The 988,127-nt window shown below is 42.2% G+C and overlaps 1 protein-coding gene, 4 long non-coding RNA genes and 1 other non-coding gene across 23 annotated transcripts; 5 read left to right on the top strand and 1 right to left on the bottom strand.

Moving 5' to 3' along the window:
- Window positions 1–157,160: 157,160 nt before the first annotated feature.
- MAGI1 (membrane associated guanylate kinase, WW and PDZ domain containing 1) lies at window positions 157,161–789,274 on the top strand. Of its 16 annotated transcripts, none has more exons than XM_060633717.3 (25): window positions 157,161–158,102; window positions 534,822–534,938; window positions 660,246–660,365; window positions 675,096–675,302; window positions 683,982–684,183; window positions 692,494–692,576; window positions 696,902–696,937; window positions 702,370–702,427; window positions 704,545–704,651; window positions 707,423–707,515; window positions 712,743–712,925; window positions 713,720–714,340; window positions 745,168–745,199; window positions 755,315–755,531; window positions 759,202–759,285; window positions 762,121–762,212; window positions 763,674–763,866; window positions 766,255–766,548; window positions 769,561–769,761; window positions 777,666–777,759; window positions 777,905–777,965; window positions 778,879–779,022; window positions 781,488–781,626; window positions 783,700–783,788; window positions 785,684–785,857. In XM_060633717.3, the coding sequence occupies exons 1-25, from the start codon at window positions 157,790–157,792 to the stop codon at window positions 785,741–785,743; spliced, it is 3,840 nt and encodes a 1,279-aa protein (XP_060489700.2). In that variant the 5' UTR covers window positions 157,161–157,789; the 3' UTR covers window positions 785,744–785,857. The 16 variants fall into 16 exon arrangements, with proteins under 16 accessions (XP_060489700.2, XP_060489697.2, XP_060489698.2 ...); XM_060633714.3 differs by having other exon boundaries at window positions 769,558–769,761; XM_060633715.3 differs by having other exon boundaries at window positions 696,899–696,937.
- LOC132679824 (uncharacterized) lies at window positions 283,202–296,051 on the top strand. The gene is made up of 2 exons (XR_009610336.3): window positions 283,202–283,775; window positions 295,904–296,051. It is a non-coding gene; the product is annotated as an uncharacterized LOC132679824 (long non-coding RNA).
- On the top strand, window positions 770,170–770,242 carry TRNAK-CUU (transfer RNA lysine (anticodon CUU)). The gene has a single exon. It is a non-coding gene; the product is annotated as a tRNA-Lys (tRNA).
- Window positions 789,275–877,018: 87,744 nt separating the features above from the next.
- LOC132674073 (uncharacterized) lies at window positions 877,019–885,962 on the top strand. Of its 2 annotated transcripts, none has more exons than XR_009608394.2 (4): window positions 877,019–877,234; window positions 878,857–879,020; window positions 881,425–881,815; window positions 885,846–885,962. It is a non-coding gene; the product is annotated as an uncharacterized LOC132674073 (long non-coding RNA). The 2 variants fall into 2 exon arrangements; XR_009608388.2 differs by having other exon boundaries at window positions 877,019–877,238.
- A 74,758-nt stretch (window positions 885,963–960,720) lies between these two features.
- On the bottom strand, window positions 960,721–963,970 carry LOC132678733 (uncharacterized). Of its 2 annotated transcripts, XR_013554154.2 has the most exons (3): window positions 963,473–963,704; window positions 961,396–961,538; window positions 960,721–961,179 (listed from the first exon to the last, which is right to left on the bottom strand). It is a non-coding gene; the product is annotated as an uncharacterized LOC132678733 (long non-coding RNA). The 2 variants fall into 2 exon arrangements; XR_009609790.3 differs by lacking the exon at window positions 961,396–961,538 and having other exon boundaries at window positions 963,473–963,970.
- A 23-nt stretch (window positions 963,971–963,993) lies between these two features.
- Window positions 963,994–967,559, top strand: LOC132678732 (uncharacterized). The gene is made up of 3 exons (XR_009609789.3): window positions 963,994–965,520; window positions 966,634–966,663; window positions 966,911–967,559. It is a non-coding gene; the product is annotated as an uncharacterized LOC132678732 (long non-coding RNA).
- Window positions 967,560–988,127: the final 20,568 nt, after the last annotated feature.

Genomic DNA, 988,127 nt, shown 5'->3' with positions numbered 1-988,127 from the left:
TCAACATCAGACGATTAGTAAACATATAGAAAAAGGCTTTAAAAGGTTCCTTACTCCAGGTAAAAAGTAGCATCCTCCACCTCTTACAGTTACTGCATCTAATAGTATTTACTTTTTAAATTGTCTATTTGCAGAATTGCTCATCCTGTTCGCTGCGGTACGAGTGCGCACATCCAGAAGTCCCAACCAAAAGCTACAGGGAACATAGCAGAGCCAGGCTTGAATTTTTTCTTAGTGCCCATCTTCCCTCAAAACCTTTTCAGTAGCCTTACCAGGCTCCTTGTCTGCCTTTCTTTAATCGACGTTCATACCATTCTTTATTCTCATCTAGATGTGTGATCTAGAAATAATTAGCCAGCATACCTTTAAGGTTTCAAATTCCAAGCTTTGCCTGCTAGGTTTGCGCATAACTTCTCCAAGACGGAGTTTCCTCCCTTGTGAACTTGGGATACTGAGAGTAACTTCTTTTGGCACTATTACAGATTCAGTGAGGTAATGCATGCACGTTTTCAACTTAGTTCTTGGTGCACGGGAAGTATTCTCTAAAGATGATGGTTACATCACTTTCCTGATTCAAATTACTCTCTTTTGCTGCGCATGTGAAATAGTCCAGCTCCTTATCATGGTACTCACCTCCCAGATGGTGTCTTCTGTCACTCTTCCCACTGGCTAGACTACTCACAGACTATACGCTTTCAAGCTCTCCCATCTTACCCGTGTTGTTCCCTCTACCAATACCTTTCCCTATGCTGCCTGCAGAACATTGGTCCTCTCCTGATTGCCACATGTCACAATCCATAGGCCATCTCAAAATATGCTGGTTCACTACCCCCCGCCCCCCCGCCCCGTCCCCACCCCGGGGCCAGCAGGAGGACCTCTTATGCTGTTGTTTGTCTCTTTTAAGGGCTTATACGATGAGGTCAGCCCTACCCACCCCTGCCCTCCATAATCTCTCTTTTGATTAATTCAAATGATTAGGGACCTTAATTACATATGCAAAATCATTTTTTGCAACATAATCATGGAAGTTATATTTCATCATGCTAGCAGGTTCTAATCACACTCAAGGGATGTGATTGTACAAACCGTATGAATTAACAGGGGAGGAATGTTTAGAACCATCTTAGAATTATGCCAATCACATTTACCCATAAGCCCTTGCTGGCAGACTCCTCCAAGGCCATCAAGGTTTGATCAGTAGGTTTCCACTAATGCTTTCCTCAAAGTCCTTCCATTTTTTAATCTACTGCCTGGTGACAAAGCCACTCCTAGAGTTTGAATGTTTGTTACAGCAGCAACCCATTTTTAAGTACCAAAACCTCATTAAAAAAAAAAATTGGGGGGGCGCCTGGGTGGCTCAGTCGGTTAAATGTCCGACTTCAGCTCAGGCCAAGATCTCGCGGTCCGTGAGTTCGAGCCCCGCGTCGGGCTCTGGGCTGATGGCTCAGAGCCTGGAGCCTGCTTCCGATTCTGTGTCTCCCTCTCTCTCTGCCCCTCCCCTGTTCATGCTCTGTCTCTCTCTGTCTCAAAAATAAATAAAATGTTAAAAAAAAATTTAAAAAAAAAATTTTTTTAAAGGGGCGCCTGGGTGGCTCAGTCGGTTAAGTTTCTGACTTCGGCTCAGGTCATGATCTGGAGGTTCACGAGTGCGATTCCCGTGTCAGGCTCTGTGCTGGCAGCTCAGAGCCTGGAGCCTGCTTTGGATTCTGTGTCTCCTCCTCTCTCTGCCCCTCCCATGCTCATGTTCTGTCTCTCTCTGTGTCTTAATAATAAATAAACGTTTAAAAAAATTTTTTTTAGGTACCAAAATCTGTACTGGTTGTCTGTTGGTGAGTAACAAACTATCCCAAAACTTAGAACAGTAAACCTTTATTACCTCACACTGAAACACCCAGAGTCTAAGAGACCCCCAAAAACGAACCACCAGAGTCCAGAGTCAAAGCTAAGCAGCAAGGGTCATTTATTACAGGTTCGAACCTGGACCTCTGCACCCTCGTTGCGGTGACGCCGAGAGGTCCTGAGAGAGGTTTTTACACCCCTTTTATAGACAGGTACAAACAAGTCATGGGGAAATCAGGAATACACGGATGTGCCAAGCAATAATGATTGATCAGAAATACACGGATATGCCAAGTAACAATGGTTGATCAAGAATATACGGTTGTGCCAGGCAACTATGATTGATCAGGAATACGTGGGCGCGCCAAGCAATTGTACAGAAGCGGAACAAGCTGGTTAAGCTTGGTTAGGTTTCAGTTTCCCGTAACTTAAGCTTTTAAGTTTTAATTTTCTTAGGCCTCTCAACACAATTTCTGTAGGACAGGTATCCAAGAATGCCTCAGCTGAGGGGTTTGGTCTCAGGGTGTCCCTCATAGGTCTGCAGTCAAGTCATCAGCTAGGGATATAGCTGAAGCTTTGACTGGAACTGGAGGATCCACTTACAAAATGGCTCACTCCCATGACTGGCAAATTAGTGCCAGCTCTTGGCAAGTGGCCCAGTTCCTTGTGACAGAAACTTCTCCATAGGGTTGCTTGAGTGTCGTGAGAATATGGCAGCTGGTTTTCCCCAGAGTGAGTGATCTAAGGGAGAACAACAAAGAAACTAAAATGTTTTCCATGATCAGAGAAGTCACTCAGTGGTCATACCTGCAATAGCCTATTTGTGTGTGTGTGTGTTTTTTAATGTTTATTTATTTTTGAGAGAGAGAGAGGCAGAGAGTGGGAGACACAGAAACCAAAGCAGGCTCCAGGCTCAAGCTGTCAGCACAGAGAACAAAGCAGGGCTCGAACTCACAAACTGCAAGATCACGACCTGAGCTGAAGTCAGACACTTAACCGACTGAGCCACCCAGGCGCCCCTGCAATAGCTATTTGTTACCACAGGCCATCCCTACTTTTTATGGGATTGTACTAAACAGAGACATGAATGAATACCAGCAGGTGAGAATCATGGAGTGTCACGATGGAAACTGAATACCGCATCAGAGATATGCAAGTGAAGATTCTACTGAGATCCAGGGACCTACTCACTACAGTGACAACAATCAGAAAGCCCCCAAAGGCCAAGTATTGTGGCAAGAATGAAGAGCACCTCATACATGCTAGGAATGTAATATGGTACGACCACTACAGAAACCAATGCCCCTCTTATTGTTTTGTATATGTTTTTGTTGCATTTTTTTCCCCCACAAGCTCTAATTCACTTCATTTTTCTTGTATAAAACTAGGTGGTGGCCGTACCCCTGCCTGGAGACCGTGGTGTGGATCTTTACAAGACGGTCGGTGGATTCCTGATAGAGAGACTTGGTGAACTCAGTCTCTTTCCAGAGGTGGGAGGGAGATAGATGTAGGTCTTGGGAATGGCACCAAAAGTGACCGTGGTGAAGTTGCCCAGCGTGGCAATGCAGCTCCTGGCTGAGGTGTAGCAGTCTTCAATGCCAGCCATCAGCATCAGCTTCTTGGGCATAGGGGCTGAGATAATGCCAGGGCCTCTGGGGATGAGGATGAGGGGAACTAGCACAGAGCCACAGCGGCCGGTCACCTTGCATGGGACAGTGTGGGGCTTGCCAGTCTTGTTCCCCCAGGAGCCTCGCCACACGGGGACAACAGAAAACATGGCCAGGATGATGGCCCCATGGATGGCAGTGGCTACCTCCTTAGAACAGTTAACATCCAGACTGATGTGTTCATTGTAATCTCCGATGGCAGCAGATGCCTGCGAACAGCCCGAGAAGGTTGATGGTCCCTGACCTACACGGCAGCAGTAGCCCACCCAGGACCTGTTGCATGACTCCAGGAAAGGGTGGCTTCTGTGAGGCCAGTCTGAGGTCCTGAGGAGATCCTTTCTCTCTATTCCCATTTTTTTTTTTTAATTTCCACCTATAATTTTCTACCTCCCCAAATGCTTTTTGTCCCCCACCCCCTAGCTTTCCAATGTGCCTCTTAGGTATTTACACAAGAGAAATGAAAACATGTGTCCATCACACTTATATGAAATTCCAGAAGAGATAAAATTATAGCAACAAAACAGACTAGAGGTTTCAAGGCCCTGGAGTGGAGGCAAGGAACGGGTTCCAAAGGAGACACCAAAGAGTACTTTTTGGTGATAGAGATATTCTGTATCATTATTGTGGTGGCCACTGCTTGGGTATATGTTCTATATATGCAATACATTTACAAAAATGCATTGAATTGCACAATTTATTGTTTTTAATTACATGAGTTAAATGGATGTGTTTTACTGTATGTAGGTTATACCTCAATAACATTGACTAAAATAACATATTTGTCTACCTGGATGGAGATTTTTTAATAATATATTCATGGAAAGGACTGAGTCCACTGCCTGACTTGTAGAAGATATGAAATTTATTCCGTATTTTCCCATTAATGTTATAGAGTCTGAATGTTATGAATGAGAGATTGATAAATTATTGAGGTGCACATGTACTTTGTGATACACACTATCATACCTCCCTAAGAGAAAACAGATGTTCTTTCCAGTTACTAATGATTTTGGAAGTCTTAGATGCAACTCTTCCCCTAAGAAAGAATTTAACCCAGACTGTTGATTTTAATTTTGAGACAGTACTTCTTTGGTTCTAAAATTAAGGAGAAACTCTTTTCCTCTTCACTGTGATGACTGTCTTCAACTATGTAGGAAGAAATTATGTTGATGCCATTTTCCGGTAACTTGGAAGGTAATACAATTCATTGGATGCCTTCTAGAATCAAGAAGAAATGTGACATTCTCTCCTTTTGTACAAAGGTGAAAGCTTCGCCAAGTATTTCATGATGCCACTAGAAGCCCTCTTGGAGACATGGATCTTACAACATGACCCGGGACCTCCTTTTCATAAAATGCTAGCAGAAAAATATGTCACCAGAGTGCCCAGGTAGCTCAGTTGATAGAACATCTGACCCTTGATTTTATCTTAGGTCATGATCCCAGGGTCATGGGCCCTGCACTGGGCATGGAGCCTGCTTGAAATTATTCTCCCTCTCCTTCTGCCCCTACCTGCTCACATGCAAGTACATGGGTGCTCTCTCTCTAAAAATAAAATTAAAAAAAAAAAAAAAGAAAGAAATATCTGTCACCCCTTGAACATACCTTTTAAATGGAGTATTTCAATGCATCATCATTGTCACCACACTGCAGGTATGATATGTCCTCGAATCTTCAATGTGAAGAGACACCGGAAATTAGGTAAGCGCTGATTTGCATTAAACATGAGAAATTACATGGTAACACTGTCTTCTTTAATTAAATCTACCACCATAAGCCAAGTTTACTTTTAAACAAGTTCTCAAATCTCAATAGCGTTTATAAGAATTTACAGTAAGTCAAAAAACATACCTCAAAAAACACATTAGGCCTAACTTGGGAGACGAAGGACATAATGTTCAGGCAGCACTAGGCCCAATCTCCAGGCCACTGTTGCAGATTTTTATTAAAAAATGAGGTCAGGGGCGCCTGGGTGGCTCAGTCGGTTAAGCGGCCGACTTCGGCGCAGGTCATGATCTCGCGGTCCGTGAGTTCGAGCCCCACGTCGGGCTCTGTGCTCACAGCTCAGAGCCTGGAGCCTGTTTCAGATTCTGTGTCTCCCTCTCTCTGACCCTCCCCCGTTCATGCTCTGTCTCTCTGTCTCAAAAATAAATAAACGTTAAAAAAAAAATTTAAAAAAAAATGAGGTCATAGAATCACGTTCAGTAAAAGTATCCATGGAGGTATTTTAACCCATCTGTAAAGGATAGCAAATACATGTAATGGAAAGGAAGTCCAATGAAAAATGCAAAAAGGCTCATTTTAAAAGCCTGTTTTCCTTTAAGTAGTAGAATCAAGAGTATACTACTGGGTGTTGTATGGAAACCGATTTGACAATAAATTTCATATATTGAAAAAAAAAAGTATACTTGCCATGTGGCTTTGTCTTTCCATTTCAAATCAGTGAGAAAAAAAAAAAAAAGATGGTCCTCTCAATAAACGGTGTGGGGACAGTCAAGCACACATTTATAAGAAAATAATTTTTCATCCTTGTTTCATGCTTTACCTCCAAATACTGTTCCAAATGGCTTAAAACTTTTACTTGACATAATTAAACTATTGAAATAGGTTTTAAAAGGTAAACATTTTAATACTATTAAATTAAATATTTAATATTTAATATTATTTAGGTAAAGAAACAGGTTCTATGCGTGACTTTTTTTTATACTAAGGAAAATATTTACAGTATATATGACAACAATGAATCCTTAACATTAAATACCTCCTATAAATCAATAAGAGAAAGACTAATACAAATGGAAAAAATGGGCAAAGTTCATAAAGGAAGAAATACAAGTAGCTAATGAACATGAGGAGAGTATTTTAAATTTACTAGTAGTACCAAAATGAAAATTAAAAAACAATAAAGCATTTTTCAGGTAAAGATTTATTTTATTCTTTTAATGTTTATTTATTTATTTTGAGAGAGAGAGAGCACAAGCAGGGGAGGAGGAGAGAGAGAGAGGGAGAGAGAGACTCCCAAGCAGGCTCCATGCCATCAGCGCAGAGCCTGACTCAGAGCTCGATCCCATGAACCATGAGATCATAACCTGAGCCAAAATCAAGAATTCGAAGTTTAGTCGACTGAGCCACCCAGGTGCCCCAAGATTTTTTTTTTAAGTAATCTTTACACCCAACGTGGGGCTTGAACTTAAAACCCTGAGATCAAGAGTCACATGTTCTACCTACTAAAACAACCAGACTGCCCCGTAAAGCCTATTTTTAAAATCTTATCAAATAGGCAAAGATTTTTTCCCAGAGGGAGAGTATAGTAGATTTTCTGGTGAGTAATATGGCAAAATGTATCAAAATCCTTTTAAAAATGTTCTTTGTCCTTAATTATTTCTACTTCTTGCATTGTGCTCGAAGGAACTTTTTTTTTAATCCATAGAAATAGAACTATAAGGATATTCACTTCGCTGCTTACCATAGCAAAAGGAGAATTTTTTTATACATCTAAAAATGTTCATCCGTATGTGGCTGAGATAATTTGTAATAGGTCTCATGTGTAGCTATTTAAAAGCACGACGTAGGGGCTCCAGGGTGGCTCAGTGGGTTGGGCGTCTGACTTCAGCTCGGGTCATGATCTCATAGTTTGTGAGTTCACGCCCCATATCAGGCTCTGTGCTGACAGCTCAGAGCCTGGAGCCTGCTTCGGATTCTGTGTCTCCCTCTCTCTGTGCTCCTCCCCTGCTTGTGCTCTGTCTCTCTCTCTCAAAAATAAATAAACATTAAAAAGAAAAAAAATTTAAATAAATAAAACCATAATGGAGACGAATCGTTAATGATACAGAAAGATGATAAACATAAAAATAATTGCACAAGAGCATGGGCATATGCTAGTTTTTCTCTTTATGCCTCAGCAAATCTATTCTCTGCCTTCTCTGCCTTGTTTTCTGTCCTAGGGTGCTGACCCCTAGGGACTGCCCTCTGGTTTCCAGCTGGGTTTGGCCAGTAACAGTCATGGGCAATCTGAGGATGGCAGAAGAACGATGCCAGGGTATTTCTTCTCTGCTTGCTCCCTGCCTTGACCCAACTCTGACAGGTGGTGTGTCCCTGGACAAATCTCCTGTAAGACAACTTTCCCTCTGTGGCTCCCCTTTTTTTGGCCTCTTCTAACACAGTTTCCTTCCCTTCCTTCTTCAGGTCTATGGATGATAATGGATTTTTCATAATGTTATAAGCCCTGGCTGCTTCTTTCATACCTAACTGATATTCTTAACATGGTGCACAGTTCTGCTCAAAAATCCCAATTGGGTGCCCTCTTTTTGCTGATAAAACTCTGGCTGATGAAAGACAATGTGATCCAATTTTTTTCCTGCTTATTTTTGAGAGAGAGACAAGGAGAGAGAGAGAGAACATGTGTGCACACTCGCACACACATATGTGGGAGAGGAGCAGAGGGAGGGGGTGGCAGAGGATCCAAAGCAGACTCTGTGTTGGCAGCAGAGAGCCTAATGTGGGGCTCAAACTCTCAAACCATGAGATCATGACCTGAGCCAAAAGCAAGAATCAGATGTTTAATCAACTGAGCCACCTAGGTGCCCCAATCCAATTTTTGTAAACTTACATGTATTAATTATCTGTTGCTACATAACAAACTACCCCAACCCTTGGCAGCTTAAAACAACAAACATTTACGGTCTCAGAATTTCTTTGGGTCCAATATCTGAATATTACCCAGCTACACATAGGCTGGCTCAAAGTCTCTCATGAGACTGCTGTCATTCTGCCACCAGGGCTGCAATTCCATCCGATGGCTCAAGTGGGGGAGGATCCACTTCCAAGCTCACTCACGTGGGTGTTGGCAGGAGCCAGTTCCCTGCAGGATATGGGATTGAAGGGCTCAAGTCTTCACTGTCTACCGGCTGGATGCCTTCCTCAGTTCCTTGCCACATTTGTGTTTCCATACAGGAGCTTGCAACATGGCCCCTGGCTCTCATCAGAGGGAGCAAGCAAGCAAGACTGAAAGAGAACACCCAGGCTAGAAGCTGCAAACTTGGTCATCTGACCTCTGAGTTGACATCCCGTAAACTTTACCAGCCCACACTCAGGGGGAGGGGATTCCACAAGGAAATGAACAGAGGCAGGAGGAATCATCGGCGGCAATCTTAGAGGCAAAATATAATTTGCAAATGCACATGAAAAAATCTGCATGATCGTTGATTATCTTTGGGTACATTAAAAATGATCTTTCTGTTTTCTCTTTGCATTACTGTTCATGTCTAATGAATAATTACTACTGCTGTGACTACTATCATCATTTGAATCTCTTGTTGCTAACCTATCTCTAACTGTGACAGCCCCTCACTTGACATTGCTTAATTTCTTTACCTTTTTCCATGAGCAAGTTGATATAAACCTGTCTAGACTTTAGAAAGAGTGAATAAATTATCTGCCATAATTGGATTTTGTTCCATATTTGACCCAACGGGAAGCTATAGCTAGGTTTCCAAGATATGTACAAAAATAATCAGGATGAAATTTGTTCAGCTAATTTTTGCATTCTCTGACAAAGAGCTCCACCCTATCAGACGTGGAAATTATCTTCAAACCTTATGCCTTGTGCATTTACTGCCCATCAGTTTGGCAAGCCTGTCACACTGAAATATAATACAGAAGTGCCCTTGGTGTAATCACTCCCCTCTGTTGAAGTGGCAACAAATAGTTACAGGTCACCCTTGTGACACAGATGGGGACAGCAAATGATTTTTCTCAGTCACTCACTATTGTTATATTCAAGGGCAAATTGAGCTGTTTTTTCTTTACAGTAGAGGATAATGGGAAAACATAAATGGGGTTCATGATCTTCCCATTATAGGAAACTTAAAGAGAAATGTCACCATTAAACCACATAATAAGCACAACTTTATTATTCCTCAAATCAATTCAATCAGCAAGTGCTAAATAAACACCTACTGGGTGTCCATAATCCCCTTTTTCTCATATAAATATCTTACCCTACTAGTTTCATTTTTTTTATCAAGGTTCCATGATTCTTTTTTTTTTTTTTAATTTTTTTTTAACGTTTATTTATTTTTGAGACAGAAAGAGACAGAGCATGAACAGGGGAGGGTCAGGGAGACGGAGACACAGAATCCGAAACAGGCTCCAGGCTCTGAGCTGTCAGCACAGAGCCCAATGCAGGGCTCGAACTCACAGACCGTGAGATCATGACCTGAGCCGAAGTCGGCCTCCCAACCAACTGAGCCACCCAGGCGCCCCTCCATGATTCTAACAATATGCTAGTTTAAGAAGCCTGCCTCTTAATTTCTCATTTATCTTTGAAGCAAACCATTACCTTCAAAAACACCCCTCCTCTCCCTTCCTCTCCTTTATCTCTGCAAAACATCTTCAAAATTATATCTTGGCTAATGAATGGCTGAACCAGTCATATAAACCTCCTGCTGACTCCATAGCCCCCTGTCCAGTTCACCTGGACAGCTCTGCATGAGTAAAAGAAATTGCAATCACTTTATATCAGGCCCTATGAGATGACTGGCCGTTTCCCCACTTACTTTCCCACTTAATCCAAGCTGTCACCTGTGATGTAGGTATTATAATTGAGCCTGGACTCCTGGTTTCTTAAAGAAAAACAACAAAACCCAAAAGGAATTCATGGCCACCTCAGAAAACAGTTTGGCCGTCTCTTACAAAGCTAAACATAGTCTTAACATTTGATCTGGTAATTGCACTGCTTCGTATTTACTGAAATTAGTTGAAAACTTGTGTTCACACAAAAACCTGCACATGAATGTTTACATCAGCTTTGTTCACAAGTGCCAAAACTTGGAAAAACCAAGATGTCCTTTAGTAGGTGAACGGATAAATAACCTGTGGTCTATCCGGACAATGGAATGCTATTCAGCAGTAAAAATAAATGAGTTAAGCCATGAAAAGACATGCAGCAACCTTAAATGACTATTAAGTGAGTGAAGTCAATCCAAGAAGGCTACATACTATATGATTCCAATTACTATATGACATTCTGCAAAAGGCAAAACTATGGAGCAGTAAAAGATCGGTGGTTACCAGAGGTTAGGAAGAGGGAGGAATGAATGGACTGAGTGCAGAGGATTTTTAGGGCCGTGAAATAAATTAGTATGATAATGTAATGATGGATGCAAATCATAATACATTTTTTCAAACCCAGAGAATATACAATGACAAGAGGAATTGACCCTATATAGACCATGGATTTGGGATGATCATAATGTTTCAGTGAAGGTTCATCAATTTTAACAATTTTACCACTCCAGTGGGGATGTGGATGGGCTGGGGAGAGGTATGGGGAATATATGGGAACTCTGTACTTTTTGCTCAATTTTCCTATGAACCTAAACTCGTCTAAAAAAAAGTCTACTATAATAATAATTTTTTTAAAAAAGGTGACTCAGTCAGTTAAGCATCTGTCTCTTGATTTCAGCTGAGGTCATGGTCTCATGGTTCATGAGATTGAGCCCCACATTGGGCTCTGGGCTGACAGCATGGAGCCTGCTTGGAATTCTCTCTCTCTCCCTTTCTCTGCCCCTCCCCTGCTCTCTGTTTCTCAAAATAAATAAATAAGCTTAAAAAATAAAATAAAAAAGGAAGTCATTGTACTAGTCCTTGAGATTCCCGATGATAATAACCTTTAGTCACATTCTCTCTTGCTTCTAGCCAAGGAGAGAGACAGGGAGGAAAGGAAAGGAAAAAGGAAGGGAAGGGAAGGCAAGAGAAGGCAAGGGAAAGGTCAGAGAAAGGAAAAGAAGAAAAGTGAGATAATGTAAGAAAAAAAATCATGTTGATATTAAGACACTTTTTCTCCAACCCAAATGTCGACAATTGTGGATAAACAATATGTGGTGTAAACATACAATGATATTTTATTTAGCCTTAAAAAGTAAGGAAATTCTGGGGCATCTGGGTGGCTCAGTCGGTTAGGCGGCCGACTTCGGCTCGGGTCATGATCTCGCGGTCCGTGAGTTCAAGCCCCGCGTCGGGCTCTGTGCTGACAGCTCAGAGCCTGGAGCCTGTTTCGGATTCTGTGTCTCCCTCTCTCTGACCCTCCCCCGTTCATGCTCTGTGTCTCTCTGTCTCAAAAATAAATAAACGTTAAAAAAAATTAAAAAAAAAAAAAGGAAGGAAATTCTGACACATGGCACAGCATGGATGGCCTTGAAGATGTTATGTTAAATGAAATAAGCCAGTTACAAAAGGACAAATACTATATTCTTCTGCTTACAGGAGGTGCCTAGAATAGTCAAATTGATAGACAGAAAGTAGAATGTTGGTTGCCAAGAGCCAGGAGGGGGCAGAGGGAGATGGTTAGTTAGTGTTTAATGAGTACATAATTTCAGTTGGGGAAGATGAAAAAGTTCTAGAGATGGATGGCAGTGATGGTTGCACAACTGTGTGGATGTACTTACTGCCAGTGAAGTATTCACTTAAAATGGTTAAAAGGGTCATTTTTATGTTATGTATATATAACCACCATAAGCAAGACACCTTTTCTTCATAGGAGAGAGAATGTCTTTAATATATTCCATTTCAAAGGTGAAATGCATCTCAGTCTCACAAAAAAAAACCTGAGGCGCCACATTTTTTAATCAACCAATCACCAAAGTTCCCCCTATCCCTTCAATGCCATTTTGCCTCATAGGTCAGAGTTGCTAGAAAGAAGGAGACAGGGAGACAGCCATGAGGGGATCACTCCATTACACAACACAGAGCCCCTGAGCATTCACTGGGAAATTTTTAAAGAATACTATTGGGGCACCTGGGTGGGTCAGTAGGTTAAGTGTCCGACTTCCACTCAGGTCATGAAATCACAATTTGTGAGTTTGAGCCCCCTGTCGGGGCTCTGTGTTGACAGCTCAGAGCCTGGAGCCTGCTTTGAATTCTGTGGCTCCCTCTCTCTCTGCCCCTCCCCCACTCGCTCTCTCTCTCTCTCTCTCTCTCTCTCAAGAACAAATAAACATTAAAAAAGTTTTAAAGAATATTTATGGTTCCAAATTTCCATTCACCAACTCTCTCCTCACATACCTATCTCGACTCAGTTTACCATTTTATACCTTCCTCATTGCAAGCTTTCCAAACAGCTCTGTGGCACCATGGTCTTTTTCTTTGTTACCTTCTGCCAAACAGACAACAGTCCTGTGTTCAAAAGGGCACAACCTTTTATTCTTTGGAGCTAGCAGCATGTGTCCTAAAGGAACATTCTAGGCTTAATGCTACAGGCCAAACAGCAATCTTTTTGATCTTTCTCAGGTGAACCTGCTTAGAGTTCAAAGGATCTTGAAAAAAGGGAGCTTATACCTTTGTCATTCATTTCTCAAGTTCAATGCTGCTAACATTGCAAAACAGCCACAGTTCCCCTAAATAATTACAAAAGAACACAGTACTACCTGCAGAGTAATGTGTCGCTCAAATGCAGTCCCACATCCTTTGTTAATGTTTACTTTTTTCCTCTTCCAAGTTGTATTTCTCAGCAGGCATTTTCTATTTTTCCCTTTAGCCTATATGATCTGGCCTCTAGCTAGTGCTTCAACTTCATGGCCTGCCAGTCCATTTTCTTTGCTAATGAAGCTTTAGCAACACTGAGGGCTTTGGGCGCCTCAGATGAGTTGATCCTGTTCGTATCTTCAGTCTCAGGGCCTTCGCACATGCCTAACCCCCATGCCTACATTTCTCCTTCTTACGTGACCTTCCATGAGGGCTCAGTTAATGAGGTTTCCTTAGAGGCTGTCTTCTCTTCACGTCACCCAGCTCCCACCAGTTTTCTCCCAGAGTGTCATACATTTTCCCCAGCACTTGTCATAACTTGTAATCCTATATTTGTGTGCTCCCTTAACACCTTTCTCCCACACGAGATTATAAAATCCATTAACATGAGGACAATGTTTATCAAGTTCACAACTGTGTACTCAGTGCCAGATACAAAGTTGAGCTCAAACGTTGGAGTGAAGGGAAGAAAGGAGAGAGAAATGAGGGAAGGGAATTAAGGAAATGTCTGACCCAAGTGCATCTTCAGTACTGTAACAAGGCTAATGTGCATTAAGAAGGGGCAGTGGGCACCAAACGGTCCTGGAGACCAATATTAGAGGATTAGTAACGCTATTGAAATCTTCAGGATCCCCTTCTCCTCTTACCCTGCCCCCGAGAACTATTCTTCATGGAAGATAGTAGGAAAATGAAGGATGTCAATTTGGAGTATGTGTTCCTGGCAAGAAGAGAACATGTAGAACCCATGGAGCAATCTTTATCCTGATTTCCCTGATCCCTGATTCTCCCAGAGTTCACTACCAATGGCCTGCCATGATTTCCTTTCAAGAAATGAGTTCACTCAAAAACACAGGTGAATCCAATCAGGGGGATGAGACACTAGTTCTGTAGTGTCATTGTGGACAATAGATTGGCCATTTCACAACAGCAGACGAGCATCTCTCTTTTAAAAGCCGTGACGGTCAGGATGCCTCAGTGGCTTAGTTGGTTAAGTGCCCGACTCTTGATTTTTGCTCAGGTCATGATCTCCATTTGTTGAGTTCAAGCTCCCTCTTTCTGCCCCTCCTCTACTCATTTCCCACCCCCCTCAAAATAAATAAAATAAACATTAAAAAAAAAACTTTAAAAGACATGATGGTCATCCATGACATCATATGTTGCCTGCAGAAATGAGAAGATCAAAGAAAAACCTAGGTTTTTGTCATAGTAAGTCTGGGGAAAGAGTGATTTAAAACAATTTTTTTAATGTTTATTTATTCTGAGAGAGAGGCAGACAGAGCATGAGTGGGGGTGGGGCAGAGAGAGAGGGAGACACAGAATCTGAAGCAGGTTCTAGGCTCTGAGATGTCAGCACAGAGCCCGACTCGGGGCATGAATGCACGAACCACGAAATCATGACCTGAGCTGAAGTTGGATGCTCAACCAGCTGAGCCACCCAGGCGCCCCTGGGGAAAGAATGATTTAAAATAACTCTCAAAAATGTAAGAATGCCATTAACTAATCCCTTAGAAGTAATGTTTCCATAGTGTTTCAATTATAGTCTTTTCCCATGCGATATGTAAGTTATCCTCAGTAAGTGCTCAGAGAATCCTGTGCTTAACCAAACACCCATAGTACGCCTACTTCACGCCTACAAAGAATGAATTTTTAGTTCATGAAAACCAGGTAGAACTACTTCTGTCGTGGAACAACTGATCAATGGCAGTAGTAGGTGACCTATTGTGCCCTTCTTTTCTGCCTCTGTTCCTCCTCAACTTCTAAAATAGTCCTCTAGGGGCGCCTGGGTGGCTCAGTAGGTTAAGCATCTGACTCTTGGTTTCGGCTCAGGTCATGACCTCATGTTTCGGGGGTGTAGGGCTCTGCACTGGCATCCCAGAGCCTGCTTGGGATTCTCTCTCTCTCTGTCTTCTGCCTCTCACCCACTCATGCTGTCTCTGTCTCTCTCAAAATAAATAAATACACCTTTTTAAAATTAAAAAAAAAAACAGCCCAAAAGACAGCTTAGGTGGACAAGAAAATTGGGACAGGATTTGTGATCAAGATTTAAGATTAAGTTGAGAAATATATTTCTAAAATCCATATTGTGTGTTTATCTTCTTTTCGAATACTCTATAATTAACAATGAGACTTGTTTGTAATTTTTTTTACAACTTGGTCTTAACTATGGATTTATTTACATGGAAATTCACAACATATGCCACTTGCTTTGGGCAAGAATTTAGAGATGAGAGGAATTGTTGTGTATGCACTGTGTTCTCATTCATCAAAGAATCATGGAGAGTATATTGAGTGAAATGTCAACATCAGGCCCTGGGCTGAACCCAGATGTGCCTTTAAAACAAATTCAGAGACTATTTTCCGATAGAACTGTCTCATTACAAACGACAAATTAAGAGACAATAGGGAAGGTTATATCTGCCTCGTTTACAGTAAAACCTCTAACTGTGGGGACCACACTGCGAATGGAAGAGCCTTGAACTAGACTAGCGTGGTCTCAGGGAGTGGTGGGAAACTGAGAGAGGCTGCAGCCCCTCTGTGCTAAGGGGACACACTCATATCTTGTACGTGTGGCAGCTGTACATGTCCTGTGTAGGTGAGGAAGGTCACAGAGCTGGGAATCTGAGTAGCAGTTGGCCTTCCCAATGAGGCACAGCTGCTCTGCATGTGGTCCTATATCCGTCCACCTAAACAACTAGGTAAACGGTGTTAATTTAAAGCCTACCGGGGGCACCTGGGTGGCGCAGTCGGTTAAGCGTCCGACTTCAGCCAGGTCACGATCTCGCGGTCCGTGAGTTCGAGCCCCGCGTCAGGCTCTGGGCTGATGGCTCGGAGCCTGGAGCCTGTTTCCGATTCTGTGTCTCCCTCTCTCTCTGCCCCTCCCCCGTTCATGCTCTGTCTCTCTCTGTCCCAAAAATAAATAAAAACGTTGAAAAAAAAAAAAATTTAAAGCCTACGGGGTCTCTGGAGCCTAAATGCCATTTAGAACCTGTAACTACTGCTGGGCTGCTGCAAATATGTTAACTGAAGTCTATTTTATTCAGAAATGCTTAAAACAAAAAAACAAATAAAAAACAGAAATGCTTTATACTAATTATTTTTATTTTTTTTTAACATTTATTTATTTTTGAGACAGAGAGAGACAGAGCATGAACGGGGGAGGGGCAGAGAGAGAGGGAGACACAGAATTGGAAGCAGGCTCCAGGCTCTGAGCCATCAGCCCAGGGCCCGACGCAGGGCTCGAACTCACGGACGCGAGATCATGACCTGAGCTGAAGTCGGACGCTCAACCGACTGAGCCACCCAGGCGCCCCTATACTAATTTTTTCGATCTCAAAAATAATATCTACCCTTCACAGGAAGATGTTCTTATAAGAGAAACCGTGTGCACGGCTTTCCAGATTGTGCACTACAGGTTCCAAGGGATACCAATTACACTGTAATACATGTGAATGTCTTACAGAGTTTTTTCATTGCCCAGCTCTGGGGGACAAAAGTTACGCTGCATTCTATATGAATGACAACCCCTGGAGTTGTACAGTGCACATCCTACACAACCACATATGGTGGCACTGACCTATACCGCAGTCTTAAGTTTGTTAGTTCCAAAATGAACCTAGTAGAGAAGGCAAGGATTCGGTAGTCAGTGCTACTGATGCACTGCCCCATATGTCCTTGGCTCCTCTAAGTTCGGCAGTCCCTGACAATACACCAACTCGGGAATCACAGTCTCTTATCCTCTCCCTGAGTCTTCTCTTTGGCACCACAGGAGATTTGCAGGCACGATCAAGATAAATGGATAAAGAAATGCCCCAGCCTTTGCTCTGATGTTTCCCGGAGGTTCCCCAGGAGAATTCGGCCCCACTGCTTACAGCTATTTTATGTCAACCTTGTAACTTTTTGTCCTTTCCTGTCTCACTTTTTCCTCTTCTTTGTGTTTCCAGGAAGTGTCTCTCCCAAAAAACTACCTGAACCCAAGTCTCTGGGTCAGGGTCTATTTTACAAGAAACCCAGACTGAGACAGATGCTTTTAGAAACAAATGCCATTAGCTGATTTTGTAACTTGAGTGCTGACCCAAGGCTAAATATTTGTTGAGTGAATGAACGAATGATTCTTGCATGAGGCCGTGGGCTGCCTCCATTGATCAGGAAGGTGGGAAGGAAGAACAAGTGAAGCACTGAGTTCTCATACCTCAGACGGCACGTGTGGCAATGTGACAAGAAACTGCCCTTCACAAATGCAACAAAGCATACCCCATTCCAGATGCAAATTCGTGGGGTTTTAGACAGCAGTGATAACATTCGTATTGTAACTTTGAGTGAGGAGAAGTATAAGAACCTTTGTGTTTATGCCATACAAGATCTCCTCTACCCCTCAAATTCTCTTCAAGCTCTTAATTAAAAAAAAAAAAAAAAAAAAAACCCTGCAAATATCCCCATTCTGATTTTGGACACAAAGCGTTGAGATAATCTGGCTTTAGAAAAATTATGACAGCACCTGCTTCCTAACCAGAGAAAGATATGAGGCTCTTAGGACAGGGAATTATAAATCCGTTTCTTTGTTCTTTAACATCACTCCTTTATCTCTGAGCCTCAACAAGTCATTTTCTGTCTCTCTCTAATGCAAGGAGGAATATATTTGCAAAAAGTGTGAAATTAACACAGGGCATGCACAATCTCAGTAAATAAATGTGAAGACCTTGTGGTTGTGCATCACTGCCTTTATTCAATTACTAAAATATTAAAACACTATTTGCATTGTACAACCTACCCTTCTAATTTGTGGGAGAACTAAAACAAACAAACAAAAAACTGGCAAATAAGAAAAGCTTGAAATTCTCCCTTTCCACCAAGGTAGTCAGCCAATATAGAAGCTGCAGAATCTGTTCTCCAGGATTCTCGTTTCCATCTCAGAGCCCTTTTAGTCCTGCTAGTCAATACACATTCCCACCTTCTAGTACCATAGTCTTCCTCTTTGCTGCCAACTGTCTAAAGTGTTAGCTGACAGCTAAGGTAGGAAGAAAATGTTACAAAAGCCCTGACTTTGCCTGACTGTGCAGGCAGACACTGCTAATCTAGTGCTGAAACACCATCAGGCCCTTTAAAGCAACAGCCAGCAGAGACCAGAGCTGGTACCAGAAAGTCATTTCTTCAACGCAACTATCCTGAACTCCTACTGCATTCTAAGCACTGGTCTGACCAGGAATATAAAATGAAAAGCAATGTCTTTGATGACATGGTACGATGGTGAACACAACAGACAATATCCTAGCTCGTCCTGGGCTATCGGCATTTTAGTAAGTTCTCGTAAAAACAGAAAACTCTGGAAATCCAAAAAGATGAACCTTCAGGAATAAGCAGTATGGGTATTTTTGGCCGCAAGCTCCATCAAATAACTCTTCTTGATATTTTCATGTAAGCTTCCAGCTGTAAGGCCAGGAATTCTAGCATTGCATCATTAGGTCAACTTTTTTTTTTTTTTTTTTTTTCAGAGAGAGAGTGAGAATTGGGGAGAGGTAGAGACATGTGGCTCTGTGTTGACAGTGGTGAGCCTGATACAGGGCTCAAACTCATGAACCCATGAGCTCATGACCTGAGCCAAAGTCGGACGTTCAATGAACTGAGCCACCCAGGTGCCCCAAATTATCTCATTTTTGATAAAAATTTGGAGAGAGGGGAACAAGGGAAATAAACTAGGTAGAGTGTTCCTTTCTCCTCTTCTTTCCAACGTGCTGCATGATTATTTTGTGCTAGGTTCTAAATTACATATGGGGATACACGTATGATTGGGTTTCATTCTCTGCCATTGTAATGCTCCTGGTACAACGAGGGGTACGGAAACATATACAGATGAACTCAGAGTAGTGCTGTGAACCACCAGGGCCCGAGCTCACTCTATTAGCAAACCAAGCCCACCCTTGAGTGTAATTGATCCACTGTGGAACTGTTGCACCAAATGCTCTCAAAGTAGTAAACTACTTGTATCAACACCACCACACACAAAACAATGCCATCTTTAAAGTAACTGACATTTTCTTTTCTCTAGATCTAAGAAACACCCAGAAGACAGAAAGTTAAAACCTGTCCTGGTCCCTGATTTCAAACTAAATTACAAAGCTATAGTAACGAAAACAATGTGAGATTGGCATCAAAACATGTAGATCAATGGAACAGAATAGAGGGCCCAGAAATAAATCCATGCTTACATGGGTCAGTTAATTTACAACAAGGGAATCAAGAATATACAATGAGGAAAGAAGGACAGCCTCTGCAACAAATAGTGTTGGGAAAACTGGACAGCCACATGCAAAAAAAAAAAAAAAGAAAGAAAGAAACTGGACCCCTACTTTACACCATACCCCAAAATTAACTCAAAATGGATTAAAGACTTAAATGGAAGTCCTGAAACCATGAAACTCCTAGAAGAAAACACAGGTGGTAAGCTCCTTGACATAGGTCTTGGCAATGATTTTTAAAAATCTGATACCAAAAGCAAAAATAAGTAAGTAGAACTACCTCAAATTAAAAGGCTTCTTCATAACAAAGAAAACCATCAACAAAATGGAAAAACAATCTACTGAATCAAAATATGTGATAAGGGACTGGTATCCAAAATATATAAAGACCTCATATAACTCAATAGAAAAAAAAAACCTGGTTAAACAATGGGCAGAAGATCTGAACAAACTTTTTTTTAAAGGGACTACCCATGGGGCGCCTGGGTGGCTCAGTTGGGTGAACATCCAACATTGGCTCAGGTCATGATCTTACAGTTCATGAGTTTGAGCCCCCCCATCAGGATCTCTGCTCTCAGCTCAGAGCCCACTTCAGATCCTCTGTCTCCCTCGCTCTGCCCCTCCTCTACTTGCGCTCTCTCTAAAATAAATAAAACATTAAAAAAGAAGAATACTACAGATATACAACAGGTATGTGAAAAGATGCTCTACATCATTAATCATCAGCAAAAATGGATTTCAAAACCAAATGAGGTATCACCTCACACCTATCAGAATGGCTAGTATCAAAAAGACTAAAGCTGTGGGGCGCCTGGGTGGCTCAGTTGGTTGAACGTCCGACTTTGGCTCTGGTCATGATCTCACGGTTTGTGAGTTCGAGTCCCGCATCAAGCTCTGTGCTGACAGCTCAGAGCCTGGAGCCTGCTTCGGATTCTGTGTCTCCCTCTCTCTGCTCTTCCCCCAATCACTCTCTGCCTCTCTCTCCTTAAAAAATAAATAAACATTTAAAACATGTTAAAAATAAAAAGGACTAAAAATAAGTGTTGGTGAGGATATGGAGAAAAGGGTACCCTCATACATTGTTGGTGGGAATATAAATTGGTGCACCCACTATGGAAAACAGTATGGAGTTTCCTCAAAAAAATTCAAAATAGAACCACCCTATGATCAAGGAATTCTGCTTCTGGGTACTTATCTGAAGAAAATAAAACACTAATATGAAAAGATATATGCACCCACAGGAGGAGGGAGGAAGAAAAAGATATATGCACTCCCATATTCATGGCAGCATTATTTATAATAGCCAAGATATCTGAGCAACATAAATGTCCACTGATGGATGAATGGATAAAGAATTTATAGTATATATATATATATATATATATATACACACACACACACACACACACATATACACATAATGGAATATTATTTAGCCATAAAAAATGAAATCTTGCCATTTGTGACAATAACGATGGACCTTGAGGGCATTATGCTAAGTGAAATAAGTCAAACAAAGAAAGACAAATACAGTATGACCTTTCTTATATATGGAATATTAATATATATAAAAATAGAAATAAATACATAATCTCATGGATATAGAGAACAAGTCAGTTGTTGTCAGAGGTGGGGGATTGGGGTGATGGAAGAAATAGATGGATTGTTTTTGTTTTCTTTCTTTTTTTTTAATGTTTATTTTATTTTTGAGAGAGAGAGAGAGATTGGGGGGTGGGTGGAAGGGAAGGGGCAGAGAGAGGGAGATAGAGAATCCAAGGCAGGCTCCAGGCTCCAAGCTGTCAGCACAGAGCCTGACATGGGACTCAAACCCACAAACCATGAGATCATGACCTGAGCCAAAGTCAGAGACTTAACCAACTAAGCCACCTAGGCACCCATTGTTTTCTTTAGTTTAAATACACTGAATTTTAAAAATCCTGGTAACTTTGTATGAGCACTTATCTCCTACTATTTAAAAATTTTAAAAAGGCAAAACCAATTATATGTATTATCATCTAAAAGCATTTTCATATTTTATTAATCTAGTGACATTTTAAGAAATAAAGGGAAATTAAAATTCCATCTAGTTAGCAGCTTTTGCACTTCTCCTTTAGAAATTACATGCATTTAAAAATTAATTAAATCTTAAATATTATCAAATTACTTCTTTATTAATTAAGCTTTTAAAGTTAGTTAAGAATCAGAAATCACAGTTGAGTTGACATATTGTATCTTTATGAGTTGCACTATAAAAATTTTATAAAACTAAACCATTTAAGGAAACATCCACTGTTACGTTAGCTAAATACAATTTAATATAGATATTACTTTTTTAATTTTTTAAAACTTTATTTATTTATTTTGTGACAGAGAGACTGTATGCACGAGTTGGATAGGGGCAGAAGGAGAGGGAGAGAGAATTCCAAGAAGGCTCTGTGCTGCCAGCGCGGGGCTAGAACTCGCACACCGTGAGGTCATGACCTGAGCCAAGATCATGAGTTGGTTGTTGAGCCGATTGAACCACCCAAGTGCCCCAATATATATATATTTTTTAATTGTCAATTTAACCTTGGTCTTGAACAAAGCAAAATATCACACTAACGTCTTGTGTTTTTTTATGGGCAACAAACTGTTAGAAACTGAACGATGTAGAAGTTTCAGGACTGCCACTCAAATACTCACCAATAAAATTATTTAAATAGGAAAGCCAGCTAATTTAGCAGAATTCTGTCTTTTGTTTGTGCCTTTTCTCTTCTCAAGATAATGGTTTTTCTGAAGCCCGGTGATATGTACAATCCCATGGGCTGAAATTAGAACTTTAGGAGGAAGGAGCGTAGGAGTCCTAACTGCTGAAGATGGTTCTGGGGTCATTCTCAGGGCGCCACAGGTTTGGGACACTCCAGTACCTTTACTGAAGTAAACTTGGCCAATAATTTTTTTTCTTCCTTAAATCAGCTTTTATAGGAAGCTAATAGCTTTAGAGCAGTTACTTTTACTCTCCTGCAGTGTAAAATGTGGGCTGTGTTTCTTAAGTTTTGATTGTTTAATAGTATAGCCATCTGCCTTGTCCATTCAGGGATATGGTGTCTGTGGTTATCTAAGAAATATTCATCATGAGGTTGATGATGCGGCTTACAAACCAAGTTAGAAGTGACATGACAAGATCAGTTCTTCATCTGCGACATGGAGGTACTGGGTTTATAGTGAAGGATTAAAAACAATGAACTGCTTGGCAAGTTGAAAAAAGATTCTGTTTGATCAAGAAAATGCTCTATTTTTTAAAGTAAGCCGTGGCCATTTTTCCCTTTTCTCCCTAATATCTGGACTTTTGCTTTACTTCTCTAATTTTCTTCTGGTAAGAAAGAGGAGTGTAGTCAGAAAAATATTCAGTTGTCATTCTTCTGCCTGGACCATTGGCTGCTCCAGTGAACTGCCAGGTTATTGGCTACAAAGTAGTAATATCAGAGTCTTTTTAAATTAATGATTATACTAGACTAACCCCTTTGTGGTCATAGCACCCTGGGCTATGTCCGGCACATAGGAAGTATTCTGTAATGTTTTTTTTATATAAAATTTTTTAATGTTTATTTTTGAGAGAGAGGGAGAGAGAGAGAGAGAGAAGGGGAGGGGCAGAGAGAGAGAGAGGAAGACAGAGGATCCAAAGTGAGCTCTGTCCTGACAGCAGAAAGCCCGATGCAGGACTTGAACCCATGAACCATGAGATCATGACTTGAGCCCAGAAGGCTGATGCTTAACCAGCTGAGCCACCCAGACATCCCAGAAGTATTCTGTAGTCTTAAGATATTTTCTCCCACACTATGTTCACTGACATTTTCTTACTGGAAAGTTCTCAATGGAAACTTTATCCAATAGGAACTCTCAAAGGTTTGTGCCACCTCTAAAAGTAATCTCTGGCTGTATTTTATAAGATACATAGTTCTGTAACCTATAAAGCCAATTAACTTTGATAAAAATAGCTCCTAAAAACATAAGCATAGGTTGATTTGTTTTTTCCCTTGGAAAAGGTTATGAAAGTACACTGATCATTGATCTCCTTGGTCTTGTTAGGCATGACTGACGTGTGTATTATCATTCTCTATGGAAGTGTGTTTGCAGAGTGTAATAAATAGAATCCTAAAAGATCCATTGCAATGGTCATAGCATTTAGGTTCATAGCTGCAAACTGTGACCCAGAAACTAAGTTCTTTTTTTTTTAAGTTTATTTATTTATTTTGACAGAGAGAGCAAGAGAGGGGCAGAGATAGAGGGAGGAGAGAGAGAATCCAAAGCAGGCTCCATGCTGACAGCTCAGAGCCTGGAGCCTGCTTCATATTCGGTGTCTCCCTTTCTCTCTGCCCCTCCCCCATTCACACTCTGTCTCTCTCAAAAATAAATAAACATTTAAAAAAATTTTTTTAAAGGATACAGGTAAGGGTTGGAATCAGTACCCAGATGAACATCAGGGGGAGAGTCATTCTCACATGAGAATGAAATTCAGATAATGGTGAACGTCAGAGTTGAGTACAGGGTGAAGGCAATGGTCTGGGTGAAGGATGAGAGCCATGGGGAGAGTGAGGGTCAATATCAGGTTCCTGGTGACAGATAAGGTGAGTATGAGGTTGAAGTTCAGGGTTAAGTGTCCAATGAATAGTCATTTTGAGATGGGGGCCAGTTCTGGGTCAGTGTAGATGTGTGGGTAAAGATCAAGTTTGTAAAAAAAAAAAAAAAAAAGATAAAGGTTGTAAACATGGTGAGAGTAGAGGGTAAGGATGGGGATGAAGTTCAGAAGGTCAAGGTCAAATTCAGCTTGAGTGTCACGGTAAGTGTGATGGACAGAGTCAGAATCCGAGAGAAATGATGGTCAGTATCAGAGTAAGTGTGGGTGTACATTTCAAGGAAAGGGTTAGGTTGGTGGTCAGGCTGATGGTCAGGTTGCAAGGTAAGAGTCAGGGTCATGCTGAAGGTGAGGGGGAAGGTTCGATTTGGGTAAGTTTCAGTGTCAAGTTCAGGATCAGGATCAATGTAAGGGTAGTCTACAGTGTAAATCACAATCAGAGCAGGGTGGCTGCTGGGTACAGGCCAGGTTTAGGGTGAGGATAAGAATCAGGGTTAGGGTAAAGGTCTGGTTCAGGGTGAAAGTCAAGGAGATTCAGCCTGAGGTGAAGATCAGGGTTACATTCAGATGAGGGTCAGGGTGAATTTCAGAATCAGATTCAGGGTAAGGTTTATGGTGAGAGATCAGATTAAGGGAAAGGATGAGGATCCTGGTGCGGGTCAGCACTGTTTGAGGGTAAAGACTAGGTGAAGATTAGGATGAAGCTCTGTGCAGGGTAAGTTTCAGGACAGGGTCAAAGACAAAGAAGTATAAAGGTTAAGAACACTTCAAAGCCAAGTTTAGGATGTCAACCAGGGATTAAATCAGGGCCATTACTGGGATTAGGTTAAAGGTCAATTTCAGGGTAACTTCTCATGGGTGGGGAGATCAGAGAGTGTCAGGATGACAGAGGCATTTTGAAGGGTGGGGTCTTTTAAAGGGTGAATAAGAGGGTCACAGATAAGGTAAGGTCAGTTTCAGAACCTGATTCAGGCCAGGATCAGAATGATAGTGAGGGTCAGAGTCAGTTTGAGAGTAGGGGCAGGGTCAAGTTAGGCATCAGGTTCAAAGCCAGAGTCTGCACAAAGGTCCGCACGAATGCCAGGGTAAGTATAAAGATCATAGGCAGGACAATTGTGAGGAAAGAAGTGAGGATTAGGACCTAGTGAGATTCAGGGTCAATGTCATAGCTAAGGTGAAGATCGGAGTGAGGACATGTTCAGGGTAAGGACCATGATAAGGATAAAGTTGAGTGTCAAGGTCAGTATCAGGGTGAAAGTAAGGTCAGGTGAAGTTCTAGACCTATTTCATGAAACAGGTCAGTGTGAGAGGAAGAATCAGAGTCAAGATAAATGTGAGCATTAGGGACAGCCAGAGTGTCAGGATCAGAGTCAGGGTCAAGGTAGGGGAAGAATAACATTCAGGCTCTGTATTGTGTGAACGTGAGGATGAAGGTCTAACGCGCACTTAGTGTCGTGGTCAGTTGAATGTTGGAGTCAGGTTTACAGTCAGTGTGAATGTATCCGTTAGCTGGGGATCAGGATAAGGGTCAGGGTCATGGTGAGAGTCAGCATGATGATCATCATGGAGTGAAGGTAAGGGTTAGAGAGAGGGTGAGGTGTAGAGTAACAAGTCAGAGAAAGTGTGAGAGTGAGAGTCAGATTCAAGGTCGGGTCAGGATAAGTGTCAGAGTGTAGGTGAGGGTGATAGTGTCTGGTGAAGGTCAAAGTCAGGTTAAGGGTCAGGTTGAAGTTAAACTTCAGATGTGGGGTCAGGATGAGGGTTAAGGCAAGGTCAGGGTAAAAGTCACGTCAGGATTAGTTTCAGGATGAGGGTCATATCAGGGTGAGAGTGAGATTAAAGGGGAGTCTAAAAGTTCATGGTCAAGGTAAGAGTAAATGTGAATTTGAGAGTCGGTGTGAATTTGCAGTGCCTTGATAAGGATGAGAGTCACAATCAGGTGAGAATCATATTCATAGACATGGTAAAGGTCAGACTGAGTGTTGGGTTCAGTGTGAAGATTAGCCTGACCCTGACCATGCCCTAACTTTGATTATCACCCTATGCTGAAAACACCCTGATGTTGACCCTGATCCTAAACTTGACTCTAAACCTTACTTGACCCTAACTCTCACTCTGACTTTCACTGTAACATTAGCTCTGACCTTGACCCTCAACCACATACTGACCATGACTCTCAAGCTCTTTTCCTGAAATATATACTCACCCTTATTCTGACACTGACGATCACCCTCTATCTGAATGTAACCCTATCCATGTCCATCACCTGACCTTGACCTTTATTCTGACCCTCATGCTTAGACCTGACCTTCATCATGAATCTGACTCTGATCTCCCTGAATTTCAGTCTCAAACTCACCATTTCTATAACCTTAACCCTTACCCTCACAGAAACACTAATGCAGAATCCTCCCCTTATCTCACAATAACCCCATCCTGTACTTGAAACTGACCCTGATCTTCAACCTCACACTGACCTTATCTCTGAATAATGAAATGACATTGGCACTCACCCTGACTCTGGCCTTCCTTTCCCTAACTCAGACACTTACCTTCACCCTACATTTGACTTTGGCCCTCGTCCAAGTCTGAAACCTACCCTCACGTTGACCTTGATTATATTGCTCATTCTGACAATGATTTCAGCTATTCTCCTTAACCTGAAACTAACCCTAACCCTGATCCTCCCTGATACTGCACCTGGTATTGATCTGACCCTGAAGCTAACCCTGAGACTTATCCTAATCCTGACCCCTTTATACTGCCCCTTACAATGACTCACAATGACCCTGACTGTTACAATAACTCAACTTGATGGTGACCATTATACTAAACCTGACCCTGAAATTCCCCAAGGCCTAACAATAACATCCTCACCTTTATCCTGACCTTATTCCTCACTGTGTCCCTGATGCCTACCCTCACACTAACCTTTACTCTGAATCTGAATCTGATACGCTCTGTGTACCAGACCTTCCCAGTGCTCCTCACAATTACCTCAATTACCTCACATGATCTTGATCCTAACCTAGAACTTTACTATCGCGTTCATTCTGGCCTGACACTTGGCCTTAAAACTCACTTGACCCTCACTCTCACGTTGATTCTATTCCTTTCCATTTTCCTGACACTGACCACCGCATACACCCTCAACTTCATTCTTACCCTTATTAGTCCCTGACTCTGCATTTGACCCTGAACCTCAAACTCAACTTGATCCTTTACTTATTCTAGTCCTTTTCCTTGAACTTCATCTTAATCATGACCCTCACTTTTGCCCAATTGCTAATCCTGAAGCTGAAACTGACCCTCACCCTTACCCTGATGCTAACACTCTTGTTTTTACAACGGCACATTTTGACACTGACCCTTACCTTCATTCTCCCTTCACTCTGACCCTCATTGAACCTCTTCCTGATTGTGATTCTTACTTTGACTGTCATCTGAACCCGATCGTCACCCTAACCTTGACACTCATCCTGAACTAACTTGACACTGACTCTCAACATAACCCTTCCCCTTTTCATGATCTGACCTTCACCGTGACCATGACCCTGCATCAGACCCTCACCCTGACCCTCACCTTTACCCTCTCCAATACCTCAGGCTCAATCTGACTCTGATCCTGACACTGCCCTGACACTGTCTCTGGCCTCTTCATCCCTTGGACTTTACTTGACTGATATTCAACCTGACCCTGACCCTAACCAACACCAGATCTTGGCCCTGATTTTGATGCTCACTCTGCATCTGACCCTCACCTTACCTTGACTCTGACCCTGACTCTGATTATACCTTGACCCTTATCTCACATTGATACTGAAAAGGACTGTAACTCTCACCTTGATTCTCTCCTAAACATTGACTCTACATTTTCACCTTGATCTTAATACTCACCTTGACACTGAAAATGACTGGGACTCTCACCTTGACTCTCCTAACCATTGACTCCATCTTTTCACCTTGATCTTAATACTCCCCTTGTTTCTGAAACCGAAGTCATCTTTACCCATAATTTGGCCCTCACTTGGCCCTCACTCTGACCCCAACTCTTACAATGACACTAAGAATAACCTTGATTCTTAATGTGACTCTATCACTTGGACACCTGCCATAATAGTATACACACCCTTACCCTGCCTCTGACATTACCTTCACTCTAATACTAACTCTGACATTGTACCTGACTATCCCTTGACCCTCACTCTGACAATATACCCTTCACTGACTGTGACCCTTATTTTGATCCTGACACACACTTTTACCCTGATTCTGACCCTTACTGTGACCATGAAGCTCATGTTCAACATGACACCGACCCTTGATGATCATCCTCCACCTATCCATTACTTTCTCCCTGACACAAAGCTTGGCTCTTACCTTCACCAATATCCTCACCCTGACTTGAACCCTACCCTATCCAGTTTGACACTCCCTATCGTCATGGAATACTGGATCAATATCCTGACCCTGACCACAGCCTAACACTGACCCTGATACTGACCCTGACCTCTGGCTCTGACATGAGCCTCGCCATCACGAAGATGAGTCTGAATATGAAATCTCATATCCTTATACTCTAGTTCCATCTAGATTCTTTAGTAACTCATGATAGGAAAGTACTGTTGAGAACTGTGAATACTTCTGAACTTACACTTGTACTGTATGTTTTTAAATATGCTGCACTGATTTGTGTTCATGCGGTCCACCTCAAAGTAAGAAAGTACAGTTGAGACAAACATGTGGTTCTCATTGATTTACCTCAGGTAAAGCATAGGTTCAACACTAACAGTTAATTTTAACTACCTGGGTGGCTTAGTCAGTTAAGCATCCAACTTTGGCTCAGGTCATGATCTCACAGTTCATGGGTTTGGTCCCCATTTCAGGCTCTGTGTTGACAGCTCAGAGCCTGGAGCCGGCTTTGGATTCTGTCTCTCCCTTTCTCTCTTTCCCTTTCCCACTCGTGTTCTTTCTCTCTCTTTCTCTCAAAAATAAACATTAAGAAAAAAAGAATTCTCCTTAGGAGTGACTGGCTGGCTCAGTCAGTAGAGCATGCAACTCTTGATTTTGAGGTTCGAATGTTCAGTTCTGAGCTTGGCTTCTTCTTTACTGCTTGTCTGTAACACATACATACAATTTTTCAACTGTTTTGGCTTTAATTGGCAATGAGTAAGAAAAACGTGTAACTATGAGCTCGTTTTCATATATACAGAGTAGCTTACCCTCACCTTGTTGAAACTCCTAGGAAGACAGAGAACTTGAGAGGAAGTGTGTTTGTGAGTTTGGGGGTTTTTTCTCCTCACAGAAATCATGCGTATGTCTCAGTTTACACAAACAAGAAGTAGCCTTGCAAACAATTCACATTCGTCCAAACTGGCTCAGCCTCTGACATCCCTTTCGTAAGAAAGTCTTTATTGCTCCTTAAACTGAAATAAGCCTAAAGACAGCAAAACACGTTCATTTCAAAGGCACATTCTTGCTTGCAGAAAAAAAGAGGACATAAAACTCTGTTTACCAACTGTAATTTTAATTGACCCCCTTCTTTCTTAAAATATCAGTGAATTAAAATCTGCAAATGTCTCTGGATGACACTACATATATGTTTGTACTTACCTCCTCAAAACGTTTAATTAATACGAGATAGTGCTCATAAAAAAATTACCTGGATGGTTTTTAGCTTTCTGTCCTCTAGGTGTCACTTATGTCTACAGAAAAAGAAAGAATGATTTCTTCAATTAAAGATAATTAACACAGACAGTTGATTATAGTGGGTACAAAAATTAGGGAGAGCTTCTCCTTGATTTTCTGCTTCTTTATTTTAGAAAGTTGCTGGAGTGTGTTCACGTTGTAAATTTAAAATGATATATATTGTTTTATTTAATATACTCACAAACTATACTTTAAAGCTTTATACTTAAAAACTATTTATTTTATTAATTTTAGAGAAAGAGAGGGAGAGTGTGTGAGCAGGGGAGAGGGACAGAGGGAAAGAGAATCTTAAGCAGGCTCCACGCTGAGCGTGGGGCCCAACACAGGGTTCGATCCCAAGATCCTGAGATCATGACCCGAGTCAAAAGGAAGAGTCGGATGCTCAACTGAGTCACCCAGATGCCCCCAAAACTTTAAATTATTAGGTATGTGTTGGTGTATACACAAAGTACTCCATCACAGAATTGGCCTCACTTTCTAACAACACTCAGTCTAGAGCAAACACTCATTTCCTTAGGCCTTCTTAAAATTACCCAGTTAAAGACCAAATTTTATAATAAGTACTTTCTAACACCCTCTTGATGTGACACCCTTTGGTTCCCCGTGGGTGCATTCTCCCCCAATGCAACCAGTCACAAGCCCAATGTATTCAATCACAGGTATGTTCCCAGAGTCTGGCTCAAAGGCACTGACAAGTCAAACGCACACATGGGCACAGAACCTGTGGAGTCAGCTTGGCCAGGCTTAGAATACCTTGTTTTTACCTTTTCAAAATTTTAAAGTAATAAAACATTGGATGGTTTTAAAATTTCTCTTCTCTGGGTGGCTTTTATGTCTATAGGGGGAACAAAAGGAGGGTTGATTAATTAAAGGTCCTAATTAATATAAATGTTATTCATAGTAGCTATAAGGATTGCAAAGATACACAGGCCTATGTATAGGATTATTGTATTTTAATTTTTTTAATGTTTATTTATTATTGAGAGAGAGAGAGAGAGCCTGAGCGGGGAAGGGGCAGAGAGAGGAGACACAAAATTTGAAGCTGGCTCCAGGCTCCCAGCACAGAGCCTGATGCGGGGCTAAAACTCACCAACTGTGAGATCATGACCTGAGCCGAAGTCAGAAGCCCAACTGAGTGAGCCACCCAGGCACCTGAGGATAATTGTATTTTTTTAATTAATAAATCAATTTATTTTTTAATTTACATCCAAGTTAGTTAGCATATAGTGCAATAATGATTTCAGGAGTAGCTTCCTTAATGCTCCTTACCCATTTAGCCCATCCCCCACTCCCACAACCCCTCCAGCAACCCTATGTTTGTTCTCTGCATTTAAGAGTCTTTTATATTTTGTCCTCCTTCCTGTTTTTACATTATTTTCGCTTCCCTTATGTTCATCTGTTTTGTATCTTAAATTCCTCATATGAGTGAAGTCATGTGATATTTGTCTTTCTCTGACTAATTTCACTTAGCATAATACCCTCTAGTTCCATCCATGAAGTTGCACATGGCAAGATTTCATTCTTTTTGATTGCCAAGTAATACTCCATTGTGTGTGTGTGTGTGTGTGTGTGTGTGTGTGTGTATACACACCACATCTTCTTCTTTATCCATTCATCCATCGATAGACATTTGGGCTTTTTCCATACTTTGGCTATTGTAGATAGCACTGCTATGAACATGGGGGTGCATGTGCCCCTCCGAAACAGCACACCTGTATCCCTTGGATAAATACCTAGTAGAGCAATTGCTGGGTCGTTGGGTAGTTCTATCTTTAATTTGTTGAGGAACCTCCATACTGTTCTCCAGAGTGGCTGCACCACTTTGCATTCCCACCAGCAATGCAAAAGAGGGCCGTCCTCTTTCTCCACATCCTCACCATCTGTTGTTGCCTGAGTTGTTCATGTTAGCCATTCTGACAGGTGTGAGGTGGTATCCCATTGTGGTTTTGATTTGTATTTCCCTGATGATGAGTGATGTTGAGCATCTTTTCATGTGTCAGTTGGCCCTCTGGATGTCTTCTTTGGAGAAGTGTCTATTCCTGTCTTTTGCCCATTTCTTCACTGGATTATTTGTTTCTGGGTGCTGAATTTGATAAGTTCTTCACAGATTTTGGATACTAACCCATTATCTGATATGTCTTTTGCAAATATCTTGTCCCATTCTGTCGGTTGCCTTTTAGTTTTGCTGATTGTTTCCTTCACTGTGCAGAAGCTTTTTCTTTTGATGAGGTCCCAATAGTTCATTTTTGCTTTTGTTTCCCTTGCCTCTGGAGACACGTTGAATAAGAAGTTGCTGCAATTGAGGTCAAAGAGGTTTTTTGCCTGCTTTCTCCTCTAGGATTTTGATGGCTTCCTGTCTTACGTGCAGGTCTTTCATCCATTTTGAATTTTTTTTTTAATTTTTTTTTAACATTTATTTATTTTTGAGACAGAGAGAGACAGAGCATGAACGGGGGAGGGGCAGAGAGAGAGGGAGACACAGAATCCGAAGCAGTCTCCAGGCTCTGAGCTGTCAGCCCAGAGCCCGACGCGGGGCTCGAACTCACAGACCGTGAGATCGTGACCTGAGCTGAAGTCGGACGCTCAACCGACTGAGCCACCCAGGTGCCCCTTTTTTGAGTTTATTTTTGTGTATGGTATAGGAAAGTGGTCCAGGTTCATTTTTCTGCATGTCACTGTCCAATTTTCCCAGCACCATTTGCTGAAGAGACTGTCTTTAGTCCATTGAATATTCTTTCCTACTTTGTCAAAGATTAGTTGGCCATATGTTTGTGGGTCCACTTCTGGGTTTTCTATTCTGTTCCATTGATCTGAGTGTCTGTTTTTGTGCCAGTACCATTCTGTCTTGATGATTACAGCTTTGTAATACATCTTGAAGTCCGGGATTGTGATGTCCCCAGCTTTGGTTTTCTTTTTCAAGATTGCTTTGGCTATTCAGGGTCTTTTCTGGTTCCATAGAAATTTTAGGATTGTCTGTTCCAGCTCCGTGAAGAATGTTGGTGTTATTTTGATAGAGATTTCAGGATAAATGTATTTTAAAGTCAAAATCAGAAACTACATTATCACCTATTTATGTTTGTATATGAATGAATTCCTAAATTCATACAAACAAATGCATATCAATAGATCATCTCCTAAAATTTGTTACATAAATAATGTGTCAAAAGAATAAAATAGGATTTAGGTTTTTCATGTAAAAATTACTGAGTTATTTTATGCCCAGATCAATAGAAGTTCCTTTTGTCACCGAATTATCATGCTTTTTACATACCTTTTAACTATTCTTTTACGACTCCCTGGGATAGCCCTGACTTAGTCTTATTTGTTCCTATTGTAAAATGCCATCAGAGACACCAGTTCACCCTGAAATACGGACCACGTCACCAGCAGGTGGAGACTCCGAGCCGGCGCTCCGGGCCCCGCCGCCCTTGGTTTCAGCGCGTGCCTAGGGGCCTGCCCAGCGCAAGCGCACCTTCTTGAAGGAGCAAGTGGAATCCGATGTTTATCTGAGTCCCGCCACTGCCTCCTGTGTCGTTCTTACTTTTGAGGAAAGAGGGGTATGCAACAGACCTCCCCACTAACCCCTGTGCTCCCCCCCCCCGCCCCCCCCCCCCCAGGCCGCCGCAGCAGGCGTTCCTGGCGGGTGCTGACGGCTCTCCCTAGCTCTCCCTCTTCTAGAACAGCAATCTGGCAGCCAAAGCACCCGGTGTAGTCGGAGCATGCTTGATAGTCAGCCAGGCGGCTTTTCCCCAAAGGTCAGTAATTGGCAGGGTCAAGGGGATTGCCGCGCGCGTTCCCTAGCAACAGTGAGTGCTGACCGCCCGGGGTTCTGAGGAGCGTGCAGGGGCTGCGGCTCCTGTCTGCAAATTTTGCCAACAGTGGTACTTCCTGCCAGGGAGCATGCGTGGAGGCCCACAAAAATTAAACTGCAAAAGGACGTTGGATGGTGTAAAACTTGCAATCTGTCACTGGGCCACAGGTACAGGAAGTGGGAAAGAAGCAAGCAGAGATCTGTTGCTGCTTGCTCCCTTCCACCCAAGAGAGGAATGGGCCCAACCACTTGACCCTTTGAGGAAGTTTCGCCCCTGCAGAATAAGGAGAAAATGTGTGGGCCCCGGAAGGGGTTGATCTCACAGATTGGAAAGCTCATGGGAGTTGGGGTGGTGGGATTTTGAGGATTTCTGAGAGCTTTGTTGATTTTACTTTAAAATTCTGTTCTCTCTATAATTCTTGAGACCTTGGAGATACCAGGGACAGTGAAGTTTCTACGTAAAAAGTACTTAATCGGGGCACCTGGGTGGCTCAGTCGGTTAAGCGTCAGACTTCGGCTTAGGTCATGATCTCACGGTTTGTGAGTTTGAGCCCGGCGTCAGGCTTTGTGCTGACCACTCAGAGCCTGGAGCCTGCTTCGGAATCTGTGTCTCCCTCTCTCTCTGCCCCTCCCCTGTGAGTGAGAATTTGCCAGGTGAGAAAGCAAAACCAAGCCATCCCCTACACCCTTCTAATACACTGCAAAAAGTAATTGTATGAAGTCCATGTGGAGGTGTTCATAAGACCATAGGGCCCTTGGTTCCTGTCCATGACCCACCTTGACTGTTTTATCAGGACTGTGCAGTTGCCAGGTAAGACTTGCTTTGGAAACATCTTTGGCATCTACCCCTAAAACGAGGCCACCAGTGTTAGTTGAATTTTGTTGCTGATTTACCTTTGTTTTAGGAGTAACATCATGAAGAATTTTTGTTAAACTCCATTTTCAAGTGTCTTGGTATAATCAGCCACCCTGAGATGCAATGAGTACCTGAAACTGAGTTGGAGACTTCTTTCTGACGGTTAGTAACAGCCTCTTTGAATTTCTCCAAGACTTGTCTTGTCCATTTGTTTATAAGGTATCTATCTGGGTTAACGCTATTTAATGTAGTGGTCAGACAAAGAATTACTGTGAGAATATTGGTCTTTAGCTTTGACCTTTTATTTTTATTATAGCTATTTTCTTAGGTCATAGCAAATTTTCTAAAAGTTCTTTAATGCCCAATTTATATCGGATTTCTGAATTTGTGGACTACCTCAAAAGCACATTTTCAATCAGTATAAATATTTGCACTTTTATTTTTTGTAACCTGGCAACCCCCGGTAAGGGGATTTATGCTAGTCACCTGAAGTGACTTAATTTCTGGAATTTGTCTATGTCCAAAGGGTGAACTTAACTATGTGATAACATTTTCAACTTTAAAAACATAAAATTAGGGATGCCTGGGTCGCTCAATCAGTTAAGTGTCAGACGTCAGCTCAGGTCATGATCTCATGGTTTGTGGGTTTGAGCCCTGCCCTGGGCTCTGTGTTGACAGCTCAGGAGCCTGGAGCCTGCTTCAGATTTTGTGTCTCCCTCTCTCTCTCTGCCCCTCCGCCCCTCGTGCTCTGTCTCTGTCTCTCAGAAATAATAAATATTAAAAAAAATTCTTTTTAATAAATAAAATTTGATTAAGAGTATCTGAATCACTAAGAAAATGATTAAAGAGTATGCAAAAAGCATGAGCATTAATATTAACCAATAATTAATAGCTGGTGACAAAAAGGAACTTCTGATCTGGGCATAAAATAAGTCATTTTACACAAAAGCCTCAAATCCTAATTTTACTCTTTTGGTACATTACTTATGTAACAAATTGTCTGCCTCCAGACATATATAGATATGTGGGGTACTTGGCTGGTTCAGTCAGTAGAGCATGCAATGCTTGACCTTGAGGTTGTGAGTTTAAGCCCCACAGTGGGTAAAGAGCTTACCTAAAAAAAGACATATATAGATATAAGACATATAGATAATTTAAACTATAGCTTTATTTTTTTTAAGATTTTATTTTTAAGCAACCTCCACACCCAACATGGGGCTCAAACCCACAACCCCAAGATCAAGAGTTGCATGCCCATGGACTGAGCCAGCCAGGTGCCCCTTAAACTATAGCTTTAAAATACAGTTGTCAGTCTCATAAATAAAGCAGTATATCATCTGAAATTTATTATGTGGGTGAACTGCATAACTGTTAAAAAGAAACAGAAAATCAAATCCTGTACTTAGACCTGTATCTCTCTGTAGTGTTTGTACCCAGAATAATCAACTACATACAGCGAACACTTTTAAACCATTTTTTTCTCTAGACACAAGAGACACCTAGAGTACAAAAAGTTAAAAACCACCAGGTAATTTTTATGAGCATTTATTTCACATTAATCAAAAGCTTTGAAGGGCTGGCTTAGTCGGCAGAGTATTTAACTCTTGATCTTGGAGTTGTGAGTTCAAGCTCCACATTGGATGTAAAGATTATTTAAATAAATAATAAAGCTTTGAGAAGGCAAATACAACTTCATATGTATTACTACCCAAAGTCATTTGCATATTTTGCCAATCCACAGATATTTTAAGAACAAAGAGTCAATTAAAACTGTGTTTTTATCTATTTTTCTCTTTTTAAGAATAATGTGTTTTGAAATGTGTTTTCTGTCCTTGTGTTTATCTTGCTTTACTCAGAGATGCAATAAGGGTTTATTTTTGAGAGGAAAGTCTGACACTGAGGTTGTCTATATCAGTACAGATTCTTTTCACTACCACTCCTGGACTCTTCCTTGCTTGCTGTAACCTCACAGTAAGGATGTGCCTTGGAGATGAAAGGCACACATTCATCCATGCCTGTGTTCATCTCCATGTACTCTAAGAAGCACTAAGGACTTTATTTTGAGAGAAATATCTTGAGATGAAGCCTCTTTGCTCTAACACACATTTTTTTCAGTTCCACTTCTGTTTGCCTACACAGAGATGTGTGTATGGCACGACCCGAGAAACCTCAGACACTCACATTTATCTGCATTAATCTGCACATTCACTGCATTTTCTTCCTGTGAGTTAGAACAAGAGGAACTCAAGCCATATATGTGAAAAGGAGGCCAGATTTACACGTTATTCTTCACACAGTAACTTCTAATTGTGAGTTAAAGCAAATATCACTGAAAATCATATTTGCATGAACAGACTAATGGTAAAGAAGAAATCAGACATTAGTCTCTCCAGAAACTTTTTATTGATGGCTAAAATTAACCCATGCTTTATCTGAGGCAGATCAATGAGGCAGATCAATGAGAACCACATGTTCTCAGACACTTTCTTACTTTGAGGTAGACCATATGAAGACCAGTCAACACAGCATGTTTAAAAACATGCTGTACAAGTATAAACAAGTTCAGAATTATACATAGATTTCAAAAGTATAGCAATACACTAGTTGTAAGAAATCTAATTGAAACTAGCATGTAAATGTACAAAATTTCATGTTCAAACTCAATGTGGTAATGCTTAGGTCATTTTTAATGTCAGAACCATGATAAGAACCATTATGAGAGTCAGAATCATACTGAAGGTCAGAGAGATAGTCATAGGGTGAGATTGAAGGTCAGGGTCACGATGACAGTGAGTTCTAGGATCATGGTGGAGTCAGGATCAGTGTTAGGATCAAGATCTGGGTCAGAGTGAGGGGCACCTGTCTGGCTCAGTTAGTGGAGCATACGACTTTTGATCTTGAGGTTGTGGATTTGAGCTCCAAGTTGGGTGTAGAGATTACTTAAAAATAAAATCTTAAAAAAAGATCTGGGTCAGATTGTATGTTGGGACCAACTTGAGGGTCATGGTCAGGGAAGGGATTAGTGTTAGGATGAGGGAGAAGAGAAGGTCTGATATAGGGCCAAGTGACGGTGAGTGTAGATTTAAGGATCAGTGTCAAGGCGATGGTCAGGGTGAGGGTCAGGTTGAGGATCAAGGTCACTGTCAGAGTCAGGGTGAGATTCCATGTATGGGTCATGTCAAGAGTGAGGATAAACATCTGAAAGAAGTTCCAGGTCCCGGTGAAAGTTAGGATCAGGGTCAAGGTGAAAGTAAAGATGAGGCTCAGGGTAATAGTCATTGTTTAGGGGAATGATGGCATGAGGATCTCGGTCAGGGTGAGGATTCTAATCAAATTCACTCTCAGGGTGAGAGTAATGTAAGGGTCAAAGTCAGGGTGTTGGTTAGTTTCAGAATGATGAACAGACTCAGGGTCAGGTTGATCACTGAGGGCAATGTAATATTTGAGGAATAAGGAAGTCAGATACAGTGTCAGGGTAACATCAAAGTTAATGTCACACTGAGGATAAGTGTTGTGAAGAAGGTAAATAATGAGCATAAGGACCAGAGTGAGGGTCAGATTCAAAGTCTGATGCAGAGTCATAGTCACAGTTAAAGACAGCCATGGTAAGGGTCAGCATCATGTCAGCTTCATAGGGTCAAGAACAAGATGACAGTCTGGGTCAAGGTATGGATCAAAGTAGAAGTCAAAGTCAGAGTGTCATGGTATTAACGGTCATGGTCAACCTCAGGGACAGGGCAGAAGTGAAGGTCACTATCTGGGAAGTGTCAAGGTAGGAGTAAGAATCAGATTTCGTGTCAAGGTGAGCATCAAAATCAGAATAAGGGTGATGGTCTTGTTGAGACTGAGGTTCAAGTTCCCAGTGAAAATCAAGGTCAAATGCAGGATCAGGGACATGGTGAGGATCAGAATAAGGTTTAAGGGTGCAGGTGAGAGTCACCATCAAGATTATGGTGAGGGATAGGATCAGGCTAATACTGAAAGTTGGGGTCATATGAGTTTCAGGCTCAAATTCAGTCATGAAAGTAAAGTTCTAGGTCAAGGTCAAAGTCATGGTAATAGTGAGGGTCAGAGACAGCATAAGGGCCTGGGTCATTGTTAGGGCCACAGCATCAGGCATATGGTGAGAGATAGGTTCAGGGTGAAGGTGATAGTTGGGTCATGGTGATGTTCACAGTCAGGTTCAGCTAAAGTCCAGTCAGTGTCAAGGTGACAGTCACATTTAGGGTGAGGGTCAATGTAAGGGTCATGGGCAGGATAAGTCTCAGGGACAGGTTAACATAATCAAGGTGACAGTCAAGGTAAGAGTCAATTTCAGGGTCAAAGTCAATCAGGGTTGGTTAGCATTATGTGAGGGTCAGGATAATGATCAGTGTCGGGGTGACAATCATGGTCAGGTTAATCTTCAGAATTAGAGTGAGGTTTAATTAAGGATTAAAGTGAGATTGAAAAAAAAAGATAAAAGTGAGGTTGGAATCAATGTCAGGCAAGGTGTTAGGGTCAGAGTCAGGTGATTGTATGGATGAGATTCACTCTAAAGTGAGGGCCAAAGTCAAGTGCATGCTTAGAGTGAGGGTCTGGAACAGGGTAAATGTCAATATTAGGGTCAGAGTCAGGGTCAGATCAGAATGAGGGAAGGTCAGGGTCAAGTAGAGATTTAGTGTCTGTTTAATGAAGGGAAGGTTCTGTGTACATGTGTGGGTAAAGGACAAGGATATAAACATGGTGAGAATAAGAATTCAGGGAGAGGGTCAGGGTTAAGGGTTAAGTCAGAGTAAGGGCTAAGGGCAAATTACAGAAGTAACTGGTCAGAGTAAGGGCGAGTTTGATGGTCATAATCACTGTCAGATTGAAAACATAGTGAAAATCAGGGTAAAGTTTAGAATAAGGTAAGGCTTAGGGTCAAGTTCAGGATCTGAGTCAGTGTGAGAGTGGTGTCTTGGTCAGGGTCTGCTTCAGGATTATTGGTTCAGGGCTTTCAATGTAGGGTGATAATTGGGGTCATGTTAAAGGTAGAAGCCAGGTGAGAATCAAGTTCAAGTAAAGGTCAGGGGTGAGAAAGTCAAAACCAGTGTTAGGGTGACATCAGAGTCAGTTTGGGGAGATGATCATGGAGAGTTTGAGATGAGGTTCACGGTGATGGTCAGGTTGAGGGTCATTGTCAGGTAAGCTTTTGGGACAAGGTAATTGTAAGACTTAGGATTAAGATCAGGGTAAGGATAATGTTTAGTATAAGTTCATAAAAGTATAAAGGTGACCAGTCAGGGTACCAAGAATAGGAGGTAAGGACCACGGTAAAGGTCAGGTTCAGAATGTGTATGAGTGTGAGGGTTATGGTCAGAGTCAAGTTATATGAAAGAATGAGGGTCAGTGACATTGCCATTGTTATAATTAGGGTCACAGCAATTGCACTACTAGGTATTTATCCAAGGGATACAGGTATGCTGTTTTGAAGGGGGCACATGCACCCCATTGTTTATAGCAGCACTATCAACGATAGCCAAAGTATGGAAAGAGCCCAAATGTCCATCGACAGATGAATGCTGTAAAGAAGATGTGGTCTATATATACAATAGATTGTTACTTGGCAATGAAAAAGAATGAAATCTTGCCATTTGCAACTACGTGGATAGAACTAGAGAGTATTTGCTAAGCAAAATTAGTCAGAGAAAGACAAAAATCATACGACTTCACTCATATGGGGAATTTAAGATACAAAGTAGATGAACATAAGGGAAGGGAAGCAAAAATAATATAAAAACAGGGAGGGGGACAAAACACAAGAGACTCTTAAACATGGAGAACAAACAGAGGGTTATTGCAGGGGTGGTGGGAGGGGGGATGGGCTAAATGAGTAAGGGGCATTAAGGAATCTACTCCTGAAATCATTGTTGCACTATATGCTAAGTAACTTGGATGTAAATTTAAATAAATAAATAAATAAATAAATACGGTCAAAGGTTAGAGAGAGATTCAGGGTGAATTTTTCGGAGTAAAGATTAGGGTGATGGTCAGAGTTAGGATCAATATTAGGGTCAAAGTGAGGGTAAGATTCAGGGTCAAGTTCAAGATCACTGTGAAATGTAGAATAAGGATCATGGTAAGGGTATGGGTCAAAATCAGGGTCAAAGCGAAAAGGAAGGTCAGTGTCAGAGTTAGAGTGAGTATAAGGATTTGAATCAAGATAAGAGTCTTAATAGGGTGTAGGTAAGAGTCACGGTCAAAATGAAGGCTATGATCAAGGTTAGATCAGTGTCAGGTTCAAAGTAAGGTTCAGAGACAGGGTGAGGATGAAGGTCAAGATGAAAGTAGGGTCAGGGTGAGAGCTGGGTTTAAGGTCAGGAGCTTATTCAGAATCAGGTTCAGGGTCAGACTTGAAGTTATGATAAGAGTCAATGTGACATTCAAGTTAAGGGTCAGAGTTCAGTCATGAAAAGAGTTTGGTTGAGTATCTGGGAGTATCAAGGTTAGGGTTAGGATCTTGGTGAGGGTCAGGTTCAGAATCTGAGTCTTTGTGAGCATCAGAGTGAAGATTAGGATCAGATTCAGATGGAATATGAGGAAATATTTAGAATCATCACCAGGTTAAGGATCAGTGTCAGTGTGAGGGCTGTAGTCAGGTGCAGGAATATGGTGAGGGTCAGGGAGAAAGTTGGGGGTCAGGTCATTTGTGGGATCAAGATTAGGCTTAGCCTCAATATCAGAATCAGTATAGAGGACAATTTTAATGTGAGGGTAAAGATGAGAGTCAGTCCATGTCAATGTCAGTTAGGGCCAAAGTCTGGGCAAGCATCAGGCTAAGACGCAAGGTAGTGTCAGGACAGGGTGAAGGACTGGGTCATGTTCTGTCAGAGTGAAAACCAGAGTCAAAGTCAGGTTGAGGATCTCATTCAATGTAAGGCTCATAATCAGGGTCATGTTCTCGATGAGGGTCAGTGTGTCAGGCTCAGAGACACGGTAAAGATCAGAGGCAGGTTTAGGGTCAGGGCCAAAGAAAAGATGAGGTTCAGCTTCAGGCTAAAGGTCAGGGTGTGGGTCAGAGATGACAGAAGTGTTAGAATGAAGGTTACCATCACTGTTGGTGTGTTTTATTGTGTAGGATCGATAAAAACTCTATTCCCTAGAGGGGGGTTGTTTTATTTGCATGGAAGCCAACAGCTGCTTTGGGATTCCCCACATCCCTTCCTGTCTAACTCACTACTTCAGGTCTTTGGAAGGACCTACTTGAGGAACCACATAGAAGCCACAAAGAACAGCAGGAGGAATCTGCTTTTGTGTTCCTTGTAGCCTTCCCTGTCTCTTCCTTCAAGCCTGTTGAGCCAGCACCCTGGGGTTGGTCCCAGCCTCCTAAAGGCAAGTTTTAATTCTCTATTAGAATTAGAAGATGATTTCTCAGAGAGTGCCTGATCTTTCGTTATATCCCCCCACCTTCAAGGCAAAGCAAGTGCTGGGTATGGCACTATTAGCCCTCATGCCAGTGACTTCTCTCTGTGCCTCAGCTGCCTTGTCTGTCTGTAAAACAGAAGGGTTGGATTTGATGGTCTTTTTAAACTCTATGGGAACCTTTTGGGCACTGACTCCTTCCAACTGCCTGGCCCTACTTCTCTTCTGAAGACTCTGCATTAAAGCATTTCTCTGCTTTTAGAATTCATGTCTCAAATGGCCAAAACTGCAGGGTAATGATCTCACCTCAGAATTCAGAGCCCACCTCCTGTCCCATTGGGACCTGCTACAACTCTACACAGCTCCAGAGGTCAAGATTCTGCAGAGTTGCAATTTCAGTCATTTGTACTGTGAGAATAAGAGATTTTGGGTCCCCCCCCCCCGCCAAATATAAGAATTGTAATATGGGGAGCACCCTTCTGTTTGTTAGATGGGATGCCGCCCAATTCATGAATCACTGAATAAAACCAATTAGATTTTTTAATTAAAAAAAAATGTAACATGGAGTCTGCTGTTGGAAACAATGCCTGCCCCTGCCCCCTCCCTGGGAGAGCCCAGCAGGCTTTCTCAGGCTGTCATTTTCAGGTCTCTCCCCACCTCCCCTTTGGGAATCTCTGCTCTCATATCACTTAAAGATATTGATTATCTGCTCCACCACTGACCCTGTTGCCTTTCTTTTTGTCCTGGTTGCCTGTGCTTGGTGTCAGTTTTCAGATAAGGAAGGAGAGTTGGCTGTTAAGGCTCTATTTATAATATGTCCTTGAAGGCTGAGTGCTGACTTCTTTGAGCTGAAAAAACTGGCAGGTAAGGAGAAGAGACACAAGGCAGAGGGTCATCCCCAGTGAGAATGACAGCCCAGGACGCAGGAGTGTGGGCACGCAGGCGCACTCCCGCACACAGCCATGCAGGGACACACACACATAGCATCCAGGTCGAAATGAATAAAGAGGAAAGCAACACAGGAATCCTGGGGAAGAAGGGGAAATGCCTAAACATGCTAGAAACTTGATGAGTGTTTGGTAAAGGGAAAAGAAGATAAGAAGAAAGGGAACTGGGGGGAAGGGAGGAGTTGAGAGAGACAGGAAATTGAGTGAGGAAAGCACTGAATGGAGAGTCAGGGGACCTTCATTTGAAGGCTAGCTCTCCTTGACTTATTAGATTTATTAGGAACTTGAGCTTGGGCAAGTTTCTTGGCCTCTCTGAATTTGGGTTTCCTCTTCCCTCAAGTGGGTGTAATGTTTCCTTCCCAACGAATCTCCTAAGATTGCTGTAAAAATCAAATGTAATGATGGTGACGTAAGTACTTTGCAAGTGGAACATACTATGCACAAGTGAGGCCCCCAGCACCAGGGTGAGGGCTAGCATTCTGCAGAGTGCTGGCTGCCAGCCGCTATGGCACGCTCTACGTGCATGGAAGGACTTAACCTCACGACAATCTTGCAGTAGAAGATATTATTCCTCTTCTACACGTGAAGAAACCTACTGAGGGCCAGTCATTTGCTAGAGGTCACACACCTAGTAATGGGATTTGAACAAGGCCTGCTGGAGTACAACAGCCAATTCTCTCTCTCCTCTCTCCTCTTTCTCTCTCTCTCTTAATTTAAGTAGGCTTCACGCCCAGTGCAGGGCTCAACACGGAGCTTGAACTCACGACCCTGAGATCATGACCTGAGCTGAGATCAAACGTCAGACTCTTCACCCTCTGAGCCACCCGAGCCCCCCAACAGCCAATTCTCTTAACCACTCTGCTGCCGCTCAGACCTTGATATGTATCCAGTGACTTTCATAGCTGGAAACGAAACGAAATCTGCCTCCGTGTTAAGCAATATTGTCTGCCATGACTGAAAACCACAGACTGGATGGCTTAAATAGCAGAAATGTCTTTTCTCACAGTTCTGAGGATAGAAGTCCCAGATTAAGGTCCTGGTAGGGTTAGTGTCTGGGGCGGCCTCTCTTCCCGCTGCCTTCTTGCTGTGTCTGCACATGGCCTTTTCCCTGTGCTTGAGGTAAGAGAGCGCGATCTCTGCTGTCTCTTCCTCTTCTTATAAGGGCCTCACCCTTAGGAGCTCTTTTAACACTAATTCACCTCCTTTAAAGCCCTATCTCACATTGCTGGGCGGAGGTGGGGGTGCGGGGAATAGAGTATCAATATATGAACTGGGGGAGGGGCATAATTCAGTCACCAACACGCATGTCATTGAAAAATACTCCCCAAAATAAAAAAAGTTGTTTACTTTTTCTCCCTCAAAGAAGGGTTTTTAAAAATCCCATCAGGTCAACAGCAGCCACTGCAGCAAAATTTCTCTGCTCTGAATCCTGCTCAGACGATTACTCTCCCATAAGGCCAAGCAGCTCTCCCGTAAAGGAATGCAGTGGGTTTTGTACAAAATATTTAAAATGTTCCCACTCTCTCCCTCCTGCTCGAGAGCATTCTGAAGAAGTGAAAGTTCTGTCCCTTCTTCCCCTCTTGCCAAGCATTCCTATTTATAGTTTCTGGCCCTGGAGGGTCTGAAAGAGTCAAGAGTTTTCAAATCACTTCCCTACCCTTGCCGGGTGCTCCCCACCATCTCCGCTCAGGCATTAGAAACTATTATTCCTGGTTCCCTGGTCAGGGTCTGGGGAGAGGAGAAACAAAGAGAAAGATTTGCAGCACGCAAAGGCGTAAGTCTCCTTAAAAAGCCTCAGAGGAAAATGAATTGTGGTTTGACTCCTCTGGTGTTTTGTGTTCAGGTCTGTTCCTAACCGAGTCCTTGGTCTGTTCCTGAAAACTTAGAGGAAAAGTTTCATACTGACTTCATCCCTGAATCCTCCTACACAGAGATACTGATGAGTCTGAGGGCACAGACGGAAAGGCCAGAAAGGTTTGCGGCCTGGATGCCAGAAGCCATTAAAGGGTTTTACAATTCATCCCTCTGCTTCTAACAGTACATGATAAATTACCAGCATCAATCTCTCTAACAGTATCAGGCGTCAGAACTTGTGAGCCATATGTTCACATTATTGCTTTGTGCAAATAGATGGTCTAAATATGCATCGATCTGGCACATTTCATGAGTATTTATCAAAATGTTCTCTTGTCTCCCAACACATGTATTAATAAAAATAATACTAAATAATACCAAGTGGCAGCCATGCACGAGATTCTGTAGGTTTGGTTTGCAAATTTAGTGGAGGCTATTTGTAATCATAAAAAGACAAAAAAAAAAAAAAAAAAAAAAAAACAGCCCAGGAACCGGAAGTTCTTCTGGAAGACAGAATAAAGCTTGTATGGAATTGTTTTTATAGATGGGTGGCAGAGGAAAGATAGAAATAGGGTGGAACTTGATTTATTCCTGATAAAAATTCTGGATTGGGTATTCAGCCATGTGAGGCAAAAACAAACATTCTTTACACTGGGAACCTTCTCTGTGTGACCGTGAAATGTCACATCCCATAGGGCTGTGACATTTAATCTCACAGGGCTAATCTCACATTTTTTGGGAAAGAAATTAATAAATTTTTAAAATTCCTCTGTTATCAATGCTTTCTCCCTGGTCACCATAGTCAGCAATAGAAGGTCTGAGCTTCTGAGGACAACAAGACTAAAAGTTGCATTTTAAGTCAATGATATTAACTTAGGAAAAAAAAACATCTGGAGGAATATATTTCAAATTGGCAATACCTGTTATGGTTTGGGATCGAGTTTGTACGGGTCATCTTTGTTCTTTTCCAAGGGTTTGAATTCACTGAATTTCATTAGAAAACTTAAAACTGCCTTAACTTTTGAATTGGGGAAAAATTTTAAATGTGTGGTAGAGGAAAATATAACAAATGCTTGTGTACTTTCCAACCCAAGTGAACAAATGTTAACATTTTGTAAACTTCTCTTCAACTATTTTCTTTAAAATATATGACAGGGGCGCCTGGCCTGCTCGGTCGGATGAGCATGTGGCTCTTGATCTCGGGGTTGTGATTTCGAGCCCTACATTGGGTGTAGAGATTACTTTTAAAAAAATCTTCAAAAATAAGTAAATAAAAAAATAAAACATATGACAAAAGTAACAGAGTTGAAATCCTCTGTATACTCCTTGGAAGCCCCATTCTCTGGTTAACTTCCTACCACCACAAATTGGAATGTGTCCTTCAGCCACAAATATAAGTAGCCATCAATTACATAAGATGTTACTTTGTATGACTTTAAACAGTTATGTAAGAATCTTAATGAATCATTCTTCAACTTAATTTTTCATCTCATCATGCTTTCTTGAAGGCTTTCCTCCTGTGTTACTTGCTGGCATTTAAAAAATATTTATTGCTTCTTTAAAAATTTACATTTTTGACTTTAATTAGCAGGATAAGACATATCATAACTCTAATTACGTTCAAGTATTTGAGGGATATCTACAGTCCCAACACTGCACAGAATATTATTAGAAAATGCCACTCCCCTGATTTCTTTCTTGGGGAACCCCTAAGACAAGGACTTGAGTGTAATTAATCTCTTGGGAGAAAACCAGGAAGCAAAGAGTAACGAAGTGTGGGGGTTGGAAAGCCAGCATAACTGTGCATTAGAGAAACTGCCGTTGGTGGGGAGGAAGCAACAGGGGCTCTGTTCCACCAGGACGTCTTGAAAAGCACATGATATGCTGCCCAGAACTGTCTGCCTAAAAGGAAGGCAGGCTGGAAGATTCATCTATAAGCTCCACTGCCCCATTGGATGGAGATGGTCCCCAGGGCATTAGTCTCACCCACAGTTTTGGGCTATACCATCCGCGGGCCATGAGGGCATCAGGAAAGGATCCGAAGCAGAAAAGAAGGGTCCACAGTGCGCACTTGAGTGGGACGTGGCCAGCTGGGGTGGATCTGAGCTCACCCGGACCTGTTGGCCTCCAGCTGGGGCCATATTGGCTACACAAGAGCTATTGGCAGGCCTCTTTCTTTCTTACAAATGAATCCAATCTGACTACACAGAATGGGCTTGGCCTGCTTCCTCAAATTCAGCAAATGACAGGAAAGGCAGGTTTGCCAGTCCTCAAGAGTTGTCTCCGTCAGAAAATTCCAAAGGAGCAGTCACCATCACTGAAGTCACCCATGTCCTATAGCCTAAAGGCAACCCGAAACATCAACTGTCTACACCACCCGTCTTCACCACTTTCCTCCCCATGCTTAGAATGAGAAAATGCTGCCCTGTAGTGTGACAAAGTCAACCACAGTTTCCTCACTGGCCTGTACCAGACTGCAGTGAAAAAGAATGGGCCACAGCTATCTGTGAAACTCTAGCACACAGTAGATACTCAGTAAATGACTGGGAACTGTGGACCTCACCTTGTGCCTAAAATTCCAGCTTTCCTTAGCATTACTCTTCAAGGGATGAGGCCATAATCTGAGGGGCTTTTAGACACCTTCCAGTTCTCCAGGTGACCCTACTCATTCATGTCCCCTGGGCAGTCCTAGGAGAGAGGATGGACACATCTGAGAAAGAAGGGGCCATAGTATAGGTTCCTCATAGGGCAAAAGGCAAGAGTAGGGATTCAAGGTGAGTTGGAGGGAAGAAGAGATGCTTGCAAAGGAAGAGAGTAGCTCAAAAGGAGAGAGGGTGAAACTAAGAAAGTTGTAAATTGTGGCTGGACAGAATTTTCTGTGTCTTCACAATTTTGCCAGGCACCCACTATGTTTCTCCTTACATGCAAAGGCAATGTATTCCAGGGGCTTTTGGAATAACTTCTTTCTTCAGAACCTTCTTGTTACTTTCCATTATCATTAAGATTGCCCAAACCTCCAAGACTCTCTACTGTGTTCAGTCCAGCTACATCAGCACTTTGCAAATTCTGCGGGGCAGAGACCATATCAGCTAACATTTGCTGTGGTACCCAGGGTATCTGCAGTTCTCAGTGAGCCCAACTAACCATCCATTTGCTCACTCAAGAGGGCCTGGCTTGGCTTTGCTCGTTCTTTCTTTCTTTCTTTCTTTCTTTCTTTCTTTCTTTCTTTCTTTCTTTCTTTCCTTCCTTCCTTCCTTCCTTCCTTCCTTCCTTCCTTCCTTCTCATTTATTTATTATTTCGAGAGGGAGAGAGAGAGACAATCCCAAGCAGATTTGGCACCATCAGCACAGAGCCCGATGTAGGACTCAAACTCACAAAATGTGAGATCCCGACCTGAGCTGAAACCAAGAGTCAGACGCTCCACGGCTGAGCCCCCCAGGCACCCGAGGGCCTTTCTTTCGATTAAACATACCAGGCTGCCAATGACAAAAGGAAGCAGAGGATTATGATAAGTATCTGGATCACTCTGGCCATAATCTCACTTTTGCCTGAGTGTGATGCTTACCTTAATTGCCTTGATAGCTAAAGAGAGACTTTATTCTTGGAATGACAAAATTATAGGGCTAGAAAGAAATCTCGGGTCATTAATCATAAGAATAAGAGGGTCGAGTGTCCGGTATAAAAAGAGACCAGACACTTCTTCCCTCTCATACTTCATGGATAAGGGGGATAGATCTCCTACCATCTTCCCTTTCAGCCCATCTCATCACCTTTTACTCCTCCCCAATTAAGGCAACCAAAAATGAAATGCTCGTCAGATCCTCCAAAATTATGAGGGGTCCTTAAGAAAAAGGACAGTGTCAGGTATCCTTTGATTCCTGTCCTCCCAGTGATAACACTTACTTTGTTGGTAAGGTTAATGTGACGTTAGACTTTGAAAAGGTGAGTCAAGTAAATACAAAAGTGTAATACTTTCTAAATTCTAACACCATGTTTTTAGTTGGCATTTTTTCCCTCAATGGCCTCAAAATTCAGGTAATATCCTGTAACTGCAAATAGGTTTCAGGAGAAGACTGATTTGATTTTTTTATTTAATCAATAAGGTTCAAATGTATTTTTGATTTACTAGGCTCCAAGACGTCCTCTGAATTTATATTACAGCGGCATAGTGTAGGAAACCAGGACTGTCACTTGTAAAGGACGCCACCATCCACAAACTCCCTCTGTTTTTCCCCTTCTGGCTGTAACAGCGTCCATCATCCCTAGTCCTTATGCTTATATAACATCTCAACACTTCTCTCAGTTTCCATGGAAGATGCCAGAATATTTGCTCCAGTTTTTTTCTTAAAGAACTCTGCACTGTATGTATACATAGACGGATTTCAAAACAGTTACTTAGAGGCATAACTTACTCTTCTACTGCAGACTAAATATACAACGAAACACTCCTTTTGCAGCATGATAGGGTATGTGTTTCAAGATTAAAAACAATTCAGGGCACCTGGGTGGCTCAGTCGGTTAACGGTCCGACTACGGCTCAAGTCATGATATCACAGTTCGTGGGTTTGAGCCTCGCGTCGGGCTCTCTGCTGACGGCACGGAGCCTGGAGCCTGCTTGGGACTCTGTGTCTCCCTCTCTCTCTACCCCTCCCTCACTCACAGTTTCTCTCTCTCTCTCTCTCTCTCTCTCTCTCTCTCTCAAAAATAAATAAATATTAAAAAAAATAAAATAAAATTAACCCACATGCAATTCTACCCACTTTCTGGATTAACTAAAGTGTGATTCTAGGTAGACCGGAATGTACTGACTCTATCTTTTTTTTTTAATGTTTATTTATTTTCAGCAAGAGAGTGCACAAGTGGGGGGAGGGGCAGAGAGAGGGGAGAGAGAATTCTCATCAGGCTCCTTGCTGTCAGCGCAGATGGGTGAGATCATGATCTGAGCTGAAATCAAGAGTCGGACACTTTACCAACTGAGCCACGCTGGCACCCCAGTACTGAGTATATCTTTAAAGCTTTAGGCGGCGTCCTCTGCATAGCAATATTTGGTGACTTTTCATAATGCATTTTTATAAGCCTGACAACATCATCTCATTTTGGTCTTCATTTAGAAATAATGATGAATATTAATAAGCGCTCAAGGCACAGTGTCTTTTCTTGTGAGAGCCTTGTCACATGAGTGAGTGAGTTTCCAGAAAGTTTGGTTCAAAATGGAAATGTGGATATAAATGCTAAAGTGGGGAGGCGTGAGCGCTCTGGGCTCCATAACTTAGGTGCATCTTCGGGAACCATTGCTTATTTCTAATGAGGAGACTAAGGAGACCCTGTTTTCTGAGGAGAGCCGTTCATCAGCCAGGAACCTTCTATCATGCAAGAATTAAATAAGTCTCATTTTGTGGAATACTGAATGGGGGCATACTGTCTGTTCTCTGCTACTTCATATCTTAAGCAGGTTCATTTCAAGCAATGCCAAAGATGGCCAGCAAACCACCAGAAGCTAGGAGAGGGGCATGGAACACATTCTCTCTCACCGTCTCAGAAGGCAACAACCCAACCCTGCCCACACCTTCATCCAGAACTTCTAGCCTCCAAAACACAGACAATATCAGTACAGAGTCACTGACCAGCCTGAAGTTAATTCACCCTGGAATTTTCAGTTTCCTGAACCAATGTGTGTGTGTGTGTGTGTGTGTATTTTTTTTTTTTTTCCTGAATCCAATTTGATTGAGTTTCTGGCACTTGCTATGAAAGATTCCTCACAAATACTCTGTCAACTTACAGAGCATGAGGGATGGGGACCAGGATGGTGATAGAACTAAAACTTGTTACCTAGGAAATATTAAAGGAGGCTGGGCTACTTTACCAGCAGAATGACCACTTGCAGAAAGGAAGGAAAGGAGGAGTAAGGCTATTTTCACAGAAGCTCCTTGAGAGCAGGAAAGTTTCTATGTGCCTCTCGCTGTACCCAGTGCCTCTCAGATAGTAGCAGCTCTATAAATGTTTGATGAACAGGGGCGCCTGGGTGGCTCAGTTGGTTAAGCGTCCGACTTTAGCTCAGGTCATGATCTCGCGGCCGGGAGTTCGAGCCCCGCGTCGCCCTCTGGGCTGATGGCTCAGAGCCTGGAGCCTGCTTCCGATTCTGTGTCTCCCTCTCTTTCTGCCCCTCCCCCATTCATGCTCTGTCTCTCTCTGTCTCAAAAATAAATAAACGTTAAAAAAATTAAAAAAAATGTTTGACGAACAAATGCAATGAAAATCTCAAGCATCCTGAGTGATAAGTAATAGAACACGGTTGACAAAAAGAAGTTGGCGCAAAGGTTATTCCAAGAATATTACATAAACCAAGTGATTGCAGGGCTTCCCAGAGAACCTGACTGAAACAAGCAGCCAGACCATAATAGAAACCGTGAGCACAACCAGATGTGAGGACTCTGCAGCTGCTGCCTTGAATACTGCACATCACGCTCTGGGTTACAGGTGTCACTTGTCACCAAGGACAGAGAAGTGTTCTACAGACACTTCGCAGCTCACGCTGGGTTTGCCCATACGCTGCGGTCCACAAAAGCAAATATTCACAATGTCTTCAGGGACTGGGCTACATGTGGGGTACTTCTGCTGCCAGTGATTCCAACAAGGAGGACGGCTTTCAAGGAAACAGTAACATCGATTACATCCTTGCTTTGTGCTGGGCTCCATGTAAGACATTCCTCTTCCCATTTAGTCATCCCAGCAACTCCAGAGACGCTATGATATGCGCACTATGTGTCAGGCACTGTGGGATCGTATGTGTATGGGACGTTTAATAGCTGTGTGTCTTTGGTCAAGTTCCTTACCTCCTCTGTGCCTCAGTCTCCCAGTCTATAAAGTGGCAATGATTTTTAAATGACCTACTTTACCGATTCTTAGGAGGATTTCTTATCTTATCTTGCTGAACTAATGTATATAAAGTAGCTAGAAAGATGCTAGGCATATAATACCCCCATCCCAATTCTACAAGGCTGATGCGCCATTTTGTGATGTGGAAACCAAAGTGTAACCTGTGCATGATGACACAGAGTGGTTGAGTCCGCATTGGAACAGAAGTACATCTGACTCCAGAGCCTGAAATCCTAGACATTCACAAGATTGACAGAAGCAAACTATGTTGAAGTGCTTCACTTATACCTATGGTATAAAAGCACAGAGAGTTGGGGGCAACAAAGAAATTATCAGAGTTTTCAAAACATATTTTCTGCTTAGTTTTGCACATCTGTTCACCAAGTTCTTAGGAACTTCAGTAGTATTTTTAAATTTTTTTTAAAGTTCATTTATTTATTTTGAGAAAGAGAGAAAGAGAGTCAGAGAGGGAGATAGAGAATCCCAAGCAGGTTCAGTGGAGTCAGTTCAGAGCCCAGTGGAGGGCTAGACTCATGAACCGTGGAATCATGATCCCAGCCGAAATCAAGAGTGGGACACTTGACCGACTGAGTCACCCAGGTACCCCTTGAACTTCAGTAGTTTTAAGTATTTCTTTCATATACGATCAATTTTAAAAAGCCCATAAAGGCAGGGGCACCTGAGTGGTTCAGTCCGTTAAGCATCTGATTCTTCGTTTTAGCTCAGGTCATGATATCGTGGTTTCCTGAGTTCCAGCCCCCCTCACTCCACCCTCTGACTTGGGCTTGACCTGGCAACACAGAGCCTGCTTGGGATTCTCTCTCTCCTCCCTCTCTCTCTGCCCCTCCCCCGCTCTGCTGTCTCTGTCTCTCTCTAAATACATAAACTCAAAATTGTTTTAGGGGCACGTAGGTGGCTCAGTTAAGCATCCAACTTCAGCTCAGGTCATGATCTCATGGTTTGTGGGTTCGGGCCCCGCATCGGGCTCTGTGCTGACAGCTCAGAACCTGGAACCTGCTTTGGATTCTGTGTCTCCCTCTCTCTCTGCCCCTCCTGTCCCAATCAAAAATAAATAAACATTAAAAAATTTTAAAAAGTTTTAAAGCTCATAAAGGTCAATAAAAGTAATCAATTTGCAAGTTGCTTGGAGGCTGAACACAGAATGTCTGAGCTGGAGAGGCAGAAATGCTCTTCACACAGGTATGTGCTTTGGTGCAGCAGAATCGCGTTGGACCCTGTCTAGATTGGCGACAAGTCAGCTTTGGCCAGTGCTGCCCATCCCACTGGGAACATGAAGAACATTATTGCCTTTCTTCCCAGAAAAATGTGTATAAAATTTCAGAGGGTTCATAGGCACTAGACCCCATTTCTGAATTCCAGGTGAAGAACCCTTCTTGATCAGTGGCTCCAAACCTTTTAAAAAGCCTGCAGTCGGGGTGCCTGGCTGGCCTTAGTCAGTGGAGCATGATCTTGGGGTTGTGAATTCAAGCCCCACCTTGGGTGTAGAGATTATAAATAAATAAATAAATAGTCTGCTGTCATTTTTTTAGTGCGGCAAAAAAACACCATAATCCTCCTGTACCACCTCCCAGTGGTCCAGAAGGAATCGAATATCTGCTTGCTACTATGTAAACTTGCGTGGAAACCACATTTTTTCATCCAGCAAATACTTATGGAGTGTCCACCATGCATTTGGGCATCGTTTCTAGAAGCTGGTGATATAGATGTGAACAAGAAGAACAAGGCCCTTGTTCTCAGGGAGATTCCAGGGATGAGACTGACAATGAACATAAAAGGCAAGGTATGAAACGAAATAGGATAAGGTGACCAGGAGCGACTGGTGGGTGGCTATTTTAATCAGGTGAGCAGGGAAGATATCCCTGAGGAGTCATTGGGGCTGATACCTGAGTGCCCACACAGAGCCAACTGTGTGGAAAATTAAGAAGCTGCATTCCAAGGCAGAGGAAATAAAAGTGCAAAGGCCCAAAGTAGGTCATGAAGTTGGTCTTACTGGAATAAGGAGGAATAGAGACAGGACGGGGGTAGCTGGCACATAGTTAACACTGAATTTGAGGACTCCGTAACTGTGACAGTGCACTAAGTCTAGATTCTGGGTGTCAAATGTGAATAAGCATCAATAATTACTTAGTAACTAGGAGGTTTTTAGGAAGAGACTCTGTGTGTAATCATGAAAATCTAGAAAACCAGCACTTTTTTTTTCAATTATTAAATACCATATCAGGAAGACCTATGGGCTACAGATCAAGTTTTAGGAATTGCTGAGCTAGATGGCTTCTGGTGGGCTCAAAACCACCCCTATTTGGGGGGAAGCTCAGGCCCGTCAACCTCTGAAACCCCACTTCAAAGCCTACTTTTATTTCAACCCTCAAATATTCAACATGTCTGAATGATTTCCAAATATGTACCTACCTACTTTGGGAGAAAAGGCCAAGTCCCATGTGTCCAGCAGAGGTCATTCCAGTTTGGGAGCAAAAATAAAAGTAATTACAGTTCTGACTATAAGTCAAAGCTCCAAAAGGACTTCCTACAAGTACTTTAGAAAGATGAAGGTTTTTCTTTTCTTCTTTTTAATTTTTTTAATGTTTATTTATTTTTGAGAGGCAGAGCGTGAGCAGGGGAGGGGCAGAGAGAGAGACACACACACACAGAATCTGAAGCAGGCTCCAGGCTCTGAGCTGTCAGCACAGAATCTGACATGGGGTTTGAACTCATGAACCATAAGATCATGACCTGAGCCGAGGTCAGATGGTTAACTGGCTAAACCACCCAGGTGTCCCAAGGTTAAGGTTTTTCTAAAGAGATTGTGCCCCCCACAGGAGAGAGAGAGAGAGAGAGAGAGAGAGAGAGAGAGAGAGAGAGAGAGAAATAGGAACTTAACTGGAGAAAACATCTGCCGAAGTATTTGCCCTGCCTCAGAATTTCAGGAATGTCACTGTGATGGATTCCTCTTAGCACAGACGAAATCAAGGGCAGTGGATGGTGGAGAATTCTATCACCCAGAGCTGCAGCCATTTCACTGCAATTTAAGCAAAACATCAAGGGAGCAGTGAGTCCCTGAAGGTTCTTGTTATAAAGTAATGCCAAAAGCTGGTTGCACTTAACTTTGAGTAGCTCTGCATTTTTAACCTGTATTGAAAGAACACAGAGATCTTTTCAGGTTATTATTTAGTTCATGGAGAAATTTAATAAATGAAACACATTAGCTTGATATCAAAGGAAGAAGAATTGAAGATCTGCCCCATCATCACTGCATCAAGGCTGCAGGACGGAACTGAATGGAATAGTATCTATTATGCATTTGGAAACATATGGTGAGATTAAAGGGTTAGCTCCAGAGAACGTTACTGCGGTTTTTATATTTTGTGTTTGACAAAGGCCTTTCAAACATTTTACTTGATCCTCATAATAACGCTGATAATTAGCATGTTAGGATTCTTGTAGGCTAGAAATGAAAGACACATATCTTAAATACGCGTAAGCATGAAAGAGAATGCATTGGCTTACGTAAAATGTGCTACGTTCAGGCCTGTCTAGGTCCAGAGACCAAACAACCTCTCTCTACCTCTCTCATTAGTCTCTTTCATTCTCTCTTGCCCCTTCCCTCTCTGTATCTTGGCTTCATTTTTCCAACATGTCAGCAGCATCTTCTCTTATTGTAGATGGCTTCGTACAAACAGCTAAAGCTTACATCATCCTTGTAGGTTGCAATTCCAGATGAAGCAGAAATCAGACCATGTGTAGAGATTTTTAGTGGCCCTGCTTAGGCCATGTACCCATCCCTTGAACCAATCTCTATGAAGAATGGAGCTAAGGCTACTCCAGTGGCCAGCCAGTGGTTTTGATTGAAAGCCCAGCCACAGCCACATGGAATCAGGGTTGGGGCTCCTATCTCAGCAGTGGAATGAAGAGGAGTGCTAAGCTGACAAAAGATGCAAATAGTCACTGTCAATATTGTTATCTCCATTTTGCAGATTAAGGAATTTTAACCGTGGATTTGACCAAATTAAAAAAGTCTGCCAATGATGGCCTCAAATTTCTTTACGAGAAGATTAAATCTTCCATTCCATGAGATAGATGAGGTTTAAAGTGCACAGTAACACAGTGAGTTAAACCCACATGAAAGCAAAAATGTTATAAGATCGTTCTCTGAGAGTCAGTCTTATTTAAGGAGATGAGCACAGTGTATATATAAAGGAGGAAGGAGAAATGCAGAAAGGAGAGTTATTTGAGTCCTTGTCATTTCCCCTCTAGACTGCAGACTTCTTGAAGAAAGAATCTGTGACTTCCCTCCTTTATCCCTGCAGGGCTTGGCAAATGATAGCAAATAGCAGTAAATGTGAGCTGACTAAAGAGAAATAAATTAACACCCTTTGCTTGTCCTCATTTCCTCGGTAAATTGATGTGAGTTCAATATATCACCTTTAATGCTATGTCCATCTGAGAGACAAGACTGACCTTCTGCATTGGCAGCAACTGAGCAGAGGATTTGACAGGGATTTGAAAGCAGTGCACATAACCTGGAATCATGAATTTACAGATTAGAGCTGAGTTTTAAATAGCATATGATTCAACTCTTCTAATTTTATATATCAAAGAATGGATGCCATAAAATGCATAGCAAGCCCTAAGTGTTCTGTGGGGGGAAGCAGTAGAGGTATGTAGGCTACTGTCCTTGGTTCTGAACCACTACTCCCCGCAGAGTCTCTTTTCGTGATGTCGGACACTTGCAATCCTGCCCACTCTCTCCTGCTGCAGTGGGTTTTCCTGTATTTTTATTTTCAAGATGGATGGGGGAAAAGATATGTTATTTACTACCTCAGAGAAAACAGAAGTGAGCCTTGCATCAAAAACTTTTGATCGTTCTCTCATATGTCTGGCATTTACCCTTTCCTCCCCAGGATTTGCTTATGCTGTCCAAAGAAGTGAATCAATTTGCCCCAAGTTCCCAAATGAACCAGAGGTCCCAGGTTTCCTAAATCCTCGTCTGGTGCATCCTTCCCTCCTCTGCCCTCCCTCACACACCTTACTGTGTCACTGATATTCGAAAATTCCATTCTAAGAGTCTTAAGGCCAAGGCATGGCCACCCCTCTTAGATGCCTGTGTATTTGTTGTCCGCATCTGCATAATAAATCAGCCCCAAACTAAGGGACCTAAAACCAATATGTACTGTTTAACAGTTCCTGTGAGTTGGGAATTCAGAAGGAAATGAGCTGAGAAGTTCTGGCTCAGCCTCTCTCATGCGGTTGCAGTAAAGGTATCAGCCCAAGCTTCAGTCGACTGGAGGATTGTTTGGGGCCAGGACCGTTGGCAAGGTGGTTCATCACATGGCAGGCGAGCTGGTGCTGGTGGTGGGTGGAAAGCCTCAGCTCACTATGTGGGCCTCTCAACAGTCAAGTATCTTAAAATGTAGCAGCTGACTTCCACCGGAATGGCCACTCCAAGAGACTAAGGTAGAAATGACAATGTCTTTTATGACTTAGCCTCTAAAGTCATACACTATCACTTGCATCAGCCCAGCAAACTAAGCTGACACAAGAGTGTGAATACCAGGAGGCATGGACCATTGAGGGCCATCTTTGAGGCTGGCTCCCACAGCCTCTTGTGTGCATTCTCACAGCACTTGAACCACTGTATTCTAATTACATTTTAGGGGCGCCTGGGTGGCTCAGTCAATTAAGCATCCCACTTTGGCTCAGGTCACGATCTCATGATTCGTGGGTTCAAGCCCCGCATCTGGCTCTGTACTGACAGCTCAGATCCTGGAGCCTGCTTCAGATTCTGTATCTCCCTCTTTCTCTTCCCCTCCCCTGCTCTCATACTCTCTCTCTCTCTCTCAAAAAATAAACATTTAAGGAAATTACATTTTATTCGCACTATGCTGTGGCAGATACAGTTATTTGCCTACCAACAGCCATTATCCCCATTCTCCTTGCTAATAGAATCCTGATTTTGTGCAGGTATTGGAAGACACTTTTTTCCAGGCATCAGCAAACTGTGGTCCATGGCCTGTTTTGTGCAACCCTGAGCTCAGAATAGTTTTAACATTTTTAAAGGTTATAAAAATTAAAAGAAGAATGTACAACATAGATCATATTGTACACAAAGCCTAAAATACTTGCTACATGGTGCTTTACCAAAAATGTATGCTAAGCCTTGGTCTAAGTTACCCATGGTAACCCCATTCCCAACTTTCTCTGCAGAGTTTAAATCAGGCAGGTGTCCCAGTTTTGACATGAAGGATATAAGAAAAAAGCTACTGGGCATTGGGGGGCTTCTGGAAAGAATTTTTCTCCCTCATAAGAATGGATACGTGGGAGGAGATCCCTTACAACTTTCATCCATCCTGCCTTGAGGGCTATCTGGTGAGAATGGCTGTGTGACAGCCATTTTGCCACCATGAGGGGTAAGCCAAAAGCGTTCTGGAGAAGCTGACACAGACACCTGACATTGTTGAACTCTTCACTTGACTAATCCCAAAACAGTCTACTCCCAGAGTTTTGTTACATGAGAAACGTGCAACTATCTTTAAGGCCTTCTTTGGGAATTTTGTCACTTGTAACTGAGAACATTCTAAATTATATATACCCCCTCTAGACTGAGGTTTTTTTTTAATGTTAATTTTTGAGAGAGAGAGAGAGAGAGAGAGAGAGAGAGAGAGCAGGGAGAAGCAGAGAGAGAGGGAGACACAGAATCCGAAGCAGGCTCCAGGCTGTGAGCTGTCAGCGCAGAGGCCCAACACGGGGCTTGAACCCATGAGCCGTGAGATCATGACCGGAGCTGAAGTCAGCTGCTTAACTGACTGAGCCACCCAGGTGCCCCTCTAGACTGAGTTTTGGGGGGTCAAAAATCTATGATTCTCACAGAATCCCTATTTCTACTCTCAGATCTGCCATAGAATAAAGCCTTAAGTATTGGTGGTTGTCTAGGTCATAGTTTCTCTACTCCAGCACTATTGACATTTGGGGCCAGATAACTTCTTGTCTTAGGGGGCCTGTCCTGTGCGTTGTAGGAGGATGTTCAGCAGCATCCCTTGCCTTCACCCACTAGATGTTGCTTACACACCTTCCTCCACGTTGCGATAAACAAAAATGTTCCCAAACATTTTCAAATGTTCCCTGAGGGACAAAAATCACTTCTGGGTTGAGAACCACTAGTCTAATTCTTATATCCTGATTCTTAGGATATTAATTTCTAGTACAGATTACTTATTATGCAAAACTTCAGGTTCATCATGGGGCCCAGTCAAACTGTAGTCAAGGCAGAGAGGCCTTGAGGACGGTGAGACCCTGAGAAGGCTACATGGGATCCCAAGGACAAAGGAAGAGGAGGGAGGTGGCCACTCTAGAAATCTCAGCTGGGTCTGAAGCTGGCAGGGATAAACATGACCACCCTCCTCTTCTGGTCCTTTTTGGTATGGAGAAGTTATCGGAGCATAATGAGAAAAGTTTCTTTGACTGTGTCTTAGGCAAAACATTCCTGGGGACCACAGAGAGCCAGATGACAATGAAGAAAAGAAAGAAATGTGATCTTGCTAGTGGTACCCAGAGAGCTCAGGGAGGCTGTAGCCCTTTGGGGCAAAGAGTTTGATAAAGGATAGGGTGGGATGAGAAGATAGCACATAAAGGTTGGAAACCCACAACCCAATACTGAGAAAACTGTATGAATGTATCAGGGTGGTTCTCTGTACCATGCCTGTCTCTTTTGAAAATACAACAGAAAAGTTTCCATCAAACTGTTTTCTGTCAAATGCTGGCCCCTGACAGATTGTGGCATATGGTGGTTTGCCTTTTAAGTCACTGGGGTTTTCTCGCTCAACTTCACCAAACGGTGGCTGTAATTATGGCAGTAAATGCCTCTCAAATGACAGCTTTTTTCCCTCCTTAGAAGAGTGAACGTTTTAACAAGGATGTCGAGTAGACCACAAAGAACTATGTGCTGCAGGGCTTTTCTTGGAAGAGAGGCTAGAGAATGCCATTCATCACTCAGAAAGGACGCTGATTTCCTCAAAAGGGCTGCAGCAAAGACGTGAAAGGCTGGCGCTCCGATCCAGACTCGCCCCGTGCTAAGCTTTGTGACCTTCCTCAGGCAGCGCCCTTCGCCTCTCTGAGCCCTCGTTTGCCCAGCTTGGAGTTGGCAGGATCACAAAACGTCATCTACAAGAAAGAGCTTCCTTAACTGCACCAGGATCCTCAAGGATGGTTATCCTCATGACCTCCACAACTCCCATCTCTCTGTGAGGGGTGAACAGTCTACTGCCGGCTTACGGAGGGCTCGTGCTATGTGTTTATGCGCCCATCAGGGGCCTTTAGGTATTGGGTTAATGCACATCCGATCCTCAATCTCTTGCTTAAAGTTCTTCCAAGAGCCCCCTTGTCCCAGCCGTAACTTGGATGGCAGGGACCGCGACAGTCCAGCCCTCCTCATCCTCAGCTCCGATCATGGTGCTTTGCATGTTCCGTCTAGGCTGTGGCCATCCCACAGTGCCTGCCGTGTGCTGCATACACGACTTCCTCTGGCTTCCAAGACCTGAGGCATGAGCACCTTTGGCACAGAAAATTCTCCCTCTTCCCCAGCTCCTGACTTGACTAAATCCTACTTTTTCTTCAAGTCCCAGTTTGAAATTCACTTCCCTTGTGTTGTGGGCTAAATTGTGTCCCCTTTCAGATCCGTACGTAGAAGCCCTAACCCCCAGTACCTCAGAATGTGTTTGGAGACAGGGCTTTGAAATGGATAATTCAAGGGGCGCCTGGGTGGCTCAGTCGGTTAAGTGTGTCTAACTTCGGCTCAGGTCATGATCTCACAGTTTGTGAGTTCGAGCCCCGCATCAGGCTCTGTGCTGACAGCTCAGAGCCTGGAGCCCGCTGCAGATTTTTGTGTCTCCCTCTCTCCCTGCCCCTCCCACGCTCGTACTCTGTCCCTCTGTCAAAAAATAAATCGACATTTGAAAAAAACACTTATCATATGGACTTATCTCCTTTTTACATTCTAGCTCGCCCCCTTTTTTGTGTGCGAGGGGAGAGAAACAAGAACTTTACTTTAATTCAACATCAACAATGACCTTGTGTAACAGCACAGGAAAGAGGTACTGGAGACAAGACACTCAGGCTTCCTGTTCCCTAACCAGCCTTGACTTGAATGGCAGGGCCCCAGCAACCTGGTGGCACCGCACCTAGCCTCTCAATGGAGGGGGAAGGGGCAGGGAAGTGGAAACCAGAGGCTCAAAACTTAGAGAAGGGCTGATGGTAAGCCTGAGGAGAGGCTGCGTGGCTGTGGGCAGGGCCCTCACACAGGTCTTTGGCCGTGAACGTGCCCCTGGCCCTGCAGAGCATGGAGTCCTTGGCGGTGTCATGGGGGTGCCCCTCGGACAGGATGCCCAGAACAGCTGGAATGATGCACTGGCAGGTGTCCAGCACGTTACCACACCATCTCTGGGAGGTACTGGTGGATGAACATGAGGCCATGTTGTCATCCCAGTTAGAAACTGCTGGCAAGCGTCTTTGATCTCACTGATGCTCGTGTCCTTCTCCACCACCAGGGAATTAGGATGACGGCTCTTGTTAAGCTCCTCTAATCACCATGTCCTCCTTGCCACTCACTGCAATTAGCTTCCTCCTACTTGCCGCACTCGCAGGTGGGTAGAGCTCAGCTGCTACAGCCTCTGTGTTCCGTCGTCCTTTTAAGGTGGCTGGGTTTCTGTTGCTTGATGAAATGTCTTGAGGAGTAGATAGATGACTGAAGGTCTTGAGGTCAGGGATCACGTGTCTCTGCATCGTCAAGACCGACCTGATTGCCCAGATGCATATAGGAGACATGGAGTATGTTTTCCATAGGTGGATGGAAATGAATGAAAAAATATCCTGTCAGTTTTCCAGATGATTTAGGCAAATGAAAATGCTCACTGAAGACCAGGCACGGATTTAGAGCTGCGTTTTTCTTGGTGGTTTACCTAAATTCCCTAACTTCTAATCAAAGTATCTACACCTCACTGGACCTATGATGTCATAGTCCTAGAACTGTTAGTAGTGAAAGGAAATTTTCTGGCGGGTTTTCCATTACATATCTTGGTTCTGTGTCTCACCATTTCTGTATCACACTCCCCACAGGTGTCAGGATGGGAAGAGATAAGAAAGATTCTTTGAGTAATTAGGAATCCACAATTAGGAAACTGTCAAGTAACTAAAGTTGGTACCTCCTACAAGCTCAATCCATTTATACTAATTCCATAGGAAAGCAGCTCGTCACCATTTTCCATGTAACCATCAATCATAGTGCACACTGACAGAGTTTAAAGACGTAAGTCCGAGATTAGAGAAGTTTTTTTAAAAAGTGGAATACCAGGGGTGCCTGGATGGCTCAGTCGGCTCAGCATCCAATTTCAGCTCAGGTCATGATCTCACGGCGCGTGCATTTGAGCCCCGCGTCAGGCTCTGTGCTGACAGCTCAGAGCCAGGATCCTGCTTCAGATTCTGCCGCTCTCTTTGCCCCTCCCCTGCTTGCACTCTGTCTCTCTCAAAAATAAATTAAAAAAAAATTTTTTTTCCAGTGGAATACCAATTCGTGCTTTTAGTAATTGAAATTACCCAGTAATACCCAGGCTAGGTCAGTTTTTTTGGTATTTGGATAGCAAACTACTGAAAGCCATGACAGCCAGAGGGAACAGTTAAAGGGGAAAAGAAAATTAAGAGCTCACAAATACATTCAGTTTTCTCAACTTTGTCAGCTAAGTGTTCCCTTTAATTACTATTGATTTTCATAATAGTTTATTAACCCAATATGCCAATTCAAGTTTGACACAGATTATTGTGCATGTAGGAGAATCCATTGTACGGCATTGGAGGGGAGGAGAGGCCAAATGTTTTGGGAAATAAACGCATCTCCTTAAACATTTGTATCTGATTTTTAAAATTGTTTTGCTGGGGCAGAACTTTATTTTATTTTAACTGAATACGTCAGTCATCCTGACAGCGTTTTAGCTCCAAGCATTAGCTTCTGAAGTATTATACCCAGAGAAATGGAAGACAGAACTGATTTGATAAATCAAGTCAATAAAACCAGCTTATAAGTTTCATTATTAAAACTTTATAAATGCAGCACAGGACTTGTATAGAGCTGAGAGAATCAAGATTCTTTTTTTGCCATTTAGGACCATTCTCAAACCTCAGTTTCCTCATGCATTAAAATGGGGCTTTGTGATCTCTACCTCACTCTACCGTCCAGAGTTGGCATGGGGCCCAAGTGAGATCGTAGAAGGGCTTCTTAAAGTTTAATGTACACCACAAGTTAAGGCATTACAGGCTTCTGTGTGTACCAGAAAGTATCTGTGAAGAACATAGAAGCCTCTTACAGTAAATGCCTGGAACCAGAACTTTCCAAAATTTACCAATCCTGGTTAATAAAATAGAAATTAAACACCAATTACCATGGGAGGGAAAGTGGATTAATGTGGTGGCACTTTACCTGAATATTAATTATGAGTTGGGAGATTCCATTACCAGGCTCGGGCAGGTCATGCTTTATTGGTTCGTCAATAAGAAGCTCACGCTAATGGGCTGGCATAAAACATCCTCTGAGGAATCAACCCTGGCTTTCCAGCCAGAGACCATAAACTCAAAATAATTTACATGGCACAAAATCTATTTCCTTCCAGTCTGTAAAATGGTAATGAGAAACACCAGGCTGGGCAGAAAAATGAGGATTTAAAAGGTCATGGATGTTTCTGTCTTCCTTTTCTTTGTTAGGGTCAAAGCTACTGATACCTGTCAGGCCTAGAATTCCCTAGAAGGCAAAAAAGTAAAAAGGTGTGGGTTTGCATAGGGCCTCTGAGGCAGGGCAGTAGGTACATGGTACCCAAGTTTGCCAGCCTGTGGCTCAGTTTCACTCCCAGGTCATGTTGACTCTGACCTTCTAAGGCAGGACTTGACTCACCATGTCACGGTAGTTTTTGTACCCTGGCCTCCTCATGGAAGCCACTGCCATCAGCTGTGTGAGGATGACTTTCAGACCCTGCTTCCTTCCCAGTGCCCTTAGTGAACATCGACCACTGTGCCAACAATGGGCTCGTGTCCCTCAGCACTCCCGCCCCTGCGCTGTCCCACATTCCAGCATCAGTCAACGGGGAAAAGTCCCTACACTCATTAACCTGGTCCCTGGGTCCCAAAGTATCCTGCTGGTGTACAGAGTCTTAGAAGCTCTTCCAGGAACTTCTTGGGCTCTGAGTTGTCTCCTCTCTTCCCTGAGTCTCAAGATAAATTCACTAGACAAGGTTGGGTGACAAAACTCTCTATTGTCCATGTTTCCCCATTTTCCCCTGCCTCTCCACACACAAATACATAAATAAATCCTCACTTTCCTTCAGCCAGTAAAACCAAAGCCACCTAGGGCTGCCTGGGTGGCTCAGCTGATTAAGCCCCTGACTCTTGATTTTGGCCCAGGTCATGATCTCCTGGTCGTGAGATCGAGCCTTGTTTTGGGCTCCAGGCTGGATGTTGAGCCTGCTTAAGACTCTCTCTCCCTCTCCCCTTCCCCACTGTCTCTTTCCCTCTCTCAAAAAATAAATAAATAAATAAATAAAATTAAAAAAACAAAAAACAAGAAAACAAAGTCACCTAATAGAACCACTTATGAACCAAATATCTACAAGAATCTCCAGACTATAACCAAAAAGAGGGATGGCCACAAGTGTTGGTGAGGTTGTGGGGAAACTGGAACCCTCACACACTACTGTAAATGTAAAATGGTACAGCCACTTTGGGAAAGAATTTGGCATTTCCTCAAAATATTAAACACGGAGTTACCACATGACCCAGCAATTCCATCCTAGGTATGTACTTGAGAGAATTAAATAACTAAATTAAAATAATAATAAAAATAATTAAAAATCCACACAAAAGCTAGTACAGTCATGTTGATAGCAACATTATTCATAATACTCAAGTAATAAAAGCAACCCAAATGCCCATCAAATGATGAATGGATACATAAAATAGGGTATAGCTATACGACAGAATTTTATTAACCTATAAAAAGCAATGAAGTACATACAGAAACATGCTACAACATGGATGAACCATAAACATACTGTGTTCAGTGAGAGAAGCACAAAGACACGTATTGTCTGATTCCATTCACTTGAAATGTCCAGAATAGGTAAATAAATAGGCCAGAAAGTAGATTGGTAGTCACCAGGGATTAAGGGAAGGGGGAATAGGGAGTGACTAATTAGGTATAGGTATCTTTCTGGAGTGAAGAGAATGTTCTGGAATTAGAGAGTGGTGATGGTTGGTAAAACGTTGTGAATATTCTATGCTCTGAAACGTTCATTTTACAGTATGTGAGTGACATCTCAATTTGAAAAGATTTTTTAAAGCTGAGGAATCGGAAAAAAGAGTCACCAGCTCCCCAATTCCTTCTAGCAAAATCGGACCTGGGCTGAGCTGATGCATTCCACTATCCTTACTGAGGACTGCAGTTAAAAGCTTCAAAAAGCTGGCCTGCCCCCACATACTTCCCCCACCTGCTTGCTGATGCCTGAAACAATTCCATGGAGCTTCTTTTCATCTGAGTATCTTAATACTTTCCTGCTCTCCACATTTGTGAAGCCATCTGTGGGACCAATCTTGTCTCTAAATGAAGATAAGCATAAAACAGTACTTACCCCCTCACTGGGTATCAAACGATAATGGTTTGATGGAAAGGTTGCAAAAACAAAACAAAAGAAAATACGCCTACACAAATCATTCTACGTTTGACCTAAAATCCCAGATTTTTCGCTCTCCTATTCTACATTTGAATAGGAGCTTTGGAAGATCTTGGATATGCATGTGGCTCTTATTTAGAAAATTTGATGAAAATAGTGAGCATGACGTAGTCACTTAGTTGATTTAATACTTACTTTGAGAGAAGCCAGAGACAAGGATCTGAGTTGGCTAGGACCACGCATTGTTCATAAAAACCATGAATCTGGGAAGCCAGAATGCCACGATTTGAAGTCTAGTTCTACCACGTGACTTGAAGCAAGCTCTATAAACTTTCTGGCCTTGATGTCCTCACCTGGAATATAGGGATCCTAGCAGTACCTACCTCACAGGATCACTGTAGAAATTCAGTAAATGAACACCCATAGAGCTTTTAGAACATGTCTAGCATATGCTAAGTGTTCAGTAAGCCTCAGCTTGTTGTTATTTCTAAAACTGGCTAGAGAACAGCCCTACCTTTTGCTGTATCCTTTCTGTGGAAGACTATTGGGGAAAGTCCAAGAGGCTTGACATTGAGGTAATGAGGTGACCTTGCTCTCCCACTACATTCCCTGTACTCCCCCTGAAGCCTGTTTTGGGCAAGCCCCCAAATCAAGCAGAGGCAGGTGGCTCTTGGAATGTGGCGTGTCCTGAGCCTCTCAGGGCTGCATTAGTAAGTTCCAAAAGAGGGTTAGAGAGGGTGACTCCAGGGCCTGGCTGTCCCTAATCCAGCCCAAGCTAGATGCTGTGTCCCCATTCGTCCCCCACAACATGACAAGCAGAGAGAGAACTGCAAAGAACATCCTGAACTCTATTTCACTTCCTCCTTTATAAACAGAACAACTAGATCTGGGCACTATTTTTGGTATTTTTGGCCAGTATGACAGAATAGGACACTCTAAATGGCAATTGAAAATAACTTTCCCGCCATTTGACCCATCACCGTGTATCGAATTGCCAATGTCTCTGCGCACTTACCACTATCTGAAGTTCTCTTGCTCATGTTCTTGTTTGCTGGGACGTAGAATTTTTGTATGTAGAACGAGGCTTCCAGGAGGGCATGGTTCTTGTCCTTCTTGTCACTGCTGTATCCTCAGCACCTGGAACAGTGCCTGGCACAAAAAAATAGGCATCCAGTGAATAGTTCTGGAATAAGTAAACGGTGTTCACCCCAGCACTCGGCACAGTGCCTCTGTACTCGACAGGCCTCTACCGGTGATAATCTCTCAGTCTCCATTCTCCCCTTCTGGGGGAACCTGTCCATCCCCCCCCCCCCCCATCAGCACCTGCTTCTGAGGCCCCTGCACAATGCGGGACGAGCTGGAAGGTCTCTCTCTCTGACACCACCTCATGATATCGTAGCTGACCGCAACTGGAGTAGACTCCGTCCCTAACTAAGACACTCATCATTTCTTTCTTGGAAATTTGGGTTTGGCACTCAGAGACTCTTTTTAATAAGAGTTGGTGCTTACAATGAGAGGCTGGAGTGTTCTGGTCTCAAGTCTGATCAAAGCAGAAGGAGCCGGTATGCAGCAAAGAGGATAAAACTACCCGCAGAGAGGAAGTGAGGAGATGAGAGAGGATGGCAGTAGAGAGAGAAAGAGACAGAGTCCGGGCAGGTGGACTGGCTGATCCAAATGTGCTGACTTTTCAGTGCTCACCTAGTCCCTGGAGACCTGGCTGTACTTCCTCAGTTACAGCCTTGGTTATTTCTTTCAGTTCACAATTAGTTTGGCTGGGTTTCTATTTCTTGCACACAAACCATTCCCGACTGCAAAGTCCTAGCATATAGGAGGCATCCTCAAACCCTCCGTTGACATAAATTCATTTTCCATTTATTCATTTACTCACTTACTCGACAAGTATTTATTGAGCCAGGTACTGGGCTAGAAGACAGAGGCAAACAGGTGTGCAAAAAGTAGACACCGCCCCTGCCCTTGTGGGATTCTGGCAAGGAGACAGCAATTAATAGAATTAAGACAAGGAGAGGAAAAGTGAGCTCAACTTGGCATCAGACCCTGCCTGGTATATATCAGGAATGGCGCTGGGTTATGCAGACACCTAAGTCATCGTTGATATTAAGGGGACCACGGTCCACTCAGAAGGAAGAACCCTCATATTGTCCTTTAGCAAAAAGTGACACATATTCTATCTGATTGGACCCTCAGGCTGCTTCCATGAGATTCGTCTTAGAAGATGCCTGTCTTACAGGCAAGTCTCTACAACTGAGCCCCAAAAGGGTTAAGTACTTAAAGTCAGTGAGACTAGTCAGAGGCAGAGGCAGATTATTAACTGCTGTCTTCTGTCCCCAAAACTCTGTGTTTTTCCTTTTTGCCCTCCTACAAAATGTTGCCTCTTCTGTGAGACGGCAAGTGTGCAAGAACCAAACACGCTGTATAGCCCTGCAGAAACTCAGGGCACAAGGCCTCCGGGCGGGGCTCAGCGGTACTATTTTTAGGATAAACTCTGCCAAAACAATGCAAGCAGCAAAGAGAAGAGGCAAAGAGAGAAGTCAGCTCTCTCTGCTGAAGCTGCTACAGTGGGGATCTTAGCGGGTCTGCTTGCAGTTCCAGACCCGATAGAGCCCCGGGGGGGCCCCCTAGGCTCAAGTTTATGAGGCAGTCCCTTCCCCAAACCTCTCAGGGTCTGGGAACCCAGCTGCGTGTTTAGGCACCACAGGGAGATGACGATACGCACTGAAACTCCAACAAGGCTCATCACAATTACATTCAAGGACTCAACTAAACTGTCCCCCCACCCCACCGTGAGGGTCTCATTTTCCTCCCTTCTTACCTCACATTACTCACAGGTCATAGACATCACCTTTCATGAGGCTGTTTCTACACTCAGCCCGGGCTCCCGGCTGAGAGCACAACATTAAGTGTGCATTCTGTAACTGTGTTTCTCAAAGCATGGTCTGTGAAACACCTGCATTCAAATCAACTTTATCAAAATAATTGTTAAGATGACTAGGCCCCACTCCAAACCGGATGAATCAATATTTCAGGTAGACTACCGGGTGTTTACCCAAGGGATACAAAAACACGAATTCAAGGGGATACATGCACTCCTATGTTTATTGCAGCATTATTTACAATAGCAAAGATATGGAAGCTGCCCGAGTGTCCAACAAATGAAGAATGGATAAAGAAGATGTGGTATAGGGTCGCCTGGTTGGCTCAGTCAGTTAAGCATCCGACTCCTGGTTTCGGCTCAGGTCATGATCTCACAGTTCGTGAATTCAAGCCCTGCATGGAGCTCTGCACTGGCAGCACGGGACCTGCTTGGGATTCTCTCTCTCTCTCTCTCTCTCTCTCTCTCTCTCTGCCCTTCCCCACTTTCACTGTCTCTGTCTCTCTCAAAATAAATAAACTTAAGAAAAAAGATGTAGTATACACACACACACACACACACACACACACACACACACACACACACTGGAATATTACTCAGCCACGAAAAAGAATGAAATCTTGCCATGTGAAATGACATGATGGAGTTAGAGTATATTATGCTAAGTGAAACAAATCAGTCAGAGAAAGACAAATACCACAGGATTTCACTCATGTGTGGAATTTAAGAAACCAAACAAATGAGCAAAGGAAAAAAAAAAGAGACAAGAAAAAGATTCTTAAGCAGGGTGCTTGGATGGCTTAGTCGGTTAAGTGTCCGACTCTTGTTTTCAGCTCAGGTCATGATCTCACGGTTCGTGGGATTGAGCCCCACATCAGGCTCTATGCTAAGGGTGGAGCCTGCTTGGAACTCTCTCCTTCTCTCTTTGATCCTCCCCCAGCCATTCATGCTCTCAATCTCTCTCTCTCAAAATAAAATAAAATAAAATAAAATAAAATAAAATAAAATAAAATAAAGATAAATAAATAAATAAATAAATAAATAAATCACTGGCTTAGATAACTGATCTCCAAAGCAATGGGCAAGGTGATAGAGAGACAATGAAAAGCAAAAAACAAGCAAGGTTACTGGGCTTCTCAGAGTAGGTTAGATGCCCTGTTTTATACTACCCAACACCTCAACTTCATTGATTCATTCATCCTTTTATCCAATCAACAAATATTTATTTAGCACCATGTCTAGAAATTTAACAAAAATATTAAAAAGTGAGCAAAGAAGAGAGAGGAGGCAGTCTCTGCCCTTAAGCAACTCATCTATTTGAGAACACAGATATTACCTAATCATACAAAAGATGATAAGGTGCCAGTTATGTAAGTACTACCCTGGAGAGGTACATGGGGGAGATTTGATCTGATCATGGGATGTGGCAAGGATGCCCTAAAGACATCTGAAGAGTGAGTTGAGAAGGAGGGATGGGTAAAGCGAATACCCAAAGCAAAAGCAAAGGACAATGCATAAGCCAGTCCATGTGGGAAGAAGCAGGGTGAACTCAATGAGCTGCCAGAGGATAGAAATCCCAGGAAAGAGAGCTGCTGGGAACAGAGAGGTTCATAGTGAGCATGGAGAGGTGGCCAATGGCCAGGCCATATAACAGTTTAAAACCCATGTTGGGGAGTTTTCCCCCTCAATCCTCAAGTAACAGAAAGCCACTAATGCATTTTACTTTATTTTAAATTGTGTTTTATCTTAGTGAATAAATTTTTTTAGTGTACAATTTGTTATCGTTGACTGTATGTAGACGATATTATACAGATCTCTAGAGCTTATTCATCTTCTTTAACTGACACTTTATGCCCTTGATTAGTACCTCCCCTTTTCCCTCTCCCTCTAGCTCCTGGCAACCGCTATTCCACTCTTTATCTGATTTGAATCTGACTATTTTAGATACCTCATATAAGCAGAATCGTGTAGTATTTGTCTTCCTGTGACTGGCTTATTTCACTACAGTAATGTCCTCAAGCTCCATCCACATTGTTGCATGTTGCAGGATTTAGTTCTTGTGTAAGGTTGTTTAGTATTCCATTGTGTACATCTACCACAGTTTCTTTATTCGTTCATCTGTCAGCGGACATTCAGATTGTTGTCACAACTTGGCTATAGTGAATAATCCCGCAATGAACATGGGAACACTAATATCTCTTCCACATCCTGACTGCAATTCTTTTGGATACGTACCCAGAAGCGGGACTGCTGGATCACAGGGCAGCTTTATTTTTAATCTTTTGAGGAACCTCCACACCATTTTCCATTAACAATGCACAAAGGTTCCAATGTTTCCACATCTTCACTTCCCCTTGTTGTCTTTTCTGATACCAGCCATCTTGACAAGCGTGAGGTAGTATCTTACTGCGGTCTTGATTAGCATGTTGCTAATAAATAGTAAGGCTGAGCATTTTTCATACAGTTCTCGGCCCTTTGTCCTCTTTGGAGAAAGGTCTTTTCAAGACCTTTATGCATTTAATCAGGTTATTAGTTGTTATTTTTTTTTGCCATTGAGTTGTAGGAGTTCCCTGTATATTTTAGAGATTAAACTCTCAATGGATATACAGTTTGCAATACTTTTTCCCATTCCATAGAATACTTTTTGACTCTGTTGGTGGTTTCCTTGCTCTGCAGATGGTCACTGACACTTCTTCAATATAGCACTTTCCAGCATGGCACAGCTCATTAGTTGAGAATGATCTACAATCTTCTCCCAACACCTTTTGCTCATCTTTTTTCTCTTTCCTCATAGCCCAGCAGAGTAGGCCACCACAGTGTAGCATGTTCAAACCACACTTATTAAGTGGGGCTGACAGGCAGAATGGAGCAATGGGTCCGCTGACTTGGATTAAACCAGTTTCCACATCTTCTTGGCTTTGCGTGCCACAATGGCAGTGACCACGCTGTCATCAGGACTCCACACTCAGCACTCTACCGGATACCCTGGCCCAGAGAAGGGAGTAATAAATACCTGTTGGATGAATGGCCCAGCTCAGGTAAAATGGGATAATAAAAACAGCTTCCAAGGGATTTGTGAGAGAGGTGACCCTATAAGTACAGTGCAAAACACATGCCAGGTTTCCCCCACCTGGTCCACACACATGCAGGTGCACACACGTCTCTCTCTCACACACACACACACACACACACACACACACAAACATACACACACACCCAAAAGGGATTCCAAAAGGGAGACAGTGTGAGCTGCTGGTTCCCGCCACCAGCTATCGCAATTTAAAACAAAGGGTCTGGGGACGCCAGGCTGGCTCAGCCAGAAGACTATGAGACTCTTGACCTTGGGGTCTTGAGTTCGAACCCCATGTTGGGTGTAGAGATTACTTAAAATAAATAAAGAAATGAACTTTTAAAATAAATAAATAAATAGATAGATAGATAGATAGATAGATAAATAAATAAAACAAGGGGTCTGTTAAATATTAAATAACTACTGAACAATCCAGGTGGTGTTGTGAGTGATGGAGAAAAGGAGATGTCCTTATTTACTACTATCTCAAAGTTTCTGAGACAGTCTCAAATTTATCCTGTTAATTGTTACTCTTCTAGGTGCCATATCATATATTTTTTAAAGTTCATACCTTTGGTGTTCAAGCAACTCAGTACCTACTTTTTTAACAAATTCACCTTCGTACTTCAAGTTCCTCTGCTTTAGAGACTTGGAGACAAGCCTTGGTCAAAGGCTGAACTTTGGTCTCCTGTGCCTTTGTACTGATGTGTGAATGAGGTGGCTATGGACCTTGGAAAGCCTCATGGTGGGGGAGAGGGGTCACAGCCTAGTCACAGTTGTGGCTGATTGTCACCTTCCCTAATCCTTCTCCTCCCCATCCCAGAGCTCTAACACGTGCTAGTATGTGACCTTGGATAAATTACTTAACCAGTCTACATGTCAGTTTCCTCAGCGGTCCAGCAGGGATCAGAAGAGTCATGGTAGAAAGGTAAGGAAGTAGGTGCCCCGGTTTGCCTGGGACAGTCCTCGTTTTCTGTTGATTATTCTAGTGTCACTATAAAAATGCCCTGACACAGCTGATAAATTACATAGTTGTTTCATTAAGAACATGGGTTTTGCAGGATGCCTGGCTGGCTCAATCCATACAGCATGAGACTCGTGATCTCAGGTTTGTGAGTTCGAGCCCTGTGTTGGGTAGAGAAATTACTTAAAAAAATAAATCTTAAACAAACAAACAAACAAACAAACATGGGTTTTGCGGTTAAACCAACTAGGATTTGAATGACAATTTAGTCCCTGAGTGTTGTTAGCAAGTTACTCAACCTCCCTGTACCTCTGTTTAAGCAGAAAATGGCAATGATAATATTTTCCTCAAAGAGTCATTATAGGAATAAATGAAAATATAGCCAAGAACACAATGAACAGGAGCTGTTATTCCCCCCACCCCCCATCTTCGTCATTGGAGACTATTTTTCAGGCTACGTTTGAGTTTCAAGTGTGGGAAATACACCTCAAAGTAAAATAAGCTGAAAAGAAAAGCTAAACATAAAACTGAGCTGTCCGGGGGGTTCCTAGCTTCAGGTGCTGCAGGGGTCCAGGTACTTTTGTGTGTGTGTGTGTGTGTGTGTAATATTTATTTATTTCCAAGAGAGAGAGAAAGACAGAGAACGAGTGAGGGAGGGACAGACAGAGAGGGAGACAGAGAATCCAGAGCAGGCTCTAGGCTCCAAGCTGTCATCACAGAACCTGATGCAAGGTTCGAACTCACGAACCATGATATCATGACCTGAGCTGAAGTCGGACACTTAACTGACTGAGCCACCCAGGCACCTCTGGAGTTTTTGATTTGAGAAGGAGAAAGATCTTCTGTCTCCCCGTGTTCACACCAGTCTTTGGAAAAGGAATCTGAGCAGCCCCAACCGTGGGCCCACTTATCCCCACGTCCAGGGACAGGAAGCATGCCTAATGGCCTGCCCGGGGTCACATGTCCACCACACAGCAAGGGAAACAGGTGCCCTTGATTCATGGCTCCATCATGGCCTCTGACAGAGACACACAAAATTTATTTCCATTCCATGAAGAGCCAAGGAGAAGAAAATAATGGCTAAGAAGAAAAATAACTTTTTTTCCACCATGATGGAAACCTCCAGGAGCTACAGCCGCTTCCCCCCTTTGCTGCAGCACACCCATTATCCTCTGCTCTGAGAGCTGCTCTTGAGTCTTGAGACCCTTCTCTTAGGAGTGCCTCACCTGGGCTCCACTGGGCTCAGACTGAGTGGGGGAAGAAAGCAAGATTAAAGTAACTGTCTCCCCTACAGTCTGCCTTGCCAAAGTCCTGTGAGTCTCAAGCTCTCTCCAGGCTCCGGAATCATGTTCACATCCCTTTGGCCTTTTGTAAGACTGCTAACAGCTTCCCACTGTGCTAGTGTGTGGGTGCTTCCCAGGCCCTGTTGGTTCAGTAACCCTGCCCAACTCCTCTCCACAAAGTGACTCAACTTGATTCAACTCTTGGGCATGCCATCTGTTTACAGCCAAGACTCTCATAGTTTGCCTTCATTTGTCCTCTCTCACCCCTCCCATATTATTATACAAATATATGTCATTGCAGAATATGAAAATATAAAAAAGAAAAGAAAATTTATACCTAATCTTACCCCTAGATGTGACAATTACTTACATTTTGGGATACACCCTTTCATATTTTATTCTTTGCATGTTAAATACAGATTTTTTTTTAACAGAAGTGCAGGGATGGTTAGATGTTTAAATGAAAAAAATCTCAAAAGCAAAAAAAAAGAGTGTAAAATAGCTTCCTTTCCTGTTAAAACAGGTAATTAGGAAGGTAATGTTTTCAGATTCAACTTCAATCATTTAAAAATTAACTTAATGGCTGTAGAATTTTATGGTGATGATTATAATTTCACCTTTTTTCAAAACAACTGTATTTTGAGAGTTCTCTCTCATAAAGAAGTGCCTGAACTTTCAAATTTTACTCAGGCCGGGAAAATTCAATGTGGGGAATATTTTTTGACTTGACTAGCTTTCTGTGAATTTCTCATGCTATCATATTAGAGAGAAAAAAGGAAGAATTGAAAGGAAATGGGACATTTTCTAATTTCTATTTCCATCTGTAGTTGTTATATTTAGCTTTAAATAGAGTATAACATTCTCCCTAGGTATTTCACTTTGAAATAATAAAAAAATTTTTCAGTAACGATGAGTATTTATTTTATTTTATTTTATTTTTATTTCATTTTATTTCATTTTAAGAGAGAGAGAGCAGGGGAAGGGCAGAGAGAGAGAGTGGGAGAAAGGCAGAGAGAGAGTGGGAGAAAGAGAATTCAAAGCAGGCTCCATGCTGTCAGCACAGAGCCCGGTGTGGGGCTCGAACCCACAAACAGTGAGATCACGAGCCAAAATCAAGAGTTGAACACTTAACCAACTGAGCCACCCAGGCACCCCATGATGATGAGTAATTTTAAAAACAAAAAAGTTACATACTGCACGATCTGAATGGAATGCTGATTCGGCAATGCCTATTAAACAGGAAGGATTTGGGCCTCTGTACCCTGCCAAAATCTGTCCTATAGCTGGCCCCCAGGCATGGCTGATACCACTCACAAATGTCCTCACCAACTGGTAGTTCCTCAAATGCAATGAAGAGGAAGGCCACATCAGAACCCGACACGGGCTGCAGTGGAATGGATGTTTGCGACCCCCAAGATGCATATGTTGAAATCCTAACCCTCAACATGATGGTATTAGGTGGGGGGCTTTGAGAGGTAATTAGTTCAAGAGGGTGGAGCCCTGGGGAATGGGATTCACGCCCTTATAAAAGGGACCCCTGAGATCTCTCTTGCTGTCTCTTTGCCATGTGAGGGTACAATGAGAAGCTGGCTGTCTGCAGCCTGGAAAAGGGTCTGCACCAGAACCAACCATGCTGGTACCCTGATCTCACACTCGAGAACTCCAGAACTGTGAGAAATAAATATTCGTCATTTAAGCTGCCCCATCTGTGGCAGTTCATTACAGCCGTCCCAAATGACTAAGATAATGTCCTTTAAAAGGAATATGACCACATTAGTGGGAAACATTTACTCATACAAACCTTCTGGAGCATTCAAATTCACACTCAACGATTTCCATGATCTGGTATCTTCACCTTCTTCTTTAAGACGAAATTGATTGCCCATCTCTCATAGTTTCTAATACTGCTTAGGGAAGACACGGAAAATATAGATTTTTCTCCCTTGCTAAGAGACAGTTGTCTCCATGCTCATTAATTCAGTTTTCTAAATCGTTGACTTTATAGTAATTCCTAAGGGATTCCTTCCGGACTGCATCATCCCTGTCACTCACCTCATGGCTCCAGACAAGTGTTGGCATGTTGTAAACCCTCCTTCTTGGCGTTGGCCTTTCCCGGCTGCAAACAGAACTGCAAGGTCAGCCAGACGTCTGACTCTCGAATCTCCACAGTCTTTGTGAACGCTGGCTGGAGCAGGGTCGTCCACAGTTTTTCCGGTTGCCAGAACTTGCAGAATATTAGAGCTCTTGAAGACTTTCTTAAAGTGATGAAAAGATGCTGGAACAGTTAGCAGTGAGGACAGTGCAGAGTCCACTCCAGTTGAACACTCTCTGGTGCTATCCATGAGAGTGTGCATAAAAATCCTTCTATCCTCCTGGCCTCACGTCAGCCCCCTTTACTTCCGGGACTTTGCTCTCAGAAACCCACATTCTCCGCAGATCCCAGAAGACAGCCTTTGGCACTGTGTTGACATGATGGTATGCTTCTTATCATTTGTTAGCATCGAACTGCCCTCCACACACACCACATCCGGCCATCCTGCAGCTCAGCATTGCTACAGATACTCTTCATATTCCTATTTCTACTACACTGTTCCCACGGGTATGTTCTCCATCGAAGCAGAATAAATTGTACACGTTAGGCATATCTGGGGCCCACCTGAGAAGTACCTGGGGAACCCCAGCGTGCCATGTCCTGCTCGTTGAGAACCATGAGTCCAGAGCCTGAAGTTACCGAGACAGTTTTACCAGCTTCATTCCAAAGAACACACCAGAATTCATACTGATTAGCGGTGTAAAAACTTGGTGCCTTCTGTTAGAACGTTAGAATGGATAACTAGGCTCCCGCCACCCTAGCCTGGTTTCACTGTTTTGGTTTCTCAACCACACCAAGTGCATTCACGTCTCAGAGGCTTTGCTCAAACTGTCCACGCTACTTGGATACCCTCCCCATAGATCTTGATATCGCTGTTTCTCTTGTATCATCCAGGTCTGAGTTTGAACATGACCTTCTCAACCGCCTGTCCGAAGTACGTCATGCATTTCCAGTTGCTCTCTGGCATGTTGCCCCACTTTGTGTATTTGTGGGTGCTTGGCAAGTTACCATATTTATATGCTTATTGTTAAGGTTGGTTTCAGGGTGAGTAACATGTGTAGTCTCTCACAGCTCCACACTTGGAAGCATGCTTCACGGGGTTTAATGCTCTCCTGTTGCCATCATGAAATTTTTAATGGTTTTTATCTTACCCCAGAGACTTGCATTTTCATTTTGCATCTTAGGTACAAAATGCTTTTTTTTTTTTCCCACTGTTTCTTTGCTAATAGAGTATACGCCCTAGGAGAACAGGGATCTTCTCTTTTTGCTTCCATATTGTGTTACCAGCACTGTAGGGAATATCACAGGTGCCCAATAAATATGTGTTAAAAAGTTAACCATGCGATTATCATATGACCCAGCTGTTTTATTCCCAGGTATATAACCAAGAGAATTGAAAACAGGTGCTCAAACAAACACTTGTACACAAGTCTCATAGTGGCACTATTTACCATAACCCGAAGGTGGAAACAACATGAATGTCTGTCAACTGATGAGGGGACAAACAAAATGTGGTAGGTCCATACAATGGAATATTATTCAGCCATGAAAAGGAATGAAGTACTGATACATGCTACAACACAGATGAACATTTGCCTTAGTTAAAATATTACGTTAAATAAGTCAGACACAAAAGGTGACATGTTATTTAATTCTGCTTTTATGAAATAACCAGCACAGGCAAAATTCCTAAAGATAGGAATCAAACTGGTGGCTGCCACAGGCTGGGAGGGGCAAAAGAGGAAGAAAAGGCTGCTTAATGTATATGGAATTTTATTTTGGGGTGCTACTGCTGCTTGGAACTGGATAGCGATGGTGGTTGCACAACAGTGGGAATATATTAAATGCTGCTGAATCGTTCACTCTAAAATGGTTAATTATGGAGCGCCTAGCTGGCTCAGTCGGGGGAACAAGTGACTCTTGATCTTGGGGTTATGAGTTCGAGTCCCATGTTGGATGTAGAGATTACTTAAATAAATAAAACTTTGAAAAATAAAATAAAATGGCTCATTATGTGTTTAAAAATGATTAATTTTATGTTGTATAAATTTTACCTCAATTTAAAAAAAGAAGACTGAAAAAGAAAGTTACAAAACTACAAAACTTGTTTCAGAACTCTTTCCATGACTAAGCCCAGAGTATTCTTAACCTAGTCTGGGGCTTCAACAATTTCAGTTCAAAGCTTTGAGTCTGTATGAAGATAAGAACACATTTACACCGTTATTTGGAAAAACATTTGAAACGTTTGCTTCCGACAAGGTGACGCAGGACATTATTATCATCATAATGCTAACCCTATGACTACTTCTTTGGGCATTGTTTTCGTTTGTTGGTCTCATGCTATTTTTATTAAAAAAAAACATTTTTGAGATAGTTGTTGATGCATGTGCTGTGTAAAAAAGTATACAGAGAGATCCCGTGTTCCTTTCTCCCCAGTTTCCCCCAATGGTACCATCTTGCAAAGCTAGAGGATAGCATCACAACCAGGAAACTGACATTGAAAATAATCCATCTAACTCCATCAGATTTGAGTGGTTTTACATGTACTCATTTGTGTGTGTGTGTGTGTGTGTGTGTGTGTGTGTGTGTCCTGCTTTCATATTGAAGTAGAACAATAGTTCCTTTTAGTACTGTAGTCTGTTATCTAGTAAGAAATTCCAGAGAGATTGTGGCACCACCAGAGTAACCACAAGTAAATGGTTCCAAATACAAGTTAAAAGAAAGAAGTATTTCTAAAGTAGTGGCAGGGGCTTAGCAGTCTGGAACCTGTTAGTTCAACCATGCCTTTTATATACACTTGACCCTTTCAGCACCATGGTTCTTAGAAGGGCTGCAGTACATTCCGTTCAGTTCAACAGTCTGAGGGACGCGGTACAGTAAGACTTTATTCTGTCGTTTGAGAAAACAGGCAACATAAAAGTTGACAAACATTGAGTGGTAGCCTAAAAAAGATGCCAGTTAGTTTGTTTTTAGTTACGAATAACACTTGGTAGTTCAGCCTGCTAATATGTAATTGGAACTAGAACCTCAGGAGAATTAATAGACATAAAGACACTTTCAGTGCCTACTGTAGGGTCTTTTGTGTGTTAATTATGAGTTCATTTGAAGATTCTAGTGAATACTCTTTTCTAAATGGTATTGGTTGAAGGATTAGACACCTCATTTTTGCCTACTTGGCATCCATCCCACCATCTTCTACTATGGGCATGTACATTTCCCTTTGGGGGGCTGCTCATCTCCTCTCCTGATCTAGTTGCTTTGGTGGTGCTATCCACAAGCCCCCCACCTCCCCCCAACCCCAACACACACTCATGGCTCACAGGATGAGCCCATGACTCAATCAACACATTCCATCCCTGTGGACAAAACAATTAGTTCAGAGAACATACACCCTCAAAACTGGTCACAGAGATGTAATCCCTGATCTCTTGCCAGAATGATTAGGACAAAGAGTACTTTTCCAATGGACCTGAAAGTACTCATCTGAAGACAGAGAGCATCGGTGAACACCAGCAGGGCAAGCATGCTGTATATGAAGCCAACATGGAAGAGAGAGGACCTGACAGTTCTACATGAGCATCTTGAACCAGCTATACCTGAAGCTCTGAACTTACCAATCACATGAACTAATAAGAGGATAAACTACTTTTTGTGTGTACCTAAATGAATCTGAGTTTATTTATTTATGCATGGCTTGCCACTTGGACCTCAGTGAGAAGGATCGGTGGCAAATAACATTCACTAGGTTACACGTGGGGCCATAAATCCTTAAGTCAATTTATTATTTGTCCTCTCATCATTCAGCAATTTTCTTATCTTCTCGTTCATCTGAATTACCGCCTCCAATAATTTGCCTGACCCATGGCTCTGATGCTTAGTGTAAAAGAAGTATCTCAAGTAGAGTAAATGAACGGCACTGCGAGTACATTAATGCCTCTGACCCTGCAACGTGCTCTTTTAAAGAGGTTATGCGTGTGCCGTGCTGTAGCTGACGGTCTGTACTGCTTATTTAAGTTCCGTAATAAAAAGGCGGGGGCCCTCATTGTTTATTTATATGATGCAGGCAGCCTCTCTCTAAATCCTAATTCAATCTTCAGTCACTGTTTTGTAGGCTAGGAGCTCTAATGACTGCACGAGAAATGTTTGCTGCCTCAGATGGTGCTATTAAAAGAAAACTGTTCCCAAAGAAATTCTTACCTCCTGATGGGGGGAAGAGCTAAATCACTATAAATTATGGAAGAGGAAATTGCCAATGTGTCTTGCTTTCTCTTTATTGGAGGCATTGTTTTATCACAACCGTCAAGCAGAGGCATACACCTATTTTGAAAAGCTTTTTACAGCTTTGAATTAAGCACAAATGAAGAAGTAAGAGCCTGCATAATCAGAGACGCTAACAGAGCACTGCTCTGCAAGGCAAAGGCAGGGTTTTACCATTACGCTTTCATTCATGAACGGCACCAGCAAGGCACAGACTGTGAGCAAGGAGAGAAAGCCACCGCAAGATACAGTTCAGGGAAACAGCCAAGGAGATCCCCAGAGAGACCTGGAAGGAGAGTAAGAAGGATCTTGAAAAGAACAGCTGAGACCTTTAGAATTTCATTCTCCTGGAGCAAGAAAAACAACTCGACAGGGGCGGGGAAGGCTGATTTGTTTCAACTGAGTAAGCATGACCAACCAATCAATCTGGCAATGTTGATGTAAACTTTGATCTTATAAAAATTGCAGAAAGGGTGCTGCGTCTCTTCTGTCCGTCCCAGGTGATGTCAATGGGCTCGGCTCCTCTGTAGCCACTGTCCACGTTAATCACGCCGTGGATGTGTTTTCGGCAAAGCCAGCAGAGGGAGTTCGAGATTAATGGGTGGGTTCCAGGATCTACCAAGAGAACCATCCTCCGTGTTCAGGACCTCCCAATCCGGTGTGTGAAGGTGACTGTCCCCATTGCCTCTTTCCCTACCCACCTCCCTTCATCTGCTTCTCTTTTCCTATCTGCCCCTGAACAGCCCTGCTCCTCCTACCCAAATTGTCTGGTCATTTGGAAACATTTTACTGAAGAGTTTACAGGTTGACATTCTTGTTGGCAGATTCCATGAGGGATGAGGCATGCCCCAAAGTGGGTCAAACGTTAAAAACCATGCTGAATTAAAGAATTTTGAATGCTTAAGAACTAATGGTAAGTGAAAACACCAAGTCACACAACTGCACATGTAGTCCTATCTGGGGTATATAAAGCTTATTTTTCCACACTTTATTTTTTCTGAAGTTTATTTATTTTGAGAGAAGGAGTGAATGAGTGGGAAGGAGCAGGGAGAAAAGGAGAGAGAGAGAGAATCCCAACCAGGCTCCTTGCTGTCAGTGCAGAGCCGGACATGGGACTCATTCTCAGGAACCATGAGATCATGACCTGAGCCGAAACCAAGATTCAGACGCTTAACAGACTAAGCCACCAAGGGGCCACCCCCGAGTTTTCTGTTTTGTTTTGTTTTTTAACATTTTTTTTTACATTTATTTATTTTTGAGACACAGAGAGACACAGAACACAAGCGGGGGAGGTACAAAGAGAGGGAGACACAGAACCCTAAGCAGGCTTCAGGCTCTCAGCTGTCAGCACAGAGCCTAACGCGGGGCTCGAATTCACAAACCGTGAGATCATGACCTGAGCTGAAGTTGGACGCTTGACCGACTGAGCCACCCAGGCGCCCCGTTTTTTTTTTTTTATTTTTAAGTAAATTGTATCCCTGCAAATGGGATTGCATGCTCTAGTGACTTAGCCAGCCAGGTGCCCCAGAGCATTTTTTTTTTTTTTTAATCATAGGAAAAAATAGAAGCTGTTAAAATTAACAATGGTTGAATTTGAGGCGCGATGTGTGTGCCTGGGGATGTGGGATGTGAGGGATGATTTTGTTTCTTGCCATTTTTTTTTAAGTAAGCTGTACACCCAACATGGGTCTTGAACTCACCCCCCCAAGACCAAGAGTCACCTGACCTACCGACCGCCATGTTTTATGCTTTATCATATGTTTCTATATTTCAAATGTAATATGCTGTATGCAGTATATAATTGAATATATACAGCTTTATAGTCACAGTGAAAAATAAAAGGGTGTAAATGCTTATGTATACTTTCTGTGCTTGTGTAGAATACTCTCTTCTTTATAATCCCATGGGAAATGTTCATGTGACCACACTAAGTAGCACCCCAGAAGGAAAGAAGAAAGTGAGTTCTTATTGAATCCTATGTGCGAAGGACTATGTGAGAAGCTGTAAGAGAAGAGAGCTATTTGGCTAACTATTATTCCATGACCTCAGGAAGCTTATAGTCACTTATACCATCTTATATCCTTATTGTGTGTCCAATGACTTGTATTGTTCATATGACCCTGAGACAGACAGTATTCTCTTGAGTTTGACAGGTAAGTTCCCATAGGTAAGTGACCCCGGGCCACTTAACTATTACATAGCTGACTGGAATTGCCCTGGATTTTCACTTCCAAAGATTCTCCTCCTTCCCAAATTTGAGTCATCAACAAGAGTCATAATTTTTGTCATCTGCTAGCTCATAACTATTATGTGAGTTATTTAATCTTTTCTTTATATCAACATATCTTGAACTGAAATTTATCTTTCTTTTAAGTTTATTATTATTATTTTTTTTTTGTAATCTCTATACCCAACATGGGGCTCGAACTCATGACCCCGAGATCAAGAGTTGCATACTCTTCCAACTAAGCCAGCCAGGAATCCCAACTGAAATTTATCTTAAAAGAAGCTTTATACAACTAATGTAAATGCAAGTTGGAATTATTATCCATAAATAAAAGGTAAGCATTAAATAAGCACAGTAAAAACAAAACTTATTTGCTGACTTTGCTGGGAAGGCTCCGAAGCTCTCTCTTTGTTATAAAAAGCAGAGCAGCCAGTATGAGAGATATGTTAAAGACACACCAGCACCTCACTGAGGTCCTCTGCACGTAATCAGAAGGTCTGCACCAGGACTCAAAGGGAAGGAGGACCTATGTATGCAATTTAATGAATACCTTACATGACACCAATCAGGGCTTTCAGAAATATGATTACCTGATTCAAAACAAGAAGAATACTCCAGCCAAAGTAGAACAGGGAAACCTAGCAGTTAGAAGACAAGACCGAGGTCAAAGATGATATAAATCTAATTTTGCAACCATGAATCTCAAGACTATGGGAATATTTTTTTTTGTTTTTGTTTTTGTTTTTTGGATAACAAATCATTACTTTGCAACATCAGTAACAACTGCAACGTGAAGAAGAAATTTTTTTTTTGAGAGAGAGAGTGTGCGAGCAGGGGAGGGGCAGAGAAGAGAGAGAGAGAGAGAGAGAGAGAGAGAGAGAGAGAATTTTAGGCAGGCTGCATGCTTAGCACAGAGCCTGATGTGGGGCTTGATCTCATGACTGTGAGTTCATGACCTGAGCTGAAATCAAGAGTCAGCCATTTAATCCACTGAGCCACACAGGTGCCCCCAAAAAGAAATCTTTTAGGGGCTCCTGGGTGACTCAGTCGGTTAAGCATCTGACTCTTGATTTTGGCTCAGGTCATGATTTCACGGTTTGTGAACTCGAGCCCTGCATCGGGCTCCACAAAGATAGAGCAGAGCCTGCTTGGGATTTTCTCTCTGCCTTTCTTTCTGCCCCTCCCCCTCTCACTCTCTCTCAAAATAGGTAAACAAACTTTAAAAAATAAGTAAACAAAAATAAAAAAAATAAAACAAATTATCACCAGCGTTCCAGTAATCATCTCATTCACGGCAAAGACGGAACAGAGAAGGTCATAAGTCTTTTGACATTTCCCTGCTGCCCCCAAATTAGTTGGTTCTTATTGTCAGTAGAGGGGCAGTTCTCAGCAACAGCTCAACAACTGAGTGTTTGTCTCTTCGCTATTTAAACCACCCAAACCCTCAAATAAATTTAGTGAACAAAGCAAAGGAATCCCAACGACATTTCCTTCTATTCACAAAAACTTCAACTTTTATGTTCAGTAATTAATGGCACTGGTTAACCAGAATGACATTACAAAACGGGGCAGTTGTTATTTACCATAGCCATGTAATAAAGTGTCAAAGGTTATCACAACAGGATATCTGTGTTTAAATGGAAAGAGATAAAGAGACAAAGTCAAGCCAGCTATCCCTGTTTTGTTTTCCAGCTGGAGGGAAGTCTGCTGAAATAGACTTCTAAATGTCTAAAGCTGCAATCTCAGCACAGACAGTCCATTTAATGTCCGGATTCCTTCTTTCCTTCCATTTCTGAGGGACAGAGGCCAACACGAGAGTGTAACTATTTTATGTGCGTACCTGCAGTGTGTAATATTTTACTGGCATCTTCTCCTGATCCATCTTTGGCACGCATTTTCACTCCCAACTTAGAGAAAGAGGGTACTGAGGCTCTAGAAGCTTCTGGAAACAGGGCTGATGAGCCTGTGTTGATGGCTGTTTGGGGAACACGTATGTCAGCAAGGCTTCACTTTGACCATATCTACGCCTCTCATCTCATCATCTGCTTTCTCACAGATTCCCCCATTGTCTATGGTGATTCCAATTACCATCATTTCTTTAAAAAAAAAAAAAATTATTTTTAAGTAATCTCTACACCCAACATGGGGCTTGAACCCACAACCCTGAGATCAAGAGTTGCATGCTGTACTGAGACAGCCAGGTGCCCCTAACAACGCTTCAGCTATATTTTGAAAGTGGCATGTCTTTGGAGAACCACTCATCCCTCTCTGTCTCTTTCACTTACAGATGAAAGACACTGGACCTTAGAGAGGTTTAGGCTGCATATGTAATAAACGGTCAGTTGGATTGGAACCCACATCGATTCTGTTCCTAAGCTGATGTTCTTTCTCCCTTGTGCCTTGCGTTCTAACTGAAAAATAATTTTGTATTCCTTTTAAGATTGATTTGACAGGTTGATTCTAAAAATTATTCAAACTATATGGTAAAATGCAAAATGAGAAAGTAAAAATTATTCAAATGCCCACCATATAGCAGTTAACTTTTAGATACAGTGCTTTACAGTTTTTTTTAATGCAATTTAACAAAGTTGGAATCATCCAGGAACTACATGTTTCTGTATCTTTCTTATTTTTAGTCAACATATTAATGTCATTTCTTTTTTTTTTTTTAATTATTTATTTATTTTTGAGAGACACAGAGTGCGAGTGGGGGAAGGGCAGAGAGAGAGAGAGAGAGAGAGAGAGAGAGAATCCCAGGTAGGCTCTACCTGCATTGTCAACGCACAGAGCCCAATGCGGGGCTTGGACTCAAGAAACTGCGAGATCGTGACCTGAGCCAAAGTCTGATGCTTAACTGACTGAGCTACCCAGGCACCCCGATGACAATTTCCTATTAACTGTTTTAAAAATATGGCTGCTGACACCTGGATGGCTCCGTCTGTTAAGTGTCTGACTTGGGCTCAGGTCATGGCCTCACTGTTCGTGATTCTGAGCCCAGCTTCGGGCTCTGGGGACAGCTCAGAACCTGGAGCCTGCTTCGGATTCTGTGGCCCTCTCTCTCTGCCTTTGCCCCGCTCATGCTCTGTCTCTCTCAAAAATAAATAAACATTAAAAAAAAATTTAACAACATGGCTGCTGATCATTGCAAATGAGTCCTTTATATTGATGTACCAGTTAATTTAAACTCTTCGAGTAACATTTTATTTTATTTTTTTTTTTTCAACGTTTTTTATTTATTTTTGGGACAGAGAGAGAGACAGAGCATGAACGGGGGAGGGGCAGAGAGAGAGGGAGACATAGAATCAGAAACAGGCTCCAGGCTCCGAGCCATCAGCCCAGAGCCTGACGCGGGGCTCGAACTCACGGACCGCGAGATCGTGACCTGGCTGAATTCGGACGCTTAACCGACTGCGCCACCCAGGCGCCCCTTCGAGTAACATTTTAATACAATTTTGGTTATCAAAATCTTTCATCTTAGATGCTTATTCCATAAGTGGAATTATTACGGAAACAAGTGATAGAATTCAAAAATTAAGAACATAGGTTTTTGTTTTTTTTTTTTAACAGCAGTTGCAAGGGCAACAGTGTAGGCAGCAGGGACTCCCTACATAGAGAAGATCATTACCAAAAAATGTATGTGTAATGAAGATAGTCAGTGTCGGGCTCCAACTCAAGAATTGTAAGATCATGACCTGGCCCAAAGTCAGTTGCTTATGGGGGTATAGCTCAGTGGTACAGCATCTGACTAAGCCACCCAGGCATCCTTAGAGTACTCTCTTTTTTTTTTTTTTTTAATTTTTTTTAACATTTATTTATTTTTGAGACAGAGAGAGACAGACCATGCACGGGGGAGGGTCCAAGAGAGAGGAAGACACAGAATCTGAAACAGGCTCCAGCTGAGCTGTCAGCGCAGAGCCCAATGAGGGGCTCGAACTCACAGACTGCGAGATCATGACCGAAGTCAGACGCTTAACCGACTGAGCCACCCAGGCGCCCCTGAGTACTCTATCTTTAAAACAAAAGGAGGAAAACCATAAAACAACACAACCTAAAAATGACATGTGCCAGAAGATGTTTTAACCATTTCTACCTGGAACATGAAAAGTTACTTGTAAATGGAACGTAAGATAGTACGTTATATCCAGGTTGTATCCACAATGTTCACTGACATTCTCCCAACCTCCTCCCTTGATTTTCTTGAAAGTGGACTTGAATACAGCTGCTGTATGAGTCTAGCCAGGGTTTTTTGGAGCCTGTAGTTGTCAACTTGTATCAATGTCTTTCCTCTGTAGCACATAGTAGATAAAGTAGATAATTTTAGCATAAAGGTACTGGGGGGGAAAAAACTGGCAGCAAGAGACCATGTACCAGCAGAGTCTCAAGAAAAAACAAATCCAATGACATCTGAATCCCTTACTGAGACAAGCAAACCTCCTAGATGTAAAAAATCACATTTGTACTTAATAACCGACTTACAACATGGGAGCACACGGGAACCCTTCTAAGGCTGTGTGTGAAGTAGAATGTAATGTACAGAGTTTGGCCCAACACCACAGTTGGCTTCTTAAAGACAAAGCATGGAACTCTCAAAATGCATCTTCTTTGGGGTGCCTGGGTGGCTCAGTTGGTTAAGCAGCCGACTGGTGAGTTCAAGCTCCTCGTCAGGCTCTGTGCTCAGAGCCTGGAGCCTGCTTCGGAATCTGTGTCTCCCTCTCTCTCTCTCTGCCCCTCCCCTGCTAGTGTTTTCTCTCTCTCTCTCTCTTTCTCAAAATAAATAAATAAATTAATTAATTAATTAATTTAAAAAACACATTTTAAAAATGCATCTTCTTTAATAACACCGACATTCACCAGACTGGCTTATGGGTTGGAGAGAATTTCTCTAGAATTATTTCCCCTCTTATAAATTGCCCACATCTGGCTTATTTTGCTGAAAAATTTTTTTCCTGCCATTCGGCTTTGCCAGGCTTAAAAAAAAGAAACCAAAACTCCCTCCCACCGCTCCATCGCATGACCATTTACCCTTAAAGCCAAGGAACCATGGCAACTTTTGCCATGCGTGAGGGAGAGGAGAGGACAGAAGGGGAAAAAAACAACAACAACAACAAAACCAAAAAAAACCCCACAAAACCCAGAAGTCTCAGAAGAAGAAAAGGCCTCATCACAGCTTGGAGAGAATGTTTAGGAAAAATAAGATTTATCCCACATCTTGAAAACTGGATGTTATAGAACTGGGCAGACATGACGATCCCGCTTTCTTGTCCTGGATTAAATTATAACCAACAAAGGATCAGTAAAATTGCAATTGATCTTGGCAAGATTGCTTCTGTTTTGTCATTCAGAGTTTAGCTTCTCAGGAGAGTTGCTTCCCTGACTTCTAGGTATAATACAGAATCTGCATCACTAACTCGTCCTCTTCTTTTTTTTTAACTTTTTTTTTTTTTTTTTTTTTTGAGAGACAGTGACCGAGCATGAGTGGGGGAGGAGCAGAGAGAGAGGGAGACACAGAATCCAAAGCAGGCTCCGGGCTCCGAGTTGTCAGCACAGAGCCCCACGCGGGGCTCAAACCCATGAAACTGTGAGATGGTGACATGAGCCAAAGTGGGAGCTTAACCGACTGAACCACCCAGGTGCCCCTAACTCCTCCCCTTCTTTTGCTATTTTGCACAGCACTCTTGGCTATTTGTCATTTTTTGCAAGTGGGGATGTGCGCATAGTGAGTGGGTGTGCATTTGCTTTCTATTTGCACGGACAACAGTGACACTCCCAGAGCACAGTCCTTTTGAGTCTCAGGGCAGCAGGTATCCCGCGTTGCTTACTCAAGGGATGCATTTCATTGTGCCCTTCTTCCTAATTTTGTTTTACGGAAGCAAGAGGCACACCCAAGAAAACAAATAAACAAAAACCGTTACATTTCTTAGCTCCCTTGCTGCTAGGCAGCCAAGACACCGTGGGGACATAGACACAGGAATTGCTGAGTGGAGCTTTTCAGCAAAGCATGGTCATCGGCTGAGGAGTCCTGGTGGAACACACATTTTTCCTTTTGTCATTCCCCCCTTCCTGCCTGGAATGCAGACACTGCTTGAGAGGGAGCAGCAAGCTTGGGACCACAAAGGTAGAAGCAGACAGGGTCCCTGATGGCCTCTTGGAGCCACTGTATGAGCAATGCACTGCCTATGTCTAGACTTCTAATTATGTGAGAAAAATAAAACCCTTACTTGGTGTAAGCCATCGCGTTTGATGTTTCGGTCACTTCCTGCCAAAAGTCATTCCTAGTGATATACAATAGTGCTCCCAGTATACTTTGAACAGTGCCTGGCACATGGTAGACATTCAAGCTTTATGAAAGAAAGAGAAGGTGGGCCATTTAAAGCCATTCACATCACGTCCTAACACGACTATCTTTGCCTTTGTAGATGCCAATTAATCGTATTTTTCAACCCTTAGGATTGTTAAGTCAATTGACAAACAGACACAGAAGATAGAGACTTTTTTTTTAAATGACCCTTCATGAAGCAAAAATAATATAAAAACTGGGAGAGGGACAAAACATAAGAGACTCTTAAATATGGAGAATAAACAGAGGGTTGCTGGAGGAGTTGTGGGGGGGGGGGGGATGGGCTAAATGGGTAAGGGGCATTAAGGAATCTACTCCTGAAATCATTTTTGCACTATATGCTAACTAACTTGGATGTAGATTTAAAAATAAATAAATTTTAAAAAGCAAATAAAATAAAATGACCCTTCATGTATTCACTCAGTATTTCTTGAGCTCCTACTATGTGCTAGACATCATGCTGGGAATTGGGGATAAAGCAACAAACAGCACCAAATCCCTGCCCTCCTGGTGCTTCTATTTGGTCAGGGAAGAAAGGCAATAAACAAGATAGGTATCCATGTTAGAAGTTGGGGAGCAATTTAAAGAAGGTGATCAGAGGGGCTCCTGGGTGGCTCAGTCAGTTAAGTATCCGACTTCGACTCAGCTCACCATTTCATGGTTTGTGAGTTCAAGCCCCGCATCGACTGTCTGCTGTCAGTGTAGAGCCTCATTCAGGTTCTCTGTCTCCCTCTCTCTCTCTGCCCCTCCCCTGCACGCCCTCTCGCGCTCTCTCTCTCAAAAATAAATAAACATCTTTTTAAAAACTTAAAACAAAATAAAAATAATAAAGAAGGTGATCAGAAAAGGCCTCCCTGAGGCGTCATCTGAGCATAGACCTAAAGGAGTCACACGCGAATATCGGAGGGAGTCGAGTCCCAGGCAGCGGAACCTGCAAATGCACGGGCCTGGAGTGGACACGGACGTGCGCCTCGGGCTTTACCATCTCAGTGCCAGCCTGACGTCAGATGTCAATTACCAGCATCCACATCCTTTTTGCCAGAGGGTTTTCTCTGGGCACTGAAGCCTGCTCTGCCCACGCATACAGCTGGCTGGTAGTGTTAAGATTAACGCTGAGTGGAGACAGGAGTTGCTGGTGTATAAACACCCCAGGCCCCAGGCCTCTCTGGAGGGCGAACGCCGAGGTGCACGTTGTCCACTGGCTCCCCGAGTTTGGCTCCCAGAATTGATATCAGGGGCCCAGAGTGGTAGCTGGCGTGGTAGCACACCCTTATTAGGAGCCTCCCCCTTCCTGTTTCCCTTCCCAATGACCCAGGGGTATTTCCTTCACTTTCCAGACAAATGATTGACATTCAAAATCCTCTTCTCCAAGTCTATTCCTGGGGGGGGGAGGGGGACACGAACTGAGAGGGGCGTGTCAGGAGGCCAGCACTGCTGTAGCTGAGGGCGGGAGAGAGGGGGAGGGGAGTGGGAAGGCAGGAAGTCACAGAGTGACATGAGGTCACGGAGCACAAAGCCCGTGGGATGCTGGAGATTTCATCTCTCACCCCAAGTGAGGTGTGCCGCCAACGGAGGGGAGGGTTTGCGGTGGAGTGACGCGCTCTGACTTACGTTTTGAATGCTCGCTCCAGCTGCTGTGTTGAGAACAGATTGTAGGGGGATAATGTTGAAGCAGGAAGACTCAGGAAATTCTTCCAACGGATGCAGGTAATAGATGATGAGAGCTTGCATCGGAACAGTAGCTTTTGTTAAAGCTGGAGCGAAGAACACTGCCTAGACACAGTGCCAAAATTATCTTCTTGTCCCTGTTCACCTCGAATGAATTTATCCTAGTAGAGAGCTGGAAAACCTCACAGCGCCCAGCACTGGGCAGACTCAGCACTCAGGAAGTTACCCACACCTGGGTCTGAGTCCCAGCTCCCCCTGCTTACTGCTAATGTAGCTTTGCACAAGGTGCCTCATTTCTCCAGGGCTAAAAATATTACCTCCCGGGTAGAGCTGCCTTGAAGACCAAATTAAATGAAAGAATGTTTGCAAATTGCTGAGTGCAATGCTTGGACCAATAAATTACAGCTGTAATATTATCATTCTAATTACCATATTTCATCAAATGGAAGACTCTAGTGTTAGTAATCCGTTGTTATTTATCTCCCTCCAAGGAAAAATTTTAAAAAATGCAATTGAAGTAGGACACTAGGCCTTAATGACAGTCCTGCATGACACATGAATAAGACATATCAGTGTCTCGCTTTTCTGAAATCTCTTTCGTCTGTTTCAAGGCATTTGGCCATTTCTCCCTCCTTCAGCTGCATGGCTTGATGTTGCGATCAGAAGTACTTTTGTGCATATCTGAGAAACAGTGTGAAGTCAAGAATAATTGGCAGCTTCATTTCCTTGAGGATGCCTCGTCTTCTGAGGTTCCTTCCACAAACGTTTAGAAGAATTGATGTGTTCCTCCCTCGACGAATATCTGTTTCAGTAATGTCATTTGCACCCTGCTACTCTGTTTCTGCATCCACAAAAAGTGTGGATATAATGACTTTTCAGTTTAATGCTGAATCATTGTGTACTCTTTCATAAAGTATATCAAATGTCACTTAAATCCCACACGTATAACTCCAACAAAGTGCAAAATGTTCTGGAAACAACAATGTTGAACAGGTATGACCAAGTTAACAGATTCACAGGTGAGAACAACTCATGACCTAACAGAAAGGAATACACGTGTGCACCAACACTCATGTGCTAGAATGTTCATAGTTGAGAGGCACCTGGTTGACCCAGTCCATTGAGTATCTGACTTCAGCTTAGGTCATGATCTCACGGTTTGTGAGTTCGAGCCCCACATCGGGCTCATTGCTGTCAGCACAGAGCCCACTTTGGATCCTCTGTCTCCCTCTCTCTCTGTCTGCCTCTCTCTCTCTCTCAAAGATGAACATTTAAAAAAAAACAAACACACAATGTTAATAGTTTAAAAAAAAAGAATAAAGGAGTGTCTGGGTGGCTCAGGTGGGTAGGGTCCGACTCTTGATCTCAGCTCAGGTCTCGATCTCAGGGTTGTGAGTTCAAGCCCTGTGTTGGGCTCCACACTGACCATGAAGCCTACTTAAAAAAAAAAAAAAAAAAGAATAGAACGTGCATAGTAACCCTATCCCTAAGAGCCTCAAACTGGAAACTTCCCAAATACCCATCAATAGTAGAATGGATACATTTTGGCAGGCACATACCATGGAGTACATAGCAATGAAAATGAATAAGCCAGCACAAGCAACAACATATATAAATCTCACTGACACATCATGGAGAAAAAGAAGCCACAATCAAAATATAATTCTCTTTATAGGAAGTTCAAGAATAAGCAAAACCCATCTATGCTGTTAGAAGTCAGGAGAGTTATGACTTGGGGAAGGGATGGATAATAACTGGGTCTGGGCAAGAGAAGAACATCCAGGTGTCGACAATGCTCTGTTTCTGGGGCTAGGTGCTGAGCACCTGGGTGTGAGCAATTTATGAAAATGACGATTTATTGAACAGCACTTCTGTTCACACAGAACACAACTTCTGAGTTGTGCACTTTTCTGTAAGGATATTATAGATCAAAAAATTTCAAATACTGGGGCGCCTGGATAGCTCAGTCAGTTGAGTGTCTGACTCTTGATTTCAGCAGAGGTCTTGATCCCAGGGTTGGGGATTGAGCCCTGCTTTGGGCTCCATGCTGTCAGTTTGGGATTCTCTCTCACCTTCTCTCTCTGCTCTTTCCCCCACTCATGCTGTCTCTCTCAAAATAAATAAATAAACATTAAAAAAAGTTTTAAATACTAGGGCACCTGGTTGGCTCATTCGGTTAAGTGTCTGGCTTCACCTCAGGTCATGATCTCATAGTTCATGAGTTCAAGCCCTGCACAGGGCTCCGTACATCCTGCTTGGGGTTCTCTCTCTCTCTCTCTCTCTCTCTCTCTCTCTCTCTCTCTCTCTCTTTCTCTCTCATTCTGTCCCTTCCCCACTTGTGTGCGTGTGCTCTCTCTCTCTCTCAAAATAAATAAACTTAAAAGAGTTTTAAATACTGGAAGAATATTTTACATGCTGAAGCTTCAGAACATTATACATACATACACACAACAGGTATATATATATATAAATGAAAAAACCAGATCTTTTTTAAAAAGTTTATTTATTTATTTTGACAGAGAGAGAGAGAGAACATGAGCATGAGTGGAGGAGGGGCAGAGAAGAGGGAGAGAGAGAGAGAGAGAGAGAGAGAGAGAGAGAATCTCAAGCAGGCTCTACATTCAGCACAGAGCCCAATGCAGGGTTTAACCCCATGAACCATGAGCTCATGACCTGAGCCAAAAACAAGAGTTGGATGCCCAACTGACTAAGCCACCCAAGCACCCCGGATCTTTTTTCATTAGGCCAAAGAAGTGATGCCTGAGTAAAAGACGATTCCTTCTCATGGTGTTTAATATAAAGTTTTATTTATTTATTAAGCTTTATGCCAAACCAAACAATAAACACTTGGTTCATTCCTTGCCTCTTGCGTGTAGTTGCAATAGTAACATTCTCTTGAATAAGAAATGATTTCTTTGTATGATTTTATAATGTTTTCATTTTCTGCCAAGGTCATTTCTTGCTCCAAACACACATCCACCCTATGCACCGAGGTTGCTCCTTGTTCCCGGCCTTTATCCAGTGCCAGTTTTCCTCAGATGGTGAGGACCTCCCGCGGGTGCAAACCACGGCAAGAACACAGCCGACGACACGAGCATTTGTGCCTGGAGAATTCTGGAAAGCATTCCCGGAGACGTGTGTAGAACAGCAGCTTCCAGCACAAAGATCCGTCACTCATGAGGTCAAGGCTCAAGTCTTAGATGAAATGAGAGCCATGAGCTAGAGGAAAGCTTACGCTCTGATGGGATTCTGTTTTCTCTGTACACTAGTAAAGTTGTCGCTTCTTATTTACTCTGCAATTTACCAAACTCCTCGTCTCTTCCCCTCAACTTCTGCAATAGCCTGGCGGGCTGAGAAGGCTGAAGGCTGCTCCCCAGGAATACCCAACCCTCTCCTCCTGTGCAACACAGTGTAACTTCTCCCACCTGCTCTTAGACCCTTGGCTGCAAGATTCAGTTCACATCTCTCCTCACTGAATATACAGTTAACCCTAGAACAACCCAGGCTTGCATTACACGGGTCCACCTACACATGGGTTATTTTCAATAAATACACTGCAGTAATATAAGTGTGTTTTCCTTACGATTTCCTTAACATGTTCTTTTCTCTGCCTTACTTTATCGTAACAATACAGTGTATATAATACATGTAAAAAACAAAATATGTGTTAATCGACTGTTTCTGTATCAGTAAGGATTCTGGTCAACAGCAAGCAATTAATGGGTAAGTTTCAGGGGAGACAAAAATTTATACATGGATTTTTGACTAACTCCTAACCCCCATGTTGCTCAAGAGGCAACTGTATTAGTACATCCAGCAGCTGAATACCACTGCTAAACTTCCAGTTATTCCAAATGGGTCTGAAGAATCACACAGCCCAGCCCACACTCTGTACCCACAAATCAGGAGATATCATAAAGTGTTGGTATTTTATGGCATGGTGTTTCAGTGAAGTTTGCTATGCAAACGGGAAGTGGAACAGTAACAATTTGATTCAAATGATGAATAATTAAAAGGAAATCCACTGAATTTGCAGGTTTGGGGAAAGACTGGGAAACTTATTACCCCCTGAGGATCACAGAACTGGCAGTGCAAATGAATCTTAAAAAACCATTAGACCAGCTTTTTGCTTTCAAGTTTGGTGGTTCCAGGGCTCAGTCCTTGGTCCTCTGCTCTCCGCTAAATGCTCTCTGCCCTGGTAATTATTATTATTATTATTATTATTTTTTTAAGTAAGCCATACACCCAACATGGGACTTGAACTCATTACCCTGAGATCAAGAGTTGCACGTTCTACTGACTGAGTCAGCCAGGCACCCCTCCCTCCCCCGGCAATTACTTCAGTTCCATGTCCTTAAACATCGTCCATACACCGATCACTCCCAAATCCTCTCTCCAGCCCAGACTTTTGTCTACTTATTCAACCACTTACTCAATTTGGGGACATCTAGGGGAAATGTTGACATTAACATGGCTACACTTCACTCGTGTTCTTCCACGCCTGCACGGCTTGTACCATAGGCAGTCTCCTGTAGCCCACCAAGTGTCAACTCCCTCTGTTCAATCGCTCTCGCCAAAAACCCTAGATTCAACCTCGCCTTCTCTCTTTGTCTCACTTTCCATACCCTATCCACCAGGAAATCCTGTTGGCTGTACCATCAGAATGTATCCATGATCTGTGTTCTTTTATGTGATGGGCAGTCAGGGGTGGCCGCCAGAAGAGACACAGGAAAAGCTCAGAAAAACAAGGTTTAGTATGCTCAGAGATCCTAGAAGCAGGAAGTGTGACAGGCCACACAGGGCCATATGAGGAACACCAGGTTTTGGTCAGGGGAAGGAGACAGGAAGATGGGGGAAAATCTTGGCCAGAGCTTTTACAGTGCTTTCTGCAGGGAAAGCAGGGCACGGCAGGGTAAATAGTTTAGGATTGCCAAATTTGAATAATTTCTTAGGGTTTGAGCTATAAGGGTGGTCCCTAGTTGTATATTTGTGTGTGTGTGGTTTTAATTGCATTTATTTATTTTTTTAAGTAATCTTTATGCCCAGTATGGGACTTGAACTCGAGATCAAGAGTTACATGCCTTTATTGACTGAGCCAGCCAAGCACCCCGGCCCCAGTTGTACATTTGTATATGTGTGTGTGTGTGTGTGTGTGTGTGTGTGTGTGTGTGTGTACGTGAGTAACATTTCTTCCTTTTCTGTCTTCCTCTAAATGGTGAAGGGACTGGCCTAGACGACCGTCTTTTCTTCTTTTTTCATTTACCTATTTCTCCAGCTGATCTCACCTTGTCCCATGGCTTTAAAATCTACCTCTTTATGGACAACTCTTGGAAAAAGCAAAAGAAAAAAAAACAGCAAGGGAATTGCTTAGTACTGTGCAATGGCAGTGAAGGAGGGTACCAGTTCAGACTTCACTTGGGGGCACAATCTTTAAAGCACTCTTTGGTGAACTTAGAGCAGAAATTAAAAAGCCTTTATCCAAAGTAAAGACTCTACGTAGAATAAGTGGCCCAGAGTGTGAAATTGATTATCCTATCTTTTTCTACTACGTAGAGATATTTCCCACTGGAAGAATTTAAGAATGCAAATGTGCTCTGCTGGCCCACATGTGAGAGCAGGTTGTCCAGCCCAGCTGGATTTCTGGGAAGTAACAGAACCTCTAAAGAAGGTTAGGGCCATTGTTCTCAGCTAGGGCTCTTTTGTCTCCAGGGACATTTGGCAATGTCTGGACACATTCTTGATTGTCACAACTCGGGGTGGGGGGTGCGAGCAGTGCTTAGTAGGTAGAGGCCAGGGACGCTGCTAAACATCCTATAATACAAAGAACAGCCCCCACGACAAAGAATCATCTGGCCCCAAATGTCAAGGGTGCTGAGAGTGAAAAATCCTGGGCCAGGGTAAGTACCTTCTTTCCCTATCTCCACCCCTCAACCCCATCCCATGTAGATCTCTCTTCGCTGCAATGATCTGAATTAAACAGTTACGGCTCTAGCAACTTAGACAACCAGCTTTCACAGTCCGGGTGTGGGTTTCTGAAGCAGCTAATCTGCGAAGATTGCCACCCATGAGGCACACCTCCTGGTATTCACACCCTCATGCGGTCCTCCACTCTTGAATCTCAACAGCACTGTGACTCACTCTAACCCGTGGAATGTCACCAACGTGACGCTCTGCCTGAGGAGAGCCTGGGGCTTCTGTTTGGGTGCGTTGGACAGCTCTGAGGTGCCGTGTAAGACAAGAAGTCAACTACCTGGCTAAGGAGACCAAATAGAGAGGCTGCGTGGAAAGGACATATGGACAAGGAGAGGCTCTGAAATTACAGAGAGACAGACAGACAATCAGAGAGACAGGGCGGTGGGGAGAGACAGAGATGGAGAGAGAGACAGAAAGAGAGAGAGAGAGAGAGAGAGAGAGAGAGAAAGGCCAAGTACGCCAGCCCAGCCCAGCCTTCCAGCTGTTCCTGCCAGGCATTAGGCAAGAGAACCTGTTGAGCCTGCAGATCCCTGCAGCACCAGGGGAGACCACAGGGGACAGAAGTCCTGCCCGTCTGAGCCCAGGCCACTCACAGAATTGGAAGAGATAACAAAAAGGCTGTTGTTTTAAGCCACTGTGTTTTGAGGTAGTTATTTATACAGCAATAGACAATTACAACTGCTTCTATTTTCGGGCACCTGGGTATCTCCGTCAGCGACGTATCCCTGGATTTCAGGTCAGGCCATGATCTCAGGGTTTGGCAGATCAAGCCCCACGTCAGACTCTGGGCTGACAGCACGGAGCCTGCTTGGGATTCTGTCTCTCCCGCTCTCTCTGCCCCTCCCCCATTTGCACATACGCATGCTCTCCCTCTCTCTCAAAATAAATAAGTATTTTTTAAAACCTTTTTATTTTCTTGAAAATGAGATGATGGGACAAGATCATGATATCACAAATTCTTTTTATTTTTATTTATTTATTTTTGTTTTTTCATGCTTATTTATTGATTTTGAGAGAGAGTCCATGTGTGTACTTGTGTGCACACAAGTGAGGGAGGGGCAGAGAGAGAGAGAGATGGACAGCATCCTGAGCAGGATCCACGCCCTTGGTCCAGAGCCCCAAACAGGGCTCAACCTCACAAACTGTGAGATGATGACCTGAGCCAATATCAAGAGTCGGACACTTAACTGACTGAGCCACTCAGGTGCCCCTCACAAATTCTTCTTAGCCTCAAAATCCTCGATCTAAACAAAATCTTATCTAGAAGCATAATATGTATGTATCTGCTAAGAATGCTTTTTTTTGGGATGCAAGTGACAAAAACCCAATTGAAATAGTTTAAGTAATAGTAGTTTCCTTTCCATCTGTGGCAAGAATTCTGGGGCTAGATGGTTGCTAGATTTGGTTCAGTGGCTCCTCGAGGTCTGAACCAATGTTTCTGTGATTTCAGACATTCCCATCAAGCTCATGGTCGCAAGGTTACTGACATGACACCGGCATCGAAGGGAGGAAGAAAGGGAAGGTCAGTACCAGCCACGTAAGCGTGTTTTTAATAAGGGAATCAAAGTTTCACAAAACTTTGAGCGTCAGCGACTTCTCATGTGTCATGGGACAACAATGGGTCATATGCCAAGCCACAACTGCCAACAAGACTGGGAAATTGAGGGACAGGGTTGTCGTGAATGACTTTGATCATAGGCCACAGCTTGGAGTGGGGCCCGTTGCCACTGCACACAAAATCAGGATGCAGGAAGGAAGAAATGGGATGACTACAGAGCAACAGATAACTAGCTTCTGAAACAATATGGAAAGCACAAGATGGAGATGATCTGACTAATTTAGAGGAGGAGGGTCTTGATTCCTGTCAATTCAGCCTCGCTTTCCTCGCTATTGTCCTCTACCACCGTGAAATTCCAAGGGGGCCTCCAAGAAAACCCCAGGACTCCAGAAAGCCAAGACAAAAAAAGCAAAAAAAAAAAAAACCCAAAAACCCCACTTGACTCTATCTTAACACTTCTGTCTGCTCTGACCTTCTAGAATCTCGGAAGAACTTGCATATTGGAGGAATCATAAGATCAGCGTGGATGGACTGGAAGGGGGGGAAAGAACTGCATGAGCCAAGAGAAGCAAAAGCATGTTCATTTGTGCGTAGCTGCCTCCTTCTCTGACCTCATCTTCCCCAGGATCCTTTTCAAGGACTCACTCTGGTTTCACTTTTGTTTTCTTTGAGGGTTGAGAGCTAGAAAGGCCAGATCCGAAGGCTTGTTGAAGAGATGATAAGAGAGAGTTTATGGATGAATCTTCCTAATGCTCTTTCTTTTCTTCCTTCTCATTTGGAGGTTGGCATTGACCAGATGAAGTATTTTCTTTGCAGCTAAGAATTGCTGAGTCAAGAAAATATGACAGTTTGCTTTATGGGACATACACTCCATCGGTAAGACATCTATCCTGGAGTGGAGGGGTTGCGGAGCCACTGTGCTGATATATGCTCTAAAATATGAAGGGAGAACCCTAATGTTCTTAGTTCCACAGCTGCCGGATTTTTGGGATGAGCTCTTGGTTTCTATTAGAAACCAATGAATAGACTTTATAAGTGCCAAATCACAGGAAGCCAAGTGTAAACAAATTGATTAACGACGCTTGCTAGCAATTAGAAAGTCCACAGGATTATTACCCTAACAAACTCTGTTAACGTGAGGTAGGAGTTTTTTGTTTTATTTGTTTTTTTCAGTAAGACAAAGGATGGAATTTGAATGATACATGTGATCCTTTAGAACCAGAGCATCAGAAACCTTCCATCAAGGGCCACCTGGCTAGCTTAGTGGGTGGAGCATGTGACTCTTGACCTCGGGGTCATGAGCTCAAGCCCCACGATGGGGGTAGAGATTATTTTTAAAAATTAAAAAAAATTTTAAAGAGCTTCCATCGACAAGGAAAACCTTTCCATGTGCAGGTGAGATGGGGACTCTCCACAGGGTTTTCAACTATCCCAAGCACTATTTGTAAGCCTTCCTAAGAAGACAATGGGAGATAAATGAGGTAGATACACTTGCCCTTTAATGTGAGACTTAAAACGACTTTAAAAGGAAGTTTAACACGATGGCTGTATGATCTGTAACAAACCAACAATTGAAGGAGAGACACTCAAGCACCACCCTTACTTGGCTTCATGCCTTATGACAACTGTCATTAACCCTTTACTGAAATGGAGGGTCACTAAAAACCCTTATATGTTGGGGCGCCTGGGTGGCTCAGTCGGTTAAGCGTCCGACTTCAACTCAGGTCACGATCTCGCGGTCCGTGAGTTCGAGCCCCGCGTCGGGCTCTGGGCTGATGGCTCAGAGCCTGGAGCCTACTTCCGATTCTGTGTCTCCCTCTCTCTCTGCCCCTCCCCCGTTCATGCTCTGTCTCTCTCTGTCTCAAAAATAAATAAACGTTAAAAAAATTTTTTTTAAATAAAAAAAATTTTTAAAAACCCTTATATGTCATCAACATAGGACAATTTGTCAACAAATGGAGCATCATCATACAATACAATGATGATGATGATGATGCCAGTGATGACGTGACAGCTTCTGCCACTTATTGAGAGCACATTATGTGCCAGGAGCTTGACAGGTTTTATCTCATTTGGTTATGATGATATCCCTGTGAGGTAGATAGTAGTATTCGAATAGACACTGTTAGGATACTAGATGATCCCCATTGTACAGAAAATGAAACTAAGAGTCTAAGAATTCTAAGTATGTCCGAGGTCACCAAGATACTTAATTATAAATCTTCTGATTCTAGAGGAAGTGAACGTAAGCACTATGTCTGTTAAAGAGCATTTGTGCCAATAGGATCAGACTCCTGGTTTTAAAGATCCTCTAAAAACAGAGTTAGGTGTTTCAAAATCCACTGAGCCTGTTTCTTACTGGAGAAGGGGTTCTTTCAATTATGTTTCGATTAGGTTGTATTTCTAAATTCACAGATTCACAGTAAACAAACATGTCAAGCTCAAAGACAACCTAAAGTATATACTAATTTGGCTGGCTAATTGTTCATGTTTCATGCCATTTGAGTTTTACTGTTTTTTTTTTTTTTTTTTTTTTTTTTTCAGGAGAAAAGCCAGGATGGAATTTAAACTTCTTAACAAGACAAAGATAATCATAATAAATCTCCCTTCTGGAAGGAAAGAAGGAAGGAAGGAAGGAAGGAAGGCCGGAAGGGGGGAAGGGAGGAAGGAAGGGGGAAGGAAAGAAGAAAGGAAAGAAAGAAGGAGGGAGGAGGGAAGGGAGGAGCGAGGGAAGGAAGGAAGGGAGAGGAAAAGGAGGGAAAAACTCTCACAGTGTTCTAATCAATATCCCTGGGGTGGGGGGAAGGCAGCGAGAGGAAATCCTCCATCAGGTTTCTGAGATGCCTGTGAAAAACATCGTTATAGGGGCGCCTGGGTGGCTCAGTCGGTTGAGCGTCCGACTTTGGCTCAGGTCATGATCTCACAGTCTGTGGGTTCGAGCCCCGCATCAGGCTCTGTGCTGACAGCTCGGAGCCTGGAGCCTGTTTCCAATCCTGTGTCTCCCTCTCTCTCTGCCCCTCCCCCAGTCTCACTTTGTCTCACTCTGTCTCTCAAAAATAAATAAATATTAAAAAAAATCGTTATATTAGAATTCTTGGTCAAAGATGAAGAGAAACTCCCTTCTCCCTACCAGTCTCTGACCAATGAGCTCATTTTGTAAGGTACTAACCAACAGGCTCAGAACTTCAAGAGAGTTCAGTTAGAGCTGAATTTTCAACAAAGCCCCTATTACCTTCCACTCAAAATCCCAGTAAGTAACGTGTTGGGACACAGATCTTGTAAACGCTGTCAGATTCTCCTGACCGAGACTTCCTCTCTGGTCAGCGCCTCACTCCCATGGGGTCAGCCTTCTACTTCTGGGGCAGGGGATCTGCTTCTTGTGCAGCTGCCAAGGGGTTGGATTATATAACATAAAGAGAAGAGAAGTATGCCACCCTCGGCCCTGGCAGGGTAAGCTTTCACCAATGGGAACAGGAGCTGGGAGGGAGCGGGAAAGATAAATTTCCCTTCCTTTCCCTCTTCCATGGGCTACTTCTAGGGACACTTCTTCCTTGCAATCCTAGCAGAAAAGTACCGCGTACAAAGCGAACAAGCCTGGTGTGCAGTCCACATGTCTCTTTCTGACCGGCACAGAAGATAAAGCATCATGTGATTTCCCATCTTTCTTTGCCTGGCTTCCTTTTCCCTCACCATCACCTCCCTGGGTTTGAACCTCCCAAATCAGAGTTTCAGTGCCTTACACATGGGTGTACAGCTAAAGACCAAACCCTTGGAGCTGGGTGTGGCCATCTGTTTTTCCCAATGGAATGTGAGCGGAAGTGGTATATACCCGAAACACCATACTTGCCCTTAAAACAACTGAGTACACACTTCCCTTCCTCCCCTCTTCCTCTCTCTGTTTCCCATCATCCTTCCTCCCTCCCCCCACACTGGGTGGGAAGTAGCAATGATTGGGGTAATTTTGGAGGCTACAAATCAATGACCTACCATGTCAGTATAGAACCATCTATCACTGAGTTTTCAAGGGAGAGAGGAATAAACTTCTACATAAAGTTAAAATGCATTAGGTGCTCCCATCTTTGCCTCAAGCTTTACTTTCTAAAGAACTTAAGCTGAGACCAATAATAAACAGGTATGATCTGCATTTAGTTTGCCAGGTATGTTCTGGTGAGCCCTCTTGCCTTGAATTATACTAAATGTCCTGGCTGAACTGTGAAGGTGCTCCTCAGACTTAGGAAGGCATTTACATCTGAGATTAAATGCTTCCATGGCCGGGCATCACAGCCAAAACTTGGAGCCAGGTTTTCCCCTTGCAGGGTGACCATCTTTTATGTTCTAAGATGATTGACAGATGACATCCAAACGCAGGCATCGATCTTTGGAGCAGCGAGCGCTGGTTTCCTTTATTCTCAAATAAAGATATGACAAAGATAAAAAGCATGCTCAAATTATCAGGGTATAGAGAAAGACAAAAAGGCTTAAGAAGCTCTCAGGCTTCCACTCACTTCCCCTAGGAAAAATGAGTAAATTAACCCTTAGGGATGTAATAGCCTGTGCCTGGCTTTGCCATGGCCTTTTCTGTTCAAGCCCTTTAACATGAAAGACAGAGCACTACAAGGCAAATGGCTAAGGTCTTGCCCTGCTGAGGCAGGATCAACCCAAAGTCCTCCAGCAAAATACCTAAACCTAAGGACAATGTGTCTGGAAGTAAAGATTAGAAGGATTGTGAACATGTTATGAGAAGGGAAAAAATCCAGACATCTCCCTTTGATCAGCAATTGTACTTCTAGGAATTTACCTTGAGGACATTACTAAATGGTTAGTCAGGCTTACCATAAAGTGCTGTTTATGGCAGGATTGTTTGTGTTAATGTGATATTACAAAACCCCCAAATACCCGATGGTTAGTAATGTGGCTTTGCAAATCCTGGTGTATATTTGTGATACAATACTAGGTAGTCACTTGAAGTGATGAAAAAAGATTTGTATTTCTTAACATGAGAAAGGAGTCCCTGAAAGATGTAAGCTTTTTATTTTTATTTTATGTTAGAGAGAGAGAGAGAGAGAGAGAGAGAGAGGCAGATAGAGACAGAGAGAATCTTTAGCAGGCTCCATGCCCAATGCACAGTCTGATGTGGGGCTTGATCTCACGACTGTGAGATCATGACCTGAGCCAAGATGAAGCGTCAGACTCTCAACCAGCTGAGCCCCCAGGCTCCCCAAGATGTGAACTTTTTATTTTTATTTTTTTAAAGCAAGGATTTTTTTTTTAATTTTTTAATGTTTATTTCTTTTTGAGAGAAAGGGGAGGAGGGGCAGAGAGAGACACACACAGAATCCGAAACAGGCTCCAGACTCTGAGCTGTCAGCACAGAGTCCAACGTGGACCTCAAACTCACAAACCGTGAGATCATGACCTGAGCCGAAGTCAGACACTTAACCGACTGAGCCACCCAGGCGCCCCAAGATGTGAACTTTTTATTTAAAAAAATTTTTTTTCTTTAATTTTTTTTTTAACATTTATTTATTTTTGAGACAGAGAGAGACAGAGCATGAACGGGGGAGGGGCAGAGAGAGAGGGAGACACAGAATCGGAAGCAGGCTCAAGGCCCTGAGCTGTCAGCACAGAGCCTGATGCGGGGCTCGAACCCATGGACCATGAGATCACGACCTGAGCTGAGGTCGGACGCTCAACCGACTGAGCCACCCAGGCGCCCCAACAATAAATGAATTTATGGCTTTACATAAACTTAGAGCAGGTTCCAGAATACAGGCTCCATCTCCATTTTCTGTAATTCTTTCGTGTGGATGCTTCATCTTCAGCCTGGCAGTCAGGGAGCTAGCTGGTACAGTTCCATACCCATCCAGATATACCACATCCAAAAGCAAAAAGGGACCATTTCTTCTGGAATCTCCTTGACAGTAAGAAAACCTTCCCTAAGAGCTGTCCTTTTGCCAATGTCTCATTGGCTAGACCCGGCTCACATGTCCAGTCTTTAGCTAATTACTCGATGAGAGGAATAGAGAAACCGTGATTAGCTTAGACTGATCAATCAGAATTCCCTCTTGAGCTGGAAATAGGTTCACCTTCCCTGAAGGATGGGTGCTGAGCAAAACTGAAGCCCTGTTGGTGTGGAGGAAGAGAGAACATGTTCATTTATTTATTTAGGGAGAGAAAGCAAGAGAGAGCATGTGAGCGGGGTGGGGAGGGGTGGGCAGAGAGAGAGAGAGGGAGGGAGAGAGAATCCTAACTCCATGCAGTTAGTGCAGAGCCCCACGTGGTGCTTGATCTCATGAGCCCTTGAGATCATGTCCTGAGCTGAAATCAAGAGCTGAACTCTTGGGGCGCCTGGGTGGCTCAGTGGGTTAAGTGTCCAACTCTTGATTTCCCCTCAGGTCATGGGATGGAGCCCCAGCTGACAGCACAGAGCCTGCTTGGGATTCTCTTTCTCCCTCCCTCTGCCCCTCCCCTGCTCATGTGCACACACGTGCGCTCTTTCTCTCTCTCTCGAAGTAAACATAAAAAAAAAGAGTTGGACACTTAACTGACTGAGCCACCCAGGCGCCCCGGAACATGGCTTTTGAGTAGGCAACTGTCAGCTACACTGAATCTAGACTAGTAATTGCTTTTTTAGATTTTTCTATCCAACTGAATCATTCATCACCGCTATGAATAAGTTGTTAGGTATGTTGGAAAATGGAACTGCTTTTTTCCTTCTTTCTTTCTTTTCCTTCTTTCCTTCTTCCTTTCTTTATTCTTCCTATTCGTTTTCTTTTTTTTTCCTTTTCCTTTGCCTTTCCCTTCCTTTGGAAGTAGCTCCTGACACTCAAGAAGAAGAACTTGTGTCATGCCAGGTTTTTCTTTTTTCCTTTCGTTACTTGTAAGGCAGCTTAAAAGACAGACAGGATCAAATGCTGTCGGGCTGTGGAACGACTGGCAGTCTCATACATGACTGGTAGGAGTCTAAATTGGTACAAACACTTGGAGACTCTGATAGGCAAAACTTCTCCTGTGACCTCAGAGTTTTACTCCTGGGAATTCCAAGAGAGATGTGTGCATGCACATGCAAGAGAAGGACCAACACAGCCTTCCTCACAACCAGCCCAAACTGGAAAACCAGGTAGAAACTGCAATGCCAGCATTTCAAAGCCATGTGTGTCTACTACTGAGCCTAGGACCGCCTCAAATAGGACGATTTGGACTTGTAGTTTTAAAAAAATGAATTCTAAGTCATTTTGTAGTTATAGCTGTTAAAGCCTGTAGGTGGTCACGATTTTTAGCTGTATTCAATCAAATTAAAAAAAAAAAAGCCTAATTAAAGAAAAGTCTGGCCTCTTAACTGTTCATGAAGAAATGTGACTTCAGAGGTTTGGAAGAGATCCTTCGAGTTGAGCTTTTTATCCGTTGATTTGTTTTTCTCCTTTTGCTAACTTTTGGACTTCATTAACTTTCCCTTGAATTTAAGTTGAATGCCTTTCACTAATCATAATAAAATAATAGAACAAGTTCAGACAGACTCATGGTCAAGTCAACGGACAATGACTAATTAATTCCTTCGTGAAGTGCTTTTTTTGTGTCTCTCTGCCACACGTATTAGAGATGGGTCTACGGCACCCCAGACTTGTCTTATTCCGATTAGTCCCAGAAGCCTGAGATCATCTCAAAATATACACGGAGTTAGCTCACTCCTCTGTGACCATTAGGATCCGGTGCTTAAGGCTACAAACCTTCAAATCTGATACACCAGGGTCGGGTCCTGGCTCTGTCATTTTCAGTGACATGACCTTGGGCAACTTATTTAACTTCCTTGAAATCTGGTTTCCTTATCATTAAAATGAGACGACTACCACCATCATACCACCACCTAATACCTTGGGTTTTAAGGAGGTAAATGAGGTAAAGCCTGAAAAACATTTTGCATATTCTTCAGCATGCAACCATAGTGAATACTTATTATTGTCTGGCACGAATCCAAGCTGACTGATATTCTATTTAATGTTCAAGTGTTCACTCCAGGTATTTCTGCGGAGGACCTGCTACGCACAAAGCACTCTGAGGGATACAAAGATTAATCCTTTTGGCGGGTCCAAATGAAACCATTTTACTCTGGAATTCATTCTAAAGATATTCGATGTACATCTACAACGTGCCAGCCATTGTATCAGGTGTGGGGGAAACAGTGGCAAATAAAACTAAGTCCCCAAACTCCTGAGGTTTATATTCTACTGGGAGGAAACAGACAATAAACAACCATGACACAAAGACACAAGATGTTTAGAGTTAATGGAGAAAGGAAAGGAGGTTTATGTGATCCGGAGGACCTGAGGAAGCCGCGATTGATTCTGCAAAGCCTCCTGCTCCTTGCCCTTTCTGCCCTGACCTTTCTGACTGCTGAACTCCTGACAGGGCCAGAGTAGCCACATTGGATAATAGCACAGAAGCCAGGGGCACAAGCTGGAAGGGGCCTGGATCCTAGGGGCCACTCGGCACCAGCTGGTCCCGCATAAGCCACTGTTATTTTGTGTTTTTGTGTTGCTGATAGCCAATTTTCTTTAACTTTTTTTTTTTTTTTGAGACAGAAAGAGACAGAGCATGAACGGGGGAGGGGCAGAGAGAGAGGGAGACACAGAATCGGAAGCAGGCTCCAGGCTCTGAGCCATCAGCCCAGAGCCCGACGCGGGGCTCGAACTCACGGACTGTGAGATCGTGACCTGAGCTGAAGTCGGACGCTTAACCGACTGAGCCACCCAGGCGCCCCTAGCCAATTTTCCTAGTAACCAACACCATTACTTACTCTCTTCTGACAACATTTCTGCTTTCAGCCTTATTAACATGGAAGTCTGGAGGAATTCAGGATTTGATTCATGAAAGAGAGAACAAATAGAGACTACAGACAAAATGGCAGAGACGACGAACTTGTAAAAATGTGTGTATTTTATATATTTTTTATTTAATTTTTTAAAATGTTTGTTTTTGAGAGAGAGAGACAGACAGACAGACAGAGTGCGACTGGGGAGGGGCAGAGAGAGACACACAGAATCCGAAGGATGCTCCAGGCTCTGAGCTGTCAGCACAGAGCCCATCACAGGGCTCAAACCCACGAACCGTGAGATCATGACCTGAGCCAAAATGGGATACTTGACTGACTGAGCCACCCAGGCGCCCCTATAAATATTTTTTAAAAGTACTTATTGTGTTCTAATTTGTGAAGCTTCCTTTATACTCATTTATAAACATTACAGTAACTTTATGGATTATCTACTTCAACTTTCATTCAAAAGACAAACAAACAAACCGAGTAGTCAAGTACCTGCTCAAAAACATGATAGCCAAGATTTAAACCCAGCTATGAGCAAGCCACTAGCCCAAATCCCCAACCCCTTCCTCAAACTGTCTTTAAGGTCAGTGGGAAAGTAGGGAAAGGAAACAGAAAAGACAGAGGCACATATGACAGGAAGCCCTGTTAAATAAATGGTTTATGAATAAATAGAGACAAGAACAAGAAGAATGATGAAAATAAAGAATTGGTAGAAGATCCACCTCCATGGTCCTCTTGGTAGCATCTATTTCTATTTTGGGGGCTGGAGGCAATCATATTTACACATTTTTATAACCTGAAAGCACTGCCCAGAGTGGGATTCCCTAGTTAGGGAAGAAAGCACTAATGCTTTGCTCTATGGCAAACTTAGGTATGGCTCCAGGGCCAAGTCCTGCCCGCTGTCTGCTTTTCTTTTTTAATAAAGTTTTATTGGCACACAGCCACTCCTTTCATTTATGTGTTACTATGGCTGCTTCTGCACTTCAATGGCAAAGGTGAGTAGCCTTAAGTATTTGGGCACCTTGGGTGGCTTAGTCACTTGAGCGTTTGACTCTTGATTTCAGTTCAGGTCATGATCCTAGGGTTGTGGGATCAAGCCCTGCATAGGTGTCCACCCTGAGCACGGAGCCTGCTTGAGATTCTCTCTTTCTCCGTCTGCCCCTCTCACCTCCTCATGCTGTCTCTCTCTCTAAAATAAAATCCTAGGGGCACCTGGGTGGCTCAGTCGGTTAAGTGTCCGACTTCGGCTCACGTCATGATCTCACGGTTCATGGGTTCGGGCACCAGGTTGGGCTCTGTGCTGACAGCTCAGAGCCTGGAGCCTGCTTCGGATTCTGTGTCTCCTTCCCTCTCTGCCCCTCCCCCACTTGCGCTCTGTCTCTCAACAATAAATAAATGCTAAAAACAAAATTTTTTTAAATAAAATAAAATTCTAAAAACTTAAAAAAAATGCCTTAATGGGGCGCCTGGGTGGCTTAGTCGGTTAAGCGGCCGACTTCAGCTCAGGTCATGATCTCGTGGTCCGTGAGTTCGAGCCCCGCGTCGGGCTCTGGGCTGGTGGCTCAGAGCCTGGAGCCTGCTTCCAATTCTGTGTCTCCCTCTCTCTCTGCCCCTCCCCCGTTCATGCTCTGTCTCTCTCTGTCTCAAAAATAAATAAACGTTAAAAAAAAAATTAAAAAAAAAATGCCTTAAGTACTTACTATCTGGTTCTCTATGGAAAAGTTGGCCAAACTCTGCTCTATGGTGTAGCTACCGCTCACAGATCTCCTAGTTACATGGTACCAGCTCTCCTATGACAGTAAAGCCAGTGATTACCTGGCTTGAAAACATCGGTAAGAACACACAAAAAATCCATTTCCAGGATTTTTTTTCTACTTGTGACCATACACATTCAAGGCAAATGCTAGACCTGTGTATCCTAATGAAAACTTGAATCAAATACTCAGCAAAACCACATAATGTACAAACTTGTTGAATCGCTACGTTTTACACCTGAAACGAACATAACATTGTGTGCCAAGTATACTCAAATTTAAAATAGAAGAAAAAAAAATGCTTAGCACAAACAAAGCCACTTGGACCCCCTGCTGTGCACGAATGAGCAGTCTATGTACCAGGAGGCACCTCCTGAGCCATGTTAGTGCCCGCCCTCCCCTCGTGCGTGCCTGCTACTTGGCTTAAAAACATGACTGTAGCTTTAATTAAGTTTAAATTCACTGGATTCATGTTCTATCAAGTCACAATAAACTAAAGTGAACGAAAATGGGGAAACTTGCCGTGAGGAAGATGGTTTTTAGAACGCAATTGGTAAATAGAGTGAAAAAGAGCATCTTGGCTATATTCTTGAACTGGCAGGAAACAGCAGTGATTACATTATTCAACGAGTAATGTGATGTCCTCACACACATATTCTCCGAGGGGAGAGCCCAGGGTTTTAATCATTTGGTAATGCGCTTTCCGTGAATCTTGCAGATTTGTCAAATGCCATAAATGAACCACAGTTTTATCTTTTTTTTTTTTTTTTTCTCTTCGGGCCAGCCCTATTGTTCGTCCACAGTCCCAGCAACTTTAAACAGAGAGGGCAGGTGGGAAGGGAAATTGTCCTTCTTGAGAAGTCCTGAGCTCCCGGCGCTGGCCCAGCTGTTTGAGAAAGAACTAGGCAAGGGGGTCAGACACAGCCTATAACCCAAGATTCCCTGAAGCCTCTCTCTCTCTGGCCCTCCCCCACTCGTGCTCACTTTCTCTCCCTCTCTCTCTCAAAAATAAATAAATAAACATTAAAAATTTTTTTTTTTCTGGATTCCTAACGGAAAGCCATTCTTGGTAAAGTTTGTTTTGCGTTCGTGGGTCACAGTGGCCACACATACTCTTTGATGTCTAACTCAGTGCAATCCTTTTCCTGGGTAATTTCAGCCACTTTTTCCTGGTTCCTCTTGGCTTCAGACGCATCACGGGAAGGCTTTGTGGGAAGGCGGGGAGGGTGGTGTACAATCAATCTCCCTGCGGATTATTCACTGGGGGGATTGATACAGGGCATGTATCTAATCCCAGCTGGGCTTTCACATCCCACCCAGGATGATCTCAGCAAAACCCTCCTCTGTCATCTTGTGTTCCTGGGAAATGAAAGTCCGTTTAAATTGACTGACTGGTCTCTGCCTAAGAAAAATAGTAATACTGTGTAATAAAGAGGAAAGACTTGAGCAGTAAGACAAACTTGGATCTCAACATCATTTTGCTTCTTACTGGCTATATGGCCTGCAGTCAGTTACTTAGCAATTCTGAACCTCAGTTTCCTCATTTTGAAAATGAGGTGGCAATACCCAACTCTCAGGCTTGCTGTAAGGATTAAATAAGTGTGTCTATAAAGAAGACTTAGCTCAGATCGTTAGAATACATGTTCATGAAGAGAAATAAAGTTTCCACCCAGAAATTGTGGGGAAAAATATCAATAGTGCAATAGAAATGAGCAACAAGAAACATTAACAGATACGTCACAGAAAAATAAATATAAATGGCTCTTACCCATATGAAAAGAAGTTTGACCTCACTTGTAGTAAGAAAAATGCAAGTCAAAACTGCACAAGGATATCATTTTTCACCTATCAAGTTGGCAAAGGTCCAATTCAAAAATTTTACAACATGCTCTGTAATAAATAGTGGAATTAGGCACTCTCCTACATTGCTGGCAAGAGCACAAAATGGTACAACCCTTTGGGGAGCTCGTTGGCAATCCCTATCAAAATTATAAATGCATTTACTTTTTTACTCAGCAATTTCACTCCTGAGAATTATTTTTACAGCTACACTTAAGCCAGCGTGAAGTAAAGTGACAGATAAACTCCATTATTGATTGCAGCGCTGTGCGCATGCATGAGCAAGAGGCTGGAAATACCCAAGTGTCCGTCTTGAGAGGAACGGATAAATAAACCATGGCACTTCCACACAATATTACACAGCTGTGAAAAAGAGAATGGCGTTCTCCATGCGCTGTGGAAAAACGTCAGGGAATCTCTTAAGTGAAAAAGTTAGAATGCAAAATCATCTGTATAGTATCCCAATTTCTCTGTAAGAATGGGGGAAATAAGATTATATTTATTGTTGCTTATATTTGCCTGAAAGTAAACAACAATGGGTGATATAAGAAATTAACAATAAATTACACATAGAAGGGTTAAGGTGCGAGAGTGGGTAGGTGGGGTTAGGAATTAGAACAAGACTTTTTTAAATTTTATTTTTATTTTTGAGCCATGTGAACCAATGACCAATTCAAATAATACACTCAGAATAAAGAAAGTAATTAACATCTTTTAAAACGAATAAGCACTTCCAAAATCGGTTAGAACCCATACTTGGATTCTCTGTCATCTTGAATATATTTATGGCCCCATGCTGGGTTGTGAACCTTGAGGACAGGACACGTCTTAGGCAGCACTGTAACCTACGTGGCTGTGTATCATACCTCAGACAGGGAGCTAAATGCATGATTTTTAACTGAGCCCATCAATAAATGAATGAGCTTGCTGCTTTCAAGTATGGAAAGAATGATCATTAGCTGACTCTGCCAAAAACTATTCAAGAACCAAGGGATGACAGGAAAACAATGAAATTTTCATTGTAAGAATAGGAAACAGAAAGACCACTGAAATAAGAGCTCAGTGACCTAAAAAAGGGGGGGAGGCAGGGAAGAGAACTATAAATGTATTTCTTCTCTGAACTCCATGGAATACTTTGATCCAGCTTCCTTTGGGGGATTTACATTTGAAACTGAAAGCCAAATACAACACCAAAGTTTGCTCAACAGGCTGGGAAAGAGGCAGTTAGCTACCCCAACATGTCAAACCTGTTAGGTCAAAGAACACGTTTCTCCCCAGAACTTTGAACCCTTTCCTTCACCAACTCCCTAGGCAGAATGGGGGTGGGGGTTGATCACCCCAGACAGATGACTGATAAAATGACTTGTATGCCAAGAAACCAATAAAAATTTGTTCATCCACACTTTTTATTTCCTGGATCCACAATAATTTATACAAAAATGCCATCTCCCTACTCCAGGGTGCCTGATTTATAGATTGGGCATCTGTTTCATATAAAGGACCCTGTATGAAACAACAATCCATATTCTAACAAAACAGAGGACTCATTTCATAAATCACTTCCAACCTATCACATATCTCACACTGAATGTCTTTTAAATCCAGCCCTACTTTTCTTTTCCTCAGAGGTTGACCCGCATGTTGTTGTCAAGACCAAAAACACACACATACACTCTGAGCTCTTAAAAGACTCCAAAACAGCAATAGCAAACCTAGTAATCATTCGATTTCTCTTTGGTTTTCTTATAATAAGATCTTTTTAGAAATGTTTTCAGGAGGAAATATTTAAAATTGTCAATATCCTCAGAGAGCCACTAGCTAAGGAATTTGCAGACAAAGGGAACTTACTCGGCCTCTGCCTGATCCCTCACCCATAGCAGACATTACCAATTGACCAACTCTTTCCCACTGAGCTTGCTTGAGGTCTTGCTGTACTTTTCAGCCCAAAGTTCTAGGCAACTTCTATTAAGGAGCAGCAATGAACGTGTGGGATAGAATAGTTCCATCCAGTCACTTTTCAGATAACAGGACTGAATCACAGAAGGGGAAGGAGATTGCCGTGGTCCCACAGTGAAGGGACTATGGACCTCAAACACATTCCTAAGTCCTGAACCCCAGGACTGACCTCTATCTACACCCACGTGACTTGCGCTCAGAAAGTCAAGTACGAGCTTGTTTTGTGTGTGTGTGTGTGTGTGCATATGTGGTTCTGTTCTGTTTCTCACCAGAGTCGTTCTTCTTTTCTTCAAAAGAAACCCGTACACACCAAAATGATCCTAATTAGCTCTGTTTTTCAAATAAAGAATTTACTAATCATTCCAATACAAATGATTCAGAAGCTCCTGGCAGCCTGCCACTCTAAGTATCATTTTGTTTTAGCAAGAATCTTCTTTTCCCATCAAATATGCTTCCTCTTCAGTGAAGAAGGGATAATTGTTATTAAACAGGAAATTAATTTTCGTGTGGGCTAGCACAAAGGACTGTGTGACAAGCTCAGATGCATGGACGATACCCTCCATCACTGTTACACAACAACATGGAAAGGCAGCAGTGGCTCTTTAATCAACGTATTACAACGTTTATTACATTTCAACAGGGTTTTATTTTTTTTCTTTGGCTTCAGCTGAAAATTCCGGAATTACAGACTGTCAGAGCCAGATGGGACCTTACAATACATCTGATCAAACAACTATGAGAAAGCAGAAGGAGAGTGCTAGAAATGATTTGCCCAGGGTAAAGGAGCTATGGCCCGGTCTCATAATTCTAAGCTCCTTCTAACTCATTATCCCACAACCCCGAGATCAAAATGAGCAATTCCCTGTCTAGCAGATAATCCAAAACATACTGAGCTCTCTAATCAATGCTTCTCAAACTGTAAATGTGCATATGAATCACCTGGGGATCTTGTTAAAGACAGATTCCTATTACCTGTGTCTGAGATGGAGCCTGCATTTCTGCATTTCTAACTGCTCCCAGGTGGCATTAATGCTGCTGATCCGTGGATCAGTCCTCTGTTTAGTCAAAAGAGAACCATCTGGTTCCGGTGGAGAATCTTCACCGGACCCCCTACTAACAAGTCACATATGACCCTTGTGTCAATCAGGTTATCTCGGGTTGTTAAAAACTGAGACACAGTTCATACAGGAGTGAAGATTTAGGGGGAAAACCATCTAAGGAAATAAATTGGATTTGGTAAGATACAGAAGGAAGCAAATCCATTTCTCCCACTGCTATCTTCCCGTTTTCTCCATCTTTTTTTTTCTTTCTCCCCTACTTCAAGGCATTACCTAGGGCAGATTCCATGGCTTGTTTAGGAATCTTCAGGTATGAACAATCTCATTTTTAGGTATTAAATGTCCAATGTAGTTTTAATATCAAAACTTCAGTTTCTCATCCAGTTCAAACTTTTCTCACCAGCAGCTCAGACCTCACTCCAGGTGGGACAGCAGAATGATTTCTTGTTTCTCTGTGCTGCCTCCAATTGTCACTCCTTTGGGCTACTTCTGAACCCCATAGGGCTGGGTCAGGGACAGAGAGAAGAACTTAGGGAAGGGAACAATATGGTCTTATACAACTGGTGACATAAAATCCCAAACACTGGCTCCTTCTCTTATGGGGCTCTTTCATGTTCTTTAGAGACTCCCTTCCTCCCTTCCTGCCCCAAAACTAGGGACTTGTGACAGTGTCCTATTTCCTTGGTCCACCCACAGCTTATGTGATTCCCCCCTCCCCCCACACACACCCCACGACCTGTTAATGGTGGTACAGCCCATACTGCCACTCGCCCACACTCTTCTTCAGAATGGGATCCTTTAAAGAGATTCAAACAGGGACACCTGGGTGGCTCAGTGGGCTAAGTGTCTGACTTTTGATCTCAGCTCAGGTCATGATCTTGTGGTTTGTGAAACTGAGCCCTGTATTGGGCTCTACACTGACTGTGCGGAGCCTGCTTGGGACTCTTTCTCTCCCTCTCTCTCTCTGCCCCTCCCCTGCTCACTTATTCTTTCTCTCTCTCTGTCAAAATAATAAACTTTTAAAAAATTTAAATAAAAATAGTTAACACCCTAAAACTGCTATGTGTTAATAATAAAAGTACTATTAGAGTTCTAGTAGATGATGCTAAATTTTTCCCCATGAAAAATGTATCGTATTGAACATTAATCTTGTGGTACATTCATAGACTGAAATATCTACCTATATATTATTATGTAAAGAAGTCCATCATAGAGTAAGTGAAAAAATGTTTACAGAACAGACTAAATACGGTTTGTAAGGGTATAAGATACAATGTTAACAAAAATGATGATTCAGACTAATTCTTTCCTGTATATCTCTCTTAAAAACTATATTATTCTGTATATATGCATATTCTGTATATTTGATTCTCTTAAAAACTGTATTATGGTGCCTTTATAATCAGAAAAAAAAAGATTATTAGGAAACAAATGGGGGCACCTTGGCTGGCATGTGACTCTTGATCTCGGGGTCATAAGTTTGGGCTCCAAGTTGGGTATAGAGATTACTTACAAATAAATAAACTTAAAAAAATAAAAAGAAACAAATAATGATGCCATGGGATTAAATCTGCAGTCTTTTCCTTTATAGGTAAATTTGTGAGAAGCTATAATGTGCTAGATTAGCCTATCCAAAGGAATAGAATATGAACCAAAGATAAAATTTTATTCTAGAGTTTTACTGTACTCAAACAAAATAAGGGAAAAATTATTCTAGTAAAAATACATTTTACTTAACCCAATATATCCAAAAGATTCTAATTTTAACATATAATCAATATAATACCGCTGTGATATTTACATTCTCTTTTTTTTCTCTTTGAAATCCTCTGTATATTTTACATAGCACATTTCAATATGGCTTGTGACTAACTGTATTGGACAGCGTGGTTTCAGATACCCGTGTGCCATCTTTCTGCATAATAATAGGGTAGCCAATTCTGTTTTGGGGTAACTTTCCACTTACTTTTTTAGTTCAGACAGATCCTTAAATCATTTAACAGCAGCAACAAAAAACAAAAAGCAAAGGAAAGACATGGCAGAAAGTTAACAGTGATTATTTTTAGGAAGAGAGTGTTTAATTTACAGGTTTTTAATTTCGAAAGTTGTTTCATTCTCTTACAATGATTGTGTATTCTATCAGTAATCTTTAAAAGACTGTTGTTGTTGGGGGTTTTGTTTCAAGAAACCACTGCTCTAAGGGATGCCTTTTTGGGGTGCCTGGTTAGCTAAGTCAATAGAGCATATGATTCTTGATCTCAGGGTCATGAGTTCAAGCCCCACATTGGGCATGGAGCCTACTTAGAAAATAAAATAAAAAATCAAATAAAATACTATTAAAAAAAGATGCCTTTTTCTGAACAAGCACACCTTGAGTGAATCCTTATCTCTCGTCCTTATGTCTTTCATTCTCCACGGTTGACAGAAGAGGTCAAGAGTCAGAATCTCCAATAGTTCCGACTTTTGCTCGTCCCTGGAAGAAGGACTGGCAGTGAGATGGCCTTAAAAGCACACACTTGTCAGAGATCAGTGACTGGAATTATCATCAAGCTTCTCTGAATAATCAACATGACACATCTCAAAGGTGTGACTGATTCTAAAGAATTACTTCTCCTCTCCCCACCCCCCCTTTTGTGGCAGTGCCAGCAAGGGGATATTTTCATTGCCTGCTCATCAACGAGAAGGACAGGCTGCAGTGTAGACATCGTAGCACAGAGTAATCAGGTAGGCCTGGATATGTGTGTCTCTGGGCTTCCATTTCCTCACCCGTAAAGTAGAAATCATAATATACAACTTACTTCATAAGACTGTATTATAATCTTGTGAATACTTCATAATACTGAGTTGATAATTTTGTATCAAGCATCCTATACAAGAGAAAAAGCGCAGGGGCACCTGGGTTGCTCAGTCGGTTAAGCATCCGACTTCAGCTCAGGTCACGATCTCATGGTCTGTGAGTTTGAACCCTGCATCGGGCTCTGTGCTGACAGCTCAGAGCCTGGAGCCTGTTTCAGATTCTGTATCTCCCTCTTTCTCTCTCTTCCCCCACTAATGCTCTGTCTCTCTCTTCTCAAAAATAAATAAACATTAAAAAAAATTTTTTTTTAAAAAGAGAAAAAGTGCATATATCCTAAGTGTAAAGGACAGTGAATCTTTACAAATTAAAAATATAGCATCGCTGGGATGTTTGGGTGGCTCAGTTGGTTAGGTGTCTGACTCTTGGGCTCTGGTCATGATCTCATGGTTCATGGGATTGAGCCTTGCATCAGGTTCTGCGCTGACAGCATGGTGCCTGCTTGGGATTCTCTGTGTCCCTCTCTGTCCTCCCCTCCTGCTTCCTCTCTCTCTATAGATAGATAGATAGATAGATAGATAGATAGATAATATATAGATATAGATATAGATATAAAGATATAAATATAGCATCACCTAGATCAGGTGTCTCAGTAGTTTCCTTGTAGTCCCTACTGATGGGGTTCTTGAGCAAAAGGCTAAGAAAGAATTCTTGAGACATCTTTGGTGCAAAGGGTGATTTTATTAAAGCACAGGGACAGGACCTGTGGGCAGAGAGAGCTGCACTGGGGTCGTAAGGAGTGACTGATTACATACTTGTAAGTTAGTGGGGGGTTAGGGATAGCATAGTCTCTAAGGAATTTGAAAGCAAGGCTTGCAGGACCTTGAGGGGCTAGCTGCTGTTAAGATAAAGTTACTTTAAGTCTTTAATAAAATAAAAAATGAAGGAAGTAAGGCAGCCATGAGTTCCTTGAACAAGGTCACGCTCTGTATGTTTCAGGCGTCTAGCAGTGGGCTGCAAGCTGTAAGGATATTTAATTTACATTACATTTCTCTTGCCTTTGTTTCCCTCATCACCTACCATCTGTATGCCTCAAACAAACTTAGTGGATTAAAACAATACAGATTTATTGTCTCGGCTTCCATAGGTCAGGAGTCTGAGCATAGCTCGGCTAGATTCTCTGCTCAGATCTCACAAGGTGGCCATCAAGGTGTCAGCTAAGACTCAGGTCTCATCCGAGGCTTAAGCTCATTCAGTTCCTTATGGCCGTGTAACTGAGGTCCCCAGTTTTTGCTACTTGTCGGCCAGACCCCACTCTCAGCTCCTATAGGCTCCCCATAGTTCTGGCCACATGGCCTCCATGGGCAGTTCACACTACTGCGTCCTTCTAGCCCAGCCATAGCTTGGGCTCTCTCACTTCTGTCTCTTGACCTCTAAATGCTCTTTCAAGAGCTCATCTGATTAGGTCAGGCACATCCAGCACAATCTAAGTGATCAGAGCTCCTAATTACAGGAGTAATATTCCATCCAGTCACAGGCTCCACTTGTATTCAGGGGGCAGCAATCATACGAGGGAGAGACACCACTGGCAGAAATGATGTGGCTACCTCAGGATTCTGCCCACCATACCCTCCTCTGCAGGAAACCACTGTCTGACGTCCATCAGAGGAGTTTTCCCTAATTTTGAACTTTATAAAAATAGAATCACACAGTATGTCTCTTGTGTCTGCCTTCTTTGGCTCAACTTTGTTTGTAAAATACACTCCTTCTTCTGCATGTAGTTGCAGATGGTTCGTTTGCACGGTGTCAGGTGTGAATACAGCACAATTAATTTACTCATTGAGAAGTTGATGGGCATTTGGGCAGTTCCTACCTCGGGACTATTATTAACAGGGCCACTGTGAACATTCTAGGTAAGCACATGTACACACTTGTGTTGGGTACACACTGAGAAACACAATCGTTGGGTCATAGGGTTTACACGTGTGCAGCTTGGGAGATTACTGCCAGAGAGCTTTCCAAAGTGGCTTTACCAAGCTGTATACCCACCAGCAGCGTTAGAATATTCCATCAGACTGTTTGGAGGGTAAAATACAGTCATGATAAAGAACATAGGACAGGGCCTGGAACACAGTAATGATAAAATTCAAGTCAGTATTCTCCATAGAAATTAATGTTGAGTGTTATTTCCTGTTTACACTAGTGAAGTGTTTTTTTTTTTTAATTTTTAATGTTTTTATTTATTTTTGAGACAGAGAGTGCAAGCAGGAGAAGGGCAGAGAGAGAGAGGCAGACACAGAATCTGAAGCAGGCTCCAGGCTCTGAGTTGTTAGCACAGAGCCTGATGTGGGGCGTAAAGCCATGATCGCAAGGTCATGACCTGAGCCGAAGCTGGATGCCCAACCGAGTCACCCAGACGCTCCCTCTAGTGAAGTCTTTAAGGTACATGTGTTCCAGCTTATTGATATTCCCCTAGTGCCCAGCCCAATTGTGGTAAATAGCCCAGGATACACATCGATATTGAGTAGTTTCCCGATCAAGAACCAATTTCTCAGACTTGAATTTTACTTTCCTTTTCCCTGGCTCCTACACCAAGGCACAGAATCAGAGGATACGGAGGGGTCTGTCCATTGCTCAGAACTGAGATTAGCGGGATAGGCTTCCCTGAGCAGGTAGCTTCTTTGAGCAGCAAGCAAGGTAGCAAGATTTAAACAAAGCACTATGATGTTCTTGCATACCAGCAGCTTTTCTTAGAACAAGGAACACTCAGGTTGCGTCTTCCCGAGACAAGATTTAAAGAAAGGTAGTTCAGTTGGTGAGATCATCAAACCACAAGAAATCCTTGGTTTAAAACCTTGCCTAGGGAAAGATTTTGTTTCCTTTTGCAGGGGATTAAGAGAGGGAAACTCAGACCATTTACCAGCCAGGAAATGCTAATCTTCTGCACTTGGCTTTTTTTTTTTTTTTTTTTTAAATCCAAGGGCTAAGGCAAACTCATCAACACTTCCTAATTGTTTGTTTGTCATTACTCCTAATAGGAGTGATGAGTCACCAAGTTCAGCTGCTTGCCACAAGGCCTTAGAAGACCAGATGATATCAAAGGGAGTAGTAATGTGGAGCTTTGCAAAACTATCTGTAAAGTCAAAGCTCTCGCCTAGCCCAAAAGCTCTTCACAAAGTGGCCTGACTTTAATCGATGGTCATTGAGCTCCTCTAAACTTTGAGTTCCTCATTTCTAAAATAAGGCAAGCAAAGGCATTTATTTTATAGGGACTCAATCGTTTACTGATTCAACAGACATATAATTTTAATTATGTGCCAGGCAATTAGTAAGCATTTATTAAAAGCCAATCACGTGTTGGCTATTGCTATAATCCACGCTTAATGATTTGCATACCAACTATCCATCTTGTGGGAAGGGTCTGAAAAGTTTGGAGTTTTAGGCTGGCTTATACTCCCCTCTCAAACCCACACCCACCCACACGCACCACCATAAGCCCGCTACCACTGGTGGGAATCCAACTCCTCAAGCCTGTATCCTTAATTATTGTGGTTGGAAAATGCAAACTAATTTCATTATCAGCCTAAGTGCTTCATAATTAAAAAGGCAATATGCCACATTTCAAAGTCACCCAGGAAACTTTTGGGGATTGGCCGTTATTTTGATTATCTGCCCACATTTCCCCTTCCATTAGCTAAGAACATCAGGGGGCAGATCACTAGATATGTCTGAAAGTGGACAGATTTTTCTTTTCTTGATGTTTATTTCTTTTTAGAGAGAGAGAGAGAAAGAGAGAGAGCAAATGGGGGAGAGACAGAGAGGGAGACAGAATCCAAAGGGGGCTCCAGGCTCTGAGCTGTCCACTCAGAGCCCGCTGTGGGGCTCGAACCCATGAACTGCAAGATCATGACCTGAGCTGAAGCCAGATGTTTAAGTGACTGACCCAGCCAGGTGCCTCAGATTCATTTTTGCAGCAGATTCTCATTCCCTCTTATTCTCCTGCACCTCCCTCTTCTGTCTCTGCCCACCTTTATTCGCCACCCCCACCCCCTCTGTTCCTAGGACTCTAGACAAAACTACCAGAGAAATAACATTTCTAGAATGCTGTTATTTCTTTGTTAGAGAAGTCTTCGAATTTATTGTCAGCCTTATTCATATGGCTAAGGGGAAAGAATGAACACTGGCAGAGTAACAGCAGAAAGTCACAGAAGCAGGAGATTGGCATGAATAGAATACTCCTCTCTGGAGCCAGAGGAGTTGGGTTCAAATCCTGACTGCTCCATTTTAGGGTGGCCAGATAAAACACAGGACACCTAGTTACATTTAAATTTCAGATGCATCACAAATACATTTTGAGCAAAAATATGTTCCAAATCTGCGTATCCTATATATTTATTCTAAAAACTATGTGTATGTCTGAAATTCAAATTTAACTGAGCATCCTGTATTTTTCTTTGCTAAACATGGCATCCCTACTCCATTGACTAGTTTTGTGACATAGGGCAATTTATGTAACCTCTCTGTGTTTTGGTTTTCTCACCCATAAAATAGGAATTGTAAACACACATTCTTCAGAGGACAGTTGCAACTGTCATTTTAAACAAGTATTTATTTATTTTTCAATTTTTACCTATTGACTTTTTTTAAATGCTTATTTATTTTTGAGAGGCGGAGGGGGGGGAGAGAGAGAGAGCGAGGAGAGCGAGCAGGGGTGGGGCAGAAAGACGGGGAGACAGAAGATCCAAGGCTGACTCCACGCTGACAGCAGAGAGCCCGATGTGGGACTTGAACTCATGAACTGTGAGATCATGAGTTGAACTCAAGTCAAGAGTTGAATGCTTAAGTGACTGAGCCACCCCGGTGCCCCTATTTATTTACTTTTTAAGTAGGCTCCATGACCAACATGGGGCTTGAACTCACAGTCCTGAGATCAAGAATCGCATGCTTCACCAACTGAGCCAACCCGGTGGCCTGCAGTAGCCATTTTGTTGTTGTTGTTCAAGAACTAAGTCTGCTTCTCTTCCTTCCAGAAACGTGAAAGGATAACATGATAACACTTCTTTGTCCTCAAGCTAGGTGAGGCCTACCCTTGATGTAGCCACCGAAAAGTGAGCAGAAGGAATGTACCGCTTCCAAGTAGAAGTCTTTAAGAACTGGTGCCTAATGATAAAATTGAGACGACTGGGGACATTTTACAAATTACAAAACAAAAACGGATGAGTTGCGCCTGGTTTGCTGACCTCCGTTCCCCTGCCGCAGTGGCCTGCTATTTTCGAGGTGTGGTCACGGCTCCTGAGAGTGGACTACGGGGAGCAGAGACCTCTGGACAGACACACACCCACCCAAGGAAGACCTAAGTGTGAGGGAGAAATAAACAGCTGCAGCTGTAAATGCTGAGATCTGAGAGCTGTTTATTACTGCAGCATAACTTAGCTTGCCCTGATCCACAGTTGTAACAAAGTTTCATGAGTTAACAACTGTTAAGCGTGGAGGACATACATGCCTGGCACACAGGAGGCACTACATCAGTATTTATTAGGTGAAGGAGATGGGCACTGCACTCTTCTAGTGCTAAAAAGGGATTGACATGGGCTTCACTTGCTGGCCAAGTTTTGGTAATAAACATTTATTGCCCAGTTTTCTTTCTTTAAGCCTAAGGAATCAAATCTACCCCTTCTCCACAGTCTTTGGTCATAAATTCTGTAAAGTCAGCAGCATTCAGCTCAGGGAGTTTCTTTAATCATTAGACTGAATTTTTATGTCTATGAGACTCCTGATATGGGTCCACTCAAATTGCAGTGTGGGTTGTAACAGAGCAGCAGACTCGATTGCAGATGACCGGGGCCGAGCAATCTGCAGAAGCCAGCCATGTGCGCAGTCATTCAGAGAGGGCAGGGCGGCCAGATCCAGGGGGGAAATCACGGGCAGTTAATGAGAATCAGATGCAGTGTAATTCCGACTGCAGTGCTCGTCCTGATCTCTGGGCACAGGGAATTACATCCATAAACAGACCAGACTTGATTTTATGCAGCACTTTCATCCCCCAAAGAATTCCGAAAGCATGCTCTTGTTACTGGTAGCTCAGTGATGTGGAAGACAAACAGGAAAAATGTATTTGTAACTCAGGCTCAGAACCGTCATTAGAATCTATGCCATCCAGAAGGGATGCCAGGTGACCCTCTCCCGTTATGAAAAAATACACACACACACACACACACACACACACACACACACACACTTTCACATGTAAATGGGCTCATAAAAGAAATCTAAGGGGGAGCCTGGGTGGCTCATTCAGGCGACGACTTCAGCTCAGGTCATGATCTCACTGTTCGTGAGTTCGAGTCCCACGTCGGGCTCTGCGCTGACAGCTCAGAGCCTGGAGCCTGCTTCAGATTCTGTGTCTCCCTCTCTCCCTGCCACTCTCCTTCTAGTGCTCTCTCTCTCTCTCTCAAAACTGAATAAACATTAAAAAAAATTTTTTTTAAATAGCTGACCCTTACCCAGTAAACTGATATTATTACATCCACTTATGTGTAAAATCTTATATTTTGAAATTCATTTCACTAAAAGGTAACGAAAGAGACTGGAAGACTCAGACACCATGGCACTCCAACTGTACTACAACATATGGCCCTGGGATGGTCACTTCACCTCCTTTAGGTCACAAACATTCCAGGTTTCTTCCAGTCTTAACTTGCTGAGATTTTCATGCATGGCACCTTGTATAAAGATAAAGCAATATATGCCCAAACCATCTTCATGTGCTGAGACAATTTTCAAATTTCTATGTTGATTCAGAGTTGGGTTAAAGGGAGAAAAATCCGTTTTCCTCCAGTACTAAAAACACAGCCTTGGGTGGCCCCTAAATCAATCAGAACAATTCTTTTGATCACATGCAGCAAAATCCTCCTTCCACCCAGAGACACACAAAAGAAACTAATGGTTCAAGTGAGTGGATTCAGCTGGGGTCCGTATAGGTTTCAGGGTAGCCAGCTCTGGGTGCTGAGACGATGCTATGATAACTTGTCTTCCTCCATTTCTGGGTTCAACTTTCCTCTCTGTTGACTTCATTCTCTTCTGTTATAGACAGGAACCCTCTTTGCAGCCAGAGAAGAGATTAATTCAGCAGCACCTGTAGACCCAAATTCTCCTAGCCTAACAACCCAGAGGAAAGAGGTCACCTCTTTCCTGATCGTTTCAGCAAAAGTACCAGGCTTCTCATTATCCCTGCTTGGGTCACATGCCCATTCCTGAACCAATCACTGTGAGCAGGGGTAAGCACTGCTCCACTGGGCAAGTTTGGATCATGTGCCTACCCCCCTGGAAAAGAGAGATAGATGGTGTCAGATCAACCAAACTACATGAACCTCAGAATGACATTATTTCACAAAGGAAAATATAGGGGTCATTTCCAAAAGTTAGGGGCAAGAATGTTGAGTAGACAAGGGGAAAAATGGCCACTTACGACCTCTGTCCAGATGTACCACCAATCCCTATTTCCTACTCAATCTCTCTTTTAAAAAAATTTTTTTTTAATGTTTATTTTTGAGAAAGAGAATGAGACAGAGCAAGAGCAGGAGAGGGTCAGACAGAGAGGGAGACACAGAACCCAAAGCAGGCTCCAGGCTCTGAGCTGTCAGCACAGAGCCTGACGTGGGGCTCGAACTCACGGACCGTGAGATCATGACCTGAGCCGAAGTCGGACGCTCAACCGACTGAGCCATCCAGGTGCCCCACCTCCTACTCAGACTTAAGGTACAGAGAGAAAGCTGGTGTTCTATCACACTTGGAGAATACTTTCATCAGGAGAAATCCTGACATTTTCTCCCTCTGATCGCTTTTAGAAGTTAGAAGCTGTTGGGGCGCCTGGGTGGCGCAGTCGGTTAAGCGTCCGACTTCAGCCAGGTCACGATCTCGCGGTCCGTGAGTTCGAGCCCCGCGTCAGGCTCTGGGCTGATGGCTCGGAGCCTGGAGCCTGTTTCCGATTCTGTGTCTCCCTCTCTCTCTGCCCCTCCCCCGTTCATGCTCTGTCTCTCTCTGTCCCAAAAATAAATAAAAAACGTTGAAAAAAAAAAAAAAAAAAAAGAAGTTAGAAGCTGTGGCAAGGGATTTTCTTAGCTTTCAAATGGAAAACTTAATGTGCCATGAACTTCTGGTCATAAGCCTAAGAAGTAAAAACTCTCTTTGGGCCTTTTAGAAATCATCTCTCCAACTTTTTTGTAATGTCATAATTGCCTCCCTGGTTCCTGCAGCTGCCTTTGCAAACAAAGTTGAAACCAGCAGGTCACCTTGGATTAACCGATGTGTCCTGTGTTCTGACTGGCCGAACTGCTGGAGTCATGAATACTGGCTCTCTCTTGCACCGAAGAGCACACAGCCCGGGAAAACACACACTCACTCAAAAACAACTTTGACTAAATCTGACAAAAAAGGAAGAAAGAATATTGGAGAAACATGGCTCGGGTATGATTATTTTCCCGCATCTTGCCGAACACCATTTGTCTTCTGGGAAGCAGTGCAAACAGAGCCGTGACTTTCAGGCTTTGCAAATATTAGTGCTGTGCGTGTGAAGAGATTAACTAGCTGAAACATCGAAAAGGACAGAATGTAAGGAATAGCAAAAATACATTGTTTTGGCATATGCCCTTCTCATATTACCAGATTATCAGAGCCAGAGTTTGGCTCTTTGCGTTTTTGCTTGCTTTGTTTTGTTTTTAGTTAGGGTGTTTTCTTTGTTTGGTGCATGTGTGTGTAAGAGAGAGAGAGAGAGACAGAGACAGAGACAGAGACAGAGACAGAGGGAGAAAGTGAGAGAGAAAGAGACAGAGACAGAGACAGAGGGAGAGAGAGAGGGAGAGAGAGAGGGAGGGAGAGAGGGAGGGAGGGAGGGAGAGAGAGAGGGAGGGAGAGAGGGAGGGAGGGAGAGAGGGAGGGAGGGAGAGAGGGAGGGAGAGAGAGAGGGAGGGAGAGAGAGAGGGAGGGAGGGAGGGAGAGAGTTTTCTATAGTTCAATTCAAACTAAGAAAGGATTAGGAGAGGGAGGGAGAGAGGGAGGGAGAGAGGGAGGGAGGGAGAGAGGGAGGGAGGGAGAGAGGGAGGGAGAGAGGGAGGGAGAGAGGGAGGGGGAGGGAGGGAGAGAGGGAGGGAGAGAGGGAGGGAGAGAGAGAGGGAGGGAGAGAGGGAGGGAGAGAGGGAGGGAGAGAGGGAGGGAGGGAGGGAGAGAGGGAGGGAGAGAGAGAGGGAGGGAGAGAGAGAGGGAGGGAGGGAGGGAGGGAGAGAGTTTTCTATAGTTCAATTCAAACTAAGAAAGGATTAGGGCGCCTGGCTGTCTTGGTTGATAGAGCATGTGACTCTTGATCTTGGGGTTGCGAGTTCGAGCCCCACATTGGTGCGGGGGGCGGAGGCAGACTGTACCAGATTGTACTTAAAATAAATGTCTAAAATCTTAAAAAAAAAAAAAAAAACTGAGGAAAGGCAACTTTGCTATGATGCAGGCACATTTATTACCTTCAAGAAACTGACGGTTTCCCCCTTGGGTTTAAGATACAAAAAACAATAATTGTTACCTTATAGGTACCACACATGGAACAAAGAAATTAGTGCTTTTCCCACTGCCTATAACACTGTCCCTTCCCTCTCCGTTGGCTCTTTCTTTTTTTAGCCATCTGATCTTGGCTTAAACGTCAGGCCATAGTTTCTTGAAAATTAAGCGTAAGCAAAATTAAATAAACTTACCATACAACGGAGCAATTACATTTCCAGGCATGTGACCAAGGCAAATGAAAACATATGTCTACACAAAACCTTGTACATGAATGTTCATACCAACATTATTCATAAGAGCAAAAAAGCAGAAAACAGCCAAAGATTTATCAACTGGTAAGTGGATAAACACAATGTAGTATAGACCTATAGTGGAATATTATTCAGCTGTAAAAAGGCAAGAAGTACTGATGAATGCTGCACCGTGGATAAAGCTAAAGAAACATTATGCTAAAAGAAAGCCAACACAAAAGATCATATATTGTGTGATTCCATTGATGTGAAATTTCCAGAAAAAAGCAAACCTATAAAGACAGAAGGTAGACTAGTGGTTGTCCATGGCTGAGGGCAGAAATGGAAATTAACGGTAAATGGGAATGGGAGATCTTAGTGGGGTGACGAGAATGTTCTAGATTGCATTTTGGTGCTAATTATACAACTTAGTAGATTTAATAAAAATTATTAAATTTTATAATAAAAAATAATAATAGCAGGCTTTTCTCAGCCTGAGATTTAATAAAATGTCCTTGCGATACCTTGTCTTGACATTTACTTTAGAAAGCCTCATCACAATTCCAACTACTTGGATTTAGTCTCAGACACACATAGATTCCAGTCTGAACTGCCATTTATTAGCATGACCTTAAACAAGTCACTTGCTCTCCTTAAGTTCTTAAGACTTCAGGGGACAAGTGAATTTGTATTGAATTCTTTGTCACAGTCTCAAGAGGTTGCCTGTGCCTTTTCTAACCAACTAGAACATGAATTCAGGGCCTATTCTTTCATCTCTCTAGTATCTTGCCCAGTGACGTGGGCCAGATCCTGGACAGTCAGGAATTTTGCTATTTTCATTGATGTGTGATTGGGAGTCAATGAAAAGCATCAGCTTATTGTGCAAACACATGCTCAGGGAATTGCCTCAGGGCCTCACTGCCCCAAACCAACTCCTACCCTGAGTTCCCCCAGCTTAGAAAATTTGGAGCTGTCATCAAAATATCCATCTTTGCTCATTGACTTATTTAAGTCACTACAGTAGTGCATTTATAAAATACAGATCCACTAGTTGTCCTGAATCTATCTGAATCAGAATCTCCAAGGATAAAGCCCAGGCATCTCTATGTTTAACAACTTTCCTGAGACTCAGATTACCCGCTTTTGAGAACCAGTGCACTAAGTCCTGGGTGGCAGGGAAGGGGGATGGGTTAAACTAAAGGTGAAAAGATCAGCTCGGTGGTAAGAGATGAGGACACAGATGAGGTAGGAGGGTGTGATGGACTGAAAGCCTCCTAAAATTTGCATGCTCTAATCCCTGAACCTTTGAGTGTTACCCAAGGTGGTCGAAAGGACTCTGCAGGTGTGATTAAGGATGTTGATGGGGTGGGGGGGGGGGAGGGGTGGGGGGGGTGGGAGATGAACTTGGTTTATCTGGGTGTGTCCTAAATGTAATCACAGTATACCTTCACTAGGGAAGGGGAAGGAGATTTAACTTCAGAACAGGGAGGAAGACAACATGACTATGGATGTAGGAGGAGAAAAGGTAATGGCCTTGGAGGAAGCAGCCATAAGCCAAGTAATACAGGGTCTTCCTGAAACTAGACAAGACAGGGAATGGATTCCATCCTAGAACCTCCTGAAGCAACCACTGGCAACTTGATTTTTTTTTTTTTAATTTTGTTTAAAAGATTTTATTTTTAAGTAATCTCTATACCCAATGTGAGACTTGAACTCAACCCCGAGATCAAGAGTCACATGCTCCACCAAATGAGCCAGCACCCTGGCACCTTGATTTTAGACCTAGACGCCTCATTTCAGATTTCTGATCTCCAGAATTATAAGAGAATACTTTTGTGTTGTTTTAAGCCACTAATTTTTTTATTTGTTGTTATCTGCTACAGCAGGTAAGAAACCAATACAGAGGTGCCTGGCTGGCTCAGCCAGTAGAGCATGTGACTCTTGATTGAGGGGTTGTAAGTTTGAGCCCCTCTTGGGGTATAGAGACTACTTAAAAATAATAAAAAAATCTTATTAAAAAAACGAATACAGAAATATGTAGATGTGAAACCATTAGGATTTGGTAAGTGACAGGATATACAAGGTAAAATTTAAAAAAAGGGAGAGAAAAGGAGTAATCAAGATGAGTCCAAATTTCTTTTAAAAAATTTTTTTTAGGGGCGCCTGGTTGGCTAGTTGGTTAAGTGCTCCAACTTTGGCTCAGGTCATGATCTCACAGTTCATGAGTTTGAGCCCTGCATCTGGCTCTGTGCTGACAACTCAGCCAGGAGCCTGCTTTGTATTCTCTGTCTGTCTGTCTCTCTCTCTCAAAAATAAATGTTAACAATAAATAAATAAATAAATAAATAAATAAATAAATAAATAAAAATAGCAAAAAAAAATTGTTTTAAGTTTATTTATTTTTGAGAGACAGAGACAGAGCATGAGCAGGGGACGGGCAGAGAGAGAGGGAGATACAGAATCCCAAGCAGGTTCCAGGCTCTGAGCCGTCAGCACAGAGCCCAACACGGGGCTCAAGCCCAGAAACCATGAGATCATGACCTTGAGCTGAAGTTGGATGCTTAACCGACTGAGCCACCCAGGCACCCCAAGATGAGTCTAGATTTCTAATCATAGATGGATAGGATTGATACCAATTACAATTTTTTTTAATGTTTATTTATTTTTGAGAGGGAGAGAGACAGCATGAGTCAGGGAGGGGCAGAGAAAGAGGTAGACAGGAATCTGAAGCAGGCTCCAGCTCTGAGCTGTCAGCACAGCACCCCGGGCAGGGCTCCAAAGCCCTGGCCCTGAGATCCTGACCTGAGCGGAAGTCGGTTGCTCAACCGACTGAGCCACCCAGGTGCCCCCTATCGATACCAATAAAAGGAGCAGGTGGGGAAAAGAATGAGTTGTTTGGGTAGCTACTCCTGGGACATATGGATATCCCAGGATATGAATATATGGATATATGGCCGCAGGCTGTTGGATGTAAAGTTTTGGTTCTGTCATTTGTGAAATGGACAGAATAAAATATTCCATGTCTGGTAGTTGTAAGGACTAAAGAAGACGGTGTACGTGGAAGCCTGGCATGCGTAGGTATTGAACAGAGATTAGAGAAAAAGCGTTCCACCACTACCTAGTTCCATGATCTGGCATTTGGTTCCCAGGCAAGGCATGCTAGGAGACCCTGCACCTTATCCCCACCCCAGCCCTTATCGGTCAGTTTGGCAGAATGCAAAATACTAACTGAAGCAGTCGTTAAAATAATCTCTAACACCAGCCAGCTAAGGCTTAAGCGCTTGGCGTAAAGTGCCTCTATTGGCCACAGAGGAAGACACAGGCTAATGCAGCAGGTCAATATTTCCTAATTGAGTAAAGCATCATTAATTGGGACAGAGGCTCAACAGAAGTTTGTGTTTTCCTCTTTTTAAACAGAAAGAGTTTGGAAAGCAAATGAAGAGTTTAACAAGATTTCCAGAGGGAATATTTAAACTACTTAGAAAAACAAACTGCTTTTAATCACCTTCAAACACTTGAGCAGCACTATTTGCAGCCCAACCAATTTGTGAATCACAAACTATTTCTATTTATTTATTAAACAAGTGCTGGCGGCGGACAAGGGAAAAATTCTAAAGCCTGGTTCTACTTCCTGAAAACACTGAATCTGTTTCCTTTAAAATATTTCATCATTCTGACCTTCCACTAATTCTGACTGGCTTTCCTCTGACAAGGAGTCAGATGACTAGGGTTTGATGGATCTTTTCCTCCAGAGTTGCTCCTAGACCACCTATAATCGCCATGTATTTTTGAGTTCCTGGACCAATTCCAATGTATGGGTGTGTGTTTAGAGAGGAGGGTCCCCCATACTACCAAGCATTTCCTGGACACCAGCTGGGTGCCTTAAAATTCAACCCTATTCTGGGGCACCTGGGTGGCTCATTCAGTTGAGCTTCTGGCTTCCACTCAGCTCATGATCTTGCCTTTCATGGGTTTGAGCCCTGTGTCAGGCTCCGTGCGGACAGCTCAGAGCCTGGAGCCTGCTTCAGATTCTGTGTCTCCGCCTCTCTCTCCCCTTCCCTGCTCATGCTCTGTCTCTCTCTCTCAAAAAATAAACATTAAACAAATTTTTTTAAAAACTGCAACTCAATTCTGACAGTATCTATCAGGAGATAGCATCGGTTCCACAAGTTAAGGGTTCAGTCCCCCAGGACTGCCCACCTCTCCTCCACTTCAGACGCCAGCCACAAACCTGTGCTTCTTACTGGCCAGAATGGAGGTTCTAATGATGCCCACCAGTTCAGGATGCCAAAGTCCAGGTTGTTACCTGTACTATGGACCAACTGGCCTAAGTCAGAGATTCCCATGATCTCTTCCTTGAATTAGATTAATTTGCTAGAGATGGCCACAGAACCCAGAGAAACATTTTACTTACAAGAATACAGGCTTATTTTAACAGGATATAACTCAGGAACAGCAAGATATGCACAGGGCAAGGCCTGGGGAAAGCATGGGGAGTTTCCAGGCCTTCTCTAGGCACACCACTTTCTCAGCACCTCCCATGTGTTCACTAATCCAGAAGCTTTCTGAACACCATCCTTTTGGGGTGTCATGATAGTCATGATCGACTAAAATCACTGGCCATTGGCAATGGATTCAGCCTCTTGCATCCCTAGAGGTCAGGGGATGGGACTGAAAGTTCCAACTCTCTAGTCACATGGTTGGCTCCCCTAGCAACTAGACCTCATCCTTAGGTGGGTCCAAAAATCATCTCTTAAATATAACAAGACACCTTTGTTTGTTCTCATCACTTAGGAAATACTGAAAGTTTTAGAAGCTCTGAGCCAGAAACAGGGGAAAAGTCCAAATATATATTTCACACCATGCCAGGGAAAAATTCAGGGTTTATTTTCAATACTACCCTCTCCTGCATGTACCTAACAAATCCACTAAGACCTGACCATCTCCATCCACTTTCTTCTATTTTCACCCTCAAAATTCTAGTCCCTAACATCCACTTATGATAAAAACCTTCCACAAAGCGCATACAGAAGGAACATAATTCAACATAATAAAGGCCTCATATGAATGACAAACCCACATCTAACATCAAACTCAATGGTGAACAAAATGAAAGCTTTTCCTCTAAGGTCCAGAAAAAGACAACAATGCCTACTCTCACTTTTATTCAATTTAGTGTTGGGAGTCTTAGCCAGAGCAATTGGGCAAGAAAAAGAAACAAAAAGCATCCAAATTGGAAAGAAAAAAGTAAAACCATCACTACTTGCAGATGACATCACTATGTATAGAAAACTGTAAAGATTCCATTAAAAAAAAAAAAAAAACCTGTTAGAACTAATAAATGAATTCAGTAAAGTTGCAGGATACAAAACCAATATGCAAAATCAGTTGTGTTTCTATACCCTAATAATGAACTATCAGAAAGAGAAGTTAAGAAAACAATCCCATTTAAAATTGCATCATGAATAGGAATAGGAATACATTTAACAAAGGAGGTAAAAATCTATATATTGAAAACTATAAGATATTCATGAAAGAAATTTAAGAAGACACAAATTAATAAAAATATATTCTGTGCTCATAGGTTGAAAGAATATTGCTAAAATCTCCGTACTGCCCAAAGCAATCTCCAGATTCATTGTAATCCCTATCAAAAATCCAATGGCATTTGTCAAAGAAATAGAACAAATAATCCTAAAATTCCTATGGAGCCACAAAAGACCCCAAATAGCCGAAGCAATCTTGAAAAAAGAACAAAACATGGTCTTGTGATCCTTGAGTCCGAGCCCTGCATCAGGCTCTATGCTGACAGCTGGTAACCTGGAGCCTGTTTCGGATTCTGTGTCGCCCTCTCTCTCTCTGGCCCTCCGCTGCTCACACTCTGTGTCTCTCTCAAAAATAAATAAACATTAAAAAAATTAAAAATAATGGCTAGTATCAAATAGGCAAGAAATAACAAGTGTTGGTGAGGATGTGGAAAAAAGGCAACCCCTGCTCACTGTTGGTGGGAATGCAAAAAACTTTTGCAGCCACTCTGGAAACCAGTATGGAGGTTCCCCTCAAAATTAAAAATAGAACTACCATATGATCCAGCAATTTCACTTCTGGGTATTAATCTGAAGAAATCAAAAACACTAAAAAAAATATGCATCCCCCTGCTCATTGCAGAATTATGATATAAAACATTCCTATCTTGTTGCAGTGCCAAGATATAGAAACATCCTAAGTGTCCATTGTAGGATGAATGGAGAAGACATGGTATATTTATACAATGGAATATTATGCATCCATAAAGAAGAATGAAGCCTTGACATTTGCAATGACATGCATGGACCTCGAGGGCATTATGGGAAGTGAAATAAGTCTGGCAGAGAAAGACAAATACCATATTATCTCTTATATATGGAGTCTAAAACACACACACACACACACACACACACACACACACACACACACACACCAGGCTCATAAATACAAAGAACAAAATGGTGGTTGTGAGAGGTAAGGGGTGGAGGGTGGGAAAAATGGATTAAGAAAAAGAAAAAAGAAACTTAAAAATTCTAGTTCCATTAAGCATCCGACTTCAGCTCAGGTCATGATCTCATAGTTCGTGAGTTTGAGTCCTGCATCGGACTCCCTGTTGCCAGCATGGAGCCCGCTTCAGATGTTCTGTATCACCCCTCTCTCTGCCCCTTCCCCACTCATGCTCTCAATCTCTCTCAAAAATAAATAAACGTTCAAAAAAACTAAAAAAAAAAAAAGTCTAGCACCAACTACCATTACCTCTTACCTGGACCATTCCTTCTCTAGTTTGCTGAATCCATTCTATGCCCTTCCACTTCCCCCTGCTGACAACTGCCAGTGAGATCTGTCCACAGCCAAGTGCGGCCTCTAGAGTCACATTGAAGGGGATCGTTAGCTGTGGAGCTTTCAATCATTCTCAGCCTTTCTGAGGCTCACTGTCTTCATCTATAAAACCGATCGTAGTAGGGACGCCTGGCTGGCTCGCTCAGTAGAGCATGTGACTCCTGATCTCAGGGTCGTACATTTACGCCCCATACTGGGCAAAGACTTTACTCAAAAAGAGTAAATAAAATATTTTTTTAAAAACCTGATAATAGTCACTGCCTGGGAGGTTTCAGGTGAGGATTAAGTGAAAGTGAATTGCTTCCCTCTGTGCCCACAAATAGCAACAGTGAAGTACTTATTAGCTGTACTTACTCATACCACTTGCCCCGTCCACCAGGCAGCCACTTAGCACAACTTCATGCCAGTTATTGCAAACACGCACGTTTGTTACACCACACTCATCCGTTTATATAAAGCGCAAAAGGAGTTTGACGTCTTCTTTTCTTTCCTTTCCCATAAGTTTTGAGTCCAGGACAATTGGGTGAAAATGCATGTAACTTAAATGAAACCAATTGTACTTATGAACACTTAAATCACACATGTGAAAGGAATATTTAAAATACGAGTGGCTTGGTGCCTGGGTGGCTCAGTCACTTAAGCGTCTGACTTCAGCTCAGGTCATGATATCCCAGTCCATGAGTTCAAGCCCCGCATCGGGCTCTGTGGTGACAGCACAGAGCCTGGAGCTTGCTTCGGATTCTGTGTCTCCCTCTCTCTCTGACACTCCCCCACTCATGCTCTGTTTCTCTCTCTCTCTCAAAAATAAATAAACATTTTTTAAAGATTAAAAAAATAAATAAAACATGAGTGGCTGGACAATTTCATGATTCTTCCTTTAAGCAAGTTAATACAATTCCTTTCATACTCTTAACAGACCCTTCCCAAAATTATCATCCCTCTATGGACCCCAATATAAAACAAAACATAAAAAGTATTTAATGAGGGGCGCCTGGGTGGCTTGGTTGGTTAAGCATCCGACTTCGGTTCAGGTCATGATCTCACGGCCCGTGAGTTCGAGCCCCGCGTCGGGCTCTGTGCTGACAGCTCAGAGCCTGGAGCCTGTTTCAGATTCTGTGTTTCCCTCTCTCTCTGCCCCTCCCCTGTTCATGCTCTGTCTCTCTCTGTCTCAAAAATAAATAAACAAAACAACAAAAAATAAATAAATAAATAAATAAAAAAGTATTTAATGAAAATCAACTGTAAGTAGAGTGGGCTATTAAGTGTTCAGATGGGCACTTTATCAGGATATGAAGAAAGAATTTAATCCTTAGCTGATGAAAGAAAAACAATGACACATCAGAAAGGGATGCTACCCTACAATCGCCATTGTAACTTTCTCATAACAGAAACGTGTGTATTTTCTATTAGGCAATTCCTTTTATCTTAGGAATGTACATACATTCAGTATGTGCTCTGAGTTGGGTGATTCTAAAGCAAATTCTCTCACAACTGTATTTTGTTTTTTTTTTGTTTGTTTGTTTGTTTATTTTTTTTTAATATATGAAATTTACTGTCAAATTGGTTTCCATACAACACCCAGTGCTCATCCCAAAAGGTGCCCTCCTCAATACCCATCACCCACCCTGCCCTCCCTCCCACCCCCCATCAACCCTCAGTTTGTTCTCAGTTTTTAACAGTCTCTTATGCTTTGGCTCTCTCCCACTCTAACCTCTTTTTTTTTTTTTTTTCCTTCCCCTCCCCCATGGGTTTCTGTTATGTTTCTCAGGATCCACATAAGAGTGAAACCATATGGTATCTGTCTTTCTCTGTATGGCTTATTTCACTTAGCATCACACTCTCCAGTTCCATCCATGTTGCTACAAAAGGCCATATTTCATTTTTTCTCATTGCCACGTAGTATTCCATTGTGTATATAAACCACAATTTCTTTATCCATTCATCAGTTGATGGACATTTAGGCTCTTTCCATAATTTGGCTATTGTTGAGAGTGCCACTATAAACATTGGGGTACAGGTGCCCCTATGCATCAGTACTCCTGTATCCCTTGGATAAATTCCTAGCAGTGCTATTGCTGGGTCATAGGGTAGGTCTATTTTTAATTTTCTGAGGAACCTCCACACTGCTTTCCAGAGCGGCTGCACCAATTTGCATTCCCACCAACAGTGCAAGAGGGTTCCTGTTTCTCCACATCCTCTCCAGCATCTATAGTCTCCTGATTTCTTCATTTTGGCCACTCTGACTGGCGTGAGGTGGTATCTGAGTGTGGTTTTGATTTGTATTTCCCTGATAAGGAGCGACGTTGAACATCTTTTCATGTGCCTGTTGGCCATCCAGATGTCTTCTTTAGAGAAGTGTCTATTCATGTTTTCTGCCCATTTCTTCACTGGGTTATTTGTTTTTCGGGTGTGGAGTTTGATGAGCTCTTTATAGATTTTGGATACTAGCCCTTTGTCCGATGTCTCATAACTGTATTTTGCAGGAAAAGTTCATTAACTCAGCGTGAGGGAAGTTTTCTCTAAAATAATAAAAAGTGGGGTGCCTAGGTGAATTAGTCAGTTGAGTGTCTGACTTCGGCACAGGTCAGGATCTCACTGTTCGTGGGTTTGAGCCCCGCATCTGGCTCTGCCCTGACAGTACAGATCCTGCTGGGGATTCTCTCTCGCTCACTCTCTTTCTGCCCTTCCCCAATTGTGCTTTCTCTCTCAAAATAAATAAACAAACTTTTAAAAAGTTTAAAATAATAAAAAGAATACTCTTAAATGAAATGATGTTTTCTTACCTTTAAAGGACTCAGGGCTGGATTTAGAATTTTAAGAGGCTTCGAGGATAGGAAAGATTATGAAGGCTCCATCCCACACCCCATCTAGTATTTCAAAATAAAAACAACCTTAAAAGGCAAGTGAAAAGAAGTCCAAAGTTCTACTTTCCCCACAAATACTGCATTGCTGATTTCCTTGAAATAGCATTTTTTTAATCCTTAAAGATTTTTTTTTAGAGAAGTTGATTTGCTTGGGTCTGACTACGTTTATTTTGCCTACCAGAAATTCAGCACTGTAAGGACGCATACCATGCAAACCGGTCTGGCACACGGTAGCCTAGTCAAGGTGAAACTTAGAGACAGATTCAAATCCCTGCTGTGCCACTTAATAGCTGTGTGACTGGGGGCTAATTCCTTCTCCATGAGCATCAGTCATCTTGTCTGCAGCTGAAACGTGGTTGTGCGGGGATAACAACAAGTAAACAGAAACACAGTCCCCTACATTTAACTAAATAACTAAATAAATAGTATGCAGCTATTTGCAATGAACCCATCCATTGTATATAAATAGTGCCTAAGCAAGGTACTATTGATTTCCTTAAGTAAGGTAAATGGGCACCCTTACAACTATCTAGTTTTTAAAAATTTGCTTAGTGCATTGAGATGACAGAGAACATTTCAACAACGTCACAAACTTCAATTTAGCAGAATTTAAGTTAATGAGTTTTCAGTATCTTATATGAACAAAGAAATGAACAAAGAATGAATGAACAAAGAAAATAGTAGTAAGAACTGCAAAAGCTACATTGCTCAAAAATTTTTTTCTATGTAATATATTTTAAAATGGACCTGTGTTGGGGCACCTTGGTGGCTCAGTCGGTTAAGCATCCGACTTCGGCTCAGGTCATGATCTCGCTGTTTGTGGGTTCGAGCCCTGAATCTGGCTCTGTGCTGACAGCTCAGAGCGTGGAGCCTGCTTCAGATTCTGTGTCTCCCTCTCTCTCTGCCCCGCCCCAGTTCACACTCTATTTCTGAAAGATAAATAAACATTAATAAAAAATGGACCTGTGTTCTTCAAAAATGTCATTGTCACGAAAGATAAGAAAGGCCAAAGAACTGATCAAAATTAAACGAGACATAATAACAAAATGTAATATACAGTTTTGGTCTGAATACTGCACTGGAGGAAAAAAAATGCAATAAAGATTCGTATATTGGACCAGGCAACAAAAATTGGAATATAGACAGTGGATTAAATAAAAGTATTGATCAATATTTAATTACATGAAGTACATAGCTGTAGTGGGTTATGTAAGAAAATGTCCTTGTTCTTAGAAAACACATACTGAAGAATTTAAGGGTAAGAGAACATGATGAATGCAACTTACTTGCAAATGGTGAGGGAGAAAATTATAGAAATGAAAATGACCAAATAAATGGTCAAAACATGAACAATTGGTGAATCTAGGGAAGGGATGTGTGAAGTTTTTTTGTATATCCTTAAGACTTCTTCTTGACAGTTGTATTTCTTTGCAAATAAAATTTAAAATTTTACAAATCTAAATCGTAGGGTCTGTCACAGCACAAAGGTAAGGATGAAAATTCCAAGCACATACTCTCGGCAGCTGGGTATCATTAAGAATGATGTCCTGTTGTGACCAGATATTAAAAGTTTGATCTGCCATGGTGAATTTCTCTGGACTTGGGCAAGAAAATGGCACATTCTCCCAGTCTAGGATTTTATTATCATTCCTTTGAGAATGTATACTTGGTCAGATATTCTTTATGTTGGCTCCAGGTCACCCACAATTTCAGAATGTGTTTTGAAGTCCATTCATCTCTTAGGCCATCCAAATATTGAAAATGTCATTAAAATATGAAGAACTAAAATGATTTTTGCCTTGAAATTCTGCCAGTCCATTCCCATTTCCACTCAGCACTGGGAATTTTTACTTGAAATCTAAAATCCCTAATGAGCTTAGTCTCTTGATAGTGCAAACATTAGCTTTGCCCTGATTTAAAGTTTTCTTTAACAATGTGATTTATGGGCTAACTTACACATATCTCAGGAGGTAAAGGATTCAAAGAGCCGTCATGACTTGGGCGTCTGGGAGAAATAATTTTATGTAGGCTCAGTTATAAATGGGGAAAATAATTCTTACCTCAGAGGGGATGATGTAAGAGATAATTATCATTTGCAAAATACCTCAAGGTCTTTAGATGAAAGGAGCCATTTTGGTGTATCAGACTGTCATTTTTATTATGGGCTCTCTTAGATTTCTTTTATAGGATGTAGAACACAATCATTTTAAATGTATTGTTTCCCCAGAAGTCTGTGAAGGTGGCTGCCTTACTTCAACTGATTAAACAAAGCAAATAATTTGCCCTTGACCACAGGTAGTATTCCTATCAACAGAATGAATAAAGAAATTCCTCGCCATGTTGCTTCTCCTTCGTTTTCATTGGATTACTAAATCCAATCATTACTAAATGATCTTTTTAATTTTCTTAAAAAAATTTTTTTAATATTTATTTTGGAGGGTGGGGGAGGGGGCAGAGAGGGGGACACAGAATCCAAAGCAGGCTCCAGGCTCTGAGCTGTCAGCACAGAGCCTGACACAGAGCTTGAACTCACAAACTGTGAGATCATGACCTGAGCTAAAGTTGGACGCTTAACCGGCTGAGCCACCCAGGAGCTTCTAATTTTCAATTTATTAATTTAGTTTAATTATTTTCATGTCATTATTTTACTACTTTGCTATTCCTGCCTTAGTACATTTTCATAATAGATATATGGCTGGATGAATTCAATTCTAGTCTTAGTCTTGCTTGGGCTGCTGAAACAAAGTACCATAACCGGGTGGCTTGTAAACAACAGAAATTTATTTCTCAGAGTCTTGGAAGCTGGGCGTCCAAGATCAGAGTGCCAGCATGGTTGGGTTCTGGTGAGTGCCCCCTTCTAGGTTGTAGACTGCTCTCTTCTCACGGTATCTTCACATGGTAAAAAGTAGGCATGGAAGAAATCTGGCCTCTTATAAGGACACTGATTCCACTCATGGGGGCTCTACCCCATGACCTAATTACCTCCCAAAGTTTTCACCTCTGAATTCCATGACATTGGGAGTTAGGATTTTGAGAGAACACAAACACTGAGTCCATAACATCTACCAATATTTATTGTATACCTGTCATGTGTTTGAGGCACTGAGAAAAAAACCTCACAGACAAATGGACCTTCTTGCTGATCTCATGAAGTTCCAAGTCCAGGGGAGGGAAAAATACAAGAAATAATCATAAAATAAGTATTTCCTTTCATTTTTTAAATTTTTTTTGACTTCATTTATTTGAGAGAGACAGAGACAGCATAAGTGGAGGAGGGGCAGAGAGAGAGGGAGAGAGAGAATCCCCAGCAGGCTCCATACTCTCAGCACAGAGCCCAATGTGGGGCTCGAACCCACAAAGCTGTGAGATCATGACCTGAGCCAAAACCAAGAGTCAGATGCCTAACCAACTGAGCCATCCCAGTGCCCCTAAATATTCCCCTTTCGTTTGACAAAAAACATACACAGAAAGTAAATGATGATACCTGGGATCATAAGGATGAGGCCTGATATCAACTAACTTCTGATAAATCTTCCTCCTACTGTTTGTAATAAATGTGATCTAAGATTTCCTCATAGGTAAGACATTTTAATAACATACTTATTGTCAGAAACAGTGTATCTAGGTCTCATTTTGAATTCATTTTGAAGAATTCAGTGTCATTTTGTTATCATTGCTTCTTATTTTCTCCGAGTTTTAATATTTTCTGAGGATATGATGGAATGGAACATTGCACGTGTAGAGAAAATTGCAAATGGTGAGACAAAATTGCTTCTTATGTACTTGATGGTAAGAATCAAGAGGAAATTGAACATTTTTAAAAAGAAAAGTACAAAATAAATAACAGTGCAATAATGAATTTGGAGACAAAATATTCATAGGACTCATTGTGATTCCTGAGAGAACATTTAGTTATCATGTATGGAATGGTTTCTATGTGTACAGAGTTAGGACTCAATAAATGATAACTGTTACTATATTCTAGGTGTTCGGCTCATATCGTGGTAAGGATTCACTCATATTAGCTCAGATAATGTGGAGATGTTTTAAGGACCTGCAAAAAAAATAAGGCAATCAGGAATTTCAGCTCTGTGGGACAATGATATAACAGAAATCCAGACCATGGAATGCTCTGGCCTAGCGGTAAGAACAGGACCCATATACTTTACAGAGACTTAAACGGATGCAAGTTTTTCTGTGGAACAGTGGTTCTCAGAGTGTGGTCCTTGGATCACCAGCATAGCACCAATCAGGAATTTGGTGGAAATGTAAATTCTCGGCATCAACCCCTAGATCCACTGAATGAGAAATTTCGGTGGTGGAACTATCATCTGTGTTTTAACAGGCCCTCCAGGTGAGGACAGAAAATTGTTTCTGGATTTCCATCAACCTTACCACACTGGATGATTTGGCTACCAGCCACAAGTTTCCATTGAAACAATAAACAGAACACACGGGCTTACTTAATGGAATAGTCCGGACTCAAGGCTGACCTGCTCAAGTGTGAGAAAATGCTGCCTTGGGGCGCCTGGGTGGTTCAGTCAATGGGGGTCGGACTTTTTTTTTTTTTTTTTAGAATTAAGGCAGACACCTGCTCTGGTTAGTTTTGGGCAACCACTGGGTTTGAAAACCTTGACTACAGGACCTCAACAGTTACCTGATCGGCCACTACTCTCTTCGGGGTTTTGCTTCCTTAGCTAAACATTTATTCTGTTTTCTCCGTAGCTCAACTCAAAGAGAGAATCTGATTGGTGCAATGTTGTTACCACCATTCCTATTGGACAAAGCTCTAGAGCCGGGCCGACTCAAGGGCCACCAGCCAACCTATAAAGTGGCTGCCCTTAGGTCCTGTGCTTTCCCCTGATCCAATCAGCCTTGGCCAGAGAGCTAGAGCTACAGAGAAGCCTCAAGGGCATTCAAGCTTAATGAATGGCCTGGAGCTGTTTTTTTGAAAGGACGGATCACTTGGAAGGCTCTGTTTAGAAAGGCACTGCTGCTTCCTTGCCTTTTTTCTTAGAAATACTGAATAATCTAGCACAGAAATGACGCCTTCTGATGCAGGTCCAAGAATGAGTTGGTTTGTACTGAAGTAAGTGTGAAGCTGTTAACGACCCAAATCCCTTAGATATTATTATGTCTCAATAACCACAGAGGATTGTATATTCATTGCTCCTTCCACCTTCTTCTCAAATGAACATGTTATGTTAGGGCTTTGAGGTGAGGACCCAAAATATTCCCGGGCAAATAGCGAGTGCTTAATAAGTATTTGTTGAATAAACGAACGGATGAGCCAATGAATGAGAAAGAGGAGCTCATCTATTGGGGGGGGGGGGGGGGGGGGGAGAGAAGGGTTAAATGCCAAAAATAAAAGAAAGAAAGAGGGGAAAAAAGCCCACAGCCCACAACAACCAGATTTTGAATTCTTTTGCTCAGGGTCCCAAATTTAAAACTTTTGGTTCAACAGCCTAGATTTATACAGCCTGTCGTTGAGAACATTTTACACAGCTTTCAAACAAAGGAGCATACATAGCAAAATTTGTTGCAGCTTTGTGTAAGACAGCTAAAGGTCACAGCCTAAATAACACTCTGTAGGAGCTTGGTTAAATAAATTAGAGAACCAAAAAAAAAAAAATGGAATAGTTGGGAGCTGTTTAATAATTGTAAATGGTTTTCCTCAGAAGACTGTGAAGGTTTGTTGCTGTCGCTTTACGACACTGACTAAACAAACCTAATTACTCCCCCTGTTTGCAGGTAGCAATGAAATGAAAAAAAAAAAAAAAAAAAAAAATCCTAGCCATGTTGCCATATTTAAGAAGCAGCTGAAATATTTTCCTGATATGGAACAAACTCTGAGATATATTTCTGAGCAAGAGGCTGACAGCACGCAACAGCATTTTGTACACAAAAAGGGAGGTCTATGTACAGAATATCTAAGGAAGTATACACAATAAGTTAAAGTGTGTAGTTAAAATGCTGCCTTGGGGCGCCTGGGTGGTTCAGTCAATGGGGGTCGGACTTTTTTTTTTTTTTTAATGTTTATTTATTTGGGGGGGAGGGCCAGAGAGAGAGGAGGACAGAGGACTCATAGCGAGTTCTGTGCTGACAGTAGAGAGCCCCACGCAGGGCTGAAACTCGCAAACTGCAAGATCATGACTTGAGCCGAAGTCAGACACACCGCCGAGGGTCAGACTCTTGATTTCGGCCTAGGTCCCGATCCCAAGGTGCAAGGGATCGAATTCTGCCTTGGGCTCTCTGCTAACACAATGTGGAGCTTGCTTGGGATTTCCCCCCAACCTCCGGCTTCCCGCACCGACCCCCCCCCCCCCCCATGCTCTCTCTGTCTCAAAATACAGTTAATAAAATAAAATAAAATAAAATAAAATAAAATAAAATGTTGCCTTTGGGGAGGGGAGCTGAGAAGAGGGGATGGAGACTTCCTTTCCTGTATACCCTTCACACTGTTGGCATTTTTAAGAAGACACGTGCATTTTTACTTATTCAGAATTACACATATTTAAGGCATTAACTTTTGGAAGATTTCACTTAAAAAAATTAAGAGAAGATGGGTCTTGTAGAAGTTCCACCACCTTCTGATTTGCGACATGCAGCTGTACATTTAGAGGACAGAAAATTGTTTCTGGATTTTCATCACCCTTATTATCTACGGCGGTGCCGCCACCGGTTACAGAAGTCTCAGTTGAAACAAGAAATGGCACGTACAGACTTACTTAATGGAAGAGTCCAGAAACAGGGTAGCATTCAGGTAAGATTTGATTCTGAGAGCCACAGTGTTTGGGGGGGCTCCACTGCTCTTTCCTCAACTCCGGCCTCCTCTGCATTGGGGCTGGCCCCAGGGTGCTGTGACCTTTTGGTGGCCAAAATGGCCATCGCTGTTCCGGCCTCTGTATCTGCAACACCAGCGCACAGACTAGAAGGAAGGGAGCGTCTTTCCCAGCATTCCATGTGCAAGGCCCTGCACCTGCGACTGCGGCCAGGTGAACCGAGTGGGGCTATCCCCCCGCACTGGGGAGGGTGGCGTTCACTTCCCCTGAACCACAGCTCTCCCCAAATGGAACATGAGGGCTGCTGGGAAGGGGGAGAAAGGGAAGTGGAGGCTGAGGACGCAAGGATGAGGAAGGGTCTCCGAAAGGTTAATCTGCAGGCTTACACCATGAAGACTGGCTAAATCTCTGCACTTTGTCCCAGAGTTTTTATTCTCCCCGCCTCCCCCCCCCCCCCCCCCCGCCCCCCAGTGAAGACGCCCTGGCAGTCAGTCTGCTGGGTGGGCTCCGGGGGTCTTAAGTAATACCACGCACCTTCCCGAAATAAAAAAATAAGACTGCCTTCATATCTGACGGCTCTACTCTGTAATGCTGTGCAAGTAAGCATACGTCCCCAGAAGGGCATGATGGCCAGTTCGAGCTGAGAGCCCTGCCCATCTCAGTATGGCTAAGGCAGAAAAGCGGCACTTGGATTCCACTTCTCAGGGGGAGGAGTTCTCCACTGTCCTGGTCAGCTTTTATCCATGATTTTGAAACAGAAATCACAGCTTTGAATGCTGCCGAGTCTGTTTGGTTTTTTCTAAACCCCGAATCTGGCTGAGCCAACTGTGCACAAAACATAAGCAGCAGTTTCACTATTGAGGCTTTCAGATGGTTGTTAGATGGCTGGAGATGTCGGCCAGCCAGGCAGCCGGCCAGCCAGTCGGTAAGGACAAACTGTGCCCCTGCTGCGGCTGCAACCTAGGGCCCCAGGGGAGCTGGGGACGCGGGAGTGAACAAGACAGGGTCCTAGCCCCCTGGAACTTGCTCCACAGAGAAGGCAGACAGTAAGTGTATTTACTTCAACAGTTGAGTGATTACAGACTGTAGAGACCCTGGTTGATTTGTCCCCTGCTCAGATCTTCCAGCTTATCAGGGATTCTTTCCTCTTCATTCTCTGCAAGGCAGATGCCTGGATTTTTTTTTGTTTCTCAGAATAAGCCCTGTTCCCTTCCACCCCTTTGAACACACTCTGCTCCCTGTACGGGAAATATCCCCCTAATACCCCATAGTCTTATTCCTCTTCACCAAGCTACCCTCTCCTGCTTGTGTGGATTTCAGTTTAAAGGGCAGTCCCCACAAGAATCCTTCCCTCAGATTTGATCAGGTGTCTTTATAGGATCTTCCAGCCCCATCTGTGTTTCCCTCTTGGCATATAGGCCCTTCGGATTTAGACATCCATCTGGGAGGTAGTTGATTGCTGTCTCCATAACCATGGAACGCTATATTCCATGAGGGTAAAAACACTCTGTACTGTTTTCGCCTTTGTATTTCCCAGTCACACCAAGCACACTCCCACCTTGCGGCCTTTTCCCCTGCTGTCCCCTCTGCCTGGAACGCTGTCTCCAGGACAGCCACTTAGTCTGCTCTCTCGCTTCCGTCAGGTTTCTGCTCAAATATGAACTTAGCCAAGAGGTCTCCCTGACCTCATTGTACCTAACAGCCATCCCAGATCTGAGCCTGACGACTGCCTTTGCCCCCAGTGCCTAGCACCTAGGCTATTCAAAGACTCTATATTCTCATTTTTGTATCGGCCCGCTAAAATGTAAGCTCCATAAGAATGGAGCCTTTGTCTACTTCCTTGCCTACTTTTTCCTCAGTAGCACAAATCCCTGACATGTATTAAGTGCTCATTAAATGTATTTATTGAAATGTAAGGCTGAATCAGTACCCAGTGATTAGCAAGCTGTTGATACATAGTAGGCACTCTGTAAATATTTTGGAATGAGTTAATGCCTGAATGAAGAAGTATAGGTGCCACTAAAACAAATACAGGGCATTTAACCTAGCTGGAGGAGTCAAATAATAAGGGGTTTTCAGCCATTTTGATTGTTTTAATCCAATAGGGCAGTCAAACTTGCTTGCTGTTTTTGGTAAGACTAGAGTGTACGAACGGGGCTGGGAAATTTGTTCAATCCTTCCCTCCTCAGATATCCATCGGACTCCCTCCTCCTCTACCAACCTTGGACCAGTGTTGAGTCAGCTGGCAAGTTTTGTTGTGCTGTAGTTTCGCACCAAGGATGGAAGTCGAAAATGTCCCGTAGAGAGATGAGCACCAGGGTTGACCAACCGAAAGCCAAGCCCCGCGGCTATTTCCCAGCATTCCTCAACTCCCTGGAGAGCCAGAGAGGAAAAGGAGCAGAGGCTAGAGGGCAGGGTTCTGGAAGTGTCACTGTCTTGTTTTTTTAAAATTTTTTTTTTAACCTTTATTTATTTTTGAGACAGAGAGAGACAGAACATGAATGGGGGAGGGTCAGAGCGAGAGGGAGACACAGAATCTGAAACAGGCTCCAGGCTCTGAGCTGTCAGCACAGAGCCCGACGCGGGGCTTGAACTCACGAACCGCAAGATCATGACCTGAGCCGAAGTCAGACGCTTTAACCGACTGAGCCACCCAGGGACCCCTGGAAGTGTCACTGTCTTACTTAGGAAGGCTGAGTTGTGTGGGTGGAAGAATTAGGTATGGTATAAAGGCAGAGAGTCTTGTGTTTGAACCGTCTGAGAGATGAATTCCCTCTGCCTCGTTAAATGTTTTGGCCTTTCTGTTACTAATGACAGTAGAGGAGTTATATGCTTACTTCAGGAGCTTTGTCAGGATTTGCTCCATAAATTACCTGGGAGGACGCCATATGCAAATATAAGAAGAAATAGCAGTCTTGATATTCATAGTGACAGCTTAGTTATCCTTAAAAGGGAAGGAAAGGAGAAGCAGACATCTTTTTTCTTAATAAAGTCTTTTCTATCAACTCCTAGATTACATGGTTATTCTTACTTAATAATAGGTTGGGACCATCCTAGAAATTTTAGTAATAGCAATTTAGCCTAATTTCAACATAATCCCACATAATAGTTATAGAGGATTGCTAATTCTCCTTTGGAAACTATTTTAAAGACCTGTTCACAGGACATTTATCCTAGAATGTAGAAAGCCACATATGGATATAAAAATATGATTGTTACCTTCCCAAACCAAATCATTTTGCGTTTAATATAATGATCACTAGGTACTTGGGCAACCCTCAGTTCCAATACAAAGGAAAAAGTGAAGGAAGTATATGTTAATCATCAACATCAATTTAAGGCTAAGTGACAACTCCTATAAAAATCATTTCACCATAAGTAACAGTGAGTGGGGGAGGGGCCGAGAGAGAGGGAGACACAGAATCTGAAGCGGGCCCTAAGCCGTCAGCACAGAGCCGAACATGAAGCTTGAACCCAGGAACTGTGACACCACGACCCAAGCTGAAGTTGGGTGTTCAACCAACTGAGCCACCCAGGCGCCCCCACCATTTTAATATTTCTAAAGTATATAATTCAGTGGCATTTAGTACATTCACAGTGTTGTACAACTATCCCCACTATTTAGCTCTAGACCATTTTCAGCACCCCCAAAGGAAATCCCATAACCACTACACAGCCCTTCTCCTCCCGCTCCCCTCACCTCCTCGCCTCCTGATAACCACTAATTCATATCCTCTGTCTATGGGTTTGCCTCTTCTGGACACTTCATGTACACGGAATCATACAATATGTGGTCTTTTGTCTTCGGCTTCTCTCATCTGACACCATGTTTTCAAGTTTCTTCCATGGCGCGGCGTGGACCAGTACTTTGTTTCTTTTTATAGCTGAATAATATTCCATTGTATGGATATCCATATTATGTTCTGCATCCCTCAGTAGATGGACATTTGAGTTGTTTTGACCTTTGGCTATTGTGCGTGTTGCTATGAATATTCACGTACAAGTTTTTGTTTATACTCATTTTCAGTTCTTTTGGGTTATGTACACAAACCCAGGAGTGGGATTGTTGGGTCATATATCATTCTGTGTTTAACTTATGGAGGGACCGTTAACCTGTTTTGCACAGTGTCTACACCATTTATAGTCCGACCAGCAACGCGTAAGTACTTCAATTTCTGCGCATCTTCACCTTTTGTTAGTTTCCGTTACAAAAAATATCATACCCATCCTAGTGGGTGTAGAGTAGCTCCTTATTGTGGTTTTGGTTTGCATTTGCCTAATGGCCAATTAAACATTGCTCATGTGCTTCAGTGTCTTTTTAAATAAACTGTTAATTTTAGACTAGTTTTAGGGGTGCTTGGGTGGCTCAGTAGGCTGAGCATCTGACATCAGCTCAGGTCATGATCTCACGGTTCACGAGTCCAAGCCCTGCGTTGGGCTCTGTGCTGACAGCTTGGAGCCTGCTTCAGATTCTGTGTCTCCCTCTCTTTCGGCACCTCCCCTGCTCGTGCTCTGTCTCTCTCAAAAATAAATAAACATTAAAATATTTAGAATAGTTTTAGATTTGCGGAAAATTGGCAAAGGTTAGACAACAACATGTTAATAATAGTCTTCATACCAAATATACTGCAAGACACTTCTAGACTTCATCTACGTCTTCCACCTTAGGTTTTGAACTTCTTCATAGAGAAATTGGTTTTTTTTTAAATGTTTATTTATTTTGAAAGAGAGAGAGAGAGTGTATGTGCAGGAGCAAGGCAGGGGCAGAGAGGGAGAGAGAGAATCCCAAGCAAGCTTCATGCCCAGGGTACAGCTTGAAGTGGAGCTCAATCTTATAACTGGACATCATGACCTGAGCTAAAATCAAGAGTTGGAGGTTTAACTGACTGAGTGACCCAGGTACTCCAATAAATAGATTTTTTTTTTAAAAAAAGAAGTTAATAAATGGAGGTACATGGCATAGTGATTAAACATATGATGTTAGTGGGGTGCCTGGGTGACTCACTTGGTTAAGCATCTGACTCTCGATTTTGGCTTCGGTCATGATCTCACGGTTCGTGAGATGGAGCCCTGCGATAGGCTCTGGGCTGACAGTGTGGAGCGTGATTGGGATTCTCCCTCTCCTTCTCTCTCTGCCCCTACCGTGTTCGTGTCCTCTCTCTCTCTGAGTAAATAAATACACTTAAAAATATATGATGTTATTCACACCAGGTATGTATATCAGTTGTGTCATCCTAGGCAAGGTACTTAACCTCTCTGAACCTCAGTCTCTTCTTCTGTAAAATAGGGATAGCATCTGCCTCATTGCGTCCTTATGAGGGTCAAATGAGAAAAAGTATTGAAGGCACTTACATGCAGTTTTGGGCACTCAATAAATGAGACATTTACTTTGCTTGCTTTTGAAAGCACAAAGCAATCACCTAATTTGTCTGTGTTCCCATAGTTGGTCAAAATCATAAGAGACCATCATTGTACTCTGTATCCTTCCTTCATTCATGCATGTATTCATTCATTTTGCAAATATGCACTGGCCCATGCTATGTGTCCAGTTGTGGTCAAGAAGCTGCAAACACCAATGGCAGTAAAAATCACAGATCTGGAAGCAGAGAAGCCTAAGATCAAATCCCAACTGACACTTCCTAGGTGTGTGTTCCTGTGCAAGTTACCTAACCTTGTTAAGCCTCTGTTTTTTCACCTGTAAAGTGGGAATACTAATGCTTCCTGCCTCATTGAGTAGAGAGGATTAAATAAATGTATCATCTAAAGTATTTACCAAAATGCCCAGCACACTCAAGAATGGTTACCCAATTTCTATTATGTTAACCACTTCCGTTATGGTCATGAATTTGATTAAGAGAAAGACAAATAGTGTAAAGATTTAATGAGATAATAAATGCAAACATTTAGAGGCATACACAACGTTTTGTAAATATGTCTCAATATAAATGTTACTCTCCTTTTGATGTGTTTTTCAATCATTATTTTAAATGTTTATTTATTTTGAGAGAGACAGTGCCAGTGGGGGGAGGGACAGAGAGAGGGAGAGAGAAAGAATCCCAACCAGGCTCTGGGCTGATGAGCCCAACATGGGGCTTGATCCCATGAAATGTGAGATCGTGACCTGAGCTGAAACCAAGAGTCAGACGCTTAACCAACTGAACCACCCGGGCGCCCCTCAATCATTTAAAAATATAAAACCTTTTTTAGCTCATTGGTTACACACGGAAAGGTTAAGGAGTAGATTTGGCTGTGGGCCATATTCCCTGACATAGTGCATTCTATGCAGAAAGGATAAATATGTTTTCATGAGACTTTGTCTCATATATACGTGTACATGTGTTGGGTAGTGAAACAAAATGCATTTATTATTCTGAACAGCATTGAAAAAAGTTTGGAAACACTAGCCTAGAGAAAGTTCTCAGCTATCTGGAAAGCAGCTTTAGGAAATAAATGCCAACTTGCCTTAGCAAGTGGATCATATAGCTTTAATAGTTTTGGGCTTCAGTGGTGTCAATTAAAAAATAAAGTCAGATCAAGATGATGTGTTAAAATAAAATTAATAACGGAAGGGAAGTTGGGTCTACTGTGGAACAGGATAATGGAGGATGTAAGTGAAAAGAAAAAAAAAGGAAAAAAAAAAAGAATTTCTATCTGTCTAGTTTCTGCTCCCATCACTCAGCTGTGAGTGTTCCCAGAACTCTCAGGATTCTGGAGGAAAGGTCACAAGATCAAGGTCAAACATCTGAAAAATGCAGATGCTGTGAGTTTGGAAGGAGAAACATTCCCAAGCATATGCCAGCTTGTGCATTCACTAAAGCAGAGGGCTAACTTAATAATTAAAACTGCAGTGTCTTCCAACACTTAGCTTAATTCAGCAGTTCCCTGCTGCATGTAAAATCCTTGGGGTACCAAACTCAGGCACGCTGAATTTCTCAGCCAGTTAGAGCCAAGAATGTTCTGGATACACGGGCTCCAAATTTGGGCACTGACTCCCTTTGGAGGGGGCGGGGGGGGGGGAGAGTGTTGCTTATAACCACTCTGGGTTTGGCTAAGGCTCCCCTCACCTGGGCAACAGTCCATAAAAATGAGTTTAAAATTCTAGGAATGTGCTAAATTTGGAAAGCGAATAATACATTTTTTGGGTCCTCATTCATCTGGCTACAAGATTTTCTGGGGAACAATTTTCCAAAGATGGCACAGTTCAAGGAGCAAGGTTGTTCAGATTCCAGATTGCTTCATTATCCTGAGTCATCTTCTAAAACCCCACCTAGCATTTGCTGGATCAGCTTTGTGGCAAGACAGAGTTGTGCTTTATGGAACTATATATTCGCATTGTGGGCGACTGAAACCATCTGAGAACTCTATGAATGGCTCCATAAAACACGTCTTCAAGTACCATAATGTGATCATAAAACTGGACTTTGTCTCTCAGTTCTTAAAATACCATTAAAATAAATTAAAGGGGAGGAGGCAAGTTCTCCTAACAATGGCACCTTTAATTTCTGAAGCCAGGTTTACAAATTACAATCCCCTCTTCTAACATGTCCTTCGGGACCACCCTGGGCTCCCTGTCACTCAATTTACCAAACACTATTGAACTGGTCTGTGTGGTTTTTTTTTTTTTTTTTTTAATTTTTTCCTTCCTTCCTTCCTTCCTTCCTTCCTTCCTTCCTTCCTTCCTTTTTTCTTTTTTTTTAAGTAAACTCTATGCCTGACATGGGGCTTAAACTCACAACCCCTGAGGTCAAGAGGTACGCGATCTACCTACTGAGCCAGAGGGTGCCTCTGGTCTGTTTTCTTGTTCCACTATCCAGTTAGGTGGCAAGGTTCATCCAGGAAAAAAAACAACAACAGTGTGTCACTTAGTTCTGTACCATCAGTGCCTAGAAGGATTGATGAAATAAGGATTTAATCAACATTTGTTGAATGAATGAACGAATGGAAACAATCTACCGACTCTCATGGCCATCTTGGAGTATTTAATTCTCTTTTTCAGCTTTGCCCCAGAAAAACTCATTTCAGAACATTTGAAATTGATGTTAGGTAGTTTAACAACCCATCTGTATTAAACAAGTCTAACATCTGACTGACTTCCTTTGTAAAGGGTTCAACCCTGCACTGTTGCCAGCTTCAGGATATCTTCAAACTACCCAAATGTGTGCCAACCATTGCAGCTTTGGTTGGAATCAAATTCCTACAACTATTTGAATTCTTGGAACTCTGAGGTCACCTTAGAAAAGGGGATCGTGATAAGAGCCTGCAGAGGAATCCACCTTCATGAGGTTTCTTTAGTCCCAAGTTCACACGCACTTTGTCAGTCTTCATCAGGTAGCTAATGGTGTTTGTGACTCACTTGTGTTTATTGTCAAAGCCGCTGAAAGGTAGGCAGACTCTACCTCTACTCTGAACAATTGAAACTGAAAGCTTTCATAAAGACTGAAATTTCTTGGGTTGCTTTTTCCATGTGTTAGTAAAAATCTCCTTTCTTCTGGGATTGCTAAACCTGGATGGTGTAAGCTGCTTTCTGGCTGTCTGGAGAAGGCCAATCTGTGTGTCGTAGGAGAGGACGAGGGCAACAGGGGGAAGCAAAGCCAAGAGACAGAGAAGGAGAAATCCAAGAGCCTTGCTTTGAGCCTCTTCATCTAGCTGTGCTGAAAATTCGCTTCACCTCTGCCTTTCCAGTTATATGGGCTAATCCATTTCCTTTTTTTTTTAAGTTTTAAAATTTATTTTGAGAGAGAGAGAGAGAGAACATGAACAGGGGAGAGAGAGAGAGAGAGAGAGAGAGAGAGAGAGAGAGAGAGAATCCCAAGCAGACTCCTTGCTGTCAGCACAGAGCCCGATGCAGGGCTTGATCTCACAAAACCCGAGGTCATGACCTGAGGTGAAATCAAGAGTCAGACACTCAACCAACTGAGCGACCCAGGTACCCCCATTTACTGTTTTGCTTAAGCTAGTTCAGCTGGGTTTCTGTCACTGGTAACCAAAACATCCTAATACAAATGATTAGTTTAGCCCCATTCAGAATCTTAAAAGATCACTAACAGGGCATTGGTTAGATACCTCTTGGAAAATTGAAAGATTCAACATTGTTGAAGAAATAAAATATTGTTGGGGAGCCTGGGTGGCTCAGTCGGTTAGGCGTCCAACTTCGGCTCAGGTCATGATCTCGCGGTCCGAGAGTTCGAGCCCCGTGTCGGGCTCTGGGCTGATGGCTTGGAGCCTGGAGCCTGCTTTCGATTCTGTGTCTCCCTCTCTCTCTGCCCCTCCCCTGCTCATGCTGTGTCTCTCTCTGTCTCAAAAATAAATAAACGTTTAAAAAAAAATTTTTTTTTAAAAAGAAATAAAATATTGTTGAGCAACTGAAAGTAATAAATAAATATAGGTTTATGTTTACAAATAGGAAATTGATAGAATGTTAGCAAGTGAAAAAGCACTAAAAGTATTATTTTCTTCCATAAATTAACTATAACTCCCAAATGGACACAGAAAGAACTTAAGAGGGTAGACTCTATATGTGTGTGTTCGTGTGTGTGTTTGTATTGGCCAAAGTCCAGGAGAACATACACTCAAATGTAAAAAGTTATCTCTTGGTAATAGAATTTTAAATAATTTAATGCTGCCTTTTTATTATCTATTTTTTAAAATTATTCTGCCAAAATGAGTATTACTAGGGTATTTTTAAAAATTTGGGCATCCCACCCTTGGCTTCAAAGTGTATTTTCCTCTTCTCTCATTCAGTTCTGTTTCAGTGCAGTAAATTGTTAATGATCTAAAAGAAAGAAGGAGGGGCACCTGGGTGGCTCAGTCGGTTAAGCGTCCAGCTTCTGCTCAGGTCATGATCTTTTGGTTTGTGAGTTCGAGTCGTGAGACGGTCTCTGTGCTGACAGCTCAGAGCCTGGAGCCTGCTTTAGATTCTGTGTCTCCTTCTCTCTCTGCACGCTCTGTCTCTCTCTCTCTCTCTCTCAAAAATAAATAAACATTGGGGTGCCCGGGTGGCTCAGTTGGTTACGCGGCCGACTTCGGCTCAGGTCATGATCTTGCGGTCCGTGAGTTCAAGCCCTGCGTCGGGCTCTGTGCTGACAGCTCAGAGCCTGGAGCCTGTTTCAGATTCTGTGTCTCCCTCTCTCTGACCCTCCCCCGTTCATGCTCTGTCTCTCTCTGTCTCAAAAATAAATAAACGTTAAAAAAAAATTAAAAATAAATAAATAAATAAACATTAAAAAAATAAAACAAAGAAGTAATACAGAGCATGAACAACTTCAATAATAAAATCCTGTATTGTTTAAGCATCTACCATATTCAAATGACTGTATTTTCAGAGTTGATGGGAAATGGAAAAGAGATAAAATGTTATCAAAGAATGCAAATATCCTATTCTCAAGGAAATTAACAATATCATCAGGTGTATTTCCAGTGGAATTATCCAGGATGATATTTAGTGTTTTATATAGCTGAACCATTCGCCAAATTTTAGGAGAGATTCCCATGATAAATTCTTGGGTTTCTCTTGGTTCCTCAAACCCAAAATCAAGTTTCAAATCCTGCAGTTATCAATATTTATTTTTCACATGGAAGTGAACCACAACATTATCCAGGATTAAACCCTTTTCCTGGAGTTACTCTTCTGGGTATTAAAAGAATAGCTCACTTGTGATGTTTTGAAAGACACCCTAAGAATTAACTTTTTATTTATACTTGCCTATCTAGAAGTACTGAAGGGAGGGATACTGTGGTTAGAGAAAACCACCCATCTGCCTCCCTGTTTAAGAAAGAACAAGTTATCAAGTAAATCATAAAAGTGCCTCCCACGGATGACTAGGAGAATGGCCCTCGTGGACATTTTCCTTCTTTCTCAACTAAAGGCTTCAATCTCCTCTGCTGGTCTTCTGCTCCAAATCACCTGTATGGAGTCAGTTACCTTATTAAATACAGAGTATTTATCCTGATACCTATAATTTATGTGCTTTGAAGGCATTCTCCAGGAATTAAAAGACAATCAATTTATATGTCTTCCTCTGCCGCACAGCTGACCAACTCATTTTCTCTCCTCACGTTTTCAGAAAAATGAAGTGAAATGCCACTTTAGACTGCAGTGATACATTTCTGTAATCACAACCAGGAAACTTTGGGAAGAAATGTATTTGGGAGAGAGAAAAGAAATGCACATTTTATATTTGTGGGATTTTTTTTGTTCTCTTCCCTGTAGTGGAATTGGTTATATGACAATAAGACCTTAATTTGGGTAGAGTTTATTGTGTTACAGTTTACTTCTCATCCGACTCTACCGTGTTTATTCACAGTTCATTGTTGAAACGCTTACGCAGTAACAGTAAAAGTGTGTTTGGCACATCACCTGTACCACAGCCCACAGATCTCCAAACAATTTAGAAATGCTTGCAAATTACTCCTCTGTACATTCCAGTATGGTATTCAAGTTGAGTCAATGGATGGGGGGGGCAGGAGATTGGATTCCAAAGTGGAACACCATATTCCATCAGATTAAAGGGAAGAGAGAGCAGGGTGACTTAATTAGTAGCATGCACACACGTTGTGACAGATTGAGGAACCCCCAAAATGCTATTATCCGAATAGGCTAAATGGCAGATGACCACATCCTACATTCTCACAGTGCCGTGGTTCTGAGCATGGGCTTTGGGTCACGCCTCTGGGTTCATATCCTAGCTTTGTCACTGCCATGCTTGGGAGCAAGTTTCTTTACTTGCTTCACGTTCCTCACTTGAAAATCAAGGTCATTCATGTAAAATCAAGGTCATGTTCCTCAATTGTGAAATTGAGCTCACTCTTGTAAAATCGAAGTCATACCTGCCTCACACCATTGTTATGATGATTAAATAAAGTAATGCACATAATGATCCTGGCACATTTAGTAAGTCTCAAAGTTAGATATTTTGTGGTCTTATTTTCTCCATTGGAATGTATTGCCAAAGTCAAAGTCCATAGCATAAACAAAAGAAGCCAAAACACTAGGCTCTCACTTTACATCTATCCAAAAAAAATCTACCTCAAGATGAGATAACTTTGAGTTCTTTCAAGAAAACGATCTATAAGTACCTTAATTCTAGCCACCAAATCTAAATGGTTTTTTTTGTTGTTTTTTTTTTTAACGTTTATTTATTTTTGAGAAAGAGAGAGACAGAGCATGAACAGGGGAGGGGCAGAGAGAGAGAGGGAGATACAGAATCTGAAACAGGCTCCAGGCTCCGAGCTGTCAACACAGAGCCTGACGCGGGGCTCGAACTCACGGACCGTGAGATCATGACCTGAGCCGAAGTCGGCCGCTTAACCGACTGAGCCACCCAGGCGCCCTAAATGGGTTTTGTTTTAGAAATCACATACAGTTTAATGTCTCAAATTTTTTTTTTTTTTTTTTTTTTTAGTAATCTCTACACCAGTGTGGGGCTTGACCTCACAACCCTGAGATCAAGAGTCACATGCTCTACTGACTGAGCCAGTCAGGTACCCCAGTTTAATGTCACACTTTATCCATGCATTCATGTACTCATTCAGCAAGTAGGTATGGTACACAATCCAAGCAAGGCATGGATTTAGGTGCCGAGGGCTCAAAAGTTTGGATAGGATAGATATGATTTCTGCCCCGAATTTACTTCTGCACAGGGACACAGGAACTGGACTGGGTGTAACAGAGTAGACAGGGTCAGAGGAGGCACATAAACATCAGAAACTTAGTACCTGGAAACTGGTGGTTTTAGCTGCTTTGGAGGTTTCAATTATTTCTTTTATGCTGCTGGATTTATAATGTGTCTCTCTCTTACCTCTCTCCATTCTGCCCTCTGTAGCCTCAAGTATCCCTTCTTTTCCTGGGGGTATCCCACATCTGAAATCTGAATTGTGCCAAATTTCCAGTCCTTTTCCTTCTCAACTGCAGGGACACCTGGAATCCTCAAGAGGCAAGATGGTACCACTGCAGGGACAGGACCTGCAGGACACTTGGTCTCACCCTTCCTGTAGACTGCTCCAGATGCCAGTGAGAGTTGCATGGGGTGGCAGGGAACTAGGCAGGTGGGGAAGTTCTTGGCAAGCAAGCAGACTACTAGAAGATGGAGAGGGGAACCGGGGAAACACACAAGGTCCGGCTTACTAGTGATTTGTAGGGGCATCTGTAACTCCACTTTCTGGTGGTATGCAAAAATGTGCATTTTTGTGGGGAGATTCATTCAACAAATACTTGAGCATTAATTAGGTACAGGGCATTGTTCTGGGAACTGAAGGCAGTGGGAACTACAAGGCATTGTTCTGGGACAGATCAGTAAACCAAACTGCCGAAGTTCCCTGTCCTCCTGGAGCTTACACTCTAGAGGAAGATGTGGACCTTAGGTTTGTTCTCCAAAAGGTTCTGTGCTGTAAAAAATGCTCAGGAAATCAAGGTGCTGGACCTGTGGACCTCAGTGTTGTATACCAACACCACTTAACCTTACAAGTTCAGAGGACACAGCTCATCCTCTGAGAGTCTGATTGGATGGATCTGTGTTTGGGCTTGGGAATAAAGTTTTGAAGCTTCCACTCATTTTGATCCCGTTAAGTTTAAGACAAACGGATTGCTTCTTTGAAAAGAGGCTGGAGATGAAGTTTCCCTCACCAAGAAGAGCCAAGAAAAATTGGCTGCTTCCCTCTTTCACAAATGCTAGGCAATGGGATTTTCAGTTCTGGATGTCTCAGGAAAGAAGCATCAACATTCTTCTCTTATTTTTATTAGCTTAGAATAGCACCCTACAAACTACTTCAAAAATATTTAAATGTGTGCCCATATATCTTAAGCTTTAGAGGAAAGAGAAGGAATTATCATCAACATCTAACTGGAGACCCCAAATGATTTCCTAATTGTTTTTCCAAATACAACTACTACTAATATAAGTTTTTATTATAAGCCTCTTTACAAGTATTCAGTTTACAAGCTAGGCACTTAACAAGTGTTCTCTCATGTAATACTCCCAAGAACCTTGTAAGTTATTGTTATACTTACGTGACAGGGGAGCAAGGAAGGCTCTGAGGGGTCAGGGAGCTTGCTCAAAGTCACACAGAGATTGGATGGGTGGGGATCTAAACACCATAGGCTGGTTCTCAACCCCAACCACTGCGGCATCCCAGCCTTTCTGAGTCCCATCTATTCCTCTCCCTTGTTTAACACTTGGTATCTCTTCTGTGACCAAAGACGAACATGTATGTCATAAATCAGCGAGGAAAAGAGATGGCTTGGGAGACTCTCCGTGGGGGGTGGGGGATATTTGGGGAGGGCAGCGTTCCCGGTGCAGGGTATTCTGTCTGCAGCCTCCGAGATCATTCCGAAACCTAGCGGAGGCAAGGCACTCGCTCTGTCCCCACCCCAGGGCGGCACCGATCCCCGGGTTGTGAATTCCGAGAGACTGCTGTGCAGCCCCCGCCCCCGCAGGCGTCTGGGCGCGGGTGCAGATCGCAGATCCGGGGGTGATCCTAATCTCCTGGCCCCAGGGCGGGTCCGAAGGATTCTCGGCTCAGCCAGGAACCTGAGCCTGGAACAGATGACTGGCTCCAGAAGTCTTTGCTGAAAAGGCAGTTAAAAAGCTAGACCCCTTTTAGGTTGAAGACCTGAAGCCCCTCCAGCCAGTTGGCTCCATTCCCTTGCCTATAGTTTTCCCCGTGGCTTAAAAAGTTGGCTCCAAAGTTTAAGGGGATCCTAAAGTTCACAGGGATCCCAGGTGGGCGGCCAGGGGACCCAGGGCCGCAGAGACACTGGCAATCCCAGCTCCTGGACCCGAACCGGCGGGCGCAGGCAGGCAGGGAGCAGACGCGCGACTCCGGGTCTCGTCGGGCTCTGGGGTACTGAACTGCCTCGGGGCGGTGTGGGGGGGGGGGTGTAGGGGCGGGGGTGGACGAGCTCGGCGGGGTGACCGACAGCGTGGCCAGCCACTGGCCGAGAGCGGCGAGGAGGCTTAGGCAGGCGTGAGTGCGTGCGTGTGTGCGTGAGTGTGAGCGCGAGGGTGAGTGTGTGAGCCTCCCCAACCCCCACCTGTTTGAAATGGGTTTAAAATGCCAAAGCCAGGTTGCCCGTACTTGAAAAGTTGCAAACAGTCGGAGTAAAACACGTGCGCGTCCCCCTAGCCCCAAGTGATTGGCTGACTCTAGGGCAAGGCAAGGAAAGGAGGAATAAGAAGGGTGCTTGGAGGGCGGTGAGTTGCCGTCTGCAAGATCGGTTTTAGGACCCAACGGGAAGCATACTGGAATCTCTCCCTTCGGGAAGGAGAGGTGGGGCGGGCCGGCCGGCAGGCGGCCGCGGGGCGCATGCGCGCGCGTCTCCTCTCGCCGGCCGCTGCGCTCGGCGGCGCGGAATAGAATGAACTGTAACAAAACAAGCCGAGCCTTTGTATCTGCTTAAAGGGGCCGCAGGCACTTACCTCCTGTCCCCCCCCAACCCCCGCTCGGCTACCGCGTCTCCAGGGCTCCCAGCAACTGTCTGGAAGGGCTTCCCTCACCCTCAGGAACAGCCCGCCAGCGAGGGAAGGCGAGCCAGGCGGGAGGAAAAGAGAAGACACCGCGTTTCTAAGAGGCAAGAAAGGAAGGAAGGAAGGAAGGAAGGAAAAAAAATAACCCGAGCGGCGCAGAGTGGACTCTGGTCCCGGAGAGAACGGTCGGGCGCCGGAACGTGGACCGAGAAGCACCGGAATGCAAACAAAGCTCGCGGGCGCCTGTGCAGGGCTCGCGGGGAAGACCAGAAAGTTTGTTTTATGATGGCTTGAGTGAGCGAGTGTGTGCAGGGGAGCGAGGCTGCCAAGTTTCTCCCTCCCGTTGCGTTATTTGGGGGGAGATGTCCCTCCCATGAACCAGCGGGGGGGCCTGGGGGCTTGTGCTGTGGGGGGCACCTGTCTCTCATTTATTATTTTTTTGTGGGGGAAGGAGGGGTGTAACAGCCCATCATGTCGAGAGTGATCCAGAAGAAGAACCACTGGACTAGCAAGGTTCACGAATGCACCGTGAGACGGGGACCCCAGGGCGAGCTGGGGGTGACGGTGCTGGGGGGCGCGGAGAACGGGGAGTTTCCGTATGTCGGAGCGGTGGCCGCGGCCGAGGCGGCGGGGCTTCCCGGCGGCGGCGAGGGCCCTTGGCTGGGCGAGGGGGAGCTGCTTCTGGAGGTGCAGGGGATCCGGGTGTCCGGCTTGCCCCGCTATGACGTGCTGGGAGTCATCGACAGCTGCAAGGAGGCCGTCACCTTCAAAGCCGTCAGACAAGGTAAGACGGGACGCGCCTCCCGGAGGCGCCCGCAAAACGGGGAGCGGCCTGCGGAGAGCCCCCCGCCGCATCTCGATTTCCCGCGTTCCTCCTCCGAGCGCAGCTTAGAGGGGAAGTTGGGGTCGTGCGCCCTGTCGTGGTGAAATGAGCAAAGTTGTTGAGAGGTTGTGGATTGTTTGCCCACCTGCGTTGGAAAGAGGGGGCTGGGTTTCCTCCGGGCAGCGGAGAGACTTTTCCCAGGCCCGGTTTGCCAACCTGTTATCTCAGCCACCGAGTACAGCGCGGCTTGTCTGCGCGAGGAGGCTTGGGAAACCGAGTCAGGGGCAAAGTGGACGGTCTCCAGGCTTCTCGGAGGAGTGATGCAGCAGGCGCTGCCGCTGCGTTCTTTTGCTACTTATGTGTTGCCAGACCCGGAGAATGGGTATGAAAGAGAAGAGGGGTCTGTGGTTACTGACCTCCTCCGTCGGGAAATCTTCCCCAGGGCATCCCTCCAGGTGGGCTGGGGCGTGACCGCCCTGCGGTTCCTATGCCCGCCTCCTGAAGATCCTGCATTCACCCCAGAGCTGGATGACGCATGTGTCTCCACCGTGTGGCCCAGCCCCAGGCGTGGGGGGTGGGGGGGGGGGAGGGAAAGAAGGAGTATTTCTGTTTGCGCGAATCTAGCCCAAGTTTATGCTGCCTTCTCCGCCACCACCATCATCATTGTTGATGATGATAAGGGTGGCTACTATTCACTGTTAGCTTACTACGTGCCAGGCTCTGTGTTGAATGCTTTCCTTGGGCTATTTTGCTCTGACTGACAATTCTGTGATCGGGTTTTTTTTATAAACCCCATGTTACAGATAAGGAAACTGGGACTGATATTGCATAAGTTATTTGCCCAAGGTCACACAGATACCAGAAGTGAGGGTTTCAGTCAATGCAAGCCTTAAGCTCTAGGAGAAAGAGGTGGGGGCCGGGGGGGGGGGTGGATATGACCCTCCTGGACTGGGGGGCTTGTTTTCTGGGGAGGGAATGAAGGCAGATGCCTCTCTCAGAAGCCAGCTTTTTTGATGGTTGCTGGTGGTGGGGAATCCCTCCTGCCTGAGTTTAGTGCTGACAAGGGGTTATCCTTGCATCAGTCCAACAGAGAAGGACTTGATTCCCTTAAAGCATCCCTTGCACCACCGAGTGCCATGACATAGGTTCTCCCGCATGAAAGCACCAGAGGAGGTGGCAAAGTTGAGCGTGGTGAAAAGTTCCCATATGTGCTGCGGGCCTGGAAGGGCACGTGGCAGCTGGAGGAATGTGTTAAAGGAAAGGAAGGCTGGGCTGGGCTGAGCTGAGCAGATCCTTGGAAGCAGGCCCGTTCCAGATGAAACAGAGGAGGGGGACAGAAGGAATTGTCAGGCCTTTTGGTAGTTTGGGGAGCGATGGACTGACATTTATAGAAAGCTCCCTCCATTTATGTCCTCATCTTCCACTTGGACACCTCCTCCAAGAAGCCCTCCAGCATCCTGCCAAGCTGAACAAACCCTTCTTCCTTTGGACTCCCCTAAATGTGTACTTTGTAGTTTTTTACTTACTCTGATCTATGAGTTAGGCCCCTCCTCATTTCCATACTAGGTGGCAAGCTTACTGGAGAGAGACTGTGCCTTATTCATTGTGCATCTCCCCAGGCTTTGCTTGAGGTCTAACACCTCCTTCCCCTGAGAGTGTGTCCTCATCTGTAAACTGGCGTTTGTTTGGGTATTACATAAGATGATAAGTGGAAAGTGTGCAGAGCAGTGCCTGGCACATAGTAAGTGCCCAATGAAGAAGATATATTATGTTGAATTCACTTTGACCAGTTATTTCTCAGTCTAGCTTTTAGCGCTAGGAACCTGGATTATGAACTTAATGCCTGTACCTGGATTGTTAGGACTTCATAGAACTATAGAGAAAACACTGTGTCAAAGCAGTTGGTGGGAGCAGCTACAGGTGTCAGCATTTTGGAGAAAGGGTTGGAGGAAAGGCAGGGGTACCTACCCCTCTATTTTCTGCCTAGTGGGTCCTATGTGGGGGCTTGTGTTTAATGTGCAAGATAATGCATGTGGCTGACCCTCTGTCCACCAGTCATCGAAGATCAAGAGACATAATGCCAGGCTGTCTCACCATGGAACTAAGGAAGGATTGGTCAGATAATCAAGTGTGTTTGAAATCAGACACCTCTGGATTGAAAGGAAACTGTACTGTCACCAAATGTTATTTGCCTTCATCTAGAACCATTCTATGTGCTGCACAGTACTGTTCATAGCAGGTGTGTGTGTGTGTGTGTGTGTGTGTGTGTGTGTGTGTGTGTAAATCTACTTGTTCTACTCAAGATAGCATTAAGATGTGGATGGAATCCATTGCAGTGTGAAAGCTATTTTATGTAATAATTACATGGGTACAGTTCTTTCAACATCTTCATTACAGAAACATGGCACTGGAGAGCATTTCACTAATCTTCTGTTCCCCTTCATGGCGAGAATATGATTTAAATTCTGCGACAGAATTGCTCTTACTATGTCTTCATTACTGTGTTTGAATCATATTAGGTAGGCTCATCCTTGGTACGTGGTAAAGGAAAATGTTACTTTTTTCCGCACCCTGAGCTAGCCACTCCCAGGGACACAGGGCACTTTGGGTGCCATCTGTATGGAAATGTCACGGTCTTCCTGTGGGAGAAAATTCTGTTTCTATTTCATGGCAGCTCCCTGGAAAGATGCACAGACTAAAATAGTCTGTAGCAAATGGTATTATATGAAGCAGGACTGAATTGTGAAGGAACCAAGCTCCATGGGTCTATCAGTTTGGACTTGGTTCATTTTAGATGGAGGAGACAGTCTTTTGTTACAAGGTGCTTAAAAAAATGTATGGATACCTGTCTATGTTATATACAATGTGTTATTTTGTATCTATAATATAGCATGTATATACTTGTTATGCTTTGTAAGTATATATTATGTTCATCTGTGGTGAAATGCACAGATCTTCACTATGTAGTTTGGTGAGTTTTGACAAATGTATATGTTTATTTTATGTTCACTCAAATCAAGATCTAGAATATTCCCATTACCTCACAAATTTCCCTCCTGCCCCTTTCCAGTCCATTCCCCACACTTCCTCCACACTTCCTCCAGAGGCAAAGGCTGTCCTATTTCTTTTACCATGGATAAGTTTTTTTTTTTATTATCATTGAAGTTCCTATCAATGAAATAAAGCTCTACACACTCTTTGGTGTTGGGCTTTTTTTTTTTTTTTTTGCTGAACAAAATATTTTGGAGATTTCATATTGTGTGTATCATTCTTCTTTTCCTCCTCCTCCTCTTCCTCCTCCTCCTCCTCCTCCTCCTCCTCCTCCTTCTTCCTCTTTTTAAAGATTTTAAGTAATCTCTCCACCTAATGTGGGGCTCGAACTCACAACCCTAGATCAAGAGTTAAATGTTCTACTGACTGAGCCAGTCCAGTGCCCCTCATTGTTCTTTTTTATTGTTGAGTAGTATTCCATTGTAGGTATGTGTATATACCAGGTTTTTTTTCATACATATATATATATACACATATATATACACACATACACACACATATGTATATATATACATATACATATATATGTGTGTGTGTGTATATATATATATATGTATATATGTATAATCCCAAGCAGGCTCTGCACTTTCAGTGTGGGAGCCTGACACGGGGCTTGAACCCACAAAGTGTGAAATCATGACCTGAGCTGAAATGAAGAGTCGGACACTTAACTCACTGAGCCACCCAGGAGTTCCTATACATACCAGTTTTTAAAATATTTTTGCTTGTCAGTAAACATTTGGGCTATTGATCCCTTTTGGCTATTATGAATTGAGATGCCAGAAATATTCCAGTCGCTCCACATTTTTGCCAGTCTTTAATCGTCCCTGTCTTTTGAATTCTAGTGTATGTGGAAAAAGAAAATAAGGTGATTAAGGATACTTTGCCATCGGATACAAGCTAAGCGCTTGCTTTAGAATGTGCCCGGTCCTTGGCTAAGCTAGTACTCTGTGGACATTTTGTCTTTTATTCCTCACAACTGGAATCAGATGTCAGAAACTGAGGTCCAGAGTTTGGGTAGCCTTTCCGAGGGTCATACAAGTAGCCGAAGTAGAGCTGGAACTCAACCGTGTTGGATTCCAAAAGCCCATGCTTCTAACTGCTCCATCGGTGGGCCAGTAGGGCCTCCAGACCAGTGGCCATGGCATCACCTGGGAACTGGTTAGATGTGTGCTAATTTCCTACTGATTCTGAGCCTCAGGAGGCGGGGCCAATGGGGCAGTTGTTAACAAGCCCTCAGGTGATTCTGAAGCTCACTTTTCAGACTCACTGCCCTAAGGTACAGACTAACCCTGAGCATATGGTGCAGGACACAGGTGTCCTGGGCTCCCAGAACAGGCTCTGCCAGCTTGTGCTACCCTCTCTGGCAAATCACCTTCTTTGGGTGTAAGTGTCTTCATTTTTTCTTTTCCTTTTTTTTTTTTTTTTTTTTTTTGTAAGTCTATTTTGAGAGAGAGAGAGAGAGGAGCAGAAAGAGAGGGAGAGAGAAAGAATCCCAAGCAGGCTCTGCACTGTCATTGTGGAGCCCTGTGAGTTGCAGAGCCCGATGTGGGGCTCGAACTCACAAACCATGAGATCATGACCTGGGCTGAAACCAAGAGTCAGATGCTTAACGGACGGAGCCACCCAGGTGCCCCTCTTCATTTCTTTTGTGCCCAAAATAAACGGGTGTGCCGTGGATGTCCTTTGCACTCATAAAATGCTGCAATCCCATGAATAACCCAGACTCCAAAAGTTGAAAATGGTGTGATTGTAGTTTCCCAAACTGGTCACATTATAGGTCATGCTTACATATTTTCGTAGGTGAAGTTTGTGGCTTTGCAAATTACCCAGAAGCCGAAACTGTCCACAATTTAGACAGAATGGAGACAATAAATAAGACACAACTTAAAAACCACACCACCGCCACCGGCCCCTTTCCCTCACTGTCATGAGGGAATTATGACCACATGCGATTGAAAATAGTTCTTTGTGCCTTTTTGTGTTTTGTTTTGATGTTGTGTGTTTATTTTGACCAATTGGGATATACTACAACAGCTCTGTAACGAAATGATTCTCATTTTGAGACAGTGGCCCGCCTGTCTTGGTGTCCCGTGAATTCTGCTCCAGGGTCCCTGGGTTTGCTTTCTCTTCCCCCCAGATGGTCACAAGATTGATTCTTTTCCTTTGTGTCAGGTCGTGTGCTGCTAAATGTTTAATAACCGGCTGCCGTGGAGACAAGCCCCAGATCTGTGGCTTGAGTTCGGAAGAGATGCATGTAATTGGTTCTCCAGGGCCGGTGTGAGCTGGTCCTAGCACATCACTGACCCTGTATAAGATGGCTCTGGAGTCTCATGCCGTCCCCTCATCCTGTTTTGTGACTTCATGGCCTTGTCACAGGTTCGCATTATCTTCTGTTTCTTCTTTTGTTAACATTTTTATTTATGTTAAAATGATCTCTGTGCCCAGCAGGCGGTTGGTTGAGCTCCTGATCCCGAGATCAAGAGTCACAGATATTACCAGCTGAGCCAGCCAGGCTCCCCTTGTGTCTTCTTGATTGTCTGCCTTGCCTCCCCCTAGAATGTAAAACACGGTTGCCTCACTTGTTCACCCTGCTGTTTCTCAGGGCCTAAGATAGTACCTGGGCAAATCCTAGGTGCTCACTAAAATTTGTTGGACGCATGAATGGATTTTCCTTTGTTGCTTGTTATTTGTATGGCCAGACTAGGTGGTCTTGTATGTAGACTAGGCCGTCTACATCTTTCCCATTTTATTCTCTATTCATCTTTTATTTCTTCTGATTTAAGACCCTGATATGTTTTTTTTTCCCCATTACCAGATCTTCCAATCAGCTGATTCCCTGTGTCTCATAATTTGTATTGACCCACAAGTTTAATGAATTACCCTGAAGTGTTCCTGCCTATTGACTTTCACTGGAGTTTCAGAAGCGAAATTTCAGATACTGAGCAGACAGGATGATGGGGGGCTTTTCAGTTTTCTGTTGATGTGGGATCTGCTGTGTGTCAGCATCCATAAGAATGACACCTTACCTCTGTTTTCCTATTGCATTGTCCCTGTGTACAATTTTTCCAGCCAACAGCAAATCAGATCATTGCTGCAGAAAACAGTCTGATTTTTGTCCTCTCTTGCTCTTAAATTGTGCTTTGTGTTTATATGTCTTTTTTTTTTAACTTAAACTTTCAAAATCAATCTTTTTATTCTCCGTGCTAAAAGACCACTCTCTGAAGGATATTTTTAGGTTACACTGTGGAACATTCCACAGCTTTTATGAAAAAATAATGCAAGGACAGGCGACCCAACTTGTCCATTGTTTCCAGTGGCCATCCTTTGCCAATGGCTATTTTATTTAAAAATAGATTAACTTGACCTTATGAGGCAATGGCATACAGTTGGCTCACTGCATTTGTTGGCATTCATTACCCAGCTGGTTTCAGATGGCAGAATTGATGATATCCACCAAGGGGAATTAAGTGGTTTATAAGAGAAAACATTCTGACATCTCCTTACCACAAGGGTTTACATGAAGGATGTTGCTTTATAAACGATGGTTATTTAATGCAAAACACCGGTCTCTGATGTTAGTGGTCCCTTCCTTGAGTTTGTATATATGTGTAACAGGATATACTGATTTTTGTATACACTGAGAATAAAGGCTGTCAAATTGGTTAAGGGCTGACATTCACATCCTAAAAAAGTGGGTTATGGCATTTTCGCCTATCTTTATGCAGCTTCTGTGTGAGATCAATAACCTTGAAAAATCCCTCGTAAACACTGGAGCTTTGCTATACTGCACCCCTATGGATGTCTGCATTGATATCGTATTTCTTGTGAATTTGTTTTGGTGTTTCCACAAACAAACCCCCGTGATATCAAGGACACGCCTATCACATTGATGTCTGCTTTATCATCAAGTGTCCTGTGTTGAGTCCATCGTGTTCTGGATGCTAACCTTTCTGAAGGCATGTAGCAACATTAGGAGATGGAATTTGAACATTTTATGATTAAATAATCATCTTCTCTTTTTATGGCTAAGTAATTGAAGAACGGAGTAATCCATTACTTATAATCATTTCTGTCATCCTTATCTCAGAGTGAAAACCGACGTCCTTACAGTGACTCACAAGGTCCCCCGTGATCTGGCCTATGACATTTCTTGTCTCTCCCCATCCATGGCCTCCTAGTTCGCACCTCGACATCTAGAAGGCTTGCTTCCTCATGAATTTCAAGTTTTTACCACATATCACCTTCTCAGTGACACCTCCTTTGCCCACATTATTGAAAGCCTTAACTCCACCTACTTGTCACTCCCCATAACCTTTTTCTGCTTTATTCCACTCCATTTTACATAGATCATTTCAAGATAAGTAAAATCCTGATTTTGTCTCTCCTAGAATAGAAGTTCTCAGAGGGCAGGGATGTTCTCGATTTGTTCACTGCTATATTCCTAGTACCGAAAATAGTGCCTGGTACATAGTAGGTGCTCAAGTATTTGTTGAGCATCCACTGGCAAATTGAGAACTAGAATCAATCTCTCCTGAGCTCGGTTGCCTCTGAAAATTCCCATATTTGATAGTCTCTGACCATGTGGGTAATTTGTGATGGGTCACATCAACCTTGATCAAGGTATTTGCAGGCTGCGGATGTGGCCAAGTAGAGCTTAGATGATTGATCCAGGATTCTTTTTTAAAAATTTTTATCTATCTGTCTATCTATGTATCTACCTATCTATCATCTATCTACTTATTTTTTGAGAGAGAGAGTGCATGTGCACAAGCAGGGGATGGGCAGAGAGAGAGGGAGAGAGAATCCCAAGCAGGCTCCATGCTGTCAGCACAGTGCCCAATGAGAAGCTCTATCTCCTGAGCTGTGAGATCATGACCTGGGTTGAAATCAAGAGTTGGATACTTAACTAAGCCACCCAGGTGCCACCAGGAACATTCTTGAAGATGGCATTGATGACCATTTTCAGTTGGTCTTCATGTCAAGGGTTTCTGGCAGCACCATATTGAGTATGTCTGGGAACTTTGTAAACTCTCTCATCCTCAAATGGACTGTGAGAGGTTCTTCCCGGCACGGTTAGCTATGTGTTACCACCTCCATTGTCAAGAGAAAGAAGTACATGGGAGAATTATTTTCTCTATGCTAAGTTGTCAGCCCTACCATTATTGCCGTCGGAGGCCTTTGTGTGCTCTTTAATGGGGCACAGTTATGTTTTCCACAATAAGGCCAATCTTTCAGCCTATCGTGAGACAAGACTTGAAGCCCTCTTTATGGACGGTGGCATGAGGGTACAACTAAAAGGCAATTATGCCCTGGTTATAAGCCACGTTTCAGAATTATTGCTAGATACAGTGGTAACAGGACACCAATGCTGCTTGTAATAAAACCCAGGCATATCAATTTATTGACGTATTGTAGCTGTGCAGATTTTGGATTTAAGCTGGCCTGGATTAGAAGCCAGATTATTAAATTTACTAGCTAGGTGAATCAGGGCAAGGTGTTTCATCTCTTTGCGCCAGGATTTTCCCATCTGAAAATGGGGACCTTAATGATACCTACTTCCTAGAGTTGATGGAAGAATAAAATGAGGAGGTTTAAGGAATCCACATGGCATAGGCCCTGGCACATAGTGTGTGCTCTGTAAATGTTAGCTTCTGTTACTGTTTGAATATTCCTCCTTTGAAAACAGTCCAGAGAGAAGAAAGAATCTCTTGAGAGATAGTTGTGGTATAGTTTCCTGGAGAGCTTTTTAAAGTCTAGAAAAAAAAAACCCTTATTTTTTCTGCATGATTCAGATGCCACTTTTTGGAAAGGGCTGTGGTTGGATTAGTTCAGACAAGTAAGAAGGAAACCCTGGACCTCGCCAGTGACAAGCTGATTTAATTACTGTCATTAGGTCCCTGGTTGCGTATAGGTATAGAGGAAGAAGTCCTTTCTCTATTTCCTGGGGGTCCCAGGGAGAATGGTCTTTGAGAAGTTGACACTGAGGTCCTCTGATCTTCCTGGCACTGTATCTGGGTTCTCAAATCAGGAATGCGAGGGCAGCAGTGGGACTTGGGGTTATAAGGGTTTAGAGTCAGACTGGTTGGGTTCAAATCCAGGTTCTGCCACTTCCCAGCTGAGCAACCATGGGCATGTTAACCTCCCAGAACCTCAGTACTCCCAGTCGAAAATGAGAATAATAGCTGCCTTATCGGCTGTTTTTGAGGATTAAATGGGTAGACGTACGCAGAACACTTAGTCCTCTGCTTGGCATACAGGCAGTGTTTACCAGAATTATCTACAAAATAGCAACCATGATGCTTTTCAGTTGAGAAATGGACACCCTTCAGTGAGTTCCTCTAAAGCAGTGGTTTAAAACTGGGGGTGGTTTTGCTTCTCAGGGGACATTTGGCAATGCCTGGAAACATACTTGGTTGTTATAACTCGAGATGTGGGATTGCTGCTGGCAGTTAGGGAGGAGAGGCCAGGGAGCCTGCTGAGCATCCCACAGTGTGCAATTCAGCCCTCCTCCCACTCTCCCCAAGAGAGAATTATCCAGCCCCAAATGGCCATAAGGCTGAAGTTGAGAAACGCTGCTCTAATGTATGACTTCAGGGTTGAGACTGGGAATCTGAATTGTGAGCAGTAAACTAATCATAACTATTAATTTATTGACCTTCTGATAGGTTGCTGAGACCCAGGTAAGGGTTTTGCTGAGGGAGATGATGTCATTCTCATTTTAGCCTTGAGGAAATGAGCTGGAGAGGTCAAGTAACTTATCCTCGCCGCCCCCCCCCCCCCCCCCCAACCCAGCCACTGACACAGATAAGATTCAAGCTCAGATCTACCCGTTTCCAAAATTCTCATCCTGGGTTTACACACTAGGAATGTGTTGACTTCGTAGCCAGGAGCCCCTGTGTCCTTCTACTGTGGGGGTCATTGTGGATGCGCCTCTTTCGGGTTGTGCCCTTACCACCTGAGGGTGTTACAGCGCGTCTGTTGACCCCACCGAGGATAGTCCTAGAAATGAAAATGGATTCCCAAAGTGTTTGTGGGCCGGGACACCGAGTGTGCCGCTCCATATAGTCAAGTTCTTCTACTTACTTGCCTGCCTGTTCTCCCTCACCAACACTGCTGATTCCTTCCTCCTCTGAGCTCTCTTTTTCTCCCTCCACATACATGTTGATTTCAAGACCATAGTGTCTTGTAATTGCAGATTTGCCTGTCGGTCTGCCATGCTGGATTGTGTGTTTCTTGAATTCCTGAAGGCAGCATCCCTGTTTTCTGTCTGTTTGTAATCTCTGCCCTCTGTAGGTGGGTGAAATATCTGTTCAGTTGCATTCTTTTGAGGGTAACGAGTGGGCATAACTTTTAAATAAATAAAGATTCTTGCCTGAGATCTTGTTGGCTAGAAAATCCGTGGCTTATTTTTAAGGCATATTAAATATACTTAGCCATATGTCTGACTTTTCCATGATGATTTAAGATGGTTCCCTGCCAGTTGTTGTAGCATTTTGAACTGTAGAGAAAATATTGAATTAATTGTGTTGAAGGTCTTAGAGGGCCTTGATTCTGACCAGATGTGTACAGTGATGGAGCCTGTGGCTTATGTAATGTGGCCACGGAAGGCATCGCTTTGGCTTGATTTAAATAGAGTCAGGATTTTACCACCTGGATTCTTGGCTGAGCGTTAGAATTTACATCTGATAGGGAGCGCAGGCTCCTTTCCTCCTCCAACTATCAGCCTGTTTAAGTCTGTGTGGCTTGGTTAAGAATTCAAAACTCCGGATCAGGTTGTTAAAAAAGAACTTTCCTTGGTGTTAGAGCGTGTGGATTTTTTCTCAACTCAAGCATAGGCATCCAGGTTTTGGTTTCTAATCTTATAAATACTCAAATATTATTGTGACCTAGTATGACTGTCAATCACTGTTCATAGTTGGTGTGTGCTTCCACAGCTTATGTTTCTTTTCTCTGTGAAATTTATTTTTTTCCTCACTTAAACAGTGTGTACAATACAGAAAGATGTGAATATGAAAGGAAAATATATCTACATTGTCTGTAATTACACTCAGAAATATGTGTTAATACTCTATTTTTACACACACACACACACACACACACACTTTTTTCTGGTATTTTTTTTGAGAGGTTCTTTTTCTTATGAAAATTGGATAATACAACACATGCTGTTTTATGAATTTTTTTTTTGGTGCCTAAATATCATAGATGTTTTTTCTATATACTACACGTATATGTATTTTGTCATTTCAGTGGCTGTAGAACCATTTCAGGCTGTGCTATATTAAACCATGCTTGGAGGATGAACATTGAAATTTAGGTAGTTTTCTCTTTGTATTTTACACAGCACATTGGTGAATATCGTTATATTTACATTAAAAAAATGTAAAAAATGTGGACTTCAGATTTTTTCTTGGTACAGATGTTTAGAACTCTTGGCTCACATGAATTTTATCTTATTACTTTTAAACTCTTTTTTAAATGTTTATTTTTGAGAGAGAGAGAGAGAGAGAGAGAGTGAGCATACACAGGGGAGGGGCAGAGACAGAGGGAGACACAGGAATCCGATGCAGATTCCAGGCTCTGGGCTGTCAGCACGGAGCCCGACGTGGGGCTTGAACCCACAGACTGTGAGATCTTGACCTGAGTGGAAGTGGTACACTTACTGCACCCACCTGGTGCCCCTATCTTCTTATGACTTAATACCCACCATTGTTGCTCTTCAGACAGCATATCAACGTCTATCCTTGGTGCCTGTATGTGAGAGTCCTGTATTTCCTCACTTACCTCAGTTATGACACATACTGCCTAGTTCTAGATTTTTTTTTCTATTTAATACTAGTCATCACAGACGCAAATGCTGAGTAGGTATTTCAGAGGGCATTAGGGGCTGGTGGGGACCTGGGGTAAACTGGAAGGACACACTTGGTTCCGAGGGAGCAGTTACTACTTAGCTTCGGCCTGTTGCTGACAATGTGGCATTGTTGGCCCAGCGTTGCCAGATTTTTCATTTTCAAGAAAATCTAAAAGCTTGAATTGTTAAAAAAAGAACTTTGACAATTTAAAAGCGTTGGTCCAAAAGCATGGATGAAGCAAACAAAACACATCTGGGAGCCATATTTGGTCCCGGTGACAAGTTTGCAGCCCCTTGGTTATGTATTTGTGTCTCTTTCACTTGAAGAGCCATCATCTCATTTCTTGTTCCTGTCTGTATTTTCAGGGACCCAGATAGTGACCAAATCACAGTGAGGGTCAATAAATGTGTGTTGAAGTGAGTACTAAGTTCCAGAAGTGGTCCAGTTTGTCACTCTAGTCTGCTTATGTTTATTGGAGGCCCAGCTGGGGACAGCTCCCCTGTTCTAGTTGTGATGAGCTAGGGAGAGAGTATATTTTGACAGCTGATCATAACTGGTGGCATATTTTGTCTTAGAGTCCTGGTCTACCACGCCTTTAACGGGGTACAAAATGGCATCTCGACGATGACATTTATATGGATGTATACTGGGAATGGGATACGCTGTCTGCTCTGAGGGGATTTTACTGTGATATGTGTGGCCTTACAAATAAAAAGAAATAAATGAATTTTATGTGTACCGCATAGGTTTTAAAGATAGCAGGATCGTCCCCAATGACACACCTCTCTTGGACATTCTGCAGAGAAATCAGGAGCCTGACCTTTACCCCAAGGGTAGATGCTTTCAGAACAATGATTAGGCTGTAAGACCAGCGGGCATCTGTTCTGCAGGGCCAGGGCTATATGGTAGAATTTTGGGTTTTGAAAATGAAGGCAGCCTTTCAGTTGCTTTTCTGCCGGCACAGTGGATTGTCCTGCATTGCATAATTCATGTCACATCAGGCTTGCTGTGTGAGGATGGGGAAAGGGACTTAGGTAATTCAGATTGCAAGTTTAGTCAATGCAGTTTTTCTGTCAAGGAGCCAAGGAAGAAAAGACCTCTATGAAACGAAAACTGAAGTGGGCAGCAAAAGCCCAACATGGAATTCACATTTTGCTAGGTTTCGACTTGGAGTATTGTTTCTTTTCTCTCCTTCCCTCATCCCCTTCCCTCTCTTCATACCCGATTCAGAATAAGAACATTCTAATAGACTGTGTAGGAATTCAAATCTTAGGTAGGAGATTGTCTGTGTAATCCAGGGCTTGAGAGGTGAGACAGAACTAAGGAGAAGGGCTGGGTGGCTTAGCCAGTTGAGTGTCTCTCTTTTTTTTTTTTTTTTTTTTAATTTTTAAAAAATGTTTATTTAACATTTTTTTTTAATTTTTAAAAAATGTTTATTTAACTCCCCAGAGTTGAGTGGGGGAGGGCAGAGAGAGGGAGACACAGAATCGGAAGCAGGCTCCAGGCTCTGAGCTGTCAGCACACAGCCCATTTCCGGGCTGAAACCCATGAACCATGGGATCATGACCTGAGCTGAAGGCAGACACTTAACCGACCGAGCCAACCAGGCCCCCCATGTGTCTGTCTGACTCTTGATTTCGGCTCAGGTCATGATTGCATGGCTCAAGTCTTGAGTCGGGCTGTGCTGATAGAACAGAGCCTGCTTGGGATTCTCTCTCTCCCTCCCTCTGCCCCTCCCCGCTTCCAAACTAAATAAATAAACTTAAAAAAAAAAAAAAAGAAAAAGAAGTAAGGAGAGTTTTCGTCTTGAGGCTGCTATATGCCTTGATCCAATTCCTTGGTTATGATAACAGCTTTTGGGGCACCCAGAATTCCCCCAAGTTGGCATGAAATTTGGATTCCTTTCTACTTTAAAATGCTCAAATTAGGGCTGCCTGGGTCGCTCAGCTGGTTAAGTGTGTGCTTCAGCTCAGGTCATGATCTCACAGCTCGTGAGTTGGAGCCCTGTGTCGGGCTCTGTGCTGACAGCTCTGAGCCTGGAGCCTGCTTCAGATTCTGTGTCTCCCTCTCTGTGTGCCTCTCCCCTGCTTGTGCTCTGTCTTTCTCTCTCTCTCTTTCAAAATAATAAATAAACATTAAAAAATTTTTTTTAAAAGCTCAAGATTAAGATGTAACTGGAAAAGCTTATATTCCATGGTGTTTTAGGCCAGGTGATCCTTGATACAATTCCTGAGCTTTGGTCTTTGATAAAGGGAAGAAGAGTCTCTAGCCATGCTGAATGAGACCATAGTGCACAGACATAGTTAGGCACCTCCACAGTGTATATGAAAAGTACAGAGTGTTATCTCAACATCGATGTGTTATCTATGTTTATATCGTTATTTATAAGAGAATAGTCAGAGAGATCGGATGCCCAGCAAAGGAAATATTCATATAGGTATTGCCTATTTCTGTCTCTCTGAAGTGTGGGAGAATACTGCCCTAAGGAAGAAAAGCCTAGCTTTCTTAAGCAATGTGAATGAGTTTCTGATACATTTTACCAAAAAATGTAAGCTCAAGGGGCGCCCGGCTGGCTCATTCAGTAGAGCATGCAACTCTGTCTTGGGTCGTTGAGTTCGAGCCCCACGTTGCGGGTAGAGGTTACTTAAAAAAAAATAACATAAGCTCAAGCTATTCTTTGTGAAATAATTATCTCTAAGGAAGATGATTGTGGGAAGAAGGCATTAATGGGAATGATAGTTGTTTTTTACTATTGGAGTCTTTTTTGGTGGAAGGAGACTATCGTGGGGGTTTAATAAAATCTGGTGAGTCACCCTGTTGCCTGAATTCCTGAGGAACAGAGGGATCCAGAAAAGCCTGTGGGGGGTGGGGGTGGAGTTTATAGCCCTGTGCACCTGTTACCAGGCACTTATATTCACCTCATGGCTGCTAACAGCTTGCGGGCAGAGCTGCTTGGAGAAAATGATCAGCTTTGGAAACAGCGGCCCACAAATTGGGATTGGGTGAATAGAAGATGCATCAGAATTACCTGGGAGAGTTTTCAGGCTTTGAGCATCTGGGGTTGACTTCCTGAGTGGTTCGGAGTCATGTCTTCCTGCCTAGTGGAGTTTGGATGCCCCAACTCTGAAGAATGGTCCACAGAACTGCCAACTGATTTCGAATCACCCAGGGTGCTTATTCAATGTGGGGATTACTAGGCCTCAGTCCAGACCTATGCAGTCAGAGTTCTGGGGGGTGGGCCCTGTGAGTCCACAGTGTTTAAGAAAGTTCTGGCTGGTTGTGGGAAGTCCAAAGTCTGAGGCTCCTGGCTCTTTATAAAACGCCAGGCTTTTCAATTCCAGTTACCTAATAAATGACGGTCACAGACCCCATTCTGCATTCGAATGCGCTTTGGTTGGGGAAGGGAGTCAAGAATACAAGTCCTAATGGAGTTATTTGAGCTCAAAGTTCTTCTAGGGGCAAACCCTGGGTGTGTGTGTATGTATTGGGGAAAGGTCGTTTTCTTGCTTTGGGAATCCCGCATTAGCCTGATAATTTAGAGAGACCTCTTCCGCAGCACTGTACTTGCTGTTTCATTTTTAAATTTTATTAAAAAAGTTTTTTAATGTTTATTTTTTTTGGGGGGGGGAGAGAGAGAGAGAATGAGAGAATGAGTAGGGGAGGAGCAGAGAGAAAGGGAGACACAAAGTCCAAAGCAGGCTCTAGGCTCCAAGCTGTCAGCCCAGAGCCTGAGCCTGAGGCGGGGCTCGAACCCATGAACCGTGAGATCATGGCCGGAACCGAAGTCGGACGCTTAACCGACTGAGCCAGCCAGGCGCCCCTACGCGTGCTATAATTAATTTAAATCTACCTCTCAGCAGCCTCATGTGGCTAGTGTCTACCAGACTGAACAGCACGGGAGACAGTGCCATTACAAATGCTGAGGACACTCATCGTTCTTTGGTGTCACAACCAGCTGCTCCTAGAGGAAGAGGCTGGAGTGTCACTTTGGGTGGATGCTTGTTAAATGTGGAAGTTCGGGATAAGTAGTTTTTTAAGTGCTTTTTGACCATTTTTGTCCATGTGTTTACTGATCACATTTCTCTTAAAGAACCTCAGTGTATGGAGACGTGCTGATTCTCCCAAAGTACTTTATGTGGAACAGCTATGTTCCTTGAGCTGGGATGATGCTTTTTCCGTGGACTGCTCTGTCTCCAGCACCTTACGTGTTGGATGGTGGAATCAATCATTTCAGGCTGAGTATTTTATCCAGAGAGGGAGACTTTGGGTTACCTTGGGGTGACAGAAACTGTTTTATCACCTTATTGCATTTGGGTACAAGTAATAAAAAGTAACTCAAGGGGCTTTAACAACAAAGGGGATTAGCCGATGCGTGTAACTAACAGTTGCAGAGGAAGGAAGGTGCTTCAGGAAGGGTTTGATCAGCATCAGACCCTTTTCCCAGGGCATGTGGGTCATGTTTCCCTCATTTGCTTCAGAGTTGCCCCTACCCCGTCTGGTGACTCTGTTCAAATTAGAAAATGTGTCTCTCCTGGGGAAACACCATCCCAGCAAGGCCTGGAGAGCTGTTAGGGGACAGCCTTGATCCCTTCAGGGCTGCTCTCTTTGTTGTGCTGGCTCTGACCTCTGGACGACTTGTGTCGTTCGCAGATGGGTGACTGTGGCAAAAGGGGGTGGCGTGCCTGCTTATTTATAGCCGAGCACAGAGAGGCCCAGAGGAATGCCTCATGCTGTGTGCTGAGTGGCTGAGGTCTGCGATCCCTAAGCCCATCACTAATGCTTGAGCCCTCACCTCCTCACCTGTTCATGTGCTCTGCCTGTGGGGCTTCAAGTATGGGAGTGGAAACCAGGGGAAGAAGACTAAAACCCACGATGCCAACAACAGCAGAATAGTGCTTGCCACTCTTTGCTCTGAAGGCCACCTGTGCCTGATCTTTAATCCTCAGCCAGAGCTCTGAAGTGTGTGTACCATCTTCCCATTTTTTGGGTGAGGACACCGATGCTTTAGAAGCTGTTGCTGGTGCCGGGTCACCCGGCTGATGAAGCGACAGTGATGGGCTTCCTCCGGCTTGGAAATGTTCCAGGCCTTCACTAGGGTGCTGGGGTTGTGTCTTGTAGCTTGTGATGGGATCCCCTTCAGACTGCATGCACCATTGTGTGAATTTGCAGTATGGAACCTTCTGGAGCATAGTCTGGGGAAGGCTGGAAGCTGGGTGCTCTTCCTGGCACTCTGGCAGGCCCCAGTCTTTGTGCCCTGGGGGAGGGGGCTTGCGGCAGGCCTGGCCTATTGCAGCTCAGAGTTCCTCTGTTTGTCCTTCTGTGTCCTCCAGACCTAAGCGTCTGTACCTTCCAGCACTGACGAACATAACGTGCTCCTCACACATGGTTTGGGGTGATACGACTCGCACCGGGGACCTGGCAAGGTTCTAGTCACCTTTTGAAGAATTGCGGTAAAATACATAACATAAAAGTTAACATTTTAGCCTTTAAGTGTGTGTTCAGTGGCGTCAGATACTCACCATGTTGCGCAGTCACCATCCGTGTCCAGAACTTCTTCGCCCTCTCCAACTGGAGCTTTGTTCCCATTGAATAGTACCTGCCCACGCCACTCTCTCCCAGCCCCTGGCAGCCGCCATTCTGCTTTCTGTCTTGATAAATCCGGCCCCGTGTGGGTGGAACCATTTAGTATTTGTCCTTTTGTGGCAGGCTTATTTCACTCAACACTGAGACCTCAAGCTTCGTCCATGTTGTAGTGTGTGTGCCAGAACCTCCTTCCTCTTAAAAGCTGCGTAATATCCCACTGTGTGGCTAGGCCACGTTGATCCTTTCTTCTGTCCGCGAACGCTTCGAGGTGGTTTCCACCCTTTTCTATTGGGCTTTTGTCTTCCTACTGCCCTCAGAAGCAGGTGCAGTGAGGTTTTCTTGGTGTCTTTGCCCTCCTCCCTCTGCATTCTTCTTTTCTCATAGCTTAGCTTGACACTTCCCAGGGCTTTCAAGACTGCCACCTGCCCAGTGTCTCCTCGAGCTCTGAAGATGGGGACTAGATTGCCCAGGGGGATCGTTGCCACAGTGTCTCCTCCTCACCTCTGTGGCACTTAGAGCAGTTTGCAAAGGGTATGCGTGTTGGTCATCTGGTGGGCTTCAATCCCCCCATCAAGCTCTGCTCTGGCCAGCCTTCCGCCTTTCTGGGTTGGAGGCCATATGCTACAGGCTCACAGGCTTTGTGTTTCAGAAGGGCCAGTTCAAATCCAGTCTCTCTGCTTACTTGCCAGGTGACCTTGGGTACACGATTTCACCTCTGTGACTTAGTGATCGTAAGCACACACATCTCGTGTGGTTGTTGCAAAGATCGTGGGCAACGTCGCGGTGAAGCTCCCAGCATAAGCATGGAGCAAAGGCAGCGTTGAATAAACGGTAGTTATTATTACATTAAGTTTGTCAGTTTTCCTCTTTTGAATCTGATAACTTTTGATTTTAGGTTCGTGGAGGCGCCGAATTGACTGCGTAATTGACTCAAAACACTTCTGCTTAACACTCTGGGTTTTAATCTTCTTTCTTGGCACTGCCACCTCCTGTTAGATGTTATGGAGCTGAATTTGTTGGACCAAATTATGTAGAGCAGCTTTGATGGAAACACATTCTATACTATCTTTATGTCTTCATGTCATTTCCCTTAAATTTCTTGCTGGAAGTAGAAGTTAGTCACCACCCTGTAGGAAGCTACAAACTATTACCGAGCAATGAAATGATTCCTGGATCTTTAGAATTGTGGAATGATTGGTATAAAGATAGAAGGAGAGCAAATGCATATGGGCATTTTCCAATAAACTTCATGTCGGGGTAACTGTCTCGTTTGGTTAAGTTTTCTTTTCGGTTGATTATTCCAGCTGTGAATGGTATCAAAGTAGAGCCCCTAGACACTTAATTGCTTATAGAAATTTTGGTGGGGGCAGCTGGGTGGCCCCGTTGGTTAAGCGTCGGACTCTTGTTTTGGGCTCAGGTCATGATCTTGTGGTTTGTGGGGTCGAGCCCCGTGTTGGGGTATGTGCTTAACAGCACAGAGCCTGCCTGGGATTCATTCATTCATTCATTCATTCATTCTCTCATTCTCTCTCTCTCTCTCTCTCTCTCTCCCTCTCCCTCTCCCCCTCCCCCTCTCTCTCTCTGCCCTCACCCTCTCTCCCCCTCTCTGCCCTCACCCACTCGCGCACACACACACTCTCTCATAATAAATAAAATAAAACTTAAAAAAAATTTTTTTTGTATACTTTTATCTCAGTCCATAAAAGCCCTTATTGTGTGCTTTGCTGTAAGTGCTGTATGTTAAGTCATTTACTCCTCAACCAACTCTAGGAAACGTAGGTAGGGAATTATAATCATTCCCATTTTACAGAAGAAGAAACTGAGGTTCAGAGAAGTTGAGATGTTCTCTGCCACTGCTTTTAATGGCAGTGCCAGGATATATACCATGTCCTCAGGTCCAGGAATGATGGATGCTCTTATCAGCTCTGGGAGGTGCATTTATTAATGAGGAGAGGGAAGCTTTGCAGGGTTTAAGATCAGCTGAGTCAGTGCTTTATAAAAAAATTTTTTTAATGTTTATTTGAGAGAGAGAGAGAGAGAGAGAGAGAAAGAGAGAAAGAGCACTAGCAGGGAAGGGGTAGAGAGAGAGAGAGGGAGACACAGAATTCAAAATGGGTTCTAGGCTCTGTGCTGTCAGCACAGAGCCGGCCAGATGCGGGGCTCGAACTCACGAACTGTGAGATCATGACCTGAGCCGAAGCGGACGCTCAACCGACTGAGCCACCCAGGCGCCCCTGAGCCAGTGCTTTACGTCTAGGTCTTTGATGCTCCATCCTGAGCTGATTTTGATTGAGCACAGCTCTCCCCATTTATCAGTTAGTACACATACATTATGTCTTTCCATTTACATTTTTCCAAATCAAGAAAGACTGTGGTCGCCTGACCGGGCCAGTGAGGGGAACCCCAGCGAATGATGCAACAAATCAGTGTGGCTCTGTGGGAAAACCTGGTACTTCCTGGCTGTCTCACTTTATTTCTTCTTTCAGGCGATCCAGGACTCTGCTACTTTATAATGCTTGTGCCTCAGTATCTTCATCTGAGTAGAAAGAGTAGAGTGCTGTATTTATACACATGAAGGCAAACTCCTAGAATTCAGTGAACATTTAGTAGTTGTCTGTCCACCCAGCCCACGCAGGCTGTCGCGAAGACGTGGTCTTTCTGCTCCTTGGATACCAGCAGTGGCCCTGTGGGCCGGGGACTTGAGGTAATCCCCCGTGAGGTACGCAGTTCCTGACCCGGTGCTTGGGTACAAGGCCCACTTGTGAATTATTTCCCAAACTGCCACGTTGCCTGGTCATGTTTCCTATTTGGGGCAGCACACTGCAGTAGGACTGTATGAATATGTCCTTGGATCTGAAGGTTTCTGTGTGGGTCAGGTCCAGGATCCACGGGACTAGAAGAAGCCTTCACTGGGCCTTGCCTTGGAGACGTGGCATTCCTCCTCAGTTAGACTCTTTTATCTGTTTCTGCCCTCTCTACGCATTTTATTATTTTTTTTAATTTTTTTTTTTTTTTTTTATTTTGAGAGAGAGAGAGAAAAAGGAGGAGGGGCAGAGAGAGGGACAGAGAGAATCCCAAGCAGGCTCCGCACTGTCAGCACAGAGACCGACATGGGGTTTTAGCTCACGAACCATGAGATCATGACCTGAGCTGAAATCAAGAGTCAGATGCTTAACTGACTGAATCACACAGGCGCCTCAGTGCGCTTTTAATTTTTAAAGTAAAGGGTTAATTTTATTGGAGGAGACATCTGGGGTGGGGGGGCTGGATGAGTCAAGGATAGGGATACCCTGGTAGTGATTGTACTAAGTGGCAGTTTTTCCCCTTTGAAAATCCAGGCCCACAGCTATCAAGGCATTTATATTCTATGAAAGAATTTGTACGTGAGACTGGGAGATCTTGGGAGTCTGTAACTACTTCTCTAGTTAACATGATATTTGATCAGTGTGGGGTACAGCCAAAGGGCACAGATTCTGGAGCGGGTTAAGGGCTGTTGGTCTGAATCTCCTATCCCCTCTGGCCTAATATTATAAAAAATATTATAAAAATGGAGGTACGTGGGGGAGGTACTATTTTATTTCTATGTTTTTAATGTATATTTGTTTTTCAGAGAGGGGAGGAGCAGAAAGATGCGGGGTGGGGGGGAACAGAGGATCCAAAGTGGGCTCTATGCTGACAGCAGACTGCCTGATGTGGGGCTTGAGTTCACCAATTGCAAGGTCATGACCTCAGCTGAAGTCAGTCGCTTAACTGATTGAGCCCCCCCAGGCCCCCCTGGGGTAGGTACTATTTTTAAATCTCCGTTTTACAGTTAAGGAAACTGAGGCCTGGAAATTGGGGCAGTTTTGTCTGTGTGACTTTGTGTCTGTGCATGCCTGTAACCACTTGTGTCTGAGTCCTCATGATTTGTCCTCATGGTTTAGGGGTGACTGTGGACTCTGATTCAGATTACGGGGTGGGTGTGCAGCAAGGGGAATAAACAGTGTTGTGGGCATCCCCAGGAGAAAGAGATGATGTGAAGACAGTTTGTAGCCAGTCAGGCTTGGGACAGGCCTGTGGAGGAGGTTGTATTTGTCATTAGTAGGATATTTATAGCGATGGCGTGGAATGTTATTGTAAGTGGAGGGAACAGCAGGAGCAAAGGCCTAAAGCAGGAAAATTCCAAGTACGCCCACGGCCCAGACTGTCTGGAGTTAGGAGAACATGGAAGGCAGGAATGGAATGAGCTAGCATCCTCCCTTTATCAGACTTGGCAGGAATTCAAAAGTGCTCATTAACTGTTGGTCTTGATGTGACTCGATTAAGCCTTTGCGGAGAGTGTTTGGGAAGAACCCATCAAATATGGCAACATTTGGGGGCGCGTGGGTGGCTCAGTCAGTGAAGTGTCCGACTCTTGATTCTGGCTCAGGTCACGATCTCATGGTTCTGGAGTTCGATCCCCACATCGGGCTCCGTCCTGACAGTGCCTGATAATGCAGAACTTGCTGGTATTCTCTCTATCTCCCTCTCTGACTGCCCCTCTCCCACTCATGCTCGAGTTCTCTCTCTCTCTCTCTTTCTCTCTCTCAAAAGTAAATAAATAAATTAAAAAAAAAAAAAAAAAAAAGGCAACATTTGACCTAGCATTCCCACCACTAGAAGCCCATTCTCTGGAAATACTCAAACCCATAGAAGTTATATGCCTTCTTTGACGCTGCTCATAATGACAAAAATCTGACATTCACTTTTAAGTGTTGTGGGTGATTGAGAAATTATGGCACCACCCTAAAGTGGTGTATTCTGTAGTTGACTGGAAAAAATGGGGGCGCCCGTCTGGCTCAGTCAGTAGAGCATGTGGCTCTTGATCTCCGGGTCGGGAGTTTGAACCCCACGCTTGGTGTAGAGATTGCTTAAATGAATAAACTTAAAAAAAAAGAAAAGAAAAAAATGAAGTGGCTGTTTGTGCCTTGACATGTAAACATATAATCTATTAAATAAAAAATGCAAGAGATAGGACAACATCTGTAGGGTCACCCCATTTGTATAACTTGTTTACAGCCCACCTAGGTGGGTGTGTCGGTGTGAGCCTTAAAAATAAAAATGTCTATGGGCACCTGGGTGGCTCAGTCGGTTAAGCGTCTGACTTCGGCTCAGGTCATGATCTCGCGGTTCCTGGGTTCGAGCCCCGCGTCGGGCTCCGTGCTGACAGCTCAGAGCCTGGAGCCTGTTTCAGATTCTGTGTCTCCCTCTTTCTCTGACCCTCCCCTGTTCATGCTCTCTTTCTGTCTCAAAAATAAATAAATGTTAAAAATAAATAAATAAATAAATAAAAATGTCTGGCACAACATGGAACTGTTGCCCCTGGCTAGGTACCTGAGTGGTGGTCATACGTCCCAGCGTGCTTGACAAATACCTGGTTTGCACCTGTTGTCCTTGTGTAATTATTCAGTGGGGCCGCCTTTCAATCTTCAGTATCCTGGCGTGCGCCATGAATTATAGGGTTACCCTACCCTTCCTCTGAGGATTTGGACATAGTTTACAGCAGGCTGGTATTATTTTTACAAGGTAAATGCAGGATTATGGCCCTAATACATTAGCTGGTGGTTTACAGCTGAGCCACCAAACGTGGTCCTTAACTAAGGAAGACGTTATCTTTTTTTCTTTTTGTCAGATACCTGAACGTTTGCTTTGGTTTACTTACATAGGTCTTCAGTTAACTCAGTGAAGATATTCATTGTCTGAGAACAGTGCTTTTTACCATATGCCACTACCAAGTGTTTCAAAGACCTAGGGGGGATTTTCGCGTTTCCTTCTTTCATTTGGCTCCTAGGCCATGAATTGAAATTCTCCTTTGGAAAAACAACACACCTTTAAAAAAAAATGTAAAAAGTGTGGCCTTCCCCACCCCCAGGTTCCTCAAACATAAATTTAGACACAATAGAAGTCACAATTATTAAAGGAACTACATGTAAACTATTGACCTAGGGTGGGCTTTCGAGTTGGCCGGACTCCTCTTTTCTTTGCTTCCCAGTAAAATCCTAAAGGAAATGGGGGTGGGTGGGAAATAACTACAGTTGAAAAATAGCCATGATTCACATTTACCAGACATCACAGTTACCTTTGATGTGCCAGGCACTGTGCTAGGTCATTTCAAAACTGTCATCTCATTTACTCGTTACCTAAGCTCTTAAAGAATATTATCAGCCCATTTTAGACAGCTGGAAACCAACGCTGAGAAAAGGTAGTAAGTTACGTACCTGACCAAGGTACTCGGGATTCAAAGTGGGATTCCAACCTTTGTTTTGCAATGTTCCTGCGCACGCCGCTCCATGGGAGATTCTTAAGCCTGGCACTGTTGACATCTTGCGCTGGATAATTCTTTGCCATTGGGTGCTGTGGTGGGCGTTGTTAAGATGTTTAGCCTCGTCCTTGGCCTCTCTCCTCATTACATGATCGTAAGCCCCCGGCCCCCTATTGTAATAACCAAAGAATGTCTTTTAGACATTGCTAAAATCCCTTGGGGGCAGAATAGATCCAGGTTGAGAATGAGTGCACTACACCCGAGTTGAAGAACATCGATAGATTCCCAACCGATCAAAAGTTAAGAAGTAGCAAGCAAAGGTAGAGGTTCTTACCCGTGGCAGATTGTATACCCTTCCAGGTGGCACTTTCTTTGCCTGCCATTTTTGTTTATTACTTGGGGAACCAGGAAGAAGTAGTAGAAAATCATACTAGTTAACAATACCTCTAGTCAAAATGCTGAAAACTTGGAAAATGTTGAACTAGAAGACCTTTCTTAGTTGATTACTCTCATGCATCCTCTGTTCCTCTTTGCCTGCTCAATCGGGGATGTGCTCAGACCATGAAGGTGCTTATTCACGGATTCTGTATGACTCCATTCCGAGTTAGAGTAAGAGGTTTTTACAAAATGCTACTTAGAGTGTTCCGTGAAATTATTTGGGGACATTTGGCTTTTATGCCATGCATTTCTCCTTAAAGACTGTACAAGTCCATTGCTCAGCCAGTTAATGGGGTTAATGGATTTCTTGGGAAATCCCCTTAAAGTGAGTTAACAAGGTCCCACCATGACTGTTATCTCTTATCCATTTACACCTCTGCTTTTTGTAATTATCTGCCTATCGCTGGACCTCAGGATCTCTGCTTTGTGTTTCCAGGCAAGGCTGGCGATGGGGAACTTTTTTTTTTTTTCCAAAAAAATTTTTTTAATGTTTATTTATTTTTGACAGAGAGAGACAGAGCATTAATGGGGAAGGGGCAGAGAGAGAGGGAGACACAGAATCTGAAACAGGCTCCAGGCTCTGAGCTGTCGTCACAGAGCCTGACGCGGGGGCTCAAACTCACAGACGGCGAGATCATGACCGGAGCCAAAGTTGGACACTCAACCGACTGAGCCACTCAGGCACCCCTGATGGGGAACCAAATCTGATGTAGACCAGTTCGTGTGATACAGGAGGAGTTAGGATGAAGGCAAAAGGAAACGTTGCTTGCCTGTTGGTTATCATATCAGCCTTTTCGAAACGTTACCTTTAGAAAAGTCTTTTTTCAGATACGCATTTCACTTAACCTTGTCAAGATGACAAATCAAATAGCATAGTATTGTGAACTGGTCATAGCTCGCTGTCTGTCCTTCTAGTTGGATGGAAATTACCACATAGGACTTGTGTTAGGGAATGGCCTTGGGGTCCACCTCTCTGTCGGGATGGGCCGGAAGAGAAGTTAGGTTGTGAGTCGTTCTCATTGAACACCCCAGCTGACCCACAGGAAACTCTTGGTGGAGACAATCCATAGCATTGTCCTGAATCAGAGGAAGAGGTTTAGGCTCTTCTCTCTACCTACCACCCCCATGTCAAGTAGCCTTTGGGAGCAGCTCTTCTGGAAAGGGGATGTGACTTTGGGGAAGGTGGCTCTCTGTAGTCAAGACAAGAACTGCAGGGGGGTGGGGTGCCTGGGTGGCTCAGTCGTTGAGCCTCCAACTTCGGCTCGGGTCATGATGTCTCAGTTGGGACCAACGGCACACATCTGGAAAGTGGATGTGTTTGGATTTGAACTCAGGTTTGACGAGTTCCCAAACCTATATGACAGTTACAGTGTTAGTTGCCACAGAGAAGAATACCTTTGGCAGTCCCTTTCATTTTCCGTGTGGCTTTACGTCTGCTGCAGTGTGGGGACACCCTTGAAGTCTGCTGAATTGGCTTTCTCCAGCATACCTTTTGTCACAGGGGGTTGAAAGGAAAGGTAGAATCATTTGTCCTAAATGAATCATCAGCCAGAACAGAAGCCTGAACTCTAGCCCTCTATTATGTTCCCACTCAGGGGTGAATTTGAGCAAATTGGTGTCTCTCCAATTCCCCAGGGAAGCATTTGACTCAACAGGCCCCTTACCATTTAAATACCACAGGTAACACTTGGCTTCCCCTGAGAAAGCTTTCAAGCCCTGGACCTTTGCTTACAGCTGGCTGGCATTCTGCACACCCCCTGCAGCACTAGAATAGGACCAGCCATAAAATATTTCCTCTGTGCTTTTATCACTGCCTGGAAATCCTGAGGGCAAAGGTGCTTTGTAAATACCAAGCTGGTAGTGACTGTGGTGTGCAAAAATTGGAAAATAAAGGCAGCTCACTTCACGGTTGAAATAAAGCAGGGATTATGCAATTCCTCCAAATATCCCAAACAGGAAATTCCGAAGAGGAAGTTACATTTTACGGCAAAGTTTGGTCCTTAGGGATTTTCAGGTAGTTGTTCTACTAAGGACATTGGAGTCCAGCCAAGCCCGATGGAAGCCTCTCTTTACCAGAAAGGTGTAACTCCTAGGAAGTACACCTGTTTCAGCCTTTCTTACCATTCACCTGACTCCGAGGGCCAGATTCTTTTAGGGGACGGCTTCCTTCACGCACGCTTTTACTTGGCAAGAATGTGAGTGCTACGGGCTTTGCTGAGCATCCGTAAGTACCATGCTAGGAGTCCCATGCTTCAAAGCAGCTTCACAGTGAGTGGCAGAGCCCTTTGCGAATTGCACGTGGGGTTATTCCCAGTTGGGAGCCCTGAGGAGTCATGAGGCCTGCCTCGAACCTGGACTCACCCTTAATGCCTGATAAGCTGTGTATCCTCTCTGCACTTCATTGTAAAATGGGGTTGGTAGCAGCACCCACTCCATGGAGTTATTGTGATGACCTAAAGAAATACTAAATGTGAAATGAGGACTTAGTATTGTATCTTAAGCAATTGCTACATGTCAATGATTATTATTATTATTACTATTATTTTTTTAAATCAAAGAAACCCTTCCTTTAGCTTTAAGAGTTAATGTGCACATAAGGGCAGGTGGAGAACCACAGTGGTGTATACAAAGAATATATCTTTCATTGAACACCTATGCATTCAGTGCCACACTTGGGGCTTTGCAGACTTTGCTTTGTTTAATCCAATCAGTATCCTTGTGATGTAGGCATCATTATGCTCTTTGAGTAGAAGACTCAGAGGGGTTACCTTGTCTAGGTACTGGTAGAACCAGGTCTGAAATCAGATATTCCTAACTTCTAACAGCCTTTTTTTTTTTTTTAAAGAACATTTTTTTTTTTAATATGAAATTTATTGTCACATTGGTTTCCATATGACACCCAGTGCTCATCCCAACAGGTGCCCTCCTCAATGTTAATAAAATGTTTTAAACGTTTGTTTACTTTTTGAGAGGCAGAGGGAGAGCGTGAGAGGGGGAGGGCCAGAGAGAGAGGGAGACACAGAATCCAAAGCAGGCTCCAAGCTCCGAGCTGTCAGCACAGACCCCGACGCGGGGCTTGAACCCACAAACTGTGAGATCGTGACCTAAGCCGAAGTCAGACGCTTGATCGACTGAGCCACCCAGGCGCCCCTAACAGTCTTTTGTAAAAAAATATTTTATTTATTTTTGAGAGGTAGCGTATAAGCAGGGAAGGGACGGAGGGAGGACCTGAAGCAGACTCCTTGCTTCCAGCAGTTAGCCTGATGTGGGGCTTGAATTCATGAACTGTGAGATCATGACCTGAGCTGAAGTTGGATGCTCAACCAACTGAGCTACCTAGGCACCCTCCCCCCACAACTTCTAAGACTCTTAAGTATGGCTCAATGCTGTCAATATCCTTGGGCAGTCATCCATGCTTATTCTCTAGCTGTGTGCCTATGTTCTTTTGCTTTATTTTGGGGGTACTTATTGCCTATTTCTTTGGTAAAAGAGGGGCTCAGTTTGTCTTGTGGTTTGGTGAGAGGCAAGATGTAGTCTAGGGTCACAAGTGAGGTAAGTTGCATTGTATAAACATGGTTGTCTGGGGTCTGATTCTTGCTTCCTTAGTAAAATCCCTGGATCTATCCACTTCTCTTCCCATCCCCTCTCCCCATTTTTTCCCCTAACCTTATATGACTGGCTTAAAACCTGTCAAGGGGCTTCCCTCTGTTCTTAGAATCAAATCCTTCATGGAACTGCAAGAGCCTGCATAGCCTGACCACTGCCTCCCTTGCCAGTCCCGTTTTGCACATGCCATTCCCTATGTCCTTGAATGTGTGGGGCTCTTTGTTGCCACAGGGCCTTTGTATATACCTTTCCTCTCTGCCTGGATACTATTCCTTTCCCTTCATAACTTGTCTGCTAATAGGATGTCTCCTCATCCTGCAGATTCATTTCTGTCATCACTTTGTCTGACTCCCTTGTTTTATGCTCTCTTAAGACCAGAAGTTTCCCTTTTGCCTCAGTCATCACATGGTGATACTTTCATGTGTATTTGTGCTGATATGGATCTTGTCTGTCTCCTCAGTGCTCAAGTGTAAGCCCCGTGAGGGCCAGCAGGATCGCTGTTCCCCCCTGTATCCCTAGTGCTTGCTGGGACGGTGCCTGCACATAGTGGGTGCTCACATTTTGGAGACAAACTGAAGGAAGAGACGAAGACGAGGCAGAGTCGTCTGGGTTCACCAGGCAGTGAAAAGACCAGCACGCAAATCCAATCCATGGCTTGAAGGGACCCGTGAGCTGGCTGGGGATGCAGATTCTGCTTTGGGAAGGCCTGGCCAGGCGTCCTGAACAAGCTCCTGGATGGTGCTGACGCTGGGACCGCACTCTGAATAGTCAGAGTCTCAGGGGCCAGAGACCAAGTATGGCTGCCTTGACCGGCCTCCCACCGCCATTTTGTATCTTTTATTCTCTGCTCCTGAGGAAAGGGCAGCAGACACAGCACTTCCCGCCACACCGTGGCTTGTCGCATTTGGTCCTTCACTCTTTTCCTTCCAGTCTTTCCTTCCGCAGTTTACTTTCTCTTTTGTATGGAGCTCATCCATATCAGCATCCCAGCACCCTTGCTAAATGGTCCCGAAATGGTCTCTTTGAAACACAGCACCAGCAGACCTTCCTGACAACAGCTTCTTTGGGTGCAGTTACGAATTTCTCCTCAGGGCGTGCCTGGTGACTCAGTTAAGTGTCCGACTCTTCATTTCAACTCAGGTCATGATCTCAGGGTTCTGGACTGACAGCGTGGAGCCTGCTTGGGATTCTCTCTCTCTCTGCTCCTCCCCTGTGCGCACGGGGATTCTCTCTCTCTCTCTCTCTGTCAAAATAATAACTAAACTTTAAAAAAAACCCAGAATTTCTCCTCAGGATTTGCACTGTTGTTCTTACCCCTGCACATTTCTACACTTGAATTGCTCCTGCTTTCCTCCTCCCCCTCAGAGTTGGACTGTGTTGGTGACGTGCTCTGTCACGTCTTGCCTTTTTTTATCTGGAATCTAGTTCTAGGTACCTGGGAGATGCCTTGTGATTTCTCAGGCACTGGTCAGTCCTCACGAGCAATTGATGATAAGGGACTAAATGCATCTACAGATTTCTGTGTACCTGGCAGCGTGATGTAGTGGCCAGTCACAAGCTTTAGTGACAGGCAGAATCGACTTGTTGCTTTACCAGTTACTGACCTCTCTGAGCCTCATTTTTCTTTTTTTTTAAAAATTTTTTTTTTAACGTTTATTTATTTTTGAGACAGGGAGAGACAGCATGAACGGGGGAGGGTCAGAGAGAGAGGGAGACACAGAATCTGAAACAGGCTCCAGGCTCTGAGCTGTCAGCACAGAGCCTGACGCGGGGCTCGAACTCACGGACCGCGAGATCATGACCTGAGCCGAAGTCGGACGCCTAACCGACTGAGCCACCCAGGCGCCCCTGAGCCTCATTTTTCTCAGCTGCATGGAACCCAAGGAAATCCAGGTATCCTAAGTGATGGAGTCTTGGAGCTCATTCGAGGAAAAGGAGTCCAGGAGCCAACAGTAGAATTGATTCCCATCTTTTGTCTCTTGAGGAACATTTAGAGGAAGTCAGGGGATTCTCTTCTGCCACACTTACATTCTTGCCTTTTTTTATCTGGAATCTAGTTCTAGGTACCTGGGAGATGCCTTGAAGATGTCGTCATCGCATGCTTCTTGTTCTTTACCAGATCTCTCCCTGACATCACACTAACCTTCCTCTTGCCCTCTTGTTTATCTTTTAGTTAATATTTTCTTGTCTCCTCTGCTGTCCTTCCTTCCGCTCATGGACACAGGTTGTCTCACTATGCCTAGTAAGACATAAGGGGATGGGGTAGAAGATTTAGGGATGGGCTTAGCACTTGAGGGGTTAGCACAATGGGCTTAGCATTGAGTGGAGAAATGCCAAAGATTTTCTTAGCCAGGTGAGGAGAGAAGAGAGGCTGTGAGTAGTGATTACTGAACAGCTGAGGCCGGACTGTTACAGAATAAGAATGTTATTAGCTTAATACCTGATAGCAACGGCGGTCCCAGCGAGTGATGGAACTAGAAACCCAGAAGGTGGGCCTCTTACGTCCTGAAAACAGAAGAAGAGGCGGGAGTATGGTTTGCAGGTTTAAGAATGGGAAGTAAAAGATACTGAAAGTGAAGGTATGTGATATTCACTGCCAGTCATCTCCTCTGCCCCCCTCCCGTGCTGTCCCAGGGAACAGGACTGCTCTGAGATGCTTCATTAGGGAAGGCTGAGGTCTCCCTTGCAACATGTCCAAAGATCCATAGGTCACATCGGCTCTGAATTAAACCCATCCCACAGCTTTGCATATGTGGCTGCTTTATAAACAGCTGCTCTTTGCATTCCATTAAAAATAAAAAAAACCTGTTTAACATGGTGAATTCATAGTTTCATGGATTTCATCTCAATGTCATCTGAACTTTGGAATTATGATTCAGCAGATGTTTAAATACTTTTGAACATTTAAATCAAATGCCAATGGGGTACAGAAGGGACCAAGCTGTAATGAGACAGCAAAGGTATATAATATGCTTTGAGGAACCTTCTAATTGTTATCCGGACAAGTGTTTGTAGCCCTGGCTTTAAAGGCAGCTTGGGGGGCTTCTGTGGCTAAAATCCCATTCCTCTAGCTCTTGGCTATGCTCCTTTGACTATCAAAGTGTTTGCTTTAAAATCTCCAATGGTCGGGGTGCTTGGGTGGCTCAGTTGGTTGAGCGTCTGATTCTTGATTTCAGCTCAGGTCATGAGCTCACGGTTCGTAGGTTTGAGCCCTGCGTGGGGTTCTGTGCTAACAGCGTGGAGCCTGCTTGGGATTCTGTCTCTTTCTGCCCCTCCCCTGCTCTCTCTCTCTCTCTCTCTCTCTCTGTCTCTCAAAATAAATAAATAAATAAACATTAAAAAAAAAAAGTAAAGCTGCAAATGGTCAAAGATGCCAGAGGCCCAGCTTTTTGCACTTACCTTGTTTGTGGGATTTTTTCTGTCAGCCTGGCAGATTGTATTGTCCACCGATGGCTGCAAATCTCTCTCCCACCCCATATACTCATTTTATATGACCCTGACTGTCTTCTCCACAGGGTGGGGAAGATGTGTCTGTATCCCCTCCTCTTGAACCTGGGTAGACCCTTGTGACTCTCTCAACCAACAGAGCATGCCAGAAGCCACACTGTGTGACTTTTGAGGCAAAACCATAAAAATGTGCCTCTGCCTTGCTCTCTTGGGATGCTTGCTCTTGGAACCCAGCCAGCATACTGTGAGGAACCCCAAACTAGCCTATGCAGAGAGACTACAGGAGAGGCCTTGTGTAGGTGTTCCTGCTAAAAGCCAGGGCCAGCCTCCAGACGTGTGAGTGAAGATGCCTCCAGATATCCAGCCCCAGCCGGCCGGTCACCTCCAGCTGAGGCCCCAGACATTGCAGAGCCCAGCCAGTCCTACTGTGTCGCATCCGAATTCCTGCGCCTCAGAATCTGTGGGCATAATAAAATGGTTGTTTTATACTTCAAAGTTCAGGAGCATTAGTAACCAGAGAGAGGAGCCTGGAAAAAGGCATTCCCTTCAAATGGTCTGTGGGTGGGATTTTTTTCCTTCCCTACATTTATTTTTTTGGGAGCATAAAGCATTGCCTTATAAATTGTTTTAGCTTGCCTCCCAATTAAAAAGCCCGGTCAGATTTCACAGAAGGTTGAGGTAGAGGAATGTGATGCACTCACCTTCTCTTGATACGGTTCTATTATTAGAAACAAACAAAAAAGTGAGAATTTGCTCCAGGCAGTTGCCAGGTTAGCCTTAAAAACAGTCGTGTCTTCTCCCTAACTTGTAACTTGAAAGCATTTGGTTTCCTGACATCCCACAGGACGTGTTGTGTTCCTGGATTTGAGTTACTATCTTCCTTTGTATCTTCCTATGAAAACAGGTTTTCTTTCTTTTTTTAAAAGTTTTTTTTTTTTTTGAGAGAGAGAGAGAGAGAGAGAGAGAGAGAGAGCAAGTGGGGAAGGAGCAGAGAGAGAGGGAGCTAGAGAATCCCAAGCAGGCTCTGTACTGTCAGCACAGAGCCTGATGTGGGGCTCGAACTCACAAAACCGTGAGATCATGACCTGAGCTGAAACCAAGAGTCAGATGCTCAACTGACTGAGCCCACCAGGTGCCAATGAAAACAATTTTTCTAACTCAGATTTGACAAATATTTGGTAGAAGACCATTTTCTGGTAAATAGTCTTGGGGCTATGAGGGACCTAAGTGCTCACCTCACCTGTTACTTTTCTGTGACAGAAGGAAACCCATGCATCCAGATAAGTGACTTACCGGAGGTCGCATAGCTAAGATGCCTTAGAGCTAAGATTCTCTTTCAGGTGGGAGTGGCCTTAGCTGGGCTTTGGGCCAATGAAGCCTCTTTACATTCACAGGAGATGTATGGAAATGAATACCTTCCTTTCCTAGTACCTGAATGAATAAACACGTATAGAAAATTGTGTCTGTCTGTAAGCAAGAGTAACAAATATGACTGTTGATTTCCCCCCTTTTCTAATGTAGTAGTTTTCTTTCCTGTCTCTCCCCTTTCATCCTTAGGAATGGACAGGCAAGTCTACACTTTCCATTACACTGGGGCTGATTGCCCTTGCCGCTTCTGTCCTTGTCTTTATGTACAGTGTGAATGGCTAGTGAGAAAAGAGAGAAAGGGAGGACGGGAAGAGTTCAGATTAGTCCTTCTGGCCCTTGTGTGATGCTGCTGTTCAAGGGGAAAAGGGCTTTACAGTTTGCCACCGACTGTCTTGTTCGTCTTTATGGTTTTGCACATGTCAGAGTTACCCAGTCTTCTGCCATGTGTTTATGGTGGAGAGCTCAAAGGAGCTCAAGGGGACGTTTTGCCTGATACACGAATATAGATCCATTAAGTACCGTCTGTGTGTGTGTTTCCTGTTAATTCCAGCCCTGTTCTAATTCTCCTGTTAGTGTCAGTCATTAGATGTAATTTACCTTCCTTGGCAAGTGTGCCTTCCCATGCCTGCTGTACCTGAAAATATGAGAGGCTGACTTTGAAGTGTGGTGAATGAGAAACACTACTTTTGAAAAGTAGTCCACATGGGACAGGTGAGTTGTCAGTAGCACTGACCTACTTAGGAGAAGACACACATCTTCCTTCCTCCAGAATGTCTTCAGCACAGGCTCTTATTCTTGCCTACAACCTGTGTCCTTACAGAAAAAAAAAAATGGAGATATAGTGTTGTCTTCTGTAAGCTCGCATTAAGAGGAAACAAAATGTCAAGTGTTGAAAATGGGTAGCTTAGGGAATTCTTTATTAGAGACATAGAACTTCGTGAGTTCTTACTTCCTCATCCAGACATATTTGTTCTCTTCTGCAGATTTGCCCGTCTCCAAAAATGCTAATTAAGAATGCTTTATTTCTCAGCTACGTATTGAAGTTCATGGTTTGTCTGAGGAGAACTAATGTGAGTCCCTTCCCTGGCAAGAGACTTCTGTGCCAGCCATTTGTTTTTGTTTAGGAGACACGCTCTACAAAGCAGAGCAGCAGTGGCTTCGGAGGCTCTGACACAGTGGGGCCTGTAAGACTTGAGGCAGGAGACGGTTGATCAAACCTGAGCTTTCTTTTGGGAACGAGTTCAGAGGCCAGGGGAGGATTCAGACCTTGACAGTCATCAGACAGGCAGCCTTTTGTACATGAAAGCTTTCAATGTCCAGCTTTCTCTAAGGGCTTCCACAGTTTGGCCTGTGGACAAGCAATTATTTTATTAAAATTGGCACAGATGTCCAGAATTTTCCATTTTTCTCCAGACTGTTTTTGATTAGGCAGATGCATTTTTATGAACTGGATGGGAAGTAAATTCTGAGGGGCAGGTAGGAGCAATCTTTAAGAGTCCTGATTATGTAAGTTTCTATATTCTATAAAAAATGAGGTCTAATTGCTGACTTGCCATGTTATTCTGAGACTCCATTTCCCCCTCTGTAAAGTAGGAAAAATTAGAGGACCTATGTCCTTCCATTGTGGGGATTAAAACAGATTGTTCCTGTCAAGCACTTAAGACAATGTCTGGCACGTAACAATCACAACAATATTTAGATGTTATGTATCTTTTTTGAATATTCAAAGTTTATTTCAAAATTTGCTTTTTGAAAGCCCCATTGAGGTGATTTCTTTCTTCCTGGAAGGTCTTTATCCACCCTTGCCCCACATCCCAATCAAACCAACCCCTTAATTGTCCTTCAAGGCTGAGCTCAAATACTGAGCCTTGGGAACCTCTACCTCCAATGCCAGCCTAGGGACCTCCTCTGGACGTGCTGGACTTGATTTTCAGGCCTTACAACATTCATTTATTGTCTCAAAACTTTTCTGTGTCCTCTGTATGATAGGACCTTGAAGAAAATGATCCTGTCTTCTTCCTTCTACCATCTGTGGCGTCAGGACAAGGCATCTTTATAATGTTTCACTATGTGCTGACTGCAACTCTTGGGCACTCAGTGTCTTTCTTGCTCACTGGATCTTTGGGATGGTTGAATTAAATAACGGGTGTGAAGTATTTTAGATAGGGCTTAGCGTACATTGGATTCTTCTTAAGGTTGGTAAGCTGAGAGGATAAATAGTTGCTGTCTTAAAAATTTTTTTTAATTAGTTTATTTATTTATTTTGAGAGAGAGGGAAAGAGAGAGCAGAAGAGGGCAGAGAGATAGAAGGGGAGAGAGAACTGCAAGCAGGCTTCATGCTGTCAGCACAGAGCCCAACGCAGGGCTCGAACTCATCAACCGTGAGATCATGACCTGAGCTGAAATCAAGAGTCAGCTGCTTAACTGACTGAGCCACCCAGGCGCCCCAATAGTTGCTGTCTTTTTATAAAAACCTGCTGTAGAAGATGTAGCCTATGATGCAGGACATTGCCCTGCTGCTGACAGGGAGTAAACCTTCATTAAGGGCCTGCTTTGGGCTCGGTTCCTTGGTGAAGTCCTGCTTCTCCAGAGGAGGCATGAGGGTTAAGACATGTTCTCAGCCCACCTGCATCATTATTGAAATACTCTAGTTTGGAACACCTTTCATCTTGTCTGGTGCTTTAAAACAGTTTTCTTTTTATGTTTATTTTTTTTTTTTTTTTGAGAGGGAGCACAAGCCAGGGAAGGGCAGAGAGAGAGGGAGACAGAGAATCTGAAGCAGGCTCCTAGCTCTCCGTGCAGAGCCCAACACGGGGCTCAAACCCATGAGGCATGAGATCATAACCTGAGTCGAAGTCTGATGCTCAGGTGACTGAGCACCCCCTCCCACCCCACCCCCACCCCCGCCTCGACGCCCCTTGTCTCGTGCTTTTAGATGGTCTTAGGTTACATCCCCACAAGGCCCATCCTGTGCCATTATTGACTCTTGGTGAATAACTAGGTTAGAAGCATCGCAATATGTGTACTGGGAGTATTTTTGCCTCAGTCTTACTGTTTTTTCTTTAAACCTACTTTTGCTTCAATAAGGAAATTTAATTGGGATTGGAAGAAAGAGAAGAGGAAATAAGGATTAAAACTCAACATTGGATCCCAACCTGGTATCTTAAGTCCCTTTGAAGTCCTTAAAAGGCCTTTGAGGAGAGAATCTCAAGTTTTTTTTTATTATTATAAGAGAACAAAACCTACTGGACAAGAGTACATTTTCTAAAGATATGGTTACCCAGGGTAACTAAAATGTCAAAGTTTCTTTGCTTTTAGATGGAATTATCTCAACTCTGTTGGTTATACTGGCTATTTTGGGGGCAGATAAGTTACTCATTAGTTCATATGTGCAGTAGGGGAGCAAAGACTTCTTATAATTGGGCTGTATTTGTGAAACATGATGCATGTAGGTTTTGACAGCAAAAGGATTGTGGACCACTGGTATATCCTATCATCGCTTAAATAAGCAAATTAGAAAGTTGATCATACAGAAGGGAGTAAACCAACTATTAACTACCATGTATCAAAAAGTGATTTGAGCTTTCTGACCTAGAAACAATGGTGGACTTCCCAAAGGGGCTTGGGATGTGCTTTGAATTTATCTGAATTTTAGGTCATTAAAATATGTTAAAAATAGACTTGTTTTTTTCACTGAATATTTCACCATATATTCACCATAAGGCCTGGATACTCTGTTAGGTACTTCTCCCATATTTTTTTCGCACTTGGAGGGGGGGGAAGGCATTGATAGATTATAACCATCTGCACATATGAAATTTTGTCATTTCATATGCTTGGCACATACAGATTAAGCATATCAATACCATAGATGGGAAACATATTGGTTTCAGATTTTATTGGTCCTATCTCTTGTCTTTCTATTCTCTACCCCTTTAAAATTGTAATTTCATTAAAAAGGGATTTTTTATAGCCATTGCCTTGAGTGGTAAAGGGTCAGAATGAAAAGATACTTACAAAATGTAACATGGTTTTACCCTCATCTAGATGTGATTCTTTTCTCTGTTAAGAAATGAAGTAATTGTAAATACAATATTTAAGTGAATTGTAAAACTACTTACATTAAACGTTGAAAGTAGTGGAAATACATTAGTAGTAATCCGATGAAGCTATATGCCTTAAAAGTGCATAGCCTCGATTTTATGAGCTTCAAGGCTTTTTGCGCTAGATGAAAGGAATACTGCCCTATAAAAATTGGTGTCTTATGAGCTTGAAGCTTTTCACCACCATCTCTGGACAGGAGAGGGTAAAAAAAATCCCATCGGTGGTTTCAGAGTACAATCTACAAATGGAAACTTCATTATCTTTTGACTCTACTTAAATAAGGATGGCCTAACACATCAGTCTTGGTCTCTTAAGCCCCAGTATCTGAAAATGTACTCTTTTATTATATAAAGGAGTATAGTTTGAAGGAAAAACCAGGCTTCAAACCTGATGTCTTGCAGAATTGTCACAATTCATGGATTTTTGGAAGCACCAAGTATAGTGAAACTTTTTCATTTGATGATTTAACAAAAATATATCGATAGCCTTGCTGTATCAGTCATCTCTTGGCCCAAGAATGCTGCATAACAAATCACCTAAAACTTCGGCTTTCAACGTGAAGTATTTATTCTCACACTCTCAGGTCTGTAGATTGGCAGGGGAGCTCTGTTTTATATGTCTCATGCTGGGGCCCAGGCTGAAAGGGGCAGTGGTGATCTGGGGGCAGGTTCCTTTATGGCAAAAATCAAAGTTCCTAGGGGGGCAAGCAGGAACAGGTGTAGATGAGCCTGGTTTTGGAACTGACGCGATGCTCTCATTTCAGCACATACCCAAAGCACGTTAATGATGCACCTTCCTCCCACGTAGGTTGGAGGAGAAGAAGGGAGATAATATTTGCCAAAAAATAATCGAATCCACCACACTACTCTTTGCTATGCCTTGTGAAACTAGAGTTTACTATAGTGAACAAGATTGATGAAGCCCTGGCTCTCATGGGTCTTACGTTCTTGTTTTGGGAGTGCGGTAGAGGGAAAGATTGTAAACACAGAGAGCTGGATACGCCAATTTCAGATAGCGGGCAGGGTGATGTGGTAGAACATGACCCTTTGAAATGTGGCATATGTATTATATTTGGTCATTTTTACTGAGTTCTTTAGGGCTGATACTCTTTTCTTGCTAGTATGACGTTGATATAGTTTTGCAAATCTTGGCACATCTGAACTTTGGTCTGTGGATAAGTTGGTGGAGGTTTTAGTGGTTTGGATCTTGAATGAAGTTTCACATATGCTGGCGAGTGTAAGTGAGGAAGTCTGCTGGCAGACCGTGTCCATCAACGCAGAGGTGCTTACAAATACACGCTTCTAAGTACTCCTTAGATCAGAAACTATTGTAAGGAGTGGAAAGTGCTGGTGGCAATATAACCTGCAGAAGAAAATCTAAAGGACCGTATCTATCGCAATTAAATTTCCGCTTCCACTAACCAAATGGACTCAGCGGGGTAGTTCCTTTTCAGGTGCGAGAAATTGGGAGCAGAACACCTAAACAAGGTGTGTTTTGGAGAAGATGTCATTTGATCCTGTGCGTAGCAAAACAGGAGTTGCCTGAGACGCACGCGTGCTAATCATTTGGTGGTTGAACCTCTTACCCTGTCTCGCTGGGGCCCTCTCCCAGTTCAGGGCGCTGATATCATCGGAAAAACGGAGAAGGAATGGTAGGAAGCTGTCTGAGTTCCCAGCGCTATGACTGTCCCAGCTGTCCAGCATGAGCCGGAGTGTCTCTTTACCTGGCAGAGAGTTCCCGGCTCAGAACAGGAAATGTTGGACTTTCCACCCAACTCTGATGACAGGCGGGAGTGGGAAGGAGCAAAGCTACAGGAAGTTGAACTTCGTTTTTGGTTTTCAGACTGTCAGACTGGGAGGGTGATGTGAATTTGGGATTTTTTTTTTCTTAGTTTTTCATTTATAGTTATCACTAAATATATTCCAATGATGGAAAATTACGGCTTTTTACTTGCCATTTGGCAGCTGTGTCTGTATCTCTTTTTTAGTTTTTGGTGTATATTTTAAATTCAGTTAGACTTGAATGGGGTGGAATTATGGGACTTAAAAAAAAATCAAGTGTCTCACTGTTAATTTAGGGTTAGGTACGGTATAAAAAGACAAGCTATAATAGTAGCCATCAATTATTGAGAGCTGATGAGGTGTGACGTCCAGGGCAAAGTGCTTGGCTGACATGATATCATTTTTCTTTTTAATTCTTAAAAAATACAAAAACGCCAGATGGCTGGTATTATTGTTCCTATATTATAGGTGAAGAAACTGAGGCTCAGAGAGTGCAATAGTTTCCCAAGTTACCTAGCTGATGAGTGGTGGGTCCTAGATTCCCATCCATACTTGCATGCTCTGGGACCCAGATTCTTTATTTGGGCTGTTTTATTTTTGTTTTTTATTTTTTAAGAAAGCGGAAAGAGAGCCTTTGGAACCGATGCACAAACTTTTGTCGGAAAGAACCTCTTCCCAGGATTCCGAGAGCGTGCATTTAGATAGACATTGAGTACTATGGAAACAACCGCACCTGAATAATTACAAGTGGGAATAAAGGTCAGCAGAGCCGTGCGCTCTCAGCTGGAAGAGATTATGGGAGGTTGTTAAATTGGCCGTTTTAGAAATGTGCTTGCTGGTTCCTTCATTTCCCTTCCTCCCCTGACTATAGCTGGAGTAGGATTTGAATTCATTGTTTGGAGCCCGGTGACTCGTTTTGGATCTGACCCCTACCTGGAATAAACCTTTAAGGGAGCTGTGAATCTCTACAGGGAAAACGGGTGCAAAGAAAGCGTGTGTCCTCTTGCTTCTATCAGCGGGACTGTTTAAAAAACATTTTCAATTTCTAATTAACTTGAGCTTGCAGCGGGGCCAAATCTGTCTTTTATTATTTCTGGGCTCCCCTGTGTTGGGACAACACGAGCCACTTACTTCCTAACGACTTGGCGTAATTATTGGCTGTGGCCGAACCCCTCTGGACAGGCACCGCCTGTCCGGTAGCAAATCCATCCCGAGACGGTATTGCATTTGTTATTTATGTCGCTGCTTATCTCATTGCCTTTATGGAAATGTGTTTCTTGTTGTCTGTCTGCACCAGAGAGACGTCCAAGCTAAGTGACTCATCAGAGGGTCACGGTTCCTTCCGTGTTTGTCTGGGGACTGCAGTGTGTGAGCTTGGGTGGGGGGGGGGGAGTCACTGAGGAACGAGATGATCTTTTTGCCCCCAAGATGCTTATACGTTGGTGAAGGAGCTTCTCGTCTAGGGACTCTTGGGCCCTCACATTTACCACTGGAGTACTTAACCCTTTGTAAGCATGTCGACCCAGCCTCAGGGGTTTCTGCCATTTAAGCTGGGACCCCAGACAGGTGAGTGTAGGAGGCATTTTGGTTACTGCAGCCTCAGCAGATAACACAGCCGTGATCCTGCTGTTTGCTGTCTCAATTCTGAGTTGACAGACTGGTGAGAAGTAATGAAACGGTTGTTGTTTCTTTTTTAAACATTTTAATGTTTATTTTTGAGAGAGAAAGAGAGGGAGAGAAAGGCAGAGAGAGGGAGACAGAGGATCCTAAGCTGATAGCGCAGACCCCAGTGCGGAGCTTGAACTTGGGAACCCTGAGATCATGGCCTGAGCTGAAGTTGGATGCTTAGCCCACTGAGCCACCCAGGTGCCCCTTTTGTTTCTCCTAAGCCACTAAGCTTTGGGTAGCTTGGAATGAAAGAGGTAATTGAAACCAATGCATTCGGGAGATACTTAGCGCCAACTGTGAGTCCATCACTGGGATGGTTAATGTCAAGGAGCTTAGTCTATGGGTTGGAAGAAAGATACTTCGTACATTTTTCCAAGTGAAAAATTTGGAATGGGCAGTGAGCTTCACCGCATGCTGAGTTGTAGAGCGTTTTGTGTTAGGAGCGTTTACTTACGCTTACCATTGACCCTTTTATGTTTGTTTAACTGCCTCCCAGCTGTGGGTTGTTTTCTCTTTTTTAAGAGATGATAAACTTGAGGGCAGACAGGGAGTTGCTTTTCTCTTATGAGGAAGGAACACAGGCTAAAGATTAAGAGCGTGGATTTTGTGGAGTGCCTGGGTGGCTCAGTCGGTTGAGTGTCTGACTTCGGCTAACAGTCATGATTTCACTGTTGATGGATTTGAGCCCTGTGTCAGGCTCTGTGCTGACAGCTCAGAGCCTGGAGCCTGCTTCAGATTCTGTGTCTCCTTCTCTCTCAGCTCCTCCCCCACCTGTGCTCTGTCTCTCAAAAATAAATAAGTAAATAAAATTTAAAAAGAGCGTGGATCTTGCAATCAGGTAGGATTTTGTTCCATTTCCAAAGTATTGGCATTTACTAGTTGTGTTACTTGGGAGAAGTTTACTTCACTACCAGAGGAGGTGTGTGTGTGTGTGTGTGTGTGTGAGAGAGAGAGAGAGAGAGAGAGAGAGATCTCTTAACTACACACGTTTACCTCATGGAGTGTGACAGTTATCTAAGATGATGTTGCACAGGATCTGATGAGATAATATTTCAACTGCTTAAGTCACAGTCTTGTTGCCATCAAATTTCATTCCATTCGATGAAAAAGAAATGATGTCTCTCAAGAGTGTAAAGGCTGCCGTGGTGCACAAGTTTTTGGGTTCAGTCCATGGAATCTAGAACAGTGCTTGGCAGATACTGCCTCGCAAACATTTGTTGAATGATGAAGTGTGAAGTCTATTTGGGTGTAAGGTACTCTTGGTCTTTAGGTGTTCAGTAAGGGCTTGCGGGTTCCCCTCACTGCCTGTGGATTCCTACAGCTAGTCACTAGCCCCCAGCTACGTGGGTTCTTGTTCTGCCCAGGAAGGGCCGCACCTTGCAGATTAATGGCAGAACTGACAGTTTGAAGCGTCAGTGGGGAAACTGACATCAGAGGAGTTGCCGGTAAAATCAGGCGAAGTAAGCGAATTAGTCATGTGTCATTATAACCAAATCTGTAAGGCCTGCCGCCGTGGTTCCCTCTTAAATGAGGCGTTCTGTTAGACATTTCATTCCCTGCCTAGAACATCGGGAACTAAAGCTGAAATGATGGCCAGACTCTTGGAGAGAGAATGGAATTTGTGAAACCCGGATACAGTCTATGCCCTTCCTTCCCTCGTTCTCCTCGCTGGGTCCGGAAGGTGTTGGAGTTGTTTAGGGTTTTGCCACTTGAAATGTGGTCCATGGACCAAACAGCAGCTTCGGCATCTCCTGAGAGCTTATTAAGTACAGAGTCTCAGTTCCTTTCCCAGACCTATTAGATGAGAATCTGCATTTTTAACAGGATCCCCAGGTGGTGTCTGGGCTCATTAATCCTGTACTTGGGGGGGGGGGGTTAATTGGAAAGTTTTGGTTAGATGGTCCCTATCTTAAAGGGAAGGCAAAGCCGGGAGCCTGGTAGGGAAAGGACCTTTTTTGGACAGGAAGACACAACTACTGTTGTACGATGAACTTGGATCACTCACAAAGGTATTCACTGTTTCTGCTCAGGTTTTCTTCAGTACAAACTGGACTCAACCCATGTTACTTGATTACAGAGGATGAAGGATAGTACTCAGGACCCAGGGAAGGAGAGCAAATGCTTGTCCTAAGTTATTAATGGAATGAATGTCTTTGTCACGATATTGGTGAGGTACTGTGTCTTTAACTGTGTCACTGGTTGTGCTCTTCAAGAGAGGGAATGAGAGCTGACATTATGAAGTGCCTATTTACCATCAGTTAGAATACAAGGCGCCTTCTGCACATTACTCCATTTACTCCTCTTAGAACTTTTTGAGGCATCGGAGGTTTTGTGAGATTAACTTGCCCATGATCAAACTCCACATTCTCTGGCATCTAAAGCCTTGTAATGCCTTCATCCTGCACTGTGCTTTCTCATGGCATTGGGATCTGTTTTTCAAACTGATACCAAACTACCATTTAGGGAAGAATCTGAGCAAGAAAGAGTCTACTCCAAGACTCATGTTGGGTCCCTCAGGACGAGGTCTTAAATGCAGTCATGGTTGGTAAACTTTTGAATTTCATTGCATCACAAGCAGGCCAGGAGGCCATCGGCTAGGATTAGCTCATCCAGGTTACCTCTTTATTTTCCTGGGGACAAGAAAAAGTGCTGTCTAGTTCTGCATTTCTGACACCTACATTTGGTAAATACATGGACGCTATAAACACTTCTTATAGTATCATTGAAGAAGAACCCTGACACACAGCATCTAAGGCAGAAGGTCCTCAGACATGCGTCGCTTGAAAACTGTCTTCATGCTTTTTGCCATACACATGTGTTATTACTGTACTACTGACCTATTCTCCAGTAATGATTTCACTTTTAGAAAATTAAGTGTATTTTAAGAGCAAACTTCATATCATAATAAATGGAAACCTGAACTGTTTGCCATAAATAGTAAATATAAGCTTCTGAACCTGAGTTCTGTTGTCTCTTCATTAACAGTGCAATGAACTGCTGTTAGGGAAAAAACCCCCCAATAGTTCGGTACTGAGATCCAGAATCTGAAGGGTTGAAAGAGAATAAGAAAGGAAATGATTTTCTCAAAATGTGACTCACTATTATTTATTTCTGTTTCTGTATACCATCTAAATTCTTCTTTCTCACCTTGGCAAATATGACTGAAGATAAATATGTTTTTTTTTTAACGTTTATTCATTTTTTTTTAATGTTTATTTATTTTTGAGACAGAGAGAGACAGAGCATGAACGGGGGAGGGGCAGAGAGAGAGGGAGACACAGAATGGGAAGCAGGATCCAGGCTCTGAGCCATCAGCCCAGAGCCCGACGCGGGGCTCGAACTCACGGACCGTGAGATCGTGTCCTGAGCTGAAGTCGGATGCTTAACTGACTGAGCCACCCAGGTGCCCCAATGTTTATTCACTTTTGAGAGACAGAGACAGAGCATGAGTGGGGAAGGGGCATAGAGAGAGGGAGACACGGAATCTGAAGCAGGCTCCAGGCACCGAGCCATCAACACAGAGCCTGAAGTGGGGCTCGAACTCACAGCCAGTGAGATCATGACCTGAGCCGAAGTTGGACGCTCAACCGACTGAGCCACCCAGGCGCCCCAAGATAAATAGGTTTTTATGGTTGGAATTCTCTTTTTAGAGCAAGTAGTGCAGTTTACCACATTTGGGCTTCAGGTTTATATTGAGTTCATGTTAATTGGTTAGGAAGCAGACTGGCCCAAAGAACATAGGGCCATGGCAGGAACTGAATTTGAAGAATAAAATTTGAAGCTTGTGCTGGAGAATGGCCTGACAGCTACGTTCCTATGGTTTTCGAAGCCCTGGCTTAAGGATCGTTTCCCTTACCGCGGGGCTATTGCTTGGCAGGCAGCCATGGTAAGTGCTACCCTCCTTGAGGAACTTGTAGAACTTTGTAAGGGAAGAAGTTGGAGCTCTTGATTTAAATGTTAGTCTTCCATTCATAACTTCCTTGTCTTGACCTTTTTCCGTTTCTGACCATGGTAGAATGTTTACTCAACACCTGTCAGGTGTTTATGGTGCTTGGAGCAAGATAGAGAACTTGACTTGATTCTCTTACACTTTGTCATGGTTGACTCCTGTTAACGCTTGTCTTCTTCCTGCCTCAGATCACCTGCCAGTTCTTCCTCCTGTGTCTACCCCTTCCTCCCCCACTCCCCTGTCAAGAACCACCCCCCCCTGCAGCTTTCATCATCAGACACTTAGACTTTGGTCATTCTAGAACTACCTTTATAATATCTTCCTATATGTCTACCACCTGTACTGTGTTTTATTTATATGCTTTTTTTCAATCAAATGCTTTAATAAAAATATGTAAAATCATCAAGTTTATATGACGGCTAAGTTTTTCCAAATACTCATTTAAATCAACATGCAACTGGGGGGCGCCTGGGTGGCTTTGTTGGTTGAGCATCTGACTTTGGCTCAGGTCATGATCTCATGGTGTATGGGTTCAAGCCCCGTGTCGGGCTGTGTGCAGACAGCTCGGAGCCTGGAACCTGCTTCAGATTCTGTGTCTCCCTCTTTCTCTGCCCCTCCTACCCCCTCAAAAATAAACATTAAACAAATTTTTAAAAATGAACATACAACTGTTAACTTAAAAACATTGTGCATGTCATCATAGTGTCATTTCACATACCATTCCTTGCCTGTGTATTATTAATACCTTTGACCTATAGTAGTGGTTCTTAGCTGAAGCATTACATTAGATTCATGTAGGAAGATCATTTTAAAAAAGCAGTGTTCCAAGATTCACCAATTAAGCCAAAATGTTTAGGGATGGAAGTACAGGTACAGAGAGTTTTTCTGAAAAGTTTTTCAGGTGTGTCTAATGTGTAGTCCAAACTGGAAAACACGGAGCCTAGAATATAGTAAAAAAACTTTTGCTATCTTTAGTTTCTGCTTGTTTTAACCAATGCTTTACATTATTTCTGCATTAATCCTCTTAAAAATGCCATTTTTGGGACTTATCGGTTATACAGAAATAATTACGATGCTCTGAATAGTGTCAGCGTAAGGAACATTTTATTTTATTTATTTTTAAATGTTTGTTTATTTATTTTGAGAGAAAGAGAGCAGGCAAGTGGAGGAGGGGCAGAGAGAGAGAGAGATGGGGAGAGAGAATCCCAAGCAGGCTCCATGCCATCAGCCTAGAGCCTGACATGAGCCTCGATCTTGTGAACTGTGAGATCATGACCTGAGCCGAAGTCGGACACAACTGGCTGAGCCACCCAGGTCCCAGCATAACGAACACTCTAAATTTATGGTTTTGTGATACAGCTTTGGAATGAAGGTGAGTTCAGGTTCTAGGTTCTATTCTGTTGCCTGTTCAGTTGGAGATTGTAAGCAATTGATGACATTTTTCTGAGACTCAGTTAAGTCAGCTGTCAAGTGGAGAGACTAATCCCTGCCATGCATATATCCCAGAGTTATGTGAGAATCCCACTAGAAAATGTGTTTTTCAAATCCCCTATCAACTTTCTTAAGAGTAGCATTCATATAACTATTATCAATTAGTAAGTTGTAGGGGGAGATGAATAGTAGGGTAGGAAGAATTTGAGGAAAATGTATTTTCACATTACTGGAGGCGATTAAAAAATGACTTCTTGGTAATTACAATTATAGAATCTATTCCATATTTTCAGTCTTGGACTGCTCATAATTCTCAGAATGGGACAGCTGGGCTCATCTTAATGCTTGAACTGAACAATTGTTGCTAATTAAAGCTAAATCACAAAACACAAGCTGGTTCGATTATTGTGTCTAGAGGTTAGACTCCTTTTCGCTGTGTCTCAGTGTGTTTGTTTTGTTTTGTCCAGAGTGGGTTTGCTCTGGATTTGCCCTCATTTATGGGGGGAGTCCTTGGAAGTTGTACATTTCCACATTATTGGTAGAAATCTTGCTTTGTGGTAGATGGTGGTGGTTCAGATGGAGTTAGGTGGCTGAAGAGAGACTTCCACCCTCCCCATCTCCCACTGGATTTAGGGGTGCTCTCTGGATTTCTCTGTTACTGCAGTCATCAGCTACATTGGCAAGAACACAATTACGCCTGATAGAAACTTCAACTCAAAAATAGCTGGCCATTCTGGCTTCTGGGAACTCTGGGCTGAAAAAAGGGATCTCCTAGATGTAAGTAAATACCTTGAATTTGAGGACAAGTGTAGATTTGAGTGATTTGGAGAGTTTCCTGAATGTTTCCATTACTGACTTAGGTTTCTTGTTTGACCGGAATGTCCTAAGTCCCCACTAATAAGCTGAAAAGTTGAGAGGTTTTTGGTTTTGGTTTTCAAACGTGAAACAATGCAGATAATAAGTTACACCTGTCTTATATCTTCAGTGCATTTTCAGATCCATGATCTCATTTTATCCTTCTAACACTGTGAGGTAAACGGGAAAGGAATTTTCTTTCTTTGACACAAGTAAATGGTGCTGGCAAGTGAAGGTCCAGCTTTAAAGAACGGAGTCAGAAGGTGAGGGTTGAGAATCCTGGCTCCACTTATTAGCTGTGTCACATGGGCAAATGACTTAGCCTCTCTGAGCCACATTTTCCTGGATTATAATAATGGAAGACATGGGTAAATGAAGATTAGTAGGGTAACATGTGGAAAACTTTGTGAATTAGCACAGAGTTGCTAATTTGTAGCTGAGGTTCAGACTGGTTAAATGATGGGTTGTGGGTCAGAAAACTAGTTAGTCCACAGGACTCCTCATGTTTGATCATGTGGAAAAAGCTCTGACCTAGGTGCCACTGAGTGCTCATTTATTAGAGCCAGACCTGCTATGGACCATCCATGGTCTCTAGAGCTTACCCTGCCCCGTGCTTATGCTATTTAAATGTAACTAATTACAATGAAATGAATTAGAATAAAATAAAAATACAAATTAACTTCCATAGTCACGGTAGCCACATTTGAAGAGCTCAGGGAGCACCTGGGTGGCTCAGTCAGTTAAGCATGCGACTTTGGCTCAGGTTATGATCTCACGGTTTGTGAGTTTGAGCCCTGCTTCGGGCTCTGTGCTGACAGCTTGCTCAGAGCCTGGAGCCTGCTTCTGATTCTCTGTCTCCCCCTCTCTCTGCTCCTCCCATGCTCATGCTCTTTCTCTTTCTCTGTGGCTCAGTAATAAAAAAATGTTAAAAAAAGAAAAAGAGCTCAGTAGCCACGTGTGGCTGCTGGCTACCATATTGGATAGCTTGGCCATGGAACATTTCCGTCATCCCTGAAAGTGTTGCTCCAGCAGGTGGGTGAACCTTAAAGCCCACAGCTTACCTTTTGGGGGTTGGTAAAATTAGGGCCATTCAGAGGATGATCTTAGACTTACTCTAACTTCCTCTTCTAATACTGGCGTCTCTAATTTTCTGACTGACCTTTGACAAACTACTTAGCCTCTTTGAGCTTTGTTTTGATCATCTGTCAAATCGGTATCATGAAAGCCTCTTTACATACTTGCAAATATTACATGAGGTATGGTATGTAGTATGTTACTCCAAAGAGGGTCTATATGTGTTTAACAAATAACTTAACCCTTGCCCCTGGACCCATAAGTGGGGGCCGCTGTCTGTCTTCAGAGCCCCAGGTCTTCAAACACCACTGCAGTGTGGCCCTGCCTGTCCTTGGACGAGTGGCGACCTTAATTATGAAATTAAAATATGCCAATACAAGGATATTTTTCCTGTAATATAGTTTTGGCTTGAGGTGGATTTAATCTGAAGACAAGTGCCTGCATCTCTTGGCCCCGTCCTCTGGACATTTGGCCCTTTCTCTAGAGGATTTGGGCAAAGGCCTTGACTTAGGGAGAGGGTTTCCATGACCACTTCAGCTTTGGATAGGCCTGGGGTCAAATTCTCACCATCTACTTTTGTCGAGGGCTAAGCGTGGGTGAGCTTCTGGCTCCTTGTCTTTTACTAGCTCTTTATACGCATAGTGGGTCTTCAAAGAGAACTTCCCTGTTGCGTTAACCTTTCTGCTTCCCACCAATGAGATGCTCCATGCCTAGTCCCACGCAGAAGCTAAGAGACACTTGGGCAGCTTCCATGGTTCATTCATAAAGGGAAGAAATGCCAAAACATGGCTATAAAAATGATGGTATATTTTAAATATTTATGCCTAATCAATTAGTGCCTTTAATGTGTATGTAATATGCTGTATAGAGTGACCACCATTGTTACATAATTATGGTTTCCAAAAAAATATTATCAGTGTCCTGGAGGATGTGTGGTCTGGTAATGGGGCTCATGTGTAAAGTTGTAATGATTGCACAGTAATTTCAATCCAATCATTAGATCATAGTTACTGTATATCTAAGCTCAGTAAGAGCCAATGTCGGAAATCTCCATCTGCGGTCCTCTGTGCCTCAGAGGCCCCAGGACTGAAAGCTCTCAGAAGTCCTCATGATAGGCCTGAGAGTTCAAGTTTGATCTCAGAAGAACTAAAAAAAAATTTTAACAGCAAGGAACTTGGTTATTATTTTCATGCATGTCTCTTAGAAAAAGCAAATAAATCCGGGTTAAATCCTAAAGAAAACCTCATTTGCTTTCTGGCATAAGTATTTGCTCCTCTTTTCTTTATTATGTGGACTTATTTCCCCCATCTTGCTTTCTGCTTCAGTAGTTACTGATTTATGAATGATGTTTACTTGTACTCCCCTTTGAAGTTGTGAAAATTACACAGAGTCCTGGTCTCCAAATAATGTTGAGGGCAAGTGCGGCTCTCTGAGGTCTCTGTGAAATGCCTTCAAAACCACTGGTGAGCGTTGCTGTTCTGAATTTTCTGTCTTTTAAAATCGGTTCACATCATTGGGATTAAAAGAATTTGAACGGACCACAAGATTGAGACAGCGTGATTCCAGATTTGAATGCTTTTCTGTAAATATTTTCTTTTTAGATTAAATGTGTGTTAAATCAAATTGAAGGGTTTGGCGACCAGTGTTTTAAATGAATCCTTTCTCTGTCCCTCCTTCTTCTCCTCTTCCCCTGGACTATCTTCTTCTTCACTTATGCCTGTACGCATATCCTTGCTCCCACTCCTAGAGTGGATGAAACCTTAGTTGGGAGCATTTCCTACATAGGTAACTTTGCCAGATCATGTAACCTCTATCTGTCTTGGTTTTCCGGGTTGGTAAAAGGGGAGTCGTGATGGTTCTCTAGCCCCAGAAGGTAAGTGCCATAGGTACCATTTGTAAGTTGGTGGGAGGGTTAAATAAGATAATACATAAAAGTGCTTTGAGTAGCACCTGGCACCCAGGGTGTGCTCCATACATTGTCATTATTGTTTTCTTATTAGTTTTATCATCCTTTTATTTATCAAATACTCATTGAATGCCTTAAAAATTTTTTTTAATGTATATTTATTTTTGAGAGACAGAGAGCATGAGTGGGGGAGGGTCAGAAAGAGGGAGACACAGAATCGGAAGCAGGCTATAGGCTTTGAGCTTTCAGCACAGAGCTCGATGTGGGGCTCTAACCCCGAACTGTGAGATCATAACCTGAGCTGAAGTCAGATGCTTAACTGACTAACCCACACAGGCACCCCGTTGAATGCCTTTTTAAAAAGTTTATTTATTTATTTTGACAGAGAGAGAGAGAGAGAGAGAGAGAGAGAGAGAGAGAATATGAATCCCAAGTAGGTTCTATGCCTAGCATGGAGCCCAGTGTGGGGCTTGATCCCATGAACTGTGAGATGATGACCTGAGCCAAAATCAATAGTCAGATGCTTAACTGACTGAGCCACCCAGGTGCCCCTATTTGCAAAGTTACTCTTTTTTAAAAAACTTTTTAAAATTATTTTTATTTATTTCTGAGAGAGAGAGAGAGAGAGAGAGAGAGAGAGAGAAAGAGAGAGAACATAAGAGGGAGAAGAGCAGAAGAGAGGGAGACACGGAATCCAAAGCAGGCTCCAGGCTCTGAGCTGTCAGCACAGAACCTGATGCAGGGCTCAAACTCACGAACTGCGAAATTATGACCTGAGCCGAAGTCGGACACTTAACCAACTGAGCCACCCAGGCACCCCAAAGTTATTCTTAATGTATTGGAATTAGCACATGAAATGAAACCTGTATACTATTCATCTTACAGGACATTGTTTTTTTTTTCTATTGATGTGTTCCAGATTCTACTCATATTTAATTAACTTAAAAACAAATGATTGCCTTATCTTAGTAGAAGAGTTAGTATTTGCAGAGATCCTTAGGTTCAGCTGAAGAAATAGATTCTATAAATACATTTACAACTTACACTATTTTTATCCATAGATGAGTTGGGGGGCGTGCACCTGAAGTTGTCACTTGCATCTGAATCAGGGCCATACTTAGCAGAAGTATGTAATTAAGGTAAAAGGATTGGAACAGGCCAGCCATTCCTAAAATTAGCACTTGCTTTGATGTTCCCCAGGTGCAAGTGCACACATCCCTGGTCCTTTCACCTTTACTGCACTTGATTTCTTTTTCTAGGCTGTATGTGTGCTTTACCGGGATTGCAACAAGTTTGGTTCTGGCTCAGATTGGGGAACTGAGATTGTTTTCTTCCGGGGCTCATTAATCACATTTGAAACTTCATTTGGAACTTTAGAAGCTTGTTAAAATACGCTTTTAAGGATAAGCATTACGTTACTTATGTTTAACTATGAGAGTCCATAAAGCTATTTCTTCTTTTAAGCTGTTTTTGGGTGGATGCTTGGAGAATTATGTTGTATTCGTTGGCTGCCCTTTCTTTTACGTGAAGGTAGGCGGTGCCATCCAGGAAGGGCTTTTAAGCTGACCTGTCAAGGAGTACCAGTACAGCTACAGATTCCACCGTGGCTACCTAAAATTTAAAAAAAAGTGATTGCAGGGGCGCCTGGGTGGCTCAGTCGGTTAAGCGTCCGACTTCGGCTCAGGTCACGATCTCGCGGTATGTGAGTTCGAGCCCCGCGTCGGGCTCTGTGCTGACTGCTCAGAGCCTGGAGCCTGTTTCAGATTCTGTGTCTCCCTCTCTCTCTGACCCTCCCCCGTTCATGCTCTGTCTCTCTCTGTCTCAAAAATAAATAAACGTTAAAAAAAAAATTTAAAAAAAATAATAAAAAAAATTAAAAAAAGTGATTGCGTTATCTTAGTGGAAGAGTTAATACTTACAGAGATCCTTAGGTTCAACTGAAGAAATAGGTTCTATAAGTATGTTTACAATCTATGCTAATTTTATCCGCTTTGGGGGGTGAAGTCCTTGGTCTCTCTGCTCTTACTGGTGTGCACCTTGGGCAAGTATGGCAAGGTGTCTTGTGCTTTAGTATCCTGAGTAAAATGGAGACCAGAGCACTACTTCTCTCATAAGGTTGTTATGAGGATTAAATTGAATGACACAGCAGAGATGAGTAAGTCAATTGGCACAGGAAGCTTAAGATGTAAGCAATTATTCCCCAGAGAAGGGATTTCAGGGCAGGGAGTAGGCACTTGCCTTGGGTGCAAAATTTAAGGGGCACCAATGACCTCAATATTTTTTCAAAATACCCACTTTTTCATCAGCTCAGGAGCCAACCCCGCACGTATATGGCCCCAGCTCAGTCCTATCACGCTGTTCCTAGTCCTGGCTGTCACTCAGGTCACCCAGGGCCACGGGCTTGGTGGCTTTTTCAGGAACGGCCATCAGTTTGTGCTGACTGGTTCCTCTTGAGTCACCAACACATACTTTCAGAATGACTCTCTGGGGCCAAGGGTGCAGCTGAATGCTGGAATATTGCTGAGCTCACAGTCTGTAAGGAGACTAATTGTGCATCCTTGGTCTTATGGCCTGGTGCTAGAACCGTCTGAGCTATGCAGCTCCAGGCTGTGGAGTAAGTGTCCTAGTAACACGTAAGGTATTCACTTATTAAGAACTCCTTTGGACCCGATATCAAATTTATCAATGTAGCTATTTAGACAGGTGAGGTTATGGTTCCCAATTCCTAATGTTGACTTGCTCTCTGAAAACACAACAAAACGAGGAATAGGGAAAGAGAAAGAATATTCCAGAAGAGCCCTCACTTGGGTGTTTTAAGGCTGTAGTGAAACAGAGGTGTGCCATTACAGTTCCCTGAGGTGAAGAAAGCCATGACTTGTACCAGCACATCCTCACAGAAGTTAATCAGGTTTCCTTTGGGTTGCTGGGCTACTTTGCTTTGAGGAAAAATAGCACTACCCTGAAGAGTAAAAATAGCTGAAACCACATGTCCCAGGGAGCTTTCAGCCAATTGCTCCTGAAGGAAAGTGAATCTGACCGCTGGAAAGGTTTTTGTTGGATGGTGTTTTGATTAAGCAACATACTTCCCAGACCTAGGAATGTGATCTCTTAGAGATAGAAATACTGTGGCCTGAATAGAAGCTGGAGTAGCAGGAAGGGCTTGTAGGCTGAGGTTTGCCTTGTTGGAAAGATTAGTTTAGAAAATTGGATTAGGCTTACTGTTCAATTTTTACTGTTCCACAGATCTTGAGATCTCTGGGTGTTGCTGTGGCAAAAAACTGGATGTTCTCTCTAACTTGAGTTCTTTTTCTGGAATTAAAAAAGGTGGGGGGGGGTGGGGATTGAGTGAGTCAAGTGGATATTTGGGTTCTGTGAATGAAGAAGGAGATGTTTTCTGGATCCTTAAAACCATTGCAGTGCGAATGAAGGAATGTAGAGTGAGTCACCTGTGGTGTTGGATTTCACATTACACTTGAAGAAGTTGAGTACACTGGTGGGGTGGAGGGTGGGATCCCTAAGTTGGAAGGATTTGGGGGTGAGTAGAGAAGGCAGGCGACCTGGGGTTGTGGATGAGTGAGCTTCCCTCCTGTTGCAGCCCTCTCTTTTAAGCATTCTAGGCTCTGGGAGATTGAGCACTGGCTGGAACACAGAGGGTCCCTGATCTGATGGGAAGGCAGCAGGATGTGATGATTAAGAGCATGGATTCTAGAGCCACACACTTAGAGGTTTGAATCCTAGTTTTACCATTGAGTAGTTCTGTGTCTTGGGTGGATAACTGAACCTCTTTGTGCTTCATTCATTTGCACGCTGAGGATAACTGTTACCTGCCAAGTTGGGTTATTGTGAGAAGCAAGATACTTAGATGTATACTTGGCCCCTAGTAAGTCTAATATACACTATAAACCCTAGCTTTTGTGAACTATTACTGTAGACCTTATACTCTTATGTGCACCTGTATGTCTGGTGATAGGCATGTTAATGAATGCAGACAAAAATAACCAGATGTGCAACAGGGGATAATGGGATGCAATATCAGATAGGCTGGTCAGGAAGGCCTCCTGGGGAATGTGGTCTTTGAGATGGGACCTGGATTCCTAGGAGTCTACCTCATGATGATCTCTGGGGGCAGAGGGAGCCAACAAAGCCCCTGAGGGGAAAAGACCTCTAGTGAGTTTGAGGAAGAGCTAGGAGACCATGGTGGCTCCAGTGGCACACTCAGGGACAATGGCTTGAACACAAGGCAGCAGCCAGATTGAGTAGGGTTTTGTAGACCTTGGAGGTGAACTTGGATTTTATAGTAAGGATAGTGGGACTTCAACTGAACAGTGACATGGTCTGGTTTTTGAAAAAGCTACTCTGGAACCCCTCTACCTGAGTGTGCCTTCAGGATGAAGTCACGTGGAGTGCCCGCACATTGAGGGTGACTGTGACCCTGGAACTAATATTGACAGCCTTCTAAGTATGCCATTTGTGGGGGTGGCATTTGGGGGGCCACAGGGTTAGACTCTATGAAGAACCTCTGGTCTATCTCTTCCCCTGCTGAGATGCACAAATTAAATGGAAGGAAACCCTATAATGCCACCATCACTGATAAATAAGGATTGAACATCACTATGAGGCCCAGGGTTAAGTGCTTTAATTGACATATTGGTTTCCTGGAATTAGAGAATTTGAAAGGTTGCCTCCTGGAGTGGTTTTCCTTTCTTGTTACCTTGAAATAGTCAAAGGATTTCTGTTTCAAAATACCTGTGAGAGATACCACTGAGAATGAAGGTGGTGTTTGAGGATACCTCCTGCCTTGGTTTCTTTCGAACAAAGCAAGTGCAAAGTGCATGATTTGAATTAGGGCAGGGAATAAAGATTCTACTAATTTAGGATCTCGCTGCACAACTTGTAATGCATCTTCATGGTTTACATATCCTCTAAGCTAAGTATGTTTTGATCCATTTTTGTATGTAATTGAGTTTGGTTCAAAAAAGTAGCAAAGTCAAATGCAAGAATAATTAACTCTAGAATGCGATCAAAAAAAAATTTTTTTTTTTTACCAGCAATAAACTCACTGATGAGAAAGGTCTTCTATATAAATTTTGCATGACCTGCATTTTAACACCCCTCCTCCCCGCCCCGACTCTTTAAAAAGTCTTGTACAATAAATTGCATCATTTGAAGGTGTTGGCGATGATTTAATTGTGAGTATCTTATGACTGGACAGCTCTTAGAATATCACCTAGTGTCCCATATGGGCTGGCCAGGGAGGGGCAGCTAGGGGTGACAGCCCACACAGAGAGACACTGTTGAGTTTACCAGATGCTTCTGGCTTCATAGCAATGGGAGTAGAGCTATGATAAAGTGCTTGCCAAGGGCAATGTTGGAGGCACCAGGATCGGAAGCAGCCATCAATACAGACTGCTCCTCAGGATAGAGACCCTCTCCATCACTGGCATTTGTTTCTCCTTAGTTCCAGCTTAAAAATACGATTTGAAGTTCTTTGTATTAGTATATGCTGGCCACTGCCACTATCCACCGGAAACATTTAAAACAAGGGTACCAACTAAGGGTATCCAGGGGCTAGATTGAGTCACGGAAATGCTCAGACTAAGGAGCGTCAACATCTGTCAGTTATGACTTAGTTTTAATTCAGGTCTGAGTGACATTTGATGACAGATGCAGAAACACAGAGAAATCAATGCAAAGCTTTTGGTGATGTAAAAAACCATCTTCCAATTCAGACTTGGGTAACAAGGCATGCTAGGGAAGTGTTTGATTCTATTTGATGCTGTGTGTGAAATGTAACGTGTTTATACGAGGGCTGGAGACAAGAGGCCATTTTGTGGTCTGCACTCCTTTTTCGTTTACCACCAGCCTCTGCTACAGACGGAGATGTGATTTTGGAAATTTGCCTTTTGGGCACTGATGTGTTTGCTGAGTCAAGTACTGAATTTTTAGAATGAAAATCATGAGTGCCGTTGAGTTGAAAGTTAGGCAGCAGGAGCATTTCAATCATTTTTGGATCAAGAAGAAAATCAACTTTGACATTTCTCATAGTTACCTTTTCTTGTTTATAGATACATCCATTTTTACCTTAGCAACATAACACAAATGATTTGTAGAAGGTTTTGCAACTATGCAAAAATCACTGCCTGTGATGCTGTGTTAATTTGTCACTGTCTGAGCATGGCTTTAGGCCTGGGAAGATTTGGTGATTTCAAAGTTTACAGTCTCCATGAATGAATGATTCCCAGTGATTCCCGGCATCTATACAGTTGTCTTCTTCCACACTGTCAGGGTTCATCTTTGTGGCCAATAGCATAGTAGAGGTGATGGTATGTCACTTCCAAGATGATGTTATAAAAGTTTGCCTTCTATCCTGGGCATTCTTTATCTTTCCCTCTCTCGTGGATCCCTCATTCTGGGGAAATCCACTTGTGAGTAGACCTATGGAGAGGCCCATGTGGTAAGAAACTGAAGTCTCCTACCAGTAGCCATGTGTGTGGGCTTGGAAGAATATCCTACAGACCTAGTCATGCTGTGCTTGACTGCAGTCATCTAGCTAACTAACCCATAGTTAGTGGGTCACTAACCGTGAGATAATAAGTGTTGTTTGAAGTCAACAAGTTTGGGGCAATTAGTTATATAATAGTAGGTAACTAATACAAATTGATAACATTAAATTGGGTAGCTTATGTACCATTCATCCATCCATCCATGTGTCCACCCACCCAAGGACCTATCTACCCACTCCATCCATCCATCCATCCATCCATCCATCCATCCATCCATCCATCTTACTCTAAATGCTTTCAACAAATGTTTGAGGACCTACTCTGTCCTAAGCACTGTGCTGGTTATGAGGATGCTAAAGTGAATGCCATGTTTTTATTTTTGAAGGTGAGAGAGACAGAGTGTGAGTGCGGGAGGGACAGAGAGAGAGAGAGAGAGAGAGAGAGAGGGAGAGAGACACAGAATCCGAAGCAGGCTCCAGGCTCTGAGCTGTCAGCACAGAGCCCCACTCGAGGCTTGAACTCACAAACCGTGAGATCATGGCCTGAGCTGAAGTGGGATGCTTAACCAACCGAGCCAGCCAGGCACCCCTTTAATCCATGTTTTCAAGGAGCAAAATACCTACTTTTCTCTAGCAAAACTGTAGTTGAATGCTGCCTTGCCACTTTCCTAGGATTAAATTTGAATTTTAAAAGTAAATAAACGTATAAAGTTTTTATTTTTCTGTATCTCTCCTTTTTTAGTGTTCTTTATGGCTAATTCAGAGCAGAGAACAATGCATAATAATTGAAATCACATGTGGTATACACTATGAAAATGGATTTTTAGGTGAGCTTAATGCAAGATGTATTTTTTGTCTCTAAGCAATCTGAGAAAGAAAAACTGATTTGAGCCAAATCAATACATAATAGTAAATATTAATATTGATAGAGTACCTTCTCTATGCAGCTTCTGTAATAAGCAATTTATGTATTTCTTCTGTTAATCTTCACAAGGAATTATAATTATTATCCCTACTTTATTGGTGATGAAACTAAGGTTTAGAACAGTTAATTAGCACAAAATCCAAAAGTCAATAAGAGTTGCAGGTGAGTTTCAAAGCCTTATCTTAAGATCGTTCTCTGCCATACATAAATATATCTATGTTTGTGTGCTGATAGAAAATACCTTGCTACATGTTTCAGGAGTTGATAGTTTTTCCAGGATACACCCAGTTGTAATGTTTGCTCTGTGTCATTGGCCAAATTTGCATCAAAATATGGGGACTGCAACAGTCAGAACTGTCTGTGTATCCATCTATATTTATTTGCTTTCTTATTTACTTTGAGTCAGAACTTTAAATGGGGTATCTTATCACATCCTGCGCAACCCAAAAGAACTTTCTGGCACTGCCTGTATAAAGGTGCTGAAATACTGGGTTGACTTTATCTCATTAAATTGCCATCACTCGGGGCGCCTGGGTGGCGCAGTCCGTTAAGCGTCCGACTTCAGCCGGGTCACGATCTCGCGGTCCGTGAGTTCGAGCCCCGCGTCGGGCTCTGGGCTGATGGCTCGGAGCCTGGAGCCTGTTTCCGATTCTGTGTCTCCCTCTCTCTCTGCCCCTCCCCGTTCATGCTCTGTCTCTTTCTGTCCCAAAAATAAATAAAAAACGTTGAAAAAAAAAATTAAAAAAAAAAATTGCCATCACTCTTAGGAGGAGGAGCAGAGAGGAGTGGGCTAAGGTTTCTCCAGGTAGAGGAAAAGCCCTCTTACCTTCTTTCTTCAGGAAGCTGTATTCACATACTTAATAAATGCTGATTGTCAATAGTTGAGTGTAGGGTCACTTTTCTTCCTTTTGTTTTTCCTTCCTCTTCATTATCACTGTCATCAGCTGCAGCCTGTCTCAACCAATCCTAACCTTTCAGAGGAGGTCATAATGATTTTAACAGGACAACAAGAGATTTCAGGCTGAACAGAAACTTCAAATAAAATTTAGGGAACAAAATGGTTCTAGCCAAGTGAAGGTCACATGGTGCTGACTGCCCGGGAAGTTACATAATAGAAACTGAGTTAAAAGGAATACCTACTTTACTAATTCATTTACAAGTGAAATAGAAGAAGCAACAAATGTGTATATCAAGTGCATGTGACCTATACATAGGCTAGTGGAATGTTAGTGCGTCAGAAAATGTTTAAAATTGCCAACAAGATTTCAGCTTTTGGTGACTATCTTTCTAAGGTATTTATATTCCCTGCTTCTTCTTGCAGTAGTTAACAATTTGAATTTAAACCAATGGCACTGTGTCATAAATCTTTTACTGATAGCTCTTAATACTTCTTTCTCTGCTGCTGGTGTGTATGCTCTTTGTATCTGCTACCTTATGTCCCTGTCAGTTTCCCAAATGAGGGACAGGAACTGCTTTGCCGTGTGATGTGGCAGAATTAGGGAGTGATTTAACTGCATGGGTAGAGCACATGAGCCTTAGAAAGTCTCAAATACCTTCCCTTTCTTCCTCTAGAATCATCCTTTTCCTGGCTCTTACCCCGCTCATCTCCTGGGTAGAGTCTTTTCCCATTTGCCCTTGGATTTCCTTCTCCTTCTTGCTGGGTGTAGCACGATAATTGAATGTGCCTAGAGAAAACTTGATTGAGCTGGGAGCATAGCTGGCTAAGAAACCATTCCTTGTCCTTGGTCATTTGGTCATTTGGTATAGGGATGAAAGGAAGCTAGAGTAGGGCATACAGCTGCTCAAAGCCCAAGGAAACATATCCAGCAAGAAGCTGGGATGGTTTCCTTCCAGGAGGATGCACGAAGGCATTTGTGTCTTATGGAAGAGACTGTATGCCTGAGACTCTCGTTCATGAATCTTTGTGGATGATGACAGGGCTTCGGCGAGTGGTCTGATTGTTCATGGTTTGGTTTCTTTGAATTGCATAAAAACATGTGCTTAACTTGGATACACGTTTTATTTTCTCCCTGGGTAAAGGGTGTCAGATAGTGACTTTGTTGGCTGCTAGCTCAGAATGACTGCCCGGGACTACCGAAAGAAATTTTAGAAGGAGAATGCCGAGTGAGGCCCCACGTGCCTCAGGGAACATTTCAAGTTGGATCCTTTTGAAATGAGATGGTCTCCTGAAATGATGATGAGTTAGGAGAAGTGCTAAGATCTGTATTCCTCAGGTTCTACATAATTTAAAAACATAAGCCACAGACAGGCCTTTAAGGAATGAAGCACAATTCTACATTGGACTCCACCTTCTTCAAGGCTCTGAGGCCTAGTGGGCCTTCTGAATAATGATTCATAACAGTTCACAGTTGAGGGCATTATATTTAACAGAACTGATATCTGTAATTCTAGAATGCAACTGATCTTGAAGCACTTTTGTGGCAGGTATTCATTATATTTTGATGATTCTTTTGGTGGCAAAGCCATGGCCATTGGAACTCATTGTGTCTGGTAGCTCTTGTTATCAATATGCTGTGTAACAAATTGCCCCCAAAAACTCACGGCCTACAAGGATGTCCTTCCCTCAGTCACAAGTTTGTTGGGTGGCTTTATGTCGGCTGTGGGTTGTTTGGTCTTGACTCCAGAGTATGAGGTTAGAGTGGGGTTGAGGTTGAGTTTGTTCTATTTCCTCTTTCTTCTCTGAGTAGCGGCTCCTCTGACATACTCTTCTCATAGTGAATCACCAGAGCGTAAGAGGCCAAGCCACACTGCAGAAGACTCTGCTTGTGTCGTGTTATGCCTGGTAACATTCTATTGGCCAAAGCAGATTGCATGGCAAAAACTGACATTAATGGTGCAGGCAAGTGTACTCTGTCTATATTGGAAAAAACTGCAGAGTTCCATGACAAAGAGCATGGGCATATAATTTTAAAACAGAGACAACATGGATCAGGAGCAATGGTTTGGTCTACCATACTGTATGAAGGTTTCCTGGTTCTTCCCTTCCTTCCCTCTTCCTTCCTCCCTCTGTTTTCTTTCCTTCTCTTCTCTCTTCTCTCCTCTCTCCTCGTCTTCCCTCCCCTTCCCATCCCTCCCCTTCCCACCCCTCCCCTTCCCATCCCTCCCCATCCCATCCCATCCCATCCCATCCCATCTACATAATGTAAAAAATGCCATTTCTACCATTTCTAGATGCACAGCTCCTTCTTTGACACTAACTACATGCTCATGGTGGTGCAACCATCACCATTGTCCATCCCCAGAACTTTTTCAGCTTTCTAAACTGAAACTCTGTACTCACTAAACACTAACTCCCTATTCCCCCTCCCCGAGCCGCCCCTGGTAACTGCCATTGTAATCTGTGTGTCTATGAACTTGACTCTCCTAGGTACCTCTTTGAGTAGAATTGTACAATAGTTATCCTCTTGTAACTGGTTAATTTCACTTAGCATGTCTTCAGGATTCATCCTTGTTGTAGCATGGGTCAATTGCTTTCATTTTAAGGTTTATATATATATTTCGTTATATGTATATACTACATTTCATTTATCTGTTCATCCATTGATGGATACTTGGGTTATTTCTATGTCCTGATTGTTCATTGCTGAATTTTCACCTTCCCTATTGGCTGGGACAATCTGACTTTGTTGAATAATCTTTTCCATCCCTGCTCCTGGGTCTAACCTTGTCCATTTATTTATTCATTAATTTAACAAATACTTGTTAAGCATCTACTGTGTGCCAGCAGCTGTTGTAAAGGACCCTGAAGTCACTCCGTACTTAGAATTGTGCTGTCCTATTTGTAGCCAATGGTTACATGTGGCTATTGAAACAGAACTTAATTAAAGTGAAATAAAAATTAAAAATGCAGTTCCTCAATTGCAGTGGCTGTATTTCAGGTGATAAATAGTGACGTGTGGCTGGTGGCTATTGTATTAGTGCTGACTTAGTATAGGGAAAGCCATGTAGCCGTGATTCAGTGAAAACCCTTTCTGGAAAATCCTCTTAAACCGCAAGACTATGAAGGGGTCACCTTGCGAGTGCAAGCTTGCCATAGTTAATTTGACCAGGTTTGAACAAGCCAGCCAATGAGAGGTATTTCTCAACACCTAGGGAGGGTAAATCGAACAAGTGACTGAGTTTTTCTAGGTCATTGACAATTTGACCCTCCAGGAGGCATTTGGCAGTGCCTGGAGGTAGTTCTGATTGTCACAGCTTGCAGGGAGGTGTTACTGGCATCTTGTCGACTGGGTAGAGGCCACGTGTGCTACTAAACACTCTGCATTGCACAGCATCGTCCTTCTGACCCCAAATAAAGACCCGTATGGTCCCAAATGCTAATTATTTGAAGCTTGAGATTCTTCCTGTTCCTGGTAAAGTGATGATAGATAAGGGCTGGGAATGGAGAGCTGTGGCCTCCAGTATTCAGAAGAAGCCAGTGGACAGATGAGAGAAAATAAGGTACAGAGATGGAGAGATTCCTGGTGGGCTTCCAGTCTCCAGTTCCCTTGTCCCGGAGACCTGCCTCTTTGCTTCCCGTGGGTTTTAAGAAGGACTTCAGTATTGGAAAACTTTACTCTTTCGCTTGAAATATTTTGAATTGGGATTAGCCTTTTGCTAAATAATCCTAGTACAACAAGGTATTTAGCAATTCCTTCTTTTAGTTATGTGCTGTGTCAAGTGGCTATTACATTCAAGGCAGTCCTATGACATGTCTGACACATGTGAGTCATGTCCTGGCAGCAAGCTCACTGAGATGTTAGGACTGAAATCCAAATAAACCATTACATTCCCTGTGAATCAAACACACGAGCATTGGGGCCTCATCATATTTTACTGGTGGCCTCTTGGCTGGTGATGATCTTAGTCCTACGTGGTTTTAGTGGAAACCAAAGGGCTTCAGTAAAATGCCTTTTCAAAATCTTACCACAGCATGCAGAGGCAGCATGTGAGGGCTCTCTGTACTACATCACCGGTATGGGCGGATAGCCCTAAATTTATGTGCTGTCACTCTTAAAGAAGAGTGAATTTTAATCAGTTGGAAACTGTATGAATTACATGGGATTCTCTCTCTCTCAAAACTAAATAAACATTAAAAAAAAGAAGAAAGCTCTTGAAATTCTTTCTAGACATCTCATAAAAAAAAGAAAGAAAACGTTTTTCTTCAAACAAGGATATCCATATTTATTTATTTTTATTTGAAGTGAAAAAGGAATAGAGATGAGTAAAAAAAAAAAATCAAACAGTAGAAAGGGGATAGAGTGAAAAGCCTCTGATGCTGTGACTTCTCCCGTTCTCCCAGCTGCAACCATGGTTGCATGGCTTCTTATTCTAGAAATTGTTTATAGTCTATAAGCATATTCCTTTTCCTCTTCCATTGTCCTCCCTCCTTTAAAAAAATATGTACAAGAAAATACATAGAACAGAATGTGTACATGTGTTATATTGTATATTTGTATATTGTATATTTATGTACATATACACACTTACTGCATGTATTTTTTGATGATATGTGTGTGTCAGTTTCTGCTCCTTATGATTTACAACTAATAGCCGCAACCCTATTTTGGAGTTCTTTTTATATTAGTGCTGAGATTGGCTTCATGATTCTCAGCGACTTGGAGCTTGCCTTCTTGTCAGTGTTCCATACATAATTTATTTAACTGGTCCCCTGCTGATGAACATTAAGGTTTTTTCCAGCCTTTTGTTTTTACAAATCATGCTGCAGTGAGTAAGATATCCTTGTACCTTGATCTTTATGTGCCTATAATTGTATTTATAAAATAAAATCCTGATAGTTTTCTGGTTCAGAAGGTAGACACCTTTTACGTTTTTGTTCTATATTGCCAAATTGCCCTTCTGAAAAGATGTGCCATTTTCTACTTTGACCAGCTGCGTATGGACGTCCCTAAAATTTCATCCCTTTATTTCCTTCCCAGTTCTCTCTCCAACTTCCCTTCCTGCCCCCAGACCCAGACTAGCAGTTGGGACCCCTTCAGATGAAGGGTTTACATTGAGGGAAGTATGTAGAATACATATTGCGGTAGCATTCTTGAAAGACACAAACCTTTCCCCTGTGTGAGCACTGAGAATTTCCTCCCGGGTATGGGTTTGGTCCCCCTTTAGGTGGTGGCCCGGCCTCATCCTTGTGAATTCCCCTTCCTCATCCTTTTTCCTCCCTTCATTCCCTGGGAGGCTTTTAAGAGCTGGTCCTCAATATCTGTTCACTTGTCTTGGGTGCTTGCCAGCACTTAAAGATAGGCAAGGTTGGACCCCTGCATTCTTGCCATTTCAGAAGAAGTGGTATCTGTTTGCATGTCAAGCGATGGTTTCCAGATGACTGCTTCAGTCTGGCATTTCCATTAACGCTTTCAATCGGGAGATGGTTTCTCTAGCTAAACTGGCAGGGGACCCAGGTTTCCATCCCATGTGCTCCTGTAACTTTCCCAGCCTTTGACCCCAATTGGGGTAACCTGTAACTTGATTCCGTGTTCTGTGGAGTTTAACTGGGATGCTTAAAGAAAAAGCTTTCGCCATGACATTGCTGGCAAACCCTGTCTCGTGCTCTTCTATTTTTGAGCAGGAAATGATCTTCTGGGCCCTTCCTTGCTCTCTCTTCCCAACACTTTATAATAATGTTAAACCCACAGCACAGTTGAAAGAATTTTATCGTGAACACCCGTATGCCCGCTGATAGGTTCTGCCATAAACATTTTACTCTACTTGATTTCTTGTGTAGCTGCCCCTCTGTTCATCATTTGGGGCTCTTTTAGTGATTCCTGTCTAGTACTTGAGAGGCATCGCAGAAAGGTTTTTTTAGGAGTGGGAGCTACAGGGCCGACTGCTTGGGTTGCAATCCTGGCCTTGCTTTTTACTAACCCTGAGACAGACCTTGGGCAAGCTACTAAACCTCTCTGTGCCTCAGTGTACTCCACCATGAGATGGAAATAATATAGTAGGGCTGACTTCACGAAGTTTTGTTGAGATTAATTGAATCCGTACATGTACAGCATTTAGGACAGAGGCTACAGCATATTAAGCCCTTACTACCTGCCATAAAGTGCCAAATCCGTTTCAATGTCACGGATCTTTAAAAATCCTTTTAAAAGTAACAGATTGCATGGATTTTAGGGAGAAGCAACTGTGTGTCTGGTATGTGCCAGTTGATGTATATTGCCTCATTTAATACTCAAAACAACCTAAGCAGATTATCTCCGTTTGCCGAAGAGTAAACTGAGGCCGCGTGTGTGCCAACAGTGGGACTTCATCACAGGTCTCTCCTAGCTCGGTGGTCATAACCTCCTGCCTTGCCCTTTCTCTTTTAACCACAAGACGGAGAAATTCCAGGGTTGTGTCAGGTGGTAGAGATTTCTGTGGTTGGCAGAAAACCTTCATCGGAACTCTGGGAAACAGGTGTCAGCACCCAGCCTTTTATCCCTTTGGTGTGACCTTGAGCTGTTGAAGGTCAGTCTTGCAGAAGAAAGAACACTCTATTTTTTTTTTTTATATCTTGTTAAAATACTTTCCTTGACATAGGCGTTGCCAATTCCGGGTCCTCTTGCTGTCTGGAGTTCTGGCTGACCTCAGTGCACGGGAATCACCTTGGGGTTTTCTGGCATTGCTGTCATATGTCAACTCTTAAACATCTCCGATGCTAGAAATTTGTCCTAGTCTGCTGTCCAGAATCGTTTGTGGAAATCAGCATGACTACCGACTTTCTCACAGGCCTGGGTGTTTTGAGGAGAAGCCTTGTCCCAGTTGGTCACTTTCGCTTGGAAGTTGTGGCCGTGATAGCATCTGTGTCTCTGAGAAATAGTCCTCGGTGAGCTATGTTATACACATACCTCAGAAATCAAATAAGAGGTTGAAATAAATCCCTCAGCTTTTCTTTTCTCCCTGGAGCTCCTGCCTCAACTCGGATTCAGTCCTTTCCCCTTTTGCATGAATTCCGGGGTGCCTATGTGTCTTTAACTGCCCTGCACATTTGCTAATTTGCCTTTCCAATTGAGAGGCGGTAGTTTTTAATGACATCATTTTGCTTTATTGTATTTGCTTTTGGAGTTACCTTATTCTTCTGTCAGCTGATTCTATACGTTTATTTACAGAGGTGATATAAAGTTTCCATTGAAAAGACATTTGATTACATACAGAAAAACTGCTGTTTAATTTTTTTTAATGTTTATTTTTGAAAGAGAGCAACAGCACATGAGTGGGGGAGAGCCAGAGAGAGAGAGAGAGAGACAGACAGACAGACAGACAGAATCCGAAGCAGGTTCCAGGCTCTGAGGTGTCAGCACAGAGACCGACTTGGGGCTCGAACTCAGACCACGAGATCATGACCTCAGCAGAAGTCAGACGCTTAACTGACTGAGCCAATCAGGCACCCCTGCCTTTTTTTTTTTTTTTTTTTTTTTAAGCTAAAATGGAATTGTAGAACGAATGGTTCTCAGATGTGGCAAAAGTCACATGCGATGGAAATAATTGAGCCTTTTTTAAAACACTAAAGGATCCTCGGGGCTGTCTGTCAAGTTTCTACTGACAGTGGATGGTCTGGGCAGAGGGAACGTTTTCAGGTAGTTGCTTCTGTGTTGAAGAGGCTTGAAAAGTCATTTACACCCTGCATCTGTTTCTCGGCTAAGAAAAATGGATGCGGTAGGTTCTGGCCTCTTTGCAAGGTTTTAGAGCAAGGCTAATTATACCTTGGGGCTTTGGCCAAACATGTTTGCTTTCTTGAAACTGTCCTTGGTATGTATCATCAGTACCCCGAAGAGGTGAGTCAAATGCACATGTTTCCAACTTCTCATTGAAAGTCTTTGCTTTTTTTTTTTTTTTTTTACATTCAAGAAATGGTACTGTATATCTTTTAGACTTTGTGGGGGTGCCTTCAGAAGTCAGGAACGTCAAAAAGGGGCATTCTTAAGGAGTGCCTCCAGGATAAGCCTGAGGATCTGCATGATTCTAAGGGGTTCTGTTTAGGGAGATACAGGTGTGTATTTGCTCAAAAAACTCTGAGCTGAGTTAGTACTACATAGCTTCAAGTTTGGAAAGGAGGGAAGGTAAGGGCAAGATCCTTACCTTGGAAGGAGAGCCAGTTACATACACACTGGTAAGTAGTTGGCAATTCATGGAGCCCTGAGAATGGATGGGAGCAAATGATTGAGTGGGGTGGGGGAGACCGAGAGATGTGTAGAAGTCTAAAAAGCAACTCCCTTTCCTTGTATCTCTTGGTAAGAAAGGAGCCAGTGGTTCCTGCTCCTCTGAAGAGTTCTCTTTGATTCACTCCCTGACGCAGGGATATGAGGCCCTTTGGGCATGTCAAGATGAGCTTCTCCTCTCTTCCCTTTTCCTTTCCTTTGTTCCTGCTTCTAACATCTGATTCTGATAACAGTATGGAAGTGACTTCCCTCACCAGGGGCTGAGGTATCAGCAAGTCAGTGGTGTGTCTTCTCCCAAGTCCTGATGGTTTTGAGGTTTCCCTGTGGATTTGTGACCCTAAGGTAATGACTGAGGGCAGAGATAACCCTGTAGTGAAAGCCCACCCACACTGGCAGGGTGGTTATTGGCTTAATGGGTGAAGATGGTGTTTGTTTCTCAGTCTGCAGGATGGTGTGTCATGGCTGCCTTGCAGAGATGTGATGTGATAAGGTCCTTCTCTTAGAAGGACCAGACTCGGGGCGCCTGGGTGGCTCAGTCGGTTAAGCGTCCGACTTCAGCTCAGGTAATGATCTCGCGGTCCGTGAGTTCGAGCCCCGCGTCGGGCTCTGTGCTGATGGCTCAGAGCCTGGAGCCTGTTTCGGATTCTGTGTCTCCCTCTCTCTCTGAGCCTCCCCCGTTCATGCTCTGTTTCTCTCTGTCTCAAAGATAAATAAATGTTAAAAAAAAAAAATTAAAAAAAAAAAAGAAGGACCAGACTCAAGGAGTGCTTATGTGTCAACATTCAGGAATCTCACTGCCTTTTATCGGAAGCCTGGCTTAGCCACTTTACCAGCCTGTGGTCTCGGACCAAGTGCTTAAGTTTTATGGGCTACGTTTGTCTAATATATAAAAAAATGTTGACCTTTGTCAAGAGATTTTCCTAAATACTTACCGTATGCCTGGTGCTGTGCCCGATCTTGAGATAAACAGATGAAAAAAGCAGGCAGAGCTCTCTGCCTTTATGGAATATTTCCCCTCTCTCTTTTAGGATGGTTGTGAGATTTAAATAAAGTCGTACATGCAAGAAGGCTTGGTGCAGGCTCTTCTCACAAGATAATAATTTGGAAAAGTTAGGAAATGCCCATTCATTGGGCATACATTGGATTGTCATTATTTAACTCTCAGAACAAACTACTTCATTGTTTTATACATAGTATTTTCAAAAAATAACCATAATAGTCTTTTAAAACTGTTTTTTAAGCCTGCTCATGAGATGAAACCCGATTTCTCTGCTCATTGTGGTATGACTTTTTAATCGACATTTTGATGTAACAGAGCTCATCTTCCTCAACGACTGAGCTGGAAAGTATATTTGGGGTGTGTGTGTGTGTGTGCGCGCGCGCTCGTGTCTGTGTGTGTGTGTGTGTGTGTGTGTGTGTGTGTGTAAAGCTCCTGGAAGAACTTGAAGATACTTGACTGATAAGAGTTCACTGTCCCTGAGAACAAACAAGCTAAAAATGCTTACTTCTTATCCTGAAACTACTGATAGGAGAAAGTTAGTAGAAGAAAAACAACCTCTTGATGAGTATCATGCCAAGGCAAATCATGGAAACCGTCCCAGTTGGAAAAATAATCTTTTCCAAATAATTCAGCTGATGGCTCAGGTGGTTCCCAAGCTTTTAGCTCCAACCCAGTAATTTGATGTAAGCTTCTTTCTTCTCAGCACAATAGAACATTCATGGTGTTTATCAGGCAGAAACTTTATTAAGGGAAGCCTGACAGGAAGGTCTGGAGCAGGAGGAATGGAGTCTGTCTTTATAGGAAAGCGTGTTTTTTGAAACAACGTAAAATGACACGAATGGATATAGTTCTGTACTATCGGTTTCGTTCCTCGCTGTATTGGAAATGAGGATACCTGTTCTCCAGAGTGCCTTTTGAGACACTGTCTGTACACGAGTCCTTCCTTATCTCGTTGGTATCTACAAAAGGGTTGGTTCCATCTTGATACTATTTCCCAAGATAGCTAGGATCGCTTGTATACGGAGGTATTTCTGCCGTGTTAGCCAGACGTGTAGGATGCACAAATTATTTTCACAGGGCTTTTTTTGTCTGACATATATATATTTTGTTAATTGACAGAAGGAATCTTCAAGATCCAAGTCATCCACTCAGTGCTGACAGTTCACTTATGCATGTTCACTGTTGCTTAAGGAACTTGAGGTAAAATTAACAATAGTAGAATGGATGGGGTGGGATGAATACCTGAATGAATTCAAAGAAGAAAGGGTAGATATGCGCTGGGTAAGCAGTACCAAGCTCAAGATGACTTTTATTTCTATAGGTTTGTGTGGAATATTTTTTTTTGACTGTACAGAGACCAGTTTCCTGTTTGTTTGTCCTAGTTCTGATTCATCTCAGCAAGTGGAAATAGCCTGATGCAGGAATGTACCAGAGAGAAACAGAGATATCCCCACCCCTCCTTGTCTCAAAGCATGGTGTCATGGAGTTTCAAAAGGTTATTCTGGGGTTTCATTTATTTCAAAGCGTAAGAGGAACCTGATTCACCTATTCATCCATTTAGCCTATCATTACTTGTGTGTGTGCAATGTCAGACTGGCCTATGCTCTGTGCTTCCTTTAGCATGGAAAACACCGATGAATCCCTGCCTGCCCAGAGCTTATAGCTTAGAGACAAGGTAGGGAAAGTCAGTAAAAGTGGTGGGTTATTCATAGACAAGGAAGGAATGCATGTAACTGGCAGATTTAAACTTCTCAGAATATTTTGCCTTGCAGCCACATAGGAGGAAGGATGGAAAATGAAATGGAAACCAAGGTGGCGAAATTGTATTGAGAAATGGGAGAATGGAAATAGGCAAAGCTACCAAAAACCCATCTCTGCACCTTTCTCCTCAAGGGCAATCTTGTGTATATTTGTGTGGACCATGGAGACCCATAATTCTGGCTTCAGACCTGGGTGATTTTCTCCTCTGTGATTTCAGGGTAAAATATTGTAATCGAATCATGGTTAGGTACTTTTTTGTTCCTTTGGAGTCATTCCATAGGGCAGACCTCCTTTGTGCTTGGTGACCACAGGGACCAACGACATCCTCATCTTCGTAGAATTGTTTGTACTTACCGGTTTGTTAGAAACCACTGGAAAGACAGATGTCTGCCCACCCTACCCCCCAGCTCTCCTCTCCAAAGATATCAGAACCCTCATGAGGAATCTGGGAAATGCGAACTATGGCTTGGTTAGATGAAGTTCAGTGAAAAAGCTGGAGGTTTTCCCAGCAGAAGGTTGAAGCAGAATTGTGTAGACATCACTTTGTCTGTATCTAGGCAGGCCTCTCTGGGAGCTTTTCCACATGGGGAGTCCGGGCTAAAAGAAAAACTAGCTTGCCTGTCTAAAAACTCATCAGGGGTGAATTTAGATCAGTCCTAAAACATACCAGGTTGAGGTTGATGGTTTGAGAAGAACACAAAGATATTTCCCTATGTTGTTATTGGTATTTATACATTGGTCTATTAAGACTTTATTAAGCATCTACTATGCACAGATGTTGTAGTTTGCCCTGGGGAATTGAAGATGGGCAGAAAAATTATATTCTTTGTGGTGATGAAATAATTGTGCAGATAAAGGGTATAATGACAGTTTGAGTAAACTGTTAGCGGAAAAGAAATAGCATTGTATATTTTTTAAGTTGATTTATAATGTATTTTTGAGAGAGAGAGAGGGAGAGAAATGTGTGCAGGGGAAGGGCAGAGGGAGCAGGAGAGAGAGAGAATTTTAAGCAGCTCTGCGCTGTCATCACAGAGCTCGATGCACGGCTCAAACCTACAAGCTGTGAGATCATGGCCTGGCCTGAAACCATGAGTTGGACACCTAACTGGCTGAGCCAACCAAGTGTCCCAAGAAATAGCATTCTAAGGGCAGAAGATGCAGGGACCCAACACAGGGGCAGTAGATGTCAGGGGAAGCTTAGAAGTTGTGCGCTGGACGTGAGTCTGAAATATTTTTTAAGAATTAACCCAAAAGAAGGATCTGGTTGTGTGTGTCAGTAGCTCCTGTACCCTCAGAGGCTTCTGGAGAGTTTGAAACTTATCTGTGCTTTGGCAGATGTGAGAAGCACCAGCATTCTTTGTATGCTGGCCAAGAGAGAAAAATGGGTATTTTTGCTCGGTAGGGCCGTGGGCCTTGGCTTTTTACCTCACATATAAGCGTCGTATTATGTAGAGCCCTGTTGTCTTCTGCAGGATTGTCAGAAGGCAGTCTACCCACACTGAGGAAGACGTTTGAGATGAGGGTAGCCCTTGTGTCCCTTAGTAGCCACTGCAGAGAATACTCAGTTTTTGCCCTGCTCAGAGTAGTTTGTGCCAAAATACTGAATGACCTCATCGTTGCCACAAGAGTGTTCTACTGTCAAACCCTAAGCAGTGTACATCTATGCCTCTTCTTGAAATGGGGTGCACATGTATCTCTGTGATGCCACAATGAGCACTTCTTCATTGAATATAAACATAGTTTAAAATATTGCTGAGGTGATTTCCCTGCGGTGTTGTTCCTGCATGGGTAAGAATATTGAGTTCTGTTTAGAATGTCTTCTATTGTACCTGTTTGTTTATTTGTTTTTGTGCATGTCCTAAAAACCTGGTTTAGATTTCAGGGTTTTATGAATTTTTTTGTGTTTTGGAGGGAAGGGAGAGGGAGCTAATCTGAAAGAATTAAGTAAATTAGAAGTGTACAATAAATGAGATAACAAAAAGTCAACCCATTTCAGTAACAACAGCCCAGTTTGGATCTAGAACATGCTGGCAACCGAGGTGCCCCCTTTTAGGCTCACTCTCTCCTCCCCAAAGGGAACTTCAGTATCCTGACCTTTGTCCCCACTGATGAGTTTTGCTTGTTTGGGGACTTTGTATAAATGGGTTTGTTCAGCATTTATTCTTTGCATCTGGCCTCTTCTCCTCCAAGTTATGCTTGAGCTTCATTCGTTGTGCATATAGTGGTAGTTCATTCATTTGCATTTTTTGTATAGCATTATAGCATGAAGAACATGTACCCATGTGTTCTACTTTTCTTTTTTAAGTTTATTTATTTTCAGAGAGTGAAAAGAGAGCTCATGTGCAGGAGGGGCAGAGGGAGAGAGAGAGAGAGAGAGAGAGAGAGAGAGAGAGAGAGAGAGAATCTTAAGCAGGCTCAGCACTGTCAGCACATACCCACCATGGGGCTTGAGCCTACGAACTGTGAGATCATGACCTGAGCCGAAATCAAGAGTGAGATGCTTAAGCGACTGAGCCACCCAGGTGCCCCCCTCGTGTGTTCCTCTTTTGATGACAGTTGTGTTGATTTTAGTTTGTGATTATTATTAATAGTATTACTCTCATTACGGCCATACATGTCTTTTGGTACACATGGAATGTCCTTGGATTTCTTTGGGGTGTAGCCAGAGTGGAAATGCAGGTTTGGGTCATAGAGTATGTATTTATGTGGTTCCACTTGATAATGCCAAGTAGCATTTCAAGGTGCTTGCTCTAGTATATAAATTTCTGTTGCTTAACATTCTCAGCAGCGCTTGATATTGGCAATCTTTTAATTTCAGCCATTTACAATATGCCTACTTTAAAGGTTTTAAGTTGATCATTATGGTGTCTGGGTGTTTTTTTGAAACGCCACATGAGTTTAGCTTAAACCGTGTGAATGAAGGGCTATTAGGTGACTGCGTGAAGCCTCAACAGAATGTGGGGCTGTCCTCTTAGATCTCGGCCTCCAGATCCTGACAGACCAAGGTCCCAAAGCCAGTGGCAAAGTCTGTGAACTTACACAGTTATTCAACCTCTGTGAGTCTCAGTCCCCTCATCTGCAAAATGGGAATGAGTTTAAATTCCTCACAGAACTGCTATAAACAGTACGTGAGTCAGTTCACCAAAAAGCACATAGTTCCCGGCCCATCGTTACCATAAAGAAAGAAGTTATGAGGTCGCTGTGAGTCATAGGAAGAAGTGGCTGGCTACATTGCTTTGGAACACACCTATATTTATTTTAGTTTATCTTTTTTTAGGGGAAACAAAGTTATTTCACTCGGAGCGCTAGACGTCAAAACCCAGTATATCCTTTCTGGAACTACCTTGTTGGTTTGATGGTCAGGTGGCTCTGGGTGTTGTTTTGAAGGATGGGTCAGCAGGACCATAAACACTCTGCCAGCCCAGGGATGCTCTGGATTTGTGAGCAGTTGACATGAGGGCAGTGGAGAAGGAAATCATCCTCAGCTTGTGTTTTGACACAGAGGAGTTTTGGTTTTCCTTTGTCAGCTCCCTGCATCCTCCACCGAAAACAAACAAAACACTCTAGCAATGGTAAACACTGTGAAGGCAGCCAGAGATGTTTCCTTTTCTGCCACGCAGGGTGACTGAGGGTGGCATTTTAAAAGACCAGCGGTTGTCATTCTGATATTTGAAGGAGCACCGTAGCAGTCCCCAAAATGAAAAAGCGATGTGCAGAAAATGAAGAACCACACCAGTGTTTCTTTTGAGGGAAATTGGGAGGTGTTTCAAGGAGGAAGAAATGGAGGAGAGTGACGGGGGCTGTTTGCATTTCCTCCCTTGGGCACCCATGTTTCTCATGCCGCCTCTCCTGAGCCTTGGGACAGACCCCTAAAGACTGTGGAGCTTCATTTCAGGTGGCTTCAGTGGCATCTTCGCTCTGAGCATGGCTGGCTCTGCCTCATGTGCTCTGGCCTGGCCAGATGACTCTAGAACTGGGGGATAAGCCAGGCCAGGAGCTTAGGAGAGGAAGAGGCCCTCAGCTCGCGGCTTCCTGGAGTTTGACTTAAATTTTATTGGTCATTAGTCAAGGTTACATCCATTCATTTAAAGAAGCGCATACATGTTTTCTTTATTTTCCCTGCCTCTTTTCTTTTGAAAGAGACCATAAGGAAAGAAGAGACAGACCAGAGAGGGCAGGTTAATGTGGCTGAGCTCTGAGTTCACAGACAGGTGTGCATCCCTCAACGTGGTTTCTTCTTATTTTTTTTCCTTTTTATCTACTTATTTTAAAATATTTTTATTTTGGGCCACCAGGGTGGCTAATCGGTTAAGCATCTCACTTTGGCTCAGGTCATGATCTCACGGTTTGTGGGTTCAAGTCCCACATTGGGCTCCCTGCTGTCAGCACAGAGCCTGCTTTGGGATCCTCTGTTCCCTTCTCTCTCTGCTCTCTGTCTCTCAAAAATAAACAAACATTAAAAAACATATATTATTATTATTTTTTAAAGTAATCTCTCTGTCCAGCATGGGGCTCGAACTCATGACCCTGAGATCAAGAGTCACACACTCCACCAACTGAGCCAGCCAGCCGCCTCCATGATTTCTTTTTAGTTGTACAGTTTGGGGCAAGTTTCTTAATTTCTCCAGGACTCCATTCTTTCATCTCACCATGGAGACAGGAATCCTACCATCGATTACGAGAGAGTTACGTCAATAGTGACAAATGTCATGAAATAAAACGTGAGAATTACGCTTACCTTTTAATTATGCTTGGCACATGCCCATCTTTAGTCCTTACAGCAGCAGCCTGTGGGCCGTGCGCTCTAATTTACAGATGAGGAAACTGAGGCAGAGAGTGTCTGAGTAACTTCGCTAATGTAGATGACCCCGGTAATAAGTGGCAGAGCTGGGGTTTGGATGGGAGACTCTTGAGTTCCAGAATGTGTGTCCTTAAGTCACAGCATTGCCATTTTCCCACTGTTCCTCCAAAGAGTTATCCTGCGCCTCCTTCTTCTCTCTGTGGATAAATAATAACCATTTCCCAGTTTGGTATATAACTTGCCCTACGTGATTTGAAGCAACAGAACTGGGATCCTGCAACCCACTCTCTGCGTGTGTCCTGCTTGTCGCAGGATAGGTTGTGTCATAAACATTTCCCCCTGTCCATACCCATGGCTCCACTTAGGTAAAAAGTTAACCACCTCTTCGAGAGCTGGCCCTTCAGCCCGGCCTTGGCGGGGGCTGGCTTTCTTTCAGAGCAACCCGGTTTGAGCTGGCTTCCTGCCTAGGAACTGGCTTTCTTTCCCACAAAGTAGCTTCTGAGAAAAACTGTGGGAAACAAATGACTTCAGAAGTTTTTAGAAACAAAAGTGCAAACTCTAACAAATTTCAGATGGCCCAAAAATGTTACTACCCCAGATCTTGAAAATATTTTCTTATAGGATTATTCCCCCAAGGTTGTTAATCTGAGAACGATCCAGGCCTATTAGGCCTGACTTTTTGCCCCCTGATATTGGAGTCCTGTGTATTTGAGCGCCAGAGTATGGGGGCTGAGGTAAAAATATTTCTCTGGAGGAAATGAAGTCATTTTATTTCATATTATAGCGACCACTGGGACTCTATCATTTCAAAAAGGGGATGGTGGTTCACACAGCCAAGATGAAGCTTTCCAAATTAGTCCAAGAGACCTTTTCATAAGGTAGCAGTAGGTTTCTGTAGCCACAAATATTTATCGATGGTATCTGCCCTAGCGATTCTTACTGTAGCGAAGTTTCACCAAACAAGCATTGTTTTTCCAGATAAAACGTTACTGTAATGTTAGCTGCCTCTTTCTTTAACTGGTTGGCTTTCAGAGCCATTTTATTTTCGGTGTTCCAGAGCGGCAGCTAGTTGACAAGTTTCTGTGTGGAGATGATTGTGTGAGGGAGGCTTATCTGGCCCTGTGAGCCTAGCACAGCGTGGAGACAATCCTTCGTTTGTTCAGGGAAGGAAAGAATGCGGCAGTGTAAACCCGCCTCCCTGGATACACCTGTAGGGCTGGTTTCGCTGCCCAGCTCCTGACACAGGCAGGGAGTTTACTCAGCTCTGGCAACAGTGACTGGACCCTGAGGAGCCTAGGTTTCTGTGGCCTTCTGTTGCGGTGAGGGCTCCAGTATGGGCGGAATCACTCTTCAGCCGGTGTGGTGAAGTCGAAACTTGGCTTATCGCTAGGCCTAGATCCTCCCGGAACATAACTTTAGATAAGAGTAGAAAAAAATGCCCAGCCTGGTAGCATTTGCTTCCCCAAGATACTGAAGACCTTTATTTTATCTCACAAAAAACACCGTTGGGTTTAATTTTGAAAACTGCTTGTGAATAGGCCAGAAGATACAAAATGGTCTTCCTTACATCCTCTGGCATTAGTGTTTGAGGGAGCGATTTAGAAGCAGGGAGTGCAGGTGGTAAGGCGATAATCTTCGCTCACTTGTAATGACTAGAGTCTTGAGGTTCCATTGCTTTGTCCTTGAAAACAGTATAGGCAGTCTCTGTTGGAAACCCAGCTGTGTGACCTTGGGCGAGTTACTTAACCTCTCCCCGAGGCTCAGTTTTCTTGCCTATAGAAAGGTTATAATACTAATAGCACTCAACTCACAGGCTTGTCTTACGGACTAAGGAGTTAATATTTGTAGTCTTTCAAACAGTGCTTAGGACACAGTGTTTTAGAAGTGTCTCTAAATGAAAACAGGCTGGGAGATGGGAAGTACATTTGTCTGAAGTGCCCCTAACATTTATGTGGTTCTTCTGGTTGCTGAACATTGTGACACACAGAAATTAATCATTAAACCTAAAGAACTGATTTTCTTGGTGCATAGTTAAGATTCCCGCCCCACCCCCACCCCCTTTATATATTCCTTTAATGCTTTTCCTGTTCCCTTTGGAGAGCAAAAGTATCAGGAAAAAACCAGTGCAGGCGCTTCCTTATAATATTGGTTTGGTTGTCGTCAAAACAGGAATTGTGAGTCATGAGCTTCAAATTAACAGGAATGAGCCAAGGTGAACCGACATCCTAAGGATGGGGGTCATCTTTGGCAAACAGACTCTGGAATTTACGAGGTGTTAAAACAGTGTTCTTAACCTGGAGTCTCTGGATAGAGATCACGGGGTGTGTACCTTTGGGTGAACTAAAAATGACGTCTACATTTTTCCCCTCGCTGCTAACAGAAGTGAGCATTTCCTTCAGTTATCAACGTGGGTAACAACACACGGCAGCGTCACAACACCCATGACTTTGTCATCAGTAGGAATCCCAGATGTGTTTTGTCATTACGGTTTTATTTATGTGTATCGTTACTGAGAAATTACAGTAGTTTTTAGACTCACCACTCTTTATTTGGTATTCAGTGCCTTAACTAAGAAAAACAATCATGATTATAAACGTGTTTTTAAATTATTGTGTTACATATATTTCAGTATAATTGGTTTTCGCCATACCCTTTACACATTTTATTTTACTTGTTTGTAAGCAACATTCCATCATTCTGAGAAGGGCTTGTAGATTGCATCTGTCGGCCAGAGGAGGCCAGGCACAAAAAAGACGAAGAAGGAGTTTTAGAGCTGAATGTGTAGGGGCCCCTGGTGGCTCAGTGGGTTAAGCATCTGCTTCTTGATTTCTGCTCGGGTCATCATCTCACAGTTTGTGAGTTGGAGCCCCATGTCAGGCTCTGTGCTGGCAGTGCTGAGTCTGCTTGGGATTCATTATCTCTCTGTCTTCCTCTTTCTCGGCCCCTCTCCCCTTGCACTGTCTCTGTCTCTCAAATTAATAAAAACTTAAAAAAAAAAAAAAAAAATATATATATATATATATATATATATATATCTGAATGTATAAACTGATTTGAATCTCCAGAGCTGTTGAGTATAAATGTAATGTGAACCACACATGATTAAAAATTTTTAACTATGAAAGGAATAAAATGGGACAGGCTTAATGCGTATCAATAACGCCATCTTAGGGGCACCTGGGTGGCTCCGTTGGTTGGACATCTGACTTTGGCTCAGGTCATGATCTTAAGAAAGATTCGTGGGTTTGAACCCCGTGTCAGGCTCTGTGCTGATAGCTTGGAGCTTGGAGCTTGCTTCGGATTCTATGTCTCAGTCTCTCTCTGCCCCTACCCTGATCTTACTCTGTCTCTCTCTTTCAAAAATAAACATAAAAAATTTTTTTAAAAATACCATCTTACTATTTTAATAAATAAAAATTAATTTGTTAATTCAATTACAACTAACTGAACTAATTTTAATCTATTTAATGAAATTGATTCAAAATATTATTTTAACAGGTAGTCAATATCGAGTTACTAAGGAGAGATTTTACAGTTTTTTCTTCATACCACGTCTTTGAAATTAGGTGTGTATTTTGCCCTTAGAGTAGCTTCTCGCTTTGGATGCTATAGTCTCATTGGAAACACTTGGTCTGTATATACATTTAACAGAATTTATTGCAAAGTAGATGCAGGCCCAAATGCAGTGATACTCTTTGCACGAACTACAATGCCATTTACATCTAAGTCGGTGAAGGAGAGACAAAATGTCAAATTCCGTTCTCAGTCACACTGCCACCACCTTGTCCGACAGCCCAGCTCCAGTCCGTGTGGACACAGAACCTTTGGAATGAGACACGTGGGCAGGGCACTGGGGGAAGTTTCTTGAAGGTAGCACATGCTCTTCTGTTACTGTATTGAGTGAATAAGATCCTGGTTGAGACCCTCTTTCCTTGGGGTTCCCCTCAGCCCTCTGCTTGTCCCCGTATAGACCATCACTGAGGTAGTGACAACCCAGAACACTGAGCCCTGGCTGGGGCTGTGTGTGACTTCAAGGAGGCATTTCCATTTAAATGGTGACCTGCAAGTCCCTCGGGGTGGAATGTGGTAATTTCCATTCCAGCCCATTGAGGAGGGATTTACAAATTCTTGGAGAGGAAAGATTCTAATTTTCCCCCCCCCTCGAGCAATTCTTTGGCATAACAATGGAATTTAATTTACATCTGAATTTTCATAGCTGTTTGTATTTTTTTCCCCCCTCCGTGTGTCTTGCAAGGCTCGATTGATTTAATCTTTTATCCTAGCCCCGACTTCCTGGATCCACCTGGTGTCTTCTCAGGCTGTTGTCCCCTGCTAGGCCAGGTGCAACCCTATTTTAGTCTTTGGGGACCTCGGAGAAGGTGCGTACCCTTGTGTAGCCCTTACCACCGAGTTCAGCGAGGCTGGATGTTTTCCGCTGCTGGCTACAGTTGTTAGAAAAGTCTTTTCCCTTCCAGGAGTGGATCTCTGCAGTTAAACTAGGTCGTTTCAGCCCACACTGAGCTATCTACTTGGGCGGTCTCACTGTACTTTCATATCCTAACTTGTGTGTCTAAATTTATTTATTTATTTATTTTGAGTGAGACAGCATGAGAAGGGGAGAGGGGGGGAAGAGAGAGAGAAAGAGAGAGAGAGAGTGGGGCTCGAACCCATGAACCGTGAGATCATGACCTGAGCCGAAACCAAGTGTCGGATGCTTAACCTGCCTGAGCCACCCAGGTGCCCATGTGTCTAGTTTTTGATACTGGATGTGGCCTTTTCATTTCTTTTGCTAGAAATTGATAAGTTCTGACAAAAATCGTGAACCAATGCAGTGACCAGGCCCAATTCAGTTTCCTGTTTTCTAGAGCAATGCTGAAATACTTTGGGGCTTAGGTAGATATGGAAGGGCCATAAGATACTGTCAGTAAGTGAATTCTCCAAATGAGGGACTCATGTGTTTGACACTTGGGATAGAAGGTTAAACTGTTTTGGGTCTTAGAAACCTGACCCCTGAGCCTGATGTTGAATATTACACTGTACTCATCCTTCTGCAGGAGCGTAAAAGGCACATTTCCTGCTCTTGAGGAGTTATAGTCTTGGTAAAATGAAGCCATAAACGTGGACAGATCTCAAGGGTGATTGGGACAGAAAGGACATTTGTCAGTGGATTCTGTTTTGTTTTTTAAAAGTCTATACCTAACCGACATGTAGCACTTTCCTGCCAAGTCATAGCCACAACAACAGAAATAGCAGTTGGCATTTATTGATTCATTCAGCAAACGTTTAGTGGGTGTTTCCTATGGGTCAAGCACTCTGCTAAAATACAGCAAGCAACACAACGGGCACCAAGTCTGCTTGGGTTTAGTATGCAGCCATGGAAAATGTATCTGATATGACCCGTGCACACTTGCCTTTTAATGAGTGTAGTGAATAAATTGTAGTGCATAAACATTTACAGCCACATTGTCATCATGGCTGCAGTGGAAGTGTCCACAGGAAGTGATGAAGGCTGTGAAGAGTACCGAATGATGGGTCTGGTGAGAACCCCCTGGAAGGAGTGACAGTTGCTTCCTTGCATATCCTTCTTTCTGTGCTCCATTCAGCCCTTGTCCTCTTCTTAGGTTGTTCGTGGGCAGTTGGAGGAATCTGAATGGTTCAGTGCAGTCATTTTGCTTGGAGCCACAGGATCATGGACTCTGTAGCTGTAGTGTTATCCTCATCCTGTGTAGGATACGTTTTCTCAGTGACTACTAAGAGAGTCTCTGATGCTAAAGTCAAAACAGATAGCGAAGGGTTAAAGCACAATTTCAAGCCGTTTACGTTTTAAGTAATTTAAACCATTGCCTTAATGTTAGTTCTTGCCATCTATGGCTCTTTAAATGTGTGGGTTGAAGATTGATGTCTTCGAGGTGACACAGTGATTTGCTTTACAAATACACTGAATACATTACAAATCCATGTAAATACAAACACACTGAATAAACTGAGCCGCTTTGAATCGTGCCCTTATCGTTTACAGGAAAGTTTTCTAAAATTTAAATGTGGATTTTGGTGTTTTTGAGTTTGCCCTACTAAACCTGGCAAGAATTTTCAGGCTGTTGGGTCTAACACAAACTGGAGTTTAGGGAGGCTGACCAGATGACTTTGAATCTCATCTCAACGTTTCTGTGAACTCCACTTGAGCAGGTTGGACTGTGTTAAAATGAAAGAGCCAATGCATCTGGCATTTTATTCAGACTTGAAATAAGAAGAACTTGCATAATGAGGAAAGTCTTAAAGTAGAGAGAGAAAACCGGGTTTTATAAAACAAGGGATTCATTGAGGAAAATGGGAGGTGAGTGAGTCTTATTCTAGAATATTCCAGGACAGAGTGGTCCTTTGCATGGAGTCCTTTCTCTGAGCCCAAAAGGGTCACAAAAAGGAGGGGGCATGTCTTGAACAGGGTTCTTTCCCTAGAGCACAGGGCTCAGATCAAGTTCAACATTGTTAAGGGCACACATTGGGAAGTATTTTTAAAAGGGTATTGCTGATTAAAGCTTTCACTTGAAAGCTTCAGCAGTTAATCAGAAATGTGCAATTTATAATTAGTGTAATTTGAGCATCGTGATTTCATGATAACTATCTTAGTGTAGTCATTTCATTTTAAGATAGAAACATGGGGTTTTAATCCTCACAAGTTATTTTTTGCCAGAATTAAGAGAAATGCTGTTGTTGATCTCCCCAGTCCCCTTCTTAGGCTGATGATTTTTCTGAATTCTTAATTATTGTAGGGGATATTTATGCCTTGGTGTGTTCTGTTTGGGGTTTTACAGATTTGAATCCCAGAGTTAGTACAAAGGAAATGAGAAATATAAAAGGACATAGGCCTGTTATCTAAGCATTTTGTTGGTCTCCTTTCAGGAACTGTTTGCTAGGGCTCCTAGATCTAATTCTCTTGCAACATTAGGATGCAGGTTTCTTTAGGGAATGCAGGAAGCATAAACAGGGGGAATTATTTTACATAACAATCGGGATAAAATGTTATTTATTTATAAGTTACTGAGGGCCAAAAGCCCTTAGGGCACCAAACAGTAACACAATATAGAAAACAAACCTATTTTCCTTGACATTTAGCTGTAAATTGAAATTAATTCATATAGAATACCTGAGATGAAACACTTCAGCGGTGGAATTTTGGGTACTGCTTAGCTCTCATGGTTTTGTCCTTTTAGATTTAACTTCACAAGTGTGTCGTATAAACTCATTTGCTAGATAAAATTCCCTGGCTATCCACTTTTTATTGTACTTTCTTAGTCTGTAGGCAAACAAATGTTTTAATATTTAAAGTTCTTACATGTTTTTTTTTTCCTATATGGATTGTATCTTTTCTGTTTTTCATTGCTTTGTACATGGCCCTACTTATTCTGCAGCCAGAGCTGGCTGGGGTGTGCAGTGCCCTGCTGTGTGTGTGTGTGTGTGTGTGTGTGTGTGTGTGTGTGTGTGTGTGTGTGTGTATGTGGTCAGGATAGCATTTTTGGGAAATGGATGACCGTAGAACAGCAAGGCCTGCCCACTTGTGGGCAAATGACATAACCAACAGCTTACTGAATGCCTTGCCAAGACAAATAGGATTGGCTTGCCCCCATTGGTGGCTGTCCCCACCCATGCTGAATTTCATTCCACCCTTGGCTCTGCCTTCCTATAACCTGGAGAAACTTGCTGAAATTTGTACCCAGTGTGGGGTGGAAGGGGGGGTGGTGGGAAAAAGACCAAAACAGGGTGTACTGAAGTTTAAATATTTGAAATGAGGAAATAAATGATAAAATGCAGAAAAGGCAGAGAGCGCATTTTACCTGACACAGAGTTCAGAGGTCAGACGTCGAAATCCAGAAGGAGGCAGAGAAGGACTTACAAGTTATGAAAGTTCCTGAATTTGTGTTGCTTATGAAATGAGGTGACATATTCTTTGGTTCCCTCCTAGCACCATTTCTGCTTTCCAGTCGTCACCCTTAACCCCCTGGGATGGGCCTACAGGAATGGCAGGAAATGCTGGGGCCTCATTTGCAGAGCCCTCCCCAGGTGGCTGTTAGCCTTGTGTGGCTGCCTAATACCACTCCCTTCCACTGTCCATGCTGTAGGCTGACCCACAGGCCAGAGCTGTCTCATGTAAAAAATAAATTAGATGGGGAGGTTTTGGCTGTTGAACTGTTTTTTCAAATCCATTTGAGAAATAGTATTTTAAATTTAAAGAATTACCAAAAAATTACTACCACTCCAATGGTTGTTTCTCAAGTGTGGCTTTCTTTAACTGCTCTGATTCAGCACCTAGTGCAGGACTTGGCATGTAGTAGGTAGCCAGTAAATTTTCATTGAATGAACGCGCGGTCCATAGACTCACAGACCTCTCTTGGGTGTTCGGTCATTACAAATGCAAGCTCTCAGGCACCCCCTAAGCCTTCAGAATCAAAATGTCTAGGAGACAGGCAGGAGAATCTGCCTTAAAAAAAATTTTTTTTTACATTTATTTTATTTTTGAGAGGCAGAGAGAGTCAGAGCCCAAGTTGGGGAGGGGCAGAGAGCAGGGGAGACACAGAATCCGAAACAGTCTCCAGGCTCTGAGCTGTCAGCACAGAGCCCGACGCGGGGCTCAAACTCTCGGACCGTGAGATCATGACCTGAGCCGAAGTCGGACGCTCAACCGTCTGAGCCACCCAGGCGCCCTGAGAATCTGCATTTTAAAGTAGGCTTCTCCAGGGGTGCCTGGGTGGCTCAGTCCCTTAAGCTTCCGCTCAGGTCATGATCTCGTGGTTTGTGAGCTCAAGGCCTGTATTGTGCTCTGCACGGACAGCATGGAGCCTTCTTGGGATTCTCTGTCTCCCGCTCTCTCTCTGCCCCTGTCCTGCTCACTTTCTATCTCTCTCCCTCAAAAATAAATAAATACACATTAAAAAAATTGCTTTTTATTTGTAATACTTTATTTAAAAATTTGTAACTATGGCATTGGATGTTAACTTATTGTAGTGATCATTTCACGATATGTACATACATGAAATCATTATGTTGTACATCTTAAACTAATACAATTTTATGTCAATGATATTTAAAAAATTTTTTCTAATGTTTATTTTTTTTTTTTTTTTTTGAGAGAGAGAGACAGAGCATGAGGGGGGGAGGGGTAGAGAGAGAGGGAGACACAGAATCTGAAGCAGGCTCCAGGCTCTGAGCTGTTAGCATAGAGCTGGATGTGGGGCTCAAACTCACAGACTGTGAGATCATGACCTGAGTCAAAGTTGGATGCTTAACTGACTGAGCCACCCAGGCATCCCTGTCAATGATATTTTAATAAAATGGGAGAAAATGCCATCTCCCCCCCCCCCCCCCCAAATATTTCTGGACTCTTAGTGCAGTGTCTGGCATGAAGTAGATGGTCAATAGATATTTAATGGGTGACTGAATAAATGGGTGACTAAGTCAAAAAATAAAAAGACTTTTGGAAGCTATTAGCATTTATATAGTACTTTCAATCTCTGCTGTGTTGCTTGCTTACCTAGTACATTCCTTTTTAAGGGAAGAATCATTCCAGGTCACATTTCATTAAGTATTACTAAGAAATTGCAAAACTACTTACTGGTGATGACCACTGATTCCTAGCTACTTCCCTTGAGTATGGCACGAGGGCTAGGTAATGTTTCTCCCTGGGACCTTTTTCCCCCGTTCTTTTGAGAAATATAAAAATTAGCTGTGATTCCTCAAGCCATGTGATACTAATCTTTTACAAGGGAAGAATGTTTTAATGTTGATATACTTTTGAGAGAGAGAAAAAGAGACAGAGAGAGAATATGTGAGTGGGGGAGGGGCAGAGAGAGAGAGGGAGACACAGAATCCGAAGCAGGCTCCAGGCTCCAAGCTGTGAGCACAGAGCCTGACACGGGGCTCAAACTCATGAACTGTGAGATCATGACCTGAGTTGAAGTCGGACGTTTAACCGATGGAGCCACCCAGGTGCCCCTAGAAGTAACACCTGTTATGAACTGGGCTGTGTACATTGAGACATGCTGAGTGGTCATGCTCCCAGCCACAGGTGAGGAAGGCGATGGCGTTCAGGACACATTACCCCAAAATATCACACCTTTAAGGAGTTTGAAAAATGGCAGGTGTAGGCGGGACTTTGTGACCTTCCCCCAACCCAGTTGATAAGAACTTCATGTGACTTACGGCCCTCTTACACCTGGAAGAAAGGAGGACCCTTATCTTCTAAGACTGAGGGACATTAGGAGGAATTCACCTGAACAGGTTTTGCCAAGTTTACCACCCTTAGCTCATATCCTGTCATGTTTGCCCACAACTTTCCTCTCTTCCTCAAACCTAGCTTAAGAAATGCTCAGGCTTAACTGCTTCTTGGGTCTTATTTCCTTATGAAGACTTCTGGGTCATGCAAAACTTGTAATAAGTAAGTTTGACTGTGTTTCTCTTGTTTATCTTTTGTTACAGAGCCCCAGCCAAGAACCAAGAGGGGCAGAAGGAAAAATTTCTTTCCGCTCCCCTGTAAAGTGGCATTTTCTAGGAAAGTTAATGGTCTCCTTTTAATTCCTCCAAGCCATAGGGAAGCACTTTTTACTTCTGAAGAGGTTTATTTTATTCACTTCTGAGAGAAGCCACAGCCAAGGGTTTGACTTAAGAGCTATGGTTCTCATTTCGGTGGTATTAGCGTGAGCAGTGGTTCTCACTGGGGTCAGTGTTGTCCCCAGGGGACATCTGGCAATGTCTGGGCACATTTTTGGTTGTCACAACTGGGAGGGTGCCGTTCACCCTCTAGAGGAGAGGGGCCAGGGATGCTGCTTAAACATCCTACAATATACAGCACACTTGCCCCTGCCAAGAATTACCGTGCCACAAATGTAAACCATGCCAAGGTCGAAAAACTCTGCATGGGAGTGATCGGGTGCAGTTCTCTGTTGGTGAGCCATCTTGGTTGAGCTAAGGGCAGTAAGCACCCCAATTCTTTGTGCCTTGATTCCTTTAAAACTATTTCTCTTGGATCTCTTCTTGTGACCAGCTGCAAATGTTTCATGTTTTGTGGTGGACAGAAGAGGCAGAAGATGGTGTTGGTTGCCAGAAAAATTGTGGTACGTCAGTTTTTTCTGATCATTAAATTTGGAGTAAGTGGCCGGGGTGGGGGATGGGGGGGGGGCTAAATCATGGTTACTGTGTCTCAGGTTGTGTCTGGGTCGGGCAGCGTGATACGTGGTTTGCGTGTATTGTTGTGTTTATTCATGACACCCAGTAAAATGCAAAATGTCACTGATTTGAAGATGTAGAAACAATCTCAGAAGCACTGTAATTGTGGACTTCTTTAATTGCTTGTTGAAGCATGGCATAAATAGTAAATTCTTTGAGTGGCCGTTCCTAAGGTTGCTTTCTTTTTTTTTTTTTTTAACGTTTATTTATTTTTGAGACAGAGAGAGGCAGAGCATGAACGGGGGAGGGTCAGAGAGAGGGAGACACAGAATCTGAAACAGGCTCCAGGCTCTGAGCTGTCAGCACAGAGCCCGACGTGGGGCTCAAACTCACGGACCATGAAATCATGACCTGAGCCAAAGTCGGCCGCTCAACCGACTGAGCCACCCAGGCACTCCTAGGGTTGCTTTCTTTGTGAGCTCTGTTTGCTTGGGATAAAGAGAAGTTTGGAGACCTTCTCAAATGTACTCTGGTGTTTTAAGACATCCTGTCACAGCTGGCCGCCTCTCCTGCGTCCTGGCATCAGTTTGCCAGTGATGTGGAAGGTTTGTTGCTCAGGGACACAGGGGTGGGATACACAGCAGACACTTGGTGCCTCGTCCACCCTGATACTTGAAGATTCTCCTTTGATCTTTTCCTTTTAGTCACTTCTTTCTCATCTTACTCTTCCTTTCTCTCCAGAGACTGTAAAATGATCCAGAAACTTACGAATACTATGGACGACCATTTATCAAGTGGCCACAATGTGCTTACTAATATTCAAGGAATATGAGGCATGCCAGTTTTGTTTACAAATCCTCATCATCCCCAAACCGCTTGATATCATGACTGCTTAAGTCTTTTTACTCCCCGAATCAATTACCCTTTTTATTTCTTGTAGGAGGTTAGGTGCAGAGGACACATTTCAGGGAAGATCGGACACTGGTTTGAGTGATGGGGATGTAGGAGATGGTATTTTATGTAGCTCGTGTCTCCCCTACTGAGTAATTCAGATGGGGTCATAATTTAACATTCATCATTGAAATATTTTCTATGAAGTTAGAAAGTGAACCATCTTTATGACCATTTGACAATGTTTTCTTGGGATACTTTTTTGTTACCAGTCTGTCTGTGGGTTAATTCAAGATCATTTGTAGCTGTCTACATTCAGCAATTTGTAGTTTGTCCAGAATTAGCATTGGTGATCTGTCTGGTTATTGATACCTTCCCCCAACAGTATAAACATGAAAGAGTATGAAATAAGGATCTTGGCAGTAAATGCAGTTTGTGTGTTTTTTAATCATAAAGAACGTACATTTTGCTATTAGATTGTTCCTCCTGCCCATAATAATAGACATACGGAAATCTGCAGGACTTGACTTACAAAACACCATTAAAAAAGAGGAAATAAAGAAAAAGACTCTTCTTGTCCTGCTGTGGTCTACAGGTTCAAAAGAGTGTATGTTATTGATGATCTGAGTATGCCCCTGGATGTGGGGTCTGTGTTAGTTTAAAGTATTAGCAGACTGGTTTATGTTTTCCTCTTTAGCTACGTAGCCATCATGAAATGATTTGAAGGGCAATCACAAAAGAGTTACTAATGCTAATGTTTACTCTAGTGGCTTAGGGTCTCTTAAATTAATGAGTCGAACAGGACAGGATATAACATCAGAAGAGAGTTCTTGCTGTTTACCTACATGATTGCATCCTCAGTGAAAAACATGCTTTGCCCTCTGCTACGAAGACAACAGGCAAAACCTTGTTCTTGCCTTTGAAGACTGGTTCCACCCCCTGCCCCCCTGCCCGTGCCCGCCCTCCCTTCCTACCATGGTAAAATGATTTCAGTGACGTGGTCTCATTTCAGGAAATGTTTAACGAGTCTCAGGAAAACCATAAATAAATCTATGTCACTGTTAACATCAAGGAACAAATACATCTTCAGGCCCTAGATCATTAGGATGGGCACCTACGTTCATTAGTAGCTATCTGCACTTAAAGGGATACATGCTTGTGATGTGCATTTCTTTCTTTCTGGGCTCTGAATTGTCCTGTCTGAATTCAGAAAAGGAAAAAGTCTCACTGAATGTGACAAGCAGAGAGATTGTCATTTGAACAGTGTCATCAAAAGACCGAAGGGGACATTCGGAGCCTGATCATCCTGTCTCTTCCCAGCCTCTGTGTAGTTAGTACCTGAGTCATTGAGAACAGAGCCTTTGTTAAAGAAGCATGTTTCAGAATTTCCCCTCTGAGTCACTGTTAGGTTAACTAAGCTAAATTGAAATAAATGGTTCATTTCCACTGATCAAGTTCTTTATTTCTCATGGTAACTCCAGTTTTATTTGTAACTTGCATAATTGAAAAAATTCTCCATAGCCTGAAGTTGGTTTTCCTTGTATGCATTTGAACTTGAGAGGAAGGATGATGATACTGACATTTAGTATAGAATATACTTCTTTTTATTATTATGGGATATACTTCTTAAGGTCAGTGTGTGTGGTTAAATATTTCATTCTTAGAAGAATATTATTTTGTCCATATTCTTTAGCTTCTGACAACTGCTCTTTTTATAAAAAACAAAATGAAACAACCAAAACATTGAATATGTTAAGTAAAATTAAATAAAACATAGAAGAATTGCAATATTTTGTGTTTCACTGAATTGCCTGATAGCCTGACTGTACCCATATATAACTCTTGGGGCTAAAGTAATCAGAAGAATGTCCTTTAGGTAAAAATATTATTTAATTTTGATGTAGTTTAATTATCTGCCTCTTCTTCCTTCCTTTTTTTTTTTTTATTAGTTTGTTTATTTTAAGAGGGAGAGAGAGGGAGAACTGTTGAACAGAGGAAGGGCAGAGAGAGAATCCCAAGTAGCCTCTGTACTGTCAGCGCTGAGCCCAAGGTGGGACTTGAACTCATGAAACGTGAGATCATGACCTGGGCTGCAGTTGAACGCTTAACTGACTGAGTCACCCAGGTGCCCCTCTTCCCCCTTCTTTGAATAAAATACCACCCTCTGCAGTAGTCCTCCCATTTGTCAGAAGTTATGTTTAGAAGTAAATAATAAATCAAAAAGTGTGGCCTAAAAATACTGTTTAGCAGGTGAGGGATAGCGAGCTGTGGCTTGTGTTTGTCCAAAGCAAGCCACATCGCCAGCGCACAATGTATGCAGGTGCCCATCGCTACAAAGGCTGCCTGTGGCCATGTGGTCAGACCACATGAATTCCACGTGAATTGGCGTGAATTGGGCGGCCAGGGGAGTGCTCTCAGCTGCAGAGACTCTCTCTGTCTCTCCCTGTGGGCAGTGGCTACCTCCAGGAAAAAGCTGACTTCCAAACAATTTCCTGGTGAGCCAGCTGGGGAAAGAGGGGATTTCCTTAGCTGAACACTGTGCCCTGCCATTGAAAAACAGATAAAGGCAGCGAGTCTTGGAACTTTGAGGGAAAAGGACGAGGGAGATGTGACAAGGAGGGGCAGGCTGGGGTCTGCAAATTGGTTGGAAGCATTTTCAGGGTATTTGTCTGGCTTGCCATTCTTTTGGTAGCTCTTGGATATCTCGAACAGTAATAACTGGCTATTGGAATTTAGATTCCAGAATACGGGTCTTCCTCTCCTTTGCTAGTTTACTTTCCTGATGAGATTCTCTTGCTCCTAAAGCCACGCTGGTATAGGCTTTGAGTTTTGGAAAGCTGTATAAACTTGCTCATCATCAGGATGAAAGACACTCTCTAGAGAAAATTAGGTAGAGACCTCTTTTTTAAAAAAAAAGTAGTGTGACTCAAGTTTTGCTGGATTTTCTTTATTTTTGGCTTGCAAGGAAAATATAAGTTCTTTGCTGCATTGACGAATCAGTGCATTGGTGCGGTGAGACTTTTTGTCTGTTTTCTTGCCACTCCTTTTTTTTGATGTTGTTGTTTTTTTTTTTAAATTTTTTTTAACGTTTTTATTTATTTTTGAGACAGAGAGAGACAGAGCATGAACGGGGGAGGGTCAGAGAGAGAGGGAGACACAGAATCAGAAGCAGGCTCCAGGCTCTGAGCCATCAGCCCAGAGGCGACGCGGGGCTCGAACTCATGGACCGTGAGATCGTGACCTGAGCTGAAGTCGGACGCTTAACCTACTGAGCCACCCAGGCGCCCCTATTTTTTTTTTTTAATAGCAGTTTTTAAAAGTGTCTTTCTCTTTTTAGTGAGCTTTTTTTTTTTTTTTTTAATTTGAATCCAAGTTAGTGGGGCGCCTGGGTGGTTCAGGCGGTTAAGCTTCCAACTTCGGCTCAGGTCATGATCTCATGGTTTATGAGTTCGAGCCCCACATTGGGCTCTCCGCTGGCAGTGTAGATCCGGTTCAGATCCTCTGTCTCCCTCTCTCTCTGCCCCCTCTCCCCACAAATAAACAAACATTTAAATTAAAAAAAAATTAAAGTTAGTTAACATAAAGTGTAATAATGATTTCAGGAATAGAATTTAGTGATTCATCACTTACGTACAACATCCAGTGCTCATTACAAGTACCCTCCTTAATGCCCATCAGCCATTTAACCCATCCTCCCACCCATTTCCCTCCTACCAGTCCTGTTTTTCTCTGTATTTAAGTGTCTTTCATGGTTTGCCTTCATCTTTGTTTTTATCTTATTTTTCTTCCCTTCCCCCATATTCATCTGTTATGTTTCTTAAATTCCACATATGAATGAGATGATAGGATATTTGTCTTTCTCTGGCTTATTTCACTGAGCATAATACACTCTAGTTCCATCCATTTGCAAGTGGCAAGATTTCATTCTTTTTGCTTGCCGAGTAATATTCCATTTTATACACGCGTGCACACACACACATACACACACACAATCTTCTTTATCCATTCATCTTTCGATGGACATTTGGGCTCTTTTCATACTTTGGCTGTTGTTGATGGTGCTGCAATAAACATTGGGGTGCATGTGCCAGTTCGAATCTGTTTCTTGCTAGTCACTTCTGAGCTCTTCTCTCTGTTTCCATCTTTGCCTTTTAAGTATGTTTGTTTATTTATTTTTAACATTTATTCTGAGACACCCTGTGTGCATGTGGGGGAGGGGCAGAGGGAGTGAGAGCAGGTTCCCCTTGCAGTGTGGAGCCTGACGCGGGGCTCAATCCTATGATCCTGGAATCATGACTTGAGCCAAAATCAAGAATCGGAGGCTCAACTGACTGAGCTACCCAGGCGCCCCGTCTCCAGTGTCTTTTAATCCAGGTGTCCTTCTTTGCCCGTATTCCAGATTTCAGGAAATACCATTTCTCCTCTGTGATCTAATAGTTCTCTTTGCTTTCCTTGTCATGGGAGCATTCATCATTCCTCTATTGGAATTATCCCCCCCCCCCCCCCCCGCCCCTTTCTGATACACTGAAAAACTATAGGCAGCAGGACTGGTAACTGTCTTGTTCTCACTGTGTGTCTAGTACCCAGCACAGTAACTACCCTTTAATAGCCAAGGTTCAATAAATACTTGCAGAACGCAGATCAATTTGGTGAGTCTCCTTTTTGGTGTTTGCTCACAAGATGAGTTTGGTGTTCTCCTCTGGAATGCCGCCTGACTTCCTTTTAAAAAAAATCTTTCCTATCAGTCCAACAGTCCAACATTAATAAGACAGTAGCCCCCAAAAAGAGACACTTGGTTGTACAATTAGGTTGCAAACCTTTTTCTTAGGCTTACTGAGACAGAAGACCCAGTAAATCATTTAACATCAAGTGAATGTTTGGAAGAAGTCCTACCTGTAGTATATAAAATAGTTGATTAAGATGCTAACTTAAGCTAAGCCTTTGCTTGTAAAGAGTGGAGAAAGACATTCTCCTAACTCATCCACCATATTACTTCTTCTTTTTCTGAACCTGAATTGCATTTAGAATCAGATTGTCACCCTAATTGCTTTCTAATTATTCCATGTGCATGTCTTAGCTTCTTGGCTAGACTCAGCTCTTGGGAGGAATAGGAGCATGTTTTATACCCCATTGATTTTCTTCACCAACATAAATAACTAATAAACATTGGCTCATCCAAGACGTCTTCCTTCTTTCTTCTTTTATTCCAAGCACAATATTTGCTGTTAATTTAAGAGCTTCAATGAGTGTATATTCTGATCTAGCCTGTTACTGTAGCCCGCCTCCAGGACACCCTTCCTACTTCAACCATTATCACCTCCTTGTATTCAAACCCTTGTAATAGTGCCCTCTCACAGCAAGTAGGACAGACATTTGAGCCAGTACATTTTGTCTAAGTGACGGTGAGTCACTACCAGAGGTAGGTCCTAAAAGACCTTGGAGCTTCTGCATTGCTTTTTTTTTTTTTTTTTTTTCCCTGATTACTTGCTTTGGGGTAAGCCAGCTGCCATACTGGGATATGCGAGCAGCCTTCTGGAATGGTCCATATGGTGGGGAACGTAGGTCTCTTGCCAACAACCACAGGAGGAAGCGTCTTAGAAATCTATAAGCCATTTTGCATTCTCTTTGGACTCCGAGGAATGAACATGACCTTTGTCTGCAACTACATTGACTGAGTTTAGCCCGGGAAGACACCCTCCTGGCCATACATATTTACACAATATAACTAGTATTGAAAGACGTGTGACGATAACCTTTTCTGAATGTCCAGTTTTTAGTGGACTTTTTGGTGAGGTGCTACTTAGAGGCAGATGGAATTGTATCATCTTTTGTGTCATTCATATCTCATAAGGTTAAAACTTTGAAAAGCTAGAAATGTTAAGGGGTGCTGGGGTGACTCGGTTAAGCCTCCGACTCTTGATTTCCAGCTCGGGTCATGATCCCATGGTTGGAGAGTTGGAGCCCCGCGCAGGGCTCCAAGCTGACAGTGCGGGGCCTGTTTGGGATTCTCTCTCTTTCCCTCTCTTCTCTGCTCCTTTCCTGCTCTCTCTCTCTCTCTCTCTCAAAAATAATAAACTTAAAAAGAAATGTTAAGGAAATGATGTCTGGTATAGAATAATATAATCCAGTGCTTATGTAAAATTAATTTTGGATCGGGTTACTTGGTTGCAAGTAACAGGTAGCATAGCAGGAAGGAGAATTTATTCTATAGAAAAAGGAATGTCTCCTGGAACCTCGGGATAGGGAGGGAATAGGACCTCAGGAAGGGTCTCCAAATGGAATAGAAGGTTGTGAGGACTGGCACTTGATCTCTTCTTTGCTCTGAGTGTCTTTATCTCCAGATAATCTTTCTCTGATTTACACCTGACAAGGTAGAATTTGGAAGCCTTGCAGCTCCCTAATAGATCACGCACAGTTTTAGTCACACAGAGGCTCTGTGTTGTAGTTTCTCCCAAAGAGAGAATTTGATTGGTAGAGCTTCACTCAGATGTCCATTCCTGAGCCAATCAGCCATTGCCATTGGGTGGCGGTCAGGGGGACTATAGGGCTACCAGGAGCACATTCCAAATAGTTTAAAGACTTCTGTTACCACAGAAGAGAACCAGTTTTAGAAAACATAATGTATTATTGAAACTTTATGAAACAGCAAATTCTCAAAGCAGCATTTGATGATAAAACCATGAATATAATTTTCCTGCTCTCCCTTATTCCCGCTCAGATCCTGGGTTATCAGTTTTACTATCAAGAGCTTTAGTATTTTATTTCATTTTATTTTTATTTTTATTTTTATTTTTTTTATAAGAGCTTTAGTATTTTAGAGTAAAACAGTACCTTATTACATATCCTGGAAGTGAAAATGACTCGCTATATTGGTAATGTACTGTCAGAGGGCAAGAATATTTTGTCCCCTTGAGGTCCTTGTAGCTGGACTAAGAATCAAATTGACATGAGACAGTTGAACAGGAGAAAATAAAGTTTAATAGTGTGTGTGTGTGTGTGTGTGTGTGTGTGTGTGTGTGTGTATGGGGAACCTGCACAGACTTGGAAACTCCAAAGGTTTCCAAAGGCACAGTGAGGTATAAATGCCATCCCGACATAAGGAGAAAGGGGTAGTGGTCTGGGACGTGAAAGGGAAGGAATGCAAGCAATTCACCGGAAGATGAAAACAAGTAAATGTTTGGTAAATAAATGTTTGCTGAGTCACTCAGGAACAATGGGACCTAGAGAACTTTGATCAGACAGGTCTCCCTGTCTACCATACCTGGTTCATAGTAAACTGTAGTTATCTATGGTGATAGCTCAATTCCTGGAGAAGATTCTCTATCTAAATTCTTCTTAGGCAGTTGGAGGAGGAGGTAAAGAGCTTTTCCTGAATCTGCTGGGTTTTGATTGCTTTTTAACTCAAAATAATCTTCATGCCAAAGGGGCCCATCTTGGGGCGGGCAGCCTGCCCTTGGCCCGGACAGTATTTTTATGGCATCTATAAAGAGAGTCATTGTTCATGGCTATTCCAAGTCATCACCCGTAAATATGCATTTGAAAGACCGAGGGAGTAAATAAATGTCCTTCTTCTGGTCAGTGTAAACTCCAGCACTGTATTGGGATTTGGGCTGAATACAAGTGGCAATTCTGACGTCCTTATTTGACACATACTTAGGGTCAGGATGTCTGAAATACTTCCTCCTTGAACAATATAATGAAGTAATTTGAATAGAGCATAATCCACAGGTATCCAACGGGACTTTTGCATTGTTTTAAGAAAAAAGGCAGAGAATATGAGCAAAAAAAAAAAAAAAAAAAAAAAAATGATGTACCAATCAGATTAAAAAGTGCAAGTTTGAGGCATTCTTTGCTACAAAAAGTTTAGTGAAATCTTTTGAGAAGTTTATAAGCGTTTGTGTCAACAAAAAGATAACTTTAATGAGGTTTCTTTTTATTCCAAAACTGTTGGCTTCTCAATCTCTTGATTTATCTCTGGTTTATTTTCTGGAATATTTGGCCACTTCAAGTTTTAATGAAGTATTTTTACATGTGATGGTCTTCCAATGAGAATGGGGTATTTTCTTTTTCTGTTTTTTTTTTTTTTTAATTTTTTTTTTTAATGTTTATTCATTTTTGAGACAGAGAGAGACAGAGCATGAATGGGGGAAGGTCAGAGAGAGAGGGAGACACAGAATCTGAAACAGGCTCCAGGCTCTGAGCTGTCAGCACAGAGCCCGACGTGGGGCTCGAACTCACGGACCGCGAGATCATGACCTGAGCTGAAGTTGGCCGCTTAACCAACTGAGCCACCCAGGCGCCCCTACTTTTTCTGTTTTTGAAAGTTTATTTATTTTGAGAGAGAGAAAGAGCAAGCACAAGTGGAGGAGGGAGGGAGAGTGGGAGGGAACATCCCAAGCAGATGCCAAGCTGTCAGCACACAGCCATTGCCAGGCCCAAACTCACAAACTGTGAGATCATGACCTGAGCTGAAATCAAGAGTTGGAAGCTTAACCTATTGAGCCACACAGATGCCCCGAGAATGGGCTGTTTTAAAATATAGTTTAATTACTGTCATAAGGCTTTTCTATGAATATACGTACATACTTAAGTTAAAGTGCAATAAAAAGTCAGTTGTAAAAAGATGTAAGTAAGTAGGGAGGACGCCTGGGTGGTTCAGTTGGTTGAACGTGGTGCTCTTGACTTCAGCTCGGGTCCTGATCTCTCCATCCTTGGACTGAGCCCTCAGTCGGGCCCTGTGCTGTACATGAAGAGATTCTCTCCATTTGAGAGAGAGACATTCTCTCTCTCCCTCTTTCTCTGCCCCTCCTGCTTGCTCACATGTGGATGCATGCAAATGCCAAAGTGTGTATGTGTGTGAAAGCATGTGCGTGCACCCTCTCTCACTCTCAAATGAAAAAAAAATTGGGGGGCACCTGGGTGGCTCAGTTAGTTAAGCGTCCGACTTTGGCTCAGATCATGATCTCACAGCTCTTGAGTTCGAGCAGCTCGGAGCCTGGAGCCTGTTTTGGATTCTGTGTTTCCCTCTCTCTGCCCCTCCCCTGCTCAGGCTCTTGTCTCTCTCTCTCTCTCTCTCAAAAATAAATAAACATTAAAATTAAAAAAAAAAATGTAGGTAGGGATTTTCACTGTGTCATAGGCAGAACTCGGTTCAAATCCACACTTAATGGCAGATTTTTGTATGCCCTGGGGAAAAATGCAGAACCTGGCTTTGACCCTGTAATATAACTTGAAAAGAAGAGAACACGAGAACACAAGCGGTCTCTGATAAATAATTGGAGTCCGCATGACTTCACAGTGACTAACAGTGATGACCAAAATACAGTTGGAAGAGCCTGATGTTTGTTTTAGATACAAGTACTGTATACGCTTTTGTTATTCAGCGTTTGTTTTAGAGAACTTACATTGTCATATTTTAAGTGATTTACTCTTCTAGGATAGGTGTGAAATACACAAGGGAAGTGTATTTCCCTTTTGTTGAATGAAAGAAACTACAACTTGTCTCATTGCCTGCCCAAAGTTACGAGCTATTAATTAGTATGTCAAGAACAGACGAGAACCCAGGATTTCTGACCTAGCTGTCTTCCCCTTCTGCAGCCTTTTGGTGTGTTCAACTTCTCACCCTGCATTCTTATCCTGAGGTGGTTTGCCCTGAGGGCCCCCCTGGTTTGTGGTTTGTGGTTTGTGGTTTGTGCTACGTTGTTTGTGGGGATTTGTTTTAGTTTTTCACCTTCATGGCTTTTGCAGCATGGAAGGGCCTCAGTTACTAGACGTGGAATTATGCAGTACCCTCTGTGGATTACCTTGAATTCTTGATATAAATATTATGATTCCATCCATGTTTGTCTGTGTGATGGCTGGGTTTTTGTCAGTTTGGGAGAGGATTCTGTATGAAACGAATTGTTGGTTAGATTGAGGAGAAAGGATGAACAAAATATTGATAGTCTGGAGGATGATGCCCTACAAACAGGTTCACTGTCAGAGCCTTTTTTTCCTTGAATACCTTGAAAGGCATCAATGATACCCCGTGTCCCACCCACCCGTTATCTTGGTATCTCCAAAAACTCATGCTAATTACATCATTAATTAGAGCTGTTTCAGTCATCTTGAGGATCCCTTTGAAGAACAAAATGATTTCATTGTTTTGCCTGGAGGCTGGAATGATACAAACACACTGCAAAGCATGGTTTCCCTTATGTTATAGCTCCCATTGTTGCATTTTTATCTGAAACGTAGATTTTTTAAAAAAAAATTTTTTTTTAATGTTTATTTTTGAGACAGAGAGAGACAGAGCATGAACAGGGGAGGGGAGAGAGAGAGGGAGAAACAGAATCCGAAACAGGCTCCAGGCTCTGAGTTGTCAGCACAGAGCCCGACGCGGGGCTCGAACTCACGGACTGTGAGATCGTGACCTGAGCTGAAGTCGGACGCTTAACCGACTGAGCCACCCAGGCGCCCCTGAAAGGTAGATTTTAGAAAGAGAAACTACACCTTTCCTATTTGAAATAAGGCATTGACCCATATTCTCTTGAGATGAGAATTAGGAAATTAGGCCTAATGTAGTTTGGCATGTGTTACAGAGTTTAAGAGTCTTGAGGTGGAGGAGAACAATTCAGTACAGTCACATACGAAGCATGCTTGCTACCATGGCTGTTTGGGAGATGGGAGATGTGGGTAGTTCAGATTCCTGCTCCCACAGTAGTTGAGTCCAGTGAGGAAAAAAAGTGCATTGATGACATGTCATGGGCTCCGGACCGATAATGTTGCTCGGTTTCTCTTTAAACATGTTTTGGTTCCATTGCGAAGAGCTGTCTCACCTGTAAGTTTGGCCTTGTCGTGCTGTGGCGCCTAATTTTGTTCTCAAGTGTCATCCGAGTTACGCTGGTTAATGGTTAATGTTCTCTGGGCAGGGAACCTTAATTTGTAGCTTGCCAGTTTCCCGTGTGTAAATACTCCCGCCAAGGCCAGTGATAAGTGACCGGTGTAACGCACTGACCACAGATTTGGGAGACGTCGCACACAGGTGGCTCTTTGGCATTCCTTCCTACCAGTGGCTCCTGCCATCTCTGAGTTCCATACGCAGTACAGTGTCAAGACTGATAATATAATTACCATAAATGAGGATGGCTAATGGTTCGTTGACATCAGGAGTTTTAACAGCTCTTTTGTACACATTATCTTACTTCAGCACTACAGTAATCCTGGGAAATAAGTGTTGTTACTCGCCCCTTTTAATATAATGTCTTTTCTGAAATGACTGGGTTCTCAGTCTCTTTAGGCATCTCTTTGAACACTGAGGGCGTCCACGTGCTCAGAGCATAGCTGCTTAGAAGTGGCGGGTCTGAGATTCAAACCTGTGTCTTTCTTTCCACTTGCCATCACTTGTAAGATACAAATAATTATTCGAATGGTTAAAAAGTGTGTTGCACATCATCTAAGCTTTTTCCTTTCTGGCTGTGAGCATCCACCGTTCTTTTGAAATAATTCAGTAATTCGTTCAGCTTACTTAGCATCTGTCACGTGTTAGGCGCTGTTCTATGCAGCTGGGCTGCATCAGTGATCAAAGTAGTCAAACATCGGGGCGCCTGGGTGGCCCAGTTGGTTGAGTGTCCGACTCTTGATTTCGGCTCCGGTCGCGATCTCGCCGGTTCGTGGGTTCAGGCCACACATCCGGAGCCTGCTTGGGATTCTCTCACCCCCGTGCCTCCTCTGCTTACTCGCATACTCTCTCTCCCTTCCTCAAAATAAATAAATAAAATGAAAAAAGGAACATCCTTCTAAATTAAAAAAAAAAAAGCAAAATGTCTTCATTCTTATAGAGATAGACGATGAATTCATGTAAAAGCAATGAGTGTTGCATGTTAGGAGGTGAAAAGGCTATGAATAAAAGGTAGAACAGAAGAGAGGGTGTTATGTGTACTGGAGGGACTTGGTTACAGTTTCAGATAGGGTAATAATTTGAGGGTGTTCCTCAAATGGCTTAATTTTCAGACTTCCCACCATTGCCTACTGTGGAAAGGACGTGCTGTGTTACATAGTCGTGTTTCCTGAGCACCAGGTGTGGTCTTGCAGGCTCATGGTGTAGACAGGGCTCCCTTTCTTCTCTTGATTTGGTCCCTCATAAGTCAGCATCGGAGCCTAGGGCCCTTCCCTCTTCTTGGACCCATGTCACATTCTTGGCTAGGGCTGATCTTGTGGTCATGCCTAAACCACAAGTCACTTTCCAGAGGAACACCTGCCAGCCAAGCCAGGTTTCCCTCTGCATATCATTTTACCATTGATTGATTGAATCTAGAAGCAGTATTTAACCTTTATCTCTGTGGTTTTTCATTATGTAGAAAACTTAACAGGGGCAACCTGATTTATTGGCAGATAAATCTGTATTTGTGACACCTCTCATTCGTAATGCTTTTTGAAGCAGTGTTTCCCAAAGATTGGGAACACCCATGATGCAAGAAGGGATCAGCAGGAACTGGCCTTGAACATCCAGGTAAGATGGTCACTCCCCCTTGCAGTTCCCTCTCAGCGGGTGTGATTATGTTGAGGGGCAGGCTCACTTTGGTGCCAGTGAGTCTTTACTGTTTTTTAGCAGATGCTGATCTATCTTTTCAGAAAAGAGAAAGAGAGAACTTAAGTCTTGGGCCCTCTGCACATGACATTGTTTAGCTGGAAATTGGTAACATTCTTTTATTGACATTATATTTACCTTTTTTTAAAAATCTTTATTTATTTTTAAGAGAGAGAGAGAGACAGAGAATCTGAAGCAGGCTCCAGTCTCCGCACTATCAGCACGGAGTCTTGATGTGGGGCTCGAACTCAAGAACTGCAAGATCATCACCTGAGCTGCAGTCAGACTCCTCACTGACTGAGCTATCCAGGTGCCCCGACATTATATTTATCTTTAGGGCTCCGTTTTACTGAGAGTAGATGATACTGCTTTTCCTCTTAAAATAATGAAACAAAATTCACTTTCACAGTAAATCTATTCATGTTAAAAAATGTGTTCATTTAGGGGCGCCTGGGTGGCTCAGTCAGTGAAGCATCTGACTTTGGCTCCAGTCTTGATTTCAAAGTTCGTGAGTATGAGCCCCGCATCAGGCTCTGTGCTGGCAGCTCAGAGTCTGGAGCCTGCTTGGGATTCTGTGTCTACCTCTCTCTCTGCCCCTCCCCTGCTCATTCTCTCTCTCTATCTCAAAAATAAATAAACATTAAAAATTTTTTTTCAAAGATACGTTCTTTTAAAGAACTATGAAATAAACAGCGGGTGGTTTTCAAGTATGACACATTAGGTAGCTCTTTAGTGTCTGAAGTTTGGCTAATATTTATCTAAATAATTTTGCAGCATCAGAAGTAGACCTAAATCCTTTTAAGAACCCAGGTCATAAAATCATTTTAAAACATATAAATACCTCATCATAGTCATGTTGGTGAATTAAGAGCGTGGCCTCTGGAGCCACACTCTTGATTTGAATCCCTCTGTGTGTGATCCTGGGTGAGGTACTCCATGCATGGTGCCTCGGTGTTCTCATCGAAAAAACAGGTATGAGAGTATTTACCTCGGGGCGCCTGGCTGGCTCAGACTGTAGAGCATGCGACTCTGAATCTCCAGGTTGTGAGTTTGAGCCCCGTGTTGGGTGTAGAGATTACTTGAAAAAGAACAAAAACAAAAACAAACATTGCCCTCAAAGGGTAACAGTAAAGATTAATGAGTTAATGCATGAAGGATAGTTATGACGCTACGGGTGTGAGTTCGTATTTTTTTTTTTTTTTTTTAACGTTTATTTATTTTTGAGACAGAGAGAGACAGAGCATGAACAGGGGAGGAGCAGAGAGAGAGGGAGACACAGAATCTGAAACAGGCTCCAGGCTCTGAGCAGTCAGCACAGAGCCCGACGCGGGGCTCGAACTCATGGACCGTGAGATCGTGACCTGAGCCGAAGTTGGACGCTTAACCGACCAAGCCACCCAGGCGCCCCGAGTTCTTTTTTTTTTAAGATGCCGAGTTTCTTCATTCCAATCAGCCTCACCAACATGCTCTAGTTGGGAAAGGAGTGTTTCTTAATGTTCTGGGTTATGTCACCAGAAAAAGGACTAAGCCGTACTGTGGTAATTTTATGAACAAAGTTCCTGCTGTTTTTCTCCCAGCTCTGCATTGAGACATTCTGTTTTCACTGCCTGTGCTGTTTATAATTGTCCTTGTCTGGTCAAGGTGGGCTTTTTGGCCCTGAGTCCGGGCAAGGTGCCCTTTATTGTCATCTCACTTGACCTTTCGGCCAATTTCTTATGTATAAACAACACACGAAAACACCACCTGGGCCGAGGCCTTTTATTAACTTTGGAATTAAATTCCAAAGGAAGTATCAGGGACAATTCAGTAGTTGAGGAACCAGAAATTTAGAGGTAGCTTCCACATAGCTCTGCCTTTCCTTCTTCTGCCATCTCATGGTTAAAATGTAAATAAAGTCTCCTTCTGGATTACTGGATAAGCGGTTGAAAGTAAACAAGGCAGAGACACACGGCTCAGAGCACGATGTCCCCTGGCGAACCCTGTAGGACTTGGGTTCTCCTAGTGATAGAAAATGCTTTATGGGAAGATAAAGCCAGTGGCCAGACAAATTTGGGAAAGATCTAATACATAGAGCTCAGCAGATTTATCTACCTGCCTGTCTTAGTGGGTCTTATGTATGGAAATCTATTATGATGCTCTAAGAATGAAAATAATACTAACAGGAAACTTTGATGTAGCTCTTACTCTGTGCCTGGCATGGTTCTGCGGGCTTTACATGTACTAACTTATAAATCCTCGCGTTGGCCCCCATTCTCTTCTGTTCATTCTCATTTGATATGGAAGGAAATCGAAGCTTGGAGTGTAGTTTGTGGAGTTTCATAAACTCATCTGACCGGAGACCGGTTTTGAGCTGCGCCTTGCGTGGGTCGGGTTGGAGGAAGCCTGTTCTGTGCTCTGAGCAAACGGACCCTTGTGGGTCATTTGGATGTAGGATGGCCTCGCTCTGGTTTCTGTTCGGGAAACGATGGCTTCTCGGAGAATCCCCGTGTTGTATAGATTTGCCTCCCCGTGATATTCTTGCTTGATTTGATACCAGAAATTCTTGAAGCGGGACGCGTATCTCTTAAAGTGACAGGCTTAATTTTCCAACTCCACGGTGTCCTGGATGGGGAGAACAGAGCCCCTTTCTGTAGACAGATCCTTCTTCACGTGAGCATTGTACTAGCTTCTCTTGAAGGCAGGAACTTGGTGTGCGGAATGGGAAGACGGCCTCGAATAGGGCCTGGGATCCTGCTTTAGTCCAGTGAAAGAGCATCCGATTAATAAACCAGTGAAATCCTCCTCAAGTGAAAAGAATGAAAAGAGCTGCATTTTTCATCAAGGTCTTAAATGCACATCAGTTGGGAAGGAGCCAAAATGGCATTTTTACAGATGGTCTTAGCTTCAATTATTTATACATTTCTTTGAATTATTTCCGTATTACACAAGTGATGAAATCATGTTGGGTAAATTACTGCCTCTGCTTCCCTAGACAGCTGATTCTACTACTTGAAAAATTCTACAATTATTTCCCATTACCCTTAATATAAAATACAAATTCACTAATACTGCCTCCAAGGTCTGGCCCTTGTCCTTTATAGCTTCAGGGCAACGCTAGTTCAGATGGCCTTTTTGTGCTAATAAGATAACAACAGTCTTCTGGTTAGGCTATACGAATGGAGAAGGCTGTATTTTTAGCTCTTGCATATTCCTTGGACAGGTACCCTTGGGTAGTGCACAACCTGTACAGCTGCACATGACTGACCAGCCTCATCTCCTATTCCCTGTAACATCCTTCATGTCTTCTTGGTAGTTGTCATCACACTTAAGATGACTTATGGAATGTTTCCCATTCTTGCTAAAGGATAAACTCCCTAAGGGATGGGCCTCCATTTGCCATATTTACTACAGTATTTCTAAGAATGAACATAATGCCAAATTACCTAGTAGGCTCTTTATCATGTTTGTTGGTCGTGATGTTTATTGAATGCAGACTTGACGATTGGCATGCATGGGTATGTGGATGACTACAAATGGAAGGAAAAGCAAGCTTAGATCTTACATGGAAGAGTTAGAAATCTTTTGCCTAGGGTACATCACCCTGGGATCTTAGAATCAAACATAGAGGTTCGTGTGGAATAATCAAGTTTTGTATAAGCAATTCTCAGCCCTTAGGGAGGCGATATTTTGCAGATCTCTTCTGTTGTGAATCTCTTATGTTCAGATAACCAGATGTTCGTGCTATCAAGAAAAAATGTTATGTTTTCCCGTTATGTGCAGAGCTCACCAGAGACATAGCTGCAAGCTGAGGCTTCCAATGACTGTTGGGAGGGGCGAGGAATACACCAGCAGTTGTTATTTGATACTAACCTCATGGTCTTCTGACATGCTGGTTCCCATTACTGTCTCTCTGTTCACAGAATTTCTTTGGGATGCGATGCTACATTGAATCGTCACATTCTCTTCCCAGCTGTATTGGTTTCCAAGGGCTACCATAACAAAGTACCACAAAGTGGGAGGCTTAAAACAAGAGGCGTGTATTGTCTCAGAATGCCAGAAGCTAGAAGTCTCAGATCTGTCTGCGGAGCCCTGCTTCCTTTGCAGGCTCTGGGGAGGAACCCTCTTCCTCACTTGTGGTTGCTGGCATTCCTTGGCGTTCCTTGGTTTGTACCCATACCATCCACTTTCTGCCTCCCTCTTCATATGGTTGTCTTCACTCTGTATATCTGAGTTTCCCCTGACTTCTTGGTGGCTCAGTCAGTTAAGTGTCGACTTCGGCTCAGGTCAGGATCTCACGGTCCAAGAGTTCGAGCCCCACGTCGGACTCTGGGCTGCCAGCTCAGAGCCTGCAGCCTGCTTCGGATTCTGTGTCTCCCTCCCTCTCTGCCCTCCCTTTCTCATGCTCTGTCTCTCTCTCAAAAATAAATCTAAAAATTAAAACAATGAATAATAGTACTTGCAAATATTGTATCTCTAAATAAGGTCACCTGAGGCTCAGGTAGATGTGAATTTTGGGGGAATGGGGACACACCAGAGTTCAACTCTTTTCGACTGCCAGTCTGTGAGTTAGGTCTATGCTCCACTGTTTTTTGTGTGACCTTGTTCATGTCATGTCATCTCGTAGAGTCTCATTCTCTGTAAGGAGGAGGTTTTCAGGATTAAATGAGTTGGTACAGATAAACCACATAAAACAGAGCCTGCACATGGTAAAAGCATTTAATACCCTCATTATTATAATAATTTCTTTCCTTCATACCTAACCTGGACCTAAGGATATTTTCTAAATTTCTTTTTACTGATATTCCAAATCAATTCAGATTTTCTTTGGTGCTTTATTTTTTTTGGTATTTCTTTGATTTTCAAAAAATTTTTTAAAAATGTTTATTTTATTTTTGAGAGAGAAGGACAAAGTGTGGCCTGGGGAGGGGCAGAGAGAGAGTGGGAGACACAGAATCTGAAGCAGGCTCCAGGCTCTGAGCTGTCAGCAGAGAGCCCAATGCGGGGCTCACATTTGTGAACCGTGAGATCATGACCTGAGCCAAAGTCGGATGCTTAACCCCCTGAGCCACCCAGGCGCCCCTGTACTTCTTTAATTTTTATTAGTAATCTGCAGCCAATGAGCAATCATTTTGATTGATTCTTCTTTGGGTAGGGTGGTCACTCCTTGAGAAGGAATGGATTATAGGAGAGGTAAGAGCTTTTGTACTAGCTGGTGATTACCCCAATATAGTGGTAAAGTTCTCAAGAAACATGTAAGAGGATGCTAAAACAGAATGAATTCAAAAAATTCTTTTCAAATCAGATTATTATTATTTCTTTGGTTGTACATTGGCTTGAACAAATACTATGTGGTAGGGTTCTTCCAACTTGGCAAAACCATGTTAAATTTCTGTAGTGGGATGAAATGGTAATAAAAGTCAAAATCATATGTTTGCATTTTCTATGCAATTATAATTTGAGCTGAACTTAGTTTGGCAGTGGAGTAGATTATAAGTATAAAATTGCAGCCTAGTCCCATTTTGCACTTAGCAAATGTAAATGGTGTAATATAAATTAAAACCCATGTATAAATAATCATGAGGGATAATTCAATTTAGTTAATTTTCATTTTCTTTGGAAATGTAGAACTGAATTAATGTTAAGAATCTCTTGGAGAAGGGACAAAATGGGCTAAATTTAATTATACTGTACTTATTTAAAAAAAATACTTTTTAAGTCCCAGGAAAGAATGAAGTTTATAAATACGGAATACCTTGAGGTGATTGATTGTAGAAGAGGAGAGATCAGGTTTTACCCTATCTTAACCATGTGTTGTAGCCTTAAAAAGACATGGTTTAGGATTAGAAATTCATACAGTGTTTGTATGTGACAGAATTTGATTGAAGATCCAATATGTTTTGTTCCACACTACTTAAAACCAAAAGGAAGGTAATTTAAAAGCCACTTTTCTTGAATACCATTGTCTCTTTAATGACAGTCACAGAGGTCTCAGAGAAGAAGGTACAGTCTGGGGGATTTAGTTGGAATAAAACAGCAGGATGGATGTGGAGACCAACACTTTAAATGGGTGGAGTGCTCATGTGTGGAAATGAAGTTCCCTTTGTTCTCTGTGGCTCTGAGAGATGTGAGCAGAACTATGGGAGTAACTGGTGACTTGTGCCAGTCCCTAAAATTAGCTGTGGCCACCTAGAAAGGTGTTCCATCCATTGACATCTGTGTTCTCTCTAAGCCCAGGGTTGGCTGTTCTAAGCAGAAGCTGTGAGTTGACTCATGTTGGATGAGAGGTTGGACCTTAGATCTCGTTCATTGTTGAGCCTCCAGGATTTTTAAGTTGATGACCAATAGGCTATGATTGAAAAAAGTTCAATGGGCAAGGTGATGGAAGGTCTGGGATATTTGCATAAAAAGTGGAGTTTTGATATACAAAGTAGTAGCTGGATATCAGGGAGAGGCTAAGAGTGTGTGTGTGTGAGGAAAAGGAGTAGTACTTGGTGGTCATTGTTAAGGAAGCCTCAGATGGAAGATGAAGGCCATTTTCTAATTTGGCATAATGACACAGAGGGTTGGGGAACTGAGTCTAAAAGAAGGAGACTGAGATGCGAGGGAAGAGAGAGTATGAATGAGAATATATCCAGGTTACCTCCTGGATGCCTTCTCTTGTGTAAGCATTCTGAGGGTTAAGAAATGGAAAATCAAGTTTTTCTTTTCTTTAAAAAATTTTTTTTTAATGTTTATTTTATTTATTTTTGAGAGACAGAGAGAGACAACATGAGCGGGAGAGGGCAGAGAGAGAGAGAGAGAGGGAGACCCAGAATATGAAGACTCCAGGCTCCGAGCTGTCAGCACAGAGCCCGACGCGGGGCTCAAACTCACGAGCCGTGAGATCATGACCTGAGCCGAAGTCGGATGCTCAACCGACTGAGCCACCCAGGCGCCCCAAGTTTTTCTTACATACATAATTTCAGATTGAGAAGTCAGCACTTTGTCTCCTGAGTGGAAAAGAAAATCTCAGATTCAGTGACGTTAATTCACTCTTCTCCCAAGGAAGAGTTGACAACATTCTGTTGAGCAGTGGTCATGAAAGCTGATAGTCTCCTTAAATCACTGTTTACCATATTCCCTGATTTCGGGTGTAGCGTGTGCCCCAGTAGGCACCCTACTGTTGTCTGCCAGAATAACAAGGGACTCAAATTTTATACCTGTAGCCAGTTTTCATTCTGTTTTGGTTGTTTTATTTATTTATTTTTTTTTAAAAGAAAATGAAGATCATTACCCTCCTTTAATAAAAATAGTTCTCTCTGGGATACGGTTTAACTCTTAGACACTTTTTGTAAGTATTCTCCTTATCTTGCATTTGTTTGTCAGTGGGACAATTTGAAAAGAAGAATAATATTTTAAACATTCTGATTTTAAGCTAACATTAAATTTGTTTTAAAGTTTATTTATTTTTGAGAGAGACAGAGACAGCATGAACAGGGGAGGGGCAGAGAGAGAGGGAGCCAGAAAGAATCCCAAGCAGGCTCCATACTGTCAGCACAGAGCCCGATGCAGGGCTCGAACCCACGAAACCATGAGATGGTGACCTGAGCTGAAACAAAGAGTCAGGCACTTAATTAGTTGAGCCACACAGGCACCCCTAAGCTAACATTAATTTTAAGCTGATGTGTTTAGCCCCTAAGCCATAGGGTGAAAACAACTCATTTGCTACTAAAAGAGATCATTTGAAGAATGTTGTGGAGCTAGATTTTTCTATAGATCCTGAAAAGAGTGCAGGGTGCAGGTGAACATTTTCAACCCCAGATTTTTTTTTAAAAGATTTTATTTTTAAGTAATCTGTGCCCCCAGCCTGGGGTTTGAACTCACAACTCCAAGGTCACAAGTCATGTGCTCCACCAACTGAGCCAGCCAGGTGCTACTCCGTTCCAAATTTTTAATCAAGATAAACAAAGATAAAGAGTGCACATGGGGCGCCTGGGTAACTTGGTCCGTTAAGCCTCTGACTCTTGATTTCTGCTCAGGTCACGATCTCACTGTTCATGGGATCGAGCCTTGCGTTGGGCTCAATGCTCTCAGCTTGGGATTCTCTCCTTCTCTCTCTCTCCCTCTCCCTCTGGCCTCCCTACTCATGCTTGGTCTCTGCCTCTCAAAATTAATAAACATTAAAAAAAAAAGTAATGTGCCGAAATAAAAGCACAGAAAGTTAACTAGATACAATTATTTAAGTTCTTTTAAAAACTATAAGTGCCCTTATGGTCATTTAATAAAAACCCTTAATAAGTGCCCTTAAGGGTGGGCATTTATTTGAAATGATTCTGACCCTGCCTCTGTATGTAGCCATTCTCTTTGTCACCATAAAAATAATTTGGTCTCATTCTGACATTTTTCTGTGTAGCTTTTTTTTTTGAAGTAGATTTTTTTTTAAAGCAGTTTTAGGTTCACAGCAAAACAGTGAGTAAAGTATAGAGTTTTCTTCCATAGCCCTTGGCCCCAGTGCATACACAGCCTCCTCACTTATTAATACCCCCACCAGGGTGGGGCACTGGTTACAATTGATGAGCCTACATTGACATGTCATTATCACCCAGAGTCTATGGTTTATGTTAGGGGTCACTCTTGATATTGTACATTCTATGGGTTTGGATGCATGTGTGACACGAATCCATCATTACAGTATCATGCAGAGTATTTTCACTAACCTAAACATTCCTTGTTCTTCCTATTCATCCCTCCCACTCCCCAGCCCCTGGCAACCACAGATCTTTTTACTTTCTTCATAGTTTCTCCTTTTCCAGAAAGTTGGAATGATATAGTATGTAATCTTTTCAGATTGGCTTCTTTTATTTAGTCCTGTGCATTTAAGGTTCCTCCATGGTTTTTCATGGCCTGATAGCTCATTCCTTTTTGGTGCTGAATAATACTCCCTTGTCTGAATGTGCCCCAGTTAATCCATTTTCCTACTGAAGGACATCTTGGTCACTTCTAAGTTTTTGCAGTTGTGAGTAAAGCACTCTAAACATCCGTGTGCAGGTTTTTGTGTGGTTGTTAAGTTTTTCAACTCTTTTGGGAAATACCAGGGAGTGTGGTTGTATGGTAAGACTATGTTTAATTTTGTACGGAACTTGTCAACTGTCTTCCAAGGTGGTTTTATGTTTTCCTTTCCTGCCAGAAGGAGTGAGAGCTCCCTTTGTTCCCCATCCTTGCAGGCTTTTGGTGTTGTCAGTGTTCTGGATTTTGACCATTCTTACTAATAAGCGGTACTATCTCCGTGTTGTTTGTCTTTGTAGCTTTTTATTTTTTAATTTGAAAAGCAGTAGTATTACAGAAGTTTAGAGAAAAAAGCAGAACCTCTAGCCCTGGGTAACTCGTCCTTAGACTTAATGGTCTGTTGTAGATTTTTTTTTTTTCAGTTTATATATAAAAAAACAAAACATGGGGCACTTGGGTGGCTCAGTCGGTTAAGCGTCCGACTTCGACTCAGGTCCTGAGCCCCGCATCAGGCTCTGTGCTGACAGCCCAGCCCAGCTCTCTCTGTCAAGAATAAATAAACATTAAAAAAAAAAAAAAGAAATATCCCTGGGTAAGCTTAAGAAATAAAAGCAGATTAACTTAAACACTTGGGACATTAATAATTTGAAATATAAGAAAACACCTTGCAGTCCAGATAAATTTAAAAAGCCAGAGATAAATTTTAGGACCATTAATGTACTCATCAGGTGCATAATTTTCCAAAGATAAAAAGGGTAGACAATGAAGGGCTGCCTTCCCTTTACCTCCATCTGTGTCCTTTCCTAGAGGCTGACAGGGGTGTGTGTGTGTGTGTGTGTGTGTGTGTGTGTGTATCTGTGTGTGTGTCTGTGAAATAGATATATGTACACAGAGGACACAAATGGTAACATTGGACACAGTTTTGTCTGTAGCTTTTTTTTTTTTTTCTAGTGACAGTATGCTTTGATTCAGTATAAATTCAAGCTTGATTTACTAAGCTTTGAGCCTCTTGCTTCAAGGTTGCTTAATTATTTTTAGAATTAAGGAAACACAAATGGACTGGGATGTCCATAGGGAGGAAAAGCCAGGAAACAGAAAATACCATTAGTTACCTGACAGTCATCATTTTACCAAGCTAAACGCAGGCAGTTTTCAGGAAAGCATATGGAATATGGCTCTTGATGGAGTTACGTGCCACTTGAAGGATACACGTGGATAACCCACAGGGATGATTCACTACCAGTGCAGCTGTAAACTTCTCTTTTAATTAGGTAGGAAGCACCTGCATGTTATTACTTCATCATTTTCCCCCTTCCCGGTCCAATTTCTTCAGGGATTACAAAAAAAAAAAAGTGAACCAACAAGTTGGAATTTTAAGTTTTTTTTGTGGGGGAGAGCATTCACTGCCTAAAAAAGGGCAAGTATGAAGATCATCTGCTGGAAGAGAAGGTGAAAATAGTAACATTAATGGATGTGAATTATGGAGAGCAAACGACCGTGTGCAAGGTGTTTGGCAGGCAGCTGTCAGCATCCTGGGTGTTTGGATTTGCTCTTTTGAGTGTTTAAAAATATTGAACAGAATTAATGCTAAATGTGTACAAGCTGTCGTTCAAATTTGAATGATATCAGTATTTGTAAAATTTTGTGTGCCTGTGTGTCATCATGAGATGGCACCACGATCTTTTTCTGGCTTCTGGAAAGTGGCTGAGATTGGTTACACAATTAGGAGTGTCTTCCAAGGCTTGATCAGCATCATTTACCTATTGACTGTTACAAAAATTCACTTTGTGAAATCGTTCAAAATACCGCTTACGATCGTAACCAAAATATGCACTGTAATAACAGTTAACTACCATTTAATCGAGCATCTACTCTATGCTAAGAGTGTTATGAATGTATTTCTGTAGAAGCTTTACTACTACTCAAAGGGGCTGGTATTCCCATCTTCCTTTTATAGATGAGGGAAACTGAGGCCCAGAGAGGTGGCATATTTTTCCCAACTTTACCCAACAGGTTACTTACTGGAAGATGTTCACCTCAGTTGTACTGTGTTGGAAGCGTATTACATTTGTACATACACCTGCGAATATTCATCCACTGTAAGCACATTTATTTGATGCATCTGGGTTGACATTATTCTCAACTTGGTGATTTATAAATTTAATGTGCTCATCAGGCATTTGTAGAGGACTAGGTTCAGATCTTCTTACGGATGGTAGCTTTCCCAGAGGTCTCAAACTGGCAGCCTGGGAGCTGAATTTGGACTGCACCTGTTTGTTTTGTTTTGTTTTGTTTTGTTTTGTTTTGCTGGGGGGAGGGGAGAGGGGAAGTCAGCACCGTGTCGTAATTGAACTGATCACGAATGCCTGGAGGTTTGGTCGTACCCTCAGATTTCCCCCTAGTCCCCACAATTCCCTAGTTTCTTAGGCCCTGCATGCTTCACTCGTTCAAGTTATCTGCATGGCCCGTGGTGGCGTTTGAATTTGTGCTTCCAGAAACCATTAAACCAGGAAGTATTCCAGTTAGGTTATGTTCTTTTGGGGGTTCAGATTAGTTAGCCTTAATAAATCGATTTCTGCCCTGAAGTAAACATTGTTGGTATTTCCATTGCTCAATATAAAACAATGAGTTGACTTGATTACCAGTTCGCTTTTAACGTTTTTCACAAAAGGGCCTTTGTTGGTAGAATTCTGTCTGCTGACCTGTGGATAGAGTCATAGGGTGCATCTTTTGAAGACTGATGTTTGTTTGCGTTTAAGAATATACCCTGAGGTGGTTTCATATCATAAGGTGAAATCTATTGAAGAAAAAAAAAATGAAAGCAAGTTAGTTGTTCCTCAGCATTAATTGAAAATGGAGACGCCAGGGGCGCCTGGGTGGCTCAGTCAGTTAAGCGTCTGACTTTGGCTCAGGTCACGATCTCGCGATCTCGCGGTCCGTGAGTTCGAGCCCCGCGTCGGGCTCTGTGCTGACAGCTCAGAGCCTGGAGCCTATTTCAGATTCTGTGTCTCCCTCTCTCTCTGACCCTCCCCCGTTCATGCTCTGTCTCTCTCTGTCTCAAAAATAAATAAACGTTAAAAAAAAATTAAAAAAAAGAAAATGGAGACACCAGTGATTCTTTCCCTGTTCTTCGCTTCTTCCCTGCTCTCCTTCCTCCTTCCGTACTTGATCCTCCAGCTTTAGACAAATAACATTCTGTTCCCTGGTGAGTATCCTCTGGATTATCAAGAACGTTCAAGAGTCTTAGGACTCCTTGTCTAGAATGCAGAGAACCTGAGGCATTGGGTCCACAGTGTAATTCCCACGTGCAACTATTGGTGTGCATTGCTTTCTCAAAGTACACGATGTTCTGAAGGAATTCCTAGGACCTGTGTTTCTGTCTCTTTATGGCTTCGTCCACATTTTCAGTGTGTTTCCCATGGAACACTTGCCTACAGGGTACTCTGTACAAATAAGCTTGGGAAATGCTTTGTGTTCTAATACCCATGTGTAGAGCTCTGAAACACACAACCTGTTAAACGTTCTGAGCAGTACCGTATTCAAGGAATATATTTTGTGTCGCCTCACACAGCGTTTCCCAAACTTAGTTGACTTCAGAGCACCCTCTCAAACCTGCCATTTCTGTACACCGCCTGTGGATCCTCCAAAACCCTTTAGCTATCTACCGAACCCACTCTGAATTTGCTAGGCTGTAGAAATTGCATGGAAGTGTGGAAACTTGTTTTTGATGATTTGTGTTGGGGGGCAGGTGATCCCAGTTCCGCGGAAAGGGCTCTATTTTGTGAAATGCAAGTTTGTCAGATATGAAACAATGGTTAATGGAGAATTGAATTTCATGGCTTGGTAGTGTTTAAAATGAGCAGAAGAAGTGAAAGTTGACATCATTCTTCATGTCTGGTGGGTTGCTTTGAAAATAGTCATTCTTCATGATGTCTGGTGGGTCGCTTGAAGATTACAGGCACCATGTTTCTTTCTATTTGGTGACTTGTAGCTGATGCTAAAATTAATACCTGGTTGGACAGACGTGTCTAACTTTAGACCCAGATGGGCCCGCTCTGCCTCCTCTGGGCATATTTGTTACTCTCCTGTCACGGTGGTAACCCTTTCCCACACAAATGCTCTTTTCTGGCTCTCCTAATGATCTTGTGAGCTAAATAAAAAAAAAAAAAGTACTTCCCTGTTTTATTAAGAAGTAAGTCCTTTAATAGCTTAAAACAACCCCAGAGTTTGAGGACTTGTTGCCTATGATTTAGGCAGCAGAACTCTTTTTTCAGAGGACGAGGTTGTGTTTATTCTGTGTCACTGAAGTAATGGATTGTTCCATTCAACTCTAAATAGTTTTCAAGACTGGGTTCATGGGTGTTTAAAAGGGCAGAATTTGATGCACAAACCCACGAGAAGGTACGGGTTGGGTGTTCAGTAGCCAGTTAACAAAAGTTTCCAAGATGTAATTATTTTCATACCCATCTGTAACCACTCTGTGGCACCCCACCCCCCAAGTATTATCTTCATCAGTGGTTGGGAATTTAGGTTTTTGTGGGTGCACTTGGATTTAAATCCAAGTTTGGTGATTTAATAGGTGCATATGTACACCTCTTGGCAAGTTCATCTCTTTTAATCTTAGTGTGTTTATCTGTGAAACGGGATAACACCATCCAGTATTCCCCCTTATAGGCAGGGAATGCATTCCAGGACCCCAGGTGGATGTCTGGAACCATGGATGGTACCAAGCCCTATGTTTTTACTATACATATGTAACTACGATAAAGTTTAATTTATAAATTAGGCCCCATAAGAGATTAACAACAATAAGTAATAATAAAATAGAGCAATTATGATTATATAGTGTAATAAAAGTTGTATGATGTGATCTCTTTTTTTTATGTTTATTTTTGAGAAAGAGAGAGAGATACAGAGCACAGGCAGGGGAAGGGCAGAGAGAGAGGCAGACACAGAATCTGAAGCAGGCTCCAGGCTCTGAGCTGTGAGCACAGAGCCTGACGTGGGGATCCAACCCACTAACTGCGAGATCATGAACTGAACCGAAGTCGGGAGCTCAACCGACTGAGCCACCCAGGTGCCCCCCCCACCACTCTTTCAACTTATCTGTACTGTACTTACCCTTCATGTGACAATGTGAGAAGATAAAATGATTTGATGAAGTGAGATTAATGGTGTAGGCATTGTGATGTAGCAGGAAACTCCTATCGAACTTGTCACGATTCATCAGGGGGAGGAGAATCATCTACTTTTGGACCTTGGTTGACTACAGGCAACCGAAACTGTGGGAAGTGAAGCCACAGATAAGGGGAACTGCTGTATTTTGTGGGGACTAAATGCAATGATGGACGGGAAGCCACTTAGTACAGCGCCATACACATAGTGAGCACTTAGTAATGGTAGATAACAAATTGTATCACCTTTCAGGTGGCACATTTGATGCTGGAAAATCACAAGCAGTGGGGCTATAACATTATGCTTTTGTATTTTATTTAGAGAAACATAGTACCTGAAAAATAAGAGTATATGACAGGACTTAGAAAATATTGAGAAGACAGCATCATAGTGTTGGGAGGGATGGTTTTGAGGGGCTTGAAAATAATCACTGAGTGGTTTTGCTGCCAGGGTACAAGCAGAAAATCTACCCTGAATCCACCTTAAGTAGAAAGTACATTTATGAAAAACGATGGATAGAGATGCGGAGTAGCTTATAGAATCCGAGGGACACCTGAAAAACGGGGTCAGGGAGGAGGACCATGGATAGCCCGAGGACTGTTGGATGGAGGGTACTGATGAACCATCTATGTGGGGTGCCCCATGGAGGAGGAATCACCCATTTTCAGTCTTGTGCTTCTTGAATCTTCTTGAATCACTGAATCTTGATTCAGATGTCCAGATGGCCCAGTTTTGGGGTGCCTGCTGGTTTAGTTGGTAGAGCAGGCAGCTCTTGATCTCAGGGTTGTGAGTTCAATTTCTACGTTGGGTGTAGAGATTACTAAAGAAACAAAAACAAAAACCGTCAACAAACAAATGACCCATTTTGAATAAAATGCTCACACAGAGTGCCTTGACTGGTGGTACCAATAAATCATAGCCAGTGGAGAATGAATACTTTTCTTCAACGCAATTGGATTGCTTCTTCCAGGAACAGGGGAAATAGACGCTGGGGGGCAGAAGTCCACCATGTATGAGGAACCTGGATGTAGAAATCCGTCCTCTATATTTTTAGACCATAAACTTACCAGCACATCCATAGTGTTGGATAGATGATAAGCAGAGATTTGGCTAGATCAAGACCTATGTGTCAGGAGGATGTTGGGAAGTTAAATTGGGGAGAATAGCTTGAGATTATGTCCTAAGGGTACTGGGAAGCAGTTGTAGGACTTTGATGGAGGTTGAGGGTTATTTCTTGTTTTTACGGCAAGATATTCTAAATATTTATTTATTTGTTTGTTTGTTTATGAGAGAGATGGAGTGTGAGTGGGGAGGGGCAGAGACAGATGGAGACAAAGAATTTGAAACAGGCTCCAGGCTCTGACCTGTCAGCACAGAGCCTGACACGGGGCTTGAACTCAAGAGCAGTGAGATCGTGACCTGAGCCGAAGTCGGACGCTTAACCGACTGAGCCACCCAGGCGCCCCAACAGTATCGTTTTATATTGAGTTACTCAGTGCCATTGTATCCAAACACAGACATGGTTAAGAGCCAGCATTATGTAGAGACCCTCTGGGTTTGCTTATCTTGCTTGGGATCCCCAAATCCCTGAAATAAAGCTGACAGCAGCTACCCTGACAAGAGGTGGGCTGTTGGAAATAATTCTGACACCAGCCCTTCATTGATGGGGTTGGTGCAGGAAGAGAGATTTTACACATGTGAATACAATTTGAAAGTATGCTCAGGGGGAGAGGCACCCGTAATAAGAATTGATACACTCTCCTTGGAAATAGTAACACTTTAACTTGATTCCCAGTTGTGCTTGTGGTTGGCATTATAAAAGGCCCAGAAAATGGGCTATTTTATCATAGCTGGAAGTCATCCTCTATATTTTTAGCTCACGAACTTACCACTTTTATTAAAAAAGTGTTCCGCATCAGCATAACATGCTGGGAATGAGCCGACTTCCGAGTTCCAGCCGCACTGGGTTGCAGAGGGAAATGAAGGACTTGTGATTGTTTTTATGGTTAATGACCAAGAGGATCCTGCCGTGGCAAGGCCCCTGGAGAGTGGCCCAGACCGATCTGTTGCAAAGACTGATCCCAGCTTTCCAGAGGGGGAAGTTGGCCAGGGAGTCCTAATATATTTTCTGTTGGACAGCTTAGCTATCAGTTTTTCCTTAGGTCATTTTTATAAACTAACTGATTCCGAGAGAGAGGAGTACAGGTGATAATTTGTAGCCACAGTTAAAAAAATTGTTCATCGTAGAAACATGAAGGATCATTGTGGACAGTATTGGCGGAGGGAGGAGTGTTAAATAGCAGGAAGAAGAGGTTGATGTTTTCTTGTTTGCTGGACATTTTCTGTGTATATCATGTTTGAGTGTTACTGTGTGCTATACGTGAACTAGCAAAACAGTCAATATTTAGTCTTGTTATTTTGAATGTATTTACACGGCATTTTCCCTCAGGGTGTGTTTGTTTATGATATGTGTGGCAACTGGTTTATTTTTGCTGTGTTAACTTTGTTTTTCTCTTTTTTGAGCTGTGCTCATGTAGAGTTTGCATCCCCAGTGAATCAGGATCTCAGGTGGTGAAGAGTGCTAGCTAGCAAGAATAGGAAACCAGGAGGCCATAGAGAGAGATGGGGTAATAATATGTGACAGTCCTCTTGGAGGAGGTGGTCTTTGAGTTGAGACCCAAATACAGGGTCAAGTGGGCGTAAGGATGTTGGAGAACGAGTATTCCCTACAGAAAGAATGGCAAGTGTCAAGGCCCTGAGGCAGGAACAAGTTTGAAAAGGCCATGGAGGTTTGAGGAAGGTAATTGGGGTGGATAAGGAATAGCTTTAAAGAGGCTCAAAAGACATTAAAGTGACCCAGAAGGATTAATGGTGATTCTCAATGAGGCTCCAGGGCTGGGCAATGTGAAATACCAGGTACGCTGAAGCCTCCAACCTGAAAAATGTCAAAACTTTTGACTGGCCCCTTCCAAAGAGCAGAGTATTCTAGATTTTAAAATAATAGATGCTTGTGCTTTTCATGTGTCCTCTTTGCTTTCAAATTTGCGTAGATTTTGCTAGCCAAAGCTTGTCTGGCTGAGCTCTTACAGAATCTAGAAAGGCAGCATGAGTGAAAGCACTTTGCCAGTGGTGAGCTGCAAAGGGCTTGGCACCAGAGATGTGAGTTTGGGCCTTGGTTTTGTCACTGACAACCTGTAGGACTTTGGACAAGACACATCACCTCATTAGGCCTCAGTCTGTCACAAAATGGTGATACCCACCCACTAGCCTTATCTGGAGCATCAATGAGAATAACCTATCTAGAGTGTTTATTGTTAATAATATTACATATCGTGTCATATTTGCAACTAGAGGGAGCTAAGAAGTTACATTCTTAGCAACTTGAAAAATCTAATTAAGGACTCTCATTAGGCAGTAGAGGAGCACTATTTTTATTTTTGTAATTGAGGGATTTCTTTTTAAAAAATCCTTAACTTTTCACCAAGAGAAGCGGCTTTTAGTGTGTGTGTGTGTGTGTGTGTGTGTGTGTGTGTGCGCGCGCGTGGTTGTTAAAGTAAACGAGGCAAGATTATTCTGAGTTTGTGCATCAGTGCTAGAGGCAGTAAGGAAACGTCATCTTTTTTCACCATGCTTCAGGTACAGAAGTGCATTATCAAGTTGTTGGTAACTTTTTAAAAGTATATATTTTGGAGAGAGGGTGTGTGGTGGAGAGAGAGAGAGAGAGAGAGAGAGGGAGGGAGGGAGAGAGACTGTCAAGCAGGTGCCACACTCCAAGTGGAGCCTGATGCGGGGCTCGATCCCACAATGCTGGGATCATGACCTGCACCGAAATCAAGAGTCACTCTACCAACTGAGCCACCCAGGCGCTCCTATCAAGTTCTTTTTAAAAACTTACTAGAAAGACTGTGGACTGTGGCTTAGAACCTATTGAAGCTTGTTCTTTGTCTTTGGTGTTTCCCTTGAGAATTTTGTGGAAGCATTGACCCCGAGGAGGACGGGAATGGACCTTATGCTACACCTGGCCATCTTCGTGCTGAAATCCCTCCTTGCCCCAGTCTCCCTGTCTGACCCTCAAGCCCCTTAAGTTCCACCCTTAGGCCTCTTTCCATCTGAAGTGTTCGTTAGCTCTTCTGACCCACCTGGGTCTCGCCCCTCCTTGAATTACTTGTAGGAAGGAATCTCCCCTTCCTAGTTGAGTCTTCCTCCTAGTAATATATTGTTTATTGTTAGATGCTCTCATTTTCAACATGTGCCCCCATCATAACGGTATGTCTTCAAAGAGAAGAACGACATATCTTTACATGATCAGGTAGTATGTAAAACACACATAGAAAATTAAAAAAAAAAACAAACAAGTGGCCAAAAGCAAGGTTATAGTTTTAAAAGGGGGATGTTTTAATTGTGTGTTATACATCCCAGAAAGTCCACTATTGCAGCATTCTGTCAACACCGAGGGGACTCCTTTCCTTGTGCCCAGAAGCAGCCCAGAAATCTGTCTGATGGGAGCTTTGCCCTGACCTTTATGGCTCTCCCTTGTTTGGATATGTAATTGTTTACTGCTGTGTAGTATAATTTCAGTGCTGTGCAATCCTCAACTAAGTTCTTAGACTACATTTTGTCCTTTGTGTGTACCCTCCGGGCATCGCTACCCTAAACGTCCTCTGCAGACCCACGCTGGGGTGCAAACTGTTTTTGTTACCAGTGCATGTCGGTATAAATACAGAAATTGAGAGTCAGCGTTTAGAAAGTGAATAATAATTTCACAGAGTAGTTGTGCATCTGTTGAGTTTAATAACGAAACGAAATTTGAGGCGCGGGTCTCGTATGCATTTTCTCTTTATATTTTTCTGGTAATTTATTTTTATTGTATTTTGATACTTTTGGAAGTATCAAACTTTTGGAAACAACTGGTGCTTCCCGGCGAAGAGTCTGAGGAGCAGTGCTCCAACGAAGTGGTTTTCAACCCTGGTTGCACAAGAAACTGACCTGGAGAAGTTTTGTTTTTTTTTTTTTTAACATTTATTTATTTTTGAGAGACAGAGAGTGTGTGAGCAGGGCAGGGGCAGAGAGAGAGGGAGACACAGAATTTGGAGCAGGCTCCAGGCTCTGAGCTGTCAGCACAGAGCCTGAGGCAGGGCTCGAACTCACAGACCGTGAGATCATGACCTGAGCCGAAGTTGGATGCTTAACCAACTGAGCCACCCAGGCACCCCTGACCTGGAGGAGTTTTAAAAAGAGATGCCCATGTCAGGGATCCTACCGCATGGCTGTTACGTCAGAATTGTGGGTATATGACCCGGGCATCAGTGTTTTCTTTTCTCTTTTAAAAGTATTTTTTAGAGTTCCTATGCTTATAGTAATGAGTGGTTAAGGTTGGGAATCCCCCGTGTGGAGTACCTGACATTTTGTTGAGATGTTTGTGAATACTTGATTTCCAAGGAAGTTGAGAAGCATCCAAGATGAGGCCGTTGAGTCTCCTTTTATCTGCTCAAGTTTGGTCTCAAAATGCTGTCGGTAGAGGAGGTGGTCACCACCTTACTGCTTTCTCTAGAAAGGCAGGTGCTTTTTCAGCCAGGTGTTTTCTCTACGTGGGGTCCAGCACATGGCCCTGTCCTCACTGAGCTTCTGGTCTAGTAAGGGTGGGGTGACCGGCTGTAAAACAGGCTGTGAACTGAATGGGCAGGTGGTCTAAGCCTGGGAGACTGAGAAGGAGCTAGAGATGGGAATCACAGAGAAAGGACATTCTGGGCTTGAGGAATGGTGGAAATGAACTCCTAGAAGTGGAGAGGACTTGGAGGGTCGGATGGGAGTGGGCCCCCCGGAGAGTGGTAGGAAGTGGTTTGGGAGACCCATCTGGGGCCAGGCCACAGGGCCCAGAAGGCCATGCTAAGGGGTTTGGGTTTGGTACGGAGGCCAGCCGTTGTGGGGTTTTAAGCAGGCAGTGAGCTCCCCATCACCCACGTTAACGTTTCAGAGGCTGCATAACACTTGGGAGATGTGGCAGGTGAGAAGGGACTTGAGATTGGATGGCCTTATCCCCCCTTCTAGTCCCGAGAATCTGATTTTGGGTCAAGCAGGCAAAATAGAAAATAAAGCAGAGTCAGTCAGTGCCGGCCACTCTGGCCCGTGTCAGCTCTCTTTTGTGCCGGCTGCATATTTTGCAGCACTGTCAGCCATCAGTGTGGCGGTGTTGCTGTACTGTCTGGGATTAGTTGGAAAGGTAAGACTTGAATCAGAAAGTTGTAATGACTTCCCCAAAGACTACGTGTTCAGTGCTCCTTTCTAGTTCAGGAAATTTACATGGTTTCAAGGAATTGAAAATGGTTTTTTCTTTGCTTGATTTTAGGCAAATTGAAAATTGGGCCATCTATAAAAAGCACTTAGCAACTTTGATTAAAGCAAACCAACTGGCAAGAAATAAAAACAAAAACTTTGCAAGAAAGACCTTCTTTCCTCTCTCTTAAGGAAACTGACCTCTGGGGAAAGGGTGTAGATTTGCTTGTGTAGACTGTCTTGATGATGACATTTCATACGTGCTTGCTGTGTTCTAGGAAGTTAGTGCTTACTCCGCCCTATAGTAGGGGCACTACTCTGATCCCTGGTACGTAGATGAGGAAACTGCTCCCTAGAGAGGAGAAATGACTTGCCCATGGTCACACCCAACTAGGAAATGGCATAGTTGATGTGCAAACCCACGTCCCATCGCTGAGCTCTTGTTCACTGCCTCTGCACCATCTTAAGACTTCAAGCTAAGGACCCCTTGCTAAATGTGGATAAACTTAATTGCCTTTTTTTTTTTTAAACCCACTTGGCCCTGTGGCCTTGTTCCAGCCATTTAGTAACAACCACGGCCCTTTTGTTCTCTTCCTTTGATCTTTAATTTCTGATTCTGTTGTTGAAGCTCCTTGGGGCAATTTTAATTTTCTCTCCTGCTTCCTGAGGTTAATAGCAATGTTGGAAGGTCATTGCTGCTGGTCTGGTCTTACTCTGTAGCCCAGCGCTTCTCTCTGGTGGGGAGCATGCGCAGTTTCCTGCTCTCAGGTGCCAGCAGAAACTCGGGCAGCCCCGCCCCATTTGCAGAGTTGCTGGAGGAACCCTGGCTATCTCTCCCAAATTGGAATAAGGGGGAGGGAGCCGCAGGCTGGTACAGGTAAGAGAGCCCGAGCTGTGTTTCTTCACAGCTAAAACTCAGCCTTTCTGCTTGTGACTTCAGCAGGAACGTGGGTGCTTCCTGCAAGAGTGAATGCCTCCACTTGGGAGTTAACTTGCACATATATAGGGGGCCAGAACTCTCCCTGCTCTCTGAAGCCTCTGTGGGCTGCTCTCTCCTTGTGTTGCTTGGAATTTCATTGTAAAGGAGCCATCTTGACTCTCTTCCTTTTATCCACTCTTTGAAGCTGGGCTTCCATTTAGACGGGTGGCAGCCTAGGGCTTCTCTCCTTGCTGGAGACTGGAGGTAGCAGTGGTGTTCCAGAGTCTCTAAGAAGACAGGGCTCAGAGATGGGGGAGAGTTCTTTCTGCTTCAACTTTGCTTGTGTGCCTGCCTTCTGTTTGTACAGTACTAATGTACCAACCTGTAAAATTGTTCAACAAGCAGAAGTGAATCCAGATACTTACTCTCTGTCGTGTGATATTAAGAGTCATCATTAATTCATATCGGAGAACTCTCACAAAGAGATTTTATTGTCGTATTCTTTAGTGTTTTAGTATCATGGGGCAAAATGAAGAAGTGTGTTGTCCTTTTGGGGAGAATAGTCTTGGCAGTTCTTTTTGTACGGTGAAAGTGGTGTTTTTTAATAATCATGAATTTTGAGACCTGGTGGGTATCTTCTGAAGCAGAATGAGCATGTACTAGTAGAAGTGATAATTATTGGAACTCTGTGGGATAGCAGGCATTGGTGGGAATTTTTAGGCATTCTTGGAGATATAAATGCAAATTCGTGGAGGTCGCTTAGGAAATGAGAACAGTAGAATTAGTCTATACAAAATTTGCTGTTTTCCCAGAAACTAGGGATTGGACCAGAGCCCTGGTATAGCTCGAACAGAAGTTATTTGTGTATGTCGATAAACGATTTGCACCATTCTGAAGCTTAACAGAAATATTTTTCAATAGGAAAAAACCTCTTGCCTTTGCAGCTCTTTATTTTCCACAGCGGTGACAAGCAGCGAGAGAATGTTTTTAATTGAAATCCCAGAACTTGATCTCAGCCAACTTTCAGTTGCTTCCCCTGTGCAGCATTTTGCCAGAGTTTCAAACAAGCCTGTACAAGAAAGGAAAAGAATGTGGTATGCACAGATACTAAAACACTGTGGAAACAACGCTGATATCTCTAGCTAATTTAGTCACTGTGTTTCTCTCCCCATTCCACAGAGGCTGAACAGAAGTGTAATTCATGCACTTTCTCTCCGTTCCCACATCTCCGATCTGGCCCTGTGCTGTGGGTTCTTCATCTGTGCGAGGGCCGCCCTGGCTCACTTGCGCTACTCTGTCTGTGGCCTCAACTTTTTCTTTCTTGTCTTGCTGATTGTTTTTGTTAGAGAGTCTTTTGTGTACGACTCTTGAGTTGCAAGTAGTACAATGCTCATGAACCAAAAAAAAATAAATAAATAAATAAAAAAAGGAAGAAAGAAAGAAAGAAAGAAAAGGTGTCTATCTAAGGGTATAAGGGTACCTGAGAGGTACCCAAGGTAAGGTATTTTGTCAAGCCTCAGAAACACCCTGGGACTCATGACTTGGAACTTCATCAGGTTTCTCTGTAGGTGTCTCCTTTACCCCTTAATATGCTCTTGCTTCATTTTTCTGTTCTTCTCTTCAATTAGACTGATCTACCTTCCCGAGCAGAGACTGGCTATCTACAACGGTCAGCATATATTTCTTCCTCTCCCAGGCTCAGCCAGGCAGAGGCTGGAATCTCTTAGTCCTTGTTGTAAATTGCAGGGAGAAGGACTGTGATTGGTTCCTAAGGGTCTGGACCAGTAAACTGTGGCCACTGCAATGGAGTCCCATGCAGATATGGTGGCTGGAGGTGTGTCTTTTTTAATCAATTGATGGGAGTGAGACAATGTCTAGATAAGCGGAGGGGTTGCGGTATTTGCCAGGCAACCCAGTGGTGTTCTCCACAGTTGGATTTTATGCTTGTTTATTGAACTTCTTATTAATTGTCCCCCCCCCCCCCCAGCCCTGCCTGCATCACAACTATGGCTCCATCAGAACCAGAACTGAGTCAAAATGTGGTGAATATTTATATGCATGGTATTGGACAGCCAAATATGGCAAAGCATTTGTGTCCAGTATACTTGTAGTGAATATTTGAGTGCCTACCATATGCTAAGTCCTATTTCCAGTCCAATAGGAGACAACTAATACATGCCCCATTTTCATCCACACTTTCATTACCTCTTCCCAATTATAACCCCCCCCCCCTTTTTTTTGTCTCACACTCACCCATTGTGTTCATTAAAGTGAGAAGTTAGTTTGAAAGTCGGTTAGTGATGTTTGATTTATGCCTTTCATGTCTGTTGGGTGTGATTTAAAGAGTTAATGAGTTCAAAGAAACCTGACATAGGAAAGATTAGAGTAAGAAACGGCAAGCGTCTTTGCAGTAATATCCAAGGCATAATGACTGGGTATAAACTGCCCATCACTTGTCCCAAAGGGGTGCAGAGCAAAATTTCCCTGTAAGATGGAAAGCCTAGTATACTTTTGGACCAGGTGATTGTAATCATGGGGCACATGATAATGTGCATGGAAGCTGATCTGAAATTCTTCTTGAAACTTTAATTATTCTTTTTGATCTAGGTGTACAAGTGATCAACTCCCAAGATATGTGATAAACATTCCTTGGCTTTTTGCTTTGGAAAACATGATGTGGATTTCCATGGATATAAGGCCATTTTTATATTTTCATTTTGGACTTGACGAAGACTTCTATGGTATCTGGAAAAATTAATGCATCTGGGAGGGTTTGTTTTAATTTGCATTCCTAATCCATTTTTAACTTTAATCCCCCTTTTCAAGTCTAATTCAAAATGTAAGCATGTTAGCTGAAGTCTATTAGAAATCGTATTAAAAATCTCTATGCGGTCTTTGGTGTATGTATGCTGAATTAACATTGATGCCAAGGTCCTTGCTATAAATTAATTTTCCAGCACAAAAAATGAGGACAGCTTGTAATTGTTCCTTCTGTTTCCAGCCCTCTTCATGTTATTCCTCTAGTATTGTTGTCTGTAAGGGGTTTTTAACCCAGTCCTGTCAAAAGGGATTGTAGTTTGGACGTGGGTGCTATTTCCACTATCCATTGGCGCTCCTGAAAGGATCTTGTTTTTTCCTGAGGTTGACATTCATCTATGTTGCTGTGATCTGTTTTCTTTTTTTTTTTTTTAAGATTTTTTTTTTTAATGTTTTATTTATCTTTAAGACAGAGAGAGACAGAGCATGAGTGGGGATGGGGCAGAGAGAGAGGGAGACATAGAATCAGAAGTAGGCTCCAAGCTCCAAGCCGTCAGCATAGAGCCCGATGCGGGGCTCGAACCCACAAACCGTGAGATCGTGACCTGAGCTGAAGTCGGACGCTCAACCGACTGAGCCACCCAGGCGCCCGTCTGTGATCTGTTTTCATTTCATGGTAAGCCTGATTTCTTCAGATGACTGACCATAAAGGTACATGTTACCAGTAGGAATTAGAGAGAGAAAAATGGGACTCCCTAATTATGGACTTCCTACCTCTCATGGCTATTTTTGTGGAGCTGGATCCCCTTGGTGTGGATTTCACACAGTCAGTATACTTTCTGTTTCTGAAAAAGGCACCCATCTTACCTCAAGCATTTATTCTTAAGTATTCTACAGAGAGAAAGAACTATTTATGGCGACATCTTGAGTTAACTATTTGGATTTAGGCTAAAAGTTAATTTAAGGAGCAAATATTTGTCTTTTCTGAAAACAGCATGCCTTTACAGTGTGGTAGAATGTTGGGGAAATACTTCAGTGCTCTTCATTAATTTTCTAATGCAAGAAGAATACATGTTTATCACAGAAATCTTAGAATGAACAGACCCTCTCAAATTGCCTGCAATCCCACCAATCAAATGTAACCAGTCTTATTCCTTTGGGATATGTTATTCTAGATATATATGTGTGCGTAAAGTTAAAATTTATATTGAAGTGTATACACTTCGCTCCTAGAATTTTCACTTCCTAATAAATCATGCATGTTGCCTTGTCTTGAAAACAAAACCCCACTTGATTTTATACTGTCATTTTAAAGGTTTGCTTAGTATTTCGTTATAGGACATTATTTATGTAACTATTTCCTTATTTGTGGTTATCTTGGGTGTTCCCAGTTTTTCACGTTTCAAACAACAACTCTGTGATGAACATCCTTATAGCTAACTCTTTGCCCACATGATTAATGATTTTCCTAGAAGTGCTTCCCAGATTTGAAATTGCTGAATCCAAGGTTTTTCTTGTTTTAAGTCACATTTAACCAAATTTTCCTCTGTTGAGAACTTCCCATCAGCTCTGGGCATGGTTGTGCTTTTACTGTTGTGACTACAGCTGCTGCTGTTATTATTATGATTATTATTTAACATTCTGGTGGTTTCAGTTTTGACCGTGACTCCGTTTTCTTTCCTACCCACTTCTGTTGCGCCTGATTTGGGCCTTTGGCCATTGCCTTTAGGGAAAAAAAAATAACACAGCTGGTAGATATGTCATCTGTCTGAGTCTTCCTCAGCTGGGCTCCTGGGTGTAACTGATCTGATCCTCTTTGAGTATCCCTTCTGAGTGTTGTAAGTGTGCAGTGGTAATGAGTCATAGTGCCTCTCCACACAGGAGGAGTGCTAAGTAAGTGTTTCCCTTGCAGACCAACCAGGCATCTCTGGGCTTCTAAGGCAGCTAGGCAATGCTGAATAATTAATTGGTGTCCAGGGAGATATTAATTGCTATGGTTGTATATTTTTTTGGGCTCAATGCCAATTACAGTTTGATTATTGAGAAATCCTTACCAAGGATAAAAATGTTTAGAAGTAAATGTATTGATGGCATAGATAGGCATTGGTTCTCAATATTAATATGGAGGGTAATTTGGCTTAATTTTGGGTGAGGCTTCACCATCTAGATGACTTTGATTTTAGCCATTAACCATGCACTTGTTGGCGCTGCAAACTGTAATTAATTTAGCTCAAGTTATTCCTTTTGATATAAAAAGCTGCAGAATAGATGGTCATTAATCACATCAAGATTCCTTGTAGGGTTTTGGAAAGAACATTTGATTACTGTGTGTAGACAGAAGAAGTGACTGCTGTGCCTTGCCTTCTGGAATGAATGATACTAATTTTTAGAATTCTGGCCCCTGACTCTGAGGTGGCAGCTTGATTCTGAACCCTCAAGATGCCATTTACACAAACCTAGACCAGCAAAATGCTTTGTGTATATCACATGGTTTTTTTCTTTTTTGTTTGTTTTGTTTTGTTTTTAAAGTAAGCTCTTTGCCCAGCATGGGGCTTGAACTCATGACCCAGAGATCAAGAGTCCCGTGCTGCCCTGATTGAGTCAGCCCCCTGCCTTCCCCTTTGAAAAGTAAACTCCCCCCTTTAAAAGTAAACTCTACCCCTAACCTGGGGCTTGGGGTTTGGGGCTCGGGGCTCAAACTCATGACTCCGAGATCAAGAGTTGTATGCTCTACCGACCGAGCCAGCCAGGCACTCCAACATGTTGTGTTCTTTAATGTCTCGGTCACAGCATTGGGTGAAGAAAAAAGGGATTGACAAAAAGGTGCTGAACTTTAAAATAAGGCATTCTGTCTATTGTACCAGCTAGGAACCCATCTGGAGCTGGTGCTGGCAATGCCCACTTATACTGGTCACGCTTATGCCTGGTATTTTACTCCACCTCCTCGTGAAATGAAGGGCTCATGGATTTTTTGCCAGGTTTTGTAAGATACTGCTAAGCCTCCCATGATGATACATGTATCTGAAAAAGAGCTGTCTTGATTTGTTCCAATTAATAACATTATTAAGTATCACCATTTCTGATGCGTGTTACTGTTCATTCCTATTTGGAAATGTCACAATGATGGGTGTGTGTTATTTTGACCTCATGTGAAGGTTCCATGACAACAGTAAACATTCGCATTGCAGGTTTTCATACGGCAGTAAATCTGGATGATGCAAGCAGCCTCAGCCTGCAAATAAAGATGTGTTGTGAAACGTCTCATGCCAGATGAGACACTCATAGCTGGGATTGGCACATTCAAGGCCACTGATGGTGATGACAGAACTCTCCTTTTAGACTTGACATCAGATGGAGTTTGTGGCTCACTGGGTTCTTTGTGTTGCTTGGGTATGTCTTATTTTGGCCTCATTAGATTGGTTTGTACCACTGATCCTAGGTGGTTCCTATTCTTTTCAAGGAATGTTTTGCAGAATACTCTTGTTTTTGTTTTTTTTTTTTTCTTTTCCCCTCTTACACTAATGCTCAGTTTAAAAACAGAGAGCAAATGCTGGCATTCAACATCATTGGTAAGGCTGAAAATACTTTATAATATGATTTCCAGTCAAGATTGTTACCTTTTCAAAATCTGATAATTCATATTTGGATACTTTTTTGCCCTAATTTTCATGGGATGATTTACTTTTCTTTCTTTCTTTTTTAAAATGTTAATTTATTTATTTTTGAGAGAGATAGGGTGGGGAAAGGCAGAGAGAGAATCCCAAGCAGGCTCCCAGCTGTCAGCGCAGAGCCCCACTTGGGGCTCGATCTCATGAACCTTGAGATCATGAGACATCATGACCTGAGCCAAAATCAAGAGTCAGACGCTTAACTGACTGAACCACCTAGGCACCCCTCTTTATTTCTTAAAAAAAAAAAAAATACACGGGGTCACTTGGCTGGCTCAGTTGGAAGAACATGCGATCTTGGTCTCAGTGTCCTAAGCTCGAATTTCATGTTGGGTGTAGAGATTACTAAAAAATAATAAACAAACAAACAAACAAACATAAAAAAATGGGTCTCAACTTTCACCAAAGTACAGCACAGTTCAATGGCATGCTTTACTGGTATGGTGTCGTGGAAATCATACATGATTTGGAGCCACCTGGGCCTGTTTAACATCTTAGTATCATTGTTTATTAATTGACCTTGGGCAGTTCTCATCACCTCTGTAAATTTCCAGTTTTTCACTGTTAGAAATCTTTTATTCATCTGTATTAGGGATTGTGGCAGAAATTGCAGTGTTATTCCCATTCTCCTCCCATTTCCTTAACTCCAAATGGGACCAAACTCACCTCCCTCTAGACTTCTTATGAGAAATAGTGATTTAATACTTGTGAGATACTCAGTAAATGTTAGTTATCATCATTTTCTGTTAACCTCTATAGTTGGAAATTAAGACTGTATGGAGAGATTTATGTTAGTTATATTAGGCTTTTTAAATGAATAAATGAAATAAATTTTGAAGTGTGTTTCTCTAGGCAAGAAACTGGTAGGATTTTTGGATATCAAAGTGTGAATGTAATTTTCATGAAATGAATAAAACAAAAGAAAAAATTTAAGTAAATCTGTTATCTATTAACTGCCAGACATTTATTTTATATATTTTACTAATATTGTATATGTCCAGGAAACTTTGGCTTCAGTTGATAGAAGGAGGCACAAATGCTCCAATATAAGACCTCAATGGGAGAAGGGTTGAAGAATGGGAGGTAGGAAGGAAGTCTTACTTTATTCATATTATGTACCAGGAGCTGCACTATAGGTGTTTACCAGTGTCTTCTACTTAGGGTACTCTAAGGCTGACATTAAGAAACGAATGGTGTGTTACTAACTCCTTCCTGTCCCTGAAATGGGTTTTGTTAGTATCCTTCTCTTTGCAGAAGGAGGAAGGAGGAACTTGGCTAAGGCAGTTTTACTTCCAGGCTGCAAGGGACTGGTCTGAGCTCACACAGTGGTGTTTGTTTCTGCCTCTGACCCTTAAGTAGCTTTGTGACCTCTCTAAGCCTTGGTTTCTTCACTTGTCAGTGGGTGGTTCCTTCTTCCTCCGGTCCTTAGGATTTCCTGGGATAACCCATTATTTCCCAAACTTGCCTGATCAAAAGAGTCACCCTAATGTATTTATTAAAATACTGGGCCCCATTCCAGAGTGACAGAATCAGAATTTCCAGGGATTCTGTGATTTTCTTTTATGGGGTTGGGGGGGGGAGTGGAGGTGGGGGCAAAAGGGAGAGAGAGAGAATTTTTTTTTTTTTTTTTTTTTTTTTGGTCAAATTCACTAACATGCAGTGTATACAGGGTGCTCTTGTCTTCAGGAGTAGATTCCCGTCATTCATCACTTAAATACAACAGCCAGTGCTCATCCCAACAAGTGTCCTCCTCAATGCCCTTCACCCATTTTTCCTACTCACCACCCCCCTCCCGGCCTGAATCCCTCACCCTTATCAACCCTCAGTTTGTTCTTTGTATTTAAGAGTCTTACGGCTTGCTTCTCTCTCTCTGTATCTTATTTTTTCCTTCCCTTGCCTTATGGTGGTCATTTGTTAAGTTTCTCAAATTCCACATAATGAGTGAAATCATATGATATTTGTCTTTTTCTGATTTATTTCACTTAGCATAGTGCCTTCCAGTTGCATTCATGTCATTGTAAATGTCAGGATTTCATTCTTTTTCATTGCCAAGTAGTATGCCATTGTGTATATATACCCCATCTTCTTTATCCATTCATCCGTTGATGGACATTTGGGCTCTTTCCATAATTTGGCTATTGTTGATAGTGCTGTATAAACATTAGGGTGCATGTGCCCCTTTGAATCGGTATTCTGTATCCTTTGGGATAAATTCCTTGTAGTATAATTGCTGGGTTGCAGGGTGATTGTATTTTTAATTTTTTGAGGAACCTCCATACTATTTTCCAGGGTGGCTGCTGCACCAGTGTGCTTTCCCACCAGCAGTGCAAAAGAGATCCTCTTTCTCTTCATCCTCATCAACATCTGTTGTTGCCTGAGTAGTTAATGTTAGCCATTCTGACAGGTGTGTGGTGTTATCTCATTGTGGCTTTGATTTGTATTTCCCTGATAAGCGATGTTGAGCATGTTTTCATGTGTCTGTTGGCCATCTGGATGTCTTCTTTGGAGAAGTGTCTATTCATGTCTTTTGCCCATTTCTTCACTGGATTGTTTGTTTTTCGGGTGTTGAGTTTGGTAAGCTCTTTATAGATTTTTGATGCCTAACCGTTTATCTGATATGTCATTTGCAAATATCATGTCCCATTCCATCAGTTTCCTTTTAGTTTTGTTGATTGCTTCCTTTGTAGCGCAGAAGCTTTTTATCTTGATGAGGTCCCAATAGTTCATTTTTGCTTTTAATTCCCTTGCCTTCGGAGACGTGTTGAGTAAGAAGTTGCTGCATTCGAGGTCAAAGAGGTAGCTGCTTGTGTTCTCCTGTAGGATTTTGATGGTTTCCTGTGTAACATTTAGGTCTTTCATCCATTTTGAGTTTATTTTTGTCTATGGTATAAGAAAGGTCCAGTTTCATTCTTATGCATGTTGCCATCCAGTTCTCCCAGCACCATATGCTAAAGAGACTGTCTTTTTTCCGTTGGATACTCTTTCCTACTTTGTTGAGAGACAGAGAGTTTTAAGCAGGCTCAACGCTCAGTGCTGACCCCGATGCAGGGCCCGATCCCGTGACCCTGGGGTCATGATCCGAGCCAAAATGAAGACTTGGACGCTCAACAAACTGAGCCACCCAGTTGCCCCAGGGGATCCTGTGATTATTAAGTACCCCAGGTATGTCTTATGATTATTCTTCCTGGGAGACAACAAGAAAAGAGACATGTAAACCCCATTAGTTAAGACTTATAAAAAAAGTTAGCTGGTATAGTCATTATATTTCTTGTAATGTTTTAGGTATGTTCTTTTAAGTTATGTTCTGTAAATGATGTCTGTAGTCCTTGACCACCTCTTGAAAAAGAAACTAGAGAATGTGTACAAATGTTGATAAACCAGTGAACTAAAATCTCTTACTGCTATTATTTTATTCTTGTTATTTTTCATTAAAAAGGTATGCTTTTTCCTTGCTTTTCTGGAGTATGGGCTGTAATAACCAAGTTAATGAGTTTCTTCTCAACTACCCAAGCCTTTTGAGGTTTGAGAGCACCATGGATCGAGACTTTTTTTCCTGTAAGATAATTAAAGAAAAATAGCTTTGTAGTTAGGGTCACTGAATCCGGAGGGAGTTTACCCACTGGCTGCCCATCTGGCTGTGGCTGCAAATCTTCCTGTTATATGTTACATGATAATTAGATTGAGAATAACTATGTTAGTGACTCTAATTAAAGACAGTGTTTTTTATATAATGAGTAACTATAATGAGTTTTCTATATAAAGAGTCTGTTTAGAATAGTGTGTGTGTGTGTGTATCTTGTTGTCTGTCATAATCTTGTTATAACTGGTTACTGGTTACAAATTCAAACTGGAACAACATGGGTTTATATCAAAGTCTCAGCCTCCTAGGACTGTGCACATGGTTGCTGAATACTTTGAAGTTTGATTGCCTTTGTCATCATTGGTTATGTTGTTCGTTGTGCGTCATGTCTTCTGCTACATACTGGGAAAAAGTAACTCTGATGTTAAATATATTGTATATACACGTATATGTAGGAAGCAATGAGTACTTCCTGTCTCTTTACTTAACATTTTAATTTACTGGTTTTCAATGCTCTGGTGGTCTCGGCTTGTCTTATGTTTATTTTACTTCATCTTTATATCGTTTTAAAATTTGTTTTAATGATGCTATTGATTGTACTTCCCTAAGGCCTAGTTCAGTGCTTGGCTGATGGTGGATGCTAGGGCCTGTCATATTGCCAGGCTTAGAGCAGGAACTCAATAAATTATTTTTTGTCATGAAAATTGTTTGCCTTACTTTTTAAAGAACAAATCACTGTTTAAAAAATTTAAATGCCGGGGTGCCTGGCTGGCTCAGTCAACTAGGGTTTGGTTTGGAAATAGTGTTAAGGTTGGAATGTTCCAGCAAGTGCTTTGGTCTTTTGGGAAGTTGGTTCTCAAATATTGGTCCCTGGATCTGTGTTGGGTCTTATTCAGATGTCATTTTGTTGAAGTCGAGAGGCACAGGCTGTACTTCTGGTGTGGGAGTGAGTGTGTGTGTGTGTGTGTGTGTGTGTGTGTGTGTGTCCATGTTTGTGTGTATCAGAGGGCATATAGTGAGTTTTAAATGTCATTGGGAGCTGGGGACTGACCTAACATTGCCAACATTGCCAACTTTTATTTTTTTATTTTTCCATGAACAGCACGAGATGGGTATTGGGATTATAACCTGTTGAAGACTAGAAAACTGTGTAAGGAACACTGCAGTGAACATCCATATACACCTATGAACATCCTCGTACATACCCCTCGTGGACATACATCCTGCTCGTGCCTGTGGCGTCAGGTCAGCTGGTACCTCCTCTAGGAAGCCTTACCCGGCACCTTGTTCCACATCCTCCTGCATCCCCTCCCCCCAGGTTAGGGGCCTGTTTTGTGCTTCATTATGCACTACTCATACCTTTATTAAAGTGTCTCTGCTTCCTCTTCTCCCACCCCCCTGGCCTAAGCCCATGAGCCCCATCAGAGTAGACATGGCTTCCCTCATACTTAATCCCATATGACACATCATAGATGGATGGATTTAAGGAATGTTAACTAAAAGCTAATCTCCACCTCTGACTTTGCCTTCTTTTCCTTCACTTACATATTTCGGAATCTATTCGTCACATGGGTGTTTTCATCTTGAGGTTACCATTTTTCTGGTTCTTCTTTTTCTCAGCTTGTTGTTTGACATTCAGGGAGGTATTTCTCATACTGTTCCACTGAGTTAAGAAATGCAAATGGGATGGTTTGAATTATTCAGAATGGTATTGTTTTATTGACAGTGTTTCACTAGGAAAAGTGGGTAATAAAAGATTCTTTCATGCCAATGTGAGTTTATTAACTCTTCACACATTTTTGTTCTTTCTTCTCATAAAGTTTTATTGCAAGTTAGACATTAATCAGTCTGTTATGTAGGATGATTCAGAAGTTTTTGTAGTCAGTAAAAAATAATATGTCTTATTTTTCTTATTATAAAAGTGATCCAAGCTGATTGACAAAACTATAGTTATCTCATATGTTACTACCCAGTAAGGATCAGTGTGAACACATTGTTTCCGCATTTAAGAAAGCATACTCTTTATTATTATCCTATCAAGATGTTCCTCAGAAGAATTCCGTTGGTAAACAGTTTCGGAAAAAAGCTGCATGTGTTCTAGATAGCCTAAATACGCGTTAGCTAGCATCTGACCGGGGAACTTGAAGTCCTGTCTCTCTTGTCCACTTTAGCCTTTATTAAAGTGCCAGGGAACCTAGTACTCCCTGGAGTTGACTTTGAGAAACGCTGGTGTGGCAGTCTATTTCTTTTCAGTGTGTTTTAAACTATATGTAACGAGTACCCATAAACATACTGTTACTTACTTTTAAGCAAAAATGGGTTTATTCCTCAGGTACTGTTACCCAGCTTGCTTTTTTTTATTTTGTAATTTATCACCTCCTTTCTTGTCAATATACAATCTCCTACAATATAGTTTTTCATAGTGATGTAGGACTTTATTCTCTGGATTATTTCGTATGTTACTCAAACTGCCCTCCATTGTTGAAAATACAGGTTTTCAAAAATGTGTGTGGACGACTCTGTGGCACAAATCTTTATTGTTTTCTTATTTCCAGCAATTGTAGTTGTCCCCTTATTTTACATGGATGCTAGCATGGATAGCTTGTTCCTCTTTCATCCCTAAAGATAGATTTCTCAGTTTCATATTTTAAATCCTAACTCACTGGTAATTTTGTTACTGATACTTGGCTCACCCCTTTGTTAGATTATTCATAACAGTGTTGCATTTCAAGCCTGACTTTTTTGGGCATTCAGTGTTTCGTTTAGCCGTTTCTGACTTTGTTTTGGTATGCACGCAAGTATTGTAAATTCAGTATAATTAAAAAAAAATTTTTTTTAATGTGTCTTTATTTCTGAGAGAGAGAGACAGAGCGCAGGCTGGGGAGGAGCAGAGAGAAGGGGAGACAGAGAATCCGAAGCCGGCTCCAGGCTCTGCGCTGTGAGCAGAGTGTCCTATGTGGGGCTCGCACTCATGAACTGCGAGATTGTGACCCAAGCCGAAGTTGGATGCTTGACCGACTGAGCCGCCCAGGCGCCCGAAGGGACTATGAGTTCATTTTAATACTACCTTCATATGCAAGATGAAATTCAGACAAATGGTATTCCAGTATTTGCTGTGGAGTGACTTTTGTGTACTACATACCTTTGTTGTATGGGAGATAGCGTTTGCCTATTCCGTCAATTCCGGGGCAAGCATTAACAAAATGGAGAGTCCGTCGGTGGTTTTTCTTGGCCCGTGGTGCAACCCTCTGTATCACGTGTGTTTGAAAGTTGTTTGGCATAAGTTTAGAATTTGTTGAAAGTCACTAGTGGTGTGCAAAAGTAGTTATCACGACAGCTCATTGGGTAGCTGAATAGCCAAGGAGACAGAGAATTATGACCCTGGACTGAAAGTATTGAGTATATTGCCAAGGCCAGAAGTGGAGGGTCTGTGCTGATCCAAACCCCCAGCCCCAACTGGACCTCTAAAAACACTAGCAACGAAGAGAGTTTTTGCCTTTTTGAATGGATGGGTCTTTCTCTTCTCTTTTCACACGTTTTCTGATAGGTATTAGATGATTGTTGTCATTGCTTAGTTAATTCTGCCATCTTACTCTGACCTAGTGCTAATTTAATCGCTGCCTCCTTCTATCAGGCCTTGTATTATCTAGGTCAGTTGATAAGGGTGGTGGTTCCCAGTCTTTTAGAGTCTGTATTTCAAAAAAACTTTAGACACTCAGTATTAGCTAATACTACCTGTATTTTCCTGATCTGTTAGTTTTGGAAAACTACTATGAATCTAGTAATGCCTTTTCTATGTTACATGTGAGTCTGTGTATGTAAATGTGTATATCTATATATAATACTTACATTTTAATTACACTATTTATTTAGTATATGAATAATTCTTGGTGTGCAAATAGAATGTCACACCCCTTGGAATAACTATTTTCTATCAGATTTGGTGACCCACAGTTTATGGAAGCGTTGGATTAGCATATCTCAAGCACTTTGGACAATCTTGATGCTTTCATGTTTCTTTTAGAATGGGGTGATTAAAGGCTTTTAGTTCTTTATAACTAGTATTTAATTTTTGAGGTTTTTAAATCATCAAGAATATTATTTTAGCATTTTAAACTTTATTATCTGCATGTGTGTGTATGGGTTGAAGACTGTTGTGAATCAGTTTTCTGGTTTGTGGGTTCTAAAACTGATTTTGTTGATTTTAGACAGTTCGTTTTCCCATTGCTACTTGAAAAACTTTATTTTCTTAACTTCTGTTCGTGGTAACTTACAGTATACATCCCATTTTTTTTCTTCTCAACTTAGCCATGTAGGGGTTCTTTTGGACCTTAAGGGTGATGGTGGGTCTGTTGAATACTTTCATTGCCTGCCTTAGACATTTGCTTAGTTCCCGCTGTTTGCTCAACACTTCCCTTAGTTCGAGCTCTGGAGATGAAGAACACTGTTTTTCCTTTCTTCCCCCTCTATTTGAATACCTGGGGCTTTTGTAAAATTGTGGAGATGGCTTCTAGATGCTTAATATAGCTCCTTAGACTGTAAGTCCCTTAAAGATTAGGAGCACTTTTTCCTAAGAAAACTGAAAGTTGACTCTTTCACATACAGTCAGGTGGCTGTCCTTTTACCTTGAGTCTGGGTAGTGGGACTTGTTTTCACAGTAATGAGAATGTGACTTCTCTAATTAACTGGGCACCTTTTATAAAAATTGGGTGTTGCTGATCTTAACAAGTGCTAGTCTGATGGCATGTTCTTCAAAAGATACAATATGTTATATTGAACTACTGGTGGCCTGAATGGTATAGTCAGTTGTTGGTACTGTATTATACAGGCTCTAATAATACATGCTAATGTTCAGTGTATGTGATGTTAATGTGCGATGTGCATTATCTTGTATTCAGTGTAGTGTAGCTATGCTTTTCTTAGGTAGGAGTAGGTACTTGGCAGTGAATAATGTATCATTGCCTGAGTTTCGTAACAGGCTACCCACCACCACGTCCTTTGGAGGTCTCGATAGCCTTCAGACATTAGATTGAAGCTCAAGAATGAACTCACTTAACATCCAGTTGGAAAATGTTGTGTCTTCGATGCCAGTGGTAGCCCGTGGTTAGGAGTTTTTAAATATCTTAACCAGACATAGAATGTTTATTTTTCTATCTTTTAAATTTTTCTTAAATTTTCTTTCTTTTTCTGTTTACTCTTTCTCGGAGAAATTGTGTGATCCTTTAAAGGCAAGGAAGTTAAAGAAATTGATTTAAGTTTCATGGTGTGCTGTAGTTTTTTACATGTAGGAGAAGTTAAAAGTTTATGCATTTATTTCATTGAATTCAGAAGGCTGCGGTTTTATTTGTAGATGGTGATTTCATTGCCTCCCCCTGGCCCTGCCTCTGCCTTTTTTTTTCTGATGTAACCTACAGAGTTCTAATATATGCTTTATTTTTATAATTTTTTATGTTATTAAAGTAATACATGTTTTTTTTTTTTTTTTTGCAAAACCTCTTAATAAATCATAGGTATATAAAGAAGAAAACTGCATTTTATCTGTTATCTTCCTCTGTCCTTAACCTAAAATTCTGATTCTCCAGAGATAACCAATTGGACATGTTTTTTTTTCCATTTTTTCTACATAAATAAAATATGCATACGATCTTTGGAGGTTTTTGTTGTTGTTGTTGTTAGTCTAGATGGCAGATATGCTTATTTTATTCTTGTCTGAAAATCTTTCATCCAACTTAGACTGTACTTAATATTTTGTCGTAATTACACCTAGTATTTTATGTGTTTACACAGAAGCCTTTGACATTAACTAGTTACTCTGTTTTCTCAAATGATTAAGAAGTGACAAGTGGCATATTTCCCATTCTGAAATGTTTTTGGAGGAAGGGATGCAGAAGATCAGGTTGGAAACATTAAATAACTGACTGGTTCCACTGTGTTCGAGTTTTCTGTGTATCATCCAAAATATAATTGGATGCCACCAAATCACAGTGGCATCACTATCATACAAGTTCATTTCTGTCTTATATAGCGATCCGGCCCTAGAATAGTCCAGGGCTAATGTGGTTCTGTGGGAATGGGAACTTGGGTTCCACCCTATTTATTGCTTGGCCATTATGCTATTTTTCTTGGCATTCCTGTTAGTGGGGAAGGGACGAGGGAAGGGCAGGTCTCTTCACACACATGTCTTGGAAATTACACACTTCACTTCTGCTCACATCTCATTCGCCAGACCTTGTTCATATGGCCATAACCAGATGCAGTGCTTTAATCAGGGCCACCAGATGCTCAGTTGAGAATTTGGAGCTAGGGGAGAATGTATTTTAGAAGGCACTTGAGGCTTTGCTGAAGAGTATGACTATCATTTTGCTTAAAAGGAAGCTTGAGACATAAACGCTTGTTTGAGATGAAGTGAAAATCCCATTGATGTACCAAATTCAAGTTGGAATAGTTTTCTATTGAAATATTTTCCTTGTTTTTATTGATTTATGTAGTTTGGCAAAAAAACCCACAAAAAACGTGATGTGATTTCGCTAATAATGGGATCTTTGCATATGAATATTAGCTGCAGAATAGGGGTGAAGCAAGATTTTCTTAGGTAATGGAACTTCATAATATAGGGATATTTGGAGTATAATAGTTCATTTCTCAGTCTAATGAAAGGTGGGCCCATTACAATTCTAACCTTTATGTAAGTATACCACATTATCCTTATTATTTTTGCATTAATTTATGGTTAGAAAATCTAAACAAACTATATTACCATACATTTGATTTTTAAATAGTATTATATATGAATGCACATATATATTCATTTAAAATCATGCACACATCTACATTTACCACCTGTAGTTGTGTGAACGTTTGTCCCATAGATTTAAACTATTTCATAGCCTGAATTTGCTTCCCACATGATCTATATTTGTTACAGAATGATGTTTCCAATACCTGTGAAATACATAAGTTAATAAGATCTGTTGTTGAATATTTAGGTTGTGTCTGAACTTCTGCTTTTACAAAGAATACTATAATAAGTATCTTTGTGTGTATATAACATTACCTCTTTGACTATTTCCTGAGACAGTACTGATGCATGCAGAATTGCTTGGCGAAGGGATTCATACTTTTTTAAGGTTTTTGTTACACTGCATGTTAATACAAATTTCCTTATATTCTGCCCCCCAATGGAGTTTTATCTTTTACTTAAGTATTTGTTAGTTGAATAGCAAGATTACTTGCTTGATGGTTCAGTATTTCATCAGTCAGGAGATTGATTCAAATGGTCTTCAGTTTTTCTGTTTTTAGATTTTATCCCTTGGGGCACCTGGGTGGCTCAGTCCGAGTGTCCGACTCTTTGATTTTGGCTCAGGTCATGATCCCAGGGTCATAGGATTGAGCCCCATGTTGGGCTCCACACTGTGCATGGAGCCTGCTTAAGATTCTTTATCTCCATCTCCCACTTTCCCCCGCTGGAGTGCTCGCTTGGTCTCTCTCTAAAATAAACAAGATCTATAGTAAAAAAATTTTTATCCCAAACTTTGGAGCTATGTCCTTTCGTATTTAAAGGAAGTACTTTTTACTGTTCACCCATTTTGTGTGTTACTATGTGGTAGTATAGACAGATTATGTCTTTATTCTTCCACTCCAAGTGGTACAACTTACTTGTTCATATTGGTAATGAGTTTGCACTTACATACCTCATAGTCTATGTTCTTTCATTAGCTCCCTGTTATATCTAGGGATAGGCAGCAGATGGCCCGGCGGTGGGGAGAGGTGGATGGTGGGCTTTACTTGGGCATGTATTCCTTTCTCTCATATTGTGACTTCAGGGTGTTAGTTGACCATCACCTTTAGATCCCTTTAATTTTTTTTTTAAAGTTTATTTATTTTTGAGAGAGAAAGACAGAGCACGAGCAGGGGAGGGGCAGAGAGAAGGAGACACAGAATCTGAAGCAGGCTCCAGGCTCTGAGCTGTCAGCACAGAGGCTGATGCGGGGCTTGAACCCACGGACCGTGGGATCATGACCTGAGCCAAAGTCGGATGCTTAATCCACTGAGCCACCCAGGCTCCCCTAGATCGCTTTAATGTAATGTTTGGTTGGTGTCTTTTCTTTGTTTATCCTCCTGTTTTCATTCTTGTTCTTTTCCGTATCTTTTCTACTAGAATCTCTCCCTCTCCCTCTCTCTCTCTCTCCCCCTTTCTCTCTCTTTTCTCTCACTCTTTTCCAGATTAGGAAACAATTCTGAAAGAATTCTTTTCTTCTTTCTTTCCGCAGACTGGGGAATTAAGACTGAAAAGCTTATTTCTTCCTGCTGAACGGGAATGTACTGGCCCCACTGGTTTATTTGGGGAGTCACATTTTACCAGATGCCCGTGGGCAATTCATGTATACACACAACCCAACATAAACCTTTGTTATTGTTGTGGGCGTCCTTTCCGCTTCTGTCTGAGGGTGGGAGACAGGGAGAGGGTTAGAGGAGTCCTGGAATGTATCATTTGTCTCACAACTGGATATTCCGGTGCTAGTGGTTAAAGCAACAACTCTCAAAGAAGATCTTTTGAAAAGTGTGAATACTAGTAGTTCAGTAATTGACACACTCTGCTTAAATGGGGTGGTCTTTCAGCAATAGAATCTTAGAGCAAATTGCCAGCTTCCGTGGAATTCCAAATTTAAGTCTTTGTTATAATTGTTGCCAAGAATTACTTGTCTGGCAAGTGTTAAGTTCCTCCTTGCTATGACCCAACCCACTGGTAAAAGCGATACTCTGCATTCTTGAAGGCCCTGTTTCACAATTCCTGGATTTTACCTCTTTTAGGCGGGAGGTTGCTAGTGCATCTTCTGCAGGAGTAGGTTTTTGGAAACACCATCTACTACTTGTTTAGGTAACACAAAATCCAAGTACAATAAAGATGATGTCATGAAATACTTGAAATCTTTTTTTTTTTTAATGGCTTTTGTGGACTTTTGGACTCATTAAAAAAAAAAAACAGTTTTATTTGTTTAAGTAATCTCTACACCCCATGGGGGGCTCGAACTCACGACCCTGAGATCAGGAGTCCTTGGCTCTTCAGAATGAGCCAGCCAGCCGTCTAATCAGCTCATTTTTAATAGCTGCGTTTTAACCATGCTCTTCTCATGAGTGTCCACTTCTAGACCTGGACTTCAACCTTTTTAGTGGAGCTCGAGCCACTAGATGCCTGGGTGCCGGAGGCCAGCTCCAGCAGGTCCAGGGGTTCCCGAAGGATGAACGGCGTCGGCGAAAAAGTGAAAATAAAACAAAACAAAAATAAAAATGGACACAGACAACAGCAGTGTGTTGAACTGGCCAATTTGTTGTAGCAAGCGTGGCATTATATTTGCTAGTGATTTCCTTGTAACGTACGTCATCTATGTTTTTCCAACATTACCCAATTCTAAAATTGTTCCTTTGTATCGTCACTCAATAAGGAATAACATGATTGTTTTCTCATAACATTCCCTCCTGCCCTTTGCTTATTGATGAATTTCTTTTATTGTTTTTATTATGTATCTATGTTTATCTATAATTTATAAAGTATTTGCTTTGTTGTTTTCACGAAAGGTCATTTATCTCTCAACACCTCAAGTGGAACAGTTACAGGGACACGACCTCTTAGTTGTTTCCCTGAACCATTCGTGGTTTTGAAGAACAGAAGTGTTCGCCTGGGTCCGAGGTGCCAGGAAGGGGGCCAAGAGGGCCTTAGAAAGCCACGCCTTATACATTCTCAGAGAGACAATGCACCTAGGAACCAATGAACCATTCTGTACTTTAACCGACTAGGTTCAATCATCATCTGGAATGCCTCCGGGGGGCCAGGTGGGCCTAGGGGTCAGAGTGACCTGTGTCCACAGATACACTCCTTAGTTACCGGAGTGGGGCTTTCGGATCCATATGTCTCTCCTTCGTTAGCCGCCTTTGCTGGCAAATGCATGAGGCTGTCCTTCCTGCAAGTAGACGAGTCTCCGTGGGGAATGGCAAGGGCTAAATGTAAGGCCGAGCAATTTCTTGCGGAACCTTATTTCCTTCCCTAATGGTTCCTTTACCAGGGGGCCTGCTCAGGGCAATTCCCCAACAGACAATACCCCAGGTACTTTTAAGGCCAAATTACCTAAAAGCGGGAGTCCAAGAAGCTTCACTGTCGGGTGGCCGCCTTACGGTCACCAATCCGTCCACAGCCCAGGCTTTGCCACTCAGGCTGGGTAGCTCGGCTTCCAGCAACTGGAATGTCAAATTGGGAAGAGAAACAGTTCTGTAATTTGCTGTTGTGGACAAGCAGATTGCTTGTGAGATGCACTTGTATGTTATCTGCCTGGAGTGGCTCAGTGCACATTTTTCTTTTCTTGTTTTTTCTCTCACTTTTTTTCCCTCCCTTCTTTACCCCATCCCCAGTTTTTTTTTCCCAATTGGGGAAAATCTCTCAGTCTTTTTTTTTTTTTAATTTTTTTTTTAACGTTTTATTTATTTTTGAGACAGGGAGAGACAGAGCATGAACGGGGGAGGGTCAGAGAGAGGGAGACACAGAATCTGAAACAGGCTCCAGGCTCTGAGCTGTCAGCGCAGAGCCCGATGCGGGGCTGGAACTCACGGACCGTGAGATCATGACCTGAGCCGAAGTCGGACGCTCAACTGACTGAGCCACCCAGGCGCCCCTCAGTCTTTCTTTTTAAATTGACATATAATTGTTTCACAATACTCTATTAGTTTCAGGTATATATCATAGTGATTTGATATATTTCTACATTTCAAAATGATCCCCATAAAAGTCTAGTTACCATCTGTCACCACACAAAATTATTACAATATTTTTGGCTATATTTCCTGTGCTGTACATTATATCTCTATAACTTATTTTATTTTTTCAAAAAAACTTTTTTACATTTATTTATTTTTGATAGGCAGAGAGAGAGAGAGCACAGGTGGGGGAGGGGCAGAGAGAGAAGGAGACACAGAATCCAAAGCAGGCTCCAGGCTCTGAGCTGTCAGCACAGAGCCCAACGTGGGGCCTGAACTCACAAACTGCGAGATCATGACCTGAGCCGAAGTCGGATGCTCAACCGACTGAGCCACCCAGGTGCCCCAATAACTTATTTATTTTAAAGCTGTAAGTCTGTATCTCTCCATCGTCTACCATTTTTGCTCAACCCAAACCCCTCCCCTCTGTTCTCTGTATTTATGAGTTTTGTTTGTTCATTTTTAGATTCCACATGTAAGTGAAATCATATGGCATTTGTCGTTCTCTGACATATTTCACAAAACATAACACCATCTGGGTTCATCCACATTGTCACGAATGGCAAGATTTCATTCCTTTTTATGGCTGAGTAATACTCCATTGCATATATATTCCATATCTTCTTTATCCATTCATCTATTGTTGGACTTCGGCTGCTTCCATATCTTGGCTATTATAAATAATATTGCAATGAGCTAAACAAATGGGACTACATCAAACTGGAAAGCTTTTGTGTGGTGAAGGAAATCATCAACAAATCAAAAAGGCAACCCTACTGAGGGGGAGAAGATATTTGTAAAGCTTACATCCACGAAGGAGTTAATACCCAAAATATATAATGAACTTACACAGTTTAATATCTTTCAATGTTTTTAAAAATTTTTAGACTTTTTTATAACATCACCTGTAAAAAATGTTTTATTTATTTTTGAGAGAGAGAGAGAGGGAGGGAGAGGGAGGGAGAGGGAGAGAGACAGGCTGCACTAGCAGGGGAGAGACAGAGAGAGAGGCAGACAGAGGACCCAAACGGGTTCTGTGCTGACAGCAGGGGGCCCCATGTGACGCTCGAACTCATAAACCGTGAAATCATGTTCTGAGCAGGAGTTGGGTGCTCCACTGACTGAGCCAGCAAGGTGCCTCAGTATCATTCAGTCTTAATGGGATGGTCAACCAGGGTTCTGTGTCTAGCAAAAGAACATGAAATTTAAGCCAATCAGACACACTCTTCCTGACGTTGAATATGGAACTGAGTATTGTCAAAACTATTCACCAACACGTAAGAAAAAACGACTAGCTCCTGGTACCTTGATCTTTTTGTTTTTGTTTCTGTTTTGTTTTTATTTTTGAGAGAGAGCGTGAACAGGGGAGGGACAGAGAGAGGGAGACAGAGGATCTGAAGCAGGCTCTGTGCTGATAGCAACCAGCCCACTGAGGGGCTCGAGCTCATGAACCACACAATCATGACCTGAGCTGAAGTCTGATGCTCATTCGAGCCACCTAGGTGTCCGTCGTGCGTTGATCTTTAGGGTTATTTTGGTTCCCATCCTTTCTAAGGCTGTTTCTTCAGCTTTTTCTTTTATTTGTGGGCACATAATAAACATCTTTTTCTGTTTTAAGTTAGCTGGAGTTGGTTTCTATTGCTAACAAAAAGCCTATCTGAAATGTTCGTGGTGGTTCAAGAGAAGCTTGTGCCCAAGGGTATTTTCTCCAAGGACCAGGATCAAACTCACATTAATTCACCTCACAGAGAATGACATACAAATTAGAATGATCATCTATGGATTTATTAAAAAACAAACCCTCAACCATCAGCATAGAATGCCTGTTGTAGCATTTTAATGTGTTCATTTTTTGTTGGCAAGCCAGCGTAGGCAGTCAGGATTTTCTCAAACAGAAGATGAGTTGGTGAGTTAGTTGTATGATCCATGAGTGAAACAGGATCTTCTCTTGACAGTGCTTGGCTGGGTGCTGCTAACCTATGGTACTTTGTTTTGCTTGGTTTCCATAGGTCCTCATGACTTTTTGACCACTGTCTACTTAGGTGAGGGCAAGAATTTTGAGTTTCCTCTGTCACCTAGGTCACTTACTAGAAAAAGTACTCAGAAAAATTCAGACACCAGGAGGTGAGGTCCTCTGCCATAAGTTTGAGAAAGTGTTCTCTTGCATACATAGACTTAAGGCTAAATACAGTCATTTAATGAGTTTACGACACATGTGAAATGGGCTACTTATATGCTGGTCCTAACTTCCTGGGGTTACAACCAGACCACCTGGATTAGAATTTAGGTGCTTCTGAATTTTTCAGTACACATTAGAGACAACCTCATGTTCATACTGTAAAATGGCCTTTCACAGCCATTGACCAAGAGGAACAGCTTTATTCCTTGTCTCCTTTCCCCACTTCTCCTTAGTTCTTGGAGGAAGCCTGATAATAGAACACTCTAGATTACAGGTTGGTCAGAGGACCCAGCTTTCCCAGAAAATAGCTAGTCTTGGATTTCCCCAGATGTTTTATATTATGTGTCTGAATCTGTTGAGTCTAAGGAAAAGTTGATACTACTCATGCTTATTTTCTTTGCTGTTACCTTCCCTTTCCTCTGGATTTCTCTGTTGGGTTTACCTAGTTTGTCTGATTTTAGTCTCCCCTTTCAAGTAGTTTTGTTAATAGGATCCGAATAGTTTTCCCAAGGAGTTATTTTGATTATAGTATTCCCACGCTCAAGAATACAGAGTGACTCCCTTTTTCTACGGAGGGGCATCATACCATAGTGGTTAAGAGCACAGGCTCTGGACCTTTGACTACCTGAGTTGACCAGATGTTCCTTCAGGTAACTGACCCTCTCAGTAATTTTTTCATCTATGAAATTAGAAATAATAACTGGTACTCATGTGGCTATTGAAAGAATTCAGTGAGGGTTTTGAATCTTATTCTTCGTCTTGAGTCCTGTTCCTGGCATAATGGCATAATGGCATAATGAGATCTATGCATATGGTCGGTGTTCAATCAGTAGTCATAGGTTCTCAAAGTAGCCAGCTTGCTTTCATCTGTAAGGTTATGTCAGTTACCACTTGTTGACCATCTGGGATGTACCATGTACTGTGGTAAATTTTGTTACCGTATCATGAAATTGTCTGCAACCACTGTCAGCTGTGGCACTGTTAGGCTCCATTTTCTCCATGGGGAAGATGTGTCTTCAAAGGTTAAGGCCCAAAGTCAAACTGGTTAGCGGGTAAGGTAGTAGAGAACAGATCCCCAGTGCGACCTGCCATTTCCAAGACAGAGCTCTCTGCTTCTCTTGTTACTCCTGGACTCTGAAGTTCTGAAGCATGAGGTCGTGATCGTTGGGCTAGTAGTGTGTCTTTTTTTGAGTTTTTAGTTTTTGGTTGGCTTGTTGCATGCATGTGTTATTTTTCCAATTAATGTAAATGCTTTTGCAGAGATTTCCAACTACTTAGGAAAAAAAAAAAGACATGATCTCGTGGAATAACTTCTTCTCCATTAACAGCACAAACAACTTTTAAGTACTTTTAAATAATTTTTTAAATTGACTATTATTACTGAATTATTTTCAAGCAGCATCAGTGGTACATCCTGTCAGATCTCATAACATTCCAGTGTCTTTAAAAAAAAACAGGAACATTCTGGATAATCGTTTTATAGATAGAGAAGTGAAGACAGAAGGTTGTTTATCGGCTTGCCAAAGGCCACCTGGTAAATTAACAACAAAACTGGAATTAAAACCCAACCTCCCCAAATCCTTCTGTGCAGTTTCCACGCTGAGATCATCTTGTCCTTAAAGACAAGAAAGCGATTTCAAATTTATGTGTGTTGCTTCCTGGGGGACTGTTGGGAATGGTATTTGGGAGGAATGGACACATCTGCCAGGCAGTATCAGACTGTTGTATGTGGAGGGTAGTGGTGAAAAAAAGAAGGTTGAAGGAAACGAAAAATTGGTTTCTTCCACAACTACTAGATACTTGGGTGTGCTTGGTATTTGTAATCTTGACTTAAGGTTTGAGAGGAACCTGCTGTTCTTTGCTGCTGCTGTACCTTTCCTGGCTCACATCTGCCTGAACCTTCCCGCCTGAGTCATAGCCATAGTTGCGTTCTCAGTGTCAGACTCTTCCTTGGGGAATGCGTAGTCACTACTCTGATCCTTGGTCATTTGACTTTGATCATGTTCTTTAGAAATTTCCTCCAAAATCTCACTCCAGTGTCTCCCTCCCTGTTTTGGTCACCAAAAGGTCAAAGGTTGACTTTTAATCTTTGCTGTTGACTGGGCTGCCTCAGACGTACTTTTCTTGTTGGTGGAGTCTTGGTCATCAAAATCTTTGGATTGAATACATTCTAGTGCAGGTACACAAGATTTGAAATGTTCCCAAAATTTCATGTCCACATGGAGAACCTCTTAGGAGGGGGGTTTCCCTTACTTCTTGCTTCCTACCTACATAAATACCATACATTTTTCACCTGATGATTCTATACCACCCATTGGTATTTGAATAATTAATTCTTTAATGTGACTTTCCCCTTTTAAGAGTGAAGAGTGCCTGGGGGCAAGTTCCTGAAGTAGGAGCTTACTAAATCTTTGTTGGGTAAATTAATATTTTAATGACCACACGCCAGTGTGCTAGGTGTGGGAGGCTTTGAGTGAAAGGGAGAGAATGAGAGAGTAGGAAGATGAACCTAGCCCTCAGGGAGCTTCCAGTTCAGAGGAAGAGAAAAGTGGTGAATGATAAAATTTATTACAGGATTGAGTGACCTGAGGGTATTTTCAGGTCAAGGAAATGGCTGAGTTGTTGACATAGAATAAGGAGTGATTGATCTCATCTGGGCAGGAGGAAGATGAGGTAGACCTCACTGAGGAGGTGAGATTTAATTTGGCCTTGAAAGACAAACTGGTTTAGTGTGGCAGGGAATATGCCAAGACAAGGCAAATTACAGTTGTGTTCAGGTAGCCTTGGAACACTCATATGCCATCTCTCCAGTCAGGGTGGTAGGAACATTACAGGATTGCAAACTGGGTGATCTGAGTTTGCTCCTGCGCATCTGTGGGACCTTGCTCACTGCTCTGGACTTTAGTTGATATGTCACAGAAAAGTGTTGCACGTGACCTTGAGTGACTCTTTCCTCCCTAAAATTCTCAAATTCTCAAATTCTGTAGATGTCACTTTGACCTTGATCACTCGCTCACATGAGCAGTGTGCTTTTGTGTCCTTACCTTTCTCTCTGGGAACCACAGGAGATGTCATTGTCTTCTCTGTAGCCTGTTGACTGGGGGCACGGTGTAGGGTCTTTCTGGCTTTAGTTTGATAGGGAAGGGGCTCCTCTCCTGGCTGTCTCAGTTGGTAGAGGATGCGATTCTTGATCTCAGGGCCATGAGTTCAAGTCCCACGTTGGGCGTGAAGCCTACTTTAAAAGAAGAAATCAGTGAACGGTGTGCTCCTGTCACAGAGTATGTGGTGGATCATTTGAGCTCTGGTTGGATCACTCCAGTCACAGAGGCCGGGACTTTGTCAGGTTGGGTTGGGCCCACTTGATTTGGGGGAATACTGATGGCAAGCAACCACATTTGTAAAAGCTTTGGTCTTTACCACTTCCTACATGTGGATTTGAGAACCCTGGGCCTCTTGATCTGCACCTGTTGAAAGACCTTCTTGTACATGAATTCCTAAGAGAGATGTCAAGTTACGGGGAAAGTGGAAGCTGGGATATGAAAAAAGGGTAAGGCAGAAATTGAGGCAAAAATGCAAATTGGATTTGCAAAGGGTATTAGTGGCCTTTGCAGATCTAAAGTCAGGCTGTGTTAATTATATTATGTTCTGAGAACAGTCGATGTCCTGGGTGTAATTTTGTTTTCTCATGAAATAGCCACACCTCTGCTTTTTCTCCACTGGTAAAATGAGAAGTTTGGTCATTCGGTGATTCTGATATTGCTTAGAGTTATAAAATCCTATGAATTTCTTTTAGTGAAGATAGGAACAGGGGTGAGTAAATAACAGAAAAATTGGTATGGGAGAAACATTTCCTTTTTGTTAAAATATTTTAGCCATCCCCTCAAAAGAAGTAATACACTTTAACATTAAAATCTCCCCCTTAGCATTCATCTGTTTTTCTGGCCAACTAGAAGTAGCAGTCTTGGGTTTATCTCTTCTCCAGTTTTGGCCCTCAAGGAGTTTGCTCTTCAGGTGGAAAAGAGGAATAACAGTGATGAGCTTTTAGGTTGTTAAAAAAAAAAAAAAAAAAAAGGTCACTGGTTATTTACCTTTTCTACTATGTGGCTTCCTTTGTCTGCTCTAGGAAGGAAATGTTCAATATATACAACAGTAAATTGCAGGGTTTGTGTGTGTGTCTGATTTTAGTGTGATTTAAGTCCTCATTTATGATGGCAGACATCTGTTTGTGATTTAGTGGCAGGTACTTTTTTTGTTTATTCATGAAGTACTTACTGACTGTGAACTTTGCATTTAAGGTTTGCAAATTGTGGGAATCCAAAGAAATAGATTGATCTTTATGTAGAGGAAAAATAGGAATAATGATAATCAGGCACCATTTATTTACTGAGTCCTTAATGTTTGCCCGTTAAGAGATTTAGATAAATGATTTATGCATTCAGCAAATATTTATTATCTACCTATTATGTGCCAGGCATTGTTGTACATACTGAGTGTATAGCCGTGAACAAGACTCAGTCTCAGCTCTTTTAGGGATTAGGATACAGAAGAAGAGCTAAAATCAGACCCAGAGTCATTTTACTTCTTATATAAAAATGTAGAAGATGAAAGTGATGTGGCTTTGTTAAGATGTGTCCCTGGACACGAGTACTGTCTTAAACTTTTTTTTTTTTTCTTTTAAGTTTGGGAGGTTCCAACTCTTCCTTTGAATTTTACCCTCAGTGCAGTGGCTTTGCACTCCATTAGAGAAAAATCACGGCCGTTTCTTCCCTACCTTTATGGCTGTGATGGGTTAGCAAAGGACTGTCTGTCTGTGATCTGTGGTTGTCAACCATTCATCAGCTTCTCAAAAGTGGGGTGTGTGATACTTGCTTTTATGACACGGGCATTTGATGTGCTGGTCCTTCCACCCCATCTGTTTTAAAGACCCTTGTTTTGGGACCATTCAACAATATTTCTTTTTCATGATTGCCTTGCCAACACATAGCTCTCTTTCTGTGTTACCACTTCCCAGTCTCTGATGTTTTCACTGAATTGTGCCAAGGGGAGGCTCTCCTAAGAGGGGAGGGGTGAAGTTGAATGTATACACCTTAGCCCACAATGGCACACCATAGGGCACTGACTACTTACTACTAGGGTGATAACAGTAGCAATAAAAACAACCATTTCTACTACAATAATTACTACAATCTGGGTTTTTAAGGGAATTTTAATTTTTTTTTTTTTTTACAAGATTTTTTTATTGCCCAGACAGGCCAGTGGCTGATCTCACATTGGAGAGATCCTTAGGAATGATCAGGGGGAAAGTTGAAGGGAGAGGAGAGATGGTAATAAGAGGTCTGGAGTCCATCAGACCCAGTTCTGTTACTTGTTAGCTATGTAACTTCACACAGATTTGTGATGTCTTCAAAGGCTGGTTTCATCATCTGTAAAATGGGAATAATAGTAATAATAACAACCATAAAATGATGTTGACTTTTGTATGTGCCGGTGCTAGGCATTTTATGTAAATTATCTTCTTCCAAGATTTTAACTCCCCTTTGAGTTGTAGGAGTCATGATTATTTCCTTTTTTTAGTTTTATTTTTTTAACTTTATATCCAAATTAGTTAGCATATAGTGCAACAATGATTTCAGGAGTAGATTCCTTAGTGCCCCTTACCCATTTAGCCCATCCCCCCACCCACACCCCCTCCAGTAACCCTCTGTTTGTTCTCCATATTTGAGTCCCTTCTGCTTTGTCACCCTCCCTGTTTTTATATTATTTTTGTTTCCCTTCCCTTATGTTCATCTGTCTTGTCTCTTAAAGTCCTCATATGAGTGAAGTCATATGATTTTTGTCTTTCTCTGACTAATTTCACTTAGCATAATACCCTTCACTTCCATCCATGTACTTGCAAATGGCAAGATTTCATTCTTTTTGATTGCCGAGTAATACTCCATTGTATGTATATACCACATGTTCTTTATCCATTCATCCATCAATGAACATTTGGGCTCTTTCCATACTTTGGCTATTGTTGATAGTGCTGCTATAAACATGGGGGTGCATGTGTCCCTTCAAAACAGCACACCTGTATCCTGTGGATAAACGCCTAGTAGTGCAATTGCTGGGTCATAGGGTAGTTCTTTTTTTAGTTTTTTGAGGAATCTCCATACTGTTTTTCAGAGTGGCTGCACCAGCTTACATTCCCAATGATTATTTCCAATTCACAGATGACTCTGAGCACAGAGAGGTTAAGCACTTTGCCTGTAGACACACAGCTGGCATGGAGAGGAACTGGGATGGGGACAATAGGCAGTCTAGTTGCCCACGGTTATTAGAACATGTGAAGCTTTGAGTACGATGTCCCTTAGTGTCTTGTAATATTTATTCACACTCCGATAACATGATCACAAGCTGGGTTTTACTCACTAAGGAGACCTGCTTCTTCCCTCACGGAGGTGGTTGTGACTTCTGTTTGCACATCATCTTGATTCCTCTCTCAAAATTCTGTCTGCTGCATTTGGAGGTGGTTCTGCTAGTCCCTAGTCCTTAAAGCAAATGCAGAATGATTGCTTTTTGGGAGTGTAGCTGTCAAGTCTGGGACTCCCAGTGAACTTAAATTGCTTCTATTCTTTCTCTGCTTCCTTCTTGATTTCTGGCTTAACATCAGCAAGTTGAGAAATTTTCAGCAAGGTTTCAGCCAAATCTCCAGTGCATTGGTGAGCTGACTCACCCCCAGTTAGGCTGTGGGTCTGCCTGGTGGGGATACTTTTGTTTACTGAGGAGGTGGTTTTTTTGTTTTGTTTTGTTTTTTGTTTTTTGTTTTTGTTTTTTTTTAGTTTTATTAAGGTGGTTTGATGGCCTGGAAGTCATTCTAAAGCGAGATCTGTATAGACCTTGATCATGCCAACCTCCAGTGGGGGGCAGGTGAAAGCTACCCAGATAGGGTGAATGATGAACGTTGGAGGAGGGACCTAACCAGTAGGAAAAACAGTTCCTACCCCTTGCTTCTCCCTCCACTGCCCACCTGTTACATAGATACATTGGAGGCAGGTTCTGGTCAGAGATGGTCATTAAATCAATGCAGGCAGTCTTCGGGCTGTGATGAGGGGCATGGCTCTGAGCTATTTGGAAACAGGATGACAGCCTTGAAGCAAAGTGCAATATTTAAAATGTCACAAAAGTAATGTGCAATCATGGGAGGAAACCTATCCATTTTGTCTCTGGTCTGATTTGTCCTTTACTTTTATTCCTTCCTTTTAATCTTGGGGTATAATAAACCCTTATTTGAGAACCAGAAAGAATGATAATTTATTGTTTTCTTTATTTGAGCAACTGAAGAATGGACCTACATTCTTGCATCCAAACTATTGACATGAAGCCTGAAGGTTCTGTTAGGTAAAGATTTCATCCAGAGCCAGAGCAGTTTTGTGATGTTCCATGGACTTACTTTGTTAGGGGCTGTGATATTCTTAGAAGTTATCAGGTTGTTTTTGATGACAATAAAGCTTCTGAACATTAGTTAACTGAGAAATGCAGGTGACTCTTTTGGTGGGAAAGTATTTCTCGACCTTACTGATTCCATGCCTGGGAGCTAAGGCACTTTCTCCAAGGATGAGGCATGCTCTCTGCAGCTAGATGCAAGCTGGGTTGGTCTCTGGGGAACCTGTCCCCATAGGTAGACGTTGAGAAAAACACATTAAAATATCTGCAGGCTGTTGAGAGCTGCTCATACTTAGAGGGACGCTGCCAGTGTTTGTGTCTCTGATTTAATTTCTAGTGTTACTCATCTCAGTTAACTGTTGGTAGGAGCTGTTGAACTGTGAAGGGTTCCATTTCTTTTGTGGAATAAATTAATTCATATCAGTGACTGTGTCAAAGATGACTTAATATATATATAAAGGTGTTTTCAAAGACCTCTCCAAGAGCATTTTATATAGATTCCGTAGGGGCAAATGTCCCATAGGTGAGATCACAAAGTGTGTCGATCATGGCTTGGAGTTTGGACTTTGACCAATGTTTGATTCCCAGCTCAATCTTGGATAAGATATTTTGTTTGGGTTTAACTTTATTTTTATTAAAGAGTCAAAGTAATACATGTAGATCATTTTAAGAAGCTCAAAAAGTACTTTGATTTATAAAAAAACATATGAGTTCCCAGCATCACCCTTCCCACCTTTTGATAGGATCCCTTAGAGGGGGACTGTATTTAACCCTATAAGCTGTTTCTTCTCATACTTCTCCCCAGAGTTAGAAATCATGTTTGTGTTTCTATTTCTTGCAGTTTGAAATGTGGACATTAACTATCATTACCTATTATTTTCCCTAGTCAGGAAGGTGAGGCTTTAATATTCTTATTCCACCTAAAACTCATTTTCATTCCTCTGCCCTCTTAAGATCTGCATATCAGCATTTTTGGATAAACATTCACAGCTGAGCCACATAGTATACTATAATTGTATTGCTTTTTATGACATTAATGATATTAGGCTTTCCTTTTTCCACTGCTTAGTTTTTTGTGTGCCCAACTCCAAAGTGTCCCCAAACTTTCAGCAGAACTGAAAAATGCTCCCACCAGACCCAAACCAATCAAAGAATCCATCCGTTCCTTTTTTTTTAAATTAAAGTTTATGTATTTATTTTTGAGAGAGAGCACAAGCAGGGGGCAGAGAGAGAGAGAGAGAGGGAGACACAGAATCCAAAGCAGGTTCCGGGCACCGAGCTGTCAGCACAGAGCCTGACGTGGGGCTTGAACTCACAAACTACGAGATCATGACCTGAGCTGAAGTCAGATGCTCAACCTACTGAGCCACCCAGGAGCCCCCATCAATTCCTTTTTTAAACACAGTCCTCTCTGAGGTTGTTTTCCATCCTGCTCTAAGCTGGACCGGGTTCTTTCTGTGTCCATTCCACAGTTGACATTCTGGAATTTCCCTTCATAATATCCTTGCAAGGGAAAATGTTTTATCCCTTCCCTAACACACTTCATCTGTGGAGTGGGCATAGTGTTATGTATCTCAAGGGGTTAGTGGGAGAATTGAATAGGCTAATACTGTAAGACAGTGGCATGAAGGAAGATTTCAGTGAATTTTAGTTACTGTTACTCTTTATCTTTTTTCCTCTTCCTCGTCATGTTATATTATGATCACGAATCTGTAATGCATTTTTAAGAATCAGGAAATAAGAGACGTGGAGAAGTGAGACATAATCCTTCATTTCACAGTGAGACACAGAGGAGATGTGCCTTTCCCAAGGTCACAGGGCCAGTCTGAACAGATTGGGATAAGGATGCCTGGGTGGCTCAGTCCGTCAAGGTCAGATTCTTGATTTTGGCTTGGGCCATGATCTCATGGTTCGTGAGTTCCAGCCCCGTGTTGGGCTCCACGCTGCTGGTGGGGAGCCTGCTTGCCATTCTCTTTCTCCCTCTCTCTGCCCCTTCACTACTTTCTATCTCTCTGTCAAAACAAATAAAAAAAAAAGACAAGAAAAAAAAGAACAGAGGAAGGAGAGGGAGAGCCAGCTCTGGGTCCTTGCACAATTAACTGAAATCATAGTCTTTTGGTGATACAGCCTCAGGAGCCCATAGGGTTTTTTGTTTTGTTTTTTATTATTTAACATCATAGTCATTTCTTCTCCCCTTTCCCAATTTCTTTCTTTAAAATACATACATACACACACACACACACACACACACACACATACAACAGCTTTATGGAGATATAATTCAAATAAATATACCATTTACCCACTTAAAATTTATATTTCATTAGTTCTAATGTATTCACAGAACTGTATAACCATCAGTAAAATCTAACTTAACATTTTCATCACCTCACAAAGACAGCCTGTACCTGTTGATGATTACTTCCCTAACCACCAGCCCTAAGCAGCTACAGATCAACTTTCTGTCTGTGTAGATTTGCTTGTTCCAGAGATTTCATATCATTGGGACCTACAGTATGAGCTTCTTTGTGAATAGCTTCTTTTACTTGGCATAATGTTAGGAGATTCATCCATGTTACAGTATGTATGAATACTGCATTCCTTTTGATGGCTAACTAATATTCCATAGTAGAGATACACATTTGCTTTATACATTCATCAGGTGGTGGACATTGGGTTGTTTCCATTTTAAGACCTTTATGAGTGCGGTAGCGATGAATACTTACGTACAAGTTTTTGTGGGGACATATGTTTTCGTTTTTTTGGTGGGGAGAATATACCTTGGAGTGGACTTGCTGACTTATATGGAAACTTTTTTTAACTTTTTGAGGAATTGTCAGACCATTTTGCAAAGCAGCTGCACTATTTTGCATTCTCACCAGCAATGTATGAACGATCCAATTTCTTCACATCACCACCGACACGTATTATTATTTCAACTGTGTAAAATCCACCAATGTCAAGTGTATGAATTCGTATCTCACCGTGGTTTTGGTTGGTATTTCCCTGCAGGTTAATGATCTTAAGCATCTTCTCCTGTGCTTATTGGCCATTTGTGTATCTTTGGAGAAATATCTATGCAGATCCTTTCCCCATGTTTATTTATTTTTTGTTTTATTTTAAAGTTTATTTATTTTGAGAGAGACAAAGAAAGTGTGGTTGGGGGGGAAGCAGAGAGAGCGGGTGGGGTGGGGTTGGGGTGGGGGAGAGAATCCCAAGCAGGCTTCATGCTGCCTGACGTGTGGCTCAAACTCCTGAAACTGCGAGATCGTGACCCTGAGCCAAAACCAAGGGTTGGATGCTTAACCGACTGAGCCATCCAGGCGCACCCCCCCCCCCCCATTTTTAAATTGTGTTATTTCTGCTATTGAGTCAGTTCTTTATGTGTTATGGACACAAGCCCCTTCTTGATTTTTTTTATTTGCAATTACCTTCTCCAATTCTGTGGGGCATATTTTAACTGTCGTGATGGTCTCATGATCATTTTATGACCTAAGCCGAAATCAAGAGTCTGACACTTACCTGAGTGAGCCACTCAGGTGCCCCTTCTCTTCTTTTATTTTTTTTTAAGTTGATTTTTTTATCTTAGAGCAGTGGAGGGGCAGAGAGGGAGAGAAATAAACCCAAGCAGGTTTCATGCTCAACAAAGAGGCACATGCTCTTCTGACTGAGCCAGCCAGGCACCCCAAGACTTACAGTTTTAAGTCTTACATTTACATCTATGATATATTTTGAGTGAACTTTCATATACAGTGTCTGGAAAGGTTCCCACTTCATGTAGATATGAATTTGTCCCAGCAGCGGACTGTCACGCTTTCCTTATCTCCTACAGAATGTGCGTGACTTATGTAATACTGTGCCTGATAAAAAAAATGAATGGGTTCCAACAACCCCCTTTGTCTGAAACTTTTGTGGCCAAGGGGAACCAACATCTTCTTTTTTTTTTTAATTTTTTTTTTTTTAACGTTTATTTATTTTTGAGACAGAGAGAGACAAAGCATGAACGGGGGAGGGTCAGAGAGAGGGAGACACAGAATCTGAAACAGGCTCCAGGCTCTGAGCTGTCAGCACAGAGCCCGATGCGGGGCTCGAACTCACGGATCGCGAGATCATGACCTGGGCCGAAGTCAGCCGCTTAACCAACTGAGCCACCCAGCCGCCCCAAGGGGAACCAACATCTTGAAAGAATGCATTCCAGGTCAGATAAGGGGAACACACAGAACCAGAGGATCATAATATACCTAATAAAACCCATTGACTGTGCCAGGAAATAGGAAGTAGGAATTAAATTTGAGGGCTACGAAAAGTGCATGATGTAGAATAAGCACAAAGAGGCCAGCTGTGGATGAGCTGTGCTTTAGCTTTTGCTGCAGACCTCTCTGCAGTCCTGAAAGCTTGCTTTGGGGCCAAGAGATGCAGAGAGCAGCGGCAGATGCACTTGGCTGTGACCCCACTGGATGTGCCCTGATCTACACTAGTCCCATTTCTGCAAACAGGGTTGTCTCAGGTCTCAGCTCAGAGGCAAGTCAGCACTTTTCCTTGGATAGCGCCAAAGCCCGCCATCTTGGCTACTGCCCCAAACCCTGGAGACCTCTGCAGTGAAATGAGTTTAGATATTTTTATTACCTTTTGTTCTTTTTTTCAATTGAATCTTAGAATACATAAAATGCATGAAGCGCACTAATATTAAATACAGCTTTGTGACCTTTGTGACCTTTAAACCTAAATACTCTTGAGTAGCCATCACCCAGATCAAGATCTAGAAGCACTCTTACAAGTTCCCTTGTGCCTCCTCCCACTGTCTTTCTGAAGAAGTCACTGTTGTGCTGGCTTCTTTAACCATACATTTTTTGCCTACTCTTGAATTTCAAATAAAAGCTCTAGTATGTACACTTCTCTGCCTGGTTTAACTTGGTCAACATAGTTATTTGTGAGATATATCTATTTTGCTGTTGTCTCAGTCATTTATTATTGCTTGTGTAATATTGCATTATATGAATATACAATAATCAATTTATTCATTCTTCTATTCAGGAGCATCTGGGTCATTTGTAGTTGGGGTTATTTTTAACGGAAATTCTGTATTTATTCTTGTTGGTAGACAGAAACACTCATTTCTTGTGTGTATTTACATAGGTGTGAAAGAACTGGGTTGGATGGTAGGCAGGCATTTGGCTTTAGAAAACAGCGAAATGGGATCTGATTTTTGATCATCATCTTTTTACATGTTTCTCTGAGCTCTTTGGCTCAGAGTATGTGTTCAATAAAAAAAAAATGGATGTGTGTGTAGGTCAGAAACAGGAGAGAGGAAGAGGAATTGATAGAGGCGTAAAAGAATAGATGGGTGGGTAGAATATGTTAAGACATGTTAGTGAAGGAAGTGGATGAGCAGGAGAGAGTATAATTATGAGTTGGGAACGTGAGTTTTCAATCTGGATTCAAACTCTGACTGCCATTTACTAGCTGTTTAGCTTTGGGAATCTTACTTCACCCTGAGGCACATTTTTCTCATCTGTAAAATGGAACTAATAATAAGCACTTGTAGCACAGGGTGATTGTGAATAGTATATGAAGCATGGCCTAAAAGTTACCAAGAGCTTCCTGTGTGCTAATCACTGTGCTACTGGAATTAGCTAATTTAACCCTGTGAGCTCTGTACTATTACTTTCGCAATTTTCCCAGTTAGGAAGCTGGAGGTCTGAGAAGACCAGTCACTTCCCCCAGGTCCCTAGCTTGTAAGTTGGTAGAGTTAAGAATTCTGATTGCAGAGACTCTGGGAGGCCGACCTGACATAAACAGCGTCCTTGCTTATAGACATGAATATGTGGGAACTACTGTGGATATTGGCGGGATCACAAAAGGCAAGAGTGATTCTTCCAGGATTTTCTAGAATAGTCCAAGAAGGGTCCCTGACTATATGGGGCAAAGGAGAAAGGAAAGGTGGCAAATTGCTTTCCATATTTAGCCTCATCTCCTGGGCAAGGCTTTGAGTTTCTTTTCCAGCATTCACTAGAAAACTTTACATCGAGATGGTGCTGAGGAGCCCAGATTCCCGACTTCTGCCTGCAGTCCTTTGTGCTGCTCTTTCTGATGTCTGATCCCTGAGTTTGGTCCAAGGTGAAAGTGCCTTCCTTGTTCCTTTTTCTGCATCTCACTCCATCTGCCATGTTTTGGGCTGTTCTGGTCTGGCTGCTGACTGCTCTCCCCCTGAGATCTAGTACTTGCCTCCTGGGAAGTACCCAGGATCCCCTAATTACTCTGTCCCTTTTCTCCTCTGCAGTTGCCATGTTCTTTTCTCTAAGTGCTGTGGTCTCAGGGGGACAGCTCTGCCGTGTCACTCAGTCCCTATAGCAGAGCAAGTCAGGCATGGCAGAAGTGCATGAAGAAAAACTTTTGGCATTCTCCTCTCCAGTCTTAAACCTTGTGAGTCCCACCCCAGTGTTACCAGGTTGATTATCTCTTGACACCTATGGGCAGGCATAAAAAAAGCATGAAGATCATGTTTGTTTTCATTTCTTTAAAAAAATTGTTTTTTTTACTAAAACGGTCGTCTTCCTATGTGCACAATCCTGTTCTCTTCTCCCTTCCTTTCTTCTTCTCTTCCTTCCTGTCTCCTTTCCACCCTCTTTCCCACCTGTCCTTCCTAGACATCCTTACTTTCTCCCTTTCTGGTTCCCTCCCTGTTTCTATCCCCCGCCCCCATCTCAATGAGTGTTGTTTTGGCCCATCATCGTGCTGGGGCCAGGGGATTTAAAGATTCCCTGAGACACTGCCCTTATCCTCTGGGAAATCAAGGTCTTGTGGGGAGATCAGAATGTGAATACAGGCATATATTAGATATATCCTGTGTCCGGTTTCAGATCACTGCAGTGAAGTGAGTATCACAATAGAGGAAGTCAAATGAATGTTTTTTGGTTCCCAGTGCATATAAAACTTAGGTGGATACTATATTATAGTTTATTAAGTGTGCAATAGCATTATGTCTAAGAAGCCATACATATACCTTAATGAAAAATATACTTTATTGGTAAGAAATGCTAACCATCTGAGTTTTCAGTCAGTGATATCACTGATAGCTGATCACCATAACAAATATAATAATAATGAAACAGCTTGAAATATTACAAGGATTACCGGAATATGACACAAGGGACATGAATGAGCAAGTGATTGTTGGCAAAATGGCGCTGATAGGCTTGCTCCATGCAGGTTGCTGCAAACTTTCATTCTGGAAAAGCGCAGTATCTGCAAAGCCCCATGAAAGGAATATGCCTGCACTTCATTGCTGCAGAGCTTTTCTCTATCACTTGGACAGTTCTCCTCATTCACTTACATTGAACCTGAAGGATCACTGGAGGCCCATGCCTGCTATTCCAGTATTGAATTGACCTTGGGTCTTGGGAATTAAAAAATGTGTATATCCAGTCCCTCCCCTTCCCGTATTTGTTTACTGATCATTACAGATATTTGTCAACATTATAAGCTTCTGTCTACAGATGAAATAAATGCTCAGCATCCTTGGTAGAATAGACAGCTCTTTCTAAAAGAGGAATTGCATTTAATGAAGAATGCCTTTTCCAACCTCAGACGTTGCTTGGTCCGTGGTAAGGGTAAGTCATCAGCGGCTCAATCTGGGAAGCCAGATACAGAATACAACACAGATTTCATGTTCTGGGTAAAGAATAGGGAGGAGGTAGTGAATGTACACCCTGTGCCAGGCCTTATGCCACATACTCCACATGTGTCTCTTGTCCTTGCTTTCCAGTAGGCAGCACGAGAGCCCTAGAATTTTAGGAACCCAGCGGCAAGAAGCGTCGTTTGAGTCTAGCACGGTTGCAAGTATTTATTGAGTGCCTCCTGTGCCAGGCTGTCTTGCAGGCGCTGGGAATATACTGGTTAAAAAAACAGACAGAGTCTTGCCTTTGAGTGGTATAGTCTAGCACGGATGAGCAGGTAGGGTAAGGCACATGATAAGCCATCAATTAGTAAATTATGAAGTATATTAGTTGATAAGGGTTCTGGAAAAAGAGTAGGGCATTGAAAATGTCTGAGGTTTAGCAGATGATAATATTAAACAGAGTAGTCAGGGTGGGCTCACAGACAGGGCTCAAGGATTCGATAAAACATGCAAAATATTAAAGAAGACCATTCTGTCCTATAATCTAGCTAAAAGGGTTTAAGAACTCATTTAACAAGGCTTTGTCAAGCTGGGTGATGCTGGAATGGTTCATCTTGTCACCCAGGCTCCCTGATGGCTTGTAGTTTTTGCTTTTTTTTTTTTTTTTTTTAATGTTTTATTTATTTTTGAGAGAGAGTGTGAGCGGGTGAGGGGCAGTGAGCCCGATGCAGGGCTCGAACTCAAGAACTGTGAGATTACAACTTGAGCTGAAGTTGGACTCTCGACTGACTGAGCCACCCAGGCTTGTAGTTTTTGATTACAAGATGAATGACTTGTAGTCAAAACTACAAATGAATGACTGCTCAAGGGAATAGTGCCAACAGATTTCCAATGGCATTCAGAGGAGGAAAGATTGGATGTCTGTAAGCACTGTCCCAGAGATAGATGATAAGTGCATGGTTGGTGGGAGGCCTTGGGACTGACACATGGAAATACTGAGATGTTTCCCCCAGCCCTGAGAATCTCTCTGGGAAAGTGAAATGACCAAATGATTAAGGACCTTGTCTTTCAGGTCAAATTCCCTTTTGAATCTGAGTTCTACCATTAGATGTTTGGCGTGTTCCTTCACTTCTTTGAGATTTGCTTACTTCCTCTGTAGAGTGGGAATATTAATACCTAGCTGAAAGGGTTCTTGTCAGGTTGGTAAGGATTGTTGACAGTGTGGAGTGTGGGGTGGGCCACACGTTGTTACAATAACAATTGTTATTCTTTGTCCTTGTCTGCAGAGTGATTTGAGGTTTTCCCTCAAGGCAGGACTCACAGGCAAGATGGCTGAGGTAACATTTGGTCTCACAAAGGCTCCCAAGCCTGGGGCAGGCGAGATGCCCATGGTAGAGAGCCACGGACATTTCTCACTTCTTCCTTCTGACATGGCGCCAACTTTCCAGAACAGCATATGGACCAAAAGATTTTTCTCAGCAGGGAGACGCGTAAACAAATGACAGGGCAGGGGGGAGTGGCTTCTAAGACTCCTGATAGATCAGCAGTTACAAGGAGTCCCCCCTGGGACTGCCATCTGTTTCCATCATCCCTACACCTCCCATATCCCTAGTCTCCAACCAGAGCGGAATTCTAAAAGTGCAAGTAAAAGGTAGAGGCTCTAGAGGCCAGTGTGAGGGGCAGCCTTACCAGGAGGCTGCTTACGAGGCAGCCCAGTCATGCTGTTCGAGATAAGGTTTGTCTGAGCTGGTGATGCAAGAGGTGCTTCATGTATCCTAACTGCTTGGGAATTATTCCATGATTGATTCATGCATCCAGAAAACACTGCTGCTTGCAGGGTGCCCGCTAGGGTGCCTGCTGTCATGCCTGTGGTCAGGAGAACACAGCTAGCGGAGGCCCTGGCCCTGCCCTCAGAGCGCTGAACCATCCGGCATGGTTGTTCAGAGTGGCCTGTGGGAGGTGGTGGTTGGATGATGATAAACACTCAGGGCTCACCTCGGGCTAGGTAACTTTCAAAGTACTTTGTATGGATTAAATCATTTAAATATCACAACAGCCCTGTGAAGCAGATATTGTTGTTATCTCCAATGTATAGATAGGGAAACTAAGCTGCAGGGTTAAGTAATTCACCTAATGGGCATCTGGTGGTAGAGCATGTGACTTTTGATCTCAGGGTCCTGAGTTCAAGCTCCACGTTGGGCGTGGAACCTACTTAGAAAAAAAAAAAAAAAAGCAGCAGCAACTCACTCGAAGGTGAACCCATTTAGTAATGGTTACTGAAAATATCAGGAGATTTCCCAGACCTACCTCTGAGTTTTCAGTTTCTCCTTAAAAAGATCTGAAGATGGGTGGACACAGCTGGTCTTGCGTCCTGCCTGGTGACAGTCAGGAGTAGTTGAGTGGCTGCTCATCCTGGTGATTGACCCTAGTCCCCACCAAGAACTGCTCCACAGTCTCCCCCTCTTGTCTCTTGTGCTAACTACCTGGCCTCTTCTCTGCTTGGTGAGCAGCCCTGAGTTAGGTGATTTTTTAGTTTATTTGCTGAACATGGCAGCACCCCAGCCTTAGAAACAGCCAACCTTAGCAGTAAAGTTTGGATACCTGGAGGGAGGGGAGAGATGGGGAGGAGCCCTGTGGGAAGGTTTAGTGGGCGGGTGATACCCGGGGTGCAAACATTGTCTTGACTCTGTATCCATATAAATGATACCCAGTGTCTGTTCAAGTTCTTTGGGTCCCTAACCCAGCTTACAGATTCTTCCTTTTTTTTTAATGTTTTTTTTCTTTTTTTTAATGTTCATTTATTTTTGAGAGACAAAGAAACAGAGCATGAGCAGGGTAGGGACAGAGAGAGAGAGAGAGAGAGAGAGAGAGAGACATACATAGAATCTGAAGCAGGCTCCAGGCTCTAAGCTGTCAGTACAGAGCCCAACATGGGGCTCAAACCCACGAACCATGAGTTCATGACCTGAGTCAAAGTCAGCTGCTTAACTGACTGAGCCACCCAGGCACCCCCCCTCCCTTTTTAATGTTTATTTGTTTTTGAGAGAGAGAGAAAGAGAGAGGGAGAAAGAAAGCGATGGGGAGAGAGGGAGAGAGGCAGAGCGTGAGTGGGGCAGGGGCAGAGAGGGGGACACACATTCCAAAGCAGGTTCCAGGCTCTGAGCTGTCAGCCCAGAGCCTGACAAGGGGTTTGATCCCATGGACGGTGAGATCATGGCCTGAGCTGAAGTTGAATGCTTAACCTACTGAGCCACCGAGGCACCCCAGCTTATGCAGGTTATTCTGATGGGACCTAGTTTCTCAGCTGGCTCTTCTCAATGTCTCTTCCTTTTTCCTTTAGAGTTTTCTTTATTGGTTCCAACCTTTTTTAAAATTAAAAAAATTGTTCATCTCATTTTTAAAGAAAACAATAGAAAATAAAAGAAAAAAATACAAGACAGCCACATCAGTAACCCCTCCCAGCCATGATTATTATTTTCCGTTTGTATTATACCTTCATTTGATGTTCATATATTTCTCTATTCTATATTTTAATATATTCATTCTCCTATATATATATATATATATATATATATATATATATATATATACATACATACACACACACACACACACATATATATATATATAGTGTATGTGTTTTAAAAGATGAATCAAATAATATATATTTCAAGACTTGTTTTTCTCTTAATATTGTATCACTAACATCTTTCTACATGAGCAGCTGCATTTGTGGTCTTAAAAAGTTCGCAAAGTACTCCCCTTTTTGGTATAGCATTTTTTAGTGATAGTTTAGGATATTTCCAGATTTTCATATAGACACACATCCTAAATGATTTATTTGATAGATTTCTAGGAGAAAGTGGTTCCATCAAACAGCAAAGAATATAAGCCTATGCTGGCTTAATTTCTCCTATTTTTGATTTTTTATAAACTTTACTGTATATAAAATATGCAGTATGTGTTTGTGTACATGTGTATATGGCAGAATAATAGGTGTACTTACCTAGAGTATCGAAGGGAAGGGTTTATATATATCATTGTGATAATGATGAACGTGTGCATATATTCCTTTGTCCATGCCAGCCTTGCAAATAAAAATCTTGATTGTTCTAATTTTTGTAGCTTTGGCAAAATCTCCATTTGGAGCCTGTAGTTTGAATTTGAACAGTGACAGAGCGGGTAGATGGGACTTTCACATTAGTCCACTGTTTCCAGTAAATCGCCATGGAAAGCCACCTGGTTCCCCCCCAAACAGCCTGGAGGAAAGAGGAAGGGTAAGGACACAGAGCACTTTTGCTCCATTCATTCTTCGTCTCCTCCTCTCCATGGTGAACCGGCTCAGGCTGGGAAACTAGAATAAAAGACCTGTTTTTCTCCATTCTGATATGCAGCTCGCTGCCCACTGCCAGATGTGGCTGGTCTGGCCACTCGGCTCCCATCCTGGGCTCTGCCATCTCACTGCATTGACGGATGGCTGGAATGGCCAGTCTACACTTTCCCATAACAGCTGCTGGTTTCCTAATTGGAGAGCAAGGCAGAAAGCTGGGCCTCTCCTCTACCTGCTCATGGAAGTTGTCCATTTCAACCCTCACTCAAGGGGATACTACCTTGAACTGGACCAAGGAGGAGGAAGAGCCTGGATTCTTCTGAATAGGGTCAGCATTACCTCACGCAGATGTTTTTATCTTTGCTAGAAAAATCCACCGTTGACATTTTGGCGAAGAACCTTCCAGAGGTTCCTGTGTGTGTGTGTGTGTGTGTGTGTGTGTGTTTGTGCATGCTGGCAGTTGGGTATAGCATTTTTCCCTCACAAAATAGGATTATGCCGAACAAGCAACACGTAATCAATTTTTTTCATCCACAAGTACATTATTTTTTCCTGTCAGTATTTGTTGAATGTTCATTCATTTATTCTTTCATCCATTCATTTGCTATCCTATTTAAAAATTGAAAAACAGACATTTTTTCCACTGTCATTCACTTAATATTTGTGGGAGAGACAGACTATAATCAAATAATCATACGTGGGCATGTGAAGGAATGCGGAAGGAAAGTTATTTGGTAGGTGTATGGCAGAGGGGTCTCGATGCCCAAGGAACTGTCACCACAGTGGTATTCTGAGGACCAAGATGTAGAGGATGAATTGGGATGGGAAAAGTGGGTCTCTATCAGTTTTTATAGTTGAGTAAAATTCCGCTTATGGATATGTCATTACGTAACAAATTATTTTGAGGGTTATTTAATTTATTTCTAGTTTTATTGAGGCAAATGGGGGCATTTAGGTTATTGCCGATTTTTTATCCATTTCATCCATTTTGATGGTTGGATTAGAGGCTTTGAGCTCTCGGTCTAGCAGTGGAGTAGATTTGCCTCAATTTACCAACATTCTCATCTGGCTCCCTGGAATTCAGTGTCTAAATCTACAGACTTTAGACTGGGCTCTAGACAGATGTCACTGACCTGCCAAGGAACTGCACTGAGGAAGTAGCCTCACTTTTGGGCTACTGAGGCCAAATAGATATTACGTAATGGTGCCTGGAATATGCCCCTGTTCTTTTTTGCATTTACGTATTTACTCATATAACATTTACCCAGTCCTTCCTTATGCCAGCTAGTGTGTTAAGGCTTGAGAACGTGAAGTTGAAGAGTTCTTAGCCTCTACCTTCCAGAAGCACACACAAGGTGTGAAAATACAGAGGCAATTTACTACATAATAAGTAGTACTCCTATACTAAAGGAGTGAATCTAGTCTGTTCTATTTATTCTGGGAGCCAGAGGACATGGTGACCAGGCACACATGAGTTTCTCAGAGGAGTGGTGAATGAAGTGATCCTTGAAGGCTAATCAAAATTTTGTCACATATTAAGGATTTGGGCTCTTCTGATAGAAGGGCCTCTAAAAGTAAGGATTTCAAGGATGGAGGCCATCTGGTGATGTCTGGTACTTAAGTACTAGGCACATTAGTGGCTTCTTCGTGGGAAGTGGGCTTGGGACAGTAGTTTGGGGTTGGACTGGGGAGACCTTCCTGCCATGCTGGTAAAGTCCGTTTTCGTTCTGTAGGTAACGGGGAGAGAGTAATCTTACCAGATTTGATTATGTCAGGGTAATGCTAGCTGCTGTATCAGATCGGTTCCAGAATGTCTGTGACTCCACATAACAGCAATTAATTTCTTTACATAATATCTAGAAGGGACGTTTCTGATTGCCAGGCGACGCTCCTTCAAGTGGTGATTCAGGGTCCCAGGCCCTTCCAATTTTTTTGCTCTGCGATCTTCACCGTGGGGCTGCCGTATCCCTTGGCACATCTGTAACAAGCTGGTGGAGGAGCAAAGAACTTGGGAATATCATGAAGTTTTTTCTATGTCAAGTCTAGAAATAGCCTCATGTCACTCTGTGCACATATCCTTTGGCTACAATTTGGTTTCCTGACCCCACCAAGCTGCACAGGGACCTGGGGAATGGGGTCTAGGTGTGGTACGTGGGATGCAGAAGAACTGAATAGCTGACCCTGCCATGTTGCTATTTGTGACAAGTTTGCTGTGGTGGTGATGCTATTAAGAATGATCTAGAAAAAAAAAAAAGAATGATCTAGAGATGGGGAAGTTCAGAGACAGGAAAGGAATAGGGCTCCAATTGAAGGAATTAGCAATTCAGGCTATCACTGGGTACTCCCTCTGTGGCAGAACCTGTTACGTTCATAAGCATCAGCCCTAGCAGATAGGTGCCGCTGTTGCCCCGTTTTATAGGAGGAAAACCTGAGCCCAGATGTAACTTGCCGAGGACAGGAAGAACCAGGATTCACACCCAGCATGTGAGCTCTTAACCCCTATGCCTATGCCTCTTGCGAGGCATACTCTTTGTGGAAATATGTGATGTTTGTGCAACAGACTTTACCCTTTGCTCCAGATCGACCATCTCCCGGTGCCTGACCCTCTTTTAGCACATGGACTGCATATGCATGTTAACATCGTGAAAAATGCTTTATAAGGGTTTTTATTGGTTGTTCTATATTGGTCATTAAAGGAAAGTTAGATGCACATTTCAGGTGGGTATGGTCAGAGGGGCGCCTGGGTGGCTTAGTTGGTTAAGCATCCAACTTCAGCTCAGGTCATGATCGCACGGTTCGTGAGTTCAAGCCCCGTGTTGGGATCTATGCTGACAGCTCAGAGCCTGGAGACTGCTTCGGATTCTGTGTCTCCCTCTTTCTGTATGCCCCTCCCTTGCTCATGCTCTGTCTCCCTCTTCTCTCGAAAATGAATAAACGTTAAAAAAATAAAAAAAATACTAAAAAACATTGTGTTGGCAAATGATATATTTACAAGGGATGTGTTCAGTCTCCATGTTTCTACTTTGTGATCTTTGATAAGGAATGTGGCTCGTTGAAGAAATCTTTGCAAACAAGAAGCAGCAGCGAGAAAGCAAAGCCCGGTCCTGTCTTTCTCTGTAGCTGAAAAACTGCAGTGAGGAGAGTGTGCTTTCTGTCACTCTTAAAGTGAGGGTGACCCTCGCCCCATGGTCACAGGGCATACATACTGTGACCCTCTCACATCCTCCGAGATGCCGCTAAAATAAAGGACCTTCATTAAAAGGACAACCTGTGTCCCACTTACTTGAAATTGTTGTGTTACTTTATAAGAAATGAGAAATGAAGGAAAAATAATGATTGGAATGGCCCTTAGAATGTATTTGTCCTGTCAAACCCAGTGTAAACCTAGAATGGATGGTCTCTCTTCTCAGAGGCTGATGGAAATGGAAGAAGAGGGAACAATCTTCACCGTCAGCCCATCCTGCTTTTCGCCCCGGAGGACTTCCCTTCAGCGGTACGCTAGCTGCCTTTGGGGAGGGCACGCTGGTGACTTGATCCTAGAGGGACCTTCCCCACGGCACCTGGCTGAGGTTGCCATTACCATGGAGAATACTCACAGCTCTTGTTGAAAATGGATCCGGAGATCCCTGTGGCCTCCCCCTCGTTTGAGTTAGTGTGGAGGGAGAAGAAGCTTGTGGACTGCAAAGCCAGATACACCAGCACTCACACTGCCCTGCTCTGCTTGCTCCCCCCACCAATCCGCTGTTGGTCTCCATCTGTAAAGGTGGCTCCATCCGTATCTGGTCTAGGATTCTGGTATAAGTGATGAGGTTTTGGATTCTGGTATAAGTGATGAGGTTTTGGGGTGATGGTGGGGCGGTCCAGAGCCGACGGCTAAGAAAAAAAAAATTCTGGAAGAGGTCTTTGGTGCAAAAAGGTGATTGTATTAAAGCATGGCGACAGGACCCATGGACAGGAAGAGCTGCACTGGAGTCTTGACTGATAACTCATTATTATATACCCTCAGGTTGGGAGGAGGTCAGGGATAGAGTAAGTCTCTATGGAATTTTGGAAGCAAGGTTTCCAGGGCCTTGAGGGGCTAGCTGTTGCTAGGGGAATACCATTTATTATCATTCGATAAAACCTCAGTCATGAGACCTTTCAGATATATATATGGGGGGTAATAAGCTTGGAGTATGATTGCCAGCATATATCTTGAGGCAGTTGAGATAAAGAAAGTAGACTTACAGGATCCTCAAGGTTGGGATAATGTTAAGGTTCTCTTTGGCCCCTAGCAAAGTGTCATCCAGGCAGCTGAGCTCCTAGAGGGAGGTCACTCTGCTGGTGTCAGGGACTTGTCAATGGGCTGTAGGCAGTAAAGGAATTCAGTTTTTCATTTGCCGTAGTTTCCCACATTACCTCGGCAAGCACTTAAACCCCCTTCCTTTGTTCTTGGGTAGCCAGGAGTGTCCGAGGAATATCACACATATTCTACCAGGGGGGACGGGGGCAGTGCCAGTCAGTGTTTTGCCCTCACCTTGCCCCACACTCCCTTATCATAAGGACTAACTGAAGTGCCGTATTTAAAGCACAGAGCACAACACTTGGCACATAGCCAGCATCCAGCCTGTAATTGATCCCTTCTTGCCCATGATAAGAATTTCTTGCTCTGTAAGTTTGGAAGGCTCCAGTTGTATTCATGGGGGATGCAGAGAAATTTGGTGTCAGCTCAGTCAGAAGTGAAGATGAATGAACTCTGAAATCGTAATATAAGTCAATGAGAAAATAGGATTTATTACTCTTAATTTATATGCAGACGGAGGCGATCTATTTGCATAAAATAATTCTTGAAAATTGCAGTGTTGTCTCATGCCACGTTATCACAGATGCGGAGTTTCTTGCAGAGATAAGAAGAGCAGGCCCTTGGTGGTTTTAAAAAGCAGAGGTTCAGGGTCACGGTGCTGTTCTCCTCCCCCTTTCCTCTTCCCAGAGGACAGAGATTGGTACAATTACATCCCAAGAAGAAATAATGAGTACAATTGAATTGAAGGTAAAGGAATTTTCAGTTCCTGCTGGGAAGAAGCAATGGTTTAGTTTTCTCTTATTAGAACTTTGTAAATCCTGGTTCTCGTCTTTTCACAATTTTTAATAGCATTACCCAGCCAAGCATTCTTACAAATGTACAGGTTTAAAAATTAGTTGAATGCCTCAGAGACCCACCGATGTATTGTCTCTGTAACAGCTGGCTTGTGTCGTACTTGGGAGGCATGGCACTTTTTCCTAATCATGCTGTTGAGCTCTGTAAATTACAACATCACTTCGTATTATGGAGCAACACGGAGCAGTGAGTTCTTTCTGAAGTTGTCTCGAAGCTTCTGTCGGTCATGAATTTCTGTTCTGTGGTGAGGATCACATTTATGCCTAAGCCATTATTAAAATATCGTGCTTGTTATGACCATTTTAGAATCAGTGCTATTGAAAACACTAGGGTTTCATGAATTTTTAAATTTTTTTTTTTTACACCCAATGTGGGGCTGACACTCACGACCCTGAGATCAAGAGTCCTGCACTCTGTGGACTTGAGGGAGCCAGGCACCCCATATGAATCGTTATTAATCACTGAAATGCGTAGTGAGGCCAATTTGTTCCCTCCCGCCTTCCCTTCTTTTTTCCTTTTAAATGCCTAAGGGATGTTTTCTGTGTCCCCCCTGAAAAGAATAGAACATAGGTTGAAGCTGGAGGCTCTGAATCCACCCCATCTCTGTGGGTGGCAGACTACAGCACCACCTAACTAGCTTCCTAGTGTAGAGCAATGTTCAGGATTTCACGAACGGGAGCATCTCAGATTTATACCTGTTTAGGTTTGTAGGGGAGGAAAAATAACTTTCCCTTTACCCTTCGAGGTTCCTAGCCGAAATCTCCTATAATAAAAGGCAGACTAACACGAGAAAACAAACAATAACATGTATGTGTTTTGTTTACAAGGGAGATACCCAGGAACACTAACCCCCCAAAATGCAAGCTACCACCTTGAATACCTTCTTCACCTGGAGACAAAAGCATGAGGTTGGGGGAAGCGGAAGCCAGTTGTGGGAGGTACCAGGAAGAGCTCAGTAAACAAGGGTAAGGGTGTTATGCAGATTGAAGTCCACACCTTCTTTATTGAGAAGTCTTTGGTGATTTAGTCCTTCCCCCCTTCCTGGCCAGAGAGGGAGACACGTCTACAAATAGATTTTCTTATAAATGTAAACGTCTCTTACAAAAGGGTTGCTTCTGCTCGGTTTTCAGAACTTCTTTGTTTCTTGAAAATAATCAGGTCAGGGTAATCCTACACCAGAGGCTTATTTGGGGATGTTCAATCCTGTTCCGCTTCAGATTCTTTTCTGGGAGATAAACTGACTGTAGAGCCAAAAACCACAGTCTTGCTGACCAACTCCCTTATTGTGATGTAGCAAATATCCCTGGTGGGGAAGAGCCACTGGGCTCTGAACTGCAGGCCTGGCCATGGCCCTCGGTTCTTGTTTTTCTCTGGTATGGGCTGGGGATGGTGATATCTGCTGTGTGCAGAGCAATGCAAGGATTAACAGGTGTAAATTGGACATAGCCGGAAAGGGTATTGATTTGCCAACAAACATACGGTGATAATTACACAATTTCATTCATTTTTAAGTTGTTAAAATGTGACAAATAGGACATATCCCAAACCATAGAGTATGTGGCTTTGTTTTTTGTGTTTTGATGGTTCATAAAATCTAAAACAGCCTTAAAAAAATGTTTTTTTTCAATGTAAGCTCTGTGTCCAAGGGGGGCTTGAACTCACGACCTGGAGGTAAGAGTTGCATGCTTTACCGACTGAGCCAGCCAGGTGCCCCAAATCTAAAACAGCCTTAGATTTTGTGAGTGTTAGTGTTTCCTCCTTGCAGGAAACTGCTCAGAAAGACTAGCTCTGTTTTCTATTCCGAATGCTGCTGACCATGACTTTACAAACTGACCCTGTGAACAAAGGCCAGCTCCTATTGAGAAATAAGGCTGCCTTTCTGCCAGGTGTATTTGTGTGCGTGCAGTGGCCATGAGCCCCCGCTAAGCCCCATTGCCTCTGTTTGGTCTGGCTGATTCCTGCCTAGAGAACAGGGCATTTGGGTTATACTGGTTTACATGTGATTGCTGACTTTCTGGTGGCTGGTTGACACTTTCTAATGTGTCACTCAGTTGAGAGAACAGGAAGTGTGGCCTCAGGGGTGATTTGAGTTCTCCTCCATTAGATAGATGTCTTGTGGGCTTGAGATGGCCCCAAAACTCCCATGGAAAAAGAAGGTACTTTTCCTTCTGCCGCTGACTACAATGCGAGCCATTCCAGCTTTGCGGAAGGGAGGGGGAGGGAGACTATGGGCTCCCAACTTCTGTGCCCCAGGTGTCACATACTGGGGACAATATGACCTCTTAAAAAAGTACTATTGACATGAAGGCTTAGGACATGGCATCCGTACTCCCCTGAAATAGGTCAGAATGGAGAGGAGCAAAGCCTGGTGTGTTCTCTTAGATTCCTTGTTTTCTTCAGTGCTGCCACATTGTGTCACCTGATGTGAAGGTGACCGTGTAATTCTCTGTGCAGGGATGTGTGGGAAGGAAGCACGCAGTTTGGACGAAATTGGTTTGGGTAACTCAGTTCATTGACTCAGTGCTCTGATGGACACCTGAATGAAGGACGTCAAGCGTTCATCGCCATCTGCCATTCGTTTTTAACTTCTGACACCTGAGAAGGCATGTCACAGAGTCGGGTGGGGAGAAGGTAGGAACGGAAAAGGTGAACACGTGACCTGTTTAATTGGCACACAGAATTATGAGCGTGCAGGGGTGCTGTTGAGCTAAGTCCTGCAGTCCGTCCCTCTGGAGTCTAACATTTTCTTTGCTTGTTCTTCTTCCCACCGTGAGGGCTGCATCTCAGACATGCCTGCACCTGCACTATCCTCTGTGGTAGCCGTTAGCCACATACGGCTACTTAATGTGAAATATAAACTAATGAAAACGAAATAGAATTAAAAAAAAAACCCAATAACAATAGCCTTCTGTTGCTAGAGCCATGTTTCCAGTGCTCTGTAACTGTGGCTGCATTCTAGGACAGTGCAGATGTAAAATATTTTCCTTATCACAGAGAATTGTTGGACAGCGCTCCAGACAGGAAGCTGTGGAAGAACAAAGGGGTATGTGCACGCGTGCATGTGCTCACTGTCAGGTCTTCACTGGTGAACCAGGGGTGCCTCACCCATGAGAAGCTCCCAGGGACTGTGGCTTGCATGAACAAGGGCAAGAATGAGTGACTGGATGTACTTGAGTAAATGGAGGAAGGGGTGTCACTGCCCATCTGCTAGGTTTAGCGTGCCCTTTTCCTCACCTACACCGGGGGTAATGACTATCCAGACTTGGTTTTTAAAAGTTACCGAGTGCCATCTGCCCCCTTCTGGCGTCACTTATTTAATTAAGTTTCCTTCCACGTCTTTAGTGCTGTTGATCTTGTACCTGCAGGTCTCAAACCAAACATTTTACAAAGCTGTTTTCCATCTTGGGACTCAAATGGGTTCCTCCTCCTAATACTCCTTTTCCCGAGCACATCCTGTCTGCTGGCTAGGGTGCCGAGTGCTACAGGTAAACAGTTGAGTGTGATCCTTGTGTTCCTCCAGGGAGTTGTGTTTTCCTAGAGCCTGGAGCCTCTGTGGCACAGCCGAGGACTGTTAAGAACCTTGCCCAAGGTGAGCCAGTTCCCTAGAAGATGGCATAGCCAGCAGTCACATCTGTACCTATGATTCCAAAGCCACTAGGTCTCCCATTTCTTTTTTTAAAATTTTATTTATTTGTTTTTAATGTTTGTTTATTTTTGAGAGAGAGAGGCAGAGCGTGAGCGGGGGAGGGGCAGAGAGAGAAGGAGACACAGAATCCGGAGCAGGCTCCAGTCTCTGAGCTGTCAGCACAGAGCCTGACGCGGGACTCAAACTCAGGAGCCATGAGATCATGACCTGAGCTAAAGTCGGACGCTTCACTGACTGGGCCACCCCAGTGCCCCTAGGTCTTCCCTCTGACTGTGCCCTCATTGCTTTCATTTATGTCAACATTCTGATTGATCTTAGAAACACTTAGGGCTCTGTATCATTTAGATACTGCATTGGGATGACAATGCAGAGACTATAAGATAGTAACCTAAGCAACATTGGTTTTCTCCCAGGAAATGACCAGTCTGGGAGAAGATAGTCCAGCACATCTAAAGCCCATTGCAGCGTCACAATTTTTGTTCTCTGTTCTGCCATCCCTAGGTCAGGCTCTTGTCCTCCCCTTGAGTAAGTCTCCTAGACCAAGTTCAAGGCCGGAAGAAGTGAGAAGGATAGAAGGGGTTAAGATCAAATGACAGCTGTCTTTCCTCTTGTAAGAAGCTTTTCTGGAAGTTACCTGCACAAGCTCTACGGGTACCTCCCTGGCAACCCCACACTGTGAGGGAGGCTAAGACATGTGGCTTTCACCTGGACACGTTGCCCCGCAGTGAAATTAGGCTGCCGCCTTTATTAGCCAAGAACCTAACTGTTAATTTTTATCCTTGAGGTCTGGCATACCCTCTCCAGCTGCAGTGAGTGCTGTCCCCCCTAGTATAATGCCCAGCAGGTGTGTTTATTTAGGTTACTTTCCTGGTCCCAGCAGACATTTTTATCTCCAGCCCCTGATCAGAGGATGCTGTTCACATCTCCAAGGTGCCATACTTCTCCCTCACTTGGGGACCCTTAGTAGGTATTTCCTTTTTCAGTGGTGTGACTTAATCTGTCACGGCTTGTCACCATGGGAGGTGTGTGGTAACTGTGGGTTATGGTGGGACCAGATGAGCCTGGGGACCTAGCAGCCCACGGAGCTGGCAGGCACTACAGCCAGTGTGTGTCTCCTTTGTAAAACCCACATGGCTGAGCTCTACTGGTAGGACATTTTGTGTGCCCTTCCTTCTAAACGAGGCTTCCTGGAGTGGTTTTTGTAAGACCAGCTCTGGGTGTTTTTGTGACTATATTTGAAAGTTACCCATTTTGCAGAAAGGATGTTTCTTGTAACTCAGACCTTAGAAACCACTTTTCTTTATCTGGTGGGCTCTTTGTATAAAATACACGGGCAAGGCGATCGTGAAACTGTTGCCATTGGAATTCCTGACGTTTTGAGAGAAGACAGATGGATGCACATCATTCACTCATTCACTCAACCATTCATTCATTCATTCATGCAAGGATCGGATGTTTTGTATATACAAAGTACTGTTCAAGTTACTGGGATGGCCAAACCCTAAAGTGAAAAAGGGAAGGTATGTTGCATTTCTTTATGTTTGTTTCTGTCTGCTTTAAAAATTATTATTAAAAAAGTTTTTTTTAAGTTTATTTATTTTTGAGAGTGGCAGAGAGAGAGAGGGGGACAGAGGATCTGAAGCGGGCTCTGCGCTGATATCAGAGAGCCCGATGTGGGGCTCAAACCCACAAACCGTGAAATCATGACCTGAGTCATAGACACCCAACCGATCCAGCCACCCAGGCATCCCCCAAAACTATTTTTGATAAAAGGTTAGAATTTTGACATGACCAACCTATGTTGTTGTCTGTTTCTGAGGGTTCTTGGTCCAGAAGACGATTTTCTCCCAGAAAGTTAGCCACTTTTCGTGTTAGCTACAAAATGTATCAGGTAAAGCTTTTTAAAATGAGTGAATAAAACATGGTCTTGTGTGGATAGAGACTGCTTTTGTTTCCTTGTCATCCAGTTGCCCTTTTTGGAAACATCTTAAGGTTCATTATTGATCCAGAAGTTCACCGTAGGTGTCTGTAATATTATGTTGATGGGTAGAGCAGAGAAATGAGTAAGTGTTTGATCTATCAGAACTTCCGAGCAGTGGAGAAGAGTGTGGTGTGTGTTTCTGACTTTTGATACAGCGGCATTTGAGGGATGGAACTTGTGTTAAAAATTTTATCAGCACAGAGTATGCACTGAAGAGCCAGGGAAGATCTTGACCCTGCTGGGAACTCACTTACCAATGCATTAAACATGCACCTGTAGAACTATTCATATCACATAAGCAAGGCAGTATTTACAGTTTCCACTGATCTTTTGGCTACATCTGGGTTGAGTTGGACTATCTAGTGATTGTCATAAGTCACGCAAGACTTCTTTTTAAATTTTGAATTATGAACCCACAAAGGGTACTGTGGGTGTCAGAGTAGTAACCACAAATACTTTCTAATACTTTGCCAGTTACTTAAAATATGGATGTCAGACATATCTTCTAACATTTTTTATGGTAATGGATATGTGTGTATACATGCTTGTCTAGTATTTTTTGTTTTTTGTTTTTTGTTTTACTTATTTGGTAGAATTTTACATTTTTAATTAAAAAATTATTTTTAATGTTTTTTTTTATTTTTGAGACAGAGAGAGACAGAGCATGAGCAGGGGAGGGGCAGAGAGAGAGGGTGACACAGAATCCGAAGCAGGCTCCAGGCTCTGAGCTGTCAGCACAGAGCCCGATGTGGGGCTTGAACTCACCCCTCTCTCTCTGCCCCTCCCCCGTTCATGCTCTGTCTCTCTCTGTCTCAAAAATAAACGTTAAAAAAAAAATAAAAGAAAATATTTTAAAAAGAGCTTTGCCCTTATTAATTTGCCAACACTTTCACTTGTGTGATCTTTGACAGTTTCTCTGGTGCTCACATGCTTAGAGATTTATTCCTTTAGTAAAACAGTGTGGAGTGAGCATGTCTCTGTGCCAGGCGTGGTTCTGGGTACAGTGTGCATGGTAGTGAACAAAGCAAAGTCCCTGCCTTTTAGTGGGGAGTGTTTAAAATTAAAAAAAAAAATGTTTTTGTTTATGTATTTATTTTGAAAGAGACAGATACAGGATTAGTTGGGGAGAGGTAGAGAGAGAAACAGAGAATCCCAAGCAGGCTCTGTGCTGCCAGGGCAGAGCCTAGTGTGGGGCTTGAACTCACAAAACCGTGAAATTATGACCTGAGCTGAAACCAAGAGTCACAAGCTTAACCGACTGAGCCACCCAGGTGCCCCTGGTAGGGACTGTTATAAAATAAAGAAAATGTGAGTGAGGCCCAGAGGAGTTCAATGACTAGTCTAAGCTTGTAGCAATTTAGGGGGGGTAGAGTGGGAAGTGAACTTTGCCCCCTAGGTGTTTTTAGGTCAGTGGCTTTTCTTCCCAACTTACTTATCAATCCTTTGCACCTGTGTACTTCTGTAAAAGGAGAACAAAAAGCTCAACAATACTTGAATTGCTTGAATATTTTCCTGAATGTTCATCCACAGTTTATATAGTACTGTATTACCTATCTTTGTTTTAATATCAGACTCTTTTCAATGATGTAAAGTCCCTACCCGTATTTTAACACTCCAGGAAGAGGTGTCTTGCTTATTTGACACTTGAAGGATGTCTTTGCAGTAGGGTGACCAACCACCCTGGTTTGTCCTGGATCGAGAGTGCTCCTGGGGCTATGGAGCATTCTTAGAACTACGGCAGTCTTAGACTGCCCTAGGTGACCTGGGACTGAGTGCTTTCCTGGGTGTGCAGGACTTTAGGTGCTAAAACTGGGAAAATGTCAGGCAAGATGGGACTGGTTAGTCATCCTATATTATATACTGGGAATTTACCAAAACGTAGACCACAACACAAACACACTGGTTCAATTCTTAGAACGTTTCCCGAGTAGTTCTCTTAAAAAAATTTTTTAATGTTTATTTTAGAGAGAGAGGGAGAGAGACAGAGTGTGAGCGGGGGAGGGGCAGAGAGAGAGGGAGACACAGAATCAGAAGCAGGCTCCAGGCTCTGAGCTGTCCGCACAGAGCCTGACTCGGGGCTTGAATCCACAAATCCTGAGAGCATGACCTTAGCTGAAGTTGGACGCTTAACCGACTGAGCCACACAGACACCCTCCAAGTAGTTCTCTTTAAATTAGCATTATTTTTTATAAAGAAACAGGGTATCGAAATGGATTTGGCTGGTGATATTTTATTTCACTTCTGGTATCAGTTATGTAGAAGAAAACTATGTGACTCTGAACCATAGTAGTGCATAATTGATAAATTGCTTTATATTCACGCTTTGTACCTTACTATAAAGTAACCTATGTATCTGCATTGCAGAGAAATTTTCTAGTGTGAAGCTGAACCTGGAAAAGGAGAGCTGGTTTCTTTGGCGTTGAATTTCTTGAGGTTCCTAAGCACCAACCTCAAATCTTCAGTGGAAGCTAGGAAGAAAGGAAAAGATTTTTTATTGATTTATATTTTAGTTCAGTTAAGTTCCTTCCTTATTAGATGTGAAGAAAATAATCTATCTCCAGAGTACCCTGGAGTACCATTTCATCATTTTGTACCTGTCTGGGAGAAATGCTTGTTTCTTCCAAAAAAAATCATTCACTGAATACTTAGGGGCATCTTTTTTTTTTTTTTTTTTTTTTTTTAATGTTTATTTTTGAGAGAGAGTGAGAGAGAACAGGGGAGGGACAGAGAGAGAGGTAGACAGAGGATTTTTGACGCGGGCTCTGTGCTGGCAGCACAGAGCCTGATGTGGGGCTCAAACTCATGAAATCATGACCTGAGCCACAGTCAGAGGCTTAACTGAGCCACGCAGGTGCCCTATACTTAGGGCATCTTAACAGCAGTATTTCATTTACTTCTTGCAACCTGTTTATGAAGTAGCCAGTTAGTCCTTATTGTCTGAAGTAAGAGACATAATCAATTCCCAAATACCAGTATTGTTAAAAAAGAAAAGAGGTTTGTTTTTGGCTCAGGATTCTTGCGCCTCAAATGCATCAGTGTGTGGGGAAGTGGCCTGCCCATCACAGTCATTCAGATCCGCAAAGAGGCCACACTCCCAGCATCACTGGTTGCTGTCCAAAAGGGACAAGAAGGTTCTCGATGGTCTTGGTCCTGTAGTAAAGTGTTTGGACTGGGCATGATACACCTCACGTCTTGCACAGCTCATGGGCCAGAGCTAATCGTATGCTCCCATCCATTCCAGAAGGAAGAGGCCGGGAGAGGTGTGACTTTCCCATGTTCCCGGTTACAGAGGGCTAGAAATATTTGGTGAAGTGCTCACTCTGAGGGCTACCAAAGCAGGAAGTCTGTTACATTTGAAGAGGAGAAGTGTGAGAAGCTCAGAGAGTTTAAGTACCTTGACCAGGAGCGGTCCCCCTGCGGGTGGCTGGGCTCAGACTCAGGACGACCTGTGTCGAGCGTCCAGGTTTTTAACTACTAAGCTCACACTGTTGCTCACTACACTGCTCCTTCTCTCCTCACTACAGGTTTTCATCTCTTAATGAATTATAAGGTTATTTTCTTCCCCTCAATGAAAACTCTCCCTCTAGAAGGAAAACACATACACACGAAGCAAAGTGGATGCAATATAAGTTGGGTAAGTCTACCCAAAATCCAGTGAGGTTCTGTGTCCAAACTGTGCCTCAAGTTACTTTGAATTCATTCTAATTAAAGATTGTCAACCGTTTGTCGATGTTGAATTATCAAGAGCTGAGTCCGCGGGGCTAGGAGTGAATGTACTTCAGCATTGGTGTGGATTCCCAGTCCACAGGATACCATTCCGAGCATCTTATTAAAATTTTCCGGAGCCAACCTGGGGCATGGAATATTCCAGATCACTTGGCTTCATTTTGCTCATCTTTTTAACTCTCCCAAATGGTTCCCATTTGATTTTCTCTACCTGAAATTTCATTCAGGATTGTTGTTTGCACCATCATGATACATGCTTCTGGGAGCCTAGAGACACAAGGTTGGACAAGTGGATTTCTTCTGACTTGTTTCTTCTTGATCCTGGCTTTAAGTTTGACAAATGCTCTTCCCATCTTTGGGGTAGTTCTTAGCCTCTGGTTATCTCTGTAAAAGTTTCTTTTGGAAAAAGGAGTTGAGTGTTTCAGAGCTACCCAAGGTCAACTGAACTTTGAAACTAATTAGCAATTGTTTGAGCTTTTGTTCTGTGTCTAGTACAACTGCCTCTTGACTTCGATTTCCAGCAACAGGAAGTTTCAGCATAACTGCCATTAGTTAATAAGGTTTCAAAGTGGAACTTTTCCATTTTCATGCAGATATGTTAGGACTAAGCATCATCTTGTCACGACAAAACAAATGAGAGCAGAGCAGTGAGGACTATGAGAACAGGTAAAACTGTATTTTACACGAAATCCCACCTCTGGGGTGCCTGGGTGGCTCAGTCAGTTGAGTGTCCAACAATCTCATGGTTCGATTCCAGAGCAGAGTTTGAGCCCCTCATCGGGCTCGCTGCTGTCAGCACAGAACCCGTTTCAGATCCTCTGTCCCTCTCTGTCTCTGCCTCTCCCCAACCTGTGCTCTCTCAAAAATTAAAAAAAGAAAGAAAGAAAAGAAAAGAAAAGAAAAGAAAAGAAAAGAAAAGAAAAGAAATCTCACCTCTGTTACTTGCTAGTTCTGGGACAAGTTCCTAATTTAGTCTGAGCCTCAGTGTCCTCACCTGTAAAATGGTGAAGAGCCCAGGATGTATTGGAGTTACGTCATCAAAGGCACAATTAGGTTATTAACAATTACACACGAATGAGTGAATGGTATGAGTAGTTCCCTATGCTGTGTAAGGTCAGGGGTGCTCATGTGGGCTGGGAGTGAGTCTTGGGGATTTGGAACTCATATGTTTTGTTATAAGTTCTATATTTAAGAGAAAGCTCTAGAGATGAACATATCTCCATATGGAGAAAAACTAAATTTGTTCAGCATTTAATGAGAATTATATGAATAAGATATAAATTAAAGCTTGCTTGCTTTAAAAAAAATGTTTATTTATTTATTTTTGAGAGAGAAAGAGCACAAACAGGGGAGGATCAGAGAGAGACACAAACATACACACAGAATCCGAAGAAGCAAGCTGTGGGGCTTGAACTCAGAAACTGTGAGATCATGACCTGCGCTGAAGTTGAACCCTTATCTGACTGAGCCACCCAGGTGCCCCAGGATTGTCTGCTTTCGTACGTGGATGGCTTGGACAGTAAGAATATCATCCAGATCTTAGTTTTATGGTTCATGGGGAGTTATGAGGAAAAAAGAACCACCAGGTGGTGCCAACCATTTTCTGATCTAGAGAAAAGCAATACAAACCCAGCTATGGAATTTCCATCCGGATACCCCTAACAGTTTGGGATTTCTTAAGGCATTCAGCCATCTGCCTCAGATTTAATGTTATTAAGTACATTGAAATTCTTGAGCTTCAAATCCTCATGTAGAAGACTGTGATTTGTGATTTGTCAGGCTACACATTTTCGGCCTATCGGATTTTTGTATTTACAAAGAAAAAAAGTGCCTGTAGCGAAGAGCTGTTGCTCCTTGCACGGTGATGTCATTATGTGGAAGTGTGTAAGTACCTACCCTCAGGGAAGCAAAAATGTGGTTCAGGAAATAATTGTCTTAAAATCAGTATAAACACATGAGCTTACTTTTTTAGCAAGATGCCACTCTTCTTGGAATCTGTGGGGAGAACACATCAGTGTTTTTCCTTTTGATTCGGAAGGAAAAAAAAAGTCCCAGAGGGTAGAAAAGGCAAGATAATTGTGTTTGTCAACCCATCCATCCTTTCACAAATATGTATTAAATGCTTCCTCAGGGAGGCAGTGTGGTATAATGGCTAGAGCCTGAGCACCCCCCCCCCCCCCCCCCCCCCCCCCCCCCCCCCGGTCAGACGGCCTGGATTTGAATCCCAGCACCAGCATTTCCTGGCTGTCTTGCTTAGTCTCTCAGGCCTACAGTTACCCATCTGTCGTGGGGATAATAACAGAACCCACGTTGGGGTTGTTTTGAGGCTAAAAACACGCAACACCTTTCTTACAGACTAAATGCTCAAAACACACTGGTGACCATGAGTGTTGGTCCTTTGAGCCAGTTGCTGCTTAGGATTTTTTTCTTGATTATTTAAAAAAAATTTTTTTTCGTATTTATTTATTTTTGAGAGAGAGAGAGAGAGAGAGAGACAGAACATGAGTGGGGGAGGAGTAGAGAGAGAGGGAGTCACAGAATCCAAAGCAGGGTCCAGGCCCTGAGCTGTCAGCACAGAGCCCAATGTGGGACTCGAACCCACTCGAACTGTGAGATCATGATCTGAGCCGAAGTCAGACGCTTAACTGAGCCACCCAGGCACCCCCACTTGCTGCTTAGGATTAACAGAAGGCCTCGGAGGGAGCTGAAGGACCCAGCGCAGGTTCACTGCCCTGCTGTGCCCTTAAATGGGCAAAGCATCATTTAACTCTTAACAACCTAGAAGATCCAGACCACGATCCCATTTTGCAAACGAGGAAATGTTGCCTGGAGAGGTTAAGCACCTTGTTAAGGTCACTCAAAGGCCCAGGTGCATCCCGTGCCTCAACGTTGCTCTGGAGTTACAAGGTAAGAGAGAGTCTGGGGTGACATTTCCCTTTTCAGCTATTATTCCCGTGAGACTACATGACATCAGGGCTTGTATCCTGGAATGACACTAGTTTTCAAGCAGTACATCTGTAGTCAACTTTAGAGATTCTAGGGAGCATCTTGAAAAATTAGCACTTTTGCATAACCGCTGTGTTCTGTGCGAGTTAGGATTGGGCTGGCGGATGCTGCATTTGTGGCTGCCTGGTCGCCCAGTCCCTTGCTCTGTGTCCCTGCCCGGGCACCAAGTCAGTTCCTTTGGGTTCTGAACCGACCATATCAAAGTGCTGCATGTGGCCGTGTTACTACGGGCCTGTAGCTCTCCTTCCCAAATTTTATGAAAAGAAGATTGAAGCCTTTTTATGAGCCTGGCCGTCTGTCTACTTTTCATCTTTGTTTTTTTTTTTTTTTTTTTTTTAATTTTTTTTTAATGTTTTATTTATTTTTGAGACAGAGAGAGACAGAGCATGAATGGGGGAGGGGCAGAGAGAGAGGGAGACACAGAATCGGAAGCAGGCTCCAGGCTCTGAGCCATCAGCCCAGAGCCCGACGCGGGGCTCGAACTCACAGACCGCAAGATCGTGACCTGAGCTGAAGTCGGCCGCTTAACCAACTGAGCCACCCAGGCGCCCCTACTTTTCATCTTTGGACTAGGTAAGGACCCATGGAGCTGATGGGTTTTGCAGGTTAATGTGTCTCTTAAACCATTGATTGGGCCAGTGGTAGAATCTTGAGGGGCGTCTTGAATCGTATTGGAAACAAAACAGCAGCGCTTACCTTTGGCAAGAGATGGCGACACTTCTGAAATTGAGGTGGTGGTGATGACACCATCTGCAGTTCGGAACCCAAGACGGTTGAGACAGATGTGGTTGGAACAGGTGTGGGTGAAGAGCTAAGAGCCGTCCCTTGAGAGTGGACGGTTCTTTAGCCTGGCAGCACAAAGGCATAACAAGGCCATGAAATCTGTGCAGTTGTGACTGATGTGGTTGAAACGTGTTGAGGTGTTGGCAGTCTGTTAGAAGCTCACCGTGGTTATTTTAAGATCTGATGCATTGCACGATGATCACAGTAGCAGTAGGTGGCATTTATTGAGTGCCTACTCTGTGCCAGAAATTGTGCCAAAACTAAACCTAAATTCTCTCCTGTCATCCAATGAGCTAGGTATTTTTAGCCCTGTGTTACAGATAAAGATGGTGAAACTTAGCAAGGTTAATTGACATGTGTTGTAAGTAATGAGCCGAAAATCAAGTTCAGAGTTACTCTGGGACTCATCATCTTGAATACTACACTGTATATTCTCCCCAGTTCTGCTTGGCAGGAAAAAAAAAAAAAGAGGTTGAGCAGATTTATACATGGCCGCATAGAGAATGCTGAGGTCTCCCTAACCTTTAAATCTGAAATGGTCATGGGCTCTTGGTGCCCTGGCCTGTCCTTTAGAGGAAGACTGGTAAATGATTATCAGTATCACTTTATTAGAAATTTGATTTTTGTGCTTTTATTTTATTTTTTTTTAAGTTTATTTAGTTATTTTGAGAGAGAGAGAGTGAGTGTGAATGTGTGCACCAGTGGGGTAGGAACAGAGAGAGAGAGAGAGGGAGAGAGAGGACCCCAAGCCTGAGGCAGGGCTTGATCTCACGGAACCATGACGTCATGACCTGAGCTGAAATCAAGAGTCTGAAGCTCAACCAACTGAGCCACCCAGGTGCCCCTCATTTTCATGCTTTTAGAATAAGATCTGTTTTGCATTGGGAAATACACTATAAAATAAGACCCAAGACTGGTGTCACTTGGATTTTCACTTCCTTTTCAAGCTATACTTTGAGAACTGCTCTCTGGACCCCTGTCCTACAAAGAATGCCATTCAGAATGTTACTTCAGTAGGATCTTCATAAGAAATTGATTTTATGCAGAGTTTTGTTGTCGGATTTCTCAGAGCTTTTAGTAGGCTAAGAAACCTTAGGGTTCTCCAAGAAAAGGGTATAGCTTGTGTTCCCCAAACATTTTTTACCCTGAAAATCTCTTTTCTCAGAGCTTTTCTGAGATGACTGTTGAAAACTGACCCCAAATCCAAACTTCACTGTCTCTTACTTCCGCTGCAGTTTGGTTGCTTCAACATGAAAAAACTTTCCACACAGCTGAAGTCATGGTGATGGCTTATTTCCTCTCACCAGGAGCCTAATGAGGGGAGCTGGAGTAGAGAGGTCCTCTGGAATCAGAGGCTCTTTGGACATGAGTTAGTTAAATGACCATTTACTAACTCTTATCATGGCTATAGATGTCTCCAGCTAGGAAGGTATATTAGCTATCTACTGCTGTGTAACAAATTATCCCTAACTTTTTCAGCTTACAGCAGTAAACATTTCGTATTTCTATTCCTCTGGGTCAGTAGTCTGAGCATGGCTTACTTTGGGAACTTGGGCTCAAGTTTTCTGATGAGGTTGTAGTCAGAGTGTCAGCCGGGGCAGCAGTGTCATCTGAGGCTTGACTGGGATGGGGGGGGTGGTCCTCTTCCAAGATCCCTCTCATGGTTGGCAAGCCTTGGTCCCTCACCACAGAGACCTTTCTGCACAGTGGCTGCACAATATGGCACCTCGCTTCTCCCCGAGCGAAAGATTGTGGAGAAGGTGAGAGAGAGAACCTATGACAGAAGACATAGTCATTTTATAACCTGATCTTGGAAATGATGTCACTTCTTCCCATTTCTTTTAGTTAGAAATGACTTACTACATTTGTCCCACATTCCTAGGGAGAGGATTATTCAAGGACAGGAGCCCCAGGAGGAGGTGATGATCACTGAGGGCCATCACTAGAGGGTAAGGCTACTTACCACAGAAGTGTAAAGAGGGGTGGATAGGGTTTTCTTGATAGAGAAGACCTGTTTCGATTTTCACTTATGGTGAGGAGACAGGACAGTTTCACAAAAAAGCTGGCACCTCTCACTGTGAATATATTTCATAATAGAAGAGTAAGCAGAGAAGAGTTAGGCACATAAGAAAGTAAATCAGGAACAGTCGGTCACCATGATTTTGCCTCCCGGATCCCTGTGGGCTCTCACGCTCGCTAGAAGAAAGGAAGGAGGGAAGGAATTACAGAGAGGCAGTTTTCTGTAGTTCAAATATTTCTTTCAGCAGGAAACAATATTATGTTAAAACTACACCTTCATAAAATTCTAGAGAAACAGAGAGAGAGAGAGAGAGAGAGAGAGAGAGAGAGAGGGAGAGAGAGAGAGAGAGAGAGAACAGGTGTGAATTTGTTTATTTGGTTAAATAACCTTTTATATTTCCTCCCTTACTGGAGTATAAACTGTGGTGTTACAAAAAGGTGGTATTGTTTATTTGCTATCTCTTAAGACACCCAGGAGGGAAAAATCAACTGCTTCCTGCTCTAAAGAAAATAGCTCTGTAACTCAGTGCTGTGACATCTGTTTTGATGTTAGAGAAATGGCAATAAAAATTTGATTGAGGTGAAACCCTACTATGGGGGGAGGTTTGGAACAGGAAATGGAAAGGTGGAATGATAAAAATGCTCACACTGTTTAGCTATTGAAATATTTCATTACTGGGACTGGCTTTTTTGTGTGTCTATATTCTCAAACTTGATAATGAGCCTGTTTTTGAGATGAACCTCTTATGTCCCTCAGGCGCTTTGAGTTGGCTCATTTCAGGCCAGTTGTAATATGGGCCATTTGCTCCCCAAATGTGAACCACTTCCCCTACCCGCCCCCCCTTTGGGGGGAGCGTGTATTTTGTAAAGTCTGGAGAAACTTACAAAATCTGTATTTTGATCGCTACAACTGGCGGTAGTGGAGGGGAATACCACAGAGGCTAAACATACTATAGTGCACAGCACACCCACCACAATAAAGAATTATCCAGCCCGGAAAGGTCAGTGGTCTGAGTTTGGGAAACCCTAAGAAAGCGTGAGATTTGGGGGGGGGGGGTGTTGTTTTTTTTTTTACAGAAACAGATTATACTGTCAGCGTGGACATAATAGGTAAGCATAGAAGATCAACAAAGAGGAGAATGTTGACAAAAACCATTCCTGTGAATCTAAAGAACAAGAAGGTATGGCATAAGGGAAAGAAAACGACAAATCAGAGTTCCTTTGTGCTTTACATCCCTGTGTGGTTTTTATATCAGAGGTAAAATGCTCACTGTTACCAAGCAGCAGGAGCTTGGCTGGAGCCTGGATGAACAGCTGGTTGCCGCGGCTGCATATTTTATATAAGCAAAGGACGGAGGCATACCCTAGTTGTGGTATTCTCTTGCGGTGAGCTGGAGAGATAGATACAATGGTGGTCTGACTTTGCAGGTGTGCGGGCATTGGAGAACGTGGCTGGGAGACATCCAGGAGCCCTGTCCTACCTCTGGGAGGTTGTTGTATTTTACCTCCCTTTCTGTTTCATTATTGTGCCCTATCTTCCCTTAGCACGCATGGTAGCTACAGCTGGTGTTGACCCGAGGGGCTGTTCAGCCAGCTGCTGCAGAGACTACAGACAGGGCTCAGGATGGAGGCGGCCGGGCTAGGGAGGCACACATCTGCCTTGGAAACTACCTTTTGCCTGGGATTATTTCTAGCCGGAGTTGGCTCTCGTATCCCACTTACCTCCGTGGACCTAAAATATCTTAGTGCTTCACAAGGAAACCTGCCTGATTCCATCTTCAACTTGAACTTCCTTATCTTTGTCCTTTTCTTCTATCCCTGACGCTAAGCCAGTGGTCGTCAACCTCTGCGTTTAAGAGATCTTTTACGAAACTAGAAAATCTACAGGAACATTACCCTGTGCCTATAGAATTAGATGACTTGGTTACCATTCAGTTTATCAGTGGATGGAGCTGTTTACTGCCCTGATTTAATCTCTCATTTATTAATGGAGCAGAGTTTTCAGAATATCCAATGAAGAGATTGTCGTTCCTTGACTTTGTGATGTCATATATGGTGCCTTTTGCCTCTTACTTGGGACCAGGTATGGCTCACCTTTTTTCTGGTTGGTTCCACTTGCTTAAGGCAATGTTGAGCTAGTAAACCACAGCCATATGTGTCTGAGGGAATGTGGGTAACATGGAAAAAGCTAGCAAATTAGAGTGTTCTGCTACTGGGTCCTCAGATTGTCCGGGCAGCACCCAGATTGTTTGCAGTGACGTGGCCTTCAGTTGTACTCTCATCTAGATGAGAATCCAGTCTTCTAATAAGAGCAGGAAAACAAGAAGCCTCATGTCATCTGTAATGGAGAAACAGTGTGGTTGAATAGAAGGGCTGCATTCTGATTTCAAGCATAGGGCAGGAGAGTCTATATATGGTGCAGTGGGTGCTAAAATTAAAAGTCATTAAATCTGCCAGATTATGGCCTATAAATACTTAGCGTAAAATAAGAACGTTCTTATTTACATTTAAATAGTTCAGGTTTCTTAGATTTCACTACAAAAAATGTAATATTAACGCAAATATTGTTTGGTAGTGACAGTAAATACACCAGACAGAGTTACTGATTTCTTATACACAGTCATCTATTTTCAAATACTGGCTTACCATGAATGGCCTTTATCATCCTTATGAGTTCTTTTTGTTAAAGTGGTAAGAATCAGAAACTCAGGAAGTGCAGATTCATGGAATTAGATAATGCATTGACTTTGGGCTGAAAGTGAGTCTTTTCTCCAGTTGCTTGATGTAATGATAACTTGCCGGTACATTTGTCATTGCTATTCAGAGTCCCTTCTGACACTGTTTTCTTTTCCTGCCAGACACATCAGAACCAATGAAATTTTAAATATTTTTATGATACAACTGTAGCCTCTTGTTTCCTTGATGTCTTTATATAGTATTTAGCACATGAGTCCCTGGAAAAAAATAAAATAAATGTACCAAAGACATATACCCCAAAGTAATAGAGACAAATTAAAATGGAATTTTTAAATAGTGTTCAAGTAAACCACAGGAAGACAAGAAAAAGAAAAGGTAGAATAGGAAATGGAACAAACAGAAGACACAAAAATAAAATGCTAGACTTGAACGGTAACATATCAATAATTTCATTAAATGCCGACGGTCTAAGTTCACCAGTTTAAAGTCTGGCATAGTGGACTGAAAACGTGACCCAACTATTTGCTGCCTTCAAGAAACTCACTTTAAATCACATGTTGTAGGCAGGTTCAATGTGAAAAGGTGGACCAAGGTATATCATGGAAAGATTAACCAAAAGAAAGCAAAAGTGACTATATTAATATCCGATCCAGTAGACCAGTAGACTTAAGAACAAATAAATAACTGGTGTGTGTGTGTGTGTGTGTGTGTGTGTGTGTGTGTGTGTGTGTGACACATTTTATAATGATGAAAGGGTCATTCCACCAAATCGACAGTTCTAGATGTCTATGAACCACACAGCAGAGCTGCATACTGTATGGAACAAACTGGTAGTGAGGATAGGAGGAATAGACAGACCTGAAGTTGAAGTTCAACACCCCTGTCTCAACAGTTGAGAGAACAACTAGAGAGCAGAGCAGCAAAGATAGGAAAGAATTCAGCAAGACCATCAACCATCATGATCTAGTTGACATTTATAGAATATTCTACCCAACAAAAGTAGAATGCCCCTTCTTTTCAAGTGCCCATAGATCATATACCACAGATGCCCATATCCTGACCCATAAAACAAGCCTCACTGAATTGAAAGATTTGATTCATACAGAGTGTGTTCTTCAGCCACGGTGGAATCAAAACAGAGGTCGTTAAGAGAAAGATTACTCCTTTCACTTGGTCTTCCTAGATTGTTGCTTAAATGTATTAAGTCCATTCAGACTATTTGTGGTTCCTGTCTCGAATGGTCTTCCATCAGATTTTTTCCTGGTTTATTCCTTCTGACCTCTAAATTCAACAGCATCGCAACAACTTCTGTAATTACCTATCTAAAGTAACCTCCACATAGTCCCCTTTTGTTTCCATCTTCCTGTCTTCACACGATTATTCTCTTCTAAGCACTTACTATCTAAAGTTGCTTTTGTTTGTTGAATCATCAGTCAGTGTTACACACAAGAATATTAGTTCCAGGAAAGCAGGAATGATATATATTGAGTTCACCATGGTACCCCCAACCCTTAGGACATTAGGTGCTAACTAAGAATTTGTTTTGGGGAGGGGAGCCTGGGTGGCTCAGTTGCTTAAATGTCCGGCTCTTGATTTTGACTCAGGTCTTGATCTCATTGTTGGTGGGATAGAGCCACGTGTTGGCCTCTGTGCTAATTGCACAGAAGCTGCTTAGGATCCTCCGCTTCCGGCTCCCCTTCCCCCTCCCCCCTCCCCCCCTTTCCTCTCTCTCTCTCTTCCCCAAACCCTCCAAATAATTAAATAATAATAATAAAAAGAATTTGTCATGTCACCTAATTAGCCACATGTACTAGTTATACAAGGATATTCTCATTGCTGCACACAGCCACCAGGGAGCTTGTGCAAGTTAGTAAACAGGCTCTTTCTTGCATGGCAGTGACACAGAGAGAACTAGCCTTTCTCTGTTTAGCTAACCTTTGGTTTCATGTATTTGTTCACTCAAGTGGGGGAGCGCTTGTGGGAGCTTGGATTGAAATAGGTTGGACGTGCTCAGAGCCTTTCAGAAACCTGACTTAACCTGTGGAGAAAGGCTTGTAGGTCCCTAAAGATCATTGAACTAATGAAGTAAAAAAATCACGCTGAAGTCCAGAATTCAAGAATGAATATTCTTTATATAGCCTAGGAAACCTTGCAAACAGGTAAATGGTCACCAGTAGTGGCTGTGCTCTTAAGTAGACGTTTGAACATACATGGGCGCATTAGGTGAACAGCCTTCCTCAAATTGTTTGGTCTTTCTGTTTTCCGTTGGAGATGTGCATACACTTGGGTAACTTGGACAGGTTGGAAAGCAGAAGTGTTGGCAGTTGGGTAGACCTGGGATCCAGTCCTTGCTCTGGTGCTGATTTTCTTGTTGGGAGATGTTAGAACCCCAGCCCACCCAGGCCCTAATTACCTCCTCCATAAGAATGGACATGATAATGACACTGCTGTAGCATTGTTGAGAGGATTTTAACATTAACAACGATAATAATGCGTATGTAAGCTGTTTCCTTGACTCAGTCATATACTGGGTAAAAGCAGTGAGGAGGGTTTAAGCCTCCTCCACAGGGCATAGAAAGAATCAGACTTACATACTCAACAGTGTCCATAGTGGGGTGCCATTTTCACCAAAGTGGATAGAGAGACCCTGATGGCTACATGTAAGGCAGATGCCTTGCTTGATTGATAGTGATAGTCATGGAAGTGAATAGTAAGCATCTGTTGTGCACCTGGGGTGGGATGAAACTCAGGAGGTAGAGAAATGAGCAGATCTTCTGAGAGAGATGGCCGGAAAAAGGAACAACTACAAAACACATAATAATTGCTGGAACAAAAGTTGTGGGCTGGATGCTTTTGTGGCAGAGAGAAAGGAGCGTCACCCGGGAGTCACGAAGAATGGGCGGCTCTTCACCTGGTAACGGTGGAGGAATCTGGCAGAGGGTACCTGCAAAGGTGTTGAGCGTGGAACACCACTCAGAGAGTTGCCAGCAGTTCAGTTATGAAGAATCGCCTGTAAGCTTTTTATTTTGGTGATTTCCCAGTTCATGAGTCTTAACTTTCAGTGTGTCTAGTTTTATTGTATGTGCTAACAGCACACTGAAAGTCTTTCACTATTGTTTTGAAGATTCTTTCTGAGCTCCTCCCTTGGCCTAATTTTTATTTCTATTTATTTTTAAATTGTAATTAATTTATTTTTGAGACACAGCGTAGAAGGGGCGGGGGTGGGGTGGGCGGGTGGGGACAGAGGATCCCAAGTGGCCTCTGCACCATCAGCACAGAGCCCGACATGGGGCTCGAACTCTGGAACCATGAGATCATGACCTGAGCCAAAATCAAGAGTCAGATGTTTAACTGACTGAGCCCCAGGTGCCCCACACTGGCCTAATTTTTAAGGGGCTTAACCAAATTATAAGGCACAAGGATGCTATCGAATCAGCTGCTTTTGCAGGCGCTGGCTTGGGAGACATCAATTCTGGCATCTTGTCTGGACAGACAAGAAAGAGGTGCTCTCGCAAAGAAGGATGGTTGGGAACATCAGAGACCAAAAGGCCCTTGGGAGTGATGACAGCCAAAGGTTAAAGACCTATTGATAAATGACAGAATGAAGTCTCACAAGAGAGTATTGACACCATATTAAAAGCGAGGCCTCCACAATTATTACTCACCATGCAGTAAGTTTAGGAGTGGATAAAATACCCACATTAGAATTCTGGCTGTTTCTAGTCACTGTAACCTTGTGTCTCACGTATGTGGGGGTAAGTTTCAAATTTACCTTTTTCTATTTCATATCAGCAGTCAAGACTTTGAATACCTGCCACCCTTCCTTCCTTCCTTCCTTCCTTCCTTCCTTCCTGCGTTCCTTCCTTCTTTCCTTCCTTCCTTCCTTCCTTCCTCCCTCCCTCCCTCCCTCTTTCTTTTTCTCTTTTCTTTCTTTCTTTCTTTCTTTCTTTCTTTCTCTCTCTCTCTCTCTCTCTCTTTCTTTCTTTCTTTCTTTCTGTATACTTCAGTGTGGCATATTTTCTGATACTCCCATTCATGTGAGTAGGTTTTCACCAGTAGGTGCTTTTCAAAGTCTCGCTTGCCAAAAATCGTTGTGGAATTTTGTTTTGTTTTGTTTTGTTTTGGCTTTCCTGCCTGGGTCTGAAGACCAGGAGTCATTTAGTTCTTTGCTTTTTTTTTTTTCTGTTCAGAAACTTGGCATTCTTTATTGTGGTTCCATGCCAACTGTCAAAGGTCAGAAGCCATTCTTCAAATCTATTTTATGGATTAAGTGTTCTATTTTGTGTACTTTGGAAGAAGAATGTCAAGTTCAACAGTGTACTTGGTTACAATGAGATGCTTTATCTTGATATTTCTTTCCTCCACACACTATAAAGCTCTAAAGGAAATCAACTCACTAGTTTTGAGTTTTAGTTTGTGCTTATTTTAGTTTTTGTAAACAGTAATGCTACTTGCGTTATGTAGAAATCTCTCCCCAAGTGATTTTATTTTTCCTCAAATTTAGAATAGGAAGCTGTCAGGAAAGGAAAAGCTGAGGGTTGCTGGGGACCACACTTGAGGTTGTTCATTAAATCAGGAGCCTGGTTCAAAGCAGTGGATTGACTTCTAGCTCAGTGTTAGGAGTAAGGAACCAAAGGTCATGGTTAGGGACGATGTTAGTCCACACAGCATTTATGAATTTAGAATTTGTAGAGTTAAATGCAGACCAGTGCCCTCATTTCACAAATGAGTGGGGGAATCACTTCAGCTTGCAGTGGTCCAGTTACTTACCTAAAGGCAAACAGCTGATTACTGGCCGAGTCTAAATGCCAGGCTAATGTTTACTTTTTAAAGATACTGCATAACTTTTCTAAAACATTCAAATGACACCACTCTCTCCAGTTTTACATGCTTATTTGCTTCAGTTTAATAATATAAGCCTTTTGTTTGTCATCATCAGATGTCGACAAGTAGGATTCGTGATAAACGATGGAGATATTGTCATGTCTTTATTTTACTTACCCCTAATATTGAAGTAAGATTATTGCAGCCTCGATAAGCTTTTGGTAAGTGTTCCAGTGTTTAGTTACATGGACATATGATTATTTTCAATGGGTTGCATAGTGTAATACTGTTAACCGTAAACCATACTGGAAATTGATTGCCAGTGTAGGTCATCCTTGAATCATTTGTCAGTGCTTTCAGGAGCCTGAACTGGTAAGGAGTCTGATACACAGCCTAGTCTGGGAGTCTGGGGGAAGTCACATCTACTGAGAGAAAATGTGATGGGCAGCATGTTGTCTAAGTATTGGTTTTCCATGGTTTAACAGGTAGAAGAATTATTCAATCCATTTACTTACTATTTTTTTAAAATGTTGATTCATTTATTTTGAGAGAGAGAGTGAGCGAGCATGAGTGGTGGAGGGGCAGAGAGAGAGGGGGAGAGAGAATCCCAAGTACGCTCTGTGCTGTCAGCATGGTGCCCCACATGGGGCTTGATCCCATGAACCGTGAGATCATGCCCAGAGTTGAAATCAAGAGTTGGACACTTAACCAACTGAGCCATGCAGGTGCCCCAAATTCATTTATTTTTTAAAACTTATTTTGTAATTTCCTTGTAAACTTCCACGGAACTCATGGTTGACATATCATGGGTTGGTGATAATCTAAACCATGGTAGGGGCGCCTGGGTGGCTCAGTCAGTTGAGTGTCCGACTTCGGCTCAGGTCATGATCTCACGGTTCATGAGTTTGAGCCCCGCATCGGGATCTGTGCTAAAAACTCAGAGTGAGAGCCTAGAGCCTACTTGGGATTCTATGTCTCCCACTCTCTCTGCGCTTCCCCCACTTGCGCTCTGTCTTTCTCTGCCTCTCAAAAAATAAAGAAATGTAATAAAAAATTTTTAAAAAAGAAAAAAAAAACCATGGTAACTGTAGCTACCCTGGGTTCTTTTGGGGAAGCACCTCTTTTTATGATAGTCATTCTTTTACAATATTTTTCTAAGTGTGGTTTTAGCAGTACATAAGTAACCTTTGGTGGACTGTGGTTATTAAAAAATCTCTAAAATATTAGGAGGATTAAAAATCTTTAAGATATTAAAAATATGTTCACACTCATCCTAAAGATAGAAAGTAGAAAAACTGATGTCCCAAACAGAAGTACTCTCTGACCTGGTATGTGCCAAGACCTTAACGGTTTCCATATTATGACACTGGTTTTCACACTGGTTTGGCCAGTGCCGGTGATCAGGATCCAGAAGGATGTTTGAATCCATATATGTATCAGGCTTTATTTGCATATATAATTGTCTCATTTTTGTCTGGAATACAGGTTTTCACCTGTATGTAGATGCTATTGTGATTAATAAGATGCCAATTCATTTACAAGCATTGGTGAATCTAGAGTAGATTTGGGGATTATATATTTTATCATTCCACACTTACTGAAAGCACAAGTGTTCATGTAGGGGTCATTGTAATTTTTTTTTTTTTTTTTTGCCATTTTAAAAGCTCCTTATACTTGAAAAAAACTTGGAATCACTGATCAAAATTAATTATCCTTGCCTTTTAGAATAGACTGGAATGATTTAATACCTTTGGTAATAATGTCTTGGAGACTTTGCCCAATACACCAGCTGTCTTCGGTTTTGCAAATGTGGTCCTGCAACAACATTTGTAAACAATATATACTGTGTAACTGGTTCCTTTTGATTTTAAAGACTGAGAGCCTAAGAAGATGTTCAGAAATGGGGTGCATTTTGCCTGAGCCTAAATAGTAGTTTTCCTTGCTGCCGTAACAAATTATCACAAACTTAGTGTCTGAAAACAACACAAATGTGGGCGCCTGGGTGGCTCAGTCGGTTAAGCATCCGACTTCGGCTCAGGTCATGATCTCACGGTCCGTGGGTTCGAGCCCCGCATCGGGCTCTGTGCTGACAGCTCAGAGCCTGGAGCCTGCTTCGGATTCTGTGTCTCCCTCTCTCTCTCTGCTCCTCCCCCGTTCATGCTCTGTCTCTCTCTGTCTCAAAAATAAATAAACATTTAAAAAAATGCATTAAAACAACACAAATGTATTTTTTTTCTGAAGGTCACAAGTCTGACACAGGTCTTATGGGGTGAAAATCAAGGCACTGGCAGGGCTTTGTTCCTTTCTGGAACCTCAAGGGGAAGATCTGTTTCCTTGCTCATTTGGGTTGCTGGCAAAATTCAGTTTGTTGTGATTCTAACAGTGGGATACCCTTTTCCTCACTGGGTGTCAACTGAGAGCTGTTCTCAGCTTGTAGAAGCCACACATTCCTTAGCTAGTGGCCATCATTTTCCATCTTTGTTTGTTTGTTTGTTTGTTTAGTTAAAAATTTTTTTTAATGTTTATTTTATTTAAAATTTTTTTGATGTCTTATTTATTTTTGAGACCGAGAGAGACAGAGCATGAGCAGGGCAGGAGCAGAGAGAGAGGGAGACACAGAATCCGAAGCAGACACCAGGCTCTGAGCTGTCAGCCCAGAGCCTGACGTGGGGCTTGAACTCAAAAACTGTGGGGGGGCGCCTGGGTGGCGCAGTCGGTTAAGCGTCCGACTTCAGCCAGGTCACGATCTCGCGGTCTGTGAGTTCGAGCCCCGCGTCAGGCTCTGGGCTGATGGCTCGGAGCCTGGAGCCTGTTTCCGATTCTGATTCTGTGTCTCCCTCTCTCTCTGCCCCTCCCCTGTTCATGCTCTGTCTCTCTCTGTCCCAAAAATAAATAAAAAACGTTGAAAAAAAATTTAAAAAAAAAAAAAAAAAAAAACTGTGGGATCATGACCTGAGCGGAAGTGGGAGGCTTAACTGACTGAGCCACCCAGGTGCCCATCCACTGTTTGATTTTAAAGTTGAAAACCACGTTAATATGCTGATTCCTGCGCTTGGAGTTTGGAGAGCACAGCATTAATCATTAACCAGACAGCCACATAGGTGGTACTTACCTTGTTTCTTCTAGGACCCCATTTTATACTTACTCTTTCAAGGAGAGCCATGTAAAGAGATTTAGCCAAGGATTTGAGAGTGTACTATCCCAAAGAACAACTACAATGCGTAAGCTGGGCTGAGCTGCAGAGAAGCGTTTCTGTTAAGATTTAATGGTGAAAAATTCTGTTGTGAGATTGGTCTTTCCGTTCTTGCGGAGGTTGGGCTCCAGAGTTAGATGGTGATGCTGGTTGCTTGCTGTTCCCCCCGTTTGTGATGGAACTTGATGAATAAACAGATTTCTGTTGAAGAAATCTGTTAAAATGTCCTGAGTTAACAGTGAGAGGTAGGGGTGGTGAAGAACTTGCCAGATTAACGTGCACATAGAAACCTTCCAGGCTCAGGTCTCCCTAACGCTGACTTGCAGCCCATCTCTTCTTTGGCGCCAAGAAAGCAGATGGGCTCTTGTCACTGCACAATGAAGCTATGTAAATTGACATATTACGAAGCCAACTCTAGTTGAACGTGCATTTTGTATAAGTGGGTGGTGTTATTGGTTTATCTGGAAGGAAATGCTCAGGGCATTTTTTGGATCACCATTGTCACGGTAGATGAAGAGATGCTGTTTATTTTTGTATGCGACTCTCTTTTTTTAATGGTACTGCAGGCAATCAGAAGGATTTGGTGATAAAATAACTTATACATTGGCATCAGTGTAAGCATATAACTGTACTTCTGGGTACTGAAATGAGACAGCAGAAAACTTACCCTCCCTTTAAGAATTATGTCAGCAATCTTACATAACCTCCTGCATGCCAAGAGCACATAGCTTGGGAATTAGAAATGTAGCATGTGGCATGGGGAGTGCCCATGAATAGGGCTTGAAGGTGAAGCTGCAACTGACAAGCCTGTGTGGAACCCTCTGGACTCCGCCATCCTAGGTCAAAGGCATTTTAAGGTTGAGATCTGGAGCTGCTTGGAAGCTGAAGAGTCTAGTGCATAAGAGAAAGGGCTTTGGAACAGGGTGATTTGAGTCTGTAGCTAGCTAGACTAGCTATGTGTGACTTGCGCATTATCTCATTTTGTTGAGTAAACGCCATTGGCTAATAGTGCCTCCTAGAGGGACTTTGGATCTTTGAGAGACCTAAGAAATGAATATTCTTTGCACTGTGCCTGACATGTGGTCAAGTGATCAGTAAATGGAAGTGGTTGTCTTCTTCTTCCATTGTCTTCCCCACTTTCTGTCTTATCTCCCAATTTAGCACCAGCTTTCTAATGTTTATGTATTTTGAGAGAGAGCACACGTGTAGATGTGCACACAGTTGGAGAAGGGGCAGAGAGAGGAGGACAGAGGACCCATAGTAGACTCTGCCCTGACAGCAGTGAACTAATGTGGAGCTTGAACCCATGAACCCTGAGATCATGACCTGAGCTGAAGTCGGTTGCTCAACTATCTGAGCCACCTAAGCACCCAGCACTAACCAATAAATCTCTTAGGCTCTTGGTCATGAATACTGCTGTCTTGCCCTTGTATCAGGGAGAGGAATGGAATACAGGAATGGTAAAAAAAAACAAGAGCTACCCCATAGTTAGTGGTGAATAGTGAGGTTTATAATCAGCACCAGGTTTCTTGGGACTGGATGAAAGAAATCCTTCGTTTTTTAAAAATACTGTTTTGTGATTACCAGCCCCTAGGGCTATGCAGTGTGGTGACCCTGGAAATGCATACATCTGGATAGCAAATTTTAGAGTCCTACAGCCATGGGGCAACCATCGAAGCTGGGCAAATATAAATTTAACATAAATGAACTATTTCTATTTAACATAGTGGCTGGCACATTCCCCCCCCCCTTTTTAAATGTTTTTATTTATTTTTGAGACAGAGAGAGACAGAGCATGAGCAGGGGAGGAGCAGAGAGAGAGGGAGACACAGAATCCGAAGCAGGCTCCAGGCTCTGAGCTGTCAGCACAGAGCCCGACGTGGGGCTCGAACTCACGGATTGTGAGATCATGACCTGAGCTAAAGTCGGACGCCCAACCGCCTGAGCCACCCAGGCGCCCCGTTGCACTTTGAATGCCTGAGAAAATCCTAAATCTTAATTTCCCATATTTCAGTGTAGACTGAAAATAGAAATAGCAACCAAATAAGTAATAGTTTTGGATTAAGGCTCACAGAAGACAATGAGTATCTGTGAGTTCACAGTGATAATAATAAATGATGGAATAGATAAGAAAATGGGGAAGAAGAGTCCAATCTTCTTCCTGAATTCCAAATACTATATATTGATACTTTCACGTTTGCAAGGGGGAGCTTAATTTGCTTCCTCTGAAGAACAACGTGGAGTTGGTGACTCCCTTCCAAAGATGGGGAATGGAAAACAGCAACTTCATAGTGGATAACTCTGGCATATATGACCTTAACTAACTGATTCAAGGTCACCATCGCCAGTATTAAGTTGACATCACATACTCCTAATATGATGTGATCAGAAGGGCGTCTCACCCTTCGGTATTTTGAAAAACTTAGTAAAAATCTTAATAAAATCATGAGAAAAACATCAGACAAACCCAAAGTGAGGGTCTTTTTACAAAATACCTGTTCTGTACTCTTCAGAACTATCATAGTCCTGAAAAACAAGGCAAATCTGAAGAACTTGATTAAGCAAAACCTTCTTTTAAAGCCTTTTAATCAGGTAGTCCCCCAGAATAGTGCAGGGGAACCCCCACGGGAGATGGCGAATCTCCTTGAGAAGGAAGAGAAGCCTTGTTATGATGTAAGGCACAGAGAGTGGTGGCGCAGATTCATGTAACATTAGAGCAAGTCAGGTAATGTACAGAGAAATTAAAGAATGTTGCCTAGGGCAGTGCTGATACAATGGATTCATTTCCTCTTACTCCCTTTTAAAGACTTTGTTATTGCTCTCACTGATGTTATTGTTGACAACATGTTGGAAAGGCATGGGGAAAGACCTCACAATTTGAAATGGGAAGTTGGTCCCGTGTTCTATCTTCAAAACCTACTGCACACGAATTGTGGAGGATGTGACATTGTTAGAGCTTCCTCATGGCAAAAGTGTTGATGTCTCAATACAATGCCCTTAGTATAATTAGAGAATTAAAAAAAAAAAAAATCCATGCGGATAAATGTCAGGTTGGTCTGGTCTTCTGCATTAGGCACAAAATGTACCAAGTGTTGAGTGATGCAGACCAGTGTGTGTCATGATCTGAAAGGTCACTAAGAAATACAGTCTTCTCAATTATATATTAATTTATTTTTCAAAGTTTTATCAAACTGGATGGATGGCCATACTTAATTAGCCCAGAAGCAGACCAAGGCTCATTTAGGCAAAACAACTTCTGAGAATTTACACAGAACTGTAGTATCTAATTCATTGCAGTCTGTGTTAAAAATAATACTCCATTTTACTTCTTACCCTAATCATTGTCACTTTAAAGTAGCTCATAATGCTAGCTTTGAAATGCATATGCTTACATTAGTATATAATATTATTTCTTTTTATTAATTTCTTTTTAAGTTTTATTGCGATCCTCTGTCCATTATGAAATCATAGTTGTTTATTCTAAAAATGTTGGAAAATTCAGAAGAGTGAGATTAAGAAGCTAGAACTTACTCACAATCTTACCATCCATTGATAATGTTTGATGTATATATTTCCAGAATTTTTCCTTTACGTGTGCGTGTAAATGTACATATATATATCTTTTGGAAGTGGCATGATACATATAAAAATACATGTGCTTGTATATATGTACATAGCATTTAAATTGTATACAATTTAAACTTAAGGTACCGTGGAAATCCTTACTCTTTAATAACCATATAGTTCTGTACCTTCCACGGTTTTTAGGACGGCCATCGTACAATTGTGCAGTAATTCATTTAACCATTCCCTTTTGGATGGACATTTAGCTTCAGCAGTGTGCTGATAAGTGTCATTTTAACAGCTGACTGGGGAAAAAATAGCCAGATTTGTAGCGCTTCCTGATTCCTGTGGTGTCATTATAACCACCATGGCGAACCCCAGCTACCAAACTGAGGTCACTGAGCAAGGATTTGGGAAGAGATGCCCTTGTGAGCCACTACTAGCCAGCTCTAGCCCATCTCTGCTAAGGTTAAAGTTTTGAACAATTGACTTTAAAGGTACCTTTTTTGTTGTTTATTTAAATGCTAAACAGATTCTAAACATGGTAAGAGCCTCCCTTAGTTTGGGGATAAAAAAAGAACGTGGGATGCCCCGGTGGCTCAGTTGTCCCACCTCGGTTCAAGTCATGATCTCACGGTTCATGGGTTTGAGCCCCGCGTTGGGCTCTGTGCTGACAGCTTGGAGCCTGGAGCCTGCTTCAGATTCTGTGTCACTCTCTGCCCCATCCCCTGCTCATGCTCTGTGTCTCTCAGTCTCTTAAAAAATAAATAAATGTCAAGAAAACTTAAAAAAAAAAAAAAAGAACATGCCATTGGCCAAAATGTTTAATTGACAAGCTGTAAGCTCTTTTCTATTCATTGCTTCTCTTAGTCTTCCCAAAACTAACCTTAGGCTTAGAGATTTCAAAGATTATCTTTTAAAAGATCTTAAACCAGGGGCACCTGGGTGGCTCAGTCGGTTGAGTGTCCCAACTTCAGCTCAGGTCATGATCTCACGCTCCGTGGGTTCAAGCCCCGTGTCGGGCTCTGTGCTGACAGCTCAGAGCCTGGAGCACTTCAGATTCTGTGTCTCCCCCTCTCTCTGCTCCTCCCCTGCTCATGCTCTGTCTCTCTTTGTCTCAAAAATAAATACAAACATTAAAAAAAAAAAACAACAAAAAATAAAACTGCCAAAATGTTTTTAAAAAAAAAGATCTTAAACCAGGATGCTCTTTAAAAGCGGTTCATGCATCTTAGTGCTTTTTGAAGACAGTACGGTCTCCTCTTTGTCTTCGGCTGTTTGTGTGTGTATGTGTGGTGGCTTGGGCACAGGGAGTGCCGATCTTGCTGCTCGCTCGGGGCATCTGTAAATACTTAGTACCCATTTAAGCCTAAAATATTTGTGAATATTCCCACAGATTTGTTGGTGTCTAGGAGCAAAAGATATCTAGAAGGAGAGAAACATGGCAGTTTTCAGCAAGCAGATCTTGCCCATAACTTACTAAGAGTTTAAATTATTGATAGGCAAGAGAAAAACCATGGCTTCTAGCATTACTGCCTTCCTGAATAACAACGCAAGCCCTAAATGCTGCATTAGATGTGAAAGGTATTTAGGTGGCCACTTTCAGGAGGAAATGGAGCGCTCTTGTGTCCTGTGTCCGTTTCTTTGTTCACGAATCCATTAATGGTGGAAAGAGGATGGGTCAGCTCAGAGCAAAGGACTGATTTATTTTTGGAGATGATGAGCCTTACGCAAAACCCTTTCAGCAACCCATTTGGCTTTTACGTGCAGCTTTCTTAAGGTCTCCATCACCCGTCATATGTTTTTTTAACGGTGTAAAGTTCGAGAACTTACCTAGGGCCTCTAGACCTGCGGGGCCCCTTGTTTTCTTCCATCCAGCCAGCGGGACTCATTTCCCTTGTGCAGCAGGGGCACAGATAAGCCAGACTGCTTTGGAACTTGTCAAGAGTTCTTGGCCACCAAGGAGTTGGAAAGGTTTCCAGATGTGATGGGCAAACAAGTACCACTGTTTGCACATCTGCAGCTCTGGCAGGTAGTTACTTGTCTCCTCCAAGATCCCACAAGGACTTGGGAAAGGCAGGACAGGTATATTCCCCAAATTACGTCAGCTTCTACATTTGCAAGGGTAGTGGGTAGACATCGTGACCCGGTGACCCAAATATCCTCTAATCCTCTTTCACTTAAAACAAATTAGAACTTATAATTTTCCTAGAGAAAAACATTGGTGCCATAATCAGTAATTTGAATGACGGTTTTTTCCTGGGCATTGTGGTAAGCACTTTGTTTGATTCTGACAGCAACTCTGGGAAGTAGGTTTTTCACTGTTCTCCAGTTTATCTGTGATGGCACTGAGGTGAAGAGAGTTGAAATATCCCACTATCTGGTAAGCGGTAAAACCCCAGGATTCACACCCGGTTTCTTAACTTCTAGAGCTCACTATGCCCCGCTGTCTCTCTCATGTGGTGCAATTGGAGAAGGGGAGTGCTAGGCATGTGTCCGTTCTTAAAAATATCAGTGCAGGGGGCTCCTGGGGGCTCTGTCAGTTAAGTGTCTGACTTCGGCTCAGGTCATGATCTCGCGGCTCGTGAGTTCGAGCCCCACGTTGGGCCCTCTGCTGTCAGCACAGAGCCCACTTCGGATCCTCTGCATCTTCCCCACTCGGATGCTCTTTCTCTCAAAAATAAATAAACGTTAAAAAAAATGTGAGTGCGTGAAGCTCTCAGTACTTAGATCAGTTCTGGCACATAGTACAGGCTCAGTAAGTATTCGCTGTTTTAAAAATAAATAGGTTACTTTGGGTAAGGTTTTTGTTTTTTTTTTTTTCTCTCCCCCATCACTTTCACTGCATTCCCATAAAAATGGCACTTATGTGCATACTGAGCTGTCAGTCCTGCAGGAGATGTCACCTCGACGTGTAACAGTAGTGACAGTGAGGAGGAGAATTAGAAGCCACTGTTGACCACAGCCACGTATGTGATGTGTGTGTCTGCAGAAGCAGCCTGGGGAAGGAAGGTTCTAGTTAGCTTTAGATGGCACTCCACATGCGGCCACTACCTTTGGGCTTGTGAAATGAGAAATAGGAACTAAATGGACAGTGTGGACTAGTGGGAATGTCCTCTCCTTCCTTCAACAAATATTTATGGAGCCCTTCTTATTTTTTTCCTTCTCCAATGCACTTTTCCTTCACTGATTGAGCTGCTTGTTTTTCAGCAACTGCGCCAGGGACTGGGCATAGGAGACAAGGTGGCGAAGCCCCTTGCTTTTGTGAAATCTGTTTTCCCTCTTGTCTCCAGAGAATGAGATAGAATACATAAGGAGCAGACAGCATGATAGAAGGCACCCCAGCGTGCCGCCATCCACCCTCGGTCCTTTCCTCCTTCCTATTTTATTTTGAAGCAATTCATAGATGTTGTATCGCTTCGCATGTATTTCAGTATGTGCTGTGAGAGGGATTTTTAAAAAGTCATTTAGGGGTGCCTGGGTGGCTCAGTCGGTTGAGCGTCCGACTTTGGCTCAGGTCATGATCTCGCGGTCCGTGAGTTTGAGCCCCGTGTCAGGCTCTGTGCTGACAGCTCAGAGCCTGGAGCCTGCTTCCGATTCTGTGTCTCCTTTTCTCTCTTCCCCTCCCCTGCTCATGCCCTGTCTCTCTCTCTGTCAAAAATAAACATTTTTTAAAAAAAGTCATTTGAAAATTTTAAGTTAAAACAATTAATTCTAACACCTTAGTCATCAAATATCCACTCAGTGTTCACGTTACTAATGATCAAATGCCATAAAATAGTTTTTTCTCTTTGAATAAGGATCAAATTAAGGTTCATGTATTGAGATATTTTGAGTGGTTGATTCATTTTTGCTTTAAATAGTCTCCATGCCCAAAATGGGGCTTGAACTCATGATGCCAAGATCAAGAGTCCCTTGTTCTACCAACTGAGCCAGCAAGATGTCCCATCTGGTATATTTCTTTTTATCTGTTAAGTTTCTTCTCTAGCTTCACTCCCTACCCATCCCCCCACTGTTTCTTCTCCCATGCTCTTTATCTCTCTGTCTCTCTCTGCAATTAATTAATTCATGTATTTATTTTTGTTGCAGGACATTTTTTAACATTTATTTATTTTTGAGGGACAGAGAGAGAGAGAGAGTGCGAGCGGGGGAAGAACAGAGAAAGGGGGAGACACGGAATCCAAAGCAGGCTCCAGGCTCTGAGCTGTCAGCACAGAGCCCCACACGGGGCTCATACCCGTGAATTGTGAGATCATGACCTGAGCCGAAGTCGGATGCTTAACTGACTGAGCCACCCAGGCGCCCCTCTCTGCAATTTATTTATTTTGTTTTTATTAAAAAAAAATTTTTTTTTACAGTTATTTATTTTTGAGAAACAGAGTGAGACAAAGCGTGAGCGGGGGAGGAGCAGAGAGAGGAGACACAGAATCTGAAGCAGACTCCAGGCTCTGAGCAAGCAGTCAGCACAGAGCCTGATGCAGGGCTCGAACCCACTAACTGTGAGATCATGACCTGAGCCGAAGTCAGACGCTCAACCGACTGAGCCACCCAGGTGTCCCTCTGCAATTTATTTTTGAAAAAAACCTGAATTGTTCTATGGTTTCCCAGTGTGGATTAGCTGATCCCATTCTTGTGGTGTCAATTTATAGTTTTACATGTTCCTCTGCTTTCTGTATTTCTGTTCAGTTGGTAGGCGCCTATGGACAGTTGGTGTCTTTCTTCTTTACGTGAATGATGATTGTGATTTGGTCAGGTGGAGACGGTTGCTTTTAAATACAAAAAAGTAATTCTACAAAAGAATATTTTCTCAGCGTTTATTAATTTACATAAGCCATTTTCCCCTTGCAACATGCCTTAATAGGGGCTGAGTTTCCTCACTGTTATGTAGCATCTAACTTTGTCCTCTGATGGTTCTTGGGTATTTGTTTTAAACTGTGCCCCAATCTGAATATGTTAACTCACAGGGGCACTGAGAAAGCCTTTTCCCAAGTAAATCATGACAGATTGTACTGTGGTTATGTTGCTTGTTTTGGTTTGGCATTTACTGTAGGTTGTGAATAATTTTTATTCATTGTTATATCTGTTTGTGCTCCATGTGGATAAGAATCACGCCTCTTACTATATAACATCTTCGCTGAGAATGTGGGATTGAGAATTTTTTTAGTGGTTCTCTCGTTAAGAAAGAGCATTTGTGGGTAAAGATCCAAGAAAGTATTCAGGTGTTCTAGTTGTGTTGTTATTTATTCAGTTTCTCGTTCAAGAAACACTTGTTGACTTCCAGGAAGTATGCCAGATGTGGGGCTTACTTTGGGGAGTGGTACCAGTGTGGGTGTTGCCTGCGTGGAGCTCACAGCCTTGGGCAGGGCACCAGTCATGTAAACATCTACACTGTCGCTAAAGTACAGGGACCCTCAGTACCTGAACAGTGCAGGAGAATGACCCAGTTCTGGCACATCCAGAGAAGGTCTCAGGATCCCCCAGGGCTCCGCGTCCACACGTTGAGAATTATTGGTTTAGATCACTGTGTTTGTTTGCTTGAGTTCTGAGATACAGTGATTCTTTGATTCTAATGCAAAAGATTAGTCTACTTAAATTCAGGAGATCAAGAGTTTGTAACCAGCACCTACTTCCCTATCTTTCAGCAGGGAACCTTTTAGATTTTCTTTGAGTCAACACCACTATCACAGCCCCCCCCCCTTTCCTCTGCCACTTTGACCCCCAGTTCCTGGAGTAGGCATGTGGCATAAGATTGACCAAAGAGAGAATCACGTCTCCTTGGCTATGGCGATTGATTCAAAGATGGGCATGTGATCTACTCAGAAATCATTAGAGCTAATACTATAAGCATTGGTGCAGTAGGAAAAAGAATACCATCGCCTTTCCTTCACTCTTCAGCTGGCCGTGTCGTTGGCCTCATGTTACTATCGCATGGATCCTAAGAATGAAGCTCGCAGAGATGAAAGAGAGACGGTCTTAATGATTCAGACCGTACCTCTTGATTCAAGCTGTACTATGTTATTCGGTAACATGTTAAGCATGTTATGTCTGTAAGATAATAGAGTCCTGGAGGGTGGGCAACTTGAGTTCGTGTGACTTAGATTTCCTGTTTCTTGGAACCCAAGGAATCCCGTCTGATCTAGAGGTATTTGGGGGCCTGTGAGTGAGCTTCAGAAGTTACATTCAAGATTCTGTGATTTGAGGGAGTCATGACTGTACAGACTCTTGACCCCCAAAGGGTAAGGCTCCCTGATGAAGGTGTTTCTAAATTAGAGTGCAAGTTACTCTCCTTCACTTAAACAGAAGAGATCTGTATCCCATTACTTTCCTTCCATACATGGGCTCCTCGACGTGGAGGGTTACACCAGTGATGTAACTGGGACAGGAAGTGATCGCAGATTGGCTGTAAACAGCAAGAAGATGCGGAGAAATCTCAACAGCTGTGGGCATGTTTTTCAGTGTGAATTAAGTTGAGTCAGCGTTATTGATCTTACATTGAGTCCCTACACCGCATTCTGGGAAGCCATCTGCTAGGGGCTTCCTTCAAACTCCAATCTCCTCTCCTCACAGCTGCCAGAACACTTGTTCTATAACAGTGAGACCTGGGTCTGCAATGCTGTCAGGATCAAAGTTGAAACTCCTTAACAAGAGGTACCAAGCCCTTCGGTGGTTACCTCCAGCTCATTCTCTGACCTCATCTTGAACGCGTTCCCTTCCCTGTGAGTTTACTAAAGATGGGCTTCTCCTTCATGCAGTGCTCTGCCTACCACTGAGCTGTTGCACATGTCATTTCTTGGAGCAACGATGCACTTAACTTTCCTTACCCCTCCTTTGCTGCTGCTTCTGTTGGCCAACACGGATTCACTCTTTGAGTCCTATCTTCTGGAAGGCCTTCCCTCATTCCCACATCTGGACTGGATCCTCCTTCTCTATGTTCTAACAGCACCCTGTACTGACTACCCTTTATAGAACTTACTGGCACTTTTTCAGCTCTGAGTCTGTGTATTGTTCCATCAGACCACTAAACTTAACCATGTTCGTTGTCAGATCTCCACCGTCTGGTATGGTGCCCAGCAATAGAATCTCAGTCAATACTTGTTGAATGAAATGTGGAGATAGGGGCGCCTGGGTGGCTCAGTAGGTTAAGCATCCGACTTCAGCTCGCTGGGGTCATGATTTCGCTGTTCCCAGGTTGGAGCCCCATATTGGGTTGCCTGCTGTCAGCCCAGAGCCTGCTTTGGATCCTCTGTTCCCCTGTCTCTCTGCTCCTCCCCCCTTCTCTCTCTAAAAAGTAAATAAACATTAAAAAAAACAAAAGCGTGGAGATAGATGTACAAACTAAATGCAGAATAGTGCAATGAGGGGTGCCTGGGTGACTTAGCTGGTTAAGTATCTTACTTTGGCTCAGGTCTCAATCTCACAGTTCGTGAGTTGGAGCCCTGTGTTGGGCTCTGTGCTGACAGCTCAGAGTCTGGAGCCTGCTTCGGATTCTGTGTCTCCTTCTTGTCTCTCTGCCCCTTCCTCATACTCTGTCTCTCCCTCTCTCAAAAAATAAACAAACATTAAAAAAATTTTAAAAAGGCTCAGTGAGTGCTTTCATAGAAAAAAGTGTAAGATAACCCATGGAGGATTAATTAACCAACATTTTCAAGACGAAGGCAGTGTTTGAATAATATAGAATCTTGTGTTAAAAAAAATAAAAGACTGTAAGTCTTTTAAATTCTATTTAAAAAAGAAAAGAGAGAGAGACAGACGGAGTCTCCTAATTTCACTTAGTTATTCTTTGCAGTTAATGTGTTACATCTTTTGGCTTTTACTATATAACTAGAAAGGAACAATTAGGAGATAACATGGTGTCTTGCATTGAAAATGATTATTTGAGGCCATTATCATAGTCCAAATTTCTTTCAGGATTTGCTTTTCTTTTTTATTAGACCATTGTGTCTTGTCCTATTACATTTGCTATGTCATTAGCTTAAAAACACGGGCAGACTGTTCCTTTTCATTACTGTCATAAAAATGGTATTTACTAAGGCCAGAGCAATAGTTGTTACTTAGATCATCCAGAGTAGAATAGGAATGGTCCAGAAGAGTTGTGTCCTCACAACTGAGCACATTTGACACATTTTCAGTGTCGTTGATCACTTGTTCTCTCTCTTTTCTATTAGCTACTCAGTTGTTAACCTGGCTTCATTTTGGAAAGTAGGAGAAGTTCAAATATAGTATTGGGTTAGTGAGAAGTCTATCAGTAAGTGTTTTGCTTTTTATCTGCAGACAGTTAATTTCGCCAACAAAGCTTTTGTTTTCTTTTTAATTGGTACTATGCCCGGGCTTTACTACTATGGCATGGGAAAGGTAAATGCAGGGGTGCCTGGGTGGCTCAGCTGGTTAGGTGTCCGACTTTGGCTCAGGTCGTGATCACAGTTCATGAATTGGAGCCCCGCGTCGGGTCCTGTGCTGACAGTTTGGAGCCTGGAACCTGCTTCGGATTCTGTGTCTTCCTCTCTCTCTGCTCCTCCCTTGCTTGTGCTCTGTCTCTCTCTCTCTCAAAAATAAACATTAAAGAAAAGGTAAATGTGGAACCACAGATGATGTTTCCTTTTTGCATGTGCCATTCAGAACTTAATAAATCATTGCAAACCATGGAGGCATTCACACGTGCAGTTAGCTAATTATAATTTACGGCAAAGCATTTCTTAAATTAAATTCTGATGTAAAGTATGTCAACATCTGATATGCAAAACACAAATAATTTGAGGCTTTTAAAAAAGCATATCATTTTCTGGCAAAATTTGGGGAAATACACACAAATGGCTTAAGTAGGATTGAATTTGAGTGGTTTAGCAGGTGTTGTGTCTTGAGAAAAGGACAGAGCTGGTGGTAACTCCCTTTTTTAGAGCAATCAGCAGCCAGTGGTTAGCCATGGTGTCCAGACCACCTCATTCTGAGACCACCGAGCCCAGTCTTATCAGACTTTGAGGAGGGAGACTCCGTCCAGTTCCTTGAGTCACGGAGACCACCGCGAGACTGGAAGGGGAGGTTGTGAGTGAGGGGCAGATACCAAGTTTGCTGTTTGCTGCTGGCTCCTGGAACCCTTGAGATGATGGGCTCTCCCGGCAGCAGGTGGCTGGGGACTGTATTTGGTAGGACTTCGCAGTATGTCAGTGGATCTATAGGTTGAGTTTCCCAAGTGGATGATCTTGCAGTTTTCCCACATCAAAACTAAAATGCAGTTAAACTTTATGAGCCTCATCCATCCTTTTCCTCTCTGTAGACACTAGTATTTTCTTTTGAAAGGTATGTTTTCATAAGCCACCTATTAAAATGCCAAGGCTCTTAGCAACTGGTTATATAAATGAGCCATTTTATGTCTGTGTTTTAAAATGATCAAATCAAATCACTGCAGAAATGAGATCGGAATTAGCACCATTTCTCAAAGACATAAAAACACGACAGCCATCCCCTTCTCCATAAAAGCTTTTGGTAACACTGTGTGATGCTCTGAGTGTTCTCTGAGTAGCCGTGTGGTTGTGGGAGAGGTGAGTGTCCTGTTGGGGTTGTTTGCAAGGTTTCGCAGTTGCTTAAGAAATGAAGTACTTACTTCCTCAGCTGCCCAAAAAAAAAAAACAAAACAAAAAACCCCAAAAAAACAAAAATGAAACAACCCACAAAAATGTACATTTCAAAGGTGTACCTTTCAAAGACTGGAGTCCTTTGCGTGAGAGCAGTAATTTTTGATCATCTAAAAGACTTGGTTTTATGGGTGCCTTCTAGGAGGTTTGTTGTGATGATGGTTTCAAGTACTACGTGAATGAGAAGTATCAAATACTGGCTGAATGTGAACTTCTCGGCTTAGGCAGATGTATATCAAAAGGGCTTCCATTATGGAGTATTGTGTACTGGACAAGGAGGCAAAACACTTTTGCATGCATCCTCCGTTAAATTTCATCACCATCTGAAGAATGAGATTTTATCATTACTGCCTCATGCAGATGTAATTAAAAGGTTACACCGTTATTAAGAATTTATTAGGGACGAGAGCCCTGGTGTATGGCAGGACAATCTGTGCCTTTAATTAGTGGGTATTAAAGACCCAACCTTCACTGGAACGTACTAGATACTTGGGAGCTAATTATCCTTTTTAGTTTGTATCTATTTTTATATAACCTGATTTATAACAGTTGCATAATAGTCCTTATTATCCAACCATTTTTTTTTTTTTTATTTCTTAAGCAGTAGAATCATTTTATGACACATAGTTTTAGGAGGATGGTAATGCAGGTAATGTTTGGGATGAACTGGGAAGAAACCCACCCACTGAAATTCCCTGGTTGCTTCTGCAGGGGAACTTTAGACATGTTGGCCACTCCTGTAGCTTTTCAGAATGAAGTTTGAAGAACCCTGGACTTAAATATATATGCTGAATTTCAGGGAACCACTCCACTAGCATGGGACCTTTGGATTGATGACATTTTTTTCTCTATTGTAAGACCAGTTTTTGGTCTTCATTGTTCCAAACACCTGTGTGCCCTGTGCACTCTGCATCTTCCTGATTTTTTCTGTAGGGTAAATTTCTAGTAGTGGGTTTGCTGGGTCAGAGACGATGTGTATGTGAAAGAATTGCCAAGACTCCTTCCAGAATGGCTGGAACAAGGTACCCTCTTACCAGTTAAGTATGGGTTGGTTCTTTTTCTACATCTCTACCATCACTATGTAGTATTTATTTTTCCTGAATAACTGCCCACCCGATAGACCTCAAATAGGATCTCATTGTTACCGTTTGGTTTGTTTGATTGTTAGTGAAGGTGATCGCAAAATCTTACCACTTTACTGTTTCCCTTTGTTCCCCCACATTGCCTTCCTTCTGCTTTTGTTTGAGGATAGTCATGCTTTGCTCTAAGATTTCTTGGAGCAGGTGGCTAGTGACCAATAAAAGGACCATCAGCTGTTAGAAGTTTCCACCCAGCCCATGCTAGATCCATGAAGGAGCTGGAAGGAATGGGGGTATGAGACTTAGTAAGATACAGAGGAGGCAGCTTGGAAAGTGATCCCGACACGTGCACAAATGCCGTGCTGATGTCTTGCTCCTTCTGGATTTTTGCCAAAGAGTGAAGATGCTTTCATTGTTTCGAATGCCAATGTGACTATGTATTTTTTGTATTGCTTCTCTTTAATAGGTTTGAATTTACATAGTTTTCTTTTAAGAAATGTAAATCAGTATTAGCCAGTCATTTTTTTTTAATATATGAAATTTATTGTCAAATTGGTTTCCATACAACACCCAGTGCTCATCCCAAAAGGTGCCCTCCTCAATACCCATCACCCACCCTCCCCTCCCTCCCACCCCCCATCAACCCTCAGTTTGTTCTCAGTTTTTAACAGTCTCTTATGCTTTGGCTCTCTCCCACTCTAACCTCTTTTTTTTTTTCCTTCCCCTCCCCCATGGGTTTCTGTTAAGTTTCTCAAGATCCACATAAGAGTGAAACCATATGGTATCTGTCTTTCTCTGTATGGCTTATTTCACTTAGCATCACACTCTCCAGTTCCATCCACGTTGCTACAAAAGGCCATATTTCATTCTTTCTCATTGCCATGTAGTATTCCATTGTGTATATAAACCACAATTTCTTTATCCATTCATCAGTTGATGGACATTTAGGCTCTTTCCATAATTTGGCTATTGTTGAGAGTGCTGCTATAAACATTGGGGTACAAGTGCCCCTATGCATCAGTACTCCTGTATCCCTTGGATAAATTCCTAGCAGTGCTATTGCTGGGTCATAGGGTAGGTCTATTTTTAATTTTCTGAGGAACCTCCACACTGCTTTCCAGAGAGGCTGCACCAATTTGCATTCCCACCAACAGTGCAAGAGGGTTCCCGTTTCTCCACATCCTCTCCAGCATCTATAGTCTCCTGATTTGTTCATTTTTTAGCCAGTCATTTTATGTCATTAATTTTATGTCATCTAGAATTCCTTTGGAACACAGAGTGCCGAGTTTCTTTGCCAATTCGTATAGTTATCCTGTAGTTTTAATCAATCTTTGCTCAGAGAAGGTGTTTTTAGAGTCACAGCACTGTGTGCCCCCACCTTGCCAGCCCCACTGAGACTACTGGGTTAGGAGCAGGTGATATGAATAGCAACTTAGCAGCAGTGATCATTTCCGGAACACCCACTTTGTGCCAACTTTTTCATTGCACTTATGTTGAGTCAGAAATGCGATAAGAATGACCAGCTTGAGGCACATTATTATTTTTCCCCTCCGCTTAAAAAAAATTATCATTTGTCTAGAAAAATATGTTTCCTGAAAGCTCTTGAGATAGCTTGGCTTTGAGTCATAGAGATACACAGATCAGTTTCAGGCTGGATTAATTCAGAGATCATGAGATGACCTCCCCTCTCCCAGAGTTTCTGTGGGAGAAATAGTTTGGTGTTTATAGCTGAGTATGTGCCTGCACACACACGTGTGTATGTAAGTACACAAAAGATTTTGATGTTCTCAGGAAATTAAAACATTATTTGACAATACATGAACTAGCTAGCAGTGAAGCTGACTGAAGCAGAAGAAGAAAAAGAGGGAGTCTTGAGGATACAGGGATCTCTTGCTCTCAGGGTCCGGAATGAGCTGGTACTTGGGAATGGACCTGGAAAGCTATCAGCACTTTATTTTTCCCTCGTGTTTCTGCTTTCTTGTTTTTGCAGCATTCTCTTTCTTTGCAGAGCAGCTTTCTTTCATGGAAGAAAACATGAATAACCCCTTGCTCCTTGTACAGCCACACATGGAGACTGGCTAGCTGACTCTCAGTCACAATTCCACATTCCCTGGAAAGACATTCTGCTTTGCCAAGCTTGGGTCACATGACTGCTCTTGGCCAATGAGTGGAGCTTAGACTCCCAGCCTAATCATGGCTGCCTAGGGCCCCCCCATGGAGATCTGGCAGGAAGCTTCCCAAGAAGAGGGTTGGCTTCTGGGCTTGGCAGACAATCCAAAAGATGTCCGATGTAATAAGAAAAAAGCAACCGAGGATTTAGACATTAATCTCCTAGACTCTAACCAGAAAATGTTAGCAAATGTAGATTTAATCATTTGGTCATGTCAGTAGCGGCTGAATAAGACCAAGAAAAATGTTCCCATAACAATAAATGCTCAACAAATATTATGAGTTATGATTATTTTGTGAAATTACATGGAGATAAGTAATGAAAAAATGTGTGGTAGTGTTTTGCCTTCCCATATGCATACATATTTTCTACAGTTAGTTTCCAGTAGCTAAAAATCAGTTCTCCATTGAGAAGAAAAGCTTTCTTTCCTTTGTCTCTATGTGTTATGGACTGTGTGTTTCTGCCCCCTCCTAATTCATGTGTTGGAGCCCTAATCCCTGATGTGATGGTATTTGGAGGTGGGGCCTTTGGGATGTAATTTGGTTTAGATGAGATCATGAGTATGGAGTCCCTTTAGTGGGATTAGTGTGTTCATAAGAAGAGAAAGAGAGACCAAAGCTTTCTGTCTCTCTTTATCATGTAAGGACCCAGTGAAAAGATGGCCATCTGAAAGCTAGAAAGAGAGCTCTCACTAGGAAATGAATTAGTTGATACCTTGATTTTGAACTTCCCAACCTTTAGAACCCTGAGAAATTCCTGTTGATGAAGTCACCCAGTCTATGGTATTTTGTTATGACAGCTACAGCTGACTGAGACTATATGTAGCTCTTCATTAAATTATTCATCAATCTTTTGTTTAAAATCAATAGATTAGGGGCATCTGGGTGGCTCGGTTGAGAGTCTGACTGCTGATGTCAGCTCAGGTCATGATCTCATAGTGCATGGGATTGAGCCCTTTGTTGGGCTCTGCACTGATAGAGTGGAACCTGCTTTGGATTCTCTCTCTCTCTCTCTCTCTCTCTCTCTCTCTCTCTCTCTCACCCTCTCACCCTCCTTCTCTCTCTCTCTCCCTCCCTCTCTGCTCCTTTCCTGTGCACGCATGCATGCTGTCTCTCTCTCAAAATAAATAAATTAACTAAAAAACCAAAAAGGCAAAACAAACTCCAGTAGATTAATTACCCAAACAATTGCTTACTCTCTGCCAGGTATTTGCAAGGTGATGAGGGTATTGCCTGGTTCCATCCTGAAACATACAGTTTCATGGAAGAAGAAGAGTGAGAGACCAAATTCGTACACAGATAACAAAGCAGACACAATTAAAAAGCATATAGGTGCCACAAAGGACATAAATGGGTTGTTGGAGTTGACAGTCATTGGAACTTTGGAGGGAATAGGGCTATTTTCCATAGCTCTCTTTCCAGGCCATGAAAAAAATCTTCTCTGACAAGGTAACCCTTGAAGCTGAGACGAGAAGAATGGCAAGAACCGGGTAAAGACCTTTCCAGGTAGAGGGGAAGGCAGTGTCGCGTTGCCGGGTTACGATGAGCGAGGCAGATTGTGGTGCAAGTGAGGCTGTGTCATGACGGCCCTGTAGATGGTGAGTTTTTATTTTTTCCCGAGTGCATCAATACTCTATTTTGGAATATAAAACAGTTGTGGCAACAAGCGGATGCATCTGGGAATGAGAGGTCCAGGGGTCTGTGGGGTCACAGCAGAGGCAGCATCTGTATTTTTCTGGAGGGAGGAAGCCACACAGGGGAAATTTCTGACCATCCCAGTTTGGCTGAGGTGTGTCAGCAGGAATTCTGGATTCCAGAGGTTTTCATCTAAAGCATCTGGGCACATGGGGTGTCTGGTCACCACATTTAGAGGTGCGGGTTGAGGAAGTCACTGCACAGGGGATACCACTGAAACTGGAAGACACATGTCATGGCTAACATTAAAAGTAAATCTGTATGGGGGTGCCTGGGTGGCTCAGTCGGTTAAGTGTCCGACTTCAGCTCAGGTCACGATCTTGCAGTCCGTGAGTTCGAGCCCCGCGTCAGGCTCTGGGCTGATGGCTCAGAGCCTGGAGCCTGCTTCCGATTCTGTGTCTCCCTCTCTCCCTGCCCCTCCCCTGTTCATGCTCTGTCTCACTCTGTCTCAAAAATAAATAAACATTAAAAAAAAAAAAAAAGTAAATCCGTATGCCATAAGCAAATAACGTGAACAAATGTTTAGTGAAATTACTCAGAAGGCCAATATACCTTTGCAGTGGCAGCTTTCTTTGTGAGTTCTTTTGCAGTTTGACCAAACACATATTTGTATGTTATTGAACTTGTGGGTGTATGTTTACGTGTCGTGTAAGTAGCAGGGTTTGAACTTGTATCGCCTGTAGTTTGTCGAAGTGGAGAGATCTACTCCTTTCCGTATGTGGAGATTGGGGTGTCCCCTCTTTGGCTGATGGAGGAATGTCAGAACTCCAGCACAGGGCTGCCTTCGTCTTCCCCCAAGACCAGCTCTTTAATATCACTGACAGAGATGCAACCTTTGCTGGGTCCTCGGAAATTAGAGAAGGAAAATACCCGTCACTTCATTCGATTCTCTCCGGGGAGCCGAGTTGGAGTTCATTTTCCATTTGTTGTTGTCGTTGCTAGTTTCTTGTCTGGAGCAGTTTCTGACTTGTGTTCCTAATGAACACTCTAATGGACTTACTCATGTTTCATTTAACAGTCTGTCTTGAAATAACCTTTTGGAAGTATTACTTTTCCAAGCAGAGGCGTCACTGGCACACCAATTGGCCTTTTAGGTGTATGGGCTAGAGATTAGATAGAAGAGGGAGTCCTCAGAGGCATTCTGTCTCTCCCTAGGACGATTTCAAGGCGTGAGGAGGAAAGGTCCTCTTGGTCTCCCCCAAAGTGCCACAAAGTCTGAAGCTTTACTAGCGGCACGCATGCCTTCAGGTTATAATGATTGTACCTAACGTGACATCACTGGCAAGGATAATGCTGGTAGCACCTTTTGATGAATGAATTTGTATCCTGGCTCATGTTTCGGCCCTGGATGAGATCATGAGATGCTTTGGAAAAGAGGAGATCCTGAAATGAAGGAAAATGAGAAAATAGAGAGTGATGTGTGTTGGCTGCAGGGGAACTTCAAAAAGTGGGTGTGCAGTAGGGCTGTACAGAAGAAAGGACCCTGGGCGGGTTGTGAAGCCCGACGGAAGAAGGAGGAGCCGGGCGGTGTTCACCGTTAAATGTGCACAAGACCGACCTGAATGCACGGTGTATCTGTTCTTGCCTGCGTCACGTCCGTTCTCCATTTTTGTGGTCACTGGGTACCATTTTTCCTCGGGGCAACCAATCCTCTCCTCCTTTTCTATTGTTTTATTTTTTTTATATAATTTTTTTAAATGTTTCGTTTTGATAGAGCGGGCATGAGCACATGCTCGTGAGAGCGGGGGAGGGGCCGAGAGTGGGAGACAGAGGATCTGAAGTGGGCTTCATGCTGACAGCGTGGAGCCTGACGTGGGGCTTGAACTCACGAGCCATGAGATCATGACCCGAGCCAAAGTCGGATGCTACCTGACTGAGCCACCCAGGTGACCCCTCTTCTCCTCTTCTGGCCTATTCCTTGGCTTCCAGGCCCCAGGGCTTGGGTGTACGACTAGGTAAGAAAATGAGAGTGTCCCTTCCTTAGCTTGAGTTGGATTTTCCATCGTAAGTAAAAGGGCTTCTGGATTGGGAACCCTTTCAGGGTTTCTGCAGGGCGATGGGACTGGGTAGAACAAGGTGAACAGCCCAGCGCACAGTGTTTCTGAAAGACCCCTGGGTTTAAATCGTTCTTTAATTTAGTGATGTCTCCTCAATGTCCACCGATGTCTCTCTCTGCCGCCTTTATTGCCCTCAGTTGTCTCAGTGGCATGAGCTCTATTATTTTCATATTGCAAGGGAACATAAAATGTATGCCGTTGGAGAACTGTATTTCTGTGATCCTGGTAAACGTTTGTACAAAATTCTCTCACCTGCTTACTTAACCTCCCCTTGGAAACCGTGACACTTGTTACTGTGTCCTAATGGCCTTAAATTTAAATTTATCTTCCGCATTGGAGCTGCTGAAGTGTCCAGAAACAAGCTCAGGGTCCCAGCGTGGTCAATTATCCCAGCTATTAGAGCAGATCATTGCTGTCTGTGATGAGAGTGCTTTGGAAGACCACAAATAGTATTTTTACACCGCTCTGGTGTGCGTATGTGTGTATGTAGCATTGTATTTCAATGTAAATGCACTTCCTAATAATAGCCCATGGGTCCTTCTAAACCATAATCATGGGCTCAGTTCTCCTTTGGAATTCCCAGTATCCAAATATTTCTCTCAGATTAAATATCTGTACTTTAAGATTATTCCCACTCTGGGTATTGCTCTCATTTTCCCACCATAAATCTCCTTTTGTTTCTTTCCTTTCCCCTTTGGATTTTCCATGAGACACATTGTTCGTATACCTCACATTCCCAGCTGAGCTTCAGCTGTGAACTTAATATTTTTGTGAAGGGAGAATTCACTTAACCAAAAAAAAAAAAAGAAAAAAAAAGAAAGAAAAAAATCTGGATCTACTTAAAATGTGATCTAAAAAGCCAAGAGCCAAGATCCTCTAGGTAGGTCCAGAGTGACAGAAAACCGGTAGAGTTCCCAGCCTGTGAGGCGATTGGAGCCTGAGGCTAGGGTTCAGTTGGTCTTATGAAAGCCTCCCTATGCAATGGGACCCAAGAGACTTTTCCCCCTTGTCAGTTACTGCTAATAGTGTGTTGGCATGTTCATTCTTTATTATTGTTGCTCAACACATAAAATCACTGTGTTCCAAGCCCTTGAGTTTCAGCTGTGAGACCGATCTTATTTTAAATCTTCGCTCCATCCGGGAAGCCAGCTAGGTGAGTTGGGATAATTTACTCAGTCTCTTGCTACTCAGTTTTCTTACCTGTAGCATGGGAATATTGATACCTGTCTTGAAAGGTTGCTCCGAGGAATGTTGAGCTCATAGGTGATGCATATGTTTTTAAAAGAAGTCACCTGAGAGTTCCCTGTCCATTGGTGGCCTGCTTGCCCTGACACTAGATATGGTCTGTTAGATCCTTTGGGTACCATGTTCCATATTTACCTGTTGGGAGTAACCTGGTGCTTTGTTCAAAGAGCACTCTCATTGAGCTGGCAATAGAGAGTATGCTAGTGATAAAATTATAAATTTAAATTTTTTTAATGTTTATTTATTTTTGAGACAGAGCATGAACGGGGGAGGGTCAGAGAGAGAGGGAGACACAGAATCTGAAGCAGGCTCCAGGCTCTGAGCACAGGCTCTGAGCCTCAGCACAGAGCCTGACGCGGGGCTCGTACTCACGGACCGTGAGATCATGACCTGAGCTGAAGTCGGACGCTTAACCCACTGAGCCACCCGGGCGCCCCAATAAAATTATAAATTTAAAAGTTAGGCTTCGTTAGTCCTTGGTTCATCCTCTTCCTAACTGTGTGACCTTTAAGAGGACGGTTTACTTTTCTGAACCTCATTTCTGTTGTTATCTGTTAATTGTGGAAAATTATATGGTACTTATCTCTCGGTTGCTTTATAGGATGAAACATATATAAAGTTCTCAGTGCAACAGGTGATATAGAATGCTGACTAGGTGGAGGTTGTTTTGTCTTATTATTATTATTATTATTATTATTGCTGTCATTATTACCACCACCACCACCACTGTCATCATCATCGTCATCATCAGTGTCATTTCTTTTAAAGTTAATTTATTTTGAGAGAGCACGCGAGTGGTATAGGGGCAGAAAGAGAGGGAGAGAGAACTCCAAGCAAGCTCCGCACTATCAGTGCAGAGCCCAATGCAGACCTCTAACTCATGAATGGTGAGATCATGACCTGAGCTGGGAACAAAAGTCGGATGGTTAACCGAGGCACTTCTCTTGGGTGTCCTTGTTATAAATCAGTGGTTCTCACCCAGAGGTTATTTTACCTCCCAAGAGGCTTTGGCAACATCTGGAGTTAGTTATTCCTTTGGTTGTGACTACATAGGGGGCATGGTACTGGCATGTCGTGGGCAGAGATCAGGGATGCCATTCCATATCCTGCAATGCACGGGGCAGCCGCTCCCAAACAAAGAGGTAGCTGGTTCCAAGTATTAATGGTGTCAAGGTTGAGAAACCCTGATAGAAATAAATTGTCCACACCAGTCAGTGATGTCTTCTGGAAATCTTTCCTCGGTTTTGATGTTCTGGCATTAACGTGTCCCTTTTACTAAGCCATCTGAAAAATTCTCTGTTGTGCAAAATGATGGATTCTTTGGAACTTTCTTTTTTTCTAACTTGTGTGCTGTGCCGGGCAGAGTCCGTGCCAGGCTGTGTTGAGAAGCTAATGGTGTGATACTTCTCTGGGCTTCTACATTGATAAGACAAATGTTTTTTTTCAAAGTTCTTGACTGTTATGAATGGGACGTGACGGTTCTTGGACTTGTCACAGGGAGAGATACAGAGTGGATTTTAGAGATGCCCCAAATAGTTTGTGCTAGATTCTTGTTAATTTATCATTATTACTACCTTTAAGGTGTAAGTAGCCTCTGTGGGGCTTAGTTAAAAAAAGTTTTTTTGGAAGCTCTCACGTTTCCTGTGTAAGAGATGGTCTGAGGCATTTTGTCCTTTACAAAATTTTTTTAACAAATTATGTTGCCTCCTGACATTCTCAAATTATGGATGGAACAAAGTTTCTCACAGGGAACAGTTATGAGACTTGTGAGGGGCACAGTGTGTCACATGTGACTATTTCTTGAGTGAATCTTTTATTTGTAGTAAGTAAACATGTAAATAATAATTATTTAAACAGTGACTATTGAGAATAAAGATATTTCATTTAGAAACTGTAATTTCATTGAGAAAATTTCATTTAGAAAATGTAATACATTTTCATATCTACAATACCCTTTACAATAAATGTCACCTGTGTAATTTTAGCCCAGTGTTAAATTTTCATCTCCTTATAGAATAGTGCTAGGTTCTTGGTACTATTTTTAGTCTATATCTCTTTATTAAAGATTTTTGGTTTCTGCAATTAAAAAGTATGAGCTTCCTTGCCAGTGTCTTATTCAGAATCTCTTTCATTTTGCACATGGTAGAAAAACAAAGAAACAAAACCAAAAGTAGGTGAAGATGTTGTTGAAAGGGTAAAAGGAGGCCCCAGCGAAGGAGTCTTTTGGGGTACTGGAAACGTCTCTACCTTCATCTGCTTGATGGTTACATGGGTGTACCATCAGCAGACAACATCCTGGTGTAGAGTTGAAGTTTGTGTTCTTCACTGTGGGTAAGTTAGAGCTCAGTGAAACACACACACACACACACGCGCGCGCGCGCGCGCGCACACGGTGATCCTTTTAAAAGGAGTCTTGGAGACCATGTTGGAGTCACCACAGAAGAAAAAATGGCCTTTCAGTCAGCCTTTGAATAATTACTCATTTGAGTGTTGGTTAAAAGCCAGGTATTGTGTGCTTGATGGAGGTTATAGGGATGGACGAGAGAAAGATGGTCTTTGCCTGCGCTTTGACATCATTTTATTAATTCTCATTGTTCTCAACAGTTGGATAGAGCCACTGGCTCCTCATCCCAGTGTGCAGTGTGGGGTTGGGTAGTACCTTGTATTCTTAGGGGGTCTTGAAGTAATTGCAACACACTTTTAGATTTTTCTAGACATCTCTTACACACATGCTTCACTCTTTTGCCATTATTTTTAGTTATATGAGTAATTCATGAATGCATTCATAAGGTCAAAAGTTAAAGCCCCAAAGACAAATGAAAAATTGCCTCCATCTCCTTCTCTTTCCTCCCTCCCTCAACCAAACAGTATTTAGAAATTCCATATCATGAGTAACCATTTTGTTCAGACCTCCCGTGAGAGGGAGGAAGAGAGAGAAGGAGAAGAGATGCTTTGGGAGTTAATAAAACAGGAACTCTTTTAGTGAATTTCTTGACAGTTTTGGTTTGTATGTATTTCCTTTCTTATTTTTTTTTTAATATAACAACTATCATATTAGGTTCCAGTGCACTTTAAAACTTATCTCTGTATGGGGTGCCTGGGAAGCTCAGTTGGTTAAGCATCTGACTTAGGCTCACGTCATGATCTCATGGTTCGTGAGTTTGAGCCCCACATTGGGCTCTGTGTTGACAGCTCAGAGCTTGGAACCTGCTTGGGATTCTTTGTCTCCCTCCCCCCCCGACCCTTCCATGCTCACGCTCTGTCTTTCAAAAATAAATAAATGGTTAAAAAAATAAATTACAACCTATATGTGTCATTAGACTGAAGCAAGGATGAGTGGTGAGTGGGAGAGTTGTTTGAAAGTGAGGTGGGCTACTAGGAAGACGGATGCCCAGATGTGTAGAGATCTTCCTCAGACTTTGATAATGTCAAGCTTTCTCCAGCCAAGTTTGCCTAAGATACTACATCACCTCAGTGATCTAAGTGAAAAGATTGTTTCACCCAAATTTGGTAGTCATCTTGATGGATTCTAAGATTTAAGCATGCTGGCATTTTTCTTTTCTTTTTTTTAAAAATTTATTTATTTACTTTTGAGACAGAGAGACAGAGAGAGAGAGAGAATCCCAAGCTGCCTCTGCGTTGTCAGCATAGAGACTGATGTGGGGCTTGATTTCACTAACCGTGAGATCATGACCTGAGCCGAAATCACGAGTTGGACCTTAATGGACTGAGTCACCAGGTGCCCCCATCCTGGCATTGTTCTAGAACGTTATGACTTTGTATCTGATCTCAAGACCTAGCCGCTTTTATCAGTTTAAAGCTTGAGATATTTGTTGTTCTTGTTTTTAACCAGTCCTTTGAATGTCCACTTATTAGACCTGGAAATATTCCAGCCATTGCCTTTGACTGCATCAGTGTTTTGTATAACTGGATTCTAAATTTTTTTTTTTTAATGTTTATTTATTTTTGAGACAGAGAGAGACAGAGCATGAATGGGGGAGGGGCAAAGAGAGAGGGAGACACAGAATCGGAAGCAGGCTCCAGGCTCTGAGCCATCAGCCCAGAGCCTGACGCGGGGCTCGAACTCACGAACCATGAGATCGTGACCTGAGCTGAAGTCGGACGCTCAACCGACTGAGCCACCCAGGCGCCCCTGTATAACTGGATTCTAAATGCCACTGTTTTTGAAATCAAAAATTACCCTTGACTTTCTGTGGTTGTTTCTTGCCATTTCAAAACAGAATATTCTACTGGAAACTCCAGACCCATAGTGTTAGCCTAGAAGAGATTTTCCTCAGAGTTGTTCTTTATCTCTCATTTTCATAAACATCTAAAGTATAAACCAGTGTTACTTGGAAGTTTGTAAATAAACGTAGGGTAACTAATGAGAAGAACTAAGTAAGAACTTCTAGAGAAATGTGCCTGGGATTGCCTAATTTATCCAACCCTCTTGCATCCTGGAAAAGACAAAGAACTTTGTAACAAATAGATCTGTTCTAACACAAAGGGAGTAAATACAAGAATAAAATGCCAAGGAGTTCCTGGTAGAATCTAAGAACATCAAATACTTGGAAACCATAGAAGTGGATATATTTTTATTTTTTAAAAAAATTGTGTTTATTTATTAATGTTTATTTACTTTTGGGGGGGAAGGGAGAGGGAGGGAGGGAGATAGCACAAATGGGGGAGAGGGCAGAGAGTGAGTGGGAGTGCGAGAGTGAGAGTGAGAGAGAGAGAATGTCCCAAGCAGGGTTCACGCTTACCAGTGTAGAGTCTGATGCAGAGCTTGAACCCATGAACTGTGAGATCATGACCTGAGCTGAAATCCCAGAATCGGATGCTTAACTGACTGGGCCACTCAGGAGCCCTTTTACTATTTTTTTATTTTAAGGTTTTTATTATTGCTCCTTCCCAGTGATGATAATTTTCCCGGTTTCCTGTATGGCCTTTTTTCTTGGTAATTAAAAAACACTTCCCATTATGGGAGTACCTATCACACTGGATGCATTTTACATGTTTTGAGACTGTTCTGGTTTGTCTCATTGAATCATATCATTCTGCCCGCTGAATGATAAGGAGAAGACTGTGATAAGTTTGATTTGGACTCGTTGACACCCAGGTATGGTCTTTTATAAGATTTCCCTCTATCTCCTTCTAGGGAAAAGAAATACAAAATTACCAAAGGATGCTCTTCAGTTTTTAATAAAAGAGGGGTAGTGAAGGGTTGATTACATTTGATACATAACACTTTACCCCCCAATTTTTACCTACTCTGACACTGAACCGCTACGGTACCTTTCAATGTGAAGAGTGATAACGAATGATGAAAAAAGGGATGATGGTGATTGGCACTTACTAAGGGCTTACAGTGTGCTGGGCATGATTCTCCATGCTCTACATGTATGAAGTCATCTGTTTTTCCCTACAACCCTATTTGGGACAGATATTATTAGCATCTCTATTTACAGATGAGGAAACGGAAGCATTGAAAGATCAAGTAACACATCTAAGATCACTCAGTTAAGTAAGGGTTAGACCTGGAATTAACAATCACGAATCTTTGTTCAGAATGTCAAAAAATTGAGAAAGGTGATTATAAAATTATCTTTGAACAGTATGTTAATTGTGTGTCCAGATAATATGGTTACTTTTTTTTTTAACTAGCAGACAGCTTTTCAAGTGAAGAACGTTTAAACGTAAAGCATTGGATACTATTCTTAACCTGGGGGAAAATGTGTAATACGCTATTGCATTTTCAAAGATTCTTGAAACACTGGCCAAAAGAATATACTTTTAAACCAAATGTAAGTATGGGTGTTAATATCCATTGAAAACTATAGTCCACTGACTTATGAACCGCCCTTTTAATGTGGCTCTAGCATTATTGGAAATTGTTTTAAAGGAAACCTCAGTTCGCAATGAGGTTAGATCCTGGGAATATTCATTTTGAGTGCAATCAGCATCTATCTGTAGAGTTTATAGAAACCCGAGGCATTCTCCTGAAGCCTTGATAGAGAGGCAAGAACTGCAGGGCTATACGCCCATCTTGATAGGAGTCCTATCGCTGAAGTCTTTCTTCAGAACTTCAGAGTAGCCTCTTTGATGTATGTTTCAGAATGATGTGGGGCCTGTGGGTTCTCATGACTTATGTTTCCTGTGAGGTAGAAGGGCAGGAGAGGTAATTGTTCAAAGCTTCTGTGGCCCTGTTTATGAAGCAAGGAATTGAAGATGGGTTTCCCAAATTCAGTCATGTTTTATCCCTTTCGAGAGCTGTAGCTGAGGAGGTACGTATAGTGTCCACAAACTATTATGGGTTCTTCCCATCCAAGGATGCGCTGCACAATTTCCCAACATACTGAATAAGTTCCAGGAGACACTTGTTATTTTTCCCTGTCTCTCTTTTGGTTAAAATGTGAAACCAGATGTTTCACTGTTTAAAATGTTAAAAATATCAGTGAAAATATTAATATTTACCGAAACTGGGGTTCTGTTTTCTTTGTCTTTATTTTAAATCTGTTGAATCAGAAGCAGCAATTGCCAGGCATATATCAGAGTAATTAAAAAGCTTTTCTAGAATAATGCTGTTAATCCTAGATTCTCTCAAGGCACCTCGTCCCCGTTAAGGCTTTTCTGGGGGATTTTTTCTTAGTGTTGTCTGTGCTACAGTCTTTATCTATTTCCACTCTTTTGAAAACTTGAGAGGCCATTGAAGCTGGGTAATGGCTTGTATTGTCTGCACTAATTAGGCTTGGTGTGTATGTCAGAGACGGAGGGTTTACATTTTTTTTCCCTGAAGTTCAAAAATTACCAGCAAATAATCACTTCAGCTTCTGTGTATAATGAATAATCAAACTGATGAGGCATAGCCAGGGTTTTCTTTTTGCATCTACTTTATTTTTCTAACTCTTGCAAACCAGCCTTCTCTATTATGACATACATGGAAGAGTGGCCGTTGCAGGCTGGCTTTATGGGACATTTCAGCAGCAGGGCCATAACCAAATACCTAGAATTTGTGTCTCAATTGTTAATAGTGGGGGAGCATCTGAGGGTCCAGCTTAGGTCATTCAGCTTTGGTCGGGGAGAGCCTGTGTTTCTCACATGGAGACGGGGTCAGTCTTCAGGGGCTTGGTGTGAGGAGAAGTTGACAGTAGTAGAGGAATGAATGGCCAACACTTGAGGCATGCCTTTGCAAGAGGATTGTATGTTAGCATGTGGATTCGAACGTTGTTTTCCTACACCTCTTAACCACCATACAATTGAAAGACTCTTCAGTGTTCCCCAAGGAGGCCGAGGTTTTTAGGTTGAAGTATCTTGATTCTTTCAGTCCAGGCTACCATTTTCCTCCTGTATTAGCTTAGGCTCAACATTTTTTATCCTGCAGTCCATTTAATAAGACGAGTCTACCGGGATCCAACTCTGTGTGTTCTGGGAAAAATAGGCTATGGTTTTGTCTGATGTTCCTATGCTTAACCATTAGAATGGCTACCCATTTTGGCTTTTAGTCAAAAGAAGGACCATTATTAGACTTCAAAGGGGTTGGATTAGAAACTTTCTGAGCCTGGGTTAATAAAAGAGTGATTTAGGAAGAGCAGTGCTGGGCAAATATTTTGCAAGGAGGCCTCAATCGGCTTCCTTGTCCTTGTCCTTGATTCCTCCCCAGTTATTTGAACTGTTGTAATTAAGAAGGCAATAAGATCAAAAGGTCAAACAAGACCTGTTCTGTTTTTCTTTTTCCTTATTGTGGTCTAGTAGCCTTGTAGTTGTTCTTATTTTTGAATATTGCATCTCAATTTTTATTTTTTTTAAGTTTTTAATTTAATTGCATTATAACATGCAGTGTCCTATTAACATACACAGTCCTATTAGCTTCAGTTGTACAGTATAGTGATTTAACAATTCTGTACATTATTCAGTGCTCATCATGATAAGGCATCTTGATTTTTAAGTCCTGAAGATTTATTTTGGTGGTGGTGGGGGAGGGGGAGATTGGGGCAGAGAGAGAAAAAGGGAGCGAGAGAGAATCCCAAGTAGGCTGCATACTCAATGTGGAGCCTAATGGAGAGTTTGATCGCATGACCGTGAGATCATGATCTGAGCCAAAATCGAGAGTCAGATGCTTAACCAACTGAGCCACCCAAGGTGCCTTGGGGTCTTGATTTCTAAGTGTTGGGTTTGTAGGGGCACCTGGGTAGCTCAGTTGGGTGAGCAGCTGACTTCTGCTCGGGTCATGATCTCACAGTTTGTGAGTTCAAGTCCCCCATCAGGCTCACTGCTTCAGTGCAGAGCTTGCTTCAGATCCTCTGTCCCCCATTCTGTCTGCTGCTCCCTCACTTGTGCTCTCTCTCTCTCTCTCTCTCTCAAAACAAATAAAACGTTAAAAAAAAGTGTTTGTTTGGTGACATTGGGGTAAGTATAAATTTGCTTTGGCTCTTAGGAAAGTTAGAACTAGTTTGCTTCCTAAATACTTATTTGCTTTTTAAAAAGAGTAATCTTGTTGTTTATCTTGATGCTACAAGTTCTGAAATGAAAGGTATGCAGTATGTTTATTTTATTAATAATGACTGCATATGATTATGCTTATAATAATAATGTTTCTTGCTCAGTGTGGTCTGGGAAAGAACATCATCTTGAGGACTTAAAGATTTTCCTTTGGGGGCGCCTGGGTGGCTCAGTCGGTTAAGCGTCCGACTTCGGCTCAGGTCATGATCTCGTGGTCCGTGAGTTCGAGCCCCGCGTCGGGCTGTGTGCTGACAGCTCAGAGCCTGGAGCCTGTTTCAGATTCTGTGTCTCCCTCTCTCTCTGACCCTCCCCTGTTCATGCTGTCTCTCCCTGTCTCAAAAATAAATATATACATAAAAAAAGATTTTCCTTTGTGTGCGAGATGCTGCCTTTTTGTGGAAAACAGAATAAAGACAGGAAAATTTGATGACATTATTGAGGCTGTATATTATTCAAGGACTTTTTCAAAGCAAGATTTGGGATTTTTTTTCACCCCCCTTTGGAAAGTACTTCATAAGTCTTACTGAGTCCTCACCAATTTTGGATCTATACAGTAGTGGGACCCTGAGAGAGTAGAACCTTGGCAAAACCAACCTCCTGAGGTATTTCTATTTAGTCATTTAATGTTTAATGGGCCCAGAAGGTACTTTCTGGAATCTTATATGAAATGGGTTTTCTATAGTGGCCTGTGAGATTGAAGTGTGGAGGTACCTTCTATGAACAATGACAGAAGTGACTCCATAAGGTAGGACTCAGAGACTTGGGTTTGATATCTGAATTTTCTTCAGACTGGCTAGTTGATTTTATTTAAAAAATGGTTTTTTTTTGTTTATTTATTTTTGAGAGAGAGAGAGAGAGAGAGAGCAAGCTGGCGAGGGGCCGAGAGAGAAGGACACTCGGAATCCGAAGCAGGCTCCAGGCTTTGAGCTGTCAGCCCAGAGCCTGACGTGGGGCTTGAACCCATGAACTGTGAGAACATGACCTGAGCTGAAGTCAGACCCTTAACGGACTGAGCCATTCAGGTGCTCCCTGGCTAGTTGATTTTAAAAAGTCAACCTGTCTTTTCCGATTTTCAAATGTCTCAGAGGTAAAGCGGGAATCACTTAATTCAGCCTGTCAGGACCGGTTGAAGGATTAAATATTGAGTATTTTGTGGAACTGAGAGGTCTTTCAGCTCATAAGTAAAACGTCCTATGACTTGTGACTATGGATTATAGGAGGGTATTTGTAGCATCTGGTGCCACTTGCTTGACTGCAGTCTGACTTCCCAGGGCTTTGGTTAGTCTGCAGGAGCTCAGGATTGAGGAGGATGAAGCATCCTTCCAGAATGCGGCAGAGGGAAGATTATGCCATGGGACTGGCACAGCTTCCCTGGTCCGCCCGCCATTCTGCTTTTCTTCCTTGCCCACCGACAGGAAGTGGTTTGGTCCTTGTTTTATTGTGTTTATTTTTTAAAATTTTTGGTCAGTTTCATTCTTGGGGAATAAAATAACCTTTAAAAATGTTCCTTTTACTCTCACTGAGCACCGCCCCCCCCATCATTGTAGAAGACATCTGAGACTAATGTTATTTCCCTTGGAGGATGCCCCATTTCTCTAAATATTGATTTACTTTCGGAGATGCTTCAGTTTGGTGAGAGGGGCAATACGAAGAAAAATGCAAAGTAGAACTCATTTAGCAAAAGCTCCTGTAGAATTGATTTCATTACAACAGAGGGTCTTGAATGCAAGCCAGACTTGGAACTCTGTCTTAGTGGCCCATAGTCCTCTGCATGTAGCTGGCCATAGGGCCTACAAGGAGTGAATTCAGGTAGCAACTCCCTAAAATAGCTTAGAAATGAATCATCTGGGATGCATAGGGAAGAGCGGTCATAACTTATGTACATTCTGGCAGTTTGTTTCCAGGGAGAAGGAGGTGTTCCCGTAGCAAATAAACAACCAGTAAGAGAGTCCAGGGTTGGAGTCCAAGGCTTGTTACGGAGTTCATAGCCCTGGCTAGTCCATTCTTCTTTTTAAACCTCAGTAATGTTATTTGTTTATAATATTATTTAAGATTGGGGTGCAAACACCTAGCCTCTGAAAACTCTTTGTAAAACCTCGATCTGCTTTTACCATACATGTGAGTTGTGAGTCCTGTTCATATGAACTTCTGGAGAATGTCTCCCATTCGTTTCCTTGAACTTACTTAGGCACAGTTGAGTGATGATGTGTGTTAATTACTTTTTACGGTTTCTGGTTTGACCTCTAGGATGTTTCAGAGAGTCTAGAAGGTGTAGCGGGGAGGAAAGAAGCAGCTTCCAGACTTGCAGGCCATTGCAGCGATGGTTTGCTAACGAGTTAGCCTAAATGAACATTTTTCATGATTGGCCTGCCCTTATACCTCCTTAACTCCTGTCAGTCTCTGTGCCATACTGTGTTTCAGCCATAGTGAACTCTCTGATTACTTCAACTTGCTCAGCTCTCCTTCTTCCAGACCTTTGGCACAGGCATTTCCTTCTGCCCAGGGTACTGTTTTTCACCTACTTCATTGGCTAGCTCCTACTCATAAGTTGCAGCTATATTATCATATCCATTTATAGCTACTGCTTACCACCCAAGGTTAAATTAGGTGTTCAGCCTCTGTGTTCTCATCGCGCCACGTACTTAATTCTGACAGTCTTTATTGCTAGTGCCCATTTGAATCTGTCCATCTGGTCTACCAGGACGCGAACTCCTAGAAGGCAGGGGATGTGCCCTGTTTGCTGTCGTATCTCCATGCACCTAATACAGTCCCTAGTTAGTTACGTGGAATACTTTTTAGGTATATAAATGAATGATGTGTGAGAGTTAGTTCCCTTGTCGCTCAAGTACAACGTGTTTTGGCATTCTATTTAAAGTTTCTGGGCCGCCTAGAACTGGCTAAGCATAACATCTTTGTTTTGACAGTAGGCTGTTCGCTAAAAAAATGGCAGAGGAGGACTTTTCAAGTTAAGCTTATCACTTGGTGATCTGGTTTCTTGTAGAGTGTGTTGCTATGAAAATGCTCCAGTGCCTGATCAGCTCAAGGTGCCTTAAAGATGATTATGGCCCGTGTGTGCAGTGGCTCATCCTTGACTCATTTCTTAATCCCAAATGCAAAATCTGTCTACAAATCATGCATAATTCTTCTTGTGACTAAGAGTGCAATAGAATGTTTGCAACTGGATGTGGCTTCTGGGGAGGAAATACAGCTAGTGTTATTACAGTTACAGACACTATTCCGATGTCAGATCAGTTGACATGTGACCTGGTTGGAGAGGAATGTGGTTTCTTCTAATGAAATGTTCTGTGCCTGTGGTTTATTCAGAGGTGCCTTGATTGAAGATCTTTAAATAGGAAGACCAAAGATAATGCATTGAGAGGGGTGTGTCCATCAGTATTAAAGGATCGCTTGGCCAAAGGAATGATACTTAACACCACAGAATGTCTCTATGAACTTGTTGGGGAGATATTTATTCAGTGACATGACTGTAATGTTTTATTCATTTGTGGTATGGATCAGGGGAAATATTTTGATCCTGTTTCCAAAGCAGAGTAGATAAACATTTTTTCCCTGAAATTTAAGGAATGTGGATTTCACTCATTTTTTTCATGTTCTGATTCATTTAATAAATATTTATTGAGTGCCATTTCTACTAGGCTGTGTTCCAGGGGCTGGACCTGGAGAGCAAAGAACTAGAGACTAAGTATTTATAACACGTTTTGTTTCTTGTAATGATTTCTCTTATCTGGATGAATTTTATGCTAAATAAATAACTGTGTAGAATCCATTGTGTGACAAGAAGGGAAAGGGTGAGTGCAATGCAGTGTCATCCACGGCTCCTCTATTACTGAAGGGTAAACATTTACTTTTTATCCGTGTTTGTCATGATTTTCTCAACCTGTCATCAATTTTGGTCACATTGTTGGCTTAAATGTAGTAGACAAAACCTAACACCCCGCCCCCTTCCCCAGAAAAAGAGAGGCATGAAATCAGACTGATGAAATACTACCCAGATAATAGAGTCTTCTGGTTCTGTTGCTATGAACATGGCGCCCTCTTGCGGTTAACCATGGTTGTTTCACAATTATTTCTCCACTATATGCTGCCTTATATAAAAACTGTGTACTCATCCATGAATACATCTGGAATGTAAAAGTTCAATCACATTGGAAGCAGCTTTATGGAAATACAGTTAAATGCCATACCATTCCTCCATGTACCATGTAGAATACACTGTTTTTGATAGATTCACAGTGTTGTACAATCTGTGAACCACGGTTTAATTTTAGAAACTTTTTGTCCCTTCCAAAAGGTATCTATACTCAACAGTAGTCATTCCCTGCTCCCTCCTTCCCTGTAACCCCACGTCCTAGGAAACCACTCATCTACTTTCTGTCTGTAACAATTTGCCTATTTGGGACATTTCGTATAAATGGAATCTTAAAACATGGGGTCTTTTGTGACTGGCTACTGTCACTTTTCTTGATTTCAGGTTCATCATGTTTTTAACATTATCCATACTTCATTTCTCTCCATTTCTAAATAATGTCCCATTGTATGGTTATGCTACATTTTATTTATCCATTCATCTGTTGATGGACGTTTGAGTTATTAATACTTTCTCACTGTTAGGAATAAGGCTGCTCTGAACATTTGTGTATAACTTTCTGTTTGCACATGTTTTTATTTCCCTTGTGTAAATATTTAGGAGTGGAATTGCTGGTAGTTTTTGGTAATTTTTGGCAATGTTATGGTAATTTTTTGATTAGCTTTTTGAAGCATTGTCAGACAATTTTTCATGAAGGTTCCCATTTCTCCACATCCCTACCCAAATGTGTTATTGTGCTATTTTATTTAAGCTGTTCTAGTGGGTGTGAGGTGGTTTTGATTCACATTTCCCTAAAGGGTAATGATGTTGAACATCTTCTTATGTGCTTATTGACCTCTTGTCTATCTTCTTTGAAGAAATATCTTTGTTTTTTAATTTTTAAAAGTTTATTTATTTATTGTGAGAGAGGGAGAGAGAGAGAGAGAGAGAGAGAGAGAGCGCGCGCATGCATACATGCACAAGCACGAGAGAGAGCGAGGGAGAGGGAGCAATCCAAAGCAGGCTCCGTGTCCTTCGTGCAGACCTTGACGCAGTGTTCCATCCCACAAACCATGAGGTCAGGACCTGAGCTGAAATCAAGAGTTGGATGCTGAAGAAATACCTATTAAAATTCTTCACCTGATTTTAATTGGGCAGACTTTCTATTGTTGAACTGTAAGAGGTTTTTGTTTTTTTTCAGTATGTATTCCAATTAATAGATCCTCATCAGATACATGATTTGCAAATATCTACTCCTTTCTGTGGTTTGTCTTTTCATTTTCTTTATAGTATCCTGTATAGCACAAAAGTTTTAAATTTTGATGTAGTCCAGTTTACCTGTCATGTATCAGTGAAAATGAACCTTTCATCTAAGTAGTGATTTAAAAAAATCCATATAATTATTTTTTAATTAGTTTCTATTCTTACTTGTTCCAAGAGGTTTACAAAAATACTCAGTAGTTCCTCCCTGGATCCATCTTCTTTTTAACTGCTGTAGAAAATTCCCATGAACTGTCTTAACACATACAAATTTCTTGTTTATTACACTTCTGTGGGTTAGAAGTCTGCTGGATCTCACTGGACTAACATCAAGTTGTTGGCTGTGCTGTGTTCTTTTCTGGAGGTTTGGTAGGAAAACTCGCTTCCTTGATGCTTCCAGCTTCTAGAGGCTCCTTCTGTCTATCTTCTGTCTATCTGTCTATCTGCCTTTCTTCCATAGTCACACCTCCCTCTGCTTCTTCTTGTGTGTTTCCCTCTTGAAGTTTTAAGGTCCCTTGTGGTATAGATTTGGCCCACATGGATAGCTCAGGATAACTTCACTATTTAAAAAAAATTTTTTTTAATGTTTTTATTTATTTTTGAGACAGAGAGAGACAGAGCATGAGCAGGGGAGGGGCAGAGAGAGAGGGAGACACAGAATTTGAAGCAGGCTCCAGGCTCTGAGCTGTCAGCACAGAGCCTGACGTGGGGCTTGAACTCACAGACTGTGAGATCATGACCTGAGCTGAAGTCGGATGCTCAACCGACTGAGCCACCCAGGTGCCCCAACCTCATTATTTTAATGTGTCTGTAATTAGCAACCTTCATTCTCCCTTGCCATGTAACGTTTTCATAGAGTTCTGGGGACTAGGATGTAGACATCTTTCAGGGCCATTGTTTTGCCTACTATATTTCCTAAGTAGAATTTCTGCCGACTATGACTGTAGGGTATCTCCCTTGGATAGCCGTGGGTTCTAGACTTGGAACATGTGATGACCTGATGAGAGCTACATCCCATCCCAAACTCTCTGGGACAGTGAAACCTACCAGTCTGCCTAGGAGAATGCTCTTTTTGCATGTGTCGCTTTTTACAGAACAGTCTTATGTTTGCATTGAGGGTGCTCTTCAGCCAGTTGGTTCGCCTCCCCCTGACCCTGTGTCTTTAGGAGAGCCAGCTAAACTGTGTTTTTGTAGCCTTGGAGGGAGGGGCAGGGTGAAAGGGATTAATCAGAATTGAGTTAGTGGCATTAGCAAGTCCCTTTGGTATTAGTTGCTCTCATTACGAATATTGCCAACATTGGCCCCCCGGAGCTGTTAGGGTTCTGTAACAGCCTCTCAGTCATGAGATGCAACTGCATTATCTATAATACAAGTTTAATGTCAAGTCAGTTTCATTATATCCTTGGTCTTTGAAAAGCTGCCATTGCTATATAATTTATATAATAATTCTCTTAATGAACTTACTTCTGTGAAACAAACTATTCAGTTAAAAAAACAACCCACACACTAGTCTATTCCCTGATCAGGGTAGATAAGGCAGTCAGGAACATGAAACCCTTAAATGCCCAGATGATTAAATGAAGTCCTTATCCCCAGTGCCTGGCACCCCAGCCGAAATCAAGAGTCAGATGCTTAACCAACTGAGCCCCCCCTCCCCCAGGTACCCCTTTCCTTCTAAACTTTAAGAGAATAAAATATGGAAGCACTGAAACCTAAAAACTGAAAAATACTAAGAAAACTACAAATTATCCATGGTCACAGCTTTTAAAAAGTACAAGCAGTGAGTGCTAAGCCCTCCTTCTGCCCCAGGTGGGCTAGATTCTTTTCCTCTCTCATCAGCCCCCTTCTGTGAACCCCCGTTAATAGTTTGGTTTCCATCCTTCCTGAATTTTTTTAAGGTTCTTACAAATAAACCCACACATGTTCTTAAAATATGCAGTAGGTTTATTCATCCAATTGATCAACTTAACAACCTATTTTAAATGTTAGAATCTTAAAAAGAAAACACAAAAACCGGATTCTTCCCTCAAAGAGGAAACTGTAATTCAGCTGTTAACAATTTCTGACCATGTGTCCTCTTGAGTATGAGTATTAAAAGTTTCCGTGAATAAATGCACAAATTAGCCCTCCAAGGCTCTTCGGTAGGTTCAGATCTGGTTGTTCACCCTTTCAATCTCCTTAGTATTGTGGTTATGGGATGTTTACTTTAAATCTTCACTTTTGCAAGTCTTTAGGTCAAGTTTGTAATTTGAGACTTAAGTACCGATTTATTTATTTTTTTAAAAGTTTTATTCATTTGTTTTTGAGAGCACAAGCAGGGGAAGGGCAGAGACAGGGAGAGAAAGAATGCCAAGCAGGGTCCACACTCTCAGTGCGCAGAACCTGACACGGGGCTCAAACTCACAAACTGTGAGATCATGACCTAAGCTGAAATCAAGAGTTGCATGCTTAACTGACTGAGCCACACAGACACCCCTGATATAAGTATTGATTTAAAATAGATACATCATTATGTTTGGAGGGGAAATATTATTGCCCTCCTGCTTTTGCATATTTGGTGATGATATCATTGAGCAAACCGCCTGTCTTTCTTTCTGCCTCTTCTCCTGACACATTACGATGGCAGCTTGGTCTCAAACAGCATCTCTCCCTTTTCAGATTTGTGAAATGTGTCACCCTTGTCATTTTTTTTTCTCTCCTTAACTGCTGTCGTTTGCTTGACAGTCCAAGACTCCTTCACAGGTAATCAGTAACAGATCTAGCTAGTAAGAAAAAGGTTATAGTTGCTACTGCCTTGGCTTAACAACATACTTGTCGTTTCCAAAGGAGATAGCTCTTTTTTGGAGATCTTAAGGAATCAGGACCTTTTCCTCCATGGTGGGAGTAAAATTTGCTACACCAGGACTTTAAGAAAAGGCTTCACTTCCCATAGGAGAACCATTCATCCAAGTAGATACATACATTTAAGTTGAATACTTTTGAGAAGGGGCAGAGGGTATCACATTAGGGGATAAACATATCAAGTGACTGTCCAGTCCCTGTTCTTAGAAAGCACAGTCAGCTTCACCTTTCCAGAGTTTAATTTTAAATGGTTTCCTCGTTCCTTGTGTCAGAAAACACAGGCAAAAGAGAGCACATTGCTGGGTTGAAGATGTGTTAGTTACATCAGGGAAGATGTTGAGTGTGGTGATGCTGTATGACATCTCCAAGAGCCCCGTCTGGACCCTACTTACCTTGGGCCGACCCCTTCCAGAAGCTGAGGGGAGCTTCTTTGTCAGCTGGAAACCGGCATCGGTCCATGTGTTGACACCTCCATGGAGAAGAGGGCCACCGACATGGGTATTGGCTGAGGCCAGGCTGTGATGGAAGGGTCATAGAGGCAGTGAGGCACATGGAGGCATACATGTCACAGTGGAGAAAAAATGAGCACGCCAAGTGGTTATTCCTGTGGAATTCTAGGATGTGACTGAGTACAGTAAAGTTCCCAAGGAAACTTGGGAAGATTTTCATTTCATGGGTGAATACAGGTTTTTTTTTTTTTGTTTTATTTTTTAAACCTTGGCACTTTAGATGTTTTGGACTGGCTAATCTGTTTTTGTGGAGGGGTCTTCCTGGCTTTGTAGGATATTTAACTGCATCCCTGGCCTCTACCCTTAGACACAGTAGCAGCTCCCTAGTTGTGACAACCATTGATGTCTCTGGACATTGGCACTATTCCCTAGGGGCATAAATACCACCAACAGAGAACCTTTTGGATATACTGGAATCTTGGGGGGACTTTTCTTAAAGCTGCCTGAGCTGAGCTGAGAGTTGTCTTTTTAAACATTGCTAAAAATGGGGGGCGCCTGGGTGGCTCAGTTGGTTGGGTGTCCGACTTCAGCTCAGGTCATGATCTCACAGTTCATGATTTTGAGCCCTGCGTCAGGCTCTGTGCTGACAGCTCAGAGCCTGGAGCCTGCTTCGGATTCTGTGTCTCCCTCTCTGCCCCTGCCTTGCTCATGTTCTGTCTGTCTCTCTCTTTCTCTCAAAAAAATAAAATAAAACGTTTTTTTTTAATTAAAAAAATAAAAATTGCTAAAATTAAGATAAATTTTGACTGGCTTTATTCGTTTTTGTCTTTATCTGTTCGGCACAGTTTAGAGAGATAAGCACAAGGTCTGGCAGATGAGGGTTTGAATTCTGGCTCTGTAACTTGTGTGTTTCGGCAGGGAGTTTAACTGCTGTGTTTCCTCACCTGTGCAGGTAAAGTGACGGTATTAACCTTGGTATATAGTGGGGACGAAATTAGAATGTATATGTAAAGGGCTCTAAATGAGGTGTGAAATATACTGAATATTCAACAAATGTTGCCTTTCTTTTATTCCCTTTCACACTTTTCAAAAGCTTTTCTTCTTAAATTAATTTTTCTTTTTTAAAAAATCTTCATTTTTGAAAGAGAGAGAGAGAGAGAGAGAGAGAGAGAGAGAGAGATCGTGAGTGGAAAAGGGGCAGAGAGAGAGAGGGAGACACAGAATCTGAAGCAGGCTCCAGGCTCTGAGCTGTCAGCACAGAGCCTGATGCGGGGCTCAAACCCACAAACTGGGAGATCATGACCTGAGCTGAAATTAAGAGTCAGACGCTTAACTGACTGAGCCACTCAGGCACCCCAAGACTAACATGTATTTTTAAAATTTTTTTAAATGTTTATTTATTTTTGAGAGACAGAGAAAGCATGAGCAGGGGAAGGGCAGAGAGGAGGGGAGACACAGAATCTGAAGCAGACTCCAGGCCCTGAGCTGTCAGCACAGAGCCCAACGCAGGGCTCAAACTCACAAACCATGAGATCATGACCTGAGCCGAAGTCGGATGCTTAACCGACTCAGCCACCCAGGCTCCCCAAGACTAACGTATTTTTAAGTACACTTGGTATTTGTTAAGTGCGATCCCTTTGTTTTAATAAAATAGTAATAATACTTATTTGCTTTTACTTACTCTCTTACTTTGACTTGTAGCGTTTATTCTGTTTCATTTACTCTGCTAAATACAAGCAGTAACAATTTAACCCTCAGGACACCCCCTGCCCTAAGGCACGTGCTATAACTTTCTGCAATTTACAGATGAGGAAATGAACCGTCGAGGGGAAGGAATTTTCCTAAGGTTATAGAGCTATCTGTTTGCTAGCTTCTAAAATAATATAGAGATCCTCAGAAACTTGAAAATACAACTACCATATGATCTAGTATATTCTGGGAGTATAGTCAAAGGAAATGAAAATACTAACTCGAAAATGTGTCTGCAACCCCGTGTTCATGGCAGCATTGTTTATAATAATGGAAACAACTCAAGTGTCCATCAATGAATGAATGGATAAAGATGTGATACACACACACACACACACGCGTGCGCGCACACACACACGCACACACACACACACACACACGCACACACACACACACACACACACACAGGCTGAATATTACTCAGCTCTTAAAAAGAAAGCATTCTTGCCATTTACAACAACATGGATGGACCGAGAGTATATTATGCTAAGTGAAATAAGTCAGATAAGAGAAATACTAAATGATCTTACTTATATATGTAATCTTAAAAAAAAGAAAAGCCACTTGTAGAAAAAGAGATCAGATTTGTGGTTACCAGAGTTGGTGGGTGGAGGGAAGGGGGTTGATGATGGTGGTCACAGCATACAAACTACTAGGGATGGAATGTACTACATGATGACTGTAGTTAACATTGATGTAGCATGTATATGAAAGTTAAGAGAGTAAATCCTGAGAGTTATCATCACAAGGAAAAGAAGTTTTTTTCTTTTTCTCTTGGTTGTGTGTATATGAGATGATGGGTGCTAACTAAGCCTATTGCAGCCATCATTTTCTGATCTATGTAAGGCAGACCGTTACACGATAAACCTCAATCTTACACAGTGCTGGGTGTCAATTGTATCTCAGTAACGCTGGGGACAAAAAAGCAAACAAAGGAGAATATTTGCTGTTATAAATGAAGTAATTTTAGCATCTGAGAAGTCTTAGTTTCTGACATTTGCTTTTTTGCTTCTGTGCTCTGGCTCCATTCACACTCATTGCCATCCACCCTGTCTACCCAGACGTAGCCTTTTGCTGAACATCTGCTGTGTTCCAGGCACTATGCTAGGCTCAGTATGTCCTTTGGGCACCTTCAGGAAATTAAAAGCAAGGAGAAGATAAAGGTCTTGTTAGAACCAGTGGTGGAAGTCAGGAGCACTGGTAGGCACGGATATAAGCAGGGTATGAATGAAACAGCCCCTAATGGGCATAAAAGTAGCTGAAACACAGAAGAGGTCTAAAGGAGGAGTTTGAATGATTCTTTGTTCATGAATCACAAACATGTCGTTCAGCTGGTCTAGGCGAAGGCCCGGTGGATTCATGTTTTACATTAAATCCCTGGTTACATTTTGGGGGAGGGGTAGTTATTTTTGTTGTTGTTGTTGTTGCTGTCATGAATTTTTTTTCATTATGATGCTTGCAAGCTGGCATTAATTATTACAGTGATGTGTCTGCCCAGAGACTGCCTGCAGCTGCCAACAAAACCAAATATTTGTGGAGAGTCAAAAATCACCCCAGATGTGTTCTATTATAATTTAAAATTAAGTCTTTACAAAACTGACGTCCGGTTTATAATTTAGTAGGTTTGACAAAGAGATCTTGTATGTGTGTGTGTGTTTAAATAGTATTACAATTAAAAAAAAATTTTTTTTAAGTGTTTATTTTTGAGAGAGAGAGACAGGGTGTGAGTGGGCGAGGGTCAGAGAGAGAGGGAGACACAGAATCCCAAGCAGGCTCCAGGCTCTGAACTGTCAGCGCAGAGCTCGATGCGGGGCTTGAACCCATGAACCATGAGATCATGACCTGAGCCAAAGTCGGACGCTTAACCACGTGAGCCACCCAGGTGCCCGTAAGTATTACCATTTTAAAAATTGTGTTTTCTGGGACTCAGGGACCTTGAAAAAAACGTCTGGAAATACATCTTCCCTTTTTCCGCTTTATCACTTTTGTTGACATTGATGTTTGTGTGGCTTTAAAAAAAAAATTGAGAGTAGGATTTAATTAATGGAAGGTCAAACATTCAGAAGCCGTGAAAACCTCAGCTGTCTACTGCCAGTAGAGTTTCCTGCAGCAAATAGTAAGGAATGCTGTATTGATTTCTTTGGTTCTTTCTGCACCACCTGTGGAGAAGACAGGCCACTGAGTGCTTGTATTTCAAGGAATTGGTAAAAATTGCAAAATGTGGTTGGTTGTAAGGGTGAGCAAACCAAAAAGCATTCGTGTAACCCTAGATTTTGGACACGCTGTAAATTGGTGATTTCGGTTTTATTTCTTTTCCGGCAACAAAGTTTGTTTAATTTCTTTTTTTCCGAGGTAACATACGTTCACTAAACAACAATTAGAACATACTGTTAAAAGATCCATAGTCTTACCACTCCTTATAACCACAGTTAAAACTCTAGTGTAGATTCTTGTGGATGTTTTCCGTGTGTAGCCATTTGCTTACAGTGTTTTTTTCTTTTTCTTTTTTTTAAATAAGAAGTTATCTATGGTAATGTTCATCACTGTTCACCAAAGTGGACAGCAGTATTTTTGTAGGATGGGTGGGGGGGGGAACAAGGAGAAATTTCATTATATCACAGGATTTCAGAAAATGGAAAAAAATGCATTTAAGGTGAATAAATCTATGTGTTATATTAATGTGGCTCTTTTGGATGATAGTAAGAATGGTAATGGTAATAACATTATAGCTACTAGTTGGCTCTTACTATATGCTAGGCGCTCTTAACTTCATAGAACTGTTTCATTATGTTTTCACCATTATCTTGTGATATTGGTGATATTATTATCCAAACTTTATCGATGGGGAAACAGAAGCTTGGAAAGGCTAAGTAATTGTTTCATGTAGCGAATCGGTGTCACAGACGGAAATCAAACCCTGGCCTATCTGGTTCCAAAGGCTGACTTCTTGATATTGGCTCCCTGCTGCCCACATTGAGTGGCATGTATTGGGACCCTTGTTGGGACCCAGTTGGCCCTTGGGTTGAATTTCTTGACCGTCTCTTACATAACATCCCCAGTGTTGCTTATGTTCCGTGTAGCTGTTCATGACCGAAGGAGGAAGATACCTTGCACGTGCTGTTTCATGTAGTGTTTGTGGATGGCATGTCGAGGTAAGGAATGGGTGTACATCCATAGAGTCTGAAGAACAGCTCAATGGACTCTGAGTCTGTAGGAACATGTTCCAGGAGGGTTGTGAGGAAGTTAGGTGAGTGCCAGTTAGGAATCATGTTCCATCAAAACCTGGGTATTCCAGGGGCGCCTGGGTGGCTCAGTCGGTTGAGCGTCCGACTTCTGCTCAGGTCATGATCTCGTGGTCCGTGAGTTCGAGCCCCGCGTCGGGCTCTGTGCTGACAGCTCAGAGCCTGGAGCCTGTTTCAGATTCTGTGTCTCCCTCTCTCTGTGACCCTCCCCTGTTCATGCTCTGTCTCTCTCTGTCTCAAAAATAAATAAACGTTAAAATAAATAAATAAATAAACATTAAAAAAAAAAAAAAAAACCTGGGTATTCCAAATAAGAAGGAGCTCTGCCCCATGAAAATTTTAAATGTAGGACAAATTCACACTTCAAAAACCAGTTATCCCAGAAGCGTTGAGGGACAAAGACTGTGCTCATTTTAAACACATTCTCAATAAATTCATGGGTGAAAAAAGTGATAGGGTGGTAATACACGCAACATTGATACTGAGATAAATCTCTTCTGTGCCTTTGAAAGCAATGTCAAAGATGATTACCACCATTTCACCCTGCTCAGAACTCCTGTTTTTTCAAAACCAGAATTTTAGTTAGACCGGAATTCTGTGTTGTAAATAGAAACTCGTAACAATGAAAAGTTTCACCTAACATTAGAAAAAAATGTTATTATATACAGATTTTTTACTTTTGTTTATTAGCTGGAGAATCTGAGGCTGTGAAAACAAACGTCCATTTGCCACTTAATTATTGGGCTGGTTACATTATCGGCTTCTGTAGTGTGTAATTTCTGCATAGAAGCTATTTATCCTTTGGAATTTTCTCTCTTCTTGTGATTTCTTCCTCCTCTCTGTTCTTTGGAAGAAACTATTCTAATTTATAACTTGTTCAGCAACCACAAGTAATTCCTATTGAAAGGAATATGAAAATTCTAATCTTTGTATCTAATTATAAAACTGTCGTTAAAACTAATGGCTTAAGTGTAATTAAGGCACAAGCAGCCTCGTGAAGGCAATCTGAGACCTGAGTATGGCAAATTAGAATATGGTTATATTTTCCTTCTGAATTCACCATATTCTCCACAAAGCAGTTAACTTCTAGGTCATAGAGCCAATTCAAAGGTGTTTGTAAGTTAGAATTCCAAGGATTTTGTACCAGCACCGTAGCTCGTGGAACTTTCCAAGCCAGTGGTTGACTTTACACAATCAGAATGATGTTGCTGAACCTGGTGCCAGGATATTCTGAGTTTATCTGCCAGTGTTCCTCCCTCCACCCCTTGAGGTGATTAATCTTTTGGAGGTTTTGGTTATTGTTTTAATATATTGTTCCTTGGTCACAGTGATTCAGGGTCGGTGAGAGCTTGGGAGTTCATATTTTTCCCTTAACTTTACATTTTATGGGGGTAAAGTAATAATAGCTAACATTTATGGGGAACTACTCTGTGCCAGATGCTTTTCTGAACACTTTATACATATGATTTCATTTATTTCTTACAACCGCCCTGCCAGGCAGGTAGACTTTGCCCTTTTAACATAAGAGGTCCTAAAGGATCCAATACCATTTTTTTTTTTTTTTTAAAGTTAGGAGGCAGTGGCTGGTATGAGGCACTTTGGATCTTAACCCAGTTCTGCAGGCCTCATCATCTTGTACTTCCCACCGTCCCACCTTCTTCTTCCTAAATTCTCATGTTGTTTACTGCTTTCTGTACATCCTTTCAGTTATATTTGAAGGCAGGGAATCCTCACCATCCTGTCCATTAAACAGGAAGTGGGTCGTAAAATCAGGCCCTAGAAAACATGTCTTGTCCCAAACAGACTGATTTCCAAATGCCACCCCTAGTTACTCTGAGGTTTGCCAGCTGCCTTGTTTGTGAGGTGTGGTTCAGGACTCATCAGGGTTCTTTTCTCTGCTTCTGTGTGCTTGTGTGTTTGTTTCTACCCCAGGAGCGTGTTTTCCTGTGACAGCTCCTGGCTTACTTCATTCTCACACCTGATGATCACAAGGAAGGAGGTATCCCTCCCTGCCAGCACCTTTCTCTCTTACTGAGTAGACCTCAGTTGGCTTAGTTAGGTGTCATGCTCAGATCACGGTCGACTAGTCACCCTGGGTCCCGTGTTCAGTTCCGTGGCAGCAATAGCAACATCCCGAGATGGACAGCCCTACCAGAGTCTCGTGGAGTCTGGGCGGAAGAAACTAAGAGGGAATGAGCTTTCCCCACAGTCTGTCAATGCGAATGGGTAGACCTTCGAGGATAGAATCATAAAACCTATTTTGATGAGGAAAGAAATTGACCCCTGCAGGGAAGGAGTCAGGCCTAGTGAGTTAGATTCTTTTAAAATGTTCACAACTGTAAATTAAGATCTTATTTGATACGGAATCATAAAATGGATTTCAGATGCCATCTGGTTCCTGGTTCTCTTGCATGCCCCCAGCAGCCCTGGAGACCCGTGACTTAGGCTGAAGTAGAGTAAAATAGTGACGGTCTTACTGAATAAAAATTTGACCCATTCAACTTTCCCTTTTATCAAAGTGCCTTAATATTTTGGGGTTTACTCTCACTTACTTCCTCTTGAATGTTAGCAGCAAATGAAACGTTATAAGCTAATTGCAAATCATTATTAACACATTTGAAGAAGGCTGGTTCTGTCTTCTTTTGATACCCAGTTTTTTTTCTAATTGCAGATATGGAATCTGATCGTTGTGATGTTACACTAAATAGTACACTAAATAAAATTTTCCTTGTGTTTATGATGAAATAGAATTTCTCAATATTTCTTCCTGTTCTTTGAATACATGGTCATCTCTATGGGCTCTGCCACCTGAAAAGTTTGAAAAGCACCTTTAGCATTTCTTTTCCCATATTCACCTATCGTGAACTGGTATGTGGTTAATAATAGTCATTAAAAATTTTTTTTTAATATTTATTTTTGAGAGAGAGAGAGTGAGAGACAGGGTGCGAGCGGGGGAGGTGCAGAGAGAGAGGGAGACGCAGAATCCGAAGCAGGCTCCAGGCTCCGAGCTGTCAGCACAGAGCCCAGCGCGGGGCTTGAACTCAGGAATGGTGAGATCATGCGCCGAAGTCGGATGCTTAACCGACTGAGCCGCCCCGGCACCCCTTAATAATAGCCTTTAAATTAACTTTCTTAAGAAGTAAGCAGTTCATTAAAAAATGAAAACAAACCTCTGTACAAACCAGCAATGTTCTTCTGATGCCCGTTACCTATTACAAGCCTCTCTCATACCCCTTTCCCGGACCCTCCGCGAGAAGTGTATCGCACTTTGACAAGCAGTTGAGGAGTCTGTATCTCTTACCTGAGTGAACTGAGGCACGTGGGCTGACCTGTCCAGGGCTACTGGACATGATCAGAGCAAGGGCTGACCAGGAGGCTCTCTCTCAGCGGTTTCTTTTTTGTACCTGGCCAGATGGATGGGAGATTCAGTTTACAGAGTGGTGTCCCATGGTGATGGAAAGGACAGAGATGCATGTTAGCATTTTACCTGCTCTGCCGGTGTTTGAGCACATTCCATATAAGGATTGGGAAACTGATTCTCATTTCTTCGAGGTACTCTTCTTTAGAACTGGCAGCGGGTATGGAATCCCCGGAAGAGTTGAATGGCTTCCGAGGTCTTGTCCGCGGGCTTGTGTTTCTGCAGGCAGGATGTTAGAACAAACCCATGGAAAGGAGAGGGAGCAGTTTGCCCAGTGATGTATTTTCTTTGGCTTCCATCCACCTTCCTGCATCCTCAATAATAGGATACACAAAAGCTATAAATAGTGTCAAGGGCCCAAGGTAGCAGTCTCCTAGGTGGTGCATAAATCTGCAGATTGAGACTATGAGGGCAAATTTTGGACGTGAACATCTTCGCCCAAGGTCCCTGTTGGATACGGTGACTTTCATTAGAGTTTGTGACGGGAAGAGGCCATCTCATTGGAGATGTTCGGGCTGCTTTCTTGGACAAGGAATGCAACATGCAAGGCTTTTCCTCAGCATCCCTTACTCTTCTGGAAGGGGGCTTTTCACCTCCCTTTGCTTCCGTTTGCTCACAGGTCAAACAGGGATATGGAGTTTATTGCACCAAGGTTAAATGAGATGGATGATGACATGGAATAAGTGCTTACCGTGGTTTGGCACTCAGTTTTTAACTGTGCTTTTGTTCCCACCACAATTTAGAGAGAAACAAGACAGGTTGTCATCTGTGGCTATACTCCGAAAAAAGCGTAGCATGCTATTTTTTAAGACAATGCTATATAGAAACTTGACACATTTATTTTTATTTATTTTTTAAAGTTTATTTATTTTGAGAGAGACTGAGAGATCACGAACGGGGGAGGAGCAGGGAGAGAGGAGGAGAGGGAGAGCCCCAAGAGAACCCCAAGCAGGTTCCATGCTGTCAGTGTAGAGCCTGATGTGGGGCTTGAACTCACAAAACCACGAGATCATGACCTGAGCTGAGGCTTAACCGACTGTGCCAGCCAGGTACCCCAACTTTAACTACACTTAAAACCAGGCACTTAGGTGGTGTTTTGTTTTGTTTTGTTTTGTTTTTTTGGTGTCCAGAGATGTGAGTTACCAGCTTCTCGATCTGTATCTTCTGATCAAAGAAGAATAGAGAATAGTGTAACCATTTTATAGCGTAGGGCTTCTTCGACTTTCAATTGCATATAAATCCTCTCACAATGTCCTTTTTAAAATGCTGCTTGTTCCTCTAGGGTTTGGGGGCGGGGGGGGGGGAGGGGTTGGTGGTGGCTGAGATTGTATATATATTTTTTAAGTTTTTAATGTTTATTTCTTTTTGAGAGAGAGAATGAATGAATGAATGAATGAGCGAGCGGGGGAGGATCAGAGAGAGAGAGAGAGACACAGAATCTGAAGCAGGCTCCAGGCTCTGAACTGTCAACACAGATCCCGACATGGGGCTTGAACTCCTGAACTGTGAGATCAGGACCTGAGCGAAAGTCAGATGCCTAACCAACTGAGCCGCCCAGGCGCCCCGAGATTGTGTATTTTTAATAAACTCCCAGTGATGCTGATGCACTTTCAGCAGCAAGATCAAGGGCATCTCCAGCGTGAGCCCATTTTTGTAAGCAGACTACAAGAAAACAAAGTCATCTATATACACACATATTTAGGATTAGGTACACATAACTACTCATTTGACCTTTTGTCATCAGAAAAAGAGATTGACAACCTTTTTTTTTTTTTAAATAAAGATTTTATTTATTTATTTAAACGTTTATTTGTTTTTGAGAGAGAAAGTGTGAATAGGGGAGGGGCAGAGAGAGAGGGAGACACAGAATCCAAAGCAGGCTCCAGGCTCTGACCTGTCAGCACAGAGCCCAGTGCGGGGCTTGAACTCGGGTGTGGCAAGATCATGACCTGAGCCGAAGTCGGATGCTTAACCGACTGAGCCACCCAGGCACGTCTAAAAAGCTGTTATTTTTAAGGAAACCCTACACCCACTGTGGGGCTCGAAATCACAAGCAGATCAAGGGTCACATGTTTTACCTGCTCAGCCAGCTAGGTGACCCAGATTGACAACTTTTAAAGAGTGTTTTTCCTATTTCTCTTCTTAAACGATAAAGCCAATTTTGAGTTCATGATTTGCAAATTTATTTTCAAGGCACTGCTTCTTGTTAAGGAGTTGTTGGCTCTAAACCTTGAAATGTATCGATTTAAGTCACCAAGATGTTGTGTGCTAGTTTTAAGTTTCAAGGAGTTCTTAGCACTGAATTTGGATAGATCTTCCTTTTCGTACTCCCAATAGGCTACAGTGAGATGGTGATGGAAAATTCGCCTTGTCCCCAAAGTTGAAAGGGGACAGTATTATTCTCTGTATGGTACAATTTTTATCTTTTTAAAACATGTTTCTCACATTTTCCAAAAGATAATGATTTCTTTCAAGTAATGCCACTGTAGAGTTATCTAAAGTGGAGATGTTAAAAATTAAACTCTAGGAAGGTTCAAACCCACACTCCTGTGTGCTCTACCTTAAACTGGAAAAAATGGGCCTCCTTTGCTGCATTTCATCTTTGTCATTTAGTGAATAGATATGAGTAAAGTCATTCTACCCCACAGCTGGCTTCATTATGTGAGCCCTGCAGTAGTGATTAGTTTTTCCGAAAGTATTCTAACTTTATGCTGTTTGATTTCAGTAGTTTTTTTCAATAGCTGTGTGTGTGTGTGTGTGTGTGTGTGTGTGTGTGTGTGTGTGTGTGTATGCTTTATTAAAGAAAAAAAAAGATTGGAAAACTTGATTATTGAGTTAAGTGACCTTTGTTTAACCAGTTCTTGAGTGTGGTACCGTGGAACCGGTGTCCTTGAGTAATTTTTTTCTGCAGTTTGTTTAAAGGATTTCCAGCGGGAAGAGGACAATTGCCTAAATCTGTCGTCAAAGTTTCATTTAGGGGTGTCCTCCTCCTTGGAGGAAGTGGATGGCTTTGTAATGCTATAAAAATATTCTCCAGGTCAGGATAATGAGAGTTTTGAAAGTGGTTTGAGAAAAGTATTAAAAAAAACCAAAATGGTAGGTGACTCAAAAAGAGAAAGCGTGATTATTTTTGGATCTAGAAGAAATATTCTACAACTTTGGGATCACACGAGGGTCAGGCAGGAATGTTAAGTGTGTGAATAGGTGATTATTTGATACAATGGAGGGGTTGCAGCTGTGGGGATCTGGTGTTCATGCTAGCTAAACAAAATATTTGTGTTTAAAATTTTAAGTTTATTTATTTATTTTGAGATGGAGAGATAAAGCATGTGTGGACCCATGTGATCGAGGGGCAGAGAGAGAGGGGAGGAGAGAATCCCAAGCAAGCCCTGCACTAACGTGGAGCCTGACTCAGGGCTCAGTCTCACCAACTGTGAGATCATGACCCGAGTCGAAACCAAGAGTCAGGTGCTTAACCCATGGAGCCACCCAGGCATTCTAAAAAAATGTTTGAATTTGCATACCATGATTCTGCCCACCTTGCTAGATAATCTAGGGCAAACAGTCATGGATGAGAGGAGAGAGGACCAAAACTCAAAGAGGAAGATACGACTTAGCCAAGATGGTGGTCTGTTCCTAACTGGGTTAGGACTAGAACCTAGGCATCTTTTCCCCCAGGCTGGTGTGCTTTCTGTCTCTCCATCAGTATAGTGGCTGTGATGGATTCTTTTACATCAGCAGGCCACATTCCCCATACTTTCCATTTTACCGAGAGATCTCTAGTATGTTCTTTTCTTCTATCACGAAGGTCTGGCTGGTGATGGGTAGTTGCCAACCTTGGTGTAACTGGGATTAGATCATAGCTGTCTAGGCCACGTAAAAAAACATTAGCACCTGTTCCCTAAACATATTCATTAGAATGTGAATATTTTTTTTAACTCAAAGAGGAAAATACTTGTAACATATCAGTTCCAACTATTTGACTCTTAAGACCTACTCCTGCCATGTCTTTTCCTTTTGGTGTATCCCTTTAAACTCATATTTTGAGTTAGGGGCACCCGGGTGTCTCAGTCGGCTAAGCATCTGACTTTGGCTCAGCTCATGATCTTGTGGTTCATGAGTTCAGGCCCCGCAGCGGGCTCTGTCTGACAGCTCAGAGCCTGGAGCCTACTTCAGATTCTGTGTCTCCCTCTCTCTCTGCCCCTTCCCTGCTCACACTGTTTCTCTCTCTCTCTCTCTCTCTCTCTGTCAAAAATAAATGAACATTAAAAAAATTTTTAAAAACTCATATTTTGAGCTAATTTAAGGAATATTGTTTTAGCGTGTGTGTGTGTGTGTGTGTGTGTGTGTGTGTGTGTGTGTGTGCTGCTTGAGGCAATCATAGACTCCCTTTCAACATGATTTCAAATCTCTTTCATCCACATCTCCTCTGGACACAATTCAGTTTGTGTGCCTCTTAACATGGGGCACCCAAGATGGATTGTGGTGGGTTGGATATATTTCAACTATTGCCCAGCAGAGAGGACTCCTCTTCCCTTCTTGTAGATAATCTACTACGTTGAATGCAACCAAAGCTTATTCAAGTCTCTGCTTATGCGTTGGAGCAGGTACCCCCCCATTACCCGAAGGAAGTTTTCCAAAGATTAATTTGTTAACTTGTGCTCTGCCTTGTAGAAAAAGCTGTGCTAAATCTGTGAGGTTTAATTAGTACTAAATATGTTAGGAGGGCAAATGCAAATATCCATAGCTGTTAATTAAACAAGCAGGAAAATGTTAGGCATAGTTCAGCCCTCCCTATTCATCTCAACTTAATAAGTAGCAAGAATAAAGCCACAGATGGGACTGAGGGTTGAGATGGTCACATTAAACTGTTTACTTAAGGGCCACACATATTTTGGTTATATGACCCGGGTCATGTACATACTAACCATTTAGGCACGTTCTGCAGAAACGTGAATGTTGTATAAGAAGAATCATTGCTTTGCTTAGAAACGAGATTGAGAGGGACAGAAAATCTGAATAAGTCCACCCATGTAGAAGATTATCCATTGACTTGCAGACGGAAAACATGAATTGATTTCACAGGGAACGAATCACTGGCATTCCCCAGGTAGTAATTAGATTCTCTTCACAAGGCTATCCAGCCTCCGGTTGAGTATTTCTAAAGACCACCTCAAAACTTTTCCAGACAGCTTTTCAAGGCAACTCCAAGATGGAGGAAAGGGACAATAACCTGATGGACTTGATGTTAGGCTGCCTTGGCCTTGAATTCTGACTCTTCCAACTTCGGGTAGATTACCTAAGTGACCTCAATATTTTCCTTGTTATATAAAATAGAGTTAGTAATACACAGTCTCTAAGTTTGTTAAAAGCATTAATGAGACTCGTGCTTAATGAGTACTCAGATATTTTAGGTTTATACTTTTACCACCACCAGCAATTGTTGAGATACAGCACTGTGTCAAATAAAAATCAAGCCCCCTAATGTGCATTCCTGTTACCGGTTGGGTAGCGTTGCCCCTTGGTATCAGTCCATTCTCTAACACCAGAACTATAAATGGGATCCGTTGTATTTGCCAAAGATATTCACTCTACTGGTGTTGATCTCATATATAATAATTTTTGAAGGTAACAGAGATAAGTCTCTTGTTAGTTGCTAAATATGTAGGACTAAGGACACCAAGTTGAGGGCTGTCTGTTGACCGCCATGATGGAACGTGGGCATTTCGTGCTTACAGTCGTAACCCTTTTATGAAAACCATCTTCACTGTTTGGTTGACTTAATTTAGTCCCTATAATGCCTTTGAAAAATAAGTGTTCATTTCTCTGTATATTCTTGGCTCCGTGGTGAAACTCTAGGGAAATGGTACAGAGTCACTTGCTGTGTCACTTTGTGAGCCACATAAAAAAGATGTGAAAATGGACAAAGCAAGAGGTGCTGTTTTTAACTGTCAGGAAGAAATCAGCAGGCCTAGGCATATACTGAATCTGTGTGTGCACACGTATGCTTATACCAGAAACAAATTAGTTTCCAAAATTCCTTTCAAAAGTCATGTTAAATGACACATTTTTCTTACCATATCCTAAAGAGGATGCATTTCTTTCTTTCTTCCTTTCTTTCTTTCTTTCTTTCTTTCTTTCTTTCTTTCTTTCTTTCTTTCTTTCTTCCTTCCTTCCTTCCCTCCTTCCTTCCTTCCTTAAAGGAAGCTGATTTATGGTAGATGTCTGCTGTCTGCAAAATGATGGGCTTTGATGAATTTTTCCTCGAGTTAGGTGATCTTTCCAAAACACCTCAGTTGTCAGGCTTTCTTCAAAACTTTAGGGCAAATTGAATTTTGATTTAGAATAAAAGGTGAAAAACCACATTAAGTAAAACTGACATTTCCCTTCTTCTTTTAAGAGGTTTGTTGTTTTGGAAACAGCAAATGTAGTAAAATAGAACATCAGCAACCACTGTAATGTCAAAGCTTAGACATTCAAATTTTCCTTTCCTTTGTGATGAGTGAGGGAGGGAGCAGGGGAGATGGGGAGGAGCAGAAGGAGAATGAATCATAATAATAAGGAATGTCATACTGGCTTGCATTAAATGTTTACCTGAGAATCTTTTGAAAATTCAGTACTGTTTTGACATCTACATCCTTTTTAAGGGGCGGGAACTGGAAATTCTGCTAGTTCATGTTCATTATAAAAAGGAAGAGAAAGATCTCAGTACCCAACTATAACCACTGTTAATAATCAGGAGGGGTTTTTTTTCCTTAAAAAATATGTATTTTATTTTATTCAATTGGTTTTTAAATGTCTGTTTACTATTTTTGAGAAAGAGAACGAGCATGAGTGGGGGAGGGCAAAGAGAGGGAGGGAGATGGTCTGAAGCAGGCTCTGTGCTGACAGCAGTGAGCTGACAGGGGGGCTTGAACTCACAAACCATGAGATTGTGACCTGAGCCGAAGTCAGGGGCTTAACCTTAACCTTAACACTGGAGACTGTGCTGTTTTGTTACCATTAATATAGACTAATGCTTAGGAGCATAGACTGGAAGCCAGACAGGCCTGGATGGGACTCCCAGCCAGCTTTTGCACTTAGTAGCTCTGTGTTTGGGCAGGTAACTTTGTTTCTCTGCCCCCGCAGTTTTCTGAGTTTGTGAGGATCAAATGAGCTAATAATATATAACAAGTGCCTGATGAGTAGTGAGCACTGTACAGATACTGTCACTGTCACCTCACTTAGCTCCGCATTTTCCTTCCTAATGACTGCATATATTCCATTGTGTGGCTCTTGCATCATTTATTGCACCACGCCTACTTTGGGAGATCGATGGTGTTCCCGTTTTTCCCTTCCAAATTGTGCTGCAGTGAATCTCTTTGTATGTACATTTATGCCTCCATTTAGACCACATTTTGGAGATGGTAGAGTGATACATACATTAATACCCTACAGAGAATGCTGCTGTATTTCTTTTTCTAAATTGAGGCAAGAGTGACTGATAACATCCTTGCTTCCCCAGAGCCCTGCTCATGGTCTCCACTGATGGAATAAAGGTGCAACGAGTGATTCACCCTTTTCTTAGGACTATTGCAAAGTAAAATAATGGCGTCCTTCTGAGAGCTGTGCATTTTTGCTTCCTGTGTTTTTTTCCTCCTCCCTCTCTCTGTACCTTGCTCTCTTCCATCTCCTGTGCCGTGATGAGATTCCTAAGAGGGGCTAGTTTTGGGGGAAAGACTAGGTGCCCCCGAGTCAGCTCTGCTGTATGTGTCTCTTTTCCTTCTTCAGAGGTCTGCACCCCCTGTACAGCATTTCTGATTTGGAGAAGAGAGAAATAGAAGGTCAGGGAGCTGCCAGTGGACAACCCCTCTCAGGATGCAGTCGTGGGTCTTGTTGGAGAGGGATAGAGGGGAACTGTGATTGTTCACGGACTGCCTGCCTGAAAGGACCTGGGTAGTTGAAGTGGTTTTTGCCTGTTGACGTGCAAACATTCTGGGGTGTTAGGAGCAGTGGATAAAGGACAGTTTATGTAAAGAAAACGGGGACGTTTCCCACCGCTGCCCTGGTGACCTCCCGAAACCTCCTGGGCTCATATCCCAGTCTGCTCCATTTTGGTGTGGACCCTGAAGGGTTAAACAGCCTTCATGTTGTGTCTGTCTAGGCCCCTTTAGAAACAAGATGGAAAATGCAGCTCTTTATCACATCACGACCATTTTTTGTTTCATGTAGTACAGTTCCCCCACCCCGGACTTCTTTTCACAAACCCTTGGAGGACCAGCAGCCCTTGGAGGAACAAGTTGAGTTGAGACAGATCACATTCCCACCAAGTGGTTCTGAGAGGCGAAAACAATCAGTTTTACCTGCAGCCATCGTGGGCATCTGTTTTCCGTGATTACCACGAAATTGTGCATTCCGGGCTCGTTCTTGCCTGCTTAATGAGGAGCAGGCTGGCTGAGAGAAGAAAGACTTCTTTTGTGGCCTTGTGTATTCGCTTTGTGGCTTGTTTAAAACAAAATGGCTTCTCTCCTCTTAACCTCTCTGCCTTTGCCACTAGAAAAGAGACCAACATAAAAGCGTTTTGAGTGGCTAGAAATGAAACCTCATGTAATCACTCTAGGAAATGGCTTAACAAGGTTGGGATTGGATATTTTGCTGTACTTCTGTAGAGTCCTCACGACAAGATGACTCCTGGGTCTATTGCAAATGCGATTTATTCTTTGTAAAAATGTCTGACATTGTTCTTAATGTGACTCCATTTGCCTCCTCTAGCTGTCTAGGAGTCTCCTGTTAAGGTTTTGCATCAGATAATTATTTCTCCGAATTTAGTTTGTGATCAGTTGGTGAAATTGTATGGCTGTGAAGTTATGATGTCTGAAAGTTGTCTCCCCTCCCCAAACATAGCATCTTTTTCCTTCTGCATCTCAGGGACACTCTGGAATTTGGACTTGCCCAGGTGAGAATCCATATGAGTTGAAGGTTTCGAGTTGCACATGTTTTATGGAAACACTCTGCCCTTTCGTTCTTAAATATCTGTCTCTTTCAGCGCCTGGGATCCCTGATTACAAGCAATCTCTCAACCTCACTTGCTTTTACTCTTCCACTATTAGAAACTCGTTTTGTTTGGTAGCTGAGGATGTAAGCTCTGAGGCTCACTTTCTGGGCTCAGATTGCAGCTCTGCTCCCTGCTAGCTGTGTGACCTTGGGCAAGTTTCTTAACCTCTCTGGTGTCCAATTTTTTCCTTCTTTAAAGCGGATGATAATAGTAACTACCTGATAGAACATTGTCTGGCAAAGAGTAAACAGTTATTAAATGTTAGCAGTTATTAATCAGACGTTTATTGTGAGACTTCTGTGAGCAAGGTGTAGAGCTGGGCATCAGGGATGCTGCTGCCAATACTGATAACAACAGGAACAATAACCGTGCTGATTAACATTTATTCTACATGTGTAGTATGCTGGATCCTCTGTTAAGAGTTTGACATGCATTATATCACTTGAATTCCAAAACAGTTCTATGAAGGGAAGTACTCTTGTGATCTTCAGTTTTGCCAAGGACATGGAAGGTTAGCAATGTTAAGTAATGTTCTCCTGGCCAGAGCTACTCATTGGAAGAGGCAAGATTTGAATCCATACTGTTTCTAGGACCTTTTTTATTTTATTATTTTTTATTTTTTTAATGTTTTATTTTTGAGAGAGAGAGTGAGCGGGAGAGAACCAGAGAGAAAGGGGGACAGAGGATCCAAAGAGGGCTCTGCGTTGAAAGCATTGAGCCTGATGTGGGGATCACACTCACGAACTATGAGATCATGACCTGAGCCAAAGTCAGATGCTCAACCAACTGAGCCACCCAGGTGCTCAGGTGCCCCTGGGACCTGAGTTTTGATTTCAGTGCCACATCACTCACAAAAACGAGCTCCATTTTGAGCCTCTGTCACCTACTTACTTTCCCTTTAAATGAGGAGTTTTGAACTCAATTGTACTAGAACAGAGATCTGCACACATACATTCGCCATAACTTTGCCCCATGACTTTGTGTCTTTAAAGGCAGAGAAGGAGATACCGATGAATGCCAAAGACTTTGGTTTGACCTTGTGCCCACTGTAACTTGAAAGCAGTGTGTTTCCCCTCCTTGCATTCCCCTGCTTGCTTGGATAGCGTTTTGTAATAAATATTTCTTGTGTTCGCTGTCCTCTCCCAACGTTTTGGTTGCCTGTGCAAATACCATCTCACTGTAATTACACACATTGGCCTGGGGTTTCACTAACAAGAACACCCACAGCACCTGCTTGTTCCTGGGGGCTCCTTTGGTGCTAAGTGTGGACCTAAGGAGCCTTATCTCATTTATTCCTCACAACATATCCCCAGTTTTTAGGTAAGGAAACTGGTTAAGTAACATCTGTGAATGTTTGGCATTGACGAGGATGGTTACCAACTTAGCAGCTCAGTTCCATATTTACACAACTATCCTGGAAGGAGGTATCATTGTAGTAGGAGAAAAAAATGCCAAGGTCACAGATGCGATTGAACTCTGCTCTCATGCATGTGCCCAGGAAAAATCCAGACAAATAAATGTCTTCGCTTCCATCATGCTCAGTTTCCTTTTCTTCATAGTGGGCACAGCACTTCTCCTTTGTGGGGCTGTGCTAACATTTCTGTGGGTAAGGGACGGGGGAATGTGTAAGGAAACTTGTGCATGTTGGATTTAAAATGTGAATGCTGCTAACATTCACATGCATATGTGTTCACTGAGTGTTTTAGTCTTTAAATGCGGGAAATAAGTAAAACTTTGCCTCCTTTTTCAGACTTCTTGTTGGGGTATGTTAGAGTCATTGATGAATTTTGAGTCAGAAAGTATACCCTTTTGAGAAACGTGGCTCTCAGCGCGTAAAGGCATCACAAATGCGGTCATTGATTTCTCCAGTAGAGAGTTTCTCAGCCTTGACACTGTGGACATTTTAGGTCAGGGACTTCTTGTCACAGTAGGTTCGTGCATTGTAGGATGTTTAGCAATATCCTTGGCCACTACCCATTAGATGCCAGCAGCATCCCCCAAGTTGTGACAGCAAAAAATGTCTCCAGGCATGGCCAAATGTCCCCTGGGGAGCCATACCAACCAGTTGAGAAGCATTGTTCTGGGATTATATGTTAGCGACTAATTCATTTAAAAATAAATAGACTGCAGGGTGGATAAAATGTGATCATGGGCCCATGTGGGCAGTTTGCAAAATCTGGCTCACTGTAGACAGAAGGGGGGTGTGTGTGTGTGTGTGTGTGTGTGTGTGTGTGTGTGTGTGTGTAGCCATTTCAAGAGTGCCTTTCTTGGGAATGAGCTTTACATGGTCAGAAAAAAAAAAGTGAAAGTATGACGGATTGGCTGTCTCCTAGTTGGAAAGTTTTGAAGAAAACCAATAACATCTCTGGAAAGGATAAAAACGCTTTCTTTCTCCCCCTTTTCTGAACTTTGTAAGTCTTTTTCTGTCCCCTCCCCTTCGTGCTCCACATTGTTTTCTTAACAAGAAATGTGAGTGGTTCAGCTTCCATTCTGGTGGTCCTTTCTAGCCCTTTGTAAGAGACTCACCCAGAATGGGGAGATTGATCTCCTAGAGCGTAATATACTCTTAAGGTCATTAAGTGTCCCTTTCTTTTGGTCAGAACCCACTTGATCAGGCTCTAGGATTTTAGGTGCCTCCCAGCTCTGGGTTTGTAAGGTGCCGAGACATCGCAAAACAGGCCTCTCAGGCCAGCTCCTCCTGAGAGTTTCTGGCAAGAGAAGAAATGCTCTGAAGTATCTCCCTGGAACATAATGTCTACCGCTGTTTTTCAAAAGAAATTAGGTGATTCATTTAGTTAAAATTCAAGTGGGTTTTGCTTTCTGTTTCAAAGATGAAAATCATAGTTTCTAAACCAGAGGAAGTAGAAATGAGTATTCCCCCCGCCCCTACTCAATGATTTCGGAAATAATTCATTCTAGAGTTCCTTTTTATGGATCCGGTGGCAGAGAAACCAAATACGGAAGTAGTTAGTTGTCCCTGCATAATGATAAGATGGTTTAAGTCACTAGGAGGGTATGGTTCTATTTATAGAAATTTAATTTACACTACATTAAAAAAATTCCAATGATTATATAGCCAGAGTGGAGTCTCTCTCTCTCTCTCTTTTTTTATGTTTCATAAAATCTCTTTTCTTTAATCTCCTCTTTCCCTCACCCCCACCTTCGGTCCTTCAGAATTGTTCTGATTTAAGTGCTTGTTGTGAGGCCAGATTCAGTGGAGATTAAAAGAGACATAGATCATCAAATACGTTTTTTCTCCAAGTTACTGTTAAAAAATACGTGGAAAGCTACATAATTTGAAAAGGGGTTTTAAATGATTATATAAAACTTTGCATTCAACGAGGTGTATCAAAGGTATGATACATTATGAGAGTCTGAAGTATATCTTTTTAATTTTCTTTTGAGAGAGAGAGAGCGCCCATAAGCACTAGTGGGGGAGAGGCAGAGAGGGAGAGAGAGAGAGAATCCCAAGCAGGTTCTGTGCTAATAGCATGGAGCCCAAGGCAGGGCTCCATTTCCCGACCATGAGATCATGACCTGAGCCGAAATCAGGAGTCAGGCACTCAACCAACTGAGCCACACGGAGGTCCCTGAACTGAAATGCCTTTAAATTTGGCCTTCTGTGTACAGATTCAGATGTAAGTTCCTTATGATAAAAGAAATTCTATTTTTCATCAAGGTTGGTAGTAGAGTTATGTATCCTATTTGTATGATGGTGTGTTTGTGTACATTATTTTTAGTGAGGACGAGAATGGAGACTCTGCATAGCTTTCATTATACCTCTGTTCTCTGAGTACTCTGTCGTGAAGATGAGAATATCTCCCAGTGACCTCAGACTGTGTCATTTGGGAATATGACCATAATTTTTCATAAATGTAGTTTACAGAGAGAGACTATGCCACCATAATTCACCTCAGAGTATGTACAGTGGGCAAAGGACATATCTCAAGATGAATACAGATATTTATGAAAGGCTTGACAGCAGGTGCCGGAGGCCAGGACAGACATGAAATGTTCATAAGGCCATGCTCTTGCTGTCCAGTCCTCTGGTAGTATTGTATTTAAAGAAGCATAGTCCCAACAAGTGTTGTGTTTTTTAAAGCTTTTATTTATTTATTTGTTTGTTTGTTTATTTATTGTTTCTTCATTTAATTTTGAGAATATGAAAGAGAGACGGAGAATGAGCAGGGGAGGGGCAGAGAGAGAGGGAGAGAGAGAGAATCCCAAGCAGCCTTTACACTGTCCATGCAGAGCCCGATGCTGGGCTTGAACTCACCAACCGTATGATCGTTGACCTGAACCAAAACCAAGAGAAGGACACTCAACCAACTGAGCCAGCCAGGTGCCCCTTAAAGATTTTATTTTTAAAGAATCTCTACACCCAACGTGGGGCTCAGACCTACAACCCTGAGATCAAGAGCTGTATGCCCTATCGCCTGAGCCAGCTAGGAGTCCCCCATAGCAGGAATTTTGACCTCTACTTATGTTTTTATGAGATATTACTGGTAATCCAAAATTGCTACCTCCATGATGCTCTTACTGAACTTTCTGGCTTCTACCTACTCCTCAACACTTGAGGACTTTGCTGTCATTCACACCATCACGTACCTTGCTTTCAGTTCCTAAGCTGTGCCACACAAACCTGTGTGTGATTTCTTCCCAACGGGTCATGTTCCCCCAGTGGAATGCAGCCTCCATTCTAACTGTTTTCCCTCCAGGATCCGACAGTGGAAAACTACAGATTGTCATTTTCCTTTTCAGCAAGTGGGGGTGGAGAGGAAACTCAGCTGGAACAGACAGAGGAAGAAGTCCTTGAGCCCCACCTCCCCCTCCCATGTTCATGTTTTCCCTGCATGAATATTGTGTAGATGTTCCCAGATTTAGAATATCTTAGGCATCTTTTATTGTGAAAGTTGAAAATATTTTAAAGATTTAAGGGGAGAGCTTATTCACAAGTGGAAAAGTGATAGTGGTAACACTGTACGAATTTAAAATGTAAGAGATCAAGGTGCTCAGTCCAGTGAGCGTCCGACTCTTGATTTCGGCTCAGGTCATGATCTCAGGGTCATGGGATTGAGCTCTGCATCGGTGTCTGTGCTGAATGTGGAGCCTGCTTGGGATTTCCTCTCTCCCCCTCTGCCTTTCTTCCCCATTTCTGCACTCGCTCTCTAAAATTAAAAAAAAATTAAGAGATCACAAATGACAGATTTTGAATTATCCAGGTTCAGATTATTCATTACTTGTATAATAGCATAATAATGCATGAAGTTGCCTCTGGGGTAACAGTTTTCTCGAATTCGTGCTATCTGAAATAAGTTGGCAGAAGATTAATGAGATTTTATTTTAATAATTATGGTAACTATACAGAATAGCTGTTGCCTTAATTTTTTTTAGAGTTACTTGATTGTGGGAAGTTAATTTCATTATTCACATGAGAAAATAGTAAAGCATTACATTAACATTCCTGTAGGCCATAAATATATATACTTGTATCCTTTGGCCTCGTTTACATTTTCTTAGAAGACATTCATTTTATATGCCTGTATGTAAATACCTACCACCTCGTGCTGGATCCCAGCACAGACTATCTGGAAGGAATTCATTCTCATACCACCCATACTCTTTCTCTGTCTCTATGACTACACAAAATGGTGATTTTTATTTAGAATAAACTGCCACATGCTTGTGCAAATAGGCCAGTATCAGTGATCACAGATACAGGGAAAAGAATGGGGCTGGACCTGGGCAGAAATGACCGTGAACCCAGCCAAATTACTTTTCAAAGCTTTTTGTCTTTAATTGTGGAAATGGGATAACGACCTCCTTGGGTGAATTGTTATAACATTCGTTGAATTAATGTGTAGATTGGTGAAGCCACTGTGGAAAATAGTGTGGGGATTCTTCACACACACACACACACACACACACACACACACACACACCCCAACTAAAAACTACTGTATTATCCACCAATCTCACTTCTCGGTATTTATCCAGAGAGAAAGAAACCACTGTCTCAAAAAGATATCTGCACCCCCATGTTCATTGCATCATTATTTCCAAAGCCAAGACATGGAGGCAACCTAAGTGTTCATGGACACTTATGATGAATGGGTAACAAAATGTGGTGTGTATATACCCTGAAATACTATTCAGCCATAAAAACAAGGAAATCCTGCCATCTGTGACAGCATGGGTGGAGTTTGAGGGCATTATGCTATGTGAAATACGTCAGACAGAGAAAGACAGATAGAAATGATCATACTTCTCTGTGGAATCTCACAAACGCCGAACTCCTAGAAACAGAGTACAAATTGGTGGTTGGCCGGTGTGGGGGTGAGGGGAGGGGAAGTGGGTGAAAAAATTGAGATAATGTGAATGCATTGTGTCTTGGGGGTGTGATAGGTGTTGAAGCGGTCTCTTTTCCCCCTCTCTTTACATGGAAAGTACTCTCTTCTAAGCATGCAAAACAGCAGTCAGGTTGAGCTTCCAAGATACCATCCAAATTGGTTGACTTGTAATTTGCCAGGTGTTTATCTGTAACTAGGCAAATTTGGTTTCAAATACTGAGAAAAAAGAATTTGAGGCCCAGTGGGGCTTCTTCAACACTTTGGATTTTTCACCTGCCTGGAATTAACGCTGCCTTTGAGGGGGAGAAACTGGTTTACACAAAACTGTTTTCCTTAACGCACTGCCTTTCACAATGGCCCTGATAGAAAGGTAGACTCAACATTATCAACAAGTACATCATGAAGTACAGCTAACAAAGTGCTTGCTTTGGGAGCCTGTGAAATAACTTTCTCTTGAAAAATGATGATGAGGGTAAAACCCTGAGGACGAGAACTAGTGAGTGAACATAAAATGGGGTGAATATGTTTTTGTCTACCCTGAATATTAATAAGTCTTTGAGAGATGTTTCAAATACTTAATTTTTTTCATTTGGTCGCTAATTAGCTCTTTATTTTTTTCCCCTCCTGCAACCGTCACTTGAATGGGGATAAGAATTAATTTTTCATGTGTCATTGTTTTTACATTAGATCCTGGCATATTTGCTTGGCTTAGGCTTTGTGGCGGTGATCAGGAGTCTGTCTCTCAGTGATATGTCGGAAATGTGAATTTTGCTTTGAGGCCTTAGAATAATTGGTAAAAAGTTGCTCTTATTATAGCAGTAGACATTACATGATAGACTGAACAGTCAGTGGGGTGGGGAGGAGAAAAAGATTCTTCTGGGAAAATATTCAAAGAACAATGAGAAGGATTTGTGATTATAACTAAGGTGAAGTGCAAACTAATTCGTTCTATTAGACATTCAGTGTCTATTCAAAAATTGACGCTGGGCACCTGGGTGGCTCAGTTGGTTAAGCGGCCGACTTTGGCTCAGGTCGTGATCTCACAGTCTGTGAGTTTGAGCCCTGCTTCAAGCCCTGTACTCATGGCTCAGAGTCTGGAACCTGCTTTAGATTCTGTGTCTCCCTGTCTCTCTGCCTCTCCCCTGCTCGCTCTCTCTCTCTCTCTCTCTCTCTCACACACACACACACACACACACACACACACACAAATAAAAACATGAGAATATTTTTAAAACATTGCCTGCATTCATGTGGTCAGTTCTCATACTCTTTCTGTTGAGCTGGGGTCGTTCTCTGGTGCTGGGCCCCCCTGCTTTTCCTGGAATTGCAGATTTCCTTTTCTCCCTTTCTCCTGGATATTACTCCCAGGAGGTCATTTTTGTGTAGTACTGACAAGAATGGGCTTGGAAATCAACCTGCCTGGGTTCAATTCCAGGCTCTGCCAACTTTCGAACTCTAGAACTTGGTACAAATTACTTTCCTAATTATTAATTATTTCACAAATAAAAGGGGGATAATGATGATACCTCTGTTAAAAGATAAATTGGAGCAAACGTTAAAAATTTTAAGAGTTTATCTGAGCAAAAGTCAGTTTGATTCGGGCATAGCCAATCTGGAAGTGCTTAGGAGCACTCTACCAACAGGAGTTATGGAGAGACTTTTATAAACAAGCAGCAGGAGGAAGACAAGGAAATTGTTCGATTGGCTGTAACGTAAGCACTTGTCTTACTTAGGAAAGGCTGGTGGGGTCTTTGTGGTCAGTTGTCCTTTAGTTTCAATTTCTGAACTTTGAGGCATTGCAGATGTAGGTTTTATTTATTTATTTTTAAAATTTTTTAAAAATGCTTTTATTTATTTTTGAGACAGAGAGAGACAGAGCATGAGCAGGGGAGAGGCAGAGAGAGAGGGAGACACAGAATCCGAAGCAGGATCCAGGCTCTGAGCTGCCAGCACAGAGCCCGACACGGGGCTCGAACCCACAGACTGTGAGATCATGACCTGAGCCGAAGTCAGACGCTTAACCGACTGAGCCACCCAGGCACCCCCAGACATAGGTTTTAGGTAGCTTACCTAGGTTAAGGCTTTACAGCCACCTCTGGCTTCCTTGTTTAACATAACACCGAGTTCTTAGATGAGGATTTAGTGACATAATCCCGTAAGAATGCTTCATGTCAGTGTTTTCCCTTGGTTTCTCCCCTGGCTGATGACGGCGGTGTATCTTGGCCAATGAGCGTGGACACTTTAGACCTCATGACTCCACTGAGTGAGTGGTGTGTGTGCGTGTGTGCGTGTGTGTGTGTGTGTGCGCGTGCTTGAAGATGCTCCCCTGTAGGTCTTGGGCACTCATTTCCGTTCAGGATATAGTGGCTTTTCCTACTGTTCTTGCGTCTTGTCACTGCCCTGTGGCATAAGCTGATGCTTTCTCTCCTTATTTCCCTTTTTATACACTGTTAAAGAAACAAAAAATATGCTGATACTTGTTAAAAGCTTGAGGAAGACTTTATTCAGGACTATTGGAATAAGAGTTTATTCCAGTGGGTCTCATCTCTAATATGGGAAGGGCAAGTGGAGATTTAGATAGCCAATGAGCAGAGTGAGCAGGGTCAGTGGATGGAAAATTACTAATAGGGAACATCAAGCGTAGGGGGATTCTTGCTGAACCAACTTAATAGGATTCTGGTTGAAGGCAGGTCAAGGTGATCAGATATCAAGGGTGGTGGGATGAGTTAGGAATTCTCTGCCAAAAGGGCGCTAGACCCACCAAAGATAAGACAGGACCCAAGATGGAGGCCTAGTCCAAAAGTGGGCTCAAGGAGCCTACCTGAAGTTGGCTGAAGGAGAGCGGCTTTGTCAACACACAGGAATACATCCAGGCCTTGTTCCCAACCAAAAATCGATGCCTGCGGGATATCATCCCTACAGGAGTGTGCTTCTCTATGCTTAAGAATCTTCCTCTAGCGTTGCACTTGTAACTTGCAAGATCATTTCTAACATTTTGTGGAGAGCAACTGTTTTGGATTGATTATTTGATTAATTTTGACTTCAAGTTATATTTATGTGATTGCCATTTGTAAAGCATTTTTCTCTACATTATTTCATTTATTCTTCACAAGAAACCTAAGTAGGCAGCTTCCATCTTAGAGGAGAAAATTTAATTGAAGAGGCTAAGCCACTTGCCTAACAACTTATGAAAGTAAATGGCAAAACCTGAGTTTTGAATCCAGGTCTTAAAGATTATCTTTGGGGTGCCTGGGTGGCTCAGTCAGTCGGTTAAGTGTCCGACTGGCTTTCAGCTAGGGTTGTGATCTCGTGATTCTTGGGATCGAGCTCCACGCGGGGTTCTGTGTTGGCCGCGTGGAGCCTGCTTGGAATGCTCTCTCTCCTCTCTGCCCCTCCCCCGACTTGCATGTGCTCTCTCTGAAAATAAACTTAAAAAAATTACCTTTAAGTGTCTTTAAAGATAAATCATTAAAAAAATATATTGTATAAAAGAATTTGTAAAGTATTTGTCAAAGACTGAACAAAGAAGGAAATTAAAAAAAAAAAACTGGTAAGTGATCGAGTCTTTTGAGTCTAAGTATTATATGTCTTCTTGTGAACTATAAAAGAGTTGCCTGAGCTTAACAGAATTTGAATGTATTTCAGTTTGGGAGGAAACTGAATGTCTGATATGTGCCTGCACATATAAATTCACGCACACTTCCTTGCACACACACTGTCCACATTTGACTCGGTGATACTTGCGAAGACCATCTTCAGTGACATTTGGAAACTGTCATCTATGTCTCTTCCATACGGCCACTATTCAATGACACGATCATGGTCTTGTCTTTGTGAGAAGCACTGCTAGGCTCTAGAATGAGTTTTTGGGAGGGAGCTTATCAGAGCTGTGCAGAACACTGCCCTTTTCTCTGGAGGTCAGTGCAACCTCATAATCTTAGATTGAAAAGAGATAGCAAACTAGACAAAGAGAGACAATGTTTGCTCTTTGGAGCCTGACCCTGCCACACAGTGCACATGCTCCAGCCCGCCCTGATGCTACAAACCTCTCTTGTCTCCCTGTGTGAATAGTCATTGCCCAGCAGGGGGCAGAACAGTTTGTTTCGTCTTGTGGTGCCGCCACTGGAGGGATCCTGGCTTTGACTCCAGTCTCTGAGCCAGTTTGGACAAAATTAAGGGCAGAAAGGTAATGGATGCGCTTCCCCTCTTGTGAATGCAGGACTATTTTACACCATTGGAATCGGCTGTTGTAATAAAATAATTAAACCTTATACTCTTGAGGCACTTTCTCTGTGCCTGTTTTAAGAATGCAGAAACTGAGGCTCGTGGAGATTAAATAACAAGCCCACTGCATCTTATGTAAGGGAGGTTTCAGAGATTTTTATAGGATCCTTGGAAACTCATTTCAGTGCTCTGTAGCTTACAAAAATTCCAAGTTGTCCTGCATTTTATTTCTCGTATTGACTGAGAACAGTTGAGTATGTAAGAGTCCTTCTTTCTAGGTCTCCTTGCTTCCCTGCACCCCTCTCTGTGGCTTAAAAATTTCGTTATATGTAAAATACCTTGGGGAGGCTTGTGAAAAATCCACATTCCTGTGACCCAAAGATTCTAATGGGCTGGATCTGAATTTGGGCCTTAATATTTGCACTTCTCACAAACACCTCAAGCGAGAGAGTCAGAGGCTGTCCACTGACCATATTTGGAGAAATTCTGACCTGCATAGCAAATTTTGAACTAATTCGGATTCTGAAAGTCACTGACTGCGTTGCACAGGTTTCTAGGATGTGTATAAACCAGCAATTGTTAAATAAATCACAATTTGGAGGACCCATGCTGTGAGGTCTTTTATAAACTCTCTGACTCATTGTGCCATTCATCTAGTTTGTTAATTGATTTTTAATTTTTTTTAATGTTTAATTATTTTTGAGAGACAGACATGGCATGAGGAGGGGAGGGACAGAGATAGAGAGGAGACACAGAATCCAAAGCAGGCTCCAGGCTCTGAGCTGTCAGCACAGAGCAAGACACGGGGCTCCAACTCATGAACCATGAGATCGTGACCTGGGCCGAAGTCAGACACTTAACCGCCTGAGCCACCCAGACGCCCGATTGATTGTTAATTGATTGTTAATGTCTGATTTTGTGCGGGAGGGAGATAGATGCATCTCTACCTGAGAAGCAATAGTAAAGATCTCTTTCTCACCTCATTAGCCACAAATCCATTTTTTGAAAAGCCTATTTTCCAGGGTGCCGGGCTGGTGGAGCATGCAACTCTTGATCTTGAGGTTGTGAGTTCGAGCCCAACCAGGCTAGCTTTAGAGATTACTTAAAAGTAAAATCTACATCACACAAAAAAAGAAAGAAAAGTAAAGCCTATTTTCCCAGCCTCTTTGTTACATGTGTACCTCCCTTCTGAACTCTTTGTAGGTTCTTCAGATTTCTGTTCCTGCCTCCACTGGCATTGCAGAATTACAGGATGTTGATTTCCTGTCCTGAGTCATCATTTTGCAGCTTGCCTCATCATTTGGTGTTTGTCTACAAGCTTCAGCCTTATGATTGGAATCTGTGTCATATGTCCCACTCTGTCAGCAACCACTGGACCCCTTCTTGTTCTTCCTGCCCTACCGGAGCCTTGGCCTCCAGGAGGCTGGATTTTCCTCATTTTTTGCTACAGTCTCCCTCACCCCGTCTCCCACTGCATCACTGTCTTGACTTTAAAAGCTCTCCCTGCCCCAAGGTTATGGACCAGATAGAAAGAGTATGCTGTGTCTGTATCACCTGAACTTTGCCTGAGGACAAAGTTTTGTGTAAGCAAAACTTGTATTTCAAAATCAAAGATGGCGGAAAAGAACTTCAGGCCTCTCCTTAGGCCAGCGTTTGGTTCAGTAAATAGCTCTTCCTGGTTCCTGTCACCCTCACTCACGTAATAGGTGATTGGCCGACAGCACAGTTTGACAGCTGATTTTGGTCATGTTTTAGGTAGAACAGAATCAAGTTCAGCTATCATGAGTTGTATTTATCAGACACTTACAGGCACGGAATGTTCTTTTATTTAATCACCACCATGAGGGTTTGCTGGCTGCACTGAGCACTTTCCCCTCTTAGGTGACGAGGTCTTAGAAGCCCTTCAGTTCTTCCACGTGCAACACGGGTTGTTCATGCTGAGTTCTTCTCTTCCATTCCATGTATCCACTTATCCCCAGAGCCCCAAAGGTGCAGTTCCAAAGTATCTGTGAACCTGTCTCCTCTCACTCTGCTGCTGGCCTGGTCGGGGATGCTGTCTGGACTGCCATCGTCACTCCTGACCACTCTCCTGCCTCCGGTTTCGTCCCCTTCCCAGGGCTGCTTTGGGTTCCTGTGTTTCTTCTGCTCTTTGGCACCTGTGGTCCCCCGTCTCTACAATGTTGTGCATTCTGTCCTCTAATCCTAATTTGCCCAAACAATATTTGTCAGCCAGGCCTCAGTTTTGACAACATCCTCCCCCACCCCCCCACCCCCCCCTGCCAAAGACGTTTTCCTCATGTCCTTCTTCATCTCTCTCATAACATATATAAAACTCTATTATTGTGGCCTTTTTTTGCATTGGTTCCTCCCACTTGATCGCCAAGCCCTTGATGTCAGGTCTGGGATGCAGGAGCTGTTTAATAAAATATCAACTGTAAGAATAAATGGACCGCTGAACCTAGCTCCGCCTGTGCTGTGAACCAGTAGGAAGCAGCAGCTATAAATAAGTATCATCCTATGTCTGAAATGATACATAATTGCATTTCCCTTGCATCCTGCACTCGGTGGCAGTTACTGCTTAGTTTTTAAAAGCCTTAACCTAGGGGCACCTGGATGGCTCCATCGGTTAAGCCTCTGACTTGATTTCAGCTCAGGTCATGATCTTGCAGTTTGTGGTTTTGAGCCCCCTCCTCGCTGACAGTGTGAAGCCTGCTTGGGATCTTCTCTCTCTCCCTCTCTCTCTCTGACCCTCCCTGCTTGCTCGCTTTCTCTCTCTCTCTCTCTCTCTCTCTCTCTCTCTCTCAATAAACAAACTAACTTAAAAAACAAACAAAAAAGAAACAAACAAACCTTAACCCAGAAGAGAACCAGAAGTTCCAAAGCTCATACTCTGATCTGGGCCTTTCATTAATCATCTCCAGAAGACTTGAACTTGAGAATCAAATGTCTCTGCACCCATAACTGTAGTTCCTTTCCTTTGCCGCAGGAGAAAGTGGCTTTAGTGGACGTGGACTGACTCAGTGCCACTCCTCTCAGTGATTCTTCGAGGACACTTTTTCGAGGTAACTTCTAGTTACCTGGTATATGTGAGAACCACAGCAAAATCTTCATCTTGTTAAGAGCAAACCTGAAAAGCCCTTCATGTCTAAATTCGGCTGCTAAGGTGCATGCAGCCCTTAGTTGTAGCTTGCTCGTCTCTGAGACTTTTATGGCTTCTGTGTCCCTCTGGCTGTCATTATAGGAGAGAAGAGAGTTCTGCTTCTGGCAGCAATGCTGCGAGCCTTATCTTGGTGACAGGTTTCTTTAGAGCTCTACCTTTGTTCAGTTACCGTCACCTGTCTCACCTTGCTTACCTGCACTGTGTTCACCGGTTTCTCTGCCCACCTCCCTCACTAGCTTCTGTTATGCTTTTCTCTAAGTCAGTAGTTCTCAACCTTTTTGACCCCAGGCCTCTTTTTTTTTTTTTTTTTTAATAGTTTTTCTAGTGCACTTTAGTTTTTAGAGAAGTTTTAAGTTTAGAGGAAAAATGCACAGAGAGCACACAGGCTTCCCCTCCTTCCACAGTGATCTTGTGTTAGTATGTACAACTGATAAACTACCATCAACGTATTATTTAAAGTTCTAAGTTTACTCCATGACACTTAGATTTGAGGACACAGGAGGGCTCTTGTTTCTCGGATATTAACCTTTCTAGAAATTAAAACTGAGAAATTTTTCTACCAGTGTCATTCCTTCACATTTTTGCCGGTCTCGTCGACAGCTGGAGTTTCATAATTGTTTCTGCCCTCGGTCTGTTGTGGTGCCACTGGTCACATAGTCTCTGGAAAATACCCCTGTACACTGGGAAGAAAATGCAGATGGAAAGGCACGTAGGCGCTGGTGTTTTTGGGAAACGGTTTGAGCCTGTGGATTCTCTGAATGGGGCTCAGGAACCTCAGGGGAGTTCCCTGGCCACACTTTGAAAATCATTTCCATATACGTAGGCAACATTTCCAACACCTGCTCATTCTTTAGGTTTTCCAACACCTGCTCATTCTTTCACCCTCCCGGAGGGAGGGAGTGGGGTCTGTTCTCTGTTGTATCGCGTATTCTTGCACAAGTGTTCTGAACACACTTCCTGAATCAACGATTGACTAAGCAGAGGTAGCAACTGATGGAATTATTTTCCAGGAATTGACTAGTGAGGAGAGAAGAGCCTTGGATGTAGTTTATTTCTACAGCAGGCTGTACGGGTTTTGATGCCCGGAATCGCGCTTTTCTATGCGTCCCATCAAACAGACATAGTTTGCGTTCAGTAGATGTTGTGCTGACTGAATGGATGCATATTCAGCTAACAAATACACGGATGCGGGGGCTGGATGGGGTTGCAAGTGGGAGTTGAGGGTCCATTCGACGATGTGATCATTGTGTCCTGGAAATGCCTAATTGCGCTGCTGATAATCGCTGTCAACTCTGGGTTACGTTTGATACAGCGATTTCATATATTTGCGTTCGGAGCAATACCAAAAATACGTCTGCGATGGGAATGTTTACATCAAAACAGCCTTGAATCAGGGAAAAAATGTGCATTGAATCAAGAATTCACTATCCACTTGCTGTTGTCAGTCTGCCATGAGAAGAATGAATAATTGATTAAACATGTGGCTTAAAGTACTAAGAAAGATATAAAATTATGCCAGTTGAATTTTAATATGTGTTACATGTTTATGTTTTTCAGGTAAGGAATTACATTTGGTTCTGCCTGGTTTCCTAAGGAACTTGACAGATGCTGTCTTCTTGTGTTCATTTGTAACCTGACAAATCACGCAAAATATGCTTGCCTGCAGTATTAGGGCTTCAATTGTAAGTAATATGCTCTGTGCCTTTGTCAGTGGAGCGGATCTTGTGGTAAGATGTATCTCGTGCCAAGAGTATCTTGTGCAAGTTACTCTGGGTTTTATACATATTCTCCGTTAGGCCGATTGCACGGGGGCAGTCAGACTTACCGACCGGGGATCATTAGCACCGTCCCTGTGAAGACTGCGCCGTGTACCTTCTGCCCTCTGCACCTTTGTCGACCCTGTTAGAAACGGGAAGCCTTCCCAAGTGGGACTGCTTCAGTTTATCTCCTTCATTATCGACTTATTTTTATTTTTTTAAGTTTTTTAAAAATTTATTTTGAGAGAGAGAACAAGCGTGCAAGCAAGTACGGGAGGGGGGGGGGAGAGAGAGAGAGAGAGAGAGAATTCCCAAGTGGGCTCAATCTCATGACCCTTGAGCTCATGACCTGAGCTGAAATCAAGAGCTGGATGCTTAACCGACTGAGCCACCAAATGCACCCCTCTCTCGTTATTTAAAACTGCTACTGATTTCCTATATAGAACATTTCCACTGTAAAAAAAAGCAGATATACAGAAATATATTTTAAAAATCAATTGTTAATGAACCTTGAAAATATGATGCTATTTGAAATAAGCCAGATACAAAGGGACCAATATGACATTCCGTTTATATGAAATCTCTAAAACGTACACATTTATAGATGCAGAAGGTAGTGTAGAGGTCACCAGGGTTTGGAGGAGGGAGTGAATGTGGAACTCTTGCTGAATAATTACAGAATCTCTGTTTGACGTGATGATAAAGTCCCCCCTCCCCCGCTCAGTTTGAGATGTAATTGAAAGAGTTTTGGAAACAGGTGTTGATGATGGTTGTACAACTTAAGTACCTCCCAATTACACACATAAACATGTCTAAAATGGTGTATGTATGTATGTATGTATGTGTATATATGTGTGTGTGTATCTATATATATACACATATCTCCACAATTAAAAAAATATAGAAATCAGCCATAATCCTACTCTTCAGAGATTTCATTTTGTTTTCTAAATTTTTCTTTCTTTCTTTTTCTTTCTTTCTTTCTTTCTTTCTTTCTTTCTTTCTTTCTTTCTTTCTTTCTTTCTTTCTTTGTAATCTCTACATCCAGCATGGTGCTCAAACTCACAAGGTTAAGAACCCCATGCTCTTCCAACTAAGCCAGGTGGGCACCCCTGGAGATTTCACCCTTAATATCTGGGCACATTTCCCTTACTTAAAAAAAAATGTTTTAGCATAGTTCTTGATAGTCTTTCTGATTATGAAGTTAAGATGATACAGTATAATAAATTCTACATCTTACAGTTCTTTAAAAATTTTTTTAAAGTTGACTTTTGAGGGGGAGAACACACGCAAGAACAGGGGAGGGGCAGAGAGAGAGGGAGAGAGGGGATCCCAAGCAGGCTCTGCACTGCCAGCACAGAGCCCAATGTGGAGCTTGAACCCACAAACTGTGAGATCATGACCTGAGCCGAAATCAGGAGTCGGATGCTTAACCAAGTGAGCCAACCAGGTGCCCCTGTGTCTTAGAGTTTTTTATCAACCTTCTTTCTTACGTTCTTTTCCCATACCATTGGAACCTTTGCATCAGTACCATCAGCTACATTAAGATTGCTTTCTAATCAGGTACATTCATTAAAAACCAAGAACCTTCATGGTCATGATCTTTCTCAGCCTGCTCCTGTCTACACTGACCTCTCCATCTCATTCATGCAGCAGGTAGTTGTTGAGCACCCACTATGTACCAGTCACTCTTCTGGGCCCTCTGGGGGAGGGGAAGCCAGTCATGGGGCTTGGGCAATGGAATCATATCACCTGACCTGCGCAAGGTAGTTCTGGAAGGTGTGTTTTGGGAAACACTGGGCTTTATGATCTGTGGTTCCATACCATTCCTTGAGTCCCAACATTCTCTGATATAGCGCATTCAGTTTGATTCCTGAAAACAATCCAAATGTAACCCGGCCATGCACGAAATACCATTAAGCCTTTTCATAGTCCGTCTTCGCTCATCTCTGTGTCACTGGATTCTCAAGATGTTTTTGACCTCTCCTAAAAACTGATTTGCAATCCAGTTGACCCTTGCACAATGTGTGTACTAGAGGTCAGACCCTCCCCTCCACCTCCAGTCAAAAATCTGAGTCTAACTTCTGATTCCCCCGAACTTACCTACTGCTGTTGACCAGATGACATAAAGGTTACAGATAGCATAAATGGTTGATTAACACTTTTTTGTATGTTACGTGTATTATATACTATATTCTTAAAGTAAGAGAAAAGAAAATGTTATTAGAAGATCCTAAGAAAGAGAAATACATGTCTAGTATTGTACTCTAGAAAAAAATATGTGTATAAGTGGACCTGCTCAGTTCGAACCTGTGTTGTTCAAGGATCAACTGGATAATGAACAATTTGAAAGAGTTGGTAAAAAAAAAAAATCAACCAAACCCAAGTGCATCCCCTTAACAGAATTCTAATGAAGGAGTGTAAGGTCCTATTTTTTAAGAAGTAGTAGGACAAAAACCACTCACAATAATGGTGTCTTGGTGAATATGTATCTTTCTTATGTGTGAATTTAATTCTCCCAGGCTTTCTTTTCTTATATTAAAATGTATCCTACTCAAGATTTGAAAACAAAACATAAAAAAATGTACATATACGAAATGCATCCTAGATTCAGAAAACCTTATTGTAACAAATGAGGCTAGTGGAAATGTTTTTTAGACTTTATGAATACTGGCAGAGACTAGGACTGCTTCAGAAACATTTTTCTTGCTTGACTTAGAAGGGGGTTGATAGAAAATGAAGGATGGACAAACTCTAGGAATCTTCTAGACAGGCTCCTCCTTGTATACCACGCACATAGTAGAAATTTGATTTGCAGTTGAGTAAATGAATGGATTTTGCAAAGATAGAACTTTGTGCTAGGATATGAATATTTTCACCACAGGAACAAAGACATATTTTTTTTGTTTTAACACATGATCTGAAGAAAATTGGAGCCTTAGTAATGGGATGGTGTAAATCATGCTTGTGTGCCTGCATATATGGAGCAGCCAAGAATATGTACAGATAACCTTTGTATATAGAAAGGATATAGATTTTTTTTTTCAGTGATGGATAAAATAGGGCCTCTTTTATCATACCTCCCATTTACCCCCTTTCTTTAACGTTTATTCACTTTTGAGAGACAGAAAGAAACAGAGCATGGGCAGGGGAAGGGCAGAGAGAGAGGGAGACACAGGATCCCAAGCAGGCTCCAGGCTCTGAGCTGTCAGCACGGAGCCCAATGTGGGGCTTGAACTCACAAGCCTTGAGATCATGACCTGAGCTGAAGTTGGCCGCCCAACTGACTGAGCCATCCAGGAGCCCCTACCCCCTTTCTGTAAAAGCTAATTTTCCTATCTATTTTGAGTCTCTTATGTGGGCAGATGTTTCACAGTGTATTTGCAAACATCTTCCAGACATATTGTCAATCAGCAGGTTTCACCAATTAACAGCAGCTACTCAAGCCTGTTTTCTGTATTTTCATTGGAGGGCAAATGCTATAGGTTTTGGTAGATGCGGAGACAGTTAAGTTTATCAGCTCAACAGAATCCATAGGACATCAGGTGATGGGTCTTAGGACATTTTGTACAGAATGGATTCATTAAAAGGGTGAGAACACCTGGTACAGTTTGGTTGTAGGCTTGTCTTGAATAAGATAATGGTTAGCTGTTGTGGACCTGTAAGGCCAGGTCCTGGGCAATGCACGCACACATTCACTCACACACAGCATCTTACACAATCTTCTGAAGAGTTCTGGGAATCTGCATTTCATGGATGACGACAGAGAAGCTCAGAGATCATAGAACTTGCCAATATTGGCTTGACAAATTCTAGTGCAGCTGTAAACCACACCTTGATGGGACAGGTTCCAAAGCCCCTACTTGCTGTATAGGAGAAAAAAAAAGATTTATTGACTGAGAAGCATATTCTGGAGTGTATTGGATTTTTGTAACAGGGAAAAAATGCATTGTCTTGAAACATGGGCACAGGGGTTCTGAGAATCCTCTCTTAAAATTACTTGTGATGATGTAAAATATTTGGTGTAATACCTGATAGATCCTAAGTGCTCCGTAAGTAACGCCTGCTGTTGTTACTGTTTTGTTAGTGATACATAATGAGAGACACCTTTGAAGGACAGCCTTTTTCGTTCTTGCACTTGATGCAGCTGGTGTGGTGTTTAGAAAGACAGGGGTTGGAGTCCGTCTCTCCAGGTTCGTATCTCAGCATTTTAATTTACTGGGTGTGTGACCTTTGGCAAGCACATTAACCCCTCCAAGCACCGCTCTCTGTACCTGTACCATGGGGATCGTAATCGTACTTACTTTGCTAGGATTCGTGCAAGGACCAAACTGAGTATTAGGATAATGCATCTAATATACTTTGCACAATGTCTGGCACTCGGAAAATATTATTAGTGTCATTATCAGTCATTAGAGTCATTATCAGTCCGTCGTCATAAAAGCCTAAGAGGCACCCTTCCTGGAATCTGATCCCTGTTGCTTCCTGGCAGAAATAGGAATCTGGGTTGCTGGTGTTGTGTGTGTGTGTGTGTGTGTGTGTGTGTGTGTGTGTGTGTGTGGTTGTGTGCATTTGCTGGTGGGAATCCTTGTGTGTGCGGAGTGTAAACTCCTATCAGGTTTTGGATAAATGAACACACAAAACCATTTCACGTCTTCTGGAGGATGTCGGTAGGGTGAGTGCTAGTTCCAGGGTAAATGTTTGATTCGAACACTTGAGTATTATAGTGAGAAGGTTATTGTACGCTGGCACAAAGAAGAAAGAAAACTGGAGAGCTTTTGAAGACATTATTGCTTACATCGAGTTTTTCTTTTTAAGTTAGAAAATTGTGAGGGAATGCAGAATCTAAATTCAGGAGGCCCAGTGAGGCTGGTTTCATGGGCTAAGGGTACATGTGTGGGGGTATGTTTTTTCAGTTACTGGTTAAGTGACAGTTCAGATTTCTACCTTCACCCTCTTTTAACCTCTTTGCCAAGGGAGCTAGAGTGATATTGATGCAGTGGAATCTGATGACCTCACTTCCTTGTTTGAAACCTCTCATTGGTTCTAATTTTTATGACTTATCTAAGCCTTTGTGATGTGACTCCAGCTACCTACTCATCTAGGATCTTCCCTTCCTGCCTTTCGGAAGTGTTGGAAGGGCTGGCAGCATGTAGCTGAAGTTGGTTGTGAGTGAGGAGTGGCTGAAGCCCTTAGCCCGGGCATTAAGTCTCATAGTTCCTTGATGTGACTTACCTGGCTCTGTAGACGTTGGTCACCTATGAAAGAAGGTGTCCTTTGGTGTCTTTAGGACGGGGCTGTAGCTCCCACTGGCTCTGCTCCCACAACACTCTGCTTACCTCTACTGGGGCAATTAATGCAAAGCAGTGTTATACACTTGGCCTATAGCCTGTTGGCTCCCCAGTGGCTAGCATGTTGCTGCAGTATAATTCAAGTCATGTTTGGTGACTAAATGAAGTAGTTCCAAGGACTCACTTGTCCTTTACCTGAAGAAGTTGGTTTTATGATTAATATTGGGATGATCTGTCCGTCCATCCATCCATCCATCCATCTTAAAAGACCTGAAGTAAAGAGTATTTAACAATCAGTTCTGGTGAGGTGGGAACACAGGTGTTTATACTGTGTGGTGAGTCAAGTTGTCTTTGAAATTGACAGTATTCTATTAAATTGGACCTCTGTTCTTGTCACCTGGAGCTCTTTGGGTTAAAAATCACCCAGCAAATCCCAGATAGATGAGGCTACTGCTGTTTCCGGGATTTTTTTCTTAAGAGTTTGAGATTGAAGGATAGAAATGAAGTCCTCTTGTGGTAAGACCCGTGTAAAACCATAGGAGAGTCGAAAGATAGTAACAGACAATGAAGGGTGGATGACCAATCGTTTCCTCTCTGAATTCACTTTAAAATATGTCCGTGTGATTCTTGAGAATTCATTATCTCGGAGTTTTAATTGATGGAGAATCTTAGGTAAGAGTAATGACGTTGGAGGTAAAAATGTGGGGTTTGCTTGTAGCTGGGGTATTCACGGTGGTTTGACCTTGCTTGGTCCATCTTATGTCTATGGGCTTTGTGAAATCTGACTATGGGGTTAAGAGCAGCAGCCTCCGCAAAGACATCCTGAGGGCATCATCCCTGTAAAGTGCTTGACACAATGCCTCACACATTCTAAACATTGAATGGATGTTGGCAATTATCATTGTGGAACTATTTGTGTTAAAATGTCTAGTTTCTTTTGTTGAAGTGAGAATTAGCAAGATCTTTAATTGTGGAGCTTCTGTGGTCATCACCTGTTGCTTTTTGCGGGGGTGGGTGGGTTAGGAGGCTGTTGATAATAATCACCATTGATTTGCTCCTCTGGGGCTTAGGGGTTGTGTTTTTATACCAGCTCAGGGAGTTTCCCTGGGTTGGAATGATCCTTAACAAGAGCTGTGGAAACCACATTGTGTGCTGTCTGAACATCAGTTGAGTCTTCAGCTTGCCCTTGACCTTTTGGCAACATTACTGATGACTCTCATTCATAATGTGCACACAGTATAGCAAGTTCATGGAACCCCGCTGACCTTGTACTTCTTCTGGGCCTTTGTGCTGCTTCCCATGGTCTTACATAACCTTAGGCACCACTTCCAATATTTATATTTCCTATGGACCTCCTGTCCTTAAAAAAAAATTTCTTTAATGGGTTTTATCCACTTTTAAAATGAGGGACCAAAACAATACATAAATTCTCCTTCTCTTTGGCTATTATTAGAACACTTGCAGACAGCAATCAATAGAAAATTTTAAACAAAGCAGTCTGCATGGCTGTCATTCATTCATTTTCAGGGGAAAAATATTAAATGGTAGGAATATAACACAATGCCACAGGGATCTGAGGAAATCTTTGGAGGTTAAATGACATCCGTGGGTCTTTAAATTTAACTTTCTTTCTCCTTCCAGAATAATTTATTATTAAATAATCAATAAAGATTTGGGCAGATTTTCAAGTAAATTATATGCACAGGCACTTACATTCTTTGATACATAGAGATGATCTCTCATGTGAATTGCAACAATAAGTAGGATGATTTCAGGATTTGTTCTCTATCACTCTCTTGCTCTCTCGGTCTCTCTCTTTTCCAGAGCTGTAAATCCAGATATGATACTCAGTTTAGCCCCTGGGAGTCTCTAATAAATGCATAAAGATATTCAAAGGGATTGGGTCCCTTTATTAAATCTTAGGAACTTTGCTTCCTTCAAGAATTTCCAAAGGTCATATATTTGAGTTGGGAATAGTCACTAAGGAGTTTTTAATGCTGCTGAAATAGAGATTTGACTAATGATAGCAAAGGTTATATAGATAAGACAATGTATTTAACCTACGAATGAAAACGAGTTGGCGTCTTGCCAGCTCATCCTCATTTACTGAATATATTCTACATCCTTTGGTCTGACAGCTATGAAGAAAATGGACTGAGAACATGTTCTTATTTTTGAAAAAGGTAAATGGATATAAGGAAGAAAGGCCATGATGCCAATAGGAAGAGATTTTAAAGAATTTAAGTTAGACCCACGATGGGGAAAAGTAGCATTAGAAATCAAGGCTGGAACTTCTGTGTTTAACTAGACCTGTGTGGCTCTTTCCTGGGAGAGGATGCGTAACAGCAGTAGCGACATGGTTTCCTGCAATCGTGAAGGCTGTTGCATTGTCTCCATTTCCTCCTTGGGAGTGTCCGTCTGATGGTCTCCTGAGTGTTCGGACTGAGCCAGCAGGGGAAGAAATGGCCCAGACTTTTGGAGTGATTTATTTATACTTTAATATGCCATATAAAGCCACTTTGTTTCAAAATTAAGATGAAACAACCAAGGAAGGGACTGGCTAAAGATTTAAGCAGACTTCAAATTACCACATCTGCTGCATCTGTCCCTATTAACCAGATGGTTTTTTGATAGGATGAATCTCATTGTAGGAGAGATGGATGAATTTTCCTTCTCTGTTTTTTCCCCCACCCTTGGTTTGCAGTTGCCATTGACGGATGATCTCATAGCAGAGATGTCTGCTGTGTTGGGTTAAATCCAAATCTATTGTCGTGATTGCCTTTTCCCAGTAAAGTGTTTTGAAGTAATTTAAACATCTGAAATAGGGAGATTTTACCTAAAATTATTTTAGGGCTTTTCCTTTTTTAAAAAGAAATCATTTAATTTTGTTTGCAACCTTGGTCCCATATAATCACCAAGAACTTAGTAGATCCTCACTCCTTTAATGGGCGTGAGATCTCCAGTTTGCCACACTCCACTAAAGCTTTATACCTACCTTGTTTCTTCTCATTTGAGTTTCTAATCAGTGAATTTGAAAATCATTGAGTTGTCGTTTTTTTTTTTAAAACTTGAAGACACTTTTTAGAGAGCATATCTTTTAACACCTTCAGTCAATGGACATGTAAACTCTAGAAAGTAGACCAGAGCTGGGGGGATAGGTAATGGGTTAAGTATGCTTAATTGCGATGTGTAGTTTGTGGCAAGATTTTTGCATGGTTTCCTGACAATAGGAAAGGCCATGTAGAAACCTAAGTCTTTTTTTTTTTCATTTTTAAAAAAATGTTTTATTTATTCTTGAGAGAGAGAGACAGAGCATGAGTGAGGGAGGGACACAGCGAGAGAGGGACACAGAATCCGAAGCAGACTCCAGTCTCTGAGCTGTCAGCACAGAACCCGATGTGGGGCTCGAACTCACGAGCCACGAGATCATGACCTGAGCCGAAGTCAGACGCTCAACCGGCTGAGCCACCCAGGCACCCCGAAACCTAAGTGTTTAAAGAGTTCTGAATGTTCCATGCCAGAAATCCTCATTTTATTTTATTACTATTTTTTTAATTTTTTAGAGAAAGAGGGTGCATGAGCAGGGGAAAGGGGAAGAGGGAGAAAGAGAGAATCTTAAGTTGGCTCCTTGCTGAGTGTGGAGGGGGTGGGGCCCTCTTGGTGCAGCCCATCCCACCACCCTGGGATCATGACCAGAGCCGAAATCAAGAGTTGAAGGCTTAGCCATATGAACCACCCAGGTGCCCTGAAAATTTTCATTTTAAATCAATTTCACATCCTTGTTATCTAAGTCATCAGAAATAAGTGAGGAAGTGTGCGATGATATGGAAGTTTAGTAGCCGGAATATTTCTTTTCCTGCTGTTAAGATTGAGATCCTTTAGAGGGCAATAGAGAGAAGCTTGATGTTAAGTGTCTGGGACAGGGATACTGGTTTGGAAAAAATTTTTAACCTTTTCTTCTCCCTGATTTCTCTCATGGCATATCCTTTGAGTATAGGGAGTTCTTTAGAGATGAAAGTTGTATTCTCAGCTGAGCATTGTTTATTAGTCCCCATAGGAATCCATCAAGTAAAAAGTGTGTGTGTACAAAGTATTTGCAATTTTTGTGTCTTTTAAAGCATAGTAGCCAGATAGGGCTTGCATGTATGTTTTGTTGGCTACCAAACCCACGGGTCTGTAATCCTAACATAGAAATCCTGAAAAGAGAGGAAGGGGCTTCTCCTTTCTAGATTCTGTTGTTTCTCATAGCTTTGGGACCTCTTCTTTTGGCTGAGAACTAATTTGTTTAATTGATTTGCATGGTTATTTCCTGCCAGGAAGCCATGTAATTTAAGGGGGAAAGATTTTTCACAAGACTTGCAATAGAATTGTTGAATTGTGACATTTTATTATCATCTTAATATTATATTGGAAACCCAAATAATCCCTGCCGATGATATTACATGTGGCACTTTCTAAAATCCACTCATTCTGCAATGTGTTTGTACACTTAGCAAGAGTGGAGATTACACCTTACGTAACAATTTTGCCATTGTCAACATTTAGCGTTCATCTTAGTGTCAGTCCTTGGTTCCTGGGTATAAATATGCACAGTTTGCTTATTGGCTAAGCTTTACGAAGTTCCATTTACCATTTAAAGCACTAAAAATTGCTAATTTATGTGTGATAATGTAAATTTCTTTATATGCTGCTATATAAAGAAATATATGCTAGACTGCAGCCAAATGTTAAGGTTGGCTCTGTGATGGTGTTTTTAGCTATAACATGGAAATCACTTGTATGTGTGTCTGACTCGGCAAACAGATATCCTCCTATTTTCTTTGAGGAAGTGACACTCTGAGGACAAGTTTCTTTCCTGAGAATATTTGTAAGTTTTACCTTTTCTTTATATACCACTCATTATATCATTGGGGTATGTGTTATACATTTAAAATGAACATGTAAATCACCTTCCAGGGAAACTGGATGAAATACCCTGTTTCACTCTGGTTACTTTTTGAGTTATCTAATCCCTGAATTTTGGAGCTGTAAAATATTTCCAGAGGTGACTTAATTTATCCTGCTTCCTTTTGGTGGATATGGTAAAGCTTGATATGGAGATGACCACCTTTCTTGTTAGAAACAAAGACCAGGGGCACCTGGGGGGCTCAGTCGATCGGGCGGCTGACTCTTGATTTCAGCTCAGGTCATGATCTCATGGTTTGTGAGATCAAGCCTGGCATTGGACTCTGCACTGGCAGCGTGGAGCCTGCTTGGGATTCCTTCTCTCTTGTCTCTCTTTCAAAATTATAAATAAACTAAAAAAAAAAAAAAAATACCAAACAATCCAAGGAGGATAGTTAGATAATCACCACTCTTTCCTATAGCTCTGACAACACTTCAGCTTCCCACAATATTCAGACTTTAGAGGAAACAGAAGATATGCTATTACTTTTCTTTTTCTTTGCTTGTTTATTCATAGATACTTCTATTCCGCAAAACATTGGTGTGATACGCAACTATCCTTGCCTTCCAGTAGCTGTTCTCCCTTGTTCTTATGAACAGAACCCTGATTTTGCGTTTACTCCATACAGTTACTTAACCTTGGGCAAAGCAGGCCTGTCCAGAGTCATGCTTTATGAATCGTGCTTGGTCTCAGCCGGTCCCATCAGCCCTTTCTGCTTCAGCAGTCTAGAGTTGTGCATGTAATCCAACTCTAGAGTCTAGAGTTGTGCATGTAATCCAACTCCGGCCAATGAAGCATTATTGAAAGTGGGAGAGATTCCCTTTCTGAATAAAAATGACAAGACACCCATGAAGGTAAATCCTTTTGCCTCTCCTTGCTTCCTGCTTTTGTTGGGATTTGTTGCCTGGAAATACAGCAGGCATCTTATAACAATGGGGTGATAGTTTTTTTTTTTTTTTAATTTTAATTTTATTTTTTTAATTTATACTCAAGTTAGTTAGCATGTAGTGCAACAGTGATTTCAGGAGCAGATTCCTTAATGCCTGTTACCCATTTAGCTCATCGCTCCTCCTACAAGCCCTCTAGTAATCCTCTGTTTGTTCTCCATATTTAAGAGTCTCTTACATTTTTCCCCCTCCCTGTCTTTATATTATTTTTGCTTCCCTTCCCTTATGTTCATCTGCTTTGTATCTTAAATTCCTCATATGAGTGAAGTCATATGATACGTGTCTTTTTCTGACTGACTAATTTCGCTTAGTGTAATACCCTCTAGTTCTATCCACGTGGTTGCAAATGGCAAGGTTTCATTCTTTTTGATCGCCGAGTAATACTCCATTGTATGTATATACCACATGTTCTTTATCCATTCATCCATCAATGGACATTTAGGCTCTTTCCATACTTTGGCTATTGTTTATGGTGCTGCTATAAACATTGGCATGCATGTGCCCCTTCGAAACAGCACACCTGTATCCCATGGATAAATACCTAGTAGTGCAATTGCTGGGTCATAGGGTAGTTCTATTTTTAATGTTTTGAGGAACCACCGTACTGTTTTCCAGAGTGGCTGCCCCAGTTTGCCCTCCCACCAGCAGTGCAAAAGAGGTCTGTCCTCTTTCTCTGCATCCTCGCCAACATCTATTGTTGCCTGAGATGTTAATGTTAGCCATTCTGACAGATGTGAGGTGGTACCTCATTGTGGTTTTGATTTGTATTTCCCTGATGATGAGTGATGTGAAGCATCTTTTCATGTGTCGGTTGGCCATCTGGATGTCTTCTTTGGAAAAGTGTCTGTTCATGTTTTTGCCCATTTCTTCACTGGATGATTTGTTATTTGGGTGTTGAGTTTGATAAGTTCTTTATAGATTTTGCATACTAACCCTTTATCTGACATGTCATTTGCAAATATTTTCTCCCATTCCGTCGGTTACCTTTTAGTTTTGCTGATTGTTTCTTTTGCTGTGCAGAAGCTTTTCATTTTGATGAGGTCCCAGTTGTTCATTTTTGCTATGGTTTCCCTTGCCTCTGGAGACGTGTTGAGTAAGAAGTTGCTGTGGCCAGTGGGGTGACAGTTTTGAAAACCTGTTGAGCATGGTGGAGCTGAGAACAGGAGAGCTGTGTCTTTGACAGCATTATCGAATGGCTGTATGAGCCCCAGGGACCACCTCCCTCCAGACTTCTTTGAGCAAAATAAACCAGTAATTAAACCACGGTTACTCCAGGATTCTCTTACTTGCATCCAAAAGCATTCCTAGCTGATATACCACGTAAAAGGCTAATGATGTAATGGAGATGTTCATCAATTCATCCAGTTGAAAAGGCAGCAGTGTATTTTGTCTCAATCTGCTCTTCTGTAAATATTATTGCCTTTTGGCCTTGAATGAAAGACAGATGTTGAGAAATGTAATTAGACTCTTGGTATACGTGGCCAAGTTTTAATTTTTAATTGAACACAAGGCCTCAACGTGTTTGGCAACAGAAAGAAAATAATCCAGCATTTCTTATTTAATTAAGTCATACTGTACTACTGTATAACCGGAGATCACAGCTCGCAGGATTGCATTACATGGTGATTTTAGTGTTGCTGTCTTTTGTTGCTAACCGCTCGTTTTAAAATCTAGTCCCGTCTGCCGCTTCCGAGATTCTCCCAGGAGACGGTGGTTATGGCTGGATTCCCAGAGCAGTCGAAAAGGTCAGGAGGTAGAGTTCCCTTTCGCTGGTGATGGAAGCTTCAGAGACGAATTCCAGGGAGGGCGAACACAGGTTTGCTCAAGGAATTTGGGCCTTGCTGTCCTGTTGCTGTGTTTAAATAGAGCAGGGTTAGCGATAGCTCCTCTGTGAGTGAGATCCAAAGAAGGTCATTCAGAATAGTGGTTCCTTCAACAAAATAATATTGAAGCAAATGAGTTTTTTCTTTGCATCAGTTCTTTGGGATGACTGTAATTCCTTGGAGGGTTCTGTTTGAAAGGTAAGCATGTATCTGTGCAACAGAACATCTGTTCCTTGCTTCGCTGGGTGAACGTCAGGTCAGGTTTGACTCATTCCTTCAGCATTTCGAATTTTGGGCCCTGAGGTTTGAGGAGGTAACTACCAAGTTTCGGTGTGAGTTACTCCACTCCATCTCTTTGGTCTTTTCTTTAGTCTTCAATGTTGTCCACCCAGCAGCACCCCTTTTTAACAGCAGAAACCACGCCATGGCATTTTCCTGCTAAAAGCTGCCTAGTAGCTTCCTTTGGACGAACACCTGTATTCCTTACCAGGGGCTCAGTGGTCCCCAGGATCTGTTCCCTCCTGGGTCTGCAGACTCCTCTCTCTCCACCGTTTCTCCCTCAAATGGCACCGTAGCTGCTGTTGTTCTTTGTCGTGTGCATGCCCCCCCCCCGCCCCACCCCAACTCAGCGCTGTCTCGAAGCATCTGCACCTGCCATTTGCCTGCTAAGGAAATCTCTTTTCCCAGGTCTTTGCTTGGTGGACTTCTTCTCATTGTCCCTGACTCGGCTCCTTTGACACCTCCTGAGAGTAGCTATGCCCATTCTTTCTCTGTCACATTACCCAGGTTGACATACTACACGTAACAACGTAACAGAATTTCATTTCTGAATTTATTTTTTCTATCGATATTGCTTTTGTCTGTCTCCCTTTAAGAAGATGGAAGTTTGATGTTGTCTCCCTTGTTCATCTGTCTTGTCTGTCTCTATGAGGGGAACTAGATTCCTCAGAGCCTAGAGCACGTGGTAGGCACCCATAAATACTCCTTGAATAAAATGAAACAAAAGGCAATACACAAAACAGTGTAGAAATACAGCTGGAAAATTTTAGAAGTCAAATGGTAGGGGATGCCTGGATAGCTCAGTTGGTTGAGTGTCTGACTCTTGGTTTTGGCTCAGTTTGTGATCTCATGGGTGTGGGATCCAGCCCTGCATTGCACTCTGTGCTGAGTACAACGGAGTGTGGAGCCTGCTTGGGGTTTGTTCTCTCTCTCTCTCTCTCTCTCTCTCTCTCTCTCTCTTTCCCCTCCTCCCCCTTTCTCCCTCCCTCTGCCCCTTGCCCCCACTTGCGTGCACTCTTTCTTTTTAAATAAAAAAGTTCAGGGGCACGTGGGTGGCTCAGTCAGTTAAAATTTTTTTTTTTAATTTAAAAAAAAAAGGACAAATGACAGAATTAATTTAGGTCATCCAAATATATTATTATTCTCTTTTCCTAGATGACATTCAGTCCTTTTTATCCTGAAGCACCTATTTTTTTTAATTAAAAAATGTTTATTTATTTTTGAGAGAGAGAGCGAGCGATAGGCAGACAGAGTGCAGTGAGGGAGGGGCAGTGAGAGAGGGAGGCACAGAATTCGAAGCCGGATCCAGGGTCTGAACTGTCAGCACACAGCCTGACGTGGGGCCCGATTCCATGAACTGTGAGATCATGACCTGAGCCAAAGTCAGATGCTTAACCGACTGAGCCACCCAGGTGCCCCTGTTGTGCACATTCTCAATCCTGATGAAACACCATTAAAATGAGTGTGCTATCAAATAAGTTGAAATATAGCATTGTCATATTCCACTAGCATATGAAATCATTTTTAAGGTTCTTCTGTGGAGAAATCTCTTATTTCTCTTGTTATTGACTATACTTACAGGCCACACACTGTCCTCCGCCCCCATGTGTTGTGCTTTCTTACCAACTCCTCTTAACACTGTGTAGAGCTCTGTCCTCTCCACGTGTCTCCCACCTTTTCCAAGTCATGACCGAAGCAGACCCTGCTGATATTTGCATGGTCCTTTGGAGGGAATTTAGAGCCCTCGCAGGATGTCCATAGGGTGAGACCGTCCTGGGTAACAGTTGCCAAGGCCCTGAGAGCCAAGGGCATCAGTCTAGCTAGGAACCCTGGTTGAGAAGCTGTGCTTTATGGCCCATTTATGGATGAGGGTGTAGAGAATTATGGCGTCCTTTCAGATCATTGTATGTAGAAGACTTCTCTCTATTTTCAAGATAGCATCTGAGAACAGAAAAGAGATTATTCAGAGATTTCTGGGCTTTTTGAATGTGGCAGAAACTTGGTGCTCTGGCAAGAAAACATGGCAGTATCTGCCTGCTTTGTGGTATGAAATCAAAGATGGGTAGAGTTTCTTAATCCACTTCCCAACTATAGGAAGATTTACATTGCAACAGTTAACCAGGGTCAGAGACTCAGCGTTTTTTCCAGATTGAGTGGTTAAGCACCGCAGACACTCAGTATTCTATTCTCCTAGACTCCCATTTTGGTGTAATTTAGTTCAAAAGCAAGGTTTCTCATTGTGAAATATTAAGCCAGGGTGTTTTATATAAAAAGCATTGAATTATTTTATTCTCCAGGTGGCACAGTTTAAATATGATGGAAGTGCAAATCTAATCAGCCACGAGCCTCTGTGTTACACTGTGTGGCTTCTTTAAAAGAGACTGATTCATATGCAGCAGTAATTCATTTAATCTCAACAAGTTTTTGCATAACTTTATGTTCCTCTACTATACTTTCTTTGCCAAGAATTTGTTCCTGTAAATCACTTTTCCCCTGCTAAAATGGCTTCAGAAAACATTTGAAAAGCAATGAGACTCTTAACCCTTTGAATCATAGTTTCTCTTTTCCTTTTCTTTCCTTTATTTTTATTGCCAATTAAATTACCTGGAGTCAAGTATTCTGAAAGGTTGAGGGTTTTTTGTTTTTTTGTTTTTTTTTCCCGTGGTGCACAGACTTTTCTAACATCAGAGCATCCAGCTTGGAGAGCCTTGGGACCCACACTTCCAGATCTTTTTGTCTGTGATCATTGGCTGAGGCTGTACTGCTTCCATTTTTTCAGTTGGCTGGAATGGAGCATGCTGCTCCTCATTCTGGGATCTGGGCAGAGCATGAAAGAGGAGATTCACGAATTCCTGGCTTTAAGCCCCTGTAGGTTGGTCTCGCTGAAGTCTTTCGTGTTTCTTCTTTTCTGGGGTGTGCCAGAGAGGATCATAATCTAGCCACGTGGTTGCTTTCCAGCCTTAGTTTCCGAAAAGCTGATGAAAGTGTAAATCTATTTATTATGGTGTGAGCCGCAAAGACTTGGTAGGGTTTCTGAATCCACTTCCTAACTCTAGGAAGACGTATACCAGCTTTTCTGTTGGGAAAACTTGGACGTGTAACAAGATACATAATGTCACGTGGGCGGTGCAGTAATAAGAACTTGGTTCTGTTCACCCTTTTATCTATAGGATGCCCTCAATTACAGCAGCTAACGTTTGAGGTGGGTGCTTTTACTCAACTTTTCAGATGGCGACATGGGAGCAAAAAGAGGTTAAGTGGTTCCTTTAAATTCACGCCGTGGTCGAGTCAGGATGCAAACCCAGGCATTTGTTTTCAGAGTCCACACTCAACCATTGCACTGTCTGGACTCAGTTGAATGACCTAATGATAACCAGAAGGGGTAAAGAATCAAACTCCGTGGCATAGGGATCTTATTTGGAGTTACTCAAAGCAGATTGAAAGTGTTGAGTTTTTCTGACCCAGGTCCTCAGCATCGTGACCTCAAAGTATGGAGGGGCACCTGGCTGGCTTAGTGGGTAGAGCATGTGATTGTTGGTCTTGAGGTCTTGAGTTCAAGCCCCACACTGGGCATAGAGCTTACCTCAAAAAATAAATTAAGTAAAATAAAATAAAGTGAGTCCTTAAAAAAAATAAAGTATGGAGATTTGAGCTGTGTTTCATAAGTACTATGTGTTTTATAGCAACCATTCACTTATTTAACAGATGTTTATTGAGCATCCAGTGTGTGCCAGGCATTATCCTAGATAATAGAGATTCGGCAAAGAACAAAATAGGGAAAAAGCCCCTCTTCTCTGGTAGCTTGCATTCTAGTGGACCATCCTGACTGATCTTCTGAGCCAGGTATGTAGCAAAAGCTGTTTCACAAAGACTTGGCAGTTATGGCCATCCTTGGATGATTCAGAACAACTGGAATCCTGTGCCTGAAGGACTCTGCTCTGGATGGCTGATGGATAACTTGAGCAAGTCATTCTGGCAAGAACCTGAGAGAGGAGATGGAATCACTCAGACGTCTCCAGTGGGGTGGCGATCTTTTGTTGCCATGGTAACCACTTCTCTCAGCCTCCCTGTCCTCCACTACATCATAGTTTTGACAGGACAGTGTGAGTTTATGTACAAACACATGTGCTTTTATAAAGCCTGATTGGGGCGGAAGAAAGCTCTCATACACATATTGTCTTTTCAAAGATACACAGCATTCAGGCTAATCAAACCTGTCCGTGAGGGCTTCTAATTGTCATTGCTTCACTGGGAGTATCAAAGTGCTGTGTTTGAAATGATGGTGTGCCTGCAAACGATGGGGTTTTTACAGTGTATATGTTCACAGATACATCTAGCAAATTCTCACATTTTCTAATCTGAAAACATGCTAATTTTCCACACAAAGTTCGCTGAAATTCACGGTGCCTCACAGTGAAGAGGAAATCGACGAGGCTCTAATGAGGCCCTCCTCTGTGATTAAGATTTCATTACTCTCACGTTAGTGTAAGTTCCTTACCAAAACTGTGATTATGATGTGCATTTCACATGTCAGAATTACTAATTTTGTCATTCTGTTGTTACTGGTAGCTCCCCAACATTAATGAGAAAGCACAGCTTAAAGAGTGGCTATGTGTTGAAGAGATACAGATCCTAGGATTTATTACCTCTGATGACTGAAGTTACAGATACGTTACAAGTGTAGCACCTGCAGAATCCCGTCCCCTTCATGACAAACACTGTGAGCAGAGAAAATGGCTTGGGAGATTAATTTTGAAGAGTGTAAAGGGGTCCTGGAACTTTGAGGACGGCCGGATGTGCCAGCATATGGCCCCTGTTGTTTCTGCCCTCTGGATATTCTGAGCTTTCTTTTGAAGTCACCTTGGAGTGGGGGCACATCAGACACTGGCCATTGTGCACGAGAGGTCCAGTATCAAAGCTTTTGGTGATGTAGCTTCTTTTCTCACACATACCCACCCACACCCACACAGTTTCACTTTTTGTTGTATCTGTGGTGCTGCGAGGCAGTTCACTACTAACCAGACTGTGTCCTGAATTGTCCCTCCTCTCAGTTCATCTGGGTTTTGCTGAGGAGTGGTCACTAGTGTAGACTCTTAAGTGGTTTCTCCCTTGGTCCAACCTCACGTTGTCTTCTGACCAGTGACCACATTCCAGACAACATCGTGTCATCAGGGATGTTCTATCATTATGGCTGCTTAGTGATCTTTGGGTTTCCAACTCTCCTTTACAAGCTTCCTTTAAGACAGCGGATACCTGCTTCCTACATCTATAAAGTCAAGGATACCATTCACGTGTCAACCCACCCCCACCCTCCACCCCACAACCAGTATCCAAATCTAGAAACAGAAGTGGCTTGGAAACTCACGTGGTGATGTTCCTGTTCCTTTCCAGAAATGTGACCATATGGAGGGCTGATGTGTTTGCTCATGTGAAACTTCTGCCAACATTTAGTGAGAATTTCTTGAGACTTTTCATGTTATGCTAACCTTTTGCAATTTAGATAAAATCTAGTCTTTATTATCAAAGAGTTTAGCAGCCAGGTAGAAGGAAGATGGGTCCAAAGTAGTTTGTTGAGTTCATCCAGCTCCACAATTGTTTGCAAGAGCCGTCATATTCAATAGGTCATTTAACCCTTAAAAATAACAAACAGACGAGGACAACAGAAAAGACCAGGTAGGGTGGACACCGATGAGTACACTGGGGTTAGAATACATGTGCCACAGCTTACTAAATTCAATTTCATAATCTGCAAAACGGGGTACTCTACTTACTTCTCAAGATCATTGCACACACTGGTTGACTTAGTTCTCAATCTGTGGAAAGGACTTTCATTATGCATTCACACGGGAGAGTCCTATGGAGGGAGCACCTGACTGAGAGTGCCCAGGGGAGGGCCATCAACAAAGGCTTCACAGGGGAAGGCAAGAGCTTTAAAGGCTGACTGAGTTGATAGGAGGACATTTGAGGAAAAAGAAACAGCATGAGCAAAAGCCCAGATTTGAGAAACCCTGTGGCCAGTAGGAAATTACAAGTTGCTTAGGGTTCTTCCAGGATGGGCTTCATTTTACCTCAAGCCTCTTGAGTAATTTTCAAGTCTTTTGTAAGCCCACTTCCTTTAAATGCAACAACAAAAAACAACCCAAAAAACATAAGGCATTCACTGAGCAAGTGTCCATGGATGTTCCTTGCTACATTGTTTAGAAGAGCATAAATAAGACGGTGAATCATTTTGGGTTCATTAATATGCTTTTCTCTTTTATATTTGTGCCTCTGTGTCCACCTTTCCCGTCGTCACCCAGGGGCAACCCTTTGCCTCGGAAGATTAGGATTCTTGAAGCAGGAAGGCAGGAAAAAAATCAGTGTTCAACTTTTTGTCTACCAAATAAGATTTTCTAAATCCCTTAAGCCTCCATTAGCATATCAAGAACTAGGTCCGTTGGGCTTGAGTGTTGGGTTTAATGTAACTAGGGTGACCACACTTATCAGCTTGCCTGGGACATGTCGAGTCTGTGTCTATTGTCCTGGCCTAATGATTCACTCTCACATGCATTCTGGTTTGGATGATAAATTATCGGGAAGGTCAATCCCTGCCACAGAGGAGGTGGAGGGAGATGAGCCCAGCCCTTCAGGCCTAGTGGAGTGTGGGAAAGAAGAAGGAAGATGGGGGGAGGGCGGTCATTGTGTCTTTGTGTGTTATCCTTTCTCCGAGTCAGGATTCCAATGCTTGTGTATTTCGGGTGCTGGTGGCCATCTTAGCTCAAAGCAGCAGGGTTTTTTGTGCCACAATCCAAGGAGCCCTGGCAAGGCTGCAATACGGGGCTGCCCCTTGCAAGGCAGGTTGGCAGTGTCATAATAAGAAAAGCACTACTCTGGGCTCAGGCAGAGAGAAGGGCCCAGAGATTTTATCAGTTCTGAGCTTCCTGGGCTCCTGCTCACGTAAAAGTGTGAAAGAGAAGCTGTGACATGTTCCTGGGGAGGATGAATAAGGTCATGAGGAGAGAACCAGCCAACATGCTTTGGGGGTGCCGTCGCGTGAGGTACATCCAGGGAGCTTCGGGCCAAATAGGCCAAGAGAGGGGTTGGTTGGAGGATAGGACCGAGGCCCAGATTGTACGTCAGGATTTGAAAGAGTTCAGGCAGGAAGGACTTGAGAAGAGGGGATGCAGAGCTCAGTCTGAGCCTAGAGAGCAGAGCACAGTCACCCAGGGCCGGCGTCAGTGTCCAGGGCCCCTGGAACGCTGAGTAACCTGGTGGATAGGGTACTTCGCAGCAAGGGGCCTGTGACCTGGGCAGGACCTCACTCCCCAGGGCCACATGGTGGCGTAAGCCTCCCGCACATCTGTCTGTCATCTCGGGGGAGTAGCAGGGATGGGAGGAAAAGGGAGGGGCGGAGCTTACATCCTCTTGAGGGAGATGGATTCCTTCATCCAAGACGTATTGATTGGGCACTTACATGTTCCAGGTACTTCTCTACATCCTGGGGATACAGCGCTAAGTAAAACGGACGAAAATCCCTGCCTTCATGGAGTTCACTTTCTGCTGGCTTTACCCAAGGACTACATTTATTTATTAAAAAACATTGTTTTTCCCGGGGTGCCTGGGGGGCTCAGTCGGTTAAGCCTCGGACTTCAGCTCAGGTCATGATCTCACACTTTGTGGGTTCGAGCCCCACGTCGGGCTCTGTGCTGACAGCTCAGACAGAGCCTGGAGCCTGCTTCGGATTCTGTGTCTCCCTCTCTCTCTGCCCCTCCCCTGCTCATGCTTTGCCCCTCTTTCAAAAATAAATAAACATTAAAGGAAATAAATTTCCCATGTTTATTTATTTTGAGAGGGAGTACACATGTACATGCAAGCAGGGGAGGGGCACAGAGCGCGGGAGAGAGAATCCCAAGCAGGCTCCATGCTATCAGTGTGGATCCCGACGCAGGGCTCGATCTCAGGAACCATGAGATTGACCTGAGCCGAAATCAAGAGACAGACGGTTAACTGACTGAGCCACCCAGATGCCCTCTCCAAATACTATATTTAGATTGAAAAAATTGCAATACTGTTACCAGCACATTAATACTACTCAGCCACAGGTGGGGAGGAGAACTCTTAAGGTAGGCTAAGTAAACGATAGAAAGTTAGGAAGCTGTCATTTAGTTTTGTCCATCTGAATAGTAGCATTTTAAAATTTGACACTATAGGGGCCCCTTGCTGGCTCAGTCTGTGGAACATGAGATTTTTAATCTCAGGGTCTTGAGTTCAAGCCCCACACTGGGTAAAGAGGTTGCTTAAAAATAAAAGCTTAAAAAAAATAAAAAATAATATTTGATACTGCAGTTATGAAATTAGCAAAAACCTAAATATTTAAGAATAAGGGATTGAGTAGGTAAGTTATGGTACATCTTTAATAAAATATTGTATATTAACAGTGATGTCACAGAAGAATATTAATAGGTGTAGAACAGTGTTCATGATGTATAGTGTAAGTTGTGAGAAGCAAGTTACAAACAGCACATAATATTCTATTGTTTATTAAAAATATTTAATGTGTGGGACATGTGGGTAGCTCAGTTGGTTAAGTGTCCAGGCTCTTGATTTCAGTTCAGGTCATGATCTTGTGGTTTGTGAGTTTGAGCCCTGTTTCGGGCTCTGCACTGAGCTTGGGATTCTCCCTCTCTCTCTCTCCCTCCCTCTCTCTCTCTCTGTCTGTCTCTCAAAATAAATAAACTTTAAAAAATTTAATGTGTTCATGAAATGTGCAGTGTATCATCTGTTTTATGAAAATAGAATTAGTCCATATATATGTATATGTATGTATTGAATATATTTTATATATGTTTATGCATACATGTATGGATGCACAGAACTATTTAACGTATATACTTCTATGTTTAACATATAAACATAATCTTTGTTTATACTGATTATCTTTATTTGGATTTCTTTGTATTTATGTGTGTCTTCTGGTGTTTTTCTTATGAATATATAATATTCTGGTTTAAAAGTTATTTTTCAAATGATTTTTGAAAAATCATTTTTAGTATCTAGCAATTTAGTGCATATGCTCTATGGCCTTTCCTTTGTAGGGTCTTGTGCTACTTTGTGGATATTCTGAACGGCAGTGTGTAGGGTGGGGTGAAGAGCAGAGAAAGGGCAAGGAGAAGGAATTACACTATCTCTCACTGGTTTTTAGAAGAAAGAAGGAAAGGAGGAGAAACAAACAAAGGAAAGAAAAATACTGTGTCCCACTTTTTAAGAAGAGTGCAAATCTGTAAACGATGCCTGATAATACCTGACTTGGGAAACTTGAACACAAACATGACAAATATATGGGTTCTGGGAGATTGATCTGAAAAAAAGAGGATTTTATTCATCTCATTTTTTATGTTGTCCTTCTTAGTATTATTTTAATTCTTAGAATCATCTATCATGTTCGTATGTGAAGCCTGTAGTAATTCAACTTCAGTATGTGCTTAGAAACTTACATCATCCTTGATCATAGGCCACTTTGTTTATATCACAGTTTTGAAAATGTGAAGAAATTTGAAGGCATGGCACATTACTAGTGCTTAACTAAAGTGAACTGCCTCTGCTTTGCAGAGAAAGGGTGTTAGGGGAAGTAGATTTGAAAAGATAAAGCAAAGACTCAGTGTTTCAGGGCTTGGATTGGAGCACTGAGGTCATTTTTCTTTTCTTCTTTCTGCCTGTTGATATGACCGATTAAAGGTGGGCTCTGAAAACATGTATAGTGAAGAGAATTGCATCAGCTTCTCACAAAACAATCCTTTTTTCATCATATTAGGAAACTTGCTTATGGATCCAGCCACAGGCTGCTGGTAATTCTCTAATTAGTATAGGAATCAGGGAGTGACCCTAGCTGGGCCGTTCAGAATTAAGGGATTTCTGAGGTGAAAGTTGTAGGCTTCAAGGTATCGTAGCCGTGTTGCCACTATGTGGGGAAATCTTACCTGAGAATAAAGCCAAGCCAAGCCAAGATATAAAGAAAAAAGGTGTTCAAGTCAGAGCACTATTAACATTTTGGGCTGAACACTAATTTTTTAAAAATTAAAAAAAATTTTTTTTGATAGAACGAGCATGAGTGGAGGAGGGGCAGGGAGAAGGAGCTAGAAGATGTGAAGCAGGCTCTGCACTGTAAGCGGGGCTCAAACTTATGAACCATGAGATCATGACCTGAGCTGAAATCAAGAGTCGGCTGCTTCATCGAATAAGCCACCTAGGCACCCCTAGGCTGAATAATTCTTTGTTGTAGGGGACTATCTTATGTGTCGTACAATGTTTAGCAGCCCCTACTTAGTGGATGCACATCCCCATCCCCCCAGTTGGGATAACCAGATAGGTTTCCAGGCATTACCAATGTCCTCTGAGGGAAAACACTTTTTCCAGCTGAGAACTAGCGGTTAGCAACTAGGTCTCACTGGATCTGAAGTCAGCTCTTTGACTTTTTATTTATTTGTGCTCTATTGGTTTTCTTCCGCTGCTATCCGTATGACTCTGCTTCTGTTGTCATGTCTTCATGAAAGGAAAAGATTTCCTTTTTTAAGGATTCATGTGAGTACCTCAAGCAACAGTACATCAAAAGGACCATTCACCATGGTCAAGTGGGATTTATTCCCCAGATGCAAGGATGGTTCAGTGGTTGCCAATCAATCACTGTGATACATCACGTCAATAAAATGAAGGATAAAATTCATATGACTATCTCAATAGGTGCAGAACAAGCATTTGGCAAAGTTCAACGTGATTCATGAGAAGAACTCTCAACAAAGTAGGTTTAGAGGGAACATGCCTCCACCTACTAAAGGCATCTTCCCTTTGATGTGAAAAAGTCCCAGCCTAACATCAGCCTCAGTGGTGAAGAATTGAGAGCTTTCCCTCAAGATCACAAACAAGATGAGGATGTCCATGCTCCAACTTTTATTCAACATAGTACTGGAATTCGTAGCCAGAGCAATCAGACAAGAAAAGGAAGTAAGAGACATCCATATTGGTAAGGTAGAAATTAAACTGTCGCTATTTGCAGATGACATAGAAAACCAGGAAGACTCCATCATACAACCATTAGAAATAATAAATGAATTCAGTAAAGTTGCAGGATACAAAATAAATACTAAGAAATTGATAGCATTTTTATACTAATAATGAATCAACAGATGGAAAAATTAAGAAAACAACACCCACTTACAACTGCACCAAAAAGAATAAAATACCTGGGAATAAACTTAATTAAGGAAGTGAAAGACATGTACTCTGAAAACTATAAAGCATTGATGAAAGAAGTTGAAGATGCCACAAACAAATGGAAAGATACTGCATGCTCATGGATTGGGAGAATTAACATGGTTAAAATGTCCATAGTACCCAAAGTAATCTTAAGATTCAGTACAACCCCTATCAATATACCAACAGCATTTTTGCAGTTCTAAAATTTGTATGGAACCACAAAAGACCCTACAGAGCCAAGGCTATCTTGAAAAAGAACAAAGCTAGAGGTGCCACAATTCTAGATTTCAAGGTATACTACAGAACTATAATAATAAAAACAGTACAGTATTGACACAAAAATAGACACATAGATGAATGGAACAGAATAGAGAGCCCAGAAATAAATCCCTGCTTCTTTGGCTGATCAATCTATGACAAAGGAGGCAAAAAATGCAATGGGGTAAAGATTATGTCTTTAACAACTGGTGTTGGGAAACCTGGACAACTACAAGTAAAAGAATGAAAGTGGACCACTTTTCAACACCATACATAAAAATAAATTCAAAATGGATTAAGGGCTGAAATGAAACTTTGAAACCATAAAAAGCCTAGAAGAGAACATAGGCTATAATTTCTCTGACATTAGTTGTAGAAACATTTTTCTAGTTATGTCTCCTAGGTCAAGGGAAATAAAAGCAGAATTAAACTATTGGACTACATTAAAAAAAAAAAAAAAAACCTCTTGCACAGGAAAGGAAACCATCAAGAAGACAAAAAGGCAACCTACTGAATGGGAGAAGATATTTGCAAATGATACATCCACTAAGGAGTTAATATCCAAAATATCTTAACTTATATAGTTCAACATCCCCCAAACCAAACAATTTGATTTAAAAAAGGGCAGAGCATCCATATAGACATTTTCTCAAAGAAGACATACACATAGCGCAGAGACACATGAAAAAAATGCTCAACCTCACTAATCATCAGGGAAATATAAATCAAAACCTCAATGAGATACCACCTCACACCTCTCGGAATAGTTAAAATAAAAAAAGACAAGAAATAACAAGTTTTGGAGAAAAAGGAACCCTTGAGCACTGTTGGTGGGAAGGTAAATTGGTGCAGCCACTGTGGAAACAGTGTGAAAGTTTCTTAAAAAATTAAAGATAGTAATACCACATGACCCAGTAATTCCACTGCAGGGTATTTACCCAAAGAAAATGAGAACATTAGTTCAAAAAGGTATATACGTATAACTGCAACATGATTTATAGTCGCCAAGATATGGAAGGAACCCAAGTGTCCATCAATAGATGAATGGATAAAGAAGATGTAGGGAATGTGTGTGTGTGCGTAATGGTATGTGACTTAGCCATAAAAAGAACACGATTTTGCCATTTGTGACAACATGAGTGGGCTTAGAGGGTATAAGGCTAAGTGAAATTAGACTGACAAATACCATATGATTTCTTGAATGTGGAATCTTAAAACAACAAACAAATGAATAAACAAACAGCAGAATGACATCTGTAGGGGCAGGGTGCCTTGGTGGCTCACTTGGCTAAGCCTCCAACTCTTGATTACCACTCAGGTCCTGATCTCACAGTTGATGAGATTGAGCCCCACATTGGGCTCTGTGATGACAGCATGGAGCCTCCTTGAGACTCTCTGTCTCCCTCACTCTCTACCCCTACCCTACTTGTGCGCGTGCTTGCCTTCTGTCTCTCAAAATTAATAAACATTTAAAAATTTTTTAAAAAGGGGGGGCGCGTTGGTGGCTCAGTCACTTGAGCCTCGGATCCTCTGTCCCCCCTCTGTCCCTCTCCTGTGCATGTGCATTTTCTCTGTTTCTCAAAAATAAACATTTAAAAAATAGTAAAAATTAAAATTAAAAAAAAAAAAGAGCGAGAAGAAAAGAACTTAAAAAGAATCAGATATTTAATTACAGAGCACAAAGTGGGTTGCCAGAGGGGAGGGAAGTGTGGGGATGGACAACATGGGTAAAGGGGAGAGGGAAATACAGGCTTCAATTTAGGGAATGAATAAGTCATCAGAATAAAGAGCACAGCATAGGAAATATGGTCAGTGATACCGTAATAGTGTTGTATGGTGATAGATGATAGCTACACTTGTATTGAGCACAGCATAGCATACAGAGAAGTTCAATCACTGTTGTATACCTGAAACGAATATAATATTGTGTGTGCTTGGAGTATGTGTATACTCAAAAAAAAAAAATCACAGGATTAGATTGGCCCCTCAAGATAATCCAGAATAGCCTCTCCATCTCAAGTTCCTTCACTTAACCACATCTGTAAAGTCCCTTTTGCCATCTGAGGTGACATATTCACAAGTTTGGAGAGTAGGACACGGACATCTTTGGGGGGACCGTTAGTCTCCCTGCCCCATGCACTGATCAGTTTCTGTTTTGTTTGAACTAGTGTGACTTGACTTTCAGTTATTGCAACCAAGAATTGTGAGTAAAATGTTTGAGATCCAGTATGCCACAACCTCTTTCTGAATCATGTTGTGGTTAACAGAATCATGTTTTTCTTTAAACTCCCATCCCCTAACACAAAGCCTGATACACGGCGGGCCATCCATGTGGACTCACTGCATGCGGGTTTATCCTTTGCGTTTGTCTTGGATCCCATGAAGAAGAGTTACTAGAAACTCTACCACATGAATTGTTAAGCAGGGCTCTGGGAAAGAGAGTGCAGAAGAGAAGTAAACATTTCCTGCAAAGATAAGCAATTAAGTGACTTTAAAGAGCTGGGGATTTGGGAGTCAGGTAGCAAGGAAGCCATTGCAGCTCCCCACTGTTCCTACCACTCTGTGAAATGAGATAGTCTGTCTGTGTTGGCCTAATTGCTGTGCTCTCCCTTCCCTTGTGTGTGTGTGTGTGTGTGTGTGTGTGTGTGTGTGTGTGCATGCCTTGCACATCTAGGTAAGTGACTGATAAATCAATCCTAGGCGGCGAACAATGTGTTATTTTTTATTTCCCCTCTCAGAGCAGTTTCTCAAGATACAATATATTATGTTCTTAGCCGTGTGTTTTCTGGAGTCTGCGGATCTTCTAAATGGGAGATTACACAAATCTCTTTGGGATTACAATCCACTGGCCCGTAGCAGATCTGGTGGTGCCTGTGATGGCTTCTGTGTCCTAAGAGACTTTGCCATGTTGGCAGGCTGGTCCTGCCCCTGATGTAGTGCGTCAGTCCTGGGAAATTGGTGTCTGATATCAGCCCCAAAGATGAGGACCAGGGGATGCTTTTAATTCCAAACAACCCAGAGGAGCCTTGAGTGGTTTCGTTTAGAAAATTCTCTCTTGGACTCCATTTTTCATTTTGTTCTGTTTTCAAAGGCCTTAGAGAAGAGAGAGACCTCAGTCTCACATACCTTTAACTTGTAACCCAGAACTTGTGAAAATCCTAACAAACCGCTTCCGGCACCTCTGGCTCCCTGAAGGACATCTCGGCTGATATGGGAATGGTCCTGGCTTTAGATTCCTAAATGGAGAAATCCAGACCACAATGAATTCTCCAGCCTAAACTCTTCCTGCTTTTTTACTTAAGCAGCGCAATATCTTGGTTACAAAACAGTGTGTTTTCCTATAACGAGCGCACATAAATATTTCATTGATGCAATTATCTTTGACGTGAAATAATTCCACAGCATGGCTAGTGCCTGGGTAAAGTGATAAATCTGCCTCCTTTCCCCAAGTGATTTCTCGCTTTAAACAAACAAGATGTGTGCCTGAAACTGTGGTTTGTATGTGTATGCATGTCTTTGTACCTGCTGTTTCATTCCCTGGAATGTGCACGTGACTCCTAGAGTAAGCGGTAATGAGGAAGGAAGGCCATGTTGCTTTTTTGCAGTTAATAGGAAATAGACAAATGCTGGTTCAGTTGGAATTTCCAAACTCCCAGCAGTGTGCTTAATTAAAAATGCATTTCAAATCCTGAGCTTTTGCCATATATAACAAGACTTAACAAATTCAACTTATCTTGGCTCTCAAAAAATTTGGCCTGGAGAGAAGGAAGAAAATGCTATAAGGGGACCAAGAAAACCTTTATGACCCTGCAGAAATTTTAACTGCTACCTATGCATTTTTTACTTTTTCTTGGGATACAGAAGATTGTTATACACGATTTTTACCATCTGATAAAAGTGATAAGCCCTTGACAAAATGCCGTTTTGCACAGCGTTGCTGATTAAGACTTACAGGAGATCATTTTTCTTCCTATAGGTCTACATTTTGAGAACGTATCTGTAGAGTATGCAATACTTGCAAATTGCCCGCCTTCTTTGCTTTTATAATTGTTTGGCTCTTTCTCTGTTTCTATTTTTCATCTTCCATTTTGTCACCATCCCATGTGCTGATTCTAAAGCTTTGTTTGTTGCCCCAACTCTTGCTTTCTGGGAGAACAAATACCTATAACAGTTCTCCAGTGATGAGGAACACAAGAAACTGCCAGGCTCATTGGTAGTGGTATACAGGAACTTGGGATGGTTTAGATCGGTGTTGTGTTGTGTTGTGTGTTGTGTATGTGTGTGTGTTTAACGATGGTACCTAAGAACTGTCCTTGACAGAAACTAATGTCAAGGATTAAGTGACTGAAGAATTGACTTATGAATATTAAACTAAGTTAAAGGTCACTGGTGATTCTTGAGGGATACTGTCAGGATTTGGGATATTACCCTTCTTACAAGCTAAGACGTTTGCTTATTACCATTTTGTGCATGCTGGCAAAAACCTTGTGACTCTTGGGTGGGGGATAAAGGACTTTATCACTCACAGCACAGCAAACAGCATAAGCATTATGTTTGTGTCAGTTCTCTAAGCCCCCCAAATCCCAATGGGTCAGTTTCAAGGGGGCTACATGAATACTGTGTATATGGGGTTTCCATCGAAGTCAAGGAACCGTGAGCTTGGGAAATCCATCTGTTTTATGGCAGACCTTCTCTTTGCCCTGGAGGGAGACATGATCTTGTCCCTCAAGATTAGCTTACTCCAGATACCACCCCGAGTGATGGTTGGGGGAAAGAGCAGTCAGGGCTTGGCATTCTTTATAGGGACAAGCAGGGCTCAGGGCCCATGGTGGATTGTGACTCCCAAGAATCACCCAGTATACTTTCATAAACGATATTAATAATAACGCTAGCTGCCAGCCACTGAACATCCGTGCGTGCCAAGCATGATACCCATGCTTTACATGGGTGAACTGGCAAATAGCCAGTGTGGTAATACACCTGTTTGCAGATAGGGAACCTAAGACTTAAAGAATTTAAACATTGCTTGCTCGGACCACTACCCTAAAGTAAGACTCTATTTTTTTTTCTTGCTCTTCTTAAAAAAGTTTTTATTTAAATTCCAGTTGGTTAACATACAGTGTAATATTAGTTTCAGGTGTACAGTATAGTGATTTAACACTTCCATACATCACATGGTGCTCATCAGAACAAGTGCATCCCTTAATCCCAATCACCTATTTAACCCATCACCCCACCTGCCTCCCCTCTGGTAACCATCAGTTCCCTATTATTAAGAGTCTGCTTCTTGGTTTGCCTCTCTCTGTCTCTCTCTCTCTCTTTTATTGAGACTTTTTTTTTTTTTCTGTTTCAACTCCTATGTGTCTCTATCCTGGCTCTTAAAGCAATATGTCATTCTATTACATTTTTTTTTTTCTCTATCTCCGCCACCAGAATGAAAGCTCCTTAAAGGCAAGGACTTGATTTGGTTCACCTCTGTTTTCCCAGCAGCTAGATTAGTGCCTAGTGGTATATGGTAGGCATGAGGTAAATATGCTGGGTCTGTGTGTGTTGTCCTTAAAGGTTTCTCAGTATTTAGCAAAGGATCCATGACCAAATTGGTACACAAAATATTTGTTGAGTGAATATATAAATGAGTGAATGGAGTTGCTCAGCTGCTGAGTATGCGATCAGGGCTTGAAGCCAGTCTGTATGGCTCTGAAGCCTTGTATTTAACTATGATTAGTTACCATTCTTCTTCATCAGTGGTGGAATTGGCCCAATGCTCAAAAATCCTTGGGACTTAGGATTCTCTCTGGCTTGTTTCAGTAGTTCCCACAAGGTAGGTCCTCAGTATTATTTTGGAAGTCAGTTAGAAATGAAAACTTAATTTTCTTTCTTTCTTTCTTTCTTTCTTTCTTTCTTTCTTTCTTTCTTTCTTTCTTTCTTTCTTTCTTCTTGCAGCCCAATAGGGAGAGAACAATGGGAGAAAGCAATGGGTGTCTCTCAGAATCAGAAATAAACATGCTTACTTAAATACAAGCCTCTTCCTCCAGAGCTCCCCGTGGGTGACAACATATACAGAGGGTTTGACCACGAATGTTGGAGTTTCTTCCCAGGCTGGTTTCCATGGTGATGGTTGCATCTTTGATAGGGTTGAGGTGACAGGGAGAGGAAGCAGAAGACAGGGTGATGTCACATCACAACATTATCCAAATCCTTGTGACCACATACAATAGGATCTGTAGCCAGTGACAGTGGACAGAAACTTGTTCATGAGCAGAAGGAATGGGTCCTGACCAGCTGTTTTTGTCTGTGAAGCTTCTGTCATTCTTGCATTTTTGAGCAATCTGCCCAGATTAGGGGTCAAGAGTCAGTAGGGTTATTTGCCTCTGATTTGGCTGAATGCAGGTTTAGGTGGAGAGTTTACCAGTACGAGAATATAGGTAGAATGATGCTTACCTGCAAAGGGTCCCAGAGACATCCTAAAGCACTCTGGACAGCATTTTGGAAATATCCCAGAAAGAATTTCATTGGGCACATATCTGTAGAGTGATGTTCGCGTTATCTATGGCCACATAACAAGCCATCCCAAAATTTCGTGTTTTAAAATGATAATTTTATTATTATCCTATTCAGGGGCTCCTCAGGCTAGTGGGCTCTCATGTCGTTGCAGTTCCGATCATAGCTGTCACTGAATCTGTCCTGCTGGATCCCTAACTCACAGGGCTGGCTCTCGATGCTGGTAATGAGCTGGACCCTCAGCTGGGACTGTCAGTCAGAACACATGCTCATGCCTCTTCACGTGGCCTGGTTTCCTCACAGCGTGGTGTCTAGGGTCCAAGAGTGGGTATCCAGGAAACAGGAACCAGAAGTCTCTTAAGCTCTCAACCTGAACACCTGCACAGCATAGCTTCTGCTGTATTCTGGTGGTCGTGTTGTCCAAAAGCCCATACTAAAGGGGAGGGGACTTGGACCCTACCTTTCAGAGGAAGGAGTGCGGTTGAATTTTTAGGTTGTGATTTCAAACCACCACAACTGCCAGTTCTCCCCTCTTTCTGTCCTCAGGGAGCTTATGGCCCAGGCAGTAGATTTCAGTCTACAATCACAGTGTTAAATATAAACTGCAGTATGACAAGGGCCATGAGGGAGACATGATCTAGAGTCTAAATATGGGGATTGTGTTAGTTTGCTCTGGCTGCCAAACAAAATACAACAGACTGGGTGGCTTAACCAACACAGATTTATTTTCTCACAGTTTTGGAGGCTAGTCATCCCAAGATCAAGGTATTGGCAGATTTGGTTTCTTTTGAGACCTCTCCTTGGCTTGTAGATGACTGCTTTGTCACCGTGTCCTCACCTGGGCTGTTCTCTGTGCATACATTTCTGTATCCTAATCCTTTCTTTTTATAAGGACATAGGTCATGTTGGATTATGGGCCACCCATACGATCCCATTTTACTTTAGTTACTTCCTTTTTTAAAAAAAATGTGTTATCATCATTATTTTATTAAATTTTTTTTTAATGTTTATTTATTTTTGAGAGAGAGACAGAGCATGAGCAGGGGAGGGACAGAGAGAGAGGGAGACACAGAATCTGAAGCAGGTGCCAGTCTCCAAGCTGTCAGCACAGAGCCTGACGTGGGGCTTGAATCCATGAACTGTGAGGTCATGACCTGAGCCAAAGTCAGACGCTTAACTGACTGAGCCCCCCAGGTGCCCCTTACTTATTTTTGAGAGGGGACACAGAGAGAGAATCCACAGTTATCCACTGTGAGATAATGACCTGAGCCAAAATCAAGATTCGGATGCTTAACCAAATGAGCCACCCAGGTGCCCTTACCTTAGTTACCTCTTCAAAGGTCCTTTCTCCCAATACAGTCACATTCTGAGGTTCTGGGGGTTAGGACTTCAACATAAAAATTTTGGAGGAACACAAGCTCATACGAAGGATAGGAATATTTAACGTGATCTTTTTGTCTGTAGAAATAATCTTGCTATAGATATAAACTCGTTACCAAGTTTTAATTTACTTGGGATAGTCTCTAGTTTTAGGGGTTGCCTTTTAATTCAACTTTGTTTTACGTTTAAATAAAATGTTTACATGGTCTCAAAGTCAAACCTTCAAAGTAAAGTAAATTCACAGAAGCTTAGCTTCTCACCTCATTTCCTCTGGAAGTCATGTTTAGATTGATCCTGGCCACACGCTCAGAGAGAATCTGTTCTGTCCCATGAGTATGACCTGACAGAACTTATAGTAATGGTTTCTCCCCTGCATGACTGCAAGTTCCATGAGGGCAGGTTCTCGTCTTCTCTGATTTCTAGTATCATCCCTAAACCTAATACTGTGGCAAGAACGTAGTTGGCATTTGGTGAATATCCGTTGAATGAATGTGGTGCTGGAGTTCCGGATATAGGTTGGAGTCATTCATTTGAACGTCATCTGCATGGAGGTCATGAAAATGGACATTTGTTACAGGAATTGTCTCACGTGGCTATGAAAGCTGAGAACTCCCGTGATCTGTTGTCTGCAAGTTGGAAAGCCTGGAAGCTGGTGGTATAATGCAGTTCGAGTCCAGAGGGCTCAGAATAGGGGACTCATAGGTGTAAGTCCTGGACTCCTAAGGCTCAAGAACCAGGAGTGTAGAGGAGGCCTGAACACAAGAGAAGATGGACATCCCAGTTTTGGAAGAGAGAAAAGGAATTTGTCCTTCCTCTGCCTTTTTTCTTCTATTTAGGGCCTCAACAGACTGGATGATGCCAACTCACATTGGTGAGGGCACATCTTCTTTTACTCAGTCTACTGAATTAAATACTAATTTTTTTGGTGGAAACACCCTTGTTGATACACCCAGAAATAATGTTTTCCCAGCTATCTGAGCATCTGTGAAGTTGATGCATAAAACTAACCATCACACCATGTATAGGGGGTAGAGTAAGGAGAGTGAGCAAAGAGAACAACCAACAATTAGAGAGATGGTGGGGAGATAGGGCTCCAGGAAGGTCTGTGTCTGTGGGCATCCAGGAAGAACATAATCATGATGGAGCCATTAGTCAGGAAGTGTGTGGTTGAAAGAACTGCATGATTGGAAATTAGAAGACATTGGTTCGAGTTTTGCTTCTATACTTGATTCACTATGTGACCTTGGGTAAGCTAGGTTCTCTAAAAACCGGATGCTTCTTACATGAAACGAGAGCCATTGTATCTATCTGCACTGTCTGCCTCATAGGGTGAGGGGGCTTCAGAAGAGGGCAGTAGTGTTCAGACGGTTGGGAAACTACCAGGTGCTTTGGTAATGTAAGGGGGAAATGATGCTCAAAGTAAAGGATCTTCTAAACTTACCTGCTTTAAGCCCTTATCTTTTCAGTTATGCCTTCCATGTCTCCTGCCTGTAGTATTCTAAAACCAGGGCTTATGAAGGCTTGGGGAATGACCCGTTACTATACTTCCTTATTGACACCATGATTTGCAAAGGAGAACTTGCAAAAGGCAACACCTAGGCTTTTCTGTGGAACAGTTTACTATTTTCTCATCAAGCAGACGTTTTGGAATAGCTTTGATCATGAGGTCACTGGTTTGGGACACAGTTATTCCTTATAGCTTCTAGAGAAGTGTGTATCAAGCGTGTCTTGATTTATACCAGTTACAATTAGTGTTTCAATTCATAGGGAAGCTAATGCTGTAAGTAGAGCTATTCATATTCTTTTCATATTGCTTGTCAAAAACCATCTGGTGAATTCTTAACCTGTTACATGCAACACCTAAAATGAGCACTGCTCTTACATCCTGATTGAAGTGGCAAGTTGGGCATCAGGTTACCGAAAGGAAGGTATTCTATGCATCCGGTCTTGCTAACAGCTGATATTGGCAAAGAAGTGTGGTGAGAGTGCGGTTTTTCCTTGGTAATTCTGTATCTTCATTTTCCCAAAACTCATCCATGGCGTTTCTAAAATAGGGTTAAATATTTTGTCCTCCATTCTGTTTTTTTTCAGGAGCTCTTCAAGATGGAAAGAACCCTCAGAAGTAGGAATAGAGGTGGATGAATCCACTCCCTTTTAAAGACAGAGACTTGGCAAAAGACATAGCTTCAAGGATGGGTTTTCTTAAAACTTGTGAGGACTCTAATCCAGTGTGCTAAGCACTGGACTGGAAACAAAGAGATAGAAGGTTTTCATTTTTGGCATGTCACTAACTGCCTCTGCCTCAGAGATTGGTTTAAGAAATGTGTCAGGCTGCATATTCTTTCTCTCATCGCTTTTCATACTTGAAAAAACTGAGAGATAGTGATGTGAATGCAGAACACATTTCTTTCACACAAGAAGGACAGAGATGTTTTATGTATAATATATGTGCGTGTGTGTGTGTGTGTGTGTGTGTATATATATATATATATATATATACATACATATATATATATATATACATACATATATATATATATATATATATATATATATATATATATGTATTCATCTTTATTTAAAAGACTGGTTTTAAACTTAATTTCTGTGCCAAAGCTGAGGTGTGTGCGTCTGTCTTTCATCTGCTGGGGTCTAGTTAAATTAAAACAATTTGTTAACTCTGATGAAAGTAAAGATTTTCCTCTCTAAGGCCACAGATCTTGTGGAGCTTTGACAGGGTGAGCAGGTTCGAAATCATTCTCCCCTGTTGTGCGGGATTTACTAGCCTCCTTCCTTACCCCTCATATTCTTCAGATACTTTGGCGTTTGGTGGGGAAGAAGAGAAAATACCAGAAGGTTAATTGAGATGAATGGCAGGGTCTCTTTGGAAGCTGCCAGAAGGAATGGCTTTTCTCTTCTTTGTTTTCTCTTCTCTTTCTCTCTTTTCTCTTGTTTTTTCTCTTCCTTCTTCCCTACTCCCATCCTTCTCCTCTTTTTCCCTCCCTTCCTCTTCTCTCAGTTTATCTTCCTTCTTTTTTTCCCCCCTTTTCTCCACTCTACCAATAACCCTCTTGCCATCCTCACTGTTTACTTAAGTCCTAATGAGAGGAAATAATTGATTGAATACTTTTACACAAATTTATTTTTAAGAAGATAAAGTCTTTCTGGATTAATGAGAAACTGGCATTTCTTAGCCAGTTTCCTTTCACTCCATGTCTGAGAGGATTCTTTCCTCTGTCAGTGAGCAATCATGGCTATTCCCCTGAACACATTATCTCTTTCCACAGGAATGGTAGGGCTCTGCCCAGATTCCTCACTTTGACCTGCAAGTGGCCAGGTGTGACCCTCCTCTTCTGACTCTCACTATCTTCATCTGTTTTGTTTTTAATTTCCATATTTACATGGGATTGATTTTTTTTTTTTAAGGGAAGTAAAGCCAGGATGGGTCTCGTCTGTCGATGGTTAGAACAATCTTGAACCTCAGGTTGGAGAAAGTTTAGTCATGGGAGCAGTATTGGTTTTGCCAGACTGGCTCTAAAGACTATTTTCCAATGTATAGAAAGTGGATTACGTTTATAGGGTTGACATTTTGGTAAATAGGCCATATGTAAAATATGTCTAGTTCCATACTCTTTGATGATGAAATAGTTGTTTATATGTGTCTATTGATGCTTTGTGAAATGATGCTTAAATCTTTGTACCTGTTGGTTTCTATGTATTTTTCACACAGTCCCAAGCCTGAGGTTGGATTGGCATGGCCACACTTTGGGTTTTTACAGGCCTTCTAATTGTCAATATTTTATTGACTTGATCTCTAGTTCAGCCACTGATGTAGCTTTAGATACTTTACTGAGAAGGAAAGTTGAGAGGGAAATCTGAAATCCATGGCTAGTGAAATATCTTTTATCTTTGTGGCTTTAATAAGTCTCTGTTCTCCAGGGATGCCTTTGCCATCTTGATTGCATATTTTGATTATTTACAGAGTGCTTCCCTGTGGCACAGCATCAACCCCGAAGCATACGAGTAATGAAATATTTAGTTTGGAAGTGTGAAATGGAAGGTTCAGTTTGAAAGTTATGCCTTAGGAGCCTTGCCAGTCAGCAGTGAAGAAAAGTTTCCTATGTCTCAGGTTTGGTCATACTTTGGGGATAGACATCCCTACACCATCTATAGAAACTACAGCAAACACATTTCATGTTTGATCAATGAGCTGTCACCCTCTCAAATCCTTTGCCAAGTCTTTAGTTTAGCCTGCTGCCATGCTGAGACAGTGGTTCACTTGAAATGATGGATGAAATCCACAGGTGGTTTTGGTATGGAAATTTTTTGTTTATGCCTCATGAAGAAGGAGTTATAGGATTGGATTTAGAGCAAATGGAGCATCCTGGATGAGAGCCTTCAGTGTCTTCCTTTTTAAATGAAAAGAAAATGCAGAAACTCATTGTCCTGGTCACCATCCCCATGATACTTGGCCCCTTCCTGCTTTTTCATTTCCATCCAATGCCACTCTCCACCCACTCAGCCGTTATACTGTAATCAACAGAAAGGCAATGGTGCTGTCTGACCTACTTTGTCTTGGGATCTTCGCCTTTCCATTTCCCCCTTCCAGAATCTCTCCCTTCTCCCCCCCTGCCGGGATCCTCCTCATCTTTCACTCCATGCAAGGCTATACCAGGTTTCTTCCTAAAACCCCGAGCTTCCATTGGCAGATGCTACTGGAATGTCTCTTTCCCAGCTCATGGCAAAGGGGACCTTGTCTCATACTTGACAGTTTCTCCATTTGTAGCACTAGGCATGGCACCTAGGAGGTACTCAGTACCCAAGTTTTTAATCAGTGAATGGAGCCTGGATAATCACATGGACGACAGAGGCTTTGCTCTGGCTCCTTGTTCCGTCTGGAATCGTTGCTATATAGTCCGGTGAAGTTTTAAAAAATGCTGCTTGTATTTTGCTCATTCGTGTCAACAGGTGCCATGGCTGGCTGTTTCATAGCATTAAAAACAATAACATGAATTTTGGTTCTTTCAGACAGAGCCATCAATTTGATAAAGATTATATTGTTTTAAATCCTATCTGCAAAGCAAGGTGGAATGCAAGCTTGCCTGTGTACCATCTACTAATGGTTTGCTCAACAGAACGTAGCAAAAGTGCTCATATTTTCAGTATATCTATTGGAAAAAAATTGATTGGAGAACTCACTTCGGACTTCTTTAATGATTAAATAGAAAATACTGAAAGGTATGTTGTTACAAACACATTTAGAATTTGTATTTTTATTTTTTGTGTGTTTTTTTTCTTTCTTTTTAAAATGTTTATTGATTTTGAGAGGGAAGGAGGCAGAGAGAGTGTGTGTGTGCGTGTGAGTAGGGAAGAAGCAGAAAGAGAGAGAGAGAGAGAGAGAGAGAGAGAGAGAGACAGTCACAATCACAAGCAGGCCCTCACTATCAGCGTGGAGCCCAATGTGGGGCTCAAACCCAGAACCGTGAAATCATGACCTGAGCCAAAATCAGGAGTTGGATGCTCAACTGACTAAGCCACCCAGGTACCCAGGATTTTGTATTTTTAGAGAAGAATTTGTGAACTCAAGGATTCAGGATAAGGTTTTATGCTAAAACAACAGTTCATCCATAGAAATACACTGCAATAAGGAAATAATTTCTCCACCAAAAGAATTTTCCTTTGTTCATCAGTAAGAATATCAGTGCTAACTTCCCATTACATCTTGTATTGAGAGGACACATCGTCCCAAATCTGTTAGCCCTGTCTGAACAAGAAACTGAAGGTTCATTTTACATTAGTGAGCTCAAAGCTTGGCAGTCATTTGATTTTGAAATCTGCTTTCCACATCCAAGTGATGTTTAGAATGGGACAAGTTAAGATTTAATCATCTAGGGGCATCTGGGTGGCTCAGGTCATGATCCCAGGGTCGCAGGATCCCAGGATCCTGCATAGAGCCTGCTTGAGATTCTCCCAGTCTCTCTCTACTGCTCTTGCATGCTCTAAATAAATAGATAGATAGATAGATAATTAAATAGATAAGTAAGTAAGTAAATAAATAAATAAACATTTTAAATGCCATTCTTTTGTTTAAAAAAGATGTAATCACCCAGGGAGTGTGAGGATGCTTCAGATCTATTATGATTTAGTTTGGGAGCATTATTCCAAGCCATGAGTTGAAGGTTCTGTGAAGATTGTGACAGGCCTATGCTGATCCCCACGTGAATGAAGAAGCATCATCACCAGACCTTGTTTGGACTGACTTTGTACATTGTACAGTTGTGTTTTTTTTTTAAACTGAGCTAAAAATCACATAACACGAAGTTCATCATTTTAGTCCAGTTCCGTGTATCCACACAATTGCTCTTTAAGGGATTAGGTGTCATTAGCATTGCTCCTTTTAGGAGTTTACCAAGACCCCTCTCTGGATAAATTCCAGAGGCACCTCCTAGCTGGCCTTGGCATGCCACCGAATGCTGGCCACCATGTGAAACTTCACAGGGGAAAAAAAAAAGTTCAGTTAACAGACTGTAAAAACAAAACAAAACAAAACAAACCCAACCAAATTACTTAAAATAATGCCTTATCCTAATGTAAGCCTAGAAATCATCTTCTGTTACTGCACATAGGCCTTGATAAGGATGTAGCTTGACTTAACACCATCAGAATGAGAGTTTTTATAAAATCCCCTGAAATTCTCTGCACCAGTGTCCTACCCAGTATTTGTGTGCAAGTAATAGGAGATGGATTGTGACTGATCCTTAACCTCAGCAAAGGTCTCCAAAAGTTCAGCCAGACAGAGCCATTTTTAATTGACTGGGGACTTGGGAAAGCCACTACAGAGTTTGTGCAGCATTAGAAGGCCGTGTTTTGAGTCTAGAAGGAAAAGAGGGAGGATTGGGAAAGGCAGGTAAATAGGAGAGAGAGCCCACGTTGCGCGTTTGGAGAAGGGGAATGACATGGGATCTAGAGCACGACTCACATGAAGGAGAAATACTTAGCTCATCATATTGCCTCATTTCTACAAAGTGTTAACACTCATGCCACTTGCACCATTAAAAAATGGACCTTAACAGGGGCACCTGGGTAGCTCAGTTGGTTAAGCATCAGGACGTGATCTCACGGTTCGTGGGTTTAAGCCCCATGTTGGGCTCTGTGCTGACAGCTCAGAGTCTGGAGCCTGCTTCGGATTCTGTGTTTCCCTCTCTCTCTCTGCCCCTCCTCCACTCATGCTCTGTCTCTCTCTCAAAAATAAATAAACATTAAAAAAATGGACCTCTACATAGTAATGCATTGCAATGCACAGGAATTTCCAAGAACGGATTAAAATGACTGCTGAAAACAAGAAAATGACCTATAATGGCATTCCTAAATTGAAAAACCACATAAACCCCATTGACTCTTTTGTCAAATGTGCACATTCTTGGTGCCAAGTTCAATAAGGAAAAAATATCCAATTCAGAGTAATCTGTCTGGACAAAGATAATTAGAACCAGAGAAGATCAAGGGCAGGAGAAACTTGACAAGTGGTGAGGTCCAAAACATCCTGAGGAAGCATGTGGAAATGAGGTAGTCTAGGACGGTCCGTCTGGTTGGAGCCTCCCACTGAGAGTGATGGATGGACGTCCCTGGCTAAGGGGGGCTGAGTTGACACCCGGGGCTGGCACTTGTTTGCTAACAACTGTAATTAAGAAATGGGAAAAAGTTAAAGCTTGCAAGCAAACTGTGTCTCCTAAGGACAACAGAGCTCTTTTTAGGGTTGGGGCTAACTAAGCCTATTTGTGTTAGTGAACTAGAACATAAAGGAAATGAGGCAGAACCCACAGCCAGCAGGACTTGTGCAGTGTTGCTTGAGAAGTGGTATTTGCCCATGAGGATGATTCAAAGAAAGCAGTGGATTGGTGACCCCCTTCCTCCTTCTACCCCTCCTCACCTTCTGTGATCCTTCATCAATGGAGACTCTTACAAAGCAAAGTGAATAATAGAGGGCTGTTCAAAATGTACCACCTTCCCAAAAATATCACTGAATTCTAGTTAATTGAATATTCTGAAACACCTTTAAGCTTCTCATTGTCTAAGAAGTCCCCAGCTAACAGTGAATTAACAACTCCCAGGTCAATGAGAGGTTGGGTAGCATTTTATTGACAGTCTTGACTACCATGTATGCTCTAGAACTCATTTTCCTGAGGTCCATTTACCCAAGCGAATGAGTATAGTCACACCCTCCCTTCCACCCTCCTACAGGCATCCCCATCACTGAGAGAGAAAGACTGTGTATATTCTTTGGTGTCATCGAAACCTGAAATCAACTTGTCACTTTCTATCAGTATGACCTTGGGCAAGTTTTGCTCGTTTTGAGTTTGAGAGGCCTGCAAGATATCCAAGTAGCAGTGTTGAGGGGCATTTGGCTGCATGGTGGAAGGGAGCCCAGGAAAGAAGTCCAGCCTGGAAAACTCATCAATATGGAGATATTAATTGAGGCCTTGGGTTTGGATAGAATCGCCTAAGGGCATTGCATCTAATGAAATAAGAAAGGACATCTGGAGTGTATTTAAATTTTCTTAGACAAGTTTTTATTGGGTCTTTATTCTAATGAGTGAGAAATGTTGTCCAGGGCAGTCTTGTTGGCATTTGGATAATCGACTTACCAGTCATGGGTCCTCACTTATACCCACTCCTGGGTTCAGTGAATGCCCTCCTGGTCTTGCTCGAATTAAGCTCACTTACCACTGGTGCAGCTGTCAGATTTGCTCATTTTCTGGTTTCTTAGTCATAGAGCATGTACCGCAGCAAAGATTGAACACTAGCCTCCCTCTGCCCCAAACTGTAGGGAGAAGCACATCCTGTCCTGAGGCTTGGATGAGGCAGGCTGGCAAGAGTGGTGTGGAGCTCCTGAACTTGGAGGGTAGGTTGCCTCTCCTAGGGCTCTCCTCTCAGGGTCTCTGCTCCAGATTCTGCTTGGAAGTATTTTAGGAAGGCATATGCCTTCCATCATTGTCAAAAATGGCCAAGCCCTGCAGTTCAGGGCTCTAAGGAAGAAAGTTTCTTCACCATATGTGGAGCCCAAGCTTTTAGGAATGGAAATAGAAAAACAGAGGTCCTTATTTATTCATTGATTTGGTGTGCATGCATTAAAGACCAAGGCTTCAGAGATATCCTCAGTGATGTCACAGACAAGGTCCCTGCTTTTAAGGAGTTGAGATTCTGGAAGAGATGGATAGAGAAGATAAATAAAATAATGATACATGGTTGAAGTACTCTGCAAGCAAATAATTGGGTGATCTTTAGCTAGGGAAGGCTTCTCCGGGGAGGCAACTTTGAAGCTAAATCTGGAAGAATGCAAAAGGGATAGATGTTGGAGGACCAACCCCAATTACAGAATACGAGGAGAGGCCTTGGTAATTCTAAGAAGTATGAGGAGTATCATGGGTGAGATGTCTCCTGGGTAGGGGTGCAAATTGCTCTGTGACAAATTACAGCAATGACCCAGACAGTACAGTGGCATCATGCTTTCCTTGGATTCCATTATAGTCCTCATTTAAAAGGCGCTGAGTTCACCTGTGAAGTCCCTTTCTGGTCTAATGAGTGCATCCAAGAGGGGGTTTGTCTTGTGTGTGTGTGTGTGTGTGTGTGTGTGTGTGTGTGTGTGTGTTTTCAAAGAAGCAAGGTGGCAAGGGTCTGCCTTGAACTGGGCTGAAGGCTTTTAAACTGACACTTAAAAAATATTTGTATACAAATTCTTCTTAATGTCCGGATTTAATGCTGCCATCGTAAGAGACCAGGGGGCTCGCTTGTTGAACATATGTACCGAATACTGACCAGAAACTTCCTTCAAATGTGTCATCCCCACTACAGTAAATGTTCCATCCACAGCACTGAGCCAAGAGGGCAATCACAGCTCCATTGTTTCTACTTGGATTTCCCAAGGGCCACATCCCAGGGAGAGGGGGGGAAAAATGACAGGCCTGGGGAACATATGCAGGCAGTGTGGGGACTCTGCATATGATTTGCATAGTGCTTGATAAGCTGAAATCTGGTCTTAGAAAATATTCAAATTAAAATTTTATCATGGCTACCAGTGCAGGCATTTCTGAATATCCCCCCCCCCCCCCCCCCCCCCCCGCTTTTGGAATTCTTTTGCTCATAGGGACTGTCTGTGATTCATAGATCTTTTTGTTAGAAAGTTACAGCTGTGATTCAGAACATCGGTGAAGGAAAACGGGAAAAATCTGGGTCCACCAGAGACCATTTCTCGGTAAAGGAAGTTTGTGTTCAAGCCCTTCCTAGGCATATCTTTCCCAGTCTTATAGTAAAAGTGCCTTTATTTGAGGTCTTAGAGGCTCAAGGGAGCCTTCTGTGTGCGATAGGGAAAAAAAACTAAGTCTTGCATTTGAGAGCTACGTGGATTCAGTTCAGGCTTTATTCTTACCAACTGTGCAATTTTAGGTAAGTTACTTTGTGTGTCGGGACCTCAGTTTCTTGTAACTAGGGATGGATGTAAACTTCCTAGGGCTTTTGGTGAGCCTAAAACAATGTGTCTGTAACACTTAGCCCAAGACTAGCAATTAATATTGCTACCTTGTTTATATCAACCATCCTAGAGATGGAGTATTGTGAACATAGTTTTTGTCTCCAAAACTGGGTAATGAGTGCCTGGGTGCATTAAGAAGGAGCTGTTTGTTGCCTTAGTGATTTGGGGACCCCAGCCCTCTGTCTTCTCTAGACTTGGGGAATGATTGAGCGCTGTGGTGGCTCTGAAGAGCTGTGATGCCTCTTAAAAGTTCTCACGTTTGCACTTAATAGTTAATTAACACATGCATTGACTTCATTAGAAGCAATTAAAGAAACAGCTTCAGGTAAAGACATTTTGTGAAATTTCTGGATGCAGAGCTATTACGCATTCACATTTTCTGTCCTTTGAGGCTTTCTTCCAGGACATTTTACTGTCATTTTTTAATTTGCAGATTCCTGCTGATTATCAGAAATGTTCCTGAAACAATTACATTAGGATGAAATTAGATGTGGTTGTTCAGTTTTATTTGTAAGTAGTCCAGCATAGCCCTGAAATACAAAGCTTGATTTAAAAAAATATATATTTAAAATGTTAGATTCATTAGTGTACCACTGCTAGCCAAAATGACAATTTATTACGATGATAGGGTAAGATTTGCTGTTTATTATTTAAGGGCTTTCTCACTAACCACAAAGAACTGTGTTTTTCATTTCTAAGCCAAAAGAGTAAAATTGTGCTGGTCAGAATAATTTTCTAAAATTGTATGTCTTCAGGGAGCCTGGGTGGTTCAGTTGGTTGAGCATCCGACTCTTGGTATTGGCTCAGGTCATGATCTGACAGTTGATGAGATCGAGCCCTGCATTGGGCTTAGCGCTGCCAGCATGAAGCCTGCTTGGGATATTCTCTGTCTGTCTGTCTCTCTGTCTCTCTCTCAAAATAAATAAATAAACTTAAAATAATGAAAAAATAAAACTGCATGTCTTCATTCAGGAGAGTAGTACTCAAAATCAAATGAACATCAGTCCTTTGGAGGGCTCATAAAAGCACAGATGTATGGGTCCCCACCTTCAAAGTTTTTGATTGGGGAGGTTCTAGAGTAGGGCCCAAGGATTTGCATTTCCAGCAAGTGCCTTTGGGGTTTTGATGCTGAGTCCGTGGACTTCACTATGAGAACCACTGCTTTAGGGAAAATTTATGAAGGGCTATGCAGGAAAGCTTTTCTTCTGTCTTCTTTATTACGTGTGTTTCATGGTGAGATATATTGCTTTTTTGCTGAGAATTCAGTTGTGTATTTCTAATTGGCTTTTTACCACAGTTGTTTCAAATTGGGGAATTGGGTTTATGTTACCTGGCAGGAGGGTAGCGGGATAGGAGTCACATATAGACATGTTTTAATGGGTGGTTAAGTTTTTCTGGAGATGAAAATAAGCCTCATTTAAATTACTCCTGGAAATTCATTGAGTCATTCATTCAACACTTTCTTTATTGGAAACTCCTTACGTAGTGAGCATTGCTCCAAGCGGATGCTCCATAAATACAGAGGATGAAATTCCTTCCCTTATGGGATTGTAGGGACCCAAAACAGGCGACCCCAAGATGGACTACTTTAGCCTGAAGATGATTTTGAGCTAAAAAGTCCTCAGCCCAGCAGATCCAGGAAAATCTTTTTACTTCCTCCATCAACTACCGAAAAACATTTTGGATAGAGAACCTGCTTCAGGAAAAGAGCTATCATCATAGATAACGATATTATGCTATAAACTAGGTATGGGGGACAGGGAGGAACCTAGCAAGGCCTGATTAATCAAAGTCCTTTCTTTGTCCCGTTTCTGAATGGCCCGGTCGACATGTGTTCATGAAACGTTTACCCGTTTTCATCTGTAAATTGCATTCATTCCCTTTGAAGTTCCAGACCCCAGCACCCCTGTCCTTAGTTCAGAATGACATGTATAACTCATTTTGCCTTACTGTTTTTAGAACTTCCGTGTCTGTGCGGATTCTCATAGGTACACTGTTAAATCTGATTTTCTCCTTTTAATCTGTCTCATGTCAATTTGATTCTTAGCTCAGCTAGAAGGACCTTGAGGGGACAAGATATCCATGTTCCTTGACAGGGTTTAGGTATAAGATGGGACATGGTAAGGCGTGGAGGGAGGGAATGGACAATAAATAAATAAAGCTGGTCCTCGAACAACACATGTTTGAGCTGCGTGGGTCCACTTATACCTGGATGTTTTTCACTAAGTATAGTACAATATTGTGAATGTATTTTCTCTTCCTTATGAATCTTTAATAACATTTTCTTTTCTCTAGCTTGCTTTATGGTAAGAATACAATATATGCTACATACTCCATATATGTGTTAATCGACTGTTATTGGTAAGGCTCCTGGTAAACAGTAGGCAGTTAGTAAAGTTTTGGGGCAGTCCAGGTTAATACATGGATTTTTGACTGCATAGGTAGGTCAGTGCTTCTAATTCTCATGGTGTTCAAGGGTCCATTGTACATGACAAGTAGAAAATGTTACGAAGGGGCACCTGGGTGGCTCAGTCAGTTAAGTGTCTGACTCTTGATTTCAGCTCAAGTCATGATCTCATGCTTTAGGAGATCAAGCCCTGAGTCCATCCCTGCGCTGACAGCGTGGAGCTTGCTTGAGATTCTCTCTCTGCCCCTATACTGCTCATGTTTTCTCTTTAAATAAATAAACATTAAAAAAAATGTTATTAAGAAGAATAAAGTTGGAAGAAATTACAGACAGTGATAGGGAGGGCTATTTTACATAGGGTGAGCAAGGGAGCAAGGCTGGATAAAGTGAAAGTTGAACCTGCAGGAAGTAAGGGATCTGTGCTCAAGGATATTGGAGGATGAGGGGCATACTTCTGTTGGAGGAAAATACTTCCATCCCAGGGAGGCTGGAGAGTCCTTGCTGTATTTGACGAACAGCAAGGAGACCAGCGCAGTTGGAACCCATTCGGTAAAAGAGGAGGTGGATGATGAAAGGCCATTTGATTTTATTCTGAGTGAGAAGGGGTGTCACTATAGGGTTTTGAGAAGTGCAGTGATGGGACTCGGCTTGCCTTTAGAAATAGGAACGTTCTGGCTGTCTGAATAGAGTGGAAACAGGGAAAGCATCCTAGGTAATAGACGATGAGTCAAGGGTGAGTAAAACATGCATATCTATCTGTTGCCACACTCGTGGCAGACATCACAAATCGATTGCAGAGCCCTTTCCCAGTGATCTGAATATTGACTGGGATGACTTCCCAACACAGCGTGCAGCCAGAACTGAGCTCTTGGATGCTGCACATGAAATGCAATCTCTTTCTGTCCATCCCAACAGTTCATATGTCATCTGGCTTCCAGTGCCTTATCTGTCCTTGTAAGAGGTCTGGGCATTTGCTCCCGATTCATTCACTCATCCGCAGTATACATTGTGCGGTGTGAGGCAAAGAGTAAAAGGTCCACAAGTAAGTGAACTTGATAGTTTCGGATCATATGGACTGTGAAGAAAAATGATGTGATTGAGACCTGAAAAATGAGGGGTTGGCCTTTTCACTGACAGGGGCAGAGCATTCCAAGCAGAGGAACAGCAGGTACAGGGTCTCTGTGGGAAGACGGACTGCAGGGAGTGTGTCGAGGACACATTTCCTGTCTTGTCACCTGTGTCTTTGCAGCCCGTGTAAACTGTGAGCTCTGCAGTGCTCTCCCTGTGACAAGGTTGGCAAGTCTCTGCATTGCTTGATGGGCGTGATGCCAGAATTCGTTCTGGGCTTTCTCTTAACACTCTGCCATCCTAAATACTTCTCTTCTCCTGCACTCACTCTACCTTGTCTTCCTTTGTCTAAGCCAACTATTGCCTATCCATCCCTTTTCATTTCACCAGTTACCTTTGTTGAAGGGGATTACCTAGAGGAATACATGAGAATGGATTTCACGTGGCATTTTATATGTTAATAACCTTATTAGTTTGGGAACTTTCCTCCTTCCCTCCAAAATTATTTGTTTTTGTAATGCCCATCTAACTTACTGAATAAGTTGTGTAATAAATGCCCATCTAACTTACTCTTTGAGAGCAGGCAAAGTTACATACAAGAGAAATTTCTCATTTGGAACCCTGATACGGTAGTTGCTAAAATACACCCAAAGAAAAAAAATCGCTCAGTAGGAAAAATAAAACATAAAGGAAAACAATTATTTTATCTGTTTGAGAGAGCCATCCGGCCACAGTGGTGAGTCGTAATTGCAGTATTTTGTCATGGAAGTCTTTGGTTGTAAATAATAGATCTCTGCCTTTGCCTCCATTTCTTTTATTGCCCATTAGAGGGGCCTTGTGCAGCTGAGGGTAGTCGCAGGAGCTGGAGTTAGGGTGACAAGTCCGGGCGGCTGTGTTTGCAATGGCAGAGTTTCCCAGTGTGGGCGGGCAAGAATAGAAGGCTCAGCCAGAGGCACCTGTCAATGTTGTCAGCATCTGTGTTGACGAAGGGACTTGACAGTGAGTCCTTTTCGCTCTGCAATCCCTGAGGATGGCTCAGCGAGCTTTGGCTTACGTGTCTGTAAAGTGGAGTTGATCGAACCGACCTTTTGCTTGGAGGATGAAGCCAGGGTAGTGGTGATGAGAACAGTTCACACTTGAGGCACCTACTACCTGCCAGGCATTTTCTGAAGCGCTGGCTGCACATCCTTTCAGTTAATTCTCAGGATAGCTGGTGAGGTAGATACTGCTTTCCTCTTTTCCTGCCTGTTAAGAAACCATGACATGGAAAGGTGGCCTGCTCAAGAACATGCCACTTAGGGCAGTGCTGGACACACTTGAAGTGTTTATATCAAGGGAATGACTGCGGCTGCTACTGTTTAATTAAAAAATAAATAAAAACGTAGTTTGAATATCTTTCAGAGTGTAGGAGATCAGATTCTTAATGCCTCTTGTTTTCTGTTTGCTTTGTTATCTGGCTCCATTTCACGGGACGAATTTATGTCTCTATTGTTTTTCTACTGATAAAAAAATTCTGTCAAAAAACATTTAACCCATTTTCCCCTCCTCTAAATGCTTAGAGTATGGACATCCTGTCAAAGCATGATATCGGTTGGTCTTTTTGGATTACGTCTTCTTTGGGCTCTCCAGAAGGACTCACGTTGATTCCCCTTTGATGGTAGGGGAGTCAGCATTTGAAATAACTCAGTAAATCGTTCAGAAATTATGATTATGGGCATCCCCCCACCCTTCTTCAAATTTTCTTTGTCTTCAGAATGTTACTTGGCTTTCTTGAAAACACGGCCAATTTTTGTATGCTGTTACTCATGTTCCAGGTGCCTTGGAACCCAGTGGTCAAAGGTCTGTATCTCAGCTCTGTGTTTCAAGCTTGCCTGATCTTAGGCAAGTCTCAACGTTTTAGAGTCTCAGCCCCTATTATCTCCATAATGAACATGATGATGATACTCATCTCATAAGGTTATGTGGATTATATAAACTATGTTGATGAAGTCAAGACCACCGTAGACTTTTATTGTTTTCTCTCAAATAATATACTTCATTTTCTGTGTGTTCTACTTTTCCCTCAGTATCTAGTTTTCTTCATAGTGTTCCTCCCCTCACCCCAGTCTCCATTCTTTCCATACTTCCATCTGTCCCACCAGTTCATCTAACCACCCATCTATCAACCTTTCCTTCCTTCCTTCTTCCCTCTTTCCTTTCCTTTCCTTTCCTTTCCTTTCCTTTCCTTTCCTTTCCTTTCCTTCCTTGCATCCATCGTCTATCACTCTACCCATCCTTCTTTCCATCTACCTAATTTCCCTTAATCTGTCCACCTATCCAAGCACCCTTTATCTCTCCCTCCTTCCCACCTTCCTTCCCTCTCTCCCTTTAACCAAATGCCCGTTTGAAGTCTGGGCTCCAAATGGTGAACAAAACAGATACAGCCTTTACCTTTGTAGGGCTTACTATCTTTTCCACTTGATCCCCTTGTACCTAGTATTTAAATAAAAATTTCATCCTATAGGTCAGGGATCAGGATATGAGGATGCTGACCCATCTGATGCTTTTCCAAACAGCTGGATTGAAGATGGAGCTATTTGCCATGACTCCTCAACCAGAAGTGCTGAGCTGGTTGCTTCATTAGGAAGTTGAAGAGCAAGGGGAATGTTATTCAAAGAATAACAAGCACACAAAAAAACATTAGGAGAAGAGAGAAAATAGAGGCAACAGGCATGCCTACTGACAGAGGGCATTGAAAATAAAGATGGGATAGGCAAATAGCGATGTACTTGGATGAAATAAAAAGCAGTGAAGGTTATGATAAAAATGAAGATCTTTAGGTGCAAGAAACTCCGGGAGCTGGTTTAGAATGTTATCAACCTGGGGCGCCTGGGTGGCTCAGTCGGTTGGGTGTCCGACTTCAGCTCAGGTCATGATCTCGTGGTTCCTGAGTTCAAGCCCCGCATCAGGCCCTGTGCTGACAGCTCAGAGCCTGGAGCCTGCTTTGGATTCTGTGTCTCCCTCTCTCTCTGCCCCTTGCCTGCTCATGCTCTGTCTCTCTCACTCTCAAAAATGAATAAATGTTAACAACAACAACAAAAAAGAATGTTCTCAACCTTAGGCCGTGATGCCAAGATGTGAGATACGCTTGTCATCAGTTACAAGGTTCTGGCCATATAGATGTTAATCTATATCATGATCATCACTGAATAGATATTAATCATCTATATCATGATCATCTCTAAGTACATTTCTGTTATTTTATGTTGTTTATTTTCTGTCTCCTGTCCACACCCTCAAATTTTCACTTAATGCTGTAAGTGCAGCTGTGTTCCTGGTGCCTAGAACAGTGGTTGGCATGCACAGAGCACCGAACACAGACTTTAGAATACATGCACTGAAACTTAACATGCAAGCAAACTGAGAAATGCATGATCCTACAGTGTGTAAGAACCTGGTGTTATTTAATGGTTTGGGCAGCACAGAATCACTGAATTGTCCTATGAGAAGATAACTGAACAGTTTTCAAATTAGGGTCTCCGTAGATGCAGGAGTTTCTTGTAAGTGTGTCCAGATGGACCGGAGGGGAAAGAGAAACGCTGAGCTGCTGGTACTTGGGGCCTCTACACCTCGCTTCATTCAGAGTGGCTCTGCTTCTATCTGGTTTACCTAGCTTCTACTTAGGATCTGATTTAAAATGTGGTTTCCTCTACTAAAAAGTTTCACATTAGATTAGGAAATATTCCTCATATGTGGCACTGCCATGGCAGTCCCCTCTTTTGGTCACCACTCTGACCCCTTGCAGACGTTCTCTGTTTTAGAGCCAGAATGATCTTTCAGTATAAACTTGACCACCATGTTGCTCCTCTGCTTAAAACACCACAATGCATTCTCATCAGTAATAAAATGGTATCTACCATTTATTAAGCGTGACTAAGTCCCAGCACCATTCTAAGCATTTTGTGCGTGTTAACTCATTTGATCCCCTATATCGGATAGAGAATATCATCAATCCTCATTTCAGTGATGAGAGAACCAAGGCTTAGAGGCATTAAAAACTTACCCAAATGACATGCTAGTAATTCTTCTTCAAATGAAAACAAAACTGGATTGGGATACCTGGGTGGCTCATTCAGTTGAGTGTTGGATTCCTGATTTTGGCTCAGGTCATGATCTCACAGTTTGTGGGATTGAGCCCTGCATCGGGCTCCATGCTGACAATGTAGAGGCTGCTTGGGATTCTCTCTCTCCCACTCTTTCTGCCCCTCCCCACTTGTGTGTGGGTGTGCACACACTTTCTGTTTCTCTCTCTCACGCTAAATAAACTTTAAAACAAACAAACAAACAAGCAAACAAACAAACATACCAGGCATCTTAAGAGATCCTAAACTTTTGTGCCTGGACCTTTTCTGACAGTCTGGTAAAACCTTCTCAGAATACTATTTTTAACTGCATAAAGTAACACAGCAAAGAAAACTCTTGTTTAAATACAGTTAGCAAAATGTTTTTAATGTATGTGCTACGTGGATCATAGAAGTGATATATGAATTTCTTTAAATGCATTAAGAAGGCATTATAACTTTATGATTTCAAAGCAATAATGAACATAGATAAATTTCAAGGTGTCTGCAAAAACCCCAACATGATAGGAAAATACTTCTAATTTCTATTGGTAAGAAAGTTGCAGGTACTGCTATAATACTGTCAAGATTTGTTGCTAAGATTCATGATAGATGGAAATGTTGAGTTTTCATTAAAGGTTAGTGAAAATCAGAATGTAATTTTTTCCATCCAGATCTCAGAGCCTTGGAATATGATTGTAATAATAACTCCTTCCTTATCTTGAACAGTGTAACTTGGCCTCTTACTGTCTGTCAGCCACATGTCTCCTGCACCTCCTTGATTTCTGCTCCCCAGACACACTGGTCCCTTTGGTCCCCCATATTCTCCACAGGGCCTTTGCACATCCTGGTTCTTTTGCCTAAAATGTATGTCCCATCCCTTCTCGCTTGGTGAACTCCTCTCCTTCCCATCTCAGTTCAGGTGTCACTTTTCCAGGGAAGGAAGACCTTTTAGGTCTTCTCTACCAGGTCACTCTCCTCCGTTATAGCCCCTTTTGTTAGGTCACACTGCACCAAGTCAGAGCTACAGGTCTGGGTTTATTTGTATAGTTAGTTGATCAAGGTCTGGATCTTCCAATAGAGTTTAAACTTTCTAAATGTATTAGTTTGTTAGGGCTGTCCTAACAAAGTATCACAGATGAGGTGGCTTAACCAACAGAAATTTATCTTCTTATACAATTCTGGAGGCTAGAAGTCCAAAATCAAGGTATGAGCAGGGTTGGTTCCTTCTGAGGCTTCATTCCTGGCTGTTTTCTGTCTCTGTCTCCATATGGTCTTGTCTCTGTGAATGTCTGTGTTCTAATTTTCTCTTCTTACAGGGATACCAGGCATATTGGAATAGGGCTCAGTATTATGACCCCATTTTAATTTAATTACTTCTTTAAAGACCCTATCTCCAAATACAGTCACATTCTGACATACTGGGGTTTAGAACTCCAACATAGGAATTTGCAGGGGTAGGGGTGGGGGCACAATTCAGCCAGGGACCTGAGAGAAAGGGTGAGTCCGATTTTGCTCACCACTCTGTCCCCATCACCTCACATAGCATGTAGCTCAGGGTAGGCCATCAATAAATATCTATTAAATGAATTAATATGCATATAAGTATAATGAATGCTATCATGCTTTGTTGACTGTTGAAACATTTAAAAACCAGGCAATCGCATCGAACCTGCTGACACTGAGCTTACCCTTTGAGCTCTGTTGTTTGCTGCTTCTCAGTTGGTGTATCTAATCTAGGAATGCCAGCTCACATTAAAAAATTTTTTTTCTCTGCCTATATCTGGCTACTGGATTCAGCTCAAGAAGCGTTACAGTCATGTGATTCAATCACAAGTGCAGAAGATTTAAATTTCGACTCTGGAGTAATTAGCTGCAAACTGAATTTTATTTTGTTCGGAAAGGTCGTGAGGGATGTTGTAGAGATGGGTATAACTAGGTTGCCTTGAGTGGTTTTTTTTTGTTTTTGTTTTTGTTTTTTTAATAGGGAGGGGACCCTACCTTGAGAAATACTCTCTGTCTTGAGAAACACTCTCTGAGAGTGGTCTCTCCAGACAGTCTAAAGTTAGTTCACACATGTTGCTGGTTTGGTAAGGGGGTATGGTTCTCAGAATTTCATCTCTTACCATACAGAAGATCACAGTATTAGATCTTGGGATTTTACAGTCCTTACAAAGATCCGTTTTTAACATAGACCATTATAGTGATTAGAGTTTTATAGATCTGGCTGGAAGTCTGTCTGTCTATCTATTTAAACTCAGCAATTAAAAGAAAACAAAACATCTGCATTTTATGTTGCAAATGTCAGAAAACCAACTCCAACGGCCTTTGGCAAAAAAGAGTGTGAAAGTGTCGGGAGACGGATTTACTAAGAACGTGTCATCAGGATTCAGCCCCACTCTTGTCAGCTGGATTCTCTTTCCTCCCCAGTCATTTGATTTTCAAGGAAGATCTTTCCCTGCGTGAGCATATGGACTCCAGTAGGTCTGCTCAGCATGAGCAGTGGAAATTGAACTGGTCTTTGCCATTCTTCCACCAAAGTTCCACATTTAAATCTCTTTGGCTTGAATCCTATGACTCCCTTCATCCCACCCCCTCTTAGTCCTGTGGTAGGCAAAGCTAGACAGTGTGCCTTTCCTATGCCAAGAGTTAGGGTCAACTCAATGGAAACCACACGAACTGAGCCAGAGAAGGTGGTATGCATCCGCAGGAGAAAACGGAAGTGCTGTGACTCCAAGAAGCAGAAATGTATGCCCGGCATGTAAAAATAATGGGTATCCCGTTTGCCTGCCTTTAGCTTGGTGGCTTGTGAAAACCTCTTTTCCTGTAAGTAGAATGAAAACGATTTCAGTTAATTGAGCTTCTAGTTAGTGAAGCTGCAGCTGATTCAGTTCGTTACGTAACTAGGTGCTGATGGCGTAAACAAGTGGTCATTCCCCGAGGTAACAGAGCAAAAGGGAAAATTCGGTTTAGGAGAAGATAACTTAGTGTGAATTGAAAATAAAATGTTCATTGGAGTTGCTGGTGGGACAGTTGGGAATGTGGAACCCAGGTCCCTTGGACAGTATCCTGTAGACATATTTTCCTCTGAGAGCCCGAGGTGTGGACTCCTTTTTCACGTGATAAGACTGCTCCAGGGAAGAGTTTATAGAGTAGGTGTTTCCCTTAAAGACGCTGGTGTCTGAGTCTCAGAGCCATTATGTGTTTCCAAATGTTTACATTTGTGAGTGGCAGATTGCACTCGATGCCACATTTTAGTGACATGATATCACATGGCCTCAACAAGGACAGTTGGGGGCACACAAATCAGTCGAGGAAAATTCACATTGGTTTCTTTTGTAGTGAGCTGCATTTCAACTATTTTTCTAGGGTTAGGGTTAATGTAGAAAAACCCGACTACAAACAGCTGGCAGTGTGTAACTGATCTCTTCCTCAATACTTCTCAACTCAGTGACTCCCTGTTTTACAATAAATATTTTTAGTGTTCCCTTTGTTATCTTAAAATGAAGTTAAATGGATAATACATCTTTGAATATAGCCAATTCTTTAAATCCTATAGTGACCTAACTATAGAAAATAAAAATCAAAGGAAAGCATGTATAGCAAATGAGGCTTATTGAAATAAGTGCTTTGGCTCAAGGTCACGAGAACAGTGCTTCTCTTATGAGTCTTGTTAAAATGCAGATTCTGATCCAGCAGCTCTGGTCAGAGACCTGAGATTCTGCATTTCTAGCCAACGCCCACGTGAGGCCAGGACCACTGGTCTCAGACCTCACTTTGAATCGCAAGGCTCTAGTGGACCTACCGAAATAGCAGCTGCTTGCCCTTCCACTCAGAATCCCCCTGAGGGCTTCTGCCATAAAACCCACTGCTACCGATGCATTGAAGGGGCTGTTGAAAACGGGAAGCATCATCGCTGTTGGTGATGCTGTTTCCTGAAACGGCAAACAGTCCTTAGTAAAGTTCCCAACAAAACAAAGCAGCAATTTCTCTTCATTCTACGCAATTTTGTGTGCAGCGCGTGTTAAAACTATAAACGCGTCACAAGAAAGCATGCTTTGCATTTATGCGAACTGAAGCAAGGTTCGAGGCTTGGATTCTTGGCAATCCACTTGCCAACTGCTGGGGCAGTTTGCCGTAACACAAAGCTTGGAGACACCCTGCCCACCAAACCCCAGTTTTGCCTTTCAGTTGCTGTGGTAGCTTCCATTCTCTCTGTGTTCAGAAAACACCGCCACAGATATCCAGGGTGCCCCACAGGAGGAGGTATCATCTGTTGGAAACTTCTGAACCTGGAGACCAACCCATGGGAGTAGGTCACGGGGAGGTTCGTAGGTGTGATACGGCCCGTCCACGGTTTATTTAGGCAAGCTGTCCCACAAGTCAGTGCTCGAAGGAAATAAGAGAGTCTCAGTGATCGCACAGCACATGACAGCATTGCGGTACAGTCTTTTTGGAGGTGTTTTCTCTGCTGTTCACTTTGTTGCCCTAGTAATTGGGGAAAAAGTTGCTATGGCCATATTTGCAGCTGACAGATTTGTTTTGCACTGTGTTGCGAGAGGGTGTTAAATGCAGGCCTGGGAAGAATCTGAAGCAAATGGAGATAATTTTGGGGGGAAAAAATACATGAGTCTAACTTCCTAGTGTTAAAAAAAACCCACAAAAATCCAACTGAATAAATTTAAAGATCAAGTTGGCTTTATTCTGTGATTCATGAATCAGGCAGCATCCCATGTACCATAGAAAGGAGCTCCCACGAGTCCCAGGAAAGGGTAGGTTTTTAAAGGCCGAGAAGGGGTGGAAAAAGTTTATTAGCAAAGAGTGGATTGTTTCAGGCTTAGGTAACCTACCTCTGGGGGAAAGATGGGGTCCTATCAAGGATTACCTCACTGTGCTGGCTAGGTAAGTCCAGGTTGACTAGTTCAAGGCCACATTCCTGGGAGAGGTTGAAACTGTGAATAGGTTGGGTATGAAGTCTTGGATGGCTGACGCGAGGCTTTGCACACGACACTCCACTGGGTCCCTTGTTTCTTTTTAACGCTATAACCACAGGCTGAATTGTTTTACCAGCTGTCGTTACCTCCCCCAGTGGTCCTGGATTTCCAGTGTCAGCCAGTTGGCATTCTCCTGACAACAGAAAGTTGAGAGCTGTTATTTTTATTTATCTCTTTTAGAGAATGTGATTTGAAGTTTATTTATTTATTTTGAGACAGAGAGAACATGCGGGGAGAGGGGGGGTAGGGGAGGCGGGCAGGGCAGAAAGAATCCCAATCTGCAGTCACAGCACAGAGCCGGATACAGAGCTCAGGCTCACGAACCCAACCGGTGAGATCATGATCTGAGCCGAAACCAACAGTCAGATGCTTAACCGACTGAGCCACCCAGGCGCCCGGGCACTGTTATTCAGGACTCCATAATCGGTCTGCAGTCACATCTTAGAGTTCTACTGAAAGTCTTATTTCTAAAACAGAAAAGATGGGATTAGCTGAGTGAAAATACGAATATGTACAATGTGTTTCATTAATTGTATCACAGGACATATTTCCGTTTCAAGGGATTACCATTTCTAAATTCAACATTACCACCTAACATAGCTTAACGGAAAATATTTTAACCCTCAGAGAAGCTGCATTCTTCTGATATTGTGCTTGGTAAGAAATATACATGATCTGGATGATTTTTTTTTCCCCGTTGAACATCAAGTATTTTTTAATACTACTGGAGCATAAAAACTATGTTTGTTATATACTGTTTGGAAAATACATTAAAATTTTGAGAAAAAATTAAAAAGTACACAACAGGATGCATAAAACCAACACTGGAAATGACAGCCACTAACAAGTATTTCTTTCCTTTTTTTTTTTTTTTAAGTTCATCTATTTATTTTGAGAGAGAGAGAGAGAGAACACAAGCAGGAAAGGGGGAGAGAGAGAGAGAGAGAGAGCGAGAGAGAGAGAGAGAGAAATCCCAAGCAGGCTCTGTGCCGAGCCTGATGCAGGTCTCAATCTCATGACTGTGAGATCATGACCTGAGCTGAAATCAAGCGTCCGGCCCTCAACTGATTGAGCCACCCAGACGCCCCAACAAGTATTTCCTTCTAAACTTTTTTTTTAATGTAGAAATAAGCACATGTTTAAATTTTTAACAAAACCAGAATAGTTCCTCTAGCTTTGTGGTAGTGTTTTCACTTACTATTATAAAGTATACATCTTAATGATGCTTCATTAAGCATCAGTTTATTTTTTTTAATAAAAAAGCACATATTTTTTATTAATAGAAAATTTCTAGTTAATGTATATTCACACTCAGTTTCACAAAACAGTACAGCAAGATCTTTTCTACACTTTTCCTAGTTTCCTCCCTTGGTAACATTTTGCAAAACTATCATATAGTATTGCACCCAGGATGTTGACCTTGATGCTGTTTACCAGTCTCATTCACACGACTCCACTTTTACTGGTACTCGTTTGTGTGGGTGTATGCATTTGTTCTGTGCAGTTTCGTCACCTCCGTAAGTTTGCGTGTCTGCCTCCGCGGTACAGGTACTGAGCAGTTTCACATCACAAAGTATCACTGTGGCTGCCCTTTTACGGCCACACTCACCTTCCTGCCTCCCTGGCAGTCTGTTCTCAACTTCTAAAGTTTTGTCATTTCAGAAAGTTATGTTGATGGGGTAATAATACATGTGCACCTATTGGGATTGACTCTGGAGATTTATCCACGTTGTCGACAGTATCATTGGGGTGCCCCTTTGTCATTGCTGAGTAGTGGATGTCATCACACACATGCGCACCCCAGTTTGCTTAACCACTCACCGGTTGAAGGGCATCTTGGCTGAATTCAGTTTTTGGCTATTACAGATAATGCTGCTGTTGGGGCGCCTGGGTGGCTCAGTGGGTTGAACTTCTGGCTCTTGGCTTTGGCTCAGGTCATGATCTCATGGTTCATGGGTCTGAGCCCTGTGTCAGTCTCCATTCTGATAAAACAGAGCCTGCTTGGGATTCTCTGTCTCCCTCTCTGTCTGCCCCTTCCCCTCCTCTCTTAAAATAAATAAATAAACAAACTTAAAAAAAAAAAAAAAAAGCTGCTGTGAACATTCCGGAACAGGTTTTGGGTGTTTTGGGTTTTTTTTTTTTTCCCTTTTGTGAGTAAGTAAAAATCCCCCCCCCCCCTTTTTTTTTCCTGGGATCAATTTACACAAGTGTAATTGCTGGTCAAATGTTCAGTTTTATAAGAAATTGACAAACTGTTTTTTAGAGTGACTGTACCATTTTACATTCTCACCAGAAATATGTGAGTGTAATCCAGTTTTATCACATCCTCACCAGCATATGGTGTTGTCACTATTTTCATTTTATCCGTTCTGATAGGTGTGAAGTGATCTCACTGTAGTTTAAATTTGCTTGTTCTGAATGCAAGAATGTTGATACAAAATAATACGTGCCTACATAATAATAATGTCGAGCTTCTTTTCATGTGCTTGCTGTCTGCACATCCCCGCTAGTCAGGTGTCTACCCATTTCCTAATTGGATTTTTTGTCATCTTGAGGTTCAAGAGTTCTTATGTTCTAGGTACTAGTTCTGGGTCACATAATGTGATTTGCAACTATGTGCTTCCAGTCTGTAGCTTGTCTTTGACATTTTCTCTACATGCGCTTTCATGGAGTAGAAATTTTTTGGATAAGGTTCAGATAATCAAGTTTTCCTTCTGTGTATTCATGCCTTGGGTGTCAGACATGGTGACGCTGATCCGCTAGCCCTAGATCCTAAAGATTTTTCCTGTTTCTTTGTTCCCCCCAAAAGTTTTATAGTTTCACATTTTATGTTTAAGTTCATGATCTGTTGCGGATAGATGTTTGTAAGAGGTATGATGTTTAGGTCGATATTCTTTTTTTGTTTTGTTTTGTTTTGTTTTTTTTGCCTATGAATGTCCACTTGTTCTAGCACCATTTGACGAAAAGACTGTCCTTCCTGCATGGAGTACTTTTTGCACCTTTGTCAAAAATCAGGCATATTCGTGAGGTCTGTTTCTGCGTTCTATATTTTGTCCCATTGATTTATGTGTCTGTCCCTCTGTCTTGATTATTGTAACTATGTAGTAAACCTTAATACTGGGTAGAGTAATCCCTCCCATTTTATTCTTCTTTGTCTGCGGTGTTTTTGCCAGTCTAGGGCCAGACTGCTTGCTGTGGTTGGGTCTTTTCTAGTTTTGCATGGCTGTCCCTGATATTCATTTTCAATCCTGGACTCATTTTCCAAGTGTTCCCCCTGAAAATACTTTGTTTTACTCTTAAAAAATATTTTTTAATGTTTATTTTTTGACACAGAGAGAGAGAGAGAGAGAGAGAGAGAGAGAGAGGGAGGGAGAGCGCATGTGAGCAGGGGAGGGCTGGAGAGAGAGGGAGATACAAAATCTGAAGCAGGCTCCAGGCTCCCAGCTGTCAATCCAGAGCCTGACACAGGGCTCGAACCCACGAACCGTGAGATCATAACCTGCACCGGAGTCTGATGCCTAACCCACTGAACCACCCAGGCGTCCCCGGTTTTACTCTTAAAAAACACAATTTGAGTAAATTTGAAGATCTGATTGGCTTTGTTGAATGATTCATGAATTGGGCAACATCCCAGCTAGCAAGTAAGGGAGAGCGCTGAGGAGTTGTACAAAGTGGAAGATTTTTATAGGAAAGAGGGTGGGGCAAGAGAGTTATTAGCAAAAAAAGAAAAGATTGGTCCAGGCAAGGTGGCTTTCCCTTAGGGGAAGGAGCAAGAGGCCTTATCGTATAGATGAGTTCATCTTCCTTGGGGGATTCAGAGGGCCCATGGGGCAGATTCATCGGTGCTGATCTGAAAATTGCTGACTGAACTGTTGAGACTACGTTCTGAGGGGAGGTTGAGAGTACAATTAGATTAGGCATCAAGCCCCGATGTGTGGACTCAGCCTAGGTGACGCCATTTTAGTGGGGCCTCTGATTTTCTTTTTAACATTTACTGAGGAAACATTTTCCCTTGCCCAAGGGATTTGATACTTCTTTTTTTATTCCCTCTCAGTTCCCTAAAAATTAAAATTGTGGATATGAATAATTGTATTTATGCCCACCTAAACCTGCCAGACTTACATCTTGCCACGGATGTGTTCTGCTTTTACGTTATGTACTCACATGGGCATCTAATTTTTAAATTCTTTTCCGTTTGTTCAGGTTTATCTATTGGATTGTGAATGGGGAGAAAGGATAGGAATTACTCACTGGCCATCTACCAGTGTTCAGTTCAAGAGCAAGATGGCTTTACGTTGGAGTCTCAGTGAACTTGAGCATTAATATAAGTGCACAGGGTCTGCCAGTGTTTGTTTAAACAGAAAGTTTTTTGGAGTTAGCTTCTTTGGAAAATGTTTCCAAACAATGTGACAGCAGAATGATAGTATAAACTGTAATGTCTGTTGCAGTTGGGTATATAAACATATGAAGAGTCTTTTTCTTAAAAATGTTTGGGTTGTTCATGTACGGTGAAAACTCTGTAACTCACATTCAGGAATAATGGCAGGATAAAACAATGTTTTTATTTTTTAGAGTCATATAGGTCCTTTGTTACTTTTCAGGGCCTCTGAGGGAATAGCTTGTTTGGGACAGATGTTTCTAGATTGTGGGCTTAAGTATTCCCAAAGCTTTTGGAACAGAGAAGGAATAAATTCAGAGACAGTGATTTAGAATTATTTTCAGTATCATAAATAATGGAATGGGTACTTTTAAGTGCCTCTCATGTTGTTTTAGCTAAGGAGTACCTAAATTCTGTTCTCAAAGTTCCTGAGACACTTAGGCAGAATGATGAATCAAAGTACAGGAACAGAGATGCTTTGTCCCCAAGCTGCACTACAGATTTTGATTAAGCACATCTGGACCTACACACGTATGGAGAACACCTTTCTTGAGCCCTTTGGGTGAGCCACAATTGCTTAAAAAACCAATGTAGGCCAAAACTAATCCTTTATCCTTCCCAAAGTTCAAACTTGAATATCTAGTCTTCCTATTATGAGAAAACTCATACCATAATTTCCTGGTTTGCCTGGCACAGTTCTAGTATATATCCTTGGTTGTCTCAGTAAAATTATTAAAATACCCTCTTGGACCCTTAAGAGTTTACGTATTTGGATGCTAAATTATATGGCAACTGTAGTCTCAGCACACTCAGAGACCATCCAAAAGAAGGAAAGAGTGACAGCACAAGGCTTTGCGTTAATGGTTGAGGGAGTGCTACTCGGGGCTGCTGTCCACTGGTCTGTGTCACCAAGGGGATTTTGGGGTAGGACATGGGAATCTAGGAGAGATACTTGCAGAACTATTCTACCTCATTTCATGAGGGAATAGAAAGCATACAAAGAAAAAAGTTAAGATGTAAGACCTTTTTCTGTAGGATTCCGTTCCACCTCTCTTACCCATATTTAGAGGGGAAAAAGCTTTCAGATCAGGATGGGAAGTAGACTTTGTCGGCCTTTCATCCCACTTTATCAGGAGAAGAAAGAAGGCCAGAATATCTCAGTCGTCTGTGCCTGCCCTTGTCCTATAACAGCCTTAAAGCTGCTATTGCCCAAGAACCTTGTGGCAACTAGGGAGATAGGAAAGATTCCACAGCCCCATGGACTCAGACAAGGAGAATGAAACACCACCTGGGTTGGAGACCACATGCTGTTCACCCTGTCCAACCATTACAGTACTCTTCTTTCTGGAAGGTACAGGGAAGGTGGGTTAAAATTTTAATAGTACTTTTTAAGCATGTAAGTAATGACACCAGCAATTTGTGTATCTCAAAAAATTTCATTTTAGAAGAAAATCAAATTGAATGAAAATGAAAATGAATTAAAATTTTCATTAGGAAGTGTTTGTTACTATGGATTCCAGCATAACTAAGGACTCTGGAACATTGGACAATTTAGTTATAAAGTCACGCATTTCTCACTTAAGAAGACCTCTCAAAATGCAGAGCTGAGCATACCTTTTTAATAAAAATGCCCCCAATTCATTCTACTTTATAGGAAAAATTGAAAAGAATTTGCAAACCTCAGCACTTGATGACCAAGTTTACTCTGACATTCTTCCCACCCTTGTGAGTAGTCAATGGGGTTTGAGAACTACTGGCCAGAAATAGAGACATGACCCAGCTGTGGGCCGTGAGTCACCTGTACACGTAGGTACCATGCAGAGCCATCTGAAGGAAGCTCCCTCTGGTCCTATGCTTTTGATTTTTTCTCTCTTCTTTTTGATGAGTTTTAAAAAATTGGTCCAGGGCAGCCTTTCGTTAGGCTGTGGAATGCTCCTAAGGAAATTGTAAGATTTATCAAAGATTTATCTCCAGGGAGACATCATCTGCAGTTCTTATCCCCATGGATGCCTGTACAGGGATGGTCCTCAGATGAAGTCACCGCCACACGTTAGATTTCAAGACCTGGCTCATATGTGTCAAACTGCACAAGGCAAATGTAGAATATTTGAGACATCTGAGTCTACCATATTCATGTTTTTGAGCTAAAGGATGTTGGCAGGTAAATGGAAAACCTTCACTGTAGAAATGCCACACTGTAGGGAAAAATCTCTTTTTCCGTCCACAGATATGCTTAGCTGATGAGAAATTAAACAACGTGATCAAGGAGGAAAACCTGAGCAAGTGAAACATGGCGATAAAAAAGAGTTCTATCACCAAATAGGCCATCATTCGCATTGGGAGATTGGATGGCTCTTAATTATTCATTTGGCTATCAGTGAGGATCGAAAGTTACTATCTTAGAAGTAAAAGACAAGGTGAAGCGATTCTCAGAAATCACAGAATAAGTGTGGATTTTCAGAAGCCTGTTGACTTTCAGGGTAGAAAAGAGATATTACCCCAGTTGATAGTCTTCTAGTTCACTGGTACCACAATGAAAATCTGGCAAACAAAACAGCACTGATGAGCAAAAGAAGGAAAAAACAAGATGGTACGAAGCATCCTCCATTAGCAAGGCAAGACCTGGGTGAGCGACAGCAGAACCAGATGTGACTGGGCTTCCCAGAGTCCTTATAGAGTGGACACGAGGATGTGTCGATTATCTGTTCTCTCTACTTAGGACCGAAGGACTTCTGTATGTTTTCCTTAATCCCATTATATTACCTAATCTCATGTAACACTCACTTTTATTTTGGTACCAAGGAAGAGTTTGATTTAATTTCTTGGTCCACAAAGTGGGTACTTAAAATGCTGTGTGAGTATCTAAGGTTTCTTAATAGGAATGAAATGCATAATAGAGTATTGACTTTTTCTCCTAATATGACATGTTCCCTCATGTTTTATTCTTTGGTTCATGCCTTTGAAGATTTGGATTAGGCAGAGTTGGGTCACTTGGCATTTGAAGGGTTGTACCTTTTGATGTGGGTACAAAGCATAGGAGATCTGAAAGAGGAAGAGGAAGTGGAGAGGTGGTCCCCACGCTTTGACACTAACTGCAGAAAGCCGTGAGGTGTAGGAAGGGAAGGGACAACACAAAATGGTGATACCCTCTCCTCAGTGATAAATCTGGTTCCCATTTGACTGTTGTTTGTTTTTTTTTTTTCAAGTAAGCTCTACGCCTAACACGGGGCTTGAACTCGTGACTCCAAGGTCGAGAGTCACATGCTCTACTGGCTCAGAGCCAGCCAGGCACCCCCAAGTTTGACTTTTTAAACTGCCTTCCTGTGACCGTGTCCTGACATGGTTTTTTCTACATGACCTTAAGCATCCTTCTCCAATCTAACATTTTCCTTCCCTGTTCTTGCCCATTGCGGAAACATCCCCTATTGTTGTTGAGGCCCAAACCTTGCTAGTCTGTCATCATACCGGGTCTTCCTTGATACCTCTGGACCACTGCCCCCAACCCAGCTATCCCCACAAGATGCCTCAGTGACTCTAGAAGCTTCTTCTCAGTCTTCCTATGTCCGCCTTGCTGTTTGCCCTGGCCCCACCTTCCGGGCTCTCCTTTCCAAAGCTCCTTGCACCTTGTTGGCTGATAGGAAATATCAAAATAGTTTTAAAAATGAAGGCAAAACAAAATAGTTAATTTTTTTTAAAGTCATGAAGTTTCTCTCTCCTCACCCTGTTTATCTAAGTCTCAGCTCTAAAGATCTTGTTCATGGTTCAATAATAAATAATAATAATAATAGTAAGTGAGTGCACTTCTCTAGTTTCTTTTGAAGTACCCTGAAATGTTTATCTCCTTGTTACCATATTCTCCCTCCCCCCCATGAAATTTTATATTTCTAAGGGGCCCTCCACAGCTCATAATAAAATACCAAGTGCATGGGAGACACTGAACTAATACTTGTTTTTATTAAATTAAGTACATCTGGTAGAACCCCTTTGAATAGCTCATTAGTAATGAAGTCTGGTAAGTTTGCATGTGAAGAGCAGATTGGGATATGTCGTTTTGTATTGTCAAACATAATATCGTCCCTCCAGAAAAATGCTGTTTTGTGTGGTTCATTGACAAATTCAAAGGATGATGTGACCATCTGTTTTCTATCGCTCCTGAGGAAAGTATAGAAGGATTGAGCCCTGAGCTGACAATGAGGAGAAGGGAGTAGAAGAAAGGCATGTTCACTGATGAAGTTGTATTGCAATGGACTGGATTATCCAGGAACTCTGCCATTTTGTTCCCCAAAGCCTTCATGGAAAGGAGCATTAGGGCACCTGGGTGGCTCCGTCTGTTAAGAACTTGATTTCACATTTTGTGAGATCATGACCTGAGGAAGCCTTTGCCTCACTTTCTTTCCCAGAACTAGCAACTAGTAATTGTTCATTGTATGTCTTTTCATGCTTCTTACTTTAAATATAGACACATATACATGTACATGTCATGGATTTTATAAAAATGTGACTCTAGTTTCCATCCTGTCCTTTAGGGTCCATTTTCTTCTCATTATTATGAGTGTGTAAGTCTTGTTTTTTCTTTTAAAAAAATTTTTTTAATGTTTTTTTTTGTTTTTTTTTTTGTTTTTTTTTTGTTTTTTTTTTTGAGAGAGAGAGCACGAGCAGGGAGGGTCAGAGAGAGGGAGACACAGAATCTGAAGCAGGCTCCAGGCTCTGAGCTGTCAGCACAGAGCCTGATGCGGGGCTCGAACTCACGGACCGTGAGATCGTGACCCAAGCGAAGTCGGACGCTCAACCGACTGAGCCACCCAGGTGCCCCAACTGTCGTTTTTTCTAACAGTCCTATAGAATTTCACTGTTTAGATATGTCCTCGTTTTGTAACTGCTCTCATGTAGATGTATATTGGTGTTGTTTCCAAAATTCAGTATTAAATATAATGCCATAAATGTCCTCGTGATGTACTGAAAGTGTGTCAGGAGTGTGTGTTTTTCAGACCTTGGTGGATCTTTTTAGTGCACTTTTCTTCACTTTTTGGAATAAGTACTACTTTTTTTTTTTAATTTTTTTTTAACATTTATTCATTTTTGAAAGGCAGAGAGAGAAAGAGCACGAATGGGGGAGGGGCAGCGAGAGGGAGACACGGAAACAGAAGCAGGCTCCAGGCTCCGAGCCATCAGCACAGAGCCCGACGCGGGGCTCGAACTCATGGACCGCGAGATCATGACCTGAGCCGAAGTCGGCCACTTAACCGACTGAGCCACCCAGGCGCCCCAAGTATTACTTGATCCGTGATGGGCTTGATTTTCGTTTGTTTTGTTTGTAATATAGCATTGAATTCACTGTGCTGCAATTTTATGTGTGTTCATTCACTTGAGTGTATCTCTGAATATTTTTATGTATTCCGTAATTTGTAACTTTTAAACATTGAAGTATAATTGATGTACAATATCCTATTATTAGGTTCAGACATACAGTATGTAACTAATATGTGTGCTATAATGTGCTATTAATAAACTTTCAAGTAGTATCTTTCTGGCCCCTGTTTTTAAACTGCCATTCATGCTTTGGCAGAAGTTACTTTGAAACCGATGACGGCAGTTTTCTGAATTGATTTATTCTAACCAAGCATCTTCCATTATCCTTGAAGTTTGGAGGCCACGGGGGTTCCGGTTTTAAGGCCCATGTGTTGCTGTTTTAAATTATACCACAAACTCCAAACATATGGCATTTTTCATTTACCCTTCCATCGCACATGTCCCTGAATATCGTAATTTTATTTTTATTTGGCCTCATGAATCTCAGTGCCCACACGATGTGATTGAAGCTGACGGTGTGGTTGAAGATTCGTTAGAGAGATCAGAGAGCATCGGGTCAGAATGTTTCACTCCCTCTAATCTTGATTCTTTTATAAGTTACAGCAGAGCCTGCAGCTTGAATACTTGGGTAGTGCAGCCTTAGAATATCAATCGAGCTCTCCTCCTCCTCCTTATTAGGAACCAGGAGCAAAAAGCAAATTGGGAATGCATTTTACAGGGTCTGCAGGAAGTTTGAAATTTATTTATTAACACTAAATGCATCTGAAAGGCTGCAGTGATGAGATTAATCCTCATTTTTAATATTTGATTTGCAACTGATTAATCGCTTGAAGCTTTTGCTGTGGTACAAATTTAGACTACTGATCTGACTGGGAAGTGTACCAGATTCTGAATTATACAGCAAGGTGTGTGGTGGGCAGCCTTCAAACTGGAGAACTCCTGGAACAGGGCTGGGGTGGGAGGGGAGGAGTACTGAACAAGTGAAATGCACACTGGAATTGTGTGTGAGTGTGTGTGTGTGTGTGTGTGTATGTGTGTGTGTGTGTGTGTGTGTGTGTGTGTGTGTGTGTGTGTGTGTGTGTTAACTCTAGGGGAAAGGCTGTGTTGAAGCTTGTCTGGAAATAGCTGCTATAGAAACTGGGGAAGCTGGGGGTGCCTGGGTGGCTCAGTCGGTTAAGCGTCTGACTTCGGCTCTGGTCATGACCTCAAGGTTGGTGGGTTTGAGCCCCGTATCAGGCTCCGCGCTGACAGCTTGGAGCCTGGATCCTGCTTCGGATTCTGTATCTCACTCTCGCTCTCGCTCTCTGACTCTCCCCAGCTTATGCTCTCTCTCTCTCTCTCTCTCTCAATAATAAATAAATAAACTTAAAAAATTATTAAAAAAAAAAGAAAATACATTTGAAGACTTGCATCCTTCAGCGTTTGCAAGAATCTTAACTGAAGCCCTCGTGCCAGTCAAGCTGTGATTGTCTTCTCTGTGCTGGTACATTATCTTGTTGGGGTTGTCAGAGTCTGAAAAATTCACAGGTCACCAAGTGTGGAAATCTGAGCTACTTAACATCTTTTATTTATATATATTTGTGCACACACACACACACACACACACACACATTTTGAAGAGTTTCTTTTTTAGATCAGTTTCAGGTTCACGGCAAAATGGACAGGCAGACACAGTTACTCTGTACTCCCTGCCCCCACACATGCATAGCTTCCCCTCTCATCACTGTTCCCACCAGAGCGGGGAATTTTTACAGTTGATGAACCAATATGGATACATCATTATCACCTGGAGTTCATAGTTTACATTAGGGTTCACACTTGATGTTATACATTCTGTGGGTTTGGACAAATGTGTAATGGCCTGTATGCATCATTGTAGTGGTATTTAGAATGTTTTCACGGCCCTGAAAATGCTGTGTGCTCTGCCTGTTCATATTCCGCCCCCTTCTCCAACCCCTGGCAACCACTGATCCTTCTGTCTCTGGAGTTTTGCCTTTTCCAGAAAGTCGTATCATTGGAATCATACAGGATGTACTTTTCAGATTGATTTCTTCCACTTCATCCTATGCATTTAAGGTTCCTCGCTGTTTCCTCATGGCTTGATAGCTCATTCCTGTTTCGCACTGAATAACACTCCATTGTTTGGATGTACCACAGTCTGTTTGTCCATTTACCTACTGAAGGGCTTCTTGGTTGCTTCCATGACTTGGCGGTTATAAATAAGGCCACCGTAAACATCTGTGCGCAGGGTTTCATGTGGACATAATTTTTCAACTCCTTTGGGTAAATACCAAGGAGTGTGGTTGCTGGATAGTATTGTAACAGTATGTTTAGTTTTGTAAGAAACCTGCAAGAGTTCCTCCTGGTCCACCTCCTGGCCAGCGTTTGATATTGTTGGTGGTTTTGATTTTGACGATTCTCACAGGAGATGATTCTCACAGGAGCGTAGTGCTGTCTCCTTGTGTTAGGTTGCATTTCCATGACAACACACGATGGGGAGCACCTTTTCATATGCTTTTTTGCCATCTCTGCGTCTTTTTTTGCTGATGTGTCTGTTAAGGTCCTTGGCCCATTTTTCGTCGGATTGTTTTTTTTATTGTCGAGTTTTTAGAGTTCTTTCTTTGAGGCCTCTTTACCGTGGTCATTGCTTGAGTCGTCAGCGTCAACTTCGTCCCCACCCTTGAGCTCTAAGTCTATCCTTACTGAGTTACAGTGTGTGCTTAAATATGAGGTGACCCCACGTGTAAGGTTTTTTCCCATTTTGCTGATGAGAAGAATGGGGGGGGTTATTTTGCCAACTTGAATATAAAAGCTTTTAGGAATGTATATGAAATAGGGAATTCGTATTTACAGTATTTAATAATTTTATATTCTGTAAAAGAATAGAATTATTACATTTTTCTGCCGCTCATTTTATAACAGTGTGCACCTAGGACTCACTAGTAAAGAGAGAGAAGTAAACCTTGTGTCTGCACGTCTGATGGCCATTGTTGCAGAGGGTACAAGAGCTGGAAGTATCCTTAGAGAGATCCTGTCCATGGTCCTTCCATTACACATAAGGAACACGAGCCTCACTGTAGGCGCACAGCAGACTGTGACAGTTCATGCTTACTCTTCTCAAACTGGGGCAAGAGTATTTCCAGAGGTTTTAAGTATCCAGGATTACCTGAAACCAGAGGCTAATACATATGATAACCCTCTAATGAGTCGTCAATTTAACCTCAATATTTGGTGGTCAAACCTAGCCACTCGAACTGTAAATATTCTTAAATATCTTCACATAGAACCAGACATGGATTATTCCAGTGTATGGCACAAAACTCATATGAAATTTCAAGATAAAATATGAGACATCAGGAAATTTGAGGCAATGATTTTTTAGGCTTTACCTCCAGATCATTTCAGGGAATTAATTCATTGGTCACATAAGGGGTAAAAATATCAGTAGAAATATTTAAGAATTTCTGTAGTACACCATTCAGGATAGTATAAAGATGCTCTGCAACGTGTGAAACTTGAAATAAGGGACTTTGATCCAATGTGAACTAAGCAGCCTACAAGCCTGAGTAAAAGTGCAATCCCGCCTATCACCGACAGATGGCGGTAGAAGTCATTTAGGTGATGTCCTGTTGGACTTGGGAACGAGTATTCTTTTTTTTTTTTTTTTTTATGTTTATTTATTTTTGAAAGAGAGAGACACACAGAGTGTGAGCGGGGGAGGGACAGAGAGAGAGAGAGAGAGGGAAACACAGAATCCAAAGCAAGCTCCAGGCTCTGAGTTGTCAGCACAGAGCCCAACACAGGGCTTGAACTCACGCAGCTCAAGATCATGATCTGAGCAAAAGTCAGCCACTTAATCAACTGAGCCAGGCAGGTGCCCTGGGAACACTCCCCTTCTCAGAACATATCTAACATACCACATGAGAAGCTGGGAGAGAAGAAAGGAATTTTTCATTCTTGATCATGGCCTAGTGGCATCTCACTTAAGATCAACAGATTCCCTTCTTCTATAATTCTACACTCACCCAGAAAGTTGGAATAATTTAACACTTTAATACTGAGTAGCCCTGCCCTTGATAGAATGTCCTAGTAGGTACACATATGATCAGTTTCTAGTAAATTGATTTAGCTTTATCTGATCATGTCTTAATTGATAATGTGCAATTTCTGGGCAGAAGGCTATATCATGGTCTTCTAATCCAGGAAGTTTCCCCCTTCCTTTCTACCCTCTCCAATACCTTTCTCTTCATTCTTGCAGGGATTTTTTTCCCCTCTTTCCTTCTTGAAGAATAGCTATTCTCATTTTTGCTTTAACAATTCCAGACACTTTCAAATGTAACCATTTTCATTTCATTTTTACAAACAGGCATATAAAATAGAAGTGACCCGAACTGACGTAACCTGCAGATTATTCACAAATTGGTAGAAGGAAAGGAAAATGTCTTCTTTTAAGCTACTGGTTTGGGCCATCAGCAATTTTCTCATTTTGGGCTTAACACTAGCATATACAGGTATTTCAAAGATGCGGAGTACTTACTTGTCATGGAATGAATTTTGTCCAATTGGGAGCAGGATCTTAGATTTTCAGGCTTAAGTCTGCACATTTAGGGTGTAGATAATTCCCACTCTTTTCTTTTGCATTTTCTTTTCTTTTTAAGTTTTATTTTTATTTAAGTAATCTCTATACCCAACATGGGGCTCGAACTCATGACCCCAAGATCAAGAGTTGCATGCTCTCCTGACTGAGCCAGCCAGGTACCCCTCTTTTGCATTTCATTACATAAATAACATGAGCACAGTTCATGAATCTAAAAGCATAACCACATTTTAGTGTCACTTCAAGTCAGATTTCTAGGGAATACACATTGTGGTGATCCTGGTTTGGTTGGTTTTTTCGTTTTTTTCCCCTCATGGATGCAGCAAACATGTTGCATAATGGGGAGATGCATTTCAAATTTTGGATTACATTTTTACTCCCTCAGCCTTTTTCTAGCAATGATTCTGCACTGGTTTTGTGTCTCCAATGAAGAGATTATATTTCTGTCCAAGAATCGGTTCTTGGCCAGATTGTCTCATAGTTATATAAAGATTAGAGTTGTATACGCTTTTCCTTTTAGGGATTTGACCCACTGTGTACACTGTGGAGTGGTGGAAACTTCTCAAGGAGCAAAGCAAAGCGTATCAGGTGTTTTCACAGAACGGGTTGTTAGCTGTGGAAAGGTCTTACCTTCAGTCTAGGTTTATGCATTCAATTTATAGATACGGGATTTGAGGCACAGAACAGGCAGGTAACTTCCCAAGATGATGTGACTCATTAATGTCAGATGTCTCTCCTAAGAGTTTTTCCTGACTATCCTGCTGGGCCCTCAAAATTGTGATTTCCTGAATCAGTGGTAGGGCCTGGCATCTGCATTTTTAATCTCATTTTTAAATGTATCCCCCTAGGCATTTCCCATATGTAGCCAGATTTAGGAATTCCTGGGCTCTGTTTCTCTTAATTTTTACAGAAGTGGCTCTCCGTCACGGTTGATTTTGTTCAGACTGAGTTTGCTTCCTGCTGAAGACGTTTAATTGTTACAAATGGGAATTGCTCCTGATATCTAGTCGGTAGAGACCAGAGATGCCGGTCAACATCTGTAATGCACAGCATTCCATAGCAAGGATTTACCCAGCCAACAGCGGGGAGAAGCAGCGAATTTACAGCTCTGGAATCTCTCCAACTCCAGATCAATTTTTAGTTCTCCCCAGCTCTCTGACTTAGGCAAGTTGCATAACCTCTCAAAGCTCAGTCTTCTCATCTGGAAAATGGGGATGTCAACAGGATAGGTCACAGGGTTGTGAGGTGTAACGGAAAGTACTTAGAAGAATGCATGGCCGATGGTCAATTCTCAGTAAACATTAGGTGTTACAATTAATTCTCATTACAGTTGATGACTTTTACACCTCAGAAGGCATAACTAAAGGCAGTGGATGAATAGCTTCCAAAGGTCGAAAGTTACAAAAAGCACTTGGACACATTCTCGGGGCTTGTTGATTTTTATTAAATTGAAAAATGCAAATGTGGGTGAGGCTGGGGTTTTTTGTATGTATCCAGTAAGAGAGATGAGGAGTACGCACAGTTCCAGGGCAGTGGCCGTATTTGTCCTCATGAGCTTTAGAGATGGTGGAGACTCCCGGGGGCAGGGAGTAAAATCAGACAAGCTCCGGTGGTGTTGACGAGGATCCCAAGGAAAGCAGGGCTCGCCAGCTGCTTGGCGGCAGACTCCTGCTTGCTCTTCCTTTAATCCTGTGGGAGGTGAAAAAGCGGTAATGGGGCAGGCGAGAGGGAGTGAGTTTGAGGCTTACGTCTGCTAACATTGTTGCAAAAAATCCTAGCCAGGTTGTACATCCCCGAGGGGGCAAAGCCCTTTGCTATGCTTTTTCCATAGCCCCTGATGATGGCATCTGTGGCCCATTGTCGCTGTGTCTCCCTGAACATTTGCTGTTGGTTACAATTTGGAGCAACCTCAAAATTTTTGCGTAATCTGTTTCAAAGCTGGGAATTAAAAAGATTCAGTCTCTTTTGCAGAGCCCAGCTGGCTCAGTTAGGCGGGCAGGCAGCTCTTGATCTCGGAGTTGTGAGTTTGAGCCCCACGTTGGGCGTAGAGTTGACTTAAAAGATTCAGTCTCTGCTTGAATCACATTTTAAGAAGTCGTAGTAATGATAATAATGATGACAAACACATTTGTTTGTATGTGTGCCCGTGTATGCACATGTATATACCTATATGTGTGTGTGTGTGTGTGTGTGTGTGTGTGTGCGTGCGTGCGTGCGCGCGCGCGCGCGTTGGTAAACATTTAACAACTGACTCAGGCTTTGGTGAGCATTGGCAGGTAGCAATGACTATGGAATTGGGAAGGATTCGGCTCTCAGGAGCCATTAGGAGCCAGCTCTGGCACACAGCTGTTTCATAGCACTTGGTGTGCCAGGTGCTGTAACGAGTGCTTTAAGTGCTCATTTAAACTTCACGTCCGCCTTTTTGACGTAGAGGTACTACCGACATCCCCATTTTGCACACGTGTAAACTGAGGCACAGAGGATTTAAGCAACGAGCCCCAGGTCACACAGCTGGGTGAATGGCAGAATTGCAATGGGGATCCAGGCACGCTGGGTTCAGAGTTCACGTTCTGCACTTCAACATTATACTATTATTGGCTTAAACGCTCTGTTATTGGGGCGCCTGGTGGCTCCAGTGGGTTGAGCGTCCAACTTCGGCTCGGGTCACAATTTTGCAGCTTGTGAGTCCAAGCCCCACATTGGGGTCTCTGCTGTTAGCACAGAGCCCACTTCAGATCTTCTGTCCACCCCGTCTCTCTGCCCATCGTGTGCATGCATATCTCTCTCTCTCTCTCTCTCTCTCTCCCTCCCTCCCTCCAAATAATTAAAGAAAACTTTAAAAACCGCTGTCATCAATTTAAATTTTCCACAAGAGTCCGAAGTTAGATCTGAAAAGACTCTCCTTCCTCCTGGCTCTCTCTTTTCTCCCCCACACGCAGCCCTTCCTTCCCCAGCAGGCACCAAGCACACGTCACATTCCTCACTTGATAATGTTTCCGTTGGCCTCAGAAAGTATAATTGAGTTTTATCTTCTGGCTGCTTTTCTCACAGGAATCAGCCACCATGGAATTCTGATGGATCACACTCTTGTCCGTCTTGCTTTTGTTCATTCTGTTCAAACTCCATCAAGGCCTGCACCTCCTTTTAGCCCACCCATCATATATACACATGTACCCCGGTCTCACTTGTCCACTTTTGAATTGGCACTCAAAGCCTAGCCCCGTGCTCCCTTCTTCCGGGAGCAACCCCCCCCCCCCCACCTGCCCTGCCAATATCATCAAATAATTGAGATAAAGGCCTTTAGAAAAGGAGAATGTCACAATTTGAAGACTTTTCTCCCCATTCTTCTTTAAATATTTTTTTTGACATTTATTCATTTTTGAGAGACAGAAAGAGACAGAGTGCAAGTGGGGGAGGAGCAGAGAGAGAGGGAGACACAGAATCCGAAGCAGGCTCCAGGCTCTGAGCTGTCAGCACAGAGCTCGACATGGGGCTCGAACCCACGATCCGTGAGATCATGACCTGAGCCGAAGTCGGACGCTTAACCGACGGAGCCGTTCAGGCGCCCCTCCTCCCTTCTTCTAGCAGGGAGAAGGAAGCCATTTCGTTCACTGTGAGCAAACAGGACACAACTATTTTTATTGTGTGAGAACATTCTTTTCTCATGCGTGTCTCTCTCCGAGGGATCACCGTAGGTGTTTGTCAAAAGCTCTTGTCCAGTTGGGGATGGATACTGTCAGGCACAAACACTTGGTGAAGCCAGAGCACATCTCCTCCTAGTGGTGGCCCTTCATTATAGACATGCAGCACAAGGTGCAGTTCTGGAATTTCTGAGGGAGCCAGAGCTGTGTGGTGATTGGTCGGTGAAGCACCCTCACAGTGAAGAAACCAGAGGATGCGTCAGCGCACTGAAGGGGCCATTAGTGGTGAATGGTTATATCTTTCTCTGTGGCCTCTGCCCTCACGATATTCAAACACCATTTCTTAACGTTGTTCCCCGGCACTTAGAGGTGTTTGAAAGAAACCCACCGCCAACTCAGTCAGGGAACTTTCCCTGAAATGTATTTTAGACGTGTTTCATTCCTTTCTTCCCTTCAGGGCTTCTCAGAGCTTTTATTACAGTACTAGGTGATTGAGTGTCTACAGGGTTTTATCCAGCATTATCCAGACTCACCTGCCATAGAAATCTTTTTTTTTTAAGCATTTTATGTGACTCGTATTCAGCAGAGCAGCCCCTGGGGACTTCTCTGTTGGAGATACACATTGTTGGACATTTGGGGATGACCCTAAGATCCAAGCTGGAGTCAGGTGTTCTCTTAAGAGATTCCATTTCCAACTCACCATTCGTAGTCATGTGAATCTCTCGATTATCTTTCAATGCTAAAAATTGTTCCAGTTACTTAATGTTAAAACATCGCTCCGGTTACTGATGGAGTAGTCTGTGGTTAACACACATACACTGATGGCAAGTTTTAAGGAGGTGGGAAATTAAAATTGGCCGACAGTGACAGAGTGTCGGTGACAAACTTCTGCTCTGTATTGACCACACGAGTCACTGTCACTATAGTTAGTATAGAATGGCTTGTGCCTCAGCAGGTAGACTTCTGGCTAGGATTTGGTAAGGTTACTTTTTTTTTTTTTAAGTAGGCTCTATGCCCAGCGTGGAGCCCAGTGGGGGCTTGAACTCACCACCCTGAGATCAAGACCTGAGCTGAGATCAAGAGCTGGACGCTTAACCGATTGAGCCACCCCTGCACCCCTGAGGTTACTTTTTGAATCACCATATGAAAGGTGCTTGAGAAATTTTCTTCCTAGTGGCTTAGGAAAATTGTTGTCTGTAAGCAAAAATATAAGCCAAATCAATTGTGCCCTGTGTGACTGTGGGCCCCTCTCCATGCCATACCAATCAAATTTGAGGTGTGACTTTTAGCACTTTATGGAATGGCCACATGTACAGCTGGATGAATTTCCCTTTCCTGTTTCTGGATGTACCTTCCTGTTGGTTTATTTACATGGATGTGTTGGCCAATAGCACTTTTTTTTTTTTTTTTTTTTTTACATTTTTGTTTAAATGTTTAGTTAGTTATTTTTGAGAGAGAGAGCAGGGAAAGAGGCAGAGAGAAAGGAGAGAGAATCCCACACAGGCTCTATATAGTCAACACCAGGCCTGATGAAGGGCTCAGCCTCAGGAACCGTGAGATCATGATCTGAACCAAAATCATGAGTTGGTCACTCACCTGACTGAGCCACCCAGATGCCCAGCCAATAGCATGCCTGAATGAAGCTTCTCTTTCATGTGTTTTCTCTGAAAGGGAAACACAACCTTCTTTTTCTTCCTTCCTTCCTTCCTTCCTTCCTTCCTTTCTTTTTCTTTCTTTCTTCCTTTTTTTTTTTTGTTTTATTTATTTGAGAGGGAGAGAGAGAGATTGAGTGCACAAGTGGTGAAGAAGCAGAGAGAATCCCAAGCAGGCTTTGCACAAACCTGATACGGGGTTTGATCCCACATTTCCTGAGATCATGACCTGAGCTGGATCAAGAGTTGGACCGTCAGTTGACTGAGCCACCCAGGCACCCTGAAACACAGCCTTCTTGCACTGAAGAATGATAACACGTTAGCACTTGATAGCCATTTAAAATAGAGACATCACTTGGGGCGCCTGAGTAACTCAGTCAGTTGAGTGTCAGACTCTTGATTTTGGGTCAGGTCAGGATGCCCGGGTTGTGGGGTCAAGCCCCGTGTTGGGCTCTGCACTGAGCTTGGAGCCTGCTTAAGATTCTCTGTCTCCCTCTCTCTCTGTCTCTCTCTGTCTCTCTCTCTGCCCCCTCCCTTGCTTGTGTGTGCTCTCTCTTTCTCTAAATCAAATAAATTTAAAAAAATAAAATAGAAAAATCACCCCCAAACACAAAAATGTGAAAACATGTCATTAAATAGATCGTGAAAAGGACATTGCCTATATACCTCGAGAGGGAAGCAAGAGCAGAGCTGATATCACCGTATTTGATCCCAGTTGGTAACATGCATGTTGGGTGCCCACAATATCTCATCAATCTATGCATGTCTGCAAATGACAGCAGAAGTGTGAGAAGTGTTGATTTGGGGGTTACAAGTACATTTGGGGGGGGTGAGTTCACAAATGCTTACTCCATGAATAATTGGGATCGGCTGTATTTTCACATGTGAAAACTAGATTGGGGAACCACTGTGGTGTGGTCAAATTGAAATCCCTCTTCCCGTTAAGAATAGCGTGACCTTGGACAAGTTATTTACTATCTCTTTGTCTCAATTTTTTGTATCTGTAAAATGTGGCAATATTAGGTATTACCTCATAGGACTGTAATAGGCATTAAATGGCATAACCATCTTAGAATAATAATTTCCGTACTCAGTAAATGTTACCTTTTATGTTCTTGGTAGTGGTAATGATATGAGGCTTGGAGACACTGATCCTGAGGACAAGTGTCTACTAGGGCTACTTTATCCAAATGGCTTAATTTTTCTGGATCTCTCTTTTCTCTTCCATGCCTTGCAAAATGTAATAATTCCTTGGCAGAGCTATTGTGAACTGACATCCCATAGGACACGATTTGGTCAGTTCTGATGGGACAGTTCTGATGGGAACCGTTGCAATGTCATGGAGAAGGATGATTGCAGTTTACCATTTTCCTATCAATCATCAGTATCACTTAGTTGGAATTTATGTTTTGTCAGGGACATTATTTTTCTATGAGGGTTTAACACTTTTGGTGTAAACCCCTTTCTGCAGCCCTTGGCGTATTATAGTTCTTGTTCACTGTAATTCTCATGCATCACTTTGGGCCAGTGGTTCACAGTGGAAGGGATTTTGCTCCTCAAGGGGCATCTGGCAATGTCAGGAGGGCTGTTTTGGTTTGCACAACTGGGGAGGCTCTTGGGTCAAGTGGACAGAAGCCAGGAATGCTGCTGAATGTACTACCCAGCATAGAACAGGATGACCGCCTGTGACAAAGAACTGTCCAGATCAAAATGGCAGCCGTGCCAGAGTGAAAAACCCTGCACTGAACTGAAAGCTCCCTAAGGACCAGCACCCTGGCTTATTCACCTGAGCCCTGGCAGAGGAATGGCTACCTGCTCGGCCCACAGTAGATACCTCCTGAGCGAAAGAATCTCCACATGTGTCCAGCCTTTTGCTTGGCATGTCAGCACATGGGCTTCGTGTTCTCAACATCTTCAGACTTCGTCTTTATCTCTTCCCTTCTGATTGTGTTTCGAAAATTTCGGTTTTGCTATATTTCAGACATAAGGAGAAAGAAATTGCCAGAAAATCGTACACACAGTGTTCAAAGTAGGGTCTAAGGACTGGTGCCAGTCTCCAAACTGTTAGGAGTCCGGAAGGAGGCCAGTAGAGAAAGTGGGAGTAAGAGTTGAGACATTTTGGTAGCAAATGCCCGATGCTGCGGTCTTTCTGTTGTCTCTATGAAAGTGTCCGTGTGTAGCCCTGTGGAAATTGAAGACCCTTGTCCTTCACGACCAGTATTTTGAGAAGCACAGATAACGGGCGCTAAGACTCTCACTTCTGGATTTCACAGATGTTGACGTGGTGCTAACTTAAATTCATATTCGTACCTCTGTCTCCATCTCATTCTGTCCCCTTTGGTTCTTTTTTAAAGAAACACAACATCTTAGATACGTGCTTGGCACAGGTAGGTGCCCCTTGGAACAGGTTCTTCAGGAACTCTGCCCTGCACCCCACGTCACTGCTCTGCTGTACATCCTCTGCCCTCAGCTGACAGGGAATTTCAGGAAGTGGACAGAAGCAACTGCTAGAAAAAACAGCAAACAAAACATACCTACCATCGGGGCGCCTGGCTGGCTCAGTTGGTAGAGCATGTGACTCTTGATTTTGGGGTTGTGAGTTTGAGCCTCACGTTGGGCATGGAGTTTACTTAAAAAAAAAAAAACAACTTACCATACTGACTTCTCAAACTCCTGCTTAGATCAGGAATTGGTACACTACCTGTTTAAGTAAAATTTTACTGGAATACATCCACACCTGTTCATCTTCACATTGCCCGTGACTGCTTTCATGCTGAACCCCTGAATTGAGTAGTTGCTACAGAGTCCGTATGGTCTGCAAAGCCTGAAATAATTACAGCCCGGCCTTTTACAGAAAGTGTTTGTTGATCCTTAATTTAGATGAGTACTTTTTCATGCAAAACCAGGCCGGGCTGCCCATTTTCATGTCAGATGTATACAATTTGGCTTCTTCATGGATTGGTAGAGAGGGAGTGGATTGATTTTTTTTTTTTTCTCTCTCTCTCTCGTTTAATTCACCTTTTGGTTTGTTCTGATTGAGATTGTATCCTGACTTTGATTGTAGAGTTCTTGGTGGTTTCTGTTTTTTCAGCTTGTCAGCGGCCTGCTTTCTTGGTGACAGCGATAAAGAAATACCACGATGATTGTTGGAATAGTGATAACAGGTTAACAATTACTGGTGCCAAGTGCCAGCCTATAAACTTCATACACTTCGTGTCACAGTGAACCTGTGATTCCCCATTTTCAGATGAGGAAACTGAGGCCCACGGATGAGAATCAGCTTGCCTAAAATCTCCCAGATGAGAGCGAGCAGGGGAGGGATTCCAACTCAAATGCCTTCTGGTTTTTTTTTTTTTTTGAAAAAGATTTTTTTAAGGTTTATTTATTTTGAGAGAGACAGAGACACCGCAAGTGGGGGAGGGGCAGAGAGCAAGGGAGAGAGAATCCCAAGCAGGCTCTGCACTACCTGCACAGACCTGTTGTGGGGCTCGAACTCACGAATCTGCAAGATCATGACCTGAGCTGAAACCAAGAGTCGGACGCCCATCCGACTGAGCTCTTCAGCCCGGGTGCCCTTCACCTCAAATGCCTTGTCCTGGGCCCAGTTGTAAACCTCATGGAACAGGGCCTATTGGTTTTTGATGTCTTGTTGTGGTTTGTGTTGTGCCACATACTTTAGGACGTTAATTTTCAAGCTTTTTCCTGGAAAAAAACCATGATGTCATTTTAAATGGCTGTTTTCCATGGAATTTGTCCTTGCTTAAAAATGAAAATGACTTGTGTGTTTAATAAGATGCCACTTCTACAACAACATACAGAATTCATTTCGTTGACAGGAAATCACTTATTCTGTAATTTACATATGATAATGGAGGTGTTGTTTGACATTTGCTTTGCTTTCCCACTCATTCTAGATTCCAGACTGGGGTTGGGGAAGGCGGGATTTACCCCCTGGGGGGAGATATATACCCACAATCAATCTGGTTGCAAACCATCCTGTGAGCAAATGTGCATGAGGGCATGCATTAGGGCTTTTCAATTTGTTTTTTGTTTTTTTTTGTTTTTTTTTTTTACTTTCTAGAGCTCTAAAATACTGTCAGGAAAGATGATTCTGTGTCCTGAAGGGTGCCTAATTTACTTCAGAAAATGAGTATTCATGCTGGAATCCTGGGGTGTAGTTTAGTGTTCTGTTTGAAGTGCCTACGAGGTGCCAGTTTGATGAGTGTATTTTTGTTTGAACTTGGTGCTTTTCTCCCTCCCAATCTTATTCCCAGAATTAAATTCTAGTAATAATTGGTCCTTTGGCATCGTATGGATGATTCCACCGTGTGGTAATAGCTTATTATGGAAGACGAGACATTGCGGCCTCCCACGGAGATGATGTTCCCTGTTCATCTTGTTTCATTATAGCAAAATTTGTTTAATCTGAAAGTGAAAAGGATCATTAGAAGACAGATGTCAGAAAACTTTCTGACACTCCAGCTTTCTGTGAGTTTAAGCATGACTTGAAGTAATCATAGGATAAGAGTAGAAATCTGGCCCATTTTCCCCTAATGAGATCTAGAAACTTTTCCAAAAGACAATAATGGTCTTTGTTCCCAGTGAATGTGTTGAGATCCGAACTGTCAGGGGACAGTCACTTTGTATAACCAACCCCTCCCCCAAAGGTTAGTAAATATGGGTGTTTGAGTATTTATCCTAACCTTGTCTAAGTTTTCTAGGGACTCTCCTGTGCGCCTAGACTAAGCCAAGTCTCCCCAAGTATCTTGTACTTGACTTGTGTTATACCCATCACAGTTTTGAATATTTGTGTAATTGTACATTTAATGTCTGTTCCCACTGCTTGACTGTGAACTCAGAGCGAGCAAAGCCCTTATTCCACATCTTCCCCTTCATGGCATTAGTATTCTACAGAGTGGGTATCATGGGGCGGTCACTTAGTGACTATTTGTGGAATGAATGAATAAAGTCAATGACGTCTTACGTCACCAAAAATACTGATTCCCCTTGGAGGTTGAAACTATGCCTTGTCATCCTTGTGTTTACCCCACAACATGGCATAGAGGAATCATTTTGTAAGTACCAGTTACGTTGGAGAGCTGAGCGATTTCTGCGTGGCCAGCTTATAATTTGTGTCTTTTCAGTACTGTTGTGGCAGGCTTTTCACCTCAGGCGGCATCCCGCATGCGGAGAGAGAGCAGCCAGACTCTGGGAACCGGCTTCCTTCACCATCTACTCATTTGTAGATTTGGGGATGAGGAATGTGGAACTTGGGGCTGGCGTCTCTATGACACAGGGAGTGGTTCTGTGCCATTTTTCTCCAGAAGCTGAATGGAAGGCTCTGGGATAATTAATTGTACATCATAGCATTGTGGTCATAAGCATGGCCTTGGGAGTCCGGCGGACTCTGTAATTCTTATCTGGGTAACGTTGGGCAAGTTATTGAATCTGGCTGAGCCTCCTTTTCCTGTTCCACAAAATAGGGATAAAAATAGGACCTACCTGTGGTTATTGGGATTAGGTGAATACAAAAGGCTGGCATGAAACACATAGAAAGGGAGCAGCTATCATTAATCCTTAAAGAAGGTGTGATCGTAAGTTGTGGTTGATTCCTAGTATTTATTTTATCTTCATCCTGATGGAGTTCTATCAAAGCACGGGACAAGAAAACCCTCAGATTCAGACCCAGCACATTTTTATGCCTTGTAGGTATTTTATTTGGTTTTGGCTTTGGACAGAAACTTTTCCTCTGAAGTAGGCAGGCACAAAGTAGCTTGTGAGCTGATTAAAAATAAATCCAAGTTGGATTTTTCTTTTTTTTTTTTTTTTTTTTTTTTTTTAATTTTTTTTTTTTTCAACGTTTTGTATTTATTTTTGGGACAGAGAGAGACAGAGCATGAACGGGGGAGGGGCAGAGAGAGAGGGAGACACAGAATCGGAAACAGGCTCCAGGCTCCGAGCCGTCAGCCCAGAGCCCGACGCGGGGCTCGAACTCACGGACCGCGAGATCGTGACCTGGCTGAAGTCGGACGCTTAACCGACTGCGCCACCCAGGCGCCCCCCAAGTTGGATTTTTAAAGAACAGACAGAGACACTGTTAGAGGACTTGTGTCCTGTAACTTTTCTACTTAAAGTGTAGTCCATGGACCACTACCATTGGCATCACTTGGGAGCTTGTTAGAAATGCAGAATTGTAGCCAGTCTCAGGGAACTAGAATCAGCATTTTCACCAAATCCTTAGGCGACTGAGAGGCACATTAATATTTGAGAAGAGTTGCCCCACAGAATTCATTTATTTAGGGCTTTGATTTGGTTTCTAGCAACGTGGAATCTTGGTGCATATAGGCGGTATTAGAGGAGAGAGCAGGTAAAAGTCTTTTAAAAATTCAGCCTGAGGCCAAACCATCATCAAATACAGAACAATGTACATCTTTTAAGCAATTTCCAGTCCCAAATCTTATGCATATAAAATGTTATGAAATCTAAAAGAGGCTAATAGAGTTAAGGTCACCACCAAAGGTCAAAAGACACTGGAACCTTCTAGTACCAACTTCTTCTTCTAGGGGGAGAAGATGAAGAGGGGCTATCTAACAGAAGATGGCAATAAGTGAAAGAATATGTATTATGTTTATTACTCCAGACACAGTATGCGTCTGGAAGTACCAAACACGAGGCACAATAAGAAGTATGATGACTGTGGAGCCAAGGATAATGATACCAATAGGTTGTATTTATGGAATACTGGCTGAGTATTGGGCTACGAACTTGATAAGCATCCCTGCCTTCAAACCCCACAGCATCCCTAGGAGATAAATACTGTTGGTATCACCAATTTTAAAAGAAGGAAACCAAGGCAGAGACAGGCTAAGTATCTTGGCCAAGGTGTACCGTAAGTATGCAGCTGGATTCACACGCTAGAGCCTGTGTGGATACTGCCTCCCAGAGAGAACACGTAGAAACGATGCCTTCGGATTAAGAACAGTGAGGGAAAATGCCCTCAGTTGTGTGTATCCACAAGCTGGCAATGTGGAAAGCTGCATGCAACTAATTATGTAAAGGGTGAGTTGCATTTATTCCCCAAATCAACAACTTTGTTAAAGGGAACACTAAATGGAATCCACAGCAATTGGGGAATGACAGTGCAGTGAAATCTACCCTGTTCAACAGCCTGGCTGAACTTTGGTTTCTCTGGAAAATCTCTATTTTAGCTGCATGCTGAAAAGATGTGTGTTGTTCTGTATGTAATGATGGCTTGGCATATAGAATTGATTCCTTTGGATCTGAGATACACTTTTCATACTGACACCAGGATTTCACCTAAATTCCCATATGAAGCCTCTGGGAGGCCAATTGGAAGACACAGACAGGACAGACCCTTGTCCTTTCAGTATCACATGCAGGTGTAAGGGACCATAAATGCATCAAGGCCAGTGGGCTTTGAGATGGATGCAGTTTCCTAATTTTTGATTAAGAAATGTTGTCAATATATGGCCTGGAGTTTCCTTGCTGATATTGACTTTTTTTTTTTAATTTAGTACTCCTGAAACTTCATTTCTCTTTCCCTGATGCATTCTTGATGACATGAGAGGATTGTGTTTTTATTACAGAACTGAAATCTGGAAAGAAAACAAGGGACTACACTTACTGTGGTGAGCACAACGTAATGTATAGAACAATCTGGAATGGTTTGAGAGGAGACCCACACCGTTAGACCTAGACAGCTTTCATGTCTTTGACACAAGAGCGTTCTGGGTTGAACTCAAGGTAGAACCAAGCTTTGAGAAGAAACTCAGAAACAAAATCAAAAACAAAAATACAAGGTAGGAAGATTATTTCTCCGTTAAATGAGAGGGCTTTTCTCAGAGAATGCCGAAGAGCCAGACCCTGGAATTCAGCTGCCTGTGTTCCAGTCCCATATCTGCCTCCCACTAAGCTGTGTGAACTTGGACAAATTTTTCAACTTGTCTTGCATCGTTTTCTCATTGCTAGGCCAGAGATAATGATAGTTCTCGTTTCAAGGAGTGGTGAGGATTGAAGTAAATAATGTGTGCCAACGCTTAGCACAGTCCCATAATACATTATGGTCATCGTGTGATGGATGACGGCAAGTCAGACTTCTCCTCCACATGTCCGAGTGAGCAAAGTGGAAAAACTCTTTGAATTAATAAATGTGCGTGAATTCCATTGTGCCCTCAGTGGAAGGAGGAACAGAAAAGCTCTGTTTCCTTACCTGTTTTTCTGGATTTGACCCGGTTCTGTTTGAGAAGTCACAGTTGATAGTGTATGGAATAATCTGTATCACACTTCATGTGGCTGAATGTAGATTTTGTGTCCTTTTAACCAGTGCGTTGGTTTTTGTGTTTTTTAAGCCTTTCTGGGTTCTCAGTGAAGTGTCTTCTGGTGCTGTCTGGGACTGCAGGTGGTGAGATACTGTCTTCCCCTCTCTCCTCCCAGTCACCCTGCTAGAGTGCCAGGGCATTGACTGAGACCGCCTGCCCCCTCCCCCCCACCAATTTACCTTCACACTGGTGGAAATGCATTGTGGGTAATGGGGGGGTGCTTACAAAGGCCACTGTGATGATTGCATCTGGACTTGCTTTTACCGTGCATTGAAGTCAGTGTAGCTTTTATCCTTATACTTGAGGTCCAACGCTCAGCAATTTGGGAATAGAAATGCAAAAGGCAGGAGACAGAGTGGTCCACGTTCCCCACATAGATGTTTATCTCATGCCCTGACCAAGATTCGTACTGTGGCTTTTGGGTAAGTAGAGGTAAGAGTAGATAAAATTTGACAATTTGGTATCCCACCGTGCCTGTAATGAAAAAGACATTCTTCAGTGCATGAAATAGACAGTCACAACTCATGTTTTACTAGTACACCAAAATGAATTCAATAGCGTGTGTTGAATGAAGCTGTGAATTTGAAGCTTTTAATATTCATGGCATCTTTGATTTGAAAGTGGCAGGGAAATCTTTTCACTGAATATTATATGCTGGCCATGCTTCAGAATTGTTCTTCTCCCTTTGTTTACATTCAAGATGGGTCAATACTCGACAGAGCTCTCTATGCCTTTACTACATATGCTAACATTCTACTGCAACCATTTAGGGATTTTACTGGAAATTTCTGTGCCCTCAGTTTTGTGTTACAAACCTTAGAGATGATTGTTTTGGGGCGATAACTTGTGAAAGGACCAAATGACAACAGTTTCTATTCTGTGCTCCGTTATCTGTGCACAAAGATCTGTAGCTTTAGAGGAATAAGGGCAAGTGATAAATAAATCTTTCCATTCTAAAACAATTTAATACTACCTTTGCCATCTGTTCTATATCTAGGGAGATATATATATAATTTTTTAAGGAAGCACCTTTTTAGAGTTTTTATTTATCTTTCTTCTTCCATTATTGGTAGCAGAAACCACAGGAAAGTATTGAGAACCAAAGTAATCATTTCTAATCTCGCCATGCAGACATATTCCTGTTAACATGTGGCTATATTTCTTTCTAGTTCATCTGCCTTGCCTATAATTATGGATAGCAACCCCTCCCCACCTCTGCCACCCCCATGGAAATATAATGCGTATGTGTATGTATATTTTGAACCTAGCTGGAGTTATGTTTTACATACTGGAGTCACGCTGTAAATAAAGTAACTTCCCCAGTCTCTACTCCTGCCAAATTTAATTTTTATTTTCTATTTTTAAAATTCTTTTTAATGTTTATTTAGTTTTGAGAGAGCATGAGTAGGGGAGGGCAGAAAAAAAAGGGAGACACAGAGTCTGAAGCAAGCTCCAGGCTCTGAACTGTCAGAACTGAGGAACCATGAGATCATGACCCGAGCCCAAGTTGGAAGCTTAACAAATTGAGCCACCCAGGCACCCCTACTCCTGCCAGATTTAAACTAGCCTTGGCCTAGCTCCCTCTCACTGTTTGAAAGAGTGGAAAGGCACATAGAAATTCAAAGAGAAACTAGAGAGGTTGATACTTGACCTTTGGACTTGCAAAGTCCTGGCCCTTTAGAGGGATTTTTAGATACAATTTGGAGTATCAATGGTTTGGGCCCCTTAAACTGTTTTAGTACTAAACCCTGTATCAGGTATGTTTCCATTGCACACGATGTCTTTTTATGCGTCCCTCCCTTTTCCCTCACCTAATGTTAGATCATGGTCCAGATAACACTTGAGACTTGAAAGTGTTTGGATTTCATTTGAACACATTAGGAAACCCATGAAGGAATACAAGCTAGAGAAGGGCAATTAGACTTGTGGTTTTGAATGATTGCTTCATGTCCCATGGAAGAGGCCAAAACTAGAAGCTAGGTGGCTGGCTAGAAGGCTTTTGCAATAGTCCAGCAAGGAGAGGTGTGGTGGGGAAAAGCAGGCCTGTTTCAGAGACACATGCAGGAGGTGGAATTGATTCGTGTGATGTGGGGGGGGGGGGGGGGGGGGTGTGTGGAAGACGGAGAAGGTCAAAGATGACTTTGAGGTACAAGAAGGTGCTCTGTGTTCGTCTCCAACTTGTGACTTTAATGCAGATTTCCATTGGGAAAAGAAATGAATAAAATAAAATAATGACATCTAGGGTTGTTGACCCCCATGGAGGTATATTGAAAACCCTGGCGACTTTTGGATGCTTGCTGGATCAGTTAGCTCCCCCGGTAGAATTGTACACCCATTTCCTCAACTCCAGCAATTTAGATCAATAGGGGCTCATATTTTTTATGGTAACTCAGGCCCAGGCTACAGTCTGCTTGCCGCATTTGTGGGCATAGTTATGCTTAGTTCTGCTTCCTAGTAATTCTGGTCATTGGCTTCAGGCTTCACAGTTATGCCTTCAGTCTCTAAAACGCTAGTGACCAGTTGCCACTATTATTTCACTCCCTCTAAAGCTGAGGGCTCTTCATGCATGGCCTTGTTTGGAATATACTAATGCGGCGATGATTCCTAAAATGGAGTCACAAGAAGCAGAATGGTGACAGTCATTGTCTTGGGCTGGCAAGCCACAGAGCCGAAAGGAGAGTTCAGCCACTGTCAGGACTCAACTCAGCTGCTGATTGGTTAAGTTAAAGCCAAAGGGTTTCTCAGCTGAGGACACTTTATTCCCCAGGTGATGTGTGACAATGTCTGGAGATGTTTTTAGTTTTCACAACTCGTATGAAAGGAGTATTGACATCTGGCTTCTGGTGGATAGAGATTAGGGATTCAGCTAAACAACCTACAGTGCACAGCAAAGCCCCCTCCCCCCAACAGATAAGGTATCTGGCTCCATACATCAATCTTGATAAGTAAGGTTGAGAGCCCTGAATTAAAGTAAAATTTTACTTTTTCCCAGTGTTATGGTATTACCTCTCTCCTGTAGTACTCCCTTTGAATGACCATGGATCCCACTTTCTTTTTGAAATCTTTAAATAGTGGCAAGTGATTCATATTTAGAGGTAACACAGTTTTTCTCAGAAGAGTTTAAATATTTATCTAGCCTTTGATAATTAGAAGTTTAGAATATTTCTATGATGACTTCATAGCATGAGTTGACTAATATAGAACCAATAATAAGACTCACTTAGTTTTCACTTTGGATGGCATGTATATAAATAATTGTTGAAGTTTGGAATTAGATATTGTTCAGCCAACTTAGCATTATCTCTTTAATTAAAGTGTTTGTTTTCCCTCACTACTGCTGTAGTAGTTAAAGAAGATGGGTTTTTAGATGTTTATATATAAATATTCCCAGAACACGTTCGAACTGGAGTAATAAATTCTCTAAAGATAAACTGGAAACACATCTAAAATGCCATCGTTTTGGGGGGGGGGTGGGCATTGGCTTTTAGTACAAATCTTCTGAAAAATTAACTTGGGGATTGAGTGAATCATTTTGTTGCTTTCACATATGTGAAAAAGATTGTCTCTTGGATTCTTGAAAATCTGGTAGTGTTTTCTTGGTGCCATTTACAAGGGTGGCATGCCTGGGATGTCTGCCTACAGAGAGAAAAAGAAGCAAATAATTTAAAAGTTGAATCACTCCAAACTCAACACCGAAAAAACAAATAATCCAGTGAAGAAATGGGAAGAAGACATGAGTAGATAGTTTCCCAAAGAAGACATCCAGGTGGCCAACAGACACATGAGACGATGCTCAACGTCACTCCTCATCAGGGAAATACAAATCAAAATCACACTGAGATACCACCTCACACTGGTCAGAGTGGCTAAAATTAACAACTCAGGAAACGACAGATGCTGGCGAGGATGTGGAGAAACAGGAACCTTCTTGCACTGTTGGTGGGAATGCAAACTGGTGCAGCCACTCTGGAAAACAGTGTGGAGGTTCCTCAAAAAATTAAAACTAGAACTACCCTACGACCCAGCAATAACACTATTAGGAATTTATCCAAAGGATACAGGAGTGCTGATTTATAGGGACACATGTACCCCAATGTTTATAGCAGCTTTTTCAACAATAGCCAAATTATGGAAAGAGCCTAAATGTCCATCAACTGATGAATGGATAAAAGAAGATGTGGTTTATAGATACAATGGAATACTACTTGGCAATGAGAAAGAATGAAATCCTGCCATTTGCAGCAATGTAGATGGAACTGGAGGGTATTATGCAAGTCAGAGAAAGACAGATATCATATGTTTTCACCCATATGTGGAACTTGAGAAACTTAGTAGAAGACCATGGAGGAAAGGAAGGGGAAAAAAACCCAGATACAAATTGAGAGGAAGGGAGGCAAACCATAAGACACTCTTAAATACAGAGAACAAACAGAGTTGATGGGGTGTGGGGTAGAGGGGGAAATGGGTGATGGGCATTGAAGAGGGCACTTGTTGGGATGAGCACTGGGTGTTGTATGTAAGCGATGAGTCACAGGAATCTACCCCCAAAACCAAGAGTACATTGTACACTATGATAGCCAATTTGACAATAAATTATATTTTTAAAAAAGTTGAATTACTGATGAGCAGTCAATTGATTTCATTGTCTGGGATTGCTTATTCTTTGTGGCTAAAAAAATAGGCTTAATGTGCAAGTAAGTATATAGGCTGCAGAGTCCAGGCAACACATCTAATCACCATGACAACCAGGGCCCTGAGTACTCACTTGGACACTGGGCACTCACTTCCAGATCTGTGTCCTAGAGCAAGTGAGGACCCATAGATTTGGTCATAAAGGGAGATTGACTATCCTGGCTACCCAAGTAGCCTTACCTCCAGAATGTGATTGAGCTGCTTTGGGTGCTCTTCAAATGAGACCCTCTGAACGAGTATTTTGTTTTGTTCATGAGAGACATTGGTCTTTCTTTGTCAGTACATTGCCTTTGTTGTGTTTTTGTACCAGGATAATACTAGCTTCATAAAATAAATTAGGAAATGTTTCTTTTCTATTCTGGAAGAGACTGTAGAATTTATATTAATTCTTTGAACATTTGATAGGATTCTCCAGCAGAATAATGTGGGCTAGGAGATTTCCATTGGGGGTTTTTAATTTGAAAATTCAATTTCCTTAATGGTTCTAGGATTATCCAAATTATGTATTTCATATTGGGTGAATTGTGGTAGTTTTCGTTTTTCAAGATATTTGTCCATGTAATCTAAGTTGCCATTTATACTTCTGTAAAGTTGTTCATAATATTCTCGTATCCTCTAGATGTATGAAAGGTCATTAAAAGTATCCTCTGTTTATTTCTTATTACTGGCAGTTTGTGCCATTTTTTGTATGTGGTGGGGATGAATCTTGCTAGAGATGTGCCGGTTGCTTGATCTTTTCAAAGAAGTGCCTTTTTGTTTCATTGGTTTTTTTTTTTTTTTCTGTTTTTAATTTCATTGATTTCTGTTCTTTATCTTTTCCTTCTCTTGGACTTATTTTTGCTTTTCTTTTTGTAGATTCTTGAGGTAATAACAGATTTTGATTTGAAGCTTTTTTCTAATATAATCCTTTCATGCTATGAATTTTCATTTCAGCACTGCTTTAGCTGTGTCCCACAAATTTTGATATATTGGATTTTTATTTATATTGTTTAATGTATTTTATTTCCCTTGAGATATTCTCTTTGACCCATGGGTGGGTTATTTGTTTTTTGTTAAGAAATGTGTTAGTAGTTTCCAGTGTTTAGAGATTTTCCTCAATCTTTCTTTTATTGATTTCAAGTTTGATTCCATTGTGGTTAGAGAATACACTCTGTATGATTTCAGTCATTTAAAATGAGACTGCTTTGGATTCTGTGTCTCCTTCTCTCTCTGTACCCTCCTCTACTCACACCCTGTCTCTCAAAATAAATAATAAATATTAAAAAAAAATTTTTTTATGCGTTGATGTCTGTTTTATCATCCACAGTATGGCCTATCATGTTATATGTTCTGTGGACATTTCTGAAGGTACATTTTTCCGCATTGTGCTGTCTAATTCTATCAATTGTTGAGAGAGAAATGTTGAAGTCTCTGACTATAATTGTGCTTTGGTTCTTTGTCCTTTTGGTTCTATCAATTTTTTTTCAAAAGTTTATTTATTTATTTTGAGAGAGAGAGGGAGAGAGAGGAAGGAGAGACAGGGAGACAGAGAATCCCAAGCAGGCTTTGTACTGTCAGCACAGAGCCTGATGCGGGGCTTGAACTCACAAAGTGTGAAATCATGACCTGAGCCGAAATCAAGATGCTTAATTGACTAAGCCACCCAGGCGCCCCTTGTTCTATCAACTTTTGCTTTATGTATCCTACAACTCTTGTTTAGTACGTATACATTTAGGATTGTTTGGTGTTTTGACCCTTTTATCACAACATGTTTCTCTCTGTGTTAACTCACTTTGCTCTGAATTCTACTTTATCTGATATTAATATATCATCCCTGCTTTCTTTTGATTAATGTTTGCATGAAACCCCTTTTTTCCATCCGTTAACATCCTTTTTACATGCCTATACTACTATATTTGAAGTGAGTTCCTTATGGACAGAAAAAGGCAGGTTATGTTTGTTAATCTACTCTGCTAATCTCTGTCTTTTAATTGATGTATGTGGACCATTTACATTTAATATAATTGCTAACATTTTAGAGCTTAAGTCTGACTTTAAACAATTTTGTTTGGTCTGTTTCTTACTTGTTTTCTTTTCCTTGCCTTCCTGAGAGTCATTTGAACATTTTTTAGCATTTTATTATAGTTTATCTCTAATGTTTTTGAGTGTATCTCTTTTTATAGGCTTTGGTTGCTTTATATATATGTATGTATGTATGACCCCTTTAACTAGGTTATTTTATATTATATATAAGTAAATATAAAATAACTCATCACAATCCACTATTCTCGTCATTTTACCATTCAAGTGAGTGAATTGTTGACACTTTACCTCTGTTTACATTCTTTTAAATATTGTTGTCTTAAATGTTTCCTCTATGTACACTCAGACCAACATCAGTGTTATATATTTTGTTAGAAAATTCGAGGGGACTAGGAAAATGTTTTATTTATCTATAGTTTTGCACTTTCCATTGTCTTTTCTCCTTTACTCTTATTCTAAAATTTCTCCATTTATAACTTTTTTTCTGTTTAGAAACTTCTATAGCTATCTTTTTAGGGTGAGTCTTTTCCTTTATCTGAGAATGTCTTGATATCTACTTTGTTTCTTTTTTTCTTAAAGTTTGTTCTTTGTTTGTTTGTTTGTTTATTTAGAGAGCATGCACGTACTTGTGAGTGAGGGTGGTGCAGAGAGAGAGGGAGAGAATCCCAAACAGGCTCTCCACTTTCAATGCACAGCTCAACACAGGGCTCAGTCTCACGAACTGTAAGATCATGACATGAACTGAAATCAAAAGTTGGACGCGTAACTGACTGAGCCACTCGGGTGCTCCTCTACTTCATTTCTGAAGCATATTTTACCTGATACAGAATTCTGAGTTATTTTTTTCCTCACCCCTTGAAAAATGTTGTACCTCTTTCTGGTCTCCATAGTTTCTGATGAAAAACCCACATCGTTCTAATTATTTTAATCCTGTAGGTAAAGTGTTATTTCATTAACTTCTTTTTAATATTTTGCTTTTCTTTTAGTTTTCAGAAATTTCATTATGAATGATGTGTTTTGGAGTGGATTTTTCAGACTTTATTCTGTGTTAGGTTTGCTTACCTTCTTGAATCTATGCTTTGTTATGGTGGGGAGGTTTTCATTCATTATTTCTTAAGTTTTTATCCCTGCCCTCTTTCTCCTTTCCTTTAGGACTCCAGTGACACACATGTTATATTTCTTGTTCGAGTCTCACAAGTCCCCAAGGCCCTGTTTCTCTTTTTCTAGTCATTTTCTCTCTTCCTCAGGTTGCATAATTTTTAATGTTTTACCTTCAAGTTGATTGATTCTTTCCTCTGTCCACTCTTCATGATCCTATTCATTGATGGTAATTTATACCTCTAAAATTTTTAGTTGTTTTACCTTTATATCTTTTATTGTTTTGTTGAGACTTTATGGTTTTTCATTTGTCTCAAGTATGTTTATGATTGCTTTTTGAATGATTTTGATAATGAGTGCCTTTAAATCTTTGTCAGATAATTCTGAAATCTCTTTCATCTCAGTGCTGGTGTCTATTTATTATCTTTTTCATTCTTACTGAGATTTTTTTGGGTTCTCATCATGATGAGTGATTTTCAGCTAAAATCTGGACATTTGGGATATTTTGTTATCAGAATCAGAATTGTATTTAAACTTTAGCTTTCACATAGTTTGGTTTGACACTGCTTTGGCAGAGGAAGTAGGGGTGACACCTTGTGACTGCCAGTGCTGTGGAGAAGTCGAGGGTCTTCACTCTTCTTCCATTGACATTTGGGGAGTGGCTTTTTATTCCTGCTGTGTGGGACAGGAGTTGTGGCTTCCCATAGGCTCTCCACACATGTAGGAGGGAAGTAGTAGGAAGGAGAAAGGGTTTATTGTAGCCCCGTGGGATTGAAAATTCATTTCCCTACTCATTGTTATCTGGTATCATCCTGACATAGGGAGGGAAGATTGGGGTATACCACTGTAGACTAGAGAAGGTAGACATCTAGGCTTTCAACTTGGTCGTTTCTGGACTGGGTGTTAGTGAGACCATGGTTTTTTGTTGTTTTGTTTTCCTTTTGTGTTTGGCTGGGGTTTGGCAGTTATTGTCTAAAAGTTTTCTGTCTTGCTAGTCTACCTCTTTCCTGGTTCTTCAAGACTTTTTCTGTTTGTACCTATTATCACTTACTGGTTGTTGGCTTCTTCAGCTACGATTCTGGGATATGTGAGGCATAAAGAAAACCCATGGAACTCATGACCTTGCTGAGGTCTGTCCTGAGGTTCCTAGCTGGTCTGCCTTCCTGTGTTTACATTTCAGAGACTTTTTTTTTTTTTTTTTAATAGATGACATCCAAAGTCTGTTGTTGTACTTAGTGGGAGGAATAGGGAAACATACATCTGCCCCAACTTTCCAGAAGAAAAAGTGTTACCCCTTTACTTTTTATAGACAACAGGTGAGACACCAACTTAGCTCTGTGATCCAGAACATTTAATAATGAGAGCTGTTGAGTTGGCATAAGATGTTTGCCATCAGGATGGTTTTAAAGGAGAGAGTAATTACTAAGAAAACTGGTTATATGCCTTTACCCAGTTCTTTTCTTTCCAGCCCTTCCAGGGGACCCCGAACTGTGAAGTAACTAACGGATGGGCAAAGAGGGTAAGGAGCTGAGAAATGAATAACCTGCCCTACCATCTGGCCTGCTGTAGTTCAGAATGTCACATGGCACCACCAAATCAGTTGTTCTCTGTGTTTGCTTGAGGTGCCAAGTGCTATATTTAAGCCAAGAACGGATTTTGAAAATATTTTTCTGCTTCTGTTTTGTCAAACGTATTCCTTGGCATATTATCTCAGGGATTGTTCTGCTAAAGCTTAGCTGTGCCTTCTGTTTTTTCAAGCTGATTTGGCTTACACAATTCAAACATTAGACCCTCATTTTGGAACAGAAGGTCTTCTCTAGAGATAGCACAAAGTGGGTTTTAATTTCCAGGCAGGTAATACCTATCAAATGAGCGATGGAGCTTTTATTCATTATTGACTTCTTATATATGACTTCTTTTTAAGCCACTTTTTGCTCAAGCCTGTTTGACTACATTCTTCTCTTTCCAGAATCTTTCTAATTATGGGGAGAAAAGCACATGTTAAGCTAGTCGTCTTTTACCAAGAAAAAGGAAGGAAAGTGTAACTGCTTTACTTTCGTAATTTGATTTTGCTGGAACTTTTAAGATAACAGTGTGATTTCAGTATTTATAAATAAAACCTACATGTCAAGGTGGTGGATGGATGGGGTAGATGTTCAGTTAAGCCTCTATAGAAACACTTTATGGAATATTCTGGTATCTGAATGAAGGCAAGGTTTTCTGCCACCTTAAATATTTTTAGTTTGGTGGTGGAACATTTCTGAAGCTTTTTCACTTATTCCCTAGGAGTCTTTTGGAGAGAAGGCATGATCGTAGTACCTCCTATATCTTTGACCAGTGGCGGAATAATACCTCGTTAAATGAAATCAAATTGTTCCTGGGAGCACGGAAAAGCTTGATCAGGATGTGGGAGTGGCTGAAAGCAACCCTTGGTGCTGGTGCTTGAAGAAAGCTTTTAAGGAAACAAGCACATGGTTCAGTGTCAGTGTGGAAGCCATCAACAGAAGAATTACTCGATTCACGACAGTCACATTCATGTAGTGTTTAATTTGGGGGAGCCTTCTGTTTGTTCTTTCATCTTCTCTAGCTCTTTCTAAATGTGGCGTTCTATTCCACCTCAGGAGTCAGCCTGTGGCAATGTGAAAACATCAGTGTTTTTATTTCAGTGTGGGAAAGCCCTGCATTTGTGCTGTGACTCCGCCCTTTCTCACCTTGTTCTTTGTCCTCCCTTACAGCCAGGCGGAAACCTTCATGCCCCTAGCCCCTAGCCCACCATTTCTATTTGATGTATGTCCTTCAGACTAAACATAAGTCACTTAGGACTTCTCTCAAGAATTGGTGTGAAAGCAAGAAATGTGCTGAGCTGCAGTGAGAGACATCAAAGTACAGGTCGCCCAGAGTCCCCTGATCCTTTGAGATGAATCTTCTACCCAGCTAATTTGAGTTTGCTTGCCCAGTCAGAGCAGGCAGAAACCCAATTTAAATTCCCAGGGCTGTGACTTTAAGAGGGTGTTAGAGCTTTTTTTTTTAACCTCCTTTCCGCCTTGATGTTCTTCCCTCCCGCCCATCCCACCCTGCTGCTGGTTCACAGTCTTCCATTTCTACTTTGAATCTCAAGGCACTTCATCTTAGGAGATCCTCTAGGATGCTCTATAAACACAAGGTGATGCCTAGAGATGTTCTGCAATTAGTGAGTCCACTGAGAATTCAGGATCAGAGAAGTGGGTTAGGTTAGCACCCTGGCTACACATTGGGATCGCTAAGGGAGACAAAAAACAAACAGCAATGCCTAGCCCTTCCCATGGACGCTTATTTAAGTTGTCTGATGTGCGGGCCGAGGCCCCAGGATGATTTTAGATGTGCCACCAGATGATTCTGACATTCACCAAGGTTCAGGCCCTTCCTTTTGAGGAAATGTCCAGCTACCACTTAAATTCTGAGTAATCCTGAATTCTGGCTGGTTGCTTGATATTAAAGAACATTCAGTGACCCAAGGAGAGCACAGCTGTTCGCTTTTGCTGTTAAAGCCTTGTGAGGGAAGCCCAGTGAACTGAATTACTTCAGGCTCTCCCTGTAGCTGCCCGGTCACCATTACCTAATTTTAATATAGGGTCATTAAAAGGCAGGAATTCTCTGTTTTGGCTTGGCATCTCTCTAGGGTGTAGGTTAATTTTCTAAAAGGCATTGCAAAATTAAAGTCACTTTAATTTCTAAATTTCCCTTTCCTACGGACTGGTCTGAAATCAAGCCATGAAAAAGAGGGTGTCACAAGTTCCCAAAGCCCGAGGTGTTTGATAGGTTTCACTTTGTTCCTCGAACAAATGTTGCATCCTCTGCCATGTTTTGGTTGCTGTGGAGCTCAAGAATTGGCTTGCCTGGTAGTGGCAGTCAGTAATTGGGTTTATTGGCACATTTGGCATCTCTGTTACAGTTTTTAAAATGTTTATTTTAGAAGTGGCGTGAGCATCTCTGTGACACTGATAGAAGTCAGCTGCGAAAACCCCTATTGTGCAGTCAACTTTGAACTGTTTCAACTTTTGTAGCTGTGCGTCCACACAGTGGAGACAAAGAAGCCAGAATAGGTTTGTATGTCGCAGGGGCCTGTGAGAATTACTGCTGACTTGATTAGCCAGGAGGGTGTTAGGTCCCTGTTTCTGGGAGGCTCAGCCAAATCAATTTTGGAGGAAGACCCCCAAGGGAGAAGATGTTGCCTGATTAGGAAGGTGAGGCTAAGATAAGTATCAGATTTTTAGAATGGGAAAGATCTTTGGTTTTGGGGAATCCAGCCTCTGCATTTATGGATATGTGAACTAGGGCAATTGGTTAGAGACTTTAGCAACAGTCACAAAGCATCTGTCAGAATGCTATGTGCCCTTTTGGAGCTAGAAGAAGTAGATGGTGTATAATCAGGGTCCATCAGAGAAACAGAGCCAACAGGGTGTGTGTATGTGTGCGTGTAAAGAGAGATTAATTTATTCTAGGAAATTGGCTTATGCAGTTATGGTGGCTGGCAAGTTCCAAGGCCTGCCGTTGGCAAGCTAGAGACCCAGGAGGGCTGATGGTACAGTTCTAGTCACAGTCTGAAGGACTGACAACCAAGGGAACTGATGGTGTTTGGTTATAGTCCAGAGGCTAGACAGCTTCAGACCCGGGAAAAGTCAGTGTTTCCATTAGAGTCCAAAGCAAGAAAGAGCTGATGTTCTACCTCCTAGGCTCAGGCAGGAGAAATTCCCATTTACTTATGGAAGGATCAGCCTTTTTGTTTTATTCAGGCCTTCTACTGATTAGGTGAGGGCCACCCACACAGGGGAGAGCAGTCTGCTTTATCCACTGTATCAATTTAAATGTTAATCTCATCCAAAAGCATTTGCACAGAAACATGCAGAATACTATTTGATCAAATACTTGGGCACCCCGAGACCCAGTTGACAGATAAAATTAACTCTCACAAATGACTTTGCCGAACACAAATAGCACACAGATTTAGGTCTCAAATCCAGATCTCCTGACCCTTGCCCAGGGTTCTTCTACTTCGTTATGCAGTTTTCTGACTCATCTGTAACAAATGAATAACACAGAGGAGAAACTGCAGAAAAATTGATATATTAGACTCCATCAACAATCAAAACTTCCATTCATTAAAAGACATCATCAAGAAAGTGAATGGATATGTCACAGACCGGGAGAAGATATTCGCAACATGTTTTCATGACAAAAGACTGGTATCCAGGATGTATCAAGAAGTCTTACAAGTCAATGTCAAGAAGACAAACCTAGTTAAAAAAAAAATTGGCAAACAAGTTGAACAGAAACTTCACAAATGAATAGATGTGCCATTAACATCTGACATGATGATTAACATCGTTAGTTATCACAGTAATCCACCTTAAAGTAATGAATAAACAGTGTGCTGCTGTATAGGTGAAAAGCATATAAATAAATGGCAAAATAAAAAAAAAATGAACACTGGATTCCCTGACGTCTGGTACTGTGCACGGCTGCCATTCAAACCAACCTCGAATTCCTCGCTCTTTCCCCACACGCCTCTGGCCATACAGTGTGATCTGTACAGAAGTGGGAGCGTGCAGGCAATCTGGGGATAACACACAGGTTTTAATTAGTTTGCAGTCTAGCAAATATGGGAAGGCTGGCTTGTTTCACTTGTTTGTTGTATGCATGTAGTCGTAATTATGAATCCTAAAAAAAATTGCTCTCCTCGAGAACAAACACAATTCCATGCAAGGTGTTTTGGAAATATATTTCCTTCGAGTCAGATGCTGAGGGAGAGGGTGGCTAACGTTTACTGAGCATTATGTTGCATCTACTTGTGTGTTCCTCATGACAGCCCTGTTTGGGTAGGTACTGTCATCATCCCCACTTTCTTGATGAGGAAACTGAGACCCTGGATGATTAAGGGATTTGCCCAAGAACGAAGAGGTCACTAACGGCAAAGTCAGGATGGCAGCATCTGCCTGCCTGCTTCTGGTTTAGCTACTGCTTACGTTATTTTCATTCATGTTATCCTTCATCTGTTTTTAATGCATATTTATTTTTGAGAAAGAGAGAGTGAGCATGCGAGCAGGGGAGGGGCAGGGAGAGAGGGAAAGAGAATTCCGGGTGGACCCCGCACTGTCACCATGGAGCCTGACGCGGGGTTCAGACCCATGAGCTGTGAGATCACAACCTGAGCCGAAATCAAGAGTCACATGCTTAACCAGCTGAGCCCCTGGGTGACCCCTCGTCTCATAATTGAGTTCATCACTGCGTCCCCAAAGGTGCTAGTTGTATCACAACCCCTACTCTACCCTGAGACGGGCTCAGCTCTCATAGGAGACTCATGCTGAGGGAGGCGACAGCTAAGAAAGAAAAAGGAAAAAAAAAATCATTTCAAAGAATGATAATGCCTATGGACCCAATAAAGCAATGGGAGAGACATTGATGGAGGACCCCCTACGGAGACATTTGTCAGAGAAGACCTCTGCAGACCCCGCGTGATGATTAGCTCAAACGTTTGATTTCAGAACTGAGCTCTGCCGCCTCTCGATCAGCAGCCCTATTCTAGAAGACATGGAAGTTCCTGTAAGCCTGTGCATGTAGAGCATAGAATCTTAGCAGTTTGGAACCCTCCCCACCAGGGGCGCTTTTGCAATATTCTTTTCTAATATGCTCTTGGATCTCAGTGAAAAAAGATTCATCAGTTAAGCAACAACTTTTCCCTGACTGATACTCATTTAGCTATCTCCCTGTGGTAGGACTGTCCTACCCCGGTGGTTCAGTGACTGGGGAGACCTTCAGGTGGTCATCTGGGAGCTGCCGAGAACAGGGAGGCTGATGTCCGGGGAGGTATATACCGTCAACAACACCTTGTCTTGCCCAAGATGCCAGTGGTAGTCCTGTTGAGAACCGTTTGATGAATATTAAATAGTTTTAAGCTTGTGTGCTATATTGAAGTCTTAGGCGTTGAGTGGATGAGGTGTGGTTGGTTATGTCTTTTGTCTTTAGATTTCATTTAGGTCTTTCCCATTCTATGACAGTGGCCAAGACTTGGACCTGATCTAGTTTATGTCCTGTGCTTTCCCCCCCTGTTCTCTGGATATGTGAAATAGCAAGGCAAAAAATGGTTTATTGTTTTTCTTTCCTTGCAAATAAAATTGAAAAAGCTCTAAAACTGGCTTATTGGTCTCTTTCCTAATCAAGAAAAAATGGCTGTTCAGAGCAGTTTTAATGTGCAACCCGAGAGCCCCGTCAGAGGCTGGCAGATGTGATGGGGTTGCCTAACATAAATCACCTTCCATTGTTGAGGTGGGCATGTGGCCAGTTAGTGTCCTAATTATTGAATGGCTTTTTATAGCCCCATTATTTATAATCACTTTTCAATAACAGCCTAAAGACTACAGTGAGATGGAATGAAAATAGTCAAGTGTGAAAGTGATAATCGTTTATGGAATTATGGAGACTGAAAATGTCTGATGACCAGCCCATGAACTAGAACTCAATTCTAATATTAAAATAAATTTTGTAAAGTTTATCTCTTTATCCCGAGGAAGACAGAGACAGCATGAGTGGGAGAGAGGCAGAGAGAGGGAGACAGAGAATCTCAAGCAGGGGCCGTGCTGCCAGCACAGAGCCTGACACAGGGCTCGAACTCATGAAACTGAGATCATGGCCTGAACCAAAACCAAGAGTTGGACAGTTAACCGACTGAGCCACCCAGGTGCCCCCAAATATTTTTTAACAGCTACACTACATACCACATTCTGGAAGTGAGAGCTGTGGTTAACCCAGAGAGGGAAATCTCTGTAAGAATTCTTACCTTGGTGGATTTGCAACATATAAAATGGCCAAGAGCCCTGCACACAGCCACATGCACATAATAGGTACACTGTATCCATTTTTAACAAATGAATTCTATTTTGAAATATTTTAGATGCAAAATGTGCAGACAGTACAGAAGTTCCCGAATCTCATGGAATTTCCCCTAATACTAACATCTTGTATAATGGTTGTTCATTTGTCAAAAATAAGTTAAGATAGTACATTACTATTAACTCCAGTCTTTTAAAAAATTTCTTTTTAAAGTTTGTTTATTTGAGGAGAGAGAGAGAGCATGCACAGATGGAGGAGAGGCAGAGAGAAGGAGAGACAGAATCCCAAGCAGGCTCTGTGCCTTGAGTGCAAAGCCTAGTGCGGGGCTCGAACTCACAAAAGTGAGATCGTGATCTGAGGTGAGATCACGAGTTGGATGCTTAACCGACTGTCCCACCCAGGAGGCCCTCTTAACTAACCCCAGTCTTAACTCAGATTTCACTAGGGTTTTTTTCCCCCACTAGCATCCTTCATGTCCCTAAATCCATGCAGGATACGTTACATTTAGTTGCCACGTTTTAGACTCCTCTAATCTGTATCAGGTTCTTAATCTTCCCTTGTTTTTCCATGAGCTTGACAGTTTTGAAGAATGTCAGTCCGTAGTTCTAAGTTTCACTCTTTAGATGTGGATGAACACCTTGTTCGAAGTCCAACGGTGGAGACAGGAAAGCCAAGACTTTGGAACTAGAACATGTGGTTCTAATCCTGCACCGAGAGTCTTTCTTCATGTGGTTTAAAGTGGGAATGATACCACCTTTCTCACTGGGTTTTACAAGGACTGAATGAGATAATGTTCAGAAAAGTAATTTATGATAAAGCACAAAATTTGTAATCATCAAAGGGAAATCTGTGTTTATGACGTATGCATTTTTCTATTCTGTATATTTGTGTAAACTGGAGATTGATGCCAGTAACAGTTTATTTCAGGAGTCATTTGATAAATTTCTCTGAAAGCTATCCAGGTCTTTAAATACGTAAAATTTTTCTACTTTATAGAGGATGTGGGAATGGATATTTCTCACCTGTTGAATATTGTTGTCAAAGCCCATCAGTGTGGACCCACACCTCACCTTCCTACTCCTTTTCTAAGGGAATGGTTTACACACCAGGTGCTACTTGCACACATCCCGATGCATGAACCCCCACACCTCTGGCAGTTTTCAGAAAGTGTAACATAAACGTTTTCTGAGAGAGACGTAACCCTCTTCAACAGGGAGTGGCCAGCTCCAGCTTATGGGCCCAATCTAGCCTGCTGCTTGTTTTTGTAATGAAGTTTTTATTTAGAACACAGCTATGCACTCATTTACTTATTGTCTAGTGTTGGTTTTCTTCTTTAAAAAAAAAAAAAAAAGCAGAGTGGTTGGAGCCTAGGCCTTTCATCCTGTAAAGGATAAAGTATGTACTATGGGACCTTACAGATAAATTTTGCCTACATCTACTCTAGAATCCTCCTCGTGCCTGAGATGTTTTCTTTTCCATTCTCACCTGCTTGGACCATATACTTGTGATTCTGTCTTTGGTCCCCAGCTTTGAAAAATCTTTTAAAGAGAGGTACTGTGCAAAGAATACTCACGGAGATGCTTTGCTTGTGGGCAAGGGTCTCAGCTTTTTCAGGCCCATGAAATGATGGGATGTTGCTCGTGGCCTCTGTTCTATGATCCAGCAGAAGCTGGTGTGGCATGTTCAATTGTAACCCTGTATAGTGAGATTTCTCACTATATAGGTCAGAGCCCCTGGATCTCTGGCCCCAACCTACTGTGTGAATGATATCAGACTATATTAGAATATAGTTTGTGACCCATTTTATCCATTCCTGGCTGAAACTGAACTGGGGTAAGGCTCGCAGGGGTCAGAGAACAGCTGTGTTAATTACTATGGAAGTTCTGGGCTGTGAGATGCCTATGGGATCTCCGTTTGCATTTGCATAGAAGCATTTAAAATACCTTCCTTATCAACAGTGTCCTGAAAGCCAAGGGGACAGGTGCTGGTTCGTGGGAAGGAACTTCACTTGGGCTCCTTGGCTGAATGTTCTTTGGAAGTCATCGCTGTTGACATGTCACTTTCTTGTAGACTATGTTGAACATCGAGAGGGTATTGGGGCAACTGTACTATGACTGTTTAGAGGGAAGTCAGTCTTCAGTTTTTATGTTGAGATTCACATAAAATGTTTTCTAGTGGCATGGTGAATGTAACTGCTTCAGAAAAACCATTCTTTTCTTTTACTCTTTCTTGTTTTGGAAAATATCAAACCCATAAACCGCATAACATAGTGAATCCACAGCGTGGTATATGCCATGATTGACTCTAACTGATCAGCTGTTAACATCTTGCATTCTGATTTCATCTGTCTAGATTTACATATATTTCCTTTTTGCCTAATTACCTGGGTGATGGGGCAGCCCGTTAACCTCAGTTTTTTTGTTCTGTAAAATGGGACTGGAAATAGAACCAACCTCACTGATGTGAGGTGAGGATTGCAAAGTTAGGACTCAGCACTGTGCCTGCCTGTTAAAAGTGCTCAGTAAATGCTCACTGGCATCACTCCAGTCCAGCAGGTCACCGAGCAGAGGTCCGTTAGATCCCAGTGCAGTGTCTTCTTAAGAATTTAGTGTCTTCTTGAAGGGCACACACATGTCTACAGATTGCACTTAAGGACCTGAGTGTAGAGACCTCTGACTTCAGCCATGTTGTTGATTATTGCTGGTCATAAACTCACATCACATACGTTACTTTGCCTACAGAGCAACATTGTCTTTTGCCTTTCCCTTTTGTAAATCTTTCATTTTTTTTTTTTTTCTGAACAGATGTTATTTGACTATACCAGTTTAACTGAAATAAATACAAGAAGCACAAAAGGCTGGGAATAATGGAAAAATAGAGATGATGGAATTTAAACCGTGCCTTTCTTTCCATGCTTAATTCAGGTTTCTTCTCGCTGTGGGATGAAATTTGGTATGAAAAGATTCACCAGGAGAAAAAGAAGAGAGGAGACAGGCAGGAAATAATAATAATGTGGATGTCCTGAAGTGCTAGCAAAATGTTTTGTGCTCGTCCATGTGGGGAGTTACATGTAAATAGTAGTTTCTAGAGCTTCATCAGCAGACATAAATCTTTCCCGCAGTCTCTTTTTTTCTTTTCTTTTCTTTTCTTTTTTTTTTAATTTTTTTTTTAACGTTTATTCATTTTAGAGACAGAGAAAGACAGAGCATGAATGGGGGAAGGTCAGAGAGAGAGGGAGACACAGAATCTGAAACAGGCTCCAGGCTCTGAGCTGTCAGCACAGAGCCCGATGCGGGGCTCGAACTCACGGACCACGAGATCATGACCTGAGCCGAAGTCGGTCGCCCAACCGACTGAGCCACCCAGGCACCCCACTTTTTTTTTTAAGTTCTACAGAAACGTGACTGAAAGAACAACTGTCTTTGTGCCACTTAGGGGAATGGATTCAATCTCTGCATGTCTGATGATGCCCCACCTGCCTGGTGTCATTTGCACTGTGCTTGTTATTATAAGGTGTTATTATTAGCCCAGGAGGACTGGCACCTCTTGAGGTGTGCAGAGAGATGGGGACCACTGGTGACAGATAAGGAAATGGGTTTGTTTTCTGAGCCTAGCTCCCCACATTTTGTGAGGAGGACTTTGCTTTGGCATAGTGATCATTGGTCACAAATATCAGCGTGTCTTAGAACCACCTGGACGGTCTGTTAAAACATAGACTGCTGAACTGGACCGGCAGAGTTTCTAATGCAGTAAGTTTTGGGTGAAGCCTGGTAATTTGCAACTCAGCAGGTTTCTGGGTAATGCTGCTAAGACTAGCCTTGGAGACGCTGAATACCCTGTACCCTAAGAACGCTCAAAGGAGAATTGCTCACCTGGAGATTCGGAGCCAGCATCTACAGTGACGACTTAGCAGGCTCTGGTCAGTGGACTAAGTCTGCTGCCCTTTTTTGTAAATAAAGTTTTATTGGGAAAAAAACCTTGGTTACATATAATCTGTGGCTGCTTTTGTACTATAAAGGCAAACTTTAGTAGTTGGACAGGGTCCGGATGGGCTCCCAAAGGCGGAGAATGTGTACTGCCTGACCCTTGGCACTCTGTAGAAAAATTTTGCTGACCCCTGATTGTGACCAATGCTTACATGCCATCTGGGGGAGGCAGGCTTGGAAGCAAATCTGTCAGAACTGGCATACTGAGTGTTCTCAATCTCTGTGTGTTTAAAAGCAAAGGGTTTTGTTTGTTTCTTCATTTTACTTAAATACATAATGATAATGGAATTCACCCATTATTTCGCCACAGGCCGTTCTCCACAAAAATTTTCTCGTTGCAACCAACAGTTTCTCAAATTGAAGAGAAACGTATTTTAACTGTCCGCGTTGCTTGTATAATATAGTGTTGGCATCTGTTTGAATTATTGATGGAAAACTTTTAAAAACGCGTACTTAGGGATGCCGGGCCGGGCATGCAGCTCTTGATCTCAGGGTCATGAGTTCCAGCCCCATGGAGGGCATAGAGATTACTTTAAAAAAAAAAAAAAAGCATACTTAAAAAGGGAAAAACAATCCTCATTTTGGCACTGTAATTAGATTAGTGATATTGTACTTCTTCTAGAGTTGAGTGGAAACCTTTCTGGAAAGCAGTTTGTCAGTATGTATGAAGAATCTTTAACGATTGTGCTCATTGTTCTAGTAATTCCACTTCTAGAGGATTTTAGCAAACATACATACTCAAGAGTTTTCATTGCAACATTGTTTATGATCATTTAAAAATAATTTTTTGTTTATGTTGAGAGAGTCACAGCATGAGTGGGGGAGGGGCAGATAGAGAGAGAAAGACAGAGAGAGAGAGAAAAAGAAAGAATCCCAAGCAGGCTCCGTGATGTCAGCACAGAGCCTCGCACAGGGCTTGAACCCCCAAAACCATGAGATCATGACCTGAGCTGAAACCAAGAATTAGAGGCTTAACCCACTGAGCCATCCAGGTACCCCTATGACCTGGATCATTTTTTTCAGAGGAAAGACATCTAAATGTCTGATAACATGAAACTGATAATATGATGATGCATCCACATAGCTACTTTGGAGGCATTTAGAATCAAGGTGAATAAAGGGAAGCTGATACAGTCTTTTGGGAGAGAATTTGTATCATTTTATGCTTTTTGTCCCACTATTTCCACTCCAAGGATTGTGAGAAGATAATCAGAAATACAGTTAGGTTTGAGGTGCCTGTGTGGCTCAGTCACTTAAGCATCCAACTCTTGATGTTGGCTCAGGTCATGATTTCATGGTTCATGGGATCAAGCTCCTAGTGGGGCTCTGCACTCACAGCATGGAGCCTGCCTGGGATTCTCTACCCCACTCTCTGCCCCTCCTCTTCTTGCTCTTTCTTTTTCTATTTCTCTCTCTCAGAATTAACAAATAAACTTAAAAAAAAAAAAAAAAAGAAATACAGCTAGGTTTTATCCAAGGAGGATAATCACAGTAGAACTCATTCATATGCTTACTGATGGGTAATAGTTAAATAGGTTGTGATGGAATGAGACATGACATATATGTGCTATTAAAACTAAATTTTCGAGCACTGCTAGAGTATTGGAAATGCGTATGAATTATTTGTTAGATCATGTGGATGTAAATCCTCATGCCGGGCATGATCCTCCCTATCCCCTATTTAATAGGTATCTAATGGAACTCCTGTGTTCTCCTCCCCTGTGGGCATCAGCACTTAAGCCCAGACGTGGGAATCACTTTTGACTCCTGTCTTGCATTTGGCATCTTCCTCCATCACGCGGGCACACCCTGTTGCTTCTAGCTTTAAGTTACATCTTCTCTCTGCGCTCCTGCCCTTCTGCTTTTCATCCGTTTCCTTATTCCAGGCCACTTCCGGTCTTGTGTGATCAGCCACACTGGCCGCACGCTGTCACCTCCCTCTACTCTTTTTAAAAAAAGAATTTTTTTTTAATGTTTTATTTATTTTTGAAACAGAGAGAGAGCATGAGCAGGGGAGGGGCAGAGAGAGAGGGAGACACAGAATCTGAAGCAGGCTCCGGGCTCTGAGCTGTCTGCACAGAGCCCGACGCTGGGCTCGAACTCATGAACCGTGAGATCATGACCTGAGCCGAAGTCGGGCGCTCAACTGACTGAGCCACCCAGGCGCCCCCACCTCCCTCTACTCTTGACCCACTGCACAGCTGCGGGAGGAATCTCAACACGGAGATGAGGCCTTCCTTATGTCCCTGACTGCCCTCCCTTCACTGCATTCCTACGGAGCTTAGAGTAAAATGCAAACTCCTTATCTTGGCCTGCAAGGCACAGCATGATCCGCCCCAGCTTCTCTGTTCCACCTCTGCGTGTGCTGCCCCTGTCCGAGCTCCACGCTTTTTCTCTAACAACGCCAGCCTCCTTTCTATTTCCGTTCATTTGCACATGCGGCATTCTCTGTCTAGAATGCTGTTTTCCCCACACTTGGCAGAGTTAACTTGGTTCTTGTCTCGTTTGCTTTCTCATCTTAACAATGACCTCTGCTCAGAGGCCAGCCCGGTTCATGTTTGCTAAAACTTGTGTGTTAGTTCCTGTTCAGGAGTTCTGTGTTGTCGTGATGTGTCCCCAGGGCCCACCGATTGCCTGGCTGTCGGGACTTAATAAATATCTGGTTGAATGAGTGAATGAATCCCCCATGTGTGTGAGGGTACAGTAAGGGTATCTGTCTGTATGCGTAGGTAGGCGTACACGGGGCATTCAGTACCAACACGTTAATGGTGATTCACATGAGGTTACAGTTGATCTTTAACCTTCATTGTTGTACTTTTGTGTATTTTTCAAATCTTGGAATTCATATAGGTTACCTTTTTATTGTGGTAAAATATGTATCACAGAAGATCATGTTAAGTATTTTCAGGGTACAGTTCAGTGGTACCTTCACACTGTTGTGCAGCCATCCGTTCAGTCGGTCCATCCAATTAGTAGTAAATCCTAACTCCCCACTATTTTTTGGGACTTTTACAGTCAGAAAAATGTCAGGAAAAATGTGTTAGAAAGAAACAAATGGCAAAATCTTTTAAAGACAAAACTCGCTAATTGTATTTCAGGTTGTAAGTTTTAGTGACGATAAAACTAGCTAATTTGTATTTCGATTTATAATTTTGCACTTAAAAAAAAAACCCTATCCTTTACAAATGTAAACTGCTGAACTGACACAGATTTTTTTTCGCTGTAATAGCTCCCTGCACTCCAAACCATTTGTGTTGCCTTAATAAATACATCTTTCCTACAACTACAATCATTCCGTGAAGAAATTGTGTGCTAATGGTAAATCACTTGGAAGTGTGATTAGTTTAGTATCCTTATGCACGTTTTCCTTAGCATTGAAAATTTGAAATATATTAAAGTCTAAATTCTAGTTGTAAGGAAACACTATTCTTTGACCTTCTATGTTCTGGAGCTTATACGACACAGAGAGAGTTATGTTTTGTCTCCTTGGTTAGAAATGGATGAATCGAGAAGACTCAAAAGTAATATCTCTGGAAACCTAGTTTCTGGGCCGTCAAGTTTATTTCTATTGACTAGTGTTCTCCCTTAGGATCTATACTTTAGGAGATAGAGTTCAGACCAAGCAGAGTCCCCTCATAATCCATCACTTTGAAAATGATGCTTCTAGTTGAGATGGCAGAAAACTGTGTAGCATGTAGAGGAAACGTTTGGAGGAACTACACAATGATGTTAAGGAATCATTTCATGTTTAAATAGTAACAAGCAAAATTTGTGACTTAAGTAACTGATAAAGGAATCATATGCAGAGTATATAAAGAACATCTTATCAAAAATAACAAGACAGCCTATTAGGAAAATGCACAAGGAATATGAACAAGCAAGTTACCGAAGAGGAAGCATAAAAGACAAAAAATATATATATGAGATATATATTCTATCATATACATATACACACACACATATATGTATATGTATATGTATGTGTCATATATATGTATATAATTTATATATATCACTACATATATGTATATATGATAGAATGTACAAGTCACCAGAAATGTAGTCATCCCCTTATCTGTGGGGGAGATGTTCCAAGACACCTAGTGATGCCTGGAACTATTGATAGTACTGAACCCTGTGTATACTATGTTTTTTCCTGCACATACACATATTTGAAAAGAAAAATATTACAGTGACATTTATTATTGCATTGTTGCATTGGCAACAACATTGGAAATAGCCTAATTTTTTATGAAGGACAAATACATTGTATATTTTTTAAATGGAATATTACACAACATTTAAAGTAATTAGCAAAAGTTACGTGAATTGACATGGTTAAATTTCTCTAAACCAGTGTGAATTTAAAAAAAGCAGAGATACATTGTTTTAAATTTAAAAGATACACGATTTCAGATACATTGGTATGAAATGTAAAGTAATGGCAAATCCAGGACAGAGAATAAGCTTCATTTTTGTCACTGAAATTATACAATTGTCTTAAAATCAGCTCTGAATCCTTTTCTTGGAAAAAGTTGCCTGTATTTCTGACCTCTGTTCTCTTTTCCACTTGCAAAACAAATCTTGAATTTCGAAGAAAGTGAAGATGCTCTGACTCTCTCTGTCTCTCTCTCTCTAGCAATTTATTATTTCATTGGCTCACTGCCTTGACAATTAGGAGAAGATTTATAGACATATCCCCTGAATAATTGGCAATTAATTTGAGATTAGATGCCAAAAAGTACAGTATTCTTAATATAATGGGAAGGTTGAGGCTTTTCGCTTACAAATGTCACGGAACACAGAGTAAATGTTAACCGGCAGCATAGTTAACCCTGCCCTTTTGCACATCTGCAGTAAAGCGGAGTTTTAGTTCGATGATCGCAAACTTTAGCTAGCTTGGCTAGTTTTAATGTAAATCTCAAGTGTAGACCAAGAGTGTCTGTGGCTTAAGAATGAATGCCTTCCCATCTATAAGCCCATGTTTTATCTTGATAGGTAACCTGCATATGATCCATAAGGTGTGTGTACCTGGGTTCTGTATAGGAGAAACAGATACTGTATCCCGAATCTTCTTTAGGACTTTGCTTTTGACTCAAGCAGTAATTTGGATCCCATAATATCTTTTCTACTCATGGCTCAGTGTCTTTCTACCGCCTGCAACTGTGGTCTCCTATAGAGAATATAAATATAAAATATAAACTCTTAAACAACGCAGATTTGGCTGGTAAACATTGGTATCCTTTTGGTCGAACTCCAGACTACCTTCTACCTAGAGATAGAGTTGGCCGATGTGACTCCTAAATATCAGTGATTTACCAGTTGGTTTCATTTAAACTCCAGCACAGCACCAACAATGTATTAAGTATGCACTAAATACTAACCCATTTACATATGGCCGGACAATTTTAGCACCAGTAGAGTTTTATTCCCTTCCAGAAACTCTAGAAATATCCTTTAGTCTGAATTTCCCTGTGCCTGTATTTTGTTCATAGCTATTTCTAAGTAATGGAATGGGCTTTATGCTTATGGGCATTTTGAAAAAGAGTAACAGCCCATCTTTGAACAGGTCTCAGCTCTTCCCCCTCCCTTGCCTCAGTGATTGTCCACTCTACATTATCATGGCACCTTCTCTTTGCCAAGCAGTGTTGGCATCTCATTTAATCCTTATACCAATTTCATGACAGGGCTTCTGTTTTATCAGAGCTCTGTTTCACAGATAAAGTTCAGAGGTGAAACAGTGTGCTTGGGTTCACCAGCTAGTAAACAGTGGAGCCGGGATTTAAACCCAAGCCTTTCTGTCTTAACTATCAAGATTTAATGTGTTTTCCTTTCACTTCATCTCTCTGCTGCGAAATTGAGAATTAAGCATTTAGAATAGCCTATCACATAGTCATTGGGTAATCATGTTTATTTTTTAAACTTTTGAAATCAATTTTGTAATAGTGTCACATACATACTATAAATTGTATCCAGCATACACACACACACACACAGACACACACACACACACACACACAGAGTTCCTTAAGTTTCGATAAATATATAAACCCATATTATCACTGCCACGATCAAGATTTTCTGCACTGGCATCTACTTCAAACACTTCCTTGTGCTCCCCCCTTCAAAAACTTTTCATCTTGGGGCACCTGGGTGGCTCTGTTGGTTAAGTGTCCGACTCCTGATTTGTGCTCAGGTCATGATCTCATGGTTTGTGAGTTCGAGCCCCATGTTGGGTTCTGTGCTGACAGTGCTGAGGCTTCTTGGGATTCTCTCTCCCTCTCTGTCTTCCCTCCCCAATTCACACACTCTCTATCTCTCAAAATAAATGAATAAACTTAACAAAAAATTTTAAAAATCTTTTTGTCTTAATGTCATTCTAGACTCTCAGGAAATTGTAAACAGTACTACAGAGATCCCCTGTACCCTGCATCCAGGTTCCCCCCAAGGAGAACTGGTTACATAAGTATAGTACAATTGCAAAGCCAAGAAACTGACATGGGACACTACATAGATCTTACTCCCTTGTCCCCCTTTGCAGTCAGCCTCTGCCTACCCTCAGCCCCAGGTAACCACTCAACTGCTTTTTGTCACTAAAGTTTAGATTATTCTAAGACTTTATATGTAAGTGGAATCGTATACAATATTGCCTTTTGTGTCTAGCTGCCTTTGCTCAGCATTATGTGTTTTCGGTGTGTGAATGGTACTCTACGTGTTAGTGGTCTCTTCCCGTTAACTGTTGTGTAGCACCCTATTTGAATAGAGGGCAGCTTGCTTATCCTTTCCCCTGTTGATGGATATTTTGGTTGTTTCCAGTTTCGGACTATTACATAGTGATGAAAGTTGTTGTGGAGATTCATCCGGAAGTCGTATGTGTGGGGGAGTGTGCTTGTTTTCATTTCTCTTGCATAAATGCGAGTGAAAGTGCTGGGTCGGTCGGTTAGTGAAGGTTTAGCTTTATAAGATTCTTTTCCCAAGAGAATGAACCATTTTCTGTGCCCACCGACAGTGACCACAAGTTCCTCTTCTCCAGTCTTGATAACACTTGATACTGACTTTTAAATTTTTGCCATTCTGTGGGCGCCTGGGTAGCTTAGTCACTTGAGACCTGACTTTGGCTCAGGTCATGGTTCCTTGGTTCGAGCCCCATGTCAGGCTCTGTGCTGACAGCTCAGATTCTGGAGGCTGCTTCAGATATTGTGTCTCCCTCTGTCTCTGCCCCTCCCCTGCTCCTACTCTATCTCTGTCTGTCTGTCTCAAAAGTAAACATTAAAAAAAATTAAAAAATTAAAAAAATAAATTTTCCCATTCTCGTAGGTATGTAGTGGAATTTCACTGTGGTTTTGATTTGCCTTTTCCTGATAATGATATTAAATATCTTTTCATGTGGTTAGATGGCTAGTCATATATATTCCTCTGTAAATTGTTCAAACCTTATGACCATTTTGGGGGGCGGGATGGGGAGTGGATAGGTGGATGTGTGTCCTTTTTATTCAGCAAATATTTGATGAGTTATTGAATATTTATTAAATGACCCAGGATTGACTCGAATATATCTATTTTGATTTTGGCCACTTGAAACCTTAGGTATAATACATCTCAAATAAAATAGTTCAAATTAGGTTTTGTTAGTCTATAAAACAATCATCTGTAATAAGGGATCTGTTGACCATGATACTAAAATAAAGATCAGTCGTTTCCTGTCTAGGTAGGACGTAACATCATCTTAACTATCTATGTCATCCTCATGATACACATTTTTGACCATGGGGAAGTTACCATCTGAAGACATGAATTTTGTAGTTCACATAGATACTGCATTGCTATTTTGTTTCTCTAAGGCTGGAAATGTTCTTACCTAATTTTTATCTTGTCTAAAAATGGAAAGACGATTTTAGCCTGGTTATTTTTAGCTGTCACTGAACTAGTCTTTCTCCATTAAGCATAAATATTAGCTAACTTGATCTACAAGCCTTCTGTTGGTCCTGTAGAGTATAATTTGTGTCTATAATTTAAAAAGAACATTTGGTTACCTTTTTTGTTTCTATGACATATTTTTATAGCCGTAATTTAGCTATTGTTTTATTTTGTTAATGTAGAGAATTACAAAGAAATACACAGGCTCACTCACGTAGCTATTGCTTATACAACAATAGTGAAAAAGCACTCTGTGTCTAGTGTTTGTACAATCAATGCAGGATAATAAGGTCTGTATATCTCTGTCTATAGACTAACGAGTGACATCTGTATATCTGTCTATACAATGAAGACATCTTCTCCCTTACTTCCCAAGCTCATGTCCTTCTACCTAAAGGAAACTGTTGTTAAAAACTTTGTGATGATGGCTCACATCAATATAGAGTGCCTCCTTTTCTTTGTTCCTTTTTACACAAAAGGGGTCAGACAGTATGCACCACTCCACATATTTTCCTTTGACACTAACACTAAGCAGATATAACTTTCTTGGAGTAGTTACCATATGAATCAACTATGCTTTACTTAGTTGATCCCTGGTGGTTTTTTTCAGATCTTCTGCTTTTATTTTCATTTTTTTTGCTATTATAAAAATACTGCAATAAGCAATACTGGAGATGTTGCAGACTTTTGCAAGTATATTCATAGGGTCAATTTCTACCAGTTGGAGCCGTGGTCAAAGAACATTGTATAATTTGTCAGCTGTTGCTCCATTGTTCTCTTTAAGTTCTCAGCCATTTGCCATCTCTTTAATAGTGTCTTCAAGGGTCTCTGGCACATATTTTAAATGTAATAGCCTAGTTTAAATTCTTTGTTATTTGAGCCTTCTAGTATTGTGTGAAATGATCCCCCCAAATTAATGCTCTTTCAATGCTGTTTTATGTTTATTGCATTCTTGCTTGCTTTTCTCTTGCAGAGGGAATCCTGAAGTAGGTCCTCCTAATGACCGAGAGTGGCTGGGTAGAATGGCTTCTGGTGGCATTTCTGCACCCAGCTGTCAACCTGCTTCATCTCTGGGAAGCCCCATGGTTGATGTGTTTTGTCTATTTTATATATTTCTCACAGGAGGAAAACTGAACAAGGACCTGCGACATTTTCTCAATCAGCGCTTCCAGAAAGGCTCTCCTGATCATGAGCTCCAGCAGACCATAAGGGATAACCTTTACCGCCATGCTGTGCCTTGTAAGTAGCCCTTTTGGGGCATCTGACTGCTGGGTGTATGTGTGTGTGGAAAGCTAGTGGAGACAGAAGAGTTCACCAGTTGGTTCTGGAACACTGGGCGGCTTGCTCACTTAGTGACTCCCTAAGTCCAGGGCATCCTAAGTGACCCTGCGACATACAGCACAGCACAAGGTGAATTCCTTGGCCTTCAGGTTCTTGCCCTCCTGCTCTCTTGCTTATATGTCAAGTAAATTAGTTATCCTTTGTAGGGGCCTGTTTTCACATCAGTGGAAACGACATCTGAGTCATACGAATTCCATAAGACTGTAATGAGGAGTACCTGGGATGAAGGGTTTTGCAAAGTCCTGGCATGGCGTAAGTCTCCATGAATGCTAATCATCATTGTTATTACTGTGGTGGACCAGGCCAGAGGCCTTCAGATTGATCTCTGTGGAGATCAGGGAGCCCTCGTGGCCCCTCAGCAGAGAGAATGCCTCAGTGGACTCTCTCTGCTTCCCCAACATGACCAGATTCATTGATCTCGATTTCACGCATAATTGCATTTGAAGGAATGGCTTCCACCAGTTAAAAACTCCAGTCCCCTCAACCCATTAGATTAGACCAAATCTGAGAAAGCAAGACAGAGAGCATAGGGACTATGAAAGCGAGGTTTTGTTTTGAGGGAAGGAAGGAAGAAAAGGCAGGAGAAGAAGGAGAGAGGGAGGGAGGAAGTCAGTCCATGGGGCAGATGCTTGGGCACCTGAGTTGTAGTGAAGTATTACCGTGTACTACCCACCTGCATTCCTATATAGCTAATCATGAGGTGGCAATCCTGGGGACACTTAGAATTGCATGATTTTATTTAAAATTGAGAAGAAAGAATGATTTTGGCTTTAGTACTTGGAGTTATTCCCTTCTGTTATTGCCAAGTCCTTCAAAGCTTGAAATTTTTTTTTTTTTTTTTTTTTTTTTAAATACCATTTTTTAGGGGCACTTAGGCAGCTCAGTCAGTTGAGCGTCCAACTTCGGCTCAGATCGTGATCTCATGGTTTGTGAGTTCGAGCCCCATGTCAGGCTCTGTGCTGGCAGCTCAGAGCCTGGAGCCTGCTTCAGTTTCTGTCTCCGGTTCTCTCTGTCCCTCCCCCGCTTGTGCTCTGTCTCTCTGTCTCTAAAATAAATAAACATTAAAAAATAGAAAGGAAATATTATGTTTTAACCAGCAAAAAAATGAGGAATAATTTGAAATTGAGGGTACCCAGCTTACTGCTGTGATTTGTTTGCTATAATGGTTTTCTTTAAGAAAAAAAAAATAGCAGTTTGCAAGTCGTGCCAGAGTGCTAATGTTTCCCGATACCACTGCAAAATGGTAAACAGAACTAATGTGAGGCACCATAGACCCGCAGGGACATAGGTTATAAGTCTACACTGGGACCTTTAAAGATCAGGTTCTAGAACAGCCCTCCCTGCTCCTCATTTTACTTATTAATAAAACCAAGGCTCCGCAGGGAAAAGAGGTTGAGTGCAAGGAACTTGGGTCAGTGCCCCAAGGTTGTCTCTTTCTGCTGAGTAGCAGAGTTGCCTTGACAGAGAAACTGTTGTGATAATGTGTTAATGTGAGTATCTGGGCCTCCGTTCTTTTAGTCTTTCAGCGTTGGAATGGAATGCTATAATCTTGTATCCTACCAACAATTTTTTACACTTGGATTAATAATAATTTCTAATGTTAATTGTATGGGTTATAAAGGGATCATAAATTGTTTTATGGCTCAAGAAACCAAGGCACTAAGGTAAGCCAATAAAAACAAGGCTAAAGGCAGGGGTCGGGGGGACCTGGGTGGCTCCATCGGTTGAGTGCCCGACTTTGGTTCAGGTTATGGTCTCATGGTTCGTGAGTTCAAGCCCCACGTCTGGCTTTGTGCTCACAGCTCAGAGCCTGGAGTCTGCTGCAGATTCTGAGTCTCCCCCTCTCTCTCTGCCCCTTGCCTCCTCATACTCTGTCTCTCTCTGTCTCTGTCTCTGTCTCTCTCTCAAAAATAAATAAACATTAAAAAAATTAAAAACAAACAAGGCTAAAGGTGATCAGAACTTCTGGTCTCTTGAGTCCACCAGTCCAAAGTCCTGACTTTGATATGGTAACTAGTATTAACCCTCAAATAACTCTTGGAGGTTGGGATTTTTTTTTTAAATTTTGTAATGTTTATTTATTTTTGAGAGAGAGACAGAGCATGAGCGGGAGAGGGAGGCAGAGAGAGGGAGACACAGAATCTGAAGCAGGCTCCAGGTCCCGAGCTGTCAGCACAGAGCCCGACGCGGGGCTCGAACTCACGGACCGCGAGATCATGACCTGAGCCGAAGTCCGGTGCTTGACCAACTGACCCACCCAGGGGCCCCTGGAGGTTGGGATTTTTAATTCTCAGCTTACAGATGAGGAAACAGAGGCGTGGGGAGATCAAGTCACTGCTAAGTGTCCAATTGGGGTCTTTTCGACTCTCCCCACCCGGGGCTATTTCTGTAGCTGTGTCATAGCTGCCTCTGAAATTCTAGGACAGCAGGTTGAATGCCGTTTTGCAGAATTCAGTAATTGCAGAATCATGATTGTTCTCTGTGTAATTTTTCCCTTACTTAGATTCCAATTTAAGAAATGGGGAATGAAGCAAATGAACACACCATTTCTTGACGCATCTGTGGTGTTACTATGGTTACGTTTTGGCTTGCTTTCCCATTTATTTTTTCCCCTGATTTATAGGACCTGACTGTGAGCTAAATGGCTTGATTTTAAGCTCACCACTACATAGGAATTGGGGCAAAAATGACCTCAGCCTTTTAAAAACAGTGAAAAATCCTGTTTTGTCTTTGCTCACATAAAGCCCTTGGTACTAATGTTTCATTTCTATGAAACCCACAAATCGGGAACTGGGAAGGAAGAAATGGTCTTTCTCCTGAAAGAGAAAACAAATAGCGTTTCATTTTACATTTCCTTCATAAAATGGGAAGGAAGTTCAGAAGAGGTCTGTTTCTGAGTCTGGCACAGCATGTGTACCTTTGAACATGAGTAGACCACAGGTCACCAGGGATTCGGTTACAGGCTTGGAGAACTCAAGCCACGTTTTTGTTTATTTTGATTCCTTGGCCCATGTGACTGGTAAAGCAGAACTCTCTACCAAACCTATCGTGCCAACGGAGTAGGAAGCCCTTCCTTTGGAGATCACAACCTCCTGATGATGTTGTAACTGTCCCATGAGGAGACAAGCTCTCGTAATCTGCATTTTCCAGAACTTCCTGCTGCTGCTATTTTAGTGACTTCACCATTTTGAGAAGTGATGACCTCATGAACAGGTGCTTGCGAGTTGGGGTAGACGTCTCGTCTTACACACGTTAGGAGGTCCACGTGTCACTAGAAATCAATAAATAAAGCCCCTTCATTCTCAGGTTCTTTTTAGTGTCATCATGTCACCATGATGGGTGTTACCACTTAAGATTCCATTTTCTCCTAATTCCTTGGCAAAGACAGTGCAGGTAATAGCATCCCTATTTTACAGGTAAGGAAACAGAGCAACCAGTATAACTTCCTCAAAATCGTACCACTTCTAAATGCCACATAACTCATTGCTCATCCCGTGCTGTTTCTTTTTTTTTTAAACGTTTATTTATTTTTGAGACAGAGCATGAACGGGGGAGGGTCAGAGAGAGAGGGAGACACAGAATCTGAAACAGGCTCCAGGCTCCGAGCTGTCAGCACAGAGCCTGACGCGGGGCTCGAACTCACGGACCGTGAGATCATGACCTGAGCTGAAGTCGGCCGCTTAACCGACTGAGCCACCCAGGCGCCCCCATCCCATGCTGTTTTAGTGTTTCTTATTTTTAACAGCTTTATTGAGGTATAATTCACGCACCATACAGTCCACTCATTTCAAGTGTTCCTCCAATGCTATTTTTTTTTTGCGACAGTCCTTATTTTACTCCACTCCCCTCTTATTTTGTCTTTATTCAAAAACTTTGATTACTTCCACAGTATGAAAAAAGTCATCCGAGTTGAAGTCTAATTATGTTTACCATTGACAATTGCCACCAAAAAACCTTCACAACAACCAGAATTATGTCAGCAAAGAGGACTAGATTACAGAGTGAGTCAGAAGCCCTGGTGTGAAGTCTGAGGGCTTTTCTATAGCTGTGTGGCCTGGTGTAAGTCATGTAACCTCTCTGCGTCTCATTGACTCTTTAGTAAAATGGAAAGAGAAATACTTCCTTCAAGCACTGCCTAAATTCAATTGTTCAAGCATTTGGTATTGTTCAATCATTTGGTAATGCCCCCGGTGTCCCTAAGAGTTGGGTCTGTTAGAGGAAACAGAGGCTCAGAGAAATTAATAGCTTGTTTAGGGTCACACGGGTCACAGGTAGCATAGTCAGAGTTAAACCAGTCTAATTTCTGTGCCCGGCATCATTAATAGAAGTGTGATTAAGGCAGTATAACAGGGACCATGGAAAGTGAAAGAAGCAGAGAGGAAGCTTCTCATTGCTGAACTTTATTGTTTTACTTACTTATTTTATTTTTGTATTAGTTGTTTTAATGTTTATTTTTTAAGAGAGAGAGGGAGAGAGCGAGCATAAGGGAGTGGCCGAGAGAGAGAGGGACAGAGGATCTGAAGCAGGCCCTGTGCTTACAGCAGAGACCCCAACGCGGGGCTTGAACTCATGACCTGAGCTGAAACCAAGAGTCAGACGCCTAAGTGACTGAGCCATCCAGGTAGCCCTATTTTATTTAACTGTGTATTCATTTTTGAGAGGGAGAGCATGAGTGGGGGAGGGGCACAGAGCGAGGGGGACAGAGGATAGTAGGTGGGCCCTGTGCTGACAACAGAAAGGCCGATGCAGGGCTCGAACTCAAAAACCGCGGAAGATCTTGACCTGAGCTAGAGTTGGAACACTCAACAGACTGAGCCACCAAGGTGCCCCTCATTGCTGAATTTTATAGATTTAGCTGTTTAAAATCATGGGGTCTTATGGGAGTAGGAGCTATGCAAGGCACAGTACCTTAAAAATAAGTATCTTATCTCTGATTTTCAAGTAACTTGCTGATATGTGCGATAGAATTTTAATAATTCTTTAATGGTGATTCAGCTTTTAAGAAATCATTACGCGATTCTCTTGGGATACCTCGGTCTATCTTCTTTTTCTTTGAATCTCTTCTTTAGTATACCTGTGAAAAACCACCTTGAAATGAATTTGAAATCCCTATAAACATCATCTGGGTTGCTTACTTCTCCATTCCTTAGAACCACCTGAATGATACTCTTGTCCCCTGCCCTTCAAATTCTCTTACGTGCTCAGTCCCCCCTCCCAGTCACACAGACTTCATCCATTCCCCAGATACAACTGCTGCCTTCCTGTAACTGGGTGCCTACTCTTTTTTCCTCTTTCTGTACCTTTCCATCTGACCAGCACACCATCTTCTTTTAAACTTTAACCTACATGCCACAAAGACCTCCACAGTTTGGGCCTTTTGCCTCTTCCCTGCTGCCAGAGCTACCCTCTCTGACCCCCCCCGCCCCTTCCAGCTCCCGTGCCTGCGTGCATTGCCCGCTGAGTGTCTGTCTGTCCTATGAGAATCTGACTGTTTGGAAGTCAGGGACTGTGTCTTCCTCAGCGACCAGCCCACACCTAACTCAGTGCCTGGACCAGAGAATGGATATTTGTTGAGTGAACGAACCAACGAAGAAATGGATGAACTTGCTTTTTGTTTCTCGCATCTTATTTTTTTGTCTCGGTTGCTAGACGTTTTGGAGACACAGCGGAAAAGCTTTGCCATCACACTTTCAGAAGGTAAAAGGCAGCTCAGAGGCTGGAGCCCCTAGATGGCTGGTAAGGACTCCGATGATTACTCGGCCAGTAATCCAGACCCAGAGGAAAAAGTCAGGGCCCTTGTGTGCCTGGAACTGGAGTGCCCATCCTCTGCTCCCCCTAATTACAGTCTAGATAACAGTGTGCCTCCTGCATCGATAGCCTTCTGCATTGTGGCTTCTGGTCCTCGCTGATGTGACAACATCTGAGATTTGTGCTTTGGAATGGCCGCCTTTCCTGTGCAGATAAATGTGTTACCTGACAGTGCTTGTCAGTTACTATACCACTGCTGTCAAAACGAGATACAACTCACCCGGTCGGATGGGTTCTCTGGAATGCTGAACACCACCTCTCCCATTCTGTCTCCCTTTTCTGAGCTCCACGCTGAAGAACTCATCTTTCTTTTCAAGCAAAGGTCATCTCAAAGAGGAAAGGATAAGTCCGTTTTGTTCTGTACCTCAACGCTTTGTTGATCCAAGCTCTCACTGATACTGAAACCATTGTATCTGCTGTAAGAGGCATTGATCAGTGACTCAAAGGGGTTTACAAAGGGATTAAAAGTGTTTGATCTACAAGACATTTTAACGTTCACGAGATAAACATAGGTGGCCCTGGTTTTTCTTTGCAGAGGTGCCATATTCAAATAGGCCCCTTAGCATCTGCTAACAGACGGTGTCGTTGTTACCTCGAATTGGGCTGTGACATCATGGACGCAAATCACCTTTGGTATTGTTTGAACCTCTGAGTTTCTCTTAAACACAGCCATCTCCAGTACTGCTTGCCTGGACTCAGCCCATTCTGCGCTTTACGCTGATGACGCAAACTAGACCAATTTATCAGGAAGGGGCCAGGACAGAGATCTGGGTGTTGGACAGTGGCTTCTCTCTTGGACTGTTCACCTCTGTTTTCAGGTTGTGTTTGACACAAGTGGAATGCTTCAAGTCATAATTCATGAGCCAGACAGTTCTGGAAGCATCCCCAGGACTGATCCGATAAGAGTCCCTGGAAACTTTCTCACTGTGGTTATTGCCTTTCTCCTGTAACCAAAGTAAGTGCCGTCTCAAATGGAAAAGGATTGTTGCAGCCTTTACAGAGCCTGGCCTCTTGCAGAAAAGTGGCTAGTGTCGCTCACAGAAGCGCTCCAGTTTGTGGATTCCTGCTGTATGCAAGGTTCCCTGCCAAGATGCTTGGGTGTGTGTGGTCTCTCACCCTGGCCTCACTGAGGACACACAGAATGTTATGGATCTGATAAGGCCCCCCTCTTTTCTCTTCATTTGCAAAGATTTGTTGCCTGTAGTAAGACTAGTGTCTGCCCTCACATCTTCTCCAGGAGTTTTCCACTTTTTCCCTCCCCTTGCTGTTTACCCATTGGTACTATATTTTCCCATGTGTCCCCAGCTGGTCTGCAGTCTGGGGACTTCCCCTACTCAAGGACCACCCCCTTACTGCCTACACGTGACCTTTCCTTCCGTCTTCATCAAAACTCATTTGTTCAGGACTCCTGGCTGGCTCAGTTGGTGAAGTGTATGACTCTTGGTCTCAGGGTCATGCGTTCAAGCCCCACGTTGGGTATAGAGCTTACTTTAAAAAACTGGGGCTCCTGAGTGGCTCAGTCGGTTGAGCATCTGACTCTTGATTTCAGCTCAGGTCAAGAACTCACGGTGGTGAGATGGAACCCCACGTCGGGCCCCACATTGGGCATGGAGCCTGCTTAAGAGTCTCTCTCTGCCTTCCGCTGCTCATGCTTTCTCTCTCTCTCTTTCAAAAAAAAAATCAACTGCGTTTAATAAAACTTAAAAAAAACCAACCTTATTTGTTCTACATTGATTAACTATTGGGTTGTCCTCAAAGAAGCCAAGAATTAGAAGGAAGAAGTGAATGGTTTATATTGTGCCATACGGTTCTCCATTCTCCACAGTATGTATCCTTAAGCAGGTGACTTTAATGTGGTGTTCCTAGAGGGGTACCTAGGTGGCTTAGTTAAGCATCTGAGTCTTGATCTCAGCTCAGCTCTTGATCACGGTTGTGAGTTCGAGCCCTGCATAGGGCTCCATGCTGGGCGTAAAGCCTACTTAAAAAAATAAATAAATAAATGTGGTGCTGCTCGAAATAGGTTATATGATGGGATGTCTGGCAGCAAAGCAGATTCATGGGTAGGGATGCATTCTTCTGCTTTTGATATGTTTTTGTACTTTTTATAGTGCTTAACACACTGTTTTATGCGCAGAAAACACTTTAAACACAAGATTGCATCAAGGGAATTTTCCCCTCTGCTTGCTGTATCACGTCTCATATACAGTTCCCTATTCCACCAAGTGCAAGCTGAGATAGGATTTGTGTTTCACAAAGTAGTGCTGTAGTCTAGGCAAGGAATACTGTGCCAAATTAAAAAAATAACAGGATTCGGAAAAAAATACTTTTGTTTAGATGGAATTCGAAGTTAGAGTCTGGGCTCGGATAACTATAAATAAATGTTCATAGACACAAAGGTCTGGTGGGGTGTGGAAGGTGTGTGAGGGAAGTGGGGAGGTTCTCTGTTCCTCTGATCACACCCGCCTGATCAATGCCATGAGCATACCATACGGCATGTTTGTGACCATGCAAAACCCAACCCCATTGCTTCTTTCTGGAGTGCCCCTCCAGGAGCCCTGAAGCCACTCGTGTGGCATCCCTTCTTGCCACGGGAGAAAAGAGTTACCCCATCAGGGGGTTCATGAGAAGGACATGGGTGCATCGGATAGCCGCTCTTCTCGGGGCCTTCACGTTCAGGTGTGTGGGGCTCTGGAGCACCGGAGACCCTGGCAGACTCCGGGACTTCCTTGCGTTCACCTGGCCAGGTTACCCAGGCTTTCTGGAGTGCCATTTTCTCACTACCTTTCCTGATGTTTATGAGAAGTACCTAAGTACCCAGTGCTTGGTGAGTATGGCACTTCATGGGTCTTCCAGAGGTCCCCTACTTCAGACAGTCTTCTTTCTTCCATACCCCTCTCCTTCTCATTTCTAACATGACTTGTCCAGTCCAGTATTCTCCCTTGTCTCTTTGCAGGTTCCCCTCAGGCTCTGAGCCTTATTTTTATGATTATCTTTTTAAATGAGTTTGGTAATTTATGTGATCCCCCTAGAAGGGGGACAAGGTAGGTTTTAAAAAATGATTTTCCAGGTGCACCTGGCTGGCTCAGTTGGGAGAGCAGGCAACTCTTGATCCAGGGGGGGTTCTAGGTTCGGGACCCACGTTGGGTGTAGAGGTAACTTAAAAATAAAATCTATAAAAAAGAAGAAAGCTTTTCTAACATTTGTCGAGGAACAACCCAGCACTGGATGCTAGGCAAAAACATAGTGAAGATTAATAATTGGATGGTTTAACCAATAATAGGCGTGCTTGAAACAGCACATTCTCTGTATATTCCCAGCATCAGCTAATTCCCCAGTGTTCTTGTTCTTTGTATTTCTTATTAGATGTTGTTAACCCTAATTGCCATTGTATATTTGCTGAATGGATGGAGTCATTTTGGAGGAAAAAAGGAAAGAAAAACTACAAACTTAAAAGCTCCTCACGCCGGACTTGATTTATAAGTGTCTGTTAATAGCCTCATATAAACATGGTTTGGCTTGTGTTCTTTATTGTGAGGTGCTCAGGGGTGTTAAAAAAAAAAAAGGAAAGTCATAGGAGTTTAGATTTAAGTTTAATTAGAGTTGATATAATTGATAATCTTCTTATCAAAACATGTTAGATCAGCCTCATTGCTTCATAATAACCTCCATCATTAATCAAGGGCTTACTTTATGTACCAGGCACTGTGCTCAATGATTTACAAGTGTTGTCTCTTTTAACCCTTTGCAAGCCCTTAGAAGTATGGTATTATCATCTCTGTATTATGAGTATGGCACTTGAGAGGGGGAGAACTTAGCTAAGTGACTCAGGTGTGTTATGCACTATTTAATAATGATGGAACCCAGAATCCTTTGCTCCCAAGAGTCCAAGCTCTTGGTTTATTTCTTTGGGTGCATCACCTCGAAGACCATGCTTTAAATTAACCTACTGAATTTGAAAATGAGTCTTCTCTTAATACCATATGGATTAGTCCTTGGCTGGGTGTCGGATACTAACATATATCCATTTGGCAGACATGTTAATTTATTTAATTGCTTTATAATTCTGGCTGAGATTCTTCATCAAGATGTGTTGCAATCATAAAGCAATTTCCACAGCAATTTATGTAGGGACAGGGAGGTTTTCACATTATCTTTACCATCTATTATTTTAAGGGAAGGTTTTTATCAAATTTTGGCTTCCCAAGAATCCTGAGTCAAGAGAATGAAGTACAACATATTTTTAAAGAAACCTCCTTGTATCAAATGTGTTCCCTAAAACTATCTACAAATATATTTTCTTGCTTCTGTAATGGATTATGTGCATTTATGCCAAGGTCTAAGTAAGGATACTTAACTGGTGATGCTCTGATGGGCTTACCTAAAGTTCATATGAAATGAGCTACCTCAGATAATGACCTTAAACTTACTTTTTTAAATTAAATGTTTTCATTTATTTGTTTTGGGGGGTGTTGGTGGACAAGTGGGGGAGGAGCACTGAGAGAGATAGAGAATCCCAAGCAGGCTCTGGGCTGTCAGTGAAGAGCCCGGCCGTAGGGCTCGATCCCACGAGCCCTGAGATCATGACCTGAGCCGAAATCAAAAGTCGGATGCTTAACTGACTGAGCCACCCAGGCACCCCAGTGACCTTAAACTTAAGCAAGGAAATGTCACTTATATTATTTCAACCACAGTATGAATGAACTAGACTTATTACCTGCTCGATGACATATTCTCCTCTTGGTTTAAAATTAATCATTTACACATTCCTATTTTTAGGCAGTACACTATGGTGTGTTTAGGGGTAAAAGGCCGTGGCAAATGCCCCTTGATCTTGAATGGCTACAAAACATTGAAAATGGTTAAAAATATACTACGTGTGGGGAGAGGGGGAAATAAAGAACAGATGACAGGCCAGTAGGTTAAAATATTCATAATACTTGAGTCTTCATAAAGCGTATACAGTGTTGTTTGTACCACTCTTGCAACTTTCTTTACATTTGAGATAATTTCTAAATAAAGTATTTTATTATACCCATGCCAAAACAACAACAACAACAACAACAACAACAACAACAACAACAACAGTAAAAAAGTGACCAATATAGTTTTGGGAAAAGGGTACTGATTATTATATGTGAGTGTTAATGTGTTTGGGTTTTCCCCCTTATAAATGTCAGTATTTTTACCCTAGAGTTGAGATTTTGTTAGTACATTGTTAGATCTTGTGTATTAGAGTGTAGAGAGACTAACCTGGAAGACACTGTGCATATATTAAAAGAAAAATCTATGGGGCGCCTGGGTGGCTCAGTCGGTTGAGTGTCCGACTTCAGCTCAGGTCACGATCTCACGGTCCGTGAGTTCGAGCCCCGCGTCGGGCTCTGGGCTGATGGCCCAGAGCCTGGAGCCTGCTTCCGATTCTGTGTCTCCCTCTCTCTCTGCTCCTCCCCTGTTCATGCTCTGTCTCTCTCTGTCTCAAAAATAAATAGACGTTAAAAAAAAAATTTTTAAAAAAGAAAAATCTAACTCTTGTGAAATACCAAGTATATGCTACTTGCTTTTATTATAGTTCCTCATTTAATCCATGTGGAAATCCTAGGAAGGAAGTATTACTATTATTCTCGTGTATAGATGAGAAAGCTGAGGCTTAGTAAGGTTAAGTGTCTTGCCTTCCATTTGTGAAGAGACTGGAACCCAGGCTATCCAAATGGATACTAGAGCTCCCACTAGTAACCACTACGCTTTCTTTGCTCAGATTATGTGTGTGTACATGTAGATGCACACGTATATATACACATACTGAATATATTTAGAAAACTAGCTAGGAAAATTATTTTCATTGGATTCTAAGTATCTGCTGATGGGATTCTAGATCAGTATAAAAGCATAATAAAATTTGTATTATGAATATGTATTGAGTACTTGCCTTGTGCTAGGTGTTATTCTTTCCTCAAAATTAAATAACGTGCTCAGGTGTCACAACTAATAAGCGGTAGAGCTGTCTGTGTTTTTCCAGAAGTTTCACTCCTAACCAGTGGCTCATATTGCCTATTATTTATAGCTCTACAGAACATTTTTTAAAAAGGAGGAGAAAGAATCCAGAGTAAACATATTCCTTTCCTTGTTATTCCTTGCAAGATTATTACTTCCTAGTTGTAGATCCCATCAAAGCGCCATGGTATGCAACTCTAGGGGGTCACTGTTCAGTTTCTGGTCTGTGTTCATGGGGTTCTTAGCGGTAGGCAGCACCCTGATTTCATGGTTTCATGATTTCACTGGCTGAGTACTAGGAGTACAGCTAGACCTAAAGCCTGAAAGGTAGATCAAATTTGCCTTTCATCTGGGAGGTGCATGTCTCAGCCATGCTTGCCAAATAGGGCGAAGTGGTACCTTAGTCCAGTTTGGATAATATCCGCGGGATACTTTACTTATTTATTTGTTTGCTCGCTTGTTTATTTAAGATTCTATTTGTAAGTAATCTCTGTGCCTAACATGGGGCTCAAACTCGCAACCCCAAGATCAAGAGTTGCGTGCTGTATGGACTGAGTCACACAGGTGCCCCTCCCCTGGAGAGTTTAATGCCAGAAGCCTAATCCAATCCATTTATACCATCTCTTCGTTCCGAATGCAGCTAATTAAAGGGGTGGAGACAATATTAGAATTGGATCTTGTTAGGTAGTAACTATTATTTCTTTCATTTTCCCTTTCATCAATCGCTTGATCCATCTACTCATCCAGCGACCTCCATTTATTCCATTTATGTGTCCATTCAGCAAACATGTCATTGAATGCCATTATGAGCAGGTCACATTGTTAGGTGCCAGCATTTAGGGGTAAACTGGTTATGTTTCCTACTCTTAGAGAGTTTATAGCATAGTGGGGAGGACAAACAAGAGGCAGTTGTAATAAAAAAAGGTAGATTTCCTTTTTTTAGTGTTTATTTATTTTTGAGAGGGAGAGAGAGAGGCAGAGAAGAAGGAGAGAGAGAGATAATCCCAAGCAGGTCCGTGGTGTGTGCACAGACCTCACTAGACATGGGGCTTGAACTCAGTAAACCGTGAGATCATGACTTGAGCCCAAATCAAGAATCAGATGCCCAACTGACTGAGCCACCCAGGTGCCCCACCTAAGGTAAATTTCTCGATAGGGTAAGCTCAGAATGATAGGACTTACAAGGATGGACGCAAGTGCAGTCTTGAGACCAATGAATCAGTGTGACGAGAAAGTGAAACAAATCCCAAAGAAGAGGCAGAAGAAAAAGCAGAGCATCTTCTTTCCCGGGGACATTTGGGAAACATCCACCCATGTGACTGTGGGCAAGTGACTCTACTTAACATCCACTGGATTTACTCCTCATTTAAAAAGGAATCGGTTTATTAGAGACGTACTGGACACATTAACCTTTCTAATCTCCCAGGCGTAGTCCCCAAATAATGTGGTCTTGTGGACATTACTTGCTCCTTAGGGCCTCTTAAGGATTTAGAGACAACTCATATTTTTGAGTCTCCTAAAATATTTAAAAACAACGATAACAACAGCAACAAAAAACCAGTCCTGCAGCAAAAGTTAGGATGTAGGAGGGCGTCAGGTTGTCTCATCAGCTGAGCATCTGACTTTGACTCAGGTCATGTTCTTGTGGTTGGTGGGTTCAAGGCCCACTTTGGGCTCTGCTCTGACAGTGCAGAGTCTGCTTTGGATTCTCTCTCTCTCTTCTCTCTGCCTCCTCCACCCGTGCTTTCTCTCTCTCAAAAATAAATAAATAATTTTTTTTTTAAGAGTTAGGATATGGCTTTTAAAAAATATTTATTTTTGAGAGAGAGGGGGAGAGAGAGAGAGAGAGAGAGAGAGAGAGAGAGAAAGAAAGAGAGAAAGAGAGCACAAGCAGGGGAGGGGCAGAGAGAGGGAGACACAGAATCCAAAGCAGACTCTAGATTCTGAGCTGTCATTGCAGAGCCCTACCTGATGCTCAAACTCACTAACTGTGGGATCACGACATGAACCGAAGTTGGACGCTAACCAACTGAGCCACCCAGGCACCCCAGGACATGGCTTTAATATGTGCATTTAATTAATGCTTTTTAATATACACATAGGTATGTGGTATAATTGTACTATTCAATATGTATGAAATTGCAAGGTGTATAAAACGTTAACTCGAGTTACACTAAAGGCAGTATAATTTGATAATAGATCCCAAGTTTAAATATCTCTTATCCTTTTTAGTATAGCTTTATGACCACAGATATAACTTTATTTGAAGAGAACAAAAGTCTAGATTTGAGGCCCTTTGTGGAGACTTAGGTCAGAGGATTTGGGCTCTTCAGTTCCTTGGCAAGTTTAACAGGTATGAAATGCTGTGGGATAACTCCTTTGGATGAAGGCTTGGCTATTTCAGATACAGCTTCCATTGCTTGTTAATAGAAGAAATCTAAGCAGAGTACATGACAGTTATTCAAGGACTATCTAAGTTCCTACCGGGACCCCAGTTTTATCAGGGCACGGCTTTCTCGTATTTCTCCTCTACTTCAGTCATTTGAAGGAAAACTGGTTATTCTTTGGACCATTTCTTCTGAGGTTGCTATATTTCTATTTGAGTCTTCTCTACTCTCATGAGCTGTCTCCTAGAAGTGGAGCCATGCTGTTGTCTTAAGTGTTTTGCTTTGAAAACTGAGATAAGTGGTGCCTGGGTGGCTCAGTCGGTTAAGTGTCCAGCTTCGGCTCGGGTCATGATCTCGTGGTTCGTGGGTTCAAGTCCCGCATCAGGCTCTGTGCTGACAGCTCAGAGCCTGGAGCCTGATTGGGATTGTGTGTCTCCCTCTCTGTCTGTCCCTCCCCTGCTCGTGCTCTGTCTCTCTCTTTAAAATAAATAAACATTTAAAAAAAATTAAAGGAAAAAGAATAGTGAGATAAAATTTGGTTATGCTAGAAATTGTGTAGTTGTTATACTTAAACGAAGTTGACATTTTTCTCATTTCCCATCTCACAAGATCTTTGCAAATAGTTCTTACAGGATTGTTTGTAGTTACAATTTCTGTCTTCTTAATTTGCACCATCGATTGTGTTGAGGGACGCACATTTCTTGTTTACATCTCTAAATGGTTTTTCACAGTCTCAACTTCACTTAACTAGTGATTTGGGAAAAAAAACAAACCACATTTTTGTCGTCAGTGGAATTTTGAAGAAAAAAATTGTCTGAGTTTTAGATACAATATTCTTTAAATGTATAACATGACCTAAAAATGAGACATCATCTAAAACGACCAGGTGGAGTGAAATTCAGCCTACATTATGGTGTTTGCCTGGGTGAATATAGCTGATTCTGGGAATCTACATGTTTTCCTCCCAGTGGATAGAAGTTTGTGGCTAATGTAGGTTCAATTGAATTTCATGTTTGCTGCCCAGTCTAGTCCCCCATGGGCCACCTGTGGATAGGTAGTGAGCCTCCTTCATCGTGGCAGATTTAGGCACCCCCATGGAAACCCACTGCAGTTTGAAGCCCTGTGGAGGGATTTCTTACCTTCCAAGGTCACTGTGAATGTGGATCATTTACAAATTGAGAAACAAACTGTTAGATACAACTAAAAAATATGGCGTCTGTAAGGAACATTGAGTAGGTGAAAACCATTGCCCTCCCTTCTCTCTTTTCTTTCCTTCCTCCACAAACAGATCCATCCAGACCCCAGTATCATAGCATCACAGTTTTGACCGTTACTGGAAGCAGACATATTTGGGTTCTAACAGAGACCTTCTCTATAAAAAAATTTAAAAATAAGGGGGGGGGCGCCTGTATGGCTCTTGGTTAAGCATCCCACTTCGGCTCAGGTGATGATCTTGCAGTCCATGGTTGAAGCCATACATGGGTCTCTGTGCTGACAGCTGGGAGCCTAGAGCCTGCCTCAGAGTCTGTGCCTCCCTCTCTGTGCCCCTCCCTGACTCGTGCTCTGTCTCTCTCAAAAATAAACATTAAAAAAATTTTTACACAAGGTATAAAATACATATAATGTTATATAAACCTTAAGTGCGTGGCTTGATGTTTATTTACAGAAATACACATGTGCACGCACATGTACATACATACATGCATCCAATTAATTGTTACCCCAAACAATATATAGAGCACACTGACCATCCTACCAGGCTGCTTCCTGAGGGCTCCCGTTGAATACTTGTCCTTCCTCCCAGAGGTGACTGTGATTCTGACTGATTGCCCTAGATTCATTTCACCTGTTTTTAAATATCATGTCAATGGAATCATACACTATGTATTCTTTCGTTCTTACTCTTTTTGCTAACATTACTTCCGTAATTCATCCATATTGTCTGCATGTTGCAGCATTTTTATTATTTATTTATTTATTTATTTATTTATTTATTTATTTATTTTTATTGCTCTGTAGCTTTGCGTTGTGGGAATGTTCTGTGATCTGTGTATCCATTCTTCTGTTGTTTTGAATCGTCTCCAGTTTTCAGCTGCTGCTGGGAACATTCTTATACAAGTGGACATATGTACTCAGTTCCCACCTAGGTGTAGGATTGCTGGATGCAGTTGGAGGCATACGTTGAGCTGAGACAGATATTGCCAAATAGTTTCCAAAGTGTTTGTATCAGTTTGCATACCACATGTGCGAGAGTTCCAATTGTTCCTCGTCCTCGCCAAGCCAACGTTTGCTAATGTTAGTCTCCCCGACGTTTCGTCATCGTGGTGGCTGTGCATCAGTATCTCCTGATTCTGATTTGCATTTTCTTGATAGAAAATGCTATTGAGCACCTTTTCAAATGCTTGTTGCCTGTTTGGATATCCTCTTTTATGAAGTTCCTACTCAAGTCTTTCCCCATTTTTCTTTTTAATTGGGTTGTTTGTCTCTTTCTTGCTGCTTTGTAGAAAGAGCTGGGTTTTAAATTCTGACTCTGCTGCTTATTAGCTGTGCTTGCACAGGTCGCCTAACCTTTCTGAGCTTCGTGTATAGGATGGAACAAGTAATGCCTGCTTTATAGGTTGTGCTGAGCATGACAAGAGCAAGAGTGTGTTAATCACTAAGCATGTTTCCAAGCATAAAGAAGGCATGAGTGACTAATATCCGAACTGGGTGTGTGTGTTTGGGGATCAGTTCTCATTATCACATGAAGAGCCTATTAAGGTATAATATAATATTTTTTCTTCCTTCTCTTTCCCTTTGTCCTCCTCTCTTTTTTATACTTGTAGTACAAAAGGAAAGACAGTGGCCTTGTGCATAACACACAACAGGCCAAAGTGACTGATCTCTTACAGAGGAACACTAGAGGTCATACCTCTTCTCGTAAGAAGTTTGTCTTTGCATCTAGGACCAATGAGAACCAGAAGGGAGTTTCTGACAAGGAGAGAATAAGATACGGTGTAGAGATAGGACCCAATGAAAGAAATCTACCCGCCCTGCATGGCAGTGGGGAACATGTGTTTTCTTTCTTCTTCCTCTTTTGTTCTTTAGCGTCTCAGAGACTTGTTTTCCTCATTCGCAAAGTAGAGATCTCGAACTTCCCTTGAAAGGTTGTTGTGAAGCCTAACACGGTCTTGGTCTTGTGTAAGCACTTCACCTATGGAGGATGCTGGAATGCATCGTGGTTGTAGTGCTAGTGTTGGCAGATGGCAGTGCTGACGAGGACACTAAATATACCATTTCTGTTCAGAGACACGTCGCCAGCCCCAGTGACAACCTTGCTTCAGGGACAGAGGCAGGAGCAGTTTCAGGGAGTAGAGTGACCCGTAGCAGGAAGGGGGAAGTCGGAGAGGGGCGACGAATCCTCTGCTCTGGGAGAGCCCGGGTAGAATGTCCACTTGGACACTAGATTCCTGAATGTTGAGGATGAGCTGGACATCCCAAGCCATGTTACATTACCGTGATTGGATAGATCTCTGAAATACACGGAAATTGGAATGGAGAATAAATCACAGCAGCATAGGCAGTTACTAAAACTTTCCCTAAGCACCTATAATGGCATTGTCCAGAACCTGTGTTTCAAGGGAACTGTTGGGAGAAGCAGCCTTCTTCAGCTTTCAGGGCACTGAGAGGCACAGTGTTTTGGCCACCGTATAAACACAGGCTTGGAGTATGGGTGGAACTGGGCTTGACTCCTACCCCTTGCATTCTGTGGCTTTATGATCTCGGATAAGTCACTTCCCTGGGGTTTCTTGATTTATAAAATCGGAATCGTGATGCCATCCCCATGGAACCGTGGTGAGAGTACGTGACGTAATACACAAGCAATGCCAAGGGAGGCCCCGCACATAGTAGGTGCTCATCTGTGTGTCTGATAAGTAGAGATGCACACTCTGTGTCTCTTTCCTTGACAGCTATGTAGTGAGCAGAATAGCCTGATGCAGAGGAGGAGAAAGGGTTCTGTTCGGTGTAACCACCCTGCCAGGCCGTAGGACTTGCTAAAGCTTATCGCTGTGTTGTAGGTAAAAATGGACTTTGTTGCAGTTTGGTCTTTGCAATTCTGCCACCAAAATGCTTGGTATTTATTAGAGCAGTTACAGTTCAGATATGTCTGCTGGATAACCCACCATCCAGGCTGTGTTGGACAGTTTGTAATTTACAAACATCAGGCACGCTGATGGGCACATTCAACTGGTAAGTGTAGACTTCTTTGGGCTTTCCTCCTCATGAACTGTGATCTGCTGAAAGCTCTTCAGCATGCTCTGAAGATGGGACAGGCACCCTAGAAAAGGTAGAGTCGGTATGCAAGGTTTTTTTTTTTTTTTTTTTTTTTTTTTATTGCCAGTTTTGGGGCTATCCATCACCAAGTCTTTATACACCTGCAAGAAGAGAAGCACTCCTTATGGTAGTACGTGGCCCCCAAGAAGCACCATTGCCTTTCACATCACATTCCCTGGCAAGGATCCAATCTGTATTTCATGCTTCCTTTTATTTATTCGTCGTGACAGGCTTACTTGGCAGCTTATTTTGCTGGTATCTATGAGTGGAGTGAAGGGTTCTAACACACACACGGTAAATATCCTGTTGGGAGTCCTAATTTGTGTCCTCAAGCCAGTGAAAGTCAAAGACAAAAAGATAATACTGTAGGGTCAATGTAGGTTGCACGGTTTTAAAGAGAGGGATGTGGTCTTGTAAAACAGGTCATTTGTAGAGAGATCGAGTCATACAAATTTGAAGAGTCCACTTTGATGCCATCTCTTATGCAGTAAAAGTTTGAAGTTCCTGGAACTTTCATCTCTGATGGCACCATTGCAGACCATTCTTCTCTCATTAGCCATCTCAGATTGAGTATTGGCATTGCATGAGCCATTTTCAGGCTTAACTGGTGGAAGCTTGCCTTTTTTCTTCTTTTTTTCATTTTCCTGGAAAACCTGTTAAAAAGCTCATTTGGGTACACTCCAAGAAGATGGTCGGTCTTTCACACCTTGAAGAGAAGTAATGCTAGCATAGTGACCCTGTAAGAATGTTCCATATGTGCTCTATTTCCATTTCTTGTTGAAATTTTATAGTCAGAAGAATTCTGTTTATTCCCCATTTGCTTTTTGGCTCCCCAGCTGATTACAAAAGCTAGAAAACTGCGAGTGGAGTTGTTTCTTCATAAAGGGGAGACTTCCTCATATTGTCATGGCAATTCAAATTAAAATCCAGCTGGAAAATAGCATCGCGGGCTGGTTGGTTTCTTGGTTTTTTGTTTTTGTTTTCATGGTGGAAGTCACAGGTTATTATGAGGAAAATACCTATCTATGGGTATTCACATACACAAAGAGAAGTCATTTACCATTTGTCTTTGACACATCAAAGTCATCATATTCCATAAGCCGCGAAAAAAATCAACAGTAGGAACTTCAATTTCACTCTTCTGTTACGTGTTGATCTTATATTCAGGCCCCTTGGTTAATTTAAAAAGCATCAGATATATTGAGGCACTTTTGTTTTCCTTCCTAACCAAAAATATTTTCTTTAATAATCAAAATATATTTTTTATTTCTTAAATAATCTTTATAAACTAGCATCAGTGTTACTAAACATCATTCTTCAGGGAGAACATTGCTGCAGGGTCTAAACAATGCACCTTAAAATATTATCGTTTGAAGAGTGGTTTTCATTTTTTTTTTTAAACATTTATTCATTTTTGAGAGATGGGAGAAGCAGAGAGGGAGGGAGACACAGAATCGGAAGCAGGCTCCAGGCTCTGAACTGTCAGCACAGTCCCGACACGGGTCTCAGACCAATGAACTGCAAGATCATGACCTGAGCTGAAGTCTGATGCTTAACCAACTGAGCCACCCAGGAGCCCCTGTTTTTTTTTTTGGATTTTTTTAAATGTTTATTTATTTTGAGAGAGAGAGTACATGAACAGGAGAGGGGCAGAGGGAGAAGAGAGAATCCCGAGCAGGCTCTGCATGGTCAGCACAGACCCCTATTCGGGGCTCAACCTCACAGACGGCAAGATCATGACCCGAGCTGAAGTTGGACACTTAACCGACTGAGCCACCCAGGCGCCCCAAGAGTGTTTTTCATTTTTGTCACCGTCTCCCTTGGTCATACAATATCTTTATTTCTTGATCCTTAGGTACAAATACGAATCTAAATATTTACCTGCATTTGGATGTTGTTGAACATAGATGCACGTATTTAACATGGTCGTTTTCTTTTTTCTAGAAAAGCTGTTAATTCAAAGACATACCTTATAATTAATAATATCTTAGAACTAAGAAGTTTTGCTATTGTAAGGCTTCTACAAAGCTATTTATATTTGTTACTTCTGCTTTAACTTTGCATTTAGGCTTGCACGTCCAGCATTCAGGAGACTAGAGCTCCGTAAGGGTTTAGCCTACGACTTAGAATAAGCTGCTGTGAGCTGGTAGTGCTGTCTCCCCCTTACCCACCCTCCATGCTTCAGTGAACCAGACAGAAAACGTAATACAAGTCTCCAGTGCATAGCCCAATGTTTTTCATTCCAAGTAACTTTCAAATTAATGTTTCTCTTAAGGTAAGCAGTACATATAAATCCTTTTTTTTTTAATTTTATTTTTTATTTTTTAAAATTTATATCCAAATTACTTAGCAGATAGTGAAGCAGTGATTTCAGGAGGAGATTCCTTAGTGCCCCTTACCCATTTAGCCCATCCCCTCCCACTACCCCGCCAGTAACCCTCAGTTTGTTCTCCATATTTATGAGTCTCTTCTGCTTTGTCCCCCTCCCTGCTTTTATATTATTTTTGTTCCCCTACCCTTATGTTCATCTGTTTTGTCTCATAAAGTCCTCATATGAGTGAAGTCATACGATTTTTGTCTTTCTCTGACTGACTAATTTCACTTAGCATAATACCCTCCAGTTCCATCCACGTAGTTGCAAATGGCAAGATTTCGTTCTTTTTGATTGCCGAGTAATACTCCATTGTATATGTATACCACATCTTCTTTATCCATTCATCCATCGATGGCCATTTGGGCTCTTTCCATACTTTGGCTATTGTTGACAGTGCTGCAGTAAACATGGGGGTGCATGTGTCCCCTCGAAACAGCACACCTGTGTCCTGTGGATAAATGCCTAGTAGTGCAATTGCTGGGTCATAGGGTAGTTCTATTTTTAGTTTTTTGAGCAACTTCCATACTGTTTTCCAGAGTGGCTGCACCAGCTTGCATTCCCACATATAAATCCTTTCTTAAAATAAAAGCATCACAATGAATTTCAGTGTCCTCTTCGACCATCCCACCCTCATGCTCTTCTTCTAGGGAAGAAGGTAACCATAGAGCATCATTTAAAAATATTCCTCTGAGATCTTTTTCTACTCCTTCATAAATAGGTATGAGCCCATAGAAAATCGATAATATGTAGTAGAGGGAGAATATATGTTTAGATTAATAACATAGAGGGTGCCATACTCTTCTTGAAGACTTAGTAAAATCTGTCCATAAAATATCCCGGCCTGGGACATGTTTTTTGTTCTTTATAGGAACTTGGAAAAGGAGGGAGGAGATGATCCTTTAACTTCAATTCATTTTAGTTATAATCATTGCTCTCTTCAGGATTTGGACTACTTCTTCAGGTCGTTTCATTAATTTATGACCCTAGAAAATGATCCAGTCTTTCTAGATTTTTAAATCAACTGGTATAAAGCTGTACATGCTATTCTCTTATGCATGAAAATAATTCTCTTGTATATTTGTAATGCCTCATTTTTTTGTTCTAAAGTTGATTATCTGTGATTTCTCCTCCACCTGGTCATATTTGCCAAAGGCTTTTCAATTTTATTAGTCCTTACATTGAAGGAGTGTTTTCTCTTGATTTTTTTTTTTTCTTTATTGCCTACAGGTACCTATCTATATTTCTACCTTAATTTCATTATTCCCTCCTTCTACATTTTTAAAACAACTTTATGGAAATATAATTCACATGCTATTACCCCATTTTTAACAGTTCACAGTTTTTTAGTATATTCACAAGGTTGTACCACTGTCACCACAACCTAATTTTATTTTATTTATTATTTAAAAAAAAATTTTTTTTTAACGTTTATTTATTTTTGAGACAGAGAGAGACAGAGCATGAACGGGGGAGGGTCAGAGAGAGGGAGACACAGAATCTGAAACAGGCTCCAGGCTCCGAGCTGTCAGCACAGAGCCCGACGCGGGGCTCGAACTCACGGACCATGAGATCATGACCTGAGCCAAAGTCGGACGCTTAACCGACCAAGCCACCCAGGCGCCCCGTCCACAACCTAATTTTAGAATGTCATCCTCACTCCAAAAAAAAATTCTGTGCTTTCGAAGAGTCATGCCTCATTTTGCATCAACTCCCATAGCTCTAGGCAGCCAGTAGTTTACTTTCTGTCTATAAATTTGCCCGTCCTGGTCATTTCACGTCAGTAGAATACTGCAGTATGTAGCATTTTGTGTCTGGCTTCTTTAACTTAGCATCATGCTTTCAAGGTACGTTTATATTGTAGGAGCTATCAATGCTTCCTTCCTTTTTATTGCCAAATAGTATTCCATTGTGTGACTACACCGCATTTGTTGGTTCATTTGTTAGTTGATGGACATTTGGGTTGTTTCTACCTTTTGCCTATTATGAATAGTGCCTGAGGGCATATCCACATACAAGGTTTTATGCAGACGTATCTTTTCAGTTCTCTTGGCTGTGGACCTAGCAGTAGAATCTCTGAGTCCACACCAATACTTGGCTTTTTAACGATAGCTGTCCTAGTGAATATTTATGTTTTTTTGGTTTCGATTTGGATCTCATGAATGAGTAATGGTGGTATAGTTCTTCTCAAATGCTTATTGTCCACCTGTCTTTGGAGACATGTCTGTTCAAATCTTTTGCCCATTTTTAATCGGGTTATTTGTGTTTTTAATTGTGAGTTGTAGGGTTTCTCTTTATATTTATCTGTTCTTCTGTTGCTTGTGCTTTCATGTTACTGTGTAGCCCACGGTCACTTCTGTGTTTTCTTCGAAGAATGTCATGGTTTTAGATGTTAAGTTTTGGTCTGTGATCAATTTGGAGTTAATTTTTGTGCATGGTATCACATAGGTGTCCAACCTAATTTGTTTTTTATGTGGATAATTGTCCCAGCACTGTTTGTTGAATTTTCTTCCTTTTTTTTTTTTTTTTTTGGTTTGATCTTACTTCATTTCTTTTCCTCCAGCTCCATGAGTAGAAAGCATAATTCACTTATTTTCTGTCTCTCTTATTCCCTGATAAATGCATCGAAGGCTGTAATTTTCTTCTGTGTAGGAATTTGGATACATCCCACAGGTTTTTATTTTATTATTATTATTGCTAATTTTTGCATTCTTTTTCCTGTTAATTTCCAATTTTTATTGCATTTTACTCGATGAGTGTGGCCTATTATGCCTGTTCAATATAATTTTATCCAAAGGACATTTCTATTAAAAAGTAACTATAAAATCCTTTCTTTTCCAACCCTGTAGATGTATTGTTATGCCTCTTTATTACATCCAACAGGGCTCTATACTTGGAATGTGCTCAATAGATATTTGTGCAAAGATACAGGCAGAGCAGGCTTTTCGAGCAAATCCACACCTAAGTGTTAGAAGTAGTTGATGTGACAGCAACATCCAGCACTTACTGAGCACTTTCCTCTGTGCTTTGCCTCCTATCTATTCACATAGCCTTCATCACAATCCCCTAAGGCAGGAACTCTCTATTCCCATTTTACAGTGAGAAAGTGGAGGTATTGCAAAGGAGAATCCATTACCCAATGACTCCCATCACCAGAAAGCCAGAGGTGGGGTTTGAACCCTGCTAGTCTGGCCCCAGATCCCATTCTCCTAACCACTACCTTCCACGGCCTCCTCAATGGTCACATTTTCATGACTGATTGATCTGATTCCTAATCATTTGTTCAGCGAAGGGAATTCTTGGCCCTTTTCTCACAGTTGCTTGTTAAAAAGTGCTGGTAAAGAAGTGTCTGTACCTCACTGCCACTCGAAACTGCCCTCCAGACACTGTGAGTAGCTTGCCCTGAAAGTTGAGAAGTCAGGCACCCATGACGGAAGGCTAGCCAGGAACTAGCGGTTTTCATTTGTGTGTGTGTGACAAAAGAGAATTCAGAAGAAATGCAGTTAAACATCTCTCCTGGCTTATGCTAGAGACCACACAAGCTCAGAGGGCTTCCGTTTTTTTAGATCAAGTGTGTAGTCAGATAAAAAAAAAAACCAAGTAGATTTTCATGGAATCTTCTTTTACCTCACTTATACATAGAGAAACCTGCTCTTTGGAGCTCTGATTGAAAATTATTTGTTATTGTAAGGGATATTTCCAAACCAAATGAGGGCTATTTTTCTCCCCCTATTGATGATTGGAAAGCTACATCCTTGAATACTTATTGAATAAAAGTTCTCTTCTTTCTTTCATAAAGAGAATGCCTTTTGTATTTCTGTTCCCTTTGGTGCAGTCTGGGTGCAGCTTCCTTGTAAAAGAGTGGTTTAATTTGTGCTGTAAAATCATTTTCCTGTGGAAAACTAATAAAATACAAATTCCATCTTTCACATTAGGTTGTGGCTACAGGCTTTTGAAAGTTTTCTGTAGGATCTGCTTTTCTTTTCCCCTGTTCTTTTTGGATGATGACTGAGAGGGGAAATGATGGAATGTTCACATGTATTATGTTCATGGTTGGTAAAGAAACTATTCTCTAAAGTTTATTGTTTCTCTCAAACAAAAAACGTAAGTTAATATTTCACAGCTAGCTCTCCAGGCCTTTTTACCTTCATAAAAGTAGATGTGAAACAAGAATGAGGCCAACAAATCCGTTTTTCTTCCGAGGCATCTCAGTCACCTTCCTGCCCGGTCAAGTGATGTCCCGGTACTTGAATCTGCATTCTGCTTATTAAAGCCCTGGGTGCTGTTCCATTTTGCAGGTCCTCCCTGAAGTAGAGGATGGGGGCTTTCATTTCATGGAGACACTTCACACGGAGACCAAGTATAATAACAACGGTAGTAGTAATAGGTGACCTTTAGTGGGCACCTTTTATGTATGGTGAACTGTGCTGGGCACTTGGTGTGTATTAACCTCACAACAAGTAGGTCGTTTCGTTCCGTCTTTTTACACATGGAGAATCCGGCACAGACTCGACAAGTAACTTACCCATAGTCACACACCAGAGAAGTGGGAAGGTAGTGTTCAAACTCCGTGAGTCTGACTTCACAGTTGAGTCTTTGGACCATCGTGAGTGACCAGAAGGACAAGGAACACTGGAAATCCTGTCCTTCTACGGCCGGGATTGTTCAAGGAACAGTCAGACATCCTTGCACACAATGACTGTTGACAGAGTCGTGTTTGTGAAGGAACAAATTTTGTTTTCTCATCTGCTGTGAAATCTGGCTGATAAGGATTTGAGGGAAAGATCCATTTTGCCTTGTTATTTGAATGACTTTGCTGCTTTATCATGTTTCCTCCTCTTTCCTTAAGACTGCCTTGCCGTCCCCTGAAATTTGGTCCTCCACCCATTTGCAAGCTAAGTTCCGCATGACCCTTCTCCATACCTGCTCAGGAAGAGAAATGACCCTTGCTTCCTTCCTCCAACTCCCTTTTCCTATTTTCTTGTCATTCTTCACCTCTGTGCATGCTGCAGCCCCTCTGTCTCCTGCTGCCCAGACAGCAATAATGAATTCTTAGAGGATGGTAGCACGGGATTCTGTAACACGTTGGCTAGGGAAAGGCAGGCAGTGGTCCCACTCATTCCTTCGACAGTGCGCAGAAATCCTTAGGACAAGGAGTGGGTTCAGCAGTTGCCAAGAACTGACCATTCCAGAATAGAGTTTACCTCTCCAAAGCCAAAGGTCTCTCAAAAGTTTTCTCACTAAGGAGGGTGGGAGAGCAGGGAGGAGGGATGCGTTATCAGAAACAGCGGAGATAATGCCATGGGGCTCTTACAGAGTCCTTTGAAGAGTGCGTTTGAATGACACAGAGATGAGCCGCAAGGAAATAGCTTGATTGGGTACCAGACTCTACCCTTAATTCTTGAAGCGTCTGTTCTTGAAAGTGGATTCTTCAAGTTAATATTCTCAGCCTGTCCTTCCAAGGAAAAGGATGATTTTAAACATGAGAATTATTGTCTTTGAAATCTCCTCCACCCTTAGGGAGGAGGCAGAAGGGCAGAAACGGGTCCCCCTCCCCGCAGAAGGCACATGGAAGTCTTCTGCCCTTTACTCCTGGGAAGGCAGGGTTGCAGCCCTAACCAAGAGAGTCACCACCTTCCCCCGCCCCGCCTTCACCCACCCATCCACGAAGCCTCCTGCTACTCGCGCGCAGATCAGCCCTATTTCCCGCCTTTCCTTGGCCGGGGGCTCCCCCCAGGACCTCGCGGGCTGTAGGGACCTGACGGACCTGACGTGCCCGGTAGGACAGGCAGTGCCCGCCTCTGCTCCCGCCCGCTCCGCAGGTGCGGCCCTAATCCTCCTGGCCTAGTTATCCGGCAGCCTCTAGGAACCAGGGCTCTGTGATGTAATGCTCTTTTTTCACACTCCCGGCTTAAATACAGATGGAAATTGTTGTCATGTGTTAGAAATGTCGCCAGTAATATAAAAGGCGCAAGCTTGGGCATCGTCTCTGCTCGCACCGTCAGCTGCTCCTGCCGCCAGCTCCTTCTTCCCTCGCAAAATCGCTCTGTGGTCAGGTGGCCGAGGCGCCCCCAGCTCGCCTAGGAAGGGGTTTGGATCCCACACACCCCCCACCCCCGCCTCTCTTTCCAGCCGCTGCAGAGCCGAGGACCAGCGTGGCGGGAGCCTCTTTCTGGCTCACAAAGGGAAGGATTAATCTTGGCGATTGGGCTGGGGGTTTGCAGGCAAGTACAAGTGGTCCATGATCGCCCCCTCGCCGCCCCCCGCCGCCCTCTGCCCACCTCTGGATTCGAACGCCCGGCTGCTGGAGGAAGCCTGGGGACAGGCAGGCGGCGGCAGAGGCGCCCCGCCGCCCGAGGTTTGCGCTTGGGTTGTGGGAACATCCATGGAGGTGAAGATGCCGTGTGTGGTGTGTGGACCAGGGAGGAGGGGCGGGGAGAAACCCGGCCAGCTTGGGAGGGCCAGATGGCTGCGGCGGCGTTTTAATTCACCGGGCAGGCCCGTTTGGCCGGGCAGGGTGGGAGGAGGAGGGGAGAGAAAAAAAAAAAAAAAATCAGGGGTCAGTGGGTAGGGAGAGGCCGGGCTCTGGAGCAGATGCCTGGCGAACAATGGGGCTTTTGAAGGGGATGCTGGAGGAAGTGTGGCGCGCGCTTTGTATTGCCTCCTCCGCATTGCAGGTTGGAATCGGGCAGCTAAATTTTAATGAAGTGCATTCCAAAGTGTGCTCGTCAGCCTGGGCTTTCGGAGCGAGGGGCTCGGCTGAATGGGGACTGGGGGAGAGAGGGGGAGGGGACTGGCGAAATGAGTTCCTGATGGATGGTAAAGGAGGAGATGAAAGCCTGCTCAGTGTGCAGGGCAGGGGAAGGGAGGGGGAAAAATCAATACGTCCCCGTGCATATTAATAGGCTCCAGCAGGTGTTGGTAAATGTATGTTGCTGCATTGTTCCGGCGCCCTGGCGGAGGAAGGCGGGGGGGGGGGGGGGGGGGGGGGGGGGGGGGGGAGACAGCGAGCTGCTTCTCCCCAGCGCGGTGGGCACATGCCTTTGCACTTTGGAGGGTTTGGCAAGCTCACGGGGAAAATAAAGAAGGAAAGAGCTGCGATTCTCCCCCTCCCCTTTCCCCCATTTTTAAAAGAAAGAATGTACCTGCAGAAGGCTTTTTAAGTTTGCTTCCTGGAAATTAACATGTGTGTATCAGAGCACTGTCTTATCTAGGTAAGATATGCATGTGTGTGGGCATCCAGAAAATAGAAGGCGGAATCTAGAGTCAGGCGTGCTGAGTGCTTGGGAGCGGAAAGGCTAGTCTCACTCTCTGGTTCTTGTCAGTGAATGGGCCAAGCCAGGAAGGCAGGGGATTTTTAAAGGGGCAGGAAGCCTGTCCCTCCCTTCTCAAGTCCTGAATCTGACTGACCTGGGTTTCTGGATGCAGGGCAGCTGTGTGTCCATGGTGTTGGCACTTAGACTTTGTCTCACACACAAAGGGAGTGGACCTGTGCCTAAGCCAAATTATCCCAGGGTATTTGCAGCATATTTATGAGGTTTAGGTATGTAGTGCCCCTTTCTCTTTCCTGGAGTTTACCCCGCTCAGGGCTCTGTCCGTCGAGAATCATTCAGGAGACTACTATAACCCTTGCTGGGTTTTGTTGTTTTCTGTTGGCTTTACTACTTCTCTTGAACAAGTATTCAGTGCTTTCAAAAGGTTCAGACATGTTCATTGGGGGCTCAGATAAAACTGGAAGCTTTTGCATGAGGTCATTATGACTTCTTTGTATTACAAGTATTGAAGTGTGTGTTTGTATACAGTGTACCTAAACCCATGTATATGTACTTGGTAACCCACAGAATAACATACTGTCTTCCTGGTTCTGGGGAAATAAATGCATTTCTTAGCTGAGAAGAGCTTGTCTTTTGTCATCTGTAAGGCTATTTCCTTCTGAAATTGGTGTTTTATGGTAACTTTGGAAGCCCTCAAGTATTGATTGGATATGCTCTTAGGTTCTTTTTGTGATTTAACTTGCACTGTATCTCATCAACAAGACGCTGCTCATCACTTGCCAATGAATTTTAGTGCCGTTGAAAGCTTTAGCAGATTAATGGCATCAACAGGGACTTGATTCTTCCATTTCTCAACTGAGCAAACAGAAGCCGACTGACTTGGCTCTTGACTCCCCGAGCCTTTCCTCTTTTGGTTTTAGGAAAAGGGGCTGGGCCAGGAAGAAAGGATTCCTGCTGAGGACACCCCTCTCTAATCCCCAACACCCACCCTACCCCACCCCACCTAGTTAAATACTGAAGGTTACTCATTTGCATTCCTATGTAGTTTCTTTTTAAGGCTGCATATTTCAATTTGTACTTCTGTGGCAGCATTTGAAAAAAATGTTCCAATTTTGGTGTTTGGATTTTGCTGTGCTTATAATAAATAGATGTGGGATCCATCTGTTGTTCTTGCCACTTAATTATGGCTCTCGGATGGGTCTATTATTACGTTTAGACTTGAGGCTTACCTGCTGGTCCTTGATGAGCAAAAGCATGGGCAGTTGTGTTTATTATAGGACCTGCCCCAGGGGAGACCAGAGCCTCACTGCCTCTTAAGTTAACTGGCCAGAAGAGGCAATATGTGATGTGGTCCATGGTGTGTCTGTGGGAGCTACCAACCCATCTAACGTAGGTTCTCAAAAAAACTTGCAGGCAACAGTGTCGTTAACAGACAGAACCTCTTTGAACCACTGTATTTTTTCTGATACCTAGGACTGTTTTGAGACGGCTGTAGGTCTTTGACGTTCTTACGTGTAAGAGCAGAAACTATACCCATGCACTAAAGGCACTGTGAAACCAATGACTATAGCTGATATTATTAAGACACATCTACTAGAGGCTTCTGATGAGACACTCCTTCTCTCTTCTCTGTTTTCTACTTACTCTCGGCATATGGATGTGGGTAGAGGAGAGGAAAAAGAGGAGAGAATGAGATCTCCATATTCACAAAGGAGCCAACCATAGCCATTAATTGATACTTGCATTGTAATTTGTTTGACCCTACTCCGTGCAGATAAAGCAGACGGTGTGATGCCAACTGAGATTGCTTATTTCATGATCCCAATAAATAAATAGACTTATGTGTTTTGCTAATGTTGACTCATTAAAGTTGCTGTAGGACAAAGGATGTGGGAGATACCTATAACTAAAGGGAAAAAGATTTGTAGAGTTAAAAATAAAAACAGAAATGATGGTATTAGTAAAAGCTAAATCAAAAGACTCCCCCCAACTTCAAAACAGTACAAATATATATATATTTTTTAATTTTAAGTAATCTCTCCACCTACATGGGGCTTGAACTCAGCACCCCAAGATCAAAGAGTCACACACCCTACGACTGAGCCAGCCAGGCTCCCCTCTCCAAATTTTTTTTTCTTTGCCACTGTATTCTCAGGTATAATCCAGAGAGTTTGGTAAGCACCATTTTCCGAGCATGTTTGTTTTTTCTTTTCTTTTTTTTTAGATGTCTTATGTTGATAATCAGACCCCAAATATTTGAATGTAAGCACATCCCTTGCAGTCATACTGACACCCTCTGGCACCAGAAAAACTGTCATAGCAATTTTGAGAAATCTAGTGGGAAGAAAAGGCAGCAATGCCAACCATTAATCCAGTAACTCTGCTGATGGTCGTGTCTGTGAGCAGGCCTTCTCTGGATGACTTTTAGGCTTTTAAAGTGTTACAGACAGTAAGTACAAAGATCTTGCTGGCTTTCCCTTGCTTACCAGCTGTTGACAAGTTTCTGCCATTGTTGGCCTCTGGCACATCTCCATGATTAATATAGGACGCCCACGGCCAGGAAAATTATGTCCAAATGGTGCCTTTGAATCCAGTGATGTGCCATTTTGCATTGGTAAATCTATTTGGCATACACTTCCCTGTTGGTGACAGTGGCACCAAAAACTGGGGCTCCTGGCTGGTTCGGTCTGTGGAGCCTGGACTCTTGATCTCCCTTTGGGCATAGGTCTCACTTAAAAAGCAAAACAAACAGCAACAACAACAACAAAACAATGGCCCTGGATCCATTCACTCCCCTGAGTCTACTGAGTTGATGACTGAATGCTATCCAGATACCTTTGTGTTTTGTTTTCTCCTGATACCGTCCTTGAACTGTCTTTGCTGATTTTTATTCCTTCTTCCAATGAGTTTTCTCTCACTTTAAGTTTCAATAGGTTGTTGGACGCAAGTGAAGAAGCAGAATTGGGGAAAATATTACCTAACTTTTGCTAAGATGTTTGAGAGGATCTTAAGCATTAGAGCAAAGCGGGGGTCTTGGGCTTGAAAATGAGTCACTGGGCTAAACATTCTTAGATGAAAAGATTTTTAAAGTTTTGACATTTGAGGTTATCTGACCTGAAAGGGCAGCCGAAAAAGAAAAAGCATAGCACGTTTAACTGCTTGTCGTGAAGCTTCATTCTTTTGTTTGTGAGGGTTTTTGCTGTTTCTCTTTTTGTATCCTGGTTCCAAGGACAGTGCTTATTAGCACAGAATATGTGTTCAGTACATACTTAAATGCATGGATGCCTCATAAACTTTGACCATCACTCTTAAAAAAAAAATCGAGCTATTTCACTACAGTGAAGTGGCCATTATCAAAATAGAGCAAGTACGACTCCCTGGAAAATTACTTTAAAAATGAGAAGAAGGGACACAGTTTTCCCTTGTATTTAGTAACCCATATTTCTTTTCAGAAACCAGATAGTGTATCCTGTAGTTCTAAGGGACATAAACAAGCATTTAGATTTTTACTCACAGTTTAATTGATCTTAAAAGTTGACGCCGTTCTCCTGATTAAAGAATCTCCTCTCTCCACTACCTTTCCCCCTCCAGAGGGTCGTGGGTCTGAAGTGTTGCGCTGGGTATGTATTTTTTGCTGCAATGAAGATTAGATCAGTGGGAATCTACAAATTTGACAGCAGTTATATGAAATAACTTGCCTATAAGACAGTAAGTGCCATAATTTTCTAATTAATTGTGGAGCAGTGCCAAAGAGAGCTGCTTTAGAAATACATAATAATTGTAGATAGAGACCTAAATGGAAGTAAACACGTCTAAAATGTTGTACTCCTTTTAATAAAGCTTTAGTACTCCTGTTTATGGAGGCTTTTGCTATTTCTTTTTGTAGCTTTTTGGACCATCCGATTCACTACTTATATTTTTACCTGGAGGTGACCTCCAGTTAGTGTAGCTTAAATATTTTGAGTGCCTACTATGTGCCAGGAACTTTTTGTGCATTAGGGCTACTCAGCGAACAGTGCAAACACACCTTACCCTCCATGGAGATTGTTTTCACATCCACGCTAAGTGAGTCCTAGTAAGATCAGCAATTAAGGAATCAGGTTGAAATGATGAGTTAAAATGAAACCTCTCAGGGGCGCCCGGGTGGCTCAGTCGGTGAAGCGCCCAACTCTCGATTTCGGCTCAGGTCACGAACTCGCGGATTCTGAGATCGAGGCCTGTGTTGGACTCTGTGCTGAGAGTGCGCAGCCTGCTTGGGATTCTCCCTCTCTCTTCCTCTCTCTGCCCCTCCCCTTCTCGTGCTCTCTCTCTCAAGATAAATAAATAATCTTAAAAAAATTTTAAATGAAACCTATCATCCGCGAGATATTTGTTCATAAAAATTACTGTGGTGGGCAAAATTGAAGTTTGCTTGATGGCTTGTATAAAAGTCCTGCACAGATGATACAGTGGAGGTTTACACACCAGCCCTTGCTCACCCCTCAGTCCCTTGGAAGTATTCTGTATAGATTTGATTTGGTTTCCTCCACACCTTTCTACGTTAATATATACACGCACACAGTCCGGCTGTCTTTATATAGTAAGTAGTCCAGCTTAGTTCTTGCCTATAAGACAGTTGGCAGTTTTCCACATCAGTATGTGTAAACCTACTTCATTTTTTTGTGATAATAACTAGAACCTATTGATTAGGTGGCTGTTTGCTAAGGCTTGCTCGTTTTGTTCTCACAAAACCCCAGGACCTATTTATTCATTGAGCAAATATTTATTTAGCAAACTTTATATGCTAGGAACTGTTCCAGGTGCTTGGGGTAGTACTGACCCGAACAGGTAAAGATCCCTCATGGGGTTTATGTTCTAGTCAGGGAGACCGTAAATGGTAGGTATTCTAAATAATCATATTATTTTGTATATTAGAAGATGGTGGACAGTGTGGAGGGGAGCCAAGCAGAGAAATGCAGTCAAGACTGGGGAGATAGGGGGTATGTTGCAATGTTAAATGGGTTTATCTGAGTAGCTCTCCCTGTGAAAGTAGCATTTAAGCAGAAACTTGAATGAGTGTGTATCTGAGTAAAGCACAATTACCCTATGGCGTTATTACAAAGGACCTTTGCAAAGGCCCTGTGGCAGAAGTGGTACCTGGTTGGTCTGGGGAATAGCATGGATGACAGAGTGGCTGAAATCTAGAGAGCAACGGCTAGAACTCTGGAAGAGAGTAAGGGAGAGTGTAAGAACCTAAAGGGGTGCAGACAGATCGCAGCAAACATTTTAGACCATTTTAGCCATTTTATTCATAGCGAAACGGGAGTCTTTGCAGGGCTTTGATTGGGATGATACCATGCCTCAACATTTGAAAAGTCTCACTTTAGGTAATGTGTTAAGGACAAATGGAGGGGTAGACGCAGAGAGCACAGTTATGGGGCTGGTATTAGAAATCTTGGTGCAAATTGATGGTGGCTGGACCAGGTGTGCTTGGTTATATTGTGAAAGTTTACCCAGCAGAATTGCCTGATGGATTCGATGAGGGATGTGAGAAACAAAGGAGTTGAGAATGACCCCCAAGGTTTTTTAAAACCTGAACAAGTGGAAGGATGGAGCTGCCTTTTGCTGGATGAGGGAAGCTGGGGCTGTGACCTCTTATGGTTTAAGATCTGGAGTTTCATTCTTGATTTGGTCGGAGTTGTCTCTCAGACACGGAAATGGGCTGTCAGGAGGGCAGTGGGCATAGATTGTGAAGTTCACAGAGAATGTGGCTGTAGCATGAATTGGGTCATTCTTTCCCAGTTTGGGAATGCTAGGGACAATGTTGAAGGAGCATCCTTGCACAACTGGGTGTCCAGTTGTGAATCTTTCCATGAGTTAAACTTCTGAAGGTGACATCACTGAGTTTTAAAAGCATGTGCATTTTAGGATTCAAAAATACTTTGCATTACCCTACCGAAAAAAATCGCATAATTTACATTCCCATCTACGTGTACAAGAGTATCTCCTTCCTTTCATCCTTGCAAAAACTGAAAATAGTCTTTGAAAGTTGTTCCACTTGGATAGATGATAGACTTTTCCTACCTTCACTTGAAGCTCGTATGTCCTCTGGAAGTATGTCCACCTTCTGGAAGACATAAGGCATTTTGTCTGTTGTGTGAAGTTTTGGCCATTGTGGCTACAGTGGTGATGCAGGTCATATTTGGTAAGACAGACTAATTGCTTGAGGACGTAGCTCTCTGCAGGAGGATATAACATATTGGCATTGTTCACACAGCTAATTAAAGACTAATGGGGAGACAGCTAAGTAGCACTTTTAAAGTACATCTCCTTTAAAAGGGGAAATTTTGAATTATATCATCCTGAGAAAGAACAATTCCTTCTGACATTTGGACACCTTTTAATAGCAGGTGTTGCATTAAAATCATTGGCATAACCGAGGTACTTAGAGGAGTGGATTCCAGTTTCTTTAAAGTTATACAAAGATGAGCACCGAATTGGAATTTCTTTTCTCTTTTTTACTAATAATCAAATAGTTGCTATGGGCCAGCTATATACTCTATATCATGCTTTGCTAGGTCCAGGGGATGCACAACACAGCCTCTACTCTCAACAGAGGGTCCATTGTAGTTGGTAGCAATGGGAAACACAGATGGCCAGTGACAGCCCAATGTCTCGTGGACTAAAAAAATACGTAAAGCGTAGGGAACAGAGACACGGGTCTGACTTTGTCTAGAATTTAGGTCAGGGAAGAGTTGTAAGGGACAGCGAGGGGGAGAGACACAGAGGCCCCTGCCTGTCCTGCCACATGGCCTGGACCTTGTCTTGAGGGCACCGGGTTTTGGAAGAGTTTAGGCAGGATAATAACATTTTGTATTTTTTGAAAAGCACTCAGGTAGCAATCTAAGGCAGCGGTCATTAAACCCTGGTCCCCAGGCCACTCTGGCTGTTTTTGTTAAAAAAGTGTTATTGCAGCACACTCATTTGTTTACGTATTGATCACAGCTGCTTTTCTGCAACAATGGCAGTGTTGGGTAGCTGAGACGGAGGCTGTATGGCTTCCAAAGCCTAAACTATTTACTGTCTGTCCCTTTACCGAAGAAGTTTGTTAACCCTTGATTTCGGAGTTGAAATTAATGCAGAGGGGCCAAGAGGGAAGCTATGGTGAAAGGAAAAGACTAAGTTAAGGCAAAGGAGGACGGGAGGGACCACAAGGGGTATTCAGGACAGATTACTTCATGAGTGATGGAACAAGAGATGGGAAGGAGAGGCTGGAGTCCACGGTGGCGTGTGGGGTCCTACGAAGAGTGACCGGGTAGACTGGAAGGTCATAAGGGATGTGTCAGTGAAGACGTCCGGGACAGTGCAGGATAAATGAGCCGGGAGCGGCTTGAATGTGTGTTCAACGCGGCAAGTTTGGACCTGTTTTCATAGTTATCTTTGTTAGTCCGTACAAGCCTGGAAGCCCCTGACCCTCTGCCCCATCTAATATCCTGTTCCGGAAATGGGTGCCCATCTCTGCTATTTTTAATCTTTCTGGACCAGTCTAGGTTTGGCTTCGTGTGCACTTACTTCAAAGAAACGCTCCCTGCAGACTGCAAGCTGGGCACCGTGACCTATCCCTGCTCTGAACCCTTCCTTGTATAGTGTCTGTGGAAAGTCTTCACTACACACATGGTTCTTTGCTCAAGTAAACATTTGTGTTTTAAAAACATTTTTTTTAACTTTTTTTTTTTAGTTTATTTATTTACATTGAGAGAGTAAGACCAAGCAGGGGAGGGGCAGGGAGAGGGAGAGGGAGAGGGAGAGGGGGAGAGAGAGAGAGAGAGAGAGACAGAGAGAGAGAGAGAGAGAGAGAGAGAGAGACACTCCCAAGCAGGCTCCACACTGTCAGCACGGAGCCTGAAGCAGGGTGCCCCCTCACGAACTGTGACATCGTGGCCTGAGCTGAAACCAAGAGTCAGACACTCCACCGACTGAACCACCCAGGCGCCCCAACATTTATTTCTTTATGTAGAACGTAAGTTCACAGATAAGTCCAGTGTCTCAGCCGTTTTCGTGTGCCTGCCGAGTCCACAGTGAAATCACAAATTGGGTGTATAAATACTGTTTTCTTAGCTACAGAACCTGATAGTCACATGATAGAGCAAAGCAAACTCATCCTGCCTCTAATGTCATTCACTCCATCACTCCCCAGACATTTACTGAGCACGTTGTATATGCCAGGCGCTCTGTTAGGTACCAGTGATGGCCCTCATGAAACTTACATTTTGATAGAGCGAGACAGACAAGGAGCTGCCCTCTGTGCCTTTCAAATTCCTGCATTAGAAAGTGGTGCATTTATTAGAAAGTACTGCATTAGTGGTGCATACTATTGCAGGACAACTCTAGGATTTTAGTCCTGCTCAATTCTCTTATTTTATGGATGTCTAAACTGCACGGAGATAGAACTTGAACTGCCCGTCTCACCAGTAGAGTGGAGAGGCTTTCATCTGTGTTGTCCTGGTTGAAAAATGTGTTGTGATTCCCATTCAAGCGCATAGTAATTCATTGTTCTAGTGCACTTAAAAAAATTTTTTTTAACATACGTTCATTTTTGAAAGAGGGCAGGGGGAGGGGCAGAGAGAGATGGAGACACAGAATCCCAAGCAGGTGCCAGGTGGTCAGCACCGAGCCCGACATGGGGCTCGAACTCACCAATGGTGAGACCATGACCTGAGCTGAAGTCAGACGCTCAACCGACTGAGCCACCCAGGCGCCCCTGATCCTAATGCATTTTTAAATGCAGGGAGCTGCTTGTCATCTTCACTTTGAGCCTTGGTTCTGAAGTTTTTTTCTTTTCATCATTAACGTAACCTTACCAGAGTTGTCCTTTACTGCAAAAGCTCTGCCTTAATGGGGTCAGATTTAGGGAGGAATGCTTCGCCACGGTCCACATTCTTTTTCTCATAACTGCTATCTGTATTCGTGAAAACTGACAGGGAAAATGAAGGAACACAGAGTCTTTGGCAGCTCTCCATTTTCATAGTTACAGGAGTTGAAAGCATCAATTTTCATTTCATGCTTTGAATTGCTTGTAATAGGAGTTTTTAGCAAGTCTTTGGTAGGCAGATGCGGAAGAGTCTGGGGGCTGTTCACAAAAGGAGCATTAAGGCAAACAAGAGAATGAGCCCCAGGAGTAAAACCAACTGTGTGCGGGAGAATTGGGATCCAGACTTACACCGCCAAGGTGAGCTTCTCTCTGGCTTGCTAGACACTTGGTAAAATTGCTCACTGATCGAGTGCTTCTGTTTGGTTACTTTGTGTTATACATGGCACGTGAAGAAGTGAAATCAGAGCCTGATGAACATTCCATTGACAGTAAAAAAGCAGTAAGGTACAGCGAGGTTTGGGGCTCCAGGATATCTTCTTGAGAAATGACAAAGGATGTCTGAGGACTTACAACCATGATTTTTTGAGAGTAAAGCACTTACCCAGCAGTAGATTAGGATGGAAACACCCAGGGCAATTGACCAGGTTATTCTTACGGTATGTCTTCCTTAATGGGAAACCAGCAAGCCTTTGGAAAATTACAGCTTCTCGAAAGTTTGTCCTCTGTAAAGACACACATTAGCTACAGTGGACTTTGTGACTTATTACAGGCTGAGGAGAAACCTGTATCCTCCCTCCCAGTAGCTTCCCTGCACCATTTTCCAGCATGCAGACTGAAGGTGTTGGAGTGAAATGTTCTGCTTGCCAACCCGAGAGAAGGTGTTAAAAAAAAAAAAAAAAAGTCTGTTACTTGCCAGTTTGAAAATATGTATGTTCCCACATGTTGTCATTAAGAAAACTTCTTGTAGATTGAGATGGCTTTAATCTAGATGAATTCTAAGTATTTTAATGTATCTGTGAGAGGTATTTCATTTCACGTGTTAGAATCACAACTTTTTTGAGGTGAATATTATTCACATTTTGAACTTACCATAAAATTCACCCTTTTTGCTATACATCCCTCTGAATTTTAACAAATACATACAATCATGTAACCCACCACTTTGTTCGAGCCTGGTTCTGTCCCCGCTGCCAAATTCTTTCCTATAGCCACTTTGTTTTCAGCCCCTTTCAAAACCCTCAGGCAATCACATCTCTTTTCTCTTCCTAATAATTCTGACTTTTTTCCAAATGTCGTCTAAATGGAATCATGCAGTATGAATCCTTTGGATTTAGCTTCTTTCACTAAATGAAATGGATTTCAGATTCACCTAGGTCGTTGCTTGTATCATTAGTTTGTTCCTTTGTATTGCTGCATAGTATTCCATGGTATGAATGTACCACAGTATATTTCCTCAGTCATTAGTTGTAGGGCAGTTGAATTGTTTCCAACTTGGGGGGATTATGAATAAAGTTACTAAAGCAGCTTCTAAGGAAAGGAAGACAATAGGCTTAGAGAGCTCCAGGGAAAGAATTAGATATGTACTGGAGAGGTTTTGGGTAAACACAGATTTCCATTTTGCTTGAGTAAATACCTGAGAGGGGAGATCTCTGGGTTATGTGAAGACTGTGTTTAACTTTATAAGAAACTATCAAACTCTTTCCCAAAAGCTGTACCATTTTGTGTCCTCCCTTGACATTGCGTAAGAGTTACAGCCGCTCCGCATTTTCACTGGTATTTGGTATTGTCAAAATAAAAAAGAATTTTTTAGACTCTAGACTTTCTAATAGTGCAGTAATATTTCATGTGATTTTAGTTTATTTTCCAAATGATTAAAATGTTGAACACTTTTTCGTGTGCTATTTTGTCATCTGTAGGTGGTCTTTGGTGAACTGTCCTTCCTCTGTTTTTCAAACAGGAGATTTTCTTTGTTAATCACAAATCTTTTTTTTTTTTTTTTTTTTAATTTTTTTTTTTAACGTTTATTTATTTTTGAGACAGAGAGAGACACAGCATGAACGGGGGAGGGGCAGAGAGAGAGAGGGAGACACAGAATCGGAAGCAGGCTCCAGGCTCCGAGCCATCAGCCCAGAGCCCGACGCGGGGCTCGAACTCGCGAACTCGCGGATCGTGACCTGAGCCGAAGTCGGACGCTCAACCGACTGAGCCACCCAGGCGCCCCTTTGTTAATCACAAATCTTAATGAAATGTACAAACTGTCACTCGTTGGTGCTCACCATTGGATTGCCTGATTTTAAAAAAATATCCCAAGATGATATTTTCAAACATTATTTATAAACATCTTATTTTAAACATCTAGCTTATGGCTGGGACATCTTGGCCTTTGTCATTGACTGACTGGACGATCTTGGCAAGTCATTTGACCTCTTGAGACTGGCTTAACGTCGTCTGTAACATGGTCTTAACACCTAATTGTTGATGGTTGCTCGGAAAAATGAGTGCCTTGCATAGAACCCAATACATAGTAGGCATTCACTGAATGATCACTCTTATTGCAAATATTGTCAGCACTACTGACTCAGGTGAATTTATGTAGGCATGTCCTTCTCACATTAATTTACCATTTTAGCATGAGTGTCTAGCATCGTATCCAGTGCATGAAAGGCTTGAATGAACTGGTTGCATGAATAAATGCATGGAAGAAGGCATGCGTGCTGTTTATGGTTGACCTGCCAAGAATATTGCAGATACAGTTTGTGATGCACTGCCCTGAATCTAGGAGTATTTGTTGAGCTGTACCTTAGTTATATTTTCCATTTATTTTCGTGCCATAGTTATTGATACCTTTTTATCTACACACTTCAAATTTATGTTTAGGGAGCCCTGAGGGCAGAAGGATTTGGGATGCCGTGTGCTTGGCTTCTTCTTTCTGCCTTTCTATGTTCTTTTTCAAAGGCCAAAAGGGCTGTGAATCATGATTCATTTTTAGGTTTCTCTTCCACTCGAGTGTGATATCTGCTAGTAATTGCAAAGTAAATCATTGGCTTCCCAGCTCTGCCAAACAAACTCCATTCTTCTGGAGGTTGCTGCCAATTATTTCTTGGCTGTTTTTAGGATAGTGGATATGTTACAGGCTGGTCTTCCCTTCTCCAAGAAAGAGGGCCTAGAGATGGAGCCTTTGGGTTCCTATGGCCTGACCCCAATTTGAAGAAATTGCTGACTTCGGCAGGGTGCTTTCAGAACCTCATCAATTTCAGGTATGGTTTCCTGAAACCACTCTTCCAAACCATAATAGCTGGTCTCTGCTGAGTCAGCCGTTAGAACTGGGTCAGAACCTCTCTTTCTGTAGGCTGAGCAATACTTAAAACCAACTTTCCACGGAAAGGGAGAAAGTTAACTTGAAACCAGTTTGCTTTCTTTTGCAAAAGTAGCTTTTTGAGGCCAGGAGAAATGGAAATAGGTGTTCAGGATGTCAGAGTCTAGCTGCTCTGTGATGTGTTAATTATTTCATGTTCCATCTAGCTACAAACTTTGCACCACTGTCGCTATGGAAAGTTCTCCACAGTGAACCACCTTTCATATTGTGATAATCCATTTCACCTTGGAGAGGCTAGTAGAAGCAATAATTTCACCTTCAAGGAGAAAATGACAAAGCTCTTCTTGGTACGGATTTTCAAAGCAACTCTCTCGCCTGGTGAATTACCACCTCACCTGAATGTGTTTTTAGTTCCTCTTCATTAAAAACTCCGTTAGAACATTCCTTTGAGTCCTTACAGAGTCCTGTTCTTAAGCATCATCTTGGTTGTACCTATTAGAACACTAAGAGCTGGTCTATGGGGTGCACTTATAATAAGAAGGTAAATGCACTTCAACTTTCTCCTGCTTCCAGCCTCCTTTCTGTTTCTGTTCAGTTTGTAATTTTTTTGTAGTTGTTGTCGGCATAGCTGTTTCAAAAAAACATTGCAGTCAGCACACACGCTTGCCCTATCATCAATAAGGAACAGCGCTGTAACACTTAAGGAAGTCAGTAGAATTCAACAAAAATGGGCTCTTGTGAGAGGTCATGCATGTATTATTTCCATATAACAGAGGCAGGCTAGCTCTATCATACTTCGCAGCCCATTCGCACTATGGCATTGCCTCATTGAACTGCCTTGCAAGAATCATGTTTGGAAACCGAGAATAATGAAAGTGATGCCATGATAGATTAGAAGGCCTTTTAAAATCAGTTACAAGATCTTTAAGTGGTATTGGTCTGAGAGCAGTGATAGCATCCTGAAAGAAACGGGGCTTAAGTTTGGGATTTTCCCTGTCCCGTATGGTAGCTACAGCCACCAGTGGCTACTAGAGAGCATGTCTAATGTGGCCAGTCTGAATGAAGATATGCTGTTGATGTAAATAGACACCATATTTTGAAGGCTTAGTACCAAAAAAAGAAGGTAAGGTATCTTATTAAATAACTTTATTGATTGCATGTTGAAATTACAGTAATCTGATACGTTCAGTTAGAGTCAATACCTTACAAAATTAATTTCTCATTTCTGTTTGCTTTTTCCAACGTCAACCTACGTGATTTAAAATTACATGTGGTTCACATTATGTCTTTATTGGCGCTGCCAAAGGTTGTAGAAGCTAAAGTCTTATCTCACGGCAGGGGTCACTTGCTAAAGGGGTGTATCCGTGTTTGGAAAATTCTCATTCCTGCAACAAAGCCTGGGAGAGTTGGGGGAAGATCAGAAGGGCCTGGGGTAAGTGATGGCTAAAGTGTCTCCCCTGGATAATTGGGATCGCGGTGGCCTTGGTGGGAAGTTCACGATGGAGAAATGGGGGAACAAGGTCACAAAGCAAGGCAAAGCCCAGCAATTTTTCTGGAGAAGCTTGCTTTCCACAGGAGTCCTATTTGACCTCATTTTCATGCCCAGAACCCTCATGTATGTCAACATTGGTGAGTCTCTCTCTGATGCGATGCACCTAATAGGAATTCTAAAAGCCTGCCACCTGAACTTGTGTGCTTCTGTGGTATGTTTAAAATCATCCATTTTGCTAATCTTCCCAAGAATATTGAGGGGGGGAGGGCTATGTGTAATGCTGTCAACTATGATTTTTTTCTTTTTGACCCGACCATTAGGAGAGCAGGCTGAACACTGTGCCTCGTGTTCCTTCTATGTGCTGGGTGCAATCAGAAACTCAGAATAAACAAAACCTGCATTTCTTGTCCACAGACAGCTTCTTCATTCCCCAGATATTGAGTGCTTATTATGAGCCACGCACCGTTCCATGGCCAAGGATACAAGCAAGAAAACAGTCTAAAATCCCTGCCTTTGGGGTGTTTACATCCTCTTAGAACCTGTATGATGTAGTTTAAAACATTGATCTGGAAGGAATTTGCGAGCCACAGGGAAACTTGGGATTTTGTAGCCCAATCTATTTATTTAACAGAGTAACTGTCCCGTTACATGGTCCTGTTACCTAGGGGCTAGTGCAAAGCCTCACACATGGTAGGCATCGATTGTGTGTCATTCACTCAAGAGATGTTTTTTAAATACCTTCTGTGTTCTAGGCCCTTTTTCTAAGTGTTGGGGATATATTGGTGAACAGAGGAAAGATTGCTGTTCTCAGGGAGCTTAGATTCCATCTGGGGGTGGTCTTGGTGAGTTAGACAATGGCTGTGAAATACAAGTTGGTGATACGGTATGTCTGAAATTGATAAGCACTAAGAAAGGAGAAGGACAAGTAAAGCCAGGTAAGAGATACTAGAAATATTGCAAATATGTGGGGTGAGATGATTGAGGGGAATACGTTCCAGGTTAAGGGACCAGCCAGTGCAAAGTCACAAAAGCCGGAGCATGTCTAACTTGTTTCAGCAGCAGCGAGGGGTGGCCGTGTGGCTGGACTAAAGTGTATAAAGAGGAAGAAACACTAATATCAGAAGATTAAGTCAAAGAGGTATTAGGGAATCAGATTTATAATACAGGGTTTTATAATACAGGGTTTAGGGCAGAGAACTTCTGTGGTCTGACTTGTATTTTTCGTTGAACTTTTTAAACACATAGTAACAATCTCCCTTAAAAACCTCCCTTATTGGCAGACAGTTCTCTGAGCTTTAACAAAGGCACACAGTCTCCTAACCATGATCACAGTCAAGATACAGAGTCAGTCATTCCCACAAGCACCCTCATACTGCCCCTTTGTTGACTTAACATTTCAAAGGACAATTCTGGATGCTCTGTGGATGTTAGAGTACAGGGAGGTAAGCTTGGATGCAGAAGACTAGTTGGCAGGAAGACTCATGCAGCTATCAAGGTGAGCAGTGACGGAAGCTTGCCCAGGGTATGCAGGAAATGGTCAGATTCTGGGTCTCTTCTGAAGGCTGAGGTTTCATAGGAGGCATGAGAGAAAGAGAAGAGAAAAGGATGACATCATGAATTTTGCTCTGAGCCACAAGGAAAGCTGGAGTCCTCATTTACCAAGATGAGGCAGGTTGCAAGTTTCAAAGGGATTACAGTTCAAATTTGGACATTCTGGGGCTCACTGATTACTAGCTATCCAAGCAGAGATACCGATGGGGGAGGGTGAATGTTTAGAAACCAGCGTGCACATCTTGAAAGCAGTTGGAAACAAATCTATGATTCTTTCAGGAACCTCTTGTCAGCCTTTAGGATTCAGAGGTACTTGAGTAATCTGATACCCAAGATTATTGTCTGCCGCATCTTTCTTATTGTTGTTCAGTTCATTTCTTTATGCATTCTTTAGTAGAAGGATACATAGCCTCTCTGTGCAGAGAATACCACAAAGTTCATTATTCCTATAATGGCGCTGCTGTTTGCTTCATTTGTTAATTTAAACAAATGACCTATATTAAGAGTAAGGATGAACTGGTTTAGAAGGACTCTTTTTATTCCACCAAAATTGTTAAATTCCAGGAAGCACTTTTGATGTTTGACTTGGGTCACTGTGTATTATTTTACTCACTTCTGCTGTCTTTAGCTGCCAATGCACTTGAGTTGGAGAAGAGAGAACGGAAGGGAAGGAGGCTAAAATTAACAAGATATGATGTTAGTTGGCAAAAAACTAGGATACGGAATTCCATATATAGTCCAAATCTCAAATTAGATTGAAAACTTGTATGTATACGTATGGAATATATTCTGAACGGAATATCCCAAAATGTAACAGCCACTGTCTCTGTATTGTGAAGTGATGGGAGAGTTCTGCTTCATTGAAATCATTTTACCGTGTTTTGGGAATTTCCTAAATGAACAGATATATTTTTCTTCTTTGTTTTGTTTTTTTTGTTTGTTTGTTTCATTTATTCAGGAAACGTTTATTCAGTGTTAGGTTTGGACCTGAACTGGGAATAGACTAGTGAACAAGACAGAAAAAGGCTTTATAGCTTCAAGGAGCTAATAGCCTTGTGAGATCATTATCGAGTTATAATTAGAAAAAAGGATACATTAATTAATGAAGAAAGAATGCAAGTGAACTTGTCTAGTTTCATTGGCTCTTTTCGGCCCTAGTCCTGAGTGAGGTTTTCACGAATCCCTCTCCATCCACATTTCTCCCTGTTACAGACTCCGAGGAGTGGGCCTCTGTGACCATGGATTCCTTGCTGTATATCGGAAGTCATTTGTGTAATGTGCCATTTCTTGTAGTATATCCTACCATGGGGAGGGATCGCATAAGGCCCAAACATGTGCCAGCCTTGGGCTTAAATTGTCCTAGCAGAGGGCAGCAGAAAACATCATGGTTCCTTGGCAGAAGCTTTGGTGAAGGGTCACACCTGCTGTCACTATGACCTACGACAAGTCACCTGGTTTTGCCAGGCCTCTTTTACCTCATCTGGAAAGTACCTGGGATGTACTGGTAGAACGTAAACCCCTCTGACTCCAGAATTGACGCAGACTTCGGTGGGGTTAAATGCTGCCTGATTTGAATTTCACGTACCTTCACCTCGTGGATATTTTCCTGCACATAATTACCCATCCTCCCTTCTGCCATGAGAGGCCAGGTGCCAAATCCTTATTTCCTATCGGTGACCCAAAAAATAGAGCTGATTTCAGAGAGCTTGCAGGGAATATCTGTTCTCACTGAGAGAGTTGGCCCAGGGAGATTTCATTTCCCCCCATGACTGTTTCTCCTTTTAGGCTTAAATGTGTTTAATGGAATTGGCATCCAGCTCTCCTATTAGTTGGTGACTGGCTAGACGCCACAAGTGGGAACAAAGAAGAATAGGAGAGGGTATTTTGCACCTCAAGATTCGGACCCTGCCAGAAACTTCTTTTTGTCTCTTATCTGTACTGGATCTCATAGCTGGTTGAATTTTACTTTCCTCTTTTTTTTTTTTCCCTCCTTTCTTCTTGTGTGAAAATGTTGATATGGTGACTTCCTTCTAATTTTATCAAATACAGTATGTCCAGAAACAAAACAGAAGCATGTTTCTGCGTGCGATTCCTGGCAGAAACAGTGCGATTTCATCTCAGGATAAAACTGTGAATTTGTGGAAAGCAACATGGTATGGGTACTTAGGGAAAGCAAAAGGAATACATAGCCTGGCTGCCAGAGTCGCCTTTGTCTTGGCGGCTAGAGGAAATCGCTCCTGATCTGTGGGAGCAGAGGCTCCTGAGGAGAGTCCGTTAGGCAACAGGCAGGCATGCTGGGGACAGCCATGGGGCAGGTGTTTCCGTAAGAGTCACATTCATGCGTTCAAATTGCACTAGTCAGATGTGTGTGTAAGAGAGAGAGCCAGGGAGAGGGAGAGAAGAACACGAACGAGAGCTAAGGTTAGCTGAGATGCAGTTAGGTCCATTGTACTTGGAGGCTGTGCCTGAAGTCAGGGTGACATGGGACATGTAGTTGCACCCTTCTCAGTTCCCGGGAGCCCTCCCACAGCCTCAGCACCTCCCTGAGCTGAGTGACGGCTGCTTGAAGACTCATTATGCCGTGTGGCTCCCATGACTTCTTCATCCATGGTTCACCTGGAGAAACAGGGAGCTGTTCCGACAAACAGACGGAGTTAAAGTTATTGAGGGGACAATGTTATATTTTGTAGACAGTCCACGAGATTGTTCAAGGGCAGGTTTAAGTGTCATGCAGGGCTGGGATTAGGTGAAGCAAGTGAGGTACTCACTTGGGGCACAGATTTTAAGGAGATGTTAAAAAATTCAGTAATCAAGAGAAATAATATTATATCTTCTAAATACCAAATTATTTTATTTATCTTTTAAAGATTTATTTAGCTTTTGAAGAACTTTTTTTCCCACTCTTTTAATGTTTTTTTATTTTTGAGAGAGAGACAGAACATGAGTGGGAAAGGGGCAGAGAGAGAGAGGGAGACACAGAATCCGAAGCAGGCTCCAGGCTCTGAGCTGTTAGCGCAGAGCCCGACGTGGGGCTCAAACCCGCAAACTGTGAGATCATGACCTGAGCTGAAGTTGGACGCTTAACTGACTGAGCCACCCAGGTGCCCCATTGAAGACTTAAAAAAAAAATTTTTTTTTAATTTATTTTGAGAGGGAGAGAGGGAGGGACGGAGGGAGAGAAGGAAGGGGCAGAAAGAAGCGGGGCAGGGGGGGAGAGAGAGAGAATCCCAAGCAGGCTCTGCCCTGTCAGTGCAGAACCCAGCATGGGGCTTGATCTCAGGAACTTTGAGATCATGACCTGAGGTGAAATCAAGAGTCAGGTGCTTAACTAACTACACCTCCCAGGCACCCCAAAAATCAAAATTATTTTAAATAAAGATAGGATTGGTGTTACTATTTTTTTTTTTTTTTTATTTTTTGCCTCAAGCTTTAATATGGCTTAGTATGGCACCGTTAACTGATCTTGTTTTTATTTAAAACTGGTGTTTTATTCTTCATGGATTTTTTTTTGGGGGGGGGCATTATTTTTGACTTACAAAAATATTATGTGAAAATACTATTTCTCTTGATTACTGAGGTTTTTTGGCACTTCCTTAAAATTGGCACCCCAGGATTGTGCCTTATTTGTTTCATGCATAATTCGGCTCTGGTTTTGATATTTCCTTTAATTTCTAACTCCGGAAACCCTAAGTAAAATATGATTCCAGGAGACCAAAGAGCACTCAGGGTGATTGCCTTCGAGAAGCTCAGTTCTTGGGGCACCTGGGCGGCTCAGTCCGTTGAGCATCCGACTTCGGCTCAGGTCAGGATCTCACAGCTTGTGAGTTCGAGCCCCGCGTCAGGCTCCGCACTGACCGCTCAGAGCCTGGAGCCTGCTTCAGATTCTGTGCCTCCCTGTCTCTCTGCCCCAACCCACTCGCATTCTGTCTCTGTCTCTCTCAAAAATAAATAAACATTAAAGTAAAAAAAAGAAGCTCAGTTCTTATATTAACTATGTGCATGAATTGAACTCCTTTTTGTGTTCCATGTTCTGTGAAAGGCTGTTTACATTTTCATTTAATAGCTGTTTATTGAACACTTACTGTGTGCTTGGCAGATTTCTAGGTGCAGGGTTACAGCGACGCACAGATGAGACGACATCCCAGTATGTGCAGAGCTTACATCCCAGGGCATATTTAAGGGCAAGACTAAGGGTGGGCAACAAGACAAAACACATTTTCCATGATTTTGGCAAAGCAGTAAAATGGCACAGAGCAAGCCAGGCAAAAAGAGGAAGATAGAAAAGTATCTACCTGCCTCAATCAGCAGCATCCAGTAGACCTCCAAAATGGCGAAGAGTGTTGACTTTTCCTACTAGCCAGGCTGCTAGAACTGGGATGCCTTTATCCACACTCAGAGAGGAAGAATACAGCAATGGATTAGTAATGTCTATATGGAATTTCGATAGATCATGATCTTGGTGTTGCCGTGTTGATTATCCTAGTGCCCTGAGTTCAATCTCCAGATACGAGTGTTAGGATACGTAAAAAGTATTGTTTAATAGGTCATTAGTAATTGTTGCTTTTTTGGTGAGAGACTTAGTCCATTTGCACAAAAAAGTCTGGTGAGATCGCAAGTGTGACTGCATTGAATACATAGATATAGATTAATTTGGAAACAATTGATATCCATAAAGTATTGACTGTGAACAAGTATTGACCACGAATCTTTCTAAATTCCTCACAGCAAATGTTTATAGTTTTTATACAGGTCATTCACATCTTCTAGTTAGATGCATCCCTGAGTATTTCCTATTTTTTGGTGCTATTAAATGGTATTTTAGGGGCACCTGGTGGCTCAGTCCTTTGAGCGTCCGACTTTTGGTTTTGGCTCAGGTCATGATTTCATACTTCATGGGTTTGAGCCCCATGTTGGGCTCTGTGCTGACAGTGCGGGGCCTGCTTGGGATTCTCTTTCTCCTTCTCTGTCTGCCTCTCCCTTGCTCTCTTTCTCTCAACAATAAAAATTAAAAAAAAATTTTTAAATAGTATTGTAAAATTTAACTTTGGTTATAAATTGCCAGTATATAGAAATATAGTTGATTTTGCGTATTCTTGTACTCTGCAATGTCTCTAAACTTGCCTGTTAGTTCTCATAGTTTTATTGTAGAGTTTATTAGACTTTCTACATAGATCAGGAGTCAACAAGATTTTTCTTAAAATGCCAGATAATACATATTTTAGGCTTCTGAGTCATATCGTTTTTTGGCAACTTCTCAACTTTTCCCTATGGTAGGGAAAAACAGCCGTAGGCAACACATAAGTGAACGGGTGTAACTGTTCCAGTAAAGCCTAATTGACAAAAACTGTTGCAGTCATTTCCTGATATAAATAATCATGCCATCTGAGAAAGAAACTAGTTTTACATTATTCTTTTCCAGTCTGTATACCTTTTAGAACACCTAGAATACCTGTATACCTATGTACCTAGAATAATTTTCCATCTACTTGGAGAATAATCTTTAGTATATCCATACTGCTGTTCTACTGATGATGAATTATGTCTGTTTTTGTCTGAGAATACATTTTATTCCTGAAGGATATTTTCACTGAGTATAGATGTTTGGGTTGCCAGATATTTTTCTGCATTTTAAATATGTTATTCTATTATCTTCCAATTTATTTTCCTATTGAGAACTCAGTTGCCAGTTGAAGAGTTATTCCTTTAAATGCAATGTTTCTTGTTCCCCTCCTCTGGCTGAGGTGTGAGATTTCTTAGGGTGATTTTCTTCTTGGTTATTCTGCACGGAGTTTATAAGGCTTATTGAATTTGCATCATGATCCTTTATCCTTTTTCAGCTGTGTCTTATCTACTATATAACTAAAATATGATATGCTATTAAAATCACATATGAAAACTTTGTAGAGCTTTTATTTGAATTGTTACACTTTCCAGCTCTCTAACAAAATTCTCAATTATCTTTTATCTCTTTAAAATAATCATTGTCATTTTTATTTTATTGTATTTTTAGACAGAGAGCACAAGTGGGGTAGAGGGGCAGAGGGAAAGAGAGAGAGAGCGTATCCAAGCAGGCTCCATGACCAGCGTGGCCAGTGTGTCTAGTTAAAATGTTGAGTGGACATGAGGAGGGCACCTTTTCTTGTCTTGAATGTTCCTTCACCATTAAGTATGATGTTAGTTGTAGATTTCTCAGAGATTCCCTTTATCAGGTTGAAGAAGTTCCTTCTTATTCACAGTTAGCCAAGGAATCGATGTTGGAGGTTCTCAAATGCTTTCTCTGTGTCTGTTGAGCTGATTGCATAGATTTTAAGTTTATTAACTATGGCAAGTTATTTTTATTTTCTGATGTTAGACAAATCTTGAATTGTAAGGATAAACCCCACTTAGTCATGATTTATTATACTTTTTGTTGTTTGATTTGATTTATTAATATTTTATTTAGGATTTTCATATCAATGTTCATATGAGATATTCTATAATAGGTACAGTATGATTGTATTTTGATTAAAAGAAATACACCCTTTATATATGTGCATATCATACATTTATCTAGTTTTGTATGAAAGGATTGAATATAAACACTGGAGTCTTTACATTGGTTATTTTAGGCATGGCTTGGAAAATAGCGATAGAATGGTTAACTTTGCCTTCATATATGTACAACATGTTTGCTTTTTTTTTTTAACTGTGTAAAAAATGTGTAAGCCTACACTGAAATTCTTGGGTAGGCTATACCTCTAGGAACTGTGTAAGTTGGAATGAAACAATCTGTTTTTTTGGCCAGAGTTTGAGACTTCCTAAAACCTATTGAACCAATCAAATGTTCCTATGGTCTGGTTGCCCCATTGGGAAGGAAAGTAGTGGAGTGGGTATAGTTTTTTGTTATTAGACAAATCTGACTTTGAATCTTGGTCCTGTTACTGACTTACTATGGGCTTTTAACTTGTCTGTGTTTAAAATGGACATGATTAGGGGCGCCTGGGTGGCTTGGTCGGTTGAGCGTCCAACTTCGGCTCGGGTCATGATCTCACAGTCTGTGAGTTCGAGCCCCGTGTCGGGCTCTGTGCTGGCAGCTCAGAGCCTGGAGCCTGTTTCAGATTCTGTGTCTCCCTCTCTCTCTGCCCCTCCCCTGTTCATGCTCTGTCTCTCTCTGTCTCAAAGATAAATAAACGTTAAAAAAAATAATAATAAAAAAATAAAATAAAATGGACATGATTAGACCTACTGGACATATTGTTATAAGGATAAAGGATAACATACAGAAACTAGCATATAGAACATTTTCAATAAATGGTAATCTGCTACCACTCCTTCTACTGATACTATTTCTAGGACCAAAGAAACTTGAAGTGTCTGATTTACTTGACACTCAATGCCTAAGTCTTGTCTTGATCTTTGGCAAGTGATCTCTTGACTCTGCTTAGGCACTTTGAAGGATGGGTGTTCAAGTCCTCGTAGTGTTGCATTCTTCCTCCGGAGTGGTCAGCAAAAACTCCCCAGCTGGTTGTCTAGCTACTCTTTGTTTTGTGCCATCCAGCACACTAGCTACACTGGCTCTCTTTTGGTCCCTCTAACACGTGAGCTATGTTTGTATTACCTGTTCTCTTAGTATATGTGCTGCCGAAGCGAGCACAGTATTACCTGTTCTCTTAACCTGGGATGCAAATCTCGCTGTGCTCACTTAAAGTGTCACGTGGACCATCCTTGAACCACTTTGAGCCTTAAGTTTCGTATCCACCAAAATGAGATAATAATGGTGCCCTCTTTGTAGAACTGCACTGACAAGTTATTACTTGTAAAATGTTGAGAATGGTGCCTGGCATCTAATAAGTGTTCGGTGTTATAAACCAGTTGGATCTGTCTCATTATTGGTAATGAAAACTAAATAAGATTAATTTGTTCCATGTTTTTCACATTAATTCTCTGTTAAAGGATCATTCCTTCCTGTCTCTTTCTTTGAAATGTTTTACCCCCCTTTGTGCATATGTGCTGTTTTTGTGTTTTTCTTCTTACCTACCCAAAGAATAGGTCTTTTATTTTTTTAATCTTTTCTTGTGAGGTTGGGCATAACTGTCCAAATAACAAAATGATTCTAAACCTTCATTTTATGCATCAAATTATCAGCACTGTCTTAGAGCTGTTTTTGATCAGCACGCCATTTGTGTTTTCATTTAAGCAATGCAAACATCACTGAATGGAACAGAGCCAAATATGGAGATACATGACATTTCTTACAGTCGATTCATCAGTTATTACCCTTTGGGTATCGTTGTTCAGTCACCCACGGGCCCTCTTTTTTCAAGGGTATCTTGGGAAAATCCTACCAAATACTTTTTGAAATCCAGGTGCCGTTTGCTATTTAAAAAAAATTTTTTTTAACGTTTATTTATTTTTGACAGCAGAGAGCCTGATGTGGGGCTCGAACTCAGGAACTGTGAGATCATGACCTGAGTCGACGTCAGACGCTTAACTGACTGAACCACCCAGGGTCCCTACTATATTTTTTGACCTATGATCTGTAATAAAAAGCCCTAAGAATAACGTAAAGAAGTTGGTTGGTTTTGGTTGGTTTCTTGACAAATCCATGGTATATCCTAGTAACCAGTAGGTAGTTTAACATCTAATGAGCGTATTAAGTAGAAAGTGTGTTTAATGAAGTCTTGTGAAAAATGGAAGGGGCAGAGAAGGAGGGAGACAGAATCTGAAGCAGGCTCCATGCTGTCAGTGCAGAGCCCAGTGCAGGGCTTGAACTCACAAACCATAAGATCATGACCTGAGCTAAAGTCAGATGCTTCACCGACTGAACCACTCAGGTGCTCCTGAAGATTTTATTTTTAAGTAATCTCTATACCCGACATGGGGCTTGAACTCACAACCCCAAGATCAAGAGTCACATGTTCCACCTACTGAGCCAGCCTGGCGCCCCATGTCTTTTGAAATTTTAGCTAGAGATTCAAGTGAAGATCATCTGGATGCTTTTATAAGTAGCACTATATACTTTTCTTGGAATGATAGGACTTTATTATATTCACTCATGATATTCAGAACCATTTAAAGAACTCTTATTTTCTCCTACATTTTCCAAAATACAAATTTGAGGGAAAGTTCCTATTGTATACTTATATTGCCTTGGTAGAAAATTATATTAAATAATTTGCGTACAGTTGAATAGAGGGGAAGAAATGCTCCTTAGTTACAACCATGGTGATTTTTAAAATGGAATTTTCCAAGCAATTAATCCCTGATGTGGGCAGGTGCATTTGGGTTTTTTCATTTGTCAGAACTTATTTCATGTTTAAAATTTTAATGCAAAACAATAAAAAGCAAACTGGTTTATAGTTCTCTGGAAAAAGAGATGACTTTTCTGTCTGTTCTCTTTGAGGTAACAAAATTAATAAATGCATCTGCGTTTTAAGGACACTTAAATCCACTTTTCTACAGACATCGTTGGCAAAATTGAACTTGTTATTCAGTAGTTGACAGTTGGGTTTGCTTGCTTTTTTAAGTAGTTCTTTTGAACCATAGAGCTTAAAAGAAACCCAGAACAACTAGACAGCTAGAAATAGAGTTGGGTAATGGGAAAAATAGGTGTTTAGTCTCTTTTCTTTGCTTATAGTGTTTTTTACTTTCTCCCCAAAGATTTTATTTTTAAGTAAACTCTACACCCAACGTGGGGCTCAGACTCACAACCCTGAGATCAAGAGTTGCATGCTTTTCTGACTGAGCCAGCCAGGCACCCCGCTGTTTTCTGTTTTTAAGTTGATCTGTTTGTTCCCCCTACAGAAGTAGAAAGAATGATGTAATAAATTCTGATATACCCAACAGCTGAGTTTTTTTTTAATTTTTTTATTTTTACGGTTATTTATTTTTGATAGAGAGAAACAGAGCACAAGTGGGGGAGGGGCAGAGAGAGAGGGAGACACAGAATCCGAAGTAGGCTCCAGGCTCCGAGCTGTCAGCACAGAGCCCGACGCGAGCCTCGAACCCTCAAACCTCGAGATCATGACCTGAGCCGAAGTCGGACGCTTAACCGACTGAGCCACCCAGGCGCCCCTCCCATCAGCCAGTTTTAACACTATCAACACTTGGCCCATCATGTCTCCTCCGTACATCCATTCCAGTCAACTCCCTGCCACGGGATTATTTTGAAGTACATCTCGGACTTCACATAATGTTATTTGTAACCATTCTATGGTGTTTGATCCGTTTATGGGTCTTACAGATAAAGTATATTTTTTTGATGTTTGGTATTCTTTACGTTTTAATGCAATTTAAAATTTCTAACCAGTTTGTATTTTTTCTTTCATCATTATATTTTTAATCTGATCTGCTAAAACTTGTATTCCTTAAGAATTACAGAAATGAAAAGTGCTCCCCTAGGTGTTGAGGGAGACTAAAACCGATTACTACTTTTCACCTTCCTTCTGCTGCTGCCAGTTCTTCCTTGCCTTATCCCATCTGAGTGTTTTCTAAAAATAGCGTGAGTCAACATTCGCCAGATAATGTTTCCTTGAACATTTTTAATCTTAAAAGAAAATATCCTGGGAAGATAGAAACCAACAATGAGTGCAGTTATTTCTGTATTATGGAATGGTTTATGTTTTCTTTTACTTATCTGTATTTTGTGTTTTTTCACATTTTTTAAAATGCTTATTTATTTTTGAGAGAGAGAGAGTGACAGAGCTTGAGTGGGGGAGGGGCAAAGAGAGAGGGAGACACAGAATCTGAAACAGGCTCCAGGCTCTGAGTGGTCAGCACAGAGCCCGACACGGGGCTCGAACTTGTGAACTGCGAGATCGTGACCTGAGCTGAAAGTTGGACGCTTAGCTGACTGAACCACCCAGGCGACCCTGCTTATCTGTGTTTTCTGATTTCCACAGGCACATATTCATTTTTATAAGGGAGGAAGGTTGTTTTTTATGTTGGTAAAATATACGTAACAAAATTTATCTTTTTCGCCATTTTTAAGTGTACAATTTAGTTGCATGAAGTGCATTCACACTGTTGTGCAACCACTATCGCCATAACCTTCTCATCTTCCCAAACGGGTACTGTTACATTTAGTAGATGGCAATTCCCTGTTTCCTTCGCTTCGGGTGCAGGTAACCACATATTTTCTTTCTGTCTCTGTGATTTTGACTATGCAAGGTACCTCACGTAAGGGGAATTCTATATTTGTCCCTTGAATTTGGCTTATTTCCCTTAGCAAGATGCTTTCAAGTTTTATTTTTTTGCAGCATATGTCAGCATTTCCTAACTTTTAAAGGCTGAATAATATTCTCATCATATACAAAATCTCACTTGCGTTATTTTCACAGTTTTTTTTAAGTAACGCTTTAAATGTGTCCTTTGCTTCATAGCTAAAAAAAAAACAAAACTCATTGGTATCCATGTTTTATATGAATCTCCAGAAATTTTAAAAGTGGGCAGGGGTTACCGGCCTCATTTTACAGATGTGGAAATGGAGATTCAGAAAAGAGGCTTACATGTGAATACAAGGTGGTAATCTTTGCAGCCAGGCCTTGGGGCTCCAGCTCTGGTATCGGGACCTCAGTGCACAAGTTCGGTATCCTGGGTCACATGCTGAGTGGCCTGCAGGTGCCAGGTAGCTCACATAAGTCAGTGTGTTTTTTCTTTAAATTGAGGACCTTATTGGCCATTTGAGTCAGATGGGTCCATTGTGGGACATCATCTCAAGTATCAGAGATCATTTAACATCTCTGCCTTTGCACATTAAATTCTGGTAGCATCCAGCCCTCATTATGTGACATTGAAAATCATATCCACACATTTTCTACAGGCTTCCTGGCTGGGGTGGAAGTTAGGCATCACCCTTGTGTCAGACGTAAAGTGTCTAAGACACCTTACCTTCAGTCTCCACGATTAGACTTTAAATAATACGGAAACTGCCCAGAAGTCATCTTTTCATGTGACCTCAACTATTATAGAATTATTCAGCACAACAAAAGTTGCTGCAACGTAAAATGAATCTACCTAAACTAAAGCATAATGTTGGGGGGGGGTTGGATAGCAGACTCAGGGACATTATCTCTAGGTGCGTGTCTGCAATGGCCCATTAGTCACCACGGAGAAGGAGAAGTATCTTCATGTTGCCTGTGGCTACCAAAGCCTTCTCTGTGAGTTCACTCTGATATGAGGGCTCTGGACAGCCCTAGGTCTGGAACATCTATTCACAGATTGGCCGTTCCAGTGTTGGGAGAGTGTAGGGTTGCATTCACCCCTGCAGTGAGATCGAATGTCTTTGAGCTGTGACAGCTGATGGTTTTTCATCGCAGGTGAGTCCCAATATACTGGGCTTAGCTATTGCACATTGTGGCTGTCTTACTTCCATCCATCTAGTTTTAGGCTTCGTGTATTCAAAAATCAGGCAACCCTAATATACTGGTTGTGATAAGACGCAGTGTCCTTCTCTGGGCACACCCAGCCCTCCTGGCTGTTGATAAGGTGCTCTGGCTAGGACTGGGACTAAAAGTTATAATTCATACCATGAATACTCTACCCACCCCCATTGGGAACTTTGGACATAAATAAACGAAACGTTCTTTCCAGATTGACAACAGGGATGGCAGAGCCTTGGGAGAGCTGGAGCCCAGAATGGGACTATCACTGCTCTGTTCTAGCCGTCCATGCTCTAGGCAGCAGGGCAGGCCACGTGTTACCAGCTCTTCTCCATTTTTTATGATAAGCTGGAATTCTGGATTGGTTTTCCGTGAATTATCCCAATTTTTACATCATGGTAGTTACTTATTTTCAATTGTCCTAAAAGCCATGGAACACAGAATTTGCCATCTTAATCATTTTTTAAAGCCATTGATTGATTGATTGATTGAGAGGGACAGAGAGAGAGAGAGAGAGAGAGAGAGTAAGTTCATGCAAGCAGGTGAAGGGCTGAGAGAAGGAAGGAGAGACAGAATCCCAAGCAGGCTCTGTGTCTTGAGCCAAGAGCCCTCTGTGGGGCTCAAACTCACGAACTGTGAGATCATAATCTGAGCCGATATATCAAGAGTCAGGCACTTAACCGGCTAAGCCTCCCAGGTGCTGCCCCCCACCATCTCAATCATTTTTAAGTGTACAGTTGGATCACATCACGTTGGCACTAATTGTACAGTATTGTGAAGTACATCCACATGGTTGTACAGCCAATCTCCAGAACTCTTTTCACCTTGCAAAACCAAAGCTCTCCACCCCATTAAACAATCACCTCTCTTCCCATTCCCCCGTTGCCGCCCCAGCCACCGGCAACCACTAATTCTCCTTTGTATCCCTATGACTTGGAGTACTTTAAGTGCCTCAGGTACATAGAATCATGCAATATTCATCTTTTTGTAATGTTGTCAGGGTTCAAACATATAGCACGTGTCACAATCTGCCTCCTTTTTAAGGCTAAGTAATGTTCCGTTGTATGTATATTCAACATTTTGTTTATCCATTCATCCATTGATGGATACTTGGGTTGCTTGGCAACTAATTTTTTTAAAAAGAATTGAAAACAGTGTGTGAGCTGGACAAAAAATTTCTCCGCTGGCTGGATTTAGCACACGGGCTGCCATTTTGTGTCATTGGACTATATGGATAATATATGGATTATCCACTATATGGTTAATAAAATTACACACCGACATTATTATTGACTCGTTGCTCTAGGTCATAGAAACCTTCAAGTGCAGAGGATGAAGTAACCCTGGAAATCACACTGATGGGGCAGGCCTCTTTCTACTTAAAGGCTTGGCTAATTCTGTCATTTCACATAAGTGAAATCTATGGAGCATTATCAGAAACTTTTCAAGACACCTTGCATTTGTATTTCATACTAATGTGGTTCAATTCTTAAAGCCAACTTGGCAGCGATCCTCCTTTCCGGAGATCCAGCGTATAGCACAGAGCTTTGTCCAGAGAGGGAACCAAACAGGTGTAGAATGTAAGAACACGTTTCAGACCTGAGTTGTGCATTCCTTTTTACCCAGTACGCTGCTGTAGAAATGAAATCTAATGGCCAGCCAGCCAACCTGAGTGGAGCGCGGGTGTAATCAAGTCAGAGCTCTCTGCTCCTCTGCAGTGGCTCCCTGACTCTGTGGTTCACAAAGAAGGCTCCATTCCGTGCCCTGATTTGATTACAGTAAAGTGTTTACCTGGCACACCATAACAGGGCATCACATGGATTGCTTGAATGACTGTAACAAGGCCTCCCTCAGCTCCTGTGAACAACCAAAAAGGGGAAAAAAAGGGGGAAAATGTATGTTTTCCCAGTCAAAAATTATATTATTTTTATTGCGACAGAGCTTGGGATGTGAACCAGGGAAGGGATGGGCTACAGATGGGGGAACAGTTCCTGCTTCACTAGCCACAGATACACTGTCTGTTCTTGTCCCCGGTGTGTAAAGTATTTCTGCAGTCAGCCTTCCGGTGGATGTGTGACCCTTCAACAGTCTTTCACATTAATTGCCCCTTCAGTGTCCCCTTTCCCAGGTAAATAGGTTCCCTTAGGATGGCGCTTTTAAACGTCTCTCTGTTGGTGTTGACGTGGCTGTTGATACCTGGATTTATATCCTGGCTGGCATGCCTTTGAAGGAAACATTCAGTTGCTAAAGAGATTTGCTAGAGTCCTGTTCTAAATTAAATGTAAATATACCATGCCAGTGGGATATATTATAGCAGTGTATGAAGAGTGCTTACTTCTTGCCTCCTTCTCGTCCTTCTTTTCTTCTTTAATTAGTCAGCTAGATTTGTTGAAATGGTACAGGACAGTTACAGGGCTTTCCACCTAATGCTTTTAGGAGTAGGACATTTTAAAGGTTTTTAAAATTTTTAAAAATTTTAGTAGCTGTCCTGTAGAGGGATTTTCTTGTTGAGAGGGGCAGGTCAATCTGTGACACATTTCCACAGCATTGGGGTGGTTGTGGGGCAAAAAAAAATGGCCTTAAATTTAGACCTTTGGTATTATCTACAAATGAAGGGTGACATAGAACCACATAGGTATCTTTACAAGGTTTTAATGAATATATCTGAAGATAAACCGCTATTTTTGTAACTATTCCTGGACGTTTTATACCTAGATGCCTCAAAAATTGTAAGCATCCGGGACTTCTTTTGACATCTCAGAAACCCTGTCCATTTCACATGCTTTTGGCGAAGCGCTGCTAATGAGAACTGTCTGTATCGTACCCTGGGTTACTTTTTGCCAAATGCCTAAACTCTTGAGCACAAGCGTATGCTCCACAAGCAAAGATCTACCCAGTGATTGACTTGGGAAAACTGACCTCCAAGTTGACATGCCAAATTAGCTAAAGCCTTAAGTAACTTTGGAAACCGTTTTCCCCAGTTTCTCAGGATATGAAGTGTGTACTTTTTGCCTTTGCTCCCATTTGCAGTTAATGTAACTACCCCAGAGATCATTTGTGTTAATTGTGGGGAAAAATATAGATATGCTACATGGGGAGGAGCGGAAATCACCTTGATACCCCCACTCAGTCTCTGTTAATGATCTGATGTTGATGTCCTTTCTGTCTTTTTTTCTGTGAGTATATGGATGATATCTGTAGATACGTAACTTGCATACCTATATTCACCAAAATTGCGTTTTATCCTTTTATTCTACTTAAAATGTCGTGACATTTCTCTCTCCCAGTTACTGTAACAGCCACATAATTGCTAAGGGCTCCCTCTGAATCTGTTGTGTGATAGGTTTTCACTTAACTTCTGGATGCCCCACTTACAGGCATATAGTCTGTTCCATAAATGTTTCTTAATGAGAATGGTGGTGTCCAAACTGAACCACGTTGTCAAGCTGAACAAGGTGAAGATCTGAGATGTTAAATCAACCTAGACACTTTAACCTAACAACCATCAATGCAAATGGCCACTACATGATTTTCTTTTTTAAGCTATTCTTAAAGCTTTGTGAAATAGTTTCTAATTGACACTGCATGCTAGATTTGGCCGCATATTTTGGATTAACAGCAAAGAATATGATAGGCTTTTGATAAAAATATTTATTTTCTGTGAGAGTTAACGTGCATCTGTTATAGGCCACAGCATGTGGTAATGAGAAGAAAGGGAAAAAGTATCTTAAATTATGCACATTTATTTCTTACTCGTTTGTTACTGGAGCTGTGCTTAAGTCTTTACTGAATTACTTGTGCACACAAGTGTGTGTACGTACATGCATATGTGTACGTGTGCATGTGGGTTGTCGTGGGTGCCTGTGGATAAACATCCAGGTTTGGGAAGAATACAGTCTCCATAGTATCTTGGCAGTTGAGCTGGCCATGACTCCGTTGTTTTTATGTTTTCTGGGGAACCAGTATTCTGCATATGTAGCCTGCTGGCTCATCTCTGTCTTTAAGTTGTTGTCCCACATGGTCTGGAACCTTTGGAGACACATGTGCTTCTGCCGTGGATGAGGGGGGTGGCAGTGAGTGATCGGCAAACTTACTTTCATAGGCATTGAATGCCCAGAAAACATTAGTGATGTGATGTAAGAGCATTTTTGGCAAGTAGTCCCTTTGCTCAAGACCCCGGCTTCAGGTTAGAATACTGTTAAGTCATCCAAATGCTAAATAGATAAATCTTTAGGTTGTTATTGAACATGAGACTGAGACTGTGCCTATTTTTGAATTTCCCAGGGGATTCCAGGATAGCCATTACATGACCCACAATTTGTCTCTTTTTTTTTTTTTTTTTTTTTTTTTTTTTTTGAGTTGGGGGCAGTCTTCACGTTGTTAGTTTTGTAAATAGGATGACACTTCTCGTCCACAGTTATTTCAAGATTTTTGCAGGGAGTTATTCATAAGGAATCTTTTTTTAAAAGTCTCATTTCATTCTTATGCCATCTAATTGTCTCTTCGCCTTGGCTAGATCTATTCAGCGAATAAGAAAAATCAGAATTAGATATGGAAGGCAGCCAGATGCAGGGGCAGACGATGGCGGTGGAAATACCAAAATCAGGGCACTTATAAAGCACATTGTGATTGTAAGAGGAAGGAAAGAGTCTTTAAAATAGATTTGTTCTGCCTTTTTTTTTTTTTTTTTTGTCCCCTGAAAAGATTTGTTATCTATTTTTGTAGTCTTGTCTACAGGCAAGGAAGCTGGCCCAGGCTTCACGAGGTCACTTGCCAGCCCTGAGTTCCATTTCAGTTGGTTTTCAATAGCCTAGTCAGGAGGGTAGCTTTGATAGGAGGGAAGGAATGGCAGAGGGTAAATGCAGGAGGTTGGGTCGTCCACTTGGCCATTGGGGCCAGGGTCTTGTTCCCCAGGAGCCCTGCCTCTGGTTGCAGGACTGCTTGCTTATATGTACTGTTCCTGGAAGCTGCATTTAAGTACTTCTCGAGTGCCATGCACTAGTACCTACCTTAGTAGGTGAGAAGGTAAGGACTAGGAAGGCTTATCACCATGATAATATGAATATCAAGGCTCGGCATAGTGGTCTGATACAAGTAAGCATTCAGCAACCTTTAGTTAGCAATATTTGCATTGAATCCATAACAGCTCCTCGTGACAGCTCAGTGAGTTGGCACCATTGAGTCTTAGGAAAGTGTGGCACACCCAAGATTTCACCCAGCTAGTAAGTGGCTGAGGCTGTGTTCAAACCCAAGTTGGAATGATTGTAAACTTAGGCACGTAAGCACCAAGTATTAGTGATCAGTACCTTTTGGGTAATGGGCGCTTGTTGTTTGCAACTACCTTCTAGACCTTCTCCCTTAATATTTGTGACAGTCTGGTGATGTTGGTCTTATTTGACTTACCCAAGATCACACAGCTTGTAGGAGGTGGGTTTGAGTTTTGCATTCCTGATATTACCTTCTTTGTTGTCCTAGTGATCTCGGTCTTGGAGGGTGAGGGACTGAAGGGTATATAATCTGTGTTTTTACCAAAATCCGGCTCCTACTTTAGAGCTGGAGGTTAGCTCTGATTTCCCTCGTCCGTTCTCCCTGCAGCCTCTCTACCCTCCCCATAACCAGTGAAGTTGGTGGACAGATAGAGGGAACCTAACCATCCCATAGAATGAACAGCTTGAAATCCCCTGCTTTGACCAGTGCCAAAGAGAAAAAAGGCAGAGAGAAGCATCCATGCATCAGCTGCCCCTTCTTAGTGTATAGTAGGAAAAAAAGGATGCCCCCAAGGCAGACTGGCTATGCAATTTTGTGTAATCTTTGTGACCTGTTTACTTATTTGTAAAATAAGGTATTTTACATAGGAGGATATTGCCTGTATATGGTAAGAAATTGCTTATTTAGGTAAGAAATCAAGTATGTTCGGGACACATAAGAACCATGGCTTATGTTTTTGTTATTGCCAGACAGAACTCAGCCTTGCCCTTGTATGAGTTTTGAGGTCTTAAAAGCCTGCTTCACCTTAATAACATGCTCACAAAATACATTAGCCTACTTGTTATATTTCACAAAATGGATTTATTTAGCTAAGTCTTGACCATGGGATTTAAATAGAATGTCACTGGTTTCTGCTAATTGATTTTTTTTTTTTAACATTTGAAGGTGGACTGGATTGAGTATTTTGCAAGGTAGGTACTTTCTAGATCATTTTTTCCATGTCTCTTCTGCCCCCAGTTTTGTTCGATTCTGAAACAGATTTGATGTGGGCTTCTGAGACCCACTGTTTTGAGCCTGACAATTCCTAAGCCTGATCACTCCTTGATGTAGATCTTTGAAGGTGTGATACAGTACAAGAAAACAGGAAAGCAGATGGAACTGGGGTTCTTTTTTTTTTTTTTAAGTTTATTCATTTATTTTGAGAGAGAGAGAGAGAGAGCACACGCGTGCACCCACGCATGCCGTCAGCACAGAGCCTGACATGGGGCTCAGTCTCGCGAACCAGGAGATCATGACCTGAGTTGAAATAAAAAATCGGCTGCCCAGCCACCTGAGCCACCCAGGCGCCCCGGGACTGAGGTTCTTGGCTGGAATCCACAGCAGGTGTTGAGGTGGGATGTCTGGCTCTAGGCACTGGTTTGCCCTCACGAAGGCCGCATGTACAAGGGTATGTTTGGTTTTTCCCATGTCCTTTTTTCTTCCCACTTTCCATTTGTATATGGAGCTTATTCATCTTCAACCCAACCCTGTTGCTTGCCGGTGCCATGAACTCATTCTCAATTTGTTACTCATCTTTGGTTTAGTACCTAACTGGGGAATTAGGCATGGAGACAGGAGCCTCACATATAAAGGGATATTTGGAGCCTCCAGTAGTGCAGAAATCCAGATAACCTCTATGAAGGAACCTCCACTTAACCAACTTGTTCATTCTGAGGGGTACCCTCGGCCTGCCGACTGCCCACATTGGCTAGTAGGCTGCTGTATTTGAATGTGGGACAACCTATCCCAAACTCATAAGCATGTGTTACCTCATACAGTTTCTGCAGATCAGGAATCTGGGAGTGGCCTTAGTTAGGTGGTTCTGGGCCAGGGTTTCCCTTGAGATTGCAGGAGAGATGTCAGCCTAGGTTGCTGTAGGCTTCTATAGGCTTCTAAAGGCTTGCCTAGGGCTGGACGAGCCACTTCCCAGGTGGCTCGCTCATATATGCCTGGCTATTTCATGCTGGTTGTTGGCACGAGGCCACGTGGACCCCTCCATAGGGTTGCTTGAGTGAACTCATGACATGGCACTGGCTTCCCATGACTAAGAAACCAAGGAGAGAACAAGTTGGAAGCTGGGGTGTCTTTTTTCACCTAACCTCAGAAATCATTGCTGTGCTATCACGTCAGCTCTCTTCCATGTGGGAGGGAACTACCCAGGAGCTTACCTGGAGGCAAGAATCAGTGGGTGCCGCCTTGAAACCTGCTGTGTATTTGCGCGTTTCACTTACCACTATGAGACGCATACGTTCCAACAGTCTGTTGTTTGTTTCCAAACCTGCTTCTGCCTATTCTGTTATCACTATGACAATATAATTTAATTAAACATTACTTAACCCAATGAAATGTAAGTGTGGAAAAAGAGCGTTGTTATTACCTTGAGAACTTACCTGAATCCTTTAGAAAGACTTGATCAAGTTTGGCTGCTTAAAAAGTGCTGTGAAATTAGGTGTAGGTAAGGACCATAAAATTTAAAGAGAAGTCATAAAAAAATCTCAAGCATTCAAATTGCCTTGCAAGTATCTTTACATTATCACTGCATTTCAAATGAACCTGAATTGAAAATCATAGATTCTAAATTATAAGTATAGTTTATAGCAAGAAGGATCCTATAGGATCCTAAACCAGAAACATAGGTTTTAAAAAAAGCTTCTCAATCAACTTTAAAAGATAGATGAAAAAATGAACACTGTGTGTGTTAAGATATTTCAAGGATGTATGAATAATTTTGCATGATTTCTTCTTTTGGGCAACTCTTGATTAACTCATCATATGCTGGTTTCAGATGCGTTGGAAAGAGGGTTTTTTAATGTATGAGATGTTCCACAGGCTCTTTGTTACCTAGTAACTGTTACAAAAGGAAGTTCACTGATTTCTGTTCTTTCAAGGGCTATATAAATCAAGGCCTTACTTTTTGGCAGTATCATTTTTTTATCATTCTAAAGTGCTCAGTTTTCCACATTTTATTAACATGGTATGTTTTACGATTTGATTTTCTAAGAAATATGTTAATAACATAAACGCAAAAAAAATTGAATGTTAATAATGTTGAATAACAGAAATACGTTAAGTGCATGTGATTGCTTGTTAGAGCTGAGGTAGATATGTCTGTTCAGCTGTGGTTTGGCCAAGGGAATCTGTCTAAATGTATTAATAAAATTTCATAAAGCAGTGGCTTGATTTAGAAAGTGAAAAATTCATGTTAGCTTCTTTTTGTTTGAAGTTTATTTAGAGACAGATTAAGAAGGAGAGAGAGAGAGCCAGCATGTGCGTGCATGAGTGGGTGAGGGGCAGAGGGAGAGGGACAGAGAGAATCCCAAGCAGGTTCCGTGCTCTCAGCACAGAGCCTGACAGGGGACTCGATCTCATGATCAATGAGATCATGACCTGAGACAAAATTAAGAGTTGGATGCTCAACCCACTGAGCCACCCAGGTGCCCCTCAGGTTAGCTTCTTTAAATGAAGGTAGTAAACATCACATCTGTGTGTCTCAGTTTCCTCATGTATAAAATGAGACTCTTGACATAAATTACATATAAAGGCCCTGTCAGCTTGAACATCCTAAGGTTCTGAGTCTTTTCTAGAGGAAACCAGAACTTCATTCTTATTTCGTTGGGGAATGTCAGATGTCTTTTCTAGTAGGATGAAATCCATCAACCCTCTCCAACCAACAGTGCCCAGGAGGGAATATTCCCACAGTTTGCCTCTGATTTTACGGGGTTGATGAATCCTTCAGAACCAGTCCTAAACACTCGACATTCCTTTGGCCTCAAGCTAAGCTAAGCACACCCTTGAATGTTGCTTTTTGAGTCTGGATTTTTCTGCATGGTGTTTTTTTTTTTTTTTTTTTTTTTCTTTGTAAAAATATATAAAGTCGAACTTTTTAAATTTTTGAGTTTATAGATTCTCCCTTAAGTCTCAAACCTTTGCTAGTGTCCTCCACTTTGGCCTGGCTGGGGTCCCTTTTCATTTGCCCCAGCCATAGCTAATCTGAGTGCCCTGGTGTTGAAGATAAGAGAGTTGAATACAGATACGGAGGTGGGGAAGAAAGCTCTCAAAATACTTTAATGAAATGATCTCTGTAACTCAAAGCTCTGCCAAATAGGGGTGAGTTGTTGATAGAAAAAGAAAATCATTGTTATACTTTCTAAGTTTTCTTAATAGCATTTGAAGATTTATAAAAGCTTTTTCTACCTGGAGGTATAAAGTCTTGATAAAACCCTCAGATACCAGAGTCCATTAGAGAAATAGGGAAAGCACAGGTCTAACACTGAAGTGCCCTCAACAGCTTGTTTTTATCTTTTCTCTACGTATCTGCCGTCCGTGATGTGCTATGTCAGTAAGAATTACTACAGGAAGGATGTACTGACTTGAGCATTTCCAAAACGTGGGCTTCATTTGTCCTGATGGAAAAAATTTCTCTCACTGGGTCACCTCACACACTTTGACATTTAAATCAGTGACTTAAACAGTTTCTATCTGGATTAAGCACCAAAGCGGTCTTCATCCCAGACTTCCCAAGCACTTGGAGATTTGCTACATGCCTCTCCAGGTCTTTAGGGGGCACCATAATAGGAAACTGTCCCTCATCATGTGGCTTTGTACGAGATAGGTTTCATTTGGTGGCTTTGACTTTATCTTCGTGGTAGTGTTTGTTACAGGGGTCCATCTTTCTGGGTCTGGCAACGTAGGCGTAGGACACAGTTCACATTTCCTTTAATCCCATTAAATTAATTGCAGGTTGCTGGCTCCTTTAGAATCCAAAATGGTCTTTAGAACTTGGTCTAGCAGTTGTAGTCTCTCCTTATTAAAGGATGGAATAAGTGATAGGAGTATATTTTTTATTGCACCATCCTTGTCAACGAACTTGTAATTAAAGAGAGACTGATTTAGTGGCAGTGATGTGTCACTCTCTCTGAAGTAATAGAAAATCACCTTAGGTGGCTCAGTCAGTTGAGTGTCCAACTCTTGATTTTGGCTCACGTCATGATCCCAGGGTCATGGAATCAAGCCCCACATTGGGCTCTGAGCTGATGACAGCCTGGAGCCTACTTGATATTCTTTCCCTCCCTCTCCTTCTGCCCCTCACCCACTTGTGCACGTGGTGGGAATCCCTCCCTCCCTCCCTCTCTCCCCTCCCCCATCTCAAAAATAAACAACCATTTTTAAATAACTGAAAATCAACCTTGAGGGGCGCCTGGGTGGCTCAGTCAGTTAAGCGTCCAACTCTTGATTTTGGCTTAGGTCATGATCTCAGGGCCGCTGGATTGAGCCCCATGTCGGGGTCCACATTGGACGTGGAGCCTGCTTACGATTCTCTCCCTCTGTCTCTCCCTCTGCCCCTCCCATGCTTGCACCCGTGTGCACACATGCTCTCTTTCAAAAACCATCAATATTGTTATGTGTTACAGGGAATTCTTTATGTTTTCATCGCAAAGCCCTATTTTTAATGTTATATATGTATGTGTATTTTGTCCAAAAAAAATGGGCTTTGAAGTCATATTTGTCTTCTTTTTTCTTCAGCTTCGCTGAGGTGTAACTGACAAATAAAAATCGTATAGATTTAAGGTATACAAGGTGACGCTTGAATATACATTGAGAAATGACTGCCCCAATCAATTTAATTAATACATTCATGACCTCACACAGTGACTTTTGTTGTGTGGGGAGAATATTCTAAAACAGCTGCTCTTTAAGCAAATTTCAAGTATACAATACAGTATTGTTAATTATAGTTGCCATGCTGTACATTAGATTCCCCAGAACTTATTCATTTTATTACAGAAGTTTGTACCCTTTGATCAACATCTGCCATCACTCAGCCCTGTCCTGCTCTCTGGTTCTATGTGGGTGACTCTTTTAGATTCTGTCATATGGAGGAGATCACACAACATTTGTCTTTCTGTATCTGGCTTATTTCATGTAGCATCATGTTCTCCAGGGTCATCTGTGTTGTCACATATGGAAAGTGGAGGATCCTATTAGGGAATATTATTCAGCCATAAAAAGAAGGAAATCCTGCTATATAACTGTATACACACGTGCCACATTTTCTTTGTCAACTCATCTATCTTGGGCACTTGAGTTGTTTCCATGTCCTGGCTATTGTGAATAAAACTGCAGGGAACATAGGAGTGCAGATATCTTTTTGAGATAATGATTTCATTTCCTTTGGGTATATACCCAGGAATTGGATTGCTGGAACATTCAGATTTGATTTAAATCTTGGTTCATCACCCATGAGCCCTGTGAACTTAGACAAGAGTTGTAAACTCTCTGAGCCTCCATTTTCTGATCTATAAAAAGGGAAAAGCAAGATCTCTCTTTTGTGGGGTTTTGGGGCAGGTTAAAAGAAATATTGAATTAAATCACAGCACCAGACATATACTAAGCAAGAACCATAGGAATATTAGAGATAAATATATTCCAACAGAGACAAAAGGGAAAAAAATTAAAAGTAAATTGAAGTGACATGTAGGTGAATATTTTCCTGTAGATAATTGGTATTTTGAAAAGTGAATGTACTAGAGAATCAGACAGTCACATAGAAATGTCCCTCGAATTTTCAGGTAGGTTTGTTTAAAGTAGGCTGGAAGTTGGCATCAAAAACACTTCTTCATCATGACCCTTGATGATACAAGAAATAGTGGCAAAGAAATGTGTAAAGAATATGTACTCCTGGGGCGCCTGGGGGGCTCAGTTGGTTATGTGTCCCCACTATTTTGGCTCAGGTCATGATCTTACTGTCCCTGAGATTGAGCCCCGTGTGGGGCTCAGAGCTGACAGGGCAGAGCCTGCTTAGGATTCTCTCTGTCTCCCTCCCTCTCTGCTCTGCTCCGCCTCCCCTTCTCTCCCCCTCTCTCCCAAAGTAAATAAACATTTGAAAAAAAGAATATGCAATCCTCTACTTTGGAATAGTAGAGGGTTTTTTTTAAATGTTTATTTATTATTTTGAGAGAGACAGAGACAGAGCACAAGCAGGGGAGGGGTGGAGAGAGAGGGAGACACAGAATCCGAAGCAGGCTCCAGTCTCTGAACTGTCAGCACAGAGCCTGAGGTGGGGCTTGAACTCACAGACTGCTGGATCATGACTTGAGCCAAAGTTTGGCGCTCAACTGACTGAGCCACCCAGACGCCCCAAGGAATACAATTTTTTATGATAAGTGACGTAAAAAATATTCCTGGAGGGGCTCCTGGGTGGCTCAGTTGGTTAAATGTCCCACTTCAGCTCAGGTCATGATCTCATGGTCTGTGAGTTTGAGCCCCACATTGGGCTCTCTGCTGTCGGTGTGGAGCCCACTTTGGATCCTCTGTCCGTCTCTCTCTGCACCTCCCCGACTCATGCTCTCTCTCTTTCAAAAATAAATAAACATTAAAAAAAAAAAAAACCCTTCCTGGTAATTGCCTCAAATGCTCACCTTCTGAAGGAGATATTCTCAAGGAGATATTAAAGTTGGTTCCTTATTTGTGAGTTCACTAAGGAAAGTAAACTCCAAAAAGAGTACTGTTATTTTTATTGTTATATGAATTTTCTTTTAACCCTCATCTATTATGAAAAGCATTTGAGCTATCTGGTGTGTGGTATGTGTATCGTCTGTTCCTTTCAGTTCTTTGAGGAGCGTAAGTAGGACTTGGGACTGAAGTTCCCACTGTTCTTTGCTTCCAAAATTTCACTGTTGTCAGTTTTCTGTCCCTTGTATTAGAGCAAATGTGTGCATTTGGGAGATCGTAGCTCATTACAGTGGAAGGGATTTTAGGTCACATGCAAACCCGGTAACACAGTCCTCTTCAGGAATTACTGGTTAAAATGCATATTCCTAGGCTCCTCCACTGGAAAGCCTATCTGGATATTAGCAGGATGGGATGCTAAATTTGATTTTGTCTAAAGCAAGCACCCCCGTTGAAAATGTATATTGAAGCAAGACTGAACAACCGTTACCTTTGCAGTCAACCCTGTGGAAGCACTGGCTAAACCTTTGTGTTTCTTGAAGTGAAATGTGGTCTTTCTCTAACCACAAGACCTGAATTTGGGGAACTGGCTGAGAGGGAATGGTGGAAGGAGAAAATACAATCAATCACCAGCTTTGGGTGAACTGTGTGTGTTAATTCGGTCTGTCTTATATCTTTGCGTTATGACTAGCTGTATTTTACTTACCGAATGATTCCACTTGTGACCAGTAGTCTGAATGTTAAAGAGGAGAGGCCAGCAAAATGGTTGTCATCTGAGTGGAATGAAAATCAACCAAATAAAAATAAAAACTTTTAGGTACAGGGGCCCTTAGTCCCCCGGTAGGGCTTTGATAGCATCTACGTCTAGTGTTTAGGAAGACATTGTACCCAACATGGGGAACGGTGATAGTTATCCTTCAAGGGTGAGAAAGCGTTTTAGTGCCCTGGACTTCCATGGATCCACAAGACAGTGACAGAAGAGACACTGCGGTCTGGCCAGATCTGGATCAGATGCTGTTTTATTGTTACTAATAGTCTCTTGGGTGAACAGCAGTTTGGCACCAGGTGTGCCCCATTGAAGGTATGCTGTAGAGTGACGTTAATGGTGGATGAGGTTGGGGCTGGGGGACTTGTCTACATGGAGAGCTCACATTAGTTACTGGCTAATTTTAGGGCTCACATTGTGTGTGGTGACTCCCTACCAAAAGGTAACTTAGCAAGGTGATTATGTTATTGAAGGAAAGCCTTCTAGACGTCGGACGATGACAAGAAAATTACCTCATGTTTTGATGGCCCGCTTTTGCCTGGTGTAAAGTTCCAGAAATGCTGTAGTGAGATGGAGAGACGATACTGAAAAAGACCGATATTAATCGATTTACTTCAGTAAATATATCATTACCAAATGGAATATGCACAAGGAAGGGGAGGGATAAGGCTCTGTAAGAGGGTATGACAGCAGCATCTAGCCAAGTGTCTCATTACCTACTGTGTAAGAAATTACCCTCAAAATCACCCCCAAAACTTAGCGATTTAAAACAACAAAGCTGTGTAATCTCACACACTTTCAGAGGGTCAGGAAGCCAGGAATGGTATGACTGGGTGGTCGTGGCTCAAGAATTCTCATGAGGATGCAGCCAAGCTATGGGGTGGGGCTGCGGTCATCTGAAAACTTGACTGGGGCTGAAGGATGTTCTTTGAAGATCACTTACATGGCTCTGGGCAGGAGGCTTCAGTTCTGGGCTGTTTGCGACATAAGAGCTGACTTCCCCCGGAGCTAAGAGTAGAAAAGGAAGACAGTATATACACAGCCAAGATGGAGTGATAGTGTCTTATAACCAAACCTTGAAAGTGACACATTCCATCACGTCTCCTACATTCTGGTGGCCGCACACAGAGTGTGTGGGTGTACTGCGGGTAAATACTTAAGAGTCTCAAAACCAGAAAATAGATATTAAGCGTTCTCTCGGAGGTTACCCAGTTTGCGGAGTCTGGGAATTGTTGGCACGCTTTTCTGAGAAGGTGCTGCTCAAGCTGAAATACAAGGATGAATAAGTAGGTAGAGTGCAGGTGATCTGGTAGTGAGCCTTTCCTGGGTAATCAGAGCATGGTATGTTTTGAAACCGTGAATGATGGCCAGCTTGGATAGAGCAGAAAGAGCTGGGAATCATTTGCTAAGAGATGGTGCTGAAGAGGTTGGCAGGGACCAGATCGTACATGTCCTTTTAGGTCAAAGTAAGGATTTTGTTCTTTGGAGACGTAAGCTGGTGAAAGACATAATCAGATTTCCTTTTTTTTTTTTTTTCCTCCTTTGAAGATCTCTCCGCCTGCTGTGAGCAGAATGGATTATAGGTAGGGAAGCCAGTTCAGAAGCTATTATAGTTGTCCAGGCTAAAGATCGTGGTGAATGAGAACATTGGCAGTATAGTTCATAGTGGATGGACATGAAATATATTTAGGAGGGAGATTTGTCAGAATTTAGAGATGTATTGAAGGAGCTATTCAAGATGATTGCTGAGGTTCTGGCTTCTAGAATGGGATGGAGGGAGGTGACATTCACTAATAGAGTGATCCCTGGAAGAGGACCAGGTGTATAGAATGCATGACAGAAATGACCTTGAACTTAGAGATATCATTGCATGCAGTCAGGAAGTGTGTCAGGTGGTTCAGGTACCGGGACGAGCAGGGAGGTCTTTGCCAAGAAAAATACATTTCCACTCAGACTCCCAAAAGCATGCTGCATTTTTAGAACCATACGACAGGGTTTGTTTTTTGTTTTAATTTACGTGTGAATAGCTAAAGTCTGGCAAAACATGACAGGAAATTCTTGGGGTTTCTCTTTTGATTATCATTCTTGTCTTCTAGAGCAAGTTGTTGAAATCTTTTAAATCCCAGCTTAATTAGTTTTTGAAGCGTGAGGATGTATTGGTTCAGATCTCTATTCCTCCTTCCCACTACCTCAGAAACTAATTCATTAACAGACTCCCACACAATCTCTTTAACACACATACAAACACACATATACTCTTACTTGTCAAAGAATTAAGCACTACATTCCATAAAGCAGTTGAGAGTCTAAGGGGACCAACAGCTGATCACTCTTATATTCCAGACAATAAATATGTTAACTGAACACCTCCTTTGTTCTAGGCTCTGTGCGAGGGCTGCCATATTTTTTAAAATGGCACCTACTCTCACCTGTCAAAGATCTACTGCGTAGCCAGCCCTGTAGGCATGGTTTATAAGCCAGGCAAAGACGTAAGACCTCTCATTCCGTATCTAGTCCCTTGGGTGAAAGGCAAAGGATAGGAGCTATACCCTGCCCCTGAACAGTTTGCACTCCCACCATGGAGACATGAATGCCACATCAATAGTAGACAAGATAAGGCCCATAGGTATTCTGAGGAGGATAGAAATACCTAGAGCATAATGTTATCTGTGATGCTGGGGGCTTTTATCTTGTTTAGTTCATTGCTAATAACCAAGCCATTGGAAGAGCCAACCAGGGGGCAGGCCCTCAGGACACACTTGTTGCAAAAATAAATGAGCACATCACCACTTATTTATTTTTTTTCAACTTTTTGTTTGGAAATAATTTAGACTTGGAGAAGAGTTGCAAAAAATAGGATGGGGAATGTTTCCATACATTGCCCATCCAGTTTCCACTAATGATATGCCATCTTACGTAACCATGGTACAATGATCCAACCAAGAAATGAACACTGGCACACTACTAAGTAAACTCAGGGCTATTTGGATTTCACCATCTTTTCCCCACTGATGCCTTTCTGTGTTGCAGGATCCAATGTAGGATCCCATGTTGTACTCAGTTGCCATGTCATGTCATGTCATCTCCAGTTTGGGATGGTTCCTAAGTTTCCCTATCTTTTATGAACTTGACACTTTGAAGAACTGTGGTCAGTTTTTTGTAGAAGGTCCTTCACTTTAGGTTTGTCTGATGACTGATGGCTCCTAAAGACGTCATGAAAGAAAAGCAACTTTTGGTGGGCTTGGTGGAGTGGTGACCCCTGGAGGAACAGAAGTGAAGAGTTTTCACGCAAGGAGACCTGTGTGCAAACACGTCAGTCTTGAAGCACTTGGGTGTGGTCCTGGTTCTTTGCATGTGCAAGTGATGAATAGCCATAGCTGACTGCTAAGAGTTGTCATCATTCCTTGTCAGCTGCCCTGCTGCTTTGGGTCTTGCCTTTTTCCCATTAGCAAGATGGTCTTCTTGTTTTGGGTCCAACCCTAGCCTCCATATGCTTGGTCTTCAGCTTCCTGGGTATCAGACTTGATGTGCCCCATGGCGTCCTTTTATCGGACTATACGTCCTTCTCTAGTTTGGAGACATAGGGTCTTATATTTATTTTAATTTGCTTACTTCAGCTTTTCTATTTGCTAATATTTAACCAGAACTACATGTCAGACTCTAGACCATGCTTGTTCAATGGGGAGGGATATCATCCCAAAGGGGCAAACAGTGCTTCTTGGCGGAGGGTGGATCTTAACTCTTTATAGGTATTGCAGGCATACCCCTACTTTATACATAAACAGACATACAGCATACCAGTGGTATTTAAATTTTAATGGAAGAGGGAGTTGATTGAGGGAGAAAAAATCTAAAAAAAAAAAAAAAGCTCATTGGTGGGAGTAACAATGAAAAAAAGTTGAGAGACACTGATCTAGGCCGAATGATTTTCCTATATTATCTCATTTAATTTATTTCCCCTATCTTATTGTCCCCATTAAAGAATACAAATGAGTTAACCACGAAATTAGTGGGATTGAGTAACTTGCCCAAAGTCACAGCGAGGACTAGGGATATGCACCCAAGATGGGTAAATTCCAAAGTCCCAGATCCAGTGAACATCCCTGTCACTGTGTAGCCTTATATTAAAAATCAATTAGAAAGTCAATAGAAAAAAATACATAGCCTATCCTAAAACCAAGGAGAACTTTTCTAGGCTTATTCATTCATTGGAATGTCTTGATTTGGTATCCCATTATTAGGGTTAATAATTGTGGATCAGCTCTGAACACATTTGTAATACTGAACGTTAGGATCCTAGTCAGGTATGGGTATATAATCACATGAACACAGGGCCTTTTGTCTGTTTACCTTTGCATCTCCAGGGCCCAGAATACTGAACACAACCCATAGGGAGCACTCTAAAAGTATGTGTTGAATGAATAAAAGAGAAAAGGATGTTATATTTTAAGAAAAAGATTTCAAAGCCCAAATGAATTAATTCTGTTTGATGTTAGAGCCATGATGTTTGCACTTAAAAAAAAAAAAAAAAAGAAAAGAAAAACACCGACCACATACAACGTAGGACAAGGCTCATACCTACCACAGAGAAAATGAGTTCTGGGTGGCCAGTTGAGTTTGATGTAGAAATAGCCTCTAGCAACTCAAACCCCAAATGTGTGACTTAATATTGTTATAGGAGGCATAGCTGATAGATTAAATCAGACTTATTTTTTCCATGCATTTTGAGGGGCATGGGGAAAAAAAACAGCTAGTATTATTGTTTGAGATGTAATGGTGATAATGCAATTGAGTGAAAGATAATGTAGGTGCCTCTTTTTTCTTTTCTTTTCCAATAGAGGAACAAGAACTGCTGTTTTATGTCTGAGGTGGGGGCTAAACCTACCTGAGATGTATTACTGTACCGTGTGGATAAGCAAAAACCCCAAGTTGTACAAAGATGTAGTTTCCTGTCCCTAAGAAATTTCACATTTGCCGTGTGTGAACAGGAATTGGTCAGCATATTACACAAAATCTCTTAATTCATCTCCTAATCCTTACCAATCCCTAACAGGTACATCTGGTTGAAATATGTTGAAAGTTTAAGAGTGGCTACGGAATTAGTTAAGATTTGCCAAACTACCTCTACAGGCAAATGCAAACTTTGGTTTTCACAGGACCTTCCCAAAGTAAGCAATTCAGAGGATCAGGGCCCAAGAAAGGCTAGATTGGCCCGAAAGAAGCCCATTTTCATATATACGAGTGGAGATAGACAAAAGAATGGTGACATCACCAACCATGTCCTCATTTTCTTGTTCCCAGTGGCATTTACTGGCAGCATTGAGAGGGCTTCTAAGAAAATCCACCACGGGTGCACAGGAAATGAGAAGTTGTGTATGTAGCTCAGAATCGGAGCATGGTTAGGAATTTTGCTGGCTGCTTCAAAGGATAAGCCACTTTTCCACCCCCATGTTAGAGGCAAGCTTCTTTTGGATGTGGGTTCAAATATTTCTTTCTGTAAATCACATTTTTTAGAGTCCTATAAAGTGGGGTTTTTTTTTTGTTTGTTTCCCTTTGCTTTTAATTCTTCTTTTCCCATCCCCTTTGAAGCTTATAAAACTTGGCATAGTTAAATGGTAATGTTGGGAAATAGGGACGGACACACACACACACACACACACACACATACACACACACTCCAAGCCCTATTACCTGTGCAAGCACTACTCCAGCCTTCTTCATGGAGAGCTGGGTGCTTCATGGCTCTTCGTGACAGACTTTCTGCCTTCTAACACTCAGCCTTTGAGAACTCTCTCAGCAGGAACACTGTGTACTACAGACATTCCATTCCACACACTGAATGACCTAATATAATTATTCAGAATTGAAAATCACTTTCACTTCAACAGGAGTATTTCAGCCACCCCCGCCACTCCCACCTTTTTGGAGTTACTAATTTAGACATTCCTTTTCAGCATCTTATCAGAATCAAGCTTATCTAGTCCTCAGATGAGCTCCGCATAAGGAAATTGTACCAGTTTAGCTTTGGGGAAGCCCTCATGTCAAATACTCCCCACCCCGCCCCGTGGCTGCTTTGAAAAGAGGGGGGAAAAAGACACTCATGTAAATGTGATGTTACTTGCTCATTTGGTTAATGCATTTCCACACCCTTGAGGTCTGCTTCAGACCTACGTTGTGGATTTTATTGTCCCCTGCTTCTATGATTCATATAGAAAAATCCTTTTGATATTATGTAAAGTGTATCATATAATTGCTTTTTGGCTTCTTCTCTGGAGGATGATTTGCTGTCCCAGGCAGTGATGTGAGCCTACTGGGGGCCAATCCCAATGTAGTACAATTGATTACTTTTCATGAATGCCCCACTCACTCATTATTGCCATGATCCACCTGAAATTAGAAATAAAATTCTATATGAACTAAAAGCAAGTGCTGGCCTGAGGTGACAGATTCAAAGGAGGCGCTACAGGATTTTTTTTTTTTTTCTTTTTGGACAAGGGAGTCCCAATTTTTTTTAGGTTTCATCCTTGCCAGATAAAAGGTGAAATAACTTCTAAAATTCAAAAAGCGTGCCCTCTTGGCTTTAAAAGTTTACAAAAGGCAGTATGGGGAGACCAAGATCTAGGACTTTGACCTTGGACTGACTTGGGACATTGCCCCAGGCACTTCTTAGCTGAGTGATTGTCGCTGTTGCTTAACGTGTCTGAGCTGGGTCTTTCTTATCTTTCAAAGGGAAGACACAGAGTTACCCTTTTCTAGGGTTGCGTGAGGGTGCCATGCATCGGCTTTGGGGCTGGAGGGTAGGGTCAGGATAGATTTTTGAAGGCGCCTTGAAGGCTAAGCCAAGGTGGTTAGCTTTTATTCCATGGATTGGCGCTCACATAGGTTTCCAGAGGAGTGCGGATGTGACTGGATTTGTATTAATGCAAGTGGAGATCGTGGACTGAATACCGGCACAGCGCTTTTGAAAGGATGTACACCTGTAGAGTATATTTTGTCGCCTAATAATCACTTAGTAGAGTGGCAGGCGCTATTTAATAACTTACGGTGAGTAATAGAATTCTGATGGTGATGGGCATGATGATGGAAGGTGCCGCTTTACTCCTGCTATAGATTTTAATGTAAATCCGACGCTCCTCTCGGACCTGCGTCCCCCCCATCCTTTGCCAAGGTTGCAGCAACTCCTGGTGGGTCCCTATTGCCCTGGCTACCCTGGGCCTGGACCACGTGACCCCTCCCCCCCACCTCCCCCGCGCTGGGTGCCCTGAAAGCCGCGTTTATCACCCCACCCCCCCACCCCGCCTAAGCCCCGGCGGACCCAGCCGCGGCCCCCGAGAGTGAATAGCGCGCGCTGACGCCGCCGCCGCCCCAGGGAGCGGGCTGGGGACGCTGAGCAGCGCCTCCGCTGCCGGCCCCATAAAAGGAGCAGCTGCCGCCGGGCGGCTCAGACGCGCGCGGGGATGAGGCGGGCGGCGGCCGAGCGCGCGCCTGGGCGCCGCCAGTGACCGAGGCGGACCTCGGGGCCGCTCGGGGCCCGCAGGTAACCGCGCGCCGGCCGGCCGGCGGGCGGGTTTCGTCCTTGGGCTTGGAAGTGACAGCGGCAGCAGGGGAGGGGCGGGGGTCAGGGAGGAAGGAAGGAGGCAGGGCGGCGGTGGGGAAGGGGGAAGCGGGGACGACGGAGAAAAAGGAGGAGAGGGAAGGGGAGGGAGGGAGGAGCCGCGCCGGGGAGCGGCTGGAACGCGCTGCACTTGCCGCCGGCCCTAGCGTTCAAGTTCCCCACCTCCGACCTCTCCCTGCGGGCGCCGGCCGCGGCCCCCCGGAAGGGCTCCCGCGCCGCGCGCCCGCGGATGCTCCAGCCAGCCATGTTTTCCGGGCCAGCATCTCGGCCCGCACGGCTGGGCTTCGAGGCCGGCGCGCGGGGACCGTGTCGGCCGGCGCGCGGGGGCAGGTGGCGGCCGACCCGGCGGCCGGGCTCCACCTGGCTCGCGCCGCTGGAGGGCGGGGGTCCGCGGGAGGATGCCGCGCTTAGCCTCCAGGGGCTTCGGAGCCAGGGTCCCTTCCCCCTCGCTGCCTCCATTCCCGCCGTCCCCACTCCACTGGCCTGCTGCCACTTAATGAACTGTTGGCTCCCCCCCGCCACCCCCTGCCCTGCCGTAGCCTGGGCTTTGAGCTGCTTGAACAGTGTTGTTTGTGTAAAACTGGGCTCAGCTGGAGAACGTGGAGAAGGACGGAAAAGGAGGAGGCCCTTTTGTGTAGAGGCCCATTGGAGAGCCGTCTTTCTCCCCCCACCCTCCAGCCTGTGGAGGTCCCCAACCCAGAGAACAGGATGGTAGGGCACCCCACATCTCCTGGGCTCGCAGTCTGTCAGCCCTCGCCGCCCCTCCCCTACTGGGGTTCCTCATCTCTGAGCAAAAGGTTGCTTGGAGGCCAGGAAGGCTCCATTTCACCTGGGATGCCCCCCAAATACCCGGTGCTCTAGTTTTCATGGCTTCCCTGCCCGGTCACAGGAAATGCAACTCTTGGCAGTCATGCCTTTCTGCCATGAGCAGTGTCTTACGACAGGCCCCAGCGGACCTACATCACTGGGCCCTGCGGGTTGCAGTCTGGGTTGAGGGGTTGTTTGAGACTTTGCCTGAGAAGCTCTTGAATAAGAGTTTGGAAATTCCTCGGTTACTGCACTTACTCCTCCGTTGACCGTTGTCCTTAATTTTTTCCTGATAATGAAGCTCCACAGTTGGCTTTTTCTACACTTTGTGGTGTGTTTCACCCTGAGGCTCTGCCCTGAGTTGGTCTTGTCAAAGGAATAGAATGTTAGGTGAAGACAGCCCTATTATAGAATGAGGATAGCAGTGAGCTGTAAGGGTGCCTAAGCATGACCAGATTGCCTATTCGCGGCTCCCATAGAGTGTGTTCTTCAGTAGGTACAGCCACCAAGAGTCCCCATTTAACAAATAAACTGAAGCATGGGGAGACGAACTTGTCCAGTGTCCACAGCAACCCCAACGCTATGCTGGGGTGTGATTCTCAGCAGTCTCCCTCTAGAGCCGCTCTTAACACCACCTCTTGGCAGAAGGTGGGCAGTAAAACTTCTCCATGACATCATTCTGGAGCACCATGCGGTAGATTAAAACAAACAAAACAAAACAAAACAAAACACCACTAACTGTGGAGTCAGATTTAGGTCGAATCTTGGATCCAGCATGTACAGCTGTGAGTTAGCCTGTATAAATCCTATATGGTATGTTGCATAGTAATGAAGATAAAATGCCTAGCGCATAATTTGTAAACAGCTCTTAGTAGATATATTTTGGAGTTGTGAGAGCACAGTGTCACGGCCAGTCACAGATGTTAAAACGGAGGCTGCCTGCATTCTTGTTCAACTTTAGCCCTGCGGGGTTGCATGAAGTTGACAAAATACTTGAACCTCTACAAGCCTCAGTTTTCACATCTGTTAACTGGGTTCTGCAACCAAATGAGAAGATGTACTTAAAATAGCACACAGCCTGGCACACATTAGTGTTCACCAAGTGTTGCTCTGGAGGTTAGTTCTTTGTAATTCGATATAGGCTTCTGTATTAGGTCCTTTTTATTTTGTATTGTCTGTATTAGTATGGTTCAGCATAATTCCTTGGACTGCAGTGCATCATAGGTCGACGAATATTAGCTTCAAGAATTTGCTTATACACCTGCAGTCATGTTCATGTGTGTATGTGGGTGCTTATGTGACTCCCCCCACGCACACACACACACACACACACAGCACATACCATCTACATTTGAAATAAGAATTCAGTGGATTCTTGTTTGTTCAGTAAGATTTCTGTTTCTCTTGGCAGAGCAATCACTCTGACTTTTAAGGGCTAGGGAAACTTCAAATTTAATTTTAAAGCTGTCTGAAAACCAGCTGGAAGAATTAGCACTACCCCTAACAGTTGCAACAGGAATAAAATGAATTGACTGTGACATTTACTTTCTTCATAGGCTCTCGAGAGCTGTAGCATATTTTGCTAAACTGTTATGAACAATCGGCTGGAGTCTTAACTTAGTTAAACAAGTACAAAATGAATATCTTCTCCAGTGTGGTTTTATAGATGTTGGTAAGTGGAAAGAAATCATTGGATGAAACATTTTTCAAAATACAGTGTTGACGTGGAATTAACATGTTTCAAACAGCTGTTTAGAGTTGGGCCAAAATACTGGTTTACAAATGAAAAGGATTCTGTAAGACCAATGTTTGTAAAAAAAAGAATGTGTTAACTGGGAAACTACCTAAATGGCCAGTTAAAGAAATTGTAGCATATATTTACAATAGGGTGGAAGTACGGTTCCTGAAATAATAAGAGGGTGTTTATATGCTGATATGCATGGAGATATCAACTCCAAGAAGGCAAGAACTTTTTAAAAATTAATTTATTTATTTAGAGAGAGAGAACGCAAGCCAGGGAGGGGCAAAGAGAGAGGGAGAGAGAATTCCAAGCAGGGTCTGTGCTCTCAGTGCAGAGTCCACCGTGGGACTCGAACCCACAAACCCTGAGATCATGATCTCTAAGCCAGAATCAAGAGTGGGACCTTTAACTTAGCCACTCTGGTGCCCCAGAGCTTTGTTTTAATCATCTCTTTAGCACTTCCTAGAACAGTCCTTGCTACATATTAGTTGCTCAAATAATTGCACGAACGAGTGAATATTGTTTAGTAAGACAAATGTATTGAACAGTATCTATAATTCATTGCCATGCATGTTTTTAAATGAGTATGTGTATGTGCATGTGTGTAGAAGACAGCAGCTATCTTGGAGAGGAATTGTAGCGTGGGGGGTAGGAGGGGGTTTGCGGTTGGTTGGTTGGTTGGTTGATTTTTTTTGTACCATAACCCATTATGTGCATATACTAATTAAAAGCAAAAAGGTTTAGGGGCGCCTGGGTGGCTCAGTCAGTTAAGTGTCCGACTTTGGCTCAGGTCATGATCTCACGGTCCGTGAGTTCAAGCCCCGCGTCGGGCTCTGTGCTGACAGCTCAGAGCCCGGGGCCTGCTTCAGATTCTGTGTCTCCTTCTTTCTCTGGCCCTCCCCCGGTTCATGCTCTGTCTCTCTCTGTCTCAAAAATAAATAAACATTAAAAAAAATAATAAAATAAAATAAAAGCAAAAAGTTTTAGAAAACCTGATTCCCCTGAAATTGGATTGGATTTTTATGATATTTAGCCTCCCCATCACCCTTTATTACAGGCTGTTGAATTTGTCGTGTTAAATTAAAATGCCTGCAACGCTTTGGTAGGGTGATGAGCATAGATTTGTTTCGGAGGGGAGGAGATGTCAAGAGGTGCAATTGGTGGGTGATAAGTGGTGCATGGACCTGCCTGTGAGATTGCTCTTTAGGAAGACCCTATTCTTGTCCATTGGAGCAGGCTTCACGGACCTCCCACGCCTCCTACAGAGTATGGTCCCTCTCAGGAACTCCATAGATATTTTGAAATGAATGGATGGCTGGAGTATGAGTCATCCAAGAATGTATAACTTTGTAGCAATAAGGGCATATCTCAAAGTAAGCAGTTTTTGCTTTGAGATGCATACTTCCTAATCTCTGAGAAGCATTTTACCTGCCCTTCCAGAATTCTGACCTCCTGTGTAGGTAGGTCCATTAGGGAGGTGGTCTCCAAAGTGCAAGACGGTATATGAGAATACAGGAAGAAGCTGCCAGGAATTCTCTGTTGCTGCATTTTGAACATGTTACCTTTTTAATATCATATATACCCCAAATGTTAATAGTACATGGTATTTGCTTTGTCTTTTGTTTGTTTGTGTTTGTTTATTTTGGCCGAACCGCTGAAAGTTAGTTAACCACTTTATGCCACTTTAACTTTGCCCACGTTTTCCTTTAAGTTGTAAGTTTCTTGCAAGTTAACTATATTCTGGGGGTAGGTGTTGCACTTTTTTTTTTTTTTTAGTGGATTTTTAAAGAGTGATAGAGTTAGAGTTTGTAAGAACTATGGATTTAAATTTTGTGTCTAGAATTTTTAGTGTGTGTCCATTTCTAAGATCTGGGTCTCATTTTCCATCATTCTTGACCATCTTTGGGAATTGAAATTAATGCACGAGTTCCTGCTGCAGCCCTCCAAAAGGACACACCGACTCTTAGGTCCTGGAAGAGATTGATATAGAAGACAGAGCTAGTGAAGACGTTCACCACATGTTCACATGTGTGTGGCAGTTTGTAACTTTGAAGTCACACTTACATGTGCTACATAACTCCCAAAATAACCTCATCAGGTTTGCATTATGATTGTTATCAGAGATAACACTAATCACACTTTTTTTCCTTGGTATTTCTCACACCATATATATTGCTTGACATTCTGGAGCCGGCCTGCTGCTATCAGTTTGGCCTTGGTGATGGATCAGGACAAGACCACTTGTAATCATGTCTCAGTGCAGACAAAAGCATGAACATTGTCCAGACCACAGAAATGACCCAGTACCCTCCCCTCCTTACATGAGTGACTGGTGTCGCTTTATTCCTTCCATTATAGTTGTAGCATTGCCTTGTACCTCCTGCGTTCGAATTAAGAATTATTAGGATCTGCAGGGATGCCTGGGTGGCTCAGTGGGTTAAGCGTCCGACTTCGGCTCAGGTCATGATCTCACAGTTTGTGGGTTCAAGCCTTGCGCTGTGCTCTGTGCTGACAGCGCAGAGCCTGGAACCTGGTTCAGGTTCTGTCTCTGTGTGTGTCTCTCTCTGCCCCTCTCCTGCTCACACTCTGCCTCCCTCTCTCTCTCTCAAAAATAATAAGTGTTAAAAAAGTCCTTAAAAAGAATTATTAAGATATGCAAGCATAGAACTACAACCACTTCCTAGGAGCATCCAGTCCAGAAGGAAGCCCTGCTGTCTTGAACCCTCCCTTAAATCACCCTAAGTCACCTGACAGATGCCCAACTCCTGTAACAGCTCTTTGCAATACCCTCTTACTGAGCCACTCCAGAGTTCCCCATGGCGTACCTTCTCCCGTTGTGATGATTAATACACCAGCTCGTTCAATTACAAGTATGTTCCTGGTGGTTTCTGAAGCATTTTATATTTAGTTGCTTACAAACAGAAGAATGTTTCAGCAGTCTTTGAGTAATATTTTAAAGCATATGCAGCATTTTGTCTTTAAAAAAAACATTACTTGGGGTGCCTGGGTGGCTCAGTTGGTTAAGTGTCTGACTTCTGCTCAGGTCATTATCTCACAGTTCATGGGTTCGAGTCTCGCATTGGGCTCTGTGCTCATGGCTCAGAGCCTGGAGCCTACTTCGGATTCTGTGTCTCCCTCTCTCTCTGTCCCTTCCCTGCTGATACCCTATCTCTCCTTGTCTCTCTCTCTCTGTCTCTCTCTGTCTCTCAAAATAAATAAACATTACAAAAATTTCTAAATAGATATTACTCATTATAGAGAATCTGAAAAGTACAAAAAGGTATGAAGAATAAAAGAATAAAACGGGAGAAGGTATGCCATGGGGAACTCTGGAGTGGCTCAGTAAGAGGGTATTGCAAGGAGCTGTTACAGGAGTTGGGCACGTGTCAGGTGACCTCAGGTGATTTGAGGGAGGGTTCAAGAAAGCGGGGCTTCCTTCTGGACTGGATGCTGTTATTAATTCAGTAGTCCAGAAATCATCACTGTGAGCATTCTATATTTTCTTTATATATCTATATGTACATCCACGTCTGTAGCCTTCTTTCCGTGTGCCTACATACATTCTCTCTCTTATACAGACACACGCACGTCAAAGATAATTGGGGCAATCTTGTTTAGTTTTGTATCCTGCTTTTTTCATTTACCATATCATCATGAACATGTCGATATATAAATCTGATTTTCCGCAAATACATATTTTTACTGTTACATAATACCTTGTTATATGAGAGTAGAAAGTTGCTTGTGAATCATCCTGTGTAAAAGTATCAGTTTTTCCTTTTTTAGGGAGCTTTGCTAAACATCTTCATTCATGTTTTAATGTGTGTTCAGACTTCTGCTTATTTCTTTAGTTTTCCCTAGAAGAGTACATACTTTAAAAAAGTTCTTTATATGTTTGGCCTAATTATTTCTCCGAAACACTGTTGGTACTAATGCGGAGATTTGGTAACAGTTGGGCACCAGGGCATGCCGCCCGGTAGGGAGCCCTGATGTCCACCCCACGCTGCTTTGCCCTGAACATCTTTCCTCCTTTCCTTTCATGGCAGCCTGCTGGTTACATTTCACCAGCGTGGCCACATTTGCTGTCCCCATGTGGAAGAAGGGAGAGGAGAAGTCCCCAGTGAAGCAGCAATTACCGTGCCTTGATGCCCCCCATTCTTCTAAAGCCTCTTCCTCAGCATGGGCAGAGTCTTGACCTTTTCCTCAGCCCCTAACAGGCAGCTTTGTAAAATATGCTGTCCTGTAACTATGCATTGCCTAAGTAGATGATAATCCTGTTTCAGACTTAAAGCAACTTGCCCGTTTAAAACCTGCTTTAAATCAAATACAGCTCTCTCCCCAAAACAAATATAAAAAATGTACAACCCTTATTAGTTTTTGTTTTTGTTTTTACTTATTTTCATCCTGTCATCCTGCAAATAGTTCTCGAGGGCCTCCCTTTTGCCAGGGACTCTTATGGGCACTGGGCATGTAGCAGTGACCTGCACCAGCCTTACGTTATGGATTGTGGGTATGAGGAAAAATAAGTAAGATGCCAGAGAATGATACCTGCTTTGATGGGAAATGCTAAAGCAGGGTGAGGAGACAGAGAGTAAAGGGGTTTGTGGTTATTTTGGATAGAATGGTTCAGGGAGGCAAATAACATTAGGGAGAAGTCTCTCTCCTGTTTATTGGTTGTGATTGTTGATCCAGTACATTCATCATAGCGTCGATGTTCCTGAACATCTAACTACCTGTTGTCACTATGTGTGGTTTGAGATGCTTCCTTTGAGCCTGTCTTGGTGACAGGCATTTTCCATGTGTTACTTACCCTAATATTCCCACCGCTCCTGGGAGAGAGCTGTTACGCCTTTGCTGTGGAAGTAAGCGTATGGGAGGTGAGAGAGGTTAAGTTACTGGACTAAGTTCACACAGATCCTCAGTAGCAGAGCTGATCCCCAACTCCAGACTTTGTCTAAAGCCCCTCGGCACCCATCACTGGCCAAGACTAAGAAGTCTAGAGTTAGGCCTTCCTTAGGTTCCTTAGGTTAAGAAGGTGAAGGCACTTGTGATCAAAACTACTGGTGAAAGGTTAATTAGAAACCATTGGTATGTCAACTATTTATATTGATGACAGACTGCTTTTGTTTCCAGAAAGTGGGTGCAGGCATGGGGTGGGGAGGGGGTGCTCTCTTCACATGCTAACTAGTTGCACACAGTCGCCAAAGTGCAAAGGAAGCCAGCTCCCTTTGTGTCTAGGAATAGCATGGAAAGGTTTGCTCTGCTTTTGATCTGAGTGGTGCTGTAGTGAGTTATTTAACATATGTTTCCTGACACCCCCGCTATTGAGCACATATGCTTTGGCCCAGGATCACAAATGTGGATACAGGTTAAAAGGACACAGGCGTCTTTTTGTTGGTGGTGTTCTTGTTCCCTAGAGAATGGGGGTATCCATTTCAGCTGCCCCCCCCCCCCCCGGCAATATTGTGGGAAGAAAGTTTTCTGTCTGACGGTAGTTAGTATGTGTGTCTTGTTTCGTAAAAGAAAAATATCGAGGAGCAAATGGAGAGAAAGTGGCTGCTCTGGGTCTGACTACTGCCCTTCACATCCATCTGGTTCCGCCATGAATCTTGCTTTACGGGCCTTAGATGATCATGCAGCATCTAGCGGATCTTACCAATTGAAAGGAATTACCAGGAGGCTGTTGTTAATTTTTCAGCTCAATTACGTGCTTCTTTTGATAGCTCTAATACTTTATTTTCCGGATTTCTAAGAGCTATGGTGGTATCACAGTTAAACCCAGCCTAACTTGTGTGTACTGAGTATGCCTTCAGAGGATTGCTGGATGTGTGTGTTTCTTTCAGAAAACATAACACACTAGACAAATATTTTTAGTGGAGAGAGACAAAAAGATAGGGGTGTTTTACCGCTACACTGAAAGTGTGGCGGGTACTTTGAGTTTGGCCAAGGAATTTCACATTGAGTCTGTCCTAGTTAAAGCAGTATTCTTAGCTGAGGCAGTCTGTTGGCTATACTGAGAATGTGGAGGTCTTGAGGCTGTCGCTTTCTTGATTTCCATAATTCTGACTTCTGATTTCATCCTTGGAACTACAGTTCCAACCTGTAGGTTAAGGGAAGATGGCAGAGGGAGAGAAGAGTTGTGATCGCATTTGAAAGAGAAGTAACTTCATTCTTTCTTGAAATGTTTACTTTTCAAGAGTTTTGGGGAGCACGTGGAATCCTAATTTGAGTGTTAGTTTAACAGGGATTGTTTCTTTTGCATTCACTTAATAATAGAGTGATGCTCCGATGCAAGGTGAAATGTTGGAAGGTTATTTTGGAAATACTTAAATCCGATAGTGTCCTCTTGATTTTTGCTTTTATTAACAAGGTACATTCAGGTCCTGGAAACTTTGGTTCAGAAAACATCTCTCTTCTCTATACCTCTTTTATTCCTTTCTCTTTCCCGTAATTGAATGTTAAGCTATGAGGAGGAGGCAGATAAAGTTAGAAAGGCAGATAAGTTACAGTTCTTGAGTAAGGACTTTGGAGCAAGGGGGAAAGAAATGAACTAGTAATAGTAATCTAATGTGGCAAGTGTCATGAAATACCGTAAATCATGGGGGAAGTGCAGGGGGAACACTGTGAAGGGTGAGGTTGTTTCTGCCTGTGAGTGTTTGGAATGGCTACCGCAAGGAAATGGGCCTTGCAGTATCGATAGGAGTTTGCCAGGCAGAGAAAGGAGGCAGGATCTCCTAGGCACACGTAATATGAGCAAAGGCACGGTGTCTATTCGTAGACAGTATATAGTGGAGTGCATCTCGGATACCATGGAACGAATAGGAGATGATGGCAGATGAGGTTAGAGAAAGGTTGGCATATACTGTGAAGGGTCTGAGTGTGGCAAACTTGTGCTGATTTGCAGTAACACCGTGTTTGACTTAGAGCTCTTTCCATTACCATAGTCAGAGTCTGAACTCGAAACTGCCTCCAACAGAAAAGAGAATTTACTGGTTTATCACGTGAAGAAGTCCAAAGATCGCCCGGCATGGCTGGATCCAGGTACCCAAAGGTTGTTGTGAATCTGTCCCTGCATCTCTTCTCTGCCCTCTACACTGTTGGTTTTATCCGCTCGCTCAACTCTGGTGGGCATGGGATTCTTCCTAGCAGCTGTAGACCCCCATCATCGCAGGTCAGCAACCTCCATGAAAAGTGATCTTTTTTTCCTTCCTTTTCTTAAAAAAATTTTTTTAATGTTTGTTTATTTTTGAGAGACAGAGTACAAGTTGGGGGGAGGGGCACAGAGAGAGAAGGAGACAGAGAGTCTGAAGCAAGCTCCAGGCTCTGAGCTGTCAGCACAGAGCCTGATGTGGGTCCCATACTCATGAACCGTGAAATCGTGACCTGAGCCAAAGTCAGACGCTTAACCAACCGAGCCACCCAGGTGCTCCTGATCTTTTTTTCCTTAATGGTAATAACCACAGTCCTGAGATGGAGTCCAGTTTGGATGAACCTAGGGCATATGACCATCCCGGAACACTTTGGCTAGAGAGTAACCAGACCATGCTAATGAGCTAGGTCAGGGTCACAGGCTGACACATGTTGCCACAAAATGAGGAATGGAGACTAGACCAACCAAAACAGCATATTTCCAGTATAAATTCCACCCGGGGGCACCTTGGTGGCTCAGTCGGTTAAGCGTCCGACTTCAGCTCAGGTCACGATCTCACAGTCCGTGAGTTCAAGCCCCGCATCAGGCTCTGGGCTGATGGCTCAGAGCCTGGAGCCTGTTTCCGATTCTGTGTCTCCCTCTCTCTCTGCCCCTCCCCTGTTCATGCTCTGTCTCTCTCTGTCTCAAAAATAAATAAACGTTAAAAAAAATTTTTTTTTAAATAAATTCCACCCTATTCTATTAAAAGGAGTAACACTTTGATTTTACATTCATAACTGTGGTTAAGGGGGCTGGCCAGTAGGCTCATCAGCAGTTTTGTAAATACTCCTAGGAAGGATAAGTTGTAGTAGTATTTTCAGGGCTTTTATTTGTTTGTTAGTTTGTTTTAAGTTTATTTATTTTGAGAGAGAGCGAGTATGGGGGAGGGGCAGAGAGAGCGGGAAGAGAGAATCCCAACATGGTGCTCGATCTCATGACCTGTGAGATCATGATCCGAACCAAAATCAAGGGTCAGATGCTTAACCGATTGCACCACCCAGGCGCCCCTTAAAAAATATTTTAATAGCATAAGACTCTTTCCCACTTCTGTAGTATACAAGGTTCCTGAGAACATCTTATGGAGAAAGCACTAGAAACTAAAAACCTACAGTGTGCCCACAGTTACTATACAAAGATGAATCCTGGCTTCACGGGGCTTAGAACTTGGTAGGGGAGATAAGAGGAGAACAAAAATAATGATATCTAACAAAGAAAGGAGGATGTGTCACCACCAGATCAACAATATATATGGAAAAACCTGGAAAGAATACAGTCCGTTCATCCATCACAGTTGTGTGAGATCTTGGACTTAGGAGGAGCTGGGGCCTGAATCGGCTGTCTTCATTGGTTTCCAGTTTCCACGTGCCCCTCTTGGTGTGAGCATCTCACCACGTGGGTGTGATTCCAGCGCTCCTTATGTATTTTTTAAAAATTCAACATGGTCCTTGAATCCAAGCCAGCTTCCTCAGCTGCTGTTTAACCAGAGAAGCAGCAATCAAGGGCGATTTTGACTACAAGCTGTCAAAAAAATACCGAGGTGTCATAATGAAGATAGAGATTACCTAACTGATCTCTATTTTAAGAAATATTAATTTGCACTTTGCCAAATACAGGCCTCAGCCGTTTTTCTTTGAATCATCCCTTGCAGGCAAGTGTATGAAATCGCATTCGGCTGAATGAATGATGGTATTTGAACGTCATTGATTGTTTCACTCCATTGAAAGAGAAAGACACCCAACATTTGGCTTACCTTCTGGATTGAAGAGATTACCGTGTTCATTGTTTTCCTGGTGTGAAGCATACCTGCGTATGATAGAAATACAGTTGAGGTGTTAATACATCCTTCTGGTGTTGCAGTGTTGTGTGCCTTTTTCCTTTGGATATCAGCTTCAGGATAGGTAGTGGTAGCATGACTCCGTATAGCTTCCTTCCTGCTCTCCCTGTTGCTGCCTACAGCACACAGACTGCACTCAGAAGCTTATTTCAGAGCCACAAGAGACACTGCATCTCATCTAGTTCACCTGCCTTCCTTCACAGGCGAGGAGAGGGAGTTGTTAAGCTTCCTCAAAGTGAACAATGATCTTCTCTGGAATCAGGTCTTCCTTTTGAACAGTTGTTCATGCATCAGGCTTTTAGGAAAGGGCAAAATTGTTTTAATGACCTGGCCTTAGAAATATCCACAATCATCAGACTTCCTTTTCATCTTTGAAATCCTTTTCAAATTCCTGGTAAGGAATGACAGTAAAACCTCTTGGGGAACAAGAATAACACGGAGAAGGAACTGACCTGGGCTGACATCTCCTACCAGCCACGTTGGATTTTGCCAGGGTTATTTTTGCCCTTGGCAGTCTTCTTCCTCCCTAATTGCAGGGCCATATGGTGCCTTGTCCCCCACGTAGGGAGTTGGCACTTCCCCTCCATTCAGTCTCTGTTCTTTCTGCTGCACCAATTACCTGCCAGGGTGATGGGGTTGAACAAGCTCACCCCTTAGAGACTCTGCAGCTTGTATGCCTTAAAAATCACAGCTGAAGCGTCCCGTAGATGCTCAAGTTGGTGACCAAGAATGAGAAAACTGAGCAAGAAATCGTGAAATGAGATTGAGTTTGGGAGGTAGCCAAGGTGTGTGTTCAAATCCCGGCTCACTCTTGCCATCATTGTCCTTGTTTTCACTGGCATTTATGCCCGGCATCGTGATCTCCTTCCTGATGTCATTTACTTGTCACATCAGCTCTCAGGGAACTTAGGCTCGGAATGGTCGCTTACCTGCCCAGGTCACGTGGCCTGGGCCAGTCTCGTACTCTGGACTTTTCTCTTTCCAAATCCCATGCTCTTAACAGTAGTGCCTGTGAACTCTAAAATGTCACCTGATAGTAAATTGTGCTTTTAAACTATATTCCACGTAATAATCGACAAACAGGCCTATTTGTGACCATGCTTTTTATAAAACATTCCAAGTCTGGAATTCCCACAAATGGCAACACGCTTTTGCATGAGATCTTGGATAGCAGTGGAGAGTTTTGGATTGGATAAATGTAATATTTGGGGTGGATTCACAGCACTTTGCAGTTTTAATCTTCAAGGCTTCCACCTTAAATAGAATTAGACCCAGAAACCATCTTAACCACGTGGGAAAGTCGTATTCAAGGGCACAGAAAATGTTTTGATGGAAGAGATCTGTCAGGAGTGGCCTCCTCTGGGAATATTTGGTCTTGCTACGAGAACTTGGTAGAATCCTACCTGTTACTGTTTTCAGACTTCCGTCAAAGTATCTGAATGCTAGAAAGTGGTTTTGAAGGGAGGATGGTACAATTGACAGAACTGTCAATAACCGGGTGTTTATTAGTGACATTTTGAAGCCCTTTTGCAAGATGTGCATATTTTGTGACAGCCGAAACACTAAAGTAATGACTGCAGTGTGTTTCAAAACTGTATCCAAAAAATGAAAATAATGCATAAAATCTAAGCTTCTAAATATACACAGAGCAGAAGTTGCCCTCAACTTCCTATTTATTTCTTGAATATTTAATGGTATGCTAAGGAATTATTGTCACAATGTGAAGCCCCTGGGGGCAGTGACAGTGCCTCGTTCATTTTCGCTTCTCCAATGTCTCCCATAGTGTCTCCAGCCAGTAGGTGCTTGATAAATGTGCAACTGAATTCGCTAATTTGAGATGAGAAAGGAAATCACAGTATTTGGAAGAAATGCAAAACCAAGTCATTTACACACTCATAAGTCAGTCATTGAAAAGATACTTCATTCCTTTTGGGGCCAGGAGCTGTTCTAAATGCTGGGGTGTAAAGAGGGAACCCCCCCTCCCCCGCCAAAAACTTACCATTGGTGGAAGGAGATGGACATTAAGGAAGTAAACAAATCCTTGTGCTATCAGGCACTACAAAGAAAGCAAAGAACAGTGTGGTGGAAGGCACTGGGAGAGAGAGAAGGGTCCTGTTGAATCAGGGTGGTGAGGGAAGACTTCCTAGGCTGGTGCCATTTGAGGGGGCACTGGACTGATGAGAAAGAGACAGTCGTGTCATCTGTGGGGAAAATCAGTCTGCCAAAAATGGGAAGAGAATTCATTAAAGTAGCTTAAACAAGGTAGGAGTGTATTATCTGTTTTCCTCTCACATTAGCCATATAGAAATTAGTAACCTAGAGCTGATAATGCAGCTTGATGATCAACCTGGACCCAGATTGCTTCTATGTTTTTGCTTTGCCCTCAACAGCTTTTGGCTCCTTCTTTCTTGTTGCTTTTCCAACCTCGTGCTTCAAAATGGCTCTCTAAGCCTGAGCCGCCATATTTGCTTTGCCGCCAGTCTGACCAAGGAACTGCTTAAGAGAGATAGGCTTTCTCATTTTCAGGTCTTTTCCTGAATTTTGCCTGTGATATTTCGGCTTAGATTCTGTTAGCAGGAACATAGTCCCCTAGCTACATCTCCCTCCCAAGGCGGGCTGGAAATGTGGTCTCTGTGTTAGGACATCACATAGTCTTGAGAAATTGGGAGTTCTATCACTAAAGAAGAATTGATATTAGGGGTCAAGAGCAATCCCTGCCACAAACAGCAAGTGCAAAAGCTCTGACATGTTCAAAGCCACTGTGGCTGGCAGCTAATAGAGAGAGATTAGAGGCAGATGAGGTCAGAGAAGAAAGCAGGAATGAGATCATATAGGACATTTTAGGTCATTGTGAGGATTTTGTCTTTTAAACTTTGCTCTCAATGAGAAACGATTGCAGCTCTGAATGGAAACCATTGGAGGAGAAGAGAAAATTACTTGATTTAGGTTTTAGAGAATTCACTCCGACTACGATGGAAAATGAACTGTCAAAGGCAAGAGTGTGAACAGACAAGTTATAGGAAGATGTGCAGATTTATGGGAATTGATGGTGGCGAGTTATATTAGAGTTGTTGGCAGTGGAGGGAGCAAGAGGAGGTCAGGTTTAGGATACATGTCAGGTGTGGGTGTAAGGCAAAGGGAAAATAATGACAGCTCATGATTTACTGGAGGCTTGTAATGTTCAGTGCACCGCTTGATGCACAGTGCATTGACTGACCCGTTTGACCCTCACCGTAATCCTATGCCAGATAAGGAAGCTGAAATATGGGAAGGTCAAGTGACTTGCCCAAGGTCAGCGGAGTGGAAACTGGAGGAGCCATGATCTAAAGTTGGCACTCTGGCCCAAGGGCATATGCTCCTGGTGCTGCTCTCTACCCCTGGAGGGGGATGCAAGAGTGCTTCACCTGCACCTGAGCGTCTGGGTACGTTGCGGTTCATTGGCACAGATGGTTACGTGAATTAGGGCTGGAGTGTGAATGTGCAGTTCATTTTGAGCCGTGTTGACTTTAGAGCTATGACTGGTCACTTCAAATTACGAAATAGTTTAAGGCTCACCTAAAGTTGCCAACATCGTAAACAGAGCTCCTGTATCCCCTTCTCCCACTGATAATATCTTAAGCAGGTGCAATATTAATTCCAAGCTGTCTCTGAGAGATCTAACTGGAGGTTTCACGTAGGCAGTTGGACAGTAGGCATGTGTGTCGCTCAGACTGCAATTCTAACTATAAATTTGAGGTTCATCAGTATGTACATGTAAAGCCGTGGGTCTGGATTGGAGCACGTGGGGTTGGTTTTCCCAGAAACTTGGGTATGCTCAGAGAGTTTAGTGTAAGAAGAGATTATTTAGTTCCTATTTGGAACCCACTTAATTAATGGTAAGAGAGACCCTTGATTGTACTGTCTTAAATGACAATTCCTTTAAAGTGCCAGGCACCATAAGTACTGTACAAGGATTATGTCATCCAGTTCTCTTAGCAACTTGAAGCCATAGGGATTATTGCTTGTTTTTTAGAGAGACACATAGAAGCATGTGAGAACTGCTCATAGAGACATCACTGGCAGAGATTCCTACACTGGGCTGTCTGTCTCCAAACCTGTACATTTTTAAAAACTTATTTAATGTTTATTTTGAGAGAGAGTGAGTGTGAGCAGGGGAAGGGCAGAGAGAGAATCCCAAGCAGGCTTCCCGCTGTCAGCCCAGAGCCCAACGTGGGGCTCAGTTTCACAAGCCGTGAGATCATGACTTAAGCCAAAATCAAGAGTTGGAAGCTGAGCCGACTGAGCCACCGAGGCGCCCCTCCACACTTAGATTTTTAACTACTGTACTATATCATTGTGGAAGAGTTTAGTGACGAAGAGATGAAGAACAAAATCATGTTCATTCCTACCTCTTGCCTAATTCAACACCGTGAACGACACTGGTGGCATATATTCACTCTGAATAGGTAGCACCCTGAACATTTAAGGTTCACTCTGAGCGCGAAGTATGCCCTTCTTTGTTTTAACCTTGGATAGGATTGTGGAACAGACGTTTCCTCAGGTACTCACTGTATCTTCGCTACATGCAAGGTATGGCTTCATTCACTCATTTATTCAGCAAACACTTAACCAACACCTAATAGGAGCTAGGCACTCTCATGGATATATGGGTAATAATAAGTGGGTGGGCTATGGAGAGGACGTAAAGTCGTTTAAGAGACTACAAATGTGAAGGTAGGAGGGGTTAAGATAGGCTAATGATGGAGAAAGGAACAGGAAAGATCTCAACCAAACAGGTATACTAATGGCTTTCTACAGAAATTAGCTGCTGTGTGTCTTTAGTGTAGCTATCTATGGAACATATCTGTGTATTACATGTATATTATATGTGTATATGTGTTTTATGTATCTATAATGTATACATGTGTACCTGTGTTCAAATACTCAAAACCCGTTCCACTCTCAGAGATATGTGTGTATATATATATATATATATATCTATGTATATATATAGATATATATGTATATATATCTATATATATACATAGATATATATATACTCAAAATAATTGAAAACAATGCTCAAAAAAATTAGTACGTGAATGTTATGGCAGCATACTACTAACAACCGCCTCAAGGTGGAAACAGCCCAGGTGTCCATCAACTGACAAATGGATAGACAAAATGGTATACCCTCATAATTGGAATATTGTTTGATATGAGAAAGAATGAAGTACTGATACCTACATGAATGAACCTTAAAAACACCCTGCTAAGTGAAAGAAGCCAGACACGAAGGGCTGCATTTTGTATGGTTCTTTTTATATGAAATATCCAGAAAAGGCAGACCCATCAGTTGCCAATAGCTAGGGGGATAGGGGGAAAGGGAGCGAATGCTTAATGGATATGGGGTTTGTTTAGGGTGATGGAAATGTTTTGAAACTAGGTGGGGGTGATGGTTGTAACATTGTGAATATACTAAACACCCCTGAATTGCACAGTTTAAAATGGTTCAGATGGTCAATTCTATGTTATCTCTATTTTGCCACTATAAAATATGGCTCTATAAAATTCTATGTTATCTCTATTTTGCCACTATAAAATATGGCTCTATGAAATATGTGCACACACACATACACGTATTTAAAAACTTTTACTTTTAAAATGGGAGCAGGGGTGCCTGGGTGACTCTTTCTGTTAAGTGTCCAACTTCGGTCATGATCTTATGGTTCGTGAGTTCAAGCCCTGCATTGGGCCCTCTGCTCTCAGCACAGAGCCTGTTTCGTATTTCGTATCCTCTGTCTTCCTCTCTCTCTCAACCTCTCTCTCTGCCCCTCCCCTGCTCACTCTCCCTCTCAAAAATAAACATTTAAAAACAGAGTAGTAAAACGGGAGCAGAAATTCCACGATTTTTTAAAAGAAAACGATGCATTCTAATTAGACATTAAGGAATGACAATGTTTTGAGTAGCTCAGAGTAACGTATTGGCACAGTGGTACATTTATACCTTGGAAAGTGGGAAAGGAACTGTGAGTTGACATTTCCTGAGCATTTGCTGTCTTCTAGGCCCTGGGTGAAGTGCTGAACTCATTACCAGATTTCAGTAATGGCAACAGCCCTTTGTCATGAGGGGCGTTTTCTCCATGTTGCAGATTCAGAAATTGGTTGTGTGACCCATCCGGTGCCTCAGAGAAGTGCACTGTCTCTGAGAGCTAGGTTCTTTGGATTTTCCTCTCCATGGGGACAGGTACCCATTCTCCTTGTCCACTCGTGTGGACCCCCAGGCCCTTGCCCCACCACAGTGTTTGCCCTGCGTCTGGTCGAGGCAGGGCTTCAGCTATGGAAAAGCCACCCAAGGTGCGATGCCAATTGCACCGCTTTGAATTAAGCATTTTGAAGAGTTGAATGAATTTTGTGCAGCTAGATGAATCTGTGTCCACTGACACGGAGTAAAAGTGAGGTGAAATTAGCCATCTGCGTTTTGAAAAACGCACGTTCTTAAGGTGTTTCGGTTTTTCCTTGTTGTAAATGGTAGAAGCGGAGCAAGGAGGCAGTAACGAGCAATTTTGAAATAACTTCTGGTCCCCCTAAAGTCCATGCATCCTTTCCATCAACCAAAAAAGGCAGCCTACGAAAATTGTCTTATGTGAAGATCACTCGTCCCCAGTTTTGATAAAATTTTCGTTTATACTTAGAATCTATTTGAAATACAATTAACTTTGAAAACAACATTGCAAACACCTCGCATTGCATTACACTGCTCAGTGTCTCTATGGCAACAACCCAAGCTCAGCAAGCCAGGGAGGGACCGCTGGCTGGGACTAGCCTTCCCTGAAAGGTTGCTAATGGCGGGACCAAGGAGTGGTTCCTTTTTCTCTGTGGCTTCAGCGTCAGAGCAGTGATTTTGGATGGCTCTTTGTGAAATCTAGAAAATCACCAGAGGAAGAAGAGAACGTGCATGAATACTAGTCTTCCTGAAATATAATGACCATCCTAAATGGTTTCAAGCCTACATTCTTGGCTTTCTGGCATGTGTTTTAGGCCTGGAATCAAGGGCTTCATACTCTTTTTTCCTTTTGCACTGCTGCCCGCTGGTAGCCTTTGAAAGTCCCAGGACTTACTGTTCATGATCGATGGCAAAGCTAGGAGCCAAGAGCTGTGGCTTTGATGGCCGTTTAATTTTTTAACCTTTAGAGCATTGTGGGAAGATTTAATCACCCAATTACCCATATTGTCAGTTGAGTGAGCGGTCCTCTCTCAGCCCTGAAAGTGTTGGGTCCATACAAGGTAGTCCCCTCACGGCTCCTCTCGTATTTATTTAAAGCACTGTGGAGGTGGGTTGGTGCAGGGTCCCAGATTAGGTCTCAATTAGGCTCTTCGGGTGGTGAGCGATTGCAGGTACACGAAGTGTGTTATTAGAGTAATTGAACTGCATTTCCATGAAGAGGATAGTTCCATTATCAGATTCTTGTTTTAATACTCTCATCATAGCAGCTGTACCACAGACGAACTCATTTGCATGCAGATAAAGAATTCTGGACAGCTTGGTAGCATAATTACTGCATGACATACGTTGCCAGGAAGACCTGGAGCTTTTGTTCGGGGTATTCTCCTGGGACCCATCTCCCTGGCTTTGTTGAGTTTCAGATGATATATAAGCAAGTAGTAGCCATTTCAGTGATGCCCCATTTGTTTTACAGGCAATAACTTCCCAAGTTCCTTTAATTTGAGCAGCTATTTTGGCAAAATACGGCAATGATGTCAACAACACCTTCACAGGGAACTGAACATCAGGAAGGGCAAGGGAAAAAAAAAAAAGAAAAGAAGCAGTCACATCTCCCATTCGGTCACTGGAGTGGAAAAGCACAGTAGATATTACTAACTTGAAGGTGTAATTAATTAGGATAATATAAATTATGAAGAAAATAGAGAAGGGAAGTTTAGTTTTTTGGAAAACTGTATGCAATAAAAGAGTCTTTGTTGTTTTTGCGAAGATTAGGAAGCCTTTATTCTACACAGGTTTTTAAAAAATGGGCCTCTCCTCCCCCCTGCCCCGCCCCCCTCCTAGGTGCCCAGGGGAGTGAGCATGCAGAGGATAGGACTGTGTTTTCATCCTTTACCCTGGGCGTGGTGTTTGAACATAGTAGGTGCCCAGGGAATATTTGTATAATGAGGAACTGGATTCTGAGCATTGAACCTGAGGGTGTGAAGAAGTAGGCACGTTCTGCCCTTTTAGTGACAAGGTGATTGTTTTGATCTCCTTTAGCTGTTGCATACATTTTTTATACATCAGAGGTTCTTTGTACCTGTGATTGGAATCCTCCATGATGCTAATCTCAAAAGGTAATACAGTGGAACACATAGGCTTATTTTGTTTTTTTTTTAAGTTTATTTCTTTACTTTTAGAGAGAGAGTTCAAGTCGGGGAGGGGCAGAGAGAGAGGGAGAATCCCAAGCATTATCTGCGCAGTCATTGTGCCGAGGCGGACGTGGGGCTCAGACTCATGAAGCCACGAGATCATGACCTGAGAGTCACGCATTTAACCTAAGGCTGAGCCACTCAGGCACCCCATACATAGGCTTATTTTAAACAGTCACGAAAGTTGCAAGTTAAGATGTTTTATTCATCTCCTTACTAGCTATTTTAATGGACTCAAAGACTCAGTATTCTAAACTTAGTATTTTTATGTTTATCAGATTACTGCTGATCCTTTAGTAGAAATGAAATCTTTGAGTCTCATAAATTTCGCTTGGTTCTACAAATTTTTACAACATAGCCCGTTGTTTCTCTGCAGATTACTTTAGTACGGCAGGGACTATTGTTGGTCCTAAATACTCTAAGGAAACAGTAGGGGAAAGCCCTACTGAGAGTTTAGATAGAGTTTGTGAGGACAGTGATTGGAGCTGCCGATTTGAGGAAGATGTTCCATTCTGCACATGTTGGAATTTTCCCGGGAAGGTGTTCACAAATGAGGCAGCTTTGACGTCAGGGCAGAGGGATGGCCGCATCAGGGGAACTTGCTGATTGGTGGTCATGAGCTGGAAAGGGACCATGGATTCCTTGTAGGGAGCTGGGAATGTTTAAATTTGATTCTAGAGATACAGCTCCAAGTACGTGTTTAAAATTACGGCTGAGAGACGTGAGGCCGGGGGGAGAGGAGAACCGTTTCTCGCAAACAGCACAAATGAGCCTCTTTTTTAAAGTAATTGTTTCTGGAAGACATATGTGAGGCTGTACCTTCCTGACCTGTGGTCTTGAGTGCTTGATCTGAAGGGCACAGTTTGTAGATTATTGATGGGCTGGGCTGGGAGCTTTGCCAGTTTTCCTATTACATTTTTCTAGACCACAGCCAAAAGCTTGTGGATGAGCTCCGACCTCCAGAGAGAGCCCCATGTTGCTGCAAGGGTTCGGATGACGGTGGCCGCAAGGAATTCTGCATGGCCTGACTTCCCAAACATCCACTTCCCATGAGCTGCTGTTGGGCTCACCCAGGTTCTACAGTAAGGCTTGTCCACTTTGACTTTGTTCTCTAGCTCTCACCCTCCTGGGACTCCAGGCTGGGAGAGCAGGATTTGTGGAGCGCCCAGCATTTGCTCACTTTTCCTATGACCCTGTTTGACCTGACAGCATTCCATTCTAGCCAGGCCAGCTGTGGAATGAACGATGCTCTGAAGCACCTCAGTGTTTACTCTGGAAACTTGACAAAATACAGCTACATGCCTATCACTTTTCTATAAGCAGAAACAAAATAACGGAGCCAGAGGATAATGTTCGTTAAGTCCTGTGAAATGCCACACCCTTTGCCCAAGAAGCTTGCTGTTTGTCATCTTAGAATTTTCCGAACAATTTTATGAAGTGCCGATTAGAAAATGAGCCCATCTGCCTTACCTGTGGCACCTTGGTTTTCTTCTTAGGGAATCTGTAAGAGACTCCAGTGTTTCCACATAGAATCTGTCAGATATTTTCTATCCAGCAGTGTTATTGGTTTCCATTTGTATATCAAGTTTTACAGTTCGAGAGTATAGGTTACAATTTTAGTTGCACAGGTTGCTCTGGAATAACAGAACTATCCCAAAGGCCGAAATCAACTTTCCTTTCTTCTTTCTCTCTCAATCTGTCTCTTTTCCTTTTCTTTTTTTCCCCCCTTCCCTTTTTCCTTTCTTCTCCCTTCTTTCCTTTCTCGTTTCCTTCCTTTCTCAGGGTTCCACTGAGTATTTGCTTTTTAAAAAAAATTTATTTATTTTGTGAGAGAGGAAGAGCAAGAGTGTGTGTAAGCTGAGAAGGGGTGGGGTGGGGGGGGGCGGAGAGAGAGAATCCCACGCAGGCCCCACCCTGCCAGTGCAGAGCCTGACAGGGCTCAATTGACAGGCAGGATTGACAGGGCTCAATCCCACGAACCATGAGATCATGACCTGAGCCAAAATCAAGTCGGATGCTAAACTGACTGAGCCACCTTGATGTCCCGAGTATTTGCTTTTTAACAGCCACTGTAGTAACTTGAGGGCTGTTTTTTACAGGATCTTTAAGTTCGAACTTCTATTGGTATTGGAAGTAAGAGAATATATATCATCAGTTCTTCGGTGGTGGGGTCTCCTCAGACATTCACCCTGGAAATACTTAGGCTTGTTATCATGAATGACATATGATTACGGAAGGAATATTTTAGCCCCTGTGGCTCATTTGTGTTTGCATTTTAGCGTTAGCCACTATTTCCAGGTCTTGCCAGCTCTGAGAGAATTCTTTCTTAGCATCCTCATGCGCTTGAGTCCTAAGTTTCACACGCATCCATTTTCAAGCACATAAAGCAAAACACAGTTGCTTAAGATCAAGGTTTCCCATGAAATCCTCTTAAATGTGTGCAGTGTCTTAACACTCCATGGGGTAAGATGCTCACTTTGTGATACACGTGGAGCAAAGGCCAGTGGGAGAGCAGCTCCTCAACTCCTCACTCAGACCCCAAGTTCATCTAAATGGAGAAACAGCAGCACTCTTTGTCTTCCTGTGTTCTTTTCTTTTCCCTCCGCAATTGCCCTTGTTCAGTGGTGTTTATCATGATTATCCTTAAACTCTCTTGGTTGTCCACAGTGGCGTAAACCAAAGCATTGTCTCATTAAACATCCCTAGCGTCTGGAGTCCAACTTTTCACTCTTGAAATAGAGTGGTGCACGTGTATTTGTTGATCAGCAATTTGTTTGTAACAGTTGTGGACTGTCATACATTCTCAGTGACTCCATATACTTGATTGATTGATTGTGGTATAAAAGATTCTTTACTAGACATGATAAGTGTGCCCAGACCCTGTAGTTAGTCCTCAGGGAACAAATGTGCTGGTTGAGGAAGCAAGTCGACAGGACATTTCACAGGAGACTGCTAAGTCCTGTGTTGCGGGGAAGGAGTGGATGCTCTGAGAACCCATAATAATGATACCCAGCCCAGCCTCTGTGTATCAGGCAAGGTTTCCCAGAAGTGATGTCTCAGCTGAGCCTACAGCCAAGAGAACATATGGGAGTCTAGCAGGAATTGGTGGCATGTGTGTTTTCTGGTAGAGGAATAACAGGTGTAAGGTCTCCAAGTATAGACAGTCATGGTAGGTGCCACATTCCTCTATATTAGCCAAGAGGTCCCTGCCTTCAGAGCATTTATTGGGAGGAGGTTTCGGGGAACTAGGAATACCAAAAATGAGATCCTGATTGGTGACAGATAAGACCAGGGAGAAAAGCAGGAGTAGATCATGGAAAAACCACCAAGAGCTCTATAAAAATTGGATATTGTCTTGTAGACTTTGGGAAGCCATTGGAGGACTTCAAACAGGTGATTGATGTAACTAGATGGTGTTCTTGTTTCCGGGGTCCAGAAGCTGTACCCTATCTCGTAAGTCACTTGGAGATTTCATCCTAAACTTGGTTTTATGTGGAGGAGGAAAAAAGATCAGGGATCTTTTCTTGATACTGAGTTCCCCTAAAACCATGAGTAAGCTGCCTGTGGGCTTAAGGAAAGTGGTACTCAAACTTCACCAGTCTGTGTTAGTGTTTTTCAAACGGTTCGTCGAGGAACACTAGTCCTGTGAAATGCCCAATGAGGAAAGAGTTCGGTAAATACAGCATAGTTTATCATTTTTGGGGAACTCACAATGAATATGAGCATAATGAAGACTTTAAAGGAGTCTTGCGGTAAAGAACTGTTTTCAATTGGGTTAAACCTAGTGACTTCCAAGCTTATTTGGCTTAGATTTCTTTTTTGCTGTTGTATTAGCATTTGGAGACCATGCTGGGGGAGAAGGCATTGTTCTTGATAAAGACCATTTGGCAGTGAAAGGGGCATCAGGCTCTGGACCTTCTCTTCCTTTGTGATAGAATGCCTCCTTATTGCTACCTGTCTGTACCCATTGTTGCCATAAGTTTATGTCGCTATAAAAGAAAAGCAATGGAAATGATAGAGTAACACATCCCAGAGACATTCAATCTGATTGAAATAAGCAATAAGATTAATAGCCATTACCATTTAAAGAAAAAAAAACCCTTTGGTTTATGCTTCTGCAGATAAATGGTGGCTGCTTGATAAAAATGATGTTTATGACTGTTTGGCTGTAATGACTTTCTAATGCATTTCCACATTTTGCAGTTTGAAATGAGAACTTGACTCTTCATAAAAGCTCTTGTGCCTTAAATTACTCATTAACATATGGTAAGGGGTATAACATTTATCATAATTCAGCAACCACCAAATAGGAAGCTAATCACTCAGGGACTCAGGTATGCATATTTACATTAAAACAGTGAATTTTCAGTGTTCATGAATATTCATTGTACTTTGTATTTACTCAGTAAGTAATACAGGCCTCAAGTCAATATTTTCCGAAGCCTATATTTCACAAACTGATGGCATGTCGGCATACATATTTAAATATTTATTAAACTAATTCTAAACATCTGTTGTACTTACTCCTAAAGCGTGGGCTATTGATACTTTTTAAGCAACATTCCTTTCCAGTGTCCATCCAGTGATGTATCTTGCAGGCTGCTTATTTAATATAGAGATATATGGCAGTAGGTTTCTCTGTTGTGCTATAGTTGTTAGGTCAGAATTTTATTGTTTCTGGCTCAATGCCACAGAAAGACTTTTACCGTTAAAATCAGCTCTCCATTCAGTGTAATCTCTATAATAAAATGGAAATGGGATGTGAGTATCTCACATAGCGATCTGTTATCAAGCCCAGATTAATAAAGTGGTAAAGTGATCCCTATGTTTAAAGTCTCTTCCACTCTGTGGTAGACCTTACATCTCCTGTCTAAGGTTTTATCCCAGAGTTTGCACTAATTATCAGCAGCAAGATTTTGGATGGAATGTTAAAATCATACTCTTTGTTTAGCGAATTTACAGATTCTCATAAATTGGCGTCATAATGGTTTGTTATACATTGAGTTGGCTGAAATTTTTGCCCAAATAGATGTGATGGTCTTAAAATTTGGGAAAGGTCTTATGCCGAAAGCCTGTCCTATTTAGTAAGGTCCTTCTGTTACTGCCATGCTTCACCAGGCACGAGGGGCCCCTGAAAGGCAACTTGGCAGATAATCCTATGACGTCTTCATAAACACTGTTCATTCTTAGAAGATGGGTGTTCAACTGTTGTTGTTTATTCTCCTGGGACTAATTCTCTTTGCATCTGTGCTCGTAATATAATGGAAATCAGGGAGTCATGCCACAGAAGTTTCCATTTTCAGAATGTTCACTGGTATACTGCCATTTTTAAAAAGGTGACAAATCAATCCTTTTGCTAGCTTACTTTTTTCTTTTTAAAGAGTACTTGTTATGTGGCAAGTACTAGCCAGTTATTTTACATATATTATCTCAGTGTAACCTAACAATATTTCAAGGAATTAGACCCTGTTATTAATCTCATTTATAGATTAGAGGATTGAGGTTCAGAAAAAATCAAGTGATTTGCCCAGGGGCCCCTGGCAAGTGGCATAGCTGAGTTCAAATACAAGTCTTTCTGATTCCCAAGCTCAGGTTCTTAACCATATTATTATAATGTCTCCCAAATAAATGCTTAGGAACTTACCTATTCCATTATGGCTGGCCCAAGCCCCCATGGATTCTGTTTTGGGTATCGATGTGCTATGTCACAGACCACTCCAAAACATTGTGACTTAAAAACAAAAAAGGCATGTATTTTGTTCATGAATCGGCAGCTAGGCTCGGCTTCAGTGGGGTGGCCTGTGTCTGTTCCACTTTAGAGTAGACCAAGAAACCATTGTAACCATGTGGTTAAGTCTGTATTCAAGCACAGTTGCCTGTCAGGAATTGCCTCCTGTGGGAATGTTTGGTCTGGTCACAGAGACTTGGTCGAATCCTCCTTGTTACTGTTCTCAGGGGTAGTCAGAGTCTTGGAATGCTAGAATGTGATGTTGAACAGCTGGGATTTTGGCTGGGGACTCCAGTCCCTCTTGACATGGGACTCTGCGGCTTTCTGCTAGCATGGCTGTAGTATTCTAAGACCCTATATTCTAAGAAACCAAATCAGAACCTGCAAGAATTCTTCTGAGTAGCCTTGGGCAAAGTACAGCATTACTTCCTCTGTATTCTCTTGGCCAAGCAAGTGGCTAAGCAGATTCACATTCAAGGGGAGAATTGGATTTCATGTTTGAATGGGAGGGATTAGTGGCTTTTTCACCCCATGACGATCTGTTACCTCAGTTACTATAATAGCCTCTTAACCATTGTTCCTCTTTCTCTTCCAGTGCATCATGGAGTTTATTCTTCACTCAGTAGACAGAGTGATCTCTTTAAAATCAAAGTCTGTAAGGGGCACCCAGGGTGGCTGTCAGATAAGCATCCGACCCTTGATATCAGTTCAGGTCATCATCTCATGAGGTGGAATCAAGCCCCACCTCGGGCTCTGCGCTGATATCACAGAAGCTGCTGGAGATTCTCTGTCTCCCCCTCTCTCTGCCCCTCTCCCCGCTCATGCATGCACACTCTCCCTCTGTCTCAGATAAATACACATTTTTTAAAGAGTCATAGTCTGCAAAATCTCATGGCACTCCTCTGGTGAAAACCCTCCCATGGTATCCCGTCTTATTTGGAGTAAGAGCTGAAGTCCTGAGGGTGACCTACATCTGCCTGTGTTACCACGTCTTCATCATCTCTCCGATCTCATGTTTGACTCTCTCTGCTCCATACTGTAATTCAGGAACCTAGTGGATTCCTGCCTCAGGGCGTTTGCATTTAGTGTTCTGTGCTGGGTGTCTAGAATACTCTTCCAGGTTTTCTGTATCGCCCCTGCCCTCCCTTCCTTTAGACCTCTGCACATATTTTCCCTTCTCAGCGAGATATTCCCTGATCATAAAAAATGCCAACTTTACCTCCACCAGCCGGGATCTCCTGCCATTCTTACTTTTTCGCCCTTACACTGAGTGACATACTTCGTATTTATCAGCTTATGTATTGTGTATCTCCACCCATTGGAGTATAAACTCCAAGGGGACAGAGACTGGTTTGTGTTTTGGCCATATCCCAGTACCTTGAACACCACTCGGCACTTAGTAGGTGTCTAGTAAGTATCTGTTGAATACACAGAGGAACCTGATTTCAACCCAGGTTTAAGTTTTCATGAGTTTTGTATCCATGCTTACGAAGTATTTTAATTTATAAAGATAACTTAATACTTCATAATGCTATGAGATTAAATCTGGTTTAACAGACAACTGTTGGGGACTCCCAAGTCACATTGAGGACCTCCAGGGTACAGGATTTCACTGCGATCACTGATGCCCAGCTCCTCTCCCTTTCCTTTTTCAGAGACATTCAAAGGACTTCCTGTCATGTGGTGTTACCTGAGCCCCACTGTACCTTTCTTTCAACAAATAACTGCTACTGTATGTCCAGTCTGTGCTAGGCACTGAGGATATAGTGGCACAGATGTAACCCTAGTCCTTAGGGCGTTAATGCTGTGGTCAAAGAGAAAGACAACAAATCAGTGTACAGATAATATAAGTCATTGCAGATGGTGGAAAGTGCCATGAAGGAAATAGGCAGTGGTCTATGAAGGAGAATTAGAATCTACCTTATTTTTTTTAATGTTTATTTGTTTCTGAGAGAGAGCCCACACACAAGCTGGGGAGGGGCAGAGAGAGAGGGGGGGGTCAGAAGATCTGAAGCAGTCTCTATGCTGACAGCACAGAACCTGATGGGGGACTCGAAGTCCCGAACTATGAGATCATGACCCAAGCCAAAGTCAAACGCTCAACTGACTGAGCCACCCAGGCACCCCAAGAGAGAATCTCCTTTAGAGCCAGGGAAGGCTTTGGTCACAGAGTGAGCTTTGCGTTGAAATTTGGGGCAGGGGGATGTGAGAGACAGGGAAAACCTAAGGGAGAGAGGGTGGGAGGGAGAATTTGAGAGGGGGCTGTGTGAGCGTTCTTGCTGGTGTCTTATAAAGGCAGTAATATCATGAAGGCTCCACAGTCATTAAACCTTATTACTTCCTAGAGTTCCCACCTGAAAATACCATCAGTGGGGATTAGGGTTTCACCATATGGATTTGGGGGTGATATATAGTTCAAGGCAGTGTCATTTTTAAAAATTTCTTAAATGTTTACTATTTTGAGAGAGAGGCACACACACACACACACACACACACACACACACACACACACAGAGTGCGAGTTGGGGAGGGTCAGAGAGAGAAGGAGTCACAGAATCTGAAGCAGGCTCCAGGCTCGGAGCTGTCAGCACAGAGCCCGACGCACAGCTCGAACCCACGTACCCCGAGATCATGACCTGAGCCAAAGCCGGGCACTTAACCAACTGAGCCACCCAGATGCCTCTTTAGAGCAGTATCATTTGAGCAAATGCTTGAAGGAGGTTTGGGAGCAGCCATGAGGGTATCTTGTGAAAGAGTGGCCACCTAGGGCAAAAGTGTGGTACGCCTAGAGATGAGTTATGTGTAGCAAATGCAAAGGCCCGGAGGCAGGATCTTGCCTGGAGTTTTCTAAGAACAAGGAGATGCGTGGTGAGTCGTGAAGACATCAAACTTTAGAGATTAGGCTCCAGAGTCAGGAAATCCAAGGGTTTAAGCCTAGAATTAAGAGAGTTAAAGCCCACTTTTTAACTGTGTGATGCTCTTAGGCAAGTAATATGTCCTTTTCAACCCTGTTTCTTCTTTTGAGAACTGGGAATATTAATACTATGCTCATGATTATGATGAGATTTGAGGGGCCAAGGAATGTAAAGTATTTGGGCAGTGCCTGACATAATTAAGTGCTGAATAAATATTTGGTTGTGGTAGTGATAGTTGTAGATCTGTATTATTATTATTATTGTTATTATCATTATTATTAGTGTTTATTTTTGAGACAGAGAGTGTGAGTGGGAGAGGGGCAGAGAGAGAGGGAGACACAGAATTTGAAGCAGGCTCTGAGCTGTCAGTGCAGAGCTTGACGTGGGGCTTGAACTCACGAAGCGCGAGATCATAACCTTGGCTGAAGTCGGATGCTCAACCGACTGAGCCACCCGGGTGCCCCTAGGCCTGTATTATTAATACACATACTATTACTGGTTCTGCTGCTTCTCCTTCTTTTCCTTCTTTTTTGATAAATTTTAGAATTTTTATAGTTCCAATACTTTGACTCTGTGTAAAGATGTTTGAATTTTGCATCCATCAGTACTACTCTCTCCAATAAGCTTTGGGATGTATCATCACTCGTTTTCAGGATTTGCATGACCTGAAGCATGTGAGTGTCAGGTCCGCAAATATGGTTGTGGAAAAATAGCAGTGCCTTTTCCTGGTAAAGTCCCGGCCCATGGCTGTTGAGTGGAGATTGTAATGGAGCCTGTAAGTGGTGAAGGACAGCTGTGACGGCTATGAATTTCCCTCGAGATTCCAGGACTGCATCCCTGGGTCTGGTGTGGTGACTGGGGACTTGGGGTCCTTCACTGTTGATAGTGTTCCTATCTGGATGGTGGGGATATTTGTCTTCTTTGTGCTCTTTTCTGGGTTCTAAAGTTTTTACAGCAGGTACTCAATTATATCTGAAGAGAGAAATAAGGCCTTGACGGTTGTTCATTTTAAAGTTAGCCACTTCTCAGAATTTGATCAGGCCCTATTTTCTTAAATCTTCTGTCTTCCATTTCCATTTATTTTGGTGTAAACACCATCAATGGCCCTTAGTTGGTATTCACTGCAAGGTTTAGAACAGTACCCGTTCCTCTGAAGGGTGTCATTTCCTGTTTTACCTACAGAAAACAAAACCTTTCTTGTACAAAATTCTGTCAAGTCTCTTTTGAAATGAACAGCTTTAATCTTTTCATTACTCTTTTCAGATATAACATGGATTACACGTTGAGGGTGGAAGCAGCTTTCTGTATTTCCCAGCTGGCTCAATTAATACCATTTAAAAAAATTTTTTTTGGTTTTGTTTTGGGAAACCAAGGCCGTGGCGGTAGCTTCTGGATTTATTAAAGACTTGTTGTTCCCTCTGGGAAAAAACGTGAGTCTCCCGCAAGATGAGAAAGTAATTTCTGGGTAAATAGGGTAAAAGGCAGGCGTCTGCTGAAAACTCCTTGTAAGATCTCTGGGATCATCCATCACATCACCAGGTCTCCCCTGCTGACAGGAAGCTAATGGCAGTCATACCCTGCTGCCAGATCAAGGAAATAAAGATTGCCTCTACCCTCTCTTTGCCCTTGATCAGCAGGCGCTGTTGACAGGGATGACGAATTAGATGAAACCCGAGGGTGAGGACCAGTAAGCATTGTGTGATATGACAGTTAATTAATATGTGTAAAATAAAACACAAACGAGTAAAACAATTTCATGTTTTGCTTTTCTAAGAAGACATCTTTCCTGTGTCACAGCCAAGATGTTACTAACTTTTAACGAATTGGTTTAAAAATTTTGGTCTCTCAAGTCACTGATTTGATCCTTGATTTGATTTTATCGATTCACAGTGGGTTCTGTTGTATAGCTGACAAGGGCATGATTTGCATTCTGGGTTAAGGAGAGTCCTGTAGGCTTCAAATGCTACAGCCATCTCAGAAGGCAGCCCACTCAGGCACTGGACATCTCTGAAGTAAGGATGTTTGAAAAGAGCCAATTTCTATTAGAAAGCATAGAACAATTTATTGCTTTATGTGATAATTATTCCAAGTAACTTATAGTAACGAAGATTTCTATTTGATTTTACTTTTTAAAAACTGACCACTAATTTTCTAATGATACCACTGATATACCACAAAGTATTCTAATGAAATAATTGTCTTAAAGGTCAGTATGGCTAAAGGACAAGATTTTCAGTAGATCACATCAGCACAGACATCTATTCATCACTGTCTGCATTTTCCAAACAATGTTTAGAAGTGTTAATAATTGTCTTTAATTTCACCTCTAAAAGCTACCAAATTTGGTTTAAGAGAGTGAAGAATAATTTATATGACTCACCTCTCTAGAAGGTGTAGTCTGTAACATAAAATGAGCCAGGTTTGTGGTGAGAGAGGTCCACCATGATGTGAGAATATAATTGCTCATTGAGAAGTGAACTAATCGAAATGAGGGCAATAACAGTTAATCAGCTGGGTCGAGATCATCCATATTTTTTTGGACTGTGACTTATATTTATGGAGATAATTGGCAAGCGTTAAAGTAATGGATGGTCCCAAGCTGGTGTGGGGCGGGGATGCCAATAAAGCCTTTACAAGGTGAATGTTTGTATTAAACAAAGGGCTGGGGGTGGGGGGAGCACATGTTAGAAACAAGAAAGAGGGGCACCTAGGTGGCTCAGTCGGTTGAGCGTCTGACTTCGGCTCAGGTCATGATCTCACAGTTTGTGTGTTCGAGCCCTGCGTCAGGCTCTGTGCTGACAGCTCCGAGCCTGGAGCCTGCTTCACATTCTGTGTCTCCCTGTCTCTCAGCTCCTCCCCTCCTCATACTCTGTCTCTCTCTGTCTCTCAATAATAAATAAATGTTAAAAAAAAATTTCTTTTTTAAATTGAAAAAAAATGTGGCGCCTAGGTTGCTTGGTCAGTTAAGCATCCATCTGTGGATTTCGGCTCAGGTCATGATGGTCTCACAGTTTGTGAGTTCAAGCCCTGCATCAGGCTCTGCGCTGATAGCCAGGAGCCTACTTGGGATTGGGATTCTCTCTCTCCCTCTCTCCGCTCCTCACCAGCTTGTGTTCTCTCTCTCTCTCTCTCTCTCTCTCTCTCTCTCTCTCTCTCTTTTTCTCTTTTTCTCAAAATAAATACGTAAACTTAAAAAAATAGGAATATTCAATGTTTATGTTTTCCACTCCATAACCCTTTAATACTATGCTGAAATATGATCTTAGAAATCGTACTGTACCCACTCTGTTTTCCTTTACACTGTAAAGGAAACACTTGTGTGTTTTGGTAAGGAAAAACATAACTATGGCAGTAGAATATCTTTGGTGCGGGCTTAATGTGGTAACTAACTCCTACTTATTCTTTTTTTTTTTTTTTTAATTTTTTTTTTAACGTTTTATTTATTTTTGAGACAGAGAGAGACAGAGCATGAACGGGGGAGGGGCAGAGAGAGAGGGAGACACAGAATCGGAAGCAGGCTCCAGGCTCTGAGCCATCAGCCCAGAGCCCGACGCGGGGCTCGAACTCACGGACCGCGAGATCGTGACCTGAGCTGAAGTCGGACGCTCAACCGACTGAGCCACCCAGGCGCCCCTAACTCCTACTTATTCTTTTAGCATGTCCTCGTCTACGTGACACAATATTCCCTTTGTTTGGACGTACCAGTATGTATACTTGATGGAAGCCAAAATACAATGTACGTGGCAATGACTCTGTAGCTGACAACTTGGGAAGGCTTTAAGAACTCTTATGCCTATGTCAGCTGAGAACCGACGTAGTTATTAAATCAGTACAAACTCCTTTTTTCCCCTGTATCCATCTTGAATTGTTCTTATAATCACTCTGTTTTGGTATTCAGGATAAGTTGATTTCTCTCTTTATATCCAGCCGTATAGTATTTGTCTCATAAGCAAATATTACATCCTTTCAATTAGAAGGAGTTAACCATAGAAAGAATAGCATGATAACATGGAATTAGGGAGATTGAGGTCCTCCAATTTCATCGTCTTCCAGTAAACAGGCATTTTCTTATAGATAGATGCGGATGCTTAATGACAAATATTAACTTACATGATGGCATTTACAAATGTGTTGATTTTGTGATTTCTTACCACAAGATAATCCAGTGAGTTGTGTTTGGAAGGTATTATGTACATTCATGGGAGAGGATTTGAAAGATGATGATTAAGGACAGCAAGTTTTGTGAAGATAGGGGGGAAAATGCCTGTCTGGGGGGAACTGAATTAGGCATTACTCATAGGTACAGAAAACGTAAGTTCCATGTTAGCAGTGTCATAAATGATCAATAGCTAGTTTCTTTTCTTTCTTTCACAGCTGTTTCCCTTTAAAATTAGAGTGTGTTGGGGCGCCTGGGTGGCTCAGTCGGTTGGGCGTCCGACTTCAGCTCAGGTCATGATCTCACAGTCCGTGAGTCCGAGCCCCACGTCGGGCTCTGTGCTGACAGCTCAGAGCCTGGAGCCTGTTTCGGATTCTTTGTCTCCATCTCTCTCTGAACCTCCCCCATTCATGCTCTCTCTCTCTGTCTTAAAAATCAATAAAGGTTAAAACAAATTTTAAAAAAATAAAATAAAATTAGAGTGTGTTATGGCATCGACGGTAATGATGCTTCTCTCGTGATGGCCATTGTTTGTTGAATTCCTATTATGACCAGGCTAAGCATTCTATGTGTGTCATCTTATACAATTCTTGCACAACCTTATGGGGCAGGTGTTGTTATTACTCCCATTCTAGAGATGAGGAAAACAAGGCCTAAAACATTTAACTTGGCTATAGTTGCACAGTTTGTAAATATTAGAGCTGGAATTAGAACTCTCCAAGTCTGATTTCAGATTTTATAACAACGTTTTTCTCTTGTCATTCAGGGAGTCTAGAGGCCCACAGTTTTTTAGGAAAGTGATATAAAGTAATTTTCTGATCTCATCCTTCTCTTTGTTCATATATTGGGAGGCCTCATGGAAGCAGCTGTTACATTGTTACAGAATGAATTATACCTTGCACATCTTGTTCCTGGAAAAATAACAACTCCTGTACTAAATTGTAATATCCTTGAAGACAGAGACTACTTTTTATTTATCTCTGCATCTCTTTCGGGTAATATTAGCAGCTTTATTGATACACAGTGCAGTTTCCATAAAATCTACCCCTTTAAAATGCACAATTCAGCATTTTTATCGTATTCCTAAAACTGCAACCATTGTCACTGTCTGATTTTAGAATATTGTCATTACCTCCAAAAGAAACCACTGCCCATTAGCAGTCACTCTTGATTTTTTTTCTTTTTTAAGCTAAAGAAAGGAAACTTCCACATATTCGAAACATTCAGCATCAGACTTACAAAGTCACCTAATTTCTGGAAACTTGATATTCTTAATTCATTGTAGCTTTTCACCAAAATAATCATTTTCAGATTTCCTTTTGAAATTATCTGGTGGAGATCATTAGAATTCATTCATTTCTTCTTACTCAGACAATTGCTGTCATTAATTCAGAGAACGTAAAAAGTATTGCCTGTCATAATGGAGAAGGTCTATCTGACATCGTCCCCTTTTATCGTAAACAGCCTTTAGTGCTAGGATATGGATTTAGTGACTTCTGGAATTCCATTTTGAACAAAAATGCCTCAGGTTAATCCTCAAAAGTTGATTTTTTTTTTAACATTTATTTATTTTTGAGACAGAGAGAGAGCATGAACAGGGGAGGGTCAGAGAAAGAGGGAGACACAGAATCTGAAACAGGCTCCAGGCTCTGAGCTGTCAGCACAGAGCCCGATGCGGGGCTCGAACCCACAGACCACGAGATCATGACCTGAGCCTAAGTCGGACGCTTAACCGACTGAGCCACCCAGGCGCCCCTCAAAAGTTGATTTTTGATAAGCATGCATCTAGGGTAGAGATTCTTACCCTTTATTTCCCGATTGCTGAATGTTTGAAATGAATCAATGAGAGCTTGAGAATTTTCACTTTGCTTTTTTTTTTTTTTTTTTTTTTTTTTATTTTTGGGACAGAGAGAGACAGAGCATGAACGGGGGAGGGGCAGAGAGAGAGGGAGACACAGAATCGGAAACAGGCTCCAGGCTCCAAGCCATCAGCCCAGAGCCTGACGCGGGGCTCGAACTCACGGACCGCGAGATCGTGACCTGGCTGAAGTCGGACGCTTAACCGACTGCGCCACCCAGGCGCCCCCACTTTGCTTTTTTTTTATGTTTATTACTTTTGAGAGAGACAGAGCACAAGTGGGGGAGGGGAGAGAGAGGGAGGGAGACACAGAATCTGAAGCAGGCTCCAGGCTCTGAGCTGCCAGCACAGAGCCTGACGCGGGGATCGCACTCGTGAACCTCCAGATCGTGACCTGAGCCGAAGTCAGGCACTTAACTGAGCCACCCAGATGCCCCTCACTTTACTGTTTTTAATGAATGCAGGGTTTCCATGAGGTTAGAGTGCCAGCGTTCCCTTCCTCACGTAAAAGAGGAAGAGTGGTTAATATTTAGTTTCAAGTTACTACCTGACCTTCCTGTTCACTGGCTTGTGGCCTAATTTTTTTTTTTCACATTTATTTATTTTTGAGAGACAGAACGAGACAGCGTGTGAGCAGGGGAGGGGCAGAGAGAGAGGGGGAGGACACAGAATGTGAAGCAGGCTCCAGGCTCTAAGCTGTCAGCACAGAGCCTGACTCGCGGGCTCGAACTCACTGGCCATGGGATCCTGACCTGAGCTGAAGGCAGAAGTTTAACCGACTCAGCCGCCCAAGGGCCCCACCTCCGGCCCAATTTACCTCATTAATCTGGCTAAGAGTAGTAAGACATAGTTCTTAAGAGCTTGGGTGTGGGATCAAAAAAGTCGTGAGGGGGAAGCATTCTCCCCTGCTGCTCCACTTCATCAGCCCCCTGACCTTTCTGTATTGAGGACAGGTGATGATTTACTCACCCTCAGGCAGAGAGCTGTGGAGGGTCACCTGCTCCCTCCCCACCAGTCCGTTCCTCCACCCCAGTGTTTCTTTACATCCAGGAGCTGTTGCTGTTCTGTGGCTGTGAGGTCCTGCGTTCAAATCTTGCCTCTGCCGCAGCACTGCCAGCTGTGTGATTTTTGAGAGAGAGAGGACATGTACATGCACAACTGGGGCAAGGGCAGAGAGAAGGGGAGAGAGAGAGAGAATCCCACATAGGCTCTGTGCTGTCAGTATAAAGCCCAAGGCGGGGCTTGATCCCATGAATGCTGAATTCATGAACCTGAGCCGAAATCAAGAGTTGGACGTTTAACTGACTGAATCACCCAGGTGCCCTGAACATAATTTTTTTCTAATGTTTATTTATTTTTGAGAGAGAGAGAGTGTGTGTGCGCATGTGATGGGGGAAGGGCAGAGAGGGAGACAGAGGACCCAAAGCAGGTTCTGCCCTGACGGCAGAGAGCCTGACGCAGTGCTTGAACACATGAACCGTGAAATCATGACCTGAGCCAAAGTCAGACGCTTAAACACTTAACTGAGTGAGCCACCCAGGCACCCCTCCCTGAGCATAATTTTTAAATGCCTTAAATTTGCTAAGGATTTTGTATCCTTGCATAGGAATTGATTTGTTACAAGGATTCTGTGATATATAGTCTGGCAATGGTTACCCTTCCTGTTTTACAGGTAAGGACATTGACTGCATAAAAAGGGATTTTCTAAGGTCAGTGACATAATTAATTTTAGTGCCCAAGCTGGAACTAGAACCTGATTCTTCTTATACGAGTTCCTTCCTTTTGAAAAAATCGCTGCCTTTATTCATTGTCAGGAGCTAGTCGCTTGCCAAAGCCTTCCGTAGGCAAATATATATATATCCTCTCTCTGATTCATAATGTGATGGATGCCCTCAGCAGTCTGCAAGGTCCACATTCCTCCTTGGAATTGTGTGCATCTCCTTGAAAGGGGACATGTTCAAACTTCTAATAACAAAGGGCACCTGGCCTTCAGGAAAAGGATGTATGCACAATTGGAACAGTTCCTGTTGAACTGTCTTCCTCTTGGTGGCTCCCTCGGATGAGGTACTGAAAACCTGTTTCTCTTCAGCCCCAGTCACAGTTGTAGAGAGTCGAGCTAGAAGTAAGATCACAAAAACCAGATCAGATGCTCCCCATCTCTGGTATCTAGGCCACTTTTAAAATCATCAGCACAGCGGGACAAATGCCAAGCGTTTATTTATTCCCAGTGTCTTAGGTGTGATTCTTTAATGAGATTCCTGTGCCTCTATCACGTGTTGTTCCTCTATGCAAGATGGAACTCGAAAAGATCTTGTGGTAACCATCATGTGAGTTGTTGATGGCTTGACAACATTTGTCTTGATAAACTTGCTGTTGAGCAGCTTGGCAATATTCCATTCGAGACATGATTACTGAGTATTCTTTGTCATGGTCAGGATTTGAAAGATGAGGGTGTTACTTGTGACCTTTGTTAAGATGGTTGGAAGGTTTAGACGGAGGGAATGTCCAATTAGTTAAAGTGGTGCTTCCGACAGGATCCATTTGTGGTGACCCGTGTAGTAAGGTTCTCCAGAGAAGGAGAATGGGTTAGGGGGTGGGGGGGAGGAAGACAGTATGTGTAGAGAGAGAGTGGGAGGGGGAGAATGATCTTTACGGTACAAATTGGCTCATGCAGGCAGTTGTAGACACTTAAAAATCCTACACTCTGGCCTTTGCATATTGAGAACCAGGAAAATCTGTGGTGTGATTGAGCCTGAGTCCCAAGTTCTGAGAACCAGAGTAGCCAAAAGTATAAGTCTTTGTCTGACTCTGAAGGCCCCAAAATGAGAACCTCCACTGCCGCATAGTCTGAGGGCAGGAGAAGAAGGATGTCTCGGCACAAGCAGAGAGTAAATTTGCCCTTCATCTGCCTTCTTGTTCTATTCAGACTCCCAGTAGATTGGCTGATACCCACCTACACTTGGCCAGGGTAGTCGTCTTCCTGCGAAGCTCTTCAGGAAATAACTCCCACAAACACAGCCAGAAATGACGTTTTACGAAGTAACCAGGCATTTTCTAACCTAGTCAGGTTGACACAGAGAAACAACCATCATACCACGTGAGACCTTCCTTCCTCAATAAGGCTTCCTTTGAAATGAAGGAGGGAGTGGAGATTTGTAGAACATTAAATAACAGGTCAACAGCTTAAAAACTTTGATCCCTGTCCTCCTAGGAGTAGGTTGCCCTTCTTTGGTTCTCATTTTGTGGTGTTCTCTAGGGACGGTATCAGTCGAGTCCCTTTTAGTTTTTTATAAGGAGGCATCTATTTGCATTGGACCCAGGCCCAATCAGATTCTAGGCTCTCTGAAAACAACTTAGTTCCGCTGAAAACATAGCACAGCGTGTGTGTGTGTGTGTGTGTGTGTGTGTGTGTGTGTGTGTGTGGTGTTGCTCACTGACGCTAACTGGCAGTTTGAGACCCATTCATTCCTATGACCATTCCGAGTCCACTGAGCTCTCATGTCTGAGACCACCAGTATCTTGAGTCTTTACCCCCCTCCTTCCCTGTACGTTTTCCCATCTCTCCCTCCATCCAATACACACACACGCTCACACACCAAATAAGAGCCACAGAATACTTGCAGCCCTTCCCAAGGCTCCATGACTACCTTGTACATCTCTCTCCTCTTGTCACACTGCAACTTTTTCCTGCTCTTTAGCACACTTTTCTCTCACCTCTGGTTTTTCTGTGAGGTCCCTGTGATCAGAGAACCCGGAGCCTTCTCTGGTTTCTCCGTCCTCTCGCCTATTATTCTTTCCTCACAGGCTTTAAGCTTTCTCGGGGTCTTGCTCACTCCCATCACCTGACAGAGTGCACAACACTTTAGATATGGTTGTAAGGAGAATGATAGAGATGCCATCATGTGTTGGCTGGAGGGGCCGTTCTAACACCCTCTGCTCCCTGACGAGCATCCGGGTTCTGGCATCTGTGGAGTACATACCTAGCAATTCCCTGGCACATAGTAAGTGCTCACTAAATAGTAACTGTTAATGTTTTTATTTTTTATTCCCTAATCAAGAGTCTCTCTTGACTTTCAGTGGTCGTATCTATGTGGCCTAGCTTCATGCTCCCTCTCCCCCTTTCCCAAAGGATAGAGACTTGGAAGGATGCAAGGATGAGACCAGGTGGACTTGTTTTAAACATATGTATGTTCTCTTATGAGAAAAGATCTGTTGGACTTCTGTTGGATACTTCATGTTAAGCAGCAGTGTTGGCGATACAAAAGCTTTGGTAAAAGAGAGTGGTTTTATTTAAAAATCCAGGAAGATAACATACAGTACACATTCTGATGGCTCCACAGTTGGGTGCCTGTTGCCACCTTTAAGGCACCAGAGAAAAATTGTTTGTGTTTCAAATCTTTATGGCTCTGGTCTGCATTTGTGGCTATGTCGTTTCTAAGTCTGTCTGGGGCATGAAGAGATTTACATACTTCTTGCGGGGCACCTGGGTGACTCCATCGGTTGAGTGTCCAACTGTGGCTCAGGTCATGATCTTGCGGTTCGTGAGTTTGAGCTCTGCTTCGGGCTCATGCCAACAGCTCACAGCCTGGAGCCTGCTTCAGATTCTGTCTGTCTGTCTGTCTGTCTCTCTCTCAAAAATAAATATTTTTTAAAAAGCAAAAAAAAAAAAAAATTACATTCTTCTTGTGATTGGCCTGTCTCCCTAAGAAAAAGGCGTCTCCTCATAGAAGAATGTTTGCAATGGCAAATGCAATGAGATTTGTATTTCTGGGCTGGTGAGAAAAGGAAGAAGGTCATTTATAAATCAGAGCCAGGGAGGCAGGAACTTTCTGTACAGGGTGAAACCATAAAGACTGCTTAGTTTGTAGAACCTGTGTTCACTCCATTTTTAATTTGAAACCAAGGACTGAAATAGCTAATAGGCCTACAAGCAGTAAAGCAGGCTGCATTAACGGAGGGTCGGCATCCAAAGAATGATGTGGGTTTGAATTTGAAGATATTTTGCACTGACACAAAATGATTTTATTGTATCTAAATCGTAAGCACAGAGATTGTTCTCCATGAGATCTGCAAGCCTGTTGTTGAAATTCACATCCTGGGACCCAAATCAACGTCTGCGGAAGTCAACTCCTTGCTTTGTTTCGGATGCTTCCTGCAGCTAGACGCTGTGATGAGATAGGTCCACACAGGCATTGTGTCATCCGAGGGTCACCCAGAGGCCTGAGTACAGCCATTTGTTTTACTTCCATGTAAAAATTTTTATTGTTTACAATTTTTATTTATTTCTATCATTCCCATCCTTACCTATATGTGAGGAAAGGAAGGCTGGCAAAGTTCAGCAATCTAAATTCTTTAGAGGGTAAGGTGGTGGACACAGACTTGGGCCCTCAAGCCTCTAACCTCTCCCAGTGTTTCCTCAGGGGTTGGAGGCCTGGTCACAGTGGTTCTCAATGATTGTAAGATGATGGGAGATGAGTTAGGCATCTATTTGGTGCTTAAAACTTGTTTTCGGAGCCTGGAGCCTGTTTCCAATTCTGTGTCTCCCTCTCTCTCTGCCCCTCCCCCGTTCATGCTCTGTCTCTCTCTGTCCCAAAAATAAATAAAAAACGTTGAAAAAAAAAAAAATTAAAAAAAAAAAAAAACAAAACTTGTTTTCGGCTTCTTGCTGCTACTCGAACATTGAGCAGCCGCTTTTCTTTGTAATTTTTGAACAATCGTCATAGTTCTGTGAAGTAGAAAGTCTCAAATTGGTGCTAATGGGTCTCTAACAGCTTTCTGTTGTTTGTCAATCTCCCCCTTGTAATAAGAGGACGCAGACCTCAGGCTCAGAGCATGAGGCTCTAGTAAAATGGAATGGCTTTATTTTGTTTTTGCTGTATTTATTTTTAGTCACTTATTGTTTATGGCAGAATGAAACCCATTCTTCACTTGAGGTAATGCTAAATGTGTTCTTTTTATAAAATAAATTATAAGTAGTCAAATCACCCTTCATGGTATATATATGTATACGTATATATACATATAGTTCTGTAGGTGCTGAGAAACACGGAGAAAGTACAGTCGGGGTACAGAACAGTTCTCTCCCCCGCCCCCTGTGCTCTTGCTTTGTGGTCAACTCTATCTGCACGTTTGCCAGCCACTGATGACTCCTTATCCATCCTGCAGCCTTGCCTTTTAGAGAGGATCAAATAAATGGGAGCACACAGGAGGCAGCCTTTTGAGTCTGGCTTTTCTTTCACTTGGCACGATGTATTTGAGGTTCATCCATGCTTTACCCGTCTACAGTCTGCAGGGACTGAGCACAGTCTGTCCTTTCACCAGTTGAAGAGCATTAAGTTTGTTTTCATTTAGTTTGGAGTGATTCTGCATGAGGCCGCTGTAAACCTTCGCGTATCAGTTTTTGTGTGGACAGAAGTTTTCATTTCTCTAGGATAAATCCCTAGGAGTGTGACTGTTGGGTCACATGGTGAATTTATGTTTAGTGTCCTATCAAAATGACAAAACTCTTTTCCCACTGGTTGTGCCATTTTGCAGCCTTCCCAACGATGTATGAGAGTTTCAGTTGCTTCAGACTTCTGCCAGCTTTTGGTATTGTAAGGTTTTTAAAACTGTTTTAGTCAGGGGGCGCCTGGGTGGCTCTGTCGGTTATCATCTGACTTGTGATTTCAGCTGGGGTCATGATCTCACAGCTTGTGAGAGAGATCAAGCCCTCTGTTGGGCTCTGGCCTGACAGCATGGAGCTCTCTTGGGATCCTCCCTCTCCCTTTCTCTCTGCCCCTCCCCTGCTCTTTCTCTCTCAAAGATAAATAAATAAACTTAAAAAAAAAGAAAAACCTAATAGGTATGTAACAGTTAAGCATTTCCTTTTTACATGAGTATAGTTCCATTTTTCAAAAAGTAGTTTGATTTGAAGGGCAAATATTGAGTAAATCTTACTGCCTGTCCTGTAATATGGCAAAAATTGTGTGAGTGGTAGGTGACTGAATGAATTTGTAGGAACAGTACATTCAACTGTGCTTCATCTCCATGAGCGAAAAGAAATGAACAGCATGAGGCTGTCCTAGATAGCCAATGAATTTCAAGCAATGCGAGTAATTGCTTTATTGTACAGAATGATCTTGCCTCAACGTCGAAGGTAGTTGAAGGGACTATAATTTTTTGAAGTCTCATTGTTGGATTTTGATAAGCAGGACCCAGATTAATTTAACAGCAGGTGAAATCACTGACTATTAACAATTCAGTCTTAGTAGGGTAATGATTCTTCTATTAGCATTCTGGCCTTGAGACCTTTTGGACAGGTACTGAGTGACAGCTCGCCTGAAACCCTGATGATGCTGGGAATATGAGGCAGGAGGAAACAGCCTGGTGCGTGCCATCCCTAAGATTTCGTTTGCTTCCTCGATTGGATGTTTCACGAGAATGTTCAGATTCAAAGGAGAGATCTAATGAGCGCTGGATCCATCTTCCTTTCTATAGCCACGGTTTGTGGAGTTTGATAAGGAAGGTCACTTTGTGATTTCCTCAGGAAGGGTCACTCAAGCCAAGTATACCAAAAGTTTATGAACCATAAAATGTGCGTAAGAAGCAAGCAGCCACTCAGGCTTTAAAAGGTGGACTTTTGGGGGCATTGCCAATTCATACTGAGACATTCAGCAGGGCGTAGCTGAAATTCAGTTGTTCAGTTATGATCAGGTGGTGGGAAAGTTTGATGGCATTGACTACCCAGTGAAATTTTGTAAGCATTTTAACACTTAAAAAAGGCTCTCTTTAAGTGACTAATGGATTGAGGTTTAAAAAATAAAATCAGGCAGGGGCACCTGGGTGGCTCGGTCGGTTGAGCGTCCGGCTTCGGCTCAGGTCATGATCTCGCCGTTTGTGAGTTCGAGCCCCGTGTCGGGCTCTGTGCTGACAGCTCAGAGCCTGGAGCCTGTTTCAGATTCTGTGTCTCCCTCTCTGCCTGACCCTCCCCAGTTCATGCTCTGTCTCTCTCTCTCTGTCTCAAAAATAAATAAACCTTAAGAGAAAAAAAAAATTTTTAATTAAAAATTTTTTAAATAAAAAATAAAATCAGGCAGAAAATGAGCAGCACCATCTTCTCAACTTTATATGTAGTGTATTTTTATTCATTAACTAAAGGTAAGTGTTGTTGACATGGATGCCGGCTTTCTGTGCCACGGGAAACCTTGGAACATAACTGTTTGTTTGATTCACTTGGAGCCTGTATTCTGTTGCACAGTTTTGCAAGGACTAAGTGACTATGGAAGATAGTTGAGTAGGGTACCCAAGAATCAAGTTGTTCAAGATTCCTGAAATAATCATTCAATTTATAAAACGCCGGAACAGCTACATACCCATTCGTACAATTCAGAGTATGAGAGGTATTTAAAGGAATAATCATGTTGTCTCTGTTCGTTTCTGAACCCACATTCCTGAGGTTACCTCGGCTAAGGATTTAGGATTATTCTGCCCACTTAATGATTTCTTAACTCAAAAAACATGCAGCATCCATAGGGCTTCACTAAAAGGCAGTGATAGTTTACATAGTATTCTGTAACTTGTTTGTGTCACTCAGCTGAACATCATAGACATTCCTTCCTTCTGGTGACTGTGCGTAGATCTCACTGTTGTTTACATAGTGCAAACATTTTCCTGAGGGTGAATCTACCGTATTCCATGCAATCATTCCCATATTTATGGGCACTCGGGTTTTCATTTTGGAGGACTGCTTTTGCTTCGGTCTTTTTGTTTTGTTTTTGCTACAAACCCTGCTGCCACAAATATCTAAAGAGATTTGTTTTCCTAAGAGACCATACCTCTTCCTGGCTTCCTTGTTACATGACCTTGGGCAGTTAACTTCCCTTTCTCTCTCAGCTTCCTCATCAATAAAATGAGTATAATAACACTCTTTCCTTTTAGCTTTCTTGTAACAAATCCAGGAGTATTGACGGAGTGCTTAACATTGCCTGTGACCTTAAGTAAGCATCCAGTTAATGGATGCTATCCTTTCCTACTCTATGGTTTGATCTTCTCTCTCTCTCCTGTTTTCTGTTTGTTTGTTTTTTTGTAGGCAAGGAGGTGAACACTGTGCTTATTTGCTTAAATCTAATAACTGTAAGACACTGGCCCGATTTCTGGCTAGACAAGCAGAAGGCAGTGTTGTAGGATGTGGAAAACCCCACTTTGTCAGCCTGGTGATTATTTTTTTTTTTTTAATACGCTGTCCCTGAGGAACATGATAGAATTTGTTTTACTTCTCATCTGCCAGGAAGTAACCCTTCTGGCTTTGTTAGAAGTGTGGTTTGTAATAATTGTACCCACCCCAGATGGCTCCTGAAAACCCTTTGAAATGCCATCTGCCAGGCGTGTGTCCAGCCGGCAGCCTGTCATTCTGCTAGAAGAAAAGAGGAGGCGGGGTCCCCTCCCCTGCCCTTTTCTCCCTAGCGTCACTGAATGGAGCCTGGTCATGTTGGCCCAGACCCAGGGCGGGTTACTCGGAGGATAACTGGGAGTAAACCTCCTGCTAGCCTGCCGAGTAGAAAGGTTTTGTCTGGGTAATAAACCCTGAAGGTTCCGTGGGTGGAGACTAACCCACCCCCCACCTCCTTCCCCTGCAGCTCAAAGGCCACCAAACATATTTATTTACACGGGAGACGAGTATCTACTGGTTTCATTATTCCTCTAAAATGTAGCATTTTTGAAGTTCTTCTGTAATTTTGAATCCTTTCAGGAAATTAAGACCCAGGGGTGACTGTTGCTTTGAAAGGAAATCTGGCAAACTGGTCAATGGCAAAGAGAAGGCAGCTACTGAAGGAGAGGGGAAAACCCATCGTTGTCTGGTTTTGGAAGACCACAAAAACCCAACAGATCTTTCATTTAGTTTTATTTGTCCTCATCTTTTTTTTGGGGGGGGGGGGTGGGGTTGGGGGATAGATTAGGTTAATGGATTTATGGTACGGTGCCTGAGTAGAAAGTTGCCATACAGAACACATTTAGGACAGACCCCTTCATGGCAAGTTTCAGAGAGTTTCTGTTCTTGCCCCACACTGGGATTTCCCAATATGGTGGAGACTGTGTCTTCTGAGCAGCCGGATAAACAGCTTTTGTCACCTGGCTCCAAGACAACATTTGCTTCTTCCTGCCTTGCTGACCGCTACGTCTTAGTTTTCTTTGAGGGTCTTTCTCAGTTTCTAAAAATTCCAAGGTTTTAGTGTTCAACCCAAACCTCTTGCCTTCCTTTTCTACACACGCCACACACTCTCCCTGGATGATCTCTGTCTCTTACCTTCAAATGCCAGTGGTTTGCTGATCACTCCCGATTTTGTGTCCCCGTCCCCACTCTGATCTCCAGACTTACCTGGTCAGCTGTCCACAGCCCTCCGCATCTACGTGTGTAATCAGCATCTCAAACTTGACCTGCCCACGAGTGAACTCTTAATGTTTTTTCCCCTAGGAACCACTGCCTCCCCTGTCTTCTTAATCTCTGTAAAGGGCACCAGGCCATTTGCCTATTTTGCCCAGGTCAAAGAATGGGATGTCAGTCTTTATCCTTCTCTTGTTCTTACACACTCCCTCCACTCCATCAACAAGTTCTGTCTTCGAAATACAGATCTAGTGTGGCTTGGTGAGTTTAACCTGTCTATCCTGTGGACTGTATCACAGCTATTTGTAATATTCACCACGGATGATAGAAATCTGATTGCTATGCACTACTCCCCACCCTGCGATTCTTGTCCATGCCCTGATTTTCTCTCACGTGGACCCTGTAATAGCCCCCTCACTGGTTTCATTGCTTCTGTTCTTGCCCACCTCCTCCTACTCCTCTGCCCAAAGCCTGTTCTCTGTCAAGCTTCATGATCTTCTTAAAATGAATCAGAGCACCACCCTGCTGAAAACCTTCCAGTGGCTTCCCATCTTCCTTAGGATAAAATATGAAGTGTCTGCTGTGGCTTCCCTAAGGTGTCCCCTTGCTTTTATTTCTAACCTCCTTTCCATTATTCTGTCACAATTACTCTGCCCTTCCCCTAACATACAGAGCCTATTCCTGCATCCAAGTTCTTGGCCTCCCCACCACTCCCCTACTTTCCCATCACTTTGTCATGGCTCTCATTTTAGGTGGCCGCTCCTTAGCCTGCTTTTTCCTAATCCCCACCTAAAATAACTTCCCCGCCCCCTACCCTGCTTCCTTCTTCAAGATACTTTAAAAATTTTTTTTCTTAATGTTTATTCTTTTTGGGGAGAGAGAGAGAGAGATAGCATGAGCGAGGGATGGGGAGAGAGAGAGGGAGACACAGAATCTGAAGCAGGCTCCAGGCTCTGAGCTGTCAGCACAGAGCCCTGAGGCAGGGCCTGAACTCATGAACCACAAGATCATGACCTGAGCCGAAGTCAGCCGCTTAACCATCTGAACCACCCAGGCACTCCTCTTCCAAGATACTTGTAAATCCTTTATCAAAAAAAAATAAATAAATAAAAAATTAAAAAAATAAAAAAAAATCCTTTACCTTACATTGCTCTGAGACACGTTCATCTATGTTTCCTATGGACGAATTGTTTCCACCTGTAATTATATGCTATATTCACATATGCATTTTTTCTTCTTTCATAGTAAAATGTAAATTCCATTAGGTCAGGGGCTTTGTCTTATTCACCAGCGTTTCCTCAGTGCCTGAACTGGTGCTTGCTTTAATTGGGACCTCTGTAAATATTTGAACTATAGCATTCTGTCAACTCATTTCATTCTGACAATGCTATAAACTATAATATGTGCTGACAGTTATTGAGCTAAGCCTTCTGAAAGGTTTACTTCATTCAGTGCACACAACAAACCTATAGCATAGGTACCACTGTTATCCCTAGTTCACAGATGAGGAAACTAAGTAATAACATAAGCTAAGGAACATGCCCAGGACCACAGGTTGTTGGAAGGAGTGGCAAGCCTTGAACTTATCATTCCCACCGCAGACACCAACTCATCAACAGTATATGGTATTCTTTATGGTTCTGGAGTACCTGCTCTGTGCCTGATATTGGAGATTGCAATTTAAAGCTTGTAGTCTACCTAAAGGGACTTGTATCATCTGCCAGGGGAGCCAGAAATGGGAAATTAGGAGATGGTACAAGTGTAGACTTCTGGGGGCGCCTGGATGGCTCAGTCGGTTAAGCGTCCGACTTCGGCTCAGGTCATGATCTCAAAGTCTAGAGTTCGAGTCCCACGTCAGGCTGTGTGCTGACAGATCAGAGCCTGGAGTCTGCTTCATATTCTGTATCTCCCTCTCTCTCTGCCGCCCCCCGCCCCCCCACTCACACTCTGTCTCTCTCTCTCCTTCAAAAAATAAGTAAACAGTAAAAAAAGATCAAGAGTAGACTTCTGGACACAAGAAGGCTTCTTTACCAGAAAGCTTTAGTATGTGGGACCTGATAAGCAAACGTGTGCAATACAACCATACTGTGGACACTGTGCAACTCTTTAAAACATTCAGATTTCAGATATTGGAAAAATCAGGCTCATTTAAAATGTACTTACCCCGAGTTAAATACGCAGCAAGTGTTGAGGTGTGTGGGGGTTTTTTGTTTTGTTTTTTGTTTCGTTTTTGACTTGAAAGGATTCTGGATAGCCACCGTAGGTGTATGGACATGATCATTCACCTAGGCAAGTGATCATAGAACATTAGAGCCACAAGGTACAAACAGTTGGTTATTGTTTTAAAGTTTCCAGGATTAGGGGGAAATCCTTGCATACTAAGTTCCTAGGAATCAAGAAGAATCCCTGCTCATTATGTAGGAAACATTGACCTTAAAGCATCACAGCTAATGGTGCCTTGCAAAATAAGTTATGTAGATGCTTCACCTAACTTGAATGTAAGAGCAGAAATCATGTGTTCGGCTCTCTTTTGGTCATTCCTAATATTTAACATTAGTTCCTAGTACACACTGTGTAACGGCTTCTTGGTTGGTTTTCTTCTTTGGTTTGTATGTAGACCACATTCCTTCCTCATTCCTTCCACACTTTTTGTTGAGATTAGGCTAAAATGATAGGTCTGGAGCCTAGCACCTGAGCTGGGTGACTTAAATACTCCAGAGGCTCTGTATGACTCATTAGAAGAATTGTTATGTTCATTAGTCACTGAGCGAATGACCATATTAATTCAAGAGGAGGATTTCCTAGTAAATTCAGTGTCCCTTCTTTCCAGTCAGAACTTAGGGGTGGCCTCTTTTCGTCAAACATATTAATTACACAGAGAGCAGCAGCATTTTAAACCCTGGGAGATCTCCATCCACCGATCTTGGGTAATTGCGTTTCTCTAGTGATATGTTGATGCAGTGGGTGTCATTTTCTTCAAACGGCTTATTACATTGGAACTTGCTGGATGTACCTCGGAACATAAGAATTGTGAGGCCTGTGGTAAACACATAAACCCCTTAGGCTCTGAGCTTAAGGTGGATAACTTTTTAGTATTTACTGGAGTCCCAAAAGCTGCTGGTTGTGAATATTGTCCGTGTAAAATCCAGTCTGCCTTTTTCATTCAGTGCATTTTAAGAAATGGTAAAACTCACCCCAGGCTACCCAGCTGTGCTTGGTTTGCTCTTTCTCCCGCCTGAAGGTCGCCAGCACGAGAGGGTGGAAGTGGGGATGCTGTGCTGTTAGAACGAAGGTGCCTTGACCAGGTCCCGGTCAGGGCAGAAAGGTGGACCGTCTCGGGTCCTCCAGCCTACGGAACAGGTTATGTTAATTACACCTAAATGGGGAGCTTCCTGTTTTCGTTGACTGATGGTGTCCCTTGCATTTATGCAGGCACAACCCGGTCTCCGAGAGAAGGAGAAGTGCCTGGCGTGGACTATAACTTTCTGACTGTGAAGGAGTTCTTGGACCTCGAGCAGAGTGGGACCCTTCTGGAAGTCGGCACCTATGAAGGTGAGCATGTCTACGCAACAGTGGTGAGGATGCCTCTGTCCTGGGCGCTTTGGAGGATCGGGGCCATTCAGGCATAAGTGTTTTGTGAATAGAGGAGTCTCATCAGCTACAGGAGATTGCAGCTCACCTTAATGTGATTGATGAAATAAGGTGTATGGAATAAGGCTTTGTGGAGCTCTTCAAAAATAGTTTTGGGGACTTTTCTTCTCCAAGAGTTTTCTCCTTTATTAATTTATTAATTTATTAATTTAAATGTGTGTATCTGTGTGCGTGCATGCACACGCCTTGTTTTTCAGTATAAGTATGCATGGTATTAGAAGGGCGCCTGGGTGGCTCAGGCGGTTAAGCATCTGACTTTGGCTCAGGTCGTGATCTCACAGTTTGTGGGTTCAAGCCCCATTTCATGCTCTGTGCTGACAGCTCAGAGCCTGGAGCCTGCTTCGGATTCCGTGTCTCACTCTCTGCCCCTCCCCTGCTCACGCTCTGTCTCTCAAAAATAAGTAAAAATATTTTTAAAACATTTTTTTTAAAAAAGAAGAGGGCAAAGAGTCATGGTCAGTCACAAAATGTGACCTTATAGGTACTGTTTTAAACTTGAAAATGGAATGTCATGTTTTACCGCTAATTGATTTTTAATGCATTTTTTGAATAGATAATACATGTATATGGTTCATGAAACAAAATATTTCAAAGTATTAAATAAGTAATCTCTCTCCTAAACCTATCTTTATTTGCCTAATTTTACATTCTTCTTTCTCAATATTACATGCAATGCCATTAGTTTTTGATCACCCTTCTGAAACTTCTTTATGTAAATACAAGGATACATGTGCATGTGTGTATATAAACAAATGTGTTTTGTGCATGTGTTTTTATGTCTCCCCTATTTTACACAAAAGGTAGTGTGCAATACATGCTGTTTGGTACCTTGGTCTTTTATTTAATAGGATGTCTGATCAGTTTTTGCAATGCAGTAAGAAAGCATTCGTTATATATTTTAAATGGCTGTATAATCTCATTGTATCAGCATGGCCATGATTTATTTAACTAGTTCCCTATGGATAAATACTTTTAATGTTTCAAAACACTACCTGCATTAAATAACATGGATATAAATCATTTCACACAAGTGCAAATATGTCTATAGGATGAGATCCCACAAATGGTGTAGCAAGGTCAAAGCCAAATGTGGGGAAAAAATTCAATGTATGTTTTCTGGAAACATTATTGTAGCTTGATTGTTCTTTTGAGTGTAACTATTTGAGACTGAAGAGCATAATATGATACTATTAACTAGGTCAGATTATATTAACTTGGTCAAATTATTATGGTAGGTCTTAGTCATTTTAAAATTTGGATTTGTTAGGTGATCACAGGGGCATTTTCAAGAGTAGACTTAAAAACAAAGGGTACAAAGACTGTTATTTTATTAGGGATATTGTAGCTTTGATGTAATAATAACCCCTGTTCCAGTCAGTGGGTAAGAATTAAGTACGGGTCACGGATCTTATATATGCTGATTATGGTTTGATATTCTTTGGAGGGGGGAAGGGCAGAGCATTATCTCTGTACCTACTGCCCATTTCCAAATTGTGAATATACATTAGTCTGTGTTTAGATGTTAATCAATTCCTGATTGTGAATTCAGAAATATTTCCCTTGAGTATTGGTAATTATCAATTGTCTTAGTTTCCTGGAAGTGTTGGGATATGATTGGTGGTTAGGAGACTGGAAGGGAATCTGAGAAAGGGTGATTCACTAAGGCCTAGGAGTGAGGTGAGGGAAGAGGGGGGCGGTACTAAGTGGATGTACCAGGAGCCTCTTCAAGGTTGTCTTGCAAATGTGAATGTAGTTGAAAATTCCAGTGGCCCAGACCAGAACAAGTGTGAATCCCCTTTCATTAGCGGAAAGTGAATTGTCCTTATTTGAAATCGGTTATTATGCCCGTCTGGGGAGCTTGAATCCCCTCATCTAAAAAATACCCATTTGCATTTTTGGAAAGGTTAAGGGTGGGAATCATGCAATCCCAAAGAGTATGTGTTGGGTTGAAAAAGAAAAGCATGTGGCATAGACAACCACCTGTCTGGGAAACAAGGAAGCTAACCTTTTTTTATTGAGTTGTTTATATTACAGGTGATATACAGGTGGAGTCCATCGGTTTTCTCATTTCATTTTTATCACTTTGACAGAGTAGCTGTTATCACCGAATATTTAGATGGGAATGCTAAGACCAAGTAGCAGTTAGGAACATTTTCAAGGTTCAGAGCTGATGTTAGAATACTGGAGCCCGGAACCAAACCCAGCTCAGTTTGACTTTCAGATCTCACACTCTCTTTCCTGAAAACCCTAAGAAAAGAATAGCCTGGCTATAACTAAAAAATCGTAGAAATAACTCATCCATACCTTAACCTAACTTCATGCTGGGTAGCAATAGGGAAGCATTTTTCAGAGAGCGTCTGATCATCTCATATAAAACCATCTTTCTGTGAATGTTGGTTGCTCTGTTGTTTTGGAGTTGAAATTTCTTACGCCCAGCATTAATCCATTCCATTTTTCAGCCTTTTGACTGTTCGGTGTGTGTCAGCCTTTGACCTTTTAGCTGTATAATTTTCCTACCATATGAGACAGCTCATACTTTTTTGGAACCAACTGAAGTGTATTATGTTGACTCTTATAAGCTAGAAGCAAAGTGGAATTTTTATTAAATGCCAAATACTGTCAAAGGCATAGAGCTGGCCGGATCTTTGGAGAACTTCCTCTGTCTTTACCTCCCTTGGACCAGCCCGATAGCAGCTGTCTGTTGGTCGCTAACTAGCGCTCGGGCTGGGCTGCAGCCCCGCCTGAGATTGAATCTCAGCCCCTCTGCTGTGGAGCTGTGTGCCCTCCGGCAAGTTGCTTAATGCTCCGTGTCTCCATTTTCCCTTCGGTAAAATGAGGATAATAATAGTGCTTCCTCATAGGTAGGATTAAATGAGACAATAATTGGAAAGGGCTGAGCACAGTGTCTGACACATGTAAGCTCTCAATCAGCGTTAGCTCTTATATTTACACACACGACTGGTCTGAAATTGCCACCCTGGTGGATTCCCTCCCCCTTCTGCTAGTCAGTAAACCAGCGCATTTGCCAGTAAAACATCTTTATTTACTTCCCAGGTATTCACCGTCTTTTTGTCTTCTCAGATTGTTTTCCTCTTGGCGTGTCCTGGTTCCAGAGAGAAAAGTCTAGTATAACAACACAAAATACTCCTTTTTTAAGAAAGCTTATTTGTTTTTTTAAGTGATCCCACCCAACATGGGGCTCAGACTCAGGACCCTGAGACAAAGAGTTGCATGCTCCTACAACTGACCCAGCCAGGTGCCCCCATAGAACACTCTTCAGGGCAACACACTTTGATCATTTTAAGTAAAAGTAATACATGTACATGATGGAATACTTAATATAGTGAAGAACATAAACATACTCCAGTCCAAGTTGCTTCTCTTCTTCCCCATGGAGATCCACTGTTAAAGAATTTAGTGTAGAGATTTAGAAAAGGTAGACACAAAGAGCTTGTAGATAGTACCCTTGTTTATTTCTCTCTTCTTGCCCTTCCCAGTCCACAGTTCTTGGGAATCTTTCTACATTGCCCGATAGACTTCTGCCTCCTTCTTTTAAAATGCTACACAGTATCCCAGTGTATGCTGACCAGTCCCCTGCAGGTGGACATTTAGGATGTTACCCCCACTCCCCATTATGGTTTGGAAGCATGGTTGCCATGAGCTCTCCTGAACAAGTATCTCAATACACTGTTCTGAGCGTAACTCTACAGTAAGTTTCTGGCCACGCAATTTTGAAGCAAGTCCTTCTAGGCATGCACAGTGCACTTCACCAAGTATTTATTGAGCATTTGCTTTGCATCAGATGTTGTTCCATGGCATCAAGTGTGATATGCAGGATGGAAAACCACAGCAGCTGTGCCTTGGAAGATGCTTATGCTTTTTAGTGATTTGTTTTTGCCAGTACTTGTCCAGCAGGTACTGTGTGCTGAGTACTCGTAAGTGGGTTATATGCCACCAACTCACTTCATTACCCACCAATCATAAGAGGTAGGCACCCATTTTCATTCCCCATTTTCCAGAAGAGGAGTATGAGACCCAGAGAGGCCAGTTATCTTTTCTAAGTTCACATGGTCAGCCAGGAATAGAGCTGGGATCCAAACCCAGGCGGCCTGGCTCCAGGGTCCATACTCTGCCCCTTAGTCTTAAGAGGCAAATTAAACAATTTCGAGAGAAGTGGTGCATGTTCTGAGAAGGGAACTCTAGGCTTCTCCAGAAACATACAGCAGGGGCACTGCATCTAATTTCATATCAGAGTAGACCCCCTTGAGGAAGTGGCAGTTGGCCAGGGGACCTCATGGGTTCAAGTGAGAGACTCGGGGACGTTGTTTCAGTTTGGGAATTAGCCCCGGCTTCAAGGCCTGAATCCAGAGAGAGCAAGTAGGACGAACCGAGAGAATGTCAGAAAGTTGGTCCTGGAGAAGGAGGGGCAAGGAACCATCTCCTGCTTCCTTTAGAACCAATGCAATCCAACAAATATTCCTTCAGTGATGGAAATGTTCAGTATTCTCAGCTGTCCAACATGGCCGCCACTAACTGCATGTGGTTATTGTGACTGAAAAACTGAATTTTAAATTGAGTTTAGTTTCAAGTAAGTGGTCACGTGTATCTGGTGTCTGCCATGCTGTGTAGTACAGCTCTAGAACGAAAGCTTCTTCAGGGAAGGACGAGGACCTATTCCAGAAGACCCTTCCCTTCTCATTCAGCTGATTTCATTTTATTTATTTTTTGTTGTTGTTATATCTGTTTTGTAACATTTATTCACTTTTGAGAGACCAAGATTGAGCAGGGGAGGGGCAGAGAGAGAGGGAGATACAGAATCCGAAGCAGGCTCCAGGTTCTGAGCTCTCAGCCCAGAGCTCGACGTGGGGCTTGAATTCACAAACTATGAGATCTTGACTTGAGCCCAAGTCAGATGCTCACCTACTGAGCCACCCAGGCACCCCTCATTCAGCTGACTTCAGAGAGCTAAGCACGTGTTTCAAAGTTAAGCTCCCTTTAAAAAAGGATAATTTTGAATCCTCCCAAAGAGGATGTTACTACAGAGCAGTGGTGATCTTCTTTTGTGGATATATTCAGTGGCGTGTGAAATGGCAGACAAGTAGAGTGAAGCACTAAGACCTCAGGGCCTGGTAACTGTCAGCACAGTCCTTGATGTCCAGTATTTCTTTGGGACTTGGAGTTGCAGGGTTGTAGGATTTTAAAGCTGGAAATGCAGTAGAGTCATTTCTTCAGAAGATAGAACTGAGATCTAGAGAGAGACCGGTCTAAGACACTACAGGGCGTTGGGACAAAGCCTGGACAAAGCCTATCCCCCAAGTCATGTCACAGGCAGGACTGGGATGCCAGTATTTCCTATGTCGGCTCCCTGGAAATAGATCCCTCTTTTGTAGACTGTACTGCTAGTTTGTTTATTCAGTTGTTTACTCGTTAAAAATAAAATGCTGAACAAAACCAGATATGATCATTGTCCTCATAGGTCTCAGAGTGCACAAGGCACATTATTTATATAATCAAGGGAAGAAATCTACGGTTGTGAGTGTTCTAGGGTCAATAAAGAAGGCTATAGGTTGGGGAGATTTGATCTCTATGGAGTTGGGAAAAGTTGCGCCCGTAGAAGTAATAATTGAAGTAAGTTCTAAGGGTTGAGCTGGAGTTAGGTTGCTAGACTTAACCAATGAAAATATAGAACATCCAGTCTTGCATTTCATCTGGCAACCCTAGTTGGAGTTAGGTTTGGACTGTGTTGGTGTCGGTAGTGGTGGTAATGATGAGTTGACTGAATCTTGAGTTTTATGTGATTAAAAAGCTGGCCTTGGTAGTGCATCAGTTATCATAAGAAGGAGGCAGAAGGTGCAGGTGACAATAGTCCTCCTGGCATGATCCCTGGTTGCTGCCTTGTATGACTGGATAGATGCTGGTACGTCTGCCGAGATAAGAAACTTTGGAAAAGGCCAGGTTTGGTGATGGGGCTAGGGGCCGCATGATGAAACTTTCCATGTCCCACCAGCTCTGATGCTGAGAATAGTGTTTACACCAACAGAGTGGAGGCCTCTCCTACCTCTATAAGGAACCTAACCATTGTCCCTCACAAAGCACAGAAGTTCTTAGTGGAGCTCATGAATTGATCTCTGCTTTGCAATTTGAGCCAACTCCTTATTCTGTCATGAGATAGATGCGACATCAAGACAAAGAACACAGGAATAAATGTGTCTCTCCTCTCTGGCTCATCTTCCTAATTGTAGCACCGAAGTAATGTATGTGATATGGTGCTGGAAATAAATCAGCTGTACCATCTCCCTTTGCCTGGCTTTTCTTTCTTGTTATTTTTTCTTGTTGACATTTTCACTCAGCAAGACAGGTTGCTGCCTCGGCGAGCCCTTGGGACTTCTCTAGGAGAGAGTTTACAAGGGATGAACTATTCAGTGGGGTGGTTCCAAACATGCCTGTTTTACAAATGCCTCTGGGTAGAAGAGGCTGATTATACACTTTGAGCCTTGCAAAGGTTCTCCCTCAGCATGGAGGTGCAGTGCCAGAGTGACATTTCAAATTGGAGTTGTGGGTTGCATATTTCTGCATGTTAATTAGGAAGAGGGATGTCAGCATTCAGTCATGTGATTGTTTTGCTTCCTAGAAGGTCTACAAAAAAGCAGCTGCCAAGGGTTTACTTTTTGGGGACACAGAGATAAAGCAGGGGTGAACAGAGTTCTTGTTTGTCATTGAGGAGAACGAGACCGTCTGGAGTCCTGTTCTTTGGCAGGCCTTGGAAGCCGTCTGTTAGGATAAGCTCTGTTGGCAGACTCCAGCGTGGAATGTTCTCTGTTGATAATGAAAGTAACCAAAGGGAATCTGTGCTGCAATTGGCTGCTCCTCTGCATGTGGAGATGAAGAGGCTCGTGCCAGGGTGGTTTTGCTGAATTCCCTGCTTAGAGATCCCCAGAGATTCCCGGAGTTGGGAGCATAGACGCTGGGGACAGACAAATGTGTGTGTAAATGCCACTCATCAGTTACACACTGTGTCAATCTCATCTTCAACTGAAAATGGGAATATTGATGGCATTTTTTTTCCCATAGGATTATTAATAAAGATGAGAGTAAGTAAACGTATGGGTGGTGACAAGATAGGTGCACAATAAAGGTAAATTTTGGTTAGTGTTCTTTAAATATACGTTTTGGTAACAGTCTACCCTCTTCTACACTTTAGGGCTTCTATCAGCTCACAACATTGGGTGCAATTTAAGACTGCTAGGGTTCATTGCATGCTAACATTGTTCCAGGCACAATGGTGAGTACTTGGTACACGTTACCTAATTTGATCTTCACAAAAAAACCTGTTAGAACTGTTGTTATCTTTCTACCATGAGAACTGAGGCTGGAAAGAGAGAGGTCCCTTACGTTGCTCAGGGTCACAAAGCTATTAGATTACCCTCTCTGGTCTTAACAGTCAAAGCCAAATGACAGTGGCAAGAACAAACATCTAATTATAAGACATTGGCTTATCGTTCGGTGCGTGCAAATCCTAGTTTTGTAGGGTGGAGCGGGTAGGAAAGGGAAGAGTAAAAAGAAAGTGATGGGCGTTTTATGAATGATACCATCCCGTGCTGAGCAAGCAAGTGGAAGGTGCAGCGGTGGGGATCTGAGGTCACTGAGGTGTATCTGATGGGCCAGGAAGAGACTGCCGTGAGTCATGCTATTAAAAACCAGATCCACAACAGAGGGATGGAGGCCCGTCCCGGGCTGGAATTCAAGTGTGCTGTCTCTACTTGTTGATTTACTCATTCTCAAAGAATTCCTGTTGACCGTATGTGCCTGGTACTGCATTTGGCCTGGCGATGCATTGGTGCATGAAAATAGATGTGGTACCTATCTCATGGCACTTGTGGTATAGAGGTAAGGACACAGAGTGAGGGGCACCCGGGGTGGGGGGCTCAGTCAGTGGGGCATCCGACTTCAGCTCAGGTCATGATCTCGCTGCTCATGGGTTCGAGCCCCGCGACGGGCTCTGTGCTGACAGCTCGGAGCCCGGAGCCTGCTTCGGATTCTCTGTCTCCCTCGCTCTCGTTCCTCCTGTCCCACTCACGCTCTGTCTCTCTCACTCTCAAAAACAAATAAACGTTAAAAATAGTTTTAAATAATAATAAAAAAAGATTATAGCGGGGACACCTTGGTGCCACAGTCACTTAGGTGTCCAACTCTTGATTTCAGCTCAGATCGTGATCTCAGGGTTCATGAGTTCGAGCCCTGCATTGGGCTCCATGCTGACAGTGCAGAGCCTGCTTCAGATCCTCTGTCCCCCTCTCTCTCTTCACCTCCCTTGCTCACTCTTTGTCTCTCATAAATAAATACAAATTAAAAAAAAAAAAACAGGTATTGATTAATTAAAACATCTGATAATTACAACCAAGGCCATTGGGAAGGACAGGTACATGGTTCCCTGAGGACACTTAAGGGTAGCTTTGATCTAGTTGGTGGGGTCAGAGATACAGTCTCTGAGGACAAGTGGGTGGTAATGGCATGACCTTGAGGCCAGACAAAAACAGATACGCTGAATGTCTATGGCCTTATGTGCTATTCGTACATCTCTGCTTTATACATAAAAGAGTAAGGCTTTTTACCCCGCTGTACCCCAAAGAATTAAGCCCGTTTTGTCCCCATGGGTGTGATATTGCCCCGTGAAAATGTGTACTATAGATTCCCAGCCATTGGTAGTCACTACTATCCCGTTCTGCTTATGTTCAAAAGCGTGTCCTGTAGGAAGAGGACGGACAAGTGTCTTCCTGTCCCCACCCCACCCCCATATGGAATTTTAAACTGGGGAACAAAGAACTTAAATGCTATTTACCCTGGACCAGCCAGTGACTCTAAGGCAAGCATTTCTGCTGCTCTTGGCCTCTGCATTCCTCATCTACTGAAGAGGAATGCTATTCTCTGATCTGGTTACCTCTGCTCTCTATGCAAAGGGAGGTTCGGTGTCCCCTGAGTACTTGTTAGAAATTTAGAATCTCGGGCCCCACCCTGATCCATTCAATCAGAAAGAATCTCCACGCAATAGAGTTTTGTTGTTTGCACGGTGTTTAAGGAAACTGATGTGTACCATACAGAACATTTGTGAAGATCATGTTTTAGTTCCGTTTTTACATCTTATTTCTAGTGTCTACCACAGTGCCTGGCCAAAAACAAACAAACAAAGCAACAGGTTCCCAGTCAGGAAATGAATGAATGAATACTAAATTCATACAAAGCGAGAGGGTGTATAGACTTGATTCATTCTGGCTTAAAACTCAGGGTTACGGTCCTCTTTAAATATTTTATCCAGCTCTAAAAATTGATTTGCAGTTCCCATGAATTTTTAAATGCATGTCAGAAAATATTTTTCTTTGACGTGGTCATGGCCAAAGAGTGTGTCTGTTAATTAAGGCCAGCAGTGGCTTCCTCTCCTGTCTTCCCTTGCCCTCTCCTCCCTCCGCAGTCACCATCTCTGTTAAGTTTATTGTAAAGCCAGTTCCGAAAATAGCAGCAGAGACACATGCGTTCCCACTCGGGAGGGAGCCTGGCCACCTCAGGAAGCACATGTTGGTGTTGGCTAACGTGGAGACTGCAGGAGAGTCAGGCTCCTGTCTCCTGGAAACTGTGAAGTCTGCCAAGTAATAACCCAAATTAATTTTTTAATCATTTATAATTCTTGAGATGATTTTTATTTAATACCGTTAAGTGATCCGTGTATCCCTCACAGCGAGTCTCTTGTGCATACTCTCTGTAAGTTGGTGCTTCTAACATGGCTAGGTTGGGCCTGACGATGACCGGCATGGCAACTTGATAAGGCAGGGAGTTTGCCAGAAGGGGAGAGTTGTAGGGGAAGTGCCCAGGGACTAGGCAGCTAGATTTGGAGAATGAAGAGGGTGGGTGGAGGCAGTGGAGCCGGTGGTGACTAGCCAGTGGCAAGTGCCCCACCTGCCTTGCCTGTCCTTCTGTGGTAAAGGCACGTGGATTACGGCATAACCCCACCCACCAGAAGTCCAGGGACTGAAACCACATTCATCCAGGGATCACTAACACCCATCTGAGTTATTGAGGCTGTTTTTTTTTTTTTTTTTTTAATTTCTATTTATTTCTTTTGAGAGGGAGAGAGGGACAGAATCCCAAGCAGGCTTCACAGCAGAGCCTGATGCAGGCCTTGAACCCATGAACTGTGAGATCGCGAACCCCAGAGTCAGATGCTTAACCGACTGAGCCACCCAAGTGCCCCAAGGCTGTTTTGAAGTTTTAGGTTTTCTTCCTTCCCTCCTGAGTCCAGGCTACTTTGTGTGACCATACCTTCGCATGGCATCAGCCTTGACTGGGGCCAAGATATTTGTCCAGCAAGAGCAGGGACACACAAGGGTAGAACAACTTGTCTCCAAAAATCCTTAATGCAACAAGTGTACTCCAGGTGACTTGGCTTTGGTCACGTACTTGTCATCAACATTACCTGGAAGAGATGGAATCCAAGGAACCAGAGTTTATATTTGCCAAGCAGCACTTCTCAGTATATCCAGATTTGAATCAGAAACATTCCATTTTTTGCAGCACCTGGCTGGCTCAGTCAGTCAAGCGTGTGACTCTTAATCTCAGGGTTGTAAGTTCAAGCCCCACGTTGGGTATAGGAATTTCTTAAAAATGACAAAATCTTAAAAAAAAAAAAAAAAGAAAAAGAAAGATTCCATTTTTATGTTAGTGACTGATTCAAATTATTTTTTTAATCTATGGGAAAAAACATATCTGTGAAGGAAAGTCGAACCTTATGTAATTAGAAAACCACTAAATACAAGCTTTTTTCTAAAGTTCGTAGTCAACAAGGAAAATAAATGCTGGAGAGATCTGACTAATTACACCATCTCCCATTTATGACCCCTTATAGTTTATAGGGTACCTTCCAGCAAGTTAAATAATTTGACCTTCACGATCATCCTGTGAGGTCGCTAGGCCTGGGGCTGTCATTTATGTCTTAGAGAGGAAGTATTAAACTGAGTGTAAAAAACTTGCCAAGGTTGTTTGGTCTCTGGCGCATTTTGCCTGAGTAAAGGAATAGTACCCAGTTATGTCCCAAGCACTCCAGATACACTGTCTCATTAACCCTTCCAACATGGTGGAATGAGCTCATTTTTTAACAAAAAATTTTGTTTTTACATTTATTTATTTTTGAGAGACAGAGAAACAGAGCACACGGGGGGGGGGGGGGGGGGGGCAGAGAGAGAAGGAGACAGAATCCAAAGCAGGCTCCAGGCTCCGAACTGTCAGCACAGAGCCCGACACGGGGTTCGAACCCACAAACCATGAGATCATGACCTGAGCCAAAGTCGGATGCCCAACCAACTGAGCCACCCAGGCGCCCCAGGAATGAGCTCATTTTAATGATTAGAAACAAACTATCAACACTTAAGTAGTGTTTATTGAGTGTCAGTGTAGTAGCAGACTTTCATGTGGGTTCAAGACTTTTAATGGACCATCTTATTTTATCCTCAACTCAGGTGCTCTAGATACAAACGAGGTATTTTTAGAACTCTAATTTTACAGAAGGGGACGATGAGGGTTTTTTTTTTTGTTTTTGTTTTTGTTTTTTAATGGCTAAACACCTAGGATCACAGAGTCAGTGGTGAAGCAAGGATTTGAAGGCAAAACTGTCTCTTTACCACTTTGGTGGGCCGCATACTTTTCACGCCTATACCTCAGATTAACCTGAATGAGATGACTGACCCGAGACACTTTGTCTTCTATGACGGTAACTGCATGTGGTTCAGCATAATAATAGGTACTTCTTTTGTGTCCAGTATTAATTTTCAGAAACAGGAAACAACTGTGAATAAATGGATTATTTGGGGAGTTTATCGTTGCTTTGAAATCTGCTATTCACTTAATTTAAGAAAGACTCTGCACTTGAAAACTTGGGAAAATCCACACCTATTTGTCAAATTTAGGTAGAACTTTTCTTTTCCCAACATTTATTTTTGTCATTAATTGAAAATGTCTAAGTTTTCATTGATTTTTTTTTTTTTAATGACAACAGCTTCCTGAATGTTGATTTGGTTTCATGACACTGGAAATGAATGATCATGTTTGTAAAATTATAATTATAAAATTATGAATAAAGGGACCCATCCCTTGGTCACATCTTTGAGTGGAAGAGTCTTATATAGACTTTGGTCTTTAACTTCTAACTCAAACATGAACATGATGCTTAGTGTAATAGTGATCAGAAGGAATTAGAATTAAATTCAGCAGACCTTTGTCTCTATTTTTTGTTCCCTGTGAAGACAATCTTTTAAATCGTGAGCTGTTTTACTTACCTGCCTCATTAATAGGCTTCAGATTGTGAAAAAGTCAGCACTGTGGTCTCCTTTCAACTTCAGCAAAAGGGTGGGAGGTCCTTAGATGTAACCTCTGTAGAAATGCAGAAGAGGCCTTGGTTCATACGTGTGCTTCACCCTTGCCCACGTGTTAGCGGTTATATTCAGTTTCTGTACCTTTAACTTGGACACCTGACAAGTTTTTTTGAAGAAATTGATACTATCATCTTCTGTGAAAGAACTATAATGATTCAGTTGAGTACAAGCCTCCAGAATGTGCTTTTTAGGTTTCTCTCTGGAAGGATACCAGAGAGATACCCACTAGTCTCCTGCACCTTTTAACTTGTGTGTTGAGAATTCCCTGCTGACACCCAGTCTTACACCACTGTCAAAGAAAGTGGGTGTGTATATTCGTAAGTGTCGTGGTTCAAAAAGGACTTTAAAGAAATAATATTAATAAACAAGGAATTTTAATTATAAAATAAGGCTCAATGGAAGCCACTTCTTGACCATCTGTGTGTCTCGTGCAGAAGAGCATGTTACTGTCTCCTTTTGCTTTTGTGCATTTGTAGTAAAATGTGTATTTTATGTAATTATGTATGGAAGTTAGGCAGCTGGCTGAGTCCTTGGGAAGAAACAGTGTATACAGGGTTTGTTATTATTTATAAATTCTACTTTATGAAGCATGGAATTACAAACATTGCCTAGGATTTATTGAAAGATTCAGTATAATTTATCTTCCTGGCCTTCCTGTAAAAGACGTGAGACGGTGAATGGATTAGTGGCATTCTAATGCTAACCTTTTTTTTTTTTTTATCATGTAGTCACTGCGTATTATTGATTAGAAGCTGCATTTTTCAAACTTCGGCTATTCGTGAATCACCTTTATGATTTTGTCTACATCTGAACATAATATCTATTACTTGTTTGAAATATTCTTTACAATAACTTATTTTTAATTTAAGTTTTCAAAAGGAATCATTGCCACTACTATTATTTATTCGGTTAATTAATTTTTATTAGATATAGCTATCTTTTTTTTTTTTTTTTTGAGTTTATGTATTTTGAGAGAGGGAGAGAGAAAGAATCCAAAGCAGGCTCCACATTGTTAGTGCAGAGCCTGATGTGGGGCTTGAACCCACAAACCGTGAAATCATGACCTGAGCTGAAACTAAGTGTGAGATGCTTAACCAGCTGAGCCACCCAGGCACCCCTATAGCTAGCTGCCTTTTTAAAATTAAAGTCAGTTTTATTTATTTATTTATTTTTTAAACATTTATTTATTTTTGAGACAGAGAGAGACAGAGCATGAACAGTGGAGGGTCAGAGAGAGAGGGAGACACAGAATCTGAAACAGGCTCCAGGCTCTGAGCTGTCAGCAGAGCCAGACGCGGGGCTCGAACTCACAGACCGAGAGATCATGACCTGAGCTGAAGTCGGCCACTTAACCGACTGAGCCACCCAGGCGCCCCTAAAGTCAGTTTTAAAAAGTATTGCTTTTTCGCTTAATTTTAAAAGTCACCTTTATATTACTACTATAACTTAGGAGCTAGACTTTTTTTTTAGTCCACATTAAAAATATACACACGTATTAAAATTAAAAAATGTAAAAATCCATCCAGATACTGCTCAAAATCACTGAGCCAAACATTGGGGAAAAGTGGCTAAACGTGAAATGGACAGTTACTAAGAGTGGCCATCGTGCCTTCATTGACACAGTTTTCTCTTAGAACTTGGCAAGGGTTCACTCCCACCCCACATGACCCTGAGAGTCAAGTCTGCCATTCAGTTAAAGAGGTGCCACGTGGTATTCACTGTCCTCCTTTTTAAATAATGCCCTGGTTCCCTCTTAAGGAGTCTCCTTATTAAGGGAAAGTGACCTTGACTTTGTAGGCCTGTAAGGGTGCTGGCAATAATGAATTTTTTATTTTCTGTGAGGCTAGGTCTAAATTGGATTCAGCATAATGCTGGTGCATGTATGTAAAAAGGTGACCAACTGAATTTCAAATGCACTGAGGATGAAGTTCTGCTATTCAGTACAGCCGCCTTTGTTTTTAGCCCTAGTAGTAGCTACTTTGCAACTAAACAATGCAGCTTTCCTCCTGGCTTCTGAAATCACCAACCATGTCTAGCTGGGGAGGAACGACTTCTTTCGTAACCTATTCCAGAAATGAAATACAGTTTGTTCTGGCTTTCTATTTAAAAAAAAAAAAAATGTTTTTTTTAATGTGCTGAGAGATTTGGATGTGAAGTCTTGAAAAAAACAAAGTATTCTTTCTAAAACATGCAAATGTGTCTCTCCATCACCTAGGAAACTATTATGGGACACCCAAACCTCCTAGCCAGCCAGTCAGTGGGAAAGTGATCACGACGGATGCCTTGCAAAGCCTTCAGTCTGGCTCCAAGCAGTCGACCCCAAAGCGAACCAAGTCCTACAATGATATGCAAAATGCTGGCATAGTCCACACGGAGAATGAGGAGGAGGATGACGTTCCTGAAATGAACAGTAGCTTTACAGGTAAAGACCAGATGACCTTCCCCCTCGATGGACTCGGGGGAAGAGGCGGTGGGAGGCGTTTGTAGACAGTGATGAGAAGGTGTCTGTTCTCAGGAAGAATTCAGAAGGGCTGACAAAATTCTGTCTCTGATCATGCAAGGTGTGGAGAAGAGGTGACTTTTCCTTGGTCTATTTTTCATGCTTCTTTGCAAGACCATGTTAACATCACCCAAATATCTTAAAGGGGCTAGAATGAAATGTCTGTAGAAGGGAATCTAGAATATTCAGCATTATTTCCTTCTCTTCAAAACGATAGGTCTTAAGAATATTTGTATTTTGTTCATTTATTTCTTGGCCATGACACTATTCCATAATTACGACTGATTGCTTATAAAGACAAATAAGATAATTTGTTTACCGGTTTAATATTCATTGATGCTGATAGAAGGCTAATAGCAACCTTTTCTCTCATACTTTGCAAGTACAGATTCCAGTGGAACTCTATAATGTATTCAGTTAGCTTATGCCAATTTTTCTGTCCGCCCCCAAATGGAGAAACATGGAAAGCTAATAAATACTCATTTCTGTCTTGCATATGCATTCTATATTATATAACATATATTACTCATTGCGTTGTACATTTATATGTACATTCAAGGCTACGTACCCCCAAGCTTAGATACGTTGTATTTTATGAGGGGATCTTCAAGGACAAGGCCTCTAGGTAAGACTAGACTGGTTGGGTAGCACCCACTTCCTGGGAGCACCATTCACAGAGGCTATGGTGTTTATTTCTCGGGTTAGTGTAGTGACCAAGAATGGATCACAAATGTTTTTCACTTTATGGAGGTTTGACTTTATACAGTAACTCAGGATGGAGCACCTGCACAAGACGTGAGTCACTCCTGTTTATAATATTGTGACTTTGAAGAACACCTTGTTTCTTCTGTTCTTTCTGTACTTAAAAAGTAATTTCTTCGATATTTTAGAGTATAGCTATGGAGCAGTTATCTATCTGCAGCATATGAGGTGTTTCTCTCTCTTGGTGACCTTTCTTGACATCATCACACTACAGTCCTTACTTGAGTAGACTCCTTCCCAATAATGGGGAAATTAGTTAAGCTCCCTATTTTCCTTCTCGTGTTAGCAAATCTAATAGAATATTTAAGAAAATGTGTTTGTTCAATGCTTTCTACAGCCTATATAGGCCTCTTTGACATTTTCTTTTTTTTTATTGATTTGTTTTATTTTTTATTTTTTTTTTTAATTTACATCCAAATTAGTTAGCATATAGTGCAACAGTGATTTCCCAGGAATAGATTCCTTAGTGCCCCTTACCCATTTAGCCCATCCCCCACCCACAACCCCTCCAGTAACCCTCTGTTTGTTCTCCATATTTGTGAGTCTCTTCTGCTTTGTCCCCCTCCCTGTTTTTATATTATTTTTGTTTCCCTTCCCTTATGTTCATCTGTCTTGTCTTTTAAAGTCCTCATATGAGTGAAGTCATATGAATTTTGTCTTTCTCTGACTAATTTCACTTAGCGTAGTACCCTCCAGTTCCATCCATGTAGGTGCAAATGGCAAGATTTCATTCTTTTTGATTGCCGAGTAATACTCCATTGTATGTATACACCACATCTTCTTTATCCATTCACCCATCGATGGACATTTGGGCTCTTTCCATACTTTGGCTATTGTTGATAGTGCTGCTGTAAACATGGGGGTGCGTGTGTCCCTTTGAAACAGCACACCTGTATCCCTTGGATAAATACCTAGTAGTGCCATTGCTGGGTCGTAGGGTAGTTCTATTTTTAGTTTTTTGAGGAACCTCCATACTGTTTTCTAGAATGGCTGCACCCGCTTGCATTCCCATGACGTTTTCTCATTAAGCTCAGAAGCCTGAAATTCTTCAAGATGACAATTAAAACAATTTTTGATGGCTTTATTGTCACACCAGTAACCCAATCCTTCTGCAAGAAGCATTAGATGAAGAAGAGACCTAATTTGTTATCCTGGTTTCTTGGTTCTCAGTAGTTGTCTTACTATGAACGTAATTTCTAACTTTCCTCATCTGTAAAATGGTTAAGGTTAAATCATATCTAAGTTCCCCCTTCTAGCTCTAAGATTTTGAGTCCACAAAAATTTTCATTTTCCAATTAGAATGGATTAGGCCAAGGGCTGACCTACTATTGTTCCAGCTAGGAGAAATTTGCCATCTTTTATTACATAGGCATTTATTTAAATCAGTTCATTTCGTTCACGTAGAAATATCTGATTCATATTTAGTAGTCCTTGCTGATATGAAAGCCAGTTTTGAAAAAAAGTTAAAATATTTCTTTTTAAAAGTAACTGACATTATAATGTCTTGATCTTTCAACAAATAAGGATAGCACATCATGACATAACCCAAAACATATTTCCAGACACAAAAAGAAGACCTGGGGAGTGATATGCAGTGAAACACTCCTGCCAGGTGGAAGACGGTCCCCAGGAGACATGAGTGTCCTTGTCTCTCCTCTATTTATTAAGTAATTTCTTGGTATAAAGCAAGAACAAAGTAGGAATTGTTGACAGTTGGTTTTAATACACTTCCTATGTCTAACTACTAGGAACCTTTGTCTCTTAGAAAACATGCCTCAGAAATTCTGACTCCATTCAATCTTCGCTTGAAATCCTGGCATCGAAGAAAAACTTTTGGGCCCAGGTCATCATTGCTGTATTCAGTCTGATCATTCATTCCGTGCGCGCACACGCACACGCACACGCACAAAAGCCAAGTGACACTTGAACGTCTTCTGCAGCTTCCTGTCCTAACCCCCAGAAAGCTGGTAGGATGCATAGAGAAGTGATGTTCAGATGTACATGTGATGGGTATCCTCAGTGTGTTGAGTAAATGCCTCCTCACTTACCGAGCTGTAACTATGACAGCTGACAGCCTGTCATACCCTAACTCATATAAATTCTTTCAAATAATTGACACTGTGTGTATCTCTGTGTCTATGATATGTGTATCAAACTAGCTATGTCAAAGCATTTTGCTCTCTAAACCACTTTAAGTAGCAATCCACCAGCCACTTGGAGCCCAGAGTGACAGTAACATAATGAGGTCTTGGCTCTGGGTTGCGAGAGTTGTGATAAAGGAATGAGTGTCATATCCAAATACGGAAACACTATGGAGCTATTAAAAATATTGACCAGGATATTTTTAATTCGCATGCTGTTGTTATTATCTTAGCAGATTTCTGCTCTGTGGCTTTGGAAAGAGGCACAAGATGTCTAAATAGCATGCCTAAGTGATATTGGGAATGTCTGCAGGCAAAGGCAGGAAATACATGGTCAGAAGCATCCTGGGGAGGTGGCCACAATCCCTGCCACCGTCTGTGACTGAGGCAGGAGCTGAGCAGTGAACAGTCACCCCAGATACTCCCCACAGTACTGACTGTTGAACACAAAACATTCTTCTACAAACTGTGCCCAAACTATGGACCTGAAGGAGCCCTTGAAAATGAATGCTATGTGTGCTTCATGAAGGTAGAGTTATGAGCCAAGCACACACATTTATACAAATAAAAAATTTTAAAAAGCGCATTTGTATAACTACTTTGTTTCGTACAGCTTGGAAAATATGTAACAAGCCACCACAACTAAAAAGTAGCTAGTTTATCCATTAACCTCCTGTAAGAGACATCAAGATATTTAATTGTGTTTTGAAGCCTTTTTTTTCTCCCACCAGCCCCCCTGTTATTGAACATGAGGTTGCTGATGCTTCTTTTCCATTAGTAGGCAATGATAAAGCATTGCTTTGGACTGTCAAGAGATAATATTACTCTAAGAGCTAATGTTTCTCCATTGCTATGTGGCAGGCATTTTGCTAAGCTCTTTACCCATATGCTAGAGAGGTCTAATAGCTTGTCCAAGTTCACAAAACCAGTGAGTGTCAGAGCTGTCATTTCAAGCTGACTCCAGAGCCTACATGCTCATCCAGTGTGCTATTTGTGTTTTCAATCAGGTTTATTAGTTATGTACCCAGTCAAGGATGCACATAATCTCAAAGTACATAATGCAATATAGGCTCCGGAAGTGTATTTTTGACATGAGTTTATATTCTCAAAGTTACCCTCAAAAGCCCCCAAGTATGTGTATGTGTATGTTAAATGCTTGGAAGCTTCCTATTTACTACGAATGAAAAAGTTATCGATGTTATTTATGGTTTACAAGTCCTTTTCACATGTATCCTATGAACCACCTGGAAATCTTTAGAGATAAGCAACATAGGTATTACCTCCCCCATTTTGCAGATGAGATCACCAAGGAAAAGTGCATGTTCCCTCACTCTAGACAGTGGGAGAACCGGGCTTCCTCGTTGCCCATCCGGTCTGTGTTCCAACAGTCCCTTCTACCTATCCCGTTGGGATCCATTGGCAACCTTTCATAAGAGAGTGACAGCAATGCTTCTAAATGTTCGGTGAATCCATTGAAAGATGTTCTGAAATCAGGGCACATGTCAAGGTCAAAGCCATGATTAGGACTATTAATTTTTAAGTCTGTACTTTTTTCCAGCCTCTCATTTTTGGACTTTGCATTTTCTTTAAAAGAATGAGATTGTTTGAGGTTCTATTGAACTGGAAAGAAGACACAGAAAGCCAAACACGTCAAGTTGCTCACATTAAACATCTGTAGCTTTGTTTTTGTTCATCAATTAGATGGGAGGAATCCTTTGACAGTATGAAGTCATCATCATGTGCACTTTAAATATCTTACAATTTTGTCACTGTACCTCGGTGAAGCTGAAATATTTTTAATAAAAAATATCGATGGCTTTTTGTATGTCAGTCATACCTCAATCAAGCATGTGTTTAAAGAAGACGTGTACAATATACAAAATGAAAAATATTTGGATACTTTACAATAAGGTCTAGTTGCTAGAGGAATTTTAATTTTTCTTTAGGAAATTATAGTTGCTTAGATATTTTGCCAGTGAGCTAACATTCCCTTCCCATAGTCAAGGTTTTGGAACGCTGGCAGGACTTTGCTTTTTACATAAATTACATTGAGAGTTTAACCGAATCCTTTAATGTTTATGTCCAGCCTGTTGCCACTGCCCCCTTTTTTTTGTTACATCCAGCTTCTGTTAAAATGGGTTGATTAAAATTCTTACATAAAATTATTGAATGTCATCCATTGTCCTAGGACTTCTCTAGCCCTTAAATACCATGTTAAAAGATGATCACTGACTTTGGACATTTGCCTTTCTAGAAGCTGGTCCCAGTCCCAGAGGACCCGTCAGGCCCACGCTGAGTGCCAGGCCCTTTGGCAGGCATTTTACGTGTCCTCAGTCCTTCAGTTCTTCTGGCATGTGCATTTTGTTTTCACCTTACAGTTGAGGAATCAGTTGCTCAGAAAGGCAGTCCGTCTGTTCTGAAGTCACACAGCTAGAAACGGGCAAACTCTGTGATCTGGACTGTGGTCTGATGTCACATCCATCCTGAGGGCCCAAGCTGACCTGAAGACAAAGGTTAATCATAATAACTTTGATGAAGAAACTGAGGATGATAGCAGCTAACAAATACTGTTAGCTGTATCCTATACACTGCACCGGCTGCTTTACTAAATTCATGCATTCCTCCCCACAACCCAGTGAGGTTGGTACCATTATCCCCATTTTATAGATGAGGAAACCAGGGCTTTCAGAGGTTAAGTGTGTTGCCCAAATTAGTAAAAGGTGAGGCCAGGATTCAAAGTTAGGCAGTCTGGCTTCTAAGTCAGTGCTTGTAATCAGTATTTGTTCTCTTTCTGTTTTTGTTTTTGTTGGTTTTTTTTTTTTTTTTTTTTTTTTTTTTTGCTTGTGCCATATTGCTTCACTATTTTTTTTTTTTTCAACGTTTTTTATTTATTTTTGGGACAGAGAGAGACAGAGCATGAACGGGGGAGGGGCAGAGAGAGAGGGAGACACAGAGTCGGAAACAGGCTCCAGGCTCCGAGCCATCAGCCCAGAGCCTGACGCGGGGCTCGAACTCACGGACCGCGAGATCGTGACCTGGCTGAAGTCGGACGCTTAACCGACTGCGCCACCCAGGCGCCCCTTCACTATTTTTTTTTAAAGGAATTGTGATTGAAGTATTGGGAACGTTTTGCATAAAAATACAGATTCCCACCTTCTCTTTAAAAAACAGATCTGGAGGGGCCACCTGGGTAGCTCATCTGACTTCTGCTCTGGTCAGGATCTCGTGAGTTCAAGCCCCGTGTCGGGCTCTGTGCTGACAGCTCAGAGCCTGGAGCCTGTTTCAGATTCTATGTCTCCCTCTCTCTCTGCCCCTCCACTACTCATGATCTGTCTCTGTCTCTGTCTCTCTCTCAAAAATAAATAAACATTAAAAACAAATCTGGAAATACTGAGTCCACTCTTCCTCAGGACGGTGATATGGCACACAGAATTCCTTGCCCCCATCAGAAAGGCTGCACCCTCCGCAATGCTCCATCTAGACATTATTTGTGCCTCAGCTGGCACTGCAGACATAGGAGTTTGGACTCTGGCCCATCAGCAGCAAGACAGAATCCCTCCCAGAAGGTGAAATTTCTAGTGAGTCTTTTGAGAGCTCTTTATCTCTGTCCTCCAAGTATGATTCTTGTATCTGAATCTCCATCACTGGGTGGTTTAAAAATGCACATTTTGGAACGATCCCCCAAGTCTATTCTCTATAGTAAGGAGTCAGAATCTGCATTTTCACCATCTTTCCGGGTGATTGCTATGTACACATCCATGGAGGAAGTGTACATTCTAAAAATACCAGAAAAGGGGCGCCTGGGTGGCTCAGTCGGTTGGGAGTCCGACTTCGGCTCAGGTCATGATCTTGCGGTCCGTGAGTTCGAGCCCCGCGTTGGGCTCTGTGCTGACAGCTCGGAGCCTGGAGTTGCTTCGGATTCCGTCTCCCTCTCTCTCTACTCCTCCCCTGCTCGCATTCTGTCTCTCTCTCTCGAAAATAAAAACATAAAATACCAAAAATGAATATACGTTGGCTCCTAGAGACTTAAGGGCGACTCTTTTAAATCTTGCCAAGTTTCGAATTTATTTTCTGTCAATTTGTAATTTCAAATTGTTTCTTCCCTGTTGGCTTCATTTCCTTTTTTCTCCTTAAAAATTCTAGTTCTTTTATTAACCTGCACTCATGGATACAAATTGTGAAACCAACTCAAATTGGCTTAAGCAAGAATTTAGAGGATCAAGCAACTGAAGAGGCCAGGAGTACATGGAATCAGTGGCTCAGGCAGAAACATTAGGCAGCTTTCTCTTTCATTTCTGCTGTCCGCTTTGTACACTTAATTCTAAGTCAGGTCTTGCCAACCTGTGTCAAGATGGCCACGAGCACCTACAGCATGAGAATCTGTCAGCTTAATAATTTCAGCATCAAGAAGATAATTCCAGCAAACGCTTGTATGCCTGACATTCATTTGCTTTGGATCAGGCACCTGACCCAATAAGAAAGGCAAGAGTGATAGCCCTGTGACTTGGGCATACCACATGAGCTAGGTGTGGGTTTAAGTCAGTCCCCACCTGGACCACAAGAACTTTGATGGGTTGGATTTCCAAAGGGAAGTCTGAGAGCTGGTTCAAGAGAAAGAGGGTAGAGATGAATTGCAGGGAAAGACCACAGGCGTCCTCCTCAGTGGTGGCAGATTTTTGGTGGAAGTGGTTGTTTAATAGGCTCCATGTGCCCTCCATCCAACTTCTGAATTAGCTTCATTCTCTTGTGCATCATTGGGAGCGAGTCATGAGAGAAAGATTTGAAAACGGCCTTTCATTATTCCTCAGTCTGCTTTCAGAAATCGTAAGTGTCTACAGGAGAATTACTGTGGGAGGTGGAAAATAACCACAACTCCTGATTCTTATGTTTTAAAGCCCCGTGGAGACTGACGTTTAACATCCTCATAAAAATTCAGCCAGAATGTCAGCAGCGCCATTTGTAGATACGTTGATGACATCATCTCTTGATGTTTCCAGTTAATAAGAACGCAAGGAGATTCATGTACTTCGAGTCTTCTTTTAAAACCCAAGTCAAATTAGTCCACCCACATGATACTGTTCTGGGGGGAACTGTCTTGTTTTTTGCAAGAACATTCGCTTACTTTTCCAAAAGAAGCTAGAATCTGACTCACTGGGATAGCTGTGTCTATGCTCTAAAGTTTTATATACTTGCCAGCTTGATGTGCCGGTTTTTGATCTTTGCCACTGTCTACCAAAAATGTTCTAAATAATTGTTACAAAAATGGAGAATGATGCCACCCTATCTGTGTTTTCTTCTTGCTGTCCAAGGCCCTCTGAGTCATGAAACCAAATGACACCTAGGAGTGAGAGTGTGGCTCAGTCTGTGTTTTGATGCCCCTATTGGTATAAGAGACGTTAGGGTTTTAGTTCTGAATTTGTTTCTTCTTTGGCATTTCCAAGGTTTTGAGCAGTGTTATTTGAGCCTGTCTTTCTCTTCTTTCTTTTTAAGTGCGATAAATGTGGTCTGTCATTTTGATGTTTTCTATTAAGAGAACTTCCGTCGAAATAAAACAATAGAGTTGATGGCCAGCAGTTGGGAAAGAGCGAGGGCTTTTAAGAATATAGATGCAGACAGTAGTGAACACCTTGTTTTGAGGTATGATTGATGAATTTTTCTCTCTCTGTCTCTCTCTCCTCCTCTCTCTGCAATTTGACAGCCGATTCTGGTGCCCAGGAAGAGCACACTCTCCAAGAAACAGCGTTACCGCCTGTGAATAGTAACATCGTCGCCGCTCCCATCACGGACGCTTCTCAGAAGTTCCCTCAATACCTACCTCTTTGTGCAGAGGATAATTTAGGTCCTCTACCCGAGAACTGGGAGATGGCGTACACCGAAAATGGAGAAGTCTATTTTATAGAGTAAAGTATACCCTTCGTCCTCTCTGAAGCTGTCCCTTTATGTCGTCACTCTTCCTTCTCGCCCCCTAGTGGCTACGGTTGTAAATTAATATCTGAAAGGACTGATTTTGCACTGATGGTATTTTTTCATATAGTTTCACAGGCTTTGTGCCAAAAAGCAATCAGCACAGCCTTCCAATCATTGAGTCTGAGGATCTTGAAGAAGCTTAAGTTAATAATTTCCCTCAAGAGTGAAACAACCATATTCTGGTGTATATATAAATTAGGGCGTAATATATAAAGAACATATGGAGCCATTCAGTAAATTCTTTGGTTACTTTTTTTTAATTGGGTTGCAAGGGCTTTAGGGTTTTTTGTTGTTTTGTTTTGTTTTGTTTTGTTTTGTTTTTCAGTTGCGTTTTAAGAGTTCTTCATACATTCTGAATACAATTCCTTTAACATCTTTGTGGTTTGTGAACATTTTTTCCAAGTCTGACTTTTCATTGTCTTGACTGTGTCTTTTGAAGAGCCCCAAGTTCTTAATTTTGAGGAAGTCTGATTTATCAATGTTTTTCTTTCCTGGGCTGTGCTTTTAGTGTGCTGGCTGAGAAGTTTTTGCCTAAATCAAAGTTATAAAGCTGTCCTTGTCTGCCATCTTTGTTTTAGAAGTTTTATTGCTTACATTTTCCATTTAGGTGTATGATCCATTCTAAGTTGATTTTTTTTTTTTTTAACACGGTGCAATTACATGGATTGAAATTTGAGAATATGGTAGTCTCCCTCCCCCAGTCCCTACCCTGCAGTCTCACGTGGCACAGTTTTAGCCACTCATGGTCAACTGTGTTCTGGAAACAGATGATCCTCCTGACACATTGTCAGAAGGTCACTAGTGGCCTCATGCTACGTCACAGTGCTTATGTCACTCTCCTCATTTCATCTCATCACATAGGCATTTTATCATCTCACGTCACCACAAGAAGAAGGGTGAGTACAGTACAATAATGTACTTTGAGAGAGAGAGGCCACATTCACGTAAATTTTCTTATAAGATATTGTTATAATTGTTCTTTTTAATTAGCTATTGTTAATTTCTTACTGTGCCTAATTTAATAAATTAAACCTCATCATAGGTATGTATGTATAGGAGAAGACATAGTATATTTAGGATTTGGTACTATAAATCTACAGTTTCAGTCATCCGCTGGAGAGCTTACAGCTTAGCTTCTGTGAATAAAGGGTGGATTACACTATACAGATGTGAAAAATCTTTCAAAATTATAAAACTTACATATATCTATGTGTGTATACATATGCATATACATATATACATATATATGTATATGTATATATAAGATATTACTAAAAGTTAAACATTTAAGGGGAGCCTGGGTGGCTCAGTCAGTTAAGCGTCCAACTTTGGCTCAGGTCATGATCTCGCACTTTGTGGGTTCAAGCCCCGTGTTGGGCTCTGTGCTGACAGCTCAGAGCCTGGAGCCTGCTTGGATTCTGTGTCTCCTACTCTCTCTGCTCCTCCCCTGCTCATACTCTGTCTCTCTTTGTCTCTCAATAAATCAACTTTTAAAAAAATGTTTTTAAAATTAAGCATTTAATAAGTGGTTTACTAAAAATGGAAAAATATACAAACAATTGAAATTATTCTAAGAATCTCAGGTAATAGCATTTTTTCTCCAATAATGGTCAACTTTTTAAAATTTGTTTTAAAATTCTTTTTAATGTGTTTTTATTTTTGAGAGAGAGAGAGAGAGACAGACTGTGAATGGAGGAGGGGCAAAGAAAGAGTGAGACACAGAATACAAAGTAGTCTCCAGGCTCTGAGCTGTCAGCACAGAGTCTGACGTGGGTCTCGAACTCACAAACCGTGAGGTCCTGACCTGAGCCAAAATCAGACGCTTAACTAACTGAGCTGCTCAGGTGCCCCACTAAATTTGTTTTTTAATGTTTATTTAACGCGATCAGCACAGAGCCTGACACGGAGCTTGATGTCATGAATCATGAGATCATGACCTGAGTCGAAATGAAGAGTGAGACACTTAACCAAATGAGCCATCTGTGTGCCACAATAATAGTCAGTTTTTAAAATGCTACACTTTGGCTCTATTATTAAGATTCTCTGTTAAGATTTACCATGGTTTATATCCCACTTAAAAAAAAAAAAAAAAACCTAAGACAAAAAAAAGAAAAAACAACCACAAAGTGGCCAATTAAGCTATAAAATAAATAAAAATATAAGTAAATCTGTTATATTCAAATTGAAGTTGAAGGTCTGCTGTTCAGTGAACAATAGCCAAGTGAAAGTGACAAAGAAAAAGATTAGAGAAGACACAAATTACCAGCATTAGGAATCAAACAGGGAATCACCGCAGACCCTGAAGACATTAAAAGGTAATCAGAGAATGTTGCCAACAAACCTACACACTAAAGTTGACAACTTAGATAAAATGGACCAATTTCATGAGAAGCACGAACTACCACAACTCGTCTGTATGAAATAGATAATTTAAATAGCTCCATAATGACTAAGGAAAATGAATTTGTCGTTTAAAAACTCATGAAAAAGAAATCTCCAGGCCCAGATGGTTTCACTGGAGAACCGCTCCAAGAATTAAATTTCTATACAGTCTCTTGGTGAAAACAGAAGTAGAGGAACACTTACCAATTATGTTTATGAGACTGTTGTTACGTTGTTACCAAAAACAAACAAGGAGAGTCTAAGAAAAAAAGAAAACTACAGAGCAAGAGCTCATGATTATAGACATAAAAATCTGTACCAAAATATCAGCAAATAATACTCCATAACAGAGAAAGAATTTTATACCATGATCAAGTGGGAATTATCCCAAGGATATAAGACTGGTTCAATATTTGGAAAATTCATAAATACAATCTACCATATTAAGATACTAAAGAAAAAACCCGACATCATATTTATCAATGCAAAGTCTTTGACAAAATTCAGCACTCATTCATGATAAAAGTTCTCAGAAAAAACAAGAACAAGGGGAATTTTCTTGGCTTGATAAAGAATATCTACAGAAAACCTACAGCTAACATGACACTTAGTGGTAAAAGACAAAAACAATACTTCCCCTGCATGATTGGGAACAAGTAAGGATATTAGCTCTCACCACTCTTTTTTTTTTTTTTTTTTAATGTTTACTTATTTTTGAAGGAAAGAGAGACAGAGTGTGAGTGGGGGGGGGGGGGGCAGGGGCAGAGAGAGAGGGAGACACACAATCTGAAGCAGGCTCCAGGCTCTGAGCTGTCAGCGCAGAGCCTGACACGGGGCTCGAACCCACAAACCGTGAGATCACGACCTGAGCCGAAGTCAAATGCTCAACCGACTGAGCCACCCAGGCGCCCCAGGTCTCACCACTCTTAATCAACCTGGTTTTGTAAGTTCTAGCCAGGAGAGTAAGTCAGGAAAAGGAAATAAAAGGCCTATAGTTTGAAAAAGAAGGAAGAAAACTGTCCCTCTATGCAGATCACATGACCATACTCAAGAAATGTATAAGAAAGTACAAAATCACAAGAAATGTAAAAAAAAGTTCTAGAATCAGTAAGTTCAGCAAGATCACAAGATAAAAGATAAGCATACAAATATCATTGTATTTATGACCACATGGACATCAAAATTCAAGAAAAAATATAATTCACATTTTCTTCCCAAAAAACTCCACTTAAGCATAAATCTAACAAGATATGTCTAGGATGTTATATAATGCAGACTACAAAATGTTGTTGAAAGAAATCAAAGAAAGTCTAAATGGAGAGATGTCTTCCATAGATTGAAAGACTCAGTTATATAGTAAAGATGTCCGCTTTCCCAAAATGGATATGCACGTTCAGCGAAAATTCTGTCAAAATCTCATTGAAGGCTTTTGTTAGTATAGACAAGTTTATTTTAAAATTTATATAGGGGGGCACCTGGGTGGCTCAGTTGGTCAAGTGTCCGACTTTGGCCCAGGTCATGATCTCGCGGTTCTGAGTTGGAGCCCAACATCGGGCTCTCTGCTGTCAGCACAGAGCCTCCTTCTGATCCTCTGTGTCCCCCTTTCTCTCTGCACCTGCCCCCCTCTCAAAAATAAAAATACAACACTAGACATGAATAAACAAAGTTTATATAGAAAGGCAAAGGAGCCAAAATAGCTGGAATAGTTTTAAAAGAGAAGAATAAAGTTAATCAGTTTGTCCATTATCAAGACGTATTATATAGCCGCAGTAACGGAGGCTGTGTGGTGTTGGCGACGAAATGGGCACGTGGATCAATGAAACCCAGAAACAGACCCACAAGTATGTCTAAGTGATTTTCAACAAAGATGCCAAAGCCATTCACTGCAGGGAAGAAGATAGCCTTTTCAAAGAAGTGCTATTGGAGCGAATGTTTAGCCAGAGGTAAATAAATTAGGCTCAACCTCAGCCTCATAATTTATACAAAGAAATTAATTCGCAGTAGCTCATCACAGACTTAAGGGTAAAACACAAGGCAATAAAAGTTTTCAGGAAAAAAAATTTTTTTTGAGCTCTAGGTCCAGACAAGGAGTTTTTAAGACTTGACATCAAAAACATTGAACCCTAAAAGGAATTACTGATAAATACAGCATCATCAAAATAAAAAAAAAACATTTGCTTCACAAAAGACCCGAATAAGAGGATGTTTTAAAAAGCAAACTACAGAGTGGGAGAAAACGTTTGCAAACCCCATATCTGAAAATGGACTGTTATCTAGAGTATATAAAGATCTCTCCAAACTCAATAGTAACATTAAAAAAAAAAAAAAAAGATCAGTGAGAAAAGGAGCTGCAGACGTTTCACTGAAAGGATATACAGATGGCAAAGAAGCACGTGAAAAAATGTTCACCATCATTAGCCATGAGGGAGATGCAAATTAAACGCAGAAAAACATCATTACACACCTGTTAGGATGGCTAAAATAAAAAATAGTAAGAACGGTAAATGATGGCACAGATGCAGAGAAACTAGATCATTGCTGGTGGCCATGTAAAATTGTATGGTGTTCTAGAAAGCCGTTGGGTGGTTTCTTTTTTTAAAATTGTCAATAAGTTTTTATTTTATTTTTATAAGTATTTAAATTCTAGTTAGTTCCCATGTAGTGTAATACTGGTTTTAGGAGTAGAGTTAATGATTCATCACTTAGTATAACACCCAGTACTCATCACAATAAGTGCCCTCCTTAATGCTCATCACCCATTTAGCACATGACCTGCCGACCTCCCCTCCAGCAACCCTCAGTTTGTTCTCTATAGTTAGAAGTCTTTTATGGCTGCCCTCTCTTTTTTTCCCCCCTTCCCTTATCTGTTTTGTTTCTTAAATTCCACATAGAAGTGAAATCATACGGTATTTGACTTTCTCTAACTGACTTATTTCGCTTAGCATAATACCCTCTAGTTCCATCCACGGCGTTGCATATGGCAAGATTTCATTCCCTTTGATGGCTGAGTAATATTCCATTATATATATATATATATGTATATATATATATATATATATATATATATATATATACACACACACACACACACACACATACACACACACACACACATACATATGACTCAGCACTTGCACATTTGGCCAAAGAAGTGAACACTTATATTTACAGAAAAACCTGGACATGTATGTTTATAGTAGATTTCTCCTAAATAACCAACAACTGGAAATAACCTAGATGTCCTTCAGTGATTAAACTCTGGTACATTCATGCCATGGAATACTACTCAGCATTAAAAATAAGTTATTATTGATATATACAACAACCTTGATGAGAATAAATGAAAAATAGCAGTCCTCAAAGATTACATACTGTCTGATTCCATTTTTAGAGCATTTTTGCAATGACAGCACTATACATGTGGACAACATGAGATTAGCAGTTGCCAAGGACTTAAAAAGGGTTTTAGGGGCAGAGATTAGAAGGGAACCAGATATGGCTATAAAAGAGTAACATGAGAGGGGTGCCTGGGTGGCTGAGTCCATTAAGCATCTGACTTGTGATTTCAGTTCAGGTCATGATCTCATGGTTCAGTTCATGGGATCGAGCTTCACGTCGGGCTCAGCACTGGCAGCTCAGAGCCTGCTTGGGATTCTCTGTCTCCCTCTCTCTCTGCCCCTCCCCGGCTCATGCTTGCTCTCTCTCTCTCTCTTTCTCTCTCTCTCTCTGTCTCTCTCTCTCAAGTAAATAAACATTTTTAAAAGAAAGAGTAACATGAGAGATCCTTGTGATGTTGGAATTGTTTTGTGTCTTGACTTGTGGATATCAGTCGGTTTTCCATAGTGACATTGTACTATAGTTTTATAAGATGTTACCATTGGGGGAATCTGGGTAAAGGGCATGTAGGATCCCTCTTTGTTCTTTCTGATAACTACAGGTTAATCTATAATTATCTCATAATACAGAATTGCTTTTAAAAAATTGTACATAATCTTCCATCGCCGCAGTGACCATTATTGCTATATTACTGGTTTAGGAACAGTACAGACCATGAGTTGTAGTGTTGGACTCCCTGGGTTTGATTGCCAGTGTTTCTTGGTACCCACAGAGTATCTTTGTACAAATGTCCTCATTTTTCTGTCCTCAGTTTTCTCATCTGTAAAATGCATCAATACTTCCCTCATGAGGTTATCATAACGATGAAATAAATTGTAACGAATAGGTAAAAAGAATAGATTCTGGTCATTGTAAGCAGATCAATCATATTAGTGGCAGTAGTTGTTACTGTATTATATTAACTTTCTTTTTTTTTCCTTTTTAATACAGTTGAGATGATTTGTATATACATTTGCGCATTCTGTTTTTCACTTAAGCCTTAAGTTTTTGCAGCAGTTAATAAGATTTGAATCATTTAAAATGCCTATGGCAGTGTTTTTCAGCATTTACAACCCAAACTTCAGACTTCCAAAAACAATTTAGGTTACTACCTAAATTAAAAAAAAAAATTTTCTTTTTTTTCATTTCTGATTTGCAGTTTGAACTACCGGCCTTGTAGTTCTTTGCCTCTCCCATTTAGCTTGCATAGACTGGCCTGGGAGCTCACGCAGAACCTCATCCCAGGGTCCTGAGCTGCTTCGGGGCACTTCCTCCAGACATTCTCGTGCCACTTTTAACGTGGTTGAAGGCCAATATCTATCTCTTGCACTGGTCCCGCACACCTTCAGACGTTCAAGGCCTCACTCAGTGTCTCTTGAAACACTTCCCCTGGAGTCAGACGATGCCCTCCGGGAGGCAGACACATTTAGCTTCTCCAAGCTTTTGTGGGGGGTTTTTTGGCCCAGATTTTGTTTATGATAGGTAATTTTGGGTTGTCTTCACTATTGTGTGCAACATAATTCAGGATGCTGCGATTAATGATAGGTATTAGCAGCTTTGAGCCAATTGTGTGAATTGAGGTAGTTTCGTGCTGTCAGGGGGAGTTCTTATGTAATGTAATGAGTGAAACAGCAGCCTTCTTTGTGAATTCCAGCATCCAAGGTTTAAGTCACAGACAAATTGAAAGCAAATTGGAGTTTGCTCTTCTGTAAAGGTGAAGACTAAAATCAGTCTAGATAAGGGGAGACAGCATAGACAAGGGGTATCATTTGGAACCCATTTTTCAAAAATAAAACTGACATCACATTTTAAGCTTTCCATAACAGAATGATTATACCTTAAATAAGTAAAAAGCCTACTGAAGGCTTTTCCCAAGCCTTTTCTTTTTTTTAATTTACATCCATTTTAGTTAGCATATAGCGCAACAATGATTTCAGGAGTAGATTCCTTAATGCCCCTGACCCATTTAGCCCATCCCCGCTCCCACCCGGAGTCCCTCCAGCAACCCTCAGTTTGTTCTCTGTATTTAAGAGTCTCTTATGTTTTGTCCCCCTCTCTGTTTCTATATTATTTTTGCTTCTCTTCTCCTATGTTCATCTGTTTTGTATCTTAAAGTCCTCATACGAGTGAAGTCCTATGGTATTTGTCTTTCTCTCACTGAGTAATTTCGCTTAGCATAATACCCTCTAATTCCATCCAGGCAGTTGTGAATGGCAAGATTTCATTCTTTTTGATTGCCGAGTAATACTGCATTGTATGTATATACCACATCTTCTTTACCCATTCATCCATCAATGGACATTTCCCAAGCTTTTTGTAATTCCAAACTCGGGCTCTCTTCTGGGATGAGTTTGTTTTTGGGAAGTAGCTTTGCTCTGGTTGACGGAAAATGTTCAAGAACATGTAATTCTGTTGTCATTGAGCTTTTTGCTTTTTCTCTCTCTCTCTTTTCAAATGCATTTCTTGTTTTTGTTTCTGGATTTCAGCCATAACACGAAAACAACATCTTGGTTAGACCCTCGGTGCCTGAACAAGCAGCAGAAGCCTCTGGAAGAGTGTGAAGATGATGGTAAGGGGCTAGCAAGGTCTTGGTTCACGTGTGCTTGAGGCTGTTCACATGTGCAAATTTTAAGGAGTTACAGCAAGGTCAACCAGGATTTAACAAATGAGTTTTTAAAAAGTCATCTCATTTCTAGTAAATAAACTGTAGGGCAATCAGAATTGGAGGGCAATCAGAATTGTTTTAAAAGAACAGTTTGTTTACACATGAAGGCAGATGTATACTAGTATCTCCATTTTAAACAGAACTTTAACACAAACTATTTCAATGAAAATATAACCTCTGGCTTCAGGACCTTGGAGAAAACTCTAGAAAATCTCTAGGAATATAGAAACCAAAGGTGCTCTGGTTACTCATCTATGGGGTCCTAATCCTATATTAGGAAAGTCTTAGAGGAAAAAAAAATCAAAAAATTTTCTTGAATTCTACATATTGCATAACTTGGCATAGGAAAAGCGGATCGTGACTTCTTGAGAATCTCTGTGTAACTTAGAATATATCCTGATTATCTAAAAAGTAGATTCTTCCAAGAAAGAGCCCGAGGTGTTACCCTTAGCTCTACTCTGCCTGTTAATCTTGAAAAAGAATCAATTGGCTAAGAGAGTTACTATTTTAAAACGTTTATTTCACGGCTTTGGGATTTCTAATTATTTTTCCAAAATGAAAAAAATTAGAACAAATGTTTCCTTTTCAGTACTCTGAAGTCTGTCCCAAGTTGTACCAAAATTACTTTTTGACATGGACGAATTAAAAGGGAAATGGTTTGTTTAGCTGCTCATTATTCATTTCTGGCATTTGAATTAGTAGTATAATTATGGAATACATATTTTCCTGAAAGATAGTGAAACTTTATTAATTTGTCCTATGGGGCAGAATTACATAAACTTGAGGTTTGCCTGCAAATGTAAGCCAGTGAACTATAATGCTGCCAAAAACCTTGTACTTCTAGATCTTTCTGTTCTACATGGATTGCAGATACCATGAAATGAGCATAACATTGTGTGTTCATATTTATGGGAGTGACTCCAAGTGGAAATACAAATCCTTCTGACTAAGGAGACCTGAGTGAGATGCTTCCCTGATTTTGGTGGCTGAAAGGAATGGAACACGTGTAGTCAGCCTCATTATTTTACATGCTTAAGGGATAACGAACTGTCCTGATTATCCAAGTATTATGTTTAATGTGTAATACGAAAGTGACCAATATTCAAACATCAGAACATAAAATACATTCAACCATAAAATTTCGGAGAACAAAATTTAATCTTTATTTGATGCTGGATGATTTTGAAGGCATTTTGGACTTCTTTCACCATAGGCTCTTCAGTGCGGTCTCCATTATAATTATACTGGGAACATATAAAAATGCCTGTTATTATAATTTTATAGATGATAGAAGACTCCAATAGCTTTTACCAGGAGAAACTTAATGGAGTAAAACTGTTGAGTAGAATTACTGAATGATTTTGTTACCGAATCTATTGCAGTTCAGTCTTGAACAACACAGGATTGAACTGCAGTGGTCCACTTTTATGCAGATTTTTTCAATATACTAGAAAAATTTTTAGAGATCTCGGACAATTTGAACACCTTGCAGATGATGTATAGCCTTGAAATACCAAAAACATTAAGAAAAGATTAAGTACTATTGTAAGAATACAGTATAAAATACTTATACAAAATAAATGCTTATCGACTATATTATTGGTAAAGTTTTCAGTCAACAGTAGACTATTTGTAGTTAAGTTTTGGGGAATTCACAAGTTATATACAGACTTTTTCACTGTGGAGAGTCAGTACCTGCAACCCCTGTGCTATTGAATGGTCAACTGTTATTTTTAATTCTTAGAATTCTTGTCATTGGTGTTAATGTTATTACCTTTGGAACAAGTATGTATTCATACCAAATACCATTAGGTTACCCATTTATCCTTTCAACTTAGGGTTCATATATGCTTTTTCCAGTAGAAATTATATGTATGTCTGTATACACAGTGTGAATATATAACCAGATGTTACCACTCTGACATTTATCAGTCCCCACACCTTCATTTGCTGTTGCCACATAACACAAATCTGCCTTGTGTTGTTGTTTATGTTGTGACACCAAGAAGAATAGTGTTTTTGCTCACAGTATTGTTCCTGTATTCAATTTCTGTTCTCTGGAGGCCATATGCACATGGTCTGTAACAATATCGCTTCATAGTTATTGTAAAATTTTTCATATACTCTGTTTTCTGACTCCAAAAAAGTAAGAAACTGGCTTGGGACTTTGATCTTTAGTATATAACTCCATTTGTTGTTTCTGTATATCTAGTTCAATTAGAAGCCTTCTACCTTGCCTTTGAGCTCCAGGCCAATATTTAAAAATGCTTGGTTGATAATGCTTTTTGTCTGAAAGAGATTTCAAATGCAGTCTGAATAAAACCCAACTAAGGATCTCTGCCCCCCAAAATCTGGTCCTCTGTAAGTGTTCCCTATCTCGGTTGAGGGTAAAATTCATGTATACCTGTGAGTCCCCCTTGACCTACTACTTGACCTTGATTTCAACCCATCTACCCTCTGAATTTACTTTGCCTCTCAGGTATCTCTGGAATCCATGCACGATTTTCTTTGTTGCCTGTGGCATCCTAGTCCAGGTCACACGCCTCTGTCACCCATACTCTTGCCTACTCTCCTTACACTAGACCCAGAGCACTCTTTTAAAACGTGTGATTGTGTTATCCGTGACCACCTTCTCGAGCCCTGTTCAGTGGCTGTCTGTCCGCGCAATATTCAGCCCTCCCCACAGCTGGTTTCTAAGTTCTAAGTGCTTTGGCCTCTGGCTTTTCTCACCCTTGCTCCTGTCCACTCTGCCCTTCATGCCCACTAGCACTTTCTTAGAATACTCTTACATTTTACAGACAGATACTGAATGCCTCCTATATGTCCATTGTGTCCTAGGAACTTCAGATGTATCAATGGACACAACCATCAAAATGCCCTGCTGTCATAGAGCTTAAATTTCAGTCATTCTTCACTTTAAGTCTTTTTGTTCCATCGGGCATATCCTTCAGGTTACAGGTCAGGGACTCTGTCTGTGACCTTGCCCCCAGATATGATTGGGTCATTCTGTGATGTGTGTTACTTTAGACACATTATCACAGGTTTTAGATATGGAAGTTTTACTTATGGAAGGTTGGGATTTGTCTCCTTCTCCAAAAGAATGTATGATTTGTCACTTTGCCCAATGACTGGCCCATGGTAGGTCTCTCATTAAATACTCACTGGAGAAATGAATTGGATGCTAGCATCAAAACTTAATGTTGACAGCAGAATCACTTTTAAATCAAGAGTTCACAACGTATATAGTACCATGTTGGGAACTAAAGTCAGCAATTGAGTCATCCATGCATCCATCCGTCCGTCCATCTGTCCATCCATTTAGAAGTATTTAGTACCTACCATGTACCAAAACACTGTACTGGGCACTGAGCATTTCACAGTGGTGAAAATAAGTCTTCCTCCCTGTGTTGGTGGAGCATACAGTGGAGGGGACAGCCACCTGTTCTGTAGCTGGAGAGACTTTCTGCACAAAATGGTTTGTTGTGTGCTGTCCCCTGCTCTCTTCTCGGTTACAGTGCAGTGTTTTACTCGTAGCAGGAGGGGGTCAAGAATGGAGAAGATCCTGACCGGTTTTGCTTCCTGACTTACTGTGACCATTGTCAGTGCAGTATTTCTGGGCTGTTTGACTTCGAAATCTCATACCAAGTAAACAGTGCTTTCCCATCCTCATTTCAGGGCGGCCTTCAAGCCCACTTTCGTCACGTGCAGCATCCTGACATAACTCATCTCTAACTCCCTGCATTCTCAAATTGACCCCACCTTCCACTTTTCAGGCAGCATTATTACCTCTAAGCTCAGTAGTGCTTTAACTGTGAATATAATTGCCTCAGTGATGAGAGCATTACTGCAGGATTAGAAGGACTAATATTGGAAGGGGTAACAGCTTTGTTTGCCCGAAATGAGGTGTGTAATAAGTGACTTCCCACTTAAGAACATTGAAACCGCAAAGGTATTTGTCATCTTTTACAACCAATCAAACCCTGTTTCGACATGCAAGGAAATGAGCCATATAATTATGTTACCAATATCAGCTCTTACCATTTTGTGATTTACACTGAAGTCTCCGGTTTACTAGCTGAGCCAGTGAAATAGGCCACAATGCAGGTAAGGACAAAACCAAGTGACATGTTTGCTGCTGTTTTTCTGAGGGAAGTTTTCTTTCTTGGTGTTGGTGTCTGAATTTTTCTTTCTCTCTTTTCTGTCTCATTCCTGTTACTCCTTTGGAGAAGAAGGGGTCCACACCGAGGAGCTGGACAGTGAACTAGGTAAACCCTCCCAGCTGCATGACCTACCCTGCATGGTTTTGTCTCCAGTGAATTGCTTAATCCTTCCGTTTCCTTAGTCTGCCCTTCTTCAATTATGATTTTCATTCCAGCTTGCCCGTGAAAGGTCAATCTTACAACCCTCGAGTCTGACTCGCAGGCATCACGCAGAGTTGTAATAAGTTGTGTCTACAAAGAGAAAGTCTGAGTGAATTGAGACTGGAATGAGAGTCAGCACATTGGTCCTAGGAAGTCTTGCAACTTGAGGATTAGGAAAAGACTAAGGGATAGATGCTTGCCGTGTCCCTTGAACTCTCCTATAACCCTACAGCAGCCTCGTTTCCTTCATTGTTTGCTGTGGGCGGTTATCTACAGGGGTCACACAAAAAAAGCAAAGCAAAACAAAAATAAAAACCCACCAACTAATGAAGGGACTTTGTAGGAGTAATAGCAATACAGTAATTCTCATCATTAACCAAATAGTTAATAATAGTCTTAGTCTTGTGTTAGTAAGTCACCAGCCACTTGTTGGCTTTGTTACTGGAGTGAATGGCTGGAAAACCAGATGCTGAGCTTATATGTGACATATAAGCTTAGAGTGTGTATATCAGTGTATAAACCAAGTCTTGACTTGTCTAGCTCTTGCAGTCTAGAAATAATTTACATTAGCAGATAATGCCAAACTTTTTTATCTTTGCTGTTGGAATATATTGAATTATATCCCATGCTGTTTTATGTTCAGCTTTGAACAATATTAAAGTTAGTTTGCCTTCTGTCTGATGCATCTACTGAAGGATAGGGTGGAAAGCACACGTTTCAGCTAAAGTGCACATAAAAGCCTTGGTTTATTGAACATTGGCCATCGTATATTTTTTAGATAGATGATTAACATCAGTATGAACAGAACTCTCCTTAGATTGCTGCATCAGCCTGAGATTTTTGAGATTGCCTTAGGAACTGAAAATGTAAATACTTAATAACAGCAGATTATTGTTTTCATTTGATTTTGTTTGTGTTTGTTATATAATAATCAATTGTGGTTGACTGGAGTTGTAATCCAATGGAATTTAGCTCTGTTTTTCTTCCTGTTTGGAACGTTGCTGTTGTAACTGATGGACATGCCAGCATTGGTCGATAACTACTGAATGGAACTTATCTTTCAAGACGTTTAATAAGTTGTCCTTGTTGTGACTGTGGTAGGAAGGGCTGGAGGCTCATCCTGTGTGATAGAACAATTTAAAACTTACTTTATCAGAAAAAATTGATCGGTAATATGAAAGTAATTGAAGAAGACCGAACTAGGTTTTGGAGACACAGAATGAGTGCCTTAATCATTTGCTGAGCCACTTTAAATCACTCTTGCTGGTGATTGATATGTGTGAGTGACCCCTGCTGTTCATGGGTGCCAGGTGGAGATAACAGAATTGCGCACGGGGGCACGATCTTTTCTGCTTCCATGGAAGTTCGAATATTGACACTTTTAGGAAAGAAGTTTCTATACTTTTTCCCTTGTAACTATAATATTGTGGGAACTTGCCTATGCTGTTGAAGATTGAAAACATAAGTGTTAATGCCTGCATAGTATCATCTCTCATGGTCATAGGCATTATTTGGGGAGATGGTTTGGTAACATGGTGGGACAGTCTGTGGGGGCAGATCAGACTGCCTGGCTTCTTATCCAAGCTCCCCTGTTTACTGGCTGTGTGGCCTTGGGCAAGCTACTCTACTCACCTTCTCTTAGCTTTGCTTTCCTTTTCTGTAAAGAGAGGCTGAAGGAGGAGCTCCCATGGTGTTTGTAGGAAACCTAATGATAAGGTCTTAATATCTGTCCCTGTGATCAGCACATATTGTTAGGTTTACTAGTTTCATTATTTATTAACTAATTGTCACCTGTTGGACTTTCTAATCCTCCTATGGCATTTTTTTTTTTACCTTTAGTACAGGTCAGGGGAGGAATGTATATACTGTAGAAATGACCCAAATATGTCTTTCTAGGTGGAGATAGGACTCTGGATTTTTGCCTGCACATATCCACTGTGTAAAGAGTAGTGTTAGTGGGTGTACGTGTACACACACACACACACACACACACACACACACTTTTCTCTTGCATTCATTCCATATTCTGTTGACAAGCTCACTGCCCATTTTCTTAACAAGAGGGTCCTAATTTCAAATAGTAGCATCTATCAGGTTTTCAGTGAACATTGGGATTCCACATGTTCAAGGCAAGGAAACCCTCTCTGTGATCTGCCTCTGTGAGGTAGGGGACGGTTGGCTTGGGTGTGGAACACAGATCACGTGATTATAGAGTTGTCATTTCTGATCTCTGTTGGGTGAGCTGGGTCAGTAGCTACATTATGCACTTCTGGTCTGCAGAATTTATCACAGCCTCTGCAGACAACTTCCCAGAATTGAAAAGTACTTGCAGAACCTCCTTTTGGAATTTTAGGGTATTTATGTGCTGAAACCAACTAGGAGAGGTAGAGACAAAGAAATGAGGTTCCTTCCCCACCCAGGCTAGGTCACAGTTTTGAAATCTGTCTGTGACTCTGAGCACGACTTTTCAATCTGTGTGTTGACGAATCTCTTGAAAAGAACTTAGAATGTTTGGCTGCTTCCTATTTGCTTCTGTGGTGACAATTAATACTGTATGAGATTTTTCAAGGCAGGGCTAGGAAACAAGCAGGCTGTATAAATCTGTTCTGTTCCTTTTCTGCTTTCCTAGAACATTGCCATTTGTTGAGCCTACGTGCCAGGTGCTGTGTGAAATGGTTTTTAGGCATCCTTGTTTAATCCGTAGTTGACCTTGAAGTAAATCCCAGTGAAAGATGTGGTTCTAAGACATTAAGTAACTAGCCCAGTGCCAGATCTATGAAGGGGTAGAGATAAGGTTCAGCCCCCCACCTGGGCAAGCCCAAAGGGTCTTAGCTGCTTAAAGTACCTGTGACAGGTTGTATATTCTGGTTTGATGTCCAACAGTTTTGAGACATAGGGGCTGACTCTTCGGGCAACATCAGAGTGTTTAGTAAAAAAAAAAAATGGAATGTCATTATTTTGGGGGCTTTGGCATTTTCTGCCATTCTTAGTTTTTTAGAAACAAAAGACAAATTTGAGGACAAACATCTTCCTTTTTTAAATCGATGACCCATTTCTATTTTAAGCATTAGGAAACTAATTCCTATTATTAAGTTAATTACCACATTGGAAGTGAGAAATCTATCTTTTCAACTGAAAATGAGCTTTTAGCTTAGAAAACTAGAAAATTTCTGGAATTTGCTAATCTGTTCCAGGAGATGTGTTTAAATTTACAAATGTCCAGGAATATCACTTGATCTGCCACATTTCTCACCTCTAGAATATAAGTTGTTGACAACAGGACAAAGGTCAGAGGTGGCTTTTTTTTTTTCGTACCCTCTTTAGACCTCTATCAGAGCACGAACAGTATGGTGTTTGAATTATCTGCATAATTGTGCACTTATAATTACATATGTGTCCCTGGTGCCTACCACACCCTCGAGCAGAAGTGGACACTCTCCACATGTATGACAAATTAATAACTGAATGAGTTAACATACAGCATACTGTTAGTTCCAATGTACATTATAGTGATTCAGTAATTCTATACATTACGCAGTGCTCATCCTGATAAGTGTACCAACGAGTTAAATTCTTAGTATTTCCCATTTTATCTGAAGATAATCAGGCCGAATATTCAAGGGTGCAAATTCCGAAAAGGATTTGGTTCAGTGAAACATCAAATTTCACATTTACCCCCTCCTCTGCCCCCATTCCAGAGCAAACATGAGGCTGTGCCCCAATCTGCATTTTTTTAAATCTTCGATTTCTCAACTCCTTGGAAAGATTTTCCTCGTTCATTTTCATTTAAATGGTAATTTCCAGCTTTGTAAGGGGAAACCATTTCCCAGGCATTTGATTTGCATCAGTTCGTAAGACTGGGCGTATAAAAATGCCAAGTTGCATCAACATCTGCAAATTGGACCTGTCTTGCATTTTAGTAGCTTGTGTCTCCTGGAATTCAACGACTTCTTCAAAACCTGCTAAGCGTTTAAAAAAATTTTTTGAGAAGAAAAAGGGGGAAAACCTGTCTCTTTGTTTGCAAATAGATAACATGTGGAGCAAAACCCATGAAATTAATGTCTCTTGATATGCAGCCAGATCTTAGCAAAACATAAACTTTGAGTAATTAGCGTGTGTGTTCGGGTGCACGCGCGTGACTGTTTCAGCGCAGGACTGTTGATGGCACATGTCAGCCCTATGCCTGGATGAAAGAATCCTTCTTTGAGAAGAGTGGTGACCACGTGATTCCTCGAATTAAAAAAAGAAAAAGAATTTAGTGTTTCCAAATAGGTGACGTTCCAAGCGTTTGTAATATTCCATTCAAGTTGGTCTTCATAGCTGACTTCCAGGAATAATGATTCACGTTGGAGCGTGGTGTTACCCAAGCTTGCCTTAACTGTGTGTGTGTGTGAGAGTGGCTTTGAAATGAAGTTGAGTAATTGCTGCTCTGCTTGAAAGAATTGTTTAATGACACAAAACACAACCTGGTTACTTCTTTCACCAAGTCTAATTATCTGGTGCAATGGGGCTTTTTCACAGTAGATTCTTGTTGTGGCAGAACTCACTACTAGGAAGCTAATAAAGTTCCAGCTTTTGATATGAAACCTTACGGAGAGAAGTCCAGTAGAGCACAGTTGAGTTTTCAGAAAGGCACGTAAATCTGCCAGGGCCATTTTACAGCACCACAATAAAGGAATAAAATCTTCTCCCTCAAGTAGTGTGTTCTCAGAGGGCAGGACCTGTGTTTCTGCTTTCGTAGGCGAAAGGTAGGCCTGTCTGAACGCAGCAGTTGAATGATAGATGCAGGCAATTAGAAAGCCCAACTCCACGTGGGCATTTTTACTTACTCAGTAGCATTTTAATTAGGAACAAGGAGGAAATAAAATGCAAATTTTATTTTATTCCAGGGAGAGCAAAAGCAGCTCTATTATATTGAAAATGAAAAGAAACGTTAATTTTCATCCATTTTTGTTTGTGTGGTAAGGTAGTCTGGAAATAAAATGGGAAAATTATAAATATTTAAGATACAAACTAGGCATTCAAGGCAAATTTTAACCATATCTCCATTAAAATCTAATTTAATAGTTGATTTAGAACAAAAGCATCTGGGACTACATTTTATTAACTTGTAGTAGCTTGTGCAAAATATCGGTAAAGAATTGTTCCTCATGTAGAAAAATACACTGATAGGTACATATAATGCTTGCTTTTTGTTGTTGTTAGAATGCACAGTTTTAACTGGATTTAAGGCACTTTTAAGAGTCTCTCTCTTTTCCCCCTCACTTAGTTGTTAAGAATCCTTGCGTTCTTCAAGAATATGGTCTTCTTGCTCTAAATCTTCTTTTATTTTTCAGAACTACCTGCTGGTTGGGAAAAGATTGAAGACCCTGTCTATGGTATCTACTATGTAGAGTAAGTGGCTGTTAACCCGTATTTTGGTTTGTACTCCTCTATAATAATTATGTACGTTTATGCTGAACAGAGTTGGCCATCATTATAAGGTACAAACTGTTAGCAACAACAACATAATTTGTAATGAAAATATGTATGCATATTTTAATGAATGAGAAAATATTCAGTGAATCTGAAGACAGTAAATGCTAAAAGGACAGGATCAATTCCTTTTGTTTACCAGTATTTTACCGGGACCCAACACAGGCCTGGCATATGCCCCCTTCTTGATAAGTATTAGTTGAGTGAATGAATGAATGAATGAATGAATGAGAAAAGCTAAGACTCACTGGAGCAGGTGAGTAGGGGTTATCTTCTGGAGGAGAACATGTTTGCCTACTTTTTGCCCTGCTCAGGCCTGAACTTTTCAGTAATTACTTATTTATTCATGCAGACTTTCCAGAAGGGTTAGACATGTCTTAGTAATGTATGAAATGTCACCAGAATTGAGAAGATAATTGAGAACTGGCCCAAGCTGTAAGACCTTGTATGCTTCTTTGCCTCTCCTCTGCCTGAGGACCATAGACATAGCTCCTATTTTCCATCTTTAAGACTCTCAAACCCTCCTCATGTCCTGTGTGGTATATATCTTGTTCTGGCATTGGGCACATACTCCGTCTTGTTAGGATAATCCTGAAAGAAAAGAAACCCAAGAGATGAAACATTGTAGCACATGTGCTATGTATCATTTCCTGAGAAAGTGGAGAAATCACTGATAAAAGAGGCTTCGAGAGAAACAAATGACATAGAAATATTCCATCGTCGTAATCCCGCCTGGTGCCCTAAAGACAGCTGGCAAGCTTTCTGTCTCTCATGCTCCTGGCAATGAAAATTCATCTGTATAATGGCCTGGTGATAAGAGTATATGATACAAATTGTCAGATTGTAAAATGCTCCGCATCTTATCATAAAAAAGTATGAGTTCAATATAGCAAGTGTCATTGGCCAGTCCTCACATGGCCAACTCTATGTAACAAAGGATTTGGTGATTTGGGCCATTAGAAGGGCATTGTTGTTTCTCTGACCCTCACAAAATAAAGCTCCTCTGTGTGCCCTGCGGATCATCTAAGGGTGGTTAGTCTATCCACCCTGTTTGACCAGCCCGCCTTTAAGAAATATTTTGAGTTCTGAATACTGTAATTACATAATAGGTCCGTTCCCAAACTTCTAATCAAGTATGATTTTCGATAAAACAAAACAAAACAAACAAAACACTAAGTGTATGTATGCTTGTGTGTATGTATGTTTGTGTAAAATATGTGTATATACACTAAGGCCATGGCAAAAAAAACCCATGCATGTACATGTATGTATGTATTTTTGTTCCATGGCCTTATTAGTTTTGGAACCGTCTGGCGTATCTAGGTCTTTGTCACTTTGAACGCATCACATTTGCTTAGGTTAGCTGCATTTGGAGTTTTTTTGCCTGAGGCTCATACTTTTAATCCTGACTCCATGTCCACTGATGAAAATAGTTGGCAGATGTTGGGAGAGCCCTTCTTTTAACTTTGAGTGCTGAGGCTTCTCTGAACTGTCATAGGAAGCCACAAGCAGTTCTGGCATTGCATGTTATAGACTGCGTCCTGTCTGTACTTTAATCTCATTTTTAATAATTCCACAATCCACTTTTCCTTGAATTGAAGCACCTCCCCGAGTCAGGTGCTTCCTTGGACATTTGGAAGAGTCAGTGGTTCAAATCCTGCGATTTGAAAGCAGACAGACCTGAGCTTCCTTGCCTCTTTACTGTTTACTAGCCACGTTCTGTTAGGTGAGTTAGTAATTGCTCAGAAATTTACTTTCCCTCTCCATTCAATGTGAATATCAGTAGGACCTGCCTCTTATCATTTATTGAAGATTTTAAAATAAAATGCGGGAAAAGCTGGTAGCCTCTATAGGCAGTCACTGTATGGAAAGCATTCGTTTCTTTTTCCTCTTCCTCATTGCCCGTTTTGACATGTGCTGGGCAGCATCTGAGACCACCTGCTTTGCTCAGTGCTAAGCAAGGGACTTGGCAGACTGGCATTTTGCTTGTGGGATGAACTGTTTTCTAACCAAATATTGTCTGCCTCCTGCTCCAGCCACATCAACAGGAAGACACAATATGAGAACCCGGTTCTAGAAGCCAAACGGAAGAAGCAGCTGGAGCAGCCGCAGCCGCAGCCGCAGCCACAGCCGCAGCCAGAAGGTTGGCTTTCCCTTGATGTGTTGCGCAGAGGAGCTTGGGGCAAAGCCTGGGCGCTGACACCCCCGTGTGGTCAGAACTGGCCTTGATGTTCCTGTCCTTCTGCCGTGCCGTGGACTTGGTGTCCTGCGGGGGCGGGGGGGAGATGACAGTGCTTCTCTTCCACCCGGAACCCAGACAGCTCGAGTGGGGGCCCTAGCCCACGGCCCCCCGATCTCCACTTTAATTTAGAAAGAAGCTGTCATCGTACTGGAGAACTTGCTATTGCCCCAGCATGTTTACATACCAGCTGGTGTCTAAATTCATACTGCTTTCAGCCCTTAGGAGGAGTTACTATCTAATTATAGGCACATGACATGTAAGAATCAGAAAAAGCTGGTAATTTTTAATGCTTTTCCAAAACTATAAGTTAATTCATGATCTTTATAAAAATATGGACAGTTCAAGAATGGAGAATATTAAATTCTCCCCTGCTTGCTCCTGTCTCATTCTCAATGATAGACACTGTGCTGAAATTTTAAGTTTGTTTGTTTTGAGAGAGCCTGAGACAGCACAAGTCGGGGAATGACAGCTAGAGAGGGAGAGAGAGAGAGAGAGAGAGGGAGAGGGAGAGAGAGAGAATCCCAAGCAGGCTCTGTGATGCCAGCACAGAGCCCAATGTAGGGCTTGTACCCACGAAGCCATGAGATCATGACCTGAGCTGAAACCAAGAGTCGGATGCTTAACTGACTGAGCCACCCAGGTGCCCCTGTACATAGATGCATATTTTAATAAAAATCGGATTGTAACTTATAGGGGTGTGTGTGTGTGTGTGTGTGTGTGTGTGTGTGTGTGTGTATAACTTATATGTATATATATATAAGTTATATATATGCATATATATGTATATGTATTAGTTTTGGGACCTGATGATCTCATTTAAATGTATTTCTTGCACATATTTCAAAGCTGGTTAATAAAGATTTGCCCTGTAATTTTTAAGGGCTGCATAATTTTCCATTTTATGAACTTACTTCATTCAGTTTTTTATTAATACATCTGTTCATTAATAGCCATCTAGTTATTTGTAGGGTTTTTTAGTTTTTCATTGCACCCTTTTAAAATGATATACTCAGGGGCACCTGGGTGGCTCAGTTGGTTAAGTGTTCAACTCTTGGTTTCATCTCAGGTCATGACCTCACACTTTTGTGAGTTTGAGCCCCACGTCGGGCTCTGTGCTGGCAGTGAGGAGTATGCTTGGGATTCTCCCTTTCTCTCTGCTTCTCCCCCACTTGTGCCCTCTCTGGCTCTCTTGCAATAAATAAACTTAAAAAAATAAAATGAAATGACTGCTCAATACCCTCTCAATGTAATATGCAAATATCAAATATATGAAGATCAAATATGACACTTTTATTATAATATTCAACATAGTAAATATAGGTCATAGGGGGAAAGTTGGCAGATTTTTCTGTGAATGGCCAGCTAGAGGACATTTTAGCCTTTGCCATTCATCCGGTCTCTATCACAACTGTTCATCTCAGCCCTTGAAGTATGAAAAGACCCGTACACAATGTGTAAATGAATAGATGTGACTGTGTTCCAATAAAACGTCATGTATGAAGATGGATATTTGAACTTGATGTAATTTTCATGTGTTACAAAGTATTTCTCATTTTAATTTTTTCAACCATGTAAAGATGGAAAAACCATCCTTGGCTTGAAAGTTGTATCAAAATGGACAGTAGGGTCCCTTTGGCTTATAAGCCACAGGTGGCCAAACACTGCCATAGATTGTATTTTACTGTCTTTTGTTTCTGTTTTTGTTTTTTTAAGTAAGCTCTACGTCCAACATGGGCCTAGAACTTGTGATTCCGAGATCAAGAGTCTCATGCTCTACAAGCTAGCCATCCAGGCCCCACTACACTGTATTTTAGATAGAGTATGTGTGTGTGTGTGTGTATGTGTGTGTGTGTGTGTGTGTGTGTGTGTGTGTGTGTGTGTGTGTGTCTGTGTGTTCGTGTGTATGCACCTATCAAAAAGTTCTCCTTTCTACCTTCATCTCTTTTCTAGTTAAAAAAAAAATGTTTTTAAATATTTTTCTCAACTGGTGAAACTTTGTAGTGCGAGAAAGTGCTGTTTGAAGGCTGGGGTATATGGTTGAATATATTAGCTGGAAGGTGACTGTGTAAGTCTCAAGGGTCACTCACAGTGCGTTGTTTCTGGGCCTCCAAGGTGAGGAGGACTACAGTCAGGACGCAGGCATGTTGGTGATGAGTCCCGTTCGGGTTTGGGAGATGGGAGGGGATAGCACTTCAGCAAACTGCTGAAATCACCTTTATTGTCATCCAAGACGACCAGACCTCAGCAGCTCAGCTCATGTCTCAAGTGTGTTAGAGACGGTTTTCCCTCATCGGGCTGGTGGCGTCAGTTGATTGTATATCTTTCCTGATATTTTTTGCTTGGTCTCACTTTGGACCCTCCGGTCACAGAGAACTGAAGTTTTTATTGTTCATATCACAATATGATATGAGCTTTCCTCAAAACTCTGATGGGAGAGGGACACACAGAGACACACACACACACACAGAGGGAGAGAGAAAGAGAGAGAGAGAGAATCTTATCCTTAACAAAGAGTGGGGTCTGATACCAGTTTGTTTTCCATCTAAGCTCTCTGTGTCTAGTTTCATTAGTTTGGATAGTTGGATGCTTAAGAAGGTGAATCTTCTTTTAAGAGAATGTTAATGTGACTCCCATTTGAAGGAAACACAATGTACTCTTTCTTTTCCTCACAGAATGGACGGAACATCACCCATCTCTTGTGCCTCCTGTTACTCCAAACCACCCCCCGAGCAATCCGGAGCCAGCCAGGGAAGCTCCACTTCAGGGTAAAGCGTCTTTATGATGATGAAGCGTTTAGATCAAAAATTTAATTTTTTAAAGGAAGTTTAAAAAGTAGAATCTCACAGTTGCCAATTCATTCCTTTGATGGTGAAAACGGTGATGTTAGAAATTCTAAACACACTGTTAATCAAACTTGCCAAGAAAACTAGAACTTTGTGTGTGTGTAAATTTGCTCAGCTAATTGCAGTGCTCTGAAAATAATGACCACTTGCCATTAGGGTTTCTCAGCCTCAGCACCTTTGACGCTTAGGGCCAAATAATTCTTTGTTGTGCGTGGGTCCTGTCCTGTGCATTGGACCAAGTTTAGGGGCGTCCATGGTCTCTACCCTCTTGTGACAACTAAAAATGCCCCAGTCATTGCCAGATGCCCCTGGGGAGAAATCCCAGGGTTGTAAATCACTGATTTCGAGACTACAGAAATTTATTATTGGTATTTAGTAAGATAACTTGAAGAGTCAGCTTGAGGATATTCCAAGATCCTCGTCAACATACTTGCTTTTGACTAAGATTTTCTTGTAAATGTGAAACCATTTGATATTATTATATACTAAATGTGAATCTCCTATTCTTGCTGTAGTTTGGCATTTACACACATTTTACAATGTTTCGTTGGGTCTCACTTATTTATGCTCACAGATAGTAGGAGCCCCTAGAGACGTTCATTTTTAAAAATTGGTATCTCCAGAATCCTACTCCTTTCAGGCCTGATTGCTCTTAAATGATAGAGAAGAATTGGGTTTTTTGTTTGTTTTTGTTTTTTAAATTTCTTTAAATAAGAAAAATAGAACAGGCACTATATTTGATAGAGTTGGGGAATGTTTGTGGTACAGACCCATTAAAAAGACTAAGGTTTGTCTTCGTTCTCTGTACATTTTTAAAGAGGTATCGTTGCGTTAGATTTAAAAAGACAAGTAGAAAAACTCTTTTCTCTGATTTTCATTCCTCCATTATAATTTTCATGAGAAAGAAGTTGCTTCCCTGGAAAGCTGATAGCATCATGAGATTGGTAATAATACCAGTTTATGTAAAATAATTTCTCCTGTCGTGGGTGTACATTTTTATGGTCCTAATGGTTTTAATAAAGATAGAACATAGCAGATAATAACATTAATATCAATGCGATTGTGGCTTCCTCTGTATTTTTTAAATAGAAAATTCCTTCTGCAACCTCATGTGGCCTTATTTCCCTGCCTGCTGGTTAAGTGTCCTGTTCTAGCATCCTGCTAGGACTCTCAGGAAGAATGTGTAGCTACCTTGGTTAGACTGGTATTGGTGTTGCTTTGCTAAGTTCACTGCCCAACGAAACTTTCCTCTGACCAAGGGTACACTTCTAATTCCAGCAGATGATAACGTTGAAGAGAGTTGCTCTTAGGAAAATTCTCCAATTCCAGTTGAGGCTTCGAGAGAGATTTCTGCAGCCATCCCTCCATTGCACCCACCCCACCACCACCGCTTTCGAAATTACAACTCACCTTTAGTGGGCTGTTTTTATTTACCGGGTACCTCCCTACATATCTTCTGTCTGCTATGGTTTTTCCTTACGGCTATCATGAATAAGGAGGTTGGTACTGTCATTACCTCCATTTGCACCTGTAACACTTAGGCAGAGAGAGCATTGGTGACTTGGCCCACACCACACAGCCAGAAAGTACTAGAGCACCCGATTTGAATCCTAAGTGTCATTAGGAACAGTTAAATTTCTGGCTAAAACCTTTTTGTTCATTTGTTTCTTGTCTGTATGTGCGGGGACACCACTGTGTAGTCTAAATGTGGCCAACCAATACAGATGCCAATGGCTACGTGTTGACATTTAAATTGATTACAATTAAAAAACAATAAAGAGGTGCCAGGTGGCTCAGTCATTTGGGTGCATGACTTCGGCTCAGGTGATGAACTCATGATTCGTGGGTTTGAGCCCCGTGTCAGGCTCTGTGCTGACAGCTCAGAGCCTTTAGCCTGCTTCACATTCTGTGTCTCCCTTTCTCTCTGCCCGTTCCCCACTAATGCTCTGTCTCTCTCTGTCTCTCAGAAGTGAATAAACGTTAAAAAAATTTTTTTAAGTAAATAAAATAAAAATTTAGTCCCTCAGTTCCCCTAGCTGCATATCAAGGGCTCAAGAGCTATGTGTGATTAGTGACTGCCATATTGGACAGTGCAGATATAAAGCATTGTCTTGTCATAGAAATTGCTATTGGACATCACTGGCCTAGGGTGTTCAGACACATGCTAAAAAATTGTGCCAACCTGTCAGAAAAGCAAACTCCTTAGGGCTATTGAAGAGCAGAATTTGGGGACAAGACTCCAAAGATCCTGATTAAATAGGTCTAGCATAAGCCCTAGACAGGAGTACCTTTATTTATTTATTTATTTATTTATTTATTTATTTATTTATTTATTTTTAATTTATGTATTTATTTTGAGAGAGAGAGAGAGAGAACATAAGCAGGGAAAGGACAGAGAGAGGGAAAGACAGAATCCCAAGCAGGCTCCATGCTGTCAGCGCAGAAAACCCCAACATGGGGCTTGAACTCACAAACTGTGAGGTCACGACCTGAGCCAAGATCAAGAGTTGGGAGCTTAACCAACTGAGCCACTCAGGCAACTCTAAAATGAGTACCTTTAAAAAAAAAAAAAGAGCTACCCAGGTGATTCTCATACATAACAAGATCGTGCAGCTGTATAAGTCAGCAGACTAGGATCTCTTGGAAAATTACATTTACCACAGGGCTGCAGTAGAGAGCTCCAGTCCCACTGCTTGTGGGTAGAAAGTGCTTTTCCAAAGCTACGTTAGCTCATGACCCAACCATTCATAAAACATAATCAAATGTCCATGAATGTGAAGCCCTGTGATCTTCCCTAGTTAAGCGCTAAAAAAAGGAAGTCATCGGTGTAATTTCAAAGCTCTGTTCCTGTCTCCATTAAGTTGAAAACATTCTAAGTTCAAAATATGCTAATGGCTTTTTAAAAAATTCATTCAGTTAAACTGCCAGGCACATTTTCACATTTTCTAACTTTGCCTATAATGAGGGTGAGAAGCTTAAACACCCAACCACGTCTTCCCACCTTCTCAAAGACACGTTGAATCTCATTTCTTTGTGCTGTTGTTCAGTGATTCGTTTATTTAGCACAAACTTTTGGAGCACATGAAGTGAAGGGGTGGGCGAGAATCAGACAAATCACCAAACCTATACATATCTAAGACGCATACTTTGTTGGATGGTGATAAATACTAGGGACAGAAAACAAGCAGGAAAGGGGGATTGGCAATGGTGGAGGAGGTGTTACAGTTTTTAAGAAGATGGCCAGACAGAGCCTCACTGAGAAGGTGACGGCCACTGCTGTCTCTGCATAACCGAAATGTGTGTCCCTTCACGCCATCCCAACTCCCTAGCTGCCTCTGCCTTAAGGATGTAGGCTATTCGCACACACCCCTGGCCTCGGTTTTCCATCTGATAATTGCCGTGGCAGCTGTCTCCCCACAAGCCCCGAGTGCACTTGAAACCACCTTTCTGATGCCGTGGCGGACGACTGTGCATGGCGAATGCGTCAGCCTTGCCTTTCGTTAGCCGCCGTGACGAGTCTGTAGTTGATGAAGCTTCCAACCAGCTTTGCAAAGGGGGAGCTTCATGAGCAGGACGATGACTCTAGTAATTTAAAAGAGTCCTTTTTAAGAGCCGGGAACTTTTGAAATATGCAATTAAAAATTGTATGTGTGCCCAGAGACTTTTTGAAAAAGGCCTTTTAGCTATAGCTAACCAAAAATAACTTCCTTTCTGGGTGCCACACTTGGGTGTAGGGGTCTATGAGACTTCTCCTGGGTGTTTTGTTTTTGTTTTGATAACACTTTAGATAGAAGATGAGGAAGCTGTGGCAAGCAGGAGAGAAGGGGATATGAATTATAATTAGGAGAGGGTTTTTTTTGTTTGTAAGATTTTGTTTTTAAGTAATCTCTACACCTAACGTGAGGCACGAACTTACAACCCCGACATCAAGAGTCGCACGCTCTACTGAGCTCTATTAGGAGCCCTTAATCAGGAGAGTTTAAAAAGTCTAAACCTGAAATGCTGTCCACTGTTTGGGATAACTAGAGAAATTCTGGGAAGTTTCTCAATTGTGGAGAAATTCCTAACAATACTGACTTTAAAATTTTTGGTTTGTGTACAAACTGTTATTGTGAATATTATCAAGAAAACAAGAAAACCATAGGGAGCATGTTTGGTAGTTCTTTAGCTATATAGCTGTTGATTTATTTTATTTCAGTTTTTTTTTAATTTATGTATTTATTTTGAGAGAGGTCATGGGGGAGAGGCAGAGAGAGAGGGAGAGAGAGAATCCCAAGCAGGCTCCACACTGTCAGTGCAGAGCCCAGCATGGGGCTTGATCCTGTTAAATGTGAGATTGTGACCTGAGCTGAAATAAGTGCCCCTATTAATTGATTTTAAACAGGACAACTGAATTTGGAGCAGTTTGGCTTTTGTTAGTAACTATTTCGTTTAGATGTTTTGTATTTTAAGAAAATCTTCTAAGCCACACGTCCTAAACTTTTTTAAACAATAAATTTTATTAGGGGGCATGTCCAGGCTATTTTACAAATTGTTAAAAGACAAAAACATACAGGAAAAATGACACATTTGAAACTCAATTCAAGGTGAAGTTATGACGCTTCTAATTTTGAAAGTAGCAAATTACATTTTTATCATTATTCTTTGGGACCGTATGTTTCCTGGCATCCTCTATATATTTTCAGAATGTGTTTTCTGTTTGATTAGAAACTAAAGTTTTCGCTGAATTGGTTTCACAAGTAGAAGCCAAGCCTGAGGCAACACGTTGGAAGTTGTATTGCAAATTAGAAACCGTAACAACACAGAGAACACAAAACACAGACCCATTTTATCTTCTGTGAAGGACCTCATGGCAGCTCAATTGCCGTGAAACTACATGAACTGAAACCAAGAAGTGTTTCAGATGATGCTCATTTTTCTCTTGTATTTTCTTTGAGAACTTCATGCTGACATACTGTAGGTACCATATCCCCCTTCTTAAACAGAGGGGCCTGGGAACACCACCTTATTACTGCAGTCAAGAGAGGAATTTCCTAAGACCCCTCAGGCACAGGAGCTTGGAGAGCCATCCATAAGTTGTGTCGTTTCTTATTTAATTCACCTTTTCATGCATAGTGACGTTCCTTATACTTTTCTTATTTTCATCCAGGCAAACCCTTTTTTACACGAAACCCTTCTGAGTTGAAAGGCAAGTTTATTCACACGAAGCTGCGGAAAAGCAGTCGTGGCTTTGGCTTCACAGTTGTTGGAGGTGATGAACCTGACGAGTTTCTGCAGATCAAGAGCTTGGTCCTGGATGGTCCTGCGGCATTGGATGGCAAGATGGAAACAGGTAGAGGCACCACAGGGCCCTAGCATTCCCTGTGTGGTGTGACTGCCACCTGGCACCTGAACTGGGGCCAACGACATCATGATTTCGTGACTTTATAAATGTTTTTTATTTTTGTATTTTTTAAGTTTATTTGTTTATTTTGAGAGAAAGAGAGAGAGAGAGAGAGAGAGAGCCCACGAGCTGGGGAGGGCCATGGAGAGGGAGAGGGAATCCCAAGCAAGCTCTGGCACTGTGAGCACAGAGCCTGATACAGGGCTTGATCCCATGGACCATGAGATCATGACCTGAACTGAAACCAAGAGATGCTTAACTGACTGAGCCACCCAAGTGGCCCCAGTAAATGTTTTTTTTAAAACACTGTAAGTAAGCAAGATTCCTCACTACATAAATGCATTCCCTGGTATAGATGCAAACCTTTGAAGCCATTTTAACTTTGGGGTACTGTTAGGGTGCTATTAAATACAGTAAGGTGGTAATTTACTAAAAATTTAGATCTGTATGAATAGAAGAAGTCTAAACTTGGATTTCTGCAATGAGAATTTTTTTTAGAAGAAATCCCACTGTTCTTTCAATGATCATTATATTCTCATTAGCAGGGCAGACAGGGGATGCTGAAAGAATGCCTTGTTAGCAGTTACAATAAGTAATAGAAGCATTTCCCTTTGTGCCCTATGATACCACCCCCAAATCCAGTTTCCGTTCAGCTTCCTTTTTGGTAGAATTTCATAGTATAATGTTGATAAAACTTGTTTTGGCTACTTTCTTTTTAACCCCCAAACTCTTACCTTTTGCAGGAGATGTCATTGTCAGCGTGAATGACACCTGTGTTTTGGGACACACACATGCGCAAGTTGTGAAAATCTTCCAGTCCATTCCCATTGGTGCCAGCGTGGACCTTGAACTCTGCCGAGGTTACCCGTTGCCTTTTGACCCAGATGACCCCAATACAAGTTTAGTGACTTCGGTAGCCATTTTGGATAAAGAACCAATTATTGTGAATGGGCAAGAGACCTATGATTCGCCGGCTAGTCACAGCAGTAAAACAGGCAAAGTCAATGGCATGAAGGATGCCAGGCCAAGCAGCCCTGCTGATGTGGCTTCAAACGGTTCCCATGGTTACCCCAATGACACTGTCTCTTTGGCTTCCTCCATAGCCACTCAGCCAGAGCTCATAACTGTTCATATAGTCAAAGGCCCAATGGGCTTTGGTTTTACTATCGCGGACAGTCCTGGTGGCGGTGGCCAAAGAGTGAAACAGATCGTGGACAGTCCAAGGTGCCGCGGCCTGAAAGAAGGGGATCTTATAGTGGAAGTTAATAAGAAGAACGTGCAGGCTCTGACCCATAATCAAGTTGTGGATATGCTGATTGAATGTCCAAAGGGAAGTGAAGTCACACTGTTGGTGCAACGAGGAGGTATGTAGGTTTCTTTTGTTCTATGATTTTTTTTTTTTCTCTTAACCCAGAATCCATTGTTTCACTTACTAGTCTCCAGGTGGCTTTGGGGGCTTTTTAAATGTCTAGTCTTTAAGATCATTTTTATTTACCCGTTTGGAAACATATTCAAATTGCCTTCTGTTTTTTCCAAATGGTAGCCTGTATAGAATAAAGGTTGTGTTTATATATTATGTTATACCTGTGTAGCCAAAATGATAGTTTTAAATGTAACTTGCATTGTGCTTTTAAAAAAACATTAATATTTTAGAATCTCTATCCTTCAAGTGTCCTGAACCTGGCCTGCACAGCCTGCATGCAAAACGTGGCTCTCGCTCACTGTTACAACCTCATTTCATACTCCTCTCCCCTTGTCACTATAGTCTAGCCACCTGGCTTCTTTTCGGAAGAGGCTCTAGTAGTACAAGCCTTTGCTGTCTCAGGGCCTTTGCACTTCCTGTTCCCACTGCTTGGAAAGCTCTTGCCCCAGCTATTCACTTGGCTAACTCAGTCTCACTCAAGTCTCCTCCTAGACGAATGTTTCTCAGGTTACTTTTTTAAAGTAGCTTCTCAGTTCCTTGTAATCTTCACTGCAGCGTCCCATTTCTTCCTAGCCTTTATTACATCATTATTATTATGACACAAGTCATTGTTTTGTGTATGTATTTAATTTTTCTTTGTTGCTCTCTTTTTCACTAGAATATAAGACCCATAAAGCAGGGCCCATGTCTGCATGTTGACAGTTGTATGCTTTCATAAATGAAAAAAATATTGAATGAGTGAATGGGTATGTGATTACTTACATTTGACAGGAACAATAGCTCCAGGATCATAATGAAAAACATACCTCAATATACCCACATCTTCATGAAGTGGTAGGATCTCAGAGAAGTGGGGTACTCTAAATCTTGAGACCTAGATTTCCTCTTCCCTGCCTGCACCCCTTAATCCTGCCCCACCAGAACTCTCAGGAACTCGCACTGAGAAGTATTTTTTACATGGATGAAATGAAATGTATTGTCCCTGGGTATGCGTATGTGACTAGTGTGGATTGATCACTTCACACAGTGGGCCTGAGAATGGTTGTTCCTTCAGTCTTTGCCAACATGATCTGTTTCATGTACAGCATATTTTGATTGTCTGAAAAGAGATCAAGAGCTAGACATTTATTTCCTTTTGGTTCCATTGAAGCAGAGGAACTCCTTTGTGTCACGGCGACTGTGTTCTCATCTCATGACGTTGTACGTTCTGTGGTCAGAATGACTGGGGTCACTGGACAGAAATCCAAAATTGAGAGCAATTGTCTGTGTGAACTGAAATGCTCAGCTAACACGTCTTAAACAGCTACAATAGCCATTGTGCAGATTGAACTTTTAACCAGTTATCTTCAGCAACATCCTTTTGAAGTCTCTTCTTGTACCTTGATCACTTGACTGCACAGATCAGTTTTTTTAACAGTGACCGAGATGTAGGAGAAAGTGACTTGAGATTAAGAATGATCATGATGGTGGTGGTGTTGATATTGGTGGTGATGGTGGTGATGGTTGATGGTTGTTGTTGGTGGTGGTGGTGATGGTGTTGATGATGATACCTGACACTTGTGGATAAGCTGGCAATTTACAAAGCACTTTTAATATTGGCCCCTGCCTCTCATCTCACTTGTACCATGTCCCTGAAAGGTAGGCAGGTGCCATGCTCTACTATGACTGAGGGGTTCACCTCAAATCTGGGGTTTCCATTTCAACACTCTGCCCTGCTTAACTCCGAATAACATGGGTTTTTCCATAATTGCTGATTTTTGTGGCCAGCAGCTTGAAAACTTAAATAGTTCTTGGTCCATCTGGGCCATTTTTGACTTAGCCACTGCTCATTTGATGGCCACAAACCACCCTGCTCTGCTGCCTAATTTATTTGCTCCTTCATGTCATTTTTCAGTGTGTTCAGTTTTTCTTTTTTATTAGATTCACTTGAAGGAAACCAAAAAATAGTGCCTCATTACACCCTCTAACTTACTACATTCACCGGAACCATACTGTAATGAATATGCCCAAACTAGCAAACAACTGATGATAGAAACCTACCCCTGGATTTCACATATGCTTGCATTTTCTCTTCTTCATTTCTAAGACCTTCTTTTTGTTAATGCCATTACATCATATAAACTTAAATTAATGTGGAAAGATCCAGAATATATTGCCACATTAGTGAACATCTCCATAGTTTATTCCGGAATCTGAGTAATTTAAAATCAGTCTCACATCAGCAGTCTTTAAAATACACCATATGCCTTGTGTTTGATTTATGTTTTGGATAGAAAGTTTGTACATCTGCATTTGGCAGGCTAGCACTAGCTACTATTAATCTTTCTAGAAAGCATATAAATATATTTGTTTTTGCCATACGTTAGTTATTTGAACAGGGGCCAACATTTTAGTCATCACTCCTGTATGGTGAGGGTGTCAACGAGAAGGTTTGGTGAAGCCACAAAGGCAGCTTCTAGGTTAAATGAGAAAGTTAATGGCCACTTCACGGATTCTTTCTAATGAGTCTCATTTCTGCCAAACTCCTAGTAAAGCAGATTGATAAACTCATGATTCTTGTGAGTCTTAGGAATTGAAATCTTGAGGATGAGGCTTTCTGTGCTTTAAACAACTGGCCTTTTCTACTTTGGGACAGAAGTAGCTACATTTGTATTTGTTTTCATTCTTAATCTCCTGAGCTCATTTTTGAGGTCTCTTCTTGTCAAGATCGGGTACCTTTTGATTTTGGTATTTTTTTTGTCTTCCCTCCTCCACCCTAAGCTGGAAATCAAGCAGAGGTTGGAATATCATTTGTGGATTTCTGGGACTGGACAGTTTCCTGGATCTGGCGTGGAATTGCTGGGGTGTTCATCCACATCCCCTGGCAGCTGGGACCCTTACCGATTTGTTTACAAGTATCTTCTCTGTAAATAGGTCCTTGTCTCCTGGTCCATCAGTCACACTCTTCATGGGCACAGCCTTCTTCCTAGGCCTGGCTCCCCATCTTCCTGAGGCACTTACCTTCCTCCTTCGCCCTCTGCTGTGCAGTCAGGAGAATGCTCTTTACTTATCTTACCTTCATGTAGTATTTGCATTCAGATAGCCTGTTGCCTGACACCAGTGTGAATCTAGAGACTTTTTTTAGGTGTGTGGAAAATTATGCTAGAAGGAGATTGCTGGTTTTTTTTTTTTTTTAAGAATATCGTGGGTTTTGGGGCACCTGGTTGGCTCAGTTGGTAGAGGATCTGACTCGATCTCAGGGTCCTGAGTTCCAGCCCCATGTTGGGAGTGGAGCCTACTTTGAAAAAAAGTAGTGGGTTTTTTTTTTTTTTTTTAAGTTTATTTATTTATTTATTTATTTATTTATTTAGAGAGAGAGTGTGTGTGTGTGTGCATGTGCACAGGGGACAGGAGAGAAGGGGAAAGAGAGAGAATCCCAAGCAGGCTCCATGCTGTCAGCACAGAGCTCACTGGTGGGGCTCGAACTCATGAACCATGAGATCATGACCTGAACTGAAACCAAGAGTTGGAGGCTTAACCATCTGAGCCACCTAGGTGCCCTTAGTGGGTTTTTTAATTTACAAGAGATCATTTGTCTTGTAAAAGTTGGTTTTTGGTTTCTTTTCTTTTCTTTTCTTTTTTCTTTTTTCTTTTCTTTTCTTTTTTTTCTTTTCTTTCTTTTCTTTTTTTTTTTTTTTTTTTTTTTTTTTTGCTTTTTTAAAAAAAGGGTATTGTATGTAACATGGCTACCTGTGCACCTTTGCGTATTTTGTGTACTTGGCTAATTCACACCGGTTAGCAAGTGGGACATTCTTTAAGATGTAATATTGGTTTGAGTCGGAATACTCTGTTTCATGAGATTTGGCAATACTTTATGAAAGTGGAGAATGTGTGTCTTGCTTTTGAGAGAAAGTGTGTATCGAAAGGACAGCTGACCTGGGCGCCAGGAGCCCCTCTCTGCTTCCACCTGCCCTCTTACTTCTCTACACCTCTGACCATGTTACCACTCCTGCCCTGAGACTCAGCGCTCAGTTCAACAAAATGGATGTTTTGAACCAGTCCTCTTCCGAGTGATGCTTTTTGGCCTACTACCTTAATGCACAAAATGATGTCCTTGATGTGTTAAAAGCCAAAATTCAACTGAGTAAATTTTAAAGATTGTAACTGGCTTTTTGCAGTGATTCCTGAGAGCACCCCATCGAGCAAAAGAAAGGAGCTCTGGGAAGCTCTACAGGATAGAAGGCTTTTACATGCAGAAAAGAGTAGGATGCGGTGTTAAACTAGCACAAAGCAGATGGTTGTGGTAGGATCACCTTCCCTTAGGGGAAGGCCAGCCTCTACCAGGCCGGTGACCTCACCAATGCTAACCAGGTAATTCCAAATGGTATGGTGTAAGATTTTATTCCTGGGAGAGGCTGAAACTGTAAGTAAATATTAAGTCTCAGTTTGGTGATCCAGGGCTCAGCATAAGTGACTCAATTTGGGACCTATTGTGTCATTTTTTAACAGTTCCCCACTTTTGATCAGACTCTCAGCCTGAGAGACGCGACTAAAGTTTTAAGGAATTACCACCACTCCTAGCTGCTGCTCTAGAGTTCTCAGATTTTGTTAATCTTCTGTGATGGTACTCACAGGTCATGACATCTTTTTGCTAAATCTCTGTGTGGTATTCACAGCTCACAACTCCAGATTCACAACTTTAAAAAAATGTTTATTTTTTTTTTTTGAGAGGTGGGTGCAGGGAAGGGGCAGCGAGAGGGAGGGAGAGAATCCCAACCAGGCTCCACACTGTCCCTGCAGAGCTTAACGCGGGGATCCATCTCCAGAAGTGTGAGATCATGACCTGAGCCAAAATCAAGAGTTGGACGCTTAACCAACTGAGCCACCAGGTGCCCCCAGGTTCACATTTTTTAAGTTGGTCATTCTCTTTGTTTGTCTTCTGACCTTCTGTTCTTGGGGGATCATGGGCTTGCTGGTGAGCAGCTGCAAACGTGCATTTAAAGCTTTTGAGAGAATATAATTCACCAGGGAAACCATTATGATTATTATAGACAGTATAATTAGCAATGTCTGGAATGTATTTCACAATCATGGTCCCCAAGACCCATAGCAGTCAGAATCAAGTAAGTCAAAGAAAGACCCCATTGTGAGGGAGTCACCTTTTTTAGGCCAACTGGCTGGTTCGGTGATCTTCCGTAGCTGAATTTCAGCTAACCCAGAAGTGTTCCTCCAGTCACAGAAAGGGATGTCGGCCACAGCACAGACACCTCCTTGCTCAGCTAAAAGCTAATCAGAGGCTGTTCTCTTACCAAGAACAGCTTTGGCCAGAGTCTGGGAATTTTTGCTAGGCAGTTGTTGCTTTAGCAGCAGGTTCTGAAATTATCTTCAAGAGTTACCGAGAGGTTCCTGCTCATAGCCTCAGGGCATTTACTTCTACCTGGGGGAGCCTGGTCTTCCAAAGGAGGCTGATTTTGAATCATGAATGCCTAACTGGTAATTCCTATATTCTTGCTTTTCACAAGCTGTTTGTTACATACATAGAGGAAAGATCCCAAGATTCTACAGCCAGATGATGCAGGTTTAAAGCCTAGCTCCCACCTCTATATGCTTTGTGACCTTACACAAATCACCTGAGAAAATGGGAATAATGAGACTTATTTTGCATGTGCATGTGCTTGATAAAGATAAAATAAGATACCATGTGTGCTCATTGCTTGCTGGCACACAAGTAATCACAGTAAATCAGTGGTGCTTTACTGATATTACCTAGTATCAGAAGCAACTGGGTAGTGCTGTTTTTTTGTTTTTTTTTTTAAACAGGGTGTGGGGGCACCTGGGTGGCTGAGTGGTTTAAGCATCTGACTTTGGCTCAGGTCCTGATCTCATGGTTCAGGAGTTCGAGCCCCACATCGGGTTGTCTGTTGTCCACGCAGAACTCACTTCGGATCCTCTGTCCTCCTCTCCCTCTGCCCCTCACCTGCACTCTCTCTCTCTCTCTCTCTCTTAAATAAATAAGCAAACAAACACTAAAAAAAAAAAAAAAAAAGGCCCTACCCAGACATACAGTATATTAATCACAGTGCATGACCTCTAGGCATCTTGTATTTTTGTAGAAGTTCCACAGGCAATTCTCATGTACAACCAGAACTGCAACCATGGACCTTTCCAGGTTTTTTTTTTTTAATATTTATTTATTTGGGGGAGAGTGTAAGCAGGGGAGGGGCAGAGAGAATGGGACAGAGGATCTGAAGCAGAAGCTCTGTTCTGAAAGCAGTGAGCTTGATGCGGGGCTTGAACTCAGAAACTATGATATCACAACCTGAGGTGAAGTCAGATGCTCAACCGACTGAGCCACCCAGGTGCCCCTGGACCCAGTTTTAATTCTCTGACATTTAACTTGGAGGAAAATCAGGTTATAACACTAAACAGTTACTTTCATTTCTTTTTTTGTTGTTTTAATAAAGTTTATTTATTTTGAGAGAGAGAGATCATGAGCAGGAGAGGGTCAGACAGAGAGAAAGAGAATATCCCAAGCAGGCTCCATACTGTTAGCATGGAGCCCGACATGGGGCTGAACTCACAAACCCTGAGATCATGACCTGAGCCGAAACCAAGAATCAGACACTTCACCGACTGAGCCACCCAGGTGCCCCACAGATACTTTCATTTCTGAATGATATTCTTCTTCTAAAGTCTATAAGCAACAGATTGTTTGGTCTTCCCGAAGGTCCGTCTCCTACAGCCTCATAATCGCACCTCATACCTTTAGAAGCATGATAAAGAGACCCTAACAGCCAGAAATTGGCTATGGAAATGGTGGTGGTTATGGTACTGATCATGTTCCTGCTCTCACTGATTGAGCACTTACGTGCACCCGACCTGTTACCATGGTACAGGCAGTTCATAGATACACCCGTGAATAAAACCTCGTGCACCCCATTGCTGTGACTACCCTGGAACTGCCATCACTTTGCATTGTGATTCTGAGTTAGGGTTCTCTGGGAAATGAAGACAGGGATTGTTAGCGCCTACACTAGGAAAAAAAATGAAAAAATTACTTTTGTTTTCGGTGTTGAAACTCCACAGCTAAATTTGCTTCCTGTAAAGCAAAGGGGAAATTTCTGGTTTGGTTGGAAAAGTATGTATAAGACTCCTCCTTGCTTAAATGACTTGTAATAAAACAGTAAATACTTCCAACGTGTGCCAGGCATAGTTGGCTCTAAACATTTTATATAGCACAATTTAAAAGAGCTCCATGAGTTAAGTAAAATCTTGGCTCCATTTAAGAGAAGATGCTGAGGCTCAGGACAGGGATTTACCAAGAATCACACAGCTGGTTAATGGCAAAGCCAGGATTTAAACCTGGAAGTTTTGGTCCTAAAGACTGGGCTCTTAACCACTAGGCTAAGCAGCATCTTGGTTTATAGATGCGTAACTTCAATACCATAAGTATTGAGGGGAATATCTTATGTATAAAGTAATGAATAAGGTCTGAAGTCCATGGGCAAATTGATGCCACTTAATTTTCATCAAAATTTACAGATGATATTTCATTAAATCATTGATCCATATAGGAAAAGTATTATCTAATCTCATCATCTAAGCACATCATCAACATTGTGTGTGGTTTTTTTTTCCTTCTGAAGCAATGCACAACCAGCATAATTAGAACCGCAGTGAGCTGTGCACCAGAGTTAAACCCGGGTGATCAGGTGTCTCTCTTCTCTTTGCCCTCTGGTCCTGGGCCTGAGTATGAATTGCAAATTGCACCGCTTCAGTGTTTGACTGCCAGAATCTCTCACATTGAGCTGCAGGACCTCCAAAAGAGGAATTTGGGTTGGTTGCAGAGTGATATCCTAATAGTGCTGGAGTTCTGTGTGTTCACATCAGCAAATTCGGTCATTCTCATCCCTCCCAGGATGCCCAGCTCCATCTACCTCCTGCTTCTTCCCTGGCCTCTGCCATCCATCATACGGCACCTGGCCTTGCAGTGGCCTTGCAGCCCATCCCAGGGCTTCCTACGGCCTATGCTCCTACTAGAGAAATGTAAAGTCAACTGAATCACGTCACTCCTCTTGTCCAAATGACTTCTCATCATCCAGGTTCAGCTCCAAGGTCCTGTGCCAAAGCTGTAGCCCTTACCCATCCCTCTGTCTGACTGTTTCTTCTCCAAGGGAGCCACAGGGCTCTCTCCCTCACGTCCTTCAGGCTTCTGCTCTGAGGTTCTTTCCTCCAAGAAGCCTACTCTGACCTCCCCATGGAAAATTACAGCACACCTCCAGCACCACTTTTCTGCTCAGTGCTGCTCGCTCACGGAACTCACACTTACTTATGACCTCCATGAGAGCAGGGACTTGGACTTGGTCACTACTTCGTCCCTGCCAGCTGAGATCATGCCTGGCACATTGTGGGTGTTCAGAAAGTGATATATGTTAAGTGAAAAGTGTGAATTAACATCAGGCCCTTTGGTTTTGTAAACACTAATCCTCAAGAGAACTCTCTGAGGTGAGCACTGTATTTTTTTAATTTTATAAGAATTTTTAAAAAAACTTTTAATGTTTATTTATTTTTGAGAGAGAGAGAGACAGAGTACAAGCAGGGGAGGGGCAGAGAGAAAAGGAAACACAGAATCCGAAGCAGGCTCCAGGCTCTAAGCTGTCAGCACAGGTCCCGATGGGAGGCTCGAACTCACAAACCACAAGATCATGACCTGAGCTCAGGTCAGACACTTAATGACTAAGCCACACAGGCACCGCATAATTTTATAAGAATCTTTAAAGTTTTTTATTTTAATTCCAGTTAATATATATTGTTATATTAGTTTTAGATGTATAATAATTCCCATCACCCATTTCACCTGTGCCCCCATCAAACATCAGTTTGTTCTCTCTAATTAAGTGTTTGTTTCTTAATTTGTCTTTCTTTTCTTTCTTTTTCCCTTTGTTCATCTTAAATTCTACCTGTGAGTGAAATCATATGGTATTTGTCTTTCTCTGACTCTATTGTCTCATTTAGCATTATACTCTTTAGTTCCATCCACATCATTGCAAATGGCAAGATTTCATTCTTTTTTCTGACTGAATAATATTCGTGTGCGTGCGTGTGTGTGTGTGTGTGTGTGTGTGTGTGTGTGTGTTTGTATCACTTCTTTATCCATTCATCAATCAGTGGACCCTTGGGTACTTCCATATCTTGCCTATTGTAAATATTGCTGCTATAAACATATGGGTCTCTATATTTCTTTGAATTAGTGTTTTTATATTCTTTGGGTAAATACTCAGTAGTGTGATTGTTGTATTAAAAGGTAGATCAATTTTTACCTTTTTGAGGAACCTCCATACTGTGTTTGATGGTGGCTGCGCCAGTTTGCTTTCCTACCAATGGTGTAAGAGGGTTCCTTTTTTTCCACATCTTTGTCAACACTTGTTGTTTTTTTGTGTGTTGTTGATTTTAGCCATTCTGACAGGTGTGAGATGATATCTCTTTGTAGTTTTAATTTGCATTTCCTTGATGATGAATGATGTTAAAGATCTTTTCACGTGTATGTTAGCCATCTGTACGTCTTCTTTGGTGAAATGCCTGTTCATGTCTTCTGCCCATTTTTAATTTGATTATTTGTTTCTTGAGTGTCGAGTTTATAAGTTCTTTATGGATTTTGGATACTAACCCTTTATCACATACGTCATTTGCAGATATCTTTTCCATTCTCTAGCTTGCCTTTTAGTTTTTTTGATTATTTCCTTTGCTGTACAGAAGCTTTTTATTTTGATGTAGTCCCAGTAGTTTTTGTTTTTGATTCCGTTGCCTCAGGAGACATGTCTAGAAAAAAACTTGCTATGGCTGATGTCAAAGAAGTTACTGCCTATGCTCTTATATAGGATTTTTTTATGGTTGCAGGTCTCACACTTAGGTCTTTCATCTACTTTCAATTTATTTTTGTGTATGGTGTGAGAAAGTGGTCTAGTTTCATTCTTTTGCATGATGCTGTCCAGTCTTCCCTACACAATTTGTTGAAGAGACTGTCTTTTCCCCACTGGATATTCCTTCCTGCTTTGTCAAAGATTACTTGACCACATGGTGGTAGGTTCATTTCTAGGTTTTCTATTCTGTTCCTTTGATTTATATGTCTGTTTTTGTGCCAGTGCCATACTGTCTTAATCACTGTAACTTTGCAGTTTGGCTTGAATTCCAGAATTGTGATGCCTCCAGCCTTACTTATCTTCTTCAGTATTGCTTTGACTATTTGGGGTCTTCTGTGGTTCCATACAAGTTTTAGAATTGTTCTAGTTTTGTGAAAAATGCTGTTGGTATTTTGATAGGAATTACAATAAACGTGTAAATTGCTCTGGATAGTATAGATATTTTCACACTATTTGTTCTCCTAATCCATGAACATGGAATATCTTTCCATGTCTTTGTGTCATCTTTGATTTCTTTCGTCATTGTTTTATAAGTTTTCAGAGTTCGAGTCTTTCGCCTCTTTGTTAGGTTTATTCCTGGGAATCTTACTATTTTTGGTGCTATTGTAAATGACATTATTAATTTCTCTTTCTGCCGCCTCATTATTAGTGCATAGAAATGCAACAGATTTTTGTTGATTGGTTTTGTATCCTATAACTTTACTGAATTCATTTGTCAGTTCTAGCTGTTTTTACATGGAGTCTTTTGGATTTTGTATAGATAGCATAATGTTATCAGCAAATAGTGAAAGTTTTACTTCATTACTGATTTGGATGCCTTTTATTTCTTTTTGTTGCCTTGAACACTGTATTATTACAGGTAAGACGACAGGCAGTGGGAAATTGACCAGCTCAAAACCACACAGCAAAAAGGCGACCGGGCCTGAGGCCCAACCAAGGTCTGTTTGCCTACAAAGCTCTCTGTCACAGGTTGCTCTAGATCACAAGGAAATGCATTGATGGGCATGTCCCTAGGCCAAGATACTGGAAAACCATGTCACTGAATCATAGGGGTCCAGTTAGGCGTATTCTTCAGCATCCAGTTCTGTAGTTACTAGCCCCATGTGGCTGTTTAATTAAAAGTAAATACAATGTCACATTCAGTTCTTCAGTCCAGGTGGCCACATTTCAAGAGCTCAGCCACATGTGTAGTTACCGAACATTCTTATCTTCCCATTTTTATCCTCACAAAACGTGTAATGGTGACACTCTAGAGGCTTTGATTATTTTGCCCTCCAAAGGGGATGTTCGATAGGCTTTATTTTACCCCTTGTCTTATTGTTACCCTGTGAATGGAAGGAAAAACTATGGAATTGAAGGAAACTTCATGGGGGATGGATATCTTTTGTACCGATAATAACAGGTCGTATTTATTAAATCCTTCCCATGGGTAGGTACCTGTCTAAGCTCTTTGCATGCGTTAGCTGGATGTTAAGGAATCATCAGGAATTGGGATTCAGAGAACAAGTATTAGCACCTGGGGCTGTCTGCTCTGTCCCAATGAGACAGCCTCATCAAGATTTAATAGGAATTACAGAGCCTCCACCTAGCCAACAAGTGTCTCCTCTTTGAATACTGGCCTGACATTGTCGAAGGAGTTTAATTTAAATTATTTTATTATGCAAAGTATCCTTAATCCAAAAAGGGGAAGAAACTGTAAAACACAGGAAAATTCACCTGACACTCTTACTCTATGTTAAAAAAAATATATAACCTGCCACATAGCTATCAGCAACTTAAGAGTTTGCAGAACTGTTTAAAAAGGGAAGATGTTGGGGCGCCTGGGTGGCTCAGTCAGCTAAGTGTCCAACTCTTGGTTTTGGCTCAGGTCATGATCTCAGGGTTCATGGGTTGGAGCCCCTCAGCGTTGATAGTTCAGAGCCTGCTGGGGTTCTCCCTTTCCCTCTCTCTCTGCCACTTCCCCACTTGAGCTGTCTCTGTCTCTCTCAAAATAAATAAGTAAACTTAAAAAAATCTATAAACAAATAAATAAAAGGGAAGGCGTTGACATCTCCTTTGCGTAGTTGATTCGGTAACTCAAAGTAATTGATGGTCCCCCCTTACCTACCTTGCTTAGTTTTTTCTCATAGTTTTGGAAGCCGAGTCCTCTTGTCAGATCCAGCATGCTGCCTCATATCTTCCTAGCTGTTAAACGTTGTTCATGTTAAAATTAGCAAACTTCCTAGCGCTTCCACAGTGCAAAACAGGAGGACATTCGCATTTGCTAGCAAGGAGCCTTCTGGTCTTTATTACTAAAGCAGTTTTAAGTTGCTATTTTGGTTTATTGCCATGGTTTAAAGTTACCAAGGATTTTAGTTGAGACTTCTTTATAGAACATTAGGTCACATTCATATTCGAGGTGACATAGCAAGAGATGAGAAAAATATAAAAGTAGAACGGAGGCCAGGGTGCCTGGGTGGCTCAGTTGGTTAGGCATCCAACTTTGGCTTGGGTCGTGATCTCACAGTTCGTGAGTTCAAGCCCCATGTTGGGCTCTGTGCTGATAGCTCAGAGCCTGGAGCCTGCTTCGGATTCTGTGTCTCCCTCTCTCTCTCTGCCTCTCCCCTGCTCGTGCTTTGTCTCTGTCTCTCAAAAATGAATAAATGTTAAAAAGTTTTTAAAAAGTAGAACGGAGGCCAGGGTGGCTGATGGAAGGTGAACGAGGGGCGTGGGGATGGCCTTTGGACTGCAGACCGGGACGAGGAGTTCAAATTTCATTTTCAGTGTGAGGACCAGTGTCAATGAAGCAGGGAAGGGACGAGATCTCACGGAAGGTTTTTGACAGTCCCTTTGCATACGTGTAAAGAAAGTATTCTAGAAGCACGGGTGGGGAGAGGGAGACCTCTCAGGGCCAGTGCACTGGTTTGATAAGGGTATTGGCAGCTTGGACCAGAGTGTGACACCAGTGGTGACAGAGGGAGCAGAGGATTTAGGAGGGTTCAGGAGCAACAACAGGACTTGATGGGGAGCCGCGGCATAGAGTTCCGCAGACTTCTTCTATAAAGGGCCATATGGTAAATATTGTAGCTTCATGGCCCATACGGTCCTGCCACTCTATTCTGTCCTTTTGTAGCAGATGACATGTAAGCAAATGGATTGTGTGTGTTCCAAGAAAACAGTATTTGGTCCACTAGGCTATCATCTCCCGACCTCTCCTGAAGAAGGCGGGGAAAGGGGAGGAGCCAAAAAACGTCCCCTGCGTTTTGGCCTCGGTACTTGGATAGATGGAGGGGCCATTTGCTAGGATTTGGCTTCTGAAGTAAGAGTGGGTAGGCCTTGAACTCTGTAATCCAGGGCTCCTTCTCAGTCATATTAAGCGTGAAGTACCCATGTGACATCCAAGTGAGCAGAAGCATAGGCAGTTTTCTGGGATCTGAGGTTCAGTAGGGGCAGAGTCAGGGCAGAAGAGATCCGTTTATGAGCCATTTGTCATATCCATGAGTGTGCCACGGAGTGTGAGCTGTGTGCGGCTGCTTTTCTTTTCTATGGAATTTCATAGTTCTAATCGTATTGTGACAAGCTGCTTCCGAGCTGAATCATTCCTGCTCTTAAGCAAGAATTGAGCACATCCTTTGTGTACAGCTCTAAGATAAGGAGAGAGAACACAGGGACCTCGCAACATAAGTACGGAGACAAGACTCACGCTTGAATTTTACCAGCAGTGATATGTAGTCTGAATCTGTCACAGATGTGGGTAACAGGTGACCCAGGCAGGAGGAGGGGTGACAACAGAGCCTTTTTGCATGACCTGAGTCTAGAGCACTGTCTCTACCTCAGCATTTTTAACATTTTGGGCCAGATAATTGTCGTTGCCAGGGTCCATCCTGGGCCTTGCAGGATGTGTGACATCTCTGGTCTCCACCCAGTAAGGTGCCAATCACATACCTGCCTCCACACCCCACCCCACCCCCCAAATTGTGACAACAAGATATGTCTCTAGATGTTGACAAATGACCCCTTGGGGGCAAATTTGCCCTGTATGAGAACTATCAGACTAGAGCTTGGAGGTATGAAAAGCGTTTGGAGTTGCAGACTGGGAGTCCACGGGCAGTATTCGGCCTGACCCCCTCATGTATTTTTCAGTAGTCTCTTAAAATTTTTAAAACTCTGAATGCATTTAGTTGGTACCACCAATTCCAGCTTGCCAGAGTCCTCCCAGTTTCCCCTCGCCTTCCATCTGGCCTGGCACACTCTTGCCCGAGCCTGCCCGTTGCCCCACAGGCAGCCGAGTTTGAGACCCAAACACAACGTGTGGAAGGGCACGCTTGGAGGCACACAGACTTGCTGTGGACACATTTCCTAGGAAATTTCCTAGGAATTTCCTTTTTCATCACCATCTCGAAATTCTAGGAACCGGTTACCTTTCTTTCCTTTTTATTTATACTTTTTGTTCCAACAAAAGAAATAAGGTATCTTCAGACATTTTTACCTTTGGCGTTAATTCTCCTACTATCTGACTTTGGTTCCATGTGAAAATTAACTTATGAGTTACCATCTCCTTGGGACAGTCTCTCCCATATGAAAAGTCTCAGCTGTGAGAGATGTTATTATAGCTTCTCCCTTCTCTGATAATAGCTTTGCGACCTTACTGCATCGAGTTTCTCTTTATTGCAAGAGGTGTCTTCCTAGCCTCTGCGCTAAGCATTTTTCAGTTCTGAACATTTCCAAAACTGTTATCTGAGGCAGAGAGTTTACTCTGTGTAATATTTTCTTCACCTTCCTTCATTTCCCTCAAATTAAATCACACATTCTTTACCACCATCTGGAGTTAAGTAGTTGACATGGTTTTTATTGAATCTGTCTTTGCATTGCCACCTGCAGTTTTGAAAACATACCCCAACATATCCTTTGCCTGGTATTTCCCCCGTTTGTATTCCTGCTCCGATATTAATCACGTCCCCTGTTTGTGAACATAATCCTGTTTGGTTCAGACATCTCAGTAGAATCTTAATGTAATGTCTTTGAAAATAGCATTGGGTCCTTAGGAATATTGTGTTTCCACTGGCAACTTGGAACATGCCTTTGTTTGTGCCAAGGTGTTACCTGGGTTTATTTCATACTTCTGTTCTTTTTTTTTTTTTTTTAATTTTTATTTTTGAGAAAGAGCATGAGCAAGGTTGGGGGGGTGGGTGCAGAGAGAGAGAGGGAGACCCAGAATCTGAAGCAGGCTCCGGGCTCTGAGCACAGAACCCAGTGCGGGGCTTGAACCCATGAACTGGGAGATCATGACCTGACTGAAGTCGGACGCTTAGCCGACTGAGCCACCCAGGCGCCCCGTATACTCCTGTTCTTATTGTGTCTCTAATGTTCTCAACGTTTTTTGTTTCTCGCCATATGCAGTATATGCTCCTCATTCTCGCTCGTCCAGGGGACTTCAGCAGTGTGCTAATGTCTCATTACAGATTAATGACGTGCAAGTACACATTTAAAATAAAAGTGGTTCATCACAACCTCCCCATTTTCTCACGGTTAATTCTTTTTCTGGAAATCTCATTTCTTATATTACCTTTGCCATGAAGAATTCTAAAATACCGTCTTTACGATTTTAACACTTGAGGCACCGGTATTCGAAAGATCCTTTGGCACTGTGCCGTAGAGTAGCAGTTACAATGGCCCCATCACCCACCAGTTGTAAGACTGCCTCATCGAGGGAATCCGTCTCTGTCCCTTGTGTCGGCTACCACCTCACCTCATTCGGCAACCTGAGGTGGTTTGTTTTTTTTTTTTTTTTTTTTGGCAGTTGGTTATGTTCAAGGGCTCTGGCATGCCGCCTTCATCTAAAAAGCTATGTTTTAAAATTTTTTTTTTTTTTTAACGTTGTTTATTTTTGAGACAGAGAGAGACAGAGCATGAACGGGGGAGGGTCAGAGAGAGGGAGACACAGAATCTGAAACAGGCTCCAGGCTCTGAGCTGTCAGCACAGAGCCCGACGTGGGGCTCGAACTCACGGACCGTGAGATCATGACCCGAGCTGAAGTCGGCCGCTTAACTGACTGAGCCACCCAGGCGCCCCTAAAAAGCTATGTTTTAAAAAGCTTTTGCATCATTGCATAAACACTAATCAGGTTTTTTTTTTAATCATTTGGAGATAATTGGAATTAGGTCAGTGCTCCCTTAGATAGATATGAATGTTGTTTCTAATTTTAAAAATGTTCTCTGTGATTACTTTTGCTATAGACACCATGTACCCAAGTGGGGAATGATTGCATTAAAAAATCACAGAACTGCCCATTGATTAATGGGATTCTTTGTAGGTTTCCCCCCTGCTGAGCAACTTCCACTTAGACTTGGCTGTTGAAGAAGGAAGAAATAGTTTTGCAATCACAGAATTTCTCCAGCTGTGCACTGTTGACATCATGGAGTGGATCATTCTTTCCTGTACATCATAGGCATCTTGGCAGCATCCTGAGTCTGTACCCACTCGGATGCCAGAAGCACCTTTTCCTCCTCCCCCATGGTAACTTCCAGCAGTGTCTTCAGAATTGGTCCGTGTCCCTTGAGGAGCAGCATCAACTTTTTGGGGGGAAAGTACTGTTTTGGGCACCCATCTTGCTTTTGCTATTGGAAATGCTCTGCTCTATTTTTTTTTTTTCCCAAGTGCAGGTGAAGTCAGTTTATGGATTACTTGTGGTTGAACTTAGATGGAAAGAATTTCAACACGAGAATTCCCCATTTTCTCTCCATCATTGCTTCTACTCAGCAAAGGAAGTGGCAGCTTGGCCAGTTGTCACAGTGGCCTTCTGTCCTCCTCTCTGCCACCAGCTAGCAGTGTATCCCAGGCCAGCCATGGGCACTGTCCCTGGGCCTCTGCATTGTCATCCAAAATATGGGTGCAGCTGAACCCTCCTCAGTACTGTAGTGAGGATGGAAGAAGAGGAGGGCTTCTGGTATTTGCAGTGTGGCCCTGTCCTGATGGAGGGTTTGCTTGTCCTTCACATTAGACAGGACCTACGAGAAAGGAGGTAGAGGAGATATGCTCAGGTGGTCCTGCTTCTCAGCATTTGTGGCCTAATTTTCTGGGACTGAGAAAAGGTAAAGGAAGGCAAAACAGAGGAGCCTCAAAGGAAAAAGTAGCCGGGGCTATGTTCCTTCCGATCTGTGATGACATGGTTCTCAGTAAACGGTGAGACGAGACAGAAACAGTGGAATCAGGACAGAACAGTAATAGTCAACGAAGTTTTTCTAAGATCTCCCCTTTAGAGATCATATCCTTCCTGGGTTTCTTCCTGCTGAAATACACTTGCTAAACTACCTGCTGAAACTACCTGCTAAATGGTAGTTTATCGTTCCTTGTCCCCCTTGTTAACGATCTTAGTTTGCAAAATGAGGAATGGGCACATTGTGGTCATTTGCTCAAATCTGCTATATGAAAATTCGGTGGTTCGTGAAATCTCAAATCTAGGCATCACTGATGCAGAGAAGGAGGCCTTCAGAAGTTTGGGAAGACAGGAAAGGAGGGAGGAGGCTCTGAAGTAATGCGTGGGCGGGGGTTCCAGAATCCAAACCAGAGGAAAGGCAGTGGGAACGTTCCCCTTCTCTGACCATGACTTTTGCGGCCTCTTACTTTAGGGAAAGGCTAACTTTGGGTTCAAGGCCAGCGATAGGTTCACCACTCTCCTATAGGTTACCTCTCACAAAACGACCTTTATCAGTCAGACTCTTTAATGAATTCTTTTGTCCTGAGAATGTTAACTCCAACAGCAAGAGAAAACTTGGGTGAGCCGTGCACACGGCACCCCACAATATCCATGGCTGGTTTCTTGTATGTAGAAAGCACTCTCAGAAGCTCCAGGACCGCTTTAAAAATTCCATTTCCATTGTGTTTGCTTGCATTAAGTTGTTCATCTGACTTGACTCTAAGCCTGATTAGAACCTCGTTTACCGAGAAAAAAGCAGCAGGAACCAGCCAAAATCAGACAGGAGAGGAAGCAAAGAATCCTGGTATTTGATCCTCCACAGTGAGAAATCTGTTAAGCGTCTTCCTCTCTGAAAATACTTGCTGGGTGAGCATGTGTTTCATTTCCAGTATGAATTTCTCTTGCCCTTCCCTGCCATAAATGCAAAGTACTCCTTCAAGGAAGTGCCCTGGGATACATCTCGTTCCCAGATAAAATATTTCATTAAATAGCCTTGCAATTCTTGAATTTTCCCTGCATCTTAAATGTACTTGACCTATAAAAATTATTTCTAACTGAGATTCCTCCTGAGTGGGACCGTGTGCGTGTTGGGCGGTGGGGGTGTGTGGGGTATGCTTCTGTCTTGAAGCCAATGCAGTTGGCGAAATGACTTTTGACTCACTGAAATCTAAGAGTTGAAGAACGCCTCAGTTTCCGCCGCATCCACTAGCTATATGGGGCAGCAAGTCCTTAGAAAATGACAAAGTCAAGCAAACAGCTTTTCTTCTTCGTAGTTCACATAATCACGGAGTCCAATTCAGATATTGTTTCAGCAAGAGGATTTTAAAGACATCTAATATCTCCATGGGAGATGAATGGGGCTGCTCCTCACATGTCCTCTGCTCTTTGGAAGAACCTGACCCTTCAGTAAATGGCTCTTTAGGTCTGACTTCCAGACGCTTTGAATAATGTAGTGCTGCAGGACTCCCAAGTCGGATCACCTTGCCGTTGTTAACTAGGACCTGTGTTTTCTAAAGCTAATATGGTTTCCTAAATTTAAGAGATTGAAATAAAGTTTGATACGGTGCAGGGTGGCTTCAGTCACAATTAAGCAGTTCGATGATAAAGTTAATTGAAATGACCAAATGAAAAGACACCCTTACAGAGCAAATGGGAAAATTTGCCTCCAATTTTGCAAAAGTACCTCGTGACTGAAAAGCGATTGTCACACCAGTAAGACTGTTAAAACCGCTCAAGAGATTCATACATTTAAGCTGGAAAAGACCTGAAATATTCTTTTTCATCAGTGTTTGTTTGCCTTTTGTGACGAAGGCTAAGTCATTGGGAATCTTTGAACTCAGTGTCGGCATAAAAGTTGCTTTTCTAAGGAAAGGTGTGAAGGGTATCCTTCACTTAAGAATTACTTCGACTCTGGAAGAGTCCCTGAGAACACATCCATTTGCTGGAGCCGAGAGCTGCGGGGTTTGGGGTTTCTTTGTGAGTCTTCGTTAAATCTGAGACCCGAGCCATCCGTTGTGATGGGAATTTAGAACACAAGGTGGCACAGCAGACAGAACCTTGCTCTCCGCACGGAGGGAGGCAGCCTGGAGCTGAGCTGAGCTGAGCTGAGTCGGCAGCACACGAATAAATCAAGAAACAGCCCAAGGATCAAGAGCTGTTAAGCAGTCACAGCAGCGATGATGATGATCAAAAGACCACGCTGCCCCTCCCCTCTGCCTCCCCGGCCCTTCCTGCAGCCCTCAAGATACAAATGCATTTCATAAGCGCTACACATTCACACATGCATTCAAAAGGCAGTTGCTGAACTGGGGGCCAGATACTGCTTTAGGGCTGGAGAGTAGCCCTAGGATCAGAGAGACCAGGTCCCTGAAAGGGAGAGAATAAGCCAGTAAATGATAACAATCAACAATGGAAACAATAAAGAGGTAAACAAATAGTATGAGCTTAGAGAATCACAGGGTCTCTGGAAACAAAAGAAACAGGACTGCGTGAAAAAGTGTCCTAAGAAGGGTCACCTTCGGATCTGCTGATGGCCAGGATCCCTGGGTGGCTTCTCAAAAGTAGCAACATTTGAGGAGAGCCCCAAGTGATGAGAAGCCACACATGTAGGTCTATGGGCATAATGTTCCAGGTGGAGGGAACAGCCAGTGCAAAGGCCCAGCAGAGTAAAAGGAATTAGTCTGGAAGTGGAGAGTGCCTTTCTGGCTGGAGCATGGGTAGGAGTAAGGGTAGTAGGAGATGAAATCGCAGAGGCAGGCAGGGTCAGACGAAGGAAGGCTTTGTGGGACACGGAAAAGAGCTTGTACCTCGTTGAAACTGTGTTGGGAAGCCATAGAAACATGTAGTCTGCAGACCATATAATCTGATTTATGCTGTAGAAAGATGTTTCTGGCCTCTGTGTGGATAATGGATTAAAAGGAATGAAGAATAAAGCAGAGACTGATTCTTAGGTTCTTACAGTCATCTAGGCTAGAAAAGCTGGTGGTTGTGGAGATGGACTGACGGATGGGTTCAGGATATATTTTGGAGACCTGTGTTGTAGGAAAGACAAAGAACCTCAAAAAGGGCCTTAAATTTCAGGGGTTTAGTGTCCTGTAAGTTTAAAACAATGCAGGATGCTCTCCTGGATCTCTTTCTTGGTCCTGTGCCTAACTTTACATTGCTAAAAATAAAGCAACCAGGATAGAAGTCATCCTAAAAGTCAGTAACCCTGAAGAAAAGGATCCTGGCATGTATTTTTTTTAACCCAGAAGCTTCTCAGCACCAATTACAGTGATAGGTTTCCTTTCAGGGCCAGTGGCCTTAAAATAAGGGCCCACACAGTATCCTGTTTTTCCAACCCAGAAAAGGAATCCTTATTGGTTTTTTCTTTCAATGAGCTATTTTGAACTATTCTTTCTTTCATCCCCCCCTTACACATTATAAGCAGCTAAAAGTCAAACTTTCAGTGTTAGGGGAACTGCTTTGGAGCTTCCAGGCTACAAGTAGGGGTCTCTTCTTGCAGGGAGACCTCGACAGGCATGGGGAATAAGAGGTTGGGGGACAGGGCCAACCCTTAAGAATTTCCACAAAAGCCCGTTCACACTTGAAATACAGATGTTAGCGGGGGGCACCTGGGTGGCTCAGTCGGTTAAGCGTCTGATTTTGGCTCAGGTCATGATCTCATGGTTCGTGAGTTCGAGCTGTGTGCTCACCGCTCAGAGCCTGGAGCCTGCTTCAGATTCTGGGTCTCCCTCTCTCTCTTTCCCTTCCCCATTCACACACTGTCTCTCAAAAAAATAAAGTTTAAAAAAATATCAAAGAAATAACAGGTGTTAGGAAAGCCAAGTTCTCAGCATGACAGGTAGGGAGTCTTCCTCAGAGTTAGAAGCATTTATAGACTAAGACAAGACCCTATGCCTAAATACCTGAATTACAAATGTTTCTAACCAACATAGCGTTAGAGAGCTCTCTTGGAATCATTTGAGGAAGTGGTGTAATTCCACCCTTAAAGAGTAGATCTTGATTGAAATATTCTCTGGAGAAGAAAGATGGGCCTCATGGTACATCATGACCAATTAGTGGTCTTTTTCAGTTGACAGTTGTTTTTCTTTCCCCTTCTAGAAAGAATATGCCATAACTCACTCCTTTTCCTGCACCTATTTTTTTTTTTTAATTACGTTATTAGGTGGTGTCAGGATACATTTGCAAGCTAGGAAGAGCTCCTACCCACTTTGGAAACTGTACTTTATAGGACTTGGGTGTCAGCCAAGCTGTTAGCTCTAAAGAGTTGCTTCATTGCCCGCAACTCAGAGACCAGTCTTGTTATATTTTTAGTATGTGTAGCCCTGAATGGCCCATGATTTAGGTACTGTGACTTGGGGTAAAATATCAGAGAACCTGATTGGCTATGCCTAGACTCCCATGCTATCTCTACAAAGGGAACTCTTCCTCAATCCACATCATGATTATGGGTTCAAGATACCTTGACCTGTTGACCAACAGGATGATGTCCATGAAGCTGTAGGCAAAAATTTTTATGAATGCATTTTTTTATGGGTAAACACCCCTTCGTAGTGAGCTGTGATCCAGAATGGATTAAGCACCTTCGAATGAGACCGTATAGGTCAGTGTTCAAAAGCAGTCTTGGCATTAGACCAAGTCTGCCTTCAGCTGCTCACCTGAGTGTGTGACCATGGCCGTGTTACTTAATCATCAATGTCCCGGTTTTCTCATCTGTAAAATAGGGATGATGTTAGTACTGAACTCAGCAGTTGAGAAGAATAAGTGTATGTCAAAAGGCAAGCTCTCAGCTCTTTTAGTTAATTTTACTCTCAGCTCTGAAGTTAGAAGACTTCTTTTTTTACAAAAATGGACAAACGAGAGGCCAAGTTGTTGACCCTTTATGGTGTATTCCACGTGTTTTGGGGGGTCAACCACAGTAGCACTAGTTAGTCCATTGACCATTCTGAAGGGACCATTCATCTCTCAGGAATTGCACGGTGACAGTCCTTTTGAGCGGCTCCAAGTATTAATGACTTTGGGCCTCTCCTCACCTGCGCCAGTTCAAGGCTTATGACTTTGAGGTGAAAGGCTCTGTAAACTATTAGCAGCCACCAGACTTGCAAGCCATTTATTTCTCTGTGGGACATATTTATTAGGCTGTATGTACTGTGTAATTGAAGCCGACTTCTCTGTCACTATAAAGCCGGGCAACCATGTTCTTCTTACCAAATGCCAACTGACACGCATTGGGAGCTCCTTATTCCAGAGATCTGAGACCCAGTCATCTCTTTAAATTATGATGTCCGTAATATTTTGTAATGACCATTATTAGGTCCCCAAAGGAAAGAATGTCTTCCTCTTTTTGGAGACACTGGGGCTGACGCTCTCGTTCTTGGCAGCCAGTATCATATTTGCATTGAAACATTACACCGCAGGGTTGGTCATAGGATTTGATTGGAGGAAGGGGGAGAAAAAGCAAACGTGTCTAAACTGCAACCCTTTTTTAATTTTGTTTTATGGATTCAATTTTGAGATATATAGCACTTGTAAGGTCCTTCAGTGAAAATGTACTCTAGTTCAAACTCGGCCTTGAGTTTATATTGGCACGCTGATTTTGCTTTAAACAAACAAACAAAAAAAACCTTTTAGGGGCGCCTGAGTGGCTGTCGGTTAAGCGTCCGACTTCAGCTAAGGTCATGATCTCGTGGTTTGCGTGTTCAAGCCCCACGTTGGGCTCTATGCTGAGAGCTCAGAGCCTGGAGCCTCCCTTGGATTCTCTGTCTCCCTCTCTCTCTGCCCCTTCGCCACTCATGCTCTGTCTCTCTCTCTCAAAAATAAATAAACATTAAGAACTAATAATAATAAAATAAAAATCACAAACCTTTAAAAAGCTTGTTATTTTTCAGTCAAGCATCAGTCATTACATGTTGCTTCCAAACTCCTGACCCCACAATTAAATACCAGCCTCCTTCAGTGTTCAGCTCCTCCCCTCCGCCTTCTTCTTCATATCAGATTAGCTTTCTTCTCTCGTACTCCCAAGAGCAATAGTGCTTCTTTCCATCATGGCCCTTAGCACTGACCACACTCAATTTTGTCTATTATGTGTGTGTGTGTATGTGTGTGTGTGTGTGTGTGTGTCTTTTTTTTTTTTTTTTTTTTTTTTTTTTTTAAGACAGACTATGAACTCGTCCAGGTCAGAGCCATGTCTGATTTACCTCTATCTCTCCCGTAATGCTTCGGTAGGCATATGGCAGAGCTCAGTAAATCTTGCATGAGTGAACAGTCACATGGACGGTTCCTTCCAAGCTCAGGTATTGGCTCTACAGGAAAGGCGTGCTCGACCACCTGGGATAAACTGGCTTTGCATCCCAGACACAGCCTCTTCCATCATCCTGCTTCTTTTTCATCACCGAAACTATCCCTCTGAAATTATTTGCTAGGTTATGTATATTCTCCCTTCCCCCAAGTAACGTGAGCCCTATGAAAACAGGACCTTGTAAAAGATCTTATTCGTTGCTTTAATTCATGCCAGCTCTTGGCCAAAGCAGGCCCTTAGTAGCAGCACAGTTTGGTTAAATGAGGGAGTGAATTTCTTTCCTACCTCCAGTGGAAAAAGTTAAGCTGAGTGTACCTACCTTTTGCAGTTTTCTTCCCTCAGCATTTTATCTGTAGGGTGAGTGCAGTTTAAATGTAATCCTGGTTTATACCTTTTTTTTTTTTTTAATGTCTATTTGTTTTGAGAGAGAGCATAAGCAGGGGGATGGGTGGCAGAAGGAGAGAAGAGACAAGGAGAGAGAGAATCCCAAGCAGGCTCCACGCTGTCAGCGCAGAGCCCAATGTGGGGCTTGATATCATAAACCATGAGATTGTGACCTGAGCCAAAATCAAGAGTCAGATGCTTAACTGACTGAGCCACCCAGGTGCCCCCTGGTTTATGTGTTTTGTATTAAGCAAACCAACCAAACAAAAAAACTAGTTGGTCAAGATGATGCAGATGGCTCTCTAAACATGGGTTACTAGCCATTAATGTTAGTTATTTAAAGTCTGTGATTTGCTGTGAAGTAATGATCAATTCTGCCTCGCTGAGGAAATCACAGATTTTCTCACTCTTTCCTTCCTGCACGCCTCCATCTTGGTACTTCATGCAACTCTGAGTGTTTTGATCCATCCTCATACTGCCTTCCCCCCTCCCCAGTAAAAGCATTACCCTACCAGGTTCTTTGTTCTTTCATGTAGCAGCAATTTTGCTGATAAATATCAGTGCTCTGCAAAGTCCTTTAATGCAGTTTCTCTCCTGAAAAAATTTTTCCATGTGCCCTTTAGCTCTTCCCGAGAAAGAAGAAGAAACATGCACTGAAACTTTTCTCTTTCTGCTTGATCCTTCCTTCTCATTATCCTTTCTATTTGCAGATAAAGTATTTTATATACACTGTCCTTATTAGAGGCACAAACTTAGCAGAAGTCATCCTCACTCCAGGAGTTGCATCTAACACCATAGACATGTGCTTGGACAAGGTGACTTAACCTGGGGTTCAAAGAACCCAGTAGAATTGGCTTATCAAGGTTATCAAGGTTACAGTAGAATTGGCTTATCAAGCCAATAGATTGGCTTATCAAGGTCAAGATTTCAGAGACTACTGGAAATGATAAGCAAAATTATTTGCTTCTGTGCAGCTTTGCTTCAGAGAGGCTCTAACAGCTTTTTTATCCTATTTTCAGTCAAGGCCATGGCCCAGTAATTTGTAACACAGCCACTTGAGTAGAAATGGTAGTCCTTGAGCCAATAGAGAGCTAGAAGAAACTCCAGGTAATTTTTAACCTAGCGGTGCACTAAAGTGAATAAACACATATCATTGTCCAAACTCACTGAAAAACGCTTCTCTGTTTATACTTGTCGTTGTGTGTAAAATCTGGAAAACTTGGGAAAGACTCAAAGCAATATGAATAACTTACTAATTCTAGAATTCAGAAACAGTATTTTAATACATGTTCTTGTAGTCTTTGGATGTGTGATGTGTGTGTGATACGTGCATATACCTATTTTTACAATGAGTTTATATTCTGTGTACAGTTTTATCCTGCTTTTAACATCTTGTATCATTACTACTTTTCCACATCACTAAATGTTCTTCACTGGACCCATTTTTAATGGATTCATAATCTTGTTGATAAAACAATGTGTTTGCTCAGTCCCCTGTTCTTAGGAGTCATTTCCAATTTTTATCTTCTTTAAATAATACTGTGTTGAACATCCTTTTAGATACATGTAAATCTTTGTGAGCCTCTCTGATTATTTCCTTAATGCACACTCTTAATGATGAGTTTATTGGGGGTAAAGTCCGCTATAATTTTCAAGTTTGGCATTTAGGAATACATGTTGATGTCTTTTAATTTTTTTTAATGTTTTCTTTATTTTTGAGAGAGAGAGAGAGAGTAAGCAGGTGACGGGCAGAGAGAGAGGGAGACTAAAAATCCGAAGCAGGCTCCAGGTTCTGGGTTGTCAGCACAAAGCCCAACGCGGGGCTCAAACTCACAAACTGTGAGACCGTAACCTGAAGTTGGATGCTTAACCAACTAAGCCACCCAGGCACCCCAACTGATGTGTTTTAGAATAAAAAAGATAGTGGGGTCTGAGATGAAAATGTGCTCAGGAGTAGTATATTCTGTTTTTGGAATATAAGAGTAACCCAGACCAAATTCTCACAGTCGTCTTTTCCGTGGCTTTCAGTGGTCTCCATGAACTAACCACCTGATTGCCTCAATCAATCAATCAGTCTCTCTCCCGCTCTCTTTCTCTCTCTCTTTTTCACTTTATGTAACAGTCCCCCTGCTCCTTGAACATTGCATTCGTTACCTGATTCAACACCAGTGCTGTTTTCAGTCACCCATTTTGCGATGCAAAACTTTAAAGAGTCCCCTGTGTTCTAGGACATGTTCTAGCACATTAGTATGTGCTAGAATGCAAAGGAGGAAACCAAAATGTTTCCATTAAAACGCTCACATCTAGAGACCAAGTACACACTGGATTGACTATCACAATAAAAATAATGTAAATTAATGGCATAGTACATTTTTATCACTTGTAGATCCCCTTTGCTTATGACAGTGACTTTCCAATTCACACTTTCAAAGCCTTTTGCATGATTTTTTCTTTGTTCTTTCAGTCGGTGAGGTTGGTTCACATTGTCACTTCCTTTAGCCTGGAGGAAGTTAGGTCCAAGAAAGTCTGATTTCTTTGCCACAATTCAGGCTTGATCATCTCGGTGCCGAAAGGGCAGTGAATGACTAATGTTTGGCTTCCCGTGGAAGAGTAGCTGAGCTATCGACATCTTCCCTACGTCCATTTAGTCCACAGGATAAACACAAGTCTTAATCTCAACAGGGTGCCTAAAGAAACTGTGTACGTATATATTAATTTGGGGGAAAGTAAGCAGTTCTTGAAGGCTCTAGAGGTGAATGATGGCTCTTGAGATTGAAGAGTGCAGTAAAATGTTCTGAAATTTGGTATATTCATCTTACTTAAAAAGGCACTATAGGCTTTTGTTTATTGTGGTATTCATCTGTGTGTACGTGTGTGTTCATAAATAAGTAAAGCTTTGCTTGTAGAAGATCCTAAAATAGGTAATAAAACCGTGAGCCAAAGAACACACAGTTTTGGCATGTAACCTTCTAGTCTTTGTTTCCAAATGCATATGTATTCTGTTATGTTTTTACTTTTTGCTATCAATTTTTGCATACAACCATTATAAAATTTCACCAAGAATAACATTTGCCATTTAGTTGTATGCGAACGTGTTCAGTAGCGTGGCTTTATGGTCTTGGTATTTAAAAGGAAAGCGTTCTCTTCATGTTATTTGGTCAGATTCCAGTCGCTAACAGAGAATTTGCCATTTGGTTTCTCCAAAAGGACATTTCCTTTTTCATAGGGAACTTTGGAAATTCAGGTCCCACTTTTCTCACTTGTATAAATCACACTTAGACTCACACTTTGAATGTACGCTTCCCCGTAAAAGTTTTCTGGGACCCCTTTGAAATAGCATTTGCCACCTTCCCGGCTCTACGAGCAGATGGTGCCATTGGTAGACTCTTCCTTCTGCCTCTTCTCAAAATCTCCCTTCTCTTCCCTGAAGGGAGCAAGTGAGCCCATTAAGACAGGTGCTGTTTCTTCCCATACCTCACATGTAGTAGGTGACACGATTGCCCCTGGGAACACAAAGTGCGATTTCTCCTGGGAAAACCACCGTGGCTGTGAAGCGTGGGATCATGCTGCTTTCTGTCGCCCATCCAGTGTGGGATGGCCTGCACTCAGCTCTCACTTGATAAGAACCACATCGTGTGCTTTCTAGGTCTTGGAAAATTCTGCCAAAGGGTGACCTTTTTTGAGTATTTTCTGATGAGGTCTCCCAGCTGTTTTCAAACCATCTGAGTAGTTTTGGCTAAAATATATTATAAATTGTAATCAGGAGCTTTGTTCCCACATTCATATTCATTAGATTTTAAGATTTAATGACTATGTGGACTTAAAGCAAATCCATGATTTCTTTTTTAAAAAGCACTCAAGTGAGTCTCTCGATTTTTGACTTTCTGAATACTAATTTAAGGCCAACTTTGGCTCCTGTGAAAGGTGTAGCTTTTGAAAAACAAGGTAGCAAAGAGGAACAAATTCCTCTCTAAATTAATAGTTTTTCTTCTTTGTTGTAAAATACAACTTGTAGGGTCAGTTGAGCTGGGATACTTTGGGATGTTGCACGGAGGGCTTCCTCAGAGGAAACAGGACTATAACTATTACCCCAGTTTGCTTCAGACTGGTTGGTTTTGTACACTTAATGGAAGGGCCATTAATTAATTAATGTTCATGTTTAAATAAATATTTTATTGCCTCAGCAAAATTATGAATATGGTATTCTTGATGAAGGTTCTTGATGAAGAATTCTAGATGAAGGCTAGGTTGGCCTCACCTAGCCCCTCCGATCCCAGCCCCTCCTTGCCCGCCAGAAATACCCCAGTGATGAGTCTTGTGTGGACAGTTGTGGAATGTGGACACCGTGCCTTTGTTTGGGTATATTTGACACCGGCCTCCTCCTGTACCCGCCGTTCTGCAGCATGCTGCTTGCATTCAGCATTGTGTTTTGGAGCCCATCCATGCTACTCAGAGAAAAAGCTCACTGCTTTTAACCTCTGCAGACTGCGTTACAGGTGTGCTGTTCCACAGTTTCTTTAAAACCTCCGGTCCTTTCCAGGTTTCTTTTATGCCACCCCTGCTGCAGTGAGCATCCTTGTATACACCTGCACTTTGAGCGTGTGTTTCTGTATGATAGGGAAGGAAAAGTACCCTTTATTTTATACACGAACTCTTCAGAGACCAGGAATTTAAGATGGTCGGTTTTATAAATGATTAGCAGAGTACGGATCAAAGCCACTTTCCCTGACTCCTCCTACCTCGTTGGAGATTCTTGACACATTTTTATAGAGAGTCACCGGGATCTTGTGTGAAGACAAGTCTGGTGAAAGCTAACTACAGTGAAATGTTGCATCTTGCAGTTAACGAAGAAGAAGGTCAGTCGGAATTAGGGAAAAAAATCTGAGTGCAAAGATGCAATATTATATACTTTTGAAGTGTGTGCAATGACCAACACTAATATAACTGAATAAAATTCCTTAAGGGAATCACATTAATGAACAAATAAAAGAACTTCATAATTTTTTAAAGAATAGTGACCCAACCAGATTACCCAGCACAGTTATTCTCATCTACAGGTAAATTAGTTCCCCTGCAATATTTTTTAGACTTTAACAGGTTAGGCAGATGACCTTTCCTAGGGGGAGGAAGATAACCATAAGCACGTCCTTCCTGAACAGTGTAAATTCTCAAAGGCCGGTGAAGGGGTTGACATTTGAGAGGCCTCCTCTACGCCAGGTGTGAGGCTTTAAAATGTTTTGTCTATGTAAGTATCATCATCCTGTGAAGTGAACCTTACTATCTCCATTTCGTAAACTGAGACGCTGAAGCATGGACAGCTCTAAAGCCAACTTCACGAAGGTCTGCCTGTGCGATCTCGCTGGACCTGAAAGAGTCCTCCTCTTTCCACCATCTCCCAGTCTCCTTAAATGTGGTCCTCAGACCGCCTGCATCAGAATCTCCTGGAAGATTTGTTTACACTGCAGATTCCCCGGCCCTTGGGGGTGGGGCCCAGGGTTCTGCATTTGTAAAAGTCTGTACGTTCTCCTTATGTACTTGGAAGTCTGAGAGCCACTCGGCCGGGCCGTGATGACCTCGTTTTGGTGATGACGTGATGAGCCTTGCCAGAAGTGTCCCCAATGCCTTTGGGGACAAGTAATCCATGAGAAGCCATGCCTCACTTGCAGTGGGCACATGAGCAGTGCTCCTCTGCTGGCTTCCTCCTACTCATCCACTTCTGTTGCCTCGTGTTACTTGTGCTGAACTTAGCACAGCTCATGGTTTGACAAGTCACTTCCCAAAGCATTGAAATCATCACACTACACGGGGATCATTTTCTAAAAAAGGTTGAAGTTTCCAGTGCAAAATCATCAGATCAGAAGTCTTTTGTGCCCAGTACAGATGGAATCTGCATTTTGCATTCTAACCCTTGCTCAAACCAAAAATAAAAAATAGATAAAAAATGAGAGGACAGCTTGCAGAAATGATTACCTTTGAAACACCGTTCTATGCTTTTATTTTTCATTCTAGCCCTCCTTTGCTTCACTCTCCTGTTGGCAGGTTTCCCATATGTCTGCCCCTAATCGCTGCTGACTTTTCTAGAAGTGTGCAGCAATCACCAGCCTCTTCCAGCTCTCACCCTTCCGTGAAAGACGGGGTTCTGGAAGAGCCAGCTAGGATCAGTGAATACCTTTTTCTCTTCTGCCTTTTTTCTTTATCCATTATCATCTTCTCTCAGCTCCATGAAATTTTCTCATTCACTCCCCCAACAATCTGCTTTCCTCTTGAGGGTCTGGCCCCAGCTAGTGTCCTTTCCAACAAGCTAAATAGGAGTGTGCTTGGTTGACTGACATGCATGGAGAGGTGTGCCCATGGTCTGGAGGGGGTCCTACAGCAAGTTAAATTTGTGTTCTCTGCTGGCAAAAGAACATCCGTCTTTGTTTTGGTGTTCAGCTCATCCAAATAAAGAAGGCATTTCCTCTCCTGAAAGGCGGTGGGGGACGGGGGAGGGAGGGAGAAAAGGAAAGAAACGACCCAAAAAAAAAAAAAAAAAAAAAAAGAAAGAAAAATTTAATTTTAACCATGTACTCCTCTGCAACTAAATATATACCCCTTCCTCTGTCCTGATTGGTCCGCTTCAATTGACAAGTGGATCGTGGGGAAAGGAAATATCCTGGACTTAATTGTAAGTTAAGTCTCTCTTAATCCAGAAGAGCATTTGAGATTCTGTCCAAGTGTTCAATTTCCCAGGCCGCTGAGGTCTGTGAATTTCTTTTCCCAGCCTCCAGGCTGCTGCAGTACAAGCCAGCATAGCTAATGCAGATAGATCTCCTGCCTCTCGCTCTCCTCCTCCCTCTGCTTTGATTCGATATGAACAGCCTGGTAACTCCGATGCTGGGGAGAAATCTGACATAACTCTGCAGATGGCTAGGTTGCCATGAAACACCTGGGGATTGTTCTTTAAGGAAAAGGTAACATTTATATGCTAATGATTTTTTCCCCTCTTCCCTCCTTGTTGCATTTTTTCCAGGGTTGCCAGTTCCCAAGAAGAGCCCAAAGTCGGTAAGGACTTGTCAGTTACTTGATTCTTGTTTGCCGGGGGGTGGGGGCTGGTGGTGGGAAGGGACGCCGTCTAGTTTGACTTCACGTAATGTGTTTTAGAGTAGATGGGGGAGACGGTAGCTCCGGCTCATTTGATTAAGTTCTGAGGGTCTGTTTGGTATAGAAGGTGTTTGGGTTTGTCTTTAACTGTCTAGTGATTTGTGGGCAGGCTGCAGGAGCCAGGTTAAAGAATGCATGTTTGGAATCTTCTCTATAAATGCATCACGACTCGCATTCAAATGGATGACTTTCGTAGGTGTTTTAACTTGATACAAATGCTATTGTTTCCTTTGGGAGGGGGGTGGGGGAGAGCTCCACCTGCTTTTTGGGTAAGGTTGCTCTTAACTGGTGTTTCCATCCGTTCACATGGGCAGATTCTCTCCTTGAGCTTTCTTTTGCATTGGCTGATGAATTATTTACAAAATTAAAAAGCCTGCAGGTTTGAAGAATTGCTTTGCCCTGTATATATATCCACGCTCACATGCAACCCTGTTCGCTGCCCCAGCATTGAGAATAAGACATTTCCTTGCTGTCGAAATGTCCTTTGTTGTTTTGCTAGCTTTAGCAGCATTATGCTGCAGGTATAGGATTCTTTAAAAAAAAAAAAAAAATCAATGTTTTGCTGTCCTTTCTAATCTGGTTTCCCTGAAGATGCATTACCTAGTTGACATGTTAGCTAATAGCTTAGAGGCTATGGTGTTGTGCTTGGTGGTGTCAGCTTCTGTTCCCAGGGCACTGACAACAAATTAAAATGCTACTTAAAAACTCAAAATCTGGACCTAGGATGCCTATGAAATTGATCCAGGAGAAGGAAGCTTCCCGATTCATTAACATTTGGGTAAAGAGGGGTACTTCCATGTGGCTTAGAGTATTCGGGGGAGGGAAGATTTACGGCTTTCTGCCATCCGGGAAAGGAGAGCCTTTAAAACTTTGCAGCGTACGGGGCTGCAGTGGAATTCTTTCCACCTGTCTCCAAGCCTGGCGGCGAGAGGCAGAAGTTTATTAAGGAGATGAGCAAAGAAGCTTCTTGCATTCTTAAGCTCCACTCCTAAGTTGTCCGAAGAGAAAAGCCTGCAATAATTGATGTGCTTCCAGTGGCACGGTGCTGTGGTGTCTACAACATGTGACTTCGGGCTGCCTCCCTTGTCAGTCTGTGTTAATGTTGAAGCTGAAAAGCGCTGGTAGGTGTGCACATCGGAACCACAGAGATGCCAATGCTCAGGAGCGCGCGTGCGCATGTGTGTGTGTGTGCACGTGCATGCACATGGCACATGTGTGTCCTGATCCCCAGGTCATAGTCAGAAACCTATTCAGCCTTCAGAAAAATAGAAGTAAATCCGAAAGATGTGTCTCATGAGCTTGAGTTAGCCATCCTTTTTTCTCCCCCACCCGCAAGCGTTTTCCGTGATGCACGGAATTAATTTGCACACCCCACATGGAATGGAGTCTTAACGAGGAGCATACTGGGGGGAGATATAGCAGGTCTGCCCAGGGAGCATGACATCAAGGAGTAAGGTGTTCTTTTTGGTTTTGCATCCCATTTAAACTTACTTTGCAAAAGGATGTTGTGGATTTCATTTGCATCGTTTCTTCCCCAAAGTGTTTTGGAATTCACTGCCGAACTCAAAGGATATCAAACAGGTATAGAGCCTGTTTTCACCAAGTCAGTTAAGAGAATTCCCTATGACAGTTTATTTTTGTAGAAGCCGTGTCATTAGCAAGCAGCAAGCCAATTACTCCGGCTGCATTCCTAGGAAAAAAGCGTTCTTAACTGCTTTGCCCACAGTCTGCTGGCTCTTAATTACCACAAGCTAAGAGCCTGGTGTGTTGCCGGGTTAGAAAAGAACAAGCCCCCGGCCTGGGGCTTGTCCTTACCTGATTTCTGTGCCAGGACAGGGATGATGGTTTTCACAGCATTGCTGGCACACTCTGGCAGCTGCTGTACAAAATTTGGGAACAATCAGCCAAGGTCTGCCATTGCCAGTAGAGCATTGCTAACATCTGTGATCCGTGGGAGCTCTGTACAGGTGGGTTGAGAGCTGTTTCCCTTCCCCAGTTAGAATTTTGATGATGTCCTGCCAGAGAGACAGATGATGATGGGATTTTTCTGGTGGGGTCGAAGGGAGTCCATGGGGAAGCTGGATGTCATGGTTCCAGAAAGCCAGGCACATAATAGCAGACAGGGTCAGTTGTGCAAGATAAGTAATGAATGCACGCGGATTGTGCCAGGTTATAACATGCTGAGATGTACCATTAGCTCTGTGAATATACGGTCTTAACCCGGGACCATGTTTTTTCTCTGTTCTAGAGTCTTCTGACATTGTTGGCTCGCTCATGTGACTGACAGCTTCCTTTTGCCCTCATACCTTTTTTTTTTTTTAAAGTTTTCAATAATTAATTAGTTGGGTTTTTATTAGAACAAAAGGACTTTTTGATCTTGTTTTCCCTCCTGGGCAGTGTCTCTAGCTTACTCTTAATAAGCAGTTTCACCTACTAGATTTAGTTTAAATGTTAAGCTTATGGGTTCTGTACACTGGGAACAATGGCAGTGCCTTAATAAATTGTTATTCATTTAATACCTGGATGTTAATACCATAACATCAGGAATTTTTTTGCCACATGGCAGAGAAAAAAATAAGACATATTTGCTGTCAGGTTTTAGACCTCACTGGAGAACTGATTCTGAGACCCAATTTAATCATCCTGACTGGAAACCTACTTAACTGAGACTCTTGTTCTGAATCATGCTCAAGGATTTTGTAAGAATTTAAAACTCTAGGGGTGCCTCGCTGGCTCAGTCAGTACGTAGAGCTCATGACTCTTGATCTCGGCATCGTGAGTTCGAGCCCCACATTGGGTGTACAGATTACTAAAAAAATAAATAGGTAAACTTAAAAAAATTAATTTAAAACTCTAAATACCACATCAAACCCTGAATTTTAAGTCAGTATTCACTTTTGTTTTCTCACTAGTTCGTTTCCCAGCTGTGACTTCCCTTTCTCCCTTCCTTCATCTGTCCATCTGTCCGTGTAACCCATCCATGCATCTGTCCATGCGTTTATCTGTTATGCGCTCATCCCCCAACTATCCGTCCATCTATCCATTTATTTAGCAATTAGTATCAAAGATTCATTGTCACAAATCACCAAAAATTGTATGCATTTGTTACCTCAGCCTGTGTTTATTGAGGTTCTTCTGTATGCCAGACCCAGTGCCAGCATACAACAGGATCTAAACCAGAAAACACTCCTGCCCTCAGGCAACTAGGGAGAGAGAAACAATAGTCACATAAACAGGCAGATCTGCATGAATCCTCCTCATGGTTCATAAAGGCAGAAACCTTCCCAAGTTAAAAAAAAAGCAGAAAGATAATCTAGAACCAAGTACACACATAATGAAAATCACTCAGCTCTTAATTACAACCTCCTAAGTTAAATAGTCCTTACAAAGCCCCAGCAAGGACCCAGGGCTGAGATGCTGTGATTGAGCTGTGGAATTTTTCTGAGTTCCCCAGCAGCCTGAGCAATACGGGAAGCCTTATTTACGTAGCTGTTATTGTCAGATCAAAGAAAGCATACCATATTCATAAAGAAGACAAAACTTCCCTAGTTACTAAAAAACTTCGCATCAAGTTTTCATACAGGGAACACAAAATGTCAGAGAGACCAAGGAAGTCTCTTCAACAAACTGCAGCAAAGGCAGCAAGCTGAAAGGAAGCAGTAGTGACAGGTTTCTGGTCCATTGTCCTCTGCTCCTTTCCCTTGGAAGAGACCCTAGGGATATTGCTGACGACCAGTTGTTAAGAGATGTGAGAGAGAGAGAGAGAGATCTCAGGTAATATACCCAGTGAGTGACCCCAGCCAGAATCACCCAGTTTTATGTATCCTGCCTGGTTTTCAAACTCTCCTGGTTGTCTTAACTCCCCAGAGCCACAAAGCAGTGAGTAGTAGAAGGAAGAAGGATTAGGGTTGCTCATGTAAGTCTCCTTGTCCCTCACCTTCTCTCAGCGATGCACTCCCTCGACCCCTCGGAGCCTAGAAGATAGACTTTGCTTTTGTATCTTTCAAACATTCCATGTGAACCAAAATTCATTTTCATATCCGATCAATACTTTCCTTTTCTTCTCCATTAACTCCTCTCATCTGCCTTTTTGGAAGAGATTATTTGACTTAGACTCGTAAATGATAAAAGAAAGAGACAAAGAGAAAGACCATCCTCTCTCTGCTTTGGCTTGTATTTGAGTCTCTGATTTTTGCACAACCTTTAACGACATTGGCCTAATATCTCATCAGCACTTGGACTTTTTCCTGTTGTCCATGTAAATCACTGCAGTGGCCTTCAGTCTTGGCAGATAAGTGAACTGTAAATAATTTTGCTTTAAAATGGATCGATTTGTCATCTTTAAGCCACATGAATTCTTTTCATCATTTAAGCTCCTAAGTGCTGTCTGTATTCATTTACTCTTCTGAGCAAATATTTTCAGCTCACTTTATAAGCACCTTCGTTTTGAAATCATTTTGTGAAATACTGATGAGTTGATTTTTTTTTCCTATTTCCATTTATAAAAACCATTGCATCTTCCCGATTGCCCTGGCCTGTCAATAGTTAGGAAATCATCTGTTCTAGGGAGGTTGGTACAATTTTATTTTAAAAGGCCTTATGACACAAGTGTGTGTGGGTAGGGTGTGGCCAAGGACTTTTGTGGAGCTTTGAAAATTGAGCCCATTTCTTTCTTCCTAGTCAACTGATAGGAGATTTAAAGATAAAAATCTTCCTTCCCAAATAATCAGAGCAGTGACAAGAGCTGGCTTTGGAAATACCCATCCCAGTATGTGGTACATCTTTCCAACTAGTTGCTCAAGCTGGAGACCTGGGAGGTGAATATCCGTGGTTCCAAGATGTCCTCCCCTCCTTTTCCTCTTCCCTGCCCTCCATTCAGCAACGCCTATTGGATCTGGCACCAAAATGTCTTTGACTTCACTTTTTCCCCCTCCCCTTCATTACTGCTATTCTGTGGTGTAAACCACCTTGGATCTCTCACATAGAATACACGATAGCCTCTCCTCTCTGCTTTTACTCCTGTCCACACCAACCTAGTCACCCCCTCAGTAGCCAGACCAAACTCTCTATAAGTCATTTGGGTCCTGGCACATCCCTGCTTTAAATTCCTGATTAGATTTCTTCTCCTCTGAACTAAGAATGAAACCCAAACTCTTTAAAGCACCCCTCAGAGTCCTTGCAGTATCTGGTCTCCAAGCATATCTGAGGCCATCCCACTCCCTTGCTGTGTCCCACTACGTTCTCTCTCTTCTTCAGACAGCCCAAGCTCGTTTTTGCTTTGAAGACTTAGCACGTACTGTTCCCATTAATGGGCTGTTTTTCCAGAAGTCTCTCCCTACCACCTACCCACAGGACATTGCAGTATGTTGGTATCAAACTGTTAGGTTTACGTGATTAATGTCCATCAACACACACACACACACACACACACACACACACACACACACACCCCTAGATACGAGCATCAATGCTAAGAGTTTAGGTACTATCTCCCTTTACACATTTATGCCTGAGAATCTGGCTCACAGCAAGTGTCCTGTGTGTACTTATTGGATGAGTGAACTGTAATGCATGTCAATATGCATTGTGGGCAGCTACGTACAAGGGCTTGGTCTGGACGTTCTGGCATTTGTGTGCTAGGTCATCACGTGGTGCTGGTATGCATTGAAGAACAGACTTGAAATGTCTCTTGAGCTACAGATAGATCTCTTGGGGCCAGTTTCTCACCTAGAAAAATGAGGAGAAAGACAGTCCCACCAGATGCAAATCTGATCCTGTGCTATAGCTAGTTCAGAAGTGAATTTGTTCTCATGCCCCAGGTCTTTGCTGAGAGGTAATTCCGGGTGGCTGTAGAGGTACAAGTTGACTTTAATTTGAGAGATACATAAACATGACTTTTCTCCTGGACGGTTCTGGGCTCTGATCAGATAAAAGGCAGCACGAAAGCTAATTAGCATGCCCACAGAAGGGAAGAAGGCATATTTTGAACTCTAGCACATACACCCAGAGCATATAGCTTCAAAAAACTTAGACTACCAAGATATTGAATACAGAATATATCTTCAAATCAAGTGGTTTGCATAATTGAACTTGAAAAGAAACATAAGGCGAGGTTAAATCTTATCAGAGGAAAATCTAAACAGCTTCCAGAATGTTGTGCATTAGCCCATTAGCGTGGGTTAGAATATGTCATCTAGTGATAGCTTTAAGTGGTGACATAGTTTTTTTTGAGCGTGTTCTCAGGATGATGCTTTATTTACTTTTGTTTGCCAAATTTAGGGACAGGGTTTAGGTGGCATTTAAAAGGGATGCAGAGATGCAGTTTCAGAGATAATTTTATTATTAAAAAAATTTTTTTTAACGTTTATTTATTTTTGAGACGGAGAGAGACAGAGCATGAACGGGGGAGGGTCAGAGAGAGAGGGAGACACAGAATCCGAAACAGACTCCAGGCTCTGAGCTGTCAGCACAGAGACCGACGCGGGGCTCGAACCCATGGACCACGAGATCATGACCTGAGCCGAAGTAGGATGCCCAACGGGCTGAGCCACCCAGGCACCCCCAGAGACAGTTTTACAAACTCATTCCACATTCTGTTATTTTGTATTAAATTGGACCAGAGTCAGACATTTGTTGGGAGGTGAGAAAGGGTGTTAAAATTTGAAAAATGGCCCAAGCCATTTCTGGTAGACTTTGTTTGCACACCGTGGTAATGGCAAAGCCGTTCTTCAGTCAAACCTGAGATTTCCAGGTCCTCCGTGTCAGAGATTTGTTACATCCATCTGAGGGTCTCAGGAAGCCACAAGACGGCAGACACAACCTGTGCACATGCACTTGTGGGCATGTGTGTAAAAACACATGTGTGTTCTCTGCCGGAGAAAAGGCCAGCCCGTTAGCAGATTCTGTCAGTGGGGCAAGGTTGCCAGAAAGAAATTTTTCTCCAGTTCAGAAGGAGGGGGTGAGTGGCAGAGGTTACATTGGGGTTCCAGGGACTACAAAGTAACCCTGGGAAAGAAGACTGTGACCTTTCCCTCAGGTAACCCTGCAGGGCAGCTCACTTTAGGTCCCAGTGAGGCTTTGTGAAGCGTCGTCTTGACCCAAAGGATCCTGAAGATTCGGGGATCAGAGACTGACGTTAACTGTGAAATGAATTTAGTGTCAATAGACCAGTCCCACATTCTGGCATTTGCTACTATTTGAGGAACCCAGAGACGGTGGGCATTTGAATGAGGGGATGCGGTTCTTAGGGTGAACTCCAGAGGTCCTTAATCTGTGGAATTACTTCCTTTTATATTTAAAATACTCTTTTCCTCCTTTCCTGAGAACAAAAATAAAACACTACCAAAATATAAAAAGTCACAGCTGCATTAATTCTCCTTATCAAGGTTTACTTCCAGATGAAAATAGCTTTAAATTTTGTCTTGATTATAACAAGCATTATCTATACCTTATAAAAAGCAGATGGGGCCTCTGGGTGGCTCAGTCGGTTAAGCATCCAACTTCGGCTCGGGTCACATTCTTGTGGTCTGCGGGTTCAAGTCCCGCGTCAGGCTCTGTGCTGACAGCTCAGAGCCTGGAGCCTGCCTGATTCTCGTCTCCTTCTCCCTCTGCCCTTCCCCCGCTTGCGCTCTGGCTCTCTGTCTCTCTCAAAAATAAATAAATGTGAAAGGGTGTGTTGGCCGTTAACATTTTCTGACTTGAAGTCTTCAAGCACGTCTCCCCAGGGAGGCAAGAAGGCAGCCACTGAGGTTCTTGGAGGGCAGAAATCAGATAGCTGGCCCCAGGAGCCGGAGGTGCTGTCGGGAAGGACTGTTAGAAGCCGGAAAACCAGGTTTTATTCCACATCTCTGGAATGCGGATCCATGTAGGTCTGAGCCGAACACTTCATCCTCACAAGGGAACGGTGTCCATATGGGGGGACGGCGATAGTTGTCCCTGCCCAGATCTCAATGTGCTTTCCTGTCGCCTTCACCAGAGTATGTACGTTGTCCCCCGGAGTCTGAGTGAACTGAGCCTCTCAGGGTTTTATTTACCAAGACCTCTTTGCTAGTGTAGAATGTGGGCCTCAAATTTCTCCCGCAGGCACACCAGATATAATTTTAAGTGCTCTGTCTTGCCTTCATCAAACACATGCCCATCTCCTCACCTTTGAATCCTTGCCAAAATCCATATTGAGACCTGTAATCTGTAATAGTCAAGGGTAGATGAAGTTTCTGCCTTTCTGGGACTTTCTTCAGATACCGATATCGAAGCGAAGACTCAAAGGGGAGGGCATAAAGGGACCTGAGACTGAGATGAAAGGGAACTTGAACATTTCCATGAAGATGGGGAATGAAAGGTGACAGATACCTGGGGAGAGAGGGAGGAAGGTTTTGATAGGGTTGATTGTAAGACCAAGGGGAAGATGGTGATGCTACATGGGACTTTAGGGAACTGAAATGCTCTGGGTCAAAAGATCTTAGGAAACCAATTAACTAGCACAAGCTATACAGGTCCCATAAGAGAGGACAGAGATACCCCTTCCTGTCCTCTGCCCCTTTACGGTGCTTTTAAGCAGATAAGTATAGGGACATAGCACCTATAAAGTGAGAGGCAGGATTCCAGAATTTGTATTTTGAATGGGGGAAACTGAACACGGGGGCTTACCACCATCTTTTATTCAAGGAAATAAGAACTGAAGTGATTTCATTTCCTGCCAGGTATTTTTCTTCCCACTAGGTTTTGCTCTCTATTCAATCACCATCCAAACAAAGAGCATTTCATAAAATGGGAAGGGTCTTTTGCTGAGCAGGTTTTAAAGCACAGAAACCTGCTTATTGTATTGAAATTTAATGAAACTCTTTCCTTTTGAATGCTGCTTGGACTTTGGACAGGCTGCAGATCTAACAAGGCTGACCTCCTGAGGTCAACCCATGTAGAAAGTCTGATCTTGGTTTTTTAAGCAACAGCAGTGTCAGGAGGTGAAGAGGTGAAAGGTGACTCCTACAAAATTGAGTAGCTAAGAATTATGGAAGCTCTTCATATGATAACTACTTATATGCTTATAAGTACCAGTGCACATATAATGCAAGGCATGATTTTTTAAAAGGTCTGATCTCTTCCTTACAGTGTTGAAGAACTAATGGCAAAAGGTAAAAGTGGGGCATTTTATTATTGAAAGATGCAAAATGGGAAGTCCCCAGGAACATTTTTAGCCCTGATTGTATTTACTCTGGCTGTTATAGCCTTACATTTAAATCCCTCATGGTATTTTGTGTCACAGGTTTTGTCCAAAAATTGCTGATGTTGAAGTGATACATCTCGTATCTCTCCCCTGAATTTCAGAGTCATGGATCCAGTTGCTTATAGGACACGTCCAGATGGACGTCTCATAGCTCAAATTTACAAGCCCAGAACCGAACTCTTACTTCTAACTGCACAGACCCAAATAATCTTCCCCCTTATCGCTGCCATATCATTAAGAGGCTACTTGAGTCTTGCAGTTGGATCAGACCCTCAACTTTGAAGCCGTCCTTGATTCCCTTCTCTCACACCTTGCATACAACCTACTCGTCCCCATCTCTGCCACATTACCCTGGTCCAAGCCATCATCCTCCCTCACCTAGATAGTTACCACAATATCCTGAGGTCTCCCCACTTCACGGCTTGCCCTGGGACCTTCTAAAACAGCAGCCACAAAAATGAGGACGCTAAACTGATACATCTTGTAAAACATGCACCCAGGGTCTTAGCTGGGAACCTATGATGGAAATTGGATTTGTTTTCTGCTCCGGCCCAGAGAGCAATATGGTTTGTGATTATGTCTTCCCATCTGGCCCGCCCCTCTCTCTGTCTGCCAATCACCTGGGGATTTATCTGCATGCAGCACTAGCTGGAGAAAGATGGAAACCCAAATGTTGTTGACGTATTTACATATGTGTGCGCAGACGTGCTGAACAAAAACAAGCTGATGGAAACACCCACTCAGAGAGCCAATAACAATTCTCTTCTTGCTTCTCTCACTCGCTTGCTTTCAGCAACCACTGGAAAGAAAAGACAGCCAGAATAGTTCTCAGCACAGTGTTTCCAGCCACCGGAGCCTGCACACGGCCTCCCCAAGCCACAGCACACAGGTGCTCCCCGAGTACCCACCTGCAGAGGCCCCAACTCCAGATCAAACCGACAGCTCTGGGCAGAAAAAACCAGATCCTTTTAAAATCTGGGCCCAGTCCAGGAGCATGTATGAAAACCGACGTGAGTAGCACCCTGGCCCCTGTCTTCCCGAGCCCCCTCCCCAAGGCTTCAATCGTCTCCTGAGGCTTCTTGAAAATAGATTTTCAGTGTGTACACAGAGTAGAGGTAAATCAAGGTGAGAGGCGAAAGCTTCTCGGAGTAGTGATAGAATCTGCTGGGTGTTCATGGAGGATCCATTATGTGTGTAGTTTGGGGAGGGCTTGATATGGATGGTGGTCAAATAAAGGGCTTGGATAAAAATGGATTTATTTTTCCCTTCACTTAGAAGAAGTGGCAGGTGAGAGCTGCTGCCTCCTTAACTCTTGCCCATGTAGAGACCGTGGCCTTGTTCTTAAGAAACAGCTCTGATGTACCATAGAATGTAAATACGATTGGTTTGGATTGCAGGAGTAATGAGAAGAAATTAAATGCTCTCTTAGCGGTCTCCTAGTTTTTAAGAATACTGGTAATTTTTTTTTTTTTTTTTTTTACCATTACCAGCCTTTTTAAACATTCCCCTTAAAAAAGGAAGGGGAAAAAAACCCACAGTGAGTGGTTTGTGCTTTAATTATTTATACTGTGGTCAAGCGTGTTCCTTTGGCTTCACCTTTTCGATAAATGTGAACTGGTGACGGCATCCATCGTCACTTTTTGGCTCTTAATGCCCTTAATAGTGCCTTTGTGTTTTATTTCTTTTCATTATGAAATGATTCCAAACACTGTTCACGAAACATAATAATCATTGATCCTGCCATTATCAGTGAAAACCCCTAAGGCGCCCTAATCTTAGAGGATACAGACTGACCCCCTGTTTTGGAAGTTGCTCTTAGTGACATTTTCTCGTGAGGATGACTGGTCAGGATGCAGCAGCCCGGAAGGAGTCAACAGGAGCGTTTTCCCATCGGGCTGTGGGGTGGGCGCGAATGTTTAATGAGAGAGGAGGCATAGTCTGGGGAAGGGTCTGATTAAAATTGGAGGAGAGGAGAGACTCATTCTGTCCATCCTCTTTGTGACTGACACCCCCCCCCCAACCCCCTCCAGCCCCAGACAAGTTTTGTTGATAGCCACACCTGTGGTTGCTTCTCGGGCAAAGCCCCCAAGGCTCCAGCCTCTTGCCCACCCACTCAGACTTGGCTCTGAAGCCTTTCCTCTGCTGGCTGGAGTGATTCCTCTGTGACCCAAACAAAACAGGGCGGGGGAGGCCAGCATCCCCAACTGAGAAGGATAGTTGGCCACACTCCTGGGTGAAATTCAGCAGTTAGGGGACACAAGGCAAGTCTGGAGTCTTGACGATTACCAAATTTTGGAAGTCCTTCAGGGTCACTCTAGTCTTTCCTTCGTCAAGGGAGAAATAGCATTGCGTTCTTACAATAGTGTGGGATACGAAATAAGCCGTTTTGGCTAAGGGTTCCGCATGCTGACAAAAGCCAGATAATCTGAGAAGGAATTTATTTAGTCCCTGGTCTAGAAAGACCCCCTAGAGTATCCAGATCCTGAGGCCAGGCCAGAGGAAATGAAGTTCCATTTGGAACATCCCTTGTAAGCATTAGTTGGTACGTATGAACCCGGGGTCTGTCCTCGCTCTGTCTTCTCACTCGTTGTAGTGATTTCATCGAACAAATGTTTTCCAAAGAGGAATAGTTTCACATTCTCTTCACACTTCCCTCTAACCATGTGGCTCCTCCAATCAATGGCCCACCTTCGGCTGATGTTGAGATATTGCTTTATTGACCACGCACCTGCTTTCCTCCATACAGTACACATTTATGACTGAATTTCTCATGGACGAATCTTTTGGTGATGAAAGAAGTCGTGTTCTGCAGTGCTGCTGGGGCATGGCAGATTGACAGACGACTAATGTACCCATTTAATAGGAGACACCAGATCAAATTCCGTGTTCACCTTGGGGGAAGCAACATTTCTTAAGAATTTAGTGTCTCATCAAATTTCCCAGAAAGTTTTTACCAGGAAAAAAAAAAAAAAAGTAAAATATGTACTCTTACCACACAGCCAGCTAGCTTACTTAAGCATCGAAATTATTCAGGCGGCTGTCAGACCGAAATATTTGGAATGGTGCCAGTTTTGTCTCTGCTTTCTATAACATCTAAGGACTAGGATCTAGCAGTATAAATGAGAATCAATTTCTTTTTGGGTGATTGGAGGCTCCATAATTGAGTGATCGTAACAACTTAATTGATGTTAAGATACACATGGATTTCTTCCTCACCACTCAATGAGAGTAATGATGAGACTCCCCACCCCCCATGATAATTATTCAGTGTCTGTCACAGATTTTCTTCTTTTCACAGTACCTGCAAATGAACCTACATCAATCTTGTCTTTTAATCAGTGTTTTGCTTTATCCCAGATCCATTTCTCCCATTACCGTAGATTGTTTTTTATCTTGTCTTTCAGAGGAAAAAAAAAAAATACAGCATGTAGCCTTGTTAGATGTGATTCCCTGCCCCTCCCCCCAAAACATATTAAAATGAACAAAATTCTCCAAGAAAAACGGGGAACTTGAAGTCAGGAATAACACTTTCATTGGACCCATGTTATCCTTTTTATTTGGAAGATAAATTTTTCTTCTGTTTCATTTTATTCTGAAGGACAGGGTGAAGATTTACACAGTCTCTGATCAGATTCCTTCACGTGGTCTAAATGCTGTACAAAGCAGTGTATTCCTGATAGGGCCATCTGTCAAAACACCAGTGTCAAAAATGAATCAATCTGAGTTGCGGATGTGTTAATAAATCCCTTTGAAGGGCTTAAATGTTTAATTAAAAACAAAGTCAAGTATGGAAGTCCTTTAAAAGCCACGTGGCCTGCTTTGTATTTTCTCTAGTAACATGTCAATTGCTCACATGGTTTTAAAAAATGATACTGATACAATGTTACTAGCTAATGTTCAGGAAGACAAGCTAGTATCTGGTGTGTAGGAAAGGAAGTCTAAAGCTTGCAAGTCTCTGTTCATAAAATAGTTTGGAAAGAAAAAAGTCAGAGCTGTTGTACCAATGTTGTAAACCTGTCCTATTCAGTAGAAACATGCTCGCAGGTTGGAATTGGTCACAGGGATCCTTTACTGTAGTGAGTTTAAGGAGCTTGGTTGTACTTCCAGATTTTAAGAGCTGTTATGACAGCTCTTATTTGTGTTTTGTTCCGATCTTGGCCAGATCTGATGATTTTTGACTGTAAATAAAAGGCTACTCTGGTTGAACTGCCTAGAATTCATCTGAACAGGTATTACTACAAGAATGAATTCCATTGGGAATCTGATGCTTTTCAAAATAAATGCTGTGGCATGGCAGTAACAAAAGTAAATTAATTTTTTTTTCAAAAGGAAATCAGGGTTTAGACAAACCTGAAGTTCATGACACGATTAAAACAAAGTCATACGAGAATGTGTACTTTAAGGTATAATTAAATGTGAACAGTCGGGGATGGTAATGCTATTTCTGTGAAATTCTCCATGGAACGACTGTAAATACCAGCTTTTGACAAGAAAAGCACCATGAAAAAAAAGAAGAAAAAACCCACAGAATCAAATTCTAGTCTTTTAAAATCCATAGCAGCCATGACCTTTACTGTGAAAGCTTAACTGCACGTTCCTTATCAATCACAACTAAATTAAAATGAACTAAGAGAAAGCACATACATTAAGCTTTGCAAAATTGTGAAATTAATATTCCAGCTATGTCACCTTCGCCTGCATCGGGATTGAGCAAGGGTGAAAGAGAAAGAGAGATCAGTTCCACGAGTTTTGGAGAATGTCAGAGTAAGGATCCACTGAAAACTTTTATTTCTCCATTATTATTCATACTGTTTGATGTTGCCATTGGTCTCGGGGGCTGGGGGAAAACTCAGAGAAGGGAGGGAAGAAAGAGAACTGCCATGAATAGAAGTGTTATGGCACTCTTGTTGACCAAGCACAGACCAAAGACAAGATGAAATAAAAATTGATGGGCCATTTTATCCAAGTCTGGAAATGTGTGTCTGTAGTAATGGAGACACCAGGAGGTTTCTCTGCAAACCTAGTGACTCCATTCTTTGTAATTATCAAAGGAAGTCTTTTGACTGCTTTATTGAGTTGTCGCTGGCATCACCAAAGGAGGTAACTGCTGACATTGTCCCCCGTGCAAGGGCTTAAAAAGGAGAAAAACCGGACAAAGTTTTCTTAGTTCTTTTTTGATTCAGCCTTACTCAAAAAAAAAAAAAAAAAAAAAAGGGAGGGGTGATATCAATATCAGAAAGATAATTCCTCCCTGCTGCCTCCTAAAAACTTAATTCTTCTAAAATCTGCCTGAAATAAAGAGGAGAGCAAACCATTTTGGGGCAGGGATTAGAAACCTCAATGCCCCTGGGCAGAAGTGGCAGCCGAGAACACAAAAGAGAAATTCTGTAATTCTGTAACACAGTTCATGACTGATTTATCACCAAAGTCAACTATTTGGTTACGTGGAGTGTGGTTGATGGGAGAGTGTAATGGTCAAAATGCCAAAGTCAAAGTGCCAGAAGACTTTCTCTGTAACATGTCTGTGTTGATGTATCGTGTTGGTGTGTGTGTTTTCCTAGCTCATCACTGGCATCTTCAATGTCTTTGGTGTCTTTGGGCATCTTCCTTTTCAACAGGAAGCTCTTGCAACAAATTTGCCATTTTACCACTGATTCTCAGAGAGACACAAATGCTTTTTTTCCTATGGACTAAACTGTATGATAAGCCTAAGTCTTTTGGCCACAACCACCCATACCATAGTAACAAACCTAAATGAGTCAATGAAGGCAGAAACTTGCTACATTTGGTGCTAGTGGAGGAGGGGCAAGTGTTCTTGTGTTCAGTGATGCTGAGAAAAATGGGCGTAGGCTGAAGTCTCTGCAGAGATCCTTCCCTTGTTGACAAAGGGCTCAGCCGACTTAAGGCAGACTCTGCCAGCAACCCTGTGCTGGCTGCAAAGCACCCATGGTCTATTTTGGAAATAATCCTCCTGCTTGAGTGAACCCAAGACGGAGACCCAACCTGATTTAATTTGTTGTTTCAATGAGGCTATTAGAACAAATACCCTTTCGGCAGCTACTCGAACAGAAAGAAAATACTGTTACCTTAGCGTGCTCAAGAAAATATCATTCTCAAATTGTGTTTATGGGAGTCCTATGATGTAGCTTAACTGCATATTCCATGGAGGCTTGTAGCTTAGCCTCCACAATTACAATAAAAAAGCATTGGGCATAAAGCACCAACGAAAGCCCATCGTATTAAGAGAGCTCAGGCAAAAATATCGGATTCAAACTTCTCTGACTGGTACTTACCTGTCCATTTAGTTTCTTCTCTCTCGGCGTATTCATTGACTGTACGTTCGAAGCGATTGGGTGAGTCACTAAAAAGGGACATCTCTTGCCAACTTGAATTCTCCCCTCCCCACTGTACAAAACTGAAGATGAGAATTAAACCCTCAGGCCTATGCACTCCTTCAACCCAAAACCCTACTTCTTAAACAAGCCAGAAAGTATGTAGAACAGTATTTGAAAGTTTCCTTTAGGATTCACTGCCACCAAACCATTTTTTTTCTTTAAATAAAAGATATGTCATTTAAAGATCACAAAATACACTTGTATACATTAAAATACTAACAAAGAATTAAATAGAAATAATTTTTTATTACGTTCGTTAAGTAACACAGTGGTGTATAGAACACTTTCACATACAGTGGGTATTGTCTTACAGAAGTTATTTTTCTTTTAATAAATGAGATTTTCTATTTTAAAGCTTGGACCATTAATGAGTTTTAAGAGTAAAATATCAAGTTATTGGATAATAAGTTAATACTTATAATTTTAAAATATTATAGGCAAATTCTGGAGTAAAGCAGTCATTCTAGTGGAGAAAACATGAAAATTGATACGGAACACTTTTGTAGTCATCATTCATGTTGAGAATATCAAAGGCCAGCTACTTTTGGGTAGTACTACTGAAATCATAGCAAACTTTGCAAAACTGGACATATTAGGACGTTCAAGAGTAACTTTTGGCAAAAATGACCTAACAAATCAGATGATTGGATTGCAGATCTTGATAAAGGGAAAAAGAAGTGATTTTTTTTTTTAAGTGAAAACTCTTTGACTCAAGCTGCTTTCTTTCATCCTCTACTTGATATGACATCAGATGACTTACTAGGACTTCTAAATTCTCAGAGCGAGCTTCGGTTTCAATGGTCACTGACTTGGCATGAGCTCTCGTCTCAGACACGGGCACCCACTTTGTGGTCCCACACATACTGATTTTAATTTACTTAATTTTTCTGACAACAATACCAAGGGCAGTGGTCAACACTGACTTCTGGCTTAGTCCAGGATAATGGCTTGGGCTTGATTAGGAATTATCAAACAGTGATTAGTCCTTTGAAAAAACATAGGGCCCAGTGACCTGTCCCCCTACTGATTTCTGCCCAGTGTCCTCCATTATTTCATCCATCCGGATTATTTTGCTTCCTACTCTTGTGTCGGAAAGCTGTCATCTGCTCAAGCACCATCAGGATTGGTCCTCTATGTTCACCTTTAGAGCAGGATTCCTTTTATCATAGAAATAACCTCCCTCTTCTTTCTTTCTTCTCTCCAGTTCCAGATTACCAGGAACAGGACATCTTTCTCTGGAGAAAAGAGACTGGATTTGGATTTAGGATTCTGGGTGGAAATGAACCAGGAGAACCTGTGAGTCTCTTGTCTACCTCTTCCCCCCAGTGCTGTCTTCTAAGATACCAGAGCCAACCGGCAGCCGTGGCAGATCACCAAGATTTGAGCCCAGCTGCTTGCAGCACAGATCTGCCTTATCTCTGACAGTATGGCTCATCCACTGGATTCAAAGAGACTAGTTCCCTACTTAAAAGTTTGTATTTGTGATGATAACAAGTGGCAGCAGCAGCATCTGGAGCTCCCCATGAAGGAAAGTGAAAACAAAAAGCAAAATAATAGGCATCAACTAATAAAAACTAATAAAAATAACCCTGAACAAAGGTCAGGAGACATTTAACCTTCTTGATCCTCAGGTCCCTCGTCTTTAAAATAAATTTAGTATCCTATCACAGGACTATTTTGAAAGGAGAAAAGAGAACTAAAGATAAATATTGTTAACTTCTTCATGATAATAATTAATAATAATAATAATAATAATAATAATAATAATAGCTGTCACTTATTGAGTACATACTATGTGCCAGGGCCTGTGCTAATGGCTTTTAATATACATTCTCTCATTTCTCCATCAAACTCATGAATTTATCCCCATTTTTCAAATTATCAAATAAAGACAAAGAAGGGTTAATTCAGTTGCCCAAGATCATAGCATTAGTAAGTGGAGGGACTGGAATGGGTCTGACTTCAGGGTCCATATTCTTAATCAGTCTTTTGTCAAAATTCTTTGTAAACTTTAAGTACTAGGTAAAGGTAGTCACAAGCATTATTGTCTACAGAAGGCAAGGAAACACAAATATTTTAGCTAAGGTTTAATGAATGGTAAATACACCCAGACCCCAAATATAAAGGCTTCTCTGCATGTGGGTGCTAAAAAAGTACAGCGATGGGACATCAAACCAGGCTTTGCTGGATTCATTTCTTCATTGGACAGTATTTACTGAGCATTCCCTATTGCTAGGCATAGTGCTGGACCTTTAAAGAAAAGTAGTATTACTACTATAATTTCCAGAGTTTCTAGAAGGAGGGTTCTTAGGTAAACAGAAAAGGAGAAAAGATTTTGGAAATGACAGGGTAAAGTGATTTATTTCTGCAAAGAGGACAAAGAGTGAGTCATCACCAGACCACAGGTAAATGGAAGGAACCAAACAAGAAATAGTTACTCTTGGGACACCTGGATGGCTGAGTCAGAAGAGCATGCGACTCTTGACTCTTGTGAGTTGGACCCCCATGGTGGGTATGGAGATTACTAAAAATAAGTATATAAATAAACTTTAAAAAGAAGTAAGTTACTTTTCCACCGTTTAAGAATTGTTATAGCACCTTCACAATGCCTGGTACCCACTGGGTGCTCAATAAACGGTTATGGCAAGGATGCAGCCCTGAATGAACACATTGAATTGTTCTCAACAATGTGAAGGCCATCAGTATAATAGTAAATCAAAAGGTTAATGTTTCACCCGTCATCCACTTATTCAACAGATTTATATTGGTCACATCGTACCACTGGGTGCTGCTGATACAGACGGCCGCCTGAGGTCTGGGGATGAATTAATCTGTGTGGATGGGACACCGGTCATTGGAAAATCACACCAGCTTGTGGTCCAGCTTATGCAACAAGCTGCCAAGCAAGGCCACGTCAATCTCACTGTGCGGCGCAAAGTGGTGTTTACAGGTATGTTTTTCATTCATCCCTTTAGACAGCGCATTGTTACTTGATGCACAGAAAAGGCTTCCTTCCTGTGTCTGCCTCCTCGAGCATCTATTTTAGCAAATCTTTGCAAACGTGATTAAGCTCAGAATTTCCAGATGGTCTGCTTCTCTCAAACCCAGCAGAACTTCTGTCACTCAAAAGTACTTTAATGTGCCATTCGTGCATGTTCAGCAAAAGCTTCTAGAAGAAGACTAGTCAGATATACACTACCTCTGCTCATCCCCCTTGCCGACCAGAAGTTAGTCACCTTCTTCATTTAATGTTAATTCTCAACAAAAGAGGTCATTCTAAAAGTCAGGAGAGTTGTAGCCTCAAATTGAAAGAACAAAAATTAGTTCTGTGCTGCCAGATAAGCTCATAAAAAGTGAATGATCCTTTACTCTGTTGTTGCCTGCATATGTAATCAGGCAAGATCTGTTTTCTCCATCAGAAAGGTGTAGAGGTGGCCAGTGCTAGGCCATCTTTGACCCCTTCCTCCTGCCTGCAGGCTTTCAGGTACTGTACGTGAGTTCTCCAAACATACAAACCCTTTCTGGCCCAGCTCAAATAAAACCTTCTCTGTGAAACCCTCAGTAATTCCCTCCTTCTTCCAACTGCCTTCCGATTTTGGCATTCCTTCCTTGCCATTCTTGTGAATCATGGTTTACCTCTGTATCAGAATCTGCCATTTTGAGACAGCTCATTGTCTGTCTCCTTCCATTCACTCACCAGCCTCTTGACAGCACACTTGGTGGCAGTTCCCCTGGGTGTGTCTACAGCCCCCCCCTTGAAATAGTGAAGACAGAATGCAGAAAAAAGCAGATTAGGCCTTCTATCACTTGAATTACTGAAGACGTAGGACATGAAATCCTATCATTTCTTCATAGCTTTAATATGAATGAAACAAATACTTGCCAAATAAAATTAACTGGCACCTTGTTAAAAATTTTTTGTATAGCTCATTTAAATGGCATGTCATTAATTATAGAATTAAGATATCAGATTCCAGTGTGAGAGTCCTACCTTGGTGAAACCAGGGAAAACAGTGTTAATCAGTCACAGATTATGCTCCAAGAGCTCATCTGTGGCCTCGGAGAATTTCTTAAAATGGTATTCCATGCAGCCAGAGGCTGTCAGTTAAAAATGGCTTTGGAGATGGCGATGAAAACTTTCTGACTTCACTGACCCAAATAAAAGTAATAGAAGCAATGTGATTTTTGTTTGTTTCAGATTTGTTTTTAAATATTAAATATTTGGGCTTTTTAGCTTTGGGTCAAAGCCATGTTAAATCTCTTAAGAGACATGAGACTGAGTACAATAAGCCAGTCACAAACATCGTATGAATTCACTTATATTCAAATTCACAGGGTAGTCAAATTCATAGAGACAGAAAGTCGCAGGGTCATTGCCAGGGGTTGGTGGAGGGAAAAATGGCTAATTAGCGTTTAATGGGTACAGAGTTTTAATTGTGGCAAATGAAAAGTTTCTGTAGCCGGATAGTGGTGACGGTTGCACAACATTGTGACTGTACTTAATGCTTCGTGCCCCTGAGCTTTATACTTAAAACTGGTTAAGATGATAAATTTTACGTTACGGATATTTTCCCACAATAAAAAGAAATCTATGAAGGGAGAAGCTTCGAAAATAAATGCCTTACCCAAAACTCCAACACACATTTTGTTGGGAGCATCAAACCTAAGTGGCTCCTACCTATTACTGTGACTTATTTAGGTGTGCTTTACCCTGTCACCCGATAAAGCAGTAAAACTGGAATCCTAACGGAGGCTAATGTACCCAGGAGTGTGATCAGAGTAGACAATGACAGTTGGAAACCAGGGAGAGAGACTAAGTATACCTCTGACAGGTGTTGTCAAGAATCCCACAATATGGCAACCTTAATGGCAAGGCCAAGGTACAGGGTCCTGCCTGATGGAAAAATAAAAAGCAAAGCTGCTTGGAAGGCGGAGCAGAAATGTGACTTTTGAGGGCAGTGACAAGGTGAACGTGCACCAAGGTCTCCGAAGCGAAGGTGGCGGTCGTCCCTGGTGCAGGCCACCCCTGCACCGGTGTTCGTGTTCCTGTGATTGGTGCCCCCGGCAGTAGCTCCGAGTGGGCCCCTCTTGCAGCCAAATTGAGCCTGAGAGTGGGTACTGATAGGCAAGGTGCTGTCAGTGACACGAGCTGGGCGTCCCCTGGGGTGTTTTCACGTGGCGGTGGATACCGTGCAAGAGCCGTGTACACCGCTGCAGCAGCCCGGCGTCAGGAGCCTGCCGGGCCGCGGCCTCCTTCCGGGCCGCGGCGCTGCCCTGCGGGCCGGCCGGCGGGCGGGCGCAGCAGCCCGAGGCTGAGCCGGGCCTCTCTGTCGCGCAGCCCCCAAAGCCGAGAACGAGGTGCCCTCGCCGGCCTCCTCCCACCACAGCAGCAACCAGCCGGCGTCCCTGACGGAGGAGAAGCGCACCCCGCAGGGCAGCCAGAACTCCCTGAACACGGTGAGCTCGGGCAGCGGCAGCACCAGCGGCATCGGCAGCGGCGGCGGCGGCGGCAGCGGCGTGGTGAGCGCGGCCGTGCAGCCCTACGACGTGGAGATCCGGCGCGGCGAGAACGAGGGCTTCGGCTTCGTCATCGTGTCCTCGGTGAGCAGGCCCGAGGCCGGCACGACTTTCGGTGAGTGTCCCCGTCCGCCCCCCCCCGGACCTTCCCGGGATGCCGGCGAGTGCGTTGCGTTGCGTTGCAAGTGAAAGATGGCCAAAATCTCATTAACAGAAGTGCCTTCATGCTTTTCGCTTCAGGTAATTTAAGTCTTAATTGGGGGTGGAGAGTGTTTTGTAGCTTTTCCCCTCCTGAAGGTGGGACTTTTGGGGGTTTTTTTTGTTTTGTTTTTTAACCTTTCAGCGGCATGCAGAATGCGTGTCCACATGCGCACAAACAACTTGAAGCATAGATGATAATTTGCCTGAAACTTGGAGAGCTACCTCGACAGTGTAGAGTGGGCAGTCTTTGTCAAAGAAAGCCTTTTGTGAGGTCCTGAGTAGGAGATCATTAACAGCAGAAGCCTCAGCAGGCGTAAGGGTTTTTAGCCTAAGCTTATGGTTGTACAGAAATGCCTAGGGAGCAATACAGGTGTAAGGAGTAAACATAATTACACGCAGTGCCCGTTCCACCTTACCTGTGTCCTTTCTCTACTCTTTCCCCATCTGAAATTTTTAAATGTTAAATATTTTTTAACCTGTCTGGTTAAGGATCTGGTTAAGATCTGAGTTCAGAGCCGTTTGTCTTCACTGCCCTTGAATTCTAGCAGGGCCGATTACCTGTCTCATCCGGATATTGGGGGTTTCAGCAGAGTATGGAGAAATGCACTTGTCACCCTCTGAGAAGGTTAACTGATGGGTGTACTAGCAAAGACAGGACCCACATAAGTCCAGGAACCTAGTAACCTATGAATCTATTTCCTATTAGAATGGATGATAAAAATGTACTCCAGAAATGATCCATCATCTTCATTAGATAAAGAGTCATGTGTTTATCTCCCAGGCACATTTGTTCATTAATAAGGAATAGGATGAGAGATGGGGCAGGGCTGTGTGGGCTTTGAAATGGACTCTGCTCTATCTGCAAAGGAATTGTCCCCAAGAGTCCGATGACCAGTGACCCAGGTCACTGCTGGCCGAGATCAGGCCAGGTGCTCTGTCCCTTCAGCTTTCGGATCCAGTAGCACTCGCTTTATCTTCATTTAGCCTTTGTACGTTGCTTTCTGCAAAAGCCATTTCCCTAAAGTCTGTTCATTAGGAGTCCGTGAGTCAGTCAGGTCTATGCATGTGTGGCTGCAGTAACAAACGCCCGTTACTAACAGTGCTTCTGTGAGCTACGTTAATAAAGTTATCGCAGCATGTCACGAAGGGGTGACCGGACACCAAGGCAAGGTTTTTGGGGGCTTTGTTTGGAAATTAATCTGGGGGGGCTTTTCTGTGTAATTTAAAAATACTCGAACAAGGCAGAGAGGGGTAAGAAATCCCATTGTTTGATCCTCCCCATGCACCCCTTGATCTTCTCAGGATTTTAGAATTCTTGGTTTTACTTTTCTCCATCGAAATAGATGTGTCAGGTGGGAGGTTATGTGTTATTTAATGAATATTGAATGTCTTCTCACAATTTGGTCTTTAATTGTTTCCCTCTGGCTCTGACAATAAACAAGTCCAACTTTCCCTAATACCTTGCATGAGACTCCTGTTTCCCACTCTACAGAGCTGTCCTCCTACCTGTTGTTTGATACCTTTCTCCTGCGAGTTGTTTGTGGAGATGCACTAAACTTAATGAGGACCTTGAATTTGAGTACGGAGGCTCTCCATACCTGCCTGTTGGATTCCAAAAAACCATTTGCTTCCCTATTAAAAGCTCTGTGGCCTTGACCTTACGTGCCGTGATACAGACGCGGGCAGATATGCTGAAATTCAAACAAATTGGGATACATTTCCCCCCACATGGTATCCCCAAGGTCCAAATTATGACAGAAGAGCCTAGCCCATTTCAGTGTCTTCCGTGCCCGTTTTATCCTTTCCGAAAGGTGACGCAGATGCGTAGCTTGCTTCACGGTCCTCAGAAAGACGAATTCTCAAAATAGGGAACTATGCATTTAGCTGGAGACCCTGTGCCAGGCCTCAAAGTCAGTTTCCCACCCCTCGCTAGAAGTTAGCAGTGCACGTGGTTATGACCTGGGGTGCCTCACAGTGCACTAGAAACCTTCCTCTTCGAATGCACTTTTCCTGGTTTTCATGTTGTAGATGTGCAATAAGTAATAATGAGAAAGGAAATGAGCAAAGGAAAGGGTTGAGGAAGGATCTGAATCCAGCTTCGGATCACTGTCCTTAGCCTGAGTAGGTACCAGGGTTTCACTGTCCTTAGCCTGAGTAGGTACCAGGGTTTCACTGTCCTTTGAGGGGATTTTTGTGAGGAAGGTGGAGGATTTCAGCGCTAATGAGCCTTTCGGGCCCTTCCCCTGAAAGCACACGCGACAGGCTGATTGAGCAAAGGTCATAAAAGGTTGGGTGTTTTTGTTGGCTCATCTCTTGTCATTATGCCTTTTTTCTAAAGCTTTCATCATTCCGGATAGAAGGCAGAAGGACTAAGTGTTTGTCCATTAGGTGTTTTCAGATGGAATTTCTGGTGGTAGCTGACTCTTAGGCCTCCCCAGACACCTAGGGATTATTTTTTCTAAATGGAGAAAGAACAAAACATTGGCAGAAGCTTAACAGCTGGCAAAAGTGAAGTGACACGAACACACAGTATGTAAAGCATCCATCCCAGCTCTGGGTCTCACATTTGTAGACCCAAAATAAGCCAATGGCGAGTTATTTTGGGGCGCTCGAGAGTCTTTGAAGTTGCTAACTATCACAAATTTTGTAACCGATTGAAGGAGGAGGGAAGCTGGGGGTTCCCCCTCATTTGGAATGGGGCAAGGAGCTAGGAGCCATCACTCCGGGGCGGCAGCTCCTTCCACAGATGCACTGAGTACTGCCAATGTTTTGACCATCGGCACAGAGCTCTCCTTTAATAACATTTGCTTAATGCTTTAATTAATTAACACTTAACCTTCTCTTTCCCTTTTCAACCCTTTTTCTCCTCCCTTCACTATATTCCCACGTAACTTAAAAAAAAAATAAAAACTCGATATCAAAGCAGGCAATGCATGTGTGGCTATGCCTCACAAAATAGGTCGGATTATTGAGGGGAGTCCCGCTGACCGATGTGGCAAGCTGAAAGTGGGAGACCGGATCCTGGCAGTGAATGGATGTTCCATCACCAACAAGTCCCATTCAGACATTGTCAACCTAATCAAGGAAGCAGGAAACACAGTTACCCTCCGCATCATTCCCGGGGATGGTAAAGTATACCTATTGTGTCTCTCTTTCTCTCTCTAGTTCTTTCTGTACCTCTTCTTTTCTCTCTGTCTCTTTCTTTCTCTCCTTAGTATTCACGTAATTGAATAGTGTCGATTTCGAAGCAGCCTTATCCATCCCTAACTGAACATACCCATCATGAGCCATTGTTACTAAACCTTACCCGCCCCCCCCACTCCCTTTACTTAATCCTCTTTTGCTGGGGCCCTGCCTTGCTACAAGTATAAACATTGCAGAAAATCTCAACTTTGCCCATTTTATTTTGGTTTTGGTACCCTTGTCCTTAAAATGATAGAGTAGTTTGAATACAGTGGTAAAGATCCCCTGATGTTCTATCTGGAAATGAATAAAGAGTTTTAAAAAATCACTAAAATGTAACTGTGTGAGGGGTGCCTGGCTGGCTCAGTTGGTAGAGCATGTGACTCTTGATCTCAGGGTGGTGAGTTCAAGCCCCACGTTGGGTATGAAGCCTATGTAAAATTAAATTAACAAGTGAATAAAATTTTTAAAAATGTAAATTTAACTATGATACAGTGACATAAAACCTACATAATGACACTTCAGAGCCAATACTATTCTTTTCTCTCAGGATAAGTGAACATATAAAAGGTTTTTTTTTAATATTTTTTAATGTTTATTTTATTTTGAGAGAGAAAGCATGTGCATGCGAGTGCTCAAGGGAGGAGGGGCAGAGAGAGAGGGAGGGAGAGAATCCCAAGCACGATCCACACTCAGCACCAAGCCCAACACAGGGGTTGATCCCATGGCTGTGAGATCATAATCTGAGCCAAAATCAAGAGTTGGACCCTTAACCGACTAAGCCATCCAGGTGCCCCAGAAGTGTTTTCTTAAATGAGAGATTCTTAGGGTTTGTGCCTACTTGATTTGTCTCTAATTTTTACATGTGGATGAAAAAGGAATAAAACCTCTATTTTTGATAGGTTATATCTGCATTAAAGTAGGCCTGTTCTTATTTGTTAGTTTGTTTGGTTATTAATTCAAATCTGGTTTATTTTACACCACTGGTGATTCTGCCCCCCAGGGGACATTGGGCACACTGTCTGGAGTGGGTGCTAAGGTCATTTAGTGGGGAAAGACCAGGAATGCTTCTAAACATCCTACAGTATATAGGACAGCCCCCTACAAAATAAAGCTGTATAGCAGGAAATATCAATATTCATTATTCTTAATAAAAATGAAGTTGATACACTGATGTCACTATGTATAGATTCTTCAGGGAATTTAGTCCTGAATATTGACTTCATTCTCAGCAGACTTTGCTTTTGGGAGGAGAGTGATACTTGTCTCCGGTGTTTCAGTGTCTTTTGGTGGTGGTGGTGGTGTTACTATACATGTGTTATAAAATAAAATCTATATTCTAAAGTCAGTGTTTCTCAAGAGGAGAATGTGGTTTATGGAGATAGAGTGATAAAAATCCCTGTCACTGATCTGTAAAATAAGAAAATCAGAGATTTTATTGGAAGTAATTCACCAAATGAATCTTTTTTAAGATTTTATTTTTAAGTAATCTCTGCACCCAGTGTGGGACTCAGAGTTGCATGCTCTGCCAACTGAGCCAGCCACGTGCCCCCCAAAGGAGTATTTTGTAATTGTTAGAAGGTGATCCTTTTTAGTTTAAAATTCAAGTGGTGTAAATTGTGCCTTTGAGAAAAAAATAAATCCCAAACCAAACAATAAATATTTGAAAATTGTTGGTTCTAAGAGCAGAGAATTTCCTCTGAACCAAAAATACCCAACTCAAATGTGGAGGAAAAAATAGCTTCTTGATTGCTCATCTCCTTTACCCGGCCTCAGATGCATGGTTAGTAATTTACCGTGTGGTCAGGAGTCCATTCTGCCAGTTCACCACTCTGGAAGGCAATTACAGTTTAGGAATGTGATCACAAGTTAATAGAACATAGGTTTCTAATGGAAAGAATGAAGGAAGCCAGAAAAATTTAGTGAGAGAGCCAAATGTAGTATATAAATTTAGATATATTGATGTACATGCCCTACAGAGATTTCAGAAAACTAATTTAAAAAAACAGGACACAGGCCTTGACTTGCTATGTCTATACTGGTCAGTCTTAGTGTGGGAATGATAATGTCCAAAAAAGGAAGGAAGGAAGGAAGGAAAGTACTCCTTGAAGGAAGGGCCTAGAAAAAGAGTTTGAAGTCAGGAAAGATATAAATATGCAGAAGCACTTTATCCTACTGTGCACATACTAGGTGTTGACTTAATGCAGTGGAGAATAGTTTCGGAAAACTTGAACACAAAAAAATATAGTTCAAGATGAATTATCCAGTAGCAATTGCCAATAAAAAGACATTTTTTAAACTTCAGTACTTAATACAAAATTCAGAGAGACACATCCCACACTCTCTTGGTAGGAAGAAAGTAAACGTTAAAACTCATACAGTGTACTTGAGGACTGATTTGTGCTGCCCAGGGTGTGATTTCATCCCAAAATATTGCAGGAATTCAGTGCCATGATAATAAAACCCTTCGTCCATTACTTTGTAAATTTCAGAGACCAGGTAAAGGAAATCAGGTCTAACAGAGGATAGATTTGTGATGTTCATCTTTTTAATGAAGCCAAAAATGGCCATCTTACAAATTAAAATTGAAGCAGGGGAGTTGGGTTTCTGGAGAGATGTCAGAGCAATCCAACATCCAGGAGATGCAAATCCAGGAGAAGTTTGCCAACACCCGGAAGACACAGTGACCTTGTGGCTTGATAATGGGAAAGAAACACATGGCAGATCCACTTCCTGTCTGGGAAGGTGTGTTGGATGTGCTAGACTGTAGGGTAAAAGGGATTGGTGTGTTAGGGACTTCTTCTCCTTCACACCTTTCACACTAATGCTTAATTCATCAAATAGCCCAAAGACAGTTTGTGCTATGGTCCTCAGGAGGAGACTGAAGTTCTTAGAAACCCGTCTTCTCCAGAGTGCTATTGTCAGAAACCCTAGGAGGCACTTTAAGAAGATGGGAAGATGTCTTTTAGACAGTGCTTGGAACCCACTCAGAATCCACTTCTCTCCCTCCCTCCTGCTGCCTGATTGTTTTCTCTTGTCATCGTTCACCTAGTACTTTCTCCAACTCACTTATGTCAGTCTGTACTTTCCCTCACTCTGCTTCTCATGTTTCTCTGTCCTCTCCCTTCCCCCACCGGCTCCCTTCAACAAAAGCTCAGAAACATGACTCTCCTTTATTTAGTTTATCATGTTCCTAGAAGGCCTGCCTTCACAGATCTTGGACAGGCCTAGATTGGGGGGTCCTCACCATCTCTGCTTTTACTATCTTTGGGACCAGCGTGGGAGGTGCAGTGGGGGCAGAATTTCTTCTCCTATGAAATACGGGAAGCGATAGTAAATATGTAAGGACAGCGCAGAAAGGCCCAGAGAATAGCTGAACATACTGAATCTGAACTTAAATTTGACAAGTCAAACCACACATGCTTCCTACCACTTGCCTTCTATAGAAATACTCTGTGAAATCTGGGGGGAATGAGACTTTAATCGGGGCAGACCCTGGCTGAGTCAGACTAACGCAGAGCCATCAGTTTGAATCAAGTTCAAGGTAATGAATATTTAGAAGCTTAAAAATATATTACTTATATTAAGGTCTTAGGTTTGTACTTCAGATCCCTCTGATTCAAAGTATTTGTTGATATTGGAAGTAAAGTGTGGCAGCCCAGACATTTCTATTTCCTTGGCAAAGGCATGGAATAGTATAAATATCTTAATAGAGGGCTCTGTGGATATGATAGCTAGCAAGACAATAGGGCAAAAGGAACAGGTTTCGACCATACACATTTTTTAGGTCTCCCCGAACTTCAAATATTTATGGGATTCAAATTTTCAAATCCTTCCTTTCGGTATTTATTACATCTGTTTTTGTGCATTAAAATATTTATGAAATATTTTAAGGGAACGATTCTATCCTTTGTTGATCTGTTTGACTTTGTAATGTGGATTCTGTAACGGAGGCTAAAGGTATTAACATGGGGACTAGGCTGGAATTGTAATCACTCGCCATAGAGATATACTGAAACCCAAGATAGAAGATCCTGTCAGAAGTTAGTGCCCTGATTGAGCACAACACCGTGACAGTGCCTTGAGAGCTAGGATATGCTTTGCTTGAGACATGATTGCTATGGAAAGTGTAGTAATACCCATTTTCATTCCTCCGGGAGAGCTGAAGTAGGTGTAGACACTGCTTGATAAAGGATGTAGGATACTTGCCGGAATTTGTCATAAAAATAGCCAATCTGTCCATCTGTCTTTGAGTTTTAGAAGTCAAATACATTGACACCCCTTCATAATACTGTGCTGGCACATGCTCTTTTATCAGGCCCTCATTATATGGCGCACGTATTGCTTTGGGATGGAGCTATAGATTTGGGATAATGGGCCTCAACTCTGTAATTTAAAAAGCTAGAGAGAATTTCAACGCAAAGTCTTGGTTTAATTCTAGGTGAAGAGTTAAAAGTTTAATAAAACGAGTATAACTATTTTTTTTAGTTTTTATTTTTGAGAGAGGGTCAGAATGTGAACGGCGAAGGAGCAGAGAAAGAGGGAGATAAGAGGATCCTAAGTGAGCTCTTTGCTGACAGAAGAGGACCCAATGTGGGGTTTGAACTCACAAACAGTGAGGTCATGACCTGGGCTGAAGACGGACGCTTGACCGACTGAGCCACCCAGACGTCCCCCGAGTATAACTCTTGATACTCAAAATGCATCCTGTAAATCCAGAGCATGTTAAAAATTATTTTAGTGCTCAGAAGATGGCCCATAAAATGTAGAATCAAAGCAGGGCATTTTGTATTTTGTATAGTTTTGTGACAGTTGGTGGTGCTTATGCAATAAAATGAAGGCACTTGCCAATTAAATATGATTTCCCTGACACCAACACATAATTCTGTTACACGTGAAAGTGAGACTCTCCAGAGGACTTTGGACGTGTTACCTACCTTGCCTAAGCCTCAGTGTCTCCATCTGTAAAGTGGGGTAATAACTGAACCTATTTCATTGAGTTGTAAGAATTAAATGGAGTAGTACAAGTGGAAATGGACTTAGCACAGTCTTTGGCGCATCATAAATGATGAAGAAATGGTGGCGGTTCATAGATTTAAGAAAGACAGCAGTTGGAGGAAATTCAGCTAGCTCAAAAAAGCATTTGCATATAAATGTTAATTTTTTTAATGCTTAAAGTTAATCTTCAATCCAAATCATGAAGGCAGCAGGAAAAAAAGAGAGAGAGAGAACACTGTTTCAGAATGGGATCCCACCTGCCTAGAAAAACCCTGGGTACCACAAACACACAAGGACTCAAAAGGGAAACTCCTGCACAATTCAGTAATTACAATCACTTTAATTACAACGAAACGTTCTTTTTGGTATCCTGATTATGATTTCCCCATGGCCCGAACAATCTTGTGATTTCCCAGAGAGTCTCCATAAAATTAATTACAGTGAGCAATATGAATTTTTTTAAAGGACCAATACATGGGTTGATGAAACTTCTGGGGAATCGTATTGACAGGCAGTGCAGTCTCTTAGTCCATTGTTCTGACAGTGCGTGTACTTGATGGCATATCACATAGATTAATCACCTTGGTTGTGCTCGTTAACTGCAGTCATAAAAATGTACCAATAATATGCTTTTAATATTGTGATCCCAGAAATCCATGTTCCCGATAAAAAATCTGGTGATCATCTTTTGTATGGTTTTCATGTGCCAGGCCCTATCCCAAACACTGTCTTCTCCTTAATCTTTGCACGGATTTTCTGAGATACTTCTGATATAATGCGTGTACAGAAGAGAAAACTGAGGCAAAGGAAGTTGAAGTGACTTGGCGTGAGTACCAGCCAGTAAATTGCCGAGCTGGGGGTACACACGGCCAGATAGTCAGAGTCTGGAATCTGACCTCCTAACCATTCTGCTAAGCTGCCTCCCATTAAGCCTGAGAAACACCACCTCCCCAGCTCGGGGTTGCCAGGCGTATTGGCATAGTAAAGAACCTGAGGCTGCTCAGAGGAAAATCAAAGCACAGACACACAAAACTTTTTCCCTCTGTTTCAGCCACTATTTCTGACCCTTAATTGACCCCAGGTTCCTTTCCCTCAGAATCTGTAGAAACAGTGGTGAAAACAGACTATGGGAAACTTGGCCTAAAACATGAATTGGATTACATTACAATTTACTTGATCTGTTATATTTTCTTAGTAATCTTGTGCCTCAACTGTGAGAACCACAGGCTCTGTGGCTGAAATACAAACTTAAAATCATAATTCAACTTCCTCGTTTTAGAGTTTAACTTAAGTTCCCACGGTCATAAAATAAAAACTAGGAGTGGTAGCTAGGGCCATAAGTCCAGTTAATGTATTGAGTGCTTACTATATGTCAGGTACTATACTAAGCTTTTCAAATATTTTTATCAAAGGGAAGGGAATTATGTCATCATCCCCTTCTTTCAGAGGAGTAAAATAAGACATATGGCTAATGAGTGGGGAAAGGGGGACTGGATCTCAAGCCCGTGACTTTAACAACTGTGTGCAATGAAATAAAATAATAGGAAGCCAGACCCAAGTGCGTAATATCCTTAGGAAATTAAAATGGAGGACAGACCACATGTCATTGGGATTTCTGGGAGGTATTGTCACTGCAGTGGACTGCAGTGGAGAGATATCGTCCAGGTGTCCCAGGTGGGAATACTTAACACATTTTCCCATAGAAACTTTGTTACACATTATGGGCAGGTATATGTATTCTGAAAGCATTAAGATGCCTACTATGAGCTGTAGGACTCCTAGAAACTTGTAGGCTATATTGCCCGCTATGAATTAAATAGGCATTCATAGCCTAATCTTAGAACCTAACCACCACATGTAGTATTTTCTTGATGAGAAGATTGATGCCAAGTTCCAAATAGTCAACCTAAAATTAAGTACTAAAGTGCAGCTTGCTCATAACTGCTTGCTATCTGCTTTGATCGTAATGGAGAAATAATTAGTAAAAAAATATATAACCATTACTATATAAGTGATTAAATTTTAATACATGCATGTTGGTGTGCAGTCTGTAGGGCATGCTCTTGAGTGTTTTCAAATTCTGGATCTCCAGACTTCTAGAGATTAATGAAGTTGCTTATGAATGTGGTTAGCGGAGAAGAAAGTCAATTTACCTAAGAATATAATTATATTCATTCCATTAGGGTGGCTTCATGATTTATACAACTTCTATTTACAAACTCTGCCTCTAAGTAATGCAGGTTTTAAAATTAATTTTTCATCAGTGATTCTAGACGAGATCTGTGTAGAAGTCTACATTTTCAGTTGTGCTTCATTAAAAGCACTGGGGAGGAAGGTAGATGTGTGTGTGTGTGTGTAGTTATCAAGATGTTAGCACACTTCTGATTGTAATATTCACATGAGGAAATCAAGCGGACTCTGCTCAATATTGCTGATAAATTGCGGGAAACAGTAATAGAGACGTTTGTTATTAGTCCGTCCAATCCTGGGGCAGTAATGCCAGTGTGGTGCCGTGTTTTGAAGGGGCTGCCATTTTTAAGTGTCAGGGAGGGAGAGACACTTCCCTCGGTTACAATTTTAGGGAAGCATTTCGGGGGCACACTTCTCCGTTCATTTGCGGGGATGTCGGTTGGGAGGAGGGTAATGGGGACATACGTGGCTCTCACATCGTAGAATATCTTAGAATGGTTCTGTGAACTCTTGCTTAGAAATTCCAGTCAGGACGGTTTCAAACAGTGATAGGGAAACCAGGCGTGTCACTCAGATGTGGGACTTCTGCATACCTCCTGCTTTGATGATCTCTCCTCTGGGGCCCTCATTCTGCTGCGCTCTCTCTCCCTCTCCCTGCAGAGTCCTCAAATGCCACTTTGTTGACCAACGCAGAGAAGATTGCCACCATCACCACCACACACGCCCCTTCTCAGCAAGGGGCCCAGGAGACCAGGTCAGACATAACTTTGGTTGCTTTTGTTAGTTTTAAGGGGAAACAACTAACTCCTGATCTGATGATACTCATCCTTGACTTTGTTTTCTTCCCTTCAGTTTCATGGTTTGCTTTGCTTTTACGCTTCTCTCTCTCGCTTTGGCAGGAATACCACCAAACCAAAGCCGGAATCTCAGTTTGAGTTCAAAGCACCCCAGGCAACACAGGTGAGGGCCATTCTTCTTTTTTTCTGTTTGCTTAGTACATTTCCTTCCAACTTTCTGAAGCTATTTTTTACGAGCTATCTTTTATAAGGTACCCCCAATTAAAATAAATAACCTTTTGTGAGAGGATGTACCAAATATGAGCTCACATTTAGCTGGCTAGGAAATGACATTTTCTGTTACTACCTTTGCAAAACATTCCTAGATATCCTCTTCTAGGTGGGAAAAATAAAGAAAGAAAGAAAGAACCGCACTTATCTCAAGGACTGGCCATCAGAGAAAGAGCAAAAGTGCTAATCGCTACTCGGGGTATTCATGCCTGTATTTATGCCAAGAGATGTCTTTTTTTGTTAAGGTGTTTCCCAGACGTGGGAATTTCAGGTGAGACCCGGAGAGCTAGCTACCTGTCTGGCAGGGTGGTAGGAGAGAATGCGCTAATATGCAGGTGAAGGAAACTTGGGAGTAATCCATTTATGGATTCACTAACTCACTCGAGCTCCTCCTCATCCTGGGTGGGAACCACTCCTCAGATGGGAGGCGGTCGCTCTTGGCATCCTGGTCATAGACACCGCTGCTGTTTTCCAGGCACGTGGCAGGGAGGCCTGTGCAGAATGGCACCACGTAATGAGTTTTCCCGCCACAAATAACGATGTGTGGCCTCACTGATTAAATTTTAACACACGTCTGTTGGTGTGCGGTCGGCAGGCACACTCATGACATGTCTTCAGATTCTGCATCTGCAAATATGTCAGATGAATGAATGTTAATAAACAGCTGAGAATCACCAAAAGAGGGATAGAGACGGTGCCTTTGTGTCAGATCACCATTTCGGAGCATATTTGGGAAGCAATGTGAAGAAGAAATATGTGTGGGTATGCGTTCTCCCCTGAATGACTGCATTTCATTTTTTAAATAGGAGCAAGATTTTTACACTGTGGAACTAGAGAGAGGAGCCAAGGGATTTGGCTTTAGTCTTCGAGGGGGCCGAGAATATAACATGGACCTCTATGTTCTGCGCTTAGCAGAGGATGGTCCAGCAGAAAGGTGTGGAAAGATGAGGGTAAGTAGGAAGAGGAGTCTGGAAAAATAAGTCCTCTCCAGTGGCTTTTTGACATGATGTGGCTAGAACCTTCTTGTTCCTGAGAACTACATTTCATACTGCTTTCAGAACACTCTAAAATGCATGACTCCCGCCTAGGGTGTATTTCTCCCTAAAGCATAGTTGATGGTAACTGCTAAAGTTAGGTGAGCCCTTCTGATTGTTCAGGGATGAATGAAGAATTGGAATTACATGCAAACTTACTGAAGTAAAAATCAGTCCTGTGTCCATAGTTCTTCTACTTAATCTCATATGGTAAGCGCGTCATTTCACAGCAAATCCTAGGATTTACCAGGATGCATAGAGAGCAGGAAGTCCCTCTAGTCTTGTAGGTTCTGGGTGGTGAGCTCCATTCAGTGTCCTGCTAGTCACCGGGTCTTACTTTAGCCTCAGGAGCAGGTCGACTCTGCCTCAGGAAAGGCCCCACATCTCCAAGCGGGAACATTCAGTCTCTCTGCAGTAGTCAGAGTTGCAAATTTTAAATCTACACATGCCAAAAGATCACTCTCTTCTTTTTAGGAATCTGGTATCTGTTACTATGTATGCATGTGTCACTTTTCTGGGGGGGCGGGGATTAGATGGCTTAAAAAAAATGGATAGGTCACGTAGATTGAAGCGTATGCATAGGGAGCAGTTTGCTACAAATGAAGAGGAATCAAGACGGTCAGGTCAGGAAAGGAAAAAAGTGCACGAAGCTGGTCCAGAGCAGAAAGAGGGAAAAAAGTGACCAAAGGTAGGGAACTTGATATTTGTATATGAGGCATAGTCTCTTGCTTGTTAAATTTCTACAGATTGAATTTTAATGAACATTTTTTAAATATTTATTTATTCTTGAGAGACAGAATGAGAATCTCAAGCAGGCTCTGCTCTGTCATCGTGGAGCCCAACACGGGGCTCAAACCCCCCAACTGTGATATCATGACCTGAGCTGAAATCAAGAATCAGACGCTTAACCGACTGAGCCACTGAGGTGCCCCTTTGAGCGTTTTTTTTTTTTTTTAATTGAGAAAGTAGACCATGCATATGGGTATAAAAAATTAGTGAAAAATAGTGCATAGTAAAAATACAGTTTCCAAAGTCAGACTATATTACCAGTTTCTTGTGTATTCTTTTTTAATGCATATACATGTACAATTTGTACATATACAAAGAAATCTATAAACTCTATTTTCCTTTTAAGTTTCACACACATTGGTTATGCTTTTCCATGTGTTAGCCTACGTCAAAAAAGTTTCTGATGGAGTGAAATCTTACCATGGCATTTTGTGTAATGCTGTATAGTTCTCAAGACACATTTACAGTAGTGGCCAGCTTCGTCCTCACAGCTTGGTAGGAATGTGTTGTTAACATCCCCTTCTACAGATGAGAAATTGAGTTCCAGGAAGTTAAAGGATTTGAACAAGATCTGGTAGCTAACAAGTGATAGGACTCAAATTCAAGACCTTAATCTCCAAAGCCAGTGCTTTTCCTCTTCTGCCTTCTGGAAGATAAGCTCCTTGAGAGCAGGGATCTTGCCTGTCTTGTTCTCTCCTTTATCTCCGGTGCCTAGAATAGTAGCTGACACATCGTAAATGCAGCATCATTGTATAGGCATGGTTGTGTTCTCATCAGAAAGTTCTCTGCGGGCAGCAGTTACTTCTAAGCTCACTCACAGCTCAGCTGGCAGGATTCAGTGTCCCTTGGGCTGTTGGCCCTACCTCTCCTTCATGTCCTTATCACAGACTCTGTAGGGTAGCTCAGCACATGCGTCAGAGTGAACAAGTGAGAGGACAAAAAAAAGGGGGGCACATAAGACAGAAGCCAAAAGTATTTTGTAACCTTATCTTTGAACGGATATCACATCACATTTGCCATATTCTTTTTGTTAGGAGCAAGTGACTAATTCCAGCCCACATTCAAAGGGAAGGAGGGGTGCCTGTGTGGCTCACTTGGTTGGGCATCCAACTTTGGCTCAGGTCATGATCTCACAGACTGTGAGTTCGAGCCCCGTGTCGGGCTCTGTGCAGACAGCTTGGAGCCTGGAGCCTGGAGCCTGCTTCAGATTCTTTGTCTCCCTCTCTCTCTCTCTGCCCTCCCTCCCTTGCTCGCACTCTCTCTCTCTCTCTCTCTCAAAAATAAAAGTTAAAAAAAAATGTTAATTAACATTTTCCGTACTGTTTTATTTTTTTCTCTTAACACTTGCACTTTCTAACCTACACATTTTTCTCTAATTTTCTTGTTAATTGTCTTTCTCCCATTAGAATTTCATCTCCATGAGGGCAAAGGCTTTTGTTTCTTTCACTGCTGGACTATGCAACAGAAGATTTTCTGGACTAGACTCCATAAATACTTAGTAAATCAGTAAATGGAAGAACTTTACATCCTAGAGCACCTCAGCGGCCGGTGAAGCCCTTTGCGATCTTCTCATTTTGTCCTCTCTTTGGCAGATCGGTGACGAAATCTTAGAGATCAATGGCGAGACCACCAAAAACATGAAGCATTCTCGGGCTATAGAACTGATTAAGAATGGTGGCCGCAGGGTGCGTCTGTTTCTGAAGCGGGGAGACGGCTCCGTACCAGAATATGGTGGGTCAAACTATGAAAACATCCCTTCCTTCCCTGGCATGACTCCATGAATTTGTCTCCAGAACTACAGCAGGAAAGTCTTTTTGTTTCCCCCTGTTCACCAGTGTCTTACCAGCCTTTCGCACCATGTGATTATTTGCCTCGCTTGTTCTGAAATCTCTACACATTTCATCCTCTTGCTTGCTTACGTGGACTGGGACGTGGCCTAAGACAAGATCTTTATAGCCCCTTTCTGATAATCAGAGAGAACATTCTGTCTAGTCCCACCAAGAGTGAAGGAATGTTTGTTTGAACTGTGCCAAACTGTTTCTCAGATCCAATTGTTAGCACAAAAATGACTATACTCCTTTTCAGAAGCAGGAAAGCAGGTTTCCTGAGTGATATGTTGAGGCACAATTCTCTCTCTCTCTGTCTCTCTCTTTTTTTTGTTTGTTTGTTTTATTTTTTGGTTTCTTGATGTTTTTACTGAAGAGGTGTGAAATTTTGAGATGATTTGGGGGCCTTGCTCACCTCCTTTATGCTCTGTATACGACACTTCCGCATCCCCCCCCCCCCCTTGCTGGTCCCTACCCCCAATCAGACCACCTGAGCCCACTACTCTAAAACAAACGAAACTGTTGATATATTAGCCATATGTTTTTAGATGAAAAAGGATGAAATAGATTCCCAGTGCTCATCATGAGGGAAACATGTTACTATACCTTTCCTATGGGGAAAGCCAGGTTATACATAGAGTTCCTTTGTCATATGTGTAGACATGATTTGAGTAAACAGCAATGATCTTTACCTAGCTTAGTGTTCTGATGGCAAAATGCTGTATTTTATAATAATTATGTCCTATTTATTTGAGAGTCTTGTTTAAAATAAAAAAAAAAAAAAAATCTATGCCCTAGATGTAGGGCTTCTCTTCCCAACCAAAGGTCTACAAAAGTTTCTATAGAAACTGTGATTGAATGGTCCCCATATACGTTGGTCCCCTTTATTAGGGATTGATCTGTTATCACCCTCTTTTCTGAAAGTCATTCTGCACAATTCCCAGTTGCATTTTGGACTTGATCAGATCCTTAATTCAGAGGCAGCTCAAAGAAAAGGAGAACTCCTTTGAAGGACAGTCTTCCCAGGTGTTGGACACTCATACAGGTGTAGACTACAAGGGGCCCAAGGTGGGAGGAGGGAGGAAATCCGATGAGGCCCCTTTAGACAAGGCCAACCACAGGGGAGGTATTTTGACAACATGAAGACGTCACAGCTGTGCACTGTGCTAAACCTCTGACCATAGGTGTATCGATGCCACTGAAACTGTGTAACATTGTCTCCCTTTCTGTCTTCCCTATGCTTCTGTTGGATGTGATATTTCATTTGAGAATCATCGTCAATAACCTGTGTACCTTCTCAAAACCTATGTCTGTTGCACTGAGGATGAAAATCCAACACTAACAAATGTTCTTTGGGCTAAAAATAAAGATCCTTTAAATACTCATTTTTCCAAGAAGGGTTGAACATGCCAGAGTTGTGCTGCTGTAATGTCTCATGCGTCATTTGGACTAAATCTCTCTAATTCTATTGATTAGAGTCACAAATGGGTTATAATATGTTAAGTTCCAATATTTTTCTGACTTGATTGGAACCTGCTTCTCTGTGAGGCTATTTTTGTAATGAGTTTTTTGTACTTAATTTAACTGCCGCGGTCTTCGGGTGGGGGGAGGGAGGGACCTCTGGTCTTCTGTTGTTTATTGTTAATGCACTCCTCTATGCCAGCTTGTCATTGTTCCAGTTGTTTGAAAAAAAAAAAAAAAGAAAAAGAAAAAAGGATGCATCCATTGTCTGGGTTCTTGAGTCACCTTATATGGCTGTCTGAAAAATGTCACTGTTTGATTGCGGTCTCTGCAGCCTTATTTGAGTGTTGCCTTAGACTGTCTGACTGGACAAATAAACTCTCTTTGCCCCATGTTAACAAATGCAGATTTTTTTTCTTTCCTCTGTGTTATAGGGAATCTAAATGTTCAACTTTTTCTCTTTCTCTCTTTCTCTTTCTGTCTGACTGTTCTTGGTGCTGGGCCCTCCCTTCTACAGCGATGATACCTCCTAATATCGCTGCATGTATGAGAAATGAAAAGCTCGGGGAGGCTTGCTTCTACCTTATGGGCCATAATCAAACTACGGTTTGTAGCTCAATCAATACTAGGTGTTTCTGTGCTGTGGCCTAATTTCCTCATTGCTTCTGCTTAGCTCTATTTTGATATGTTTGGCAATTCATTCTGAGCACCCTGCGTTCTTTGAATTGTAAGTACACCGCTGACCCCTATTGAAGTCTTGCTCTCCCTTACCTTAAAAGTAGGTGTAAGAAAGCCCAAGGTTAGATTTATGAGAGTGAGCATAGAGCACCTACCCATACCCAAATCTTAAAATGTTTCCATAAGCTCCTGTTTGTGTTAATTCTAACAGAAAGAACAAGCCTCGTATCACAGGGCCCTCCCCTAGGTCAGCAAGGCTTTGTTAGACAGAGGGACGACATTTTCTACTCACTCAGTTAGCTCCTGGGAAACTACGGCCCAGAGTCCAAATCCTGTCCAGAGCCTGTTTTTCTAAGTAAAGTTTTATGGGCTCCTAGCCACGCCCATTTCTTTTATGTGTTGGCTACCGCTGCTTTTACACCGGAGTTGCACTTAAGTAGTTACGGCAAACTATGCAGCCGGCAAAGCCTTTACAGAAAATTTACAAACCCTGCTGTAGGCTATATTCCTGTTACTACCAAAACCCACCCTAGGTTTTGGGACATCTTTCATGAAACAGACTGTTTCGTGTCGACCTTGTTGCCTCACGAAATCCTTAAAAAGAGGTCCCGCAATCCCTGCATCACCCTGGCTTGCCCTCAACACGGCAGCACGTTGTTTCTGGTGTTTCCAGGGTCTTGCCTGGAATCCTACGATGTGTGTTACCGTGTTAGTTGCAACAGAGCATCCCTGCTTTGAAAAGAGCTTTCATAATTTCCGGATGCAACCTAAAACATCTGCTGTGTCATTTCAAATTGTTTAATAATAAATAGGAGCCCCCATGGGCTGTTGTGCTTTAAACTATAGATGCCTTGATGTTGTAAGGAGCAGTCCAGTGACTCCACAGCCCCCCGGATGTAATTATGGCTGCCTTGTGTAGTCTAATACTAAGGAAAGTACCTCTAAAAGATTTCATCTGCACCCCCTCTAATGTCAACCTCTATTCCACTCCCTTTCATTTGTCAGGAAACCCCACATTTTAAAAATAATTTCTTAAACATAACCCAAAATTAGAGAAAAGTATTGAATACAATTCACAAAGGTAGAATGTTTAATGGACCCTCACATTACCCGTCACCTGTCCCAGTCATCAACATCCGGCTGCGTTGCCTCTATAATCCCCTTTGCCCGACACCCTGGATTTTTTCTTTTTTAAGAGAAGTGTTTTAAAATAGTATACTTTGCATGCAGTACAACGCATAGAGCTTGAGCGTACCGCACAGGCTTTTTTTTCTTTTTTAACCTCTCTATACACCCATTTAATGACCCTGATCAAAATATAGACTCCCCAAAATTCCCTCATGCCCTTCCAGGTCAATAACCTAGAGTATCTTTAAGCAAGATAAAATAAGTATTCTTTATAGAAAAGAATGTTTTCTATTGTGGGGGCTGGGAGGGGGGCAAGAAGGGTGGGCAGGGGGCAAGGGTTAGTGGGTGGGGAAGGCAGAGCAAGAGATAGTTAGGGTGGGATGTTCTGGTACTTTTGGATTACCCTGTTTGGGTTGTGCCTTGCAAGACTGGAGTCCCCACTGACGGCTGTGAGCTCCTTAACGATCTCTGCCCTGAGAACAGCCAACAGTAGCCAGAGGCCGAAAGCCACAAGAACTAAGTGCGTAACCCTCGTGGTTGCAGTCATTCTTCACCGAGAGTCAGTTGGCTTTGGCCCTGCCTGCTTTAACAGCTAGCTATTTGTTGTGACTAATGAGAGCTCAGGCGTGGGAGTGGGGACAGGGGCTGAAGGCCCTGCCGTACCAAACTGTGGCTGTCCTGTATTTTCCCGGCAGACCCCAGCAGCGACCGCCTCGGCCCCGCCGCCGCCGGGGCACAAGGTGTTCCGGAAGTGAGGGCCGCGCCCCCCGACCGCCGACCACATCCGTCATTGGAGTCCAGTTACCCACCCGATCTTCACAAATCATCACCGCATGGGGAAAAGCGGGCACACGTGAGAGACCCAAAAGGCAGCAGAGAGTATATCAGACACCCCACTGAGCATCACACATGGAACGGAACTTCTAGAAAACCCGACAGCGGGGCTTGCCGACCCAAGGACCGGGCAGCGGAGGGACGCAGAGAGGCACCCCCGGAGCGGCCGGTGCCCAATGGCCCCAAGAGGAGGTCCCCGGAGAAGCGCAGAGAAGGCACCCGCAGCGCGGACACCACTCTGGAGAGGAGGGAGAAGCACGAGAAGAGACGAGACGTGTCTCCGGAGCGGAGGCGCGAGCGCTCGCCCACCCGCAGGAGGGACGGCTCGCCCAGCCGTCGGAGGCGCTCCCTCGAAAGACTCTTGGATCACACGCGGTCCCCGGAGCGGAGGAGAGGGAGCTCGCCGGAGCGCAGGGCCAAGTCCACCGAGCGCAGGCGCGAGCGCTCCCTGGAGAAGAGGGGCAGGGAGGACAGGGTCGGCCACCGAGAGAGGGAAGAGCCCAGTCTGAAACAGGACGCGGGCAGAAGCTCCAGACACAACCCCGAGCAGAGAAGGCGACCTTACAAAGAATGTAGCACCGACCTCAGTATCTGAGACTCCGAGGCACATTCCAACCTTTACCGTGTCAAAGGTTCTAAGAGGAAGGTCACAAACGTGAAATAATTTAGTTTCTTACCTTGAGGAAGCGTCTGACCCCCGATGATCCTATAATAGCAACAAACATTTTATGCGTTTGAAATCTTATAAGAAAAAAGAAAAAAAATATATATATATGAAAAGTGTTGTGCCTGATGTATAATATTAAAGAAAGTATTTTTAAATGCATACTTTTTTTGGAAATTATTTGCCAAATGCTGCCCCGAAGGGATATAAATTTTGTTTCTACGTGACCTGTAGAATTGTCAAGAATCGTTCCCTTATGGGGGGCAGTCTTTTTCTCTCCTGGTTAAATAGGACTGTTGATCATTTTCTCTAAGGGAAATAATTGATTAAGTTTAATTAATTTGATGTAGATTGTTAGGTAGTGATGTAGTGCTATCCTGTAGTTTAGGAGTTTTTCTTGAAAAAAAGAGCAAAAAGGCAAAAGTTATATTTGTAGAAGCTGAGGACTCTTTGGGACAGATTAGGATTGTCAATGATCCTAAAACTAAACTGTATGAAGAGACTACTACTGCAAATGAAGGATATTTATAGCTAAACTACACAGCACAAAGAAATGTTGCCTTCTCGAGTCATAGTTGGTTCAGAAAACAGTTTGTACTCTCCCTGGCCATAGAAAGGCACAGAGAGGAGAAGGTTGGCCGCCGTTGCCCAGACATAGCCCAAGCACGGATAGATGATCAGGTTCATTAGTATCACCAATATCCGATAAGATCTCATTAAGGCAGCACCACCACAGCTTTGCTCAACTACCGGAAGGAACCGACAGTGAACACCTGTGTTGTCTTGTCTGATTTGAGGCCAAATAGTGGATCGAATGGGGAGCCATGTGCCCAGTGGGAGGGAACCATGAGAATCCTCCATACAGAAAGTGTGTTCCCCCCTGTGTAGCGTAAGCCCAACTGGGGGCAAGGGAATGAGCGCTGGTGGAAGTTACCTCTCTGTTGATATTTAAAGTGAGGGTTCGGGGTGCTTCTTCTTAGAAATGCCCATTTCCCTTTGAAACCCTAATAAAAGTCTCCAGGATGACTGAAAGGGAAAGCAAGACACAGTCCCAGTGGCTCTAGATCGAGTTGGCAAACTTCTGCCCTCATGACCCTGTCCTTTGAGTCTTTGGACAGCAGAACAAAGCATAACAATTTTTTTCTTTTTAGAATGACCCATTCTTTTGCAATCCCGCAGGAGGTGCGGTTGGGTCGGCTCATAGCCCCAGGATGTGGTTGAAATGGATTACTGCCTAGCTGAGCCAAAACGTTTGCTTGTACCTGTTGGACCACTACAGCAAACCGCTGCTTAGGATGCATTGTGTATTTCTGTAGTACTGTTTCGCATTTCCCATACAGACACACAACTTTGCAAGTCAATCACTGTTGTTCTCATGGTACTGTTTAAGGAAACAATGAAAAAGGAAAAAAAAAATGGAGAAAACCAGTCAGTCCTTGTGTGTACAGAGTTAAAAATTGTAATTAATAGAGCCTGTTTAAAAAAAAAAAAAAAACAACTGTTGCCTTTTTTTCTTGTATAAAAGAGAATTTATGACAAAAAATTTAGCTGTGAGGAATGTGATACGTGTTTATATTTCTGAATATGGAACAAATTGATTCATTGGGATATATTTTAATGTAATCTAAATCAGGTATGTAAAGCTGTTTTAAAATGGGAGACAATATAAGTAATTCTCTAAAGCTTTAGTCGGTTTGGATACCATCATTTCCTCCATGGGGAGCCTGCTTGTGAATTATTAAGCTCTGTTTGCATTCTCTGTTCTGTTCTTCACTCATTTCTTGCCGTGTGCTATGGACTTAATGCTCTTTCTGTATTGATGAAAAGCAGTATGTGGGCCAATCTTTTTATAAAACACTATGCATATATAAATATCACATTGTTCATAGCTTTATTTGACTTATGGGTTTATACATAACATAGAATGAGTCCCTATAGCTGTGTGGACATGTACAAAACTAGTTCCTTTCCTGGAACAGAGACCGTGTACATTCTGTAGCTGCAAAGGAGGAAAAGGGTCTGTGACCGCGATCTTTATTATCAGTTTTCCACGCGAAGCAAGCATTGAGCTGTGGTAGGGAGGCCGAGGGAGAACACGACTGAATAATGGCATTCTTTTTCATCAGGTTCCTAGGAGCCCACATGGGGATTTTATTCCTAAGGCTCCACTGCCAGGAATTTTCTCGCCGTTTCTAGCAAAATCTGTGATGTTAAATGATCGATGCTCTCGCTTGTGGTCCAGAGTTTTAAATAAATGAAATCAAGGTGGATTTGGGGGAGTACGTCGTGAAATTAACAACTTAATGTCTTTCTTGTCATCAGAGGTGATATTTGACATTTTAAAATCTGTGTGCTACCCACCTGGGCTTAGTCTTCACCAGTCCGTGAAGACTTGATGTGACAGTTTCCTCTGACTGCCACACATCAGATTTGCTTTGGGAATACTGTACTGTACAGGGACTATGCATTAAGCAGAAAGATCTAGTTTTCTCTGAACTACTGTAACCTTAGATTGGAGACGGATTCTTGTGAGCCTACTTTCCCTAATCCCCCACTTCATGTAAATGTCTTGATGAGAGATGATGGATGAGTATTTTGTATGATTAAATCAAACCATTGAAGAATCCCCCACCCACCCGTTACACAGTTGATGCCTGAAAGAATGTTGGTTGGGGGGGTGGGGGAGAACTCAACACCCTACTTGTATTTTTTAAGTTTCTTTTGTGAAAGATTTTTTAATGCATTTTTACTGTAAAAATACATGGAAATGTATGCATTCCATAACCACTATTGCTTCTGGATTGAAATCTTTCTTGTCTCTGCGTTGTCTCAAGTGTATCACGGTCAAGTAATCAAATGAGGGTGTCTGGCTCCAACTCAGTGCAATGACCCAATGCATGTCGTTCTTTTGAAAGGGAAGGAATTATGCCTTTGCAGCAGTAGTCCAGTGCCTTGCTACTCAAAGTGTGGTCCGTGGACCACCTGCCTCATCATCACTGGACTGTGTATTAAAAATGCAGAATCTCAGGCTCACCCTAGACCTCCTGAGTCGGGCTGTGCCTTTAACAAGACCCCCAGCTAATTCGAATGCACCTGAAGCTTGAACAGCACAGTATATCTCGAAACCCCGGTAAAAGGCAAGACCTGCTAAGCCATGTGCTTCTCACTTCCTAACGGTGATCTTGAACAAGTTCCTTAACCCCTTCTTAAGCCTCACTTTCCTCTTCAAACAGGCATATCTCAGAGTTGGTAAGAATGAAATGCAAAGTGTTTAGCACACCTCTGGCCATCAGAACGATCTTCAGTAGATGATCCTAAAAAAACTTTGCGGGGGAGCCACTGGGTGACTCAGACAGTTAAGGGTCTGACTTCGGCTCAGGTCATGATCTCACTGCTCGTGGATTTGAGCCCCATGTCCGGCTCTGTGCTGACAGCTCAGAGTTTGGAGCCTGCTTCGGATTCTCTCTCTGTCTCTCTGTCTCTCTGTCTCTCTCTGCCCCTTCCCTGCTCACACTCTCACTCTGTCTCTCTCTTTCAAAAACAAACATTTTAAAAAACTTTTTTTTTCTTTTTTGGAGGAGGAGGATTTCGGCCTGGTAGTGGCTGTTCTCTTTCCATTGTCCTGGTTTATTTTCCAATGAAGAAATCTATTCTCACTTTATTAAAATGAGGAAGAAGTCCTTCTGTTTTAATTCCAAAGGTGATGAAGAGTGTGGCCCATGCTACTTCACAAGCATAACTGTGAAGCATAAAATCTAAAACCGAAATGCTGTGCTATGAAGATTAAGATGAAAATAATCTCAAAGCATACCTTTTAGAGCTAGAGATATAAAGCGGAGTTAGACGTGAGCCTAACTAGTCCTATCAGATGAAAAGCTTTGACGTGTGTCCTCACTGATCGTGTCATTTCCAATGACCTTCCAATTTCCTTCACACATACACATTGTTCCTTTGGTATGCCTTAGATGTTAGGGCTTTCATATAGAACCTAGGTTCCTGGGCATTCAGAAAGGTATTGTGTTTAATAATAGGCCTTCCTACAGTCCATCTCTTTTGCTGTATTTTGCTTTATTTTGTCACCAGCATGGTAATTACGGACACTGTTCACTTCCCTCGTATCTCTTTTGTTAAAGATGGCACCTATAAATGGGCCCTGGCTTACCTGATCATTGAAGCTATTTGTAAAGCCCTTACATCCCACAAGTTCCTTGCCTGCCATAAATCACCTTTGGTGGTCTGCATTAATCGTCAAAGGAAGTTCCTCAAGGTGATTTGTCTTATAATCAGGCAACATCATCAGCATTGTGGGTGTTCGGCACGGTAAGATTCTCCTGCTTTTGAAATCTGCATCATTACAAGCTCCTAAGAAAGGAAGTGACAAAACTCAGGCCTTTCCAATGCAATTATTTGGGGTGTTTTCTCAGGAACAGGACTTTTGTGAACATTTTTTTGACGAGTACAACTCAACAATATATTGATGCGTGGTGTTCTTCATTAGGAGCTGGAGTAGGGTGGTTTTTCTTCTCTAGCCTGAGTGTTAGAGGAATGCTGGGTCTAAAACACAAGATCCTTTTGAAAGCACATGCATTGAAGCAAGGTGTTATGAACAGTAAATACTCAAGTGTCACATGTGACAACTGCCGTCTACTCTATCACTGTTCTACCTAACTGGAAAGTCTCCATTATCACATCTCTTGAGGAAATAAGGACTTGATCTGCACAGCCTGGAACTCTATCCACCTACAGGCACTGTCCTTTTAAGTATATTTATATCTCAGGGAATAAAGTCTGATCTCAATGGATCATAGCCTTGAAGAGAAAATAGCTCAGAAAGGTTGCTAATTCTTACCTGTGTAATAGGCAAGGCTTATTACTCTTTTCATTCTTGGAACACATAATAGTTAACTCTGTGCCATTGCATGGCAGGGCTGGAAATCCCTCCTTCCTGGTCCCAGGAATCCATAGCCTGGTGGGAAAAGCAAACAAACACATCCAAATGAACCACACATCAAGCAGAAGCCCAGGATACATGAGAGTCATTAATAGGGGGTGTAGACAAATTGAGAAAGCCTAGAATTCCAGAAGGAAGAGAAGGAGGTAACTGGGGAAAGAAGGAGAGAAGGGCAGCCTGAGGCAAGGGAGGGAGTGTGGTCCCAGATGGAAGGAGCTGCACCATGAAGGCCAGGCGGCCTTGTTCTGAATTTTAGACTTAAGAGAAACAAGGGTCTGTTGAAGAGTAACGGAGCCCCTGGGGAGCTGTGTGTACTGTTGGGGGGGGGGGGCGGTGTGCAGGGTGGAGGCGAGTGACCCAGCTCAGGTTTGAGCTGCAGGACGATGACCTTGAGCAGTAGGGACAGTGGCCTGAGGAGGGTGGGAGCTCTAGCACAGTCCAGGAAGGGACTCCGAGCCTGAAAAACCATTCTAGATAAAGCAGGATTTCTCAGAACTGAAAAGTCCCCAGGCCCATGTTTATCATCCTATTACAAGAATACATTTTCTTTCCAGCCTAAATCCTTCTACCTCCTCTTGTCTATACCTTTGTAAATACCTGCAGAACACCCTGTACCTGATTTCTCCTGTCAAAGCCAATCATTACTATTCTACCCGTTGTCCTGAATTTACAAATTCCCACCTCACCACCATTTTTTTTTCTTCGGACCCTGGTTTCAAACCTTGTAATCTTATTTTCATTTTTTTCTTTTCCTTCCTTCCTTCCTTCCTTCCTTCCTTCCTTCTATCCTTCCTTCCTTCCTTCCTTCCTTCTTTCCTTCCTTCCTTCCTTCCTTCCTTCCTTCTATCCTTCCTTCCTTCCTTCCTTCTTTCCTTCCTTCCTTCCTTCCTTCTTTCCTTTTTTCCTTCCTTCCTTCCTTCCTTCCTTCCTTCTATCCTTCCTTCCTTCCTTCCTTCCTTCTTTCCTTCCTTCCTTCCTTCCTTCTTTCCTTCCTTCCTTCCTTCCTTCCTTCCTTCTATCCTTCCTTCCTTCCTTCCTTCTTTCCTTCCTTCTTTCCTTCCTTCCTTCCTTCCTTCCTTCTATCCTTCCTTCCTTCCTTCCTTCTTTCCTTCCTTCCTTCCTTCCTTCCTTCCTTCCTTCCTTCTATCCTTCCTTCCTTCCTTCCTTCTTTCCTTCCTTCCTTCCTTCTTTCCTTTTTTCCTTCCTTCCTTCCTTCCTTCCTTCCTTCTATCCTTCCTTCCTTCCTTCCTTCCTTCCTTCCTTCTTTCCTTCCTTCCTTCCTTCCTTCCTTCTTTCCTTCCTTCCTTCCTTCCTTCCTTCTATCCTTCCTTCCTTCCTTCCTTCTTTCCTTCCTTCTTTCCTTCCTTCCTTCCTTCCTTCCTTCCTTCTATCCTTCCTTCCTTCCTTCCTTCTTTCCTTCCTTCCTTCCTTCCTTCCTTCCTTCTATCCTTCCTTCCTTCCTTCCTTCTTTCCTTCCTTCTTTCCTTCCTTCCTTCCTTCCTTCCTTCTATCCTTCCTTCCTTCCTTCTTTCCTTCCTTCCTTCCTTCCTTCCTTCCTTCTATCCTTCCTTCCTTCCTTCCTTCTTTCCTTCCTTCTTTCCTTTTTTCCTTCCTTCCTTCCTTCCTTCTTTCTTTCTTTTTTTCTTTTTTTTTTGAGATTAGCCACATTTTTCTCAAGCTATGGAGTCCACCAAGTATTACCCAGTCTTTGTCAGACATTCCCTGTGTTTGTGTGTGGAAAACGGAACCATTCCTATAATAGCCTACTTTGAAAAGCGGTAGTTTTCTTTTTTAATTTGCAAAATGAATTCACACTTTATTAAATATTCAAGCATGTCAGGAGAGTATAAAATAAAAGACGACGTCATTCCTTACCATCTGTCAATCCCAGTTCAGAGAAGAAACCGTTACTAACAGCTTGTTTCATGACATTTATGATCTTTTTCTATTCATATATAAATGTATGTAGGTATATGCCGTTTGGGGTTTTATTTTTATAAAAAATTTTTATCAAAAATGGACCATGCCAAAAAAAAAAAAGGTACACACAATTTTAGGCACTGTACCTTTATCTTTTATATTGTAGACAGTTCTCCATGTTATATGTGTGTGTCTAAACACGTAGAATATGTATATACATATATATTTACATACAACATCTCAAATACCTCATTTATTCTATTTCTCTATCCATCCTCTTTCCCTTTCCTCCTGGATTATTCCGATAGACTTCTGACTTTCCCCCCTCCCTTTACCCTTGCCAACCTGCAGCCTCTTTTCCACACAGCAGCCAGAGTGATTCTTCGAAAACGTCAAGTAAAAGGTCAAAGTCCTGACAACAGGCTACTAGGCCTCTGAGCTCCAGCTTCTTTCTCTCTGACCCTTCCTCACCAGTTCCCTTCCAGCCATGCTCCAGGAACACCTCCCAAGCTTCTTAGGGCCTTTGCTCTAACCGGTTCACAAGCCTCTGCCTGGAAAGCTCTTTCCCCAAATATTCATGGCTGACCACCTGTTGAAAATGGCAACTGAATTTCTCTTCTACCCTTTTCTCCTCCACAGCGCTTCCACTTCTGACACCCTGTATCATTTATGTACTTACTTACTGTCTCTGGTTTATCACCCGTTTCCTGCCTCTGGCGTCTGGGCTGGCTTTGTGATCACGGCACCTATAGGGCCCTGCACTTAGGAAGGCTCCATGTTTGGTTTAATGCTCTGTCGTCCCCATCTTAAATTTGTAGTAATTTTTGAACAAGGAGAGCCACATCTTCAGTTTGACCGGGTCTCACAAATGTACATAGCTGGCCTTGTCTTGAATGTAAGCTTCATGAGGACAAGGGTATATGAACTCTGATGAATTCCAACTTCCTGGAACAGGACCCTATTTATAGTAGGGGCACATAGTAGGTGCTCAGAAAATAGAAGTATTCTGCTTTCCCTTGGTAGTTTCATGCTCTGAAGTTGACTGCCATCTGTTTACCTAGTCTCTATGGATTACAAAAAAAAATTGGCCACAGTGAACAACCTTATATGAAAAACTTGGTACCCTTGAGTGGTTCCGTTTAAATGCTTTTGAAGGAATACATTGTGACTCCTAGTTCTTTTTTATTTCCGGTGACGCTCGTATTATCGAGACTCCACATGCTTTCATTGGGAACAGCTGCTTTTGCAAAATGCTTGCAGGCTGCAGACCTCCGTCTCACCAGATGAGAGTCACCCCGCACAGTGTAGCCACCAAGCCAGCTTGGATAGCCTTGACTGTGCAGAGAAGTCATCGGGGAGCTTTAAACCTGCTGATGTCTGGGCCCACCCCCAGTCTGAGGTATGGCCTGGCTATTTGAAGTTCTCAGGTGTTCCCAACAGTCACCCATTACATTCCTTATCTGCTTTGACCCACAGACTGTGTGGGATTGAATGGGTCTGCTTTGCTTCTGTCTTCTTTGTAATGTCCACTGGTTGCCTTTTTTTAATTGCCTTTTATAACAGCAGCTGGAAGGAAGGATGGCTAGAGAATATTTTCCCAGAGGAAACTAAGAAGCTTTTCAAATTTCAGGCAGTTATTAGCCAGACATCTAGACAATGGACATATGTGTATTGACTGTGAATTCTATTTAATATTACTATCACCATTAAACATGTCCATTAATAAAGATAATTGAGATACTTCTACATTCTCAATGAGATCAGAGCATCATCCTGCAAACTAAGATATAGGCAGGGTCCTTTCACTTAAATTCATCTCAGAATGAGTTTCATGCTCTTATTAAATGGGACATGTGATACGTGAAAATCTAACAAGAAAGAGAGAGAATACTGGATAACTAGTGATCAGCCCTCAGGAGGATAAACGATTGCTTTCTAACAAATTCTTCCCAAGTATTTATGATGCACTGCCCCCCCCACCAATACACACACACACACACACACACACACACACACACAAGTACTTTGGGACTGAAAAGTAATTGGGGCATTACCAAATAAGTGAAATCTGACATTTCTATGACCCAAACAATATACATACCTTAAAATTTAAGGGGAACAGCATTCTTGGGAAAATACTATTAGGAATTATTGCAACTTACCTTGAAGCTCTGGTATTAACATAAGAGACTCTAACAGTGACCCAGGCCAGTGGTACAGGTCCCACCATCGATACGACTAGCCCTCACTTGGAACCAGAGGGACACTCAACGACACATTTGAAACAGTCTTGAAATCTAGAACTAGGTAATATCCTTCTGTCATTGGCTGTGGAATGTGTCAAGGCCAGTAAAAATGTCATCTGTCTCTCCAACCCATCAATTAAACAGTCCTCCCTTTAACCACTTCTTCTAGAAGGAATGTTATGAGGCAGATTCTCACCTTATGCTTGGAGGTTATAACTCAGTTGACTTGATGGACTCCTTCCATTATCTCCTGAAAATGTAATTTAGTTCAAAGCAGTCTGTTAACACATGTGTACCGAGGACTGTTTTCCAGGCAAGGTGCTGGGCACACAGCGTCAAGCAAGTGTAACAAAGCCCCTAACTTCCTGAAGTTTAGACGTCGCAGGAGAGACGTCAAATAATTACGTTAAATTGTCGTAAAAGCTGTGGAGGTGGAGGTGGTGCCCATGAGTGTGTGTAAAGAAGGGGACTGGTCTGAATGGTGCACAGGAGGCCAGGGAGTGAAAGGCTCTCCCGGACTGGGCAAAGGCCTCTTGGTGAAGGGACGGTAGCTTATTCCAGAAGCAGGACTGAGACCCAACTGGACTAACGATCTAGGAAAGCAAGGGGGGGAAGAGCTAGAAGCAAGACCTGGATGGTGTCTGTGAGCCTTAGAGACCAAGACCCCTGCCTATTCCCAAGGAGAGAGAAAAGGGAGACCAAAGGCACAATTTACAGGGGACCAAGGGACATCTCCCCCATTGCTAAATTATTCCCCGCAATAAAAAGCATTGAAAATGGCCCACATTCCACATTTCTACAGTCCTTAAACCCACTAGAATAACCACAGATACAAAAAGGGAGAGATCGCATATTGGTCTCATTTTCACAAAAGAGCAGATACTCTATTTATTCTTCCTTCAAGAGCCAGCATTTGGGTTTTAGAAAGCGTACTTAGGCTGGGAATACTTCTGCTGTCAGTCACTTTCAGTTAATGGGCAGGTGTTATTGGAAACTTGTAACACAGGGACACATTTCCTGTAGATAGATGGACAAAATTATTGAGCAGTGTCATGAACCCTGTGAAATCACCAGTCTGGCTTCTACTGTCTTTTCCCCTCAACCAATTTCAGTTTTATTTTAGCAATCTCTTTCATGGGGGTTTATTTTTATTTCTTTGGTGTATTTTGTCTGGATTGTTTCTGTTTCAGTCTTCATTTTTATTAAGCATTTGTTTCCTCTCTCTTTGTGCATTCCATCGAAATGAATTGAATGAGAAATCCCAAAGGTGCATACCTCGGGAATGAAAATGTCTTTGTTGTCCTTCCTGTGAGTGAACTTTAATTTGGATTTTGAGGAAGATGGTGTTCCTTGGTGCCCTTCCCCCATGACATCATGGAAGGTTATATTCATTCAAATGTTCGGAAATGGTCTGGGACATTTATAGAAGGTAATCCAGGAAGAATTCCATACTCTGTACCATTTTATGCTCCTTTCAGAAGGGCCTGGAACTGGGCATCACTGAGAATATGACTCAGACTTTGAAAAGACTAGAAAAGCAGATGAGACAAAAGCTCTTAAGTTTTTAATTTGTTTCGTGATACAAGTAATACATACTACATTAGTTTTGTTTAAAAGATCCAAACAGTATAAGATGCAAGTCCCTGCTGACCACACCCCTCCCCAATCCTAGTCTTCTCTCAGAGCTAGCCACTGTCACGGGCTTCTTCTTCCCGACGCATCACCATATGTGTTCAAATGCCCGAAAGCGCATGTATATAAATTGGTTTTGTCTGTGGGGTTCTAGAATCACAAGTGCCTGATAATGTACATATCGTTTGACACCGTTGTTTTGTCTCACTTAATACATAATACATCTTATAGATCTTATCGCCAGATTAGTGAGAATTCTTGTGACTTTTTTTTAACTACTGAAAAGTATTCTATTGTATCTTAGTTTGCGCAGGTCGCCATAACAGGCATACCACAGACCTTGGGCCTAAACCCCAGCAATTTATTTTCCCATCGTTGTGGAGGCTGGAAGACCAGGATCCAGGTGTCAGGATAGGCATCCGGGGAGAGCTCTCTTCCTGACTTGCAGACAACCGCCTTCTCACGGTGTCCTCACGTGGTCTTCCCCTGGCACGTGCATCCTCATGGTGTCTCTTCCTCTTCTTACAAGGACAGCGGCCCTACTGGTCGAGGGTTCCATTTTTATGACCTCACTCAACCTTACCTCCCTAATGGCCCTAACTCTGAAAACAGTCCCATGGGGTTAGGGCTTCAACATATGAACTGTGGGGCACACAATTCGTTCCATAACGTCTAATGTGGATGTACTACACTTTATTTAATCTCTTTACCTGCCATAGGATAAATTCGTTTATATTTTACGTGTAACTACAGCATGATTTTGTCCCCTTGGTCTAAAAGAGACCAAGATTTCCTTCGCCTCTGGGGTGTGTGGGAAGGCAGGAGAGAGGGCATGGAGATGGGGAAGGGTAGGGAAGTGAGAGATTGGTTTCTACACGGCTGATATCCAATTACTCATTCTCACTCACCCACGGAGTTTTCAGCTTCTTCTTTCTCCGCTAAGAAAGTGGGAGAATCTGGCATTTGAGGGTGCAAAGTTGGAGGAGGCAGGCAAGGCCAGAAATGTCCTGTGTGGGCGGCGAGACTTCCCTGAAACTTGACTTTGCCAGCGAGAAACCTGGGGAACCAAAAATGCTCCAGGCTCAGGTAGACACCCCCAACTCAGTTTGCAGTCACCCCCCAGAGTTCTCCAGGGGGCTTTGCATCCAGTTACCAAAACACAACCATTTTGTGCATCATGTAGGAACCCTCTGTGCACATGTACACCCAAGTCCCCTTACACTGGGGGAAAATCTGGAGTTCTTTGTCCATTTAGATCAAAGTATTTTTCCGGGTGAACCTACAAATGCCTTCTGGTTGTGTGCCACACTGGATGGAAATACTTTGACCTCTTTTCTAAGCCACTGGTTCTCACCCAGGGGCGATTCTGAACCCCCCGCCCCCCAGGGCACAGTTACCAATGTCTGGAGACATTTTGATTGTCACAGCTGGAGGAGGGGGAGGGGTGGGGTACTGCTGGCATCTAGTGGGTGGAGGCCAGGGATGCTGCTGAACATTCTACAATGCACAAGACGGAGCCCACAGCAAAGAAGCACCCACCCCAGGGTTTCCTGGCTGGCTCAGTCAGTAGAGCAATTAACTCTTGATCTTGGGGTTGGGCATTCAAGCCCCATGTTGGGTGTAGAGTTTACTTTTAAAAAGTTAATTAATTTAGGGGCGCCTGGGTGGCTCGTTTGGTTGGGCGGCCGACCTCAGCTCAGGTCATGATCTCGCAGTTCGGGAGTTCAAGCCCCGTGTGGGGGCTCTGTGCTGACAGCTCAGAGCCTGGAGCCTGCTTTCGATTCTGTATCTCCCTCTCTCTCTATCCCTACCCCGTTCACGCTATGTCTCTCTCTCTCTCTCTCTCTCTCTCAAAAATAAATAAACATTTTTTTGAAAATTTCATTCATTTAAAAAAAAAACACATTGAAAAAATATCTAGCCCAAAGCATCAATAGCGCCAAGCTTGGGAAAAGCTGCTGTAAGCCAAATGGTAAAATTCTCTGGGGTCTTGCAGCTGGGGAAATAATTTCAGAGGATTGACATCTTTGTTTTGCAGAAGATATAATTCTTAGGTAAGCCTACACTCCTCCAAAATTGCTGATTTGAGTGTTTCTTTGAAATGGTGGCTATATTGGTAAACAATTTCCTTTGATTGTTTGCAGATGACTATTGAAGCAGACTGTTAAATTCCTTATGTGTAACACTCAGGATTCTTGGAGGATGGTTTAGGACATCGACAGCCAACCTGAGGTTCGTTGCAGATTCAGTTGGATTACTTCTCATTATCAAGTGGCCCTGATTTAAATGTCAGCCCCCCACCGAAGCTTCACCTTGAGTTAAATAATAATACATGCTTCGAAAGGCATGATGAGAACTAATTAGTTAACTTCTGTAAGGTGCTTTAGACCTTAAAAAAAAAACTGCTTTGAGTTCTAACTTTTACAAGTAGCCAAATTAGGCACTTTTTAGCCATTACTGGTGGCTTTGATCCTGCCTGCCTTCTCACTCGCCCCGGCGGTTAGTGCACTAGGAGGAAGAATGTTGGAACAAGCGGTGGTGGTCCACAGTGGGAGGAGGCAAAGCTCATTTGTGATGGCTATTTTCAGATTCTCTTTTCGTGGTTAAGAGGAGGAGAGAAACATCCCCAAGGGAAATTAAAATTCCTAGGTAGTGATGGAAGCCTTGGAGGTATTACTCTGAAACACCAATAAGTAAATTAGAGATGGTTTGTTTCCTCATTCATAGTCATCCATTCTGTGTGTTCCCGTCTCCTCCCTACACCAGCCCCCGCCCTGGGCCAGGAGGAGAGTGTGCTTACCAGACACTACTAAACATCACCCAGGTAAACCACAACCTATGTTAGGTAATCTGCTTGTTCTGTGTAGACTCTGTCTTTTAACCCCTTCGGAGTTGGCTTCCTTTTCCCCTTGTAACAACTGTCCTTGTCACCTTCATCTTGTATTTGCATGACCTTTGTAGTGTGGAAAAATACCGAAGCCAAAATGGGCCAGGAACTCTCCTGGAGCCTTCATACCCCAGCTAATGGTCATAACACCTATTGAGATACAGGTGTGATTATCCCCAATTTACAGATGCCGTAACTGAGGCTCACAGAGGCTGGTCTCTCTACTGTGGACACAGAGCTGGGAAACAATGATGCTAGGACCGATTGTTTCAAAGTCAACGTTGTATTCTTTCTAGAACCTCAAGTTGAAAGAAATTTCCCTGCATTTTTTTTCCATCAGCTTTTGTCCTCCTGGGAGACTAGAAGGAAAGGCAGCATCGGTCTCTGTTCTCTGGATAAACAGAAAAGAGGGATGCGTGGGTGGTTCAGTTGGTTGAGCGTTGGACTCTTGGTTTTCACTCATGTCATGATCCCAGGGTCATGGGACCGAGCCCTGCGTCAGGCCCCATGCTGAGAGTGGGATCGGCTTAAGATTCTCATTCCCTCTCTCTCTGTCTCTCTCTGTCTCTCTCTGTCTCTCTCTCTCTCTCTCTTTCTCTCTCAGAGCACCTGGGTGGCTCAGTCGGTTAACCATCTGACTCTTGATTTCAGCTCAGGTCACGATCTCACAGTTCATGAGTTCAAGCTCCACATCAGGGTCTGTGCTGACAGAGCAGAGACTGCTTGGGTTTCTTTCTCTCCCTCTCTTTCTGCCCCTTTCCTGCATATTTTCTCTCTCTCTCTCTCAAAATAAATAAAACTTAAAAAAAAAAGATTCTCTCTCTGTCCCTCTGCCCCTCCCCTCCACTCTCACACATTTTCTCTAAAAAAAATTTTTTTAAAGAGACAAGAGATAACGGTTTGCCTACAAATACCAAGTCTTTTGGTGAATTCACCTTGGTGACCTCTCACACACTCGTTAGCCTCTGCGATTTGGCTTTGACATTGACCCTGAGCCCACAAAGGCCATCTGTCCTAATAGACAGGTCTAGCGTCCCTATCCTGCTTTTCAGCTCTGCCCTTTCTGGGGCCCTGAACACAGCTGACCACTCTCTCCTTTGTTATCTACCTTTGCCTTGGGTGGTGTTTCCTTCTTCCCTCCCCACTGTGCTCTCCAACCCCCCTTTGTTGTCTCCTTGTCCCTGTGTAACTGTTAGACACTGAAGGCTCCCCAGGGCACCATCTTCCACATTCTTTTCTACTGAGGTGATTTCATCTATTTCCATGGCTTAGATCAGTGGTTCCTCAACTTTGCTGCATATCAGAATCACCTGGGGAGCTTTAAAACATCCCAGAGCCCAGATTGCACCATAGACTAATTAGATCAGAATCTCTGATCATCAGTGGTTGTTTAATTTTTTTTAAAGCCCTCTGGGTGATTTCAAAATGCAGCCAAGTGTGAGAAGTAGAGATGTGAATCATCCTCTCTAGGTGATTCTCAGGCGTCCACTTCTAGCTGCCATGTCTTCCCTCAAGATGAGATGTATGTCTCCACCTGCACCCTCTGTCCTGTGGACACCTTCAACGAGGCAGGTGCAAAGAGCAGGGTCATCAAATTTAGCAAGTAGAAATACAGAAGGCTCTGTTACGTGTGTATTTCAGATAAACGATGAATAATGTGTTAGTAGGAACAGGTGCCAAGTATTACACGGGACATACTTATCCCCCAGATGATTCGTTGTTTATCTGAAATTCAAACATAATCAGGGCTCTTGCATTCTTTCTGGCAGTTGTATGGAAGAGAAAGTGATCTCTCTTTGAATTTCCTCTCTGGCTGCATCCCCAGAACCTTCTTTGACCGGTTCTTTCTCATTCAGCCGCCCATCCGGTCACGGCTTTTGGGACTCTGCTCTGCCACCCTGAAATGCTTCTCAGACCTTTCCTTCTCACTTCTATACTGATGCTTCTGACTTAGGTCTGCCCTCATCCTCCTCTGCCTTCGGGATTGTGTTCACTTTGTAACCTGACCCCTTTACCTCTATACTCTTTCTTTGATCATCTCATTTCCGTGATTTCCAAAATGACCTTATAAAACACAGATCTGCTCATGTCACTCTTCGCTGTGAAAGCATCCGGGGGCTACTCATTGCCAAAGACTTTCTCGCACCCACTTCCCTTGCTGGTTATGGCAGGCACCTGCTTCAGGGCATGGCCGCTGGACTGCCAATGACCAGAGCCTGACCTTTGGTGCCTGTGATTTTCTTTGGCCCGTGGAGCCAGTTCTGACTATGAGCAACAGAGTGGCAATGCCAGGAAGTTAAAGGTTCCCAGCCCTGGGGACCTTCCACCAATGCTTCACAAGCTTTGGCGAATGACCTACGCTGTTTCTTGAGTTCCCAGTAGGATTAAGCGTCAGTGGCTTATAGTGGTAATTTGCTCGTTAAGTCACTATTCATTGGTTCTTTCCTGTCTCCATCTTGTCTTCTCACTCCTGTATTGGCTTTTCCTGAGATCACCTCCCAAATAAGCTATTTGTCTTGGAATCCTTGACTCAGGGTCTGCTGCTGGGGATTGCCCAACTAAGATGGTAGGGAACTCTTAGTACAATCTTTCCTCCATGTGTTAGATCGCTAACAGCCATTAGTGCCTGATGAGTAAGAGAACATAAAAATTGAAGGACTGCACAGAATCAAGAGAGTTTGCATGAATGCCTTTTTAAGATATCACAAGATGAACCTGTTTTCTCTTTCATACTGAAACTCATTGAGGGCACTTCGGTGGCTCATGTCAGTTAAGCTTCTAACTTCAGCTCAGGGCATGATCTCACAGTTCCTGAGTTCGAATCCCTCACCAGGCGAGCTTGAGCCCTATATGAGGTGAGCCCCGCTTCTCTCTTTCTGTCTCTCTCTCTTGCCCTCTCTCTCTCCTTCCTTTCCTCCCTCCCTCCCTCTCTCTCTTTGCCCCTTGCTCACTTGTGTCCTCTCTCTCAGAGATAACAAAAAACTCATTGAAAGCTGGGAAAATTTTTTGTTGTTGTTGTTAAGCAATCCCTATGCCCAACGTGGGGCTCAAACTCATGACCCTGATACCAAGAGTTGGATGCTCTACTGACTGAGTCAGCCAAGTGCCCCTGGAAAGAATTTCCATTATAAGTATTTTGGGGTGCACCTGTGCAACTCCCTGCAACCTCTTAAGTGCCCCCTTTACCCACCAAATTAAGGCCTCTGAGATCCATATAGTCTCTAACCCCGGTCACAGATGACTGGACCACAGTGACCCTCTGACTCATGTTGTACCAACGAAATCCACTCTCTTAGGAATGTGGGCTTAGGACTTGCACATTCTAGTTCAGTCTGAATTAAGAAAACTAAAACACAGCAATATTGGGACAGCCATTTTCCACTCCATATTTCCTACCACGAGAGCTAAGTAACAGAAAATGCTAGTCTGGGGAGAGAGAGTAACAAAGTAGGCAGAGATGAAAGACAGAGAAAACTCTCTTGGTTCCTGGCTGTTTTCTAGTCCCCTTCTGAAGCTCAGCTGTCCCTGGGTTCTAAGAGACGCCCTGCAAACCTGTGATGCTGGGCTGCTGTTTGCATTGCCTTAGCCCAAGTTGGTTTCCATTACTTGCAACCAAGGAGTTAGAATGAAAACAGTTTCCATGGAGCTTGCTAACAAATGTGAAACACCTTTGATGTACTTCCTAGGTGGAAGATTCTTGTCTAGATCGCTCAGGTGGCCAAGTAAAAGTCATCCTATATCCATAGAGGGACTGTCTGGATGACCATGAGGAATACGATGCTTTGTGTTTCTGTTTCCTGAAAGCTTTTTTGTTTTTTTGGTTTCTTTTCCTCTTTTATTTGGCTCTCCAAATGGTGTGTTTTGATGCCATTTTCTTTCTTTTCTTAATTTCTTTTTTAATGTTTATTTACTTTTGAGAGAGACAGAGACAGAATGCGAGTGGGTTAGGGGCAGACACAGAGTGAGACACAGAATCCGAAACAGGCTCCAGGCTCCGAGCTGTCAGCACAGAGCCCGACGCGGGGCTCGAACTCACGAGCCGCGAGATCATGACCTGAGCTGAAGTCGGCCGCTGAACCGACTGAGCCACTCAGGGGCCCCGATGCCATTTTATTTCTTAAGACTTCTTGTCTCTGGTTAAATCTTAACTTTGGGAAAAAAGTGCATCCTATGGCGATCACCATTGAAATTAGAAATTACTTCTCATAAGCATGGTTGAATAGAGGAAAGAAGCAATGCCATCCTTCGGCTCTTCCAAAAATTTGATACATCAGGGAGGCCTGGCCGACTCAGCCAGTGGAGCATGTGAGTCTTGATCTCAGGGTGGTGAGTTCGAGTCCCCGGTTGGGCTTACAGATAACTTAAAAAAAAATGGAAAAAATATCTTTAGGCAAAAACAAAAAATGAAAAGCTGATATATTGGAACACAGGTTTTCAAAGAATCAGAATCAATCAACCGGTTTCTCCTACTCTTCCCCTGCCTCACACCATGAGGTGTTCCAGTCCTGAGAAAGTGGGCCAGTAGTAACATGGTATTGGAGTGGCCACGGTGGCGGACAGGCTCACTGTATTCATCTATTCATCCCTTTTGGTCTGAAAGCTTATAGTTCCATTTCAGTATGATTCTGGGCCAGCTCAGCGGCTTGCCTCAGCCAAAAGAATGCAGTGGACATGATGGCACAACAGTTAAGAGCCTCAGGTTCAAGAGGCTTTGCATGCATCGCTTGTTTTCTTGCATAATTGGTCTTTCTGACTTTTGGACGCCAGCCATGCCAAGAGAACCCGCCCTGGCTGGTGTTCTGAAGGATGAGACACCGCATGGAGCAGAACCATGTCGTCCTCATCAAGACAATGGGAGACCAGCCAGCCCCAGCCAACCTGCCAGCTGACCGCAGACACCTAGGTAACCCCGGCTGGATCAGCAAACCAGGCCCAATGAGCAGCACCATCCAGGTGATCCATAGCCTTTGGAGAAATGATGCATGGTTGTTATTTTAAGCTAGTAAAGTTTTTTTCAAGCTTATTGATTTATTTTGAGAGAGAGAGAGCATGTGAGTAGGAGAGGGATAGACAGAGAGAGAGGGAGAGAGGGGAGAGAGACAATCCCAAGCAGGGCTCGAATCCACGAACCGTGAGATCATGCCCTGAGCTGAAACCAAGAGTCAGACTTAACCGACTGAGCCCTCCAGGTGCCCCTATGCCACCAAAGTTTTGGGGAGATTTGTTCTACAGTCTCATCGTAGTAATAGATATGGCTGATATGCTCCTAAATGTTTCTTGTTTGGAATTACAAACGCTTAAGCCTCTGATCTAAAACTTGAAACGAAAAGATATTACAGTTCTGTCTATGTGTTACTATAAATTTTCAACAGATTTGGAGGCTCTCTTCTAAACGATTGCCTTAATATGGGCTATAGTCTATACATAAATGTCACTCTGCAGACGACTTGGTGGCATCTGAGAAAGATGAATTCTGCAGAGCAGAGCTTGACAGACTGAAGCCTATGGGGCCAAATCCCACGCATGGCCAGTCTCTGTCAATAAAATTTGAGGGGGGCGGGGGACGCAGTCATACTCATTTGTTTACATGTTATCTGGGGTTGCTTTTGTTCCACGGTGGTGGGGTTGTATAATTTCAACAGAGACTGTATGGCCCGCGAAGTCCAAAATATATACCATGAGTCCCTTTAAGGAAAAAGTTTGCCAGCCCCTGCTCCAGAGAATCTAATACTAAGGTTCCATGTGCTCATAACTGGAAGAACTGGGCCGTATGCACTAAGACCGCAAAGGCAGGGAACAAAATTTCAAATAAGAGGCAAAACCCTGAAGGTGCAGCGGTATATGCTCCAAAGAGCAGCCACCCACTTGGGTGGAGGTGCTTTGCAGAGGGACACACGCTTCACAGAGGGAAACAGCAGGGGTTTATTTAATTAATGACCAAGAGCAAGCTCTCTTCTCAACAACAGGGAGCCCAGCTTGTTCTAAACATAAGCATCTTCCTTACACTCCTTGAAAACCACTTTTCTCTGTAGTCAACATCTCAGAATCTGTGATCCTTCTCTCTGGAGTGCAGATTTTTTTTTATTTTGAATATAAGAAACGATAGAGAAAAATATTGTCAAGAGATTGATTCCAGTGAACCCTGCCACTGATTTACTGTCTAATAAATAAATACAGGGAGAGCTATGAAGATCAGCCCAGCTTCTCACAAGTGATGGATCCCAGATACTCCAGTAATCTCTCCTCTTAACTCTCCCATTTTAGGAGGAAAATGTCGGGAACAAAAAGGTGTGGGTAGATGACATGGATAAAATTTTCTTCCCCAACTTGTCCTAATGGAGATGTGTGAGGGAAATACATTATCTAAAGGAGCGGTTCCTACGCCTTTGTAAATAATTCTATGCTGTGATTGCCCAAGTGCATCTTCTTTTCCCCTCTTCTTTTTGCCCCATGGATCGAACTCTTTCCATATGCCAAGGATTGTGCAACCCCCCAACTTGAATGCTGGAGAAGCATGTCAAAGTCAACATGTCGAAGTTGGCCCTATTGATTCCTTCCCCCGAACCTGTTCTGCCCAGTCCTCCCCAGCCCAGTATAATGGCAGTAGCCACACTCGGTTGTTTACACCCCAAACTAAGCACTTCTTTGGTTTCTGTCCCCCTTATGTCTCCCATCCAACACATCAAATTCTGGAGCTCTTCAATTGAAATATAACCCATATCTGACAACTTCTTCCTATCCCTATTGCCATCATCCTGGTCTCCAGCATCAGCATCACTCCTAGTTGCCTGAGCATCTGTGTGTGGTTCCATTGCTTCCATTCTACCCTCTAGGATCAGTCCTCCCCACAGAAGCCAGAGTGATCTTTCCAAGATTTAAATCAAGGCAGATCCTTTCAATGGTCTCTCTTGCTACTCCCATTCCAAACCGTTAACGCCATCTCTAAGACCCTGCACGATGCAGCCCCTCACCATTTCTCTCACTTCACCTTCAACCTTCAGCCATCTAGCCCTCTGGACTTTCTACTTTCCACACCACTGGCTCAGCCCGCGTCTTTGGTGCCTTTGAGCTTGCTTTTCCTTTGGCCTGGAAGACACTCTGCCCGTGAACAACCTCATTGCTCTCTCCTTACTCTGCTCTGGTATTCTCACCTGGGGGCAATTTTGCCCCACAGATGACATTTAGCAAATGTCCAGAGACATATTTGGTTGTCACAGCAGAGGAGGTGGCTACTGGCACCCAGTGGGTAGAAGTCAGGGACGTTGCTAAACACCCTGCATGCACAGGACAGCCCCATGACGTGAGGTTACCTGGCCCCCAATGTCAGCGGTGCTGAGGAAGAGAAACCCTGTCCTATTCAATACTCAATTGTTTCCTCCTCGAAGAAAACTTTTTGGATGCACTCCTTCCAAAACGGTGTTTTCCTTCTCCTTCCCCCATCACTCTTTATCCAGCTGAACACTACCTGTTGTTTTGTGTGTGTGTGTGTGTGTGTGTGTGTGTGCGTGTGTCTCATCCCTACTTGAATGTAAGCATTGTCTGTTTTGCCACTGGGTCTTCAGTGTCTAGGACAATGCCTGGCACATAGTAGTTCTTCAATATATGTGGATAGATTTCCAAGGTTTGGAGAAGTTAGCCAACCTGTCCACTGTCATGGGTGGCTGGTGAGGAGCAAAGGCGCCCATGTGTCCATCAGTCCCTTTAAGTCACTGCACACATGCATACCGTCCAAGGACAGCTTTGTGCTTTTTATGCAAACAGAGCTCTAAGACAATTTTCTCAGCTTTCCCCTTCCAATTTACATACTCTTCCCAAGCCCTGTTGTAATCCCCCCATATGTAGGAATTCTAGGTCAGTTAAAAACCCAGGTCCTCTGACCCCTTGACAAATGCTGGTTGCTTGTACCTTTCTGACTTCTCCTCCTAGTGTGAAAATGGCTGACCCAAGTTAGGTGGAAATGCTAGGCAGTCGGAATCTAGATTACACACGACCTGTCAGTCTGACAGCAAACCCCATTGTCAATATTGGATTAATTGTTTGCTTAACCTCCAGTTCCCTGCAGCATTTCCCTCCCAGACAAAATTACCAGTCTCCTTAGGCACCAAATTGGTAAAAGCAGAGGAAGACTTGAAATGATTATCCTAATTTAAAGACAGCATGAATTCCTGGCTCTTTTTTATGAACATGAAATGGTGTCCTTTGTTTCTGCAAAAGCAATGAGCTTAAAAAAAAAAAAGTCATTTATTTTCCCTTCTGGACTTTTCGGGACCTTGTAATCCCTTGAAATTTTATTTTTCAAAGTCTTGGCATTTCTGTATTTTAACACTGGACATTTTCACTTTGGCCTTTGCCCATTTCTCTGGGTTTTCCTTGATTCCACCTGTGCCCCTCTGTCCATGCACACGCGCACGCACGCACACACCCACCCAGAGGCACACACACTGTCTACTCATTTGTGATGCTGAGTGAATAGCCGTTGTTACCATGGAACGGATCTCGACCAGAGACAGCTGTTTGTGAAAGCGAGCCCCCAGCTGGACACTACCAGGGGTAGTGACATGGATGCCACTTCCTTTTTGGAAGGAGGATCCCAGGCTTTTGGCCGTGGGCTTGCCTTTCTGCCCTTATCAAATGCTGTGTGCTTTTCGTGGCCCTGAAGCCTATTCCTTAATGAATTAATTTCTTGGCAACCCTCTTTGTGTGCAGCTGAGCACTTCGGCCTCTCTTTGGGGATTTCCTGTCAACCTTGACCTCCCATGGCTCTGGCTGGGTAAGTAGCCTGCAGACTAGCCTGATTCTAGCCTCGCTTAGTCTGAATTACCTCTTTCTTAGGAGACAGGCTTCATTTGTTCCTCCTCCATAATCCCTGTGAGGTCTTCAACTTGAGAGAAGGCCTGAAGCTCTTTGAATCACATTCAAGCAGCTGTTGTATTGGCTGCAAAATTTAAATTAGCCAAGCCCAGGAGAAAGCGACTAAGGCAATTAATGTTTCAAGGAGGTAGTATATATTGAACACAAGGGAGGATGTCATAGAGTGGAAGGTGTTCAAGCTTCAGAGGAAGACCTTGGTTTAAATTTTATTCTACTTAGTGTACGAGCTATGTGACTCAGGCTAAATCACTGAACCTCTCTGGGCTTCAATTTCACCCACAGAATGGCATTTATAACACCTACCACTTTAGAGTTTGGGGAAGCATTAAGAATAAAGTATGTAGAATGCCTAATGAAGTGACTGACACCGAGTAGGGGCTATTTGTATTTTTACATAAAATCCTTTTTTTCTAATGTTTATTTTTGAGAGAGAGAGAGAGAGAGAGAGAGAGAGACAGAGCATGAGCGGGGGAGGGGCAGAGAGAGAGAGGGAGGCACAGAATCCGAAGCGGGCTCCAGGCTCTGAGCTGTCAGCACAGAGCCAGATGCGGGGCTTGAATTCACAAGCTGTGCGATCATGACCTGAGCTGAAGTCGGACACTCAACTGACTGAGCCACCCAGGCGCCCCTTTACTTAAAATCTTAACTACGGAATATTTGTTTTCTGTGAAAACCTCAGTACCTGTGTTTCCATATAGAGACGGTTCATGATGGGGTTCTATTGGGTTTCTTCTAATACCTACCTTGTGACCATCAGTCCTAAGTGTCCCCTCCCTGAGCTCTGAAATATCACTCTTTAAGGAATCTCAGGTGCCTTTTCAGTGTGTGCACTCACATAGATCCCATCAGCCTGTGACCTTGTGTGTGCTAAGGCCTTTTGAGTGGTAGACCAAGTTTCTAGCCTGACTCTTTGAGTCGTCTGCTCCTGCGTGTGGTTGAGTTGCCTCAGCCCAGCCAGTTCTGCTGGAAACCCGATGAAGGGCAGTTACAACCAACTTTGAGAAAACACTGGTTCCCACCTTTGGGTGGAGCTTTAAAGCTCAAAGTAATAGGACAATAAAAGGTCTCATTTATACTTCCCCATAGCCTTGAGAGGTGTGTGCGATCATTTTGAGCTTATAAGTGAGGACGCTGAGGCCTAGAAGCAGTTTGCCCAAGGTTGGCTGGGTAAAGGATTAAAGCCAGATTTCCCATCTCCATGGGCTGCCCCACCACGGCAAGAGGGGTGCCCTGTTGTCCGGAGCCTCAGAATGGTTTGACATTCTGCTCACTTTCAGCTTCATTAATGCACTGCCCGCGTGGCTTATATTGGGTAGTGTCAGCAGGCCACATCCCTTCAGATCTGTGTCGCTTTTTCTGGCTCTCTTCCAACTTACAGTTAGTAACGGCTTTTCAACAGAGGGCCCGAATGAATGAATGGCAGAGTATGAATGGATAATAACGGTGACAATGGTGACAATCCTAGCAGCTAATATTTATCCAGGGCTTGCAAAGGCACCGGGGTAAGCGCTTAACAGAGGTAACCTGATTGAAACTCTCATTTAATGGGCTTTATAACAATCCTGTGCAGAACTTGGTGTGCCTGTCCCCATGTACAAAAATGAGGAAAGTGACGGAGACAGGCAGGGGGACTTGTCCGGTATCACACAGCAGGCATGTGGAACGGCCATATTGGAACCTGGCTCTTTTGATTCCGGAGGCTGTATGGTTGCCAGTTTTATGCTGCCCTTTCAATGACAGCCTCAACTATCAGTGGGCAAATCCATTCAGCAAAACTTTTCTGTGCATGTGCTACGTGCTACTCCATTATGTGTTGAGCGGATGCCACCACCGCTTGGAGAAGCTATGAATTTGTGGGGAAAATAAAAGGATAAGCAGGTTCAGTCCAACTCTGCAGAGGAGGTATTAAAGTAGAAGGATCACAACGCATTACGAGAATGCAGATAAGGGAACCAGGAATTTCCCAGAGTATCAGGGACAGCGTCCCAGAGACATTAGAAGAAGAGAAGTTTATTTGGAGGAGAAGTGAAGTATGTCCCCAGGAAGAACAATAGTAGTTATAAAGGCACGGCAAAAGTGTAGCACATCTTTTTAAATATCAATTCTTTGGGGGTGTCTGAAACGCAAGGGATAAGGAAGCGAGAGGAAAGGAAATAAAATGGAGGAAAAGAATCTGAGGGATGGCAGATGATATACCAATCTAGAAAGCTGGACCGACCAATTCAAGACACAGAAGCACACGGTGTCTTGAGTACGGAAGTGTCAGGACAAGGGCCAATTTTGGGAGATGATTCTGTTGACTGGACGACCGCAAAGGGGAGCAATGGCAGAGAGCCCAGCGAGCAGGTGGTTATCAAAGTCCAGAAATGATGTGGGCCAGATGTAAGACTGTGTAAATTAGCATGCAAGCAGAAGAGAATTTTGAGAGACACTGGGTAGAGTTTGTGGATTATGGAAGTCAGGTAGGCAAGAGGAAGAGGCTGAGGTGAGACTTACACTCTGGCTTGGGGAGAATGGGCAGATGGTTTTAGTCTTCATCAAGAGAAAAAGCAGACTCGAAAGTTGTTTTTTAAGTGAGCTCTGCGCCCACCGTGGGGCTTGAAGTCACAAACCCGAGATCGAGAGTTACGTGCTCTACCCGCTGAGCCAGCCAGATGCCTCTGAGGGTAAGAATTGGAAGTTCAAGGGAGAAATCTTTTTAGACACAAACTAGGATGGCTGCCCAGGTCTCCCCGAATTTCCCAGGGCACGTTCGTTACCTGTTCCTGGTCCTAGCTTGTCACTGTAAGGCAGTAATGCTCAGGCAGAGAGATTTTGCTCTACAGGGGATGTTGGGCTATGTCTGGAGCAGGAGCTACTGGCATTTAGTGCGTGGAGTCTGGGATGCTCCTAAATACGCTGCCACGCACAGGACCGGCCCCTGTAGCAAAGAAGTAGCGATACCGAATATCAACAATGCCAAGGTTGAGAAATGCTTGTTCAGGGGTGATTTCATCCCCAAATAGGGCCCAGAAGATTTTTCTGCAGGCATTTGAAGACTCAAATAGTGGCACTTACAGATGCAAGGCAGCTGGACCCGAGCATTCTGACGGGATCCCAGAAAGAAGGGGAATGAGCACCTGGTGATGCTGTCTTTAAGCTTCTCCAGGTGTTTTGTTCTTCCTTTGCTTCCGTGTTTTACTCCAAGATACTTCCAGTAAATTTATTTTATGTTCAAGCTATGCTTTTGTAAGCCCTAGTTTATTTAGAATCGAAGGACTTGTGTTCATTGGTATTCTTGGTTGCTGATGCAGAAATCCAATTCAAGATAGTACAAGTTAACCCAAAAAAGAAACTTAGTAGCTCACGATACTGGGTAATCTGGATATTTGCTGCCTTTGGTAACATTTGAATCCAGGATTTCAACTATGTCTCTCCCTACCTCGGTTCTCTTTGTATTCAGTGTGGGTTTCAGACCAGAGATTCTGGTCTGTTCCGTGACCAGAAGAGAGAAGGAGCTGGACAAGCACAAACTATAGCCTCTGCTCTCCTCTACAGCAACCGATGTCTTGGAGAAATTAACTGCCGCATTGTTTTTGTTTGCATGTGTATTAATTGCCGGACGAGCCGAAAGCAACCTTAGGGACCAGCTATTGCCAGATTATTTTCGCCTCCACAGCCCAAGATGCCACACACTGCCATCGGTGCCGGGAGCCCAAATCCAGTGATTCTCAACCCGGGACACACTCCTGTGCAGCCATGTTGAAATCTTACTTGGTGGGGAGGGCCGAGAAGCCATAGTGAAATCTCACCATGTGGTTTGAAAAATGCATTCAGGACACTTTCATGGACTCTCCATCCGTGTTGTAAAAACAGTCCAAGTGTCTCATTTTGACTCAGAGGCGTTGAGTTACTTTTTCACAGCTACTTGCTAGGTATTAAAGTCACAGCTCTTGAATCAAAATCTGGAATTCTATAGAAAAAAACTGTTGACTAGGCACCTACATCCATATCTTCTTCTTCTTTTCAAGGTCTGTAAGACCATGAAATCAGGTTCTAGTCAATGGGCTTGTAGGTAGAAGCCATGCCATCACTCCAGCACTGGCCCATAAGCCTCCCTCGGGAGGCACACATCCTTTGGGACTCTTTTCCCTGCCAGCTGGATCCACTGGAGACAACTCCCAGGCATCCTTGGAAAACATGTACTGAAGTTAGAGCCTCTACAAGCCTGAATCCCCAAATGACTGAATGAGAAGGACCTCCTGTGACTCCGTTTACCTACCCAGAATTGTTAAACCAGCAAGAATTAAACCTCTGTCGTATTGTGCTACTATACGTTTTAGGTCTGTTAGTTACAGCATTAGCCTACTCCCAGAAAGAAGTTATTTATTTGTTAGTTTGTTTTGCTATTACATGCTCATTCTATTAGACAGGCTTTTGTAGGGTTACAAATAATACTTCCTTCTCTCATTGCACAATAGAGGAATTCCAACTCCATGGTCGTTATATTTTGAAACAGGTATCATGCTGTTCGTCTCCCTGTTGAATTTCCTGTGTGAGTTTGACTTGTCCTGACACAAAGGCAACTAAGGAGAAATGACATCATTTCTTCAAGATCTTCAGTAAGCTACATCGAAACTTAATTTAGAAGCAGAGGACCATGCAGCATTTTTGCAGGAAGCTTTAAACTTTGTCGCAATAGCTTTTTTCTTAGGTCTTCCATGGCTCTTGGTTCTGTTTCCAAGGACTCTTCCATGCAGGTTTGTTAGCATGCTGTTTCTATTTTTAGAGGGCTCTATTTCCCTCCTCCCTCAGTAGCTCAAAAAAAAAAAAAACACACAAAACAAAAAACAAAAACAAACCACAAGACCCTAAATGAGTCTTTCATGATGAAAGGGGAGGAAGTCTTGTTTCTGTCAACTACTCAGGTAAGAGTCTTGAGAGGGCATGACTTGAGGATGAGTGAAGTCATTACATAGCAACAACAGCAGCAACACAAACATCACTCCCACCAGCACCAAGAACACCACCGCCCTCCACCATCGATAATCACCACAGTAGCAATGACAGCAACAGCACAGAGATAGCTTTGTTATTGCTGCTGCTTGTTGAGGATTATCTGTATGCTAGAACATGTTTTATGGACATCGTCTTTTTTTTTTTTTTTTGAGGCAAATGTCAACACCCCATTTCACAGGTGAGAAAACCTAAGTTCATAGTGGTGAAATAGCTTATCTTATTTTATAGTGGCACTGAAGCCTGGAGCAGAACCAGCTCGCCTGGCCCTAAAACTTCCAATAAGAAACAGTCTAGGGGCCCCTGGGTGGCTCAGTTGGTAGAACATTCATTTGACTCTTGACCCTTGGGTTGTAAGTTTGAGCCCCACGTTGGTTATAGAAATCACCAAAAAAAAAGAAATGGTCTGAAAAACCCTCACCACTCGTGTGTTGAGAAGATAAGTAGGGGATTGAGTTTCCTGAGATTAGGGATTTATATTTGAAGAATACACGGAGGGAGGAGGGGAAGTCTTTAGGAAGGAAAACAGGATATTTTGAGTTGCCAGATGTAGAGGCACTTGCTGATGGAGAGAGGTGCTCTGAGGTGCTGCGGGACTGTCCATGTGAGGGGTACGGTGCTTTGACATTGACTGATGCGCTGACCCAGAGACATGCCGGCACACTTGAACTTAAGGTTCTCTAGTCTGTGTAGCTCCCAGTGGCCAGTTTGCCCTGTCTGATTCTAGTCTTTGTGATACTTGGATAGTGTTCGTATACTCTCCAAGCGTTTTTTTTTTTTACCTTTTTCCTATCATTTCATTTCTCCGTTTTCCCCCTCTTAGAACAGTCATCCTATTTGTGAATGTTCTAGATTGTGCTCCTCCAGAAGCCAACCGCCAGGGGAGCCATGGGGTGCAAGTAGTTTATTGGCAAAGTAACCCCAGGAAACACTGGGAAGGTGATGAGGAAGTGAGACAGGGAAAAGACGAAAGTTGATACGAGGTACATTGGTGAGTAGAATACCTGTAGGGGCTGTTGGGGCTCCGTCCTTGGGGAATCCCTGCGGCACAGTTTATGAGATACCTCAACAGATGTCCCATCAGAAGTGAGGCCATCTCTGAGCAATAAATGATGGTGGAGAGTGGGAACAATGAGAGCATCTGCTACGGTGCGATGCAGTGAGGAAAATAGTGTCTGAGGATGAGGAGGGCTGTGTTCATGCGGGGGATCAGTTCCGGTGTTGCCAGTAGAGCCCTCGACCAGGAAATACGGAAAACTACTTTCTAGCCCCAGTTCTGCCTCTCCCAGATGAGTAAGCTCGGGAAGGGACTTGCTTTCCCTCCGCCTCGGATTTTCTCATCTGTAGGAAAAGGAGCGTGGGTAAATGATTCTGGAGGCCTCTTCCAGCTCAGAAAAGTTGACGACTCTCTGAATCAAAGTCCTACGATAGAGTCACAGAAGCAGGTTGATGTTTCTGTCAGTGCCTTAGCCAGAAGGACGCACGACGATGGCTACCTTCTACCGAACACTTTTTCTGCACCAAAGACAAAAATGCTGACACGGGGTATTTTATTTCACTGCCCCACAGTACTGCTTTTATTTCTGTTTTGTAGGAGAGGAAACAGTGTGAAGTTGACTAATTTGTCCACACCGCATGGGTAATAACAGATATAGCTGGGATTTGAGCTCATGCCAATCTGACTCATAAGCACTATATTCTGCTGCCTCCCACTTTCATGGTGATGGCCCAGAACATCTGTGCTATAGAATCATTTCCCATGTGGATGCCCGAGTGGAAGTACAGTGGAACCCCCTGATCTGTAGTATGTGATAGGACGTATGCACACAACCCGCTCCATCCGTAGGACCAGCTGTGTCCTACAGTAAGAATCTATAACAAGAGCACCCTGTCCCCCACATCACCTTTGTTGTCATTGGCATCACACCGTCAATCACCTTCTGATGGCCTGCAACTTGCCTGGCACTATTCCCAGCGCTTTCCGTTGGTCAGCTCGTTCAGTGCCGACAGCAACCCCCCATGGGATAGGTGCTATTCTTATCCCCATTTGCCTATGGGAAAATGGAGGCACAGAACATGTGGAGGGCCTTGGCTGGGTGCACAGCCGTGTCTGCCCCAGGCAGTCGCAGAGCAAGAAGTCTGGCTTCAGAAACCCTTCTGGTTCCCCCGCTGCTACTCGACCTTTGCAGAGTCTCCAATACTTAGCCACTTTGGTGTTTGCGTTTGCCTGGTGGCTTGCTGACGTAGAGTGCATTTCAGACTGCATTTCTACCGTGCTACCTAGAAACCGCAAGAGGAGTGACTGAAAGCCATTTCAGTCAACGTTACCTGGGTGCTAATATGTGTCTTCAAAGAGAATATTCCCAGGTTGTCTTTGTTGCCTGGTACATTGGACTAATTGCAAATCCTTTTCGCCTGAAAGAAGTGGGTGAAGTCCAAAAGTCCACACTTTCTAATGTTAGTATTCTTTTTTGTCCATTCAGGGACATGGGATCTGTCTGGGTCCTTACTGTTGTTTGAAAGCTGTGTTGCAGCCCAGTGTTCTCATAGTATCCGTCCTTTACCTGCTCCCGATTATCCTTGAGCTGGGGCAAGCCAGGTTCTCCTACACACTTAGCAAGTCCCATTGGGAAGTGTGTTTCCAGCTGCCAGATCTGAGCGCATCCTTGAAGTGAAGACACAGAGGTCAAGACCGCCATTCAACAGGCCCTTATGATCACTCTTCACCTAGTTACTCTGCAGTCATTCCTTCACTCATACGTTCATTCAAGAATTGCACACTAATTCACAATCAGATTCTCTATGAGGCAAACACAAAAGGTGTGCAAGACTTATTCAGAATCCTCAAAGATACACTGGCCAGCTTCCTAAGATATGGAACTGAGGCATAGATAAGGGAAGAACCAATTAATCATGAATGAGATTAGGACACAGCTGTATTGTTCATGAAACAACCATTAAATAGCGAAAAGTCACCGTGTTAAACATTTGGCCTTCAGAAAGCAATAGGAATATCTTGGCTGTGAAATATCCAAGCTATTCTTCAGACTAGAAAAAGAAGACGTATAAACATGGCGTGTTTTCAAAATATGTAACTTTTAATTGTAAATTAAAAGACATCCTGAGTACTTTTTTAGAAGTTTGCTTAAGTTCTTCCCTACAGTTTTTTAGCAAGGTTAAAATTAGGTCAGGTTGCACTGGTAGTTCATTCAAACTCAACCTCTGATCTTAGCCTTGAGGGATCTCAAGGCTCATTGTCAATCCGGGATAGGTTCAGTTCCTTAGAGGGATCTGAAAGCAGTTTGTAATTGAGCAAGAAGTGGGAGAGAGACTGAGGTTGTTCCTGAAGGTGACATTACGAGTGTTGGAGTGCAGACTTCCCTCAGCAGTGACAGATCTGTTTGTCCTCTGGAAAGGAGATAGCAAAATATATAGGATGTGGGATGCCTGGGTGTCTCGGTTGAGTGTCCAAATCTTGACTCTTGATTTTGGCTCATGATTCCAGGGTCATGGGACTGAGCCCCACACTGGGCTCCATGCCGAGTGTGGAACCTGCTTAAGCCTCTGCCCCTCTCCTCTACCTGTACACTCTCTCTTGTATACACACACACACACACACACACACACACATATGTATATATAGTCAATTGTAATACATGTGTATATGTATAGTTAATTGACTGTATATATGTAGTCAATTGATGATGAGTGATATGTACAAGTCAGGGAAAAGGGATCAAGAGAAGAAGAAGATGTGAGAGTTGCAATTATAAATGGGAAGACAAAGGCCTCATTGAGAAGGTGAAGAAGGTGAGGAGTAAAGTCAAGGTTACCTGGTAAAAGACCATGCCAGCTTCGGGAAACTAGAAGCTCAAAGGTTCTGAGTTGGGAGGGTTTCTGGAAGATTCACAGAACAGCAGTTGGGTAAGTATCCTTTCAAGAGATTGGAAACAGGTGCTGATGACTCACCCTAGGAGAAAGCCATGAAGGTGGATGTATGTTGCTGGTAGAGTCATTTGTATTTGCTGACAATTTGGATGCGGCCTGTGAACATAAATGAGGAGTCCAGGATGATTCCAAGGATTTGTCTCAAGCAAATGAAATGATGGAGTATCGTTTACTGAGATCGTAGGTCATATTTACAATGTAATTTTGACTTACGAGAAGAGTTTGAATCGACGTGGTCAGACACCATTTCTTTAGGCTTGGTCCATGGAACACGCTGAGCATGGGCTTGAATGTGGCCTCAGAATCATTCTGAACATAGTTCTCCTGGAAGCCAACATACGTGTTGACACTCAGCATCTTGGCACTCAATATGAAAGCATCACTGGATTCAATTACTCGTATGATTCGGTTAGGAAGGTGGGGAAATATATGATCCATCTCACGAAGGGTTCTAACTGAGAAATGAGTTAGTTCCTATATAGTCACAAAGGACCTAATTTTAAAGTGACCTCACTTCATGACATAACACCATTAAGCATTGACGGAGTACTTACCGTGTGCTGCGTACAGCGGTCTAGCTGTGTCAGACGCGAGAAGAACAAATTGGGTAATACGTAATCATCGTTAAGCCAATATTTATTGAGAACCTACTCCGTGTCATACACTGGGCTAGACATAATAGGTACAAAGAGTTGTGTAAGATCCGTCTGGCCCCCAAGTAGCTCAGAGTTCCATAGAGATGCTCTCAATCTAATGCAATGGTTACATTAAGCATCATAGATTCACGTAAGCATGGACCTTGGGCAGATAGCGCAGGGAATCCTATTGTCTGACTTCCTCTCCTAAGGCGTGTAGGATACCATTCCCACGGTCTACATAAACAACTGAGGGCCAAAGAGTGTTAGTAGCTTCCCCAAGGACACATACCCGAGCGTTTGTGGAAAATGTTCACAACCAAGGCAGTTTTGCCCTCCCGGGGACATTTGGCAATGTCTGGAGACACTTTTGGCTGTCACACTGGGAAGGTGCTACTGGCAGCCAGTGAGTAGGGACCAGGATGCTATTAAACATCCAGGCACGGGTCAGCTCCCCTCCGCCCCAAAGAATTGTAGAGGCCAAAATGTTGCCAGTGCCGCAGCTGAGAAAACCCATCTTTATACTTACAGTGCGGAGCAACAGAGCTGTGGATGTACTACTCACTTCGGATCTGAAGGAGAGGATAAAGCCAGAGCACAGCTTTAGCAAGACGCGTGTGACACAAAACCTCCTTAAGCTCTAAGGACTCCCTGGGGTGGGAGCGTTTGCTTACACAGGTGCCCAGATGGCGTTGTTTTCATCTTGACTGAGCTTTGGACTTCATTTTGGCCAGTGTTTGTGTGTTCTTAGTCAAACTTGGGGGTGTTGGTTCACAGAAAAATCAGGACGTTTGCTTAGGAAAAGATTGAGGGAAAAAATATCCCTTTTCTGTTCTGTCGGCAACTTCTGTTGACCTCCCAAGTGAAGCCAAGAAGAGAAAGTGGGCAGAGGCTTCAATGCAAAGAGACTAGGTTCACAATGGTGAACCCTGCCGTGTGAGTGTGTCATGTGCTGGTGACTTAGAAATTCTTCCTTTGAGACAGGTGAAAATAAAATCTGTCGAAGTTAGGACAGTGGTGAGGGTCAGAAAGTGGCTCAAAAGTACTTTGGTCTCCTACTACATGACTTGATCCTAAAAAGAAGTCTTTTAATGCTCCGATGGCTTCCTGACACACCAAAGTTCTTACCATGGTCTGCAAGGCCTTGTCAACCTCTCTGACCCTCTCTCCTTTTTCTTCGCTTCCATGACACCAACCTGGCCTCCCTTCCGTTCTTTGAGCATGTCAGGCAGAGTCCCACCTCAGGGCCTTTGCACTTGCTGTTCTCTCTGCTTGGAACTCTCTTCCCCTCTATCCCCACATGGATTACTCCCTCACTTCCTCATGTCTGTACTCAGGTCTCCTTTGACCATTCCCTCTCTCGACATCTCTCTTTATTCTCATACCTTGTCATCCAATATAATTTATGCTTTTCAGTTTTGTGTTCTCTGCTGTTCCTCAGCCACCCAGGACAATGTCTGGCATATCATAGGCTTCTAATACATATTTATTAAAAGGATGCATATGGCAAGACAGAGAATACCAGCCATGTACATAGGCGATAAAGTATGCCATATATATATATATATATATATATATATATATATATGTATATATCAGTGATATATATATATGTATCAGTGATATATATATATATATCAGTGATAAAGTATGCTATATATATATATATATATATATATATATATATATATCTGTAGAAATACTGGAAATGTTATGCATATTTGTGTTCTGCACCTTGTCAGCTATGTACTCTTGTGTATAGGCAGTTTCTAGAAGGGAAGGGATGGGATACCTCCCCCCCACCAAAGGCAATGATGGTGTTGTGTTAATGCCCTTCAGTTCTCTCCCTTGAGAGAGGGTTGGACCTAGCGACTCGCTTTAATGAATAAAATGTGGTAAAGGTGATAGCATAGCACTTCCAACATTAGATTTTGAAAGATTAGCTTCCTATCTTGCTTGTGCTTTATCCCCCTGACTATTCTTACTTCCTCCCTCTGAGGCAGCAAGCTGCCATGTTGTGAACTGCCCTATGGAGAGTGACACATGGCAAGTAATAGATGAAACAGTCAGTGAAGAATGGAGGCCCTCTGTTCCACAGCCTGCAGGAACCTTGTTCTGCCAACAACACGTGTGAGCTTGGAAGTGGACCCTTCCCCAGTCAAGCCTTAAGATGAGACTGCAGCCCTGGTGGTCCTTTTTTTATAGCCTTGAAAGAAGTGAGCTGGAGATCCAGTGGTGCCCAGATTTCTGACCCATAGACATTGTGAACAGTAACTATTATTGTTTTAAGCTGCTAACTTTTGAGGTAGTTTTTTTTTTTTATGGGGCAATAGGTAACTTATACATCTCCAATGAGTTCTAAATCCGGGTTTCCTTACCTGGAAAATGTAGATGATAAGTGAAACTCTCACGTAGTGGAACTCTGAGCACTAAGAAAAAGATGACTAAGAAACGACCCTCCCCATCAAGGAGATTACAGTCTAGTAGGAGGTTTTATGTCCACTGTGGAGTGTCAGTATGGAAATGACATGCAAAAGGCACTCTCAGAGTAGAAAACAGCGTGGACAAAGGGGCAGCGGCGTGACCGTTCACGGCAAGCAGTCCGAGGCAGAGGAGTTGGTGGGATGAGAGACTGGCATTGGAGCTGGGACTAGACCAGAACCAAACTCCTGACAGGACTTTCTGTCCTGAAAAGGGACTGGCAGAGTTTCCTGGGGGTAAAGGCATCCTGATGTACTCTGAGCACCGGAATCTATTGGAAGGGGCTTTGGCCATAAAAGATTTTAAATTCTAAGGCAACAGGATATGGCCTTCAATTGTTTTTATTTTGTATTCTTAAAATGCACGAGCGCTGTGTACAGTCTCAATGTCAACAATTAATACAAAGTAAAAATCACTCTTTTTTGTTTTTTTTAACCCTCATTTCCCCCTTCCCAAGGGCATCACAGTTTTGATTTGCTGTATCACACACAGGGACGTGATGGTGATGTGCTCAAGCTGGATCCTAACAAACCTTATCTTTAGGAACATCACATTAGTAGCTTTCAATTGGGCATATTTGTGCCACGGAAATTGGCAAGGGCTACAAATCAGAGCCAGTACCACTGCCCCCCTCCCCCAAGCCTGTCCCATAAAGCTTGCTTACAAGGTCACCGCAGGTCATGTGTATCTATTAAGACCCTTTCGTGTTTATTTACATATGGAAATCCATTTCAGGTCAATAGCTAGAAACATGCAGTAAGTGGTATAGAAGCATCGGGGCGCCTGGGAGGCTCAGTCGGTTGAGCGTCCGACTTCGGCTTAGGTCATGATCTCGCGGTTTGTGGCTTTGAGCCCCGCATTGGGCTCTGTGCTGACAGCTCAGAGCCTGGAGCTGAAAGGGCGGGCCTACGCTGGCCGACTCCATCTTGTTCTGTGTTCTCCACCTTGAGTGACTATGTCCCCGACATGACCCCTTTTCCCGGAAATTCACAGAAACCTCAGACTGCGCCTCCTCCCCTTGAGTAACCTCCCGCTCACCCGTTCAAACTTTCTGATCAAAACACGCCCAGCGACCTGCGTAACAGGACTCCGACCCTTCCCCAACCAATCGGCTGAGGCCACGACCCTTCCCCAGCCAATCGGCTGAGGCCACAGCCATTACCTCACCAACTGCCCCTAGACCCCTATAAAACCTTTGTGCTTTTGAAACTCGCTCTCTCCCTGGTATCTCACCGCTGCGTCGGTGCAGGTAGGGGATTGAGCTCGAGCTAGCTCGAATAAAGGTTCTTTTGCTTTTGCATCGGACTCGGCTCCCTAGTGGTCTTTGGGGATCACGAATTCTGGGCATAACAGAGCCTGCTTCGGATTCTGTCTCTCTCTCTCTCTCTCTCTCTCTCTGCGCCCCCCCAGACATGCTCAGTCTCTCTCTGTCTCAAAAATAAATAAAATTAATAAAAAAAAATTAAAAAGTGGTATAGAAGCATGAACCCTGGAGTCAGGTGGCTTAGGGTCCAATCTTGATTTTATTCTATGATAAATGACCTTGGGTGGACTATCTAACTTCTCTGAGGCTCAGCTTCCTTCTTTGCAGGATGCCGATAATAATAGTGCCTACCTCATAAACTTAGAGTGAGGATTGAGTGAGTAAATGTCAGTGACGGGCTTGGAACAGTGCCTGCTGCCCAGTGCATCTCTGTAAAGGTTAACTCGTGTTGTTGATAGGAATGGGGTCATATCGCAGGTGATGTTTCCCATCTTATATTTTTGAACCATACATATTGGAGATCTTAGAGACAGTATTCTCTCTTTTACAAAAAGAAACTTTTCATTTCAAGATATTACAGATTCACACGCAACATAATTCACATGCAGAGATCTTGGGTGCCCTTCACCAGTGTCATCCTATGGTAACAGCTTATAACACAGAAGTGTAACAAAAGTCAAACGTTGACATGGATGCAGTCAAGCTACAGACGCTTCCACTGCCACACGGACCGCTCATGTTGCCCTTTTATGGCCGTACCTACTTCCCTCCCGCCCCGTGCTCCTCCTTAAAGCCTGCAAGTACTTATCTGCTCTCTATTTCTATAATTTTATGGCCTTAAGAGTGTTATATAAACGGGATATTGCAGTATGTAACCTTTCTGGAATGACTCATTTCACTCGGCAGGTGTCTCTGGATATTCATTCAGCTGTGTGCAGGAACAGTTCCTTTTCATTGCTGAGTAGTATTCCTCCGTGCGGATATACCATAGTTTAACTTTTTCACCCGTTGAAGGACATCTTGGTTGTTTCCAGTCTGGGGCCACCAGAAATGGTATAAACATTCATGTGTAAGTTGGGTGTTGACTTCTTCAGCTCCAGTTTGTGGATATATAAGGTAAAAGGTAAACCCAGGACATTTACCACCATGCCATTCCTTTGTAGATTTCTGGCTGGTCTGCCCTCTTCATTCCCGTATTTCCTTACGTTTGTTTTAAAAAATTTTAAATGTTTTTGTAAATTTATTTTTGAGAGAGAGCGAGAGAGACAGAGTGCGAGCGGGGGAAGGGCAGAGAGAGAGGGAGACACAGAATCCGAAGCAGGCTCCAGGCTCCGAGCTGACAGCACAGAGCCCGATGCGGGGCTTGAACCCATGAACTGTGAGATCATGACCTGAGCCGAAGTCGATGCTCAACCGACTGAGCCACCCACGTGCCCCTCCTTATGTTTGTTTTATATATAATGTCCAGCACTCCTTTTAACCCTATAGTGTGAATGTATGGAAAAATCATAAAGTATTTTGTCCATCTTTAACATTTTTTCCAAATTTTTGCTCTAAACACCATGCTCTATTGAATGGCCTTGCATGTATATTTTTGCATCTGCAAGGATATTTTTCTATGGCATTAATTAGAGTGGAAATGCTTGGTCAAAGGGTATAAACTCTTATATTTTGATGGACTCCCCAAATTTCCCTGAAAAAAGGCTCTCCATTTATACTCCCATCCATCCTTATATGTACTGGATAATATCGTGCAGGCCCAGGAGGACAACTGTATACCCACCTGATGTTTCGTGGGTATAGGTGGAATAAAGTGAAGTAGATCTGTGACCCAGATGTGGACTCAAACGTGGGCCCATCTTTCCCTGCATTTGAGTACTGAGTGTTTAAAAAGGTGGCCAGGTCCCTGATGAGTGGCTGGTCTGAGAGCTGTTTGCTCAGTGTACCAGAGGGGAGGGCCTTGTTGAGTTGATTACCGAGCTGTGCCTGCTGAAGGGAGAATCTATAACCAAGCGTGCACACTTTTCTTCCAAGCTTGTGAGAGAGTGTTTGGTGAGCTGGGGCTATCAGCTTGGGTTCAGAGCGGAGAAGAAACCAAGCCACAAATCTGACACTGGGGTGTCACCGAAGTTCAGAGAGATGCTACAGATTACCTTTCTTGGGGAAAGAGGAAGAGAATTTGGTGGTGGTGGTGGAAGGCACCAAGGAAGCCAGACCACAAAAGCCATGAAGAATTTATGAGGCAGAGGGAGGAGGTTAAGTAGATGCTCGTGTGAAGTCATGGCGATCTACATGGAGACATACAGAGAAATCCGTGCAAGACGAGACCAGTCATCCACCTGGGAAGGGGGCCCTAGGAAGAGACTGAAAATCAAACTGCTGAGCAGGCCTGGGAGAAATTGTCAGCTTTTAGGTAAGGAAGGGATGAAGAAGATGCTTTGGATCTGATTCTTTTTTTTTTTTTTTTTTTTAAGTAGGCTCCACGCTCCATGCCCAGTGTGGGGCTTGAACTCACAATCCCAAGATGGAGTGTCACACGCTCTACCGACTGAGCCGGCCAGGTGCCCCATTTTGGATCTGATTCTTGACAAAGGGACAGGGCTTAAAGAATGGGAAAGAACATTCCAGAGAGAGCGCACAGTACTACCTGCACTAGTTTTCTCTGCTGTGTAACAAACTTAGAAGGTTCCAACAACACACATTTATTGTCTCATAGTTTCTGTCAGTCAGGAATCTGGGCGTAGCTTGTCTGGGTTCTCTGCTCAGGATCTCATAAGACTGCAGTCAAGGTTTGAACAGAGTTGGGTTCCCATCAGAGGCTCAACTGGGGAACAGCGCACTTCCAAGTTTTATGAAGTTGTTGGCAGAATTGGGGCTCGAGGGTTCATGGCAGCTTGCTTCTTTTAAGTCAACAATGGAGACAGCACCAGAGAGAGAGAGAGAGACAGAGAGACAGAGAGACAGAGAGACAGAGAAAGAAGTATTCCAGAACGAATCTGCCAGCAATATGGAGTCTTATATAACTTAACAAATCATGGGAGTAACATCTCATCTCTTTGCCATATTCTCTTGGTTGGGAGCACACACTCGAAGGGCGAGAATGATGCAAAGATGTGAACACCAGGCACCTTGGGATCATCATGGCCACCTTGTAGTCTCTTTGTCACAGTGGCAAAGATAGGGACTGTTATTAAAATAATAGGTTAAAGAGAGAAAGAGAGAGATAAACTGGATGTTGACGAATTTTGGAGGTAAGGATGGATCTGAAGTTTGTGCCACATTGTAGGGGGCCTTGAAGGCCAGCGTGAGAGATTTGCCCTTTTGGCATTGCAAAACGTACTAAAGGACGTTTCCTTCTATAACCTCCCATTGCTTCCTGGAGCCAGCATCCTTGCTAAGAACCCCATGTGTGGCTTCAGTTCTCTGCTCAGACACTCATTTCCCAAGCAGTCGTTTCTTCTTAGAAGCGTTTTAGAAATGAAATGACAATTGCATTTAAAGTGGAAGCATCTACATTGAATTAACCTTGACCATTTTCTGTAGTTTCATTGTTTGGGGAGTTGAAGCCAAACACACATACTCATCCTGCATTGAGAAGCAAGACAATAGATAACCTTTTGAACGTTTTCTCCAATACAACTCCTCTGTGGGACTAATTGTAGAGAATAGAATGTACTACTTGCTAAACGCATCATGTCTTTAACCTCGCCTGTGATTGTCTGTTTAAGGAGCTGTGGTAGAAAAGAAAAGAGTCTTCTGGAAATATTCAGGAAGGTAAAAATTTGTGGAGATGAAGCTCATTTGGACTGTCATAAATAGTTCTCAAGTATTATAGAAAAGATTGAAAAATAACAGCAGTACCAAATGAAAAAGTTCCCCAAAAGTAAAATCTTTACAAAAAATGTATAATTTTTTTTTGAAAATGATGAACAACCACTTGGATGATTAATTTTTTTCCTTCTTTCTATGAGGAAGACTCCTGTGGAAATCTTGGGGAAAGCAATGGACTTTTCTCCTGAAAAATGCTTAGCAGCAGAAAACTACCTACAGTTTCAGGAGGTTCATTAATTAAATATGTTTGAATTATGTGTTTTTGAAACAAATAGTAAATTCAAACATAAAGTATACAACTTGTTCAGTTTATACCTAGTGATAGATGTACCGATGGATTTGAAGGGTTCTCTAGGGACAGTTTGGATTATTAAGTGACAAGAAGGAGGCTTCATTAATCAAACCCTGGATGCAGAGGATAAGGAGGAGCTTCCTGTTGCTTGTGTTGGAATTTTGTTTTCTAACGTATGACATTTCTCTGCATAGAAGCTTGTTTTTCATTGTAATAGTCTGGGAGACACATAGTACTCTATTGGGGTCAATAATAAAGATAAGACAGTAATGCCATTGGCTGTTTGTGTATGCATGCACGTGCATGAGAGAGAAAGAGACAGAGGGAGAGAGAGAGAGAGAGAGAGAGAAAGACAGACAGATACACATAGAGAGCGACAGAAAGACAGCAAGAGACATGTGAACAGGAAGAGGCAGAGACAGACACAGATAGTGGTAAAGAAATTAAGAGGAAGGAAGAGTGAGCGATAGAGAGACACAGAGACAGAGTCGATCAGGCAGATTGTTGCAGACACGGACAGATGAGCATGAGACAGGCAGAGTGAGAGGCAGACAATTCCCAAGCCCGCGAGCACCCAGGGGCCCCCCCTACCTGCTGGCCCGCACCGGGGCACCAGCATTGTGCTCCATCATCACGACTGGGCTGTGAAGGGGCTGGTGGATGATTAAACAAAGAGGCAAGTCCCCGCCGGGTGAGTTACTTCCTGGGTATAAATTAGACGATTCAGAAAGGACATCAATATAGGACTTGTGCCACTATTTGTTAAACAGTTGTCTGGGACGCTGCTGCTGGCCTGGAAGGAATCAATACTTCTCAGCTTTCCAAGAGGTCTGTGCAACTTCTGAAAAAGTTTTGCTGAGCTTTTGCAAATGTGTTTGTCTCCTCTCTCCGTGAACGAGAGGATGAACGTCTAAAACAAAACATGCTTTCAACTCTTCCCAGAAATTTGCTAAGGTTTTTTTTTTTTTTTTTCTGAATACCTGGTCTGTGAATGTTCCATAAGGCACAAAAGGTCATTTAAAAAGACATTAGACTAGTCTTTCATGGGGGATCAGTGAAGGCCAGCATTAACGTCGAGAGAGAGATGGAAAACTTGGTGGCAACATCTTTGATGTACAGAGAATTACTTACCCACTGGTTCCCCACGCAGCGAACGGCTGTAATTCATGCAGTGAATGTTCAGAGCCTTTAATGTCCTGTAACATGAAAGTACTCGGAATTTAAAATCTTGCTTGGAAAAATGATAGCTCACATCTTAGCGCATATGTCCCTGATAAACATATGCTTTGAGCAGATATTCAAGCTCTCCTACCTGCTGAGTTGATGAAAATCCTAAAGAATTTACCGGAAGGCCTCCTTTTCATGTGTCATCAACCCAGTGCATTAGGACCTCATTTGTGTCAGAGGAATGACTTATCGTTCAATGAAACTTTGAAACGAACAGTTTTCCAGCCACCAAAATTAAGCATCCGTCCTTCTGTCCATCCTGGGACCCACTAACTTGAAACACTGTGGATTAGAGAATGGAAGTGGAAATCAAAAAAATCTTGAGGAATTGTAATCTGTAAATAAAGATGGGAGTTTAGTGCGCTATGGATGAGACTTTAACATTGGCTAGGAAAGTGCACGACATGAGGGGGTCTAGAAGACATTGCGGACCATGGGTGGAAGGACGCCTTGACCAAGGCACCTGGGATTAGGAACCATGTGTATCTTGGTGATATTACTAAACACGCTTAATTCAGACTACTGCTTTGCTCTTAGTGGGTGCTCAAACCACATATTTTTGAATGGGTGGACAAATGAATGAAAGCAACGAGATGTTAAACTGAAATATGAATCCATTAAAAGAAAGACCTAGAAAATAATGGGTAGCAATACGGAATTTTTAATTTTTTTTTTAATTGAAGTATAATTGACCTACAATGTCATGCAGTGCCCGGACAAGTCTATATGTTTTTCTATGCTTCCCACAAGTGTGGCTACCATCGGTCACCATACAAGGCTATTACAATACCATCAACTATATTGACCAGGATTGTTTATTTTCTTCTATTCTATTCTATTCTATTCTAGAGCATTACAACTTTATCGTAAGGGCATTTTGGTTGTGCTGAAGAATTTTATTTTTTCGAAGAATTTTAAATAGGGGAGTGACAGTCACATTTCAGATCACTATTAGCTTTGGGTGCAGAAAAGATTAGGGAGTGGGATGTTGCATGTAATTGTATTTGAAGAATTCTATGCAAGTACAGCTGACCCTTGAACAAGGATATGAATTGTAAGTTCATTTATATGTGGATTTTTGGGGGATAAATACTGTAAATGTATTTTCTCTTCCTTATGATTTTCTTAGTAACATTTTATTTAGAGTGGCTTATCTTAAAAGGGAAGGTGAAGTGAAGACAGGCTTTCAGACTAGCAGTTGATAACACAAAACAGATATAACCAATTTAATGATTGGCAAAACAATTGAAATACTTAATTTTTTTCCTATACCATACTATTTGCTTAAATACAACATTTTGCCTTGGTGAGAAGTGAGTCATTAGGGACAATTTAGGGACCCTGACTCTGTTAGGAGAAAGATATATCTGTGAAATTCAAATATACATGCTGTATGCAGACCCTTTATTTTTCTTTTGAGATTAACCTTGTTCAGGCAATTGTCATAATTGTAGAAGCAGCCGTGAACAGCATTTTCCACTTACTCCGCGCTGGGCACTGCGTTATATGTTTTAAAAGCTGTTATTTATTCGTTGAAGAATCTGCATTGTTAGATATTATCTTTGTTTTTCTCTAGGAGAAAGGCTCACAGAGGCTCTGCAACTTGCCTATGGTCGCTTTGCTATACTGGGACTGGTAGTTTATGCAGAAGAAACTCATTTCATTACATTTCCAATTACTCTTATTTGCAAACGTTAACTTCAATGCTAAGCTCATTTGTCTGTGACATAAATACTTCCCTGTCCAAGAGTATCCCGGATTAATTCTTTTATCCTGTGCCATGAACTATGTACATGTTTATCAGTGTTAGTATGGGACTACTAACTCTTAGAAGACCAAGCTGGCTCTTTAAATGTCTTTCCAAGGCCCTGCTGTGCATCCCCAAAGCTTAACACTTAGAATGCACAATAATATACCCAACAAGTAAATAAACGAGTGAGCAAGTGTCAGATGTAAATTGGGACCTTTCATTTGGGCACGTGAAACCATTTCTAATATACAAATGAGTTTGTGCTTTACATGCTCATTACACACAAAATCAAAAGTTATCAGCGAAAATGATCAAAAAGAATGTAATTTCACATCATAAAAGCTTTTGTAGTGCCGATGAAGCACACAGCTCTGCTCTCTCTCTTGAGGCCAGTGCTGGAATCCGTGGCTCATGGCTCATTTTCCAGGTTAAGCACTGGAGATTTCAAAGTTCTTTTGGGAGCAATTATGGAGGATTCCTTTGGAAGGGACTTGCGGTGTTTACTTACTCCAAGAATCTTGCTATAGCTATCCTTTGAGAGTTAGTTAACATTTCAAGGCACAGTAGCCAATTTTCTTCACAATTCTTCTTCTTTTTTTTTAAAAAAAAATGTTTATTTTGGGGGTGCCTGGGTAGTTCAGTCGGTTTGGTGTCTGACTTCGGCTCAGGTCATGGTCTCACGGTTCATGGGTTCGAGCCCCGCGTCAGGCTCTGTGCTGACAGCTCAGAGCCTAGAACCCACTTCGGATTCTGGGCCTCCCTCTCTCTCTGCCCCTCCCTACTCTCATTCTCTCTCTATCAAAAATAAATAAACATTAAAAAAATTCTTTTAAAGTTTACTTATTTATTTTGAGACAGAGAGAGGATGCATGAGTGGGGAGGGGCAGATGGAGAGGGAGAGAGAATCCCAAGCAGGCTCCATGCTCAATTAGGAGTCTGACATGGGAGTTGATCCCACGACTGTGAGATCATGACTTGAGCCGAAATCAAAGAGTCAGACGCTTAACTGACCGAGCCACCCAGGCACCCCTCTTCACTATTCTAAATGTAAAATTATAAAATGTAGGAACACCTCAAAAAAGAGCTTAATCTTAATTGAAGGCTTGAATTTTATTTATAGGTGCCTGTGAGGTGGGCCAGACAGTGTATGAGGATTGTCTCTGACTGCTTGTGTGATGGTTAATTTTATGTTTCAACTGGACTGGGCCATAGGGTGCCCAGATATTTGGTCAAACATTATTCTGGGTATGTCTTTAAGTGTGTTTGGCGTAAGATGATTATTTGAATCAGTGAACTAAACAAAGCAGATTGCTCTCCCTGATGTGGGTGACCCTCATCCAATCAATTGAAGACCTGAATAGAACAAAAGGTTGACCTTCCCGTGATTAAGGGGAAGACCTCCTACCTGACTGGTTGAGCTGGGACAGGTCTTTTCCTGCTGCAGACTTCATGTGAAATACTGGCTCATCTTGGGTCTCAAGACTGCCAGCTTTTTTTTTTTTCTTTTCAAAATTTTATTTAAATTCTAGTTAGGTAACGTCCAGTGCAATATTAATTTCAGAAGTAGAATTCAGTGATTCGTCACTTATGTGTAACACCTAGTGTGCATCGCAAAACTGTCCTCCTTAATACCCATCACCCTCTAGCCCACCCTCTCCCCACCTCCCTCCATCAACCCTCAGTTTGTTCTCTGTCTTTAAGAGGCTCTTACGGTTTGTTTTCTTCTCTCCCCACCCCATACGTTCATCTGTTTTGTTTCTGAAATTCCACATGAGTGAAATCATACGGTATTTGTCTTTCTTTGACTTATTTCGCTTAGTAGAACACACTCTGGCTTAATCCGTGTCGTTGCAAATGGCAAGATTTCATTCTTTTTGATGACTAAATAGTATTTATTCCATCGCGTGTGTATACCACATCTTCTTAACCGTCCATCAATCAGTGAACATTTGGGCTGTCTCCATATTTTGGCTATTGTTGATAATGCTGCTATAAACATCGGGGCACACGTGTCCCTTCGAATCAGTATTTTTGTATCCATTGGGTAAATACCTAGTAGTGCAATTGCTGGATCACAGGGTAGTTCTATTTTTAACTTTATGAGGATTCCCCAACCCTGTTTTCCAGAGTAAGACTGCCAGATTTTGGACTTAGGTTTACACCACTGACTCTGCTGGTTCTTGGCCATTTGGAGTTGGATTGGGCTTGCCCTCTCAGTTTCCAGTTGACTGCCTGCTGATCTTGTACCTTCTCAGCCTCTGTAATCACGCAAGGCAATTCATTATAACAAATCCCTCTCTTTTTCTCTCTCCCTGTGTGTTGGTTCTTTTTCTCTGGAGAATCCTGACTAATACAGCTTGTGAGGAAAAAATCTTTAACGCTTAAATTAGTGAGAGGTGTATTTGTCTCACGGTAGAAGTGGTCTGGGTATAGGGAGTACTAAGTTAACATGGCAGCCCAGTGCCAAAGACACAGGGTCCCTCTTTGCTCCTTTTTTGCCTTTTTGTGTGGCTTTGTTTCCATGCTCGCCGGGAGGCTGTTGCACATCCGGGCGTGGTATCTGCATTCCAGAAATGAAGGAGATACAGGGGCAAAAGTTCAAGGAGACTGTGAGGACCTTCATGTGGCAACACAGCTAATACCTCACTGGCCAGATTTCTGCCACGTGCACACCTCTGGCTTCCAAGATTCTGAGAGATGAAGCATTCGCTCAGCCTATTATTGCCACAGATACAGTTTGGGTTCTGTGACGAAGAAGAAGGGATGGCTATTGGGCAGGACACTGGCTATATTGTCTCCAAACTGCCAGGCAACCATGTCAAGACCAAAGGTAGATGTGAGTACTTCATTGGCTTTGGAGATTAGGTGGGTTCACAATGAACTTGAGATGAAATATTATGTATAAGTTTCTCCAACACCAGTGCATCAAAAAGGATTTCACCTAACGGGGCAAAGCAGAGTTACATTTACTGAGCACCCTGCTTTCTGCACCTTGTCTTTTTTGACCGTGTTGTCTCCATTTTGCAAATAGAGAAAATGAGCCTCAGAGAGACTGTGCATAAGTTGTCCAAAATCGCCCAGCAAGCCGTAGAAGAATCAGATTACAACTCAGGTCCATCTTGGCCTGGCAAAACCCTTAGAACACTGTATTCTTACAAGAAAAAATATGCAGCCTTTTTGTGATGACGTATGTATTTGTAGATTGATGCTTAACAGTGTTTTGCAATTAGTCAGTTCTCAGTCAGTGTCTGTTGAGCAGATCAAATTTTCCCCTTGCCGCCATTGAAATTGATACTCCTTTTACAGGACCCTCTTCAGTCTCAGGCTAGAAGAGCCAGCTCACATTCAAAGCCAGAAAATAATCTGACCAGTAAAATGAGAGTGTCTTCAGTTTTGTTTTTTTTTTAATGTTTATTTTTGAGAAAGAGAGAGACAGAGCAAGTGAGGCAGGGGCAGAGAGTGAAGGAGACGCAGAATCTGAAGCAGGCTCCAGGCTCTGAGCTGTCAGCACAGAGCCTGACGTGGGACTCAAACCCACAAACCACGAGATTGGGACCTGAGCCGAAGTAGGATGTTCAACCAACTGAGCCACCCAGGCGCTCCTAGAGTGTCTTCACTTTTAACGATTTCCAACAAATGTTTTTGGACACCTATTCTGAACGAGGCCTTTCCTAAGCCTCTCTTTCTTTCACATTATGTGTTCTGTGTGCTGCATTCAGGATGAGTGTCTTCTGCCCTCTCTTCCCGTCCACGTTCTCTTTCTGTGTGATCCGCTGCCCTCTGTACACATTAGGTGTCAAATTGTTATAGCAATTTTCACTTACGCAAGTTCAGTTTGTTTCTTTTTCCAATCTGCTATAACACTTAATAATTTCCCGTACCCTTCATTTATTTTCAAATTTATCTTTTATTTCACTAAACCAAGAACAGGTTTTTGTTTTTGTCTTTGTTTTTATAATTTGTGTCTCAGAATTGCTGTATCTGAAATATTAAGGTGCCTATTATTTCTGCGGATTCTCGCCCATGGTATGTTATATCCTATGTCTTTGTTATTCTTAAATAACTATATATGTGTGTGTGTGTGTGTGTGTGTGTGTGTGTGTGTGTGTAGGGAGGGTGTTCCTGAGGACTGAAAAACTATTTTAAGTTAAAATCCTTTATATATTTTTGTATCTGAGGTACTGTAAAATTGGCCTATAATCCTTGAGAAATGATTTACCTATTCTCACGGACAATCATTTTTGTTTACTGCTTCCTTTCTTTTCTCCTGCTCTGCTCGGTGCCAGCATACCTCTCCTTCAGAAGTAACCCTAACCCGAACCCAAGGGGGGACCAAGGGGGGTGGACAGACTGCTTGGTTATCCTTCCCCTGATGCCTGGCCTTTTGAGATCTCAGCTTCCTGCTCATGCAAGGTGATTCCCCAGACACACAAGCTAGAACATGCCCCGCATGTTAGCATTGGTTTCCTCCATCCCACAAGGCCAGCAAAATCACAGGCTGGCAAATGGCTTCAGAGCTAACACGACTGTGAAGTTTTCCATTTACCTTTCTTACTTGAGCACTAATTTGGGGTTTTCTTTCTGTTTTGTTAGCTCCTTGATGCTGTTAAAATAATTAAAAATGTTCAGGGCAGCCATTTCAGCTGTTTTCAGTGGGATTATGGGTCCAAATTACCTAGGCTGTCATTGTCACCTCACAACCCTTTTATTTTATTTTTTTATTAAGAAAAATTTTTTTTAACATTTATTCATTTTTGAGAGACATAGAAAGATAGAGTGCGAGTTGGGGAGGAGCAGAGAGAGAGGGAGACACAGAATCTGAAGCAGGCTCCAGACTCTGAGCTGTCAGTACAGAGCCCTACCTGGGGCTTGAACTCACATACTAGGAGATCATGACCTGAGTCAAAGTCGGATGCTTAACCGAGTAAGCCACCCAGGCACCCCACTTCATCACCCTTTTAAAGAATCATCTTTACTTACTTTTTCCTTTTATAATCAGGAAAAAAAAACCCTAAGAAATTCGGGAATTTTTCTCTCCTTTATTTGACTTAGGCCCTCTTCTTTTTCTTTCTTTTTAAAAATGTTGAGATTACGTCTAACTTCTTGGGATTCATTTTTTTTTTCTCCTAATGGTATCATCAACTTGAGAGTGCTAAGGGGAAATGAGGAGAGCATATGGCAGCCCGACAGTGACACTTGGACTTTTACTCTTGTCTATACCCAAGGTGGGATTGTATACAGAATTATTGCTTCTCTATAAAATCGACCACATTGGCTAATCGACTTAACTTATATAACATGCTTCCATAAAGACAGTGATCTGAGCTGGATCAATCCAGTAGAGAAAACAGACAGATCACAGAGAAGTAGATGAAGAAGGGAAGTATGAGCCGCCCACTTCCTTAGTATGAATGCACTTCTAGATCACATGGATTTTGCAGGTCTCCCAATGAACTTTCTTCACCTTGGCTTTTCATTAACCTTTAGCTGTCTTTTTCCATGGTTCATGAAATGCACTTAGGAACTCTGTTTTGTTATTATCGGAATGTTACAGAAGATGCGTTCTCCTCTGTCTAATAAGTTTTTTAGGACTACGACTTCCTCTCTGTTACAAATGTCTTTTTGTTCTTTTAAAAACATTCTCTGTAATCCCACTTAGACTTTTTATGTTTATTACTCATCTGATACATGGTCAATTTACTTTTTTTTCTAAATGGAGATATTTTTGCTTTTATTTTCTCATGTGAGGAATACATCTCTGTAAAAATGTGGAAAAACAAAGCCCTTTGTAATGTCACCTTTCAGAGATGACTTCTAGTACCCTTCATTAAGAGTTTTGGTAAATGTCATTCCAAATTTTTCACTCTCTTTATAGGCGCGTGCATGCAAGTTTGTGTGTGTAATATACATACTTATACACACGCATATACATATGAAGTATGTGTATGTGCACACACACATATATATCCGCAAACCACGCTATACCACTATATAAAGATAGGAGAAAAATACAATTTTTTTCCTAATCAAATATGTGCAGTAGTATCTTTCTCTTTAAGGGGTGGTAACATTCATTTGTAGATCAGTTAACCTTTTGCTTAGCAAAACACGGGAATAGGCCATTTATCGATAAAATGGTGGTCCCTGTATAGGTTTTTAAGGTAGGAAATTGAAACAAAGAGAAGTAACTTCTGCTCATGATACAGTATGAATCTGAGAGCTGTCAGGAGTCACCATGGAAAGAGGGGAGAGAGAACTAGCTAGAGAGAGCTAGGCCAGTGGCTGTGAGAGAGGGTTTATTTTATTTTTTTCAAGATGTTTACTTTTGAGAGAGAGGGAGAGAGAACACCAGTTGGGGAGGAGCAGAGAGAGGGAGAGAGAGGATCTGAAGCAGGCTCTACGCTGACAGCAGAGAGCCTGATGCAGGGCTCAAAGTCATGAACCATGAGATCATGACCTGAGCCGAAGTCAGACGCGCAACTGAGCCACTGAGGTGCCCTGAGAGACGGTTTAAAACAAGCAACGAAGAAACCCTCCAAAGCTGTGGCCCAAGTCCAATCTAGTTACTCTCTGAAAGTGCCATGAGGACCACTTCCCCACCGCTGCCTGGTCACTCTTTTCTAAACCGTCTACAGCGGAGCTCATGTATTATCTTCTTTCCAAGGTGCTTTGTGATGTGGCGGCACTGGGGTTGTATCTAATGTGACCGCACATTCTCCAGGAAATCGCGAGCAAGGGAGAAATTCCGAGCAACCATGTGAGATAGCAATGGAGTCAGAATTGGCGGGAAGACGTAGAAGCTGGGACTCAAACACAGATCTGTGTCGTTAACCGCTGGAGTCCTGAGTGCGGCTGCCTTGGTCCTTCCCACAGGCCGTCTCCATTGCCCTGAGCTTATCTGTGCTCTAGCATCAGCATTTTTTCCCAACCAGCATTCCATCCCCGGCCACGTAGGGGTTCCTCAACTCCAATTATTACCGCGTCTTCTCCCCCTACCTGTTCTAGAATTCTCCGGCACAGCTTTGACAGACGCAAATGCTGTCTTTTCCTTTTCACATCATGTAAGGTAGGACGTTTTGAGGCATTCTTATCATTAATCCAAAGCGGTAGTTGAGGGTAACATTTGCTTGGTGGCGGCCTCAGATGGTAGAAATAGAAGCTAGGTTGGCTAATGTGCCGGATCCACACTGAACCCTAAAAAACAATAGCTGCTGGTTTTGGTTTTTGTGTTTTTTTTACTTTGTGTTCATTCAACAAACTGTTTCCAAGTTCAGGGGTGAGGAATGGGGTTGAATAAAAGGAGAGATTGGTTGAAAAAAATCTCTGGTGCTACGAGGGGCCAGATTCCCTGTTCCACCCTGTGCTCCTGGCTACCCACCCTGACAAGAGCCTGGGCATTTATTTTATGCAGAGGTTGGATGTGAGAAGCGGCTTGTTGGTCATCACCCTGTAGGGCAGCTCCCCCATCACCAACCCCCTCCATACAAGCAATGACTCCAGTTTGCTTTCATAGTATCTCGCTTTTTTTTTAAGTAAAGACAGCAGAAGGTCGCTAACATTTGCAGGAAGCCTTCAACTTGCCCAAGGGACGTTTTCATCTTCGTGGAAGAAAAAGAGACAAAGCAGCAACCAAGGAACGTTTAAAAACCTTAGCAGTAGCACTAGCAACAACAGCCAGTAGTTAATGTCCTCAGAGACTTTAGAAGATATTGCATCCATGGCCTGAGAACAAGAGGCCATCAAAAAAGGGAAACATCTCAGGAAGAGAAGGGAAGTTTGGAAATTCACTGCTGAAATGAAATGGAAACAAGAGCTGGAATTAAAATTTCACAGGCGGGCGTAACAAAAGAGAAAATTGCCAGCGGAGAAAAGATGAGAAATTAGAGGATAATTGCAAGATGCCTAGGGTACAAATAACAAAAATTTCAGAAAGCAAAACTAGAGAAAAGAGAGGGAAGGAAGGCATTAATTAAGAAAAATATCTCGAAGTGAAGGAGGGGTGAGCTCCAGAGTAAAAGGGACCCCTGAACCACTGTTTGCATTGACTAACACACCCTCCAAGTTTATGTTCACCTGGAACCCTAGGATGTGACCTTCCTTGGAAATAAAGTCATTAAAGATGGAAGTAGCTCAGCTAAAATGTAGTCATACTGGTTTAAAGTGGGTCCTAAATCCAATGACTGGTGTTCTTTGCAAGAAGATCATGAAGAGACACCGAGACGAAGACCATGTGGCCACAGAGACATAAATTGGAGCCATCCAGTTATAAGCCAAGGAATAGCAAAGATTTACAGAAGCCACTGGCAGCTAGCAGAGAGGCATGGAACAGATTCTCCCTCAGAATCTCCAGCAAGAACCACGCTTGTTGACACTTTAATTTCAGACTTCTAACCTCTGGAACTGGAAGAGGTGCAACTTCTGTTGCTTTGAGCCACCCACCGTGCAGTATTTGATTATGGCAGCCCTGGGGAGCCAATGCAAGTCCCCAGCCTGGTGGATGAGATCCGAGCCATATAAAAGCACACGATCGCCATGTTTCAGAACCCAAAGATTGAAGAGTGAGTGCGGAAAGCTTCAAGAGGAAAAAATAAGTCCCGTGTAGGGCAACAGGAGTGAGGATGACATCAGATTTCTCATCATTAGCAACAGTGGAAACTAGAAGCAATGGAATAACAAAATTCTGCATGAAAGTGATTTTTGAGCTAAAGTTCTATTCGCTCCCTCAAAGAAGAGACAGATGACACTATCATACGTTCAAGGACTCAAAATACAGTAAAACCTTGGATTGCGAGTAACTTGCTCTGTGCGCATTCTGCAAGACGAACAAACGTTTCCCGTAATTTTTAACTTGGTAGACGAGCAGCGTCTTGCAATACGAGCAGTATGTGATGCTGAAGGTCACATGATCACAGCTGAGCCAATGGTTCTGGAAATTCACTTGGGTATATACAAGCGCTTTGGATTACGAGCATGTTTCCAGAACAAATTATGCTCGCAAACCAAGGTTTTACTGTATTTACGTTTAGGGCAGCCTTCCCCAGGAAGATTCTGGAGGGCATGCTCTTGTAAACAACTGAGAGAACAACAAAAACAAACGTGGAATTCAGAAGCAGGCACAGCAGAATAGGAGAATTGGAAAAGAAGAGACCAAGAACGTCAGCTGAATGGCGGGAGGTCCCGAATGGGGCCCAGAGCATAAGCTCTGGGAGAGAGGTGTTTGAGGAAGAAAGAAAATGGAACTGATGCCTTTGAGTACATGGAAAATAGTATTCTTCAGAATGTGGAAGAGATGTTGAAGCATTTGGGAAATATTAACGACTTGTACTCAGAGAACTTTTCAACACGGAGGGAAAACGGTATGTTTTCGAATCAGTGATAGATTGTGCCATGATATAAGATCCAGTATTTCTGACTTTGGGTGACTTAATAGATGTTGCATAATAGTATTTAGGGTAGACTTGCTTTTCCTTACACTTAACAATTAAGAAACTAACCCCACTTGAGATGAGCCTCTACACTAGCGGAGAGTAAGGTTACCAGATTTGGCAACAACAAACAAGCAAATAAGCAAAAACCAAACGCATGAGGATAACCAGTTACATTTAAATTTCAGGTGAACACTGTTTTTTTTTTTTTGTTTTTTTTTTACTCTATGTCTCAAATACTGCCTGGGACATTCTTACATTAAAATATTGTTCGTTCTTTATCCAAAATTCAAATTTAATTGGGTGTTCTGTATTTTATGTGGCAACCCTAACAGAGGTTCGGTAGATAATTGTTAGACCTCTTTTTTTTTTTTTTTAAATAACCCATTATGATCTATCATCCAAGAATTATCAAAACCTGCTTGCAATCTATCTCTATTTTCGAGCTCTATCAACTTTGGGGATTAATGAGTTCCATAAGGTGACTAACCACCTACAACTGCAGAAGACTAAGTCTATCTGTGCTGCTTCATCATAAATGTGTCTGTAACTTAACCACGGCTAAACTAATAACTTGTATGCAAAACCTTAAGGACAAATCTAGGTGTGTGTTGTGGTCAAGAAATCTGGTAGCATTTGCAAAACTTTTGTGGTTGAAGAAAGGATCTATGAGATGGAATATCATGTCTGAATAAGTTGGTATGCCCTTGGTAGAGGGTGATGACCTTGTCTAAAGATTGTCAAACATAAAGTTTCTCTTGTCCTCCCTTTGAACTCAGGCTCAACATCTTAATAGTCATGGCTGTCACTGATCAAGCTTTTATCCTATGTCAGTCCATTTTTTTGGTTTGAATTGTTCCCTGGGACCTCTTTCACCTTTAATATAATTGCAGAGTCATTCATTCTTCTTCATTGGCAATTAGCTGGTCGGGGTTGGTATGCACAGTTTTCAAATCCTTTCCAGAATTCAGCTCTTCAAACAGCCTGGAGAAATCAAAGAAGCCATAAAGTGGTCAATTGCATGACTCTGTTTTTCAATTATTTCCAGCATGGGAAAGATTCTATCTGAAATGGACTTAGAAGTATTAAATCTCTCACTTTATAGTGGTGTTTTCTGGTTATCAAAGAACTTTTCCTGGAACTCAATGTGTCCTAGTATAATTACTTCCATAGCTGATGCTCTTTTCCCTCCTTCGTCTCCCTTTTAAAAGGCAGAATCATTTTCTCATCAAATTTCCCACTTCTTTGATTTTCCACATCTATCCAAAACATCAGTAAACTTCTCTGTCCCAAGATTATTGGCTTCTAAAAGTTTTGTAAGCTTCAGCATTTTTCCAATGTATTCTCTTTTAGTTAGTTCGTTCATCTTCTGATAGATCGCCCCAAACAATTAGATCCAAAATGGCCTGCATTTGTGTCTGTATGTGTGCATGTAAGCATGTGTGTTTCTAAAATAAGGAATTTTGGGGGGGGGGTGGTGGGGGGAGACAGAGATACTGGAGTAAGTTGTTCAGTTTCGTTTAAAAGTTCTAAAACACTGAGACTACCCAATATTCTAAAATACTGACTGGCTCAGTCAGTAGGGCGTGTGACCCTTCTTTTGCTCTTTATTTATTTTTGAGAGAGAGAGAGTATGAGTGGGGCCAGGGGCAGAGAGAAAGGAGAGATAGAATCCCAAGCAGGCTCCTTGCTGTTAGCATGGAGCCTGATGCAGGGACTGATCCCACGAATCATAAAGATCATGACCTGAGCCGAAATGAAGAGTCCAATGCTTAACCAACTGAGCCACCCAGGCACCCCGAGAGGATATGACTCTTGATCTCGGGATTGTGAGTTTGAGCCCCACATTGGGTGTAGAGTTTACTTAAAAAAATAAAATCTTAAAAAAATAAAAGTAAAAAAGTTACATTGGGCAGATCTGGAGGACAGTGAGATATTTTGAAAGGTGGACAAGCTAGAGAATATAAATAAAGGCACTGCAATTGCACATGTTGTGTGTGTGTGTGTGTGTGTGTGTGTGTGTGTGTGTGTGATTCTGAACTGAAAACAATAATCCCATGGTGGAAAGAGCCATACAGACCCAAATCGGAATGCTTTTCTGTCTACATAATCAACACTAAGTCCCTGTAGTTTTTCTAATCCCCAAATTCTCCAGCTGTAAAATAGTGGTATCAGTATTTGCTATGTAGATTGGGCTCAAATGACATGAGAGTCAAGTGTACATTGTAGCATCTTTGCAAACTTGTCACGTGATACAACGTAGCTACTTAGAAAACACCTCCCGCCACAGGGGTCCACTACCCAGACAAACCCTATTGGCAGAAAATATCTCAGCCTTAGCATAGATACATTGTTTCAAGCCTCAGGGTTTATAGCTAGGCAAACGTGGCTTAGAAGTCAGGAATTCTGATTCTCTCTGTTCTTTCCAACGTGCCACATCACTTCATGACTTCAACCGTAAGGAGATTTTTTTTTTTTTTGAAAGATCATCTGCTTTCTCTGAACTAATTTAAAAAGTCTTCTGCACTGTGCTTTTATTTCACCACCTGAGAAGGCTCTTCTTGTCAAGTCTGCACTTTCATTAGCTTTTGAGAATTCCCCCCCACCCCCACCAGAATGCATCTATGGTCTCTGGGGCCCCACAAAATATGGAACATAGTTACAAAAAACGTCAGACTCATAAAGTCATCAAAAAAGTGATTCATTCTACGCTGGATGTTGATGTGTGTGGTATCTGTGGTTGGGAATTGTGAGAACATTTGTTGCCACCTACTGAGGGTGGTAAGCGGTGATCCTGAATTAGCAGGGAAGGAAAGAGTGGCAGTGAGGTCATGCAGGAAGGCAAGTTAGGTCTGAAGTATGTGGGGCAGAGTATATTCTGGTTGTGTGGGAGGTGGTTTTATTGCTTGGTGCCCTTTAAGAGCTTTTATCAAGATGATGCCAGATTTCTCTCCTCTGTCTCTGAGAGACCACACAAACAAGGTTAAGTGCGTCCCATGTTCAGGTGGGCATTTGCCCAGGCATACGTCTGCATTATCCATATCTCCGACATAGTTGCAGGCGAACTCTGGTAACTCTTCTCAGTTATCCTGGAAGTGTTTTACTTGGGATGGATTTAACCTGGTAAGTGTGAAACAAATGAGCGTGCCTTACGGGCACTTCTGTGGGGGAATCCGCTGGGCAGAACCCAAGCAAGACAAAGACATTTGTTCTTTCTACAAACGGCACCCACATTCTATCTGGGCGGGAAGTAATGTGTCTATGTCTGGGAGTGAATCATGATTCGTTTACACCACGCCTTTACCACCCGCCCTTGTATCACGTAGCTGTTGACAGAGTTCTAGACAATTAGGTGTAAATGAAAGTCGGCCGAGGCATCTTGGGAAGCAGAGCTTGTGGAACCCCCTTCTCCCTTCCTGAACTGTGGATGTGATGGCAGAAGCTACAGCAGTCACCTTGTAACTATGAGGCAACAAGCGCAAAGACAAAAAACCTAAAGGTAACTGTCCTAATCAAAGCTAACAAGTATCTACCTTCATCCTTCTTGTTTAAGCCACAGAGAACTGGGTTTTCTATTTCAGCTAAAAACACTCCTGATGGTGCCATTTGGTTATTGCCAGGGGGGTAGGTTTTGAGTCTTTTTTTTTTTTTTTTTTTGCCTTTCTTTCCTCACATAATTCTAATTTTCTAATTCCTGCTTCCGATTAATCTTCAAAACTCTTGTTCTCCCTTCCGGGGTATCGATGAGGCATCTCAGTGAAGAAAAGAGACTCCTGGATTTGGAAAGCTTAAATGCGATTCTCATCTGTTTCAGGGGCATGAGCATCAGTGGGTATTTAAATCTTAAAGCCTCAGACAGTTTCTTTATCTCTAGAATGAGGACGATAATGATAATCACATTAATAATAATGATGAGGGTAATAACAGCTAACATGTATTGTCCATTTGTGGCGTGCCAGGCCCTGAGCTAAAGAAATTTACTTGTATCATGTTAGTCTTCATGTATGAGCCCTGGCTTTCATTCTGGGTTCTCGCTCTCTTCCCGACCTTGCTCTGGGGGAAGCCAAGTGGCAATGTCGTGAGGCATGAGAGTGGCATGCAAGTCGGCCGAGGCATCTTGGGGAGCGGAGCTTCTGGAACCCCCTTCTCCCTTCCTGAACTGTGGATGTGTTGGCAGAAGCTCTCAGAAGCACGTCGAGGATCCCGTGTAGCAAGGAACCGAGCCCAGCGAACAAGGGAGGAGGCAGGCCTCTCAGTGCCGGCGAGGCTCAGAGACGTGCAGCCCCAGTCAACAGCCTGACTGCGGCCTCTTGACAGACCCTGAGTCAGAACCACCAAAGTAAGCTGCTCTCGAATGCCTGAGCCGCCGAAACTAACTTTGTTGCTTTAAGGTGCGAAGTTTGGGGGCAATTTTCTGTGGATCTATAGACCACCAACACAGTCACCTTCTCAGAGAGTCTTTCCCTGACTCTCTTCCTCTGCTATCACAGAACTCCCCAGTCCCCTTCCGTGGTGGTTTTCTTCTTAGCCCTAAGCCCCACCTAAGGGCTTTGAGGACAGGGGTTTCTTCTCTGTTTTATTTAATGCCATACCCTCGGCAGCCAGAGCGGCTCAGGGCACGTAGTAGGAGACATCATTGTGGTGGAATGAATGAATGAGCGTCCTGCTCCTTAATCTCTACTCGCAATAGCCTTGCTTCATCCCTTACGTGTCTCATATGCAAAATAATTTGTGAAAATATTTACTGGAATGTCTAGCTTTTGTTTTTGAATCTGAATGACCTTTTGCGGGAGGGGAATACTAATTGTAAGGCATATTTCTGTCAGGGCTTACCCCTGGCATATATGTCTTCTCAGTCTGGAAATCAATAAAATGGAAGGAATCTGGGGTGGAATGTCTATTCCAGCAAGTAGATCTGAATTCTAATGCCAACTCTGCCTCCAATTTACTTGTGACTGTGAAGAACACAATCTCTTCCATGTTTATTTTTTCGCAACACTTACATTTCCTTTTTATTCAAACATGTCGTCTTATTACACGACATGGAGTTATCTTCTAGAAAGACAAACTCCTTACTTAGTTTTCTGGAGTTATCTTCTAGAAAGACAAACTCCTTACTTAGTTTTCTAAAAACTATACCTATTTTTTACGCTTATTTATTTATTTTTGAGAGAGACAGAGAGACAGAGGGAGAGAGAAAGAAAGAATGAGCAGGGGAGGGGCATAGAGAGGGAGAGAGAGAATCCCAAGCAGGCTCCACACTGTCAGCACAGAGCCTGATGTGAGGCTCAATCCCATGAACCGTGAAACCATGACCTGAGCTGAAATCAAGAGTCAGACACTTAACCAACAGCCTATTTCATTTTCATTTACATGATTTAGTTTTGCTTAATAACTTGTTGATGATGATCTGAGGGGAAAACAGAGGCCAAAAAGGTCGTAATTGCTTGGTCTTGTCAGCAGGGCCGAAAGTTAAAGGAGCCTGAAAGTAGGTCCTTGGAAGTTTATCATTAGTTTTTGAGGTCTCACGTTGACCACCACGGTAGAATTTATGGAAGAATCAAGGCCAGGGGCATCTGCCCAAGGCTTTGACCTAGAATAGTTACAAAGCTAGTAAGGTTTTTATATTCAAGGTATGATCTCACCCAACAGTCTTTTCCTTGCAAGGGAGGGGAGTCGAGTGTGGTAGAAAGGTCGGGTTCTATCCACGTGAGCAGTTTGGGAGAGAATGATTCAAAACGTACTTCTTGGCTTCTCAGTACTAGCTATTCTGTTGTCTGTCCCCAATTCTTCGTTCTGACAAGTTTTCCTAACATTTGGGTCATTGCCTGCTTTTGCAAATATTCAGTGCCTCTGTTTGAAAAGTTTTGCTCATCATGTCTTTGAAAGTGACTTCTGTTCAGATGTTTTGTTCGTAGCCATCTGGCATCTCCCACTATTTACCTTACAGTCTTTATCCCCTCTCTTTCTGTGTCCCCTTCTCACTCTGTACCTTAGGGTGTTTTGATGGCAAATAACAACGTCTCAATTCAAGGTTTTTCAGAAAATGTGGGGAATTTATTGGCTACGTAAGTGAAAATCTGGAGACACAGCTTCAGACATGGTTTGATCCAGCATTTTCTGATGTGACTAGATACCTGAATACTCTTCTCTGGCATTTGTTTGATCCTTGTCTCTTCTGTATGTCAGCTTTGTCCTAATATCAGTTTCCTTACAGTTGCAAAATTTGCTGTCATTCATGCATCCAGAGGGAGTATACATACTGGTTTTCCTGGGTTCCAACCCAAAACCTGAGGGTCTGGAATAGTTTAGTCACATGCCAGGAAGAGGCTACAGGTTGACCTCTAATATCCATCCTCCCGTTCTTTCCTGGTAATAGAATTTTAGCCCGTCACGTAAATACCTGGAAAAGCACTGTATTTTCCACCTCCTGTTGCTGCTAGTGTGGCCCTGTGACGGAGTTGTAGCCAACGGAACGTAAGTGAAAGCCCTGTGTGCGAGTCTGGCATTTTGTCTAAAGTAAAGAGGAGGAAACATGGGTGCTCCCATTGTAAACAGTCTTGGGAACATGCAGACAAGAGCAGAACTCTAGAAACGGAAGAGCAACCAGACGGGAGGAACTCAGGCCCCCCTGATGCCTGCATAGAGCAGATTCAGTACACCAGTCTGAATTTTATGTGGTAGAGAAATAAACTTGGATCTTATCGAGGTCACTGTTAATTTTGGGTCTCTGTCCCATTCATAGTCATCCTTTTGTAAACACCGACTTACTCCTGAACCAATCATAGACGAGGAGGATGTGTGGAGGGGCTCAGCCGAGGTCACAAGCAACCCCGCTAGATAGGGGGTGCACTCAGTTTCCCAGAGCCACATGGGTCTCCAAAGGCAAGTGGAAGGCTGTTGAGAAAGAAGAGGAAGGAAGTAGGGCAGGTTTCAACTAAACGTTCGTTAAGCTTTCTTTTCTTTTCTCTCTTATTCTTCTGTTTTTAGATCCCATGGCCGACCTTGCTTCCCAGACAGGGGCTGTTGTTGGCTTTAGGTAGCTCAAACCGATAAACATCAGAAACGAGGAGGTTGCCACACATCTTAGAAAATGATGGTCCTCCAATGATGCTTTGGTGACTGTTGTGAAGGGTTTGCTGCTCCTTTGGAAGGATGAGGGTGGGTGGAGTTGCAATGCTTTTTGTTAATTTTAGATTTATGTGAAGAGAGGCTGTGTCTTTCTCACAAAGGATAAGCTCAACACGTTTGTCAGGGAATGTGTTTCACTGCCGCAGTACTGAGAATTAGACTATGCACGGTGAATCCTGCCTGAATATACAATTAACAACAACAACAACAAAACAAACCCAAAAAAGAAACAAACAAACAAAAAATAAGAGCAAGGAATAGACTATAAAAATCTGGAAGTAACTCGTACTAAAAGAGAATACATTTCCTCAGTGGCCCAAAAGTGTTAAGTTTCAGGACATGTGAATAAGAGCACACGGTTATATTTAACACATTTATGGGGAGGAATCAGAAATCAGGATAGAAAAATCTTAGACATTCCCCCAAATTCACCCTTTTCCATTTACTTACATGATTTGCCTGTTCATTCAGGGATGGCGTATTTAATATGCTGAGAATTTGTTTTAAATATTTATTCTAGGGCAAGGGGTGCGAGTGTGGTGGGCTGGAAGGCAGCTCACTTTTCCGCTTGTCCGTATGTATCCTGGAAAAGATGAAGTCAACTGCCTCCAAATAGCCCTGCTTACCCTCATGCCTTCACCTGGGCAAAAAATAAGGTGTTCTTGTATTTCAAAGGCCAGTGCTTCTAGATTTAGAGTTTGGAATCTGTCTTTAATAGAGTTAAAACATCCGTACTGAAAAGACATGAACGGCAGTGGAGAAGTCCCCCAAAGTACGCTATCACGAAGGACAGAGTAAAAGCAATATTGCAGAAAAACCACCAGTGGAGAAGGAGGAAATTGCTATGAAGGGACTGTATTTATATTTACATAAGAGCTCCAGCTATGTGCATTGTTTCAACTAAATATTTTATAATATGTCACTTTAGGCTGTATCACGCATCAGTCAAAGCTTGGAGCTTTTGGGGCGCCTGGGTGGCGCAGTCGGTTAAGCGTCCGACTTCAGCCAGGTCACGATCTCGCGGTCCGTGAGTTCGAGCCCCGCGTCAGGCTCTGTGCTGACTGCTCAGAGGCTGGAGCCCATTTCAGATTCTGTGTCTCCCTCTCTCTCTGACCCTCCCCCATTCATGCTCTGTCTCTCTCTGTCCCAAAAAAATAAAAAAAAAAAAACGTTGAAAAAAAAAAATTTTAAAAAAAAAAAAATAAAAAAAAAAAGCTTGGAGCTTTTGCTCAGTGTCTCTCTTTCCATTGTTGTGTGAACAATGTGCTTCAAACACTTGTCTAAACAAGGTTTATTGCTGCTGCAGGTGGCACCAATGACTGCCGGGATATCATACCAGCATGGGGAAAAGAGTTAAGCAGATGAATGGTTCCACTGCATATAAATGCCTGGCCTGGATTAAACATTTACTGGGCTGGCATTGACATTGGGCGCTGTTGAGTATAGTTGCCTGAGTTATTCATCTGTGGGTATGGGCACCACACGTCTTTCATGACTTGCTGAGGTCACGCAGTGGAAATGATAGCTTTGTTTGGACTGAGCTGACAGCCACATGTATACAGCCCCCAGCTCTGGTGTTTTTCACAGGATATAGGGAACAACTTCCCATCTTGGTTAGATGGCCCACTGGGAGGAAAGTTCACTCTCAGTGTTCCCAGAAAATCAAATAGAGCTTTTACGTGTTGGAGTGAGTCTGTGCCGAGCACATAACAAGACCACTTAAGCAGTTAATTCCTCTGCTCCGAGCCTGCACAGACAGTCACGGTGGGAAATTTTGGCTCTGAACCACATGGGGAATGTTCACTATCTCCTTGGCAGTGATTAGGAGGCTGGTGCCCAACCATGATGTGGGGGAGAAGAGAAGGGGTGGTCATTCAGGGATAGCATAACATTTTAGGAGGGAGTGGGGTAAATTGAGGGAGAGCTGGGTCGCCGAGTTCAGTCTAGGAAGCTCAAAATATTTTGAAGGACTGTAGGCATGAGCTACAACCTGTGATTTATAATGGAACGGAAATTAATATTTGAGCCACCCTTAAGTCTGGGCAAAGTAAGGTGACTTTGATGCGGGGAACTGGCACCTGGAATAGTCCCCGTTGCTGAGTTATATCTGGTCCCAAATGAGTTATTACTGCAGGAAAACAATTCTCGGAAATCGGTGAAGACGTGGCACCATTCGGTCTATTCTGAAGACCCTGGTGGGGGAGGGGGCACAGCTCCCTCTGCCAGGGTAGGGTCATGGGGGTCATGGTCCTCTAAAGCTATGGTTTCTAGATTCCTTTGATCTTCAGAACCCTCCCAGAGAGCTTTAAGGATACTGGGTCCCAGGCCCCCCACAGGTCACTGCATGGGAGACTTGGGCGAGGGCTCTGACATAAAGGCTTTGAGAAAAATCCCCGCAGGAGGTTGTGAGGACTGGATAGGCTCAAGAACCCACATTGACCCCCATGACGTAGTGGTAACAGGTGGGGACTTTAGGTCCGCGTGTAGAGGGTTAAACACTGCTTGGCGACTTCTCAGCTATTTGAGCCTAGACCTGTAACTTAACTTGTCTCTACTGCAGTGCTGTTGTCTGTTAGAGAGTGGTCCCGGTAGTACCTTCCCCATTCTGCTGTGAATGAGTGTTAATGTGGGAAGAGCTCAGCATCATGTCTGGCATGCAGTCAATACTCTACATACATTAACTATTATTATTACCTGTTGGAACAATGTTAGTCTTTAAGAGTCAAGTCTTTCCGCACCTTCCCCATCCATTGAAGCCCAGAATGATGATAGTAGTGATCATAGTTAAGAATTATTGAGTATTTCCCACAAAGTTCTTTCTGGTAATTGTCCCATCTTGTTATTAGAACTATTCCCTGAAGTAGGTAGTACTATTATCTCTTTTGTTTAAAGGAGGTGTCTGATACACAGAAAAGTGGAGTCCTATGGCCGGTGTCCCCTTTCTTACAGCTAGGGAACGGCAGTGCTGGGATTGGAACACTGGATCATCTAACCTGCAAGCTCTCATACCTAACAAGTGCCACCTTCCATCTCTCCTGTAGCTGCCCAGAGACTCTCCTTTAGAAGAAGAATTTCTAGAACTTTTAATTTTTGTAAATATTTATTCATTTTTGAGAGAGAGAGAGAGAGAGAGAGAGAGAGAGAGAGTGCTCATGTGGGAGAGGGGCAGGAAGAACAGAGGATCTGAAGAGGGCTCTGTGCTGACAACAGGCAGCCTGATGCGAGGCTCGAAATCATGAACCATGAGATCATGACCTGAGCTGAAGTCAGATGCTTAATCGACTGAGCCACCCAGGCGCCCCAAATTCCTAGAACTTTTAAAATGACATGTTCCCTTAGTACTTTCACCATCTTCTGTGTATCTGTACCAGCCAAAAACTTTTGAACAAGCCTTATGTTTGTGGGGTGTTGAATGCTTTTTCATATATCCAACATCTTCTTCCTCCCTGCTAAGAATCACTGTCCTTGAACATGCGCCTACAACCAAGCCCTTGGGAAAAGTGAGTACTCTTATCCTTTCTTCTGTACAAATATTGTGTGAGCATTTTAAGGACGAGGGTGTCTTATGGTTCTCCTTTGGCCTCCCTCAGGGTGTAGCCCAAAGCTGGTGAAATAAGATATCCTGGACAGGGGTGCCTGGGTGACTCATTTGGTAAAGGGTCCAACTCTTGCTTTCAGCTTCTTAGATCATGATCTCACAGTTCATGGGTTTGAGTCCCGCTTAGTGATTGAAAATGCAGAGCCCGCTTGGGATTCTCTCTCCCTCCTTCACTCTCTGCCCCTCCCCAACTTGCACTTTCTCTCAAAATAAATCAACTTTAAAACATTTTGAGAGCTCTCACGTTAAGTGTTCTTACCACAGTATATATAAAAAAAAAAAGGGATGCTCACATACAATTGGTTAGAAACTCCTTTCCCTTACTCACTTCATCTTCCTCTCACTTCCCTTGGCCTCTCCTGAAGAGACCCTCTTTAGCTCTCTGACATCAGCATCCTCTTTCACCTGTTGACATTTCTGATCCCCGTGGTGTCCAGGAAGCAGGCGGATCAGCCGCCTTAAGTCTCAAAGCACTCTGTATTTTCCTTCTTAGCACTCATCAGTTTTCCAAAGCATGTTTATCTGTGCGTTTACTTGACCAATGTGTCGCTCAGAGCACCCAGCACTCAAACAATATTTGCTGAAGGAAGGGATGGACTTATTGTTCTTGCATTTGTGGAGGACAAGCATGGAGGGAAATACAACTCCAAAGGACTCAGGCACCAAGAGGGAATTAGTGACTCACAAAATTGAAAATCCAGGTGTAGCTTCTGAAATGGATGCAGGAATGACTGTGTCCAGATCTCAAACAGTGTGAATCAAGATCTGTTTTTCTCCGTCTCTCAGCTCTGTTTCTGTTTTCTTCTTGTATAGGCCATCTTTTACCTTATGGGGAGCACACTGCCACGAGCTGTGGATGGTACCCTCACAGCTGAGTCATCTCTGTGAAGAAAAGTGACTTTTTCTGGATTCTTCCATCAGAAGTCCCAGACTTGAATGTTATGGGGCCAACTTGGTTAACATGCCAGTGTCCTGAACCAGTCACTGCTGCCAGGAGGGAGGAGTGTTTGAGTGGTTCGGGCTTTGGTCATGCCCATCCCAGGGTCAGGGGAGAGTGTGGGCAGCCTCACTAGCACCCTGTGGCCTGAGAGTGGAGGAGGTGTTGCACCCCCTGCCGGAACCCAGGTGCTGCTCTGGAAAAAAGATGAAAGTGTGCTGGACAGGCAGAAGTAACATTTTTTCACTATGGTGCCAACATACCTCTAAGTCAGATAGTTATGAGCTGTGATTTGTATTGGTGAAGGAGAGCGTTCTTCACTGGGAGGACTTTAGGAAAGATAGTACAGCGTAGAGTAGGGCTTCACCAACGCCAGACATCGTAGCAGCTTGCTTTGTTAAGCAGGACTTAATTTGGCTCCTTCCGTGATGCCCGCACGTCTCACACGGCAGGATTCTCTGTGTGTTACTAGCTGTGATTTTGCTATGTTATCTTAATGATGGGAGGTGGGCCAGCTTTCTACGTTCAGGATTTAACTTCCTGGTAAAATTCTCTCGGATAATATCCATAACCTGGAATCATAAGCACTTGACTTCTTGACTTCCATTTTGATGCAGTATTTATTCCTCTTCCTAATACCGTTGGCTTTTTTTTTTTCTTCTGGAGAATTATCCTTCCTCTGTTGGTTGCGGGCTTCTATGCCCCAATGTCCTGCTATAGAAACTGGGGAGGGGGCTTGGGGAAGGAAAGAATATTCTTCCTCTACCTGCTCTCTCCAAGAGCCGGGAGTTGGACGTGTATCTTGAGCTCAGCTAATCAGACACTCCTCCTGGGACTTTATTCTTGAAGTACTGATATAAGCATAAAGAACATTTTTGAAGGGATTTTCATGGCCGTTGGTCTCAGGGGCAGCATTAAGAGTTGTGTGACCTGCAGTGTTCTGACCAGACTATTTCTTTTTTTTTTTTTAATTATATTTTTTATTTAATTTTTTAAAGTTTATTTATTTATTTTGAGAGAGAGGGAGACAGAGAGAATCCCAAGCAGGTTCTGCACGGTCAGCGCAGAGCCCGACGCGGGGCTCGAACCCCTGAACCATGAGATCATCATCAGACTATTTCTGAAGAGGGCTGCTGTGCTTCCTGCTTCTAGCACATTAGCTCTCAGAATCCTTGCCATTCCCAAACCTCACTTTCCAGCCACCCCTTGATCCTGGGCCATTTACATCTTTGCAATGAACCCTTCTCACTGAAGGTAGTCACGGTTGGTGTATGTTGCCTCAAGGTAAGAATCCTAACTGATGCCTCCGTTTAAAAACAGTTTTCTTTGTGGCTTTAACTGTATTTTATAGGTGGGGAGTTCCAGTTCCAAATTCATCCACTTTGTCGAAAAGCTTCCAGCCTCGGGTGAAGCCTTGGGGCCTGGAGTTGGGGGAACTAAATTTACTCCCCACTTCTGCAACCATTTAGCTCTATGATTTCCGCCAAGTTGTTTAATATCCATCTCAGTTTCTTTGCCCATAAAATGGGGATAGGAACGTTTTCTGCTCAGAGTGAGAGTATGTGGCAGAACACCGAGATGCAAAACTGCCACATAAATGATAAATGTGCGATATAATTATGTGGATCATCCCTGAGCAGAAGACGTTGATTTAATCCTTCAGTGTTGCCACTTTATTCTCCCTCCACTCAGCACATGCTCATTACTGACAGTGGGATTCATGTATTCATTCTGGAGATATTTATTAAGTGCCCACTATGTGCCTGGCACCGGTTTCTAATTAGCATTTTTATAAGGAATTTATCATTTGTGGTGCGTCTGTCATCTTCTTCCAATTCTACTGAACACGCTACTCAGATCTCTATGCCTCCAGGGGGAAATCATTGACTAGTTTCCAGGTGTCTTGCCTTCTGTGCCAAGAGTCATTTTTTTTCCCTCCTCTTGAGAGAAAGAATTGATGAAAACAAGGGCAAAAAGGAAGCAGCCTTTCTTTCTTGCAATGCCCTTCCTTTTCCCCAAAGACAAAATTTCAACTATGTAAGTGGCTTTCGTGGTGCCATACTATCCCCGGCATCTTTTCAAGGTGTCCATGCCGGTAGCGGGGGAGGCTGTGATTAGCAAGCAGTAAGACCTTGATGTCGGTAAGAGTTGGCAGAACCAGCGAAGGGGCAGATGAGCATTTCAAACATCAGCCCCTGCTGATCCTCCTTTTTGGGAAAAAGGGAAAGAAAAACCAAATCACAACACCGTGAACACTTTGGCAGATAGGAAAAGGCACAGTACAGTAGGAACTAACCTCACCTAAAATGAAATACTCCTTCCGACCATCAACAACAAGTAAGGAAAACAGGTGAGGTCTTCAGTTTAGTAAGTGAACACAATGCCTATGGACTAAAATCAAATTTATGTGATGTGCATTGAAACATTGCATGATGAGCAGTGCATACTTTCAGACGATGGCTGCAATTAACAATAATGACTTGGAAAGCTTGGCAAGTGGGGTTTATCTGGAATGTGCCAAGGATCCCTGATTCTGGTAGGAGCCTGAGTAGACCTTTCTTTCCCCAAAAGTAAAATCAGTTTTGCCAGGATATTTATTTGCCTGCCTTAACAGAGCTATGAAATTACACTATCTCCTAGGGCTAATACCCAGCTAATTCCTCTGAATTGGGGGTGAGAACTGAGGGCGAAGAGCCATTTTTAATGTCAACTATTTATAATTCTTTTTTTTTTTTTAATTTTTTTTTTCAACGTTTTATTTTTTTTTTTATTTTTATTTTTTATTTTTTTATTTTTGGGACAGAGAGAGACAGAGCATGAACGGGGGAGGGGCAGAGAGAGAAGGAGACACAGAATCGGAAACAGGCTCCAGGCTCCGAGCCATCAGCCCAGAGCCTGACGCGGGGCTCGAACTCACGGACCGCGAGATCGTGACCTGGCTGAAGTCGGACGCCCAACCGACTGCGCCACCCAGGCGCCCCAACTATTTATAATTCTTAATGTTTATTTATTTTTGAGAGAGAGAGAGAGAGAGAGAGAGAGAGAGAGAGAGAGAGAGAGAACGAGCAGGGGAGGGGCAGAGAGAGAGAAACACAGAATCTGAAGCAGGCTCCAGGCTCCGAGGTGTCAACACAGAGCCCCACATGGGGCTTGAACTCACAAACTGCAAGATCATGACCTGAGCCGAAGTCGGACACCCAACCGACTGAGCCACCCAGGCGCCCCAACTATTTATAATTCTTAAGAGAACACAAAAAAGGGGAAAGTTTCCTTGCTGCATAATTATTCATGGTGATTCAACATTTCTGGAGTGCCCGCTCTAGCCCACACACATAGGGATGAACACAAGGCTAATATCCAGAGGGGCCTTGTGTCTCTGCTCCGCAAAGCTGATTGTTTTATGAGAGGTGGATGAGCCTTCCTCTGCTCCACTAGCTTCAGTTTACCACTTGAAAGCAAGCTTCTGGAAAATGTGATGCACAGACGTGTGAACTCACAAATCTGAGAACCGAAAGGGACCTTGGAAATCATCAAATTTAGCCTCTCCTGTCTTCTCCCCCCGCCCCCCCACTCCACTTTTTTTCCCTAGAACTACAAAGCGAGGGGACCTAAATGAGTACAGAGATCATGACAAATGTTACACTGGAAACGAAGACTGAGAATTTCAAAATTCTCCCCCCTCTGGTATATTGTCTCTCCGTTACAGAACAGACAAACAAACAAACAAAGAACCATTTGAAGATATAGCACTGTTTACATACCAAATCACGGTGGCTCTATCAATCTAGGAGGTAAGGTCTTTACATCTCCTTTATTATGAAGTATCTTGTTTATTTACATAGATTGCTGTCTAAAGTACTGTGGAGGGGAGGAAGGGACAAACAAATGCCAGTTTCCAGAAAACATCTCTTGTGAGAACAAGCAGAGAAGACAAGCCTGGAGAGAGTGAGAGAGGCAGCCTCCTGAGAGAGGCTCAGTGGGCTTGATGACCTTGATGTTCATGCTATAGTTGTTATGGCAACAGGCAAGTGAAATGATGGTTGCTAAGGGACACTGAACTGAAGCAATCTCCTTCGCTTACTGGTCACTCCACTGTGGAGCTCAGAAATTCACCCGGAACCAGGATGAGTCAGCAAAACAAATTTGAAAGATTGAGCTAAAATCGGGCTATGTTTGGTAGTATTTGTTCTTGAAGAAAGTCCCAAGATTTTGGAATGGTTGGGGTGATTGTTTTAAAAGCCTTAAATGACTTAGATGTAGTAAAATCTTCAAACAGAAGGACGGCTCATGTCGCCACGCCTGCCAACCTCCCCACACGCCAACGCACTGTTTCATTTATACACAGATGATTTTTGAAACAGGTAATATATTCATAGGGTAAACCTTTGTTTCCAGAAAGGTCCGCATAATTGGCAACGAGAGAGCTTAGGCTATACCTGAAAATAGCTGATGGGTCATTAAGTAGAATGTTTCCCGTTATCACCTGGGAGAACGGTCGGTGACCTCCGTGTCCATTTTCCTGAGTGGTGACCCCGCCCTTCCTCACATCTGTCAGAATCCAGGGTGCACAAGATGTTTGGTTGACCAAAGCAGAGCTGGGGAAAACATGGATACCAAGTGACAACAGGAGAATCACATGGCCCTGTGTTTCAATGCTCAGCACAGAGACCACGTGCCTAAGTCATGTGGAGACCTTCTCTATCTAGCACACAGTAGGCACTCTATATATTTGTTAACTGCCTGGTGGATGACGGAAAGGGGCAGACTACTGTATACATACAGCCTGTGCATGAGCGTTCTTGAACATCAGCCGTGTGCTGAGATACCCCAGGAACGGTTCCTGTCCTTTACCCCTTCTTCCAGGACTGTCCCCTCATACCTCTTCTTTGCTTCCTCAAGCATTTCCCGAGCATGTCCTATGTGCCATGCACCCTGATAGGTGCTGTGGACACTGAAATAACTCAGCATATGCCTGTAACCTTCAAGGAGCATATTCATAGTGGGATCCTGGACTTGTGAATGACCGTGACAGTGTGCTAAGTGCGTAATGGAGGCATGAAAGATGCCATGGAAACGGACAAGAGCTGGCCGGGGGGTCTCGGGTTAGCTTTCCGAGGGGCTTCCTCATCTAGTGCCCTTAACAATGGGTATGCATGGACGTGCACACTCTTTTCTCTCACGGGTTTGTGAAAGAACACGTAGATGTGAAGTTTTAGTCATCTGTGATAGGCAGCTCCCTTGGGAAGCAGATGGTAAGGGAGAGGTAGGCACGTAAGAGATTTATTGGATATAATGCCAATGAAAGATAAGGGAAAGGAGGGAAGAGTAGTCAGGGAAAGCCTTCAGACCATGAAGTAGGGCTGATATCTATGTAAGGTGAGGGGGAAGGAAAGAGAAGGAGCGTGAGAATGTAGGACAGGAGTCCTGGCCAACCAAAAGGGAGCGCTTAATACCGGGAATACCTATAGAGGCATCCAATGTTGGTGAGCCCTGTGCTATTGCTATGCTCTGTCGTTGACTGGGGTGTATCTGAGAAGTGGGTGGCCTCAGCTGAAAACTGAAGCAGAGTCTGAAGACACCCACAGGTGGAGACTTACAGTTAGCTGCCCTCCCTGTGCCCTGTTCTCTCTATTGTGATCAAAAACACATAACATGACCTTACTATCTTCGCCATTTTGAAGTTCACAGTAATGTTAACTCTGTGTGCATCGTTACACAGTGGATCTCTAGAACTGTTTTATCTTGCAAAATAGAAACTCAATATCCGTCGAACAACTCCCTTTTCCCCCTTCCTCATAGCCCATGGCAACCACCATTCATTCCATTTTTTGTTTCTAAGTGTTTGACTATTATCATATGAGTGGAATGATGCAATATTTTTCTTTTTATGACAGACTTGTTTTACATAGTGTATTGTCCTCAAGGTTCATCCATGTTGTGGCCTGTGTCAGAATTTCATAATTTTTCAGGCTGAATGATATTTCATTTTATATATATATATATATATATATATATATATATATATATCTCACATTAAACATTTTTTAACGTTTATTTATTATTGAGAGAGAGAGAGAGAGAGAGAGACAGAGCATGAGCAGGGAAGGGGCAGAGAGAGGGGGAGACACAGAATCTGAAGCAGGCTCCAGGCTCTGAGCTGTTAGCACAGAACCCGATGCGGCGCTCAAACTCACAAACTGTGAGATCATGATCCGAGCCGAAGTCGGTCGCTCAACCAACTGAGACACCCAGGTGCCCCTATATATACCACAATTTTAATTCATCTGTTGATAGATTTTTTAAAAATTTTAATGTTTATTTATTTTTGAGAGAGAGAGCACGTTCATGAGCAGGGGAGGGGCAGAGGGAGAAGGGGACATAGAATCCAAAGCAGGCTGCTGACTCCAAGCTGTCAGCACAGAGCCCTATGCGGGGCTTGAACCCATGAACTGTGAGATCATGACCTGAGCCAAAGTTGGATGTTTAATTGGCAGAGCCACCCAGGCACCCTAATCTGTTGATGGATATTTAGGTAGATTCCACCTCTTGGCTATTGTGAATAATGTTGTGATGAACACAGGTGTGCAAATGTCTGTGATGCCAGTGTTTCTCTTGAAAGGAGATTTGAGTGGTACAGCCCCATGAGTGCAACACTATTTGAGTTCACATCTCTCTTTGGGTGATGGTCATAATGCATAAACGGAGATGCCCATGATTGAAATGTTTGGGAAAAGCCAGATGATTAATATAAGGCTATCATTTTAATATCTAAGGGTTTTCTCATAGCTACTTTTGGGCTGTTCCTTCTCTTGGAAATTGTCCCTCTCTACATACAAAGAATGTGACACCTTACAATTCATGATTGTGTTACATAATTATGCTCCTTCATGAGGAGATTGGATGAGGATATCCATCTGAGTGAAGTGAGTCCTTCCATTGGTTGGGCTCAGCCAATCACATATTTTGGAATTGGAATTGGGACAAGGGAATTTGGGATTGGGACAAGGATGATTTGGGAGTTTGGAACTGGGACAAGGATGATAGTGAGCTAGTTAGTGGCACCGGAAGTGGGAGGCAATAAAGGAGTTCAGGTAGTTATGTTTCAGTCTTCAGTTTTGAAGAAGCAGAGAAAGCAGACTTTGAGAAGAATGTGCAGACATAGGGAGAGAATCAGAAGTGAGAGACCAGGAGGCGATGTGGTGGTAAAGACTGGAGAAGAGCAAACAGAGAACATGGCTTCCTAGGTTTGAGCTAGCTTTTCTAGTTCTCCGTTTCTCAGCAGCCTTGAAATTCCATAAGATACTCTTGGTTCTTAAACCAACCAACCAATGAAACCTCCAAAACCCCAACTCCTTTTATTCAAGGGAGTCTGAATAGGTTTCCATGTCTGGCAACCAAATGACTTTGAATGTTGGCTAAGATAAAATTAACATTAATTGTATATATTTTTTGGTTCACAGCACAGAGCTTTCACCATGTATCTGAGAGAAAGGTGAGCTGGTTATGAAATGCCACCATTCATTTGTGGAGTAGAGGAAAAGATACTGGTTCTGGACTCATAAAATCTGAATTTTAGTTCGTCTTCGGCTACTTTTTGTCTGTGTGACTTTGGACAATCTCTTTTTCTCGGGGCTGAAGTTAACACATCCTCACGATGAGACTTGCTCCTGGTTTATATTTATTTTATTTTATTTTATTTTATTTTATTTTAATTTTTTTAAATGTTTATTTTTGAGAGAGAGAGACAGAGCGTGAGTGGGGGAGGAGCAGAGAGAGAGGGAGACACAGAATCCAAAGCAGGGCCCAGGCTCTGAACCGTCAGCCCAGAGCCCAACGTGGGCTCGAACTCATGTACTGTTGAGATCATGACCTGAGCTGAAGTCGGAAGCTCAACCGACTGAGCCACCCGGGCTCCCCGCTTCTGGTTTATAAAATACTATGTTTTGGTAGTATACACACTGCAGTATGTGTTAATGGGGTGCGATAATCTGCACAATAAAGACATGCAAGAGTGCCATTTTTCGGACGCATGGCTGGTGGGAAGGCACAGGGATTCACTGGTGCTTCATGAAAGACAACCAGACTGAAATCTATATTTAGGCTTGCATGCAGTAAATACTATACACATCTTTCACTCTGTTCAAGACCATTGCCATTTCCTTACATACCTTGTCTTCCTATTATGATTATGTCCTTAATTTATGTTAATAGTATGTTAATAAATATTCACAAAAATGTCCCAAGTATGTGGCGCCTCGGTGGCTCATTCGGTTAAGTGCCTGACTCTTGATTTGGGCTCTGGTTATGATCTCACAGTTTGTGAGATAAAGCTCCATGTCAGGCTCTGCATTGACAGTGTGGTGCCTGCGTGGGAGTCTTTCTCTCTCTCTCTCTCTCTCTGCCCCTCCCCAGTTTGTGTTCTCTCTCTCTCTCTCTCTCTCTCTCTCTCTCAAAATAGATAAACTTAAAAAAATGAGCCTAGTGATACTAGTGTGCCTAGCACTGTGCACATGAAAATGAAGGACAAATGATCCCTTACTAAATGGCCACTGTGTGACTAATGATAGAAGTTATTTCAAATGCTTCATTTAATCTCACAGTAATTTTATAAGGCAGGCACTTGTCCTTTTATAGATGGGGAATCTAGGGCTCATAAGAGTTAGACAACTTGTCCAAGGTCAGCCAGCAAGGAAGTGACAAAACAAGGACTGAGCCCTATGTGTCTAGCCTTTTAACTTCCTGGGTGCTGGTAGAAATCTGGATGGAGCCCTGACCCTCTGGAAGCATATCTGTAGCCTGGGGCAAAGTAGGGTGGGTTGGAGAATGGAAATGCCAGGAACAAAACACATCCATGCAAGGAATTCCAGGAGATGGATACCTGACGCTGTGAATCATGTTTGGTGGGCAAACTGTAATCTTGAGTAGCTCAGAGAAGGGTCAACGGGGGTTGGAAGATTCTCAAAGGACATGATGGAGGGATGAATCTGAAAGAGTTATCTCTCATCTCCAAGACAGTCTCCCCTTTGGTAAAGTGGGAGTAACAGTATCTGTTCTGCTTTCTTTATGGTAGTTAAAAAATGTTATTTATTGATTTTTTTATTTTTTGAGAGGGAGACTGAGAGTGAGAGCACATACAGGCTCAAGAGGGGCAAGGGCAGAGACAGAGGGAGGGAGAGAATCCCAAGCTGGTCTCTGCTCAGCCTAGAGTCTGAGTTGGGGCTCAACATCACAACCGTGAGATCATGACCTGGGCTGAAATCAAGAGTCAGATGCCTCATTGACTGAGTGAGCCACCCAGGCGCCCCTCTTTGTGGTGATTTTGTGAGATCCAATCAGTCAAGGCACTTTGAACTACACAAGTACCTGTAAATGTGAGGGATGGGTTTTATAAATAAGAATTTGTAGAAGTGATGCTGGTAGAGATAGAAAGGAATTCCAGGGAGGGAGAAGAGCATGAGGATACAGAGAAGATCACTTCTTCTATCTCTCCCTCCCTCCCTGCTTCCCTCCCTCCTTCTCCATGTCCCTTCCTCCCTGTATCCTTCTTTATGTATCTCCATCTCTAGCATTTCTAGAGATATATACACAGAGAGAGAGATACAGAAATATATACCTATAGATACAGGAAGGAGTGCGATGTACAAGGCAGAAAGGGCAAGTGAAGGGCTGAGTGAGGGTAAGGAAACTCACCTGACTTCACAGGCATTCTCTGGCATTTAAAAAATAGAACTATAGATTGTAAACTATTTGCTAATGGCAGTATCTGATCTAATGGGGAAAAGTACTTGGACGATTAGTGAACGTATGCCATTTGCTTTGGTGACCGAGTATCCAAGCCCTGTCTTATTTATGACAGACTCCCCTGTTAAGGAGAGGAAAACTTCAACATAGGTTGAAGACAGACCCCTGAGACAGACATTTGTCTGTAGGAGCACTCTTGGGAACAACACCTGTAAGGGAGTGAGGAAAACAGGACCAGGAGACGATGAACTTGAACTCTGATATAAGTTTACACCAAATGTCAGCCAACGCCATGCAGAGCTCTGAGTCTGGGATGGCCCTTCAGGAATGTCCCAAAATGAGGCACAGGGGCCTGGCCTTTGTGTTCCTGTATCCACCAGGCACTGAATAGAGGATGCTCCCTGTAGAGGATGTGCCGTGGGTGAGGTAACTCCTCCCAGTGGGAGATGATTAGTTAAGAGGGATTCTTCTGTGGGGCATCTTCAGGCAACAACCCCAGAAGCTTGGGGATGAGGGCCTGGGTCCTGAAGGGAGGAGCTTGCACTGTACCACAACATTCGTTCCTGGGGCCAGTTTTCCTGTCTCCATGTTACCTGGTTCCATGTTGCCTGTGCATGTGAGCTAGCTCAGCCCATCATATTCTGTCGCCAAGGACTTTAAATCTTGAGAGAAGATGCCAAGAAGGTTCCATTAGCATTCATAGGTGGCAGCAGCAGCAGTAAGCATGGCTATCTTTTGAGGTTTGTGGCAGTAGTAACTGCCCAAAACACTTCCCAAACCCAGCTTCCCAGTGTCTCATGGCTGCTTAACATTTTCTAATCCTTGTCCTTTGGATCTCTGGTTATTTCTGTGAGTTTCCAATTTCTGTCCAAGAAATTCCATTCTACCTCTAGACACTGAGAGTTGGTTTTGGCTTCTTGGAACTATGAATTCTGATTGTTACAGAGAGTAAGTGACAAAAGAGAAAGAGGAAAGAAGGAAAGCTGAATTCTAGAATAATGCTTATTACCTATACTAGTATTAGTATGAAGAAATACCTTTTTAATAGGATATGGCAGTAGTAATAATGAGTTGATTTTAATTTTTCCCCCAGACTTCACTATTTTAACCCCAAATATCAAAAATGTAAAACTATTTAAACACACACACACACACACACACACACACACACACACACACACACTTAAAAGAAACTATAGGGCACCTGTCAATTGAGTGTCTGACTCTTGATTTCAGCTCAGGTCATGATCTCCAGGGTCATGGGATCGAGCTCTATATCAGGCTCTGCTCTGAGCATGAAGCCTACTTAGGATTCTCTCTCTCTCTCTCTCTCTCTCTCCCTCTGCCTCTCTCCCCTGCTCATGCTCTCTCTCTCTAAAAATAATTTTAAAATGTTTAAAAGCAACTATAGAAATGAACAATTTGATGGATCATGTTTGGCAGAGAGGTGGCATCCATTATACATACACCTCTTTTGCATCCTCAAGCGTATTTGCAAAAATGAATGAGTTTGCAGGGGATGAGTCTGATCAAGTCTCCTAATTAGTTGAGAAAAATGGGAAGCTGCCACAGGGCACATTAAAAGCTCTGACTGGACCAAGATGGGTAACATCAGATAAAGCCTAGAAGTTGGTTAAGGCTATAGTGCCGATTATGTCAAGGACTCTGGGGGAAAAATTCACAGTTCAAAGCTGGCGAGTGTGTCCCAAACATGAGGTGAAATGGGGATACCGGTGGTCCTTGGGGCAGATATCTGGAGGCAGCAACTCCCAGAAGCCATTCCAAGATGTGGAACGCGAGGGTGAAACACAGGAGGGTAGCTTAAGTATTAGTGACAGCATGTTTGGGGTGTTGAAATCTTTGACTAATGGCTTAATAAATCATGAATTAATAGTGAAATCTCCAGTGGGGAAATCAAAGTTCTCAACCAATCAACTTATATGTAGATAGAGTGCTCCCTGGGTTAGGTCATTAAAACTGTTAGAATGTACTTAGCAAAGCAAGTGGTACTAAATGTGAGACTAAATTGCCTTGCCTTGTTGACTGGATTGAAGGCAAATCAGCTCAAGTGGGTCCCCCGCCATCCAAATGCTATTCCTTTTGGAGTGTGCCTGTTGATAGAGGAAATGGATCCCAGCAGGAGCAGATCTCCATGTATTTAATCTCTCACTGCCTCTGAAGCAGCATCTACAGCCTTGAGACAGTCAGGGTAAAAATTGGGGTTTTTGTTTTCCCAGTTTCCTGAAACAAGGTAAAGGAGATAATGTGGACAACCTTTTTTTTTTTTTTTATTTATTTTTTTTTTTTATTTTTTTTTTATTTTATTTTATTTTATTTTTTAATATATGAAATTTACTGTCAAATTGGTTTCCATACAACACCCAGTGCTCATCCCAAAAGGTGCCCTCCTCAATACCCATCTCCCACCCTGCCCTCCCTCCCACCCCCCATCAACCCTCAGTTTGTTCTCAGTTTTTAACAGTCTCTAATGCTTTGGCTCTCTCCCACTCTAACCTCTTTTTTTTTTTTTTTTTTTTTCCTTCCCCTCCCCCATGGGTTTCTGTTATGTTTCTCAGGATCCACATAAGAGTGAAACCATATGGTATCTGTCTTTCTCTGTATGGCTTATTTCACTTAGCATCACACTCTCCAGTTCCATCCATGTTGCTACAAAAGGCCATATTTCATTTTTTCTCATTGCCACGTAGTATTCCATTGTGTATATAAACCACAATTTCTTTATCCATTCATCAGTTGATGGACATTTAGGCTCTTTCCATAATTTGGCTATTGTTGAGAGTGCCGCTATAAACATTGGGGTACAGGTGCCCCTATGCATCAGTACTCCTGTATCCCTTGGATAAATTCCTAGCAGTGCTATTGCTGGGTCATAGGGTAGGTCTATTTTTAATTTTCTGAGGAACCTCCACACTGCTTTCCAGAGCGGCTGCACCAATTTGCATTCCCACCAACAGTGCAAGAGGGTTCCTGTTTCTCCACATCCTCGCCAGCATCTATAGTCTCCTGATTTCTTCATTTTGGCCACTCTGACTGGCGTGAGGTGGTATCTGAGTGTGGTTTTGATTTGTATTTCCCTGATAAGGAGCGACGTTGAACATCTTTTCATGTGCCTGTTGGCCATCCGGATGTCTTCTTTAGAGAAGTGTCTATTCATGTTTTCTGCCCATTTCTTCACTGGGTTATTTGTTTTTCGGGTGTGGAGTTTAATGAGCTCTTTATAGATTTTGGATACTAGCCCTTTGTCCGATGTGTCATTTGCAAATATCTTTTCCCATTCCGTTGGTTGCCTTTTAGTTTTGTTGGTTGTTTCCTTTGCTGTGCAGAAGCTTTTTATCTTCATAAGGTCCCAGTAATTCACTTTTGCTTTTAATTCCCTTGCCTTTGGGGATGTGCCGAGTAAGAGATTGCTACGGCTGAGGTCAGAGAGGTCTTTTCCTGCTTTCTCCTCTAAGGTTTTGATGGTTTCCTGTCTCACATTCAGGTCCTTTCTCCATTTTGAGTTTATTTTTGTGAATGGTGTGAGAAAGTGGTCTAGTTTCAACCTTCTGCATGTTGCTGTCCAGTTCTCCCAGCACCATTTGTTAAAGAGACTGTCTTTTTTCCATTGGATGTTCTTTCCTGCTTTGTCAAAGATGAGTTGGCCATACGTTTGTGGGTCTAGTTCTGGGGTTTCTATTCTATTCCATTGGTCTATGTGTCTGTTTTTATGCCAATACCATGCTGTCTTGATGATGACAGCTTTGTAGTAGAGGCTAAAGTCTGGGATTGTGATGCCTCCTGCTTTGGTCTTCTTCTTCAAAATTACTTTGGCTATTCGGGGCCTTTTGTGGTTCCATATGAATTTTAGGATTGCTTGTTCTAGTTTCGAGAAGAATGCTGGTGCAATTTTGATAGGGATTGCGTTGAATGTGTAGATAGCTTTGGGTAGTATTGACATTTTGACAATATTTATTCTTCCAATCCATGAGCAGGGAATGTCTTTCCATTTCTTTATATCTTCTTCAATTACCTGCATAAGCTTTCTATAGTTTTCAGCATACAGATCTTTTACATCTTTGGTTAGATTTATTCCTAGGTATTTTATGCTTCTTGGTGCAATTGTGAATGGGATCAGTTTCTTCATTTGTCTTTCTGTTGCTTCATTGTTAGTGTGTGGACAACCTTGAAGAGGGTGTCAAACTTTCTTTTGGAGGAGGTGGTATTGCATGGCAATGGGCTTGGAGTGGGACAACAATGCTCTTTGGGTAAGGTGGTCAGAGAAGAGCTCATGGAGGATGTCATATTTAGGGTGAGACCAGTAAGACCAGAAGGAGCCAGCCCTACAAAGAGGTTGCGGATGAGACTGGGGGGAGTAGGAAACAGTGTTCCAGGCAAACTGAGCAACTGAAAGATGGCCAGCATGGCTATAATGAGTGAGTGGGGGAGGATTGTGGAGGGGCAGCGGGGAGATTGGCCATCCAGACACAGTTAGAGCGTTGCAGGAAGGGGCCTGTTATGCTTCGCCATCTGGACCATGATGCAAAATTTGGATTTTACTCAAAATACAACAGGAAGTCATTGAATGGTTTTAAAGAAAGGAGTAAAGGAATCAGATTCCTATTTATACAAGTCTCTATGGCCTCTACAAGAAGATATTGGAGTCAGGCAAACCAGTGAGAGGGTAATTACAAAAGTCTAGGAGAGGCAAAACAAACAAACGAACAAACAAAAAGTCTAGGAGAGGAATGGTCATGGCTTGTTCTAGGGTGGTGGTGACAGCGGAGGTCCAGAGAGGCTGATGGTTTAAGGGTATAATTAGAAGACAGGAACAAGAGAATCTAGTGATGGGTTGGTTCGTGGAAAGGGACAGTTAAATTGGGAGGAGTCCAGAATAACACCCAGGTTTCTGTCTTGAGCCGTGAGGAGTGTGCATGTATAGAGTCATTTTCTGCCTTCACTTCTAGCTACGGGTCTGGTTTCATTCTGAAATTTCATTACCTTGAGTTCTTGCTTACCCACGGTCTCAGTCACTGCTCTTCTTCACCTCATGACTGCTCAGTGTCCAGAGAGGGGAAGAATAACTCCTCACCTGAGCAAGTTGTGGCTTTTGCCAATAGAATTGAAAATGGAGCTCCTTTTTGGTTATCAGCACCATGTGACTAGCCTCTCTCACATGCAGTGTGGAATTCTTGAATGATTTAGAATCGGCTCTTCCTACTCAGCCCTAATATGAATGCAGTGCCTGTTGATTATCTCAGACACAACTTATTACCCTGAATTTAAGACTCCCTCCTTCAGCGCTGTTTCAATTAATGTGGCGATGAGTGTGCGCATTAGAATGGCCAAGCACAGCCAGGATTTAATTGATTTAATTTGCATATCTCATTCTGAAAGAATTATATGTTGTAAATTCACCCACAGGCAGAACCTGACCACTGCTGCCTCCTTTGTGAATGCAAAATGAGCTTTCCTGAAGGTTTTCCCAGACCTGGTCACCTCTGGATCGCTTAAGACTCCTAATGTTTGCTCCATCTTTTCAGAGGAGAGTTTTAAGCTCTCTTGGGAAATGAATGCGAGTTTGCAGGGGAAGGCTATGAGTATGACTAGGTTGCTTATGAGAAGAGCAGGTGCCAATGAGACTGGGATCATATCTGAGCCATCTCTGAGGGATCTTTTGGGGCCTGCTGCTTTGGGAGCTGAAATCAGAGCAGATGCTTCTTTGATGGAAAGTATAATGGGAGAGAGAGTTATAGTGTTTTTCCAGGTGAAAGTATATTTCTCAGAAATCCAGATACCTGCTTTAATACCCCGGAAGTTTTAGGATATGAGAAAGTATAAAACACAAACTGAGGGAGATCTTTTATTTCATACAAACACATGCATATGAGTTGTACATATAGATACACATAAATACATATACAGTTTGTAATTACCGAATATGCACCACCATATCAGCTGATGTAATATTGAAATATTTCCATCGCACTTGGTAAATAGCTGATGCCCTCGAGGGCCCCTCTTGCCACCCTCTGGGACTTGTAGTCTCCCCATGATCCAGTAGCTGAAGTGCTAATACCTGGCTCTTGGAGGGTGCATCCAGTACACTTCCCCAGCCCCACTGCCAGCATCCTTTCTGATTGGTTTGTGAATTTATAGGTTGTTAGTTATTTTGAAAAACCATCTGTGTGTTTTGTGTTCATGTATGTGTGTATGTAATTATTTGGCATCTGATCTTATGTTGAAATTTCTTTCATTGATTTATTCACTCAACATATCCCACTACATGTGGGATACTGTGCTAAATTCAGGGGATATGAGCGTGAGTTAGACAGTCTCTGTGTTCAAGAAGTCAATGGGTGGAGACTGGCACATATGTATATAAGTATCATGATAGAAGCAAAGCGAATTATATGATCACTGGGGTGCCTAATCCAGCCTGGAGTTACGGTGAAGTGAATAGTCAGGGAAGACTTCTTAGTGGAAATGATAATTGAGCAGAGTCCTGTAGGATGAGTGAGGATTACCTTTATGAAGGATGGAGATGAGAAAGGGTATCCACTAGGCTTCCCTGGCAGGGAGCGTTCAGAGGAGTGGGAGAAGAGAGTGGGTCCAAACCTGGTGCTTGCAATGATTGTTATTCTATAGGCACAGCATTCCTCCTGCTAACAGGACAAATCTCTTTCTTTTGCGTTGCTGTCCCACAGTCAGATTGGTAGTCTGAATGAAGTCTGGCTAAATATATATATATCTATATATCTATATCTATCTATCGATATATATATCTATATCTATCTATCTATCTATCTATAGATAGATAGATAGATAGATAGATAGATAGATATATTTTTCTCTCTTGGCTCAGTGATTGATTCAGTCATGGGCTTGGGACCCAAGTCAATCCATTAAGAGTTAGCCCCAAGATATATGATGGACATATTAGGAAAAGGAGCTTTCTCTCTTTCTGCTGCTCTTGCTAAGTAGATCAGCATCTGGTGGTCAACTTGCTAATGTGAGTAGAGCCAGCCACTATCTTGGAAAGCAGAGTTCGAACATGACAAAAACTGATTCCTAATGGATGTCATCTGAGCATCTGAATTCCACTGTGCGCCCATAGACCTCTTGGCTTTGTTAGTTACACAGGTAATAATGACCCTTCCAGTTTTTCTCAAACCAAGGAGAGATCATGCCATGTGCATGTGAACAGACCCAAATATTACATCTTATCTGGCAGAGTAAGCCACCAGGATTCTTGGGAACAATACAGATTAATAGGCAGGTGGGTGTTGACTTTGCCAAGAATATGAAGATGGAAATGTCAGAGAAATGGATGGAGAACGTACACAGTTGCTTGCACAAAGAGCTCTCTGCCAAGGCAACGTGTTGTTTATTCTCTTAATAAAGTCTGAGAGCAGAGTCACCTTTGCATAAGTGACCAGGGAAACAGACTTCTGTTTTGCTCGAAGTTAGTCATATTCAGTCTATGTAGTCTGCTTTCCATTATTTCATTTGATTAAAAACACTTCTGTGAAATCAGCAGTTCAAAAGGAAATGTTAGTGAGGCATTTTCCTTAATACTATTGGGTCTGAAGTCGTGGGTTTTGACTTAAAAATGTTTCGCTGTAAAGCCTTAAAACACTGTACTTTATTCCTCCTTGGCTGATATCAGTTTGACGGGGAACACTTCATTTTGTCATTTGTCCTTTGGATTTCATGGCAAGCTAACTGAATAATAATGGGGTCGTGTCAACAATAACAATATTGGTCGCTTACTCCATGCCAAAGACTATTCAAAGCTTTTCATATGCAACTGGCCTGTGAGGATGGCAACAATCATTAACCCATTTTATCTTATATATACAATTTCAGTTTTGTCTTTTCTTTAAATTTTAGAGAGAGAGAGAGAGAGATCAAGTGAAGGGGAGAGGGAGAGAGACAGACAGACAGACTCTCAAGCAGGCTGCACGTCCAGTGTGGAGCCCAATGTGGGGCTCAATCCCACAACCCTGGGATCATGACCTGAGCTGAAAGCAAGATTCAGATGCTCAACCAGCTGAGCCACCCCAGCGTCCCAAACCCATTTTAGACATGAGCAAACTCAGGTGTAGAAAGACTTAAATGTGTCCCAACTCATCAAACTAGTTAGTGACAAAGCTGGGCACTGAGCTCACGTTTACTCCACTTTTGTGGGGAAAAAAATCTTTTTTTATTATATGCACCCATATGGAAGAAACGACTTTCAAAGGCCTAGATATTTATGTTCTCTAACTTTGGCTTTACATGGCTTTTGATTTCTTAATTCTTGGACTGTTCCATTGCTCTGTACGTTACTTTCATGTCAACAATTCACAAGGTCTCTCATTAACAACAAATAATAACTGTCTTTTTTCTTGGCAACTCTGATGACCAGTCTCTCTCACCTTCCCCCCTAACCTGTTCAAAGTGACTGCCTTCTACGGATCATTTTGTGTGATTTCTCATACATTGCAACCAATATTTTATTCTTGGCTATTTAATAAATACAATCAACACCACAGCCCTTAGTATTTCGTGGGAGCCCCTGTCTGACTTCTCAGCAGTGATGAATGTGTCTGCCAGAGGAACAGCCTGAAGGGACTCTATTTCTTGTAGAATGGAATGAAATGTCCCTCCCCCACCCCCCGCCCCCATAACGCCAAACCAGAAAAATCTGGGACTTCTCTTGGTGGTATTTCATGGTTTTTCACTGCTCAAATGGCTTTAAGCTCTGTGATTGGATTATTGCCCCTTCAGTGTTGTGACAAAAGCAAATAAAGTGAATGTGAGGAGACCCATGTGAGACCAGATCAGATTTTGGGTAAGTATTAAAAGGGTAAGCATAAACTATTCTGGAGGAGTGTTTTTTGTTTGTTATTTATAGGTATATTTATTCATTTGCAATATGAAAGATGATCAAATCTCTTAGGTCTTTAAAATGTAATTTCTTTGCAAAACATGTCTGAGTCGAGCCCCCTCCTTACTGTTTTTTTTATTCATTGAGAGAAAATTGTTTTCACCCCAAACACGCATTTTCTGCCCTGCTGACTAAAAATGAAATATGACAGGAGGAAAAAAAAACGCACCAGGCTTCCTGGGAGAACCATTCCAGAACTTCTCAGCTTGTTAGGAGTGAGGAGAAAGCAGAGCAGTTGTCGTAATGAAGTCATTTCTAGCAGCTGCCTTATGTGTGAGACCTGCCTGTCTTACCATAAAAAGAATGCTCCTTGACAGGAGAGTTTGTCTGAGGAAAGACAGAAGTTCTTAGCCATTAACTTCCTCAAAATGGTTGGTTTATTCCTTAAATGCACTTGCGCTGATTTTCTACTTTAGGGAGAAGAGTTGGAACCTTTTATACGAGTTTCTCATTTTCTTTTGAGTCTCTGTATAATCTGAGTGAGACTGTGTTTGAAAAGCTGTCTCTAGATGCCAGAAAAGTAATATGCCCCTGGATTATGGCAGATTTTGTAGTTTGGCCCAACCCATCTGCTAATGACAGCCAGAAACCTGGACAAAGTTTTAGAAACCTTTACAAAATTTTTATGTATATATATATATATACATAAAATATATATAAATTTATATAAATATATATTTATTTATTTATATATGTTTATATAAATTTATATATAAATATAATATATATAAATGTATTTATATATAATAAATATATATAATATATAAATTTATTATATATAAATATATATATATTTATTTATTTATTTTAAGGCTTATATTTATATATATAAATATATATATATTTATATATATATTTATATATATATTTATATATATAAATATAATAAATTTATATGTAAATTTATAAATTTATATATATATAAATTTATAAATAAATAAATATATATTTATATATATGTATTTATATATATGTTTATATATATAAATTTATATATATTTATTTATTTATATATGTTTATATATAAATTTATATACATATATAAATTTATATACATATATAATTTGTATATATACAAATTTTTGTATATATATACATATATTATATGCATATTTGTATATATATGTATACATATATACATATATATGTATGTATATATATACATACAAATATGTAATTTGTATATATATATAAATTTATATACATATATAAATATATATATAATATATAAATTTATTATATATATAAATATATATATATTTATTTATTTATTTTAAGGCTTAAGAGCGCTAAAAAGGTTATGAAAAATTTGGAGGACCAGATGGAGGAGATAGAAGCCCTCGAGAGAGGTGAAACCAGTATTTTTGGCTGCCTTAATTCTGGTTGCCCTCATTGGTGCAAACCTGGATGTTTGCACACTGACAGCCTCGTGGGGCCTGGAAGACAAAAGTTGGAGTTCAGGACCTTCCAAGAGTAGAGAAGTCGTTAAAACACTATGGACTGGGCTGGGCACATAAAGAGCCCCTCCTCAATTAGACCAGGTAAACTGGGAGTAAACCTGGCTTCTTAGAGTCTGCAGTTCATCTTTGCCTTATCTGGGTGGTTCCTGAAGTTACATAGAGCTGGTTCTAGATTCCTCCTGCTTCCGGTTGTGACAAAAGTAAATGAATGATTCTTTTTGGGAGAAGGTAACATGATTCGAGTTCTCAAATTATTTCTGTGGACACCATTTTAACGTATAGGCCATTACATTTATATCCACAGGGAATCACACAGACAAGGAGACTACACATGACTAATTACAGACAGAACAACAGACAGTAGAGATAGGCCCTACCCAGATGTTGCAAAGATCAAACACATTTTAAAATAGCTATGCTGAAAAATGAAAAGTCATGTCAGGAAACTGGGAAAATGACTCCACGGATTTTAAAAAGAACCACATACAAACATGGGAATTGAAAACTGCAGTAATTAAAATTAACATCTAAAGAGATGAGTTTAATAACAAATTAGGTATGGACGAAGAGAGCAGTAGTGAGCTGTAAGATGTCAGAATAAAAATGTATATCTCAAACTGCCAGGGCCCATCAGTAATGGAATGAGCTCGTGAGAGGTCTAGAATAACTATACTGAGCTAGATTCCATGATTCCACCCTTTATGTGAAGAATTCAGAAGAAAGTTTTTGTAGAACACTGTTCAGAAATTATAGTGGATTGCTGTATTTATTGGTCAGGGGCCAGCTGCAGATAACAGAAGATAACCCACTTGACTTAAATAGAAAGGGATTAAATATACAAAGATGTAAGGACTTACAAAACCTTTGGAAGGACTGAAGGAACAGGCTGTGGGCTGGGCTTTCATGGAAGATTTCCAAACATACAGTGCACAAGAGGTTTACCAAGGGAGCGACACCCTCTGCAATGATTAGAGCCACACCACAGATGTTGATTCCAAGACCGAGTTGCCTTGGTGTGACCCGTACCAGCAAATTATTTGCCCGGAACCCTTTTTCCTGCTACCTGTGAAGCTGGGGACCATCTATAATTATCTCGCCAAAATGCCTCCACGAATGCACTTGCCAGAATAAACAACATAAGCTGCTAAATTTTGCATGAGTATGTCTGCTGGCAGAAGCTGCCCTGTGCACATCTGAGCTGTAAGGGAGTCTGGGATGGGTGGTTTTTTTTAGCTTCCCAGCCTCTGGCATCCAATAGGGCATGCTACAAGGGGGTCGGAGCAGAAAAATGTGAGCCCGTTGCAAAATCTATCACATTTGTTGTTTTTGTTTGCTCGGTACCGCATCATCCTGTTTCCTCTAGAAACAGAACTTTTTTATTTTATTTTTTTTCTATGAGGGAACAATTTACTCAGTCATAGACACTGACTCACATCTGTCAGTTAGATGAACCTGTCTCTCTAGAGTTCTGCAAGACTCTTCTTCAAGGCTCCTCTGCTAAAGCCACAAAAAAGGCTTGTTTCTACTACTGATAATTCTGAACATAGAGGATGTGAATGTGAAGGCCACCGGTGATGGATGATTTCTCATAAAGAGAGGGCGTATCTGAAAATGAAACTAAGCAGATTCAGGAAGATCTAAGAAATGGAGGGTGATACAGATTTTTTTGATGTTGCTTGAACCTCTGGATCAAACCTGTGCCCGAGGCTCTTAACCTTTGGTTAAGACCTTTGGTTTCAACCTTTGGTTAAAACCTCCTCAGTTTTATGGTCCTATAAATTCCCTTTTGCTTAGGCTTGTTCTGGTTGGATTTCTGTCATTTGCAATATAGAGTTCTGACTCATAGTCATGTGAATTAACCTATTTTGATGTGCCTCTTCCTATATTTATAGATGGAAACCATCTCTCTGTATAAAAACGATCATAGTGATGGTAGCATCTTCTCAAAGAAGTCCACATTTCATTGGTAAAGGCTTTGGGGGAGGGATTCTGAGCGCCTCACTTCAGGCCTACATCAGAGCTCCTCACGCGTGGCAGTCTGGACAATTCATCCCTTTAAGGTAGTGGGTAAACCAGGTTGTGTCGTTTATTTTATTTTATTTAAAAAAATTTTTTTTTGGGGCGCCTGGGTGGCGCAGTCGGTTAAGCGTCCGACTTCAGCCAGGTCACGATCTCACGGTCCGTGAGTTCGAGCCCCGCGTCAGGCTCTGGGCTGACAGCTCACAGCCTGGAGCCTGTTTCCGATTCTGTGTCTCCCTCTCTCTCTGCCCCTCCCCCGTTCATGCTCTGTCTCTCTCTGTCCCAAAAATAAAAAAAAAAATAAAAAAAAAAAAAACGTTGAAAAAAAAAATTTTTTTTTAACGTTTATTTATTTTTGAGACAGAGAGAGACAGAGCATGAACGGAGGAGGGGCAGAGAGAGAGGGAGACACAGAATCGGAAACAGACTCCAGGCTCCGAGCCGTCAGCCCAGAGCCCGACGCGGGGCTCGAACTCACAGACCGTGAGATCGTGACCTGAGCTGAAGTTGGAGGCTTAACCGACTGAGCCACCCAGGTGCCCCCAGGTTGTGTCATTTAAAACTGCGGTGACAGGGGCGCCTGGGTGGCTCAGTCGGTTGAGCGTCCGACTTCAGCCCGGGTCATGATCTCGCGTTCCGTGAGTTCGAGCCCCGCGTCGGGCTCTGTGCTGACAGCTCGGAGCCCGGAGCCTGTTTCAGATTCTGTGTCTCCCTCTCTCTCTGACCCTCCCCTGTTCATGCTCTGTCTCTCTCTGTCTCAAAAATAAATAAACATTAAAAAAAAAAATTAAAACTGCGGTGACCACATTAGCAATAAACGTTAGATTATGTCTTGTACTTTTCTCAGAAGTCTTCAGCAGTCACCCTTCTAGGTGTAGGACTAGATTATTTATTCATTTATTCATTCAACGTTTTGGAAGCTCAGTTCTCTGGAGGACGGCAGTTACCTTTCAGACAAAGAAGTAGCTATTGAGCTCTACTGTTTACAGGCTTTTCATGGTTCCACATCGCTTGGAAAAAAGGCTGCATTTTTGGCCCTTCACAATCTAGTCATCATGTGCCCCTGAAACCAAAGATGCAGTCATCTTTGCTCAGAGAGTAGACACATGGTGACAGTTACCTCTTTCCTAACAAGACTTTGCCCTCCCCTAACCCTAATACTGCCACTTTCTGCTTGTATCAATCTCTGGAATATGGACACACTTCCTTGCCTAGTTATTTTTCAAAATTGGGATCAGGTGGTCCTTCTTCTGTAACCTGATCTTTATACTAAGAGCAAACCCTCCTTTGAGCTCCCTGTGTATTTTTTCACATTACTCTTATTAGACTTACCACATCATAATTAAGACATTTTGTATGTGCTCTTTCCTTTCTTACACTGTAAATGTATATTCTGTTCACACTTCAATCTTCTCTGCCCCCAAACAAACTCAGTTCCTCTCTTGTATTCTGTTGTGACATCAAATGTTTTTTGCAATATTTATTACGATTGGAATTTTATAGTTGTGTGACTTTTGGATTAACTTGTGTCTTTTTTACTAGGTCACGAGCCAAAAGGGCAAGACAGATTTTGCTCACCAACTTATCCCTACTGCTGAACACTGTCCCTGATACATGATAGGTGCTAAAAATATTTATTGAATGGATGGGTAAAATTTTGTTGAATAAATGAATGAATCATAGATAATAGAATGTTAATCCCCTTCAGGAATGTTCGAAGCTTAAGAAGAGAAGACAAGAGAAGATAATGCTTTCTTCTACTGGAATGAACTGGTCTTGTCAATAATAGTGGAATTTTAAGGTGAGGTGATATTTTTTATCATATATTTAAAAACATTTTTAAATGTTTATTTACTTTTGAGAGAGAGAGAGAGAGAGAGAGAGAGCAAGTGGGCAAGGGGCAGAGAGAGAGGGAGAGAATCGAAGCAGGCTCCAGGCTCCTAGCTGTCGGCACAGAGCCCCACGCAGAGCTTGAACTCATGGACCACAAGATCATGACCTGAGCTGAAGTTGGACATTTAACTGACTGAGCCACCCAGGTGCCTCTCCCTGCAAATGTTTCTCAGATCTCCCTGCCCTTCCCACTACTTATGCAACTACTGGAATTTACGATTACCTAGAGAAACTGAGAGATTAATTTCAAATTCTGGGCATCAGAAAGGATTGGATTTGCCTGTCGTATGGTAGCCTTTGGCATCGACTCCCTTGTCAGACAATCTTGTGAACTGTCAGGGGACTCCTGTGCATTCCGTTCTTTCTTTTGGTCAAGGTCTTGATGGTAGTTGACAGTTAAAGCTGAGCTTTACCCAACAAGAAGGTTAATAAACTTCAAAAATGAGTCCAGTGTTTTAGAGCTGCTAGCTTATCATTTAATTATCTCTCTGCTGGTTGGCGTTGAACTGCAGTACAATGGTGTGTTTTTACCCCCGGCCCCTCGTATGAGTTCCTGTGGAATCGCAATTTAAACAGCACAGCATGCCAAGTGTTACAGACCCCTCCCTTCCAGTAAGGGCCTAGCCTATATTAAAAATCGCCTCTGCTCTACCTTTCTCCCTACTTCACTTTGATTGTGTATGTTTTTTCCCCCTTATCACAGAAGCAATACACATTTATAGGAGGGGAAAAAAAGATAAGCAAAGGGAAGAAAATAAAAACACCAGCAATCCCACCAGGCAGAGACAGCCACTGATAACATATCAATTTATATCATTAGAATCGCTTGGGGAGCTTTTAAGGCATACCAATGGTTGTACGTCACCCCTGGAGTTTCTGATTCAAGTGGTCTGGAGTGGGCTTGGGCAGGGATCATTTTTTAAGGTCTGATGTGCAGGTGAAAACCACATGTCTGGACATGTAGTATATCAAATGTATATTTGACCAAAACGGGCACTCTGTAATACAGTTTTATAACTTGATTTTATCATTTAATAGTTAATTACTAATGTCTTGCAATAGAAGGATAAGATATCTAACCCGTCTTTTTCATGGCCTCGTAGTATGATTTGACTTCCTTAACTGTTTCCTTGTGGTTGGATAGGCAGGATGTTTTCACCCCTTTGCAAGGATGCAGAGTGCAGGAGTTGAGGGTGGAAATGGAAGCAGAGGAGGCTTTGGAAAGCTCAGTCACTGGTGCAGAGAAAACGAATCCAAGCTCATCTTGGGTTATGACGGATGACACAAAGACTGGAATTCCTTGGCTATAGAGCTATGATTTTCGGTGGGGAAATCTCTGAATAATTGCTTATTAGCCCTAGACATATCCAGAAACTCATTCAGTTACTTATTTCCCATTCACTCAATCAACACAAACAGAGCATTACATCAGGCCCCCTCCCCACACTGGGAATACAAGATGGGTAACATTTTGTTCTTTACCTCAAGGGGCTTATTATCATAAAAGGGCGGAAAGAGATATCCAAATAGCTACCCCGATGTTTACTGAGCCCTTATACTGTTCTGGGTGCTCTTTTAAGTGAATTTCCTCAGTTAATGTTCAACACCACCTGATGAAGTCACTTTTATAATCCCCTTCTGCAGGGGAGGAGACTGAGGCCCCGAGAGCTTACGTTGTTCAAGGTTAAAAAACCAGTGAGGGACAGAACCAGGAAATCAAGCTGAGGCAGTTTGGCTCCAGGGTCCAAGCTTGTAACCCCTGTATGCTGCTGCATTGATAAACATGTCAAAGGACAGTAGATACCATAATAGGATTCATAAAAGAGGAAGTGGTGAGCTTTAATGTGGGAAGGAAATAAGGAGGAAACATTTCAGGAAATGCTTTGGAGCTCAGAAAAACTATTTCAGTTTCTAAAGGAAAATACCATGAGAAGGGAGAATAGGTAGACGTGTGCTCTCCGTATCCCTAATGTTGTAAATCCTGTTTGTTGAGAATATTTTATTTCTGGGGTACCTGGGTGGCTCAGTCGGTTAAACATCTAACTCATGATTTCGGCCCAGGTCATGATCTCACAGTTTACGAGTTCGAGCTCTGTATCAGGCTCCACACCGGCAGTGCAGACCCTGCTTGGGATCCTCTCTTCCTTTCTCTCTGCCCACTCCCCACAAATAATAAATAAATAAATAAATAAATACATAAATAACTTTAGAACATTTTATTTCCTCTCTACATCTGCTGTATCTATAGAAAGACTAATTGAGGTAGTCTTGTCGGTCTTGGATTGTGGGTGAATCCACTGATGCATCAATCCCTGGGACACTGGAGCCATCAGGCTGAGAAGGATGGGGCACCCGCAGTGGGAGAAAGGCCACGCTTGTGGCCCTTTGTCTAGGGGCAGATGAAAGTGTGTCACAAAGGAATGGGGGGTAATGTCACAAAGGCTTTCCTCCTAAGGGAGGCCCCTGAATCAAGAGCACACAAGATAAGACTCTGGAGAAAAATCTAGTTTTTTGTTAGGTCTGGGGAGACTGCTCAAGGAGTTCTGTCAGTAGATTTATCTGGAGAGGTATTCCAGAATGCCTAGTGTTAAATTCCACATTGCTTTAGGTCCTTGGCTGTCTGGAGGAGGATGCTGGTTAGAAGAAGAATCCCCTGAACTCATCAAGCAAAAAATAAGCACAGAAGTAGGTATGGACAATAGGGGACAGAAAATCACAAGTGAGGATTAAAAAGCAGACCATCCCTGGGGGGTTAAAAAAAATCCTTATATATTTCTATACATTTTTAACAGATTAGGTTCTGGTCTTTGTTCTGTGACCATCTGGATGGGTTTGTTTATACAAATATAAAAGCAGGAGCTGTAGAGATGTGAATTTCTCTGTTACAATGTCTTGGGCTGAAAGTAACACAAGATCCTTCCCCAAATGGACTTAAAGATTTTAAAAAGTTTGCTCAGGAAACAAAGTCTAGAGGTAGATGGACTGCAGGGTTAATTGATTCAGCACTCAAGGAATTTAGTTTTGTTAATCAGTGTAAGTAATGCCACACGCTATGTATTAGTCTACGTGCGCTGTTGTAAGAAAATACCATAGACCGGGTGGCTTGAAAACTGCAGACATTTATTTACAATTCTGGAGATTCAAGATCAGGGTGCCCGCATGGTCAGGTTCGGTTGAGGACCTTCTTCTGGGTTGCACACTACTGAACTCCTTGGATTCTCACATGGTGGAAAGAGAGAGGGCTAGCTCTCTGGTCTCTTATAGGGCACCAATCCCATTCATGAGGGCTCTACCCTCATGACCTAATCACCTCACCAAGGCCCCACCATCAAATACCATAAGTTTGTGTATTAGATTTCAACACATGAATTGGGGAACGATACAGTCAGTCTACAACATGCTTTAACAAACTAGTCCCGAGATCTCCATGGCTTAACACAGTACAATACTACTACTCATTTGTGTAAGTACTCGATGAAAATAGATACTTTTATCACATCCAAGGACCTTGGCTTCATCTATGCTCTAGCTCTACCATCGTGAAGGCTTCAGAAGCACCCTAGCATGACCCAACCTGCAGATGGAGAAAGAGAAGGAATATGGAGGAACAAGCAGGACATTTTAGAGTCCAGGTCTAGAAGCTACAACTATCATAGTCTATGGATCAGGACTCAATTCTTTTGGCACTAACTTCGCGGGAGGCTATTCAGTGTGATTTGCTATATGATCGGGAGGAAAAGGAAATGGGTTTGGTGAACTTACTATGTTATTTCTATCTCATTGGTTCTTCCCATTTGTCTGCGGCCATTCTCAAAGTCACTTTCCTCCTCCTGGTGGCAAGATGCCTGTAACAGTTTTAGGTGTCATATCAAACCATCATGGCTGAGGGAAGAAAAGAGACAATCTCTTTTTTGGGCTATCTCCTATGAATGAGGACACTTTTCTTATGAGCCCCTCAGGAAACCTTCTCTCACCTGTCTCTTGGCCTGGATTGGGTCACCTGCCCCTACCTATGTTTGTCAATCACTTCTTTGATAAGTCAAGCCTGTCCTCAGAGTTGGGGATAGGGGAGGTCCTCTGAAGCACGTGGTTGCTTGGATAGGTGAATCCCTAAAAATCTCAGGGTTCTGTTAGGATGCAATAGAGGGAAATGTCAATTATCCACGCATCAGTGTGGTGTATTCTGCAAACTTGGAAGGAACTAAATTGGTTTCTCTGGGCAATGAGTGTAGAGGGCACTAAGGAGGTGGACTGGTGATCTGACAAGAGTTCTCATCTGGTTGCTCTCTTCATTCCTTGTCTTCTAGCAAATTCTTCCTTGCCCTCAGGATACTTTTGTAGAAACGGGAAAAGGGCTGAATTTTTTCCTCTGAGTTGACAAACAGCGAAAGAGAATATGGAAGTGGAAGCTGGTGATCGAGGAGAAATGAGAAATGGCAGAAACCATTGGGAAGGCATCATAAACCTTGGTGTAAGACTGATCTGCCTTTCATTCATTCTCTGTTTTTCTCTCTCTCTTCATCCTATCCATTCGTTTGTTTATCCATCCCTGGTACTGGTTCATGTCCATGGTATATAAATGTTAACTCCCTGCCCTCAAGCAGCTCACAGACTGTGAGGGAGACATGCAAGTAGTCATAATATTGGGATCCAAGTATTCACAGGATGCTTGAAAGCAGCACAGAAGTGTACTCAGTCCAGATTGACAGGCGACCCAGAAGGTTTCTGAAGGCTTAGTAGGAATAATGCACGTAGAATGGATAGACTGCAGGTGAAGGATGATACTGGATAAGGACCCTGGAGGCTCCAGTTTATGCAGAGTCCTGGGGTCAGGAAAGTGAAAGGTACCTTGGGAATACTTTGAGTAGTTAATCATGGGCAAAGTCAGAACAATGGCTGCTAAATGCTATGAAGCCTAACAAGGGGCTTGTTAAAATGCACTTAATGGAACCCATCACAGAGATTCTAACGAGTGAATCTGGGGTGAGATCCAGGAAACCGGCATTTTAAAGAAAAGTCCCCAGGTAACTCTAAGGACAGGTCATTCTACAATCCACTATGAAACAAGGGTGTTGTGTGATGTGCTGGACGCTCGGGAAAAAAAAAGCCGTGGTCTGTTGCTACTCAAAATGTGGTCCTTGAAGTCCTGGAGTGTCGTCACCTGGAGCTTGTTAGAAATGCAGAATCCCAGACCTCACTCTAGACCTTCTGAATCAGAACGCACATTTTAACAAGACCCTTAAGCAGTCTGATGAACATTGCAATTATTAATGCACCTCTGTGGAATTGGGGGGGCAGGTGCTACAAGTAAGTGGTCTTGTCGTTACTGGTTAGTTGCTGTATCTACTAAGTGATCGCAAGCCACTGAAAAGGTGCAGTTTAGGGAGTGGTGTGGTCAGATTTGTTCTTTCAATTGGAGATACTAATCGAGTATTTCTGTTTTGCTCAACATTCTCCCTATATTTTCCCTTTCTCTCTGTTCCCGAAAGTAGCCGGGACTTTGACTTTTCCTTCAGCCTAGGTTTTTACCTCCATGATTGAGAACCAGTGTTGCCTGAAGACAATGCTTTTCCTGCCTTTTTGAAAGCCTAAGCTTGTAAAAGATATGGGACTAAGGGTCCTAGCTTATAGAGCCGAGGGAGAGTGTTTGAGGTCAAGGATAGAGAATAAGGGAGTATTCCTAGGAATTTGGACGTACCTAAATGTGGTGAAGCTCACTGGGGACTGGGATGGGGCAGATCCATCCAATGCCCCATTCCTGGGTTGGGGAAGAGTGATGTGTACACAGCAAACCCAGAAAAGGACCATAAGCGGAAGGGGTCTAAAACTAGTCCAAGATGGCTATGTCCCCAGCAAAGCAGGGCAGCCATAGAGTCTCCTTGGAGCAGTGTGCCATAGACGCCCTAGCAGATAAATAGACACGTCACCCTCTTGCTTGGGGTTGGGTAAGACCTTGGGAACCGGGTGTTTCTGGGAGGGCAGAAACACCAATGATGACCGAGAATTTCCTGAATTCTTGAAAAGCTAAGCACTGGGAGTTAGACGATTTGATTTAAGTGAATAAAAAACATAGAATTTCTTGTCGTCTTGAGATGAGAGATGAGGTGCGACATTTAGAATGTTCCCCATAATGCTTCTTTTGTTGTGAATTTCAGGAGAGGCAAAAAATTATAGTGATGTGAACACAGTGGGTTTTTTGTTTCTTAGAATGAGAAAACAAATCACAACAAGTAACACATTTCAAAAAGCTGATAGATACCACAGACATCACACAAAATCCAGAAAAAGAGCATTATACTTTTATTAGTTAACTGCCTGACATATCTCCATAGTTGAAGAACTTTTCATATGATATTTTATCATATTTTTTTCATAGTTTATTTATTTATTTTGAAACAGCAGGAGAGAGTGTGCAAACAGGGAAGGGATGGGGGGGGGGGGAGAGAGAATACCGAGTAGGCTCCACGCTGTCAGTGCAGAGCCTGACGTGGGGCTCGACCTCATGAACCGTGAGGTCATGACTTCAGCCAAGATCAAGAGACAGACGTATACCTGACTGAGCCACTCAGGCACCCCTCATATTGTTTTTAAGGAGAGAATAGAAAGATATTAGAGATTCAATCTCTTCTCTAGCATATTTGATCAAAATTTGATTTTTACTATTTGTGGCTTATAACGGTTATTTTCACCTTCACACATAGCAAGATCATACGTTGAAAAAATTGTTTTAAAAATTGTTGTCAAATTTGGGAAAACCTCTATTTCTTCCATATTGTAAGCTATACGAATAGACAGAGTGTTTTGCATATGAGCTCTGGCTCTATATGTTTCAATGTTTTTTTTTTTTTTTCTTTTTAACATGTTTGTGGTGTCAGTTACTACAGGGCACATTCATACTGAGATATGGCCTCCGGCTCAGGACCTGCACATCACTACATGGAAATGACTATGAGCCACATAGATACAATTTACTAAACCCAAATTAAATCTGTCTCCAACTTGAACACAATTCCAGAGGTGCTCATGGTCATTCCAGTACTTCCAATAAAAGCAGAAGTGTGAAGGAAGCCACATGGAACGAGACAGAAACACAGGGTGCTCAATGGCAGAGTTTAGACTATTGCCTCACCTTCTCAGTAAAGCGGAAACCTTCAAGAAGCCATCGGAGCTCTCTCCCTCTTTGACGTGGGAAGACTCAAGACAATGCATGCTGTAGTCATTGGCGCTGCCACGTTCCCATCATCCATCTGCCCTCTTTTCTCAGCTGTAAGTAACATTTCCAATAATGTTGGATGTGCTCCCCCCCCCTTTATCATTTTGTAGTTCTAGAACGACAGGATTGTAGGAATTCTAAACTTGAAGCAGTTTTCAGCCTTTCTGTTTTCCATCAGGCAGCGCTTTACTCTTGCTTGGTGGAATATCCAGGGCCTCCTTGCACATTTGAGTTTGGTATTATCTTTGAGTATCTCTCATATCTTCTACCGGGTGGTTACCTTGTCTCTCTGGTTCTTGAGTTAAGGATGACCAATACATGCATGCTTATCTGGGGCCAGCTCTATGGATGACATCACATATGTCATGCCTGCATTCATCTTACAACTACATATATATGTAAAATGTCATCTCTTCCATGAATCCACTCTCTCGTTCTCTCCAAGAGCAAAGGGACTCGTGCTCTTCTGAATCTCCCTTCCTGTCGACCCATAGTAGCTGTTCTCAACCTTGGCTACGCATCAGAATCACCTGTGCGTTGTTTAAACCAATCACAAACAGGCAGGAATTTACCCCCAGTACATGGAATCGGCATCTCGAGAGGTGGAACAGAGGTATCTGCATATTTTTAAAAAACTCTCCAAGTGATTCTGATGCACATTGATAGCTAAGTGCCACTGGTCCCTGTCTCTTGGGGGCTACTTATTCTTCCCCTCCTTATGAAGCCGTTTTCTGTGGATGTCACTCTTCTCTCTTTCTGGATTTAAAACTCTGGATCTTATCAGTCTGTGGCCCCTTTCCTAATAGTTCCTCCACCCCAACACATGTACACAGTCTCTATCGGTGCCGTATACAAAATAGGTAATGAAAAAAAAATAGGTAATGATTGTGTTGACAAATGTGATTATTATCCTACGTTTAACAGTAATAAATACTGCAGCCAGAGAAAAACGTGCACGGCATCTGATAAAGGAAGTAAAATAATCTTAACATCCCAAATTTTTAATTAAGGAAAAAGTTGCAAACATCCAAGCCCTAAAAAGTTCATTGAAGAAGACTTCGATGAAATTTTAAGTTTAAGTAAAAAATAAATGCTTTTTGAAATTGCAGAAACCTTTCATGTTCTTTAACAACAGATCAGTAAATATAGGCCACTCAGAAAAGACAAAAAGCCCCATACACTCGGTGTCCCTTCCAAGAGAAATCCTGTCATTTCTATCCAGGGCAGGCTACTTGATGTATGAAGTACGTTCCAGTTTACTTCATGAGATAGTCAACCTGGCCTTTCAACTGGGCCCAGCTGGAGATCTGCACGCGACTCCAAGATGAACAAAATGCACAAACGCCTTTCCAGCTCACTCTTATCTAAAATGCCACCAGGATTTATTCCTCTGGCTGAAAGCTCGGTGCCATGATCGAAATGCAAATCCTAGCTAAGAATGTCCTGCTTTGCTGCCCTGAGCACTTTTACTGTCTTGTTAAATTCTCCCAGAAGCCTGGGAAGAAAGGCTTTACAGATGAGGAGACTGACAGAGTGAAGTGTTGGATTTGAACTCAGACCATCTTGGGGTTTATGGGCTCTGCAGTCTACCAAGATTTTAGGAACTACTGTGATTAATCAAGCTTTTGCAGTCATTTCTCTGCGTGACCACGTTTGATCAGTTGCACGGCTGAGATTTAGTTTTGATGGGTGGAGGGAATTGCTGGGTCCAGAATTGGTGTGCTTGGGAAGGGGGGTGCCAAGGATCAAGAAAGGGGAGCCTCATAATAGAGAGGTGAGAAAAGTTCTTAGTCTCTCCTGAAAAATGTCACAAAATGGACCTTCCCAGTCTCATCTTGTGACGGTCTCCTTCCTGCTTATTTGATTTTAACTCTGTGTTTATGTCTTTATTGATTTTCACCTTTCCCGTGTCTCCCATTGGAAATGCTTCTCCTCTGCTTCCCCCCTAGTCTCCTAGCCTACTGCTATCAGGGTCCCCTTCTTCATGGAGAGTGAAAGTTCTTCAGGGAAACCTGTCCCTCCTGCTTAACTAGGCAAGACAAACCTATCACAATCACAACCTCTTAGAGCACTTTTGCTGGTCTGTCATGGAACCCTGATGGGGTTCTGTGTGAAACAATAGACCGGCAGGGGGCACACTTAAAACAAAAACAAATACTGCAAACAAAAAAAACGAAAACCAGGAATAAAAGATAAATGGAAAGGGGGCTTCTGGTTGTTCAAGACATGGGGAATGTCCACAGCCTTAGGCAAAGCTGAAACTCCTGGACTGGGTTAAAAAGAGCTCATCAGAAAGCAAAGTCTGGCCTAGGAGGGGATGAGTCAAGGGTGGAGAAGAAAAGCACATGGACTGGTTTTTTAGGCACCCCTACTATGTACTCAATCCCCAGACATCTATCATAGGCCAATGTGTCTATCTTGAGATGATCACGGAGGTGATGCTGGAGTTTACAAACCCAATGGAAATGGAACAATTCTCAGAACTGTCCCTGGAAGGGTGACGAGTACACTTCCAGAGGTTAGTTTATGCGGTCTCTTTGTGTGTCACCTTATCTCAGAGGTCAGCTTGGCTGCATCCTCTTTGCTTCAGTGATTTATAGAACAGCCAAAGTTTTCTGGATCATTTTCCTACCAATATCTCGCCCAGAGAGCTGAGTAGTGGCTAATCAAGAGAAGAATGCCCAGGCCCAATTTTTGAGCTAGGAGTAAGGATTTGTGCGTTATTTGATATTAGGGTTCTGCCCTTACATTACTTATTCTTTGCAAGTAATCTTTTGCAAACCAGAAGCACTGACCATCAATTTTATGAGATACACTGCTCAGAAGTCTCCAGAGCATGGCACCATTTTTTTTTTTTTTTTAATTCTCTGATCTGTCTCATTGAGTTTAGTTTTAGGTTGTGATTGGAACTCCTAATTAATCTCTGCAAACATGGAGATGTGGAAAGGAACTCAGCAGAAAAGCAATTAAAGAGCTCTCTATGATTGTTTTTCCCATTAACCAAGTCTATTGAAATCACTAGGCCAGCTGTGGCAAGTCTATTTAATAACTTTCTTTTCATTTCCTGATTTCTTACTCAGTTTCTCCTGAACTCCTCATTCCTGGGCAGCCTGGATTATTGTTTGCTATTTCCGTCCATATGCTACTTTAAAATAATCACATGTGGATTTATGTTGAAGTCTGCCCCTTAGAACTGATTTCCTTGGCCAGCAGTTAGCAATGATGGAAACCAATGTAACAAAGGCCTGAGATAAATGATGAAGGGATATAAACAAGAAATGCATCTTCCCCTCCCCAGCATAATGTTCAATAAGGTGCTGAAATAATAAATTTTATTTTTAATTAAAAATAAATCTTTCCCCGAAAAGGCCCCTCATGTAGTGAGGCACAAGGGGGCAGTGTTACGTCAAATTACATTAAATTAAACTTCACGAAGATGTGATTCCTTGTGGAAACTTGGAGGGATTAGATTAATCATGATGTTGGAAATGAGAATCCCTTGCTAGTGGCCGAAAGAATGTGAATAATGCAAGAGGAAAGTTCAAAACCCATCTTCCAGTGCTCAGATCCATGGACCATGCTTCATGTTAGCCAATAGACAGATCTGAGAAGAGGTGAGAGATTAATCTTCAGCGACTGAGCCTTATCAGGGACTTTGCAGGCCATGACACTCTTGAATCCATTCTTAATGGCCTTTGGATTTTAAAAGTCATGACAATATTTATAATTTGGTATTGTTCTAGAGAGCTCTAGAGAGATGGTGCTAGGCCAAAGAAAAGGTAGGGGGTGGGCGGGGGGAGATAGTTGAGAAAAAAACCTCATTATTGCAAAGGTTTTGTATCTCAGTGTTCTAGGGTCAGTGGACTTCAGGTCTTCCCTTAAGCATCTGGGCAGCTGAATGTGATTCAAGCTCCCAAGATGCATTAGTGTTTCAGGTTCTACAAGGTGCTAGCCAAGGGGTATGATTGGCCTTGAACCAAGTGGTCTTCCTTGTGTGGGCTTTGTCCCTATTTGCATGCCTCATATTCTTCTGGTATCTTCCTCCTTCCCTCTGGTTATCATGATTTTGTTTTCCCTCCACAGGATACTTCCATCTACTCCTTGATGATTCCTCAGAAAGTCTCTTCATCATCTTGTGCTTCATTTCTACACCTATAGAAATTGGTCAGAGTGAAACTATAAAGTTTACACATGAAATAAAATGAGGTGAGTCTTTAGCATAATGACTGACACATTTGTTTTTTAATAAATGGTAAATACTTGTATTATCACTCTGTTTCTTTCAGTCTGTGATATGAATGATATCACTTCTCTCATAATTTTAAGGTATTTTCAGCATCAAAATATCCTTATTTTTTTTAATGTTTAATTTTTTTTTTTGAGAGTATGAGAATGAGAGAGAGAAACACAAGGAGGGGAGGGGCAGAGAGAGAAGGAGACACAGAATCTGAAGCAGTCTCCAGGCTCCAAGCTATCAGCACAGAGCCAGATGCGGGGCTTGAACCCACGAACTGTGAGATCATGACAAGCTGAAGTGGGACGCTTAACTGACTGAGCCACCCAGACACCCCTAAAAAATTTTTTTTAGAGAGATTTACTAAAATTAGGTTGATTCTGTAATTGCTAACTTATCATTCAAGCTGGGACACCTTTGAAAGTGAAAGGTAATGCTATTAATAATTATGCTAGAATAACAGGAATAAAGCTGGACTATCTTAGCCAAATCACGATGAATGGTCATGGTATTATACAGGTTTTGCTGAAGCAATAAATTCAGATTCGAAATGCAGGAAGCCTGTAAAATGAAGCTTTATGATCCAAGCATGCAATGAGAAATGTCCATTGCAGGAATTGCAGAGAGAAGGAAACATAGCCGTTGGAATCCTTTTCCCAATGTCATTGGAATAGAAGCTCTATCCTTATGGTTTTTAGTATGAAAATCTCCAATACAAACAAGAAAACCATGCCTACGTCAAGCCTCCAGCCCAATGCTTCTTAGAATCTAGGGTCTGTTTCTCCTGAACCTTTCTCTCTCTCTCTCTTTTTTTTTTTCAGGCCAGTTTTCACAGCCCTGAAAGCTGGGTGGGGAGTTTTGATTATTTCCTAGCACCTGGAGAGTTTGCAGGTCCTGTTGGGTATGGAGCTAGGCCTAGGGATAGGATACCATTGAAATATCACCTACTCAGGGTAGGACTGTGGGAACTCAGGCCAACTCAGTGCCCCACCTCCATGGTGCCATTAGATTCTGATTACATTAGATTCTGATCACATTACATTCTGTGTATTGTCTATTGAGGACAAGAAAATCTGTCTCATTCATCATTGTCACCAACCTATGAGGACAGTGCCTGGCACATAGTTCAATGTCCTTGAATTAAGGAGGAAAGAAAATAATGATGTAAGCCCCTGAAGAGTTGGAAGGAAAAGCTGCCAACACCCAGAAAGGACACACAAGATCCTTCCAAGGAAGACATAAAAATTATAATTATAGCAACTAACCATTTATTGTGCTCTTACTATGTGCCAGGGCTTGCTAAGCACTTTACCTTGTGATTTCATTGAATCTTTACAATAGTCTTATTTCCGTATTATAGAGGGGGAAACTGAGGCGCAGAGATTTTGACAGCTTGCGCCAAATCATATGGCTGCTAAGTCAATTTAGACAAATGTGAAGGCTTCAGACAGAGCTGCCAAAGGAGTTTCTGGGAGGTAAAACAAGGCAGGGGCTCTCCAAGGTGGGTGAGTGGCACTTCCATACTAAAGCTAACATGAAACCATCATTAACCCAAAATTCTATGATCAATTTCCTTCTAAAAAACGTAGACCTATCCATCAAGACATTTACCTGTTCTTTCTCTGTTCTCTGAGAATCTTTTTTTCCACATAGTTTGGATTCTGGTGACTTCTCCACTTTTAAATGATTTCTCTCTGGAGAGGTTACTTGAGTTCCTTAAAAAAAAAAAAATCCAATACTGACTTAGCAAGTGCAACTTGGCACAACTGGTAATGCTTGTGGAGTTGGTGAGAGGGTTTTGAGTAGTTAAGAAAGATTTCCTCTAAGTAGAGAAGAGAAGTCATTTACTTCTCTGGTTGGTATTTGCTGGTGAATTCACTCTAATTCTACTTGCCTATTACAGCTTCCCCTTGGGCACTTCCTGAGAGCCAGGTACATTTGCCCCTTCCTTTGTCTCACAGTTAGATTAATGGGCAGTGATCTGCCTTACAATGTGCTGGCTCCTTGCATCCCTCCTGCGGAGTCAGAAACAATCCGCTAATAGGACAGATTCTAGCCTTTTGCAAGGATGCTTGCCTGCTGTCTTGACACCATTCCAGGACATGTTGTTGGTGGGTAGGAAAGAAGGAGATACGGGCAATTGGAATTGTTTTCCCAATATTATTTCATAGCCCAGATACCTTATAAGAGCGAGCACATTGTGTTTGGTGTGTTTAATTGATCATTGTAAACAACAACAAAATCAATATTTTTAGTCTGCTCTGATTGTATGCTTGACAGCTCCTATTTAAGAATGGTCTAGGAGTTAAAACTTTATAGTTAAAGCTCCCCGCTATTTAGAGGATGGAGTTTTTTTTCTTGCACAGCATCTGTTTTATATCCCTCAGGATGATCTAGGTATTGACGCTATAGCAAACAACCCAGTATCTTAATAATGCCTAACAAGAAAGGTTTATTTCTTTCTTAGATGCATGTCTATGGTGGTTTGTCTGGGGGTTATTCTTAGACATTCTCTCCAAGACCCGGGTTGGGGAGGTTTTATCTAAATGCATGCTTCCTCGGTCACTGCAGCAGTGGGAATAAAATATGGAGAATCAGATATAGGCCTACAAAGCTTCTTCCAGTAGTGACACTAGCTCATATTTTGTAGGCCAAAGCAAGTCACTTGTCCACATCTAAATTCAAAGAAACTGGGAAGTATAAACTTATCATGTGCCTTGAAGGCAGAAAGCTAAAAATACTTGGTGAACAGCACTAATGGCCTCCATACCTTCTTTTTTCCCATCAACTTTTTATCATGGAAATTACAGACACATAGCAATATTGAAAAGTTATATCTTGGAGTGAACATCCATATACCTTCTACTCCTAGACTCAACGATAGTTCAGTATGGGCATACTTGGACTCTTCTCTTTTTGTCTTTGTCTATCTGTTGGCCTGGCTCTTTCCACTTTGTGTGTGTGTGTCCGGCCCTCTCATAATGGTAAAATACATGAGTTTTGCTTTGAGAAAACAGATTTCCCAACTTTTTTTTTTTTTATAAATTTTTTAAAATGTTTTTATTTTTGAGAGAGAGAGAGAGAGAGAGAGAGAGAGAGACTGTGACCAGGGGAGAGGTAGAGAGTGAAGGAGCCACAGAATCTAAAGCAGGCAGCAGGCTCTGAGCTGTCAGCACAGAGCCTGATGCAGGGCTTGAACTCACGAGCCATGAGATCATGACCTGGGCCGAAGTCAGATGTTTAACTGAGTGAACCACACAGGCACTCCTAGACTTCTCCTTTTTAATCATGTAATTGTAGGACACTGACAACTTGACTTCTCCCAAGCTCCCTTGTAGTTGCTGCAAGAAGAGACTCTTCTTCCTTGTCTGGCTCGTGCGTTATGAGGAGGTGGTGTTCAAACTGCTGTGGCCAGTTTGTGTCCACGAAGAGAGAGCTAGGAACCACTAACGGCTCAGCACAGGAAGCCTGAGGGGAAAGCCAACAAGGGAGGAATCAGACTAAAGCTAGAGGAAGGAATAGGTCCTTGATGGTGATGTTTGAGTCTACTCTGAAATCAGGTTTACTTCTGGGCTTTTCATATGGGTGAGAAAATAAATAGCCTTTTAAATGTCTACGAATGTAAGTAAGAGACTGGAGGAGAAGACCCCTGTGAACACCATGGCACCTAAGTTGTGTTATGTGATACGTGGCTTGTGAATGATGACGGACTACATAAAACTCATCTAGCACATCTGCCTTTCTCATCTACCCTCACCAATTTCATGATAATACAGAGTTACCATTTGTATAAACAAAACTGTCCTTATCTAGGCTTTTGATTTCTTATATTTTTCAGGATATTTGAAATTGCAAGTGGCCAGTACAAGCCAAACGTGGCTCATGTAATGGGTAAGCCTGGTGGTGGTTCATGCTTCAGGCATGACTGGCAGAATCCAGGGGTTCAAATGATGTTTCCCTCTTCCTGCATGTGGGCTCTCCCCTCAAGGTAGGGAAAAAATGAGCTCTAGCCATCGCAGAATCACACTGACCCAGTTAAACTGTCCCAGAAGGAAGAGGTACTTCTCTCCACCTGTGTCCATATATGACTTCAGCGAAGGCACCTGCTCAGATCACTTGCCCTTTCCTGTCCATTGCCATTGCAGAGGAATCCTGGAATAATTTTGTTCTTGTGAGCAGGGACAACATGATTGGCCACACGTGAAATAGGTGGTGATGGTGGCAGGTGTCACTTCCAGAAATAAGGGTGCTAATTAGATGAAAGCAATGGGATCCTCTCCATCCACCCGCGTACCCATGCAACCAGCTACCCAAACAAGTGGGCAGCCATTCACTGACTGTATTGTAGCCATCGCAGTATGCTAAGCCATGTCTGAGGTTCCTAAGGACAGTGAGACACAACTCACAAATCAAGACGGCGCAAGGTCAGAAGGGCTAAGTGGGGTAAGGGAGACGGTGGAAAGCCTACGAACGTTCAGCTGAAGGAACTATTCCCTATAGCTAGGGGAAATTGGAAATGACTTCTCAGAGATGGTCTAGTGATGTAGTGCATGTGTTACTGGCACTTAAAAACTGGGGTTTGATCCGTGGCTCCGCTAGTTATTAGCTGTGTAACATTGGCACTCTTTAGATTCGCTTCACTGTCTCCAAAAGGGGAGTAAGATAGGATCTGCCTCATAGGGACATGGTGTGGAGATGAGGCACGTGTGAGCTTTTAGCATCACGCCTGGCGTGAAACAAAAGTTCGATGAACGGCAGATGTCACGGTTTTGTTGCAGTGGTTTTGAGAGCTTTATTTGAAAAGTTGCACCTGGAAAAGAAATGTGGCATCCTTAATGACATTTGTGAATGTCCTGAGGGTACTGAAAGCTGGCATGATCACGAAAACACCCATGTCTTGTTTGTAGGAATGAGGGAGGACAGCGTCCCTGTTTTTCATGATGGACAGTAGCCGCATGGTGGGTGGCAGCTGGATTGTGTCATACCCAGTTGTGTGCCTGAGACTGTGCGTTTCCTACTGAAGAGGACAAAGAGACATCTAAAGAAAAATAGACGTGAATCATAGGGAAAAGGGCACTGGGTCTGTTTTGGATTAGTGGAGAGGAAATGGGTGGAAAACATTTGGTTGTTTGAGCATAAGAAGAGCTATTTAAAAAGTCCCAGGTTTGTGTGTTCTCCAGAATGTTTCTTCCTAGTAATAAAGCCTGCGAAGTCATGTGACACAGGAAAAAAGATGTAATTTGGATTTGGAAGAACGGGCTTTAGCCTTGACCTGATCAGGTTCTGCTTTGTGAATGGGGGAAAACTCACCTAGGGTGGTCAGCTTCATTTTCCCCACCGGCAATTCAGGGTGATGCTCTGCCTTCCTCGCAGGGTTTCAGCAGGCACGCGGGGGAATCAAGTGACTTAATGAAATATACGTTGTTGGAGGAGTCGTTAGCACTATGGGACAGTGCAAGGACTATTAGGCACAGGGTACAAAGGAGTGTGGTGAAGTCAAGACGGCACCAGGACCCCATATCACAGTGTGGGGCTTTTCTACCTGGGGTGTGTACCAAAGCCTGGAATTCATAGTCCCGTCTTTCGGGATGACTTCTTTGCCATGAGGGCATTTCGATATTGTGTTTTTCATTTCGTTGAAAATCTAACAAAACAACGTAAGCATGTTCTACATCATCTGGTTCCCCTTATAAACAAGTATTGCCATGCAGGGCCAGTGCCCACATTTGCATTGGTGTTTATAACTGTGTTGGAGTCAAGAAGAACTACTTTGATTGTCCCAGGCTAAAGAGTGAAGGCAGACTTTATACACAAATTATAAATTCCTGCCAAGAAAAGGCTACGTAATATCATGGGGTACTGTAGGAGCAACGGGAGGAAATTAGCAAATGGTGATTTAGGGTCAGCAAAAGCCTCTCTCATATTACAATTTGCATTAGTACAAATTTTTAGTTTTGTTTGGATTTACTTGTTTATAGTCATGAAATTTATCAGTAAAAGAAAGGCTTGCCTGGTTTTTTATTGGTATCGTGTTAATATTGTAATAACAATAATTATCACTTTAAATTTTTTTTAACGTTTATTTTTGAGACAGAGAGAGACAGAGCATGAATGGGGGAGGGGCAGAGAGAGAGGGAGACACAGAATCGGAAGCAGGCTCCAGGCTCTGAGCCATCAGCCCAGAGCCCGATGCAGGGCTCGAACTCACGGACGGCGAGATCGTGACCTGAGCCGAAGTTGGACGCTCAACCGACTGAGCCACCCAGGCGCCCCAATAATTATCACTTTAAAAGTTATTTAAGCAAAGTCAGGGGATTGGCATGACTTTATTTTTTCATTAAAAATGACACTTATGGTATTTGTTTGAGAAACGGTATTGTTGAATGTAAAAGCTTGCGCTTGAAATAAGCACATGAAAAAATGCTTAATATTATTGGTTACTGGAGGCATGCAAATTGAAACCACAGCACAGTATTACCACATGTCCATCAGAGTTGTTACAATGAAAAAGACTAACCCATACCAAGTGTTGGTGAGAATATGGAGCCAGTAGAACTCTCGTGCGGTGCCGGGAAGAGTGAAAAATGGTGTAGTCACTCTGGAAACCAATCTGGTAGTTTCTCAAAGAGTTAAAGACAATGAATGTATGACCCAGCCATTCCACTCCCAGGTATTTATGCCAGAGAACTGAAAGCATATATTCACACAAAGATACTATCTGAGTGCTCATAGCCGTGTTATTTGTAATCGTCTCAAACTAGAAATAACCTATATGTTCATCAACAGGTCAGCCGATTAACAAATGGTGGGATAGCTGTACAATGGGTTATTATTCAGCAGTAGAAAGGCATGAACCATTGATACACCCTACAACATGGATGTATCTCAACATCAATGTGCTGAGTAAAAGAAAACAGCCAAAAAAGGCACACAGTTTATGGTTGCATTTATATAAAACTCTAGAAAATGCAAATCAGGATGTATGTAGGGACAGAAAGATCGGTGGTTGCCTGGGGGTGGGGTGGGCTCAGGGAGAGAGGGATGACAAAAAGCATGGTAAAATCGGGGAGAAGGATCAAATCTTTTCTTGATTGCGGCCATGATTTCACAGATGTAGACAATTCACAACTCACCACCTCATACCCTTTAAGTACTCATATTTATCTTATGTCAATTATAGTTCAATAAAGGTGTTAAAAAAAACACAAAAACCACAGTGTCCCAAAACTTGCCACCAGGCAGGCTTGGTTTTTAATGTCAGCTTTGCCTCTCACTATTAACGTCAGCGTGGGGAAATTGCTTCATTTTTTGAGCGTCAGATGTGAAACGGATATACTACCTACCCCAGAAGGCTGTCATACAATCAAGTGAAATATATGTGCCTTCTAGCAAAGTACTCAGTACGTACTGAATACCCAGGATGGGGTATTATCCCCACCGTGGAGTGGGGATTGTACCTAGCAGAAAGCAATGTGGGTCATACGCGTAAACATCTACTCTCTGGTTTCTGGAGATCATAGCACATTCCGTGCATTTCTGCGAATACTTCATTATAAATGTACTGCCTTCCACCTAAGAATCTTGTATGTATAGATACTAACAATAAAAGCACCCACTGCCCAGGCTGCATTCTATGTTAGGGCAAACAGAATATCCGGGCATGAGAACCAGGTATCAGTGTTTTGAAAGCTCCAAGGTGACTCAGCTGTACAGGGACATGAGAGAACTCCATCTCTGTGCTCCTCAAGGTCTCATCCTTAGACCAGCTGCATAGCATGTGGCAGTTTCTTAGAAACGCTGCATCTCAGGCCCAAGCCAGATCTGCTGAATGAAAAGCTTCATTTTTAACAAGAACCCCAGGTGATTTGTGTGTACGTGAAAGATTGAGAAGCAATAGGAGGGATGATCCTACGGGGTCTTTCTGTCAAACACTGTGCCAAATTTTTTAGTATGGTGTGATAATATCCCGTTTTAAATCTTATTGGGAGGAATCAAGGGGACCAGAAGATTACACCTCAGAGAGAGAGGAAGTTCAGTGAAAAATTTGCTAGAGGCATTGCTTACTTCCCAGAACAGAAGGCCCTCAATTAGGCCTTTAGAAAATGATAATCTGGGATGACTGGGGACGAATTGACCTCAACAGAAACTCTGTATTTATATACTTACCAAATGGCTTCATTTATGAGGTTCATTTTCAGACACTTTCCAAATGCTGCAATTAACAGTTAATAAATTTTCCTTTCAGAAACCTGATTTCATGGGCCAATATTTTAGTTCGATTGTAACCAATCAAACTAAATTGTGTGCTAGGCTTTGTGCAAGAACTTTTACTATACTGTCTCATTTAACCCCCATATAAGCCTACAAAATAGTTACCATCAGGAAACTCATTTTTGTAAATAAGGGCAGCATGATATAGGGAACTCAGTGACTTGCCCAAGGTCCCATCTGGCTGGAAATTGGCAGCACAGGGATTTGAATCCATGTGTGTGTAGATCAAAGCTTCTGTGTGTGCCAAGGCTAATCATAAAGAGATAAGTGAAGAGTATGATTCTGGAGTCGGCCCACAATATAATAAGGATTCCAGTTCCTGGGGTTCCTGGGTGGCTCAGTCAGTGAAGCATCAGACTCTTGATTTTGGCTCAGCTCATGATCTCACAGTCGTGGGATCGAGCCTTGGGGTCAAGCCCTGGGGTCGAGCCCTGTGTCCGGCTCAGTGCTGAGCGTGGAGCCTGCTTGGGATTCTCTCCTTCCGTCTCCCTCTGCCCCTCCCACACGTGTGTGCATGTGTGCTCTCTCTCAAAAAATTTAAAAAAAAAATGAAAAATACATTTAAAGAAACATAGAAAAGGAGGGAAGGAAGGATGGAAGGAAGTCAGAATGACTTTGCTGCATATAACATGACTGTGAGGCAGGAGAGAAGATCCATAATGCTCCAGCGGACTAGCAGAGATCAAGTAATAATTCTTATGGACAGGAGCACAGCATTCAACCTCCCCCCAGCCCCCCAACTTAGAAGGCTCGGAGTAGGGAAAATAATGTAGATAGGAAGGATGGAGTTGTAGGAGAAATGGAAGCATTGATCACAGAATGTGCCTGCTTTACATCTTTGCCTAAATTGAGTGATACGTGTAACTATCATGTCTGGCACATGGCCTGGCATCTAATAGCGCTTAAATGGTAACCATCACTAGACCCAAGGACAGATCCATTGTTACTGTTTTCTCTCAAACAAGAGCCTCTGTAGAAACCAGCCATCTTCTCTTTTTCTGAAAGAAAGTCACTTCAAACTAGAAGCTCAGCCCCACCCAGCACGATCCTAACTTTATATCAAAGGTTATGAAATACCTCTGTGCAATTGCTCTCCTGTAATTCTTTTCTTTATCTAATGTAATTTTTACTGTCACTGAGTTTTAAACATACATCTTAATTAAACAAGAAACACATATTTTTGTGGAAAAAGAGAAACACGTATAAGCAAAGCTAAGGAAAAAAATCTAACTCCAATCTTTTGCTGTTTAGTATTTAGGTAATGGACAATGTTACTATTGTAAATAGTGCTGACATGACCATTCCCATCTGCAAATTTTGTGTATATCCTTTATTATTTCACTAGGATATATTCTGCCAGCGGAACCATCAAAGCCAACTGTCACCGGTTTTGGTTGTGACCTCTAGCACTAGATTTGGGGGAGAAACCCCAGGTAGAAACTTATCTCTGTCAAGAAATGACTTGAGAAGTGGTGAGAATGTGCCCTTTCTGATTTATACCTACTTTTTCCTGAGACTGAGTCTGCTCTGGGGTGTCTCAGAGGTAACATTTCAAAATGGTATTTGGGAAACGCACCTAAGAAAAATGCCCAAGGACTGCATTTTCAATTCTTCAGATTTTCCCCCAGGGTTTCCTGCATAGCTGCCTTTGGGCTCCAAGTCTGAAATGCCAATAGGAACCGTGATCTCTCTATTGAGTACAAAAGTTTCTTCCTTCTTCAAGAGAACTCAAACTACTATTTTAGGCACTTTTGCACAGCTTGAATTGTGGAAAATTGTATCATTTTACCATCAACAAAGACAAAGGCGCTCACATTGGTCATCCCAGTGATTAATAGAGCATCAGCACGGACAGATGCCAGACCTGAGCCAACCAATCACACTCAAAGTATTTTCTCTAAAAGCAAAGTGAAAATTAGAAAGAAAATCAATTCTTTTCACTCGGAAAAGAAAGGACATAGACGAACATTGTGGGGCTTACCATTGGGAAAAACTCACCTCTGTCTACCAAGATAACATGATCAGTGATGGATGAGTTCCCCACAAGCTGAGGAAAAGACGAGCATCTTGGAGGTCCTAAATCAACTTGGACCTCAGATTATTTGTGCTGCCTTCAAATTACCTATAAGGAGAGAGATATAGCTGCTGACTTGGAAATTAAGGATTTAAAATATTCTCCAGTGGTTCTTGGGGGGAATTCTATAACATGTTTGTAGCAGTGTCTCCAGTTTTGTGGCCCCAAATGGACCTCTAGCCTCAACACTCAGCTGACTTGTGTTTTTGCAAGGCTCTCAAGTGTCCAGTAACGAAGAGAGGTCGTCTAACCACATAGCAAAATAGGATTCCTGTTGTCAGCCTCTTGTTTATAGTATTTGGCCAGCTGAGATGTTTTAATTGTGTGATCTTTATAAAATACTTACGTGGCAAACTAATTTTTTTGTTAGATGGGCAGATATGTAAGGCACTTCACAAGAGGATGGCCAAGTGGACAATCAGTATTTGAAAGTATTTGAAAGGTGCCCAACATCATTCATGACCATAGAAATGCAAATTAAAACCACAATGAAATACCACTACAAATCCACCAAAATGAACTCAATCTTAGCCAAAAGGCCAAGAAGCGATACAAATCCACCAAAATGGCTGAAAGTGACTGCACATCAGAAAGCTGAAAACATGTATGTATGTCTCATGACTCAGTAATTTTACACTAAATGTGTTAAATATCCCAAAAGAGTGTGTTCACACGTACACTGGAAGGCAGATAGAAGAATGTTCATAGAAGTGCTATTTTTAATAGCAACAAAATTAGAATCAACCCAATCTGATCGACAATAAAATGGGTTTAAAAAGTGCATTACAGTTATACAGAAATCCAAAAACTATAGAATAAATACTGCGTGATTCCATTATATGTAGTCAAAACGCTACCCAGACTGATTAAGGTGTCAGAGGTCAAGATAGTGGCTACCTCTCATGGGGGAGGGGGAGTGACTGGGAGAGAGCAGGACAGAAGCTTCTAGAATGCTGGTTACATTCAATTTCTTGCCTGATTACATGAACATGAACAACTTGCAAAAATTCATTAAGCCATACACTTATATATGTGGGGCATTTTTGTGCATGTATGTTATACTTCACTGAAATAATTTACTTACCTAAAAAAAAAAAAAAAAGGTTGCCATGAGAGATGCCTGATACATCAACAGGCCATCTCATTTTACCAGGTGAAGAAAAGGGCTATGATTGATTCAAGGATAATGGTTTTTATAATTATATCTTATTTTCCTCACTAAATGTAAGATGAAAATTTGTGGGCAAACACATTTTGCTAAATTGAATCTTGTTCTTTAAGGAGACCCTGCGATAAATCCATTTGACAAGGTCCTTGCTCTCTAATTCATCTTGTCTATGAACTAAGACTTCCAGTCATTAAGCTTGCTCCCCGAGAAGAGGACCCGGATGGCTTCAAATATGGGTCATTGGCTGTTGCTTTGTTCTTATTTATTTCTCTATTTACCCATTATTTAAAGTTAATCTATATCCTCAAATAGCATCTACATTCACCACTGTATTCATTTCCTGGGGCGGCCATAACGAATCACTACAAACTGGATAGGTTCAAACAACAGAAATGTACTCTATCATGGTTCTGGGGGGACAGAAGTCTGGAATCAAGGTGGTTAAACTCCCTGTGAAGCCTCTAAAGGGGAATCTTTGTCTTTTCCAGTTTCTGGTGGCTCCTGGTATTTCATAGCTTGTGACAGCAAAAGTCCAGTCTCTGCCTCTTCTTCCCCTAACGTTCAGTTCTCTGTGTGGCTCTGAGTTCTTTCCTCTTTTTTTTTTTTTTTTTGTTAAGTTTATTTATTTTTGAGAGGTGGGGGGGTGTGTGGAGAGGATGAGTGGGGGAGGGACAGAGAGAGAGGGAGTCACAGAATCTGAAAGAGGCGCCAGGCTCTGCACTGTCAGCATAGAGTCTGGTGTGGAGCTCAGACTCGGAACCTGTAAGATCATGACCTGAGCCAAAGTCGGACGCTTAACCTGCTAGACCACCCAGGTGCCCCTTTTGCCTCTTCTTAAAAGGAAGAAGGGCCACGCTAAATCCAGGTTTTTATATTGAACACTTTAACTAATTACATTTGCCAAGATCCTATTTCCAGATAGGTCATATTCTGGACATTTGGGTGGACGTGAAATTGGGAGAGAGGAGACCACCATTCAGCCAACTACAGTGGGCTAAGCTGACCATAGCACTGCATTGGGTGTTCTTGGCTACAGGAACTGGGAACTCCCAAGAACCCCATCTCCTGAAATACTGATTTTTCCCTCCAGTCATTCTCCATTTTTTTTTTTTAACATTTATTTATTTTTGAGACAGAGAGAGACAGAGCATGAGCAGGGGAGGGTCATAGAGAGAGGGAGACACAGAATCCGAAACATGCTCCAGGCTCTGAGCTGTCAGCACAGAGCCCGACGCGGGGCTCGAACTCACGGACCGCGAGATCATGACCTGAGCCGAAGTCGGACGCCCAACCAACTGAGCCACCCAGGCGCCCCTCATTCTCCATTTCTGAGTCTCTGCTAGATGCCTGACATTACCCTGGACACAGAAGATAAAGAACTCAACAACTAATGTTCAGATGTGGCTAGGTGCCAGTATTTTAATCACTGAACCCTTTCCCTAATCCTGTCGTTTTATAGATGTTGCAACGGTGGTGGAAGACGGTTTAGGTAACTTTGTCAAAGTCACACAATTAGGAAGTAATTGCTCTCGGGTCTATCTGCTCGAAAAATCAAATGCCTGCCCTTAAAACTATACCACATGGCAGCAAGCATTAATTGTATGCTCACTACGGGCTAGGCCCTAAAATAGACCATAAAGCACAAAGATGAATGAGATCTCAAGACCCTGCCTCTGAGAAGCTCGTGACATACATACCTACCTAAATCAACAGTATTAATGGTACACCATTCCCTCAACAAATAGGCAGTGAAATCCCCACATCTGTTAGGCAGGGTTTTAAGGGCTGGTGAGTGAGTGGTTGACAAATGTGACACGTAAGACCCCTTCTTTCTTGGGGCTTACAGCTGGTTGGAGAAAACAGGATAATAAGTACACAAAAGGATACCTGGGTGGCTTAGTCGCTTGAGCATCTGACTCTTGATTTCGGCTCAGGTCTTGATCTCACAGTTCGTGAGAATGAACCTCACTTTGGGCTCTGTGCTGACAGCAAGGAGCCTTCTTGGGATTCTCCCTCTCCCTCTCTCTCTGCCTCTCTCCTGCTGGTGTTGTCTCTCTCTCTCTCAAAAATAGATAAACTTAAAAAAAATAAGTATACAAAGAGGAAATAAGATATGTTGACAACATGATAAATATTATAAAGGGAATGGACTGGGAAATCAGTAAGCACTGATTTCAGTGCTTCAGTTCAGAATCACTCCTTCTGGACAAACAGTAATTTGGAAATGACCTTTGAAAGCAGAACCAAGGGTCGGCACTTGAAGTGATAAAGCCTAGTGGTTAGGTTACAAGGCTCTATATAAGCCCCGGCAAAGGCACTTATGACTTGGGTGACACCAGGTGAGTCACTAAAAACCTCATCTGTAGGAAAGAGATGACATTAGTCCCGCTTTATAGGGTTGTTTTACAAATTTAGTTAATAGACTTAACTTAGACTGCACCTGTACATCGTGAGGGCTCAGCAGAGACTAGAACTCATATTATCACATAGGAATAAGATTAAAGAAGGGGATGGGGTGATAAGGGATTGTTAAAGCTTTCCTGCCTCCCCCTACCCACAAGTACCACTATGCGTTAAGTGGACCTGCTTCCACAGCATAGGAGCCTGGAACTCACAGCAAGCCCACACTCAGCTTAGGGAGACAACGGCAGACCACAGGGGAGGATGCTGTGAGAATCCTGCTTTTATTTGTCCTTACAGTTGAGAGCCTTTAAACCAAGCCCTTCTCTCCTCCTCTGGGCACTGAGACTGTTTCCTACTACATCCACGCTGCTCACTGCCCAGCGGAGCCTTCCTGCCCAGTAGCTGGTTCTGTGTTGCATACACAGGCATTGTTGGTAACATCTCATCACACATGCAGGGGCACTCTGAATACCGACAGCAGCGACCGGCCGCTGGATACGGCACACAATTGCAGAGCGGATTTCTCTCTCTCCCCCTACGGTGATATGATAGATTTCATTCTGGGAGAGCTCTGTGGGCAAGATTTAAGTATGTTTTTCCCTGCTGTGAGTCTGGAATAAAGTCTTCACAGATTGCCAAAGCAGGTTCAGTGAATCACTCCTGCTTACTGGAGTTCTTCTCTCCTCTGCGTGGAGCATACGGCCTGATTTAGTAAATGTCACTCTTGCCTTCCATTCATCACCAGCCTCAGACACACTGCCAGGCGGTGAAACTCCATTGCAGATGTTGCTATCAGCCCGTTACAGTAGTGAAGAGCCTTTGCCCACAGTGGCTTTTCTAAAGGGAGATGGCTCTTTAGCATGCCAGGGTCACTCTGTGGCCTAAGAACTGATTCCTGAGACCAATACATAAGCATCAGCTCTGGAAAAAGCCTATTTCAAAGCTGGCTGGCAGTTCCTGTTACCATGTAGAATTTTCTTTTCTGTTGAAGAGGTGGACCATCTGCCTTGTTTGAACAAAATATTGCCAGAGGATAAAAATACTGACTCAGGAATGGTGGGGCTCATGTTTGACTCTATTGCTTACTGTTTTTGTAGCTTTGGGCAAGTCAGTTCACCTCTCTGATCCACAGTTTGTTCTTCTGTAGAATAGTACTTAATTTGGGGGGTTGTTACGTGGTATAATGTGTGTAAAATATGGGACCTGGAACCTAGTCAACACTCAATAAAAGGTAGTGATTGTTAACACTGCTTTATTACTGCTGGGGTTCATCTTATTATTGATGTTACTTTAAACCAGGCTAATGGTTAGAACTTGGCTTTCCCGGAGAGGTTGGAGAGAGAGAGATTTGTTTTTTCTTCCATCTGGACCAAAATGTCAGGGAGAAATGTACTGGTCAGTTCAGACATTGGGGAGGCTATTCACTGTGCTGTTAAAAAAAAGGGAGCACTGATTTACAGCCACAAAATTTGATGGGGGGCTCAAGCTTCTCCACTAACTACCTGTTGGAATTTAGGCAAGTCACTTAGTCCTTTTGAACTTTCTTTTTCCCTCATGCATCCTTCAAATGGTTGCCGGGAGGATTAATAACAATGTGTCATGCTTATCATTACAGTATCTACTATCTATTGAGTGCAAGGTATAGCTCAGGCATTGTGCTGAGGTTTTTAACAAATGTCAACGCATTTAGTCATCTCAACAATCCTGTGAAATAGATACTATCTCCAGCTTAACGTGACTCTAAAGCCTTATGTTTAACCACTCGTTGCTTGGTTAAAGGAGATCATGTCTTTAGAGATAAAAATTCTCCAGGTACCTGGGTGGCTCAGTGGGTTCAGCATCCGACTTTGGCTCAGGTCACATCTGGCTCTGTGCTGACAGCTCAGAGCCTGCAGCCCGCTTCAGATTCTGTGTCTCGCTTGATCTCTCTGCCCCTCCCCCACTAGCACTCTGTCTTTCATAAATAAATAAACCTTAAAAAATTTAAAAAAAAGATAAAAATTCTCTTTCTCCAAGTCTTTTTTTCTCAGAAAAAAAAAAAAAAAAAAGATTTCTCCAAAGTCTTTTGAGGCCCTTGGTCCCTAATACAACATTTAGGAAATTTTAAATTCTGGCCCAGGCCACATTCCCATCCTCATATCCTATAGCTGAGATCCGTGTTCCTTTACTAGAGCCATAATTTTTTTGCCATTTCCCAGAATGCCATTCTCACACAGGCCTCTGAGCCTTTGTGTATCTGTTCCCTCTGACTGTAATGTTCTTCCCCTTCAAAACTCTTCTTATTCCCTTAGGATCAAAACAAGTGAACTTTTCTATAACCTGTGACTCTGATCTCTCAGGTAGAGCCAGTCACCTTGTCTTTTGTGTTTTCTGGGCACCCTGCGTATGACTCTCATATAGCACATATCACTTTGTTCCAGGATTATCTCTGAGAATCTGTGATTATCTCTGTTCAAAACATTGGTCAGTAAACTTTGAATTCCCAGTACCATACACAGTGCCTGGCACAAAGTAGATGATTAATACATGCTTATGGAATGAATGAATGGAATGTGTCTCGTGCGGATTCCCCCACCCCCTTTATGCCTCACTGACCTTCCCGACCTCACTTGTGATAGGAAAGAGTTCTTTCAGCTGAGTAATGTGTTAACACTGTAAGGTATGTTAGGACAGGCGATCTGTATTATTTAGAGAAGATTGGTTTGTGTTATAGTTACTCCCTTTTTATGCACAAAATTTAGGCAAATGGGTCTGGTCTGGTCTGGGGTTAGGGAACACTTGCCATTGTATGTATCCCAAGCACACAATTGCCCCCAAATTCCACACAAGAAATGTATCCTGAGACTGTAATCAGTACTGGTGAAAATATTTCCTTTTTTTCTTTTAATGTTTGAGGGAGAGAGAGAGAGAGAGAGAGAGAGAGAGAGAGAGAGAGAACCTGAATGGTGGAGGGGCAGAGAGAGAGAGGGAGACACAGGATCTGAAGCAGGCTCCAGGCTCTGAGCTATCAGCACAGAGCACGACGTGGGGCTTAAATTTACCAAATGCGAGATCATGACCTGAGCTGAAGTCGGACGCTCAACCGACTGAGCCACCCAGGGCCCCCAAGATTTGCAAAATTATGCACCAAGGTGTTAGCAATGTTTTTCTCTGGTGGGTGGAATTATAGGCATAAAACCCCTTTTGTGTAATAAAGATATTCTGAAGTTATATTTACTATTAAAACGTATTTGTATCTATGGCACTATTTGTAGGGTTTGTTTCCTAAATGCTCACACTTCCATTATATTAAAATAAAAATTTTCTCCCGAAATGATAGTGAAATGGCTGTAACTGATCAAAGTCTCCTTTCTATTATTTGTGACAAACTCTTCTGAAAATGACGTCTTTTGGACAATTCAGAATTGGATTTCTGGGGTGAAAAATTATCTTAATATAGCCAGAAGGAGAGGGTGAATTATAATTGCTTCTTTAAATGGATTTTATGTTGAGAGTTCTAACTGATTGATTTACAGTTGAAATCAGGCTTTCAAAAAATTCCCCAAATATATCCACAGAACAAAATGGTAAACACATCCACACTCCAGAGATAGTATTATAATGAGACATTTAGAATAGAGATCATAGGAAACCACAATTGCAGGCAAGGTGCCATCTGCAAGGCTAATGTAATTATATAGACCCAATCTCACATAGTTTTTCTCTTCACCAAATTCTTCTGGTGCTGAAGTTCTAGCCCTTGATTATGTGATATCTTATATTCTTCCCTACTCATTATTTGGAATCAATTTGTTTCTCTTCATCACATGGTAATTTTCTTAAGTAAGGATATGCCTTATATGTTTCTTCCCTAGCAAAAAACAAAACAAAAACAGCTAGGGATTCTGAGTAGAGAGTAGTAGATGAGGATCCTTGACCTTGACCTGTTTTTAATATCTCAAAATGTCAACCAGACATGGTATATTTTCCCACCTTAGAACCAGTTAGGGCAACTAAAATGACCATTTTCTTTGTCCTCGCTGGAGCTATATGTACAGAATGGTAATCTTAGTTATTTCTTGTTTTCTAGATGTGCCAATTGGCTGCTAAGGACATTATAAAAATTTCTGGGATGTGTGCGGAGGACCAATGATCAGAGCCCTATAGTTTGATAGTGAAAGAATCGCAAACTGTTGGCCAGGGACATACATGAACACAATGTTAATGTTATATATTATTTGGCTTGGGGTTGGAGAAGCCTATTTCATCAAGTTATTCACTCTGCTTGACATCAAATCGAGTCGACTGAATAGCAAGTTATTGACTGAGATTTTCAATTCCACTTGTTTGTTTTGAGACAGTAGTTTCCCATAAGTTGCATTAGAATACCTAGGGGAAATTTATATTACAGATTTTTCAGTTTTCCTCTTCTCTACCCCAAGATTCTGATTTAGTAGGTCTGGGATAAGGCCTGGGAACATGAATTTTTAACAAGCCCCCAGGTAATTATTATGCACACTTAAATACAGGAATTTCTACTGTAGATCAAAATTAAGTAACTTATGGGGTGCCTGGGTGGCTCAGTCGGTTGAGCATCCGGCTTCGGCTCAGGTCATGATCTCACGGTTCGTGAGTTTGAGCCCCGCGTCCGGCTCTGTGCTGACCACTCAGAGCCTGGAGCCTGCTTCGGATTCTGTGTCTCCCTCTCTCTCTGACCCTCCCCTGTTCATGCTCTGTCTGTCTCTGTCTCAAAAATAAATAAACATTGAAATTAAGTAACTTAAAAAAGAGTAGTTAGGTTTAAAGTTTATTTTTAAGTCTAGAAAAAGTAAAGAAGCCTGCAAGTGACATACCTAGGATAATTGCTAGAATGTTCCAGCTCTTGCCATCTCTTCTTTCTCCCTAATCTTATCCCCAGAGACAGCTTCTGGGTAACATTCCCTAAATGAAATGTGAAGACTGTGTTACCTGCCATGAGATTAATGAAATTTTCTGCTGATAGTATGACTCTTTTCCCCCTGGCTTCAAGGATGTGGAGACTCTAAAGAATGGCTAATATCAAAATGATAAGAAACAACAAGGGTTAGAGAAGATGTGGAAAAAAGGGAACACTGTGCACTGTCAGTGGGAGTGTGAATGGGTGTAGCCACTCTGGAAAACAGTATGAAGTTTCTAAAAAAAACTAAAAATAGAAATACCAGACGATCCAGTAATTCCACTTCTGGGTGTTTACCTGGGAAAAAAAAAGGACAACATTAAGAAGCTATATGCACTCCTATATTTATTGCAATATTATTTCTAATAGCCAAGCTATGGAAACCACTTATGTGCCTATCGATAGGTGAACGGAAAAAGAAGATGTGGTATATATATATATATATATATATATATATATATATATATAAAATAGAATATATATATATATATATATATATGTATATATATACTCAGCCATAAAAATAATGAAATCTTGCCATTCCTGACAACATGGATGAAACTAAAGGGCATTATGCTAAGTGAAATATCAAAGACAATGGGGATGAAAAATACAGCACAGGGCATATAATCAGTAATATTGCAATAACTGTATGGTGAGAAATGGTAAGTACAATTCATCCTTGTGGGCATTTCATAGTGTATATAAATGTTGAATCAGTATGCCATTCACCTGAAACTAACATAATATTATATGTCAACTATAATTCACTTAAAATTTTTTTAAAAAAGGATATGAAGACTTGAGAGACAAGGGGGAAAAAAGAGAGACAGATGGCTTTAGTGCACATTCATAATTCTGTTTAAAAAAGGTGTAATTTGCTTCCAGACTATCTGTGAATAGATATACATTAGCCTAATTATTATTCTCCTCTTCTTATAAGATCATGTGTTTTTCCAACATTATAGGAAAGCCCGACTCTTATCTTTGCTGGGTTTGAATTCAGGATGTTTTCCGGTTTGGAAGCTGACCCCCTAAAAACGTTTCATTTAATTGTAACAATGCAGGGAGATGTCCCACTGCTCTGAAGAAAGTTATAAGTAGTTATGTAAATAATCAAAACCAACATACTTTAATATAAATAGAGCCTCACATAAATTGGAGATCAACATGTGGAAATTGACATGAAGGAATATTTGTAGTAAATGAAATTTTCTGTTAGAATGATTACATTTAAAATATTTAAGATTTGGGGCACCTGGGTGGCTCAGTCAGTAGAGTATCCAGCTTTAGCCCAGGTCATGATCTCAGCGTTCTTGAGAACCTCGCATCAGGCTAGCTGCTGTCAGCACAGAGCCTGTTCAGATTCTCTGCCCCCTCTCACTGCCCCTCACCTACTCACGCTCTCTCTCAAAAAGTAACATTTGGGGGCACCTGGGTGGCTCAGTCGGTTAAGCATCCGACTTCGGCTCAGGTCATGATCTAACGGTCTGGGAGTTCGAGCCCCGTGTCGGGCTCTGTGCTGACAGCTCAGAGCCTGGAGCCTGTTTCAGATTCTGTGTCTCCCTCTCTCTCTGCCCCTCTCCTGTTCATGCTCTGTCTCTCTCTGTCTCAAAAATAAATAAAAACGTTAAAAAAATTAAAAAATAATAAACATTTAAGAAAAAAAATTTCAAGATTCAATGCTAAGTGATGAAATCAACCCCAAAATATAACTAGCCCGAACCAAATTTGGGAGTCTTTTGTGTTCCTAAATAGAATTCCAGTCTGTGTGCGTGTGTGTGTGTGTGTGTGTGTGTGTGTGTGTGGTGGGGGTAGGTGGGGAGCTTTCTCAAACCAACAACAAGCAATGCTATGGACATCAGCTGGGTATCCTACAATTCAATTCAATTCAAGTCTGATACTGTCTACCTGGAGAGAGCATCAGATTCCACAGTTGAAGTCCTTCAGGACCTCCCCGCTCCCTTCAGATGCCAATCACAAGCCTAGGTTGTCACCTGTGCTGCTGACAGAGCTGCTGCAGATTGGAAGTTCCCGTGACCTCCTCAGGTTTGATTAATCCTCTAGAACAGCTCACAGAACTCAAAGAAACATGTTATTTACTAGATCACCAGTTTCTTATACAAAGATGTGACTCCGGAACAGCTAGATGGAAGAGATGCATAGGGCAAGGCACGGGGAAAGAACGGGAGCTTACACGCCCTTTCCAGGCACAGCACTCTCCCTTACCTCCAAGTGTTTACCAACCTGGAAGTTCTCTGAACCTCATTCTTTTTTTTTTTTTCCATGCAGGTTTCATTACTTGGGCATGATTAATTGAATCATTCATTGGTCATTGGTTATTGATCAAATCTCCAGACCCTCTCTCTTTCCCGAAGATCACGGGGTGAGCCTGAAAGTTCCAACCCTCTGATCACAGGGTTGATGCCCCAGGGCAACCAGCCCAGGTCCTTGAGTTACCTAGGGTCTTTGCAAAAGTCACCTCATTAACATAACAAAAGACACACTTCCGTGGCTCTTATCATAGGAGATTTCAAGGATTTTAGGAGAGGTGCCAGAAATAGGACAGGGACCAAATATATCCAAGCAGTGCCCCCCTTATCCGAGGTTTCCCTTTCCATAGTTTTAGTTACCTGTGGTCGACAGAGGGTTTGGAAGCAGACCATACTCTTTGTGACGAATCGTCGGAAGGTGAATAGAAGCCTATCGTGATCGTCCTTCTGACGAATCGTCAGCAGGTCAACAGAAACTAATGTTACTTACATACGTCCCGTTGCGTCTGTCATTTCACTTCGCTCCGTCTCGTCGTGTGGGCATTTTACCTTCTCCTGTGGTCGCAAGAAGGGTGAGTACAGTACAATAAGATATTTTGAGAAACACCGCATCATTTTTTATTACGGTGTATTGTTATAATTGTTCCATTTTTAGTTCGTATTGTTAATCTCTTGCTGTGCCTCATTTATAAGTTAAACTTTATCATAGGTATGTGTGTATAGGAAAAAAACATAGTATATATGGGGTTTGGTACTATCTACAGTTTCAGGCATCCCTTGGGAGTCTCGCAATGTAGTCCTTGCGTGTCAGGGGGACTCCTGTGTTTCTTATAAATCGCAATATCATGGGGAGGAATCCAAATTGAAAAATAAATAATGATGGTCATTTTTGTTTATCTTATTAAATTTATTGTAATTTCCCCTTTGTTTTCCAAACTCACTACACAAAGCGCATGATAACTTTCGGATCAGAAAGCAGATTTTTTAAAGACTGTCCGTCTCTACCTTGGGTACTTGCCTAACATTCATGTATCCACTCCCGTACAAAGGTTTGAATGTTCCATAAAGAATACAGATCAATGTTTTGTGAAAGACATGCAGCTTTGGGGTCAAATGAGAGGGAAGCTGGGCCCTGGGGTTGCAAAGGTAGCAAGTGTCTGGTCGATTTGGAGTCACCCGCCCCCTCCCACCATATGAAACATTACCAACAACCTCAGCCCTCTTTCCCACAGAGTCCTGGCATCAAACATCCCAACACCCTACTAGTTACCAGCAATTGATTGGAGATGCACACAAGGAGCCATCTACTCATCTTTGCTGGCTTAATAGAGAGTACTTGCCCCTAAGGCACTGTATCTAATTGGGAGACATGGCAAACAGGAGATAAAGCAAAGTATAAAGATTAATTCCTAGTCCACAATAACCAAAGAAGAAATGCCAGAAGGCAGTCCGTGATTAATTGCCAAATGTATCATAGGAGGAGGGCATTTTATTTGGGGATGGTGAGAACAAATATTTTCCAGTATGTACCAACACTGTCTATGTGATGTCAAAATGTGGAAGAAAAATGTCTCCACCTCCCACTTTGCAGGTCAGATTCTTTTCCACTCCTGGATGGTCACGGCTGACACACACCTAGTTAAACAGTGACCCTGAACGTGTTGGTTTCTCTCTCTGGGTCTTAATTCTTTTACTTTAAAGTGAGTCAGGGGGCTCTGCTGTGAGAGGTTGTGGCAAATGTGACAATACGTAAATATTTTGAAACCGTAGGAAAAGGGCATGACAGTTACCGTCGTAAAACCCCTCCAGAGCTTTTATTTTCAGGAACTCAGTTTATCCCACAGTTCAAATAATGGCCTCCCCTTGTGTCTGCTGTGATAAGGCATCTTTTCCACTCTACTTGGGAAGGTTTGCCAAACAGGTTGTGAGATGGTAATTGAATTTAACCCCTCTTTAGGGTGTCTGTATTGCTGTATGCTTGATAAGAGGTATATAGGCAGATAGTGGTGGTGACAAGGTGGTTACTTCACTTTAATTTGTAAAAACACGAATTTTGTCATGCTGTTTCACAGCAGCAGAACATTTCATAGTCTTTTTAGACTGCTTGCCAGCTTGAGGAAGCGTGTGAGGGCAGAGATGCTTATACCATATAACGGCAGGATAAGGAATGGCATTTTCCAGTGCTGTGCTAGGAGTCCAAAGACTTGGAGATTAGTGCCAACTTGGCTACTTAGTAGCTGTATGCCTCTGAGTGTTGTCTCTGTTTTTTTTTTTCTCTCTGCCAAACTCCCACTTTCTCCTCTTTTTTTTTTTTTTTTTTTTTTTTTTTTTGAGAGCGAGAGTGCTATTGAATAAGGGGAGAGCGGGCGAGAGGGAGAGAGAGAGAAGCAGGGCTTACTCAAAGTTTGGGGCTTGAGCTCACCCAAAGTGGAGCTCAAACTCAACCTGATTTGGGGCTCAAACTCATGAGCTGTGAGATCATGACCTGAGCTGACATCAGATGCTTAACGACTGAGCCACCCAGGTGCCTCCCACTTTCCCCTTAGGGTAGCAGAAACCCATTTATCATGAGTAACTGACCCTTCTCCATTTAATGCACATCCCTAACTGAGGGATGGAATGTGAATAGACCTGACCATTAAGAACAACGGTGTTTGAATGAGAGATGGTCCTGTGACCCAAACTGGGCCAATCAGAGTGAGTCCTGAGACCCTGCTATAAGTTTTAAGGAAGAAGAATTCTCTTTTCCATGGGAGGCTACTAAACTTACAGATGGCTGCCTTCTCACTCTGTGGATCACCTGCCTGAGAATGAAGCCAAACCAGAAGAGAAGAGATGTGCAAGAAGAGAAAAACATATCCCAGATAAATAGGGTGTGATCACCTAGACTCATACATTCCTGAATCCAGAAGTACCCCACTCAGGACCTCAGGGGCCTGGGCATCAGGATGTTGGCTGATTTGCTTAAGCTCTGAATTAGGTTTCTGTCATTTGAAGCCAGAGTTCCTAACTTACTGGGTGGGCGTTTCTCCTTCAGGGCCTCAACTTTCTTTTCTTTAAAGGGCCAGCTCCTTAAAAGAAAACAAAAACTTTATTTTGCCATTTGATTAAAAAAAGAATGTGTGAAAAAAAAAGCAGTATATGCTCATTGTAAAGTTCTTATGATATAGGAGAGGTTTATTAGGTCGTGTCCACGTTTATCCATTAAGTGTTGCTGTATAACCAATTGTACTCAAATCCAGTGGCTTGAAATAGCGTTTGTTATTACTCATGACTCAAATGTTGAGTTTGTTCTGCCGACGTGACCCGAACTTAGGGGATCCCTCTGGAGGTTGCTTACGTGTCTAAGGTCAGCTGGTGTACTCACATAGCCTCATCTGTAAATCTGGTGAGGCTGGCTGTCAGGCAGGGCAGTGGTGTGTTTGGGCTGTTTCTCTTATCACACAGCAGGCTGGTCTGGAGCTTATTCTCGTAGTGGCTGAGCAGGGCCTAAAAGAGCAAGTGGGAGCCTTCTGAGGCCTAGGTTTTTCACTGTCAGAACTTTCCTCCTGCTGCTTCTGTTGGCCAGAGCAAGTCACAATGCCAGCCAAGATTCAGGGGAAGGAGAAACCGATCCACATTTTGGTTGGAGGAGTTGCAAAATCACATTGCAGGCGGCATACCCACAGGAAGAGGGAATAATAGGTCCTGTTTTTATAATCACTACATAAATGCAGTGAAATAATCACCGTTAATATTGTAAAGTACTTTCCTCTAGATTTATACTCAGAATATGTATCTTCTATTTCTTTTTATTTTGGAGAATACATATTTTCCAGAAAACATATTTCGTTTCATTTTTGGCGGTTGCTTATGAAAAATCGATACTTATGTATTGTCCTGCAACTTATTGTTTTCAATTTGACAGTTTATCTTGAACATATTTTTATGTCTCTGCATATTAACCTCTTCTATCGAGATTGAATGTAGATCATTTTCTTAGCTCTGACTTTCTGAGAGTCTGGGATTTTGTGACTCATTATGAATCAAATTTCCCCAATCCTCAAGCTAATTTCTTCAAAGTGGCACGAGAACTGTTGGAATCCCAAACAGCTGAAAAGTTGAGCCTATAATCCTGGCTGAGAATATGTGTCAACTTTGAGTGTTGAGTGATTTCACCCTTGCTGGTTAGCAAATTACTTATCATTATTATTACGAATTTTTATAATGGTAATTACAAGATTGTCTCTATTGAAATTCTAGCAAATGACTCTCATTAGCCCATGGAAGTATATGCTCATTGTTCTGGATATAGTTGTCTTCTGGTTTTCACCAATTTAGCAAATGCTAAATAAAATTGGAAGACAGTAAGCTACTGAGAAAGGGAGTCCCATTATGGTAAGTGAAATGCTCACCGTATTGATTCCACGGCATCGTTAAAGAGCGATGATGGACTGAGGATTATTGGGCTCTGGCTCTTTGGTTTTGAGAAGTCATGAAGTCTTGAGAGCTGCTCACAGTTCTTCAAAGCATGCCCTCATAGTTCCTAAGTACCCTCAGCCGGAAGACAGCTTATACTGTAGTATCCGACTTTGGAAACCTGAACAGATTTCTTTTGTGTTATGATTAAGATCTTTTGGGAAATTTTAGCTAATAGATGTTAGCTAAAGAATGTCAAGGCAGTTATGGATCCTATGGTAAGTGATTCGTCACTGAAATAGCTGCTTTCAATCTTTTTTTCCTTTAGCATAACCAACATGTAAGCATCAGTTACATTGACAGAATTGATCGAACCTATGTGATATGGCTAAGAGTAAGTGGACTTCTGTATCTATTATAGGGCAGAATTTTTCCCTCTATTCTTTCATTTATTCATTCAAAAATATTTATTGATCATCTACGGTTTGTTATGGGAATATAAAGATGAATACCCCAGTTTTTGTCCTCAAAGTCTTACATTTTAGTAAAGAGAAATTGATACCTATAATGTGATTTAAAGAGTTACGTGGACAAGAAGTAATATTATGGTATAAAGGAAATTTGAGATGACTTAGAAAGATACCTAAAAATAATATAATATATAATATAATAGCTTATGTAATATTTCTTTCAGTCAGGTTTCTTCAGAGAAACAGAACTAATAGAAGAATATCTATCTGCCATCTATCTGTTATCTTCTGTTAGGGGGGAGAGAGAGAGAGTCAGGGAGAGAGAGAGATGGATGGATTTATTTTAAGGAAATGACTTCCAAGATTTTGGAGGCTGGAAAGTTCAAAATCTGCAGGGCAGGCTGACAGGCTAGAGACTCAGGGAAAGTTCAAGTCCAAAGACAATCTGATGGCAGAATTTCTTGTTCCTCTGAGAACTCCAATCTTGTTTTCTTAAAGCCTTCAAATGATTGGATGAGACTTACCCACATAATGGACAGTAGTCTGCTTTACTCGGTCTACTGATTTAAATGATAATCACATGTAAAAAAAATACCTTCACAACAACATCTGGGCTAGCATTTGACCCAAGTTGACATATAAAATTAACCGTCACAATCTACCCCTTGTTAATTTGTACCTATACACATTTCCTTAACCCATAGTTAATTTCCAAATAAAGACAATAACAAAGACATACTCATATCTAACATACATGTATCCTTCTTATATCTTAAAAAGCACCAATCCTTGGGTAATGTTTACTCTTCTCCTTGATATGTAACTTAAATATTATGATGTAAAGTTAATAATACTTAAGTACTATGACGTAAAGTTAAACCATCTTAGGGCATATGATATGGGAATAAGAGAAGGAAGAAAAAGATACTTGTTTGATATATACACATACAATCATTACAAAATGATTAAGTACTAATGACAATTATGGTTTCTGTTTATTTAACTAGTCTTATAGTCATAACTGATATTTATGACTATCATCTACCACTACCCATTTTGTATTCATTTTGTTCCCATCAGGCATCTCAGCTGTTTGTGGTTCTTGTTTTTCTTTTTTAATTTCTGAAAGAGAGAGAAGGGGACAAGGGAAGAGGGAGAAAGAGAGACAGAGAAAGAGAGAGAGAGTCTTAAGCAGGCTCCATACTCAGTGCAGAGCCCAATGCGGGGCTCCATCCCATGACCCTGGGATCATGACTTGAGCCAAAATCAAGAGTGTGATACTCAGCTGAGCCACCCAGGTGCCCTTGAGCTGGTTGTGGTTCTTTACATTGTGTGGTGACCCAACCATTCGTTCTTGAAGAGACGGAGCTTTAGTAGTCCTGCCTAATTTTATTTGTTATAGTTTTCCATTGACTTTAATCCCAAAGCAAGAGAGTACTATGGGACACCCTAAAGGATCTCCTATATTCCATACACACTCTTCCTAACCTCCATGTGGAGTGTGGTCTGGTTTTCCCTTGGTGATTAGGATCAGTCGCCCCAGCCACCATACTAACTCCCTTCTTTCCTTGTTAATTTGGAGGCATGAGGAACCCAAAGTGGTAGGGTGACAGTCTTAACTTCCAATTAATGGAATTATTGTTGTGTTTTCTGGTGAAAGCATTCCTCCCCCCCTGGAACTAGGACCTCTAGCTCCACAGAGGATAAGGTTTCAGGGTTAGGAAGCCCCAAATTTTGTAGGGATCACTAAGGATATTTGCTAGTAGATCATCCCTTGATTCCTGGAATCATCAATCTTGGCTATGGAAGAAAGAGCACCATATATTAGATGCTAATTCAGAGCATATATAGCCTCCTAGAGAACCTCGTCTCAGCTCTGCAAGGCTTTGCTCCCTAGCTAGCATTATAATTGAGTCTTTGAAAGATCATTCCACCAGTCTGACAAGCTTGCCACTCCAGAATACTGGGTAACATGCTAAAACCAGTAAATTCCATAATCATAGGCCCATTGCTGCACTTCATTTTCTATGAAGTGAGTTCCTTGATCAGAAGCACTTTTGTGTGGAATAACATGAATGTGGTTAAGGTATTCTGTAAGTCCACAGATGGTAGTTTTGGCAGAAGCATTGAGTGCAAGGAAGGCAAATCTATATCCAGTTTAAGTGTCTATTCCAGTAAAAACAAAATGCTGCCTCTTTCCTGATGGAAGCAGTCCAGTGTAATCAGCCTGCCACCAGGTAACTGCTGATCACCTGGAGAATGCTGCTAATCAGGAACTCAGTTCTGGTCTCTGCTGCTGAGAGAGGTTAGGAGAGGTTAAGGTCACATAGCTAATAAGGAAATGCAACTCCAAAGTCTGTGTCTTAACTGGTGTACTCTATCTGGCTTGTGGCAATGAGAAATGGCCCCAACGTGAGCACAAAGTAAAATAGTTTTCAGAAATACCCTGGGGTTTAGGATGAAGTACCTAATTAAACTCACAAGACCTAACTTTGATTACAAGTTAGCTAGTAACTTTTTATATGACTTGAGTAGCTCCCTTTATCCTTCTGTGCATAATTTGTAAAATGATTGTATTAACCCAAATCGTGAGTCTTCAAATGATGTTCATAATGTTTGGTTGTTCCAAGGTTCTAGCAGTGAGAGGGCAAATGCGTGGCTTCTGCATAGCTCCTCACTGCCATCTTTTCTTTAGCCAGAGAATCTTAACTTTCAACAGTTTCATCTGTAGGAGACTGAAGATCACTGGAACCGAAGATCAGATATCTTCTGTCTTCAATACTATAGCAGCGTGATATTGAGATTCAGCCAACATTTACTATACCAGAAGTTCTTCTACTTATGAGCTTTAAACCTAAAACTTGTTTTCAGTTATGTATTATTTAGTGGATTAACACATCCATGTGTTATTTGTTATGATTTTTCTTAGTTGGACAAGTGGTTCTTTCACTCCACATGGTATTGGCTTGGATAGCTCATGAAGTTTCATTCAACTAATGACTGGGCTATAAGGCTCCAGAAGTCCCGTTTCACATGTCTGAGGTCTCAGCACTGGCAGATAGTTAGGAAGCCTTGATTCTTTACCTCGTGTCTTTTCATACTCCATGGCCTCTATGTGAGGCGTCTCCCAACACAGGCTAGCCTGGACTTAGGTAGCATGGTGGCTTCTTTTACTTGTCATTTATGCTATATTTGATTGGTCAGTGCATGTTGCAATGACAGTCCAGGTTTAAAGGGAAGAGAAATAGGGGCTCCTGGGTGGCTCAGGTGGTTGAGTGTCCGGCTTCCACTCAAGTCATGATCTCATGGTTTGTGAGTTCGAGCCCCACGTTGGGCTCTGTGCTGACAGCTCAGAGCCTGGAGCCTGTTTCAGATTCTGTGTCTCCCTCTCTCTCTGCTCCCCACCCTGCTCAGGCTCTGTCTCTCTCTGTCTGTCTCAAAAATAAATAAACATTAAAATTTTTTTAAAAAAATAAAGGGAAGAGAAATAGATTTCCACCTCTGATAGTAGGAGCTATGTGTACATACAGGAAGGAGAAATTATTGGCTTGTTTTTGGTTTCATTGATTTTCTTTACTGGTTTTCTATTCTTTATTTCATTAATTTCTGCTCTGATCTTTATTACTTCCTAACGTCTACTTGCTTTGTGTTAGTTTACTCTTTTATTTCTTCTCTCAGTGTCTTACGTCTTAAGGTAGAAGGTTATGTTACCAATTTCTTTTTCTTTCTTTTTCTTTCTTTCTTTCTTTCTTTCTTTCTTTCTTTCTTTCTCTTTCTTTCTTTCTGAGAGAGAGTGCACACACACGAGCAGGAGAGAGGGGCAGAGAGAGAGAGAGAGAGAGAGCGAGCGAAAGCAAATCCTAGGTGGGCTCTATGGTCATGCTCAGCACAGAGCACAATGCAGGGCCTGATCCCTCAACCCTGGGATCATGACCTGAGTTGAAATCAAGAGTTAGATGCCAACCAACTGAATCATCCAGGCACCCCAGATCTTTCTTATTTTTAAATATAGTCATTTATAGCTATAAATTTCTCTTTAAACACTCTTTAGCTGCATACCATGAGTTTTGGTATCATGTCTTATTTTCACTCAACACAAAGTGTTTTCTTTCATTCGTGATTTCTTCTTTGATCCATTTGTTATTTAGGAGTGGGTTGTTTAATTTATGATACTTTTGTCTTTCCACAGTTTCTTTCATTGACTGATTTATAATTTATTCAGTTGTGGTCAAACAACATGCTGTGTATTATTTCAGTTATTTTGAATATATTGAGGGTTGTTTTGTGGCCTAGCATATAGTCTGTTCTTTCAAGTGAGTTCCTTATGAATAATGTGTCTTCTCTGTTGTTTGTTGGAGCATTTTACATATGTCTTTTAGGTCTACCTGGTTTACCTTGTTCAAGTCTTCTCTTAACTTATTGATATCAGAGTTATATGTATTATTGAAGGTAAAGTATTGCAGTCCCAGCTGTTAATGTCAAATTGTTTATTTCTTCTGCAATTCTGTCAGTTTTGCTTCCTGTATTTTGGAGCTCTGTTGTTAGGTGCATAGATGTTTATAACTGTTGTATCTTCCTGACTGACTGACTCTTTACCACTATGAAGTGTCCATATTTATCTCTAGCAACATTTTTTTTGTTTTAAAATATATTTTGTCTAATATTAGTGTAACTACTTCAGCTTTTTTGTTATTGCTATTTACATGGCATATATTTTCCCCATCCTTTTACTTTCTGTATAGTTGTGTCTTTGGATTTAAAGTGTGTATACTATAGTTGGATCTCTACCTTTTAATTGGATTACTTAATCCATCACATTTGATGTTATTACTATATAATGGGATTTATGTGTGCCATTTTACTTTCTGTTTTCTACATAATACATGTCTAATGTGCTCCCCTATCCTTCCTTTGTTTCTTCCTTATGCATTAAGTGAGTATTTTCTTTTCTTTTTTTTTTTTTAACGTTTATTTATTTTTGAGACAGAGAGAGACAGAGCATGAACAGGGGAGGGGCAGAGAGAGAGGGAGACACGGAATCCGAAACAGGCTCCAGGCTCTGAGCTGTCAGCACAGAGCCCGACGCGGGGCTCGAACTCACGGACTGTGAGACCATGACCTGAGCTGAAGTCAGACGCCCAACCGACCAAGCCACCCAGACACCCTTAAGTGAGTATTTTCTAATGAAACATGTAAATTCCTTTAATGATCTTTTCACTATATATTTTTGGGTTATTTTCTTGGTGATTGCTTTAGGGCTGACCAAATACATATGAATTTATAAGAATCAACTTTAGATTTGTTACAAATGTAATTCTGGTATGATACGGACATTATTCCTATGTAGCTCTATTCCATTTTCCCCTGTTTATGTTATTATTGTTACATATATAACATCTATACATGTTATAGACTCAATAATACATTGTCATAATTATTGCTTTATATAATTTTAAATCTATAAGCAAACTTGAGAGGAAAAAGGAGACAAGTATATATTTATAGAGTTTGTTATATTAACCTTCCTATTTACATTTTGCAGTTCTTTTCATTTCTGTGAATTCAAGTTACCATCTGGTGTGATTTCTTTACTCCAGTATAGCTTTGCTCTGACCCACCACCTTTGTGATGTTATTGTCAAATATTCTACACTTCTATGTATTATAGGCCTAACTATACAAGTATATGCACCTTTTTTTTATACAGCTGCTTATTAAATTAGTTAACAGAAGAAAGTAAATGAAATAATCCTTTATACTGTCTTTTATGACTACACATACCTTTGCTGGTACATATTGTGTGTGTGTGTGTGTGTGTGTGTATGTGTGTGTGTGTGTGTGTGTATGGATTTCAGTTACCATCTGGGAATATTTTCTTTCAGGCTAATGAACTTCCTTTAGTTTTCTGATAAGGTGATTAATGACAATTTTTGTAGACAATCTATCTCAAATTATTATAGAATTCAGCAAAGCCATGTGCTGGACCAGAAGCATATCAGCTGTACCTATCGCCAACAGATGGCATTAGAGTTTGCATCAGTAGAATCACAAATGCTCTTATGATCATATTGGTTGGAGCTTTAAGTTTAAGTAGAGGCCCTTCAGTAACGCTGGCCAGTGTGCTAAGCAAGCCTTCTGGGGAGGGATCCCAGGAAGGTCAAAGAAGGGCAAGCTCCCAGGCATGGGCTAGGGCTTTGTAGTGGTCAAAAGTGGCTGCCTTGGTTGGTATGATTCACAAAACAGAGGATAGGAGGCTTCTAGCTTTGGCTTCTTTCTAAGACAAAGAAAATATTCTCAATTATGCTGTGGCAGCTTGAAAATGGGTCATATCTACAGTCTTAGCTATTTTGTGGTGACCCTGTAATCTAAACCAGCTCCTTCTTCTCTATTCAATTTGGAAAAATCATTAAAACGAAACAAGATCCCAATTAGGAAAGACATACTACATAATAGATAATTACTGTTTTTTTTTTCTTGTTTTTTTTTCAAAAAATGAGTATCTTTGGATATACCTGGATTGGGAGAAGCAGTGCCAAACACCATGGGCTAGGTACCATGCTTGACATCATCAGCAGTTTCTCTTTAATGCTTCATGAAAACAACCCTGTGAGTCAGATGCTATTATCTCCTGTCTATAGAAGCAGAATCTGGAGCTCTGAGAGTTTAAGTAACACATCTAGTGAGTGGAAGAGAGTTGAAATTCAGGTCTTTGTGTCCCAAGTCTTATGGCAGTTTTGAGGGTCAAAATGGTAAATTTGAGGTGTTGAGAGCACTTTTTAGTTCTTCTGCTTTAGCTTGGATCATTTTTGTTAATATCCCACCCTTCCCCATTCTGCCTGTACCCAGTTTATGGTCCGTGGTTTGCTCTGTTTTATGTGTAGACTGATATCCTAACTAAGTATACATTCTATTTGATGGTTCAATCATTTGGAAATTGTAGTATATATTTTTTTCTGTCCTTCTTACTGATAGGAATAAATTTGTGGTGCACATTTGCCTTCTAAATAGTAAAAAGTTAGACTGGGGTTTGTTGATGTGTCAAGTTGACTTGCAGGTTGTGACACCTTGAACATTCTCATGAGATTATTGTAATCAAAGCTGATTAGATTGCTGGCTGGTGGGTAAAAAATACTGGCCTGGCTGTCATGCCATCATATTGCATCACTCTGTCTACCATAAACCAGTTAACTGACTGTAGGCAAGTTATTTTGTCTTGCTGGACTTTAATTCTGTTAAACTAAGGGGTTGTGTCTGATACTCTTAAGTTTCTTTGAATTTAGGACTAGGACTTTGCTATGGCCTCATTAGACCATTAGCTATGGCTCCCATCAGAGGTTAGGAGAAAAATAACTCCGAAGGCCTAAGAGCTGGTGTTTTCCTTGTCCCTCCATCATTCTAGCTGCAGGGCACACAAGGCAATTGCCCAGCTGTTGGCTCATCTAAGCTCTTTCCCACCCAACCTGTACAGTTCCATTTGAAATCTCATGCCTTGTTACCTTCTGAGATTTTTTCGTTTCTGAATGCAGAGACTCACTTCCCACAATCTCAGTACCACCAGTATAATGATGGTACTTGTTGCCTTGTATTGAGCCCTACTATATTCCAGTGTTATGCTATGTTTTGAACACCTACTATAGGAACTGTTAAAAGCACTTTCCATAGATTATCTCATCTAACAATCGCAACCTGTCAGTAAAGTGGATTCATGATTATCCCCAATGTGTTAAGATGAAGAAAATGAAGAACAGAGAGAGAGTAAGAAGCAGAACTAGGTTTAGAACTCAGGCTCTCTGATACCAGAACCTGTATTTTCACTACCAGCCTGTGTCCTGTGGGAAGTGAAAGATCTCAGTACAATTAACCTGAAAGGGGATTCTGGGCATGCGGTACATCTTTTTAAACTGTATGTCTGCTTCCCAGCGGGAGAGGAATGGAATGAATATTTGGAGATAACCAGAATGTGTAATCTTGGGCTTTAGATAAAATTGCTAAAAATAATTTAAGACCAGATAGGAAGTTCTCAGTAGTTCATAACTAAGAACCACCTATCAAGGTAGGGAGCTAGAAGAAAGAAAGGCAAGTATGGTGTTACCCTGGGTAGATGGAAAGGACAGGACCCTTCCATTCAAGTTGGATGATACAAGAATAAAGACCAATAAGCCAAGTGTTTGGGTATCATTTCCCCTGTCACAATTGCATCTAATGGAATTATAGACTCAAGCAAACCACTTCAAAATGGCTTCTACCTTGGCATTCATGGAGATGTACGCCTATGGCATCAGTCATCTAGCCATAAGACCAAAGAACTGTTCTAACCAGTGTAGCCTCCCGCCCATGTGAGGTGCCTTTTGTGGACAACACTGGGTGAAACTACAGAGTGGAGACAGTTGTCCTTTCTGACCTTGCTTCTATTCTTTGGGTCAAAGGTCATAGGTGGAGAAAGGAACATCCAGGCTACTTCTCACCGAAAACTCATGTCCTAGTCTTTGTGCTCAGATTGTTCATTATCAGCTTGGGAAGGGACATCACTAGGGTTTAAAAGGTCAGAACCAACTATACAGTATCAGTTATTATATTGGTATTTTGGTGGTGGGCAGCACTTTTGTAGTTAAGCTTTCTGCTGACTTGCACTGTTTCTCTGTAGATCACTTATCTTGGTTTAATAAGTAGATGGCAGGTTATTTTGTGTGTTCTTGAATGAATTTGACATGTACACAACTTGAATCAAGCTGAGAAAATTCCCTGTTGCTGCTTTACTCTTTTACCTCAACTTTGGCCTTCCCACACAGGAAACATGCTCACAAGAGCGATCTTCAGGCTCTCTGCTAATGCTGTTGTTCTTCAAGGGCAGTCTAATGTTGCCTTTACATAGGTGGGAAAATGGAGACACTTATTCAAGAATAAGTAGCAAGCGTACAAAATCTAGAATGTACCCCTCTATGTAGGGGAAAGTTACTAAATAATGAATAATAATTCCTTTTACATAATACAAATATAATACAAATATACATAATACAAATTACAAAAATAGTAATTCTTTTTAAAAAAAAGTGCAATTGGGGCGCCTGGGTGGCTCAGTCAGTTAAGCATCAGACTTTGACTCAGGTCATGATCTCGCCGTTCATGGGTTCGAGCCCCGCATCAGGCTCTGTGCTGACAGCTGGAATGTGGAGCCTGCTTCAGTTTCTGTGTCCCCCTCTCTCTGCCCCTTCCCTGCTTGTGCTCTGTCTCTGTCTCTCTCAAAAATATACCTTAAAAAAATAAAAAAAGCTCAACTATTTCCAAAATAAAGCACTCTGGAGTCTAAAATCTTTTAAGCCTCTACATTCAATGATTTTTATGCAAATTATTTCATTGTTTTTCTTGTGCCAAATACAAGTAATGATAGTCCTTTTAAAAATCTTAACAAAGAGCTGTTCTAATGGTGTCAATTTGGTTTTACAGATTCATTTAGCTGGAGGAACGTATTTACAATAGCCAAACAGGATTTTATGGAGTAATTAGTGGCTAGAAAGAAAGAGGAACAAACATTTTCTTGAAATAAGGGCATCTCAAGTGCCTTTGATAAGCAGATAGCTTGTGATGTTCTTCCAATTCCATCAGATTCATCTACTCTGAACTCTAGCTACCATTCCTACAGACCCAAAGTGCACCTTTGTTCCCAAGCAGTGGGGCCAGTGAGAGTGACTTCTGTGGCTTGGATCGGAAGGACTTGATCCAAAGCCAGTCTTCCTTTAGACCAAGAAAATTTTGATTCTGGCATATGTAAGGCTTGGAGAAGGTCTAGTACCATCATTAGGACCATCCACCATTCCCACTCTTCAACCATTTAACAACAAGTTAAAAGTAAATGAGGTAAATCTAGTTTTCATTTTCTAACACTACTGTTGACTACAATCCTGTAATATATAGAAATTCTCGAGCAGTCTAGGTTTGGGAAAACCCCTCCCTTCAATTCCCTAAAAGGATTTCTCTGCCACCATTGATTTCTGTACCAAGAACTCTATCCTAAGACACTTGTGGCTTTACGTTTGGCTTATGAAGATGAAGTGAGAATACCCCTGCAGGGATACTTCGACAGCTCCTAAAATGGCTCTCAGTGTTCCCTGCCTCCTGGTATTCATGCCCTTGTGCAAGACTGTGCTGAACCTACTGACATGCTTTTTAGAGTAGAATAGGGCAGAGTGATGGGGTGTCACTTCTGGGATTAGATTTTAAAAGACTAATTTCTGTCTTGCTCTTACTCTCTGTGTTTCTCATTTGCTTCTCCTAATGGTAGCCAGCTGCCATGTTGTGAGTTGCCCCTGAGAAAAATTCATGTGGCAAAGAAATGAGGGTGTCTTCTTGGCAATATCCAGTGAGGAGCTGAGACTCTCAGCCCACAGGTCATGAGAATATAAATCCTGCTAGTAATTATATAGGTGAATTTGTAAGTGGATCCTTCCCCAGTTGAGCCTTCAAATGAGACCTCAGTACTGATGCTTTGATTGTAGCCTAAGAGATCCTGAAACAGAAGACCCAGCTGAGCTGCTCCTGTGTACTTGGCTCATAGAAACTGAGATAATAAATGTTTTAACCCACTAATTTTGGGGTCTTAAAGTAACATTTGCATCCTAAAGTAGAATAATTATTAAGTCAAGTTCCAATCTGTATCTTAACTCCTCAGTTTTGTACTTTTATTCCTTTGTTTTCAGTTGGATTAAATATGTTAATGTGTATTAAAATGAATTGCGTATTTTGTTTTTCAACATTAGCATGTAGCATTTGTATGAATAATTATGATTGTAATTTGTTTCTGCTAAAATTGTATCTGTCTCTTTAGCTCTTTCCTGACCCCTTCTTTCTAAAAGCATACTTAATTAAACAGAACTCTTTTTGCAAGTGTCAGAAACCAAATTCAAGCTAGCTTAAGGATAAATTAGGCTTTTTTTTTTTATATGAAATTTATTGTCAAATTGGTTTCCATACAACACCCAGTGCTCATCCCAAAAGGTGCCCTCCTCAATACCCATCACCCACCCTCCCCTCCCTCCCACCCCCCATCAACCCTCAGTTTGTTCTCAGTTTTTAACAGTCTCTTATGCTTTGGCTCTCTCCCACTCTAACCTCTTTTTTTTTTTTTTTTCTTCCCCTCCCCCATGGGTTTCTGTTAAGTTTCTCAGGATCCACATAAGAGTGAAACCATATGGTATCTGTCTTTCTCTGTATGGCTTATTTCACTTAGCATCACACTCTCCAGTTCCATCCACGTTGCTACAAAAGGCCATATTTCATTTTTTCTCATTGCCACGTAGTACTCCATTGTGTATATAAACCACAATTTCTTTATCCATTCATCAGTGGATGGACATTTAGGCTCTTTCCACAATTTGGCTATTGTTGAGAGTGCTGCTATAAACATTGGGGTACAAGTGCCCCTATGCATCAGTACTCCTGTATCCCTTGGGTAAATTCCTAGCAGTGCTATTGCTGGGTCATAGGATAGGTCTATTTTTAATTTTCTGAGGAACCTCCACACTGCTTTCCACAGCGGCTGCACCAATTTGCATTCCCACCAACAGTGCAAGAGGGTTCCCATTTCTCCACATCCTCTCCAGCATCTATAGTCTCCTGATTAGTTCATTTTGGCCACTCTGACTGGCATGAGGTGATATCTGAGTGTGGTTTTGATTTGTATTTCCCTGATAAGGAGCGACGTTGAACATCTTTTCATGTGCCTGTTAGCCATCCAGATGTCTTCTTTAGAGAAGTGTCTATTCATGTTTTCTGCCCATTTCTTCACTGGGTTATTTGTTTTTCGGGTGTGGAGTTTGGTGAGCTCTTTATAGATTTTGGATACTAGCCCTTTGTCCGATATGTCATTTGCAAATATCCTTTCCCATTCCGTTGGTTGCCTTTTAGTTTTGCTGGTGGTTTCCTTTGCTGTGCAGAAGCTTTTTATCTTCATAAGGTCCCAGTAATTCACTTTTGCTTTTAATTCCCTTGCCTTTGGGGATGTGCCGAGTAAGAGATTGCTACGGCTGAGGTCAGAGAGGTCTTTTCCTGCTTTCTCCTCTAAGGTTTTGATGGTTTCCTGTCTCACATTCAGGTCCTTTATCCATTTTGAGTTTATTTTTGTGAATGGTGTGAGAAAGTGGTCTAGTTTCAACCTTCTGCATGTTGCTGTCCAGTTCTCCCAGCACCATTTGTTAAAGAGACTGTCTTTTTTCCATTGGATGTTCTTTCCTGCTTTGTCAAAGATGAGTTGGCCATATGTTTGTGGGTCTAGTTCTGGGGTTTCTATTCTATTCCATTGGTCTATGTGTCTGTTTTTGTGCCAATACCATGCTGTCTTGATGATGACAGGTTTGTAGTAGAGGCTAAAGTCTGGGATTGTGATGCCTCCTGCTTTGGTCTTCTTGAAAATTACTTTGGCTATTCGGGGCCTTTTGTGGTTCCATATGAATTTTAGGATTGCTTGTTCTAGTTTTGAGAAGAATGCTGGTGCAATTTTGATTGGGATTGCGTTGAATGTGTAGATAGCTTTGGGTAGTATTGACATTTTGACAATATTTATTCTTCCAATCCATGAGCAGGGAATGTCTTTCCATTTCTTTATATCTTCTTCAATTACCTTCATAAGCTTTCTATAGTTTTCAGCATACAGATCTTTTACATCTTTGGTTAGATTTATTCCTAGGTATTTTATGCTTCTTGGTGCAATTGTGAATGGGATCAGTTTCTTCATTTGTCTTTCTGTTGCTTCATTGTTAGTGTATAAGAATGCAACTGATTTCTGCACATTGATTTTGTATCCTGCAACTTTGCTGAATTCATGTATCAGTTCTAGCAGACTTTTGGTGGAGTCTATCGGATTTTCCATGTATAATATCATGTCATCTGCAAAAAGCGAAAGCTTGACTTCATCTTTGCCAATTTTGATGCCTTTGATTTCCTTTTGTTGTCTGATTGCTGATGCTAGAACTTCCAGCACTATGTTAAACAACAGCGGTGAGAGTGGGCATCCCTGTCGTGTTCCTGATCTCAGGGAAAAAGCTCTCAGTTTTTCCCCGTTGAGGATGATGTTAGCTGTGGGCTTTTCATAAATGGCTTTTATGATCTTTAAGTATGTTCCTTCTATCCCGACTTTCTCAAGGGTTTTTATTAAGAAAGGGTGCTGGATTTTGTCAAAGGCCTTTTCTGCATCGATTGACAGGATCATATGGTTCTTCTCTTTTTTTTTTTTGTTAATGTGATGTATCACATTGATTGATTTGCGAATGTTGAACCAGCCCTGCATCCCAGGAATGAATCCCACTTGATCATGGTGAATAATTCTTTTTATATGCCGTTGAATTCGATTTGCTAGTATCTTATTGAGAATTTTTGCGTCCATATTCATCAGGGATATTGGCCTGTAGTTCTCTTTTTTTACTGGGCCTCTGTCTGGTTTAGGAATCAAAGTAATACTGGCTTCATAGAATGAGTCTGGAAGTTTTCCTTCCCTTTCTATTTCTTGGAATAGCTTGAGAAGGATAGGTATTATCTCTGCTTTAAACATCTGGTAGAACTCCCCTGGGAAGCCATCTGGTCCTGGACTCCTATTTGTTGGGAGATTTTTGATAACCGATTCAATTTCTTCGCTGGTTATGGGTCTGTTCAAGCTTTCTATTTCCTCCCGATTGAGTTTTGGAAGAGTGTGGGTGTTTAGGAATTTGTCCATTTCTTCCAGGTTGTCCAATTTGTTGGCATATAATTTTTCATAGTATTCCCTGATAATTGTTTGTATCTCTGAGGGATTGGTTGTAATAATCCCATTTTCATTCATGATTTTATCTATTTGGGTCATCTCCCTTTTCTTTTTGAGAAGCCTGGCTAGAGGTTTGTCAATTTTGTTTATTTTTTCAAAAAACCAACTCTTGGTTTCGTTGATGTGCTCTACAGTTTTTTTAGATTCTATATTGTTTATTTCTGCTCTGGTCTTTATTATTTCTCTTCTTCTGCTGGGTTTAGGCTGCCTTTGCTGTTCTGCTTCTATTTCCTTTAGGTGTGCTGTTAGATTTTGTATTTGGGATTTTTCTTGTTTCTTGAGATAGGCCTGGATTGCAATGTATTTTCCTCTCAGGACTGCCTTCACTGCGTCCCAAAGCGTTTGGATTGTTGTATTTTCATTTTCGTTTGTTTCCATATATTTTTTAATTTCTTCTCTAATTGCCTGGTTGACCCACTCATTCGTTAGTAGGGTGTTCTTTAACCTCCATGCTTTTGGAGGTTTTCCAGACTTTTTCCTGTGGTTGATTTCAAGCTTCATAGCATTGTGGTCTGAAAGTATGCATGGTATAATTTCAATTCTTGTATATTTATGAAGGGCTGTTTTGTGACCCAGTATATGATCTATCTTGGAGAACGTTCCATGTGCACTCGAGAAGGAAGTATATTCTGTTGCTTTGGGGTGCAGAGTTCTAAATATCTGTCAAGTCCATCTGATCCAACGTATCATTCAGGGCCCTTGTTTCTTTATTGACCGTGTGTCTAGATGATCTATCCATTTCTGTAAGTGGGGTGTTAAAGTCCCCTGCAATGACCACATTCTTATCAATAAGGTTGCTTACGTTTATGAGTAATTGTTTTATATATTTGGGGGCTCCAGTATTCGGCGCATAGACATTTATAATTGTTAGCTCTTCCTGATGGATAGACCCTGTAATTATTATATAATGCCCTTCTTCATCTCTTGTTAGAGCCTTTAATTTAAAGTCTAGTTTGTCTGATATAAGTATGGCTACTCCAGCTTTCTTTTGGCTTCCAGTAGCATGATAAATAGTTCTCCATCCCCTCACTCTCAATCTAAAGGTGTCCTCAGATCTAAGATGAGTCTCTTGTAGACAGCAAATAGATGGGTCTTGTTTTTTTATCCATTCTAATACCCTATGTCTTTTGGTTGGCGCTTTTAATCCATTTACATTCAGTGTTGTTATAGAAAGATGCGGGTTTAGAGTCATTGTGATGTCTGTATATTTTATGCTTGTAGTGATGTCTCTGGTACTTTGTCTCACAGGATCCCCCTTAGGATCTCTTGTAGGGCTGGTTTAGTGGTGACAAATTCCTTCAGTTTTTGTTTGTTTGGGAAGACCTTTATCTCTCCTTCTATTCTAAATGACAGACTTGCTGGATAAAGGATTCTCGGCTGCATATTTTTTCTGTTTAGCACACTGAAGATATCGTGTCAATCCTTTCTGGCCTGCCAAGTTTCAAAAGAGAGATCAGTCACGAGTCTTATAGGTCTCCCTTTATATGTGAGGGCACGTTTATCCCTTGCTGCTTTCAGAATTTTCTCTTTATCCTTGTATTTTGCCAGTTTCACTATGATATGTCGTGCAGAAGATCGATTCAAGTTACGTCTGAAGGGAGTTCTCTGTGCCTCTTGGATTTCAATGCCTTTTTCCTTCCCCAGTTCAGGGAAGTTCTCAGCTATAATTTCTTCAAGTACCCCTTCCGCCCCTTTCCCTCTCTCTTCCTCCTCTGGGATACCAATTATGCGTATATTATTTGTTTTTAGTGTATCACTTAGTTCTCTAATTTTCCCCTCATACTCCTGGATTTTTTTATCTCTCTTTCTCTCAGCTTCCTCTTTTTCCATAACTTTATCTTCTAGTTCACCTATTCTCTCCTCTGCCTCTTCAATCCGAGCTGTCGACGTTTCCATTTTGTTTTGCATTTCGTTTAAAGCGCTGTTCAGCTCCTCGTGACTGTTCCTTAGTCCCTTGATCTCTGTAGCAAGAGATTCTCTGCTGTCCTCTATACTGTTTTCAAGCCCAGCGATTAATTTTATGACTATTATTCTAAATTCACTTTCTGTTATATTATTTAAACCCTTTTTGATCAGTTCATTAGCAGTTGTTATTTCCTGGAGATTCTTCTGAGGGGAATTCTTCCGTTTGGTCATTTTGGATAGTCCCTGGAGTGGTGAGGACCTGCAGGGCACTTCCCCTGTGCTGTGGTGTATAACTGGAGTTGGTGGGCGGGGCCGCAGTCCGACCTGATGTCTGCCCCCAGCCCACCACTGGGGCCACAGTCAGACTGGTGTGTGTCTTCTCTTCCCCTCTCCTAGGGGCGGGATTCACTGTGGGGTGGCGTGGCCCATCTGGGCTACTTGCACACTGCCAGGCTTGTGGTGCTGGGGATCTGGCGTATTAGCTGGGGTGGGCAGGCAAGGTGCACGGGGGCAGGAGGGGCAGGCTTAGCTCGCTTCTCCTTAGGTGATCCACTTCAGGAGGGGCCCTGTGGCAGCGGGAGGAAGTCAGATCCGCTGCCGGAGGTTTGGCTCCGCAGAAGCACAGCGTTGGGTGTTTGCGCGGAGCGAGCAAGTTCCCTGGTAGGAACTGGTTCCCTTTGGGATTTTGGCTGGAGGATGGGCGGGGGAGATGGGGCTGGCGAGCGCCTTTGTTCCCCACCAAACTGAGCTCTGTCGTCAAGGGGCTCGGCAACTCTCCCTCCCTTTGTCCTCCACCCTTCCCGCTTTCCAAGCAGAGCTGTTAACTTATGACCTCCCAGACGCTAAGTCGCGCTTGCTGTCGGAACACAGTCCGTCTGGCCCCTCTGCTTTTGCCAGCCAGACTCGGGGGCTCTGCTTGGCCTGCGAGCCGCCCCTCCGCCCCGGCTCCCTCCCGCCAGTCCGTGGAGCGTGCACCGCCTCGCCGCCCTTCCTACCCTCTTCCGTGGGCCTCTCGTCTGCGCTTGGCTCCGGAGACTCCGTTCTGCTAATCCTCTGGCGGTTTTCTGGGTTCTTTAGGCAGGTGTAGGTGGAATCTAAGTGATCAGCAGGACGCACAGTGAGCCCAGCGTCCTCCTACGCCGCCATCTTCCCTCCTTCCCTAGATTAGGCTTTTTAATTCATGTGTGTGAAAAGTCCAAGGAGGTGGATCTTGGCTTAACTATGACTAGATGCAAGAGTTTCAGGCATCATGACCCAGTTGCTCTCTCTGTTCATTTCCTCAAACTCTCTGCTTTCCACATTTCTGTCTCTGCACTCTTGGTTCTCTTGTCCTATCATTATTTCCAGGCCAACTCTCTTCTTCCTGTCTGCAAAAATGTTACCCAACGGTTAGGGAATCCAGAGAAAAGGGCAACATCCCTTTTTTGTAGATTATGCAGTGATTCCCCCAAGGGTTTCTGATTGGCTCTGAAGGGTGACACAATCCCTGGCTCAGACCAATTACTATCTGTAGGATGGGCTACTCTGATTGGCCAGGTCCAGCTACATATCTGTCCCTGAGGCAGAGAACTCTTAGTTACCTGGTAGACAACCCCAGAAAAATCAGATGGAATTGGGGAGGGTAAGAGTTCCTAAAAGGGAAAAAAATACCAGGCAGCTATAAAGTACCACATATCCACTCAGGGCAAAGGTAACAATTTATTTTTTAGGATATATGGTTATTTGTTGCTGTATAACAAATCATCCCAACTTGATAGCCTAGAGCAATAATAATCATTTATATTATATTTCTCAGAGTACTGTGGGCTAATAGGGCTGAACTAGATGTTTCCCACTTGGGGTCATTCAAGCAGGTATAATCAGATGGTGGCTAACCTGGGGTCATCTTAAATACATCATTACTCATATATTTGGTGCCTGGCCTGGAAAGACTCAAACAGCTGGCATTTCTTGCTTCTCTCTCCCTCTCTGTGGTGTCTTCAGTATGGTAGTTATAAGGTAGCCAGATTTCTTGCATGGTGGCTAGAGGTCTGTGTCCAAAAGGAGAAGAGACAGGAGTCTATGCCTCTCTGAAAGGAGAGAGAGCCAGGTGCATTTTAGGGATCAAGCTCCAGAAGTCACACACAGGTCCACTGCCTTCTCGTCCTTAGAAGGGAACCATGTTTAAAGGGAGTGGAATGAGATTCCACTCTTGAAGAGAGGAGCATCAAAGAATTTGTGGACACATTTTTACATCATCACATGTAAATTTTAAAACATCATTTTTGTTTGAGCCAGAACTTATTGTGAATTATTTCCAGATGAGATCAAGAGTTGGCTGAGACCTAAGTGTGTTTGACAGAGGAAGGTGGTAAAGTCACTAAATCCAAAGAGGTTTTTTATTTCTAGAGTAGAAAAATGTTTTTAATTTATTTTCTTAATCAGTACTGCAAATCCCAAAGAAGCATACGATTTAATACTGAAAATTTATACACACACGGGTCTGTGTTTGTTGTTATATTTATTGACTTCAGCAATCCTCACACTGAAGGGAGGGTAGTGTATTTGGTCAGTGATAGACCATTGTAGTTCCTATACATACAGAGGCTCCTAGATACATTTACAGCCTTGTTTTCTTGTGGAAATTGCCATTTTTCTTGAAGAAAGATATTCTGAATTGTAGAATTGCTTTTTGCTCTCCAGGTTTACCTAATCTTCTTTTATGCCATTATTTGTAGTACATTTCTCAAGGATTTCTAAATTTGTGTGTGTGTGTAAAGAAATGGCTTAAAATGTTTTATTAGCAAAACCAAATGAAGCAGCTATCCTTTTCTATCTATGGAAAACTTTAATGGCTGGCCTTATCAACTCTGTTTGTAACAGTTTGGATTGTGACTTTGGACAAGTTATGTCATCTTTCTTTGCCTCAGCTTCTTTGTTGGGCCGCATTGGGCATGGAGTTTATTCAGGAGCTCATGTCCAACACCCATAAACCTCAAAGCCTGAGGCACTCAGCTTCACAAAAGCCCTCCAATGTATGTATCTTACCAAATTCCTTCTAGATGTGCCTAAACCCCGTGAACATTGAAATGGGCATGCTTGGCTTCTCAGCAATTCCCCCACTGCCTCTGGGTCACTACCGTATGCTTTCACTCTTGTGCTGATAAGATACTGGAAGAGATGGGGCATGCAAGATGGATTTTATGATCACCCCATTCCTCTGTTGGTAGGATATAGTAAGAGGAAGAAACGCAGGCTGGATTTCATGATATAATTTGTGGCTTACCTTCTCTGGGAGTGGTTGAAATATGAATACTATGGCAACCTTGCAGTGCTGAGGCTAGACTCCTGCCAGTACGTCTCCATGGGAGAGGTGGGGTAGGGACTCAAGCAAACACCAGAACATACTACTGAGCTTGAGCAGGATATATCTGTGAATTGTGGTGGTGGGAGTTGGGTTCAGACACTCTCTGTCTTGGAGCACAAGTGCCTCTCCTGATGTTTCAGTAAACAAACATTGCCATTATTTAAAGTTAGGACATTCTTGTGATTTGTTCTTAGACATTGAAGTCTGTGAATCATCCCCTCAGTACTGGAGTTTCCCTCTGGAGTGTGTGGCCGTAAACACAGGGAGAACAATGAACCAGGCTGGCCCTTGGAAAGGGAATCCTCTTAATGCCTTTCATCTGTAAACACGGGGTCCAAACTAGGGTCACCTCTGGAGTCTTTGTCAACCATAAGCCTTTGCTTTCAGAATCTTATTTATCTACTTCCCAGTATAGTGCCCAGCAGACCATGAGAGTTCAATAAATATTCAATGAAGGAATGAGTTTATCCAAACAGCAAGAAATAGTGGAAAGAGTGTGGCTGTTGGAGGTGCACAGACTTGAGTTTTATTCCCAGCCTTGCCTCTTTTAACTTTGACTTTGGGCATGTCATATATGGTTTCTAATCAATTAGGAACCAACCAGAAAAAAAAAAAAAACTTTATGTACTTAAAATTCAGGGACTATAAGGCAGAGAATTAGTTATATGGGTGATGGAAGAGAGGCTAAGAAAACCATAGGAGTTGGCAGACAGCAGCTGGAGGAAGCTTGGAGCACCTCTAGGGATGAGGGACAAAGAGGGGAGGTAGAATTACTGAACCTCACGGTCTACAGTCAACTGGCACAAGGCCATTAAGTAAGAAGATGTAGGTTGAGCTTTAATCTCAGTTTACACCATGAAAATAACAGTTACTACCCATATTCTTTTTCCGACTACTTATGCCCTCTCCACCCCATCCAACCTAATTCTAATAGCCTCATCCTATTAAGAATCACTGAAATAAATCAAGTTTAATCAGTGAATAGTAAGCCTGGTTCATAGCAGATGCTTAGTAAGTTTTTTAGCAAAATGAAATTGTAATGTAAACATGTGTGAGAGAGGTAGCAGATAGTTGCCATCACCTTGGTGTGAAATAGTTTATAAGATCCTTTCCTGGATGCTAGGTGACAGACCGAACTGGTATCCCCTCTGGTTCCTTATTCAGGGGCACAACAAGAGGTCAAAATGCCTTAAAAACATGACCAGCCCACATCTTTTGGCATAATTGAATTACAAATACATGGTCTAAATTCTCCCATCTATCCCAAAGGTATTACCTGGCAGGTAATTCCTTGCTCTAAACCAAACTTTGGTATGTGTATCTCATATGCTTTTTAAGGATTCCTGACACCCTTAATCCTATCTCTCCCTAATGAAAGTAAATACAACCAGTAACACTGAGACTTGGAGTAACCATGAATTAGCATTTAGCCTCTCTGAGGGAAGGCCCTTGGACTGACTTTTTAATTCTTCTAGAGAATTAAAATTAGACCTTTGCCTCTTTGCTGTGTAAAGCAGGCTTTTTGGTATTGGTCAAGATGACACTTCACTTCATGTGCTTAATCCCTGTTTTCTAAAAGGAGACGGACTTTGACTAGGAGAAAGCATTTAAAAGGTTCAGATAAAAATCTTCCTTGGGGGCTAGAAGAAGGATGGATTAAGCAGTTGAGACTTTCTTTTCCTCAGACACGACGTCTTTCAAAAAATACCTTTTGGCCCCACGTTTCTTACTGTAGAGAATGTTTGTGCTCTTAAGAGAGAATTTGTGAATGTTTACGGACACAAAACCTTCATCTAATGTTATCAAATATAATGAACATCATTAGAGTGGTGTGTTTGTGTCCAGAAAAAGAAGAGGACAACATTAAGAAGTTATTGTAAAGTTATTGATTTTTCCCCTGTTGTTTCTCAGAATTGCCACACCCAGTCTTATCTCAGATTCTTTTGTTTATGTCCTGACAGGAACTCTCTTCAGCCAGCTCGATCTCTTCTGTCATTTGGGGGTCACTGAGATCTCGGGTCAAATGTCACCTCTTCAGAGAAGCCTTCCTTGACCACCCAACTGACAAAGTCTCTGTTTTCATAGAGCCGACCTTTCAGGGAAGACGACAAACAAACTGATGAACATTTAATGTTTAATGTGACAAGACACAAAGTAAGGATAAGGGAGACAGATAGACATCTGGATGAGAGGCTAGATGACGACCTTATTGGCCATTGAGCAAAGACTTCCCTGATAAGTGGATATTTGTACCAGGTAAGGGCAGGACCTTGCTCTGTGCATTTAGAGAAAAGAAAGAAAGCCAGAGGTTTGGACTGGAGTCACTGAGAGGGTGAAGGGAAGAGATGAGAAGTGTGAGGTGACTGTTCATGGGTCAGATCACAGAGACCATGATAAAACTTTGGTTCTAAGCTGAAGAGTAACAGGGCCTAATTTTCATTTGATGATTCTGGTTGTTTTATGGAAATTAGACTTCAGGAGAGTAAGGGAGGAAGCAGGGAGACCAGTTAGGGGGCTCTTCTTTGGCATTTCTGTGGGTGACTGGGTAAAGGATTCATGTACTTGAATTCCCTTTTGGTTTCTGGACTGTATTTCATTGACTGCCATTCTCTAAACTCTGACCATAGCAAACTTTGATTTAGCTGGTTCATATGTGCCTCAAGCACTCCCAACGTACCAGCCTCGGTGCCAAGCACAAGGGTAAGAACTTGCCAACCCACAGTTATTGATATAACTGAAAGATGGCATGATCCTGAATGGGGAAAAGTCCCAAGTCTTCAGATGTAGCTGTTTCAGCTAATGATTTCTTAGTTCCCTGAGGCTTATTTCACAGAAGGTGTTTCAAGGGGTGGGGTGGGAGAATGAGCTGCTTTGTTTCTTTACCTGCTTCCCTACTTGTAAAAATGTTTGTGAGACACGCACGTGGCCTGAACACCAGAAGGAAGATTAGCAGAAAGGAGGAAAAATCAGATTCATCCTTTGAGGCATCTGGCAAGGGCAGAGAGGTCCTGAGCTCAAAGGAGGCTCTTCTGCTTGACATAACTCATTCTTTCGGCTCTGTTCAACACAGGAAGAATTTTTGAGGCCAAGCTCATTCAGTTTGGGACCCCAGAGTGCCAAGGGAGAAGCGTCTGTGTGGTGTGAATATCATTACCAGGCTCCGGTGGCTGGTAGCCAGCCTGGTAGGCTCCCGTTGCATGACATTGAAGCGACCGCATCTCCTGTGACATCCAGAGATGGCAGGAGGCAGAAGGACTCTGAAAAGACCAAGCTGGAAAGCTTTCCGGTGTCGTGTGTAATACTGCAGAGCCTGATGTCTTGAGCCTCTTTGAAACAGAAAATGAATTATAGACAGATTTGTGAGAGAGTAGCTCTACAGAAAACGCCTTTGGAATCTTAGGGCCTTCCTCTCCCCCCTCCTTTACTTGTTATCAGCCGTTAATGCAATGGTTTGCATTCATCCTGGGTATCACGTTGAACTGGAGTTGAAGAGTGTCTGCAGTTCCAACAGGCCCAATGCTTGGGGAGATAAAGACGGTCAGGATGCCAAGACCAACAAATAAATTAAATCCGCGTCATGGTTACTCTGTTTTGCTAACACGGCCTGGTGCTCAGGTTAAAATTTATTGCACGGAGCTTCTCCAGGTCTTAATTTTAACTTAAGTCGTAATATCCCAAGACTTAAAGAACTGCCTTTTGTGGCTTATTTTGCCTGGTTTCCTTGGGTGGGGGGCTCAGAGATTTGCATAATGCTGGGTTAAACGACCTAGGAATATATGATACAAGGATATTTTGTAGAACAGGAATAATCCGTGCTGTGAAGCACACCAGGCTAGTAGCAAGATTTTATATATTGACCTCAAGCCTTCCCCTCTGCTGAGTCTATTAGTGTCTCTATTTTCTGTTCTCCTTTTGAGAGTTGAGGAATGTAGATCACAGCACAGAGCAGATCATTGATCTATCAGGGTGCAACATAAACCAGACATAGCAAGGGGACATCGACTGGACAGCTCCTAGAAGAATGTGAACAGCGGCTGTCTATAAAGCGATGATTCACTGACGTGGGGAGCCGTGCAGACTCCAGTCCGGTCAATCTGCTGGCCACCGAAATGCTTCAGAGGAGTCTCTTCCTCTGTTCCCAGGTAGCATCCACTCACCTTTGATTTGGTTCCATCTATTCGGATCCCACTTCTCATTTGGAGACTCTTTTTAATGGATGGGATGGATCAGGGCTGCTGTCCTGCTGCAATTCCAAAGCCTCCCCTCCGCTCCGTCCCACCCATTGTCAATTTAGTCTGTGTCACTGCTTCTCAGCCATGGATGACCTTGCTCCAGAAGACATTTTCTATGTGTGGAGTCATTGTAGATTGTCACAACTGGGAGGGGAGTGCTCCTGGTGTCTAGTGTATACAGGACAGGGATGCTGGACACCCTACAATGCACAGGACAGCTCCCAACAACAAAGAATTATCCGGCCCCAGATGTCTGTAGTAAGAGGTGGAGAAACCCTGCCTGACGTGAATGATCTAATCCTTGCCCATCCCAGCCTCCTCTGCCCCAGTGTCTTCCAAGATGGATTCTGGAAAGAAGATATGCATGCATTTCGTTTTGCTTTAAGATTCCGTTTAGTAATCTCTGTCCCACAGGGAATACTGAGTTGTTCTTGAGAGCAAATAGGCTTTGGAATGGGGCAAATGGGGTTCCCCTCTCTGGGTTTGCTGGATACTATCTGTGTGGCCTTGAGCAAGTTAACCCCTGGAAACTCAGTTCCTTCATTTGTAAAATGAAGGATATAATATCTGTGGTGAGGATTAGACAAGAATACAGAAAACGGAGAACCATGTCTTGCCCTTAGTGAGACTTGATAAGTGGTTGGTTTATAAAGAATATTGAGCTAGACTTCATAAGCCGAACCTTTGAACAAGGCACTGCCGATAAGCATCTGTGCTAAGCAGAACGAGTGATTGCTGCATTTATTATTTTTATTGTCAGTGATTAGGAAAATATATGGCAGTTTCTGTGTCAAATAAAGATCCCCTGACCACTCTCCCCTCTGGGGAAAAACTTTGCTTTATGTGTGGCGTATGATCTTTAGAATGGAGGCGTTGAAATCAAGATAGAAATACCATTATAAACAAAAGCAACTGAGGAAAGAGTGAACCCATAAAAAATTAAATAATCACTTGGATTCTGTGGTGATATTTTGGAAATACTCTAACTGAAAAAATTGCTATTTTTCAGGAGACGTTCTTTTATCTTGAACCATATCGCTTAATGATCCTGGCCTATACCTGTATCCACAACCTGACTCCCTAGAAATTTTTCTGAGGTACCAGAATTTCCAAGCAAGTTTCTCTGTATCCACACGAGTAGGGCTTCTAATAGGATTCTGAGAATGCCTTCAATATGGCTTATGATAGATGTCTGTGATAGAAGGCCCCTGTGGTTTTCATTTTGAAGTTGACTTAATCAAAAACAATCAGGCTAACAAAAGAGGGTGGGAGGGAGTCTGCTTTTCCCAATTTTACCATTGTGTGGCCAATTTAATGTCAGACTTTTCAAAGGGTTTTAAAATATAAGACAGCAGGAAAAACAATTTAATATAGAAATACCAGCATGGACTAAACTTAAGTAGACTAAATCAAGCATGAGGAAGTAGAGTGTATTAAGGGTACTGGTTTTGCTTTTTTTTTTTTTTTCCTCTAATTTCAATGCTCAACAGCAGAGTACCATAGAGTTTGCTTCTCCATGCATGAACATAACTGGAGAAGACTTTCATAAGATACATGCCAGCAGGTACTAGAGTACTTCTCATCAGAGTCTTCAGCCAGTCTGATTTCCCTGTTGGTTAAATATGATGAGAATTTAAGATAGGCCTAGAAAGAAAAAGAGAGTGATTATATAATGTGATATCCACACTTACCCAAAATATTTCTTCTACTCAGCTGGAGTACCTGAAATTCCTCTGTAAATTTTCCTTTGAGTTAGAGCATTGTAAGCCCTAGAGCACAGATATGGTATTTTATGTGGAAACAGCAACCCAGTGGCTATCAACTTTGACTGCATATTAGAATCACCTGGAGAGTCTTTAAAAAATATTTATGCCATTCAATATCTATAAGAAAATATAATTTAATTGCCGTAGGGTAGAACTAGGCATCAGTATCTGTTAAAAAAAACAAACAAACAAAAACGTCTTTCACACAATTTTCTGGTCTGCAACAAGGCTTGAGAACAATTGCAATAAGAATTTAAGCTCGGGTCCTTGGATATTTTTTTTCTGAATCAAAACGTCTGCTGATTACCACACAGTTTATCGATCACAGTTACTCACCTTGGCATTGACTCATGAGATAAAATCTTGGGTTGGGGTAAAGGGAACCGAGATATTGGAGAAAAACGAAGGAAAGGCTCATGTAGGGTGGACAAGCTCCTCCACAGCAGGGGGCGCTGCCCTGAGCTGTCAGAGCAGATGCTGCTTCATATGGTGTCCACTGTTTCGCATACCCCTAGCTTTGAGAATCAGGGTATCAGGAAACCAGTACCTACTGACTCTTTCACACCGAATTCATCCTATTAGCAGCAGTCTCCTAGCAAAAACCTAAGTCAGGGGAGGGAAGGGAGAGTTAAGAGTATTCAGGGACCACAGATGCAGGGTGTGGGACTGGCTGTCTAGTTGGGGTGGGAAAGGTTTAATAATAGAGCAGCACTGGACTGATTTGGGATAGAATAACAGGTGTTACCTGCTTCCTAGGGCTGCGTTGGTTCAGCCAAGTTCTTGGGTATTGGGAAGTTTCATAAACATAGTGCCCTTTATAAGAATTCTAGAGATGAACCGTAACAAACTTGGAGCTAAAAAAAAAAAAAAAAAAGGTCTTTTAATGAGAATTAATGGTTCTCAATAAACTCCTGAGGGTCACATAACAACCAAACTATAAATTGTAAAGCCTGAGACACAAGCAAGGGGTCACCGTAAATTGTGTACATCTTTAAACTAGTGACCTTCTGTTTGCCTGTTGGTGGCCATGGCCCTCTCTCCTGCAGATCCAATCATCTGTGTTTTTTATGAGCCTAAAAAGTTTCAGGGAAGAGAGCAGTCCTGTTTTCAAGTGCTCCTCCAATCCCAGCCTGGCTCTGCCAGCATTTCCTCTTACCCCAAAACCTTCTCTATAGCAACCCTGGTCTGTTGCTATAAGGCAAAAGTTGGAAATACAAACTTAATTGAAAATTCATACTTAAAAGTCCAATGTGTAATTGTCCTCTGATGTGGGAAATTTGCCTTGTCCCACATTAATCAAAGATGCTCTTTGATATTAGTCTACCTTTGACTCATTTCAAGTTGATTTGAAAAAATGATGAACACTGAAAAAGGTATGTTCTTGTGGCTATTGAGCATGCTCAAGAGTTTAAGATCAGAAATCTAAAAATCAATCCATGCCATGTGCCTTCAGACACATTTCTAAGCTGTAGTGATTTATTAAAAACATTTGCCAGATATTTTCTTGTTCCTCGTTTTCTACAAATGCTTAACTGCTCATGGACAAGATTTTTCTTGACAACAATGAAGCATTACGTTGCTGAGCGGTTATTTATGTGATTTTTGAGGTCACGAGGATATTTGATCTCACCATCACTACCACCTTCAAAGAAAAGGAGAGTTAATCTTATTTCCTAGCAGCCTACTGGTAAGTGAAAAATATCCTGGTGGCAAAGACAGGTTGTTACGGAAAGGTCATTCCAGCTCCACTGTAGAACAGCCTTCATTCCTGGTTCAGAATCAGTGTTTAATGTCTGTACAAATGATTAGTGACAGGTCTTCATATACAGCTTCAAGGCTTTCTTCTTAGCCCGAGACCCCCATCCAACCCTTCTAAAACTGCTGCTGTATACATCTTTATTTATTTATTTATTTATTTATTATTTATTTATTTATTTATCTGTCTATCTAGCTAGCTATCTATTTACTTACTTACTTACTTACTTTAAAAAGTTCTACTGTTGGTTTTGGACCTCCGGTAGAAGGCTTCAGTTAATTGTACTCAGCGGTTGCTGCCACATTATCATCATTGTTCTATGAGAGATTCTCTTCTGTTCTGTTTGTCCCTAGTCCTAGTGGGATGGGCTGCAGCCACCCTCATTTTCCCAAAAAGTTCTCCCGGTGCTATCAGCATGGGCATGCAACTTCCCTGAAAAGCCAACACCTGTGCACGGCCTGTTTTGGCCTTTTTTTGCCTACACACAAGGCAGCTCTCAAAGCCCTATACAGGTGGGAGGAGATCTCCCTCCTGGGGCATAAGCCATGATACATCTGGTTGCACTCTGGCCCACGAACATTTCTGCACGAGATGCTGTCATGAAGGGAAGCTGCATGTCCAACATCCTGCTGCAGTCCTTCCCTCTGGGACTTCTGCTGTGTCCATATGAGGTTTACAGGGTGTGTGACAAAGCCTGCACTCAACAAAGATCTGCATGCACCTGTTTGCAGTCCTTTGTAACTGCTGCACAGTACTCTGTGATGTGCATCCATTGAATTTTACCTAGTCTGCTGTCCCTGTAGTGGACACCCAATGCCTAGCCACCATACACAGTGTAAAAGAACACAGTTATTCATGTCCCATTTTGAACCTGGGGGAAGTTTCCCTTGGAGTAGAATTTCCAGGTCACAGGCAATGCATATATATAATTTATCTGAGTATTTCCAGGTGGCTCTACAATAAAAAATTGCCCCTCTGCTGAAAGCTGATTGGCAGTTGGATTCTGTTAGAAAATTGACCCTGGAAAGGTAGTCTAATCACTTGAATTGGGGACCTGAAGTCTTCCAAGTTTTGGAAATGGCCAGTTTCTGTCACCATGTCTAGAGTGGCAGAGAAAGCTGTTTTACAGAGACAGACCAAGTGGACTGTTCAGAAATACAGAGCATCATGCAGAGAGGTAAAGAGATCCAACAAATGGCTATCTAGTTCTTGGGTCCCATCCTCCCTTAACTATTTCCTGCCCTTCAGTTTCACAATATATTTTGTTCTCCTATCCCACAGCAATATTCAGAGAATTACTGTTACTTCTGACCAAAATGAGCTTTTAACACAAAAGGGATGAATCCTTATAAAAATCAAGGACAACAGCATCAACAACAACAAAAGCTTTAATCTGAATGAAAGTGTTGCTAAGTTTGCTTAAAGCCATGTTCTAGAGATTTTTGGAAATGAAGTCTTGGGTTTGAATGAAAGTCAAGTTTTATCAGTGACTTTACTCATGAAAGATGGGATACTTTCATCAGATAGAAGCAGTCCTTAAATTTCTATTCAGGGGTTTAAAAAAATAAGGTAATAATATACATCAGAGAAGTTTCATAGGATGAGGACCCTACAGAAATTAGATTGCAAGTTGCTAATGTGAAGACAGCTGTTCTAAGATCTGACTTTCAAGCAAAATTTTTGGCATCCTGCAAGCATAGTGTGTATACAATGAGTTGAACTTTTCCTATTTAAATATTTTGTATCAGAGTATAAATTGCTCTTCTTCATTTAATCATGAATTTTAGCATAACTTTAAAATTGTAGGTATTTCTTCAGTCAATTCACTCTGCCCTTACCTGTTCTAGAATGCTTGGATGGGCTAGACTTGAGTTTGAGTAGACACTGGTTTCATTAACATTTTTTTTGCAAGACTGGTTAAAAACTGTTTAGTGAGTTTCATTTCAGGGAAATGCAGTGTTGAGTCAAAACTATAGGAGTTGAAGGATTTAAGATCACTGAAAATAGTTCCTTTGTTTTATGACCAAAAAGTATACAGAGAACAGAAAACCTTGATGGTGGGACATAAAATATGAAATAATGCCAAGATACCTCTTTCTCTTCTTTCTTTCTGGGTTGCGACAACACTAAAGGTAATGCAGCTATTTCTATAGCTTTATTAAGAAAAATGTTTTTCATCATGTAGGGTTACTTGTGAGATCATTTTTTTTTTGTTTTGTTGGAACTACCTCTTCCATCCCCATTTTCTCCTATCTGACAGTTGTTCCATCCTCCGTGTGTCTTTTGCCCCAAAAGTTTATCTTTTCTTTCCTCCCATTGTATTTTTCTTGGTTCATAGCCCATATGTTGTGAATCTCAGATAAAATGTAGTAAAATTCAGATTTATGGCAAGAGAAAATCAGAATCAGGTGGTTTGCAGTTAAAGGAAAACAGGCTTGTGATGGCAAACATTTTGCAAAATCATATGTAAACCTGGAATATATTGGGTCTTCTTCACAGAAAAGAATAAGAAAGGTAAGTTGAAATGACCTTGATTTTTCAGTTGAACATTTCCACATGATCAAGGCATAGATTGGTACAACAGTTGAGGTTGTGAGAAAGCAAGAGCCAAGGTCTTGTGAATTCACCAAAAGGAAATTTAGCTTTTTCCAGTTTGTAAGCACTTGCTTTTCCCATGAAGATAAAAGGCAGAATTTCAAGGCCACAATTCTTTTGCTCCTAGGAAATATTTTTGTGTTCATACTATTGTTACAAAGTTTAACTTTTTTCTTTCTTTTTTCTTTTTAAAATGAATTGTTGGGGTTTTACCACATGTTTAAGTTTTAAACCTCTTTTAGTCTTTTAAACTCATGAAATGAATCAGGAAAAGTGGATGTGGGCGCCCCAGTCCCTGGTTTCTAGGGTGTGGGATAGCCTTCTTCCCTCGAGTTGAATTTGTGTGGATACCCTTTGCTCCCTGTAAATAGAAAGCAGAGGTCTTGCGTGGAGAGACTGTGGTCATGACCTGTCAGCAACAAAGCCCTCTTTCCTCTTTGAGGGCTAATTAAATGGGACTTGAGGGAGGAGTTTCCTGGACAGTCTCCTAAAAGGCCTACATTAAAAGCTGCCAAAAAGTGTAAAAATGTTTTATTTTGCCAATGTAGGGTTTCAAGAAAATGTTAAATTTCAATGTACTCTCTACCACTCCTTTTTACTAACCTCCAGCTTAATTCACACATTTATGCTACTTGCTTGGCCTCTGTGGAGATTTTCTAATGCTTGGCTTTAGACAATAGACAAATGGCACCTCACACCGTTTATTCATTTATCCATCCATCCATCCATCCATCCATCCACAAAAGTTTACTTAGTCCTTTCTATTTACTAGGCACTGTGTTATATGTTGAGGATGTAACGGTAACATTAAAATATCAAGTCTCTGCTATCCAGGAACTTGAGTCTATACAAAAGACAGGCACTATTCAAGCAGCCCTACTGAATGAGTGCATCATTAGAAACATACCTAAACACTGTAAAGGAAAGACACTGCCTCTGGATGCGAGAATGGGATATGGTCAGAGAATGCTGTCCCCAGTAGACCAGTTGAGATGGAATCTGAAGAGTGAGCAGGGATTAATGGAGAAAAAGGGGGTGAGAGAGCACTGTGGCCTAAGGAAGCATTTGTGCAAGGTCATGTGACACCAAGGGCTTGGTGTGACCATAGCACAGTGAGGTGATCTTGAGCTGGCTGAACACATGGGGAACTGGCTTCAGTTGAAAGGGTCAGGTGCACAGTGGCCATCTCTACAAGGGCATATCAAGGTATTTGTTTTTTATCCTAAGAACAATGAATGTCACTGAAGACAGGGCTGTAGCCTGGTAGATATTTCACAAGAGACACCTTGGCTGCTAAGTGAAGGCAGAGGAGCAGCAGGGAAGCAGTGAGACCAGCCAGGAGAGAGCTGTTGCTGGGAGAGAATGGTGGGTTGGACTTGTGTGCTACAGGGGACTTGGAGAGTGTTTGGCAGAGCAATAGATAGGAGATAAAAATGACAGGTCCCAGGTGATGGGTTAGATGTGAGGGTGAGGAAGAGACAGGTATCAAGAGTGATTCCTAGATTTTTGGCTATGCAACAAGAGGGATGGTGGTAGATATCAGCAAAATAGATTACTTTGGAAGAAGTAATCCTACTGCTTCTTGGTCATTAGTGTCTTACAGCCTCTCTCTGGTCACCTGTGTTTCATCTCCAAGTCAGTATACTCCAGCTACAACTTGAGAAAGATAGTGCCGTGGGGAGATTTTGAAAGGTGACAGGTAGCAAAAGAAAGAACACATTTGAAAAAATGCTTATTTATTTTGAGAGAGAGAGCGCGCACTCATGAACATGGTGGTTGGGGAGAGCAGAGAAAGAGGGAGAGAAAGAATCCCAAGCAGGCTCTGCACTGTCAGCATGGAGCCCAATGCTGGACTTGATCTCATGAACTGTGAGATCATGACCTAAGCCGAAATCAAGAGCCAGATGCTTAACCAACTGAATCACCCAGACACCAAAACAACACATTTTTTACTGAGCACTTACGATGTGCCAAGCAATGAGTAAAACAGTGGGGTTTTAGTAGTAGGGAAAGTTAGATCCTGTTCCTGCTCTTTTGGAATGCCTTGTCTAATAGGGGAGACAAGCAATAAATAATTAGAGTTACTTCATTAATTATTTTTTTTTCTGTGATAAGTACCATAAGGGTAAGACAAAGTGAACTAATCAGGTCTGGTTGGGAGTGGGGGAGGGAGCATGGTCAAGGCAGGTACCCAAAGAGGGAGAATAAGAATAAGAATAAGAATAATAAAATATTCCAGGAGAAGGAAATAAACAGTTTTTGGAGGTCCCAAGGAATAAAATGGATGGAATATCTAAAAAACCGAGGGGCGCCTGGTTGAGCATCAGTTGAGCTCAGACTCTGGCTCAGGTCATGATCTCGCTCGCAGCTCGTGAGTTTGAGCTCTGCATCGGGCTCTGTGCCTACAGCTCAGAGCCTGAAGCCTCCTTCCCATTCTGTGTCTCCCTCTCTCTCTGTCCTCCCCCTCTCATGTTCTGTCTCTATCTCTCTCTCAAAAATAAGTAAATGTTAAAAAAATAACAAAAAATAAAAATAAAAAACCGAGACAGCGATGTCCTTCCACCTGGTGAAAACAAGGGCATGGTGTGACAGTGATGTCTGATAGAAATGGGGTGGAGACACAGTCCTGGCAGTTAGGGCTTCACTGCTGTCATTTATGTAGGCAACTGAAAGTTGCTTTTTACACCTTCCCATTCTTAGAACCCAAAAGAAAAAAAGAGGAACTGAATGGATGGGGTGTGGTGCTAACAAGGCAGAAATTGTAACTACACACTAGTGGAAAGCAAGGAGGGTGGTCTAGAGGAAGAGTTTTGAACTTCATGTGTACTTCTGACTCAAGCTCTGATTCATCCCTTTTGTGTTTTGCCCTGGCATCCTTGGGCTGGGATTATTTTATTTTATTTCATTTTGTTTTTATTTATTTTGAGAGAGAGAGGGAGGAACAGAGAGAGAGGGAGAGAGAGAGAATCCCAAGCAGGCTCTGCACTGTCAGCACAGAGCCCAGTGCGGGGCTCAAATTCACGAACCGTGAGATCATGACCTGAGCTGAAACCTAGAGTTGGTCACTCAACAGACTGAACCACCCAGGGGCCTCTGGGATAATTTTATTTGATGTCCCTTTAGTTACCATTAGTTCTTGAGGTTACTTTTGGACCAGGGTTATAGAAGATGTATTATATGGCAGGTGAACAGCTTCCTTAAGCACCCCCTTCCTCCCCACCGTGGACATGTTTTCTCCCGTGTACTTACCTCACCACCTTCTTCAGAAGACAGGGGCATCATTCTTGCCCTGGATGAGAAAGGAGGTGAAGATGATTCGTAAAAAATAAGATGCCACAGTGACATAGTCTTTGTGGCTCTGTGCACCCTGCCTGCCTTCTTTTCTGACATGTATTTTGGTAGGAGATACCCTGTGGTTCTCTTCCTCTTATTTTTTATTAAAATTTCCCTATCCTCTTTTCTCAGCTTTGGTGTCCTTTGCCCTGCATAATCAGAATCCTTTCCTCATGTTGTAAGTTCCTTTTGTGAACTACAGGAAAAATAGGCCCCGTAAAGAGCTCTGTCTCATTTAATAACCGGCTTGAAAGGAAGAAACGTGTCAAGGAGCATTTTAATCTTTCCCATTTTCTAGATACACTCAGCTGAACATTAATTTGAGGCACCTCTTTAGAAAGGAGATCATGGCTTTCGTATCTCAGTGGCTTTCCTGATAATTTCAGTCGTATGCATGTTCAGACATTGGGAGTTTCTTAATGGGCAGTTCTGGGGACAGCATGATTGGTTCTATCTGGGAAATGAAATAATCTCCCACTTGTATATTTCTGCTATCAAAGATGTTCCAGCAATAGCTTTTCTTGGTCTGAAGACAGAAAAACATAAATAGCTTTTAGATTTGTTTTGAAACACATTAGGCACCCTAGATTTCACTTGAGTTGATATGTGTGTGTGTGTGTGTTTGGGTCAAGGAAGGCACAGCAAACACAGGGCCATGGAAAGAACATAGAACAGGGATTCCAAGTTAGAGTCTTGGCTCTGTCTGCCTCCAGTCTAGCTGTATAATCCTGAGCACATTCTGCTATGGTGAACATTAAAATATCAAGTCTCTGCTATCCAGGAACTTGAGTTTGTGCAAAAGATGGGGTCTCTGTTTCTTCATCTGTGAAATGGAAATAAGGATCATAATTCCCACCCATCCTCATCAGTGTGCTGATTTGAAGATACAGAGAAATGCTTTCTGCACGTGAGAAGATTATTACAGAATTGCTGCTTTTCCCCCTATGGGATGAACATTCGTCGGTACATTCATTCAGTGATGCTGGGGAGTGGCATGGCCTGACTTGGTAGGGAGAGGTTGACTGGAGGAGTCACCAGTGGAGGAGGCAGAGGGGGCCAGAAAAGAAGTGAGAGTGGCCTGGACCCCTGTGGTGATGAGAAGGTAGCAAGAAGTGGACGATTCAAGATGAGATGCAGTGGTCTGGTCAGAATCTTTCGAGGGGGAGATAAAAGTAAAGAACAGGATGAGTTCTTGAGGACAAATCGTAGAAAGGTGTGCTCTGAGAAGGAATAGGTTGGTGAGGCTTGGGAACTACTTTTTTGTTTCCTTTTTAATCCTCAAAATCGTATGTTTAGAAAGGCTAAGGAAAAAAGTTGCTTTCTACATAAAAGACCACAAGTCATCAAACTGATGGCTTTTCATTTTATGTAACATATGGCATGAGTAATTTCTCTCTCTATTAACTTCCAATGACCTTAAACTAATTTCCCGGGGTGTGGCAATAGCAAACTCCCAAAGAAATTTGAACCTTGTAGCATGGTTCAAAATGACTTTTATGTCTTATTGAACAAAGGCTGGCTTTTGGGAGAATCGCAATACCCATGGAAAGTGTTAAGACACAGACTCACAATGGAGCTGCCGACACTTTCATTTGGCTGTTACACATTCACTGTTAACAGAATCAGAATAAATATCAGTACCAATCTGTGTAGTAAAGCCTGCATTATAAATCTGCGTAATGGTAACGGGCCTGTTGCCTGACTAACTTACTCTTTTTTTAATATTGCTGAGTGACAAATGGATAGCACGTGGATATGAGTTATGCTGTTTGAAAATATCACAACAGCAGACGACACTGTTTAAAGACTGATTGAATTGGATTAACTACAAAAAGCATGCCTGCTTTTATTACATTCTCTACTTCTAGATGGGCTAGTGCATAGTTTTTTATGATAGAAGTTAACGTACCATTATTATTCCATCTAAGTAAATGAAGGACACACATTTGTGTCACTTTTCATTCACATAGTACTGTGAATTTTCTAGCTATATTTTGTGGGAGTCATTTATTTTTTTAAAATTTCCTAATTACTCATGCATTTGGTGAGCATTTGTCATACCATATGCTAGCCATTGTTCTAGGCAAGGGGATTCATGGAGGACAGGCAGAGATTATTTCTTCCCTTCTGAATGGGGAAGACTGACACATTCCCCAAAAGGAAACATGCAGATTCATAAAACAATTGCAAGGGGTAACATAATGCAGGGCCAAGTGTATTGTGGGGGGTACTTGAATTTTAGTTTGAGGGTAATGGGGTAGCTTTGTAGAGTTTTAGGCAAAGGAATATTAAGACGTAGTATAGATAAAAGATTATCATTTTGATCCTGTGTGGAGGATACATTAGGCAGAATAGAATAGCCAATAAGCACAATAAAAGGTATTCAACATCATTAGTCATTAGGGAAATGCAAGTCAAAAGCATAATGAGATACTCACCACAGTGAGATAGCACTTCACGTTCCCTAGGAAGACTGAAATCAAAATGAAAGATGCGATAAATATCGGCAGAGAGGTAGAGGAATTGGTAGGTACTTCATGTATTGCTTGTGAGAATGTAAAGTAGTGAGGCCACTTTGGAAAATGGTTAGGCAATTCTTCAAAATGTGAAATATAGAGTTAACCATGAGATCCAACAATTCTGCTCTAGGTCTGGGCCCAGGACAAATGAAAATATGTGTTCACAGAAATACTTGTATATAAATGTTAATAACACCATTACTTGTAATAGCCAAAAAAAGTAGAAATAATCCAGATGACCATCAACTGATGAATATAGAAAATGTATTATATCCACACAATGTAATATTATTCAGCCACAAAAAAGAATAAAGTATGATACAATGAGGATAAACCTTGAAAACATTATGCTAAGTAAACCAAGCCAGTCAGAAAAGACTGCATATCATAGGATTCCTTTTATATGACATGCTCAGCATAGGCAAATCCATAGAGACAGAAGGGGATTCATGTGTGTCCAGAGGTAGAGGATGGGGGTGAGGATTGGCTTCTGATGACTCTGGGGTTTATTTCTGGGGTGATGAACATGTTTTGGAATTAGACAGTGGTGATGATTGCAGAACTCAGTGAATATACTCAGCGACTTGTACCCTTAAAAGGATAAATTGGATGGTATGTACATTTTATCTCAGTAAAGATGTCAAGAAAAAGAAAAATGAGAGAGGCGACCAGTAAGAACCAGTAATACATAACCGGTGTCTCTTCTTGCTAATGTGTCACAATTGGACAGGCCTTGCGAGTGCTCCTGGGGAATGAAAGTGTCTAATACATACACACTGGCAATCAGGGTTCCCTCAAATTGCTCTCTGTACCTCACATACCAGCTCCACAAAATGACCTCCATTTCTCAGAACCAGTCGTGCACTTTTATTTTTACTTGCCTTTGCTCAGTCTGCTATGATTTTCTTTGCCTTCTTTTTCTATTAGAAAAAAAAATTACTGGGGTGCCTGGGTGGCTCAGTCGGTTAAGCATCCGACTTCGGCTCAGGTCGTGATCTCACGGTCCGTGGGTTCGAGCCCCGCATCGGGCTCTGTGTTGACAGCTCAGAGCCTGCAGCCTGTTTCAGATTCTGTGTCTCCCTCTCTGTGACCCTCCCCTGTTCATGCTCTGTCTCTCCCTGTCTCAAAAATAAATAAAACGTTAAAAAAAAAATTAAAAAAGAAAAAAGAAAAAAAAAGAAAAAAAAATTACTAATTCTACAAGCTCATTTCAGATTCCTCCTTGAAACTCTTCTTGGTTGCCTGGCCCTTTAGTACATCATTCTTGTTTTCTCTGGGCCTATTACATGTGGCCTGCGTGTCTGTAAGAACTCAACCACGCATTTCAAAGAACTGCTTCATTTTTGATGTTTTTCTTTTTTTTTTATTTTAAGTATAATTAACATACAGTGTTATATTGGTTTCAGGTGCACAGTATGGTGACTCAACAATTCCATACGTTACTCAGTGCTCATCATGATAAGTGTACTCTTAACCCTCTTTGTTTAACTCATCGTCCTACCACCTCCCCTCTGGCAACCACCAGTTTGTTCTCTGTATTTAAGAGTCTGTTTTTTTGTTGCTGTTGTTGTGGTTTTTTTTTGGGGGGGGTCTCATTTTTTCCCTTTGTTTTGTTTGTTAAATTCCATATATAAGTGAAATCGTATGGCATTTGTCTTTATCTGACTGATGAATTTCACTTAGCATTATACCCTGTGGGTCCATCCATGTTTCACAAATGGCAAGATTGCATTCTTTTTTGTGGGTGAGTAATATTCCATAGATGTTTTCTAAAGAAGACCTACCAATGGCCAACAGATACACGGAAAGATGTGCAACGTCAGTCATTGTCAGGGAAATGCAAATCAAAACCACCATGATATATCACCTTACACCTATCAGAATGGCTAAATCAGCAACAACAAAAAACATTAAGTGTTGCAAGGGTATGAAGAAAAAAGAACCCCATGAGAATGCAAATTGGTGCAACCACTGTGGAAAACAGTATGGAGGTTCCTCAAAAAATTAAAAATAGTATTACCATATGATCCAGTTAATTCCACTCCTGGGTATTTACCCAAAGAATACAAAAACATTAATTCAAAAAGATATATGTACCCCTATGTTTATTTCAAAGATCCACTTTGAATTCACTCTTTCTTTCCTTCTCTTCCCCTTTCTCTTCTCCCTTCTCTCCTTTTCCTTTCCTTCCTTTCTTCTTCTCCAACTCCTTTTGCTCTCTTCTTCCATTCCTTTTTGACAATCAGAAAGAAGTTTCGGGCACCTGGGTGACTTAGTCGGTTAAGCGTCTGACTCTTGATTTCAGCTCATGTTGTGATCTCAGAGGTTCATGGGATCAAGACCCACATTGGGCTCCACACTGACAATGCAGAGCCTGCTGGGGATTCTCTATTTCCCTCTCTCTCCGCCCTTCCCCTGTGTGCTCTCTCTCTCTTTCTCTCAAAATAAATCATAAATAAATTTTAAAAAACCTTTAAAAAAAGAAGGAAATTTCTTTGCCCTCTAAAGCTGCTAAAGTAGTGTCTACTGTCTGTACATAGTAGATCTAGTGTCTTCAGATCTGCCTGCAGTTGGTTTCCCAAGGCTACTTGTATAATGGAGATGTTCCTCTTACAGAGGTTCACCTTACTCTCATTACAACGTTTCCCTCCTTCCAGAACTCAGCTTCTGCTGGAAGTGTCAAAAAGGCTGTAACAAGCAAATTGTTTTATAATCCATTCAGCATAACTTCCCAGTAAATATTTGTTGAGCAGCTACTACATGCCAGGCACTACTTCCAAGGGATGGAGCAGGAATCAAAACAGTTAAAGTCCTTGATATTAGTTAAGATCAGAAATGACAAGCGTGCTGCAGAAGTTTAAGTTAGGAGATGTGAGAAAGAGTGAGTGAGAGGCATCTTGAGGTTGAATGGCCAGAGAAGGTCTGTGGGGAGATGTCATTTGAGCTCTGATCTGAATGACCGGAAGGAGCAAAGAAAAAGTATTTGAGGCAGAGGGGACAGCTCATGCACAGCTCTAGGGTCAGATGGCATTTGGAGTATTAAAGGACCGGAAGAAGGTTTGGTGTGACTTGAGTTTGGCAGATGAGGGAGAGGAAGCAGCAGGGCCTTTGGAGGAAGAGCCACAGGCTAGATCTTCTGCGGAGTGTGCACGTCAGTGGAAGGGGTTGAGATTGACTCCAATTCCAAAGAGAAACCACTAGAGGAAAACGGGCATGTGCACAGGTTTGTAAATGTGTTGACATGTGGGCATTTCACGTTAAAAGTGGTTTTTCTTTTTGGCCTCCAAAATAGGAACATCCTAGCTCAGAAAGTGAAAAAGGAAGGTGGAAAGATAGTCAAGAGGAGCTGACTAGCCAAGCATTGACCTGGTAAACAGGGAACAGTACACAATCCTGAGCTTCACGTGGCAAAGAGAGAACATCTAGGGTTGTGCTTGCCAGAGGTTGCACAATAAATATCGTGGCTATGGCATTTTTGCATAATTTAATTCCGGCTTAAAGGCAACAGGAAAGGATTCTTTTTTATTAGAGTTTTAAAAGCCCCTTCCTGTTAAAAACGTAAACCAAGATGGCCTTAAAAAAAGAGCCCTTTTATTGCCCCACAGAAGAGAATGTGGATCTTACAATGGAACTGAAAAAAGATCCTGTTGCTTAGAGAGACAAAGAACTATAGCAGCACATATTTCTAGCCAGGAATTTTAAAGAGCACTTTGGAAGAAATAATGCATTACGATAGAGAGCTATTGAATATAGCAAAAGCTTTAATAACGTTTATTCCTCTTGGATATTGGAAATTCCATTCCTAGTATTTACCTTTAGGACAAGTTCATGGACCGACACAATCATTTATCTCTAAGGGTGTTTGACCATTTTAAAAAAAATAGTAAAGATTTAGAAACCTTCTAAATACCCAGTAATAGCAAAATGGTTAACTAAATACTCTGAGGCAATGTAATATCTTGCATTAGGCACAATAATGTTGTAGAAGAATATTTAATGAGAAGAAATGTTTCTGTGAAGTATGGTTAAGTGAAAAATATGACACTTTCCCCCAATAATTGGCAGTTAAGTGGAAACAAATCAGGTTACAAAATAGCATGTACACTTTGGCCTCAGTTCTGAAATTGTTTAAAAAGCCAATTGGAAGAAAACTTTTTCAAAATGTTAACAGTGGTTATTTCGGAGAGGCTGAATAGCAGACGATTTTTTTTCCCTTTTAATTTATTTTCTGAAATTTCTAAACTGAATATAAATAAAAAAGTAATAAGAGAAATCCATTCATTTTTAATGGGTTATAACAAATTAATAAAAAAATTAACAATTTAATGAATAAAAATAGCTAAAGATTTACCTCCTGTGTGCCAGGCACTAATCACTTTACCTTTTCTGAAATAAGTTTGTTTAATGCTTTTATTCATCTTCTGAGACAGGTACTATTATTAATTTCACTTACCGTTAACAAAACTGAGGCACAAAGATGTTAATAACATACCCAAGCCACACATCTAACAAATACTGTCACTGGGTTTGGGATCCCACACGGCATGATGTTCCAAGTCTGCCCTTTTAACTGTAGTACTATACTTCTAGCAAATACCTATACAGAAAGTAAAAAGTTTCTCTGTTGTCAGACAGATAATGAGAATTGTTTGCTCAATTTCATTTTTAAAGATTATCACCAGTTCCTGGGGCACCTGGGTGGCTCAGTCACTTGGGTGTCCAACTTTGGCTCAGGTCATGATCTCACAATTCGTAGGTTCAAGCCCCACATCAGGCTCTGTGCTGACAGCTTGGAGTCTGGAGCCTGCTTCTGATTCTGTGTCTCTCGCTAGCTCTCTGCCCCTCCCCTGCTCATGCTATGTCTTTCTCTCTCTCTTTCTCTCAAAAATAAATAAACATTAAAAAAAAAAAAGATTATCGCCAGTTCCTTAGTGAGGAGTGGCCAGATACTGTCTTTTACCATCAACTTTCTAGAATGTAGACTTCCTTATAAATATGGAGCCTCTCCGATTTTGCGATTAAGGAGCACTTCTTTGTATTCTCGAATACTTAGTTACTTAGACACATGGATCATTCCAGACTTTCTGAGTCAGGATTTTAATGACTCGCCAATGGGGAAAAAAACCAGGTAAGCTGACTTTGCATAATTGGCTTAAGTAGGCTTCTACCCCTCTGGGTTGGCAGTGGGCTACACCACTTGTATTTACTGTCTTTTGTGCCAGTTGGCTTAGGCCAGCTCTTGTCATGTGTTCTTTTCATAAGGCTAGAGTCTACTTTAGAAAGAACACACAATAAGAGACACAAAAGAAAACTTTATACCAGGAATGAAGCTCAAAAGAGGCGGGAGTGAGAACGGCCAGTAACTGTGACAATCGTATATGTCATCTAACGTATATTGTTAATAAGTGCTTGCTCAGTGCTGGGCATGGTACTAAGCATACATAACTTAGGTTATTCCCATCATTCTTCACAACGTGTGCTGTGAGATGGGTGGTATCATTCTCCCTACTTTATGCTAGAGGAAGCTGGTGCTTGGAGAAATAAATTGCCCAAGGCCATGCAGCCAGCGCGAGTCCTTTGAATCACAAGGCTATTGTTGTTTCCACAGGGGCAAATGGCTTCTTTTACCGTCACCACCCTATCTCCCTGATGCTTCTCCAAATAAGAATCCATAAATTACTGTTTTTTTTATTATTATTATTATTATAGTTCTACTGGGTGGTAAAGAAATTAAGCTTTTTTCTTTTTGTGAGCTCTCCATGTTCTTTGTGAGAGAAGGAATCCTTTCCCTCCTATTATAAAAACTCTGTACTGAAATGTTTGTGTTCCTTTGGCCGCTCCTAAGGATTCCTGATCCTGAGCTGTGCTGGCAGGCAATGTGATGCTCCATGGTACGGAGATCTGGGAACAGTCGGATCGTTGCAAAATGATTTCAGTGGGCAATGAGTCAGAGTGGCTGGAAGCCTTTGGAATCTGACAAATTCACACCCTTCTTTATTTACCTGTCACTGTGGCTTACTTGGGGTATTCCCCAGACTTCAGGGCTGACGTCCCAGTCACTCTGGTGTCTGAACACGGCTGAAAGGCTTTCTTGTTTTGCATCTCTCTGGCCTGTCTTCTGTGCAGCATCCGAGGCCACAGGCACAGAAAGAGCTTGTCACTGTCAGAGGATCGGGCTGGCTCTTGGCCTTCTGGGAGATCAGAGGCCCCATGTGGGGACAGCTCCTCTGTCTCTGCCTGCTGCTTGCCAGAAATCTCTAACTGTTTGTCAGCAGTTTTGCGGTGGTCCTTCAAACTGGGTATTCCCACCGAATGCATGGTCATTGCCGCTTGAGTCATTTTCAGCTCGTTTTTAATGTGGCACCTTTTCCTCATTGGCACTCTATACTGATCTCCACTCTCATGTCCTGAAAAAGATACTCTTTCACCTTGCTGTTGAACACATGCTCCAAGTGACTACGGTGCTTATAACCTCACTTGCAGCATCGCTTTTCTGTTTTAGCTCATGCTTCAGTGAATTATGCATTTTAAAAAGAATAATCACTCATTCCCTTACATAAGAAACAACCAATGCTCATTTTTTTTTTTTTTTAAATAGAAGAGGTAAAAAAAAGAAAATGAAAACTGCATGCAATTGAAGTGGCCGGAGATGACCATTGTCATTATACAGGTGTCTTCCTTTTGTATTGGTGCATGTATCCTACACTTTATGGGTAGAGGTATACATATAGCCATACAGCTGTGAAAATTTATTTGAAAAATTGTCTGCACCTGTAGCTGGGTGACCAAGGAGGATGGACATATTCTCTTGAGAAAATTGTTGTTTTGTTTGGCTGGTACTTATTTTTCTCATTTAAAACATGAATACATCGGGGCGCCTGGGTGGCTCAGTCGGTTAAGCAGCCGACTTCGGCTCAGGTCATGATCTCGCGGTCCGTGAGTTCGAGGCCCGTGTCGGGCTCTGTGCTGACAGCTCAGAGCCTGGAGCCTGTTTCAGATTCTGTGTCTCCCTCTCTGTGACCCTCCCCTGTTCATGCTCTGTCTCTCTCTGTCTCAAAAATAAATAAAACGTTAAAAAAAACCATGAATACATCACAGTATACAAATACTCAGTGTATACTTTGAGAAATTCTTACATATATATGTGCATGTATATCTAGATCTAGATCTAGATATCTTTATATATACCTATACAACAGCTATCGAGACTGGGACAGGATGTTTTCAGTGCCCCTACCCCTCCGAGATTCGCACTTGTCTCTTCTCATTCTCTCCTTTAAGAGAAACCACTGTTCTGATCTCTCTTCCCATAGGTTAATTTTGTTACTTATTGAACTTCATATAATTGGAATCATACATTAATTACCCTTTGGTGTCTGATTTCTTTTGATTAATATCACACCTGTGAAAGTCATCTATGTTGTCGAATTAACAGTAGTTTGCTCTTTTTTTTTTTAACTGCATAGTGTTCCTTGTCTGAATATGCCACAATTAATTTTGTTGATGAACAATTTTGAATTGTTCCCAGTTTTAGGCTTCTCTGAATAAAGATGCTAATCTGAATAAGGCTGAGGCTTTTGTAGTGATTACTTTGTCACCCAGCATCTCCTCTGCCCGGTCCTACTTCCCCTTTTTCTCCCCCCACTGCCATCATTCTTAAAGGACTCCCTAATAATCTTCTCTCCTGGTAATTATCTCCACCTTGCAGTCCTCTTCCTGGGACCCTAACCTCTAACAACAGCCTTGATCAACAGCCTTGATGGATATGTTATATCGAAATGGCTGTATTGTTTTATTTGGCCCTAACACTTGGACAGAACAACCTTAACAGTCCAGTTTTCATAAGGCCCTGGTCACAAAAGGGACAGAAACTGGCATGCCACGTGTACTTTGAGAATGAATATCTTGGTCAAAGGTAATTTTCCAAACATGAATGTGTCTTCTCGATACTTTTTGGCAAAAGTGTCATGTAAAATGAGAAAAGTGGTGTTTTAAGATGTATAATCCAGTTTTGTAGGTACAAAGTGAATTGGAGAAGAAGTCTGTTTTGGACAATTACATTAGTTCGGACATAAGGAAACAAGGAAGGAGGGATGTGAAGAAAGGAGGCACAGTCTGAGGGCATCACAGCTGTATGTAGAATTGTCAATAAGAAAACGGAGAAGTTAATGACGACACCTGTGCTTTCAACCCAGATCACCAAGATTGCATTTCTCGTTCTCTTCATTTGGTAAAGAGTGTAAAGGAGCATGCTTTTAAGAAATATAGACATCTGGACAAAATACTGGTGTGGGGTTGAGGACATGCAAAGTTTAGTTTAAGAGCATGAAGAGATGTTTATGATGGAACCGTAAAAAATACCCATCAGGGAATGGGACATGTGGGCCTTTTGTCAATGAAGAAATTTTATTTTATTAAAAAAATGTTTTTTAACATTTATTTTTGAGGGAGAGAGAGAGAGAGAGAGAGAATGTGTGTGTGTGAGAGAGAGAGAGAGAGAGAGAGAGAGAGAGAGAAAGAGAGAGAGAAAGAGAAAGAGGGGGGGCGGACAGAGAGAGGGAGGGGGAATCTGAAGCAAGCTCCAGGCTCTGAGCTCTGAGCTGTCAGCACAGAGCCCAATGTGGGGCTTGAACTCACAAACTGAAAGATGACGACCTGAGCCAAAGTTGGGTGCGTAATCAAATGAGTCACCCAGTCTCATGTATGAAAAATTTTTTAAAGAATAGAAATATGTAGACGTTATATTGTGTATTACTTACCTACTGCTCCACAACAGATGGCCTCAAACTTAGCAGCTGAAAATGACCGCATGTTACTTCATAGCTTCTGTGGGACAGGAATTTAGGGGCAGCCTAGCAAGGCTTTGAGTCTGTCATGGTGCTGTGGTCACCTCCAGGCTTATATGGGAAGGATTCACTTCCAAGCTCATTCATGTATTTTCTGGGAGGATTCAGTTACTTGTGCGTTGTTGGACAGAGTTTTGGCTCCTTATGTGCTGTGGACCACCGTCAGTTCCTTCCCGGGTAAGCTTCTCCATTGGGCAACTGACAGCACGGTAGCAAAGACGCAAGAGGGTCGGAGAAAATGCCAGCAAGGGAGAAAGCTAGCAAGATGGAAGCTAGACTCTCTCGTAACGTCATCATGAAGTGACATCCCATTACCTGTGCTATATATATATTTTTTTTTTTGTTAGGGGTGAGTCACCAGGTTTCATACATACTCCCATGAAAGGGGTTACACTGGATGTGGATACCAGGAGGTGAGGATCACCGGAAATCCCAGTGATCACTGTCACAGGCTGCCTACCACATCTATATAACGTTTGAGGACATGGTGCTGATACACCACAGAAAAGCTCTAAGCATTTTTCACCACCTACAACTTCACAGCTAGGAACTTCCATAAGAATAGTAGAAATGTTTTCCTTTGATAGGAGGCCATATATCAGTGGAGGTGTTTTTGGCATTTACTAATGCACTCAGTAACTTGATTTGAGAAGTCAACTGTGCAATACTGTATAATTTCAAACACTTTTCTAGCAAAACTGCATTACTTTTAATTAGACTGATTTAAAGCTGTTAAGATTCTTGTCAGAAATAATTTTTAAGTGGATGTGTCAAGATAAAAACAGCAGTTGTCAAGTGAAGAAAGCAGTAATTTGTGCATGTACTGTCTGGCTTATGAGCAGTTGGGTCTTTAAATGCTAACTGAGCATTTGTGCTTACAATTTCTTTTATAGAAGCCATTCTGGCAGTTAGATATTCAAACCGTTGGAATGCTATTGTTTGTGGTAAATATTTGTCCTATGACTAGCGAATTAAATTTGGTTCCTACCCTGTAATATAGACAAAAGCATCACTAAGAAGAGAAAGCATTTAAGCAATTCAATTCAGCAATTGGTCAAACACAGAGCATGAGCAAAGCATTCTGGGTGATTACAGAGTGGAATAATAACAATAATGAGGACCACTCTTTGATGAAAGCAAATCAGGTGACTTTATGCACTTGGAAAAGCTTAAATTCTTTTTGGAATCTTTTTAGGCTATTAATTTCTTTAGAAAGCTTTTTGCTGTTGGGCAATGAAAAGGAGGGCTTTTGCCTGATCTCTGTGGCAGGATTTGTTAGTACCGGTACTTGATATTTTGGGTCACACGATTCTTTGTTGTTGTGGGGGCTGTCCTGTGCATTGTAAGACATTTAGAGCACTCCAGGCTTCTACTCACTAGATGCTGATAGTTCTGTTCCCTCCACCCCAGTTGTGACAATGAGATATATTTCCAGACATTGCCAGATGGACCTGGGCTTGTATGGAGGCAAGCAAAATCACCACTCTGTGGGAATTAACACAGCTTTTGAATTAGGGAATCCTAAATTAACAAGATGTAATGTTATCTTACTTTTATACATTGCATTTATAAATCTGTTACCTTTTCTCTTGGTCCTCAAAAGCAAAATTCCATATGGTGAATAAAAGATCATTCATTTTCCTATTTGTGGAGTCAATAAACATTCATCAAATACTTATTGTATGCAATTGGCTTTATGCAGGCATTGTGAAATATATGAAAAAATGGAGATTTTTCTTCTCAAGAAGCTTGAAATCTCAGAGGTGGTGTAGAGATTTAAGTTATATACATATATATATACATATATATATATACATATATATATGTATATATATATGTATATATATATACACATAGAGAGAGGGGGAGAGAGAGAGGGAGAGAGAGGGAGGAGAGGGAGAGAGTTATTTGTTATATATATATATATATATATATATAGAGAGAGAGAGAGAGAGAGAGAGAGAGAGAGAGAGATTTAAGTTATATATATATATATGGAGAGAGAGATTTAAGTTATATATATATTTATATATATGGGGGGAGAGAGATTTAAGATATATATATATATTTTTATATATGGGGGGAGAGAGAGAGGGAGAGAGGGAGAGCACGAGTGTGCGCACTAAGTTTGACAAAAGAAAGAGGTAAAATGTATAGGATGTTTTAAAGAAGAACTTCTCTATTTCCCTTGAAGACCAGTAGTAAGTGTACGTTCATCCCTCAGCTGGGGTTCTGGAATCTGAGTTTAAGAGGGTGAAGTTGACCTGTCGTTTTAAGGTATGAGAGTAGACCTGGAGCTGGAGCTAGTCATCTGGGCCAGAACATTAAATCTAAGGGGCTAGGCAGAGAGGTAGAAGCCCAGCCCAAAGCCAAAGGTTCTCAACCAGAAGTGGCAAGGTGGAGGACACACATATTTAACAGGACCAAAAAAGGGAGGAGCTTGGAGAAGTTTCCTGAAACACTGATAAACAGAACTGGGTCCTTTTTGTAGGAAACTGGTAACAAGCCCCAGGTGCGGTAGGAGCGGTGAGAGCACTAAACTGGTTTCATGGGAGGGAGGTCTACAGTGGGCTCACGGTTCTTCTGTTACCCATGTTGCCCAGTAGGTCAGCAGTTTCACATGGAGAGTGATTCCAAGCCAAATGCAGGCAGTAGAAGACTAATTATCAGAGGGTCCTGCTTCCAAGAACAGAATGCTGGCCAGCCGTGCACCCAGCATCTTCACCATTAGAGCTTTGTGTGGGGGATGAGCCTCCAAAAACATAAAAACTCTCCCGAGAAGGTATTATTATCTACAAATCTCTTAGCATTGCAGTGCTCAAAGTATATTCAAAAGACTGTTAATATGTGTTACCCTGAATAGTTTTATCCGTTAATTAGTTTTGGAAATACTAAGCAAAATAAGTTAAACGTATTCCTTTACCTCAGGACTTCTCAGAGCCTTTAAGATGCATCATAAGTCTCAAATGGAGGCATCAAATATAAACATTTCCCACATTTATGTAATTACAAAGCCTTTCATCATGTAACATCTCATGAGAATACAGTCTATGCTACATGCTTTGTGTGACTCTGGTTCTGAGTGAGTTTGTGAAATGAGTGGCTAGACTTTAAGTGAATAGTGTATCTCAGGGAAAAATGCACCAACATGTGAACCTTCACAGATCTGCTTCCCTCACCTGCTGAAGAAAAACTTGACTTTGCCAGCTTGCCTCCGGGGCTCCTCCTGCTCCACCAAATAGATTTCTGTCTTGATCATCATCATCTTGGTCTTTATTATATACATCACTGCAAATGGTGAGGTCTGGAGATGCTAATTACTCTAGAAAGGTCAAAAAGCAAATGATAGGAGGAAAATGATAGAGATATTAAGGGGGAAATGAAAAGTGGGACAGGTTTGGAGAGGAATTGTTGGTGTTAGAGCAGCGCAGGTTCACTGACCTTTAGAGCCACCTTCATTCATCTCAGAATTGGAGAAGGAGGGAATGCTCAGAGAATATTTTTCCGGGAGTTACAAGAATAATACTTAAGCTGGCATTTTTCATATCAAAATGTAGTAAATATTTAAATTGATTTTTATTTACTTGTGGTTGCTAGGCTGAATTTCTTTAAGTATGAAAATGAGATGAAGTAGAGCTTTAAGATGGTCTCCAAAAGGCCGGTCTTTATAAGAGTTATAGCGGGGAATATTTAGTGGGAAACAAAGGTCATCAGTTAAGGCACAGGAGGGTCAGAGTGTGTGAGTATCCTGGAAATAAAGGCTTAATGAGATAAGCCAGTGAATAGATGCTATTTTTGTCTTCCCACCCACCTTCTGGGAACACCAAACACACCTCTTTTCGTAGGAACTTTTCTGGTTGTGAGGAGCTGCTAATCACAAGACCTAGCCCTGTGGCTGCTGGCGTGGGCACACAAGTAGGCCAGGCCAATCATAGCTACCTGTTTCCAAGGCTACGGGAATGCGTGCATGACCCAGTTCAGGCCAATCAGAGTCCTTTCCTGCAATTTTATATAGAGCCATGAGGGAAGAGAGATGCTCTGGTGTGGCTAAGCAGGGGTGATGGAAAGCTGGAGTTTTCTGCACTCATGCTTCTTTACCATTCCATCGCTGAGGCTGGCCGCTAGCCAGCAGCCAATCAGTAGAAAAAGAGGACATCAAGGAGAATCTGAGCTGGGAGGTGGAGAGGGATGGTAAAATATAATCACATTGTCTAAGTTACTGGGCTCCTTGAGGTCAGCTTAACCCTGGACTTCCCCATTACTAGAGCCAAACACTCCCGTGTAAGCTTAATGAATTTAAGTTTAGTTTCTGTCACTTGTAATCAAAGGAGTCCCATGGATTTACCCAGCATTGTTCTGAGTGTCTTGAGGACAGAAAGGTAGAAATGGTTGCAATGAAGGGCCATGAAGAGGGAGATAAAAGGTGTTACTATAAGCTTTCTCATGAGCTCTGCTTGGGGCAGAACCTGATGGGGAACCTGAAGTCATACCAGGGGCGGAGAGGTGACGGTAAAGTGAGTAGGAACTGAGGAATTAATATCTTTTTCTTGCCCTGAGTTGGCTGCCCTCTTGCAGTGATAAGGTGAGATGAACTGGGTTCCTTGAATGGTGATTTCATTTTGAATTACCTAAATTTATGCTCTAAAGGTTGATTTTTTTTTCTGTCTTGTCTGTTTCATCCCTGTGGTTGCTATGGTATATTTGGGTAAAAATAATAGACTGGCCCACGGTTTTTATGAGTTGCTTGTTTCAACCACTTCATTATGGTTAGAAGAGGCTGTAGGTACAAAGAAAATATGATGCTCCTTAATGATTCATGTGGCATGGCATTTGTGCTGTCGACATGAGTGTGATGAAATAGTGGAATCTACCCACATGCGCTGAGCACAGTTACTCCCATCACCAAGGCAGGGCAGTGTGCTTTGCTGCATTGCATCCACAGATTCTTCTCATGTACACTCCCCATGTATACCTTTTGGAAATTCAGTTCATGCTGCACAAATTAATGTCTCACTTTGTGTCTTTGTGAAAGGCAGTAACTAAACAGATGATATGCTTTGAAGTTGGAAGCATTTGAGATCTTGAAAGAAAAGACAGAGACCGTATTGATTTTTTTGCCGTGAACCTGAAACACAAATGAGAGCGCCGCATCAGGTTTTTTTGTTATTTTATTTCTCCATCCTTCTGTTAAAAAGAAAGTCCTGATGTAGTTGCCTCTGGTCCTTACTTGTCACCTACCGTCTCTTCAATTCCCTCTACACCTATAGGGTTGACGTAGTAGAAACTCAAGTTGAGTTAGAAATCCCTTTCTAAAAGCAACTGAACCAGGAAATTAACTTACTCTTTGGTCTGTGTGCATGGGTGTGAGGTGTGGGCATGGCTTTGTGGAAGGAGGTTGGGCATGGCTTGTGGTCCTGGTCAGTAAACTCCTCAGAAACTTGGCGGCAGGGCTAGGGAAACATTCACCATAATCCAGGCACTTTTCTGTCAAAAAAAAAAAAAAAGTATCTGGGCTCTAGAGAGTCCTGTGGGGATTTGATAAATGTTTTCATTTAAAAAATAGCTTATACTACTAGGCATTGGATAAAGACACTTGGGGTGTGTAGCCAAGTGATTGGAAGGAACGTGGGGAAAGTGATGATGAGGATGATGATGGTGATGGTGATAACAATGATGATGATATGACTAATACTTACTAAACACGTGTAAGGCACTTTTTGAATCATTCTACGTGTGTTCTCATTTACTTGCTACAGTGACTTTCTGAGGTCACCTCTCAGATGAGGAAACTGAGGTACTGAGACAGAGCTCACACAGCTAGTGTAATGGAAGGGGATTTGGACCCAGATTTGTGGGACTTCAGGAGCTGACTGGGATTCAACTAGTGAATGATAATTTGGTATGCTTATCAAGGGAATGGGTGTCTTGCCAGGCTATTTCTGGAGATGCCCAAACCTATGTTGGGGGTTATTGTGAGGGAGATTATAAAGAGGCTTTTCATGTATTAGGCAAAGAGATTAAGAATAAGACTCAGAGGGGAAAGGCACCTGGTGGGGGAATGACCTAAGAATTTGGACAAATCAGCTGGGGTTACATATTATAAGGATTTGGTGTCTTAAGCCTGAAAGCTTTAGGAAGCATTTGGAAGGCTTCAAGCTGAGAGGGACTTGCATTTTTGTAAGATGACACCGTTTCACTGTGAAAAATGGACCTGAGTGGCCGCAGGAAATTTTAGGAGGTCATTCCATTGATAACGTTGACATGGGGAAGGTGATCACGGCTCAGACTAAGCAACTTGTTTAAAATAAATTCACCAATTTGAGCCGTGTCATCCCCAGATGTTTAGTCTGCCACACTCCCATCCATCCCTCCTGCCTTGTGATCTTTCCTGTTGCGCATCACTTTCAGCTGGTCTGAAAACTTGGGGGAATTTTCTGAACAAGCCACTCCTCAAATGTGGGTAGGCAGGGAGAATTAGCACAAATAAGTGACTTAATCTTGGCCCTGGATGGAGGTGTCTGGATGAAAGGCCAGTTACATCTTTAACTGAGATGGAAGGAAGTGGGTCTGAAGGATTGGGTTTGTCCTCAGCACCAGGCGGAAAGATTGAAGTTACTCTCTGTTCCCAAGTCAGGCATCTCTGGGGACTAGAAAAAGCTGTGAACTGAGTTGGGACGCATTGTTTTTAAACTCTGGGACCTTGGCCATGTCACCGAATGGCCTTAAGCCTGCCACTTTATCTAGATAGTGGGAATAATAATGCCTGCCCTCTGTTTCTCACAGATTCCTGGCAATATCCAATCCAATGGCGTACATGGAAATGCTTGAAAAGTCACAAACCATTCTATACACATTAACTGTCACGTCCAGTCAGTGGAGTGAAAGGCCATTTTTGGATGCAAAGAACAACCTTATGAGACAAGCGTGCTCATTTCAGAATTTCAGTTTTCTTAAGTATCCGAGTATTTTAAGGGTCATTTCTAGGATCCGTTTGTACTTTCTATTGTAAGTAGCTGCATAAAAGCCGGCATTTCTGTTTCGGAGAAGCAGTACTGCAGAGCGCTAAGAGCATGGACTTTGGAGTGAGATATAAGTTCAACTCTATGCTCCGCTTTTTGACACCTGCGTGAGCTTGGCAAAATTATTTAGCTTCTCTGAATCTTCGTTTACTCCTCTGCAAAATGGGTGTATTAGCAGAACAGGCCTCATAAGCCTGTTTTGAGAACTAAACGAAACGTTACACGTAAAGTTGTTAACACAGTGGTTAGTCTATGTGAAGAACTCATTAGGTAGTAGCTATCACTATGTCTATGTTTTAAAATTTTTACCTTTTAGCTGCATTTCTCATTTAATTGGTATCAATGGTGGGAGGGCTGGAGATCTGACTGTTATGCATTGTACTTATGCATGGTACTTACGCATGGTACTCATTTATCCACTTAGGTAGATTCTGCATGGACATAGGAAGGGTCTCCTCCCCATCATTCCCACCCATATTCTTAGGAAATGCTCTAAGGGAAGGAATCAGATGGGAGAGGGGTAGAGACAGCTTGTTGTTGGAAGGCATAATGATGAGATCAAATGACATTAGGCCACTCCGCATTCATGACGTTCCCAGGCCCCCTGAGCACCCACGACACTGCAGAGAAGTTCCCACCGGGCTTGCATCATCAGTGGTGTTCCCGCTTGCAGCCTCATGGGAACGCACGTGGGGGCCGCGTCCAGGGGTGATGCTGACGCACAGCTGTGCGCTGGTCCAAACAGTTCCGGGGAGGCACTGGGCGTCGGGCAAAGCCGACACTTGTGATGTCACAGAGGAATCTCAGGGCTTGGAAGGCTGACAGAATGCCTTTGCCAGCCCTGGGCTGCAAATCAGAAGGGAATTCGGCCTCCAGAAAGTTCACTTTCACTCCAGCCTGGAGCCAGTCAGAATCAGTGCAGGGCTCTTAACAGATTATAGATTGATTCTGCTGAAATGGAGAAAAATGCAAAAGGGACATCTTCTCATTCCGAGTAGCACCCGCTGATCCTCTCTAAGCAGATGGACTGATAATTACTCCCATCAATAAGGAGGAAATGCTCAGCTCAGCCTTGCCGACCTGCGGATTCCCTCCTCCTTTGCCAAAGCTGAGAATCTGTATGGAACAAAAACTGTAGGGGGAGCTATTTTGTTTTGAATGACGAGTGTAATCTGCCTTTTCAAGTAAGCAAGATATTGAGAACAATTTCACTTTTTGGGGCATTATGAAAGTGCTTTAGAAGGAGGCACCGGTCATTGTATAGGAAACTGTGTAATATGCATCAGTGTGGATCTGAATGAGGTACGAGGCCCATGCTCTCCCAGTTATATCACATGGTATTTGGGCATCTTGGGGTGAAGTTGGGGGCACAGTCTTGAAAGCAAGACAGCCCTGGGTCCAGATCACAGCTCAACTACTTAGCATCTCAGCAGCCTTGGACAAGTTGCTTCATAACCCTGTAAAAGGGTAAAAAGGAAAGAGGAACGTCTGCACGACCTCCCCCACTAAGTTCTTACTCGGATTTAATTTGACACTGCATTTAAAATTCAGCCGGTAGTCTGCACTCAACAAATGGTTTTTCTATCCTCCTTATTTCTCTAGAGTGTCAGATACCGCACTCTTTCATACTCATCTATGAATGTTGCGCTTCTAATTGGTTTCTTGCCTTTTATAAAGAAGATGCGATTGGGCTCACAAAATAGGGCACATACTCAAGATTAGTCCTGCTGTTAAGTGTCCTCTGTTCATTACTTTGATGGGATGGTTTGAGGATGAAGTCTTTGCTGAAGAGTATTTGATGCTGTAGGAGAATGTGTTTGTGCCTGAGCACAGGTCAGAAGAGAAACTAATGATGGAATGGCATTTGCTTCTGTGGAGAGGCCCGGGCAGTGACTTGAAAATGATTTTTGAACAAAAGCGTATTTCCTGGTATACCAAGGATATATGGCTGTGACAGCCCGGGGACCGCTCGGCTCCTTACTCAGACATAATACTGCTCAGGGTAAGTCTCCTCCAGAACCCAGAAGACTATAAGGTAACAGCAAGCCAATTTCTCTGCCTCCAACAAGATAAAGATTGCTTTGGAATCCATCTTATAAATCACAAATGGGGCTTACTACTAGGCCAAGGAAACGATTAGTAGTTATCCAGTAAATGGAATCAATAGAGGAAAAAACAACCGACCCACAAAAAGACAGCAACATATTACAAGGGAAAATGTTCTGCATATTGTCTTCTGTCGTGCTGGGCTAGGACATCTTAATGAAGAGCTATATTCTCTCAGGATGGTACCCCAGAGAGCTTATCAGAAGTGTTACTAAGAAGTCACGGTCTTAATTTTTTTTTTTTTCTCCAGCCTCGCGTATACAAGAGAATTCCATATTTGACAGCATCCTGGTACTTCCTTTTTTAACAAAGACATCTTAATGTTTCCATGACGGTAACATGTGAGTTACCTCACGTCCAGTCTTAAAATAGTTGTTACACTTAAGGAGTATTATTAGAATAAAGCTGGAAGGAAACACGGAGACAATTACTCTAATTCCCTCATTTTATAGGAGAGAATCCAGGGACCCTAGTGCCTTCTCAAGGCCGCACAATGACTGGGGTCAGGGCTGGCTTGAGAATTCAGATTTGTATTTCCATACCGATGCTCCTTTTATTTTTTGACATGTAATAATTCTTCTTGGTCTAGAAGAAGATTAGAGTATTAACAGTAGTTTACATGTAAGAGAATACCACCAAACAGGCCCACTGTATAAATCATTGCAGAATATCATAGAGGAGGGACCACAAAGACCACAACGGTTACATTTTGCAGTCAAAGAAAATGTGGCACAGAGAAGTTGAATGACTTTCTAGGGACAACCTGGCTAATAATTGATGGAGTCAAGATTTGAACTCGTCGTGTCTGGCCTGTCTGGTACTAGTTAGAACATCGGCTGGAGTTGGCCTGGGGTTTTACTGGACTCATCTCTGTTTTAGAGTATTCTGAGAGATGTCCTGACCCTGCTTCCGCGGGCTATGAGGAAGCTTGCACTTTGGAAACACATGAGAGAGGTTGGAAGTGTGGATTATTTATAGCCTGAGAGGAGAAAGTTGTTCAACTTCATTTCCATCCCTAACCACATGGGAGAATAGGTTGGAGTAATAGGAAGACCCTCAGTGGTTGCGAAGTGTGTGTGTATACATTGTGGTGGGGACTGTATTATGCCTAAGAGTCTTTTGGTTTTCTCTTTTCCCTTCAGCTTTCTGAGATGCTCTGCCTTATAGCCCCAAAGAGGTGGCTTTCATGGCTCCTCTGACTGAACTCGGGGTAGATACAGATGGCCCCTCTGAGAGCGTCCCACCAGGGTTTTTGCAATTAGGCATAGTGACTGAATTAGTTAACTTTGGAGAGATGTGTTGGAGTCACCTAGACTTGTGATCCGAAGCCTCCGTCTCTGGGATGCCACAGTCTGACACGGGTTTGTAACCAGGAAGCAACTGTGTGGAGAGAGAGAGAGGGGTAGGTGAGGGAATGAATGCATTGCATATGCTTTCTCTTCCTCTATCTACAGGTACTTGAACCCTGATTTTTCAGCATCACCGTGAGTATTGTGACCATAACGCCAACACAAGGGAAATGAAAATGGGTCTTAATCATATCATTTGGGTCTGGAATCTAGTTGTGCCCCAAAGCCAGTGTCTATCCTGGGCATTTCTGAAAAAGAGGCTTCTCTCTCTTTCTTTTTTGATTTAAGTCAGTTCGAGTTGAGGTTTTAGTCCCATGCAAGAGAAGGAGTTGTAACTGACACAGGAGCTTTGCACTGCCAGTAAATTGCTTTGTTTTTGCAGAATGCAAAGCCAAGCCTCAAGAAGAAAGAAAAGAAGTGCTGGGATGGCTCCTTTTTGATTCTAGTTTCTTATTTATTTCTTGTTCTGTTGTTTTTGTAAAGAACATATAAGAAACTCTCCAACTGAATGCCACATGGTGCCTAGATCCTGATCCTTCTGCAGCAAAAACGTTTTTCTGTTCTCTGGATCGTTCCTGGATACTGTAGTTCTAGAAATGAAGACATAGAGAGGGCTGGCTGGAGTCAAATTAAAAAAAAAAAAAAAAGCAACCTGAAGGGGGTAGAAATGATCAAAGCAAAGAAAAAAGAGTGAAATATCCTAATCTGAAGATGATTTCGTTTTCCAAAAGCTCCTAGCAAATTGAGAAGGCAACCGAAGGAAAGGCTTGTCTGGGAAGGTATGCATCAGATAAAAGCAACGGCCATGGAAACAGAAGGTCTGTCTTCTAAAATGGATTCCTGGGGCGCCTGGGTGGCTCAGTCGGTTAAGCGGCCGACTTCAGCTCAGGTCACGATCTCGCGGTCCGTGAGTTCGAGCCCCGCGTTGGGCTCTGGGCTGATGGCTCACAGCCTGGAGCCTGCTTCCGATTCTGTGTTTCCCTCTCTCTCTGCCCCTCCCCCGTTCATGCTCTGTCTCTCTCTGTCTCAAAAATAAATAAAACGTTAAAAAAAAAAATTTTTAAATGGATTCCTGACAGTGAAACTCACTGGCTATAGCCAGCCCAGACTGAACTCCTTTCTTCATCCTTGAATGAATCACTATGGTCCCAGGGATGTGATGCTGTGCTTGGTCAGACTTGAGTCACCTGTCCACTTCTGGATCTATGGAGATGATGGACATCACCCTGCTGAGATTATGGAAAGAGCAGTACGGGGAAAATCAGGATGCAAAAGAGGAATGAATGGAAGTCAGGCAGGTAACAAACAGAAACCAACAGATGAGAGTTCTCTTGAAAGCAGGCACTGTGTAGAATCCAAGCTCCTTTAATGACATATTTCTGAATGAAACATTTGTGTCTAAGATAAGCATTTCTGTGGGATTTATAGGAAGCATAGCTGTCTCTCTGTGCTGGATATTTTACACAGGAATTGTTCTGAAATACTTAAAATGTTAAAAACCTGCAGAATACTTTTACAAATATAACAATATTGAGAAAGTAAGGATTGGATATTATGAAATTGCGAAGACTTCAGTTTCAGTTACTTGTTTCTTAAAGTTTATTTATTTATTTTGAGGTGGGGGAGGGGTGGAGAGAGAAGGAGAGGGAACATTCCAAGCAGGCTCCACACTGTCAGTGCAGAGCCCAGTGCAGGGCTTAATCTCATGAGACGTGAAACCATGACCTGAGCCAAAATTAAGAGTCAGATGCTCAACCAACTGAGCCACCCAGGCACCCCTCAGTTACTTGTTACATGGCCTTATGATAGACTCAGGATTTTCTTCAGAGTACCTTAATATAAATAATTTCAGAGCCATAAAGACTGTAATTTTTGTGAAATTATCATCCCTAGGCTCTTTGAATATACCACATTCAGAACTTTCTCAGTGATGCAGCTATAGAGAAGGAAAACACTAGCTGGGGTGATGAATTGGCTCACTGGAATGGTTCTTAGAATTACATCACCACCTTGCAATAAGGTTCCATAAAAAAAAAAATACAAAGATTTGGGTTTGGTAATTTTCTCACCGCACTTTTCTTATTCCTTTCCAAAAATTTTAATACGTCAATAACTTATTAATTTGAAGTTCTTCCCTCTAACATGGGAAATGTGTCTCTTTCTGAGAAGATGGATGCTCCCCCCAAAAATAAAGCATGTGGAAGGTAAATCGGTGTTTTTGGATGGATGCCTTGTTGGAAGAAAACAAGAGGGTGGTCAGGCCATTCTTACCTGACTTTCCCTTCTTCCACTTGATACTCCACCTTCAGACACAGGTAAACATGCCATCCATCATATTATCTGTTTCCTTTGTAGTAAATTTGACTGGTTTTAATCACTATATTTTGTTGACTTGATGTAATATGCAGTATTCGAGTTGAAAGGGGGGCATGAACAGCTAAAATGACATCTCATTTTTTCCAGGGACCTTTGTTCTTAAACACAGGAAGTTGTAAAATCTCCAGTAGCAAATTTCATTAGGTTTAGGCAATACTATAAGTGATGGCATTCTATTGAGTCAATGCCTTGAATGCGAATCAGGAGATTAACTGTTGTGGCAAACTGTCAATCTTGACTCCTAAATTATTGTGAGTAGCGAATTTTTTGTTCTGGCTTTGAAGTTGAATTATTCTTTTCACTCAGTATGTCAGTCAGAAAAGAGATTTGTCTTCTCAGCTGAGCTCTGCCTGGTTTTCTTTAGGTAATTAATATTTCCCCTTTCTCCCACACTATGCCATTACTTTGTTATTATTCTCATTCATCAAGACCCAAATAGTTCTTTAAAATTCTGAGGGGCTTGACAGGTTAAACTGTATCCCATTATTGATGATATTAAACAACACCTTCTGAAAAGTTGTCTTTAGGCTTTCTGTCAGATTTTCAGTAAAATGTCATCATATTTGTATCTTTATTTCTTTAAGAGAGAGGGAGAGAGAGAGGTCATTCAGAATCACTTGCTAACGCTCTCTACAACATGTTTTTAGACAAAAAAATATGGTTTGGGAAAGAAGAAAAATACGAATTTTTTGGAAGCATTGTAAAATATCCATCATTAACAGGCATGTGAGCCTAAGTGTGCACAAATGTATGTCCAGGAATGTTCATTTCTGCCATGTTTGTATCCCCTAAAAAACAAAAATGGAAACAACCTAAGTTTCCAAAAGGATGAAAAGTTAAATAAACCATGACACAATGTAATGTTATGTGTTATTTAAGAAGGATGAAGTACATTAACCTAGACTTGCTTGAAATGGAGCTCATGAATAGCACTAGGAATAAAAAAGCAATTGCATAATAGTCAGTATAGTAGAATCATTTTTTTGGTAAAATATATGTCTTTATCTTATATATGTTAATGTATATGAACTATTCATTGTAGTTAGATCTGAGTAATGAGAATTGTCAGTAATGAGTTGGGGAGGGCTTTTGTTGTACCTTAACATAACCTCTGTGTTTTTTTTTTTAATGATAAGCATGCATAAAGGTTTTCAAATGCATATAGACAAAATAAAATAAGTCATTAAGCTCTCTCATTTTATAAGTGAGAGAACTAAACATGGAGAAATTCAATGACTTTCTTACTCTAGTCCAGCTCATTCGAGCCAGAGATGGAATTTGGATTCAGCTCTTTGGGCTTCAACATCTGTATGATTACTCCTGCATATTACTCCTCTTTCTTACATTAATCATAAACATTGTTTTAATAACCAATATCCGCATCTTTGAAATCAAACAGAAATAAACCCCTTGTCCTCACCACAAAAACCTTGGAATTTAAATCTTAGAAGCTTAAATCTTACTTTTCTTCACCATATCGACAAATCCACTTTCCTCTAGGAATTAGAGTTAAATTTATGCTGTATTTATGCTGCTTTGAGTCACAGTTTAATCACACAACGCAAGGAAAGTCTCTACGGCTCAGCTCTTCTGACAAAGGTGCTCACTGTAGTGATACCTGTGAATCCATTTCACAAAGACTCGCTATCCAGGTGGACTCTCCATTGGGCTGTTTCTTCTGCTTACTTCTTGGTCTCATTCTTTCTTTTCTTCCTGTGTGGCTGTCTGCAGGAAGTGGCTCCACATAGATGCTCTAGCATCCAAATTCACACTGCTGAGTAATTTATTCACTGTTTTCTTCCAGTCTTTATGTTGCAGACATTTGGACTTACTAAACTGTTGATTCTCTTTCCTTCTGGGGGATCTGAACTCTGAGTGCTGAGGAAGGAAACCTTGCAAGGGCGAGTGGAAGACGAGCAACAGAACAGGGAGTTTCTGAGCGAAATTTCAATGTCAGCCAGTCATCGGTGTCCTCTTCCTTACCAACCATCGATGCAATTCTTGTCATCCTCAGTGCCACCTATTATTGGGCATTGACGAGAGCCTGGAGTAGGCACTTGACACAGACTTATGCCTCAGTACAGTCCTTTGGGCTGGATACTGTTAGTGTTCCATTGATACGTAAGGGGTGGAAGCAAATAAGGTAAGGCTTAGGTGATTTGTTCAAAGTCCTATTGGCTAAGGACTACCTTGCCTGTTTTGGAGGAGAATCTTCTTCTCTCAGGTTTCAGTCTTTGAGTTGGAAAAAAAAAAGGCCAAGAAACCATAATAAGACTCATCACAGAAGTGGAATTCTCTAACACTGTCTTTCTCCCAATGTATTCAGCTTATTAGTGTATAGGGGAGCTCTAACTTTCTGAAAACATCTATTGATTTTCTTGTGTGGGGGGGGATTTACAGAGACAATTCGTAGGCCTCAGATGCCGTTGTAACATTCACTGCTTTGCTGTGCATAGGAAGGATGTTTGTGAAAGAAGGCCAAGTAATGTCATCATTTGGCCTCATTTGTGAAATGAATGGCTGTGTTCCTGGCACTGAGAAGGATGCCCTAAAGCCATTTGAAAGATGAAAGGGCTTATCTTGAAACAAGGTTTTCTGGAAGATCACAAACCAACCGTCTAAAATGTTAGTTCAGATAAAATGAGAGCAAAGAACTATTGGAATCTTCAAGTTGAAATTTCTAATGAGGATTTTAACAACTTGTACAGAAATTATCCTCGCTGCAGCCTTTGGAATTGATTCTTCTTATAGGAAGGGGAGAACGTTTTCTTATCCCTTGCTTATGGACTTCAAAGATATACAGTGATTAGAGTGTTTTCATTTTGCCCAGCTTTGGTATCGGGGCGTTCCTGTTGGATTCTCTAGTCAAAATTCTTGTCTGCAGCTTGGAGATGATTTTAATATAAATAGCAGGTTTGTCGTATCTCAGGTGCTTATTAAAATGTCATTCAGCAATTAGCTGAATCAAGAAAGGAACATAGTACACCTTTATTCTGCCTCGAAGCTTATAGATATCTACGTTGGGAATCTCACTTTGCTTCCATCATACTGAAGCAGCTGTTGGTTTGGGTGACTGGGCTATACATTTATAAGGAGCCATTGCTGCTCTTTGGAGATATCTGAAGGGGAATAACTTCTGCTACCTTCTCTCTACTAACATCACCAATTTCGGAAGTGATAACAATCGATTCCCTAAGGCCATCAGCCGCTATGTAGTGTGTTATGAAATCTAAAAATTACATTGAAATATTCTACACGTGTTTAGATTTCACATAATCTTGAAAGTTGGATATCAAGTGCTATCCTAAAAGAAAGAAAGAAAAAGAGAAAGAAAAGAAGGAAGGAAGGAAGGAAGGAAGGAAGGAAGAAAAAGATGCTTTACCCCTCTAAAATCCAGACTGCAATAATGTATACATCACTATTAGCAGTGGGATTCCCCACCCCCGCCCTGCCCCTGCTCCTGCTCCTGCTCCTGCTCCAACGGATTTGGGGGCAATCTCTGAGATGTTGCTATCACATTAAAGGGTTAAGTTTTTTAGGACAAGTCTGAAAGAGTTTAATTTTCTCAGCGCGTTGCCTCATCTCTGGTAGCTGCCACAACATGCCTCATTTTGGTAGCACAGCAGTTGACACATTCTTTGGGCATGGAAAAAGTAACAAAAATCAGTAATCTCCCCTCCTCACTCTCACCAGTGAGAGCTATGAAGAAATATAATTAAGGATTTGCATGCTTAGTATAATGAAAATATTTTTTTCCAGTTCTGTTTGGTTCTGAATTAATAATAAGCAAAAGGAAAAGAAGCTCAGTACACAGGGTGTGCTGTGCACCTAACAAAATTTAATAATTGGTTAATTGGCACATCAATTTTTCTGTTATTTTTTAGAATTGACAACTAATCCACTTGCCTACTTCCTATTAAATACATTTCCACCCCCCCCCCCCCCCAAGGAAATGTCTCAAGTCTTCTTTTTTGTTCATTCTTTTCAAAATTCTGGATTAGGAATCTCAAAAAAAAAAAAAAAAAAAAGACATTGGGCCAGCTTCTGGAATAGTGGAAGAAGGACCTCCAAAAATTCACTGTTCCATAAAAGAAATGAGAACACTGGCAAAAGTGTCAAGATCAACTTTAGGGGATCTCCGGAAATGAAAACTTACAAAAATGTAGGAAGGGTTTATTCAAAAACAATGGGTGAATCTTAGCAAGAACAGCAAGATTTATGACACTTTTAAACTTGCCATAATTCTACCCTCTTCCTGAGCTCAGTAGCCTTGAAAACCAGCAGGCTTGCGCTGTCATAGCTGTGAAAATCAGCAGCCTTGACAGCCACTGGAGGGGAAAAATGGCTTTGGAGCTCCCCTAAAGCTTACTCCCCAGAGAATTTCCACTATCTGGCCTGTCTGTAAGTTTGCTGAAAACAAGTTCCAGGACTTGTTTGTTTGTTGAAGTCATCATGATGTATATTATTAATAAGAGGTTCTGAACGAATATTTTGTGGTTCAATGACACTATTGAAGACCCAAGATAATCATTTTCCCGTCACCCTAAGTGAATTGATTCATCTTCCTTGTGTTGGTAACCTCATGGTCACAGGGTGGCTGCCACAGCTTTAGGCACTGTGTCCCTAGCATCCCATGCAGGAAGGAGAGTAGTGTGTGGGAGATCAGTCTCCTTTAATTAGTGGAGAAGGTTTGAGAAGCTCAAATGTTCTCTTATGTGTCATTTCCCAGAATTGGGCCACATAGCCGCTCCTAGTTGCAAGGGAAGCTGGAAAAGAGAATATTTGACAAGGAGAGGAGAATTATCATGATTTATTCAGAGAAATTATGACTTATCTGTGGAAGTTCGGCACATTAAAGCCTGAACAAAAAAGGGTTTTCTTCTTTCTTTCTCTCTCTCTCCTTTCCTTTCTTTTCCTTCCTTCCTTCTTTCTTTCTTTCTTTCTTTCTTTCTTTCTTTCTTTCTTTCTTTCCTTCTTTCTTTCTTCCTTTCTTCCTTTCTCTTTCTTTCTTTCTTTTCTTTTCTTTTCTCTTTTCTTTCTCTCTCTCTCTCTTCCTTCCTTCTTTCCTTCCTTCCTTCCTTCCTTCCTTCCTTCCTTCTGCCTTCCTGACTTCCTTTCTAATTTTTTTTTAAATCTGGGAAGATTTGGGGGCAGAAGGAAAGTAATAGTGTTAGTTACAGGCAAGGATTGTCCCTGATTCATCTTTTTAAATTGAAGTATAGTTAACATATAACATCCTGTTAGTTTCAGGTGTATATCATAGTTATGTGATATTTTTCTACATTATGAAATGATCCCCCACAATAAGTCTAGTTACCGTCTCTTACTATGCAAAGTTATTACGGTATTATTGACGATGTTCTTTCTGCTGTACCGTTTATCTCTGGGAGTTTGTCCTCCCCTCCCTCTGAAAACTTCTTCCCTGTGGTAACCAGCAGTTTGTTTCCTGCATCTGTGAGTCCGTTTCTGTTTTGTTATATTTGTTCATCAGTTGTTTTTTTTCCAGACTCCACACATAAGTGAAATCATACAGTATTTGTCTTTTTCTGAATTCACTTTGTGTGATGCCCTCCAGCTCCATCCATGTTGTTGCACATGGCAAGATTTCATTCTTTTTTTTTTTATCATTGAGTGACATTCCATTGCATACATGTACCACATCTTCTTTATCCATTCACCTATCAGTAGACACTTGGGTTGTTTCCTTATCTTGGCTATTGTAAATAATGCTGTAATGAACATAGGAGTACACGTGTCCTTTTGAATTGATGTTTTTGTTTTCTTTGGATAAAAAACCACAAATGGAATTGCTGGATCTTATGATAGTTCTTTGTGTGTGTGTGTGTGTGTGGAACCTCCATTACTATTTTCCATAGTGGTTATACCAATTTACATTGCCACCAATAGTATATGAAGATGCCCTTTTCTCCACATTCTCATTAATGCTTGCTATTTCTTCTCTTTTTGATGATAGTTATTCTGACAGATGTGAGGTGACACCTTGTTGTGGTTTTGATTTGCATTTCTCCAATGGTTAGTGACGTTGAGCACCTTTTCGTGTGCTTTATGGCCATGTGTATATCTTCTTTGGAAAAATGTCTCTTTAGATCTTCTGCCCATTCTTTAGTCTGGCTGGTCTTTTTGATGTTAAGTTGCATAAGTTCTGTATATATTTTGGATTTTAACTTCTTACTGGTTATATTATTTGCAAGCATCTTCTGCCATTCAGTAGGTTGCCTTTTCATTTTGTGGATGGGTTTATTCACTGTGCAGAAGCTTTTCAGTTTGATGTAATTTTATTTGCTTATTTTAACTTTTGTTGCCCGTGCCTGAGGAGAATGGTCCAAAAAATATTGCTAAGATCACTGTCAAAGAGCTTCCTGCTTATGTTTCCTCTAGGAGTATAATGGTTTTAGGTCTTACATTGAAGTCTTTAATCCCTTTTGAATTTATTTTCAAATACGGTGTAAGATAGTGGTACATTTTCATTCTTTTGCATGTAGTTGTCCAGTTTTTCCAATACCAGTTATTGAAGAGACCATCTTTTCCTTGTGGTATATTCTTGCCTTTGTTGTAGATTAATTGACCACATAAGCGTGAGTTTATCTCTGGGCCCTCTATTCTGTCCTGTTGATCTGTGTGTCTGTTTTTGTGCCAGAGTCATACTGTTTTGATTATTTAGCTTTTTAGTATAATTTGAGATCAAGGAACACAATACCTCCAGCTTTGTTCTTCCTTCTCAAGATTACTTTGGCTATTCGGGGTCCTTTGTGGTTCCATACAAGTTTTAAGATTGTTTGTTCTAGTTCTGTGAAAAAAGCCTTTGGTGTTTTGATGGGGAGAGCATTAAATCTATAGATTGTTTTGAGTAGTCTGGACATTTAACAATATTAATTCTTCTAGTTAATGAGCATGGTATCATTTTTTCATTTATTTGTGTTGGTTTTAATTTCTTTCTTTGATGTCTTACAGTTTTCAGAGTATAGGTCTTTCACCATCTTGCTCAAATTTATTCCAGTGAATTTTATTTTATTTTTTTTGATGCAATTGTCAATAAGATTGTTTTCTTAATTTCTCTTTCTGGTAGCTTGTTATTGGTATATAGAAACACAAATTGTTTCTGTGTGTTAATTTTGTATCCTGCAACTTTCTTGAATTCATGTATTCTAATAGTTTTTTTGGTGGAGTTTGTAGATTTTCTGTATATAGTAAAAATCTTGGTGTATGTATATATATAAATATACATACATACACAATGTATATATAGGTACGTACACAATACAATATTATTCTGAATACCACTATATGCTACAACATGATGCTAAGTAAAAAAGTCCATCCAAAAGGCCACATGTTGCAGTGTTCCATTTATATGAATTGTCCATCAGCAGATTTATAGAGATACAAATTGATTATATTTATAGATTATTTAGATTTATAGAATCTTTAGCTATTATAGATTATTGCAAGGATGGGGTGGAGGAGAAGGTGGGGAGTGACTTTTAGTGTTTAACGTATGGGGATTCTTTTGGGAATGATGAAAATGTCTTGAAATTCAATAGTGGTGAGGTTGCACAACTTTGTGAATATATTTAAAACACTGAGTTGTACATTTTAAAAGGATGAATTTTATGGTATGTGAGTTATATCTCAATAAAGCTGTTATTAAAAAAAAAAGTCACTCCCCAGCTGTTTTCTTTTTTTTTTCTTTTTTTTTCTTTTTATTTTTATTTTTTAATATATGAAATTTACTGTCAAATTGGTTTCCATACAACACCCAGTGCTCATCCCAAAAGGTTCCCTCCTCAATACCCATCACCCACCCTGCCCTCCCTCCCACCCTGCCCCAGCTGTTTTCAATTAATGCTCTCAGGGCTAATGTGTATGAATGACTCAGCAGAACCCCGTTGTTTCTAACTTATATTTTTAAGAGAGTCAAACTATTTTGCAATACAGCAAACATATATTAAACAAAATGTAATCATCACATTTCACTGTTATAAACTGGATAAACAAAACAGATTTCTTTACAGGCACCATATGGAGATGGGATTCACCCATAAATACATCCAAGTTGCTTTGGTCATTTTATAGTGAGCTTGGGTTGGCAGAGAAAAAGAGAAAGGGAAGTTAAGGCAGAACAACTCAAGCCTGATGATTTTGCTCTTGATCAGCAACACTAAAAAGGCTTTCGTTGGATTCTTAACTGACCAGCCTGGCTCCCTTTTACTGATTACTTTCAACAGATAATAGTTTCTTGGCTAGGTACTGGTAATTATTTTAGATGTTGAGATTTTACTGTGATTAAATTAATTAAAATCTGTCTTCCTGGCATCCTAAGAAAAGACTATACCTCTCAGAGTTTAAGCAGTTTTTTTCCCTTAACTTGGAGAACGATTAAAAAGAGGTTGGTATCTCCTTGAAAAAGAAAAACTCAGACTCCTCTACCCAGTACCATAATAAAAAATGATAATCAATAAAACACTTGAGCTTTTAGCAATGAAGATGACTTTAGACCATTCCTCTGTATTTTTTGTTGGTTTGACCCATTTCTTTCCAGGTAAATACCTTTGTTTACTTAATACTCACATCTTATTCTACCATTCCAATGTTAACATTTTTTTCCCAGTCCCTGGGATGTACAAGAATATATTACAAATAGATAATATCCTGCTGGCATGCTTTTAAATGCTGTTAGAAATAACCAAGTACATCATTTAAAAAAGAGCGCACATGAGAACTTTTAACAGTGTGAGTTTTGAAACTTGAGTTTTTAGGTGTTCACATGCATAAGTATTTACATTTTGCTCTGTGTTTGCTAACTTAAGTCTTACATGCTCATATGATCTTGATATAACCAAGGATGTAAACCTGAGGAAATGTAATTGTGAAATTGGATTGCAATTTGCATATTCCATGGAAGCAAACTAAGAATATTGTTTAGGCTATGTGTTGACAGGTTATTTCAGGGAGTTGTTGAAACATACATCAAGTATAACTCTTCCTCCTAGTGAACCTCTTTTGCTGTTTGACAGTTACTTTACTTTGGACATATTTGTATTAATTTTGTCACAAGAGGGCAAAGAGGAAGACTTTGAACTGTCATTTGCAAACTGAATTATTTATATCATTTTTTATATTCTAAGGAATCTGGGGGCAGAACTTGTTGAGACCTGATTTATATTGTGGAATTCCCATATGGATATGAATATGGTAATATTGAAGGATAATTGAAATTTTGTTGCTTTTTCCTAGTGAATGGTTTTGCTGAAGAATGCGTGTTAATTACAAGTTAGAAGAAACAATGTCTTTAGAATGTTGAACCTGTATTGGTGACCAAAGTAGTCTAGCATTGTCATAAACAACTGAAAGATCTCAAAATGTTCCTAAATGAGGTAGGGTGGTATTGTCCCGGATCTGCTCAGCAACATGAATCCCAAAAGGAAGAATTAGATTAGTAGGAAATTGTGGTTGGCCTAATTTTGGAACAATTACATCCAGAATGGGAGTGCTTTTTCAGAACTTGGTCAGAATCAAAGCAATCTTCGAAAATTTTGGAGATTGAACTCAGGAATTTTAGGATAACGGATCCCCATGCATACATGTATGAATCCATGATAGCATTTCTATGTCCCATTCATGCAGGCATCATTAATGGATCAGGATAAACTTTACTCTTAAACCCTAAGATAAAGTATGATAGCGAGCCTCCAAGATGTCCCCCAATAGTCCTAGCCCCGTGTATCCATGCCCTTCTGTAGTTCCTTCCCATATTGCATAAGGCTGGCCTGTTTTACCAGTAGAATACTGCAGAAGTGAAGTATAGGAAAAGTGTGACTTCTGAGGCCAAGTCATAAAAGACATTGTAACAACTGCGTTGCTCTCTCTTGCATCCCTTCCTCTGGGGGGGAGCCAGCTGCCATGTCATGAGGACCCTCAAGCAACCCTATGAAGAATTCTAATGATGAGGCCCCCCACTAACACTCAACACCAACTTGGTAGTCATCTGAGTGAACCATCTTAGAACTGGATTCTCCAGCTCCATTGGTGTCTTCAGTTACCGAGACCTCATGAGAGGCCCTGAGCCAGAACCACACAGCTAAGCTTCTCCTCATTTCCTGACCTCTAGAAACTACAAGAGATAATAAATTTGTTATTCTTGGGGCACCTGGGTATCTCAGTCGGTTGAGCAGCCGACTTTTGATTTCAGCTCAGGTCACGATCTCATGGTTTGTGCGATGTAGCTCCCATGTCAGGTTCTACACTGACAGTGCTGAGCATTGTTGTTTAGCCTGCTGCATTCGGGGGTAGTTTGTTACAAAGCAATAGATAACTAATGCACAGGGTGTGAAAGGTGATCCTAGCAAGCTTAAATGAGGCAGTGGGGGAAAATGAATGAGGGAAGACAGGTAAGGTTTGTAAATGTGGGCAACTGGACTCAATCCCATTGGGGAAACTTTGAGGATTGTTTAGTTTGTACTGAGAGTTGTGTCACAAAGGGGTGGGGAAGCTTGTGTATCTTCACACCAACTGCCCTTCCTCATTGACTGAAGATTGCCCAGGGGGCCATTAAATCCTCAGTACTTCCTGGCTGCCTTGCCCTTGGCCTTTGAAAGAATCAGAAAATCCTCAGAGAAGCAGAAAGCTGTAGGTGGTTGAAATGGAAGGCTGTCAGCCTGTAAAAGAACTGTTCCATCGAGGCTATAGGTGAACCCAAGATGGGAGTGGATTGAGTGGATTATGGGGTGGATTATAGAGTGAGGCTTCAATCATGTCTGCCATACAGCTTCGGTCTTTTTCATCGCCACACTTGGAGCAGCCATGCCCAAACAATTCGAGAGGAGATTCCCACTGGTCTTCCATAGTCCTCTAGTCTAGAATATACTCCCCACTCTTTGTTCTGCCTTTTCCCTCAACACCGCTTTCCACCCAGTGAGGTCGTACATAACGCTCAAAGATCAAAGGTTAGCTTCCCAGGGAACCTTCCCTAATAATCCCTTGTTTGGCTAAGTTGCTGGTTGTTGCTTTAAATAGTCACATGGATGGTAATCACTTCTTTAGGTGTTTATCTCTCTGACTTGCCTGCTGGTGAACTTTTGCTCATCCTTAACACTCCCTGTGTCTGGCATATATTAGACCCTCAAAACATAGGAGCTAAAAGAGCAGAACTAGAGGCCTCGAGGTAAAGGTGCAAACCTCACTGTTCCACAATAGTCCCTCAGAGCTTATTCTCCCTCAGAGGTACTCACAGACATGTGTTTTACAACGGGGAAAAGAATCGTATTTACATACTTCTGGATTACTTGGATTACTCTCTATAGAAGGAGTAATCCAACTGAGAATAAAGATTTTGCCAAACTGGGTTTAGGAAGATAGAATTTTAATCTCTAAGCCATCCAGTACTTGAATTTGCTTACCGTAGGTACTTTTTAAATTGTATTCTACTGGCTTGGTAGAGAAACTTTTTACTTAAAAAAAAAATGGACTCTCCTCAGCAAAGTCATTGAACAGCTATGTTACCATGTTAAGTGTGGCATGAGGTTTGGTTCCCATTATTAAAGTTTGAAGGAGATATTGTTTATATGGGGAGAAGGGGGAGGGAAGTGACCAGCGCTATTTGAAAGCTGGCATTGTTTCTAAAGGTCCTTGGGGAATGTTACCATCCCCAAACATTAACAGATGTCATTCTCCTGTCCTGGATTGACCCAAGGCCCTTACCCATGGTTCGCTTGTGCAGCGATTTAGCTCGTGTGGATTTTGTCATCTTTCCCTCCAGGGCAGGACGGGCAAGTAGAAGAGAAGTGAGTTTCATTTTACCTCATTTTGCTTTGTTTTCCTCTCATCGCAGCCACTCTGCGGCTTATGTTTAGAGCATCCAATAGTTGCTGGACCTGGAGGATCCCTTCTTGTTGGATGCCAAGAGTTAAATGGATTCAGTGCATTTTCCAGGGGGCATTATGAAAGGTGCTAACAGATGTCGATTTCAGCTTTGTCATTAAAGTGCTTCTCAAAAGCCACCTGATGTCTCTGGGTTAGAGCTTTTCTTTCAGCCTTTTCTCATTACATTTTAGCTCTGTTTTGTGAATAAACCTTTGAAGAAATCTGAGAGCTATTTTGGAAACCCAAGGAGTAGAACACTTGAAACGTCTAAGCTCTGAAATATGCGTTTGACCTTATTCCTCATGCCAATGGTCCAGAGAAGGCAAAGGCAGATGCTGAGTACTTACTGTGCTCTGAAAGATGATATTTCTTTAAAAAATTAGCCATAAGTTTTATTATAATTGCATATACGCATACAATTACCCTCTGTGGTCTTTGTAAAAAAAATTCTTAAGATTTGGTGTTAAAAATTCATGTCATGTTTGGAAGCTTTGAGTGGTTTTATTTATCCTAAAGGCGGATATAGTGAATCTAGTAATATGCATTCAAATACTCTTTCTTTCTATAGTTACCTGTCATGGAGACAAGGAATAAATACCAGTATAGCTTTACAATGTGCATTTTCAGACATGGCTTGGGACCTATCTGACTTCAAGTAAACCATAGAAATCTCTTAATTCAGCTGATTTCATTTCACTTTGGTTCTAGTTGACACCACATCGTTTTTGATGGGGGGGGGCTAATTCAATTAGGATTGTGTGCAGTATTTGACTTTCAGCTAGTAGGAAATGATCTGGTCCAGACATAAGATGTCAAGGATAGATCTTGTATTTGCTGACCAAGCATCCCTGCCCTTTTTCTTAGAGAAAAGCAGCCCAAGTGTCCATGTAGGAACCACCAACCTGTCATTTTCAGTCTTTCTCCCACTCCCCTAGATGGGGATGATTTTACTTTGAGGCTCCTGTAGTGGGCACAAGACTCAGACTGGGCCAATCCAAAAACCAAGTTTTACCAGATTATAATGATTGTTTCAGGGATGTACGGGCACCTGTCCTAAATCAAGCCTTCCTGAGAACTTTCGCTGGAATTAGCAGGGAAGAGTTGCACATATCTTCAGGATCTTGGATGCCAAGAATCTTAAACTCAGACTTGTCAGTGACCATGGTGGTAGAGAGAATCTTCCCTTGATATGAAGCGCTTCAGAGAAAAGCTGAGGCAAGAGATGGTGAGAAAAAGAGTCCTGTGAGATCTAACCATGCCAGGAACAACTGACCTTAGCCTTCCCTCATAAATGAGCCAGTAAGGTCCCCTTTGTTGTTGTTATTGTTGTTATTTAAGCCCAACAGTTGGAGCCCAAACTAAACTACAGAACTGCGTGGGTGATCTTTCGGAGGGTAGACTGTGACTTCCTGAAGACTTGACTGGGTCCTGGGAAGTGGGGTAAGGAGGGCTATAAAGAAATGTGCTGGTCTGTCCAGTTCTTTGCCTGGAGCACCCTCATTTCTGGCAATTACTTTTTTTACTCCTTTTTGGGTAGAGGGAGCCAGAATGAATGCAGAACACGTGCTGGGGGTCAAACCCCTGCTTTATACTAAGCCAACAACCTCGCAACCTCATGCCAGTCCTTTCCAGGACTAAAAGCTTGAGCTTCCCATCTGTGGGCTGCATTTTCTTCAATGTTGGATCAAGGTGGATACGTTTCAAGCGGTTTTGAGGAGCCTTTGCCTCGAGGTCTTGGGGAGGAATTCACTATAGGAAGTAAAGGACATTAAGTCATCACAGTTGGGGTTTCCCTCCTGCATTTCCCATCCTGTTCAAACTGCAATGGTGTGTTCATCATTGCATTTGAAGAAGGAAAGAAAAGGCTTTTTCTTAACAGTGTTTGAAAACACCTTACATCTCTAAGCTTCCTTCTTGCTTGTTTCTCTGATATCTTCAAGATGTTAATCCCTGAGAACTTCATGTTGAAGTGTCTAGAGCCTGGTCTGCAACTCAGCTGAGCTAAATCTCTAGATTGATGCATTGAGCCAAAGATGCTGTGTTTACCCTCTCCCATTTCTACATCATTGGTTTGAGTTCTTGGTGGTGTTAATGATGTTCCGATCACTGACTTCCTCTCTGAAAAGGGCCTACTTAACGTATGGCTTAATGTATTTCTTTCTTTTTAAAGGAAACTGTTAAATTTTTTAAAAATTACGTGAGTAGTACCTGTTCATTATAGAGATTTTAGAAAATCAAAATATGAAGGGGGAAGTTATCTTCCATAGTCCCACTACCTCAAAATAAGCCACTTTTCTGCTGAAATCTCTCTGATAGCTTTCCATTGCATTTGGAATTAAATCCCCTCTCCTGAGCCTGGCCCACCACCCCCCTGCCAGTCTCCAAGCATACCTGTTGGCCCCCTTGCATTCTATGACTTCCTTGACTTCTTTTAGTTCTTTGGAAGGGTTCATTTGCTTTCGCTTCCAGACCTTTGTGCCTGTTGTTACCCTCCTTCTTCACTTTGCTAGTTGCTGCCTGCCCTTATGGTCTCAGCTTAGAGGACCTCTGGGAAAGCTGCTTTTCCCAAAAGGGTCTTTATTAGGCACCCACTTCCAGAATATTCTCTATTGTCCTGAGCAGTATCCCAATTTAATTTTGTCACTTGTTTATTTACTTTTATTTCCCCATAGCTCCATGATTACAGAAACTAACCAAATATTTTTCAGCATTATACCCCCAGTGCTTAGTTCTCATCTGGTATAAAGTCATTACTCAGTATAGATTGGCTGAATGAATCAACACTGTTCAACAATTTGTTTTAAATTGAGACTTCATTTTTATTTTATTTTAATTTAATTTAATTTAATTTAATTTTTAAATTCTTTTTTAACATTTATTTATTTTTGAGACAGAGAGAGACAGAGCATGAATGGGGGAGGGGCAGAGAGAGAGGGAGACACAGAATCCGAAATGGGCTCCAGGCTCTGAGCTGTCAGCACAGAGCCCAACGCGGGGCTCGAACTCACGGACCGTGAGATCATGACCTGAGCCGAAGTTGGCCGCTTAACCGACTGAGCCACCCAGGCGCCCCGTGACTTCATTTTTTAAAAAAGGTTTTAGGTTCCATGTAAAGTTGAAGGGAAGGTACAAAATATTTCATATACCCCTTCTCCCTCATATGTACAGCCTACCTGATTATCAGCGTGCCCCCCAGAATGGTACATTTGTTATAAGTGATGAATCTACAAGGATGAATTATAATCACCCAAAGCCCATAGTTTACATTACAGTTTATTCTTTAAAATTTTTTTTGTTTATTTATTTTTATTTTATTTATTTTGAGAGAAAGAGGGTGGTGCGTGTGTGTGCATGTGAGCACAGGCGCGGGCATGCGTGTAGGGAAGGGGCAGAGAGAGAGTGAGAAAGAGAGAATCCCAAGCAGGCTCTGCACTATTGGTGCAGAACCTGATGTGGGGCTCAAACTCATGAACCCTGAGATCATGACCTGGGCAGAAACCAAGAGACGGCTGCTTAACGGACTGAGTCACCCAGGTGCCCCATGCTACAATTTATTCTTGGTATTTGGACAAATGTATAATGATATGTATCCATCATTATGGTATCCTAACAGGGTATTTCTACCACCCTAAAAATTCTCTGTGCTCTGCCTGTTCATCCCTCCTTCCCCTTCCCAGCAACCACTGATCTTTTTACTGTCTCGATAGATTTACTTTTTCCAGAATGTCCTATAACTGGAATCATACAGTATACAGCCTTTTAGGTTGGCTTATTTCACTTAGTAATATGTACTTAAGTTTCCTCCTTGTCTTTTCATGGCTTCCTAGCTCATTTTCTTTTAGTGTGGAATAATACTCTCTTGTCTGCGTGTACGACAGTTTACCCATGCATGAACTGAAGGACATCTTGCTTGCTTCCAGGTGTTGGCAATTGTGACTAACGCTGCTATAAACATCCAGGTGCAGGTTTTTGTGCAGACATACGTTTTTAACTCTCTTGGCTAAATACCGATGTATGTGATTGCTGGATTGTATGCTAAGAGTATGTTTAGTTTTTTAAGAATCTACCAAACTGTCTTCCAAAGTGTCTGTACTATTTTTCTTTTCCACCAGCAGTAATGAGACTTCTTTTTTTTTTTTTAATTTTTTTTTTTTTAACGTTTATTTACTTTTGAGACAGAGAGAGACAGAGCATGAACGGGGGAGGGTCAGAGAGAGAGAGAGAGGGAGACACAGAATCTGAAACAGGCTCCAGGCTCTGAGCTGTCAGCACAGAGCCCGACACAGGGCTCGAACTCACGAGCCGTGAGATCATGACCTGAGCCGAAGTCGGATGCTTAACCGACTGAGCCACCCAGGCGCCCCAGTAATGAGACTTCTTATTGTTCTGTATCCTCACCAACATTTAGTGTTATCAGTGTTCTGGATTTGGGCCATTCTGATAGGTGTTTAGTGGTATTTTGTTGTTTTTAATTTTGCATTTGTGTGATGGCATGATTTGGAGCATGTTTTCACTTGCTTATTTAACATCTACATGTTTCTCTGGTAAGGTGTTTGTTAAAGTCTTTGGCCCGGTATTTAATTGTGGTTTTTTTTTTTATTATTAAGTTTTAAGAGTTCTTTGTGTATTTTGGATAGCAGTTCTTTATCAGATATGTCTTTTGCAAATACTTTCTCCCTGTCTGTGGCTTGTCCTTTGACATTTTCTTTTGCAGAGCAGAATTTTTTTTACTTTTAATTCTTTCATGGATTGTGCCTTTGGTGTCTTATCTACAAAAGTTATAACTATACCCATGGTTAGCTGGATTTTTCCTGTGCTGTCTTGTAGGAGGTTTATAGTTTGCATTTTTACATTTAAATTTGTGATCCATTTTTGAGTTTTGTGAAGGGTATGAGGCCTGTGTCTAGGTTCATTTCTTTGCATATGGGTGCCTAGTTGTGCTGCAACCATTTATTGAAAAGACCGTCTTCACATCTTTATATTTCCTTTGCTCCTTTTTGAAAACCAATTGACTGTGTATACGTGGGTCTACTTCAGGGCTTTCTACTCTACTGCTATCAATGTACTCATTGATCTGCTTATGCATTCATTTGCAATACCATACTGTTTTGATTATTGTAGCTTTATAGTAAGCCTTGAAGTCAGGTAGTTTTGGTCCTCCAGCTTCGTTTTCCTTCAATATTGCATTGGCCATTTTGCATCTTTTGCCTCTCTGTATAAACTTTGGAATCAATTTGTTAATATTCATGAAATAACTTGCTGGGATTTCGATTGGGATTGCTTTGAATCTGTAGATTAATTTGGGAAGAACTGACATCATGACAGTACTGAGCCTTCCTATCCTTCAACACAGACCATCTGTCCATTCATTTCGTTTCTGTGAACTTTTTGATATACCTCTTTGGTCTGTTTTTTCTCCAAAAATTTATTTTTTAGACATAGTTTGTGCCAATAGTTGAAGCTTTAGCCTTTCTTTGGGTGCACTGTTAAACCTTGATGCAGTAGGGAGAACAGTTTCTCCTTGTTTTAATTGCCGTCTCTTCCATGCTGGGCATTGCCATAATTTATGTGCCCTGCCCCTGCTCTGTGCCAGGCACTGTGCTGGATGCCTGTCCAGATGTTCAGATCTAGTGTATTGCCTAGGACTGGGCAGTATAGCAAGGCTATATTACTCCCATTCTCTAGGTAAGAGAATGGAGGCTTCTAGAAGTTAAGTAACTTACCCAAGGACACACAATGTTTAAGTATCTAAATTGAGGTCTAAACTGGAATTTGGAAGTATGAATTCAAGGTATTACTTTACCCCTGTGATTGTTGCCTGCCTATGAACACAGGCCAGACTGTAAAGAAGTCTTTGTTGATCCATATTCAAGTTTTCACTGGATTCCAACAAAATAAAGAGCTTAAAACATGAAATCGTCTCCTAATTCCATTAGCTTATCTGGGTGGTGAGGTTGCATACATAGTAGACATGAAATTGTAAGTAAAGGTTTGACCCATCTTAATATGGAACGTCTTTCGTTGTTGCTGCTGCTGCATTGGAAGAGGTTGTTTAGCTGATCTGAGAATGAGATGTCTTCCCGAAGGATGACAAGGAAATAGTTCCTCACTTCCATGAAATAGAACTAAGTAATTTGATTTTGAAAACCAAGCCCTCCCTGTCCTGAAGGGAATGACAACCAAATTTTGGCCTGCTGAAATTAGGTTCTGCTTTAAAGAAGGCACTGGTTTCCTGGCGGGCCAAACAAAGAAAATAGGTTTGTGGATGGTGGGTAGTTGAGCAGTAGTCTATGAGAAGAAAATCATAGAGAAAGGAGCCTAAAACCTGTGGCTCTGGGAAGAAGGGATTCGGCAGTACCTAGGAGCTGTTTGGGAGGTGGTTGGTGAACTGGCCCTCAGAAGAAGCCCTGGGTCAGCACACTTATTAGCACACTACTCACTCCCACAAAATTACTAACTTCACATGGCATATGCCGAGCTCCCGCTGACAGTCTAATCTTCATAGAAGAGTATTTGAAGAACCCTTGGCAGGGACAGTCTGGCAGGAACACCTGACCCAAGGCCTTTCTCTGCCTCCATCTAAGAATTCATGAGTGTATCTTCCCTTCCTTCTCCCAGATCTACTGTAGATTTAAGGGGACCTCTTAAAGCAGGATGGAAATGAGTGCCCTCCTGTTGTGAAATGGGACTGACCATGGAGCAGACATGTCTCTTAAGCCCACTTGAATGAAGAGCCTTGCTTTGGGTGGTTTCAGAATGTAAGACTGGAATCAGAATGCAGACAGCACAGTCCAGATACCCTTTCATCTTTCATAGAAATGGTGCCACAACTAAGCTGTTAGAGGGTGGTTTCTGATATGTGTTCTGATGAAGTCATGTTTCAGCAGAATCTTGCACAACTCAAGGACAGTGGTGAGCCTTCCTCATGATTTTGTAGCATTAGTTATTTTTGCTTCTCTCTTTCTGCTTCCTGAATCTACTTACCCTTCCAGATTTTGTATTATGTTTGATCCTACCATGAAATTCTGACTCCGCTCTTCCTGTAAAAAGTCCATCCTCCTCAGTATTTTGTGAAGCATCAGTCGTTTCCCTCTAGAGTTGGGATGCACCTCAGGAAAAGGTTGTATCAGTTATCTACAGCTAATTACTGTGACCTTCGGATACTGGAAGTAACCTTCCCTGCAATGGCAGCCATCTGTGAAAGTGTGCTTTGATGGTTTACCTTGTAGATTTATATCACAGTGCCTGGCACAGTGCCCATAGCTCCATCCTTTCCATCCTCATTTATGGAATGAATTAATAAGTTTTTGCATATTTGCATGAGTAAAAAAGCAAAAAAAAAA

Source organism: Panthera onca, chromosome A2 (assembly GCF_046562875.1).
Source record: "Panthera onca isolate mPanOnc1 chromosome A2, mPanOnc1 haplotype 2, whole genome shotgun sequence".
In the NCBI taxonomy this organism is placed as follows: Eukaryota; Metazoa; Chordata; class Mammalia; order Carnivora; family Felidae; genus Panthera; species Panthera onca.
This window is presented reverse-complemented; position numbering and strand designations above follow the sequence as displayed.

Excerpts from the sequence above, each read along its gene's own strand:
- MAGI1 (XM_060633701.3), top strand. The coding sequence starts at position 157,790 with ATGTCGAGAGTGATCCAGAAGAAGAACCACTGGACTAGCAAGGTTCAC. Across the intron at positions 755,532-759,201 it reads GAGCATGTATGAAAACCGAC|CTATGTCACCTTCGCCTGCA; the intron begins GTGAGTAGCACC and ends TTAATATTCCAG. Across the intron at positions 779,023-781,487 it reads AAAGGTGTGGAAAGATGAGG|ATCGGTGACGAAATCTTAGA; the intron begins GTAAGTAGGAAG and ends TCTCTTTGGCAG.